Source organism: Eubalaena glacialis, chromosome X, assembly GCF_028564815.1.
Source record: "Eubalaena glacialis isolate mEubGla1 chromosome X, mEubGla1.1.hap2.+ XY, whole genome shotgun sequence".
NCBI classification, from domain to species: domain Eukaryota; kingdom Metazoa; phylum Chordata; class Mammalia; order Artiodactyla; family Balaenidae; genus Eubalaena; species Eubalaena glacialis.
The window spans coordinates 8,887,089-10,040,521 of NC_083736.1; the positions used below are offsets into that span (position 1 = coordinate 8,887,089).

General features: G+C 40.3%; 4 protein-coding genes and 2 non-coding genes across 15 annotated transcripts; 4 read left to right on the forward strand and 2 right to left on the reverse strand.

Annotated features, from left to right (window-relative positions):
• Positions 1 to 115,767: 115,767 nt before the first annotated feature.
• On the forward strand, positions 115,768 to 124,268 carry LOC133082059 (holocytochrome c-type synthase). 2 transcript variants are annotated; one of them, XM_061178468.1, is made up of 7 exons: positions 115,768 to 115,913; positions 116,490 to 116,633; positions 119,256 to 119,407; positions 120,234 to 120,382; positions 121,083 to 121,202; positions 123,293 to 123,379; positions 123,995 to 124,268. In XM_061178468.1, exons 2-7 carry the CDS (start codon positions 116,522 to 116,524, stop codon positions 124,191 to 124,193), a joined length of 819 nt encoding a protein of 272 aa, XP_061034451.1. In that variant the 5' UTR covers positions 115,768 to 115,913; positions 116,490 to 116,521; the 3' UTR covers positions 124,194 to 124,268. The 2 variants fall into 2 exon arrangements, with proteins under 2 accessions (XP_061034451.1, XP_061034452.1); XM_061178469.1 differs by having other exon boundaries at positions 116,556 to 116,633.
• Positions 124,269 to 136,654: 12,386 nt separating this feature from the next.
• ARHGAP6 (Rho GTPase activating protein 6) lies at positions 136,655 to 622,483 on the reverse strand. Of its 7 annotated transcripts, none has more exons than XM_061178422.1 (13): positions 621,697 to 622,407; positions 221,615 to 221,774; positions 191,534 to 191,605; positions 184,891 to 185,147; positions 182,676 to 182,871; positions 177,296 to 177,351; positions 174,588 to 174,738; positions 173,428 to 173,576; positions 166,278 to 166,457; positions 153,307 to 153,404; positions 143,255 to 143,520; positions 141,344 to 141,424; positions 136,655 to 138,590 (listed from the first exon to the last, which is right to left on the reverse strand). In XM_061178422.1, exons 1-13 carry the CDS (start codon positions 622,273 to 622,275, stop codon positions 137,893 to 137,895), a joined length of 2,943 nt encoding a protein of 980 aa, XP_061034405.1. In that variant the 5' UTR covers positions 622,276 to 622,407; the 3' UTR covers positions 136,655 to 137,892. The 7 variants fall into 7 exon arrangements, with proteins under 7 accessions (XP_061034405.1, XP_061034406.1, XP_061034407.1 ...); XM_061178423.1 differs by having other exon boundaries at positions 136,656 to 138,590; positions 143,255 to 143,523; positions 621,697 to 622,483; XM_061178424.1 differs by lacking the exon at positions 621,697 to 622,407 and adding an exon at positions 403,490 to 403,807 and having other exon boundaries at positions 136,656 to 138,590; positions 143,255 to 143,523.
• Positions 271,938 to 276,593, forward strand: AMELX (amelogenin X-linked). The gene is made up of 5 exons (XM_061179297.1): positions 271,938 to 271,991; positions 274,475 to 274,522; positions 275,791 to 275,836; positions 275,897 to 275,940; positions 276,216 to 276,593. The coding sequence occupies exons 1-5, from the start codon at positions 271,938 to 271,940 to the stop codon at positions 276,591 to 276,593; spliced, it is 570 nt and encodes a 189-aa protein (XP_061035280.1).
• Positions 622,484 to 690,128: 67,645 nt separating the features above from the next.
• On the forward strand, positions 690,129 to 705,759 carry MSL3 (MSL complex subunit 3). Of its 3 annotated transcripts, XM_061178871.1 has the most exons (14): positions 690,129 to 690,264; positions 691,579 to 691,661; positions 692,064 to 692,159; positions 692,494 to 692,594; positions 693,248 to 693,333; positions 693,879 to 694,001; positions 694,578 to 694,738; positions 695,520 to 695,678; positions 697,215 to 697,477; positions 698,146 to 698,255; positions 702,194 to 702,293; positions 702,652 to 702,736; positions 705,079 to 705,179; positions 705,365 to 705,759. In XM_061178871.1, the coding sequence occupies exons 1-13, from the start codon at positions 690,163 to 690,165 to the stop codon at positions 705,176 to 705,178; spliced, it is 1,569 nt and encodes a 522-aa protein (XP_061034854.1). In that variant the 5' UTR covers positions 690,129 to 690,162; the 3' UTR covers position 705,179; positions 705,365 to 705,759. The 3 variants fall into 3 exon arrangements, with proteins under 3 accessions (XP_061034854.1, XP_061034855.1, XP_061034856.1); XM_061178872.1 differs by lacking the exon at positions 692,064 to 692,159 and having other exon boundaries at positions 705,079 to 705,759; XM_061178873.1 differs by lacking the exons at positions 702,194 to 702,293; positions 702,652 to 702,736; positions 705,079 to 705,179; positions 705,365 to 705,759 and adding an exon at positions 698,823 to 699,131.
• Positions 705,760 to 901,404: 195,645 nt separating this feature from the next.
• Positions 901,405 to 901,511, forward strand: LOC133082851 (U6 spliceosomal RNA). The gene has a single exon (XR_009699067.1). It is a non-coding gene; the product is annotated as a U6 spliceosomal RNA (small nuclear RNA).
• Positions 901,512 to 981,254: 79,743 nt separating this feature from the next.
• LOC133082858 (U6 spliceosomal RNA) lies at positions 981,255 to 981,357 on the reverse strand. The gene has a single exon (XR_009699074.1). It is a non-coding gene; the product is annotated as a U6 spliceosomal RNA (small nuclear RNA).
• Positions 981,358 to 1,153,433: the final 172,076 nt, after the last annotated feature.

A 1,153,433-nucleotide genomic window follows, 5' to 3' on the forward strand; every position in this document is an offset into this window, starting at 1 on the left:
ATTGAGTTATTTGTAGTGAGGTGGATGGACCCAGAGTCTGTCAGAGTGAAGAAAGTCAGAAAGAGAAAAGCGAATACCGTATGCTAACACATATATATGGAATCTAAAAAAAATTAAAAAAAGGTACTGATGAACCTAGTGGCAGGACAGGAATAAAGATGTAGACATAGAGAGTGGACTTGAGGACATGCGGTGGGGAGGGGGAAGCTGGGGCAAAGTGAGAGTAGCATCAACATATATACAGTACTGAATGTAAAACAAATAGCTAGTGGGAAGCAGCATCATAGCACAGGGAGATCAGCTCGGTGCTTTGCTATGACCTAGAGAGGTGGGATGGGGAGGGTGGGAGGGACACTCAGTGGGGAGGGGATGTGGAGATGTGTGCATGTGGCTGATTCACTTTGTTGTACAACAGAGACTAACACAGTACTGTGAAGCAATTATACTCCAATAAAGATCTATTAAAAAAACCAAGAGTTATTGTACTAGAAAGAGGAAAAGAGTACAGAAATGGAGATGCAGACTTAGGAGTCATCTAGGTGCATGCAGTAATTGAAATCATGTATGATGATACAGTTCACCCTAGCAGAGGGAAGAGATGCATTTCAGCTTCCAAGCAAAGCACGTAGAGAGTGACACACCCATACTGAAATAGCCAAATGGGAAACACCCAAACAAAGAAAACTATGGTCCAAACCATGTGACTCAGAGGGAGCTGGACAGTTATAGTTCATATTTTTTTGGCATATCAGTTGAACTTTATTTTTTACTCTTGGGATGATTCTGCTTCTCAAAGATTGTTAAGGAAATAAAGGCAGATTCAAACTTTACACAGTGTGATACTGTTTGGCTAACAACTGTAAATATGTAAAGGAAAAAGAATATGAGAGACCTTCTGTCTGTTGGTAAGCACTGAAAATATTTAGATCCAAGGTGAGTCAAATACATATGATTATAGTACAGAATGCAAAATAATTCATCATTCTTGAAAGCAAATGTATGAGTTAAAATAGTTTCAATATTAAATAATATGGCTCTACAATCTCAGACAATTCCAACAAAATTCATGAACTGCAATATACACAGGGGAGGGGAAAATAAAAGCAACTAATAACCTCATCTTACATGGCATACAAATAATTATATTTCCTTTGTGAAACTGACTAATAGAGATATACAGGCTGTATTTTTTTAATTTAATGGTAACCATTATAATGAAAATACATTGTGTTTCCAGAGGAAAACAGCCCAGGAGTTAACTAATAATAGTTATATACTCTTTACTATATACCAGGTACATTCAAGGTATTTATTTATATGGCCCTCAGAATAACCCTGTGAAATGGGTACTATTTTTATCCCCACTTTACAAATTTTACAAATGAGGACATTTAGGTACAAAGAATTTAAGAGCTACTGATTCTTGAAAAGTTGAAATGAGATCCATGCTCAGGAACGCATATGCTTGAGCTAATGGTCTTAACTCATATGCTACACATGCATCAAAAGATGGAAACCAATAGGGACAACAGAAAAATATTTTAAAATGTAAACCAAGATGTTAGAAGATCAAATACATTAGCATAAATATAAACACAAACTTGTTAAACTATTTTTTTAAATGTTTAAGTAATAGAAGTATATATTATGTACAAAAGATTTAATACATAGAACAAAATGAGGTAGAAACATTACACATGAAAGGATGGGAAAATATGTATCAAGCAACTAAAAGACAAAAATAGAAAGCATTACACAGATTGTAATAAATAATAAATACAGCAATACTACACTGACCAAAAGTATAATCCACAATAAAATATAATAGTCTAGATCAGTGCTGTATAATAGAACTTTCAATGACAATGGAAATGGTCTATACTTGTGCTGTCCGGTATGGTAGCTAGTAGCCGTATGTGGCTACTGAGTATGTGAAATACAGCTAGAGTGATACATGAACTGCACTTTTAATTATAATTCAAATTAAAATTTAAGAAGCCACATGTGATGAGTGACTACAATATTGGACCGTGCACATGTAGGTCTTAGTAAATATGTAGTAAATGTTGCTGTAATTAAAAGTAGAGTTTAAAGGAGCACGTTTTAGCCATAAAAAGAATGAAATAATGCCATTTGCAGCAACATGGATGGACCTAGAGATTATCATAAGTCAAGTAAGTCAGACAGAAAAAGAGAAACATCATATGATATTGCTTATATGTGGAATCTAAAAAAAAAAATGATACAAACGAACTTATTTACAAAACGGAAATAGAGTCAAATAGATGTAGAAAACACACTTATGGTTACCAGGGGGGAAGGGGAGGATAAATTGGGAGTTTGGGATCAACATATACACACTACTATATATAAAATAGATAACTAATGAGGACCTACTGTATAGCACAGGGAACTACTCAATACTCTGTAATGACCTATATGGGAAAAGAATCTATAAAGAGTGGATATATGTATGTGTATAACTGATTCACTTTGCTGTACAGCAGAAACTAACAACATTGTAAATCAACTATACTCCAATAAAAATTAAAAAAAAATAAAGGAGCATGTTTTAGTGTTAGATTATAAAACAATATTGAAATATTAAATAGACCCAAAACAAATAATAAAATCTGAATAAGTACTAAAATTACTTAATATTTACATATAGAACTGTGCCCTCTACAAAGAATGTGTACCCACATTCATAAATGTTTACAAATGGCAATACATAGACATACAGACACACACAAACCTATTTTTCGATTTCCCCAAAGCAAAAATTTTACTGGCTTCAATGCAACAAACTAGAAATTCATAACAAAATTTTAGTTAAATACACATAAAAATCAACAAGTTGGAAATTTTAAAGCATAAATCTAAATTTGTATCAGTTTATAATGGAAATAAGCTCTATAAATAAAGCTAATTATAACATATCAAGATATAAGGCTGGGTCAAAATTATACTAAAGGTAACTTCACCACCTTAAAGTTTATTGATATTGATAAGAAAAAGAGAAATGGAAATAAATGAGCTAATGCAATCAAGAAGAGAACAAGAAAATAACATAAGAAAATTCAGAGAACAGAAACTATAAAGGTAAAAGGTGAAATTAACGAATTAGAAAATAGAATAAAGTAGTAATTACAAAATCAAATATCTGAGAATTGAAAAATAAAATAATACAGGGAAAACCCTCAGTCAAGTTTTAGTGAAAAATCTTGAAAAGTATCAAACACAAAATGTGGAAATGAGAAAGGGAATACACAACAGTCACAGACATGATTTTTTAAATATTAAAATATTATAATTATATGCTAACACTTTTATTTTTTTAATATCTTTATTGGAGTATAACTGCTTTACAATGTTGTGTTAGTTTCTGCTGTACAACAAAGTGAATCACCTATATGCATACGTAGATCCCCATATCCCCTCCCTCTTGCATCTCCCTCCTACCCTCCTTATTCCACCCCTCTAGGTGGTCAAAGCACCGAGCTTATCTCCCTGTGCTATGCAGCTGCTTCCCACTAGCTATCTATTTTACATTTGGTAGTGTATATATGTCAATGTTACTCTCTCACTTCGTCCCAGCTTACCCTTCCCCCTCCCCGTGTCCTCAAGTCCATTCTCTACGTCTGTGTCTTTATTCCTGTCCTGCCCCTAGGTTCATCAGAAGCACCTTTTTTTTTTAGATTCCATACATATGTGTTAGCATACAGTATTTGTTTTTCTCTTTCTGACTTACTTCACTCTGTATGACAGACTCTAGGTCCATCCACCTCACTACAAATAACTCAATTTTGCTAACACATTTTTAAATCTTAATAAATGGGTTATTTCTAGCAAAGTATAAATCACCAAGCTGACATGAGAAAAAATAGAAAACTTCTGGTTCTAACAATAATTTGTAAAATGTCTTCTATGGTTCTCAAAAATTATCTCCCAAAAAAATCCACCATGTCTAAATAGTTCTACAGATGAGTTCTGTCAAATCTTCAAGGGACAGAATACTAGATGCCCCAGAAACATTTCAGACCATAAATATGTAAACATAAGGCTGATTAAAAACCTGACAAAGAAAGATTAAAGAGAAAATTATAGCCTAAATCATTCTTAAATCCATAAGCAAAAATCAACATTGAATAGAAGCAAATCAAGACAGTGAATTAAAACAACTGCTGTGTATTATTAGAATGACACACCTTAGAAACATGGGACTTATCTAAGATTTACTGCTAGGAATTTTATTATTTTGATTGAACACTTAAATATGTCAGAGGAGAAAAATGTTATTTCAAGTACATCTCAGAGGGGTATTTTGTTAAATACAATACTTGTTGCCAACTTCTTAAAATTCTAGAATCCAGAAATATGACTATTTCCATATCATAATAATTAACATCTCTGTTAGGAAAACAGTATCACAGTTGAATGTCAGCACAAATGCATTCTCACGGAAATCAAGAGCAACTCAGGATGCCCAATATCACCACATTTCCTGAAATTGTCCTAGAAGTTGTAGCCAACGTACTAAGACATGAAAGAAAACATTTATAGCTAATTCCCATAGAAAGGGAAAACTCTTACTTTGTGACTGATTTTATCTATGTAGAAAATTTAAATAACAAAACAAAGCTAGTATTGGTACAAATAACAGTAAAGTACCTCAAGATAAAAATATAGAAATATAAAATATTCTTCTATATACCTCTAGTAATAATATAATGACATAAATATTATAGTCACAATATGAGGAAAAAACCCTAGATTTAATCTAGGATTAATAGGGAATGTAAAGAAATTGTTAAATCTATTGTGAGACTTAAGATTCAAAAACTTGAAAAGGCATTCCATTTTCCTGGATGGAAAGACTAATGAGTAAGACGTCAACAATTCTTCGCAAACAGTAAGATTAACCTAATTCCAACTACAATTCCATCAGCACATTTGAAGAGTCTTTAAAAAGTTATTCAAAATTATATCAAGATTAAAGGGATATCATGTAAAAATAAAATTTTGAAAGAGAAAAAGAAAGTGCAAGAAAGTATGATCTACCAAATATTAAATTATATGCATGCAAATTTGATACATATGAGCATTTATTATATATTATATAATTACATTTATTGTATATTATAGCTTATTAATGATAAAAGGAAGGCAAATTCATTAAACAGTACTGTGACAAAAGCACAGATTTTATCTTCATGACTATATATATTTCAAAGTAAATTTCAGAAGAATTAAAGATTTAAATATAGGAAACTTCCAGCTACAGTAGCATTGACGTGGTGTTACTACAAATGCATATAAATGCTGGATACAATAAAAAATTTTAGTATACAGCCGACCTTGAAAGAAGGAAAGGAAAGAAGGCAGAGAGGGAGGGAGGAAAGCAGAGAGGGAGGGAGGAAGGAAGGAAGGGGAAAAGAGAATAGAGAGAAGAAAATCCTCTCAAAAAAATAAATAAATAAAAAGGGAAAAAGAAGGACTCTCAAGCCAGAGTAGTAAATGAGTAAACTGACACCAAAGTATCCCAAGAGGACATGGACCTTATTAAGACTGGGGTCTGTTCTGCTTTGGCATGGGGGTGGTCTGGGAATGAATTTATAGGAGCCTGTATTATGGAAATACCAGTCCAACAAATTATATGAGCCCCCCTATTGAAAGTCACACAGTAAGTCCTAAGGAGGAGAAAAATAAATCCATAGACATAGGGAAAGCACACAACACGAAAGACTACTAGAAAATTTTTAAAGCAGCCAGGGAGAAAAGACAGATTCCATATAAAAACAAACAAACAAACAAACACAATTAGACTTCTAGCAGACTTCTGAACAGAAGTGGAAGATAATGGCTTAATATCATCAATGTGCTGAGGATAACTGTCAACCTAAAATTCCATACGCAGAAAAAATATCATTCAGAGTGGTGGGAAAATAAAGGTAGTTTTCAAACAAGATTGAGAGACTTTCCCATTCTCAGACCTTTAATAAAAGGATTGCCAAAGCTTAGTTATAACTCAGGAAAGAAAACTGACATGAGAGGCAAGAGTGAACAAATGGAAAAACGAGATAATAAATGTAAACAATCACTGCTTGTAACTGATAACAATGAATATTACAATAATGCTGACTAATGGGTATAGTAACAGTAAGTTGGAACTAAAAATCCAGACCACAATAACATCGATAGGGCAAAGAGAATAATCAGTTAAAGAGTTCTAAGGTCTCATATTGCTTGGAAAGAGGCTGACTGTAGAAAGTGACTGAGACCTTTTGTAGAGTCACAGAGGCACAGTCATGAGCATTATTTGAATGAGAGCACAGAAACCCATCTGGGCTGCAGACAGGCAGCAGGCTGGGGCTGGGCTCCACATGAAGCACTAAACAGCTGGAACCCGAGAATTCCTATAATCAACTGGCACCCCAAATCTAGATAGAAAACTCAAAGCAGCCTGTGTGTTCACCCTGATTGTTGAGGATGCTTTCCATGCTGCCCTGTAGCAAGGGAGAGGTTCCATGCTGCCTTGTAGGAAGGGGCACATTCCCACTACCAAACGCAGGCACATACTGCAGGCTCAGCAGCACCATGGGCCCAAGACAGCTCTCTGTAGGATGGTGGATTGAAGGGAGACCTGCATCTTCCAGTCTCTTGCTTCAATTTCCCCTATAAAAGCCCCTTCTTTAAAGAGCCCCATATGCCAGAGTGGACTTTGCTCCAAATCCAGAGGCATAACATGTGGTGACCCAGAAGAAATCCACCTGGCATAAAAGTCATATATGCTTTTTTAATTTTAAGGCTAACATTAAATTAACAGAATGCAATAATTCCAACCAGCAGAGAAATATGGGGAGATAAAAACAACTCAAACAGAAAAGTGAGAAAAAATTGGAAAAAAGAAAATGAAAAATAAAAGGGCAGAAATAAATTTATATATCACAATAATCACAAAAATATAAACAAATTAAATATACCTGTAAAAGGATATTCTCCAATTGAGTAATATAACAAAACTAGTTTTGTGGTGTTTATAAGAGACATAACTCAAAGACAATCCACAGACTTGGAGAAAATCATTGCACATCATTTATCTGATAAAGGGCTTGTATCCAGAACACACCAAGAACTTTCAAAACTCAGTAATAAGAAAACAAACAGCCCAACAGATAAAATTGTGCAGAAGATTTGAATAGACACGTCAAAAGTAAGATATACATATAGGAGAAAAAGAAAAACCACACACACACGAAAAGATACTCAACATTAGTCATTAAGGAAACACAAATTAAAAGCATGAGATACAATCACATGCCTACTAAAACTTTAAAAATGAACCAAACTAGGTGTTGGAGAGAATTCAGAGGAACTGGAACTCTGAGACTGCAGGTGGGAGTATTAATTGGCACAACCACTTTGGAAAACATTTTGGCAATTCCTTAAAAACTTAATTATATACCTCCCATATACTCCAGACATTCCAATAGAATACATACTCATAACAAATAATTGCACATAAATTATCATACCAATTTGTAATAGTCCAAAAGTGGAATCAGCCTAAATGTCCATCAACAGGTGACTAGATTAAGAAAACTGTGGTATATCCATACAATGGAATACTATTGAGCAATCAAAAAGGAATGAGCTACTTATACATGCAACAATGTGGATCAACCCAAAATAATTACACTGAAAAAAGCCAGACTAATAAAAGTATAATTCAAACTATAATTCAATTTACATAAAACTCTAGAAAATGCAAACTAACCTATAATGACAGAAAGGAGATTGGTGGTTGTCTGGGGATAGGAGATGGGGAGGACCCGGAAGGAAAGGTTAAAAAGGGACACAAAGTAACCTGGGGTGGGGGTGGGGTGATGGATATGTTCATTATCTTGATTTTAATGATGGATTCATATGTGTATACATTTGCCAAAAGTTATGAGATTGTACATTTAAATATGTACAGTTCATTATATGTCAATTATACTTCAATAAAGCTGTTATTATAGAATGACATATAAAAGGTTAAAGTAAAAGAATGAAAAAAATATTTAAGAGGCACATTCCAAAAGAAAGCTGGTACACATTAAACAGAATAGATTTGAGAGCAAAAAAAAAATTTAAAAAAAGGGTTAAGGTGAAGAGGATCTTCATAAAATGGTAATTGAAAAAATTCACCAGGAATATGTGAAGATCCTGAACATGTGTGCATCCGACAGTGTAGGCTCAAAATATATAAAGCAAAAAGTGAAAGTAATATAAGGAGAAATGGTGAAAATGATACTCATAAGAGTAAACTAAAATAACTCTCTCAGAAATCAAGTATAGGACTTCCCTTGTGGCACAGTGGTTAAGAATCCGCCTGCCAATGCAGGGGACAGGGGTTCGAGCCCTGATCCGGGAAGATCCCACATGCCGTGGAGCTACTAAGCCCACGAGCCACAACTACTGAAGCCTGCGCACCTAGAGCCCGTGTTCTGCAACAAGAGAAGCCACTGAAATGAGAAGCCTGTGCACCGCAAGGAAGAGTAGCCCCCGCTCGCCACAACTAGAGAAAGCCTGCATACGCAATGAAGACCCAACGCAGCCAAAAATAAAAGAAATTTATTAAAAAAAAAAAAGAAACCAAGTATATAGCAAGGACAAAGAAGATTTGAATGACACAATTAACAACCCTGAACTAAATGAATTAGAAAATTCCCTGCACTCCACAATATCAGAGAACTGATTTTCACGTATTCATGGGACATTTATAAAAATGACCATGTAATAGTTCACAAAGAAAATGTCAACACCAAGGAGTATCATACACCCATGTTTTCCAATCGTAATTATGATACAGCTATAAATTAATCTTTAAATGTTAAAAAAATACAATATGAACTAAAAATCACACATCTAATTTCCAATATCACACATCAACCTGGATATACACGTCTACCTCTACACCCTCCCCAGACTCCACTAAAATTACAGAGTTATAAAAGGGCCAAAACTCACAAGAATAAAGAAGTGGGGAAAAAGCCTGTACCCAAACATTTGGAATCTGAAACACAGATGGAATTTAAAATGGCAATGAGAAACCCCTAAAGCAAGCCAATTCATACCACAGGACCCCGGGATCATTCAGGAATTGGAGTCACTGCGTACCTTTAAAATTGGGTTACATGCAATGCAGAAAATAGTACGATTAGTTGCATTTTAAAAAGCAGTTAAAGTCATGTATCTTTTCCCTAACCCAGGTGATCTGGAACTACTCTCATTTTGGTAAAAGATTGCAGGTATATTTTTGGGAGGTGATGGGTTGCCGGTGCTTTGGGTTTAGGGATGGTCAGGGGGAAAGATGCAGTAGTGTATACAGGGCAATTAAGTGAAATTCCACTGTCTAATAAGTGATATCCTACTGAGTAGCTTCCAGCCAGCATTAAATCTCCTAGGAAGGAGATGGAGCACTTCCCCCTGGGGAAACTCGTCTCAAAGAAAAGACTCACAGATCCTGAGATTTGGGGAGCCTTCACAAAATAACTCATCCCAATGATTCCACATTGAAGCCCACTGCTCTAAAAGGCCCTCCTTCCCCAATACCCACACAGGAATCCAGAGCGACCAATTAGCTCCTTTTTATAAGCTGGAAGCCAAGGATCCCTAGACCTTCCAGAAAGCTTCTAGCAGGAATGACAGATCAATACCAAAGAGGACCTGAAGAAAAGATAGGTAGTCAGGTAGGACACTTTAAAAAATTATATCATCCAAGAGATAAGAAACGATATGGCATTCAGAAAGGAAAGACAGGGTGGTATTTTTAAAAAGAAAGAAAGAAATATCAGACTTTAGAAAGTAACATCATGATAATAGGCATTAAAATGTATGAGAAGGATTAAAAGTTGAAGTTGATAATGCTGCCAAAGAGGTAAAACAAAAAATTAGGGAAACTAGAGAGAAAGATAAAAATACTAGAGGGTAAGTTTAGGAGGTCTAAAATCCAACTTATTAGAAATTTCAGAGAGAGCAGAGAATATTGTAGGGAGAAAAGTATGTAAGAAATAATACATAAATTTCCCAGAATTTAAGAAGTTTCCAGATTGAAAACTCCTGTCAAGTGTGTAACACAATGGAGTCCTTCATCAGGTTGAGCACCACTCTGCTTTATTATATGACTATGAAATAGCATACCATGAACTAATTATATTCCCAGGAAAAGTACAAATGCAGTACTGTTGTCACAGAACCACTAACAGTCTAGCATCATGATATATAGCAAAAGCAGCCCAGGGCATCTCTGTATCATTTATAAGATCAGCTTTCCTATATCACCATAGAGAATATTGCTAGAAACGTTCTACTATGAAGAAATATATTCACAAGGGCTTTCCTGGTGGTGCAGTGGTTAAGAATCTGCCTGCCAGTGCAGGGGACACGGGTTCAAGCCCTGGTCCGGGAAGATCCCACATGCCACGGAGCAACTAACTCCGTGCACCACAACTACTGAGCCTAAGCTCTAGAGCCCGCGAGCCACAACTACTGAAGCCCACGCGCCTAGAGCCCATGCTCCACAACGAGAAGCCACCACAAGGAGAAGCCCGCGCACTGCAAAGAAGAGTAGCCCCCACTCGCCGCAACTAGAGAAAGCCCATGCACAGCAACGAAGACCCAATGCAGCAAAAAAATAATAAAAATAAATTAATTAATTAAAAAAAAGAAATATGTTCCCAAGAGTCAAAAGGTGAAAGCAACCAAGTGACCATCAACAGATGAATGGATAGACAAAATGTAGTCTACCCATACAGTGGAATATTACTTAGCCTTAAAAAGGAAGGAAATTCTGACCTATGCTCCAGCAGGATGAATCTTGAAGACTTTATGCTAAGTTAAGTAAGCCAGACACAAAGGGACAAATTCTGTATGCTTTCACTCATATGAAGTACGTAAGAGTTGTCAGAGTCATAGAGACAGAAAGTAGAATGGTGGTTGCCAGGGCCTGGAGAAAAAGGGGGAATACAGAGTTATTCTGTAGTGGATACATGGTTTCAGTTTTACAAGATGAAAACAGTTCTGGAGGTGGATGGAGTGATGGTTGCACAACAATAAGGATGTACTTAATGCTACTGAACTGTACATTTAAAATGATTTAAATGGTATATTTTGTTACATATATTTTACCACAATTAAAATTTTTAAAAAATAAGGTATTAAGGAGTTGTGGGAAGTTAAACATTTAAAATTTTACCTTTTCTTTAAAAAGTAAAAAACCTTTGATTCAACATTCCCAGCCACACATGTATGGATGTATACATACATACAAACATGTATGTCTGTATAGCACTTTTCATTTAATATTTAACTTTTTTAAATTAATTTTTTTATTGGCATATAGTTGATTTACTATGTTCTGTTAGTTTCTGTGGTACAGCAAAGTGAGTCAGTTGTACATACACATATATCGACTCTTTTTTAGACTCTATTCCCATATAGGTCATTACAAAGTACTGAATAGAGTTCCCTGTGTTATTCAGTAGGTTCTTATTAGTTATCTATTCTATATATAATAGTGTGTATATGTCAATCCTAATCTCCCAATTTATCCCCCCCTTCTCCCCCCCCTTTCCCTCCTGGTAATCACAAGTTCGTTTTCTACATCTGTGACAACTTCTGTTTTGTAAATAGGTTCATTTGTACCATTTCTTTAGATTCCACATATAAACGATATCATATGATATTTGTCTTTCTCTGTCTGACTTACTTCACTCAGTATGACAATCTCTAGGTCCATCCATGCTGATGCAAATGGCATTATTTTGTTCCTTTTTTATGGCTGAGTACTATTCCATTGTATATATGTGCCACATCTTCTTTATCCATTCCTCTGTCAGTGGAAATTTAGCATATTTAACTTTCTGTCTATACTTCATAACTGATCTAAAGCGCACAGATCTTCATGTAGATAATCACATGACTACAGTTAATCAAACTGTAATTTTACTAAAAATCGTTTTGAGTTCATGGTGGTCATAATTATGCTCAACTTAGCATTACTTGCCTTACAATTAAATGGCCTAACAAAGAACTAATGTGCAGAAATATTTTTTTAAAAGGAAAGACACAGAGTGGGTGATCATAGGAGCTTTGCATTCTTTAAATAGAATGTTCCAGAACATTAAATTTATAATAGTGTACATTCAAATACAGAGGGATGAAAAAGTGTGCCTCCTTCAGTTTTCTGCTGAGAGATATCTCTTCTTATCTTTCTCCTGCCCTCCCATTATCCTCCTATCAGGTTAGACACAAACTTTAAAATGCTACCTTCTGTATATTAATTTTGTATCCAGCAACTTTACTGAATTCATTGATGAGCTATCTGTTGCTTTTCTATACACTAACAGTGCAATATCAGAAAGAAATTAACCATTTACCATCACGTCAAAAAGAATAAAATACCTAGGAATAAACCTACCTAAGGAGGCAAAAGACCTGTACTCCAAAAACTGTAAGATGCTGATGAAAGAAACTGAAGATGACACAAACAGATGGAAAGATATACCATGTTCTTGGGTTGGAAGAATCAATATTGTTAAAATGTTCATACTACTCAAGGCAATCTACAGATTCAATGCAATCCCTATCAAATTACCAATGGCATTTTTCACAGAACTAGAACAAAAATTTTTTTAATTTGTATGGAAAGACAAAAGACCCCGAATAGCCAAAACAATCTTGAGAAAGAAGAACAGAGCTGGAGGAATCACACTCCCTGATTTCAGACTATACTACAAAGCTACAGTAATCAAAACAATATGATACTGGCATGAAAACAGACACATGGGTCAACAGAACAGGATAGAAAGCCCAGAAATAAACCCATGCACTTACGGTCAATTAATCTTCGACAAAGGAGGCAAGAATGTACAATGGAGAAAAGACAGTCTCTTCAGTAAGTGTTGCTGGGAAAACTGGACAGCTACATGTAAAAGAAGGAAATTAGAACATTCTCTAATACTACACACAAAAGTAAACTCAAAATGGATTAAAGACCTAAATGTAAGGCCAGACACTATCAAACTCTTAGAGGAAAACATAGGCAGAACCCTCTATGACATAAATCACAGCAAGATCCTTTTTGACCCACCTCCTAGAGACATGGAAATAAAAACAAAAACAAGCAAATGGGACCCAATAAAACTTAAAAGCTTTTGCACAGCAAAGGAAACCATAAACAAGATGAAAAGACAACCCTCAGAATGGGAGAAAATATTTGCAAATGAAGCAACTGACAAAGGATTAATCTCCAAAATATACAAGCAGCTCATGCAGCTCAATATCAAAATAACAAACAACCCAATCCAAAAATGGGCAGAAGACCTAAATAGGCATTCCTCCAAAGAAGATATACAGATTGCCAACAAACACATGAAAGGATGCTCAACATCAGTAATCATTAGAGAAATGCAAAAATGGAAAACTACAATGAGGTATCACCTCACACCGGTCAAAATGGCCATCATGGAAAAATCTACAAACAATAAATGCTGGAGAGGGTGTGGAGAAAAGGGAACCCTCTTGCACTGTTTGTGGGAATGTAAATTGATACAGCCACTATGGAGAACAGTATGGAGGTTCCTTAAAAAGCTAAAAATAGAACTACCATATGACACAGCAATCCCACTACTGGGCATATACCCTGAGAAAACCATAATTCAAAAAGAGTCATGTACCACAATGTTCATTGCAGCATTATCTACTATAGCCAGGACATGGAAGCAACCTAAGTGTCCATCGGCAGATGAATGGATAAAGAAGATGTGGCACATATATACAATGGAATATTATTCAGCCATAAAAAGAAACAAAATTGAGTTATTTGTAGTGAGGTGGATGGGCCTAGAATCTGTCATACAGAGTGAAGTAAGTCAGAAAGAGAAAAACAAATACCGTATGCTAACACATATATATGGAATCTAAAAAAAAAAAAAACGGTTCTGATGGACCTAGGGGCAGGACAGGAATAAAGATGCAGACGTAGAGAATGGACTTGAGGACACGGGGAGGGGGAAGGGTAAGCTGGGACGAAGTGAGAGAGTGGCATGGACATATAAACACTACCAGCTGTAAAATAGCTAGCTAGTGGGAAGCAGCCGCATAGCACAGGGAGATCAGCTCGGTGCTTTGTGACCACCTAGAGTGGTGGGATAGGGAAGGTGAGAGGGAGACGCAAGAGGGAGGAGATATGGGGATATATGTATATGTATAGCTGATTCACTTTGTTATACAGCAGAAACTAACACAACATTAAAGCAATTATACTCCAATAAAGATGTTTAAAAAAGTATCTTTTTCTTTTTGTTCCTGTCTTCATTCCCCATTTTCTCTTCCTTTTTCCCTTCTCTCATCCACTGCATCCCCCCCCCCCATTCCCAATGCAACTGTAATTGATATTTTGCTTCTTTATCAAACAGAACACCCATTATAATATAAATCTGAGAAGGTTTTGCCTCGGCCAGAACAGAATCTAAGGCATGGGAATAACAACAGCTCTTCATGTAACACAGTGCAGAAGATACTCAGAAAAATCAAACGCATTTCAGAGACTGGAGTGTCAGAGGCCAGAGACTGCAGACCTTCTTAGTGATAGGGAGTCTAGGAAAGCAGAGAGTCAAGGAGTCGGGCTTGAAGGCTGTCATTTCCTTTCTTAAATCCTTCCTTAACAAAGCAGAAATCTGGGGATAGAAGAGTCGCTGGGACCTGGTGAGAATCAGGCACATAGTAATCAGCTAATGATTGAATAATAAACCATTGTTATTGATCAGAATCAATAAACTCATAAACTGCCCTTCCCAATTTGGACTCCAGGGTCAGTCATTCCCTTGGATCTCCTGGGAACCCTCAGTTTGTCCACTGTGCCTTCCTGTCTCTCTCTCTCACACACACGCACATGGTCCTTTTCTTGTAAAGTCTCAGTCTTACTCTGTATTTCTACTCCCTTCTCTTGCCACTCATTGACCAGTGGTGTACCAAAAGGGCGGGGAGGGGAGGTAGTGGTATTTTATCACTGACAGTGTTTACAATCACAGGTGCATGGTAATAATGAAAATAAGACCAACTTTCAGCCAGTTTTATTAGTCTTTTAAAATTATCTGTATACGATGTACCTCCTTCTCTCTGGACCCAGGGTGAACTGGCCCCCTGCATACACTGTGGCTGGTATATTCTTTTCCCCCACTTCATTTATCTTTTCATTACCTCATAGCTTCAGCTAACTCATGACCTGTGAATCCTCATAACCACAGCTTCTCTGTTTCATTGCCAAGGTTGCCATATATGGCCACCCAGGTTCTGTACTGCACAACTGTGGGTGTCCTGCTCATGGCCCTCCTTCTACCTTGCTACTTTTTACCTGAGGCTTTTGATCTTTCCTAAAGAACAGCTGGAAGGAAAATCCAACCCTTCATTTTGCACGTCCTAATTTAAATTTCCAAGGGGCAGGAATCTGACTGGCTTGACTCGCCTTTCCATGCGAGGCCACGTGGGAGGATCAACTCCACTGAGCCATGGACACATCTTGGATCCAGTAGATGAACACCCTGCTGCATCCTAGACCAATTCCTGTGGGGCGGAAAGTTGTACTTCGGAAAGGGAAGAATTAGACATGCAGGCACCTGATAGGCATACCTCATGGAAAAAAATCTTGTCTTACTTACAGGATATCAGTAGCTCACACAACGTACTGAGTGGTATTAGGAAATGTACAGAATCTCCACAAAAACCAAGGACCAGTTTGTTTACTCGGAAGCCAAGAACAATACCCAACCACTCTAGTCTCTTCCAAATGAGGCCAACATCACAGCTTTCCCACCCTTGTACAGCTCACACCAAAACTCTACTTCTGTCTTCAGAAGGCAAATCCCATACACTTAACATTGCTCACTTCTATATCAATGTCTCCTATGGGTGCCTTTGACTGCTGAAATCTAGGTCATGGGCAAGTGTCTGGCTCCAAATGAGGCTGGGGGAGAGTTTTTTGCCTTCTACTTTGGGAGGCAAGAAGCTTCCCACTTATTACAAGAGTGTTTAAAAGAATCTAGACAACAATCATCCACTATATCCTTCCTTCTTTATGACCAAATTCATATCCTCCTCCTAAGACACATCATCAGATTCCCTCAGGCATTGGGCTCTCAATCTCATGGAGCACACCTATATAGTGGCACACTGTACTGGAATTATGCATTTGTGTTTCCCTGACTCATAAACTCCATAAAACCCATGAGTGTCATGGGTGTGCCTTCTTTGCATTATTCTTCTCCCTATTTAACATGTAACCAATGTCTGGCATATGGTAAGCACTTAATAAATGTTCCTCTTGGAAGACTGAGTAAAAACTGAAGAAATCCTAATTCAAATGTTCTTTATCTGCAAATAGTCCAGTGATACACCATTAGCTGAATTCTTTGACTCAATACCCCCAATTCAAGGGAAGATTTTAAATTCCGATGCAATAATATAGCATTGTAATGTACAAAGTGCCTAACCAACAGTAAAAACCTTTTAAATAGTTTGTGGTTTTCTAATGTGCCCAAGGGAAATTAGAACACTAGCATGAGTCTTCCCAAAATTAGCAATACACAAGCAATTTGAATTCAGGACCCCATGATATTATTAACAAAGATGTGACTTTGAAATGGAGACACAGTAGTGAGGAAGAGTCCAGAGAGGGGACCTCAACTGTAAAAGTCATTTAAAATGAGTTCCGTTTGTTTTGTTAATAACCATGGGATCTGCATCAATGTTATTCTGCCTTTACTTTGACATCATAAGGTGGTCTCCATGGACCTGCTGACAGCTTCATGAGCTGATTGTGACAACAGTCTATGTCCAGTGAGAGGAATAGGCAAGTAGGGAGTACATATTTTTATAAATGAACATAAAGGGAATAGTGAATAAGCAAGTTCCCTTTCTATGTTTGAAATGTACATGTTTAAATTTTTGAAAAAGAATTGGTCATTTGGAGTCAATTCAAGGAATTTAACGTCGATCTTTGATAGCCATTTAGTTGAAATTGTTATGAATCAGTTCTGCAAGTGGGACAATTCACAGAGCACCTGAATGGTAGATCCTCACCCCACACCCCCAAATTGTACAATTCCATGGCCCTGTAGCCTTGTAGAGTAGACAGTGTATGCAGGGGATGAGAGTGAGGTAGGCAAAGGGGAGAATTAATGCAACATATACCAAATGTATTAGAAAACACTCAAAAAAGATACATCCTAGAGCTACTCTGATCACTGAGAATAAAGGTAGAAAAACAAAGTCAATTTTAATACTCATTTCCACTCTTCCCTCCACATTTTTAAAGGTAAAAAAATAAAAAGAAAATGAGAAACTTGATCCTGAGCCTAAGTCATCCATTCCCTCTTGCATAATGAAATTTCTTTGATAGGAAAATCACGCGAACTTCCCTGTGCTAAATACATTCACTGTTTTCCTCAATTTTTTGTTAAAGAGGAGAAAGAATCCAGTTACAATTCCTACAGTAGTATGTTTATTATCGCAGGTAGTATACAGGGCTACTTTAAACATATTGAAAGCATTTCAGTACAATATAGATAATTTACTTTCCAATTATGACAGGCCAGGTTCAATTTCACGGTAGACTTGGCTAGCAAGGAAGGATGGGCTAGCATTCATCTGTGGTCTCCACATAGTTCTTGGCTTAATTTCAGCAATATACAGTATGAACTATGAGGGACCATTAATTAAAGTCCAAAAGACCAAGTGGAAGATGGATGTTTATTCGACAAAACTACTGTTTTCTCGGTCTGTTTCTACATTGTGCAAATAAGGATTTTCTCCATCAAATGAAGAAAACATTTCAGAAATGTCTGTATTTCCAAATATTAGGCTGAAATTCAAACGCTTCTAATAAATTTTGACAGTGTTTATACATGTTTTTAATCTAATCATTTATATATTCTTTTTTCTTCTAAAATGATTAATCTGTAAATGCATGTGACTTTGGCAAATAGCAGAATTGTGTTTTTCACTATGGTCTCAGCAGTTATGACTTCTTTTTCCTACAATACTTCACTACTAGATTTCTCTTCCTCACCCTTTCATCCGCCATCCCTTCTTTGCTCTATTTTTCTTCCTTAAAATATCTTGCACTTTAAATAAAATGGAAATGATGCTAACACTAACTTCATTGGGTTCTTGTGATGATTAAATAAGTTAATGTAAGACTGGGATTAACATATACACACTACTATATATAAAACAGACAACTAATAAGGACCTACTGTATAGCACAGGGAACTCTACTCAATACTCTGTCATGGCCTCTATGGGAAAAGAATCTATAAAGAGTGGATATATGTATATGTATAACTGACTCACTTTGCTGTACACCTGAAACTAATACAACATAGTAAATCAACTATGCGCCAATAAAAATTTAAAAAATAAAAATACAAAATAAAAGAACTGGAAAAAATAAATAAGTTAAAGTATGCAATATGCTTAGAACATTGCTGGGCACATATAAGTTAGCAAATGTCATCTTTATTTTTGGTAGCTATTGAATTTTATAATCCTTGTTCTTAATTTCAAAGCAGATGAGTGAAATGTCTAGCATTTCTCTTAAAAAAGCAATCTGAACAACTTACTCTTTATTTGTTCTTCAGTCTCCTCTCCTGCTTTGAGGAATTCCCAGCATCCCCAACTTTTTACAACAGTGGTTCTTCATCTTTTGGGGATGGCAAGAGAAGTTCTAGCCTTCACCCCCACAAAACTGCCCATACACTAACCCAACACTTTGCACACTACTCGGGGTTTCATTGACATCTTTAGTTCATCTACTGGTTGCTTAGTGGTCCATTAACCTTATTTGAGAAACTCTGCTCCACAGAGAAGTTTTCCTACCCCGACTAGTACCATGTTACATAAATGAAAAACGAAAAGCATGTGCTTATGACAATACCAAAGCAGGGTGGGGGGGAGACAGAGGGGTTGGGGTGCTCTTTGAAAATATTTGGTAACTGCTATTTCCATAGTAACTAAACATAATATTAGCCTTGGGAAAAATGTAAAACCTCACGGGACCTCTTTGCACTTATTTAGGCTTTGGCATTATTTTATTTTGCATCACGTTGGAGGGATTCATCTTTGTAGGTGTCGGGACCGTGATCCACACATGTCTTGCCTCAGGACTAAAAACAGTGTGGTCAAGGGAAGAGAGCAAGGATTTGGAAGTTTATGTCCTGGAGTTTGTGTTCTGGTTCTCTTCTTTCACTTCCTTGCTTTGGATGAGATATTACATTTCTCAGAAGCCTCGTCTCTTAAGGTTTTAAGAAGGTAATACCACCTACTGCACAGGCTGTTGGAGAGAATATGAGATTGGTGTGTTAAGATTCATAATGCTTGCAGGCCCCCTTTCCTTGGATTTTTAATAGTTAAAGTTTGCTGAATGAACAAATGATAGTGAAGCCTGTTGCCCTTATTGTTTTAAGAGCAATTTTAGGGCTGTCACACCATGATCTCCATGCCTTACTGATCTTATCTGAGTGACAGATTTTGCTTTTGTTGGTTTTACGGTAAAATTTGAATTTAGAAACATAATTGTGGCATAGTGTTGCTGTTTTGAGGATGGGACATCCTTAAACAACACAGAGAAACTGTCCATGTGCCTATTTTCTTTGACTTTATAAGGGAAGGTATAGAGAAAAAAGTGAGATAAGAATGAAATGGTAAAAATGGGTGTGAAGTATCTGTATTCCTTTACATATTTTATAATAGAGAACAGTACAATTGCTATTAATCCTCTGATGCTTTAAACTTTCCATTTTAAAGACAAATTCTTATTCTTTTACCCTTATTCATGTTTTTCTACTTGCTTCATAGTCTAATAGGTGAAGAAATAAAATATCACACCTGGCAATGGTTTTTCACGGCAATATTCTGTTTGGAGTATAAACTTCTTCATACTATTTGATAAATTAAGAATTGCACACAAATTCCATCTGCTTATGCCATGTGCAGTAATTAACCTATTGTAAGCAAAGCAATTTTTCTTAACTTATAAAAGAATTTCCACTGAGAGAAAAAATTAATATTTCCTTAATTCTTTCCCATCCACATCTTATGCCAAAAGTACACTTTTTTCTGTACACTTAAATATTGCTACAGGGACTTCCCTGGTGGCACAGTGGTTAAGAATCTGCCTGCCAATGCAGGGAACCCGGGTTCAAGCTCTGGTCCGGGAAGATCCCACATGCCGCGGAGCAACTAAGCCCGTGCACCATAGCTACTGAGCCTGTGCTCTAGAGCCCGCGAACCACAACTACTGAGCCTGCGTGCCACAACTACTGAAGCCTGCATGCCTAGAGCCCGTGCTCCACAACAAGAGAAGCTACCACAATGAGAAGCACGTGCACTGCAACGAAGAGTAGCCCCCGCTTGCTGCAACTACAAAAAGCCCGTGCGCAGCAATGAAGACCCAATGCAGCCATAAAAAAAAAAAAAAATATTGCTACAAAATTCACCGATCAAATATCCACTCAGAAAACCTAAACGTTGAGATGGATACCTCTGAGAACAATTGTCCAAATAACTTTTGAATTTCCATTCTACCAGGCATTGGGTAAATGTAAAATGTTAGAGGCAGATATTTGGGTAGCACGTGATTTTCCTTTGGGGGACAGAGGCATACATGCAGAGGCTGAATGACGCAAATAGACTACCATTTGGAAAATCATCCCTTTAAATCTATGTATCAGGACTTTTTCTTCCTTTTTCCCTTCCTAACCTTGATGGTTACTGTACTTCTCTTTTCTTATTTCCCCATCCTTCCTTTGATAAAATCAAAGACGATACTTGCTTTTTAAAATTTCCATATTGGAAGCACCCTAAAAGAGACAAGTAAGTTCTGCTCTTTTTTGTTTTGTTTTGTTTTGTTTTCCTTCTTTATTTTTTCTTCCTGTGGTGGGAGGATAGCTATTAAATGATTTTTGAGATGCTGAATTTATAAAGACATGAAATTTACATGAAATACCAACCATTTCCACCAATAAACACTTACTGAGCACCTACTATATGCATCAACATTAGGCACTGAGGACACAAACATGGGTTAGGTATAATTGGGGCCCTTTACACAGGAACTGTCTATTGGGAGAAACAGATGCTTAAATAAGTAATTATAAAATAGACATACTCTCTAATCAAGTATGTGCCCATGAGTTTGCTGGCACAGAGGATGACATGATGACTTGTGCCTAGAAGGAAGGGGTATCAGAGATATAACATCACAAAGGAATGATGTTGAAATGAATTTAAAAGGTGAAGGGTTCCAATAATGGCAGAGTAGATCACTGGAAGCACCCCTCCCCCGAAGGAAAACTGGACAAGATATTTAAAACAGCTCATTTATGGCATTAAACAACAAGGAAGTAAGCCATTTTATTTTATTTTTATTTATGTTTTTATACATCTTTACTGGCGTATTAAAGTCAAGGAACTGGAAACAGAATCACAAAGAGGTAATCTTGCCATTTGGGTGCTCCTTCTCCCTGAGGGAGATTTGTCAAGTCCAAGAGAAGAGAATGAGAAGCGGAGAAGTTGAGTAGAACTTCTGACAGTCTCCTAAGTCTAGGGGAACAAAATTGGGAATCTGCAATCACCAAAGTGAGCGGGAGCCTGCTAGCCACGCGAGGCTGTGGAACGGGACCATGAGGGGCTGGCGTGGAGGAGTCAGGCTGCTGGAAAAACATCATCCCTCACAAGCAACTGTTGACTGACTAAATGATCAGATCTGTCCATCAAGGGGGTGGTGGCCCCTCTCTTTGCCAGCTGCCCCATCAGAGAGCGTACAGTGGCTTGATGGCTATGTGGCAGAGGCAAGGTGGGGCGGTGTGGCCCAAGCACCAAAAGAATGTGAATCCACAGAATTGGGGTTCTGAAGTAGGAGGATTTAGGCAAGAAAAAAAAAAGAGTGGAAGAGACGTGCATCTGGGACCACCATCTCCAGCCAATTCTGTCCCATTTGGAACATTAAAATAGAGAGGGGGGAGAGAGGGACAGGGATGGGGATGAGGAGGTGGGAAAATAACCCAGTTAAAAAAAGGAAAAAAACCCCATTCTATTTTATAGTGATCATAGTTTCCTACAGTTGCACAGAAGACATATTCCTTAAATCCACCATGATATTAACTAATTATGTTAACATCAATTTCACTTTGCACCATATTGGAACTAGTTTTATTTCACCTGTGGTTTGTGTACAGCTCTGATCTCTCTTCGTTCCCAATCCCCTTCTAGATCCCCAGTATTTAATAGTTTGAATCTCCAAATAAAAATTTCTTACCTTGTTGAAATTTTTTTCTAAGTTCTAAAACCTTCGGGTTTCATGTTGACCACTCAGAAGAAGCGGGAGTTGTTCAAATTTGTGCACATTTCTTGAAACATTAGAGTTGTGAGTGAACAAAGGCAGAGTTTCCATTTTGTAGCTCAGTGATAAATGAGGCAAGTCTAGCATTGCTCTTGTACAAAATACAATTTGTCTTTCTCTTCCTCTCATTATGCTTAGAAGGACCAGGTGACTGCCTCATAAAGTATTTATTCCAACAGCAAACGTGGTCTTATTGAACTGTTTTCTGTGGACGCCATGTGTTTATAAATCTCCTTATCCTGTTACCGCCTCTTCTCTCAAGCTGATACTCTGTATGGTATGCATTAATGCAAAATTGTTTAAAGGGTGAAAAATCAAAACTCAGGAAATTTCTAGTTCAGGATCTCAGGCGCAATGAGAACTTGGCCATATTATATATTCTGGGTAAATTATGACACGGTTTTTACCACATGAACAGAACTGCACTGAAGGTATAAGTTTACAAGGGAGAGAGGAATAGAAAAATTACATTCAGGCCACAACACCCACGTAATTGGGCTGTAGAACTTTTGGAATTTCCTGACAACTGTTCTAAAAATTGGACTTTGCACGTTGATATTGTGGTAGCAATATTTGTATTTAGTTTCCATGGGCTTATTAAAGGAAGAAAGCATTCTAGAGAAATCTTCAACTTAGCAGTCCCTAACTCAAAAGTTCTTAATTCTTGTCTCTTTATGGGATTGCAATGGAACAACAATAAATCAGAACAAAAGATTAATATGTCTTTATGGGTTCTTATTCTTATTCTTATTCTACGATGTGCTAAAAATTGAGAAATTTGTATTAAGAATCTTTCCTGAGAAATTACCATTCTGCTAAAGTGAACTTTTAACAATTTATCATTCAGAAATATCAAAGCACAGGTATCTGTGCTTTAAAATTTGTTTTTGAGCAAGAAATAAATGGGTAAAAGTGATGGAAAAAGCTGAACTGGGGAACTATCATTCATATTCATTTCCTCTCTCCCTCTCTCCCTCTTTCCTGACCACAGCCTTAATAACTAAAGAATCAAGTTTTAACAAGGATAAATCTTTAGCACTTCTTCTTGCTTCATATATGCAAACAGTAACCACAGATAGTAACGTGGTTTTCTAGATAAGATCAATTAATCCTTTGGTATCTGCTAAGAATTAGAAATCAGTGGCTATCTAAATATAATTTCCTTACCAACTTCCTGAAGGGATTGAGGATTTAAAATAAAATTTGTTATTAAATTCTAAGTCTGAAAAGTTACATCTTTCATGAATGTAACATCAAAAGCTCTTTTGAACTGCACAGATTCTAACAGTTGAAAACAAGAGTATGTGAATTACCATGCTTCCTAAGTTTAATTCAGTTTCAGAAAGAGGGTAGAAATACATCAATTCACCATTTATCTCCTGGAGTGGGTGAGAAAATTCCACAAACAAAACTGAAAAGCCTCTACTGGAATAGAGTTAGAATTTCATTCTTAAATTTACGGCACACGAATATAAATGATTATTACTAACAATTCTGTTCCCCTGAGTAACAACGATAACAGCAGCTAACACTTGATTTCTCACTTTGTGTGAGTCATTGTGCTAATAAGCCCTTCACCCCCTTACCGCATTTAAGCCGCTCAAAAATTCTATACCCAAATATGTATAAAATAGATAACTAATAAGAACCTGCTGTATAAAAAAATAAAATTCAAAAATTCCAAAAAATTTCTATATCCGAGATGCTATTACTATATCCTTCAGATGGAAATGGCAACAGCTGCTTAACAAGGTTTAGGAACTTGCACGGCGAGTGCACGTTTGGCAACAGGTGCACACTGCTGGTGCGCAGCTAGTGAATACTATTCAGTAGAAAACACGGGAACAACCACAACACGTGGCCTTCCAGAAGCTGAATCACAGCTTCTGGAGAGTGCGAAGTGAAAAAAAAAAAAAAAAAAAATGAATTTAGAGTCCTGCTATTCCGAACAAGAAGTTGATCGCTGAAGAAACAGACACTGAAGAAGTGTTCCATCTTTCACGGGGGGTGTTAATATATTACAAGTATTTTAACTACTCTCAGGAACAAACCGGTAAACAGAGACAACCACCCCCTTAACTCTACGATGTGCTAAAAATTGAGAAGCGGCAGCTCTCGTTTATTTGGTCACGTTAGCTTCTTGAAGGTCATTTTTCAAGGGCAATGTATGTAATCGGGAGAAAAAGAAATTATTTTATTTTGTGGCATTTGTTCACACATGGAAGAAGCGAATTGGATTTTACCGTTTATAATCTTGTTCATTTATCAACAGCCCAAAAGGGAGAGGGATTTGAAAATGCAATTAAATGAAAATGTCATCTCAAGAGCCAATCTTTAAATTCATCTATTGAACTTTCAATACTTTGTTTCAGATTCATCTTGATTTTTGTCCCATCTACACAATCACATATTTTAAAGAGTCAAATACTTCCACAAGGTTTTAACAAGGTCCCTGATCCATTGAATAGTTACCTGTCCCTCGACTCCAATGTTCCCCGTCCCATAGACACTATGATAGACATATATTGCTACTTCTGCCTATTTCCATTCTGGCCATTACCTATTACTTCTACTATGGAAGACGAAGGTTTTGGTTCTTGTTCCTCCTCACCCCGACTCCCCACAGACAACGCCCATCTCCAACCCTCCTAAGTACTGACAGGGTTCAGGACATGCTACCCCCAAATACGGCACCTTGTCATATCGCATTTTTTCAGCTGAAGGAATTTGAGAAAAGGCAGGTGTGCGAAGGACTTTCTGACCTTCTCCTGATCAGGTCAGAAACCCCTCCGTGAGAGGTGCCCTCCCTACACGGGGAGGAAAGGAGCACCTTCATCTCCAAAGTCAAAGGGGCAGAGAGAGGAATCGGAATGAACTGGCCTTGCTATGTTTCCCTCACTTCACGCTACTCATTTCATACCCTTTGTCCTATCGTATCTTTCCACGACCTTCTACTCTTCATCAAACCTGGCACAAAAGCACTCATGTTCAGCCATTTCTCTGGGTCTTCATTTCCTTATGAAGGCTCCTGCGTCACATAAAACTCATGTTAAATAAATTTGTATGCTTTTCTCCTGTCGATCTGTTTTTGTCAGTCTGATTTTCAGACCCAGCCAGGGACCCAAAGAGGATCAAGGAAAAGTTTTTCCTCCTTTACAGTATTCATCCTGTAATTTTGCTTAGGCTGTCATTTGCTTTTTATATTATTATGACTCTGTAAATCCTATTTATAACTGAGTCATGTTATACACTATGACTGTTTTCCCATGCAACATTTTGTTTTTCTTACAGTTACTAATGGTCTTGTGTTTGATTGCTTACTTTTGTATGTACTTATTACCAACACATTTTCCAATTACCCTCAAGTTGTGTACATCTTTCAAGACACTAGGACACATTGACACCTCTGGATAAATCCAGAGTCTTCTGATAAATCTGATACATGAGTCTTCAATCAATCTGGATTGATTATCCTTTATACCCACATTAGTTATCTACTGATATAAATTTAGTGGCTTAAAACAATACTCATTCATTATCACATTGTTTGTCTGGGTCAGGGGTCCAGGCACGGCAGAACTGATTCTCTATTCAGAGTCTTACAGGGCTGAAATCAAGATGATGGCCAGGGATGCATTCTCATCTGAGGCATGGAGTCCTCTTCCAAGCTCATGCGGCTCTTGGCAGGATACAATTCCCTGTGGTGATAGAACTGAGGCCCTCAGCTTCTACAGACCACCCACCATTCCCTGCCATGTGATCCTCTCCATAAAATGGCTGTCTGCTTCTCTAAAGCCAACAGGAGAGAATATCTGCTGCTTCAAATCTCTCTGACTTCTTCACTCTATGATCTCTGGACCCTCTTAAAGGGCTCACCTGATCAAGTCAGGCCCACCAAAAATAATCTCCGTTTTGATGAACTTAAAATCAACTGGTTAGGGGCTTTAATTACATCTGCAAAATCTCTTCACCTTCACCATATAACTTAACTTAATCATGGGATTGATATCCCATCATGTTCACAGGCCCTGCCCAGACACAGGGGAGGGGATTATTCACAGCATGTCTATCAGGGATTGGAAATCTTGGGGGCTGTCCTAGAATTCTGCCTACTACTACACCTAATAACTGGAAGTCATCCAGGAATCTTCTTTCATTACTTTCTCTTGGGTTGGAGTCCCTGTTTCCTGGACCCTATGTCTTCTTTCTTGATTAACTCCATAATTTTGTAGAAGCACATCTCAAACAGCTTCCTGAAAAGGGCAGCATGGGAAGCTAAGTTCTGTTTTTAGACACTGAATATGCAATTCTCAGTTTGAAGGTTTTTTTCCTCAGAATTTTCAGTGTGTGCTGCTCCATTGCTTTCTAGCTTCCACTGCTGCTACTGATAACTCTGATGTCTTCTAATACTTGATACTGTGTATAAAACTTGCTTTTTTTCCCCCTCCCTCAGAGTTGGTAGAATCTATTTTCTGTCCCCAGCTTTCTGAAATTCATTGATAACGTGCCTTGGAGTAGGTCTACTTTATCCACTGTTCTGGACACTTAGTCATCCCTTTCTATTGGAACATTCATGTTCTTCGATTCTGGGAGATATTTTTTGAATTATTTTATTGATGATTTCCTTTTCTCTGTTATCTCTGTCCTCTATTCATAGAACTTCAATTATTCCAGAACATTCTAGATGGGTCTTTTTTTAAAAAAAATCTTGTCTTATTTTCCTCTCTATTTTCTATTCTACCTTCTGGGCAGTTCCCTTAATTTTGTCTTCTACCAGTGTGTGTTAGCATGCTTTTAACGTCTAAGATTTTGCGTTCACTGAATTTTTTTTTTATTGGACTTTATTTATTTATTTATTTTTGGCTGTGTTGGGTCTTCGTTTCTGTGCGAGGGCTTTCTCCATCGCGGTGCGCGGGCCTCTCACTGTCGCGGCCTCTCTTGTTGCGGAGCACGGGCTCCAGACGCGCAGGCTCAGTAGTTGTGGCTCACAGGCCTAGTTGCTCCGTGGCACGTGGGATCTTCCCAGACCAGGGCTCGAACCCGTGTCCCCTGCATTGGCAGGCAGATTCTCAACCACTGCGCCACCAGGGAAGCCCCACTGAATTTTTTTATAGTATCTATTTCTTGCCCCACAGATTCATATCTTCTCTGAAGATATTAATAAAAGTTATTATGCATTTTTTTTCTTTCCATTGGTATTTCAAGTTAGTTTTTAAAAAGTCAATGTCTGGCAGTCCTTGACTGCCTGGTCATATTTAAGGGTGAGGCACTAACAAGATGACTGGGAGCTCTTGGGGGCAATGCTTGTCAATGGTGCTTTTCTCTCTATGGTGATATTTGGAAGACCTCCGATTCCAGCACCTTCTGCTCATTTCTTTTGGAAGTTAGGTTTTCAGAGAAGATACTTCTGACCTCTTGCATTGAAAGTACATGTCTGGCTGCCAAAATTCTTGAGCCATGGGAGGGGAGAAGGCTAGAGATCTCAAGTCTCATATATAAGGTTTATCTTAATCCCCATGTTTTCTACTTGGGTCTCTCTGTTTTAGCTGTGCCTCATATTGTCTCATTCAAAGATCATCTGTTTATCCTCTTTACAGAACAAACCTCAAGCCTCTGGCCAGAATAGGGGAGGGATGTTTGCTCAGCTGCCGAAATTTGGAAGGGAGCTATGAGGGGCTAAATTGTTAAACAGACTTTCAACCAATTCTTCCACCTGCCAAACTCTGCTGCTTTGGAGGATTCTGCAATGGACATTAGGTCATTTCTCCCCTTTCCCAACTTCCAGCTTAGGATTCAGCTTTCTCATGTCTGTGAAGTCATTTAACTCCCATCTACCTTCATACCAACCTCTAAGATTTTGTCACTGTTGTCTCCCATCTCATTCTTTGTCCTTGTCTATTTATATCTTCTTTTCACATTCCTTTACTCTCATTTAGTGGGATTTGGGGAAGAAGAGGAGTTAAAGTACTTATACGTTCAACCTGCCATTCTTTTTTTTTTTTTTTTTTTTAAACATCTTTATTGAAGTATAATTGCTTTACAATGGTGTGCTAGCTTCTGCTTTACAACAAAGTGAATCAGTTACACATATACGTATGTTGCCATATCTCTTCCCTCTTGCATCTCCCTCCCTCCCACCCTCCCTATCCCACCCCTCTAGGTGGTCACAAAGCACCGAGCTGATCTCCCTGTGCTATGCGGCCGCTTCCCACTAGCTATCTATTTTACATTTGGTAGTGTATATATGTCCATGCCACTCTCTCACCCTGTCACATCTTACCCCTCCCCCTCCCCATATCCTCAAGCCCATTCTCTAGTAGGTCTGTGTCTTTTTTTTTTTTTTAAACATCTTTATTGAAGTATAATTGCTTTACAATGGTGTGTTAGCTTCTGCTTTATAACAAAGTGAATCAGTTATACATATACATATGTTCCCATATCTCTTCCCTCTTGCATCTCTCTTCCTCCCACCCTCCCTATCCCACCCCTCTAGGTGGTCACAAAGCACCGAGCTGATCTCCCTGTGCTATGTGGCTGCTTCCCACTAGCTATCTATTTTACATTTGGTAGTGTATATATGTCCATGCCACTCTCTCACCCTGTCACATCTTACCCCTCCCCCTCCCCATATCCTCAAGTCCATTCTCTAGTAGGTCTGTGTCTTTATTCCCATCTTGCCACTAGGTTCTTCATGACCTCTTTTTTTTTTTTTCCCTTAGATTCCATATATATGTGTTAGCATACTGTATTTGTTTTTCTCTTTCTGACTTACTTCACTCTGTATGACAGACTCTAACTCCATCCACCTCATTACAAACATCTCCATTTCATTTCTTTTTATGGCTGAGTAATATTCCATTGTATATATGTGCCACATCTTCTTTATCCATTCATCCGATGATGGACACCTAGGTTGCTTCCATGTCCTGGCTATTGTAAACAGAGCTGCAATGAATATTTTGGTACATGACTCTTTCTGAATTATGGTTTTCTCAGGGTATATGCCCAGTAGTGGGATTGCTGGGTCATATGGTAGTTCTATTTTTAGTTTTTTAAGGAACCTCCATACTGTTCTCCATAGTGGCTGTATCAATTTACATTCCCACCAACAGTGCAAGAGTGTTCCCTTTTCTCCACACCCTCTCCAGCATTTATTGTTTCTAGATTTTTTGATGATGGCCATTCTGACCGGTGTGAGATGATACCTCATTGTAGTTTTGATTTGCATTTCTCTAATGATTAATGATGTTGAGCATTCTTTCATGTGTCTGTTGGCAATCTGTATCTCTTCTTTGGAGAAATGTCTATTTAGGTCTTCTGCCCATTTTTGGATTGGGTTGTTTGTTTTTTTGTTATTGAGCTGCATGAGCTGCTTGTAAATCTTGGAGATTAATCCTTTGTCAGTTGCTTCATTTGCAAATATTTTCTCCCATTCTGAGGGTTGTCTTTTGGTCTTGTTTATGGTTTCCTTTGCTGTGCAAAAGCTTTGAAGTTTCATTAGGTCCCATTTGTTTATTTGTGTTTTTATTTCCATTTCTCTAGGACCTGGGTCAAAAAGGATCTTGCTGTGACTTATGTCATACAGTGTTCTGCCTATGTTTTCCTCTAAGAGTTTGATAGTGTCTGGCCTTACACTTAGGTCTTTAATCCATTTTGAGTTTATTTTTGTGTATGGTGTTAGGGAGTGTTCTAATTTCATACTTTTACATGTACCTGTCCAATTTTCCCAGCACCACTTATTGAAGAGGCTGTCTTTTCTCCACTGTATATGCTTGCCTCCTTTATCAAAGATAAGGTGACCATATGTGCGTGGGCTTATCTCTGGGCTTTCTATCCTGTTCCATTGATCTATATTTCTGTTTTTGTGCCAGTACCAAACTGTCTTGATTACTGTAGCTTTGTAATATAGTCTGAAGTCAGGGAGCCTGATTCCTCCCAACCTGCCATTCTTAACTATTTGCATAGAAGACAATCACAATGAAAGTTCTGGGGGGTAATCTCACCAAATGACTTGACAGCCTGCCTGGAAGAATATACTAGTGAGAAAGCCAATAGACTTCCGGACAAAAATAACGATGAGACATTTCTCTACAAGATATGAAAATATAAGTACATCATTACTAAAATGGACAGATACGTTAATGGAGCAAAACACAGCAAAACCAAATACAGAAAAATACTTGGTATATGATAAGGTACTAACTCGAATGGTGAGAAGAGGATTAACATGCAAATTAGCCAGTCGACAAATGACATTATAACAAATAACTAACACTTTTCATATACATATGTATAAAGCCTTCATCAGAATAAATTCTGAGAGTCCCTACCACCTCCCAGGATCAGAAAAGGGTCCCAGGGGCTGACAAGGATTCCAAGGATGTCTTTCAGTATTTGCTCGTATCTCTGCCATTTCTCTTTGCTCTGGCTCTTGTGGGCCATCTGAAGGCAGCTGGCTTTTCTGACACCACCTGCCCACTACACACACATGCACACCCTAAGGGATCATGACAGCCTTTACCACCACTCTGAAGTTCTGCCGCTTCCTTAAGGCCCAGTTGAGAGTGGGACACCTTCTCCACTGCTCTCAGAACTCCCAGCTCTTACCCGTGGGGCTTGGGAATTTTGCTCCTTAGGGGCTGGGACTGCTGCCTCACTTCTTGAACTCTTTGAGCCCTGATCGTGTTCTCCCTGACCTCTGAAAACAAGGGCCCCTTATCTGTCCCCTGAAGCAAAAAACTATACATGCCTCCAGACAGGAAGCCCTGGGGTTCCACAATTCTGTCATCTTGATTAACAAATTACGCCCCAACTTTGCACCTTGGGGCTGCTCAAAGGCTGAGGACTGGGATATGGAATTGTCCGAAGGTAGGACACTAACATTTCTGGTGGCTGATCGTGACTGCCAATGTGGGAGATGGTCTCCGCTACTGCTGCCGAGTCAGGAATGAACACATGGTCTCCTCATGTGGCTGAGGCTTCCTCACAGCACGGTGGGTGGATCTCAAGGATAAGTGTCCCAAAGAGAGAGCGCGCCAGGTACAGCCAGAACACTACTTATGACCTGGCCTCGTAAGTCATACGGTGTCACTTCCACTACATTCTATTTGTTGAGCCCGTCCCAAAGTTCTACTCAGGCTCAGAGGAGGAGATAATGGATTATACCTCTTGATAGGGTTGTGGCATGGTTCTAGAGGACCATGGGGGACTGGATATGTTGCTGTGGCAGTTTGAGAAAATATAATTTGCCATACCTGCCTTCCTAAGTTAAAAAAGAAGAGGAAGAAAAAAAAGTTTCCTTTATCTGTGTGTGAAAAGCCCACAGGCAAGAAAAGATACAGTTAATTTCTCAGTTAAGTTACCCTGCCCATCTGGTTTCATGGTTGAGATACAAGTGCTAACAAATGCTTCGCTACATCAATTAACTCTGCTTTGCTCCAAGGTCATGGAATAGGTCCTTAACTAGAGCCAGTCATCTTGAAAATAAATGATACTGCTAACAAGCGCAACCAGACAATAAAAAGAATGGCTCAGTGTAATTCCATTTCCACTAGCACATGATCTATTAAAGATGCATCAGAAAAAAAAAGATATATCAGGACATCTTCTTTGCCTAAATAAGGGCAGCCTATAAACACTTACAGTGACAGGAGTAGGAAATCATCTTCTGTTTTCTTTCCAAGTAAATTACTTGTACATTACTGTTCTATAGAACTCATTTATAGAAGAACAGATCACGTTTTTGTTTTTGTTTTAACTAAGAACAAGCCACATTATTGCTAAAATGCAACATTACTGTCTTGGCAGCCACATTTAGCTAAATCTTTGTAGAGGTTCTGTCATTTGATTTTCTATCATGACTACACTTTTTGCAAATGTACCCATGAAAAATTAGCAATTGCCTTTTGCAGTGATTTTTTCTTTTAGGAATTAGGCAATCTGCTTAGAGATTTCTAACATATAGAATAACTGCATTTCCTTTATTATTATATTATAAACAGTTAATAATCTAAACCAAATTCTTGGTTAGTTTCACTAAATGGCATGCAAAAAAGTTGCCTGAGGCTAGATTCTAAAATTCATAAGCAATATATTTGCATCTGGAATAGGGCTAGGGAGAAAGTTTGATTTGCTTATATCCTTTCTTGTTTCAAATAAATAAGATTTGAGCTAAGTAAGGAAGCTTTGTCCCATGTACTGAGGGTCTTTCTTAATAAATGAGCCAAAAAATAATTTGCAAATGACCTTAAATCTAATGTGAACCAGAGACATGGCCTATTTAACTCCCAAATCTGACTTTGATCAATGGAATTTCCTGGGAGACTTGTTAGAAATATAGATGCCTAGAACGACCCTTAAGAATTTGCTTACATCTGGTGTAACACCCCAGAATCTGCATTTTAAACAGTGCCCCTATTTGGAGACTGATACAAATGGACCGATTAACCCAGATGAAGTTTTATTGTTAGTTTTGACAATGTAATAAGAGAACTCCTACTCTATGCCAGCCGTGGTTCCAAACGCTTTACAAATATTAACTCATTTCATCCTCATAACAAGCTAATGACGTAGGGGCTATCATCCTCAACTTACAGATGAGGAAACTGAATGACAAAGAGGTCAAGTAACTTGTCTAAGGGCCCACAATTGAACCCAGGCAGCCTGGCTCCAAAGTCTATGCTCATATTCACTATGCTTTGCTGACTTCTGGGAGACTTAATCACAAACACATACAAAGTATTTGTGGCCATGGACCTATAGGATCAAAGACCAATAGACTGGAAGTCGTCAGCTTCCCTTTATCTCAGCCCTTTGTAGCTGGGGTTACCATGGTGGGCTCGACGTCATGGGGTTTCTGTGACAATGTAGCCATGGAGTACCAAGTCCTACCACCAGGAGGAGACAGTGCTACCCAATTGTTGGCCATCCTAATTCCCCTAATTCCCATTATGGCAATCATCTTTATCCTCTGGGTTCTCCACTGGGACGGCCTGGAACTATCCCTGCCATCCCTACCCATTCCCAACTCTTGCCAACTTTGTCCCTTGAGTGACCGACTGATGGGTGGCATTTCCCATAAACCCACGGCTACTGCCTGAGGTCCTTCTCTGAGGGACTCATTTACAACCATAAAGTTTGTCCTCCCAGTGACTACCACTCTGACCCAGCAACCAGATCACATTACCCTGGACACATCCGCCATCCAGAACCAAGCCCTCATCTTTCCCTAGGCCTGGTGTCTTCAGCCTCACCCTAGCCCATGCCTCAGAGCATTCAGATCCAGAAATAAAATACACAGCTCCCCAGCATGCTTTATGGGGTATTCCACATCCCCATATCTGGAAATAAGCTGATAGCTCAAAACTATACTTACAACTTGCTATCCCAACTCATTCCTTCCCTGAAAATGAGGGCAATCCAAAAATGAGACTTTAAAAGCTTTAATTTACATATAAGTAATTTATGATGCCTCTGAATTAGACATTTTCAACTTTTGCCTTAAAAAGATGGGATCTGTCAGATCCCATAATCTGGTTGTAGAAGTTTAACTCTACGAATTGACTCTATATAAAATATTTAAAACATAAGAGATGTGTTATAGATGTTCATTATGGTCCTTTTTTAGCTCATCAAGAGGTACATTAAGATAACTAGGACTAGTTCTTAGCTGCACATGCAGTATGAATGGGTATAAGGCTAAATTTTTCATTCCTAAGCATTTGGGTCATACATAATCAATGTGATATTGTGTGTTTTCTTGGTTTTATCTCTTAACTGTATTTATGTACCACAGGAGGCAGCAGAAAGAAAATGTTAACTATCCATTCTTTTTTTTTTTTTTTTTTTTTAAACATCTTTATTGAAGTATAATTGCTTTACAATGGTGTGCTAGCTTCTGCTTTACAACAAAGTGAATCAGTTACACATATACATATGTTGCCATATCTCTTCCCTCTTGCATCTCCCTCCCTCCCACCCTCCCTATCCCACCCCTCTAGGTGGTCACAAAGCACCGAGCTGATCTCCCTGTGCTATGCGGCTGCTTCCCACTAGTTATCTATTTTACATTTGGTAGTGTATATATGTCCATGACACTCTCTCACCCTGTCACATCTCACCCCTCCCCCTCCCCATATCCTCAAGTCCATTATCTAGTAGGTCTGTGTCTTTATTCCCATCTTGCCACTAGGTTCTTCATGACCTCTTTTTTTTTTTTTTTTTTTCCCTTAGATTCCATATATATGTGTTAGCATACTGTATTTGTTTTTCTCTTTCTGACTTACTTCACTCTGTATGACAGACTCTAACTCCATCCACCTCATTACAAACACCTCCATTTCATTTCTTTTTATGGCTGAGTAATATTCCATTGTATATATGTGCCACATCTTCTTTATCCATTCATCCGATGATGGACACCTAGGTTGCTTCCATGTCCTGGCTATTGTAAACAGAGCTGCAATGAATATTTTGGTACATGACTCTTTCTGAATTATGGTTTTCTCAGGGTATATGCCCAGTAGTGGGATTGCTGGGTCATATGGTAGTTCTATTTTTAGTTTTTTAAGGAACCTCCATACTGTTCTCCATAGTGGCTGTATCAATTTACATTCCCACCAACAGTGCAAGAGTGTTCCCTTTTCTCCACACCCTCTCCAGCATTTATTGTTTCTAGATTTTTTGATGATGGCCATTCTGACCGGTGTGAGATGATACCTCATTGTAGTTTTGATTTGCATTTCTCTAATGATTAATGATGTTGAGCATTCTTTCATGTGTCTGTTGGCAATCTGTATCTCTTCTTTGGAGAAATGTCTATTTAGGTCTTCTGCCCATTTTTGGATTGGGTTGTTTGTTTTTTTGTTATTGAGCTGCATGAGCTGCTTGTAAATCTTGGAGATTAATCCTTTGTCAGTTGCTTCATTTGCAAATATTTTCTCCCATTCTGAGGGTTGTCTTTTGGTCTTGTTTATGGTTTCCTTTGCTGTGCAAAAGCTTTGAAGTTTCATTAGGTCCCATTTGTTTATTTGTGTTTTTATTTCCATTTCTCTAGGACCTGGGTCAAAAAGGATCTTGCTGTGACTTATGTCATACAGTGTTCTGCCTATGTTTTCCTCTAAGAGTTTGATAGTGTCTGGCCTTACACTTAGGTCTTTAATCCATTTTGAGTTTATTTTTGTGTATGGTGTTAGGGAGTGTTCTAATTTCATACTTTTACATGTACCTGTCCAATTTTCCCAGCACCACTTATTGAAGAGGCTGTCTTTTCTCCACTGTATATGCTTGCCTCCTTTATCAAAGATAAGGTGACCATATGTGCGTGGGCTTATCTCTGGGCTTTCTATCCTGTTCCATTGATCTATATTTCTGTTTTTGTGCCAGTACCAAACTGTCTTGATTACTGTAGCTTTGTAATATAGTCTGAAGTCAGGGAGCCTGATTCCTCCAGCTCCATTTTTCGTTCTCAAGATTGCTTTGGCTATTCGGGGTCTTTTGTGTTTCCATACAAATTGTGAAATTTTTTGTTCTAGTTCTGTGAAAAATGCCAGTGGTAGTTTGATAGGGATTGCATTGAATCTGTAGATTGCTTTGGGTAGCAGAGTCATTTTCACAATGTTTATTCTTCCAATCCAAGAACATGGTATATCTCTCCATCTATTTGTATCATCTTTAATTTCTTTCATCAGTGTCCTATAATTTTCTGCATACAGGTCTTTTGTCTCCTTAGGTAGGTTTATTCCTAGGTATTTTATTCTTTTTGTTGCAATGGTAAACGGGAGTGTTTTCTTAATTTCACTTTCAGATTTTTCATCATTAGTATACAGGAATGCAAGAGATTTCTGTGCATTAATTTTGTATCCTGCTACTTTACCAAATTCATTGATTAGCTCTAGTAGTTTTCTGGTAGCATCTTTTGGATTCTCTATGTATAGTATCATGTCATCTGCAAACAGTGACAGCTTTACTTCTTCTTTTCCGATTTGGATTCCTTTTATTTCTTTTTCGTCTCTGATTGCTGTGGCTAACACTTCCAAAACTATGTTGAATAATAGTGGTGAGAGTGGGCAACCTTGTCTTGTTCCTGATCTTAGTGGAAATGGTTTCAGTTTTTCACCATTGAGGACAATGTTGGCTGTGGGTTTGTCATATACGGCCTTTATTATGTTGAGGAAAGTTCCCTCTATGCCTACTTTCTGCAGGACTTTTATCATAAATGGGTGTTGAATTTTGTCGAAAGCTTTCTCTGCATCTATTGAGATGATCATATGGTTTTTCTCCTTCAATTTGTTAATATGATGTATCACGTTGATTGATTTGCGTATATTGAAGAATCCTTGCATTCCTGGAATAAACCCCACTTGATCATGGTGTATGATCCTTTCAATGTGCTGTTGGATTCTGTTTGCTAGTATTTTGTTGAGGATTTTTGCATCTATGTTCATCAGTGATATTGGCCTGTAGTTTTCTTTCTTTGTGACATCTTTGCCTGGTTTTGGTATCAGGGTGATGGTGGCCTCGTAGAATGAGTTGGGGAGTGTTCCTCCCTCTGCAATATTTTGGAAGAGTTTGAGAAGGATAGGTGTTAGCTCTTCTCTAAATGTTTGATAGAATTCGCCTGTGAAGCCATCTGGTCCTGGGCTTTTGTGTGTTGGAAGATTTTTAATCACAGTTTCAATTTCAGTGCTTGTGATTGGTCTGTTCATATTTTCTATTTCTTCCTGGTTCAGTCTCGGCAGGTTGTGCATTTCTAAGAATCTGTCCATTTCTTCCAGGTTGTCCATTTTATTAGCATAGAGTTGCTTGTAGTAATCTCTTATGATCGTTTGTATTTCTGCAGTGTCAGTGGTTACTTCTCCTTTTTCATTTCTAATTCTATTAATTTGAGTCTTCTCCTTTTTTCTCTTGATGAGTCTGGCTAATGGTTTATCAATTTTGTTTATCTTCTCAAAGAACCAGCTTTTAGTTTCATTGATTTTTGCTATTGTTTCCTTCATTTCTTTTTCATTTATTTCTGATCTGATCTTTATGATTTCTTTCCTTCTGCTAGCTTTGGGGTTTTTTTGTTCTTCTTTCTCTAATTGCTTTAGGTGCAAGGTTAGGTTGTTTATTCGAGATGTTTCCTGTTTCTTGATGTAGGCTTGTATTGCTATAAACTTCCCTCTTAGAACTGCTTTTGCTGCATCCCATAGGTTTTGGATCGTCGTGTCTCCATTGTCATTTGTTTCTAGGTATTTTTTGATTTCCCCTTTGATTTCTTCAGTGATCACTTCGTTATTAAGTAGTGTATTGTGTAGCCTCCATGTGTTTGTATTTTTTACAGATCTTTTCCTGTAATTGATATCTAGTCTCATAGCGTTGTGGTCGGAAAAGATACTTGATACGATTTCAATTTTTTTAAATTTACCAAGGCTTGATTTGTGACCCAAGATATGATCTATCCTGGAGAATGTTCCATGAGCACTTGAGAAAAATGTGTATTCTGTTGTTTTTGGGTGGAATGTCCTATAAATATCAATTAAGTCCATCTTGTTTAATGTATCATTTAAAGCTTGTGTTTCCTTATTTATTTTCATTTTGGATGATCTGTCCATTGGTGAAAGTGGGGTGTTAAAGTCCCCTACTATGATTGTGTTACTGTCGATTTCCCCTTTTATGACTGTTAGTATTTGCCTTATGTATTGAGGTGCTCCTATGTTGGGTGCATAAATATTTACAATTGTTATACCTTCCTCTTGGATCGATCCCTTGATCATTATATAGTGTCCGTCTTTGTCTCTTGTAATTGTCTTTATTTTAAAGTCTATTTTGTCTGATATGAGAATTGCTACTCCAGCTTTCTTTTGATTTCCATTTGCATGGAATATCTTTTTCCATCCCCTCACTTTCAGTCTGTATGTGTCTCTAGGTCTGAAGTGGGTCTCTTGTAGACAGCATATATATGGGTCTTGTTTTTGTATCCATTCAGCCAGTCTGTGTCTTTTGGTGGGAGCATTTAATCCATTTACATTTAAGGTAATTATCGATATGTATGTTCCTATTCCCATTTTCTTAAATGTTTTGGGTTTGTTATTGTAGGTGTTTTCCTTCTCTTGTGTTTCTTGCCTAGAGAAGTTCCTTTAGCATTTGTTGTAAAGCTGGTTTGGTGGTGCTGAACTCTCTCAGCTTTTGCTTGTCTGTAAAGGTTTTAATTTCTCCATCAAATCTGAATGAGATCCTTGCTGGGTAGAGTAATATTGGTTGTAGGTTTTTCTCCTTCATCACTTTAAGTATATCCTGCCACTCCCTTCTGGCTTGCAGCGTTTCTGCTGAAAGATCAGCTGTTAACCTTATGGGGATGCCCTTGTGTGTTATCTGTTGTTTTTCCCTTGCTGCTTTTAATATGTTTTCTTTATATTTAATTTTTGATAGTTTGATTAATATGTGTCTTGGTGTGTTTCTCCTTGGATTTATCCTGTATGGGACTCTCTGTGCTTCCAGGACTTGATTAACTATTTCCTTTCCCATATTAGGGAAGTTTTCAACTATAATCTCTTCAAATATTTTCTCAGTCCCTTTCTTTTTCTCTTCTTCTTCTGGGACCCCTATAATTCGAATGTTGGTGCGTTTAATGTTGTCCCAGAGGTCTCTGAGACTGTCCTCAGTTCTTTTCATTCTTTTTTCTTTATTCTGGTCTGCAGTAGTTATTTCCACCATTTTATCTTCCAGGTCACTTATCCGTTCTTCTGCCTCAGTTATTCTGCTATTGATCCCATCTAGAGTATTTTTAATTTCATTTATTGTGCTTGTCATCGTTTCTTGGTTCCTCTTTAGTTCTTCTACGTCCTTGTTAAATGTTTCTTGCATTTTGTCTATTCTATTTCCAAGACTTTGGATCATCCTTACTATCATTATTCTGAATTCTTTTTCAGGTAGACTACCTATTTCCTCTTCATTTGTTAGGTCTGGTGTGTTTTGACCCTGCTCCTTCATCTGCTGTGTGTTTTTCTGTCGTCTCATTTTGCTTATCTTACTGTGTTTGGGGTCTCCTTTTCACAGGCTGCAGGTTCGTAGTTCCCGTTGTTTTTGGTATCTGTCCCCAGTGGCTAAGGTTGGTTCAGTGGGTTGTGTAGGTTTCCTGGTGGAGGGAACTAGTGCCTGTGTTCTGGTGGATGAGGCTGGATGTTGTCTTTCTGGTGGGTTCGTCCACGTCTGGTGGTGTGTTTTGGGGTGTCTGTGGCCTTATTATGATTTTAGGCAGCCTCTCTGTTAATGGATGGGGCTGTGTTCCTGTCTTGCTAGTTGTTTGGCATAGGGTGTCCAGCACTGTAGCTTGCTGGTCGTTGAGTGAAGCTGGGTCTTGATGTTGAGATGGAGATCTGTGAGAGATTTTCGCCGTTTGGTATTACGTGGAGCTGGGAGGTCTCTTGTGGACCAGTGTCCTGAAGTTGGCTCTCCCACCTCAGAGGCACAGCCCTGATGCCTGGCTGGAGCACCAAGAGCCTTTCATCCACACGGCTCAGAATAAAAGGGAGAAAAAATGGAAAGAAAGAAAAAAAGAGGATAAAATAAAATAAAATAAAGCAATTATAATAAAAAATAAGAAAAAAAATTATTAAGAAAAAAAATTTTTTTTTAATTTTTAAAAATAGATTTATTAATTTTTTATACTAAAAATAAGAAAAAAATTATTTAGAAAAAATTTATTAAGAAAAAAAATTTTTTAATTTTTTAAAATAAAAAATATGAAAAAACTTATTAAAAATTTTTTTAAAAATAGAAAATAAGGAAAAAATTATTAAGAAAACATTTATTAGGGAAAAGAAAAAAAAAATTTTTAAGCCAAAAAAAAAAAAAAAAAAAAACGGACGGACCTAACCCTAGGACTAACGGTGAGAGCAAAGCTATACAGACAAAATCTCACCCAGAAGCATACACATCTACACTCACAAAAAAAAGGCAAAGGGGAAAAGTTAATATATCCTGCTCCCAAAGTCCATCTCCTAAATTTGGGATGATTCGTTGTCTATTCAGGTATTCAACAGATGCAGGCACATCAAGTTGTTTGTGGAGCTTTAATCCGCTGCTTCTGAGGCTGCTGGGAGAGATTTCCCTTTCTCTTCTTTGTTCGTACAGCTCCCGGGGTTCAGCTTTGGATTTGGACCCGCCTCTGCATGTAGGTCACCTGAGGGCGTCTGTCCCCCGCCCAGACAGAACGGGGTTAAAGGAGCAGCTGATTCGGGGGCTCTGGCTCACTCAGGCCGGGGGGAGGGAGCGGTACGGAGGAGGCGGGGCGAGCCTGCGGCGGCAGAAGCCGGCGTGACGTTGCAGCAGCCTGAGGCGCGCCGTGCGCTCTCCCGGGGAAGTTGTCCCCGGATCACGGGAGCCTGGCCGTGGCGGGCTGCACAGGCTCCCGGGAGGGGCGGTGTGGAGAATGACCTGTGCTCGCCCACAGGCTGTTTGGTGGCGGCAGCAGCAGCCTTAGCGTCTCATGCCCGTCTCTGGGGTCCGCGCTGATAGCCGCGGCTCGCGCCCGTCTCTGGAGTTCGTTTAAGTGGCGCTCTGAATCCCCTCTCCTTGCACGCCGCGAAACAAAGAGGCAAGAAAAAGTCTCCTGCCTCTTCGGCAGCTGCAGACTTTTTCTCGTGCACCCTCCCGGCTAGTTGTGGTGCGCTAGACCCCTCAGGCTGTGTTCCCGCAGCCAACCCCAGTCCTCTCCCTGGGATCCGACCGAAGCCCGCGCCTCAGCTCCCAGCCCCCGCCCGCCCCGGCGGGTGAGCAGACAAGCCTCTCGGGCTGCTGAGTGCTGCTCGGCGCAGAGCCTCTGTGCGGGAATCTCTCCGTTTTTCCCTCTGCGTCCCTGTTGCTGTGGGATCCGCGCTGATAGCCGCGGCTCGCGCCCGTCTCTGGAGCTCGTTTAGGCGGCGCTCTGAATCCCCTCTCCTTGCGCGCCGCGAAACAAAGAGGCAAGAAAAATTCTCTTGCCTCTTTGGCAGCTGCAGTCTTTTTCCCGGACTCCCTCCCGGCTAGCACCGAAGCCCGAGCCCCAGCTCCCAGGCCCCGCCCGCCCCGGCGGCTGAGCAGACAAGCCTCTCGGGCTGGTGAGTGCTGGTCGGCACCGCTCCTCTGTGCGGGAGTCTCCGCTTTGCCCTCCGCACCACTGTGGCTGCGCTCTCCTCCGTGGCTCCGAAGCTTCCCCCCTCTGCTAGCCGCAGTCTCTGCCCACGAAGGGGCTTCCTAGTGTGTGGAAACCTTTCCTCCTTCACAGCTCCCTCCCACTGGTGCAGGTCCCGTCCCTATTCTTTTGTCTCTGTTATTTCTTTTTTCTTTTGCCCTACCCAAGTACATGGGGATTTTCTTGCCTTTTGGGAGGTCTGACGTCTTCTGCCAGCGTTCAGTGGGTGTTCTGTAGGAGCAGTTCCACGTGTAGATGTATTTCTCATGTATCTGTGGGGAGGAAGGTGATCTCCGCGTCTTACTCTTCCGCCATCTTGCCCCTCCCTCACTATCCATTCTTAAAATAAAATTTGAAGAGAAAGATGATCTGTCAAGGTAGCATGGTATGGTGGAAATATTATCGACAATGGAGTCAGAGCAATCAGGGCTCAAATTCAACTCTGCAACTTCCAAATTACTTAGCTTTTCAAAGTTAAGTAAAGGTTCACAGCCTTATGCCTTGCTAGAAGCCATGCCAGTAGAGAAGCTGACAATGCAACAGGACACAGTGAAGAAAATTAATTGGTTTCTTAAAAATGTACTTTGAACCTTAGAAAGGAAAGGAAGTGGGTAACACATCAACCCCACCATGGGCCTTTTCCAAATGTCTGAATTATATCATTTTATTAAGTTGTTTCAGGGATCTGGTAAGTTGAATTGGCTGGTTTTGATATTTGAGGTAGTGTTAGGTGAGCAAAAGGGAGAGGGATTATACCATGGACAATAAATAAAAGGGTTATAGATGATTAGTTCAACTCCCCTCTCATTTCCTGACGTTCTCCATCAAGAGGTCACTGGGGAGATGACAAGTTTTCTTGGGTGTGAATTGCCAGTTGAAACAATTAACTCCACTGAAGCATCCTGCCTAATTCACAAAGCTTCAAATGAGGGTCACAGAGGAGCACCAGAATACTAAACTGGTTACATTGAAGGGGTCACCAAAGGAAGACTGCGTGTGAATACTTATCCCGCAGGCAGAAATCAACAAAGACAAGGAACCTAATGATGAAGAATCAAGTTCTTGCTGTGACTGAGTATTAAATTCTCTCTTAAGCTCCTGGCTTTTCACTTCATTTAAGTCTACTTAAGCAACTGACCTTTTATCAAAGGTCACCAATGAAATCCTGGCCACCAGGCTCAACAAGTCTGTTTCAATCTTTTCCTTCTTTCGATTCTTCTGGGTTGCCCCTACTGGACACATCTTCTTCCCAAAGTGTTCCCTTGATTCCAGGACAGGTTTTTTTTGTTTGTTTGTTTTTTTCTGGTGTTCCTACTTCTTCTCTGTCCATTTCTTAGTTTTTGTTCCTTTTTTTTTTTTCCTCCTCAGGCTTCTAAATGAAGGCATACCTCACAGCTTAGTTTGGGGCCCTCTTTTAATATTTACTCTTTTGGTAGTCTGTTCACTCCTTTGGCTCCTATGTTTCTATCTCAAACCCTGATCAACTTCTTAAGCATGGTTCAACATTTCTAAGTTGCTTGTACACATCGTTACCATGTACACATCGCTAACAGATGACTCACCGACCGCCGCAACTTTACGTCATGCTTCTCTTCTTACATTCCCTGCCCCGGCACCCTCAAATTCCCCAATATAGCTCCTCTTTGTGCCTTCCTCTCAAGCTACCCAGGCTCACAAACTTGAGGTCACCCAGGACATCCCCTTCTCATCCGCCCTTGTACCTTAACAGATGTTAATTACTACAGATTTTGCCTCCCCAATTCATCCAGGCCTATGTCACTCCTTTCCTTCCCCACTGACACTGCGTTTTACACCCCCATTACGTCCTGCCTAGAGTTAACATCAAGAGAAATACAAGTCAAGTATTCAACTTGTTCAAAGATTATTAAATCTTAAATGGATTATTCACGCATCTGTTCCAAATAACACAAAGCAAAAAACACTGAATGATTATCAATCCAGGGAAAATAACCCAAAAGGCTAAAATGAATGCTGTGTCTTTAGATAGAAGCTAACTGTTGTAGAAAGAATTAATATTTACAAGGGGCAGGGCTCCTTTTCAAAGTAGACAAAGCAGACTCCATGCTCCCAATACAGGGGGCCTGGGTTCAATCCCTGGTCGGGGAACTAGATCCTACATGCTGCAACCAAAATAGACAAAGCAAAGGTAAAAATCCATAGTTTCTTCCCTCCTCTAGTCAGTGTATAATACAGAGATGATGGCAACGTAAGGATGCATATCAGTCTTTCCAAGTGCTTCTTATAGACCATCTGAATCAGGATCATCTGTGGGTATCTGTTAAAATGCTGTTTCCCAGGCCCCATACTTTACCCTTCTTTTGTAGTGTACGTAGAACATGCTTTTTAAACAAGTTCTCACTATGATTCCTACGCACATTAGAGTTAAGGAACCGCTAAAATCTAACAAGAAAAAGGTTATAAAACTTAGATAAGAGTATTACAAATTACATTCATTTTCCTTTTTATACTTGTCTCTCTTTTTCAAATTTTATAGTTATATAAGAAAAGGAATGTGTGATTTTAAAACCAAATTTGTAGACTATCCCTGAATTTTGCCTACATATATCAGGCAATAACTCATAGATAAATTCTTTCAAAATACTAGGAGGATTCTATAAAAGGAGAAGAGATTTGAGGCAGAACTTTTCCATATATTCTCAAAAGTACAATGAAACTCAAGAGTGACTTAAATAATCTAATGGGATTTTTTTATTCAAAATTTTTTTTCAAAATTCCAGATGTGTAGGAAAAAGATAATAAAATTACAATACCATTGTTCTTTTTTAAAAACTCAAGTTCTCTTGCTAATAGTTACGAATACTGATTTATTTAAAACATAACATGTTTCTGCTTCATAACAACATCTGTATTATTTTACATTTTTATTGGCAACTTTCACTGTACCCTGGTGATTTCTAAAAATCCTGATACTTCCCTGCTGGTCAAAGTTTCCAAAAAATAATAAACAAATGATTATTAACTCTGATCTTTTTATTCCATGACCATGTATCCCGTAAGAAACACTTGAGAAAGCTGGGCTATTAACTTTGGGGAAAATAAGGTCCATATACCAGATCTCAACTGTAGAGATTATTTTGAGGTGGGCAGATCATCAAGAGTAGATAGTGAAATACCCATCACAAGTGCATTATTCCCAAGAGAGAGTGTCAGTATCTGGACTTCCATTAGCATTAAACACACTCCTAAGTTTTCCTCCTCACAAAAGCAATGTCCATTGCTCACAGAGAAGCTGCCATCATGGCAAGTGTTGCCTATTGCTAAAGTTTCTAGCCAAGTTGTTCTCAACTGGGAATGATTTGGACCTCTAGTGGACATTTGGCAATATCTATATATTTTATTGGTTGTCAGACCTGAGGAGAAAGAACTATTGGTATCTAGTGGGTAGAAGCCAGGGATACTGCTAAATATGTATCAAGCACAGGACAGCCCCCATAACAAAGAATTGTGAAGCCCAAAATATCAATAGCACCAAAGTTGAGAAACCCTGGGCTAAACCCACAGCTCCATAAATTAATGCCCACTACCATAAAGTCCTAGGCTCTGTTCCTGCTTCCCAACCTTCCACCATAATAACCATCATCTGAATCAAGCACCTGGGCTTCGGAGTTCTTTATACCCTCATATTAATGGTTACTAATCTCTTTGAAGCCTTCCTTAATCCATGACCTCGCCCCTAGCCCCTGAACCAACTCTGTCCATCAGAGAGTTTAGATCCTTCCATATCACCTTAAACTTCTATTAGTACTATTTGCATTGGAACTAAAGGTCTGTCCCTCTTGCTCTCAAGAATCATCTTCTTGAGTGTGAATTCTTACCTAAGTCTCCCTAGCATTCAACACAGTGGTGCATAATAGGTGCATAATAAATATTTGTCAAACTAATGAAATAACTTTAGACTTGCGTTGTGCCAAACATGGATGATGATTCACGGAATACAAAACATAACCTTTGCCCTCAACTACTTCCGTTTTGGGGTGAAGACACACACAGGAAAGCATAGCTGGCAATGTAAAACAGTACCTAAAGAGTAGCAGACGTCTAACTCAGATAATAATTACTACAAAAGATTTCTGATGAGTGTGAATTCCCTTAGAATCCAGGTAAGCAGAGAGTGCCTCACAAAAGTGAAAATTTAGATATACCTCAAAGGATGTGGCTATCTTTTGTGAGTTACTAAAAGTGAGGAGGCCATTCCATGCTGGTAGGAGGTGGGTGTGAAAAACGGAGCTTGAGCAAAACTGGTCTTTACAAAAGCATTTTGCCAAACAGAACTATGGCCTTTGAAAGCACATTCTTGGGCTCCTCTTTCATACTCCTTCTCATACAGTACTCCAAGGAGGTAGAGGTTTTACAGAAAAGCAGTGGTAGAGGCCTAGGCATTATCATCTCCGAAAGAGAACTGTGCGTCTGATTCTACTTCTTAGAGAGAGATTTCGCTAGTGTAGTAGATGCTGTAGTGCGTTGCCCAGACCCCCAATTGACATGCATATTGGATAGGGATGACTCACAGCTGAGTTCCTCTCTAGGAATTACTCATTGCTTAAGAGAGCCACCTCACCCTAGTTCACACCCCCCTCTCTGAGTGCAGCTTGCATCCAATGACTGTTCAATGGAGAGGAATATAAAAGCCTGGGCCCCTTGTCTCAAGGCAGGACAACTCTGAAGATCCGTCAAAGCTCTAAATCTTCCTAACCCACGACCACTTCAACTCCTCCCTCTCTCTATCCTACTTCTATCATTCCTCCAAAGGGGTTGAGAGCACTCTCCAATAAATTATTTGCATGAAAATCTCCATCTCAGAGTTTGTTTTCTGGAGAACCCAACTAAGACTACAGGAGAGGAAAAGAACCAACACCACCGGTGGTGGCAATGAGAACGGTTGGGGTCCAGCAGATTTTAACACTGTCCTTCTTGGGCAATCAGCAGTTAGGCCACTGTAAGTAGGTAACGAATAACTGGTCAACCACCTTGCTCACCCTGCAGTATTTCATTCCTACTACCGAGCTGGTACCCTTGGAATTTTTCCCACCTACCCTCAAACAAGACCTGCTTTCAAAGCCTCATCCACATGGGAGATTAAATGACTGACAATATTTTAAAGTCTCACCTAACAGAAATCAGTGTTTCCATTTAACCTCGATGCAAGCTAAATCAAGGAATCAGCTTGCCGTAGGAAAGTGGTTGGGGAACATCAGGGGCCTTGACGGTACCTTTGAAATCATAGCAGTCAACCTGTATGGTGGCAGAGTCAAGGCCGTAAACTCACCAAACTCCATTTTCTTACCCACCTAGGCTCCATGTTATAGATTTCCCAGCCTCCTCTGTGATGCCGCCGGGCCGTATGAATGAATCCTGGCCCACATAGTGTGGGTGGAAGTGATGGCTGCCCACTGCGAGGCCAGGTCCTTAACTACCACCCCCCCCCCCGAAAAAAAACAGACAGTTCTCCATGCATCCTCTCTTCCTTTTTCTACCATTTGGTTGAAAATAATCTAGTCAAATTCTGAGGCCTCAGGGGAGAGTAGAGCCATAAAACGTATGGAACCTGGGTCCCTGAATGGCTGAATGTAATACAGCCTTCTGACACACCATATCAACCGTGCTTGGGTTATGCCATGGAGGTTTACAGGTCACTTATCACTACAGATAGTTTTGCTTACCTTAACACATTTGAATGCAGTCGTAAGAGCTAGGTTTGTGAGAAGGTTCCTCGATATTTGAGGAAACTTGTCTCAGAGAAGCTCCACACATAAAAATATCCTAGAAAATTCAGGAGAAAGCAAAGACTTCTATGCCATTATAGGCTTAGCTAGTGGAGATAATTTAATCAAAGGCATAACCACTTACACACCAACAAACAACTGGCATCCTGTATTCAGCTATGGAAGATATAAGTGGATCATGTAATTGCATTCACCCATACATATTATACACATCATTGATTGTGTGTTAATGTGTTTAAATTTTGTTTCAAAAACAAAGTACCCTGTCGGCATGCTCTGGGTAAACAGACTCTTAGAAAAAATGATGAACAATGTCTGGGAAAAGAGAAGGAAAACTTGAGGAAAATGGACTAAGATTTTCACTTTTAAGTGAAAACTTGGATAAAATATAAGGCTGGTTGGGTAAATATAGAAATTATACAAGCCAGAAATTTAAGAAATGCGTATTTTAAAAGCCAAGATAAACAAAACATGATGAATATTAACTCACTGTTACCCTGCTTTCTAGATTCCTATATTCCATATTTGGAAGAGAAAATAACCAAGTGAAACAGGACGACTTGCTTTTCTCTTTTAAGTGAATTTTCTATGTTGAGGGATTTGGCTATGCTTTAGTTCTCTGGAGGGACTATTTTTTTTAAAAAAAACACAGATTGCTATCTTTGAGACCATCTTCACAAAGGGCTCAAATATGAAGTAGTAAGAAACTTTGGTTTCAAACCTAGAAACGCATCTGATTTCATTTTATTTTAAATTTTATCCTCAAAGAGCACATTACGTATTTTAAGTCACTCTGGAAGGGGGCGTTCAAAAATCTTTCAGTTCACAAGAGTATTCACTAGACTGCAACATTTTCGTCCAGTTACTAATGTCTGAACACCTCTAACACTGATTGCTGGTTCAATCCACGGTATGGGTGTGTGCGCGCGCGCGCACACAGGCCAGTTTGTTGCATCAGAGGCACTTTTAAGTTTCTTTAAATGTGGGATCACACACTGCTTCAGGGAAAAAATGCATTAGATAAGATACAATGAATGGATATTCAAGCAGCTACACACATTCAACTTGAACAAATTTGAGGAAACTCAAATTTATGCTTCTGGTACTAGAAGTCTGTGCACTGTCAACACAACATTTTGATAAATTATATTTCTCTTGATTTCAATCAAAAATGCAAAAACAATGACATATTTATAATTAGGTTTGCAGCACTGAGTGTATTTCTGACTGGATAGGATTTCTAGTTTAACTAGGTATCAACGAGAACTAAATCCAATGCATGTAATTTTACACATCTCTTGATTAGCAAAAATGTCCATAGACTGACTTCTGGCTTCATACATTTCAAACTTTATTGTTTTCCCCACTATCTACATACTTTTGTGCCACATCCCACGGGGCACGCTCATACCCCAATACAATCTGTGGTCCTGTGCTTCAAGTCATAACACAGAGTGAGTCAGCAGTGGACAGAAGGAGTCTTCATGGAAGCCATTCTTACACTAGAACAACTAGTGGTAATATACACAGAAGAGACTGATAATAAATATATTCCACCACTAATTATGGGGGTGTCAAAGTACATGTAACAGCTGGGAATTTTATATCTGTATTTTTCATTCATGAGTAAACATACCAAAAGTTAGCTATGTGTATCCCCAACTCAACTTTCCCTTAGCTAGATTCCCCAAAAGCCCACGGCCTCTCAAACACCCTGAAGAGAGGTATAATGGAGGGGATTTTGAAATGGGAAGACACAACAGTTTTAGCCCACTGTAGTTAAATTATATTACTTTTGCAAATTTTACAAAAACACAGAACATTTGAAAACAGGGGCTCCTCCCAGCATTCTAGAAGGGACCCATCCAGTGGCGGGTCCCCAGGTTTAAGCTTTATCAGCTTCAGGATGTTTCTACTTCTACATATTTCTTTTTTTGCTCTGTAAAAAGTTTGTATATGGAAACTTGCAAACATATACAGAAGTCAGGAGAATATATAATAACTCACCACGTACTCATCACTCAGTTTCAGGAACTATCAGCTCAGGAAACTTTCTTATTTTCCTCCATACCCTTACCCACTTTTCCCTCTCCTCCTCACCCTGGCTTATTACCATTTCACCGACAATTATTTCTATACATACATATATGTTTAAGTTTATATTTCTTGTGAGATTTTATGCCAATTTTATCAATGGCTATAATTAAATACACATTTGTTTTGACTTCTGCAAGGAGAATTACCTCTATTTCTACTATTTTCGTAACACAGACTGAGTCTGTTCAACACTACTCATTTTAACATTTGCAATAAAGACGAGATGTCATTTGACCTTAAACTTACATAATGTTATGTGTCGATTATATCTCAATAAAGCTAGGGGAAAGAAAGATTGCATTTGAACTGACAATGACCTTTCCTTAACAATTGAGCTGTGAATGAACTTTGCTCCAAGAACTCCCACATGTTCCATTTTTCCTATCTTTAATAATAGTCATTAATCAATCATCATATATGCATACATACAAATACACACAGAAAGACACATGTAATTTTTCTTCCTCTATCACATTCTTCTAGCCTAAACCAGATTTTTTTTGGTCACGGGGAAAAAATCTATAAATAAGGTGTTAAAGAAATAAGAAAAATACATGAAAAGTCATCTAACATGTTAACACAGTTAAGGAAATCAATGCCACACCCCATTCCACAGATTCCATGGGCAGATTTTCCTATCACATTTTATACCATAGCTATATACAACTTCACATTATCATAAAGCATGCCTAAAATTAAAATACTTTAAAATCTCATTACTAGCATTTTAGTCAAAGTCAAAAGAAGGAATTTAAGTTGGTGCCTTTAGTTCAAGAAAAAATTTATAAGATTTTACTATTCTCATTATTTAAAACAAAGGCTGTTGGGATACAGCACACCTTGGGGAATTTTCCTTTAGAGCCGTAAATGTACTAGCATGAGAAAAATAGTATATTAGTAGTATATTAGTACACTAAAGAGTGTTGGTACATGCCTTGGCTCTAAACTGGTCTAATATTAAAGAGTTATGATAAATTCCTTCATAATTTGAGAGATTCACCCTGGGCCGGAAGCCAAGGGTTCTGGGATTAACAAGACGAGCAGTCCCTACCCTCACAGAACTCATGATCTACTGAAAAATACAACTACCCGAGAAGTCACAATCAAGTGTGACACTTGTTACGACCGAGGAATTACAAGGGGCTTCAGGAGGGCAGAGTAAGGGAGTTGAACCCAGGAATGGCCTGGGGAAGTGATGTGTAAGCTGAGACTTGGAGATCCTTCTTGGTGCAGTTTTATTTTATTCGAAGTTTGGATCTATGCAGAGTGGAACAGAGATTGGAGAAGACAATATGGGGGCAGAGAGAACAGGTAGAAGACCACTGACATTGACACGGACAAGAGAAGATGGCATCCTGAACCAGGGCAATGGCAAGGAAAACGGGCAGAAGTAGACAGATTCATGAGCTATTTCAGAGCTAATATCCATGGAGTTTAGTGATGAGTTAGTATGAGTGGTAAGAAAACAGGGAGAATTGGGAATGTAGCTGAGAATGGAAGGTGATGGTTTTTGTTTTGTGAAGTCGGACGAGTTGAGCTCTTTGGCTTCAAGATTTCTATTTTAGTTGATTCTCCAGAGACAGACACAAACATCTCAAATGAGAGCTTGGCCTTGTGATTCACGAAATTTTTAAGAACGTGCATGCGTGGTGTAATCACTGCTATAATTTAACGGGGCTGCTTTGTGCCCTAAAGCTGAGAAGCAAGCATACCTTTGTGTGTTCGGAATGTTAATTGAATTACCTCCGACTTTAGTTTATGTTCCTTAAGTACAAGCTCTTAAGTCAGGCAAAAGGGATCACAGTTATGTAGTACCATACTTAACTATCCTTTTTATAAGCAAGGATTTTTATACCGAAAATAAACAGAGGCATACAGACATAAACCCATAAATTATGTGGGCAAGTACTTTAAAGGAACATGTATTTGCACGAGGACCAAGAGAGCTTTCCTAAAAGGGACTAGGTCCTGGGAATTCTCTCTAAAAGTGATTTATTTCTGTCAACATTCTTCTTCAGTTTAAACATACGCATTCACATATATTTAAATTTCTCCAGACATCTGACTTTAAAGCTTTACTTCTGATGTTCTGAATAAATACCTTTAGCAAAGAAGCAATAAACTAAGTTAAGGCAGCTTTTCTTTTTGAATCTACCTTTCTTGTACAGATCTTCCTCTAAACACCTCAAGATTATTTGATAATATTTCTTCAGAGATGGTTCTGTATATATATATGTATAATATATACATAATACATATCATACACATGTATGTTACAAACTATTGAAATGTTTTTTATTGCTTTGAATTTTTTTTCTTACAGAAGAGTTCTCAGCTTTCTGGCAACACAGATTTCAAACTTTATTCATGTATTTATATAATCACTTTCAACAAGTATTTATTAAACATCTACTCTGTACAGGTGGATGTGCTGGTGTGTGTCAATGCATATTATTACCATAATAAGTCAACTGTCAAAAAACAACTAATAAGTAATAATGTTAAAAAAAATTCACAGCCACAGGTAAAAACAGACATATGCAACAATTTTCTACCTTTCTAGTTGATTAAGGGACAAGTGAGAATAAAACAAACTTTTATAAAGCTTGGTCCCTGGTGTATGGTAACAGGAATTGTCCGTTCTCCAGCCTTGGTAACCCATTCGCCATAGAATCCGGACAATCACCTTCAATAGAAGGATACTGCACATGGCCAATGAATGGCACAGGTCAAGTTATTTCACATTCTAGGTTATTACTCAGTGCCCAGAAAGTCTTCACATTATTTCTCTTTCCTGTAAAATAATCTTTAGTTCCCAGGAGGAGGTCACTTTGCATTAAATGATGAAACTGCACTTTTGAGTTCTGTATCCTCTTAGTGTGTATCATATTAGTACATTATCCGTAATAGAAAAATCTCATCTGTTAGTTTAATGCAAAGCTTTACTTTCCCCTCACTTATAACTTACAGAAAGACATGTTGAACAAGTTAGTTATGTCAATACATGTCTGTTAAGCCCACGAGCTGAATTCCAAAAGGACTGGAGGAATTTTTTTAAATGCTCTGCTTACACTGCTGCTACGTTAACATCGCTGACCCAATTAGAAACATACATGGACAGTTCTGTATCTGTAGCATTCTCTATGATTTAAATGACAAGGTACCTTAAAATGGAGCCAACATGTGTGTTTTGATGTTCCAGAAGAGATTCTCTCTGGCAGAGGGAATGTGATTCTTCAGCTAATTAGAGAGTGATCTCTCTTTAAATCTGGAGTTGGAGATCCCCAGCATAAGAAAGAGAATGGGCGCAAAAGTTACCGAGAACAGAGTGAATTTTTGCATCGTTCCTCAGGCCTTGAGGTACCAGGGAATTTTGCTGGTGTGAAGACAGGTACATCCAAAGAAAAATCGCTCCAAGGAGTTGCTGACTTGCCCTGGGTAGCCCACCACACACCCAACGGCTGCCCCTGAGATGACCATGCCTTGGCTCTCCCTTTGCTATGCAATGAAACATCATGGACAGACTCTCTTCCCTGGTTCCTGCTCCATCACTGCCTTAACTCAGCTCCAAACCTTTTGGCTCTACTAACTGCCTCTCCCTGCCAGTCCCATACTTGACCTTTGGACAGATTTGGACACATGGATATTTGGCACCTTGTCTGAATATGGTTTGAACTCACTCTCTGGCACCCATGTCTCTGGCTATCCCTCCATCCGAACTCTGGTGTCCAGTGCATCCACTAGACTCAATCCTGCCCAACAAGAGCAAAGCAAACAGTCTGAATTGTCCTAAAAGTACTGCATCAGTCAATCGGGATAGGCTTAGTGACGCTTATGTAACAAACAGCTCCAAATTCTCCATCATCCAAAGCAGAGGTTTATGTTTGGCTTATTCTACACATCCATCGTGGCCCAGCTATGATTCTGCTCCAAGATACCTTCGCTCAGAGGCTCCTCTACTTGGAACATCCCTGGTCCCCATGGCTAGGGGAAGAAAGCACGATGCAGTGCAAATGAGCTCTTAAAGACTTGTCCAGGGCTTCCCTGGTGGCGCAGTGGTTGAGAATCTGCCTGCCAGTGCAGGGGACACGGGTTCGAGCCCTGGTCTGGGAAGATCCCACATGCCGCGGAGCAACTGGGCCCGTGAGCCACAACTACTGAGCCTGCGCGTCTGGAGCCTGTGCTCCGCAACAAGAGAGGCCGCGATAGTGAGAGGCCCACGCACCGCGATGAAGAGTGGTCCCCGCTTGCCGCAACTAGAGAAAGCCCTCGCACAGAAACGAAGACCCAACACAGCCAAAAATAAAATAAAAATAAAAAAAAAAAAGCCTATCTGCTTTATTAAAAAAAAAAGACTTGTCCAGAAGCAATACATTCCCAGCCACATTTCATTGGCCAATGCAAGTCATGTAGCCCTGCCTCATGTCAAGGGGGCACAAAGGTACAATCCCACCCAAAGGCAGAAGAACCAAAGATATTGCTGAATAATATTAACTGTTACCACAGGCATCAATTTTGAAGCCACAGTTTTCTGATCTCTTTGTTCATGGAATTGGAATATGGATTCAGTGTTGGTTGGCTCTATCTGTTAACTCTTAGTAATCCCTAGAGAAAGTCTGATTTAAGGTTTAATTAAGATACAAAAGGGATTGGCTGAGAGGAAGTAAGTCCTTGATAAAAAAAAAAACTTCCAATGCTGTAACTACTAACTGTCATTACTCCCAATATATTAATAACAGCTAGGGTTTCATTTATCAGGCATTTGCTATATGCCTCTAAGCTCTTTACATATATTAATTTGTTTAATCCTCCAGCAACACCATGATGCAAGTACTCTTTTTATTCCCATTTTATAGACAAGGAAACTTGACACAGTGACGTTTAGTAACGTGCTCAGGGTCAACAGCTATCATGGTTTACTGGATGCTATTTTAATCTTTAAAATATTAACATAAAAGTGTAATATAGTTTGGCTCTTCTACTGTACTAACTCCAGGGTTTCCACACTGGGTTACTATAAGCCTCCTGGCCCATGATTTCTAAAGAAATGTCCCACTCTTTAGGCTTTAATCCAGAGAACATTTCTGGCACATCACAGCAAAGAATGGAGTAGGGGGGAAAGTGCAGGACTTCTGATTCTGGCTAGAATGTACAAAGTCTTAAGAGAGCATCATTCTTACCCCAACCACCAAAATAAGCCTGATAAGCTACAAAATCAAAGTTTTATAAACTCTACCTAAGAGTGGGGTATGCAAAGAACCCGAAATGAACAAATTTCCAGAAAACAATGAGCCTGTCCTAGGTGAGAAGAGAGCCGTAAGTGTTCTCACTCAGAGCAGAAAGATGAGTGGAGAAGAAATTCACATGGAAAGGAGAAGGAGAAAGAAGCCAAGATTGCAGTGAAAGTTCAATGGTCACACGTGGTCTGGCAGGACAGAGGACAACATCAAGGGTTCAGCCACAGAGCAAGTCTATGCTGACCCATCAAATCATTCCCACAGCTTGTCACCAAGTTCTCAGGGGTATTGTGCCAAAGGCTGGGACAGGACAGAAGATGGATTTCCCCGTGAGAAGAATAGGGCCTTTCCCAAGTGCATGGCAGCCACCTCCCATCTCTAAAAGCAGAACGGAGAAAACTGCATCAGTGGCCCTCTGGGCTCTGAGGTACCAGAGGCCTCGGGCTTCTCAGTTGAGAGAAATCCATCTATGACACTCCTACAAGTCAGCAATAAGAAAACAGTAAGAATGGACAAGTTACCAAGGAAATGCAAATTAAACCCAAATTTAAGAGACAGACATCAAATACCGGTGAGGATATGGAGCAACTAGAATTCTCATACATTTCTGGTCAGAGTTTAAAATAGTACAACCACTTTGGAGAACTGTTTGGCAGTTTCTAACAGTTAAACACGTATCTGTCCTAAGAACCAGCATTCCACTCCTGGGTAATTATCTAAGATTAATAAAATACACGTCCAAAAATAGATTTGTTTACCAATGACCAAAGCAGTCTTACTGATGAGCTCAAAACTGGAGACTACCTACGTGTTCATCAACATGTAAGCAGATAAGATTTTGTATGTTCACACAATACAATACTACTCAGCAATCAATCAACAATGCGAATTACCAATACAATCAAAACATAGATGATTCTCAGAAACATTATGCTGAGTGAAAGAAGCCAAGCATGAGAGTACACACGTATGCATCCATTTACAGGAAGTTCTACAACAGGCAAAATAATGCATGGTGATGAAACCCAAGACAGTAGTTGAATTAACCAGAAAGGGGCACAAGAGAGCTTCTGGCAGAGTGGAAATGTTCTATTTTTTGGCTTCGGATGGTTAATACACGCAGTTGTCAAAATTTAATCGAAATGAATTTTTGTGCAATTTACTATAGCTTAATTATACCTCGCTTTTAAAATGTACAAGGTTAAATATCATTCTTTCATTATACTGTAATGAGTCAGCTCCAAACTGAGTCCATGATACAAGAATAAAAGCCAGGTCCTGTAGGCCACCCAAGGTCAATATAAAACAATCACAGCACTTCTCTTACTCAGAGCATTTAACCGTCGGGTGCAGACACGACGGGACTTGCCATAAAAAAGGCACAACCCCACACCTCATGAGTGATCCTATCCTTTCATCTGTTTCTATCCACTGTTATCTCACGCTGATTCACCCAAAACCTGCTGATGTGTCACTGCCATAATCTCTCAGTGTCAGCCTTTAATTGCTCAAGGTCAGCCCTTAAAGCACTGGGGATTCCTACTCTAACCACACAGAGCTTATCAACGTATGGCTTGCTAGAGCTCTACCATTAACTGCTTGGTTATTTTGTTATTGCCATTTCTGATCTTAACTTCTCCATACAAGCCTGTGCAAACACTTTCCTGTGAGGCTCCTTCGACACGCTCAGAAACAACTACTCCTATAGAGAAGGAAAGTGGTATTAGGCAGTAGGGTGACTGTAGGTGAAAAAACACACATCTTGTCTTAATACTTCCTAAAATGGCACTTCTCACACTTTAATGTGCAGAGGAATCGCCAAGGAATATTGTTAAAATGACGATTCTGATTCAGCAGGTCTGGAGTGAAGCTCCAGATTCTGCATTGCTAACAAGCTCCCAGGTTACGGGGTGTTGCTGGTCCACGGACCACAGTTTGAGTTGTTAAGGACCAAGTTTTCTTTTCTCTAGGGTTAAGTTCTCTGTGTCTCGAAGGTGCCTCTCTCCATGTGTGAATTCTCAGTCCAGGCTTCAACATTTGATGCTTCCGGTTCAAACATGCAAGCTAGGGTCCCAGCAGCGGGCCAAGGATAGCTTTTGGAATTCAAAATCAACATTCTGGAAAGGCATTTTAATTTTCATGTATTAACTCAAAATTAATATCAATACGTCTCCTCTTATGTATTCCCATCATCCATCTGTAGGCCTTCCCTTGACCAGCAGCTTCCACAGAGTAGGCAGACCTTCCAGAATCATCTGGGACTAGAGCCATGGACCATATGCAGGAGCTACACCAAAACTTCAGCTCACACTGGTTAGCAGGAGCACGCTGCCTGACAGCCAAGGAGGGAAGGAGGGACGCAGGTCAGTAATCCCTCTCTGGAATGGGTCAGAGCCTGCTTCCATAACCAAGTGGGGAAACAGCTTCCTTCCCCAACGACTCTGCTGAGTACAATGTCGCTCCTCAGAGGGATACAAAGGAACACAGATTTTGCCTCAAAGTGACCTTCTGGTAACAGCATTACAAGAGATGGTAAGGTTATAATGACAGTATGATACTTGGCATCCAAGTCTTAAATCTTTCAAAGAATATTTAAGATATTATCTCTACACAAGAATTCCAGACCTCCTCTTTTATTTTTTTTAGAAAAATACACTTGGGTCATTGAATCTAAATAATTCAGAATATTCATAAATCCCCCAACCATTTTATTTAAGCATTCGATTTATCATTCAGAACAAAACTTTATATGTAAAACAAGAAATACTAATGCTTAATGTAGTATGATATACAAGAGTTATTGCAATTGATCAGGTTTAATTGGATTAGTGGCAGGACTTCACTGGTGGCACAGTGGTTAAGAATCTGCCTGCCAATGCAGGGGACACAGGTTCGATTCCTGGTCCGGGAAGATCCCACATGCTGTGGAGCAGCTAAGCCCGTGCACCACAACTACTGAGCCTGCGCGCCACAGCTACTGAAGCCCGTGCGCCTACAGCCCGTGCTCCGCAACAAGAGAAGCCACCGCAATGAGAAGCCTGCGCACCGCAACGAAGAGTAGCCCCTGCTCGCTGCAACTAGAGAAAGCCCGCGCAGCAACGAAGACCCAACGCAGCCAAAAATAAATAAATAAATTTTAAAAATTGGATTAGTGGCATTAGTTCTTGAGCACACAAATACTTTGTCAAAGAAACACAAACAACTAAAACATATGTGCACACACAACATGGCAGCAAAAGAAGTCTTCAATCTGCCCACAGTTTTGCTAGTTTAAGAAGATGAGCCCGTCATAATGCGATGAAAGTTTAGGAGTTCTAAATTTTGCATAACAAGCTTAAAAATGTATACATAAACCCTAAATGGAGGCATCCAGTTAAGTGCTGCCTCTAACGTTCAGGAATCCACCTATATACAGAAATCTGTGGATTTATTAAGAAACAAACACTGGAGGAGTTCAGCTGGGATTCCCGGTACTCAGCAAGACAACTACGTAAGCATATACCAACAGTCAACTATTTTATTTTCATTGCTTGCCTTCCCTTCTTAAAGTCTTCCTCTGCCATCGTAGGACATTTTATGACAGTGGTTCAAGGTTGTGGGAGTCTTTATTCCTAAAAAGTAATTCTGCATAACTCAACATTGCAATACTAAAGCACTCACCTAGCATTGGCCCAATACTTTGGTAGCAATTATAAAATGGATACTATCAGTCAAGCCTAGTTTTCCTAACATGGCTTTAGCTGAAGCATCCGGATTTCTCTCCACGCGCAAAATGAGGAGTGATAAAATCTGCAGCCGATCAGATATCTGAGGATAATCAGAGGTAAATTGAATTATTACAGAAAAGCCCTGGGTTCTTCTGCAACATAGTATAATCACTCCACCACCACCACTGCACTACAATCGCCACTGGCACCCTTATCACTATATCATTACAATTAGCATCACCATTACCGCCACCATCATATACTAGTGATGGTACAGAAAACTGTAGAAGCCTTATTGAAAATAATTTTGGCGGTAACTATTAAATCTTAAAAATTCATATCCCACTTGCATCCTATAAAAATACATATGCAAAAAAAAGCATGGAAAAACTTATAAAAATGTCAATTCTCACCAATAAAATTCCAAAGTCCCAACAGGATTATTTTTAGGCAAATTGATAAATGGACTCTAAAATTTACATAGAAACATTGCTTGAAACAAGGAAAAGTTACAAATGCCCTAAGTAATTTCAAAGACAAATTTATTTACCACATGTTTATCAAGTGGTTATTACGTGCCAGGTACTGTTTTAGCCAACGGGATGACTAAATAAAATCTTGGTATGTTCCTACTACAGAACACCGGGTTCATGTAATAAGAATAAAAGACACCTAATCAACTAATGTGGAAAAATCTACAAGACATATTGTGAAGTTAAAAAAATCATGGCACAATATATGCAGTATAAGGCTGTTTCCTAAAAATCATCTCGATCTGAGCATGTAAAAATATAACTGCATAGAAAACAATCTAGGAAGATATCTACTAATAGGGGATGGATGATTACTTCTGGAGAGGAAAGTGGGATTGAGTCATGGACAAATTTGGCTTTGTGTAATATTTGAATTCTTAAAAGAAGAATGTGTTTATTACGTGCATACCTAAAATCTACCAGGCTACATGAAAAATACTGATGAAGTATTGCTTGTCACAATCTAGTTTAGAATAAACTGTACGTAATAGAATGTTTTCAAATATCCTTGCTGTTGGCCATTTTTCTAGGAATTCAAATTCCGTAGGCTAATAATGGCAGACAAAGTTTATTTTTGTTTAAAGAAAAGGCAGGAAGGCAGGTGGTGAGAGAGAGAACATACCAGGATGGTGCTAACCATCAGTTAAACGTAGATTCTAATCCCTATTCTAGTACCTGACAAACACATATGTTCTCAGAATGTATGCTTTCAATAACAAGTAACATGGTATCTAACAAAAAGTGGCTTAAACAATAGGGATTTCTTCACTCACACAACCAGAAATCTAGAAACAGAACCATGCCAAGGAGGACAACTGCAATAGTTCTCCCTTGGCTTTTACCTCATAGTTGCAACATGGCTGCTGCAGCTCCAACAAAACACCACATCCTTACAAGACAGCAGTCCAATGTAAGAAGGAATGAGGTCTTTTAAATATGCAGGTCTCTACTTTATTAGGGAGGATAGCTTTTCACAGCAGTCTCCACAATTTCCCCTTACATTTAATTGGCCAGAACCAGGTCACATGGCTACCCTCAAATGAATCACTGGGAAAGAGAATAATGTTTGACTTAAGCCCAAACATATTTCATATCCCGAGACTGAGCCCTCCTTCCCTGAGCACATAACTACCCGCTACCTGCAGTAATTCTGGGTTCCTCTGTTAACAAAAGAATAAAAAAGAAATCACCACTGAACAGCGAATGAACTGCTACAATAAGTGATTAAAGATTCAGTTTGGTCATCTGTAAATGGATCCAAATGACCTATTCTCATAATTGTCTGGTACGCTAAATGAGATAGAGTATGGTGAGCACTTGGCTTATACTAGCTGCTTGATAAATGTCAGTTTTCTTCCTCAACCCCTTCCCCATCAGTAATTATAGCATTATTTCCATACGGAGCCTTTTAAAAGATAGACATCAAGAAAACTAGAAGGTGAAGTATCTAGATATAGTTCTCCATTCCTTGCATTTAGGTAGTTCTATGTACAAAATATATTTATATTCTGCAACCAGAAATGTCACTACCTGTCTGAGGACTGTTACCTAAAATGCCAAATTAGTTTCTGCAAAGAGTCCTGTAGCAGCACAACTAAGTGATAGAAGCCATTAGAGGAGATACACCATCAGGGAAAGATTTTTTCAATATTAATTTCAAGTTTATGTCTTGAAGAAAAAAGGGATCCATATAAGTGCTAATTGGACACTATAACCTCACGTGGCGGAAGGGAAGAGGGAGCTAGGTCTCTGGGGTCTCTTTTATAAGGGCACTAACCCCAGACTCCCATTCCTCTCTTCACAACTCAGGATGACACATTTACTTTCTCATGAAAAACATTTCCCTGCAAACTTCAAAACAGTAACATCCAAAGTCCTTTGCACATGATGATGATTTAAAATTATTCCACTATGAACAATTTGATGACAAATTTGCCATTTTGATTTTAGCCACAGCAGGAAGGGGAAGAGTAAAAGGGCTCAGAGTTGGGCTTCTCTCCATCCAAGTAGACAGATTTACCTCGAGCAGTAGTTCTCAAACTTGAGTGTGTATCTGAATCACCTGGAAGACTAGTTAAATCACAGATTCTGGGGTCCTGCCTTCAGTAGGTCTAAGGCGGACTCCAAGAATGTATAGTTCTAACAAACTCCCAAGTGATGCTGATCATGCTATTCAGGACCACTCTTGGAGAGCCACTGCCCCCGAGTGATGCAGGAGCCATGAGCGTAAGTGATGCCATCAGTCTCTCCCTGAATCCTCACCTGTGAACTCAGGCTCAACCCCAGACAAACAACAATGGAGAGAAGAGCTGTGAAATGTATGACATTTTTGAATAATTTCAAATTATTTCCAGGCTGCAGAACTTGAGACTGGAAGACTTCATTTTGGGGTAGACCCCCTTCAAGTAAGCTTGAAAGGAGAAGAAAAAGGCCACCTATCAAAGTAAGCCAGCTTCTTACTATCTCACCTGCCAACTTTCCAACAAAGAGAGAACAAAGTTACACTCAAATTCTAAATGCTTTCAAGGGTTTGCAAGTATTTCAAGTAAATTATCCTGCCTTTCTTTTAGGCCTCAAGAATTTAGGGCTTTTTGCATCTCTGCCATCACAAAAATCTGAGATTGGCTTGGGCTCCATCACAAAATCCAAGAGCGTGGCCCAGACAAACTGGCTAGATGAGCTTGCTGTCAACTGCTTAGCCAACAAAGGACCGAAGAAATGGATTAGAAAAAATTTTTTCTGTCATTTGAGGCAACAGATTTTTCCAAACAATATTTTAATTTGCATACCAAGCCAAATTCCCTCTCGGAGGAGGGATAGAGCACATTCCATTGTGTAAGATAATACTCATTCCCACACGGTGATGTCAGGGCTCAGCGAGCAATGCTCTTTCTGAGATCCTTTTCCTTGCCATTAAGGTTCCTATTATAAAATTTTAACCACTTCAGAATCGAGCAAATCTTTCTGTTAGCGTTTTGGCAAAAGCGAAAGAGACAAGGCTGTCACCAACTGCCTCATGCACAATTATTTAATGACTTTTCCCTCATGGTATGAATAGGATTTCTGAAATCTATCTTCACCTCCCAGCACTTTCTTCTCATAGGAATACTGATTTGGGTAGTTTATTTCTGCCAGCTTTTGACGTTCAGGGAGCAGTCTGATTGTTTGCTAAAATGATAGGCCTTTCAGGGCTCTAAGACTAAATCCTGGTAGGAATTTTGAGGTTAATGGGAAACACACTGGGCATTTTGCTAGTTAGGGGAATACTAGGGCACAGGGAAGATTAAGGACAAAATGCTCTCTAACACATAAATGAAATAAAATGGCATGAAGAAGTATAGCACAGCAGGGAGATTTTGGCAAGAGCCCGTTCTTATGATTGCTTGAAGAAACACCAAGTTAAAAAAAAAAAAACACAATACTTTATCTACTAACTATGTATCTATCTTTTCTATCTATCTGCATACATATCCCATAATTTTAAGATTAAAGAAAAAATTGGATTTCCATTTGAACTCCAACCATGTGCTACTTTTTAATTGTGAAAAGCTTGAAAAAAAATATAGAACAGTGAAGAAAATACAGTATCAACCAGCCTGAAATAACGGTCGTTCACTTTTAGTCAATTTAACAAAGCTAATTTTAAAATGAAAAAAAGGAGAAGAGGAACAATTGAAATCCCCTTGACTTTTTTCCTTGTCCTATTTGCCTCTCACTATTGAATTTGTTGGGAGCCCTTCCAGGACATGGGTTTGTATTTTTATTTTATCTACATAAAATAAAATTATATATTCCAAACATATTGGAATTTATTATATATTCCAAAAATAATAAAAATATATATATATTCCAAAACAATGCTGAATATAGTCTTGTATGTTTTCTACTATCTATATAAACGCTACCAATACAGTACGTATGATGCTGAAACTTGTTTTTTTTTTTTTTTCAGTGTTACACATCCTTTCTATAAGTACACTACAGTTTGTCTTTTAGCCAGCCAATAAAAGCTTCCACTACTGTTGGAAATGGTGTTGTCCATTTGACAATTACAAACAATGCTACAAGGAAGAGTCTTCTCCGTGTTTCCAGAGGCTAGAGTAGAAGAGTTTTTGTTGCGACCCCGTCCGTCGAGGGCAGAGTGTTGGAATGTCTGCACGCTTTCAGCCATGTTAGATACCATCAAAATGCTCTCCCAACGGGTGACCATAATTAGTATTCCAATCAGAAGCACTGACAGTTTCTGTCTTCCCTCATTCCGGCCAAAACCCCAACTAGGTCATTCTTCAGTTATTCCACTCATCCAAGGATCCCTGATCAGCAGCCAAGATGAGTTTTTGGCCCACAGCTGGAAGGAGACGACCGTGGGCACCTCTTACACTTCTACCCAACAGCATCCCGCATTTCTAGAAACAGAGCCTCTCTTTTCTACAGAGAACTGTCCTCCCACCCAGTGGGTTGTTGGTCACAGTCACGAAGGAGCTTCTCCGTAGGTATAATGACCCATCCAGGGGTGGAGAACAGAATATGAACAATCAGAATTTCTCTTTAGTGGTTAATATGGGCTCTGAGAGAAAAATCTCGAGCTTACTTGATATTTTTAAAGAACTTGAGGAGTACAGAATAAGCTGTCTTTATCTGCCTGAGGATAAGGGAACAAAGAGGAAAGAGGAATCAAGATGAGACAGATAGAAATTCCACTCCTAGGTATAGATCCAAAAGAACTGAAAACAGGGACTCAAACAGGTATTTCTATACCGATGTTTGTTTTAGCATTATTCACAATAGCCAAAATATGGAAATGCATGTCCATCAACAGATGAATGAATAAACAAAATATGGTATATCATACAATGGAATATTACTCAGCCATAAAAAATACAGTACTGATACCTGCTATAACATGGATGAACCTTGAAAACTTTATGCTATGTAAAATAAGCCAGACACAAAAGGACAAAGATTGTTATGATTTCACAGATATGAAATATCTAGAATAGGTAAAGACAGAAAGTAAATTAGAGGTTACAGGAGCAGGGGGGAGAGGGGAGTGGGGAGTTACTGCTTCATGATTACAGAGATTGTTTAGGGTGATGGAAAAGATTTGGAAACAAATCGTGGTGATCTTTGTACAACATTGTTAAGGTACTTAACGCCATTGAATTACACACTTTAAAACGGTTAAGATGGCATATTGTATGTTACATATATTTCATCACAAAAAAATTTTAAGAACTACGAGACCTTTGAGAATGAAAAAAAGATTAGATATATAGACAGACTAAAAGACACACATATATATCCCCCGATGACATCGTTAGGCTCCCTGGATCCTGCCATGCCTGAAATCAGAACTAATTATTTTATCTCTTAGTTACATAAATCAGTATATTCTATCTTTTTCTTTGTCTAGTTTGAATTGGTTTTCTGTCACTAGGAACTGAAATAATCCTAGATCAGGTATAACAGTGTATGGTCAGAAAGGAACAAAGTATGATCTTCAAATCCACTTAGGTTCTAAACATTTTATTTAAACCTCTGCTGTTTGCAGGCAATCATTCCTCTTATTCTAATTGAGGGTTTGTTTTGTTTTGTTTTGTTTTGTTTTTTGCGGGCTATTAGAGGAGCTGGTAATAGCTTGAATAAACATGGCAATTCCATAATTTCACTTCACTGCTTGATACAAGGTCTATCCCAACCCAATTTTTTCCAGATACATTTCTCCTCTGGTTAATGTGCTATGGAGAAACGAATGACATGCTGAAGAGGATACCAAGGGAAAAAAGAGTCCACAACAGTGAGAAGATGGACATTAAAAAATGATCCTTTACTGCCAAACAGAGATGATCCAAGATCCTAAGGCAAAAATAATTCTCACATTTTAAGCAATCATATTGACCTGGAGAGTGGGTGCTCCCTTTTCAGAGTCACCACCCCTTCTTGGAGGAAGCAGGAGTTCCCTCCTTTTTCGTAAAGGCAACTAAGGATTCTTGCCTTGATTTCACCTGCTCTTCAGTAAGGAAACTGACCAATCCTCAGTGGCAAAGAAGAAGAGGAGGAGGAAAAAGAGAACTGCTTCCCCTTGGTTTATCACTTTGTTTAATTTGATATTTCTAGCTTCACAAAAATTTAGCAACAGACAACATAAATATAGCAATATAAAAATAATAGGAGATGTGCAAAACTAGATAGGTAATTTTAGACCTTAATAAGTTCATGGGAACAATTATACTTTGAATCCAACAGTTCCCCTTTCTCAGAAATTACACATACAGCAAACCTGGCTAACTTGACTGTAATCCTGCTCCTACTATGATTTTAAATGAAGCAAAAAGTAAAATAAATCCACTTGCAAAGAGACAAGCTGTAAGATTAAAAATATTATTCTTTGTAGAATTTCTTAAGGACTTAAACATGTGAGGTGTACAACAAAATTGTCTAAGATTCCAAAATAAGTAATAACTGTGATAAAAATCCTAGATATACAACAGTCTTCGGAACGAACAAGAAAGGGAGAAGAGGTTTGCTTGTGCAGAGTGGGGGAAGGGAAAGCACATCAATAGTAAACTGGCAGACCCTAGAGACTGCAATAGGCAAAATACAAGTATCAGTAAGAGGGTAGATTGCTTTGTAAGTGTTTTCACAGTGGCCAAGCACTAAAAATGCAAATTCAAACGGAAATTAGGCAAATATACCTAGTATCTGTTCAACATGAAAAGAAAACCACAAAGATAGGAAAGGAATACTACAGCATATGGAAGTTTTTTCCTCCCATGGTTCTTTTCTTCTTCTTCTTCTTTTTTTTCTTCTTTCTTTTTTTGGCTCTGAAATAGCTCCATAAAGACTGGAAGGAGGAGAGAGCAAAGGAACCAGGGAAACTCCTTTAGAAAAACAAACAGGGTTTCCAAACTTCATTTATGCTGCCCTTCATCCAGTTTAGTCTGTTTCTTTCTCCTCTAAATGCTGACGTGGGTGCTTTTTCTGCCTGGTATTCATAAGCAAGACATTTTTGAAATATGTAGCTTCATACCAGTAATGGGGTGGGGTGGGACACCACACAAAGGAGCTTGCCTTCCAAATATTAGCACAAAGAACTGCTTCTTGAAATATGTAACATTTCCAACTCTGGGAAGGCACTGCTGGCTAAGGAAGCAACACAAAAGGACTACAATGTATAGTCCATATCTCATTATAATACAATCAAAAATATGAGCTGCTATTTCCACTTCTGACTTCATGTGAGTTTTCAGTCTGTTTCTCATTCATGGAGGTTCAGTTGAATGAATAATGCCATAGTTAGAGGGAAAAATTATTTGGCAGAAAGGAGGGACAAGGAGGGGACAGGAGAAATAATTGACATGGCAAGTCATTTGATATTACCAGTTAAACTCCAGAATTGGGGTTTTGAGGATAATTCCAAACAAAATCCCAGACATTGGTTTGGAAACTGTTTCTCTAATCTGTGTTCTACTCTTGTGGCATTCCAATGAATGATATCCTCAAATTTTAACCGTTTTCTTCAAACCGAATTTCCTGTGAATTGGCAACAATGTAATTGGATTGAAGAAAATACGATTAATGTTGAGGAGGACATATTTTCTCTGAATCTTTTAGAGGAAAATCTATTCTGTTTTGGTCAAAGTATGAACCATAGTTATAAATAATTCATTATACAGTTCTATGATAAATTTGAGGACTTACTTAAATACTGACATTTTCTTTGTAATATTAGGCTATAATAATTAAGTGTATCACAGGGAGTTGCATTCTTTATTAAAAATCCATTTTGCTAGTGGTTACCAGTGGGGGGGGGAGGGGCAATATAGGGTGAGGGAGTGAGACGTACAAACTATTGAGTGTAAGATACGTTACAAACATGTACTGTACAACACAGGCAATATAGCCAATATTTTGTAATGACTGTAAATGGAGTGTAACCTTTAAAATTGTATAAACATTAAAAATAAATTAAAAATCCATTTTAATTCAAGGCCAAAGTCTTAATTTCCTTCCTACAAGTTTTTTACCTTCTCATTTGTGCACATATTTCCTTGCATCCATTCATTGGCTCACTCTTTAGAAGCTGAGAGCTGTAAAACTGTTGCATACATATGTTAATAACTATCCTTTATTAAACAGTAACTGTAGTAACTACATGTTATCTAATTTAATCCTTGAGACAATGTTTTCATCTCCATTTAACAGATGAGAAAGCAAGTCCCTGAGGTGCTGGATAGCTTGACCACGGCTGCATTTAAATGCAGACCTAACGCCAAAGCCTGTGCAGTTTTCAGTATGCTATGCTATCTCCAACTGAAAGAAGATGGCAATACCGCCACAAAGGGGACTATGTTAACATACCACCTAAATGTTTATAGAGAATCAATAGAACAATATATCAGAGAAAAGACCTTTTCCAAAATATTAGTTATAAGAGCTCCAAAAAAATTCTAGAACTACATCTCCTTAATCCCAAATCATTAGTATTACTCCATTATTTACATTTATATTACTGGAAATTTAATGTTTTTTAAAAGATCTTAGTCAACTGCTTGATAGTATTTTCATCACTACAGCATTTACTACTTAATAAAAATTCAAATTATACACAAACTCAAATTTCTCAATAAAATACTTATATTGGGTTTGAAAACTATTTCCTTCAAGAAATTGGCCACAAGGCTTCCCTGGTGGCGCAGTGGTTAAGAATCCGCCTGCCAACGCAGGGGACACGGGTTCGAGCCCTGGTCCGGGAAGATCCCACATGCTGCGGAGCAACTAAGCCCGTGCGCCACAACTACTGAGCCTGCGCTCTAGAGCCCGCGAGCCACAACTACTGAAGCCCACGCGCCTAGAGCCTGTGCCCCGCAACAAGAGAAGCCGCCGCAATGAGAAGCCCGCGCACCACAACGAAGAGCAGCCCCCGCTCGCTGCAACTAGAGAAAGCCTGCGCGCAGCAACAAAGACCCAACTCAGCCAAAAATAAATAAATTAATTAAAAAAATAAAAAGAAACTGGCTACATTCACATCATCCTTGTGCCTATCTTCCTCTGTACTGCAGAGAGACTTGACAATTTATCACCAGACAAAACTAAGAAAAAGCAGAAGTGGTGTTCAACCGGAGAATAAACCATCACTCTCCTGCCATCACTGTCCAGCAGCCCTACTGCCATCCAGAGGGAGTTGCAGGGAGTATTTTAGTCAAGTTACCTAACGTGGCTACATTGTATCACCAACTCATAAAAGCTGAATTAGTTACCTCACCCCTCTTCCCAGTATTTCACAGAGGTGAAAAGTGAAAATGAGATGGACCACACCTGGGAGAGAAGGGAAGGACTTGTACACCAACTTAAGAATCGAACATCTATTTTTGTTAAATAGGGAGATATGAAAATATGTATAAAGAAACATTTTCTTATGTGCTTGAAATATTAACTGTCATTGGAATACAATGTGGTGTCTTTTTACCAAATAATAACACATATTTGAAACAAGGTTTTCCAATGCTATGGTGACTTACATAATTCTAAGAATGAAGGTCTGTTATGAGTTCCACCATACATGTTTCCCATCAAACTAGCCCCAAAGACAATTTGTAGCAACACGTAGAGCTGAGAATAGATAAAATGGAAGAAAGTCTACTTTTTCTATGTAGCCCCGAATCCACCCATCCGTATTTGTGTGTATGATTTATATTATCTTAAATAGATCTTAAGACTATAAAGTAACATATGATTTCCTATAATGATCATATAATACTAAGCTATATATATATAAATAATAATATTCTAACTCTTTCCAAATCTCACAATTTTGTTAGCAGTTCGGTATATACCTTTTTACATCCTTCTTAGGCTCACTGTAACGTGTACATATTGCCTTTTTTTTTTTTAACATCTTTGTTGTAGTATAATTGCTTTACAATGGTGTGTTAGTTTCTGCTGTATCACAAAGTGAATCAGCTATACATATACATATATCCCCATATCTCCTCCCTCTTGCGTCTCCCTCCCACCCTCCCTATCCCACCCCTCTAGGTGGTCACAAAGCACCGAGCTGATCTCCCTGTGCTATGCGGCTGCTTCCCACTAGCTATCTATTTTACATTTGGTAGTATATATAAGTCCATGCCACTCTCTCACTTCGTCCCAGCTTACCCTTCCCCCTCCCCGTGTCCTCAAGTCCATTCTCTACGTCTGCGTCTTTATTCCTGTCCTGCCCCTAGGTTCTTCAGACCTTTTTTTTTTTTTTTAGATTCCATATATATGTGTTAGCATATGGTATTTTTCTCTTTCTGACTTACTTCACTCTGTATGACAGTCTCTAGGTCCATCCACCTCACTACAAGTACCTACTGCCTTTTAATTTTCTTCCAAAAATAGGATTATATTACTCTACAATTTGCTTTTCTCATTTATCAATAATCAGTATTCCTCTGCTTAATACGTGAAAACATGCGTTCTATTTTAATAGTTGCATAATGCCTCACAGTATGAATATACAATAATTTATTCACCTGTTCCTATTTTTAAAAATTTATTTGTTTTGGCCTCGCTCTGAAGCACGTGGGATCTTAGTTCCCCAACCAGGGGTCAAACCCGCGCCCCCTGCATTGGAAGCGCAGAGTCTTAATCACTGGACCGCCAGGGAGTCCCAACTGTTCCCATTTTTAAAGGCATCTTGGCTATTTCTAGTCATTTGCTTCTTCGAGTGATGCTACAATAAACATCCCTCTGCATATGTTTATCTATTGGTGGTTTTATTTCTCTAGAACCAAGTCTCCAAATTGGGAGTACTGGGTAAAAGTAGATGTTCATTTTAAAATTAAATAGATACTGTCAAAAATCAATAGCTTTTTCCTGTTTAGCTTAATGTAGGAACAGATATTCACATATAGAAATATTTATAGATATGTCTGTAAATTAAGCTATGTGAATGCACAGATTTCCTTACTCTGTCAACTGAGAGGACCTACTAGCAACAAGCCCACTTCATACCCAGATCTTGGATTTTAATAACATTCTCCAATAAAAGGAACCAGAGGGCCTTGTAGTGATGGCTAAGTCTAGGGCTAGGGCAAGCAATATACAAAATGAGCCTGGAACAATTTGAACAAAAAAATGCATAAAGTAGTTTTGGATTATAACCCTAAACAAAATAATTATCCATGAGTCCATACTGGTAGAAATAAATAACTGAATAAATAAATGGGGGAGACCAGACATATCTTCCATGCAGAAGAATTCCAAATAATTCATGTAGATCATCTGCCCCCAAGGAGGTAGAGGATAATTCCTCATTCCTTAAATATGATCTGGGTATAGTGACTTGTTTCCTAAGAATGTAGTACAGAAAGGGGTTAAAAAAAAAAACACAGTAATTTTACAGTGTAGAACTTGACAAACACTACCTCAGTCAGGTGATCAAGCTCAGTATCAACAGTGATAAGACATGTTGGCAGTATATACTGTTGATAATGTGATGAGAATGGAACTTTACCTCTGTGGTCTTCCTCTCAAGAACCCACAACCCCAGTCTAATTATAAGAAAAACAAATCTCATTAGTCGGGTATCCTACAATATACCAGACCAGGACTCCTCAAAACTGTCAAGGTCATCGAAAACAAGGAAAGTCTGAGAAACTGTCACAGCCAAAAGGATGTTAGTTAAAGAGACATGACGACTATATGTAAATCAATGACTAAAACAGTTTCTTGGATAAGATCCTGGGACAGAATAAAGACATCAGGTAAAAACTAAGGAAATCTGAATCAACAATGAACTTTAGTTAATGATGTTTCAATACTGGTTCATTGGTTTTGACAAATGTACCATACTAATGTAAGATGTTAGTAGGGGAAACCAGGTGTGCAGTATTTGGGAACTCTGTACTATCCTTGCAACTTTTCTGTAAATGAAAAGATATTCTAAGATAATAGTTTTATTATTTTAAAAAACAATAGCTCTTAAAATACCAATTAAACTGGGGAGTGAAAGAAAATCATAATAGCAAGAAATACAAAATACTTCAAAATACATTTTTAAAAGGTATAGAACCTACATGAAGAAAACTATAAAATTATATTAAAATTATTAAAACAAGATCTTCTAAAGGTAGAGAAGTACCAGGGTCCTTTTCTGGAAGACTTAATAAAAAGGTCAATCTATTGGTTTAATACTATTTCCACAAGAATCCAAGTGAACTTTATTTGGATTGTTGGACTTTTTTTTGAGGGGGGGTGGGGGGGTGAAGAATCAGATGAAAATGGTTATAAAGTTTTATGAAAATAAGAAATTTTTGAAATGTAATAAAGAAAGATTTGCTCAACGTTTTAAAACATATAATAAAGTTACTATAATAAAAGGGTATGGAATTAACATGAGAAAAGACAAAGAGATTCAAATATATAAGAATTCAATGTCTGTTAAAGCAATTGTTTCAATTACAAAGGGAAAAAAATATATGATGCGTTTGGAAGGGAGAAAAGGAAGGAGGGGAATGGAACACTGAAAGCAAAACTAAAAAGCAGAAATGCATATGACATGTTGAAAGGATTCAATGAACTCAAGCAGGAATACAAGGGAGTAGTTGGGGATTAGGGAAAGCAGACAGGAGAAGGTTTGGAGAGGGCCAAAATGTCAGGCTGTGTTTAGGCTTTATCCAACAGTTACAAGACTGCTAAGGAAAAGTTTGAATGAGACAGAGAGTTGGTGGGGCAGGGGTAGAAGACTAACATTTATTGAGTACCGACTGTTGTCCAAGGTGTTATTCTCAGAAATTGACATAGATCATTAAATCCACATTGCAACCTTATGAATTCGGTATTTTTCAATTAGTAGTTTGTCGTTCTGGTTCACCCTGTTGTTTTATATTTTGTAGTAATATTTATATTGTTATTTTGAATTTTTTCCTGTAGTATAAAGCAAACAAGTATGCTATTAGTATTACAAAAAGATTTTCCATATAAGAGAACAAAGTCATAATTATAAAATTAAAGCAGAAAACTAGTATTGTTAATTTGAGTTGGAAATATGTATTATTAATATGAACTCATAAGTCTTAAAAATACATACTTTCTGGTTCTGACAAGTAAAATGACCAGTAGAAATAAACGCCCAAGCCCTTAGATTTTGGCCTCTAATTCCATTCCCCTCTGAAAGGTATCAGAGTTTCTTGGAGAAACGGCCAATTCAAGATCTGGTTCAGTGGCAGGGAAGATACAAGATGAACCTGGGACATTTTTGTAGTGCCAGAAATCAAGGAAGATTTTAAAGACAAATAGAATCATTTCCAAAGGACACTGGAACCAGCTTAAAGAGGCTCCTACTAGTCAAATCTATGAAAATCTGAGCATCAAAGAGTAACTGCAGTTCAGTATCCACATTTTATAAGTAGTAACTGTAAAAACTCAGGCTGGGGGAAGTGAAATACTTTGTCCAAGAATATCCAGCCAGTAAGAAGTAGAGTCAATGCTGACTGAGTTTTCATGACTCCAAAGCATTGTTTCTACCATACGCCATGCTCCTGGACCAAAGCAATGCTTAACTGAAGAAACAAGTGCAGAAGTGAGGAGCATAAGAGGAGACAGTTAGGAAGAGGCAAGTAAGGAAACCTGAACTCAGTTTTCATTGGAAAGGATTTTCTACTAACCAGCTCCATGCAACACTACAAAAGGATGACTATGGATACCCAAGCAGTGGCTGGATAAGATGCATATTACAGAAAGCACTCAAGTCCTTCCAATAGTGGTGTCCAGATGTGCCAAGTGCTCCTGCCTCATGGTGACACTTCCCTTTAATGTCCCTGTAATAGTGGTCAAATCCCCGCTCACAACACAGGATGTTTTCCAGCCCAGGTATCTCTGATATGGAGATGCCTAAAGATGTATTGACTATTCCTTCAGTTCACCCTGGTGCCCTTGGGGGCTACAGCCAGTCCTGGAATTCAGTGCCTGATGGTCTCCTAGCCATTCCCAGCAGGCTGCAGTAACTCTTCTCACAGCTTTGCCCCCAACAGGGACCCTATCCCTCCTTTAATTTCACAAAGAACTACTAAAACCAGGCCCTAGAATTTAATCAATTTTTGCTGACCACATGAGGCTAACAGGAGAAAACTGTAATGCAGAAGAGAACATTTAAAGCTAGATATGAAATAGTACAGCTCCTGGTACCCACCATGTTACAGCGTAGAGCCCACCTCCCATTACCTACTCCTCCTGGGAGGGTTTTTGACCTTTGTCTCCCCCATACCCAAACTCTCCTGGGACCTAGAGAGAGGAAACACTAGTTTATCCTTGATTACCAGCCTCAGGTTCCCCTCCTGTGAGGGTCCAACTCTGGCCTGCTATGAAGAATTATTAGGCACATGGCTTAGAGTTACAGCTTCCCTTTGACATAACCAAAAAGTTTACTGTGGGCATTTTTCTTCCCACAACTGAAGAGCAATCATTCTCACAGTAGAATCAAGCATCCATCTCTAGCAACAAAATAAACCACAGAAACTTCAACACTAGCGTGTCTTTTTCTCCCAAGGCTCAAATATCCCAGGACTAATTTCTTCAACTAAGGTCCAGGTTAAAATTCTGGGACTTTCTTTCATCTAGATTCAGAAGTCTCAGTGAAAGAAAAGCCGTCCCCAGGCATGTGACCTAGGATGAAAAGAGCACCCTTGATATGGGGGAGGGGGAGATGGGAAGGGAAGAATCCAAATAGGGTACCCATTTCCTTCCCAGAGCAAACACCAAGGAGCATATTACCACCTCACCTCCTCTCACCCATTTTATGATTCAACTAGACCCAAGAGTTTCACTTCATTCTACATCTCAACTAAGAAGGTGTACTGATAGACTGTGACCTCGGGGTGGTATAGCGTAGAGACAAGCAAGGTGGTCGCAGCTCTCACTTGAAAACAACCTCGCCACCTCTTTCCCCAGCCATCACCGGCTGCATTCCAGCTGCCTGATGCTTGGGAAGGGCAGGCAATGTCCCTCCCTCCCTCCCTCAGTCCCTCTCTTCAACCTCTCCACTTCTCCCCCTTCCCCCTCTCTTTCTCTGATCTCATCTGCCTACTGACAGCTGAAGCTTTGGACCCCACCCAGGGAGAAGAGAAGATTTGCACACTCCACTCTTGCAGCCTGGCTCTGGACCCCTGGGGGCTGACCTCTATAGACTACATGAATCAGCACCCCAGCGGGGAGTCCTAGCATAATATCAGAGAAAGCAAGAAGACTGAGTTTGAAGTAAGAATTCCCCCAGCGCCCTAGCTGCAGGGTCATCTCAACCAGGCTCTGTTTGTTGGCCGAAGGTCACAGCCTAGGCAGCTGGCCTCCTTGACTGAGCTCTCCTTGTCTCTGGGTCCTGGAAACTGTTCTCTCCCCTCCACTCTTCTGGCTGAGGATGTAAACAGCATCAACTCTTACTAGCCCCAGGGTACTGGACCCTCTTGAGGCTTCCACACCTTTGTAACTAGACCCTTTAATAAAATCTCTGCAAACGACTCAACATGAATGTGCCCTCGGTTTCCTGCTCATACCATGACTCATCCAAGTGGTCGGGAAAGTTGTAACTTAACTCATACCATTGTGAGACGGATTTATGCTAAGATGGCTGCTTTTCTGAGGCACGAACCTACATTCTCGAGAGATCCCTCTGACTGCAATCCCTGGGACACGATACGGCCTTTCCTCTGACTCACTGTTCCCAGTCCCCTCTGAGCTTCTGCCCCAGCAGCACACACACTTGCCTTGTAATGCTGAGGTACCACTGCTCGGTATGATGGGCGCTGAGATGTGCTATCCGGATTCCCATTCAAGGAAAAGCTTGTTGCCCCAGCTGCTGAGAATGCCACGGGCCAAAACCCTTCAGCTGGCAACTTAGCAGCAGAGGGCTGCCAAAGTCAAGGTCAAGTCCTTCCCAGGGTGGCGTACACCCGGTGACCACTGGTCAAAGCAAAGGTATAAAATCCCTGACTTTTGGCCTAAAGCAGGACCACTATAATGGGTAATTTTATACCAGAGTTCCCCACGGGAATGGCCAAGGCTAACAAGGCCTGCATGTCAGCTCAACTTTACCCTCTACCCAATCCTGCTTCCTTCCTCTCCCTTTCCCAGGTGTCGACCCCAAGGGCATCCCTATTGGACAGGCGCACACTGAACCCCCTCTCATGGTGTGCTCCCTGAAGAAACCAACTCACAACACTCAGCTGCAAGATCCTTGCTCAAACCACCCTCGGCCAATACTCCCATCACAAACTCCACAGAGAGTCTCCAGAATCCGTGCAACCTGCAGGGTGGGCGGTTTCCTTCCAGACGGAGCCCCCTCCTTCTGCATAAGCCATCTGGGCTTCCTCAGGTGAGTCAGGCACCAGCCCCAGCCCTCTGGGGTCCTCGGATGCAAAGGACAGAGCTCACATGTCTCAGCGCAAGTCCCATAGGTGCTCTCCTCACTGTGACAGGGGTTAGGGGTAGAAGTCCCCTGCCCTCATTCTTGGATGGTGGGGGAAATGGTGGGACTGTCAGTGCTCCTTCCTCCAAGGAAACCCCCTCACAAACACACCTTTCTTCTCTATCCTCCTGACTCTCATCTTCCATGTCAGTGAGTCCTCTATTTAGGTTTTCCACGGCCTACCTAAAATGGCTGTCCTGGTGGCCTCTTGGAACGTGGTGTCCCTTGTCTTCATTCCTCAGCCAAAAATGACCCTGGAAGAGTCCCATTTTAACAATATGGGACATTATGGAAATGCTTGAATATGGTAAGATTATCTTTTCAAAGAATTCCAGTGGTGGTCTTCCCTGAGGAGGGAAATGGATGGGCAAAGAAGGAGGACAGAACTGAGACATACTTTTCATTCTCTTAGACTGAACCTAATGAAACTACCAATGTTTGACAACTTTTGATCTACAGTTTTCTTATTATCTTGTTTGTCCTCAGCATAGTCAACTGCAGGAAACCAGAGGTGAATTACTTGATGTTTCCCCCACCATCCAATTATGACAACTGTTAAGTGACCTAAGCTGTCCCTTATCTCTTGCTCTCAAACCTTGACCCTGCTATATAATTTTCCTACTTCTACCTTCCACTCTCGCAGTTTGCTTCTGGCAGCAGATAGGAGCAGAATGCAACCTTAGGGAGACAGGAACACTCCCACTCTGTCACTACGCTGTGTCCAACACTGTCCCCAAGGCCCCAGATAAACAACCCTCTTCCAAGACTCTAAGACACCACCTTCTCCCTCTAATCTTCTACTGAATTTCTTCTCACTGCCTACAGCCCAGTGAAGAGAGACTGGCCATTCCATGGTACTGGCCATGCCTATCCGAGGACCTCTCGTGGTATCGGCCTCATGTGTAGACATAGCTGTCTCCTTCATTACACTATTCATTTTTTTAAGAAAAAAAGTTCATGTCTTTATCCCCCAAATGAGAACAGCGCCAGAATCAGAAGAGCAGGTACTCAATATAACGATTCCTGAATGAACGAACGACCTCATCATGAAAGCTGGCATGATTTCATAGCATAAATGAACTCAGCAAATACTTCACGCTGTACACTCCTTCTTCGGGTTTCCGTGCAATATTCTGTCTCGATGTGCAGTGGGATACAACTGTGAGTCATTAGCATATGCAGACTCAATTACTCAATGGTCCGTGTATGATAGATGTCTTGGATACACAGTCCTAGCACACAGAAACACACTCTTTCTGAAAACATCCCTTGACAAGAAGGGTAGCCAGTAAGACCCTGGCTCCTACAGACGATAATTCCGTTATGCTTCAGAGCCTCCAAATTTCTATCTTGCTTCTAAGTGATGAGGAATTTCAAGTCTCTGAGGAGGACAAATAACAGGAGAAAACTTTGTCAGGAAACGACAGGCCCCCAGGGCCAGAGTTTAGAAAACACTCATGCAGGTGAGGCTGCTTTCAAGAAGTTTTGACTATATAAATTCCTCTTTGTCAGACTTAACCATGTATTAGTCTAAGACAGTTATTATATTTTCTTACTATAAGTATGCACTGTGTCCTGCACCTGGAGCTCTTGCCAAATTGTAGATTTATTCCTCTTTCTATACATCTGTGAAAAGAATGTGTGTTCTGTTTCATCAGGGAGTTACTCGAAGTCACAGGTTGCTAATTCCAAATGAATAGAAAACAGTGATTAATCTAGGAGATATGAGCTCGCCACTATTCATGTAACAGATGTCCATTATGATGAGTTACACATTTGTTCCGTGTTTACAGTAAAATACAAAAGAAGACTCGACTCTTTTGTTTAAAAAAAAAAAAAAGAGAAAAGAACGAAAGGGGGATGGGGGAAGGTAGGGAAGTAGAACGTACTGGAAAATGTTTATTCAGGCGCCAGGTTAGATGCGATCGTGCGGTACATCCGCAGGGTGGCAGGTAGAGAGGCAGAGAGCGAGGGGAGCGAGGGAGAAGCCAAGGTAAATGTTCCTGGCTTCACGTCAGGGTGTGGATATGAACTCAGTTCATCTCACTTGGCTGACAGAAGCACTAATGCCAAACCCGGCAATTTCATCAGCATCAGCTACGCAGAAGATGGGATTTCAGAGGGAGGCATGAGAAAAGGAGACTGATGTATGTAATTTTATTCAAATAATTAAAAACAAAGTTGGCAGTCTATCTTCCTGTCAAGAAGAATAAATATCAGACTCGAGTTGGAAGGCCAAGTGCAAGAGGCTTCCTGCTGCTCCATCTTAACTTTGGTCCAATACAAACTTGAGAGTTGATTCTTCACAAAAAAATCCATTCAAAGGGATCCTCCTATGTGCTTTTGCAGTTACTCTGCGCGCAGAGCTGACGTAGCAAGAGGACAGAAGCCAGGCGTAAGTGCGGAGGAGGCCGCCTGACTGAGCCACGCTAGAGCTGTTAGCCTCACAGCCATGAATACAGGGTTTGTATAACTGAGCTATTTCTCCACAATCGGATGAGCCCAAGAGAAGTTTCCAGAACTCTCCTTTCTCTCATTATTTGCCTCCTGTCCTCATAAGCCCAGGAACTAAAGCAAGGCCTGGCACACAGTAGGAACTAAGTACATACATACATACACTTTTTTTTTTTTTTTAAACAGCCAACCGTCATGACTTTTTTAACATCTTTATTGGAGTATAATTGCTTTACAACGTTGTGTTAGTTTCTGCTGTATAACAAAGTGCATCAGCTACACATATACATATATCCCCATATCCCCTCCCTCCCACCCTTCTAGGTGGTCACAAAGCACTGAGCTGATCTCCCTGCACACACACTTTTTTAAATGAGCTAATTGAGCATGGGCTGGACTTAGTGAATGACACGTGCACATGGATTATATTTATCAACAGATTAATTATCTTACAGATTTGCAGGCTCACTGGATTACAGCAGAGGCAGTATCACAACCAAAAGCTAAAGAATCTTCTTTGCATGTCGTAACAGGGCTGTAGCGTGCCAAACCCTCTCCAGAGTTTCTTTTTAATAGCAACACTTTTTAGAGAAGAGGGCAAGCTCCATTTTGTCACTTAATAAAGAGAAGAAATTAGCATGGTCAGCTGGTAAAAAAATGAATAAATTCCAACAGACTCACTGAGGGTTTTGCTTTTAAAGCATTTTAATCACTATTCCTCTCTATTTCCAGTAATGTATCAAATCTCTCTTCAGTTGCTCCTCACATGTTGAGTCTTAAGATGTGAAACACTCCACTTTTACATCTAAACCTTTTTTATTATTTGAAGATTATGACAGAAGGGAGCAATCCTCCTCGCATCTGTGACACAATTCCAGTTGGAGAGCAAAGGTATCCTTCAGAAAAGTACTCGTGCTGACGAGACTTCTGGGAACCATGTAAGGCAGCAAGAGCCTATTTGTCTACCTTAAGCAATGCAGGGAGGGACACACTGCAAAGGTAGCCAAAATGATTAAGGAGGAACTCAGCTCAATAAAACTGACATGTTGCAATGCCAAGTTTGAAGTGTTGGTAAGTGGGTACTTGGAGCCAGGTATAAGGTTCTGAAGACATCCTCAATCTCTTTGCCAAAAAAATTAATATTTTTATTTAGTCCAATCCCACCAAGTGAGCTAAGTTGATGATGACAGAGAAAAAAAGCTTCCATTTTTGAAGGTAGTAGGAACTAGGAGAATAGTGGGGTCAGCAAACTTTGTGTAAAGGGCCAAATAGCAAACGTTCTTGGCTTTGTGTGCCACAGGATCTCTGCGGCAGATATTCAACTCTGCCATTATGGGGGAAGCCATCATAGTCAAAAAGTAAAAGAAAAAAAAAAGAAGAAAAAAAAAAGGCAGAGCTGTGTTTCAATAAAACTTGATAAAGGCAGGTGACAGGCTGGATTTAGCTCACAGGCCATAGTTTGCTTACCCCTGGGATAATACATAGATGTCTCTCCAAAACAGACTGAAGATGCCAATCTTTAGATCCAATTGAAAATTATAGTGTTTTTTCATTCCCTGTATTTTAATTTATTTTTATTTTTTTATTCCCTGTATTTTTATTTATTTTTATTATTATTATTTTTTTCATTTCCTGTATTTTTAAAACATGCTCAGCACTACCTACGATTCTTGTGTGCATCTTCACGATGTTCCAATCGCATGTTTCTTAAATCAGTCATTGAGACGCACTTCTCATCAAACTATCTGCATAAGCTTAGATTCAATCAGGAAAATAAACTCATGCTAAACATCCCAGGAATAAAGAATACACGAATTAGGGCTTATATCAGGGTTGGAATATCTGGGCGAGTGGGATCAAGCAAGTCGATTCCAAAACGAAAAATAAAAAACAAGAAAAAAAGAAGGTCACTACCAAAGAGCAGGGAAGCAGGCACTGAATCCATCAGCCCATCACCATAGTGTGGGTGGTTATCAAAAGCACTACAGAAATTTTTCCAGTTTGCAAGACTCTATGAGCAACCTCTCAGCAACTGTGTCAGTCTGCATCCCCAAAGCATCTTGGTTCTCCATCACTCCCTGAAAAGTCACTGTGAGTCTCCTGCCTGCCCAACATCCAGCTGCAACCACCCCTGAACATAATCGCTTCTATTCCTTTCACCTGAAAAAAAGCTTATGTTACTCTCTTTGGCAAACTCTAACTCAGGACCATATAGGGAAGGAGCCTGGAAGGGATGTCATGCCCACCTGGCTTCTCAGAGATGTAGAAGAGATCTTAGAAGGGGAGGTAGTGATACCTATTGTACTTGACCATGGCTAAGCCACCACATTCCACCCCTTGGTCAATGTAGCATCCATACAGTCTCCCTTTACCCATTTTTAACTTCCAAATAAACAACATAATGCTTCTGTTCTACTTGAGGCAACGATTCCCTATCCACCGCAAACTCACTCAAGCTTTCCCCCCAAGTGGAGCCACCAAGTCCTGTTTGTTATTTTATCCATAAATGGTTGATGGCTGTCTTCCAGTTCAGTCACAATAGCTCTTTCCTACTGTGCAATTTAAAAACTGAAATACAGGTTTAACTCAATCCTCATATTACATAACAAAGGGAAGGACACATTTTATTGATATATACAGATATCCATATCAAAACTGGAAGAAAAATGCCTTAATACAATCCTCATTTCTACAACTGGTCACATGACCGTTGCTAGTTCTTATACCTGTCTTCTTTTATTACTCATGGGGATCCCATAAACCCAGAACACTCGAGTGGGATCATCATGCATTCTGAACACCAAGCTGGGATCTGCCACCCACCAGTCATCGTCAGGTGACCCGTGTGCAGTAGTCCAGCCTAGGTCTCTCCAGCTCCCAGGGCCCCAACAGACCCCAAGGTCTCACCCACTCTAGTGACCCACTTCTTGGCAACTGCCTGGCTCAAGGGAGGCAAGTACATCAGAGTTGGGCGTACCAAGGAAAGGAGTGGAGCCCATCCATGCTGCCACGTTCCCATATCCGAACACTCCTCCCACCTGCTACCCCCATGTTTTAACCTTTAAATATGGTTGCTGGTCTTCTCAATGGATACAAAATTTAACTTTACCTTTAATTAATATCATCTCCTCCTCTCTTCCTCTCTTCCTCTCTCTCTAAAATCTAGATTTTAGAGATAATATCTTCATTCAAATTGCACCTAAAAGGCATGTATTAGCTCTCTGTGATCTAAGCTGGGGAGCTGAGTTGATTATAGACTAGGGTTCATGGACTTAGATTCTGCATGAACATATTTTGCTTTGTTCCAAGGAAAAGCCAATTTCAGGACTTCAAAGTCTAACTCCCCTAGCCAGCCAGTTCTCAGATGTGTGCTGGTGGTCAAGGCAAGGATAATATGCATGATGTTTCAGTGCAAGCCCTACCCCCATCCGTAAGAAGCCAATTGAGAAGCATTCTCCTTAATGACAGGTGTTTTAATGGGCAAAGGATAATGAGGTTTCTTTTTAAAAAGAGGGAAAAAATGGTCAAAATATTATTATCATCTCAATAATCTTTGCCAATAAAAGCCCCCAAAATATCCAGTTAGAATACCAGTTTCCAAACCCTCTCTCAGTGGACTTGAGGACACGGGGAGGGGGAAGGGTAAGCTGGGACGAAGTGAGAGAGTGGCATGGACATATATTCACTACAAAATGTAAAATAGATAGCTAGTGGGAAGCAGCCGCATAGCACAGGGAGATCAGCTCGGTGCTTTGTGTCCACCAAGAGGGATGGGATAGGGAGGGTGGGAGGGAGACGCAAGAGGGAAGAGATATGGGAACATATGTATATGTATAACTGATTCACTTTGTTATAAAGCAGAAACTAACACACCATTGTAAAGCAATTATACTCCAATAAAGATGTTAAAAAAAAATCTTACTAGGGTACTAACTTGCCTACTGAAGAGTTAATTACCCAGGGAATGTACTTGTGTTTGACTTTCTTTTATTTGATTAGAATTCATATGCTCTGAAGTCACATGTTAATTCACAGATTTTTGTCCAGTGATAAAGATAACCTCAAAGGTTGTAGTTTTATTGCCCTGTAGCATGTTAACCAGTTTTGAATCTATCCTAGCAATATTATTCCAACACACTGTTTTTCCCCTCAAAATGTCTATAAATACCAAATCCTTCAAAATGCTCTTGGCATCATCTTAACCCTCTTTGGGTTCCCGTTATTAATGAGTTGACTAAATTCTTGACATGCATTCATTCTCTATTTGTGTGAGACTCCTGTTTTTAGCTCTTTAAAAATTATACTTTGACAGTACCTACATCATGAAGTTATTATGAGAATAAAATAATGCAAATAAAGTAATTAAGGCCCTGACATTTTAAGCAGTTAATGAATATTAGCTATTATTATTAGCTATAATTAAATGCAGTTTGATGCACAGGAAATAAAAAATGTAGCATACTCCTAACTTGATCCAGAGATACCCATGCAGTTAAAACAAAAATAAAGAGAATATTCATTTAATATTCAGCTCCACCTTGATTTCCCTTGGGACTTTTGACTCCTCTTGAATCTAGCCCAGTGAATTAAGCTTTTGAATTAATAGCCATTTTCATGGATGATGCCATACCTTATAATTATTGGGATCTATAACTGTTGGGATGTGTAAGGGTATACAGAATAAAGAATCTATCCCATAAAGAAAAAGAACTTCCCCACTTCACATGACCAATAGTAGATTATACAATTAAAATTAGGATTGAAGTAAAAAATTCCCGCTTTGAGAGACCCAATTACTATTCCTCATTTTATTTCCTTCAATTTTAATGGGTTATCCTGTGGATTTTCCCCCCGAAGTTTTTAATAGCTACGTTCTTCCTATCTTCCTTTGTCTGAGGTCAGAAAGAAACTAAAGGACAATAAAGGGAGAAGCACGACCAATTCCTCCAATTTCACTATGATTTTCGTTGCTATTTATACTCAGATAACTTTCTCAGATTATAAATCCTCAAAAAGAGAACTCAATTTTAGTTTTTGTTTTTTGGATTTTTTTTTTGTTGTTTATCTGTTTTTTGGAACCTGGCATAGGAGTTAAATCAGCTTTGGCTCAAATAAGCTTTGGCTCAGAGGAACCAACTGAATTGAATAATTAAATACATGTTGAAACAACACTTCAAAAGTAATACATAACCTTTCCATACTGATGTCTAGAAAAAAATAAAAATCATCTGTAGAAATAAATACAAGGACTGAGGCACACAATTTCCACGTACAAGCTCAAGGGAAGCAAATGGAACTGGGATTTACTCTGCACTGTACACAAAACCACAGAGAGCCTGGGTCATCAAATACTTTTTAAATAACTTCAAACACTGAAACACAATGCAGAAACCTACTGCACTCATTTAAAAAAGCAAACAAAGGAATATAGGGACTTAAATCAAGATTAAACGTTCAGCTGTTGTTCAGTTCCAGTGAACCAAAGAAGATCAAGTTGAATGTGAAAGAAAGTGAAGAAGACAAATAACACATGTAGTACTCAAGTGTTCCTTCTCTTTGCGGAGCTTATTTCTGTGTCTAGACACGATCAGACATTTTATATATATATATATATATATATATATAGACACACACACACACCTATGTATACTTCAGATACATAACGTGTGTATGTATGCCTACCTGTCTGTTTCATATATATTCATACCAACACACATTTCTTAGCCTTTGAAATGAGAGAATACCACTAAGCAGGTGGAGAAATCAGTTGAGGCAGCCCTCATTCAAGATTACTGTAGTCCCCGGCTACTCAAAGTGTGGTCACCAGCACCAGCAAAGCATCAGCAAAGCATCAGCAAAGCAAAGCATCAGCATCACCTGGGAGCTTGTTAGAGATGCAGAGTCTCAGGCCCCACCCCACATCTCCTGAATCACAACCTAGATTTTAACCACATTGCCTGGTGATTTGTATGTACAAATTCAAGTTTGAGAAGCACTGGCCTAGATCCGCGCTACCCGCTACAAAAGCTATTAGCCACTTGTCTATTCACCCGACATGTGATTAGTGAGACTGAGAAACTGCTTTTATTTTAATTATTAAAATGTGAATTTAAAAGCTAATACTTGATTCTATTACTGGAATACTTCTAAATATGCTGGGAACAACTCAGATATATGAATCTAAAGACAGATCAAGTATTTCTGATGAAAATTTACTATCTAAATCGAGAAAGTGCTCTAAGTGTAAAATACACACCAGATTTCAAAGACCTGTCATGAAAAAATGCATGCAACATATGTCATTGATAATTTTTTAGAATGATTACAGGTTAAAATTTCAGATATGCTGAGTTAAATTTAATACATTCTTAAAATTCATGTGCTTCTCTTTTACTTTTTAAAAATATGACTACTAGAAAATAGCACCTCATGTATTATTTTTACTGGACAGTACTGCTTTAGAGCCACAGTTCTCCAATTATAAAATTACTGGTGCCTGGGTTCCCATCCCAGAGATTCTGGTGAAGTTGGTCTGGGGTAAACCTGGGCATTAGGATTTTTCAACTCTCCTTGGTGATTCTACTGAGCCGCCAAGGTTGAGAACCACCGCCGCAGGTTAATACAGATTCATTAATCACAACTGATACATAATGACCTCCTAAAGACCTTACATCTTTTAAGAGCTCCCATCATTCCTCAGCTCAAAGGTGGAACTGGAGAAGTAGTGTGTATTTCTTACCTAGAGGGCAAAAGCACCCCACTGATGTTATCAGGGCTGGAGGCTGGGTGATATTATTCTACTTCAACTCCAGGCAGAATCAAACATACCAAAACAGATGGAAATCGAGGTTTTCTCAGTATCTCCAGAAACCCGTCCCCAGCAATGTCAGCAATTCATTCCCATATCCGACGCAGTGGATCTCCAACTTCCGTATGTTTAACAGAATAACCCCTTGCACAGTTTGTTTAAAAGCAGATTGCTGGGCCCGAGCAAGTCCCAGGAACGCTGTGGTAGGGTGACAAACCATCCTGGATTGCCTGGACTGTCCCGGTTTGGGTTTTAGCACCACATCCTGGGAACGGGTCAGTTCTGGGCAAACCAGGCCAGGTGGTCATCCTACCCCAGCGAAGTGCGTGTTTAACGAGCAGTCCAGGTGACCATCCTGGACGCCAGGTGAGCACAGTTTGAGAATCACGCCTAGAAACACAGATTCTTGAATACTTTCTAGTGACGTTCCTTCTGGATTAACCAAGCACCCTAAGAAAGCAGCCACTGAGGTGACACAAATAGTTCAGCAAATAACTGACTGGAGAAATGTTCGAACCTAATTAAACATACCAGTAAATTGTTTAAAACTGTATGCAAGAACAGCTACAAAAAGGATCACCCTGGTAGCCTTGAAGGGAACTATTTCAATGTCAAGAATCCAGCAGACAGGAGCTGGGGAGGCCAAGTAAGTGTGTGGCATGAGGTCATGTCAACCTTGAGTTTGATCACTGCTTCTGTCATTTGCTAGCTGTGTGACTTTGGGGAAGTTCCTTGACCTCTCTGTGCCTCAATATTTTCATCTGTAATGATGAAATGAATAATTTATACCAACACTGAAGCTTAGCCATCAGAGTAAAAAACTAATGCATTACATCAGACTGATCCCAGTTGAGGGATATTCTACAACATACCTGACCAGTCCTCCTCCAAACTGTCAAGGTCTTGAAAAACAAGGAGAGCCTGAGAAACTGTCACAGCCAAGAGAAGCCCAAGTAGACAGGATGATCCGCTGTAATGTGGCCTCCTGGAAGGGATCCTGGAATAGAAAAAGGACACTAGGTAAAAACTAACAAAATTCAAATCAAGAATGAAAGTTACTTAATATTAATGTATCAAAATTGGTTTATTGCTTGTGCAAATGCACCATGCCCATATAAGACGTTAGTCATAGGGCAAACGGAGTGTGCAGTGTATGGGAATTCTCTGTATGGCTTTGCAACTTTTCTGTAGATCTCAAACTACTCTAATTTTAAAAGTTTATTACAAAAACTGCCTAGCATAGTAGTGCCCAGGTCAGAAGTACACAGTTAACAACAGTCATTACTATTATTGTGAACTGTAGATTATGGATGATACCGAAGAAAAGAGCAGCATCCTGATTCAACATTTTCATGAGAAACTAGGAGCCTGAAAGCCTTGGAGATGAGGGTTGGGGGAAGAAAAGATGAGAGGGAAGACGAAGAGGCCATAAAGACTGTTTATTTTGTCTACAGCCAGTCCCAGGCCTGTAACTTCTGTCACATGACCCTGCTGGTTTTCTCCCTGACGTTGTTCAGAGTCTGTAATTATTTTCTTCATTCAGTTGTTCTCAGTTCTGAGCCCAACCTCCCTTACCTCTCCACCATGGGCTAGAACCAGAATCCTTTTCTTATGTTTTCTTCCCCTAGCCTCCCTGTAGCTCCCCTACCTCTCAAAAAATAAAAGCACGCAAGCAAATAAACGCAAACACCACTCCACTGACCAAGGAACCTCGCTTGGTGGGGAAGCCCTCAACATTTGAGTCCAGAGTTGCTAGGTGACATCTGCAAATACAGGTGATTGAGCTTAAACAGAAATACTTTAATATTTGCTTGTACTATATTGTACCTCGTGTTTTTGATTTAATTTAAGCTTCAGAAAAATTTTGTTGGATAAGCAGGGCAGATGTTGTTACCTCCATTTGAGTGATGTAAAAAATTTTAAAAAGAAAGGAAGGAAGCAAGGGAGGGAGGGAGGGAGGGAAGAAGGAAGGAGAGAGGGAGAGAAGAAAGAAATTTAAAGTGACAACAAGATTCATACAGTTAACTTGTGCATCACTGTTTTAATCTACTGGGGCCGCCCTTACAAAACATCACAGACTAGGGGGCTTAAACAACAGAAATTGATTTTCTTACAGTTGTGGAAGCTGCAAGTCCCAAACCAAGGGGCATCGGGGTTGGTTTCTGATAAAAGCTCTCTTCCTGGCGTGCAGATGACCGCCTTGCTGTGTTCTCACACGGTGGAGAGGGAAAGTTCTGGTGTTTCTTCCTCTTCTTATAAGGACACCAGTCCTATCGAATTAGCACCCCTCTCATATGACCTCACTTAACTTTAATTACCTCCTTAAAAAAAAAAAACCCTTCTCCAAATGCAGTCACACCTGAGGCTAGGGCTTCAACATATGAATTTGGCAGGGGTGGGGGGCGGGTGGGGAGGTGGAACCCAATTCAGTCCATAAAAGGATGTTCTCCTACAAGGGGCAGAAGAGTTAAGAGGATGACAGGGGGGAGATAACACTTCGAGAACAGGGAAGAACTACCAATTAGACGAGAGGTAGCTAACTGTGGCTACGCCCATTCATCCACATATTGCCCACAGCTGCAGAGCCGAGTAGTTTCCAGACAGAGACTAGGGCTCACAAAGCCCCAAATACTAACTCTCCCGCCCTTTACAGAAAACGTGTGCCAACTCCTGGGTTAGACCGGCATATGATAGTTCGTTCCATCCACAAGATGACTCCACAGGTTGGCATTCTTGCCACTCCACTGGGAGCAGAAGTGACTTCCAGATTCACAGCCCGCAGGGAGGGACTCGAGAGAAGAACTCAAAACACGGGGATAGAACATTCAGAAGGGCATCCTTTCCAGGCCACCCCACCGCAGGGCCTAGGGCTTTCCTCTTAGACCTTGCGACTGTGGGTGGATGTCGGCCCTCAGCACAATGGCTTCCGACAACCCTCTCAGCCTTGCAGACTGTTGTCACTCAGGCCCAAATGCCCCGCTGTCTCCAATCACACCCTATCAGTGTTTGCTGCAAGCTATTTTAGGCGCTCAGTTTCTTGCAATTTTATTTTGTTTCAGTTTGTTTTGCACCGGGGCATGTGTTTTATATGATTAGGATTTACATAGAAAGCAGATCACTTGAATTAAGGGAGCCTTGCAAATAATTATGGAGACCTTAAGGGGTTTCCAGGGATAATTTCAGGACTGTTAGTCCCAAATGCAGTTGTTGGTCCTTTTCGTTATTAGACAGTATGTTCCCTTTTCTTTTCAGCATCCGATATTGAACTCATGGTGCTTTCCTTATTGTACTGATTACAACTCAGGTTCCTTTTGATAGAGGCATTTGTCAATAGAAAACAGTTCCTAGATCCTCTTGGAATTAGTAGAGACATTCCCCAACTTACTTACTCAAGAATCCAGAGCCTTTTCATTAGGCCTATGGTAGGATTTAAGGAAGCAAAACTACAATTGGGGTTAATTTTACTGTTGGCTAACGGATCTCATTAGTATTTGACTTATTGATCTTCCTGTCTGCACAGAGAAATTATTTGCATGTAGATTCCTGCTGCTTTAGTCTGTCCAGCATCAATTCCTCTGAGGAACATCCTCTCTCCCATTTCATGTGGTCCTAGGTGGGCTATCAGTTACAACGCTCGGGGCCCCCGCAAATCATATTACCCTGTTCTACCCCTCAACAGAGTCATTGGTCCGAAAGAAAGTATGTGACCTGATAGGAGCTAATTACCCAGGATATTAAAGAAGTTGGGAGAGAGATTGTCACACAGATGGACACCGGGCAGAGAGAGGGAGGCAGAGCCCCCAGATCCAGCCCTTCCTGAAGCCTTCCCCACCCCTGGACTTCCTAGGGATGTGAACCAATAAATTCCTTTTTCTGCTTGACTAATTCAAGTTGGGCTTCTCACTCAAAACCCCAAATGTCCTCACTGATACAACATGCTTCCAGATAGATTTCTGAGTGTCCTCAGAAACATGCATCAGCAACTTCCAGAGGGCACCAGGCACTGAGCGCTGGGATCCATGGGTCCTCATCCGAGCTGCAATCTTGGAGCTCCCAGGCCATCCCTCTGCCAGGTTCGAGGGCTTCCTTGGATATATTTATGCCTTCTCTTATGCACGAAAGTGCAGTCTGGACTTGCTTTCTTAAGTTCTACTTCTCCCTGTCCTTTGGCCCTTCTTGGAGTGGAAGTGGGACAAAAACCCTTGTGCTGCTGACACTGATGGTATCAATCTTGGGAAAGAAGAGAAAACCAAGTAAGATCAGTGGACCCCCAACAATGATAATGCTGAATGGAGTGGGAGGGCCAAAGTCTAGGGCCAGGTTTGGACCCCAATCCAACCAGTGGTCCCAAGCATCCCAGAGGTAACCAGGAAGAAGAAATAAAACCCACAGCCCACCACCAAGTGGCTGCAAAATTACCCCTTCAGTGAAGACACATGTTTTTCTCCTTTGTTTTCCAGAAGATACCTTTCTAAACCCATCTAAACTCTGCCTCACTAGATTCTTTGCCACCTGAAGTGTTAGCTATGACTCAGAGTTTCCTGAGATAAACTCTACAACCTCCCTCCTCCCCCAGGAAAGTTCCTGACTGAGGCCCACCCACACCAGCCAAAACTCTGATCCAAGTGGCTGGGAGATACCTTAATGCCGTTTAAACTATGCACTTACATGTGTTTGCAGGTCATGATAAATAAGCACCCTCCTTTGTTGTCTCATTTCTTTGCAGCTTAACTTGGCTTCCTCTGTTTCTAACTGATGGGAACTAAAGTCAGTTTTTAAGACGCACAAGGAAGGAAAGCTCTTTGTGTTAAAGGCGGTCTGCCAAGGTGCTAATTCCATCTTTGGTAGGTTTTTCCCAGGACTGTGTTCCTTATCCAGGAATTTCCCTGAGCTTGGTGGTTCGCTAGTCCAAATTCCAGCTTTGAATAAATAAACCAGCTGAAGTGCTCCGTTGCCTCAGGGACAAGGAGGGCAGTTTCTGAACTTCCATCGCCCCCCAGTGGCAATTTCTTAAGTCTTTTTGTTAGTTACTCAAAAAGATTTAGGTTATGATTCTTCCCTCCAAACCTGTTTAAAATTTTTTTTAAAAAATTCTCACACTGAAGATTATGAAATGTGTGTGTGGAGGTGTGTTAGTAATGTTGAGTTTATAACTGCTGGGTCACAGGGTCGTAGATTCATGCAATTGACAGATCTCACCAATCAGGATGCCCTTTGGAAAAAATTCCTACCTATCATAGCTGTAGAGTCCAAAATTAAAGTGATTACCCCAAATGCGTTTTTGTTTTTAATTTAGAGGATCTAGATCAGGGTTTCCATTTTTCTGGTTCAATTAAATCACGGTCATTAACTATAATTTTTAAACTCATGCTACCCCTTTGTAAACTTTTCCACCATAAAATGTTTTGTAACATTGTCCGAGAAGGTAAGAAACCATTTAAAGCCAAAAAATATGAAGGTTTATAAACCATGTATATAAAACTTTGTAAAAGCCAACATCAAACCCACACAAATAACTAGAAATTATCACTGTTAGGTTGTCAAAACCTGCAGCAGATTAATACACAAAGTGGCAGAATCAAATGAATGAAAGTTCGTGATTTCAAACTTTAACCAGGTGAAACTCAGAAATAGGTGATAGGGCTTCCCTGGTGGTGCAGTGGTTGAGAATCTGCCTGCCAATGCAGGGGACACGGGTTCGAGCCCTGGTCTGGGAAGATCCCACATGCCGCGGAGCAACTAAGCCCCTGCGCCACAACTACTGAGCCTGCGCTCTAGAGCCCATGAGCCACAACTACTGAGCCTGCACATCTGGAGCCTGTGCTCCGCAACAAGAGAGGCCGCGGCAGTGAAAGGCCCGCGCACGGCGATGATGAGTGGCCCCCACTCGCCGCAACTAGAGAAAGCCCTCGCACAGAAACGAAGCCCCAACACAGCCAAAAATAAATAAATAAATAAATAAATTTAAAGAAAAGAAAAGAAATAGGTGATAGAGTTGCCCTGAGTCATCAGATAGAGATAGTTTAATGATACTGAAGAGTCTCCACGGTCAGTAGGAACTGATGCGCAACATTTAATTCATCCCCCACCCGTCCGCTCACCTATCATCCCATCCCCTTGTCCATCCTCCCACCCATCCATTTAGACAGGTTTAGGAAGATATCCTGTGGAAAACAAAAGGGAAAAAAGTGTTTCTTCACTGCAACAATAATTTTGCAGCCTCCTGGTAGCACGCTGTGGGCACCTCCATCCATCCAGCTATACATTAGCTATGTGCCAGATGTTGTGTGAGGTACCAAGGACAGAAGATGGGTAAGATGTGCTACCTACTTTCATGATTCTCAAAGCAAAAGAGACTTCTAAGATTTTCTCAGTATGGACTCTATTCTAAGGCTTCATTCTCAGAGAAGGTGGAAATAACCAGTACCAAATCGCCAAATCCAGAAAAGACTCTCAACGGTTAGCATCAAGAGGGCCTAGAGACCTAGTTGGCCTTGATTGCATGGGGGGTAGAGATGAGACCTCATTCAGACACAGCCATTGAATGTTTTCTCTGCAAAACAAAATGTAGGCTATGTGGGATTCCAAAAACACAAACTATTTTGAGGGAGAGAGCAGGTATACATATGAAAGAGCCAAGGGACACTTTTATAGCATAATAAGATCACAGCCTCACATTATATATAGTCAATGCTTTTTGGTGGCTGGTATTAAGTATTTCACCTCATTTTTGAGAAAGGGAGGAAGTGGAATTTAGGAAAGCAAGTCCAGACTGAAGAGGCTTATTTTCAACTCAGAAAGGGGAAGGTTCTTGCCTGCCTACCCACGATGGAGTTATTACTTCAGCTTATTTTTCAGATCCCAGTAAATTCTTTTGGTTCACCGCCTGCTAGACCCTGCCTCCACACCCCTTTTAAATTAGAGGCCAGGCTTATAGTCCTTTAGATAATACTGACCTGGTGCTAACCTCCTACACCCCAAGCATTCCTGCCACTCCTAAACCCAAAGTGGAAGTGTGTGTCCTTCAGCTTCCTTTACTCAGATCTTGACTCCTTTCCGGCCAGAACGTTCCCCTCCTCTGACCACCCGTCTCCCCTTACCTTTGGAGGATAAACTCCATCAAATCTCTTTTGCTCAAGTATCCCAAATCCTGGTGGTCTGGGGGCCTCATTATTAGTGTCAAAGTCTATCTTTTCTCTCTTTTTTCCTGTCTAGCATAATATCTCGCACATAGAAGGTGCTCAATAATTTGTTAAAAGGAAGGGAAGGGGCAGTAGCGGGAGAGAAAGACGGAAGGAAGGGGGAAGGCCAGAAGGAAGGGAGAGAGAGAGGGAGAAGAGAGAACAAGAAAGAAAGAAAGGAGAGGTAGAGAAAAGAATTCTCTTACAAGGACCTGTTATCTCCCTAATTAACACCACTCACCAATTAAATGCTCACTTGTCCTTAATGTATGTCCTCAGCACACTTTTGAAGTTTGTTTTCAGTGATGTGACTTTAAACAAATGTAATCTATTGGAGTTAATAGTTTACAGTGATGGTTTTCAGTGTTTTCCTGTGGTACTTTGGGGGCCAGACTGAGCTATTCTCTGTTAAAATAAAATAATACCCGCCCCCCCCAACACACAATTTTCAGGAAACCTTTAAATTAACAGATAGAACATTCTTAAATTTAGCCCTTTTCCCACCACACAATTCTCATCTATATTGTCAAGTGTTCGCAGAGAGCAAAGCATATGAACACACAACAACAACACAAAATCCAAGGAAGTTCCCACAAGTGGAAATTTCTTTTAAGTATTTAACCACTCGTATAATATGCAATCAATTGTTTCTAGTTCATGTGATACAGTAAAATATATATTTCATGCTGTTTCCCACGGAGGAGTAGCCCATTTTCCAGCACCATAGCAGACTCACCTGAGGATAAATATATCACCTTGTAGGTGACCCTCAAACCACATCAGTGCCACACAATCCTTTCTCACCTCAGGGGGCTCAGTGCTACAACCCTGCAAAAAGCAATGGAATCAAGTGTGAGGCCACTCTGAGCAATTACAAAGGCATTTAAAAAAATAAAGCAAGTATATTATTTTCATTGATAATTATTATTGAAATTATTCAGATAAAGCTAGGGGCTAATTATATTATGATTGTAAATAGTAGAATAGTCATCCTCGTCTCTTCTACCCCCTAATTATAAAGCTGAATTAATTTGGGGTAACTGAAAACTTTAGACAAATGCTCCTGCTTCCACGTGAGAGAAGAGAGAGAATCAATTTTCCCTCAAGAGGAGGTACTTTCAAGTAATGCTTCTGGAACCATCCATAGTGAAGGACTGGTTGTTTTGTTTTGTTAATTTCTAATCAATTGCCCGCCGATATTTTCGTACAAAAACCAAAAAATTACTAATGGAATGAAATAAAAAGCAAATGTACAAAATGTACGCCAAATTTCTTTATTCTCAGATTCATGAGAAAGAAAATTACTCTCTTAAACTGCTACAAAAGTTTCTAAATGCTTCCTCTCAATCTCTGTATTTCTTCCTACGGACAACACACAGGGCACTCGAAAGCCTTGCCATCCAAAGTGTGCTCCTTGGGCCAGAAGTACTGGCATCATCTGGGTGCTTGTGAGAAATACAAAAGCAGATTCTCATGCCCCATCCAGACTAAGCGAATCAGAATCTGCATTTTAACAGGATCCCTGAGGGATATGTACACCCAGTAAAGTATGAGAAGCATTGGTCTAAACTAGAAAATCAAAAGCAATTGTACAGATACACAGACACACACATATAACTTTCAGACCATAGAATGTTTTATTATCAACTCATCACATTTTATACAATATTTAATAGATTCACCCTTAAGCAAAGTGTAAGCCTTTGTCAGCTAGGCCTGGCCTTCCTACCGCCTGGGGCTCAAGATCTGATTCACTTGAATCTCCAGGTCCTCAGAAAATCAAGTTTCCCTAAGTTATATGGTGCTTCTCAGAAATCTATGTTCCCATGGCCACCTCTGCCTCTGGACTCCTCTTTCTACCTGTGCTGGTTCAGTTCACATTGACTCAGATGAATAAATCAACCCCTCTATCATCTTCTACAGAAGCCCATTCACCAAAGCATTTGTTGATTTTGTTAAAACTCGGAATAAAAAGAGATAGATGGATATTTCTTGAACATGATCCAAAAAAAAAACTATATGCCAATCTAAAAAGTTAACCCAATGCTTAATGGATAAACAACACTAGACACATTCCCACAAAAATTAGGAATGTCCACAACCACTTCTATTAGTTAATATTTTGCTGGAAAGTCCTAACATTTTGCAATTAGCAGAGAAAAGAGATTACAGGCATTAGAGTTAGAAATGAGGAGGTAAAATTATTATTAGTTGAGATTATATGAAAGAATCCCTGGAAAATCCAAGATAAATAAACAAAAAATACGACTAATGACAATACATGAATTCAAAACATTGCAAAACATGAGTCGAATGTAGTCAACAGCTTTCATAAATGTACCAATAATAAGTTTGAAGATATAAAAAAGGAAAAGATTTCCCTTACATTGCAAAAACAAAGTTTAAATACCAAGGAATAAACTCAACACTTTAAAATGATTTTAAGAACACTTTAAAATTGCACTGAGGGACACAAAAGAAGACTTGAACATTTGGGGAGGGCATTGCATATTCATGTATAGGATGACACATTTTTCTAAAGAGTTCTAGTTTTCCTATATATATAAGTTTAACATAATCCCAGTAAAATTACCATCCAGATTTTCAAAAAAAATAAAAAACTTGACCAGCCAACTCCAAATTTCATTCAGAAATATAAACAAGCAAAAGTATCAAGAAAAATTCTGAAAAAGAAGAATAATGAGAGAAGAATGACTTGCCAGATGGTCCCAGTACTTTAACGTGGTATTGGTGTGTTGTTCGTGGACATAATAATGGCTTGGAGTAAAAAGTCCAAAAATAGATCTGAGTATACATGGGAATTTTGTGTCTTAATAATGAGATGACATCTCAAATCTCTGTATGTGTGTAGGGGGATATGGGGGGATGGTTTATTGAAAAAATAGTCCTGAGACAATTGAGTAACTGAAAAAAACAGAGGGGAGAGTAGAGCTGTACTTTATTCCTTACACCAGAATAAATTTCAAATATATCAAGGGTTTAAAGTAAAAAGATAAAATTTTTATAAATTTGAAAAATCGTAGAAGAATTCATTTAGGACTTAAATGAAAGTGATTCTAACGATGCCCCAACACCAAGAAACCATGTAAGAAAAGACTGTGAAATTAAGGTGCATAAAAATTACTCAAAGCAAAATTCACCACAAACAAAAACAAAAGAAAAATGACTGAGAAAATATTTCTAACTCATTGTTATGGATCGAATTGTGTGCTCCCCCTCCAAATTTGTATGTTGAAGTCCTAACCCAAATACGACTATATTTGGGGATAGGGTCTTCAGGGAGGTAACGAAAGTTAAATGAAGCCTTAAGGGCGTGGCCCTAATCTGATAGGACTGGTGTCCTCTCAGGAAGAGATACCAGAGAGCTCCCTTTCTCCACATGCATAGAGAAGAGGCCAAGAAAGCAGCTGTCTACAAGCCAGGAAGCCAGAAACCAACGCTGATGGCACCTTGATCTTGAACCTCTAACCTCGAGAACAAAATAAATTTCTGTTGTTTAAGCCACTCAGTCTGTTATTCTGTTATGGCAGCCCGAGCAGACTAACACACTCATACTTTGGAAAAAGGGTTAATTTCCTTACTATGTAAATAGTTCCTACAAAATCAGTAAAAAAAAGAGCAGTACAATGTATTGATGAAGGTGTGAGGGAATGGGCTCTCTCATACATTCTGAGAGGGACTGGTACAACCACCTATTAAGGGTAATTTGGAAATGCCTACCAAAGATAAAAGCAACTTCCTCTTGAGCCAGTCATTTTGATTCTAGGTGTTTATTCCACAGATCTGCTCGCATGTGAGAAAAAATGTAAGTACAATATTATTCATTGCAGCATTGTTCGTAATGGGAAAGCATTAGAAACAATTAAATTTTGTTCACTATTAAGAGACCAGTTATATAAATTATATTAATCTATACAATGGGACAGTGTACAATTGTTAAATAAAAACAAACTGGAATGCTTTATGTATCAGTATGGAAAACCTCCAAGATATTTTAACTGAAGAAAACAAGGGTGAAAACTCTATGTAAAGTATGCTACCATTTGTGTAAAAAAAAAAATGTAGGCAGGGAGAGAACAGGTGTTATATTGCATCTAAGTGTCTGATACACCGGAATAACCCCCAGTTAGCCTTTAAAGGGCAATTCATGGTGATGTTTGTACAACATTGTCAATGTACTTAATGCCACAAAATTGTACACTTAAAAACAGTTAAAATGGTTTTTTAAAAAGTCAATTCAGAGGTCATCTCCTCCAGAGTAAAGGCCATGGCTAAATATATTTTCTTTATCCTCCCACAGTAAGTTTATAAAGTTATGAAATAAATGAAATTATCTGAAGATGCGTCTGTCTCACTACCTAGAGTATTGGTGAGGCAGCAGGGAACATGTCCCACCCACCCCATGGCCTCCGAGACTGGCTCCATATCCAGCACATGGTAGAAGCTCAGGAAATGTTTTCCCTACAGATTTCAGACTCAAGACTGCAATGTCAACTTATTGCTGAGTTTCCAGCCTGCTGGCCTGCCCTGCAAATTTAATACTTGGCACTGCTCACAGTTGTGTGAACCAATTCCTTAAAATAAATTTCTTGATATGTAGCTAGCTAGCTAGATCCTTGTTGGTTCTGTTTCTTTGGAGAACCCTGATTTGGGGCAAAAGAGCACTCCTCAGATAACCTCATGCATTAGGCTTCCTACTTACATGGCTGCCTCTGCTTCTGATGTAACATCAAGGAAAGTGCAACTGAAGAGGAGCCTTGAGCAAATTAGTAGAGAGCCCCCAGAGCAGAGGGCAAAGTAACATATTTTAGCATTTATGATAACAATTTATTTCATGCTTTATAATTCACAGTATATTTCTTTGGCTATAAAGCCTTATATTGCCATTGCTGGAGAGAGAGACAGACAGACTGACAGAGAGAGAGAGAGAGAGAGAGAGAAAGAGAGAAAGAGAAAGAGAGAAAGAGAAAGAGAGAGAGAAGAAAAATCCAAACCTTTGCTACATTCTGATTATATCTTTTAAATATTTGTACCAATAACTCTGTATTTAGAGCCTGTATATCTTTGGTTTTTAATGCATAAGGAGACCAAGCAATAAAATAATATCACAAACATCTGTTCCTAGGATTCAAGAGTTAAAGTATGAATTTTAATATCCCCCAAAGCATATTTCTTGGAAAACTGTGTCTGATGTGGTGGTGGTAGAGAATGGTTTGTCAACTTGTCTTTTGTGGCTTTAATTCTTCAATCCCACTTTAGAGTGAATCCAAACCACTTAAGAGAGCCTCCCCTTCCTTCCCCTACAGCCACTCATAACTTACCTTCTTGATTTTCCTTCCATTTTTACTTTTCTTCTCTCCAATTTATTAATTCACAATGCTTACAATAACAAACAAAACTGCCGAAGAGGCAGGAATATATTTAGGTGAGCTAGTCAAGCATTCCCTTCTGCGTAGGGAAACCCAACTAGCCCGAAGACTCTTTGGTAAGTATGGAATGATAGCAAAGAAGAACAAAAGCCGTGAAGGCTATCACCATTCATCCTTGTGGTTTTACCATCCAACCACACCAGATGACTTAAGTTTCTTTATTTGTAACCAGCTCTCACTTTCTTGAGTTTCAGTTCTGTGCTCTGAACTGCTTCTTGGATTTCACTGTTGATAACCATTGTCATCACAACTGCAGTGTTTCCAACAATGAACTCATCTTGCCCCTAAACCCAGACATTTCTCAAAATCAGCAGCCACTTCTTTTACTCCCTCTCTTCTTACCTTCTTTATCTTAATTTTCTCTTTTTACGGTAAGTTGGTAGTTTCAGACATAGCCTACCATGTTGTTGTTCCCCTTCAAAAGAAAAATTATGTTGGATGGTCCTTGGCTATAGTTTATACTTAAAAAGTGAAAGGCAAATCCAATACCTGCAGGAAATTTCATTAACATAACCCTATTATTGCTCCATTTCTCTTTAACTTTGGTAATTATTAGCAAACCAGATCCATTACCAATTATTTCCACAGGGGAGAAAAGATGAAATCTCTCACTCCTCTAGGCAAGACTATCCTGATGTTTCCTGCCTGGGTGGCTGGTAACACGTTGCTCTGCATAGCTCCTCTCCAGAGCAACGTGCATTTCTCCCGTTGTGACCCGTGGTACTCCTGTCATTCTCAGTCCACCATGTCAAATCTGCTCACCCATAAAGGCCCACTTGTGGTAACAACTGGCCTAATAACTTAATTACAATAACATAATAATAATAACAACAACACTTTACTATTAAACACTAGCTTCTCCCCCCATTTCAGCTTCAGAATAACTGGGGTGAAAATAGATAACCAACAAGGACCTACTGTACAGCACAGGGAACTATACTCAATATCTTGTAATTATAAGGGAAAAAAATCTGAAAAAGAATACATAGATAGATGAATCACTTTTCTGTACACCTGAAACTAACACAACATTGTAAATCAACTATACTTCAATAAAAATTTTTTTAATTAAAAAAAAGAATAGGGTGGAAAGGAGGAGAATGAAGTTAAATTGTCCCAATGTAGTTACCTAGTAACTACACACACACGCACATGTACATGTATATCTATATTATATGCTGCCCAAGCTGAGGAGGTAGGAGCCCATGCTCTAGCTGCCAGGTATCAAGGACAGCAAGTTTCTGGCCTTTGGTTTGCCTAGAACAGGGTCTCTCAACCTTGGCACTATTGACATTTGGGCTGCATAATTCTTTGTTGTGAAAGCTGTCCTGTACATTTCAGGATGTTAAGCAGCAACCCTGGCCTTGATCCACTAGATGCCAATAGCAATCCCTACCTCCAGTGTGACAGCCAAAAATGGCTCCAGACATTGCCAAATGCCTCCTGGATGGGATGGGGGTAACAAAATCCCACCCCTACCCCTACCTGAGAACCACCGCTACAGAGGGAAGCAAGCCCCTGCCTCCTATCAAACCTCATACATGATGGATTCCCAAACAGAGTAAAAGGCTGGGCATCTCCCTGTCAGCATTCATCAGAGGACAAGCTTCAGTTTTCTGAACCGGTCCCATAGCAGGCCTGTCAGTGTCCTCCCAGGCCCACTTGGCACATATCAAGGAGAGTTCAGTCTTAAATAAGTTCAGCTATAAATTAGAGAAACTTCTTCAAACAGTCATGCCCTGTGTACATCTGGAGATATGGAACTAGGGTTCAGATAAGTTGAGAGTGACCCACAATAAAAGGTAGTTATCTATCATCAGTGAATTAAAATTAATTCATTTTTTAGAGGTTTATGTTAAGAGAGCCTGGTCTCATCAAAAAAATAAATAAAACACACACACACACACACACACAAGCTTGGAACTTGCAATAATATATTCTCTGAAGTTATTACAGTGGTATTAAAAATATTAAACAGAATGATAACCTCCAGTAATTTAATTTTACTGGCAACAAATCCCTTTGAAGAACAGTGGCATTGGGGCTTCCCTGGTGGCGCAGTGGTTGAGAATCTGCCTGCCAATGCAGGGGACATGGGTTCGAGCCCTGGTCTGGGAAGATCCCACATGCCGTGGAGCAAATAGGCCCGTGAGCCACAACTACTGAGCCTGCGCGTCTGGAGCCTGTGCTCCGCAACAAGAGAGGCCGCGATAGTGAGAGGCCCGCACACCGCGATGAAGAGTGGCCCCCGCTCGCCGCAACTAGAGAAAGCCCTCGCACAGAAACGAAGACCCAACACAGCCAAAAATAAATAAATAAATAAATAAATAAAATTAAAAAAAAAAAAAAGCAAGGAACATGACTTTAAAAAAAAAAAAAAGAACAGTGGCATTTACTGTATTTCAAAGAGTGAGAGGCAGCCCTGGCTCTTGAGAGAGACATGGTACAGACATGGTCCCTCTGCGTACCGATGCGGCGAGTCCTGGTGAACCCATGCAGACCCCATGGAACACTGAGCTATAAGGACGCCCACCGGCTGTGTCTTAGGAACTTGCCTTTGTGCCTTCAGGCCTTAGCAAAGACTGTGAAGGTCAAGGGCAGCGCTGGCTGGGAGCCAAGTGAAGGTGTCCAGGCATAACTGGAGAGTGGTGAAGAGCAAAGTTGAGAAAAGCAAATTCTCCCTGTTGTCAGGTCAATAACTCTTCTTTTTAAAACCCTCCTATGGCTTCACATCTCACATAGAAGAAAATGCAAACCCACCCCCCCAAGAAGCCCAGCACGCTCCAGTCCCCATATCCTCTCCTACGTTCTGCCCTCACTCACCCCGTGCAGGCCCCGCTGGCCTTCCCCTGTTCATTCCAATCACACGAAGCTCTCCTTTGCTGTTCCCATTGTCTGGACCACTCTTTGTCCTGATCTTTACACGGCTGGGTCCTTCTCATGAGTCAGGTCTCAGCTAAAATGTCCCCCCCTTACAGAAGTCTTCCTGACGACCACATCTGAGGTTGTATCCAGGGTTCTCAATCTGCACTGTGCACACGGATCTCCTGGGGAACCTGTTACATTGCAGACTTGGACTCAGTGGTGGGGGGACGGTGTTGAAGCTGTAATTCTGCATTTCTAACACGCTCCCAGGAGATGCAAATCTGTTGCTTCATGGCCCACACTTTGAGTAGCAGCATCACCCTTCAATCTCTGTCACACTACTTGTTTTATTTTCTTCATGGTGTTTCTCACACTTTGAAATTATTTGTTTGTGTACTGGATTGTTCATTGGTTGCTTGATCTATTTGTTTACTTAGAAGGTAAATTCCCTAAGAGCAAGGACTTTGTGCAGTGCGTTCACCTGTGTGTTCTCAGCACTTAAGACCTGGCACATCACAGATGCGCCACATGTACTGTTGAATGAATGTTGTTGTTCAAGATTCATTGACTCTTTTACCCTTCCAGTGCCTGCCTACTGACTGCTTCAGTGATTGACAGTGCTAGCTACTCAAATGCCAGCCCGGGAATTGCTAGCTTCAGGTCCAAGCTGAGATACGAAGTTTGTACTAAAATATAAATCTGCTGTCACTAAGCACAACTTTAGTTGAGATGATGTATTTTTCATAGCAAGATTTTCTTGATGAAGGAAGCAGTGCCTTACTTTCCCTCTGGTCCAAGCTCCTCATCTCACGGCAGACTGGTAAGTGTGTGAACTAGACCCACTGGGGTGACACATTTTGAGTGGCACTAATATAAGGGATAGAAAGCTTAAAAAATGTATTTTCTGATTTCAGATAACCATAGGTAGGTAGCATAAATATAATTTTAAATACACAATTACAAAATATTTTTGTCATGTACTGTAATAGAGTATTGTCTCAGAGACAAGGAATTGACCCCCTGTCTTTCCCCCTTAGTTATGCCCTCCCAGGCCACCTGCACTCCATCATAACCATGAATTTTCCCACTTTTGCCCTGACAGAGTCATTCCCCTGCCACTTACACCACACTCTTGCATGTCCATGCCCACAATCCTCCCCACATGGCCATGCCCCTCCTCTCTGCCTGGCCATACACAGCTCACCTGGGTCACACTCGTCCTGCCACACCCATTTTCCTTCTTGGCCACACCTATATCCCATGCAAAGCTAGCTATGTTCTCCTGCTGACACCCTACCTTCTGTGTCACATCCTCATTCCCAGGCCACAGTCTCTTTCCACACTCTGGCCATGCCACTCCTGAATGGGCCAAACCTTCTGTGCTGCCTCCACCCAGGGGCCTGATCCTGGCAAACCCTGGAGATGCGCTCCAGGGATCTAAGAAATTTTGACAGAGAACAGAGAATGGCAGGAGAGATGGGAATTAACAGTAGAAGAAAAAAAAGAATTATGGGAGAGAAGGGAGAATTCTGTGAGAGAGAGAATTGTGAAAGACGATCAAGTATTGTGAGAATGGAAAATTGTGGGAGAAAATGGGGAATTGGGGAGAAAAAAGAATTGGAAGAGAAACAGGAACTTATTAGAAAGAACAGAAAACTGTGGGTGAGTTGAATTGTGGGAGACAAGGGTAGTTGTGGGAAAGAAGAGAGAATTGTGGGAGAGTTAGAGAATTGTGAGAAAAAGCAGAGGCTTGTGAGAGAAAGGGGAACTCTGGGGAAAAAACAGAGAATTGTGGGATAGATTAGGAATTATGAGAAAAACAGGAAACTGTGGGAGAGGATTAGAGAACTGTTGGAAAGAACAGAGAATTGTGCATGAAAAGGGAATTGTGGAAGTGACAAGGAATTGTAGGCGTGATAGGGACACTGCGGGGGGGCACTGGGACATTGTGAGAGAAAAAAGAATTGTGAGAAAGAAAAAAATAGACAATTGTGAGCAAGAACAAAAAATTATGGGAGAGAAGAGAGCATTATGGGAGAAGAAAGAATTGTACACAAGAGAATTGTGAGAGAAACAGAATTGGGAGGGGCAAGGAGAATTGTGAGAGAGAAGAGGATTGAGGAAGAAATGGAGAATTGAGGCAGACACATGGAATTGTGGGAGAGAACAGAAAAGTGTGAGAGAGATCAGGAAGTATGGGAGAAACAGGGAATTGTGGGAGAGAAGGGGGATTGTGGGAGTGACAGAAAAAATAGACAATTGTGAGAACAAAGAAATGTGGACAGAAGAGAGTATTATGGTAGAAAGGGGAATTGTGAAAGTTAATGGGATTCTAGGGGAGAGAATAAATTGTGGGAGGTAAGGAGAATTGTGAAAACAACAGAGAATTTTAGGAAAGAACACAGAATTGTGGAAAAGACAAAGAATTAAGAGAGAAACAGAAATCTGAGTGAGACAAGAGGAACTGTGGGAGACGGGGAATTGTGGGAGAAAAGGGAATTCTGGGATAGAACAGAGATTTGTGGGAGCCATGGGGGATTGTGGGACAGAGTAGAGAATTGTGGGACAAAACTGAGAATTGGGGGAGACAAAGGGAATTCTGGGATAAAACAGAGAATTGTGGGAGAGATTAAGAATTATGGGGAAAAACAAAGAATTGTGGGAAAGCTAGAGAATTGTGGGACAGAGTAGACAACTGTGGAAAAATAAGGAAATTCAGTGAATGCAGAGAATTGTGAAAGTGACAGGAACTGTGGGAGGCACTGGGACCTTATGAGAGAAAAGGAAATTGTTAGAAGGGAACAGTATACAATTGTGGGAGAGAATAGAGTATTATGGGAGAAGAAACAAGTGTGATAAATGTGGTAATATGGGAGAGAAGAAAAACTGGGAGAAATGGAGAATTATCGGAAAGAACAGAGAATTGTGGGAGATGAGGAATTCTGAGAAAGAACAAAGAATTGTGGGAAAACAGAATTATGGGAGACACGTGGAATTGTGGGAGTGACAGGGAATTGTGGGAGAGAACAGAGAATTATGGGAGGCACACAGAACTGTGGGAGTGACAGGGAATTGTGGGAGAGAACAGAGAATTATGGGAGGCACACAGAACTGTGGGAGTGACAGGGAATTGTGGGAGAGAACACAGAATTATGGGAGGCACACAGAACTGTGGGACTGACAGGGAATTGTGGGAAAGAACAGAGACCTGTGGGAGAAAAAGGGAACTGTGGGAGACAGGTGGAATTGTGGGAGAGATAGAGAATTGTGGGTGACAGAGAATTGTGGAAAAGAGAGAACTGAGAGAATATAGAGAATTGTGGGAGTGAACAGAGTATGATGGAGGAGCAAGAGCTGTGAGAGGATAATGGGGTACTGCAAAAGAGAATAAAAAATTATGAGAAAGACAGGAAATTTAGGAAACAGAATTGTGAGAGTGGAGAATTATGGGAAAGAATAGAGAATTGTTGGAGACAGTGGGAATTCTGGGAAAGAACAGAGAATTGTGGGGGACAGGAGGAATTCTGGGAGTGACAGGGAATAATGGGAAAGAACAGAGAATTATGGGAGACACATGGATTTGTGGGACAGGGAATTATGGGAAAGAACAGAGAACTGTAGGAAAAAGAGAGAATTATGGGAGACATGTGGAATTATGGAAGAGATGGAAAACTGTGGGATAAAACAGAGAATTGTGGAATACATGTGGAATTGTGGGAGTGACACAGAACTGTGGGAAAGAACAGAGAATTGTGTGTGAGACAGGGAATTGTGGGAATCACTTGCATTTCCATAAACTAATAATGAACTAGCAGCAAGAGAAATTAAGAAAACATTCCCATTTACAATGGCAACATAAAGAATAAAATACCTAGGAATAAATTCACCAGGAAGTTGAAAGACCTGAACATTGAAAACTGGTTGGCCAAAAAGTTCATTCGGGTTTTGCTGTAAGATGGTACAGAAAAACTGAACGAACTTTTTGGCCAACCCAATATAAGATTTTTATTAAAGAAATCAAAGAAAACACAAATAAATGGAAGGATGTTCTGTGCTCATGGATTGGAAGGATTAATATTGTTAAAATGATCATACTAACCCAAAGCAATCTACACATTCAATGCAATCCCTATCAAAATTCCAATGGCATTTTGGACTTCCCTGGCAGTCCAGTGGTTAAGACTCCACGCTTCCACTGCAGGGGGCACAGGTTCGATCCCTGGTAGGGGAAGTTCCGCATGCCACGCGGTGTGGCCAAAAAGAAAGAGAAAAAAAAATCCAGTGGCATTTTTTCACAGAAATAGAACAAACAATTCTAAAATTTGTATGGAACCACAAAAGATCCCAAATAGCCAAAGCAGTCTTGAGCAAAAAGAATAAAGCTGGAGGCACTACAGAGTCTGATTTCAAACTATATTAAAAAGCCACCATAATCAAAACAGTATGGTATTGGCATAAAAACAGACACATAAGGGGGAGGAGAAGAAGATGGCAGAAGAGTAAAACACGGAGATCACCTTCCTTCCCACAGATACATTAGAAATACATCTACACGTGGAACTGCTCCTACAGAACACCCACTGAACGCTGGCAGAAAACGTCAGACCTCCCAAAAGCCGTGTGGATGAAAGGCTCTTGGTGCTCCAGCCAGGCATCAGGGCTGTGCCTCTGAGGTGGGAGAGCCAACCTCAGGACACTGGTCCACAACAGACCTCCCAGCTCCACGTAATACCAAACGGCGAAAATCTCTCAGAGATCTCCATCTCAATATCAAGACCCAGCTTCACTCAACGACCAGCAAGCTACAGTGCTGGACACCCTATGCCAAACAACTAGCAAAACAGGAACACAGCCCCATCCATTAGCAGAGAGGCTGCCTAAAATCATAATAAGGCCACAGTCACCCCAAAATACACCACCAGACGTGGACGTGCCCACCAGAAAGACAAGATCCAGCCTCATCCACCAGAACACAGGCACTAGTTCCCTCCACCAGGAAGCCTACACAACCCACTGAACCAACCTTAGCCACTGGAGACAGATACCAAAAACAACGGGAACTACGAACCTGCAGCCTGTGAAAAGGAGACCCCAAACACAGTAAGATAAGCAAAATGAGATGACAGAAAAACACACAGCAGATGAAGGAGCAGGGTCAAAACACACCAGACCTAACAAATGAAGAGGAAATAGGTAGTCTACCTGAAAAAGAATTCAGAATAATGATAGTAAGGATGATCCAAAATCTTGGAAATAGAATAGACAAAATGCAAGAAACATTTAACAAGGATGTAGAAGAACTAAAGAGGAACCAAGCAACGATGAAAAACACAATAAATGAAATTAAAAATACTCTAGATGGGATCAATAGCAGAATAACTGAGGCAGAAGAACGGATAAGTGACCTGGAAGATAAAATGGTGGAAATAACTACTGCAGAGCAGGATAAAGAAAAAAGAATGAAAAGAATTGAGGACAGTCTCAGAGACCTCTGGGACAACATTAAACGCACCAACATTCGAATTATAGGGGTCCCAGAAGAAGAAGAGAAAAAGAAAGGGACTGAGAAAATATTGGAAGAGATTATAGTTGAAAACTTCCCTAATATGGGAAAGGAAATAGTTAATCAAGTCCTGGAAGCACAGAGAGTCCCATACAGGATAAATCCAAGGAGAAACACGCCAAGACACATATTAATCAAACTGTCAAAAATTAAATATAAAGAAAACATATTAAAAGCAGCAAGGGAAAAACAACAAATAACACACAAGGGAATCCCCATAAGGTTAACAGCTGATCTTTCAGCAGAAACTCTGCAAGCCAGAAGGGAGTGGCAGGGTATACTTAAAGTGATGAAGAAGAAAAACCTACAACCAAGATTACTCTACCCAGCAAGGATCTCATTCAGATTTGATGGAGAAATTAAAACCTTTACAGACAAGCAAAAGCTGAGAGAGTTCAGCACCACCAAACCAGCTTTACAACAAATGCTAAAGGAACTTCTCTAGGCAAGAAACACAAGAGAAGGAAAACACCTACAATAACAAACCCAAAACATTTAAGAAAATGGGAATAGGAACATACATATCGATAATTACCTTAAATGTAAATGGATTAAATGCTCCCACCAAAAGACACAGTCTGGCTGAATGGATACAAAAACAAGACCCATATATATGCTGTCTACAAGAGACCCACTTCAGACCTAGAGACACATACAGACTGAAAGTGAGGGGATGGAAAAAGATATTGCATGCAAATGGAAATCAAAAGAAAGCTGGAGTAGCAATTCTCATATCAGACAAAATAGACTTTAAAATAAAGACTATTACAAGAGACAAAGAAGGACACTATATAATGATCAAGGGATCGATCCAAGAGGAAGGTATAACAATTGTAAATATTTATGCACCCAACATAGGAGCACCTGAATACATAAGGCAAATACTAACAGCCACAAAAGGGGAAATCGACAGCAACACAATCATAGCAGGGGACTTTAACACCCCACTTTCACCAATGGACAGATCATCCAAAATGAAAATAAATAAGGAAACACAAGCTTTAAATGATACATTAAACAAGATGGACTTAATTGATATTTATAGGACATTCCATCCAAAAACAACAGAATACACATTCTTCTCAAGTGCTCAAGGAACATTCTCCAGGATAGATCATATCTTGGGTCACAAATCAAGCCTTGGTAATTTTAAGAAAATTGAAATCGTATCAAGTATCTTTTCCGACCACAACGCTATGAGACTAGATATCAATTACAGGAGAAGATCTGTAAAAAATACAAACACATGGAGGCTACACAATACACTACTTAATAACGAAGTGATCACTGAAGAAATCAAAGGGGAAATCAAAAAATACCTAGAAACAAATGACAATGGAGACACGACGACCCAAAACCTATGGGACGCAGCAAAAGCAGTGCTAAGAGGGAAGTTTATAGCAATACAAGCCTACCTCAAGAAACAGGAAACAACTCGAATAAACAACCTAACCTTGCACCTGAAGCAATTAGAGAAAGAAGAACAAAAAAACCCCAAAGCTAGCAGAAGGAAAGAAATCATAAAGATCAGGTCAGAAATAAATGAAAAAGAAATGAAGGAAACAATAGCAAAAATCAATGAAACTAAAAGCTGGTTCTTTGAGAAGATAAACAAAATTGATAAACCATTAGCCAGACTCATCAAGAGAAAAAGGGAGAAGACTCAAATCAATAGAATTAGAAATGAAAAAGGAGAAGTAACCACTGACACCGCAGAAATACAAACGATCATGAGAGATTACTACAAGCAACTCTATGCCAATAAAATGGACAACCTGGAAGAAATGGACAGATTCTTAGAAATGCACAACCTGCCGAGACTGAACCAGGAAGAAATAGAAAATATGAACAGACCAATCACAAGCATTGAAATTGAGACTGTGATTAAAAATCTTCTAACAAACAAAAGCCCAGGACCAGATGGCTTCACAGGCAAATTCTATCAAACATTTAGAGAAGAGCTAACACCTATCCTTCTCAAACTCTTCCAAAATATTGCAGAGGGAGGAACACTCCCAAACTCATTCTACGAGGCCACCATCACCCTGATACCAAAACCAGACAAAGATGTCACAAAGAAAGAAAACTACAGGCCAATATCACTGATGAACATAGATGCAAAAATCCTCAACAAAATACTAGCAAACAGAATCCAACAGCACATTAAAAGGATCATACACCATGATCAAGTGGGGTTTATCCCAGGAATGCAAGGATTCTTCAATATACGCAAATCAATCAACATGATACACCATATTAACAAATTGAAGGAGAAAAACCATATGATCATCTCAATAGATGCAGAAAAAGCTTTCGACAAAATTCAACACCCATTTATGATAAAAGCCCTGCAGAAAGTAGGCATAGAGGAAACTTTCCTCAACATAATAAAGGCCATATATGACAAACCCACAGCCAACGTTGTCCTCAATGGTGAAAAACTGAAACCATTTCCACTAAGATCAGGAAAAAGACAAGGTTGCCCACTCTCACCACTATTATTCAACATAGTTTTGGAAGTGTTAGCCACAGCAATCAGAGAAGAAAAAGAAATAAAAGGAATCCAAAACGGAAAAGAAGAAGTAAAGCTGTCACTGTTTGCAGATGACATGATACTATACATAGAGAATCCTAAAGATGCTACCAGAAAACTACTAGAGCTAATCAATGAATTTGGTAAAGTAGCAGGATACAAAATCAATGCACAGAAATCTCTTGCATTTCTATACACTAATGACGAAAAATCTGAAAGTGAAATTAAGAAAACACTCTCGTTTACCATTGCAACAAAAAGAATAAAATATCTAGGAATAAACCTACCTAAGGAGACAAAAGACCTGTATGCAGAAAATTATAAGACACTGATGAAAGAAATTAAAGATGATACAAATAGATGGAGAGATATACCATGTTATTGGATTGGAAGAATCAACATTGTGAAAATGACTCTACTACCCAAAGCAATCTACAGATTCAATGCAATCCCTATCAAACTACCACTGGCCTTTTTCACAGAACTAGAACAAAAAATTTCACAATTTGTATGGAAACACAAAAGACCCCGAATAGCCAAAGCAATCTTGAGAACGAAAAATGGAGCTGGAGGAATCAGGCTCCCTGACTTCAGACTATATTACAAAGCTACAGTAATCAAGACAGTTTGGTACTGGCACAAAAACAGAAATAGAGATCAATGGAACAGGATAGAAAGCCCAGAGATAAACCCACGCACATATGGTCACCTTATCTTTGATAAAGGAGACAAGCATATACAGTGGAGAAAAGACAGCCTCTTCAATAAGTGGTGCTGGGAAAATTGGACAGGTACATGTAAAAGTATGAAATTAGAACACTCCCTGACACCATACACAAAAATAAACTCAAAATGGATTAAAGACCTAAGTGTAAGGCCAGACACTATCAAACTCTTAGAGGAAAACATAGGCAGAACACTCTATGACATAAATCACAGCAAGATTCTTTTTGACCCAGCTCCTAGAGAAATGGAAATAAAAACACAAATAAACAAATGGGACCTAATGAAACTTCAAAGCTTTTGCACAGCAAAGGAAACCATAAACAAGACCAAAAGACAACCCTCAGAATGGGAGAAAATATTTGCAAATGAAGCAACTAACAAAGGATTAATCTCCAAAATTTACAAGCAGCTCATGCAGCTCAATATCAAAAAAACAAACAACCCAATCCAAAAATGGGCAGAAGACCTCAACAGACATTTCTCCAAAGAAGATACAGATTGCCAACAAACACATGAAAGAACGCTTAACATCATTAATCATTAGAGAAATGCAAATCAAAACTACAATGAGGTATCATCTCACACCAGTCAGAATGGCCATCATCAAAAAATCTAGAAACAATAAATGCTGGAGAGGGTGTGGAGAAAAGGGAACACTCTTGCACTGTTGGTGGGAATGTAAATTGATACAGCCACTATGGAGAACAGTATGGAGGTTCCTTAAAAAACTACAAATAGAACTACCATACGACCCAGCAATCCCACTACTGGGCATATACCCTGAGAAAACCATAGTTCAAAAAGAGTCATGTACCAAAATGTTCATTGCAGCTCTATTTACAATAGCCAGGACATGGAAGCAACCTAAGTGTCCAGCATCGGATGAATGGATAAAGAAGATGTGGCACATATATACGATGGAATATTACTCAGCCATAAAAAGAAATGAAATGGAGGTATTTGTAATGAGGTGGATGGAGTTAGAGTCTGTCATACAGAGTGAAGTAAGTCAGAAAGAGAAAAACAAATACGGTATGCTAACACATATATATGGAATCTAAGGAAAAAAAAAAAGGCCATGAAGAACCTAGTGGCAAGACGGGAATAAAGACACAGACCTACTAGAGAATGGACTTGAGGATATGGGGAGGGGGAAGGGTGAGATGTGACAGGGTGAGAGAGTGTCATGGACATATATACACTACCAAATGTACAATAGATAGCTAGTGGGAAGCAGCCGCATAGCACAGGGAGATCAGCTCGGTGCTTTGTGACCATCTAGAGGGGTGGGATGGGGAGGGTGGGAGGGAGGGAGATGCAAGAGGGAAGAGATATGGGAACATATGTATATGTATAACTGATTCACTTTGTTATAAAGCAGAAACTAACACACCATTGTAAAGCAATTATACTTCAATAAAGATGTTTAAAAATAAATAAATATAAAAAAGAAAAGAGAAAAAGAAAAAAAACAGACACATAGATCAATGGAATGGAATAGAGAGTCCAGAGATAAATCCATGCATACAAGGCCAAATAATTTACAACAAAGGAGCCAAGAATACACAATGGGGAAAGGACCGTCTCTTCAATAAATGGTGTTGGGAAACTGCACAGCCACATGCAAAAGAATGAAACTGGACCACTATTATACACTATACACAAACATTAACTCAAAATGGATTAAAAACTTAAACGTAAGACCTGAAACCATAAAACTCCTACTAGAAAACTCCTACAAGTTTACAAGGCAGTAAACTCCTTGACATTGGTCTTCGAGATGATTTTTTGGATTTGGCAACAAAAGTAAAAATAAACAAGTAGGACTACATCAAACTAAAAAGCTTCTGCACAGCAAAGGAAACTATCAACAAAATGAAAAGGAAACCTACCGAAGGGGAGAAAATATTTGTAAATCATATATCTGATAAGGCATTAATATCCAAAATATATGAAGAACTCAGTAGCAAAAAACAAACAATCCAACTAAAAAATGGGAAGAGAAACTGAGTAGATATTTTTCCAAAGAAGATATATAGATAGCCAACAGGTACATAAAAATGTGCTCAAAATCTCTAATCATCAGGGAAGTGCAAATAAACCCAGATGAGATATCACTTCACACCTGTTAGAATGACTACTATCAAAAAGACAAGAAATGAGGATGAGCGTGTGGAGACAAGGAAACTCTTGTGCGCTGCTGGTGGAAATGTAGACTGATGTAGCCACTAAAGAAAAAAGCATGAAGTTTCCTCAAAAAGTAAAAAGAGAACTACCACATGATCCAGCAATTCCACTTCTGGTTATTTATCCAAAGGAAATGAAAACACTAACTTGAAAAGATATACACACCCCCACGTTCATTAAAACATTATTTACAATAGCCAAGACATGGAAGCAAACTAACTGCCTGTCAATGGATGAATGGATAAAGAAGATGTGGTATTTGTATACAATGGAATATTATTCAGCCAGAAAAAGAATGGAATCCTGTCATTTGTGACAACATGCAAAGACCTTGAGAGCACTATACTAAGTGAAATAAGTCAGACAGAGAAAGACAAATACCACGTGATCTCACTTATAGTAGAATCTTAAAAAAATGAACTCACAGATACAGAGAACAAATTAGTGGTGCCAGAGGCTGGGGGTTGGGGGCGGGGAGAAATAGGTGAAGGTGGTCAAAAGATACAAACTTCCAGTTATAAAATAAATAAGTCCTCAGGATATCATATACAGCATGGCAACTGTAGTTAATGGTACTGTGTTGTATATCTGAAAGTCACTAATTGAGTAGATCTTAAAAGTTCTCATCACAAGACAAAATTTTGTAACTAAGTGTGTCATGGATCTTAACTAGACTTATTGTGGTGATCATTTCCCAGTATATACATATATCAAATCATTATGTTGTACACCTGAAACTAATATAACATACATCAACTATATCTCAATTAAGAAAACAATTAAAACAACCCCTCCACCACAAAAACTGTGGGAAAGGAATTATGGGAGAAGCAGAGAATTGTGGGAAAAAACAGAATTGTGAGTGAGACAGGGAATTGAGGGAAAGAATAAAGAATTGTGGAAGGCATGGGGAATTCTGGGAAAGAACACAGAAATGTGGGAGACACAGGGAACTGTGGGAAAAAACCAGAATTGTGGGGGGGAGGGAATTGGGGAAGAAATGGGGGAATTGTGAAAGAGGTCAGAATATTATCAGAGAACAGGGAATTGTGAGAGAGAATGGAGAATTGTGGAAGAGATGGGGAATTATAGGAGAAATGGAATTATGGGAAAGAAAGGAGAATTGTGAGAGCTCTGAGAACAAAAGCAACACTGTAAATGTAAGTAATTGCAGGTTTGGAAAGGAGACTCATTTTACCAGGACCAGTCATAAATTCTGTTTGTAACTCTAAAAGAGATTCAATTTTTCCTCTCTGCTAAACCCTGGGTCTGACAGCAGCAGTTCATATCACATTACCATGGATTGGCAAACCCGTATACACTGCCTTGTATATGTGCATGTACACATACTCACACACGCACATACTCACACACATATACACACACACAAATGCACACATGCATATACACACGTACATAAAAATAAATACACACATGTCTGGGAAATTTCATACATGAGCAGAAATAAACCTAATAAAATGGATGGGAATTTTTTTAAATATCCTAAAAAATAAAACAAAATGAAAAACTGATAGAAAATGAGAGAAACTTAGACTGCCAGTCTAGGAATCCGACATATGAGTAATAGGAGTTACTTAAAAGAAAGAATGAAGAAAGAGGAGGGGAGCAAGTTATTAAGAAAATTAATAATATAATATCCCTAACATGAAGGATATGAGTATCCAGAATGAATGGTCCCTTCAGGTGCCAAGCCAGTGAAAGCAAAGAGGTCTATATCAAGGCACATCTTTTCAGGCCACTGGAAGAAAGAGAAGATGTTAAAAATATTGAGGAAGAAAAAAAAGAAATGACATCTGATTTCTCAACACCAACAGTGGGAATTAGAAGACAATGAAGCAATCACTTAACAATTCTGAAAGAAATGTCTCTAAACCTAGAATTATATATCCAAGCTAGCAGTCAAGTGGGAGGGTAAAACACAGACATTTTTTGATTTTCCAGACCTCAAAAACTGATGTGCTCCCAAAACAATGCAAAGAAGAATACACGGTATCCAAGAACCAGAGATCCAGCACAGGACAGGAAAAGGTTGACAGCAAGTCCCAGGAAGACAATGGGCAGAAGTCATTCCCAAACAGTCTAGAACTGGGCAGTGGCAGAGGTGAGGTGTTTATTCAAGAGTGAGGACCCAAGGGGAAAAAAAACAAAAAAGGAAACATATAGAGTAGGTGATATATTTGAATGCATTGAGAGGAGATTTACAATGCTGACGGGTAATCATTTAAAACTAGACAAAGGGGAAAAACAAGGCAAGTATTAAATTCTAGTGGAAAAGTTGTACAAGAAAAAATTTCATCATTGGTCATTACGAATATTTTTAGAGTCATAATAACGTAAATACTAAACTGTGATTTATCCAAAATTGTTTATAACTATTGGCAGAGGGGAGGGAAGTGTTTGTGTGTGCATGTTTGTGTTAGCCTGTTACCTGGAATGTGGAGGGACAAACAAGAAGAAACAATTCAGAGAGTGGAAATTGGGGTCGAAGGTGTCCAGCCAGTCTTCTCACCCACCTACCACTCTTCCTGTAACACCCGGCGTTAGCAGCTCCTTCTCTATAAAGCATTCTTGTTACTTACACTTTCCTTTCCACCCACTTCCTACACATCATCCTCACAATAGTCACTTCTTCCTTTTTGGCCAGGAACAGTCTGCACATACATATATTGAGATGTAAATATTGTTACTTGTTTGCATGCCTGTCTCTTCAATTACCAAAGGTTTTTGCCCTTTTGGTGCCATGTGACCCTTTGGAATCTGGTGAAGTCTGTATCTTCTCAGAATAATATTTTTACATGCATAAAATAAAATACAAGAAATTACAAAAGAAACCAATTACAGTCGCTCCTCAGTATCCGAGGGGGCCTGGCTCCAGAACCCACCACGGATCCCCAAATTCAAAGAAGCTCAAGTCCCATAGGCAACCCTCCATATCCGCGGTTCAACCAATCCCAGATGGTGTAGTGAATACTGTAGTATTTACTGGGGGGGGAAAAAAAAACCAACCCTGCATATAAGTGGACATGTGCAGTTCAAGCTCGTGTTGTTCAAGGGTCTACTGTATGTTGAAATATAGTTATCAACATATTTTAAAAAACAGATTAGGCTAGGTTCCCCAGGAAATATACACCAATGTAATATAGGGTTTTTTTAATGCCGTCTTGATCTAGTTTTGAGGCTCTGGCTAGAGGCTGGTCAGTTCCCCGACTTCAGCATCTAAGCTCACACCCCCCCCCAATCACCTCCCTTTCTGGGATCTCATACTCGGGGCCACTATCCACCTGCCCTAATCACCCCAGGGCCAGGTACCAAACAACTGGGGACAGCCCCTATGCTCCAGAGCCTGCTGAAATTATTCAAATTCGCCAATTCTAAACCTGCTTGCCCTGCTTTGCCCATTCCTTCTTATGGAAACCATAATAAAGGCTCATGCCCACAGTCCCCCTCTCTCCCCCTGCCTCGTGATCAACCCCAGCGCCTCCACGTGTGGCGCCCCACAGTGTGATGTGTCCTCCATCTCTTGGGATCTGTGAGTATAATAAACTACCTTTTTAATGGCAGTCGTTTCCCAATCTGTCGGCCTCACCGAACCTAAATAACAATTACACTTATTAAAAAGGCTGAGACTCCACAAGATTTGTGCATACAAATGTTCTCATGAACAGCTTCGAGAGAGTGATAGAAAGACAGGGCAAGGGGAGAAATCGAACTGTGATGCAGTCACAGTGGAAGCCTCAGCTGACCCTAGGAGCAGCTCTGAAGCTGGGATGGCCCTTCTGAGTTGTCCCGCTTGAGGCTAGGGGCCCGGGCTTAGGTACCCTTGCGGAGACGACTCAGAGGCTGCAGCCTGTCCCCAGAGAGGGAATGTGATTTTGCTTGAAGCAGTTCTCTTAGGCAGAGGGCGACTCCTGGAAAGAGACTTCACAGATCCACTACGGTGATACAGAAAGACATATGCTTCTTATTAACACTTTAAAAAACAAGATAAACTTACTTTAATTTCAAAGTAGTGATGAATAGTATTTTGAGACAGAAATAACAATCATATGTGACATTATTTCTCTGTGAGTGCTATCAGTGCCACATATAGCTAACACAACTAGGATTTGTTGCCTGCCTTCCTGAAGGAAAAAAAAAATGCTAAATTTCTGTTACAGGCAAGTGAAAATACAGACCTTCAAATCCACACACCCAGTTAAGAAGACCTGGGGAGCCGGGACCTTGTTTTGTTCATTTTTAGATCTCCAGAGTCGGCCACAGTTCTGCACACCTACTGACGTTTCTTGAGTCATTACTATAATTAAAACTGACGGGATACAATTTAAAAGGTAGAAATTTTAAAACGAACTCTTCCAAAGCAACGCCTCCGCAGCCTAAAGCAGCTACAATAGAGAGCCTCACTCTACGGTAACTCTCTGGCCCAGCCGAAGCTTCCCTCTGCCCGCTCTGGCCAGGAGGGGCGGGGCCAGGGTGGGACCCTCACACTTATAGGCCGAGGAGGGAGAGGGCGGGGCCTGCTCCTCCGTGATTGACGGAAGCCCTTCCCTTTCAGCCCGCGTGCCCGCCTTCCACGCGCCCGGAACTTCCGCCTTCGGAAGAGGAAGTAGCGGCGCGCTAGAGAGCCAGCGGTGACCCGGGCAACCAGCGGTGATCGAGCGAGGGGAAGGTGGTGCCGGCGGGTCGCTGCTACTCCGCGCCGGAGTTGGCGGTTAGAGGCGGGGCCGGCAGCCCGGGACCGGAGTCAGGTGCGGAGGGGCGGGCTGGCTGAGGCCGTGGGGGTCTGAGATCCTGGGACTCGACGGTAGCACGCGCGGGGACCGTGCGAGGAAGACTCTGGCCACGCCTTGCCCTCTACTGTCCTTTCCTTCCTTCCTCTAATCTTTTTTTCTACGCCATACCCTTCCCAGACCCCCAGACCCTCGCTGAGCTCCAGGGCCGGGGGTCTAATCTGGACTCAGTGGGCTTCCTTTCTCCCATCGGATCACCACCTAGAACCCCCTTCCCCCCAACCCCGGGCCTACACCCCCTCGCTGTGACATGACTTCTCAGGGACCTCCTCACCTCACCCCCGAAATCCGCACACCCTTAGAAACGTGTCCCCAAAGGTGGTGTAGATTTCACACTAGTATTTCCCAAAGTGGGTGATATGTTAAAGCTGTCCCTCGACGTGGAGGGCAAAGTGGCGTCCCTGCCCAGCACATTTCCATAAGGATGACAAGGAGGAGAAACAAGGGTTGGCCAGATTAAGAATACTAAGGGAGTAGTTGGAGCCCAGGCATCAGCATTAATCTATCTCTTTGCTCTGGCACCTGTGAATTTAGAATTGCTTGGATTCAACACTGCGATTCCAACCATGGGTTTGTCTGTATCTACCCCTGCTGTTGCAGTTCAGACCTCAAATGCTTCAGATCATCAGACAGCAGCCCCGCCTTCGGGATGCCCAATGCATGAAGGGAAGATGAAAGGTAATCTACCATTTGTCTAGGAAATAAAAACAAAAGAGAATTCTCAAAAGAATCCTCAGGAGGCAGTATAGCATGCTAGTGAGGCTCCGAGGCCTGGGAGTGAGGCGACCTGGGTTCACTCCTTAGGTTGTTACTTACAAGTATGTGACTGTAGACAAGTTACTTCTCTAAGTCTCCACCCATCATCTGTAAGCTGAGGATATAATAATGATATTTCACAGGGTTAGTGTGACGATGGAGATAGTGCATGAGAGTGTAGGGATTCTTCCAGACATCAGCCCCCACCCCCAAAGTTTGCCGTTGTCTACTTCAGCGGTTCTCCCCCCCTCACCCCGCAGGACACCTGGCAATGCCTGGAGGCATTTTTGCTTGTCATAACTGAGAGGAGAGGGTGCGTCTAATGAGTAGAAGCCAGGAGTTCTGCTAAACATCCTACAATGCGCAGTGCAGCCCTTAAAACAGAGGCCCCAAATGTCAAGAGTGCCCAGGCTGAGAAACCTTGGTCTAGATCTCGCTGTGTTTCTTTACCAAGACAGCTTTACTCCTCCATCCGTTGGAGTACTCTCTGTGTAAAACGGAGGCATTGCCGGGACTTCCCTGGCGGTCCAGTGGTTAAGACTTCGCCTTCCAATGCAGGGGGTGCGGGTTCGATCCCTGGTCGGGGAGCTAAGATCCCACATGCCTCACGGCCAAAAAAACCAAAACATAAAACAGAAGCAATATTGTAACAAATTCAATAAAGACTTTAAAAATGGTCCACATCAAAAAAAAAAGTCTTAAAAAAAAAAGTCATTGCATGACGGACTTGCTGTTCATTTTTTAAGTGCAAAGGGGAGAATGGAAATGCTTTCATTTTTAATCGGTCCACCTTCCGCTTTAGATTGTCCATGTAAAAGTATGGCCTGAATTCACCTGACGTGTGACTTCTTGTTTCAAGACATGAGGGCAGGAAGCAGTGTTGCGTGCTTACGGAGTGCCGACACTCCCTTGTGTTGTAGCTGTTCATTCCCTCCGTCAGTCAGCAAGGATTTGCTCCCTGCCCACTCTGTGCCAGGCACTGATGGTTTTTGTGTGTTTGTTTTTGCACCGAGAGAACATCAGTGTCTGAAACAGACAAAAATCCTTTGCCTAGTGGAGTTTACATTCTCATCCTCATAATCCTGCATGGTAGGTTTCCCCCCTGTTTTATAGTTAAGGAAACTTACAAGTCACACAGCTAGTAAATGGCAAAGCCAGCGAAAATTCTGGGACCTTGGATAAGGACCAGTCCGATGCTCTTCCGGGGTTTCTTCATACAGGAAAGAATGGAGGCAGACTTGGACGAAACAGGTGTGTGCCTGCTCTGAGCATCCCCAGGAAATCACAGAGCCCTGTGTACGGTTTGATTTCATTTCCTGTGTATCCAGGAGAGCCGTCAGCTGAATTTGCATTAGGAAAGAATGTGGGTATCTGTAGGAGATCTAAGGGGCTAGTGGTTATGTAATACGAAAAATGTAAACAGGATTTTCTCTCCAACACCCAGCTGGGATCAGTGACCCAGAGAAGATTGGCACTTGGAATGGTGGTGAGGAGAGAAGATATAACAAGTCTCCCTCTACCCCTCAGTAGACAGCTGTACAGGGTCCTAGGGAATGAGGGTCTGGGAGGAGAAGCAGAGGAAAGGAAGTGAAAGGAAACTTATCTTTTTTCGTGTAGGGCACCCAGCATTCAGTGTATTCCTGGTGCTAACTGCTGCTGCTTAAGATAAGGGTTCCTTTACACAAGCGCTGTCTTCCTGGACCGTAGCTCTCCCAATGCCTGCCCCCCACCTCCTGAGTCTACACTGCCTTCTGGGTCCGCACACTCGCTTCCATCAGCACCCAGGATCCTTGGGCACTCACTACCCTGCCCGCTGCTGTTCCTGCAGGTGCAGACCTTTCCTCTTAAGTGGCATCTGGATCCTACGTGGATTGTGGAACGTTTTCTTTAATGTGTGCCCTTGCTTGATAACGGGGGAATAGAACCTCGGCCAAGTGGTAATTTTCTGTGCCCTGTTTTAGTCCTGGAGCAAAGCACAAGCAGAGTGGCATTCTGACTTTTCTCCAGTAGCCTTTTTGAAGGCTCCTCTGCTCATTTTTTATCTCCTGTCCCCAGTCCCTGAGAGAAGGCATCAGTAATGAAAGCCTGGCCTCCTGTGTCCTGGTTGGGGTTGGATCTTGTCTGGAATTTGGGAACAGGAAGTCAGGGAGACCCAGTCACATGTGGCCCCGGCCCCGCGGAGGTTCCTCTGTAGCAGCTCACAGCAGCTACCTTCCACCCCTTACTAAAACCCTGGTGTGGGCAGTAGCTTCTCTTGCAAATGCTGAGGCTTTGGGGTTTATTTTTACTAGGGGAATGACACAGTAAGCCAATGGGTACCCGTTTCTCTTTCAAGGGGAAAGTAAATTTATCGAACCTTTTGCTGGTCTTTAGGATGTTAGAATGTTGACTAGCTTAACTCTTGGCAGCTGTGAACAGTAGAAACCTGGCTTTGCCTGTGCTGGTGGGTCACTGGTCAGACATTCAGCTCTTCAGGGCCCAGGATGAGAGAGGCAGATGCCCTGCCTTTGTGGTGACACCGTTTTTACCCTTCATCTATTTCAGGCCGTGAAGTGAGTGCCGAGCCATCCGACCCAACCTGTGGGAGCAAAACGAACTCTGTGCCTGCGCACCAAGAACGCGCGTACGAGTACGTGCAGTGTCCTGTCACCGGCGCGATGGCTGAGACTAAGGAGAACCTAGATCCTTCTAACCTGGTAATCCGCGCCCGGCCCCTCTTCCTAACGTTTTTATGCAGAGATGCTTTTACAGACTCTAAGACAAACTGGTAGGATTGATTCTTCTGTCCTTTTAAAGCAAAGAAGTCTGATATTCCATCCACAGTGAAAATCTAGAATGTGTCACTAAGTGTAGTTTCAGAGAGCACCTGAGAAAGCAAAGGGCCATCCCGAAGCCCCAGAGTGGGCTGAACGGGAATAAGCCAGGCCAGAGGACATTGCCTTTTGGGACAGAGTTTTTAGGAGGGCAGGAAATTCAGTTAGGAGCACAGCTAGAATTCGGAGAGGTGTTTGTGGTCTGGGGAAACCTCGTAGGCACGCTGCAAGATTGGGGCGCCTCTTAAGGCACACCTGGGTGCCAGCCTGCACGGCAGTGACTAGGGTGGTGCAGTGTCACGTGGCAGCCAGCAATGGAATGCCATCGAGAAAGCAGTGGTATTCTGCTATCTGTCTATCTATAAATACACACATACACACACACATATATATACATAGCCCCACCTTCTCTTTTCCAGGAATTTGTAGCAGTGCCTGCCCATCATGGTATTAGTTTTTACTTTTTAATCCTTGAGGAGAAAGAGACCAAATTTTTAACTACAGCGTGCATTTACCATTTATGAGAACTCAAAACAACAAGGAAAAACCGCCAAATGACCTGAGAGGTCTGAAACTTTGATGTCGCTGGTTTAATAGGGAACCTGTGCTGTGTTTGTGATGCCTTGCTTTCTAGGAAGTAGTTAATTATATTGTTTCAACTTTATATCTCTAACCTTTTTTTTTTTAAAAACCCACTTATTTTATTTAGATGCCACCACCTAATCAGACACCGGCCCCCGATCAGCCGTTTGCACTATCTACTGTGAGACAGGAGTCGTCTATTCCGAGGGCAGATGCAGATAAAAAGTGGGTTTATCCTTCCGAACAGATGTTCTGGAATGCGATGTTAAGGAAAGGGTGAGTGAGTGAGCACATTACTGAGGGTATAAATTTGCTCGTGAATCTAAAACCTCTTTCACATTTAATTCTTAGATGAATTAAATGTGAAAGAGGTTTTTAATCCCCCAGACGTACAGTAAATGTTTATAATAATCAACTGATTTTTCAGACTCAGAATATAAGTGCAAGGCCAATGTATTAGGATTCTCCAGAGAAACAGAACTAACAGGGTGTGTACGTCTTTCGTATAGAGAGATTTGTGATAAGGAATTGACTCACAGTTATGAAGCCTGAGAAGTCCCACAATCTGCTCGGCAGGCTGGAGACACAGGAGAGCCGACGCTTCAGTTCAAGTCCTAAGGCAGGAAAAAAACCGACGTCCCTGTTGGAAAGCAGGCAGGCAGAAGGAATTCCCTTGTATTGGCAGAGGCTCAGCCTTCAGCTATTAGATCTGGGCACTCTCTGCCCCTTTAAATGTTAATCTCATCATAAAATTAACCCATCATAGCCAGTAATAGTTTAAAAAAAAAAAAGGTAACACTACTATAGAAAATACTTGGGAAAGGTAGGGAATCATGATGCTAATTGAAAAAGTGTCACCTTAAAAATAGATGGATCCTTGATATTTGGGTAAATCTGATTTTTGGTGACTCAATGAAATGAGTGCACGGCATTCTCGGTAATATTTGTCAAGTTTTACCAAAATGTTCTTTCCTAGGTGGACATGGAAGGATGAGGATATTAGTCAGAAAGACATGTATAATATCATTAAAATTCACAACCAGAACAACGAGCAGGCCTGGAAGGAAATTTTGAAGTGGGAAGCCCTTCACGCTGCGTAAGTATGTTCGAAGTCTTAAAAAAACATCCTTCCAGCATCTTCCTGATGTCATCGCCACTTTCTATGAAAAGAAGTATAGAAGCATTTTATTCAAACAATGTGCTATTCTAATAAAACATTTTAGGTAGTGGGCCTGTTCCAGTGACTTGTGTGACAGACCACCCCGCTCAGCCGTGTGAAATGGCAACTGTTTAATTATGCTCGTGGGTTTGGTGAGTCCCAAGTACAGAAAGGACAGAGCAGGGATGGCTCGTCTCTGCTCCCTGAGGCATGGGGTCTCAGCCACCAAGACTCAGTGGTCAGGGGTGGCTTGACAGCCGTGGGCTGGAATCCTCTGGTACGCGATGCCAGCTGTCGGCCAGGACACTTGCCCATGGCCTCTAAATGTGGCTGCTTTGGCTTCTTCACACCATGGTGGCTGGGTTCCCAGAGCCAGAGTTCCAGAAAGCGGCAGGGAAGCTGCCTCTCCTTTGATGACCGCCTGCCCAGATTCAAGGGGAGGGGCCGTAGACCCCAGCTCTCAAAAGGAGGAGTATGACAGTCCACTGCACGCAGAGCATGGGGGCTGGGAGATTCTAAAATGCTCTCTGCCCAAAGGGAGCTGGGAAAAACAGCTTTGTTTGTTCACTCAGCAGCGTTTATTGAATCCCCATTAGGAGCAAACATCAAGCGGCATCTTTGCACGTGGTCCTCTTTCTCAGGGAGACTAGCCAAATGCAGTTGTGAGTTAGTGGCGATGGGCCATCAGTCTGTTCAGAGCCGCGGTCCTCATGCTTTAGCTGCATCAGCATCACCTGAGGGTTTGTTAAAATACCGAGCGCTGGGCCTCACCCCTAGGGTTTGTGATTCAGTCAGCCTGGGGTGAGGCCCAAACTTAGCATTTCCAGAATGATGCCGGTTTGAGGGCTCCCCCTGGAGAAGCAGGGGGCGGGGGGTGGAGTCTCTACGGAGCCAGATTTTATCATGGTCGGTGGCTAATATTTTTAATTCATGGCAAAATGCGAGTGATTAATTTCTTGGGTAAAATCCACTTAATGATTTTTAAGGTGCTCTGTTTGTTTTTTCATACTTGGACTCTGGAGTTCATTAGTCACTCCCTGGGTGTCACTTGGCCGGGCGCGGGGCCTGGGCCAGGTGGGTGAGCCACGCTGCAAGCGCACTTCCCTCCCAGTTCCCCGGGACGGGCAGGCGCCATCCTCCTGGCTGGCTCGTGACAGGAGCTACGAACGTCTGCGGCGACTTGTGCTCAAAGTGTGCTGTTGTTAAAGCCGAGAAGGGAAGGAGCTTGGCTAGTCCTCGCCTGGGGGCCCGTCACACTCGGGGTGCTTTTCTCCCTCCCAGTTCATTAGAGAGACCCGTCCAGGCCGAAGCCTGTCTCAACAATGACAGCAGCTGCCAAGACAGGTGGCCTCCGGGAGTTCCCACTCCCCCCCCAGGGGACACTGCTGTGTGCCTCGTGCTAGGCCGACCGTGAGCCCCCCAGTGCCAGGGCGCGGGCCGGCGGGCACCTAGGACGTCCAAGCCCGGGGTCTGCCCAGAGAGTGAGTGGATTGTATAGACAGGACCTTGCCCTCCGTCAGCTTGTATGCAGTTACTTAAAGAGATGGTCCAACACTGATTACATTAGTTCCTAGGGAATCAGCTAGCGTTTTTTTTCTTTCTTTATGAAGGCTGTTTATTGGTTTCAAATGAGAGAAGAGTATAGGATTTTCGTATATTCGTCTGAAAAAACCCCAGCTGCTCTTTGTGAAAGCGAAGCGTGATGCCCGATGCCTCACACTTTTCCTCCTGAGAGTATATCCCCACCCCACGTGGAAGGGCCCTGTTCCCTCACTACTGCCAAGAGCAGTGCAGATGTATGGAGGGAAAGGGGGGGGGAGTGAAACATACTTGATCCAGAAGTAAAGCACAGAATTTTTAACGAATTGGGGTATTTCTTTGAATTTTTTCGAAGTTACCTTTCTCTGTAAATGTGATATTATGTAAAATGCCTACAGAAAAATGTGTATTATTGAGAAACTGCAACACCCTGTTTTTCAAGGGAAAGAAAATATTTTAATAGACTTTTCTTCCTTGGGGATTTCTAGGGAGTGTCCTTGTGGTCCATCACTGATCCGGTTTGGAGGGAAAGCGAAAGAGTATTCACCAAGGGCAAGAATTCGTTCCTGGATGGGGTGAGTGTCAGTGCAGAAATGTTCTTTTCTGTTCCTCAGGTCAGGGTCTGCTTTCTCTTGGCACCAAAGCCAGACAGTGGAAGAACTGCGGTGCCAACTTCCAAGACGTCATCAGCGTTCAGCTGTAGACCTGTGCTCCCTCAAGGCGGCCACTGGCGGGCAGATTGCCTAGGGTGCCGCGGGTTGCTTCCTGTCTGATTCTTACAGGATTGAACCAAGTCATCTTCTGCGTTCTCGCATCTGTCCCCTCTCTCCTCCCGCGCTCCATCTCTGTCCGCCAGTGCTGTCAGCGCTCCTGTTGTAGTCGGATTCGCAGCTCACACCCGCATTTCTGCAGGACCTCAGCTGACCTCCCAGGCCTGGGCGTCTTTCCCGCCATTGACCTTATTCCCTTGTAGCAGATAAGCTGTCCTCTGATCGGGGCTCCTCCAGCTCTCCAGCCCCACCTGCCTTCAGCGCTGTGGACTGTTCTGACCTCCGAGTCTCACCTCCCATTAGACGTGGGCTCCGAGAGCAGGCCTCCCCATGCGCGGCCTCACCGCCTTGCTCACCGCCTAAACCCGAGCTGAACGCCCCACCAGCATTTTAACCCCCACCGGCATGTTTTCATTCCAGGTACGAGCTGCCTTTTGACAGGCACGACTGGATCGTCAACCGTTGCGGGACAGAAGTCAGATACGTCATTGACTACTACGATGGTGGCGAGGTCAACCAGGACTACCAGTTCACCATCTTGGATGTCCGGCCGGCTTTGGATTCGCTCTCGGCCGTGTGGGACCGGATGAAGGTCTCCTGGTGGCGCTGGACTTCCTAACCACCGCTTTGTCAGAGATGGGAATATATAAACTGGGTTTTTTCCTGAGCAATACATTAAACTGCTTTCCCCAAACTGAATTGCACTCCTGATATAATGGGAATGTCAAGGGGGTCATCACACCTTACACGTCACTTAGCCAAGGGTACTCTGCACATGCTCTTCTGAGTTCCGTTTCCACCTTGCAGTTGATAGTGCATCATTTTAAGTTTTCTTCCCGTTTAGAGAAGTGGGAAGCACTCCCTTAGTTTTTCCTTTAACTGTAGTATTGCCTGTGTATTTAATCTAGAAAAGTCTGAACAACCTCCGAGAAAGACCTTTGCTTAAAATATGAAGAGAGCTGCTTTTTTCCTCCCTGTTTTCTCTTAAATACTGACACGTAGATCTGAAAGCCCATGGGATGCTCAGGAGCTTTGACCTGGTCCAGTGTTTCAATTAAAAGTGTTCTGTTACGCTTTTGAAAAAGTTACCAACATTTCTAAAGTCCCTGCAATATAGTAGTGACCCCTGAAGGAAATGCAGTCACACACTGGAAATGCACTCAGCCAAACTGAAGTGTGTCTTGGCTCTACAAATTTTTGCTTATGTGAATTTTTCACACTGGACCTTGAGCTAGAATAATTTCAGCTCCCCCATGACTTGATGATGCACATGCATTGGAGTATGTGTTTTAACTTTTTAAATATTTTTGTTTTAATTCCCATTGTTCTGATACGTAACTCTGCTCCCCGCAAGCAGGCCTCACTGTACTGGCATTTGACAGCTTAATCCCACCCTTGAGTCCCATTCCTTCCCCTGCCTGAAGCCTTGCTCTGCTCGGCCTCATCTGAACCATGAAGGTCTGGCTGAAGTCGCAGTGCTAGGGACAGTCCCACTCTAAAACACGATTCTATTTTGTCCATTGTTGTTAGAATTCACAAGGAGAATATTTTTCCCAGATGTAGAATGGCTGCATCGACTCACTGTCTCCGTTCACATTTGTTTTTTAAGGGAGCTCTAAGTTTGCCATTGAAATTCTTTATACCAGTAATCCATACACTGGTTGTTCAGCTTCTAGCAGCATGTTACAGATGACTGTTGGGTGTTGTTTTTTGGGGTTTTTTTTAAGTGTTAATATTAACTCCTTTCACTTGTCCTGAATACTGTAGTGTTAAATTAGTAGATGGACTTAGCAGTCTGGAGTGATTCATTTGGTATGAATTTCATTTGTTGTGTCTGTTTTGTGTGGAGTTTTAAAAATCCAACAACCCTAAACTCTTCTACATTTCAAAATACTTGTGTGTTTTCAAAGAAAATAAAGCTGATAGTTAACAGGTTTTGAAAATCTTTTAAGAGTAACTTTACACTTACTCCATCAGACAGATGAAATATTTCTAATCTGAGGAAAATAATTACTGTTGGCATGTGTTTTGGTCCTAAGTGTCATTGAGTAAGTATAGGTTAAGGCATTATTATGAGAAACCACGTGTTGTAACTGGAAACTGAAAATTGAGCCGCAGGCAGGGAATCACCCCTTTGTAGGATTCTAGTATTTCTTGAGAAAAACCACCTCTAAAGTAAACTGTCAGGTGAACCCGATGACAAGATCACGTTTGTACACCCTTCCTCCACTCCGAGAGAAGACTAGAACCCTGGCTATAAGAGCTGCTTGGTGTCCAAATTATACTTGATTGTATCCAGGGATCGATACTTCTCTGCTCTGATAGATTTCATTTATAACTTGAAATCAGTTTGGATATTCTCCAGGGTTTTAAACTAAGTCTTTAGTCGTAGACTCTTCAGAATCAGAACAAACTACTGCATCTAAGGCTAAGGATTAGCAAACGAGGTGAGGGTTTAAACTGGGACTGCAGATTAAAATGCAGCAGTATGCCTACTGGATAAAGAAAACGTGAGGGAGAGAGAGGGAGATGACTATCATTCAGCCATAATAAGGAATAAAATCTTGCCATTTGCAATAGCATGGCAGGACCTTGAGAGCGTTATGCCACGTGGAATAAGTCAGACCCAGAAAGACAAATACCATATGATCTCCCTTATATGCAGAATCCAAAACAGCCACAAGCACCCAAAAACCAGAGCTTGTAGATAGGACGTTGACATCGACGTTGGTGCTTGCCGAGTGCCGGGCAAATCTCGAGTTATAAAGCAGATAAGTACAAAGTACAGCGTGGTGACTACAGTTAATAAAACCGTAGTGCATATTTGAAAGTTGCTAAGATAGTAGATATTAAAGTCACCACAAGAAAGGAAAATTTCTAAGGTGACAGGTGTTAACGCCTTCTTGTGGTGATCATTTTACAACATATACAAATATCGAACCATCATGTTGTACGCCTGAAATTACACGGCATTATACGGCAATTATACCACAATTTTAGAAAAAGAAAAAAAGAATGAGTGTCCTGGAGGCAGACGGCTGGCTGAGAGCCACGACTCAGCCCTTCACTCATCTCAGTATCTCTGGGCCTCAGCTTTCTTGGCCATAAAAAGAATTAATAGAACTGTTTTTGTTCGTTCACATGGCTATTACAAATACCATCAACTGGGTGGCTTATAAACAATAGAAATTCATTTCTCACCGTTCTGGAGGCTGGAAGGTCCAAGATCAAGGCACTGGCAGATTCGGTGTCTGGTAAGGAGGGCCAGCTCCCTGGTTCAAAGATGGCGTCTTCTTGTTTTGTTCACGTGATGGAAGGGCGAGAGAGCTTGCTGAGGTCTCTTTTATAGGTACTAATCCCATTCCTGAGGGCTCCTCCCTCATGACCTAATCACCTCCCAAACCACCTGAAAGCACTTAGAGCCTGCAGTGGGGAAAGGCTTAATGAATGTCAGCCATTGCCTCATCACCACCAAGGAGGAAAAGGCATGGATAGGAAGAAAAGAAGTACTGAGAAATAATACCCACCCTCTGACTTCTCCCAAGAAGAATCTGTCTAGAGGGGGGACAGCAGGGCCTCCTCCTGATTTTGGTTAACTGCAAGGATTAGCAGGTACTCAGGTGCTTGCTCTAAGCGAGCTCATGTTATTTAAAATCGCTAAAGGGAAAAGACAGGTAGCAGTCTTTGACCTTTTAAAGAATATCAACACAACATGGTGACATTTGGTTTACTTAATATGCCAGATCCACTCGACAAAAATAAAGATTATAATTAGGCCCTTGTGCTTCCTAATTTGAAATGTAGCTCATTGTGTCCTCAGGATCACAAAGGTATCCCCTCCATGGAAACTTAATATGTATCCAGATTCAAAATGGATATTACAACATTATGTTTACTGCAAGTAAAATGTACCAAAAATCATTTCAAAAGCAACGTATTCCTCCTTACTTAAGGTAAAATTTTCAAAATTACATAATTTCTTAGATGTATAGTATATTAAAGCAACATATCTCAGTTATCCACCCACCCCCCCCCCAATAACAGAAATAACACATTTTATTGCTGCAATGGAGAGGAAGCCATAGTACCTTAAATAAAATTCTCTGCCATTTGTATATGTGGAAAACATCTAACTTCATGCTTCTGTACTCTACTCTCTTGCTTTGAAGAGAAAGCTGACAGCACTTTCTGCCAGGTTTTTAACACACATCACATGGCAAGCATTCCACTGTTTTTGTGAAATCATAGCAGGTACTGGAAATTAAAGTTTCTAAGACAAGTTTCTTCTTGGGGAGCCTATATCTATTTGGGGGATGAGGCTTACATTTATAATTAGCTTTTACTTAATGCTTTAACGTATACATTGTCACATGTGACAGGGGCTGCGGAAACTATTCATGTTGAGTGGTATAACCTAGGAATTGTGAGAAGAGAGACAATTTCACAGTAACAGTGGAGTGGAGTCCTGATGGATGATTAAAGGTTATTATTTTGGAGCTCTGTGCAGAATCGTCTTTTATACACATTGCTATTCCTTCTACATTTAGGATAAGTTAATGTGATGAGTTCCTGTGGCTCTTCAGTGGCTGGGTATGGAATATTTTCAGGATGCTTTTGGCTGCAAGGAAGAGAATCCCCGCTGGGACTCACCACCATAAGTGCAAGATTGGGCATGTGCCTGGTCGATTGCATCTCTCCGGATGACTTCCTTCCAAGCTCAATTTCAACCTCATCTCAATTGGCTGATTTCTTTCATCATCACCAGATGGCTTCTAGTTGCTGTCTGAGCTTTCCGATCCTTATTTATGGCCAGTGGATATGAGGCGGGGTGGGAGGGGGAAGCCTCCCACAACCAATGGAAAATAAGTTTTCTCTTTAATCGATTTGGGCCAGTTTGGCATTAGGCCTGTGTCCTCACACCCCTCACCTTTTACATTCCCAGGAGAGTGCCTCGTGCTTAGATGAACCCAGACGAATCATTTGGAGAAAACTGCAGTGCCCACTAGAGAATTATATCACTAATTAATTTAAAAATCCCATCCTTAGCTGTCATTTCATTAAAGTATTTTTTCCTTCACTCTCTTAGGTTGGCATTTCAAATCTGGAGATGGTGGCTAGTGGAATGGAAGGAGACAGGATTGGGGATCTTCATTTCTAGACTGATTCTCTGCATTGGGGGGGATTTGAACAATCACTTTTAGGTCTATAAGCCTCACTTTCCATAGATTCTCTTGAAGGTTCCTTTCTGACCAGAATTCTAGGTTTTATGTGGCCTATTTCTCTCACGTTCGATGGACTGGGTAATGCCATGTTTTATGCTGAAAATTTTTAAGCTCAGGGAAAATAATGTGGTTTGAAAACCTACTTCAAACTAGTTTTTACATAAAGTACATCAATGGATGCACTCTTTTTTTTTTAACATCTTTATTGGAGTATAATTGCTTTACAATGGCATGTTAGTTTCTGCTGTATAACAAAGTGAATCAGCTATACATATACATATATCCCCATATCCCCTCCCTCTTGCGTTTCCCTCCTTCCCACCCTCCGTACCCCACCCCTCTAGGTGGTCACAAAGCACCAAGCTGATCTCCCTGAGTGGATGCACTCTTAAAAGACTACATTTCAGATAATTCCTGGTTAACCAGTGCTTTCCTTTTCCTCTATAAAATGTGCTGGCTTAGAAACAACCCAAAAGTCTATCAACTGATGACTGGACAAACAAATTGTCGTCCATCCATACAATGGAATCTTATTCAGCCATAAAAAGGAATGAAACACTGATATATGCTACAATGTGGATGAATCTTGAAAACATTATGCTAAGCAATACAAAGGGCCAAATATGGTATGATTCCATTTATAGAAATGTCTAGAATAGGTAAATCTATAGAGGCAGAAAGTAGATTAGTGGTTGCCACAGTTGGGGTGAGAGAGGAAAGGGGAGTGACTACTAATGGGTGTAGGGTTTTCTTTCAGGGGTGATGAAAATGTTCTAAAATTGATGGTTGCAAAACTCTGTGACTAGATTGGAAACCATTGAATTGTACACTTTAAATGTGTGAAGTGTCTGGTATATACTTAGAGCTCAATAAATCTACTTGAATAAAAGGAACAAAATGTGCTGGCTGATCCCTACAGCTAACAGATCCCCCTCTGCTCCTATTAACCGAGTAGTCAGTCTACCAAGAGTCAGTAACTTAATTATTTTAATTAAGGAAAACAAAAGACGATGCATAAACCAAGTCTGTACATACTAAGGAGTGATTAAGAAGGGTTTAAAGGAGAATCACTAAAAATACTGCCATGAAACTGGAAAACATTGGGGAAATACTGTAAACATCCAGAAAAATTCTTTGCTCACTGCTTTGCAGTGGTTTCTTCACTTTGCTGCAAAGAAACTGGAAGTGGGATGTTAGACGATGGCTGTGGATGAGCTAAGAAGGGGGAGGTGGGCTGCTGGCCCTCCTGCACCCGGAGAAACAAACAGCCTCGGCTCCACGTTGGAAGCTTAGCAAATGGTGTCCGTTTATGTGCTTTCAGTTAAAACGTAAGGCAAACTCATTTTATGATTTCCTGTTTCATCTGACTTAAAAAAATGTGATTCGATACTGTTCAGACAAAGTATTGCATTAGGGCAGCATTTTGGATCTTGCTGCCTTTCCCCACTCCACCTCTCCCCATTCCGTGGTTTCCCCAGCTAGATGCTCTTCAAAACTGTGTGTAGATCAGAATCCCCTGGAGGGCTTGTTAAAACGCAGATTGCTGGGCCCTCCCGCCAGGGGTCCTGATTCAGTAGGTGCCGAGAGAATTGGCATTCCGAGAGCGCGCCCGGGAGATGCCGATGCTGCTGATCCGGGGCCAGGGTGCGAGCTTCGCGTTCCTCCTGCATCCTTCAAATCCTCTGCACTTCCACACACCCCATCTTTGCGATGCATTGACAACTGCCACGTATTTACACAGCCGTGGGTCAAAGTTCCAAGTAGGAAACGTGAAAGCAAATGTTACATGCAAACGCCACTTGTCCAATGTTGCTTATTCCCAAGTCGTCCTTGAAGTCCTCCCGCCCCCCTCAGTTCTAAATGTTGCAGAATTCCACCTTTGTCTTGTTTTAATAACGAAAACCTTTCCTTTGAAAGTTCATCTCACATCGCTTTGGTAGGTGATGATGGGGGCGGGGGAAGGTGACAATGGGGTGAAGACAATGCCCACCCAACGGGGACACAGAAAACCCCTCTGATATTGGGTACTTCTTCTATGTGAATCGTGGTCTCAAAAGGCAAACGCTTTCCTGGTGGCCGCTCCCCTGAGCTGCAGAGGTGTTCTGGGTTGTCTCTGCTCCTTGAGCTTTGTTCACCATATTCGCATGCAAGGGCGTAACAAAGTGCCACAAACAGAGTGGTTTAAACACCAGAAATGTATTCCCTCCCAGTTCTGGAAGCTACAAGTAAGATCAAAATGTTGACAGAGCTGTGTCCCCTCCGAAGGTGCTAGAAGGTCTGTTCCGGGCCTCTCTCCCAGGTTCTGGCAGTTCTTGGCTTGTGGCAGCAGAACTCCAGTCTTCACAAGGCGTTCTCCCTGGGTATGTGTCTGTCTCTACGTCCAAACTTCCCCCTTTTTATTAGGGCAACAGTCATACTAGATTAGGGCCCACCCTAATGACCTCATCTTAAGTTGATCGTCTGCAAAGACCCTCTTTCCAAATAAGGTCCCTCACAGCTACTGGGGGTTAGGACTTCAACATCTTTTCGGTGGGGGACACAATTCAACCCATAACATTCATGTTTGCAGAATGGCTGTGAACAACCTCACCGGGGCCAGGCCAGCTTGTCCCTCTGGCGTCTGAGCTCTGTCACTGCTGAATTGCTTCTTTGTTTGCACACTTTGCTCGGCAGTGACATTGCAAACCAGCACTGCCTTGGTCCCTAGCAAGTCTTTGCCCTTCTGCCAAGCTCAGCTGTGCTCACGGCCACAATGGCATCCGCCCCTCCAGATGGGATAAGCGGCTGATGGAGGCCAGAGGGGAGAGCAAGGCAACCAGCTCACCTCCTGCGAAGCAACAGGAAGGAAAACCAACCAGGCGACTCATCTGCCCTCAGGTTCCCCTCATGACTGAGTTTCCCAAGCAGATTCTGGACCCAGATCCTTGGTCTTTGACCAAGTAAAGTGATTTTACTTTAAGAGGACTCTGAACACTGAGTTGCCATGTTTCTTTCCTGCATGAATAAGCGTGTTTCTAATTCCTTCTCTAATTCATTTTGCCCGTGTGGAGAAGACCACTCAGAATCCCAGATTGGCATAAAGATGGTTTTAAGCTGAAGACATTTGAGATTCAACAGATGCAGAAAAAAGCCTTCCTGAGCTTCCCTTATCTGACTAAAAGCAACTTCTGGGAAATGAAGCTACCATAAATCCCCTCTCTGGGGGAGTTTTATGGTCCTGATGGAGACAGAAAGACTGATCATACCTGTATAGACAACCATTATCAAAAACTTTCTTATCTTCTGTCTGCTCTCCTAAAAACCCGTTTGTTTTTCTTAAATAAACCTATTTGTTTTTCCCTTAGAAGCTGTTTCTCCCCACTCCCTTTTCCTTGCTAGGTTAGGTCTGTAAACCTTTAACTATTTAAGGAGCCAGATAATTCTTCTGTTGGTTCCTGTATGCATATGAAATAAACCCTTTTCTCCTGTTAAAGTGTCTTTTGTTTAACTGGTGATTAAACACCTACACCCTCTAAGCAAACGTGGGCATCTTGTTTGTAAGGAAACAAGAAACGGCTTTGCTCCCCCTAGTGGACAACGGAAGGTTCGGTCCAAACAGCGGGTCCGCACACTTGGATGGCCCGCCCCCAAGTCCTGGTTCTGCTACCTTCCAGCTATGCGACCTTGGGCAACCCATTTGATGTCACTCTGAGTCTTTTGTGCCCCCTGGAAAATGAGGATAGTCATGGTTCCCGTCTACCGCTTGTGGGGGATGAAATGAGTTAATATGAGTGAAACAGACCAGAGCAGGTGTCGTTAATGTTAGCTCATCGTACCTGCATTTCGCAGCAGAGGGCTCCAATTTCTTTTTTCTAAAGTGATCTCACATGGGACATCAATTATACTGCCAGTTGTTGAATACGTGTTGTATGGCTGCCGCAACTCTAGGTATTTTCTCACTTAACCCTCAGAACAATCCTGGGAGTTGGGTGTTATTATGCTTCGACTACTCTGAGAAAATGGAGAATTAGCCAGTTAAAGCAACTGGTACCCAGCTAATGAACGATAAAGCCGGTAGTCAAGCTGTGTTCTCTCTGACCCTGAAGCCCACACTTTGAAACGTCACTGTTTCTTCAGTCATTAAATCCTTATTGAGCACCAACCAGGAACCATGGAAATACACATCTGCTTCTCACGTTTACTCTTAAAGTTTAAATCTTAGGAGTGAAAAGGTGATGCATCACAGGCCACCCGCCCGCCCTCTTTGTCCCCTACAGTACAGAGCTGCAGCGATGTGTCTTTGTGGGGCAAAGCTGGTTAGGAGACAGTGTCTCTGTGCTTGCCATCAGCTTCTCCCCAGACTGTCTCCTCCTTTCTTGAAAAACCTTTTTATCTGGAAAATAAAGTCCTACCTTTGTACTTGCCAGAAGGTGGACGGCCTTGTACATTTTCTCCACTGCGTGGTAAACTGTTCGATCGTATTTATACGCATACGTTCAGCCAACATTTACCAAACACCAACTCTATGTCCGGTCTCTGCCCGGTCCTGAGGACATAGTCCCCGGCGTCAGGGACAGAGTGGGAATGACCTACAGACAAAAATGTACGGCCGTACCCATAATGCACAGCGATGCTTGTTAACATGGTCACCTGCGCCAAACGCCAGAATGAGCGGCGATTCAGCGTGTTTCTGGGAGGGGAGGAGTCAAGCTAATTTTACAAGAAAATTAGCATTTGACTGAATAGGAAGAACAAGGAAGAGCATTCGAGGCCCTTGGGACAGAGGCAGGAAAGCGTGTCCTGTCCGTGGGAATGGGGAGTTTTCTGCACGTGGCCAGAGTATGGGGAGAGATGAGATGCAGACGGCAGATCGAGACCAGATTGTGGAGCGTTTTGACGTCATCATGAAGGATGTGGACCTTGTCCTCTAGGCCAGAGGGAAAAGCTGGCCCCGATGTTTTTTAAGCAGGGACGCCCCTACGATAAAATGAGTCAACAAGCCTGGGGTCCCAGGGAGGCTGCAGGTGAGACTCCCTGGACGGAGAGGTGGGTAGGGGCTGGAGACCACGTGGCTCCACGTGGAAGTCGAGGCTGCAGTTGGTGGTTCAGGGCTGTTGAGGCACCGTGGGGCATTCGGTGTAGATGTCAAGCAGGCTGTTGGGGACCTAGTGGCTAGCAAGGCTGCAGATCAGGGTGGCCACACTTAGCAAATAGATGCTCAGTTCAACTGGAACGTCAGATAAACAGCAAATCCTTTTGTAATATTTGTGTGTCCCATGCAGTATCTGGGACAACGAGTCTTTTAAAAGTGTAAGTATATCCCAAATGGTACCTGAGATATACTAAATTAAGATTAGTCATTTATCTGACATTCCAGTTGAACTGGGCTTCCTGTATCTTATCTGGCGACCCTACCTGAGAGGTACCAAGGTGGTGCGCTCTGGATCCTGGCCCCTTTCCCTACCATGCCAGGATGTGGAGCTTTTATTACTAAACCTGGGATGGCCCAGGCAGACTGGGATGAGTCTGAGTTGCTCACTCAAGGCTGAACGGACGTTGGTCAAATTGAATTGAGAGAATTTTCTGACCCTTCTGAAACCTCTGGGGGCCTTCGGTTGGGGCTGGTGCTGTGTGCACCGTGAAGAACCGCAGACCACGCCAGGCCAGGGGTCCACACCCCAGAGACCACTGTCTGCAGCTCCACATCTTCACGACATCATCCGCTGCCTTGACCGTGCCAATGAATTCCAACCTTTTTTGGAATTTTCCTGTGGTTTGGATTTTTTTCTCCAGAAGAATATTTGCTACTGATTTAGTCCTGTTTTAAAATTCTGTCCGGTCGAAATGTTGTCCTGTTTTCATCTCTGTGTGACTCTTCCTCAGTCATTTCCTTTCTTCTCAGTTCACTTGAGTCCACCTCCTGCAGTTTGCTTATCAGAGCGACATACACCACAGGCCTGGACTCGGTCCTGACATCTCCTTAGATTTAATCCCAATGCTGTTTCTCTGTCAAGCAGATGTGTATTAAAATGTGCATAAGAAAAGAAGCAAGCTGGGCTTATTTAGAAATTTCTTCAATTTGCACAAACTCCATTGGTAGAAGAGATTTTTTTTTTCTATAAAAACCCACAACAAACGTATGTTAATAGCTTCTTAGATCAAGACAGATTCCTCTTTGGCCATTTCTGCCATCATTCTGCCCCATTGCCAGAGACACAAAAACGGTGATTGAGTATTCAAAGATGCAGAGACATCTGTGGCACGTTGGAGCTTTTTTCTTGATTGTAGGATCTCTTTGCTCCCAGGAATGAGTGACTTCAACAGCCTGTTAAATGGTTTTGTCCAAATTGAAAGAGTTTGCTTTTTTTTTTTTCTTGTCAGGTATTATAACATTTACAAGGTGTTAGAAATGACTCCAACTTCGACTCAGGTCTTTGGGGCTTGTGTGTGTGTTTTAAAACAGCTTATTTTCAGGCATAGAAAACAAACGTATGGACACCAAGGGGGGAAAGGGGGGGTGGGATGAATTGGGAGATTGGGATCGACATATATACATATATACATATATACACTATTGATACTATGTATGAACTATGTATAAAATAGATAACTAAGGAGAACCTACTGTACAGCTCAGGGAATTCTACTCAATGCTCTGTGGTGACCTAAATGGGAAGGAAATCCAAAAAAAAGAGGGGATATACGTATATGTATAGCTGATTCACTTTGCTGTACGGTAGAAACTAACAACATTGTAATATACTCCAATAAAAATTAATTTAAAGAAACAGCTTATTTTCAACGTGATAAAGGCATCTGAGAAACAAGCTTTCACTCACGAAGCCAAAGATAGGGCCACTGGGCTTAAACCATCTAAAGAGAAAGGGAGAGTGAATATTGTTCATTATATGTACGTACTTGGGCATAAACAGGCACAGCACACACACACACACACCACAATTTAATTGTATAAAAAAAAATTCTGAGCCATGTTTTCTGGACTATTTTAGATCTGACTATTAATAGATAGACATACTTTACCTTTTGTGACACAGACGTCAACCTCAGGGCCATTTGATCTGGCAGTTTAAAAAATAGGACTATTAGGGGAAGAACCTGGTGGGGGAGGGGTCCCATATATCAGGCAGTTGAGTCCAGAAAGGAGACAGAGAACTGGCCAGACTGGTGTCAAATTCAAAGCCAAGAAAACACAGAGTCAGCGGGAGGAGGAAGAGAAGAGGTGGCACAGGAAAGCAACCTGTGGTCCACAGTCAGACAGCGTTTGCTCTGGGCCTTGTTGGCAACTTTGGGCCGTGTGTGGGCAGCCAGGAGGAACCAGAGGCCGGCAGGCGAATCCCTCCCGAGTCCCTGCCAGTGGCAGAAGTGCTGGACCCAATGACAGAGCTTGAAGATATCCTCATCATTCCCCCGATAAGAGGCATCAGATAGCATTTTTAGACTTCATTATTTCAGCCCTGAAGCAAAAGGAGCATCTAAGGCCTATAGTGTAGATGTAATTTACAAGGATTGTGTTGGGCAACACCTGTCCAGCAGGTGGGAAACCTGAGTTCCCATCCTGGAGCAAACCACTTCCTCATTGACAATTGAGTTTCAAATGAGTGACAATCAGCCTTCACTTGCTTCAGTGTCACCGGGTTACATCCCCAAGCCACCTGATATTTTTTACTAGCTCTTTAGCTGTGTATGTATAGTACTGCCATTATTTATTACACTTGGACTTGGGGATAGGGAAGTGTATGTTTGGAATGGGGTGCGAGTTCATTCACTAGATTTAATGTCAGGGAACGAAGGCTTTGCTTAACTTTTTATTCATTATGGCACAAGTAAGAACTTTAGGAAACACCACTGAAAATGTCATCGCCAATATGAAAATTAAGAGTAGCATGTTTTATAAAAAAAAAAAACTTTTTCTATAATACACATTCCCTTATGAAGTGAAAAAAAAATTTCATAAAATACTGAAGCGAATTGCCACCTGCTGGTCAAAAATTGTTTTGCAGTTGAAAAACTTCAAATTTACTACTGAACTATGGTAGGAACATTTTACACTACACATAAAATTACCAAAGAAAACATTTCCTCAGCCTTTGGCACAATGTAAATACAGAGCTTAATTTTTTTCCAAATATGATTTACTTTACAAAGCACTGCATATAATTTGGTTAATACTGATTATGGGGCAAAAGGAAAAACCATGTTCTGTAATTTGAATACTCTCTTTTGATCCTTAAACACTTTATAGTTGGATTCCAGTTTGCAGTTTTGAAAAATACATAAAAATCGTACATTATAAATATATATTATATATGGTCTATATAAAATTGAATTTGACCTAAAATGGGAAGGACAACTTCTTAATTATTCTTTCTTTGTCAGGCACGGCCTTTCTCTCTGAATTCTTTCTAAACAGATTCTAAAAATATATTCCATAATGTACCAAATTTAATATTTTCCTTAAAACATATTCAATATGAAAAAGCATTCAGTGACTATATTTTTTTGTATCTCACTACTATAGAAAAATATGGCTTCTCATATTCTGTTTTATTTTGTTTGTTAGTGTTTTCCTTAGGCATTGAAGGAAGGGCTGTCCCCAGTTAAAAAGCTATGGCCAAAGCACAGAAACCCGCTTGTGCGTATTCTAGAACACTCTATAGAATCTCATTACTTAGAATAAGTGATTAAAAAATGTGTTTCTTCTGTTTTCTGTGAATATAACATATAGGATTATCATACATAATCTGTTACAGAATATACAAGAGTCAAAACTGAAGACACATAAATACAATTAAGCGATACCGAAGCGAGAGTTTTATCTTATACAGAGCCAATGTGAATAGCTTTTAGATTGGATACTAGCATCCATTTCTGTTTTTGTTTTTTCTGGAGGCTGGCTATGCAATAGAATCTTATCATAAATGGCCAGCGCCCTAGTGCTCTATATCTTTAAGTGAACTGACTTTTCTCGTGTTATTGTTTTTTAAAGTGTAAAAGAAGAAAAACAAGTAAGTGCCCAATTGTCCAACACCCACTTTTTCCCCTACTGAGTGGAAGAAGGCTGTTTGGGACGTGAGGGCTGAGCGTGGAGGACTCATCTCATACCAGCGTTTCCGGGAGGGCATCGGGGTTGTCGGTGGATAAGAGCTCCCAGATCTGCCACCGCTCCCTCTGCCAGTCGAGCCAGTTGGGTTCCCCCAAGGTCTTACTGTTCTGATCGCTGGCGGGACCGGGGTAGGCGCTGCTCGCTTTCTGCTGGGCGGCCTGATGCTCTCGCTCGGCTCTCTGGCTTCCCTCTTCCAAAGCTGTTCCGGAGCCTCCTTCTGGCCTCTGGGGCCTCCACAGCGGCGGCTCCGCGGGCTGGTGGGCCGATGCTAGGGCCTGCTTCCCTGGACCAGGATACGGAGGAGGAGGCCTCTTGTCGTGCCTGGCACCCTCTGCAGGTCTCTGGTGCAGAGGCTTGGCTCTCCTCTGCGGCCAGGCCACCTCCGGCTCGCGCTTGGCGAGGTCTTCGGCGCTGCTCAGCGTCCAGCACGGCTCCGGCCTTGGCCTTGGCGCGCGCCTCCCGCCCCCGCCGCCCTGGATGGGGGGCGTGCTGCAGACGCGGGCCACGGGGGCGTGCGCCCTGCACTCGGCGATGGCGCTCGTGGTCTGAGTCCTGCCAGTGACCTGCGCACTGCTGTCCAGTTCCATGGGGCTCCCCTGCCACCGGGGCCAATTTGGGGACAGGTTCCCTTGAGAAAGAGAACACGGCCCCGGTCGGAGGGAGCTGCTTTCAAAAATGTCTCCGTAGGAACCTGGGAGCCGGAGAGAAGGACGAGAAATGGAATTGGTTTGTAGAACCCCTGTCGGGATGCCCTGTTATTTCTTTCCTACTGCCAATTTCAAAAACTGAAAAAGTGCGGACACGCTTAGTTGTTGTTGCCTAAAGTAAAAGACTTCCTAGTAAGAGACGTGAGCAGTGCTTTCTGATTACTGGCACAATTCGTGAAGCAGCTCCAAAGACAGATGCCTGGACTCCGACAGGTTAGCTGTCAAATGCAACCAGATAGTCCTTGGCCCTAATTTATGTTTTAGGAAAGCCCCCTTCTGCGTGGTTAGGAAAACTTTTCTGGACCTAGAAGGTGAAAGGAACATTCCCTTCCTGTTCAGTGCAACTTGCAATCCAGAGGAGACACAAATAATGTTTCCATGTTTCTATTGTGTCAATTAAAGCTGTAGGAATAAATGAAATGAATCAAAAATGCCTCATTTGGTGCCAGAAGATAATGAAGACAGCAGCCGCTGTGTATATTCCACCACGACCACTGTGGGAGAGACTGGCTCGTTGTTCACCAAATCGTCCCCTTTCCTTCCTGGATGAGGTTTGCCAGCCTCCCTTGCAGTTAGGAGGGCCACATAAATGAGGTCTGGCTAACACATGTGCAGAGGTGTGATGTGAGCCATTTCTAGGCCTGGTCTAGTAAACAAACAAACAAACAAACAAACAAAACCCCAAATGCACTCCTAGTCTTTCCTGCTTGCTCCCTTCCTTTAACTTGTAGCCCAGGATGGGGAAACCATGGAAGACTCCAAAGCCTCTGAGGATGGGGGAGCCACTGGCTAGATGGAACTTGAGCCCCTGAGTGACTCTGTGGAACAGAGCACTCCCACCCTTCATCGCCCTGCACAATCCACAGTGAACTGGGCACTGAGGGAGAAATCAACCTGTGAGAGGTTAAGCCACTGACATTTCGGGGGTGTTTCTTACAGCAGTTAGCCTTCCCTAACTGATACAGCTTTCCTCAGGAAATTGAAAGGAGAGCAAAACACTGCGTTTCACAAGCAAATGAGGAGTTCCTGGGGCCTATGTCCCCAGGCTGCCTTTTTCCTATGGATTTGCCCTGTCCTCTCATTTCTTTTTAGTAGGCAGGGAAAGAGAGCAGATCATTTTGGGGAGAGAGGGGCATATAAGCATTTACATAGGGACAGATCAGAGTTGAAACAGCGAAGGAAAACAGAGCAGAATATCGTGGAATAGTTTATCCTTGGGGGAAAAGGCAGTAAAGCACTTCATGGGATACAATGAGATGTAGTTAGATAATGGATCAGTACTCAAGTACTCAAACTGGATTAGAGGCCATTAAATTAAAAATGTACCATGCTTTAAAAATGTAATATGGGAGGTATTACAAAACAATGAGAATGGGAACATATACACACATGCACACACACATATACATACATACACACACATTTGGGAGAAACAATAAAACAAAACAATTTACACACTTCATGCAATATATTAACATATATTCCAGACGGATTAAAGAATTAAGGGTTAAAATAATGGAATACTATGAAAGGGAAAAGTGCATAGATGACTGACTCTCCAATGCTTAAGTAAAAGTAAAGATTAATTTTGCAAAATAATTCACAACAAGAGAGAGTGATAGACTTACCTATGTAAAACATTAAAAAAATTTCAGATATCCAAAAAGGGGGAAAAAATGCAAGGGATAATAATATCAGTGGCAAACAAAGTGGACAAAGGGTTAATGTCTTTATGATAGGAAGAGTTTGTAAGAATCAATTTTAAAAACACTAGCATACACAAATAGCCAATGACATAACAGATAATCAGTGGGGGAAATTCAGCTGATTAATAGAAAAATGAAAAAATACTGGTGAGAAAGAAAGGCAAATGAAAATAATAAATACAATTTTGTTCTTTAAAGAAGCCAAAATGCAAACCCAGTGATTTGCAATACCAATGAGGTTAAAGTGACACGGACAGTACAGTGAAATGGCACTGCCATCTACAGCTTATGGAGCATAAGCCAACGCATCTTCTAATGTGAAGTGACTGTACCTCTGAATTCTTGAAAAGGTTCATCATTTTTGACCCACTTTCCTATTCTGTTTGTTTGTTTGTTTTGTTTTTGTTTTTGCTGCACCACGCGGCTTGCAGGATCTTAGTTCCCCAACCAGGGATTGAACCCAGGCCCTCAGCAGTGGAAGCTTGGAGTCCTAACCACTGGACCACCAGGGAAGTCCCCCACTTTACTATTCTGGATTTGTAACTGGCTTTCTGAAATTTTGTGAATTTGTTAATAACTTAAAATACCAAAAAAAAAAAAAAGTTACATAAAAGAGGTCCCTGACATCATAACTTATTACAACATCAATAAAAAATGGAAACAACTCCTTGTCCCAGCATTGGGCTAGCATTGGGCTATAAACTACGAATATGCATCTGGAATACTACATGGCTCTTAACAATAATAATGGAAAATAACTGGAGAATGGACGGTAAACAAATCATATAAAGGTACACATAGAGAATGATTGTAACTATCTTTAAAAACTCTTGCAAATGAAATGAAATAAAGTCAAAGACTGATGTACTTTGGTGGAAAGGATAAGTATAGCTTTATCCCCTTTTTCTCTGTTTCCAGCATTTTCCAAATAATATTTGACAAGCATGTAATACGATGATAGTAAGGTGAAAATGAAAGGAAATTAACTTAAAAAGTAAATGAAATACCAGTTTTAAAAAATTATCCTTCACCTGTCATTCCTGGGTCTTTGGATCCACTTTTTAATGTTGAATGCCAAGTTCCCCAGATATTGAAAGCCTCCTCTGCCATATCTAGGAAGAAGTGTATAAAAAAGGTATGTAACTCACAATCAAACTGAAGAGCAAAAAATCAATAAACAAATATGTTTATAACATCTCTTTTGCTCAAAGTACTATATTCGAGATTGGGATGGATACAAGACAGAATACGATGCAGACCTGCCTTTTAAGATGCTTATTCCATTTGAGATTTACAAAAAGCCTCTTTCTCTATGATGGCTGTGGTAGACAGAATAAGGACTCCCACAAAGATGTCCGTGTCATGATCCCCAGAACCTGTAAAGATGTTATATTCAAAAGGGACTCTGCAGGTGTGCTTAAGTTATGGATTTTAAGATGAGGAGATGATCCTGGATTATCCGTGCGAGCCCGATGTAATCACAAGGGTCTTTATAAGAGGGAGGCAAGATAGAAGATGCTACGTTGCTGGCTTTAAAGATGGAGGAAGGGGCCAGGAACCAAAGAATGCAGGCAGCCTCTGGAAGCTGGAAAAGGCAAGGAAACAGATTGTTCCCTAGAGTCTCCGGAAGGAACACAGCCCTGTGGACCCATTTTAGATTTCTGATGTCCAGAACTGTATGATAATAAATTTGTGTGTTGTTTTAAACCACTAAGTTTGTGGTCTTTTGTTAGGACAGCAATAGGAAACGAGTAGAATTGTGATGGGTGGCAACAGCTCTGACCGCATTAACATAGAGACAGAGGAATAGTTATAGTTTCTTTATCTGGTGGCAACAGAGTCAGTCCTGCATGTATTTATTCATACATCCCCTTAGTCTGTCTGTAAATATTTACAGCCTAAGGCACTATCTTAGGTGTTTTCACCATCTCATTTAATCCTCACTACAATGATGCCACGTGATAATAATGACTATTTCTAGAAGCAAACGTCTACTGGATGCTTCCCTGTGTTCTGCAGTTCATATGCATTCTCTCATTTAATCCTGAAGAGATGACCCTGAATCCATTTTACAGATGAGGCAAGTACTTTCGCATTTTAAAAATAAATTTTATGCCTGATGGGAACATGGGTTACTGTTTTCATTGTAAATTTAAAAAAATTTTTTGACACGAATATTTGTAAAATTAAAAAAAAACTGCTGTGATTAAAAACACCAAAAAAAAAAAAAAAGCCCTTTCAGAGTGGCTCTTCAGATTAAACTATAAATTTGAGATAAAATAGTAAGAATTTGTACTGTGTCCTCCAATTATTACTTTAAAAGTGTCCTGTTGAGTCCTGACCCTGAGGAATTACTCTGTGGAGGGAGAGAACAGCACCAAACATTCGGTGGTCAAATGAGAAAAGCTGCAACCCATACCCTCCCTCCCATTGTGGAAACTCATGGTGCCCACTAGCACTTTAAAGAGTTTGAGAACTTGTACAGCAGAGAGACCGTTAGCTTGGTTAACCCAATATTTCCCAAATGTATTTGACCATGGAAACCTTATTCTGCCTAAAGACGTCATCTCCCGTGGAGACCTCCTTGGAACATGCCAGCTTGTTATATAATAAGTTCAGCTTGTTCTCTTTATAAAAGTTAACAGCAATGGTTCGGTGACATCTTAGCCTAACAAATATGCACCCAAACCCACAGGCCAGGACACATAAAGTTCCTCGGATGCTGGAGCAGAAAAGTCAGCTGGGAATGTCAGGGGCTGTCAGAGCTTGAGACTGCTTCCCAGCTAGCTGGGTCTGTGGGGACTCAGACTCAGAGTCGGTGTTTGGCAGGTCCTCAGTAAATGCTCATTGAATTAGAGAAACGTGAAATGGTGAAGGGATGGAGAGAAGGTCCAAAGCGCCCACATCAGGCCACATGCAATCAAGGTCACTGGTGGAGTTACCTTTCCCAAGCCTTGGTCCAGGAGAACTCTCCCTCGACTTCGACGATGGCAAGTGGCCCACCCGCACATACTGCTCTGGCCCTTTGTAAAGCTTCTCTGAGCCCCCCGGGGCCACGTCCTCTTGCATAGCCAGCAGGGAGCGCTCGGACAGCACTGGGGAGTTGTTGTCATAAGGGGAGAGGTCTCCGCTGGAGGCCTTGTTGGAATCTGTGGACGAATGCCTTCCTCCCACGGAAAAGGAAACTTCCGACCTCAGCATGTCAGGGCTTCTGGCACAAGGAGACAATTACAGGTGCGTGAGTGTGTTAACAATGAGTGACCAGATTCAAACAATCCGACGGTTTCACACAGGACAGGAGGAGAATGCACGGACACGGGCTGAAACAAGAAGAGCTTCTGAGCAAGGTTCCAGGACTCCTGTGTCAATAAGGTGAAAGCGTTTCTATGAAATGGCCAGCAGATGGCAGTAAAACCCAACAGATGTTACAGGAAACAGCAAGGCGAAGTGGGGGAGAGGGTGAAACACATGGATCCCTGTCTTCTCCAAGGTGCATCACTGAAATGCCTGTTGGATCAATCCCTGTTTCCATTTAAAAATTAAAGTCTGCTGCTCACTATCTGTTAAGTAGGGAAAAACTGTAGATAATTCTTTTACTTTCCTCAATATCCTGAATTAAAAATAATTCAGATAAAACTATGATTGAAACTTCACATGTAGTTCATTATGGCTTTACGGACACCTTTTCTCCCCGCACCCAAATACTTATTGTAAGTGAATCCATCCTTCCTGAGGACGAGGACAACAACGACGATGATGATGATGATGACGATGATGCTGCTGGTGGGAATAACTGTTTCATGGTTAAAACGGTGGCTAAAAGGATAAATATATGACCATCACTAGAGTCCATTGTATTTAAATACACCTAAAAAGATTCTACAAGGCACTAGTGCTTTTACAAATTGATATAAAACGTACTAATTAGCATATCCATTAAGGTTTATATGTGCATGAGTTGTCACAGCAACAGAAATAACAGTGAAAACAGTGAGCGGAACAGGACGATGAGAACATCAGGAACACGACAGGAGTGTTGGAAGTCTTACCTGGGAACATCTGTATTTTCTACCTTCCTCAAAACAGTGGCCCTGACATCTTAAAGGGAAATAAATGATCACAGATTGATTAAAAGTTCCCAAACCTGCTTCTGTTGCATCCGCGCTCCCCCACTTCACTTCTCTTTACTTGTCTTTGCTTTCTTTTGGTTTAATTTTTCAAAACAAATCCTTAGTGATCTTAAAGAAGGTCAACCCATGCCTGAGCAAGCCTTTCCTAACCAAAGGGTTCTGTGCATGCAACACGGAGGAAGGACGCTCTCAGGGGGTCTAGCTTCACGGTGGTCTCCAGCAGGGGTCAGTGCCAGAGGAAAGCATCTCAGCAGCTGTGACATGCTTTCCCTGTCACCGAGGCAGCCAGAGGCCCAAGCACTTTTTGCTGAGGGAATTTCTTACCCACATGGAATAAATAGTCCTTTCCTTGCCTCCTCTTTAAACCGATGACTGATAACCTTATGGGAAAGAGCCAGAGGACAACCACGAGGATGGTTTTCCAGAAACTTTAGGCCTCCAATGAATGAAGGAAAAATAAAAGGAACTTACTACTTCTGCTGGAAAGTGGGGGAAAAAAACGATTTAACCTCCGCTATTTAATTAAAGGGGGAACCCTCCCTAATTCTAGTGGAGGGAACACAAAACAAAACAAACGGACACTTGTCTGTCGTCATGGGGTTCGACTCTCGTTGAGGATGCTTTACCATGAAAATGAGAAAATACGAACGTGTTGAATTGGTAGCACCACAGAGCTCAGCTCAGAATCAGGGTCCTACTTTCTGACCAGGGCTAGAAATCAAATTGCTGGGCTAATTTCAGTTGTTTTCCCTGTTTAGTTGACATTTTTCCGTTCATTAATGAAAATGTCTTATGTCTACTCGGCAAGAATAAGTCATAGTGTTATATCGATAAGAGTGGGCACATAAAGCCTTATTTTATGGGCTGTTTTAAAGAGAGTCAAGTCAATTCACTCGCCAAAACAAAATAACTATCCGGGCTTCGAATGCTTTTTGGCCCCTTTACAATAGGAGGAAAGTTTTGGAAAGGTCATATTGTAGCTCACGGAGACCACAATAGTTCGGTTGCATAGCTTGCTCTTCTGTCTTACAAAACATATAGAAGAGCATATATTGAGCAAAGTATGATAAGCTGCAGATTCAGCCAACAGTTATGTGCATAAAGAAAAACACCTCATGAAAGAAAGTTCTTGAACATCTCAGTACTAGGGACATTTGGGTTTCTCCCAGGCAAGCAGGTTATTTTTACCTACTTGGAGGTAAAAATTATTTTTCCACATAGAACCACGGGTCATGAAATAAAGATTGTATCTCTCTTTGCAATGACCGCTAAAAGGCTCTGAGGAATCGGGGCTCCACTCGAGTTGGCGTATTGGAGCTTGTATGATATTGGAGCTTGTGTGAAGCCTTTGTGTGTTTCACACCCCAGCTTCATCTTACCTTATCACTCTTTCCACTGCTTTCCTTTCCCTGGTCTTTCAAATTACTTACTATGATATTGTTCTGCTTTACATATTTTTGCGAGCTGCTTCAATACATTGTTTTTGGACTGGTGTACAGACAGGGAAATCAAGTCCATGTCGCTGGGGGTATTAAAAAGGCAGCATGCTTCATGAGAGCATTCAGTTTGGTTAAAACAAAACAGAGAACAATAACAGCAATAACGAAAGTAACTGAAGCTGTCACATTGTTTTTTCCTCCATGGTCATGGCTGTGATTGGATCTGATCCAGCAGAGGTGGGAGAGGAGGAGGTGGAGCGCCACTGTCCCCTTCCTCTGTCCTTTGGGCTGACTCTGCAAAACCTCACTCAGCGGTTCTGATGCGGCCGCATCGCTACCACCTGGGAAATGCATTACTTGTTGGAAATGCAAATTCTCAAGCTCCATTCTGGACCTCCTGACAAGACTGGCCACCATATGCAGGGCCCAGGGCAAAATGAACATGCGGGGCCCTAAGATTAAAAAATGATTAGAATTTCAAGATGGTGACAGCAGATCACTAAGCCAAATGGGCGCTGCTTCTGAGTACAGGGTTCAGCCCAGGAAGCTGGCTTGGCCGACTGAAAGGGAACCTCTGGGGGCAGGGCTTTAAGAGCCCTCCAGGTAATTTTGATGCTTGGGGAAGTTTGAGAACCCCAGATACCAAGCCTTCCCTCAACCCAGAGATGTGACCGTGGGCTATGGATCTACTAAGAGTCAAATCAGGAGGGAAACCACAGATAGTGGCCAAAACCTCAGCCCTGGCTGGCAGCGGGGGTAAATGTGGTGGTCCTGACCTTGAGGTGGCTGGTGCCACAGCTGAGTAGAGGAGAGAGAGTGTGCCCATCCCAGCCAGCTCCGGTCTGCAGGAGCTGGATAACTGAATGTTGTTTGGTTATGGATCAGAACGTGTTAAGGGGAGGGGGGGCAGGAGGGGCCAACCTGCCTTTCTCTGCTCTTCTGTGTCATTCTCCTAAGTCAAGCCACCAAAGTCACCACAGCTGCGGCCCAATCAGGGGAGAAACGAGGAGGTGGCTAGAGCTAATCCCTGGAGGTAGAGGTGAATGAAGCAGACACAGACCACGAACCTCCTCAGCGTGGCTGGGGTCACAGCCAGGGACACGGGCAGGTGGGGACACCCCATGAGAGGTGACACCTCTTTTCCCAGCCAGCGTACTTGCCCGTGGAAGTGGATACTGATTGAGTGCCCATGGCAAACAGCTTGTGGTATATACACTCATGTGAAGTAACCCCTTGGCCTGAGAGAAGCACAAAAGTTGCTATTTATATAGAGTCCATTATGTGGCAGAAATTGTACTAAGCTACTGTTAACAACTCTCCTTGTTTCTGATCACAAGTCTAGAGACGAGCCAAAGAAATGAGGAGATATCAAAATTACATGTCTTTCTAGCAGTACCGGCATTAGGGGTCGAGACTCCTAAAACTTATTTCATAAATACTATTCAAAATGATTAAAAATCAATAGTAAAATGCTTGTTTTACGCTTAGAGTTGGTGGCCCTTTTATATGTTTAAAGTATTTCCTATTTATCATTTTATTTTCTCGGCAGAGGTCAATAAGATGGTGGCCAAATGTGCCTAAGAACCCATGCCCAAGAATTGTCTTTCCACACGACAGCCCACCAATTAATAAACAAAATAAAACTCCTCAGAACTCTCACTGTAACATTGGCAGTTCAGAGTTCTAAAAAATTTCAGTGTCATTCCATCGCTTTATCATTAAATCAATTGGAAACAAATCCAGGACCCTCCCTCTGGAAAATGAGACAAGCAGCCACCAACGTCTTCTCTAAGATTTGCCTCTAAAATGATTCTACTCTAGGAAGGCAATTTGAAGTTCAACACTCCAAGTAAAGGCAATAAAATATTCATGCATTTATCTAAAATATTTATTCTAACCAGTGATTCACTAGATGAGAAATCGTTTAGAAGCACAAAATGTTCCCTCTTTCTATGTCTTGGAATTTCATGGATTTGAGTGGATACACTGCAAGTTGACATGGGTTTGCTTCCATGAATGGAGAGCTTTCCCATGAGACCTGAAAGCCCCGGGACCATCCACAGCATGCATGGCCAGTCTCAGCCAACCAAACAAGCATGAGATGGACGCGGAGAGCGAATCACTTTCTCACCCTTAGCTGGTCCCTCCAGGTCAGGGTGTAAACACGCTGGCAGGGTACTGTGGGCAGGCCTGTACTGCAGCCGGAAGCACAGAACTTGTTCTGTGGATAAACGGAAAACTCCGGTTCAATCACCGGAAGTGGCCAGCCCAGCCCCTCACTGAGCAACCCCAGTGAGAAACACCTTTGGGGATTTCGAACTTGCATTGGCTCCATGCTTGGCTTAGCCATGAACTGATAAACCTCAGTCTGTTGGAACTCAAAGCACATAACCATCTCGGACACTATTAACGGTACCAGGAAAGGAATCCACTGCCACAGTAGCTCTGGACTTATGGAAGATTTTCACGTTCATCATGCTCAGTTCTGCAAAGCATCCCTTATGCAGAATCCTAGGGACAAATGCACCCTGCTCCAAAGAGAAGCTGACATGGATCCAAACTCCCACCAGGAGATAAGGCCAGCACCCTGGACGTTAGAATTCGCCCAGGTCTTTTAAAATTTTTTGATATTTTGCTCATCAGAGATTTTTGGTGTTAACTTTGATTTTTAAAAAATACTACACTTCAATATTGTTCATTTTGATGACCGTTTTAACACACCCTTAAAATCTGCACCTCACTCCCCTCACCCTAGTTCCTGCCCTGCCATGATACCGTACTTCTGTTCTGTTGCAAATGCCTGCGTTTAACATACTTTGTCCTCTTTGACTCCATTCTCATCCCCTATTACCTTACATCCCTAAATCAAGGGGGAGGGTCTATTTTAAGTATCTTTGAAGAAAAGAGCACACAATTCTAATAAATATACCAGACAAGCAATTAAAAAACTGGAAGTCTTTCATTGTTAGTAATATAAATCTCTTCTAATCTCCTCTCGGCATTCCATTTTAGTTGAAGCCAAAAATGTAAGTAGACAAGCACAAGAAAAAATAATGAATCCTCCTCTCACTCCCCCAATTCTGTTGTCGCACATGAAGAAGGGAAAAGACTCAAATCAAAACATTAAATTCCCAAATATCACTAAGTGTTTCATCTTTCAAAACAGAAATGTTGATGAATACGTTCTTGTTCTTGGTTTGACACTCTTTTGAAAACTTACTTGTCCACCCCAGATAAAATCTTGTGCAGTTTCCACGTGGGGCCCAGCAATCTAAAACCTTATTTAGGTATGTGAACTGATGGCAAAGAACAGAAGCTTCAGGAAAAAAATCAAAGGGTCGGAAGAGAATAATGAGGCAGCTCGTGCATATCACTGCACTTATGATACTCATTTTAGAAGCCACTGTTGCTTCCCACTCTGTGGTCTTCCTGCAAATCCTTTCCATTCTTACCTTTTATAGCCCTTGTAGCTGAGTTTTCACTAAATAAGGTCTTCGGAACAAGAATTCTGTCCGTTCCCATGGCGCCACAGCTTATCCAGGTTCCCGACCTCATGACCTGCAAACGCAATCGCTTCCAGCCCCTTCAGAAATCGACCTGGCCTGGTGCGAGCAGGTCATGTTCCCAACTTCAGTGCCTTTCACCCTCACCCCTCTGTCTGTTCCAGAACTACGCCATCATCCTGATGCCAATTAGATCAGGTGAGCTTTGTCTTTCAAGACAGTGCCACAACTTAACGTGGATGGGTTCTCTCGCGCCATATTGCCTTCATAGGTTGCTATCTCATGGACAGCAAGGTAGAATCTAGTGACACCCAAGTTTTTGCTAAGTAGTTGTAAATGAACAGAATGGTGAAATTCCAAGTAATGTGATAATAATCACTAACAAGTACTAAGCATTTATTTAAAAATCAGATTCTATTCTAATAGCAGAACAACTCCATAAAGTTAGTGTGACTTTTTATCTCTAGTTTACAGATGAGGAAACTGAGACAGAGAGAGATGAATTTATTTTCCCAAGACCGCACAGCCAATAGCAGTGGAACTGGCATTTGGACTCAGGCAATCTGGCTCTGAATCCAAAGCTCAAAACCAGCACGTTATATCATAGAAGGGTGTGTTATTGATGGATAATTGACATGTCAGTGTGGCCAGCACTGTCTGGCATTTGGGGTACTATAATTTGTCACCACTGTATTCTGTCATTACCATGATCTATCATCACTGTAATTCTTTGCCGCTGCTTCTTGATTTAAGCACCGCTGCTAAGCTTGCTATTTAAGGGCTTCTGCCCTCTGTGCTGGCCAGCCTCTTCATCGTGTCCCCAGCCAGCTGACATATTTACTTTTATGACCAGGCCCTGATTCAAGCTCCCCAGACATCCAGGCCTATTGACAACCTCTCCAGCCTACAAAGTTCCCTGCAAATCCTTGCTCTTCTCAGAAGATACCGAAACTCCACGTGGATCTATGGTCTGGAGCGCTGGTTCCCTTCTTTGTCAACACAAAGACCCCTTTGGAATGTAACAAATCACCTACCTCAAGTCCCCGGATGACAGTAAATATGTAGTATCTAATGGGACAGCTCTCAGCTGGCAGTTCTTAGCCTGGCTGCTTGTGAGAAACACAGGGGAGCTTTTAAAAATCCCAGTGTCCAGACTGCACCCCGGAATAAATGAATCCAAATCTCTAGGGGGGTGCCCAGGCGGAGCGGTTCTTCAAGCGCCCCAAGTGATTCGAACGGGAGGCAAGGCTGAGAACCAGGGGCTCAGCACATATCATCTTCACCCTTGTAGGCCTCCTTCAACAAGTCTGCAAGTTCTTAAAGATGTAAGCATTTATACGGAGAATGGATAAACAACAAAGTCCTACTGTAGAGCACAGGGAACTGTATTCAGTATCCTGTGATAAACCATCATGGGAAAGAATATCAAAACTGAATGTACATATATATATGTATAAATGAGTCATTGCTGTGCAGCAGAAATTAACAAAACATTGTAAATCAACTATACTTCAATAAAATAAACATTGAAAAAAGAAAAGAATATGCCTTGAGATTTTAAGCTTTTGCTACTCAAAGTTTGGATCATGGCCCAGCAGCACCACAGCATCATCTGGGGGCTTGTTAGAAATGCAGTTTCTCAGACTCCCTCCCCTAGACCTACTGATTCAGAGAGAACATTTTAACAAGATCTCCTGGTAATCTGGATGCATAGTGAAGTTTGAGAAGCACGCCTTTAAAGCACGTAGAGACTACCTACAGCGCGAGGGTTAGGACTTTTCAAGCCTCAAAAGGCCATTAAAAATAAATATTTATTTACTAATGTGTGTATTTTCCCTTCACGGTAGCATCATCAACCTTCTGGGCTGCTACCTGACCTGTACCTAGAGGAAAAAACCAAACACTCCCTTCTCCTCCTTACTGCGAAAGTCTTCTCCAAATGTTTTCTGTTCGATAGTGCTAGTCTCTGACATCTTCAGTGCTCCCGTGAGCTCACCTTCCTTTTCTTGAAGCCCTGACACTCACCTAAGATCTTGGTGTAGGGTCAGCTTGCCTAGGCCTTACAATTCTTATTCCTATAGGTACAGGGAACACAAGAGGCTGCACCACTGTACAGTTTGGGGTGGGCTTAATATGTACGCTTCCTCCTTTTCCTAAGAGTAGAGAAAGAAAGGCTCACTTCTTGGCATTTATATGCAAAGAGCGTATTGAAAACCACATAAAAATAACTTCTAGCATCTATTCTTCAAAGTATAATATTCATATATTTTAAAATGTCATACAAAAGCAGAAATTCGATAAGTCAAAAATCAGTGGGTTTTTTAGGTGTGTGTTTTCTACCTTTCCCAAGGCAGCTTAATGGGGGATTCACAAAGAGAAAGGCTGCCATGTCTGTTTTCTTGCACAGGGGAGGGAAATAAGTGAGTTCCTTTAAATTCTGGTGACACAAGATCTCCTATGAAGAAAAGCCCTTTGTTTGTTTAAATTAGAATCTCCACCTTGATGATAGTTAGGAATCTAGGAAAATTTTAAGTGAGCCCAATTCTCTGATATGAAAAGCAAGACCATGAAATACCAGCCCATGTATACAATTTGAATACATTTTTATTCCCTCGTGGCTCTTAGGGTTTAAATCCTGGCAGAATGTCTTACTTGAAGCAGAATTTATCTTGATAATGATTGGCACAGAAACGGATTTTTTAAAGTGCTCTTGAAAGGACGATCCACTTAAAAATTCTTCCCTGTTCTACAGGACATGGAGCGAAACAATGTGCAATTCCTTTCCACCAAATTTCTCTAAAGAATGTAATTTTTAAATACCTGAAATAGTTTTAAATGAAAATTAGTACATCAGGTTCGACATCAATACAAAAGAACAATTTAACACGTGTCCACGTTTCTGAGATACCATTGAATAAGACGTACCATTACAGTATTTTATGTATGACTAAGAGGGAAAAAATGCTACGAATTAATTTAAGACATGTCGTTGATTATAAGATTAACCTCAATTTCAGAGATGATAAAACATGGGGGAAAATGTGTCTTAGAATTGTTGAAATTCAGTAGATTAACAAGCACAGCATAAGATGATACTTTCATGAAGGAAACAACGTTTCCTGTCACAAATTTAAGGTTCGGTGTCATGGTGGCAACATCACTCCTGGTTCATGACGCAATATTATCCCCTTAACTAGCTTTGTTAAAGTTCACCCCCATACACTCTGACTCTATAACAAATGGTTAAGATAAATCATAAAATCTGACTAATGGGAAAATTCAGTGCTTCTCCTTTTGGGGGAAAAATGGTGGCTAACCGTAGCCTACAGCAAGGCTTGTATTTTCCTCATTGCAAACATGGGTGCTTGTGTAGACCGGCGTGCATTTTTCTCAAAAGGATGCTAGCTATAAAGAGCGGGAGAGTTAAGAGGGTGAGCATCTCTAATTTCATGGGTACCTAGGCCTTGGCTGAGGCCTGTCTTGTGGTTTGCTAATGCATCTGTCCCGTTGGTAAGTTACACACGTGAGATGCATCCAGGCGCAGCCTTAGGGGCCCCTAAGCACAGTTTTTTGGATTCTAGAAGTGGAATCACTGATGCACATCACTGTCAGTTCCTGAGCTTCCTGCCAGTATGATTTAGTAGGGTTTTTTTTTTTCCAGTAAACACAGTCGAAAGGACCTCAAGGGGCTAGAAAAAGAAAAATGAAACAGAAAAATCCCATAAAGCAGTTTCTAATTTGATAAGTGGATTGGTAAGACAAGCATTTTCCGTTTAGGTGGATTGATCAGATTTGCCAGGAAATCACCAAAATTCCACTCAAGTCACCCTGCGTGGAGTTATGTAAACTTTTCTAATTCTTTGGAAATGAAAATAGAAATCCCCAAGGTGGCTGTAGAAGACGGAAAAACTGGCATACTCACGAAGATTGGGAGGCCTTTCTTCTGAGTAAATAGTCCACCACATCGGGGTCGGTCTCTAACAGGCTGATCAGTACTTCATTCTGGAGATCCGGGGGAACCTGCAGGGGCCAAATGTTGAGGCATAAATAAAACCACTCCAGAAAGAGGCGAACTACGGTCATTGGCAACTTGACAATAGCATATAAAAGGGTGCCTTAAAAGTTGTAAGAAAACAGAGTGATCTGTTGGTTAAAACCAAACCTACACCAACCCATACAGCCAGTTTCATTCTTAGGACAAACTGGATGATTACCAAATAGTCATATTCAATAGTCAATTCAATTCAACTGGGGTGAATTTTTACCCCACCTGCGACTGGAGGTACAGCCTAACCATTTGGGTACCTCTGTTGCTCAGACCCGATTTTCTTGGCTTTGAATAAGCAAAATATTGCGGTTAAGAGGAATGGTGTTCATAATTTATTGTCCAAATAGGGACACTTTCTAGAGTTCATATTTAGAACTATGCCAAGACAACAGGCATAAGTTAGGACTGTCCTGGGCAGTTCTGGAACACAGGATCAGATTATTGAGGACAGGCCCTGGAGCCAGAGACTGCTTGTATTTGAGTCCCAGTTCCACTCGCTGGGTGTGGGACTTTCGGCAAGGTATATGACCTTTCCAGGTCTCAGTGCCCTCATCTGTAAACTAGAGATAATAAGAGTACTCACCACAAAGGGCTGATGTGGTGAGTAAAGGACTTACTACATGTTGAGAACTTAGAAAAGCACCTGGCAAATAGAAAACACTCAAAAAAAAAGGTTGACTAGTACATTTGCACATGCCACTTTGTCATTCAGTGCCGGCCTTCACTCCTTTCTTGCCTCCTGGTCTATCAACAATTAAAAGTTTCTTGCTTGATAATTTGATGAGGCATTCACTAGAGTGTTATAGAGGAGCTTCATGTGTTTCTCTAAGCCTAATCCTCAGTGCATTAGGAGATGACCTTACAATCCTAAATCACTCATGTAGAAGTTTTTTCTAGGAGAAAAGATTGAACTCGGCTCCCAGTGGTTTTCTACTCTGTAGATGCTGGTAGCTCAACCAAAGGAAATTCAAACTGTTGAGGGAAAATACATTTTCAGTCTGATTCTCTCACATGTGGGCTCGGAGACAAGACTCTTAAATACTGTGGGGACATGTCTTCTGAGAACAAGTGTTGGTGGAAGAATTGCCTTCTGCCTCTTGCAGAACTCAATTCTCCTTGAGCTCTAAGAAGCTGCAAACAATTTTATTAACAAAAACAGGGATGAAAAAGCAACAAAATGCTTTCCTCCTTTCATAAATCTATTCTTCCTACTTCATTCTGAATCGTCATTAATGACATTGCCAAACCCTAGTCACACAAGCTCAAAATCTGGGTTGGATTCAAGCTTCTCTGTGTCCTTTCCCCTCTCTGTTCAGAGCTGGGAGATCTACTTGATTTCATCTCCATGATGCCTGTTACTTCTTCCCTCTCTTTCCCATTCCAACTGCAATGATCCAAGTTTGAGTCTTCATTACCCCTTTGGTGTGGTCATCTGTTGGCCATTACCAGCCTTCATTTCCCTCTTCTTATAACAGTCATACCCCAAGTTCCCTCTGGAGAACTAACTGCTCCCCAACCTCCAGCTGTAGGGTGAGGTGTAACCTAGCCTAAGTCAATGATCATTCCACTCCCAGACTACCATGGTTGCCTGAGCCATGAGCATGTGACTTCATTAGAAGCAATGAAAAGCTGTGAGAGTTTCCCAGAGACTTCAGAGGGACAGGATACAGGGCCTGAGGATTGTGCTGACAATTGAAGAAACAATTCCAAGAAATGGAGAGAAAGTAAAGGGCTCTCTTGACATCACTTGAGTCCTAGGTAAAGCTATGCCTGAAGCTACATTTGCTCTGGATTGTTCAGCTGTGTGAGCCCCCAAATTCCTTAAGCTAGTTTGAGCTTTTAGTTGAAAAGAAAGATATATCCTTGATGAGGCTTTGATACAACAGCTTGCTAACTTGTGTACTATTTCCTTCAAATTGTACATCAAATTTCTTCTCTGTGTGGTTGTCAGAATGCTCTTATCAAGACACTTGATCAAAACCCCTTTTGATCAAAGCCCTCCACTTGCTTGCTTGCCTCAATCTGTATTTCCCATCTTCTCCCCTAGCAGTCATCCTCACACACCCGCGACCTCAGTACCACTGCGCTTTTCACTCTGACCTTTCCCCACCTCATTCCTTTAATTCGTTACATAAATATTTGGTGAGTGCTTACTGAGCGCCAGGCACTGGATGCTGGGTTTCAGCGGCAAACCAAGCAGACAAGAATCCATGTCTCCTTGAAGCTGACAGTGAATATGGGAAGACTGGCATGAAACAAATAAACAGAAAACATAGCATGGATCACATGGAGAAAGATAAAGCAAAGAAGGGCAATGAAGAATCCTGGGCCGGGGGTGCAATTTAAATAGGATTGTCAGAGAAACTGACAATTTAGCAGATGAAGGAATTGGAGAAAATCATTCCAAGCAGAAGGAAGAAAGAATTAGCAAGATGTTGAATCAGGAGCAGTTCGGAGGCCAGTGAGGTTGGAACAGAGTGAGAGGAAGAAGGCAAGTGGTAGGAAGTAGGTCAGGTAACCAAGGCCAGATGTTGTGGAGTCTTACTCCATGATAATGACGTCTGCTCTCAATCTAAGTGGGTGGGGAGCCACTGGAAGTTTTGAGCAGAGGACTAACGTGACTTGTCATCACTCTGGCTGCTGAGTTGCTAGGAGATTGTAGGGAAGCAAGGGGTGAAGCCAGGAGTGCAGATGGGGGCTGTCGATACATCCAGAAGAGAGATGATGGAGGGCCGAACCAGCCTGGTGAGTGGATGAGAAATATCTGGATCCTGGAGACAGTGAAGGTAGAGATGGTAGCATTAGCTAATTGACTGGATGGAGAGAGAGAGAAGGAAGAGGGAGAGGGAGTGGGAGAGGAAGAAGAAGAGAGGATGACTTCAACGTTTGGGGCCTAGGCACCGGGAAGGATGGGGTTGCTGTTAACTGATGTAGAGAAGCTGCAGGACGAGGAGGAGGCTGGGGGTCAAGATTAGGGCTGTGGCTTTGGTATAAGACTGAGAGGCCTGTGAGACATCCAAATGAAGGAAAGATCTAGTAGGTGATCGGGAATAAGGATCTGGGGTTAAGGGGGAGTCCTGGGCTGAACATAGAGATTTGGGGGACACATATAGATGGTATTTAAAGCTCTGTGACCAAATGCAATGCCTGGGAACGAGAATGGAAGGAGAAGAGAAGGGGTAGGACTTTTAGGTCCAGGCTGAGAGATTGTTCTCTTACTATATTGAATACATTAAATAAATAAAAAGACTGATAATTTTGACAAACAACATGACCCAACAGATATACTTGATTACATCAGTTTTTCCAAAAGTAATATTCAAAGGGTGCAAATGAGAAGAGAGAGAGAGAACTCATTAAAAAAAATGAACAGCAAAGCAAAAAATAATATAGGCCAAAAATGTATATATTGAATTTTTTTAAAAGAATCTTCCATGAGCAAATTAGGAAGACTATTTCTATTTTTGTCCAGTTGGTTTAAAATTTCCTATGCTTAGACATGTAATAAAAAATTTTGCTCCAAGCACCAATCCATTCCCACTAAGAATGAACAACTGGAGTGCATGGCCTTCAGAGTGGCGCACACATCACAATATTAGTTCTCTGAGAGTATATGGTGTGTCTAATGATAAATTATCAACTCAGATACATTATTAGAATAGGTTACAGGAAGGATCATTATTTGAAAATAACTTGCCATAAAGTTTTGCAGAAATAGCATAATTTCTGCAATTCAGAGTTTTTACTCATTCAGCTAGGCTTTATTCCCAACCAATTATAATTACTGAGGCTTACTTTCTGTAGCATATGTGACCTTTACTTGGTAACAAATGCAAATAGAAAGGGTCAGTGCTATAAACCTATCTACAGTTTCTTTTCAAAAGACTCAGGATACCATTTTGGCTTGGAGACACTATTCACAAATAAGTGAAAAAATATAGCTTAAAAATGTGCATCCATGTATTGCAGGAAGAGTAGATAATACTTTCCTATGCATTATGCAAGACTGACTACAGTGTACATAATCCATTATTTTAATTAGCTTATTTATAGCCCATTTTGATTTAAGGCAGCTTCCAAAATTCATATGATAAAACCACATTTGTTTTTGTTTTTTAATAAAGGAATGGTTCAGAAAATTGGAACCAGTGGGAAAATGAAGGTAGAGAATTTGAAACGATGCCTGGAACTGACTTTTAATATTCATACTACAGCATCCCATCCAGTGCTGTTTTCCCAATAATCCCTGTCATCTTTGTCCACATTTGCACATTTCATTTCCTATTATTTAATAAAAATTTCAAACTACTGGCTCAGTTCAATTGGATGAGCATTCATTTTCTATTAATTTAGATACTTAATAGAGAAACTAAAGTCAGGGGAATGAGCTGAATAGAAACAGCAGCTTACAGTAAGTAAGAAGAAATATCCACGCAGACCATTCACATATGCATTCCTTTTCAGTAATTAGGATGCTGTCGAAAGAATATCTGACCAAGAATCGATAGTTCCCGAGGTCCCGTTTTGGCTCTGCTGCTTATAATTAATATAAACTTGGACACATCGACCATCTTCTTTAGGATTCTATTCCTGAATCTGAAAATCCAGGCGTATCCTATCTGTTCTCTTTGCCTTTATGGAGATGTTATGGGGATCAAAAGGGCTAACAAATTTGAAAGTACCTGACCAGTTGCAAAGAACTTTATAATAAAAGATTTTATTGGAAATAGACAAAATAATAAGTTAAACACTTAAAAGAAAATAATAAAAGCAGATAACTTGGAGATGGTCAATGTTTGTTCTGAGATTTCTTTCTTGACTAACGGCTATCAATTTCCACCTCTTATCCTGTGTGCTTGCAAAGAAACATCATTCTTCTCTTTTGCCTAACACTTCTGGTGGGTAACTAAGTTATGGGATTTCCTCTCGATATGTCTCCGTTCTTGACCACCCCTTGATTTCTAGAGTTACAGTGTATGACCTCTTGGCCCCTCAATTGTAATGGTCTTGAAGCCAGATTCTATGTAGCTTCTCCCTGTTGCCTTTTTCTCCTGTGCCAGACCTCAAGTCTTTGGGCTGGTCACATCATCAGAAGGCAGGGATTATCTGACTTGACCACCTAGAACTGATAGAGAGTCCTAAGGTTGCAGTTCTCTGTCAGCTGACCTCCTTCACAGCTAGGCCAAGATCACATGAGCCAATCCTGGCCAAGGTACCCTAAGGGGGGGGGGCTTATAGAAGCTTCTGGAAAAGGTTCTCCTCCATATTGACAAGAGATGCAGGAGAGAAAACATCTCTCTTTGTGACTGGATGTGATAATGGCTGCAAGAGGTGCTGGAAATGACTGTGGTCTCTTGCAGCTAAACATGGCGGACCAGAGAGACCATAAGTGCAAGTGAGCCGCTAAAATTGTGCCCCCAGACTTCTTATTATGTGAGATAATAAGTCCTGATGTTTGCCAACACCTATAGTTGATTGTTCTCCACCTTGCAGTTGAAACTCCTACCTGCATATCCATGACCTTTCACCCACTCACTCACTCAATCAATTTTATACTCTTCCAGAACACAGGGTAGGGTGGTGCTTTCTATGCAATGGATGCTGAATAAATGTTGTTGGAATGGCTACAAATAATAATAAAAAATAACCCAGAATTATTGGTCTTCATGGTGTACACTGGTTATGTTGCCTTTGTCTAGATGCTTCTCTCTACTTATAACTAGTACCAATGTCAGGCTCTAGCAAAATCTCCTTGCTACTCATTTCTAGAGTTGGAAGATAAATTTCCTTTCCCAACTGAGGCGCACCAGAATTTTTCTAACAAGTTCTTAAACTACTGTTTCCATTAACAGAAAAACTCTAAAAATGAAAAGTATGACTCAATAATCAAGATTTTTTTCTTCTGGAATTTTGTATGTAGTGAAATGAAAACTAAGGAGTAGGATCGTGAAAAACACATTACTTTTTTTAATCAACCAATTCTGGACATTTAAATGAAGGAAGCAAACCCATCCCAAAGGGCTTCTTCCCTTACAATTTATTGTTTCAAATCAAAATCTCTACTGCGTTTCATGGCACAGGGAGGTCAGCTCGGTGCTTTGTGTCCACCTAGAGGGGTGGGATAGGGAGGGTGGGAGGGAGACACCAGAGGGAGGAGAAATGGGAATATATGTATATGTATAGCTGATTCACTTTGTTATACAGCAGAAACTAACACACCATTGTAAAGCAATTGTACTCCAATAAAGATGTTAACAAAAAATCTCCTGTGTTTTAGTCAACTATTTAGTAACTTTAGATAACTTCTAAGGGTACCATTTATGGTTGTTTTTATCTGGAGACTCAACTCCTTAGATTTTCATATATTCCTTCAAAGGATAATGCTATTTCAAAAATCAAAAGAACTTTGGACTGTCCTGCTTCAGAGAAAAAATGTAAACACTGCACATATGAAGGAATAAAACTGTCACAATTAAAATCCACCCTATCAAATTAAAGATGAAACCTTGAATGACTGCCTAGGGTATAACTGCTATGATGTATTTTATCCCATAAACCAGAGAGAGTGAAAAATGGTTTGAGTTTTCTCCATTTACTAAGTCACCATAACAAACCATTAAGGGCATCTGAAAGAGCACTTCCCAGGACCCAATCCTACTGTACTGTACTTGTGTAGGTCTTTCACACCAGTCCACCACTTGGCACTGAACCGAGAAGGATGCTTTGCATTTAAAACTCTAACAGTCCCCAGCAGAAGTAAATGTCATTGGAAGTCATGATGATATTTTTTTTAAGCTAACAAACACACCGAGAGAAATCACTTTGGCTATTTATGGGAGCAAAAGCTCAAACATGGGCAGGCCCAGCCTAGAACTTTTGTGTAGCTCTGGTGTGGAGGATGGCTTAACATTATATAAGGAGGTCTCAGGGCACTTAAAGGGCCAGAATGCGTTAAGTTCAAGAAATTTTTCTCACGTGCCTGACACATGCCAGGCAGCGTTTTTGGCAATTGGGGCGCATTATTGAACAAATATAGTCGAAGAGCCCAGGACTCATGGAGCTGTGATGGGGGATGGCTCGAGGAAGGTGGAGAGCAAGGAGCAGTCTTCGCTCCGCGGCAACAGGTTAAAGGAAATGGAAACAGCTCAGGTGTAATACGCTTCTGCCCCTCTCCACCTGCGTGTGTCACCAACAGTACGTGCACTGCATTCTGTCACTACAGACAGGACAAGGTGAGCAGGCTCTCACAGCCATCTGCTGGCCTGGACATCAAGTGGGTGGGTGTTATGATCAGTCCAGAGGGATTAATGCTGTTGAAGGTCCCCTTTCCGCCCCATTTTCAAACTGGTTAAAATATTCTCCCCCGCCCACCCACAGCCAAGTGAATTCCATATCTGAGACGTCACATTAAAGCACCTCATCTTTTGTGAGGGGAGGCGTCACACTGTAGAAATAATCCACTTAGTTGCTGCATCACTTGGGCGAACGATCTTGGCTTGCTCCTGGTGAAATGGTGGTGCAATTGAGAATAAGCTGATGATGTACATAATGACTAGCCCGACCCCTGGCACACAAACAGTGGTTATTTTAAAAACAGTGGTTATATAAAAAGGGAAATGGAAATCATATATAATTATCTGGATGGGGGTGGTCTCTTGTTTGATGACCTGGATTACGGCTTGACTCCTTTTGACTTGGCATGTGAGAGAAGTTTGAAGAAAATGTAATTTGTGCCGGGAAAGAAGAGAACACAGAGCAAAGCTTGGCTTCTGAGCTTGGAATCCTGATCACAGCCTCTGACCCTTGCCCCCAGCAGTTCTCATTTGAAATTTCCCACGTGCGCTATGCTGATCCCCAGCTCAGGCTGACCAATCAGCAGGGTGGGAACGCGCCGGCGTTCCCACGTCTCCACAGCGCTTGGCACTTTCCATCAGCCCACAAGGGCGGTGCCTTCTCCTCTTTCCCTCTCTCCAAAAAAGAAGCCCTAGTAGTATCAGCCCTGAGACTGAGCTGACGGTTTTCTCCACTCTGCTCTGAAGCTCTTAGTAATTCCAAGAGCCACGATGAATTTTCTCTGGCATTTCCGACATCAATTACAGAAGCCACAACTTTCAGAACAATTAATGTGTTCATGATTGAGTCGGTGAATGCTTTCTGCCTCATAGTGATAACACTGACCATTTCTAGATATGCATGATTCTTCTCTTTTATTTCCAGTGTTCCCAGAGAGAGCATCATTTTATGTTTTCCAATTTTTAGATAGTTGTTGATATCAGAAAAGGAGGGTTATAATTTAAAGGTTGGGGGATCTAAGGAGTATGGGCACCAAACCAAAAACAAACAAACAAACAAACAACAAAAATGCATTTTTCTCTAGCAATACATTATCGCAGTATGTTTTTGTAACAAATACTTACCGAGCACCCATTTTCTGCCAAGTACTTTCCAGGTGCTGTGGATATCAGTGAATAAAACAAACAAAAATCCCTGCCTTCATAAAGTTTGCATTCTATTAGGTTTCAACAAGCATAATAAATAAATATACAGTGAGCTGAAGGTGATAAGTGCTAGAGCTAAAAGAAAGAGAAGAATAAAGACTAGGAGTATAGATGTGTGGGAGCAGGTCGCAGTGTTACACAGCGTGGTGAGGGTAGGTTTTACTGCGAAGGCGACACCTGGAGGTGCTTTGATAGGGCAGGCACCTGATCAATTTCTTATAATAATAGCAGTGATCTCTCTCTCTCTCTCTCTCTCTCTTTTTTTTTTGGAGTCCCTAGTATATGTCAGTTCCTGTCCTAAGTGCCTTAGGATGTCATTTCTAATTCTCGGAATAATCCTGTAAAGCTTCATCTCATTTTTTTTTTCAACAGAAAAAATGAAGACTTAGGGAAGGTAAGCATAGGGCCAAGATCACATAGCAAATACATAGCTGAGCAGAGATTTGAATTCTGGGAGCTGATTCCAAAGCTCACGGTCTTCCCACCATCTTGGGAGTTTCCCAAGATGTGGTTTTCCCAAGATGTGGTTAGGAAACTATCAGAATGCCCTGGAGGTATTCATTAGAAAGTACACAATTCTGGGCCCCATCTCAGTGCTACTAAGTTTGATTCTCTAGAGTGCAGCCCAGGAATCTGAATGTCTGACAAATTTTTCTTGCGACTGTTGCATGTTCAAGTTGGTGAACCACAATTATGATCTGCTGCCTTGGTCTCTTGCTAGAGTGATCATGATGGCTGTTATCATGACCTCTTTCTAGCTCTAGGATTTCTAACCCAGTGCCTGAAAAGCAAATAACTGGTAAAAAGACTGTCCTAGCCACACTCTCGAACTGTGTGTCAGCCTCTAAATCTGGTTATCTTTTCTGTATTATGGGACCAAGCCAGGTTCTTTTCTGTCCTTTCCCATTAGCTCGGATACTGACCACTTGGGAGAGGCAGTCCAACATGAGGAAATGAAGGACATTATAACACTCAGAACAAGCTTTGGGTCCCTGCCAGGCCTCTGTGGGGTTTTATATCCCTTCCATCAGTTCTTCAATGGAACCGCTGCTTCTAGGATGCATTCTGCCTTCAAGGACAAACTCACAGCCACCTTTTCTAACAATTCTTCCTTTCTGATGCCAATGGGAAGCGATGCCTCCCTCTCTGAGCTTGTAAACCCTTCCAAGGACGGTGAAACAGCACAATTGCTAACGACTTTTAACCATCAGGTCCTGTCTAGCTTCATCCTTCCTTGTTTGGAATTACTGTGCTAATTCTGAAAGCTTCTTAAAACAAAACAAAATGAAACAGCTATCTACATGATTGAATTTTTGTCCATCCACACAGACCTGCTTTGCCAACCAGCCACCAGCTTTGGTATAACAAACTAGATTCTGATATGCCAAATATGCCAAAAGAATCTACAAAGTGATGAGATTAATTAAAAAAAAGAGGTGAAGCTAGGGCTAGCGCATAGCACCATGCAGATTTTAGAACTAGAAGGGATCTTGGTTATCATTCATTCTAACCTAGTCCTTTGATAACTAAAGCAATGGAAATCTAAGAAGATGAGGTCACACAGCTAATGTATAGTAAAGATAGGACTATAGCAAAGTTTTCTGGTTCCAGAGCCAGTTTTCTTTTTATTGACACAGGCTTGGGATCTTTGTCCTACCTCTCATCCTACTTCATTGTCCCTTTCCTCAACACATAATTCTCATAATCTGTCTAAGGAGATCAAGAATGCTTACGTTAATGGTTAACTTACTCTGAGAGAGGTATCCTTAATTCCTCCATGCCCAAACCTTTTCATAAGTATAAGGACTAAAGATTAGTGATATGGAAATCATACGTCACAGAGCTACCATTGAGTCATTCATTAATTCGACCAATATTTCCTGTGTTTCTACCATGTACCAGGCATAGGGGTAATGCAGTAAAGAAAGTTAGGTGGAAATGAGCAAAAATTCACCCTGTCAGGGAGCTCACATTCTAATGGGGAAACACAAACAAAAGAAATTAGTAAAACCCTTATTGGTAATGGTAAGTGCTAAGAAGAAAAGGCAGGGTAAAGAAGCCACAACTTTTTCAAGGGACTAGGTATTCAAAGGGAATAGGAAGTGAGGATGTGTGTGTATGCTGGTGGTGTGGTAGGGGGGCTGGATTTTAGACAAGGTGACCAGGGAAGGCCTCGTTGAGAAGTATAGATCACAACTGGGGAACACAAATATGAGCTATTACCCAAGAGAATCTCGATATCAGTCTCTACAGGGAATGGCAAACAAAGATCAGATTTGGAAAATGTTGGAAAAGATGGAGTATTGATGTTCTTCTACTGTTCTTAATAATCCAGGCAGCAGGAAATGGAAGGAGAGGAATGGCACAACTAAAATGGCAGCAACTGGACTTTCAAGGAGGACAGGAAGAGATTTGTTAGTATCTGAGGTGGAAAGAAACGCCTGATGGTTTGGTTTCATATAAAGAACTTTGTTTAGAATACAGAATTTAGAGAATGGAATTAAGATTGACAAGAGGTATTATTTTGTCTTAAAAAAAAATCTAGAGAGCATGAAGTATGCCAAGACTACTTGGCAAGATGATACACGACTTAAAACTTGATGAAAATGTTGAAAAATTCAGACATCTGATTCATCCAAATATGTAATTAATTATGAGGATTGTGGCTGAAGGGTGAAATTTATATAGAGTTCATGAAAATTTCCACTTTTTTTTTGAGAGCTTACTGCATGCAACACATGGGCAGCGCCTCAGAGACTCAAAGAGGAGCAAGACACCATTCTACCTCAGTGAACTTTTCACTGTGGAAATCCATTTTCACTTCCTCCTGGGCATCCAGCAGGAATACATTTCTCAGCTTCCCTTGCAGTTAAGTGTGGCTTGTGGCAGAGCTCTGGCCAATGGGATTGGAGTGGGCATGATGGATGTCCCTTCTAGGTTTGGCCCATAAAGTCCTAGGGGATTGAAGAGTCTCAAGATGCAAGGAGCTGGGGTCCCTAAATCACCACCTGGAACGCTGTCCGCTAAACATCTGATTAAACCTTATGTGAATAAGATACTTATGTCTGTAGTGCTGAAGTACTAAGATTTAAGCCAACTTCTGTTGCCCAACTAATACAATTATTAATTAACATTTGCATAGAATTTTGCAGTTTGCAGAATGCTTTTGCATATCAAATGACTCTGGGAACCACCCCAGGAAATGGGTCATATTTTAATTTTTTCCCATTTCACAAAAGCTGAAATTGATGCTTATTGAATATTGACTTACTTGGTCATGATCACAAAGGTGAGACAGAGAGGGCAAATATTCGAAACTACTGGCTCTCAAATGCACAAAAAATAACTGATATAAGACAAGGACGGAAATAAATCTAATGCAAGGCATTTGATAAATATAGACAAAATATTAAGGAAATTCAAAAGAGGGAACTAGCATACTTGGTTGAAGAAGCCACAAAAGGCTCTAGTGGAATAGGTAAGATTTATGGTAAGCATTTGTAAATTCAAAAGAGAAATGGGACAAGAATCATGGAGAAAGTTCCTGTAAATTTTGACATGCAATACGAGTGGTGAATAGACATAGAAGAGAGTTGGCATTTGTTCTAATGATCCAAGGGAAGTTGGAGCAAGCAATGCAGTTTTTTGAAGGATAACAGGAACTGGTAATTCAATACAAATCAAAAAAGTATTTACTGAGTGCCTGTCAGATGGAGGGCCTTCCAAAAGTGTACAAAGGATACAGAGAGGAGATAACAAGGGCACAGCCTGTGTTTTAAATGCGTTTATAATCTACTAGGGGAAATAGTCAAAAATGACTTCAACACAATGTTGAATAAGGTAAGCATCAATAGGAACAGTAATAGGGTTCAAGGGACAGAGAAGTGACGTGGCAAAGTGACGCAAGAAGGACAAAGGAAAGATAGGTAAAGCTTCACGCAGGACGCAAAATGTCCAGATTGACCTTGGAGGAGGTGCCATTGCTGAGGATGGTTATAAATACATGAATTCACGAGGGCCACGTATAGTTCCAAAAAGAAGAGTTTTATCAATTTTGGGGGCAAGGACACTGCTATATAAAGAATTAAATGATTCCAAAACATGACCATTGTTTAGGAGACAACAAAATGAAATTTATAATTCGGATATGTTTGTTTAAACATGGAATCACAAACTTACAGTGACATCATAGGTATGTAAATTTCTATTAACTGCCTGGCTTCCAGTGAATTCAGTTAATGACCAGCACTATGGACCAGAAGGTGCTGTGCCTAAGTTTCATTATGCCACCAAGAGGCAATCAATAGGCAGTTGACTGAGATGTCTTGCCAAAGAAGGGCCACTTACCATGAACAGGGCTTCATAATTTTCAATCATTTTCTGCACCACGGCAATGATGGCTGTGCTCTCTTCAGCCCGGGCTGAACTCTGGACCGAGAATTCCTTGTCTGACGACTTCTGCTTGTGCAGCAGGTTGGGTCCAAATATGGTGGCCAAGTTTAGAGATGTCATTTTGTTCCCAGTGACCTATAGAAGCAGGGAATACAAGGACTGTTGTGATTTTTGCTTTTCAAAATGCCAGGTGGTTCAATAATCAATAGAATCTTTTTACTTTCTCTCTCTTTTTTTTTTCTGCAAGGACCACATCATCTCTGTCAGAATCCATGAAGAGCATCATCATTTTCCTTTTGCTTCATATCTTGAATTGAGGCTTATAGCTCAGTGGTCATCTCAATAGCATACTGAGTAAAATTTTATAACTGTGATTTTTGTGAAACTGGTACTATATAAAATTTCTATCCTGTCTGCTCTTTAAAAATATTGATGTCCATCCATCCAACTGACCATCTTATCCATCCCTCTATCTATCCCTTCATCCATCAATCCATCATCTCTCTATTAATCCATCCACTCAGCACCTACCATAGGCTAGGCATTTTTCATGGATTCTGATTATTCTAAAGTTTTTCCAACAATGATCACAAACCAGTCCTTATTTTAAAGGGTTCACATTCTAGAGGATAAAGAAAATTATCAAGTACAAGCATTGAGTACAAAGTATGAAACTATCAACTCTGGAGGACCCAGGGACACTCCAAAGAGGTGGCAATATTTGCACAAAACCTTGAAGGAGAATAGAGTTTGCTGGGCTGAAAAGCAGAGGAACTGGCACAGCGGGCACCTTCACAGTGGTGAGAACACGATATGCAAAGACAGAAACATGTAAAATACGCCAAGGCCCGCCAGGAAACTCAGCATGGCAGAAGGTCCTGCAGGAAAGGCTGGCAAGGGCCAGGTGAAAGTCATTGCTACATGTCCCCTGTGGGGCAAAACTACTCCTGGTTGAGAACCACTGGTCTAGGCCAATTTTTATTTCTCTTGTTGAAATTAGTTGAAAATCTACGAATGCCCAGAAAAGCATGGGGACTGTGGCGGCTTGGTGAGGATCCTTTGCCTGGGAAGATCTGCACAGCCTTCAAGAGGCAGCTGGATGCACAGCATAAAATTCCTGACTCACAGGTGAGACGAAGCCTCCTGAGTCCCGACCTTGTCCCGTGGAGCCCTGAGCTGGTGGCTACCCAGCCCTGCAAGCCCAGCATGGCACATGGGGTGTGTTATTTTTAGAAGGCGAGGCTGTTTTCAGGTTTGCTGCCAAGTGAAATGATTTCATGTGGTAAACACTGGGAATTTTCAAGAAAGTGCCCTTAATGTACGACTGTTCAATTACGTTTTTTCTTTGTTTCATTTCACTGATACAAAACTTGACAAGTTTTCATGTTATTTTTCATTTCTCTTCCTGGAAATTCATGGCTGAGGATAAAATCAAATATGCACCATTTTCAAATTCATCCCTTTAGAACTCAGAGGCATTTGGAGTGCTTCCCCTTCCCCTCTTAAAGTAATATCAGGGTGTTCTCATTTTTTAAAAAAACATGATCAAATGGAAGATTTTGTTTTCTTTGAAAAGAATGTTTAGTACAAGGACAATCCAGAACTCTGTTTCCGCTCTCCTTCTCCTGTTGCTATTCTGGGAATGCAATACAATCCCTCTGTAAAACTGCACAGAGATTCCAGCTGCAGACCACGCTGCTGTGGTTTGTTAACACCTTTTTGTTTCATTTTGGTTTTATTTTATTGTTTTTTAATCTGGAAAGGAGACTTGCTCACAGACGGCTTCTACCCTTACCCCCATGTTTCAGCATATCTATCTATCTACCTATCTATCTATCTATCATCTATCTCTATGACTGCCCAAGAGTGCACAATATAATGTGTACTTGGGCTTGGTTCATTATTTAATTGTCAGCCAATGTTATGTTTCCAAATGTTATCAGGAAAACATTTATCTCTACTAAATAAGCATCCTAGAGCATTTCTGATCCGAATATGAAGAGCTCACATTTATTGATATTAAAAGTTTAGCATGTAGGCGGGGGAGGGATAGATTGGGAATTTGAGACTAGCAGATGCAAACTATTATATAGAGAATGGATAAACAACAAAGTCCTACTGTAGAGCACAGGGAACTATATTCAATATCCTGGGATAAACCATCATGGAAAAGAATATGAAAAAGAATATATACATATATAAACACATATATAACTGAATCACTTTGCTGTACAGCAGAAATTAACACAACATTGTAAGTCAGCTATACTTCAATAAAATAAATTTTTTTTTAAAGTTTAGCATGTAGAGTCACTGGGCTAGAGGCTTTCCACAGGCTGTTTCAATTCCCTCTCACTATATGCTTCCAAAGCCGCTGCTGCTGTCATCCTTATTTTACAGACAAGGGAAGTGGTGCCCAGAGCTGGGCTCCAGGCAGCCCCCCGCCGCTTACTCTTGCTGGCAGAGCTGGCAGAGCGGGGATGTGGGAAAACTGGCTCCAAAGCCGGGCCGGGACCAGGGTGAGGGGAGCGAGGCACGGGTCCTGCTACAGTTCCAAAGCCAAACTCCCATTTGCTAGAGGCATGCACCTCATCAGAGGTCAGTAATCCCGGCCTTGTGTCGGTGGTTCATAACTTCTTTTTTGCCTCATAGACTCTTTGAAGAACTGGAGGCCAGCTATGGACTCTCTCTCCAAAAAAAGTGTACATTCACACCACATATTCCATGCCATGCTGGGGGGTTCTTAGACAACCTGAAAAAGCACTGCTCAAGGGGTTTCAATGATGTCCCTGCAATATTCTTTCTAGAGGAAATGAAATCTTTCTTACATTTGGGAATTTCTCTTTTCCCCTAAGGAGCAAAGCAAATAGCAAACTTAAAAAAAAAATGGAATAAAACAAACCAAACACAAGATAGCAAAAACATTCAATAGAATACCACTATTTTCCCCTCCCAAGGCACTCACTGACTAGTCAATAATTTTTCTCAATGTCTTTCTTTTAGACATCTTTAAGATCCCATTAGTTAGTGATGCATTGAAGTTTAAGCACCTATTAGAAAAGAAATATTACATTCCTTTTATAGAGGAGGAAGCTCAGACCTTCCCCTACCCCAACTCTGTTTTCCTTCCTCTTCCTCTACTTTACAAAAACAAGGTCATATAGCAAGGTGCTGGCAGAGTCTGGGTGAGCCTCCGAGCTCCTTGACACTCTGATTCAGTTTTCTTCCTGTTGCAGCCCATAATAACTACCCAACAGACAGGTAACACATCTAGCACAAACTAACAAATAGGTAAGAGAGAAACTTGAAAAATTCTTTGCTTCTTGATTATATTTTACAATTGAATTTTTGTCTCACTCCAATCTGCCCACTCTGAATTCTTTACCTGCTCATGCCAAAGCAACTTAAAAAATCGTGAACAAAAAACCTCTCTCTCGTTCCTCTCCCTCCTCTTTTCACTTCTACCAGAAGGGGTTTTCAGCTAATTCCCATCCCTATGCCATGCTTATGTGGTCCACTTACTCAATCCCTACACGCCCTTTGATATGTAGTTCAAATTCAATCTCCGGCACAAAGCCATTCCTAACTTTTCTGCTCCACGTTCATCACCTCTTCTCTGAAGTTCTGCAGTGACTCTGCGTTGTGTTCTCTCATTCTATATTTGCCTTGTGTTTTTACCCCCTCCACCTCCTAGATGCCACAGCATCCTGGGAACGGTAACTAGAAAATTCCTGAACAATGCTCACTGGTTTAGAGGAACAGAGAGTAGGCGCTCAGAACATACGTGATTCAAATACCAAGGCCATTCTTACACGGAAACATTTATAATGTGAATTGCTGTTTTCCATATTGCTATTCCTACAAAACCTTCCTAACTCACCCTCTTCCTGTCTCTAACCAATCTAAAACACGGGTTATATCACTTTAGTCGAATCCTTCCAAAGATTCATGGCTTAAAAGAATCAGCCACCTTCCCCTGACAAAGGCATTCAGTACTCTGGGAACATAGTCCAATTTCCCCTCAGACCTCATCAGTACTTTCCCACACTGCAGCCTTAACTCTAGTCCAAGATGGCTGTATGAGTTACTTGTTTTCCTGTAACTTCTAACCATTTCACGGAAGCAGTGCTCTCCTCATATTTCCTCTGTTGCTTTAATTTTTGGTTACTAGTCCTTCATTTTGATTCAAGGTTTAGGTCAAGGATGTCTAGAAACCCTTGTCATCTCTTGCTTCCCGTACAACTTTGCTGTTACCAGAATATTTTTATATTCCTTGTAATAAACTAGTTTTCTCAATGACTGTGCAGTGCCAGTTGAAGAAATTTTATCTCCAAAGTTCAGATAAGAAAACCCAGGTTTAGGAAGATTAATAGATTTGTCCAAGAACACAGGATCAGTGAGTTGTAAAGCTAACAAGTGTTCTCAACCAGGGGTGATTTTGAGCTCCCCCTCCTTCCCGGGGAAACCTGGCAATGTTTAGAGACACTTTCAGCTGTCACAACTGCGGCAGCATCATGGGCCAGGGGGAGCTGCTACTGGCATCAAGTGAGTAGAGGCCAGGGATGCTGCTAAGCATCCCACAATGCACAGGGCACCCACACAACACAGAATTACCTGGTCCCAAGGGTCAATCGTATGGAGGCCGGGAGACTGTGAGCTAGACCCCCAGCAGAGTTGTTTTTTCCTACTTGCTATTCTATATTTCTGTTCTCCATAAGTTAGACTGCTTTGGGTTTGAGGCACAGCTGGGACTTTGCTAGTCAAGGGACCGAACCGACTACTAGTCAATATGACACTTTTGTGTGAATTAGAAAAAGGACCCCTTCCTCAAGATATTTTACTGCCATCTGCTGGGATATTGTCCTAATATCTCTGCAAATCTGCATTGACTATGGGGGACACGGCACCTCGCCCAGAGTCATGAACGCACAAATGCACAACTTGCACAAGCGTTAAGTGGAGGCTCCCTGGGGAACACCGGGTAAGTTACATAACCCCTCCAGCCCTCAGTTTCCACCGCGGAAACACAGGGACGACGATCTCTCTCTTGCTCAATGGAGGATTAGCTATAATATATGTATAAAGGCCCAAGCACACGGCCGGCACATGGTAGGAGAGACATAAATGGCAGCTAGTGTTCCGGCATGCTAAGTTCCATTGGTACCTATCCAAGAATATTTTCTCCTCTTTGCCATAGGCAATGCAGTCTTGTTCAGCATTTGGACCGAAAGAATGTCTGCAAATGATTTTAAAAAGGCACGAGTGAGTTCAACTGGACATTTTGCTTTCCTCAATGCCTTCTTAATCACCTAAGACCCGACTTTCTTCTCACATAGTACTTAAGAAATGTCAGAGAGGCAATTGACATACCTAGGAACCCAGACAGGGCTCTGTCTTGACCCAATGATTAGGCAGATGATTCTACAGCTTCTCTTATATCTATAGTCAAGAAAGACTGACACCCAAACAGGTAATATAATTACTTAACAATTATGAGAATTACAGTATATCCACTGAAGAGTTGTGTCTGCTGAAAGAAGGTGGCAGTGCCATATTATGAAACCTGAAGCCAGCAGAGGTTTCACTAATAACTGCTACAGAGATAAATGGATAACTCAGGAAAGTTCCATTCTCACATTGATAGGGAGGATGAGGATAAGAAAGGGAGAATTGCCTTTCTGAAAAAAAATACATATGACCATGGCCTTTGGGAAAGAAATCTGACAAACACAGAAATGAATCCACAACACAGCTGAGTTCTGCTTAACAGGATTTAAGATAAAAGCTTCTGGGATAAGTAAGCTTGGAATGCCTTTGGCTCCTTCTTGTTGATTTACAATGCATGTTAACATATTAAAGGGTCTGAGATCTCCTGGGGACTCCAAGGTCAGGGAGAAGTATGACGGCATGGCTTCAAGAAGGAAAACAGGTCTCTTGTTAAGGTAAGGATTAAATAGGTTGCTGGCTAATAGGTCACTTAAAATTGTCCAAGGGAGACACTGGAAAACACCTTGAAGCACAGGAGCATGACCAAAGAAAACCAGAGCCCAAGACCTCAGATGGGGGGCCAGGTCCAACAAGAACACCCCAAAAGGGTCCAGAGGACTGTGCAGGACCTGTCTTTAGCAGTTGGTACCACGTGACATTGAGATACATGGCAACAGTCAATAGATCTGACTTTTCAGTTCTTTCTCCACCTGGTTTTGAAGCAGGATCCACCCTCCATTGCATTGAGCCAGTCCCTATTTTGGGGGGAGGGTTGAAGGAGAGAAAGGACCTCTAAAAAGGAAGATCCTAGACTTCTAGCCATAGGGCACATGGGTGCTCCAGAATAAAATGGAAGAATGAAGAGGTGACATCATATTTGGGCTTCAAGTTAAAGAAGCAGATCAAATGAGTTACAAGGACAGCCATCTCCCGCCACCTCCATTACTCCATTTTTCTCATGCTTGTAAGCACCTCTGTAGTTCACGTTCGTCTCCTTTACACAAATGGAAATTCAGGGTCTTGAGTAAAGCATCATCATAGAATATGACAGCCTCATTTGGAAGCATCCTTGAAACATACAAGGAAGTTAATGGCCAATGCGCTCTTAGGAACGGTCCCTCCAGAGGGGGAAAAAAAGCCTGCATTAGTTCTCTTCCTACATAGACACATAGGCCAGGAAAGGGAAGCTTCATTTTCTCCAGGTGAAACATCTGACCAAATTGGTAGCTCTCCATTTTTTTAAAAAAAAAGTTGAAGTATAGTTGCTTTACAATATTGCGTTAGTTTCAGGTGTAGAGCATAGTGATTCAGTATTTTTACAGATTATATCCCATTATAGGTTATTACAAGACAGTGGGTATAATTCCCTGTGCTATACGCTATATCCTTGTTGCTTATCTACTTTATGTATAGTAGTTTGTATCTGTTAATCCCACGACCCTAATTCATCCCTCCCTCCATCCGTCTCCCGTTTGGTAACCGCACGTTTGTTTTCTACGTCTGTGAGCCTGTTTCTCTTTTGCATAGACATCCATTTGTATTATTTTTTAGCTCTCCCTTTTAAAACAGGAAAAAGGAAGAACCAGAGCATCTGTCGTGGTGGCGGTGGGGTGCGCACCTCTTGCCCGTCTTTGCTGACGTTGTCCTCAGCGTGCCTGGCCACGATGGAGAGGAACTGCAGCAGGCGGTGGAGCGTGTCGCAATTGCAGGGAGGTAGAAGGTAGATGAGGAGCTGCAAGGTGCCCAGCTGTTCCTCAGGCTCCAACACTAAGCAAGGCAAAAAGACGCGCTCCAAGTGAGTCAAAGGGGGAAGTCATGCCCTTCAGGCTCAACTGCCTTCGGGAAGGGATTAGCAAGGTCACATTTCATTCCTTCACCCACTCTCCCATTGCTTTAGCAATTTAACAGTAAGGTTCTATGAGAGATAGAAAGATAAGTTCGACCTGGGAAAATGTAACATCCAGAGAAATCATTATAATCCAGGTTAGAAAGGTAACTTCATGTCCCTTACTTTATTCTCCCTCCTTCCCCTGGTATAAATCATCACATACTTTATGGATCACAGTCTTTCATGGTTGTTAACTATTTGCTAACAATGACTGAGAATCTATGAATGTTCTTGAATTTGAGTTTAGAACACATTTGAGGCCCTTGTCTGTTGAGCAATGTATAAGAGGTAGACTTTTTGTTGGCAATAACCAAGACACGGCCCAATGTCAGTGTCTTCTCTCTCTTTTGTGATCCTATCTTAACTGCAGCATGGATGAAAAAATCCATGGAGGCTGACCAAGTTCTGGTTGTTCCTCCTCCCTCTCCCCGTCCTTTTCTGCACGGTGGGATCTGTGTCTCTAGCCCTGAAGCAGCCACATTGAAAGTACTGACACTGGGCTATGCCATCCTGCTTTCCCTGGAATGTTTCCTGCCCCCCCTTTCTCACTCTAGGTTCCAGAAATGCAAACTCATTTTTAGGCACAGACTCAATGTGAACTCTCTCTGTTACTCCAAAGCATCAATTTATAGCAATTTCTACTATCCTAGAGTCGTTTGAAGGCATCCCAAATTTTTCTTGGCTACTTCCATTTGTTTTATTGCAACTTTCTACTTGCTAACTCTCCCCAGGGTAAATCTCAGAAAATTCCCCAAATAGCCCGCTCATTAGAGACTGATAAATAAGGGCAAAAAAAAGCTATTAGAAAACACATGCGTAAGGTTTTGATGAATGAGTGGGACATCCCAGTAACCCAGGAACACATTCCTGCAAATGGCTGGATTACGCACAGAGAGTATTGATGAAAGCTGTGTACAGCTCCCTGGTGAGAAGGGGGTCCGGCATGTCCCTCAGGAACTCCTTCAACAAGGCAGCCACATCATGAACGCTGTGCTCTTCCTCCAGGGAGACGTCAACCCCGCGGTCAAATTCCTCACGTAACTGGAAAAACAACGGTTCAAGTGGCAGTCTCAGAACACCATACCTCAATGTTCAGTGCCCAGCAAAAGAAGTGCTGTGACATGCAGCATCTGGTATTAAGTTTACCCAGACCCCTAGAAGGAGGAGCAAACAACATGTCTCCTTGATCTACAGAGTCTATGCAAACCCAGCCATGAATATATATATATATATATTTATTTATTTATTTATTCATTTATATATTTGAAATGAATTATTAAATAAAAGTACCTGTGGGTTTACTGTTAATGATGCAAGCAGAAGGGCTTGATAACAACATCCAGAAGGTTGGGAGGAAGAGCTAAGGGGTTAGGTCAATTCTAACTGTGGGAGGGAGGAATTAATCGATTATACAGCGGTTTTGCATGTCAGCAAATTTACCATGTTGGAATTTTGACATTTTCCAGAAATACTCGACAAGAAAGCAAAGAGATATTTCTGCAAACGATGAAATTAAAAACCCTGATAAACCATTTGTGACTAAACCTTGAAAGATGACAATAACTAAATAAAATCTGCCTTAGATTTGTCAAAGTAGCCTTATTAACATTTTCCAAGAAGATTTCCTGCTTTCATCATTATACTCAGTCCTTTAGCATTTATAACAGTAGGAAAACACAATAGCAAGAAGGGAGTCATAACTCTACACCCTATTTTCATCTCGGACAGCTCCACTTCTCTTAGGTATTGTTTGTTCTCTGCTGTTAAAATAATTTTGTGAGTTCATGAATGTACTCTAGGCAATAAACTTCTGTAAGTGTTCATTTGCTATGTCATTCATTCATCCATTCATTCAACAAAGATGTACTGCACACTTACTGCGTACCCGGCCTTGTTACAGGTCCTCAAAATACGGTGATGAGTAAAGAGGCAAAGCCCTTCCCCTCCTCCAGCTCTCAGGCTGACAGACAGGTGATAAACTGGTAATCCCACCAATGATTAATTAGCTCTTTATACTGTGACAATTGTTCTCAAGAAAAAGTGTAGGATGCTAAGAAGTGATATAACAAGATCAAATGGTGAGTTAGAGCATATTTCACACTTGCAATCTAACCACTAATTCCATATATATTTTTGAGAATCCTTAAGTAAATCTCCATGCAAAGGTTTTCCCTTTAGTGGATCCAGATATAACTGAGGAAAAATTTCTGTCACTAGCCACCTCGCCACCTGACGAGAATGCCTGTTGCTGTCCCGAACCGCGCATCAATTCCAGGCAACTCATCCTTAGTGTGCATCGGGCAGCCAGAATGAAGAAGGCTTCCATCAGCACCACTCCTAATCGTGATCATCTAAACACACCATGTTTTTCTTCTGAGTGCACATGCACACACAGACACACACACACACACACACACACACATGCAGAAAGAACAGATCGTGGGAAGAGCTTGGTCTAAACTGTGTGATCTTGAATTAAATTTCTTAATCTCTCTAAGCCTCAGAAGAAGTGGGTGAAAGGGGCTTGTCTCCCAGCCAGTTGGCGGAATCAACGAGATAACGTTGATGAAAATATTTTGCAATTCTGCAAAGGTGAGAGGCCTAAGAAATGTTATTACTATGCTATCTTTCTTCCTGCTAATCCTATTGTGAAATGTTAAATGTTCAATAGTATCTTATGTGACTATTACAAATAAAACCAACCAACCAACCAAACAGAAAACATACTTCTTTTGAAAACCCCTTTTGTCTTGACAAAAAAAGAAAGACATTATGAGGAGACATTTATTTCAGTTAGTTTCAATAATGTGAACAAATATCGTTTCTTCAGCTTCATCCAACTAAAAATTATTTTCATTTGGCTTCATTTTTGAATTGCTGGGTTCCTTACTTCTTTCTGTTGGCACCAACAGAGGGAAAATAACATTTTTATTTTCTTTTAGCCAACAAATGAATTCTTTTCTCAAAGGATGGTTTGCCTTTTATGAAGCCGTCATGAACACAGATACCTGTCTGATCAGAGGAACCTATTCCTGAAGCTCTCATATCAAACTTCTTTTGCAAGAATGCTGCGCAGTGCAGAAGGAAACTGAGGGGTACAGTCCCCACATGGAAAATGAATTGCGGAATCAATGGTACCATGGAAAAGTAATACGAATTATTTATTTTTGAGAAAGTAAAGCTATAAACATAGTATTTTAAAAGAAGAGATATTAATGGCATTACTCATATCGCATTTTAGTAAAAACGGGTGCTGTACAATTGTTTTCTATTTATTATCACTTACTGATCAGGTACTCTCCGAATCTCCTACATTTACAGTGTCAATAAGATGTTTATAAATTAGTTTCATTTGGCTGTACATGCTGTGGGCACGTCCAGATGTTTTGCTTTCAGTTGTATGATCCTAACTCTTTCACAACCTTTCTGAGATTCTGAGTTGTTGCCTTTTACTTCTTGGGACTCAATTATACTATAATAGGTGGGAGGGTACAGAAAAGATATTCAGAAATGAATTTGCATAAGCTTGAACTTTGCACGACGTAATTCAACTAAAAGTCAGGTGAAACGTACAATATAATCTTCACTTTTCACTTACTTGTCTCACTCTCTTTTTTGAGCTTCCAACTCGGAATATCCCCACTGTCTGGAGGCCTGCAAATAAGCAAACAAAATCATCAGTCCTGTTTTGTGGCTTGAAACTGGAGGAAATCAAAATAGATATAAAAGGGAATGCCAGCACCACGCTGCAACATGCAGGGCAATATAGTAACTTGACAGCGTACACTAATGCTTATTTATCCCACACTAGATTCACCAGGTGCCTAGAGGTTAGCCCTGAAAGTACCAGGATCATTTTACGTTAAATGTTTCTGATGAAAAAATTTTCTTGTGTTATTATGTATTTCCACACTTTCTCCATATGAAAAAAATAATGTAACATTTTCTTCATCATTCAGAATAAACATGAATTTTCTATGAATTTCCAGCCCTTTATCAATTTTAAAATAGATATTTCTTGTTTTACTGATCATAATTAAAACATGTACTTATTAGAGAAAATCTATAAGGTGCAGAAAAATGTAAAAAATAATATACTTTTAAAAATACCTGATGCAGAAGTAATGACTTAATATTTTGGTTTATTTCTATCCAGTCTTTTCTCCATGAATAAAAAAATATGGGGGGGGTAGAATGCTGCTGCTTTTACTCAATATTATGCCACAAGAATTTTTTATGCCAGTAAAAATTCTGTGTCAATGTCATTTAAAATGGATGCAAAATGCTCTATTGCATGAATGTGCCACAATTCACTTCATATTCTCCTCTGAATGACAATATAGCTCCCCGCAACACATATGCACTTGTTTTGATACCATAACTAGCCCTATTAGGAACAACTTTGTACATAGGTCTCAGTTTACATTTCTGATTCTCTTAAGATCATGTCCTAGAAGTGGGATTATGGGGCCAATGCATGAAAAAGAGTTATCCAGCCCCAAATGTCAGTAGTGCCAAGGTTGAGAAACCTTGCTCTAAAAAACTAGGTCTCTTAAAAGAAACATAATCTATCACAAATTAGAAATTTCAACAATAGTTCCTTAATATCATTAAATATCCAGTCAACGTTCACAGAAGGTTCACAAACTGTGATAGGCTGGCGTGCCTTGTAGTCTCTTAATGTGCTTGTTTCCCCCTCTCTGTTTATATGATTCCCTCGTAATTGGTTTGATGAAGAAACAGCATTGATTTCCCACTGTAGGTTTTCCCACTGCCTGGATGTAGACACTCTGTGGTGTCATTTATGTGTTCCTTTCTCCCCTTTATTTCCTCTAAAGAGATAGTTAGAGCCAGAGTTTCCTCTGATTCAGGTTTGAATTTTGGGGCAAGAAGACTTCACAAGAGGTATTATGCACTTCCTTAAGGTAGCACAGAATGTCTGAATGACTCTCCTTTCCTATGCAAGCCATTAATCACTGCCACTGATGATCACCATCTACGTTTATTGTTTCATTGGTGGCTCATTTTCTCTTCATTTGGGATAATCAGTTACAAGGGTAATGCCAGATTGTAGCTGCCAGTGGCGGCTTGTAGCGACATGAAGAGAGCTGGTGTGAGAGTCAACAGACCATGAAACATAGTCAACACTCCAGCAATCAGACTCATGCTCTCATGGCATCATTTGCATCCTGAATCTACCTGTTCCTGAATCTAGATATAATATTCATACTTCCAGTATGTAAATGGGAATTTGGGGGGCTGCTTTGCTTAATCTGCTTTTATCTGGGTTCTTCTCTCTTGCCACGGAAAGAGTTCTGACTAGTCCAATATATAATTATATTGGAAAGAATTGAAATCTTTACAACATTATTTCTTTCCATCCAGAAACAAAGTAGGTATCTTAATTTATTTCTTAATTTCTTAATATTTCTTGGTAAAGCTTTGCAGATTTTGTCACAGAAGTTTCTTACTTCTTATTACAGATATTCTAGGTAACTATACGTTTGATATTAATATAAATGAATTATTTTATTGTTATAGTACATAACCTATTATTGCTCTTATATAAGACATGGATATCTTTTTGTATATTTATTTTATGATCTTGCCACATTGTGTATTGTGTATAAGACTTTTAAAATTGGTTTTCTAGAATTTTTCAGTTAGAAAAGATAATATCCATAAAAATCCCGTTTATCACTTTTATATCTTATAAGTGTTATCCTGAATTTCCAGGATAATTTGAGAGAATCATGCTGAGAGGCTAGCTATTGCTGACTTGCATAAGTACATCTTGGTGCTTTGCACTTGGGTGGAATTTTGCTTTGCATCTATTCTCAAAAGACTTGTGTTCCTTCCTTGTTGCTGCCATCAGTTCGTCTGCCTTATAACTGAGTCCAACTCCCAGCCTAACTTATTGCTTCTACCTCTCTGGGAGCTTGAAAACAGGATAATCAAGGTATTAGAATCAAATACAGAATTATATTTCTTCATCTACAAAATGAGCATAATAAGTATCCACCTCAAAAGTTGTTCAGTGATTCAATTAATTAATGCATATAAAATACTTAGAATTGTAGCTGGCATCTACTATTATATATAGAGATATAGGCCCTAACTGAACTAAATGAGGCTTTTTGTGCAAAACAGAAAACTGTAGTATAATAGTAGGTCTTAGCAATTTTAATTTTGGCTGCATTTATTTTCTTGTTGGTCCGATGGTTTCCAAATAGCTGAAATTTCTACATAAGTGAGATATCACATAAGGGCACTTTCTTCCCAGGTGGGACTATTCCTTTGCCTGAATTCCTCCATTCTGTTCAGAAATGCCCATTTCTGTGTCATTATTTCCTAAATTATAGTACTTTTCCACTCAGTAAAAGTGACTGTGATTTCAAAAATAACTAGCTAGTGATTGATTGCTATAATTCCTATGTATCAATTGATCATAACCTGTTTTAAGTTTTCTAAATTAATTAATTAGTTAATTAATTAATTAATTAATTTTAGGTTGAGCAGATGACAGCCTTCAGACAGCCAATGCCATTCTCTGACATAAGCCTTAGAGTCATTTTCCTCAAAGAGAAGATACAATCTAGGCATTCAGTAACCTTGACTTGAGATAGTCACTGATAAAAACAGGTGTCCATTAAAAAAGGCATAGATTTGGCAAAGAAATGTGACTTTGCTGTACTCTGTGCCAGAAATGGATATGATCACCTTTCTCTCCTTTTTGTCGAAGCTGAAATGGAAACTAGAACCAGGGCACCTGAATCTCAGGCTTAGGGAATTCAAGTAATGAGGGCAGGCATAATAAGCAGGAGGCCCCACCCTAAAATCAGCCTAAATCCTTTAAGTAGAAGAGTTTGACTCTTTGTTATATTGTCTGTTTTTTGTCGTTGTTGTTTTTGTTTGAAATGTGTGCTTCGGGGAAATTAAGGATGCTTAAGGAATTTTGGCCTAATAGTGGAGAAAGCATTTGGGTGAAGTAAAAGTGAGGCAGGGTGGTGTACATGAATATATAGATGGAGTCAATATAACTGTCCAAGACCAATTTTTTTTGTTTCTCTCTCTCTCTCTCTGTTTTGTTTTGTTTTGTTTTTGTGTGTGTGTGTCCAAGACCAATTTGGGAGAGAATGAAAAGGTCTTTGACAAATGTCTACAAAGCTAAAGTGAATCAAACTCTCTGCTACTCCTTTCAAACACTGGCAAATAAAGTCTTACAAAAGAATTGTTTTTGAAATTTGCTCTTTTTTCATTGGTTTAAAGTGACCAAGATTAATATCTGTTTGAATTTGAACCTATCTCTCATTTTTCCAGAGCCATTTGGTCTAAACATCATGGAAACTCGGAACAGAATCAGGTCCTTGAAAGATCATGTAGGTTATCTTCTTTCCTTTAGGCCCTAAACTGCATTGTAACTATTTCCCCTGCACCCCCCCAAAAAAGTGAACTTCCCTCTTTTTTAGTAATCTTAAAGGAAATGCTATTTTACAAATTATAATTCATGAAAATTTATTTTCAAAAAGAAAATACAAAGACATGCCAAGTTTTCTTTCACAAAAGCAGTTACTCAACCTGGCACTGCATTTTTGCATGGTTAGAGTAGCATTTTCTCGTTTAGAATTCTTTATAGTGCTACAGTTCACTCTCTACATTCTTTATAGGGAAAAATTATAATTATAAAAGTATGAGTCGCTTTTTCTACCTCGTAGTAAAGTTTAGGCTAAATTTAAATATTCCGGTAAATTCTTTAGGTGCTAAAAGCAACTAAAGAACTCTTTAGTTGCTAAGCTATTTTGAAAAATAATTCTGTTCAAGTAATACTGATTGAAACATTTACATTGTGTTATCATGATACTAAGTATTGGGAATTCAAAATGTCTAAGATATTTTTATTGATGTCCAGTTTACTTTCCAAGAAGAGACAGATAAGAATGTACACTCATACACATACATATACATATTAAAATTTTGTATAAAGTTTCAATACATATTAATTATATTAAGTCACCCATATGTTATCTAGTGATTTCCATATATAATGAATTGATTAAGAGACCTGGACATATCGTAGTAATTTTTATAAAGTCCCACTTTTATTAGAAAGAAATAGACGGGAATGTTAAGAGTAGTTATGTCTATATGATAGCCTCAGAATTTGCTTTTCTGTTTCTTTTTTTGCTCTATTATGATGTGTATATTATCTTTATAGTAAAAAAGCAATTACAGTGACGTATGTCAATTATTTCTCAATTAAACTGGAAAAAAGAAGCAATTATAAACTCTTCTCACGTCCATAAAATGCATGCTAACATTATAGCAAACAAATTCAGATCGTAGACATGGCTGTTTGATGAGCCAAAAGTCTAAAGTTCAGCAAAAATTTTAAAGAACTGTACATTGTTTTAAAGTCAGCATATTAAGTGGAACTGAGTTTCCAAAAGGGTCACTATGAAGAAATTTTAAGTGGACAGCTTTCCACAAAAATGCAAAGAGCAATATAGAAACCTATTGTCCAAAACTATGTATTTTCTATTCACTTGAGGAATGGTTTTCTAATCTTTTTTTTTTTTCTGTAAGAAGCTGGACTATTATTTTTTAAAGGAAGCCTTGTGTAACCTCAATGTATAAAAAAGATAAAAGTGGCTCTGCTTTGTTTGAAGGGGGTCCTGAGGATAGTCCCAGCCCAACAGACCTTGCCCTCCCCTCAATTCCTTGATCTCCAGGGTCACTTCTGAGGACTCTTTAGGGCTGGGGAGTCTGAATACCATCAAGTTGATTCCCGCCACCCCAAATCTTGTTTAGCCCTACTGGGGTTAAGCAAACCCTCATATTTGTAAATTTTCTTTGCAAAGGAAATTTCTGCCTAGAGCCTGATCGAATGATCATAGAATTGAAATCGGGTGCTTGAATGAATGATGCCTGAATACATGAAAGTCTTTAGTACTTGACTGCTGACAAACAAGTCTGCTTACCATGTTTTTCTAGATGTTGACAGCAGCTGTCCACCAGCCTGGGGACCTGTCTGTAAATGGGATTCAGACTGAGTTTCTTATCTCTGGCTTTTTCTTTTTTATTTTGAGCCTCGGCAGGCAAGGAGAGTTGTAACGCTTCTAGCAGTCGAGACTGATTGTCATCAAGATCGGTGATAGAATCCACTGACATTGCACCCTGCAAGTTATACACAGACATGAACACAGAGTGCAGATGGAGAAAATAAAAACTGCTTCCCCCAATGCCATCCAGTAAATCCTTTTGCCCACGACTATTTATCACACTCGAAATAATACTGTTTAATTGTGCGGTTTGTATTTTAAAAGGAAAAAAGGTTAGGAAACCTCCGCAACACAGGGTAAGGTAATGACATTTACAATTTCAACAATAGACAACTTTTTCCAAATAGAAGACAAGAGATGGCAAACATACAATTAAAATATTTTGACCCAACCACTTCATTCCTTGAAACAAGAAAAAAATCACATACTTGACGAATGAGGTAAAGTCAGAGAACTCTTGTGAAAAAAAAATAATAATAATTCAACTCTCGAAAGTAGATTTTAAAATAGGAGGATTCCATAAAGAGTCTTAGTTTGGTTTCCCCCAAGACGTGACACAATGAACTTTATTAGGGGAATAGTCCCAGGAGACAGCTGTAGGGAAGTGGGGAAATGAGAAAGGGAAGTGAAGGCAGCTAATGAAGGGAGCATCACCAAGCCTGTGACAAGCCTGTGGGCCGCTGGAGCCCAGTTGCCCTGGGGACCTGGGAGACCGTGTAGATCATGCACCTCAGAGCTATTCCTGCTAAGGAGTAAGGGAGTTGGGGTATTTATACCACGAGCCTCAAGAGTCATTGATTAAAGACAACTTCTGGTAGGGGTAGGGAGGTGACATTAACGCCTTGCTACTTGCAGCCTGTCATCTCTATGGGTGGGTGCCTCTGGCCATCAGAGAAAGCCCTTAGCCAAGAGATGAGGTAATGACAGGTGGAAGGAGGGCTGGCACGCTAGGAATGGTAAAGGCTCAGGGTAAGGGTGCAGGGCACCACTCATGTCTGTATGGCCACCCACCCTTTGATGAAGCATAAAGGAAGAAGTTGGCTGCTAGCAAGGCCTGGCCAGAGGGGAGGGCATTTGGGAGGCCCATTGCCTGGGCTCTAGATTCTCAGAAAGCTCATATGTGGCATTTTGGTGTCATTGCCATATAGGCTTATATAAACAGTCTGAGAGACTATGCCAGCGTTGGAAGAACAGTTCTGTCACGCAAATTCAAATATTCCATTATGTTGTCATTTCTTCAGCTTTAAACACAGTGAATCCCTGAAAACAGTGGTGGGTGGCTCAGGTGCCCCTGAGTCTTGGAGAGGTTCTAAATGTTGGAGGCTGATTGAGAACTGCGGATTTTAACTGGGAAGTGCCTCAGGTTTTAACTAGGGCAGTAGTCAATGGCTGGAGGTGGCAAAGATTTGGGCCTTCAGGTGAAAGGCAAAGGAGAGATCTCCCAGTGACCTAGGAAGTTTCAGAGATGCTTATCACCTGACTCAGCTAATCACCAACCAATTTGCCTGGACACTCAGCTTTCCTGGATTGAAATGTGAAATTTGAAATGCCAAATAATAGCACAGTGCCTGGAACATAGTACTCACTCAATAAATGGTACCATATGATTACCGTATTGAATGAAAGAGGACATATGAGTGTGTGTGTGTGTGTGTGTGTGTGTTTCTACAGTTATGTTTGAGAAAAAAACCATGTTCCGTTGGTAAAAAAAAATGTCATTGCTTATGAAGAGCAGCAGCAAATTCACTCGGCCCGGCATAGTTCTTGGATGAGATGAAGAGATTAACAAAAACACCTGGCCCTGCCCTCAAGCCTCAAAGTCTCATGGGAAATTCTGGTAACACAACAGAAGGTTACACTAGAGTAGGGTCGGTGGTGATGTTGTAGAATGTTCTGGATATCACGGGTAAGCAAGGAGAGGCACCCAATATCTTTGAAAGGGGTCAGGGAAAGGCTGGGAGGGGTGGGTCAGGTGCCTCGGGGCCAGTGCAAGTTCTCCCTGAATGGGGTTGTTGACAGATACCTGGACACAAACTGCATTTGCAGTTTTCACATGAGCCAAGACTCAGAGAATAACCTTAGACCTCTTCCGTTGTCCTGACATCGGGGTCAGAGAAAACACTGGCCAACTCACCCTCCTCCTGGCCCGAGGAGCCGGCTCCGGGGTATTGGGGGATGTTGACTCATTTGGTGTTTCTGAGGTGGAGCTGAGAGATGAGTTACTGCTTGAGAGTTCTTTGTTTTGTCTTTTGTTTCCAAATGGGAGGAGGGAAGCCACAAAATCGGATGCAAGCTTCTGCTCGTCCCTCTGCGAGTCCTGCTTGAGTTTATAGGCCCGGTCGTTTGCGATGACTTGGGATAAGGGCATTCCAAACGCCTGTGGGATGAACTCTGGAATCAGAAGACAAACATTCACTTTCAGAGAAAGACTGCACCAGGGAAGACTCTCAGTCATGTTGCAGATCAAAGGGCAGACATATTCAAACGACTGTTTTCTGAAGAATTGATTCATCCATCAATATATATGGAGATGACTTTTGAGTTTGTCAGAGTGGCTCAAGTTTCTATCTCAATAAAGAAAGCTAGTATGTATAAAGAGCATGGGTTTTAAAAATCTAAGCCTCGAGTTTTTCTCGACGTATCTCAAGTATGTTTAAAGGAAATAACTTTATAGAGACAGGCGACATTTTTTGATAGGATGAACATAATACTTCATCCTCATGAGTAAACGGTTTTACAAAATGTGTCTTTGATTGATGTCTCAAGAGGCCCCGAAGCTTACAAGGCCTGAGAAGACTGTGTGTATACATGCATTCAACTGTCACTTACTAATACCTACTATGTGCCGTGTCAAGGTATGCAGTGGGGAGTACAAAGCTTACAGAAGGTCCAGTCCTCGCTCTTGAAGGGTTCAGAGTGTGGGGTGAGGTGGGAGAGTGGAGAATCGGATATGTAAATAATTGTAATTGTGTCTATCATGTGTGTAAGAGACAGATGCCAAAAATTACTGAAATTCAGGTAAGTGGCTACACTTGGAGGTTCCCAGTCAAAGAGGTTCCAACATGTGAAATGACAACTCAAGAGACAGAGGAGCAGCTTGGGAATAAGTTTGTTCTTTTTTTCTTTGTGTTCTTTGTTCCCACATGCTGCCTCCAATTGCTGGGTTAGGGCTGTCACCCTCATGATCTATACTCAAGCCATTCTCCTGGCCACATGCAGAAGTGGATTCTCACCACTAAATATTCAGTGAAGGGCCCAGAATATAATTTATTAAATCCTCTAGTAAGGACAATTTTGGGGAAGGAGCATAATGCAGAAATCTACGGCTTTATTTGGAGATGTACACACAATTGCATTCTGGATCTCTATAGTAAATCCACTTGTATACACGTACATTGTAAGCACGTTGATCCGTAGGGCCAGGCATTTTATTGGTAATATTTTAAATTCATGCTGAAAAGCATTAATAATTATATTAAATGCATTATTTCTTTGAGACCCAAAATTACATCTCCTAGCAGCAGAAAACTGGAGTCTAGCCTCTCCCTTGTTTTTATAACCCTTATGAATAAAACCAGAATGAGCAAGGGAAAACAATTCTAAGGCTGAAAAAGCTAACATTAAATCAGGTGGAAAGAGGCTCTAAAAGGTTTTCCTCTTTGATCCACGGCAACATTTTGAACATCCCTGGGCTAATAGTCAAGTCTGCATTAAAAGCAGAAATGGCACTTGAAAAGCCTGAACCTCTTGTTCTATCAAAACATGCAACTCATTTTGAAGTGAAAAATCAAAACTTCAGCATTTCGGGATTTTTCAGAGGATGCTTATCGTCCTCTATAAGTTTGTTAACTAGTCGGCATACGTTAATGCAAAAAAACAATTTAGGCATTTGTTTTGAGGGATCAATGTGGACAGTGTAGCAAGATCCAATACTCACTACTGATAAAAGGTCATTTCCACTACTAGCAAAATTAGAAACCAAAGGGGACACGTCAGGATTTATTGTGTAAATCAGTGCTATCTTGTCTATGGGAATAATCAAATAGTCTTCCTTCAAAAAGCTTGGGGCAAATCTAGGAACATGCGTATGGCAAGGCTGATAGCTACTCGGAATATATAAAAACTGTTGGTGGGTAATGATAGCAGAAAGGACATTGATAAACGTATCAAGTGACCTGTGTCTGCTCAAGTAGGCATACTCATAGCAGGGATTTAATGTGACATGAGGACTATTGATTCCTCTCCTAGACATTTTTTCCACATAAAGGAAACCAACCAGACTCGGCTAGAGATCTGTAATATCCTTGGAAAAAAGAAGCAAGATGGTTTCCTTTGGTATCTGTCATTTTTAATATCTAAAAGTCTGCCGCTCTACTTGTAAATTGGAATAACTGAATAGAAATTAAACAGATGGAATACATGAAGTCATTCTCCCCAAATGACTCCTTTATTTATCTTTTCTTATTTCTGCTTTTCTCTAATAGGCTTTCTTTCCTGGCTGAGTTTATTTATTCTTTCAGTGGTAGTGTTTTGATCTAGTCTCTTTAGTTTCTCATTGCTTTCTCCAGAGAACTCTCTCACAAGCTTCAGAAAGGAGACAGATCTCTCTATGCTCTAAACTTGTGTCACAGTGTCTAGTCCCTGGAAAATTCTAGGCAGGGTTCCTTGAATGTGATTGCTTCTCAAAATATGGGTCTTGTGAAATTGAGGACTCAGCCCAAGCCTGTTGAGCAAAACCTTCCTTTCTCTGTAAATAAAGTGTTGGGCACACACGCTTATCTGTGGGTTCAAAGCTTTTCTGTTGGCGAGGAGAAGGGAACCTACAGACTCTGTGTTGATAGCAGCTAATAAACTTGATAATGGGTTTTTAAAACCATAAAAATATTACCCGAGACTCAGTGTTCTGGGCCCAGGGACTGTGTGTATCATGTTATAATCTATAGTATGTGTTTACTAAGGAGGCTGCATCCCCTGCTGTCCTCATTGGTAGAGGCTGTCTCTGCTCCCTCCCCATGACCCTCAGGGCCAGGAGGTGGTGTGCTGGTCGCTCAGCTCCCTGCTTCAGCTTCCAGATCCTCCCCCTCCTGCTGCGTGGCAGAAACCTGGTGCTACTGCAAGCTTCCCCTGTTCCCTGCTCATTGCTATCTTCTATCATCACAGTCAGAACCCCCATCTACCATCATCCCGGGTGACGTGGATGTCTACCCAAGTGACCCGTCTGATTCGCTGTCCTCACATCTCCTTGACTTTCTCCTCTCCTCTTACTTTTTCCTGCAAGCTACCTTTTTCACCAACTCCCTCGGTCCCATCCTGGACCTATCCTCACCAGAAGTGATTTGGCCCCTGGAATCAGGCTTCCTTCCTCCACCGTGGTCTCACCCCCCCACCCCAAGTTCATGTTTTACACTGCAGTGTGGCAATCCATTTAGTGGCGATCCATTTAAAGACACCATTAAGCCACCCCATCCTTAATTCACTTTGATGGCGTCTCCATGTTCTTAGCATGCAGACCGGAAGTTGCGCTGCTGTCCACACAGTCCTGTGTGAGGTGGCCCCGCCTACTCTTCCCTGGAATCACACTCCCCTGTTTCTCTCATCTCCAGTAACAGCACTCAATACATTTTCTTTGAGAATTTCTAAAGAGTGATAACTGATACTTGATGTTTCTACTGTTATTTAACATGACACAAAATAAAGTTGTATCAACTATTCCTATGTAGTGCTACTTCACAACTCACATATATTAACCCATTTAGACAGTGAGGAACAATAAAACATGGCATGATATAATTTCAGCATAAAGAAAGGTGCTAGACCTGAACTATCACCAGAGTTTATGTTGATAAACATTTCATGATCTGAAAATATCCTGTAGAGAGGGGACCTAGTTCTCAGACTTAGGCCACAGTAAAACCTATTTCCCTTGTGCTCTGATTAGGAACCACATTAATTGGCACAAAGTAGCCATTTAAAAACCTTTTCCCAAAAGTGATTCTTTTTGACACAAGGAAGAAATTTTCTGAAGTTCTGAAAGTTTAAAAAATACTTTTTGGATGCCAAGTAATTTAACTAAGAGAAATGAAGAACCTGGAACTATTCTGTATGAAAATATGTTTTCTGAACCAGCATCAATCCTGAATTACTTTCTGTATGGAAATCAAAAGTCATATGGGCACTGCTTAAGTGGCAGGAGGGACACAGAAGTGTCACATGATCTGCTGTATATTATGTTAAGGCAATTAAATAAAACACAGGACATGATTCATTCTGATTGAATCAATTAATATAGCAGCATATCAAACATTTAATGAATCGCTTTATTGGGAGAGCAATTCGATTCTAAAAAGCTGCTCCTATTTATTTTTAGATGACCTAACCCAAGAAGTCATCTAGAATTTCCTGTTTTCCTTCTTTTACTCTTGGATTCAAATGATTGTCATTTTTCACATGTGCAGCTGTTATGAACCCCAATGCTAATATTCAAACGGAAGAAAACAATGTGAACTGATCACAACTATGTGAGACCTGCACACTGCCTCATCACACCCGGGTTCCCAAGACATCCATGTAATGGATGTGTGGACACACACAGGACTTTATGCTCAGAAAAGATGCCATGTAATTAAGCTTCACTTAAGCCTAGGACATCATCTTTTTAACTATCAAAGCTATATTAAAAAAAAAACCTCTGTTGCCATAAATCCTGATATTTTTCTCCTTAGTTGGATGGGTGATTTGTTTTTTCTTTGGAACCACCAGGACCTGCCTTCCTTTTCCCAGCCAGCACCCCTGTGCAACCTTATAGAACACTGCCAAGTTTTCACTTAGCCTATATAATATATAAATATGATTTGGTCTAAAAAACGTATAATAGTCCAGTGCATAGTGGTTGATTACTTCCCCTGGCCCTTCCTGCCCTACCCTTACTTCCTGCTGTTTTCTTACATAAGCAAGCACACATACATCTCCCTCATTGTGCTTAGTTTAGCCGGAATGGGCACTTCTGAAGAATCACCTCAAGTCTACATCATGAGTATTCAGATCCTAGTACCATTATCTTCATCCTAGAATAAACAACTTTAAAGATAACACATTACTAATATCAGTCTGAATGATCCCTTTAATAACTCTATAAACACTGAGAATTCTCACGAATTCTCTAATCTCACGAGACAAACATGGTCCATGGCAGGAACAGAACGAGTAAAAACTCTAGTTTAATAAAGCTACGCTGGCTACTAATGTTCCTTTAAAAAAATAAGGGTAAGAACACATGAACCAATTAAGTACAATACAATTTATCAGACAATGATAGGTAGCTGGACAAGAGTTAATGCCTTTTGCATTCATTATGCCAGCAGTAGATTCTCCTGTGGTAGAAGGTGCCCTGGGGAGTATACTGGTTACTATGGACCAGAGTTCTCATCTTAGAAGGTGCACATTAGTAGTTTATAACATTACTCATGCTCAGTACCCCTACAGACCAATGGGATCAGATTTTCTGGGGTGGGGGTCTGGGCACTGGAATTTTTAAAGGTTTCAAAAATTATTCTGCTATGTAGTCAGGGGTAGGGATCACTGACATTTTCATGTCCTTTTCTTCAGTTTGAGGTAAACATTTGAAATGTCTGGAGATATTCTGGTTGGGGGCGGTGCTACTGGCATCTAGTGGTAGAGACCAGGGATGCTATTAAACATCTCAGACAATGTACAGGACAGCCTCCACAAAAAATAATTATCCAGTCTAAAATGTCAATAGTCCCAAGGTTGAGAAATCATGCTCTAAGGGAAGTAAAACACTGGCTTTCCATTCTTTAGAATTCTTTAATCTCTTTTTAGTCCAAGAACCAGATATCATGACCCTTTAGGCACAGTTCAAGATATGGGTGTAGAGTCTCGGATCAACGGTGTGTCTAGGTCTTGTCTAATACTTATCACAATGCATTTATTTTTATACCTTCAGTTTCATTGCCTTTCATTACTTTTCAAGCAGAAATTCGATCATTAGATAAAAGAACTCCAAGGTGAGATATATGGCTTTCCTGACTCTACACTCATTCCCTACATCATATAAAATGGAAATACATTCATATGACCACACCATTCAGCAGTCATTTCATATGAAACCATAGAAACAAGCCACAAAAAGATGTACTGGGTTAATGGGGCCCAGGTGCCCATTATGCAGGTTCAATGAATATTAGTTAAAAGTGACCACAAATACCTCTGAAAGAATGGCTAAACTATCGGTTTCCTAAATAGATATAGAAGGGGACAGTATGAAGAGAGTCAACAATTCCCAAAACACACAGGGCAAAAAAATAAGCGTGCTGTGATCTAACATTACAATGCTGAGAATGTCCCATCTTCAGTAGCCATGAGGGTGAGACGGTTTCTTTCCAGTAGTCATGGTGGGGGGATCCAAACTCTTTCTCATTCAACTAGCCCTGTCTAACTATCTGGATTTGCCAGACAGCTGGTTAGCATTAGAGATGCTATCCATGGCTGCTCAACCCGGTTTTCCTTATGCATTGCTGATTGGCTAGCATCATAATTGGAACCATAAACTTGGCAGAAATCACATTTTGCTCAAACTAGTTGAACTCATCAGTTCAGTACAGGGCCACTCCAACAGCCTTCAATGACATTCCATCGTAGAAATCCAGTTTACATAATAGAGTTGAAGCACATAAATCAATGCAATTCAAAAACCCTACCAAATTCAACCATTAGGCTCCACGGGAGATGCATTTGCTTTAGTTCATTCTGTCCTTTACCTCTGTCTTTGTTTTTCTCCTTCCCTAGTGAATCCAGTTTCTTTCTCAAAGATTTCTTTCGCTTTTGTCCATCTGTAAACATTAAAAGAATGAAAAGTTGTAAAAACAAGCATATAACTGACATTTTACATTATGAATAACTACATTTGAGCAAAAGCATGACTTCTCACTTTACTCAGAATTTGGCATTTTAAACAGAGTAATGGCCCTGAAAATACATGAAAATCCTTGACTTGGATTGCACACATAACCAGAATCTTGGTGTATGCTCTTAAATTGTGTTTCAATCATGGGAAGTACAGGAAACTTACCTCCTTCAGAAGTCATTTAGTTTTGACACTCAGATATGTTTGCTTTTTCTATTACATGAGTCTCTTCCTATTCTTCACGTTCACGTAAACCAATGTTATCTCGAATAAAATCTCCATGAGAGGGGAGCCAACAATACATACGGCTTTGACATTCATGAGCTAGCAGAGTGTAACTGGATAAGGAAATGGATTCGGGGTCCATAGAACTCAAACCTAATTATTGCTGCACCATTTACTCATTATGTGACTTTGGACAAGTCTCAGGGTCCTCATCTGTAAAATGGGAATTTCGTGGAGTTGTTGTGAGAATTAAATAAAACAATGCATATAAAGTGTTTAATGGGGAGCCTGACACATTCCATAAATTCAGGTCTACTTTCTTTTGGGGGGTTTCATAGTATTCCATGGTATGCCTATACCATAATTAAATTAACCATCCCCCCCACTGATGGACATTTGGGTTGTTTCTAATTTTTTACTAGAATAAGTAAGGCATTTATCCTCTTAGCATCTTGCATTTGCAACAAATGTACTTAACTGGTTAACTCACCAAATAATATAGATACCTCTCATATCAGTAGCCAGCTGCAAATGAATTCCTAGGATATCATCATAAAATATTGGCAGTCATCATTGCAAGAATGTGTTTTGGAATAATGCAGCTGTCAACTTAATGTGTGGGAAGTGCAAATCGGGAATCCACACTGCTACCAATCAGGAGAAATGCAGCCCATGCTGCAAGGAAACTTATGTTTAAAAGGGGGATTAAGAATTGTCTTTTTTCATAAGATATACTTAAAAGTGTAGTAAAGAAAGAGATTCAGCCAGATAAAACTTAAAGGCAAGACTCTGATATCAGGAAAAGACAGACTAAGCATTCTTCAACAGAAATGAGCGTTCCTGGGATCCTCATGGGGCTGCAGATGTTCCCAACGCCTCCTCTCTGAATTTTTGGAGGCAAAAGACATCACAACATAATCAACAGGCACACTCAATCCCTCCTTCCTTTCAAAACGCAAAGAAATATTTTTAAAGTGATTCTCCTCCCATGAAATGGAAATAGTTCATAAGAGTCTTCACTCTTGCAGTCATGAGATTTGTATAGATGAAAATTATGTAAATCAGTTGTGATGTGGCAAAGAGCCGTCAGTCTCTTTCATCATGTGTATGTTCTTATCTTCAGTGTCTAAACGATGATCTCACCATAGGGCCTTACATGGCTTGTTACATACAGACAGACATTAAACATACTAACTGCACAAGATTCTAATCTGTTCTTCAGATAGGACTGACAGGTCTTTTACTTTGTAATATTTTCTTCATCACTAGTTCATATAACCAAATATATTTGACTATAACAAGAGCATATTTCTTTAAAAAATTCTATCATTCCTTCATTTTAATATTTAGTTGACTCAGAAGAATAACTAAACCATATATTAAAGCTTAAGTGGGGGGGGGGAGACCATCAAGACGGTGGAGGAGTAAGAAGTGGAGATCAGCTTTCTCCCCACAAATACATCAGAAATACATCTACATGTGGAACAACTCCTACAGAACACCGACTGAACGCTGGCAGAAGACCTCAGACTTCCCAAAAGGCAAGAAACTCCCCACGTACCTGGCCGTGTGGTTGACAGGGTCTTGGGGCTCCAGCCGGGTGTCAGGCCTGAGCCTCTGAGGTGGGAGAGCCGAGTTCAGGACAGGTCTCAGCCACCAGAGACCTCCCGGCTCCACATAATATCAAATGGCGAAAGCTCTCCCAGAGATCTCCATCTCAACGCTAAGACCCAGCTCCACTCAACAACCAGCAAGCTCCAGTGCTGGACACCCTATGCCAAACAACTAGCAAGACAGGAACACAACCCCACCCATTAGCAGAGAGGCTGCCTAAAATCATAATAAGGTCACAGACACCTCAAAACACACCACTGGACACGGTCCTGCCCACCAGAAACCATAAAACAGGCACCAGTCCCCTCCACCAGGAAGCCTACACAACCCACTGAACCAACCTTAGCCACTGGGGGGCAGACACCAAAAACAACGGGAACTACGAACCTGCAGCCTGTGAAAAGGAGATCCCAAACACAGTAAGTTAAGCAAAATGAGAAGACAGAGAAACACACAGCAGATGAAGGAGCAAGGTAAAAACCCACCAGACCAAACAAATGAAGAGGAAATAGGCAGTCTACCTGAAAAAGAATTCAGAGTAATGATTGTAAAGATGATCCAAAATCTTAGAAATAGAATGGAGAAAATACAAGAAACATTTAACAAGGACCTAAAAGAACTAAAGAGCAAACAAACAATGATGAACAACACAATAAATGAAATTTAAAATTCTCTACAAGGAATCAAGAGGGAAGAGATATGGGAACATATGTATATGTATAACTGATTCACTTTGTTATAAAGCAGAAACTAACACACCATTGTAAAGCAATTATACTCCAATAAAGATGTTAAAAAAAAAAAAGGAATCAACAGCAGAATAACTGAGGCAGAAGAACGGATAAGAGACCTGGAAGATAAAACAGTGGAAATAACTACCACAGAGCAGAATAAAGAAAAAAGAATGAAAAGAATTGAGGACAGTCTCAGAGACCTCTGGGACGAGATTAAACACACCAACATTCGAATTATAGGGGTTCCAGAAGAAGAAGAGAAAAAGAAAGGGACTGAGAAAATATTTGAAGAGATTATAGTTGAAAACTTCCCTAATATGGGAAAGGAAATAGTCAGTCAAGTCCAGGAAGCGCAGAGAGTCCCACACAGGATAAATCCAAGGAGAAACACGCCAAGACACATATTAATCAAACTACCAGAAACTAAATACAAAGAAAAAATATTAAAAGCAGCAAGGGAAAAACAAAAAATAACATACAAGGGAATCCCCATAATGTTAACAGCTGATCTTTCAGCAGAAACTCTGCAAGCCAGAAGGGAATGGCAGGACATATTTAAAGTGATGAAAGGGAAAAACCAACAACCAACACTACTCTACCCAGCAAGGATCTCATTCAGATTCGATGGAGAAATTAAAACCTTTACAGACAAGCAAAAGCTAAGAGAATTCAGCACCACCAAACCAGCTTTACAACAAATGCTAAAGGAACTTCTCTAGGCAGGAAACACAAGAGAAGGAAAAGACCTACAATAACAAACCCCAAACAATTAAGAAAATGGTAAAAGGAACATACATATCGATAACTACCTTAAATGCAAATGGATTAAATGCTCCAACCAAAAGACATAGACTGGCTGAATGGATACAAAAACAAGACCCATACATATGCTGTCTATACAAGACCCACTTCAGACCTAGGAACACATACAGACTGAAAGTGAGGGGATGGAAAAAGATATTCCATGCAAATGGACATCAAAAGAAAGCTGGAGTAGCAATTCTCATAACAGACAAAATAGACTTTAAAATAAAGACTATTACAAGAGACAAAGAAGGACACCACATAGTGATCAAGGGATCAATCCAAGAAGAAGATATAACAATTGTAAATATTTATGCATCCAACATAGGAGCACCTGAATACATAAGGCAAATGCTAATAGCCATAAAAGGGGAAATCGACAGTAACACAATCATAGTAGGGGACTTTAACACCCCACTTTCACCAATGGACAGGTCATCCAAAATGAAAAGAAATAAGGAAACACAAGCTTTAAATGATACATTAAACAAGATGAACTTAACTGATATTTATTGGACATTCCATCCCAAAACAACAGAATACACTTTCTTCTCAAGTGCTCATGGAACATTCTCCAGAATAGATCATATCTTGGGTCACAAATCAAGCCTTGGTAAATTCAAGAAAATTGAAATCGTATCAAGTATCTTTTCCGACCACAATGCTATGAGACTAGATATCAATTACAGGGAAAAATCTGTTAAAAATACAAACACATGGAAGCTAAACAATACACTACTAAATAACCAAGAGATCACTGAAGAAATCAAAGAGGAAATCAAAAACTACCTAGAAACAAATGACAATGAAAACACGATGACCCAAAACCTATGGGATGCAGCAAAAGCAGTTCTAAGAGGGAAGATTATAGCAATACAATCCTACCTCAAGAAACAAGACACATCTCAAATAAACAACCTAAACTTACACCTAAAGCAATTAGAGAAAGAAGAACATAAAAACCCCAAAGTTAGCAGAAGGAAAGAAATCATAAAGATCAGATCAGAAATAAATGAAAAAGAAATGAAGGAAACAATAGCAAAGATCAATAAAACTAAAAGCTGGTTCTTTGAGAACATAAACAAAATTGATAAACCATTAGCCAGACTCATCAAGAAAAAAAGGGAGAAGACTCAAATCAGTAGAATTAGAAGTGAAAAAGGAGAAGTAACAACTGACACTGCAGAAATACAAAGGATCATGAGGGATTACTACAAGCAACTCTATGACAATAAAATGGACAGCCTTGAAGAAATGGACAAATTCATAGAAAAGCACAACCTTCTGAGACTGAACCAGGAAGAAATAGAAAATATAAACAGACCAATCACAAGCACTGAAATTGAGACTGAGATTAAAAATCTTCTAACAAACAAAAGCCCAGGACCAGATGGCTTCACAGGCAAATTCTATCAAACATTTAGAGAAGAGCTAACACCTATCCTTCTCAAACTCTTCCAAAATATAGCAGAGGGAGGAACACTCCCAAACTCATTCTACGAGGCCATCATCACCCTGATACCAAAACCAGACAAAGATGTCACAAAGAAAGAAACTACAGGCCAATACCACTGATGAGCATAGATGCGAAAATCCTCAACAAAATACTAGCAAACAGAATCCAACAGCACATTAAAAGGATCATACAACATGATCAAGTGGGGTTTATCCCAGGAATGCAAGGATTCTTCAATGTATGCAAATCAATCAATGTGATACACCATATTAACAAATTGAAGAAGAAAAACCATATGATCATCTCAATAGATGCAGAAAAAGCTTTGGACAAAATTCAACGCCCATTTATGATAAAAACCCTCCAGAAAGTAGGCACAGAGGGAACTTACCTCAACGTAATAAAGGCCATATATGACGAACCCAACATCGTTCTCAATGGTGAAAAATGGAAACCATTTCCTCTAAGATCAGGAACAAGACAGGTTGCCCACTCTCACCACTGTTATTCAACATAGTTTTGGAGGTTTTAGCCACAGCAATCAGAGAAGAAAAAGAAATAAAAGGAATCCAAATCGGAAAAGAAGTAAAACTGTCACTGTTTGCAGATGACATGATACTATACATAGAAAATCCTAAAGATGCTACCAGAAAACTACTAAAGCTAATCAATGAATTTGGTAAAGTAGCAGGATACACAATTAATGCACAGAAATCTCTTGCATTCCTATACACTAATGACGAAAAATCTGAAAGAGAAATTAAGGAAACACTCCCATTTACCACTGCAACAAAAAGAATAAAATACCTAGGAAGAAAACTACCTAAGGAGACAGAAGACCTGTATGCAGAAAACTATAAGACACTGATGAAAGAAATTAAAGTTAATACAAACAGATGGAGAGATATACCATGTTCTTGGATTGGAAGAATCAACATTGTGAAAATGACTCTACTACCCAAAGCAATCTACAGATTCAATGCAATCCCTATCAAACTACCAATGGCGTTTTTCACAGAACTAGAACAAAAAATTTCACAATCTGTGTGGAAACACAAAAGACCCCGAATAGCCAAAGCACTCTTGAGAAAGAAAAACAGAGCTGGATGAATCAGCCTCCCTGACTTCAGACTATACTACAAAGCTACAGTAATCAAGACAATATGGTACTGGCACAAAAACAGAAACAGAGATCAATGGAACAGGAAAGAAAGCCCAGAGAGAAACCCACGCACGTATGGTCACCTTATCTTTGATAAAGGAGGCAAGAATATACAATGGAGAAAAGACAGCCTCTTCAATAAGTGGTGCTGGGAAAACTGGACAGCTACATGAAAAGAATGAAATTAGAACACTCCCTAACACCATACACAAAAATAAACTCAAAATGGATTAAAGACCTAAATGTTAACTATAAAACTCTTAGAGAAAAACATAGGCAGAACACTATGACATAAATCACAGCAAGATCCTTTTTGACCCACCTCCTAGAGAAATGGAAATAAAAACAAAAATAGACAAATGGGACCTAATGAAACTTAAAAGCTTTTGCACAGCAAAGGAAACCATAAACAAGATGAAAAGACAACTCTCAGAATAGGAGAAAATATTTGCAAATGAAGCACCTGACAAAGGATTAATCTCCAAAATTTACAAGCAGCTCATGCAGCTCAATATCAAAAAACCAAACAACCCAATCCCAAAATGGGCAGAAGACCTAAATAGACATTTCTCCAAAGAAGATATACAGATTGCCCACAAACACATGAAATGATGCTCAACATCACTCATCATTAGAGAAATGCAAATCAAAACTACAATGAGGCATCACTTCACACCAGTCAGAATGGCCACCATCAAAAAATCTACAAACAATAAATGCTGGAGAGGGTGTGGAGAAAAGGAAACCCTCTTGTACTGTTGGTGGGAATGTAAATTGATACAGCCACTATGGAGGTTCCTTAGAAAACTAAAAATAGAATTACCATATGACTCAGCATTCCCACTACTGAGAATATATACCCTGAGAAAACCAGAATTCAAAAAGAGTCATGCACCCCAGTGTTCATTGCAGCACTATTTACAATAGCCAGGACATGGAAGCAACCTAAGTGTCCATCGACAGATGAAGGCATAAAGAAGATGTGGCACATATGTACAATGGAAGATTTCTCAGCCATAAAAAGAAATGAAATTGAGTTATTTGTAGTGAGGTGGATGGACCTAGAGTCTGTCATACAGAGTGAAGTAAGTCAGAAAGAGAAAAACAAATACCGTATGCTAACACATATATATGGAATCTAAAAAAAAAAAAAAAGGTCATGAAGAACCCAGGGGCAGGACAGGAATGAAGATGCAGATGTAGATAATGGACTTGAGGACACAGGGAAGGGGAAGGGTAAGCTGGGACAAAGTGAGAGAGTGGCATGTACTTATATATACTACCAAATGTAAAATAGATAGCTAGTGGGAAGCAGCCGCATAGCACAGGGAGATCAGCTCGGTGCTTTGTGACCACCTAGAACGGTGGGATAGGGAGGGTGGGAGGGAGACGCAAGAGGGAGGAGATATGGGGATATATGTATATGTAGAGCTGATTCACTTTGCTATACAGCAGAAACTAACACACCATTATAAAGCAATTATACTCCAATAAAGATGTTTAAAAAATTTTTTTAATTAAAAAATAAAAACTGGAAAGAAAAATAAAAGGTTAAGGGATTTATTTTTCATAACCAGTGGACAGATCCTAAATTTCAAACAAGTTGTCAAAGAACCAGAATACATATAGGCTAGGAGACATTTTCTTTTCTTTTAAGATACAGTAGAACAATTTTTTTAAACTTTTTTTTTTTAACTAGAGGATGTATGATATATGTAGATGTGTATAAATATAAATGTACAGTGTAAGTATTAATGAGGAAGTCAACTCTCACATAACCAACAGCCAAGTTCAGATGTAGACTACAGCTAGTACCCGAGGAGCCCTCTGTACGCCTCCCTTCCTGTCACCCCTGGTAATCTCTGGACTGACTTTTGCAGTATCAATTATCTGCTTTCCTTTATAGTTTTACCATCTATATATGCATTTATAAAGAATATAATTCTGTTTTTTATCACTTTCAAATTCATAGAGATGGAATCATACTGTAGGTATTCTTTCTTGCCTCATTTATTTCATTCATTAACACTTCCTAAGATATACCCTGTTGAGGCAGGTAGCTGTAGGTGATTGCTATTCAGTGTTTTCTTGAATGAATGTACCACAGTTAATTTTCCCACTGAACTGTTGATGGAAATTTGAGTTGTTTCTAGCTTGGGACTATTAGGAACAATGGTTTTGTTCATGTCTTCTTATGTACAAAAATCTCTCTGAGACAGCGATTCTTAAAGTGTGGTTCTAGCACTAGTAGCATCAGTATTACTTGGGAACTTGTTAGAGATGGGGATTCTATGGTCCCACCCCAGACATACTGAATCAGGAACTCTGGGGTTGGGGCCCATTGAGCCCTCCAGGGGATTCTGGTTCACACTAAAGTCTGAGAACCACTGTTCTAGGATATATATGTAGAAGCTGCACATCCAGGTCAGTGTGTATGTAATCCTAGGCTTTTAGGAGGTAACAATGAACTGTTTTCCAAGTAATTTTCCTAATTTATATTCCCACCAGTATGAGAGTTTCCATAGATCCACAAGAATACTATGTATTTCAAACTCCAAAACTCTAAACAATATCTTGAAGCCTCCTTATAGGAAAAATATGATCTTTGTGAATATTGGTCTATCATAAAAAATGCTTAGCTATTTACAACAAATATTATACTTTTCACTTAATTAGACAGAGGTGAAAGTTATTAATAGGCAACTAGACAAAATGATGGATGATGTGCAATAATGTGTAAGGAGGCATTGCTTTAGCCATTTTCTCATTTAAAATCCTCAGGAAAAAAAAAAGAAAAGAAATAAACTAAAATCCTCAGGAAAAATGACCAGAGCTGTGCAATAAAACCGCTCACCCCTCTTCTCCCCTGTGATCGATCAGTGGTTTGTTGATTGAGTCTCCAGTTTTTGAAGAATGTCTTTTGTTTCCATAGAGCACAGAGAACCTGCTCGAGAGACTGCCGTATTACGTGCTTGCAACCATAGAGAATAGTTTACGTTCAACCAGTTCCTCGGATGCCAGTAAGTGAGTTAAGGGCCATTCCATCTTTTAAAGAAATTCAAGCTTCCTAACTATCCACACTGCACAGCAATGTTTTTATAATGCAAATAGTGATGAGTGTATGCTTACTAACTGCTCTCAGAGTGGGCACTGTCTTACGGACTACAGAGACCTGTAGAGAAAACTGGGGTCGCACGTCCTGATCAAAGGCATCTTGGAACAAGCCCTTGAGGATTGCCCTCCACGTGCCTGTGGGAGACCACATCCTAGATGGGAAAGCCCACAGACATACACGACACAATAGCAGACGGCAAGACAGCAAGCCTTCCGCATCCGAGTGACCACAAAGCAAAGGAATCATCGTTATGGAGTGTGGTTAATCTGGCCGTCTTGGGGGAGGCCAGTACCAAACAGGGTCTCCAGGAGGGCTGACGACAAGAAAACATGAGCTTGCTTCTCTAGGACAAGGCTTTTCACGGCCTCACTCGCTGTCAGTTAGTGTTCCAGTTTAAGGCTTGTTGGTTTCTCTAGCTAGACGAGAAGCTCTCTAAAGGTAGCACCATGTCTCCTAGGCTTTTGTCTCCCTCCAAGTAAAGAGCACAGGGCAAGGCACGCCATGAGGAATTGTCAGCACTGTCCATGGCCAGAAGTCAAATGGAGGTTTTGGGTTGCTTCCAAAGAGAACCCAGGACCACTGAAGTACACACCTCCTAATTTTAATCAGATCAGATCAGATTCAGAGAATACAGGTTATTAAACAGTATGTTCCATATTAAGTTGATTCTAGAGATAATAATGATAAAAAATATTGTCCAAAGAAAGACTTGTTTTTGGTGATAGATGGAAGAGTAAGGGTTACTTTTGGGGCATGGCTCTTGCCTGCAAGGGGGCAAGAAGAAGCCTCCTGGAATACTGGGAATGCTCCCTATCTTGATCTGGTTGTCGGGTACATGGTCCATGCATATTAAAAACCCATTGAGTCGTACGTGTGGACATTCATATTTATGTACATTACTATATATATGTTATTCCTCAATAAAAATAACAAAAGACTTTGTCATTTTTACAGAATGGCACCAACATAAAAATTGCATTAACTGAATGGGGCTGAAAACTCAGCAAGAAAGTCCTGCAAAAGAAAGTTCTCCCATGTCTAACTTTTCTAAATATCTGAATGCCCATGATCTCATCCAGCTACCACAACTTCCCTGTGACACAGGCATACAGGAACAATGAAGAGCTAGTGTTTTTTTGAGTATGTATCAATACTAGAAGCTTAGTATCTAAGACCTTTTTGCATCCTCACAGCAGCTCTACAAAGCCCACCCTATTATATTTTGCTACTTTATAGATGAGGTTAGGAGAGGTTAAGTAACTTGTCCAAGGGCAGAAGTTGGTAAGTGGTAAATTTAGAACTTGCACCCAGGACTAGCCAACAACCAGCTGGTGCTCTTAACCTCTACCTGTGCTGTAGGGAGGAAAATGTGGTGTCTACTTGAGGGAAGTGACATTAAAGACCAGATATAGGGACCAACATGCCCAAGGTAATACAGAGTTAGAGAGGAAAGAGAAACGAACAATACTGAGCTCTAAATGTTCACCAGGATTCTCATGAGTCATTTTTGCATATATGATATTATCTAATACACATCAACATACAATCCACTGAGGTAGCCTTTTGATTTATTCATTTTACAGTTGAGAAAATTAAAATCAGAGAACTAAAGCAAATTCTCCCCAAATCACAGGACTGGTAGGTGGTAGAGCTGGAATTCAAACCCAAATTGCGGCTCTTTCCAGAAAGCTTGGCTCTGTCTTGAGGTGGGTAGCTAGGAGGAGAACCCAGATACCTGTGATGAGAAGCTGAAAATCCTTTGTTTAAGGTCACTTTGCCTCTGCATCACGAGAGATGGTTCTGGAGGTGTTTGTAAAACAGTGGATGTTCATTCGTAAGGGTCATTTAGACTCTTCCCTCCCAGAAGCCTGGGCGATGAACAAGAATATGCTAAGCCTCGTTCCTTAGTGAAGCAGTCACAGAGAATGGGTGTAGACAGCTGAAATTCACAGGTGCACTTGGATATGGGACAGGGCATCAACATTTAAGCCCCTTTAAATCCCTTCACTTGCCGAGTTCCGCAAAGATCACATTACTGGAAAGGAGAAGAAATTGCCTGCGCTGAGACACGAAATGAAGTCAAAGAGAACTTACTAAGTGCAACTCTGGGGACAAAACCCTCTTCTGATGTTGCCACAGAGCTAGTCCAGTGGGTGTGACATGACCATATCCAGCCCCCCACTATTCAGGTGGTATTTAGCCCACACAGTGGTTGACTGATTGATTGATTTAACTGAAGTATAGTTGATTTACAATGTTGTGTTAGTTTCAAGTGTACAGCAAAGTGATTCAGTTATACGTATATATGTGTGTGTGTGTATGTATATATGTATAAATATATTCTTTTTCAGATTCTTTTCCCTTATAGGTTACTACAAAATATTGAGTATAGTTCCTTGCGCTATTCAGTAGGACCTTGTTGATTATTTTATATATAGTAGTGTGTGTATGTTAATCCCGAACTCCTAATTTACCTCTCCCCCCGACCCCCATTTCCCCTTTGGTAACCATAAGTTTGTTTTCTATGTCTGTGGATCTATTTCTGTTTTGTAAATAAGTTCATTTGTATCAACTTTTAGATTCCACGTAGAAGTGATGTCATATGATATTTGTCTTTCTCTGTCTGGCTTATTTCACTTAGTATGATCATCTCTAAGCCACACAGTGATTTATAAAAACTTGAGCTCTAATGCGAAATCTTGGGAAGTTCACATACATATCTGGATTTCTAACCTCTTGAGAAAGGTGGGAGAGCTGGTAGCACTGGCTCCCACATTCCTCACACTCACCCCAGGCCAGCATAGACACCTAACCCTGGGCCACTGCACACCTGGCAAGCCTTCGAGTCTGCAACTCCATCCTAGCCTAAAAGGAAGGTTCTCGCTTGTTTCAAATCTTCAAAATAATTCCTGCTGAGAAAAGTTTGAAGGAATGCTTTTTGGCACCACCTGTCCTGCTTTTCCCAACCACAGCTGCCTTGCTATTTACTTGGACCAGAAAAACAGACTCTCAGAGAACGCAAACCAAAGGAATTCATAGGCAGTGAGGGGAGCTCAGTAACAAAGTGAGGAAAAAAAGATATAAAAGAAACACTTGGTGGCAGAATGGGAAGTGGCCCTTTAGAAACTGCATATAACTTATGCCACAGTTTCTCAGTCTTGGCACTAGTGACTCTTCGTTGTGAAGGGCTGTCCTGTGCATGGTGGGGTATTTAGCAGCATCCCTGCCTTTAATTGAATAGATGCCAGAGCACCCTTCCCTGTTGTGACGACCAATAATGCCTCTGGACATTGCCAAATGTCCGGCAGGGACAAAATCACTCCGGTTGAGAACCACTGGTCTGTGTATAACTCTACCTAGAGAACAGCTCTGGGCTCAAACCATGTGACATCCGAACTATAAAACATTCACATTTTCCCACTTGTCACAATACTCAATTTATACCCCATCTCAGTTTTTGTTTTAAAGAGAACAATATAAAAATGTTTATGAATTGTTGAGCCTTTATATATAATGTTGAATTTTGGACACAGTAACAATTCCCTTCAATTTATAAAGAAATGTGAGTCTGCCTATAGCTATCTTTATACCAAATTCCTAATTACAGGGAGGGGAATATAGCAAGTTCCTTGAGTTAACAGCCTTCTATTTCTTTACATGAAGTTCTTTTTCTCCTTTGGTGGTGGTGATGATGGGGGGGGGGGAACACCAGATCGAGTCATCTGGCATCTGATGGTGAACAACTGTGTGAGTGGAGTGTCTTTAGCATTCAGGGAAGACTCAGGGGACACGATTTCTTCTTCTTCTTTTTGTTTTTTTAAAGAGGACTAAACATGGCGGATGAAGAGACCTACTGGTCAGCCCTCCATTGGCCAGAACAAGGATTCAGGAGGAATTTGTAGGAAGACAGTTTTGTCAACAAATGGAACTCTTCAGCAACGGAATAAGCTGCCTCACAAAAAAAGCACTGTTCACTGTGGCTTCTATCTTGGATGCTCTCTGTCTTGCATCCCTCACTCTGGTGGAAGCCATGGCATGAGAAGCCCTTTGCAAAGGGCTATGTGGTGAGGAACTGGAGTCTCCAGCCAGCAGCCACGTGAGTAAGATTGGACACTGATCCTCCGGCCCAGTCATGTTTTCAGATGACTGCAGCCCCGGCTCAGGTTGATGGCAACCTCATGAACCAGAACCTGAACCAGAACAACCAGGATAAGATATTCCCAGAAACTGTGTGAGATAAGAAATGTCTGTTATTCTTTAAAAAAAGAGAAAAAAAAAAAGAGATGCTCAGCTAAATGCATGTAGTATCCTGCATGGGACCCTGGAACAGAAAAAGGATGTTAGTGGGGAAACTGGTGAAATCTAAACAAAGTCTGTAGTTTGGTTGAGAGTAACATACCAATGTTGGTTTCTTAGTTGTGATAAGTGTACCAAGGTTATAAAAGATGTTATCATTAGGGGAAACTGGGTGAGGGGCGTATGGGAACTCTGTATTATCTTGATAACTTTTCTGTAAATCTAAAATGATTCCAAAATACAAAATTCATTTTTTAAAAAGCCCTTTCTCCCAGGCACTGGATGTATTCAAACAAAGGTTGAAGACTCATTTGTCAAGCATGTGACAAAGCGGAGGCTTGCCCTGCTCACTGAAGTACTTCTGAAACACGGACTTGGGAGCTGAAATTTATGGCAAGAAGGTGACTCACATGCCAGAGTTTCTGACCTGGCTGAAACTATTGGAATAATCTTCCTATTCACATCTCTCTGATCTGAAAGAAAACATGTGTCTAAGCCAATATAAAGCATCCATGATATCTGCCATTCTGTGTAGCATGTTTTCTGGAAAGGGAGTGGACAGTTGAGAGGCTTGACCAGATTTGTTTTTATGGCTCTGGTGATGTTTTCATATGTGGCTGATTAGATTATCTTCAGATACCTCCTATTTCTTCGGTTCTCTAAGTCACTTTTCTGCTTAAGTTATCCAGACTTTGTACCCATCATTGGAATCCAAGAACACTGCTTAGCACAGAAATCTGTTTATTTTTCATGTTCTGATGCTTATCCTAATAAACCGAAATATAGTTTTTAAATTATATATATGAAAGTACATTAGGTGAGTCCCACAATCTGTGGATGTCTTATAAAAGTGTTTACTAAAATTATTTAATTGTTTACCAAAACTAAAATTCATTCTTTAGTCTCATCTACATTCCCCTTTTGATGGCTCTCAAGCCACAGACCTCCCCAAAATAAAGCAAGCAGAAGACTAAACCAGATATTTTATTTCCAGTTTGGAGCAGATTTGTCAAAGAAATAATAATATTATTTATGGCTCCTGGCACTTGAGGGCCATTCATTGGGCCCACACTCCAAGTCTAGTGTTTTCTAATAATTAATCTCATCAATGTAAGTTAATTTGGCCAAATAAATCAACATTGGAAAACACATAGGGACTGATGAGAGCTGGGCAACCAAAACCCCAGTCAAAATCATATCCCAGGAAAAGTCGGGCTGGACATTGGAGCCAGTTAATGCCATACGCATGCTCAGTGGAATGAATTCAAAATTGCCCCTGCTACTCTGAGTTGCCTGCTCCCTATTCAAAGTGCATCCCAAGAAAAGGAAAGGAGAGCAGCCCTGACAGGAAGGAGTAGTAGTTGCCAGGAAAGTGGCTACATCTGCTTCTTGGCAGGAAATGTGGCAACAATCCCAGGACAGGGGAACCAATAGGACCAGTGCATTACTCTGGCCTAAGAGTTAAACTGGGATTAACCCCAGAGATTTAGGACAGGAGCCAAAGCAGGGCTCTCTCCTCTACTCTAAAACAAGTAATCTCTATTAAGGGATGATGTGCCACAGAACATGATGAATTCCTTGGCTTAGGAATATTATTTATACTACAATAGTTATCCATTCAAAGTGCATCTTCCCCCTAGAAAGTGGGCTCACCCTCCATAGATCGATCCAGCCATTGCTCCATCTATCCCTCCGTCCAACATTAAGGATGAGACAGAGCGAGGTGTTAGTTATGAACCCAGATGAACAAGCATTGTCTCTGCTTTTGAGAAACTCAGAGTTTAGTGCTAAAGACAGATACATGGAAACCTCATTAAAACAAAATGAAGAAATGCTTCAGTGGAGACGGTTACTAGGTGGTAGATCAGAAGCAAGAAGGCTGTCCTTGACTCTGCTTGGGAAGGCTAATGTTCAAGTTCAGTCTCTTAAAGGATGAAGTTACCCTTCTCAGGGACCTTTGAATTTTGCTGGGGATTTCTCCGAATAAGTCACATGGTGACTGCTTAGTCTAGGAAATCCTTTCCTATCCTAAGCCTCTTAATGTTTTATTCCTAGCAATCCAAACTTTTATCAAGCAAGCATTCTACTGGTGAAAAAAGATGAGAAAATCACAAAGTCAGGAGTGGATTGATAGTTTCTTTAGTGGGAACTAGGGCTTAAGAGAGTGAAAAATAAGAATCCTGGAAGAAAACAATCTACATGGAAAAAGTGGAAAACAATGTACTCAAGCCCAAACTGGTCCTGCCTCTCAGCCAACTTTGAATCTCACTATATATCTTCCATGCTATAGACTGTTGGTTATTTAATCAAATCTATAGGTCAAAATTTCCATTTATATATCACCTCATCCTTAGCAGTTTTTCCATTAACCTTGATTGAAATAGAAAGCAGGTAGAAACAGGGTGATTGAGTCATTCTTCTTGGTTTAAATCCCAATGAATCAAACACTGTTTCTTCATCCTGCTAGCACCTTGTGGATTAGATTTTTCAAAATCTGTTTCCAAAGTGTCTATGTTTCTTGGGGAAAGAAATATTTATGGTATTCTTAAGCAATGCAGATGCCTTTCCTTAGAGCCGAGGCTCCCCAAACTACTTGAGAAATGTAGTAATCCCCACAGTTTACATGTTGAAGTGGTGGTGAAATTATCAAAGCTGTGGTCAGAAAATAAGAACATTCTGTGAGTCTCTCACTGTTGTAAGAAAGTCAGCTCTTGGAGGTCACCATGCTTCCAGCTAAATTAAACACTAAGAAACCTTTCCCATTTTCTGTAAATTATTTGGCAAGGTAATTAGTTCTGAAATATTTTCTCAAGAGGAAAAGAAAAGACCTTGTAGATGCTTGAACCTCTAAACAAGTGTGTTTCTATTACAGAAAATCACTGAGATATTTGATTTGTTGAGCATGTTTCATTATTCTATCAAAACGTGAGTTAGGGAAGTTGTTTGCATGGCTTGGATGCCATGGGTTTAAAAGCTCAACTATGGTTTTTCCTTAGCCAGGCATTCTTTGTAATCACTGCTTACTGTAATAACTGGTCGTGAACAAATTATGCCCTAGAAGGATCTTTTCCTTTCTGTCATTTTTTCCACTTTCAAGTGTTATGAGTTAAAAAAAAAGGGGGGGGGGGGAGCTATAAGCTCGTGTTCCAAAGGAGCAGCACTGCTGTTACCTTTTCCCAAACTAGGAGCTAGTCTGTCCTTCCAGGCTCTTGAATTTGCATCTCTCATTGCACATACCCTAAGTTGAAAACAGTATTTTTAACTTAGTCTATGGAGGTCTTGTATTTGCAGAGACAGAATTTTCCAAATATCAGAGCAAGAAAAATGGCTTTTGGCAAATCACTTCCTTAAGTTATATTTATTTCCTGGAGCGTAAAGGAAAGAAAGCAGGTGGGAGAACAAAAAGACAGAAAGCACTCATCCCAAAGAAATACCTTGGATTGTTAACTCAGGGAAATTAATTGCAATTTAGAGGAATTTCATCATTACTCATTTTAAAGCCAAAGCCTGCACGTCTAGTTGAAAAGGTAGAGTCAGACAAGGGTATTGACACATGGTGTGATTTTTGACCTAAGGGGCTAATGCTACCTACCTTATTTTTGACAGATATCATTTTATAATGAATAAGTAAGAAGGGAATCAATTATCTTTAAGTCATAGACTTTAAGCCTTGGAAACTCCTCAAAATTTCTGCTGGTTGCTGCCATGAAAACAGCTCTCATAGATTCAGTAACTGGACAGATGGTGCAATTAGATGAAAACTGTTAAGCTCCCCATCCTTTCCCATTCTTGTGTTTGATTATTCTTTGAGCCATTTGAAACAATTCTTTATGATATAGAAATACCATAGAAATAAATGTGCTATGATTGAATTTTTAATCCTTTCCATTCAATTTCTTAACAATTTCCTGAGCAACAAAAGCAAAGCACTCTGTCAGACACTAATGCAAATCAATATACAGTTTCCTCCCTGTTGCTTGTTTGCAATGGCAGAAGCTGACATTGCTATTATGTACACCAATGGTTACTAATCTAAATCCATCTTTATCCTACTCCCCCCCCCAACTTTTTCTTTCCCTATTTTGTCAGGTGCTCACCCTCCATGTGGTCATGCACCCTGGGATGAGTCCTCACCCCAGGCTCAGGAAAGGAAACTTAAGTCAAGCTAGTTCTGGTGATTTCTTTCTGCTTGCTGTATTGATTTGGGCACTGGCAAGTGTTGCGATTCTAGGGATCGAGAAGGGAGGGAAGTCTGCTAGGAGGCAGCAGTGAAAATCCTTGTCTACTATTAAAAAGATACTTGCTGAAGAGTCACTGCTCTTCATGCTGCCATAGAAGCAGTGATGCTGGTGGCTGCTGCAGTCATTTTGTGACAATGAGGGAAGCCAGCCAAAGAACAAAGTGACCCATGATTATGGCAGAGAAAAAAGGTGGAAGGCCACTGAATTTATGAGTCCTGGAACTAGCCTGTCTGTGGGCTCCTAGTAAAGTAATATAATCAATTTCTTTGTTATATAAGTCACTTTTGGTTTGGTTTCCATAATTTGCAGCCAAAGCAGCTTAACGATGGATAACCCAAAACTCCAGTTGTGGGATGTGATTTTCCTACTTATATTTGCACCAGTCTTGTCATATAATGCTAGATAGCCCTAAGAAAGACATCCCTAGAAGATCTGAATTTGTGTGTGTTGGGTGGCATCTAAGATAAGGAAGGAGGGTAAGAGCAGGAAGATCAGATTACGAAGAACTGTAAATCTGTAAATAAGTAAAGTCCTTAAAGAGAAAGACAGTTAAATTCTCAGTTATCAAACCAGATAGTAATAATAAAGCTAATAATCAACCCATATTGGAGACTGACTTATTATTAAAGTCACCCATCTGATGCATAACTGACATTCCTATAACCTGCATGGTGGCATCAGTTGTTTAAGCAACGCATTAAAATATTGACATTTCTTTCTTGTTTAGCTTCACCAGGGGAATTTATTGCTCACTTTGAAAAAAAAAATGTGATTACATATAATATAAACACTAAAACATCTGAGAGTTATGAAAGTCTGATAATTAAAAAACACTCAATTATGGAAGAGTAAAACTAAGATAGTGAAGAAATTGAAATGAATAGGATGGTACAGTCGATCAACCACATGGATAATAACTAAATTACTATATCAAATTAATATTAATCTCCTAAATCAGAGGTCAGCAAGCTTTTTCTGTAAAGGTCCAGATAGCAAATATTTTTGGCTTTGTGGGCCATATGGTCTCTGTCAAAACTACTCCACCCTGCTGTTGTAGCACTAAAGTAGCCTTAGACAATACAGAGACAAATACATATGGCTGTGTTCTAATAAAACTTTATTTACAAAAACAGGCAGTGGGCTGGATTTGGCCTTTGGGCTGTAGTTTGCCCTCTCCTATCTTAAGTGAAGACCACCTTAAACTACTTTTCCAGAGCTTTCCACTTATAAAACACTTTATAAACACCCACGGATTGAATTTTTAAATAATCTTGAGGGCTCAATTTCAAATTATCTAGAAAGCTTGATTGGTTTAAAAAACACTTGGTATTTAATTTCAATTATTACTATTTGCCTTTGTTTTTGCCCATGGGGAAACAAAGAAAAAAGCAAAACTGGAAGCTCCTATTCATATTTCAAGGATGGGACATTCTTTGTAATTATCAAGTTTACTTTTGGGCCATGATCCCAACGGAGAGAATAGTGTAGTCTTGAAATCTTTGAAAGGTGCCAGAATATTTCAGAAACTGCAATGACAAAAGTTTTGTTCAAGATGCCAAAGCCTTGTGCAATAATAGCTGCTACTCCAACAAAGACACATCAATATGTGTAAATGTGACCAGTAGGGACAAGACCTCAGATAGAAAACTATATTGTCTAAGAACATAAAGGAAGCCATTCGTGCATATGAAGGCACAGAACATATGGCTCAAATAACCACAGACTATTGTACTGGCTTGCCTGCTTGGCACAGAACAGAATCATACGGCAGCACACACTTGAGAACTTGACACGGTAAAAGCCCTGGGGTACAGAGGAGAGCACCCAAGAAGAAAATTTCAACAAAAACCTGCAGGGAAACCTCTCTGTCATTCCTGCGTTTTACTGGAATAGGTAGATGAGGCAGCTTCTATCTGTAAGGGTCACCAAAGGTAACTTGGACAGGATGATATCCACTGCTCTGTTTTAATACAATTGATGTGTCTGTGCTTTCTCTATCGACGGACTAAGAACTCCTTGAGGATGTGGACTACTTTTGACATGAGAGCAGTGAAGCAGCATGGGAAGCCCCTGGATGGCACGCCAATGTTGGGCTCTAGATAGAGAAGGTACTAGATGCTTAGGCCAAGGTTCTAGCCTAGGTTCCTTTCTGTGGCCCTAGGGAAACAATGCCCCATCCACCTTACCAAGGCCCTAAGAGCCACAGCAGTGAACAAGTGAAAGGTTTCCATGCTGCCATTTTTGTTCTTTTCTTCTTGATCGCCTCTTTTCCATTCCATCTGCCTTTCAAGATTGCGTTATTCAAACTGTGGGTCATAACTTATTAATGAATCATGAAAATTTAGCGTGTCATGACAAGTGTATTTTAGAAAATGATATAGAATCAAATAGAAGACAATAGGAGAGAACATTATAGAGAATATCAAAGTGTATAGGAGAGAACATTATAGAGAATATCAAAGTGTATCTCAGATAACAATAAACACCATTTGGTTCATGTGTTTGCTGGGCTGAGATGTAAAATAAAAGATACAACTAGCTCTACAGCTCACACGCTAGAGACATTTGTTGAGGGCCTCTGAGCCCAGTGGTCTAACATTATTCTTTGATCACCCTATTTGGTGATGTTTGTTTCCTATCAGCATTTCTACCTACACTGAAGTTTGTGGATTTTACCCCAGGTTTCAACTTCATTTTTACTTACACAAAAAGCTTTGATAAACAGTTCTCGTGCTTCACCTCTTCAAATGGACGATGCCAGCAGGGATAACATAGAAATTGGACAGCTATAGTTTCTGTCTAGGGTTGTTGCATAAACACCCAAGATCAATTTCCTTGCCCATCAGGTTGCCCTTATTTTTTAAATCAACATTCGAATCACAAACCAAAGACAGCTGCAGTGTTAGCCAACCAAGAATATCATTTTCTTGATTTCATTGAGTTGTTTACTTGGGTTTTACACAGCCTGAGGGACAATGGTGAGGGACCACTTTATATGGAAGCCATATAACAGCAATTTTGAGGCATCAGAGTACTCTTTTATTAGACTATTGCCCACATTTTCTTAAACCATCAGCTATTCCTCATTCCATGAGACTGTTTTTAAAATACATAAATGAAGCCTTTCTCAATTGTGATATCAGAAATTAAGTGAAGAAAAAAAGAGCACTAAAGAAAACTTGAATATGCATTTCTCTCTTATGAAACCATTCCGTTTTAAATACTTAGTTTACATTATAGTGAGATAAAGGCTACACTAAGCTGCTTTACAGATTGGGCATAAGTCAGTCACTTCCTTTTATTTTACCTTAGACCAGAGGTGAGCCATTTTTTCCTGTAAAGGGCCAGATAGGAAATGTTTGAGACTCCCTGAGGCATATGGACTGTCACGACTATTCAACTCTGCCATCGTTGCTCAAAAGCAGCCATAGATGATACGTAAATGAATAAGCATAGCTGTGTGCCAATAAGATTTTATTTACAAAAACAGATGGTGAGCTGGGTTTGGCCAGTGGGCCAGTTCACTAACCCCTGCCTCAGACCATTGGTATTAAAATGCTATCAAAATAATATTAATTGAATCTGATACATAAACAATACTCCATTGATGTGTTCTGAATAAATGAAAAGTTCATGAAGGCCATTAGGCATTGCTTAATTTCTCGACCATGGTCTCCGCATTTGCTTCCTGGGTCTGCTGTTAAGGATTGAGCCATTTACAGACTAGAAAGTCTGATCCAAGAGCTTATGCAAATGTATAAATGTACCACATCTTCTTTATCCATTCATCTGTCAGTGGACACTTAGGTTGCTTCCATGTCCTGGCTATTGTAGATAATGCTGCAATGAACATTGTGGTACATGACTCTTTTTGAATTATGGTTTTCTCAGGGTATATGCCCGGTAGTGGGATTGCTGGGTCATACGGTAGTTCTATTTTTAGTTTTTTAAGGGGTGGGATAGGGAGGGTGGGTGGGAGAGGCAAGAGGGAGAGAATATGGGGATATATGTTTATGTATTGCTGACCACTTTGTTACACAGCAGACACTAACACACCATTGTAAAGCAATTATACGCCAATAAAGATGTTTAAAAAAAAAACAAAGAGCTTATGCCAAGAGCAGCCTTTGACGGGTAGAAACATTCCATGGTCGCCTCCATGGGGCAAACTCAAGCTCACAGGGAAAACTCTATGGATAGATATGATCCCTCCCACCGAAAGGCCTCCTGATTTCTACCACTAGGTTCTCTATAGCATCTTCAAAATTCCCTTTTTGAAATATCTTAAGCTTAGAAGGGGTAACAAATTAAGCTCACCAGTCATCTTAGAAGGTTTATGTAAATCTTATTAGTTTTTATTTTGCTTGTCTCCTGGTTGAATAGATATAGAGGAGGGAGGAGCCACAAGATTGGAGAAACCTAGGTTCTTGCATAACTGTGTGGAGCACTCTCCCCTCCCAACCCTCATGGCCAACCTGCAGTGGATGGTGCCTGAGCAAGAAAGAAACTTTTATAGTATTAAGGTACTAAGTGGTTAGCCTATCTCGACTAATACAAGTATATATCTGTGAGATACATTCCCAGAAGTAGCATTATTGGGCCATTTAAGAGTTAGATGTTGCCAAATCGCCTTGTAAGTTGCTGCAACAATTATATTCCTATCAACAGTACATGAGTGTCTGTTTTCCCAGAAAGTATACCATCCAACTTTTGGAGCCATTCCTATCTAAGAGAAAAAAAAAATCTCCTTGTCGTTGAGCTTGCATTTCTTGAATGAATATGAGGGTGAGAGCATCTTTACAAATATTTATAAATCATTTGAATTTCTTTTTCTGTGAGCTGCCTATAATTTGTCCACATTTTAATTATGTTCTTTCTCATATTAATTTGTAATAAAGCTTTGTATCGTGGAGAAGTTAGCTTTTAGTTTGTCAAATGTGTTGTAAATTTCTACTTTATTTATTTGCTTATTTATTTGCCACACAGATGATTCTATTTTTTTTAACGTAGTGAAACAGGTCACTCTCTTTATGTTTTCTGGGTAGTGCCTTCCTCCATGTAAAAATATATTAATATCTAGCTATTTTTTGTTTTGGTGCATTTATAGTTTCATTTTTTAAATCTTCAAATCTTTCTTCCACATCAATTTATTTGGATGTAAGGAGTAAGGTCAGAATCCCAATTTTTCTCCTCAATGGTTGTCTCATTGTCACAAATACAATACTAAGCCATCATTTCCCCCTGACAAAAAATGCAATATTTATGTCATAAGTTCTCATTTATTTTAGCTTAATTCTGAACTCTATTGTCTCCCATTGATCTACCTACTGTGAAGCAGTACAATACTCTTTTAACTGCTTTAGTTTTATGACATTTTAATAAATGGATAGGGATAATTTCCATTTGACCTCTTTTTCAGATTTTCCCCTGCCTACTTACTCTCATATAATTATTTGCCAAGATGATGTTTAGAACAATTTAGTGATATTACAACAACAAATTCTGTTGGTATGTTTTTTGGAATCACATTCAGTTTACAGATAATTTATGACATAATTGACATCTTTATATTATTGATTCTTTTTATTCAAGAAAAATATGTCTTTTATATTTATTTCTAACTTCTCATTCAACTTAGAGTCCATGGTCTGAGATTATAATCATTCCCTTGGATACTGTATTAGTTTCTTATGGCTGCTGTAACAAATGACCACAAACTTAGTGGCTTAAACAACTCAAATTTATTATCTGACATTTCTGGAGACCAGAAGTCTGAAATGGGTCTCACTGGGCTAAAATCAAGGTGTCAGCAGGGTTGAATTCCTTTCTAGAGGCTCTAGGGACAATCTGTTTCCTTGCCTTTTTTAGCTTCTAGAGGCCTCCTGCATTCCTTGGCTCATGGCTCCTTCCTCCATCATCAAAGCCAGCAACACTACATCTCTCTGACCATTCCTCCAGAGTCATATCTCTCTCAGATGGGAAAGTTTCTCTGCTTTTTAGTACCCAGGTGATTAGTTTGGACCCTCCCAGATAATCCAGGATAATCTTGCTGTCTCAAGGACCTGAGTTGATCACATCTGCAAAGTTCGTTTTGGCATGTAAGGTAAATATTCAAAGGTTCCAGGCCATCTTTGAGGGGTCCAGTATTCTGCCTACCACAGATATACTCTCAACTGCCATGTCCCTCTCTACCATTATTGAACTCAACCAGAAAATCCTAACTCTACTGAGAGGAAATTTGGATTAAACAGGGCTGGGAAACTCAAACTACAAAATGGTGTGTTTGCTTTAGCATTGTTTAGCTGCCCAGATGTTTATTTTGCAATTTAAATTCCCACCTACTAACCTCAAATAGACCTTTAGGGCTGCCCTGCAATCCTGCAACATTGCTGGTCCATCAGCTTCCCTCTTTTCCATTCCTCTCCTCTTTCCTCAAACCTCCAGGACCTCCTTCCCAGCCCCACTCCTAGCAGATGAAATTGTTTCCTATTTTGCTGTGAGTGAAGAGGCAATCTGGAGTGAAATTCCACATGCTCTCCCATCATCTTCTAAGCTACCTGCATCTGTACCCATATAACCAATGTCCACCTACTACTAAAGCTCAGGAGGAGGTCAAACTCTCTACCTGTGCTTTGGATCCCACCACTGGGAATAACCCCAGTAATTTCCCAACCCACCAATCTTTTTTTTTTTTTCCCACCAATCTTCTATTCTTCCCTCTCTATGGTGAATACCAGCAGCTGATGAATATGTTATATTATCATTCATCTGAGCCCTGGAAGCACCAGTCTCATAGAGGAAGAGGGTCCTCCAAACAGATACCTGTAAATAAATTCCTACAGTCATCCTAACGTGGCAAAGAACAAAAATGTGAGCTTGAGTATGTTTCCATTTTCATTGTACTCACTATCTCATTAGGCTTGGTATCATTTCTTTAGGTTATAGGCCCTGGCAACTATTTATTTTCCTGAGTAATTTATTCATACAGTGAAGATGACCCTGTTTAGAACCTCCACTTAGGGGTTTACATGGAACCAAGTGGCTACCCTTGGACCAAAGCTGCCATCATAGCACTCAGCACCAGCCATGCATTTGAAGGATCTTGGTAAATATTCAATGTCTACAATCATCTGCCCAAAGCAATAGTTTCGGAACTCTTTGGTGATGTCTGTTTTTTTCCACCCAGCCACACAGTTCCTTCTCTCCTTCATAAGTAAGAAATTATTTGTAAACCATTAGCTCCTACTTTGATGGAAAATATCAAAATAACTCCTGTAACCCAAACATCTTTGAATATCTTGATAGAACAAATCTTTCCCTGAATGTACTAGGACCAACATAGTCTCATAAATAAGCAATGGAGACAGAGCTTCTAGCAGATAAGTTTTATAAAATTCTCTATTTGGTAAAGGTTATTTATTTAGTGGACTCTATAAAAAGCAAGAACAAAGAGAAACATCAAATTAACTGGATTTAAAAACAAAGCTACAAAGGATATTTTTTCCTTGGTATCTCATCTGATGTGCATCCAATCTGGTTTTCACATAACTTTTTAGAGTCATCATTCCCTTCACTATAAATTTGGTTTGCCAGAAACATTTCTATTAAAAATTTTTCTTAGGAACTGAAAGAACATCTGTTCTTGTAAAAGGGATACAGGACGATTGGGCCCCACCTGGGCCACCTTGTGAGTTAATGGGGAGGTGAGGGCAGGCCTCATCTCCACCCTAAAACCAAACCAAGACAAGATGAGGAAGAATGAGAAGGTCTTAGGGAGAAGCAGCAACCTGGCCTGATGGTGATTAGCACTCATTTTTCACCCATTGCCAAAGGGATTTTCTTCTTACTTGACCTGAGGATCTCTGTGTTACATTAGTATGAAAAGATATAACAGGGGTAGGAATTTCCTCCTGGAAGGAACTGGCTGTGGTTGTGGTGTCAAGTAGCGTATGATGAGAAAGTCAAGGGAGCCAGGCATCAGTCAGTGAAATGTGCCTGTCCACCAGCCTCTTGGCCTAACCTACCTCTCCCTTCTCCTGAACTCTTTCATGACCTCCAGCAGAGTCTGAGATTCCAGCTTAAAGAATGAAAGTGGCCCCTCTTGCCACTTCTATTTAACACAATATTGGAAGTGCTGAACACAGCCATCAGACAAGGAAAAGAAATAAAAGGCATCGAAATTGGAAGGGAAGAAGTAAAACTGTCACTATTTGCAGAGGACATGATACTTTATATAGAAAACCCTAGGGACTTCCCTGGTGGCACAGTGCTTAAGAATCCTCCTGCCAATGCACTGGACACGGGTTCCAGCCCTGGTCTGGGAAGATCCCCCATGCCATGGAGCAACAAAGCCCATGCCCCACAACTACTGAGCCGGCGCTCTAGAGCCCAAGAGCCACAACTACTGAGCCCGTGGGCCTGGAGCCCATGCTCCGCAACAAGAGAAGCCATCGCAGTGAGAAGCCCGCACACTGCAACGAAGAGTAGCCCCTGCCCACTGCAACTAGAGAAAGCCCGTGTGCAGCAATGAAGACCCAATACAGCCACAAAGAAAGAAAGAAAGAAAGAAAGAAAGAAAGAAACCCCTAAAGTCTCCACCAACATACTATTAAAACTAATAAATGAATTCAGTAAAGCTGCAAGATACAGGATTAATATACAGAAATCTGTTGCTTTTCTACACAGTAATAACAAACTATCAGAAAGAGAAAGTGAAAATCAATCCCATTTAAAATCACATCAAAAAGAATAAAATACTTAGGAATAAACTTAACCAAGGAGGTGAAAGACCTTTACTCTGAAAACTGTAAAACACTGATGAAGAAAATTGAAGATGATACAAAGAAATGGAAAAATAGCCTGTGCTCTTGGATTGGAAGAATTAATATTGTTAAAATGGCCATACAACCCAAAGCAATCTACAGATTTAATGCAATCCCTATCAAAATACCCAAGACATTTTTCACAGAACTAGAACAAATAATCCAAAAATGTATATGGAACCACAAAAGACCTGGAGTTGCCAAAGCAATCTTGAGAAAAAAGAACAAAGTTGGAGGTATCACTCTCCCAGTCTTCAGACTATACTACAAAACTACAGTAATCAAAACAGCGTGGTACTGACACAAAACCAGACACATAGAGAGAGCCAAGAAATAAACCCACACACCTCTGGTCAATTAATCTATGACAAAGGAGGCAAGAATATACAATGGAGAAAAGACAGTCTCTTCAATAAGTGGTGCTGGGAAAATTTAACAGCTACATGTAAATGAACGAGATTAGAACATTTCCTCACACCATATACAAAAATAAACTCAAAATGGATTAAAGACTTAACTATAAGACCTGAAATCATAAAGCTCATAGGCAGAACACTCTTTGACATAAATCGTAGCAATATTTTCTTGGATCTGTCTCCTAAGGCAAAAGAAGTAAAAGCAAAAATAAACAAATGGGGCCTAATTAAACTTTTTTTTTTGCACTGTAAAGGAAACCATTGACAGAATGAAAAGACAACCTATGGAATGGGAGAAAATTTTTGCAAATGATATGATCAATAAGGGGTTAATATCCAACATATAAAAACAGCTCAACATCCAAAAAAAAAGCCCAATTTAAAAATGGGCAGAAGACATGAACAGACATTTTTCCAAAGAGGAAATGCAGATGGCCAAGAGGCAGATGAAAAGATGCTCAACATCGCTAATCATCAGGCAAATGCAAATCAAAATCACAATGAGATATCACCTCACACCTGTAAAATGGTTATCATCAAAAAGTCTACAAATAACAAATGTTGGTAAGGATATGGAGAAAAGGAAACCCTCCTACACTGTTGGTGGGAATGTAAATTGGTACAGTCCTGTGGAAAACAGTATGGAGGCTGCTAAAAATAGAAAACTAAAAATAGAACTACCATAAGATCCATGAATTCCACTCTAGTATATATCTGGAAAAAAAAATTCAAAAAGGTACATGCACCCCAATGTTCATAGCAGAATTATTTACAATTGCCAAGATACGGAAGCAACTGAAGTATTCACAACAGATGAGTGGATAAATAAGATGTGGTATATATATAGAATAGAATATTACTCAGCCATAAAAGAATGAAATTCTGCCATTTGAAGCAATGTGGATGGACTTAGAGAATATTATGTTTAGTGAAACAAGTCAGACAGAGAAAGACAAATACTGTATGATATCACTTATATGTGGAATCTAAAAACTAAAACAAATGAATGTATATAGCAAAACAGAAACAGACTCACAGATACAGAAAACAAACTAGTGGTTACCAGTGTGGAGCGGGAAGGGAGAGGGGCAAGACTGGGGTAAGGGATTAAGAGATATAAAGTACTATGTATAAAATAGATAAGCAACAAGGATATATTGTACAGCACAGGGAATTATAGCCATTATCTTGTAATAACTTTTTTTTTCAACATCTTTATTGGAGTATAATTGCTCTACAGTGGTGCGTTAGCTTCTGCTGTATAACAAAGTGAATCAGCTATACGTATACATATATCCCCATATCCCCTCCCTCTTGCGTCTCCCTCCCACCCTCCCTATCCCACTCCTCTAGGTGGTCACAAAGCACCGAGCTGATCTCCCTGTGCTATGCGGCTGCTTCCCACTAGCTATCCATTCTACATTTGGTAGTGTATATATGTCTATGACACTCTCTCACGTCGTCCCAGCCCACCACTCCCCCTCCCCGTGTCCTCAAGTCCACTCTCCACGTCTTATCTTGTAATAACTTTTAATGGAGTATAATCTGTAAAAATACTGAGTCACTTTGATGTTCACTTGAAACTAATATAACATTGTAAATCAACTATACTTCAATTTTTTTTAAAAAAAGAATAAAAGTGGCCCTAAGAGCCATCATCCAATAAAAAATTCTGTGTGGTCACTGTTTCTGTGCTACTCTTTCTAGCCAACAAAACCAAGCCTCCTACTACAGAGGTAAATTGCCCAAGCTCACACGTGACCGGACAAGTCCTCATATTCTGGTCTTCAGACTCCCAAGCCAGTGCCCTTTCCATCAGACACAGGTGAGCCAAGAAAACAGCTCCACCAACACTGCTGTTGACGGAATGTGAGCACATGTGTTCATGTGTATATTAAGGTTGCTCAGCCTCTACACTTGGGCCCTTGGGCCCTGACAATGCTTGCTGTGGGGGACTGTCCAGTGTATTGCAGGATGTCTAACAGCATCCCTGGCTTCCATCCAGTAGATGTCAGCTGCATCCTTCCTCCAAGCTGTGAAAACTGAAAGTGGAGCCAGACATTGCTAAATTTTACCTGGGGAATGGGGGAAAACCATCCCTGGTTGAGAACTACATATCTATGTGTATGTGTGTATATACGATATGAATGATTTTATGAATATTCATGAAGCATCCCCTCAACTCCCTAAAAAAAGAAAACAAAGGAGAAGTTCTGCAGGTACTGAAATCTTCCAAGGCAATCTTCTAGCTTTCAGATGCTTGCTATCGCTCTCCTGCTTTCCTTTAAGTTTTAGGCACAGTAGCCAATGTTGCGTTTTTATGGCAGGTTTACTCTATTTGTATAACATCACAGCTTTTCACTTCACCTCAAATTACCTTTCGGCTACACACAAATACACATTAAAAAGTACCTTTATAGAAGATAGTCAACATTCAGAAACAGGCTTTACAGATCAAAGGATTTCAAATACATGCTTCTCATCTTTACCAGAATCAGGATCTGTGTTTGTAAAAACATCAGACAACCAGGCCTGCACTGGCTCCAGTGTCATAGTGGTGAACCCCAACAGAGACAGGCCAGGTGAAAGGCTGGATAAAAATGAGTTAACATTGGTATAATCACTGATTCTGAGTTTGCATAAGGTCAAATGAGAAGTTTAACAGATTGTTAAAACATTCTTTTCAACTGGTTATTTTGAAATCATATTGAGATAGACATGGTTTTTCTTCTAACCCTTTAAGTTGACCTTTCTGAAACTTCTCTTTAACTGGTTGTGCTGAAGCCACGTAGACCGCTGAGATACACATGGCTTTCCCCTTTAAGGCCCCAAGTTGATCTTCCCTTTAAGTACACATATTAGTCGACATGTAAACTGTCCCACTTGAACACATCTTTCAAAATGGATGTCAGTGCCAGCCAGTGACCCAGAAGCTATAGCTTCCTTCCTGTGTCAATAGTGGGGCTGAGAGGACTCTGCAGCTTGGGGCTCTGGCAGAGCAGATGTTTGACTTCCAGCATCCCCCATGTGATGGCAGATGGGGGCCTTACCTTTGGGAATGGTGATCTGACAGCTCAGGTCACAGTCCTGCTGCAGCTGATAAAAAGCCACTTCCTGCAGCCGGGCTCGCTCCAGCTCTGAGAGGCTCTGGATGGGGACTGACCTCAGCCGTACGCTGCGACCCGACATACTGTTCCACGTGAAGTCACCCTGCAGATCAAGGGGAAAAACATCAAGGGTCACACAGTAATCTACGACTCACAAGCCTCAGCCTCTCTCTCAATCGGTCATAAAGTCAAGCAAACTTCATTTTTATGTCCCCAAATTGGCTCTCAATCCCTAAAATCAAATCCACTCTTACTTAACCGTGGATTTACTCAGTCAATTGCAAACATCAAAATCTGGAGTATCTGCTAGGTCATCTGGTCCCATAAAACGATGCAAAGAAAACTATGTGGAAAGATGCTTCAAGGGTCCTGCCTCCTCTCTTTTATGGGAACACATGGGAACTTTTCGCTTTTTATTTCTCAGTAACAGGAAGAACTACTGCTAATTGCCATTGTGCATACTAGACATAGGAGGGTAAACGTATATTGATAGCCTACCGTGTACCAGCAATGTGCCAAGGGCTTTTTAGTTACTTCCTCTATATAATAATACAATCTAGTATATTTATTATATATGACACAATATATTATTATTATATATAATTCATACTTATGATACATTATTGTAATATATACTTAGGATACATTATGTTGATATTATAGTAATATATAGTATGTATAAATATAATATAATATAATATAGATGAAATTGAGGCTTAGGAAGGTTAAGTAATTTTCCCCAAATTGTAAAACTTACAAGATTTGAAACTAACCAGGACTGGAGCTAAAAAATCTTAGGCTTTTAAATTCTATGCTAAATTGTAACCACTGAGTTTCTATTTATAGCAGTCTAATGAGCTATTTTGATCACAGTAAGGATAGAGATATGATCAATAAAAGCTACATATATTTATAGAGATGTTTGATGCTAAAATACTCCACATCAGAGAATCAAAGCAAAGATTCCCACAATCCTGAGTCTATTTGTGTGCTCACATACACACCTCTGATTTCACACCTCTGAGAGTGAATATCTCTACCCTTGATGCAGACAGTGAGAAAGTGATGACCTAAGAAACAATACTTCACAATCCTCTGAAGCCCAATGTCCCCTCACTGAGGAGGAATTCCTACGTATCACAGATATCAACCAGGGCACAACAGCTTTGAAGAGGTATCTACTGTTTCCTTAACAATCAAGAAAAATTCTGGGAGAAGGAATAGTGCTGGGCCCTACAGACACTGCCAGGGACTTCTTGTGGATGTGGGGAACATTTAAGGAATCCCAGAAGACTTCACCATCCTCATTATTCACCTCAAGGAAGAGAGACAGAAAGGCTGGCCCCAGCGACTGCTAAGACACCTTTGCTCCCTACTGGTAGCAAATTCCTGCCTAGAAGGTTCATTCCAAAGAGTGAATGGCACTATGTTAATTCTTTGATATTTTTTTCCTCTTTATCTGGGATTTCATTGATTTATTTATTCATTCATTTAACAAATGGAGATATCATACTCTAGTAGGGGCAGAAAATAAACAAGGGTAAGTAAAGAATATAGCGTGTTAAGTAATGATAACTGCTAAGGAGGGAACACAAAGCAGGGAAGGGGCCAGCAGTGCGAGTAGAGGACAGGGATTTACATTATTAGGTGGAAGGGCTGGGAAAGACCTCACAGGGAAGTCCAGGCTTGAGCAGAAGTTAAAGGAGATGAGGAATTTGTTTGTTTGTCTTCACACCTGTGCATTTGCATCCAGTGGATGATGATGAGGACTACCAGGGGCCCAGGAGGGGCCCAGGGAGCAGGATGTGGGAACGGGTCAGGGCCGAGGAGTGAGTGAGTAAATCTAGGCAAAGGGGGTAGGTTGTAGTCACATTTGGTGAACTGAAGAACATTCTTCCAGGCCCAGTGTATTTTGGATTTTTTTCTTTTTTTCTTTTTTTGGTATAGCTGGACTAACCACAAGTTTAGACAGGAATTGGGGACTTAAGTCTTGGGTGTACCTCTCACTCACACCCTTTAAGCTTAGGGCACCACAGGTACAATACCAGTGAATTGCTTTCCCCTCACCCCAAATGGGAAGTTCCAGATGACTTGGTGATTTTTAAATATGAAGTTTAGGTATCTAAGGGAGCCCGCTGCTACTTGAAGTGTCAAAATGGAATTACGTATCTATTCTTTAAATGCATTTAAAAATATGCCCTCCGATGGGCTCTAGTATCTGTAGCAGGGGTTGGCTATCTTTTTCTGTAAAGGGCCAGATAGTAAATATTTCAGGATTTGTGGGCCATGTGGTCTCTGTCAAAACTACTCAGATCTGCCTTTGTGGCATGAGAGCAACCATAGACAGTTTATGAATGAATGGGTGTGGCTGCGTGCCAGTCAAATTTCATTTACAAAAAATAGGTGGAAGGCTGGATTTGGACAGTGGGCTATACTTTGCCAACCTTTGAACAATAGCTCATGACTGAAATAAAATAAATCAATCCCTAGAAGACACATTTTATTTTTATTTAGTATGACGTCCTGCATGATTAATTCAAACAAAATTCAATGAGCACCTATTACATGCTAAAAACAGAACTAGGCTTGGGATTATCAAAATGACAACACAGTCCTTGTTCTTAAGGAGTTAAATTTTGGTAGGAAGAACACACTCAGTCCATGAAATACAGAGATTATGATACTAGGAGTAAGTACCAAATGCAATGGGATGCCTAGGAGAAAAGGCTTTGACATCTATCTAGGGATCAAGGAAAGCTTTATAAGAAGGCAGTGTTTCACAGGAGACCCGTAAGTTGAATAAGAGGGGTAAGGGTTTGCTCTGTAGAAATGCAACATTGGAAAAAACAGTAGGTGCCAAGGCAAATGAATTTGAGAGAACGGCCTTGTTTGGGGGAAATTACAAGGCTAGAAGGAAGGAAATAGCAGGAGGCGAAGCCACGCAGAAATCAGGGCCATATCCTGGAGGGCTTTCTCAGCAGGCTTTGCAAAGTAGATTGGATTTTATTCAGCAGGTGATGGCTAGTCATTAAGGAAGCTTGAGTAAGAGAGGAACATGATCAGATTTGCATATGGGAAAGATGACTGGAAACACACTTCTAAAGGAATTGAGGGAGGGCGCAAGCCAAAGATGCAGAAATCGGAAGAGACACTGGGCTAGGTATGATGCTGATTCAAATTTGAACAGATAGGGAGATGCTTAGAACCACAGAGATGCTTGGGGACAAATTGTATGTAGTGGAGGGTAGGGAAGGAGTAATCTAGGATGACTTAAACATTTCTGGCTTGAGCAACTGGGAGGATGGTACACTAAATCACCAAGATGAGGAAGAGCAAAACGGAATTAAGTTTGGTGGGGGGGAGAAGAAAGATGTTCAAATTTGACATTTTGAAAGTGATATTTTATCTCTAAAAAATAAATAAATAAAACACATTACCAAATCTGGCAAAATAGAATCAGGCCAGTTTACATCTTCCTTGAGCCTTCATTTTCTTCTCCCAACTAAAACAGTTGCAACGCCATCAAGTAATACATAGTTCTGGAAACTGTTCACAAATGACTACACTTAGCATAATAAAAAAGTGAAGTGTGATGCTTTAAATTTCTCTGAGCCCATTATACATCATAGCCCATGACTCTTAACTTCGTAGACTTTTTAAATTCTTTGGTAAATTTGGAATTATCAGCCAAAAGAGAGAAAAGGCTTGGTCTATTTGTAATGACTTGAATTTATGGAGTTGTTGTCTCCTAAGACTTTAGTTCTTATAGCAGCTGATGGCTCAGGAGAAGGCTACAGCCAAATCCCAGAAAGAGGAAAGAGTGTGGCACTTTCTTGAAAGCAGGGCAGCTGCATTGATCAGGCTTTGGAAGAGTCATTTCACAAAGGAGGTAATACCAATTGGTCCCCAGAGCCAATTGGTTCTTAAACCCATCCTTAGCACATGGCTGAAAAAACAATTTTCTTGGGAGAGAAGGTCATCAAATAATTAACAAAGAGGGACTTCAAAGATATCTCCAAAGCTACCTATTATCAAATGTGTGGCATCTTAAAAAATATCAGTTACATTTTTGATTATGGGTAATGGACCAAGTTGCTTCATAATCCATTTTATACCACAAACTTGAATAACTAAAGCCTGAAGTGTTCATACAGACCTGGAAAAGTCTGTATGGGCCACTCCAGTTCATCACTCTCCACCCTCCACCATCTCATTGTCTTTTGCCACCTGCCAATCAGCAGTCATGAATACATCAAATAATCTGCATCTTCCCCTATGTCCCAATTTTCTCACCACTCCCAATCTATATTTCTACCATTGTGAATTTCAATGATTTTTTTTTTCAGATTAAGCACATGCGATTTCAACATGTTTTTTAAAGTTGGAAATATGTGAGGTCCATTTTTGGGAAATTATAAAATTAACACAATTAACTGACAGGTTAAAACCATATTCATTCATAGTATCTTGGGATAAAGTCAGGAGGTATCAGTGACTGCCCTAAATGACATAGAACAGTGTTCTTCATTTTTATTTTTATCCTTAATGCAATATAGACATTTTGAGAATCAAGAGGCCTAATTTCAGAGCCAAGCGCACATACAGTCAAGGAAATGTCACAACACAATGGATGGGAAACTCTGCAAACATGTCTTAAAACTACAGTTCTATTGCTTTTTAAGGCGTGATAATTTAGTGTTGGCTCACAATAAGTTACTTGGTCGAATGCATCCACATTCCTAATTTCAGTCCACATCATCTTTTAAAATTAATTTGTTTAAAGAGCCCTTTCTCAAAACATTCACCCAAGGTTTATGCAAATTATCCCAAGGTTCAAATCAGAGTATTCGCAATGAAGTACCTAGAAGTCTAAAATCTAATATCAGCCTGTTTCTCTCCCGCCTTCTCACCTCTCCCTTCAGGTTGCTACAGCTGAGGACGGAGTCCCCAGATGCGGCACCCGTGGGAACCACACAGACCAGAGTTGCGGGGAGTCGCCGAGCAAATCCATGAGGTTTCCACATCTCCTCAGGTGCCTCTTTCTAGAATTCCTAGGGGTCACAGTGTTTCTGTGCGTAAAATATGTTTGCCTTTATATTACGGAAATTGTCAAATATGAGCGAAGAAAGAGATTAGACTAATGACCTCGCAGAGGTTCTGAGGCAGGTGTCTGTTTTGGTTTCCTGATTGACTGACCCATGCAGCCAGGATTGAGAGCCACTGCGCTCAAGGGTTGATCAGATTCAGGTTGGGTTGTAGTAAGTCTGCTGTTCCTAGAAAATTCAAGCAGTTCACCGCCAAAGAAAGATGCAATTTTACCACAAGATGTTACTTTTTGAAACAAAATGTGAGCTTTAAGACACTCAGGAGTAAGCATGATCTGCTTTCTTTTATTGAACAACAACAACAAATGACTTGAACCAGACACTCAGAGTCTAAAGCCTATACTCTTAGCCACTACAATATCCAGGCTGGTGGATACAAAGCTTGAGAGATGCCCTTCAGCCTGCATTTTGTTCTGCAGAGGTAGAGAGAAGTATAGTATGGAGTTACCAGATAGAAGGTGTGGCAGACAGAATAATAAGACGGCCACGTCTTAATTCCTAGAACCTGTGAATATGTTACCTTACCTGGCAAAAGGAACTTTGCAGATGGGATTAAGTTAAAGGATCCTGAGATAGGGAGGTTATTCTGGATTATCCAGATGAGTCCAACCTAATCATAAGAGTCCTTACCAGAGAGAGGCAGAGGTGGCTCTGTGTGTGTGTGTGTGTGTGTGTGTGTGTGTGTGTGTGTGTGAGAGAGAGAGAGAGAGAGAGAGATTGATTTGAAGATACTAGGCTGACAGCTTTAAAGACGGAGGAAGGAGCCATAAGCCAAGAAATGCAGGCAGCTTCCAAAAGCTGGAAAAGGCAAGGCACAGATTCTCCCCCAGAGCCTCCAGAGGAATGCAGCCTTTGATTTTAGCTGAGTGAGACTGACCTCCAGAACTGTAAGACATTAAATTTCTGATATTTTAAGTTTATGGTAATTTGTTACATCAGCAATAGGAAATGTAACAGAGAAGCAGTAGGAGGGAGCATTAGAAGAGAAGGTTGGTGAAGGTCAAGGGGATCGAGTTCAGATGAGGATAAGCTCCCAGACACTTAAGAAAGTAGGTCTTGACCTCCCATCAGATTTTTATCTCCCTCTTTCCTGGTGCTACAGTGCTGCTTCATACTATAGGTACCACCACCAATGATCTGAGCTGGAGAGGTTCCAAGATTGGAATTTTGAAAGCACTTTCCCCACTAAACAGAATTTTAGAAAGTTATACATAGTAAATATTTCAGGCTTGTGGTTCATATAGTCTTTGTCACAGCTACCCAGTTCTGCCAGTGTAGCACAAAGGCAGCCATAAACCACATGTAAACAAAAGTTCCAATAAAATTTTACTCACAGACACTAAAGGTCTAATCTCATCTAATTTTCAAGTCACAAAATATTATTCTTTTGATTTTTTTCAACCATTTAAGAATGTAATAACCATTCTAGGCACGTAGGTCATACAAAAACAGGCAGCAGGCCTATCCCAACCCTTGATATAAAGAGATTGGGATCATTTAGGACCCTACACATACTTATTTAGCATCTACTACCATGTGGCAGAGACCCAGTCCCTAGCACTCTGCATCATGAGCTACATACATCAGCTAGACTCATGAGGGCAAGAACCTTGTCTGGTTTACTGACCTGGGTGTTCCCAGTATCCAAGATAGTACCTGGCAATTAATTATCACTGAAGAATAAATAATTCACAAGCAATAAATATTTGTCAGTCTAGGGACTACATGAATCACGTACATCATGAGTTCAATAAGAAATTGGAAACTAACCAACTCGGGTAATAGCGTATCTATGAGGGAAAATGTCTTCTGGATTTGAGTAAACTGCTAAGAAACAGTCTTTTGAAACAGAGCCTGTTGATGAGCCCCAAAATGCCAGTATATGCGGGCAGAAGATAAGCGTAAAAATATCGGACCTGAGGAATAATGAATCTCTGACACTCACACTCATATATCAGATCTCTTATGAGCAGGAAGACACAAACACAAAGGTCAGTGTTGCCCTGTGACCCTCATCACATGGGCCATGAAGTAATAAACAAGCACCCAGAAGCGTGCCAAAGCCCACCAGCACAGCCTAGGATGTGTTTCTGGCTGTTCCTGAATTCTCAAATGCACATTCCAGCCCAGCATTTTTCTTTGGTGACTGTTTATCTCATAAATGGATGACTCATTTTAAGGCTCTCTGGATCCAGTTTTTGAGTGGTTGTCATAGGACTTTTTTTTTTTTTTTTAGATTGAAAGTGGATGATTTCTAATTTGTTTCAATTTCATAAATGTGAGGTTGAAAGTGACCCAATGTTTCTGGATAGACAAAAGCCCTTGATAGTTATAAAAATATCCTTTTTATTTTCGGGTACTGTGGGACAGCGTTAATAAAAGGTAACAATACGATACAAAAGGATATAGCACAGTGGTTCTTGGGGGTGATTTTGCCCTCTCAGGGGACATTTGGCAATGTCTGGAAACATTTTTGGCTATCATGACTCTAGGGTGGGGTTTCCTACTGGCAACTAGTGAGTAGACATCAGGGATCTACTCAACATCCTACAATACATAGAACAGCCCCCTGTGCCCGCAATAAAGAACTACCTGCCTCCAAATGTCCACAATGCAGAAATCGAGAAAACCTGGCATAGCGTAAGTTGGGTCTGCTGTTAGGCTCAAATTACACACTATCTCCTCAAAATGATGGTGTCAGAAGACATTAACACTCATATGAGTTTTGTTTATCATCAAAGGGATGCACCATGCACTCTATACTCTTATGCATGCTATGCATGATAATGTATATTATACATGTATTATTCTGTATATTATGGAAATAAATAAGCAGAATCATAGAAGTTATTTAGAACTAGCATTAAGAAGCACAAACAACACAAACCAATTGAAAAGAGGCACACAAAAAAAGCCTCAATACAATAGAATCTTGATCAACCGGAGAACAACTCACCAAAAGCATTAACTAAAGAGATTTCCTTCCCACCAGAAGTATATGTCTCCACATTTAGAAAAAAAAAAGAAGCAAAAGGCAAACTGAAAAACCAACCATCTAATATCTGTGATTTATTCGGAAAGGTCATTCTTTTGAGCTAAATTGCATCTTTACAAACAGACTTGATTTCTCCCATGAAATAAAATTGATTGAAATACTTTTGGTTTTGGTCTATACCACATTGTTTTATTATGTCCTTGAAACTAATCTCTAATTGCAGCATCTCTTTAACCTCATCCAACTGTAAACTTCCCAAGGCCCAGTGAGCCAACAAGAAGTGATGCAAGGCTGCTCACAATATGGCCTGCAGACAATTCTTGTAAACGTGCAGGTTTCTGGGCTCTAAGGCAGATTTAGGGAACTAGGGTCACAAGGAATGGGGCCTAAGTACCTTCATCATAAACCAGAATCCTCAGGGTGATTCTTATCTTTGCACAATAAAGATTGAGGCCCACTGGTATGGTAGTAAAGACTTGGATTCAAATAGCTATGAGCTCTTTGGCAAGATTCAGAACATCTCCAAGCCTCAGTTTTCTCACCAATAAGATGGAGTAAAGAAAAAGACTTAACTCCCAGGTTTGTAGCGATGGCATGAGGCAATGCAAGTGAATTTCTTGCAGAGTGCTCATTAGCTCCCAGCAAGCCCTGAATATGTGGTAAAGTTATCATTAATTTTAATCATCATTCCTCTAAATTTGCGTCCCCTTTTTAAACCTGGCAGTTTTAGTGACACCAAAAACTCTTAAGAAATATGTGTTGGATTCATGAATAAATGGTTCCACTATGTGTAAGATGCCTTTTCTACGTGTTTACAAGCCAGCCAGCTGGATTGTGGTTCCATATAGGTGAGACGCAGAAGCAAAGACCAGATCGGTAAGTTAAGGTCTGAAAAATGGCATGCCACTTAGATAAACCATGCCAGGGGCTGAATTTCTTTTGTTTTCTACTGTGGCCAGCTGTCAGTTATTAATAATTAATAATTGCTGAAGCATGGCATAAGTTTAAATACCAGGCTCACAACCAACATTTCTGAAAAGGGCTGCCTAGTTCTTTGTAATTCCAAAATAAACACATCTCCAATGACAAGGAACTCCCTTCCTCATGATAACATTTGCTAATTCTTCTCTTGATTCTTCAAGCACTCCTTCTCAACAGATCTTTAGGAAGATTTAATACTTCTATATTGTATATAATTTTTGTTTTATTTATCTATTCTGGTCCTTTTTTTAAAAGCAGAAATTTTAGAAAAGTCTGAACGTTTGGTTGGTATAGCAGTCCATTTTAACCTTTTGCCTTCGTATATTCGCTATCGATTGCTACATAAGGGGTACCAAAATATGTTAGAGTAACATGATGGAAAAATGCACCTCACTCATTCAACAAATATTTAATCGGCACCTTCTATAGGCCAGGCGCTATCCTACGTACCGTGGATTCATTGGTGAACAAAACAAAGAGCCCTACCCTCATGGAGCGGCTAGGTCAGTAGAGGAAACTGATAAGAAACAAACATAATAAATGAGTAAATTACACAGCAAGTTACAAGGTGATAAGGCCTAGAGAAAAAGAGAAGGTAGAGGAGTGTGAGGGGAATCAGGAGTGCTGGGAGGGTTTCCAGGGCAACCTTACCGCGAATGTGATATTTGAACAAACTCTTATGGAGGTGAGGTAAGGAGACAGGCAGATTTCAGGAGATGGGCATCCCAGGCAGGGGTGAGTTGACACGGGGGCAGCTTGGGGCAGTGGCTAAAAGCAAAGGTTGGCAAGCTAGGCTGCCTGGGCTTGAATCCCAGTTCTGCCACTTTCCAGCCATGTGGCTTTTAGCAAGCTTATTTTCTCTCCCCATGCTTTGTTTTCCTAATCTATGAAATGGGGATGATGACAAGCCAGGGCTTGGTAAACTACTGCCTGTGAACCAAATCCCATCTACTGATTGTTTTTGTAAATAAAGTTTTATTGGCATATTGCCACAAACATTTCTTTAGGTATTGTCTATGACTGCTTTCATGCTACAGTGGAGGAGTTGAGTGGTTGTAACAGAGACTGTCTGGCCTGTAAAGGTGAAAATATTTACTATCTGGCTCTTTATAGAAAAAGTTTGCTGACCCCTGTACTAGACTAAAAGTAAAGGCACATCTATGATTAGGATTTGTCTTTGGGATCAACATTTTCCTCCTCTCCTAAGATTTTGCTTCTCTGGGCAACATCCCAAAGAACCTGTAAAGAGATCACATGACACAGTAAGACTTGGGGATATTGTAAAGTATGTAAAAGCTAGGGTGAAATAAAAGTGGTTATCTGCAAATGGCCTATTTATCTGGATTATTGATAAACCAAAGTAGAAATGAACATTGTCAAACCCAGTGCTGTGCTACCACCACTCAAAAACCAAAAAACAACACCAAAAAAACCCAAACATCACTCGTCACACACATCTTGTTTCCAGTGGAAAGAACCTTTCCAACGGTTGGCATAGAGGGGAAAACAGCCACATATTCGAAGTTCCCAAAGGCAAAAACGTCAGAACAAAAGGCAAATTTCATTTCTGTGTATCCCTAGTCGAATTGTGGACTTGTCTACCAGCCACCAATTTAATTTTGAGTTTTAAGCTTCACTTGACTCTTGGATGGGGAAGAGGTAAAAGAGCCTGCACAGATCTCAAGAGTGTGGAAAATGGAAACAGCTACAAGAATTAGAAACTTCTCAATGACAGCTCTAGCAGCTGATAGTTTTGCTTGTCTTTCTATAATTAAACTTAGTTCACTGAAATTAGAACGACAGACCTCCAGAGACGGACTGGACCTTAGAGATATTGCTAACTACTCTGCTAGCTACTGTTCTAGGTCCTTTATTTATATTAACTCATGTAATTCTTGCAACAACTCTAAGGACTATGTTACCATTATTACCCCCATATTTCAGATGAGGAACTCTTAAGTGACTTGTCAAGATCACACACCTAGTAAATGGCAGAATTAGAATTTGAAGCGTGGCTGCAGGTTCCAGAATCTAGACGGTAACTATCATAGGTATTTCACCACTTCTCCTGATAAGTCAATCCAGCCCCTACCTTTACAAAGGAGCAAAGCAAAATCCAAAGAAGTTAGGTGACTCTGCAGTAGCAGAGTGGGATCTGGGTGGTAAGGGTCACATTCTGCCTTTTTCCACCACCGAGTCTCCTCATTCTGAGACATAACCTTATAATAGGGTAAACCAGATGATTTAAAAATCCAGAAGCTTAAGGTTTTCCTCTTTTTTAAAGCAGAGCACATTCGGTTTATGATTAGCCTTATCTAACATCTGAGCTGTTCTCCAAAGCCCATATTTATCAGAGCCACGGCAACTAAAATGTTGCCCAAAGTTCAAGAAGTCTAGAGGGGAAGATAAGCCACTTTACCCTTTCAGACCTGAAAAACAGCCTGCGCTGAACCTTTGGAGAAATCAGCCCAGTTCCATTTCATCACGGCATGCTGCTTCCTGGTCCAGGTTGCTCATTTCAAGCTGCTCCAACATTATCATTCAGTCTAAAAATAACGTTCTCATAAATCTCTATTGGCACAGACAGTACTTAGCTGTCACACATCTCAGACACTGATCAATCCACTTTTCTTCCCACATCACAAGACAAATGTGGAACAATCACAACATTTTATCACAGTAATCTGGAAAAGAAATAGAAGTATAGATATTTATATTGCTTACCCATGAATTATATTCAGCTGTGTCTTTGCTGGCCTCTCTAATTTCACTGAACTAAGCTTGTAGTAGGAACTTGAGTCTGCTTGAAAAAAATTATTTTTTTTGGTGAAAAATGCATCCTGAAATGGCAGATTGCAACGAGTGTCTGAGAAATGGCCCAGCTGGCATAGCTGTGACTCCCACGATACCTTTTGTTGCCAGAGACCTCCGCTACCATGAGTCTTGGGGCCAAAAAAATGCAATCTTTTCATCGGACCATTGAGATGTTCCTGTCCCTTCAGAACAGAGGCAGGCTGTGCGGCTGAGTGAGTGAGTGTGTGAGTGTGTGAGTGTGTGTGTGTGTGTGTGAGAAAGGCAGTGCTAAGGGGGAGGGACAGAAAGAAGGCAGAGAAATTGAAACTGGATTTCCTGCTTTTTATTTTCATAGGACTATATTGAAGAGATATTCTGGAGTTAGAAAAGGATTCCTCTTAAAAAAAAAAAATCCCCTTTTCCGCAGGGATCTACAAATGGTAATTGGATTGTAACTGTGCAAACTGTCCTTATTAGGAATCAACCAAAGAATGACGGAAGCCTCGGGTAAAACCCCTGACAGCATGATAAGGCACATAGGGTGCTTTCTTTGTTTAGGATAAATTCTCAATTCTTAAATTACATTTTAAAAACACTGCCTTCTTCCTTTTTCTAACACTAGAAAAAACCATTAAAAAACAAAACGGTTTCATTCTCCTTTATTCTCAAGTACAACACATGCTCTGAATTTTACGCTCTTTGTGGAACAATAGTCCTTGAGAAATTGTTCATTTCCTGAACAGAGGGTGTGGAGGTCAGAGTGGGTGTAACCACGTGGCCATGTTTAAGAGGGTGCAGGTTGCGGGTGGAGGTGGCGGGGAGATAGCCATGAAGAGCAGAGAGAAAAGGAAAGATTTAAAACATATCCTGACCACTAATTACCTTGATCTCCATGTATTCCACATGGCGCTGAACCAAAACTAACTCAAAAAGACATCTTTGTTTTCCAGTCAATATGAAGTTATAGCCCTCTTGTGGTCTCAAGTGAATTCCAACAAAAGAATCACTGTGATTATAATTGACAAACTGAGAAATGATTTCATGGAAGACCTTACTGACTCAAAATTTAGGGACTCGGTACATTTTTTTACTAGGATTCTGTGAGGTTAATCATCTCTTGATGTAAGCCACACATAGCTTCTGCTGCTGCTGGTATTTAGTAAGAGGAAAGAATTTAAAAACAATAAAATACGTCAGATGGTTTTCTTTACTAGAACAATTACACTTAAAGAGAAATTCAGAGTAAAAATTTACCTGTTACGGCATATACCTTCGCCTCCACTACCCTCAAAACTCAGATGCTGAAAAGAGTCATCAGGGCTTCCCTGGTGGCGCAGTGGTTGGGAGTCCGCCTGCCAATGCAGGGGACACAGGTTCGATCCCTGGTCCGGGAAGATCCCACATGAATCAGAGCAACGAAGCCCGTGCACCACAACTACTGAGCCCACGCGCCTAGAGCCCGTGCTCTGCAACAAGAGAAGCCACAGCAATGAGAAGCCTGTGCACCACAACGAAAAGTAGACCCCTCTCGCCGCAACTAGAGAAAGGTCCGCAGGCAGCAACGAAGACACAGTGCTGCCATAAATAAATAAATAAATAAATAAAAATTTTAAAAAGAGAGTCATCATTCCAGCAGATAATCAATATAGTTCATGTAATCTGGATACTCATTTATGGAATTTAGACCCTCAATTAAAGTTATTTAATATAATATTTCACATGAGATCGATAAAAACCTGGAGACAACACCTCTCAGAGCCACATGTGGTAGTCCCAGGCATGGACCACACCTCTCAATATTCATGCCCTAGTGTCCCCTGCTCTTCAATCCTGACTGGCTCTGTGATCTGCTTTAGCCAATCAAATCTGGCAGAAACGATGGTGAGATAATTCTGGACCTAAGACTTAAGAAGGCCTGACAATTTCTGCTTTTCCATTCTTGGGACCCTTGAACCACCACGTCATAACTGTGGCTACTGTACTGGAGAGACCATGTGGAGAGGCCACATGGAGAGTGAGAAGAGCTTAGCTGTCCCAATGTCTCAGCTAAATCCAGCTCCCAGACAACCTCCCAGCTGAGTGAAGCCTTATAAGCGACCACTGTCCAGGCCAGCAGAAGTGTCCAGCTGAGCCCAGGTCAGATTGCAGAAACGTTGGCAAATAAAACGGTGGTTGTTTTAAGCCACCAAGGTTGGGGTGGTTTGTTATGAGGCAGTGAATAACCAAATCAGCATCTTCTTGTGTTGAAGATAGTGGAGCCACAGGATAAAACAGCCTGGGTCCTTGAATCCTTGTTTGGAACACAGCTGCCCCTCCAATCGTAGACACTATGAAAATATGAGTGAGTAACAAACTGTATGGTGAGATTTGGGGATGTATGTGATATGGCAGTCAACCTCACCTTCCTTAACTTCTTTTGTACACACAGATCACAGGTCTAAACAGTCTGAATCTGGAGTCCTACCCCTGGAACCTCTCGTGTACTTCTCCCCACTGAACGACACGGCAGGTCATTCCTTCACTTTCTACGTTTTCACGTGGAAAGAGAGTAGCTGCTCAACCAGATGATAAAATAAAAACTATTCTTTATAAGTCATTTTGCAGAACATGTAGAAAGTCTTTTATGAACAAGAGGATAAATGTATGTTTAATGACATCCTCCAGGTTTTAAATAATATATAGTCAATATTTAGAAATACGTGATGCTTTTCTCTTTCAGAATTATGACTTAATCTAATAAAATGGCATAGTGAAATTTCATCTAGATCACATTTATTACTGATAAACCTTTTGTTGGTCCAATTATCCTCTTTTGACCAGTACCATAGAATTGGCACTTGAGGTGTTGCTATTTTTTCTGATTGTACATAAAAAAAGTGAAAAAATTGTTAAGGACATTTCAATCCTTCTGATACCATACAGACTGCAGTGAAAATCTGATCTTTTAGTTTAATTATCAGACTCTACTTTTGTATTGTTCAGAACTTTCAGAGGTGAGGTGACAAGTAAAAGCACAGAAGGACGATTCTGTACTCTCTTCCCGGCTGTCATTTGCTTCCCTAACCATAGCTATCTGTCCTCTCCCCGCCCCCAGCACTTTAGTCTAAGTTCTAGTATCCTCCTGCTACTACTGTAACCCACTTGCAGAGAGAGTAACTTTTAGATCCTTTAGATCTAAATATCTACCATCAAAGCCAAGTATTAGGTAACTGGAAACTATTTCCAAATGCAATAGGTTTAACCCTTAGGCTGTATCACAGCATGCCAGTGACATTTTCTTCAATGAGTCCTTTGGAAGACACGTGTGCAAAGTAAGTAGGACACAGAGCACCCAACAAGAATTGGAAGGCCTCTCTGTAACTGGGAGAAATCTGGTAAATGCATGGAGGGCAGCTGAGTCCCCAAAGCCTTTACGGAACGGAGGCACAGAGATGTGCACAAATAGAGGCAGGGAAGCAGGAGGAAACAAACAGAAAGCTGATGGGCAATCACCTCCGGGAGTAAGGGTCGGGGCACTGGTGTTTGTTTGAAAGAAAGAGAAATAGTCATTTTAGGAAACCTCCCAAGTGTCATATCCTTTACAAGTAGGAATATGCATGCTAAGTTTTTGGGTAGAGGTTGTGACACAATGAAAGGGGTGTTTTAGGAAAGATGAATGATGCAGAGTGGTGCAGAACAGATGGGAAGGGGAGAGCAAGAGGAAGTAAACATTGAGGTCTACAGGGATGCTTTCCGTATGAGAGTCCCTCAGTTTGTCCAATAAATCTGGATCCCCAGAGAGTCAGATCCAGTATTATACTTGGAGAAATACCTTCAGGGGTACAGTGAGATGTTCGTATCTCACTTTATGTGTTGGGGAGGGTAGACCTAGAAAAGATCATTTTCTTCTGATTCTCGTAGGGATATATGGGTGTGATGTCACTGGTTTCAATATGATGCAGAGGATGGCACTTCTTGGGTAGACTGCTCCTTCTACCCACATTGCCAGGAAAGCTGCTATAAGGATGGATGCTGCAGGTTTCGCCCAAGAAGGACACTCAGATGAGAGGACACTCATTATGGGTAAGATGTCAGGTAAACTCTCTGAAGAGCAGGTAATTTATTCAGATATGAGCAGATTCACTGCTCATTAAATAAGAAATGGATTTTGGAACAAGATTATCTAAAAGATACAGGGATGCTGAAGAAATGTTACCCCAAACTAGAGAACTCAACCCCAAATTAGATATTTACAAATAAGCAGGAAGTAAAGCAAACCTTAAGGAAAGATGAATATCATATTTAGAAGATGGAAAAATCTGTACTGAAAACTCTTAGGCAAAACAAAATAGGCAACAATAACAAAAAACACCAAAGTGAATTCCTTTCCACTTTCTCATTTCAATGCTACATTTGACAACGTTTTGTTTCATCAATTGCACTTAACAGTTTGCAAAAGTCTCCTCTCATTGAGGTTCCTCTCTAATAGGAAAGGAAAACAACTTCCTAAAACTTACATTAGACTTAATCCACTTATTACCTTAACTAATTAATTTTGAGTATCACCAAATGCATAAACATCAGTCACCTCTAATCTATTGCCCAAGATGTGAGATGTTGACGATAAAACTTTCAGCTTCAGTTTAAGATAATTTATCCTATTAAACTCCTTCAACAGGTAGTTCAAAATCGGCATGAATTGTTGTAATACTTCAACCTAAGTGGGAAAGGGCAACTTACACATTTTCAATCAAAGGTTGGTAGTTAACTCACCTAAATCTTTACTCGTATAGCAAATGAGCAAGCAAGCTGTTTTAAATAAAAGTATATGCCTCTACATTACTTGACTGCAGGAAAAAAAGCCTAGTTTTAATAATATCCTTGGAATAGTTGCTTCAAAAGCAAAATCAGTTCAGATGCAGGTGGTGATAAATTTTAGAACAAACTCTACAAGGACCAGCCGTTCTCTATCCTGGTTGTGCATTAGAATTACTCAGTGCATACCTCAGTTAAAAAAAGAAAAGAATTACTTGGTGTGGTTTTCAAAAATACTCATGCCCGTGACCCCCTCCAGACCAACGAGGTCCAATAGATCTTTCTGCGATTATGGAAATTTTTGTACAGTCTGATATGCTGGCCACCAGCCACCCATGCTAATGAGCACTTGAGATGGGGCTAGCGAAACAGAGTCATTGAATTTTTCATTTTATTTAATCTTCATTGATTTAAATGTAAGTAGCCACTGTGGCTACTGGCTATTGTACTGGACAGTGCAGATATAGACCAAACCAGTAAGACTCTTCAGGGTTGGGGCTTAGGCATTGGCAGGTTTACAAAGCTCTCCAGGGGATTCTAATATGCAGTCCAGGATGAGAACCACTGTAATGACCTGGGATTAAGGAAATCATCAGGGGTGGCAAATTCCTTGCACTTTTTCCATAAGGCGTTACTTTTCTCCAAATTCCACTAAGCATGTGCCATGCACCTTTGCCTCTCTTGCTCCTGTCTCTGTTCCTCCCTTCTCACATCCCACCATACTCCCACGTGAAAGGTGCACTGTCTATCTATTCCTCTATTTACTGACCCTGCCAGATTTCTCTGACACCAAGCGTAGATTCTGATCCTTTCCCCTTCTCTTTCAGGGGCAGCAGAAATAAAATCTAATAATTCTACCTATTAAGAATTAAATCCCCTAATTTGTGCGCCCATAACTTAAAATTGTTTTTCACTTGCACAGGCTTTATCCAGATGCCACTTTCTATGATTTCTGCCATGGATGTGATGGGGGATACTTCTAACTGTAGCGCAGTTAAGCGACCACAGTCTTTGGGACGGTGTGATAAGCGGGTCTCATCTGCTCATTTGCGGCTGTTTCCTTCAAATGGGATGCGGTGTTACAGCACAGTGGTTGCAGGGCAGTTTCTGTGGTCCTACCGCCTGGCTTTGAATTCCAGCTAAGCCCACAACTAGCCATGTGCGTATCTAACCATTCTAAGCCTCAGTTACCTGCTCTGTAAAGTGGAGATAAAAAGAGTCCTGTGGGAGATGCAGAGAACAAACTAGCAGTTACCAGTGGGGAGGGGGAATGGGGGAGGGGCAATACAGGGGTAGGGGAGTAAGAGGTACAAACTATTAGGTATAAAATAAGCTACAAGGCTATATTATACAACACGAGGAATATAGCCAATATTTTATAATTAACTATAAATGGAGTATAACCTTTAAAATTGTGAACCACTATATTGTACACCTGTAACATATAATATTGTACAGCAACTATACTTTAATTAAAAAAAATAGCCCTGTGGGGAGGATGGAACGATGCACGTAATATGCATGATGAATGAGACATGTGCTACACACACACTCTCCTAGACCCAGATTTTGACACACACACCCCCGCCCCCGCAAAACACACACACAATTTTGTGGTGAGTAAAGCACATAGCAGGATAAACTTTTGGGAGGAAGTCATGGAATTCATAAAAACGTGTTCCAAGCAATGATTAATTAATGTGGCAATATGAAGACAATTTGGAAAATGGCTACAAGGAAAAGTAATATGATACTGTGATTTTTAAAAAATATTGACTCTATTTATTCTAATGAGTCTTCATTTTGATTGATTTCCATACCACCAGTTAATATTAATGGGACAAGGAAGTGTGTGCTAATAAACGTAGATAAACACTTTATTCATAAAAATGGTAAGACTCAGAATTCCAGGGGATTTAGATAGGTGAGGAATAACTAACATTTCTTGTGGATGTAAATATGTACCCATCATTTTTCCTAGCCCTAATTACGTACTCCCTGCTTTAATCATTAAACAATTTTATGAGGCAAGGTATCTTAATATGTACCCATTTCGCAGATAAAGAAAGAAATTAAGCACTAGGAGATAACTTGTCCAAGGAAACAGATTGTAAGTGACAGAGCTGGGATTCAAACTCATGGGCCTTAACCCCAGAGTGTGGGGTCTTAACCTTACCTCCCTATGAGTACCAAACCTTTCTCTCAAGGTATGGCGGGGTATGACTCAAAGAGTACATCAGAACGACTGTGTAAGGTGACTCTAGGCTCATCTCAAATCCTCTCTCATTTAGTTTTCTTACAAAATAAAATTCTGAAGTTTCTAAATTATCCATTATCAATAAGAAATTACTTCTAACATCGATTGAGGCATGACTTGACCTTGAGGTGGCAACTGTTGATCTAGAGCACAGGTGGACAGACTACAGCCCTGGCCATATCCAGCCCCTGCTTGTTTTTGTAAACTAGAGCCCAGCCAAGGCCCATTCATTTCCACCTTGTCTAGGGCTGTGTCCTGATACAATGGCAGAGTTGAGTGGTTGCACTAGAGACGTATGACTCCCAACGCCTATAATATTTATGACCTGGCTCTTCACAGAAAAAGTCTGTTGATCCTGTTCTGGACCCACCGAAAAGAAATCACCAGACATGTGGCACAGGAAATGACAGAGTTCCAAAGGAACCACATCTTTTTACAACTACCATTGCAACATGTACATATGTATGAGCAGATGAGTCTATAGAGATTGCTCAATAGCATATTTTTCCTTTATGTTGTTTTTGAGGCGCCAAGTGACCTAGACACACTTGAGATATGTAGGGAATAACCTGTGATGTCTCACTATGGAGGGAAGAGGAGGATTGGGAATGTTTAAATGCCAGATATTTTCCCAGAAATCTCTAGCTTCATAGGACACCTCCCTCCTCTGTAACCATCACACTCACCACCCTACCCGTCACATTTCAGCTAGTTTCTTGACTTATTTAATAACATTGGAAATCTATTTGATTCTTTACATTTGCGCCATTTCACTCTCACTAGATTGTACATAGACACAGCACTTAGAAGAAATAGCACTTACATTTTGTGCTTTTGCATATTTGTTGGTCGAAAGAAAGCTTTTGGGAAAGTACACCTCTGAGTTTATACTGAAAACCATTTGTGTCCATTAGCGTGGAAACAACAAGACCAGCTGGTAATATTTATATTTAGGACATTTGTTCCAAAGTAGTTAAAATCACTTCCAGTAAAAATGAAAAAAATCTTGCTTCCTGGCTTTTACTATTAAGTGTCAAAACATGTAAAAGGGGCAACTGAACAGAGAGAAGCTAATTTGCAGGATGACACAAAATGCCAGGTATGACATAAACAAACCATCTGCACTTACTGGCACAGAGCTGATGTTTTAGTTGCCATTTTTCAGACTTTTTTTTCCCCCAGAAATATTTTCTCTTCAATATACTACGCTTAAAATGATAAATTAAAAAGTGTTTCACAGACCTGGCTAAATAGTTTTGCTTTGATATAAGGAAAATAATGCTTCCTTTGAGCAATGAAACACACAGAAAATGAAGTTTAAAAAAGTAAATTATAGTAAATTACTCAGGCTTGGAGAGTTATAACTAATGGGTGCATTTTTAATAGACTTGATTTCTTAGAGCAGTTTCAGTTTCCTAGCAAACTTGAGTAGAAGGTTCAGAGCTCTCCCATATACCTCCTGCCCCTACTCATGTATAGCCTCTCCCATTACCAACATCCCCACTAGAGTGGCACATTTGTTACAATGGATAAACCTACACTGACATATTATAATCATCCTAAGTCCATCGTTTACATTAGGATTCACACTTGGTGTTGTATGTTCTACTGGTCTGAACAAATGTGTAATTACATGTATTCACAATTATAGTGTCGTACAGAGTAGTTTCACTGCCCTAAAAATCCTCTGTGCTCTACCTATTCATCTCTCTCTTCCCCCAACCCCTGGCAACCACTGATCTTTTCATTGTCTCCATAGTTTTGCCTTTTCCAGAATGTCATCTAGTTGGAATCATGCAGTACATAGTCTTTCCAGATTGGCTTCTTTTATTATGCATTGAAGTTTCCTTCATGTGTTTTCACAGCTTGATAGTGCATTTCTTTTAGTGCTAATAGTCTGTTATCTGGATGCACCACTGTTTATTTATCCATTCAACGACTGAAGGACATCTTGGTTGCTTCCAAGCTTTGGCAATTATGAATAAACATCCATGTGCAGGTTCTTGTGTGGCTATAAGTTTTCAACTCCTTTTGGGTAAATACCAAGGAGGGTGATTGCTGGATTGTATAGTAAGAGTATATTTAGTTTTGTAGAAACTGCCAAGCTGTCCTCGCCAACAATGTATGAGAGTTCTTGTTGCTCCACATCCTCATCAGCACTTGGTGTTGTCAGTATTCTGGATTTGGGCCACTACAGTAGGTGTGTGGTGGCATCTCTTTGTTGTTTTAACTTCTATTTCCCTGGTCACATATTATGTGGAGCATCTTTTCACGTGCTTATTTGCCATCTGTATATCTTCTTTGGTAGAGTGTCTGTTATGGTCTTTGGCTATTTTTTAATAGGGTTGTTTGTTTTCTTATTGTTGAGTCTTAAGAGATCTTTGTATATTTTAGACATCAATCTTTTATCAGATGTGTCTTTTGCAAATATTTTCTCCCAGTCTGTGATTTGTTTTCTCATTCTCTTGAAATTGTCTTTCACTGAGCAGAGTTTTTAATTTTAATGAAGTCCAGCTTATCAGTTATTTATTTCATGGATCATGCCTCTGGTGTTATATCACCATACCCAAGGTCATATGGGTTTTCTCCTGTGTTAACCTTCTAGGAGTTTTATAGTTTTGCATTTTACATTTAGGTCTGTGATCCACCTTGAGTTAATTTTTGTGAAGAGTGTAAGGTCTATGTCTAGAGTCAAATTTTTGTTTGTGGATGTCCACTTGTTCCAGCACCATTTGTTGAAGAGACTCTCTTTGCTCCGTCGTATGGCCTTTGCTCTCATGGCAAAGATCAGTTGACTGTATTTATGTGGGTCTATTTCTGGGCTCTCTATTCTGTTCCATTGATCTATTTGCCTGTTCTCTTGCCAATACCACACTGTCTTGACGACTGTCATTTTATACTAGGTCATGAAGTCAGGTAGTGTTAGTCCTCCAACTTTGTTCTTCTCTTTCAATATTGTGTTGGCTACTCTGGGTCTTTTGCCTTCTCACAGAAACTTTAGAATTAGTTTGACAATATCCACAAAATAACTTGCTGGGATTTTGATTGGGATTCCCCTGAATCTGTAGATCAAGTTGAGAAGAACTGACATCTTCACAATAGTGAGTCTTCCTATCCATGAACATGTGCTATCACCCCATTTATTTAGTTCTTCCTTGTTTTTATTCATCAAAGGTTTGTAGTTTCCCTCACATAGATGGTGTACAAATTTGGTTACATTTATACCTAAGTATTTCATTTTGGGGGGTGCTAATATAAATGGTATTGTGGTATTAATTTCAAATTCTACTTGTTTATTGTTGGTATATAGAAAAGCGATTTTGTATATTAACCTTGTGTCCTACAACCTTGCTATAATTGCTTATTAGTTCCAGGTTTTTTGTCGATTATTTTATTTATTTATTTATTTATTTTTAATTTTATTTATTCATTTTTGGCTGCATTGGGTCTTGCATGGGCTTTCTCTAGTTGCGGTGAGCGGGGGCTACTCTTTGTTGTGGTGCGCAGGCTTCTCATTGCAGTGGCTTCTGTTGTTGTGGAGCATGGGCTCTAGGCGCACGGGCTTCAGTAGTTGTGGCATGTGGGCTCAGTAGTTGTGGCTCAAGGGCTCTAGAGCGCAGGCTCAGTAGTTATGGCGCACAGGCTTAGTTGCTCCGCAGCACGTGGGATCTTCCCGGACCAGGGCTCGAACCCGTGTCCCCTGCATTGGCAGGCAGATTCTTAACCACTGTGCCACCAAGGAAGCCCTTTTCGATTATTTTAGATCTTCTGCATAGATGATCACAACATCTGTGAACCTGGTAGAGATCCAAGAGGTAAAACTTGCAAAAGTGTGGAGGCCTCCTGATGACTGGGTTTCCCTGGGGTTTTTAACTCTGAGAGTGGTCCACACTGAGTCTCTAGCAATTCTTCAATTACAGTTCAGGTTTCCCTACCCCAGCACTGGTTCCCTTGGAGACTGCTGCTCCAATAAGTTGTGATTCTCTGTATTCATCTGTTGGTCTCTCCAATTTTTGGAGGCATCAGTGTGCGCTGTGACCTCCCTTCTCTAATGGATCTAAGCAGAGTTGTTAATTTTTCAGTTTGTTCAGACTTGTACTTGTTAGGTGGAGTGGTGTCTTCCAAGCTTCTTACATGCCAGACCAGATACCCAAAGTTCTGATGCAAATGTTTTTTTTTTTATTGCAGTATAATTGCTTTACAATGGTGTGTTAGTTTCTGCTTTATAACAAAGTGAATCAGTTATACATATACATATGTTCCCATATCTCTTCCCTCTTTCATCTCCCTCCCTCCCACCCTCCCTATCCCACCCCTCTAGGTGGTCACAAAGCACAGAGCTGATCTCCCTGTGCTATGCAGTTGCTTCCCACTAGCTATCTATTTTACGTTTGGTAGTGTATATATGTCCATGCCACTCTCTCACTTTGTCACATCTTACCCTTCCCCCTCCCCATAGCCTCAAGTCCATTCTCTAGTAGGTCTGTGTCTTTATTCCCGTCTTGCCACTAGGTTCTTCATGACCTTTTTTTTTTTCCCTTAGATTCCATATATATGTGTTAGCATACTGTATTTGTTTTTCTCTTTCTGACTTACTTCACTCTGTATGACAGACTCTAGGTCCATCCACCTCACTACAAATAACTCAATTTCGTTTCTTTTTATGGCTGAGTAATATTCCATTGTATATGTGTGCCACATCTTCTTTATCCATTCATCTGTTGATGGACACGTAGGTTGCTTCCATGTCCTGGCTATTGTAAATAGAGCTGCAATGAACATTTTGGTACATGACTCTTTTTGAATTATGGTTTTCTCAGGGTATATGCCCAGTAGTGGGATTGCTGGGTCGTATGGTAGTTCTATTTTTAGTTTTTTAAGGAACCTCCATACTGTTCTCCATAGTGGCTGTATCAATTTACATTCCCACCAACAGTGCAAGAGTGTTCCCTTTTCTCCACACCCTCTCCAGCATTTATTGTTTCTAGATTTTTTGATGATGGCCATTCTGACCGGTGTGAGATGATATCTCATTGTAGTTTTGATTTGCATTTCTCTAATGATTAATGATGTTGAGCTTTCTTTCATGTGTTTGTTGGCAATCTGTATATCTTCTTTGGAGAAATGTCTATTTAGGTCTTCTGCCCATTTTTGGATTGGGTTGTTTGTTTTTTTGTTATTGAGCTGCATGAGCTGCTTGTAAATTTTGGAGATTAATCCTTTGTCAGTTGCTTCATTTGCAAATATTTTCTCCCATTCTGAGGGTTGTCTTTTGGTCTTGTTTATGGTTTCCTTTGCTGTGCTGATGCAAATTTTTAAAGATAATATTTACATACCATAGAATTTACCATTTTATAGTAAATGATTCAGTATTTTTTTAGATATATGCAGATATATGCAACCATTACCATTATCTAATTCCAGAATATTTTAATCACCCCCAGAAGAAACTCTACTAGCAATCACTCTCCATTCCCCTCTCACCTCCAGCCCTGACCACCACTAATCTACTCTATGTCTCTATAGATTTGCCTATCTTTGACTTTTAATATAAGTGGAATTATACAAAATGTGGCCTTTTGTTTCTGGCTTCTTTCTCTTAGCATGTTTTCAGGGTTCATGAATATTGTAGCATGCATTAGTACTTCATTCCTTCTTATGGCTGAATAACATTCACTGTATGGATATACCAACTTTTGTTTATCCATTCATCAGTTGATGGATATTTGGGTTGTTTCCACTTTTTGGCCATTTTGAATAAAGCTGCTGTGAATTTTCATGTGAACACGTTTTCAATTCTCTTGAGTATACGCCTAGGAGTGGAATTGCTGCATCATACGATAACTCTACAAATAGCCAAACAAAGCCAACAACAAAAACTTAAACAACGTGAGTTTGAACACCAAGATTTTAAAATAATTTTAGTGCAAAACTCATTTTCCACTTCATTCCTTTCATGTGAGATAAAATATCAAGTACAAGCAAACCCATACAATGATTCCACTTCATATAGATTGGCTTTTGGAGCTTTTACCAAGCAGTGAGAAGGAATACAATTCTTCAGTTTCTTTTCTCTTCACAAGCTGATGATCATGAGAGGCTTGAAAAATTTAAACATTTGGAGTGTTCATTTTTTTAGAAACTGAGCCAGGTAATGGCTCTACCAAAAAGAGCAAGTAAACTCTCTTAAACCCTTTATGTTCATATTTTAATTCCAATGACTAAGTGTTGATATCTAGCCTGGCAATTTTACATGTTAAAATAAAGTACAGTTCAGATCCCAGTTCCTTTCAAGGAGATATTCTTGTCTATATAAGGAGAGAAGCTAAAAACAAAATGCTGCACAGAACAGTTCAGTAGCCTTGTTTTAATTACTCTTGTGTTCTTTGATTTTATTGCTCTTCAGGTGAGGAAAAGCCAGAAGAGCTTAATACCTCCTGCAAGATAGTCATTCCATACTGCAATGCTTAATAGGGTCAGAAGCAAATAAACAAGAAAGATAATCACCCTAGCTTCTTTCTGGCTCTACAGAACAGTCCGTCACAGTCTCCACTGTCGAAAAATGGAGAAGGGCTTCCCTGGTGGCGCAGTGATTAAGAATCTGCCTGCCAATGCAGGGGACACGGGTTCAATCCCTGGCCCAGGAAGATCCCACATGCCGCAGAGCAACTAAGCCCATGTGCCACAACTACTGAGCCCACGTGCCACAACTACTGAATCCCGCATGCCTAGAGCCCGTGCTCTGCAACAAGAGAAGCCACCGCAATGAGAAGCCCGTGCACTGCAACGAAGAGTAGCTCCCACTCGCCGCAACTAGAGAAAGCCCGCGCACAGCAATGAAGATCCAACACAGCCAAAAAGAAAAGAAAAAAGAAAAAGAAAAAGAAAAATGGAGAAGCCACTGAGACAGATAATGTGGTTGGCAGAATAATGGCTCCCCCCAAAGACGTTCACACCCTAATCTCTGAAACCTGGAAGTAAAGTTCACCCTTGAACAACATGGGTTTGAACTGTGTGGGTCCACTTATGTGCAGTTTTTCCCGCCAGTAGTAAATACTACAGTACTACACGTTCTGCGGTTGGTTGAGTTTGCGGATACGGAAGCGTATAGGCGGAGGAACCCCGTTTACTGAGGGCCACTGTAAGTTACGTGCTAAATTTCAACTGCGCGGGTGGGGGGGTGTTTTTGCCCCTAACGACACCCCCCTTGCATTGTTCAAGGTTCAACTGTATGTTGCCTTACATGGCAAAAGGGACTTTGTGGATGTAATTAAATTAATGACTTTGAGATGTGGAGAGTCCCCTGGATTACCCATGTGGGCCCAATATAAATATATGGGCCCTTGAAATAGGAGCACCTTTTTCAGCAAAGTTCAGAGAGGCAAATATGACTATGGAAAATTGGTCAGAGAGATGCAATATTTCTGGCTTTGAAGTTGGAGACAGGGTGCCATGAGCCTAGGAATGTGGGTGGCTCCTAAAAGCTAGAAAAAGCAAAGAAATGGATTCTTCCCTAGAGCCCCCAGAAGGAATTCAGCCCTCCTGACACTTTGATTTTGGTCCAGTGAGACCTGTGTCGGGTTTCTAACCTACAGAGCTGTAAGATAATGTGTGTACTGTTTTAAGCCATTAAGTTTGTGGTAATTTGACACAGCAGCAATAGAAAATGAACACAGAGGGAATCAAAATTTCTATGCCTACAAGGGACTCATAAACTATTTAATGCAGGATTTTCCAAACTGTTCCATGATCAAGTAAGTCTGAGAAAGTTGTTCATGTGAGCCCCATCTTCAAGAATCACAATAACTATAACTAAGGAAAACTTGAGAAGTCCTGCAGAGGGAACATTGTAACTCAGAGTATCTTCTAAATACATTTGCTATAATCTCACCTCCTTTTCTTTTTTTCTTTTCAGAACATGTCTTCACACCCCTCAGATTCCTCAGAACACAGTTGGGAAACGCTGAACTAATCCCACCTGCTCAGTTGAGAACCTGAGACCCAAAGGGAAGAAGTGACTTGCCACGATGGCACTTTGGCAACACAAAGACACAGCCCTGGCCTCACACTCCTCACCTAGAACCCTGTCCAGAATGCCACTCTGTCCAACTGACAAGAAGACAACATTTCCTGGCACCCAGGTTTATCTAAGTTAGCCCTCTGGGGGGAGAAGATGTTATGAGGAGAGAATTGCCACAACAAAGCTCACGACGTAAAATTCTCTACTCAATGATATCAAAAACAATATGGCTATTTTAGCACTGAACTTATTTTATTGTTTAAAATAAGTGTTCAACAAACTATTGAAAATTTACTAATTTCATATTAACAAGAAGAACACGATAAAATATATACTTTCCCACGGTGATTGAGCACGTTCCTAAAAACGCCCAATTCTGCTGCCAAAGTCCATGTCCCACAAATTCTGGTTTCCATAAATGCTAATTTGAGAAGGAACAGAGGTACAACCAAATGCTGCTGTTTTCCTTCGTAGCACTTAAATAATGCTTTCTCCACATTTCCCACTGCCTGTTCCAAGAACACTGTCCTTTGATGTCTTTCAGATATATATTATCCACATCCTTTTTCAGAAACTGAATACTTGTTTCCACCACCTCGGTTTTTAAATAATAATAATAGTAATAATAATAAAGATTACAACTAATAAAGCTAACAACTTGGAATACTTATTTTGTGCCAAAGACCGTGCTATGTGCTTCACGTGAAGAACCTCACTTAATCTTTACAACAACGGATTAAGGTAAGTATTACCACTAACATCTCTATTTCACAGATGAGTCAACTGAGGCACAGAGAATTTGGGTACTCTGCCCAAGGTCACACAACAGGAAGTGGTGGAGCCAGAATCTGAGCATAATTTGATTTAGAGCCAGGGCCCTCTGTAAGCAGGAGCCCAGTGGTCCTCAACTGGGGGTGACTCTACCTCCCAGGGGACATGCGGCAATACTTGGAGACATTTTTGGTTGTCGCATCTGAGGGGTGGAGTGCTACTGGCATCTAGTGGACAGAGGCTAGGGATGCTGCTAAACATCCTACAGTGCCCAGGACGGCCCCCCAAACAAAGAGTGATCCCACTCTAAGTGTCAAGAGCTTCAAGATTAGGAAAGAGTGCCCAAGCCGAACGCCTCTCAAGGAGAGGGCATTTTGAATGGGCCAATTGTTGGTAAGATACGTGCTTCTCATTTCCAGGTTAGAATCTCTATCTGGGAAATGAGGTTATCTCAACCGGGGGTGGAGGGCACTTAGAGCCATGGGGTCTGTTTGGTGCATCTTCTCATAGCATCCATTTACTCAATAGTTTCAGTTGGCATTTTCACACTATGCCCTGGCACCCTGGAACTCTAGGTCATTTAAATTTTTGTCCTTCAGTGGACACATGGGAGAGGCAGTAGCCCACTAGGAAGTGTCTGAAAAGGGCCAAAAAGAAGATTTTGGTTTTCATTAGCCTTGCCTCATAGCCCAGAAGACACAACAGCAGTGTCTGTGTCACAGATAATGGCAATAGCAAAGGGACGCAGCCACAGTGGGTTGTTTGGGATGTAGTTAAAATATTTTTGGAGAGCAGTTCTGCATATCTACTCAGAATGTAACTGTGCATCCCATTTGACCCAGCAATTCTACTTCTAAGAATGTATTTTATAGAAATACAGAAGGTGCAAGATACATTCACAAAGATATTCACCTCAACACCACCTCTGAGAGCTAAAACAACAACAACAACAACATAAAAACAACAGAAATGCATGCCTATGTTCACCAAAACGTGCGCAAGAATGTTCATAGCGGCACTATTTGCAACAGCCAAAGACTGTAAACCATGCAAACGTTCATCAAAGTAGAACGGATGAATTGTGGTATACCAACACAATGCAACACTGTGTAGCAATGAGAATGAATAAACAAACTCCAACCACCTACAACAATATGGATGAATTCCACAGACATGTTGAATGAAAGAAGTCTGACACTAAAGAGAACATACTGTATAAAACCATTAATGCAAAGTATAAAAATAGGCAAATCTGTGCTGTGAAAAGACAGATTAGGAGTTACTGTTGGGGAGAAGTGACTGGAAGGGCGTTCAAGGGGGGCCCAGGGTGCTGGTCATGTTGTTTCCTCATCTGGCATAGGTGTGTTCACTTTGGGGAAACATTAAGTTGTAAGCTTATGTATGATTGTATGATAGGTGCACTTTTCTACATGTGCATTCCACTCTATATATATATATACACACACACATACATGCATATATAAACATCAACAACCTAAGTATCCATCAGTGGGTGACTAGCTACATAAACTACGAAATGGGATATCTACTCAATGGAATTCTATGCAGCCATTAAGAAAAAAGAAGTAGCTCTCTCTGTATAAACTTGGAAAGATGTCCACTATATATAAAGGTAAACAAGGAAGTGGCAGAACAGCATGATGTCTACTATAATTTTTACAGGAAATATATGTGAGCCTAAGCACAGAAAGAGCAGAAAAAATATTCTCAAATGGTTAATAGTAACTATTGCTTTAGGAGGGGATTCTTAGGGATTTTAACATTCTGCCTAATGTATTTCAATATTGTTTGAATTTATTTACCAACATGTATTATGCTTGTACTCAGAGAAAAAGGACATAGAGAAAATTAAGATGAACAAAATATGCCTTACATTTGAGATCATTATTATTTCATCACTCAGGAAGATGAGGGATTTTGCTGGATGAAGGAAATGATAATGGAATAAACCTAGTGCCTCGCCTGCAGGGTTGCTAATTGAACCCAGTGAGGGTGGTCACGTTGGTTTGTTGCTGGCAGTCTTAACACTTGATTCAAATTAACACTTGTTTGCTGGGCTGCCCCACATTCTAATCTAGTTGTGGTGTGACCACCGCAAACAGGATTTTTGGCCACACAAAGAATGTGTCTACAAAACGGCAAAACAATTGGATTTGTTTGATTAAATGAAGAAAACCATATATTGAGAGGAAGGAAAAATCAACACAGCTACACCCAAAGTAACCTACTCAGATGGGTGGTTCATGAAATGCACTCATTCATCGAATCAACATTTTAGCAGCCTCATGCGGACTCTGTGAGAGATTCTGTTTGAAATGAAATACTCGTGGATAAATCAAGAGACCATGAACAACACCGTTTTTGCCCACCATCAGCAAATGTTTTCTGGGTGCTCACCGTGGATCTGCCAGCATGCTAAAACTCAGTAGGTCCGATACTCCTATTTTATAATCTATTGCAAATGCTACTGTGTTGAGTGTACTTAATTCCACTCATGGCACTGAATGGAACTTCGCTTAAAAGAAAAAAACCCACTGATTTGGGCAAAGTTGATAGAACTACAACTTTTCATATACCGTAAGTGTCTAAGAGACATATATAACAATTCATAAAGTGGAAGAGATTGTGTCCCATGGAGTTCAACCCTGGTTGCACATTATATTCAACTGAAACAGAATTTCTAGGGGGCGGTACCTGGACGTAAATATTTGTAAAAGCTCCCCAGGTGATTGAAAAACACAATGACTTGGAGCCATTGCTCAGACCAATTAAATCAGAAGCTAGATGGAATGGGATCCAGACAGGAGTATTATTTAAAATCTACCCAAGTGGCTCTAAAGTGTAGTCTGCATTGAGACCAATTTCTTCTAAATTTATATTATAAAAGAAGTCAGAGGTGGCCCTTCAAGAAGCATTTTGTAAAGGGACCCAATACTACGTGGTTTCAGCTTGTGCAGTTTTATGAGAAAATTGATCACAAGGTGATATGCTACCATGTTATGGTTTCAGATGTTTCAGCTAATGTGTATATATTAGCTCCCAGTTTCTTAAGTGCTTACTAGGCTTAAACACTACTCCACGTACTTCATTGAGATAATTTCATTTAATCCCCATAACAATTCTATGAAGAAATGAGTGGGAAAAGATCTTTCCAGATGAACCACCACACAGTTATGGTGGGTTTTTTTCCCAGAAGTTTTGCTTTTACTCAATTTAATAGCTGATCTGTGAGACCCAGACTCTTTCAGATTCTCTACCTACTCCACTTTCTAATGGACGGGGTGGGAGAATAAGTTAAAGAAGAATCTAAATATGCGCACTTAAAATCTTAAAAATATCTTTGGATGTTTGTTAAATAAACTTTTAAAATAATTTTAAGTCAGCATGAGTTTAAGGCATTCTGCAATATCCCTGATATAAACAAGAGTTAAAAGCAACATTCTGGAATTGCTATAGTCTATGAGAAATAAGAAAATTCACGTTTTATATTCACAAAGAAGCCATTGTACAACAGCAACCTACTCGTAAACACAATTCGAGTTTACCAACTTTAGTCTGATAGCACTGCCATACACACGGCATCAAGTCCTAGGCAGTCAAGGTTACACAGACTAAGGCAGTACGAGAAAACACTTCCTTAAAATTGAGAGCAGGAAGTGGGCTAGTTATTACCTCCATAATTTTAAGATTCCCACTCTGAGCAGGGCAGATCTTGAGAACAAGAACAAACCATAGACACGATTTCCTTCAGCCCATTCATTTATAAACGGGTTACCAGGGAGGAAGAGGGCCTCCTGCACTCACGCATTTCTGAACAGAAAAGAGGTCACGCTTATAAACTGACTTTCTAAAATGTACATATTTCTGAACCCTACATGCTTCCTCTCTTTCTCCCATTCCTTAGACTAATTTACATGAGTAGGATATGATTAAACTGCGATTGCCCGCTTGTTTTCATTAGCCACGGCATAAATCAAATCTTATGCTTCTTTTTGCTGCTCAAGGGGTGCTTATAATCTGCAGTATAATTTTTTTAAACATCTTTATTGGAGTATAGTAGCTTTACAATGGTGTGTTAGTTTCTGCTGTATAACGAAGTGAATCAGCTATACGTAAATATATATCTCCATATCCCCTCCCTCTTGCGTCTCCCTCCCACCCTCCCTATCTGACCCCTCTAGGTGGTCACAAAGCACCGAGCTGATCTCCCTGTGCTATGCGGCTGCTTCCCACTAGCTATCTATTTTACATTTGGTAGTGTATATATGTCCATGCCACTCTCTCACTTTGTCCCAGCTTACCTTCCCCCTCCCCATATCCTCAAGTCCATTCTCTAGTAGGTCTGCGTCTTTATTCCCGTCTTGCCACTAGGTTCTTCATGACCTTTCTTTTTTTTCTTAGATTCCATATATATGTGTTAGCATATGGTATTTGTTTTTCTCTTTCTGACTTACTTCACTCTGTATGACAGACTCTAGGTCCATCCACCTCACTACAAATAACTCAATTTCGCTTCTTTTTATGGCTGAGTAATACTCCATTGTATATATGTGCCACATCTGCTTTATCCATTCATCTGTTGATGGACACGTAGGTTGCTTCCATGTCCTGGCTAGTGTAAATAGTGCTGCAGTGAACATTGTGGTACATGACTCTTGTTGAATTACGGTTTTCTCAGGGTATATGCCCAGTAGTGGGATTGCTGGGTCATATGGTAGTTCTATTTTTAGTTTTTTAAGGAACCTCCATACTGTTCTCCATAGTGGCTGTATCAATTTACATTCCCACCAACAGTGCAAGAGGGTTCCCTTTTCTCCACACCCTCTCCAGCATTTAGTGTTTCTAGATTTTTTGATGATGGCCATTCTGACTGGTGTGAGGTGATACCTCATTGTAGTTTTGATTTGCATTTCTCTAATGATAAGTGATGTAGAGCATCCTTTCATGTGCTTGTTGACAATCTGTATATCTGCTTTGGAGAAATGTCTATTTAGGTCTTCTGTCCATTTTTGGTTCGGGTTGTTTGCTTTTTTGATATTGAGCTGCATGAGCTGCTTGTATATTTTAGAGATTAATCCTTTGACAGTTGCTTCATTTGCAAATATTTTCTCCCATTCTGAGGGTTGTCTTTTGGTCTTGTTTATGGTTTCCATTGCTGTGCTAAAGATTTTAAGTTCCATTAGGTCCCATTTGTTTATTTTTTCTTATTTCCATTTCTCTAGGAGGTGGGTCAAAAAGGATCTTGCTGTGATTTATGTCATAGAGTGTTCTGCCTATGTTTTCCTCTAAGAGTTTTATAGTATCTGGCCTTACATTTAGGTCTTTAATCCATTTTGAGTTTATTTTTGTGTATGGTGTTAGGAAGTGTTCTAATTTCATTCTTTTACATGCAGCTGTCCAGTTTTCCCAGCACCACTTATTGAAGAGGCTGTCTTTTCTCCATTGTATAGTCTTGTCTCCTTTAACAAAGATAAGGTGACCATATGTGCGTGGGTTTCTCTCTGGGCTTTCTATCCTGTTCCATTGATCTCTATTTCTGTTTTTGTGCCAGTACCATACTGTCTTGATTACTGTAGCTTTGAAGTACAGTCTGAAGTCAGGGAGCCTGATTCCTCCAGCTTTGTTTTTCTTTCTCAAGATTGCATTGGCTATTCGGGGTCTTTTGTGTTTCCATACAAATCGTGAAATTTTTTGTTCTAGTTCTGTGAAAAATGCCATTGGTAGATTGATAGGGATTGCATTGAATCTGTAGATTGATTTGGGTAGTACAGTCATTTTCACAATGCTGATTCTTCCAATCCAAGAACATGGTATATCTCTCCATCTGTTTGTATCATCTTTAATTTCTTTCATCAGTGTCTTATAGTTTTCTGCATACAGGTCTTTTGTCTCCTTAAGCAGGTTTATCTCTAGGTATTTTATTCTTTTTGTTGCAATGGTACATGGGAGTGTTTCCTTAATTTCTCTTTCAGATTTTTCGTCATTAGTGTACAGGAATGCAAGAGATTTCTGTGCATTAATTTTGTATCCTGCTACTTTACCAAATTCATTGATTAGCTCTAGTAGTTTTCTGGTAGCATCTTTAGGATTCTCTATGTATAGTGTCATGTCATCTGCAAACAGTGACAGCTTTACTTCTTCTTTAATGGTTTGGATTCCTTTCATTTCTTTTTCTTCTCTGATCTGATTGCTGTGGCTAAAACTTCCAAAACTATGTTGAATAATAGTGGTGAGAGTGGACAACCTTGTCTTGTTCCTGATCTTAGAGGAAATGGTTTCAGTTTTTCACCATTGAGAACAATGTTGGCTGTGGGTTTGTCATATATGGCCTTTATTAGGTTGAGGCAAGTTCCCTCTATGCCTACTTTCTGGAGGGTTTTTATCAAAAATGGGTGTTGAATTTTGTCGAAACCTTTTTCTGCATCTATTGAGATGATCATATGGTTTTTCTCCTTCAATTTGTTAATATGGTTTATTACATTGATTGATTTGCATATATTGAAGAATCCTTGCATTCCTGGGATAAACCCCACTTGATCAAGGTGTATGAATCTTCTAGTGTGCTGTTCGATTCTGTTTGCTAGTATTTTGTTGAGGATTTTGGCATCTATGTTCATCAGTGATATTGGCCTGTAGTTTTCTTTCTTTGTGACATCTTTGTCTGGTTTTGGTATCAGGGTGATGGTGGCCTCGTAGAATGAGTTTGGAGTGTTCCTCCCTCTGCTATATTTTGGAAGAGTTTGAGAAGGATAGGTGTTAGCTCTTCTCTAAATGTTTGATAGAATTCGCCTGTGAAGCCATCTGGTCCTGGGCTTTTGTTTGTTGGAAGATTTTTAATCACAGTCTCAATTTCAGTGCTTGTGATTGGTCTGTTCATATTTTCTATTTCTTCCTGGTCCAGTCTCGGAAGGTTGTGCTTTTCTAAGAATTTGCCCATTTCTTCCAGGTTGTCCATTTTATTGGCATAGAGTTGCTCGTACTAATCCCTCATGATCATTTGTATTTCTGCAGTGTCAGTTGTTACTTCTCCTTTTTCATTTCTAATTCTATTGATTTGAGTCTTCTCCCTTTTTTTCCTTGATGAGTCTGGCTAATGGTTTATCAATTTTGTTTATCTTCTCAAAGAACCAGCTTTTAGTTTTATTGATCTTTGCTATTGTTTCCTTCATTTCTTTTTCATTTATTTCTGATCTGATCTTTATGATTTCTTTCCTTCTGCTAACTTTGGGTTTTTTTTTTCTTCTTTCTCTAATTGCATTAGGTGTAAGGTTAGGTTGTTTATTTGAGATGTTTCTTGTTTCATGACGTAGGACTGTATTGCTATAAACTTCCCTCTTAGAACTGCTTTTGCTGCATCCCATAGGTTTTGGGTCATCATGTTTTCATTGTCATTTGTTTCTAGGTACCTTTTGATTTCCTCTTTGATTTCTTCAGTGATCTCTTGGTTATTTAGTCGTGTATTGTTTAGCTTCCATGTGTTTCTATGTTTTACAGATTTTTTCATGTAACTGATATCTAGTCTCATAGCGTTGTGGTTGGAAAAGATACTTGATATGATTTCAATTTTCTTGAATTTACCAAGGCTTGATTTGTGACCCAAGATATGATCTATCCTCGAGAATGTTCCATGAGCACTTGAGAAGAAAGTGTATTCTGTTGTTTTTGGATAGAATGTCCTATAAATATCAATTGAGTCCATCTTGTTTAATGTATCATTTAAAGCTTGTGTTTCCTTATTTCTTTTCATTTTGGATGATCTGTCCATTGGTGAAAGTGGGGTGTTAAGGTCCCCTACTATGATTGTGTTACTGTCGATTTCCCCTTTTATGGCTGTTAGCATTTGCCTTATGTATTGAGGTTCTCCTATGTTGGGTGCATAAATATTTACAATTGTTATATCTTCTTCTTGGATTGATCCCTTGATCATTATGTAGTGTCCTTCTTTGTCTCTTGTAATAGTGTTCATTTTAAAGTCAATTTTGTCTGATATGAGAATTGTTACTCCAGCTTTCTTTTGATGTCCATTTGCATGGAATATCTTTTTCCATCCGCTCACTTTCAGTCTGTATGTGTTCCTAGGTCTGAAGTGGGTCTTGTATAGACAGCATATGTATGGGTCTTGTTTTTGTATCCATTCAGCCAGTCTATGTCTTTTGGTTGGAGCATTTAATCCATTTGCATTTAAGGTAGTTATCGATATGTATGTTCCTTTTACCATTTTCTTAATTGTTTGGGGTTTGTTATTGTAGGTCTTTTCCTTCTCTTGTGTTTCCTGCCTAGAGAAGTTCCTTTAGCATTTGTTGTAAAGCTGGTTTGGTGGTGCTGAATTCTCTTAGCTTTTGCTTGTCTGTAAAGGTTTTAATTTCTCCATCGAATCTGAATGAGATCCTTGCTGGGTAGAGTAGTGTTGGTTGTTGGTTTTTCCCTTTCATCACTTTAAATATGTCCTGCCACTCCCTTCTGGCTTGCAGAGTTTCTGCTGAAAGATCAGCTGTTAACTTATGGGGATTCCCTTGTATGTTGTTTATTGCTTTTCCTTTGCTGCTTTTAATATTTTTTCTTTGTATTTAATTTTTGATAGTTTGATTAATATGTGTCTTGGCATGTTTCTCCTTGGATTTATCCTGTATGGGACTCTCTGCACTTCCTGGACTTGATTGACTATTTCCTTTCCCATGTTAGGGAAGTTTTCAACTATAAACTCTTCAAATATTTTCTCAGGCCCTTTCTTTTTCTCTTCTTCTGGGACCCCTATAATTCGAATGTTGGTGCATTTAATGTTGTCCCAGAGGTCTCTGAGACTGTCCTCAATTCTTTTCATTCTTTTTTCTTTATTCTGCTCTGCAGCAGTTATTTCCACTATTTTGTCTTCCAGGTCACTTATCCATACTTCTGCCTCAGTTATTCTGCTATTGATTCCTTCTAGAGAACTTTTAATTTCATTTATTGTGTTGTTCATCAGTGTTTGTTTGCCCTTTAGTTCTTCTAGGTCCTTGTTAAACATTTCTTATATTTTCTCTATTCTATGTCCAAGATTTTGGATCATCTTTATTATCATTACTCTGAATTCTTTTTCAGGTAGACTGCCTATTTCCTCTTCATTTGTTTGGTCTGTTTCGTTTTCACCTTGCTCCTTCATCTGCTGCATATTTCTCTGTCTTCTCATTTTGTTTAACTTACTGTGTTTGGGGTCTCCTTTTCACAGGCTGCATGTTCGTAGTTCCCGTTGTTTTTGGTGTCTGCCTCCAGTGGGTGAGGTTGGTTCAGTGAGTTGTGTAGGCTTCCTGGTGGAGGGGACTGGTGCCTGTGTTCTGGTGGGTGAGGCTGAATCTTATCTTTCTGGTTGGCAGTGCCGCATCCGGTAATGTATTTTGGGGTGTCTGTGAACTTAGTATGACTTTAGGCAGCCTCTCTGCTAATGGGTGGGGTTGTGCTCCTGTCTTACTAGTTGTTCGGCATGGGGTGTCCAGCACTGGAGCTTGCTGGCCGTTGAGTGGAGTTGGGTCTTAGTGTTGAGATGGAGATCTCTGGGAGAGCTCTCATTGATTGATATTACATGTGGCCGGGAGGTCTCTGGTGGACCAATGTCCTGAACTCGGCTCTCCCAGCACAGAGGCTCAGGCCTCACACCAGGCTGGAGCACCAAGACCCTGTCAGCCACACGGCTGCAGTGTAGCCCAAACTCTGCTTGAAAGAATAGTTTATCTGGACCATCTCTGCTAAAGATGGAGACCCCAGGCTAACCACGCCTCCTCACTTGTGAAATCTGGTTATAGCATCCAGGCATGCAGTATGAAGGATCTGCGGTTTGGCTCCCTGCAGTTTCGGTTACCCACGGTCAACCACGGTCTTTTTCTTTTCCTTTGTGCTTAGTCTGGCTTCACTGGCTCACAGGGGGCCGCATACAGAGGCCTCACACCTGGCACCCGGCACCTCAGACCAGAGTTTCTGGGGCAAAAGTCTGCAGTATAATTTTAAAGCTGAGTTAAGCAAAACTCTCTGAGAACCATTAATACACTTTTGTGGCTGTAGCAGAGAACATGTCTAATCCAAACTGATATACTTTTTGAATTATTGGCACCATGGTTCCAATGCTTCATAATGAAGGTTAAGACCACTGGCACATACCATTTTATTTTATTTTTTAAATAACAATTTCAATCTTTTTTAATACTCTGAAAAGTGGATGGTTTTTCCCACCAGATCTTTTTTTGAACAATAATTTTACCTCAATAACTATTGTGCTCCTTTCCCGTATTTTTTTTTTTTAGATTTGCCAGCTGCATTTTTTTGGTGGGGGGGGCTGCGTTGTGTCTCTGTTGCTGCGCGCGGGCTTTCTCTAGTTGTGGCGAGTGCGGGCTACTCTTGGTTGTGGTGTGAGGGCTTCTCATTGCAGTGGCTTCTGTCATTGTGGAGCACGGGCTCTAGGTGCACGGGCTTCAGTAGTTGCGGCACGCGGGCTCAGTAGTTGTGGCACGCAGGCTCTGTAGTTGTGGCTCACGGGCTTAGCTGCTCTGCGGCATGTGGGATCTTCCCAGATCAGGGATCAAACCCGTGTCCCCTGCACTGGCAGGCAGATTCTTAACCACTGCGCCACCAGGAAAGTCCCTCTTTTCCCCTATTTATCTCTTCACTATTTTCTAAAAGAAATCACAGAATTTTAGAACTCAGGGTTCATCATTCAGATCTTCAAGGACCCTGAAACAGTGGTTTTGCCACCACAGATGCTGGGTCCAGGCACCCACCCCACTTCTACACCTCTACACTCAGCTCAATTCTTAGGTAAGTGTAGATCTGTGGTTCTCGACTGGGAGCAATTTTGTTCCCCCTCTTCCACAGGGAACATATGACCATGTCTGGAGACATTTTTGGTTGTCACAACTTGGGGAGGAGGTGTTACTGGCATCTAGTGGGTAGAGGCCAGGGATGCTGCTAACATCCTACAGTGCACAGCACAGTTCCCACAACAAAGAATTATCTAGTCCAAATGCCAAGAATGCTGACTCTGAGAAACCCTGCTGTAGAGGTTCTTAGAGATCCATTTTCCTACCACATATTGTATGATTCCATTTTTATGAAATGTCCAGAATAGACAAACCCATCGAGTTAGCAAGAAGACTGGTGGGTGTCTAGGGGTTAGGTGAAGGGAAATAGGGAGCAGCTGCTAATGAGTATGGGATTTCTTTTCAGGTGATGAAAATGTTCTGGAACTAGATTGTGGTGATGGTTACAAACTTTGTAAAGATACAAAAAAACATACTAAAACCCACTCAATTGTACACTCTAAACAGGTGAACTTTATGATATGTAAATGATAGAGCAATAAGGTTATTAAAATTCTTTTTATAGACTTTTCATTAAGTAGTTTTTATTTCTGACTAAGCAAGAGCATTTTTGAATAGCTCTAGGTTTACCTGGAGAATATTCTGTGGCAACACTTTTTAAATGCAACCCTATATTTTATAGGAAAGACATTAAAGACTTTTCCTTTTTTAATTAATTTATTTCTAGATGTTCCCATAATGTCATTATTTGGTCTGGGGCCCTGCGATATACTGCATTCATCTGTGAGCTAAGAGGTCAGGAGGGCCTGGGACAGGGTAGGTACCCAGGGGTCTGGCCTCTGCTCCGGCTCTCACTGTGATGTAAACGTGGCCAAGTCATCTGGCCACTTCCTGCTTCAACTTCCTCATTCCCGACGAACTTTCTTGTTAGAAAGCCAAGAAAGCAAGGATGGTGAGAGCAAATGCTCAGTGCTTTACAACTGCCAACTATACACAACTCACATTCCTTGCGCTGGTATCCAGGGTCTCTCTCTTCCCACCAGCCACCTGCATCACTATTTTTTGATCTAAAACCTCCACTCCCGCCCAGCTGGTCTCCTTCTGCACACCCAAACACGCTCTGCATTTTTCCATTTCTGTTCTTTCCAGTGACAAAGCCCTATGATGGAATAGCCTCTACATCTATCCAAATCCTTTGCATCCCCAAAGCCCAGACATCATTCTACCTTTTTTCCAAAGCCTCTGGTTCATGGTAAACGATAGCAGTTATTTTAGGTGACGAATTGTACATTTAATTGCTAAGAGCATGGAAGCACTACAAGATGTCACCTCTGGGACCTCTTCTCGTACTACAGCCTTGACCTCATACCACGCCAGCACCACTGGCTTCCCGCCAGTTCTCCCACATTCCAAGTACGCCTCCATGTTGGTGCCTTTGTGCTGGCCCTTACCCTAGAGATGCTCAGGTTTTGTTTAAAACCAACCACCCTATTGAAACTTGCAACTCAGCACTTCTAATGCCCCTTAGCCAGCTCTATCTTTTCCTTTTCCTTAGCCTTTCTCACCTTTTTAAAAAAAATCTCTAATAGTATTTTATTTTATTTTTATACATCTTTATTGGAGTATAATTGCTTCACAATGCTGTGTTAGCTTCTGCTGTACAACAAAGTGAATCAGCCATATGCATACATATATCCCCATGTCCCCTCCCTCTTGCGTCTCCCTCCCACCCTCCCTATCCCACACCTCTAGGTGGTCACAAAGCACCGAGCTGACCTCCCTGGGCTATGCGGCTGCTTCCCACTAGCTATCTATTTGACATTTGGTAGTGTATATACGTTGATGCTTCTCTCACTTTGCCCCAGCTTCCCCCTCCCCTCCCCGTGTCCTCAAGTCCATTCTCTATGTCTGCGTATTTATTCCTGCCCTGCCAGTAGGTTCATCAGTACCATTTTTCTTTTTAGATTCCATATATCACCTTTTAACATATCATTTATTTATCATATCTATTGTTCATAGTTGTTCTCTGCGAGATTGTGAACAGGGATCTCTGTCTTTTACTCACTGATACACTCCATGAACGTAGAACATGCCTGGCATGTGGAAAGTAACCAATAATTATTTAAACATGTAAAATGCTAGAACATCAGATGGCACTTAATAAACTTTAGTTTCATCACCATAATTGTCATCATCATCAACTGTATCATCATGGGGCAACTCTTGTACTATTATTCCACACCACTGCACTGTCTTTAACCTTTCCTGTTTCTATATTTTATATAATGTATAAAGATGGTAAGCTTCTGAGGTTAGAGACCAATGACGTGTATATATCTTTGATATGTTGTTTTTTAGATTGAGATATAATTCACCTGCCATAAAATTCACCATTTTAAAATTTACAATTGAGTAAATTGTAAATTTACTTTTAGTAGAGTCACACGGCTTTTAGTAGAGTCACACGGTTGTGCAACTATCACCACTAATTTAATTCCAGAACATTTCCATCATCCTCTCCAAAAAAACCCCAAACCCATTAGGAGTCACTCCCTATTTCTCTCTGCCCCACCTCCTGGCAACCATGAATTTAATTTCTGTCTCTATGGATTTGCCTATTCTAGGCATTTCTGAAATGGAATCATACAATACATGGTCTTTTGCGTCTGGCTTTTTTCACTTAGCATAATGCTCTCAAGGTTCATCCATGTTGTAGGGTGTGCCAGTACTTCATTCCTTTTTATGGCTGAATAATATTGCATTGTATGGATAACATGCCATATATTTATATGTGTGCTATGCTTTGGATATTACAGATACTCAATAAATATTTTATCCCAATGATTTAAAAATTTTGGAGATATATGGCATGCTACTGAGAAGAGACTTAGCACATGACTATGATTCTCCTAAGAGCACAATGATGATGAAGATGATGCACTAGGTAATATAAAAAAGAGAGATTTTATGATTCTCAAGCTATTTTAGCACTATACTGGGGAAAATGTCATCTATAATTAGAACAAACTTGCACTCACTCCATAGAATTCTGTGACAGGTGACTGCATCTCTTTAATTTCATTTCAAGTAAAAATTCCTATGATAAAATGGATGTGAGTAGCATTGAATTAACTTCTGGTATTTCTGCTAATTTATTTCCTCAGAGTTATATCAACTTCAGATCTAGTTAATACTCCAAACAGACATACAATTCATGATGTGACTTTTTAAATAGAGGTTTGGAAATAATTCTCAACTACAATCACTGAATTTTATATACTTTAGGGATGTGATGAAGAAAATACTAGCTGAAAGGCTGCTCAAGGTGCTGTCCATGTTCAAAGGGCCATGAGCTAAAACAATAACTGGAATGGATAACAGGAATGACAACACAGCCAGAACTGGGGACATCGCCCGTACTTAGGTCTTACCATATATTTCTTGCTCCCTGTAGAATTAGTAGATGATGTTAAAATAGTATTCTGACATTTTACATTCATGTCCCTGTGGGTAATTCCTTAAGAGATGAAGATGAAAGGTATGCTACTAAACTGTAACAATATAAGAATTTTCTGTCCAAGAACAATAGAAGAAATTCTGCGTATCAAATATGTGAGAACAATCATTTCCAACCTTTTGGGTGGTGAACTATTTCCTTTGTTTCTTTAAACTTGCTCTCTTTCCTCCTTGAGCAATTACTAAAATCGTCACTCTTAATATTGGAAATCATGCTAGGAAGAGTCAAATGTATGCTGAAGACATTACTAGCTTCCCCTTAATGGTGTTTCCCCATTTTCCAGGCAGTAAGGTAAGTGTACAAGAGTCAAGAACGTTTGCTCAGGGGTCAATGGCCCAACCACGACTCTAACCTATGCTGTCCTTTGCCAAAGACAAGTTCTCTCCACCATAGCATTTTGCTTTTGTTTGAAAACTACCAGTCTGTGTATGTGTACATTGAATCCCATTAGGAAAGTGCAACTTACTTTGGTGTATTATATTTTGCTCAATAAGCAGAAGTAAAAACGCTTGTTCTTACATTACTGTGTTACCTCTGTTAACACAGACGTAACATTTTCACTCCCGACAGTTACCAGTTATTTATAACCCAAACAACATACTATCCATCTGCATATAATTTCCCTTATTGAAAATTGCTCCACCAGATACTTAGCAAATGCTTACAGACCTTTCAAATTACAAGCTCAATGAGCTCTCTCTATGAATGCTTATATTATTCAGATATCTTTTTACTAATGATCTAAAAGGGATCCTATCACTTTCTAAAAATCATTTTGTTTGTCTTTGATTTTTATGTTCAGCTTTTTCCCCCCTGAGAATGAACATTAAATAAACCTAAGGCCTACAAAAGATCCAGCACTATCACTCATCACTTTCACTGAACATGAAGGAGAAATATTATGCCCTAAACTTCTTTTATCTCCCCTGCATTTGTTCCATTCACCAATTATTTAAAAGAAATAAAATCTTGGTTTTCCAGAGGCTTTCAGGAATGAGTCCCTTAGATAACTCTTTTAATTTTTTGGTGAATATCTCCCCAAATGGAGATAGGGAGAGGGAGGGAGGGAGAAAAACAGGAAAGAGAAGGAGGGGAAGGAGAAGGAGATGGAGGAAGGACAGGAGGGAGGACGAGGAGAATCATTTCCGAGCGAGAGGACTGTAAAAATCTATTGTTTCCACTTAACCATGTATCACAAACATCTTTCCATGCCAACAAATACAGATTGATACCCTTTATATGTGCCGTAGTTGATTTGAAGCGGTCCCCTATTGGTAGACATTTTGTTTTAGATGTTAGTTCATCAACACGTCTATCTACTTTATACTGTCCTTGGAAACAGCAGGCACTGCCTATAATCTAATCTTTCCCTGATGACTCAGTGTGTACGTATCCGTTAAGGTACAATCACTGCAGAAGCAGAAAGTACAGGACATTAGGCTGAAAGACTGAAGTGGGTCTATATACAATTAATATGCCCCTTCCCAGTCCAGCCAAAGAACTATTGGAATACTCTAGAGGGCCCGCCTTTCCCATAGGCCCCACGTCTTTTGGTGTCACTGCTCTCCCTTTCCTCCCTCCTCACCCCTTTCTCCGCCACAAACCCAGACATAGGCAGAGAGTGTGTTAGTCTCCTGAAGGTGAGAAGGAAGATTTGTTCCAATGCCCACTCCTAGCATTCTCCACCCCAACTCCAAGTGGAGCTTTCTTTTAGAACCTGTGAGCAGTTTGAGAATCGGGTCACTGTCTTATTCATCTTTGTACTCCAGCACCAATGACTGTGCTAGGCACATACTAAGTGCCCGACAATGGCTGTTTAAGTTAGATCACAGTTTTGGCCTTTAAGGGATATGTTCAGAGCTTATGACCCTAGGACCACCTCCCTTTACTGCATAGCTGTTTTATTTCCTACTGCTTCAATAATGTTTCCTTTTTTCTTTTCAGAACTCTTGCGGCTTGCTTTGATCACCATCTTGAATACCATCACAATGCATTTCCTCTTCTTATATGTGCTTTTCTTCTTTCTGGTCCCTTACCTCCATTACTGCTTTTCTTATGCTTTTTATTCCAAGTCTACTCACTTATTAAATGTTGTTAGCCAGTAGAAGATTCCTCTTTTTTCCCCATAGCTTCAAACGACCAGCCATAAAACATAGTTAATTCCAGCATATTCTGGAATATGTACTGATGGTTTGCAATCAATAAAGTACGTGAATGTGGGTGAGAGGTTTTTTTTGTTATTATTCTTTTCAAATTACACCTTGGGCTGAAGCCTAAGAAGCTAATAATAATAATAAAACTTTATTATATTAAGCAAATGAACTCAGTCCCAAATAAGGAAAAAATCAATTTTATCTATTATAGTATACTTGCTTGTAATATATTACAATTTGAACTAACAGGTCAGAGCCAAATGTAGTAACGATTTTATGATAATAGATTCTAAACCTTTTACAGCATCTCCCTTTTCAGTTCCCTTTCGGAGGCTATTTGTATGAAAGTCCAAAGGAGCAATTGACAGCAATGCTGAGTTATCTTAGCTGTTTAAAAGGCCCATCTAAATCACTGCAAGATTTCTTTGTCTCGGGAGATTCCACATAGATCAAGCACATTTTTAATATTTTCATTATGTCATGGATAACTTCTCTATATTTTCATCAATTAATTGGCACATTTATCCAGCACCTACTTTGTAAAATTCTAGGTACCAAAGAGCTCCCAAGGAAGTATAAGACACAATATCTTCCCTCTTGCGCAAGAGGGAAGAGATATGGGAACATATGTATAAGTATAACTGATTCACTTTGTTATAAAGCAGAAACTAACACACCATTGTAAAGCAATTATACTCCAATAAAGACGTTAAAAAAAAAAAAGACACAATACCTGACTTCTAAAGGCTGCAAAGGGAAGTCAGTGTGTTTATCGGAATCAATTGGTGGTGGTGTCCCTGAGTTCAGAAAAGGGTACAATTCCACTCCAGCAAAACAAACAAAACAACCATCTTGGAGAATGATATTTTCTTCTAAGTAAACGTCTACAGAAGAAACATTTAAAAGCCGACTTTGGTTCCAACTACTTAAGAAAACCTACTCCTAAAATTGTTCCAGAATACTAGATAGTCGTAGACCTGCTTTAAAAGAAGATTCAAGAGTTGAGCTCCTATAGATGATAAGAAAGGCTCCTGGAACTCATAACACCTCACTAATTCAAAGATCACCCACATATCTCGACCACCGCTAAAAACCAGGAAGTTGAGCAAAGGGGGAAAAGCCCAAAACAAAACAAAACATCCTCTCAGCATTCGAAAACCAAGGCCACAAGACTGAAATTTTTGAGCTTTTCTCAAAAGTGAGCCTCCCAGGCTACCTCTGCTTAGAGCATCCCTTTACTTACAGTCCACACATACTTCTAACAAGTTTGGGCACGTGATTTTCCAGCGCACTGTAAATCAGAAGCAGCAGGTTAGAAGGGAGACGTTGCTAGCATAAGCAATGTGAGAACAGCAAAATGTGATGGGTTGTAAGTCAAGAAAAAGAATAACTACTACCAAAAAAATGGGCAAAAGAACTTATTAAAAAATTATAAAGCACCACATAAAAATTTTCTATATGTATAAAATTTGTTGTTGTTGAGTGCCTACTTTTTGTCTGAGGCCAGGCATTGCAGGAGGTGAAGACATTTAAAATATGCTTCCTCTCAGAGCTCAAGGGTGCTTTGGCTCTTGACTACCATGGCTTCTCTTTATTAAAAGTAGTTGATTGGGACACAGCGAGGAGGTGTTACAGCAGTAGGTTAGATTCTAGCTGCCTGGAATTAACCTATACTTTCCTCATCTCTGACCACTGGCAGGCAGGGACCATCTGGTTCTTGATTTGTGCTAAAATCCCAGCCTGAGGTCCTTCCACATGAATTGCATGTTTTGCAGCCCGGCTTGATCCTACAGGAATCAGGAGGGAGTTAGAGCAGCTGTTTCTGGGCCAGAAGGTGTCTGAATGTAATATTTTTATAACCCTTTCTTGGACCTTCCTTCTTCCCATTAAGCAAGAATGGGAACCTATAATTCATAAGGGCATTTCTTCACTCATCATTTTGGAGAAAAGCTTTTAGAAACAGCAATAAAATCATGCATGTATTTGTCTCCTAAGTAACACAAATGGTCTTAGGTTCTTAAGCATTCAACATATGTATTTGAAATGAATGCATAAGTGAATAAAGACACATTCTGGGGTCATTCTGCCACAGATATTCCAGAGATACTGCCATAGAGGAAAATATTTTATTCTTGTGATCCATTTTTAAAATAGTGATTTAAAAAAAAAGAAAATATTTGAGGTCAAAGAGTAAGGAAAACAATAACACAAATACTTTGGAAATGTTGTAGCCTCTACACAACAAAATAAGTGGTCAATCTAGTAAATTCTGTTTTATGAAGTCAACTTACTCATAAATGAAACAACTGCTTATAGGAAAAAAATTTCAATTGAATTTTTCCCCCCAAAACATTGACTAACTTTTAAATTGTATATGTGGGACCTACATTAGTGGAAGAGATTTCAAGCACAGAGATCCATATTTTAGTACCTTGTGACTCGGGATATGCACTGGGGGAAAATAAATAGAAAGAACCCCATCATTTCTATTGTATTTGCCGTCACACTGAACAACTGCCCATAGTGAATTGGCAATGACTCACTATCCAATGGACCAGAGAAATGAATGCCATAACAAAGGATCATTTCGTTGATCCTTGTGGCCAAATATATGACACTCTCTCATTGTCGAAAGGTAAGGCAAAGTAATGAGGTGAATTTTGTAAAACCACAACACCACTATTAGTTCACCAATGACTTGTCCTTTATCTTTTCAGGCACTTCAATATATGTAGTTAAATAAAATAGGGCAAAAGATTGCAAAAGCATATAATATGATCTACATTTTCCTTCCTCTCCCTCCTACTCTCCCTTACCTCCTTGCTGTGCACCCCCCAACCTCTTCTCCCTCCAAGTAAGCGGAGAGCAATTCTCCTAAAATCCATTTTGCAAGTTCATTCAAAAGGAATCCTTCTTGCCTTTGATATACAATAAATACACCCATAAATAAATGCAAACTATGGACACAATTGGATTTTAGGACCATATTCTATGTTCCCTTTCATTCATACACTTTGCATGTCATAAACTTCCACTTTCTTTTTTGTAATTTCTCTCTCTCTCTCTGATTGAAAGGTCTACCTTACTTTCTTCACGATGGCTATTCATTCCCTACAAATTCATCCTCAAAGATCATCTTAGAATCTTATTTGTTAGCATTTTTTAAACCTTAACCGTGTGCCAAGTGATGGGGTTGGGGAAGGTGATAATTTTCCATTCCCCCCAGAGATGTCTCTCATCTAGTTTTCACACTAATCCTCTTAGGTAGGTTCTATAATTACCTTCCTTTTACTGATGAGAAAACTGAGGCTCAGATAGGCTTAGTATCTTGTCAATGGTCCCTAAACCCTCGGTGAAGCTGGGTTCAGGACCCACATAATTCTAACCTCCAGCTCTTAATAATACTACATTGCCTTTCATGGATATTTTCTCCTTGAATTTAATTCAGCCAATGTGGAGCATCAATAAAAGAATATATGTACATGAACAAACTTTAAAAATATTACTTAAATAGTCAAAAAGTTCCGGCTATACTGCCAATAGTATCTGGCTATGTAATGAGTATTTCTTCTATTGACCTAATATTGATAGACTACTCATCAGCTACCTCTTATCACTGGTCACAAATTTTGCTTTTTAATTGATCATATTTTAGAATAAAATAAAAAATCCATATGCTTTACTAAGGTAGAAGTGTCAAAGAATTTAACAGCTAGATCGGAGGTCCTCTTAGAGAGAGCAGGGTTTTGGTTTGTTGTTCAGGCAAAGGAGAGGCTGCTGAGAACATGGGGACAAGACAACAAAAGGGACAGTAAGGAGACTCTGAAAAAAAAAAAAAGAGAGTAGAATTCGGACTTGCTTATTAGAGAATGTGGGGTTGTGCCAGAAGGGTGCGGGCTAAGAAAGGTCATCATACTCAGAGAGGCTGAGCTGCTATGTGGGGTGTGGGAGCCAGGGCAATGCTTCCTGTGATACACATTTGTTTGCAGGAATCAAAATACATTTTTAAGCGTGTGGTGTGGTATGTGATATGTTCCTTGCCTTGTCTTTCAGATCATGAGTAAAAGTTTGGTTACTGTGATAACCTTGAGTTCATGGGTGCTTGGATGGCAGATGGGTTGCAGGATGGGGCCAAGGAGAAGGGACTTTATCCTCTTTCGGTGGACACTAGAATGGTGATAAAGGAATAATCACAGGGAATGAGAAAATACCTTCAATGCAAGTAGAAAATAGAGCAGTGGTGATCCTGAAATTATAATCCCTCAGAGAATTATTGGCAAGGGCTTTGGGATTTTACCAGAATGGGGATTTGAATCAATTTATCCTGATCTGAGGGCTAGGGAACCCTAGAGAACACTTTGATTACACTTTAGAAACTCAACCATCTAACATTTTTTTGGTAAAGAACAATGTTATGTTTGTTAGAACCAGGGAACAGACAATGACATAGCCACTTATTAACAGTAAATTTGAATATATCAGCATGTGCAGTCAACTAATTTGCTGACTTAAAGACAGCCTGATGAAATTGTTTGCCTGTTAAACCTATTATTGCCTATAATGAAAGACTCTATATGCACTAATCACAACATACAGCCTTACATTTGATCACAGCTTCTAAAAGTCATGATGCAGGGATTTTTAGTTATACTCAACACATTTTTCTTTCAGAAACCTGATTGGCTGTTCTAGATGCCATGAATGGTATATAATGAGCTCTTAGTTGGAAGAAATCTAAAGGATCAAGCATCCCTGAGTTTCAGAAAGAAACTTACTCTGAGTACGTGTATTCAAAGGTATGTGGATTTTATTCATAATTTGGTATCCTTTCTGTCATACTTATTCTTTTTCTGCATTTCATGTTCAAAAGATGCCAATTAGACTCTGATTACTTAAATGAATTGTATTACTTTCTAATGCAGCAAAATGTTTGTCTATATTTCTTTAAATTTTAGGTCCAGAATCCCAAAGTACTTTTCAGGACCAAATTTCACAGCAAAATATTTATTTTAATTACTTATCAATTAAGGTAAAAATAATTTTTCACCGGCTGTGATCCATTTCTTGGAAAAACATTTCATTTAATTCCATCAAATAGAACCATTAACTGAATGATTTTTTTCATTAATTCAAATTTTAAAAAACAGATTTAGGAGGTAAAAATGTCAGTGTACTTCTCACAGCCAGCATTATTACACTTGATATTCACTTCCTGTGCAAAATTTAAGGCCTTTCTTCTGATAGTTCTCAAAGTTAGTCAATAATTTACACCACAAAGCAATGTATTTTAGGATGGCTTATTTTGCTTCATGTTCCAAGGGTCTTATTTGCGGAATAATTACAGTGCAGTGTCAAACAAAAGGAAGATGTCAGTAACTAAATATGGAATCTTTCAAATAAAAGTCATTCAAAATTCATGGAATAATCACAGAATATTAGCACCGTCCTCTCCCTTCCATTCAACCACATCTTTTTCTCCACATCTGGAGCTCAGGGGTATGTTACCTGAGGGTCTTGCCTGAAGTCCTATGGGTCAGAACACCTGAAACTAAATTCCACTCCTTCCTTATTCTATTTTCTCAGATGATTGGTCTTTGTTTTTAACAGTAGCAGTGCTCAGGTGGACGGTACAAAAAACATTTCTGTGCCTCCTGGTTCTAAAACTATCAGATACTGTGCACCTTGATGATCTCCTCAACTTTTAGAGCCAACTCTATTCTTTTAATCATTAATTATAAGCTACATTTAGCTTCTATGACTCTACAGGCTATATAGGTATAGGAAAATGGTATGCAAAGTCGTGTAATGATAGATTATTTATGTCCCTACAACTTGTTCAGCTCTCAACCTAAATGAAAAGCATCTTTATTACCACTGTAATTCCAGAAACAATAAAATGGGTTCAGAACTGGAAATCATATAGGAATGAAGTAACCTCACAAGGAATGGTCCTATCCTTTTTACTAGCAACAGACTAATATGGGTTATGTGGGTTTTATGAAGCATTAATTATGTCCATATTTGAGAAGAGATAAGAAAAGTGGGTGTTGACTTATATTTCAGGGCCATCAAGAAATGGGGACCTGGATTTTGTTTGCCTGCCTCCTGGGAGCAGCCTTCTCTATGCCCGTGAGTAAAACACCCCCTTCATAAGTCAATGTCCAATTTCACAAGCCTGGAAATAAAAGTCTGCCCCACACTTGGTAAACGTTAGGGTTTAAAACAGTACAAGATCAGATATCCTCAAATGTCTCTGTGTTTAAGAAACACTATGAAGAACTTGTTATTAAAAAAATGGATTCCCAGATGCCAAAGATTCTGATTCAGTACAGCTGGGGTGGCGACCAGGACTCTGCATTTTAACAAGCACCCCAGGAGATTCTAATGGAACACTCAGCTTGTAAATAACATCACCCATCTCTAGATGGAGGAAACTTTTGGAAGGGACCCTTGAAAGGCCTCCAGAGAAAGTACTTAATCGGCCTTAGGCGAATATTACAAAAATGTCAGTTTTCTCTAAAACCCAATTTCTCACAAGAGTCCAAATATTTTCGTGCTCTCCAAACTCCACTGCTGTTGTCCTTCAGAGGGTAAGATTTTGTGTTAGGAATTCCTTTCTTGACCCACCTCCCTGTTCTGAGAGGCCTCATCCTTTTGGGTGCACCTGTTAAGCACATGACTTCCGTGTGGTTGTCTGGAATCCAACCTATGCTCAATACATATGGGTATATTTTACATTCAAATGTACCAAGGGCCAGGAAGTCTGACCAATTCTCTCTAAACACAGACACAGAAGAGGTTAGGTCACATGCAGGCAAGGCAGGATCCATCTGCTTTTCGGTGGCCTAAAGAGCAGTTGATACAACCAGAAGCCAGCAAAGCTTGAATATCTACTTCCTCTCTTCCTCTCTCACCCGTAAGACCAAGATTCTGTGCTCTGTCTTCCTGAAATCCTACATTGTGGCAATCCCTAGTCCCCTGAGGGCTTCTGCATTACAAATTTAGTCTCTTCTCCACTCCTCAGTTCAACACCCCTATTCTCTGAGGGCTTATATCAAGAAGATAGAGGAAAGGCAGTTAACTAAAACTAAAATAATTCGCATTCAGATGAGAGGAATAAATCCTCTTATGAAATATGAGCATTTCAAGAGAATAGAGCCTTAATCAACTCGCTGCCTGAAGGGGGATGATCTGCATGATTCTCTCTCCTCTCCCTCTCCCACACTCCAGGGCCAACCAGAATTCCACAATGCAGGCATCAATTACTTGGCCTCCACTTTTGAAAAGACAGAGAGTCCTGGTTTAGATAATTATTCAGGTTGTTCTTTATTTTGAGCTTTAAAATTTTTCTGCCATAGGAACATTGACAGAATAATAAAAAGATGACAGAATAATAAAAAGAATCGGCCAAAACTTCATAAATCAACTCTTTCATTTTCCATGGGATTTATAATGTTTCCACTTTACCACACCCATCTTGTTTTCACATTCATCGATAATTCACACTTAGTTGTTTTGCTGTTGTTGATGTGCTATTTACTTTGCATGCCAATTATGAGTAATCTCGTTGGTACTTCAGCACTTATCCACCTCCTGATCTATAAGGGAAGGTTTGTGAGACAATTCTCTTCTTGCTGGTATTTTGTAATTGTGTAAGAGAAACATATCAGTCTTCCCAACATGGAGTGAGTCTTGAGAAATGGAATATTGCCTGCCATATCAGTAAACAAAGGATGTCACAGTCCTCAGGGATTGCAGCCACCGCCATGGTGAGCGGGTGAGCCCTGAGGGAACTCAGGAAGGAAAGAATACCTGCCATCTAGCACCCATCAGACTGCAGCCACTCCCCGCGGTGAGCCCTGAGGAAACTCAGGATATGAAAACACAGGATACTGGCCCCAGATAGCTGAGGTGCATATCAAAGGAAGGATTTCAATGAGCCCAGACTCTTGCATCTTCCTATACATAGAAAAGCGCTAAATTCCTTAACTTGAGATATCTGGTTTTCGTTAATTAACAATAATCTTTTGATGTTCAGACTACCTGCCCTTTGTTGCAAAACTTCTATATATCCTGGCTCCTCCTCGCCTCCTCGCCTCCTCGGAGCAGTTTTCTCAGGGTTACTTGAGATGCTGCCTCCCGGGCTTGAAGTCCTAAAAATTTCTGCCGAATACAACAGAACTCTCAACTTTTAGATTGTGAATATATTTTTAGTCGACAGTTTCATCAACAAATGAAATGATGGGTGGGATAGAGTAGGATTAATTGACAACATGGATGGAGGGGTGTCTGAAGATCACTGGAGGATAAATGTGTGCTGCTTTCTGCTCCCAGGTCATTTAGTTGTTCTGGACCTCTTTAAAATAAGAGGGCTCCTCTCCTACACAGCGTACATGTTCAAACTAAAAGTAGACCTCAAATATATTCTGCACTATATAGATTTTTAAAAAGTAGCTTCAGTCTCTCTTAATGTGAAAATTGCATATTGGCTTAATCTCTTCCTCTCTCTCTCTCTCTCTCTCTCTCTCTCTCTCTCTCTCTCTCTCTCTCTCTCCTTCTTTCTCTCCCTCTCCCTCATTCTTTATCTTCTCCTTTCCCTCTCCCTATAAAAGCTACCACCTCATCCTGGGCACCCTGGTTATATCAACTTCAGCTATGAGGTAATTTTTCTCTTTACTAATTTTGACCATTCTTTGAGTTAACAATGCCCTGGGCTCTGTAAAGAATAGTGTGTTGATTCTTCATTCAAGATGTTTCTCAGTACCACTTTTTCAGTTCTCACTACCAGCTTCCTGGTTTAAGCCCTGATGGGTCACCTCAAGCTTGCATTGCCCCAGAACACTCCTACCTGGCCTCTCTGACTCAGTTTCTCCTCTTATATGGCTATAAAATTTATCCATCATGAACTACCACTCAGGGGGACTGCATAGTAGGGCAGAAATGAACTCTGGCTGAACAGCTTTGTTCTATCCCAGCCTGTAAAACATGGGGAATCAGGTAAGATGTTATTTAAGATCCTTTCCAGCTGGAAAACTCCTGCTTCTAAGATGTTCATACTCTATGCATCTCCCTCATTTGTCTTTACTGAAATATTAGTGACCAAGTGGTCTGTGAGACATTCTGTAGAGCAATGGAAAGCATGAGATTTCTGGAAATCGGGTTTGAGGCTCTCCTCAACCCCATACTAAGCACGTGACCTTGGGCAAATCATTTTCTCTCTCTAGAACTTTAGTTCCCTCATCTGGAAAAGGGAAATAAGAATAATACCCACACTTCAAAATGTTGTTTGGGAAGCAAAATAATTAAGCAATATAAAAGGTGCTTTGTTACATATAACTTGAACAAGGTTAAGAATTGTTCGTTGTACTGATATCAAATGCTGTACACGAAGGAGTCCCCGGACCTGACATGAACCGAATACATACTGTTTAGAAAGGAAGGAAACTCTTCCTTCTTTCATAGGTTCAAATGACAATCCATGAGTTTGTTTACTCATACAAACTGAGGGAAAGTGTCAAAAAAAATTTGAGGCAAGATTTTCTGTTAAACCTTAAAAGGTTGACATATTTGACCTGAAAACCTGTGTTTCTAGGATGAGGGACAGTGTTTCTGCCTCCTTTATCTTTTTCATTGTGACATCAAATCAAAAAAGTATATAATTAATGTTATATGACATAAATTTTCCATTTTGTTTTTCTCTTGCAAAGAACAGCAGGAGCCGGGGAACTAAACAGACTTATACTTTTGTAACCTCTGTCAAGCTCAGGAACCTCTTTAACTCTCCGTGACCTTGTCTGTAAGAGTGAGGGTGATGATACTTGCCTCAGAGTATGTGGGAAAACATGAAAAATGTGTGTCATGGATGTAAGGTAGAGCCTCACACATAGGGAGCACCTGACAAATGTTTACCTTATTCTTTCTTCCATAGAGCTCATATTTTCAGGTTGTCCGTATTGACGGGACTGCATCAGTGAGTGAATGTTTCATGTAACTAAATTAAAACAAATGTATTCTAATGTCTCTTTCTCCTAAAGTGCTTACCCCTCTGAAGTGGTACCAGAACATAATAAGACACCCGGTACGTAGATGTTTTTTTTTGTTCTTTATTCCCTTAAGATATTAAGCATGCATTTCAATTCCCTTTTAAGTGAGGTAACATATCTATGCCACATATAGACACTAATGGGAAGTCTAGTTTGTAAAGGGTCATATCTGTATACACGGTTAGAAATTCTTGCACAGGAAAAAATGAATAAATACTAACAGTGTCATAATGACAAAGAAAACACTGCTACTTCTCCGGCTAGAAGTCAGTGGGGCTGATGGTAAACCCGACTCTTTGTTTCTCACCAGTACCCGTCCTACGGTTACGAACCCATGGGTGGCTGGCTGCACCACCAAATCATTCCCGTGGTATCCCAGCAGGCTGCCCTGCAGCCTCATCACCACTTCCCCATGGTGCCAGCCCAGCAGCCCGCGGTCCCCCGGCAAACCATGGTGCCAGTTCCTGGCCAGCACTCCATGACTCCAAGCCAACCCCACCAGCCACACCTCCCTGCGCCCGCCCAGCAGCCCGTCCAGCCGCAGCCTCACCCGCCCCTGCTGCCCCAGCCGCCTCTGCCTCCGATGTTCCCCATGCAGCCCCTGCCCCCCATGCTTCCTGACCTGCCTCTGGAGGCTTGGCCAGCAACAGACAAGACCAAGCGGGAGGAAGTGGTGAGTACACCGTGAAGTCGCTGCAACACCTATGAGAATGGTAAAGCGAGACTAGCCCCCAGAGTTCTTAATTCCCACACAATCCAAGGCCTAGAGTTTCAGTAGCAACAGTTCAATGATTCTATTACTCCAAGCCTGTACTGTAAGTTTCTATTATAAATGAGTTTATCTACATGGCTTAGTAATTAAGACCGGAGCTTTCACGGTGGGTTTAAATTCTGTAATTACTTTGAATTCCTACCAGAATATATATTATTGAAACCTGTTAATTTTAAGGACAACACTATAAGGGAATATTAGTTCTCTTTATCTTTCAAAGGTTTGACCAGCAAGAATAAGGCTAGAATGGCACTGAAGATTTTTAAAAAGGGTAATTTTTGACAGTGAGGGGATGCAAATATTTGAACAGGTAGGTGGGAAATCTCTTTAAAAACCTAAAAGAAAATTACTTGTCTAAAGTGGTTTTTAATCCAACCTGGAGGAAGCTAAACTAGACACATTGCTAGATTCCTTTTTCAGTGCTGGGATTCTATAGATTAAGCTTTTAGCAAGAAGTCTTCACAGTTAAGCACAAAATATCCTTTCATTACAGAAAGCTCTTCCAAATGAGTGGGAAATAGTCAATAAAATAAGTGACCCTCATCCATATACATAAACCCTTACTTCTGTGTATATGAGATTATATAATTCTACTGCATGTATGAATTCAAATGTAATTCCAAGTTATAAATGCTATCAATGATCTTCTACTGAGAAAGTGAGGAGTGAGGTAGAAATGACCTGGATGGGGAGCCAGGATACCTGGGTTCCTGTTCCGGCTTTCCACCCAAAGAGGAGATGGTATTGCACAAGTCACTTCAAATTTATGGGTGTTTTCCCTTCTTTAAAAAGAAAGAAAGCAACTAAATCAGATAATTTTCAAGCCTCTAAGAACAAATACCATAGTTTTCCAATAAAATTATATGTTATATATGGCTTCAAAATTATGGGCATATTTGTGGAGAATACAGAGCATATTTGAAAATTGATTGTATCCCAAATAAGCTGGTGCCAATAGTTGATTATTCTACTCTAAGGTACATGTTCCCTCTTTGTATAGAAAATGCATTTATTTATCTCCTTATTAATAGTTAAGGCCATGAACTTTATAAACCTTGCCAGAGCTATTTATGGAAAGGTGACTTCGGGTAGGTAGTTTGAACTCTTTAAAACTCCCATGTAAAATTAGAGTATAACAATAAATGCTGGAGAGGGTGTGGAGAAAAGGGAACACTCTTGCACTGTTGGTGGGAATGTACATTGATACAGCCACTATGGAGAACAGTATGGAGGTTCCTTAAAAAACTACAAATAGAACTACCATATGACCCAGCAATCCCACTACTGGGCATATACCCTGAGAAAACCATAATTCAAAAAGGGTCACGTGGGGGCTTCCCTGGTGGCACAGTGGTTAAGAATCTGCCTGCCAATGCAGGGGACACGGGTTCGAGCCCTGGTCTGGGAAGATCCCACATGCCGCGGAGCAACTAGGCCCGTGAGCCACAATTACTGAGCCTGCGCGTCTGGAGCCTGTGCTCCGCAACGGGAGAGGCCCCGACAGCGAGAGGCCCGCGCACCGCGATGAAGAGTGGCCCCCGCTCGCCGCAACTGGAGAAAGCCCTCGCACAGAAACGAAGACCCAACACAGCCAAAAATAAATAAATTAATTAAAATTTTTTAAAAAAGTCATGTACCCCAATGTTCATTGCAGCACTATTTACAATAGCCAGGACATGGAAGCAACCTAAGTGTCCATCGACAGATGAAGGGATAAAGAAGGTGTGGCACATATATACAATGGAATGTTACTCAGCCATAAAAAGAAATGAAATTGAGTTATTTGTAGTGAGGTGGATGGACCTAGAGTCTGTCATACAGAGTGAAGTAAGTCAGAAAGAGAAAAACAAATACCATACGCTAACACATATATATGGAATCTAAAAAAAAAAATGGTTCTGAAGAACCAGGGGTAGGACAGGAATAAAGATGCAGACGTAGAGAATGGACTTGAGGACACAGGGAGGGGGAAGGGTAAGCTGGGACGAAGTGAGAGAGCGGCATGGACATATATACACTACCAAATGTAAAATAGACAGCTAGTGGGAAGCAGCCGCATATCACAGGGAGATCAGCTCAGTGCTTTGTGACCACCTAGAAGGATGGGATAGGGACGGTGGGAGGGAGACGCAAGAGGGAGGAGATATGGGGATATATGTATATGTATAGCTGATTCACTTTGCTATAAAGCAGAAACTAACACACCATTGTAAAGCAATTATACTCCAATAAAGATGTTAAGAAAATAATAAAATAAAATTAGAGTATAAATAGTGATAGCTTCTTAGAGTTGTCTTACGGAAAATAAAATAAAGTGATGAGTTCAGTGCCAGATATGCAGAAAGTACTCAACAAAAGGCAGCAATTGGTATTTTATTATTGAATAATAGTTTTAAGTGTTCTGAAGGCAGGGGCCTCCATCCTGGACACCTCATATCTAAAGACAGTGAGATAACAGAAAGTTTGAAAATTATAGAGTTCAACTTCAACGGCTGTAATATTGTTTTGGCAAAACTGAAGCCATATGTGTGACTGTACATGATACTCACTAGGAATATTTGTAAATTGTTTTACTTGCTCCTTTTGCTATTTTTTTCCCCAGGATTAAAAGATCAGAAAATGAGAAGAGAACTGAAGTAGGTACTCCAGTTGCTTTCAGAATGACACAAGAACACAACGATTTGTTCCTACCATCACTTAGCAAATTCTGTAACTGAAAAGTACCATTAGCAAACAATAAAATGTTTTAAAAACCAGTCATGTCTTTATGTTGAATTAAACTTAAACTTTCATGTCACTTGACAGAAGAATAATAAATGGCTCTACTTGAATAAGATAGGAACTGCTCATTTACACCTACAAATTGATCATTCTGCAGGCAAATGAGGACTATATTTCTTTTTGGAGAAAATTAAAATTATACCATCTCAAATCTTTTAAAAAACAGAAGTTTATGCTGTAGTTGTAATGGCTGATAACGTGGAAAATTATGAACACGTATAGTCACTGAACCCGAACCAAAAGAAGGGAAGTTTATACGAAGAATTCGTTACATTAAAAAAGATAAGATTTTGAGAAACGTTTCTATTACAAAAAAAATTAAAACTTGGAACGCTGGCTTTACACTTCACACCACATTAGTAACCAAACTCTGGTCTTGTGATCTCATTCTACTGAAAGTGATTTTTTGATGAAATTATGTGGTACGTATAATAATGTACTGAATTTTAAATTATTGAGGCAGTTTCCCTAAGAAAACTTCTATGAAATGGAGCTTTAAATAGAGAATCACAGTGATTTTATATACAAGTCATTTCTTTCACTTCATAATCTTTAAGATGATAAATTCTACTGTATAGTCTTCAAAATGTTAACAGATGCATAAAATGGACTCAATACAAGTTTTCTTTCCCACTTATATTTATATTTGAATCCTTTTTTCCTCCTACACCCAAACAGAATTGTAAACAGTCTTTTTAGGGTTTATATTACACAGTACCCACAGTAACTTTATTCCAATACCTTTATGATTAAGGCCCCTTAATCATTTTCTGGAATGAATAAACATAACTTTACTGGGAGGGTGTTGATATTCAAACAAATAACTTGATTTTAAAGAATTTAGATTCAATAAAAAAGTAGGAAAGCTTTTAATCAATTGGCATAGGCCAATTCTAATCAATTTAGTAAATATTTATTAATCACCTTTTAGGGCAAGGCACTATTCCATGTCCTGATAAAAATGGTAAGTCCCCATCCTTAAGGAATCTAGAATCTACCAAAGAGATAAAATAAGCTCACAGATAATGATAAGAGAAGGCCTAATAATATTAACACTATGACAGAAGTATAGTCAAAATGCCCTGGCAAATGTGGCAGACATCGTTAGCTAGGTGTCCAACAGCTTTCCTCACCACTCCTTCCTTGTTGGCTGTGCTGGAATTAATCCGAGCATCGGGCCTTCCACAAACTCAGGAGAGAGGAGCTCCCTCCCCTGTCCCACGGAACGAATGTTCACTCCTCCAGTTACCATAGCATACCATATCCATACCAAATGTGGCATCTATTTCCCTTGCTAGTGACTGGTTTAGGAATTGGTTGTGGTGGAACTTAAACAATGAATGAGGCCAAAAGGGAAGTCTAGTAGGAGAGGAGGAGCTTCTGGGGAAAAGAATTACCCTCTAATTTAAAATGTATACTACATGCTAGGAAAAAGTGCTGTTCTGTCTTTGGATCTACTTGTTTGAGGATGTGAGGCCTAGAGTTGTGTCTGCCATCTTGTGACCAGGAGGGGCAAGTGGCAAGGCAGAAAGCCCCTAGGTCTTTGGTGGCATCATCGTGTCCCTGAATTAACCAACCTTGGAACCATCTATCTCTAGATGAATGATACACTCTATTTCTATGCTAGTTTCTTTCAACTGTGGGTCACAATTGATTAGTGGGTCATGACATCAATATCAGGACCCCTATCATTTATGTTATGCCAGCAAACTTTCTCTTCCAACAATGTAAAGCTTCTATGGCCAGGACTAAGGAGAATTATTTTGTCAATGACTTTCCTGAAAAAAACAATCCGATAGGAAGGCAGATAGAAATATATATCCTGGTGTATTCTCCAAAATATATGCCTCCACCATACTTTGCCTTCCACAGCTCACGAAAATATTGCCCTTATGTTTACTCCTACTGAGAAACATTTTAAGGGTGTAAGGAATGATGTTACTTGAAGACTATGTGTGATATTGGAAAGAACACAAACTTCGGAGTCAGACTGGAGTTGCTTTCAATTTTTCTGATCTAAGAGGATTCTCTATTTAGGAAAGCCATGGACAAAATAATTCTCCTTTTATAATAATTCAAATTATATATATGCATATATATATATATATATATATTCAAATCACTTTTTGAATTACAGGGAAAATGTCAGGTTTTGGACTCTGAAGACTACTCACTGTGGTATGAGATGTACTGCATAAGTTAATTTTATAAGAAACTGAAACTTGTGTATTAAATGCCCAAACATGTGTTTTAACATAATCATCTTCATCGTAGTCTTCTATAATGGACAGGCATCTTAATCACAACATAGCATCTGTTTGATGGCTCAGAATGAGACTTATGGACACCCATCAGTGAAGTGTGTTGTTTTGGAAATTCAGAGGTAATAATGCGGTTATGCCTGTTTTAAATTGCCCTATATTGCTTTGTCATTCTAACCATTCCTTTCTGCTCCTGGCTATCCCTTCTTCTTTTTGTTAATGTATATTTACATCTTCTAATATGTAGCTTACTATGTATACATATTGTTCCTAACAAAATAAAGTATGTTGACCTTTGGATTGTTATTCTGGAAGTTCCACAGTCACTCTGAGACTATGTTATTTCCTGGTTGCCTAACTGTGGCAGATGGCTGCAACGGACAAAATACATGTAGATGTATGTGGCTATCACTACATAGTGTAACAAAGCTGACAAAAACTGAATAAAAAGAGCATTTCTAATTAATTAAAACTCAGGCTTAGTCAGCCACCCAGTGTTGTACGTTTCTGAATCAAATATGGAAGAAAAATCACTAGATACTAATGACCAAGACTCAAAGTATCGGTTGAAATAAATAGCAATACTGATCATAAATGCACTAATAAACCCAAACTTATACATAAAGACTTCTTAAATCCGTAAAAAAGCAAAAGTATATTATTTAACAAGCTGTGCTATGTCTTTGAAATGAAGCTAAAAGACACAGATGAAGTTGAGTAGACCACCTCAAGGAAATTCTCGTCTCACCATAACCACTCCCATGTCGCTAATACATTTGAAATCTGCTCTGCTATCAGTCACTCCTTGCTGGTGAGAGCTTCAATATGCATAATTTTTTCCAGGGTGCAAATACATGTCTAGGAACTACCCCTAGAGAGTCATCAAAATGCACGGAAAGATATGTTCAAAGATGTTGATTACAGCATTATGTATAACAGGGAGAAACTGGACCTCACATAAATTTTCCTATATGTATCTGAAGGAATTCTGTGATAAAAAGGATGCTCTAGAAGAAAATTTATTAGTGGAGAAAATGTGATAAAGTAAAATTTAAGACCAAGACTATATCATATGTGAATATTACACATCACCATAACATGTAAATAATTTAAACACACATACATAAATGTGCATAGGAAAAAAAACTAGGAGGAAGATACATCTGTTTGTATGAAGGTCCAATTTTTCTACAAAAAACATCAATTACTTCTGTAATCAGGAAAAATTTAATTTTTTTAAAGTTTGTTTTCCCTTTCTTCTGCTTTAATCCAGACACACCTCCTTCCTTCAGTTCCCTTTGATGTGAGTTTTGGATCTTGGTGGGCCCCCTGCAGGTAAATTCCAAGCAGAAATCAGTTCATATGTACTTTTTTTGGAGAAATATTTGGACCAAGGAAAGGTGAAGGGAAAGGGGCAACTGGCTTTAGCAGGAACAAAAACGAACAATACAATCAAACAGCAAAGAAGATATGAGCCTTATAAAGTTAAGGAAAAAGAATTAGAAACAACAAAAATAAAATAAAATAGAAATGACCATCGAGGCAGCTCCTGCTGAAATTCTATCAAAGATTAACTGCATTCAAAGAGCAGGCAGGTCAAAGAGAAAACTCAATGTCTAAGCCCTAAACCCTTAAAGAGAGGGGGTTTGTGGTGACTTTCCAAATTAAATGGGTCCTCTTTTGAGTCTAATAATACCTGAACTATTGCTGACTTAAAATTAGTTAATTATCTAATTTTACTTTTGGGCTTCAACTAGCTATAATGTACATTTTTCTCTCCTGTGCTTAATTACATTGGGTCTGAATCATCTGAAGAGCTCAACCTCAATCAATAACAACTCCAATTAACCAGAAAATGCACACAGTTCACTTATTAGAAAAGGCAAAGGAAAATGCAATCTAACAAGCTAATTTCCAGGCTGCATTTTCATAACCACCTATCTTTTTTTTTTTTTTTAGGTGAAGTGTGGTTTTATTAAATTGAAAACAATTTGAAAGAAAACTCAAGGTTGGAATCTTACTTATTGAAATTAATGAGTAATGCTTATTACTCGTTGCCAGATACATGGCTCTCGGATGGTGAGACGTTTGGAAGGCAAGAGCCTTGTAACAAGGCTGTGCAGCAGCAAAATTAGAAAAAAAGTGTAAAGTGTCACTATAATATAAAAACTATACAATTAGCATGCATTGAGGATGGGAATCAAAGGATTACCTGGAGGTAATCTTCACTTAGAGACAGTAATAGTTGTCACATTTTCCAAATCAAAATTTAGATATGTAGGGTGATAATATAATGGAATATTCAAAATCAGAGACATACACCGACTGGCAATTATGCTCTACACTCACACCGTTCAGTATGGATCCTCATGCGGCTCTTCAAATTTTTAAAAATTAAAATGAAATAAAATTTAAAATTCAGTTCCTCAGTCACACTAGACACATTTTAAGTGCTAAAAGGCCACATGGGGCTAGTGGCTACCATACAGAACAGATAGAGAACATTTCTGTCACCACCGAGAGTTTGAGTAGACAGCGCTGTTCTATACACTGCTTCCTGAAGTAGAAAAGCAACTCTTATGAATTCCAAGATTTTAAACAAAAGATGAAACAGAACAGATTTGCTGGTTAAAACTGAACACCTCAAGCCATTTTCCAAGCATTCCAGGAATCACGACCTTGTACGGGAATTTTCAAAGAACTGTAGAAGCGCCCTTATCTTCGTCAGGTCGAATCACACACTCCAAAATGGTTTCCCCTCTAGTTTTCTTTTAAAATAGACAAATCCAGAGTTCCACTAAATTAATTTTTCTGCTTGTAAGAGACACTATTTTAGTTCCAAAGAAATGGTCATTTATTTTCAGACCTCTACCAGCCACGTCCACACTGGCGGTACGAGGCGGGGGCTGCCCTTGGCCTAGGGCTTCACTGGAAACAGGCCAAAGTGTAAGCTGATGGAAAGATAAAAGAAAAAACTAACAAACTTTTGTCCATCCCCGAGGGTGGCTGACTGCCTGTAAGCGTTGGAAAATATTTACATTCTTTTCTATTTTGTGGTTCAAACCAACAGCGCAACATAGGACAAATGGGTGCGTACACATACACACACACACATACACGCATACATGCCAACTGAGTTTACCTGCAGTAAAAGGACATATGTGGAGACATGTACCATTTGAACAACTTGAAATTTAAAAAAAAAACTTCTCTCCACTCTAATCATTTAGAGACTGAGAGACTGTATGGCTATTGTATTCGTTATCATCACCAAGGCACATTATACTTCTTTCAATACAAAATTCTATCAAGAGAAAAAGGTCAAGTTGCTCACTTTATTTACAAGCAATGTCAAGTTGACCACTTCCTCTCCCAACTCAACACAAAATGAAAACACTGACTTTTCCCCTAAATCTGAAGTGTGCCCCTTAGTAGTAAACGCTTGCCGGAAATACTAATACTGAGTTTAAGGCCAAGACTTTAAAAAGAATACAAAATAGCAAGGAACTGTATTAATTTTTTAAAAAAGAGATCCGACTGTGAATGGCTTAACATGGAAATCACAAGAGAAAAATGATTTCTACCAATTTCCCACATTACCAGAACAGAGTGGCCTCTAGGTGTGTTCCATATTGCTTTAGTAAAATAGCCATCAGCCTATGTTTGTTGTGAAATTCTTGTTAATCAGAATTTTTACTTACTGTTTTGTGATTTGGCTTCTAATTCCTTTTGCCCCCATTTGGTCTAGAGCCTTATCAGCGGGGGTCAATGGCTGAAATGTACTTATTCAAAAACACTTCCCTGCTGGGAAGAATTCATCCTGGCTTCATCTGAAACACCTGACTCTTCTGAGAAGCTAAATAATACTTGAGGAATAAGATAGGGCTGGGAGTCGTGAGGAGAGAAGAGGTTGAGGTGGGAGGAAAGAAATGGTCATTTAGGTCCCAAAGTATTTGCCTCGATAAATCACACCTGAATCATCCATCAAAAAAAAATCAAGTTCAGTGAAGCCCCCTTACAAATGACATGCCCTACGGTCAACAAAAAATAGCCCAGGGTAAAGCATTCATTTTCTTTTTATTAATCAAAAATATTCACAACAATGTTAAATATCTTCCTCAGAACAGCCAAATCTTGTTTTCCTCTCCAAAGAATTTTCCACGCTTCGAATTTGTCTGTGGAATGCAGGGTCTCTGGGGTCAGTGAAGTGTCCACACAAGGGCAAGGATGGCTTCCCAGTGAGGTGTGCAGGCTCAGCAGCCAGGCTGTCTGGGTTCATAATCATGACCTTTGCCTACCTGCTGTGGAAACTTGGACAAGTTTCTTAGCCTCTCTGTGCCTCAATTTCTTCATCTGTAAGTCGTACTAACATCCATCTCTGGGTCCTTTCATGGCAGTGAGCTCCAAGTTCAATAAATGTTGGCTACCACTCTCATATTCAGAAAGGGAGCCTTCTCCTGGCTCTGTAGACCCACAAAGGGAACACTACACAGTTGGAAGCAGGGATGATACAGGATTTGGAAATAACATGAAAGTTTTCTATGCCAAAGGCTCCAAAGTCGAACACATCTGTCAGGTGTCAGTGTGCCTTCTCTGACATATAGCCACCTGAACACCTCCCTTACTGATTGCTACGCTGCATGGTCCCTGCGTTGTCCTATCTGACATCCCCCGAGGCTGTTCTTCGCCACCCCCTAGGTCACTCTAAGGGTAGTAGGAGAGTAAATCCACCAGGAGGGTGGCATGGACTGCGCAAGGCTCATTGGAGGCCAAAGCATTAGACCTCCTCTCTCTGAATATCTTCCTTTCACCTGCTTTGTAAGGCCTGGCCCCCGTGTATACTGACTTCCAACTCTGAACCTTCCCTTGTCCCTCTGGCATTGGTCACAGCTCAGCTAATTCCACTTTAGGGATTTCTCTACCAAACTGTTTCTCACTAGAGCAGTGGTTCTCAACCAGGCGGCTGTGCCTTCTAGGGGACATCTGGCAATGTCTGGAGTCATAATGGGGGGGGTGTGTGGATGGGGGTTGAAGTGGTACTATCGGTACCTAGCACGGAGAGACCAGGGATGCTGCTGAGCCTCGTCCAATGCACAAGACAGACCCCACACAAAGAATGATCCGGCCTTGAATGTCAACGCTGCTCAAGTTGAGAAACCCTACTCTGGAAACAATGCCAGTGTTGAATCATACTGTGTGTTCAGAACTTAACATACAGAAAGAATGAGACTCTGAACAAATGTATGAGTCTGTGTGCATTTTTAAAACGTCATTGAGAAAGAAAAACCAAAAGCTCACATCTTAAAGTTAGTAAACTTGATATAGGATCTCATACAAAGGGCTTTTCACTTCTTGTACCCATTGCATCAGAAAAATCTAAAGAGCTTGGGGTGTGACCAGGCTATTAAAGAAAACTTGCAAGATGAAGAGACGGTCACTCCAGGGTTAAATCAGCTGCTATCTCTAAATCAAAGCCATTCTGCAGAAATTAGAATAGTTACTTGCTTCTTCTGAAGTTACATAAAAGTGGTTGCGTTACCTGAGTAATAAGGAGGAGAAAAATAACCAGACTGTGAGTCATTAGAGTAACTACTGAATTAGAACGCATTGAGTTTGTCTGGGAAGAGTTCTGTTTTGGGATTTACTTGACTTTGGCAGAGTAATGAGAAATAAGTAGTTGTGTCCATAGAGTGGGCAGGGATTTAAGATGCCTTGATTCTCATGATTTTCAGAACCATCACTCTCCAAATATTTGATGAATATAATAAAGTTTTTGTTACAAAATTATTACCAAAAAACCTCTGACAACCATGGAGAATATAAAGCAGTGTGCTTTAAGTAGAGGAGACCTACTTTGATTGAGGGCAGACCTCGGGCAATCTACAATATTTGATGGACCCAAGGCACAGAACATCCTATCTGTTCAAATACCAAAATCGAGACACTCCTCCAAGTGAGATTAACCCCCTTCCCCTGCCCCTGTATGCCACACATCAGGAGAATGGCCATAAATGAGCTTCAGCTCGATGCCTCCTCATCTAGGGGCTTCTTCTTGTTGGCCCACACGGGCTGCAGTGCTCAGGCCTCGAGGTTTCCCAGAATATGTTGGGCACGCTGCTACTTCAAGCAACTACTTGTTTCTACTTTGGTCTCCCCACTAGCTGGTAAAGTCCTTGAGGAAGATTTTTTAAAATACCTGGAGACTGGTCGGTGTGGTTAATATTTGCTCAAGGAACCATCATTAGCATTAAAAAGCCACCACACTGTCATGTAAAAGTAAAGATAATATAACATTGAACATTTACTGAGCTCTTGTTATATTCTAGGCACTGTTCTAAGCACATGACATGTATTAGCTCATTTAATTTTCACAAACTTATAGAGGAAAAGTTGTCTCTGTCCCCAGTTTACAGGATGAGGACTTGTCTAAACTTTAAACTTGAAAAAGAAATGAGGCATTTCTTAAAACACGCACATCCTGTCCCATGTTTGATGAGTGCCATTTGAAAGGTAAACTAATTTGTCATCTGCCTCTAGGATCCTAATTAAAACAACCTGTATCTATTGCTAACAGCAAATATAAATTCAACTTGATCCGAGTCATAAAGCTCGTCTCCTTTTGTCACTTAATTTTTCCTGCCCATTTGACCTCCCAAGGATGTGATAAGGAGCTAATTGTAAAGAAAGCTAAAGAACTCCTAACCCAATAACTCCTCTGCAGTTTTGGTCAACCACCACAGACGGGGAGGAAAGCTCTGCAAATATGGGCAAGTACCACCACACCAGGGCAGCATTGCCATGGCAACCAGGAGAAACCCATCCATTCCAGCTGTGGGTGTGAACCTGAGCGTGACCAGCCCTCACTCCTTCCCTGGTTCCAAAAGATGGATTGAAAACAAACAAAGTCCAGTCCTTATAGAAACAGCAAGGTGCTGTCTTTCATTGATTCGTTCAGAGAAAGCTACAGTGGGAACTAATGACATCTTAGAAAATTCAGGCCTTGGCCCTACATTATCTTCCTTCCCAGGAAGAGCACTGAACTCATATTCAACACATATGGAAAGCCCATATCAAGTGACATTGTGAAGTTCACTGAGAATGGTCAGAATAGGAAGGCTGCTGATATACTCTTAGCATGACATTGAATCAGAACTGGTTGGCTGGCATACTTTCTCTACCTGGCATCTGATGTCCAGATTAAAATATATGAAAAGGTTCAAATATCTCAGTGGCGTCCTGCATTGAAGTGTCCACAAATGCTAGCTATCGAGGTGGCAGTCCAAACTGGCTCCTTCCACCGGGTCCTGACTAGAGAAGGAAACATTTGCAAATTTGCACAGCTGCATGCAGTAAGAAACCTGGGCTTGGAAGATTTACAAAATCCAATTTTCACCCTGTGATGAGGAACTTGGGCTCAACCTGGTTTCCACAAATAATTTGTTCTTAATCTGAAAATAGGCACAAGTGAGCAACTTCAAAATCTTTTTTTAAAAAAAGACAGTGATGGATTTTTAAAAGTATTTACTGAACATTGCTTAAATGTGCAATTCCTATCAGCAAGATTTCTGAAGAGAGTTGGAAAACGAAAGGGGATTTACTGCCTTTGTGGCTTATTTTCCCACAGGTAGGAAAAAAATGTTCCTGATGAACAGTGATAGGTATCCAGGAACCTGCGATCACTGCAGCCTGAGTAGATTTCTCTTACAGTTGCTAGTAACTATAAATAATCAGAATCGCTATATTAAGTCTTTGCCCTCTTTCAAAATGGAATCATTCAACAGATTGTAAATGATGGGGATTTAAGAGCAATAAATTTTCTCCAAAAGTAACTTGGTTTTTAACAAATTAAATAATTAATATATATTTAAACTGCTTTATATGGATAGCGGCAATGTGCACACGACAGAGAGAGGAAGAAATCTGCAAATGAATTGAAGCAGCATGGTCACACAGTTTAAGGTAAGAGATTGCCGACCTGCAGGAAAGCCTGTGATTCGCCTTCTCGGTGTTAAAAACATTCACCAAATAAGCTAATGTTTCATATGATACCCTCTGTTCCTTTAGGAAGGATTCAAAGAAACCTTTACTTGTAGCTATATAAAACCAGCAAGTATCTAAGCTCTGTGAACACTTTGGTAATATTCTAAATTAATACTAAGAAAAGATGAATTTTGAGGTCTTTCTATGAAATCATAAAAAGCTGGAATCACAAAAAATAAGGTTTGTACGAGAGGTTGCAAGCAGCAAAACCAAGGCTCTCTGATTTTCTCCATCAATCATCTGTCTTTGCTGCACGGAAGAGTCAGACCACATTTTGTGGTTTCACACCAGTACCCATATTGCTTGTAGATGTCATAGAATCTTGATCCTCCATCATACTGAGGGGAGGGGCAAGATCTGCCCTTGTCCCAAATTTTTGTCATTATATGGTACCCAATGATCCAGACCCAAAGAGAGGCTCAAAAGCAATGATGATTAGTCTCAGTTCTGTCATGGACTAGCCAGGTGACCCTGCCACAATGGGATCCACTCCTACACTCAGTTTCTTTATCTGTCTCAGAAAAATATTGCAGTAGAAGGCCACTAAGACCCATGCGACAGTAACAATATAAGGCAATGTGCATTGCTAAAGTCAAATTGCATCAATTTTTAAATACTGAGAAAACAGCCAAAAGGAAAGGTGCAGAAGAAATGGCAGGTCCTTACTGAGATTCACTTTAAGCTTTCAATAAAAATATGAGTGTCTTGGCAGCGATATGTAACATTCCAGTCAGCCTGGCTCGAAGGCTCTGAACCTTCTCCTAAAGCAACAGGCAGAGACATCTTAAGTGTCATCTGAACCATCTGAACTTTGAAGTTGAAAGAGACTCTGGTGCTGGAACAAGCTGAGTGAATCCCTCCAAAGCAATTGCTCTCTCATTCTTTCCTGCTTGTGTCTACCTTCCCCCGATGCCGCTCCAGGATTATTACCCCATGAGTCGTCCATATCTTATTGGCTTGGGTCCTGCCTTGTTTCAAGCAAGAGGCACAAACACACAGAGCCTGAAATGTACACACAGTATCTTCTTACCTCTCCAGGGTCCTTACATCTCAGCAGTAGCAGCAGCTCCAGGCAGAACTGACCTCCCATCCTCCCCACACAGAGCCCCTGGCCAGTGTGGGAACAGAGAAGGAGCCTGGAGACAGGGATACTGCTCAGAGAGCTAGAGGAGCCGGGCAGGGCAGGCAGGCTCCCTGGCTGGAATGTGCAGCTAGAGGCCCTGGGAGGGAGAAGGCCTGGGGTCACTGTGATCCTCTGAGTCAGACACCCTGGGGAACTCTCAGCTCTGAAAGGCCTCCTTTGCAACATGAGGTGGAGAGGCACCGAGAACTTACTAGGGGTAAAATTCTAAAAGTTACAAAACTGAGGTAAATGGTTATATGGATGTATACCAGTTTAAAGTAAATGGTAGAGGTGCAGTATGAATGCCGGAGGGAATGCATGTAAATTAAATGCTAACTCATATATCTGATAAGGGGCTTGTACCCAGAATATATAAACAAATCTTACAACTCAATAATAAAAAACTCAAATAACCCAACTTTTAAATGGGCAAAGGCTCTGAATAGACATTTCTCTGAAGGAAATATACAAATGGCCAAGAAGCACATGAAAAGATGCTCAGCATCATTAGCTATCAGGGGAATACAAATCAAAACCACAATGAGACACTACATCACACCCACTAGGATGGATAAAAAGAAGTGCTGGCGAGGGTGTGGAGAAACTGGAACTCTCATACAATGCTGGTTAGAATGTAAATGCTTTGGAAAACAGTTTTTAGTTTCTCAAAATGTTAAACGTATAGTTACCATATGACCCAAAAATTCCACTCCTAGTTATATGCCCAAGAGAACTGAAAATATTTGTCCACACAAAAACTTGTACGCAAAATTGTTCACAGCAGCATTACTCATAATAGCCCAAAAGTGGAAATAACCCAAAGGTCCATCAATCAATGAATAATGAAACAAAATGTGACATAACCATACAATGGAATTATTCAGCTATAAAAAGGAAGGAAGAACTGATACATGCTACATGCAACGTGGATGAACCTTGAAAACATTATGCTGAGTGTAAGAAGCCAGACACAAAAGACTACATATTGTATGACTCCATTTCCATGAAATGGCCAGAACAGGCAAATCCACAGAGTGGCAAAAGACTAGTGGTTGTCAAGGGCTGAGGCAGATGGGAGGACTGGGGGCAGTAATGACTAAGGGGCACAAGGTTTCTTTTGGGGGTGATGAAACTTTTAAAATTGATTGTGGTGATGGTTGCACAACTCTGACTATACCGCTAAATTACACCCCTTAAATGAGTGAATTGTATGGTATGTGAATTATACCTCACTAAAGCTGTTCCATTAAAAAATGAAACGCTAGCTCTTATTGCCTTGCCCCAACCCTTCCCCGATTACACTGGGCTCTTCTGAGATCACCCTCACTCCTGTAGATTCACCTATGTGGCTTGGCAGGGGCTATGGTGAGAGAGGGCTTTCCCAAGCACGGAACCGTGACTACCGGCCCCTGGCAAACCGGGACCCTTCTCCTCAGCTTCATTTCTAGACCACTGTTGACAAGAATTCTGCTCCGGCTTCATGGTTTGGCCCCTCTCCGCCCTGACTCCTTCATTCCCGGGTGGTGACTCCATTCCCAGCACGCCCATGGTTCCCATTTGTGAGAGTCCTTTCGAACTTACAGTTGCTCCTGTATCCCATGTAGCCGCCCTCTCCAAATAGATGACACGTGACGTAAGCACAGTGGCCCCTCACAGCTCAGTAACTTTCTCATAGCTGAAATTCAGTAGTAAATTGTTACCCTTCACCTTTTTTTTTTTGAAGGGAAAGGGGCTATTTTTTTGAGCATTTTAAAAATAAGGGTATTGCCTCTAGACGCTATTGTGCATTTTTACAATTATAAGTAAAAATGAAATTAGCAGGTGATGCCAATGAAGGAAGCAAGTCAATGAAGAGACTACCACAGTGGTCACTGGGTTAAAGAAATCCAACATTCTTACATAATTTTATCATTCACAAAGAGAACTACATTAGAGTTACTGACACATTTTAATTATTGATACTCATTAGTATTATTTGTTTCCATATCCTTTATCTTTCCGAACTATTCTTGGGCACAATGTACCAATGCCTATGAATATTGTTCTCTTAATGATAACTAGTTCCATCCTGTCCCATGCTCGAGATTTTGCTTGAGTCAGTGCATTCTGTTATTAGGACCAGTCTTAAGAGAAAGGTTCACTAGTGGCCCCAATTAGTTACAATGCATAGTGTCTGGAATTTATCACATTTTGGACCAGCATGCAATTTTTGCCTATTCTGGATCTGTCTGAAAGTTTTTCCACCTTTAAAAGCCCTTATTCATTTTTATGCAAATCAAAACTACAATGAGGTGCCACCTCACACTGGTCAGAATGGCCATCATTAAAAAGTCCACAAATAATAAATGCTGGAGACGATGTGGAGAAAAGGGAACCCTCCTACACTACATTGTTGCTAGGAGTGTAAATTGGTACAGCCACTATGGAGAACAGTATGGAGGTTCCTCAAAAAACTAAAAATAGAGTTACCATATGATCCTGCAATCCCACTCCTGGGCATATATCAGGAGAAAAAACAGAATTCAAAAAGATACACGCGCCCCAATGTTCATTGCAGCGCTATTTACAATAGCCAAGACATGGAAGCAACCTAAATGCCCATTGATAGATGAATGGATAAAGAAGATGTGGTAAATATATACAACGGAATACTACTCAGCCATAAAAAAGAATGAAATAATGCCATTGGCAGCAACAGGGATGGACCTAGAGATGATCATATTCAGGGAAATAAGTCAGAAAGAGAAAGACAAATACCATACAATATCACTTACAGGTGGAATCTAAAATATGACACAAATGAACTTAGCTTTGAAACAGAAACAGACTCACAGACATAGAGAACAGACTTGTGGTTTGGTTGCCAAGGGGGAGGGATGGATTGGGAGTTTGGGATTAGCAGATGCAAACTATTATATATAGAATGGATAAACAACAAGGTCCTACTGTATAGCACAGGGAACTATATTCAGTATCATGTGATAAGCCATCATGGAAAAGAATATGAAAAAGAATGCATATGTATGTATAACTGAATCACTTTGCTGTACAGTAGAAATTAACACATTGTAATCAACTGTACTTCAGTAAAATAAATTTTTAAAAAAATTATTCATTTTTACAAGTTGGTACCATTGCCCTCTGAAGGATGTCGGTGGAAGGAGGAGGCTTTCCCGTCTGAGGGATAAGCAAGGCTGCAAATGAATGTTCCCAACAGACCCCGCCTGTGTTCATTCTGTGCTGGAATGTTCATACAGGCTTTTTCTCAAACACACTTGAGTGCTGTGGGTAATAGATGTCAAATAATAAAACTCAGAGGCACATGCTATGTTACTTTTTAAGGGAAAAAAGTGGGGGGAAATCAAAGGGTTTAACGATTTTATTCACTGGCTTATATTCAGCGACTCCGAAAATTTGGCCACTGCTCGGGTTTGTGAATTTCTATGGAAAATGAACTGTGCTTGGCAAGCTTGCCGAAGTATGAGGCTGATAAAAAAATGTTTCATGCTTTCTCAAGACCTTATGCCACTAACTGTGTGGGATTGGAAAAACTGTTCAAATGTCAATTTAAACACTGTAAATAAATGATTTTCTATACCCATATGAATTAATATTATTCTGTGGATTTCAGAGCATAACTTGAACAAAAGTTTCCTTGAGTTCTAACTAGGAAATGTTTCATGGAGAATATGGACTTCAGATTAGACAAGTGGAGCTCAGCAGAGTTCTATTCAGAATCAGAAATGTTATGCAACGCATTATCTTACACTATGGAGAACTGACTGAAAATTCAATTGACACAAAGGTTGTTAGGAAGCAGGTCCTGAACTCAAAAAAAGGAGTAGGCCAAAAGAAATAAAACATTACTGTAACAGCCCAAATCATTATATAAAAGAACACTGTGGTGAATTCCATTGCAAAGTTCATGACTCGTGAACATTATCTTCAAACCAGTCATCTCTGAGTTTTATAGAGTCGACTATCCAACTGCCTTCTTGACCCTTCCATCTGGTATCTCAGGGTCATCTCAAACTTCATTTATCCAGTGCTGAACTCTTGACTTTCCTTTCTGGCAAACGTCTTTGTACCTAAGCCTCCTACATCTTAAGAGGTGTTTATAAAGCATTTATCTCAGTGCCTGGCATGCAGACCTGCTCAGTAAAGGTTGATGATATTGATGATGATTGATGATGATGAAGATGATGATATTTATGCACCCAATTAGTTGAGCCAGAAACCAAATGGTTTTTCTTAATTCTTTTCTTCACTTCATGTCCACATTTAATCCATTCCCAGGTTGTGTCAACTCTGCCTCTAAAAAAAATCAGGAATCCTACCTCTCTTCTCCAACTCTGCTTTCACCACCCCACCTCCAGCCTCCATCACATTTCTCCTGAACAAATTTAACAGCCTTCTAACCAACCTAACCATGTCCACTCCTGCCCTTGCCCAACTAATTGTCCAGAGAGGAAACCAGAATGATCTCCTTAAATACACATTATCAAAACATATATGGTGCTTATCATGTATTTACTAAATATGTTAAACATCCTTTTGAAGTAGGTACTATTATTACTTCCATTTTACAGGTAAGGGCTTGAGCAAAGAGAGGTTGGAATATGTCCAGGATCACTCTGCCTCTACGGGGCAAAGCCAGAATTCACACTCAAGAAGTCTGAGTCCACAGCTGACTGTTCAACTGCTACACAAAATACCATGCCATACCCGAGCTTTCAAAATAACAAACAAGCAAGCAGAGACTGTCAATTCACTTCACTTAAAATAAAGTCCACCTGCACAGGATTTCCCTGTGCAAAAGGGTCTGGGCTGACCTCCTCGGCCTCCCCCATCGTGCCTCCCTCTTTCCTCCTGCTCTCCTGACACTCATAAACAAGACAAGCTGGGTGCTGCATAGGCTTCTGCCCGTGCTGTTCCCAGTGCCTGAACTGTTCTTCCCAGGAATTTTCACAGGGCTGGCTCCTCCTTCTTTCTTCTTTTTTTGTCCATGTTTTTATTTTATTTTATTTATTTATTTTTAACATCTTTATTGGAGCATAATTGCTTGACAACGGTGTGTTAGTTTCTGCTTTATAACAAAGTGAATCAGCTATACATATACATATATCCCCATATCTCCTCCCTCTTGCGTCTCCCTCCCACCCTCCCTATCCCACCCCTCTAGGTGGTCACAAAGCACCGAGCTGACCTCCCTGTGCTGCGCGGCTGCTTCCCACTAGCTATCTATTTTACATTTGGTAGCGTATATATGTCCATGCCACTCTCTCACTTTGTCCCAGCTTACCCCTCCCCCTCCCCGTGTAATCCCGCTCCTTCAATAAAGCCTTCCCTGACCTTCCCAATCTGAAATCAATGTTCCCTGGCTTCTCGATCTCAACATTCCATTGGTTTTCTTCTCAGCACTTATCTCAGTTTGTAATTGCTTTCACATGCTTGTCCATTTGTCTATCGACTGTCTCTCCCATTGGTCTGGAGGCTTCACAACAATAATATTGTTTACAACTGTATTTTCACCATCTAGCATATTGCCTTGCACTTAGTGGGTGATGAGAAAATTTGATAACTGTTTGGATGAAGACAAGAATGCTCTGGTGGTATGAAACATCCACTTAGACCTTTGGTTCTCCAAATGTGATTGGAATCACCTGGGGATGCTTTTAATCAAAAGTAGAGTCCCAGGACTGTTTCTTTAAGCGCTTACTTTTGAGGCCTATCACCTAATTTCGTAAATAATTTTTATAATTTTGATTTTGACATGATTTGGCAATGAGTAACTCAGAATTCTTGTTCGGCGTTACTTTTAAGTAATCATTGTGTATTTTCAGGAATACTTGCTAGGAGAGAAAAATGTACATTATAAATCTCTTTCATGTGTGATAAGATTGTTAAAAACACTGTCAATGAAATTGACATACTATGTTTTTAGATATATAGCTAAGAATTTACATAATTACCTTGGGAGCCAATAATTTCCTTTTCAGCTTGTAGACATTTGTGTGGGCTCCTGGAAAGCTTGTGGTTCCCCGGCCCCGTAATCAGATAATGGTGTGTAATGAACAAAATGGACCAGCTGGAGTCCAGCCCCAAATCAACCACAACAGGACTCCTGCCCAGGAATCTGCATTTTAAGAAACTTTCCAGGAAATTCCTATGCAAATAAAACTTGAAAGCTATTTTTTCTCTTTATTTAGACTTACGTGTATTGTTTTAGAAAAATATACAACAGAAATCAGTGTCCACTTTTTAAATTTGTGGTTTAATTCTGAGAAATTCAAGATAATGTTTCACATAAAGGAAAAACATACACTATTAATTGATGTTAAGCTCACTAAGTGTCCAGAAATGCAGTTTATCAGCAATCTTTTCGGTAAAATTAATCATCTTTGTTAAATATCTTTTGTTAGCCTCCATGTACACATGGCATGAAAGGGACAGGCATTTCTCACCTTGGAGAGGAAGGATGAACCATTTGGCCAGATGGAAAGAATAGGAAGGTAAGTGCCTTAGCCCATAACTCGACTATGTTTTAGGCTATAAGTGGATAATGTTAAGAAAATAAAAATCGAAAGCAGGAAGAGGTTTCTTGCCTTGCTCAAGAGATAAAGGCGGCTGTTTTTTCTCTTTTAGGGAAAGATACCTAAATTCCAGAATATGACAGAAGAGCTTAAGTTAAAAACAAAAACAAAACAAGAAGACATCCAGCACTGTTTTCGATGCCAAGTAAATAAATGTGGTAATAAACCATGCCCTTGTCCAAAAAGCAAAGGGAAGCTTTGGTGAGGATCTCACCAGGTCTTGCTTTGTCTCTATCTCACCCACAGGTTTTCCCCAGTCCTCCTTGACACCTCCAGGGCATTCAGCATTAGTGCTTAACAGATGCTGGAGATGCTTTCCTGCCTGGTCCGCTGTGACATTCCTCTCTTCACGTGGCCCTTCCCTGCTCAAAACCCTTCCACTGTTCTTCAGTCAGTTGAGACCTTTCGGCACAAGACCCCAGGCTTTCCATGACCTGACCCTAATCCATTCCTCCAGATTCTTCTCTTGCCCTTCTTCCCAGCAAACCCTGCACACCCTGCTCAGCAGAACTGCTCACTCTCATACTTTTCGGATTCTGTCTTTGCTTTTGTCATTTGCTTTCTCCAGAGTTCCCTTCACCGTCTTATTTCACATTAAATATCCCATCCGTTATTACATCTTGCTTGTATCTTCTGTGCACTAGGTTCCATCCCCTTTTGCCTACTCAAGAGCATCACTCCAGCCATTCTCTTATACAACATTGATTTCCTCTTCTCAATTGGATGAGTCCCATTAAAGTAAAAGTAAACATTAAAACGTACTGTTATAACTCCCACCATACAAAAGTTCTTGATCACACTTCCCTTTTTAGCCACCTCCTCATTTCTCTCCTTCTTTTTACAGGAAAAAAAGCCTTCAAAGAAGTGTTCATATACCCTGCCTTCCATTTCCTCTCTTCCCAGTCTTTCTTGAACCCACTTCAGTCAGGCTTTTGCCCCCTCCATCCATCAACACTGCTCTTATTGAGGTTACCAGTAACCTTGACACTGCTCAATCCTCTGATCAATCCTCAGTCTTCATTTTACTTGACCCATCAGCAGAAAACCCCATAATGTATCCAAACCAGAGCTCTTTTAGGAGTCCAAGTGGGCGCTATTGACAAGTGTGCTAATTGATAATTATGCATTACCTAGGATTGTATCTGGCAAACAGACTTACTGTCATCTACTCATCTGAAGGATCACACCTACCTATCACAGCCCATTGTCCCCTCCCTTTAAAACACTTTCTTCTCCTGGCTTTTCAGATGCCACACTCTCCTGGGTGTCCTTCTAGCCCACTAGCCACTGATTCTGTCTCCTATGCTGTCTGCTATTTCCTCCTCACCTCCCTGAATGTAACGTACTGTTGGAATTTCCCATAGTTTTGTCTTTGGATCTCCTTTATTTTTCATCTGCAATTACTCTATTGGTGATTTCAACAAATCTTAAAGCTTTAAATGACATCTATACACTAATCACCCCCTAATTTATATCTCCAACCAGGACCTTTTTTCCTGAATTCCCTGAGTTCTTCAACTTCCTCTCAACCCACTCCTCTATGGCTTCCGCCATCTAAGTCGATGGCAAGTTCATCCTTTCAGTGACTCAGGCCAGAACCTTGACTCCCTATCACCTCTGACTCCATATGGTACTCCACAGCCAATCCATTAGTGAATCCTACTGTCACTGCATTCAAAACATGCCCAAATCTGACCTTTTCTCATCATTTCCACTGTTCCACTCTGGGCCAAGCTAAAATCATCTCTCACCTCGATTAATAATAAAAATTTCTAAATGACTCAGCATAGAAAGTGGTTCTGCAAACCCTCCCTAAAATACTCATTTCTGCTCATTGAAGATAATTTTCCTTGAGAAAATCTTCAGATTGTCAGTGAGTCACTTCCAGTCTTATCTTTTTCTAGAAAGGTATTCATGCAGATGATGCAGAAGAAAATAGAGGTGCAGAAAAGCTCTCCCAAATCCCACAGTGGGGACTTGGATTGCTACAGAGAGTGGTTTATTCTTTGGCAGTTCACAGGATTCTTAATGATGCCTGAATTACCCTTTCTTGCTCAGAACAAAATAGTACCATTCCATGATGTGTGTTTATTCTTCACGTGGACAATGTATAGAGTGGGCATTCCCACGCATTTTGGGGCTGAATGAGCTGATCTTGGTAGTATCACCCTTCCTGCCCATGATTGATCCTGGAACCCAGACCGAAAGCCATCAGCCTTCCTTACAGCCAGAGGCACGTGATGGAAAGGTGTCTGGAGGCTTCTGCAAAATGTTCCCTTGACTGTAAGCAAGAGACACAGGAAAAAGGAAACCTTTTCTTCCTCTGTGCCAGGGTTTCTCAACCTCAGCACTATTGACATTTGGGGTCATCTGTTGTGGGGACTGTCCTGTATATGAAGGACGTTCAGCAGTAACACTGGCCTCTACCCACTAGATGCCAGTAGCATCTCTTCAGTTGTGACAACCAACAATGTCTCCAGACATTGCCAGACGTCTCCTGGGAGTGGATTACCCCAAGTTGGGAACCACTGGCCTAAATATTGTCAGATTTATCCCCAAACTGCCACAGGTTCTCTCAATACCAGCTTAGAGATGCTTAGAGGAACACAAAGTCAAGAGAATTGCAGGAAAAAGACCAGAGTCACTGGATGAAACCCATTATACCTATAGATTTTTGGTGACACAAGCCTCTACAATTCCTAATTATTTAAGCTGGTTTAAATGGGTTTGGCAATTATTATCAGCCAGGGGCATCAAAGTGATCCAGGGTCCACCATCACAGTTCACAGCACGTTGCTTTATTCCAGGGCATCCTACAGCTTGGAGAAATGAGCCAAGTCCCACCTTGGGGCACGATTCTGTGGGTTCAGCTTTATGTGTAGGACAGAAATAAAATGGCTCATTTCCCCATCTGTTAACTGCTGCTTATCCACACTTGTTATGGAATTGTATAATTTCAAAGCAGGAAGTGATTTTAGGGAAGGAGAATTAAGCTAAAACCAACGTCTATGTTTATCGTCAAAGGAAGGCTTTCCAAAGAGGATTAAGCCATGTGCCTGCAAATATCAGGAAAAGAGCCATTATCCACTTCAAAACACTTCCTGAGAATGACGAGTCACCATACATCTTGCGTAAAAAGCAAAGCGAGACATGTTCTTATGGCTACATACACTTAAATAGTCCCTTCTCCCTAAATAGGAATTCTACATGGTTTCAATGACTAAATCAATTATCTATCTACAGTGGACTTCCTGTCATTTCTGTGGGCAGATCTGTCATTTAATTTTACCAACTAGTAGTATTTTTTTAATCTGAAAACTGATGAACAAATAGAGGTGGCATAATTGGCAGACTATTAAATTCTGGGTATAGTGGGGAGGGAGAGAAGATAAAAAATTGTAATCTACCTCTTATGATTTTTATTTTTCATATACATATTAGTTTGTATTATCTTTCCTTATTATGAAAGCAATGCAAGCTTAAAACTAAAAAATATCAGAAATATAGAAATAAGCAAAATGAATAATATTTAAGTAATCTATAATCTAAGAATCAATCACCGTTTATATCTTAGTGAATATTCTCCCAAATATTTTTCTTGCGTATTGAGATATTTCTTCCCAAATAATATCATATTATTTTGAAATCTACTATAATGTATTTTAAAAGTTCCTTTTATCAGATGTTTAAGTTGTTCCTAATTCATCCCCATCTGTAAACAGCGCTTCATATGAATGGCTGGCTGAAAACAAGTTACACATGCTCAAAAACAAAAATGTAAGGGCAAAACACAAACAAAAAAGAATTCTGCAAAATGGCCCAAGGCTTAGGATATCATTGGCTTCAGAATTCTGCTACCATTCACTTGTACATCCAATCACAGAAACCAGCCTCAAAGGGGACAAAGGGGGGACTTCCCTGGTGGCCCAGTGGTTAAGAATCCACCTGCCAATGCAGGGGACATGGGTTCGAGCCCTGGTCCGGGAAGATCCCACATGCCGCGGAGCAACTAAGCCTGTGAGCCACAACTACTGAGCCTGCACTCTGAAGCCTGTGAGCCACAACTGTTGAGCCCACGTGCCACAACTACTGAAGCCCGCGAGCCTAGAGCCCGTGCTCCGCAAGAGAAGCCACTGCAATAAGAAGCCTGCGCACCGCAACGAAGAGTAGCCCCCGCTCGCAGCAACGAAGACCCAACGCAGCCAAAAATAAATAAATATATACATAAATAAATATTTAAAAAATAAATAAAATTCAACTTAAAAAAAGAGAGGACAAAGGGGAGAGAAGAGCAACCAGCTTTGCAACAAAGGAAACTACCCCTGCGACAGACATGATAGGGCAAACACTAAATGAACCTAATGGAGAAACATTCAACAAATGAATCCCAAGCAGAGTTTCTCAGTTTATAAGTCATAGAGTCACTGCCTAGAAAAAAACAGGTTTTCCTCAATCATATAATTAAAAATAAATAATTTGCTCCTCTACAAAAATCCTGTGATGGCAAGTCCAAATATCTAGATTTACCTATATATCCACAAATCTGTATTTATATCTATATCTATATTTGTATTAGTATCTGTATTGATACCTATACCTATGCCTATATCTATATACATACCTGCAACTGTACCCATATATCCATCCATCCATCCATCCATCCATCCATCCATCTATATATCAGTGGTTCTCAGACTTGAATGTGCATCAGAATCCCCTGGAGGGCTTCTTATTAAAACAAAGATTCCTCTAGCCCATCCCCAGTTTCTGATTCAGCATATCATTGACACAGTCTAAGAATCTGCATTTCTAATAAGTTCCCAGGTGATGCAATGCTGGTGGTGTGAAGTCTACACTTTGAGAAGCACTGCCTATACTTCTACCTCTATCTTTATCTCTATCTCATTACCAATGTATATTTTAGTAAACATACGGCTATCCCCACGTACGTACTTTAACTTTCATTATCATCAATTGTTAATATAAATCATAGTGTTACATACTATACAAAAGAGATATCATGGTGCTCTCAAATTCTCTCCACTTAATTTAATAAAACATTATATAAAAATTCTTACCATGTACCTTCTTCCACCCAGGATAATAGTTAAATCATGGTACATTTCTTGCTTTTACTTGGTTTTCACTGCCTTTGGCTTTTAACTTGATGTATTTACATCTTAACGATTCAGATTTATTTTCCAAACAGTGAGATGAAACAGGGACGACTCAAAGCCAGCTTCATTTTGAAACTGGCCAAGCTCTTGTAAACAAGCTCTTGACGGAGCAATTTATAATTCTCTAAACAGTTGGGGGGAAAATATCACACGGAAAAGCAGATGTTATTCTCCTAACTTCTTTTTTTTTTTTAGGTCTCCAATTATTGTCTACAGTACTGAACCAACCATATTACTTCAAGTAAATTTTGGCTTTGCTGGATGTCAACCACGTTAGCCATACTCAAGATGTGGTTCAAAGAACAAAGCTTCTCAGAGACACTTCTGTTGCCTGCTTCCTCATGTTAGTTTGACAGCGCTGGATTTAGGGGTTGTGTTGGCTCATGTTTGCAGCATGCAATGGGAACACAGTTCCCGAGATGCCAACCTTAACCTAAATAAAAGCTAGGCCTGCATCTCTTCAGGGTCAAGTTAAAGAATATGGGCTGTGCTGTCTCAGACCTCAACGGGTACCAATCAGAGACAAGACGTATACCCAAGGAAATGTAATCGGTAATTTTAATGGGTAAACAGTTGCAGGACTGAGAAAAAGAAAGTCACTTTGCGCTGGTGCAGTTGGGAAAAACTTCATATTCTATTTGTTCAAATCTTTGAGAAACAAACGTTATTTCTCCAGAAAGCGAAACGCAGACATTGAAAAAGGAGGCAAATTTTTACAGATGAGGTCAAAGCAGAGACTGTCCGGAGCGAGGAGTTAATGTGTGACTAGACAGGGAATCATCCCAAGAATGATGGATTTCACTACTGAAATGATTATAAATTGCAGGCCACCTGCAACCTATCCCGAATGTCTTTTATGGTGGGAGAACAGGATAGATGGAAGAATGGGAAAAAACTTGTGCCCTAATGGAGAAAAGGAAAATGTGCGTTTTGACCAGTTCAGAGAAAGTCTCTCTTTCCACCTTAATATATCTGTAGATGGATAGATGCGTGTGCATGTACACACTCACATTCAGACTTTACAGAATAATTCCAATTTAAATATAAGATCCCCTTGTTCCAATTAAGCATTCAAAATGCCCCTAATTGCAAACGTTTCAGCAAATAGCCACTGAATAAATGATATAGTCAGCAACACTGAAATAAAATTGCCACTAAAAAAAAAAACTATGCCAAAAAAGAAAGAACTCATAGGCTGTAATAATACAAAACTCTGCATTTTAACATCTACAGCTGTACATGTGCTAGGTGCTGGGGTTTTTTGTGTTAAAGACATGTCCAATATAAAAAGATAATTTATTGCAAATTGTGAAGAGAATTTACTGGAAGCATTACAATAGGAGAAATGGTGACTGTAAGAGTTTTCAGATGCAACAATTGGCCTGTAGTTCCAATTTGTTTAAAAATTTGTTCTATTAGGCACAAATTTAGTTGCAAAATGTTATTTTGAAGTAAAAATTAGTATAAAAGATGGGATAAGTGAACATTTTCCAAAATGAACATCTTTTCTAAAGAAATATAATATTATATATAAAGAACCGTGAGATAAATGCCACTCATGAGTAACTTCTCAATAAAATGCATGAATGCATGAATAAAAGAATATATTTTTAGAAATCTGTTCGTTCTCAGATTTTAGCTCCCAGAACTTCAACAGATATCACACACACACACACACACACACACACTCATTTTCAAATTGAACGTAATCCTATTAAAAACAAAACTGTGCCAAAAGAAGTTACAACTGCCCATCACACCGAAAGATGCACAGTTTAGCTATAGCCATTATAGCAGGTTCCACATTGTTCAAATTCAGATTTTAAAAGCACAATAACACACAAAGCAGTTATCAAAACAAGTTTGCATCAGAAATTCAACAACATTTGTCACAGGAATAGGGTAAAACTTTTTACTCCCATCATTAATATAAACTGACCATAAATATCAAAGCTGCCGGTATCTTAGCGAGAAATCTTTATGAAGGAATTGCAGTTAAAAATGACAGCTCTGGAAAATGAGATAAGGGACCAACTAAGGGATTATCTTTTCTTTGTACTGTGATGAGATATACATGAGTAAGACTGAAACACTAATGTCAACTTTAGAGTTGCAAAATGTCTCAGGTCTGAGGAACATCTCAAGGAATTGTCGGAGAATAAAGAAAATATTTTAGTTAATCATCTATAGTGCAGAGCTTCGCAACCTTGGTATTCTTGACATTTGGGGCTGGGTCATTCCTGGTCATGGTGGGCTGTCCTGTGCATTGAAGGATGTTTAGCAGCATCCCTGGTCTCCACGCACTAGATGCCAGGAGCAAACCACCGCCTCCCAATTGTGACAACAGAAATGTCTCCAGACATTGGCAAAAATGCCTTGGGGTTGGGGTGAGGGAATTCTCCCAGTCAAAAGCACTGATAGCACACATTTACATCAACTTGTTTGATCAATTGTAGTAAATATTATAAAACTGTCCAAAAATTTATATTCATGCAGAACTCATTCGGTGAATTGTGCCAAAGTGTTGTATACAAATTTTCATATTTAATCAGAACTGATTGACAAACCTGGAATGACTGCTTCTTAGGCATAAACATTATTAAAATCCACTAAAATACTTCTGATGATCTTATGAAAATTTCTAAGGATTCTCATCCAGAATTTGTGATTTGAGGCTTAAACCAAAACATTATCACTGTTTTGCATAACGCTCTCTACAAAATGGAAGCACAGATTGTGTTATCATTGGAAACTGCATGGGAATGATGTTGCTTATGTTATACTTTAGATGAAGGAAAACAATCTGTTTCTCCTGTTTGAACAGAATCTCAGAGTAATATTACTGAGGATGGTACACCCTGAAATTCTAAAGATTTTTATATTAGCTATCACATTTATCTTAGATAAATATTGATAGTTTGCATCAATTACTCAGGAATCAACTGGCCAAAAACCCTTCCTGGGGAGATTATTTCAGAAATATTCAACTGCAATAAGCATTTAAGTGAGATTTCGCTCTTAAAATTTGTCTTGGTAGAACTTGCTAGTAAAGTGAACAAAGAAAAAGTATATGCAGGTCAAAGGTGGTTGACTCTACTTTCAGTTTTTTATTCTGAGAAATTAATTTTCCAAATAAGGAAAATAGGCAAATTTTCTTGGCTAGATTTATTTTAAAACATGTGACTACATTGTTTAATGATAATAAATCCAGAGATTAAAATGCTTATCAACAACTATTAAAATTATGATAGGGCTTCCCTGGTGGCGCAGTGGTTGAGAGTCCGCCTGCCAATGCAGGGGACACGGGTTCGAGCCCTGGTCTGGGAAGATCCCACATGACGCGGAGCAACTGGGCCCGTGAGCCACAACTACTGAGCCTGCGCGTCTGGAGCCTGTGCTCCACAACAAGTGAGGCCGCGACAGTGAGAGGCCCGCGCACCGCGATGAAGAGCGGCCCCCGCTTGCCGCAACTAGAGAAAGCCCTCACACAGAAACGAAGACCCAACACAGCCATAAATAAATAAATAAATAAATAAATAAGTAAGTAAATAAATAAGTAAATAAATAAATATAAATAAATAAATAAATAAAATTTTAAAAAAATTATGATACATTCACTGACAATGCAGAAGAATTATTCAAACTTGACAAGAAATGTTGGGAAATTTTAAGAATAATTATTGAGCAAGTCAAGTGGGGACAACATGCTTACTTCAATAATAAAAGATGAAATATGAAAGCTATTACTATTTTTCTAAATTGTTTTATTTCTTTCTCATTTCTTTTTATAATTTTCTGATGAAGATGATTCATTTATCACTAAATGTAATCATATTATCATATCACCAAAAGACATTTCATATAATCAAATGCATGTCAGAAAAAAATCTTTGTTAGTCTGTACATATAAATTATTCATTCAGAAAAAATTGTCACTATGTTATTCACATTCCCACGCAAACATCTCAAACCTAAATTTTGATTCTGTAATTATTTGACATTTATTATTGAAATTATAAAGATTGAAATTATAAGGATCTAAAATAGATCTCATTTGAAAAAGGAAAACATCACAGATCAAACTTCTTTTTTTTTAAAAAGTAGTTCTTGCTAGATTAATAGCTCTCAACTAGGGTGCCTTTCCAGCTCATAGGAATTTGGGGATATATGGAGGCATTTTTGGTTGTCACAACTGGGGGAGGGCACTACTGGCACCTGGTGGGTAGAGACCAGGGATGCTGCTAAACACCCCACAATGCATAGGACAACCCTTCAAAAAAAATAATCTGGTCCCAAAGTTAATAGTGCTGAGGCTGAGAAACCCTGCTCTAGATAAAAGTATTTTCTGGTTTAACTTGTGCAACAAAGCAAGAAGCACCCAATTCAACTGTGACGAGAATCCCTTTTTGGAGAACATGTGATTACCAAAGACATTTTTTTTCTTCCATGGAAGGCAGAATTTTAACTATCCTTTCTTGCTATTGTTGGCATCTTATGGAGCAGGAAACAAAACGGAAGACTGAAGGGACAGTAGAAGCAGCCTCAAACGAGCAATCCGTGCACTGCTGTTCTCTAACTGAATATATCTTATTTGAGCAGAAAGTATGTGCTTTGATACCAAGTCAATGCGATGCCTTCACTGCAAAACAGGAATCACTTGACATGACAAGAAAAACACATCATAAAAATTAATACGGCTAAAGCTTAAGCAGTGAGTTTGAATAACTGTCTTTTTCCCCTCCCTGATGTCAGCCATAAGCGATATTCTGTATTGCTTAGGAGTCACTATTAAAATCAACCTTTTAACAGCCCTAAGTAAACATCTTCATTTTCCAAAGACCTAAGTGATGGCAGAGTAATATGATTGCTTACAGCTGCAAATGCCTCATCGTGAACTAAACACTTGTTAAACTTTGGCTAAAATTTCTCTTCAGTGGCTTATAGTGTCTTTTCCAAATAAAATCATTTTTTAAAACTAATTCACTAAATAATGCCATGGTAGACCCCTTAATTAAGTCATGAATAGATGATGCAAATAATCCATTGATTACACAATAAATGCACATTAAGTTAAAACAAAACAACCTATGTTCCTAAATATAAATTACTTTATAATTTTACATTGGGAACTATCACTGTGTAAATTACTCATGTTTTACCCCACCCAAAGGAAAGAAAAATAGAAAACTTCATGCTACGAAGGAAAAAAATATTTCCTGTGTGTTTACTTTTCCTGGGTGTCTATGATATTCTTTAGATTATAAGTCATCAACATTTCAGGAGACAGGTGTCAAGATTCTGAACGGGTTAGGAATGAGACGCTGAGGTAAGGAAAGGGCATCTGGCATTCATTCCTACTAAGAAAGAAACAAAGTCGTGCTCCCACAATCCATTGCAAAGACTTGGGGGAAAAAAGTTCCTCTTGAATTGCAAATAGTTCAGGACGAAATATACAGTCATTTACCCTTCAGTATGAATTACTTTAATCAAATTCTTCTGTTCTAAAGCCAAACTGAGTTCAGCCCTTTTAAGATTTGGAGAGACTTGATCTTGCTGGATGTTTTGCAAAGTACCAAATAATTTTGGAAAGGTAAACACCTCTGGGAAGGGCACACCAAGTAAGCACCATCATCCAGAGGTATTATCACTATTGGTGAGTATAGAGACATTTGGATACCAAAAGAAAAGCAAGAAACATCACTTCACCAAAACATAGTGACTACTTACCAAGCCCTCTACTAGGTGCCAGGAATGCAGGTGCTGGGGTAAAAAGATAGGATAAACAACCGGGTCCTACTGTACAGCACAGGGAACTATATTCAATATCCTGGGATAAACCATAATGGAAAAGAATATGAAAAAGAATGTATATATGTGTATAACTGGGTCACTTTGCTGTACAGCAGAAATTAACACAACATTGTAAATCAGCTATACTTCAATTTTAAAAAAGGATAGGAATAGTTGAGACTGAGCCTAACAGCACACTGCCTCCCAGGAATTTTGAGTCAAACACAACCTGCTTCTGAGTAATATCTTATGCTAAAAAGGAAAACGGACTGTGTTTATCAAAACAAAAAGACTTCATTTACAACAGGCTTGGTGACCACAGAAGTTAGCTCAAATCTTTGGTTAATCTACTCCGTTAGAAGGCACCTTACAGGGACGGCAAAAGCATGAAAACCGGCATTGCTGATTTAGTCAGCACCTGGCTCGCTTCTGGGGGCATGCATTAACGTGGCACCCATTCAAACATGCAGTGATAGTTTACATTGAATCTCTGACATTACAAGAAAATCACTTTTGTGTTGTGAATGCTGTTGTTTGGTATTAGATTGGTGATAATGTTCTTATTTTACTGAAGGAAGAATAATAACGTGTCTAAAGACATTTCCGAACTTTGTACATTCATCCCCAAACATCTGACTAGTATTATTCTGTGTGGTGGTATAGCTACGGTACAGGCCATGTACCCAGTGATTTAGTGGACAAGCATTAATACACTGGATTGTGTGGGGAGCAGTACAAAATCTTTTTAGTGCAACTCATCTCCAAGCCTAACGTTATTTTGGTGCCCTGGAGTTGCCAAAAGGCACCTGAGGCTTTTGTGCACAAAAATTCTACTGTCAATTTAATTTTCAACCCATTCAATCCAAAGAATATTAACCCACAGCTAGATTGTTCTTCAGACCAAATAACTGAATGTTCTAATCAAATTCTCTCAGGGCTATAAAATAGCTAATTCTGTGAAAGGCAATTGATTTGATAATCATAGAGGCATGATGGGGACTCATTAAAACAGGCAAGCGTTCGAAAGGAGCTTTTCCTCTAAATGGCAGCTCTAGCATCTTTGTAATTCAACGAATCCCATTACACCTACACAAGAAAAGATTCCTCACTTTAATAATGAACTTCACGACGGCTGAAGGGCACTGTTGACGCCAGGGTCATGAGCTCATGATGGGAAGTTCCTGGAGCTGGTGCTGGGACAGTGATTCATTTGTTCTCTCTGTGATGGTAAAGGTTTTAAGCATCAACCTTGGAGTAGTCATTTTTTTCCAACATTTCAATTTAGTAATTAAATAGTCTGACTAGCTAACCCTCATTTCTTTTTGCTATCTCATCTCTTTCCAGCAAGTTGTTCCAGAACTGCATCTGTGTTACAATATATTCTCAGGCAGATTCTGGCCATCGTTTTATAATCACCACCACCACAATGACAACAATAACAACAACAACAAAAGGTAACAATTATTTAGCACTCACTACAGGCCAGCTACTGTCTACGCATGGTTCTAAGCCCAGGGTGCTCCACCATGCTGACTGAAAGTCCGAAGGAAACCCACCAAATTTCTCAAGGGTTAACAAGATACACGCGTGTCTTAGAGTTCCAGAAAGCATAGCAACTACCATTTTGGTATCTCTGAATAGGCTGGCCTAATGTTGAAAAACAAATAAGCGTAATCCTTCGTGCATTCCACAAATATTCACTGAGGGCCTCCTGTGTGCCAGGCTCCAGATATGCTCACTCATTCAGCCATCACAACAACACCAGTTTTCCCACTGTCCAGGCAGAAAGGTGGACAAACTTGCCCACAGACCCACAGCTAGTAAGTGGCAGCATCAAAATGAAGAGAACAGATTTGGTTAATCATCCAAGTCACTTGACAAAGGGTGTCACCATTCATCTCGGCACCCAAGCTAGAATCTTCAGGATCCCCCCTTCCTGCTCTCCCTTATTACCCCACAAAACTGGCCAATTCTCCTGAGTGGCTTCTCTGACCTCTTCCTTACTCCTCTGCATTCCCACATCCTTGCCTTGGCCCTGGCCCATATAGGCTTTTTTTTTTTTTTTTGGTTTTTTATTGAGGTGAAATCCATGCAAAATCAAGTTAGCCATTTTAAAGCGTTCTCTTCAATGGCGTTTAGTACATTCACAATGCTGTGCAACCATCACCCCTATCTGGTTCCGAAACAGTTTTCCCATCCCAAAAGGAACGCCAGTAGTACCATTAAGTAGTCTCTCCTCATTCTCCCTCCCTCTCTCCAACCCCTGGAAACCACTAATGTATTTTCTGTCTCTGTGGATTTGCCTATTCTGGATGTTTCCTATAAATGAAGCTGCACAATATGTGACCTAATGTTTTCAGGGTGCACCCGCATTGTAGCATGAATCAGTGCTTCATTCCCTTTCATGGCCAAACAGTATCCCGTTGTATAGATAGACCGCATTTTGTTTACTCATTCTTCTGTTGATGGACATCCGGGTTGCTTTTGCTATCTGGTTATTGCGAATAGAGCTGCAATGAACATTCACGTACCGGAATTTTTTTGAATGCCTGTTTTCAATTCTTTTGAAACATACACCTAGGAGAAGAATTGCCTCTTTTGAGCATCTACCTAGGCGTGGGATTGCTGGGTCATGTGGTAATTCTAGGTTTAACTCTTTGTTGAGCCCCTCATAGTTTTTTGAATGGACTCATGTGATAGGATAGCTTCCCTCCCTGAAGCCTCCCCTTCTCTAATCCCTCCTGCTCACTGCCAGCAGAAGTCTGTTGATGCCATTCCACAGTTTATAAACCTCCAGTAGTTCCCCAATATGTAAAAGGACAACTGACAACCCCTCAGGGCTTTGGACAGTCTCATGGGCTGGTCCCAACATGCTGTTCTCATCCTACCTCTTAGTGTATGCCCCATTTTCCTTAGACATTCTCTCCCTTCCCTCTTTTCCTCCCCTCTGCACCACTGCCCTAGTCTCCAATCCTTGAGCATACATTCTTTTTCAGGAATGTGTCCCTAATAGACTAGCAAGATGAAATTTCTTCCCAAGTATGAACACCGCCTCTCCTGGAGACCCACTCAAATGCCATCTCTTTCAAGCCGACTTCAATGATCCTCCCTTCCTTTCCCCAACTGGAGGCAATCATTGCTTTATCTGCTCTCCCTTAGACATTTTATCTGGGCCATTGTCAGGCTATTTGCTCCAAAGGCTTTTCATCCTAAAGACTTGTGAACAAGTCTTATCTCCTGCATAGCATGTAAATTCCACGAGAGCCAAAATCATATTGTGCTTACATTGCCCATCATAATGCTTTGAACACAGTTGGCATTTAAAGGATGTTTGATGAAGGACTGAATGAAGGAATAAAGACGAATGAGGGAATGAATAGAGTCACCATATGAGATGTAAGCATCTCCTTTGCTTCATCAATCATGCCTGACTTAGGACTCTAGCTGAACATGAATTAATGGCTTGATCATAGAGACTGGCATCTGGAGGCGGATCCCAAAAGGAAAGCATACTTGACTAGCTGTGTGACTTTGGGTAAGTGACTTAACCTTGCTGTGCCTCAGTTTCCTCATCTTCAAAAGGCAAATAAGCTAGGTTTGCTTTGAGTATTAAAATGAACTAATATTTATGATGCTCTCATAGTGCCTGGCACATGGTCAGTATTTTAGAAGAGTTTGTTAAATAAAATAAGTAGAAGAAATGAGCCAACGGCTCACACTCTAAACGAGTGAAACTGCTTAAGACAGGTAGGACGAACACAGGGCTCTGCGAGCTGCAAAGTAAAGGCAGCTGGGCCCACGAACCAAACTCTCCACCTGAGTTCAAATGCTATATAGCTGGTGTTGATTTACTATGTCTTATTCTTTCACTTTATTAGTTTTGGAGGTCTGAAGCCATCATAGAGAAGCACTTTTGGCCTAATCCTGGTATTCCACCTCACCCAGTGTTGTTATGGGGAAGATAACTGGTAACTATTTGTCGACTGGACTTCTCTGGGCAAGTGAAAGTGATTAGCCATAACCAGCTATGGCTGACTTTAAAATCAGCTGTGAAGCTATGTATAAACAGCTAACAAAATTCAGCATATTGCTAAGTGAATGAGAGCAAAGTACCTAAGTACAAGCATATTTCCAACTGATATGTTTACTTCTCATTCTAATCTATTCATTTCAGTTCCTTTAATAGATTTTAAAGGTTTAGCTAAGTGTTCTCACAAGAACTAGACGCGTAGCTCACGCTCAGTGACCGTCTTTCTGCTACCCCTATTTTCAACAGGCTTCTCTTAGACCTATCCCCTAGAAATAGGCCTTCTCAATTTGAATAAACTCAAATTATCCAGGGTTTTTTGGTACTTCCCATTACAGAGCCTCCCAATGACATCTGGTTTACTCCTGTATTTAGAGTGCTGATGAATCTTAGCGATGTATTCATGTATTCACCTTCATTTGCAAATTTTTAGGATGCAAAACACACAAAGCAAACTAAAATGTTCTAAAGAGTACACGCATTCCCTTGTCCACAGTGCAGAGAGCCTACCCACTGATATACATGTGGTTTGGCTTACCGGTGATTTCAGAGGGCTTCTCCATCCCCAGGTCTAGGGGAGTGAATACATCAAGGAGCCTTTCTTCCAACATTAATACCCAGGGTTTGACCCAATTTCAATGGTTTTGAGAAAATGCATTTTTTAATTAAACTTTTTATTTTGAGATAATTGTAGATTCATGTTCAGCTGGAAGAAATAATAGAGAGCCTTTTTGTACCCTTCTTCACCCAGCCTTCCCCAGTGGTAACATCTTGCATACAATGTCACAACAAGGAAACTGACATTGATACCATACAAATTTCACCAGTTTCACCTGCACTCATTTGTGTGTGTGTGAAGGTGTGTGTGTATTTAATTCTATGCAATTTTATCACATGTGTAGATGTATGTGACTGCCACAACAGTCAAGACACAGAACATTCCATCGCCACAAGGATCCCTCATGTTACCCCTTTATAGTTACTCTCACTTCCCTCTCAATCCACCACCTTAAATCTGGCAACCACTAATCTGTTTTCCATTTCTATAATTTTGCCATTTCAAGCATGTTACATAAATGAGATCATATAGCATGTAGCTTTTTTTTTTTTGGACAGGCTTTATTCGCTCAGCATAAGGTCCCTGAGATCCACCCAAGTTGTTGAGTGTATCAATAGCTCATTCGTTTTTACTGTGGAATTGTATTCTAAGGTATGACCCAATACCACAGTTTGTTTAACCAGAAATGCATTTTTGATTCAATGCAGTCTTATTAACTGCACCAATGCTACAGAATGTAATATGACTTGATGGGGGACTTACATCAACTATCTTGTTTTTTTATTGCAAGACCTCCACTGTGAAGTGAAAAATGAAGCCAATTTTCTGTATAATTTAAATTAAAGCTTGCACAGGTGTTTCAGTCAGCTAAATATTTTAGCCTGGACTATTTTAGTTCTAAATTATCCAAATAATTATCTCAAAAATTTCTATGTAATTTAGCATGCAGAGAATGCCTCTGTGTGAAGTGGTGGTATATTTTTCAATCAGATGTTATTTTTCTGCTAACACTATACCATTTCTACTAGTTCTTAGAGTAACTAGTGATCATAATTATTGGGATTTAGTCTTCTGGCCATTTTCTCCTTCAGAATTTACAGGGAACCTATGAAAGTTCAAACACACTGTATTTTTGGCAAAGGACACTCATACTTTGTCTGCATTTTACTGCTTCCTTTGCACCTGGGAGCAGCTATTTTAAGACTGTCTAGACAATCACCCCCAGCTTTTTCCTTTCTTTTCACATAATCACTGAGCAAGGAGGGTAGTAAATAGACGATGCTGGCACTCTCTCATCAAATATACTATACAAATAGAGTCAGGAAGAAGAATGCCTTTCATCTGGCTCACAAAATTGAGAGGCTTTAATATATCATCCCAGACTTCTACCAACTGATCAATCTTTAAATCAGCAAGAAGGTCTCCCACCATCCATACCTCTGCATTGTAGTATCAGGATTATACTTTCTGGTTGAACTGTATGAAATGGTTAATTTTTTTTACTATTTTGGATCTATAAAAATGGCAATTTCAAATGATTCAACTCAAGAGATTTGGGAAGGAATCTGGGGATGGTCTGGTTTCACTTCCCTTCTCCAGTTCCCAGGAAACGCTCACCCCTGACTCTAGTGACGACCCAGAATGCACAGCTTCTGCAGGAAGCCATTTCTTGCCATTACAGGAAATAAAGGAACCAAGTACGATCCCTGGACATTCTCCACATGCTTGTTCTACTTAATTCCTCTGAGTCAGTAAGATCCCAGGGAGACAGCACAGAGTAAGTCTACTTCACCTCTTACAGTCCCTTGTTTCAAGAAGTGACAGACAGCTTTCGAGCTCTCCCTCCACAGGACTCCTAGAGCCCACTGTCCCCAGGCTCCTTAATGGGTCCTGAGAATGCTTCCTGATGTCTGTTCCTCTAGGGAATCTTCCTACCGGTAATCTCTGATGATCGCAGTATTTCTTTTTGGAGGAAAAAACTGCACCAGGATGGAGATAGATAGACAGACAGGCAGATATGGATATAGACACCTAACAATAATCAGTTAGTTTTATTTGCTTCCTTATGTTTTATTATTAGTGTATTTATTTTTCAATAAGATACAGACACGTTATTTTTCTGCAAACACTATACCATTTCTACTGTCACTTTCAAGTGCTTTCTCCACCCTTACCCCTGTTTTGCCACACTTCCTCCGCTGCTGCTATGTGTAACCAAATTAGCTTGGGGGTCTGAAGTCAAAAGCACTTCTCCTGAATACAAATTGGAATGTCAGAAACAAGAGCAGCCCAAGAAGGCTGAGCCAGGAGTCTGGGATTTTCACTTTGATGCCACTCACGGTGGAGAGCTTTACCTGTGCCAGGCACTGGGGTAAATGCAGTGGTGGTGGTGGGGATACAAAGTCGACAGACACTCAGTCTCTACTTAAGCAGATTACAATTCTGGAGAGGAATAAAATTATAACACCAAGTGGAGCAAGCACAGCGTAGCACCAAGTCAGAAGACATGGGTTCCAATTCTAGCAGCCGCCACTTACTAGCTGTGTGATCGGGGCAAGTTGCTTGACCTCTCCTATTTCCTCCCTTGAAAATCACTTAATAATAAGAAGAATTCTGATCTTATTTTTGCTTTCGCTTAATATTTAGTAAGCCATTACTTTTAATGAGGATTCATTGCGTGCATATACTACCCCATTTCACCGTCAACAATCTCACTCTTGGAATGAATTATTACTTTCCTCCTTTCAGATGGACAGATTAGGCTAAAAGAAATAGATTAACCTCACCACTGCCACAGGACTCTTTCCTGCAGGACAATAATGAAGTCCCAAGATGAAGGCAAATTTCTCTAGAGTTGTCGGCAATTTTTAACTTTTGAATTGCCAATATCCTCTCACTTTCAACTTTTCACTTCCCAGTCACTCTTTAACACAACTCAAGTCTGTTTTCTACTCCCACTATTCAGAAAAAAAACTGGTTTGGTCAAGATCACCAATGATGTCATGTTGTAAAGTTCAAGGGGGACTGTTCTGCCTTCGTTCTACTTGACCCCTCAGCACCATTAGTGGACCACTGACCCGGCCATCTTGAATCCGTTTCCTCTCTCAGCTTTTGCTTATGTACACCACTTTCCTGACTTCTTCCTTCACTAGCCACTTGATCACTAGCTTCTTTGCTGCTGCTCTTCCTCCTTTAGAGCTCTAAGTGATGGCATGCCTCATGGCTCTGTTCTAGGCTAACATCTCTTAAGTCAAACCTTCTCAAGATGTGCCCAGGATCTGTGAACCTCCTGACTCAGATTCACCAGAAACAAGCTCCATGAAGGAAGGAAACTTTTCACATTAATTACTGAATTCCTAGCACCTGGAAGAGTCCCAGGCATACCTTGGTGCTCAATGAATATTTGTTGAAGAAATGGATTGCCTGAAGGGCTTGTGGAAATGCATGCTCCTGGGATGTACTCTTGGACTCCTAAATTGAAATCACAGTATATCTGACATCTGAGAACCCAAATCTAAATCGCTGGTCTTCTGTCACATGACCTTTCATCCATGCTCTTTCTTCTACCCAATACCCTCTCCCCACTCCTCATTCTCCAGTGCTCTGGGAAGCCTTTCCCGAACCCCGTCTCTACTCAGACTAAGTCAGATCTCCCTATTATGCCCTCTCACAGAACCCTCTCCTCTGCGGAACTTACTGTCACTCTAATTTTACACGCACATGTGAGACTGCTTAAGGAAGCGCTCTCTCTCCTGCCAGCCTGCCTCAGATCATGCAGGTTCCTCTTTACCATCATATCCCCTTTTCCTCACCTGAGTCTCACCCACAGTGGGCCCTCAGTATATATCAGTGAATAAATTCATATTTGTTATATGGATTAATATAATATTAATGTTAACATATAAAATCATATTAATAATAAATATACAAATATGTTTAAATTATATATTAACAATATAATAAATAATTAATATTTAAGTGATGACACAACTTTCTCTCTCCAGCTCCAAGCTCTCTGAATTCTAAATATATGCGTGTGTGTGTGTGTGTGTGTGTGTGTGTGTATCCTTCTAGGGGCTTCACATCTCCATGTGGATGTCTAATGGGTTTCTCTATTTCAAACTGTCCCAAACCCAAAGTTTTTATTTTTCTCCCCACAACCTTGTTCCTCTCTCAATATTTTCTTCATGTCAGTAAATGGCATCATCTGCCCAGTTGCTCAAGAAAGAACTTGGAAGTTGAATTTAATTCCTCCTTTTCTTTCACCAGCCCCTTATGCCATATCCAATCAAACACCTAGTCCCGTTTCTTCTACCCCTAAAATATATTTCAAATCCAACCCTTCTTCATCTCCACAGCTGCTGCCCAAGCCTAACCCTCCATCAACAGTCAACTGGATGGTTGCCATGGCCCGGTAACCGCCCTGTGTCCATTCTCGCTCTGCAACAACCAACTTTCTACACAGAACTCAAAACGTCAATCAGATCGTCCCGAGATAGACTTATCCCGATGGTGTCCTGCTGCAAGGGAATGAAGTAGATACACCTTAGCTGGGCCCTGCCTATCTGTCCACGGCACCTGACCCCATTGCTCCCTTCTCTCACTCGACTCCCGACCCTCCGTTTTGCGTATACTGTTCCTTTTGTCTGGAATGATTGCCCATGTGTCCCCACCCCTCGCTCATTTCACATAGCTGGCTTCTTATCCTTCAGTCCTCAGATTTAATGCCAGCTTCTCAGAGCAACCTTCTCTAATGCTCTATCTAAAATTAGGTTCCAGCTTCTGATACTTGTTATCATAGGAATCTGTTTTCTACACAGCATTTACCACAGTTTGGAATTACTGATTTACTTTGGTTCATTATCTTGTTTCTGCGTGGAAAGCTCCATGCTAGTCTTATTCACCATTTCATCTTCCAGCACCTCAAACAGAGCCCGGCACATGGTAGACTCTCAATAAATGGTTGTTGTATGAATGAATGGAGAAGAAAAAAACAGTCAAAACAGAACAGCTCCAACAGATTTGTGGATGACAGGTCCTGGGGGTACAGGGAGGGGTTGACTACGAAGGGACAGCATGAGGGAATTTGTGGGGTGGGGGGGGAGTGACAGGAGTCTTCTGGGTCCCTATTGTGGTGGTGGTTACACAACTTTATGTGTTTGTCAAAACTCAGAATTGTACCCCCAAAAGATGAATTTTACTGTATGTATTGAATAAATTAAAAATGAATTAATCAAATTGTATGTTTCTGAAACCTAAGTCAAGCCAGAATAAATCTAAGAATCCAAGCTTCACAGGTTCGGGGCTCTTCTGTGGGGTCCATTAACTGCCCGTGTTCATGGTCAAGTAGTGACTCAAACCATACTTCCCCAATTCTCATTTATCAGTTTAAAGAAAGGAAACCGGAAACAAAATAAAGATGTGGAGGATAAACAATACAAGAAAAGACACTGTGGTAAAATAATATTAAAAATAATCACGTGATAAAATGTCAGCATTTATCTGTGACATTTGGCTCTGTTTGTATTGGCTCACTCCAGTGGTGTCTCCTGTGCATACACCCACGGCTGACCTCTGCTTTGTGCAAGTGATAATGACTAAACTTCACATATTATGCTGGCATAATCTAGCACTTCCCTGGAGGGCTGTTACACGCAGGGAATTAGTTTCACAGCCCAACAATGTTTCTTTCTCAAAATATACCACGGTCAACTTTCATTAGAACAAAGTTATATGGGCTGATACATTGCTGTCTTTTGCCAAATTATTACTGGTCATTGTATATTCACCCAATATAAGCCACCGACAAACCACATTCAATGGGGGAAAAGCAGGATGCAGAGATACTAATAGATTCTTTAGACATGAGTTGCATTCTCTGAAGTACGCACATGACATACAAATTTCATCTTGTGACCTTCCCCCACCCCACCCCCACTATTGACTTTTATCCATTAGAACATGTTGATGGATATACCATTTCAACATGAAATATTTGGATATCTGACTGATTTAGGGAAAGGGAAATGGTGAGCTAATTTCCTCTTTTATCAAGCTGAATCACTGAGCTCGCTCTGTTGCTATGCACGCGTAAGTCAATGCCATAGCAACTTCTTGGTTTGCTCTTAAACACTGCAGCAGAACAATGCTATTGGGTACATTTTTCAATTCTTAGATTTTATTTGTTCTCTTAGAAGTTTAATTTTTATATTTTACAGTACAGGGTTACTTAGTTATCCTCTGGAAGTTTTATCATTTTTTTTTTTACATCCTTATTGGTCATTGTTGACTGCCATATATATCATCAATACCAATACAACAAGAAATGCTTACTTCTTGGAAAATTCTCCCATAGTTGCCCTTTATTTTTCTCAATCCCTAGTTCATAATTTAAAGTTTGTACTTTGGACAGTATAGACTGGATCCTCTTTAGGATTTTCTTTGTCAGGATCCTGAATTTAAATGGGACTGAAATATATGACATGAAATTCATGAAATACAGAAATGCATGAACTTCTCACAAACCCATTTAAGTAAATTCAGTGAAAGCCTAATTATCCCTTGGTATGTACTAGGAAGTGTGCCAGGTTCTAGAAAGAGATAACAAAATCTTCACTATCAAGGGATTCAGAAAACATCTAAGAGGCAGAGATAAGAGAACATTCTATTTTCTATGAGCTCTTGCTGTAGAAAATAAGGGACGTGTACTCTGCTACTTTGGGGTTTAGGTTTTTCACCTACAAAATATGCTGTAATATCTAACTTAAGGCTAGTTTAAGAAAATCACAAGCCACATCACCTAAATTGCTGCTCTCCTTAAAGTGTCATTGGTTTCACTTTCAGATTTTTCATCATTAGTATATAGGAATGATGAAAAATCTGAAAGTGAAATTACGAAAACACTCCCATTTACCACTGCAACAAAAAGAATAAAATATCTAGGAATAAACCTACCTAAGGAGACAAAAGACCTGTATGCAGAAAATTATAAGACACTGATGAAAGAAATTAAAGATGATACAAATAGATGGAGAGATATACCATGTTCTTGGATTGGAAGAATCAGCATTGTGAAAATGACTCTACTACCCAAAGCAATCTACAGATTCAATGCAATCCCTATCAAACTACCACTGGCATTTTTCACAGAACTAGAACAAAAAATTTCACAATTTGTATGGAGACACAAAAGACCCTGAATAGCCAAAGCAATCTTGAGAAAGAAAAACGGAGCTGGAGGAATCAGGCTCCCTGACTTCAGACTCTACTACAAAGCTACAGTAATCAAGACAGTATGGTACTGGCACGAAAACAGAAATATAGATCAATGGAACAGGATAGAAAGCCCAGAGATAAACCCACGCACCTATGGTCACCTTATGTTTGATAAAGGAGGCAAGCATATACAGTGGAGAAAAGACAGCCTCTTCAATAAGTGGTGCTGGGAAAACTGGACAGCTACATGTAAAAGAATGAAATTAGAACACTCCCTAACACCATACACAAAAATAAACTCAAAATGGATTAAAGACCTAAATGTAAGGCCAGATACCATCAAACTCTTAGAGGAAAACATAGGCAGAACATTCTATGACATAAATCACAGCAAGATCCTTTTTGACCCACCTCCTAGAGAAATGGAAATAAAAACAAAAATAAACAAATGGGACCTAATGAAACTTAAAAGCTTTTGCACAGCAAAGCAAATCATAAACAAGATGAAAAGACAACCCTCAGAATGGGAGAAAATATTTGCAAATGAAGCAACGGACAAAGGATTAATCTCCAAAACATACAAGCAACTCACGCAGCTCAATGTCAAAAAAACAAACAACCCAATCCAAAAATGGGCAGAAGACCTAAATAGACATTTCTCCAAAGAATATATACAGATTGCCAACAAACACATGAAAGAATGCTCAACAACATTAATCATTAGAGAAATGCAAATCAAAACTACAATGAGATACCATCTCGTACCGGTCAGAATGGCCATCATCAAAAAATCTAGAAACAATAAATGCTGGAGAGGGTGTGGAGAAAAGGGAACCCTCTTGCACTGTTGGTGGGAATGTAAATTGATACAGCCACTATGGAGAACAGTATGGAGGTTCCTTAAAAAACTAAAAATAGAACTACCATACGACCCAGCAATCCCACTACTGGGCACATACCCTGAGAAAACCATAATTCAAAAAGAGACATGTACCAAAATGTTCACTGCAGCTCTATTTACAATAGCCAGGACATGGAAGCAACCTAAGTGTCCATCAACAGATGAATGGATAAAGCAGATGTGGCACATATATACAATGGAATATTACTCAGCCATAAAAAGGAACGAAACTGAGTTATTTGTAGTGAGGTGGATGGACCTAGAGACTGTCATACAGAGTGAACTAAGTCAGAAAGAGAAAAACGAATACCGTATGCTAACACATATATATGGAATCTAAGGAAAAAAAAAGGTCATAAAGAACCTAGGGGCAAGACAGGAATAAAGATGCAGACCTACTAGAGAATGGACTTGAGGATACGGGGAGGAGGAAGGATAAGCTGGGACAAAGTGAGAGAGTGGCATGGACATATATACACTACCAAACGTAAAATAGACAGCTGGTGGGAAGCAGCCGCATAGCACAGGGAGATTAGCTTGGTGCTTTGTGACCACCTAGAGGGGTGGGATAGGGAGGGTGGGAGGGAGGGAGACGGAAGAGGGAAGAGATATGGGGACATATGTATAGCTGATTTACTTTGTTATAAAGCAGAAACTGACACACCATTGTAAAGCAATTGTACTCTAATAAAGATGTTAAATAAATAAATAAATAAATAAAGTGTCATTGGCTGATGAACCGGAAGAATAATTGACTTGTTCCTGAAACACCTGAAATAGGTTTCAGATTCCATATTTAACTCTAAGATTATTTAGCCACCTATGCTAATATTCCAGTTCATTAAGGAATTAATATGTGTTATTTTATGGATAGGCAATAAATTTCACTGAAATTTTAGATATCCATCCACCCTTCTACAATCATATGTTAATGTGTCCAAAACTAGTAAACTTTTGTTCGTCATTTTTGATTTAAGCATCTACTTATTATTTGAAGAATGTGCATCACGTACCTTAGAAAATATCAACTTTCTCTTTGCCCAGACGCTTTTTAAAATGTCTCAGGGAATTTTCATCTTTTCATTTCTGATCAGGTGGAGATCTGTACATTCATAACATTAGACTTGTTCTTAACACCAAGCTTCCTGTAGCTAGCTCCTGTTGCTCTTAGAAGTGGGCGCAAAAGGTTTAATTCCATAGGTCTGTCCTGATTGTAATCATAGAACTGGAAGGTCCTTGTACTTATTGATGGATTATATTTTTAAGTTATGTGTATACTATGATAAATAGTGTTTGCATTTTTAGGAATATTAACTTGTTGCTTTAATAGATAGTCCTGAGGTTAATATGCATTTGAAAAGCTATTATAGAAACACACTTTACATCTGTAATTCTCAGTGTTTTCCCAGGGCCAGAAGCTTCTGTCTCAGCTGGAAACTTGTTAGAAATTTAGAAATGCAAGTGCTTGAACCCCACGCCAGGCTTACGAAATCAGACCCTCTGGGGGTGGGGCCCAGCAGGCTGTGTTTTAACAAGCCCTCCACTGGATTTCAACGCATACTCAATTTTGAGAACCACTGCTTTATATAATTCGTATTTTGAGGGGGGGGATCATATATATACTTAAGTTGAGAAATAGCTCTTTTCTTCTTTTTGATGTTGTGTCCTTTTTTTGTCTATTTGCTTGTTTTGTGTTACTTTTGGTATTCCGAGAAAAGTAGGATTCCTGCCTATCCTACTGCGGTTATGACACAAGACCACCTAGCTGCTGAAAAAATTAAAAGTCACTGTAAACATTTTAGCTTCAAAAAGCAATCTACTTAAAAAATGCATTATTAGAGCAAAAATAAGAGGATGATTAATTTGAATAACCTAGCAACTTGGGACTGAAGAAAGAACAATGGCTTAGAGTCAGAGGAACTTCAGTCTAACACTTAAAGGTTAAGTCGGGGTTTATCAACCTCAGCACTACTGACATAGTGGCATTTGGGGCCAGATAGTTTTATGTTGGGAGGCAGGGCTGTAGGATGTTCTGGCAGCACCCCTGGTCTCTCTACTCACTAGAAGCCAGGAGCATCTTCAACCAAGTTGTGTCAATCAAAAGTGTCTCATTGTCAAATGTCCCCCCAAGGTGGGGGGGGGGGAATAAATAGCTCCCATTTGAGAACCACAGGGTTAAATAACTTGGACCAGTTCCACTAGCCCAGCAGAAATTCTCAACCTTGGCTGCACAGAAGAATCAATAAAAATACTAATGCCTTTGGTCCATCCCAGCCTGCTTGTATCAGATCTCTGTGGGTGGGCTCAGGGAGCCACAGGTACGTTTTCAAAGCTCACCTAGTGGTGTTAAGGTGCAGCCAAGACCTAGAAGCACTGCACTGACATCACTGTGCCTTAATTTCCTTATCTAGGAGATGAGTGCAATACTATTTGTTCTAACCGCCACATAGGACATTCCCAAGATTGAATGAGAGAGCGCTTGTGAAAGCACTTGTTCCACAAAGCATTAACTGTGTTAAGGGCAGCAGACAAAAATAATGCATTTGAAAAAGTTGCTATGGAAATGAAAAGCTGTATTCAGCCCTTGATTATGAATTAGGATGACTTATATTCACTGTCTCTTAGACACACATCTCATCTACAATAGGGAAGAGACATGGGGAATTCGCAAAGTCTCTCTTGGAAGTAAACTCGTAGCATTCTTTAGTCCTGGATGGACAGAAAACTGTATCAAATCAGATCAAATTGGTCACACTGTGTACCAATGATAATGTGCACATCTAAGATCAAATCACTAATCTTTCCATCCTCTTGGCTCTCAAGAACTCATTTTAATAAGTAGGAAAAATGCAGATCCATCTGAAAATAAATTGCCTCTTTAAAAATTGTTAGAATGTAGAAAAATCATATATATTAAACGTCTGGTATAGAAGTCAACTGTGTCCATATGTATTATTTCTTTAAAAAAAAAAGATTAAAATATCTAAAACAAACAATACCAAATGTTAACAGTTATTAAATCTGAGTGACAGATTTTTGTTTGATTTTTTTCTGTACTTTTCTTAATGTTTGAAATATTTGATTAAAACTAAAAGAAGATGCTAAAATCAGTTTGAACAAAGCACTAGAGAATACTCTGACGGAAAATAAAGGACAAAACATGTTTTAGTTGGTGTAAGGTGACCAAGAAGACCCCACAAGGATGGTGAAACCAGCTATAGGCAAAGGGGCTCCATCTCACAGTGCCTGGCTCAGTTTACATTGCTGGCATATGCAGGTAGGAGACGTCAGGCCTTTGACATTCAAGACCAGTTTTGAACTTGCCCAACATGTAAGGAAATCTTATTAGTTTACTTTTGTCAAATGTTCTACCAGGGTTTAAACTAAGCAACCTATTATGAAATATCTGCTACTACCCTCCTGTACTCCTTTCTAATATTTCTAGAAACCAATATGGTAGCACCTGTGACATCTTACATAAGACAGTGAAAGGACAGCCTTTTAGGCGCATCTTTCAAAAGAACCAATTTATGGGACCTCCCTGGCGGTCCAGTGCTTAGGACTCTGCACTTCCACTGCAGGGGGCATGGGTTCAATCCCTGATCAGAGAACTAAGATCCCACAAGCCGTGTGGCGTGGCCAAAACAAAACAAAACAAAACAAAACAAAAAAACAAAAACAAAAAAACCCCAATTCCCTTGAAGTCCTACCATACACATGTGTGGGCTTGATCAGATAAGTAAGTAAAACAATTTTTCTCCTGGAGTAGGAGTTGGCAAACTGCAGCCCGGGTCCAAATCCAGTTTGCTATCTGTTTCTATAAATATGGTTTTAATTTGATACAGCCTGGTCTGTTCCTTTACATATAGTCTCTGGATGTTTTCAGTTATAATTTCAGAGTTGAGTAGTTGCAACAAAACCTGTGTGGCCTCAAAGCCTAACATATTTACCATCTGACCCTTTGCAAAAAACTTTCATACCTCCTGTCTTAGAGTGTAAACATATAAAATTTTCCTATAGATAAAAATAAGTAATTGGAGAGGGCAGACAGCAGAAGCAAGAAGAACTACAATCCTACAGCCTGTGGAAAAAAACCACATTCACAGAAAGACAGACAAGATGAAAAGGCAGAAGGTTATGTACCAGATGAAGGAACAAGATAAAATCCCAGAAAAACAACTAAATGAAGTGGAGATAGGCAACCTTCCAGAAAAAGAATTCAGAATAACGATAGTGAAGATGATCCAGGACCTCGGAAAAAGAATGGAGGCAAAGATCGAGAAGATGCAAGAAATGTTTAACAAAGACCTAGAAGAATTAAAGAACAAACAAACAGAGATGAACAATACAAAAACTGAAAGGAAAAATACACTAGAAGGAATCAATAGCAGAATAACTGAGGCAGAAGAACAGATAAGTGACCTGGACGACAGAATGGTGGAATTCACTGCTGCAGAACAGAATAAAGAAAAAAAAAATGAAAAGAAATGAAGACAGCCTAAGAGACCTCTGGGACAACATTAAACGTAATAACATTCGCATTATAGGGGTCCCAGAAGGAGAAGAGAGAGAGAAAGGACCAGAGAAAATATTCGAAGAGATTATAGTCGAAAACTTCCCTAACATGGGAAAGGAAATAGCCACCCAAGTCCAGGAAGCGCAGAGAGTCTCATACAGGATAAACCCAAGGAGAAACACGCCGAGACACATAGTAATCAAATCGGCAAAAATTAAAGACAAAGAAAAATTATTGAAAGCAGCAAGGGAAAAACAACCAATAACATACAAGGGAACTCCCATAAGGTTAACAGCTGATTTCTCAGCAGAAATTCTACAAGCCAGAAGGGAGTGGCATGACATATTTAAAGTGATGAAAGGGAAGAACCTAAAACCAAGATTACTCTACCCGGCAAGGATCTCATTCAGATTCGATGGAGAAATCAAAAGCTTTACAGACAAGCAAAAGCTAAGAGAATTCAGCACCACCAAACCAGCGCTACAACAAATGCTAAAGGAACTTCTCTAAGTGGGAAACACAGGAGAAGAAAAGGACCTACAAAAACAAGCCCCAAACAATTAAGAAAATGGTCAAAGGAACATACATATCGATAATTACCTTAAACGTGAATGGATTAAATGCTCCAATCAAAAGACACAGGCTCGATGAATGGATACAAAAACAAGACCCATATATATGCTGTCTACAAGAGACCCACTTCAGACCTAGGGACACATACAGACTGAAAGTGAGGGGATGGAAAAAGATATTCCATGCAAATGGAAATCAAAAGAAAGCTGGAGTAGCAATACTCATATCAGATAAAACAGACTTTCAAATAAACAATGTTACAAGAGACAAGGAAGGACACTACATAATGATCAAGGGATCAATCCAAGAAGAAGATACGACAATTATAAATATATATGCACCCAACACAGGAGCACCTCAATACGTAAGGCAACTGCTAACAGCTATAAAAGAGGAAATCGACAGTAACACAATAATAGTGGGGGATTTTAACACCTCACTTACACCAATGGACAGATAATCCAAACAGAAAATTACTAAAGAAACACAAGCTTTAAATGACACAATACACCAGATAGATTTAATTGATATTTATAGAACACTCCAACCAGAACCAGCAGATTACACGTTCTTCTCAAGTGCGCACGGAACATTCTCCAGGATAGATCACATCTTGGGTCACAAATCAAGCCTCAGTAAATTTAAGAAAATTGAAATCATATCAAGCATCTTTTCTGACCACAATGCTATGAGATTAGAAATCAATTACTGGGAAAAAAATGTAAAAAACACAAACACATGGAGGCTAAACAATACATTACTAAATAACCAAGAGATCACTGAAGAACTCAAAGAGGAAATCAGAAAATACCTAGAGACAAATGACAATGAAAACACGATGATCCAAAACCTATGGGATGCAGCAAAAGCAGTTCTAAGAGGGAAGTTTATAGCAATACAAGCCTACCTCAAGAAACAAGAAAAATCTCAAGTAAACAATCTAACCTTACACCTAAAGAAACTAGAGAAAGAAGAACAAACAAAACCCAAAGTTAGCAGAAGGAAAGAAATCATAAAGATCAGAGCAGTAATAAATGAAATAGAAACAAAGAAAACAATAGCAAAGATCAATAAAACGAAAAGCTGCTTCTTTGAGAAGATAAACAAAATTGATAAACCATTAGCCAGACTCATCAAGAAAAAGAGGGAGAGGACTCAAATCAATAAAATTAGAAATGAAAAAGGAGAAGTTACAACAGACACCGCAGAAATACAAAGCATCCTAAGAGACTACACAAGCAACTCTATGCCAATAAAATGGACAAGCTGGAAGGAATGGACAAATTCTTAGAAAGGTATAACCTTCCAAGACTGAACCAGGAAGAAATAGAAAATATGAACAGACCAGTCACAAGTAATGAAATTGAAACTGTGATTAAAATCTTCCAACAAACAAAAGTCCAGGACCAGATGGCTTCACAGGTGAATTCTGTCAAACATTTAGAGAAGAGCTAACACCCATCCTTCTCAAACTCTTCCAAAAAATTGCAGAGGAAGGAACACTCCCAGACTCATTCTATGAGGCCACCATCACTCTGATACCAAAACCAGACAATGATACTACAAAAAAATAAAATTACAGACCAATATCACTGATGAATATAGATGCAAAAATCCTCAACAAAATACTAGCAAACAGAATCCAACAACACATTAAAAGGAACATACACCATGATCGAGTGGGATTTATCCCAGGGATGTAAGGATTCTTCAATATATGCAAATCAATCAATGTGATACACCATATTAACAAACTGAATAATAAAAACCATATGATCATCTCAATAGATGCAGAAAAAGCTTTTGACAAAACTCAACACCCATTTATGATAAAAACTCTCCAGAAAGTGGGCATAGAGGGAACCTACCTCAACATAATAAAGGCCATATACAACAGACCCACAGCAAACATCATTCTCAATGGTGAAAAATTGAAAGCATTTCCTCTAAGATCACGAACAAGACAAGGATGTCCACTCTCGCCACTATTATTCAACATAGTTTTGGAAGTCCTAGCCACGGCAATCAGAGAAGAAAAAGAAATAAAAGGAATCCAAATCGGAAAAGAAGAAGTAAAACTGTCACTGTTTGCAGATGACATGATACTATACATAGAGAATCCTAAAGGTGCCACCAGAAAACTACTAGAGCTAATCAATGAATCTGGTAAAGTTGCAGGATACAAAATTAATGCACAGAAATCTCTTGCATTCCTATATACTAATGATGAAAAATCTGAAAGCGAAATTAAGGAAACACTCCCATTTACCACTGCAACAAAAAGAATAAAATACCTAGGAATAAACCTACCCAGGGAGACAAAAGACCTGTATGCAGAAAACTATAAGACACTGCTGAAAGAAATTAAAGATGATACAAACAGATGGAGAGATATACCATGTTCTTGGGTTGGAAGGATCAATATTGTGAAAATGACTATACTACCCAAAGCAATCTACAGATTCAATGCAATCCCTATCAAATTATCAATGGCATTTTTTACAGAACTAGAAGAAAAAATCTTAAAATTTGTATGGAGACACAAAAGATGACCCCGAATAGCCAAAGCAGTCTTGAGGGAAGAAAATGGAGCTGGAGGAATCAGACTCCCTGACTTCAGACTATACTGCAAAGCTACAGTAATCTAGACAATATGGTACTGGCACAAAAACAGAGATACAGATCAATGGAACAGGATAGAAAGCCCAGAGATAAACCCACGCACCTATGGTTAACTAATCTATGACAAAGGAGGCAAGGATATACAATGGAGAAAAGACAGTCTCTTCAATAAGTGGTGCTGGGAAAATTGGACAGCTACATGTAAAAGAATGAAATTAGAACACTCCCTAACACCATACACAAAAATAAACTCAAAATGGATTAGAGACCTAAATGTAAGACCGGACACTATAAAACTCTTAGAGGAAAACATAGGAAGAACACTCTTTGACATAAATCACAGCAAGATCTTTTTTGATCCACCTCCTAGAGTAATGGAAATAAAAACAAAAATAAACAAATGGGACCTACTGAAACGTAAACGCTTTTGCAAAGCAAAGGAAACTACAAAGAAGATGAAAAGACAACCCTCAGAATGGGAGAAAATATTTGCAAACGAATCAACGGACAAAGGATTAATCTCCAAAATATATAAACAGCTCATGCAGCTTAATATTAAAAAAACAAACAACCCAATCCAAAAATGGGCAGAAGACCTAAATAGACATTTCTCCAAAGAAGACATACAGATGGCCAAGAAGCACATGAAAAGCTGCTCAACATCACTAATTATTAGAGAAATGCAAATCAAAACTACAATGAGGTATCACCTCACACAGGTTAGAATGGGCATCATCAGAAAATCTACAAACAACAAATGCTGGAGAGGGTGTGGAGAAAAGGGAACCCTCTTGCACTGTTGGTGGGAATGTTCATTGATACAGCCACTATGGAGAACAGTATGGAGGTTCCTTAAACAACTAAAAATAGAATTACCATACGACCCAGCAATCCCATTACTGGGCATATACCCAGAGAAAACCATAATTCAAAAAGACACATGCACCCTAATGTTCATTGCAGCACTATTTACAATAGCCAGGTCATGGAAGCAACCTAAATGCCCATCGACAGACGAATGGATAAAGAAGATGTGGTACATATATACAATGGAATATTACTCAGCCATAAAAAGGAACGAAATTGGGTCATTTGTAGAGACGTGGATGGATCTAGAGACTGTCATACAGAGTGAAGTAAGTCAGAAAGAGAAAAACAAATATCGTATATTAACGCATATATGTGGAACCTAGAAAAATAGTACTGATGAACCGGTTTGCAGGGCAGAAATTGAGACACAGATGTAGAGAGCAAACGTATGGACACCAAGGGGGGAAACCGGCGGAGTGGGGTGGTGGTGCTGTGATGAATTGGGAGATTGGGATTGACATGTATACACTAATATGTATAAAATGGATAACTAATAAGAACCTGCTGTATAAAAAAATAAATAAAATTAAAAAAAATAAAAGATTACTTTTAATGGTTAAAAAAATAAGTAATTGGACAAAATAAAATGTTTTACAATATTTTTTATATTGTAGTCATGTGATAATGTATATTTATACTATATTTTTCTTTTAACACCAATAAACCAATTATAAAGATTAAAGTATTAATTACCACCTTTTCTCTTTTAAAAAACTGATGTGGTCTACCAAAAAACTTAACAGAGGATGTGCTGATTATTAATTTTTAACGTGTTGTTAAAATATCACTGTTTGACCATCTCTGAAACTGGCCCTTTCCTAGAGTAAATTATTTTTCTTATATAGCTATTTTCAGTTTAATAACTGCATTATAGGTAAAAACACGTATGGAAATTTATTGACCAAGAATTTTCCCTTTTGAAAGAAACAAAAAAGTCATATTTGTATGCGAAAGAGAAATATAAAGTAACAATTTCTTTCAGTCCTTTAAAAATAATTACCTTAATGGAGAGTAAAGATGACATTTATGTGTCAGCATAAGTAATAGCCTATTTTTAGTTTATTTCACATGCCTGGACTTTCCAATGTTTGGGGAAATTTTAGGAAAAGGGGATACTTTTGTAGTTACATAAAATTGTATCATTCCCAGAAGCCTCATAAACTGAAAATGAAACCTTAATGATATCCTCAAAATGACCTCAAAATAGGAAAATGGTAAGTAATAAAACAGAGTGCAGAACTATGGTTGTCAAGGCAACCATAATCATAATTCCTTTGAACTTTAGTGAAGCATCCACTGCAGTTCAATATAAGTTCATGTTTCCTTAGGAAGCGTATATAAATTCAAAGTCATTATTATCTACAGCAGTATCATTCTAATCAAGCAGGTGATGACAGGGATGTAGAACAGGAACTGAAACGCCCATGGCATTCACCTTGTGGAAGAAAGATGGGAAAACTGCACTTGCTAGCCTATGCAATGGCCAAGAGAACATTTCTTTCCATTCAACACACACTTGTGGTACTATGCTAGCTACTGCCATGTACGGAAATGTGAGTCCCATACGTAGATAATGGAATAAACACAGATTAAATGAGCTACAATCCCCTTGTAGATCCCCATAGCCTTAGAGAACTATGACAAACTACAGAATGGCTGGTATGCACAATCCACAGATTACGATTTGAAGACCTTTTCCCTAAAGGTGAACATTTATGACCATCAGTTTGCCTTCATAGTGAAGAGAAGAAAATCTTTTCCATACAATTTTGAGGAAGCTATTACTACTCATTGTATCTCATTTGATGCTGTCTTTAGGACGGAAGAGGATGTTGTTTATCCCAGGAGATGGTCAATATCTGGGAGGTTGGGCAGCCAGAGGTTGCCTCGATGGACCCTAAACAATCTCTGCTAATATTTTCCAACTCAGACACTCCCCAGTCTGAAAGTTTGTAAAGATGGCTGGATGTTTAAAGTCTAAATGCATTTTCCCATGGAAACAACAATATACATAGTTGTTTTGGTTCCCAGGCCAGCTGATATGGTCTCATTTAACCCATAACACACTAGAAATGCAGAGTGGGAAATATAAATATAAATGGGAACACCATTCTTCTCAGACCCTGGAAAAGAGAGAAGATTGTCCATCATGGTATACAGGAATGAACACTGGGTTGGGGACAGAGGTCCCTGTATGTGCCTCTAGGTCAGAGACTGTGTCCTGTGAGTACTGCTGATTCTCCTGGATCCATCTCAGTAGCCTGACCCACCAGAAAAACTCCATCCATAACTTGTTGGATAAATGAAATAATGAGCACCTTGCCATGTGATTCTGGGCTAGTCATTTCAGCATTTCTGAGATTTGGTTTCCTTCCCTGTAAATTAGATGTTTGGGAAGAGTAGCCCAGGGACTATGCTTGTCTTGTTCTCTATTCATATCCCCCTAAGATTCATGGGCAACTCATTTTAACCCTGTTTTTTTTGGGGGGGGGGGTACTATAGGGATAACAATGGTTTCCACGAGGGGCAGATGGGAAGATGTATCACAAGGATGGAGACAGAGTTAGGATAAGCATTTTACCACAGGTGGAGTTTAGAGTAGCATGGTTTTGGAAAGGAAACTGCTGAAAAAATAGACACCTACCAGCATTTTTTACTGAACCAATAATGCAATAACAAACACTCCCCAAATACACCCTCGCAGCAAAGTCCTTTTTGAATAACTCCCACCCATCTTTTGGGTGTCTCCTTTCCTTGATTTTTTTCTTTATTTCTTTATTTTTTGTTTCTAGGACATTTATCACCATCTCACTTACTTTATTTTCTGCTATTTATTGGCTATCTCCTGACACAGTAGGATGAAAGTAACAGCAGGGCAGGGATGTGTCTGTCTTGCTCAGAGCAGTATCTCCAAAACCTAGAATAGTGTCTGCTCATAGTAGACATTCGATACATAGTTATTGAATGAATAAATGAATAAACGGATGAATCACTGAATGAGAGAAAGGACTGTACTCTTCTTTAAATCTAAATAAAGGAGTTAGACATTTCAAAGTATGTATTTTCCAAAGAAGAAAAGGAGGTATTAACTGAAGACAAATTTTGGAATATTATTGAATCTAGTAGGAGAGGAATAATTATTTTTGTCAGAAAAACTAAGGTAAGGAGACCCAATACCCCAGACTACTACCCATTAAGTTCAGTAACCAGAGTGGTTGCTTAGATAAAGATGCTCTTGACATAACACCTATACAGGGATACCTCAGAGACATTGTGGATGTGGTTCCAGACCACCGCAATGAAACAAATATTGCAATAAAGTGAGTCACACGAATTTTTTGGTTTCCCAGTACATATAAATGTTATGTTTACACTATATAACGCAGTCTATTAAGTGAGCAATAGCATCATGTCTAAAAATGTACATATCTTTATAAAATATTGCTAAAAAGTGCTAACCATCACTTGAGCCTTCAGCAGGTCATAGTAGTAACATCAAAGATCACCGATCACAGACCACCATGACAAATATAATAATGAAAACGTTTGAAATATTGTGAGAATTACCGAAATGTGACAGAGACACAAAGTGAGCAAATGGTTTTGGAAAAATGGTGCAGATAGACTTGCTTGACGCGGGGTTGCCACACGTCAGTTTGTAAAAAATGCATTATCTGTGAAGTGTGCTAAAATGAAGCACAATAAGATGAGTTATGCCTGTAAACATGTATAACAAAGGAATGCTGCTTGGATTTTAGGCTATACTAAGGCCTGGGAGCCAACCTGGTACAGTGGAAAACAGCTCAAGTCAGGAGACGCCAGACCTTCAGAATCGGGGGTGTGCATTTGAATTCTTGCTCTGCCTCCTAATGCCTATTGACTTTGAGCAGTTAGAGAACCTCCTACGTTTCAGTTTTGTCATTTTAAAAACTGGAATATGATCCATGCCTTGCAAAATTGTTCTGAGGGTGAAAAGAAAAGATGTAAGTAAACCCAGGAAATAGAGGGCCTTTAATAGGTGACAGACATTCTCACTGTTGCTTGCCATCACACTCCTACCTCTGCCCTCACTAGCAGCAGCCTTATTCAAGTCCCTAAATCCCTCTGGTCTCCAGTTCCCTTTCCTACAAAATGAACAACTGGGTTAGAATGATTCCAAATAGATCTGCCACTCTGAAAACTCTGTACACTCAATTTTACTTCCCCAAGTATGTAATTAAGGGGCTGGGTGAAACAGACATTTTAGAGATAATCCAGATTGATCTAGAGAGGCTTATTAAGTATTATGAATTGTCTGTGTTGTAATTCTATACTCATAACCTTAAAGTATAATTTTTCCTTAAAAAACCCTCTGGAAGAAAAGTTTTCCTTGTCTCAGCAATTCCAACTCCAGATAGTTTTCCAATGTTTGGGAGGGGCTGAAGGGGCCCAAAATTATAAAGATGAATGTAATTGGGTGCTGAAATCTTCCTTTTGCATTTATGACTGTGTCCTGAAACAGAATCCTAGAAAAGAGAAGTGTGGTTCAGAAACACCAAGAGACCTCCTAAGAATCCAGCAGGATTTCATATACATTTCAGTTGATTTACACCGTAAATTTGTTACTCATTTGCAAGTTCCCACATTTATAATGCCCCAAACAGGATGAATTTGACAACTTGTGAATCAGAAAAAAGGAAGAAAATCAAGTTACTAAACAAATTATTTTCCCTTTGGGTCATATGCACCTCATAAGATAACTCTGATGAAGCACCTACATCACAGAGATATTTACTTAGGATGAGCAGAAAATAATTTACTTGCTGCCATCTAGCCTTTAAAAATCCTTAAAAACTTTTTATATATTCAAAGAGCTCCCAGGGGAGAAAAATCTTTTAGGTCTATAACTTCTGCTTTAAAAAATGGCCTGAAATATTTCCAAATACACTAGTGAAAAAGAACTCTCTTGAGTACAAACACAATCTTTGGTACCTTGAAGCATATGCTGGTTTGAACAACACACCTTTGGGTCATATTCAAATTACATAACTTTGGTCAAATTCAAATCACACACACACACACACACACACACACACACACACACACGCGCGCGCGCGCGCGCGCCACACTGCCCCACCCACTTCTCTCATTTCCTCCTAATAACAACCAGAAAACGGAATGTTTTACTGCAACCATACACACCCTTTCCATTTGCATAAAAATAATGCCTTTAACCCATTAAAGAAGCACAAGAACATAATCAGGGCTGAAATTAGTCAAAATGAATAAAAAGTTTTTAAAGTAAAAATAAACCTTAAATTCTAATGTAATTTTACCTGGATAAACAGCTACTATGTTAAAATAAACATCTGTATCACACAATTAAATACAGGTGACCTAGAAACGCCCAACTTACAAATATCCTGTACATGGGAACAGCCAAGCCAAGCGAGCGGACGAGGACCAGGGCAGGCTCTCCCCAGCTTGAAGGTGGGAGAAGAATTCCCCTAGGATTCACCTTAGTCTTTCCCGCTGGACACCGACGGTGGTGGTGATCAAAGAAGGGGGAAATGGGTAGCCGTGATTCTCGTGCCACCAAAGTACTCCCTTCCCACCATGCTCACCAAGGAATCCATTTCCTATAAATGTTACAAAGAGTGCCTCGGTTCCCAGGCCGGTCCATCAGAAGTCCGCTGGACCCAAAGTGCAGCTGGAACTGTGCTATTAATACTAGGCTGACTTCCCATTTGGAAACCAACTGCAGCCCTGACAGTGCTCGTCAGCTCCGTTATGGTTAAATGGATTTGTAGGCGGTCCTGGGAGCCTGCCAGTTAGAACATCCTTTCTGTGGGAAAATTCCTGCCGAGGCCCAAACAACTCACTGACAAACACAGTTGTAGACCACACGTTGGGAGACCCTTAGGCACTGACAAATCACTCCTCACCTTCTCCTTCTGGAAGTGCTTGGGTGATCATTATAGTAAACCCTTGCACAAATAAACATGCGGCAGGTCCAACACTCAGCACATGACCTGCTCCACGGTAACTAATGGGTATTTTTGCTGTCATCATGCATGTGACAACAGATCTACCCCTTCCCTGACACACACACACACACACATACGTCCATACAGACACATTACATACATGCACACATACACACACTCCGCCATACAATGCTCCATACAAATACTTTTTCATCTATACAGAAATGTCTTTGTCTTTTCTTGGGGAAAAGATGAACCATAATCAAGGCTTGAGCTCTGTACTCTAAATGTTGTTCTTTTGCTCTGGGGATTGATTTGTACTTGTTCATCCATATTCTCAACTGGCTCTCCCAAGCCCAAAAGACAACTGTGGGACAAACAGTCAAAGTATGGAGATGCTCAGCCATGGGACAGGAAGTGAAAGAATCGTAATCAAGATTAGACCTGGGACCTAAGTAACATCATGCTCAAATCAACTGAGAAACTCACTATTGCATAGTAGTCCTCTTAAATTAGTGAGACTTACTCGTGCAAAGGATACTGCTCTCACCAATGGCAAAGAGAATTTGGTACAAGTTGATGAATTACAATTTCAAATAGTTCCACACACACACACACACACACACACAGAGCTAACAAGACAACAGATGAGATGTCGGATGATTACACTAGCAGATTGTAATCTGCTAGGAAACGAAGGATATTCACAGCCTACGTGCCTTAAAAACACACACGGTTAACCAGTCCAAATGAAGCAATGGTCATGCTGAAGCAGGTACATCCTGTATACCCTCAGTTTATGGAGCAAAGGAAGCCAAGGCCTTTATTATTTACTTCAAGACAGCACAGGAACCACTGGAGACCAGAGTAGTGTATGACAGAGCAGAGGGTCTTCCAAATCTGATATCTTCTTAAGTCACTTGATCAGGGTCGTCAATTAAAGGGCAAGGGCAGACAAGGACCAGGCTCACTATAGTGACTTGTCTTCCAGGGAGGGGACCAGAAGAGAGATTTCAGCACACCTGAATAAGCTCCCTTAATTCTCCAGTAGAGAGCCATAAATGACACTTCAGCTCAGGTGTTGTATCTTTCTTACTTAACCATCCAAAGGATAAAATATTCTAGCACCCATGGAGAATCTGAAATGAAGTAAGAGCAGATTTAGGTTTATTTCTTAAAATAAATGCCTGAGAATGATCTTTCAAGTTGGCATATAAAATATCAATATATCAATACATATGTAGGGACTTCCCTGGTGGTGCAGTGGTTAAGAATCTGCCTGCCAATGCAGGGGACACAGGTTTGATCCCTGGTCCGGGAAGATCCCACATGCCGCAGAGCAACTAAGCCCGTGCGCCACAACTAGAGAAAGCCCACGCACAGCAACAAAGACCTAACGCAGCCAAAAATAAATAAATAAATTCATTAAAAACACACACATGTATACTTTACACTACGTATACATCCTATGTTTACCCAGATTGATGTATATATACTGTGTATATGTATACAGACTATTTTTTTTCATACAATGTGGATCTTAACCCACTTGAAAAATGCCTTCAAAGTGTATTAATGAGTTCAAGCATACTCAGTTCCACATCCACCTGTGGGTAGCTAATTATTGATAGAAATTACTGCCTCACTAACTAACATGTTTCCAAACTGAAGGTAAGTTACAAGTATGCACATCTGCTTCGGTTGTGAAAAGCATGATCCTTTGCACCACTGCACAAATTTCAACAAAAATCTGCCCTCCAGGGTAGCCACAGCTCCTTGGGCTATTCAGTCTGATCAATACACAGAGGTAAGCCCCCCCAAGAAAGCGTTCTCTTAAGGCACTTGGAAAGACGTCAAGAAAGAATTTCCGCATCCAAGTTAGGTTAACCTGCACGGTGTAGTGGAGACAGAAGAAGGTATTCATTCCACACAGTGCTTTCTCCCAGGCAAAAGTATTTTAAAATAAAAACAATGGGGAAAAAAGTTCTAATTTCAAGTCACTCTGAGAACTAAACTCCTTCTTTTCAGGGAATTTACCCAACTTGACCAGTGCTTAGAAGTGTCGATGCAGAAGCAATCTGCAAGTGTCGTTTGACCAGAAGCAATCTGTCTCAGGCAACAGTAATGCTTACGCTATACTAAAAAAAAAAAAAAAATGGATGGCAGATATGTCAACCTGGGCTAAGTTGTCCCAAGGGCCACACCTATTTCTTGATAGTTGATCATACCCAGTGTAGGATGAGTTTGAATATGTGGCAAGTGGCCCCCTCACCCCACATTTCCATTCCCTCTTCCCTAATTGTTCCACTTCCTTTCGGCACTTTCTGGTCACCCTCCTTGACCTCATCATCGAGGAGGGTGTGCCCATAAAGTGGCGCACCCTCTCCAATGAAGTGCCTGGGATTTCTAATGAGACAATCATCTTTTGTGGCTGCATCAGGTAAACTTTTCATGCAAAGAGATGCTCAGAATACCTGAAAGGACAGAGCACCTACCATTTTTATTGTTGTTGTCAAGGTAACAAAACAGGTTGGATCTGTGGTGCCAACTGGCTAATACATGGTTATATATATGGGAGAATTTGGTCTTTCATAAAAGCTGATAGTGATAATGCTGGAGCAGTAGGTAATCTTTACCATCTCACACTTCTTTAGTGGTTTCCGTTATCTACCAAAGAGAATCTAATAGTGGTGAATGTCCATACTGGTTAGGGTCAGTGTACAACACCTAGCCCACAAGATTGTTGTGATGATTAAATAAGATAATAACTGTAAAGTGTTTAAGACAGAGCCTGGCATCTAGAAGGAGCCACCACTACCACCACCATCACCATCACCATCATCATCATCATCACTATCATTATAACCATCATCACCATCATTATCACCACCACCACTACCACCACTACCATCACTATCATCATGACCTCCACCACCACGACCATCATCATCGTTTCTTGTGAAATGATGACTATTAATTACAGAATTTTAGTTAAGAAAGGAATGTGCTCTATGGTAGAGTAAACTCAAAGGTAAACACAGTAATATATAGTTCTTTTATATACAGGGATGCCCCAATAGTGTATCAGCCTCAATATGTTTTCCCCACAGACCATCAACACACTTTTCTCCCATTACCATGGAGCCTGTCCCCAAAAGGTTTAGGTAAATGACCAATTTCAGTGAAGTACTGGACAAATTTTTCTGGAAACTTACCAGATATAAAGTGTAGCAGAAATGGTTATACATTCAGATAGACTTAAGAACTATGAATATCAGGTACTAATTAACAAAGAGGGCAAAGCTACAATGGCAGGCACTTGGTCCCACCTGTCTCAACATCTTCATCAAAAACTTACATAAAGGTATAAGTCATGCTTATCAAATTTGTAGGTGACACTAAGCTAGGAAGAATAGACAATAGGAGAGAGAATTAGAGTTTTAAAATACAGTTTAAACTTACATATAATAATTTAATTAGATCAAAAGTTTAGAATGAGACTAAAATAAAAAGATTCAAAAAATTAGAGAGGTTTGCTTTTAAATTGTAACACAATTAATGTGAGATAGAGAAGCAATTTGAGGAAGAGGTAGAGCTCTTAGACTGTCCACTAAGCTCAAATGAAGTCTGACAAAAGTGCTAAACGAGGTAATGGAAACTTGGGCAGCATGAAAAGAACTTTAGAATCCAACTTGATAAAAATGATAATGCAATGGACTCCACCCAGGTCAAAGCACCCCTGGAGCATCAAACTCTGTTCTGGAGGCCACACCTTTGAAAGATATTGACCCATCCAGCAAGCCCTGAAGGGAGCAGTGTGGATGGGGAAGGGAAGGTTCTGGATATACCATCATTTAATAAACCTTTGAAGTCCACAAGAGGAATCGAGGCTGTTTAGTCTGGAGTGGCAGAGACTGTGGGGTATGAGAAATGCTGACTTAAAATATCTGAGTGGCCACCAGGTGGATTCAGTAGCAGATCTGGCCTATCTTTCAACAGAGCAGATTTGAAATGACTGAATGCGAATTCCAAGGAGTAGGCCTGGGCCTTTCCCAAGGAGACTCTTTCTAAAGAAAACATTTACCCAAGGATAAGTGACTTAGGGGGAAGAGGGCTCATTAACACTCAGAGGTTCATGCAGATAACCATTTGGTCATCCATTCCCAATATGGCGAAAAAGGACTCCTGCTTTGGGTGAGAGGCCAAATACATGACCTTTGAGGTCCCACCACTGTGATTCAATTCTCCTACATTGTTTCAGTGAAATATATGAAGAAGAAGCAGGGGTTCATTAAGGGATAAGGGGAGGCTTAGCAATGAGAGAGAAGTTTATTGATGGCTTTGGGTGGCTGAGGTGTGTAGCAGGGTGGTGTAGTCTCCATGATAAATGGATTCATGTTAATTAATAAAGGCCTGAACCAAACTTTAGAATTTTGTTTAAGGCTGGTCCTATGCTGAAGACAATTGAGTGGAAGGCAGTTTTGCCAGCATCCTATGGGCTAATCCATGCCCTCTGAAGAACGGAACGATGCCTTATGTTTTTTCACGTTCCCTACAACACTTTAGGTACTAGGTACATGGCAGGAGCTCACCAACCACTTGCTGCTTGGTTAACTCTCCACTTTTTCTCCAAGGGATTCAGGTTAAAGAATGAGGAATAATCAGCCAACAGTGGAAACTCTAGTTTGGCAAAGCAGCTGTTTGCTTGACTGCTTTCGCTAGGGTACATGACTCTAACCTGATTGGAAGTATTTTGACGTCAGAATGATAAAAATGGTTTTGGCTGCTTTGTGGCAAAATAACATAGTGTCAATATGGGGGGTTTTTCTTAAATACTTTCATCACTGCTAATTTTTTTGTCTTTTGAAAAACATTGTTATACTTTTCTATGTCTGGTGGGACATTAATGAATTTTGCTAGACTGTGCTTCAATACTGTAATGATTTAATATAATTATTTGATATAATATTCTAAGATATATAGCATATATATTTTAATATGTGCACATTTTAATATCTAATAAAACTTTCTAGAAGATTTACATCCATCTAATCACTATATAGTTAAATTATACCAAAGCAAATTGAGAATTTAGCACATAATTAAATAACATAAAATATTCACGTTGCCTTGACCCAGAAATGAGGAAAATGATGCTACAGCGTTAAACAAGTTTAAAACATTATTGCAGGGCGTATTTGCTAGAGGGAGTATATCTTCAAATATCCCCAGTGCCTCTTCGTTGCTATGTTGGTAATGTGCTTAGTACTGAGACTGTGCCTCTAATGAATTCGTTTTCACCTTTCTTTGCTGGGGAATTTCATCACAGCTATATTACCTGCCAGTAGATGATAGTTCAGGCCAACTGAGAATGCCACCACTTTCCCTCCTGCTGTCTCTGAGTATTTCACTGTGGATTTTAATTGCAATGGTGTTGTGCTTATGACCCACCCCCAAACTGCACTGAATTGGGAAGTCATTTTCTTTTAGTCACCTTTTATAATTAATATCAAAATGACAGATACATACACAATGCATCATTCTTTACAGACATTAGTTCATCATTGGACGTAATCACTCCCAGAGCACTGGGGATGGATGAAATCCAAGGGGCTCTGATTCACAGGATTCCTGGCTTTTCTCCCATTCAGTCGGTGGGAAATTCTCTTTTCAAGTTAGAAGAGGGATAGAGTTAAAGAAATCTGCACCCTACACTCTCATGATTTGGCTCATGTCTTTATTGGTTTCCAAATCTGATGTGTCTTTTGGTTAGTTGATCAGACTTCTAATTCTATCCATTGCATTCAAATAGCTGTAGTATTTTTTCTCCTTTCTTCCCCCAAAGTTGTAGCATTTTCAGATATGGGGTCTCTCTGGCTAGCTGCACAGGACTGCCTGAATGACACACAGCATCTCCCCTCTGTGCTAAGAAGTCACTTAAAGCCCAGGGATTACACTGGGCATCCTACAAGTCATGACCAGCAGTGACCTAGGGACACAGTGATTTGCTTAATAAATATCTGCTATGTGGACAGAGGAGCTAGAAATACCAACCAGGTCTGCTTTTTCTCGAACTTGGGTCTTTACTATGACTTTTTAAAAAATTGAGATAATTCACATACCATAAAAGTCACCGAAGTGTGCAATCTAATGGGTTTTAGTATATTTGTAGACTTGTGCAACCATCACCACAATCAATTTTAGAACATTTTCATCACCCCAAAAAGAAACCCATACCCAATAACACTTACTCCCCATTCCAATCTCCCCCAGTCCCTGGCAACCATGAATTTGCTTTCTTTCTCTATGGATTTGCCTATTCTAGGTATTTCATATAAATGCAATCATACAGTATGGGGCTTTTGTGTCTGGATTCTATGCTTAGCATAATGTTTTCAAGTTTCATCCATGTTGTAGCATTTATCACTCCTTTTTGTGGCTGAATAATATTCTATTATATGCATATTTCACTTATCCATTCATCAGTTGATGGACATTTGGATTCTTTCCTCTTTTTGGCTATTATAAATAATGCTGCTATGAATATTCATATATGTGTTTCTGTATGGACATAGGTTTTTATTTCTCTTAGGAAGACATCCAGGAGTGGAATTTCTAGGTCATATGATAACTCTATTCTTAACTATATCTTAATTGTCTTCCTCAGATAGCCATGAATGATCTCAATTCTTCTGCAAATTCTCCTACAATTTAGTAACTCTATTGCCTTTTTATAAGAGAAAAATCAGTTTTGGATATTTCATTCTATTTTATCATCATAAAGGTCACCCATTCATGTCTAGCAACAGTTTAATGCAAAGTCCTGCAGAAAGTCAAAATTAAATCCTAGGTATTTATCTTCCTAAAAATAAATTCATCTTAATTTAGAAAAATTCTGTATATAACAGAATGGGTAAATTCTCCATTGATTAATAATACAAATGGGCCAATCCGAATTAGTGATGTGAGAAAAAACTTTTTATATGCAACCTTGCTTTAAAATATTCAGGAACACATAATCACTCAGAATAAAAGAAGAAGAAACAATTAGAAAGTAAGAGGGACTTATTTATAATTAACAAATTAATTCTGTAAATGTCTCTTAACGGAAGGTTAAAGGTAACCAAACGGTCTTGCTCATAAGTATTGTCAATATAACCTCCAAATCTCATTTAACCTTTATTAATAAAAGGCTTGTTCAAAATGTGTATAAGTACCAAACCTCCTATCACCATATTTCAGTGCATTCAAAATTCCTAACCACCTTAGCATAAGCAGTATTAAACACTGTAACCGTGCACCGTATTGCTTCACACTTTAAAAAAATATTCCTTCCCCTGTCTTCTAAGAAGATGCTCTCCAAGGATATTATAGACTTCAGATTTGCCTTCTTTCTCCTGCCTCCTTCAGCATCAGTGAAATCATTTTGTAAAATCCATTTTGTAAAATGGGATCGAAGACCATTAGCAATTTATCTATCAGTCACACAGATAAAATTTGCCTTTGAATCTTATACAAATACCATCCACAAACACAAAATGTTTTTTCCACCTTTTTAGTTGACTAAGAGAAATATACAAATACATTCCCTCTGATACTTCACTTTGAAGGCCCTCGTAAAACAAGAAGAAAAAACCATATAAAATAAAGTTGAGGTACAAGATTTTCGAGCAGTGTCATTCCGACTGGCTTTGATTTTTTGAGATGGCTACTGAGTTCCACAAATTGCTAACGAGGCCATCACCCTTAAAATCCAAGTGCTATGCCTTATCCCCAAATGGATGTTAAGTATGTTAAGGGAAGTGAAACTTCTAGGGTCAGCAGCAGGATGGTGTTGACAAGGAAAGCCACATGCATGGTGCAACGTGGGTTATTTTTCAAACTGGCTCCAAACTTTAAAAAGCCCACAAACACACATTAGGGTTGCCTTCCTTCCACCACTCAAAACAATCCCAGTTCACCTCGAACCTCACTCTGCCCAGGTCCCGTGCTTGGAATACATGCTATTTCAATATTTACCTCAGGCAAACAACATTAGCAAGGCAAATTTTTCTCACGTTACTACTTGGCCAAGTACATAACTCTGAGGTGGTCTGCTCTGCCTGGCATTTTTCCATGTGCATGTAACATTTACATATATGTATATAATTCTCACCAACGCAGAGGTAACTGTTAACCATTTGTATCTTAGTAAGAGGGAATTAATAAAGTAACAGATGTTGTATGAATTTCCTTTATAATATCAATGACATACAAATTCCAGATATGTATGAATTTCCTTTATAATATCAGTGACAAATTGTGAACTCAACTCAGCTGGTAAAGATAAGTCCACTGAACTTGCTTTTAGACAACCCGAGTTGGAATTTTTCTTCTACCAATAACTAGCCATGACCTTGGGAAAGTTACTTAACTTGGTTAGCAGCCTCTGTTAGTTGCCGACCCAACAGTCATTTCCCCCTCCCTCCTGCTTCCTAACAGAGGTCTGATGTTGTTTGGCTATTCGACCCTCCCCCGTGTGATAAAGGGTAGATGACCAATCCCTGGTTCCAACGACAGATCCTCATTATATATTTTTAGTCAGTTGCGGTTATACTATTCCATTTGCCAGGACTGTTTTAAGAAGGGAAATGGATATCAGATTAAGTTCCATTGCATAACAATTAGAAAAAGAGCAAGAAATAAAAATAACAGTGGCTTTAAATACGATGCAAGTATAATTCCCTCTGGGGGAAGAGAAGTCAGGTGTTAGGCAGCCTGGGGCCCTGCAACGGCATCAGGGCCGAGGCTCCCATGAGCTTACCTGACTGTCGTTTCACTCTGCTGCCTCGGGTCCCACATGGCTGCTTGGGCTCTGGACAGGACATCTGTACTTCAGCCAACAGGAAGCCCTCATTGGCGGGGACTTAGTCACATGGTCACAATTAGCTGTATGGGAGGCAGTGAAAGGTAGGCAGAGAGAAGGGGCAGCAACCGGCAGTCATTGCCACAGCATGTGACCCAATTTCAGCCAATGAGATATGCAGAAGCTTCTAGGAAAGTCTCCTGCTAGGAAGGAGACAAGGAAGAGGGGGCCTGTACTTCTTCCTGCGGTCACTGTTGTATCTAAATATGATGTTAGGAACTGATGCAGCAATCCTGCTACTAGCCTAAGAGCAAAGCTAACACACAAAGCAGGACAGAGCCTGCAGGGAGAAAGACCTCCCACTCTAATACTCTATACAAGGATCCCACGCCACTCTGGATTTCTTATCATGTTAGATTGCAATTTCATTGCTGTTTCATTCTGTTGGAGAGGGAGCATTCTGTTACTTGCAGCTGAATCCCTTCTAATTCATACAACCTGTCCAACAGGCTTTCCAAATTCGAAGATAGTTATTTCTCCCTCTTGGTCTATATTTTCACAAGCTAAAAATTCTAGACATATAAAAGACCAAACAATATAAAATAAAAGGCCAAAGTAACAGTGATTGTTTCAATCACTATTATCAAAATACACCTTGGTTACTGCTAGTTTTATTTTAAAATGAATGCAGAAAACCATATTGCATTCATTTACTCAGGTTATCAAGTATTTCCTATAAAACGTAACAGTTTTGAAATCTTGGCTTCACCATTTCTGGCACGGTGATCCAGAGCCAGTGATTTAGTCTCTGAGAGTCCCAGTTTCCTTATATGTTTTTTATAAAGGAGAAAATACCCATCTCTTTTTAGGAGCACGTGAAGGTCAGACATATACATAAATGACATAATGTCAGATATACAGTAGGTGCTCAATAACTGGCAACTATTATATATCACGGCAGCCACTGAGGACACAAAGATAAAATGAGTAGATCTGGTTCAAAGTTGCATTCCTCCCTTCTTTCCCTCCTTCTTTCATTCATTTATACACATGTACATACATATATATTCCACCTAGTTCCAGAAGGCAAATATAAAAATTACAGCAATGTTTTAATTTATAGAATAAAGTGTATACACCAAGGAACTATGAGTAGTCAAAGAGCAGAAAGCAGGAGGCAGAAGATGACACAAATGAGCAGAAACCATGAGGGAAAGAGAAGAAGAGAAAAGATATTAGAGACTAGAGAGAAGAAATAAAATAGAGATAAAAAAGATAGAGTGGATTGAGGGAGCGAGGGATGAAGGGAGGGAGAGAAAGAGAGAGACGGAAATAGTGAGTGAGTGGGTGAAGTTGAGTCTACAGCCTGGTAAATGTCCACCATCACTAAAGACTCAAATTTTGCACAGTGATGAGTTCCTTCTGCGTTCTGCCTGGAGTGGTGTTGCAGTTCTCCCAAGGGCTAAGATGTTTTTCTCCTCTTACATTCCTTCTCTTGTAACTTTACAATGAATTTTTGCTATCTGAAATAACCAAGCATGCCTCTGTTCTCTGCAACAGAAGAGATCCTGAAACAATGTAAATGGTAGCAGAATCCATGGAATTAACAACAGCGTGTACTGTATAGCACAGGGAACTCTACTCAATACTCTGTAATGACCTATATGGGAATAGAATCTAAAAAAGAGTGGATATAAGTATACGTATAACTGATTCACTTTGCTATACACCTGAAACTAACACAACACTTTAAATCAACTATACCTCAATAAAAATTAATTTTAAAAAGACAGGGTGAAGGGAATGTGTATACAGTGATAAGTGAAGAGGGCTGAGATGGAAAGGTGTTTAAGAACAGATGAAGGAAAAGATGCCTGCAAAGGAGATCACGATGTATTGCCTCGGGAGGTAGGAGGAGAAATAAAGGAGTTGCGCAAAATGGAGGAAAAGAGGTTGTCAGGGAGAAACAGAGCTGGATTCAAAGGCCACAGAGCTTAAATGCAATAAGGACTCATCTTCCTGAACTGGTAATGAGGTCGTCTGTAACCTTGGAAAAAGGAGATTCAAGAGAGTGATGGGGTGAAAGCCAGCTGGCAGAGGGTTGAGGAGTGAATAGAGATGAGTATGTGAAGTAGCTTTGAGTATAAACTACCTTTATGCAAGGTTTAGCTATAAAAAAACAGAAGAGGTGGCTTTCAGGAGAGGTTTGATCAAGGAAAGGTTTTGATATGAGCAGATAATTAAGTGTGTAGAGGAGAAGCTGAAGCTAGAGGAGAGTGAGATGACACTATTTGGAGTGGACCCTGAGGAAGCATGATTGCATGGGATTTGGATAGGAAGACATATATCTTTACCTCGGAAATGGGGCCTGTGCTGCTTATTCGAATCTCATTTCTCATAGATCTTTTACCACAGGACAATTTGATCCAGTACTTTCAAATGGAACTCTCTGTAACAAAGGAATATTTCAAGCTTTAAATTAGCTTGTTTTACGCTTATGAAGTATTATGTATAAACAATATGGCTGTCTATAATTTGCCAATTATTGTTACTTGTTCTGGATCATAAGCCCATTTCATAAGAGCACTGATGGGGCTGGGTTTCTGGAAGTGATAAATCTTATAGTTGTGGCTGGCCAATGATTCACCCAGGAAGTTTGAGAGACCAGGATGTTGTTACCTCCAGATCTTGAAGCTTTCAGGCTTCCATCCTATCAGGCAGGCACATCTGCTTCTCCAAATGAAGGAAACAAAACAAGAATAGAAGAGACAGTTGGCAAAGCCACAAGGTCAGTCTTTGCCCTCTCCTTCCTGGTTTCCTGTACTGATCTGGCACTATCTACGTGAACTGCCTTGGAGCAATTCTGCACTCTGAGAAAAAAACTAAAATAGCAACGATGAATAGTGCTTTCCTCTTTCAGCATCTCTGAAATGCCATTTGATTCATTTGCTCATCCCGCAAACTTTAACTGACTTCCTACTATGTGCTGGAATTAGTTCTAGGTGCTGGAAAAGCGTGGTGGTCATAAAACAAATTTCCTATGTAGTATACATGTCCATGGGTCTTGCATGAGGACTGATTATTAGTAAGGATTCTTGTATAGCACAGGGAACTATACTCAATATCCTGCAATAACCTATAATGGAAAAGAATCTGAAAAAGGAGACAGATAGATAGATAGATAGATCTCAGTCACTTTGCTGTACACTTGAAACTAACATGACATTGTAAATTAGCTATACTTCAAAAAAATAAGTAGAAAAAAAGTGGTGCTTCTGGAGAAGAAAAAAAAGGATTCTTATGGTTTATCTAAACGGATGCATCTGTAAATCTCACTAAGCATATTACATTACTGTTTACAAAAGATGAGGTTGCTGTTTATTTTTCAGCATGAGAGATGCACACGTTGTACTTTTATGAGGTACAGCTCAGGGTAGACAAACTCTTAGGATAAATACTCCATTCTGAAACCCACAAAAGATAATGAACTCCAAAGCTTACATGTGTACAAATTGCCAGCATGGCCCATTTGGCCCACGGTTCCATATGTGCCAGAAGATCCAGGTGATACGTTAGAGAGGGCAAGTTTATTTTCTTACCATCTAAAACGGCATTCTTACCCCTCCTCCAACACCAACTTCCGGACTTGCCTTAATTATCACATTTGGACTCACCTTCCATTAATTTGTTTAAAATTGTTTTAAAATTCCTAAGTTAAAAAATGTTAGACTATATCACTTCTTAAGATACAAGATTGAAAAAGAACAAAGACGCTTTCAATTTATGACTCCCGTAAGGTTAACTCTTATTGTAACATCATGTTTCCTGATACTGCTGTCGTCAAGCTGAAAGGATACAGTATTACCTATTCTGTTAAGTTCTATGGCACCCTTGAGCCATGTCCACCTCCGGAGCCCCACAGCCTATAAAAATACCTGACAGGAGCCCGAGGAGGAGCTGCCCGGGCCTGGCCGGGCCCCGCCGCCGCACGGAGACGGCCGGGGCCGCGCGGCGCCACCGGGAGCGCCTGCGCGTGCGGAGCCCGAGCTGCCCGCGCCCGAGCGGACCCTGTCCCCGGCGGAGCGGCGCGCCCTGGAGGCCGGGCGGCGCGCGCCGTGGACGGCGGCCGGGATGGAGTCTCCGGAGCGGGACGCCCTCCGCGCGCACATGGTCGGTCCTCGGCGAGTCTCAGGAGGGCCGAAGCCAGCGGGGCCCCTGGAGCGCCGGGCCGCGGCGCCCTCGCCCGCGCCCACCCCGTCACCCAGCCCCTTGGAAGACCTCGGCCTCCAGACCCGCACCTCCCCGGGACGCTTGTGCCCAGATTTAGCTGAGGAGCCGAGGTCCTTGGAACCATCTCCGAGCCCTGGTCTGCCAGAGGAGCATGGAGAGGTGGCCATGGTGCTTCTGGGCAGGCCTTCTCCGGGCGCCGTGGGCCCCGAGGAGCTGGCACTGCGCAGCAGCCGCCGCGCCGGGCGGCCGGGGCGCGGGGGCCTGGGCCCGGGGCCCTCCTAGAGGGTCGGGCTGCCTCCCGCGACTTGGGGTGGGAGCCCTGCCACCTCCACCACCGCCCTTGCCTCGAGTCCTTTAACCCGGCCGTTAGCATTTTAAAGAGGTCCCCTCAGGAGCTCTGGCCGCTAACTGCCCCCTCCCCAGCCGGGACCTCCTGGCGAGACTGTAACTAGTGATGTTTGTACAACCGAAGGCTCTGTTTTGTGGTTTAAGGAGAATAACATTGATTACGTTAAAAAAAAAAAAAAGACAAAGGAGGAAAGGGTTTAATACATATTTGTGGAATAAAATAATTTAATAAACAAGTAATTGTCACCCTTTTAAAATCTGTAGCCTTGAAACTTCCCATCTCTCTACTTTCACTTTTTACAGAATACAGAATCCTAATATTTTCATGGATTCTTACCATAAAGACTTAGGTGCTATAATTGAGGTGACCATATGTCCCAGTTTGCTTAGGGCTGTTCCAGTTTATGCCCAATGTCCCAGTGTCATTATTGCTAGTGACCCTTTCCCTTTCCTAAGTGTCCTGGTTTGAATGAAACTGTATCCACTATTCCCCTGGGCTCCCTTGAGCCACTCTGTAATATTCTACATGCGGATTTCAGAAGCAGGTGAAACCTTTCCTGTACATTGCAGTTGTTTCTGTTGGTTTTCTTTCTCAGTCCCCTTCCTGATGATAAAGTGTTTCTATGGGCCTTCAAACTATTCAGTAGGGATTGTCCAGGAAAAGTCTAAGCCAGCACTTTTCAAATTTTAAAGTGCAATGTATCCCCCGGGGCTGTTCTGAAAATTTGGATTCTATTCCGGAAGTCTGGGATGGGAACAGAAATTTTGCATTTTTAACTGGCTCCCAGGTGATACTGATACTGTTGGTCTGATTGGCCACACATTGAGTGGCGAGGGTCTGCAAGTATTCCTAATTGACCACAACGTAGAGACCAGCCATTATGATACAGTATCACTTAGTGCTTATGAGCATGCACTTTGGACGCCACAGCACTGAAGTCAAATCCTGCCTCTGTCACTTACTACCTGTGTGATCTTGATCTCTCTAAGCCTCAATTTTCTTATATGTAAGATAGAAAGAATAATATCTATCTCAGGGGAATGGTGTGAGGATGAAATGAGATAATAAATGTAAAACAATCCTGTCCTCACCCATTGTAAATGTTAAAAAATGGTGGTAGTTGAAACTGTTGTCATCATAATTATCAGAGTGCGGTTTGCCTTCTTCCCTCTTCCACTCTATCCAGCACTTCCCTGCCATTTCCTCCATTTTATTCAAAGCTTAACAATAGAAGGTACTCGTTAAGATAAACATCAGAGGATAATGAGTACAGTCATACTGTGAATGGTTCCTTAAAAATGGACCTTTGGGTATGCTAAATTATCAAGTTGTCAGTACACGCAGGAGTTACAATCAGAGTTTGGACAGATCCACAGGAAAGCAGGAACAAACATTTAGCTGAAAATTGGTGATAAACTCCAGTTCATGGGTGTTCAGTTGGCACTGGGTAGATTCCCCTAGTTTGCATGTGTCAACAGTGGCAGCCATGAGCAATCTGACTGTAATACTATTCTAAAACCCAGTATTACCAGCAGAAGAAACAGTGAATATTAGAAAAATAGGGAGGTTGAACAAACAGACTCTTCAAACTAGGTCTTGGTTTAAACTTTGTCTCCTCTGTTTCCTAACTGTATCAGGAGGCAAAATTCCAAGTATTTCAGTTTCACTTTCTTTCATTTAGCCTTTCAAAAGTCACAGAACCGGAATCTTTGTTTTAACTATCATAAAGTGATAGGATTGAAATAGCATTTCGTAAACAATAACTTGCTATTTAAATCGATGGGGGTCACAATCATTGTTGTCGTCTTCAAAATCATTATCCTCTTCCTCATCTTTAAGGTCGTCTCCAGCTATAAACATTTCCCTTTCCTCTGATGTCAGTCCTAATGTAGGACCAATGTTCTCTCTTTGGGTAAAGTCAACAATGGAAGGGGAAAAGTGAGATCAGAAACTTGGATAATTCTCTCACTAGAAAATTCATCTCTGACTATTTGGTCATCGTAAAACTGGATGTTGAGTTTGAAGTCACAATGTGCTGTATTTTTACCTCCTGCAATTCAAAGCTCACTGTAGACTATACTTCTCTATCATTATTTAACACCTGACGAGCACAGTACCTATGGCATGAAGAACACAAGAAAAGGGCTCTCCTACTGAGCGCTCACAGAACTACCTGGGCATGTTTCCTGAGGCCCATCACTATCTACAGGCTAATCATGCTCCATCCTGAGATAGAGGAGCACCTTGGCACCTTGATGACAGGTCATTTTCAAAGGAAATCTACAATAGAAAATATGCTCGTAATAAACACTGGCCCAACTATCAGAATGACCGAAAAAGGGGACATATTTATTAAGATAAGTAGAGTTAACATTTTTTCCACCAGGGTTTCACTTGGCACTGACAGATCTTATTTGGTGCATAAATCTCAAAAATTCCTTAAGAAGGTCTCCATGTAGACAGAGAGAAATCTCCAGCACATTTCCATTATCTTATTGGAGGGATGGCTGTTTCCTAAAGAATGGGCAGCAAGGACATGGGCAGCATCAAACTTTATGTGTTCACTCAAGTGTTCCTCTCAACAAATTAGTTCTACAGGCGCACAGCTGTTTATCCTCTAAACTAGCAGCTGGCAAACCATGACCCATCAACCAAATCCAGCCCATTGCTTGTTATTGTAAATAAAGTTTTATTGGAACCAGACATACACATTCATTTATGTATTTTCTAGGGCTGTTTTTGTGCTAAAATGGCAGAGTTGTAACAGAGGCCATAAGCCCAGAAAAACCTAAAATACTTACTATCTGGCCCTAACTAATTAAAATATTATGTACTTTACAAAAAAAAAAATTAAACTTGCCCTGACAAATAATTGATTTAATTTGAAGAATTCATAAACAACTTTAATAATTTAAAATAATTATAATCCTTAATAGAGGCATTAAAAGCTAGTACAAAGAAGTTTTTGCTAAAATTTTCTCTACCGATATCCCTTTGGTATATAGTTAATCACTAACAAATTAATCAAATATTATTTATGAGAAAGATAATGCCTAGTTTTACATATTGGAATTCAAGTGGGAAAAGACAGGTAGTAACATAGATATTCAATATCTTTGATTTCTGCAAGTATATCGTAAAGTAAATACTAGGACTTGAGGTTATGCTCATATCCTAAGTATCTACATAATAATTTGGAATAGACGAATTCATCCAAAAGACTCCTCTGTAACATAGGAAATGCCCCTGTATCATCTTAATCTAGATTTAATGTACCTCATTATATATTTTTAAACAATGCAAACGTATAATTACTTGAGGACCTAGAGCCAATAAGGAAAAATTGTATTTAAATGGAGAAAAGAGTTATCTTTGTGTCCTGCTTTTAATTTTAAGACATGAATACTTACATCTGATAAAACAAAAAGGGAAACAAGACCATCTGCCATAAGTAATTTGCAACTTACGGCCAAGCTACTTTTGAAATGTCCCTTCTCTCTCCTTCCAAAGGCTCTCAAGTATCTGCTATAGCTTTATTTTCACAATATCTAGATGCGTCATAAAAATCAGATGGGAAATTCAACAAAAGTATATTTTTCTAAATAAATGAAGTACATAAATCAGAAAGTATTTTAATATCTATATTTATTTATTACCACTTTTACTACCTCTTTCCAACATATACAACTAGACATTATTTTTCTTACTACAAATACTTTCTGATTAATGAATCAGTGATTAACTATACACTACATATAACTATATAAGTGGGTAGTGATAAAGAATTGTATTTTTTAAAATCTCCATGTTTAGAGTATTAATCTCATATACCTCATTTCATGTGCATCTTAAATAATAGTTAGGAAATTATTAATAACTTAATTAGAGCAATGATTTACAATTCTAATTGTATTGAAAAGCTAAGGAAAGACTTTGGAAATTCAAAAGCCAAGACAGCTAATGTTGCTTTAGTCCTTTCTTCCTTATCAGGTGCAAAAAAATTACTCAAGAAATGCTTACCATGTGGAGATACTGAAAAAAATTATTCACACAAATTCCTAAACGTGAAACTAAAGGTTCTAATGTTCTGAATTTTTATATGAATGTTTTCTAATTTTTTTACTTCCATTTACTTTTTATAATTAGAATGCTAAATCTCTGCCCATCAGTATTGACCTTTTAAAGAGGTGTGGTAGCCAATCCTCAATCCCAGGATACTAGAAAGTTAGTAGGTGAGAAACCAGCCCAACAAATTCCTGCTTGATAAGTAAAATAAAAAGTAAAATGTAAAACAGGAGATCATGTTTTCTCCACTTTGTGGGGGAAAAAACCCACATCACTAGCCCTCTCTTGAGTTTATAATAAAGACAGTGTTGGAAAAAAAAGAAAGAAAAGGAAAGAATAAAGCAAGAAAGAAAAGAAAATGGTAGCAACGTTTACCCAGATTTCTAAAACACAAGGGTTAGCATTTGACCAGAGAACTTTAATTTTGAAAATTAAATCCTTGTCTCTGGGTTTGGAAAACAGAAAGCCTATATTTCAAGCATATAAATAACATAAAGGAATTGTGCCTTTACTATGAAAAGCTACCTACCAAAAAAAAAAAAAAAGTGACATTCTGAAGGGCATACTTTGAGGATGTTGGTGAGGTAAATTTGATTTGTGATTTATTTCCTTTGCAGTGGGACTCTGAATGATGAAAAATAAAACACAGTGTTTGTAACTAAACTTTTCTTTCCTCTAGGAAAGGCAACCAGGATTAAGTTGACCGGCATTCGACAGAAATAGCAGCAGCCGCCCTTCTGATTAATATTCCAATGACCAAGCAATTATCTGCCTTTCAGCTATATAACATAAAGTACCAGAATCAAGGCCAATAACCCATGGAAATTATCCAAAGATACAAACACAAGCCTGAGGAAACATCTCTACAGCTTGGCCCTGCTGAAGCAAAGCACTGGGGTTTCAAGAGAAGCCCTTTTTCACAGAGTCACCACAGTCTAGGCACCCTCTCCGTGGTACCAGGCATGGAGTGAGCCCAAGACAGAGCAGCTGTAAAATCCAAAACTGGATCCAGGAGGACTGCAGCTTACTTGGCCAGGATCTTGGGAGCCACCATTTAGATCTTAAGAAAGCCTGTCTCTAGGGTAAAGATTCGGTCTTTCTGGCCCTTGGGGTGTTTCAAACAATAGGGGCTTGGTGGCTATAAAGGAAAACCACTAAGGAAGATTATTCACCGGACAGAGAAAACATAAAACACTTCCAGCATCACAAACATTGCTATTGGACAATACCGTATATCTAGATGCTGTAAAAAATTTAAGGTGTCAGATTTTAAAAATTTCCCTTTCAAAATTTATCTGCAATGGTTTCTTCTGTCAATTCCCCAGAAGTGGGCAATCTAATACCACCTTTGGAGCTACGGTTTCAATGGCTAATCATACGTTTGCTTAGTCAAATTGGAAAACCAAATAACTTAGAAAGAGTATGTCTTCCCCGAATGTGCTAATTTCTAGTTACTCATGGCTATGTGTAAGAAATTACGTTAAAACCTGCTCTTCACGTTAACAGACAAAAAGGGCTTTGTCTGACTGTCCAAACTGACTTGCCACACAGGAACCTAAGTGATAGCCAGATGTTACAATGGTTGACTCATCCTTTAAATATCAGCTCCTCCATTATGTCATATCTCTGATGAAATATCACCTTCTGAGAAAGCTTCCCTTAGCATCCTACCAACTCCGCTCCATCATTCTGTCCTCTTATTTATTACCATCTGGCACATTATGCACTTATTGATTTGTTGTCAATCTCCCTATTCTGTGTAATCTCTAGAAGGGATGTATTGAACTATTTTATTCACTGATGTATCCATCATGTCTAGAACAGTACTTCTGTTTTGTTCATTTTGTATGTGTTCAGTAAATACTTGTACAATGAATTTATGAATGGAATCTCCTGAAAATGGATATAGAATTTTATGTATGAGCATTTCTATGGAGAGAAAATGTATAACTTAGATATTATTCTGTATGGATTAGGTCTGTGGTCTAAAAAGACTAAGAATCTCAGTTATACATGTATAATGCCATTTCATTATCAGTAACATTATTATCGGCAATATCCATCAATGAAAATTCTGCAGCTGATCGAATGCTCACTTTACTAGAATTATACAAAATAAACAAATATAAATTGAGAAAACAATGATGTAGACTGTTTATATTTTAAAAGCTTGTCATTGTTGTAAAAGTAGTAAAATCTACACCAAAAATAATTTAATCCATACTAAATAATTCAGATCACTCCAAATTCTATTCTGACCCTCCTTATTGAACACATGGATATATTTACATATGTATAATCAATAACTATGTACTTTTTTTCTGTCAAGGTCTCCCTAAGAGATTTTAGCAGGCGCTCCAGAGGGTCAAGTTTGGACGCAGAACTTGGGGCCTTCTAAGGCAGACCTATACAAGCCTAGGTTGTAATTCTCAGCACCAATGGCTTCTCCCTGCTATGTCTGCTTCCCCACCTATCCTGTCTGCTAAGTATAAACTGCACAGTCAGGGCTGAAGGAGCCACAAAAGTGAAACAATGTGTGTGCATGGAGATAAGAATTCTGGATGAGAGCAAGGGTTAGGAGGGGAAGTTGAAGAAGGACAGAAAAAGATTGGGTCAATGATGTACAAAAATAGAGACCAAAAGGGCTTAAAGGAAAGTGATAAGAAAATTAAATTACAGAGGAAAGAACAGGAAGATAAAACAAGTCCAAAACAGCCATAAATAGCCAAATGGATAAGAAATACAAACAAAATGGTAAAGAGGAGGGGAAAAGAATTGTAATAATAAAGGGAAAAAAATACACAGCAAAGGGAAAAGAGAACATAAAAAAGGGATAAATAGTGATACATCATGAAAAAACAAATATATATATATAAATACAGAAGGAAGAAAATAAAGAGATGGTCATGCGCACATACTCACAAACCTGGTGGAAGGTGGTGGGAGAGCAGTACCAGAAACTCATCTGTTAACTAATATGATGTAGTGGGCACAGTAACAGCCCTCCAAAGAGGTCCACACAGTAGCCCCTGGAACCTGGTAGAAGGGACTTCGCAGGTGTGATTAAGTGTATGGACCTTGAGATGGAGACATTACCCTGGATTATCCAGGTGGCCCTAATCTAATCCCAAGGGTCTTTAAAAGCCAGAACCGATGGAAGGAAGGCACAAAGGCACAAAGAGATGCAACACTGCTACTTTGCTGACTGTGAATCCCCAATTCACATTATCTTCTCCCACTCCCTGCCTTGCCTTCAACCTTGATCCTTGCTTCATATGAGGCTCCAACCCCCAGCACTAAAATCACATTACGACTGTCTTCATTTAAGAGTGAAAAGAAGGAAATAAGTATTACAAATACCAGAAATCTTTTTTAAAAAAAAGACACAAAGAGGTGATCAGAGAATTAAAAGTATGTTGAAGCATGCCTTTTGTTTTTAATTTCCTGAAAGTGAGCATAAAAAGGAATCAAAGGCCTTCCTTCTTACCTCAGCTTTGTCACTTACTAGATGGTGTGATCTTGGTAAATCCTTGAATCTCTCTCTTCTATAAACAGATGCTAATAATGCTTGCTTGCTCTCCTCACCCCACAAGGCAGGAATAGTTAATATGACTGTTACATAATAGAGTCTATAAACCCTACAGCCCTGTACAAAAGTAAAATCTTGCTGCTAATCATTGGTTCTAGATCATTCACTGTCCTTTTGCCTTAAATTATAATATTCAGAGACACTGTACCTTTACTATAGATCAATAAGCATGGATAACGTTTTAGCATTCCTTTTTCCTGCCTTCCAAACTCTACACAAATGAGCTGCTGATCTCTAGTGACTTACTTGAGGATTGAGGGGAAAATATGTCCTTGAAAAAAAGTGAGTGACTCCTTTTAGTAAAACAACAAAACATCCATCTATCTTTCTCATAAATTTTCCACGGATTAACTCTCTTAAAACATGTCCCATCTGAGTACAAGTGGCCTCTGACCCAGGGTTCATGATAAGTTCCATGTTATGTGTTGTAGAGCCTTTGAATGCATAAGATACTGAAAAGCTCGTAGGGAAGTCCTGTTTCATTGCCATGATACCCCTGATCCAATGCACTGTTTTTACACTGGAGCGATGACCTAAACAGACAAGAGCTCTTAAGAATATTCCTTGTTTTTCTTACTCTGTCACTTGGGTTCCCCAGCATTGTCTCTTAGTCACTGCTAAGTTTGGCATAGGAAAAGATAAAGTATCCCAGACTCTGGAGTCTACAAGAATTCTTCAAAAATGACAAGGAGGAATCTGCAAACAAATTAGGTTCTTGAAGAGCATACAATTCTGTGAATTCTCACCAGAAATAAAAATATGTACCATGAGCCTTAACAAATAAAATCCTTTAACAACAAATAGCAATATTTATTCCTTCGGGTGCTTGAAAAAACTATGACTGAAATGTCTCCACTTATTTGCTTGTCTGTCATGTAGGAGCTTGAACTATCCAGAAGAGAATCTCAAATCCGGAAGTAAACCCAAAGCTTTCCAATGAACTTTCCTCTCAAGATAGGGAAGCTCTGAGACTCCCTCTGGCCAGAGTTGATGAGCTTCATACCGTGTTTCTAACTAAGGTTACTTAATGAGCACGGTTCTCTGGTCTCCTGTGGCGGCCTTAAACTCTGCCCTCAGAGCGAAGCAGAGGAGTCTGGGAGATGGGCTGGCGGACAGCGAGGGATGAGGGCAAAGAGGAAGACCGGTTAGAGGAGCTGGACTGTCCAGAGCCATCTGGGACTCTGCAGACATGCCTACACCCCTCGAGACTCTCTGAAGACCTCCCAATTACAGCAGAATTTGCTCCGTAACAGCCACAGCGGAGAAGCGGATGCATAGGGAGTAGAGACACATCTTCAGAGGCCTCCGTGCTCAGAACGGCCTGCTGTAGCTCCCTGCCCTTTGTGCTCACGCAGAGCAGGCTCTACCCCCCACTCTGCTGCTCTGTGATGGGCGGCTCACGCACCACGCTCGTGCCCCCAGCATGGGCCTCTCAAAGGCCGGAAGTGGGTGGCTTAGTCACGGCTCCGCCCAGCTCCGGCTGTAGGGTAGATGCGCAGTGCTACTTCTCAAAACGACGCTTCACACACTTTTAGGTTTCCAAGCTAATAATTTTGAGGAAAACGGAAGTCCATACGTACAGGGTAAAACTTCATTTATCTGGAAAACTTTTGCATCTATTTCCCAGCCTTCCTTAGCAGTGCCTGATCAACGATCATTCTAGATTAAATTCATCAGTGATGCTGCTATCCCCAAATCCTCAGGCTGTAACATGGCTTGGCCTTTTTTTTTTTTTTTTCCACTTAGCAAAGTCACAGCAACCTTGCACAGAGATGATACAAATGGCTTAGTGAATTAATTGTTTTATCCTTTATTCACTTGTTAAATCCTTTATTCAATAAGGATTTATCCTTATTGAACTTCTACATATATGTTAGCCTGTGGGTTCAATGATTTATACTTTTGCCCACTTAACAACAGGATAAGATATTTACAGTAAATATTCTGCCACCAAAATAATATAACCATAACTAAGATGCATCAGTTTGATTCCTTCACATTAGGAAATTATTGATGCTGAAGACTCATGCTCTAGTGCTAGTTCCTAAACTTAGCTGTTTTAAGAAATATGGTTTCACCCAATACTCTATAATGGCCTATATGGGAAAAGAATCTAAAAAAGAGTGGATATATGTATATGTATAACTGATTCACTTCGCTGTACACCTGAAACTAATACAACATTGTAAATCAACTATACTCCAATAAAAAATTTTTTAAATATGTGGTTTCCGCATCGCACAGGGAGACCAGCTCATTGCTTTGTGACCACCTAGAGGGGTGGGATAGGGAGGGTGGGAGGGAGACGCAAGAGGGAGGGGATATGGGGATATATATATACGTATAGCTGATTCACTTTGTTATGCAGCAGAAACTAACATAACAGTGTAAAGCAATTATACTCCAATAAAGATGTTAAAAAAAAAAAATGTGGTTTCTGAGCATCCCAGATACTCAATCTGGATCCCAGTAGAAAAGGAGCAGGGAATTCGTCTACCACCCTGGATGATTTCAATGCAGCCAACCTTTACAGAATACTTTAGGAGAATATTCATTTTTTTCTAACCGTAATATAGATGGCAAAGAAAAAAATAGACAAGTTAGAAAACCTTCTCTAGGTTTTACAAAAATTTTAACCTTCTGAAATCAAAGGAGTCAATCAATATAATGACTCAATTAGAGGATATTGTTTTTTTCAAATTTTAAATAAATGTTATTTTTTAGGTTACAGCAGTGTTGTTTAAGGAATGAGGCAGAGAATGGTGTGGCACTGCGGCACAAACTACCTGAACATGTACGTTTTCTCTGACATTTTTATTCTTTACAATACATTCTTGCCTGTAATGTATTCTCAACAAAAATCACATAAAATACCAAGTAATGAGCAATTTTTTGAAGAGACACCCAGATCAAAATAATTATTCCACTGGCTCTCCGAAAAACAATTCATGATTCAAAAAACGCACATACAAGAGTGGAAGATCTGTTTGGGGGCTGTCAGTAAATCAGAAACTCAAAGTAATTTGCGATTTAACACTTTGTGGCTCTTATCCTCTTCAGAAGGGTTTTACTAAATTCAATTGTAAGTCTAATTTTAGATAATCAAACCCCAAACCAAACCAGTGCCTAGGTTGACATTTTTTTTTAAACCTGGACTGAGTCTCCAAGACTTCCCTCCTTAGGCTGAGAAAACAGGAAAAAAAGAGCCCCCTAGACTTTCAGCTGGGCACGGTTCCTGGGTTTGTAACTGTGCTGATTTCCCCATGAGTCACACTTGTTCCTAGTAAATGCCAGACTTTCCCCTTTTGGATGCCTGAAGAGAAACTTCTATTTGACAATGGAACACTGGAAAGTGATGAGGAAACCATACCATTGTGTCCAGCTCAACGCGACACAGAATGACCTGGTGTTTTAGAGCACAGCTTGTCCCACTTGAGTGTGCAAGAAGGCTCTAGAAGGCTTGTTAAAACACATATTCGTGGGCCCTACCTCCAGAGTTTCCTGTTCACTAGTTCTGGGATGGGGCCCGTGATTCTGCATTTCTAACAAGCTTCTAAGTGATGCAGATGCTGCCGGTCCATGGACCACATTTTGAGTAGCACTAGTTTAAGGCAAGTTTCCTCTGCCGCAGCACTATCGACATTTGGAGCCAGATAACTCTGTGTTGCCAGGCCGTTGTGTGCATTGTAAGATGCTTAGCAGCATCCCTGGTCTCTATCCACTAGATGCCAGTAGCTCCTCCTCAGGTGTGACAACCAAAATTGTCTCCAGACACTGCCAAATGGCCTCAGGGGGCCAAATTGCCTCCATTGAGAACCACCATTGAGAACCAGTGGCTTAGGGGATGCGTCCTGAATAAAAAAAGATCTGAGTTGGGGGTGGGGGAGGGATGGAGTGGGATTTTGGGGTTAGCAGATGTAAACTATTATATATGGAATGGATAAACAAGGTCCTACTGCAGAGCACATGAACTATATTCAGTATCCTGTGATAAACCATAACGGAAAAGAATATGAAAAAGAACATATATATGTATAACTGAATCACTTTGCTGTACAGCAGAAATTAACACAACAGTATAAATCAACCATACTTCAATTTAAAAAAAAAAATCTGAAGTTGGCTGAACCATTTTACTACCCATGTGATTCAGGGTAGCAGTGACCAAATTGTTAAATCAAGAGTGGGATTGTCCTTCCCCCACAGAGCTGTTGTAAGGACTGATTGAACCAGGATGTATGTGATCGTGTAGCATGGGGCCTGGCTCCCAAGCTGGGTTCGATAAGGGGTAGTGACCACGCTTTTTAAAAAGACAGTCTTTGTATGAGCCAATATCCTCCAAACTCTGTTTAAGGGTAAATTTCTGTCTACTGAGTTAGAGAAATTAGTGTTCAGAGGCAATAACAACAAAATAAGCCCAACATCTATTTCTATAGTCACGAGGCTTAAAATCTAGTTCTGTGACTAATATGCTGAACATATTGTTGTGATCCTGAAATCATCTTGATTTAAGACATAGTTGTGTTTCTCAAGTTGTCTCTAAAGCAAAATGTTATGCCCGTTTGTCAAATCTCTTTCATCCCAATCACCTTAGAAAATAAAAATCACTTGTTGTCCGAAGAGCAAACACAACCTGAGGGGTTGAGACAAAAATTTCACAAGAAACTGGCTAAAAGGGTAAGGCAACATTTACGTATCTCATAACCTATCAACACTCTCCTACAAGCAGCTCTATTGTTAGTTTTTCTCTTTTGCCACCAGGAGGAGTACAGAACTTTCTCACACAATCACAAGCATTTGTCAGATATGCATTACAGAGGCTGGCGGAGTTGAATAATGCTGTTAGTTACTTCCTAACAGGATAAAAATATCTCCTGGCATGAATTCAGCAGAGAAGGCTGTACGAACCACTTCTGTATATAAGGTTCTTTTAAGCTTTTCTATTCCAAACACTGCAGCAACAGCTATTTTTAATCCTGGGAGGCAAGAGATGACAAAGTTAACTGTCTCCTGGTGCTCTTTATTTCTTTATGTTTAAGATGAAGAATTAGGAATAAGACAAGTAAAAAATAATGTTACATAAGAGAAACTTCTGCAATTTAGAGATTAAGTGGATGGCCAGTGACCAATAATTTATTATGGGGAAGAGGGCAGAAAGAGGTGCACTGAAAGAATGTAGACAGAAATGGCCACATGGCTCCCTTTAGCATCCCTGAACCAAGTATTAAGACGATGCCATTCACATCCCTACCCAGTTCTTTCCATTTTTATCTATTCCACCAGCAAGTAGTGGACACATGTTATCAATATCTTGGTAATTCTGTGAGCAAAATTTCTTAAGGCTTTTATTTTTATAGTGTGTTTTACCATCCTGTTATAATAATTGGTATGGCTTTTCAATGAATAATGAAGTTCTCCAAGATAGAACAACAAACGTTTAAGCAGAGGAACCACAATGGTTTTCAGATAATCCCTATGTTCATAGAATAATTTGAAATGGCTTTGAATGTCTCTGCCTGCAAAAGGTAAAATAGTAAGACTTATGATAGTAATGACGATGGTGGTGATCGTGTTGGTTGTGGTAGTGACGGTGGTAATAATGAAGAAGATGATGATGGTGGTGAAGGTGATGGAGATTTTAGCTACATTTCATGAAAGCCTACCACCATAGGAAAGATAATGGGCTAAGCAATTAACATCAGTAGCTAATTAAAACTTCTCCCAACCGTAGAAGGAAAGAATGGAGCTGTCTTCATTTACTTGTTTTAAAGCTGGGACATCCAGATCATCCTCAAAAACCTTTCAATGCCCCCAAACACAAAGATAAATAAGCAAACAGATAGATATAAAGGTTTTTGTTAACTAAATACTAAATTAATGATTATTATATAGAGAATGCTTTTATGTTCAGACAAAATTCCATAGAGCTGTATTTGTGAAGGCTGGCTCTTCACTGGTGAGTTACTGGCGCATTTTCATTGATGTCCATATACAATAAGGCAGGAATACGCATATCATATGGACCCTGCACAGAATTTTTTCTTACTACAATGCAGTCTTTTTAATTTTCTCTACTGTTGTGACATTTTTACAATGAGCATGTGTTATATGTACAACAAAAGCCAATACAGCTTTGTCATCTTAGAACAAAAGATGTAGCTTCTAAGGATATTCTCAGAATAATCACTTGTGTTTATGAATCTGAAACATGGATGTGCATAGTTATTAAACTGTTTCCTAAGTCACTAAAGAGTCACCGAGTTTTTACCAAAACAAATCAAAGTACAAATGAAACTAACCAAAAATACTAATGAAAACGCACCTGTAATAAAAGTCAAAAATAATAAGTCCAAAGAAGCTTATACTTATATCAAATTTCACTTGGATCTGTCTGTTAGGAATTTACCTAAATGAAGAGGTGGGTGTGGCATCTGTAGTCATATTATTAGCAACAATAATTATTATTTTGTGTCTGGATATGTAAACTCTACATTATTTATTAGATTTTCTATTTCCTCTTGGCTAAAATCACTTTGGGGCTTGAGCCAAAGCCACCCCTAAGTAAAAGACATGAGTCAGATTAGCATTTACCAGAACATTCCAAAATCAATAAAGCATGTATTTTTAAGAGCCTTTTTTTGCAGGCTATCTTTAGGTCAGCAAAGGAAGGAGTTCTAAAAAACCAGGACTGGGAGTTCCACAAATAAACAGCCTACTTCATGGTTCCTTGTGGAGAAAAATCTGGAAACTCTCAAGGGGATTTTATTGCTGATCTAAAGTGACTTGACAAAACTCAGGATCTCAAATGAGGGAAATCCTTTGGATAGTGATGGTTTGCCTACTGTCTTCTCAGAGTGAATTCTAAAGTCAAGACTTATTCTAGATTTACTGTATAGCACAGGGAATTATGTTCAATATCTTGTAATAAACTATAATGGAAAAGAACCAAAAAAAGAATATATATATATACATATATATATATATATGTACAAGTGAATCACTTTGCTGTACACTCGAAACTAACACAATATTGCAAATCAACTATACTTCAATTTAAAAAAAAGACTTATTCTAAGATCAAGTTAAGAAGACTACAAAAGGGCTTTCCCGGATATTAACTCTTTCTTCCTTTACCATCTCTACAAAACAATCCAGGGTGAGTATGAAACTCACTGAAAATAACATTTATGTGGTTTTATTATTGATTCTTGTTTGTGGTCCTTGCATTAGTGGCTGTGTTGTTCTGATCCCAAATTTCTGACCCATATCCTGAATCTGTAACTTCAGACACAAATGATCAGCCAATATGACGACTGAAAGGGTGGTCCTGCTCATTCAACTCCACCTCTCTTAAAATGGTAACAAAATAGTTACTTCCTCTCATTTCAGAGGAAGGTCCACTTTCCACTTTGTGTATAAAACTCAGTTGGCTATGGCTTATGAAGAAATAGGCTGAGGAGTGACAAAACTTGAGAAAATATGAGGACTGGAGAAGAGAGAGATTATCAAACTATAAAAGGAAATAGAGTTTGGGCCTGGAAAAGAGAACAGGGTGTTTCCCCTTGCCTCTGAGCATAAATTAGAAAATACACGAAGCCTACTCACATATTTTTCTGATTCAAACAGAGTTGAAATTTGGAAAGATAGTAAATAAAGGAGCAAAGGAATTTTAATGCTTGAAAAAAGTGCAAGGAATGTTGTAATATCAGTCTGTAGAAAAAAAAAGATATAATAAAGATTAAAAAAAATTATAGGATGGCCAATGAGATGCACAAAAACCATGAGAGAACTAAGGATTTCAATTACAGAGACGGTCATGAGTCCAAGATCTAGCTGCTATCAGTACTTCCGTAAAACAACCTGATGTGCACTCCTATAGCCAAGATTTTGTCTTGAAATCTTTTCCCACTCCAAAGAACCAGGGATCCTCAGAGAGTAATTGAATCCATGGCGTGAAACAGGAAAAATCAGGATGGATCTCCTATACTTTGCTGTCACCGGGAAACATGAATGCTTTCAAGGATGGTGCTAAATGGGCAAATGAGGCAGCTTAAAGGAGTTCTTATCGACGAAGGTATGACAGTTTAAAAAAATAACAATTTTGTGAAACGCCGTGAGAACACATGAATACTCAAAAACAACAAATAACATGATATGCTCAAGAAAGCTGTACATTATTTCCCCCGGGAGTATTTACTGGAAATGTTATACATTGATGAACCCACACACATGCTTATCAAATTCAAGGTTTGCTGAATTCCATTAGGTCACGGTGAGCAGTGAGATGTTGTGCAAGGTGTTTCCAACTGGGTAGAGAGTGCAGAACAGTGGTTCTCAACCCTGGCTACGCGTGACAATCACTTGGAGAGATTTAGAAATTAGAAGAGGGAAAAGGACCGAGCAGGCACAATGAATCCATCCTTAAGTGAATGAAAAGGGCAAAGGGGGCCCATACATTTATTGTGTTGTGGGAGCCTCCACTGCAAAATCACTGGGATGAATCCAAGGGGCCTTTTTTGCTGTGATTCAGATACTAGAATTGAGAGCATGTGGCATAAGTTTTAGCAACGAGGCAATTTATGAATTACTTTGGAAGAACTATCTGAAGAAACAAGATGAAAGCTGCTGGTGGGGTTTAGCACAAATACTTTCAAGCAAGTCAAGGAAAAAGACTGTTTAGATATTATTTAAAAGTTCTATAGAGACAACCAGGTTTAAGCAGAGGCTGGCTCCCGGGTTATAAGGCAGGTGAACTTGTCTTGCGGGAAGGGGAGAGGTGAATCCAGATGTGACGAGATGCCTGAGGCCTGGGTTCGTTTCTCTGGCCCAGAGCCACCAGCCATAATAGGAACCTGGGAGCCCTGCAGACATGAGGTGTCACATTTAAATGCTCAGGTGGGGCAAACAGGGACATAAGAGCATACATGTTAAATAACTAACGCACAAACAAAACACACGGGTCTCAAGTTAAAAATAACAGGCAGGGGAGGATCCAAAATGCAAAGGGATCAGCGTCAAGTGCAACGTACTCTCCCAGCGTCTTGAAACACACTAAAGAATTGGCAAAATGTGAGCATGTCGTTTAAGGATGGAAACATGAATAAGAGGGAACACAAAGAAAAGAAAGAAAATTAAGCTGTAAGGAGGAAAAATAGAGGCAAGTAATAATGGGAAACATAAATGGGAATTAGGGATAATGATCTGCTGGCAAAAGAAGAAATACCCGTTTTAAAACAATAAAGGTTTTTCAGGTGGGATGAGGTTAACAGTTGAAACGAAGGCAGCAGTCAGAAGAAGGGCATGGATTAAGCGGACTAGATTGAGCCAGCAGTTTCCTTGCAAGTCCAGGTCTGAGCAAAGCAAAAACACCGGGGAAAAAATCATTTAGTTAAAAAAAATAATAATAAAGGATAGGCAAAAGAGTTTGGCCAGCACTTTGCAGATAGGAAGAAAACAGGCCACAGGTAAATATGGGGAAGTGATGGATGAAGGCTAAAGGCAGCAAAACTGTATCTCCTTACATCAGCGGGTGTCAACCCTGGCTGCGCTCTGGAATCACCGGGGCAGCTTGAAAAAACACCTATGCCCCACGCTTGACAAGTGAGTTGGCATCTCTGGGGGCTGGGGCCCAAGCATGACATTTCTACAGCTCCCTCGTGACTCCCGTGAGCAGCCACGGTGGAGACCCACTGCTCTGCACGTCCAGAGTGAAAGCCTGAGGTCCTCTGTCTTGAGATTAGCACGACAAAACAGCCACTTGCACCTGAAGCACTCCAATAATTGTGGCCAAAGTCATTTCCTTATTTGAACTTGGCAGATAAATGACTTGATTTTCCACTTGACTTAAAGAGCTTTAAAATTCAGAAAGAAGAAAGTTTTCTCACCTAATTATTATAAATATTTGTAACCATCTCTAAATAGAAATCCAATGTACCAATGCTCTTCACACTGATAACAATTCACCCAGCCACAAAATAGAAACTAGCAACACTGAGAAGTAAAGTGTCTTATTTAGATCATAAAATATCTATAGATTCTTTTTTTTTAAAACGAAGTATAGTTGATTTACAATGTTGTGTTAGCTTCTGGTATACAGCAAAGTGATTCAGTTTTACATATGTGTACATATTCTTTTCCATTATGGTTTATTACATAACGTTGAATATAGTTCCCTATGCTATACAATAGGACCTTGTTGTTTAGCTATTTTATATATACTAGTGGATATCTGCTAATCCCAAACTCCTAATTTATCCCTCGCCCCTGCCTATCCCCTTTGGTAACCATAAGTTTGTTTTCTATGTCTATGAGTCTGTTTCTGTTTCATAGATAGGTTCATTTGTGTCATTTTTTAGATTCCACATATAAGTGATATCATATGGTATCTGTCTTTCTCTTTCTGACTTACTTCACTTAGTATGATAATCCCTAGGTCCATCCATGTTGCTGTAAATGGCATTATTTCATTCTTTTTTGTGGCTGAGTAATATTCCACTGTATATATGTACCACATCTTCTTTATCCATTCCTCTGTCGCTGGACATTTAGGTTGCTTCCATGTCTTGGCTATTGTAAATAGTGCTGCAATGAACGCTGCGGGGCATGTATCTTTTCGAATTAGGGTTTTCTCTGGATATATGCCCAGGAGCGGGATTTCTGGATCATATGGCAACTCTATTTTTAGTTTTTTAAGAAACCTAGATTCTCTTTCTTTCATCTCTGCCCTACATCAGTGGTTCTCAACTAGGGGCAATTTTGTCCCCTCAGGGGACATTTGGCAATGTGTCAGACATTTTTTGATTGTTATAACTGGGGACATGCTACTGGCATCTAGTGAGTAGAGTCCAGGGATGCTGCTAAACAGCCTAAAATGCACAGGAGAGCGCCAACAGCAACAAAGAACGATCTGGCCCAAAACATCAATGGTGCCAAGGCTGAGAAACCCTGCTCTAAACAATAAAGTTAATATTTCCACAAATAATAACTAATATTCGCTGCCTTCCAATGTCAACACAAATAAAACAAGTTTCAACATGCACAAATTATATGCCAAATTAAAGAAAAATAAAAAAGCCTCCCACAGAAAAGTAAAACACTAATAACATTATTTTGTGGGTTTACCACAAGGAGAGATGGAGGACTGGAGAATCAGTATGCCGAAATGAAAACTGGGTTTCAAACTGAATTTGATTTTTGGAGTTGAGCTTACGTTCAGACAAACTGAAAGTCCTTTAAATGAAGACACCTAAAGAGCACGCTTTATCATCAATATTTAACAAATGGTGTCTGAAATAATATATCCATGTTGAATATTACATTTTAAACTCCCCACATCATATATCTGTAGAAAAAATAATGTTTTTTTAAAGCCATACCCTTATATTTATTTCTACCAAACCACTTAGTAAATTTACTCATTTTATAGAAATCAAAACAAATGTGAGATGGTAAGATGATTTCCAGGACTGCAAAGCAAGTAGACAGTGAGAAATAATATGACTCCAAACATGGAAAGTGGGTGTATTAGAGCTGGAGAAAGAGTCTTACCTGGCTTAAAGGCAACGAAAACTAATCAGTCGTCTCCAGTCCCTGATCTGTGATAACAGTAATCTTAAAATGCAAACTAGAAGACTATTTTAGAGGAAGATTTATAAATTATTAAGATTATTTGTAATATGTCAGAAAACATTGAAACATGACTGGGAGTTCTAAAACAGGCAATTTAAATAATTGACGAAACCAAGTACTTGATAGTTATCGGTTATTAAGGGCCTATGAGTGGGAAAGACTGAGCCATTGGTTGTCAAACTTGGCTGTACAGTCTACTCTGATCAATTGAAGATTGGGGGTGCTTTTTTTTTTTAATGATGCCCAGGCTCCTCCCTAGACCAAATGAATCAGAATCTCCAGGAGTGGAGATTCTCCTGGCCTTTGGTATGGTATTGTACAGTACATCCCAAACTTCAATGTGTATGTAGATTATCTAAGGATCTTACTAAAATGTAGATTCTGATTGAGTGAGTCTGGATGTGCCTGGGGTTTTGCATTTCTTGATACCAACAGTGCTGGTCTAAGGGCCACACTTCGGATAGGGAAGTGCCAAAAGCTTCCTGGATGATGCTAATTTGCAGCCAGCATTGAGAACCATCGATGGTTGAGCTCCTAGCTTTGGGTTGGGTTCTATGTGGGCATAGAAATGAAATAGAAAGTAAAAAGCAGCATTCCTCAAATAAGGAATTATTGTATCCTAAATCAGAGCTCTCACTGTCATGCAATCCACATATCTTTATCTTAGCTTCCAGTGTGGACCAAAACAATCCTGGTTACTCCTTTGGAAGGGCAGCCCATTCCACGTTGATCTTAATTCTTCCACAGACTTAGCACTTGCTGTTCCCTCTTTTGGAATGCTCTGATTTCAGCAGAGTTCTGCATGGCAGGCTCCTTCTCACCATTCACGTCTTCTCCCAAGGTATTACTCTCAACACCACCCCATCACTCTCATTTCCTTATCCTGGTTTTTTTCGTCAGGTATTGATTATTGATTAACTAATCAACAACAATAAGTGATTAGTGAGCTCAAAGAAACCCACAGCCATTCCAAGCCCTGCTGAAACATGAAGGCATCCTGACTATTCATCAGTAGAGGAGTGTTTGGGGAGAGAAATCCTAAAGGGATAAAAAGTAATAAATGATTTTAGAAATCATACTGGCTCATATTTGGGGCGAGTCTTTACATTTATTTAATAATCTTTCATCAATTACCTCATTCAATGCTTAGGAAAAACTTAGGAAGTAGGGTGGGGATTACTCCCATTCTCAAGGTGGGAAAACTGAGTTTTTGAGATGCCACAGAGCACAAAAGTAACAGAGATAGGAATAAAGACAGATCCAAGGGTAAGGTCCCTCAGCTTCACCTAGATGCCTTCTTTATTTTTTCAACATGCTCTTAAGAACCAAGGATGCAATCCTAAGAATATACATACATTTGAAATCAATATTCAGAGAGTAAATTTAGCCCACTACCACCTAGAATGGGAAAGTCAGGGCCAAAAGCCCAGTCCCACTGGTGTGTTCATCTCAACCCTTCACCTTACTTTCTCCCTGTGATTGCTGGTGGGGGCCTTTTCCATTGCCTGAGTGGAAAGCACTAAGAATTTTCTGAAAAAGACACTGCCAAATTCAGGAACTAGTCAGTTCCCTTGTATTATTCATGCTTTATAAAGCAACCACTGATCTTTGTATTTAAAGGAAATGGAATTTTAAATTTTTTTTATTCCAAAGTTTATAAAAGTTGAGTAACAGCAATCTAAGAGATCATATAATGATTACAAATTTATCAGAGAACAATTTGTTTTTGAAATCTTGACTTTTTCCTACTTAAAAAATAATAATGTTCCTTTTAAAAAATAAAGAAGCAAAGAAAAGCAAAAACCCAAAAACACCAGAAATTTACTGTGGAAAGAGGAAATTGCCTATAGTTCCACCCCCTAGAGAAAGTCATTGTAAATAATAATGATATAAATAATGATATAGCTTTATAAGATAAATAAATTACGAGGCCCTAATGGACAACATGGTGATTACAGTTAACAATACTGTACTGTATACCTGAAAGTTGCTAAGAGAGCAACTCTTAAACCTTGTTGTGAATGATCATTTCACAATATATATGTGCATCAAATCATCATGTTGTACACCTTAAACTTACACAATGTTATATGTCAAATATACCTCAATAAAGCTGGAAAAAAATAAAAACATGTAAAAAATAATACAGCTAATATTTATTGAGTGTATAATATAGGTCATATACTGTGTTATTGATTCTTTTTTATTTTCAATGTATATACTAAAACATATGCATATACATTATAGCTTATTTATAAAACTTTGATCATATTATGTGACCTATTCTATTTTGTTGTGATACCCTACCAAATGGCGGTAGATGACAGACAGAATTGTCACCCTCATCATCATAGCGGCCAACATTTAGTAAGTGTTCTCACAACAATTCTCTGAGGTAGGGTCTAATATTATTTCATGGTCTAGTTTAGAAAATTGAATCTTGGAGAGATTGAGTAGCTTATTTAAGGTCACAGCTCTGAGTGGTAGAACTAGAACTTCAGCTGAGGGCCGTCGGAGTCCAGAGCCTGAATTCTAATTCATGGTATTTTTACTTTGTCTTTGAGCTAAGAAAAATGTATTTTTAATGTTGATGAACATTAACTCAAAAAAGCTTCTTTATAACTGCCAGAACTTTGCAATTGAGTGATAATTCCAGAAAGTGTACTTGGTAATAATTGAACTCAAATATCAAGCTCATGTAGACCTTCAGAAATAGCATACAAACTTTCTTAGGAGGTGGAGTGAACGGTGGATCCGGAGGTGCCAAATGGTATGTGGGTAATGCTGAAAATGGGGATCCTTTACAATGCAATTGGGGTTACCTTTCCATTCTAAATGGAAATTTGAGGTAAAATGAACGTGTACTCACAGATCAGTATAGTAGGTGAGTATCATTTCTCCTGCACAAACCTCACACATCCTATGAATCTTTGCCTAAAAGTGTACATGTACGTGCCATGTCATGGATGGGCCTCAAAAACATGAAACTGAGTGAATGAAGTGAGTCACAAAAGGTCACATATTGTATGAGTCCATTTATTTGAAATGTCCATAAAAGGCAAATCTATTGAGATAGAAAGTAGGTTAGTGGTTGCCAGGGGCTGGGGGTGGGAAGAGGGAGTGAATGCAAATGGTCAGGAGCAATCACGTTGGGGTGATGGAAATGTTTTAAAGCAGGTTGCAGGGATATCTGCACAACTGTGTACATTCGTTAAAAGTCAGTGAATTGTACGCTTAAACTGGGTGAATTTTGTGATATGTAACTAATATGTCAATAAAATTATTTTAAAGTATGCTTTAAGAGAATCAAAAAGTACTTACTTGCAAAGGAGGAAGTGAAATCAATCTTATACACTCAAACTTAAAATAAATTATTTAACATTGTATCTTTTCTTAGAAAAATCAAAATGTAATAAATGAGAACACCACCATTTTTTTTACTACTTACTCAGGATTCACAGTGATCTGACCAAGCATTCATCTGTGGTTAATATAGAAACATCCCACTGATCTAGACACCAGACTTCTAAGAAATTCAACTTTCTAAAATCAGAAGCAGAAGAGACATCTGCACAACTATCAGGACTGCCTACATAATTTATGGGGCCCTGAGCAAAAGGAAAATGCAGGATCTCTTGCTCAAAAAGTATTCAGGGGCTTCCCTGGTGGCGCAGTGGTTGAGAATCTGCCTGCCAATGCAGGGGACACGGGTTCGAGCCCTGGTCTGGGAGGATCCCACGTGCCGCGGAGCAACTGGGCCCGTGAGCCACAGCTACTGAGCCTGCGCGTCTGGAGCCTGTGCTCTGCAACAAGAGAGGCCGCGATAGCGAGAGGCCCGCGCGCCGCGATGAGGAGTGGCCCCCGCTTGCCGCAACTAGAGAAAGCCCACGCACAGAAACGAAGACCCAACACAGCCAAAAATAAATAAATAAATAAATTTAAAAAAATAAAAAAATTAAAATTAAAAAAAAAAAGTTTAAAAAAAAATTTTTTAAAAAGTATTCAGAATTTCAAGATGGTGACTACAGAGCATTTAACCACGCATGAGGCCCTTCTGAGCATGGGGCCCTGAGTGACTGCACAGATCTAATGCCCATAAAGCCACTCCTGGCAACCAAACTAGTTGTCATAAAAGCTCTGGGCCAAGGCTATGCACTTTATTCAAGAACTTTATTCTGTTATAGAACTCCACAAACTCTCACTGTTTTTCTTCTATATACATACCTACTGGACTTGGTTCTCTAGTCATGGGCTGTGGGCAATCAGAGTCAACAAACGAGGAGTGAGTGAAGGTTTTCTGAAGGAAGAAGCTTCCTTCTGATGGGAAACATGAAGAAAGCGACACTAAAAAGCAGACGCAGGTATATGAATTATTATAATGAGACCAAGAAAGAGTAACTTTGTCCATCACACCCTCTGTTTGTAAAAAGGTTGACATATAATACATTTTAGAGAATATTTATCCAAAAAAAAAGTGAGGACTGAATGGGGCAGTAGTGTGCTGGTGAAATGCTTAATAATTGACTCCGGGGGAAAGCCCTGATTTGCAGCCTTTGTCAATCTCCATGGTGTAAATACTCCCTTTGTGGCAGACTTCAAGGTACTAAGGTGGGGAAACATAACATGGAGCTGGAAAGAGGTGCACACAACTGGTTTTCCATCCAGCGCAAGCCAGCTCCAGCACACTGCCGAAGTGCGGGAGACATCCGGTGCCACAGAAAGTGAAAATATAAGACAGGCCCAAGGCTCAGGAGGAGAAATAAAATTCAGCTCTGTTTCCTAATAAAACATTTTGTTCTAAGGGTTAGCAAAGACAGAAGGTAACTGCTGCTATTTGCTAAAATGGGACTTCAATTCCAGTGGCAAAATCATCATGGATAATCAAAAACTGACTACATAATTATTTCCCTTGTCATTTTTCTTCCCAAAATAATTGTCTCTGAATGATTTCACAGTTAAAGATTGTATGCTTAAAGACAATCAATTGTGAAAAGAGCTGAAAACTATGCCAGTGATATGGTTTTTTTAAAAAATAGTAATATTTGTTTTTAAAAAGGAGGGCATAGCCAAGTAAAAATACTTCCTCTTTTCTATTCTAATGGTTTAACCTATGAATCACCTTGTAGGAGTATTATCATACCAGAGACATGGAACCCTTACTCTTTATAGCAAAAGCATAAGACTTCACTATCAGTTTTAGTGTTAGTTTAGTTTTAGCTTCCAATAGAAAAGAGGGTAAATGGGATGTTGAAATGTAAACATTTCAAATCACAATAGGCTATGTTGAGAATCACTAACCCACACTACTGCTCCCACCTTAGGAGAACTTTAGAATCTCTTAAAAGTCAAGGAATCAACCGAATTCTGGCTATGGGCATGACATCACACAAGACACTTCCCAGATGGTATCTAAGGTGGCAGCCATCTTGCTCACCCGGCATGCCCTTCATTTCTCCAACCCCTTCTCAGTTGTCCTTCTTTCACTTAGAGGCATCAATCATTATAAGTGATTGCCCCTCTTATAGTAGCTGCTCCCTCCTCCAAAGTGAGCAGGGGTTAAAGTTATCTGATAAAACTGTAGTCAGTCCACTTATTTTTTCAAAAGCATATATTGAGTGCTTATTATAACTGGGCACTGTTCTGGGACTCATAATTTTGTCATTCTTGGTAGGTACTGGTCCAAATTCAGAGACAGTTCTTGGAAGGCAAGGTAATATACTGTGTACCTAGCAGCCAGTTTAAAAATAAGTTCTGGAATGAATGCCAAGATGAGGAACAGTAACATATTAAAGAAGCCTATACAACTATGATTATACTCATTACATCTGTTTAACATAAGCTCTATTTTAAAAAAAAAAATCTGAGAGCCTGTATGGAAATTATTAGTTTTAATCCAGTGTCTTCTCTGCCTTTATAACTTACTGTTATGAGCACACGTGATGTCCTACTTAATTTGACATCCTTTAGGCATAGAAGATTTAATACTCATTATTTTGGCCCACTAACACACACACACACACACACACACACATCCTAAATGATTAGATGAGGGGGAGTTACTGCCAGTAAGAGCTGCTTATAAATGGGGCCCATCTTTGGGAAGCCACTGCCCAGTAGATAAGTACAGGTTTGTCATTCTTGGGAGTAGCTGATATTACAAGCCACTGTCATGAGATGTCCCCTGCATGTAAGAACCATGACAAGAAAAGCTGCCTCCGGAGCAGAAAAGTTAGTGTCAGGTTGCCCAACTGTAGACATGTCCGAGGTCTTTGGACCTCTCTTCCATGATCCATCCTTGGTGTCTGGAGAAAGATGGACATTGTTGATCTTTCAATATACTCCTCACCAAGAAGAAAGAATAATAACTTCCAAGAATACTAGTAACATTGCAGTTCCTGAAAGTTTGAGAAGGGAGGGACAGGGATGGAGAGCCCACATCATTATCTAGGCCATGGAGGCACATGGGAAAGGGTAGCCTGCAAGGGGCTAAGCATGTATGTGTGTGTACAATACATACATATACATGCATATGTGTATAACACACAATATTAATAAATGTAATAAGAAAAATGTAACATATAAGATCTATAATGTAATACGTTACAATGTGTAATATATTTTCTCTCACATACTTAATTTCATTGCTGTCCTAGGCTGTATGAAGAAACCTGCAGCCAGTTGCCTTCTGAAACCTGGAATAATGTCAGGCCCAAAAGAATCCCCACTTTTATTCAACTCAGTGATCGCTTTCTTTGAGAGACAGACTAGAGTAAGCATTCTATTGACAAACTGCACAGAATAACACTACTTATTTGGGTGACATCAGGCAAGTTACTGAAACTCTCAGTTTTCTCAGTAACTGTGTTCTCTAGGGTTTTATCAAGATTAAAGAGGTTAGTATTTGTGAAAACCCTAAACCAGTGCTTGGTAAATAGTAAGTGCTTCGTAAGTGCTTATAAAATCTCTAACCCATGGGAGAATCTGATTGTTCTCATGTGTTCACAGAGTCAATAAGAATTTCACTCATCTATATCTAATATGAACACACAATTTGCTCTTAGTTTCTTAGTTTTTCTTTAGCATAAAAAAACCTCTTTTCAGAGTCCAAACAAATCACAGAAGAATTAAGTCACTTTTAAAATTGATGTGATTTACAAACTGGAATAAAAGTGCCATTCTCTTGCCTTGAATGCATCAGGTGATCAATATCTTCTTCCCAAATGCAAGCAAGTTCCTTATGTACCTGCTTTGGCATTGCTGATGTTGACATTTTTATGTTACGTAATTAAGAAATCAAATGAAAACAGTTTGATACTACTGTTAAATCACTAAAAGGCACACTATAAGATGTACTTTAATGATCATATTCTTAATTTGGATAATTGTACTTTCATATGGCATAACAAGTCTTTCACTTCAACAGTCCGTAGTTTGATTCTTTTCATTTTTCTTGACATGGTTTAGAGATTCCAAATATCTTAATTTCACTTGACCACTGACCAGTAGTTGAAGAAAGACAAACATGAAACCAGACTGACTGCTGGGGAAAGCAACATATGGACAATTTATTTTTGAGTCCATAGGAATTAAACTTTTAGAAGGTTCCTTTTCTCTCTTCAGCCTAGAGTCTCAATCAGCTTTTATACTCGCAAGTCAACAGATTAACGTTCTTGATGATTCACTGTTTCAAAATAACACACATTGTACTTCCAAAGTTACTGCTTGAAATATTGCTGGCATTTATTTTCTTAAGCATATTTGCTAAGTGGTACTGAAACACAAAAGCCCAAGAGAAAAATCAGACCTTCTACATTTGGACAAAAGGAGGACACACACAGAGATCTGTTCTTTCTCTAAAATGCGATGGATTAAATAGTAGGCTTGAGTGGTGTTTGTAAGTATGACATTGTGGGAGGGAGACAATCAATATGAATTCTGAGAAGCAATGGCTGTTCCTTGAATAGGTGGTCGTTGCCGCACCTGTCACTCAGAAATGGGCTGTTGTTTGTGACCCCCCCTAGAGGGATGGGATAGGGAGGGTGGGAGGGAGACGCAAGAGGGAGGGGATATGGGGATGTATGTATACGTATAGCTGATTCGCTTTGTTATACGGCAGAAACTAACACAACAGTGTTAAGCAATTATACTCCAATAAAGATGTAAAGAAATAAAAAATAAAAGAAAGAAATGTGCTATTGTGATAGTATGTGCCTCCTCCACTAAACAGAGCCTTTTCATATTCATAGCCTTGGCACTTAGTAGTTCCTGGCACGCAGTAGGAAATTAAGAAACATTTGCTAGGATAAAGACTGAACAAATGGGTCACTGTCTTAAGAAGCTTGTAGTTGAATTTGGGAAGTGAGACTAACTAACACGTGTGAGGTAATTCATCCTGAAGACAAATAATGATATCAACAGACTTGTGCAGCTCAAAATGTCAAAGAGGATGTGGAGAAATCAGAACCCTTATATGCTGCTGGTGGCAATGTAAAATGGTACAGCCACTTTGGAAAACAGTCTGGCAGTTTCTTAAAGGGAGAAGCATAGAGTTACTGTATGACCCAGCAATTCCACTCCTAGGTCTATTTCATCTCAAGAGAAATGAAAACATGGGTCTATACAAAACCTTGCACACGAATGCTCGTAGCGGCATTATACATAATAGCCAAAGAGTGGAAAAACCCAAATGTCCATCAACTGGCCAATGGATAAACAAAATGTGGTATATCCATACAATGGAAGGTTATTCAGCCATAAATAGAAATGAAGTTCTGGTACATGATACAACGTGGATAAACCTTGAAAACATTATGCTAAGAGAAAAAAAGGCAAACGTTATATGTTGCCATTTATATGAAATATCTAGAAAAGGCAAATCTATAGAGGCAGAAAGTAGGTTAGTGGTTGTCAGGGGTGGGGGTGGGACTGTTGAAGGGAAATGGCAGGGAGTTGACTGCAAATGGACGCAGCAGTTCTTTCTGAGGTGATGAGAAAATGTTCTCAAACACGTGGTGATAGATGTACAACTCTGTGAATGCACTAAAGCCCACTGAATTGTACACTTTAAGATGGTGAATTTAATGGTATGTGAATTCTATCTCTATTTTTTTTAAGATGCCAAAGAGACATGGGTACAGGATTTCAGTAGAGAGAGAAATATTAATAACGTTTAGAAGACCTTCAGAGACTTCCAGGAGAATGTGAGAGCTGAGCTAGGACTTCAGGAATGCATTGGATTTAGGTGGGAGGAGGGAAGGCATTTTGGATGAAAGGAAGAAGACGACAAAGTGAGGCTAGTCATTGTTCCAATCATGAAAAGAAAGGCCAACATATGTTGCAATAGGATTGTCAGTGAGCTTGTGCTTTCCCCTGCTAAAAAGTATATCTGCCTCTGCTTCAGGTGGAATTCACAGCTAAAGAACAGGCGGCCAAAATGCAAACCATATAAGCCTCTATTTTCACTCCTGTGGCTTACTATTTTCCCTTTAAGACACTAACTTCTGGATTTCTACATTAGACTCAATGTTTAACACTAGCCTAGCTTGACCTTTCACTGTATAATGATACTTGTCCTATGACTGTGCAGTATTCTATTTCTTTCCCAATATCTGAGGGTCTGAACTTCAAGAAGGGGGATGTCTATGTATCTAGGGGGACAGCAATGGCAGCTCCTAGTCAACTGAATGGATTTGGAAACCCCTTGCACTGTTTGTTTTGATAAGTCTTCAATAGTTTACTATTCGACATTAGAGGTCATGCCTCCACTTGGAATTAGCTCCATTCAGGAGACTGTATCATGGTGTTGCATAGCAGAATGCTATTTTAAAATAACATTCCCAGCACATTCATCAACATTCCAAAAATACTCCGCTTGGCTCTGATGGCAGGATCTGAGAATGGGCTGGTCATGATGACCACAAACTTTGGGAGGGATTCTCCCTGAAACACAGCTCGGTGGGGCAAAAGAGAGAAAGCATGGGATTCTTGGGATCAGAAGGGCATCTAAGGGAAGCTAATCCAGCCTCCCACCCAATATACAAATTCCCTCTGACAACCCTTATAGGGAGGTATCACCTTGACCTTAACACTCACAGTTTTATGTCCAGCTAGCTCATGACTGGACAGTTTTTACCTAGATGATCCTAATAGCCTAGCCAAAACCTTGAATGAAGAGAGACTATATAAACTCTAGGAAAATACATAATGCTTAGAGTAGGTTCTTCAGTCTCACACTATTGCCATTTAGGGCTGGATAATTCTTTGTGGTGGAAGCTGTCCTGCGCATTGTAGATATTTAGCAGCATCACTGGTCTTGATCCATTGCACGCCAGCAGCACACCACCCCAACTCCACCACTGAAAACCAAAAATGTCTCCAGACATTTCCAAATGTCCCCTGGGGGGCAAAGCTGCTCGGGTGAGAACCAATGGTCTAGGGTGTAAATGACATTGGGGGAGCAGATTAGGCATGTATTATTAATACTCAACGAATTATTCTGACACTTTACATTTTTTAAGTGGTTTTTCAGGGTGTTTCTCTATAAGCTGGCATACTATGCAATGCTGATGCCCTCTCAGACCACAACCGGCAACTGTTTCTATAAAAAAAACCGCCCTGGCTGCAAAAAAAGGCAAAGTAATCAACATTTACCTGCACGTGGTGGAATTATCATGGGTTTTGTTTCATCTGTACACGTGAACATTGACACTATGGGTAGTCATTATGAATAAGACAACAATAAACAGGCAACCCTGTCTATTTCAAAATTTCAAAAAAATTTTCAATCAGTTCTTGAGAAACTCAATAAACAGTTTCTCTTAAAACTATATGGTAAAAGATTACCATCCATTTTGATTCCAGCTTCTCTGAATGTTTTCCAAACATTAAAGACTGTGAGTCATGCTTCGAGCCCATGTCTAATTTAAGCAAAGCTTTATATAGCAGATGAATTAACAAAACAGAAGAGCGCTCCCTCCATTTTACTTGAGGAAACGCATCATACAACTCGGGCTTTATCACACAGGAGTCGCCTCTCTTTTAGGATGACACTGTCTATAATTTTGCTTGTATCAAGAGGTCTAACAAGCGCTGGCTCTCTCTGTGAGTATCAGCTCCAAGATGCTGCCCTGGCAACCAAGCCACACTCGCAATGTAACAAACCCTGAAACTGGAAGCAAAAAGAGTCTTGCATCTAAACGCTGGATCTAAATGTTTCACATGTGAGCGATGTTTGAACTATCCCACTTTTGCCTGCCACTTCCCTTCTTCCCAGGACCCTATTACATAAAGGCTTAGGTGTTCTGGGGAATAATTGGGCGTCAATGGTGGCAGGGTGTGGGAGGATGCCTAGGTTACCTCCAGTATTACATACTCTACTTAGGAGGTGGGCAATTCCTATTTATATAACCCCTGATGAAGATACACCCCAGCAATTTGGGAGGGGGACTGCCAAAACAAGTAGGTAATTTCACTTGAACACCTTGTACTAAGTGCAAATCTGATTTACTGCCTTCATCTTCTTAGAAAGGAACAGGTATCATTGCAAACAATAGTTTGCATGGGCTGCTCAGTGTGGGAAAGCCGGGGGCTGAAATTCAAAGCCAAGTGAAACACCAGCAGAGAAGAGCAGCTGCATTTTACCACGCAGCAAGAAAACATGGCTCCGCCCCCATCCTACCTACCGAGATGCTAGATCCTGACTACTTCAGGGGGAGAACAGAAATGCAGTCCTGGGGTGCCCAGAGCTGAGCTACAGGCAGGGCGGAGAGTGAAGAATCCCACTAATTGACAGGAAAACTTCCGCAGCAGAGAACTGAATCGAATCTGTCGTCTTTTGGCTTTGAATTCAGTCCTCGAAAGCCTTGTGTCAAACACAGTAGCCTTTGTGGCTATTGAGTGTTTGAAATGTGGCCAGTTGGAATTAAAATGTGGTGTAAGTGCAAAATATGTGCCACATTCCAAAGACTTGAAATGAAATATATATATATATATATGTATATATATATATACACACATATCTCCAATAATTTTTTTATTGACTGCATATCAAAATGGTAATATTTCAGATGTATTAGGTAAAACAGAATATATTACTGTTTCTTTCTACCCTTTTTAGAAAACTTATTTAAACATGAACATTTTAAACTACCTATGTGGTTTGAATTACATTTCTATTTGACAGTGCTGGTCCAAAAGCTGAATGTTACTTTGAGGCATGATTTATATTGAGCTCAGAGACACTTATGTAGGCAAGTGTTGCTTGACTGAGCTTGTCTATCTATCGCAAAATGTTAACTTCAAACATCCTTGAAAACTAAAATTTCATTCACTGCCTTCTTGGCAAAATCTGTTGGATAAACAAATCTGCTGTTTTGAGACATGAAAGCGATGGTTAACAATGTAAGTAAATTTTCTTCCTTTGCAGACATACTTAAACCATGTTAAAGCAGAGATGAAACAGGCTCTAACATCGAAGCAGACCCATAATTAGGTGCTAATGTTGAATATCCTGCAATGTTTCAAAAAGACACATAGATGGAGAAAGGCCAGGCCTGCACAAGGCAGGAGAGAAGAAAATGTTGAATATATGAATGCAAATATGTTACAGAGATCTGAGTCCCACTACTCTGTGCTTTCCAGGTACTACTTGCTTTTCAGCATCTCCTCTCCATTTTCACCACCACCACTTGGCCGATTCACGGGGTCAGAGGCAAAGCCACCTTCTTCGTCTCTCTGATGAGCCTCTCCACTCTTTGCATCCCCCACTGCTCAGCTGTCTTGCACCCCACCGACGGAAACCATCCTAACCTTTGGCTCCAGAACCTGCCATAGTCACAAGGAGAATTCAGGTTGGAAACAAGGTCAGCCTTGCATCAAAGCCTTAAAATTTAACTCCACATAACCCACCCGAGCAAGAGTCCGAAGATGAATGTGAGACTCATTAAGAGTCAAGACTTCCAATCTATTCAAGTCAATCTTCAGTCCTTTTAATGCAACATATAAAGTAAAATATAAAAATAATCCTTTCCCTTTGCATTTGTTCAATTTGTCTAAAAACTATTCCGTGTAGTTAGAACTCAATGAAAGTAACAGCGCCTGCCAACAGGAACCGAATTTTCAGTTCATGAGTTTTAAGCCCCTGAAAGCCTCTTCTTAAGAAATTTTGTATTTGTGGGTGTTTTTTTTCTAATCTAGAGCTCAAAGAAAATCTGGTCAAAGGATACTGCTGTGGGTAACCTCAGGAAGGAAAAATGTCTCCAAAAATATTTTTAAAAAAGAGTAGGTCGCAGCTCTGAAGGCTCAGTATAGCAAATCCTCAGCGACCCTGGATCATCTGGGAATGAGTCATTCTAGATAAGCATACATCCTGGATAGCCCAGAGTTTACGCTCTAACCATCTTATTGTAAGAGCTTTTATTTTTCTAATGGAGTCATTTCCTTATCTTTTTAAACCATTGAACCAGTTAGTCTTATAGGCATAATTATAGGTGAAAATGCAGATCAAGTACAGAGCTGAATGAGTCTGTCACAGTATAACCACACAAAGTGAACGTGTCTCCAGCCATCCACAGTGACTGATGTCTTTTCAATGTGGCGATCAATGTCCTTAGGCCAGGTGTGAGGGGCTGCTGGCTGCCTCTCCTGTGAATGTTAGAGCGGTTCTTGGTTCTACCTTTTCATTGCCTTCTCTCTTTTCCACTGTCAGCAGTATGGGAAAATTGCTATCCCACTGTTGATATTCACCTCTACCACCAAGTGGCATGGACGCTCACCCCAGAGTCCCAGGTGACCAGAATGTTGCCACCACGCAATCTCTACCACCCTTCTCCTCTTCGCTTCCCCTTCTTTGTCTAAAATTGCTTTTTCACACTTAAGAGCTCTCAAGACGAGCTTCTCATGCACCTATTACTAATGGGTTAGCATGTCTCTTTCCTTCTATAAGACAAAATCCATGAAGGATGACACCACTGGGTAAAAGCATGTGCTCTCTATTTCTCAGGAGAATTTCTTTTCCTTTTCTCCCTTTCTCTCTCTCTCTTTCCTTCTTTCTTTTTTGCTCTCTCTTTCTTTCATTCTTTATCATTAGTCATTTTTGCAGGCTGGTATCCTAAAAACTAAGGGTTTACTGTACGATTTTATATAATCACATGGAAAAAACCCAACTAATTTTAGAATTTGAATGGATATGGTCTGGCAAGGATATTGGAAATCCTTGGTTCCTACACTAAATACTGAATTGCTATAAAATCAATTTCTAGTCAAATAATCAATTTCTGCTTCAGTTTTATTAATGGTTATAATTAAGTCAATAGCAAAAGAGTAAAGGGTATCATTTCCCCTTGGGAAGATGAAAAACAGCTTAACATGAAGGAGTCTGAATATGAACTTCGGAATCAGTTAACGTAAGTTCAAAACCTAGCTCCACCATTTAATATCTTTGTGACTTTGGGAAAGTTACTTAGCCTCTGCAAACCTCAATTTCCTCATCTATAAAATAGGATAAATAAGCCCCACTAGAGAGTTGTTCTTAGGATTAGAAAGTACACATATAAGGCATAGAGTAAAATGTTTGATATAGAGTAGGTATTGCGGGGAAACATCTTTTTCCCATTTTGATCTTCTGGCAACAGGAGACTCAACTGGGCCTCAGCAGGGGAGAGCAATCCTTGAACAATTGAGAGCAAGCAAGAATGCGTTTTCCAAGATATTGATCTTTCTTCCTTTTTAGAGGTCCATGGTACTGTTTGGCCTTAGGGCATTCTGACTGAGCTTACTGTAAACACAGACACACACACACACACAGTGTAAACACACACAAACACCCCCCCCACACACACACCATCACCACAACTACCACACCAGTTAAATAGATTATGCCACATTTGCCTACAAATGTCCACATAAAATGCATCTTACTTTCCTGTGGTTGGCAGTCGTGATTGCTCCCAGCATGTTGGCCCTGATTAATGTGTGAGATATGTGGGTTTGGGGCATTAAAATACACCCAAGTCTTCAGTGAAAGGACTGTTTCTGTTTCCCATGACATAAAATAAACCAGCTGTCACATATATATTGTAAGTAAACTGAGAAGTTTCTTAGGTACATATATGGCAAACCAACTCATAAATAGATAACCGAGGAGCTTTTGTTTCATAAGTTAATGTGCTTAGACAGTTACCTTACAGTGGAATACACCATTCAAGGCTAGCATTGGTTGACTTTATTTTTTTATGACTACCTTATTAAGATAAAATTCACATACTATATAATTCATGCATTTAAAATGTTCAATTCAATAGTTCTTAGTATATTCATGGAGTTTTGTAACCATCACTATGACCAATTTTAGAACATTTTTATCACCTTGAAAAGAAACCTCATAACTATTAGTGGCCACTCCCCACTGTCCCCTACACAGTCCTAGGGAGCCACCAATCTACTTTCTGTCTCTATGGATTTGCCTATTCTGGACATTTCAAAATAAATGGAATCATACAACATGTGACTTTTTGTGTCTGGCTTCTTTCACTTAGCATAATGTTTTCAAGGTTCATCCATGCTATAGCATGTATCAGTATTTCACTCTTTTTATTGCTGACTAATATTCCATTATATGGGTATATCACCTTTTATTTACTCATACATCAGTTAATGGACATTTGGGTTGTTTCTACTTTTTGGCCATTATGAATAATGTTGCTATGAACATTCATATACAAGTTTGTATGTGGACATACATTTCATTTCTCTTGCGTGTATATCTAGAAGTGGAATTGCTGAGTCATATGATAATTCTATATTTAACTTTTTGAGGAACTGCCAGACTCTTTTCCAAAGTGGCTGCACCATTTTACATTCCCACCAGCAGTGTATGAGGGTTCCAATTTTCCCATCTTCTTACCAACACTTGTTACTATCTGTCATTTTGACTATTACCATCCAAGACGGTGTAAGGTGGTACATCCCTGTGGTTTTGATTTGCATTTCTCTGATGGCTAATGATTTAGAGCATGTTGTCATGTCCTTATTGGCCAACTGTATGTATGTTACATATGTTTATTGGCCATTTGGAGGTAAATGTGGTGGAGGTATATGATGGAATTCAACAGAATTGTGAAGGAATCCTACAGTTCTTTTCTTTTAATTTCTGCTAACACAATGAATGTCCTAAGGAATTTGTGAGTAACTTTAATCTTGAGACTGGAATTTGTGAGCTAACCATAAATCACTTAACCAAAACATGATGAAATGCTTTTCAACAAAACGCTGGAGGAAGCAGTAAGATTAATAACTAAAGAAAACAAATGACTTCAATAACAGAACTTTAAAAAACTATGAAAATAGAGCTATAAGTCATCCATCCATTGGTCAAAGGTATTATCACTGGTTCCTGTGTCAAAGATTAAGACCCCAAACTGGTAACCTGTCAAGCAGAGTCTACTGAAGTGATGTGTGTAAGTGTGTGGGTGTGGGAGGAATGGGATGATTAACAGCAAAACTAGCAACCAACTTCTCAATGCACACTATCTGACAAGCACTGCTGTAAACGGTGAGGCAAGCATTGTATAAGTTTCACCTACAATATCTGTTATCCTTGCCACAACTCTGCAAGATTTTGTTGTTGTTGTTGCTCTTGGTAGTGGTTCGCTTATTTGCTACTGAGAAGGGCAACAAAATTCTTTCCATGCCCACATTCACCTCTTGCTGAGGTTAACAGCCACTGGGGGCTCCTTGAGCATAAAATTCCATCCAGGTACTATAAACCCACCCTTACCCGTAGCTGATTGGCCCAGGGGTGGTGACTGATCCAGCAGTCACCCAATCAGTAGGAGCCTATGAGGAGGCATGCTGAGATAGTTCTCCCAGCACGGATGCCGCTACCCAAACTGAACTAATGGGATTCTCTCTGTTGCTAGTTAGCTGAGAGATGTAGTAATTGCTGCTCAGTGGGTGCTGGAGCAGAAGGAGCCAGGAACAGTCAATTTGATCACAACACACACACAGACACGCCCCATCACACTGTTTAAAATTTTTCAATAGCTTCTTCTTGCTCCTAGGCTACAATCCAATACCCTTGCTGGGTGGCTTTCAAGACCCTGTCATTCTTCTGCCCACCCCACCCATTTCTCCAAATGTTTCTTAGGCCCTCTCCCCCTCACTCATTCTGAACTTTCTTCATTAGGTTATTGGAACCTGCTGTTCTTCTCTGTTCCTCAGGGACTTTGCACAAACTATTCCTTCTTTCTGGAGAGCTTTCTCCCTCTCTTCACCAACCTAATACCTCTTCAGCCTGGGTACCTTGCCATAAACATTACCTCTCCGGGCATAAAAGACGCAACAAGTGCCACAGCCTGGTAGATCTGATTCCACAGCCCTCAGGAAAGGGGAAGGGGGGAGTCTCTGAATTGCACCCCATGATTCATTGGATACCTATGTCAAGTGTTCACCCAGGAGCACACGCGGGGACCTGTAGCCACACACCCTCTGGACTTCTCAGAGTGTTACTGTCAAGTGGCAGGGCTGAGAGCTGTTGAGCTGGAGGATCCCTGCCACATCCTCCCAGGAGGACTGCAAAGGTAGCGCTGGGCCTGCATACTCACAGAGACACACAGTCCTAGGCAAGGAGAGGAGGAGGGACCCTCTTGTGTGCACTGTGCTTTTTGTAATGGATACTGCTGGAATGTGCAGACTGCAGCGGAGTTCTTTTTTAAACGATACTGCGGTTTTTTGGTTTGGGGGTTTTTTGTTTGTTTGGTTTTCATTTTTATTTTATATTGGAGTAGAGTTGATTAACAACGATGTGTTAGTTACAGGTGTACAGCAAAGTGATTCAGTTATACCCCATACAAGTATCCTCTTTTTCAAATTCTTTTCCCTTTTAGGTTATTACAGAATATTGAGCCAAGTTCCCTGTGCTATACAGTAGGTCTAAAGGATACTGTTTTAAATACATAGGTGATTTTGTGATTTTAAAAAGAGCACTACAGAAAATAGTGTTGTAAAGCAAATAATCACCTTCTAATGTGCCTTTCTTTAAAACTGAAATTATAGCAAAACTGAGATAGCACTTTACTTAGAAAGTTGAATTTCTTAGAAGTCTGGTGTCTAGTTCGGTGGGATGTTTCTGTGCTAACCGCAAATGAACACTTGGTCAGATTTCTGTGAACCCTGAATAAGTAGTAAAAAATCGTGTTTTGTCTCATTTATTACATTTTGATTTTTCTAGGTGGGTGGTCTAGAAGGGAAAAAATATACGATAATTTTACTAATGTATTTCAAGCTTGGTTGTGTAAGATTGATTTCAATCCTTCATTTGCAAATAAATACTTTCTGATTCTCTTATTAAGGCCTACCCTTTAAAAACAACTTTATTGAGATACACTTCGCATATCATAAAATTCACCTAGAAATTTACCAAACTGTGCAACCATCACCACAATCCAGTTTTAGCACATTTCAATCACCCTAATAACATCCCTGGTGCCCATTAGCAGTCATTCCCCCTTCCCACTCCCAGCCCCAGGCAACCACTAATCTACTTTCTGTCTCTAGAGATCTGTGGAAGGCATTATATCTTCACACATACATATGAAATATAAATCAAAAATACATCTCTCCTTTAACAAAATCCTACTTCTACAGCAAGATTTTGGTGTCTGTGATGTTTAAAAATTTTTAGGAACAAATAAATTAAATGTTGCAAAGAAACCTCTGAAAAACAGTCCTACAAACAACATTTTTTCCACTGTAAAATACTATTTTAAAGCTTATGACAACCAACCAACAGATAGCATTTTTCCATCGTGCAATATTTTCCTCATTAAAGTCAAAAGTGTCCATTTTACTCTCTTCCAGTACTACCCCTACCCGCCCCCCAAATCAAACTCTTAACAGGTTAAAAGAGTTTACAGCACATATTCTCAACTTTATTTGCAGACAAAACCCTGGAGAGGTTTAGTCTCCTCCAAATTTGGATCACGAGCTGAAGCAAGCAAATGAAACTTCCCCAAATGACATCCTGTTCCATAGCTTTTTAAGGGTTATGATAAAGTTTCTAGACTCTCTTTAAAGATATTCTGAAAATTCATCAGACTAGTCAAAAAGCCACTAACTTCCTTAGCAACCCGGTAATACTGTGAGCGCTCCCCAGTTAATTATAGATCTGTTATTTTAAGGAACAATCATTAATTGAGATCTTTTAATTTATTTAACAAGGGGATATTATATAGCTTCTACAAAATAACTCTTTGCTCCTTAACAACCAATGGAAAAAATTCTTATCATGGTAAGTTAGAAGTTGCCTCCGCCATATATACATATACCATAGTTCTCAAGAAAATATTCTTCCCAAATTGCCTTTCTCTATTAAAGAATTGACCATTGGTCAACATGACAAATGTATGAAATTGAGTCATTTCCGCATAACCCTCCAGCCCAGCACGACTGTGAAAGTAGATAAATCATGTTTCATTTGGGTTTGTACCACCCAATTGACTGCACTAAAACACAACACCCTTGTTCAGGCCAATTCACGGACTTCTGATAGCTGCCCTCGTAGGCTCCAGGTTGCCGGTTTCTGAGTCTAGTACGCTGCCTCTCACAAGGGTGCTGACCTGGTTTCTATTTTCAATTGGAATTTCCTCCTCTGGGGTGATATGATCCCCGCCCTCAGGGGCATTTGCCTGGGTCTCTGTTCAGTGCCTCACGTTGCCCCTCGCTCTGGAACTGAAGGGAATTCCAGGCTCACGTCCCGCAGAGTCCAGTGAGAAGAAGACTCACGGACATTACGCTTCACACATGGTGGGAACCAGGTTTTGTGAACCTCCCAAGCTCCTCTTAGGAGACACCAAGGTGATATTTACTCAGGAAGTTGCTGAGATCTAAGACAAGACCTGCAGGAAATGATAGCGGGAGGCCAGGTTGTAGGGCTAAAGCTGTAAAGACATCTCCATTCAAAGGGTCACAAGAATGCGGAAGAGTCAGCCAAAAGAAACATCACAGAGTGGGGCCACGTCCCTTGGCAAAACACGGGCTGCACTGGCAGGGCCAACGGCTCTCTCACGGCCCAGCTCTTGTGGCTGAGCGCTCAGCAAGCTATAGAGAGTTTAAAGAAAAGGGCAGTGATGTTTTTAGGGTCAGCCCTTGGAGGCCCTTTACATTCTTTCCTCTGAGGGAGTTCTGGATAACTAATGTAAAAATCTCAAATGCAAAACAAGAACCAGCACTTTAAACCAATGAGTAAATGATATTTTTCAGAGTTCAACTCTCCACTTTGAACTGGTAAGAATAGCAATGCTCACGAAAATTATTCCACCTAGAATATTTACAAAATAAGCTCTGAAAAAAATACAAATTTTAACTTAAAAATTGCAAAGGATTTGTTTTCTGGTGACTTAGAGAAGGAGACAAGGAGGATAGGTTTCAGACACTCTAAGCCATATGTGGATGCATCTTACTTTTTATTCAAGAGGAAGCCTGAGAGTAGAAACTAGATATTATTCTTTTTTGAAATTTTCCTTTAGCACTGGACACACACCCAGTTCTCCACACATACTGGTGAATAAATGAATGTTCAATGATATTTTGCCCTTATCTGAACATACTCAACTTTCTTCTCCACGCTAACCATGTGTGTCCCCTTTCTTTTGCCCTCATTCTTATATAACAGTAGATCTATCTACAGCATCTGTGGTCATCTGGACATAGCTTTAGACCAGAAGTCCACAAACCTTTTGGGTAAAGAGCCAGCTAGTAAATATTTTAGAGTTTGAATGCCATATAGCCTGTCGCAACTACTCAACTCTGCTGTTGTAACATGAAAGCAGCCATAATTGATACGTAAATGAATGGACACGGCTATTTCCACGGACACTAAAATTTCTATTGCATATAATGTTCACATGTGCTGAACCAGTCTTCTTTTGACTTTTTCCACTGTTTAACAATGTAATATTTATCTATTCTTAGCTTGCAGGCTGTAAAAGAAAAAGCAGGCAGTGGTCCAGATTTGGTCCATGGGCCATAGTTTGCTGACCCCTGATTTAGACAATTGAGTGAGTGCGATATGGTAGGTGCTCTATTAGGTACGAGCACCTACAGAACAAACTGAAAAACAAAACAGGACTTGGCAACTGTCCAATCGGTTGATTCCATAGAGGAAGACAGGGCAAAGGTTTCAAACTTCAGAGAGGAGATTTTTGCATGTGCGCATTATTTTTAATTTAGCTTATCCATTTACATGTCAAAATTGATCAAACTCATCAGCTAATTTCCAAATGTTGGCTCTGATTTGTTTGAACTAAAGAATTAATATGTTTTTCTTCTGATTGTAAATGACCTCATCCACAATTTCAGAAGATGGTTTTAAAACAGGAGCTAAATTTATAGATCTTTCTAAAGTGGCACTAGTAAATTAAAGCTAATTTAAAAATGTCCTGGGAGGTGATTTTGGATGTTTTCCTCTTGATATATTGAGGAACCAGAGCTGCTAAGCCCAAGGGAGCAGGAGAAGACTGTGATGATTCTGTTTAAATGTTAATATATTCAGTCTATTTCTATAATATTTCCTTGATAGCTATTCAGTTATATCCAATCAATGTGGATTTGTGGAGACTGGTGTCAGCGGGATGGCCCCATCATCCTGCCTTTGTTGTTTAATTAGGTCATAAGGAAATACATATTGATATCCATGACAGAAAGAACTCACTGACCAAATAGGAACAAAATTGAGATAGGTCTGTGCCTTCTTAAAAATGTCAGTATTTTCAGAATTTGATTACATACTGTGGTAAAGTGAACGATTTGCCCTATTTCTTCACCCCTTACTGCACTCACACCCTTGCCATGGCCCCATCATGGAGGAAGTGTACTTCCCTACCCAATGACATTAGACTTGGACGTGACTTGCCTTGGCCAATGGCAGGTAGGTGGAGATGAGAGCGTGCCAGAGTCCAGCCTATGCATTAAGAATTCGCAGTTGAATCTACTTGTCATATTGTGCCTCTGCACTTCTCCAGATAAATGCTGCCCCACCAACCTAGGCCCTAGAATAAACACATGTAGAACGGAAATGACCAAGGAGCCAAGCCCTGTAGGACTGGCAGCTTGACCTCGGGTCAAATAGCTGAGCTCTGCCCGATAAGCCAACCCCAGCTGACCCACATATCCACGAGAATAAATGATGGTCGTTTTAAGCCACTGAATTTCAAAGTAGTTTTTTATGCAGCATTAGTGTGGCAACAGCTAACTGATAGAAACACAACTCACCATTTTGTGTGTCTGTGTGCACATGTGTATGCATGCCAAGTGTTCTATGTTTCATTCCTTTGTAATGATATCCAAAATTAAAAAGTGTCCCCCAGTGCAGAAATCTCATGGAAGGCCCCGTGGTTCTTCACACCGGGTTCTCCCTAGACACCCTACAATGGGTGATATGAAGTACCTGCATGGTAACGATGGTATTCCCTGCCTACCTAATTAAAAGCAATAGGTGGTCTAAGAATGTCTAGGTGTTAGATAACATTCTCCCTTTCTAATAAAGATCAAGGCAAATCATAGAGTAAAACTGAGTACTAATTGAAGTATCCAATAAGAGTGCACCTATGTTTGCAGAATCAGACAGCATCAGCCCTTTTTACACCTTTTTTTAAACAGTGGGAACCAAATAAATGCAGGAAGTCTTTATAACTGTGTCCCGATGATAAGGTTTCACTCCGCAGCCATCCTGAATAAAAACAGCTATTAAGGTTTTTTTGAACCAGCTAATCTTGATAAGGTTCAAACGTTTCCCCAACAGAGGTCTATGAACTGCCACTCCCTTCAAAATGAATGAATAAAAATGCATGTGTACCATCAACGCCAGGGTTTACATAACCCTTGTGCTGCCCAGAGCACAACTGGGCCGTGGCTACCGCAAATACATGTGGGGCTTGTGTTTATCCTTGTTCATAAATACTTCTGGAGGGCAGAGTGCCAGCTCTCATGTACCTTTTCCAGGCGGCTGCAAGCTCAACCATGCGGCTGTCATTCCTGAGATGGATGTTCCATTAGAACGGCCATGCAAAGAGGGAGCATGGAGCATTCACGCGGGAGCTAAATTCTGTGCTGTTTCAATTAAAAGCGCTTTGCTAGAGAAAACACAAGAGTTGGAATTACAAAATTACCACAACGTTCAGCTAAAAAATACCAAACAGGATGTTCTTTATTTGTGGTTGTGTATGCTACTAACGACAAGAACACCAAAATCCTCTCTGATCTCATTATCGATGCACCTTAATTTTCTCCTGTTAGGTCTCTGGATGTTTTTGACATAAATGGTCAATGGAGACAGGAATGTTCCCATTGTGCCGGAAGGACAGAGGAAGTAATTTAAAAGGTGTCATTTTATGGAGAACAGGTCAGTGGTTGCCCGGATTAGAGTAGGCGCCAGAGGTAGGATGTAGGGTGGGTGTGACTACAAAGTGGTAGCATGAGGGAGCTTTTTTGTGATGATGGAACAGTCCTGTATCTTGAATGTGGTGGCAGATATGCCAATCTAGACACATGATAAAATTGCCTGGATCTCTCTCTGTGTCTGTCTCTCTCTCTCCATCTCTCGGTCCTTCCCTCCCTCCCTCACACATACACAAAGGAATGCATGTAAAAAACCGGTGAAACATGAACAAGGTGTGTACTCAAGTTAACAGTATTATACCAATGTCAATTTCCTGGTTTTGATATTGTACTGTAATTATGTGAGATGCTATCATTGAAGGAGGCTGGATAAAGGGTACATGGAATCTCTTGGTTCTACTTTGGCAACTTCCTGTGAGTCTAGAATATTTACAAAATGAAAAGCTTTTAAGAGTGTCATCTCAAGCCAATGCCATTTTAACAGTCAGCCACTGTGCAGTGGTTCAAGCACTGAGACTTGGCAGTCAAACCGACAAGGATTTGAATCCCAATTCTACTACTTACTAGCTGTGTGACCTTGAAACAGATCTAAACTCAGTGCCTTGGTTTCCTCATCTTGTAAATGGGGATGATAGTAGGACCTACCTCACAGGGTTCTTGTAAGGATTAAATGAGATAATATGTCCAGGGCTCGTGGAAAGCATTCAATAAATATTGGCTATTATAATTATTAAGACTGCAAGTCAGCCTAAATATTTCTAAGAGCTCTAAGTTATGGATTAATTTTGCTGACATTCAAGCACATACGGTCAGGCATGTGCTCCATGTGACCAGGGATATGGGGCTTAGAGGGAAAAAAATTTATTACAGTTTGAATTTGCATTAATAAATTTAGACCAAAGCATTTCTGAATTAAGCATGGAACTTCTCGATATTAAATTAATTACAACGTCTATGTAAATATATACTGTATAATACGTGAAGGGTAAGTACTTTAATAGGCTTGTGATGTGAATATTCTTAAAGACGTGCACATCATATGTAGATGGAGATGGTCTGACACATTACTAGTTTAAATGTGGTAATTAAGATAACCCACAGGGGAGAGGAAAGAGACATTCTAAGTAGTTTGGGAGTCCTCTATATTCTCAGGACTTTAGGGTCTTTCATAAAGTAATTAAATCCCAAACAAGACTGAACATGCATATGATGAATTTTCTGTTTGCCAACTCTCCCCCACTTCTGCCAAAACAAGACAAAAATTCCTGCCCTTCTCTGCGTTGGTCTGTGCCCTCTGAGACTGACCTCAATGGATTTGTTGGGTTTGGTAGAAGGAGATGAGTGAGCAGGAAGACCAAGAGGTCAGAGTATTTACCTATTGTCCCACGCCATCCTTGCTTCTTTATATTTTGCCCTTGCTGCAATCCTCGCTGGGTACATTTCCAGGGTCCCTTCTAGCGAGGTTGGCAGTCATCGGGTTCTGGTAACACTGGACTCTCTCTGTGCCCACGTGCTAACAGCGTCCCCGCTGCTAATTGCTGTGTGCCTCACCACCCCTTATTGATTCTTGTAAACCTGTCGACACATCCATAATAGTCCGTTCCTTAAGTTAGGCCTTTTTGAGTGTCCCATCTGTTTCCTGCCACATCCTGATGGATACAATGCCCTTGCCTGTGAGTCAGCAGCTAAGGTGGGACAATACCTCATCTTTTGAGATCCAAGTTAAGACTGTGTTTTACATTTTGCTTAGACAATCAAAATGACATCATAATGGCACTGTTACAGGTCATGTGCATAAAGACTTACAAAAATAATACTATGTGTGACCATTTTCAAATTCCCCCAGCAAACTTGACATTCCATTTTCTTGCTAAACGATTATTACTCTGTGGATCGAATTAAAATGGCACCACCAAGTACAGAATCCAGAACGATGTCCGAGAGTCCTGTCCACGATGGGCGGCACCCACCTGGCACAGGGGAGCTCAGCAAATACACAGCTGAGGCACTCCACACACTGGTGACATGCTTCTAGTCTCTTCATTTCACTTGGATGGACACCTTTCTTTACCAGAGATTTCAGTCAGCTACAGAAAGGGGTCATTCAAAAAATATTTTTAAAGTTGATTCATCTGAACATCTTTTGCTGTTTCCATGGCAACTTTTCCCCAAAGCCATAACTCCAAATTCTTCTGAAAACTTCATCTCAGAAATCTAATGTATTTGGCACTCCTAACACTCAAATTTTACTCTAAAAATTTAACTTAGAAGAGTTCTAAGAATGTGTCAAGCAACCAAAGAAATGGGGAGAAAATCCTGACTGGTTTTCATTTCAAAGGGTTATGACATCTTTCAAGGAAAGAGCCTTTAGTAACACTGATCATATTTGAGTGAATAAAGTAGTCTTATACGTTGTGTATAACTTATCCAAACTGAGATGTATCTCATAGCCACATCCAAGCAGTCACCACAAAGACAGAGAAAGCAGTACCATATAAAGATGGGTGGCAGTCCTTATTGTTTCATTTGATCTATCGTTGTTTTTAAGTATTCAGAAAGTATTTAAGAATAAAATAAATCAGAATAGTTGATCTTTTGAAAATAAGGTTAGAACCAGAAAATCTGAGAAGGTACATTATACTAAATTAACTGTATTCGTTTGTAAATGTTGGTGATTTTAGTCCAAAATTTTGCAAGCACCTAAGACCTTTAAATCTATTTACTCCCCATTATTTTGGAGCTTACAATCTAAAACAGGCCGTGCAAATTAACATTCACTGATGTGGCCGGGACTTGAGAAAGTGCTCCACAATCCTTGTCGGTGGCAGATAGGCCACCAACACAACTGCCACCCTGGGCTGATCGGGAAGTTGTTTTCGTTTATTTATTTATTTATTTATTTGCAATTGACATTTGTTCATTTATTTACCCTTCATCGTGCAAACCCCACTCCTGTTTCAAGGGAATATATCATTATATAGAATTATTGGTCCATAGTTCACGTCTCCCACTATGAACTCCCTAATGGGAGATCTTCCCTCTCCCCGTTAAAACTAACATGAAATCATGTGACCTGTTCCAGCCAATCAGATGCTCCCATATAAGACTTTGCCACTCTAAGAAGTAATACAGAGATGCAAGGATAGTTAGAAACCATTTAAGTCTGAGTACAAATGATAGGATGATGAAGATCATAGCAAATTTCTCTAATTTTTAAAATTTGAAAGCAAATGAAGCACTTATTCTTTTAAATCCAATGCCTTTGAATCCAGTTTGCCTCCTTAGCAATAGCAGTGGGCAATGACTCAAACCTGACTGATCTTATCCCTCTGTCCTCCTGGGTGGGCGAGGGGCCCGCATTGGACCAATAAGCTGTGTCTTGACTGGGAGATTTTTAACCAGGATGGAATTGAGAGAGAAGAGTTGGGAGAAGCTAACTTCCTCCTCCTTCCTTTTGTTTTTCTTTCAGTGCTTTTGCATTTCCCCCAGAGCAGGTCAGTCCACATCACATCCTCAATGACTGACTGCTGGACAGAAGCGGGCCCTAGCTCCTTACTCACATACAGTCACAGATCCAACATCCAAGCACGCGGGCTTTCTGAGAATCCCTCACATCCTAGTTGGGAGATTATGATTCCTGATATTAGAGCCAGGACTATCAAATTTAATAAACTGGTATTCCAGCTATATCAGAATAGAGGCAGTGAATTGAGATAAGACCATTAGACATTAATAAATCAAGAAGTCAGCTAAAGTCTGACACAAGAGAGAAGATAGGAAGCGTTTAAAAAACAAGATCCAAGATTACAAAGGGCATCAGAGTTGAGGAGTGAAGAAGCAAAAAGCCCAAGGCAATGAGGCTTCTGGAAGGGCCACCATCACCCTTCTCAGAGTAATCACCCTCTCCCCCGCAGTGTGAAACATCATGTTCATAACCATGACTCACATCTGGAATAGGTAACTCACATTTTTTCCAACTCTTAAATAGCAGGGAAACATGTATAATTCATTTTAGAGAGCACTATACAAAATGAATCTCAAAAACAGCAAAGATTTTGATGTCTACAGAGATATATCTAAGGCAAGGTTTCTTAATCTCAGCACTATTGACATTTGGGCTGGACAATTCTTTGTTAGGTTGTGCTGTGCATTGTTTAGGATATTGAGCAGCATCTCAGGTCTCTACCTACTAGATGCCAGTAGCACCCCTTGCCAGTTGTGACAACCAACAATGCCTCCAGACATTTCCCAGTGTCCCCTGGTTGAGAATCACTGGCTTAGATTACCTAGAAAATGGATGCTGAGGGACATATTGCCAGACCATGCTATGTAGAGGAAGCATTCCTATGCCTCTTGTATCCTTAGTGGGTTCAGCTGAAATGAATACTAGGTTACAAAACAAAAGACCTCTCTGAAAACTTGTACTCCATTACCTCAGGGTCACCTCAGGCGAAGCACTGGATTGAACTCTCTGGATCACTTTGCCGCCGAATCCTAGGCTTTGTAGAGGCTTCTTGAACAGTAAGTGGTCCACCATGTAAATTAATTGATGGTTTCCAAACGTGGCTGATATCAGAATCACTGATTCCAAGTCTAGGCCTTGGAGATTCTCATTTAGTGGAAATTGGGTGAAACCCTGAAGCCAATATGTTTTGCAATCATCAGCTGACGATGAGTGAAGCTTTGAACCCGCTGGTATAATCTATTATAGGTAAAAACACCTAGGCAGCCAGATTCATTTCCTCATAGATATTTATTTTGTGCCCATCCTGTACCAGGACCCATCCTAGGCAGTGGGGATATCGTGGGAAAAGAATGATTAGGTCCCTGCCCTGAATAAGCTTACACACCAGTAGGGAGAGTCAAACAATGTATAATGTACCAAGTAGTGGAGCAAACAATGAAGGCAGCATCTAGTGTGATATGATCAATGGTAACTGATGGGGTCAGAAGCACTTTGGAGAGAGCAGTCGGGGAAGGCGACTTTTTTTCCTACAACTTGTAGGATATAAAAAAAAGCCACACAAAGAACATCTGAGGCAGAAGAAACAGTAAGAACAAAGGTCTGGGGCAGGAAAGAGCTGGTCACATTTGAGGAACAGAAAGTACACTAATGTGGCTGGGCAGTGGTAAGCTGAGGGAGGATGTTAGGAAGCGGGGGGAATTATGTAGGACGACTTGGAAGGCCAAGGTCAGGGATGAAGGTATTAGTCTAAGTGTAATGGAAACCAACCAGAGAGCTTTAAGCACTGAAATGTCACAACTTCATTTGCTTTTTAAAAGGTCCCAACTGGTCCCAGGACTGGAATATAGGGTTACCATGTTGTCTTAGTGAGGACAATGGATGCTGCGGGTTTGGATTTAGGTAACAGCAGTGCAGATGGAAGGAAGAGGATGAATTTGGGGAGTGCTGTGAAACAGACCTGGCAGGGCTGGCTCAGAGATTTAATGTCGGGGGGTGCAGGAAAGGGAGGACTCCAGGATGACCCCTAAGTGTCTGGCTCGGGCAGCTTGCCAAGTCGCCAACCATTTACTGAGATGGAAAAGACCAAGAGTGATACAGGTGAGGGACAAGTGAGGAATCAAAAACCCAGTGAAGAGTGCATATGACTGGACAATAATATCACAATCAAGTTGGGACTCAGGTGTATTTGGTCCAGGGTTATCACAATGCGGGGAAAAGGAAAAGGAAATAATAGAAGTTTACGATCAGAAAGGACTAGGCAAAGGGTAGCATTTGTTTTCTTATGATTGACAGATATCTCTTCCATGCAACATCCAGGAGGAATCCGATTGTTTATCAACTAGCAGTGGTGCTTAAGAAGTGTTTGGAAGGATGGGAGAGGTGGCTTCCTAAGGTGATGAGAGTTCCAGAACAAAGAGGCCACATACAGAAAAAACTGAGTGCAGCAGAAAAGAATGCATATTGGAAGGTGGGGGCAGGTGGTAGGAAAGGTACCCATGATTAGTAGAGGTGCTAATTAAGGTGATTCAATAATCTCCCACTTATCTGTAACTTGCAAAATTTTGGCTTTCGTGAGGCGACAAATGACTAGCAAACAGTGTTATAAAAGTGAATTCTGAGCCATGCAGCAGGTCAGTACAAGTTCCGCTGAACTTCCTAAGATGTCTACACTGGCAGAGCTGATGGATGATAACGGATTCATATCAGCTCAGCCCTGCAACAGTGCCCAGTTCTGGGTGTCTTTGGAATTACCAAAGAATATCCTGTAATCAACACCATTGAATTATTAAGTGGACTTAATGACTTTAAAGTCTTTCAAACTCGAATGTTCATAGAAAGCAAACTTGGAAATTATCATATTAAGACCTCAACTGATTTGGGTGAAGAAAGGCTCCCTGGCAGGGTAAGCAGCTTAGCCCTTCCAGTGGGTTCCTTAGGGAGGAGGAAACTTAAGCAGAGCAAGGAAACAGTCAGCATTTAATGACAAGGCTGTGGTCAAGAGCACAGATAGTGGGGCAACTGCACCAAACAGGAAGTGATGTCAGCAACAGAGAAGCTCAGAAGTAGACCGGTCCAAGGGACGAAAATGGCTGCATCCTGACATCCAGACTCCACGGGGAGATATCCCAAGTCAGAGTCTAAGCCCCCTGCTTTTTGTCACACCTCCATGAACAGAACACACATCACCCATCCATAGATTTATCTTAGCCAGCGGCAACAGGAAATCTTCTTGTTTCCCTTTCAAAAAAGGGGGTGAAAATAAGTGTGTGCCTCCAGGGAGATGCTGGGGATAATAGTATTCATAAACTGTTCCAAAATGTCTCTGAAGAGAAAAACAGATACCATATGCTAACACGTATATATGGAATCTAAAAAAAAAAAAAAAATGGTTCTGAAGAACCTAGGGCCAGGACAAGAATAAAGACGCAGATGTAGAGAATGGACTTGAGGACACGGGGAGGGGGAAGGGTAAGCTGGGACGAAGTGAGAGAGTGGCATGGACATATATACACTACCAAATGTAAGATAGACAGCTAGTGGGAAGCAGCTGCATAGCACAGAGAGATCAGCTCAGGGCTTTGTGACCACCTAGAGGGTTGGGATAGGGAGGGTGGGAGGGAGACGCAAGAGGGAGGGGATATGGGGATATGCGTATACGTATAGCTGATTCACTTTGTGATACAGCAGAAACTAACACACCATTGTAAAGCAATTATACTCCAATAAAGATGTTAAAAAAATAAAAAATAAAAAAATGAATAAATTAAAATAAAATAAAAGATTAAAAAAAAATGTCTGATAATTTGTTCTAAAACTAACACTCATTCGGGACTTCCCTGGCGGTCCAGCGGTTAAGACTCTGTGCTTCCAATGCAGGGGGCGTGGGTTTGATCCCTGGTCAGGGAGCTAAGATCCCACGTGCCATGTGGCGCGGCCAAAACATAAAAAAAAATTTTTTTTAATTAAAACTAATACTCAGCGCAGTAATTCACCTGAAGAAGTCACCATACTTAATTGCATGGCTTGTCATGAAATTAGACATCTGTCACATGATCTTGGTAGACAATCAAGGTTTGTAATATTTTGTTTGTGGTTAATGGAAGAAGGTATATGAGGACTGTTGGGAAAGGTAGCTTACGGTAATCTTTAACCCAGGCCAAGTGACCTGACTTTTGGGGGTCAACAAAAGTGGGAGAACACTGTTAAAGCCATGATCATTGAAACTGGGGTGACTCATTATTCTACCCCCAGCACTTGTGCTGTGTTTGAGACTCTCTCTGAACCTCTGTGTTGGTCTCTCTCTAAAGTTTTGCATGTTCATTGTATAGAATATATATATATATATATATATATATATATATATATATATAATACTCAGAACATTTACTGTGTCTTCTCTTTCTCGATCTTATTACACAGTAAATGTCACATCTTCTTAGAAACATACATGAAAATCAGACAGACCAGGGGGTCTCGGGGGGAGCAATTTTGCCCCCCAAGGGACATACGGCACTATCTGGAGATACATTTGGTTGTCATAACTGGGGGTGGCGTGCGGCTATGGTACTGGCATCTAGTAGGTAGAGATCAAGGATGCTGCTCAACATCCTACGGTGCACAGGACATCCGCACAACAAAGAACTATCCTGCTCAAAATGTTCATTTTGCTGAGGCTGAGAAACCCTGAGAAAGACATAAAGATATGGCATTGAACTTAATGGATATTTAAATTTTGCATTTTGTCTATTCCAGTCCAACTGAAGAGCTATCTGGTCGTGTAATTCAACAATATGGATGGTTACGTTAAGTCACTGAAGGTACGATATTTGATTGTTGGTTTATTATGGTGACAAAAGAGGAAGGGGTGAGGATAATTTGGCTCATCTATCTCAGTTCTCTAAATGAGTCAGATGAGGTCTGTGGGATCATGGCACCTGGATAAAATTCCCCGTTCTGTCACCAACTGCACCTGTGCCACCTTGAACTCCACCGCCCTAAGCTTGGATTTCTTTAGCCACAAAATAGAAAACGTGTCTAACCCACCAGCCGGATTTGAGGCTGAAAATGACACAGACTGTGTCCAAACACTTTGCAACTTGTAGAAGACAATAATAATGAGAAACTGCAGTTCCTCTAGAAGTGCTGCCAGGCAATCATTGATTTGTGCATGTCACCCTTGACCCTCATACTCTAGCACCTCTGTAGCCCATCCAAATGCAGGCTGGCTGGTTCAGCGCCCTAAACATCTCTCAACTATGCTGACTGCTCTCAACCTCCAGCCCAGCTCGAGGGTAGGTCATCTCCTCTCATCTCTCCCTGGCCCAAGTGCCAGGATGCACACTCTAACTTCTCCCCACCCTCGACTCCTTCCAGGGACCAGAGCAGGATTTTCAAAATGCAAATCTGACCAAGTCACCAAAAGGCATCAAGGACGACACCCAGCTGGGAGGATGGAGTCACCATAAACTCCATGTGGGAAAACCGTGGGAGGAAAGGTTGGGAGGAAAACATTAGCTGCATTTTTGTTATGATGATAAAACAAGACAGTTGTGCTATACTTTGGGAAAGTGTTAAGTGATTTTATAAATGCAGGATGCTCTTATCTACTTAAGTGTTTGTATTTCTCTCTTTGTGACCATTAGGACCATTTAAAAAGATGAGTGAAGAGTTCATAACAACTCTTAACATTTTCACTATTTAATCGTCTTTGGAAAAGTGACCAAATAGCTGGCACACAATAGGCACTCCACAAATGTTTGGTGAACGAATAAAATGTGAGCCACTGATTTCTTACATGCAATCTCACCTTGGACAAATGAAAAAAGCACTGAAGGAAGAGTATTATTATATACTTGCCCCTGGATTATATTTCAGAGGAGGCAAGAGGTACTGAGGACACATGGAGGATAATTCTTTTCGAGGAAGGTAGACACAAAAAGCCCGCAGGACTCCAGGGCAATACACAGTGGGGCAAAACCAAGATGAGCGAAATAAGTGGAATATTTATGCTAAAAGGCAAAACAAGCTCTTGGAATGACCTAAACCACTGTAGGGGAAGCTGACGAAGAGTGCAGCATTAGAATAGATCTTAAGCCATAGAGAGTTATGTTAATATGAAAAACAATGGGTCACACTTAATAAAGAACATTCTTTTGACTTGTGACTGATACCGTGCTGCTGAATGCTGCTGCTTTATCATTCTAAAGTATGCATAGGAAACTTCAGAGGACCCAGGTGACTTCTTCCAACTTGAGAGCCAACATATTCCCTCTGGAATCTTCCTTTTAAGAGTCTTAAATCAGAAAATATGTATGTGGTGATCTGTGCTAGAATAAAGGGCTATTTCATCAGCATATCTTCAGAGTGCAAGAGGAGACATTAACATCAGTTTGACTCTAAGTTTATGCTTTTAGGAGAATGAGACAGCTGACTGAAAATAATTTTTAAATTGTTTTGTGATGCATTGGATGTATCTGCACAATTGAGGCAATAATCATTCATAGAATGAATAGACTTTTTTTTTTTTTAAGGAGCCAGGTCTCACCTTTCCTCCCTCACCTTGTAAATGACATTGACATCTCAGATTGCAAAGTAAAGGGCACCAGCACACAGTTCAAAATCTGAAAAAGGTAGTGCGGTGAAATGCTGATTAGACATAAAGAGCACAGACTCTAGATCCTTCAGTGCAAAGAGACCTCTGCCGAAAACGGGTTGTCCTGAATACCGCTTTAAAAGGCAAATCGCTGAGCCATTTGTGTCTCAAAAAAAAAAAAAAAAAAAAAACCCACATACAAGCATTAGTAACTTACTAGTGTCTCACTGGGCATTTCAAGGCAAGTAACCCTGGCAAAACTAGAGAACGAGCCATCATACGTTCCTAGAACGTGTGCCTGAGAAGGAACCTTAACGATTTTCTAACTCAGGCCCTCTTTTTTTCCAGCGCAGCAAAGTGAAACCGCTGAAGTTCGCAGCGAGCACAGCGGCCCACCCCCGGCTGATCCCGGACCCCACTCTGCGCCCCGGGAAACAGCTGGGGCAGCTCGGGGACCTCTGCACCTACCGCCCCTGTCCACCTCGACTCCTTCCGTGAAAACTTTCCTTTTTTTAATGTGGAGAGTGCATTTTGGAGGACACGAATTCCAGACAGATAACTGTCTCTGCCTTATTATCAATGTTGATAATTCTTGTCTTAAGTTTCTGCCTGCTTCCCTCCAGTTTTGAAAGTTGGCACCCAGCATGTCCAATCTCAACAGTGAAAATCATGTCAAGGAAAACTCAATAAAGTAGCAGATGCCAGAACAACTACAAGGCTCCGCGTCAAAACGACACATCTTAGAAATGTTCAAAGACTGGGGTAAACTAACAAGGACGCCTGACGGCTTCCTGGAGGCGGCGCTCAGAATCTTCAGAAGTAGCACTCATTCCTCAGAAACATCTTTATTTTCACTCTACTTTTTTTTATTAAGTCTTTTCTCTTTCTCAAAAATAAACTCAATCTCGAATCTGGATTTGGTCAGTCGGTCGTTAACCTTGAAATCTTGACTCCTTCTTTAAAGGAGGCAAATCCCACGAGCTTTTTGTCCGGTGTGTCCTGCGGTCCCCAGCGCCCCGTAGTGCCTGGCATACAGTAGGCCCCCAATAAATGTGGAAGATTTGAGTCAACAGGGAGAAGAGAGGCCACCGACACAAGACCCCCTGCCACCTTCTTATATTAATCAGAAAATGTGCCACACTGTGTCCCGCTACAAACTCCCAGGGAGTTTGCTCCCTTTCCAAGGAGCAAACCCGCGGCACCCCAACCCACCCTGCAGCATTTCTCCGGAGGGTCCACTGGCCACACGCTGCCATCACCAAGCGGCCCTGCCTCCCGTCCAGTTCTGCAGGGCATGTGACCAAAGGTTGAGTGGGCAAACCTGGGCCCAGCCCTGGGAGCCCCATTTCTCAGCCCTGGCCAGCGAGGCGGCGGCAGGGTCCGGCCCCCGGCCCCAAACGCAGTGACCACTGTGCGGGGCAAAGGACCACGGGCTCCGGGGATGGGGGCTCCCCTTCTAAGGGGCACCTGAGTTTCTGAGCAGATGACACTCGGGGTGACGCACGCGGCACTCTTCACCCACCCACCCCCCATACACACCGAGGACCTCTGGGGAGCCACGGATCCTTTCAACCCCGCGCTGTCGCCTCCCAGGCCGGCCAAGTGGCGCCCCCTGTCGCCTCTGAGCGCGCCGGGACACTCACCGCGTAGCGCAGCTGCGGTTTCTCGCGGTACACCGGGTCCCCCATGTCGCCACCGGGGAGGAGTGGCGGGCTCCCGGGCGCAGCCTGGAGTCGTGGCGCCTCTCCGGGGTCCCCCTATTTTACCGCCATCCTGGGGCAGCCCCCGGCCTCGAGCCCTGCTGCCTGCGCCCGGAGCGCGGTGCAAAGCGTCCCGGGCACCAGCGTCCCGCCGCGGAGCCAGCGGGGACAGGGAGGAGGCGACGGCGAAGGGGAAGGAGGAGGAGGAGGAGGAGGAGGAGGAGGAGGAGGAGGAGGAGGAGGGAGAGGCCGAGTCAGATTCGATGGGCGGGCATTTAATTCCTTCCGCTCCTGGCTGGCCCCAGTCGCGCCCGCCGCCGCCAGCTGTTGGGGGCTACAGCGACCGAGCGCGCCCACGACAGGTGTCAGGGCGGCCGGCGCTCCTAACTCCTGCCACCCCGCCCCTGCCCAGGCCCGTGGGACCCGGGATGCCAGGGCTGGGGCTGCTAAAGCCTTCAACACCAGCGAGAGGGCGAGCTTGGGTTTCCAAGAAAGAGAGACTTTGACTAACTTTGAAGGAGGTGTGGGTCTGATGCCGAAAGACGATTCGGAACCGGCCCGGCGAGGATGCAGTTTCAGTCTTTGGTCTCTGGAAAGCCTTCCTCCGGGAGAGTCTCAGTGGCGGGAACCGTAGGAGGGGGCAAGCGGAGAGGGACCAAGTAAAGCTGCTCGAGGGAACTGCTGAGGAGGGGCGACAGGGCTGGAGGCTTGCGGGGCCGGGCCACTTTGGGCAAACTGAGTCTCAGAGGGCTTGCAGGACCTGGGCGTGTCTAGGGAACCGGGCTGGAAGGGGGAGCCCTGGAAAATCTGCCCGAACTCTGCTAGAACTGAGGACTAGGGGTGCCAGGCTGGACCTGAGTTGGGGGCGGGGTGCTCAGAGCCCTCCTTTCTATGTCTTAGCAAATCGGGAAACAACACAGCAAGGATTTGGAAATAGAAGAAACGTCCACTATTTGCAAATTCTGCCAGATAAACCAAATCATTTTAGCACACACTGGAGATTCACAACACCACCTAAAACTGGCCTCTGCTCCGCAATCCCCTCGTGGAAGCCTACACTTTAAAACATCGTGAAGAGTGCCAAGGTCCCTCCCCAGGCCTGATATTCTGTGATTTACCTGCAGCCTCTCACAAGCTGCATCCAGACAAAGGTAGGGTCTGGGGCCGGAAGTAGAGACTCCAGACCCTGTGAAATCAATCAATCCAAGCCCAAGAGTGGTGGCTATCAAGTGGAAGATGGATTTGTGGGTGGCTTGTGTCAATTCTTCAGGGTCCCACTATACTGGACTCCCTGGGTGGCCCTCCACCTGCTGGGGAGAGGGCAAGGAAAATAGGCTGCAGCCCCTGTGTTTGAGTCCTTACAATTTGGTTGGGCGAACCACCCCACTGGCATAGAAGACTTTAAAACAGTTGGCAGCATAGTTGCAAACAGCAGTGAGAATGTGAAGCCAGGGGTGCAGGTATCCTAAAGAATCTACTACTAGATATCATGACAGTTCATCTGCCTGGAAAACTGTAAGATTATATCTACTAAAGCTGATCATATGCCTACCCTCTGACCCAGCAATTCCACTCCTAGATATATAGAGAAATGGGTGCCAATGGCCTTCTCATGTATAAGAATGTTCAAAATATCTTTAAGCAGAATGGCCAAAATAGAAACAATCCAAATGTCCATCAACTGGTGCGTGATGAACCAACCCTGGTCCCTCCATACAAGGGAATACATACTGCTCAGTGGTGAAAGGAAACTGCTACTGATAGACACAAGAACATGGAGTATTCTCACAAATGCTGTGTCCAGAGAAGGAAATCAGACTCAAAAGAGGACGTACTGTAAGATTCCATTTATTTGTTATGGAGTTGAAATTCACATGTTGAACTGAAATAGGCAAGTGTGATCTATGGTGATAGAAGCCAGAATCATGATTACCAAGATGGGGAAGTGGTGCTGACTGGGAAGGGGATACAAGGGAACCTTTTAGGGTTCTGGAAATGTTCTGTATCCTGATCTGTATGACAGCTACCCAAGTACACCCATATGTAAAAATTCACTGAGTGGTACAGTTCAGATTTGTGTAATTTACACCCTTCACTATGTGTATTTTATACTGCAATAACATAAAAATAAATTTAAACTCAACCCCCTGCCAAAACCAGGAACTTTCAGCCAGAGTGCTACCTGTCTTAAGAGAAAGTCAATTTCACCATTTGCCCAAGTCTCCTTCTCCCTGCAGCCTGCCTTGCGCAGATCACCTTTTCCTCTGCGAAGTGGGAGCAAACCCACTCACCGTGGAGGCCCACCCTGCTCCCCGACACGTCCAGGCAGAGCTGGAAAAACAACACACTAAAGTCCGCTCTTCACTTTCACTCTGCTCTGCTGCTGAAAGCAACCTTTAGAGCTACGTCCTCAAAGGCCCTCAGAATGAGGCACAGAACCAGCACAAGCTTCGCCACACAGCATCCTTAAGAGAATGCAGCTGGAGCAGCCAAAGGAGGGCGGGCATACACGAATGCCCCCATTTCGGGACCTCTGCTCTATTTAGAAAGAGGAACTCTCCAGCCTTAGGAGAGTTCCTCTGTCATACCTGCCATTAAGCCCTCAAAGCTAAAAATCCCTTTTCCTACAAAAACTATTTCGTTATTAATATATATAAACAATACAAGGCGGGTCCGTGGATTTAAAAAAACCTTATACATAATCCTTTGATCATTACCCTTGAGTATGTCACCTCCATGTTAAAATTGGGTCATCTTAGATTTTGGTTTGTTTGTATTCTGCCTTTGAAAATTTTATTAAGTCACTAAACGGCATTATTGTAAGCCAAAAATAATCCATCGTCCCCAAACTGTGTACTTACACTTTAGGAATGACTACTGCCTGCTAGCAGGTTTCTTGCTAAATTGTCATTGCTAAGTTGGAGTTAAATTTTCCAGCGCGATACGGTTGTTTTTTTCTGTGTTTGAAAGGTTTGAGGAGACAGGACAAAGCATTTAAGAGAAGAAGTCATCAGTTCATGCTGCAAGACTCTTCAGTTCACCTCCGAGTGAGTCACACACCTCTTCAGTTCTCAGTCCATTTGTTCAAGACTTGATAAGGGATCTAGAAGATTGTGCAGAACTCTAAGAGGTCTGTTAAGTCTTAAACAATTTAGTCATATGATATCGCTTATATGTGGAGTCTTAAAATAATGATACAAATGAACTTATTTACAAAACAGAACTAGAGTCACAGACATAGCAGACAAACTTACGGTTACCAAAGAGGAAAGGGGGTGTAAATGAGGAATTGGGGATTGACAGATACACGCTACTATATAGAAAAGAGATAAACAACAAGGTCCTACTGTATAGCACAGGGAACTATATTTAATATCTTGTAATAACCTATAATATAAAAGAATCTGAAAAAGAATATATATGTATATATATATATATGTATGACTGAATCACTTTGCTTACCCCTGAAACATTGTAAATCAACTATACTTCAATTAAAAAATCTTAAACAATTTGAATTCCACACATTATTTTTATTTGAATCTATTTCAGGGTATATTTTAAACACCACTCTAATAACAATTTCTTTTTTGTACATCTCTGCTTCCAAGTATCCTTCCGATGTTATTTAACTATTCACTAGGTTACTTATTCAATAAATATTTTTAAGTGCATACAATTCACAGGTATTGTTCTAGGTCATTTAAACTATGCATTAAATGGCAGGTGGTTTTGCAATTCAGGTGTGATCTTTTGGGGTGATGGAGGGAGATAAAGAGAGCACATAAAACGTCACTTCAGAAAACGTTGAAGTTCACATCATTTACTGGTTAGGTTAAGAGCCTGCTTGGCTAATGTTCTCTTTTGGTTAGTCATTTTTTTTAAAATAAATTTCTCTGATGTTTATAATTTCCCCAGAGAGGACTCAAAAATAATCTCTAGGAGTTCCTCTACTAGCATCACTTTTAAGAGAAAATATGTCACGCTAACAGTGGCATTTCCATGACTTCCTGTCCCCAAATATTACAGCACTTCCAGTACTGAAGGCTGCCCTTGCTGCCAGGGCATTTAAATTAAAATCCTTTTTTGTATTTACTCTGCCTGCCTATAAGCTGAGTTAATATTTTCCACATTTCGTGCCAACCCAAGGGTGATTACTTTTTTTAAGGAAAACTTTACCTAAATCCGTGGAAGCAAATTCAACTTCAGGGTGTAGGAGGAGCTGAAGGCCCACGTGAGAACTAAAATGCACTGAGATCAGAAGACGAGGCCCTTCTTGCACACCCAGCCCTGTCATTGTTGACAGAGTGGCTATGGGACCCTCCTGGATGGAGAACCTCTTCCCCCAAACCCACCTCCTGTACTCTTCCATCCCACTATCTTGTCAACTCACCTCCAAGAGTATTTTTAAATTTTTGAAACAGAAAGGTTGATAACATACATTGTGCAGCTAAATGAATTATTGCAAAACATACACCCATCTAACCATCACCAAGGTCAAGGAATAGAATATTGCTAGTGTCCCTCAGCTGCATTATAACACCCTCCCCCCTGACCCCAACCCAGGGGCAGACACTGCCCTGTCTTTATAGACTTCACTTATTTGCTTCCCTTTTATAGCAGGGTTTCTCCATCTCAGCACTATTGATACTTGGGGACAGATAATTCTTCTCCCCGCCCCCCCCAGCTTTACTGAGCTATAATTGACATATAGCATTGTATAAGTTTAAGGTGTACAGTGTGATAATTTGATACACATACATATTTTCAAATGATTATCGTAATAAGATTAGTTAATACCTCCATCACTTCACATAGTGAACATTTTTTTGTGTGTGATGAGAACATTTAAGATCTACCCTCTTAGCAACGTTCAAGTGTACAATACAGTAATGTTAACTATACTCACCATGCTGCACATTAGACCTCTCGGAACCTGTTTATTTCATAACTGGAAGTTTTTACCCTTTGACAAACATCTCATTACCCCACTGCCAGTCCCTGGTAACTACCAATCTATTCTCTATTTCTGGGTTCAGCTTCTTTAGATTCCACAAGTGAGATCATACAGTATTTGTCTTTCTCTGTCTGACTTATTTCACGTAGCATAATTCCTTCGAGGTCTATTAATGTTGTCTCAAATGGTAGGATTTTTTATGGCTGAATAATGTTCCACTGTACATATATACAGCACATTTTCTTTATCCATTCATCCATAGATGGACACTTAGGTTGTTTCCATATCTTGGCTTTTGTGAATAATGCTGCACTGAACATGGGAATGCAGATGTCTCTTGGGGATCCTGATTTCAGTTCTTTTGGATACATACCAAGCAGTGGGATTGCTGGATCATGTGGTAGTTCTATTTTTAATTCTAAATTTCTGAGGAACCTCCATAATGCTTTCTATAATGGCTGTACCAATTTACATTCCCACCAACAGTGTATAAGTGTTCCCTTTTCTCCACATTCTTGCCAATACTTGTTATCTCTTGTCTTTTTGATAATAGGTATCCTAACAGGTGTAAGGTGATATCTCATTATGGTTCTTATTTGCATTTCCCTGATGATTAGTGATGCTGAGCACCTTTTCAAATACCTGTTGGCCATTTGTATGTCTTCTTTGGAAAAATGTCTATTCAGGCCCTTTGCCCATTTTTTATTTATTTTTTTCTTAACATCTTTACTGGAGTATAATTGCTTTACAATGGTGTGTTAGTTTCTGCTTTATAACAAAGTGAATCAGCTATACATATACTTATATCCCCATATCTCTTCTCTCTTGCATCTCCCTCCCACCCTCCCTATCCCACCCCTCTAGGTGGTCACAAAGCACCGAGCTGATCTCCCTGTGCTATGCGGCTGCTTCCCACTAGCTATCTATTTGACATTTGGTAGTATATATAAGTCCATGCCACTCTCTCACTTCGTCCCAGCTTACCCTTCCCCCTCCCCGTGTCCTCAAGTCCATTCTCTGCGTCTGCATCTTTATTCCTGTCCTGCCCCTAGGTTCTTCATAACCTTTTTTTTTTTTTTAGATTCCATATATATGTGTTAGCATACGGTATTTGTTTTCCCTTTCTGACTTACTTCACTCTGTATGACAGACTCTAGGTCCATCCACCTCACTACAAATAACTCAATTTCGTTCCTTTTTATGGCTGAGTAATATTCCATTGTATATATGTGCCACATCTTCTTTATCCATTCATCTGTCGATGGACACTTAGGTTGCTTCCATGTCCTGGCTATTGTAAATAGAGCTGCAATGAACATTGTGGTACATGACTCTTTTTGAATTATGGTTTTCTCAGGGTACATGCCCAGTAGTGGGATTGCTGGGTCGTATGGTAGTTCTATTTTTAGTTTTCTAAGGAACCTCCATACTGTTCTCCATAGTGGCTGTATCAATTTACATTCCCACCAACAGTCTTTGCCAATTTTTTAATCAGATAATTTGGTTTTTTGCTATTGAGTTGTATGAGTTCCTTATAATTTTGGATATTAACCCCTTATCAGATATATGGTTGCAAATATTTTCTCCCATCCTTTAGATTTCCTTTTCATTTTGTTGATTGTTTCTTTTGCTGTGCAGAAGCTTTTTCGTTTTATGAAGTCCCGATAGTTTATTTTTGCTTTTGTTGCTTGTGATTTTGGTGTCATACCAATAATTCTTTGTTGTGGAGGCAGTTCCCTATGCATCATAGGATGTTTAGCAGCATCCCTGGCATCTACCCACTAGATGTAAGTATTATCTCCTTCTCCCAACTGTGGCAACCAAAAGTATCTCTAGACATTGACAAATGTCCCCTGGGGGTGGGGAGGCAAGATCACCCCTGTTTGAGAACCACTGCTTTTTAGGAAGTTATGTATCCACAAATCTTAGAGCTTAGTGTTGCCTGCTTTCTAACTTCATATAAATGGATTCATAAGTATGTTTTTATTACATCTGGCTTCTTTACTCAACATTGTGTTTCTAAGGTTCTTCCATGTTATCATATGTAGCTGTAGTTTGTTCATTCCCATTGCTGTCTAGTATTCCATTGTATGTGTTTACCAATATTTATCCTTTCAACTGCTGGTGGACATTTGCATCCTTTCCAGTTTTGGACTACTGAAAACCACACTGCTTGAACATCATTATACATATCTCCTTGTACACATGTGCCTGCGTTTGTATAGGGTGCAAACCTAGAAACAGAATTGCTGGGTCATAGGCATGCATATCTTCAACTTTATTGGACAATGCCCAACCGTTTTCCAAACTGATGTACCAATTAGAATCTTTATTTACACTATAGTATAAATAGACTGAACATAGTTTATATAAAGGCTGAACATAGTTTAGAATTGTCTCTCTTCTAGGTTTTTTCATGGGGCTACAAAGATAAAATTCAGGAAATCAAACTGCAGGACCAGGAAGGAGAGATGGGGAAGAAGCTTAAGGTCCTCCTTGTCCAAAATCATGTCTCTTGTAAGTGAAGAAAGACCTACCGGCCCTGCTAGGGTCATAGCATTGGGAATACCATTGCTGAGTCCATCCACACGTATGGGTAAGAGCAATGGATACGTCAGTTATGTTTCTGAGGGAGGATGTATTTTTAGGCAGAAGTCCAGCATATAGTGTTGGGGGGGGGGCGAATCTCAGCAAACTGTAAACATAAGTGCCCCTTAAGGAATTACCATTTTGCTCCACAGCCACAGTGCACACCCCCCCTACCTTTTAACCTTAACAGGGATACGGGGATGGGACGGATCCAAGGAAGAATGAAGCGTCCCATTCCTTTCTCCAGGTATGTTAGAGAGAGAGAACCCCCAGCCTGAAGACACACCTGGTCCAATGACCAGTGACTGAGGAATTCCTATGGGTCCCAAGAATGGTGCCCGGTGCTGTGGTGACGTAGGACAGAGAAGAGAGTATCACCTAGAACTCCTGCCCTCAGCCTTGATCCCTACTATAAAGAATATAAAGAAGGTAGACATCAACAACTAGAACTGAGAATCTGATGATCTATGGATGCAGGGAAAGAAGGTGAGGGAGGCAGGGTGAGAATAAAGTGACCATTACAATAGGTTCAGTTTAGCATCACTGGTTTGTCCTTTTCTTGCCATTTTGATACCTTCACTGAAGAACTGCTACTCAGTGCCTTGGAGCCAAGGAGAGTGCCCTACAAAAGTATCCACAGAGAGATGTTTCTAAAATAAATTTTCTATTTCAGGCTCATTAGGCAAAAAAGCAGAGACTGTATTCCCTCTAGTTATGATTTCCCAAGAAACAGTTGGAGAATCAAGAAACTACTTTTCATCATCTCCATAATCTAATGTTAGTCTGTTGCCTCCACCCAACCACTTACAACCTCCTTTCCTCTGCGTGGTGTTGCGAGCGTGTAAAGCCTGCGAACACTCATGACACCACCAATGCTGCAGGTGCTGAAATGATTATCTGGAATGATAACGATTCCACTAATCACTGAGCACCTACGTCACTGGCCCTTTGTCCAACTAGATGCTTTGCAAACAGCAAATCTGGATCCTCGGAATAATTGTGTGAGGAAAGTATGATTATCTCCATTTTATTCAGGAGGGTAATTCACTTGTTTTGCACAGCCAGTAAATGGTGAAGTTGAGGTGTAAATGAAGTTGGGTCCAAATCTCTTTGCAGGCCATTCCAGTATGTTTCAAAGTAGAGACTCTTTCATTAGATCGCTGTGGTGCCTTCTTATGAAAGGGGCAGGCAGACACTGCCAGTGCCCCACGCATATCTCCTAGGCCAGTGGTTGTCAACGGGCACAATTTTCCCCCAAGAGGACACCTGGCAATGTCTGGAGATATTTTTTACTGTCACAACTGTGTGTGGGGGTGCCACTTGTATCTAGTGGGTAGAAGCAAGGGCTGCTGCTAAACACCCTACAATGCACAGGACAGCCTCCTGCAACAAAGAACTATCCTGCCTAAAACGTCAAGAGTACAGAGGCTGAGAAACAAACCCTTCGTAGACGTAAGAAATTCACCCTTCAATAATTTCCACTTAGGAGTACAACTCACACCAGCAACACATTTTCCTTTAGTGGAGTGGGTCTTGCGCCAAGGAAGGAAACAAGGAGAAATTCCCCCAGAGCAGAATGGTAGGGTCGAGCTTTGGAACCTACATGCAAGTGGGTTTGCACCCAACATAGCATGTCAAGAGGCTAGCAGAGAGTGTGAAAACTGGCCATTGGTGTGATCAACACTAGTAGCTATGGAGTCATTTGGAGCACTTGACTAGTCACCCAAGGAAACCACTGTTACATCCTCCAAAACCCCTGGTTTTGGAGGCTCAGCAGTGTTTGAATGATGACACCTGACATTACTCTAGTGCCTGGAGCATTCCAAGCAATTTCACATGTAACAGTTCTCCCCTCCCCAAATTAATCTATTTTGTGATTATGCTTTCCATTTTTTATAGGGAGCAGAACATATAAGGCAAACGTTAAGAATTTGTTGTCAGGGGTGTAATAAAATGAGAATGAAACAGAGTGTCCTTTGCTTGCCAAGTCACTTAACCTATCTGTATCCCATTAATCCACCAAATAGAGAGCATGGGCCAGAGAGTTCCAGATCCCCAAGGAATGCTTGGCATATAAAGGTCAAACATCAACAGTTCAGCAGGGCCTTCTTTGCCTTGCAGTGCAATGGAACCAAGCCTAATTTCTTGACTCTTTTTCTCTGGGACCATGCTGTATGAAAGTGGTTCTCAACCAGGGGTAACGTTGTCTGCCAGAGGACATCTGGCAGTGCCTGCAGACACACTAGGGGATGTGCTATTTGTATTTTGTAGGTAGCGGCTAGGGATGCTGCTAAACATTCCACAGTGAACAAGCCGATCCCTATCCCCCCAACGCACACACATACATAACAAAAATGATCTGGCCCCAAATGTCAAGAATGCCAAGGTTGAGAAACCCTATTTTATGGAAAAAATTGTTCTTCTAGTCAAAATAATCCTAATATATCAGAATCTAAGCATCACACTAGGACTTTTGCCTATTTCAACTTTGGTTGCCATCATTCTTCACATGCATACACACCACATATTATATGATTCCATTTATACAAAATGTCCAGAATAGGAAAATCCAAAGAGACCAAAAGTAGATCCATGGTTGTGTAGGGCTGGGAGATGAGGGGCTGGGGGGTTGAGGAGGTGATAGCTGAAGGGTATAAGGTTTCTTTCTGGGGTGATGACAATGTTCTAAAATTAATTGTGGGGACGGCTGCACGACTCTGAATATACGAAAAACCACGGAATTATTCACTGTAAATGGGTGAATTGTATGAAATGTGAATTCTACCTCCATAAAAGCTGCGAACCAGAGAGACAGACAGAGAGAGAGAGTAAGGAGGGAGGGGGGAAGGAAGGAGAGAAGGAAGGTCTTTATGATAAACTGAGTAGTGCAAGAGAAGGAGGCAGCTATCCTGGGGAGTGCTGATGTCTTCTTCCTGGCAATTGTTAGGATGACCATCAGCTAGAGAGGCGGCACTATGTAAGCAGTTTCACTAAAGGACCTGTAACTCTAAAATGTCATAGCTAATGTTTTATCTCTTTCCTGTTTCCCTGACTACAACATGTGTGGTTCAAGGCTAAAGACTGGCTTCTATTAATGCATTCAGTCCATTCATTCATTCATTCTTTCAAGGCCAACTGAAGGCCTTGTGCTATTTCTCTCTCTTAATAATACAGTTGCTTCTTGCCTTAGATAGAGTTCCTCAGAAACAGAGACTAAGATAAGGATTCATGGGCAAGTGATTTATTAAGGACATGTTCCCAGGAGTGACTGGTAAGGGGTAAGCATAACAGGGTAGGAAAGGCGAGGAAGCCAAGTAATGGTGTGATTTCTGGCAGAGTCTCAGTCTCAGCCTGATGCTGAGAGGAGCTCTGGAGTTGCCCCACCTCGAGCCAAAGGAGTTGACCTTAGATATTCTCACAGCCACCAGTCATGGGCTATGGGATGCCCCAGGGTGATGTAAACTCCCAGGCACGTCTCGTTCTTTGCAGGTACAGGGAAACTGCTCAAGAACCCCAAGGGAAATCCTCTGAAGACGTTCACAGATGTTGGTCATTAGACACAAACCACACAGAAGCTGGGGGATGGAACTGACACACAGAACTGGTCAAGATCTGAGATATTCTGGGCAGAGTACCAACAGCAAGTGTCCACTACACTTTTTGCTTGAAAACTTGTTAAGCTCTAAAGGCTGTTTATGACTGTTTCTGTGTCCAGATATCCTGAGCAGGGTAGAAGCTTGCAGCCCCCAGATGTGTTTCCAGCAAGGTGAGGTATGAATTGATCTTCCAAGACTCTACACTACAGCTTATCCCCTTCCTTGCTGATAAATGCCTTATCTGGCATCTTTGCCCACACTAGACCTATTTCATTTCATATGCTGAAAATCTTCTGAAGTGGTTAATCTGCCCACAAGCACTACGGGGAATTTCTCAGCAGCTTTAGCATCTCCAATGGTCATTTAGCCACGGACTTTAAGTTTGGGTAGATTCCAAAAGCTGCAAACCCATGGAACCATCCACAACTAGGTTACTTTACTTACTGGATTTATTTCCTTCCCCTGGATTATCATAAACAGGTCTAACATGGAAACAACCTAAATGTCCATCGACAGATGAATGGATAAAGTATAAATATATATGTATATATATATATATACACACACACACACACACAATGGAATATTACTTAACCATAAAAAAGAATGAAATAATGACATTTGCAGCAACATGGATGGACTTAAAGATTATCATACTAAGTGAAGTAAGCCAGACAGAGAACAATAAATATCATATGATATCACTTATATGTGGAATCTAAAATATGACACAAATCAACCTAACTACAAAACAGAAACAGACTCACAGACATAAAGAACAGACTTGTGGTGGCCAAGGGGAAGGGAGGGCGGGGGAGGGTTGGAGTGGGAGGTTGGGATTAGCAGATGTAAGCTATTATATACAGAATGGATAAACAACAAGGTCCTACTGTACAGCACAGGGAACTATATTCAATATCCTGTGATAAACCGTAATGGAAAAGAATATGAAAAAGAATGTGTGTGTGTGCATATCTATCTATCTATCTATCTATCTATCTATCTATCTATCTATCTATCTATATATCTGAATCACTTTGCTGTACAGCAGAAATTAACACAATGTTGTAAATCAACTATACTTCAACTAAAAAAAATAGGTCTAAGATGTTGATCCCCAAACACACAGTTAAATTTTTCTCTGCTTCATTAGTCATTTTATGACATCATTTGTTGATTACCATCTTTTTTGGGGGGATTAAATTAGTACGCAAGTGTGTGTGTGTGTGTGTGTGTGTGTGTGTGTGTAGCAGTTAGAACCGTACTGAGCATATATAAGCTCTATATCGATTTTTGCTATTATCACATAGGTACAGAACTCTCAGGTTGCATGATGAGGTCTTTGTCCTCAAAACTATTCTTCCTGCCAAGGGACTTGCAACAATTTTTCTGACCTACTTGGATTTTGAAAAATTGTTTCTATCTTGCCTTCCTTTCTGCTACTTCCTTTTTTTATATAATATATTTATTTATTTATTTGGCTGTGTTGGGTCTTCGTTGCTGTGCACGGGCTTTCTCTCGTTGCAGCGAGCGGGGGCTACTCTTTGATGTGGTGCAAGGGCTTCTCATTGTGGTGGCTTCTCTTGTTGCGGAACCTGGGCTCTAGGCGCAAGGACTTCAGTAGTTGTGGCACGTGGGCTCAGTAGTTGTGGCTCGCGGGCTCTAGAGTGCAGGCTCAGTAGTTGTGGCGCACGGGCTTAGTTGCTCCGCGGCACGTGGGATCTTCCTGGACCAAGAATCGAACCCGTGTCCCCTGCATTGGCAGGCGGATTCTTAACCACTGCGCCACCAAGGAAGTCCTCTGCTACTTCTTTTTTTTTTTTTTATGGCTGTGTTGGGTCTTCGTTTCTGTGCGAGGGCTTTCTCTAGTTGTGGCAAGCGGGGGCCACTCTTCATTGCGGTGCGCGGGGACCTCTCACCATCGTGGCCTCTCTTCTTGCGGAGCACAGGCTCCAGACACGCAGGCTCAGTAATTGTGGCTCACGGGCCCAGTTGCTCCGCGGCATGTGGGATCTTCCCAGACCAGGGCTCGAACCCGTGTCCCCTGCATTGGCAGGCAGATTCTCAACCACTGCGCCACCAGGGAAGTCCTGCTACTTCTTACTAGGATTTTCTCCTTCATTTCCTCTGAGGTTATCATACAAGATGGGGTTAATGGCAAAACTCCTCAGCACCAAACAGAAGTACTGTAAATATTAGGTGAACTGAAAAACAAGGGGGGAAAAAACAAAGAGAGCTCCCAGAACCTCTTAACGCATGTTTTGACGGTAAGGAGAGAGCCAGAGGGCTTTACTCCAGAGTATGGTTTTGCTTGTATCTATGAAAGTGTACAAGTTGAAATTCCATAAATGAGGAGCTTCTATACCACTTTCTATTGCTAATATTTTCTTTTCCTCTGAAGTCTGTCCCCAGGATTTCAGTTCATGATGAGCACTTAATATATGCATGATAACTGATGTTAGAAAGTGCTACAGGGGCCCAAAGCATTCTAGCAGGGGCATAAAGCATTCGAGAAAAATCCAGGAAAATATCAAAGGTGAAAAACCATCCCTCAAATAATTTACAAAAAAAACCTGAAAAAGAAAGCATGTTGTACTTCAACTTTGTTTTGTTTTGTTTGTTCTAAAAGAACAAATGAGGAGAGATGTTTGTCTCAGATCTGGCATAGGAGTAAGAATGGTTTTTACATTTCTAAATGGTTGAAGGAAAAATCAACAGAATAATATTTCATGACATGCAAATTACGTGAAATTCACATTTCAGCATCCATACATAAAGTCTTACTGGAGCACAGTCACGTCCATTCATGTATGTATCTGTCTATGGCTGCTTTCAACAGCCTAAAATATCTGGTCTCTTGCAGAAAATGTTCGCTGACCCCTGATTTAGAAAACTAACATAGCACTTTATTTCGTTTGATTTTTTTTTTTCTACTTTTGGTTTTCATCTTCTCCCTCCTGGAGGAGTTCTATAAGTCCAAAGGAAAAAAATATATCTTCCATATATTCGTTTCTATTAATATCTCAATTATTTTGTTTCATTTATAGACTTGAAACAGACAGACAACTGGCCTAAGATAACGCAGCCTGTTTAGGGCAGGCAGACTTCCGAACTGGATTCTGTTTTCCCACATATCTAAGCTTTTAGAGACATACCTCTGTTATTTCTAGAAGTCTCAGGTAAATGTATGTGGGATTCATTTGGGCTGTAGAAGGCAGCCCCACCCCCGTTTCTTCTAGAGCAATATAAATCATAACCAAAAGCCAACATTCCCTTGTTGTGTTTGTATGCACTAGTCTCAAATCATTTGTCAAAGTATTTCTTTCTCATTGATTGGTGTTTTCTAAGTCTCATCGAAAGCTTTCCCTGTGCCCTCAGCTTGCAAGTGTAAACCTGCGTTTGGACACATGCTGTTCCTTGGTATCAATCACTCCAAATCTGAATGGAGTTTGCACACATCTACACTGGATTCAATTACACAGCATGCCATGTGCTCTGAGACCAGAAAAGCAGAAGATTCTAGAACATCCATGTCTATATTTGGCCCTTAGAGTCTGACGATTTTGTCCTGTCTTAAAAACCTTATGTCATTCCGAGGAAGCAAACCTGAATTGTTATTTATTTTTATGGCATCAACTTTTCAACAGGCTGTGACTTCTAAGTCATGCCATACTGTACAGACAAATGTATATATATAAAATTTCCAGACTGGTTGAGATTCTGGAAGGTATTCAGAAATTCAACCCATTTTCTACGACTAGCATGACGCATAGAGCATCCTCTTCACGTTCTGAACATCCCAAAATGCGGCCCTCCTCCTTCCTGGCTCCTTGCCAGGGGAGATGCCCTTTGAAATTCTAAGGCACATACTGAATATGAGTCCTTCGTTTTCAAGGGGTAAACTCCCTCCACCTGTAACACACTTCTTTCTCCATCACATCCACCAGTTCCCTCCCCCCACACCTTCCATTTCTCCTTTGCCTGTATAACTCCCACTAGCCTCTCTAGCTTTCCTGGACCTTACAGACCCACCTCACCACCCTGCAGTAGGAGGCTCTGCTAGCCTTCTGGTCATACCTCTATTACAGCGACCATCTTTTCTGTTTCCTCTTGAAACACTGCTCTCATCGAAGATAGGGACTGTCATAGTCATAATTTTACCCCCAGAGCCTGGTCCCGTGCCTACTACACAGCAACCACTGGAGAAATACCTGTTGAATACTGTTATTAAATATGATTCCAGAAGATGAGAACAATCAGCATTGGGTAGTTATAGCACCAGCAAGTCTAGAATCACTACAATGGCAGCGATTGCTGCTTGGAGTAACCTGGTGATTTATCCAACAGAATCATTTCCTTGGACCAGTCTTGGCTCCCATGCCCAGATGTTGAATGCTGCAAATGGCTCGCAATTATCATCAAGACACTATGATGTGGTATTGAAAAGTAAAACCTTTTAAAATCATAATTCTGGCCCTCAGGAAAGAATAAACCACTTCTCCAGAAAAGGAGAGACCACAGGAAATCACAGGGATGCTGTCCAATCTCAGGGCTGCTATTTTAGGTTATAGAATAAATATATTCAAGGGCTTCTCTCAAGGGAGTTCAACATGACCAAGAGGTGAACGTGGCTCACAGAACAGGGGAGCTTCCCCAAAGCATAGCAGTTTATGCAGGATCTAGGAGGTCAGGCTCTTTACTTTGGTTTCTCATGAAACAAGCAGAATCCACTAAAAATCCCATGAAAAGGCTGAGCTTTGACAAGTCTGAGTCCCATCTTTGCACATTCACCCTTGTTCAAATCTGTTATCAGACACTGAGACCTAGTTCCTTCCTGGTTCAACACTGAGGGACCGCCAAGGGGTAGCATAATTTACTTCTCCTAAGACGAGGCTCTCCAAATGCTTTGGCCCACAAAGCAAGGCGCCCACTTAACTTCTGATCACAAGAGTTTGGCAACGGCACCCTTGTTCCAACAGCCCAGACCCCTAACTCCACTCTCCTCCTAGGACTGCTAAGAAGAAAAGGGAAGGAACATGGAAGTTATTTCCTTAATGAGAAGCCCCCTTGGAAGCAGCAGTAACCCAAATACTGGGACCGAAGCAGTTGGGTGGGTGACTCTTTCCCTTGTAACGGCCAGATCTTAATTTCCACAAAAATGCAAATTATGCAATTTCTCTGGGGTTTCTCCTAAACTGATAATTGGATTTTTTTCCAAAAAATTATTCTTTGAGGTGCTACACCAGACCTGGGAAGCTGCATCAAGATAATCTAAATCTTCAGAAAGTCTTACAAGCAGTTGGCTCCAGTTCTTTCTCATCACTTGCCAGTTGTTTTTTTCTTTCCTTTGGGGGATGGTAATTTTTTAAATGTCATGAATGTCTACACATATGTATTCAAATATATATACACACACATATATGTGATTATATATATTTATACACACACATACATAGTCTCAAGTCTCTATAAGATACATTAAAATGATGTCTTTTTAAATTAAAGGTTTTGGATAATTATGAGATATGAAAAGAAGTACATCTTATGTACGTGCCAGAACTTTTAGATTGAATATCTAGATTTATTTACAATTATTCAATTATTTAAATAATTTATATACAGGGCTTCCCTGGTGGCGCAGTGGTTAAGAATCCACCTGCCAGTGCAGGGGACATGGGTTCAAGCCCTGGTCCGGGAAGATCCCACATGCCGTGGAGCAACAAAGGCCATGTGCCACAATTACTGAGCCTGCGCTCTAGAGCCCGCGAGCCACAACTACTGAGCCCGGGTGCCACAACTGCTGAAGCCTATGCACCTAGAGCCCGTGCTCCACAACAAGAGAAGCCACCGCAATGAGAAGCCCGCGCACCGCAACGAAGAGCAGCCCCCGCTCGCCGCAACTAGAGAAAGCCCGCGTGCAGCAACGAAGACCCAACGCAGCCAAAAATAATTAATTAATTAATTTAAAAATAATGATTTATATACAAATATTCAATTCTTTAAATAGTTTATAGCAGTGCCTTTTTTTTAAAAAAAGTATGACTATCAATTACTCTAATGCTTCGATTATTACATCCCTTTTATTCATTTTTAGCATTTAATATTCTCCTTTCTTTTATAGTTTCTCACTTGCATCCATGGGAGGGAACAAATTTAACTCAATGTATCAGCGAAAAGTTTGGGTAATTCTTTAAAAAGACCTGGCTATTTCTTCTGAACTTCTCTTTTAAAAGCTGCCTCAATTCCTGGCTTTGGAGGAATAATACTTTAATCCTTTTTAAAATCTAAAATTGATGTTTTGGAGAAGTGCACACATCTTAAGCAACTTCCCACACAAGACTGGGCAGCCCGCCAAAATTCAAGAGTGCAATTGAGGCAGACAACACAGCATACAAACAGCTCCCTCAGTCTCCAGCGCCTCTTTACAACTTCACAACGTTAAGACTAAACAGAAATGGGGGGGAACCCTCCTTCCAAAATGCCTTCTTAGGATCCATAAATTCCACATTCAGCTGACCTTGCAGCCTTCACTTTCTCCTTTGGCCAGAAAGCCCAGGGGTTCGGGGTCTGCTCAGTGGGTTAATCCACTGCAGCTTAGATACAACCATCTTATCCTCGCCAAGGGCTGCTTGGAGCTGAGACCACCTAGGTGGCCACACTGTCAGGGGGGATGGAGTTTAAAGCAGAAAGCCAGAAACAGAAAATGTGTTCCATTTGTTACTGAGACTAGAATGCAAACATAGTCTCAAACAAAGGGCTAGGCCTGTTGTGTAGCCTTCTGTGGTTGTATTAGGAAGAACACATCATCATAGGCAACATTTTTAATAGAAAACTGGCTGAGAGCACCACTGCAAGGTTTCCAACATTAAAGAGATATGGATTCTTTTTCCTTTTCTGGGGGAGGGGGGCTCCTTATTGAAGTACAATATAATACATATACAAGCTGAACAGTACTGAATTCATAAGTGTACAACTCAGCTCATTTTGCCGAAGTGAACATCCCTGTATAATGACTACCCAGAACAAGAAAAACCCTCTCCCAACTTTACCTGGTAAAAGTAACCACTTTCCTGACCACCACCATCATAGATTTTGTTTGCCTTTTTCTGAACTTTGGATCAATAGAATCCTGCAGTGGACAGTGTGTTTTTCATCTGGTGTCTTTCATCACTACTGCACGTTATAGCATGCAATACTTCATCTTCACTGCTGAGAAGTATTCCATTGTATGAATAAAACATGATTGTTTTCCTTTTCTACTGTCGAGAGACATTTTACCAGCCTGGGGTTATTAATGAATAGTGCCAATATGAACATTCTAGAACATGGTTTTTGGTGAACATAGGTAGGCATTTCTGTTGGGTATATACCTGGGAGTAGAATACTCCATTATAGGGAGTACATATATTCTGCTTTAGTAGATACTGCCCAATAGTTTCCCAAAGTATTTGTACCAACCTACACTGCCACAAGCAATGTATGAGAATTCCAGTTGTCCCATATTAATGCAATACATGATATTGTCAGTTCTCTCTCTCTTCCTTAATTAGAGTCATTCTGACGGGCATTCAGTGATACTGCACTGTGGTTTTAATTAACATCTCCCTGATGAGTAATGAGTTGGAGCACTTTTCATATGTGTATTGGTCTTTGGAGATCTCTTTTGTAAAGTGTGTGTTCCAGTCTTTTGCCCATTTTTCCATTCAGTTATCTGTCTAGAATTGGGGTTGGCAATGTTTTCATGTAAAGGGACAGATGGAAAATACTTCTGGCTTTGCAGGCCAGACAGTCTATGTCACAACTCCTCAACTCTGCTGTGACAGTGCAAAAGCAATCATAGACCATACATAAATGAATGGGTGTGGCTGAGTCCCAATAAAACTTTCTTTACCAAAATAGTCAGTGGGCTGAATTTAGCCCACAGGCCATGGTTTGTTCACCTCTGGCTTAGAAGAACTGCGTGGTTTTGATATTTAACTATTAGCAAAAGTTGAATTGTATACCAAAGCTTACTAATTGTCTATCCAACATCCACTCTTCTATTATTTACTGGTACCATAACAATGGAGGAGGTGCCATAATACCTGGCTGAAAAAGTTAAAGGTATCAGAGACCAAGTGTCGGGTGGAAGGCTTCTAGAAAATTGTTAAAGGGAAGCTGTCTCAGCAAGGATGACACTCTGAGCTCCCCTCTTCCTTATTCTTTCTGTCCAAGACATGGGCATGATGGCTGGATATGCAGCAGCCATTTTGTGATCATGAGACAATCTAGAATAGGAAAGCAGGCACTAAGAATGGCAAAACAGAGAGAACTCGAGACACTAATGACATTGTTGAACTGCTATACTAGCCCAATCCTTTCATTTGTTTTATGTGTGAGAAAACTTACCACCTACCTTGTCTAAGACACTCTTATTTCAGTTCTGTTTCTGACAGCCAAGTGTAATTCTTAATGGATAAAAGAAAACTCCCATCTTGTTTGATTATATTTGTATTCCTACTAACTCCTTACCGAAATTTTAACCTTCAGCTTTATTGTTTAGCTATTTCATCCATTGTCACTGAACACTTAGCACATGCTCTTTTATCTTTTTGTGCTTTCTCTCTCACTGTTTCTGTCCTGTTTCCTCCCCTTGGTCATGTACTTGTTCATCGAGAAGAAATACCCCATATTTCTCTGTGCCCACAATACTTCAAAGTAAGTTCATCATGTGTAGTCAGTGCTCCAAAAAATAGTTCTTTGTGATGAGAATGTGTATGCTAAAGATGATGAAGAACATACTTCATTAGGCAAAATGATAGCATATTTTTGGTCAGAAAGACAGTTAAAGAAAGGTGACTTTGGGGTCTGTAGGCAAAGGGCAGGGCTGGGTAGCCGCTTAATAGGCATAGAGTCCTATAATACTAATACTCTGAATTTAGGCAACTCAGAGTTACACTATTTGGGGCATTGTTTAGTCTTCTGGCACACTAATGTGAGATTGATTTCTTATATTCTGAGTGCATTTACGTTGAGGTTCAGGTGACTCTCTTCTCATATACAATGCTCTCTTACAAGGCAGAGTAGAGGGGCTCACATTTCCTGGTTGCTGTCCCTTGCAGTTGTACAGAGCCAAGGTCACACCCTCCTAAAAGACTATATCCTAAGACAGTATTCTATATAACTTGGAAGTATTAAATAGACTTTCCAAAGCATAACCTAATTCAATGATTTAAAACAGCCACTTCTATCATATTCTCTAGAGTCAGTTTCCCTTAGTTTACAAGCGGCTATTTATTTTAAGCTAAAGACCAGTTTTAGAGGTGATCATGTCAATGGAAGGCTACTGGACTGAGAACCACAAGGAAATACAGCACAGTTGCCAACTCATATTTCACAGCCAAGAGGGAAGAGCAACAAGACCCAGGAAATACCTGAAAAATCTACTGAAATCCATTGGAGATAAAGACACAACCTTCAGTGTTAGAGACAACAGCCATTACAATTTTGATGCCAGGTGTACCCAGGGAGAAAAAAACATCACAATGTGAAGTCAAGGAGATTGGGACAAGGAATTGTCAGTAGGTGAAGCCAACTGGCCTCATTTTTTTTTCCAGTCAGGGATCTGTAACTTTGGCCCTCCAGACCCAGAGGGTTTTGTCTGGGCTAAAGAGAAGATAAAGGCTCTAGGAGGATGACAAAAGAAGAAAAGTATGGGGAAGAAGGGAGATTATATGTCCAACATCTCACACAGATTCCATGAATCTGTATTACTTTAAAAATCAAATCTCAGCTGGCATTGAGTTACAGATAACCAAATTAATGCTGACCTTTGGAATGGAGTGTTCTCACATAATTATCTTGCCTTCACCATGGGCTGAAAATCTTGTCGTCGTATTTTCAGGTGGGAGCCCGATTCTGATTACAGGCTAGAGTGCATATTACTACCTGGAGATTTTCTGTGTGCTTCTTTTTTAGCAAAGGTACACGCCAGGAACCACACAATCCAAACGTCCACTCAAGGCTTTAACAAGCAGTCTGTTCTACATGTGACAGGATTTATTGAGGAATAAAACAAAATGTTTTTCCTTATTCTTAAGACCAAAGGAATGACTGCTTTTCAAACTACCTCTGATTTCTTCAACTCCCTTCTATTGTAGCCCAGTCTGTTCGAAACTCACTCTCTTCTGTCTGAAGTATTGCAAAGCACTTTTCCAAACAGGAAGCCTGACCCCAGTAATAGTGTGATTGTAAAAGCCAGTATAAAAGCCATTATAAAATCAGTAGCAACTCTTTCTTTACTTAGAACTTTAAACTGTCTCTATTGAGAAAAGAAAATTCTTTTAAAAGCACTGTTCTTTTCCCTATTGTCTGAGCTCACTTTGTCTAGCTGGTCAAAAACTGAAGTCATTAGGAATTAAGGCTCAAGACTTGAGTGTGTAGTCCATACGGGCATGAAATGGTTAAACTTCCAGGCTCCAAAACAGGACAGGAAGGAGTCAAAGACTTCTGCAGAGGAAAAGAGCCTCTTGAGATTGTAGGAGCCCTTAAAACGCATACCCATTCTCCAAAGCCAAAGTGCCCCGAATTGCAAGGGGGCTGGATAATTTTCACCCCTATTTGGACACTCTTTAGGGTGATGTTACTTAATAATCACATCCGGGCAACAGACAAAAACCCAGTTATCCCGGACAAATCTAGATGTGTGGACACCCTACACATTTAGCCCCTTCCTTCCACCACTCAATGCAAAGGAGGGATCAAATATGCAGAAAGAAGCCTATGCTTGTAGCCAATGCTTTTTAGAACATCGGTTAAACGATACTAAACCAAGGGCTGTGCGATATCAAATTAGAGCAGTGTTATTCAACCAGGGCCATTCTGCCTCCCAGGAGACACTGGGCAATGTCTGGAGACACTTGGGTTGCAATAACGGGGAGGGGCTAGCGTGGGAGAGATGGAGGGGCGCTCCTGGCATCGAGTGGGTGGAGGCCAGGATGCTGCTAAACGTCCTACAGTGCCCAGGACGGCCCCACCATAGAGAATCATCCGGCCCCACATATCAAAGGTTGCTGAGGTTAAGAAACCCTTACTTAGAGTTGAGCGGAAGCTAGAGAAATACCTAGGATGGGTCATACCCATTCCAAAGCACACTGGCATGAGATTTAAAACACATGCACTACCTGCTATGCTCAGTGAATGTGTGAGAGGGAGACCCTGTCACAAATTGGGCAGAATTAACTTTTCATCACAGCATGTTAAGGGTTCACCAGTTGCTTCATGCAGAGGGATTAACAAATTGAGTGTCAGACTCTCATTATTGTATATGTTCAAGTAACATGTCGAAATAAACTGTAAATCTAATTTATTCCATCCAGAAGCTAATCATTCTTAATGAATTCTTTTGATTTTACTCTACAATCTGGGATAAAAGGGCCCCTTCAGATATTATTCCCTGAAGTTGCCCCAACTGACCATTCTGATGAGAATTCCCGTGTTCAGAGTGAGAAAAGCAGATCATGCTTTCTGCTCTCGTCTTTCACAGTGAGTCCTGAATAAGGCTCATTCCATCTGGGCACGTTCCAAATGAACAATTCAGTAAATTCAGTTTTGCTTTAAAAAGAAAAAAGCGGTAACCAAAAATGCTACTTGGTACCCATTTTCCAGTGGGAATAGGGCGAACATGGATGTAAGCAGTTTTTTTTTCTTCTTAATTGCTTTTCACTTCTTTTTTTGATGCCTTCCTAAGATAAATTCTCCATGTGACTCACACTGAAAAGAAAAAATTCTCTTTCAGCCAAAAGAGTCGCTGGCAGAAAGTTGACATTCCATTCCTTTCCTGTCCTACCAATGTACACACATTTAACTCCAAGGAATGCCTGATCAAAAACAGCCCTTCAGGGCCCTGATTGAAACATCAAACCACCTCAGAGAGTGACAACCTCAGTAGTAAATATTTAATAAGCCTTAATACTAAGTATTTAAATATATTCAGGGGACAACGAAACCACAAAACTCTGATCGACATTTTAAGGAATATCTGTTTGTGGAGAAGTATTCTCTTACTTCACTATGTCTGCTAAATCACAAGAGGAACATTAAGTCTTGACATCTTGTCAGAGATATTTTTGGTCAAGCTACATTTTACTATCAAAAAAAAGGTGCTTATTAATAAAGAGTCTCTAAAAGCTGGGAACAGATTTTCAGTCCAAGACACCGAATTTCCATGAGGAAATATTTTAGAATACAGGCATCAGTACAGCAAACACTGAATTACACTGTTTGGCTTGTGCCTATGGATTACATGGTTGAAGGGAATGGCACTGCAGTGTCAGATACTCACATTTCTTCAAGACCAGGGAGGACATGCCTGAGTGTTCAAGGAAGCAAGTTAAGATGACAAACCTGATGACTGTCTACAACAGACTATCATGACCTATTAGGTTTCCATAAACCCATCCATAGTTAGAACCTTCCATGTGTCATCATCATTTACAAGTTATTTCCCTTCTATAGAGTCATAACAAACTATGGCATAAAAGTTAAAGTCAACATTGAAAAGTCAAACCAAGGACTTCCCTGGTGGCACAGTGGTTAAGAATCCACCTGCCAATGCAGGGGATACGGGGTCGAGCCCTGGTCCGGGAAGATCCCACGTGCCGCGGAGCAACTAAGCCCGTGCGCCACAAGTACTGAGCCTGCGCTCTAGAACCCATGAGCCACGACTACTGAGCCCACGAGCCACAACTACTGAAGCCTGCGTGCCTAGAGCCTGTGCTCCGCAACAAGAGAAGCCACCGCAATGAGAAACCCGCGCACAGCAATGAAGAGTAGCCCCCGCTCACCGCAACTAGAGAAAGCCCGTGCGCAGCAACGAAGACCCAACGCAGCCAAATTAATTAATTAATTAATTAATTTAAAAAAATAAAACCTTCATAAAAAAAAGTAAGACCAATTAAAATCTGTACTTGAGGAGACTTTCCCACAAAGTTACACAACCTACTGGAGTCTTTTACTATCTTAGATCAGGGGTTAGCAAACTACAGCCTGTGAGCCAAATTCAGTCCATTGCTTGTTTTTGTAAATAAAGTTTTATTGCAATGCAGCCACAATTCGTTCATATATTGTCTATGTCTGCTTTTGGCCTAAAAAGGCAAGGTCAAGTTTTTGTGACAGAGACCTTCTGGCCTGAAAAGCCAATAACAGTTATTCTCTGGTCCCTTACAGAAACAGTTTGCTAACTTCTGCCTTAGATCTCTGGCCTCTTCCAAGTGGACACTTTCACAGAGGGTATTTGTATATATAATTAATAGTCTTCAAGAAAGAATGTTATCTACAGACTTAGCAAAAAAAAAAAAAATGCAAACAATCACAAGTCAAAAATACATGGTTCTACCAAGAAAGATGTTTCTAAAGGATGCTAACTCTGCAAAGCATTCGATTGAAGCAATGCAATTTGCATAAATGACTTGTAATTGACATAAAGAGTTTGGCTGATATGTACATTTCCCCATGCAAGAGTGAGGGTTTTTAATTTGCTGTGGTGAGTGCTTTTAAATAATGGAGATATATCTACTCTATAGAACATAACTGTGCTAAAATGTTTCAAGGTCACTGTGAGATAGCTCTTATGTTAAGGAAACTGGCAATGACCAAGACAAACTTCAGAAGAAAGGAGTACAAGAGGAGTGAACACATATTTCTCCACACATATGCTTACCACCTTAATTGCAATGGCTTTCACTTCCAAGCAAATCCAGCCACCCTCTCTCATGCCTCCACCCTAATTGTACTATTTTGGAATCTTAAACTCAAATATTCCAGTCTTTGAGCACCCCCTCCTTCCTCCTCTCTTGATTTTCTTCCAGATAATCAGCCCCCTCTCAACTTCAGATAAGGACTCGCCTTCCTTATCTAACCTGGATACCGAGGTCGAGGTCGGCTGAAGAAATTCTTCTTGCCCTCCCTTTGTCTTCTTGCTGTGTGATTCAGCAAAGTCCACTCCTGATCAAACAGACCACACCCCCTCCTTCAAGTTGGATATTAAGTACACTGGGAAAAAATTACACTAATGTGCAGACTTCATTATGCTAAGTGAGACAAGTGAGACAGAGAAAGACAAGTACCATATGATCTCACCTATACGTGGAATCTAAAAAACAAAAACAAAAACAAAAACCAAGCTGATACAGAGAACAGATTGGTGGTTGCCAGAGGTAAGCGGTAGGGGCGGAAGTGGGGGGAATGGGTGAAGACCGTCAAATGATACAAACGTTCAGTTATAAAAATACAGGCATATCTCATTTTATTGTGCTTCACAGATATTGCGCTTTTTTACAAATTGAAGGCTTGTGGCAGCACTACATCAGGCAAGTCTACAGACACCATTTTTCCAATAGCATTTGCTCACTTTGTGTCACTGTCTCACATTTTGGTAATTCTCACAGTTACCTTTTCATTATTTTTATATTTTTGTTGGTCGTCTGTGATCAGTGATCTTTGATGTTACTACTATGATTCGCTGAAGGCTCAGAGGCTGGTTAGCATTTTTTTAGCAATAAAGTATTCTTTAATTCAGGCATTTACATGTTTTTATAGACATAATGCTATTGTACACTTAATAGACTACAGTATAGTGTAAACATAACTTTTATATGCACTGGGAAACTAAAAGATTTGCACGACTCACTTTATCGTGATATTTGCTTTATTGCAGTCGTCTGGAACCAAACCCGCCATATCTCTGAGGTATACCTGTAAATAAGTTGTGGGGATGTAATGTACAGCATGGCGACTATAGTTAATAATATTATTTTTGCATATTTGCAATTGCATATTTATATTACATATTTGAAAGTTGCTAAGAGAGTGAATCTGAAGAATTCTCATAAGAAAAAAATGTAACTATGTATGGTGAAGGATAACTAGACTTGTGGTGATCATTTCAAAATACATACAAATGTTGAATCATTATGTTGTACACCTAAAACTAATATAATGTTGTATATCAAATATAGCTCAATAAAAAACAATGTGCAGGCTGGACAAAACTCCACGGTTTTTATCTGAGCGGGGCCCAGAGCACTGCGCGGCCATCAGTCTACTGTGTTCATCTCTTCCCCAGTCCCTGCGGCTCTTAGCCTACAGTCCACTTCCCTTCTCAAGCCCTGACCCAAACTTGCACCACTTGAAGTTCCCTCTTCTCTCACTGAGAAACCAGCATGATTACTGAGAACTCTTCTTCCCTTAAAAGATACAGATGTCTGGGTCTCATATAATTGGTCTCGGGGCCAGCCTGGGCATCAGGTTTCCTAAAGGCTCCCCAGGCGATACAGTCATGGCTGGGAAGCATGACCTAGACTGGAATTCCTCCACAATGAGCGTGTTCATCCTGGCCCTCTCTCCTGAGCTCCAGGTGGTCTACCAAAAAGCTCCCTAGACATCCCCTCAGGATATTCCTCAGGTATCTCATATTTACCATGTGAAATACCAAACATTATCCATACACCTCTCCCACCATAAAGTGTCTGTTTCACTGAGAAGCCTCACCTTTACTCAGTTTTCCAAGCCAGGGGCCGGTGATGCCTCCAGAATTGTATACACAGCACTTTGGTTTAGGGTGGGAGACTGGGAGCAAGCTATTTTGACTTGGTTTCTATGCTTATCTGGGGTGGTTGGGAACAGGATGCTTTTGAAGATTATGAGAAGCCAGATATTCCACTAGACTTTCCTTGCCACTGCTAGCTGAGACGTCACCTCCACCACCCCAACCCAACAAGGCACCAAGGCCAGTTGGCGCTACATCAGAGATCTCTCTTGAGCCCATTACTTTTTATCACCACCAATAAATGGTCTCTTCATCCGTCTCCCCGGGTTCAGCCTCCCTCTCTCACCTTCCCAAGTCCCAGTCCATACATGCCCCTCTCCACTTCCAGAACTGTCTTTCTAAACTGCTGGATAGACCCGTCACATCCCATTAGCAATGGGATCCAAACATCTGGGCAGCCACTGTGCATTGATTGTGAGCTTCTGGAAGACACCACACTGTTCTGTTTCCACGTCTGCATCTCACTCTTCTCTCTACCGAGGTACATTCTCACTGGGCTTTTACGGTGAGCTCCAAAGTCAGACCTCCTCTGACACTCACATGCCCACATACCCCTCCCTCCTTGGGCTGCTCTTGCCCCTGTCCATGCTTTCTCTCGGATGAAAATTCATCACTTATTCTCCGCACGCGCTTTCCTATCCTGACCGAGTTCTCTTGAAAGCAGAGATCACAACTTCCTGATTTCTAGATCTGCATCCTGGAGCCCAGGCTCTGGCACACCACAGGAGATGTGGTCATAAAGGCTTAGTGAATTGATACGAGAAAGTCCAAGGATTCAGAAGGATTCCGGGACGATTTGTATGTGACTGACATCAGTGACCGCAAATGCCGTGGGCAGATATGCGAGTAGACGCTCGTGGACGGACATGTCTGGAAAGCCTTGTCTCAGAAAAAGACAGGCTGTAAACTCCCACAGTGCCACTGGGAAACACCTGAAGACGCTTACACAGGTGTGATATTATTTCCCTGTGACAGGAGAGGTATTCACTCTGACAGCAATGGCTGACGAGTGAGCACATTCCAGAGCTGTGTACACTCAGTTGTCATCAGAACGGTCCCCAGATACCACCAACAAGGAAGTTTGTTCCTGCCCCTTTAAGGGAGGTTTTCCAGAATATTAAGAAGTAGGCTGACGTGTAGTTGATATTTACACAGAGCCTGATAAGTGATTTATACTCGAAATCTCCTTTCTAGAGCAAAGAACAAGTTTTTGCGTGTGTGCATGTGTGTGCATGTTTGGGTGTGTGTGTGGTTTTTTTATTGAGGTATAGTTGCTGTACCATATTATATAAGTTTCAGGTGTACAACATAGTGATTCACAATTTTTAAAGGTTATACTCCATTTACAAATATTATAAAATATTGGCTATATTTCCCGTGCCGTACAATAGATCCTTGCAGCTTATTTTATACCTAAATACTTTGTACCTCTTAATCCCCTACCCCTATCCTGCCCCTCCCCCCTTCCCTCTCCCCACTGAGAACCACTAGTTTGTTCTCTATATCTGAGTCTATTTCTGTTTTGTCATATTCACTAACTGTGTTTTCTTTTGCTATCTCCTGTGTGTTTGATCCCAGGTTGATGAGAAGGGTGATAATGAAATTCTCTGGAAAAGAGCTTGCTGCTCTTGCAGTCATTTCAACACATGGTGTTGAAACAAAGTACAAAAAACGTGTCATTTCCATGTGCTCTGCTACCTACATGAAATTCTAAACAAGTAGTACAGTGTGAGGCAAAGGGAATTTGTTTCTGGAATTGAGCGCCTAAGCCTCTCAGGCTTCTGAGTCATGCAAGCTTTGAGATGAACTCTTCACTGTGAGGCTCTCAAGAGGCTGCCGTTAGTGACATACATTCTTCCAGGGTGGAGCAGCTCTGACCACCCCCTGAAGAGTCCAGAAAATTCACCCTGAAGAAATCCATCTCAGGGCATCATATTCATACACTGACTATTCTTGCATCCTGAATGCTAGCCATTCCAAAACCATGAAATTCATGGTCTAAAGTAGGGTTTCCCAGCCTTGGCACTATGGACACTTGTGGCTGGACAAGTCTATGGGGCGGGGGCCTGTCCTGTGCACTGCAGGATGTTTAACGGCATCTCTGGCTTCTACCCACTAAATGCCATTAGCACAACACCTTCTCCAGTGTGACAACCAAAAATGTCTCTAGTCATTGCCAAATGTCTCCTGGGGGGCAAAATCACCTGCCCCCACCCCCACTGAGAACCACCAAAGGACAGCATCTGGCTGGGGAATCATCAAGGAGGCTGTTAGTAGAGACCCCAGGTGAGAGACTCAAGCATCCCCACCCATGGATCCAGCTGTGCAGCACAGCTCACCCAGCAATGATCAGCCCTCCTGCACCCTATGCACGTCCAAAGCTTTCCTAAGGCCAGTGTCACGCAGAGCCTCAGGGAAGATTTATCAACAATAGTTGCCCCTTCCAAAAGTCCATTCCGATACCATTAGTAGATGCAGGGATATAACTTAGCTGTTAAATGCAGGGACAAAAACCAAGATATTGCCTTTATTGCTTTCTCAATTTTTTTTTTCTTAATCACCCTAAGAGAAAATGATATCACTATGGCCTATGCTGGAACCAAAAAGCAGGAGAACCACTTGTTGCCATAGCAGCAGAGCCAAGGCGCATTTCCTGTAACCCTCTGAGTTCACAGTGCAGGCTCCCAGGGCTATCTGACTTGATTTTCTAATTGCTTTAATAGAGGAATCAGTACACTCATGCATTGCAATTCAAGAAATAAAACTTCATTTAAAAGTGATGATGAGCATTCGAATATGTGGCTCCTCCCCCTCGTACATTGCTGGTGGGAATGTAAATTAGTGTAGCCACTATGGAAAACAGTACGGAGGTTCCTTAAAAAACTAAAAATAGGGACTTCCCTGGTGGCGCAGTGGTTAAGAATCTGCCTGTCAATGCAGGGGACACGGGTTCGAGCCCTGGTCCGGGATGATCCCACATGCCGCGGAGCAACTAAGCCCATGTGCCACAACTACTGAGCCTGCTCTCTAGAGCCCACGAGCCACAACTACTGAGCCCACGTGCCACAACTACTGAAGCCCGCGCACCTAGAGCCTGTGCTCCGCAACAAGAGAAGCCACCGCAATGAAAAGCACCCGCACCGCAGCAAAGAGTAGCCCCCGCTCGCCACAACTAGAGAGAGCCCATGCACAGCAACGAGGACACAACACAGCCAAAAATTTTAAAAAACAAATAAATAATTTAAGAAAAAAAAAAAAAAAACTAAAAATAGAGTTACCATATGATCCGGCAATCCCACTCCTGGGTATATATCTGGAAAAAACAAAAATGCTAATTCGAAAAGATACACACACCCCAATGTTCATAGCAGCACTATTTACAATAGCCAAGACATGGAAGCAACCCAAGTGCCCATCAACAGATGACTGGATTAAGATGATGTGATATATATATATGAATATTACACAGCCATATAAAAGAATGAAATAATGCCTTTTGCAGCAATGTGGACAGGCCTAGAGAACACTATGCTTAGTGAAATGTTAGAGAAAGACAAATATTATAAGTTATCACCTATATGCGAAATCTGAAAAATAATGCAAATGAATGTCTATGCAAAACAGAAATAGACTCACAGACATAGAAAACAAACTTGTGGTTACCAATGGGGAGAGGGGAGGGGGAGGGAGAAATTAGAAGTATGGGATTAACAGGTACAAACTACTATACATAAAACAGGTAAGCAACAAGGATATACTGTATAGCACAAGGAATTATACCTATTATCTTGTAATAATCTATAATGGAATATAATCTGCAAAAATAACGAGTCACTGTGCTGTACATCTAAAACTAACACAATATTGTAAACCAATGACAGTTCAATAAAAAGATATGTGGTTCCTCTAGCTGAAAGGGGGCTCTTTCCAACAATCTGGCATTTGAATTCATTGGAGTATTTCCTACAGTAAGTTTCCATATGAAAGGGGGAGATCAGCTCAAGGGGAAGCACCAACTCTGGAGGCTCTTTGTAGATTTATGACTTCAATTCTGAATGAAGGCAGAATCTAGGAACCCAAGTAAATGTTCTGAAGAGCAAAATCCTGGCGACTCACAGCCCCACTAGTTTGTCCTCTCAGCTCAGCTTTCGCACTGTAGACCTCCTTCATCCTGTACAGGGGTCACCTCCCTGAGTCCCCAGGCTAAGACGATGCCGCTTCTCCCTGACCCCATAGCACCTGTTCAGAATCTGCCCCATTGGAGGGACATTCTTTAACATGCCTGAATTCACCGCTAGACTGGCAACTCCTCGAAGGCAGAGATGATATCTTCCCCGGCATTTAATAAAGGTTTAATAAATGTCTATTGAAATGAGGGGACTCTTTTGTTTGACACTTAAGAAAAGATGAAAATCAAAGGATAACAAAAGAAACTCATACAAGAATTCAGAAAAACAAGAAAAAGAACAATTATGAACCATACACCCCCCAACTCAGACTTCTGGCAGGAGATTTTGGTTAGTAGAGATGTAATCTGAAATTCTAAATTTTCCTTTGGCTGGGTTTAGAGTACCTACGCTATTCGTTCAGCCATCCATTCATTCAGGGAATATCAACTGAATGCCTACAATGTCCTAGGCATCCAGCAGGTGCGAATAATAATGTTTTATACTTACATAAGGTTTTATAGTGTATGTAACAGTTTCATCCACATAATCTAATCAAAGGAATATCCAGAAACTCCTTGAATGACTGTGTTTCCTAAGATCATACAAAGTGAGAGATCCACCTCTCCTGACTAAGGCTATGCTTAGTGTTCTTTCTATAGCTATTTACATTCAGAATAACACCTCTGAAGAATTTTATGCTTGTCTATAAGCAAATAAATAAAATTCCCAATCTTCAAACTTTCAACATTCAGTTCACACAAGAATCATGCTAGTTAATGAGAGTTTTACTCTAAGGAGATTTGTCACAGAAGCAGCAATTTGCACACAAGAATCTCTTGTCCCCTGGGCTTTGTCCTAAAGCAGGAAGCTCACTTAGTTATTAAGATAAATAGCAAAGGGAAGCTAAGAAGAAGCTAAATGAATTCTACATTTTTTCTTAGCCTTGCAAAGTTGTCAAAGCCAAGTTTTCCAAAACTACTCCTCACCACTATACTCTGAAAGGTTGACCTAGGGGCACCTTTACATGTGCGTTTATAAAAGCCCCTATCCAAAATAAGGTAATGCTAGTGTGGGTTTTGAGAATCCAGAAATAGTTAGATACACTTGGGTCACTCAGAACCTAGAAATGGGCAAGCTACAATTTCATTTGAGATGTATTAAATTTATTTGCTGCAATTTTATGAATATGTGGGATAGGCTAAGTATTTTTTTTTTTTTACAAAGTTTTAAGAGTGTTCTTAGATATTACCTTCCCCAGCATGCTAAAGATCTTGTGGCTTGTCCAGCTTCAGTATGCACCTGCCCTGGCTTCTGAGGGGAATTCAGTCTCACAAAAGTGGTTATTGAGCATCTGAGCACTTGAAAGTGGCATGGATCTGGTTATGGTGCTTGAGGATGGTGGATGGGAAAGGAAAAAGACACTAAGCAGTATTTCTGGATATTGAATATTTATTTCCAAGAAGTTCAAGTAAATTACTTGAGTTATCTCAAAATTACTTCTGGTTGTACCAACAGTATTCTTTTTACTCTTCCAAAACTGAGCCTCATATGAGTTACATGACATATCCCCAGCCCTCTGATGGTATGTTATTGCTCAGCAAGGCTCATAAAAGCCTGTCAATCCACATTTTTACTCTAGTATTTCCAAAAGAAGAGTAAGCAAAGTAGCAATGTAAAGCATATGTGTCAACTCTCATTTTTGATAATTGTTTCATTTTAATGTGCTTTAATTATATATTAATATCTTCCTGAGCCATCTCCTGTGATTTTGCACTTCAGGTGTGGTTCACTGTCTTTCCTTGGTTTTGTCTCATGCTGTCCCAGAATCTAGAAAAAAGGTCAGTCTCAGAGGTGAGCTCTTCCTTGAAGGTTCAAGAAATGAGTGGGCTTTCATGGAACCTTCCATGATGAACGTCCTTTTTTAATAAAAATCACACTTCTGAAATATAAGCTTTAAAATACTTTCCTTGAAGCATTCGGAGTACAGAAAAAGAGAAAGGATGCCTAATTTGCAGCCCCTGAATTAAAACTAAGGGGATCTTTTTTTAAAGGAAGTAACTGCCTGAATAAGAGGGATTTATTTTTCTTAAGGAGGCTTTCCAACAATCTGGCATTTGAATTCATTGGAGTATTTCCTACAGTAAGTTTCCATATGGGGCTGCACTGGCAAGAATCAAGAAGTGTGGTTTTCAGGTCTTGGAGCTGATTAGGTTTATGCTGTGCTCTGTTTACTGACTGTACAGCCGATCTAGTCCTGCCTGATTGTGAGTCACAGCTGCAAGTCCTGCTTACAAATTCTCAATTTCCACTTCCATGTGAAACAGATGGTTCAACTGGGGAACTTAAGAAGTCCTTTGTCCACACTGGGCACTTTAGATAGCATTTGGCATGGGAGGGACTTCATGACACAGGCCACATATTATGCAAAATATTTTTTATTCAGTACATACACCTCAATCCAGTTTGGCCTCATGATTGGAATTATTGCAGACTATGGACCAATATTGTACTACCTTGGAATAGGAGCTATCAATATTTGGTTTTATAACAAATCACAGTTTTTTCAAGCACAGCTTGGGGAGATGCCAGATCTTTATTGTAAACATGGAGACCAACACTTAATTTTTCATGAGTTTTCCTGAACTCTATTTCCTCATTATTCAATGGCCAGATTCTAATATATCTTCTTGACATTGGAGAAGAAACATATTCTCCAAGGCAGTGGAAGAAATTCCTATATTTACCAAATGGAAATTCCTCCATTTGCTTTCCAGGCCTCTTTTGAAAATAACCACAGGAAGAAATGGGATATACTCTTTCAGAATCCAAACTCTGAAGTACTTTTGCAGATTCTGCAGAGTGAAGACAAAAGAAGAAATTGTGACCTTCCACCTGGAATAATGGTTAGGATGATATAAGCATGGCTAGACTCGCTGGTGACATCTTTGTCATTCTCCAAAGCATTATGAGAGGCAGAACAGTTAATGATACCAGTCCCTCCTACTTATGAAGTGACCATCTGAAACTGGAGCAGCCCGATGTTGCCATGGTTGTGTAAATGCAGCCAAGGACTTCATTAGCCCAGTAGCATTGGGACAAAAGTGAAATGTTACAGTTTTAAACTAAACATAGCAATGATATTAAACCTTGCAAACTGGGGGAAAAAAAAGAGCTTGTAGGTCCCTATGGTCAATAAATCAAGACTTGGCCAATTCATTATATTTTGATGTTCACATGGTAACTGACATTATTTTCCTCTTTTTCATCTACCTTCACTATCTGTGACTTCTCTCTGATTGTAATTTTCATCTCCTTTTCATGGTGAGTGATTTCAGGAGGCATCATATTATATTAAAATAAGAGGACAGGAGATTAGATCATTCCACTTCGGTTACTTGATATCTATGGCAGATCACTTAAAATCTTTGGATATATTTCTTCATTTCTAAGATGGGGATAATAAATATTTGCGCTGGGAGAATCAGATGGCATAATATATGTGAAAGTGTTTGAAAATTCTAGCTTGTTGCATAATCTGCAGATGATATAACCACCTAGATAGGTAACTCAAGAGACTCCACAGATAAATTATTAAAATTAACAGGTGGCTGCAATAATTTCAACATTCAATATGTAAAAACAAATCACATTTTGATAAACTTGCAGCCAGCAGTTATAAACTGTAATATTAAAAACTGTGCCATTTATAATTGCAAAATAATATATAATGTACTCAAGAAAAAAACTATCAGAATATGCAAGATCTTTATGTGGAAAATTATACATGTTAATTATTGAAAGCCACTAAAGAAGTCCAAAGTAAATGGAGAGAAATACCATATAAAGACAAAATATGAGTAAATATGTCAATTTTCCCCAAATTTTAAAATAGGTTTCAAGTAATTCGAAGCAGAATCCCAACTGACTATTTTTTTATGGAAGTTGATAAGAAAAGGCTCAAGAATGGCTGAGATTTTCTTTAAGGGAAAAAAAAACAGGTAGAGTGACCTGCCCTATCAAATGTCATTGAGAGAATGTGGCAAGGGTGACAGAATAGACAAAGAAAACTTTGAAACAGAACAGAATTCAGCTACAGACTCACATATTCACGGAATTTTGATATATGGCAGATGTGGTGTCTTGGAATACAGAATTTCAACTACCCTGTCAATATGACAAGAGGCAGGGGCTGGAGGTGGGGTAAGCCCATTGATGTCCCCTGGGACCCAGCCAAAGATGAACCTTCTTTGCATACCACAGAACATGAAAGCACTCCTTGAAAATGGGAACAACATAAAACCTTCATTACGAAAGACAATCTTGGTAATAATATGTTCAACATAATTCAGAAAAAAAGAATAATTATGATGTTCACGAATTAGTGAATCTATTCTATACAAAACTAGAAGAGGCATCTCACCTTGAAAAAATGAAATATGTAATCAGTATTCAATAGGCAATATGTTTTTACCTGTTCAGAGATTCCCCCAATATTATTTTTGTTGTTGTTATCCTTAAAAAGGGACTAGTACTACTTAGGAACACAGTGCTTAGCTCTGAGGCTCGATCAAACATATAGAATAAAACAGAGATTCAGTACTATCAGGTTAATGCCTCTATCCCCAGAGAGAAGCACAGCACACAGCAGTCACAGCCTGAACCCTGCCCATATCCCCTAGAACCACCACCTTGGAGATCTTCAAGAACTGAGACAGGTCTGAGATCTTACCCTACTTGCAAGCTAACAAGTCTTTCTGCCACAGTTTCACGGATGCTGGCAGAAGACATGAGACATGTGAGTCAGAGACTCACAGCGTGGAGATGTCATGGATAGTTTATTCCTCACAGCAATAGTAGTAGTCAGAGTATTGGCACTGGCCCCACTTCCTCTTCGCACCAAGTCCCACAAGGACTAAAGAGATTCAGCTGACACCTGCACACGTAATGGACTGCATTGCAGGAGAGGAACCCTGAGCTTAGGGAACATAAATTTTTATAATGGGCAGTAAGCCTGCCTGAACTTTGTCCCAGAAGGAGACATTATCTTTATTATGCTGGACCACAAACAGACCTACCCTTCACTCTAGAGGGAGACATGGCCTTCATCTCTCAAGTATGTTCACTATACAAATATTTTTGAAAAGAACTCCAAAACAAAGGTGTTTTGCCCCTACTCACAAGATGTATGAAATATGAGAGACACAAAGAGATTAGTCTTTCAACAGTGGTCACCTGCAGACAGTTTCCTACATTCAGACGGCTTCCTTTGTCTGCCTGGAGTGTGCTGGATCACTTGCACGGGCAGACTGGAAGTTCAGAGTGGCTAACGGCCCAGAAAAGATTACTGAGGACGGTATACATACCCCCTGCTTCATCAGGCCCCACTGGGACATTTCTGAGGTGTGTTCTATACAGTTTCTCAGCAGAATCGAGTTCCAAGTTCCCACAATAGTGATCAGTTCATTAACATATTATTTATTGGCTTTTCCCCTTTCCCTGTATCACTTCCCTACTCCCTCACTGTGCTCCTGGCATCATCTCCCAAATAAACTACCTGCACTCAATTCCTGGTCTCACTGTCTGGTTTTGGAAAACCCATACCAAGACAAATAGAGCAAAGAGATAAACGCATGCTGAATTTTCAGTGTCCATAAGTGACATCTTTACTTTGTGATGTGTAGACTTTACACATCTCAGTATGAAAACAAATTCTTTCCCCTAATAGGATGGTCCCTGATTCACAGCATTACTATGATGACTCAAATCTTGATTCTCCTGAGGTCCCAGTTGTAGTAAAGCAAGATAATCCTAAGCTTGATGCAGTCCAACCTTCTGCAATAGATTTACTGAAGACTTTGGCAAGGCTGCAGGCCAGAGAATGAGCTCATCCTTCAGAAAAATGCCTCTGCCTCTTGCCACTCTGGTATTTTGAAATGTGGCAGGGCAGGGATAAGGAATTGGCTTGGCACAAGAGAGTGTATCTAAAACCCAATGTGTGTAAACATACAAATTGCTTGTGGATTCCTAGAGCTGGGCAGTAATTCCTGACTCATCACATCTGCCCTAGGGCTCCTCCATATGGCACACTACGGCTAAAAGTATATTTTGGAGTTGTACCAAATAAATTGTGTATCTTTTGGCAAGCTACTACACCTCTCTAGTATTTGCTTTCTTCATTTATTAAATGGTGGTGATAACATCTACATCTCACGATTTTACTGTGAGAATTATATGTGATAATATATATAAAGCTCATACTACAGGTATCCATTTCTTTCATTCAGCAAGTATTTATTGAATGTTGTTTATGTGCTAAGCATTGTTCTAAGAGGCTGGGATACATTGGCAAACAAAGTAGACAAAGATTCCTGTCCTGGTGGAGCTTATATTCTAGCAAAGAGAGATAGACAATAAGTAAGAAATATAATACACAATTATTTAGAATATTACATGGTGGTAAATGCTAGGGAAAAATTAAAAGTTCAGCAGGGCATGGAGAGGGTGTGGAGAAAAGGGAACCGTCCTACACTGTTGGTGGGAATGTAAATTGGTACAACCACTATGGAGAACAGTATGGTGGTTCCATTAAAAACTAAAAATAGAACTACCATATGATCCAGCAATCCCACTCCTGGGCACATGTCCAGAGAAAACTCTAATTCAAAAACAGGGACTTCCCTGGTGGCACAGTAGTTAAGAATCTGCCTGCCAATGCAGGGGACACAGGTTCGATCCCTGGTCTGGGAAGATCCCACATGCCGCGGAGCGACTAAGCCCCATGTGCCACAACTACTGAGCCTGCGCACTAGAGCCCGAGAGCCACAACTACTGAGCCCCTGTGCCACAACTACTGAAGCCCGCGTGCCTAGAGCCCGTGCTCCACAAGAGAAGCCACCGCAATGGGAAGCCCGTGCACCACAACAAAGAGTAGCCCCCGCTCGACACAACTAAAGAAAGCCCACGCACAGCAACGAAGACCCGACGCAACCAAAAATAAATTAATTAATTAAAAATTTAAAAAAAGGATACATGTGCCTCAATGTTCATAGCAGCACTATTTACAATAGCCAAGACATGGAAGCAACCTAAATGTCCATCGACAGAAGAATGGATAAAGAAGATGTGGTGTATGTATGTGTGTGTGCATGTGTGTGTGTATATATATATTTAGATATTCATATTTCTATATACACACACACAGTGAAATACTACTCAGCCATAAAAAAGAAGGAAATAATGCCATTTACAGCAGCATGGATGGACCTAGAGATTATCATACTAAGTGAAGTAAGTCAGAAAGAGAAAGACAAATATCATGTGATATCACTTCCATGTGGAATCTAAAAAATGACACAAATGAACTTATTTACAAAACAGAAACAGACTCACAGACATAGAAAACAAACTTATGGTTACCAAAGGGGAAAGGGGGGGAGGGATGAATTAGGAGTTTGGGATTAGCAAATATAAACTACTATATATAAAATAGATAAATAACAAGGTCCTACTGTAGAGCACAGGGAACTATATCCAATATCTTGTAATAACCTATAATGAAAAAGAACATGAAAAAGAAAAAATATATATATGCATGTATAACTGAATCACTTCGCTGTACACCTGAAACTAACACAACAGTATAAATCAACTATACTTCAATTTTAAAAAAGTACAGTAGGATAGGGAATCATCAGGAGGGAAGAAGTAGGGTGGAACAGTTTGCAGTATCAGATAAGGTGGTCAGGGTTCTCAATGAGAGGTTGAGATTAGAGAAAATAGCAGGAGGAGAGGAGGAAGTTAGAACATTGATATTTGGGGAAAGAGTGCTCTAGGCAGAGGCATAAATATACTTTAATGTACATTAAATATCTTCCATTAGCCATATTTATAAGTGGCTCTTTAATTAAAGTAAGCAGTACTGACAATAACAATAAAAGGAACACGGTAAACATTTATTTATTACTCATTGTGTGCCAAGCACTATTTATGCTTCTAACATATTAACTGAATTGGTTCTCACTGCAACTCTTTGATATAGCGACTATCTTTGAGAGAGGTACTGTACTATTTTGAGATAATAAAACTGAGGCAGAGAGAAATTAGTAAATTGTTCAAGGTCACAGCACGTAACTGGTCTGGGGAGGAATCAAACAAAGTATTCTGACTCAACTATTGAGCACTCAACCGCTACCCCATACTGCCTTTCTTTAATGAATAGTTAAAGGGGTGCTGGACAGGCTTCCTGGGGTAGGAATTGGGGGTGTGGAGAGAAGTCCAGATGGCAAAGAGGTATGAGGGGTGTTTTGGGGGTAATGGAAATGTTTTGTTATCTTTTTGTGATGGCTGTTTCACAACCATCATCGAAGCTTATCAAAATGTACTCCTGAAACAGACGCAGTTTATTATACATAAATTATTTCTCAATGAAATTGATTTAAAAATTAGTTTTGCATATCTTGAAACCACCAATTCCATTCACCCCAGTTACCCTACAGAGCATTTCTCTTTATTTAACCATGTTTCTAATGCGTGGGCTGAGTGATTTATGTATTTTCTCTTAACTCCCTTATATTTCCTTGAGGTAAAACTTGTATAGACTATTAAATTTGAGTTTCTCCACAGTAGCCAATGAATCTGACTGACCAAAAAAATGTATAACAGTTTCTCTTTGTTTACTGCTTGTGGTAGGCAGAATTCTAAAATGGCCTGCAAGAGTCCCACCACCTGGTAAATATACCCTGTATAACTCCCTCCCCTTGAGTGTGGGTAGGACCTGGGAATATGATGGGGAATACAAGGTAACCCTTGATTAAGTTACCTTATATGGCAAAGATGATGTTACTCCCATGATTACATGATATTATATAAGACTCCATAGTAGCAGATGAGAAATTCTGTCCCTTGCTGGTCTTGAAGAAGTGAGCTGCCATGTTAGCCAAGGGCCTGTGAGAAGGCCATGTGATGAGGGACTTCTGGGGGCTTCTAGGAGCTGCGAGCAGTCCCTGGCTGACAGCCAGCAAGAGGGACCTTAGCTCTGCAATGACAAGGAACTAGATTCTTCCAACATGAGTATGGAAGAGGATTCAGAACGCAGGATGATACCTTCTTTGAAGCCTTATATGATCCTAAGTAGAGGATCCAGTTAGGTGTATGTGGACTCCTGACCCACAGAAACTATGAAATTATCAATGGGTGATATTTTAAGCCACTGCATTTGTGGTACTTTGTTACCCAGCCATAGAAACGGGACACACTACTCCTTAAAAAGATTCACTCATTCATTTAACATTGATTGAGCCCCTGCTGTGTGTCCTGCCCCAGAACAGCTCTCTCAGGCTGGAAATTTCCACCATTCTTCGCTTGCTTTAACCTACTAGTTATATTTAAGTGCATCCTTCTGTGTTCCTTGTGCAGCTTATCATGGGGGTTAGAGCACCGTCCTTGGAGCCAAACTGCCTGGGTTCAAATCTCAGTTCGGCTCACTAGCTGTGTGACCTTAGGTAAATTATTACCTTTTGTACCTCAGCTTCCTTGTAAAAGTTTCTGCTCCATTCAAATGGGCCACATGAGTCAGAGTAGGTTGGGGCAACAGATTAACCATGGAACCTCAGTGGCTTAATACAATGAAAGCATATTTTTCACTCATGCTAGGTGTTCAACTTGGGGTTTCCGGGGGCTCTGCTTCTCATAGTTACTCATGGACTCCAACTGATGGCAGGTCTTCCAAATTGCGATGCGACCATCTTAGCATATGGCCTAGAGAGAGCTGGAGGGTCATTTACCACCTTGGGCACGAGGTAACACACGTTACTTCCGCTCACAGCCCGTGCTTTAAGACCAGCCACCTGGCCCCACCTAACTCCAGTTGGTCAGGAAGAGACTTGAACACAGAAGAAGCCCGCCATGTGGAAATCTTCCCAGGTAGAGAGAAGAGACAGTATAGAGGCTCTGAGGAAGGAAGGAATGACATAGTCAAGGAGGAGTAAGAAGCCCACTGTGACAGCTGTGTGGTGACTCAAGCTGAGAAACACGGGAGACCCAGGGGGCAGGGAGGGCTGAGATCACACAGGGTCTCACCATGATTCACAGGGCAGCAGCTCATTCTTCAGAAACAAATCTCCAACTCTGAGAGTTTTTGTTGACTGTCTTATCTAAAATAGCACCCCCCTTTCTCCAGTCACCCCCCATGCCTTAGCCTGCTTTAATTGCCTTCATTGCACTTACATGTAATTATATCATGTATTTCTTACTGCTTGCCTACAGTCTCCCCCTACTAGACAGTAAAATAAGGGCAGAGATTCCTGCCTTGTTCACTCTGTTCCCAACATTTAGTACAGTACTTGCACCTAATAGACTTAAAAAATGCTCCCTGAATGACTAAATGAACGAATGAATGAATGAATGTGTAGTTTGATTTTGCTTCTACACGCCAAATGTGATGAGTTCAGTTAAGGAACACAGTGTCTGCCTCAAAGGCCATTCCAAGATAATTTTTCCATTCAGACCCTGTAGGAGTCAATTATTGGGGAAAATGCTAGTTCCTCATTAGAGCTGACGGCAGGAAACACATCTGCAACCTACTTCTGAAAACCACAGCGCTTCCAGCCCAGATAAAGGAACAGGCCTGCACAGGAGTGAGTGTCACTTGGCTCTTTCAGTGGTAGCCAATCATACCGAGTAGGGAGGGTTTCTGAGGACATGAGCAGTTCTGGAAGCCACATCCATCCTCAGGCAGGCCCGCCCTCAACAAAATGTAGATCCAACTCCCTTGAGTATTTGGAAATCCAAACTTTCTTCCCTTAGAGTCTTTCAAACAGAGTTGCCCGAATAAAGCCAGGCTGCCTACAATCAGCTTAGTTTAAATTAACTTTCCTAGAGTAACATGTATGTATTTTTTGTCATTAAATATCTTTCAGAATAATTTCTGATTATGTACTTTATTTTTCAAGTAAGTTTTATTTTTATCTTTTTTATTGAGACATACAACACTATGTATTAGTTTCAGGTACACATCATAATGTTTCAATATTTGTACGTATTGCCAAATGATCACCATGATAAGTCTAGTTAACATCCATCACCACACGGAGTTACACATTTTTTTTCTTGTGGTGAGAACTTCTAAACTCTACTCTCTTGGCAACTTTCAAATATGTAATACAGTATTATTAACTGTAGTCACCATACTTACATGACATCCTCAAATATCATGTATGGGCCAGGCAATCAACAAATTATTTACATTTGCTCTCATGATAATATTGACTATAGGTATTACCATCACCATGTTATAGATAAGGAAACAGATCAAGAGAGGTAAAGCCATTTGCCCCAAGTTCATCCAATCACTAAGGAGAGAAGAAGAATTTGAACATGTATGTTCAGGTTAGTGCTCATCCTGTATTCTATGACTAGAGGTAATAAACTGTGTTACGGCATCCAGATTGAATCTTCCTGCCCTTAAATCACTCACTTTGTTATAAATACTTGTTTAAATATCTGTATTTCACCCAGCAATTCCACTTCTAGGTATCTCTATGATAAATGAAAATGTATGTCCTCCCAAATATTGGTACATAAATGTTCACAGCAGCATTATTCACAACAGCCAAAAAAACAGAAACAATCCAAACGTCCATCAACTAGTTACTGGATAAACAAAATGTGGCACATTCATACAATAGAATTCTACTCAGCAATAAAAAGGAATGAAGTACTGATACATGCTACAACATAATAAACCTCAAAACTTATGGGAAGTGGGAGAAGCCAGACAAAACATATCAGGTGATGCATGATTCCATTTATACAAAATGTCTAGAACAGACAAATCTTTAGAGACAAAGTAGATTAGTGGTTGCCAGGGGCTGGGACGAGGAAAGGGGAGAGACAGGTAATGAGCATGGGGGGATGTTACTGGTGTGACAGCAATGTTCCACGATTGAATTATAGTGATAGCTGCACAATTCTGTAAATTTACTAAAAATAATTGAATTGTAAATTTACAAGTGAATTTTACAGTATAGATGTTATACCCTAATAAAGCTGTTTTTAAAAAGAGTGAGAGAGAGAGAGAGAATATGTCTGTGTTGCCTCTTAGACTATTAACTATGAATGCAGCAGGCATCTGTATTTTTCACTTCTATACCCCAAGTGCCTAGCACGTTTGCTGGGCACAGAGAGGAAACTCAAAGAAGCTTCGCTTACTGAATGACTAAATGAATGAGGTGTTGGTGATGACAGATGTGCCTCACTGAATTTTCTTCCCCAGATCTCTCCAAGGTACAGATTTCTTCGTAACCATCACAGCCAGGCTTTGGAAACATATCTCAGGGATGATGAAACAAACAAATTTTCTTGCGTGCAGGACAGCTCAGCAGAATGTTATCAAGGAAACCACATTCCTATCTTGGAGGCTAAGGATGGAGCTGAAAGATGTGACTGGAGTTTAGACTTCCTGCAGGCAGAAAATCTTCCCTGCTGCAGGCTCTAGTGGCCGAGAACCAGGGGCCAATGTCAAGGAGAAAAAGATCAGACCTGACGAGAAACTGGTCAGATAGGATGCCCTGCAGACTGCCCACATCCCAGAGCTAAGAGGAAGGCTGGAGGAGGGACAATAGCATCTCTGGAAGTAAAAATATTTTCTTTTACCCAGTTGCCAACTTGCAGGGAAGGAAGTTAAAGCAAAGCTGCTTTCCCAATTTAGGGCAAGGATATTTTCCATATCTTTGTAGAAATATTTTATTTATGAGACACAAAACGAACCAGGGGCAAACAGAAAGCAACAGTATGGCCTTTTAGCACATGGTGGGCTGCACATTTCCTTCTTGCACTTTTTAAAACACTTTAAAAAAAAGAAAGTCCAACTTGTAAAATCACACACATCTAATTCACTCTGAGACTTAAGGCCAAGAGATGTGACCTGAGCTGAGTCACAGCTGAGTCAAAGGGAACTGCCTCATCTCTGCTCCACCCATAGCAGTGTCCTCTCCATAAAAAAATATCAAACTGTGTTTGTCCCAGAGTAAGATTAAACCTTGACATGATGTGGGAAAATGACCTTTTGCTTTATTTGTATGGTGTATAATGGCGTCCTTGTGTTTCCTCCTTCCCAACCCTCTGAAAACACTTTCCGACCTTACTTTAGCCCTGGTCAAGGAACAACACAATAAGAATATAGCGATTTTGTCCTTTTAATGACTCAATCAAGAAAGAAAACATTACCACCATGCTGTGTTTTAAAATTCACTCCAAACTGATTCATTGAATTTTTATGAGATTTAGGATGGCCTTCTGATCTCCCAAATCTTAGAAAGCAACCATTTCTTCCCGCAAATCAACCACAACAGCTGTGCCAGGATGGGATTCAAATTTACAGTTTTGTGTGGCAAAGACTCCACATTACATTTTCTCCCGACTTTCTAACTAAAATCCTATGGTGACACAACAGAAGATAAAACACACAACACCAGCAAGTGTTGGACTCAGGCCGGCGCCTTGCTGAACTTGCATAGGTAATTCTACTAGCTGCATGGTTGATTGAAATGGTTTTTTTAAGGTAGTGGTGAGGCCCTTGGAAGGATGTGGGAACATGCTTCCCTCTCTCCCCTCCTGTCTGCTCAACGGTTGAGAAATTCATGTTCTGTCCCAGCCTGAAATCTGGGCAGATGTGTCTCTTGTCAGTGGCATGGGTAGATTTCTCTCTTCCTGAGAGATTTCTTTCTTCTCTCTTCAGAGAAGGTTCAGTTGAGATGGTGACAGAAGGTGAATGGAGCACTAACCAGTTGAAGCAGGGGGGACACTCCCAGCAGGACGAGTGGCATGTCTGATGGCCTTTGATGCACTTCAGGGAGTTCAGTGTTTTCAGTGGGTCCTTAATTCTTCAGCCCCCAAGATCAGCATAGAATCAGAAGTTTTGCAACTGAAAGATTCTCTGAAGGAATATACTTTTGGAACAAATGGTCAACTTCAACTAATGAATAATAGAAGAGGATAGGGATTCAACCCTTTTTAAAAATCATCTACTCATGTTGCTACACATATATCCAGCCTGGCACTTCTAACTGCTGCATCGTGTTTCCTATTGTGTGTCTATGACATTTAACTTACCCGTTCCCCCAGTGATAAACATTGATTGCCTGCAACTCCCCACTGCCACGAAATGCTGTGATGAACATCTCTTGTGTTGCCCTTCATGGACCTGTGTAAGAATTTCTCTGGCATATATATACTCAGGAGCAGAAGTGCTGAGTCATAGGGTAAGGTACGTGAATTTGACAAAGGATTACAAGATTGGCTTCCAGAATGGCTGCACCAGGCTATACCCTGACAGTGCCCGAGAGTCCCAGATCCCCACGTCCTCACCAACACTTGGCATTTTTCAGCTTTCTAACTTTTGCCAATATGTTGAATTTAAAATGATGTTTCATTGTTGTTTTAATTTGCATTTCTCTAACAACAAATGAGCTTGAGGATCTCGTCATATACTTAATAATAATAATCTCCCTTCCCTTCCCTTCCCTTCCCTTCCCTTCCCTTCCTTTCCCTTTTCTCCACCTCCCCCTCCCTCTCCCTCTCCCTGTCTCTTCTTGTTTGTTTGTTTGTTTGTTTGTTTCTTCCTCCAGGAACTGACAACTCATATCCTTGCCTGATTCTTCTGTTGGTCTTCCTGATCCTAGCATTGCTGCTGAAACCCAAGTTGAGGCAGAGCAATTCTAGAGACCGTTAGCCACCTGGGAGTTAGCATAGGGGAGTGCGGGGCAATACAGCAGAATGATAAGGACATGGACTTTGTAGCCAGACTGCTGCCCTGCTTCAATCCTACTTCTACTCCTTATAGGTGACTGACCCTGGGCAACTTACCTAACCCCACAGTGCCTCAGTTTTCCTATGTGTAACCTAACTCATAGGGTTCTTGTGAAGATCAAATGCATGTGTACACATAAAATGTTTAAACCAGTGCCTGGCACGTAGGAACTATATACAAATGTTAGCTATTATTATTAAACTACTGCCTACCTCCTACTTAGCCATGATCTGTACCCCTAAAAAATATATGCTTGCACCAGCAGGCAGTAGAAACAAAGGAGAGAGAAAACACCTCTCAGCCCAGGATCAGAGTTCTCTATTCGTACTCGCATGTGTAAATCCTGCCATGGTCTTGGGCTCTGGACCTGGCTTCTCCTACCTGGCTAGCCTGTTTAAAGAACCTTCCCAGAAATCTACCAATACTGCCACTTCCCACCCTGCCTGTGATGTGTCCCCATAATGCTACCACAGTAGCAGTAGCAGTCATCTTAGACCATGAAGTGCCTTTAAAGAGAAAGACAGGTGCTGGGAAGACAGAGGAGGGAGACTGCAGGAACATGGGGCCCAGGTAAATGTAAATCCACCATCTCAGCCTCCTTTAAATAATAAAAAAAAGAACCTCCTATCTTTATGAGCTATTGTTATCTTGAGTTTTTTTGATATATTCAGCTAAATCTCGTATTCGTTTATCCACTGTTTAAATGTAAAATTAATTCCACCTTGAGATATAAAAAGCATTCCCTCTTTGTGGCCAAAGACAGTGGGAGTTCACAGTGGAGCTTTCACCCAAAGAGGCATATTTACAAAGTTATGGTTTTACCTCCAGATAAGCATGAATTATTTACTTTTCTTTATTTTGAAAGAAATCACTGTGCATTCAATTCAAATATTTCTTGTTGAGCTTTTTTTGTTTAGCATTTTAAGACCATGTGATTAATTTTACTGACGTCTAAAGCACATAGACATGAAAACTGAAACTAAATCACAGATGAACAAGGAATACACATAACAATATATTAAAAGGCAAAGAGACAGATGTCCTAACACCCAAACAATTATTCATGAACTATAATTAGAGGGGAAAAGGCACAGGATGTTCGTACCTGTTTATAAAAATTAACACATCTCACCCAAATCCTCCTTCTTTTCCTTGTCTCCAGTAATTGTCAAGCAACTACAACTGCAAAGCTAAAGAATTTGCCAATCCTTTCTTTCATAAGTTTACTCCTCTCTGTATACACTGTTCATTTTCTTCAATACTTCATCAGAAGACCTACCTTTAGATAAATTGCTTCTTTTTATTTAACCACAACGGACCTCACATACAAAGCAAAGCTAACATTTATGAACAATTTACCTTCCACTTTTTTCCACCAAATTAAGCAACTGGCCCCAAAGGAGTGCTTCATTCTGTAGATGCTAAAAAGAGGCATGGCAGGTGAGCTGGTTTTCCCACCTTCACCCTGTCTGTTCGTGGCAAAGTCAAAAATGCCTTCCAAGCCTAGAACAATCGTCCAGTTCCACCACTTTCATCGCTCACCTGCCATCTTCTCTCAGCTTTCTCAATCCTATTTGCCGATTCACCACGCAGTACTCTCTATTACTCACTGATCCTTCTAACAACCCAAGCCACTACATATTTTATAAAGTCAGGCAGTCTTATTGTTTCCCCCCTTTCCGCAGAACTTGGCTCTCTTCCTATTTATCTCTTTAAATAGAAGAATAATGACACCCAGTTACTGAGCCAGTTGTTACTCTGTTTACATGGGCTTTGCATTCAAATCTAATTTTGCCCTCTCAATACTTCTACGAGGTAAGAACCACAGGAGTTAAGGAAACTTAAGCCCATAGAAGTTAACTTGCTAAAGTTCTCAAGACATTCCCACTTTATGCTCCAACCTTCCTCTGTCCAATAGAAATACGATGCAAGCGACATACGTAATTTTAAATGTTTCAGTAGCCAGATTTAAAAAGTAAAAATAGACAGGTGAAATTGATTATAACGATATATTTTATCTAACCCAAATATCCCAAATAGTATCATTTCAACATGCGATCAATGTAAAAATAATTATTAAGATATTTCACATTGTTAGAGCATATCTCAATTTGGACAATAAATTTTCATTAGAAATACTTGATGTGGATTTAGATTTCATAAAATATACAGTTGAAAGAGTCGACTCACATACCCAAGTTGTACCAAACATATTTAAAAGTTTTACGAACACTGAACATAGCATCAATTTTTTTTTAGTAAAGTTTGAATTTAACTTCATTATAATTACATAAAAGTAAAATCAGTTTGTCAGTCGCACTATCCACATATCAATTGCTCAGCAGCCACAGGGGGTCAGTGGCTGCCATGTTGGACAGCACAGCTCTAATCTAGGAATATGTGCTTACAGACAACTCAGCTATATGCTCCCATCTGAGCTCATGCAGTAACTATGTCTCCTCTCCCTCCAAAGGAAAACCTCATCACTGCCCACCCTCCAAGGCTCAGTGCAGATCCTCCTCCTACACGGAGACTTTCCCGATCCACTCAAAAGGAATCCAAAAATCCACTCCTCCTCCGAACTTGCAGAGCACGTTCTCTGGGCCTCCTGAATGGCAACCATCATATTTCTCTCTGCATAATAGATGTTTCCTTTTATTCCTGTCTCTTTTACTATCATCTATGGTCTAACTCAAAACTGTGTAAAAAACAGCCCCTCAAAAATATTTTTTGCCTGAATCACCCAAAATGATTTGTGGAGGAAGTATTAAAAAGAAACAAGTCTAAACCTTTGAAATGAACATATTTATCCTCACAAACAAAACCAGAAGAAGAAGAAAATGATTTCAGCAAAAAATTATAATCTCTTTGGTGTCCTTACATAAGTTGAGAAAGAATATGGATAAAAGGAATATTAGTGTACCTCATTTTTTGTAAGCTTTAGAACAGACACATTGGTCTTGAAAACCAAGGGGCATTTTAGACGTACATATTTATATATGTTTCTTACAGTAAAGCAGAATAAATATCCAACCTTCCACGGAAAACTTCTAGGAATGCTGGATAACATATTTAAAATCTGTTAAAGACATACATGAGTAGACAAGAAAATAAGAAACACCTAGGTCTCAAAATAACCAGAGAGGACATTGTAGCTCTACAGCTACTGTTTGCCTGGAAGGCATTTGTTGAACCTGGTGAACCTAAATTCTAGTGTTCCTGGCCTCACTGATTCAGGGGATGAAATGCAAATTCCAGGGTCTGCCCAAGGTGGCAATTTGAATAGGACATTCCTTCCCCTAAAGCTGGAACTCCAACAGTATATATTCTTGTGGCAAGGGGAAACACCCTTCTCTCCAATCATAAAGCAGGAGAACTTCCTACCTCAAACCTGGCCAGTGGAAACAGCTCCAGTGTACATCATCAGGAGAATGGGTACACTGTGGTATACATGTAGAAGGAAGTGTGACAGAGCAACAAGAAACAATAGACTACAGATGAATGCAACACCGTGGATGAACTCACAAATATAATGATAAGCAAGAGAACCAGACACAAAAGGATACATACAGTATGATTCCACTTAAATAAAGTACAAAAATGGGGAAAGTTAAACAGTGGTGATAGAGGTTAGAATATAAGTTATCCTTGGAGGGGGTGGGCTAGAGACCATGATTAGTTATCAACTTTTAGCAGCATTGTATTTTGAAGCTTGAGGGCATGATGTCTGCTTGTAGTATTTACTCATAGATGTGTGTGTATTTATATACATAATATATATTAATAATAAATATATACCATTTATGTTTTAAATGTATTTATATATTTATATATAATTATATATTATATACATTTAGTTATATATAATTATATATTTTAGTTATATATAATTACACATTACATATATTTAGTTATATAAAATTATATATATTTAGTTATAAATAATTATATATATATTTAATTTACTCTTATATCCTCTCCATAGAATGCTGATATAGCCTCCTAACCAGTCTTTTGCAGACTTCTAGCAATTCTAGTCCACTAAAACACAGCCCGAAACTCTGAGTGAGTGACCTCTTTACACCCCAGGAGCTAGGGTCCAAGGGTGGCAGGATGTAAAGTATGAGGTCTGCACACCAGTTGCACACAGAGCATACACACAGAGAAGGGAACGATGGCGGAACAAAAGGCTCTCTGGTGTGATCCTCAGCAGTCATCTGCCCATTTGCTCTCAGTGGAAATCAGTTCTCGGAAGCCAGTGGAACACCACCTGTGCATCAAAAGAGAGAGGAGAGAGAGATGGGTGCATCTCTCCTAATCAATGGGCTTCTGTTTCACAGAGGAGCCAGCGCCTGTGTTGTAGAAACAGGAGAAAGCAGCCCCAGATCCAGGATGCCTTCTCTGATGTGATGACTAGGACATTAGTGCAGAAGGAAGGGTGTGCCTGACTGGAGGTATATAGCTCACACTGTAGATCAATCTGGGTGTGCAGCTACCTGGCTAGCTCAGCTAAGCAAATACTACAAGCGAGCATCATGCCCTCAAATTTCAAAATACAATGCTGCTGAAGGTTGATAAATAAATGATGGAGCTAAACCAATTTCCAGCTGTGTATTTCCCAGATACTTTCAAAATCCCAGCTTCCCAAGAGCTTTCATAGTTCATTTCCTCATAGGTATTTTTGTGATTTCATCAGAAATGACTGGCTGATAGGTTCCCTTGTGAAAGTGCCCCATTTGGACAAGTTAAATGAGTAAACCTGGTTAAAAAAATATATTCACCAAGGTACAATTTCCAAGAGCCCAAGCATTCTTGGCTACTTGCAAGTATTATTGGAAGGCGCTCAAAACAAACACTCCATTTGCCTGATCTTCAGCAAAGAAAATATCAGCCTGTGTGAGCTAATGTGGATGTTATTTTAGAATTAGCTTCACTGCCATTTCAGGGTAGCTAATACAATTGTCCTCACCTCAAAGTCTTTTGAACAGAGATTTAGAAGGTGGGCAAGCTGCAAAGATTGTGACTTTGAGTGTGGTTCTAGAAAAACTCACATATGAGTAGATTTGGCCTGGTCACGTAGAAAACTTTCCTTAACCTACTAGGTATTGGGACCATGGAGGAAGTTGAAATATTGGTAGGAACAGCAAGGGCTGGCTTCATGGGTGTGCAACCCGGGCAGTCACCAGGGCTTTGCACTGCAAAGGGCCCCACAATTCGTTTACTACTCTGCTGCTGCCATCTTGAAATTCCTAATAAGTCTTGAACAAGGGGCTCAGCATTTTTATTTTCCACTGGGCCTCCCAAATTATGTGACAATCCTGGAAACAGCAGTGCGGCTTTACTTCCACCCCCTTCCTAGACATCTTTCTTTCTTGTCATTTGCATATACAATATTCTCTATTCACACTAAATTAAAAATTTACTTTTAAGCGGTTGGGTCTCTTTGAAGGGTATGTCTCACCAGAAGGATGAAAAAGAGGATCAAAGAACAGTAATGTGAAAAGATAACATCAGTGGGAATGGAAACTGGTTTGGGACATATGGGAATTCTCTGTACAATTTTTGCAACTTTTCTATAAATCTAAACTTATTCCAAAATGAAAACACCAGCTCATCATAAATTTACAAAGTAAAATAAGTAGTTTTAAAAAGACAATTGTAAAATCATAAAAAAATAAAAATAAAAAGCAAGCCTCTCATACCTGAAAATTAAAATAAAAAAGAAAGAACAACATTCTTCTAAAAAATTACTGGAGTGGGAGCGCTTTCCAAGGACTCAGTCTTGAGAACACAACAGTAGTTGGGACCATCTGGATGGTTACATGTGACTGAACCCCGTTAAGGCCTCTCTATAAACTTGGAGATCGGGGCTGGCCTGTTTGGAGATCTACTTGTCTCATGGCTGCTCAAGACAAGCCTCCGAGGAAGTCATATCACTTCTGCACATCTGACTTGGTGAGGACTCCATCGTGAGGTTCCCATCAGCTACGAGGAGGGCTGACAAATGCAGCTTGGTGGTTGCAAAGAATCAGAATGAATTAGAATGGCTACCATAGGGGCTTCCCTGGTGGCGCAGTGGTTGAGAATCTGCCTGCCAATGCAGGCGACACGGGTTCGAGCCCTGGTCTGGGAAGATCCCACATGCCGTGGAGCAACTAGGCCTGTGAGCCACAACTACTGAGCCTGCGCGTCTGGAGCCCGTGCTCCGCAACAAGAGAGGCCGCGATAGTGAGAGGCCCGCGCACCGCGATGAAGAGTGGCCCCCACTTGCCGCAACTAGAGAAAGCCCTCGCGCAGAAACGAAGACCCAACACAGCCAAAAATAAATTAATTAATTAATTAATTAATTTAAAAAAAAAAAGAATGTTAACAACAACAAAAAAAAGGAATGGCTACCATAACCGGCTAGAGGTAATGAACCAAAAAGATCATGTCTGAAGTACAAGGAACGGTTGAGTTTCCTGTAGAGCTACATAATTTTAAAATGTGGATCTCTTTCAGAGAGGGTATTATCAGATCCCAGTGACCTTGAAGGCGTCCTCAAGGATCCCCCACAGACTGAGTGCCTCCATCATTGGGCAGACAGCCGTGTGGCTGACAGGGTCTTGGGGCTCCGGCCAGGGGTCAGGCCTGTGCCTCTGAGGTGGGAGAGCTGAGTTCAGGACATTGGTCCACCAGAGACCTCCCGGCTCCACGAAATATCAAATGGCAAAAGCTCTCCCAGAGATCTCAATCTCAACGCTAAGACCCAGCTCCACTCAACGACCAGCAAATTCCAGTGCTGGACACCCTATGCCAAACAACTAGCAAGACAGGAACACAACCCCACCCCTTAGCAGAGAGGCTGCCTAAAATCATAATGAGGTCACAGACACCCCAAAACACACCACCGGAGGCAGTCCTGCCCAGCAGAAAGACAAGATCCAGCCTCATCCACCAGAACACAGACACAAGTCCCCTCCACCAGGAAGCCTACACAACCCACTGAACCAAACGTAGCCACTGGGGACAGACACCAAAAACAACAGGAACTACGAACCTGCAGCCTGTGGAAAGGGGACCCCAAACACAGTAAGCGAAGCAAAATGAGAAGACAGAGGAACACACAGTAGATGAAGGAGCAAGGTAAAAACCCACGAGACCAAACAAATGAAGAGGAAATAGGCAGTCTACCTGAAAAAGAATTCAGAGTAATGATAGTAAAGATGATCCAAAACCTTGGAAATAGAATGGAGAAAATACAAGAAACGTTTAACAAGGACCTAGAAGAACTAAAGAACAAACAAACAATGATGAACAACACAATAAATGAAATTAAAAATTCTCTACAAGGAATCAATAGCAGAATAACTGAGGCAGAAGAACGGATAAGTGACCTGGAAGATAAAATAGTGGAAATAGCTACCACAGAGCAAAATAAAGCAAAAAGAATGAAAACAAATGAGGACAGTCTCAGAGACCTCTGGGACAACATTAAATGCACCAACATTCGAATTATAGGGGTCCCAGAAGAAGAAGAGAAAAAGAAAGGGTGTGAGAAAATATTTGAAGAGATTATAGTTGAAAACTTCCCTAATATGGGAAAGGAAATAGTCAATCAAGTCCAGGAAGTGCAGAGAGTCCCATACAGGATAAATCCAAGGAGAAACATGCCAAGACACATTAATCAAACTATCAGAAATTAAATACAAAGAAAAAATATAAAAAGCAGCAAGGGAAAAGCAACAAATAACATACAACGGAATCCCCATAAGGTTAACAGCTGATCTTTCAGCAGAAACTCTGCAAGCCAGAAGGGTGTGGCAGGACATATTTGAGGTGATGAAAGGGAAAAACCTACAACCAAGATTACTCTACACAGCAAGGATCTCATTCAGATTCGACGGAGAAATTAAAACCTTTACAGATAAGCAAAAGCTAAGAGAATTCAGCACCACCAAACCAGCTTTACAACAAATGCTAAAGGAACTTCTCTAGGCAAGAAACACAAGAGAAGGAAAAGACCTACAATAACAAACCCAAAACAATTAAGAAAATGGTAATAGGAACATACATATCAATAACTACCTTAAATGTAAATGGATTAAATGCTCCAACCAAAAGACACAGACTGGCTGAATGGATACAAAAACAAGACCCATATATATGCTGTCTACGCGAGACCCACTTCAGACCTAGGGACACATACAGACTGAAAGTGAGGGGATGGAAAAAGATATTCCATGCAAATGGACATCAAAAGAAAGCTGGAGTAGCAATTCTCATATCAGACAAAATTGACTTTAAAATTAAGACTATTACAAGAGACAAAGAAGGACACCACATAATGATCAAGGGATCAATCCAAGAAGAAGATATAACAATTGTAAATATTTATGCACCCAACATAGGAGCACCTCAATACATAAGGCAAATGCTAACAGCCATAAAAGGGGAAATCGACAGTAACACAATCATAGTAGGGGACTTTAACACCCCACTTTCACCAATGGACAGATCATCCAAAATGAAAATAAATAAGGAAACACAAGCTTAGAAATGATACATTAAACAGGATGGATTCAATTGATATTTATAGGACATTCCATCCAAAAACAACAGAATACACTTTCTTCTCAAGTGCTCATGGAACATTCTCCAGGACAGATCATATCTTGGGTCACAAATCAAGCCTTGGTAAATTCAAGAAAATTGAAATCGTATCAAGTATCTTTTCCGACCACAACGCTATGAGACTAGATATCAATTACAGGAAAAAATCTGTTAAAAATACAAACACATGGAAGCTAAACAGTACACTACTAAATAACCAAGAGATCACTGAAGAAATCAAAGAGGAAATCAAAAACTACCTAGAAACAAATGACAATGAAAACACGATGACCCAAAACCTATGGGATGCAGCAAAAGCAGTTCTAAGAGGGAAGTTTATAGCAATACAATCCTACCTCAAGAAACAAGAAACATCTGAAATAAACAACCTAACCTTACATCTAAAGCAATTAGAGAAAGAAGAACCAAAAAACTCCAAAGTTAGCAGAAGGAAAGAAATCATAAAGATCAGATTCATTGGAGCTCTATTTACAATAGCCAGGACATGGAAGCAACCTAAGTGTCCATCGACAGATGAATGGATAAAGAAGATGTGGCACATATATACAATGGAATATTACTCAGCCATAAAAAGAAATGAAATTGAGTTATTTGTAGTGAGGTGGATGGACCTAGAGACTGTCATACAGAGTGAAGTAAGTCAGAAAGAGAAAAACAAATACTGTATGCTAACACATGTATATGCAATCTAAAAAAAAAAAATGTTTGTGAAGAACCTAGGGGCAGGACAGGAATAAAGACGCAGACGTAGAGAATGGACTTGAGGACATGGGGAGGGGGAAGGGTAAGCTGGGACGAAGTGAGAGAGTGGCATGGACATATATACACTACCAAATGTCAAATAGATAGCTAGTGGGAAGCAGCCACATAGCACAGGGAGATCAGCTCGGTGCTTTGTGACCACTTAGAGGGGTGGGATAGGGATGGTGGGAGGGAGACATGGGGATATATGTATATGTATAGCTGATTCACTTTGTTGTACAGCAGAAACTAACACACCATTGTAAAGCAATTATACTCCAATAAAGATGTTTAAAAAAAAGCATAATGGAAAAGATTATGAAAAAGAATATATATATATGTATAACTGAAGTCACTTTGCTGTACAGCAGAAATTAACATTGTAAATCAACTACACCTCAATAAAATATTTTTAAAATGCTAAAAAAAAAAGATGTTAAAAAAATTACTGTATCAAAGAAAAATTTTTAATGGAAATTATAAACTTGACAATATAATGCTAATGTTATTTTTAGAACTGTTAAAAGATTTAATTTAAATGTTTAGATATAGCAAAACTATGTTTAAATATCAATAGTTTATTAAACTAGCAACAATAACAAAAATGAAAATCCCTTTTGCAATTGCCACAAAAACTATAAAAGAGCTATGACTCAATTTTGTAAGAAATTTGCATTGACAATTTACATGTGTGTGAATGGACAATAAAATTTCATGAAAAGGTACTAAAGAAGACCTGACTAAATGAAGAACCATACACTATTTCTGGATGGAAAGATTTAATTTTGTAAAAACTCAGTCTTCCCCAAATTAATACATAAAAATAAATTCTCTAAGTAACTGGGGGAAAAAAGAACACAGAGAAAACTCTCTCTACCCCCTTAAGGGGTGGGGGTGAAGGAAAGGATCCTCGGGGGAAGGGCAAGGTCACAGTCTAACCCCTGAGCCCAGGGACACAGAGCCTCCCTAAGACTGGAGCTGAACTAGGTCAACGGCGGTCTAATACACTTAGAAGCACATTCAGCTGAGTGCTTCTTGTGTGAGCGTGCTCTAAGAGAGGTGTTACACGGTTTGCAGTAGGAGGAATATTCCCTGTCCTTGTCTCCAAGAAGTGTGCACTTGAGCAGGAGAGAGAATTTGACCATGGCTACAGAGGTAAGGCAAAGGGAGAGGGCAGAGCTGAGATGGCAACCTCAGGCCAAGGTGAGCAGGAGAAGAACTTTTTCTTTTCTAAGCATGGGAAAGGAAAGAGGACACGGAAGCAAAAGTTTAGGGCAAGGGGCACATGGCAACAATAAGAGCTCCTGTGAACTGAGGGCTTGCTACTTACCAAGTGTGCTGTTCAGTGTCTTAGAAGCATTTTTCTCATTCATTCAGTACAATAACTCTAATAAATTAGCCACCTTTATGATCTTTATTTTACAAATTTATTTTACAAATGAGGCAATTGAAGCTTGGAGCAGTGAAGCAATGTTCCCAGGCTCAAAGAGCTAGTAAAGGCCAGATGCACAGCTTGAAGCTACTCATTCTTTTAACAATCAATGATTTTTTGAGCTCCAATCATGGCCTGGGCATTGTTCTGGGGACCAGAGGTAGAGGAGTGAATAAAACACAATCCAGAACAGGTCTTTGCTGTCTTGGGATGTACATTTAAAGAGGAGGTCAAACATAGAGAATAGAAAAGCAACAAATATATCAGAGTTTCTCAACCTTGGCACTACCTTGGCACTATTGACATTGGGGCCAGATAAATCTTCACTGGGAGCTGTTCTATGCATTGTAGGATGTTTAGCAGCATCCCTGGCCTCTGTTCCCCAGGTGTGGTAGCACCCTACCCCCACTCCCAAGTAATGACAACCCAAAACATCTCCAGACACAGCCAAATGTACCTGTGGGCAAAATTGGTCCAGGTTGAGAACCACTGAAATAAACGAACTTAATAATTTCAGATTGTGATAAGAGACAAATGAAATAAAATTGGATTGTGGATGGAGAGTGATGGGGAGGCACCACTTTAGACTGAAGGATTACAGAAGGTAACTCCAGGGAATAGAGGCCGAGAAGCAGACATCAACAAGTCGCGGGGAGAGCTCTAGGCAGTGGAGAGTTCCAGAGAACCAGAGAGTTCCAGGTGCAAAGGTTGTAAGGTTGTAAGGAGCTTAGTATGCTAAAAGAATGTAAAGAAAGCAGAGTGGCTGAAGTGTAATGACATAGGATGGGTGGGCAGGGATCAGATCATACAGCGACTTGTGGTTTATGTTTTAAAAAGATAACTTAGTTGCTCTGTGGAGAGCAGTTTGGATGGCAGGAGAAGAAGAGGGAATTGGTTATCTTGGAGAGAGATGATGGGGGCTGGAATAAGGCTTCAGTGGAGGAAATGGGCAGATACTGGACATATCTGGCACTGGGGCTGTAGAGCTGAGAGGCCTGGCCTATAGACTGGGTGTGAACAACAAATTCCCTTCCCTTCTGGGTGTCTGCCAAGGTGGGCCCCATTTTCCATATTCCTGGAAATCTACTCCTGCTTCCAACTAGGGCAGACTGGCTGCATTTCTGTTTGCTTGGACTCAGTCTCTGGTTCTTCATCCCTTTCTGTACCTTCATCTTCCACTAGGTTGCCCCTGGACCCATGCCTAGGTCAGCTCCATGTCCAGGGGCCTCATCTTCCCTTAGCGTCCCTGCCTTTCCCTCACATCCACTTTCCCTCTAAACACTGCCAGAATTCTAACTCTCTTGGGAGCTAAAGCTGAACACTCTGTTTCTATGAATACAGAAATGCACGAACTATCTCCATTACGAATTCCAGAGAAGGGCCTAGGGGGTTTCTCAAAGTCATCTTATGAGCTAAAGACACAGGAGATGTAGGGGGTCAGAAATGCAATAAAGAGGAATGACTTTCAGCTTAATGGTACAACATAGCAGCCAAGGAGTGATATTTAAAGTGATTTTTCTCTGCATATGCTTGTAGTGGGTTGAATTATATTCCTCCAAAAGATATGTTCAAGTCCTAACCCCCAGTACCTGTGAATGGGAACTTGTTTGGAAATAGGGTCTTTGTAGATGTAATTAGTTAAGATAATCACATTGGATTAGGGTGGGCCCTAAATCCAGTGACTGGTATCCTTATAAAAAGAGGAGAGGACACACACAGACACAGACACACACAGGGAAGAAGGCCATGTGACAATGAAGACAGAGATTGGAGTGATGCAGCTACAAGCCAAGGAACACCAAGGAAGCTGGGCACCACCAGAAGCGAGGAAGAGGCAAAGAAGGATTCTCCTCTAGAGCCTTCAGTGGGAATGTGGCTCTGCCGACACCTTGATTTTGGTCTTCTACCTCCAAAACCGAGAAGAATGAATTTCTGTTGTTTTAAACCACCCTGGTTGTGGTCATTTGTTTTGGCAGCCTTAGGAAACAAATACAACACTCCAAATGCTCATTTGGACAATTTGGGCTAAAAGGTACATTTTATCTACATGTGAATTTTCTGCTGAAAAGCTGTAACACAGAGTATTTGAAAGATGAAGATCAATATGATGGAGAATTCCAGCATTTGACCTGAGTTCGGTTGGTATTTTACACACGTGACCTGATTAAACTGCCTTCATGATACTCCCTTTAGCTGTACAACTGCTCCACTAGACACAGGCTCCTGGGGTCCAGGGCTCTCCTGCTGGGTTCTTTGTACAATGAAGTTCAACGCATACCCTCAGGGCCCTGAAACTGCAGTAGTGTGGGTGAAGGTGCCTCAGTAAAGGTTGACCAAGACTTTGCACATTCTGATTACTCTTTCCACAAGCCATTAAGCTTGATATAGGCCCGCATGACTCCAAAAAGACCTGGGCAAAGTCTTCTAAAATTGTCACCCTCGCACCATACTCGAGTCAGCCTTGGCAAAATGCCAAGGAGTACGCCCTGGTTTCATCCCCAAGTCCATCTACAGCCTTGCCTATTGGTGCTCCTTTGGATCTGCATACCTCCTTCCCTAGATCAGGTAAGTGTTTCTTATTTACATCTACTTCCATTCCCATCCAAAGGGAATTTAAATGGAGATATAAATCTCCCCAAATTATAAATGACCCAAGGCATTGTAGCTCCAATGACAGAATACTAGGCAGTAAGAGAAATGTTTTGGATGGTAGCACTTCTCTGTCGTGCTTTCAATTCATAGGCAGGGGACTAGCTGCCCCTTTTCTTAGTCATACAGAAGGATAAAGACATGAAAATCAAAGGAACAAATTAAAAGTATAAAAGCAGCAAACAGATGGCAATTTAAAACATTGTAAAGCATGATACAAAAGCTCTCATTGTAACACATTCACTCCCAGTTATCATTTACCTCAATGCTTCTCCTGCCCTCACACTCTCTGTTCTTCTAGAGTCAAAATTTTAAATATATAAAAATTTCCTGGAATACATCTGCAATGTAAGAACTTTAGAAACACAAGTAAGCACAAAATCCTGGGGTAAGAATGTAGGCGTTTATGTGTGTGCACACAGATGAAAAGGTAATCAGCCTATAAGCCCAGTTTTATAATTCGTCTTTCATTCAAAAATGTATACGAACATCATCCATGGCACTGAATATTCTACAGCACCATCTTCAATGGTTAAACAGTGTTCCATAATAGTGGTATATGATAATTTAAACAAACCACTATTGTAGACTGTTTCCATTCTCCCTTGGCCCTTATTTTAAAAAAAAAATAAGCTGTGATAACAAGCTTATTAAAAAATAAGCAGTGATAACACATGCTTGAAGCTAAATTTTGGCACACATCTAGGATTATTTCCACAGAATAAATTTCTGGATCTGAAACTGAAGTCTCAGGAATTAACATTTTTAAGACTTTTGATTCCTACTGCAGAATTGCCCCCCTTCACACACTGAAAGACTGCATGCATTTGCAACTCCAGCAGCATAACTGAGTGCTTCTTTCCCTACCCAATCACCAACATTATGTATTATACATTTTTTATCTTTTTCAAATTTACCCACTGAAAAATGGTGACAAGTCATTTGAATGTTATGTGAATTAAAAATGCATATATATAGCTTTTTCAAAATAAAGAATCATAGATCTAATTGTAAAAGGCAAAACTTAAAAGCTTCTAAAAGAATAGAAGAATAGAAGCTTCTAGAATATCTTTCTGACTTTGGAATAGGCAAACAATTCCTAGGACAGAAAATCTGATAAATTTGACTTCATCAAATTAAAAAAAAAAAAACAACCAACTTTTGCTCATGAATAGACACCATTGCTGAAGTGAAAAGGACACGTCACAGACTAGGAAAAACATTTACAAAACATATATCTAACAAAAGACTTGTATTCAGATACATGTTTTAAAAGCTCCTGCAAGTAAATAATGAAAAGAAACAATCCAATAATGAGTGTAAAAAATATATAAACAGGAAACTCTCAAAATAAAATACTCAAATGGTCAATAAATATATGAAAAGGCATTAAACAAGGAAATTAATAGTAAAACCATAGTGAGATTCAAGAGGTCCTAGACAGTGCTACAAGACAAGCAAAAGAAACATGTTGGAAACAAAGAAGAAAGACTAAGTTTATTCCCAGAAAACATAATCATGTATTAACTACATAGGAAGAAAATCTAGAAATCTACCCCAAAAAGCTACTAGAACTATAAGTGGATTTAGCAAAATCTCAGGATGCAAGGTCAATATACAAAAACAGCTGTATTTCTATTTGCTAAATGAAGAATTGGAAAATGAAATTAGGAAAACGATATCGCTTAGAATTTAATCAAAATTTTATCCAAAATGCACAAAGCACTCAGGGATAAATGTAACAAAATATATGCACAACCTAAAAACTCAAAATTTAAAAATATTGCTGAGAAAAGAAATAAGGCATAAATAAATTGTTTAGTTCAATGCAATCCCAATCAAAATTCTAGCATCAGTTCTTGCAGAAATTGACAAACTTACTATAAAATTTTATAGAAATGCAAAGAGCCAAGATTAACTAGTACATTTGAACAGAACAAAGTTAGAGGGCTTATATTACCTGATTTAAAGATTTACTATAAAGCTACAGTAATCAAGATAGGGTGGTACTGTATAAAGAAAGATATACAGAACAAAAGATCAGTATAGAGAATCCTCAAACACAAACACACATAATGCAGTCAAATGATTTTCAACAAACTGTCAAAAACTAATTCAATGGTCAAGAATAGAATTTCAATAGATGATGCTGGAAAAATGTTTTTTAAAAAATGAAACTGGCCCACTTCATGCTATATATCTATATATCTATACATATATATATATAGATATATAGAACACAGACCTAAATGTAAATGTTAAAACTATAAAACATTTTAAAGAAAATACAGAAGAAAATCTGCAATCTTGTGGTAGGCAGATTTCTTAGGATACAAAAAGCAACGAGCATACATGAAAATATTAAAAATTGGATTCCATCAAAATTAAATACCCCTGCTCCTTGAAAGATATTATCAAGAAATAAAAAGGCAAGATACAGACTAGGAGAAAATATCCACAATACTTATATCTGACAAACAACTTGCTCCCAGAATATACAAAGAGTTCTCACAACTTAAAAATAAGATGACAAACTATCCAATTTTTAAAAATTGGCAAAAACTTTACAAAAGAATATATATGAATGACTGATAAGCACATGATAAGATATTTATCTTCATTAGTCATCAGGGAAATGCAAATTAAACCACAATGAGGGTATCACTATAAGCCTACTAGAATTGAAACATATTGTATGATTACAATATTGAACAACAAATGTTGGCAAGAATGCAGTACAGCTGGAACTCTCATACCTTGCTGATGGGAGTGTAAAATGTGACAGCCCTTTAGAGAACTGTATGGTAACTTCTTACAAAATTAAACATACACTAACCATATGACATGGTCATTTTACTTCTTGATATTTACTTAAGAGAAATGAAAACATGTGTCCCCCCACCCCAAAACTGTACACAGTGTTTAAAGTAGCTATATTCATAATTGCCAAAAACTGGAAACAACTCAAATGTTCATCAACAGATGCATAGGTATAACATATTATGATACGTTCATATAATGGAATATAACTCAATAATAAAAAGAAACTACCAATATACACAAGAATATGCATGAATCTCAAAAACATGCTGAGCAAAAGAAGCTAGGTTAAAAAGTGCACATACCATATGATTCAATTGTAAGAAATTTTAGAACAAGCAAAATTAATCTATAGGGTCAGAAAGTAGATCAGTGATTGCCTGGTATGAGGGGAGAAGGCACTGACTGGGAAGGGCCATGAAGGGACTATGTGGTGATGGAAATATTTGATATCTTGATTGGTGGGGTGGTTACATGGAGATATATATATCATTAAAGTTGATTTTAAAAAAACATAATGAGATACAATTACATACTCCTCAGTATGACTAAAGTTACAAAGACCGACAAGATCAAGTGTTGACAAGGATATGAAGCAACTGGAACTCTTGTACCTTGATGGAAAACTTTTTTGGCAGTTGAAGTTAAATAAACAGCTTTTCTATGAGCTAGCAATACTACTCTTAGCTTTATACCCAAGAGAAATTATTACATATGTCCACAAAAAGATATGTACAAGAATGTGTGTAAAAGCTTTATTTGCAACAGCCAAACACTGGAAACTACCCAAATATCCATTGACAGGAGAAGAGATAAATCATTGTATGCTCATACAATGGGAAACTACTCAGCAATAAAGGAACAAACTAACGATGCCCACAACAACATGGACAAACTCAAAAAACACATGTTAAATGAAAGACACATAAGAGTACATACAAAAAAAAAAAAAGAGTACATACGGTATGATTTCATTTACATACATTGCCAAAACAGGCAACGCTAATCTATTTGGATATAAATCAGAATGGTGATTGCCTCTGGGCAGGGGAACTAACTGGAAGAGAACAGAAGGAAACTTTCTGGGGTGATGGAGATGTTTTATATTTCAATCTGGGCAATGGGTGTGTATGTTTCTCAGAATTCATCAAGCTGTATACTCGAACACTGGTGTATTTTACTGCTATAAATTATACCTTGGCAAAGTACAAAAAAACCAAAAATAAAATCCGAAGCTAGGAAGATTTGGGGGGGTGGAGAATTCTTCAGAACTTCTGTTCACTTGTACGTATTTTCTCATTTTCTTAGAGATTCCAAAGATGCTACTTATCAAGAATATCCTTCACAAACAACAAATTCCTCTTAGGGCAAAGTGACACACAGCTCTAGTCCTCTGAGGTCCCAAAGAAACAAAAACAGGAGCCTGCTGAGATGTGGAAGCCCCAAATCTTTGAACTCACAAAAGAAGGAATTCTAAGTTGGGAACCCAAACATTTTCTGTTTCCTAGCAAAAACCCTCATGTATGCAAAAGCTTCAAGCAGGCAACAAGGCTATTGAAACAACGATCTGGTCGTCACGATATCTTAAAAGGCTTTCAGAATCAACTTCAGTGCCCACTTTAAACAAATGCAGCTTTCTCCCAGAGTTACTCATAACAACCCGCGCACTCTGCGGTCACAGTTAATCTGACTCGCAGGGTCCTGAGCTTGAGGGCCATGTGTGTCGGAAGAGTCCTCATATGCCTTTGGACAGGCAGAGCTTGTGCGTGACTGGACCATCAGCAAAGGCCTCCCCAAACAAGGGCAACGCCACAGTCCAGCTCCTTGCACCACAGCTCCAAAGATCCAGCCAAAGAGATTTACTCCTGGAGACACCTCGTTGCACACTCATTTCAGACGGTAGCAGCCCTCAGATCAACAGATGTAATCTACAAATTCTCAAACTTAGAAGAACTCTATTCAGGGCCAGCTTCATGGGAGTAAAACCTGTACACAGGGCTCCATGCTCAGAAGGGCTCTGAACATGGGTGAATGCTCAGCTGTTGCCATCTTGAGATTCTAATAATTTTTTCAAAAGCAGCCTTGCATTTTTATTTTGTACTTGGCCCACTGCAATTTAACTCCAAAATGGATCACAGACCTAAACGTAAGAGCTAAAACTAGAATTCTTAGAAGAAAACAAAGGAGTAAATTTTCATAACCTTGGATTAGGCAAAGCCTTCTTAGATATGACACCAGAAGCACAAGGAACAAAAGAAAAAATAGATAAAATGAACTTCAACAAAATTTAAAACTCTTGTTCTCAAAAGACATCAAGAAAATGAAAAGATAACCCAAAGAATGGGATAAAAATATTTGTACATCATATATCTGATAAAGAATTTGTGTCCAAAATATAAAGAATTCTTGCAATGCTATAATAAAAAGACAAATAACCCAATTTCAAAATGTGGAAAGGATATAATAGACATTTGTCTAAAGAAGATATACAAATGGTCAATAAGCATGTGTAAAGGTTCTCAGTATCATTAGCCATCAGGTAAACACAAATCAAAACCACAATGAGCTACCACATCACCCCTACTAGGAGCGCTGTAATCAAAAAGACAGGTAATAACAAGTGTTGGCAAGAAGGTAGGCAAATTGGAACCCTCATACACTGCTAGTGGGAATGTAAAATGATGCAGTCACTTTGGAAAATGGTTTGGTAGTTCCTCAAAATGTTAAACATAGAGTTATCATATGATTCAGCAATACCACTCCTAGGTATCTATCCAAGAGAAGTGAAAACATATATCCACACAAAAACTTGTACATGAATGTCCATAGCAGCATTATTCATAATAGCTGAAAAGTGAAAACAACACAAATGTCCATCAACTGATAAATGGATAAGTAAATTGTGGTATACCTAACAGAATATTATTTGGCAATAAAAAGAATAAAGTACTAATGCATGGTACTACGTGGATGAACCTTGAAAACATTATGCTAAATGAAAGCATCCAAAACCAAAAAAATCATGTACTGTATGATTCCACTGATACAAAATGTCCAGAATAAACAAGTCCATAGAGACAGAAGTAGATTAGTAGTTGCCCAGGACTAGAGGTAGAGGTGGCGGAAATGGGGAGTGACAGCTAATGGGTATGGGGTTTCTTTTGGTGTGATAAAAATGTTCTCATGATTGTGGTAAAGGTTGCATAATTCTGTGAATATACTGAAAACCACTTAACTGTACACTTTAAATGGGTGAATTTTATGGTGTGTGAATTAAGTCTCAATAAAGCTGTTTTTTTTAAGTAATGTTTAAGTAGTCATTACAGTTTTAGCACATTAGCTGCTTTTTTCCCTCCAGCCTTTTTTAGTTGAATGAACCAAGATACCCAGAAAGAACACAGCAATACATACACTCTAACCCCAGCCCAAATTCCCCTGGGCCACTAAAGGAACAGGCATGAGTTATGTGAACCACTTGGATGGCACGGGATTCCCATGACGCTGTCTCCTGCATCTTTGCCCTCAGCTGTAGTTCCCTTAGCCACCAAAAGCTCACCACTGTCCTTTCTAACACAGGGTTAGCAAGTCTAAGGGAGAGGACAAGCAAAACTTTTTTTTATTTTTTGATTTGCTTTATTCAAACGACTCAAAATTCAGCTGCTTCTTTAGGCCATGATAGTATTAACAACCAAAATCTTTTAGAAAAATCATCCGAAGTATGTGCAACGAATCAGAGGTTAATTGCATCTGGTCTTTAAAAATACAAACTACGAGGATGGGCTCCGGAGGGTTATTATTTACAGAGGATTTTTTCCTCTATTATTTTTGTGAGTATACCGACTGGAGGCTTTCAGAAGAGGGGCTAGTGTAGAATGCTAGAGAACTCCTTCCCCAGGATCCTCCGTGACTGTATTACTCAATTATTCCATTCCCATGAGCTTCTCTTAGGGACAGTAGTTACTTCCTTCTCACACACATGCACATCCACACACAAGCGTATCAGGCCTTAAAAACCCAAGACCATTATGATGAGTTGGAGGAAGGTCGCAAAAGCTGAAGAAGGAAAGGACAGGGGACTGTGGGAAGTAGCAGCAATGATGAAAGTGTTGTGATGGAAACAGTCTAAGTGGCGAGGTTGCAGTGAGTAGAGTAGAAACTAATTAGGCAGCAGAGCGGGGATCCCACGCTGAAAGGATAAGCCGAGTGCACCAGAAGTCAGTAACGGCGGGCATTTTCGTGGTGGGGGTCCCTGCAGAAAGAATGTATCCAAGTACAATTGTCAGAGAAAATACAAGACACCTAGTTCAATTTGTATTTCAGGTAAAGAACACATATTTTTATAGTATAAATATATCCCCAATATTGCACAGGATAGATTTATACTAAAAAATTATTTGTTGTTTTCTGAAATTCAAATGTGTTTGCTAAATCTGGCAATTCTAATTGCAAGGGAAGAAAGCCTCAGCTCAGGCAATGCCAGGTAAGTGTGAGTGGGGAGAGGAGATTCTGAATATAGCCACAGCACTCTTCCCTTAGCACAGGACAGACGAGACACAAATACCAAATTAACTCACTAAACAATAAAGAATAAAAGAGTTGTGTCACTGGGACTTCCCTGGTGGCACAGTGGTTAAGAATCCGCCTGCCAATGCAGGGGACACGGGTTCGAGCCTTGGTCCAGGAAGATCCCACATGCCGCGGAGCAACTAAGCCCGTGCGCCACAACTACTGAGCCTGCGCTCTACAGCCCGTGAGCCACAACTGCTGAGCCCGCGTGCCTAGAGCCTGTGCTCCGCAACAAGAGAAACCACCACAATGAGGAGCCCACGCACCGCAACGAAGAGTAGCCCCGGCTCGCCGCAACTAGAGAAAGCCCGCGTGCAGCAACGAAGACCCAATGCAGCCAAAAAATAAATAAATAATAAATAAATAAATTTATTTTAAAAAAAAGAAAGAAAGTTTGAGTTGTGGCACTAAATCTGACAAATTCACACGAAGCTCATAGAGTTCCACCTCTTGGGACATTCTCCCCAGTATAACAGGTGAAAAACCTGGAAGCCAGAGTTCCAGGAGGTCAGTGTTTTAAGCCAGTGGTTCTCAACTGAGGGCAATTTTGACAAGGTCTGGGGGACATCTGTCACACGACGGGGGAAGGGGTGATGGTAGAGGCCAGCAATGCTGCTAAAATGTCTAGAGTTCACAGGACAGCCCCCTGCAATGAAGTATGATCCAGCCCCAAATATCAATAGTTCTTGGGGTTGAGAAACCCTACTCCTAACTAAAGAGAGTCAGAAGAACCTAAATCAGGAAGAGAGGAGCTGCAGTAGAAGGCATTACCAACAGCTTGGGTACCCGCAGCAGTGGGGTTGAAAGATGAGACTCGGGCTGACCCCACAGTACCTGCAGAGCCAACATCTCTGTTCACGTGTAAGACCCCTGGAGGTGCCTAACGAGTTGGGGGAATGTGCAGAGAGCTGATGGGGGGGGGTGTCCTGAGATGCTGACCTCTCAACACTCGTCCTTCTGTTGGAGCCACCCTCTCATGCCCAGATTGTTCTAGTTCACTTGGCAACAACCGAGCAATGCCCACCCACTCTCCGGCCCTGGGGTGCAGACTTGATGCAGGTCTGGACTCTCATGGACCCTGTGGCAGATGCCCTCAGGGCTGTGCTCACACCCCCTCCAACCTCTTCCCCAGTGTTGTGCTGAGTAGCTCTGGAATGTTGTTATTCCAAACAGCCAGCCTTGTGTCTCCTAGTTGGAGGACCACACTCGAGTTTCCGCAGCCATCTTTGCCTGCACACGCGGAGAGCACAAAGTGCCTGGAAATTATATTCCCTCCCCACAGGGCTGGGGGGCACAACCCTGAGGGGACAGCAGTGCTGAGTGGGACCTGCACTGTCCCCAGTGCTCCTCTGTGGCATTGAGCTAAAGTTACTCTCTGGACTTTACGGAACCTTGAACCCTTGTGGAGACTCCTTCCATTCTTTATCCCACTTCCCTTACTGTTTTTTCCTGAGAGTATTTCCTGATCAATCCCTTTCACATTAATCCTAGTTTCAGAGTCCAGACGTGGGGAACACACCAAAGGCAGAACTCATCCACTGTCCTCAACAGCTCTGAGGGATGGACATGAGACCAAAACAGGCTGTGGCTGACATTGGCCATCACCTTACCAACAACCATCTGCACACACTCCCTCCTGCCCTGCCCAGAGAACCTGCAATGTGTTCAGGTCGAAGGCCAAAAACCATTGATATCAGGGAAAACTGTCCCTTCCCTTAGCCTCAGAGGCTGAGTCATGACTGCTCCAAGCTACTCACGGTAACCCCATCATTCCATGCCACTGGCTGATCTCAGATGGACATATGACCCACTTTTGGCCAATGAGATATAAAGAGAAGTCTCCAGACATTTTAGAGAGCAGGGATCTACTCCCCAAAATAAGAGTGTTGTAGAAAGAAGGACCTCTTTACTACGCTTCCTTCCTCCCTATGACTCTGACATGCAGAAGTGATGCTTGCAGCAGCAACAATCATCTGCAACTATGAGCGTAAACTCAAAAGATTCACAATACACTGCCCAGCTCCTGATTTAACTAAGTTACCGAATCAACCCAAGAGCACCCTACCTTCAGACTTCTAGATCTGTGAAATAATCAAATATTTTCTGTTTGCTTAAACCACTGCTGATTGCTTGCCAGTGAGAGTCTTCCCATGAAATTGGTCAAGAAACTGGATGCCATAATACAGAGGGTTCCACTTTCTTTGGGGCCATGAGCCATAAGGATGGATGTTTCTGTTGGCCAGTGATCATCTTCCATGATTACAGGGAGAAAGACATCTGTAGTAGGAGAAAACAAACCCTCAGGGAAGGAAAAAGAACTGAGACACTGCACCTACAATAAAGTTAAATCTTATAGTGACACCGGCTCCAACTCCCTTATCTGTAAACTGGGAAAAATAATCCCTACAATGCAGAACTGCTATGAGAATAATTTGAACTAATAATTATAAAATACCTAGTTCCACTTCCTTTAAATTTAAAAACCTTGGATAATGAGGTATTCCAGCCTTATCTGCAAAGAAGCTTAATGCTGTTATTTGATAGTGTTTGAGTTGCATCCTAGAAGTCAGGTGTGCCTGAGCTTGAAAACTGGCTTCCCTTGAAAGAGACTTGGGCACCTGATCCAACTTTGCCTTGGTTTGTGCAGCAGCGGTGCTCAGAGATGGCAAAAGTGGGGGTGGGGTAAGGAGGGAGGGAAAGAGAGAGATGGTGAGGGGGGGAGAAAAGGAAGAAGAGGGAGGGAGAGGAGCAGGAAGAGGATGGAAGGAAGCAAGGGAGGGGAGAGGGAGAGAGGGGAAAGAAAAAAGGAAAAAAGTTTTATAACAGATTGGAATTCCAAAAAGCTTCATGGAGTTTCATTCATCAAGGATCTGTTGAGCCCCATGCCATTAAAAAAAAAAAAAAAAGCTAAAATTTTACTGACTGCTTCCTGTCATAGAAGCCCTCTTTAGCATTTGATTTTCAACATTACATTTAACACTCAAAAAGAAAAAACTGTTAAATAGGGGCTTTTATTATTCCTATTTTACATTTGAGAAAACAGCAGGTCAGAAAGGTCGTATAAATTGCCCAAAGTCACACAGCTAAGTGGCTCAGGAATTCAGCCCAGGTGTGCCTAAGTCCACAATTTTGCTGTTAGCCATTCTTCTACTAAAGTCCAGTTACTAAAAATGAAAAGACACATAACACATCACTCAGAGTGTCATGAGCTAGCCAGTGTAATTACCTCAATTCCGTACACTTGAGACAATTAACATAAATAAAATAAAACAAAATGAAATGCAACATCTCTCCGTCTGGAAGTTCACAGCCCATGGTGGAGACAGAATGTAAATACATAATTTCATTGCATGATAATTGTTCTAAACTCGCTGGAGAGCTGTCGGAAGTTTCATAGAGAAAATGTTCTTCATTACAGGATGAGTGAGGATTTATCAGGGAAAAGTCTTAGAAGAAAAAGGAGGAGGAAAGAAACAAATCTTTCAAAGGGCATGCAAGACACAAGGTGTTTTGAGAGAGGTGAGCAGTTGAATGCATTAGAAGTAAAATTGTAGAAAATGCCATTTAACTTCCAAAAATATTCTGAGCCTACATAATGTTAGTCTCCCTTCTCAGTCCCTGAAGCAGTTCTTAGTTAAGATATAGACATTATTTTTAAAGGCCCATCCACCTTTTCTCTCTTCCACACACATGAGTAAAATAAACTTTGAAATTACACAGTATTTTGTAATATTTTAATGCAATTGTTAGGGAATTTGTTATAATGCTAAATGAAAATATAATTTTTAAATTGCAATTCACACACATTGCTTATTTTCCTTGTGATGACTTGGGATGGGGGTAGTGAGCATAGCTGTTACATCTCCCCAGTTGGCAGGTTCAAGAGGAAGGGATTTTTCCACAAGAATTTACCTAGCTGGTGAAAGGATGAGAATGCGCCTCCTGACCCCCGGGTGCATCTGGATGCCTTACTGCCCCCTCTCTGCAACTCATTATTCATACCATTCACAGAAGTGGTCCTCAATTCTTTCTCTTCATGTGTAGAAGCAGCTTTACTGAGCAGATGTCTTATTTGATAACATTTTGATTCTGAGACAGAAGCAGCAGTTGATTTTGATTGATTTTGATCTCTGTGTATCGAAATGGCCATTAGGCATACTATTAAGTCTGCACATGGGGTGGAAGCAGGAGCCTGGGAGGCATGAAATATGAGCCCAACACAAACACACGAGCCACCTCCTAATAAGGAAAAATGATGTTTTAGCTATTCTCTTGCAAGGAAAAAAAGGCTGGGTTGTAGTGACCCGAAAATAAACTTGCCCAAACATCATGCTAGGTCAAGTAGGAAACCCAAAACAATCACTGGGTTACCATGGGTGAATTCTACATCAAAATTCAAATGAGTTCAAGCGATAAAAGAAAAGAAATTTTTAAGGGTGTTAGGATTTATTTTCAAGGGGTGAACAAGCTTAAGTTTCCATGTATTCATTGCTCACTCATTCACTCACTTATTCATTCAAGGTATGTTGGAGCGCCTATTTCAGGGCAGGCACTGTTCTAGGTCTTGGTAACATACCAGTGGATGAAGCAGATTAGAGGGGAAAACACAGAGAAAGTAAATCAATTGTAATTTCACATGATGAGAAGAACATGAAGCGCTTCCTTCCCTCTTTCCTTCCTTTCTTTCTAAATATTCCAATCTAAGAGCCATGAGGTGGGCCATGCAGAATAGGTATCTGCACAGGGTAAGGTAGGGGTGGCGACCCAGCAAAGTGTATCAGCCCAAGTAAGCTGAGCAGGGCATTTGCTCAAGGTGGCCTGCTGCCGGAGGTTAGAGCTCAAGTGGCATGAGGAAGGCATCCACACCGGGAGGTAACAGTGCTGGCCTGGTACGGGTTTCTGGAGCCAGAAACGGATGAATAGGGTGTTCATGTGCCACATGGCAGACGTGGCAGTGGAAGCAGCTTGCAATTGGGGTTTTGGAGACTAAGGTAGCAAGAGACAGGCCAGTGTGGGCTGTCAGAGGCCAAGAGAAGTGAGAAAGGCATCCATGTAGAGGTACAGGGGTTGGTGGTGACAATGGGAGATTGAATACATATTGGGGAAATTGATCCATTACATTTATATTGATGTTGGGAGGACCAAATTCCTCACTGTCAGAGAAGTGGAACAAAGGAGAGAACTAGAATTATCCATGTGGTACTGGATTGCAATTGGAGACATAGGTGTGAACTCATGGTTTTCAATATATAAAAATAGATATAGAGGGGACTTCCCTGGTGGCACAGTGGTTAAGAATCTGCCTGCCAATGCAGGGGACACAGGTTCAATCCCTGGTCCGGGAAGATCCCACCTGCCGCGGAGCAACTAAGCCCCTGTGCCACAACTACTGAGCCTGTGCTCTAGAGCCGTGAGCCACAACTACTGAGCTCATGTGCCACAACTACTGAGGCCCACATGCTCTAGAGCCCGCGTGCCACAACTACTGAGCCAGCGTGCTGCAACTACTGAAGCCCATGCGCCTAGAGCCCATGCTCCACAACAAGAGAAGCCACCGCAATGAGAAGCCCATGCACCACAATGGAGAGTAGCCCCCGCTCCCCGCAACTAGAGAAAGCCCACACATAGCAACAAAGACCCAACACAGCCAAAAATTTAAAAAATCTTAATTTAATTTAAAAAAATATAGAAATAAATACATATGTAGATATATGTATACGTATATGTATATGTATATATAGATACATGCATATATTCTCCTAGATCTCTCCACTGAAGAGGTCTAGGAATTATGACACTCAATAGCAATGAGTACACTTTGTGTCGAGATCTTGGTTTCTAAGTACAGTTTTATACTAAACAGAACCAGTGGTTGATGCAAGTGTTAGAGCAGGAAAGTACAAGATGATCGTGGAATATCTTGTTAGGTCAGAAAGCAAGGAAACGATAGAAGAATGACGGGGATATAATGGAAAGACAAAGAAAGCACCTTGAAGGGGCTCCCACTTTAGGTTTGCCAGATTCAGCAAATAAAAAATGAGAATGCCCAGTTAAACTTGAATTTCAGATAAACAGTGAATAATTTAAGTATGTCCATACAATATTAAGTATGCCTATGCAATATTTCAGACATATTGAAAAATTATTCATTGTTTATCTGAAATTCAAACTTAGCTGAGTGTCCTGTATCTTATCTGGCAACTCTATCCCACTGGTAAATGTGTGACTCTTTGAGCATTAAAATAACTGAGAGTAATGGATTATAACCCACTGAATAAAACAGGAATCCATCAGTCCATGGTGATATAAATAAGCAAATAGGAAGAGTAGAAAGCTTTTCCTTATGGTGGAATGCCAAATAATATTTGTAGAAGGAGTGATGAAGACAGAAAGTTATCATGTGGCAATTATCACAGTAATAATTTAGCCAAGAAACATCAATGGATGCTGAAACTAGTGGGTAAAAGTTTGATGAGGAATGAGATATTTACACCTCCTCAAATGTGATATTTCTGACAAAAACCAATAACCTGAACCTAATCATGAGGAACCATCAGACAAACACAAATTTAGAGATATTCTATAAAACAACTGGCCTGTACCCTTCAAAAGTATCAAGGTCCTGGAAGTCAGAAAAGACTGAGGAATTGTTCCAGATTGAAAGAAACTAAAAGACGTGACAACTAAATCCAACTCATGATCTTGGACTGGATCTTTTTGATACAAAGGAGATTATTGGGACAGTTGGTAAAATTTGCATGGGGTAATCCTACCACTTAGAAGTAACTGCTATTAATTTACATGTTGATATTTAGCCTCCTAGTCTTTGTTGTGTATTTACATAATGTTATTGTAAAAATGAAATCATCCTGTGTTTATTGTTTAGCAACAACTTTACCAATAAACATATACAGGCAACATGCTTGCATTGTTAAATATTCTTCTAAAACACATAGGTAATTTTTTGTTGTTGAAATATGGTTGATTTACAGTGCTGTGTTCGTTTCGGGTGTGCAGCAAAGTGATTCAGTTATATATACTTTTTCAGATTCTTTTCCATTATAGGTTATTACAAGATATTGAGTATAGTTCCCTGTGCTATACAGTAGGTCCTTGTTGTTTATCTATTTTATATGTAGTAGTGTGTATCTTTTAATCAAGCGCTGTAAAATGTTGGACACTGAACGTAAGTGAAAATGCACTAAATTTGAGAAGAGATGAGAACAAAACAATAAATTGATTTTTGTCTTGAAAAAAAAAATTTGCATGGGGCCCAGGGAATAAATGGAAGTAACATATCAATGTTAATTTCCTGATTTTGATTATTGTGGTCATTTCTTAGAGGAATTACACACTAAAGTACTAGGAGTGAAAGGGCATCACGTCGGCAACTTACTCTCAAATGGTTTAGGGAAAAGTTTTTTGTACTATACATCATTGCAACCTTTTTTGTATGTTTGTATTTATTTAAAGTAAAATTTAAAAAAATATCACCACCATTAAAAATAACATAAAATGGAGCAAAGCTTTATTTTTTTTAAATAGTAAGGCAGTTTGTCACACAGACCTACCAACAGTGTTTATTTCCTACACCTCCTTTCCAGCTCAGTCTGATGCTAAGCATTTTACCAGATGCAAAGTATATGACACATTTCTTGTGTGCAATGAGCTTACAATATACAGAGGATCTAAGGCTTATATAGGGTAAGAGAAAACTATTAAATCTGTACAATTTATGAGAAGTGCTAAATGAATCACCCCTAACAGAGGCAAAACTGGGTAAAGTCTTTGAGCTAGTGTCTTCTGTCAGCCTGCCTGGGGAAGATGGGTTTCTATTAAAGAGCATAGGTAAAGAGAGAGAAAAAAGAATTTGAAACCAGATAGGGAAGAGCCTTTGATGCTCAAACAACAGCAATCCAACAAAGGCTCCAAAGGGGAAGAGACCTAACTAGCTTCTGGGTCCCAATTAGGAGATGACTCTGTCAATCCAGGTAATGATAACAAGAGAGTCAACTAGGGTGAGTACTGGCCAAAGTAATGGGTTGGAAAGAATGGGGGCTACTGAAATTTTAAATGACAAAGAAACAAACTTGGTCTTCTTTATTCTAGAGCACAGGTGGGCAAATGTTTTCTATAAAGAGTCAGATAGCAAATATTTCCAGCTAGTAAATATTTTCAGCTTGGTAGGTCAGTCTCTGTAGCAACTACCCACCTCTGCCATTGTAGTGCACAAGCAACCATAGACAGTACTTAAATAGGCATGACTGTGCCCCAGTAAACCTTTAGGTATAACAACAGGCATGTGGATCAGATGTGGCCCACAGGTCACAGTTTGCTGACCCCTGGTTGAGAGAAGTCCAGGATAACTTTCTGGTTTTCTCTTCGGGTGACCTGAAGAATGATCACACCACTGAGATGAGTAGAAAAGTTAGAAGGAGGAGGTATTCAACATAACAGCATCAGTTTGATTTTACCCATGTTGTGTTTGAACACTAAAAGGAGGACTAAATAGAACACTAAAAGGAACACTAAATGGGGTCAAGGGATCAGTGACCTGACCATAGAGAAGAGAAGATCATGGAGACAGGCAGAGGGATGCATTTTATGGAGGTGTTGGAAATGCAGGGTAAAAGGTAATCAGGAAGCAGGTGAGAACTCAGATACTGTGTGGACCAGACAGGTGGAGGTTTGAAACCAGGCACCCGACAGGCATCAGAAGAGCACTGGAGATTAAATGGAAAGAAGGCAGTGAGTTAAACCATAAAAGCAATGTGGCAGACACAGCCTCAGATGACCCCTAATGAGTCACACCCTTGTATAATCCATTCCCCTTGTGTGTGGGCAGAACCTGGGACTTACTTTGAACCAACTGAATGTGACAAAGGTGATGGGATGCTACTTCCATGATCATGTTCCACTATATAAAACTCCACCTTAGCAGACTGGAGCAGCAGACTCTCCCTTGCTGGCTTTGAAGAAGTAAGCTGCCATGTTAGGAGGCCTGTGAGAGAGTTTGTGAAAGAGCCACGTGGCTGCACTCCAGAAGCTGAGCATAGTCCCTTGCCAACCACCAGCAAGAAAACCGGGAACTTGGTCCTACAACCACAAGGATCTTAATTCTGCCATGTGAGTTGGAAGAGGACTCTGAGCCCCAGAAAGAAATGCAGCTCAGCCGACACCTTGACTGCAGCCTTGTGAGACCCTGAGCAGAGGACCCAGTTAAGCCATGCCTGGACTTCTGACCCAGGGAGACTGAACTAATAAATGTGTGCTGCTTTAAGCCTCTAAATTTGTGGTAATTTGTTATGCTACAATAGGAAGCTAATACAGACAATTTGGAACAAGTTGTCCCAGATGGTGGCAGTGTTTCAGATAGCAATTGATGTCCAGGTCTGCTTCTGTTTGACAGTTTATGACTATTCATAGCCTTTGGAAGACCGAAACCTAGAAACGCCTATTACAAACTTTTTACCTTTTCTTCTTTCTTTTAAAATGATTGGTAGAGGTGGAAAGAAACCATACTAAAATTGTTTTGCTTAAGCAAGAATTTGACTTTAAATTCATACACAGAATATCAACATTGATATCAAATTTTCAAAAAAGAATATTTAACGTTAAAATTGTAATGCCAAAGAAGAACAGTGAAGGGCGAGGATGAAGCAGTCAAGGTCAGAATTGAAATGGGCATTATGTTATTCTTCAGCCATCCTCGCCTCTTCTGAGGTATGTCAACAGTGTAGAAGCAAACCAGCAACAGACATCACAGGAATTTAGACTTGTCTCCAGTTCTTGGAAAATAGAATACAATGTGCTGTGTATCATCTTAATTACCCTTGTTACTTAACAGTGCAATAATAAACAGAACAAATGAACAATTCTTTAATATGTGATTTTGGAGAATTACAAAGCAAACATTCTATATCAGAATACAAATTTCTATACTAGAAAAGAATGACTGAAGAAAAGAAAACCTAACCAGTCACTCAAAAAGCACTAATATATGTTGGCCAAGTCCTATATGTGCTGAGCATTCAATCAACAGTCAGGCTGAAGGGCTCAAAAGAGCCCCTTCCTGGGGAAAAAATTACACACTTGCCTCATGAGAATCAAAAATACACAATCCATGCATTCAAGTTACTATAGTTCTTTTAAAAAGAGGCATCTTTATATGTATTAGCATGGACAATGTTCAAGGCAAAGTACAGTTTTTACATAATGTGGTCCTATTTATGTTGAGAGAGAGACAGAGAGAAACAAAGTGCCCAGCTACACTTCGATTCCTGGCCCCCTTTGCAGTTAGGTATGGCCACGCAACTAGGTTCTTGCCCAAGCCTGTCCTTTAAGTTAGGTCGTGTGCCTTCTTCATGCTGCACTTCACTCTTTCTCAGTAGGTGGAATGGTGACTACCAGAGTGACCTGGAGGACCACGTATTGAAGATGGCAAAGACACAGTCATCCTGGGCCCCCAAATGACTGTCTAGAGCAGAGCTGCCCACCAACCTGGACTACACACATCAGGCCTTGACATGAAGGAAAAATAAATCTCATTATTCTTTAAGCCACTGAATTATGGGAGTATCATTACAGTTTAGCCAACCCTAACTTACATGTGCATTATAATATAAAAAGTATATCACACAATAAATGTCTGTACATGCATTGAAAATGTTTGCAAAAATAGTCAACAAACTGTTAACAGTAGTTATTTCTGGGGAATCGACATGGTGATGAGGGATGGGAATTATTGGGTGGATTAAGGTTATGAATCCCCTGGTCTTAGAGTCCATCCCAAAAGCTCAGACTCAGTCATGGGAACCAGGCTTAGCCAATCAGATGCTCCTGACCAGCACTCTGAATCTGTAGAAAGTGACAGAGGATCACAGGGCAATGAGGGATTATTCATGGGGGCAAAAGCAGCACTGAGTCCAGCAGGAGTGGTGGCAAGTGTCCACAGATGCAGCTTTCTTACCTGACTACTCCTTGGTATGACCCTGTCTGTGCTCTCAACTACCAATGGTTTGGGATATGGAGAGGAGAGTCAGAATCCTGAGGGTGTTGGCAGGGAGTTCAGCTATGGGGTCCAGATGTAATAGCAAGAATTGTTCAAGAGAGAAATGAGACAAAGATGTGGGAAAATGTCAAGACGTGGGCTCTACATTTAAACATAAAAAATATTTAATAGAAATTCATATCAAATTGACCAAATAAGGCTGTATAAAATTTCCCATACAAAACTAGATGCCATTTCTTAAATTAAATCAAGATTTCTCAACCTCGGCAGTAAGGACCTTTGGGGTTGGATCGTTTTTTGTTGCAGGGATGGTGGCATCCTGTGTACTGTAGAGTATTTATCAGCATCCCTGGGACCTATCCACTAGATGCCAGTAGCACAACCTCCCTCCGCATTCTAACAGCCAAAAATGTCTCCAGACATTGCCAAATGTCGTCTGGGGGGCAAATTCTCCCCTCCCACCAGGTTGAGAACCACTGCATTAAGTGAACTAATAAAAATCACTGCTTTCCCTCTAGCGTGTTTTCTTTTAAAATCCCACAAAATGGTCAGACCATTTGGGACATAACTGAGCACTGGCTCAGTCAATTAATATGCCTGGACATGCTTTAAAAGCCTGTGGCTGACACAACGCTGAGCATTACAGTAATTAAGGGAGATTACAGAAGCAGGATTCAGAAGGTCATCGCAAATGGGCCTAATAAATATGACTCCATTCGGAAAGGACAAATAGAGCTTAGTCAGAGTCCAGACCACCAACAGCAAATTACAGGATGGAAAGAGACATGATTCAGCTTCTGCAAGCGTGAAAGGAAGTTCTGCAAGAGCAAACTGCAATGTGACTACCAAAGGGAGTGGTACTACAAAAGGAGTGGAGTCAAGCTCCTGGGGGTCAGCTAGGTTGGCTGGTCAAGTTGGCTGGTCTTAGGTTCACCTGTGGGAGGTGGTCACCAGGATTTGAGGGACTTGCAAGGAGGTCTGGAAGGTGTTGATGGTCACAGGCTCCAGCTCTGATTACAGAGATTGTTTTGTAACGAACCCACCTTTCGTGCACTTATCTGGAGGCTTTGGCTGAAGAGGTAGGAGCTGAGGGTAGAGCAAAGGCTCATACTACCATCTATACTTTTCTTTTAATGATTATCTTTGCATGTCTAAATAAATGGCTTAGATGATTGGAAGTTAATGGTCCGTCAAAGAACCATTTTTGTGTGAAATAACAAAAAAACAGACAAACATTTACAGATAAGAAATCTGAGAAGAAGAATTTTATAGCTAGCTTAATAATTTATTTAGGAAACACTGGGTTAAAAACAATCATAATGATAGGGAACTTTGGGCAGCTTCAGAACCTATGTCTGCATTTGTTTTACAATAATATTTGAGCCAAGTAAAACTACTATGACATCACAGCACACTATATGAATAAATGTCTCAAGCAAGGAGACCAGAGAAAAGAGGCAGAGAATTCAGCCATTATGTGAAACGGGACTACTGACACATGTCCCTGAAAAACCCTGTCCCTTAGTAACTGGTGCCTATGGTAGACATTTATTGCCTCCTCAACAGCAAGTCCCCAACACCTGTCCTCCACATGCTTTCCTTGCTGGCAGAGACTTGTCTCTGCTAAGGGCAAAAATGCCACATACTCACACTTACTTTCCCAGACTCTTTTGCAATATAAATATGGGCACATGACCCAGCACTGACAAATGAGACCTGAGGGGAAGTCTGCTAGGAAAGCCTGACTTTCTAAGAAAGGCTTCCTGTCAAAATAATAAAGGTTTAAATGTCCTCTTTCATTCACTGAGTGTTCTGAGGTGCCAAAGAAGCGAGGATGGCCTCTGGTCAACTGCCAGTGAGAAACTGAGGCCCTCAGTCAAACATCCCTTGAGGAACTAAATTCTGCCAACAACCAGAGTGAGCTTATAAATGGATCCTTCTCCAGTTGAGCCTTCAGATAAGACCCCAGCTCAGGGTGCCACCTTGACTGCAGCCTTGTTAAAGATCCTGAAGTAGAGGATTCAGCTAAGCTGTGTCTGGACTCCTGACCCACAGAAACTGTGAGATAATGAATACGTATTGTTTTAAGCCACTAAGTTAGTGGTAATTTGCTATATAGTAATAGATAACTAATACAGTGCCTAGGTGAGATTAAAAATGTCCTTACTGTTTAAGCAACTTTCAGTCATATGCTCTGTTACGTGCAGCCAAAAGCAGCCTGGATGATACACAGGGAGATTTCTTATGCAGATCCTGTCCTTTTGTACTTATAATATTTCATTATCATAGTAACAAGTTCTGCTTATTATAAGATTTATTATGTTATATCTGCTATTATAAGATTCGTAAGAAAGCTACTGTGCTAACTTTATATTCCGACAAATGAGTGAGATTCACAGAATCACCATGTGCTCTTCATTAGCATTGACATTTGAGAATGATTCATTCCGGTTAAATGCATTCTGATTATCTTGAACTAGCAAAAATTATTATACGTATTAATACCATTTTTACAGCATTCTTAAATAAACAGACATCTACACTTGTGTTATTGAAACCAAAGCACATAAATGGACCCAAGTCCAGTGGGGATGTCAAGGTAAAAACACCGTGAGACCCAATTTAAGACCTGTCTGTACTCTCCCTGCCCCAAGACCTTAGACTACTCATTTCACTTCTTGGAACGCTATTTCATCATAACCATAGCGCAGTAACACTCACCCCACAGAGTAAACGATAAAAAGTAAAACAAAGTTTGATTATATTGAAGCATTTGTGGGGGAAGGAGAAATTTTTTAAAGGTAATATATTGTCCCAGCTTTCAAAGAATATTTGGTTTTGTTGAAATAAAAATAGACATACATAGAAAAAGTGACCCCAATTATCTCTGGCCATGTTTTGTAGCCATTTGGTAAAACAGCACTTTCTGGAAGCATTTTAAAATGAGTATACCTAGCTGCATTTGGTCAGGGCCTCTAGCAACTTCTGGTAAACATTTTAAGATTTAAAGATTTTACCCATCAACTGAGTTATATGTAGGAATGCACTTGTCCCTATCCCTGTCCCAGTAACTAAAATAACATCTTGGAACGAGATATTTCTGTTGTCGTAATATATTCTGGCTGTGTCTACAGGTTGGCAAAACAAGTGAAAACTAAAACATTCAGGCAAAGCAGGTACTTGGCACTTTAAGAATTGGTTGTTCTATTGACTTAATCTTTTCTCTCCCTAATGCACTGAGTCAAGCCGACTTTTGTGTGTAGACATAACCTTAGTGTTTATAGTCGAATTCGGGATCATTCATCTTTAGTCAGTCATGCGTTTGATCTGAAGATATTTGTGAAGTTTACATTTATGAAAATGTTTTCTTAAGTTCATCAAGCAGAGTTTTTCTTCCTTCTAAACATATCATAGGATTCTTTTTCTATTAATTCCTTTATCTTCAAAATAGTAGTCCTGTGCTTCTCCACTACTTTCCTTTCTTAAACAAAATGGCGTGTCCTCATTCTCCTTCTCAATGTCCCTTCCGGGGGCCTCCAAGATTCAGAGATCCTCTGACTTTTTTTCCCCAGTAATTCCTCTCCTGAGAGCAAAGGTTCCCCTTTTAGGTGTTTATAAAATGACCCATTTCTCACATCTCCTTGCTACCCTGGGCTCCAGGATCCCTGACCTCTGGTTCCCAGGGTTAATGTTCTCGTTTTTCCTCCATCTCATTCTTACTGCCTGAAGGGACTCTGATCCCAGCCTCTCCCAGGCACTGCTGGATGCAAACGGGAAGAGGAAGGAGCCGCATGGAGGTCTGCCCCTGGACAAAGGCCATCTTTACATTCTGAGGCATCTGGCTTTGCCAAGCATGACTTCAGCTGGAAACAATCTTGAAGCAGGAAGATTTACTGAGCTATATTCTGCAGTTTATATGTGCGAGCACCAGCTTTCTCCTCAAAGACTGATTCAGACCTAGGTTGTTGTGGTTTGTTTTGTTTTTCTGCTTATAATTTTCTCATTAGAAGAGTAACTGTATTTCCCAACAGTCTTTAGCATAGGAGGATATCTGAAGAAGGGAGAAAATCACCTTATCAACTGTAAAAACTTCCCTGTAGGTGATTTTACAAAATGAGACAACTTGAAAGGGCATCAAGAGTCACCTGATCCACCTTTTCTTCTTTTTATTCAGATAATAAATATTTATTGGGCCCTTTCTTTCTTTGAAAGATACTTCCCAAGACTCTCCGTCATCACTGCCGTGGTCCACCTGCCTCATCTATGGGGGCTCCCTCTCTGTGTCTGTGTCCCCACTATCACCTGACTAGCCTACTACGCTGTACCCCCCTGAGAATAAAAATATCTTTTTCCTAAGAACATTTTAAAAACTTTTTATTAAACCCCACAACTTAAGATTTGGAAGCAAAAATAAGCATTTTTTTCAAAATATATATGTATACCAAGCCTCAGCAATTCCATTTCTAGGTATATACACATGGGAGTATATAAATGTGTTCACTAAAAAACATGTACAAGAATACACATAAAAGCACAACTTATAATAGTCAAAAACTAGAAATAAGTCAAATGTTCATCCATAGTAGAATGGATAAATAAATTGTGGTATATTCATACAATGGAATACTACACAGAAATGAAAATGAATGGCTTACAACTACAGATGAAAACCTGGATGAATCTCACAAAAATAATGTTAAAGCCAGACACGGCATAACATGTAACATGCGATTACATTTATATAAAGTGCAAAACTAATCTATATGGTTAGAAGTTGGGACAGTGGTTACTTTTGGGGGCAGATAATTACTGGAAGAGAGGGTGTGAGGGGTTTCTGGGGTTCTATTTCCGGTGACACTCTATTTCTTGATCAAGTGCTGGTTACACGCGTGGGTCCACTTTGTGAAAATAGAGCCAGGGATGCATCACGATTTATACACTTTTCTGCATGTACTTTATACATCAATAAAATGTTTATAAATAAACTCTGTGAAGATTTCTTCAGTAACCCACACAGTTCAAATCTCACCTCCTCACTGAACCTTCCCCTGCATCCCTGGGACAGAGCTCATCACTTGCTCCTCTGAGTTCTTATGGCACACTGCACATTCCTCTATTATGTGTATTAATTCATGATTATTTATAGATCTTCTTGCCAGGGAAGACTAGACTCTTTGCTGCTTGAGGACAGGGAGCACATTTTAATCACCTTTGTGTGCCCAAACACTAACATACTGCATGATCCAAAGTAGACCAGAAATAAATGCTACTGAATAAGCTCAAGCAAGCACTTTGGGTGCTCATCAGACAATTCCATCATGAACTGATTACTCTTTAGCCCTTGCCAAAAACTCATTGAAGTCACTTGATAACCCAGAGAGAGAGTCCCAGAGTCTGATGGAAATGTCAGCCATCTCTCTCTCGGATCTTCAGAGACTCTACCCCTGATTTGTTAGATCACAAGCAAAGACAATACCCAGATGATATTTGGGTTCAGCTGCTCAAAGAAATGCCTTTAATTTCACAAGATCTAATGTCATACCCTCTGTTATTTTTTGGTAAAGAGCTGAGACCAGAAATATCCATTTGTGCATGCAGACACACACACACACACACACACACACACACACACACAATCCGTGTCTTTGGTAAAACCACGGTTGAAAATATGTCTATTTTATTATACAATGTCCCATACATAAAACCCTACAAGACATATTTCTCTTTGAATTCGGGGTGGGGGGGGAGAGGTGGTCTTTGCTGATTAACTTTTATATTAAAGGTTGCTTTTGTAAACCCAAGAACTCTGTTTCTGCCCCCCGCCTTTTTTTCATTTGACACGAAATTCCAAACTCAATCAAATGTTTAGCCCAAATGACTGTCACTTCAGAACCATGGTGACGTCTATGTTTCTGCTCCTTTTATTTTGTTTCGGTTATACTTTTATTCGTAATTGCTTTTTGTCTATTATGTTTACTTTGTTAAGCCTCCTTGGGAATCAGGTATACATCTTAAATCAGGATTTCTCAATCGCAGTACTATTTACATTTTGGGATAGATAATTCATTGCTGTGGGGTTGTCCTGTGCATTGTAATATGTTATGCAGCATTCCTGACTTCTACCCACCAGATGACAGTAGCACCCCCCCTCCCAGTTGGGATGACCAAAAATGTCTCCTCCAGTTAAGAACCACTGTCTTAAATATATAATTAAATATTCTAGAACTCTTTTAAGTCCTTGTATCTAAACTTGCTTATCAAGTAGCTATTAAACAAGATGCAATCCAAAGTATTGATTAAAACCCAACTACATCTTTCACAAGATGTAGTTAAGTGCTATACAAGTAAGTCTTTAGCCAAATGAGGAAAACACATACACATTCATTGCTTACTTAGCCAGGAGACATAAGGCTGAAGAGAGATTCAGTAAAGGCCAGTGAATGGAGGATGGTGGTTTCATGCCTTTCCTGGAGGTAAACATATAGTGAAAAAAATGAATGGAAGTGGTTAACAGCCACAGATAAAGTTAAAGAGATATTTCAGATGCCACACTGGGAAAGCCCTAATGGGAAGAGTAAACCCCAAAGTTAGTGGGTGCTCTTTTTCATATTTCTCCCTAGTCCAAGTAAATGAAGACATCTGGAAGAAGGTTGGATTTTTTTTTTCAAAGTAGAAAATGACTGATAGGTCTGGATGGCTTTTATTCAACAAACATGGAAGCTTCCCTGAAATCTTCCCCCCAAAGAACAACACATGAGGGAAGGACTAATGGAGGTGACAAGCCACTCAATAAGAACTCTACCCACCACTGTAGTGCATTCTACCTACGAGCTCTCGTTTCACTGTAGGAGGTAACCTGGACAAGTTAGGGTGCATTACCCTCATTTTATACTTGGGTAAGTCAAACATATAAATGGCACAGAGTCATGAACTTGAGAATACAAAGTAACCTGAGTGGGGATTACATTAATTCTATGCAATCTACAAAACCCCAATCCATGCCTCTTCCTCCCACAATTCTCCCCGGATTACCCCCAGCACTCAGTTGGAAGTATCCAGTTCTTCTCTTTAGCCTGTGTCTTTCGCTCTTTTATTAGCGTTGTCTATGTGTAAGCTTTTTCTCCCTACTCTAGCAGGATGTGTCTTTAATCATCTTTGTTTTCACCACTGTTTTTACCAAGCACAGAGCCTTGTAGGACTCAAAAATACTTGTTTAATTGAGCCTCATCTATTAATATACTCCTGAATCCCTACCAGTTATTCAGTGGTGAAAGTTGAGTATAAAAAGCCTCATCTTAAAGGGGAGAGGAGTTCCTGAGAAATATCTGGCAGTCTATGACTCAGTGATCTACTACAAAGGAACATGAATGTTTATGATCAGGGAGGGGGAGCTGACAACTGCTCTTTACAGGGTGAATTCTTCGCCTACCTTATATTTTAACCTCATTTAACCTTAATTACTTCCTTACTCCAAATACAGTCACACTGAGAGTGAGAGCTTCAACATATGGATTTGGGGGAGACATACATTTGTCCATAAGAAGCTCTTCAAAGACTCATGTCATTGGGGCTTCCCTGGTGGCGCAGTGGTTGAGAATCTGCCTGCCAATGCAGGGGACACGGGTTCGAGCCCTGGTCTGGGAAGATCCCACATGCCGCGGAGCAACTAGGCCCATGAGCCACAACTACTGAGCCTGCACGTCTGGAGCCTGTGCTCCACAACAAGAGAGGCCACGACAGTGAGAGGCCCGCGCACCGGGATGAAGAGTGGCCCCCGCTTGCCGCAACTAGAGAAAGCCCTCGCACAGAAACGAAGACCCAACACAGCCATGAATAAATGGATAAATAAATAAATAAATAAATAATTTAAAAGCCCAATTTAAAAAAAAAAAAAAAAAAGACTCATGTCATCTTACCAGCTAAAGAAAATAAAATTTGAGATTTTGGTACCTAGGACCAGGAAGGGTTGGCAGTAGAAAAGAAGGGAAGAACCTGGGGGATCAAGAATAATGTTTTTTGGTGCAATATATGGCCTATACCCAGATGATAAAAATAATTTCTTGGAATTTTTATCTCAAATGCTATATAGAATTTCAGTTTTGTACTTTTTGTGGCACCTCAGAATCACATAATTTCCAAGTTGGGAGTGACTTTCATTTTCAGATGCAAACACTGAGGTCCTGCAAAGCTAAGTGACCCTCCCAGCCTGGCAGGTTGACTGTTCACATTCTTAGTCCTCCTTGATGTTTTGCTACAGGGAGATGATTGTTCATTGATTTATTATTTTTAAAATTCAGGGTGCATGCTAAAAAAAAAAGTGGTGCTGTTTTGAGAAATGTTCTATTCAGGAATTTAAAGTCATAAGTCTAAAATCCAGAAGATTATCAGAAAAGAAATCCAGAAAGTAAGAAAGGTTAGAAAAATATAAGACACTTTGTCCTGTGTTAAAAGTTGCATCAACAAATGGTGAAGTGGAAGGAATGTGGCTAAAGGCAAAAAAAAAAAAAAAAAGCTGTGTGAAACAGCCCTCGGTTAATGACGTGGGTACAGCCATTGCAGGAAAAGGTCCAGTGGTTTCATAGACCCCACTTCCAGGAATAAACTCCTCTCACCTCCGGTGTGCAGAACAAGAGGACCTCTGGGGTAACGGGGAATCTTAAGATGCTAAACAAAGGCTATTCACAGACAGCAGTTGATGGATTGAAATCCTCTCACAGAAAACATTTGGTTGACCTTTAGTGTATCAGATTAGGCCATGGAATGCCCAGTCAAAAATATGTAATGTGTACTTTCCAGTAAAAGTGATATCAAATGAAGGCAAAATTATAAATGGCATTTTCCTGCAAATGATTAAGAGTAGTAGTCACAGGAAGCTATTCTCTCCGGAAAGGATCTAAGATGGATTATTTATTCCTTTCTCTTTTTTTCTTTTTTAAATGTAACAGCTTTATTGAGATACTATGCACATACCATACAATTCACCCATTTAAGTATAAAATTCAATCGTTTTTTTTTAATACCTTTATTGGAGTATAATTACTTTACAATGGTGTGTTAGTTTCTGCTTTATAACAAAGTGAATCAGCTATACATATACATATATCCCCATATCTCCTCCCTCTTGCGTCTCCCTCCCACCCTCCCTATTCCACCCCTCTAGTTGGTCACAAAGCACCGAGCTGATCTCCCTGTGCTACGCCACTGCTTCCCACTAGCTATTTGACATCTGGTAGTGTATATATGTCCATGGCACTCTCTCACTTCGTCCCAGCTTACCCTTGCCCCTCCCCGTGTCCTCAAGTCCGTTCTCTACATCTGCATCTTTATTCCTGTCCTGCCCCTATGTTCTTCAGAACCATTCTTTTTCTTAAGATTCCATATATATGTGTTAGCATACAGTATTTATTTTTCTCTTTCTGACTTACTTCACTCTGTATGACAGACTCTAGGTCCATCCATCTCACTACAAATAACTCAATTTCGTTTCTTTTTATGGCTGAGTAGTATTCCATTGTATATATGTACAACATCTTCTTTATCCATTCATCTGTCAATGAACACTTAGGTTGCTTCCATGTCCTGCCTACTGTAAATAGAGCTGCAATGAACATTGTGGTACATGACTCTTTCTGAATTATGGTTTTCTCAGTGTATATGCCCAGTAGTGGGATTGCTGGGTCGTATGGTAGTTCTATTTTTAGTTTTTTATATTCCTTTCTTTTCTGTCTTGAATAAAGTTGGAGGAAAAATAAGGTGGAGATCATTACACCTTTCAATAAAGAAAAGGAATGTAGATCACATTAATAGCCCCATTTCTTCACAGTTGCCTTAATTCACAATGTATGGAGTTGCTCTCATTAAAGAATGTATTTTCCTGCCTGTTGATTTCAAATTCCACCACGTGACTTGTTCTGACCAGTGGAATGTTAGCCTGAATGAGGCAACTAACACGCCTGGGTGACTAGGCTTGCTCTCTTGTGCCATGGCCATGGCCATGAAAAGAGCCTCACTCAGGAGCTTTTGCCACTAAGCCTGAGCCCCAAAATGAACACACAAATGAGAACATTATCCTTCACCTGGTGAGAAGCCAAGACTGGCTGGATCCAGAGCCTGAAGCAAAGTCACTGGGCACAAGCTTACATCAGCCCACCACGCCCCTACCCACGCTACACCATGCACAAACCTGAAGACTAACAAGTGGTAATGATGGTCCTTTTAGGCCAGGAGGCCATGAACTATGGCCTGCAGACCAAAATCCAGCTGCCACCATTTATGGATTTTAGATTTTTTAAGGGTAGGAAAAAAACACCATAGGAAGATTTTGTGACACGTAAAAATTATATGAAATTCAAATCACAGTGTCCATAAATAGTTTGATTGGAACACAGCCACTCCCATTCATTTATGTATTTCCTAGGGCTGCTTTAGCACTACAATGGCAGAGGTGGATAGTTGTGATAGAGATCATATGGCCCACAAAGCTGAAAATACCATCTGACCCTTTCCAGAAAAAGTTTTTCGACCTTGCTTGGAGCCACTGAGTTTTCTGGGGGTTTTTTTGTTTGTTTTTTGAATTTTCGAATTTTATTTTACTTATTTATTTTTTATACAGCAGGTTCTTATTAGTTATACATATTAGTGTATATATGTCAGTCCCAATCTTCCGATTCATCCCACCACCACCACCCCCGCCACTTTCCCCCCTTGGTGCCCATACATTTGTTCTCTACATCTGTGTCTCTGTTTCTGCCTTGCAAACCATTTCATCTGTACCATTTTTCTAGATTCCACATATATGCGTTAATATACGATATTTGTTTTTCTCTTTCTGACTTACTTCACTCTGTATGACAGTCTCTAGGTCCATCCATGTCTCTACAAATGACCCAATTTCATTCCTTTTTATGTGGAGCTACTGAGTTTTAAAGTGGCTTACTATGTAGCAATATGTAAGTGATTCCCCTCTCCCAACAACAAACTAGTAAATAATTAGTAGTAATTTTATCACAGGAAATGAACATATTTAAAATAATGCAAAAGTAGCAGAACCAGAGGATCTCCTGCGTTGGGCTATACAAGCCTCATATTGCCTCATATTGTCAGGGATTCTTAAGTAAACTGATTATTTTTCCTGTGCTTCTGTGGATTAACTTGTGTTGAAATGCAGTTACTAAAACAGAGGAGGAAGAGATTGGCGCTTGCCTCCTTACCTTGCGTTAGACTTGACACTGGGCCAGAAAAGAGACCAAAGTAGCTGGATGAGAGTTCCTTCCCTAGCCCCAGGGAGGATAAGGACCAGGCCTTATACGTCCTCTACATCACCCTCAGTGCCTTGCACATTTCAAGACAAACGGTGGGCACTTGATAAACATGTGTTGACTGGAGACATATCTTTCAAGACAACATGGTTTTATGGAAAGTGCATGGGATTGAGAGTCAATAGGCTTGTCTTCTATGCTCGATCCTGCAAATAAGTGGTGAGAGTCACTGGACTCATTATTATTTCGGTCCACTACAGAACATCCTAACCAGCCCACCCTGCTGCTGGGTTATAGATGTGTAGAGGTGGGAAGACTTCAGTCCAGCCAGGTGGGACCTGGGGTAGCCAGAGCCCCCAAGGCTAGTGCCCCCAACCACAAGCAGCCTTGTCCTTTTACTCCAATGTGCCGCAAAATTACAATTATTTTCTCTACATATCATGACATGAAAATGGTTAGGATACACCCACGGCAAGCTGAGCCAGGATTTAACATATAAGGAGATTAGCTTAGTCTGAAAGATACTTATTTTTAAAGTGCAGGGAATACACTCGAATTTTAATTAATTCTTTACAAATCAAATAATAAAAATGGTTTTGAAATTATTCTAAGAATCTCATCTATTATCCTGGAGATCAGGATGCTCAAAAGTGAACAAATCAAGGTTAGTGTTGCCTCTTTCCATGCTATGTAGTAACCTCCTTCCACACTGTGACTGATTGATTTTATTTGATGGTGCTAATTAATAGACTCTCCATATCCACACACTTTGAAATGTGACTTTGCAACTACTGCCATCAAGAGTTGGGTCTATTTCCCCACCCTTGAATATGAGCTGGTCTTGTACGTTGTTTTGGCTAGTAGGCGGTGGCAGAAGTGATGAGACCAGTTTTAAGCCTACACCTTGAGAGGTCTTGAATGCATCTACTCTCTCTCATGGATCCTTGCCCATATCATGAGAAAAGCTCAGGAGAGTCTGATGGAAACCATACATAAAGGAACCCAGTTTTCTCACCATGACCACCCTAGAGCAGCCAACTTCTAAACATAGGAGAGAGGTAGCCAAGATCAGCAGAGCCGCCTCCAGGACCCACAGCTGACTGCATATGCACGAGACAGCCCAGGCAAGACCAGAAGGACTGCTCAGCTGACTCGTAGGTATGTGACCAATGGTCAATGTTTATTTTTGGAAACCACTGAGGTTTGGGGTGGTTTAATATGCATCAATAGCTAACTGATACACAGATATATTAGCATCAGGTTTCTTTCCATTCTAATAAAAGGGAAAGTTATTCTTTTCCTCATTTCTAATATTGAAACATACATTGATCCATGCAGTCGACAAAATATTATTAATCATCTATTCTGTGCCAGGTTCTGAACTGGGCTCCAGGGATATAGCAGCGAAATTCGCTCAACTGATAATTGTTGCCAAAACTACATCTCCAATGCTGCACTCTTATCTAATATTTTAGGGTCTGGTTCTATTAGAACATTTTACCATTACTGAAAACTCATCATGTTCTACATCTTAAATCACTATTCTCTCCTCCAGGAGACCCCAGTAAAAAACAAACCAACAACAATAACAACAACAACAAAGGCTTTATTCTCACCTTCTTTATTTCTACACATCCATTCATTCATGCATGAAACATGGACAGTGAACTATGCCCAAGTGAGTTGAGACTTCAAAGAGGAATAAGACTCGAGACCACATTCAAGGAGACCCAGTTCTTCTTCTTGGGCACAGAGCTAAACCATATTTCTTAGCCATCTTGCATTTAGGTGGGGCCATATGACTAGTTCTTACCAAAGGGATGTGAGTGGAAATGATGGGTCACTTCTGGTCCTAGGTACATAACAGCAAGTGTGACTTCTCTACAAACACTATCTCCTACCCTTCCATGACTCCCTTGGTGCCTACATGTAAAAGACAATGGCTTTACGCAAAGTTAGGTGCCTGGATCCCTGAGTGTCTACTTGAAGGAGAACTCCCAGGATTGCCACCTGACCTAAACCACTTTGGTCTTTTCATGAGCATGATAGATATTTGTTGAGTTAAGTCGCTAAGATGTGGGGTTACTTCTTACAGCAGTTAGCCTATATCAGGGTTACCAACCTCAGCACCACTGACATTTTGGGCTGGAAAGTTCATTGTTGTGGAGAACTGTGCACAGCATCATAGGATGTTTAGCGGCATCCCTGGCCTCTACCACTAGACACCAGTAGAACCACCCCCTCCACTAGCTGTGACAACCAACAGCGTCTCCAGACATTACAAATGTCCCCTGGGGGACCGAATTGCCTCCATGTGATACCCACTGTCTTATACTGCCAAATATACCCCATTTCTCATCTCTTTGGTGTGCACAGGCTTCTCTCTTCTAGTATATCAGTTCTCCATCCTTATCACCAGAAACCTAAAGTCCTCTGTGTGATTTTTGATGTCTTCTTAATTTGATCTACTCTTATTTTCCAAAGTTCTTTTTTTTCTAGATTCCATTCATGCATGATGGATACTTAGGTTGTCTCCATACCTTGGCTATTGTAAACAATTTGGCAATGAACATGGGAGTACAGGTATCTCTTGGAGATAACTGTTCATTTCCTTTGGATATATTCCCAGAAGTGGGAATTGCTGGATATGGTAGTGCTATTTTTAATTTCTTGAGGAAGCTCCATAATGTTTTCCACCAAAGTTCTTGATAATTACCACCCAATTCATCAACTGAGTCTCTGTAATATTGCCCTCTTATCCTTTGTGTATGTATTGCACACACTCACCACACACATTTCCACCTCTGTGTATCCTACTATCCACTCCCACAAGACTTTCAAACCCACCCTGACTGCTTTCTCCCTTCTGTAAATTTCCATAGCCACACAGGTATCTAACATGGGGTGAACGATGGGTTTCATCTCACCGGAAAACTGTAACTAATTGACAGTGGCTGCTTGGAGCATGGCACTGAGAAGGCAAGGGTATTAACACAGGCTCAGCAGCAGGATGTTGTGATCAGTTAGTAATATCTACCATGGACCTGAAATAGAATGGTGCTATCCATGCCATCCTAGATATTGTCTCACATTGCTCTCTGTTGGCTTTTCTTAGTCCTATTAGAATTTCCTAAAAGGCAGGACCAACGTTTCACACAAGAGGAAAAACTCTCTCAGGTCCTCAGACAATAAAATATTAGTTCATAGGTCAGTAAGGGCACAGAGAACTTCTTGAAATCATCCCTAAGCCTTTTACTAATGCATTCATCAAGAAGAAAAGGGGCGTTCTGATGCAGTGATCCCCTAGGCTCTGTGTTCATCACACTGTCAGGTTAGAGAGTTGTATTTTAAATTCTTCAAGTTGTCAGTTTGAGTAGCAGCTATATAATATATACTTATTGGGGCATAAAAATATACCTCCTCCTTTTTTGATAACCAAAGCTCTCTCTCAATAGTCTTGGCCAAATTCCTGAAATAAGGTAAAAAAAAAACTTTAGGCCATGGAAATTTATACCTCTTAAAATATTTTTTGGACATCTGCTTGCTAAATGTTTCACTTTTATTTTTCTTTTAAAGTATATTTTGTATTAAAAGAACAAAACAAAATCATCTTCTTGTTTATTAAAAAGTGATTCATACAAATTAGTAATGGAAGAAATCTGTCCCCTTCCAGGAGCAGTAAACAATTTATTTGCTCAAAACATCCTCTAAAATTTATTTGAGCTAACTCAAAACTTCATGTGATTCATGAAATTTTACTGGTATTTCTAAAACAACAAATGAAAACTAAATGATTGAGATGGAGTCAAAAGTCCCCATGAGCCTCTTCATTGCCAGACCACCCCCAAATATGAAATCCCCAATGGAAACTAATATTTTTCCTGTTAAAGTTGATTATCTATGAGTAGACATAGACCATCCAGGTTACTCGTAAATCTTATGTGGCTATTTCTAACCCTACTGCTGGGGAACTCTGAACTCTCTCTGCACTCACATCTTCACTTACAAAAACAGCTCTTGAGCACTTACTATGTCTCAGATCTAATACTCACTGGTTGAGCTGCTATCCTGTGGATGCTACATCTCTTATATCCACCTGCTTCTTTCCCATTCTCACTGCCATCAACCTGGCCCAGCATCTCTTGACTTCTACGCATACTTCTACTTCCCTGGGTTAGAAAGTCTAAATAAGCTTCGCCTATTTCTCCCCAATGACAAAAGTATGACCAGCAGATCGTGGGAGCGGGGCTTACAGAAAGGCAGGTTCTGGTTCAACAGAAGAAATAATAACCAGAAAGGAGAAAACGAGAATGGCAGTAGAATGAGTAGAGTTCAGATTTTAACATCACACAGCCTGGGTTCACAACTGGGCTCTGACACTTACTAGTTGAATACTTTGGAGAGATTATTTAACCTCTCATGACTCAGTTTCCTGAAATGTAAAATGGAGATAACAACAAGATGTACCCCATTAGGCAGCTGGGAGAATTAAATAAGTAAACGCCCAAAAGGCATACAAATTCAGAAAACATATGAGTATTCAACAACCAAGGACATTATTATCACTCTCATTTTTATGATAAAGGAAGTGGTGCGGTTACCCATTAGGGTGGAGAGTGCTAACTAGTCAGCGATACACTTTCCTCTTCTTTCTGGGTAAATAATTAGTCCATACCTCTCAACCTGCCTTGCAGTTAGGAGTAGCCATTGACTGATTTCTAGCCAATGGTATATAAGAGGAAGAGCTGTGTGTTATTGTCAGATTTGGCCCATATAAACCTCTCACCTGCTTTTCCATACCATTTCCCTGTTCCAGCCAGCTGGAATGGAGGGACCCTGGTGTGGTCTTGAAAACAATATGCTGAAAATGAGAAGAGCGTCATCAGATGGCATCTTACATGCAGAAGAACTGGGTCCATCCCCTTTGACTCCCTCAACTCCATCCTAGTCTAACTTGAAGCACCGTAAACTGTTATGGAAGCAAAAATAAATAAATCTCCATTGTTTTGAGCCATTAGATGCTTTGGTCTATGTGTTAGCTTATTCTGGCCCAGGATTTCTCAGCCTCGGCGTTGATGACATTTGGCGTCTGATAATTCTTTGATATGGGGGCCATCCTGTGCACTGTAGGAATGTTTAGAAGCATCCCTAACTACTAGGTACCACTAGCACTCCTCCTCCCCACTTGAAGCAACCAAACATGTCTCCAAATATTGCAAAAAGTCCCCTGGGGAGCAAAAAATCACCCTAAGAACCACTCTTCTAGCCTATCCTAACCATATACCTATCTTCAGAGGTATTCAAGATACTGCAAGCATGACCTCTTTCCAGGGCTGGTTGAGCAGGAAGGCTTGAGATGTTGAAGCCTACCCATGATCTAGCATCCTTTCAATTCTGCAATTTATACTGGGACTTTTATTGGTGAAAGAGATCATACACATTTACTGGTGGATGAATTCTTAGAGATTATTCAGTCCCTAAGGAAAATAGGACCTGGAGATGTTACAGGACTTCCCAAGGTCATGCAGAAATCAGGGCTGCCAACTCCCAGTTTAATTTCACTTTTACTACCCCACACTGCCTGGCATGGGACTGAGCAGATACATTGTTCTGTTTTATTATTACACAATGTTTTCACCAAATAAAAGCATCGAATTTTTCTTTCATAGTTTAAGTTCAAGGAAAATGCCCAAAAAAGATGCCAGGAGGGAGGCACTGAAGGACACCAGTTATCTACTATGTACTATATTTTAAAAATCTGTCAATTCTTTATTTACCATGACCAAAATTTACAGAGGAAAAAAAATCTATGCAAGAATAATTGGCGTCAGGCTCTATTTGCATATGTTGTTAGTAACTACATGGGCCCCTCCGTCCAGAATTGATATTAACCAGGCTCACCAACCTCCTAACTCTCCAAAGGCTAGACTCGTTCTCAAGGCACTGAGTATCAGAAAAAGAACTGAAGCTAATCTTTTCTAGTATTGGTACCTATGGCAGAGTTTGAAAATATAAAAAAAAAAAACTTTCTAATCCATACCTTAACCTTGGATTCTCCCAGAAGCAGATAGTGAGATCAGAATGGATGCAAGTAGTTTAATTGCGAGGAGGTCCCAAGAAGCATTTAGAGGGGAGGGGAGAAGTGAGACAGGAAAGGGAAGGTGGCCAGTTCCGAGTGCATTAATGAGCAGGTGACTACTGTGGGCAGCTGGGGCTCAGCCCTGCTGGCCCGGGGGAGACTGTGGAAGGCCTGACTCTCAATCTTCCCATCCAAGAGGCAAGGAAGGTCATGTGAAGGGTTTCTTCCTGGCTGGAACTCCCTGCCATTTCCAGACTCGCTTGCTATTGGCTGAACACAACAAGTAGGGAGGGGCGGCAGAAAAAGTCTTCTAGTAAAGCGTTTCATGTGTTTGCAGTCTAAAGCCTCCAGGTGGATGTGGGCAGGGCGCCAGAAGCACCTGTGATGGTCCAGAATCAAACCATGGCCCTTCCATTCCCCCGCCCCTCGCATTTCTCCCCAACTCTAGTAGTTTCTTTTCCTTTGAGCTCATCTCTGCATTCAGGGAAAGGAAGCTCATTCATTCTGGGTCTATCGCTAAGATTTAATTGCTGTAGTTTAAAGATTCCCAAAAAGTGGGACATAGACACTTGGAGGTAAGAGTGAGGAGAGCCTCAAATTATATAAAGTAATCCTCAAAACTCTTTTCTCACCAAACATCATTTGTAGAATAAATAAGTGATCTCAAGATACATATATATTTTTTTTTACTGTTTTTCATATGTTGTTTGTTGCTACTGTGAAAATCATATATGAATCCATTTTAAAGCACAACTTACTTTGCTAATTTCTGTCATTATGTGGGTTTTTTTTAGACAACAAAAATTAAACTACCACAATTACTCATTTGAACCATGAGAAATTAAAATGAGGGAGGGGGATCCTCCATAATTGAAAAGTTTGGAAACCATTGATTTCATGGTTGGAGGATACTAAAGGAGAATTACTCCCGATGATGCTTTGCTGATATGAAGGGTGTGTGTGTGTGTGTGTGTGTGTGTGTGTGTGTGTGTCTGTGTGTTTCTTTTAGTCCATCTGCTTCCAAAGTATTATTAAATGCCACTTGGACTACACTGAAGTATTTGAGTCCAGGGCAAAGTTAAATGTGAGCTTGAATCCTAGCTCTATGACTCAGTAGCTGTTTGACCTGAGACAAGTGACTTAACTTCTCCAAGCCTGAGTTTCCAGATCTGTAAAATAAGTTTTTTAATGCTATGCCTTTCTTCTATGAGTGTTATGAAATTTAAATGAGCTATATGTATAAAACTCTCAATTCAGAACCTGGTAGATAGTAAGAACTCAATGCCTGATCGTTATCTTAGCTTAACCACTCTCTTCTGATGTATCTTTTTATCTGTTCCCACATCTTTTTATCGATAACGCTAGGTAAATTTGAATTTCAGAAAATCAAGGAATATTTTTTATTATAAGTATGTCCAAAATATTGCATGCTTCTAGATGGGCTGGGGGCAATATTCTTTTTAGAAGCCCTGGAATTCAGCACCTCATTGTCCACTGTGGTCTTTTCAAAGCACTGTCTGACGCATACTTATACTAAATACCAAATATTGCATGGGATATAGTTATACTAAAACATAGTCACTGTTGTACTGAAATTCAAGTTGAACTGGGTGTCCTAGATTTTCATTTGCTAAATCTGGCAATGCTACATTACATGAATGTGCCTGATCACAGAGGCATAAAAGCCTTAAGGATTTGTGGATACGAGTTTCAGTTCAGTTTTACAATTTCTATTAAAAATTTTAAGAAGCATGGCTGGATTTCTCTCAGGAGCCTTAGTCTAAAGATTCATATTCTCATATGAGTGATCACTGCACAACCAGGGCCCTGAATTCTGAATCCCTGTTTGAGAAGAGATGGCCTCTTGGGCTATTTATTCTAGTAAGACAGTGTTTATGTTTCCTTTCTATGACATATTTATATAAAATATTTGCTACCCCTTCAGCACAGAGTGAGATGAAACACTGCTAGTGAAATCTAGCTTGTCTGGGGCACATCTTCCCATTCCATTCAGGCACACTTCTGAGTTAGTGCAGGCATGACGTAGGCTCCACTGGTCCTCACGTTTCACTGCCTGCGTTTTACTAGCAGGGTTGCCCAGGATGGTCCACAGAGTTTCCAAATACAGGAAACTACATAAGAGGTTGCCTGTCCTTTTAATCTATAGAATGTTATCAATGCACATTCTTTGGATGCTTTGAAAAGACCACAATGGACAATGAGGTTGTGAATTCTAGGGCTTCTAAACAACATACTGGCCCAGCCCACCTAGAACTGAAGCAGCTACAGCAAGATCTTCATGCAACAAGACCCAGATCCTGGTCACTAATGCCTTTGTCCAGCGTCAAGTACACAAGGTTTCCTGAAGCAAGAGGCTTTATTAATCTTTTGAGTTCTCACCAGGTCTCCAAGGCATATTTAAACAAACAAACAAACAAAGTAACCTGGAACTCTTAGCCTTTCCTGTACCTATGTATGAGTTTAATGGTTTAAATTCTCAAAACGTTACTAAAACCAACACAGTATTGAGAGAGAAATAATGTTCAAATCAGCATACCTATCAGTGGAGTGGTTGGCATTCTAGACTTTCTATAGGAAAATATTATCCCTAAACGAAGTCTGGCTGGTGCAGACCAAGAAACACCTGAGATTTTCATGGCACCTCCTCTCCCCACCATACTTTTACTTTTCTGCATCTCTTACTCTAAAGAATATCTTTCAAGTTTTTAGCATAATGTCTAGAACATAGTAAGTGCCTGATAAAAATCAGCTCTCAGCACTATTAGCAGGTACTGCCACCTGCCTGAAGCTTGAGGCTGGTGGACTCTAAGCTAAATCTTCAGTGTCTCTGATAGTTCAGACTTTGTGGGACTAAAGACAGTCCACAAATCACACTGTAGAGCAATGTTCCTCAAATTACCTGTACTGAAAGACCAGGGTTTGGTTTATTTTGTTTTTTCAATCCATTGCAGACTCGTACTTTTGGAAAATGTAATAAAAATAAAATAAATTACATATAAAATTATGCTGTCAAATTTCTATGAAAGTTTCTAAATGTGTGTCCTCTCACTTGATTTGCTTATCTCACTGCAGACCTGCAAGGACTGTGCAAGGACCAGCACTGGTCCACGGACCACACTTTAAATAGCACAGATCTAATGGTCATTGCATACACACTTCACTACTAAAAAAAAGAAGAGACTCTCGCACTGGAAGAATATTATTGTTTTAATCAATGAGTTGACCTGTGGTTTTTTTATTAATAAGAAAAGAATAACTCTGATAAGCCAAGGTAATGTGTTGGGTTTGAAATTTTATCTAATAATATTTTCAGTGGTAGATTAAATTTCAATTATATATAGCATTTAGGCTAATGTTAAAATCTGTATTTTCCTGAGCACACAGACCGTCAACAGGTGGAGGTCTGCTCAGGGAATATGACTTATTTTGTTAGAAATATATTGTGAATAATACAATATACATACAGTGTATAATACTGCTCAAAGGAGAAAAAACCCTAGAAAAGCTAAAAAGAGTGTGGATTTATTACTTCAGAAAGCCACTATTTTACCTGGATATGGCACACTTAAGTTTACAAGCCCTTTTCACCAAGCCATGCTGTGTTACTGTTTGGAATACCTTTCCCACTCCCATCTACCAAGTAAAATTCTGCTTATCTTAGTCGATCCAGATCAAGAGTTGCCTCTCCAGTGCTTTCTCAACATTCATTCATTCACTGGTCATCCATTCATTCATTCATCCAACAAAGGCATATTGCCAGGCACTGGTCTAGGTGCTGGAGATACAGCAGTGAACAAGCCATCGTTCCTATCTTCTTGGAGCTTGTGTTTTAGTGAGGAAAAAGGAGAGAAAAACAAATTAACAAATATATTCACAATACAGTATCTGGTAAGTGAAGTTTTATGAAGAAACTAAACCACAGACTCAACTTCCTTCCCTCATCAGAGCACAGAAAGTGATTTGTGAGACTCAAATTTTCTCAATTTTCCTAAAGATGATGCATAACTATTATCATTCTAGTCACATAGGAGAGAAGTTAATTCATTACACACAATGGATGCCTTAGGGAATGAGGTCTTAATTCTCAGACTGAGAGAGAGTGAAATAGAGAGTAAGTGAGATGCTATTTTAAATAATGGGCACAGAGAAGCCTCTCCAAGGATTGTACAGGTGAGAAGAGATCTAAAAATCAACCCCTAAGAGTGAGTCATGTCGGTGCTTTGTGACCACCTAGAGGGGTGGGATAGGGAGGGTGGGAGGGAGACGCAAGAGGGAGGAGATATGGGGATATATGTATGTGTATAGCTGATTCACTTTGTTATACAGCAGAAACTAACACACCACTGTAAAACAATTATACTCCAATGAAGATGTTAAAAAAAAAAAGAGAGTGAGTCATGTGGATAACTAAGGGAAGAGTACTCCAGGCAAGGAATAGGAAATACAAATCCCCAAAGAAGTAGGGAATTTGTTGAGTCGAACAGTTGGGAGACCTGTATGATTGGAATGGAGTGAGTGAAGGGCAGAATAGTGGGAGATGAGGACAACAGGGCAGGGCTATAAAGTAGACAGGTGCCTCATCAGCCTATTACTTTGTTTGCAGCCCAGTTATAGCACCACTGTCCTATTTCTATTCAGTTAGTAAAGCATTGTTGAAGGCAGAGTCCGTGTGATACTCATCTTCAGATTTTGGCATCCAGAACTGCAACATATTAAGCCTTAAATGCACTGACTGAATAAGTGAAGAGCTGAATGAATAAATGAACACAGGGCTTTCACGAACATCACTCCATTCATTATTTGCCACACTTTGAGGAGGCAGTTCTGGTATTATTATATCTATTTTTCAGACAAAGAAATCTTCTAGATGTTCATCAACTTGCCTGCAGACACAGAATTGCTGAGATCTAGGGCAAAGATGTTCCAAATTCAGACTTGTTTGTTTGACTCCTGGTTTAGTGCTCTTTGTATGCCTCAAGCTTCCAATTATGGTCATTAGAATGGACAGCTGGTGTAAGCTTAAAAAAATATCTCGTGTATCACAACACTTTCCGAAAATGGTAGATGCAAACTTGAAATTTAATTTGTTAGGTGGTTTTCAGTGTGGGGACTGGCTGCCCTCTCCTGGCAAGGTAAAAAATAACATGAAATAAAAATCAGCATTCTCTAGTTAGGCCAAGACATCCCATCCTACCCTGCACCACTCTCCTATCACTCAGTTTCCTTTCTTTCCTGGATATACTTTTTAATTCATATTTGTCAAGTTCACTTAATGACAGGGGCTACTTTTTTGTGCTATGAGATTTATTTTAAAACCTGAACTGCGTCAGATATTTAATTCCCATTTGTCATTTTTGCTTTAAAATTTGTTAGAATCCAAAATTACCTGAATATATTAGGAAAGTCTCATGCTTTCATTTCTCTCTATCTTTAGATGGAACACATCTTATACTAATTTCCCTTCAGTTATAAGTCTGCAATGTACAAAGACCTTCTCACATGCACATAAAAGTTGTTTCCCCTATGATCATGTGTCTTCATTAATTTCACATGTTGAGAGTATAACATCTGCTATGATATATGGCTTTTGGTTAGAAATTATTTTTAATATCCATGAATATTATTAGGCATTGGTAAATATACCTAGATGAACATCAAGAGAAAATCATTCTCCACAAACTCTGGATATTGTTAGGATTTTAACAATCTATTAGGTTTTCTAGCACTTCTGAAGATGCCTATATTTCATCTAAAAACATCCTAAGTATTCCCCCAAATACTGAGTTAATTATTATAGAAACAAGAAAGGGACAATGATACAGTAAAATTCATTCTTGAAAAAGATCTAACTACTAGAGATTATGGTAACCAATGAAAATGTACAAATATGAGAAGTATTTCATATGCTCATTCTGTGGGATAATAATGCTACAATATACAATAATTCTTGCTTTTCAAATGTCCCAAAGTAGACATCATCAGGAAAAAGCAGAGCACTTCATTAATTCTGTCTGATCATTTCAGTGATATTAATTTGGGCTGGGCTTTTAAAACTCTGTAAGGCAGCACGAAGAAGGCTAAAGAAAAGACTGGTTTTTCTCTGGCAAAAAACACAGTGGTAGCTATCCCAAGCTTTGAGCTTCAGTTCACAATCCCTTTTTATCCCCATTTTGTCCAAAATCCAGAAAGCTGCATAGGGTCCCAGCCATTAAAGCCAAATGTATATGAAAAAATCTGAGATGAAAAAATCTAGTCTTATGAGCACAGCACTCTAACTCTTACTACTCAAAGTGTGGTCCCCGGACCAGCAACAATACCATCACTGATATTAAAGATGCAGAAGCTCAGGCCGCCCGCAGTGCTGGTAAGATACCCCAGGTGATTGCACGTACATTCACGTTTGACAAACACTGCTCCTACTAGATGCTCTGAAAGCACTGACCTGCCTTGAGCTGACGTGCAGAGGCGAGTAGGCGTTAGAAAAGGATTTGGTGAACACCTAGCGGTGTAGCCACAATCTCTGTTAGAGTTCACACTGTTTCTTTAAGAATACAATTTTATTCGTTCATTCATTCATTCATTTTTTATTGTTTGATGCCATTTCTTAGCCATTATAAATATTTTGTATTTATAATATCATAAGTGTGTTCCTGAACATATTCACTTTAAGACCTTTAGTCTTTAAACCCAATACATATAAAGGGATTATGAAGAACATGGCTAAGAAATGGCATCAACTAGTAAAGAAAGAAAGAAAGAGAGAGAGAGAGAGAGAGGGAGGGAGGGAGGGAGGGAGGGAGGGAGGGAGGGAGGGAGGGAGGGAGGGAGGGAGGGAGAGAGAGAGAGAAAGAAAGAAAGAAATTGTATTTTTAAAGTAACAGGGTGAACTGTATTAGAAATTGTGGCTATACTGTTATGTGTTCACCAGAACCTACTCCCTCTCCGCCCTGGCTGTGGTCATATGACTGGGTTCTGGCCAATGATGGAAGCAGAAAGGATGGTGCACCACTTCCAGGCTAGCCCAGAAAAATCTCCCATTTAAGACCCTTCTCCAACCTCTGACTGGAAGTAAAGGATTCCTCAGCCCCTGGGCAGGGGTCGGCAAACTACAGCAGCCCACTGGTTCTGTACTGCCCGTGAGCTAGGAATGGTTTTTACATCTTTCTGGCTGAAAAAAATTAAAAAGGAAGAATATTTCATAAAAAGTATATGAAATTCAAATCTCAGTGTCCATAAATAAAGTTTTATTGGCACACAGCCATGCTCATTCATTTACATATGGTCTACTGCTGCTTTCACACTCCAACAATGGAGTTGAGCAATTGCAATTGCGACAGAGATACTACAGTCCACAAAGCCTAAAATACCTTCACAAGGAAAGTTTTCTGATCGCTGCCCTCCTAGGGCTGAGCTACAAGATGGGAGGAGCCTGGGTCCCTGAGGCACCGCAAGGAAGGCTGCTCACCAAATATCCTCATTGGACGGTGACATAAGAGAGAAAGAAACTTGCATATTGTTACTTCACTCAGATTTCAGAGTTCATCCTTTTCAGGACATAGGCTTACTCCAACTAAAACAAAGGTTTTTTTTGATGCTTAGGGCAGGGGGCGGGGGCAAACATATGAATGAGACTACATCAGGTAAACTAAAGAAGATGTAAGAATGCAAATTTTTAAGGAGATACCATTTTGTGCTTTGTATTCACAGGCCTTAAGTCATGCTGGGGCTACCGAGGTGAAGAGAACAAATTTTCAGTACAGGTATTTTTAAATATATAGTGTATATTGCCTCATCCCCACTAGGTGGCGCTTAGGAGCCTTTATACTTTCAAAACTAATCTATTTCAGGATCATCACAACGGTTTCAACTTAATTGATAGCTTGTATCTAGCAAAGCCTACTGTGTATTCACTGTTACTGCTGAAGATACAGAAAAAGATACAAATCAGAGCTCTTTCCTCCAAGTATTGATCATTTGTAGATTTCAAGTTAAAAATGTTTAAAGTAGGGCTTCCCTGGTGGCGCAGTGGTTGAGAATCTGCCTGCCAATGCAGGGAACACAGGTTCGAGCCCTGGTCTGGGAAGATCCCACATGCCGCGGAGCAACTGGGCCCGTGAGCCACAATTACCGAGCCTGCGTGTCTGGAGCCTGTGCTCCGCAACAAGAGAGGCCGCGATAGTGAGAGGCCCGCGCACCGCGATGAAAAGCGGCCCCTGCTTGCCACAACTAGAGAAAGCCCTCGCACAGAAACGAAGACCCAACACAGCCATAAATTTAAAAAAAAATAAAAAAATAATAAAAGAATACCGCTAGAGGCTTCTATGTCCCTAGTAATAAAAATGCATTTTTAAAAAAATGTTAAAAAAAATGTTTAAAGTAAAACATAAGTCGTCCTAACCCCGAAGTTAGAGTCTTCTCATTTCAACACACTTGTTGCTGGTTTGATAATTATTTAAACCTTGTAAACGTGCTTTTACCCAAATGGTTATGGGTCTCACTCTACATGAGCAAAATACTGCCCCCAAAAATCTTTGTTTACAGGAGAGAGAGCTGTCATTAACCCCTTCCTTGGGATACATTTCTATTAGTGACAGTCACGTAATACTGTGAAGCGAGTTTTTGATTCTTACCACACTTAACCTCAAATCCACTGTGCAGCCTTAAGAAAAATTCATTGAATCTGAATCATAGTTTCTAGCCCATGACAAAGAATATGGACTGTATCCTAAGAGTAATTAAAGAAATATTGAAAGGTTTGGGGTTTGGGGAAAGATCACTGTGGCACGAAGAGAATTGGAGAACTGAAGTGGTCCATACTATTAGAAACCAGTTAGGTGGCCTCGACTAGGGTAGTGGGCCTCCTGATGGGCGGAAAGAAATGGGGTCTGGAGACCTGAACTTCATCTAAGCGCTTACAGTCCTCGTCTCTATGGTGGATAAAGCTCATGCAATCTGACTCCCCCCTTCCTAAATGCAATAGCTCAGCCAAGTTCCTTGAGTCCTATGAACCGCAAGCAATTCGATCAGTAAAACGGAGGTCCTGTCCACCTCACTAGTGCTCTCATGGGGAGTAAATAAAAGGACACCAACAGAAGGTGCTCAGTGTGCTGCCCGGCAATTCACAGATGTGCAGCAAAGGATGTTACTATGGGTCCCACTGTCTCCACTCCAGAGAGAACCCTTACACCCTCACACCTATGTTGAAACTGTTGCCCGCTGTTGGGTCTCCCAGCACCCTATAGTGATGGCATAGGGCAGGGTTTCCCAGCCTTGACACTAATGACATTTGCGGTTGGATCATTCTTTGTTGTAGGAGGCTGTCCAGAATCTTGGAGTTCTTAGGATTTAGTAAGATAATTTAAGCAAAATATTTTTGCATCGTCTAAGCTAGGGTGTCTCAAACTCGCCACTGTTGACATTCAGAAGTGGGTCCTTCTCTGTGGTGAGGCTGCCTCTGACTGTAGGGCGTTGAGCAGCACCCCGGTCTCTATCCACGAGATGCCAGTGACACCCCTTCCCTCCGGCTGTGGCGACCAGCGTGTCTCCAGACACTGCCACGTGTCCCGTGGGGGGCAAGAATCGCCCCCGCTTGAGAGCCACAGATATAGGACATGGTCTAGAACAGCCCTGTTCCATAGAAATATAATGCAAACCACAATTGAGAGCCACTATGTAATTTAAAATGTTCTAGTAGCCAGATTTAAAAAGTAAAAAGAAACAGATGAAATTAAGCTTAAATTATATTCTTCTAAACCCAATATAGCCAAGATACTACCATTTCAACACATAATCAAAACAAAAAACAAAAAACACATGACCTACATAGAAATTATCAATGATATATTTTATATTTTTTTTCATATTAGTCTTTGAAATCCAGTGCACCTACTTAACCCTTACAGCACATCTCCATTTGAACTCACCACTTTTTAAGTGCTCAATAGCTATGCGTGGTTAGGGGCTACTGCACTGGACAGTGCAGGTACGGGATCTTACGGTGTGTACTTCTATGTACTTATATCCTGTTATTTCCTTCCCCCCATTTCCCCTTCATATCCTTCAATCTTATTAGTTTTATATTTTTAACCACATACTGGAGATGTTCCCACAAGTATCACATGGCTCCTTCTCTATTGCAATGAAGCGAGGTAGAAATCAACTCTAAATAAGTGGCCCCTCTCAGTTCCTCCATCATCGGCCACTGCTACCCTCTGGTGTGCTGCCTCCCGCCCCCACCCTCCAGCGCCCATCGAAGTCCTTATCTCTTCGTCATGGCCCTCTGCTCACCGACCAACACTTGCTTTCTATTGATAGGACCATTCCCACTTACATGAGGCTCAAAGTAGCCATACTGTCTTCTTTACTAAATTGTTTAAATCTTCTGAGGAACAGGTCAGCAAGCTTTAATGTGATGTTCTGCAAATAGTGTGGACTCAACAAATATCTGCCAGTGAGCACTGGGTCTTTACATGAGGCTATTTGGTTTACTTATGCTCAAAATAATAAGCATTCTTCTTTTTTTTTATTGATTCAGTCTGCTTTTATTATTTTGTTTTCTTTTCTTTTACTTTATTTCAATTCTGTCTTTATTAATATATCCCTTCCACTTTCTTTAGCTTTCTTGGTCTTCTCCTTAACTTTTAAAGTTTATTGCTTATACATATATTTTCCTTTTTAAAATTAATACAAAACGTTAACAGAATAATATAAGCACAAAGATTATAAAATCAATTATTACTAAAAAGTTGATAACCAAAGGGAAAAAAAAAAGGAACAGTTACCTGCCCCACTCCTTCCCACATTCTAGTTCTCTTTTTTTTTTTTAACATCTTTATTAGAGTATAATTGCTTTACAATGGTGTGTTAGTTTCTGCTTTATAACAAAGTGAATCAGTTATACACATACATATGTTCCCATATCTCTTCCCTCTTGCGTCTCCCTCCCTCCCACCCTCCCTATCCCACCCCTCTAGGTGGTCACAAAGCACCAAGCTGATCTCCCTGAAACCAGCAGGCCACAGTGGTCCACCTTGGGCCTTTTCTCTTCACTGGCCAACAGCTTTGATATACTATAAAAGGAAGCTTTTAGGGCATGCGTGCTTCTTCAGGTCACCATATTGTTTCCCCACATTCCAGAAACACCCACCTTCTCTCATCTCCATGCCCATCTGTGTTGAAGCAGACACTGACTCTGGGGCTGCATTCCAGACACTCATTAACAGAGGTCTGGCTTACATCTGACAGTAAGTATGGTGCAAAGATGTCCCTGATTAATGTCCTAGAGGGGATGGATCTGTGATATGTTCAAGTCAAACAACAGCAAAAACATTCAACTTCCCATTGCTGTTCTGCAGATCTCCTTTGGGCTGGAATTTTTAACTCTCTTGCTATGGTTCTTGCAAACTAGCTTCATATTTCTGTTAAATTATGTGTCTTCGTGACCATCAAGTTGATGAAATTTGTTCATTTATTCATTATGCAAGTGTTTTGTCAGCATCCTTTTGAGGTCCTGTTTCAGCTGGTTTTCCTTTGCTTAGCCAACCTCAATAATCCCACAACATAACATACAACAAGGCTGGTGGGCCAGAGCCTGGTGAGTGAGCAGAGCCAACTAACCAGCTTATAGGGTGGAGCAGACGCAGTCAGTGCCCCCCACACACATGCTCTAAGCATTGACTGTTTCAGTACATATCAATGGCGTCCTACTGCACGCGTATGCAGCCGTTTGCCTAAGGGCTATCTCTTAGCCAGACAACATAGGGCAGGCCAGAAGTGCTGGGGAGCTCATGTCCCTGGATGTAGCCCTGAGCCAATGGTATATGGGAGTTGGAGGATAAATATCCCAGCTTCCTTGCCCTTGGGTGGGATGACTCTGATACATGTTCTACACTGGCTCCCAGATTCCCTAATGGGACTGTAGTCCATTGGCTAAAGTGGAATTTGTTTGATAGTACACTATTTATTGGATTTCTTCCTTCTCTGTCTCATCTGCTTCTTCCCTACTCCTCTAGTCATATTCCTCAAATAACCCCCTTGAACTTGAATCCTAGACTCAGACCCAGCTTCTGGAGAACCTCACCCAAATCATGCTAACTTTCATTGAGACAGAGATTTTGGTTCTCGTGAACAACGACCATTAAGAGAGAGGATAAAACCTTAATGAAAGTTGAAAAATAATTTAGCTTATGGTGTGAAAATATGCACAAGAAAACATATTTCTGGACCAAAATGTGACTAGGAGAAAGCAAAGAACCTGTACAATTATTTTCATATTTGTTTCTGATATTTTAATTTTATCTACCAAGGATAAATAGTGTGTTTTAATTCTCCCAAATAATAGCATAACAGGATTTTTGTATAAAAGAAAATTACCAATTAGAAATGTTTCTAAGGAAGAGCCTCCAAATTTCTAGACCTAAATACTTCAGTAAAATCCAATGACTTGTTTTGTCTTAAGGTGATAGAATGTGCTATCAAAATCACAAATATTTCAGACATGAATTCTCTTTTCATACATTATGGAGACTTGGAGCTGTTCCCCAATATTTGTTCTCTTCTGACACAGTAATAGAGGATTCAGTGTAAGCTGGCATATACCCAACTGGAATAAATATCATGTTACCCAGCCTCCCTTACAGTTAGGAATGGCCACGTAACTAAATTCTGGAAAATGGGATGTAAGCAGAAATGTCCTGTTGCAACAACAGAAAATTGCCTTAAGAGATAGTCCTTCTCAACTGTGGTAACTTGCTACCCAGGGGACATTTGGAAATGTCTTGAGACATTTTTGATTGTTACAACTGGAGGTGCTACTGGCATCAAATGGGCAGAGACCAGGGCTGCTGCTAAACATCCTACGATGCACAGGACGGCCCTCACAATGAAGAATGATCCTGCCCCAAAATGTCAATAGTGCCGAGATGTTGAAACTCTGAATTAGACATTGGATTTGAAACAAGAACTCAGAAACAACTGCTTCTGGTTTCCTCAAGCTCTGTAGAGAATCCAAGTGCCTTTTGCTTCCCTGGTATCTACAAAGCAATAAGAGATGATGCTGGCTCATGCTATGAGCCATGGTATTTGAAATATTCTGAGTCCTGAATTTTTGTTTAACCTGATTCATGTTCTCTGTCATTCACTAAAGCAGTGGTTCTCATAACTTTCTGGTCTCGGGACCCCTTTAAGCTCCTACAAAGTACTGAGGACTCCAAATGCCTGCATTTATGTGGTTTTTATGTACTGCTATTTGCTGAATTAGTAATTAAAATTGAAAAAGTTTTAGAACATAAGCACACATTCCACTAGCAGACAGCATAATGACATCATCAACCATCACACGCCACGTGATCTTGGGAAAATTCTACTGTAGACTCCTGAGAGAATGAGAGTTAAAAGCACACAGATAATGTCTTCACATTATAATGAAAATAATTTTGCCCTCAAGGAACTCCTGAGACTCAGAAACCCTCAAAGGTTCCTCAGACCATACTTTGAGAACCATAGGACTAAAGAACTCACTTTAAAGACATAGATATAAATAAATATTCTAGTATCCTTTGTGACAGAAAGGGGACTTTCTCCTTGTAAATATATGCTCATCATTTCTAAAGGGTACAGAGTTCTTTCTCATAGCTCTCTAAAGCCCAAAGTATATACAAATAAAAGAGACAAAACATTAATTATAGCATGATAACAGTGACTTTTGACATTTTTAATATTGAATACATACATTGAACTGGCTCACTGGTCTTGCAGATCACTTGAGAAAATTAATCAGTCATTCTAAATTTCTTCTAATGTGAGATTTCTGGAACTATCAGAAGATCGTGGTTTCATGTTTAAAGAGTCCAAACCCAATTAAATCTGGTAATGAAAAGGGACTTTGAGATCTTGAATTATATTTCTCTTTGCTTTTCCTAGACCTTTGCGGTTGAGTACCTCCCAATAAAATTTATCTCTAGGAGAAGAGCAACGCAATCTATTCCTCCCCAAAAATCAACTGCCCAGAGAGGAGACCCAGAAAGGCTTTTTAAAAGAAGATTGTGAGAGAACTCAATATTTTTGTAACTATTTTTCTCTCTACTTGTTAAGAGTTAACTCCTCAAACGTGTACAATAGTAACCAATGACTGAATTTCTTATAGACAGAGCTATGTATATAATCTCAGTGGTAAGACATCAGTAAATAAAAACCGGTTGGCTTTTTAAAAAATGTTCCTAATTCTTAAAATATTAAAGTAATTAATTTTTAAACAATCATTTTCTCCATGTCTTAATATTCTGGACACTCAATTTTTAGCATAGATTCCTGGAAACGAATCCAGTTGTTCTGTGTAAATAAAGATCATGATTTCTCAGACTTGGCACTATTGATATTTGAAGCCAGATAACTCTTTGCTGTATACATTGCGGGATATTTAGTAAGATCCCTGGCCTCCACCCACCAGATGCCAGCAGCACTCCCCGAGTTGTGACAACCAAAAATGTCTCCAAATATTGCAAAATCATCCTCGGTGGAGGACCACTGATTCAGGTCCACCAATTTACCATTCAACTGCATGAGAAGTGAGTCATTGAGACAATTAACTTACGCAGAACAAGCAAATGTAGAAGACTTGGGAATATTACTCTGTGCTTTCTTGGCAAGATCCACGTAAGAGCTTTGTTTCATTTCTATGAATTCAACTTAAAACTATTCCATTGATTCCAAGAAAGTTAATTTATCTGTGATTGTGCAGAGCTGCTACCCTACTGAACAGATGACCCCTTAGCCACCCACATGGACATAAACTCAGACATTTGGGGGTAAACATTCTCTTCCCATCCTCTCAGGAAATGTTTCCCAGAGACCCAGACCACAACTCCCACTTCTGAACTAGCCTAGGCGATCTGACATCGGGAAACACCCGCATTCAATTAACGTTAGCAGAGTGCCTAGTCACTGACTGTTTAGGTGCTGAGGATACGAAAAGGAATGTGACTTTATCCCCACTCTGGAGAAAAACACAGACCTATAATCACAGTGTACATATCTTCACGCTCCCCCCACACTTTGTTCCCAGCCACCAGCCCTTAATTTTGTCTATAAGATGATCTTTTAAACTTGTGTAAGATGAAAATCAATAAGCCTAAGGGAGTTGACTAGCCAGGGTAGATCAGTTAGCTCTAAGCTTATTGGGTATCTAGGGACAAAAAAATCAAGTCCAATATTTAAAAGAATTAATTTAGAAAATTTACCATGAGAATCAATACTATAGCTTTAGAGAAAAGCTAGTAGGAAGAGGAAGAGGCTCTCTGCTACAAGAAACCTTAAATTTCCTTCTACTCTTTCACCCAGTTCTAGAATCTTCTTTCCAATAATCATGGTAAATGGTCACCTTTTAGCATGTTGGGGGAGTTCCACAAGCTAAATTACCCATTTGACAGATCACTGTCTTTCCTCAGCCAAATGACTAGTCCAGCTCAAGAGCGTCTTAGATCCCACTCAGAGGTCTCTAAACGTGACCAGCTCCCACCCAGCGGCCACCAGTGGATTTCATTGTTGGAAATGGCTAATTGACACCAAGATGGCCCTGAGAGAATACACAGAAAATTCAATAAAAACCGTTTCTTTAAGCGAGGCACAGTGCTCCTTCACATAAGGAAAGGACTAAGCAATCACATGGTGTTGGAAGCAGTTCATAAGCGGTACTGTGTAAGCAAGTTGATGGTTCTATGGACTGCAATTTAAGAACAGTATGCAAGTCGTCTGTTACACTCACACAAACCAGGCCAGTGGGGAGCCAAATGGCTGCTGTGGACCAGCCATGGCATAAGAACAGCATTTTGTGGCACACTGTGAGTGGCTTGAAAACAGTGTCCAGCAATGCTCATCTCCTGTGTGCCTGTATGGAGCTCCATGGGCACACAATTTTTTTAAGTGTAGGTTTTATTATTATTCATGTATTGCCATTGAAAAAATAGCTTGTTACTCACAGTTCCCAAGAGTAGGAGGCACGCCATGTCCCACAGGGCCACACGGGGAAATACTAGGGTCGTTCAGGAGGCAGAAGAGGAAGGGGGAAACATGGGCAAGAGGCTTTACTGTGGTTTCCAAGGGAAGGAATAGGCGAGGCACTGTAAGCAGGCTTAGAATTGGCTAGTGTGAACAGGCTCAGGGATGCAGGGGCTGTCTCTAGTGTTTGCTGCCTGCCCTGGGGTGATTAGGGCAGGGGGGTACTGACCTGGAGCACGAGAGCCCTATAAAGGAGGTGGTTGGGATATGAGCTCTGGATTGGCTAGCTTGCATATGAAAGGCGTGCTTGCAGGTGAGTTGTTTACTATCACCAGGAACTGACTAGCCCTGGGAGGGGCATTTCCCTCCAGAGTCAGCAAGGCTCCAGAGGTCAAACCATCAGAAATACAGAAAATAAAAAGGCATGATTAACAGCACTTCACCACTCCATCACAGGATTAACAATTTAGAGGTCTCCCCATGAAACTACAGGCTTCTTACTTATCTTTGTTATACAGGACTTATCACATCTGGTAGCTGCTCAATAAATATGACTCCTGGTGCCACCATTTACTAGCTTCATGACCTTTGGCAAGTTACCTAACCTCTCTGTGCCTGAGTTTCCTTATGAGTGAAATGAGGATAATAAATAATAATAACAATAATAATAATACAAACCACATATAATTCATATGAGGATTGAACTGGTTAATATTTATAAAATCTCTATAAACACCATATAAGTGTTTGGTTTTCAAAATGTCGATTGAACGGAACTGAAGGCGTATCAATGGGAATGATAAGCTTTTTGTGAATGATGTCTATCTTCTAGGGTTGTGAGGCTTTTCCCTCACTTAGATTTCAATTGCATTTGTTTTGCGAGCTGTAAATAATGGTTGGGCAAATCACTACTTTTTCCCCCAAAGGGAGAAGACAGCTCTGCTCAAATAAATTCTATTCCTGTCAGCTCATTCCCCAGAAGCTGGTCCTCATGCCAATGGAATCAGAGGAGGGAGAATGGGGGAGAGAGGAGGGGAGAGGTGGGAAAAAACCTTCTGTGGTTTATGGACAGATCATTCCCATGCCCTCACCCCCAATTTCCCAGTTCAAGCAATCTACCCAACTTCAAGTCTCAGTTTAGGGCTTGACCTTCAGAAAGGTGTGATGGAAAGGCATGAAGTTGACTTCTGATTTTCTGAAAATGGGTTTGATTTCTCCCCTCCCCTCTCATTTCCACCCCAAGTATACACTATCTGTCACATCTTGGACCTGCAGTTAAGGCTGACGTGGAAAGACTCTCTTTGAGGTTGAAGAGTTAGAAAATCCTCTAGGCTTGCTGGAGGGCAAACTCAAGGATCAACTAGCACACATTAATCTTTTTAGCAGCCACCTTATTTACCGTTAAGTCAACACATAGACACAATAGGATATGGGGTAGAAAGGGTCTCTTCCAGGTAGGAAAGAAAGTATGTATGGGGGAGTAATAAAAAGGAATAGCTTTTACTACCTGGGGTTTCAAATGAGAGATGAAGCAATGACTTGAAAAATGGAGCTGGTAGTGTTTACACAGGGATGATTCATTTGAGATACTAAAAGAATTTCAGGAGGGAAGGAAATGTAGACAGAAGACCCTCGGGGCTCTTAAAGGGGCTTGTGAATGCCCCTCCCCGATGCAGCTTCTCAGTTCCAATGTCCTTAGTGGCTTGATTCATTTCAAGGTTCCTTCTCTTCAGAGTCTTTGAATGGCTAAATTACTCTGCTTTACCAAAAAGGGCAGTATTTTGTATATTTCTAGAACAACAGCTCTCAACCTGTGGCAATTTTGCTCCACAGAGGACATCTGGCAATGTCTTGAGACATTTTTGATAGTCACAACTAGAGGTGAAGGTGGGGGGGCGGGCGCTCCTGGCTTCTAGTGGGTGGGGGCCCGGGATGCTGCTCACCATCCTACAGTGCCCAGGACGGCCCCCACGACAAAGGCTGATCCAGCTCCAAATGTCACCAGTGCCAAATTTAAGAGATCCTAGTTTAGAAGATGCAAAAGTATTTTGCTCAAATTATCTCATTAAATCCTAACAACTCTAAGAGGTAAGTATTATCCTCCCCTCCTTTGCTGCTCATATGAGGATGGGAGCCTGCCAATGTCAAAAGTGGGTGACAAAGCTGAGTCTAACCCAAGACTGCCTAACTCCAAAGACAGTACCCCTGAACAGTATGTTAGATGCATGGTCCAGAAACCCTATAAATAATTGTGTGTGTGTGTGTGTGTGTGTGTGTGTAGAAAGGTGAAGGGGAAAGTTTACATTCTAGTGCTAATTTTTAAATTTGCTTAATTTTAAAAATCTTTGTTGAAGTCAAGATTCCCTAAGGAACAGAGCAATGCAGTCAAGGCCATATACTCATAGATGGATTACCGATTTTCAAAGAATAAGAATACAGGGAAATTGCCTTAAGGCTAAAACCATATTCAGTGTAATTCAATCTTTGATGATTTAGAAGGTTCCTTCAGCCTTAGGGCTCCCAACAACCCTTTCCTTGTATCTAGGCTGGTTTAAATAGTTTTAGGCATTTGGCTTTATTATGAAGCATACAAAGTGATACATAAAGCATGTGAAAGGTGCACTTTCCATGCAATGGATAATGCTCAGTAAGAGGGGAAGAGAAAGAATAAGTTAAATGATAAAAAGTGAATATATGACTACAGGATATACATCAACAGCAGGTGTCTATAAGTCTAATTAATGTTTATTTAGGAGAATAGAAAATGTTTGAATGCTTAAAATCCATGTACGGGGGAAGTTCCACTGGCCAAACTTTAGTCAGAAGTCAGGGATTTACTGTATGTGGGACAAAATGGAAAATGTTTAAAGCATGCCAAAACCCTGAGTGGCCTTAAGAATATGACCAGGAACTTCCCTGGTGGTCCAGTGGTAAAGAATCCATCTTACAATGCAGGGGACGCGGGTTCCATCCCTGGTCAGGGAACTAGGATCCCACGTGCCACAGGGCAACTAAGCTCGCATGCCGCAACTACTGAGCTCGCATGCCGCAACTACTGAGCTCGCGCGCCTCAACTAGAGCCTGCATGCTGCAAACTACAGAGCCCACGCGCTCTGGAACCCGTGCACCACAACTAGAGAAGAGAAAACCCACCCGCCACAACTAGAGAGAAGCCCGCGCACCACAATGAAGAGCCCGCGCGCCGCAACTAAGACCCGACGCAGCCAAAAATAAATTAAATAAATAAATAAATAAATAATAAATCTTAAAAAAAAAAAAAAGAATATGACCAAAGTTCTAACCAGCCGTAGAGGCTGGGTTATGCCTGTCATTTTGAAATTGGCTTCATGACCACGTATTTTGAGGTTGAAAAATCTGGCACCCAGAACAAGTGTCTTTTTAAGTTTTCATTATATTTGTTGGTACCCTGTTTGGAATGGGGTTCACTCCACCATCCATCTTGTTTATTTGTTTCAAGCAAGGGTCAATATCATATTGTCAGTTCTCTGGTGGAACTTAATTTCACTCTGACGTCTTGGTCATTTGAATAGTGTGATTTCTGTCTTGTGAATAAACTGATTCTCTACCAGCCTTTCTGAACCCAGCCTGTTCCTATGCAGTGGTAAGATCAAACATTTCAGCAAATAGAAGAAATGATAAATATTTCATGCTAGACTTACATAAGGCAAGTTTTCCAATAGGGCTGAAGCTATTTGGCAGAAATTAAAACATAAACAAATAAACAAGCAAAATCTTTGAAGAAATGATCTCATCACCCTGAAACTTCCTACCAAAAAATATGTAAATAGCTCATGATTACATTTACTGTTCAGCTGGAGATCGATCCATCATAGTATGGAATAGACAACCTCTCAGGTATAACTCATCTCACACGCTAGCAAGCTGTGTGACCTGGAGCAAATGCTTTTCCTTCTCTGATTTTCTCATCTATAAAATGAAGGAGGAGGGGAGTACTCTACACGATACAGGAAGTTATTTTTGACAACTACAAATGGCCCATGATTCTATTATATAATTCTCAGGAATAAGAAAAATCCTATTTGGCAAACTAAAGTTTAATTCTCCAAACTATAACGCCTTTCAACAATGTTGACTTCAAGTAGATATTGTGCTTCTTATTTGTAAATATCAAATTGAATAATAGTCCTGTTAGTTTCACCAACCCTTAAATTTAAAATACAAAAATTCAAGTAGCTATATAGTTTATTTCCTTCAAACTTCTGCGCAGTAGGAGCTAATTCTCTCAGATAAAACTATCAGACTTTTTAAAAACAGATTTGGGTTTCAAAATGGTCCATCAACTATGACTTCCAGATTACAAAACAGTGTACAAGCCAACATCTAGAAACTTAAGCATGGGAGTCAAACGGACACCCTGACTCTATCCTTCATTTTTAGCTGAGATTTGTTGAAAATTATACCTTAAACCTTAGTCTCAACATCTCTCAAATAGGAACAAAAGTTGCTCTGAACACTGCACGAGCTGATGTTGGCTCAAGGTAACACCTTGAATTGCAGTTTTAATAATTTTATTATTCAAAGAGTATCTTACCATCAATAGCATATTTCCTTCCAGTTTAAAAAAGTGAAGTGGACTGATATATATACACTAATATGTATAAGATGGATAACTAATAAGAACCTGCTGTATAAAAAATAAATAAATAAAATTTAAAATAAATAAATAAGTTAAATAAACGCATAACACAGGGAGATCAGCTCTGTGCTTTGTGACCACCTAGAGGGGTGGGATAGGGAGGGTGGGAGAGAGGGAGACACAAGAGGGAAGAGATATGGGGATGTATGTATATGTATAGCTGATTCACTTTGTTATAAAGCAGAAACTAACACACCACTGTAAAGCAATTATACTCCAATAAAGATGTTAAAAAAAAAAGAACTAAAAAAATAAAAAAGTGAAGTGGAACAAAGTAATAATGGATCACGTTTTTGTGAAAAGATGTAAGAATTCCCAATTTAGGAAGGTAAACATGGGTGACGCCCATCTGGATATGCAAGAATGGGGCCACTGTGATTTGCCCTGCAGCCAACCTTCTGTTTTTATTTCTTTTGAAGTCCTGCCTTCAAAATAATAAAGAAAAATATGAAACATGAGCCTTCTCCTACTGGGAGAATTAAGAAATGAACAATGATTTAAGGACTATTTTGTTGTCTTCTGTGGGACTCCTGATTTATATATTGTTTTTGCTTTTTATGCTGGGACATTATCTTATTTATATTTATATCCCTAATGCCTGGCATTTATTTGGTTTACCATAAAAGATTACTAATTGTACTTAAATGTCTTTCTCCATCCAATAAGCCCTTTAAAATGATCATGGTGGGAAGAATTTAATTATGGTAGCAAGAATCTTTCAAATATGTATCTTTAAAACACTAGAAAATATAACAGCACGAGGATTAAGAAAGTATTAAGCCTAAACTCACATCTGTTTTTTCCCAAGTTCCATCAGAGTGTTGTTTAGTGTTCAGAGGGTTACAAAGCAAGGGGTAATGATGCACATTTGGAAACCACTTTCGACATTCTATTAGACTTAAGTAATTTTCTTCTCCCATGGCCTTTTTCTTTTCTTTGATGGACCATGTGTTGCTGGCTGTATTTTTACACTTGCTCTTCCAGTCTCCATGGACTGTCTCAGGTGGCTGGCTGTTTATTTGTTAATCACTTCCTGGCAGCTTCCAAACTCCTCTAACAGAAATTGAGGAAACTTGAACCTCCACCACCCCCTCTTTGTTCCAGGTCCACATCCAGTGTTCTTTCCCAACTCAAACCCCACGAAAAATGTGAGATAGAGATGATGACCATCCATAAAATGTTATGCATATAGAATCCATTTCTGGTTCTATTTCTCTGATAAAACAGCGCCAGGAAACATGACATGTCTTTGTAAATGAAGAGGCGGGGAAAGCACAACTTACGAGTGGGACATAGTAATACACGGGTTTCTTTAGTTAATAAAACGGGGCTGAACTCAAGCGTAAACACCCAAGACAATTTTTTTTAACATCTTTATTGGAGTATAATTGCTTTACAATGGTGTGTTAGTTTCTGCTTTATAACAAAGTGAATCAGCTATACATATACATACATCCCCATATCTCTTCCCTCTTGCGTCTCCCTCTCTCCCACCCTCCCTATCCCACCCCTCTAGGTGGTCACAAAGCACCGAGCTGATCTCCCTGTGCTATGCGGCTGCTTCTCACTAGCTGTCTATTTTTACATTTGGTAGTGTATATAAGTCCATGCCACTCTCTCACTTTGTCACAGCTTACCCTTCCCCCTCCCCGGGTCCTCAAGTCCATTCTCTAGTAGGTCTGCGTCTTTATTCCCGTCCCCAAGACATTTTTTGAAAAGCCGGGGTTACAAGAAAATCTAAAACGTAGCAGCCTCACGCTTTCTGGAGACATTTGGGTAGCAGAATCTTTGGCCTGTCCAGAAAACCTAAAAATAGCTTGTGGCTCGACATGATGGCATCTAGGTAGCGACCTTCCAATAGAACATGTCACAACAGTTACACTGCAGTGTGAAAATGGATGTTTGAATTCTCACGTGAAGAATGTGCCTAGACGCTTGGTGGTCTTCCCTCTGTGGCAAGCCCGTCTTCCATGGCAGCAGAAGGAACAGGGGCATTATGAAGCTGTTCCGGAAAGAAACAGGTCGGGGCCTGAGACTCTGCATTTCTGATGATCTCTTACACGGAGCCGAGGCTGCTGGTCCGTGGCCCAGACTTAGAGGGAGATAATGGAGTATTTCTAAGTGGGGTTTATTTTCCAGTCCCTTCTCTTTGTTTAACCAATTGGTCCACTGAGCAATTTGAGCTTACAAGAGTAGAAACTGAGACACTAAAATGTTCAGGTGACTGGGCACCAGAGTGGACCTCTAATAGGCTTTCTCCTTGTGCTTCTCTTTTTATCAGGGAGAGGGCTCCTCAGCACCATGCCCTTACGTCTTATTGGCCAGAACTGGGTCACAGGGCCATTTTTAAGTCACAAGGGAGGCTGGAAAAGACAGTATCTGGTGTTTCCAGACACTTTCCTGGGGGGCAGACTCTGCCATAAGGAAGAAGAGGGAAAGGAATGGCTGCTGGTCTCCACTCCAGTTAAATGTGTGCGGTGTGCTCCAGTGCACACTCCCGGGATCCACTCCAGTTAAAAAGACACAGCCCTTGAAACTACACTTTAAAGATGAACCTGTTCAATTTCACAAACTGTTATGCAAAGAGAGGTGGAGAACCACGGACCCAAGCAGTCCTCTTAGAACTGCCCACCACACAATACCCTGTATCTGGTCCTGAGTTTCCTAAGAGAAGGGAAGAAAGTAATAAATGGGTCTCTGGGAACCTGAGCTGATTTGAGGGTTAAAGCAATGGGTTAACTACTTTCCAGGGCCTCGGAGATTCTGGACTCACTCAGCACTAGTTCTCACCAGGTGTTTCTCAGAGTCACCCGGGGACCTTTAAAAAAATAGTGATGCTTGGGTGCTAACCCCAGAGATTTTAGTTTAATTTGTCTGGGATACAGCTTGGGCAGTGACATTTTTTAAAGTTCCCGGATAAATCTAATATGCAGCCAAGGTTGAGAGCCACTGCACGGGAACTGTGCTTCTCGATCTGTACTGTGCACCCAAATCACCTGGGGATAAAGTTAACACGCATATTCTGACTCAGCAGGCCTGAGCTGGGGCCCAAGTTTCTGCATTTCTCAGAAGCTGCTGGGGACGCTGATGCAGCTGGTCCGCAGACCCCACTTTGTCTGGCAAGGCGCTAGAGCAGAGGTAGGTACTCAAAGCGGGATCCATGGACCACTGCACTCTGAAAACTACTTACCGCCATTCCATGACAAGTGGAGAACTTGCGAACACTCATTTAGAAACTTTTATTCAACATTGTGGAGACATCAAAGAGCCTAATTTTGTATTTTACAAAGGTAAAACAGACTGGAACAAAATACCTGGTCCTTGCACTGAAAATCTATAAACTGCCAGCCTAGAGCACAATCCCCTCCACCAACATATAAACTTAAGGGTGGGAATGCCATCTTATTAACCATTGAATGCCCAGTACCTGGCCATAAAGGGTACTTGGTAAATGTTGGTCGAACGAATGAATGACTGAATGAATAAAATGCTGGCCTTCTGGTTGTGGTTATGGGTATTTTCCAAAAGGAGGTAGGCCTAAGTTTACGTGGACTTCAATGTGCAGAGAAAAAGGCTGGAAAGTTGTGGGTAGGTCAAAATTTAATTTGGTTTTTAAACATTTGCTGAGAGCCTCTACAGTATATTTTGGAGACACAAAGATGGGCAAAACGTAGTCCTGGATCTCAGAAAGCTCAATTTATCACCCTGTTACTCAAAGTGTAGACCAGTAGCATCGCTGGTTGTTAGAAATGCAGAACCACAGCTGGCTCCAGACCTGCTGAATCAGAGTCTGCTTTTGAACAAGGCAATTACTGTATACATTAAAACTGGAGACGTGTTGCTCTAAATAGGTGATTCTCAACCTTGGCTGAACATCAGAATCACTTAGGGAGTTTTTAAAAATTTTGATGCACCCCAGACTACTTACATCAGAACCTCTGGGGGTGAGATCCAGACATCAGTAGATTGTAAATTTCCCCCAACTGGTTTCAATGTGCAACCAGGGCTGAGAACCACTGGTTTCGAGCTCTAGCAGGTATATGAAGGTGAAATGTCAGGCTGAGGAATTTGCACTCATTGAATGAGCAATGGAGGGAGGGACCTTGATGAATTTTGAGCAGTAAGTTGAATTTTCAGAATTATACATTAGAAAGATGATTCAAATAATTGCACCTTAATCGAATCAGACAAGGTTGAGACTAGCCATGGAAAAGGTTGTCTAAAAGACTATCACAATTCTTATCTCGAGATGACAATATATTCTCTTGTCAAATTCCCCACTTTGTAGAGAAACTAAGGGAGCCTATTCTGTGTGTTGGTGGGTGGACTTGTTGGCAGTGGTGACATGTCAAAGGGCTGACTAGGATGGCCCATCCAACAACTTGATTTGAATCAGGGAGAGCCAGTAGAGCATATCTAGGACAAATTCTTTAGGGGAGGGTGAGTGGAGAAATTCAGAGAACAGATACAAATGGCCAAAAGCAGGAGAGAGATGCAAGATTCAGGAGCTGGAGGAGTGGTTAGAACAAGGAAGAAGGGACTGATACAAAAGTCACGGACAATATTAGGGTATCTTGATTTTGCATTATGGGCAGGTGGGTTTATGAAATGGAATGTGGGCCTGGATGAAGAGTACGAGGTCAGAATGGAAACTATAAACTAAACTGAAAGTCTGTTGATCATCAAAATGTCAATTATGTATACTCTAATGGAGGAATCAGAGCTGGCATCTCACAATGTCATTTACAGGCTAATTCTCAGTAAATTAGGAAATTCCATCTGTTACAGCCTTTCATCCTAATCAGGTGAAGTTTTACTGTATCTAGAGAGTCAATGTTAAAGATTTGATAAAGAAGAAAATGGGTTCCTTTTACTAAATCCAGAGTTTCAGTTTTCAGAAGATGAGTGTTAATGGGTTGTACTAAGATGTGTTGGAGTTCTTACTCCCAGGACCTCAGAATGTGACCTTATTTAGAAATAGGGTCTTTACAGAGGTAATCCAGTTAAAATAAGGTAATTAGGGTGGGTCCTAATCCAATATGACTGATGTCCTTGTAAAATGGGGAGATTTGGACACAGAGACAAATTTGCATAGAGAGAACACCATGTGAAGATGAAGGCAGAGATAAGGCTGATGTACATACATGCCAAGAGATACCGAAGATTGCCAGCAAACCACCAGAAACTAGGAGAGACACATGGAACAGATTTTCCCTCACAGCCCTCAGAAAAAACCAATGCTGTTAACACCTTGATCTCAGACTTCTAGCCTCCAGAACTGTGGGAGAATAAATTTCTGTTCTTTTAGCCACCCAGTTTGTCCTACTTTGTTACAGCAGCCAGAGCAAGCTAATACAATGAGCTATAAGGGAAGATAATATAAATAGAAGCAAAACCTGGGGAAGTTTATGTGATGTAAAATTAAGACAGTGCTACTAATGAAAATGACAACTATTTGTTGAGAATATGTTTTGTGAGGAAGGATGTGAGAAAGTATGTTTTCAAAGCTTTATTTGTGAAAAATCAGGCTTGAGTGAGTAGAAAAATCCAATCTTGAACAAACAAACAAAATACTTGCTGAGAACTTTTGAAAAGAAGAGCTATGACAGAACAAGATTCTCAAGAAATATGGAAAACAGTCCTTTCTGATTAGAAATGCAGAGTATTTTTATCCTTGAGGCAATTTACCACTAGGTTTACTAAAGCAGATCATAGATTCCAAAAAGCCAACGGGGGGAGGGAATAGAGGGAGTCGGGAAAGGAGGAAGGAGCCAAATGGATGAATAAGGGAAGGAAGAAGCACAGAGAATATCAACATGTATTGCACAACCAGTTCTTGAAAAATGTGTCAGCAAATACCAGGCCAGCTGCAGCTGGCAAGTAACTGGCCAAGCTCCTTTGGGTAAGGGAGGTAGTGATAGCAAGTTCAGCGTGAATATCAACATGGGTCGAACTATTTCAGAAAGACATTTCTAGGGCGCTGAGTTTGTGAAAATGTACTATATTCAAAAGCTACTCAAAATGTTAAAAACCATGGCAAAAATCTAAATATAACGACCTAAATGTAATCAGTCAGAAGTTCCTTTTAAGAATCACCCTATTCCATCTTTTGTAGTTAGGAATTTGGGGTTTTTTGAAAAAAGAGAACCTGAATTTCCAAAAATAGAAAAAATACTCTCTGACTTTTATAACCTTCTTGGTAGTTGGTCTTTGGTGAGGTGGTATGAATAATACAAAATTAAGCCTGAGTCCACCACATTTATTTGAGAGTAGAGGTACAAATGCTTTTGTATAATCTCCCTCTCCCATAGACAGCTACAATGAAAAAATGTATGATGACTTGTCAAAAACACAGGAAGGAAAACAAGGAGATTGGAAAATGTGGTGAAGCAGAGCAAGGAAGAAGGGGCAATCCTCGCAAGCAGGGCCTTTTAGGCAACCTATCGATGAATAAGAATTTACTGAACAACTACTCTGCGAATGATTCTGCCCTGGGCGCCACTGGGGACAACAGAAGTTTCTGATGGGATCTCTGTCCTGAAGGGGCTCATACGATGGAGAGGGTGATAAGAAGGACAAACCTAGAAAGGTATCTAGAAATACAAGCCTGTTTGTGAAACATGCCTTCTGATGGTATGAACAATTCATTAATTCATTTCAAATTCACTTACGAATATTTACAGACCCATGCCTACGTACCATGCACTGCTCTAGGTTCTGGGGAAATAACTCTAAAGAAACAAAGCAGTTGCCCTCATGTAGTTTATAGTGGAGACACAGTGGGAGAGAAAAGGCAGGCAATAAATAAAATACATAAATAATGCATAATATGTAAGTGTTACAAAGAAAAATAAATCCAGGTATCTCAGTCAGTTTGGGCTGCTATACAAATACCATAGACTGGGTGGCTTAAACCATAAACATTCATTTCTCACAGTTCTGGAGGCTAAGAAGTCAAGATCAAGATGCCAACAGATTCAGTGTCTGGTGAGAGCCCTCTTCCTGATTTATGGACAGCTGTCTTCTTGCTGTATCCCCACATCCACATATTGGAGAGAGAGATCATCTCTCTCATGTCTTTTCTTATAAAAATCCTATCCTACTCATGAGGGCTCCACCCCCATGACCTAATCACCTCCCAAAGGCCCCACCTCCAAATATCATCACACTGGGACTTGGGGCTTCAACATATGAATTTGAGGGGGACACATTCGGTCCACAGCACTAGACAAAGGGACGTGGGAAGGAGGCAGGGGTGATGCTTTTTGATACATGATGGTCTGGGGAAACCTCTCTGAGAAGGGGACATTCGAGCAGAAAGTTGAGGAAGTAAAGGAGTGAGCCACATTGATATTTGGGGGAAAAGCATTCCAGGCAGATGGGAGAGTATGTGCAGAGACCCTAAGATGGGAACATATATGGATATTTGAAGAAAAGCAAAGAAGCCAATGTGTCTAGGAGTGATAAGAGTACAGTTCAGAGTGATATGAGAGGAGCGTCAGAGGGCATAGACCAAGGCAAGAAATATGGGTGGTAACGCTGATGAAATGGGAGTCTGTTGGAGGCTGTTGAACATGAAGGGTAGCATGCCCTGTGTTACCTTTTAAGAGAGAAACTGACTCTTCATTCCATCCTTCAACAAATTTTTGAAATTACTACTCTGTGCCAAATAGTAGGCATGTAAGAATAAGTACGGAACAGTCCCTACCCCATTATTACTGTTATCACATATCCTTATCATCAAGATCACAAGCAGCAGTGAATGGATAAAGAAGATGTGGCACATATACACCAGCATCATTATCAAGATCACTATCACTATCATCACCATCCTCCCACTCTTCCTTCTCCTCTCCTCCTCCTCCTCCTCCTCCCCTCCTCCTCCAAATGCTGTTACTTACTAGATAATAGGTGCTCAGTACACTTGCCTGAGTAATGGGTTAAGATCCAACACCTTTCTTTCCAGGAGAGTAAGGTGCATGGAGTCCGTTACATCTGACCTCCATGTAGCTCCCAGGGCTCACGAAGTGATTTGAGTTGCGAGGAAGACCCAAGAGGCTAGGCCACATGCCAGTGCGAACTGGCCAACCTGTGCCATAGAACAGCAAGGCTGCTATCTAACTGGCCAACACTCAACTGGGCAACTTCCTGCAACAGAGCCATTCTTTGTAGATAACAGAGTTTCCCAAAAAGTCCCACACCACCCCCCGAAACATACAGTTTCTTATTTCGGTTTTCCCATGAAGGTAGGGCTTTTTGAGGACTAAAGCAAAGGAGTTTCTCCAGAGCAGGACATCAGTTACTATTAGGATAACAAACTATATCTAATTGTGCTATGGTATAATTCTAAGGTTGCCCTTATTTTCATGAATTTAATTTTAGAACCTGAATTTCTTCTCCAAGAAATGGCTCTGCTTTCAGAGTCTTTAGTGCTTCTAGAATATCCTGCTTATTGCTTCCTATATTATACTATATTTGTACGACTGTCACCCTACTAGGTCCTAAAATTCCCAAAGACAGAGACCATGTCTTATCCACATCTGTGCCCCAATAACTTGCTCAGGGTCTGGCACATAGTAGGTGCTCATCAAATCTTCATCAAAATAAGTTGCTTTTCTTGCTTCTCCCCCTACAACAACAATCACATTTTCTACACTAGGACATTGTTACTGAAAAGAACAAAGACACTGTGATTAAAAGGAAACATGAAGTTATTGCAAACCAAGCTTTGCTAATAGAAAAGGAGGAGGAGGAGATGGTGCTTGATGTTTTGCTCCTTCCAAGAAGTTAATACCTGTTATTCAGTTGACAGTTTCCTCTATAAATCCTATCACCCATGTAAAAGTCCTTTCTGGAAGCAGATCAAAAGTTTTGAAATTATGCTGTCAGAGGTAGTATGACAGCTATGAATAGAATGTACCATGAAAGCTAGATTACTTATGATGAGAAAGATAGCAGCCCCAATCCTGCAACAGAAGCAAAACACTAAGAGCTTGCAGGGGTCACAAATGGTACCAACAGACTGCAAGTTTTACCCCCCATAGCCACAACAATCTCTTGAATTTTAGCAGTTTCTTCTTTATTTTCACCGAAATACAAAAAGTATACAGAAAAAGACACATAAAAAAATTCCATGAAAAGAAATGAATAGAGATATTACACGAGCCAAAGCATGAACAACATCCTTTCAGGAATAATCCTTTAAAAATGGGAAGGAGACTGACATTTTTCAAAGATAAGCCTTGTGATTCAACCCAGTGTTAATTATCATGGAAAAACCCGTAAGCACGAGGACCTTCACCCAAAATCCATCCCCATGGTAGGTAACATCAAGTCATCCTTAATTAGAAACATGTCATGGGTACCACAATATAAACTGGGAATTTGGGATCAAATCACAAGAAAGGAGGTTTCTAACCTCCGACCTGTTAATCAAATCCAGGCTTGCTTTTGAGCAAATCTTAACTCCCAACTTATACTCAAGGCTAACATGGTCTCCAATGACTTGCATGGATGAGAAATAACCCAGACTGGGAGCAGACTCACTAAATCACTCTAGACAGAAATGGCTTGTTGACCCACCACAATGCACACTCATGTCACCAAGTTAAAGAAAGCTGTAATGGGACCATCACCAGGAATTATTGGGATGGAGCTACCATTCCCAAGCCTGTATGCTCCTTGTTATTTGCTGCCAAAATTTAAAAAACCCAAGCAATCTGCCTGGGGAATAATGAAGCCTGACCATCAGGACACTTTAGAGGGGGCCGCAGCCTGACCTCGAGGCATTATTTATTATTGGTGTTTGCTTATTTTCCCCCCAAAGGCTGTGGTTTATCCACAACATCTGGGCTTCATCGTTGATTGGAAAGCTTATGAGGGCCCTCATGCCGAGTGAGGCAATGGAAACAGAAAATGATGTCGGAGGATTGTCAACAGGCCTTTGGACATTGCCAAATGGCATGTTCTTTTCCAAGGAACATTCAGGATGCAAATAAAAATCAAATAACACTTCTTCTTGGCAAAAGAATGGGCTTAATTTGCTTTTGTTTTCTTCTCTCTTGTTTTTAACTTGAACTGGGCTGCAGAGGGTTATGCAGACTTTATCAACCCTACTTGCTCTCCTAAGATAAAGAGCTTTAGCTACAGTTTGAAAAGGAGACCAGTTACTTCCAAGAAGATGCCCCCCTCGACCATGCAGAATTCTAGAGTAAAGTCATGCAAACTCCCTCAACCTCCAGGTTAACTACTTTGGGGATGTACTGGGACCTGTCATTTTGCCTCTGGCAACTTGTCTGCTCTGGCTATACCTACTTTTCAGCTGAAGAAACAAATCCTTACCCTCCCTTCCTTTGAAGAGTTCAGCGATGGCAACAGCTCTTCCAGAACATCAGAGTCCTTCATGTTCCAGCAATTTCAAGGTCACAATCCCCTGATGGCTAGTGGTAGTATGGAAGAGGAGGCAATACTTTCACCTCACTCTTGCATCACCCATGCCCTTGGTCCTTTTCCTTCTCTGCCATCTCTTCTTGCATTACTTCAGGCTCTTTCGAGCGGCTTAAGGCCTCAGCACCTTTGTGCATGCTAAGTGTACACTCTGCCTACCTGGAATGCCTTCCTCTTCCTTCTTTGACCTACTCCAACTCATCCAGCAAAACTTAGCTCAAGCTTCACCTTCCTGCATTGGGGAAGACTTCACTGTCTTCCAGGATAATGCAATGGCTCTTCCCATAGCAGTCCCTTCACACTTCTGTCACTTAATATAAACACTGATTTATGTATCCGTGTCAACCATCAGGTGCCAAGCTTTTTGGAACAGGAAATCAATCTTATTTGCCTTTGTATTTCCAGGCTTGAACATAACAGGTGTTCAAAACTGTCTGCTCAATAAACGAGTAGTTCACTGTGTTGAAAAGACAAATCAACCAAACAACCATGCTTGTTCTTTAAAAGCTAAGAAACAAGCCTATTTCAAGGTCTCAGTCCTAAAAAAACAGAAGTAGTCCCCCACAACTTTAGGGCGGAAAGTGCCAAATTCTCAGGTGAGAAAAGTAGAATCTAAAAGAGGGTTTGCACAATGAGGTATCACCTCACACCGGTCAGAATGGCCATCATCAAAAAATCTAGAAACAATAAATGCTGGAGAGGGTGTGGAGAAAAGGGAACCCTCTTGCACTGTTGGTGGGAACGTAGATTGATACAGCCACTATGGAGAACAGTACGGAGGTTGCTTAAAAAACTAAAAATAGAACTACCATATGACCCAGCAATCCCACTACTGGGCATATACCCCGAGAAAACCATAATTCAAAAAGACACATACACCCCAATGTTCATTGCAGCACTATTTACAATAGCCAGGACATGGAAGCAACCTAAGTGTCCATCAACAGATGAATGGATAAAGAAGATGTGGCACATATATACAATGGAATACTACTCAGCCAAAAAAAGGAACGAAACTGAGTTATTTGTAATGAGGTGGATGGACCTAGAGTCTGTCATACAGAGTGAAGTAAGTCAGAAAGAGAAAAACAAATACCGTATGCTAATGCACATATATGGAATCTAAAAAAACGGTACTGATGAACCTAGTGGCAGGGCAGGAATAAAGATGCAGACGTAGAGAACAGACTTGAGGACACAGAGGAGGAAGGGGAAGCTGGGACGAAGTGAGAGAGTAGCATTGACATATATACGCTACCAAATGTAAAATAGATAGCTAGTGGGAAGCTGCTGCATAGCACAGGGAGATCAGCTCAATGCTTTGTGATGACCTAGAGGGGTGGGATAGGGAGGGTGGGATAGGGAGGGTGGGAGGGAGACACAAGAGGGAGGAGATATGGGGATATATGTATACATATAGCTGATTCACTTCGTTGTACAGCAGAAACTAACACAATATTGTAAAGCAATTATGCTCCAATAAAGGTGTTAAAAAATAAATAAAAGAGGGTTTGGCAAACCTTTTCTATAAAGGGCCAGATAGGAAATATTTTTGGCTGTGTGAGTTCTACAATCTCTGTTTCAACAACTCAGGTTATAACGTGAAGGAAGCCACAGACAATACATAAATAAATGGGTGTGGTTGTGGTCCAATAAAACTTTATATTTCCAAAAACAAATAGCAGATTGGATTTGGCCTGCAGGACTTAGTCTGCTGATCCCTGACCTACAACTTCAAATAATCCCAAAGTATCACATTTAGTGTCTAATGAAATGGGAAGTACTATCACTTGATATCTAGGACCCTTCACAAGAGTTAGAATGTGGGAAAAGTCATGAAGGACATTCAGATGAGGACATTATGGGGATGATACTCATCTTCAAGAAGATACCTCATCACCTGAAATCAAATGGCTTTAATGACCATGAACCATGTAACTGGACCCAGTTCTGCAGGTGATTCTGAGTTTACTGGTGAGACTGAGGGGCCATAGGACAGGAAGAGAGAGTAATAGTGCTAGGAGGAGTCAGATCAATCCTTCCCCCATTATATAATTTTCTTTTTTTTAATAATTTGCATTTTATTGGAGTATAATTGCTTTACAACGTTGTGTTAGTCTCTGCTGTACAACGAAGTGAATCAGCTATATGTGTACATATATCCCCTCCCTCTTGGACGTCCCTCCCACCCCCATCCCACCCATCTAGGTCATCACAGAGCACCGAGCTGAGCTCCCTGTGCTATACAGCAGGTTCCCACTAGCTAGCTATTTTACATATGGTAGTGTAATATGTCAATCTTAATCTCCCAATTCATCCCACCCTCCCATTCCCCCGCTGTGTCCACGAGTCTTTTCTCTACGTCTGCATCTCTATTCTTGTTACTGTTTACCACACTTAGAAGTCAAAGCACCACCTTAAAAAAATCTTTTTAAACACCAAAATGTAGAATGCTGTGAAAGTCATTCATTTTCCATTAACTCTTTTTTGATACCAATATGTCCTGTTTGAGTCTTTCATTGTTTAGCATTCTCCTTATTGCTAATAACAAATTTCCAGAAAACCCATTAATTAATCAACAAATATCTACTAAACACTTGCTGCAGGCCAGTCACAGTGCTAGATGCTATGACAGTGCTTCTCAAAATAGTCTGATCATCCAGATCACGGGCCAAATTTGGCCTGCTGCCTGTTTTTGTAAATAAAATTTTATTGAAACCCAGCCACACGCATTCATTTACACCTAGTCTATGGCTGCTCCCATGATACAAGGGCATGGTTGAGTAGTTGCGACAGAGACTGCATGGCCTGCAAAGCCTAAAATGTTTACTATTTGGCCCTTAGAGAAAGTGTCAACCCTTGATCCAAAGCAAAGGACCCAAAACAACATAAATGCCCATCGGTAGGAAACAGGTTAAATACAACAAAGGACCTGAAGAGATATGAAACTATATCTATCTCCAAGGAACGTCAAGTGTAAGAAATTGTGTACAAATAGTGCACTACCATTTGTGTGGGTGTATACGTGTATGTGTATGTGTGTATGTGTGAGAGAGAGAGAGAGAGAAGAGAGAGACATGTATGCTTACAAATGTGTATACCATCACAGGAAGAATGTAAATATATGCAAGAAAATGGAAGGTGATGGATGTTAACTAGACTTATCATGGTGATCATTTCACAATGTATACAAATATTAAATCATTATGTTGTACACCTGAAACTAATATAATGTTATATGTCAATTATACCACAATTTAATTTTGATTTGATTAAAAGACACTGGTCATCAGTTGTCTCTGGGTAAGTAAAATGTTAGACTCAGGATTGAGATGGGAGGGAGACCTTTAAAAGGCACATAGTATTTTGGAGCATCTCAATTATTTTAACCATATATACATATGATCTGTTCAACATTAATAAGTATATAAAAATGAAATAATATTTTTTAAAGTTGATATGTTAAATAAAATCAAGGCTGGCTATTACTCTAAGGGAAATAAAGTTATATTTGGCCAACCCAAATTTCCTACCAGCTCCGAAAAAAAATGAAGTGAAATCTCTTCTTTTTTTGCCATTCTGATACCAACAGCGACCTTCCCTCTGGCTTCCACCTTTGAAATGCAGTGTCACTCAAGGTTCACTGACTATTCTGAGTATAAGCAAATCTAATTACTCAAGACTTTTGCAAACTCACGCCACCCAGAAAAAGTTAATGCCTTTATGTTAATTTGATTCACTTTCTATTTTTGGAACTTTATTACTTTGAACACATGCCAACTGTCATACTTCTAATTTAATTGCTTAATTGTGAAATTTCTATGCCATGTGTATTGGACTGACTAATTTCTGCTTTGGGGAGAAAACCCACATCAAGTAAAAGTTACTTAAAAAAATGTAATGACCATTGAGCACCTGGGATAAATGCATCTTTATGGCCACATATTAATATTATTTTTTAAAGGGATTGAGCTAAAAAGAGAGAAGGAAGAGAGAGGAAAATGCTCTTTTATTAGAAAACTCGTAAGAAAACAAAAAAGATATGAAATGAACATATTATTTTAAATAAGTAATTTCACTACTAAAATTCCTTGAAGAAGTTAATTACCAACTGTAATTAAGTGAGCCAAGAGTTGGAATATCCTCTTATTTTAAAAATCACAAGAGAACCCAGTTTAATAATAATAAAGATGTTCAGGTATATAAATAACATGGGTCATAGAGCAGGCATTATGGAAATGTGTCTTGAAGAAAACTGAGCATTATTCTTCTTCTCAGCTAATTTTCAGTTTTATGAAATCCCACAAGATGTATATAATCAGAAGCACATTCACAAAGAAGAGTGAGCATTTCTCTCTCTCTTACATGCATGCACACACAGATAAGTACACACCCACTGACTAATCAGAAAGATACTCCCATGAGCCAGAACAATAATGCATTTATACAAAGATGGGAAACATACTTTGCACATATTTCTCATTTGTAATAGTTAGGAACTCGATTAGTTACCAGTTCCTAATTTCATGTCACAACTTAAGTCTAAAAGGAACTGGCATAAATTCACATTTATGTTTACACATTAAATCAAGGTGAAGTTAAATTCTGGAACAAATACTGGTATTCTTGGCTTCTCCTACAACTGAAAAATAATACCCTTTGATAAGTCATTGTTGATTAGCTTAGAATGATTTTCTGCAGGCCTTAGTTTCTGTAATACGTCTCTTAGCATTCTTATTTGTGACTAGTCTAAAGGTCTAAAACATCATTTTTTAAAGGTCATAAAGAGTCAGATGCAGCCCCCAAACCTACTCTCTTATAAAAAATTTTGTTTACATGTTATCTTATCATTGTCAACAGAAAAATCATATGAAGCCTAAAAGGTGTTTTTACTCGAAGAAAAAATATAAAATGATAGATAGCAAGAAAAGACAATAAACCAGTGTTCAGTGCAACTAAGGGACATCTCCAATACAGAGAGAGAAGAAAAAAATACAGCTTCCAATTAATTAACTGTATCTACTTTGGAAAATAGTCTTAAATTTTAATACTTTCATTATTGTTGTCATGCCTTTCTGTTTGCTTGCTAATCGTTATCAAAGAAACAAAATTTCAATATTATATATATATACATATATATATATCTGTGAAGTACTTTGCAATCAGAATTTTTTTAAATCTTCAGAATAAGATTTGTTATAATTCTAATACAAATTTTCTATAAGAAATAGAGTAGAAGTATTAGATATCAAGGTATTAAGAATATTTGAAGTTAATGTTTAGTTGGATTAAATCAGGAGTCCCTAGATGCTTAGGTAAAGTACCTTTTATTTGGCTTATACAAAAGAACAATTTATTTTTACAGAGTTCTGGTTTTATAATGTGTTCTCAAGAAAAAAAAATATCATAGTTTGATGTTTATTATTAATTCATCTAAATAGAGTAAAGTTCCTTCACAAAACCTAACCGTGAATGTACAAAGACTATTTTACATTGTGATGAATAGAAAACCTACTACTAGCATTCTATGAGGAATAAATCAGACTGTATCAGTTGTAACATGCAGTAACATTTTTAAACAGCATTAGATCAATTTCATGGATGCTTCAGCCTTCCAGTCTTGTACCCAGGCCAAAAGCACAGCTTCTGGAAGCAAATGTTGTGAATCAGATGACAAGTAGAATATACCACTAAAAACATCCCCAACAATGGTTCTACTGGCCAGGTCCCATACCCTGTAGGACTGGTTGGATGGAACAGGTGTCCGGGGATGACCCTCTGGCCAATACTCATTGCCTCTTGGAGACTTTTTCCAAGGCCTGTCTCTGGATGAGCAGACTTATCCAAGATTCTGACCTCAGCACACAGGAGTAGAATAGACACCCAGCCAGTTGATTAAAGTGCACAACATATTTTACCAGAAAGTAAGGAAATCTCAGAGTACAACTATACTATGCATAGTAAGGACATGGGTACAAAGTTGCCCAATTTTCCTGGTAGCTCTGCTTGAAGCATAAGTCCCAGTATATTCCTATTTCACATCAACAACTATTACAGAATCTTAATTTTGAGGGCTACCATGTCTCCAGTTGATTTCTCCCTTTTTTCTATTGGCCTGTCCCAGATCATAAATATTTTCCTTAGCACCTTCAATTTTGGAGAAATAACATTCTTTGAATGCCCCAGGCTAACAAATCAGCTTCAGAAAATTTCTAGAGACAGGATATGGCCTGAACTATCAGTAAGCTACTCAGTAACATGTTCTTTCTTTTATGCTGTTCCTTGTATCCCAGGGGCTAGAAGTCTGGGAGCTACAATTTCTAGACTCCCTGCCATCACAGTTCAGAGTGAGGTCACACAAACGAGACACACTCACAAGGCGGAAGAGAAGCCAAAGCCCAGTACCTCCGTGAGCACTATGCAAAGCCCTGCACTAAACAAAGGAAGCGGCAAGCAGGTGTGTAGGCTTTGGCAGATGCCAACTGGAGGTGTCGCCAGGTGCTTCCAGGTACAGCGGGTAGCTGAGATCGTCAGTGGTGCTTTCTTATAGGTACTATCTTCCTAATTTCTAGAATGCTAGTTGCAGGCCTTTTCAATTCTTTAGTAAGCCTCTAACTCTTGTATTAAGTCACTTTCTTTTTGAAATATCTAAGGGTTTTCTGTTTTCCCACCTGAATCCTGGTTAGTGCAGAATGGCTTAGTCATACCTGGGGTTCCTTGTTCGGGGAAGCACGAAGCGAATTAACTGGGTTCCATAGGAGCAACTTGGGTACCAATAGTGAGCAACAGCCAAAGGTTCAAGAAATCCGCCTGAGCTCAACATCAGGGATGGCAACTGTCCGTGGGGACTCAGACTCAGAGCTGGATATCAGTGGCAAGATTCAAATTACTGAAAGGAACAGAGTCTACTAGCTTCGGACCTGACCTCAAGATCCAATGTTGATATTTTAAATAGTGATGCCCTTCCTCTTCACCCCAGGTACAAATTTAACGCAAGCAAGATAGTGTGCGAACCAACACAGTGGTGCCTGCGGTCTCCTGGCCGGTAATGCAGAAAAGATGGACTACAGCTTTAACGATGCTGAGAAGCCACTGGAGACTGAAGGCAATAATGAAGGAGATTTCCAGGAGGTGAGAAACGCACCTGGGAAAATGCTGCTTTAGTCTCTGACTCACTAATGTTCATTTTATCAAAGCGGGCTAGCACAGAGTGCTTGCTTCTCTCCCCTCCAGGAGAATATGGCCAATTAAAAAAATGAAAGGAGACAAGATCTAGGGCCATGGCTGAAGTCTATATCCTTTCACCCCCAAGCTCCCCACATCCTACAGCTTTGCTAATATACATCATGCTTCCCTTGGAGATTACATTCTCCTCCTTTGTGTCTTTGCAGAATGCAGATTACATTAATGAAAGTTTTATTTTAATTCAGGACTAGATAAAGTACTAAACAGAAACTCCCTTAAACTCTCTGGAACTTGGTTTCCTCTTTCATTAAACTGTGACGATAATCCTATTATTCAGGGTATGCGTGAGGATTAAATGAAACATTATATGTATAAGAGCTTTAGAATGCAAATTATTACCAGTAAAAATTCATTGCAATCATATCCATACAAAAATGTCTATGAAATATCTCCATGAGCATTATGCGAAGCACTAAACAAAGGAAGTTAAGGCCTTTAGGGCAGAAAAAGATTGCAAAGCATAACAAAAGCCAAAATTAAAAACAAAACAAAACTGTTTTTGTTTCTTTAAAAATAATATCACCAGCCAAACTGTTTGACTTTCAGAGTCATGGCTTAGAGCATGCTCAAACAATTTCTAAAATGTGGAAACATTTGTGGAACTTGTGGGAAAACACAGTTCCCAAAAGCTTTACTCAGAACAAACCCACGAGAAATAACAATGTCTACATCATCAGAGACATACACATCGGTGCACACCCGTCCCCAGTGCAGTCTGGCCCACCCAGAATGTAGGCCTTAGAGCACTTGGTGACAACACTGATCAACAGCATTTCATGGGCAAATCTCTGCGAATTAGCTCAAGATTTCTCTAAACATATTGAATTGCCATGTTTGGAACATAGAGTCTCGGTTTGGGTTCCCCTGCAAGTGGACCCTGAGACAAGGATTTGAGTGTAAATAGTTTATTTGGGAGGTGAGTCAGAGAAGGGAAAGAAATCAATAGAGGTGTGTTATCAAACCAGTTACTTCTGTGGGCACTGGAGCTCAATCCCACTGGGCAATGCTGGGAGACAGTGTAAAACATTCCTCAGAGTTGTTCCAGTGGAGGAACTAGGACGCTGGAGCAACTATCCACAAACTCCCCATCCATCACTGGTTGAGGGGTGCCTTCATAGCCATTAACTCCCCAGAACTTCCCATTGTCAGAAAAAAAAGCCCTCAGGTGCAGAGTTTCAGGTGTTCCCGATAAGCAGCCTTCAGGTGTAGAGGGAATGCTGAGGGGGCAACAAAGAATTACCTGGACCCAAATGTCAACAGTGTCACAGTTGAGAAACCCTGTTTTAGACAATGAGAATACTAAAAGGTTAACTTGTAAGGCAAAAGAGGCATGTTACTTTGTAAAGGATGTCCCAGATGGCTAGTTTAGGTGCTGAAAGAAGGTGGCAAGGCCAGAAGGATTTCAAAAGGTTTTGTTAATTAGAAATTCCTGTCCTCTTACATTTTAATAACACATGGAATCCTCGTAAGGTGATCAAAATCAAACCGCTGACTCTGGCACCAATTGTAACACTATTGTACCACTGAGCATTTCTACTGCTGACTTCCACAGAAGTTGGAATGGATGGATGTCTGCACCATGGTGACCTCTCCCAACCACATCCTCCATCCTAATTGAGGTCTGGGTAGCCCCACATTTTCTTTAGCATATGTTGCTTATAAACAGTCTTGGGGGTTCCTCCTGATATCTCTGTCCTTCGTAGTCCTTCATTCAAATGTCTGCTTAAACCATCCCGGGGTCTCAAGCTCCCTCCCACAGAGGACTCAACAGGCACTTCTGTTGGCTGCCACAAGTCTTCATTCCATGACATTTATTTCTCTCACATATAAAAAGTTGGCTTAACAGAAGCTTAGGAATGTGGTGAAAATGCAGAAAAGAAAAGCTCTGAATAAAATGCAGAGCAAAAAACTAAAAATGAATTTCTTGTTTACAGCAAGCTCGAGTCTGGAGTAAAAGTAAAGTGAAACATATGTTAGAGACCTTCCAATAATGGGTCTTGCATCAGGAGGGAAAAGGAGAAGGGCAAGGTGAGAGGAGGGCTCTGAAAGTGACAATACGTCTCATGAGTTTTGACATGAAATTTATATCCATTTAAGTTATTGGCAGAATCAGAACCAAGTGGACAAACTCTAAATTACAGGAATAGCAGAAAAAGCATATCCTCCTCTTCTATTTCTGAGTCTCTGACAGACCAAAAAATTACCATCTTACATTTACTAATCTGCAGCTGAGATTTCAGAAGCAAATGCAAGCTAAAAATGAGATCATAGGCATAATAACTTTTTCTGCTCATTTGATAAAATGAACATGATTTATTTTATATGTTATTGATATGAAACTGTAAATATTGGATAATATGTTTAATACATAGTTGCCATCTGGGCTGAAGGTTGGTGATGGCAACACCATGACGATGATGATGATAATGATGGTGATGGTTAGCAACTGAGTGTTTACAGTGCCTCAGGAACTATGATAAACATTATGTAAGTGTCATTGTTTCAGTTCTCAATGTGATTGTAAGATACTATTATTATCCCCATTTTACAGTGCAGAAACTGAGGCTTACGGTTTCTGAGTGAGTAAGTGGTAGCTCTTGGGATTTATCCAGATCTATGTAGCCCACACTCGTGCCATCTCTCTGGTGGTGGCATTTTGGAAAGAGCCAGTATTACTTTGACACACAGTTTTAAAACATTGAATCTACAATTTTAAATGTAAGAATCATTTAAATTATATGCCTCTAGGTTAGGAATTGGGCTTGGGCTTTCCTTCTAGGACGTTCTCTTTGGGTATTTCCCACGACTCATTTCTGTAGAGGGGCAGCCTGGTAGATGGAAAAGGCATAGACTTTAATGCTAGATAGATTAAGTTCCAAGTCCTTGCCTCCCACCTCTCTAGCTGGGCGAACTCAGGCAACTTAGTTACTGTGGCAGGCAGAATTCTAAAGATGGCTCCCCAAGATTCCCATCCCATGGGTAATCTAGATACTACTAAGAAGGGATTTTGTAGATGTAAATGAAAGTCCCAAGTCAACCTCAAGATATGGAGATTATCTGGATGGGCCCACTCTAATCACATGAGTCCTTTAAAAGGCAGAAGAAGTCAGAGAGACTGGAAACATGAGAGGGGTTTGATTTGTAACTTCTGGCTTTGAAGATGCAAGGACCACAAGCCAAGAAATGCTGATGACCTCTCAAAGCTAAGAAAGACCCCCAGGCCACAGCGAGCAAGGCAACAGAGACCTCAGTCTTATAACCACAAGAAACTGAGTTCTGCCCACAACCTGAATGAGCTCAGAAGTGATCCTCTCCCAAGAGCCTCCAGCACAGAACACAGCCACAAGTTTGCAGTACTTTGTCACACAGCAATAATAAAACTAATATAGTTACCCTCTCTGGGTTCGTTTTCTCAATAATCAAATAGAGGTAACCACGCATACCTTGTAGAGTTATCAGGAGGATTAAAATGAGAATGTACTTAACATGCCTAGAGTGTACCTGACATAGAGTAGGCAGTCAGTAAATGTCACTAATGACTCTGGAAGTCAAGGCTGAGGGACAATCACACTTTAACATAGACAGGACATGAAATTACATAAAACCACACGTATTAATTTGAATTAAACTATGATACAGGAGAAATGAAATCAAAATGAACATGCACTCTACAAAGCTTACAGAGAAAGCTACTAACTTATGAAGTAAGTTCCAAGAGCTGATTTTAGGCCAGTGGTTTGGAACTGGGTAGACATTTTCCCATAAGAACAGCATTAATACCTGGTGATTAGGGCTCAGGTCCATTAAACTCCATTAACTTATTAGGTACCTAACTGTCTTCAGGAGAACCCAATCATAATGGGTAACAAGGTTTCTTTGAAGAAAACAATCCTTCTCATTTATGCCACACTTCTTACTCTAAAAGGAACTTCCATCTATTTTGCACTTTAACCCACATAGCAACATTTTGAGGAAAGCACTTGGAGGCAGAGATGGCAAGCTGATGACTAAGAATTTGTGCTCAGCCAGGGGTCCACGTCTCCTGAACCCACCCCCACCTTGCAGCTAAGATGGGGCCACATGATCGAGTTCTGGTCAGTGGAATGGAGGCAGGGCTGATGCGTGTCACCTCCAGGTCAGGCTCATTGGGATTTGCCACTCTCTCATGCCACTCCATGGAGCACACAGGTTGAACATGGAGGTACCACAAGGTGAAAGAAACCTGAGTCCTTGAATGCCTGCATGGAAGTCTGCCCTTCAAATGCCCGAATCAATTCCAATGCCAACCAAAAAGATAAACTTTTGTTGTGTTAAGCCACAGAGATGTTCAGGTTGTTTGTCCTAGCAGTTAGCTTTTTGTTACAGCAATTAGCCAGCCTAGTAGAGATATATGGACTTTACCGTGAGGGGCTGCCATAACCGAGACCTGATACTATCATGTGTAGAATTGGCTTAGCCAGCAGGTTACAGGCAGAGAGCTAAAAAATATCAGTGGTTGGAAAAACAAGCGACATGTTATGCATCAGTGAAACATTTACTAAAATTTACACCTGTGATGACCTGGAAGGCAGACCACACACCTTTAGAATCAAAGTGTTAGCACATGTTGGAAACTTTTGACTGCTTCTTTTTTTGCAAGAAAGGGGAGGGGGGCTGGTACAGAATGTCAGTTATGCCCGTGGAAATGAAAGGAACAGGATTCCAGAATTTGAGCCTAAAAGGTTGGAGAAGCTTACTCTTCTAAATGACCAACTGTATGAAACAGAGAAAGGCTTGGAACATTAGTATTTGCTGGCCTCCATAGGCCAACTAGCTTTGGAGGCTCCCATCATTATCCTCATTTAACAGATGCAGTTCAGAGCAGTTACATTTTTGCCCGAGATCACATGACTTTATGAAGTGACAGATCCAGAATTTGAACTCATATCTTGTGCATCCGACTTCAACTTTCAATACGTTTCACAGCCAAAATGCTGCAGTGGATTATAATTTCTTAAATGTGTTGGTGGTTCAGGAGCTAAACAACAGTGAATTTTCTTGGGAACAAAATAAACTTTCCATGCTTTTTATGGGAACTAGAAGGTGAAATCAGTGCTTCAGTTTCCCTAAAATGGGATCCCTGCATTGTTTTCACTTAGAACTCCTTGTTCTCCTTTTTTTTTCCTACTGACAAAATGAGATTGGCCTCTTTTAGGGGAATACTGTCATTTTATTGAAAATTAGATTTGAGAATTTGCTTTTTTGTTGGCAGCGACTATGGCATATATGTATATACGCTATTGCTCTGATCAATGTTCATAGTGAATGCTTAATAAATACTTATGCTTATGAAAAGAAATACTTATGGTTATGTGACTATTGAGAGAAAAAGCACTAAATAGGCACATGGTAGAATTATTTGTGGCCTATTTCCACCGTTAGATTGTAAGCTCCTTGCAGGGAAGAGCTGAGTTCATTTCATCTTTATGGCTAATCTTAGAGCAACATCAAGCAGAGAGAAGTACACAGTAACTACATGCCCACTGAACAACTGAAAAGCACTGACATTTTAAGTGAAATAGAAGTAAGCATACAATGTGAGATTGGGAAGTGTCTTAATTTGAGTTACCCCAGAAGTAGAGGCTGAAGCAAAGATTCATGGGCAAATAGTTTACTTAGGAGGGTTATCAGTTTCCTATTGCTACTGTGACCAATTACCACAAACTTAGTGGGTCAAAACATTACACATGTATTATCTTACAATTCTGGAGGTCATAGTACAAAATGGATCTCACTGGGCTAAAATCAAGGTGTTGGCAGAGCTGTATTCCTTCTGGAGGCTCTAACAGAGAATCCATTTCCTTGCCTTTTCCAGCTTCTAGAAGGTCACCTGCATTTCTCGGTCTGTGGCCCCTTTCTCTGTCTTCAACGCCAGCAGCATAGCATCTTCAAAACTCTATTTCTGTCATCTCTCATTTTCTGAATCTGAATGCTCTGCCTCCCTTTTTCACCCATAAGGACCCTAGTGACTATATTGGGTCCACCTGGATAATTCAGGCCACTCTCAGCTCAAGATCCTTAATTTAACCCACATGTGCAAAGTCCCTTTGCCGTGCAAGGTAGCTTATTCACAGGTTTCGGGATCAGGACACAGACATCTCTTAGGGGCCAGTATTCTGCTAGCGCAGGAGGTAACACCAGAAAACACTGGTAGGGGAGAGAAGAAGTGGGGCAGGGAAGGGAAAGAAGCCAATAAAATGTGAGCTCACAAGGCAGACACCACCAAGGACAAGTGAGGCTCAGTCCTGCAGGGAGACTCTACGATACAGGGCAGATATGCTTCAGACTTATCTCAGAAGACAGGTGATTGCCTACCAACTGGCCATCCATCACCATTTGAGGGCAGCTCCCATAGTCACTGACACCTCTGGCTTGCCCTGTGATGGCAGTGTGCTCCCATGACCAGAAAGAAAGCACTAGGAAGAGAACTGCAGGTGTTCTCCTCAGGCGCTTGCTGTGAGGAGGAAATGACTTCTGGAATCATCTTATTCGACCATATCCCTTTTCAGAAAAGCAGAGGCCCAGAATGGTGGAGAGATTACCCAAGGTCACATGACTAAAGAAGAGCACTGATGGTGGCTTCCATTTAGTTAGCATCTCAGACTACTACGTGTCAGGTGCTGTATCCAGGGCTTGACATGTGCTTCCGCATTTAATCTTCATAGTAACCCTTTGACGTGAGTATTAATATCGTCCTAACAACCTTGGCCAAGATCACACACCTAGAAGTAGCCTCAGATGTAATGAGCGGCTGTTTGGTGGAACGGAAGTCTATGGAGCATGGGTTGGCCAAATCTAGCCTTCCCCCTAGTTTCGTACAGCTCATGAGCTACGAACTAAATGCATTATTCTAACTGTAGTCTTAACCAGCCTAAAATACAGCAGGACTATCACCTCCTTAATTCTAGATGCTATACTTCTGTTAATGTAATCCAAGAAAATTTTTATTCTTTCAGAAATTGCCTCAACAAGTTAGCTTCTACTGCCAACTTATTCTCAGTTGAAACACATAAACATACTTTTATTTTAACTTGTATGCCCTCTATCCAGGTGGTTTTTCTGCATTTACCTTTAAGAATTTTTATTTATCCTTGTTATAATTCATTTTGTTAGATTCAGCCTACTGATCAAGGCAACCCAAATCTTTCTCTAGCTCTCAATCTCTCTTTTCAGCTTTACAGCGACCTATGAGGCACCTTGTTTTTATTTTTTTTAACATCTTTATTGGAGTATAATTGCTTTACATTGTTGTGTTAGTTTCTTCTGTATAACAAAGTGAATCAGCTATATGTATACATATATCCCCGTATCCCCTCCCTCTTGCATCTCCCTCCCACCCTCCCTATCCCACCCCTCTAGGTGGTCACAAAGCACCGAGCTGGTCTCCCTGTGCTATGCGGCTGCTTCCCACTAGCTATCTATTTGACATTTGGTAGTGTATGTATGTCCATGCCACTCTCTCACTTCGTCCCAGCTTACCCTTCCCCCTCCCCGTGTCCTCAAGTCCATTCTCTACATCTGCATCTTTATTCCTGTCCTGTCCCTAGGTTCCTCAGAACCTTTTTTTTTTTTTTTTAGATTCCATATATATGTGTTAGCATACGGTATTTGTTTTTCTCTTTCTGACTTACTTCACTCTGTATGACAGACTCTAGGTCCATCCACCTCACTACAAATAACTCAACTTCGTTCCTTTTTATGGCTGAGTAGTATTCCATTGTATATATGGAGGCACCTTGTTTTGAATGGCTTCCCGGATCTTAAAAATCAATGCAGCCAAAATAGAACTCGTCATCTTTCTGCCCACACCTGCATTTCCTCCTTTATGGTCTACAGCTTAATGACCATCTCAAGGACCACATCATGATCACCGTCTCAAGGGAACACTATGTTCTAATGTCTGGCATGTTCTCTAGCATGTATGAGTGTACTCACTAAAATGTGAAGGAAAAACAGAAAGAAAGGAAGGAGAGGAGGGAGCAGGAGGAAGGGAAGGAGGACAGGGCATTTTTACACTTTTAAAGGAAGAGTTAAAGGAGTGGAGGTTCAGTATGAAAAAGATATAAAGGCAGCACTGCTGTGCTCAGGACAGAGGAGGCCCTAGGGTCTCAGCAGCCAGGCATGGGCATTGCTGCCTCTACCTCCAATCTCCTAAGGCCAGCTGGCGAATAAGAATGTGGAGATTCCACCATCTAAATAAGGAGATAGTACTTCACAAATGGACGGTTATCACTTCAGTGCTCACCGTGCATATGGAAGATCTCTTTTGCTTTCATGATTGAAGATGCCGCCTCTATTCGAGGGGACTTTCCTTAGAGAAACATTTGGACAATCATGGGCCCACTTGGAAAAAGTAAACAATTTCAAGGACTGATTACGGAGCATCTGTACTTGCCTTCCAAACTAAGAAATAAAGAGAAGGTTACAAATCCTTAGCCTCACAGTATTATCTGTATAGTAATACTATAGTGTTACTGTAGTATAACATTATAAATGAAAACTTTCTTATTTAAGCTAAATTTAAAAATTATAGTAATATTACTTCAGAGTAAATATTTTCCAATTTCATCAATGTGTGTACAATAAATGTTAATTATTAAAAGGTCCCAGAAATAAGATCTTGATTAAGGAACTCTATAAATGAACACACCTTCCACAGTCCCTCTCACCTAAGGACATGGCAAATTCCCAAAGGCCCACCTATCTTGGGGCAGAGATCCTCGGCCTGCCTAACGCCCCTAAACCTACAATCCAGAAAATTCCCAGTGCTTCCAGCTGCCTAAAAGGTATCTCTAGATAAATTATTATGATTCTTCGCAGCTTACGGGTTTAGCTGTATTTTCAGAGAGAAATCTCAAATTCCGAAGAAGATTACTTCATCTGGGCAAATATTTTACTGTAAAAGGTACGAGACTCAGCACTTGTGAAAGTCTCTTTCAAAACTGTGTCAGGAGACAAAAGCTCCCCCGAGGAGGGGCAGAGAAGAAGATGCTGACAGGTCTATTATGAGCTCTAACCATGTATGTGCATTCCCAGAGAAACCATTCCTGGCCTCATTTTTTCCATTTTAATGTCTCAACAGCAGAATAGAAAGCGCCTCCAAATTATACCACCAGCTGCTGCAACTAGCCTTAACTGCTGCTATGACACATTACACGCCAGAAACATCCCCTCGGAAGTGAAACAATATGTCCTGTAGGGTAAGTGAGGAATCTATAAGGGTGATGGCTACCAAAAAAAGCAACTCATTTGAACAAACCCCTAGTGTTCACAATTAACCTCATTAAATAGCATTTTTTTCATTTCCAGCTTCCTTTCCGAACTTGTGTTTCCTACAGCTCTTTCACGCTGTGGAGGAAATTAAGCCCCTGGAAATAATATCTTTGTTTTATACTCAAGTGGGCTCCATGGACAGCAGAACTAACCACCTAGGAGCTAATGGGAAATATAGACTCTCAGGTCCCACACGGGACCTAGTGAAGTAGAATCTGCACTTTAACCAGGGCCCCAGGAGACCTATGTACACAGATGTGTGAGCAGCAGTGATCTATCAGAGAGTAAGAGCTCAATAAAACTGATCAGTTGTTGCAACTCAATAATTGAAAAGAACTCAATTTTTAAAAAAATGGAATATGAATGGACATTTCCCCAAGGAAGATATATAAATTGCCAATAAGCACATGAAAAGATGTTTGACATCATTAATCATTAGGGAAGTACAAGTAAAAGCCACAATGAGATACTACTTCACACCCACTAGGATGGCTATAACAAAAAAGATAATAATAAGTGTTGGTGAGGATGTGGAGAAATTGGAACCTTCATACACTGCTGGGGGGAATGTAAAATGGTGCAGCCACTGTGGAAAATAGTCTGATAGTTCCTAACATGGAATATGAACCAACAACCTCACTCTTAGGTACATACCCAGGAGAACTGAAAACATACGTCCACAAAAAAACTTGTACACAAACATTCACTGCAGTGTTATTCCTAATAGCCGAAATGTAGAAACAACCCAAATGTCCATTAATCGGTGAACTGATAAAATGTGTTACACCCACACAGTGGCATATTATCCAGCCATAAAAAAGAACGAAGCACTGATACTTGCTACAATATGGATGAATCATGAAAATATTAAAGTACATGAAAGTAGCCAGTCACAAAACGCCAAATATTATATGATTCAATTTATATGAAATGTCCAGAATAGGCAAAACTAGAGAGACAGAAAGTTGATTAGTGGTTACCCAGGGCTAATTAGGTGGATGGGATGTGTGTGGAGGGAGGTTGAAAGCTAAAATGTATGAGGTTTCTTTTTGAAGTGATCAAAGTGTTCTAAAATTGATTGTGGTGATGGTTGCATATATCTGTGAATACTGTGAATATACTAAAAACCATTGAATTGTTTTGAAAAAAAAAAAAAAAACAGTGAATTCCACGGCCGCCAAACTTCCATATATAACATGAGCCTAGCTGGAGATATGATGACCCCCTGTGTAGAACAAAGAGAACTGATAACAAATGCTTTTGTGTTAAATGACACATCACGGATTGAGCACTTCCTGTGTGCAGGGTCCTATGTTGGTCCTGAACAGGAATTTTCCCTTGAAATTCTCCCCACAGCCCTGAGAGTTAACTACTATAATCATCACCATTTTACAGATAAGAAAACTGAGGTGTTGGAAACATACTCAAGGTCAACTTGCTGGTGAGCAGTGGTGAAGCTCAGATCTGAACCCAGGAAGTCAGTCTGGGAACAGAGCCTGCACACAATCTCAATCTCTTAATCTCTCTCTCTCTCCCTCTCTCTTTCTTTCTCTCTCTCTCTCATCACCCAAAAGATACTTTGGCTAAGTGTTACCTATCCTAGCCCACACATAGGTGGTAGAAGAGCCTTCTTGGGAGCAGTGAGAGGTGGGGTTATCCCTTGCCACTCAGGACTCATCTTCTCCAAGCCCCCTTGCTTGTTGATGATAGGTTGCCAGTATTTAATGATTTTTCTCTTTGTATCGGTAGATAGATTGGCTTATTCTGATAATCAGCTTCAACCTCATTTTTCTGAATTTTCCAAAATGTAAAGTATTTTGGAAAAATCAGCCAGCTCTTTTTTATTGGAAAAACACTTAGTCAAACAAAACTGCCTATTTTCAGAAATGCCTTGAATGAGTAAGGGACTAGTCAAATTCCACATGGAATATGTTTCTATGAGTCATATATAAGAAAAAAATTTCTCATGTGTGATCATAAGATACTGGTATCTGTAACAAAACTCCTGCCAAATTAACAACTCTGATTTGATTATTTAAAATCACAGCTAACACATATATATTACTCACCATGCTCTGAGTACTATTTTAAGTGTTTTATATTTACTCATTTAATATTCACAATAAGCCATAAGGTGTTTTAAATTGTCCTATTTTTAAAATGATGAAACTGAAGAATTAAGGTTTTCACAGCCAGTTAACGGCAGAGCTTGGGTGTGAAACCAGACAGTTGATATTCTGAACTACAACACCTTCCTAACTACTCTTGGCGAATAATAGAAGAAAAAGCTATAGCTTCCGCAATTAGAGATTACTGGGCAAAGATTAATGCGACACATTTAAATCAAGTAAATTTCATGGTTATAATCATTTCTACAAGCTCAGAAAAGAGTTTTGTCAGTAAGTGATGCTTGTCGCAACTTAGGTGAGCTTGAACAGGTTGTTTAAACATACAAAATAAGCCATACAGGCCACTCAATGTTAGACATCCAATGAATTACCAGGAAAAACATGGTCTACAAAGCCAAGAAATCATTCCTCTTTTACAATCTAATGCTACTGCTCATGTCTGCATGGAATGTAATTATTCAGAAGAAAAGTGAACTAGCAAACTAATCTATCTGTATTCCCTGCTAATAATTTCAAACAACTTCATGGTTCATTAGATATTTTTGTATACTCAGCCAATAAGTATTTTTTAATGGAGAATGATTACAAAGCTAAGTAAATAAAAAACTCCATAATAATAAATCATGATCAAGTAGGCTTTATCCCAGGAATTCAAGGAGGTTCAACATTAGGACAGCTATTAATGGAATTCTCTATGTATTTATATTAAAGGATGAGGAAAATAACATTGTCATCTCAACAGATGCTAAAATATATTTTACAAAATTTCAAAGACTTCCCAGATTAAAAGAAAAATATAACTATTAATAAACCAAGATAGAAGGAAACTGCTTTATATTGGTCAAGGGTATCTATCAAAACTTGCTAGAAATCATCCTAGTTTAACAGTAGAAAGTTAGAAGTGGTCCCATTATTCCCAGGAGCAAGGCAAAGATGCCCATATTCAACACTGTACCAAAAGTCTTCATCAATACATAAGACAAGAAGACAAAAAGGAGCCTTAAATATGGAAAAGGACTGCCAAACTGCTATTATTGGCAAGAAATGCTTTCCTATCTACAAGTACAACCCTGTGAATTTAAAGTTTATTAGAATTGATACCAAAAAAGCAATAAGGTTACTGGATATAAGAACAACGTACAAATTAACAGATTTCCTGTATGCCATCAATAACCAAATTGAAAACATGATGGAAAAGTAGATTTCATCTAGATAAGGAAAACACCAAAGAAACAAACAAAAATAAATCTATAAAGTACTGAGGAATAAAATTAATAAGAAATGTGCCAGGTACTTTCCCTGGTGACGCAGTGGTTAAGAATCCACTGCCAATGCAGGGGACACGGGTTCAAGCCCTGGTCCGGGAAGATCCCACATGCCGCGGAGCAACTAAGCCTGTGCACCACAACTACTGAGCCTGCGCTCTACAGCCTGCAAGCCACAACTACTGAAGCCCGTGTGCCTAGAGCCCGTGCTCCGCAACAAAGAGAAGCCACCGCACTGAGAAGCCCGCGCACCACAACACAGAGTAGCCCCCACGCGCAGCAACGAAGACCTAATGCAGCCAAATAAATAAATAAATAGAATTAGAAAAATATTAGCTGTTTAAAAAAAGAAAGAAATGTGCCAGATCCATATAAGAATTTTACAAAAATGAAAATCTCTTAATTGTGGTGATTATTTTGATGAATAATCATTGAATGCGAGCATGTCAGCCACTAAAAGCCCACAAAAGAGAGATGCTGAATTACTCACTTTGGCTATTCACGTCTAGTTTGCCAAATAATTGATATTTTGCCAATGTGACCAGCTTCAGAGGCAAAAACAGATTCCATCCCTTGGGCATTTATCCTCATCCTCTGGAGTGTTTATCAGCCCCTTAGAGAGTAGCAGGCCCCAGTGATGCCTTCCTGGCCAGCATTCTGTCATACCCCATACAGTACCCCAGAGAGGAGGGTGTGTCCACATGCTGCTGTGTGAGGGAGTGTTGTGAATTGCCTTACTGTTTCAAGGAATATAAACAACTTCATTTATCAAGCAAGAGCCCACCTGGTTCTCTTATACATTCAGACCATTTTGCTGTCAAAACTGCTTTGTGGTACTGATCCTTTGTGTGTACAGCTCCAAAATGTTATGATTATAATGACTGCAGATGTAATGTAAAGGCATAAAATTACATAAATTTTAAATCAGTGTGTTTGGTAATCCACATGAAGAATACATGCATTTCAAAGAGAAAAGAATTCTAGATAAGAATTTGTGCTGGAGAGGGTGTGGAGAAAAAAAAACCCTCCTACACTGTAGGTGGGAATGTAAATTGGTGCAGCCACCACGGAGAACAGTATGAAGGTTCCTCAAAAAACTAAAAATAGAGTTGCCATATGATCCGGCAATCCCACTCCTGGGCGTATATCTGGAGAAAACCTTAATTCGAAAAGACACATGCACCCCAACGTTCACTGCAGTGCTATTTACAATAGCCAAGACATGGAAGCAACCAAAATGTCCATCGACAGATGAATGCATAAATAAGATGTGGTACATATATACAATGGGATATTACTCAGCCATAAAAAAGAATGAAATAATGCCATTTGCAGCAACATGGATGGACCTAGAGATGATCATATGAAGCGAAGTAAGCCAGAAAGAGAAAGATAAATATCATATATCACTTACATGTGGAATTTAAATAAATGATACAAATGAACTTATTTACAAAACAGAAATAGACTCACAGACATAGAAAACAAACTTATGGTTACCAAAATGGATAGTGGGGGCGGGGGGAGACAAATTAGGAGTTTGGGATTAACATATACAAACTACTATATATAAAATAGGTAAACAACAAGGATCTACTATAGAGCACAGGAAACTATACTCAAAATCTTGTAATAACCTATAATGGAAAAGAATCTGAAAAAGAATGAATATATATACATATACGTATAACTGAATCACTTTGTTGTATACTTGAAACTAACACAAAATTGTTAACTAATTATACTTCAATTTTTTTAAATAAAGGGAAAAAAGGAATTTGTAAGATAATTATAGGCCTAGAGGGTAACCTGAAAGAAGACCCTACATCAAGAACGATTAAAAGGTTCCAAGAACTACAGCCAGCAGTAAAGAATACTGAGATTGGCATAGAAGGATGGGAGATAGGAATGTAGTTATAAGCATAAGTAATTGCACAGTTCTGAGCCATCGGTTCCCAATAATTTAAAACAGGAAACAAATCTGGGATGTTTACTCTCTTCAAGAAAAGATTCCCATAGGGTCAGTCCTGAGAAGAGATCTGCTAGGAATAACTGCAGAAGGGCACATATGCTGTTGAGGGGCTAGAAAAGTGAGTCTTTCAGCAGAAATGAATTTCCTGAAAACACTAACCCCTTAATATGGAGAACACTGTAAAAATCTATGGGCCACAGGATTCTTCACCCCCATCAACAGAGCAAATGAAGAACAGTTAACTATATTTAATAGAACAAACCCTTATAGTACCATGATTTCAATGGCATGATGTTTTCTATATATTTAACCCATCTCCCTGATTTCCAAAGTGATATGTGTTCACTGTAGAAAGAATTAACCTTTTTTGTTCTTAAAAACAGAAGTGTGATTTTTACAAGTGTGTTTTTCCATTTATGGAACTGCCCTTGAGATGTTCAGAGTCTGAGGTAGACACACCCATTACCCCAGGTAACGGACATTCTTAAGGAATGCTGGATATTCTTTTTTTTTAATTATTATTATTATTATTTTTTTGGCTGTGTTGGGTCTTCGTTTCTGTGCAAGGGCTTTGTCCAGTTGCAGCAAGCGGGGGCCACTCTTCATCACGGTGCGCAGGCCTCTCACTATCGCGGCCTCTCTTGTTGGGAGCACAGGCTCCAGACACGCAGGCTCCAGACGCGCAGGCTCAGTAGTTGTGGCTCACGGGCCCAGTTGCTCTGCGGCATGTGGGATCCTCCCAGACCAGGGCTCGAACCCGTGTCCCCTGCATTGGCAGGCAGACTCTCAACCACTGCGCCACCAGGGAAGCCCGGGAATGCTGGACATTCTTAAAGGAATCTGAGAGAGCCTCATTTCTGGGATGATCTAACATTTTGAAGATTATGGGATTGGTTTATTAGCTTAGGCAAAATTTTTTAAGCTCTCTGGGTCACCATTTCCTGATCTACAAATGTAGATAATCATCACTATCCATGATTATTGTGAGTTTAAGAGGGTGCAGGCACTTTGCAAAAATGGTTTGCCAGTTAGTTCCTCAAAAACTTAAACATAGAGTTACCATATGACCCAGCAATTCCACTTCTAGATATATACCCAAGAGAAGTGAAAGCAAATGTCCACACAAATCTGACACACTAATGTTCATAGCAGCATTGTTCTTAATGGCCAAAAAAAGTGGAAACAACCCAACCATCTGCCAAATGATGAATCAATCAACAAAATGTGGTCTATCCATACAATGGAAGATTATTCAGCATCGAAAGGAAATGAAGTACTGGCACATGCTACAACATGGCTGAATCTTGAAAACATTAGGCTAAATGAAAGAAGTCAGTCACAAAAGATCACCTATTATATGATTCCATTTATATGAAATGTCCAGAATAGGCAAATCCATACAGACAGAAAGTGGGTTAGTGGTTTTCTAGGGCTGGGGAGGACGGGAGGAATGAGGAGTGACTGCCAAAGGACACAGTGGTTCCTTTTGGGGTGATGCAAATGCTTCAAAATTAGATAGTTATGACAGTTACACAACTCTGTGAATATACTAAAAACCCCTGATTTGTACACCTTAAAAGGGTGAATTTTTGGTATGTTAATGACATCTCAATAAAGCTGTTATTAAAAAATAATCCTGTATTCTGCTGTTTATCTGTAATCTTATTGTCAATATCTGTATGTAGGATAATAAGATATATTCATCTGCTGCACTGAAATTTATATTGGTTTGTTTTACCATACTTTTAAGTAATGAAGAACTTTTATAACCATTTTTGCAGCTTCTCATGCATGGATATCAGGCAGAAGACTGCATAGAAAGGGACACACTATGTTTCTAGGACTTTGTGAATAGATTCAAATATCAAAAGCCTGGGCAAATACACTCACTTGGAAAGTCTGCCTCTGAGAAGTATTTCAGCAAGCTCTCCTTGTTTTCTATAAAAACAGGGAGCTTTTCTGAGTGAAGGAAAGAAGGTATTTAGTTACTATCTGCTGAAATGCTGACTCTGAACAAAATTATCTAATGAGGAACCTGATAGGCTGGTTTGGAGGGGAAAGGTTGATACATGAGAGTGACAAAATCCAGACCGGCCCAATCATGTGGTGATGTCTCATTAAGAGACTGCAGAAGAAAATTTACCTCATTGCAAAAACTTTTGCCCTCACTTCCCAAGTCCCCCTTGATCTGTGTGAACTGTTAACTTATCTCTAGCTTATGAGAACCCAGTACATCAGCCTGAAACCCAGCGATGAGACACACTCAAAACGCTCCAATGAAAATCTAAAAAAGTAATTAGCTGCTGTTGAGAAGGAAAAAAAATACAAGACTAATCAGACATGCTTTTAAGAATCAGCCTTATTTTGGAAGGAATAGAGGGGCTGATAGAGAAAAGAGAATCAGAGGGAGGGTGAAGACAGAATAAGAGAAAACACAAATTATACTGGTTTTCTGTGTTCTGAGGTTTCTAAGGCCCTGGATGGGGATCTGATATTTTAAAAATACAATGCAATGATAATAAGGAGCTTCAAAAAATCCATTCAGATTTGAGAAAAATTTAGATCACACCTCTACAAAGACAGAGTCCCTCAGAGGTCAATTAATATATTATAATTCTTTACAAGGATGTGGAGAAACTAGAACCCTCATACACTGATGGATTGTAAAATAGTCCAGTTGCTTTATAAAACGTTTGGGCAGCTCCTCAAAAACTTAAACACAGAGTTACCATATGACGCAGCACTCCTAGGTATATACCCAAAAGAAATGATAACATATGGCCAAAGACTCGTAGCTGAATTTCATAACAGCCTTATTCATAACAGTCCAAAAAGTGGAAACAACTAGAATGTCCACCAACTGATGAATGGATAAACAAAAGGTGGTATATCCATACAATGAAATATTATCTGGCAATAAAGAGGAATGAAGAACTGATACATGCTACAACATGGCTGAACCCAAGAACCATTATGCTAAATTAAGGCAGACACAAGAGACCACATATTTTATGACACCATTCATATGAAATATCCATAATGGGCAAATCCATAGAGACTGAAAGTAGAATGGTGGTTGCCAAGGGCTGGGGTGGAGGAAAATGAGGATTAATGTCATTTAAATGGGTATGACAGGTCTTCTTGGGGTAATGAAAATGTTCTAATACTAATTTGTGGTGATGGACAGACAACTTAGCAAATTTACTAAAAGTTCATTGAAATACATACTTGAAAGGGTGAACTATATGAGATGCAAAATATGCCCCAATAAAAATTTTTTTATTCATAGAAAAAGGCTGACAGTGAGTGTCTTGGGATGGGAGAATGGTGTGTGATTTCCTTTTTTTTTTTTGAATTTATTTATTTTTTATACAGCAGGTTCTTATTACTTATCTATTTTATACATATTGGTGTATGTATGTCAATCCCAATCTCCCAATTCACCCCCCCACACACACCCCCCACCACCCCCCGCTTTCCCCCCTTGGTGTCCATACGTTTGTTCTCTATATCTGTGTCTCTATTTCTGCCTTGCAAACCAGTTCATCTGTACCATTTTTCTAGATTCCACATATATGCGTTAATATACGATATTTCTTTTTCTCTTTCTGACTTACTTCACTCTGTATGACAGTCCCTAGGTCCATCCATGTCTCCACAAATGACCCAATTTCTTTCCTTTTTATGGCTGAGTAATATTCCATTGTATATATATACCACATCTTCTTTATCCATTCATCTGTCGATGGGCATTTAGGCTGCTTCCATGACCTGGCTATTGTAAATAGTGCTGCAATGAACATTGGGGTGCATGTGTCTTTTTGAATTATGGTTTTCTCAGGGTATATGCCCAGGAGTGGGACTGCTGGGTCATATGGTAATTCTATTTTTAGTTTTTTGAGGAACCTCCATACTGTTCTCCATAGTGGCTGTATCAATTTACATTCCCAGCAACAGTGTAGGAGGGTTCCCTTTTCTCCACACCCTCTCCAGCATTTGTTGTTTGTAGATTTTCTGATGAAGCCCATTCTAACCGGTGTGAGGTGATACCTCATTGTAGTTTTGATTTGCATTTCTCTAATAATCAGTGATGTTGAGCAGCTTTTCATGTGCCACTTGGCCATCTGTATGTCTTCTTTGGAGAAATGTCTATTTAGGTCTTCTGTTCATTTTGGGATTGGGTTGTTTGTTTTTTTAATATTGAGCTGCATGAGCTGTTTATATGTTTTGGAGATTAATCCTTGGTCTGTTAATTCATTTGCAAAGATTTTCTCCCATTCTGAGGGTTGTCTTTTCGTCTTGCTTATAGTTTCCTTTACTGTGCAAAAGCTTTTAAGTTTCATTAGGTCCCGTTTGTTTATTTTTGTTTTTACTTCCATTACTCTAGGAGGTGGGTCAAAAAAGATCTTGCTGTGATTTATGTCAAAGAGTGTTCTTCTTATGTTTTCCTGTAAGAGTTTTATACTGTCTGGTCTTACATTTAGGACTTTAATCCATTTTGAGTTTATTTTTGTGTATGGTGTTAGGGAGTGTTCTAATTTCATTCTTTTACATGTAGCTGTCCAGTTTTCCCAGCAGCACTTATTGAAGAGACTGTCTTTTCTCCATTGTATATCCTTGCCTCCTTTGTCATAGATTAGTTGACCATAGGTGCGTGGGTTTATCTCTGGGCTTTGTATCCTGTTCCATTGATCTATATTTCTGTTTTTGTGACAGTACCATATTGTCTTGATTACTGTAGCTTTGTCGTATAGTCTGAAATCAGGGAGTCTGATTCCTCCAGCTCCAGCTCCCAAGACAGTGAGTGTCTTGGGATGGGAGAATGGTGTGTGATTTCTTTCTTGTTCTTTTTTTTTACACCTTCAATGATTTGCAAATTTTTTACATGAGCAAATTCTTATACTAGGTTCCCCAAAGTAGACCTGAAAGGAAGAATTGTGTGAAAGTGATTCATAAGAAGTATTCCCAGGATGAATGAAAAGCAAAGTAGGAAAGTGAGACTAGGAAAGTAAACATGCCAAGGAAAGATGTGGTATCAGGCCAAGATCCTGGGAAGGTTAAGTATGGCTCAATCCATAGTAGTGGGGGAAGTTGGGGAGATAGTGTGGGTCCCACATGACTCATCTGATCAGGAAGCTGGAATATTTATAACAACACACATACACACACACATATGTATAGCACCACAACGCCAATCAGTCACTGGCTGTCCCCACCACGCCCCAACCACCTGCCACGAGGAGTAAATTCCCAGGAGCTTGTGGTTCTTTGTGTGCCAGCTAAGTAGTGGGACCCATAGCCTAGGGCTGGTCCTCCAAAAAAGAGACACATGTACTGGCTGTTGGGTATGAAAGCCCCCAGGAGCCGGTGTGCACAATAATTGGAACAAGGATGCCAAAGAATACGGATGAAGCCCTGGCAACATGCAACAAGCATGTTTTAATTGTACAGGGAGAAAAAAACACTCAAAACTATTCACAGTATATAATATATACAGAAATATAGTATATGAATGATATAATCCACATGCACATAAAAATAAAGGCTTGACAGTATTTCTGACACATTCTATAAAATTTATAGAAAAGCCAAAAAAGACACGGTTGCTGCTTTCTTTGAAGAAGAGAGAATTAAGGTCCAAAATGGCACAGAAAGCAAGGAGTCATTAGCTTAAGGGAAACTGTCAGTGGAGGGGGATGCACTTTGGGAGAAGCATGACTTGAAGAGCCTCTGGTAAATTTGTGGTTAGATAGAAGATGGTCCTCAATGGCAACAAGCATCCTGTTAGAACATATTTGCACCTTTAATCTTTGTCAGACCCCAGAAGTGATGTCACTAAGTACAAATGTTTAGCATGCACAATAATTTTACTGTCTAGAATCTAAGGAGTTATATTTAATATATATCTTTGGCGAGTAGTTTTCTAGAAGTTTAGTTCCTTAGGATCAGCAATGAATGACTAGTTGGTTGATAAGATCTGGCAACTCTGTGGATACCTTGAACTAATCTGGAAACACAAAACTGCCTAAAGAAAACATCAGGATAAAAATTCCCACCTCCATCCATGCTTTCTTCACATTATTGCCCAGGAATATCATGCCACTGGAGTGTTTATTTGTCCTCTAACCCTCTATAGTTGATTGTTCCTGAAAAACTTCCTGTTCCCATAGTTATTCCATAAGGAGCAGAAATGCGACCTTTGGCACTTATAGAGTGGCCTGTAGAATTATCCAAGCTGGACAGGGAAAAAAAAATTAGTGAGAAAAAGCCAACTGAAAAGGCTACATACTATAAGTTTCCAACTCTACGACATTCTGGAAAAGGCAAAACTATGGAGACAGTAAAAGGATCAACTGTTGCCAGGGTTTAAGGAGGGTGGGGAGGAAGGGATGAACAGGCAAAGCACAGAGGATTTTTAGGGCAGTGAAACTACGCTGTATGATACTATAATGGTGGATACATGTCGTTATACGTTTGTCAAACCTATAGAATATACAAAAGCAAGAGTGAACTCTGATGTAAACTATAGACGTTGGGTGGCGATGTGCCTGTGAAGATATTGTAACAAATGTGCCCGTTTGGTACAGGACGTTGATAGTGCGGGAGGATGTAGGCGGGGCAGGGGGTCTATGGGGAATCTCTGTACCTTCTCCTCAATTTTGTAGTGAACCTAAAACTGCCCTTATAAACAGTCTACTTTTTTAAAAAAAAAGCAATGAACAGAAAAAAAAGGTCCTCTCAGCTCTCAGTAGCCATGAATTCACTATGCTCCATTTACCTGGAGCCTTGGCCAAGGCCAGCTAGGTAATTGGCAGGGCCCAGAAATGAAAATACAGGGCCCCTTGTTAAAAAATTATTAAGAATTCCAAGATGGCGACAACAGAGCCTTAAACCAAGTGTGGACCCCTCTGAACACTGGGTCCTCTGTTACTGCACAGGTCACATGCCAATGAACTGGCTCTGGCCTTAGCGTATGGTTGCCGTTCTCCTGCTTAAAACACTTAAGAGTCCCCTGTAAACAATGAGGAAGATGTCCAAAGTCCTTAACCAGTTCTACATGCCCTTCAGGATTGTACCACCCCTCTTAAGCTTCATTTCTCACAGCCCCACCTTACTTTCTATGTTCTAGTCACCTAGAACTTCCTTTAATTTCTTGAATTTTTCACACTCTCTTAGCCTCAGGGTCTTTTCCTGTATTTCCCTTACCTAGACTTTAATTCCCCGATTTTTCATTACTGTAACTGCTATTGATCCTGCAGGTCTCAGTTAAGCAGAGAAGTGATAGCTAAATAAATCAGTGTTCATATTATACATCAATAATATTTTTAAAATTTAAAACTATTTAAAATACTATTTTAAACACTATTTAATTTAGGAAAGAAATATATCTTTTAATACAAGAAATAACCTTTGAATTTTTTGTATATGTAAATCTGTATTTTCACAAAGCAGTTTTACATAAAATAAGGCAGCCTGGTAGTTTTCCATATAGCTTATCATATTGCCAATTGTTGAAGAAGCACAAGTTTCTGAATACTTGCTTTTGTTTACAAAATAGAAAACAAAGCCTGCAATGATGTTGTCTTCTGGATGAATACAATTTCCTGCCGATTCCTCCATTCTCTTAGAAATGAAAGGTCAAAACAAAGCTTAGACTACTCCTCCAAAAACATCACTTTTATTATATGGTCATTTTGGTCAAACTTGTCCAAAATTATCTAAATTAGCCAAAATTAGCACCCAAGCACTTAGCGAATAAGGTCTGGCCCCTCCAGGCTTGGAATTTGGAGCGTGTTCAAATTGGCCTCTTAATTTCCTGGTCTCCTGACCTACACCTATCTTCAAGCCCAGGTAATCTAGTTCTAGAGACACTCTTTAAGGTTTCACACCACGTTGACTTTGATCATGTTATTTTCCTGGCTTGTGAGTGTCTTGATATCTCTTCTCTGCCCACATGATCCAAGCATTTAATAAATCATTTTTTCTCAAAACTAACTGTGTGGTACTTTCCATAAAACGGAGTCACTATGAACCCATATTCTGATGTGTAGCTAGGTGATCAACCCATCCTGGTTTGCATGGGACTTTCTGAATTTACCACTGAAAAATTATACATCTCAGAGTCCTCCCCTTCATCTCCCAAGACCGGGCAAACAGGGATGACTGGTCATCCTGTAAACTCTGATGTAGATTATGAGCTTATCTTGCTTTTCACAGACTTAACACAGGGCTTCAAGTATAATGTTTACTCAGAAATATTTCTGATTAATTTCAATTGCATACATTTGTGTCCCTGTTTTTTAAGCAGCCATTTTCACAAGTGATTTTCTGTGAATTCATCATAAGGTCCAAGTACTGTTATAATTAGACAAAATGGTCTGTCAGTTTCTGGCAACCTAGACGTGAAGAGAAAAAGAGAAGTTCGGAGCCAAAATGTTAATAGCTTTTTAAAATATGGTAGAGCTAGGAAAATCCATGTTAACTTAGTCTACAGCTCGCCTGTGACCACTAAGAAATACCTGAGAAGGATTGGAGTTTATGGCCAATTAATATAGCTGATTAACATCTGTTCTACCACCTTTAATCTTGGTGGTAATGGTAGGGTATTGAATCTGCCTTTTTTTGTTTTCAAACATATTACATTAAACATTACTTTGAATCCCCCTGGGGGAAGCAAGTATCATTCTGTAAGCTGTAAGGAATTATGGAGTTTATCACTGTTAATATAAAAAGCAAAGCCAAAGTCAACATTTTTAATCAAAAACTGACACCGGGTCAGGGCTTGAACTTGGCTCTTGAGAAAAGCAAGCAATCAAGACTAAGCAATAATGTTCCAGGCAGAGGGAAGAACGTGTGTAAAGACTTAAAAGTGAGAGACCTCAAAGTGTATTTAAGGAGCTGAAGAGTTTATTTTGTTTGAGACAGAATTTGAGAAGAGGATAGATAGTGATAGACCAGTGATGAAGAAGCAGAGAGGTGGATTCAGATCCCCAAGGGTCTTACAAACAAGGTCATGGAGTTTGGACTTGATTCAAAGAGCAATGGAGAGACATCAAAGCATTTCAATAGGGAAGTGGATGTCAGATTTTCATTTTCTGACAAACCACTCAAATAACAAAAGGAGAGAGTGCACTGTTGATGGGTCAAGTTGGAGGCAAAGAGTCCAGTCCTGAGGTTGCCACAAGCCGTGGTGTGATTGAATATAGGGCAGTGAGGGTGGAGAGAGGGAGACTGAAGAGACATTTAAGAAGTAGAAGACACGTCACTTGGCAACTGATTGGATGTGGGATGGGCACAAGGTAGAGAAAATGGCTGAAACTGACATTCAAGAGTCTGGAATCAGCAACCAGTGGGCCTGGTGCTCTTCACAGGTACGGGAACTCTGGAAGAGGGTTGGGTGGGGGTAGGGGAGACGATGAATTCAGCTGCTTTATACGCTGATTCCTCAACTGACAAAAACTTAAAGGGAACACCAACTTATAGTGCCATGCTTAGCATCCAAATTAAATATGTCCATTTAAGAAACACAGCCCCACAATCGAATACAGTTTCAAAACAAATGTTTCCATTGTGAAAAATAAAGAATGCAGAAAGTAAATGGAATAGAGGTGTCAATTTGTAATAAGTCTGGGCTTTTAGTGATAAAATGCCCTGTGGCCTAGCGCAGCTTTTTCTTCTGTAAACCTTCTCGTAGGTAGATAGCCAAGATACCAAGCAGCACTCTCAAGAGCCATTTGACGAGCACAGGCCAGGGTGCTGCCCATGCGTGAGTTCGTGAGAATCCAAGGAAAGTCAAAGGAAAATAGTATCCAGAAGGAGAGTTGTAACTTTGACTACATAATCCCAGAGCATATCTGGATGATAACGTACCAGCTCAATGAAATTGTCAAAGAACTAGATGTTCTCAGTATTTAATGTGGGAGCAAAATAGTCTTGCATTCTACTTCAAGACTCTAGGCCTAGAAACAAACAGTAAAACCTCTGTGTTGCAGCAATATAACAAAATCTTGTACAAAATTTAAACCTGTAGAGCAGATACTGGGTTTTTTTAACATCTTTATTGGAGTATAATTGCTTTACAATGGTGTGTTAGTTTCTGCTTTATAACAAAGTGAATCAGCTATACATATACATATATCCCCATATCTCCTCCCTCTTGCGTCTCCCTCCCACCCTCCCTATCCCACCCCTCTAGGTGGTCACAAAGCACCGAGCTGATCTCCCTGTGCTATGCGGCTGCTTCCCACTAGCTAGCTATTTCACATTTGGTAGTGTATATATGTCCATGCCACTCTCTCACTTCGTCCCAGCTTACCCTTGCTTCACCCTTGACCTTGACCTTCAACTCTGCCTGTTGAAGGCTGCCTACCAGGAACACCTGTAAATCTCTGCCTCAGGGCTTTTTTCTGGCTGAAGGAGCAAGACTTCCTCAAGCAGGGCAAGCTGGAAATACCAGAAAGTTAATGCCCCTGGAAGCACCCCTTACTGATGACAAATGAGGTGTTGGGGGGCAAATACATCAATCTCCTGGGCCCCCAGTTGGGATAACTCTGAGGGGTGTTCTACAGTCTCCAAAGTCTTCTGGCAGGATTGAGCCCAGTTATGGGTAGTGGGCAAGCATCTGAGTGCATGTAGTTTATTTTGGAGGTGTTCCCAGGAAACTAGTAGAGGAGTATGAAGGGAGATAGGAAAGGGAAGGTATGCAGTAGTGCCGATTAGCAATGTGGGCAACTTGGGTTTGATCCCACTGGGGACTTCTGGGAGACAGTGTAGAATATACCTCAGAGTTATTCCAACAACACTAAGGAAGTTGGTGTGTGTATGTACTAATGCCCATTGGTCATTAGGCTAAGGGTTGCCCCTGGCAGATGTGGACTGCTTGGCACTTCCAGTCTGCACCATGCAGAGGCCAAGCAGACTGCAGTGTCCAAAGAGGCAGAGAGCATGTGTTGGTAGATGGAAGGCAACAGGTCACAGTGAACAGGAATGGCAAATGTTCAGGGGTGCTCACCGCATCTGCTACAGAGAAGGACAAATCTTGTAGACGGTGCGGGACTGATGGAGGTAAGTTCTAAAGGACAAGTAGGAGCTAGTAGGGTTCAGGAAAGGGCTGTGGGACTGACAAGGCAGTAGGTGGGAGGAGGGTCTGTCTGAAGGAGTCCCATTAGGTGGGAGGCTGTTGGACCTATGCAAAAGAGAATTGTGCAGACTTGATGCCAGGAAGAGAAAGTAGAGCCGGAGAGAGATGGAGTCAAGAGGACGTGATGACTAATGTGAGGGTAAAGAATCCTGAAAAGAAGGTCATTCTTAGACATCTGCCTCAAGAGACCAGATGGCTGTACTATTCATTATGCCAGGGACACAGAGGGACAGATCATTTATGCTCTGGAGTAAGCATCATAATTTAATTTTTTTTAACATGTTGAGTTTGAGACCTCTGGAGAATCCAAGTAGAGATACACTGTGAATGTTACTGGTCAGGAACTCAGAAGCAATCTGTGCTGAAGGTAGAGACTCGATATCATCAGAATATATGAAACAAAATTAATTCCACAAAGATTTTTTAAGATATCTACTTTGTGCTAGGTACTGTGTTAGTCTCTAAAGATATGTAGAGGTGAATACGAAGGAAGAAGTCCCTTCCCTTTCGGAGCTTTCAGTACAGTGCAGTTTTCACCAACCAAAGATGTTGGCAGAAACCACGGTGGCTGATAAGATGTCCAAGGAGAGTGTCAACATTGAGAACAGAAGAACTCTGAACAATTCCAATATCTGAGGAACAACCACAGAATGAAAGCATTTGAAAGAAACCAAGTACATATGTCCAGTGAAGTAGAAAAAAATACGAAGATGATCAAGACTGAAAAGAATCTACAATAACCATGTGGTTTTGCTGGTCATAGTCATGCTGTGTGTATTGGGTTGGTTGTGGTTGGGGGAGGTTGCTGAGCAAAGATGTAAATGTAGTGAGTTCAAAAAGTGATTAAACATTTAAAAAGAACTGGAGCTGGGCTTCCATGGTGGCGCAGTGGTTGAGAGTCTGCCTGTCAATGCAGGGGACACGGGTTCGAGCCCTGGTCTGGGAGGATCCCACATGCCGCGGAGCAACTAGGCCCGTGAGCCACAACTACTGAGCCTGCGCGGCTGGAGCTTGTGCTCCGCAACAAGAGAGGCAGCGACAGTGAGAGGCCCGCGCACCACGATGAAGAGTGGCCCCCGCTCACCGCAACTGGAGAAAGCCCTCGCACAGAAACGAAGACCCAACACAGCCAATAAATAAATAAATAAATAAATAAATAGCGGAAAAAAAAAAGAACTGGAGCTATTTATATCATAAATGTGTACATCGTTAAGTATTCCCTATTACTAGATATTTTGCTATAACATTAAAATGTAATTGATACTCTAAAAAAGTCTAATCTCGGATCCTTCACAAATATTTCTAACTTGTTCCTTAGATAATGACATATCGCAATAAGAAAAGCAATACCTCACATTAGTAAGGTGCTTTAAAGTTTATCAAACAAAATGTATGTCTCGGTATCTGCCAGGATTCTTGGTTGCAAGCAACAGAAATCTGACTCTAACTTTTAAAAAAAGGAATATGTTGCAATATATTGGAAGAATATCAGTGTTTTCTGGGGAGTCAAGCTTGAAAAATGCACAGGAATGAAGGGAGGCTACGTACCAAAAGTGTCTATCCTGGATCCCTGACAATGCCACAGTGCCTCTGCAATGCCACTGCCATGGGACCCAGTGCCCCTCCAGCCTGCCACTCATCTCCAGGCCTCTTTGTCTCTGCATCATTCACTAAAGGGAACAGCTCAGGCAGAAGAATCTGATTAGTTGAGTCTAGGTAACATACCTTTGCTATGCCTACCTGGGGGTGGGAGAGGAAATATCTGTCCCTTCAGCCTCCCACAGAGGAAAGTGCGAATCTGCTTTCCATCACAACTCACATAATGGGTGTCGCCCAAATCTAGGGAAGGGATGTTGATGTGGCATCACCTACTGTCTACAATCTTTTGGTTTGCTTACCTGTCAGCTCCACGCTCAATCCCTATACTCATCATCTTCTTTCAGCTTTACTAAACTTCTATGTGGTGAATTATCATTGTCCCCATTTAACATTGGAGGAGACTGAGAATCAGAGCAGTGATGTGCAAGCATTTGCACCAAGATTCAAATCCAAGTCCTCTAGATCTAAGTAGACATTTCTCCAAAGAAGACATACAGATGGCCAAAAAGCACATGAAAAGATGCTCAACATCGCTAATTATTAGAGAAATGCAAATCGAAACTACAATGAGGTATCACCTCACACCAGTCAGAATGGCCATCATCAAAAAGTATACAAACAATAAATGCTGGAGAGGGTGTGGAGAAAAGGGAACCCTCCTGCACTGTTGGTGGGAATGTAAATTGGTACAACCACTACAAAGAACAGTATGGAGGTTGCTCAAAAAACTAAAAATAGAACTATCATATGATCCACCAATCCCACTCCTGGCTGTATATCCAGAAAAAACAAAAACTGATTAAAAAAGATAAATGCACCCCAATGTTCACTGCAGCACTATTTACAATAGCCAAGACATGGAAGCAACCTAAATGCCCATCGGCAGAGGAATGGATAAAGATGTGGTACATATATACAATGGAATATTACTCAGCCATAAAAAAGAATGAAATAATGCCATTTGCAGCAACATGGATGGACCTAGAGATAATCATGCTAAGTGAAGTCAGACAGAGAAAGACAAAAATCATATATCACTTATATGTGGAATCTAAAAAAAATGATACAAATGAACTTATTTACAAAACAGAAACAGACTCACAGACTTCAAAAAACAAACATGGTTACCAAAGGGGAAAGGTGGGGGAGAGGGATAAATTAGGAGTTTGGCATTAACATATACACACTACTATATATATAATAGATAAACAACAAGGACCTACTGTATAGCACAGGGAACTCTACTCAATATTCTGTAATAACCTATATGGGAAAAGAATCTGAAAAAGAATGGACATATGTATATGTATATCTGAATCACGTTGCTGTATACCTGAAACTAACACAACATTGTAAATCAACTACACTCCAATATAAAATAAAAATTAAATTTAAACAAATCTGAGTCTTCTAACATCAAGTTGCAAAAATTCCCACTGAGTAGGGTTAGCTCAATTCACCTGAGTATTTATGGACTCATACTTTGCCCAGAAAATCAGGATGTATGTAAGAACAAAGAGCAATGTGTATTAAAGATTCCCAATGACTGAGAGCCACTGAACTGGCCCACCTGACTTTATAATTATTCCCGAGTCATAGAGATTGTCATTATGCGCATTCATTGCAGACTTGATTGGGGCTGTGTGCTCAAGAAATGACCAAGAATATGGTCTTGGATCAGAAATATGGAGTGGAGTTCCTGCCCCGGAATTTAACACCACATTTGTCCAGTCCATGCCACTGGTAGTGGCTCTCAAGCGGCATTTAAACCCTGAGCAGAAATTGTGAAATTCCTAAATCAGTTCTCAGGTCACTTAATCCGCTAAGAGTACAATTTTTATACCGGGAAATAGCAAATGCTATTCAGATGCAGAGGATCTATAGATGTGAACATTCCAGTCCTGTTTTTTTAATTGACCAAACTTCGATATGAAAGTCTTTTTGTATCTCATACAAAACAAGGTACAAAGGAATGCTCTGGAATGTGTCTTATCCTCAGCCAATTACTGCTTTGGCTTACAAATACATGGGGGGCGGGCTGCGATGTTTATACACCTTGTTTGTGTATATGTGTGTGTGTTGGGGGGATACTTCAAATACATCAGACTTGAAACATCAAAGGGCCAGTGGTTTCTGCAACTCTAATATTAGATGTTGTTTGGTTTATTAACAGGACATTTTTTTTTTTGCCTTATTCACACAGTGGGGAAAGAGGATTACATATCTGAATATAGTTTACCAAGAAAAATAATGTGATTTATACTTAAAGAAGAAAACAGAATTGTGAGTAGAGAACTTAGGTTTATGCATAAAGAACAAAATCATCTTAAAGGTATACTTTCTAGTCTGTATACATACTGTCTTACTCCATTCAGGCTGCTATAACAAAAATACCATAAATTGGGTGGCTTATAAAGAACAAACACCTTCTCACAGTTCTGGAGACTAAGAAGCCCAAAGTCAAAGGGCCAGCAGATCTGGTGTCTTGTGAAGGCCTGCTTCCTGATTCATAGATGGCTGTCTTTTTGCTATAACCAGGGATCTTTCTGAGGTCTCTTTTATAAGGGCACTAATCCTACTCATCTGACCTCATGACCTAATCACCTCCCAAAGGCTACACCTCCCAATATGACCACCTTGGGGGTTAGGATTTCAACACATGAATTTGCGGGGGAGGGGGGACAAACAGTTTATGCTTTATCATATTCCTCTGATTTAACAAGTTGAAAGAATATGATAAATCAAAATGGAAATGAAAAATATTCACAGTTTCTAATGGATGAAGCCATTAAAAATAATAACCTAAATCACTGAGTTGCAGCTATGTATTCAGCAGTGACCAGCCTCATCCAATCCCTATAATGATGTTAATGAGATGGGCTCCTATCCTGGAAAGTAGCACTGAGGTTGTCTAGCCCACCCCATTGGTAGTGGCTCTCAAGTGGCCTTTAAGCCCTGTGCAGAAGTTGTGAAATTCCAAAATCAGTTCTCAAGCAATTAAAGCCATTGATTTTAAAAAAAATTGTTTTTTATCCTGGGAAATAGCAAATGCAATTCAGATTAAGAGGATCTATGCCAATGAACATTTGATGTGAATGTTGTCCTCTTCTGACTAATACTCATAGGTGGAGGAGACTTGCTTAAGAGTACAGTGCTCATTTCCTTTGTTGTGTAGTATCTCCCTATTCCCCAGTATGAGATGAAAATCAAGAAGAAATGTTTTCCTTGAATGCTTTTTCACCTTTTTACTTTGGATCAACTACTCTGGCTGTCAACCAAAGTTCTTTTATGTTAAAAGAACTCTAACCAAGTGGTATTAGTGTGATCATTTCCCAAACTGCACAGAATGACAGCAGGAGTGAGAAGCGCAGGGGTTTGCAGCTGCCACTCGACACCTGAAAGCCCCACCCAGCGCCCCCTCCACACAAATGGACAATGGAAGACCCTGCTATCAAGTAAGGACCCTTAAATCCAGGGGTACTCTTCAGCCCCTACGTGGGGTTGACAGGTCTATAGAGCTCTGGGGGTGAGCAAGGACGCTGAAGTGGCTCTCACACCAACAGCTGCCATGGACACGAAGCTCAAGCTCCAGAAACCTCTGCATTATCAACCTTTTGAGACTAACCCTAACATTTTAATTCAAAGTCTAAGATTGCGTCTTGGCCCTTCAAGTGAATGACTCCTGTCTACAACCCCTGCTCGGGCACATAGCTTAACCAGGCTACTTCCTCACCAATAACACTCAGGTCCTGGCGACCCATCCTGGTCAGGCTTCAGATTGTGAATCCCCAAGCATTTACCACTAACTTCTCCACCTTTCACTCATGCCAATATCTTTCTGTGTCACTTTGTGACTAATGGCTGCCTCCAAGACTAAGCTGTAAACTCCATGATAACAGGGATTCTGACTGCTTTGCTTATCACTGTATTCCTCAGTGCCTAGCACACAGTAGGGGCTGATTCAATGTTTCTTAATGAATCACAGGACCTGAAACATTCTTCATCTTCCCTGACTTACTCAGGTATCACTTCCTGCATAAAGCTTTCTCAGCCTGCGCCAACCCAAATGACTTTCTCCTTTATCCCTTTTTTATGCCACATGCAGCACCACCAAAATACATGGAAGTACAACTGGGAAAAACAGGGCTTTGGGGGCTCAGAGGCACTCAGAGTATGAACCAAGGAAAAACATAAAGTTCAGAAGAGGAAAAGGATGAAACAGGAGAAAGATGGTAACCTTGGTTAAGATGAATTAAGCCAAAGAATGTGAAACCATGGGTCAAAAAATAATGATATGTATTAGTCAGCTGTAGCTGCAATAATATTACATAACAAACAACGCCAAAACTCTGTAGCTCACAAAAACAAGCATTTTCTTGCTCACATATCTTAGGTGACTCTGTTACAGGCTAGAGTCAGCTGGGTTTGGCTCTAGGCTTCAGGTCGGATCTAGATCTGTTCTATGAAGCCCAGGGTAATGGCTACCTGGGGCGTATTCTAATCACTGCAATGTTAAGAGACCAGAGGCCAAGCTTAACCATGCAATCATACATAAGAGTTGTACTTGCATCACATCCGCTAACCTTCCACTGGCTAAAGCAAGTCATATGGCTCAACAACAATAGGGTGTGAAATATACTCTACCCACTCTAGTACACTGCAAGATCACACTGCATCAAGGGAATGGAGAATTGAGAACACAAGCTATCACACTGTACAAAGAGCCCATGACTATGACCCAAAAGAACAAAAACACTCAAGCATTCAAAACACATCTTGATAAGGAATAATTGTGGAGAAGGCAGAAATGAATGACCTATTCACTGAGTTCACCAACAGTGGGAAACTTCTGCTAAATCACAAAGCAGCTCCAAGTTTCATGTGTGAGTTAGAAGGCTATGTTCTACAGACATCTAGAAATTTCCAGTGTTCACATGAAATCTACACAATCCATGCAAGATACAGCTGTTATTTATTGTGTGACTAGGCTCAAACCTAGCTTATTTGGATATGTTCCCTAGAAAAAGACTCTGAGCCAGGGAGCTGCATGCAGAAGGTTTATTAGAGAATCCTCCAGAGAGATAAACCTATGAGGAAGTGAGGAGGGAAGGATCAGGCAGAGGGAGGAGTTGACCCGCAATGCAGTTGCAATGGAGGCCTCAGGTAACCAGACAAGGAGCTTGAGCTGGGGTGGCCCTTCAGAGGCAAGGAGGCCAGGCTTTTGTATCCCCAGATCAGCCAGTCAATGGCTGTGGATTGCCCTCTCAGAGGGAGTGTAACCTTGGGAGAGTCAGTTCTATGGGGCAGAGGACAATTCCAGTGAAAGGCACAGCTGTCAGCCTTCAGCAGGTACCATTCCCAGCAGCTTGGGTTGAGTGAGTTGTCCCTGAAGAGGACAGAGCCTGGACAGAGCACCATAGTATCCACTACAACTGGTGTCCACCAATCTGCTTAGGAATCTATGCTAAGTAACTGGGGAGAGGAGAGAAGAGTTAGTGATTGTACACGAGGGAGAGGAGAAGGGACGAGGAGAATGGGGGGGAATAGTCTCCATTTGGTCCCTGGGATTGGGTTTGAGTTCTGTGGTTAAAGCCCTTAAATTTCCACGAGAGACTCCACATCCGAGTGTCAAGTCAAAATGACAAATGTTGACCCAGAGCTAGGGAGCTGTCCATTCTTCCCCACTCTGCCATGGAAACCAAGAGCGTGCTTGGAGAGTACAGGGTCTGGCCTTTGTTTGTGTTGATCTAGATAATGGAAGGAAAGGTGACGTGAATGAAGTCCAGAGAAGACAGAATGATCTACATGACACCCAAGAGCAACCCCAGCCCAGGGAGAAAAGAACAGAATCAGAAAGGAGTTGGGGGTGTGAGGGTGGCAGTGCTGTGAGAGACAAGATCCTGAGTAGGCTGAGTAGGAAGAGGAAAAGGAAGAGAAGGGAGTGAAAAGAGGAAAGTGAGGAGAGACAGAAATTATGCTGTGATGAATAGGATTTAGGGATTTTTAGGTCATTGAAGATCTTCTGTGTGCCATGGAATTTAATTTCACTTTAATTCTTTAAAGAATAACAAATTCTTTAAAGTGCAACTTAATTCTTTGAATGCAACAAAGATTTAAGTTGCTTTTCCACTTTTGGAGGTTGCTGCATTTGTGTTTATTTGAATGTGACACCCAGCTGGACTGGATAGGAGGTGGTTTAGCTTTATCCAAGTTATATAAACGAAGTGAGAGAACTAATAAAAGTGTGCAAGAATGGAGGTGCAACACTTAGTGGATGTCCTTGTGAAAGGTGTCACTTTCACTTTCGAATGAAACCTGTCTATCAGTAGTAATTTAATAGCTTAAATATGTTAGAAAGACACTTAGCAAACATAAATGTTGCTCAAAATACAGTGATTAAAAATGCCAAATTGCGAAATCACCTCATTCAATGCTTCATTCTCTCCAATCTGTTTCTTATTTCCTTTGTTCTTCTATTTCCCATAATAAGATGCTCAAATACTTCTCCCTCAGTAAGTATTAATTTGATTAAGTGGGATTTTGTTCTTAGAGTTGCTAATTCATGAAGTATATTCATAATTCCTATAATTTTTGTGTATTACATTTAGAACATTGGAAGCATCTTCATTATGATCTTTAAACACTTGTAGCTGTCACTTACAGACAGCTAACATTATAATCTGTATAAATGTGTTCCTGGCAGACTATGGTTTTTTTGGGGGGTTTTTTGCCCCTTTGCATTTTGACAACGTACAATGCTCACCTCTTCCTGCATTCAGTGCTGCTTTCTAAAAAACCTTATTTCTATTATCATAGTTTCCAGCACCTTAAGTGATAATATCAACAGAAGTCTAAAGACACGGCAGACAGTGAATATGCACAATTTACAGAGCTCATTTATAGGCAGCATTTTCTGACCAGAGTTCCCTGAAAAAGTCAGATCTGGAAATGAGTGGATATAAAAGGAGGATCACTGGTGGTGATTACAGCACAATAGATGGTTCCACACTCTGTTTAAATAAAAGCAAGCAGGATATTCCCACCGGTATTTAGTGTTCAGAGACAGGTCAGGTGATGTTTGAGTTGCCCAGAGGAAAAATTCATGAAGCTAACAAAATTAGAATTAAAGGCAAAGTAACTGACAATTTGAGGTTATGTTCAGGGTTTTAAAATCTCCATCTTCCTTTGTAAATATATATTTTAAAAATAGCTATGAGGGAATGTAATCTAGTTCTTATTGCTGGCTGCTTGGTTACTGTTAAATGAGGTATGAAAGTATACTTGTCACAATGACCTTATATTCTACTTTAAATTTATGTTTAATCGTAGCCCCGAAGCTGGGCTAATAAATAACTTCTAATCTTCTGGCTTCTTTCAACTAAGTTTTGAGTAAACCAGTACAAAAGCTTAACAGCACAACCGACACTACAGGCTACAATGAAAAATAAGGGAAAAGAATCACATTTTGGTTCTTCTTAGGGTATTTACTTCAAAAACACTAATTCAATAATTAAATCTGCAAGCTGTATGAAATCATATTTTGTGTATAAAACAGACTATTATTTAGAGATGTTTTGTCCTCCTCACTGGAAAAAGATAGATAAGCCTGGTTTTCATTAATCTCCCATTTACTACCATTTCATAAATAAATTTCAGTTTTATGAAGTGATATTTCACAGCTAAAACTCTAGAGAAAGTAATGGACTATCACGCAAAAGTGGCAGGACTGTGTGAGCAGTCACAGAACAATAATATAAATGAGAAAGTGATGCTTCTGGTACATTTCAGTGTTCAGAATATAAAGAGATGTTATTTTTCTTTTCTATAAAATTGAATTGTGAAATGTATTAAATATGAGAACATGGCTATGGTACACTGGACACTGATGAGCTAGTAGACCATGACCACCAAAGCTGCCGCCACCATCATCAACATTATCATCATCATGATCACCATCATAAACACCCAGGAGAAGCACGGGGTCCTAGGAGAAGGGACCCAGTCTTCAGAGCTAGACAAGTCTGGCTGTGAGACATCATGATTTCCTGTGCTTTCATCTATGTGGTTTTTGCTCATCTAGGTCACAGCTGGATATCTATGTGGCATCATGAATGGCAGATTCCATCATAATTAAGAAAGAAACTCCTGGTCTTTAATAGTAGTCATGGTAATGGCTGGAAGACAGAATGCCCTGTGACCAGATAGACCTGGGTTGCAAACCTGCCTCCACTATTTATAGCCAATGGGCCTAGGGCAAGTTCCCCAATTTCTCCCAAACGTTAGTTTTTGCATTTACAGACTTGTTATCTTAATTTGAGTTCCACCAAAAGAAGACTCTGGAGAAAAATGGGGATGCAGATAGTATATATGGGAGGTGATCTCAAGAAGCCCTAGGGAGGGAGTGGGGAGAGTAAGGTAGAAAAGGCAGAAAAGCCAATGAAAGGTGCATCAACAAGTGGGTCCCTGCTACAGACTGGTGGGGCTCAATCTTGTCGGAGACACTCTGAAAACCCACAAGGAACACATCTGAGAATCACCTCCTACAAAGGGGAAGATTGTAGCATTTTTCTACTTACTTCTATACACCATTGATTGAGGGATGCCCTGTGGAGTGTCAGTTCCCCCTTGGCACGTCCAGGTTGCGTCCACATGCAACAAAACAAGCTCGAGGGATGCTAAAGGAAGCCCCCCAGCAGATTTCAAGAAGGAGTGGGAAAAAGAGAGGAGGAGACGACAAAGATGATAGTGGCAGGCCCTTGCAGTGAGAACCTATCAGCATGCAAACTGTACAAGCCACAAACTGTAGCTGCGGGTAACACCAGATGGCTACAGAGGACATGGGGAAGGGCACGACTGCACCTGACTGCACTCAGGACAACGCAAGTTATCTTTCCAGGACATCGTGAGGATCAGTGACAGGAATGTAAAGTGCTTGGTTCATAACAGGGACTCAGGAAATGGGAGCGACAGTGGCAAAGATGCCCTACAATAGGAGGATGGGCATTACCAAACTGAAAAACCTGCCAGTAACCTTGTCTGGCCAATCCAGAGCTCCTCCTCACCTCTAGGTGTGTGCAGGTGAGCTGCTCTGCATAGGCTGCCTACACTGTTGATAAATGGTTGGTGCGGTTTTAGAGGAAGGTTTTGTTGAGTTTTCAGAGCAATAAGATAGACCCGGCCTGTGTCACTGAGTTGCCACATTCAAGTGCGCATGATGCCTTGCACGGGCCTAAGGCACTTTTGCCTTCACGGGCCCCTTCCTCCACAAAAAAATATATAACACATATTTTATGACCACACTGGTATAAAATGAGTATATTAATATTATACATTAAGACATTTTCGGGCTTCCCTGGTGGCGCAGTGGTTAAGAATCCGCCTGCCAAGGCAGGGGACACAGGTTCCAGCCCTGGTCCGGGAAAATCCCACATGCCGCAGGGCAACTAAGCCCGTGCATCACAACTACTGAGCCCTCGTGCCACAACTACTGAAGCCCACGTGCCTAGAGCCCGTGCTCCGCAACAAGAGAAGCCACCACAATGAGAAGCCCGCGCACCACGACGAAGAGTAGCCCCCGCTCGCTGCAACTAGGGAAAGCCCACACGCAGCAATGAAGACCCAGTGCAGCCAAAAAATAAATAAATAAATAAATAAATAATTTTTAAAAAAGACATTTTCCTGGACCTAAAAGTACATTTTTTTCTTTTGAGCAAAAGAAATTAAAACATTCTGTGGGCCCCTGAAGTACTGTGGACCCCAGGCACTGTGCCTGCTGTACCTAATGGATCAGTTGACTTTCATATATTATTTCATTTAATTCTTACAAAACCCATGCAAAGATGATTTCTTATCCCCATTTTTCAGATGAGGAACTGAGGCTAAGAAAGGTGAAATGACCCATCCAAATTCACAAGACCAATGGCAGAGCCCAGGATTCTTACACACATTCTGAATTCCTCCAGCAGTCATATGGAATAAAGGCCCACTATAATGATTCTTGCTGCTTTTGCCAAAATCTGAAAGGTCTCAAATACATGTAAATATATGCACACAGAAACATATAGATAGACACACACAGAAATATGCCTTTAATTTTTTAACAGCTTTACTGAGGTATAACTCACATATGATATAATTCACCCATTTAAAGTATACAATTCAGTGGTTTTTAGTATAGTCACAGAGTCATGCCACCATCACCACACTCAATTTAAGAACATTTCATCAACCCAGAAAGAAACCCCATACCCATTAGCGGTTACACCCATTCTCCCATGCACCTCTCCCCAGCCCCTGGCAATCACTAATCTACTTTCCATCTCTACGGATTTGCCTATTCTGGACATTTCATAGAAATGCAATCACACAATATATCATCTTTTGTGTCTGGCTTCTCTCACTTAGCATCATGTTTTCAAGGTTCATCCATGTCATAGCATCCATCAGTACTTCATTGGTTTTTACTGCCCTATAATATTCCATTTCGCAGATGTATCACATTTTATTTATCCATTTAGCAGTCAATGGATATTTGATTCCCAGAACTTATTAATCTTATAAGTGGAAATTTGTACACTTTGACCAACATCTCCCCATTTCCCCCACCCCCAGCCCCTGGTAACCACCACTCAACTCTGCTTCTAATCCTTCTGCATTCTCACTCATTCCCCTTTGGATCCATAGTAGGTATGTATAAGAATTCTGGTTTAAGAATTAAGAATGAAGTCTGCAACCAAAAGTTAAACTCAAATCAAGTTATTATTCCTTGGTTACGTACCAACCAACTAAGCCTACCAGGCTTAAAACAAGGAAAGAACATAGTGTAAACACTAAAGTTTCCATTACTCAAAATGCCCATAATTTCCTGAAATTGAATGGTTTATCCCAGGTGAAAAAATCAGTGATCACTCCCTATAAGCAGACACCTTCAGGAGCCAACGATCCGTTATTTTCTCTGGGACTTACCATCTGCTTGCCTATGCACCTCACTCCCACTTCAGGAGTTGGCCTCCTGCAGCCGTATTTGTTTGGTTACAGCTGACCAAATTGGAGCATTCACTCCACCTAAGCAAGGCCAATCGTATCCCTGCATCTGGGAATAGGGACTGCAAGGCTAAAGGGCTATTATCAGGTTCTCTGGGGCAGCTGGGCCCATCTGACATAACCTCTGACAGTAGGCTACCTTTTGGCCACCATTGGTACCAAGAATCTGAGAAGGATGGTGAACAGAGAAAAATGAATGAAGCAGATGTCAGAGGTGAGAGTATCCAGAATAATACATGTATAATTCTAATTTTAGGTTCCACCCTTTTCCTGAGACCTGGCTATATCCCCACTCTTGGGATCCACAGGTACCCCTATATACTTTTACGAAATGTCCTTTAGCTAGTTCAGTCAGCTTAGGTTAAAAGCAACCAAAATCCTAACTAACACATAAAGTTATTAGAAGCCCTAACAGAGCTTCTTATAGTGGATAATAAAGGATAAATTTGAGGGTTCCCTACACTTCTTAATTGGCATTTCACTATCTATAATTAAACTAAAAGGCTTTTGAGCATCAGTCCCATCATATCAATACTTCTGGCACTATAGTTTGTGGCCAGGGTGCCATTCTTTGGAAAAGAGGAAATAGAATAACACTTTTAGGAAGAATCTATGGTTGCTGGTGTATGATAGCTCTGGGCTAAATCCTGCCTGCCATCCACCTCCATCCCCCACTCCCAGGTTTCTGAGAGAGCTCCAGGCACGAAGAAAAATAGCAAAAGAGAAAATAAGATTGTACTTTTTATTTTTAGTTGGAACTGTTTCTAATAACCCCAGATGAGGCCAGGAGTACTTGGCAAGAAACCAGAAGGGTTTTGGTCACAAGGGCATCATGGCCCCTCACCCATGGCTCATGTACCACGGGCACACATGGTCCATTTGAGTGCAGGAAACTTTGCTGGCAGCACCCACTTCCCTATATGTCAAATTCGGCAAGCAGAACCTTCTACATGGCCCACATAGCCAACTCCACTCCAACCCCTACCTCAAGGACCTGTTGGGCAGACACAAGGCACACAAGCAGAATCACAGCGCCTGTACTTCTCAGACTCTCCAATTCCAGTCTCTTCCCTCAAGGGCTGATAAGGGGATTGTTTTCAGGGCAGCCCCTGAAACACAAAATTATTGCTAAGGCCTTTATGAATCAGGGGAACCAAGAACAAGAACACAATTCATAAGTGATGGGTTTAGTGCATGCATTCTCAGTGGGGCGACATCGTCACCAAGGGGGTAAAAACTGATTTTGGAGGGAGAAGAAAACTTACTCTTTGTTATGTATAAAGGGCAGATATACATATACTACATAAATAAATAAACAGCATATCTGTACTATTGAAATTTCTTGGAGGGGTCAATTAGGGAAAAAATGTCTAAAAAAGGCCCTACTGAATCATTATGCTGTACACCTGAAATTAATATGATACTGTAAATCAATTATACTTCAATTAAAAAAATTTTTTTTTATTATTTTAAAGCCTCCTTAGAAAAAACGGCTGAGAGACATCGGAGCCTATAGCGGATGCTGTGGTACCACTTCCAGGCTCCCTCGCCCTGGTCAACCCATTCTCAGCTCTGTGTGCATTGACTGCTAAAAACTCCCTGTTGACTCCTCCTGAGAACTGCCCTTTCCAGAAGGGGACCCACCTTTCCCAGGGAGACTATGCTCCCACCTTCTCCTTTTCTATTTCTTTCCTCCATACTATGCTGCCTTTCTGTGAATGTTGATCTGGTCCATGCATTTTTTCATTCTGCACCCTTCTCAGACCTTCCTGCAACTCACTGTTTGTTTTGCAAACTCAACCTTCTCTTTATATTCCCCGACTCTTTTCTAAGCACTTCTGAGTACTCTTCAATAGTGTCAATGCTTTTTCTTCTACTACTCTTGTAAGTACTCTGAGGGATATAACCTTGACTCATTCTCCTTTCTACTCCCAGGACCTAGCACTGTTCCTAGCAGGAACAGATGTTCAATAACTGCCAGACTGATCAAAGTAATTTACAGAACATCTTTGCAAGTTCTTTGGGTAGGTTGCACCCTGCAAGTACTAAGAAGGCCACAAAGCAACTCCCAGTTATTTCAGAGATGGTCCTCCACTAAAAAGACCCAGTTCCACTTATTTTTGCATTCCTACAAGCACCAATAGCCAAGAAAAAAAAATACCTAAGACATCCTTTTCAAGCTATAATCCAAGAGTCATAAATAGAACATTTTTAAAGTAAGTCAAATATGATGAGACAGTGTATCAGTACTGAAATAGCTATACTTAAGTTCAAGTGTTAAACATAAATAAAATATAAACAATGCTGACTTCTTCTTGCAGAGTATCTATAGTTTACAGACTTGTTTTATCTATACTGTCTCTTTTGAGGCTCAGGCAGCCTAAATAACATTTTACTCATTTTAAAAAGGATGAAAATATTTTAACAGGTTCAAGAGGCACCCTCAAGGTTGCAGAGTAATGTATGGAGAACAGAATTCAAACCCAAGCCTTCTATGCCTACCTAGTCCAGTGGTTCTTAAGGAGGGGCAGGGAAGTTTTGCCCCCGAGGGGACTTTTGGCAATATCTGGAGACATTTTCTGGTTGTCACAACTGGGGAAGAGGTACTATTGGCATCTAGCAGGAGAGACCAGGAATGTTGCTAAACATCCTACTATTTAGAGGACAGCCCTCCATAACCAAGAATGAAATACCTGGGCCAGAATGTCAATAGTGCTGAGGTTGAGAAACTCTGGTCTGGTCTAACATGTTAGCCATAATAATACATTCCTTTGAGTGGACAACGTGGCTCTTAAATGGGTAGGGAGCTATAAAGGCTTTGGCCACAGAGCTGCCGACACCTTAGTTTTAGCCCATTGATACCCATTTCAGATATCTGACCTCCAGAACTGTAAGATAATAACTGTCTTAAGCCACTAAGTCTGTGGTAATTTGTTATAGCACCATAGGAAACTAATATAGCATTATGCACACACACAAATGGATTATGTTGCACATCAGCTTTCCTTCAAAATTGGAGATTCTACCAAAGCATATGACTCCATCTTTATAAGTAGAAATCTACACAATTATGACTAAGCACACTCACTGATAGCTGATATATTCTGGGGGTTTATACCATCTCCACATTTATAATATCATGTATTCTCTAAAACACTTTACCCAATGAATTATTGTGTATTGTAGTGGGCCCATGCATGGTTAATTGATGTGCACAGCATACATGGTGCCACCAGTAGAAATCACTAAAGAGAAAAAGGAGAGGAAGCAAAGAAATATAAAATGATTGTCCTATATAACATACTTTCTTCATACACAATATTATGTCCCATGGATAAATAAATAGATGGCCATTATGCAACCCATGTTATTGAAATTCCAACATAAAAGCAAATTGCTATGAGTGAACTGCAATTACATATACAAAGAAGAAGACATTTCATCTACACACCTAAGTGGAAGTACAAGCATTGTCATTGTAAGCCCCTCTACTTCTCTATAATAAACTCATGTGATTACCAGGCAAACAAAGATTTTCAAAATGCAGACCATCCCTATTCACAATCCTCTGTGTTTGAGTGCATAGCTGGAGGGTTAATCCTTTGGATAATATCACTTTTCAAGGAAGGTGGGCTTTAGTAAAGAATTTTTTTAAATAGGAGGGATTAATAATACACTAATCTCCTTAGTAACTGAAGCTAATTTATGAGAACTATAAACTTTAATCTATTTCCAACTTTAAAAGCAGAGAACATAAGTCAACCAGAAAAGTATTTATGGCTAGTGACCAAAATTAAAATTGCTTCTCTTTTGGGCAGAAGTAGCAAGAGCTCTGGATTAGGCGGAATACAAAGGATCTAGTCCCTGTTCCGGAACCAAGATACTATGCAGCTTTAAGAAAGTTCCTTGGGCTCTCAAATCTTGGTTTTCTCCTCTACGATATCGAAATGTTGGATCAGTTATGTGTCTCTAAGGCTCTTTACAGCTCAAAAACAATCTATGCTTTAACAGCAATGCAGGATTGTCTTATTAACTTCATTTTGTTAACATATAAAAGCCTAATTTATAAAGACATTTAAACCTTAGGTTGTATCCATGACAATGCATGTCTGGTGACTCAATGAAAAAGAGCAGCATGATTTGTCCTACAGTTTATTCAGTCTTTAGGGATTTGATGTCTTCACTTGGCTTGTAGTGAAAATGTTGACATGGATTACTGCCCACTAATACAAATAATTTTCATTACCTTTGGCTAGAAATCTGTGTGCGATGAAGGGTAGGGTCCAAACAACAGACCAGCATATCAGCTTCAGCAGCTTTGCCTCCTCACTTCCTCCTAGAAGTCCCCTCCCCCACCCTCCTATCCCTGTCCAACATCAAAACCAAGGCTTAACTATAAATAGGTGCTGGAATTGACTTAACTAACTTTAACATAGAGGGACAGGGCCTGAGTAGGCTCCAACTTGGCTACATTTTGCTTCATTCCTGAAGATTTTCCAGCAAGGTCTAAATCTCCTGCTGCCCTCTTCTCCCTCACAGTGTTCAATGTCCTTCTGCATTATAACTACAGGCAGCACTTTCCTTTACTCTACTCCTTACTTTGTAGGACAATCTCCTCATTTTCTTGATTTGCAACACGCAATGCCTATGCTCGGTCCCAAAGAGATAACACATAAAGTCATAGAGAGATGTCGTACAAGTCATTAAAAAAATGTCTAGAGGTTTCAGTTAGTCTGAGCAATACTCCAAATACAGGATTTGGCTAAAAATAAAGCAGGTTTATAGTGGCTTTTGTTGTAAACGCCACAAAAAAAAAAAAAAGGACAAAATAAAATCATTGCTGGGGCAGGAAGGTAATTTAAAAAAAGCATCTAAAGGAATTAAACTAGCAAGAAAAACAACTCAAACTCAATGAAAAAAATCTCAAACATTTTTTGTAAAACCTTCTTCTATGACTTCTGGGTAAGAAAGAGTTTTAAGTTTATGCTGTAATGTGTCCCCTCTGTTCCATATATGTAGTTATGATAAGTGAAATATAAAAGAAAAACACCAAAAGACAACAGCAAAATACAAACTAAGATATACATCCTCAGGAACCAGTAGCAGTGAGTGTGAAGTCACAGCCTACTGGATGCTGGGCCCTTAAGCACTGAACCTGGGCTCTAGGTGTAAAGCTGGACAGGATTTGGAACACTCTGCTTGTTAAAGGAAGTTAAATCAATCATTGCCAATTGATTCCAGGATTTACAGGTTATACCACTGGTTATCAAGGAGGAGGATATTACTTTGTTCCCCAAAGAACATTTGTCAATGTCTGGAAACATATTTGGTTGTCATAACTAGAGAGAAAGAAGTGCTTCTAATGAGTACCTAGTGGGTAGAGGCCAAGGATGCTGGTAAACATCCTACAATGCACAAGACAGTCCCTCACAACAAAGAAGCATCTGGACCAAAATGTCAGAAGTTTTCCTATGGAGAAATCCTTGGTTATATCAAGCTGAAGACCAATGGAAGCAGGTGGCATCAACACAGTCTGCCTAGACCAAGATCTGAACCAAGCTGCTACTGGCTTGGAGACTGGCTCTGCATTATTTCTAATTTCATTACAGGACAGGAGCTTCAAACCATCATACTAAATGTGGTTCTGTTCTGGGGGCCCAGGTAGAAGTCAACTGAAAAATGCCAGACACAAAGAGATGCCCATAAAAAACAGAGAGAGACAGAGTAAAGAGAATGAAAGTACAAGAACAAATGAGCAAGAGAGAGCCAGAAAAACACAAACAAAAAATTCCACTCAAAATTAGCCTATGAACCAAAATTATGAAACATGTGAAGAAATATAACACTGAAAAAGACAGCCAGTAATATAAATATTCAGAATATGAGTTCGCGCTGATGAAATTAATTTTATAAAATAGCTTGACAAATACTTTAAAAGAAGTAAGTTTTAAATGTTCAGGAAAATAATAGATGAAATCACATCTGCAAAAATAGAAGAAATTATGACTATAATCAGGCAGAAGGGAGGAAGAACAGGTAAATATAAAAAGAAATCAACTAAAAATTTGAAAAATATATAGTTTTTAAAATTAAAAATGCAAAGGATGGGATAATCTTTAGACCTGAAATAGCTGAAAAGTAAATTAGTAAATTATATTTTGGTAGCAAGTAATTTGCCCAGAAGCCAGAAGAAGGAGAAAAAAAATTAAAACTTGTGAAAGACCATTTAAGAATCAGGGCAGATGGTTTGAGAGTCTCCAACTTCTGAGGCTTATTAGAGATTTAGAACCTCTTATTAGAGATTCCAAAAAGAAGGCTGGATCAACTAAAGAGCAGCATTTGTACATAAATATACAAAAGTTTTCTTTCCATTATCAAAGAAAAATGAAAATCCTCAGCTGAAAGTGCTCTGTAAGTATTCAGCAGCATAAATACAAATAAATCCCACACCTGGACATATTTCAGTAAAACTGAAAAATATGACTTTCAAAAGCCAGTAGAGACAACTGGTAGCTTAACCTAAAAAGAAGTGACTATCAGACTCAGAGCAGATTTCTTATCAGCAACAAAAGTTAGTAGAAGACCCTGGAACAACACCTTTAAAGTGATGAGGAAAGATAATTATTAATATAGAATTTTATTCCCAGATAAACTACCATGCCACATCGAAGCCAAAATAACTATATTATAAAACATAAAACTTTTGGAGTGTTTAACACTCACAGGCAGTCACTAATAAGAATTAATAAAGGATTTCTTCCAGCAAGAAGAAATGTGAATTCAGAGGAAAGGCATGGGGCAAAGGAAACAAAGCATTTGTGTTTCTTGTCAATGAAAAACAAGTAACATTGCTGTGGTGGTTAAACTGTACCACTTTCAAAAATGCCAAATGCCCTTGAGTTCAGTAATCTTAATATTTCATCTCACACTCTCTACTTTAATATACTGCTTTTAATTTCACTAAAGGAGAAAATTCTATTCTCAAGTACAGAGACCAAAGAAGTTTTTGGCAAGAACATGCTTATAGAAATTTTAAATGACCAGAATAAATCAATTATATATAGACACAATGTACCAAAGAAACAAAAACACTCTTCAAAAACATAGTTACCAAACATCAGGGTTGGGGGGAGAAGGTAAAGGAAATAGAACCATCAAAAAATTGGGAATGGGGAGAACTGTTGTATCCTGGACCCTGCTCTGTCACAAAACCAAGAGCACTTCAACTGCTTAATCTACAAAATAAGGGATTGAGGGACATCAACATCCTTGATCCTTGACCAAAGGAGTTGTTAATCTAAAAGATAATTAAGGTATCTTTTTGCTCTATTATTTACCAAAAATTATATAGCAGCCACAAGTGTAAAACCTTAGCCTTGTAATGTATTATGAATTAAAGTTTTAACTGTTCCAAGAAAATGTTTGACATTTTCTCCATGGCTCTCTGCCAAGTTTTTCAAACTAGATATTCAATATAGACAATGGAACCAAAACACAGAATTTATCAAAAGTCCAGATAAAATCTTAATATTTATAAGCCACAGAAACATGTTCTATGCTACCTTTGACATTTGTTGACAAAATTGCAGAGGAGTCATTAAACCTGGAACTACACAATTTCCAATAACCCCTAAAGTTGTACTAATACTAATTGTATGCCAGACATATCAGTGGTGCCTGACCCATGGTATAGTCTCAATACACTTTCAAGAATAAATAAAAGAAAATTACAGGAAAAAATAGACTATAAGAGAAAAGTAGAAATTGATGAAATAGAAAACAAGATATAATGAGAGATATGTAAAACCAAAAGTTTGTTTTTTACTAAAAAACAAACAAATAAAATGGAAAATCTTAAGTAAGATATACCAAGAGAAAATACACATATATACAATATTAATAATACAAATGTTAATAATTAATAATATAATAAAATTAATAATAAAACAATAATTAAATACAGTAAATTTAAATACAGTAAAGCTTTTAAATCATGAAAGAATAATATAAACATCATGAAAGAAATTTTAAAATGTGGGTAAAATGGATAATTTTAAAGAAATGTATAAATTATGAAAATTGCTCAAGAAGAAACAATCAGAACAAATAAATAACTGTTAAAAAAATTTAATTGGCAATTAGAAGTGTGCCCTTGAAAATGACAATCAGGCCCAGATGGTTTTGTAGTTTGTTCAAACAACTTCAGAAAATGGGAAAAATTACCCAATTCTCTGAATGAAGCTAGAATATTTTTTATACTAATTTGATAGGGACTGTATGAAAAATGAAAATTGTAGACCTACTTGACAATGAACATAGATGCCAAAGTCTGAAAGAAAATATAGCAGAATTTTAAAAATCTGGCATGTATATCCATAATGCAAGGATGGTTCAAAATTTTTAAAAAGCTAAAAATATAATATACCATATTAATATATTAAAGATGATATATTAATACAATGAGATGCAGATATATTAAATATCTGCATCTCACTGTATTCAGGAAAAAATCCATGAAATTAGTCACTCATCCATTATTTTAAAAACTCTTAGCAAACAAGAATTAAAAGAGACCTTCTTAATCTGGTAAGCATTAAAAAAACAAAACCTAGGACAAAATGTCAGATCACCACTGTCACTCCAACCATTTAGAACAAAGCTACTATTTCCACAAAATTCAAATTCTAAAGATTACTTTTCCAGTCAACTCACTGTCTTTTGTTTCTATTTTTAGACCCATAGGTAAACTTTCATTAACAACGTGATATAAAAGTGTACTGAATGTCACTGTAAATTTGAGAAAAAAAATGAAACAAAGATGAGCCATTTTCTCTGCAATAAATCACTTCGCTATCCAATTGTTATATTAAGCCACAACTTTTGAAAAGGACTGGCTCGTGTAATATTTGAGATTTTAGAGGAAAACAAAATGTACTAGATGGATCCGACTGTCACCTAAAATGTTTGACATAGGGGAAAATATTATGATTTTGCTGTCTTGGCTAAGCTTCTGAAATAGAAATCACAAAATTATTTCACAGACAATTATTTGAAATCTAGAGCGAAAGTTATACTACTGTTACAATGGAAAAGCAACTGTCCCCTAACATCATCTTCTGATTTAGTAAAGATGTAAGTGAATCTGTAAAAAAGGAATTGCATTATTGTCTACTATTGAAGATTTAAAGGATTTCTTATTGAAAGCCTTACGAATCTCTTTTTACAAAAGCTTCCTTTTAAAATAGCGATATTCTTTGTATATTCTGCATCTGTGCAAACAGCAGCAAGACTATTACTCTGCAGCAAGCTGATTATGAGAGCATAAAGAAATTCTAACCATACGCAATTTTAGGTACCACTGTGAACTGGAATAATGATAACCATTTCCTCCAAAACTCCCCTGAAAATGCCAACAAAATTATGCTACATCAAAGCAAGCAGGCAATGAACAGATGAACTCCTCTTCCCTAATATGGAAGTTTTTCAACAAAATGGATATAAAGATAGTTTGGTAAAACTACAATTGTTTTTTCCCTGTTTAAATATTTCAGATGTGTATAAATATTTTCTGTTTTGCTATCAGCAGAAAATAATTCTGTGTACTAATCATTCCATAGCTCCCAACCATGGCTAATTTTGGTCATTTGCCTACAATGAGTGTTTAACTATTATTATTGTCATGTGATCATTTCAGATGCTTCAGACACTACGGTGTGTGTATACAAGTTGGAGAGCAGGTCTTGCAGGTCTTACATTTTTACACATCTATACAAAATTAGTCGATTCATCCCAAGAGAGCTAGGAAAGGAGGGAACTTGCCTACCTTCCTCTATCTCCACCTCCTTCTTCTCTGCCATTACCTTTAATGATTTCAGCATCAGTGCAGCCCATAACCTCATAGTTCCTCACTTTCCTCTGGTCCAGAAAACTCTGTATGTACTCCAAGGTCACCTCACCTTGGGTATTTGCCATCTTTTGGGAGTGCTTAACCTACAAATGTTCTCTGACTACAAACTTCTGTTCTTCCACTTAGCATATGTCCTTAATCTTTCTAAACCTTCTCTTTATTGTCATTTTTAATTCATTCATTCAACAAATATTTATTATTTATGCCAAGCACTGAACTTGGAGCTGGGGGTACAATAATGAATAAGACCAACATGGTCACTGAACTAATAAGGCATTTATGAATATATATATATATATATATATATATATGTGTGTGTGTGTGCGTGTGTGTGTGTGTGTATATATATATGTATGTATATATATATGTGTGTGTGTGTGTATATATATATATATCCTCTTTAGGACATTGAATTCTGGGAAAAAATTGCTACAAGTCACTCCTAACTCCCAAAGGCAGCATTTCATTATTAAAGCACATACTCCCACAAATTGTAAGGCAAAGTCATTCTTTCTGTGCCCAGGAGTAAGCTACTCCCCAAGGCACCAAGTGGCAGCAGGATGCTGGGTTGAGGTTCCCCTTCACACACTCTTAAGAGTTCCCTGCCAAATCTGACCTCATGTTTCAACCACAAACACACAGCTAATAATAGCTTCTGCTCTTAACTTACAAAATACAATTCTTAAAGACAGTTTTTGAGAACCAGCCAAACGTCTGAAAGGAAAATTTACAGAGCCTAACCAGTAACTACTACCAAAACAAAACTTCTCCCAGCAGCCACACGGCATTTCCAAGTTTTACCAGCAAAGTTCTTTGAAAAGAATCTGAGGCTCCCGCAACCAGTGTGTATGTCTGTTCAGCCTAGAGGTCAAGTCTTTTAATTACCCCCCGCGAGTTTCTGTTCTCTCAAAACAAGTAACAGGTGAACATATTTTGGGATAGGCTCAAGAAAAATGGATAACCAAATATATATGTGGTGGGTAGTAGAATTTGGCACGTGTTTGGTAGCTCTGAGGGAAATATTTATGTAAGGTGTTACACTTAGTTTTTTTTAAAAAGCTGATGTCTGGTATATTTTTCATCCTCTAATTAAAAATTAAATTATAACATCTTCATTCCACTATTCAGACTATTTGTAAAAGCAGAATATCCAAGAAGTCCAATTCAAGTGACTTCTGAAAGGGCAGATTGTGAACTATGCACACATCAAACTCCACATGTGATGGGGATGCCTAGGCCCTAGAGATCTATGGGCAAATAAAACTCATCCTCCATGTGGTTCTGGTAGGTAAGAGAGGACTGTCACCTCTGTGAGGACGGGGACCATGTCTCTTCTGTTCACAACTCTATGCCTAATGCCTTGTGCAGTTAGGATGATGACTGGCATGGACTAGGTACTCAATAAACATTTGATGTTTGAATTAATGGTGAATGAGAGGATGGATGGATCGATGGATCGATGGATGGAAAGATGGATGAATGCATAGATATTGTTCTCTATTTGGATGGGTGGAGGAAGAGCTAGAGGTAGAAAAAATGAGTTGGGGAAAGATTTCTGACCCATATTAATGACATTCTTCCTTTGGCAATAAGACAAAATACTCTGGGCAAAGCTTTGATATTAGGTGAATTAAGGTGTAGATCCTGGAGTGACCTCTGATTAGCTATGCAATCTTAAACAAATAACATCACCTTTTGGGGCCCATTTCCTCATCACTAAAATTGATAAGAAAAAGTTATTTGGGTTGTTGAGAGGATTAAATGAAATAACAATGAAAGAGCTCATTGAACTACGTGGTACTGTGTTTTTAAAATGCTGGAAACAGATAAATTGAAGAGAGTTGATGAGGACCTCTGGGCTAAAGGACATGTTACTCGCATACAGGGAACAGAGATAACACTTCAGATAATTCTGGCCCCTGGAAATCTATGATCACTTTAAATATGCATAGATAAAAGATCTTATGCTGTGTCTGTGTTGTAGCATTATGTCGCTAAGTAAAATGCTCATCAAGATAAACTGTAATCATCTCTTCCCTAAAAAGGTAAAATGAATTAATGAATTTTACTTTCACACTGCATGATTCCCCATGTTGTGTGTGTTCTAGTGCTGATTTAAAGGATCACAAAGTATGGACAAAGGGAGGCACAAAAGTCTAGAACAGGAGTCAGCAAACGTTTTCTGTAAATGATCAAATAGTAACTATTTTAGGCTTTCAGGGCCATACGGTCTCTGTCACAACTACTCGATTCTGGTGTTATAGCAAAAAAGCACCCAGAGACAATGCATAAATAAACGGGTGTGTCTGTTCCAATAAAACTTTATTTATGGACACTGAAATTTGAATTTCATGTAATTTTCATGTGTCACAAAATATTCTTCTGGGTTGTGAAAAAAAAATGCATGAAAGGCTGAATCTGGCCCATGGACCATAGTTTACTGACTACTGGTCTAGAGCAAGCAGTTACTTTAATACCTGACTGGAGTCCTCTAATGAATCAGAAGCATTTACTTTAAATATGAGGTTGATATTCTCCTGATGATCCAATGTTAAAGGTTAAAATAATTAATATTTAACTAGAAATGAAGCACTATTTTCAAGCTACTCAATTAGTGAAGTTTGGGAATACTTAAAATATGCAGACATTTGCTGATGGGCATATTAGCTAACATCTATGTTTTCTAGCAAAGACAACAAGTTAAGAAAATAAAAGTAAGAGAAAACAATTTTCTTCTGGTTTTGCTTAATTGATTGTTGAAGTGTGTTTTAGGGTGATAACAATTGGAAAGGCATATTTCATTTCCTAATATAATACATAGCGATTTTCTATCCTGCTGTTAGAAAACCTTTGGGATTATTATTTCTGTGACTTATTAAAACCTGCCTTTGGGGGCAGAGAATTGAAATGCCCCAATCACAGGTTAACTATTATCATTTGCAAAGCTCCAATTTGATTTGAACAATAACCCTCTAAGTTAGAGACTTGGAATTATTTATCTTCTTCTTTACTTTCCCTTAGAAAATTGTGTTTTTAATTGACCTAAACCTAACTCCCACAGATTCTGCATAAATGATCACAGTGTAAAGAATTAAATTTCTCCACTTCTGTTTGGTACATTAAGACTCAGCAGGAACTGCAGCTCAACTGTCAAATTAAAAACTCTTCCAGTCTTCACAAATACATGGAAGCAGTATTTACATGGATACATTCATTCTCTTGATATATTGTTGCTATGGACTGAATGTGTCCCCCCAAAAAATTCATATGGTGAAGCCATAACCCCCAGTGTGATGGTATTTATAAGTGGGGCCTTAGGGAGGTAATTAGGTTTAGATGAGGTGATGAGGGTGGGGCCCCCATAATGGTATTAGTATCCTTATAAAAACAGGAAAAGACCAGAGCTTTCTTTCTCCACCACATGAAGACATAGGGAGAAGGCAGCCATCTGCAAGCCAAGAAGAGAGTTCTCACCAGGAACCAAATCTGCCTGCACCTTGATCTTGGACTTCCCGGCCTCCAGAACTGTGAGAACTGAGTGTCTGTTGTTCAGCTACCTAGTCTATGGTATTTTGTTGTAGTAGCCCAAGCTAAGACAATGGCATTGCTAGGCATAGTTTAAAACATGTTTTCTCTAGCTGTGCTGCCCTCAGCACGTTGCTCATTGCCTATTTTCAATAACATGAGGATTATAGTGGTACCTGACTTGGAGTTGTCATGAGGATCAAATAAGTTAATATTCATAAAGCATACAAGGAACACTTTATAAATGTACACTTACAAACTTCCTCATATTTATATATGTATTTGTACATCTGGTGGCTTAAGCTATATACGCAGCCAATTATTTTTATTTAAATGTTGAGTAAGCTTTAACCAACTAATAGTCATGTGAAAATATAATGAGGTAAATAAAAATTAAAATAACAAAGTGATACTATTTCTCAGGTTGGCTAATTTTTTAAAACTATTTGGTGTTGCCAAGCGAAATACTCAGAGGCATGTTTAATGGCCTAACCTTTCCGGAAAGTAATTCTGCAATATTCCTAAATCCTTAACGTTATTCACACCCTTTGAATCATTGATTCCTCTTTTAGCAATGCTTCTTAGTGAAATAATAAGATGTGGAGCCAAAGATGGATATATGAGGATATTTACCATAGCATAATTTACAGTCAACTACTCAACAAGAATTTCCTCTCCCCTCACTTTGGGCACTGCAATGTCATCAGTGCTTCAAGGAGACACAGTCTTTGTGCTCAAGAAGGTTACATTCTAAATGGTAAGACAGCAAGTACACATCAAATAACAGCATGTAATTCTTTTCTTGAGGTACATAAAACATTCTAATTTCTGACATGCTTGCACCACTGATGTCTCAATAATTCAGATAAAGGAAGGCCAAAGTACTACAAAGATCCTTCTTGGAAGAGAGTTGATCTGGGCCTTCCAAAGTGGGTAGTACTTGAATGCACATGGAAGGGAGAAGAACAAGACATTCCAGGTGAGGTTTGACCAGTACAATTTTATGTTATGCGTGTTACTCTGGTGTAATTATTAACAGTGCCCCTTTTCACATTCCAAAGTGTCCCAATTTTTACGATAAATTATATGAACACCCTAAGCAAAAATACCCTAAGTAGAGGGCATTCATGTTCACTAAATTGAGTCAATTAGCTCAATAGATAATAATTTTTACCAGCACCAGCAAGAGAACACTTGTTCATTCAGATTATTTGTTCATTTATTCAATGTGAATTTATAAAAGGGTAATTTGCTTTAACTTTTTTCTGTCAGTGCAGAATGAGAGCCAATTACAGGAATGGACTGTAAATGAGAGTGCCTTTTTTTTTTTTTGCATATTTTTTTCCCTTTTTTTTTCCCTTCTGTACAGCTATCAGGATACTAGGGGAGATATCAGAAAAATTCCTAAAGCTTCATGGTAACAGGCATATCTAGAATTTGTAGAGTGAACAAAGGTCCCCAATGGCTTAGGGAAGAAGATTATGTAGATTTTCCAGGATTCGCCAGGACAGGGATTGAGATAAGGTTTTTTTCCCCAGGTTTCTCCTTAGAACTAGAGTTTAAGGCTCACAGAATTAAATGACTTGCTGGTCTGAAATCAACTGAGATTTGGGGAAGGGGCTGCCATCTACATACTCGTCAAACCAAACCCCAGTTGGGCATCATCATTTCTCCACACAATGTGAAATTGGAAGTACTAAATCATATGAATGGCTGGCACCAGATAAAAGCCACCATCATTCAGCATTCTTGCACCATCATAAGAAAATCACAGCTTGTTACAGAGAGTTCACTAGTAACCATGGAATATGAAATCCAAATTTTGGTCAGGCCAAATTTAACAATAACTTTCGTCAGCCAAATGTGTTACAGAACATTTTAAGCCATGATCAATTTGATAAAAATATCTGCATAATTTCCCTTTATGCAAAGTGAAATTAAAAGGCTCTATAATACCAAAATTGAACTACTTTCTAACAAAAAATGTGGCTTCAAGGTAGTACCTTATTAATAAACTTATAAGCTGTAAATTTAAGCAGAAAAATTTGACCAAAGGGAAAAAAATAATCAATTAACCAATATGCAATCAACAGTTAGCAAGATAGAGATTTTTCTGAAGAAGAAAAGTCACTTTTAAAAAGTCTTTATTGCATAGCATTCATTACTCAGTACATCATGGGTTTTATCATGGTCTGATTGTGCTGGCAGCACACCTCAAACGTAAGAGTTGAAACAGTCAAGTTAATGTTTAGGGCAGGCAGTTCCATTAAAATATGACAAAAAGCAACAATGATAATATTTGATGCGAAATCCTGCCATCATCCAAGATTCTGCTGGGGTCACAAAAATTAATTTTAACAATTCCGACCTTTAAAAAAATTATTCTAAATTTTGCTTTCACTTTCATTCCATCTGGATTATTCCTCTAATAATGTATGGAAGCAAAAATCATTAGGCTAATTATTTGAACTCCTATTCAAGAGAAAAGCCTATTACACTAATAGAGAAAAAAAGACAAAACTAACTCTTGATAATAAGCAGACTTTTAACTCAAATGTCTCAGTGTGAAAGGCTCAAAAAGTCACTTCACTGAATTTAAATATGTTTCTGTTTCCCAAGTTCTTCCCAAACCTAATTAAAATTTTCTGTAATTGCTTTTACCCTTTCCTATGAAGTATTAGCTATAATAAATGCAAATTTTGATAATGCTTTTATTGGTATTTTTTAATCTTCCTAGTTACCAGCGGCTGGGTGGCTTAAATTAAAATGATTCTTTTGAGACTACCTGAAGTTAGTTTTTGAGTAGTTTCATCAATGTTCAGGTAATAAATAGTGATTAATTTCTCCTTACAGAGAAAGAAACATGACAATGTTCAACAATACAAATAAGGTTGTTTTCCTGTCAAAACAATATGGCCAGAGCTATAAGAACAACAATTTTCAACGAAATCAGGAAAAACCTATTCTTAATTCCCGTAAGGAAGCAAACCAGAGGATTAGGCAGATAGGGACAGTTATTAGCACCAAGTTTTTCAGCTATTGAAAGCAAAATACAAATAAGTACAATGAGAAAAAACAAAAAGTGGGAAGGAGAGCCTGTTTTAGGCAATTGGTATCTAAGACTATCTACTCCAACACAAAATAAATCCTGAATAATGTTTACAGTTGGATTAAAGAATATGGGAGATATGGGAACATATGTATATGTATAACTGATTCACTTTGTTATAAAGCAGAAACTAACACACCATTGTAAAGCAATTATACTCCAATAAAGATGTTAAAAATAATAATAATAATAAAATTAAATTAAAAAAAAAGAATATGGTAAAGTCAAAAAAGCGCAAGCATAACACTGAAAAATACAGACAGAAGCAATGCAGATTAAGTGGTCTGAGGCAAATCTGCCAGAACTAAATCTTTGAAAGTTGTTGGCAAGTTGGCTTACATTAAAAACTGAAGCTTGAAATAATGTTCTGGCTCTGTGTGCAAATAACCAAATTTCAGGCATTAAATGAGTTGTCTACATGACCACACAACTAATTTGACTGAACTGTTTAGATATTTTTAGTGATTATTGTCATCTAAAATTCATTCTGTACCCTCCACTTGTTTTCAGTTGTAACAGTAACTCTTCCTGGTATCTGTCCAGTGAACGAGTCAGCTGGCAGACAGAGAAAACAGGGCCAAATTACTACTCCCCTGATATTAAATTCAAGTTTCAATTCCCAACTCAAAAGAAGAAAATATTCATTTTCAACAGATGAAAGAAAAATCATATGTAGCCCCAGACTAACTAAAAGACTTACATTTTAAAATTGAAAATGTTATTAGCTAGTAAGAAAGAAAGGTCAAAGCACTAATTCGGTATACTAGAATGAATACGATCTAATGGATAACAAACACTATTTTTAGACAAATATTAGGCTGCAGAGGAATGCCACACTTGTAAATGGGAAAGTTGATAATTTAGCTATTCTGAAAATTAGAGGTTTCAGGAAGCATGAATTGAAAGTCTCATCTGAAGGGATTTCTGACTGCCAAAAATCAGGAATGGGAACCCAGAGTCTAAGAAATGTGAAAGGGTAAAAGACTGACAAGGCAGCAGGAGTGGAAGGGAGCAAAAACATAAGACTGAAACAAAAAAGGGACATTGGTACAGATTATAAAAATAATATAAATTATTTTTAAGATACTCCTTCTGAATTAGACAACTGTATGATACTGTGGCTTAGAAATAAATTTTCACAGGATTTTATTTTTGTCATATATTTTAGAGTGTGTGTGTGTAAGAGCGAGAGCAAGAGAGAGAAAAGGGAGGGGGGAGATACTGAGAGAGATCACCACCAACCTGCTGCACCATCAACTCCCAAATACCATTGAGTTTTAAAAGTAGATGTGAACCATAATTAACATTTTTAAAACCTCCTTTTAAGTTTAAGCCAATTTACATTAAAATTTCAAGTGATTTTGAATAAGCAAGAAGGTCATCCCTACAGCTACGATTTTATGCTGGAAAAAAATACACGTTTGGATGACTGCTGATATTAACAGAGGAATGAATCCTGTCGCCACTATTTTATTCAATGTGTTCTCTTACAGTAATATTTTTGATAAGCTTCTGAACCCATAATTTTAAAATCCAATAAAATGTAAAGGAGACAAGAGCAATGCCCTGGGAAAGTGAACGTCCATATTCCACTCTAATCCATCCTCACTGCTCTCTCATCAGGCTAAAGTTGTTGATTCCACATCCATTGCTCAAGAAAACATAAACCTGTCATCTGCATTATCTTCTAGGTTTGTGTCTACATTTTGCTTCCCATCTGAACATAACAAAAACCTAAAAAGACTAATCTTTTCATTGAACTGAAGAAGGAAGCTTCTTCTACACTGGAATTGGGTGTTTATCCCAACTCTGCTTTTGTTTGCTTCATGGTGTTTTTAAAATTGAACACATAAATGCAAACATGGTGAAGAACAGTGCTGTCCTTGCCTTAGAGGACTTTCTATTATAAAGCATGTGATGGGGCAAACAAGGAAACATCAAGAAAATAAAAGGTTTGCTCGGGCGCTTAAAAACTAGCTTTCTTTCCTGCTTTATCCTATAACTGAGACTCCAATCATAATCTCACACATGCACTGACTGCTTCTTCTTTGGAGCTGTTGTTTAGACTGCTTCTCTCTCTCTGAGCTATTCATATTTCTTCCCCAACCTCAGATGCCTGGAAGAGTCTCTACACCACATATTGACAGTCTATGTTCTTCTAGAGCCAGTTCAAGGTACCCGACCCCCACTCCCCAGTGTCCTATCCAACTAGAACAGTAAGCTGTATGAAGGCTGAGGCAGTTTTTTTACATCACAGGATTTTGGACAGCGACAGAGGCAAGGATGTTTGACAAATATTTGCTGGTAGATGGACTGATGAACCAGTTCTTTTCTTGGCTGGTAAGTGGAAGAAAGTATAGGGAAAAGACCTGTCCTTGGGATAAGCAGTTACCTAATTCTCTGACTTCACAAAGGATCAAGGCATAACAATCACATTATGCCTAGGAAAGAAGAGGCCAAAAGTGGCCCCTTGCTTTCACATTCACCACATCCTTCAAATTGGCAGCGCCCCTGAATTAACAGCCACGACAAGGACTTGCTGAAACTATACTCACAGGAAGTATAGGGAGAGGGGAGAGTAAAATCTATTCCCGTGCATGGAAGAAGGGGACATTTGTGGCTCCGAGAAGATTGCCCAGATGGGAGAAAACTTCCAAAGCCGTTTATCTTATTCTTTGGCAACAGCAGCGCATAGCCTGGGATTTGACACACCGACAAGCGACAAGCGGCAAGTAGCTCAAAGCCTCGGCATTTAAGAAGGAGATTTTGGAGATTAATCCTTTGTCAGTTGCTTCATTTGCAAATATTTTCTCCCATTCTGAGGGTTGTCTTTTCGTCTTGTTTATGGTTTCCTTTGCTGTGCAAAAGCTTTGAAGTTTCATTAGGTCCCATTTGTTTATTTGTGTTTTTATTTCCATTTTTCTAGGAGCTGGGTCAAAAAGGATCTTGCTGTGATTTATGTCATAGAGTGTTCTGCCTATGTTTTCCTCTAAGAGTTTGATAGTGTCTGGCCTTACATTTAGGTCTTTAATCCATTTTGAGTTTATTTTTGTGTATGGTGTTAGGGAGTGTTCTAATTTCATACTTTTACATGTACCTGTCCAGTTTTTCCAGCACCACTTACTGAAGAGGCTGTCTTTTCTCCACTGTATATGTTTGCCTCCTTTATCAAAGATAAGGTGACCATATGTGCATGGGTTTATCTCTGGGCGTTCTATCCTGTTCCATTGATCTATATTTCTGTTTTTGTGCCAGTACCATACTGTCTTGATTACTGTAGCTTTGTAGTATAGTCTGAAGTCAGGGAGCCTGATTCCTCCAGCTCCATTTTTCGTTCTCAAGATTGCTTTGGCTATTCGGGGTCTTTTGTGTTTCCATACAAATTGTGAAATTTTTTGTTCTAGTTCTGTGAAAAATGCCAGTGGTAGTTTGATAGGGATTGCATTGAATCTGTAGATTGCTTTGGGTAGTAGAGTCATTTTCACAATGTTGATTCTTCCAATCCAAGAACATGGTATAGGACATGGAAGCAACCTAAGTGTCCATCAACAGATGAATGGATAAAGAAGATGTGGCACAGATATACAATGGAATATTACTCAGCCATAAAAAGAAACGAAATTGAGTTATTTGTAGTGAGGTGGATGGAGTTAGAGTCTGTCATACAGAGTGAAGTAAGTCAGAAAGAGAAAAACAAATACAGTATGCTAACACATATATATGGAATCTAAGGAGAAAAAAAAAAGGTCATGAAGAACCTAGGGGCAAGATGGGAATAAAGACACAGATCTACTAGAGAATGGACTTGAGGCTATGGGGAGGGGGAAGGGTAAGCTGTGACAAAGTGAGAGAGTGGCATGAACATATGTACACTACCAAACGTAAAATAGATAGCTAGTGAGAAGCAACCACATAGCACAGGGAGATCAGCTCTGTGCTTTGTGACCACCTAGAGGGGTGGGATAGGGAGGGTGGGAGGGAGGGAGATGCAAGAGGGAAGAGATATGGGAACATATGTATATGTATAACTGATTCACTTTGTTATAAAGCAGAAACTAACACACCATTGTAAAGCAATTATACTCCAATAAAGATGTTAAAAAAAAAAAAAGAAGGAGGAGAACCTTTTAGTTGTGATATGCTGAATGGTCGCTTTCAGCCTGAGGAAGGTCTCACCACATGTGACATTTTAGTAAAGTAGCGGATGATGCAATAAATTTGGTCTTACAGACATTGAAAAACTTCAGAGAGAAACAAAAATTACAAAAGCACGCATTTAAATTATGTGAATAAACTGATGTGTACAATATAAATATTTCCATGACCTGTCTTTGGAGCATTTCAGCAAAACATGCATTCTGCATGCTTGAATAGACTCCATAGTCAGAACAGGGCAATATTCTCCTTGTTCAAATAAATGCTCTTAGGCTGAAGAATTTTAACAGCCCACAGGGAGAAAGCCTAGAAACTGCTGAAGCAGATTCTAAGCATGCCCACGTGGTTTCTGCTCAGCTGCAGGTAATTATCAATCATATCATTCTGGCAAAAGCTTGAAAACATCACTTGCTTTCTCATCTTTTTTTTCATTATGCTTTTCTCCCTATAGAAAAATACCATTTAAAAAAAAAATCCAAATCTTTCCTACATTTCTTGACAGGCCAATGGATAGTTTATAACTTTACCCTTTCTTTTACTCATTTTCAGTCCATGGGCACAGGGCCATTTCATCTTTTCTAAATCATCATGTATGCGTGATAATAACAAGTATATGCAATATACCATACATTCGATATTAAATATAAGATTTCATTTCTTATATATGTAGTACATCTTAGAAACAAGCGGCAGGATTTGCACAATCGCTTCAAATACTCACCCAAAGACGATGAGCACCTATTCCAACTTTGGTCCTGTTGCTCAAAAGCATCTGTAGAGTTGCTTTTTGGAAACTCTCCTCAGATGCTTACACATAACATGCCGTAGAGTCACACCTTGGTTAGGCAAAAAAATTACATTTCCAGCAATATCCACTGTCATATTTTCCAAATGAGCCTAAGCAGTGAATTTTTTAAAACCTTAGTGTACCCAGAAATGCCACTTCTAGATATATCCACACACAAAGACTTGTAAAGAGAATCCATTGCAGCATTATTCATAATAGCCAAAATGTGGAAACAACTCAAATGTCCATCAACTGATGAATGGATAAACAAGATGTGCTCTATCCGTACAATGGAATATTATTCAGCAACAAAACTAAATGAAGTCCTGATACATGCTACAACATGGGTGAACCTTGAAAAAATTATGCTAAGTATTGCATAAAGGAAGCCAGAGATGAAATGTTACATATTGTATGATTGTATTTATATGAAATGCCCAGAATAGGTAAATCCAAAGAGACAGAAAGAGAAAGCAGACTACGGGTTGCCAGGGGCTTGGGGTAACCACTCATGGGGAGTGACTGCTTAATGGATACAGAATTTCTTCTTGGGGTGATGAAAATGTTCTAAAATTGATGGTTGCACAATTCTGTGCCTGTACTAGAAACCACTGAATTCTACACTTTAAATGGGTGAACTGCATCATGTGTGAATTAAATCTCAATAAAGCTCTTACAAAAAAATTAAAGGGAATAATGGCTATAACTGAAATCTCCTTAATAAAGGGGTTCTCCTGTTGTACTTCCCTACTTTTGTTTTTGTGAAGAACACATTTGAGATTTTCCAGAAAGCACTGAGAAAGAAAAGCGGTTTTCTTAGCTATTGCCTTAACCACGGACCCACCATCCAGCCATCCAGCAACAACAGTCAAACAGAACAGTCCACAGCACAGAGTTCCTTCTCCCACATGACTCCAGTCTCCCAAACTTAAGAGCTAAGAGGAAAATGTCTCCCCTTCTACATTCTTACTTCTTGACAGCTATTGTGAAAAATAAGTACAAAAACTCTTAAGGTTTGGTTTAAAAGCAGAGGTTCCCATCCAAAAATAGTGCATTTAACATTTTACACCAAAAAATTCTGAACAAGTTTACCCCCCACAGGGCTACTATTTACAGTTCTTGCTATTTGGGAAGAAATGTTAGCACCTTCCGCAGAGACAGAAGTAACCACTCTGTCTTTTATGCTCCTAACACACTTTTAAAACAGGTACATACTACTATATTTAAAATAGATAAAAAACAAGGAAATACTGTAGAGCACAGGGAACTATATTCAATGTCTCATAATAACCTATAATGGACAAGAAACTGAAAAATAATACATATGTGTGTGTGTGTGTGTATAACTGAATCACTTTGCTGTACACCTGAAACTAACACATTATAAATCAACTATACTCCAATAAAAAATTTTTACAACTATTGTTTAACTTATACAAGTAATACCTGTTTATTTGAGAAGAACTGAAAATACAAAAATGCAAAAAGAGGATTTCAATTCATCTGGAGAAATTATAATTTAATATTTTGATGTATTTCCTTCTGAATTCTCTTTTTATACACACACTTCAAAATTCCAAGTCACTTATATATAAAGTACATTGATTACTGAATTGGGCCCTTACAATGTGGCAGAAATATCCATTAATAGGTGGAGTCAATTCCCCCATTCTTTGAATCTGGGCTGGCCTTGTGGCTTGAACAATAGTAGACAGCATAAGTGATGGTATACAGTTTCCAGGCCATGCTTCAAGAGGCTTTGGAGCATCTTCTCCATCTCTTACAACCCTGCATCTACCATGAGTACAAGCCTGGGCTAGCCTGCTGGAGAATGAGAGACTACATGGACCCGAGATGAATCATCTTTTGCCAATATGCTACATGACCACATATGCATGAGCAGCCCAGTAGAGATCAGCCAAGTTCCGCCCACATCAACAGTACTCCACCAACCTACAGAAGCATGTAGAAAAATAATAATTCATTGTTGTACAAAGCCAAGTTTTGTGGTTGTTTGTTACACAGTTTTATTCTAGCCATAGATAACTGATGCAGTATATAATTCTTGTCTAAGTTCTCAGAAGCTGACTCTAGCTAAGCAGAAAGGGAGTTGAGAGGATATTGGGCAGTCAAGGATCATGGATAGGCTCAGAACAATGTTTCCAGAACAATTTCCAAGACCACATCATAGAGCTGACCTAATAATTAAACTGCATTTGACCCTTCTCAAACTCCAGATGCTATCATTTATGTTGCCTCCAAAATCTCAACTTTGCTACAACCGCACTATCATCAGACAGACGTCACTCTCACCAGAAGCTCAACCTTTCTGACACTGCTGCCACCAAAAGCTAGAAGCTTCTGGTTCCACTGTTGCTAGAAAATGGATGCTTTCGTTATGCTCTTACCTAGAGAAACCTAGGAGCATTTTCTCCTATAAAAATTATATCTAGCTGATTAAAAAAATAGGCAAAGGACTTGAACAGACACTTCACCGAAGTGGATATAAGGAGGGCCAATAAGCATATGAAAAGATGTTAAACATTATTAGCTGTTAGGGAAATGCAAATCAAAACCATGATGAGATACCACACCACCCCTATTAGAATGGATAAAAATGGAAACCACCACCAATACCAAGTGCTGACAAGGATGTGGGAAAACTGGAACTCTCACACATTGCTGGTAGGAATGCGAAATGGTACAACCACTCTGGTAGACAGTTTAACAGTTTCTCATAAAGTTAAACATATATTCACCATGTGATCCAGCAATCCCCCTTCTGGAATTTATCCTGGAGAAATGAAAACTCATGTTCACATAGAAACCTTTACACAGATGTTTATAGTAGCTCTAGTCATAATCACCCAAAACTGGAAATCACCCAAATACCATTTAACAGGTCAATAGATAAACTATGGTACATCTATACCATGAAATTTACTCCTCAGCAATAAAAAGGAACAAAGTATTGATAATGGGTGATGACTACAGGTAGAGTCTATATGACATGATATTTTGTCTTGATGGTAACAGGGACTGCAAACAGGAAATTAAATGATGATATTAGTGCTTAAGGAAGAAGAAAATATGAATTAAAATGAGAAAAATCTGTCATTCAGGAAACTAGTTAGAAGGCCCAGCATGAGAGATGAGGGTCAGTGCCAGGATGGACAGAGAGAAAAAGATAAATATGATGACTATGTAGAAAGAGGGATAAGTCTTCCCTCATACGGGGCCATATGAATACAGAATATAAAAAAGAAGGAACAGTCAAAAATATTGTCAAGGTTCTGAGGCTGCAAAAAATGGTTATCATGGAAGAAAACAGGAAAGTTTAGAGAAAAAGCTGGTTGTGATATGCTTATTCATTTATTTTCCTTTCAGGGAGAAAAGATCATTAATTATTTTGAACATTTAGAGTTTGAAGTGAGATGGAACCTACAAGGAGAACCATCCTGTAGGCAAATGGAAATATGGGACTAGGATTCAACTGAGGAGGGAAATAACAGTTTGCATCTCTAAAGGATAGAAGTGATAGCTGAAACTAACACACAATATTAGCCAAGGGAACAAAATGGTGAGAAAACGCATTTCTTCCATTTGACTAAAATTATATTTGACAAACATGAATATCCAATTTAATCTACAAATTTCTATCATGAAAGCACATTACAAACATCTGTTTTAGTACTGCTCAGTTTTAAAAGAAACCTTACATTGGATTTACCTTCTGAAAGATAGTCAATATCATAGGAAATAATGACATCAACTTTTAACCAAGAGAAATATTTTAAGTGAAAATCAAGCTCAAATGTAACAAGATCAGTATATTCAAGGAATGCAGTATAAATCAGGCATATTCTGCTTTTCTTTGCAAAGCACCTCCCAAATCCATACTTTGCTCTCTGGAGATATTAACGTAATTGTTGAGGATGTTGGCCAATGGTAATTTTTCCAATGGTATTTATTATAAAACAATCTTGGCAAGTGAAAGAAAACAGCACACACTGCTAATATTTTGGTAGAATTATGTGTTTATTCTAGCACGGTTAACAAGAGAGAAGTAAGCACTGAACAAGTACAGAGGAATGCTGCTGATGTAAATGAATATTTATTCAAAGCTCAGCTCTTCCAACCCCCTTTGATAGGGGGATGACAAAGAGCATTTTGATCTTGGATTTCTCCCAGCCTCGCACGCCAACAAACGCAGCACCCAAAGAAATGCTTGTTGATTGCCCAGGGTGGCAGTAAAGGCAGACAAAACAGTACCCTATGAGAGAGTTTCTTATGTGATGGAGAAGAAGGGTGGGAAAATCCAAATTACAGAGAGAGAATCTGGCTGCTAGTGCCATCACTGTTATGAAGTGGCCTTCGTCAGCGCCTTAGCCACATTCTATACCCTCAGGACTGCTTCTGCTCATCAAGCACGTGACCGTGCTACTACACAGGCAGGACAGGAGGATGTGGCTGATTGGGTGAAAAGTATCACCATTAATGGACACATATTTTACTAATGTAGATAAACAGTGACCCTTGGTGTTCAAATGATGTTGCATGTATTCTTCCCATCACCCCACTCTAATCATGAGAAAACATCAGACAAACCAAATTGAGGAACATTCTACAAAATACCTGGCTGGTACTTTTCAAATGTGGAAAGGTCACGAAAGACTGCTTGGAAGAAACTAAGAAGCCATGCTCACTAAATGCCATGCGGGATCCTGGATGGGATCTTGGAATTGGAACGGAAAAAGAACATTCATGTAAAATATGGTGAAATCCACACTACTATATATAAAACAACAAGAACCTACTGTATATCACAGGGAACTCTACTCAGTATTCTCTAATAACCTATATGGGAAAAAGAATCTGAAAAAGAATGAATATATATATATATGTATAACTGAATCACCATGCTGTACACCTGAAACTAACACAACACTGTAGATCAACTATACTCCAATACAATTTTTTTAAAAAAATTAAAAAAATTTTAAGTACATACATTGATAATATTTTAGTACGTATTGCCAAATTACTCTATGAAGTTTGATACCAAATTATAAGGTGTTTATTTTTCTACCAACTTGCTAACTTTGAGAACTGATCATTTTTGTCTTTGCCACTTTTAATGGGGAAAAATATGAACCCACTAGATTGGCATATATACACTACTATATATGAAAGATGACTAGTAAGAACCTACTGTATAGCACAGGGAACTCTATTCGGTGCTCTGTAATGACCTATATGGGAATGGAGTCTGAAAGAGAGTGGATATATGTTTATGTATAGCTGATTCACCTTGTTATACAGCAGAAACTAACACACCATTGTAAAGCAATTATACTCTGTTTAAAAAAAAAAAGAATTGAAAATCATTTGGTACATAACCAGCTTGGTTATTTTTTTTAAACATTTTTATTGGAGTATAATTGCTTTACAATGATGTGTTAGTTTCTGCTTTATAACAAAGTGAATCAGCTATATGCATACATATACACTGATATCCCCTCCCTCTTGCATCTCCCTCCCACCCTCCCTATCCCACCCCTCTAATGGTCACAAAGCACCGAACTGATCTCCATGTGCTATGCGGCTGCTTCCCACTAGCTATCTATTTTACATTTGGTAGTGTATATATGTCCATGCCTCTCCCTCACTTCATCCCAGCTTACCCTCCCCCCTCCTCGTGTCCTTAAGCCCATTCTCTACGTCTGCATCTTTATTCCTGTCCTGCCCCTAGGTTCTTCAAGACCACTTTTTTTTTTTTAGATTCCATATATATGTGTTAGCATACGGTATTTGTTTTTCTCTTTCTGACTTACTTCACTCTGTATGACAGACTCTAGGTCCATCCACCTCACTACAAATAACTCAATTTCGTTTCTTTTTATGGCTGAGTAATATTCCATTGTATATCTGTGCCACATCTTCTTTATCCATTCATCTGTTGATGGACACTTAGGTTGCTTCCATGTCCTGGCTACTGTAAATAGAGCTGCAATGAACATTGTGGTACGTGACTCTTTGTGAATTATGGTTTTCTCAGGGTATATACCCAGTAGTGGGATTGCTGGGTCGTATGGTAGTTCTATTTTTAGTTTTTTAAGGAACCTCCATACTGTTCTCCATAGTGGCTGTATCAATTTACATTCCCACCAACAGTGTATGAGGGTTCCCTTTTCTCCACACCCTCTCCAGCATTTGTTGTTTGTAGATTTTTTGATGATGGCCATTCTGACCGGTCAGAATGGCCATCATTAAAAAATCTACAAACAATAAATGCTTGGTTATGTTAATCGCTTTGATGTTTGGGTTCCACATAAGTTAAGCGAAAAAAACCTTGACCGTATTTCCACATGCAATTCTCTACTGAAACGTAACAAAAACGTTCTGTTTTTAAAACAAATTGTGACGAGCAATGAAAAGCGGATACTGTACAATAATGTGGAATGGAAGAGATCGTGGGGCAAGCGAAATGACCCACCACCAACCACACCAAAGGCCGGTCTTCATCCAAAGAAGGTGATGTTGTGTATATGGTGGGATTGGAAGGGAGTCCTCTATTATGAGCTCCTTCCGGAAAACCAAACGATTAATTCCAACAAGTACTGTTCCCAATTAGACCAACTGAAAGCAGCACTTGACGAAAAGCGTCCAGAATTAGTCAACAGAAAATGCATAATCTTCCATCAGGATAACACAAGACCGCATGTTTCTTTGATGACCAGGCAAAAAACTGTTACAGCTGGGCTGGGAAGGTCTGATTCATCTGCCGTATTCACCAGACACTGCACCTTCGGATTTCCATTTATTTTGCTCTTTACAAAATTCTCTTAATGGAAAAAATTTCAATTCCCTGGAAGGTCGTAAAAGGCACCTGGAACAGTTCTTTGCTCAAAAAGATAAAAAGCTTTGGGAAGATGGAATTATGAAGTTGTCTGGAAAATGGCAGAAGGTAGTGGAACAAAATGGTGAATACATTGTTCCATAAAGTTCTTGGTGAAAATGAAAAATGTCTTTCATTTTTACTTAAAAACTGAAGGAACTTTTTGGCCAACCTAATAATAACAACTCATGGAGTTGATATGAGAACTAAATGAAGTCATGCAAATAAAGTAATTCTAAGAGAGTTTGACTCAAGTAAGTGCTCAATAATTGTTAGCCATTATTATGGTTATTACGTATCCCCCTAGATTGAGGACCTTCAGAACAAGGACCACATGTTATTTTCTTTTCTGGGTGGAATTCTCAGAGCTGGATTTATTTATTTATTTATTTTACATCTTTATTGGAGTATAATTGCTTTACAATATTGTGTTAGTTTCTGCTGTACAACAAAGTGAATCAGCTATATGTATACATATGGCCCCATATCCCCTCCCTCTTGAGCCTCGTCCCACCCTCCCTATCCCACCCCTCTAGGTGGTCACAAAGCACAGGGCTGATCTCCCTGTGCTATGCGGCTGCTTCCCACTAGCCATACATTTTACATTTGGTAGTGTATATATGTCAATGCTACTCTCTCACTTCGTCCCAGCTTCCCCTTCCCTTCCTGTGTCCTCAAGTCCGTTCTCTACGTCTGCATCTTTATTCCTGCCCTGCCACTAGGTTTATCGGTACCATTTTTTTAGATTCCATATATGTGCATTAGCATACAGTATTTGTTTTTCTCTTTCTGACTTACTTCACTCTGTATGACAGACTCTAGGTCCATCCACCTCATTACAAAAAACTCAATTTCGTTCCTTTGTATGGCTGAGTAATATTCCATTGTATATATGTGCCACATCTTCTTTACCCATTCATCTGTTGATGGACGTTTAGGTTGCGTCCATGTCCTGGCTATTGTAAACAGTGCTGCAGTGAACACTGTGGTACATGCATCTTTTTGAATTATGGTTTTCTCAGAGCTGGATTTAAATCCTACCTTTGCCATTTATTGGCTTTGGACTTCCCTGGATTATTTTGAGGATTTAGTGATCCATTGCTTTTTAAAGCATGTAGTTGGCTAGCTAGCTCATGGCAAGCATTCAAAAATATTAATAGTTATAATTATCATCTTGCTAAACCCAGAGTTCGACACTTAAGATATGCTGAATTGTTTGATGAATGAGTGAAGTAATTGGTAAGAATGATTGACACTACTCCAGCAGCTGATATCAATTATCATTATCAACTAATGATATCAAAAATTAAATTTCTTCATTTGACACCCCATGCCTCTAAGCTTTAGAAAGCCAGTTCTAACCCAAGATACTTGTTTGTGTTGCTCTGTTCTATTAACATCCAGTCATTTGGAAGGATCTCCATGGAGTAGACTGAAAAGTTCTAAGAACAAGTTGTTTTGCATAATGATACTTCAATAGCCAGTGGGGGTTATGAGCTGCAGTTATTGCCAACTGAAGAATATGTGGAAATTTCCTAAAGGCGGCAGATAAATCAATGTAATAACTCTTACCTAATGAACAACTACTATAGGATTGAATGTATAGTCTTAACTTCTGTGCCCCAACTCTGCATAAAAAAGGGCTTATTTTGCCATTTACTCATGGGTGTATGCATGTGAAATTTGACAGGAAACAAACAGCACTGTTTGATACAATTTAAACTATTGTACACAGATCTTAAAACCTAAAGTGTAGAGGAAAAACTTCACTGTATCATAGTTTCCTCGAGTACTGCATATTTTCCTTAGAGTTTAAAAAGCCTAGAATTGTGTCTTAAACAATAGTTATTTATATTTACCATAGTATTGTTGCCTTTTTTCCTCTGAAAGCATTATAAAATCTACGTTCATCTGCCTATGACAGCATTTTAGAATGAAGCAGATGGAGTAATAAATAGACATCTCTGCATGACGCCTCATAGCCCATGGGTCCTAAGTGCATTCACCAATTGATTTCACAACCTCCTACAAAGTGAATACAATTATATTCCCTTTAAAGGTGAAGAAACTGAAATTCACACCTTATAAGTAGTGGCTCTGGGATTTGACCCCGGGCTAATACACCTCCAAAATCTATGATTATACCATCCTTCAGTTATGCTTTCGGTTAGCTAAGATTGTGGGTGACTGATCCTAAATGCTGCCCCCCATGACCTGTGCTACAATTTTTGAATTCAGCTAGAACTGTGCTGGGAAGTTCTGTTCAAGCTCACACTGACCTTTGCGCTGCTAGTGATCCATCTCTAGTGAACGCTTGGTCGTGTGAAAGAGGTTACAAGGTAGTTAAAAAGCCTGGAAGGAATTTCAACCAATGGAGGATGGAAACCAATGGAGACATTCTCCAGCTCCCCATATTTTAGCTTGTGACAGATCAAAGGCGGCCACAAATAACTTTTGCTTCTCCCATCAACAGGTGGAATCTATTTCCCTTGCCCTTGAATCTGGGCTGGCCTTGTGACTCATGCTGACCAAATACCATGAGATTACCATGCAGTGAGGAAGCCCACACTATCCTCTTAGAGAGAGGGGCCACATGGAGGATCACCAATGCAGCAGACATATAAGTGAAGACATCCTGAACTTTCCAGGCCTCCCAGACACCAGCTAAAAGCAGCCAAATGAGTGAATCCAGCTGATGCCATGTGGCGCAGAACTGCCCAGCTGAGCCCTGATCTAATTCCTGACTGACAGAATCATGCCACTAAGTTTGGGGGTTGTTTGCTATACAGCAGTAGGTAATGGAAACATGGGTAGAAGATCCTCAGAGGCATTCTATGTGTTTTCCAGTGATCCTGGTGGAACCTTGGTCATTCCTTTGTCGACAGATGTGAATTTTATGACACAAATTTATAATGGCATTTCATTCTTCTTCATTCCTGCTTCCCGGATCACCTCCCAAATAAACTGCACTCACCCAGGCCCTTCCTTTGGAGGAACTCAAACTAAGACACAGAGCTTGTGCCCTTCCTACAATTTTTTCATGAAATTTTAAAAGCTTTTATTTTCATAAAAATAATTTATCCATATCGTTCCAATTATATATGGTAACATCCAACCAATCATTTTTATTTCTAAAGCAAGATGTTATCATGAATTTAAAAGTTTATGAATAGACATACAGTCAGAAAAATTACACTAATAGATTGTGGTCTAAAACTCTGCAGAAGTCATTCCAAATAAAAGAAAAAAATTAATCTTTCTGCACTGTAAAAATATTGCATAGAAACATTTAATTAATGACTCAAAGGGAACCTTTATAGGTATGCTAAGTTAATTTTCTTCTTGACCATTCAACTTTCTTATTCAGTGAACTTTTAAAAAAATAATTTTACTTTTTAAGAATGGTTTTAGATTCAAATGAACATTTACATAAGCTATGTCTTCCATATCTTTATATAAATTAGAAATGATACCTTATGGGGACAGTAAGATACATAGCATAATTTTAGACATTTCCTACAAAAGGGATATTTCTAGATGAAGAAAGGCAAATTAGACAATCGTGACCCATTGACTCTTCTGCATCTAGCTCCCATCCCTCTCCCACAGGGAGAACCAAAACTCCGAATAATATTGCAAAGAGAGAGAAGCTATTTCACTTTCTAAAAAAACTTGTAACTCTGAATAACCCATTTCAATTAAAAGAACCCTGAACAAGAACCTAAATATCTGATCGTTTGCATAACACTTTACTGATCTTTAACAGTGCACTTTCCGTTATACAGGAAAAAGTAATTTATTTCCAATTTAATCATAAATTAAAAGATTAAAATATTGCCATTGCAGCAGAACGACAATATATTTGCTGAGTTCATGACTCAGAGCTTCTGAAGTTAGTCTGAGACTCATATCACACTCCTTGACCTTCAAGCCTGCTTACCATCTCCATATCGCCTTTCACGTTTATTTTCTTGGCATTTTGACAAACACGTTCTGACAACACCATTTTTTGACAATATATTACCATTAGAAGCCAGATTCAACATGCCTCTTTGGGGGCTTGCAGAAAGACCCAGAGCCATCCTCTGTGATATGATACGAAAACTGCACCTGTCTTTGAGCTCTTATAAATCATCAGAGGAAGAAACCTGACTCACTGGGCCGGCAGCAAGAACCTAGAGACAGAAAGTTCCAGTCCTGGATTTCTCTAAGTAGTTTGCAAGATAACTTCGGGTCAATAGTTTAACTTTCGTTTAAACTGTTCCTCAATTCTGGTTTAATATATTCATAATTTTTCTCTGCCAAAGAGAAAACATGACCAAACTTTGTGTGGACGCTCAGAATGAAAGCTAAGCTAACCCATACTTCCTTACTGACAATAATAATGCAATATTGGTAATTATCTGTATGACAGGAGAGGCAGAATTCGTTTGTAGCATGATAAAGGTCCCAGGGAGGCTTGTTTTGAACACAATCCCAGGAAGAATTTCCATGTCCATTATTATCTAAAGGCAGAACTGTGAAGGTCTCCATTGCGGGCCAGGAGGCAGTGCTGGGCATAAACTGGGGATGTCGTAGATAGGATTTAAGTATCGCAGGGATGTCTGGACTAGAGAGAAGACCTTTAAGGACTTTTCCATCCCAATATTCTGTTTTGTTCATCGAATGCTGAAGTCAGACTAGAAATGAAATGGGAGTTATGGTTAGATTTTGAGCAAAAAAAAAGCAACTGAGTGTAGATGGTACTGTTTCAATTTAGTGATGCTGCCTTGTTACCCTGAAAAGATGTTGATGAGATTAGCCGTGAACAACAGTCAGCTTGATCTCACAAGATAGTGGTAGTATGAGGAAGTGAGAAGAACACCCGGCTTGAAGTGAGAAACCACACTGCCATTTGCCAGCTAGAGAACCAGGGCTGGACTGGGAGCTATCCAGTTCCCAACATGCTAAGGATTCTCCAAACAAAAAGTGTCTGATGCAATGAAGTTACTGTGACTAGTGTGTGGGAATGAAGGTTACCCCCTGGCTTGTCGGCATGTCTTGTGTTACACCAAATCCACAATGCAAGTCTGGTAAATTCCTGTGTTCCAAGTCACTAGTCCAAATGCCTGGGGTGACAGCCCACTGTTGCTCCAATGCCGATCATGAAAATTATACCTTACTTAACAGCTTGCAAAATAAATTTTCAATTGCCTTCTGCTGTTGTCCAACTCAGCCAGGTCTATTCATTCACTTGATCACCTAAGCCCTCTTTGAGTGCCTCGGTGGAAAGACCAAGGTTCCTGGCACACAGAGTAGGTGCAGAATAAATATTTTTGACTAATACTTTAATTCAAGTCCTACCTTTGTTGCTTCCTAGCTGTATGACCTGGACACGTCTTCCATTTTATTTAACCTTACTCTGCTTAGTATCTTTTATTACGTCCTATGTGCTGGGCACTTTCCAAGTAATCAGGTCATGAGGTCCTCACAAAACTCTTTAAGGTAGGGACTTTAATTATCCCCATTTGACAGATGAGGAAACCGAGGCAGAAAGATGCTTTGTAATCTGTTCAAGGTCACAGAGCAGAGTCTGGATTTGAATCCAGGTGGTCTGGATCAGAGTCCAGCTCTAACTCATTCACTTCATTTCTTCTCCAACTAAGTCTGGCTGCCTCTTAATTGGAGTCTCAGTGTCCTTACCTGCAAAATGAAGGATGATACTATCACCCCGCAGAGCTGTTGTAATAACAAAAAACTGCTGAGCATTCTACAAATACTAATTGTTATTTCGCTTATCATTATTATCATCATCTATCAACTGAAATAAGTGGGCAAGGAATCAATCGGAAGTTCCAATATAAGCAGAATGCTACTTTGTTCAAAAGCCAGAAAACCTGGTGGCCCAGTTCAGGATTTCCATGGACCAAATTATTAACTAGAGTAGAGGCCTTGTTATAATAAACCCCGACGCAACGTGCCTACTGTCACCTAAGGTTTATCTTTCCCCTTCCCCATCCACTTTTGGGTCTCAGTACCAGCTTGCCTAACTGTTTCTCAACCCCTGAGAGATGAGGTTATTGGCAATGCAAGCTGAGAATTGAACTGATGCATATTCACACTTCAGATCCTGTAGGTAGTATTAATTCACCTGCTTCCATGAGTGTCCAGGTATACAGAAGCAAAAACACATTATTTTCCTTGATCCATGGGTCACCCAACTCAATTCATTTCCAATTTCTTCAAAGACATTCTAAGCTCAGCCTTCTCCTCTTGGGTCCATCAGCACATGAATTGATGGGTAGTTTCTCAAGTTGCTTTTAGTTCTCATGGCTCCTGAAAATCTTTGGCTATTTAATAGCTCTGGTGTGGTATGGCCAGGCAATTTTTCAAGATTGTAAGTACTTTTTAAAGTCTCTGCCTATTCTGAAAAACAATCTCTTTAATAGCTTCTCTGCACTTGCTTCCAAAGCATAATAATCAGGACACAGAATATCCACGGTAACCAGTCTCAGAAAATCCCAGGCTGGCTGTTCTCTCCTCCATTGAATCTGCCAGAGTCATTACTACCTCCTTGTTGCATCTTCAAGGACAGCATTTAATATACATTAGGCCTGGGCCTACAACATAGCTCTGCTCATCTACATTTATGTTTATGTTTTACTGAAAAGATGATGTAGCAACAATATTGATATATTTTCTAAAAGTCATAAACAGTGTTCTTTTTTTTAATTAATTAATTTATTTATTTATTTATTTTTGGCTGTGTTGGGTCTTCGTTTCTGTGCGAGGGCTTTCTGTAGTTGCGGCAAGCGGGGGCCACTCTTCATCGCGGTGCGCGGGCCTCTCACTATCGCAGCCTCTCTTGTCGCGGAGCACAAGCTCCAGACGCGCAGGCTCAGTAGCTGTGGCTCACGGGCCTAGTTGCTCCGCGGCATGCGGGATCCTCCCAGACCAGGGCTCGAACCCGTGTCCCCTGCACTGGCAGGCAGATTCTCAACCACTGCGCCACCAGGGAAGCCCTGTTCTTTTTTAATTGATATTAAAATTCACATACCAGGTTTCCCTGGTGCCACAGTGGTTAAGAATCCTCCTGCCAATGCAGGGAACACGGGTTCAAGCCCTGGTCCGGGAAGATCCCACATGCCGTGGAGCAACTAAGCCCGTGTGCCACAACTACTGAGCCTGCGCTCTAGAGCCCGCGAGCCACAACTTCTGAAGCCCACGTGCCGAGAGCCCGTGCTCCGCAACAAGAGAAGCCACCGCAATGAGAAGCCCCCGCACTCCAGCGAAGAGTAACCCCCGCTCGCCACAATTAGAGAAACCCCGTGCGCAGCAACGAAGACCCAATGCAGCCAAAAATAAACAAATAAATTAATTAATTTTTAAAAATTCACATACCATAAAATTTACCCTTTTAAAGTGTACACTTCAGAGGTTTTTAGTATATTCCCCAGGCTATGCAACCATCACAGCTATCTAGTTCCAGAACATTTTCATCCCCCCAAAAAGAAACCAGGTATCCGTTAGCAGTCACTTCTCATCACTCTCTACTGCCATCCTCTGGCAACCACTAATCTATTCTCTGTCTCTATAGATTTGCCTAATCTGGACATTTCATGTGAATAGAATCATACAATATATGGCCCTTTGTAACAAGCTTCTTTCACTTAGCATAATGTTTTCAAGGTTTATCCATGTTGTAGCATGTATAGTACTCCAGTCCTTCTTATTGCTGAATAATCTTGCATTGTATAGGTATACCACATTTTGTTTACCCATTCATCTGTTGATAGACATTTGGTTGTTTCCACCATTTTGGCCATTATGAAAAATGCTATGAACATTCACTTACAAGTCTTCGTGTACACATGTATTTTCAGTTCTCTTGGGTAGATACCTAAAGGTGGAATTGCTGGGTAATATGGTCAATGTTTAACTTTTTGAGAAACTGCCAAACTATTTTTCAAAGCTGCTGCAGCATTTTACATTCTCACCAGCAGTGTATAAGAGTTTCAATTTCTCCACATCCTTGTCAACACTTGTTATTATCTGTCTTTTTTATTATAGCCATATATATGCTATGGTATAGCCATATGAAGTGGTATCTCATTGTGGTTTTGATTTGTATTTCCCTGGTAGCTAATGAAAACATCATTATTTACTAGTTAACACAATAACTAATTCCATTTTTTCACACATTACATTCCATTCTTTGCCATGTTGCAACATAGTTGCAATTATAGTCTCAGTCTCTTTATCATAAGCAATGGCCCAGAGAGGATGCAGTAAAATTTAGACCAAGACATCATGCCCCTTACAGAAAGGGGAGCAAAGGTAAGAATGACTTTTGTCTTCCTGTCTGCAAAAATTAAAAATAAAACATCTGAAACAATCAGGGCATTGTTGCATAAATTCCAGTTTGTCCCCTAATGCAGATTTTAATAAAACAGAATTAATTTAATCTACGTGTGTTAACCTGCTCTGTGAATGTAGAAAGTTACAGAAAATTGTAACCTTCTTTTGACAAAATAAAAGAATATCTACTCAGGAAAAAAATTTAAAAAGACATCATGCCCCAAAGGTGTATCCCCAGGATTTGGAAAACCACTGTCAGAACACAGATTCCCTCAGTCATTGAATGGAGTCTGATATAAAACACTTTCCCCTATGCGGACACCAGATTAGAAAAATCAGAATCTAGCTATGGAAAGCTGAGCTCACATTTGCATAAATCGTGAATATGTCATGACATGTATGATAGTCAAAACATTTCTTTGAAGGTGATATCTGGTTGAGCCATAAAGTATGGTGGATTTTTCTCAGATAGATATGGGACCAGGTGATCAAAAGCAGAATAAGGAGAGAAAAAAATCCCTGCAGAGAACCTTTACATTAAATCATAAAATCCTGAGCTGTATCATGAAGCCCAAGGCCCAGTCAGACTTATTCTTTGCCATCATCCTGCTCCTATAGGTGTTTCCAGTTGGATTTCTCTAAGTTCTTGAAGCATACGACGCCCCTCTTAACTACAGGCCATTCTTTCTACCACCTCCCTTCTTTTTGTTTGGCAAAGGCCTCCTTACCCACTGGCTTCAGTTGAGACATCTCAGACCTCCTTAGTCTTTGTATCAGCTTCCTATGGCAGCTGTGACAAACTATCACAAACATCATGGCTTAAAACAGCACTCACTTATTCTCTTACAGTCCTGGAGATCAGAAGTCTCGCTGGGCTAGGATCGAGATGTTGGCAGAGCTGCTGTCCTTCTGTAGATTCTAGGGGAGAATCTGTTGCCTTGCCTTTGCTAGCTTCTAGAGGCTGCCCTATTCCTTGGGTCATGGCTCCTTCCTCCATTTTCAAAGCCAACAGTGTAGCATTTTCAAAATCAATCTCTGTGTGTGTGTCTCTGTCTCTCTCTGTCCCTCTGTCTGTGTCTCTCTCTCTCTCTCTCTTTCTACATCTGTCTGTCTGTCTCTCTCTCTGGCTGATTCTGTCCTCATATCTTCTTCTCTAACTCTGAACTTCCTGCCTCTTTCTTATAAGGATCCTTGTGATTACATTAGACTCACCCAGATAATCCAGGATCATCTCCCCATCTCAAGATCTTAACTTAATTATATCTGCAAAGTCTCTTTTGCCATAAAAGGTAACATATCCATGGGTTCTGCGAATTAGGACATGGACATCCTTCGGGGGGGCATTATTCTGTACCACAGTCCTCCTGTCATAGTGCCACAGCATTCTGAGGAAGTGCAGGGATTTATTTACTGGAAAGTGTTGCTTTCACAAACTGGTAAGCACCTTGTGGGGCCGTGCCTGTTTACTCTGCATACATTCCCCAGTGTCTACTGCATAGCCAGCACTTGATAAATATTTGATGACAACCTGGCTGAGTGGCCAGTTTGGTTTTGTTGGACGAGAATTCCTAGGGAAAGGGAAGGAGGTCAGCTAAGATTATAGCGTGAAAGGCTTTGAAATGACTGGCTAAGCAGTTTGGATTTCATTCTGTACACACCGAGTCCCAGCAAAGGTTTTTACTCAGGGAGTTAACATGATTACAATTGTGTCTTTGGAGTAGAAAGCCCATAAGCCAGATGGGAAGAGGGAAAACTGAAGGCAGGGTGACCAAGCAGAAGGCCACAGCAAATGAGGACCCAAACTAGGCAGTGGCAATGAGAAGGAACAGCTGGAGAGAGATGTAAGAACTTGGACACATTCCTCTTCAAATCCTTTCTAGAATGGAGCAAATGAGAAGTAAACACAACAGGATTTGATAACTTATTGGAGACGACAGGAGAAAAAAAAAAGTGGGGGGGGGGCGGGAAACTGAAGACATTCTGGCCTGGTAAAACTAAGCCGGCCTAAGAATGGTGACACCAACCAGAAATAAGGAATACGGAAAATGTAATGTGCTCAGAGGGAAGGGGGATTGATTTGTTCTGCTTCAGTCATGCAGACTAGGAGGAGTCCAGTGGGCATCGTGAGCAGATGTCTTGCAAGAAATCAGAAATAGATGTTAGGAGCTCAAGCACACAGAGTTACGAGTGTCCCCAAGAGGGATGATAGCTGAAGTCGCAAAAGTGAATGAGATCATCAAGGGAGAATGATCTGAAGGAAAAACACAGAACTGCAGGGATGCATGGACGACAAGCACAGAAACAGAAGAGCAGGAAGAGACATTACAGACTGAGAAGCAGGCAACGGGGAGGGAGCTGAGACTCTTCTGTGAGTGGTGGGGAAAGGGGGTGGGGGATGGTGCAGAACAGTGCTGTCAGTTCTGCCCAGAAGTCCAGCCAAAGGAGGTCTAAGAAAGTCCTGGGATTTGGGCACCTTTGAGAAAATTGTTTCATTAAGTAATGGGGATAGAAAAAAGATTGCCAAGGCTCTAGATTTCATGGTCGCTTACTTTTTCCAGAAGTTTTGCAGTTAATATTGAGAGTCAAGGAGGATTTCAGGGTTGGTTCTGCCCTCAGCTTGTTGTCTGAGTTTGGGCTTAACCCTTTCAGTCCCTGTCTTTAACTGTAAAGTAAGGAGGTTGCAACTAGATGCTACCCAAGGTCCTTTTAGAGTCTAAAATTTGCTCTTGCCAACCCTCAAATCCCAAAATTCTGGTGGAAGCTCAATTCAATCTGAGAAGAACTTGTCTTCATATTATTCTCTATTTAAGTTAAAAATTACCTTAGAGATTAATCTCCAAAATTTACAAGCAGCTCATGCAGCTCAATATCAAAAAAACAAACAACCCAATCCAAAAATGGGCAAGAGACCTAAATAGACATTTCTCCAAAGAAGATATACGGATTGCCAACAAACACATGAAAGAATGCTCAACATCATTAATCATTAGAGAAATGTAAATCAAAACTACAATGAGATATCACCTCACACCAGTCAGAATGGCCATCATCAAAAAATCTACAAACAATAAATGCTGGAGAGTGTGTGGAGAAAAAGGAGCCCTCTTGCACTGTTGGTGGGAATGTAAATTGATACAGCCACTATGGAGAACAGTATGGAGGGTCCTTAGAAAACTACAAATAGAACTCCCATACGACCCAGCAATCCCACTACTGGGCATATACCCTGAGAAAACCATAATTCAAAAAGAGTCATGCACCACAATGTTCATTGCAGCTCTATTTACAGTAGGCAGAACATGGAAGCAACCTAAGTGTCCATCGACAGATGAATGGATAAAGAAGATATGGCACATACACGCAATGGAATATTACTCAGCCATAAAAAGAAACGAAATTGAGTTATCTGTAGTGAGGTGGACGGACCTAGAGTCTGTCATACAGAGTGAAGTAAGTCAGAAAGAGAAAAACAAATATAGTATGCTAACACATATATATGGAATCTAAAAAAAAAAAAAAATTATCATGAAGAACCAAGGGGCAGGATGGGAATAAAGACACAGACCTACTAGAGAATGGACTTGAGGACACGGGGAGGGGGAAGGGTAAGCTGGGACAAAGTGAGAGAGTGGCGTTGACATATATACACTACCAAATGTAAAACCGATAGCTAGTGGGAAGCAGCCACACAGCACAGGGAGATCAGCTCGGTGCTTTGTGACCACCTAGAGGGGTGGGATAGGAAGGGTGGGAGGGAGGGAGACGCAAGAGGGAAGAGATATGGGGATATATGTATATGTATAGCTGATTCACTTTGTTATAAAGCAGAAACTAACACACCATTGAAAAGCAATTATACTCCAATAAAGATGTTAAAAAAATTTTTTTTAGTAAAAATAAAAATTACCTTAGGAATGCAGTGAATTGTAGCAGAGAAATACTCCAAGAGAAAGCATATGAAAACTGAATAACTATTTTCCTAAGTTATAAATTCTTAGGCCATTATGCTGATTTCAGACATAATTCCTTGTAAAATGCCCTTTGTCAATTTCCTGTTTGAAGCTGTCTTACTCTAATTACTTCCTCTTTGGTGACATGCGTGAGCCTCTATTTTTAATCACAATATTCCTCTCTGCCCATGTTTTAAATTTTAATTCCAGTTTCTGTCATTACATATTTACAATTCAATTCTTTCTTACACATATATTGAGACACACCATATTTTTTTCCTATCCTCAATACCTTTCAAAAAGGTATTTTTTCCAATTCAAAGTCTTGGTTGACATATACCAGGAAAAAAGAAAAAATGACAGAGTAAAGCCAGAAACATGAGAGCAAATGGTACCGGAAAGCAAAACCTAGAATTCAGTTTCTTGTATAAAGTAATAAATTATATAGCGTTTCTCAACCTCGGTGCTATTGAAAATCTGAGCAGGATAATTATTTGTTGTGGCAGTCTGTCCCGTGCACTGCAGAATGATTAGCAGTATCCCTGGCCTCTATCCATCAGATGCCGGTAGCACACACCCCCTGCCTCAACTCTGGCAATCGAAAACGCCAACAGGTATTGCCAAATGTGTCCAGGCTGCAAACTCACCCCTTGGTTGAAAACCAATGGTCTATAGACACCAACCTATTCGAAGTAGTTCAACAGTGCAATAAAACAATTTGCTAAAGTGGAAAAGTAAGAAATACAGAAGTATTATGTTTCTATGGCAACCCCCATTTGTTTGCAGGATGCTTGGCATGGTTTCCCCATGCCTACCTCCTCTGAGTATCTGTCCTCCTGCTTGTTTCACGCTACTGATGCATGGCCCCCACAGACACTAGAGTGATCTCTCTAAAACACATATCCAATCTTGTTACACACTCAGGCTTAAAAATCACCAATTTACCCCATTCTCCACCGCAGGGTTTCTCAGCCTGGGCACTATTGACATTGAGGGCCAGATAATTCTTTGTTGTGGGCGCTGTCCTGTGCCTAGTAGAGTGTTTAGCAGCGTCCCTGGATTCTCCTCCACTAGATGCCACTAGCACCTCCCCTGTTAGTAGGCAGAATAATGTCCCACCAAAGATATCCACGTCCTAATCTCTGGAACCTGTGAATATGTTAGCTTACACGGCAAGGGGGAATTAAGGCTGCAGGTAGAATTAAAGGTTGCTAATCAACTGACCTTAAAACAATGAGATTGCACAGGGAGATCAGCTCGGTGCTTTGTGACCACCTAGAGGGGTAGGATAGGGAGGGTGGGAGGGAGCCGCAAGAGGGAGGAGATATGGGGATATATGTATGCATATAGCTGATTCACTGTGTTATACAGCAAAAGCTAACACACCGTTGTCAAGCAGTTATACTCCAATAAAGATGTTAAAAAAAAAATGAGATTATCTTGGATTATCCAGGTGAGTCCTATGTAATCACAAGCATCCTTAACAGAGTCTGAGGAAGAAATGACTGGAAGAAGAGTCAAAGAGATGCAACATGGCTGGCATTGAAGATGGAGGAAGGGGGACACTGGAAAAGCAAAGGAAACAGACCCTAGCGCCTTCAGAAGGAACACAGCTCTGCCAACACCTTGACTTTAGCCCAAGGAGACCTATTTCAGACTTCTGACCTCCACAAGTATAAGATAATAAATTTGTGTTGCTCTAACCCATATGTTTGGGGTAATTTGTTACAGCTGCAAAATGAAGCTGATACATCACCACCCCCAGTTGTGACAACCAAAACTGTCTTTGGACATTGCTAAATGTCCCCTGGGAACAAAACTGTCTCCAGGTTGAGAACCACTGCTCTACAAAACAGAGTCCAAACTCCTGAGACATGCACAGTGGGGCTCTTCCTAATTAATGCTACCCAACCTGTTGAATACTATTATCCAACACACAGTGAGATACAGCCTATGCTCCAGGCACACCAAACTTCTAACTTCAAAAACACTCTATCAATACATCCTTTCACTTCCCTGCAGATTTGATGTCAAGAGGTGCTTTGGTCCTCCTGCCATTTTTACCTGAGCCTATAGTTACTTATTATTCCACAAACAGGTGTCTAATTTCTGGTTTCATTAGGTTGTTATATAAAAAGCCATGTGGTTGCTATATACATTAAACTGCAGATATCTTAACCTCCTCCTCCAAACAAATTATTGCACTTAAGCCCCTCTAAGTCCTCTTTGTTGGAAACCCTAGCGTCACCAACACCTCTGTGCCTTTGCAGGTCCACTCCTTTCTATTTCATCAAGGAATCACTTCCCTTCTTCTTCTTATAAGTGGCAGTCACCCTTGAAGATCAAGTTCAAGTGTTCTCTGCACAGTGAAGCCTTTCAAGACTCCTCAAAGCACGGTGAATCGCATCACCCAGTCCCTCATTGTGCTGACCCTTCTGCACTGCAGCTATTGGTTGACTCATCCATCCTCCTCCTTAGACTCTTTAAGGGGTGACACCATATTTTAGCCTCTCGGCATTCCTGGTACATAGAGAAATGCTTGTGCTCAAGAAGTTCTTGGGGCATAAATGAAGAAAAGAAGTCATGAAGAGAGAAATAATTTTAGTTATGGGTTATCGAGGCTGGCAAACTCTATGTCAGCTATGAGCATAATCTCAGCTCTGATCCAAAAGAATTAGGAGAACCCCAGAGTTAGAATGAGACCTTACTCCCTTGTTTATGATCCGAGTCAAGGACAGAGCCTGGCTGCTAAGAACAAAGTTGAGAAGCATATACCAATTGTGTTACCATGTACCATTTATCCCTTTGTCTTCTCCCTTTTTCTACTCAATAGATATTCTACCTAGCATGTCCATGAATCAGATTTTGTTAAAGCAATCCTAAAACACACAGTAAGGAAATGCTGAGTTGTAGCTGACTTTGTCTAGCACCTCCTGGCTTTAGGCCATGAAAATGCCATTTGTGAGCTCTGAGTGAGCATAAGGCATAGAGCTACAGGCGTTCATGCGAGTCTTGGGGGCAGGAGCCCTTGTACGAACAATTCAGTTTAAAACCAGAGAATCTGCTGAAAGAACTAAGTAGAAATGGATGTGATCCACTACTGGCTACACCTGAATGAAGGTGAATTCTCAGGTTTGCCTATGGATTCCATGGAAGAGAAACTGAAAAGTTGAATAAACCATAAGAGATCCGTGGAATCTGCAGGCAACACTCAAGAGGGATCCACATGCTTTTGGAATGGGAAGACGTCCCCAGGGAAACTTTCTGCCAGCTGAAAGCACTCTGTGGGCAGTCAAGATGGCCATGATTGGGGGGCTACATTCAACTCACTGGTGCAGTAGTTCTCAACTGGGGCAGTTTTGACCCTCAGAGGACATCCAGCAGTGCCTGCAGACACTTTTCATTGTCACACTGGTGGGGAGGCTGCTATTCGCATCTAGTGGGTAGAGGCCCAGGATGCTGCTGAACATCCTACAACGCACAGGACGGTGCCCAAAGCAAAGAATCGTTCAGCCACAACTGTCAATAGTGCAGAGGCAGAGAAACCCTGAACCAGAGCAACCAAGAAAAGCATAAGAACCAATTCTGTACGATCCAAATCTCCCCTCCAGGGCCCATAAGTAACCTTGCAAGGTGTTCATCTGCTGGACTTTTGACATCATTAGTAAAGATTCTCTTTTAGGACAAAGGACCTAGCTTGCTTTCAAACGAGAAGGACAAGCAGTGCTCAATAGGATGAATTTCCTTGGTTTTTGAGAGGGTTCCAGGGCATTAAACCTTTGAAAGGTAATCCAAGCCATTAAATTCCAGACCCCGGGGTTATGTTAGGATATCTGGGACTCTATTAAACAAAACCAGCCTTGGACCTTCATGCCAGGATTCCATCCAGTCATTCCACGTCTGCCTCAAGAATAAAGGGATTACACACACACACACACACGAACATTTTATGAGAAAATTTTGTTCTTTTGCTAGATGGCTATGTACTTAGTTTTAACCACTGCAAAAGAGGTGAAAGTCATGGTAGGTTAGCTTGCAGACTGCCCCAACACTGCACACAACAGTTTGAAGCCACCCAGTATTGATGAAGTTCAGATACTTGTCCATTGATTATGAAATTTTAATGGATAAGAAGAAAATTTCTAACCAGTTGTGATCATCTCCAGTAGACTGCCTTTCGGTCATAAGAGCAACAAACAGCATCTATATACTATATTCCAAGTAGGTACAGTTGCTAAGAAAAAGCAGAGACGTTCTTAGTGATGTAATTGGTTTAAACATGAATGTCAGTGGCTATCCAGTCCAATAACTTGGCTTGCTTTTGCATTTCTCTCTCTTTCTCTCAACTCCTACAGATTAATCAGATAACGTGTGCTTCTGATATAGAGTAGGAATCCAGGCCCTTCTAAAGACCAACAGAAATTCAATATTTAGATTCTTGACCCTCTTTCTAATGCTAAGTTCCCTGGTTTGGAGAGAATCTCTTGCTCTCCTACTTGACTTTTCTCTCTACTGCCTATCTTCCTCAAGAAAATGGGCAGAACAGTCAGCAGCGTTTGTTAGTTTTTGTAATCCATGCTCCCCACCCAACAGCAGCAGTTACTTTGACACAGTAACCAATATTTTACTAATATGTGATACGAGTATTTCTGATAAATACTGCTGATTTTTCTAAGGCAGTCTAATAAAAGCCAAAATTTCACAGTCATCTCATGTTAACAGAGCAAGGTATGATGTTGGATACTATTTTCTAGCTGTTTTTCTTGGTTGTGTTTCCTTTATTTAGTCTAAATCTCCAGCAATTACATGGTATTTCATTTCATTTCTGTAATTCTAACTGTACTTTAAAACATTTAATTACAATGGATGGAATCTCTCCTTATGGAAACAGATCCAAGGCAAATCTATAGAGTTTGTGGACTGAAAGAGATTAGGAGTTGTTCATTTTTAAAACAACTAGTATTTATTCTCTAAAAGCATGCAGCTTTCCAAGTACCCATCAACCACAGTTTCCCATTAGCTCTGTTCTCCATTCTTCTAAACCAGAGAGCAAACGTTTTTAAAGGTACCAAATACCTCCCTCTGAGTTCCCTATTTACTAACGATTCCTGATTCATGTGTATTTCACTAACTACTAGTAGCCCTTAGTGGAATTTGGGCATATTTCCATGATCTTTCATAGCCTTAAGCAGAGATTTTTTTTTTTTTTCTCCAGGATTAAACTAGTACTCAGTACCATAGCTCTCTGAAATCAGACCTTTAGGGAGAAGAAAAGATCAAAACTAGAGAATTCTAGTAGTTACTCCCCCAAACACACAGACCTACACACACACATATCAACAACACCCTCAAGAATAATGTTCCTGAATTCTCTGTAAAACAACCAGATGGCAGAAACATTTTAAAATATATTTCCTCCAATCCTGACAAACAGCTTGGAAATAGATCATGTGAGTTCCAAAAAAATATCAACATCGGGTGAAGCGGATAAGATGACCCTTGGAAATCACCTGCAGCGCAAAAAGGAAAGCACCTCTTCCTCTAGCTCCTACCACTGCTCCAAAGTGGAGCCAAGAAGTCCTAACGAGACACGTGTGGGTGGCCACTAGGGACGTCCCATTTGCAGACACCATTTAACCAGCCAAAGAGGAACAGCCACACCAGGAAAACCCCGCAGTGGGTCCCTGGCTCTGTAAATGAGAAGGAATTAAAGAACTGCCCAGGTGTCCAGCCTTGGGCCATGAGGACACGAGGCACCGGACCCTACCTCGGACTTCCACACGACATAGGGTTGGCCGTGGCTGTCGGGTGGGGACTGGAACTTTCTTTGCTGGAGCCACCTCCTGGGAGAAGCGAAGATGCCGTTGGGGCCTCCCCCGGAGGAGCAGAGGATGGTGCTGCGGCCACTGCCCGGCCCGGCTAGGACTGAAGGCAGGTCCCATACCATGCTCTTCTTGAGGCCGCTGCGACCAAGGGGGACCTCATAGTCAAAGTGGAAGCTGCCAGAAGGTGACTTCTCCAGCGGGGTGCTGGGTGTGGAGAAGGACGAGCAGAGGGGTCTAGGGGACGGGAGTCGGTTGGCCCGGGGAGGCGGGCCCCGGGGAGAGGACGCCAGGCGAGAGCCGAGACCCTCGGCCAGGGACAGCGGGGAGCAGACGCGGCCCCCGGTGGCCCCCCGCGAGCCGCCCTCTGAGCCCGCCTCGCCCCCGCAGCCGCCGATCAGAGCCGGGTCCAGGCTGCGGGTCTGGCGAAGCTTCCTCTTGGAGAAGCCCTTGGCCGAGGCCGCGCTGCCCGAGGCCGGCGAGGAGCAGGAGAAGACACTGTGGAGTAGGCTCTGCGCGGACATCTCGGCGGGGCTGTGCCTGAGGGCCACCCTCTTCCAGCTCTCGGAACTGCTAGCGCTTTGGGGCGCAGAAAGCAAGGGGGCTCAGGCGAGGCTGCCAGGCGGGGTCGGGCCAAGGCTCGCCGAGGCCGGTGGAGGGCAGTTCCCGGCTCACGCGCCACCAGCGCGCTCCAAGTGCCCCGGCGGGGGCAGAAGCAGGAGATCCATCACCAGCCTTCTAGGAAAAGGGGTGCGGAGGGAGGGCTCCTTCGGTCGCCAGAACCTTCTCCCAGAGCCTAAGTCACGAAAAGGGTAAGGAAGAGGAGGAGGAAGGTCAGGCGCTCGCTGGGTTCCCAGCTCCGGCGGCCAGCGCCACTCCCCCTTCCCAGCTGAGGCAGGAGATGCCGCGCTCCCGCTCCCAGGCTCTGGACAGCCTCGATGTCTCCAGCAAGCTCCTCCTCGCGCCCTAAGGACGGTCCCGAGGGCTGGGGAGGAGGCCTCCTGGGCGTGCGCCCAGGGCGCGTCCCTCGCGCTCTCGGCGCAGTGAGAGGGACTTCCTCCCGCGCTGGAGCTGGGCACCCGGGCTGCGCCCCCGTGCACCGTCGCCGTATCCGGGCCTCTGAAGCTACGCGTCTGGCCGCCACTTGGCTGCTGCGCCCACTCCTCTGACTGGCTAGGCGCAAGAGTGTCTCCAAGCTCCAGGTTCCCCGAAGTGCCGGTCTCGCTACAAAGTGGGGACACGGAGCGCGCAGCGCCCAGGGCCTTCCAAGGGCTGAGCGGCTAGGGTGGGAGAGAATTCCCAGCTGCGCTCAGGGAGCTAAGGGGACAACCACAGGGTCGGCTGTCCATGACCCGCCGGAGAGGGGCTCTTGATATTCTCAGCCCAGCCTTGGGCCCAGGGCAGGCGCGGAGATGTCCCCGCACGCTCGCGCTAGAGGCAGCGGGAAGGGGGCGGCCCGGACGGGTAGGGAGGGAGGGAAGCCAGGTCTGGAGCTGGGGCGGAGCCAGGAGCGGGAGAAAGCAGAACGTGGAGTTTTCCAGGCACCAAACCTGGGAGCGGCGCAGAGAGAGCACCGCTCACCACCGGTACCGGGTCTCCTGGGGAGAAAGCCCCGAGGACGGAAGTGCGGACCTTCTCCCCCCGTCTCCCCTCCCCCAAATCGAAAGGGGCGCCAGCTCCGCTCACGTTTCTGGAAAGGAAGGGAAGTGTCAGATTGCACCCCACCCACTGGTGTCAGATGGATAGCCCAAGACGGCTGCTCTGAAGTTGGAGATAAATCTCCTGCCTTCCTTTTCTCCGCCCTGCTGTTTTTGTTTTTAAAAAGGAAGGATAGAGATTCAGTTCAAATGTAGTGGCTGCCGATGAATGGGCTGGAGATGGGGACCTACTAAGAAAAGGAGGGGAAAGGGGAGGGGTCCTCGCCATGTAAGGGTCGTGCAGTAACTGTACTCGAGGAGGAGGGGTGAGTGAGGCCGAGCAGGGGGCAGGCGCCCGGCGCAGCGTCAGCCCAAAGACTGCGGAGATTGGCGCTCACAAAGCGATCGGTCTCCGGGTTCTGCTGTGGGACGCCTTTGGGCGCAGCGCGCAGCGGCCACATTCCTGGGAAGCTGGAAAACGCTGGCGATGTCAATGTTCCCTGCTTGAAAACAAGCCTGGGAGCACCTTCCCCCGCTACTGTCCCACCCCTAGAATCTATAAAGCGCGAAGCCTCGCCCGCTTCTCGGAGGGCTTTTTGACGTAACGTTTAAGTTTTGCGACGCATCTCACAACCATCTCAGCAGTGGAGCAGAGAGAATGTTGGAAATGCCTGAGTACTTTATTTAACTGTGTTCGTGTGTCCTCTTTTACCACTTCTGGGTGAAGAGAACTTTATACAAATGTAAAGGTGACTTTCTTTTACCATTACTTTTATTAAAGAAAAAAAAACTTACAGTGAACTTATAAATACAAGTGTTTGACACAAACATTCGCCGTGTTGTGTATAACATCAGAATTGTCCAACTTTGATTTTGGAAGGCTTGTTTCATTCCCTATAAAATTTTCAGGGGGAAATTTAATGTCTTTCTCTTCTTAAAAAACGTGTTCGACGGTCCTAGGTATTTGACTGTCTAGGAGGGGTCACGTCATGATATCTAATTAACAGAAGAATTCGATACCTCCATAAAGGGCTTCATTCGGACCCCAGGATCTCTGACCTACCCGTTTTTGTAAACGCAGCGGGACCCACTGCGCCCAGGGAGTTCCCTCCTGTAACTTTATGACCTATCTGCTGCCACAAGACAAAAATGAGATACAAATTTCCCATCACCCTCAATGCCGCCCATCTCTTCTCACCCTGAAACATAAGTACTCTTTTCAGTGGCTGACGATTAGATGTGCTGTGGAGAGACACAGCCTTTAAAATTGCTTACTTTCCTGCATGACTACACACGCCAAATTACATTTGGGGGATTGTTGTCATTTGCTTTCTTCCCTCCTCAAACAAGTCACAGTAGAAGTAAAAGAGGGCGGGTCTTGCCTGCCCTTTCCTTAGTTAACAATATCATGTAACTTGTCACTAGTAAACATTTAATGTCTCTACCATTTGGATACCAGTGCATGGAACTGGTTATGCTTCATTGGATTTTGGCATTTGGAGTAGATGGTTAGCAAAGTCACACGTCACAGGACCACTTACAACTCAGGTGGTTAAGCAAATGTAATTTATAATTTATATATGTGCTATTTCTCTAAGCCCAAAAGATGACCATGGGGTTGAAAATGCAACCCTGCCGCAATGATGTAGGGCTAATAAGAATACCCTCCAGGCAGGAAGTCATACATGCTCGGTCATGGATGTTGGGGAGCCAGCGAGCAGAGGGGCTGTTCTATTGGCACTTCAGGCTTAGAGCAAACGCATCCAGTTCATTCATCATCTTATTTCCAACAGGTCCTGACTCTCCATTAGCCTGGAGCTTGCCTCAGCATAGGGAACAATGAATAAATTGCTTTGAATATCCATAAAGTTAAGCTCTGGCTCCTTTTTAAAAACCCGGTGTAAGTATATATGCTTTTAAAACACACGGGGAAAATGTAATGGCACTCCTGGAAAGAAAGATTTTATAAGAAAATTATTTCGATTTTTAAAATGATATTTTTAAAACTATTGTGATTTCCAATCTGACTGCTCTTAGGCTTATTTTGCAGTCATTTTGGTGTATGGCTTATTCATGCATTCCTAGTTAGGGCATCCTATTTTACTGTTGTTTGTTATATAATCCCTTTGCTTATACAGACCCAACTCACTTTGGCCTTTCTGACTGACTGCCATTTTATGCCAGACTTGATTAAGGAAGATCTGGGTTTCATTTACCAATTTCAAAAATGACTGGTTTTGTTATGTTGATCCCCAGAATCTTTCTTACAATTCATCAGCCTGCTTCAGAAGCAATATAACTGGTAGTTTAGAAATAAATGGTTTTGAATGCATATACTTTAAAAATCAGGTGTCTAAGACTTTGCTCCTTTATTAGGGCATTTGATGTTGAAAAGTAGTGTCCATATTTGTTTTTGGTTTTGTTTTTTTCCTCAGAGCCGAAGTTAATCAAAGCCTAAGGATACCTTTTATTAAAGGGCAGAACAGTGTGTTCACTGTTCCTTCCCTGTTGTAATTATCCTAGAAACTCAGGATAAAAAATATATCTATTCCATCTGGTCATGGCACAAGAATATTCTAATGAAAGTTCTAGAGACCTTGGTCTGACATCAAGGTATCCTCTTATCAAGGATCCTCGAAAATTCATCAGTGTTCTTTCTATTCCCTTGAGACACTGTTCTACAAACACATACATCTTACTACCAAAGAATATATTCTGCTGAACCTAAATTTCCCTTTTCTTAACTTTATCCCTTGAAATTTTTCTTATCTCCAGCCAAAATTCCTCTTTCCCCTTGGTGTCTAGACCCTCAAGCTATCTGTAGATTTCTATCATGCCCCTTGGGTCTGACTTTGTGGTTTGGCTACACTATAAAGTTCATATTTTGCTTTAAAACCATCATTGTAGATGATCTCCTCTGGACTGCCTCCAGTTGCTTATTTCTTTATAGTCCTGAGGTCCAATATTCCAGGTTAGGGCATCCTATTTTACCCTTGTTTGTTATATAATCCCATTGCTTATATAGTCCCAAATCACATTGAACTTCCTGATTGACTGCCATATAATATTTCAGACTTCTATCTGATTGGCTCCCAAGTCAGGCAACATCACTGATTTTTGTTTCATCCTGCCCATGTCTCTCAAACTGATTGTGATCCCTCTGATATCATTTCTACATTCTTAGTGGTATCTGGGGTAAACAATTCACAGCATCTCACTCTCCCACAGAAGAAGTCAAAGGTTCTGCCTCCAAGCTACTGAAACATGAAAAGGAGGACATGATTTTAATCTGTGTGATGTGGAATATATGAGAAACGGGTGGAGAACTTTTACAGGACTTAAGAATTCTAATTACATTAAATAGCAATAGTGTCCCATGCCTAAACTACTTCTTGATAATAAGCTAGGAATTTTTTGCAGCTGAACCAAGAGTGTTTCTTTAAATTCCTATTCTAGGATCTCCCTGAACGAATATAATAGCCAAGAACTTAAATTACAAATGACGGATAACAGTGGAGGTAAATTTCAAGTCGCAGGATAATCCTGTATGAGTAAGATTAGCAAAAACTCACTTTGTTAAACACCAGCCCAGCAGTGAGGAACACTGATCACTTTCCAAAGACGGAAATGGTGTCATAGTTATTCTCTAGATGGTGAATATAATGATTTGCAAGATAAAAGGGTATTTGAGAGATTGAGTCCTAACTGGTACTGTGATGTGAAAAGACTAAGATATAAGTTCAACTCTCTACCTTAGAGAACAATTTAATATTATAATACCTAAAGAAATATCCAGAAAAAAAAATATTTATGCCAACACTAAAGGGAAAAAGCACCAAACATGTCCATACCATTTGGTAACTCGAATTTAGTGTTGTATTCAAGACTATCTACTCAAACAGCTTGGTCCTAACCCTTCAATCAATTGTTAATATAACCATATAAGTTGGAACTTCCCATATGGCAGGCACTGGGCTGAAAATATGCATGCACTATCCAAATCAACAGATACACACACACACACACACACACACACACAGAGAGAGAGAGAGAGAGAGAGAGAGAGAGCGAGAGAGAGAGAGAGCGCTATAATACTTAACCCCTGGTTCTACAGATGAAGAAAACCAAGATCTGGAAGCATCTAAACCCCTAGTTAAGTGGCAGAGCTAGTATTCAGATCCATGTGATCTAACCTCGACTTCTAACTCTTGCAGGACTAGAATTGCAGATTAAGAAGCCGTTCCATTTGGAAGTGCTTTGGGACCATGTCTGAATGGATTTCAATTTGTTGATTTCTTATCTAGCTGTGTGACCTTGAGCACATCACTTCACAACTCTCATCCTCACTTCCCAGTCTACGAAATCATGTTCACTTCAGAAGGCTGTCGAGATGAGTAAAGGACCTAATGTATGCAGCATGCTTAGCACAGAGCATCCTGGGGAGAACAAGCACAGTGATGGGAGTTATTACTATAATCTATACAAAATCAATAATTTTTAAATTACTTTATGAATCCAGCTACACTGAATGACCATCCCTAATGCGAGTTCACCTGGTCTTACACCCAAAAGATCTAGTCAAACCTTTCTAATTTGCTAATGAATCCTTTGTTTAAAACTGTTTGTAAAAGGCCCGTGGTCGACCCAGTAAATAGTCTAGCTGGGATTTTCACCACCCTCCCCAAGTTTTAGAGGTGTTGTCAATACCAACTAAATAATACCAATACGTTCTTTCAAGGCAGGGCACTTTTTTGAGTCAAGTGAAAGACAGTTTGGGATTCTCTATATTCAGAGCAGCGTGTAGAAAATTTTTTGCCCTCTGTTACGTTTATATACCAACAGGTCAGTTTTTTGACTCAATATTTTGGATCAGTTTCACATTGCCCAGAATTGGAACCATGAACTCTCTCTTTAAAGCAGGCACCAAGTTGAGGTTTTCATACTCATCTAGTTAACCTCAAGATCTGTGACAATTTCTTCTGGCACTATATTCAGAAACCTAAATGACTATTCTTATTCATATTTCTCACTTTCCCCCTACTTTGTGTGTCTAATTCCACCATCCCTTACCAATTATGAACGTAAAAAAAAGCAAAATCAATGGAGAGAAAAAAAGTCCTGTTTCTGTGTTAGCACCTACAATGAACACACAAAAAGCCACTTGCAACACCATTCATTCTCTCATTTTCTGTGCAAATATTAGCAACGTCTTCTATGTTTTCTAGTGTTTCATCTTTATCTTCTCAACTTTAAAAAGCAGTTTTGCATACACACATTGTTCTACCCTATTACTTGTTTATTTTTCCAGCTGGTATGAGTACAGTATTTCTAAATATCAACTCTTCTGTTTTCAGGATACTCATTAATGAGGCAGGTAAAAAGCAAGGTTGTATAAAAATCTTAAGCCAAGTTGCAGTTTAGATGTGCATAGCAGAGTTTCAGGGACCAAAGCATGAAACAAACAATTGTTGTTTACCTGCAGCCAGCATTTGAAAGAGTCTTCCAACACTAAATCCGAAATATGTGACCATCATCACTTTTGTTTTTGGCTTTGAAACTTGATCTCAAGTGATTTTTAATAATAATACAAGTTGGCTGACAACCAAATTTAATTTCGGTTTATAAACATTTTTGAACATGCATTTTGTGCCAGTGGCATTCCTTCTTTGTTAGTTTTACTTTCTTCTGTCTTTGTGGGTGAAGATGCAGTTGGAGTCTCAAAGTAAGTTAATTTTTTCTGAACCTGGTACATGGTTCAGCTATACTTAGTTACTTAAAGTAGTTTTTAAAACCTTCGCATAGCGTATGTTTTAGAACTACTTTTGAGGATGAAGAATTATATAATAATGTAAACAAGCTTTAATATTTTGTTATTACTCTAAAATTTTCACAGTCTAAACATTTTTCAATATTTCTGATTTTTAAAGTAACTGAATAATACAGATTTTTTCCTCTGAAAATTTTATTTTTTTCCCCAGAATCTTCACTTCTCTATATTGAATGGAAATGGGAGAACCTATTTGCCCACTATGTTTTTCTAATAACAAGATGGGATGGTGTATAGAAGGGAGAGGAGAAAAGAAAAACAATTGGTACTGTGATTGAGGTATGCATTTTTTTCTCATCTACTTTACTGAGGAGTAATCTACATACACTAAACTGCACCAATGAGCTTTGATAGCTGTGCATACCTATGAAGCCACCACCACAATCAAGATACAGAACATTCCCATCACATCCCGGGTATGCTTTTGTTAACGTTCCATGAACATTAACCACTAGATTTTGCACTGTATAATGGTTGAATTGTGCCTTCAGTCAGTATAGAAAGGCAAGGAGAATTACACAGAGAGCAGGGCTTTTTACCTCTTGTACTGAGTTGAATTGTATTCCTCCCAAAAGATATGTCCAAGTCCTAACTGCTGTAACCAATGAATGTGACCTTATTTGGAAATAGGGTCCTTGAAGATGTAATGAGGTTAAGATTAGGTTAGACTGGATTAGGGTGAGTCTTAAATTCAATGACTGGTGTCTTTATAAGAGAAAGGAGAGGGCAATTTGAATACACACACACACACACACACACACACACAGAGGAAAAGGCCATGTGAAAATGGAGGCAGAGGTTGGAGTGATGTGTCTACAAATCAAGGAACACCAAGGACTGCCAGCAACCACAGGAAGCTAGGAGAGAGGCATGAAACAGATTCTCCCTTACAGCCTCCAGAAGGAACCAATCCTCTTGACACCTTGATTTCAGACTTCTGGCCTCCTTAACCGTGAGAGAATAAATTTCTGTTGTTTTAAACCACCCAGTTTGTAGAACTCTGTTACACTTCTTAAGCATCATATGTCACAGTTTGGTTCTCATTCTTTCTAACATTTTAATAAAACCCAGAGCCAAGAATTCATTGAGCAAAAAGCAATCCCAAAGATTTTAAAAACAGGGCAAGAGAATGGCTAATGAATGCTTTTCAGTGTTTCATTTTAAAAGAAAGGAGAAGAACGGTCAATGGCACATCCTGCCTAGGTGCTAAGCATGCTGACATCATTGTCATAGCAGCAGCTGAGCTGCAGGTGGGTCCCCCACATGGTTCCAGCCCTCCTTCAAGATGAAGCTCACTTTGCCTCCTCAGGAAACTTCTGCCCTTCTGTGCATTTGTTTCATGAAAGGTACTTGGGGCTTGGTTTTGTAACTGATCAGCAACACAGAGAAGTGTATCACGGGCTCAAGCTAGAGAGAGACACTAAAGTCCAGAGGGCTGTGACGCTTTAGGGTACCTTTTTTGGTGTTTAATTCACTCTGCATTAAAGGGGCTGAGCACACACCTGAGGCGCAAATGCTAGAATGGACCTAAGAGAAATGCCTTTAAAAGGACAGATGGGAGCTGATCAAACTCCTCAACAGGCATGGAGAACCAAATCCTGGTAAGGTTTGCTCTAGAGAGACCCTCCAGGGATCTAGTTGAAAAAAGAGAGCTGCTCAGGTTCATAGCTGGATGCCCTTCATTTGCCTCCTGTACGATTTATTGGGAATTCCTTGGGTATTTTTCACAGTTCACTGCTTTGTGGCGTGACAAAGATTAGAGACATACCAAAGAACTCCCACCCCCCTTTAAAGATATAGGAATGGAAATAAGACACTCAATGATTGTAATAAGCAGGCTGTGAATCAGGGAGCCAAATTTAAGGGATTTCCTTCTTTTTTAAATAGAAATGGTTTTTATAAAGCAATGTCATGGAGTTGGCAAATGCAAACTGTCAGTTGTTGAAGATTTACAGTGCAGTGAGGGAAACAGAGAAATTAGAATCATAGATCTAATTTTTAATTCAGGCTTGGCTACTAACTAGCCCAGTCAGCTAACCTTGAGCAAAATAAACCCCTCCCCAACTGAGACCTGGAAGCTGAGAAGCTCTCCCTGACTTCTCCTTCCTGGGCTAAATTAGGTAGATGTGATATGCTTTCTTAGTCTCAGACCTTTTCTTCATCATAGCACTTATATATGGTATTTATTAATGCAATTATATATGTTTAAGCTCTGACATCGCCAAGATTTTAAGTTTCATGAAGCAAGAGCCATCACTGATTGGTTTCCTCTTGTATTCCCAGTGCTGAAACAGTTCATATCACATAAGAATAAGGGCTCAATCAATAATCATAAATCCACCTCCCAGCCCCAGTCTCCTCATCTGGAATTTGGCTTTTCAGGTCCCTGCTGGCTCTTACCTTCTGTGTCTCAGAAAACTTGGAATTATCCTCAGGCACCAGAGGAAGGTATCTTTGTTGATTTGACTTGTTGTGGAAGAACTAAAAAAACAATAATGATATAAGCATCTGCTTATCAAAACTGTTGCTATTTCATTAAATGCATGGTCTTTGAGTTGGACATCAAGTTTGAGTCCTAGGTGTGTGTGTGTGTGTGTGTGTGTGAGAGAGAGAGGGTGGGAGGGAGACCAACCAACCTTGGGTAAAGTTATTTAATTCTTCAGAGACTCATTACTTTCTTTGATACATGGACTTAATAGCTATGAGGTATAAAGCATTTAGTACATTTTCTGACATATAACAAACACATAATAACTGTTACCTATTATTAATAAAATTTATTAGCATGAAATATAGAAATAAGGCACATAGTATGGTTTGTCTATGGTCCTCACAACTTGATGAGGTAGTTATTATCTTCATTGTCCAAATGAGGAAACTGAGTCACTAACAGGTTAAAAACTTGCCTAAGTGATCTAGTAAATGGTAGACCCAGGATTTATACAAGTTAGCTTGTCAATGATGGAGCCAGTAAGCTAGTCCCAACAGCCAATACTAACTGGGTTTTTAAAATATGTTTTCTGTGGAAGATGCCTGACAAACAAAAAAGAAACGCTAATCTCCTCATTCACACTATCTAGACCACGAAGCCAAGACTGGGGGTGTCTGGGTGTGGGGGTCAAGTGTGGAAGAAGGGAGAAAGGAGGGCTTAACATTTCAAAAGCACCTATTCCATGTCAAGAACTTTACGCAGATTATTTCTACACAATATTGCTGTGATGTGAATATTCTTATTCCCATTTCATAAATCAGTGATTCACACCCACACCTGTGCAATGTCAAAACCCATCTACTTCCCACTACACTTCATGAATATTGAATCTGGCTAAGGAGGACAAAAGATCACGGTCATCATAAAACATGAACAGGAATGTCATACATTTAATTTGAACTTGCCCTTCATACTTTCTGAATGCAGACGGGAATTAGCCAGCCAGAGCTGTGTTTCTTGTGTATATATTCACTTACTAAAAGAGTTCTAGCCTTTTTTCTTCCAGGATAAATCTTTAAATTTTTTTCCCAATGTCACTATCTAGTGCTTTAAACATGTGCTCTTGGGCACTTTTCACCTGCTGCATATTCCTCTTAAGTTGTAAAGCCTGAAACTGGACACATCGCTCTTATTAGAGACATAAACAAGCTGTGTTTAGTTTGATTCATGTGTACTGAATAAGAAATTGAGTAGAAGGCCTTTATTCGCTTTTTATGATTCGCCTGATGTCCCTAGGGTGGTGGTAAGCTCATCAAATTCTTTTTATTTATAAAGTGAGGGAGGCCAATTCTAACAATCCGGGTTTTAAGGTTATGAGAAGTTACTGTTACTAAATTCCCTTTTATTATTCAGAAGGGCTCCTTTTGCCCAGATGAGTTCTCATAAATGGAAAAGTCAGTGTACTTGAGCCAGATGATCCTTGAGGCATTTCCAATTGATGCTGGAGCAAATGGTGTCTTTCTAAATGGAGATAGATTTGATAAAGGAGGGAGGGCCAAGAAAGAATCTATTTGGCTCAAACGTGACAAAATGTGGATCATTAAGAAAATAGAAAAAAGTATGCTTAAACTACTCGAGAGCCTGATTGAGGAAATAATCAACTATCATTTGATTGCATAAACCTTTTATTCAAAAAGTCCTGAATTCTTTAAAAAGCATAATATCCTTTATTGACAATAAACACAGCTCAGCAATGCCAAGGCAATATTTTATGCATTCAGTATGTCCTCAAATCTGTGCCTCTTTCTTTGACCTAGTTGTTAGTATCTCCACCAGCAATGAGACTCATACAAGTAGGAAAAGCACAGTATCTAGTCCATTTACTTAAGAAATGGACAAATCCGTGGCACAAAAATGACAAGTGACATGCCTATGATAAGAGATATTGCATTCTATTCATTTCTTAGCCTCAGAATATTCTACAATGCCTGATACAAGATAAGCACTAATTAAAATGAAAAAAAATGAATGAATTTGAGTGAATGAATGAGAGATTACTGGAGCTAGAATTCTTGCCACCTGACACACCGAGGTCATCCTCTATAACGTTGTTCTGAATTGCATCTGTGACATTAATTAGCTCAGTTCATTTTTTAAAACATCTTTATTGAGATATGAGTCACATACCATAAGAGTCACCATTTTCAGCTCAGTTCATTAACTCAGCTTAGCCAAACAGTGCTGAGTTATATATATGTATTTAAAGTCTGCTTCAAGATTTGTTGAGAGACGGGGTGAATATACACAGCTAAAACTAGTTTTGGAATCCATCTCTTGATTTATTTGTTAATGTATCCCTTGAGACCACCAATTGAGAAATGAGTATATTTTCCAAAATATATATTGGCTATAACTAAAAGAGGGGTGGTTTTTTGGGGGTACATTTTTAACTTAGTGGAGAAATCATTACAATGATGAGGAGATTGCTTTTTTTTGAGTCAGAATCTTGCTAGGAAAAAAGAGCTTCCAAAAGAGAGTCATGGGATTTACAGATGATTGACCAGATCCAGAGGCTAAGACTTCTAAGGAGAAGCCAGATGGATTTACTACTACCGATTTCCAGAAAGATAAAGTATTTGTTTTCATAGATTGCTTCAGTGTCCTGGTTTGACATTTACTCTTGTATTAAAAGGCAAATTAAAAACACTGGAAATGAAAGGGCCAGATAAAACATAATCCCAAACTACCCTGGAGGGACAAAGTAATTGATAATGATGACTTAGAGCCCCCTTTTGCAGCCCTGGACAGCTAGCGTTCCGAGCACTATTTGGTTGGTGCCTCTCTTTATTCGAAAAGATTTAATCCACGGTCAACCAGCTTCTTTCTCTTCTAGAGCTCAAACTATTAGTCTAATGCAGAACATTATCAACTTTTTAAAGGTAGACATTGAACTCAATGACACTTTCATTTGAGAAGATTGAAAGCCAAATGAAAGTGACCTGCTGGTGAGAAAGACCTTTTCTCCTCCTCTTTTTTTCCTTTGTCAGCTTTTTTGTTCTATTGCTAACAGAAATGAAACTTCTTCCAAAATGTAGCCCCTTTTGTGTGGCAATCACAGGACACCTTGGAAATACTGATTTTCACACATGATCTTTCTAGAGAAAGAAACTTCGGCACAGATCTCTTGACTGACCTGTCTCAAATTAGTCAAATAGTTTTCAAACTCAAATAGTTTTCAGTAGGCGGGTTTGAACCTTCAAGTTCTAGTCAAAGCATCTCTTGAGATATTTCACCCCAAAATGGGTGATCATGGCTTTATACGCATATTCAAACAGTCAACAAATATTCATTGAGCAACCACTTATGCACCAGGAATTCTCCTCTGTGTTGGATATACAGCAGTAAACAGAAAAGAAAGTGTCCCTGCCTTCAAAGAGCTTACCAAATTGTAAAGAGAGGCACATGGCAAATACATAAGCAAGTTAATATATTGATATAATTTCAAGCCATGTGCTATAAAGAGTGGAAAACAGAGGGAATGATGGGCTGCTTTAGCTACAGTGATGAAAAAAGACCTTTCTGAGGAGGTGGTAGCCGATTTGATATCTATTTGCCTGTAGAGAACTCAGACTAAGACAATAATCCAAAAGGCAAATGGTGGTGACCTTAAACACTCTGAGCAACCAAGGCAAATGTAAAGGGTAAGCCTTAATAGACCTGAAGCTTTCCCAAAGGCTCACTTCACTGTCCTTATAAGAAAAACAAAGTCTGGCTTCTCTTAAGGGACCTGTTAAGAGGCTTTAAATAATCAATTGCCTTGATTGGCAATGGCATTTACCTTCAGGGGGCCAGGCATTCCAGTTCAACCCACAGATCTATAATCTCTCTGAAAAGACAGTACTTCTGTGATTTAAAAAGTGTCTTTGTAAAAGTACTTCACTTACACTCAAATTATAGTTTCCAAAACTAAATATAATTTTGGCACATATGCCATTGGCTGACTTCCCTGCATTGCATTTGCCTTTAAGGGCATGTTCACTTTCTAGTTCTCATGCTTTCAGACACTGCTGTCAGTTGGGTTCACAGCCCTGCAGGGGCAGTGTTTCAATGACCTCCCATGTTTTCATTAATTCTTAAAAAACCTTACACAAACATTTCTCTTCATATTAGGTTTTGCAAACCTTTGCCCTTGTGCCTTTTTTTCTTTCATAAAATCCTAAATTTGGTGCTTAGACTAATTTGACCTCAAAATATATCATCTTTTAAATAAACACAAGACTTGACAAGATCCAGGAACTGGTGCTGAAATGGAAGTCAGGATCCTCTCCAGTTTTCTGAGGCCAGGTCAACAGAGCTACAATTATCCCAATAACTCAACAGGGAAATAAAACACTCTATTTGGGATAAGGAAAACAAACAAACATTCAAGGGGAGTATCTATTTGGGGGGGAATTCATTATAGAGATCTCGATGAGTGTTACCTGAATTCTTCATCTGCCCAAATCTTCTGAGGTATTTTCTAGAGCCTATTTCACCTTGGGCTATGAAGATCAGCCCCAATGTCACAATTTCTTGGTCAGAAACATCCAAGAGAACTCAAATGATCAGCAGTAGATGCACTAATTAAACAGGACTCCAAGATTCAAGGAGCCGCTCTGGACTCCAACTATGCTACTTTGGTCAAATCTCTAAACAAATGCAGTCCTTTAGCCTGCTAGTCTGATGATGTGGATGGTGATAAAAATCCACTAATGAGTCAGGCATCTTTTCTCACTCGCTCATCCACAATGAGTGAGTGCTATGTAAGTATAAAATGACAATGCCATAGTAGTAAAATCAGTTTTTAAAAGAAAATAAACATGTGTCTTACAAAGCAAAGCTCAAATATGTAACTTTCATTACTTGTTAGGCTTTGAAGGAAATTTTGTAGAACACAATTTCCAAGCTGGTTGCCTCATTATTTTCACAGAAACCACAAGGGGAATTAACTAGGAGAGCTGAGCAGTTATACAAATAACTCACATGGAAAAATAGCAGCTTTTTAATGAATTTCCTGAGTATTGCAGCACTGTAGAGATGAAGAATTCTTTTAAAAAGTGGGGCTGAACCAAGCAAGACTAATTAATTAAGATACTAGCTCTTGGAACATATAAAGTTTATGCATATCAGTGGATCCTTCCTGGGACCAGGTTCTTTAGTCCGATTATCTATGAGACTCAAAGATAAATTCATCATTCCTGGAAAGATAATAGTTTAGAATCAAGACTGAGAGCTGAGGGGGTGGGGGGGGGAGAAATTCCATCAACCCAGATTGTTTCCTCTCTGCCCAGCTGGGTTTTTAGGAATAGAAACATGAGAAGGGAGGGAAATAAAAAGGGTGGTGGGTCAGAAATTGCAGACTGACAGGTTGCGAAGGGATTTGCACCCTCTCAGGAGGGGTATGGAGGGATGCAGGGAGAGATGACAAATGAGAAAGCTCTTTCAGCTCCCCTGTTACAAGCACTGCTGGCTATCGAATACTGCAGTGCTAGGGAGATTGCATTGTTTTCTTCTTCATAGGGCACCATCTAGCAAATCATGCAAATAGCAAAGGCATATCCAAGAGGCAAAAGAGCAAAGGGTGAAGAGCACAGATGCTAGAATCAGGGCCGGGTTTATTTTCCGGTTCTGCTCCTTACCAGCTCTGTGCCTCCATTTCCTCCACTGAAAAATGGGACAATAGCCATCTTTGTCTCTGGGCTGTTATGAGAATTCAATGAGTTAATACTTGTAAAATGCTTAGAACTGTGCCTGACACATGGTGAACACTCAATGAGTGTTTTTTAAATTAATAAGTACAGTTACACCTAACACTTTTCATTCTGTGTTTTGGTAGGTGTATCAGCTGACAGAAAACAGGAAGTATTTTGATTGCTCATAATTCATACTTCTATTTCTTTCTTTCCAAGTGTTTCTATTTATAAAGAGCAACTCGTTATATTTCCATTTATTTTTACAATTTTTTAATTCTGGAAAAATTCTCTAATAGAAATTTCCACCCCCCCCCCGAAATTTTTTTTCTGAAATGAAACTGGTCTTCAGAAAGTTGATTAATCCATCATGGCCAACCAACATTTTTTTCCTTCATAACATGTACACACAATGCATTATAGGGACTGAAAATTTTTCCTCCTCTGTGAACTGCCTTGACTTTCTTTCACACTGGGGCTTTCAAAGAACCCATTTGTGAGTTTTTCTTTTTCTTTTTCTTTTTTTTGGCTGCGTCGAGTCTTAGTTGTGGCACGCAGGATCTTTCATTGAGGCATGCGGGCTCTTCGTTGCGATGCATGGGCTTCTCTCTAGTTGTGGCATGCGGGCTTCTCTCTAGTTGTGGCACACGGGCTCCAGAGCGTGTGGGCTCATTAGTTGCAGCACGCAGCCTCTCTAGTTGTGGCATGTGGGTTCCAGGGCGCTTGGGCTCTGTAGTTTGCGGCAGGCGGGCTCTCTAGTTGAGGCACACGGGCTCTCTAGTTGTGGCGCGCAGGCTCAGTAGTTGCGGTGTGCAGGCTTAGTTGTCCCACAGCATGTGGGATCTCAGTTTCCCAACCAGGGATCGAACCAGTGTCCCCTGAATTGCAAGAAGGATTCTTAACCACTGGACCACCAGGGAAGTCTCCCATTTGTGATTTTACAGAAAGTTTTCTAATGAATAGTGCTGTTTTGAAGTTGAATACATTCATTCTGTGGAAAATATAAGTAACACGGCATGGAGAAGAGCAGGAAAATTTTGAGAGTAAACCAAAATATTTATATATTTGTCCATAAAAGATGTGCACCAGTGATCTTAGAATATATAGGAAAATGAGCTTTGCCCTCGATGCTAAGACCTACCTCCATTTGTAACAACATAAAGGATACCATAAGCTTTCCTTTGTTACTGGGTCACCACAAAAATGTGAGCTGAGTGAAATGAGTGTGTTCTTAGCACTAACTTTAGCATCAAGTCTGGTGGTCTTTGTTGGAGCCAGACTTCTCTTGTTAACTCAAAATTGTTCTGGTGGGCTTCCCTGGTGGCGCAGTGGTTCAGAATCTGCCTGCCAATGCAGGGGACACGGGTTCGAGCCCTGGCCTGGGAAGATCCCACATGCCGCGGAGCAACTGGGCCCGTGAGCCACAATTACTGAGCCTGCGCGTCTGGAGCCTGTGCTCCGCAGCAAGAGAGGCCGCGATAGTGAGAGGTGCGGCGCGCGCACCGCGATGAAGAGTGGCCCCCGCTTGCCACAACTAGAGAAAGCCCTCGCACAGAAACGAAGACCCAACACAGCCAAAAATAAATAAATAAATAAATTTTTTTAAAAAAAATTGTTTTGGCAAAATGTAAAATAGCTGCTTTATTATTCTTCATGTTTTGGAAAATATAGTTTCAAGTTAATACTACTCTTTGAAATTATCCTGTTTCTTACACTACCTCACTTTTATCTAGTTGCCCAGCATGCTTGCACCTTCAGTTTGAATATTCTGTTAATGATGTACATTTGATGAATTTTATTTCCTCACACATACTTTAATGCCAATTTTTCCCCCAAAGAAAGTACTTTGGATGGAATTGTACTAAATTTCAGCAAAGGAAGTGAACAAAATAATTGTTTTGCTACAATAATTTTTTACAGATTAAAGGAATTTAATTTACAGGTTAATTTAAAGAAAAAACTAATATATTTCTCTTCTAAATAATAATCTGTAATGTGTCCCAGTTATTTTCATGAACACCCATCAGCGCATATAGCGTCCTAGGGAATATAACTACCACTGGCTAGAAAAGTACCAGCAAATACTTTTCCTCTACAGCTATTTTTTTTTAATTTTAGAAAATAAAAATAGTACATATTTTGCCCATCTCACTTTTGGCACAATGAGAAGAGACATAGGCTTCACAATATAAGTTATTTTGAGAGCAATCTCAAGTCCGCAATTAGGGGAAAAAAGCAGTAGCCCCAAAGGACTGGAGGAGAAGTAAGTGGTCAGCCTAGGAATTCCAAGACTGTCATAGAGGAGCACGAACCATTCAAAATGGAACCGAGTGGGGAAGTACGTTCTTTATTCTAGAACTTACAAGGCCTTGGTCAGCGCAGGGAGACATGCCTGCCTCCCCTGGCAAAAGAGGACTAAATCCCCTCTAGCTATGAAGTGGACAATTTAAGCCATTCTGAGGTTTTAAAAATGCAGTATTTCCTTCTCTGTGGTTGCATAAAAAATTTCAATTGATTGAAGATTTGGGGTGTTAATGAGGTACATTCCCCCATTTAAGGGAAATAAGGTATCCCTGAATACCTCTCCAATCCATCCCCTCCTCCACATCACTGCTGCCATTGCTGTGAACCGGGCCCTCACCATCTCACCCTTGACTCTGACCATTGCCTCCTAAATTTGTCTCCCTGACACCAGCTTCTTCCTCTTTCAGTTGCATTTACCTGGCCCAAAGTTTTATTCCAAAAATTCAGAATTTATCAGGACCCTCTCCCAGTTAAGCACCACATGACCATCACCAGCTCTCGGAAGCATGTGGTCTTAACAAGTCACAATCTAGCCCTGACTTGGCATTTCATCCTCACACCCTTCCCTTCTCCTAATGGCACCACCTGGCTGCTATTAAAACACACCTCTTGTCACATCTTGGTATCTTAAAGAGTCCTTTTCCTCTTTTTGGAATGTGACCTCTAACTTCCTTAAAAATGTCTAACACTTACACCTGCTTCAAGAATCGAGGCCCAGCTTGAACTTCACTTCTATGAAGTCTCCTTCATGGTTCTCATAACCTTCAGTACATGCCTTCATTACTGCATTTTCCACATTATGTTGTTAGTGTGGAAGTGTCTCCCCTGCTAGACTGTAAAGTAACAAGGAACACTGGCTTCAATTCATCTCACTTTCCTAGTACTCAGCATGATACTTAGCTCTGAGTAGGTGCTTGAGAAATATTCACTTAATTGAATTGAATACTTAGCTTTAGTCAGTCATATGAAGAAATAAAGCAAGATATTTAAGCATTTTAAATTAATTTCAACTTAAATTTCTTTAAAATAAGGGAAGAAAGAGGAGCCTGATTAATTTCATTCCAAACCAATGACAATATGTTTCAAAAATTGGCTCTATTTATGAAGAAAAATAACTCAGACCGTTATCTCAAACCATTGTGTAAAAGTGGCCTCAAAATGAATTAAAAACCCCATAATGAAAGTCGCCCATGGAAAACAAAGCAGTGTTTAGAAGCAGTGAACTGAAAGTACACAAAAATAGATAGATCTTAAATATATAGAGTTAAGTAAAATCATAAGAAACAGAATCAGATCTTGCATGCAACAGCATTTATATAAATTAAAATCTTAAATATAAAAATGCAAAATAACAATGAATATTTTCCCAGAATACATTCTTATTCAGAGACATATATTAACCACGTTAGGGTGTATGCCTAAGGCAGGGTTGGGAATGAAGAAGAAAATTGACAAAATAAAACAGGAAAGAGACATCACTTGGGCTGATGAAAATAGTGGACTATGAAAGAGGATTTTTCAAGGGTGTATGTCTATGTAAAGACATATATTGAACCTGTCAGGGTAGTGTAGTGCGAGAGGAAAATAAAGGGAAAGAATAAATTTTTTAAATGGGTAATGAAGAGGATCATGTATTATGCACTGAGGAATATAAGTAACTCATTTGTGGATTTAAGGTCTAAATAATGAAATTAAAAGCTTAAAAAAATGCAAAAGAGCATTCAAAGTTTGGTCTCATAAAACAATGGATGTGTAGGGCAACAGAGCATCCGTCTTCATGGTGTGATATCACATTGCTGGTTCCTTTCTGAAGGCAGTGATGTAGAACAGGCCAGGGGTGGACAAAGATTCTAGTTCCTGGTCTGTCTGGGACTTGCTGGGTGATCCCAACAGGCCAGTCCACTCCTCGGAGCCTTATCAGAACGTCATAGATAATGATGCCACAGAGGGCTGTGAGAGAGCAAGCAGAAGGGACTTCATCTTACAAATACCTTGTTTTCCTCCAGATATTAACTACAATAAAGAAACAGAAGGGATGCCGGCTCCCAGGTGGATAGAGGTGCCTGCTACTCATTGTCAGAAGCCCGCAGCCACTGTGTTGGATTTAGGGAGGGAGGGAGAGTGCTAGGGAAGAGAAATGGCCAACGCATTGAGCCCACGTAACTGTTGTCTTTGGATCTGTTGAAGCTCACTTAGCCATCTGTGTGTCTTTGGGGGATCTTCTGGATCCTGCATATCTATGGTTAATATAACCTGGACCTTCTCAATTACTGGACACCCTTGGTCCCCATTTCATCTCTGGAGAGTGGGGTTGGATGGAGGTCATGTGATAACAGCCTGAGACCTACATTTCAAAGGCCTGAGGACAAGATGGTCCCCATGCAGGAGGGTTGCCCTCAAAATTCCCTTCCTGTTTTGATTGAAGAGAAATTGTTAACTGCTTTTGTGGGACCAAATGGAAGGGTCACCTGTTTCGCTCATCTGCCAACATAAACAAGGAAAATCTTCATTCTTTTATGTGAAACAGCACATCTGGACTTATTAAATATTATTGCTATTTTGACACAATTTACAGTTAGCATGTCCTACAATTTAGGCTGAAGGCAAATATTTATAAAATGTGGAAAATTGATTTTTTTAAAACTCCAAAATTACTTGTATTCAAAGAGAACAATACTTTTTTTAACCATTAATAGCTTGACCTGCTGTGTTAAAAACATGAACTCTTCCAGACGTACACTGAAGAAGACTGACACCGAAGTCTTTTCATGAGCTATTACTGATGATGCCTCATTCATTAGCTTTCTTCCTGGAAATCTGGCACCGGTTTCACACCGTACTTTTTGTGGGGGCTGGTGAGTGACCGGTGGAAAAAGTCTTGAAAGAAAGAGAACATCAAATGTTGAAATTACTTACAGGACACATTTCAAGAGTCGGGCCTAGAACTCAAGCCTCTGACTTGAACTTAGAAACCTGGGTTGAACTTGTTGCTTCACGATACCAATTATTCTGTCTATGTAGGAACAAAAAAAGGTTGATGCAAAAATTCCTGACTTGGGGCTAAACATGTACTCTCTTGGCTTGTTGCTCTTTTGTCTTTGAGTGTGTGTGTGTGTGTGTGTGTGTGTGTGTGTGTCTGTTGTGATGCAGTTCAACAGCGTTCACAGGAAGATAAAGCAAGGAGGAGGGGGCTAGCAAGAGAAGAGAAGTAACTTTATCTTTGACCTATTGAATGGCTTTTTGAAACCTGAGTCATCAGTTTGGTGTTGTCCCGTGGGAAAGGGCCAGGAAGCAATAAACAAAATAAATGAAGGAATCCAAATGGAAAAGCACTGCTCTGTGAGCTATTGGCTGCATAAAAAGGAAGATGGGATGCAAATGTTTATTCTACCAACATGCATACGGTACTCCAACATATCAGTTTCTAGACTGAATATACAATCTTGTGATGTTCTGTTCACTCTTTCTGTGCACAAGCCTCATAATGCCATAAACTTAAACTGATTAACAGACCTGCTATTTTCCACTCAATTTACACAGTCACATTTTGACGGCAGAAAAACATTTTTGTACTATAAAGCGTCAGGAAAAGAACAGTAGTGACATAAATTGAACTAGATAAATCTAGGGCTCTAGTACCACTAATGTTATTCCTTGCTTACCATCAGTATGAGGCAAACTAAACCCCCAATTCCCAGTTGAATTTAATTCAACTCACTGACAAGATGTTACCCAATTCTGGGAAGACAACACAGAAAAAGCTCATAATAAAGAATAGTGGGATCAATCATCTAACTGAACTTAGAGAATCTTTTGATTATTATAGGTGTGTACAATCCTTTAAATATCACTCAGATACTAAATCTTAAATAGTTAACTAAAGATAACAATGTATACCCCAGTCTCTTGCTATTTTTGTTTAATGGATCATTGAGAAATATACTCTTCAGAGTAGGAACCATATTCTCTCTTTAACATATAATATGTATTATAGGAAAGATATTAAACATTGATAAGTAAGTAAATGGGTTTATTAATGTTTCCTCAATCCAAAAAACATTAAATGAGTGATTATCCTGAGTGAAGTAATTCGACTTTCATTTTAGAAACCTGCCAGCTGAGTGAGCGCTCCAACATAACCACCCATGGAGGTGGTGCGCATTACGCTGTTATTGCTTAGAATATGTGAAAATCCTTTATACAAAGGGTGTCTAATGCTATTTAAGAAGCAAATAGCACTTGTTTCTGTAAAGTTACATATTATTTTAGTTCAAAATATATGTTTTTCACCTTGACTCATCTTTCTTATCACGGTTGATCCAAGTGGCTTTAACCCAAGTCAAAAAATTAAATACGTTCTCAAAGCACTCACCACGATGGTGCTAAGCATGAGAGGGGTTGCCCAAATGCTCTGGGCAAAGGCTTCATCACTGCTAAGTTTAATGCCTCCAAAGTCTTTGTCAAAGGGAATACTTGTACTTCTTTTTAGAGGAGTAAATTCTGGTGAAGATGTATCAAAAAGACCAGTCACAGTGATTTGCAGGATAGTTAGGGAGCTATAAATTCCCTATCTGCCTTCCTCATTCTCACTGAGGTCCTTGTTTCTTATTTCACTGAGAAAACCAGCAGACTTCCTCTTTTCTGCCTCAGCACTAACTCTATTCCATGTACTCTTCTTTCCAACCTCTCTTGCAGAAGAGCTGTCCACACTCTAATCCAGTGCTTCTCATTAGCTTTTAAATCTCTGTGGCATCTGTAGTTAGTCCTTTTTATATTCCTAATAGTGTTTTGTGGGGTTTTGGGTTTTTGACTTCTCTATTTAATGAGTTTTGTAAGTTGTATGTCACTACTGTTAATCTTTTAAAATAAAAGATTATTTGGCTTTTAAAATAAAAAACTACTTGGCTTTTATTTTAAACTACTCTATTATATCTTTCTTTCAATTTTGTTATCTTTATTATTCTCATTCTTCTACATTCGCTGAGCTTATTCTGTGTTTCTTTCTAGCTTTCTAATTTGGAGGTTTCACTTATTTTTAGTCTTCTAATATAAGCATCTGAGTCTATAAACTTCCTATTAAATACCACATTAGCCTCATACCCCAAATTTTATATGTAGTATTTTTAATATCTTTAAGTTACAAGTATTTTCAAATTTTCAATGTGATTTCTCCTATAAATTGTATATATATTTTGATTTTTCTTAAATTCCAAAAGTGTGGGGTACGTTTTTGTTTTCTATTGTTTTGTTTGTTCTTGATTTCTAATGTAGTTGTGATCAGAAAAGTTGAGATATATGATAATGTTTTTTCGACATTTGTTGAGATTCTTTTATGTTCCAGTATATATTCAAATTTTATAAGGTTCCACATGTGCTTCAAAAGAATATATATTGTACAGTGGTTTTGTATAATCAATCTTTCCCTCTCTCTCTCTTTATATATATGTATATATGTATATACGTATATACATATATTCAAGTTTGCTTATGACATCTTCTATATCATTATGGTTTTCTTCATCTATGAATTACTGAGAAGGAAAAGTGAAAATGATTCCTCCGATTGTAAGTTTGCTATGTCTCCCTATAATTTATCAATATGTTTTACAGATTTTGAGGCTATGCTATACAATACAACTTTTAAACTGTCAAAATTTTTTACTCATTAAACCTTTTATTAATATTTAATGATCCTCTTAGTAATATATTTTGCCTCAAAGTCTATTTTAAATGATATTACCATGGATATACCAACTTTATTTGGATTAATATTTATCTGATATAATCTTTCTAATTATCTTACTTCCAACACTTCTGTGCTCTTTCGTTGTAGATGTTTCTTATAAACAATATAACTTAGAAAAAGTTTTTTTTTTTAATTCCGGCTGCTGATCATTGCTTCTTTTTTTTTTTAAATAAATTTATTTATTTATTTATTTTTGGCTGCGTTGGGTCTTCGTTGCTGCACGTGGGCTCTCTCTAATAGTGGCGAGCGGGGGCTGCTCTTCGTTGCGGTGCACGGGCTTCTCATTGCGGTGGCTTCTGTTGTTGCGGAGCACGGTCTCTAGGCCTGCGGGCTTCAGTAGTTGTGGCACGTGGGCTCAGTAGTTGTGGCTCCCAGGCTCTAGAGCACAGGCTCAGTAGTTGTGACGCACGGGCTTAGATCCACGTGGCATGTGGATCTTCCCGGACCAGGGCTCGAACTCATGTCCCCTGCATTGGCAGGCGGATTCCTAACCACTGTTCCACCAGGGAAGTCCCTGATCATTGCTTTTAAACTAGAGAGTTAGTTACAATTGTTATGATTATAAACTATTTGGGTTCATTTTTCCATCTTATTGTATGCTCTTCCTTTGTCCCAATTTTTCTTTTCTCTTTTTCCCTTTTCTCTATTCCTGCTGTCCTTTGGATTAAGTTTCTTCTCTATTTTATTTTTCCCCTCTCCTAGGGTCTAGTGTCCGGTCCTGCCAGATTGCTGTGCATTGCCCTAGAGGCCTGCACACTGGCCACTGCTTCTGTTTCCTTCAGTTTTCCCCCAATAAACAGTGCTTCAGCAAGACTGCGGTATGTCTGTTTGGACAGTGCTCATGTTTGCATGACAGTAATTCTAGGTAGTTGGATTATTAGTTCTCTGAGGTAAGGACCGTGTTCCATTCACCTTCACATTCCCAAAACATAGCACACTGCCTGGCACATAGTAGGCTCAATAAATGCTGAATGAACTCATAAATGAATGAGGAGTAAGGAGAAGGAGCGTCACTGCAGTGAAGGACTGTTTAGAAGGGCAATGGGATAGGGCAATGTTGACGCCGGGAGGACAAAGCCTTAGTTTGACAGGTGTAGAGAACTGTGTCAGTTAGAAGTAAATTATGACACTTCATAAAAACCAAGCCTAGAATTTTATATTTGAAAAGTCTTAAAATGTGGAATCAGTAAGGACAGAGGAAAAGAAAGGGAGATGAGAGAGGATTTTAAAGATGAATTTTTCATTAAAGCATAAAACTTAGAGATTTCTTCTGCCAATAACTGCCATAATTGCATATCGAATATTAATCATATCACTGAGTTACAGGATTTCTATAAGATGGGTGCTCACCAACTCATACTTTTTTATGTACAAGCAAGTCTTTACCACCAGGCCTGGTCTAAATATGCTCTCTTACTTTTGGAGTCCCCATTCTACACTATATAAAACATACTAAAACAGGACTTCCATGGTGGCACAGTGGTGGTTAAGAATCCACCTGCCAATGCAGGGGACACATGTTCGAGCCCTGGTCTGGGAAGATCCTACATGCTCCGGAGCAACTAAGCCCGTGCGCCACAACTACTGAGCCTGCACTCTAGGGCCCGCGAGCCACAACTACTGAGCCCGTGTGCCACAACTACTGAAGCCCATGCGCCTAGAGCCCATGCTCTGCAACAAGAGAAGCCACCACAATGAGAAGCACGTGCACCGCAACGAAGAGTAGCCCCTGCTCGCTGCTACTAGAGAAAGCCCGGACGCAGCCACTAAGACCCAATGCAGCCAAAAATAAATAAATTAATTAAATTAAATAAATAAATTTATTTAAAAAAAATACTAAAACAAACCCACATCCCAAAGGAAGAATAATTCATTGCTGCAAAAAAATTTAAGGATTTTATAATTATGTTTTACGATATTTGGCTACAAGTAACTTCTGATTTATGAACTGGTTATAATTTCTCAGCAGTCATCATGCACACACACCAACTCTCAAAAAGTGAGAAAATATAACTTACCGATGGTTTTCAAATGTAATGAAATGTTTATGGATACTAAATTTATTAATTATTGAAGTTGACATAATTTTAGGCTTTGTGGACATTTAATTAAATATTTATTCATTTCCATTTTGCAGTTTTCACTTTATATCCTTGAGCCCATAAATTTTATTTCATGTCTTGAATATTTTTTACATCTCTGAAAAGCCCCAAAGCCTTAGTCACATGCTCATAGGACATAATGAATAAATTGGTCCTACCTCTATCCCTTGCCTGCTTTAATGCTGCATCAAAAATATGATCAATCATTTTTATGACTTTAGAAATAATGGGCAACCATGATCACTATATCACAGAAAAATAGACCAGCCTCTGTGATATTGCTATAATAGTGAATGTGCCAGCTTTGCTCCAAAACATCAAGTAGGAAATTGCTTCTCATTTCCGCAGTAGTGGTACACCCATTTTCTTTGGAAATGATCTTTGCTGTCCAAAGTCTCTCTGCTATAAGACTTCTTAAGTTCAGACACTAATTGACATGGATTTTTAAAAACACGTTATTCAACAAAGTATGAAGCAAAACCAGCTGCCCTTGAGCCTAATCAAGTCTATGGAATTCAACAGCTCTTAAGTATCTGCACTATGGTAAAGTTTGCTAAAGGTTGAGACTTTCAAAGGATCAAAGAGTGGAGAATTATAAACTCATTTACATTTGCTTTTGGGTGTTATTTTAGTCTTTATTTCAGATGTCCTGGGGACTTAAAATACTTTAAAATAATGGAGTCACCCTGTTAGGCTCTCATGGTCTTGCCTACTATGCTTTCCCTCAAAGCACCTTTCTGATAGTCTAATATCGGAAAACCAAGCAACAACAGAAAGCAGAGTGGATGTTCTCTGAAAGGTACAGAGGAGGAAAGAAGAAAATGTGAGGGCCTACTGCATGCTTGACACCTTACCTACATCCACTCATTTCACCTTCAGAACAATCCTATGTGGTCAACACTGGCAATAGGGTGTGGAAATAGCCTAGGGTCAGACAGCGGAAGAGGTGGCAGATGCATGTTTTAAACCCAAATCTGTATCTAAAATCAAAGCCATGTCTTTGCACATCATCTCTGGAAACGGATTTTTTTTTTTTTTTTGATTCATGCCATCCTAGGACACACAGGTAATTACGCTGACTTAAAATTTTAGTTTACAGTCTCTAATAGACTATTTAAAGATATCATGTATATGGACTGACTGATTCATTAAAGAAAGTTGATGAAAATGTCAAATAGTCTTGAATAATTGAAATCTGATTTTACTGTTGATATTTAATACTAATTAAATTAATTTAATATGATTACTAATTTTGTTTCTCTCATTTCCAGAGTTTGCTCAATTTTCTTACAAAGTAAATCTGCTTGTCTTTTCATATTAAGAATTATTTTTCATGCAATTTTATTAGACATCCACTAATTTATTTGCCACTAAATACATTACTATAATATGCATGATTTCTTAAAATAGAAGCTAGACTTATTTTTGCTAAAATAATTCCTCCTTAGAAGCCTCATTTGCAAAAGTCTATTTCAGGCATGCCTTTTGAACTTAATTTTGATCTGTGTTTACTGTATATCACTAGTCTTCTATTTATAGTCAAGAGATTAACATTCCCATGTTCCCTTTGACCTATTATTCCTAGCATCTAATTCCTTCACTGAGACCTAATTAAATGTAAATTAAAGTATTTAAGAGTCCAAATTACTTAAGTGATGTGGTCTATGTTCAGTAAGAATTTGAACATTTTCTTAAAGAATTGAAAGCTGACTTTTTTTACTCACAATTATATTTTGTGTGATATTGAAGATCATATTAGATCATATTAGTTATAAGAGCTATAAAAAAATTGACCAATTGGAGCATCTAAGTAAATCTTCAAAGAGTTCTGTCTTAGTGCTTTAGGGCTACTATAACAGAATGTCTTAGACTGGATGGCTTACAAACAACAGAAATTTATTTCTCACAGTTCTGGAGTCTGGGAAGTCTAAGATCAAGATACCAGCACATTCAGTGTCTGGTGAGGGCCAGCTTCCTAGTTCATAAGTGGCCATCGTCCTGTTGTGTCCTTACACAGTGGAAGGAACAAGCGAGCTCTCTGTGGTCTCTTTTAAAGGGGCACTAATCCCTTTCATAAGGGCTCTGCCCTCATTACCTAATCACCTCCCAAAGGCCCCATCTCCAAATGCCATTACATTGGGTATTAGGTTTTAACTTATGAATTTCAGGGGAACACACACATTCAGTCTATAGCAGTTAGTATATTTTAAGTGTATATTAAGAGGTTAGGTGTCAGAGAAGAGCTATAGAGAAGTTATTTAACAAAGGTAGGATGGACATAGATAGAGTAGACTCTGCTAGTTGCCCACTCAATCCCCACTCTCTCCTTCTTCCCAGAAGACTCATTTTCCCAGTCTGTCTTGGAGCAAGTGTTGGCCATGTGACACCAAGATGATACTTGTAACATACGCCAAAATTTTCAGAGAGTTCTGAAAAAGCTTCTGCTCTCATGACTAAAGAAAACACCTTGGCATGGGGCATCTCCCTTATTAGTGCCTTGAATGTGAATATGAAGTGTGAAATAGCAGCATCCATTTTGTGGCCATTCACAAATAAACATGAGGGAAAATCAAGATATGGAACCACAAAACTAATGCTAGCAGCAATCTGCCACCTCTAGATTTCTTGGTGTGTGAGAACAAATCTTGATAAGACACTCTTAGCTGTTGTATTACATGCAGCTGAATGCATTCCTAACACCATACTTGTCAACTTTCCTGCTAAGACTTTGCCCCTCAAAGTGTGGTCCATGAACCAGCAGCCTCAGTGTCACCTAGGATTTGTAAGAAATTCAGCATCTCAGGCCCACCTCAGACTCTCTGAATCAGAATCTGCATTTTAACAAGATCCCCAAGTGATTTGTATGCATACTAAAGTTTGAAAATCACAGTTCTAAGACATTATGGAAACAGGGAGAGAAAAAAATACCCTGTGTACACATATAGAATAATAGTAATTTTTCCAGACAAGGAATTATAGGGGGAATGGGGGGGATGGGAGGATTAGTTTCAAACATTTGTCTGTATATCATCTTCTATGTGCAAGGCATTCATTCATTTATTCATTCATCCACTCATTTATACACACACGTACACACATATATTATACGTACTGCAGTTTATATTCATTATATTATTTAAACTTCAGATACGGTAATCATTTAGTCAGTGATCCACACGGAAGAGGAAATGAGGCTTTAAAAAGTGAAATGGGGCTTCCCTGGTGGCACAGTGGTTAAGAATCCACCTGCCAATGCAGGGGACACGGGTTTGAGCCCTAGTCCGGGAAGATCTCACATGCCGCGGAGCAACTAAGCCCGTGTGCCACAACTACTGAAGCCCACACGCCTAGAGCCCGTGCTCTGCAACAAGAGAAGCCACCGCAATGAGAAGCCCGCGCACCGCCACGAAGAGTAGCCCCCGCTCACCGCAACTAGAGAAAGCCCGCGCGCGGCAACAAAGACCCAACTCAGCCAAAAATAAATAAATAAATTAATTTTTTTAAAAAAAGTGAAATGATCTCCAGAGCCATCCAGACAGAACTGTCTTATGAACCTAAGTCTTCCAGACTTCAAAGTCTACCTCTTTCTGCTATACTACACTGACTTACTGGCTACAAGTTGAAAGGAGGTGGAAAATGAATAAAACTTTTGAAGGAAAGGAAGATGTGCTTTAATGGTTAGGGACCAATAGAACGAACTGCTGGAATCTGCATCATCAAGCAGAATTGAGGAGATTAGGGAGATCAAAGGCTCCTGGAGGAAAAGAAAACAAGATGGGGAAATATGGGGAGAAGGGAGTTTACATTGTGAATGGCAGTTTACAGGCAAGGATAAAACAGCAACCAACATTATGAAATTGACTTGCTTTAGAAATCCACAGCCAGAATTCTAAACTCTCGCAGTTGTTTTCTGGCACAATGTCCAGGAGATCGTTTCTTATCTGAAACACTCATTTATGTTCATATTCATAGGCAGTTTTGCTGACTATGCTGTTGGCTTAGCATTGCACATCTGGTCGCAGGGCAGGGGGCTCATCTGGGCAAATCTGAACTGCCTAAAATGGTGTTGATTCACATAACCTGTGCAAACACAGACTGAAATCAACAAGCATTAGGAATATTTATTTTTCCTTAAGAATGATAATGTTCAGTGGAAATGACCATAAGGGAACACGGACAGTACCTGACGCTGTATGGATCAAGGGAAGGCCCCTTTTCCGAAAAGCGTTGGCCCCTTCAGCAACAGCAACATTAACCAAAACCCAAAAAAAAACTTCCTGTTGACCTAATTTGGGAAGGTGACAATTTGCCTTGAACTCACTATTCTTCTTGGATCAAAATCTCTATCATTAGAGATCTTCTTAATTAACTTAGAAAACAAAGTTGAAGAATAGTCCCCAGAAAAGCTCCACTCAGTAAATGTTTTATAAAACTCAGAAGAGGAGAGGAGGCCAGGAAACTCCTCTTTCCCACTGGTGTTTGCATGTTTATCAAGCCAAGATAAACGGAACTTCCTAAGACATTATTTTGATAGTGTTATTTCCCTGCTTTAAAATATATATATAATCCAAATGTGTCCCCAGCCCTCAGTCATCGTCTTTCTCATCATCCTGTTTCATTATTTTCACCATGATTTTAGTAGCTAAAATGATCTTGTTAATTTGCTTTCTGGTTTATCTTCTATCTTCCCCTTCTACAACGAAGGCTCCAGGGCAGCAGGGGCTCTGAGCATCTTAGTCATTGCTTCATGATCAGCTCCTTGGGCATATGCCCGGCACTCCATAAATGCTTGGTAAATGAATAAATGGTGCCCAGTATAGAGAAAATAAACTGCAAACTCGTCCCTATTTTCAAACTCAAGACCTTTCATAGACTGACTCCAATTTCAGTTTCCCAGGCTTGCTATTTCCCTCCTTTCACGTTTGACCCCAGCCACACTTGCTCTGTCATTGGCCCCCAAACAGAAGGACTTCCTCCTCACCAAGGTTTCTTACTGAGTATCCCCGTGCCTGCTGACCTGCTCACCCAAATTCTGTCCATGGCCTATTGCTGTCTTTCCTTCTTTGTGAAGCCACCCAAACTACTCCCACCCACACACACCTTCACACCTTGCTCTTCTCTGAACCCCGCGTGGTATCTGTTCACTCCGTGTACTGGGCAATCATATATATTCTGCCTGCATTCTCCTTCTCCTCTTATACTGGTACACTTCGTATTATCCATTTAATATGTTATTATTTAAATTTTCATGTGTTTCTATTTTGTTTTATTACATATATACTAAGCAACCATACTTTCTTCACTTTGCTTCTCAAACAGAAAGTTGCACAGGGCTTTTCACAAAACAGACTTTTAGAAAAGATATAAATTGAATAATAGATTGAGTTAACTAATGAACATTTAGAAGGTACAGTTATAAGGGTCTGAGGAAGAAGTTCCTTGTGATATGGGGAATGTTACAAGAGCAATAAAAGAGGAACTTTCGACTGGTGTTACTCTATAGACCAAGGAAAGAAAATAAATTTCCTTTCAGAGGCCACATTGAGAAACAATTCTCAAAAACAACCTCTCATGCCATTTTGCTAAAAGTAGAAAAATCAATTGCATTTAAAAATCAAGCTAGAAAAAATAAAATTAAATTAAAAAAATAAAAATCAAGCTACATTTTAAATGAGATTATTCTGGTGACTATCAGAAATATTTTAAAAGTCATACATGCCATGCTTGGCCCCCAAGACTTGCCAATGTGTACTACATGGAAAACAACTAACAGACACTCAATTAAATTGTAAAAGATCCACTTATGATCATCTCACCCGCTAGCTCATTGGAAATGTATATTATTATAGGTAATAGTTACTCAAAAACCCGTATTAGCATGATCAAATCATTTATGCTACTTAACAAATATCTGAACGGATTGTTCCTTCCGGCACATCATCTAATTTATTGATTGCTCCCCACATTTCATTATTTTCTACACAACAGGATATAATTTCTAAATGTATAAATGCTATAAAGTCAGTGCTTTTTATCAAGATGAATAGGAAAAGAATCTCATATGCTGACTTACAATCTCTTGGCTTTTTTTCAAAGGTTGACATCTATATCTCAGCTTTGCTATGATGTATGAATGCATGCAAAACTGTTCACTTGGTTTTTAAAATTGTGGATTTTTTAAATCTAGGATTCCTTCGAATAAGACTTCAAAATTAAATATACTATCAGAAAAGGCTTTTGATTTTTTCCTATTAAATGTGAAAGTAAAAAACTATCTCCTTTTGCATGATTTGAACTTTAAGCTGATGTTGAATATTTCTACTTTGCTGCAATCTATGAAAACATGTTGCCTGTGTTTTCAACTTTTGACAGAAACCAAGTATAACTCTGAATAAAACTTCAAAAAATAAATTTTCTATCGCAAAATGCTTTTAGTTGTTTTACTATTAAATGTATGGAAAGAAGGTAATTTATCCCACCAGAGCTATTCCATATAATTAATTAATTTTCCATACAATTAGTTCTGTACAATTAACGAAGCCAATACTAACAGTCATAAATAGTTTACTCAAAAGCATGTCTCTATTCACTGATGGTGTTAAAATAGTTTCTGTCCAAGGAGATTTGGTCTCTCCCTCTTTGTTTTCCTCCCCCCACTTTTGTATTGCATAATACATGCTCAATGTGGAAAATTTATAAAATAACCAAAATAAAGAAGAAACATCTCAAAAAACAGACAATATTTTAGTGTATTTCATTCATTATAGCATTTTTTTCACCCCACTATTTTTGTCAATGCATTCATTTATCAAAAAAGCATAGCTATGAATTGGGATCATACTTTTAGAGCTGAAATTTTTATTGAACATTATATCACACACATTTTCTCAAAGGGATAAATATTCCTCAAAAAGATAAAGTATTCTGAACTTGTTCATGTTGGAGTAATATTATGCTTAATTGTGTTTATGGGATTTTTTTCTAAAAGCATTAGCACCATGGAACTAAGCTTCTTTGATGATTTATTCAGTGTTTCTATGATTTTTCAATTAAGTTCTAAATTTAATGTAAAAAAAGTCTTGAATTTTCTATTTCCTAGATTCTCACCTCTATTTTCTACATGAAAAGCAAAGCTTACGGTTTCCCTGGTGGTGCAATGGTTAAGAATCCGCCTGCCAGTGCAGGGGACACGGGTTCGAGCCCTGGTCCGGGAAGATCCCACATGCCGCGGAGCAGCTAAGCCCATGCGCCACAACTACTGAGCCCACGTGCCACAACTACTGAAGCCCGTGTGCCTAGAGCCCGTGCTCCACAACAAGAGAAGCCACCACAATGAGAAGCCTGCGCACCGCAACGAAGAATAGCCCCTGCTCGCTGCAACTAGAGAAAGCCTGTGCGCAGCAATGAAGACACAATGCAGCCAAAAATAAATAAAATAAATAAATTTTTTAAAAAAGATTTGAGCATTTTACTATACATAAATTATATCTCCATTAAAAATTTAAAAAAAAAAAGGCAAAGCTTAGATCTGGGAATTTGTAAATCACTCCTTGCTATGTATCCATGATATAAATCACTCCTGCTTATATAAAGTGGTTATCACAGTACTTGGCACATGGTCAGATTTCACGGAAAGTTAGTCAGTGTTATTCTCAGAATTCTCAAGATTATTCTATTTGAAACTTCAGCTTTGAAAATGAAGCAAATGCCATAAAAGGAGGACCTAAATATGAATTATTTTTACATGCGTTACTCTAGGTCAGGGTTTCTCAACCTCAGCATGACTGAAATTTGGAACTGGGTAACTCTCTGCTGGCGGATTGGCCTGTACATTGTAGCATGTTCAGCAACATGCCTGGTTTCTAGCTACTAAATGTCAGTGGCACTCCTCCCACAGCTGTCACAACCACATCTGTCCCCGGACACTGTCAACCTCCCCTGGGGAAGGCGGTACAAAATCACCCCAGGTAGAGAAATTCTGCTCCAGGTAATCTGTCTGAACCAAAAAATATATACATATATATTCCTTTATAAAGACCTTCTGTCATCACCAAGCCTTTGGGCATGAGTGTTTTATTCTAAAATCTCCATACAGGGGCGAGATTGCCTTTTCTTCTGAGAAGTCTCTTAAGCTTCCTCGTGTTCTTGAGATCCTAAAATGCAGATGGTGCCAGAACTAGTCACCAGAGATGTCTGAGCCAATAGGATTGAACAAAGGAGCATGTAATAAAGATATCTGAAAGGCTGAAAGGCTGTGCATTTGGAAGCTAAAACATCCTTCCGTTCGCCTCCAAAAACCAGGACAGGACCACGTGATGTTGGAATGATGAATGAGAAGAAAACACCCATGAAGGACGCACGCCTCCTCCATCTCTGTAATCTTCTCCTTATTTGTTCAGTATAATGACCGTGAGTTACTTCACTATTAACAGCAGTATAAAAGTAATCAAAAATTAGTTTTAAATTTAAATTACTTAAATAACGAATATATCTGGAATACATACAGACTTTTTACTTTGGGGGAAACTAATTATATCCGCAATGACTATTTCTAAAGGTTATGTTCTGAGGTACTAGGTGTTAGAACTTCATCATATCTTTTGGGGGGACACGTCTCAACCCACAGCAATTACTAAGTCTTTTCTTTTTTCAAACTGCTTTCAGTTAAAGACGTTTATTCGTTATGGCAGGATGCTAGCTATCCACCAACAATTGTGCTCCCTTTGCATCATGAGGTGTGACCACTGCAAGGCAGCTGCCCCATCTGGCACTGTTTTCCGGCTGCCCTTGCTTCAGATGTGACTATGCCATGAGTTCTCACCAATGATATGTGGATCGAATTGAGTTTGTCAGTTCAAAGTAGGTTTTCCTTTCACTACATTCTCATGGAAGTTGACATTCTGGTAAATGTACCTTTAAATTCCAAAATGATTTTAAGCTAATAATGGAAGGAAAGCAGTATATGTGTTATCCCAACTTTGGACAAGCTATAGGGATAGATACTATATACTATGGAAATAAAGATGCAGGAATTATTAACCAAGAAGTGAGCAGTGAAGTAACGCAAACCTCTCTATTCCCTATGCTCTTGAAGGAAATGATGTGAAAAGAAAGATCAAGGAGACAAGAAAAATATTGGATTTTTTTCCTTTTAAAATAGAACTTTATTCTTTATTTTAATGGCCATTTGTTGAGTACCTATATCAGTTCCTCACAGTGGTTCTAAGATAGAAAATCTAGGATCCTGCAAACAAAAATCATTTTGAAATGTCTCAGACCAGGTGGTTAAAGGGTTTGTCCTTGTTTTGGAAGCTGCTTTGAACATTAGATTTGGAAAAGAAAGAAGGCACTTTGGTGGACCAATATATGTGCAGTATACAAATGTGTGCGTTTACTCTTCACTTTATAACAAGAGGTTACATAGATTTTGGAATGGATGTATTGTTTTGAATCAATAAAGTGAGAGAACAGAGAGAGAAAAGACCCATTAGAGTATCACAAGTGAAAAAAAAACCTACCAGGAAGTTTTGTTCCTGCATCTCTCATCTTCAAGAGTTAAAGGAACTTCAAGATTCAGGCTGCTAGCTCAGCCTCGCCCACCCCTACCTAGGCCAGTCTTAACTTAGTCTGCCATCACATGGGCCTAGGATGGCTCTTGCTGCCTCTTCACGCAGAGGTCCTCAGTCTCTCTAGCATCTCCCCAAGTTACGCCCCATCCACAGTTCCCCTCTGAGAGTCCTGCCTGAGGACCATTCCATTTGGATGGGGCCTTGACAATACTTTCAGTCCCTCTCCCTGGGCACTGAAACTTGAGAGGAATCTTTCTCCACTCCTGCCCCCAAAGTTGGCCCCAAGGTCCTTGTTCCCCATTGGATCTTATAATTTGGATAGTCATCCATCCATCTAGTCAGGCATAAAAACAAGAAATCTCCCAAAATCACCCTTTAAATCTGTGGTCCTCAGACAACCCACATCAGAATCAAATATAGCACTGGTAAAAAACGCAGGGTCTTCAAATTGCTGAGGCAGACTCGCTAACAGTGTGGCTTGGGGGTAAAAATACTTTTTAGCAAGTATTCTAGATGATTCTTCGTACGTTATAGTTTGTGACCACTGCCTTAGATCAAACATAGATTACTTACTCCTGGGGTGCTCCCACCTCCCCAAAAGCTAAGACTTGGACCTAAGCCTGTTTCCCCACAGAGGCTATACTGAGTTTGGCATGATTTAGCTCATATCTAAATTCAGGCTGTTCACAAAGTGTTCTTTATAAGTAGTACATAAGGTATCTTATAAGTCAATGCAGATGAACCTTTGAAGCATCATTGGAGTCGCCATCTGGTGGTCACAGTAAGGAATGGCATGTTTTCCTGAGGAAATGATAGTTTGTAAAAGTGGGAGGGTTTTAAATATTTCCTTGGTATCTTAAGGTATTGGCAATCACAGTCTTTCTTTTTTATCTTGTGTGCTCTGAGTTTTTCTTTACATAAGCAGAGAATTTTGACATACATCTGTGGAGTGTACTTTCACTTTCAAACAGGGATGATCTAGCCCGGCAAACGTTTTCTATAAAGGGCCAGATAATAAATACTTTAGGTTTTGTGGGCCATGTGGTGTCTGTTGCAATTACTCAACTCTGCCATTGTAGGCTGAGCGCAGCCACAGACAATAGGCATACAAATGGGCATAGTGTGTTCCAATAAATCTTTGTCTGTGGAAACCGAAATTTGAATTTCATGTCATTTTCACGTCATAAAATATTATGCATTTTTCAACCATTTTAAAATGCCACAACCATTCTTAGCTCATGCAACTTGCAAAAACAGACAGCAGGGAGAATTTGGCCCATGGGTCATAGTTTGCCAACTCCCAGTCTAGCCTACAAACCCCTTTCATAGTCTTCCTTCAGGATGATTATGAAGGATACCTACTGCATACTTGCCCTGGGTGTTTCTTGTTCATGTCTCCACATACTAAAGAAATGTAGGGCTGTGAGACTAACGTTCCATCTGGACCAGAAATTTTGCACCCTGTAGAGCCCTGACAAAGACAGCCATGAAAGGCAAATAATAGGCTGATTAAAGGACCCCTATAGAAGATCATTTCTTCTAAAAATGAGCTCACAGACAAAACTTACGAAGCATGTGAGGAAACCAAATTCCATGAGAAATAACAAGGATAGATAATAGATGAATCTGATTTGATGATTAAAATAAAAGATTCAGTAAATAAGTTGAACAGTAGGGTGGACACAGCTGAAGAGATAATCGTGAATTAGAAGAGAGAGCTAAAGACCAGATCAGAGAGCAGGAGGCTAAAGATTTGCACATTTCTCAATAGGAGCCAAGACACCAGACAGATGAAATGGTGAGCTCCAAAGTCCAATTCATAGGAGTTACAGCTGGAAAGACGGAGAGAAGGGGAGAGAGGCAATAATGGAAGGGATAATGGCCGAGATTTTTCCAGGAAATATTCTTGCAGCCATGTGTGAATTTAACTTCAGTATATTTGGGGGTTTGAAAACATGGACTTTGGAACCAGAAAGATTTTGGTTTGATAGTGATTCCATATTTGAAACCTGAGGTCGTGGGCAAATAGCTTAAGCCTTGATTTTCTCATCTGTCAATCTACCTTCCACAGGAAGATAATGTAGGAGGGACTTATCAGAGGGGCTGGCTCTTGTTAGCCATCACTATTACTGTAACTGGAAAGCACATGAAAGATCTCAGCTAGGGTGTGGAACTGGTTTAGGAACTAAGGTGGCACCTTGGATTTTTCCACTTCAGTTCTTGAAGTGTTGTTCTTCTCCTCTACAATGTTCCTGCATAAATCATTTTTATTTGTCTTCATTTCTCTCTCTCTCTCTCTTCTTTCAGAGGGGGTGTTTTGTTTGCTTTTTATTTTCCCTGCCATCTCACACTGAGTTCCCATCATGGCTAGGTTCCCTCGTGAGAACTGTCACTGTATCATAATTGAGGTATTCATTTGGATCCTCCAATGCCACTTGGATATCTGGCATTTCATATGTACAGAGTTCTTTTCTTTGTTACCCTCTGGTCTGGAAGTTAGAGCCTCCTGGAACCTTTAAGAAATAAGAAGTCCATGTCACTTAGCCATCCCTAGGACAGCAAGTAAAAATAAAAATAGATTTCTTTGAACACCAAGTGGTTTCTCACTCTTAAATGACTTTCTTATTTTATTTTCTTTTTATGGTGCTTGGGGTAATACTACTCTATCCTGTTCTCACAAATTTCAGCAGGAAAGGATGCCTGGCTCACACGGAGGAACTGGCTGCCCTCACTGTGTCATGGTCCCTGGATTAGCACCTCTACTTTGATCCTTCATGTTCACTGCCACCCCACCCCAAGGTCTTCTATAAATCAAGATTATTCTTTTGCAAAAACAAAATCAACTAAAGTTTTGTAGACTGATAATTAGGAAAAAAATCTGTGCCATAACAGTCCAATTCTAGCTGATAATGGTGACATCAGTTTGGGTAAAACTGACACCAGTAAAAACCTTTGTTCATTACTGAGAATCAAACCAGCAATTAATGGCTTTGGTAGACTTGGGCCACAATTCTCCTTGGCTTCACTTCTTTGGCACTTCACTGCATATGGAGCTGAAGCTGGAGAAATCCTGAAAATCATACCTTCTTCGTTCCTTGCTTTGCAAACCAGCCAGTAGAGGCCCAGAGAGAAACTGAGCATCGCCTCCCATCTCTTCCCCTCTGCACTTTGGCTGCTTTTCCTCTGCTCCTGTCTTCTTCTCTGAAGACAGCATATTTAGATATTTAATTAGTTAAGAGTATGATTTGTCAGTATTTAACAAAATAGTGATTTAGTCTCACTTCCCCACTTTGACAGCTGTGGACTTTGGGGTCCACTGAAATGAGGTGGATCCTTATAGCAAGTGCATTAGCTTCCTATGGCTGCTGTAACAAATTACTGCAAACTCAGTGGCTTAAAACAACACAAATTTATTATCTTACAGTTGTAGAGGTGACAAATCCAAAGTGGGCCAGTAGGACTGCTTCCTTCTGGAGGGTCTAGGAGAGAATTTGTTTCTTTGCTTCTTCCAGATTCTAGAGGTCACCTGAGTTCCTTGGTTCAGGGCCCTGCCTTACTCTGATCCACTTCACCCCTCACGTCTCCTTCTCTGCTTCTGACCCTCCTGCTTCCATCTTAGAAAGTTCCTGTGATACCACTGGGCCCACCCAGATAATCCAAGATAATCTCTCCATCTCAATAGCCTTAACTCAATCATACCTGCCAACTGTGATTTGTCATGCAGGGTACCATATTCACGGGTTCCAGGGATGAGGATGCAGACATATTTTGGGGAGGAAGGGGGTGCATTTTTCTGCCTAGTATGGAAGTATTGGCTGTACTTGTCACCAATGACATGTCTTGGTGTATAAGAAAAACATTTTTATTGCCGTCTAACTTTTTCAAGTATGTCTTCTTGCCACCATCACTAATGTAGTTTCCTTGAGAGTAGGCTCTTTCTTAGGCATCTTTTGCCCCCTTCCAAGGTCAGGACATCACACATGATAGTCGCCTGGTAATACTGATGCATGCAATGTGATTTTATCTATGAGTACACTGCATTAGAGGATGATCCAGGTGTAGGTCCCTGATATTTTCTTCCATAGAACATATGCATCAACTTCAAAAATATGTATAATGGATAGTGCCAACAGAACACTTACAAAATGATTATTGCAGATAAAGAACAAGGCACAAAATAAATATTTAATCTTCCTTATTAAACTGCTTGAAATCTGTAACTCTCCCTTCTTCATTCTTGCATGTTTCCTCAATATTCTTCTACATTTCTTCTGACTGGCTGACTCTAAGTCATGAATAAATCCCTCACATGTGGAAAGTTAACTGTCATCTTCACATACTGAAACTTAAGTGGTGCTTTATGGGGATGATGATGTATGACTGAAATACAATATGACAATCGACATGTGCCAACTGAGTAGCTTCCATTTGTGAAGTTTCCACATTATCAATGTTACTCATGACCCCCTTTCGTGTTCTGAAATAAATGGGAGAAAACGGAGTCTTAGAGGTGATTGAAAATGGCCCCAAAGCTTGCGCATATGCAAAATGGATTTCTGAACAACCACCAGCATTTGGAGAGCCAGAGAGAAACTGTCTTTATACTCAGGACACCCCAATATCTCACTTCTACCACTTTGATAAAACTACATGCAGCATTTGCCAGACAGACTAGCACCTAGATAGATTCTTGGCTGCTTAGCATTGGGGCTGGTAGAAACTCACGCTGACCATCTGTCTCCTTTAAGAACCATTTTGGTATATTAAATATATATAAGATGTCCTCCCCTTTGTGTACGGAGATGCATTTACCCCTGTCACCAACACGTCAGTTGAGGATAAGTGGTGGCACCGATTCACGATTGTCTTCTTGCTCCTTCCCATTTGTTAACAAAGATACAGGTTTTTCAATGATAAGCTGGGATCCACAGGTAAGGAATAAAGGGAAGTATACCTGGCCCTACTTGATATCAAATACAGACCTTTAAATTCACCAATACCTTAATAAAATGTAAAATAGAATATGAACAAAGGGATGAAAATAATGTTCAAATTCATCTGTTAGGGTATATATAGTGTGTGTGTGTGTGTGTGTGTGTTCGCATGCATACACACATCTCACAAACCAACTCAAAAAATAAATTGATTAATTTACAGGGTTCTATCTATTAATCTTTGTAGATAATACAACCAAGAAAGATGACAATGATGCTGATACCATCTGTATGAATATCTGTGCATATTAATGGGCTTAGTTATAGAGTTCTCCTCAAGTTGCTTCAAGGGTCCTTAGCTCTGGCATGACATTACTCAACATAATTCACCCCTTTCCTGATGAATCCTTTTATTTTAGGATACCAGATCGAGTTCCTGGGCTGTATATTATAATCTCCTAAGTAGAATTAGCCAGAGGTCAATAAGCACCATTTTGATAGCCAAGGACCTGACACAGGTATGTTTTGCTCTCCACTGAATTAAATAAGAGGGAATTTTGAATAATTCAGGGCCCTTCCTTCTTACAAATAAGTCTGAATTTTGAGGAAAATGCAAATTAAGGCAGCTTTTTCTGCTATCTATTTTCGGCCAGATCTCTTTTCTCCCACTTCTCTTCAACTCCCGAGCTGTGTTCCATTCTATTCTGGTTCATCTTCCATGTTAACTAATAGAGTTAGCTGAGTAAGTTACTTAAGGAGGAACCTTGAATACAATGTTTGTGTCATAATAGGAGGCAAAACTTCTGAAGAAGGTGGCCATTAGGGTGAAATGACGAGAGTTAGGGTGGACAACAGGGCCTGGAGTCCCCCCAGAACCCCTGAAACCACACCGTGTACACCACCTGGTAGCTGCCGCTTCCACTGGTCCTAGAATATGGTTATCGAAAGCTGGACTGTTTTTATTTTTAATGTACCTCTAGGAACAGCCAGTTAGAAGAATTACTTTCTTCTCTGACTTATATTTTTAAAAATAAAGGAAAATAGGCAGTTTTATACATTTTTTTAAACTTTCAGAATTCTTTCTTTGTTCCAACTACCTTCCTCATTCCCTCATTGGACCTACATTTTTCTCGAAAAGAGAATGATGTCTGTAAGACTGACTGGTTGCCATATACAGACCCAAACATCTGGATGCCAGAATGGAACAGACTTTTGTTATGGATCCTGTTCCGTAGCAAACTCCAGACCAATTCATTTGAAGTAATTGAGCAGAGGAGCCGAGAGGAACAGCAGTTGAGGGGCACATGCAAGTTCACAGCAGAGGTTAAATGTCTTCGTTTGCTGTTCTCGCCTATTCTCTCCTTCTCCTTATATTTCTGTTGTTCTTCTGTCTCTCCTCCTTCTCCTGTTCTAGTTTTAGATCATCTTTATTATAGTGATAATGAATACTTTATTCTACAAATGATTTTTGCAGACAAATGCTTTGTACAGAACATTCTTCTCTTATGAATTTTTCCCTCTTGTGCGCTTCAGAGTACGATTTAGAACAGGCTTTCTCACCTTGGCACTGTTGACATTTGGGCTGCAAAACTGTGTTAGGAAGCTATGCTGTGAACTGTAGGTTGTTTAGCGGCATCCCTGGCCTTGTCCCATTCGATTCCAGCTGCACCTCCTCCCCAGATGTGATGAACAAGAATGTCCAGATATCTCCAAATGGCCCCTGGGGGTTGGGAGGGAGCAAAATTGCCCCCGGTTGAGAACCACTGATTTAAAGGAATAAGTTTTTATTTCTCCAGGGTTAAAATAAAGTAATTAAAAATATAAAATTTCTACTAAAGGTCTTGTGCTGTAGCTGGCTATTTTTATTCTTAAATCAGAAGGGGTTTCATATCATTTCAAGTGTCCTTAACACTCTTTCTAGTTTAATATGTAGGCCTTATAATGTTAAGAGATTGTTATATAAAGTTCACGTCACCATCAAGCTTGATGCTCTTGTACAGTGAAGCCATAGTCTTATTCGCTGTTTCTCCTGTAGCTCATACTTGCACACCAATCTATGTCACAGTCACAATGGCAACATCTGGACTTCTTCCCCTGCTCTTTGAATGTAACCCCATCTTCTATCTATTTTCCATTCTGTCTTATTCTAAACTTTTTGTTTTGTTCTCTAGCCAGTTTTTCCTTTTCCCATGGTTCTATCAAGAATCCCTGCTGTCTTGGGTTTAAGCAGCCCATTAGATGGAACGTTATCAAAGACTTTCTGAAAATTGAGATTATCCATGTTGCATGCATTACCGTTCTCCGATGTGTCTGTAAGCTGCTCCAAAGTATACAAAAGAGCCAGTGAAGTTAGATAGATAACATCTTTCTACATAAAATCCCCTCGCTCTGTCTTCTTGAGGCCAAAACACCCATCTGAAAGGGAGAAAAATGCTTGTCGAATATGTTTTGAATGCAGTCCAAATATTTGGATGCTTGGCATCATATCGACAGCCATCTGGCAGGCTGATAAAATTTTTCTTCTAGATACTTTGGTGGTGTGTAGCCAGAACTTCTGAGTCTTCTTGGAATACTAGCGATTGTAGCTGGTTCAGAGTTAACTAACATCTATTGAGCCCTTACTATAAATATGACACATAAATAACTATTTGATCCTCATGAGCATTGCATATATGTGTTTCTGTTCCTATATTACAAATAAGAAAAATCGGCGTTAAAGACTGAGGTCACAAAATAAGTGGCAGACTCAAACTTGAATTTGGGTGTCCTGATTCCTACTCTAGTCTCTCTCCTCTACAACATAGAGGAAGAGCACAGAGTCCTGTGCCCAACAGACAAGTTTCGATTCTCATTAAGTAACTTTCCATTATCATTGCTCAAAATGCAATCCTTGGATCTGCAATGTCAGCAACATCTATGAGCTTGCTAGAAATGCAGAATCAGGGGGTCTAGTGCAGACCTACAGAATCAGAATCTGCATTTGAACAAGATCTCTAGCTGATTCCTTTGTACATTAAATTTTGAGAAGTGATGCTCTTCGGCTCTGTGAATATGGTAAGGCAATCACCTAGTTGGATACTATGCTGTGTCCCTTTGCAATACCAGGATGACCAGCTACTCAGCCCCTTCCTGTTGTCCCTGCCTACGTTCCTCGGCTATGGTACCCTTACATCCTTCTGGACATGGCAAGCGGCTTCAAGTCCTTTGTCAACACCAATGAATATGCAGTGGTTTCCTAGAACTTTGTGTTGAGAAGGATTCTGAGGCTCTATCAGGCTTAAACTGGTAAGAGTCTGATGTTGGCCATAGGTATGGGAAGTGAAAGAGGAGAACACACATGACTTAGATTTGCCATTCTTATTCTAGACATTCCTTTCCTTGTTCTCACTATCGATACTTATGCATTTATTACCTCATTGTTGCAACACAATTCTAAGTAACTGCATAGAAAATCTGATGAGACAATTCCAGCTAAAAGTTGATCAGTGGTAATGAATTATTTATAATTCTCAAGTAACTGTGCATTTTCATAGGGCCCTTTAATTATTTGAAACAAAAGCATAATTAATGGCAGGGTTAGGACTCATTAGACCTTTTATCATTTTTCAGTTCAATAAACTTAGGATCACAATATGCTGGTGGGCACCTCAGCTTCCCCATCTTCTTGTAAATTGGCAGCATTGATGAGGAAGGACACATTGTAAGAGAATATAAAGAACCAGTTCACGTCCATCTACACCACCAAGGAGAAAGAAGTAGGACCTGCTTAAGGGGAACAGAATGAAAGGCTGTGTGGGACAACTGACCCAGCTACAGAAACTGGACCCACCACGAGCAGTTCAGGAACTCAGACTCAGCCACGAAGCACACTGGCAAGTCACATGAGACTGAATACCATAATTACAGATCACATTTGCACAAAGGGCTACCATGTCCAAAATACTTTCCCATTTTCTCTGCTGATTGATCCTCTCAGTTCTTTTGTTAAACCTTACTTTGTAATCAATATATATTTTTTATTTTTCATAAATGTGTTATTAGGCTTAGAGTCGGTATAACTGAATGTGATTCTTTTAAGGTGTGTTTTTATGAAATAAACAAAAGGATTCATTGAGAACCTGATTCAATTCTAAGAAGTGAATGAATAAATGGTATGGGAATAGTTAATAGACACACAGGGGCCACAACGACTATAAAAGCCCAAGTAGTATTTATACATCCCTTCTGTATTGGTCAGGGTTTTCCTGAGAAACAGAACCAATAGGGGAAATGGATATGGAGATACATATGTAAAATTTATAATAAATCTCATTCTAGATATCTATCTATCTCTATTGAGAGAGTGAGAGAAACAGCGATCTAGAATGAGATTTATTATAAGGCTCATGTGATTATGGAGACCGAGAAGTCCCATGATTTGCCGTTTGCAAGCTGGAGACCCAGAAACCTAATGGTGTAAATTCCAACCTGAGTCCGAAAGCCTGGGAAGCAAGAGTACCTATGGTGTAAGTCCCAGTCCGTGGGCAGGAGAAGACTGATGTCTCAGCTCAAGCAGTTGGACAGAGAGAGAGAATTCAACCTTCCTGCACCTTTTTGTTCTCTTCAGACCCTCAACTGGTTGGATGATGCCCACCCACATCAGAGAGGGCAATCTGTTTTACTCAGTCCACCAATTCAAATACTAATCTCTTCCAGAAACACTCTGACATACACACTCAGAAATAATGTTTAACCAGATATCTAGGTATCCTGTGTCCCAGTCAAGTTGACGTATGAAATTGCCCATCACAAGTCCATGCTTTGTCAACTTGACACTGATATGCATCTCCTTAAACCACATTTAATCTCCAAATACAATAACAAAGTCATAATTCCACCTAACATGATACATCTATCCTGTGTACAACCAAAAACATACTAACTCCTTCCCCAGAAGAGGAGGTAAGCCCTTAAGTGATGTTTACTCTTTTCCTTGATATCCCATAGCTTAAATACTATGATGCAGAGTCCCTATATCATATGTTACATGATAATAGAATAAGAGAGAAAACAGATCTACTGTGTGTGTGTACATGAGGGCATGCACAGTTACAAGGAACTGTTCTAGGACCAGAGCCCTGACTCTGCTCCAGATTCTTCTTCTTTCATCATCTTAATGTCTAATGTTTCTCTTCCCCTTGGTAATCCATATCCAGGCTGATCATGCAGGTCCATGTAAAGGCGTTTGCTTCCTTTTGTCTGGGTTGATTTGAGCGCTCAGTTTTGTTGTTGTTGTTGTTGTTGAGTTGTTTTGGTCTTTAGTTCCTCAAAATTCAGCTTCTCAAGTACAGACATTTTCTTTACAAATTTATTTTTAATTATGTGATGACTACATGAACACGTTTTCACTTGTAAGATGATCAACCATACAGCTCCAATCAAAGTCACCTTTGGTATTCCTGCTACCTATGCCCGCTCTGAGGCTTCTGCACAGAGGTGATGACTGTCCTCAGTCATTTTGGACTCTTCAACATCCCTTTAGCAATGTCTGTTACTATTTGGATCTCACCAAACGCTACAATACATCTGGCTTGACTAATGTTGTCTGTCTGTCAATGCCTTCTCAAAAATGCTTTCCTCGACGACAGTTAGAGAATGATAGAACTCTCTGGCTTAAAGGACCAAGGGACTGGGGGTAAGGGGAGATATCTTCAGAAGCAAGTGTTGCCTGAAGGTTCTCCTTTCCTATAGCCTTTGGAGGAGTCTGTCATTTTCAGCTCCACGGATTCCCCTGGGCAGCAAGAGGGCGGAGTTAGAAGCTGACCCTGGTTGCGGAGTTCTGCCTTGCTGGAGTCTGGTTGCCTCACCATATCGTCACAGCCACACCATTTTAGTGTGGCTTTGGAAGGGAGATATTCAGATGGCATGGGGCTAAGCTATACCAGGTGCCCAGTCTCAAGAGCTGGGGGGTATCTTAATCTGTTCAGGCTGTTATAACAAAATACCACAGACCAGGCATCTTATAAACAACAGAAATCTATTTCTCACAGTTCCGGGGGACTGCAAGCCCAAGATCAGGGTGCCAGCATGGTCAGGTTCTGGAGAGAGCCCTGTTCTGGATTGCAGACTACCAACTTCTCCCTGTGTCCTCACATGGTGGAAGGTATGACGGCGCTCTCTGGAGCCTCTTTTATAATGGCACTAACCCCATTCATGAGGGCTCTGCCTTCATCACCTAGTCACCTCCCAAAGTCCTCACCTCCTAATAACATCACTTTGGGCATTAGGCTTGTAAAACATGAATTTTGAGGGGGCACAAACATTCAGACCATAGCACATGCTAGATTCAAACCTGCCTTGGCCAATGTTTCTCCCCCTTTTTTCCTCCACCCCCAAGTTAAACTCAGTTCCAGTTCCCTAATGCCCAATGTTTCCTTACCTTTGGGCATGCCTCGCTGCCATTTTCCCTTTTGCCTGAGAATCTTTGCTTACATTTTTTTCCCTATTTGAGAAACAGGACATAACAAGAAATTTCACACATTCACAGAAGGGTGTTTTATGCCAAAAGATACTGAGAATCTAAAAGACAAAGAAGGTAAGAGTGCTAGATGGGAACAAAGAGTCAAGGTTCTACTGGCAGGCTTGTTCCTTCCATCTCTTTCAGTAATGCCCCAGTCATTTTCAATTTTAAAGTAATAGGAGAGGGCTGGTCTGCAAGTACATTGTGTTTTTCTTTCTTTTTACTCTATAAAACTTAATATAAATGTATCCTATTAAGATGGGCTTGGATATTATAACATGTTTTTCTTTTTTTTTTCATTTAACTTATAAAACTTTATATAAATGTATCCTATTAAGTTGGGCTTGGATACTGTATCATCTGGGCCCATGATAGCAGCAGTTATGAGACTAGCAAATTTGTTAAATTCCTGGAGCTACTTTATTGCTGCCTTCCCAATGGTATACCATATATTAGTTTCCTATTGCTACTATAACAAATTACCAAAAACTTAGTGGCTTAAAATAAGACAAACAGTTCTGGAGGTCAAAGTCCTACATGAGTCTTAAGGGGCTAAAATCAAAGTTCCTTTCGCAAGGCTGATTCTTTCTGTATGCTCCAGGGGAGAATCCACTTCCTTGCTTTTTCTAGCTTCTAGAGGCCATCTGTATTCCTTGGCTCCTGGCCCCTTCCTCCATCTTCAAAGTGCATCATTCCAACCTCTACTTCTGTCATTCCATCTCGTTCTTCTTTGACCTTCTTGTCTCTCTTATAAGGACCCCAATGATTACACTGGGCCCTATCCACCTTGGTATGCCCATGTCTGTAGGTAAAGAGAAGGCTCTGACTAGACACTTGGGAGTAATGAAGATACAGAAAGTAACTGAAACCATATCGGGTGATGGGACACTGCATAGAGCAATGGTTCTTAATCTTTTTTTTAGAATCTAATGGACCCTACAGATCTTTGTTTCAGAAAAATGAAAAATCATACACAACTCCACATGCAATTTCAGGGCTTTAAGTGCTCTCTACACATGCATGAACGCCAGGTTAAGAACTCTTGATGTATAGTCATCTACACTAAATATCTAGTTGGATCCTTACTTCATACTTCTCACCAAAATACATGCTGATAGATCAAAGATTTGATTCTCACAAAAGAAAACATGGGGGGGGAGGAATAAATTGGGAGATTGGGATTGACATATACACACTACTATATATAAAATAGATAACTAATAAGAACCCACTGTGTAGCACAGGAAACTCTACTCAATATTCTGTAGTGACCTATATGGGAAAAGAATATAAAAAAGAGTGGATATATGTATATGTATAACTGATTCACTTTGCTGTACAGCAGAAACTAACACAACATTGTAAATCAACTATACTCCAATAAAAATTAATTTGAAAAAAGAAAACATGAGTTTTTAAAATAACCTCAAGGTGATAAAAGCTTTTCTAAAAATAAGACAATAATCTCCAACCCATGAAACAAAAGATTAACAAAATCAGCCAGATAAAACTATGTGTGTGTGTGTGTATGTGTGTGTGTGTATTCTGTGTGGAAATTAATCCATAAACAAAAAGGCAAATGACAAAATGGGGGAAACATCTGCAAAGATAAAGGGTTAATTTTCTTCATGTTAAAGACATTCTTAAGTTGTTAAGACCAGTAATTCAATAGATGTATAACGTCAGTTCAAAGAAATTGATATAAAATCATTTTATTTAACTTGAGAAGATGTTGTTTCATTCGTAGTAAAAGAAATGCTATTTTCAAATGTTAATTTGAAAAGTATTAAGAAGACTGAGCACAGTCTTAGTGAAGGTACTGGGAGAATACCATACATACATTGCCACTGGGAATTCAATACGTACAACCCCTATTCCGGTGCTTATCAAACTGAAATGTGTACACAAATCACTTGGGAATCTTGTGAAAATGCAGACTCTGGTTCAATGCGTTGGAGGTGAGGCCTGAGATGTTGCATTTCTAACCAGCTCCCAGGTGACACCAACACTTCTGATCCACAGGCCACACTCTGTGTGACTGGCAATGCTTAATAAAAAATTTCAATGCACGTATCTCTTAAACCAATAATGCAATTCCTAGGAATTTATCCTACTTATATTCTTGCATATGTGGGACATGGTGTGTGCACAAAATACTCCTTGTAAGACTGGGTGTAATAATGAAAGACAGTAAGCAACATAAATGTCTGTCATAATAAGTGTGCTAGCACAGAACTTTCTCATGCCCTTCTTTGTTCCTATATTGTACTCATGGGGGTTTAGAGGACTGAAAACTATATTTACCAGACTCTCATACAGCTAGGATTTGTGACATGATTTAGATGTCATCAGTAAGCTGTATGTGTATGAAATTTAAAATAAAAAGAGATATCTTCCTGATGCTCTGAAGTCTGCAAATTGAGGTGGACATGAGCATTTGCAGTAGCTATACACCCCACACCCAGGGTCTGCTCAGGAGCTCCATGAGTAAGAGGCTCAGTTATGGTGGCAGCAGCGACAGTAGCAGCTTCCTGACTTATCACAGCGATTATGGTGTGACCTTTAAACCATCAGCCCAGTAGTTACCCCCTGAATTCAGCTTCTGACTTGCTTCCAATGAGTTTTCAAGCACCTAATTTTCTGTAGCAAATCCCTTTCTACTTGAAACATCTAGAGTGTTTTGTAGTTGTTGTTGTTTTCTGCATGTAACTCTGACTAAAATCGTATTTCGCACCAAGATGGAGAACTGGGATAAGATATCTAACCTGCTTGGTTTTCATGGCAGTGATAACTTCATCACCAAACTGGCTTATATCATCCCACCATATACATAAACCCAACCAGTCGAAATACTATTCAAAGGCAAAAGGAACATGGAATGCTAAATGAAGAAAGACATTTGTAAACACCAAATATAACCTCATGATTAGTTGTCAAATTGAGGAATATTATAGCTACAGATATTTTTTTCCTTGTTATTTTATGTATACACCTTTATAAATTAACCAAATTCCTTTTTCTCTCTCCTCCTTTCTACTATTATTTTTTAAATAAATTTATTTTTTTTATTTATTTATTTTTGGCTGCCTTGGGTCTTCGTTGCTGCGCATGGGCTTTCTCTAGTTGTGGTGAGCAGGGGCTACTCTTCATTGCAGTGCGCGGGCTTCTCATTGCGGTGGCTTCTCTTGTTGTGGAGCATGGGCTATAGGCACACGGGCTTCAGTAGTTGTGGCACGTGGGCTCAGTAGTTGTGGCGCACGGGCTTAGTTGCTCCGCGGCAGGTGGGATCTTCCCGGACCAGGGCTCGAACCTGTGTCCCCTGCAATGGCAGGCGGATTCTTAACCACTGTGCCACCAGGGAAGCCCTCTACCACTATTTTATACCAAGATGTATAAATCGTGGTTGTTTTTATCATTTAGTCCTTGGGTTATATGATATAAAAGTTCAATTATGGGCTTCCCTGGTGGCGCAGTAGTTAAGAATCCACCTGCCAAGGCAGGGGACACGGGTTCAAGACCTGGTCCAGGAAGATCCCACCTGCCGCGGAGCAACTAGGCCCGTGTGCCACAACTACTGAGCCTGCGCTCTAGAGCCCACGAGCCACAATTACTGAAGCCCGCGTGCCTAGAGCCTGTGCTCCGCAACAAGAGAAGCCACTGCAATGAGAAGCCCGCGCACCGCAAGAAAGAGTAGCCCCTGCTCGCCACAACTAGAGAAAGCCCACATGCAGCAACGAAGACCCAAGGCAGCCAAAAATAAATAAATAAAAATAAATAAATTTATTTTTTAAAAAGTTCAATTGTGACTAATTTTAAAAGACCTTGTATGAGCTGCAAACAGTTAGACAGACAGGCATGAGTCCGTGAGGCTGCTGGCCTCCGTCTCCTAGGATCTACTCTCCAGCTTCACATGTATGAATCAGCAGTGACACTTGTGGCTATGTCAACCAAAACTTCTGCAACTCCAGATCATGTCTATGGTTGTGTAACTCTCAAATTAGTAGTACAGTGAAACTGCATGACTTTCACTCCTCCATCCCTTTCAATTATTTCAATTGTCACCTAAATCCCTTTATTAAACCTCTTTATGCCAGAAACAGGGTCTCTCAAGATTCGAACCATTTTGGAGCCCCATACATACTGCTAATACATATATACTAATAAACTGCTGTGATTAAAATACCTATATACTGCTTGCTAAATGAAATTAAGTCACTTAGGCAGGGCAGTTACATTCAGTGAAATTTAGAACATACCTAACATAGCTTCCTAGGAACTAGCTTGCTTATCCAGTAGGATCCTAAATGTCCACTGACAGATGAATGGATAAAGAAAATGTGACACATATATACAATGGAATATTACTCAGCCATAAAAAGGAACGAAATTGAGTTATTTGTAGTGAGGTGGATGGACCTAGAGTCTGTCATACAGAGTGAAGTCAGAAAGAGAAAAACAAATACCGTATGCTAATGCATACATATGGAACCTAGAAAAATGGTACTGATGGACCTAGTGGCAGAGCAGGAATAAAGACGCAGACGTAGAAAACAGACTTAAGGACACAGGGCGGGAAGGGGAGGCTGGGACGTTTTGAGAGAGTAGCACTGACATATATACACTACCAAATGTTTTTTAGATAGCTAGTGGGAAGCTGCTGCGAAGCACAGGGAGATAGGCTCGGTGCTTTGTGACGACGACCTAGAGGGGTGGGATAGGGAGGGTGGGAGGGAGGTCCAAGAGAGAGGGGATATATGTATACATATAGCTGATTCACTTTGTTGTACAGCAGAAACTAACACAACATTTTAAAGCAATTATACTCCAATAAAGATGTATAAAAAAAAAGTTGCCTGGAAAATGTTATTAAACTAATAAAAGTGAATTAATATTTAGGTCTAGTTGAAATGACACAGTTTAAACAACGAGTAAAGAATGCATGACTTGTCCCAAGTGCTATTTTACAACATCAGTTTATTATAATCCTAAAAACTGTTTTTTAAACATTGTTGGATGAAAATTTTTAAAGATTTCCAAAAAAGGGAAATTTGATAGCACAAATCTATTTGGTCAGAGACACTGTCTTTACAGGGAATCTAGGAGCTTTCTGTTTATAAAATGAATCCAGTATTATTTGTATTTTTTTCCTTTGGGATATAAACAATGAAAAAATGGTAGAAAAGATTCAATACAGTAAACTATAAAATTATCATGTTTAATCTATCAATGTCAGTGAGAAGACCCAAAGATGTTCATAAGATAAGTGACTTAGATCAGCCACAATTCAATATAAGCATTTAGGAAACACGGCAAGCTGATGTGATGTACTTGACCACATTTTTCCATTGTCAACTGTGGTCAAAAAGGCCACACTGGGCATCAAGCAACCCCTGAAGTGCTCTCTGATGTCTAGACTTCAAGCAAAGTAGGCCATGGTCACATCTTCCAAATCTTTGCACGTGCTTTTCCATTTAGCTCCACAACCAATGTTTCCTCTCCAATTCCTTCTCTTTCAGCACACAGTCTCCTTTAGAAGGCCCTTCTGTGACCTTCAGACATGAAATTGCTCCTCTGGCCCTCTGTATTTCCTTTACTGTTACATTTTTTTCCATTGAGTTTGTAAACTCATCTCTCTGTCCGACTAGTCTGTAGTTTCATGAGGCCAGGAACGTGCTTCTGTGCTCTCATCTCCTTAGTCTCTCCTCTAGTATCTGGTGCCTACTCAATTCTTCTTAGATGAATTAGTGATCAGCAACAACCGCACTGCATAATCTCCCCTTTCCTACTCTCGTTGTCTCTCCGTGGCTGCGTTTCTCCTAGGATGCACACCTCTTTCAAAATGCAGAATTTACACTACAAATTCACTGTGTAAAAGTACTGGGGGTAGAAAAGGTGAAGGTCTCTTTAGGACTCTCAAGCTCTGAACTGTGTGCCCTCTCCTAAACTTTTATGTGTTCATTTCAGTATTAAATCAGGAAAGTGTACAGGTGCCTTGTTTCACACATCTTTTGTGAGTTTGCCGGCCCATACAGTCTTGCAGAAGAGGAAAGTCTTGAAAGTAGGTTCATGTCTATTTGGTGGGGGGGGATTACATTTGACAAAGCTCATAAGGCAACTAAGGAACAGAGTAAAGCAGTCATTGAGGATGATGATGATGATGACAATGACAACAATCACAGCAAACAATTATATGTAACAGGCACTGTGCGAAGTACTTTACAATATATTATTTAATCTTGTCTAGCAGTCCTATGAGTCAGATATGAATATCTTACTCAATCTACAGATGAGGAAACTGAGATATGTGTGCGTGCACACACATTACGTGGACTATGGAACCAAATGACCTGGGGTAGAATACAGGCTCCACCTCTATGTGCCTCTCAGAACAGAACCCGGCATACTGGGCCTTTCCGGGGCGCTGACCATGCTGTGTTTCTGGATCTCAGTTTTGGTTACCTAAGCGTTCGTTTCACAACAATTTGTTAAGCTGTATGTTTAGGTTTAATGAAGTTTTTGTATAAATGTAATATTTTACAATTTTAAAAGGCTGAAAAAGGAAGGGTAGAAAGATGGGAGAGACGGGGAGAAAAAAGAACGACGGGGAGGGAGAAGGAAAGGAAGAGCCTGACAAAGTAAGCATTGTGTAACTGTCAGCTACTATTGTCTGAAAACAATTCCCCATGCTTTTGGCTGTATTTTTGAATGTAGGAACAAGATATTGACCAATGATATATCAAGTCAAGTGTCATCAGCACAAATGTATAACCAGCTCTTTTTTTTGAGAGGGGCTTACTTTTGTGGAAAACGGCCCAGTGTTTCACCTCTTATTACAGTTAAAACTTCATTATGAAATATCTCAGATACACAGAAAGTTAGAGAAAATAATATAACAAATACCTGCACACTTACCACACAGTTTTATCAATTCTTTATATTGTATCCTATTTGTTTCAGTTATTTTTAAGTAAAAAAATAATTAGTTATACATTTATGCAACTGGAAACCCCCCTCCCTTATATGTGCTCCTTCCCTCATCCTGTTTCTCTCCTTTCTTGGAGAAAGAACCATCATTATGAGTTTATTGTTTCTGTTTCCATGCATTTGTATACAAATATCATATACAATATTGTTTTACATTTTTTTTAAACTATATTTCACTAGTTATTATGGTTTTGATGCAATGGCTCTATGTTATTTATTTTATTTGTTGTATAGTATTCTATCGTATGAACATATGCTATATATTTTACCCATTCTCCATTTATCATGTATTTAAATAATTTTCATATGTTTTGCAATCACAAGCAATTCTATTAAGAACATTCTTATACTTGTCTCTGCTACATAAAGTTAAGAATTTTTCTAGATATCTTCCTAAAAATGGAATTGGTGAATCAAAGATAGTGTATCTTCAACTTTACCATCTATGGTCAAATTGTTCTCCAAAGTGGTTTTTCCCATTTGTACTCCTACCAGCAGCATTTAAGAATTCTCATCTCTTAGTATCTTTACCAGAACTTTGTATTATCTAGACTTTACATTTTTGCCAACTTGAGAATGTGAAATTTATAATTGTTGTTTGAAGATACACTTTCCTAAACACTAACGAGGTTATACGTATTTTCAAATGCCAAGACATGGAAACAACCCAAGTGCCCATCAACAGGTGATTGGTTTAAGAAGATGTGGTGTGTATATATACAATGGAATGTTACTCAGCCATAAAAAAGAATGAAATATTGCTATGTGCAGCAACATGGATGAACCTAGAGATTATCATACTAAGTGAAGTAAGTCAGAGAAAGAAAGACAAATATTATACGATATCACTTATATGTGGAATCTAAAGAATAATACAAATGAATCTATATACAAAACAGAAACAGACTCACAGGCATAGAAAATAAACTTATGGTTACTGAAGGGGAAAGGAAGGGAGGGAAAAATTAGGAGCATGGGATTAACAGATACAAACTACTATACGTGAAATAGATAAGCAACAAGAATTTACTGTATTCAATATCTTGTAATAACCTACAATGGAAAATAATCTGAAAAAAATCTATACATGTACATACATATAACTGAATCACTTTGCTGTAGACCTGAAACTAACACAATATTGTAAATCAACTCTACTTCAATTTTTAAAAGTAGAAAAAAAATCATACCCTTGAGAGATTCATCTATGTTGTTTGTTCTCTGTGATATACTGTATTCTATTGTATTAATATATTACAATTTATGTATCCAGTCTACAGTTGAATAGTTGTATAGCTGATAGTCTAGGTGCTACTACAAAGAGTGCTACTATGAACAGTCTCATACATGTCTTTTGGTAAACTTATGCATGCATTTCTGCAGAGCATATAACCAGGAATACAATAGCTGGGCCATAGGCTATTACATGCTAAACTTTACCAAAGCCTTCCAAACAATTTGCAAAAGTAGTTGTTTCAATTTATTCTCCCACCAGTTGCTCCACAGCCTTGTCAAAACTTGGTATTATCTGTCTTTTCCATTTAAGGCACTCCAGGACATATAATGAAATCTTGGTAATTTGCATCTCCCTGAATTTACATCTTTGCTGAAGTCAATCACTTTACACATATCCTCTCCCACACGGTGACTTGGTTTTTCACTATTTTTATGCTGCCCTTTGATGAACAGGAGTTCTTAATTTCAACGTAGTACACTTTTATTTTTCTTTTTAATTAGTGCTTTTTGTGTTAAAAAGTATTTTGCTAACTCCAAGGTCATGAAGAGATTTTTCTAAGATTTCTTCCAAATAGTTTATTGTTTTTACCTTTCACATATATGTCTACAATCCACCTCAGATTGGTTTTGCATATGGTTGAGTTAGGGGGTCAAGATACCTATTTCATATGGACATGCAGTTGACTCAACATCATTTATTAGAAGGACTATCCTCGCCCCACCACACTGTAGCAGCCCATTTCACATAATTCAAGTGACATGTGTGGGTCTCTTACTGGACTCTCTATTCAGTTCTATTTGTCTACTTGTCTATTCTTACATTAATACCACAGCATCTTAAATACTGTAGCTTTATAATAAGGCATGATATCCGATATCTTCTAATTAAAAGATGCAAAATAAGATTTATTCTAAGTATTTGACTTTTTAAATAAACTTATTTATTTATTTATTTATTTATTTCGGTTGCGTTGGGTCTTCCTTGCTGCGCGCGAGCTTTCTCTAGTTGCGGTGAGCGGGGGCTACTCTTCGTTGCGGTGCGCGGGCTTCTCATTGCGGTGGCTTCTCCTGTTGCGGAGCACGGGCTCTAGGCGCGTGGGCTTCAGTAATTGTGGCTCACCGGCTTAGTTGCTCTGCGGCATGTGGGATCTTCCCAGACCAGGGCTCGAACCCGTGTCCCCTGCATTGGCAGGCGGATTCTTAACCACTGCGCCACCAGGGAAGTCCCAGTTTGACATTTTTGGTGCTATTGTAAATGGTATTTTAAATTTCATTTTCACTTGCTTATTGCTGGCATATAGAAATAGAACTGACTTTGTATGCAGCAACCTTACTAAATGTACTTATTAATTCTTATAGCTTGACTACAGATAGAGCTTTAGATTTCTTTTTTATATACACAATGGTGTCATTCGAAAATAATGATAGTTTTATTTCTTCCTTTTCAAACTTTTGCTTTATTTTCACTTCTTTACTTGCCTTATTGCTCTAGCTAGGACCTCAGTATTGAACAGGATTGAGGAATAGTGAACATCCTTGTCTCATTCCCCATCTCAGGGGAAAAGCTTTCCATAATTCACTGCTAAGTGCAATGTTCTACAATTGTTGTTTTTTTTTCCTGCAATGATTGTTTTTATCCTTATATCTTTAATATTCATTACCTGGGTAGTTTGCTTCATTTAAGACTCGATCTCTCTTTTTTTATAAAAGGTAAGCTTTGATTTTTTTTTTTCTAAAGAACAGTCACTACTTGATAAATTTCTGGCATGTGACTTCTATTTTGAGTATCAATGTAACTTTTACTAAAATCTGTCTATCTCTATTTTCTTGCTTGGGCCTTGCCTTTTTATTGCATTTTGAGAAATAAAAGGAAAATAAAAACACATAGATTTGGGTTTATATCAAAGCTATTCAGGTCACTTATCCACATTTTAAAAAAATTTGTTAAAGTATAGTTGATTTACAACATTGTATTAGTCTCAGGTATACAGCACAGTAATTTAATATTTTTACAGATTATACTCTATTTGAAGTTATTATAAAACATCAGTTATATTCCCTGTGCTGTACTATATATCCTTGTATCTTACTTATCTTATACATAGTAGCTTATACCTCTTAATCCCCTACCCTTATCTTGTCCCTTTCCCCACTGGTAACCACTAGTTTGTTCTCTATATCTATGAGTCTATTTCTGTTTTGTTATATTCATTTGTTTGTTGTATTTTTTAGATTCCACATATAAGTGATAACTTGTACTTGTCTTTCTCTAACTTACTTCACTAAGCATAATAATACCCTTTAAGTCCATCCATGTTGTTGCAAATGGCAAATTTTCATCCTTTTTATGGCTGAGTAGTATTCCATTACACATTTTCAATTTAAACTAAACTGAGATCAAGATGACTTTTGAAGGCTAAAGATTCTTTTTTTCTTTCATTTAACAAGCAATTCTGGAGCAATTGTGCTGTACCAAGAACGATGCTAGGCTCTGAGAACTTTGAAGGCTGAATAGTCACTAATTAATTAATTGACTGATTAGTTCACTTAACAAGCGTTTTTGGAGAAATTATGGTGTACCTGGAACTGTGCAAGGCCCTGGAGATACAGAGGAGTTCTCAAGGAGGTCCCACTGCACAGGAAGAGATGACAGTGGCTCAGACAAGGTGGCAGCAGCTCAGATGGAATAAAAGATAAATGCATTGGGCAGCTATTTAGGTGCTAGGACTTGGTGCAGGATTACTGAGAGGGCTGAGAGAAAGGGGGGTGTCAAGAATGACTCCAAATTTGAAGTTACTTAGGAAGTAGAATTGGTTGAATGATTGGGTGAGAAAGAAAAGTTAATAGGTGGTATTAAGATATACGATTTGAGTAAGAGGGTGGATGATGACTTAGCCACTGGGATTCACTGAGACACAGCAGAAGTTTAGGAAGAAAGGTGACGAGTTCCACTTGAACTTGTTGCATTTGAGATACTTTGGGTACTCCACAGATACGGGGCAAGCAGGCAGTTTAGAGACAGGAGTCTGACACTTGGGAGTAGAGTGTCTGGAGTTATGATTTTGCAGGTCACAGTCGGCCCCATCAGTGGGGCTGAGGTGGCCCTCTGGGGATATACCACCATTAAGAACTAGGGTTGCAGGTCTGACCATCTATTGCATTAATTAGAGTCCAACCTCTTTTCAGTCACATGTTTATATAGCCACAAAATAATTCATATCTTGTCTGTGCAACTTCCCCAGGTGTGGTTACAGCCCTTCCTGGGTGGGTGCATAGTGACTGAGAATCAGATTCACTAGTTACTGTTTTTCTGCAATGGAAACCAAGTACTGAGTAAAGAAAAGCAGAAGAATTATTTTCACATTTTAGCCCCTTTTGCATCTTTCTGTTCCTACATGAGAACCTGTCTTTCACCATCCTTTCTAGCCTCCTACTGCAACATACCAACAATTACGTAACAGTATGCAAGTCACGATTGTGTTACCACACTCAGAAAACCATTTGCAAACCAAGGATGGAATTAGAATACTCATTACAGCTAATATTTATTTTTCATTATTAAAACCTTAATTGGATGCCAATAAAATGAAAAATTAAATTTGGTGCAAGGCTTGTGGAATAAACCCTTTATATTATTTCAAACCCTGTTAAAAATGTGTCTTAAATAACTTGGCTCACTTTCCCGCCTTTGCCACATACAAAATAGTGGTCACATCAGCAAGTACTCAGTATGTTGACAGTTATATTCATTAGCACCCTTGGTTGCAAGTAACAGAAACCCATCTGAAAACAACTCAAAGAAAAGAGAATTTCTTGCCTTAGATTCAGTGAGCTACCCACCTATCATAGAAAAAAACTGCAGAATCTGAGAATTCAGGAAACATCACCATAAGGACATTATTATTATTGCATGTATTTAAAATAATATAGATTTGCTTAAAAAACTAAAAATAGAACTACCATACGACCCAGCAATCCCACTACTGGGCATATACCCTGAGAAAACCATAATTCAAAAAGAGTCATGTACCAAAATGTTCACTGCAGCTCTATTTACAATAGCCAGGACATGGAAGCAACCTAAGTGTCCATCAACAGATGAATGGATAAAGAAGATGTGGCACATATATACAATGGAATATTACTCAGCCATAAAAAGAAACGAAATTGAGTTATTTGTAGTGAGGTGGATGGACCTAGAATCTGTCATACAGAGTGAAGTAAGTCAGAAAGAGGAAAACAAATACCGTATGCTAACACATATATATGGAATCTAAGAAAAATAAAAATTAAAAAAAAAGGTCATGAAGAACCTAGGGGTAAGACGGGAACAAAGACACAGACCTACTAGAGCATGGACTTGAGGATATGGGGAGGGGGAAGGGTAAGCTGTGACAAAGTGAAAGAGTGGCATGGACATATATACACTACCACACGTAAAATAGATAGCTAGTGGGAAGCAACCGCATAGCACAGGGAGATCAGCTCGGTGCCTTGTGACCACCTAGAGGGGTGGGATAGGGAGGGTGGGAGGGAGGGAGACGCAAGAGGGAAGAGATATGGGAACATATGTATATGTATAACTGATTCACTTTGTTATAAAGCAGAAACTAACACACCATTGTAAAGCAATTATACTCCAATAAAGATGGTAAAAAAATATATATATAAAAAAAAAAAGTCCTGGACAAATATAGTGAAAAAAAAAAAAAAAAAAGACACAGACCTACTAGAGAATGGACTTGAGGATATGGGGAGGGGGAAGGGTGAGCTGTGAAAAGGTGGGAGAGTGGCATGGACATATATACACTACCAAACGTGAAATAGGTAGCTAGTGGGAAGCAGCGGCATGGCACCGGGAAATCAGCTCAGTGGTTTGTGACCACCTGGGGGGCTGGGATGGGGAGGGTGGGAGGGAGGGAGACGCGGGAGGGAGATGTGGGGGACGTGTGTATGTGTGTAGCTGATTCACTTTGTTGTAGAGCGCAAACTAATGCACCATTGTAAAGCAATTATACTCCAATAAAGATGTTAAAATAATAATAATAATAATAATAATATAGATCTTGGATTACCCTGGTGGCGCAGTGGTTAAGAATCCGCCTGCCAGGGCTTCCCTGGTGGCGCAGTGGTTGAGAATCTGCCTGCCAATGCAGGGGACACGGGTTCGAGCCCTGGTCTGGGAAGATCCCACATGCCACGGAGCAACTAGGCCCGTGAGCCACAACTACTGAGCCTGTGCTCTAGAGCCCGCAAGCCACAACTACTGAGCTCACGCACCACAACTATTGAAGCCCGCGCGCCTAGAGCCCGTGCTCCACAAGAGAAGCCACCATAATGAGAAGCCCGCACACCGCAGTGAAGAGTGGCCCCGGCGAGGGGGGAAGGGTAAACTGGGAGGAAGTGAGAGAGTGGCATGGACATATATACACTACCAAATGTAAAACCGATAGCTAGTGGGAAGCAGCCGCATAGCTCAGGGAGATCAGCTCGGTGCTTTGTGACCGGCTAGAGAGGTGGGATAGGGAGGGTGGGAGGGAGGGAGACACAAGAGGGAGGAGATATGGGGATATATGTATATGTATAGCTGATTCACTTTGTTATAAAGCAGAAACTAACACACCATTGTAAAGCAATTATACTCCAATAAAGATGTTAAAAAAAAAAAAGCATTGCAACTTTTGTAGAAGAGTAACTACACCTTTGTATCAGAATATTCCTTAACCACAAAACACATTCTTAGAATGTAGGTCTGCATATCACCCAAGAGAAAAATAACAAAAAAGTATCTAGTTGCAAGGTCAAAATTGTAAGGCCATAGGCTGTTACAATTCATAAATGGGCTGTTCCAGAAATTCATTTAAAGTTTTTTTCTAACAGAAAAGAGCGATTCCAATTGAAATTGTATCATATATGGTCATTAGGTTTACCCTTCATTCACAAAGCCTGTTTAACCCTGAATACATGTGAACCACTTCTGCAAATTCACCAGCACTTAACGTCTTTATGTCCAGGTTAAAAAAGAAAATGCATTCTCAGTGAAAAAATAAAATGCATTCTCAGTGGGAGGGCCATTTCACCAATAACACCAAAATGAGCAGTAAAGATCATGCTAGGTGCCAGTAACTTAACTCTCTACAACTGCAGAAGAGGTGTGATCAGGGCAGTTTGGGCTGCACCAGGATTTATTATACCGCATAACAGAAAGCCTGGAGTTAGGCAGCACAGTTGGTTACTTTCAGTGAGCCACGGACGCAACAACGTATCAAAGACCCAGGCAAGCGATCCCGCCCTAGCATTTTACACTCATCCTCAGAGCACCGAGGATGGCTGGCTGCAGCACTTAACCGACATTCCCACGCAGACAATAAACACCGGTAAGAAAGAGGAGCGCTTATATCACATCCACCCCTTTCTGGGGGGAGAGAGGGGAATCTTTCCTTCCAGATGTGCTCGCCCCCGCTCTTTCCCCTCACCATGAAAACTTCTCTCAGTGGCCGGGACTATATCACATGCCCATGCCCGAAACCAATCACAGCAAGAGGAATGGTTCTCAGGCCTATCTGCACATTGGAATCCCCTGGGAGCTTTGGAAACAATGTTAACGCTAGGCAACAGTAGGTTTTAAAAGTTCCCCAGCTATTCCAAATGTATACTCAGAAGCCAGGCCTACGATCTCTGGTGGGAGGTCTACTCCGAGGACTTGGGAAGGCAAACACCTGTACAAAACTGGGGTTCTGCTAGCAGCCACGGACCTGGAACAGCCAAAGGCCACGTGTGAACAATTAATAAATTTGCCACATGGACATACCTTGCTATAGCCAAGAGAAGGGATCTCTGCAGGTCAGTCACCCACTAGAGGACCTATTACGAGAAATAAAAAAAGATTTCTGTTATAAGAGATTTGATAGCTATCTTAATCCGCTAATCCCCTGCAAAAAAAAAAAAAAAAGTGGAGGAGGAAAATACCTTATAAACTTCAGCTCGAGTGTTGAATTAATTAAACAAGGAGGTCATTAGATGGAGGTGGCTCTAATGCCTTGGAGGCCTATATAAGCAAACCAAAATCAAAATCTAATCCTGTAAATGCCTCAAGGTTACCAAATTGAAACCTAAGGACAACCAATCCCAAGCAGCCAACTAAGCTTGAAGCTACATCCCATCAATAATTTCCTTACCTTGGTTATGCCTTTTCTCTATAAAAGTTCCCCCCCTACCCAGTTCCGGTCAGCAGCCCACTCCTAACCACTTCCGGTTTGGTGCTGCCCGCTTCAAACTGAGTTTTGTTCAAACTCTTAAGAATTTTTAATATGCCTCAGTTTATGTTTTAACAGTTCTGGTGCCAGAACAGGGAACCAAAGGAGCCCTCTGAGAGCCCCCAGGAGCACTGAGCAAACAAGCAGAGGTACCTGTGAAGCCCCTTGACCGGCTGCCTGCTCGCTGCCTCTGGAGGTGGGCGAGTCCCTCTCGGAGTCTGGCTCCCAGCTCCGGCTTTTGCGTTATGAGCTTTCAGACTTCGAGCCTTTCTTTTTCCGGACTGGGTCCAGAAACTGGCCAGACTCAGACTTGTTCCGACTTAGAAACCGAACCGAGTCCAGGGACAAACTGTATCCAATTTAAAAACTACCAGGACAGACCGGGTCCAAATGAGGTCCGATGACGAACTGAGTCCGACTTTGAAACTGGACCCGGTGCAGAACAAAGTGGTTCCGACTTAGAAACCGAAATGGGTCTGGGGACGGACTGGGTCCAACTTAGAAACCAGACCCGGTCCAGAACAGAGTGGGTGTGACCTAGAAACTGGACTGGGTCCAGTATGAGGCCTCAGGTGAATAAAATTTTGTTTTAAGGTTAACCTCACCAAAGAGAGTCTTGAATTACAGTGGAGAACTTTTAACCACCTGAGATAACCTTATCCCCTTACGAGGTGCCCTAGAGAAAAGGGGTCTCAGCCAGGCACTCACTATGAAGGGCAGAGGGAAAGTTATTTTTCCTCCTCTACAGTTTCTAGTGACCAGGATGAGACCCACTGGGACACCCCCACTCACTCCGAATCCTGCAGATGGCATCCTGGGAAAACTGGCAGAAGCCTGGCAAAAGGGTAAGAATTCTTACCAAGGTCAGCTCTCCAAAATCTGTGGAGCCTGGTGGAGAGAGGAAGGGAAAATTTCACGTTGTCCCTTCCTTTCCAAATTCACATTGGCTGGAAAACACATTGGTTATCGATCCTTTCCCTCCCAGGGAGAGCTGTGAGATACAAATGTTTTACCTGGTCTTCTTTAGGATGCCCAGAGGCATCTCATGAAATACGAACTCCAGGGAAGTCATTCTTATCAGGAAAAAAGAAGTGGCAGCAGCAGCTATTTGGAAATTGAGTGAATGAAAAATCTTAAAACGTTTTTCCACTAGTATTAGTAAAATCTTTAACCATCTGAGCAGGTAAACTTAACTTATTCTATCTGCCAGAAACACAATTTGGACCCAACCATTCTTTTATAAACTAGTGAATTTTGCATTATTGTATGTATCTCATGGCTAAAATTTTAAACAAAAGCTATAAGACCTCTGCATCTGTCTGTATGTTTATGTATGTAGGTGATAAATATGTGATATTCTTCTACCTTCGGATGGTATAGCCAAAATTAATTTGTAAAGAGCTCTATTTAATAGGCTGAAAAAACAAACATTTATATAAATCAAGTGTATGCTAAGAAATGTGGAAACCAACCCAAGTGTTTTTCAAGTTCACGTGATCTAGCATAATCTTTGGTGAATGAAAGCTAGTTTACGTCTGTTGGTTTAATTGAAACAGGCATGTCTTTAGAGTGATCAGTATTAAGTAGAATATTTTTATTCTACCAAGGTTAACTAAAGTGAAATATGCTTTTGCAATCTCTGTTACATAATTTGTCAGCAAGAACGGTAACTTAAGATGATGGCTGGCTGTTCAATGTCTCATGAAATTTTCATGAGTAATCTAAACAATTGTTAAGAACAAGTAAATTAAGGAGATGTAAGATAAAAATTTATAAATGTACTTTTCAACAATAATCATGCCTTATGGTATATTTGCTTAAGAATAGTTTCCAGACTCTTTTTGGTAACTTAAAACCTTAAAGTTGGATGAGATAAGTTAAATGAAGGCTAGTCATTGAACATCTAGATCATTTCCAAGTAAGATAAAATACTGCAACATTAATTACTGAACATAGATTTATCCACTTTTGGCTTTCTTTGGCAGAGGAACTAAAGATATTTGGTTCTATCAGTAAGCATATTTTGTGCCACATTGAAAAATTACTAAGAGGAAGAATATACTTCTAGAAACTGTGAAAGGTATTTATAAATTTGCCAATCCACAGAATGCTAGTGTAACAAACAGTCCATACTGATTACTTCTTAGTTTTCACTAGGAATAAAGGATTCTAAAGGGTCAAGAATTCTAATAAATATATGTAATTAAAGCTACTTAGAAATAATAAAGGTGAGAGGAAACAACTGTGTATCTGTAAACTGAACTGGATCCTGAATTCTAGTTTCCTCAGATATCTGGCTACAACTCTCCAAAGTAATGTTTCCAATTTTCTCCCACACTTCTGATTTGGAATCACTAAGAACAACGACTATCCTTGAACCTCCTTGGAAGGGACGACACCAGGTCCTTCTCACTACCCAGATCACAGCCAAATTTCAGGGAATTGAACCTGGGTACACATCCCCCAATTAAAAAGGGCTTCTCCAGAATCTTGGAACTGCACGCCAGCTGGAGATGTAAAATTAAAAGTAACTAGGGAGGTTCCTCCCCAGAAGCAGTTGGCATCTTGAAGTAAACAACTCTGCCAAGATCACAGATCAAGATCTTCATCTCCATTATGAAATCTTTATTCCTTTTGCCTTCTTGCTACTTGTGTTTTCTCTCTGTTAACGCATGGAAAGACAATGCTCCTTAACTCTGACCACTATCGCTGCATCTGCTGCTAAGGCCATAGCTACGCAACAGAAGTCCCGAGACTTTCTTGCTAAGGTGGTTTAGATAATACAGTCGCTTTAAAGTACTTGTTGGCTGAACAAGGAGGAGTCTGTGCCATAGCAAATACCTCCTGCTGTGCCCGGATCAATATCTCTGGTACTGGAGCAAATACAGGAAATTAGCAAATAAGCCACTTGGCTAAAACAGGTTGATGTCCCTTCAGGTACATTCTTTGATTTATTTGAAACCAATTGGTTTGATTCATGGGGGCCCTGGTTAAGGAGTATACTTCAGTCTCTTTGTATTATCCTCCTAATAGTCATCATTGTAGAGCCCCTGGTGTGCTATGTTCTCTCAAAGGTCTTAAATGCATGGTCACAGCCATCAGCAGTATATCAGATGGTCTCACTGCACTTAGAGAAACAGAAACAAGATGAAAAACGAGATGAACAGCAAAAACAATTCTTCCACGGATCTGACATCAAAACCTACATGAGTTTCACAATGAGACAAGAACAATTTAACTCTGTTGGTGACCGAGAGTGGCGCTAATACCAAATTTTTGTTCAATCTCTCCCATATGAGAGGATGACCAAAAGGGGAGAAGAGTCTAATTAATTAAACAAAGAGGCCATTAGACTGAGGTGGCTCTAATGCCTTGGCAGCCTAGGTAAGCAAACCAAAATCTAAGCCTGTAAGTTCCTCAAGGTTATGAAATCAAAATGCTAAGGACAACCAATCACAAACAGCCAACTGGTCTTTATGCTATAGCCAATCAACACTTTCCTTACATCTGCCTTTTCTCTGTGAAAGCCTCTCCCTGAGCTCCTGACAGTGTGGCACTCCTAACCACATCTGGTTTGGTGCTGCCAGATTCCAATAGATTTTTGCTCAGATAAACTCTTAAAATGTTTAATATCTTCAGTTTATTGTTTAACAAGAGCACTTCCACTCTGGAGCTTTTTCTGACACTCTCCCTCCTCCTAGGGAGATGTAAGCACTTGTGTCTGTTCTCTTCCGGGCCAGCTTTATCAGAGCACTCATGAGGCTTGCACTTGCTTGCATGCTCTGCCCCTCCTGAAATGTGTCCTCTTTGAGGCCAGGGGTAATATCTGTATCCTACTTTATGTGTCTAGCATCCAGCACACAGGAGGCTCAATAAATATTTGTTGAATGAATCGGGGACAAGGAGAAATAGTCAAGAAATGCCTAATGTTAATAGCAAGCCCTTACCCAGCACTTATGCCAAGTACTACACAAAGGCATATACACTGAATAGACTGATTTATTCCTAAAACAACACTGAGGTAGAAGCCACTATTATCTTCACTTTAAATGTAAGAAAACTGCATCACAGAGAGACTAATCACTTGTCCAAGGTTACACATGAACTAGGAAGTGGCAAGTGTGGGACTGGATCCCAGAGCCCACCATGTTCTTTACCTTTACCCGCAATAGGAAAAGATGCTCCACCCACATTAGACACGGAGACCTCTCTGGTGGGTCCTAATCTGGATGAGGGCTGCAAGGCGTGTTCCCATTGGTGGGATTCGTAGCTTTTAGGATACTGAAGGCTTTTGCATTCCTGGACTTTTTAGGGGGACGGGGAAAAAGACATTGCTCAAGGACATAAGGGGTAGAAATGGAGAGAAACAAAAGAAAGCAGCCAAAGTTTTGCTGTGAAAGGCTAGAGTCTGGAGAGGAAATCTCCATTCACCAGCAAGAAAAATAAAAACATTAATACTTGAATTATGGCTTAACCATGACATGCAATTGCTTGTGCCCCAGAGCTCCCCCTGCCATTTACGGGGAACACCATCATCAAAATCTCGTCCCTGATAAACCACAACCTGAAGAGGAATCATGACTCCAGTTCTGGCTTCTCCAATGTATTATCCCAGACACAGGTCTTCCGTGGCTTCCCCCAACCTGTCCCTCCTCTGATAGCCCTTATTCTGGCCAATGGACCTAGCACTCACCCAACTCGTTATGCCAGAAAATCTGGAAGTCTTCCAAGATTCCTCCTTCACTTTCCACCTTCACATTCAATTGATCTCTGAGTTTTGTGGATTCTATTTCATAAATCCATAATCTATCCAATCAATCAATCAATCTTCATTGTGTGCTAAGAGTGTGCAGTGATGAACTGGATGAGATTCCCTCCAGCCCTGCCTTCCCAAGCTTCAAGGAGCTGAGCATCTTAAAGAGGGCATTTTGCAAATAAACAGCCCTCCTACTGCAGAGTAGTAAATGCAAGAAATGGATAAATAGAGGGCTGGGGCGGGGGTGGGGGGGAATCCCGGAGGGGTGTATCATCATCTAGGGAAGCCTGAGGGGTTTTCTCTTGGTTGTGTCCAAAGTGAAGTCTGAAGGATGTATGTGTACCAGGAACCCAGTGAAGGCGGAGGCAAGTGCAAATTTCTGGAGTCAAGAACAGAGCCCAGAGTGTGGAGGACTGGCAATTCACTACCACCCTAGAGCCTCAAAGCTGGTCTCCAGTTGGGTCTTAATTCAGCAACTACACTGCCTAAAGACTTTCCATTCCTCAAAAGAAAACAAACCCAGCACCATCTTTCCTGTCTGTAGAGGTTTGCCCTTCAAGAAGCGTCTCCCAGCATTTGTCATTCGTCCTGAGCATCCCCTCAGGTACCTGCTAGTACAACACCTCTCACCTGTAGGGAGTTTTCGGTGTACAGTATTGGAGAAGACAGACCTTGAGGGAGCATCTCTGCGAGTTCTGGGGGTTGGAAAACCATGGAACGACCTGGTAAGGACCCATCAGCCTCGCCGCCCACGGCTCACCCGCTGTCACTGGGAGCCTCCAGGCCTGCCACCTGCTTGTCCTGGCCCCGATATGTCCCAGTGCTTTATTCACTCTTCCACCACCCTTCGCCCCCCCGCCCAAGGCCACTGCCCATCTAGACCCGACCCCAGCCCGACGTCCTCCCCGCGTGGCCACCGCGCTCTGCTAAGGTGGAGGATGCGGCGCGGCCAGGGAGCTCCCGGAAGGCAGCCGCCGGCCGGCTTCCCCACAGCCAGTGCCCACCCCAGACGGGCTCTCTCCTAGCGTCTCCCGTCCCCGGACCGGAGAGCGGGTGTCCGGCGCGAAGACCCCGTGGGCCCCGCTTCGGCCTCCTTTCCCAGGAGGGCGCGAGGGGCCGCTCTGCGGGCAGACCTCGGCCGCGGGGTCCCCACTCGCAGCCCGGCGGGGACTCGCAGGGGCGCGCTCGATCGGGAGCGCGCGCGCCCGGCTGCTCCGAGGTCCGGCAGTGGCGCGAGGCGGGCAGAGGCGGGGCCGAGGGCGGGCCGGTCGCAGCCTCCGCCAGTCCCCGCTCCTTCCCCACCACCCCAGCAGAAGCGCGCCACCTCCCCGCCCCCACTCCCCTCCCCCACCGCGCGCGCTCCGCCCGCCCCGGAGCCTCGCCCTCCGCCACGATGAGCAAATGAGCGCGAGCGAGGGCATGAAATTTAAATTCCACTCAGGGGAGAAAGTGCTGTGCTTCGAGCCTGACCCCACCAAGGCGCGAGTGCTGTACGATGCCAAGGTGCCGCCGCGGAGGGACAGGGAGGAGGCGCGGGCCGGGGACCCCGGGACGGGAGGCGAATGCGGATGCGGGTGTGGACGGCGCCGCGGATCGGGGGAAGTGGCGGGGCCCGGGTGCTCCCTGATCGCGGCTCCTCGGCCTGCGCGGCGCCACACGGGCGACAGGGGGCGCACGCGGGGCACCGCGATCGGGAGTCGGGGCCCGGGCGCTTCCGCTTCCGCCCGGTCCCTGGAGTGCACTGGCGCCCTTGGAACCTGGTGTGCGACGTCGTTAGGCCGGGGAGCTGGCAGCGGGGGCCGCGTGTCCAGGAGGTCGCTGGCACACAGCTTCTGCCTTCCGGTTAAACCGCCCCTCATCCTGTGCGGTCTAGTGCCGCGTGGGCTCCCTCGCAACGCCCTGATCGACCAGGGCCAGATCCTAATCCATAGCGCCACAGTGCTGGCCGTGGACTGGCAACGTCGTTGCCCTGGGGCCCCAGTCGTGTCTAGGCTCGCCCCCTCCCGTAGGCCGCGACCCCCACCCCGAGGGCAAGGTTGCCCGGCTGTCACAGTCGTTCAGGACCTTGCAACATTTAGGTTTTCAATCTCCGTGTCGCGCCCCGTGCCTGTCCACCTCAGTCTCCGGGGCTCGGGGGACGTTGAGCCACATCTGCAGCAACTAAGGTCTGAACGGCCAGAGGGAGTTGGCCTCGCACTCCGGGAGTTGGGGGCTAGCCCCGGGCCCCAGGTGTGTCTGGGAGGTGCTGCCCTTTGGGGGATTGCCCAAGCCTTCCGGGCTCTACATTTTACTTTCGGACTTTGCCCCCGCTGCCCCCGTCTCAGTTTTCTGTTTCCTGTGCTTCCTCCCTCCCCGCCTTGAGTCTCCCCAAGGGTGACACGCCCCATCATTTGCCCCAGACGTTTAACAGGGGACACCGCTGGGAGGGATGGCGTAAGCTGCGAGCCGAACTGGACCTGGACGCAGCGGAGCCCAGGAGACTACAACTCCCAAAGGTCTCTCGGCTGCAGCTCGCTTGTCTAGCCTGGACCCTTTTTAGTTAGTGACAGTTCGGCCGGCCAGTGGTTTCGGAAGCTGCACCCGTTCTCACACTCAGAGACCAATCGGGGTGGTTGGAGGGATGCTTCCTATTTTGAGGCATCCACTCAGGAAAAAAAATGGAATTGAAAGGAAAAATGTTTCAGTCCAGCTCTCTGTCTAAAAAAGGAGAGAATGCTTTCTTTTCTTTTACGAAAAGGTCTATGATCTAGTTTTCCTGATCCAGCTTCTAATATTCTCTATGCTTTATCGTTTGTGGACGGTATTTCCTGGTTTCAGATTGTCGATGTTATTGTTGGGAAAGACGAAAAAGGCAGAAAGATCCCAGAATATCTGATCCATTTTAATGGTTGGAACAGAAGGTGAGTGTACTTGTTAAACCGGACTGAAAATTGATCACCTCTGCACAGGAACATTGCAAACTTCTTTGTTAAGTTCTAGAAACACTCCTAGGAAAGTTTCATTTCCTGTTTTTGCTTTTTTTTTTTAATCAAACCTTGCCTACTCTGAAGAATGATTATTTCTAAGTCGATTATATTTGGATTCTCTATGGGTAATTTTGGAAACCCCAGTTGCTTCTGTGTCTGAATGAGTTCCGTTTTCAGTTTATTTACATCTTTTTTGTGATTTTAAAATATTTAAATAGTTTTCTGAAATGTAAGTAATTCTGAGACACATCTGTTCCTGTGAGGTGCTTTTAACATTTGTTTCATATCAAACTAAAATAATGAATTTTACATTCTTTTCCTTTTTTGTTTGATTAGCTGGGATAGATGGGCAGCTGAAGATCATGTCCTTCGTGACACCGATGAAAATCGGAGATTACAGCGTAAATTGGCAAGGAAAGCTGTAGCTCGCCTGTAAGAATGCAAAAAGCATATAAATGTTACTCAGTGTGTTTTCTTTTAGTGTTTAGAATTGTTATGGTATAAAAGTTTTAAAATCTGGTAAACATGGTTTCTTAAGTAATTTTACATTTTTAAAGTGTGTTAGCGAATAGTGTTTCTATTGTATTCGAAATAACTGCTGTGCTTTCAGAGAGGTTATTGTGTAGTATTCTGAAGTGGAGATTACCAGTTATGTTTTAAAGTTTAATTATATCTTAGGTACTTAAGAATTACTGTTATTGTGTTTTGTTTTTTTCCTCAAGACCAATATCAGTCATTGTCAGCATTTCAGTTGTGTTTGTTTCAGGAGAAGCACGGGAAGAAAGAGGAAGCGCTGCAGGTTGCCTGGTGTGGACTCTGTCTTAAAAAGCCTCCCTGCTGAAGAAAAAGATGAAAATGTTGAAAACTGTGAGTGGCTTGACTCATTTTCTCTGGTTAAAAGGAGTTTTACCTAGTTCTTTTATACCGCAGGATTGAGGGGGAAGATTCATTCGAATTATAGACAGGGAAACATTTTAAGCTCATCACATAAAACATTTGCCCCTTTTGTTTTTGACAATTAAAGTAGCAGTCAATAAGTTTCTAATTAGACCTCATCAGTCTTGCACATGACCACTGCCTTCTCAGCCAGTGTCTTTATACGGACCCCTCAGAGGTGCATTCTCATGTTTTCTTCTTGGTACCTTGCTCCACTTATGAATGCGGCAGGGAACCATAGGCTCCTAGGTGACTAAACACTTGCACATCATTTACCTGTATGGTTTTTGCATCCCTTGAAATTGGTGTTATATTTTTTCAAAATAAATTTCTATCCTGAAAGTTACAGTAATTAACTGTAACTTTAAGTGCTTAATAGTAAGTGTAACTGTAAATAGTAACTGTAACTTTAAGTGCTTAAGTAACAGTAACAATGCTGTAAGTGTTCAGCATTTAAAATTTATGCAGGATAGTAGTTTATTATTACCAGCAGTAGGACATGCATGCCACCTTAAAGAATTGTAAACATAAGGGTTAGGGAAGTGTATAATGCAGGTTTGCCTGGTATTTTTTGTTTTACCTAGCAATAAGCAGTTCCTCTGATGACAGTAGTGAAGAAAAGGATGAAGAAATAAGTGAAGAAAGTGATATTGAAGAAAAGACTGAAGTGGTATAAAGTTTTTATTGTAAAAACTCTTTGTCTTTGGCATATATTTTAGTGGTAAATTTCTAGTTGTGAAATGTTTTTTTTAACCAAATATTGTAAAATTGTACTTCATATATAAGGGAAAATAACCCTCAACCCTTAGTTATAGTTACTGTAAGAACCTCTCCATGGCTCTTCGTACCCATAAAGTGTTTTCACAAATCATAGTTACCTCTTTCTTTCCAGTGAAAGTGTTAACTTTTTATAATGCCGATTAAGTATCAGAGTTTGGCATCTTCTGTTTGCCTGTCTACAAAGTTAACATGAATCCCACTGGTAAAGTTAAGTTGGGAAAAAGCAAAATAATCATTTGCAATGTGGTTAGTGGCCTAAAACAAGTTAACTTTTGGCTTTTAATATACTTTTCATTAGAACACTTGGCATCATTACTGGTGTAAGTGTCGAAGATTAACTGGGTTTGTTTCGTTGTAGGCTGTCCTTACGTTAGTCCTTCTTTGGATATAGACTCTCTGCTTTAGGTAGCTAAAAATGGAATTGTGATATTGCAGAAGGAAGAACCAGAGCTGCATGCAAAAAAGGAAATGGAAGAAAGAACAATAACTATAGAAATCCCTGAAGTTCTGAAGAAGAAGCTTGAGGACGATTGTTACTATATCAACAGGAGGAAACGGGTATACAGGGATAACACACAAAACATGGATCTGTAATAGAGCTTTCATTTAGCTGTACTTTGCAATCTTAAAAAGTTGAGAACCTTGGAGGAATGAAATTCATATTTTAAGTTTTGTACTGAGTCGGGTTTTAAACTTCTCTGACAGTACTGTTCTGCTGATGAAAGTGTGCAGTCTTTTCCAGCTCTGGCTGCCTATTAGAATCTTCTAGGGAGCTTCGCAAAGTCCTGATGCCTGGGCTTCAACCAAGAGGTCAAGGTGAAATTGATTCTTGGTGTTGGGGGCGGCAGCTGTGGATATCTTAGAGGCTCCGCAGGTGGTTCTAATGGATCACTAAGCTGAGAATCACTGCTTGCATTTATTTTTAAAATTATTACTGTACTCTACATGGGGATATGATCAGTAGAAGAAAAAAGTCAAAGAGCTTCAAAGCACATTTACTTAAAAAATTATCTTCAAACACAATTGGCTTTATTTTTGAGCTTCAAAAATGATGTAGACAAGTCCACTGTTTCTTGGAATATATGGTTTATACAATGGGATGTATACATCAGATGTTTATATTTTTGTTAACAGTTAGTGAAACTTCCATGCCAGACCAACATCATAACTATTTTGGAATCATACGTGAAGCATTTTGCTATCAATGCAGCCTTTTCAGCCAATGAGAGGCCTCGTCACCACCACGCTATGCCACATGCCAACATGAATGTGCATTACATCCCAGCAGAAAAGAAGTAAGTAGCGGAGGGATAGTTGGCGTTTCATGGTTCGCTTTGGGTATTAGAGAAGTGACTTCCATTTAGAACAAGTAACATGTCTCTGTTTCAGTTATTATGAATTCATTTACTATAGCACTTGATGATTCACGTAATAACCAGTTTAATTTCAAAATATTCTCCCTTTTTCAGAATGTTCAGTAACTCCTTAGGTATGTGGTGTGGATCCATTGAGTATATGCACTGCCTCGACACCTGGAGAAGTTTTTTTCAATGATGTAACTTAGGGAGATAACTCTTTTTTTTCCTTGAGAAGTACCAGAATGGGGGATGAGAATTTTATCGAGGCTTGTTTACAAACAGGTCTTTATCCTAGTCTGAGTAATTGTCCTCACAGCTTGCCTTGCGCACATGACGCAGCAGGAGTAGAATCAGACAAGTAGATTGTTCAAGTCTAAACAGGTGTGTTAGTTCATCAGGACCACCCCCTTCAGCTCCCGGTGATTGGGGTCTGTCCACCTTCTGCAGCACGGACTGCTTGGGCTCCTTGTGTGGCACTGGGCATATTCATTCGTGTTCAGTGTGGTAAGGTAAAATGACTTATTGCACTTTATATTATAGATCTGTGTTCCCATTTAATTCTTTATTATTAGCATCTACAGACTGACTTTATTTTTTACACACATAGGTGTAGTGTATAGCATTTAAAACTCTTCCTTCTTAAAATGTGCAATTTCATTGTGACATTTTGGAAAGTTCTATTATTTTATTGCATCTCTAATCTCTTTAATCCTTCCAGCGTTGACCTTTGTAAGGAGATGGTGGATGGATTAAGAATAACCTTTGATTACACTCTCCCATTGGTTTTGCTCTATCCATATGAACAAGTTCAGTATAAAAAGGTGACTTCGTCCAAATTTTTTCTTCCGATTAAGGAAAGTACCACAAACACTAATAGGTAAGTTAACTTGCAGTTCAACCATCAGATATCAGCAATCAAATAGCTAAATCTGTTTTTGAAGATTTCCATTGGATGCTATGGGGCCAACACATTTGGAGGAGGGAGTAAATTGCAAAGCGCCCATACTGGTGGTTTTCTTTTTTCCTGGGTAAGCTAAGTCATCATTCACTTGCAGATGGCTCTAAAAGGTTTTACCAAGTGAAGATTTCAGTGTAGAGAAGTTGGCTCTCGTGTAGCCATCCCGTGCTTTCCGAAGACAGTGGGGTGAAGAGAGCACGGCCTGAGAAAGGTAGATGTGGGTTTGAATTTGGCTCCCTCACGTATAGGTTGTGTGACTTGGGGAGGTGTCTTTTGAGCCTCTTGCTTTTGCCTCTGTACGATAGAAAGAACATTTGCTTCTGTAGGTAGTTATTAAATGAGGAAGTTCATGAAGAGCTGGCCACCTTTGCCCTTCAGGTAAGGTTAGTTTCCTTCCCGCTCCGCTGTGTCACCACTTTCTTCCCTCAGTGACCAAGCATTTCCAAATATCTATTCTTTGGGGGGGATGAAAGTCCCCCAACCTGAGTCTGTGCCTACATCTGTGTAAGCTACTTGCCTCTCTCCCCGAGGCCTGTCTTCCTGAGAGACAGTGGTCTGTTCGCATGATTTCCACTCATCCATCTCTTCTTGCCTGTTTACCATCTGCCTTTGCCTCCCACCTCCCTCTGCTTCCCAAGGGCACTGACAGCTGCCCACTTGCTGTGCCGCGTGTCGGCCACCTTTCCCCCCACCCCGTCCCTTTCCTCCCCGGGTCCTGTCTCCTGATTGTCTGCCTCATGACCGTCTCTTCTCAGCCTGCCTTCCTTCCCCATTGGTTCCACCCCATTTGAGAGGCCTGTGTGACTGTGACTCACTGGGGACCTGTGTTGATGTCCCCATGCCCTCCTCCAAACCTCGAGGTTCCCAGTGTCTGGGGTGGCCTCTGTGTTTCCACAAAATTTGGCCGTTGTTTGTGGTGTTTCTAGTCTTACCAGTAGTTACACTGTGATGAGATAATGTAGTATTCTTATTCTCTCCACCAGGGTTTCTCAACCTTGGATCTACTGATGTTTCGAACTGTATCATCTTTTGTGGTGGGACCGTCCTGTGCATTGTAGGATGCTGAGCAGCATCCCTGGGCTCTATCCATTAGATCCCAATGGCACTTTCCCAGTTGTGACAATCAAAACTGTCTCCAGAAGGTGTCAGTGTCCCCTGGCAGAGTGGAATCACTCCCAGTTGAGAAGCACTGATCTAAGACAAGTATAAAAGGGCATCACAATCTTGAATGCCAGTGTGCCTTGAGGAATTAAAGGGTTAAAATGATTTAATATGTTTAGTTACTTTTTAAGAAAATATTTGTTTTGGCACATCTGGAAGTGAAAGTTTCTAAGCCTCCTGGAGTGGAGTGGAGGGTGTGTTTACTGTCTGAAAGAAGACATTGAAGAGCCCCTCCAGGTTTTACAGAGATTCTGTGGGCCAGGCATGTGTGACGTTCTCCCCTTTCTTCCGTAGGAGCCAGGAGGAGCTCTCTCCAAGCCCACCTTTGTTGAATCCATCCACACCACAGTCCACAGAGAGTCAGCCAACCACAGGCGAGCCAGCCACCCCCAAAAGGCGCAAAGCCGAGCCGGAAGCCTTGCAGTCTCTGAGGCGGTCCACGCGCCACTCCGCCAATTGCGACAGGCTGTCTGAGAGCAGCGCCTCGCCTCAGCCCAAGCGCCGGCAGCAGGACGCGTCTGCCAGCATGCCCAAGCTGTTCCTGCACCTGGAAAAGAGTAGGTCCACTCCCCGTGCAGGAAGGCTGCGCCGGGGGCAGCCGACGTTCACTTCGTGCTCCTGAAAGGAGTCCAGCCGGCAGGAGGGGCTGGGGGAGAACAGGATGAGCACAGGGTCACATCCAGATTCGCCTGCTCGCCTCTGGGAATTTGACTCCGGAGTTCGGCCCGCCTGAGGCTCCTGAGGCGTTTTCCCTAACCTACCGTCAGCTCTAGCTAAGAGAAGGGAGCCCCCCACGCCTTCAGCTCTGCGGTGTGGATACTTGGCGCTGACCGGTTTAGAGCTGGCTCACAGGTCTGGCAGCAGTCCCTCCCCTCAGCCCCAATCTGCTGTACTGGGCAACCACTAGTTACGTCCCGTCCCTGTGCATTTGCCTCTTCTGGGCGTGTATTCATATCAGTAGAATCATACTATATGTGGCCTTCTGTCTATGGCTTCTTTCACTTAACATAATGTTTTCAAGGTTCATCACGCAGCATATCTCAGTACTTGATTCCTTTGCTTTGCGTTTTTCTGCCAAATAATATTCCAGCTATTGTCTTTAATAGGGAAGTCTTATTGTTAAAGATTAATAACGTCTCTGCTGCTTGTAAAGGTCTTCCAGCAATCTTTAATTCAGTAGCTGTGTGATTTACAAGTGAATAATTAACATCTTTTCCTTTTGAAGAGACACCCGTTCATAGCAGATCATCTTCACCTGTTCCTCTGACCCCTAGCAAGGAAGGGAGTGCGGTGTTTGCTGGCTTTGAAGGCAGAAGAACTAATGAAATAAATGAGGTAAAGAGTTTAGTGCCTGCTGTTCATCCCCAGTGAGTCCTTCCTTTTGTGGTTTCTTAAATCCTGCAAGAGGAAGTTGGGTTTTCTTAGAAGAAACATTATGTTACTCTTGCTGCGGATAGTAACAGAATTGTTCATATGATTGTAACATTGTATTTGTGGTTTCTAAAATGAAACAATGGTTAGGATTCCAGCCCTACACTTAACATTCATCTTTTATTTCAAATAAGTACAAGTATTGAAGTGTGAGTATTTTCATTTTATGGAAGTTATCGGCACATTTTTTCTGCAAAAGGCCAGAGTAAATATTTTAAACCTTGCGGGCCACACAGTTGCTGTTGAGACTACCCAGCTCCAAAGCAACCATAGGCACTCTGTAAATGAATGAGTGTGCTGTGGTCCAATGAAACTTTATTTATGGATGCTGAAATTTGAATATCAGATAATTTTTGTACGTTATGAAATATTATTCCACTTTTGGCATTTTCTCAATCATTTAAAAATATGAAACCCATCCTCGGGACTTCCCTGGTGGTGCAGTGGTTAAGAATCCGCCTGCCAATGCAGGGGACACGGGTTCGAGCCCTGGTCCGGGAAGATCCCACATGCCGCGGAGCAACTAAGCCCGTGTGCCACAACTACTGAGCCTGCACTCTAGAGCCCGTGAGCCACAACTACTGAGCCTGCGTGCTGCAGTTACTGAAGCCTGCGTGCCTAGAGCCCATGCTCTGCAACAAGAGAAGCCACCACAATGAGAAGCCCACGCACCACAACGGAAGAGCAGCCCCCGCTCGCCGCAACTAGAGAAAACCCGTGCGCAGCAATGAAGACCCAACGCAGCCAAAAATAAATAAATAAATAAATATTTTTAAAAAACCATCCTCAACAGTAGTATTATCATCATCCCTTTGAGGGCATGCTATATGCCAGCATTGTGCCAGGCGCTTGACCTAAATTACCTCAAGTTCTCGAGAATAGCCTCACCACCAGAGTTCCGTTTTACGGATGGGAAAACTTCAATTTAAAACTATTTTTAAGGCCAGTTAACTGAGGTAGGTAGTGAGTGTTTCAGGAGTTCAGGAGATGTCTTAGTCCACTGGGATATTCTGTGAATCTCACCTGGGAAGTGGAATTTTTCTTGTTTCTGTGCATAGGGAAGGATGGCTTTACTAGAAAGAATATTTGATGACAGGGGTCGGCAAACTTTTCTTATAAAGGGTCAGATTGTAAATATCTTCAGGGTTGTGCACCAGCGTGAAAGCGGTGTGGATAGTTCACAAATGAATGAGTGTGCTGTGTGCCTCCAAAATTCATTCACGCACGCTAGTAATTGAATTTCATATGACTTTCATATGTCGTGAAGTATTATTCATTTGATTTTTTAAAAACCATTAAAAACATAACCGTTCTTAGCACAAGGGGGTTGGATTTGGCCCAAGGGCTGTAAGTTGGCTGACCCCTGCTAGAAAACCCAATTTGTGTTACAGTGATGTTGAGGGAAGATTTAGGAAATTCCTAGTGCAAGCCGTCCCTGATTTTCCGTTTTTCAGACAAGAGGGCCCTGCAAGTGTTATTATTTAAGGGGAATCATGTTTCTTCTAGAAGACATCTGAATATTGAGGCACGGCCATTCCCAATCTGGTCACTGGTGCAAGGCCACCATCTAGTGGTTATAGGTAGAGCTGCAAGCTCTAGTGAAAAAGTAGGATTTCTAGTCAATGGTTGGAGTTGGGCAGACTCTCAATGATTCGTGAGACCTTAGTGCATTCCCCCTCCATAAGTGCCTATATTGCAGTATGTTTTCCCCAGGGCTCTGCATCCTGACCACCTGAGACTCACTCTCCCAATGACGTTCGCTGCCCCACCACATGGGGAGGGTCTGGACTCACATTCCTGCTTGAGATCACAGGTGGTTCCCGTGCACACCCCAGTTAGGAATCCTCCACTAGAAACCTGTTATTTTCCCCCATAATGCATCTTTGATAAATAGGAGATGATTCACTGCATTGAGATGCAAAATTGAGTGAGGTAGACTGGCTTGCGAACTAACCAAATGAGCTGCTTTTGCACACGTGCACTTCATGCCTCCAGTGATCTCAGACTCCCGTATGTTCACTTTGAGTATCATTGTGGAAAACAGTTCCCGAGCTTCAGCTGTGTGCACCACGAGGTTAGGTGCTGGGGATAGTATAAAGGTGCTGAAACTTACTCCTACCCTGAGCCTTGTACAGCACAGAAGGGTGGGGTCGGTGAGGCAAGGGCTGAAGCCCAGACATTCTGCATGGAGTCATATGGAACCGTGGTGGTACTTGTTAACTTCCACAATTTCATTTGATTAAATTGACTACATCAGCCTTTCTCGGGTCGTTTTGGCATCCTTCTGCTTTGTCTTGTAGAGGGTTTCCTTTGACGCTACTATTTCCAGATTAAACTTGACATCTCAAAAAGCAAAACAGCAACTCAGGAGAAGCGTTCTATAATTTGCTGAAGTATTTCTATGGAAGCTCATCAGAGAGTTTTGAAATTCAACTCTTACTTTAACAGAAGCCCCAAATCCACCCACAGTTCTGAAATTCAAAGTGAAGGAAAAGAAATCAGTTACCAGGGTTGAAGTCTGTTTTCACTTGATTCAATGGATGAAATTATGTTCCAAAGTGAATCTAACATAGCAGAAGATTAGAGAATCCTGATACAATGGTAACATTACTCAAAACATCTTTGGGTCACTTTTTATTGCTTCACTGTCTAATACAGCAGGATTTTCAGTAAAGGAAAAGGGGCAAAATGACCAAAACAGTTACAGCTATTTTACAGGTAGTAGCTATTGAAAATTAGAAAATCAAATATTTCCCTAATCTAATTTTAAGTCTTCCTTCCTCATTTTATTTATTTTTATAAGTTTGTGTTTATTTGATATAGTGGCATTTTTTTAAATTAATTAATTTATTTATTTATTTATGGCTGTGTTGGGTCTTTGTTTCTGTGCGAGGGCTTTCTCTAGTTGCGGCAAGTGGGGGCCACTCTTCATCGCGGTGCGCGGGCCTCTCACTATCGCGGCCTCTCCTGTTGCGGAGCACAAGCTCCAGACGCGCAGGCTCAGCAGCTGTGGCTCACGGGCCTAGCCACTCTGCGGCATGTGGGATCCTCCTGTACCAGGGCTCGAACCCGTGTCCCCTGCATTGGCAGGCAGATTCTCAACCACTGCGCCACCAGGGAAGCCCCTGGCATATTTTTTTTAATTTATTTTATTTATTTATTTTTGGCTGCGTTGGGTCTTCGTTGCTGCATGCGGGCTTTCTCTAGTTGCAGCGAGCGGGGGCTACTCTTCGTTGTGGTGCATGGGCTTCTCATTGTGGTGGCTTCTCTTGTTGCAGAGCATGGACTCTAGGCACGTGGGCTTCAGTACTTGTGGCACATGGGCTCAGTAGTTGTGGCTCGTGGGCTCTAGAGCACAGGCTCAGTAGTTGTGGCACACGGGCTTAGTTGCTCCGCGGCATGTGGGATCTTCCTGGACCAGGGCTCGAACCCATGTCCCCTGCATTGGCAGGTGGATTCTTAACCACTGCGCCACCAGGGAAGCCCGAGTGGCATATTTTTTTCATCGTCGTACAATTTGTCATAATTTTTAGGTGATTAGAAGTGTCTCCATGTTGCCAAGGAAGGTGGGATGGCTTTAGAACCTCCACATTGGTTTCTTGTCATTGTTTTTTTCCACATTTGGTTTCCTCCCATTTTCTGGTCCAGCTGTGAGGCAGCTCCAGAGGTGCCAGAGGGATGGGAAGCTTGGGTGTAGAAATGTGACACTTGATGGGTGATGTCTTTCTGCTGGCCTGAGAATGTCAGTGTGTATGTATTTCTGCCGGGATTCCAAATGTTCAGATCTGTTGGTAATGGAGTGTTAAGATATAACAACAAAGCATTCAATCTGCTTTTCCCAGGTCCTCTCCTGGAAACTTGTACCCGACAGTTACCCCCCAGGTGACCAGCCACCTCCACCCTCTTACATTTATGGGGCGCAACACTTGCTGCGATTGTTCGGTAAGAAATCCTGGTCCCTGCTTTCTTCTTTCCCTTTTTATTATCTTTTTTGATTTTAACACTTATAGGCTTATGTACATCTTGTGGTAATTTTGGGGTCTAAGAAAAATCATTAAATGTTGATCTCAAAAAAAAACACCGAATGAATCTTAAATTTCATAAAAATTGTGTTTGTAATGTTTGTACTACTACTCTGTTTTTGTGTTCAGTAAGAGTTTTGGTGTTGTTTGGCAACATAGATGTTAATTTCAATTCGAATAAAGACACATGGGGACCCAGAGGATCCCTGAGTGTGTCCTGCTCATCGCCAGATTCTGCCGATTGATTGTAAATGGTTTTGCTTTTATTTTTAATGCAGTGAAACTTCCAGAAATCCTTGGAAAGATGTCCTTTTCTGAGAAGAATCTGAAGGCTTTACTGAAGCACTTTGATCTCTTTCTGAGGTATTGTTATTAGTTTGTCAAAACTTACTCTGCCACCTTATATATGACTTTTCTGAACTTGTTTTCAGCAGATGTGGAAGCTAGCTCTGTGGTATTTTAAATGGTAGCAGTATTACCCAAGTATGGTTGGTTCTAACAGTAATTGTAACATGGGGGTTTTGGGCTATTTTTTTCATAGTTTATCTGGTTTCTAAGTGAAGGGTATTCATTGTACGGAGGTAAAATTTTTTGGTGTCACTAGAAGAATCCAGTTGGATAGCCATGTGAATAGAAAATTAATTTTCTAAAGAAGTGATTGAGATTGATAATAATTTAATTCTATGTATTTTATTCAGGAGTACCCTAAGTATGTGACTTTTCTTTGTTGCATGTATATAAACTAACTTAAATTTACAGGTCTGATTTTGGTGTCTGTTTTGGAGTTAAGATAAATGTGCTGATAGTTTGTGAGTTCGGAGAAAGGTATTGTTTCCTTCACCTGACAGAGCCAGTCATTTTATTAATGTCAGATCATTTGCCCCGAGGCTCTCTCCCCTCCCCCGCATCTGGGGCTGTGGACCCCAGCCTCCGTTACGCCTATGGCCCAACTCTCCCACCCAGATGTCTATTGACCGTTCCTCTTGGCGTTCAAGGCTGGTTGTCACTCTGCCTCACCCAGCTTGTCATATCTCCCTGACCTGTTTCTTGATTCTCTTTAAGGGGGTACCTTTTCCTTGTATTTAGTCCCCAACCTGCAAGAGCTAATCAAGTAGGATTTCTCCAGCCAGAGAAATGGGTCTTGGAGTTTTTAAAAGATATTTGTGTGGGTATTTTGAATAAAGTATCCAATGAGTGGAATTAGACTTTATAACATTTTATTAGAAACAAGTTTCAAAAACGCTGTCTTCCCCTCCAGCCTCCCCCTCAAAAAAAACCCACAACTGTTTGGCATCAACATTTCGTTAAGCTGAAATCAAATAAGGCCAAAATGAGACACCTGCAAGTTAGCATAGGCGAGCCTGCTAATTTTGAGGTATGCCCAATACGAAATAGAAATTAGGGTTTTAGGAGGTAACTTAGAAAGATTTACAGATAAATATAGTACGGTTGACCCTTGAACAACACGGGTTTGAACTGCACAGATCGACTTATATGCAGATTTTTTAAAATAGTAAATACTATAGTACTACATGATCCATGTGGTTGGTTGAGTCTAGGAATTTGGAAGAACAGTGGATATGGAGGGCCCAACTGTAAGTTATACAAGGATTTTCAACTGCGTAGAGGGTCGGCGCCCCTAACCCACACATTGTTCAAGGGTCAGCTGTAATGGGTTTTGAAAATGTATCCAAAGATGTCAACTAGAGAATCAATGGATCAGTAATTGCTGTAGGAAGGGTACAATCAAAGAAGAAAGAGTTATCTCTCAAATGAATTTTGATTTGGTTTTTACTGAAGAAGGTGGTATTGCAGAGGTTTATCCTTATCTTTTTAGGAATTCGGACAGGTGGGAAGAGGCAGGGGAAACAAACACGAAGCTAATTGCTTAGCTTACTAGCTAATGTGGCCCATGTGAGAATGTTTTAGCCATTCATGGTGAAATATTTAATACTTCAGAGTCAAGGTAGTATCTCTGTGTTGCAGATTCTTGAGTGGCTACAGTTTAACATCCATCCATAGTCAGGCATAAGTCAGTCTTGCTTACCTATTTTGGTGGAACTGCGGCACCTTTTGGCATGGCAAATTGGGACACAAAATGCTCTTCACTAATTAAACCATTCAGTTTTGATTTAACTTAGGCCATGTAAGTACTGTGAATTTCTCAGGTGACATTTATTGAGTTTATAATTTATTTTTTATAGTTTGTTTTTAAAAGAGGAAAATGTGGGACTTCCGTGGTCAAGTGGCTAAGACTCCATGCTCCCAATGCAGGGGGCCTGGGTTCGATCCCTGGTCAGGGAACCGCATGCCACAACTAAAGATCCTGCGAGCCTCAACTAAGACCTGGCGCAGCCAAATATAAATAAGTAAATAAAAAATGAGGAAAATGTAGAAATAGTCACGAGGCCTTTTTGCACAGAAGTGATTATATAATCAAGACTGCCACCTAGTGGAGTTTAGGTTCTATTTCTATTTGTACACTTGATAGTGAAAGGATTCCAATGAAATAGTCATTAACGTCGAAGCCGGATATGTGCAATGAAAGTAATCAGTATATAGACATCAAGATTATATTCATTATTTTTTTTCTATGTCATACAGAAAAGAGTGAAATGTTAGAGTGGTTGGAAGTTAAAATTTTGCTTCTTGGTATTTGGCCTTTGTTGTGGTGATCATAGGGGCTATTTGTTTTCTTTTTCCAGGTTTTTAGCAGAATACCATGATGACTTTTTCCCAGAGTCTGCCTATGTTGCTGCCTGTGAGGCGCACTACAGCACGAAGAACCCCAGGGCGATTTATTAAGGTTTTGATGGTTCTGGAAGAACAGCTTCTCTATCTAGCTTTGCACTCTCGGTTCCCAATAAGGAACTAGGGAGTTGGTGGGCCTTCCTTACAGGCAGAGCGAATGCGACACCTGCCTTGGGGGGGTGTGGCAGAGGCGGGCCCATTTGTTTGAGTTGCTTACCTACCGTAGTTATTTCTGTGAAGGATTACTTCCTAGGTACCTGAACGGCCTCCAACATGTGACCCTTGCCACGGTACATGTCATCTGTGACGGCGGGAAAAGAGCAGCTGTGTTCACAGTGAAATGTTCACAAAAGTGTGCGTAGGTTGGGCTGTTTCAGTAGATGGAGTTACTTGTTAGCAATAACCACATTTTTTAGTTATATGTTAGCGTTAAACAAAATTGTTTTGCAAACCGTTTTCATTCTTGTGATGAGGCTGAGCAACAAAACATTAGTTTTGCTTGGAAACCGAAAAGTAGTCCCAGAATATTTTAGAGGGAGTTGATATTGATGGCAAAAGAAAATTTGCAGCTATACATTTGCTTGTTGCAGTTCCTTTCCTATAAAACCTTATTTTTGGTGATTTAAATAAAGCATTGCCTGAATGTTTGAGATTTTATAGCTACATTTGGTTGTGTAATGTTATAGTTCCCTTTCTGTAAGATGTTATTTTGGGTGATCTCAAATAAATCATTGCCCGTCTTGTTGGAAAGAACCAAGAGAGAATTTTCACTCTGGTCTTGTCCTCTTTCTTCATTGTAGAAAAACAGTAAGGTAACTTTGATTCATAACTTTTTTGTGTTTTATTTTGTTTTCCCTTTGTGACTTTTTTATTAAGGACTTTTGTTTTCCTTTCCTTCTTTGATTTTGCCCGACTAGAAGGTGGTTACTGGAAGTTGGGGCAGCACCTCGCTGTCTTATTGCCCCACTCTGGGCTGGTTTGGGGCCAACATATTTACCCTCTTCCATCATTACCAGCTGATGGTCTCTGAAGTCATCCGTCTAATCCTCATCTTAGTCTCTCACATGCCTGCCCTTTTCCCCAGGATATTTTAGAAAGTTCCAGCTCTGTTTGAGGGATGCCAGTACCATACAAGCCTTGAACATAGCATCTGCATTTTCTCGTAGCTCAGTTTAGTTGACCTTAATTTCCAAAGATCACTGGACATGAACGACAAGAGCCACAGGGAGTTTCAAAAGCTCTCTAAATGGTTCCATCAAAGAGACTTCTGTATACGCTGACCCGTGAGAATCAGAACCTCGAAGTCGAGTAATGTCATCTTAGTGCACATAGTTGCTAAGTAAAAGTCAGGTTTTGGCTTCTAACCTGGCGTAGCATTTGGGTTCATGCTAGGTTTCATCTCCATTTGGTTTATGCAATGCTTGTTTAAATCTGGTGCACCTGCAGTATGCTCTGAATTGTTGAAAAAGTTAAATCAGTAATTATTCATGGCCTGGAAAAGAAAAAATTTTTCTGTTATAAGAATCTACTTGTTAAATGTCCCCAATGAAATGAACACAGACTGTCTCTTGGAACATTTATATAGTTATATACCTTGAGTTTACAATTAATGCATTTTCTAATAATGAACAATTATTTTCTTCCCCTAAAGGCATTTTTTTTTTTTTTTTTTTTTTTTTTTTTGTGGCCGTGCGCATGCGGGATATTAGTTCCCCGACCAGGGATCAAACGTGTGCCCCCTGCAGTGGAAGTGCGGAGTCCTAACCACTGGACTGCCAGGTTCTTAATCACAACTTCCCTTAAGCTGATTTGTACCTTAGGTTGATTTAAATAACTGTTCAAAGTATTATCCCTTTATTGTATATTGCTAATAATTTTTCAATTAATTCATCAGTTAAAAAAATGATTTAAATGGCTAGACTGGACTTCCCTGGTGGTGCAGTGGTTAAGAATCCGCCTGCCAATGCAGGGCACACGGGTTCAAGCCCTGTTCCGGGAAGATCCCACATGCCGCGGAGCAACTAGGCCCACGCACCACAACTACTGAGCCCGCATGCCACAACTACTGAAGTCCACTTGCCTAGAGCCCGTGCTCCGCAACAAGAGAAGCCACTGCAATGAGAAGCCTGCGCACCGCAACGAAGAGCAGCCCCCGCTCGCCGCAACTAGAGAAGGCCCGCGCGCAGCAACAAAGACCCAACGCAGCCAAAAATGAATAAATTTTTAAAAATTAAAATAAATTTTAAAAAATTAAAGTAAATGAATTTAAATGTCTAGACCATCCTTATAAAAATTATACATTATCCTTTTTTTGTCAATTTTTATAGTGTTACTTTCCTAAACTGCCAAATCTTGCAGTTAAGTATCACATCATTGGATTAATGTCTTCCTTTTAAGTTGTTTAAAGATGTATTGAAAATATTTCTATAACTTGTGTGTCATATCAGTGTACTAGGACTTTGAAAAAACACGTGAGAAGGAAAAAAACATTTCCGAACAGAAGTAGATTGTAAAGCATTTCATAGTACAGTGTATACAAAAAAAGAAAAATTTACCATTTTACAAAAGTTGACCTCTGTCATTAGATTATTTTATCAACTCTATAAATATTTGAGCAAGTGCAATTACCCTGTTTTGCCATTATTTTCTTAATAACTCAGTGGCCCCTGCCCTTTAACATTTAGCCAAAGGTAAGTTTATCTGAATGTTTATTGACAACCACCTAACTGTCTTACCAAAAACTGCTAGGTATTGAAAGATGAGGATGAGTAAGTCATTGGTGGGGGGATATAGTTAAGAGAATCTATACAGCCATACCACTGTTATTTTTACTAATCAAGTTAAGTTAGGAAGTGTGTTACTTTAACCAGTTCTTAATTTTAAAAAGTATAATGTAACCATAAATGGCAACATTTCCCCAAATTAAGCTCGTCCAAGAAAGAATGGGTAACTCTACTCTTTTAACTGCTGTGTGGATATCAGTTTAGGTGGGTTTGATTACTAAGTTTTCACTAGTTATAAAGTCTGGCAAGATGGTGTTAAGGGACTTGGTATCCATTGGGAAAAGAAGTTTCAACAGATTAAAATTAAAAGCAGTAACTTGGGGAAATCGTGTTTATACCCCAATGAGATAAGACTCTCCAATACACCAGTTAAATCTTTTTTTTTTCTTTTTTAGGAATTGGAGAGACACTTTTTTTCTAGCTTCTGCTTGTCCTATGCTTGAGCCAGATTCTTCCAGATGTTCATTTGGGACAAACCCTTAGATAGTGCATTTTTAAGCTGATTGAATTATGTTGGTTTTACCGAGTTTCAGTAAAAACAGGATGCCATTCTCTGTGACTCTTTCTTGGAATACATCTTATAAACTCAAAGTGAATTTGTAAATGGCCATTTCTTTGCTTCAACTTTCCCTCTGATTGGTGTAAATAGCGGGACCAGTAAGCAGAATATAAGTCCCCAGTGAATGTTTTCAAGGCCTGGGATGATGTGTTTACCCAGCTCCACTCCCTCTGTACATTGACTGGTGCATCAAATAGGAGGCCGGCCCAGATCATCTTGCTGAGATTATACATGTTGCCAATGTACCTCTGGCATTGAAAGCATACATGTTGCATCTGTCCTCAGACAGCAAGGAATACAGTTACTATAAATGAGTGAATAAGCAAGAGTTCATGTGTTATTGAACAGTCGGGTTGTGGACTCAAGGGGTTGGTGGGGATTTCTGAGGACAAAAGGAAAAGCAATGAAGGATCTGCTTCAGAAAAAGAGGATTAGGGCATGTTTGCTGGGTGACTTGCGGTGTAAGCCTTCCCTTCATCTCCGTAGGAGACCGCGGCCAAAATATCAACCATTCACTTCATGCTTGAGGAGATGGATTTGTGCTTTTGACCTTCTGTGGAGATGGATTGCCAGGCTGAGACTTGCCTCCAGTCAGGTGGGGAGAGAGCAAGGATACCCCAAGAGTTGGTAACGTCAGGTTCCTGTGTTCTTTCACTCACCAAAAGGGGTCCAGGAGGAGACAGACACAAATGGCCACATACTGTATGATTCCATTTATGTGAAGTGTCCAGAAGAGGCAAACTATAGGAACAGAGAGTAGATCAGTGGTGTCAGAGGATGGGGAGAGGAGGGAATTGGAATTGACTGCTAATAGGTCTGAGGTCTCTTCAGGGTGATGGAAATTTCTGGAATTAGTCATGATCATTCTCCCACTCTATGAATTTACTAAAAAACACTGAATTTTATACTCTTAAAAGGTGAATGTTATGGCATGTGAATTATATCTCAGTTAAAACAGGGAGATCTAGGGATTGGCTATGCCTGAAACTCAAGAAAAATACAGCACGGAAATCCATTTTTGAGAGCTGAAAGGCTGTTTGATCTAATACTCCGGCATGCCTTCTTTCATGCTTCATTGTCCAAGGCAGGCAAGGCTCCTTTTCTCACTCCACTGACTTCACACTTCACCTGAAGGTCAGAAGATCCAGGGCTGTGCCTTCATACAATGTCCTTCTTAGGCAAATAGGGAGTTGGCAGATTTCAAACTTCTTTGACTCCCAAATTCTTCTGCATGCCAGGGCATGAGGAATAACTACATACTGATATTCTGATATAAGCCAAAAAAGGTTAACAAACAGAGAGGTTAGTGACAGCAAAAGTAATGTGAATTAAGAATAATGCAAACCATAGCCAGTTCATCTTTACAAGTCTTCCTGTTTTGGAGTTTCTTTGCAACATCAATCTTCATCCTTCCAGAAGGTCATAAAAAAATCATAGGAGGTAAAGTGCTCAACTGTGTTTTTCTATTGATTTGTACTTTTCTCATTCAGATTTACAACTTTCAGTGGAATGATCTAATAAGTCATTTTGGAGATCTGCTTTGGCACAAGGTAAATTACACCAGCCTGCAGGTTCTATTTACTGTTCAATCTTCACTATTGTAAAGGTGACTTTTGAGACAATTTCAGGTCATCAGCCTCTATTAGTTGCCCATTATTATCCAGAAAATAATTCTGGGTGAGATGATTTGTGAGCTGTACAGAAACACACCTATTAGAGTCAGAGGATGAAGGCTGTTTAAATGTGTTTGGGTAGTACATAAAACGAAGTCTGAAAACCAAAACGCCCTATTAGAGGGAAAACCTAGTAAGATTTTCTTTTGATATATGATAATCCATCTTATCTTTTATATTCTTTAGCACGTAAAACTTAACCAGTCATAGCATTAAAACCCTTTTTTAATTTGGTGGTCCATAAGAAGCCATGGTGTGGTAGATAGATTGAAAAATGTTTCTAAATCTTTACACACACACCATCTCCCTGTCCCTAACCCCTGAAATGTAAATTTGCAGTTTCTCTTATCAAGAGGTAGGATCTAACTTATATAATATTGTAACTCAACTCTACTTCAATTTTAAAAAAGATTTTCCTTCCCCCTTGAATTTGGTCTGCGGTGTGTGTGTGTGTGTATAAGACTGACTTTCAGTAGATCTCAGCAAGAGAGCTGCTTTGCTACATACAAAACCCCAACTAGTTTGGCTTTAGGACTTGCTTTGGCCAAGAAAATGTGCCAGGATTGATTCACTTCCCTTCTCTTCCTTAGAACCTTGCTGAGATGTGGACAAGCCTGGGCTAACCTGCTAGATGATAAGAGACATGTTGCCTAGTTATTCTCAGCACCCAGCCAACAGCCAGCCAACTGCCCAACATGTCAGTGAAACCATTTTAGACTGATGAACCCCCAGCCTACCTACCAGCCCACCACAGATGCATAAACAAGCCAGCTAAAATCTGCCAAGCCTATCCTAGGTTAGCAGAATCATCCAGTTGATCCATATATTATTTATTGAAAATAAATGCTAATTGTTTTAAGCCACTGTTTTGGGGTGGTTTGTTATGCAGCAATAGCTAACGTCGCAATGTGCCTTTGTGGTGTATATGTTTTGCACACTATCTATGGAACAGCTCAAACTTCATTGCCTTGAGTGAAATTGCTGAAACTCTGGCATGTTCAGAAGCCATCAGCTAACCAAGGGAACGTGTACCAGCTCTTGCTCCTACTCAGGTACCAAGGGAGAGAACGGATAGAGGCAGCAGCACATCTTTGGGATCTTGTAGCTAGCATGACCTGGGTTTTATTTTGTAAGAAATAAAAGTTTGCAGAAAACCATAAAGGAGAATATAAAATATGTTTTTGCCATAAAATTAATAACTGTTTTTACTTTGTAAGATTTGTTTCCAGACACTGTTTGAAAAAGAAATAAAACATCTTGGATTTGGCTAAAATTCTTTTTACCATTACGTGGATCTCAATCCTTTGCCCTTCTCCCAGAGGCAGTACTATCCTGAGTTTGGTGTAGTGTGGACAAATATTGTGCACATGGAACTTCTTGCTCTTATACTCTTCATCATATTTTAACATATATAGATGCATATTTACATATACTTACATATACATATATACATACATGTCTAAATATACATATGTACATACATGTATAAATATACATGTGTACATATACAAAACTACATCAGTTGGTGTTTTCACATAGGCACACATTTAGTTCTAACTGCTGTATAAAAGTCTATCACGTGGATATACTACCCCGTATTAATTCCTTTACCATTGTTGGACACACAGATTGTTTCCAAGTCCCCCTTTTACTAACAGTGCTGCAAAGGACTAGTACTTGTACATAGTTCCTTGTATTCAAATGTCAGTCTTTCTCTAGGTCATACACCCAGAATTGTTGGATGGTCAGACATGTGGGGTTTTTTTTCCCACATTTTCTGGAGTCTAAAGTTACCCATTAGAAATGGCTTTACAAGAGTTCCCGGGTGTTAAGTTTCAGGGCAGTTGTCTTGCAAGACATTTATAATACAGGGAGCTAAAAGAAAAGAAAAACTGGATGAAAACTTGAAATCTCTTTGAAACGTTCTCCACATTACCTCAACTCACATCGACCCTTCCCCAACAAGAGTGTTTTTAGGCAGTATTGGGGATTGTTCTTTGATGGGCTCATAGAAATTAGAAATAAAAACTTAACTTCACAGTTGTAAAAAAGCAGGGTAGGAGGTGATGGTCTGCTACTTTGCTGACTAATTGGTTTCCAGGGCAACTATAAATGACATTATGGAAAGGAGTTGAATGGTCACCCAAGGAATATTTCAAATATTGTGTTGAATGGGGCAAATGCACCCCATTAGATAATTTCTGAGGGGTCACGGGTTCATTAGTCCATAAGGCAAACCAGTTCCTTTGGTTTTCTCAACTGAGAGCTCAAATTTAAAAACCTGCATTTTACCATGCCAAGACATGATATGGTAAACATACTATGGTACAATCAAGGTTAGGTCAAACAACATTCTCTCTGTAAACAGGAGAAAATCACTCTTGTTGCTTAAGGAGTAAGTAGCTAAATGTTCTTAGATTTTACACATCCTATGTCAAAAGTGAATGAGCCTATCCTCCCCATAAATGTTCTTCTCAACAAATTGCATGTACCCTTTGTCCTTTGGGTTTAGTCCAGACTGGTAGATCATGATAGGATGATGTCAACATAACTGTATTGCTTTCAATGTGTAACCATATCTGAGAGCCACCTGAGGTTTTTTGAGTTATGTCAGGTTACATTATAGATGCTCCGTAATGCAGCTGCTCTTAGTATAAAATTGCTGATTTGTAGAAGTAATACTTTATCATGCATTTCGTACAGAAAAACAAGGAGAAATAAAACTATTGGAAAACTACATCTTTGTCTTCAAAACTTCCAAGCCAGACCGATCACAAAATCATGATTAAAATAATATCAATGAAGTAAACTCCTGCTTGCTCCCAGAAGTCACTCTAAAGGGAACACCTGATGCTGGGTTTTTTGTTCTGTCCTCGCTGTTTGGAATCAAGGCTTTGGTTTTGGAAATATCCAGCATATTTTGTACCCTTAAGGGAAATTTTATAAAGAGGTTTCAGGTGTTGCCAGTTTTTCAGTGATTATCTGACAGTTCCAAATCCACCGGTCTCTGCTCTGCTATGTTTTGCGGAAAATGGGGCTCTGCAAACCACCTTTTTTCCTGTGCTGGCTTGCTTCCCGTTTCTGCCGGTAGAGGGCACTGGAGAGGGAAGACGGAGGAAGGGAGGCGGGGTTTCATCCTGACGGGCTCGCGTTTCCTGTCCCGGAAGCGAGGGCACCTCGCCCTGGCGGTCGCAGCTGGTTGCAGCTTCCACCTTCTTTCAGCACTTCCAGAGGCAGCCTACTGGGAGGCGCCCCCTTCCTCAGGAGCCCCTTCTCTAAACCCCTGGTCCCAGCGGCAGCCGGGTAGCAGCGCTCTCTCCTCCACAGGTATCAACACGTTTTACACATTTGGAAAGTTCTTGATACATTTGCCAAATTGCTTTCCAGACGAATTATTGTGATTTACACTCTCACTGGTTATGTGTGAAAATGCTTCTAGAAGGCCCACTCCCATGCATTGGTTGTTCTTAATTAACTCATCATTGTCTTTTACCCGCAAAGCCTAAAATATGTATTATCTGGTGCCTTATAGATAAAGTTTGCCAAACCTGATCCAGGTTTTCAAATATATTACAATTGTGCCTGCCTATTTTTTATATTTTCAGAGTTATTTTTCAGTAGCTGTTGTTAGGCCCATTTTAACCCTCATTATTGAGGCATTTTCCTCCTGTTTAATTGATTTTATTTGTCAAAGTGACCACTTTTATGGTTTTGTTCCCCAAGAAATTTGCAGTTGGATTTATCAATAAAGCTATGTTTTTGTTTTCTAATATATTTCTTTTTACGCTTTAATTATTTTCTTCATTCTGCTTAGACTTAAAAAATCATTTTCTGAAAATGTTAAGGTATTATTTTTATTATTATTAAACCAACCAACCCCCATTTCTTTTAAAAAATCACCATACGAACATTTTCAGCCTCCCCAAAGCTTTCCAAGTTAAAACTAAAAGGCACAGACACATCGAAGCACAATTAAAAAGAAGGGGGAGAAATCATCCATCCTCCCACCACCATAGCAGGTGCCTTAATCATTTTGGAGTTTTTTCTTGTCTCCTCTTTGAGGCACGTGTGTTTCAAAGGTTAGTTGAAGTCCTTCTGTTCTCTGATATTTAAATTAAATTTGCCTAAGTGCCCTTTTCCACACTCTCTGGGAAATCTCATCCCCTGGTCCACGTTTCTGTGACTCCAACGGGACTTTTCTCACATCTGTATCAGTTTCTTCTCCATAGCCTTCCTCTCCTCAACCATTTTCTCTCTCTCTCTTTTTTTTTTGTTAATTTAGTTTTGGCTGCATTGAGTCTTCGCTGCTGCGCCCCAGCTTTCTCTAGTTGTGGCAAGCGGGGGCTACTCTTTGTTGCGGTGCGCGGGCTTCTCGTTGCGGTGGCTTCTCTTGTTGTGGAGCACGGGCTCTAGGCACACGGGCTTCAGTAGTGGTGGCGTGTGGGCTCAGTAGTTGTGGCTCGCGGGCTCTAGAGTGCAGGCTCAGTAGTTGTGGCACACAGGCTTAGTTGCTCCACGACATGTGGGATCTTCCCAGACCAGGGCTCGAACCCGTGTCCCCCGCATTGGCGGGTGGATTCTTAACCACTGTGCCACAAGGGAAGTCCCTCTTTTTTTTTTTTTTTTTTTTTTTCTGGGAGGAGTTATCAACTTTGATCCTTTTATCACTAGTCAATTACAAGTTGCTTCTCATCAGCAGACTTAAATTCAACAACTATGGTTTTTGGTTTCCATGAAGTCTTTGTTTCTCCTGACCTGTTTTCTGTTTAATAAGACAAGTATTGATAGAATGGGAAAAAAATGCTTTCTTCAAAGATGGGATTCTGAAACCCCTGACACTGAGACGGTGGATTTAAAAAAAAAAAAATCTTTCCAGAGGTTAGAGTATGATTATATTTTGTGTCTTATTGCTGTTGCCAGATGATTTCACTCTTTCTTAGATGAGTCTCCATGTCTTACTTGTAGTTTAGGAGAGGCATTTTTCATCCAACCTGCTCACACTACCATCTGAACAGAATGATGTTTTTTGCTTTGAAGCGATAAAAAAAGATGATGGAGTTGGCTTGTTTTAAAATTCTTTTAAAGTATCTTAAAGTTTTGAAATACTAAATGGGACATCAGAACCTTAAGTTGAGTGCATTTATTGCTGCGTAATGACAAAGCTTGGTGGTTTAAAACGACAGTATTCCTTCTCACTGCCCTGTTGGTTACCTAGACTGTCACGTAGTTCCCCGCAGTGTTGGCTGTGGCCACTCCTGCAACTGTATTGAGCTGAGAGCTCAGCTGGGGCTGAAACATCCCGGACGGCTTCACTCAAGACTGGCCCCGCACCTGGGGTGCCTGCTATGTCTGGGGACTGGTGGGGACTGTCCAGCAGGGGAGACAGACTTTCACATGGTGACTCATGGTGCCAAAAGCAAAGCAGAAGCCACCAGGCATCTTCCACCATATTCTGCTGTCAAAGCAAGTCACAGGGCCACTCCAGATTCAGAGGGAGAGAAAATAAACTCCATGCCTTGACGGAGAGAGCAGAATGCACCACCTCCAGGGGAGGACTCCTTAGCAGCCATATTTGCAGACAATCTATCAAAACTTAATGTAGGGCCTTCCCTGGTGGCGCAGTGGTTAAGAATCTGCCTGCCAATGCAGGGGACACGGGTTTGAGCCCTGGTCCAGGAAGTTACCACATGCCGCGGAGCAACTAAGCCCGTGCGCCACAACTACTGAGCCTGCGCTCTAGAGCCCGGGTGCCACAACTACTGAAGCCCGTGCGCCTAGAACCCGTGCTCCGCAACAAGAGAAGCCACCGCAATGAGAAGCCTGCGCACCACAAGGAAGAGTAGCCCCCGCTCGCCGCAACTAGAGAAAAGCCCGCGCACAGCAACGAAGACCCAACACGGCCAAAAATAAATAAATAAATAATTAAGGGGAAAAAAAAAACAAACCTTAATGTAAATCCCATGAATTACATTCAGGAAAATAATCCCCTAGATGCTGAAATTTTACATATCTGGTATTCATTGTGCCATGGGACAGTGTGGATAAATAATTAAATGTCTAGTGCATCGGTCAGTAAAGGGCCAGGTAGTAAATAATTTAGACTTTCTGGGCCATACAGTTTCCACTGCAACCACTCAACCTCTGCCATTAGAGTGCGAAAGCACCACAGAAAATATAGACATGAATAGATAGGGCTGGGTTCCAGTACAACTGTTTTTACTAAAAGCAGGTGGTGGTCAGGATTTGTCCTGCAGGCTGTGTTTTGCCGCCCCTGGTCTAGAGAAATCCTGTAGTGCTTTTCCTGCTTTCTAAAGGGATTTTAAATTACCTAGGAAGGAGATTTCAGATTCTAATAATACCCACATAAACTGTCTGAAACTAACTAAAGTTAATATAATAATGAACAAGTAGTGAGCTTGTACTTGTTATTTTTGTACCATTAGCATCACCCCATGCTAATAGCATCAAGCACCATTTGTAGAATCTGTTTATGACTTGAGAGTGATGCATGGTGGTACATCCTTTTTCCTTACTTGATTACCATTGCCTTTTAGATTCTATAAAATCACTTAATGTCCTCAGAGAAAGGATATTTGATAATGTGAAATCCTATTTGGTAAGCAGAAGGCAAACAGTGGGATAGTTGCTATTTTCAAAATACATTTACTAGCTTTATGTTGCCGTGACTCCAAATGTTTGAGTTCTTGGGCTCTTAATAATGAAGCTAAAGGAAAGTCATGATTTCAAAACCCTCTTGACCACTTTTTTGTAGTAAATGATTTTTTTTTGACCTCTGCACTTTTCTGTAAACTCTCAACATCTCATATTTCATTCGTGATACATTAGTACTGATAAATGGAATATTGCCTGCCATATCAGCAAACAAAGGATGTCACAGTCATCAGTGATTGCAGCCAGGGGAACTGGTGAGCCCTGAGGGAACTCAGGAAGGGAAGAATACCTGCCATCTAGCAGCCATTAGGCTGCAGCCACTCCCCGCGGTGAGCCCTGAGGAAACTCAGGATGTGAAAACACAGGATACTGGCCCCAGATAGCTGAGGTGCATATCAAAGGAAGGATTTCAGTGAGCCCAGACTCTTGCATCTTCCCATACATAGAAAAGCGCTAAATTCCTTAACTTGAGATATCTGGTTTTCTTTAATTAACAATAATCTTCTGATGTTCAGAACTACCTGCCCTGTGTTACAAAACTTCTATATAACCTGGCTCCCCCCTCACCTCCTCAGAGCAGTTTCTCAGAGCTATCTGAAACACTGTCTCCTGGGATGCAGTCCTCATTTTGCCCCAAATAAAACTTAACTCACAAGTCTCCCGTTGTGCATTTTTTTAAAGTCAGCAGTGCTTTATGAGGTCGTAGTTGGGTTTTTTTCATATCCACACATGCCCATATGTGGGTGGAAATTGTGGAGAGTTTTTCATTAGTATGCACACCATTTTTTTGTTTGATTGTTTTGTTTGTTTTGCACACCATTTAAAAGTACAAGGTATCCCAGGGGAATTAATTTCCATCCTCAGCACCAAAGATACTTCTTTTCATCTAAATATTTTTTTGTGTGAGCATTATATAATTCAGATATGCCATTCCTCTCATTGCTACAATATGACTTACATTAAATCCAAAGAGAGTATTTCCTTTTGAAATTAAAATAGGGACACTAAACAACATGTAATCTATGAAAAAGTAAATATTTTAAATGTTTTTCAAACTTATAGTCGTAGTATTGACCTTTACAACTCTCAGATATTACTCTGCTGTTTCATTCCTAGTTACATAGTTTATTTTCTACCTGCAAGTGAGACGCCAGAACAGAAAAGCTCGTGCTGCCCTCTGGGCTTCGTTTTCTCAGTCTGTAAGAGCTCAGGTGGAAACGCTGCTTTTTGTTGTCCTGTCCTCATGTTTTCCAGCTCGCCACCTGGGTCAGGCTGTCACACCCCCAGCCCCAGAGGTGTGTGCCTATTGTATGCACGGAGGGGCTTGAGAAAACCCTCACCTCCCTGGAGAGTGGCTTTGACTAAGTGTCTGTTTTGTAAGTGTGAAGAGACTCCTTTAGCTTCTCCAGTGGATCACTTGTCTGTATTGCTCGTGTTTGATTAAAATAGCATTGGGCATTCGGTGGCTTCATGCAGACAACACATTTTAGGTTGAAAATTTCAACATCACTAGAATAGCAGTTGTTGCCTGAGCTCCTCCTCCTCCTGCCACAGAAAGTTCCTTCTCAGCTCCTGCACCCACCATGAATCTCTCCAGGAACTGTCTCAGAAATGAAATAAAAATAAATAGAATCCGGGCTTCCCTGGTGGCGCAGTGGTTAAGAATCCGCCTGCCAATGCAGGGGATACGGGTTCGAGCCCTGGTCCGGGAAGATCCCACATGCCGCGGAGCAACTCGGCCCGTGAGCCACAATTACTGAGCCTGCGCTCTAGAGCCCGTGAACCACAGCTACTGAGCCCGCGTGCCGCAACTACTGAGCCTGCGCTGTAGAGCCCGTGCTCCGCAACAAGAGAAGCCACTGCAATGAGAAGCCCGCGCACCGCAACAAAGGGTAGCCCCCGCTCACTGCAACTAGAGAAAGCCCGCGCGCAGCAACGAAGACCCAACGCAGCCAAAAATAAATAAATAAAATAAATAGAATCCATTCCTCACACCTTTGTTTGGAAGTGGGTTTTGCCTTCTTCTCTGGCCCTTTCAGATTGATGCTTCCTTTGTACTACCTTTTCATTTCATGATTTTTTTCCCTTCAACTCCAGAGCACTCAGCCTGAAGGCTGGCTCCACCCCTCCGACTGGATGAGATCAGGCTTCTAGAACCCGGCACAGAGCCTGAGTCTCTGGGAGGGGCTGTTTCTCTTTTCTGCTTCCTTGAGGAAAATCAGTGCATGGCGATGCACAGACCTTATTCTGTTTCATCCACCAGCCAGCTGACTGGCACTTTTTTTAGACATATGAAGTTACCGTGCATTGGGTTAGCTTCTCTAAGCTTCCTTTCGAAACCATCTCCTTTGATTCTTGTCCTATTTCCTTTTAAACCATCTGTTGATGTATCTTCTTTAGAGATACTGAAATTGAGACATGAAATATGCTTGTGAGGCTGATGGCTGATGTTGGTGATTCAGGGCTTGAGAGGGGAGTCAAGGATCCACTATGAAACAGAAAAGCCCTTTTCCTATGTTTTCTAAAAGGCACAGAATAGTTTGAAAGTGCCAGTAATGACTTTTTTGAAGACTTAGAAATGACAGTTATTTCATTTCGATTTCCTCGATTACTGTGGAAATTGCCACCACATAAGGATGTGGGCCTTGGCAGGTGGAAAATGAACACTTTACTTTTCAGCCTAATTGCCTGCATAGAAACATCTGGATGCATTCCGTGGATACCTCACAGCATGTATTGTTGAGAAATTATTCTTCCAATAGACTGTTCAATACTACCAAACTGATTATTTTATCTTTAACGTCTCATTGTAAACAGTAATCTTAAGAAGGATATTCTTTTCCCAAGGATAGTGTCCTATTTCCCACATTTCCTATATCTAAATGAACCAAATCTAATCTTTTGCAGGAACACACCACAAAATTAGCTTGCTATCAGGATGTGTAAAAAGAGTGATATAATGCAAATTGTTTTCAGTGTTGATGACTGAGTTGTGTATTTTGATCAAGTCAGCCAAAGAGCATCTGAGCATATTTTAGTCACCTTAAAGTATGGAGTTATTTAAAAAAAAACAAAACAAAACATGCAACAGTAAAAAAAAATGGCGTTATTTAAGGCAGCATTACACAAATAATACCTAGTAATTAGTGGCAGTCACATGCTTTCTGCTGGAGACTTGCTAGAATCGTGGCTTGGCCTCCAGTCAGCTTGAGTAATGTCACATGCTTTCGGGGCCCATGGCTCCTACTGGGCTTCACGATGGCCAGGTTGACAAAGAACCCATGCCTGGGCCCCTCTGACTGTGGCACCATTTTTCATAATTGACTGTTATGTAGCTAATTTGTCAACATGGAGTCTGCACTACATTGCATTAAATTAAGTGGTTTAACTTGGGCATTCATTGCTACATGATTCTGTAATACTCATTTTGCATTGGTATAACAAGGACATTCTTTCCACATGGACTCCAACATATATATATATATATATATGTGTGTGTGTTTTCATGGTACCTCTTTTTTTTTTTGGAGTATAGTTGCTTTACAATGTTGTGTTAGTTTCTGCTGTACAGCAAAGTGAATCAGCTATACGTATACATATATCCCCTCTTTTTTGGATTTCCTTCCCATTAGGTCATCACAGAGCACTGAGTAGAGTTCCTGTGCTATACAACAGGTTCTCATTAATTATCTATTTTATACATAGTACTGTATATATGTCAATCCCAATCTCCCAATCCATCCTACCACCACCCCCGCCTTGGTGTCCATACGTTTGTTCTCTACATCTGTGTCTCTATTTCTGCTTTGCAAATAAGTTCATCTGTACCATTTTTCTAGAGTCCACATATATGCGTTAATATATGATATTTGTTTTCCTCTTTCTGACTTACTTCACTCTGTATGACAGTCTCTATGTATGACAGTCTCTAGGTCCATCCACGTCTCTACAAATGACCCAATTTCGTTCCTTTTTATGTCTGAGTAATATTCCATTGTATATATGTACCACATCTTCTTTATCCATTCCTCTGTTGGTAGCTATTTAGGTTGCTTCCATGTCCTGGCTATTGTAAATAGTGCTGCAGTGAACATTGGGGTGCACGTATCTTTTTGAATTATGGTTTTCTCCAGGTGTACATGCCCAGGAGTGGGATTGCTAGGTCATATGTAGTTCTATTTTTAGTTTTTTAAGGAAGCTTCATACTGTTCTCCATAGCGGCTGTATCAATTTACATTCCCACCAAGAGTGCAGGAGGGTTCCCTTTGCTCCACACCCTCTCCAGCATTTACTGTTTGTAGATTTTTTGTTGATGGCTATTCTGACCCGTGTGAGGTGATACCTCATTGTAGTTTTGATTTGCATTTCTCTAATAATTAGTGATGCTGAGCATCTTTTCATGTGCTTTTTGGCCATCTATATGTCTTCTTTGGAGAAATGCCTATTTCTGCCCAATTTTTGATTGGGTTGTTTGTTTGTTTTTGATATTGAGCTGCATGAGCTGTTTATATATTTTTGGAGATTAATCCTTTGTCAGTTGCTTCGTTTGCAAATATTTTCTCCCATTCTGAGGGTTGTCTTTTCGTCTTGTTTATGGTTTCCTTTGCTGTGTAAAAGCTTTTAAGTTCAATTAGGTCCCATTTGTTTATTTTTGTTTTTATTTTCATTCACGGTACCTCTTGAACAAAGAAAGAAGAGAAAATTTGTCCAATAATATATATTTTATGTTTTATAACAGAAAAGGATAGTGTAATGATTTTTCAGCTCAAATGAAAATTACAAATTCAGTACTTTTAAAGAATTTGGCTTAGATCTATGAAAGTAATGTATAAAATATGTTTATTTTTAAATGTTTTATTTGAGAAATGTTGAACATATACAAAAGTTGACCCAGTAGAATATTGAGCCCCCAGGTATGATCATCAGCTTCAACCACTATCGATTCATAGCCAGTCTGTTTTATCCATACTTTTACCCACTTCTTGTACTGCTCTCAAACTTTTTTGAAGTGAATTCCAGATATCACATCATGTAAAAATGCCTTGACAAATGGAAGCATTTTAAAATGTTGGACAAAATAAAGTATAAACAGGTAATAGGTAATAACAGCTATTATGTCAACATAATTCAAGAAATGGAGTGAGGTCTGGCATTTAAATGTCAACCTTATGGCAGAAAACCAGACTTTTCCAAAATAATAAGTTAGGTATAACTTGAGAGCCAGTCAAATTGAAATGTTCTAGTTGGTCAATAAATATTTTGTCTGTGCACATATTTGTATATTTGCATATGTATAGAAAAAAATTTTTAAATCGCTGAAATTTTAACCCTGGTTGCTCAGAGTAGTGAGACTTTTATTTGCTTTTTTGTATTTCTGTACTTCTTGTTTTACAAATTTCTCAGAATGAGATTTATTGCTTCAGGAATGATTTTGAAAGTATTAAAAATGATTTTGACTACATGCGCGCTATTGTACAAAGTGCCAGATAGAGGCAGAAAGATCATAGTAGATTATGTCTTGTTCTCAATTCATGATTAGTTTGGGTCGGCTAAATCTGTACACAGAGAAAGCCAGCATGGCACGCATTTTTGCTTCTTGCTTCCTTCTTTGTTCCCCCTTCCTCACATTTCCCGTGGGGGCCACCCCCCTTCCTCACTCCCAGTCCCCGTGGCTTGTATATGAGGTGGGTGGCTTCCTTTCCAGCTCCTAAGTTGGGCGCAGGACATAGACTGGCCAGTCAGCTCCTCACAGACCCTTGGCCACCGTGGTGATTGGTTGAGGAGGAACATGTGAACAAGGCAAGCCAGTCCAATAAGACCTTGAGTGTATTAGACACGGGGAAGATATAAGTGTGGGCAATTACTCAAAAAGTTAAACGTAGAGTTACCACATGACCCAGCAAATCTACTTCTAAGTATCTACCCAAGAGAATTAAAAACATATGTCCACACAAAAAACTTGTGCACAAATGTTCATAGCAGCATTATTCATAATAGCCCCAAAGTCGAAACAATGCAAATGTCCATCAAAAAGAGATGAACAGATGTGGTCTATCCAGACAATGGAGTATTATTTGGCCATAAAAAGGAACAAAGTGCTGATACATGCTACAACATGATGAACCTTGAAAGCATTATACTATGTGAAAGAAGCCAGTCACAAAAGAACATATAGATTATGTGATTTCATTTATATGAAATATACAGAATAGGTAAACCCATAGAGACAGAAAATAGATTAATAGTTGCCTAGGGTGAGGAGGGGGCCACAGGTAAGAGGGTTGGGCTCTGGCAAGGGAATGCTAATGGGTATGGGATTTCTTTATGGGGGTGATGGAATTGTTCTAGAATTAGATAGTGGTCATAGTTGTATAACTTTGTGAATATACTAAAAACTGCAGAATTGTACACTTTAAACAGGTGAATTTTATGATATGTGAATCATATCTCAATCTAAATAATGCTATGGAAATAAGAATATCTAATCACACCAAAAGAAAGTAAATAAATCTACTTTGACACTAAAAGCTTGAGTTAGGGCAGGCATATTAATCATTAAGGTAAAATGGTGATGTGTTTTAACAACATCTGTTATAAAATTAAACAAAGCAAAGAAGATAAGAGAATTTATTTGATGTCTTCTACCCAAGTCAAATTTCAGATTATTCGGCTCAATCCTTTTTACAACAATTTTCAGAAATGCTGCTTGCATTTTGCTGCCTTCTCCACCAGGTATCAAGCATAATAATGACCTTTTCTATTTTGGTCCAGGATAATTACTGCCTTGGTCATATTAGGTACTTCATAAGCATTTGTTACCTGATTGGATAAATAAATGTTCTTACTATAATGTTTTCTTTTTTTTAATTTAATTTTTATTTTATATTGGGGTATAGTTGATTTACAATGTTGAGTTAGTTTCAGGTGTACAGCAAAGTGGTTCAGTTATATGTATACATATATTCATTCTTTTTCAGATTGATTCTTTTCCCATATAAGTTATTACAGAATACTGAGTAGAGTTCCCTGTGCTATACAGTAGGTCCTTGTTGATTATCTATTTTATATACAGTAGTGTGTATATGTTAATCCCAAACTCCTAATTTATCCCTCCCCCCATCTTTCCCCTTTGGTAACCATAAGTTTATAATGTTTTTTTTTAAGAAAACACATATTGGGTGTGTAGAATGATCTTTCCCTTTAAAATGAATGATTTCAGGATGTTGTATTTTGTATTTGTCTACTTAAAAGTTTCTCCTTTACTTATATTTATATGCTTAGTCTTCTTTTTCATAATTTATTTGTTCAGATCAGGATTGAGATAATGTTCAAACATTGTGATTGTTGATATGTCCTTTAGTCTCTTTCTGTAGGTTTTCTCCCTCCCTCCCTATCTTTTTTTTTTAATCCTCAAAACATTTATTTTTTTGAAGATATTAGTTCTTTGTCTTGTAAAATTTCTCACAGTCTGGATTTTGCTAATTGCATTTACATGGTATTGTTTAACATGTTCCTTTGGCCCCTCTAGTTTCTGTACATTAGTAGATGGGACCAGAGGCTTAATCAGATTCAAGTTCAAATTTTTTGAGCAGACTACTTCATAGCTGCTGTTGTTACTTAAGTAGTCTTTCATATCTGGTCTTGTCTCTCTTGTGATGTCAGCAGCCATTGATGATTATAGCATAGATCCATTAATTCATTGGGGTTGAAAAATGGTGTTCATGGTAGGCAGCCTCTAAGACGGCCCCCAGTGCTCCCTGCCTCCTTGTATGCACGCCCTTGTGTGATGTCCCTCTGGACTGTATCACAGTTGGTGGACATGACCCATAGAATATGAGAGAAGTGATGGTATGTTACTTGCAAGTTGAGGTCATAAAAGGCAGTGTAGCTTCTGCCCCTCTTTCTCAGGGCCACTTGCTCTGAGCAAAGCCAGCAGTCATGTCAGGAGGACCATGTGGAAATGAACTGATGCCTCCTGACAATAGCCCCATGAGTGAGCTTGGAAGTCAAGTCTTGAGATGGCATCTTGATGGCAGCTCCTGAAAGATCCTGAGCCAGAACCCCTAGCTCAGCCTGAATTCTTGACCCATAGAAACCGTGTTGTTTTCGGCCTCTATGTCCTGGGGTAATTCATTACTCAGCAAAGGTAACTAATTCAGTGTTATTCTAATCCTTTCATTCAGTCTTCATTTATTAGCTGGAACACTTCCATAAAGTGAAACTTTCCTTCAACAACTATTTGATTACTCTGTGATACTGTTGGTATAGGAAATAATAGTTATTCTTTTAAGTCAGAAGTATAATCATACCATATATATGACTTTGTACACACACACATATATATAAAGGCACACATATGTATACATATATTCGTAGATAGATAAATTGATTGATTGATAGATAAATTTAAAGAATTTAGAACATTTTCTTATATTTTTACAGGTTGCCCTGAACATCCTGCGATACTGGTTCTGTAATATTCCACTGAGTTTATTTAGCCATTCCACTTTGTTGGAAATTTGACTTGTTTCCAGTGTTACTGCCAATAGCCTATCAATTAGAAATACTCTTGAATAAGGCTCTTTACGACTTTAAGATTATTTTGTTAGGTCAGATTCCTAAAAATATAATTGCCGAATCCCAAGTTATAGCATTTTCAAGACCTGGTACATTTTTCTAAATGACTCGCCAAAAAGAAAATAGAATTTCTACTGGCACCAGCAAAATCTGTGAGGCCATTTCACTGCATTCCTGTCAGGGATCTGTGTTATTTACCCATTCAGTATCCATAAAACAAATGCCTGCCATGTGCCAGGCACTGTTCATAAAACAAAAAAAAAACTCAATTTCTTAATTTTGATTCAATAGCACCTCACAAATTTTGTGTGAAATTTTTTATATCTGCTTTGAAAATATCTTTTGACACCTCTTCTTTTTTACCCTTTGAGTCAGGCAGGCATTTATTTGTGTCTGCTCACCACCCTCAGCCTTACCAACTACATCTCTGACCCTTCTCTCTCCATCCCTTTCCTATTTCGCTACTTTTCTTTCCTGTAGGCTGTGAAGCCAGATAACCACCCTTGTTAGGACAATGAATTAAATGAGGTGACTGATTCATCTACTGCCATGTTCCATTCTCATGAATGGAAGTGTAAATCCTTTTTTAGGCCATATTTTATTTAGCTTGATTTATTATTTCTTGCAAGAATAGCTTTTCCTGAGTGTCCTGGACGGAAAGCAACCTTGTAAAGATGCAACAAGACATTTTCTAAGAAAGAACCTTTTGTAACAGACTGTTATCCTCTAAGCTAAAGAGACACAGACTAGTTTCTCTTTCAGCAACATTTAGGGTGAGAAAATGAGAGGAAAGGTTAGATTTCCTTGAAAATCAGTATCTCCTAGATTACCCCATTAAAGGAACCAGTGGTTAATTCCAGACCACATCACCAAGTAACTTTGTTTCTTTTGAGGGGCTGCCATGTGCCTGATTTCATGTTCATTTTAGATAGTAGCTCTCCCCTCCTCCATTCTAAGGGTAAGGTAGAAAATTGACAAGTCAGAAAAGTAGAAAGAAGAAAATGTCCATTGCCTATGGCGCCACCACTCAGACAAGATCAGCACCAATATTTCAGCCTACATCTGTCATGTGGGTGGTTCCTTTGGCTGCCAACGGGTCATTCATCAGGATTTGGGATTAACTGGATGTCACATAGTATGGGATATGGAGTACGTCCTATAGGGAAAGGGCAGATTTATCAAGCCAGGGTTGGCAAGAGACAAGAGGCACCGGCACCCCATCCTCCCAAGAGAAAGGAGTCAGACTTTCTGCTGTATATGCATCAGAGGTCTGCGTCCTAGTAAAATCACCTTGCCCCTCGTGAGTTTTCATTCTTATAAGAGAGCATGAGAGCAACCACGTCAGAGGTGGGATAATCCAAAGGTTGGCACTCAGAAGTCTAGATTTGGGTGCCAGATGTTTGCAAGACTTGTCCATAAATGCAAGCTACCCAAGACCCAAGGCCTTTGGGGTCCATGGGAACTTATAGCCCCTTCTGTCTCAGGAAGGGAGCAATGGGCCTAGGGCAAGGTGTGTTCAGGTGAGGCCCCTTTCCCTGGGGAAGGGCTGGAAGCATCTTTCTCACATGACGCGTGACCCCAGCCCGGTTTCAGTCCAGGTGATCCAGCTGGGGTTTGGAGGTGGGCTCCTGGGTCACTCTTGTCCCCTAATTTCCTTTTAACTAGTTGTGTGTGTTTGTGTGTGTGTGTGTGTGCATGACTATTGTCTCTCTCTACACACACACACACACACACACACACATATATTGTGCACAGTTCCCAAAATGAATTCTAGTTCACTTTCAGGCACGGAGTTCTTCATTCCACCTCCATGGCTTTAAAGCATCCCATCAGTTCCACTTGATTTTTAGTGTGCTCTTAACTTGGAGTGGTTTTGCTAATGTTATTTTCTTATTTTTAAGTTAAAACAGCAAATACTCACCTCGAAGTTTAAAAGTTTTCGTGTGTTTCTGAAAGGCGCACCTTTCCAGAGACAGATCTTTCATGTCAATCAAGCCATGCATTCTGTTCATTTCTATTTCTTTTGTCAGGTCTGGCTACTTCTCAGCTCTGGGGGATAAAAATGAGAAAGGGTGAGGTGCAGGCCGTGGCTCCTGCGTTTACATCAGCTTATTTCTGTCAAAACTGGGATTTTTTCCACGGAGAAGCAGGGGGTAATTCTAAGACCATTCTATGATTTCTGTTTAATCCCTCACAGAGAGAACAAAGCAGGGCTGAATTATCTGGCAGGAGATTTTAGAAATTTAGAGGCGAGGTCAAGGAGCGAATCTTGGCTAAGTGCTTCCTGAAAGATGTGCCTGTGTGATCTGGCTAGAGGCTTGTGCCAAGAGGATGCGTGAGGAGGAGGACGGGCGCGGATGTAGCTCCTGCGCACGTCCTCACTTAAGGCACGGGTGTAGCTCCTGCGGGCCAGAGCTTCCCACACGTCCTCACTCACGCCTCCCAACAACAACTCGGGGGGATCTGGGTACCCGTTGAGCTGACAAAAGCCTGAGACACACAGATAAATAACAGGCAGCCAAGAAGGGAAAGGCAGGGATCTGAACCCAGATCTGCCTCCCAGAGGTCATGTATCTCCCACTGCCAGGGCCCATGATGCCTTCGTGGGCCCCATCTTCCACCAAAAAGTATTAAAAATTATCTTTTACTACTATTTATTACTACTACTATTTACTACTGTTTTGGCGTAAAGACAAATCTAATCCAGGCTGGAGTCATTTTTATATATACGTTATTATTATACTCTTTTTTTCTTCCGATTTTTAAAAAAAATATTTATTTATTTATTTATTTGGTTGCACTGGGTCTTAGTTGCAGCATGGGGGCTCCTTAGTTGTGGCACGCAGGCTCCTTAGTTGTGGCATATGAACTCTTAGTTGCAGCATGCATGTAGGATCTAGTTCCCTGACGAGGGATCGAATCTGGGCCCCCTGCCTTGGGAGTGTAGAGTCTTATCCACTGTGCCAACAGGGAAGTCCCCTCTTGTGATTTTAAAAGAAATGAAAATGCAAATAATTTGTGTGGGCCTCTAGACATACTGTGAGCCCTGGATCCCAGGCTTACTGTGTCGAATGGAGAATGTTGCCTGGCCCTTCTAACACGATTCTTCCTTTAGTTTCTTTGTTTTCTAGGAGAAGGGGAAGTTAAGGGAAGCCAGAGCTTTGGGGTCAAGAGAAGGGGGATTTGTTATAGAAGCAGAGAGTATCTGGCACTGAGCAGAGTTTGAAAGTCACTGTGATCAGTCATTTTTCAAAATCTTTTATTAGTGCTGGAACCCTTTGTGGTAAAAAGATGCGTTATTATATGCAACGTCAGTACAGCTGGCCCTCCACATCCTTGGTTCTGCATCAGCGAAGTCAACCAACCATGGGTTGAAAATATTCAGAAAAATAATGTCCAAAAAGTTCCCAAAAGGAAAACTTGAATTTGCCACGCACTGACAGCTATTTACATTACATTGTATTTATAGCAATTTACATTACATTGTATTTATACCTATTTACATAGCATTTACATTGCGTTAGGTATTATAAGTAATCTAGAGCTGATTTTAAGTAGGTATACGGGAGCATGTGTGTAGGTTATAGGCAGATACCATACCATTTTATATAAGGGACTTGAGCATCCTCGGATTTTGGTATCCAAGGAGGGTCTTGGAACCAATCCCCTGTGGATACCGAGGGACGACTGTATGTAAAATTGGTCGAAGTGGGCGAGTGCTGGAGCTCTGATTCCCAAACACTCTGCCATTCCGAAGGGCTCTTGAGGGACCCTCACTGACCCTGAAGGTGCATTGGAACAAAATCTTAAACCTCACCTCTTTCCCAGGGCAGTTCAGTGAGACTCAGAGAAGCTGAGCTGCTCACAGTTGCTCAGTGGTTCAATAACACTTGGACCCAGGCCTGGGAATCTGGATCCCGAGCCTGGCCTGTTTCACTAGCCTCCTCCTCCTTTCATTATGCTTACCTGGTCCAAAGAGTCACAGCCAAATCCAGTTTTGACTTCTCGAAACATGATTCAGCTGGAAGATAAGTGGAAATGATGATTGATTAATATTGAAAATGAAAGAAAGAATGAATGGGGAAGACATTGCAACACCAGGAGAGGTTTGGGGGTTTTTTTGCGAGGTGTCCTTTGGCTTGAAACTCAGGCCATCAGGTCCTCCTTATCCTCCCTGTGATGGGTTCAGTTGTCCCTGTGAGGTTTGCTCCTGAAGATCCTGGGAATAATAAGAGGCTGGAGAGGAAGATACCTCATCTGGGGAAGGGTAGAAGATTCTAGAGTATTTTGTGAGTACAGACTCATGCTTGTCCCTCCATGTCACCCTTCTGTCAGTGCCGCTTCTGCTCTGGACTTCATTCTCTTCTACATCTGGAGGCTTCTAAGGAGAAAGTAAGGTGTGAGCTTCAGAAAATAGAGGTTCAAATCCTAGCTCTGCTGAGTAACCTTGGGCAATTTATGTAATCCCTGGACATTTCTGTTGTTCCTTCTCTACAGTAGAAAACAATGATGCCTATTATCTCACAGCATTGCTTTGAAGACCATTTGTGATAATATCTGAAATAGCACTGAGTAGCCTCTCTCCTAGATATATATCTCAGGGAAATTCTCACACAGATACAGAAGGAACATTTATGAAGGTGTTCATCATGACATTTATAGTGGTGGGAGTGTGGGAGGTTATTAGTCAACTGTGGGGAAAGCATACTCTGGAATATCTCTTAGCAATGAGAAGGAGCATACATACTGGATTTGCACACAGCAACGTGGGTAGATCTTGAAAACAGCGCTGTGTGAAAAAGAAGTCAGAAAGGGAATGCTGTGGGTTTAGAGCCCAATGCCATGCATGTAACGTCAAATACATGTACACAAACACACCCTTAAATGCTATGTACAAGGTCATATACAAATAAAAGATACACATCAAATACACTAGAGTGGTAGAGTGGGGGAATGGGGATAGAGAATAAATAAAAGAAAATCAGGCCTTGTAGAGTCCAATGGTGAAAATATGCCACAAACCAGGGAGTTTGATTAATTTAACCTTCTGCATCTGAAACCCTAAAATAAAATTGCTTAGCAGTGAGCCAGTCACATAGTAGGCCTGGTTATACCTAACCCTGGAGCAGGATTTCTCAGTCTCAGCACGAGTGACATTTTGGATTGGATCATTCTTTGTCATGGGGGTGCTGGCTTATGCATTGTAGGACATCTAGCAGCATTCCTGGCCTCCAACGACTGGTTGCCAGTAGCATCCCTTCCCCAGTTGTGTCAATCCAAAATATGTCCAGACATTGCCCAAGACCCTAGGGGTGCAGAGTCACCCCTGGTGGAGAACCACTGACTTAGAGAGTGGTGATAGAGAAACTGAGGATGCACTACCAGAATAGTCTCCCTGCTCTGTGCTGGGTGAAGTTAGAGGTAAAAAAAATCTGTATTTGGTATGAGAAAGTTACGTTCAGGCAGAGAAGCAAAGAAAGAAAGAAACAGGAAGAACAAAGTATCAACAACAATCGGACCTCCGTACCACTAATAGAGTTCCCTTTTGAAAACACTCGCCATCAGAAGGCACAAGCGTATTTCAGTTGTAATGAAGTTAAGGAAAAGCACTTCATCATTATGATGTTTGTGTATGAGTATATATATACGTATATACACACTCACATGTATGATTCTTCCTTCATTTAGTCATAAGACGATAGTATCCTGAATATTGCTTCTTCCCCTGTTGGTTCTGAGTACGGTGAATTATTATACTTTTCTTTTTGAGTCATCTTCTAAACAGATAGTCCATACTTTGACAGAGTGAAAGATTATTAATTCTTCAGGAGAAATTTGGGAACTTTCTATCATATAGTGAGTGTTCATTAAATACCGACTAGACAATATCTGCTGTGATTTTGTCTGCTCTATGGTATACATTTTAATGCATCCTTGTGTACCTTGTATTCTGTCACTTGTAATTTATGTCCTCTTGGAAAGGTAGATCTTCAGTTTAAATATATTATTAGCATCCCTTGAAAACATCTGTTTTGTAAGCATCCCATCAATTCTGTTTCCACGACGTGGTGATGATCAAATTGGAAGATGTTAGAAGAGGTAAAGAAAAAGGGGAATGAGGATGTTATAGCTTTCTAAAACTCTGGCTGGTGTTAATTGAAAATGAAGGCATTTTTATTCCCCTTGTCATTTTGATGTATCTCTGAATTTTTGTAAACGGATTTTCTTTTAAGCTTCAAAGATTACAAGCTATGCAATATTCCACCTCAGCTGCTGTAATTGATTAGCCGCATTCTTCCATTTTAACAGTGCGGTGGCCAGGGTAAAAAATAATAGATGATAGTTCCAGCCTTCTAAATTGAACTTCAGTCTGTTGCATTTCAGCCTAGGACAAAAGAGTTTCCTTAGAGGGTCTAAGTTTCTCTTTGACCTCAGTGTTTTCAAGTGTGATGCGTACTTAATTTTGCAGAAACTCTTCATTTCAGTCTATAAAGATGTGCTACTTGGGTTTTGCTATAAACTAAAGTTAGTTCCTACACTCAGATAGCTAGGAGGAAGACCAAAACAAAGCCTCTTTTAGACAGTAAGTTCGCTCAGGGTCAATACATGGATCTGAAAGAAAATACTTTTCTCAGATAACAGAAAAACTCGTCATTTTCTCAATCCAGTCCTTTATGTATGAAAATGTATTAGTATCCCATAAATTTGGATATGTGTATGCATTATTACAGCATTTTAAAGAAAATTCCCATTCAGATGTATACCTCAAAACACCAAACTGAGAAAAAGATTTCAATATATCAAAATTCCAATTTGAACTGCTTGCCCAAAGTTTTACATAAGGTAGGAATTTTTTCAACTACATTTACAAAATAGGGAAAACTGATTGGTAAATTTGGGATAATGTAAACCTGCTAATCTTTGAGTTCTTTAAACTGTTCTCACATAGAAGCTTCCTCATCAACAGATTACCACTTGCAACCATTTCTCAACCTCCATTCAGAGTGACCTGTGGGAAGCATGCAGTCTTAGCCGGAGGTAACTCCTGGAGGAGACAGTATGTCTCTCACAAAAAGCAAAGCCCTTACCTTGGAATGCACTCTTTGTTCCAGGCCTGAGGAATGTAAAAGAGATCAGCAAAGCTATCTCAAGCCAGGAGATCTCAGGGAACTGAGAGTCCTGGTTGTTCCTTATGGCTGGGGGCTGTGTGTGAGCCCGGTTAAGGGAAGATAATGTTCAAGGATAGTCGTTGTAAACTTGTTGACGTCCATGATAGTGACTGAACTGAGACGATAAGCAATTCTGTGGGTTCATTGTCTAATAATGAGCTCCTCTTCTGTCTATATAAGATTTAGTAGATTCTAAATAAAGTGCCTTGCAACCATCAGTTGTCTTGGTCCTTCTGACCCCATACTCATGGTGCTATTCAGTCCCTTACCCCTCTCCGTCTGGACCTGGAAGACCCCCTGCGGTGGCTGGACCGTCGCAGTGACCAATGATAGTGAAGTGATGGCCCCGTACCTGGATCTGTGGTTGGCCCTGTACCTGGACCAGGATTTGGAATCTGCAGGAACATGGGATGCTGAGAGCCAGGTGGTCTATTAAGGTCCAAGCCAATAGGGAAGCAGCTAAGAGCCAGACTCCTTGAAGTTCCCCTCAAACAGCAGGACCAGAGGCTTAGAGGTGAACTAGGCAGAGGTCAAGACTTCACAGTTCAGAGCCCAGCAGGGATAAAATCAGAGGTTTGGGGCAAGGCAGAATGGAGAAACCATTGTGAAAATAGCCCCTTGCATGCTCTCGAATTGTCCTCCAGTCCCATTTCATAGACATACGCCATAGTTGCAAGGAGAGGGGACTGAAAATATGAGTCTTTTTTAAGTGATGGAGAGCACCCATGTGCTGCTGGAAGACTAGAAGGCTTGCTCGGATTGCCTGAGGGGGTCACTGAGGAGGCTTAGGTGGCCACAGAGCCAACAACATTTTCAGAGGGGACCACGGCCACCTGGACACAGAGCCCCACAGCAGACTCCTGAGAGCCACACAGCTGTCACAATAGAACACAGACATAAGATGCCATGACGTACGGAGCCAGTGGCACATTGATGAGGACAGGTGAGCTGCAAAGGAGGGATGCTATTTGCTCTTCCTTATGTGACCTCGTGCCTGCATACTGTCCATGATGTTATGGCCCACAGAAGCATAGAGCAAAGGATTCAATTATTATCATTTCATTCTGCCTCTTTTATAGAAGCTAAACATTAGTAAAAACCATGTTAGAATAATTGCTGTAACTTCTTAGGCTATTGCTCTCTTTGGAGCTTTTGAAAACAATCTAACTTACTTTCTAAAATCTTGACTGTCCTGTAGAGATCTGGAAAATTTCTTATGAATGGGGAAAGCAGGGAAACAGCAATGTATATTACCCATGAAGAAGAAAATTCTGTTGAGGCATAACGTATAGGCAGTAAAATGCAAAGATCTTAAGTGAGCAGTTCAGGGAGTTTTAACAGAGGAATACATCCATGTACCCATCGCCTCAGTCAAGATATGGAACATTTCTATCTCCCCAGAAAGTTCCCTCATGTCCCTTTCCAGTCAAAACTCCCTCTACCTCTTCCACTCCCAACCCCAAGCCACTACTATTTGAATTTTTCACTATAGATGTTTTGATTGTTCTAGAAATGGATATAAAAAGAACCATGCAATATGTACTCTTTCTCCATCTGACTTCATTCACTCAACATACTGATTTTTAGAGTCATTCATGTTGCATGTATCAGTACTTCCTTCCTTTTTATTGCTGAGTAATAATATAACATCACAATTTGATTATCCACTCACTTGTTGATGGAAATTTGGGTGTTTCCAGTTCTTGTCTACTATGAATCAAGTTCCTATGAACACTTACATACAAGTCTTTCTGTAGACATATGTTTTCATTTCCCCTGGGTGACTACCTAGGAGTGTAATACCAGAATTAAGAATATGGAAACTATGTAAGAAAGTGTCAAACTCTTTTCAAACTATATCACACCATTTTATACCCCTGCCAACAATGTCTGAGAATTCCTGTTGCTCCATACCCTAGCTACCACTTGTTCATGCTAATCTTTTCATTTAAACTATCTTACTAGGTTTATAGTATGTATCGTAGTATCTCATTGTGGTTTTAATTTGCATTTCCTGATGACTGGTGATGCTGAGCATCTTTTCAGGTGCTTATTGGTCATCTATAATCTTCCTTTGCAAAGTGTATTTTCAAGTCCCGTTTAAAAATTTTAGTTGTCTTTTTATTATTGATTTGTAGCTGTTCTTTTTAGCATCTGGATTTGTGTACTTTGTCATGGATTATTGCAAATCTGATCATAGTCTGTGAGTTTTCTTGATGGTGTATTTTGGTGAGCAGAAATTTTTAATTTTGATGAAGTGTGGTTTATCACTTTTTATTTTATGGTTAGTGCCTTTTGGGTCCTGTTTAAAGACATCTTTGCTTACTTCAAGGTCAAGAAGATATTTTCCTGTGATTTCCTCAAGAAATATTATGGTTTTTGCCTTTACATTTAGGCCTGTGATCCTATGAAGGTATTTATATCATTTTCTACTTATATACAAATCTGTCAGGGATATGTAAAACAACTTATATGGCAAAACATCTCTTTGTGAAAATAATGGCATGCAAAACATATGTCCTAAAAATAAGTTATTCATAGCGGCCTATTAAATTGCAATCATGTATTAGTAAGCAAGTGATTTAGAAAATCAGCTGCCTTTCATTCTATTGGGAGAGCTTGCTAATTAATGTAAACTCGCTTTGTAATAATATGGGAAAGATTATCTAGCTGAATTCAGTTTTGCTAACAAAAGAATGTGCAGGTTTTTCCGTACTTTTCTTTTACACAGATGCGTTTCGCAATTTGAAATAATTTCTTATCAATGCCATATTGTCTCTAGAAATCTCTTTCCTCAGCTTCTGTGCATGACAACCCATCATCCCCTTTCTTTTACAAGTGGCACATGGTGAGCCCTCCAAGAGGTACTGAGGATGGTCTTTATCAGCAGCAAGGCCAGCTGGTACAACCTTCATCTCTATTTCCAAGCAGAAACTCCAGAGCAGTTCAGTTTGCAAATGGAAATTACTCCCTCCCTTCCTCCTTCTTCCATGCATCAAAAGTTTGAAACACCTCTGATTTACCTGAGGTAGTATACATAATTAGAGGAGCCCCAAGGATCATTTCTTGATCATTAAATGTAGTTTTCTTGTTAATTTTTATCTACATGAAATATGTGAATAATTAACTGTATCAGTCTCTCTAACTCTAGAGAAACAGAACCGATAGGATATATGTGTATGTATATGTATGTGTGTGTATGTACATTATACATACATACATACCTATATAACATATATACCTATATAACATACATTGAAGAGATTTATTTTAAGGAATTGGCCCATGTGATTGTGGGGCTGCCAACTCTGAAATCTGTAGGGGCAGGCTGGCAGGCTGGCAACTCAGACGGTAGTTGGGTGTGTAGGGTAGGCCAGCAAGCTAGAAACTCGGGCAAAACTTCTCTGTTGCAGTCTTAAGGCAGAATTCCTCCTTCTCGGGGAAACCTCAGTTATTGCTTTTAAGGCCTTCAACTGATGGGATAAGGCCCACCCACATTATGGAGAGTAATTCCCTTTACTTAAAGACAACTGATCATAGATGTTAATCACATCTACAAAATACCTTAACTAGACTAGTATTTGATCAACCAACCAACCATAGCCTAGATAAGTTGACACATCAAATTTAACCATCACGATAATATTTAGCAGATTCTTGACTAGTAAGTCATTTGGAACAAAAATATTTTATAATAAAGCCCAATTTTCCAAAAGCAATACAATCATTAATTTTTGAGCCAGGCTTTTATGAGTCAGGGGAGGCCTGGGAGACTACAGCTTTTCGACAGAGAAGAGGCAGGCAGAGGACATGTGGGGAGGGTCTGTCCTGGGAAGGCCCCATAGCCTCCTGCTCGGTTATGTCACTCTGGTCCTGGCCACTATCATGTCTCCTGTGGACCACTGAGATACTTTCCTAACCCTTCCTCCTGCTTCTCAATTTGCCCTCACAATCCATTTTCCATTTACAAGTTATTTTAATAACTACAGTACTGTGACTTTACTAGATAGTCGGGATATGAAAAGACTGTAGAGTTCACTCAGGCCTCTGGAGCTGGAGGAGAAAGTATTCAGTATCTTCATGAGCCAAATATATTCAAAACCTCATCATTTAGATTTGGGGAAGAGGTTCCAGGCTTTCATTGGTGAACTGAAGATTCAGATTACATGGAATTGAGCTGTGAGACCACCCCATGTGGAAAGCATTAATGTGTCAGCTATAAAGAGCCTTCAGTGTGCCCCTTGAGGGTTGTGTATGAGCATCTATTCATAGGGTCTGAGGCATGGGCCTCTTTTCAGGGAACTAGAAGACAAGCCTAAACATCACCCAGAGAGGTAACCCAACATTCTTGGAGGATGCCATAATTGCTTGAATGAAAACATTAAGATGCTTAATGCTTAAGGAAGCAGTTATGTTTCCTTAGTGGATAGACATCCTTTAATCCAAGGAAAAGTTAGAATTTAGAAAACAATTTTAAGAGAATCAAAACTATAGCATTACTATTTTTGTGGTTAAGAATAACCTATACCTATTTGCTATTTAAGGTGTTTTTAACATTTGAGAGAATTTATCCTATTAAAATAACCAATCAGCTTTGTGATACCAATTCAAAATATGTATTTGAATTATTGATTTAAACTTGTGATTTTAGCTTGAAATCTTAGGAAGTTTATAAGCAGTATTGAAATGGAGCAGGACCCTGTGGGGCCCTCCCTGGTACAGATTCTTTCCGTGTCCTCCTCCCCACCCCCATTTCTTATTTGCAGGAAAGAGGCTTCAGCCTCCTTGACCTTCCCTGAGTTCCAAAGGGCAGACTGGAACAGTTGCTAATCAGGGAAGGGAGGGAATGAAGAAACAAAGGAGGAACAGTCAAGAAACAGTAGAACAGCAGAAGAGGAAGTCAGAGAGTAAAAGTACAAGGGGGACTCAGTACATGAGTCTGTCCTCTATGTCTGTGAGTCTGTTTCATAGACAGGTTCATTTGTGTCATATTTTAGATTCCACATATAAGTGATATCATATGGTATTTGTCTTTCTCTGTCTGACTTCACTTAGTATGGTAATCTCTAGGTCCATCCATGTTGCTGCAAATGGCATTATTTCATTCTTTTTTTATGGCTGAGTAGTATTCCATTGTGTATATATACCACATCTTCTTTATTCATTCATCTGTCGATGGACATTTAGGTTGTTTCCATGTCTTGGCTATTGTGAATAGTGCTGCTATGAACATAGGGTTGCAGGTATTTTTTTTGAAATATAGTTTAATCAAGCAAAAAATATTTATTTGGATCAAAGAATGTGATTTGGGGCACACAGATTTGGGTAGCTTCCCAAACAGTGTCCTGCTAGGGAGTAAAAGTCAGGGGCTTTTAAAGGCAAAGAAGAGAGGTTTGCATTACAAAGAATTTTGTAATTTTCAAGTTGGAGGCAGAAGCTAGTCTTGGCTAAACATGGTTGAATACTAAGGCTGTTACTAGAGGGAGGTAAAAGTTCATTAATGTGACAAGTTGCAGGTGTTCTTGCAGAGTCCTTGGAGTATTCGTGGTTTGGCCCAGTTCAGAAGTTCATGGTTCCCGCTGGTGAGGACGTGCATAAGGGTCACCTCCTTAATGGCCTCCCAGCTCCATGTTAAAACCCCTTGACATAGGTGACTCCATTTTATTTCACATTTTACAGTCCTTTCTCCTAATTCTCTTGGAATCTGTCATCCTCCCTCTACATGGCAAGGTTAAGTCTGTGATCTGAGACTCCCCACCAATTGGTTAGTAAACATTTCCATCTTCAGCTGTATTGGTGTTTATTTCAATTGTCATTTTCTTTGTTGTCTCTTCTCTCCAAATGTGGCTTTTGCCTCAATATTAAAACAATTCCAGCCTTCAGGAAACAGGTGGATAGATATTTGTAGAGTGAAAGTGTTCCTAAAAATCTCAGATAATCCCTCGTTTCCTGCCAGAGGCTGCTCTAGCCCATTCTAAAGGGTTATAGCTGGACCTCTTGGCAGTTGTCAAAAGGGGAATAGTTTGTATTGCTTGTCATCAGCTTTATACAGAAAATGAAGTTTGTCTTAGGTCTACCAGCAAGCCTGCTCTGGTCTTTGTCTATTCTCTCTTGCCTTATGTGATGTTTTAAAATATGTCCACAAATTCTTTGACTCGTTCTTCAGAAAGTAGAGCCTAATTCCTCTCGCCTCAAGTGTGGCATTGACTAAATGTCTTGCTTCTAATAAATCATGTAAGGTGGAAGTGATAATACATGACTTCTGAGACTACATCATAAAAGGCATTGTGGCTTTCCCCTTGCTCACACTTGGATCACTCACTGTGGAGAAAGCCAGCTGTCATGTCATAAGGGCATCCAAGCAACTTATGAACAGGTCCACGTAGCAAGGAACTGAGGCCTCCTGCCAATAGCCAGCATCAACCTGTCCACCATATGAGCCATTTTGGAAGCAGATCCTTCAGCCCCAGTCAAGCTTTCAGATGATTGTAGCCCAGCCAATACCATGACTGCAGTCTCATGAGAGACTCTGAACCAGAACCAGTCCCCTAAGTTGCTCCCAAGGTTTTTACCCACAGAAACTGCAAGGTAATAAATGTTTGTTGTCTTAAACTGCTAATTTTTAGGGTAATTTGTTATGTAGCAGTAGATACCTAATACATTTTCCTTGGTTGAACCCCTATCTGGGCATCTTCACATCTTCACTTACTCCTAAATAACTCCTTCTCACACTGACTCACTCAAGGCTCCTAAGAACATACCTGGTTTTTTCCATCACCTTTGAATACCTCATACTTAAAGTAATATTTGTATCACAAACTCCCTTATGTCATGCCTTGGATTGATTTTTATATGATCTGTGTTATATTTTCTTCAGGTATTGAAGCTTTAAACAATGAAGCATGTTGTTGGAAATCTTTATCATTCTTCACAGAAAAATTCCTGTAATTTTTGGATAGTTTAAATATATTATGTCTATTCTACATTCTCCTTCTAGGCATTAAGAACTTATAGTCATGACTTCATTCTGATAAAGCACCTTAGACATGCAGGAGTCTCATCCTCCTACTTTGTGGTCTGTGGTTAAGAAAGATGAGCAGATATGTTATATGCTATATGCTCAAATTTTAGATCAGAAATGCTCAACCTTGACTACATGGTAGAATCACCTGGAGCACTTCATAAAGATTTAAATCAGTATCTCTGTTGGGGTGAGGACAGGAGTCTATATATTTTAAAAGACTTCAATGTCTCTATTAGGCAGCCAAGTTTGGGGACCACTCCTTCGGATTATACCCAGCATAGAATTCAGTCTATCATTCCCAGCTCTAAAGAAAACACACTGCTGGTGGTTCTGCTACTATTTAGCCATGTAATCTTAGGAAAGTCACTTTACCTCTCTGGACATCCATTTTCCATTATAGGATAGAGCAGTGGTTCTAACCCTTGGCTCTGGCGCTGGGGAGCTTCCTGATTCCTGAGTCTCATCCCCAGAGATTCTCATACAACTGTTTTGGGGTGTGCTCTGGGCATAAGGATCTTAAGAAGTCCCCACCATGGTGATTCCAAATATGCAGTCAAGATTGAGAACTACTAAACAGATCACTGCTAAGATCCTTTCCAGCTCTATTTTTATTTACAGTGCCTGTGATTTGGGTTGACATGATCCATAATATTAAAATGTTTTACACTCATGGGGAGAAGGAATTCTCAAGCTACATAGTTAACTCTTGACATATATGGAGCTTTATTCATGAGTTATTTGAAGTTATTCAATAAATAAAAGGTTTGGAGCTGGAAAGGGTTAACCTTTGAACATTTTCAGAGGAGTTGAGTTCTTAGTAAAGTTTGGGAAGTCAGGGAGGACTATGGAACAACTAAAAGGAGTAGCTCTTCTGACACCAATTTTCATGGATGGTCCATGAACAAAACGCCAACTTACTCAATTTTTCCAAAACTAGACATTGACTGTGACTTTTTTATGGTTGTGCCCCTAACAACCTTATTGTCTTGATACTGCACCATGGCAACAAATAAAGTACACATCATCTTTTATTTTTATTCCTTAAATAGTGCGATGGAGGAAATGTTGTGCTTTCATTTCTAGAAGCAGGAATGGAAACAATTCTGTGGTTGCTTCACAAAATTCCTCGTGCTGGTTTGAAATCAGTGATTTCAGTAAGGGCTGCTTGTGGGAGGTGATCTCTAAGATAGCCCCAATGATTCCAGTATTCATGCCCTTGTGGAATCTCATCTTGAGTGCAGGCTGGACCTAGTCATATGCTTCTAATCAATAGGATACAGCAAAAGTAATTGGATGTCTCTTCTGGTTATAAAAGACAAAATATTCACACACTCTCTCTGACTCATCTCATGGGCTGGCTTTTTAAAAATTTTATTGTATTGAAGTATAGTTGATTTACAATGTTTTGTTAATTTCTGCTGTACAACAAAGTGATTCAGTTATACATATGTATATACATTCTTTTTCATATTCTTTTCCATTATGGTTTATCACAGGATATTGAATATAGTTCCCTGTGCTCTACAGTAGGACCTTGTTGTTTATCCATCCTATATATAATAGTTTGCATCTGCTAATCCCAACTCCCAATCCATCCCTCCTCCACCCCCCTCCCCCTTGGCAACCACAAGTATGTTCTCTATGTCTGTGAGTCTGTTTCATAGATAGGTTCATTTGTGTCATATTTTAGATTCCACATTTAAGTGATAGCATATGGTATTTGTCTTTCTCTGTCTGACTTACTTCACTCGGTATGATAATCTCTAGGTCCATCCATGTTGCTGCAGATGGCATTATTTCATTCTTTTTTATGGCTGAGTAGTATTCCATTGTGTATATATACCACATCTTCGTTATTCATTCATCTGTCGATGGACATTTAGGTTGTTCCCATGTCTTGGCTATTGTGAATAGTGCTGCTATGAACATAGGGTTGCAGGTATTTTTTTGAATTGTAGTTTTGTCTGGATATATGCCCAGGAGTGGGATTGCTGGATCATATGGTAGTTCTATTTTTAATTTTTTAAGGAACCTCCATACTGTTTTCCATAGTAGCTGCACCAGTTTACATTCCCAACAGTGTAAGAGGGTTCCCTTTTCTCCACACTCATGGGCTGGCTTTGATCAAGCAAACTGGAGAGGCCAGCATGGTAAGGAACTGAGGATAGCCTCTAGTCAACTGCCCGTGAGGACCTGAGGCTCTTAGTCTAACAACGCTTGAGGAAGTGAATCTTGCCAACAACCACCTGAGTGAGCTTGGAAGTGGATTCTTCCTCATCAGTCCTTCAGATGAGACTTACACCTTGATCGCAGCCCTGTGAGAGACCCTGAAGCAGAGGACTCAGTTAAGCTGTGCCCAGCTCCCTCACCAACAGAAATCATGGGCTAATGAATGGGTGGTGTTTCAAGACACTAAGTTTTAGGGTAATTTGTTAGAGAGCAATAGATAACTAATACAGTGCTGATGGTGAACATGGCTGGAGAAAGTTTCAGGCCATGCTCTTTTTTGAGACTTGGAGCTCAGTGAAAGCAATGGTAACAGCTGAGTTCAAGCAGGATTCAGCCCTGCAGAGGCTGACTTCAAGGATCTCTGTGCTCTGATCTTCCATAGGGTGTCTGCAGTGTTTGTCATCCAGCAGTCAGGCTTCATTCCTCCTGGCACGAATGCTCATTTTGATAAGTCTATAACTAGGGGAATGAATCTGCTGGTAAAGGAAGAAGGGAAAGAAGGAAATGGAATACAGGCTTGCTGAATGTAAGCATGTGCTCAGCACTTGACCCAAACATTAGTCATAAGTGTAAGGTCAGTGTGGTTCTCCCATTTCACCCAGGGCGACACAGGCTCATGGCAGTTATGTCATTCGTTTGGACCCCAACCTAAACTTTCCTAGATACGGTTTTTTCCATTACACCAAGCTGTGTTTATAATTAATCATTGGGATCAGAATGGGTTATTCTCACTTATAATTACTGCTACACAAATATGAAAAATGACCTCCCTAACACACACCAATTTTTGCTGAGTTGTAATCATCATCCTCATTGTCATCATCGTGTCTGTCATTTCCGTGGAGAGAGCAAGAAGCAATGCAGCATGTTTTTTGGGGTTTTTTTTGATTCTTAGTTCCAACTTCAGTTGGAAATAGGTTTCATTTCCTTTGCTAGTGCCAATGGATTGGTAGTGATTGCTGGAATTCAGTGTAAAGAAGAATCCTGGGGCCAAGTTTAGGCTCAGTTAGAAAAGTTGTGATCAATTAGAGATTAGTTGGGAGTAGAGTAGACAAGGATTTCCATTGTTTTTTCTTTTTTTTTCTTTTTGGCCGCACCGTGCGGCCTGCGGGGATCTTAGTTCCCTGACCAGGGATCAAACCCCTGCCCCCTGCAGTGGAAGCACGGAGTCTTAACCACTGGACCGCCATGGAAGTCCCTCCATTGTTTTTTTCTAATAAATGTCAGTCCTGACATAGGCTTCTAAATAGGATGACCAGTTCATCCTGGTTTGTGTAGAACTTTCCTGGTTTTAGCCCTGAAAGTCCTGCATCCTGGCAACCCCCTCAATCCCAAGCAAAACAGAACTGTTGGTCACCTTATACCAAGGTATCTTTCTGGACGCCAGGTAGACTGGAAATTGGAGGTTTCGTAGTGCCTTGCTACTCACATGTGATCCAGGGACCAGCAGGATCAATATCACCTGGGAGCATATTTGCAACGCAGACTCTCAGGCGCCACTCCAGACCTGCTGAAACAGAATCTGCAATTCTACAGGCTCCCCCAGGATTCATGCACATTAAAGTGTGAGCAGCTGCCCTGGGGCATTAGGCCCTGCTGGAGGACCACTGCTTATCAATCAATGGCTCCAAGCCCTTTTCAGCTAAAACACCCAAGATTGATTGCTTCACGCAAGTGACACAGTGTCATGAACACGCCCCATGCTCTGCAGAAGCGCGTAGGCAACGGCACAACCCTCTCCCACTTGCGCTCTCTTGCAACTGCTTTAACTGACACCGCAGTGACACAGCAGTGTGTGCGCGTGCTTTAGAGGGCAGCCGCTGCCTGAAACTGCTGCTCCGACCCGCCAGTGACTCTCAGGAGGAGAGGAGGAGGTTCATTTGTCCCCTCTTGCTCTGTGGTCACACTTTGGTCATGTGACCTAGTAGTGGTCTGTCCTACGATCCCTTTCTAGATGCTGTGGGAATGGGGGTTGGGGTGGGATTTTTAGAGAAGCCTTGAGGTCCTGGATACCAGTGATTCTCCAACTTGAATCACCTGGAGGGCTTGTAAAAGAGCAGATTGGTGGTCTCACCCCCGGAGTTCCTGATTCTGTAGGTCGGAGATGGGACATGAATATTTGCTTTCCTTGCAAGTTCCCGGATGACTCTACGGGCCAGCAGTATCAGCATCACCTGGGAGTTCGCTAAAAATGCAGACTCGTGTAGATTCTCAGGCCCATTGCAGACCTCCTATCTCAGAGTCTGCATTTTAATATGATGCCAGGTGAGAAGTGCACAGTGGGTCTGCAGACCATGAACTGTGAGTAGCAAGGGTCAGATGGCCACGAGAAGTTGTTTTTCCTGGTCCAGACTTGTTGGAGGTGACGGCAGCCTTTAGATCTGTCTCTGCCCCCTTTGACTGTCTGGTTGATTCAGCATCATGCCTGTCATCCCCGACCTGCACTCCCGTGCCTCAATGTGAGCTGTCTTCCTTTGAATACTCCCCTCTATGCCCCTGAAGGGAAATACTACTTGACTCTGCTCAACTCCCTTCCTGGGCTAGCTCTGACCTCTCTGCGTGGCACCGTTACAGGAAGGCTCCAGAATTGTATTTTAATACCCAGAAAAATGATGGTGGTGATGTGCATGTGCTGTGTGGGGTTTTGTCTGAAAAAGATTGTAGAAGTAATATAGCAATGCAAAACGTTTGGAAAATAGCAGAGAAAATATTCACTTACTATCCCGACGGCCTAATACATAGTTATATTTTTATATATTTTCTCCATCTGTTGAAAACCATATGTTATAGACAGAATAATGGCCCCTCAAAGATGTCCATGTCCTAATCCCCTGAACCTGGTACTTTGTTAGGTTACGTGAAACCTTGGAAATTAACATTGCAGGTGGAACAAATGTTGCTTATTGCTGATCTTAAATAGGGAGAATATCCTGGATTATCTGGGTGGGCCCAATGTAATCACAAGGGTCCTTAAAAATGGAAGAGAGAGGCAGAAGACGACTCAGAGGGAAATGTGACTCTGGAAGCAAGTCAGTGTGGTGACGTGAGGACTCAATTGGCCTTTGCTGACTTTGAAGATGGAGGAAAGGGCCACCGCCCAAGGAATGTGGGTGCCCTCTAGAGGTTGCAAAAGGCAAGGAAATGGATTCTCCAGTACAGTTTTTAGAAAAGAATGCCGCCTTGAGGACTCCTTGATTTTAGCTCAGTAAGACCTATGTCGAACTTCTAACCTCCCAAATTGTAAGATAATAAATATGTGTTATTTTAACCAGCTAAATTTGTGGTGATTTGTTACAGCAAAAATATAAAAGTAATGCACCATATTCTTCACAGTTACATCAGGCCTAAATATTTTTTTAGTGTTGCCTTAGTTTTATAATTATTTGAATGGCCATCTGTCATTCCATGGAGCTGAAGTACTGTCATTCCTTAACCATACCCTCTTTTGAACTTTAGATGTGAGAAGAGCTTTCTGCATTTTCCTTTTTTAAGTTTTATTATTTTTGGAGCATATTCTACCAGAAATTAAATCTTTTCTATATTTAACTTTTAAAAAAACTCTTAAATCCACTTGAAATTTAACTTGATATATGGCATAAGGTAAGAGTGCCTTTTTTTCCTACTTTGTTTTTTCAACAGCAAATGCTAAATGATTTTTTCTTTTCTGTTGTTTTATAATGCTTTCTTTGTTAAATATTCAATTTTATATAAAAACGCTTATTTTCTGATTGTCTTCTACTGATTGATTTTTGTCTGTTCTTGAGCCAGTTTCACACTGTTTGAATTCTTGTTGCTTTTTAATACATATAAGTTCCTGTGAGGACTACTCTTCTCCCTTATTGCACTTCTTTTAAAGAGTACATACTTTTAAAAATTATTTTTAAATTTTAATTGTTTATTGAGGTATAATTGACATGTAACATTATATTAGTGTCAGGCCTTATTGCACTTTTGTTTAATTTTTTAATTGATTTTTTTCAGATGAATCTTTTTATTTTTATGTTAAAAAATTTTTTTTATTGGAACATAGTTGATTTACAATGTTGTGTTAGTTTCAGGTGTACAGCAAAGTGAATCAGTTATACGTATACATATATCCACTTTAGATGAATCTTACTTTATTGTTTCCAGCTCCTAGAAAAATCTCATTGAGTATCTGGTGTCCACTGCCTTGGCAAACACCTTCAAAACGCTTACTTAGACTTACAGTCAAAGCCCTCAATCATGTGACCCTACATTTCCTATTTCCATTTTTCACAAACTTCAATTATAGTGAAGCCATTTCTTTTGTATCTTCCGTATGGATCGTTTTCCATTTTATGAGTCTTTGTGTATTCTTTTCTCAGTCCAGGTTACACATCTCACAGTGAAATTATCTGTGATTTGTCTTAGGAGCTCTTCTCAACAGCTTGATGTATGAAGAGCGTGAGCGTTGGAATCAGACAGCCCTGGGCTTGAATCTCAGCTCTGTTACTTACTAGCTGTGTGGCTTGGAATGAGTCACACACCCTCCTTGTGCGTCAGTTTCCTCTTTAAAATGAGGTTAACAGCATCTTCTTTGCCGGTTGTTAACTGGATTATAGCTAATGTATACAAAGAATCTAGTGAGATCCCTGGCACATAGTAGACAATCAATGAATATCACATTCATCTCATGATTTTATTATCCACCCTCATTAAACCATAAATTCTTTAAGAATAAGGGCAGTTTACTATTCTTACATGTATACCCCATGGAACCTAGAATATAATAGGTGCTTAATAAACATTTACTATTTCAATTTCCTCCTCCCTCTCCCTGTCTTATTAACATCCCTTTCATTCTCCAAGGCTCCTGCTGCAGCCCCATCTCCTTTCTGACTCATATTCACCACCTTCACTACACCTAAACTAGGTGGGTGAGTGCAATTGAATGATGTAAAATGGAGGACAAGGGAGAAAAATAAGGGTTCATGGGAGACAGTCTGTCAGATTTCTTCTAGCTCTAACTTTTTATATAATTTTGAGATTTTATGGGGAGGGAGTTATTACTGAGTTCTTGTTAATGTGCCCCAAATGTATATGCTAGGGCTTCTTATCAAGCCATTTAAAACTCAACTCAAAATGAGAAAATATTTGCAAAAGACACATCTGATAAAGGACTGTTATCTAAAATATACAAAGAACTCTTAAAACTCAACAATCAGAAAATAAACAACCCTTTAAAAAATGGGCCACAGCTTCCCTGGTGGCACAGTGGTTAAGAATCCACCTGCCAATGCGGGAGACACGGGTTCGAGCCCTGGTCCGGGAAGATCCCACATGCCGTGGAGCAACTAAGCCCTTGCGCCATAACTACTGAGCCTGAGCTCTAGAGCCCATGAGCCACAGCTACTGAGCCTGTGTGCCACAACTACTGAAGCCCTCGTGCCCTAGAGCCCGTGCTCTGCAAAGAGAGAAGCCACCGCGATGAGAAGCCCACGCACCGCAAACAGAGAAAGCCTGCGTGCAGCAACGAAGACCTAACACAGCCAAAAATAAATAAAATATTTAATTAAAAAATAAAAATAAAAAATGGACCAAAGACTTTAACGGGCACTTCACCAAAGAACACGTACAGATGGCAAGTAAGCATATGAAAAGGTGCTCCATATCACATATCATCAGGGACATACAAACTAAAACAAAAATGAGATATCACTACATACCTGTTAGAATGGCCAAAATACCAAATGCTGACAAGGGTGTGGAGCAACAGGAACTCTCATTCACTGTTGGTGGGAATGTAACGGTACAGCCACTTTGGAAGACAGTTTGGTGGTTTCTTACAAAACTAAATGCGCTCTTAACCATACGGTTCAGCAATTGCGTTCCTTGATATTTATCCAAAGAAGTTGAAAACTTACGTCTACACAAGAACCTGCACACAGATGTTTATAGCAGCTTTATTCATAATTGCCAAAACTTGGAAGCAACCAAGATGTCCTTCAGAAGGTGAATGGGTAAATAAACAGTGGTGCATCCAGATGGTAGAATATTCAGTGCTAAAAAAAAGTGAGCTATCAAGCCATGAAAAGCCATGGAGACACCTTAAATGCATATTACTAAGTGATAGTAACCAATCTGAAAAGGCTATATAATGTATGAGTACAACTATACGACCTTCTGGAAAAGGCAAAACTGTGGAGACAGTGAAAAAAGCAGTGGTTGCCAGGGGTTGAGGGGAGGGAGGGATGAGCAGGCAGGGCACAGAGGATTTTTAGGGCAGTGAAATTACTTTGTATGATACTACAATGATAGATACATATCATTATACATTTGTCAAAACCCACAGAATGTACAACACTAAGAGTGAACTCTCTGAACTCTGGGTAATTATGATGTGTCCATGTCGGTTCATCCATTGCAACAAATGTATCACTCTTGTAGGGATGTTGATAACTGGGCAGGCTATGCATGTGTGGGGTAGGAAGTATATGGGAATTCTTTGTACCTTACTCTCAGTTTTGCTGTGAACCTGAAACTACTCTAAAAAAATAAAGTCTTTTAAAAAAAACCCCAAAGCTCAACCCAACCCTCACCATATTATACTCATTTTTCAGACAAGGAAATGTAGAAACAGAGAAGTTAAGTGGCAGAATCAGGACTTTTATCTCAATTCCTTTGCCTTCCAAGCCCATGATCTTTCTATTCTATCACACTGAAGCGACGCTGACAGTGGTCTGCCCATGACCTCTTGGTTCTCACCATTCCAGTACATGCCTTCAGCTTCTTACCAGGAGCCCGTGTGCCTCCCCTCCTTCTTAGACTGCAGAAATGTGCTTGGTTCATTTGCCAGACAGGCCAGAAGGACCAGGAGTCAGTGTGTCGGGTATCAGCCCTTGATAATGATGGGCAGTGTCAGTGGATAACAGCCCCGGCCTCCTTACCTGGTGAGAGACGAGCGGTGCTGTGAACTGTGGTGATGGCCTTGGCTGAGATCAAGGGCCTGACCTGTCTGTGATAAGTTAGGTGCAGAACTTCAGAGTGAGCATTTAGAAACGTTTGAAAGCAACTGGACCAAGATATTCTGTGTCTTTTGGTTCTAATAATTAAAAAAGACTGTACTTTGTATGGCTATTTTTTAAATTTCATTTTTTCAGTGATTCATTTTTGTTGCATTTACAAAAGTCTTGTTTTGCAATGGATTGGACATTTCAAAAAAATTGGTCCTTCACCACAGGAGTTTGAGAAACACTATCCTGTAGCAAGGGGTTGACAAGCTACAGCTGCCTCTAGGGTTGGCTGCCCAGTTTTGTAAATAATGTTGTATTGGAACACAGCCATACCCACTCGTTTATGTATTGTCTCTGGCTGCATTTTTTCTACAATGGCAGAATTTAGTCATTGTGACAGATGCTCCATGGCTCCCAGAGCCTAAAATGTTTACTCTCTGCCCTTTACAGGAAAGGTTGGCTGACCTCTGTTCTCCTCTGTCTCCCCCAGTTGCCCAGCTGGATTGAGCTGCAGGGCTGACTTGCTTGTTAACACCCCTTCTATTGCCTTCTTTCCCTCCCCTGTCTCATTTTCTCACTCCCTGCCACTGCTTCCTGGAGCTCCTCCCAAATAAACAACTTGTACTTACATTCTTGACCGCAGGTCAACTTCTGGGGGAAGTCAGAATGCACACATCATGTCCTCATTTGTCCTAATTCTCGGCCAGATTTCCTAGCAGAGTAGGGACCACTTACTAGCAGCGTCAACCTCAGCACAGCAGTTAAGCTATCAGTCCCGTCTCTTCTACAGCACCGTGTGAAAATTCAGCTTTGTGGGCGTGCATTTTTCTGATTCATTTACTCTGTCTTATCAAGCGGCACCTCGGTGCCAGGGATGGTGGAGGAAAGAATAAAGAGGGGGGAGGAGGAAAGAAAATCCCATCTTGCCCTACATTGGGATGCTCTCTTTTTACAACAGCAACCTGCTTGGAGCCGATCCCGAGGTGTCCGTGCACCTGAGTCTTGGCCAGTGGTTCTCAGCCTCACAGGACGTGGCCAAGTCATGGCCGACCCCCATGTTATTGCTGCTGCTTTCATTTGTCTCTGTCTGCCTCTCTTAATTACTTAGGTCACTTCAGACTTTAATTCTGTCTCCTAAAGTGTAACACTGCCATAATTAGGCCGTGTGTTAATTAGCAAGATGACGTCTTGTCACTCATGAGAAATGTGGATCATCCCAGAAAGTACCGTAGAAAGGGCAGCTCGGCAGGAAGAGGAAGTCTAAGGAGGCTGGAAGTGACTCTCTGCTCAGCGCAAAGTACCTGGAGAGCAGGAGAAAATGGCAGGATGCAAGAGGGGGAAAGGATGGGGTCACACAAAGAAAAAGAGCTAGACTTGACGTCTTTTCCACTCCAGGAATGAGATATAAGCCAGGAGGCAAGCCTGAGGCCGAGAAGCCCCCAGGGATGGGAGAATCTCCTGCAGGACTGGAGGTGGCCAGGGCTGAGGTTGTGGTCCTGAGGCGGCCGCAGGCAAGGTGAGTGTCAGGCATGCTCCTGTCTCTTGTCTCTGAAAGCCTGTGGGGATGCCAATCAAAAACCACAGCCCATCTCTGCCTCTGTGGCCACACTCAGTGCCCTCCAGGAAATCTGAAAGAGTGGGGTCCTGGGAGTTTGGGGACTGTTTCTACATATTCTTCACTAACTTAATGTTGGTTTCCCCATTTTCTGTTAACTAAACTTATTTTCTGACAGTCTTGGAATAAGAAAGTTGGAAAGAGGATTGGGCAGGTCACGATGATTTCCTATTTCAGATAGTGTCACCTTTATCACTCAGGAGACAATTTTTCCAGGAAACTAACTACTCAGGGAATTCATGATTGGGAGCAATGACATATGAATTATAAAGATATTAACCTCCCTCCAGTTTGCTGTCAAAAAACATAATGTGATGGGAACTTGTTCTGTTATCACCCAACTAATGGATGAAAAGGACTAGGATATTTATTTTAAGTTGTGTATTTGCCTGGATTTCAGAGAAAGGCATTTGACACAAAATCTCTGAAAGCATACCAAAGGGGACATTTTGAGGGGTAAAGTTTGTGATAATAATAATATGAATAAGTATTATTATTTTTGCTAATATTTGTTGAGTTCCTCCTACTATACTCCAGACTATTACAGGCATACTCTTCTAATACTCCTAAACAGTCCTTCAAGGAAAGTATTACTATCCCTGTTCAATATGAGGCTCACGGACATTGGATCCCACTCAGAGATCACACTGCCAGCTGAGACAAAACTGAAATCCATGTTTGTTTGTTTGTTTTTTAAGTCTCAAATTTGGGCTCTTGTCAATGTACTGGGGTCACTAAACTTGTTCTGTAACGGGCGGGGCATTTTCAGCTTTGCTCGTCATACAGTGAGTGTTGCAACTTCTCGATTCAGCTCTCATAGCACGAAGGCAGCCATAGATAATACATTAATGAATGGGCGTCTCTGTGTCTCAGTCACACTGGATTCACAGACACTAAAATTTGTTTTTAATATCATTTTCATATGTCATACATTATTATTATTTGGATTTTTTCCCCCAAGTATTTAAAAATGGTAAAATCATTCTGTTCATGGGCCATACGAAAACAGGTGGCAGCTCACGTTTGGCCCATGGGCTGTGGTTTGCTGAACCCTGCACTATATAAAGCTTTCTAACATTGACTTATGAGAATATTGAAGAGAATGTAACCGAGCTATGTATTTTACCCGAGGGAGCCAAGTCAGCTCCGGGAAAGTTTATTGGACCCAAAGCTGTAGGAAACGGTCGTTCTCATTCTGGCTCTACCATCAAGTTAAATGTGTAGATTTAGAGACATCTCAAAAATTCTGGGTCTTGCTCTCCTCATCTCCCGAATGAGATCCCTCACAGCTCCACTGTTCTTTGATTCTAATCAGAATGTGCCTGCAGAGTCAGAATTTGGACCTAAGATGACTACTTGCATGGTCCCATCATCAGTACGGGGTGGACTAAGGGAGAAGTAGGTTTGTGGATGCCAGCAAGTTCGGTTGTGAACAAGTTAAGTTTGAGGCACCTAGTAGACATAAGTGGAGGCAGTTGCATATAAGAACCTGGAGGCGGGGGAGAAAGCAGGACTAGAGATTGAAATTTGGGAGTCATCGGCATATAGGCTGAATCTGGGTATAGCGTGGCATTGAGTAAGATCTTTAGGGCAAGACTTTATAACCTGGGCACTATTGACACTTGGGGTGGGATAATTCTTTGTTGTAGAGGCTGTCCTGTCCTATAATATACACTGTAGGATGTTTAGCAGCATCCCTGGCCTCTACCCACTAGATACCATTAGCACACCTCCCACCCCACCCCCAGGTGTGGCAACCAAAATTGTCTACACACAATGCCAAATGGCCCCTGGGCTGAAAATCACCCTTGGTAGAGAATCAGTGTTTTAGGGAAAAGGCTGAGGATGATCCCTAAGGACTCTGGCTTTGGAGGTCAGAAAGTGGAGAAGGAAATGGGAAAAGAGACCGAGAAGGAGTGGCCAGGGAAGTAGGAGAAAAACTCCTACGTGAGGTCCCAACTGTTTAGGCTGGACTTGGCCTAATTGTTGCTGAAAGGCAGAGGTGGAAATCAGACAAGAAGTAATGGCCCATAGCTCAGTGCTGAGCCCCAGCAAGCTCCACCGTATTTCCTTTATGCCCCACTCCCCCACCCCGTGGTGGTAGAAGGACCAGGGGCACAGGAAGCATTAAGGCCATGCATTTTCTAACTGCATGGAGCCTGAAGATGGTGCAGCGGACAGAGCGTTTTCTGGTAGGGAATGGTGGTTAAAATAAATAAGAGGTTAAAAGTAACATTTAGAAACCAAAGATAGAGACCTTTACGTGTTTCTTCTTCATTCTCATTTTATTTTCAGAATAATCCTCAGAGGATAAAAACACTATTGTCTGGGTGCAGGAGAAAAATAAGAACAGAAATAGAGTTGCTATGGTTTTGAGGAAAAGCAAAAATGACTTAAGACCTCGGACTTTTGCCATCCTGAGCTGTAGGATGGACTCTCTTTGTTTTGTGATCTCTTCACTCACTTCATGCCTAATTGTAATATAAAAAAAAAAGTGAATAGATCGTGTGAACTTTTTTTTTAATTGAGGTAGAGTTGTTTTACAATGTTGTGTTAGGTTCTACTGTACAGCAAAGGGAAGTAGAGTTCCCTGTGCTATACGGCAGGTTCTCATTACTTATCTAGATCGTGTGAACTTTATACATTTGAGAATCGAAGAGCTATGACTTAATAAAGGCCCGATATAAAGGTTAAAAAAATAAATCCCTCATATTGAAATGAATGTCATTAGACAGGAGTGCCTCAGCCACACGCCTGATACTAAAGACCAAAAGAAGGGGAAATGTCTGCTTTTCCCTTTTTATTTAAGTCTTCTTTCTCCAAAATGGAGATAATAAATTTACCTCATGAAGTTATTATACAAAAGTGCCTAACAGTGCCTTGTGCATAGTGAAATCCAAATAAGATTATTAGCTGAGTTAATGTCAATGTATTGTATCAATGTCAATCACCTGGTCTTGGCTATGGACTATAGGTATGTAAGATGTTCTCACTTGGAGAAGCTGGGTGGAGGGTACACAGACCTCTATATTATTTTTGTAGCTTCTTATGAGTCTTAAACTATTTCAAATAAAAAGTATTAAAAATAAATAATTAGATGTTGAAATAGATTGAAAACATGCCCTGTTTCTGACTGTTGCATTGCTCAGAATCATTGGGGTTTTTGGTCACTTTTACCTTGTAGATTTATTTTTATTTTAACGGAGACTTGTCTCGTGAGTAAGCCCAATTATCAGGTCTTACTTATAAATGACAAAACAGAATCTAATCAATATACGTTGAGGCTAATGCAATAGGTTATCATCCAGGCCATGAACATAAATGGATCTTAACTATGCAGTCACAAAGCCCAATGATAGGGAAAAGTCTGAAATGAAACAGGATTACCATTTATCTTTAGTTTTGGCATATTTTATCTTTGGATAGTCCAGAATTCATCTAAATTTGCCAAAGATTGAAATCTTCACACAACACACCCTTAAATTCCCTGAGAAGTATAAAGTAGAGATGGCTTGCCTACTTTTCTGGTGAGAATTTCTATTTCAGCAGACTTTGCGGAGGGCAAGCCTCCTCTGTCTTGCTGATATGCATAAGATGTGATCTATTTATATTACAAACCATATGCGGAGCCTGGCAAGCCTCTCTGTAAATGAGCTCATCGACTCTGCCCTAAAATAGGAGGCTGGGAGGGGGGCGCCAAAGACATTAGGCACCTTTCACAATCATTATGCCTCTTGGTGCTGATTGAACAGGAAGGATGAACAAAATCTATGAGTTCTGATAGGAAGGATAAATAACAAATACCTGTCAAGGAGAAGAAGATGCTCTCTTTGGTCTTCTTTGCAGGTCATCAAAGTCAAGTTCTTAAGATCTGAGTACTTTTTAATGGGTTTTCTTTTTTTGTGTATTGTACAAATTGCAAGTACAGATAATTTCAGACTTGTCTTACTGATGGGCCTCCTTCAAAGTGTGATGAGTTTATCTAGAGCTTCATTCAAAGCAACTACTATTTTTAGGATATTTATCCAGTGTTAAGTAATTAGATTTATCTGTAAGGAAATAGAGAAGAGCGGTTGCTGACCTCGAAAGGCTCCCAGACAAGTAGGAAAAGATGAGAAAACAAAGAAGTATATTACAAAATGACAAGCACAGTGAGAGAGACACATACAAAGTTCAGAGAAAGATATAAGGGAGAGGTCATTAACTATTCAGGACAGTGTGGCTTAAACTGGACCTGAAAAAAGATGTGTTCTTGGGGTTTGTTGAGTTTACTACAAGAATTTAGAACTTTGTGTCTTCATTTAGATGGAAATTATATGTTTATATATATACACACATACATATTTTTCCAGTTATCTGGATGAGTCTAACTTAAAAACTTTTTTTTATTATAGTAAGAACATTTAACATGAGATCTACCTTCTTAACAAGTTTTTAAGTGCACAATACAGTATTGTTAACTCTGGGCCAGTGTTGTACAGCAGAGCTCTAGAACTTATTCGTCTTGTGTATTTGAAACTTTATATCCGTTGAGTAGCATCTCCTTGTTTCCCCCTCCTGTCAGCCCCTGGCAGTCACCATTCTACTCTCTGCTTCTATGAGTTTGACTACTCTCAGTTCTTCACATAAGTGGAATCATATAATATTTGTCCTTTTGTGACTGGCTTATTTCCCTTAGCATAATGTCCTCCACGTTCATTCATGTGGTCCCATATTACAGGATTTCCTTATTTTTTTATGGCTGATATTCCATTGTATATGTATGCCACATTTTCTTTATCCGTTGTCTGTGGACATTTAGGCTGTTTCCACATGTTAGTTGTTGTGAATTGGATGAGTCTGTATCTTACTGAATACTCATGGCCACATGGTTTTAGTGCATTTGCATCTATGTACTGTTGCAATGAATGTTTTGCTTTAGTTTGAAAATAGTTAAGAAAATTGAGTCATTCCAGAGCACAGAGTAGTTGGGAACGTGGAATTCAAAGAACCTGGACTAGAGCATTAGTGGTATATTCTGAGTTCCAATGGATGTTTTGCATAGATGCCATCTTTGTCCTAACTAGCAAAACTTCCCTAATAGGAAGTGTAGTAGTACATATTCAGTGAAAAATTTGTGTGCTCGTAATTTCAACCACAGCTGGATAAGATACCCATTTTGTGTCTGAATAATGCCCCAGTGCTTACCCTGCCTTTCAGTGAACACAAAAGCTGTGCCTGTGACAGACCCTTTCCCCCTTCTCCATATTCTTGTCATGAGCAAGGCAGCAGCAATTTAAATACTTTAATGAAAAGGCCAAAAGAGCTATAGATGCACTGGCAGTGTATCAATCAGAAATTGCGTTCAGCTGCTAGTAATAAAAACCCATAAAAGGATGGCTTAAATTATGGTTTTATTAAGTCTAGAGTAGGTAATCCAAGTCTGTTGGGTGGTTATATGATTTAACCAGGGACCCATGCTCTTTTGACTTTGTGCTTTGTCATCCTGATCGTCCTGTTCTCAAAATGGCTGTCAGTGCTCCAGCCATCATAGTTTCATTTTGGGCATAAAGAAGGGAAACAGCAAAGAGAAATGAAGGCATATGCCAACTGTGTTAACCCCTTAAAATTGCCTTTCTGGAAGTTCCCTTCAGTAACTTTTACTTACATCTCACTGACCAGGACCTTTCTCAAATACTCCTAGTTGTAAAGGAGACAGAAAATTTCATTTTTAGCTTGTCACATTGTCCTTTCAAATAATCTCAAGGTTCATGTAACTCAGAAAAGATAATATAGATATTTGGGAGACAGCTAGTAGCGTCTACAACATTGAGATCTTATTATCACTGAGCTCTTGATCCAACTTCAGCAACTACCCACTTCCAGTCGTCTTGAAATATAAGAGAAAGAAACCCCTAATTGTTAAAGGTACTGTTATTTAGGTGTTTGTTATTTGCAGCTATACACATTCCTAACTGAAGCAAATATAAACACTGCTTCTTGATGTTTAACTTTTAGAATGGACTCATTGACCAGGAATCACAAATTCAAATATATTCAGAACTAGATAGGTGATGTGAGTGAGTGATAGCGGTTGGGGAGGGGGCATGGAAAACTGGAGAGTGAGTGCCCCATCTAAAGTGGGCCACTGCTACTATGGAGAACAGTATGGAGGTTCCTCAGAAAACTAAAAATAGAGCTACCATATGATCCAGCAATCCCACTCCTGGGCATATATCTGGACAAAACTATAATTCCAAAAGATACATGCACCCCTATGTTCATAGCAGCACTATTCACAACAGCCAAGACATGGAAACAACCTAAATGTCCATTGACAGATGAATGGATAAAGAAGATGTGGTGTATATATACAAGGGAATACTACTCAGCCATAAAAAGGACAAAATAACGCCAGTTGTAGCAACATGGATGCAACTAGAGATTATCATACTAAGTGAGGGAAGTCAGAAAGAGAAAGACAAATACCATATCACTTGTATGTGGAATCTAAAGTATGGCACAAATGAACCTATCTACAAAATAGAAACAGACTCACAGACATAGAGATCACACTTGAGGTTGCCACAGGGGAGGGGGGGAGGGAGAGGGATGGACTGGGAATTGGGGGTTGGTAGATGCAAACTATTACATATAGAATGGATAAAAAATAAGGTCCTACTGTGTAGCACAGGGAACTATATCCAATCTCTTGGGATAAACCATAATGGAAAAGAATATTAAAAAAAGAATGTATATATGTATAAAACTGAGTCACTGCTGTACAGCAGAAATTAACACAACATTGTAAATCAAGTATACTTCAATGAAAAAAATAAAATAAAATAGTAAAGTGGGCCACTCCTACTGCTATTGAACTGAGAGGCCTGTTTTCATACAGGATTGCCAGCCCACTGTTACTAGATAAAAAAAAAAAATTTCAAGAGAATCAGAAAGCTAGATCTTTATGCATATCGTGGGGTCAGAAAAATTTTTGCATACCACAATATAGATAGGAAGAAAAGAATCTCATTTCTTAATTCAGTCTGTAATTACGGCCTCTCCCAATCTCCCTTCTGCTGGTTAGAGGAAAAACACAAGAAAATACCACCAACATCTAAAAGTCAATCTTGTATAAGTGTTAGTCCACTCTGAAAATTTGGAAAATGTTGCTTTCTTCTTTTTTAAATCATTAAGGTATAATTCAAATACCATAATATTCACCCTTTGAAAGTTTACGATTCAGTAGTTTTTAGTATATTCACAAAGTTGTGCAACAATTGCCACTATCTAGTTCCAGAACACTTTATCACCTGAAAAACAAAATTCATATCCATTAGGGGTCACTCCCCTCCCCCCAGCCTCTGGCAACCACTAATCTACTTTTGGTCCCTGTGGATTTGCCTACTCCAGACATTTCATATAAGTGGAATCATACAACACGTGGCTCTTTGTGACTGGCTTCTTTCACTTGGTATAATGTTTTTAGGGTTTATCCACGTGTTACATGTATTAATACTTCATTCCTTTTTATGTCTGCATAATATTCCATCGTATGGATAGGCCACATTTTGTTTATCCACCAGTTGATGGACATTTGGGTTGTTTCCACTTTGGGGCTATTATGGATAATGCTGCTATGAACATCTGTGTACAAGTCTATATGTGAACATATGTTTTCACTTCTCTTAGGTACTTACCTAGGAGTAAAATTGCTGGGTCATATGGGAACTTTGTTTTTAACTTTTAGAACAACGGCCAAACTGTTCTCCAAAGTGGCTGCACCAATTTACATTCTCATCAGCAGTGTATGAGGGTTACAGTTTCTCCACCTTCTTGCCAACTCTTGTTATTGTCTGCCTTTTTGATTCTAGCCTTCCTAGTGGGTGTGAAGTGGTATCTTATGGTGGTTTTGATTTTTATTTCCTTAATGACTAATGGTGTTGAACTTCTTTTTGTGTGCTTATTGGCCATTTGTATATCTACTTTGGAGAAATGTCTATTTAAATCCTTTACCTATTTAAAAAAATTGGATTATCTGTCTTTTTATTATTGAGTTGTATGCTTTTTATACAGTTTGAAATATATGCTATTTTCATATTTTGCAGGTTACAAATGGTTGAAAATTGCCAAATAATATGGTTCAAACTAATACCAAAATACCCAGTCTCCTGTTTTTCTCCCTAGAAGACCATTGAGGTATGTGGGGTAGGGTGTTGCTTTTGTGACCTCCTTGTAGAAGGGAAGAGTTAGGCTCTTTGGATCTTCTTCTGAGCTCCTAAAGCTATGTCATTTGTCCACTTGGGTGCTGCTAGCTTGGCTGGCATTTGTGACTCACGTCTTTAATGGACAAACTTGTGATCTGGCCACTCTTGGCTTTGTGAGCGTCCTGTGTTGCTCTGGTTGCTTTGACCTCAGCCCTACCTCTCTTGTCACTTCAGACCCCTCTGAGATCTGACCCTGACTTCCACTTGACCCTGTCTTACTCCATTTGGGCTGCTATAACAAAATACAGTTGGCCCTCTGTGTCCATGGGTTCCAGATGCAGAACCTGTGGATACCAAGGGATGACTGTACTACAGACTTGGTAGCTTATAACAACAGAAGTTTATTTCTCACAGTTCTAGAGGCTGGAAGTCCAAGATCAGGGTGCCTGCGTGGTCAGATGAGCGCCCTCTCCTGGATCACAGAATTCTTGTGTCCTCACCTGATAGAAGGGGCTAGGGAGACCTGTGGGATCTCTTTTGTAAGAGCACTAATCCCATTCATGAGGGCGCCACTCTTCTGATCTAATCATCTCCCAAAGGCCCTACCTACAAATACCATCCTCTATGGTGGGGGGTTAGGATTTCAGCATATGAATTTTAGGGGAACACAAACATTCAGACCATAGCAATGCTGACTCAAGTGGTCTGCTACAGAATCTTCAGTGGATGCCACCTTACCCCTACTATGACCGTTACAAACTCTATGTCTAGAAACTCAACTACTTTCCATAGTGGAACCCAGGGTAACTTGAGCAAGCTAGATTTTAGGGTCTCCTTTTGCACGACTTGGTTGTCAGGCAACGTGATATGATTGCACTGCAGAGTACTATGAGGAAGCTTCATCTCAGAGTCCCAGATCCTCTTTATTCCCTGCATTTTGTCCATCATGTCTCTCCTTTGCCAGGCATAGGCTAAAGAGAAGAAATCAGGAGACCCAACTGCCCACTTTGCTCCCCTGCTTTTTTTTCTCTCTCCTTCTCACAGTTCCTCAGATCAGAATAGAGGAGGGCATACTGGTTAGGGTTCTCCAGAGAAACAGAACCCCCATAGGATGTGTGCATGTGTGTGTGTGTGTGTGTGTGTGTGTACCAAGATAGTTACGATAAGGAAGAATTGGCTTACCCAGTTATGCAGGCTGACAAGCCCCAAGATCTGTAGTGTGAGTTGGCAGGCTGGAGACCCAGGACAACCAGTGATGTAGTTCCTGTCTGAGTCTGAAGGCCTGAGAGCCGATGGTGGAGTGCCAATCTGAAGGCCAGCAGGCTCAAGACCCAGGAAGAGCTGATTTTTCAGTTTGAATCCAAAGGCAGGAAAAAGCCAGTGTCCTGGTTTGAAAACCTTCAGGGGAAAGGATTTCTCTCCTACTCGGGGGAGAGTCAGCCTTTTTGTTCTATGCAGGCCTTCAACTGATTGGATGAGGCCCAACCACATTAGGGAGGACAATCTGCTTTACTTAGTCTACCAGTTTCAATGTTAGTCGCATCTAAAAACACTCCCAGAGAAACACTGAGAATAACGTTTGACCAAATATCTGGGCACCCCATGGCCCAGTCAAGTTGACACATAAAATTAACCATCACAGAGGACTTTCCCTTAACTTCCAATATAATTAGGATGACCATAAAATGTATCATTTGATCTGGGACACATTTGAGAATAAAAGGAGGCACTAGCTGGATGGGATGCTTGGACAAGTGTCAACTGGGACTGTCCAAGTCAAACTAGGCTGTATGGTATGTAACAGGCTCTCATAGTTTGTGCCCACCTGGCAGAGATGGGAGGACCACCTCTTGTCAGGCTACTGTAGAAATCTATGAGGCTGGGTCCTCGAAGCTTGTCCCTTGGCAAACTTAAGAGGGACTTAAGTAATCTAGAAAATCCTCTCTTAAGAAAAGAGCTAGTTTTAAAGGATTACTGTCCTCCTTCATAAGCCTATTCTTGAAGATCAGAAGATGAATATTCCCTTGGATTTTCTCTTCGAATTTCCTTTGAAATGAATTCTGGTTTCTCTCCAGGCAGCTGGATGACTGAGCATTCTAGGGTGAAGGTCATGTAATTGAGAAGGCATAAGAGTAAAGCCCCAAAGCAATATTAAGAAAACAGTACTTCCATTATAGGGGAAATCTCTCAGTTTAAAATACAGGGACATGAGTTTAATTGATAAATTTCTATTTAAATCAAACAAAACACAGCTATTTCATTTTTCACTCAGGGGCCAACAGTTTGTGACTGGCTGGACAAATCACAGATGAGTTTTGTTACGGAATCAGGTTGGTGGGGGCGGGAAAGGAGTAGTGGAAGGAAAAGAGAGAACATTACTGCTTCCCCTGACAGAGTGAAGAGCCAGGAGACATTGCCTTTGGTGGAGGGAATATGAACTAGACCCACAGATCAATGGAGATCTCAATCTGACGGTGTAAGTATGATGCAATAGAATATAATATAGTAGAATATATCCCCAAATATAAGTGGACCCTGAATATAAGTGAAACCATCATTTTCCTAAATGAGAAAGTTGAAAACAACTTCTGTTTTTTCAACTTGAAGATGCGATATTTAGAGAGAGAGTCAAAATGGCCAAATGTCTACCTATCATATTTCAGTTAAACTTTAATTATATAAATACATATTTTAAACCTCATGTTATATCAAATATATTGTTTTACAAAATGGCTCTTTTTCTTTCTTTTTTTTTTTGGCCACGCTGCGCAGCTTGCGGGATCTTAGTTCTCCGACCAGGGATCGAACCTGGGCCCTGGCAGTGAAAGCGCCAAGTCTTAACCACTGGACTGCTAGGGAATTCCCCCCAAATGACTCTTTTTCATGCTCACATTTCATGATCCATTTTTTGTTCAAACTCCCATACATGCACACGGACCTTCACTTCTCCTTTAGCTAGAGCTGCTTGAAAACAGTGCCCCACTTGCCTCCAATTGTTTGCAGCACTTTTTGAATCTGCGCTTGATGCTGCCAATAGGTATTTTATCATAATTCACGTGTACCCATTAATGTGTAATAAGCTCCACAACATAAGCATTTAATCTATTGTAATAAGCTGCTTTTTAAAAAAGGCTTGTATGCGGTGGCACCTAGAGCTGCAGTTTGAAGTCGTTTCTCCAGAAATGATGACTCAGTCTGTGTTAAATCGATTTGCCTTCCCCCATCATGTCAAGTGACCTCTGTCAGCATTCAAACTGAGTTTGACTGAGGTCATTTCAGGTTAGTGTGTCTTCCCCACCTAGTACTTTGTGGTTCAGAATTAAGTAATTGAGAGACTGCCTGTCATATGAAAGGCTTAATAAGGACTTCATTTTTGATGGGATAATTTTCAGGAAAAATCTTGCCTAATATGTGGGTATGTGCAGAATTTTGGGAAGCAGGGCTACTGGTAATTTGGGTGAGGGAAGTAGGTTAAATCTTCATCTACAGTAGCAGAAAATTAATAGAAATTTGATTTTGATAAACCAAGAAATTGTGACATAAAGCATACTATCTGGAGATATTGAGGCAACTACTAGATGGTCAAATACCTATTAATAGTTTGAGTTAGTAGCCTGTGGGGAGCTAGGCTGGGACAGGGTAAGACTGAGCCGAGAAATGTGTCATTCATTGTAAAAGTACAGAAACAATAATATATTATAATGAAAAAATGTAAAAGTTAAAGCAGAATCTTACAGTAGTCCAAAGGAGAGATGATGAACCGTGTCACTGGTAAAGGAAGAGGCGGATTTTAGAGCTGCCTGGGGGTAAAATTGATAGGATTTCATGCCTAGATTATGGAAGTTCATGGAGAGGGAAGAGTACAGGGTGACCTCTAGTTTCCCAGCTTTGGAGACTGGGTAAATATTGTGCTAAGTTGGCAATGCATGAACAGGGGAGTGAACGACAGTGGAATCCATTGGGAGCACACATACTCTTATATATCTGCGGCCTCTTCAGGTAGAGGTGAGAGCATAGGAGAGAGGCTCTTGGAGAGATATACATTTGGAATTTATCAACCTAAGAGTGTAGATATAGTCATGGGAGTAGATAGATTGCCCAGCAAATGTGTTTTATGTAATATAACAAGGCTGGGGTTGGGCTTTGGGAAAACCATCACTATTGGAAAGGAAAGGAGAGAATCCAATGGAGGAGGCTGAGAGAAAATGGGCTAGAGGTAAAGAAGGTCAAGACAGGGGGCAAGTGTCAAGGAAAGAGTATTTAATAGTATTAGATTTCTAAGGAGTATGAAGCAAAATAAGGAATGAGAAGTATCCACTTAATTTAGCAAAATTCTTTTGTATTTCCTAAAGAAGGCTGTGAACTCCTTAGAAGATAGATCTTTCTATCTGCAAGCAGTTTAGAAGAACCTTTTGGGGAAGACACGATTTAGGAATGTTTAGTTGAAATAAACTCAATATTTACCAAGAGGATGATAACTCTGGCAAAAACAAATGAATGGGCTCTTTGCCCAAGTTTGCCTCTGGCTCTGCACAGTGATAACCTCGTGAGCACCTAAGCTGAGCCCCTGCCTTTGTCCTCCTTACTGTGAGCCTGGCTTGCTGTCCATTCTGCTTCTGTCTGCTTGTCCCTGATCCCTGCCGCATTCTCTCCCAATGCCCACCTCTATGGCAAGGGCTTCGCATTTACTGGTACCTCCAGGCACCCACCGCTGCCTTTCTGATTTCCCTGCCTATATCTAAAGGGTGGGAACTATGGAGAGACAGATTATCTCAATGCAAGGATGACTCTCAGACAAAGTGATTCAACGAGGTATTGAAAGAGTTAATCAAAGAGGCACCCAATTTCCATTCTCTGAAGATCTTCCAGCCTAGACTAGATGACCTTTCAGCAGTTATGCTGAAGAGAAAAGAATTCATCCATCTGATGACTTTTAAAATCCTTTCCTGTCCTAAGAGTCAGTGGTCTCCCAACATCACAGCATAGAAATCAGGGAACCTCAGGGTTAGAAGGGACTTTAATAGGTCATCTGATTCACTTCCTACCAAATAAATACATCCTTCTACTGCCTTATTGAAGAGGAGCGTCGCTACCTTTTTTTTTTTTTAATTAATAAACTTTATTTTTTTGAGCCGTTGTAGATTCACAGCGAAATTGAGCAGAAAGCGCAGAGAATTCCCATAGGCCCCCTGCCATTTGAACAGCCTCCCCCATTATCAACATCCTGCACTACAGTGGTACATTTGTTACAATTGATGAATCCACATTGATGCATCGTTATCACCCAAAGTCCATAGTTTACATCAGAGTTCATTCTTGGTGTTGCACACTCCATGGGTTTTGACAAATATATGACGTGCATCCCCGCTATTGTAGTATCATATACAAGTTTCACTGCCCTAAAAATCCTCTGTGCTCTGCCTGTTTATCTCTTTCTCCCCATAACCCTTGACAACCACTGATCGTTTTACTGTCTCTATAGTTTTGCCTTTTCCAGAGTGTCATCTACTTGGAATCATACAGTATGTAGCTTTTTCTGATTGGCTTTTTTTCACTTAGTAATACAAATTTGAGTTTGCTCCATGTCTTTTCATGGTTTGAAAGCTCGTTTATGTTTAGTGCTAAATAATAATTCATTGTCTGGTTGTACCACAGTTTATTTATCCATTCACCTACTGGAGGACATCTTGGTGGATTCCAGGTTTTGGCAATTATGAATAAAATTGCTATAAACATCTATGTGCAGGTTTTTGTGTTGACATAAGTTTGGTATTTGGGTAAATACCAAGGAGTGCAATTGCTGGATCATATAGTGAGAGCATGTTTGGTTTAGTAAGAAACTGCCAAGATATCTTCCAAAGTGGCTGTACCATTTTGCATTCCCACCAGCAATGAATGAGAGTTCTTGTCGTTCCACATCCTTGCTCACATGTGGTGTTGTTAGTGTTTTGGATTTTGACCATGCCCTGGCTTCTGTTTGAATGCTCAAACAACGGTAATTCACCATGTCAGAAGTTCAGAACATATTTAATAGCTGGACAAGGAAGGCCTTATAGGGTAGTAAGCTGGAATAAAGAATGTTTGTGGCACCTCTGCCTGGACACAGAGTTCTCTCTCGGCTTTGGGCAGTGCACCCTCCTACAACACTGACTATCCATTTCCTCGCCTGTATTTCCTAGCCTCTCTCGTAGTTAAGCTGGGGCCTGTGACTGAGCCCTGGCCAATGGGAATAAGAGAAGAGGTGAAGCCTCACTATAGGTTTGAGTCATTTAAGAGTCTGTGTGCCCCTGCCTTTTTCTGTTCCTTATATTCAGAAAACTTGGAGCCTCTATGATCCAGATGAAGCGGCTATAAGGCACCAGATTTCTGTGAGCTTGGACCCCAGAATGACCGTGTGGAACAGAACTCCCTACCCGCCTGCATTGGGACATATAGTTTGAGCAAGAGATAAACTTTGTTGTGTTAAGCCAGTGAGATTCCAGGTTAATTTGTTACCTCCACATAGTCTAGCCTAACCTAACTAGTGCACCTCTCTTGGCTCACCTTTAAGTTCTCTCCATCCAGTTAGAATTCCCTTCTGTGTCTGTGCTAAACTTTACCTTCAGACCTCTTTAGTTTTATTTGGCCCCTGACCCACCTCAACAAGGCTTTTGGAATCTACACCATGTCAATAAAGTCGCCCAGGCTCCCACTTCAATCTATGTCTTTGGACTTTGTGGGAACGTTCACTCTTCCATCCAGTCCTTCTATGGGCTCTCCACTGATTTCTCAGAGTCTCACCAGCACGAGGGCTCCAGTCATGAGCTCCTTCAGTGGCAATGCCCCTCACTTGACAATTACTGAATGAGGCAGCCCATTCTATTTTTAGAAGGCTCTAACTGATATCAAGGTTTTCCTTAAGTGAGTTTACTATGCCTGATGCAAATTATCTTGTATTTGTTCAACTGCCATTATCTGCAGTTGTGAAAATATCTTCCCCTTCTATGTGATAAACTTCTAGGCAACTGAAGATGGGAAGCTGTCATGTTCCTCCTAATTTCTTCTCTTATCTAGGGTGTCTGATTTTATCCAGGTGAATATATACGTCTTTTTGCAAAAGTGAAACCTTCCTGATTATAAGAAAATGGAACAATGAAAGGATATATATTTCAGTACATAAACATAATTAAAACTAATATGTTTAACACAAGAGAGATGAGCTTGCTTAAAAAACCATAACACCTGCGTAGGCTGTGTGATTATACCTATAACCCATCTGCTTTTCATACATCTTTCAGTTTTCTTGGTAAGATTTCACTTGGGGTTGAAACTTGGCAAAGCCTTAGTCTGACAGCAATTTTTAAACTACGGAATGTGAGAAAAGGAGAAGAGGATCTGGCATATTTTTCAATTACAAAAGCACTAAAGCAAGAATAGTTCCTTTATCTTCTTTTCCTTTTCATGAACTCAGAAAGTCAAAAAAGGGGGACTTCCCTGGTGGTCCAGTGGCTAAGACTCCACGCTCCCAATGCAGGGGGTCTGGATTTGATCCCTGGTCAGAGAACTAGATCCCACATGCCGCAACTAAGAGTTCGCATGCCACAGCTAAAGATCCCGCACACGGCAACGAAGATCCGCATGCCACAACTAAGACCCGACACAACCAAATAAATAAATAAATAAATAAATTTTTTTTTTTAAAGAAAAGAAAGTCAAAAAAGGGAAGGTTGGAAGAATAAAACCCTAGAACCTGTCAACTTCAAAAAAACTTGCTCTAGATGTTTAAATGAGAGAAGTAACCAAGGACTTCTCAGAAGTCAAGGAGGCCACTGTAATTTAAAATACACTCAGAAGAGCCTATTTTGCCATGATATTTTTCCAGTGTTTCCTGTCTTCTAAAGCAGGAAGGACTGTGTATTTCTTTCAAAGTTCAGAGGGGCTCTGGGAGCCTGTTCTTGCCGTCTTGTTCCATTTAGCTCAAATGCTTTTTCCTATTTAATTTCATCACTGTTGGGCTTTCCCTCCCCCTCCCTTCCCCTCTCTCCTTATCAAAACAGCCAGATTACTCCAAGGCAGCATGACCAGGGGAACAGATATGTATATAAACAGAGCGGATGAAAACCAGGCATGTCCGACGTGGCATCACAGGAAGTGGAGTGTGAGGTGGGGCGTCGGGAGGAGCAGCACTGAGCAAGGGTACTAGAGGGTCAGGTGGCCAGAGGAAAGGTCAGCTTGGGTCAGCCAGGTGATGTCTTTCTCTTCTGTCTGCCTTCCTTTTTCCTTTTCCTGTCTTCTTTCCTTGCCCTCCCTTTACTGCAGTTTCTCTCTTCCTTTCAGCCACTTTCTCCTTTCTCTGCTTTCGCCAATTCTGATTACTCTCCTTTCCTGTAACTTCTGCCCTCTTTTCCCAGTTTATCACTTGCCATGTGTGCAGGGAAGAGTTAACATAGCAGGCCTGAGGCTGCTATCTTTAAATGGCCTTCTTTACAAGGTTGGCCCTTGGCTGGTACCTGGGAACTTTGCCTTTGAAACAGTCTCTAAGCAATAGGTTGTTTTGCCGATCTGGGCCACTAAACACCTGCTTCCTTCTGGGAATCTGGAAGTTCGGCAGTTGTAGAAGGTCAGTATGCCTAAGTGACAAACCCTGAATATAAACTCTGGACTCTGAGTCTCAAGCAGTCCTCACTGGGCAGAACGCTGCATATCTGTTGCTGCATCTCATTGCTAGAGAAAGAAACACATTCCTTTCTGGTGCCAGCGAGAGAATGGAGGAAATCTGGACATGGATTCCTTCAGACTCCTCCTGCTGGGTCTTTTCCCCTTAGTGATTACTGTAATACACTATAACCATGAGTCCAACTGCTTCTTAATCCTGTGAGCACCTCTAACAAATCACAGAATGTATGGGTGGTCTTGGGACCCCTGAAACATGTACCAAGGCTAATGTTTTTCCTGGCCCATCTTTGCCTCCTTCAAAGTGGCATTCAAATGTCAGGTAAAGATTGCTGATTTTTTTTACCTTGTGAAAATTATTACTATTTCCCATTGGGAAGAGACTTATTTTAAAAGAAGAGGTGAGGGTGAATGGAGACTATTACACACCGGGCACTGTGCTAAGTGCTTTATATACATTGTGCCATTTAATCAACAACTCTGTGAGGTTGTTATTACCACTCCTACTTTGGATGTAGGAAGCTGACTCAGTGAAGATTACAAAGATGGGAGTTGGAGGAGGCAGGACATTAGTGGTTTAGTTCAGCTTAGTGAACATTTATTGAACAACTAATATATATCAAGCAGTGTGCTAGGCACAAGAGAGAAAATGATAAAGGATGCCAAGACCCAACTATAGAGTTGCTCACTATTTAAGGAGGAAACAGACAGATAAACCTAATTGTTATGCTCTGGTGAAAGCTTAAGACAAATATATGACTGGGGTGATATGAAATTTGAATCTAAATATTTTCGATGGCAAAATTTGGGCTGTTTCTTTTTAAAGTTCATTATTGATATAACCCCCCTCCCTTTCTTTCAAGGGAAATACATATGAGGAAAATGAAAAAGCCCTATTTTGTTCTTGAATAATTTTATTAGCTTTTGAAATGTAAAAGAAGTATGTTTTCATGAAAAAAATCTGACAGTTCAAAAAAGTAAAGTGAAAAGTTAAAATCCACATCCATTTTTCAACAACTTTCCCATAGTATTCCCCGGAGAGAATCACTTTTCCATTTTCCCATTGTCCCACTCATTCCCTAATACTGGGAAATATCAAATAAAAAGATATGAGCCCAAGAATACCTAAATTTAATCCTTAAAATAATAAATCACTTTCTTCACAGCTTTTCTGGACAGAGTTTAAGCATCCTGACTGCCCATTGCCATGTTGGACTGAACTTGTGTTTCTGACTATGAATTATATTTCTGAATATAAATTATGGTACTGGCTGTGAATTATATTTTAATTTATATTTCACTTTGTTTTTAAACTGAAAAAAAGAGTTGTATTTTAACACATTTCTTTTTTGTTAAAAAAAATCCTACTGGTCAATTCTTGAAGTTAGTAATCTCAAATATTTATGTTGATGTTGGATTTTGAGGAAATTATTTTGAAATGTTCCTGGATTCAGTTTTTTTTTAAGCTGAGATTTTGTTTCTTCTATCCTGGATCTGAAAAAAATCTTACTTTCCTAAGGATGTGTTAGAAGAAGAGTGTGACAAAAAAAAGACTCATGCTCAACTACTACAGAAGTAGGTGATAGTGAGTACAAATGATAAATAACAGTCAGGAGTAACAGGGGGTTGTGATTTATGTTAGAACTGGAGGGAATCTTAGTACTCACCCAGCACGTCCCTTCATTTTATATATAGGACTCTCCATACTGCTAATGATGAAAACTAGAAATGAATATTAATTCACAGTGAGAGGAGTTTGTTGTTTGTTTTTTGTTTTCAACCTAGAGGCTATTTTTGGTTTGCCCCTGGACATGAGTATTCTTGTGTATGTTTGGGGAATTTGCAGTAGTACAAGCTGAGTAATTAATGAGTAGAAAAGCCACTATGTTAGATCTGATTCAGGAGAATGGCTCAGTCTCACCACGCTTATTCTGATGAATTTAAATCAAGTCAGTTCAGTTCAAAGTAACTCATCAAGAATCTAGCACAAATTCTTGCCCTATATTCTAAGGCATATTCTTCATCCAATAGGAAATAGGATCCTCAACCTGAAAAATTAGAAAGCAATATCAGAGTTCAAATATGAGACACAGACAAAAGGTGCTAGAAGGTATTCATACCTTTTTATGGGCTGAAGAAGGCAGTTTTCTCATTTGTAAAATAAAGATTTTGGACTAGATTGACCCAATGGTTTTCTTTTTAAATTTTTAGTAAATTCATAGAACTGTGTAACCATCATCGTGACTTGTTTTAGAATTTTCCCATTACCCTCAGAGTTTCCCTTAAGCCCATTTCTAGTCAGTTCCCAGCCCTTTGCCCCCCACGCTCACCCCCACCTCCACCAGGCCCAGGCAAACACTGATCTGCTTTCCATAGCTATAGATTTGCCCTTCTGAGATCTCTTATGCATGGAATCATACGATATGCAGTCTTCCATATCTGGCTTTTTTTTTTTTTAGTATAAATTTATTTATTTACTTTTGGCTGCACTGGGTTTTCGTTGCTGCACGCGGGCTTTCTCTAGTTGCGGCGAGCAGGGGCTGCTCTTCGTTGCGGTGCGCGGGCTTCTCATTGCGGTGGCTTCTCTTGTTGCGGAGCACGGGCTCTAGGCGCACGGGCTTCAGTAGTTGTGGCACGTGGGCTCAGTAATTGTGGCTCGCGGGCTCTAGAGCGCAGGCTCAGTAGTTGTGGCACACACGCTTAGTTGCCCCGCGGCATGTGGGATCTTCCCAGACCAGGGCTTGAACCCGTGTCCCCTGCATTGGCAGGCGGATTCTTAACCACTGCGCCACCAGGGAAGTCTCATGTCCGGCTTCTTTTATTTAGCACATTTTTTTTGAGGTTCATTCATGTTGTAGCATGTATCAGTAGTTTGTTTCTTTTTATTGCTGAGCAACATTCCATTGTATGGATAGAGCACGTTGTGTTTATGGAGTCACCAGTTGATGGACATTTAGGTTATTTTCACTTTTTGACTATTGTGAATAACGCTGTTATGAACATTCACATGCAAGGCTTTGTGTAGGCATATGTTTTCATTTCTTTTGGGTAGACTCCTGGAAATAGAAGTGCTGGTTTATATGGTAAGATGAATTTTTAAAGAAACTGCCAAACTATTTTACAAAGTGGCTGTACCATTTTACATCCCCACCAGCAGTATTTAAGGGTTCTCCTTTCACCAAATGACTAATGATGTACATCCTTTTATATACTTATTATTTATTTGTGTATCATTTTTGGTGAAATGTCTATTTAAGCATTTTACTCATTTAAAAAAATGGCTTGTCTTTTTATTATTGAGTTACAAGAGTTCTTTATGTATTCTGGTTGCAAAGAACTAAGAAATGAATTGTTAATTTTTGAACTCTTCTTATGGATTTTGCTAACAAAGGATTTGGGGAAGTACTTGACTTTAGTTTGGTATGATAACAATAGAAATTTTTGAGAATGGCTAAACTGACAACTTGGAATGAGAATTATATGCAGTTTACCTACAGTAACTTAGGTGTAAATATATACCAGAAACCCCCTCTAACAGATATACAATGAGATTCTGTTACCAACTTCTAATTCTTTATCACAAGGAAGTTAATGAAATCCCTTCGTCTGGTATGACTAAGGAGAAAGTCCTTGTTTTGGTGGCAAAACTTGTTTCTTCATTGGATATTAGCTGAAAATAAGAGTCCAGCCCACTGGGCTGAAAAATGGATGACGGGTGAGTTGGGGCTTGGGATATTCCCATTTAGCCATTTCGTGCCATCTGGGCCACACAATCACATCTTCTATTTGGGAAGTACTTATGTATCAGTAGGAGGAGGCACCAGGCTTTATCAGTAAAGTACTATGGCAAGTACACATTTTGTATGATTTCAGCCTTTTCAAATCTGGGGAGACTTGTATTTTGGCCCAGTCTGTAGTCTATCCTATAGAATATTCCATGTGTACTTTAAAAGAATACTTACTGTGAAAACTCTTATAGAATTAAAGAAGTTGATTCTGAAAAGAAATATTCTGTGAAATGTATTCTGAATCAGTTTATAATACCCTTGTGTAAATGAGGCTTCTTCCTATTCTCCTAAGGTATATTTAACAGGGTGAGGCATATTTATAATACAGATTATTAAGAAAGCAAATATACTTGCAGAAATCCTTAAAATGTAGCTGTCACAATATTTTTTCCTATCCCTGATTCTAATAAACAGTTGAAGGTGTGGAAATATTATTTGTTTCTTCATCATGTTCTTCAACATTTCTGTACATAATAGAGCCTTATTAAGGCCATTCCTATGCTTGAACTGAACTATTTGACATTTAATTAAAAAAATCATTCATTTACTGCACATGGGAAGAAATACACAGTTATCCAGGACATCAATTTTTATCCTCTGCAATATGAAGTTGATAATAGCTAAAAAGCAGGAAGCACAAAGCGGCAAATTACAGCATTATGCAATGTTTTGAGGTTTGTCATGCAGTTTTAAAAAGGAATTTCAGGTTTTCACATGATCAAGTTTTGCAAAATATATTTACTTCCGCTCCTTTGAACTTGGAATGATCATTTGAGGCAGAATTTTGAGATGAGGTGAACATTTTCTAGGATAATTTTTTTTAAATAAATTTATTTTATGTATTTACTTTCGTCTGCATTGGGTCTTCGTTGCTGCTCGCGGGCTTTCTCTAGTTGCGTCGAGCGGCGGCCACTTTTTTTAAAAAATTTTTTTAACATCTTTATTGGAGTATAATTGCTTTACAATGGTGTGTTAGTTTCTGCTTTGTAACAAAGTGAATCAGCTATACGTATACATATATCCCCATATCCCCTCCCTCTTGCATCTCCCTCCCACCCTCCCTATCCCACCCCTCTTGGTCCTCTCAAAGCACCGAGCTGATCTCCCTGTGCTATGCGGCTGCTTCCCACTAGCTATCTGTTTTACATTTGGTAGTGTATATATGTCCATGCCACTCTCTCACTTTGTCCCAGCTTACCCTTTCCCCTCGCGGGAGCCACTCTTCACTGCGGTGAGCGGGTTTCTCATTACGGTGGCTTCTCTTGTTGCGGAGCACGGGCTCTAGGTGCGCGGGCTTCAATAGTTGTGGTGCGTGGGCTCAGTAGTTGTGTCTCGTGGGCTCTAGAGCACAGGCTCAGTAGTTGTGGTGCACGGGCTTAGTTGCTCCGCAGCATGTGGGATCTTCCCGGACCGGGGCTTGAACCCGTGTCCCCTGCATTGACAGGCAGATTCTTAACCACTGCACCACTAGGGAAGTCCCTAAGATAATTTAAAAAAAAATAAAAACCATGTTAGAACAATAGAATTCCTCCATTTTGCACATTTGAGACAGAGTCTTGAGATGAGGCAGACATTTTCTAGGATAATTTTTAAAAAAATAAAAACCATGTTAGAACAATAGAATTCCTCCATTTTGCATAAAGTAACAAAGGCTTCTTTCCAAGACTGTGAGTTTCTGCTTTTTCATGTTTTAGAGGCTAAACAGTGAAGATTGCTTTGTTATTCAGTTGATGACTATTTTAGAAATAATGTTGAGGTTCATGGTCAGGGAGGAATTACTGAAATTGTTTTTTCCACATATTTTAAGAGTTTTGCTTTTGGGGTTATCTTTTCTACCACCCTGCCTCTGTTCCTTGTTACATTAAGTGGTTTCCCATGGTTTAGACTACTTGCTGCTGCCACTTCAAATGAAATGCTCATTTCTGATTCCTGATGTCGTTACTCTGCCTGTGTCCTTCTCCTACTTTGGGGTTATAATATCCTATTGTTGGCTGCTTGTTCCGGTCTTTATGCTTGAGAATTTGAACTGTCACTTCTATTAACTTTGGTTAACTTTTACCTTGCAAACTACCAATTATTATTGTTGACTTATATGAGTCAAATTAACAATTAAATACAACAGGGACACTTCGCAGGACAATATAAAATTAAGAACACATCTGCCAGAACACTTGCAATCTACAACAAGAGGCATATATTTTGGAAGGAATAGTTTCTCAGTTTATTGTTTCTTTTGAAGAAGGATTGCTGTGGTTCTTGACTGAGTCTAAGCAAACTTATTACACATGGTTACTATCTCTTGGGTTAATCATGTTTTGGAGACTGGGTCTAAGGAGAAGAACTTCTTGCTGGAGAATTGTCTATGGTATCTTGGCCTGAAGTTCAGCTTCTTCCAGGATGTATCTGGACTGTGTGGTTGAAACCACACCATGACTCAGGTGGCATTTGCAATCCTGATTCATCTCTTGCCAAGTAGCTTATTGATGCCAGACAATGTCTCTTGATTATCATCAAAGTTCCTTTTGCTTAGATATACTTGGTTTTCCCAGGAAAGAGAGTTGGCCACTTAGAGCCAGTTGGCACCTGACTAGCTATTAGTAATATGTTCTTCTCCCTCTGGATGTCAGCTCCCTAAGGGCTCTATGCCAATCACACTTTAATGATATTTGAAAGAGATGAATTGTCTTGGAGAAATGTTTCTGCCTTGGAAGCATCTTATGAGGTTCTTGAAACCTAATTATAAATGAACTCATGAAAGAGATAAAAGTTTTATAAGTCAGTTGGATTTTTCCTACACCACGTTAGGAATAGATGATTCCTTCATTGCTGCAGGTGAGGTGGGATGAGTTTTAAGGGCTTCTGTAAAGCTCAGATTCTTGGTTATTCTTGAATATGAAGATTGATTAATCTTTTACTGCTGGTTTTTTTTTATTGAAAAATTTACAACGTTCTCTATTCACAATTAAATCTCTGCTATGGGACTCTTAAGCAACTTAAAGGCATTTAATGATTTTATTTCTTTGTATTAATTGTGGATATACAGTTGACCCTTGAACAACATGAGTTTGAACTGTGTGTGTCCACTTCTACCAGATTTTTTTTCGATAAATACGTACTACAGTGCTACACGATCTGCAGTTGGTTGATTCTGCAGATAAGGAACTGTGGAAACAGAGGGCCGACTGTAAAGTTATACATGGATTTTTGACTGTGCAGCACCCCTAACCCCCTCATTGTTCAAGGGTCAGCTGTATTTGGTACAAAGGCAAACAAGAGCCATAAGTTCCAATAGAAGGTTGACACTGATATCTGAGATAAGTGATACCTGAGAAAAAGGAGATAGATAGGTGAAGAGGTATTATTAGGATTGTTGAAAGATAAACTGAGGCATATTAAAATTTTTAAGAGTTTATTTGAGCAAAAATCAATTGGAATGGGGCAGCACCAAACTGGAAGTGTACTCCACCAACAGGAGCTTGGGAAGAGACTTTTATAGAGAAAATGGGGAAAGCAAAGTAAAGAAAGTATTGATTGGCTACTGGTTAAAGCCTAGTTGGCTGTTTGTGATTGGTTGTCCATAGCATTTTGATTTCATAACCTTGAGGAACTTACAGGCTTAGATTTTGGTTTGCTTACCTAGGCTGCCAAGGCATTAGAGCCACCTCAGTCTAATGGCCTCTTTGTTTAATTAATTAAACTATTCCCCCCTTTTGGTCATCCTCTCATGCGGGAGATATTGACCAACAATTTGGTATTAGCACCACTCTCAGTCACCAACAGACTTAAGTTGTTCTTGTCTCATTGTGAAACTCATAGGTTATGATGTCTGAACCGTGGAAGAATTATTTTTGATGTTAATCTCATTTTTCATGAGACCATTTTCAATAAGACCATCTGATGTACTGCTGATGGCTATGAACATGCATTTAAGACCATTGAGAGAACATAGCACACCAGGGGCTCTACAATGATGACTATTAGGAGGATAATACAAAGAGACTGAAGTATACTCCTTAACCAGGGCCCCATGAATCAAACCAATTGGTATCAAATAAATCAAAGAATGTACATGAAGGGGCATCAACCTGTTTTAGCCAAGTGGCTTATTTGCTAATTTCCTGTATTTGCTCCAGTACCAGAGATATTGATCCGGGCACAGCAGAAGTATTTGCTGTGGTACAGACTCTTCCTTGTTCAGCCAGCAAGTAATCTGAAGCACTTCTTTTATCTAAACCACCTTAGCAAGAAAGTCTCAGGACTTGTGTTGTATAGTTATGGCCTTAGCAGCAGATGCAGCGATAGTGGTCAGAGTTAAGGAGCATTGTCTTTCCATGCGTTAACAGAGAGAAAACACAAGTAGCAAGAAGGCAAAAGGAATAAAGATTTCATATTGGGGATGAAGATCTTGATCCGTGATCTTGGGAGAGCTGTCTACCTCAAGATACCATCTGCCTCTGGGGAGGAACCTCTCTAGTCAATTTTAATTTTACATCTCCAGCTGGTGTGCAGTTCCAGGAGTCTGGAAAAGCCCTTTTTAATTGGGGGATGTGTACCCAGGTTCAATTCCCTGAAATTTGTCTGTGATCTGGGTAGTGAGAAGGACCTGGTATCGTCCCTTCCAAGGAGGTTGAAGGGCAGTCATATTCTTAGTGATTCGCAATCAGAAGAGTGGGAGAAAACTGGAAACATTAGTTTGGAGAGTTGTAGCCAGATATTTGAGGAAAGTAGAAGAACTCAGGATCCAGTTCAGTTTACAGATACACAGTTCTTTCCTCTAACCTTTATTATTTCGAAGTAGTTTTAATTACATATATTTATTAGAATTCTTAACCCTTAGAATCCTTTATTCCTAGTGAAAACAAAGAAGTAATCAGTGTGGACTCTCTGTTACACTAGCATTCTGTGGATTGGCAAATTTATAAACACCTTTCACAGTTTCTAGAAGTATATTCATCCTCTTAGTAGTTTATCAGTGTGGCACAAAACATGTTTACTGATAGAACCAAATATCTTCAGTTCCTCTGCAAAAGAAAACCAAAAGTAGATAAACCTATGTTCAGTAATTAATGTTTCAGTATTTTATCTTACTTGGAAACGATCTAGATGTTCAATGAATAGCCATCATTTAACTTATCTCATACAACTTTAAGGTTTTAAGTTACCAAAAATATTTTGGAAACTATTTATTTTATTGACGTATAGTTGGTTTACAATGTTGTGTTAATTTCTAGTGTATAGCAAAGTGATTCAGATATATCTATATCTATATCTATATATATCTGTGTATATATCTATATCTATATCTATATATATAAATACTTTTTCAGGTTCTTTTCCATTATAGGTTATTACAAGATATTGAGTATAGTTCCCTGTGCTATACAGTAGGACCTTGTTGTTTATCTATTTTATATATAGTAGTGTGTGTCTGTTAATCCCAAACTCCTAATTTATCCCTCCCCTCCCTTTCCCCTTTGGTAACCATAAGTTTGTTTTCTATCTCTGTGAGTCTGTTTCTGTTTTGTAAATAAGTTCATTTGCATCATATTTTAGATTGCACATATAAGCAATATCATATGATATTTGTCCTTCTCTTTCTGAGTTACTTCACTTAGTATGATAATCTCTAGGTCCATCCATGTTGCTGCAAATGACATTATTTCATTCCTTTTTATGGCTGAGTGATATTACATTGTAAAGAAGATGTACCACATCTTCTTTATCCATTCATCTGTCAGTGGACACTTAGGTTGTTTCCATGTCTTGGCTACTGTAAAAAGTGCTGTTATGAACATTGGGGTCCATGTATCTTTTCAAGGTAGAGTTTTCTTTAGATATATGCCCAGGAGTGGGATTGCTGGATCATATGGTAACTCTATTTTCAGTTTTTCACAGAACCTCCATACTGTTCTCCATAGTGGCTGTGGAAACTATTTTTAAGTAGACATAGCATAAAGCATGATTATTGTTGACAAGTGCATTTATAAACTTTTATGTTACTTACGTCTCTTTAATTTCATTGTTCTTAACAATTTATGTTTAGATTACTCGTGAAAATTTCATGAGACATTGAACAGCCAGCCATCATCTTAAGTTACCCTTCTTGCTGACAAATTATGTAACAGAGATTACATGAGCTTATTTGACTTTGGTTAACCTAGATAGGATAAAAGTATTCTACTTAATGCTAATAAATCTAAAGACATGCCTGTTTTAATTTAACCAGCAAACTTAAACTAGCTTTCATTTACCAAAGATTATCCTAGATCACATGAAATTGAGAAACATTTGAGTTGGTTTCTATATTTGTGAGCATATACTTGATTTATATAAAAGTTTGTTTTTAAGCCTATTAAGTATAGCTCTTTAAAAATTAATTTTGGCTATACCATCTGAAGGTAGAAAAATATCACACATCTGTCACATACATACATAAACATACAGACAGACCCAGAGCTCTGATAGCTTTTGTTTAAAAAATTTAGCCATGAGATAGATACAATAACACAAAACTTAATAGTTTATGAAAGAATGACTGGATCAAAATTTTCTTTCTGGCAGAAAGAGTATGTTAAGGTTACCTGCTCAGATGGCTAAAGCTTTTATTAATATTTGTGGAAAAAACTTGTAAGATTTTTCATTCACCTAAGTTCCACATAGCTGCTGCTGCTGCTGCTTCTTCTTCTTCTTCTTCTTCCTCTTCTTCTTCTTCTTTCTGATAAAAATTATCTCCCTGAAGTTTGCATTTTATGAGATGGCTCTGGGTTCCTAGAGAAGACAAGGTAGAATATTTATATCTCAAAGGCACATAGAAAGGATGTAAGTTTCTCCAAGAAGGGCTTTTACTATTTAAATCAGATTTTTTAGAGTATCTGCAAGCCTTTTGGTATGAATAGGGGAGGTTTGGGGATTGGTAAAAAGGATGGGTGGGCTTTGAATTGTTCCTAGAGCCGCATTTCTGTTATTGTAAAGTCATAGTTTGTAAGACAAGTACAGTTGGTTTCAGTTCCTCAAAGAATTGGGTTGCAATCTGAATGACATCTAGACTTTGACCCAGCCATACAACTACACTAGCCTCAATTTGCTTCTTTACATCAGGGAGAAGATCTTCGACTAAGATGGGAATCAAAAGATGTTTACATTGTAGATTTCTAGCTCTGTGTCTTTGGGATGTTTTAGTAAACCCTTCCACCATGGCTTCAGAATGTTTTTCTTTCCCTTTAGGTGCATACTGCTTGGGCAGAAGGCCTTAAAATCGTTCCTATCAGGCTCTGAATATTAGCTTCCAATTTGGCCAACTTCTGACCACAGAGCTACTTTAGAAAAAAAAAAAAACAAAAAACCTTTTTGAGTATCTTGTCAGGTTTCAGCTGGTCAAACAGTAAATATTCCCAGCATATTGAACAATCCCATGGCTACAAGAGGGGTTCTCAGAGAGGGTGCAAAAAATACTACCCTCTCGAGATGCAGAGCCACTCCCAAAAATAACCAAAGGAAAGACTTACTTCCTCTGGCAGCTGGCAACAGTGGGTATTTCTGTCTGGCTATATGTTTGAGGTCCCCAACCTGACAGTTGCCCAGGCAAGTTCTCAGGGCACAAAATGAGACAAACAAGAAGGCAGTAGCTGTTCCTGGGAGGGAAAGGATTGATAACCAATGTGATTTCCTGCCAATGTAGAAACACTGGAAAGGAAGGGACAACGTGAAATTTTCCCTTCCTCTCTCCACCAGGCTCCACAGATTTTGGAGAGCTGACCTTGATAAGAATTCTTACCCTTTGCCAGGCTTCTGCCAGTTTTCCCAGGATGCCGTCTGCAGGATTTGGAGTGAGTGGGGTGTTCCAGTGGGTCCCATCCTGGTCACTAGAAACTGTAGAGGAGGAAAAATAACTTTCCCTCTGCCCTTCATAGTGAGTGCCTGGCTGAAACCCCTTTTCTCTAGGGCATCTCGTAAGGGGATAAGGTTATCTCAGGTGGTTAAAAGTTCTCCACTGTAATTCAAGACTCTCTTTGGTGAGGTTAACCTTAAAACAAAATTTTATTCACCTGAGGCCTCATACTGGACCCAGTCCGGTTTCTAGGTCAAACCCAGTGTGTCCTGGACCAGGTCCAGTTTCTAAGTTGGACCCAGTCTGTCCCCAGACCCATTTCGGTTTCTAATCGGAACCACTTTGTTCTGCACCGGGTCCAGTTTCAAAGTCGGACCCAGTTTGTCAACGGACCTGGTCCATTTTCTAAGTCGTCCTGGTCCTCGTCCGGTTTCTAAGTTGGACACAGTTCGTGCCCGGACACGGTTCGGTTTCCAAGTCGGAAAAAGTCCAATTCTGGCCAGTTTCTGGACCCAGTCTGGAAAAAGAAACGCTCAAAGTCTGAAAGCTCATAACGCAAAAGCCGGAGCTGGGATCCAGACTCCGAGAGGGACTCGCCCACCTTCAGAGGCAGCGAGCAGGCAGCCGGTCAAGGGGCTTCACAGGTACCTCTGCTTGTTTGCTCAGTGTTCCTGGGGGCTCTCAGAGGGCTCCTTTGGTTCCCTGTTCTGGCACCAGAACTGTTAAAACATAAACTGAGGCATATTAAAAATTCTTAGAGTTCTGAGCAAAAGTCAGTTTGAAGCGGGCAGGGCCACATCAGAAGTGGTTAGGGGTGCTCCACTGACAGGAGCCGGGGGAAAGACATATAGAGAACATCCAAAAGCAAAGTCAGTAAATTATTAATTGGCTGTGGCTTCAAGCCTACTTGGCTGTTTGTGATTGGTCATTCTTAGCATTTTGATTTCATAACCTTGAGGCATTTACAAGCTTAGATTTCAGTTTGCTTACGTGGGCTTCTACGGCATTATGGCCACCTCCGTCTAATGGCCTTGTTTAATTAATTTAACAGGATCCTATATTTAAACCTCTCACAAAATAGTCATTTACTGGGTCAACTTCCTATGTCAGCTAATTTTACTGAGTGGATTTCTCTACAACTGTAGCTGTCCTTTCCCAGGTCTTTGGGGTTTTTTGCCTCAAATGTTAGAATCTATATTACTTTAGGTTTAATAGTTTCTATCTTATAAAATTTTTAAAAAATCAGCACAAACGTGAAAATAAGAAGGCAAGGAATAAAGAAGGTCTTTTAGGCCTGGGTTGATAGATACGCACCAGGCCGGAATTGGTCTTTCATTCATTCATTCATTCAATTTACTATTTGCATTATATTACAGGAATACAAATTTGAAATATGTGCAGTCCTTCCAGAGGTTTGCTATGGCGATAAAACTTCTAACAACTAAAGCCATTGGTAGTGCTTAATACCCTAAATGCTGATGTCTAAGTAGGGGAAGTCCCATGAAGGTTCCTAGATGGGAGAGAGAACCTGTCTACTGGGGTTGGCTTGAGCTGGTGAGGCGGGAGCAAGAATGTTGAGGATAGTCTTAGCACTTGATTGGCCTTTCATATGAACCTTATAGAGTGGGTAGGGTCTTGAAAAGAGGGTTTGAGATGGAGAAAGTATTAGAGGGAGGAAAAAGCATGAGGGAAAGCATTTTGGTCAGCTGTGGGGCTCATATGCAGATGAAGGTGGTACTTAGATTACTGTAAAGGTGTCAGAAATGAAGTGCTAGAAATTGTTTGCACATGGGTTAGGTAGAGAGCAGGGAAAAGTTGGATGTGAGGCTCAAGATTTATTATATAAGTACAAACTTTTTAATTTCTGTGTAGGAGTGGTGCATTAGCCCTCAGAATGTGCCTCATAGACCTTCCTACACTGTGCAACAGCTGTCCCAGGGCCCCAGCTCCTACGGTGCAGAATCCACTGTGGATCTTGCTTCTCAGGGGCTGCTCCCCAACAGTGACTGAGCAGGCTGGGGATACTAAGGCATGCTGTTCCAGGAGACACAAACTCCTTTGTCAGTTGACCTTGGCTCAAGAACTCCCAGACAGCTTTGCTGAACCTTCCTTAGACATTAAGGGAGTCTGGGATGCTTCCACCCATGAGAAGGTGGGTGTGTCAGCTCTCTTAGCCTTGCCTGGCTCCATCCGTATTTCTCTTTGCACAAGCATTTTCACTAATAAAATCTTTGTACATTTAATCTCATCTTGACTTAGGACCAGGACTAACTCAAAGTGTTTAAGGGTGGCAACCTGGTTGGAGGTGTATGGCTTGGGAGATTGTCTTGAAGAGGTGTTTGTATGGCGAGCACATTGCTTTTGTTTCGATTTCATGGGTATCTGAGGAGACTTCGGTGGAACTGGTGAAGATTATGGAGGTCTATAGCACCCCCTAGGCTACCCTGGGTGTTGGTAGTGGAGAGTCACAAAGTTTTTGACTTGTTACAAGAATGATGATACAGATTATTTCATATTTCAGTCATATACTATGACTAAAATTGTATATATTATATATGACTAAAAACATTATTTGAACTCTAGTTAATTCAATGTAAACTCAAAATAATGAATAATAATAATTTGGGCCTCTAGTTCCGTGCTTCTGACTCAGAACTGATGTCTTAAGTCTCTGACAAAGACAGCTTAAAAGTTCTTTTCTCCACTAATTTTCTTCCCTCAGTATCCTTTTAATACATTTTATCAGGATTTATGACATGGCCATACAATTTCTTAATTTATAGTGCTTCTTCTTTGTATAATTTGTGAAAGAACTCTTATGACACCCAGAAATTACTTTAACTCAGTTTAATATTAATAATACCAATATTAATAAAGACATATGTTAAAGCATGCACCTGTTCCTCAGCTTTGTGTTATGCTTTGTCTTGCACTGAAATAATTCTGTGTTTAGGAACTTGCCGTTGGTGGCCTTGGATATCACGGTACTGTCACAACTTTAGGCTGTGACTTTGCTGCAGGTGCTATTAACGGGAGGAGACAGTAGTCTGCCAGGCAGAAGCAGAGGAGGGAAAACTGGATTCCCACACATGCTGAGGCCTTGGCCACTCGCACACGTTATATGCATCTGTGAAAATAACTTATACCGGGACTACATGCAACAGATAAAGTAAGACTGCTCAGAAAGTTAACAAGAGTGAAGGGATGAGGCAGCAAGAGGAGGCTGGGTGCTGACTGAGGGCACTTGAAGGGCATTGCATTGGCAGCACTAAAGGGACGGCCAGGCACACTGGGGGGCAAGGACAGAGGAAGCCACCTAGAGGATCTAGTGCTCGTGAGAGTAAGCCAAGACTTTGAACAGAGTAAGTAGAAGGGAAGGAGGAAATGGCCAGTGGTTTTGATTTGCCTGCACATTTGGAGAATAGAAGCGTTTAGCATCCTTTGTGGAAAGCACGCGCTTCGTCTGAGTGACTGAGGGGTTATTTAGCAAATGCAAAACCATTCAGGCCTCTTGTCTTTACATGTAAAACTGTCCTGTCATTGTTTTATTGCTCTGGGAATATTCTAGAAAATTGGTGCCTCATTTATCCATGAAGACTTCCATTCATCTGCTAAGCCCCTGAGCACAAAGATGCATTCCAAAATTGGAAGGGGTTTAATGGATACTTTCCATTGACCTTACTGCTCTTTGATTTTGTTGGCAATATTGACTTCTGCTTATAGTAAAATGGGTTTTTCTCTAGTAAATGTTTGTTCTTGTGCAGAAAAATGTGAAAGAAACCTTATAATTCATTGTTCTCAGTAGTTTCATAAAGTTAGTCATTATTTAAATTGAGGGTGGTAGAGGTAGAAAAGTCTAAAGAACATCCATCTGTGACTTTCCCAGAAGAAGTATTCTTGCCAATGAGTAAAACTGAGTGAATCACACTGTTCTTTAAAAATGCATAACGCGTTTTGTGCAAGGAAGATAGTCAAAACGAGATATCATTTGTCTCATAGGTGGATGGAAACGAAACCAAGAGAAGAAAATAAGTGACTTAGTAACCTAACTTTACCCAGAGAGTGGAAAATAAAATGCAAGATTTCAAACCCTGCCCTTCCATTTCATCTTCATCTTTGAAAAATACAGGTGAGTGTTTATTAATCATTTTCAAAGTTGACCTAGTGGCTATGGAAACAGAAAGTGGCCAAGACAGCAGTGCTGATCTGACGCAAGATTGTTTTCTTCTTCTTGCAAACATCATTAGGATGGTATTGTTTTCTTATTCATGAACGTGAAAATGTGACTTGATTTTTTTTTTCTCTCGACAACAAAGAAGAATGGCGAGGGTGTGGGGAGGTGGGCTGGGCTGGCTAGCTAGTCTGGTTTTTGCCAGCAATAAATGACCAATGCTTCCTGTATTTGAACTCTTCTGGGAGTTTCTTCCCAGTCCTTGCCTCTTCCCAGCCACCCACAGTGAATGTCTGGCCATCTGAAGGCCACCTGGCCTGAACGCTGTGTTAAACCAGCTTGGCAAGATATGACACTCCCGCTCCCGTGGTAAGTGGCGTTGGGGAGAGCTGTTTGCTGCATTATTTTGCAGGATGGAACACTGAGAGTGTACAGATCCATGTGCTGGGGAGATATAGGGCTACACCCCCAATCACAGGTGACTAGTAAGCCCATCTGGCTCTCTCCGCCCAGGTCTCCTGGGCTGACCACTCTGTGAGCCTCTGGTAGAGAGCAGAGGGGAGCCATGTGTACCAGCAATGGTGTCCTCTCATCTGCCACACCTTCCCTGCTTCCTCTGGGCTTCCAGGATGCCACACTCATCAGGTCTTCCTCCTACCCCACCCCTGTGCTTGCTGCTCCTTCTCTACCTCTGCCTTTTCCTCTATCAGAGCGCCAGAGGCTGAGCTGTCCCAGGTGGCTGGGGATCGCACTCACTACCGGGAGTCAAGACTTTAGAATTTTATGTGTGTGTGTGTGTGTGTGTGTGTGTGTGTGTGTATTATATATTATATGTACTATATAATATACTCATATAGTATTCAAAGCCATATATGTATAAACATATATACATATGTATTTATTTAAATTCATGCAGGTATGTACACATAGATACACATATTTATTTATTTTTTCCTTCCTTTTTTTTTTTTTTCCCAACTTACTGCCCTCAAGGACCATCTGTGTTACAAATGGCAAGATTTCGTTCTTTTTTATAGCTGAATAGTATTCCATGGTGTATATATACTCCAATTTCTTTATCCATTCACTCATCGATGGACGCTTATGTTGTTTCTGTACCTTGGCTGTTGTAAATAATGCTGGAGTAAACATGGGAGTGCAGATATCTTTTTGAGTTAGTGTTTTCGTTTTCTTTGGTTAAATATCAGAAATGGAATTGCTGGATCATAAGATAGTTCTATTCTTAATTTTTTAGGAAACCCTCTTACTGTTTCCCATAGTGGCTGCATCACCAACAGTTTACATTACCACCAGCAGTATACAAGGGTTCCCTTTTCTCCACATCTTCGCCAACACTTGTTTCTTGTCTTTTTGATAATAGCCATTCTAACAGCTGTGAGGTAGTACCTCATTGTGGTTTAGGTTTGCATTTCTCTGATGATAAATGATGCTGAGCATCTTTTCATGTAGCTGTTGGCCATCTGTATATCTTCTTTGGAGAAATGTCTATTCAGATCTTCTGCCCATTTTTAAATTGGATTGCTTGTTTTTTGTTTTGTTTTTTGTTTTTTGTTTTGTTTTGCTATTGAGTTGTATGACTTCTTTATGTATCGTGAATATTAGCTCCTTATCAGATATATGACCTACATATATTATTTTCCATTCTGTAGGTTGCCTTTTCATTTTGTTGATGGTTTCCTTTGCTGTGCAGAGCTTTTTTGTTTGAGGTAGTCCCACTTGTTTATTTTTGCTTTTGTCACTTTTGCTTTCTTGTGTCAAAAAATCATCTCCAAGACCTCTGTTAGGGAGCTTACTGCCTATGTTTTCTTCTAGGAGTTTTATGATTTTAAGTCTTATGTTCAAGTCTTAATTCATTTTGAGTTAATTTTTGTTTACGGTGTAAGATAGTGGTCAAGTTTCATTCTTTTGCCTGTGGCTGTCCAGTTTTCCCAATACCATTTATTGAAGAGACTTTCCTCTCCCCATTGTATATTCTTGGCTCCTTTGTCATAAATTAATTGACCATATATGTGTAGATTTATTTCTGAGGTCTCTATTCTGTTCCATTTATCTATGTGTCTGTTTTTATGCTAATACCATAGTTTTTTGATTATTATAATTTTGTAATATAGTTTGAAATCAGAGAGTATGATACCTCCAGCTTTGTTTTTCTTTCTCAGGATTGCTTTGGCTATTTAGGGTCTTTTGTGCTTCCGTACAAATTTAAGGATAGTTTATTTCTGTGAAAAATGCCATTGGACTTTTGATAGGGATTGCATTGAATCTGCCTATTGCTTTGGGTAGTATGGACATTTTAACAATATTAATTCTTCTAATCTATGAGCACGGAATATCTTTCTATTTATTTGTGTCTTCCTCAATTTCTTTCATTAATGTTTTGTAGTTTCCAATATACAGGATTTTTACCTCCTTGGTTAAATTTATTTCTAGGTATTTTATTCTTTTTGATGCAATTGTAAATGGGATTGTTTTCTTAATTTCTCTGATATTTTGTTATTAGTGTATAGAAACACAACAGATTTTTTGTGTATTGATTTTGTATCCTGAAACTTTACTGAATTCATTTATTAGTTCTAACAGTTTTTTTGATGGAGTCTTTAGGTTTTCTATGTATAATATCATGTCATCTACAAATAGTGATAATTTTACTTCTTCCTTTCCAATTTGGGTGCCCTTTATTTCTTTTTCTTGCCTAATTGCTCTGGCTAGGACTTCCCGTACTATGTTGAATAAAAGTGGCAAGAGTGGGCATCCTTGTTTTGTTCATGATCTTAGAGGAAAAGCTTTCAGCTTTTCACTGTTGAGTATGATTTTTTTTAAAGCACATCTATGTGAGTTGTATAAACTGTATGAAGATGTGTTGCACAGAACTGAATCTCCACAAGAAAGTGATAGCCACAGTTTATAGAGTACTCATTCTATGCTGAGCAATGTGCTAAAGTACATTCTATAGATTTTCTAATTAATCCTTATACAGGTTTCCCCTGCTATCCAAAAGTCAAGTGTTCCTATGAAACTTTTCGTAAGCTGAAATGATGTAAAGTGAAGAAGCAGTTACCTCAGGACACATCTTGCTAATGCCTGCAAAAATAAATTGAGATAAAGCACAGATGCTCACAGACATACTTCAAGGCTGTGGTGGCTTGATGCTGAGGTGCTGTATGTAGTTCCTGAGGAAGGAGCTTGGTGGTACCACTCTCACTGCTCGGGGTGCATGCTCCCTCTATAAGGGCTTGCTGAAAAACAAATGCTAAATGCTATTTTCACATTTTGGCTTTTTTTTTCATAAAAGCAAACATCCTCTTCATATTTCTTTAAGTTAGTGAAAATGGGTACTATTGTAGGTTTTTTTTTTAGAGTAAAGTGGCATAAAGTAAACTTTCGAAAAGCAGGGGACCCCTGTAATAGGATTAATTAGAGGTACGTACTTTCACCATGGAAATGCTGGAAATATGGAAACTGAGGCCTAGAAAGGCTAAGACGTTGGTTGAGGTTCGTATATCTAATATGACTAGTCTAGGTTTATCTCTCTCCAAATATAGTTCTCTTAACTAGAGCAGATTATGTAACTGATAAACTGAGTGGTGATTGGGATATACCAGATCCTTTCACACATTTGATTTTTCTAAAAGGATATCCAGATGGTAGAGTAAGTTGAATCAAAATGAGCCAAGTCATACAAGGCTTTGGCATGGGAATAACTACTATGTGGCCTGGTCTTATGATGTCTTGTGTCCATCAATTACTTGCTTTGGGGAAAAGGACTTCACAAAGTGGTGCATTTTCCAGGCTAGTAGTTCAGGTAATAAAGGACTGCAAACATTGAGTTTAGACAATAACAGGAGAAACAAGGTGAAAAAGTACGGTTCTCAGTTCTAGGGTCCTGGAAATCCTCAGATGGATAACGAAGGTCCAGGGCAGACAAATTCTGTGAGCTATAATATAATGGTGGTCTCCAAACTTATTTGTTTACATATCACCTCAGCAAAAAAATGGTAAGACTATCCATATATGCCTGTGTCTTTGTATGTCTATACATGTTTACAGATTATGTACATATACTAAGAGATCTTTAAAGAGACTTTTAAGTTTAGTAAAATTTTGTGAAGTAATGGATGAGTGTTGTCTCATGGTTTTAATGTTACTGAAAAATATGGTAGTGGTTTGTTTTTGTGGTCTGGATATTTACTTTTTTAAGTATTTTGCAAATTCTGATGACTTCATGCTATCATTAGCCAACTTCTAAGGGGCAAAATATAGTTTTGTGGTAAGATTGATGGTTAACCGTAATGGGTGTTAATCCATATTTAGGTAGTCTTAACTTGACTTTGTGTGGCTGATTTCTCCTCTGATCTGATTGTATCAGTATTTTTCAAACTGCATATTGTAACCTATTGGTGGATTATAATATTAATAATAACTAATATTATTTTAAATAAAATATAGGAGAAAATATCAGTATATTACTAATAAGTATTGTTTTGAGAAACTCTTATTTCAGTTATATACCTATATCCATATATCTGTGTATATTTACATGACTCTATATACATATCTAAATACTGAACCATGATGTGAAGTGTGGCATACAAACACTTTTGAAAATATTGAATTAGATCATTATTGTTTTTACCCAGGAGTTGTCGCTATTAAAGAGGTTATACTAGGGGAAGGAGAAACGTAAACTCTACCATTTTCTTGCCTTTCTCTTGTGCTTGTATTGCTTGCATTATTTTCAATCCTTGATTCCATTGCACAGAGCTTTTTAAGCCATTCGTGTGTTCTATGAGAGTTCATTTAGTTACAACTAGAGAATATAATCTGTAAATTCACTTAAGGCACATATCAACTGCAACAGAACAAAAATATTGCAGGTGCCCTACAGACCCTTTGAACACTCTTTTCCCTCGGGAAGTTTCCAGTAGCATACCTGGTTCATGACCTTCAGGCATCCTGACTAAGAGAAAGCACTAGTGACAATCTTTATATGACCTATTAGCAAAGCTTAATTTCTTTCCTATTATTTTAGACAAATACATATATATATTTTTTTTTCTTTTTTTTTTAAAATATCTATTTATTTATTTGGCTGGGCCGGGTCTTAGTTGCGGCACGCGGGATCTTCATTGCGGCATGCGAGATCTAGTTCCCTGACCAGGGATCGAATCCGGGCCCCCTGCATTGGCAGCGTGGAGTCTTAGCCACTGGACCACCAGGGAAGTCCCTAGACAAAAATATACTTAAATAAAAGTGCTGATATTTTTCTCACTCACCCCAGTGGATCGTCTAGGGTCATGCCCCGTGGAGCATGTACCCTACATTGTAGACACTGACTCATAGGCATGGTGGCCAGGGGTTGCACCCCCTTCCTTCCGTTTTGACCTCATCTCACAGCATTCTTGTGCTTACCTACCTTCTCTAGTCTAACCACACTGAACACGCCAAACAAGTTTCTGCCTCAAGGCATTTGAACTCAGGGCATTAAGAATCATGGTTCTTATTACCGTGATCCTTATGAGGCTGTCTCCTTGTCATCATGTAGGACTTATCCCAAATTACACCCTCTTTAAAAGGCCTTCCCTGATCACTGTAGTTTACATAGCCCCCTTCTCTCTCTCCACAGCCCCCATCCACTCTTTATTCAATTACTCTCTCATTTCTTTATTTGTTTTCACAGAACTTATCACTATCTGTTTAATGCCCTCCCAATTCTCCTTTAAGCCCCTCTAGAAAGGGACTTTGTCTGCATTTCAGCCCAGTCTGCCCAGAATGTTGCTGGGGCTGTAAATATTTGTGGAAAGCGTCAACAAATGGCTCAACATTTCTCCTGTCCCCCTGCTTCACTTGAGCCAGACCCTTTGGATCTTCTCATTTGTCTATGAAACCGGGTCCTCTCTATGATACCCTTTAGCAGAGACACTGTATTACGAAGGAGGAGTTGGCTGTAGGGTGAGCCAGATTCTGTGAGAACTCCCTGGAAGGAATGTCCATGATCCAGCGGGGGTGGGTAGGGGTGCTGATCCTGGAAATCCTAATGGCTTATGTCTGGGAACAGAACGATCAGGCCACCTGTGCATTGAGAACAGAGACCTACAACTGCAGATGTATTATGCTGTTAGCTCTAGAGGAGATCAAATTTTTGTGTCTCATAGACAGTTTCCATGATCAGAAATTTGATCTCCAATTGAAGATGTTTTCTTGAGACACAATTAGTAGAGACTGCTAAATTTTATCCCTGTAGACAAAATATTACAGTCTTAACTTGGGGTTATTCAACTGTACCAGAATGTCTTACCATCCCGCCTCATGTCTGGCACTCAGTATACTCTTAGTAGGTATTAGTTAGATGAATAAATAAACAGCCACTCACAGAAGCTGGGTCTGGCCTGGCTATGACATTATTCAGCTGTGCAATCTAGATCAGGGTTTGGCAAACTACGGCCCAGAGGCCAAGTCCAAGCCACCACTAGTTTTTGTAAATAAAGCTTTATTGGAACACAGCCATGCTCATTTGTCAAAGTACAGTCATCCCTCGGTATCCTTGGGGGATTAGGTCCAAGACCCCCGTGGATACCAAGATCTGAGGATGCTCAAGTCCCTTATATAAAATTGCATTGTACTTGCATATCACATACACACATCCTCCCACATACTTTAAATCATCTCTAGATTACTTATAATACCTGACACAATGTAAATGCTATGTAAATAGTTGTAAATGCAGTGTAAAGGCTATGTAAATAGTTGCCGGTGTGCAGCAAATTCAAGTTTTGCTTTTTGGAACTTTCTGGAATTTTTTTTGTGTGTGGATATTTTAGATCTGTGATTGGTTGAATCTGTGGATGCAAAAACCACAGATATCGATGGCCAACCGTATTGCCTTTCACACTACAGTGACAGAGCTGAGTAGGTGTGGCAGAGACCATAGGGCCCACAAAGCCTAAACTATTTACTATCTGGCCCTTTACAGGAAAAGTTTGCTGACCCCTGGGCTAGAGAACCTCACTTAACTTCTCTGGGCATTGATCGTGTCATTTGTAAAATGAGTCGAATGGACTCAGTGGTGTCCAAGAGCCTTTTCAGAACTCATGTCTGAATTCCTTGGAATTTAAGACACTGTGTGCATAAAGAAAACTCGGAGTGATACAGACTTAAGGTTACACTCATTGTCTTCTTAGAAAACATGTGATTTCAAGAAGTAAAGTTCTCATTAAATAGACATAAAGATTTTACCACACATATCTTGAAGACATGCAGAGCATTGCAGGTTGAGTTCATTTCTATGGTTTGGTGTTTAGTGCTTGGAGAAGAGACTTATTATGCTGCTTACTACCATCTCACTGCTTTCCCCAACAGCTTTACTAAAGTAAAGTGTCACTTTACTTTGTAAAGTGACTCTGATAAGTGGGTTCGCTTACAATCTGTAGTGCTCTAAGTGTAGGTCTGGCATATTGAGTTAAGAGGTGAAAAATAATGTTAAATATGACATTAAGATCCCAGTTGAATTTCCTTGACTTACTGTGAGGTCATTTATGGGCCAGATAAGGAAATTACTAGTTGCTACATATGGCAGGAGAAAAATTCTAAGTTAGAATCAATTACATTATCTTGATTGGTTTTCTTGTTTTGGTTTAAATTATAAACGCTTAAATAAATAAAAGCCTCATGGATACCTTTCAAAGACTATTAGATCTGTCAAAATTTTGTTCAGGTCATAAAGTTTGCATTGGGTATTTTTTTTCCATACTTGCCTTCCTTTTCCTTAACTACTCCTAATACTAATGGCTGCACCCTATATCCCAGGCCACAGAATATGAACATCAGTGTCAAATCATGTAGTCAAGGGTTCCTAACAAACTGAGCAAAAAGTATAATACATTGATTTTGAAGTGAGGGTAAGCAATAAGTTGCAATTCAGGGACTCTGTCCCTCATTCATTAAACATTTATTGAGCGTCTACTATGTGGCAGTTCTGTGCCAGGAGCTGGAATATCTATTTTATGTAATCTTTTATAAATTGCAAATCTATAGATATTTAGAGATTTCACACCATGATCCCACTTGATTTTCACCCCAAATTTGGGAGGGAATCAGAACAAGAATTCTGTCCACTGCTAAGGTTTCTGTGGACCGCTCTGAAGGAATACCGAAATGATGGAGTAAACAGGTGAGCCTAAGCTGGTACTCCTGGAGAAGTTCCATCTTCCCTCAGGCAACTTTCTTTATATGGGATCTTGGTGTGATCTGGGGAAGGCCAAGCACCTTGTTGACCTGAGGATGGGGAACAGAAAAAGGGTAGCGACCTTTCTCTGGGGCAGGGTGCCCTCTGCATAAAAGAGGACTGATTCCTAATTCACACCCTACTCTGTTTCCCAGATCCAAGCAGGAGGCTGGCTTCTCAGCTCACAGTGAGAGGGGCCCTCTGAGTCTACATAATACCCAGATCACTTTGGTCCTTGCCTAACACCCCGCTCCTGACCAAACTCAAAGAGCTTCTTCTCCTTTGGGTGTGAAGTGGTAGGATTGGGGTCTATGAAATATGAAACTACTTTGCAAATCATCCTTCACTGTTTGATGGTGACCTGACAGTAATAGAAATAGCATCTTGGACCTGCCAAAAGGTAACTCTTTCCTTTGGATAAGAAATTCTCTCTCTAACGTCCTGATCTGTGAAATAGGGAGTTGGACTAGATTATCTTTGAGGTGTTTCCCAATTCTTACTTGCCACAATTTTTGGACTTAGGTTTGATTCCCAAATTAACTCAGTTTATACAGGGCTCACAATCCAGAGATATCACTGTAGCAGATGCTGTCATGGCAGTGCCTATTCCTATCTCCTTGGCACTCACCGTCTCTGCTGGCTTTGCAGCAAGCACCTGTCACTCTCTGCCAGAGGCTTTCATCTGGCTGCCGAGACACACTTGGCTGGAAATGCAGGGGAGTTAAAATCCCCAGGAGCGATCCTCGACTAATGCCAAATGTGAGCTGAGGAAAGATATTGCAGCATTGTTGTCTCCTGGGGGAGACATCTCTGAAGAGGGTTCTCAGTTATCCACAGCAGTAACTTGTCGGTTAATGCACACTGTTTTGGATTCCTTCCCTTCCCTCTTTTATGTCACCTGCCAAATAAACCGCTTACACTCAGATTCTTATCTTAAGGTCTGCTTCCAGGGGAACCCAACCTAGTACCAGTCCCAAACAAGTTCTACTGTGATTCATCATGTTAATTCACAGTGGTCAGTTTCTTGAGGAATGTATTTTATTTGCCATGACTAGGGTTGCCAGATCAAGCAAATAAAAATACAGGACTCCAGTTACATCTGAATTTCAGATAATATCAAATAATTGTTTAGTCTGAGTATGTCCCATCCCAAATATTGCCTGGGATATATTTATACTAAAAAATTCATTGTTTATTGGAAATTCAAATATAATGGGAGTCCTCTATTTTATCTGTCATCCTTAATCCCAACTTTCATTGGGAGAATTGGGCATTACAACTAGACAGAATTCCAGAGCCGAGGAGAAGGTGGAGGGTGACTGAGACTGGCTTGCAAGATGCAAAATGTGGAAGGAGTGAGGCAGACCTACATAGCAATGCCCAGGGATAAAGCCAGATCAGGAGCCAAAGAGCAGATGGGTGTGGGGTGGTGGATAAGGGATTATCGACTCGAAGGGCTCAGGCAGGGAGGCAAAACTGCAGCCAGCAGTCTCAAACGTTGCGGGGAGGGGGTGCCGAAGTCACTGCACTTGCCCAGACGTTATTCATTTCTCTAGCCCTACTGCCTAACACAATGCCTGGGTCACTCTTGGTACTCAGTAGACATTGAATGAATGATAGGGAAGGAAGATGGATGGAAATAGCAAATTCTGCCATTGTGAGTTTTATAGAGAATGGTGCCCACTGAAAAATGCACAGAGCCTTTTTGAGCAATGACTTGCATCTGATTATAGATGCATAGAAAACATGAATTGCTATGTGAATTCTAAGTAATGAGCTTTTGTAATCCTTTCCTCATTTTTCATTGCAGGTACAATTCAACTTAAATCTTTCATGGCTAGACAGGTTTTTGAATGCCACTTGTATGTTCAAAGCTAATTTACTTAATAGCCAACTTATCTGAACCTTGAACAATATTACTGGGAGCATTTAGATTGAGAGAAAGAGTTTGGGAGGAAAATTTCCCCTTCAATTTCAAAAGGCTGTAATCAATTTATGTTTTTAATGACATTTCCTTTTCTTTCTGCAGGAAGGATAAAATCTCATTCTGTGTCAGTTATTTCTAACTATAAGTTCAAGGTTGAAAAAGACTGGTCTTATTCTCAGCAAGCTGTGTGATATTTTCCTTATTCTTTTACAGAGAAAACAAAGGAAAATAGAAAAATAAATGACAGTGTATAGATAACAGAAAAGTAGTGCCGACATTTCCTCAATTTTCATTAAAGTCAGCTTTTATTGTTACTAGAGAAAAACATTTTTACAAAACACCAAGTAGGCTGCTCTCCAAAGGGTGATTTTAACTTAAAATAACTTATTCTGTGGATGATGTATTTTTATTTTATTCTTTTAAAAACAGATCCTCCTTTGTTTCCTTTTCTTTTCTTTCTTCCTTCCTTTCTTCCCTCCTTCCTTCCTTCCTTCCTTCCTTCCTTCCTTCCTTCCTTCCTTGCTTGCTTGCTTTCTTTCTCTCTCTCTCTCTCTCTCTCTCTCTCTCTCTCTCTCTCTCTCTCTCTCTCTCTCTTTCTGCGTTGGGTCTTCGTTGCTGCGCGCAGGCTTTCTCTAGTTGCGGTGAGCCGGGGATACTCTTCGTTGTGGTGCGTGGGCTTCTCATTGTGGTGGCTTCTCTTGTTGCGGAGCATGGGCTCTAGAGGCGCGGGCTTCAGTAGTTGTGGCATGCGGGCTCAGTAGCTGTGGCTCGTGGGCTCTAGAGCACAGGCTCAGTAGTTGTGGAGCACGCGCTCAGTTGCTCCGCGGCATGTGGGATCTTCCCGGACCAGGGCTCGAACCCGTGTCCCCTGTACTGGCAGGCGGATTCTTAACCACTGTGCCACCAGGGAAGCCCCATGATGTATTTTTAGAGTTAACATGTTCATTTCATGTTAACACCATGTCAGCCACATGAGAAGGGCAGAAATTTGTATAAAGAGGAGTACTAAAAATGAACCTAGGAATTCAAAATAATATATATTTTAATGTAAATTTAAAGATGTACTTGTTCTTAGCATTCTATCAAAAATAAAAGTTTCCCCAGATGCTGTAGAGCCAATGATATTACTTTGAGATTTATTGTACCGACTCTGTGTGATATTGTCATGGAAATTTGTTTAAAAAAAAAAAAGTAAAAGGAGGTCTCCTGCTTCTAAGAGTAGCAGGGTTATTCAGACCAATTCTCTAGATAAAATACTTTTTTAAAAGCTTAAAATTACTGAAGAGCTGACAAAAGTACAAAAGTGAAGGAAGAGGTAAAATACCAAGTGTTGGTGAGGATGTGGAGAATTGGAACCCTTGTGCACTGTTGGGGGGAAAGAAAAATGGTGTAGCTGCTGTATGAGATAGTTTGGTAGTTCCTCAAAAAGTTAAACATAGAAATACCATGTGATCCAGCAATTCTATTCCTAGGTATATATTCAAAAGAATTGAAAGCAGAGACTCAAACAGATTCTTACACACCAGTATTCATAACAGCATTAGTCACAATATCCAAAAGATGGCAACAACCCAGGGGTCCATCAGCAGATGAATGGGTAAACAAAATGTGGTCTGTCCATACAGTGGGATATATTCATCCATAAAAAGGAATGAAATTCTTATACATGTTACAACATGGATGAGCTTTGAAAACATTATGTTAAGTGAAATGAGCCAAAGACAAAAGAACGAATACTGTATGGTTTCACTTATATGAGGTACCTAGAATAGGCAAATTCATAGAGACAGAAAGTAGAATGGTGGTTACTAGGGGCTGGGGGAGGGGGTGATGGAGAGTTATTGGAGAATGGGTACAGAGTTTCTTTGGGGGTGATGAAAAAGTCCTAGAAATGGATAGTAGTGCTGGTTGCACATTGTGAATGTACTAATGTCACTGAATTGTAAACTTAAAAATGGTTTAAATGGTAAGTTTTATGTTATGTATATTTTACCACAATAAAAGAAAAAAAAATGAAGGAAAAAATGAGAAAACTGGCAGGTAAATGAGCACAGAAGCTGCTTTTGACCGGAGGGCATGTGCCATTTCTCAGAAAATTAGGACCTTTTCTTTACAGCCTCCAACCGCAAGAGAGACAGAAATCAAAGCCCAGTGTCTTTTTGTTGAGTTTTTAATATCCATCTTCATTAATTTTATCTTGAATGTGTTCATGACGCTTTCTGAATCAGAGACAGACTGTCATTAGTGTTATTTACCTAATAATCACTGCATTGGTCCCCTTGCCCCAGACCTTACCCCTGGGGCATCACATGAAAGCCAGATGGAAAAGTCTCTTATGTGAGGGGCCAGATAATCCATAGGTGAGGAATGAAGAAAAATGGATTTTCTTTGCTTGTAAACAAGAGAAAGAGGCAGCTGCCTCCCCCTCTTCTCTCAAAAAGAGGGAATAAAACTTTGGCTCCTTGGAGACAGGATGAAAGGATCCTAGGTTCTTACCCTAACCTTTTGGAATGTAGTGAAATCTTTTCAGGGACCGCATAAGCCTGAATGTCTCTGGCTCTCCAAGGCCCTGAGCCTCATTTTCCCTTGAAATGTGAACACATACCCCCAGAGTTAAGTCTATCTGTCTGGAGTTCTCTCAGTGTGTACCTAGTTCTAAATTACCTTCCCAAGGGTTGCTCTTAGCTCAGGATCCCAAGTTTTCAGCAAAATTTATTCAGAAACACAAAAATATTTTCTCTACACCGTACACTGTTGAAGACCACATTTTAAAAATTTTGATAAAGTTCGGTTTATCAATTCTTTGTATAATACTACTTAAGAATGCTTTTCCAATAAGGTCAGGAACAGGCAAGGATTTCCACTCTCACCACTTCTATTCAACATTATACTGGAGGTTCTAACCAGTACATTAAAGCAAGGCGGGGGTGGGCGGTGCGGGGAGAAGGATTCGAAAGGGAAGAAGTAAAACTGATTTCATTTGCAGGTCACATGATCAGCTATGTAGAAAATCCTAAAGTGTCTACAAAAAGCATACTAGAATGATCAGTGAATTTAGCAAATTGAACACAAGTCCCTGCAACGGAAGGCAGAGTGCGATAGCTGCTTTTACAGAGGTACCACGTCCTTTAGAAGTATCCAGGTGGGGAGATTAATTCTCCTGGAGAAAGTGGAAGGCATCATAGGAGATGGGCTATGAATCCGGTGTTTGGGGAAGGATTGATTTTGGTCAGGAAGAAGGGAATTGGTGGTCTAATGGGAGGGAAGAGAAAAAAACCAAATGTCTGGAGGTGGAAAATCACAGGGAGCTCATTGCATTCTTTAATATAATTGACATGGAAAGTATGAGAAAGAGCAGAAGGGAGGCAGGGCCAGAAAGCAAGGTTGGAAAGAGATGGCAGAGGCCTTGAATGTCAGACCCAGAATTAAGGACTTTATCTGAGCAACTCTAAATAATTCTCAACACCTTCCTTTACACGAGTATAAAATTATTTTCTCAGCTCTAAAATAGTATTCTTGGGCTTCCCTGGTGGCACAGTGGTTAAGAATCCACCTGCCAATGCGGGGGACACGGGTTCGAGCCCTGGTCCGGGGAGATCGCACATGCCACGGAGCAACTAAGCCCGTGTGCCACAACTACTGAGCCTGCGCTCTAGAGCCCATGAGCCACAACTACTGAGCGTGCACTCTAGAGCCCGCAAGCCACAGCTACCGAGCCCGCGTGCCACAACTACTGAGCCTGCGCTTTAGAGCCCACGTGCCACAACTACTGAAGCCCGTGCGCCTAGAGCCCGAGCTCTGCAACAAGAGAAGCCACCACGATGAGAAGCCCACACACCACAATGAAGAGTAGCCCCCGCTCGCCACAACTAGAGAAAACCCACGCACAGCAGCAAGGACCCAATGCAGCCAAAAATAAATAAATTGAATAAATAAATAAATAAATAATTTAAAAAAATAAAATAGTAGTCTTCTTTTTCTATTGGCTAGTCAAAAAAGATGATTATGTTCATAAGTAATTTTAAAGTCACTCAAAGTGTACCTTTATTTTTTTAAACTAAGCAAAATAATCCAATTTTATGTAAAAACATAAAATGAAAATATGAAATGAAATCTTTCAAATCTGCTGCTCTTGGATATTTATCATCTCTCTCTCTCATCCTCGAATATAAGGTCTTTGAGGGTAGCAACATGTGATGTAAGTCTTTCATATTTGCCATTGCACAGGCCGCTCGGTAGGCATTTAATAAATCCTTGGTATCCAGCTGTAATGTAAAAGTGCAGCAATTCAGTGAGTGTTTCCAAGTTAAAAAAAAGGAAAGAAGAATCCACAGCACCCAGCCAAGGAATAAATATGGGAAATAGGCTAGACATAAAGAGATTTTATTTCTTGAAGCTCCTGCTTCTGGGACCCAGCGCTCAAGTGGAGGGTCTTTCCCCTCTCCAGGCCACGTTGAGCACCCTGGACAGTTCCCAAGGCACACAGCTTCCTCCTCCTGCAATCCAGTCCATAGAGGGGGACGTGGTTTACACATCTCAGAACACCATCCTGCTTTATTAAAAACTCTTTCTTATCCCAAAGGAAATGGGATGCAGCACCTTTCTTTCCCTGCCCACTCAATACCCTTTCCCATAGGAACCTCAAAGCACAAACCTCAACCCTTCAGAGACTGACCCCTCCATAGTAACTTCCACAATAAGCCCTGGAGTGGACAGACAGCCATACTGACACACTGTACCACATGAGGAACTCACTTTCCTCTTGATCACACCCGCTCCTACTCAGAAAGGAAATTCTGAGGCTCTGAAGGCTGTTCCTTCTCCCAAGACAACTTCCCCATTGCAGGTTTCTTCTAGGCATGCCAGTCTTATTTTTTTTTAATAAATTTATTTATTCATTTATTTATTTCTGGCTGCATTGGGTCTTTGTTGCTGTGCTCAGGCTTTCTCTAGTTGCGGCGAGCGGGGTCTACTCTTCGTTGCGGTGCACGGGCTTCTCATTGCAGTGGCTTCTCTTGTTGCAGAGCACGGGCTCTAGGCATGTGGGCTTCAGTAGTTGTGGCATGTGGGCTCAGTAGTTGTGGCTCACGGGCTCCAGAGCACTGGCTCAGTAGTTGTGGCGCACGGGCTTAGTTGCTCTGCAGCATGTGGGATCTTCCCGGACCAGGGCTCGAACCCGTGTCCCCTGCACTGGCAGGCGGATTCTTAACCACTGCGCCACCAGGGAAGTCCTTTGCCAGTCTTCTTTTTTTTTTTTTATTATTTATTTTTTTTTGCCAGTCTTCTTAATGAGAAGATGTCCACCACCACCTGTGGACTGGCTGATCTGTATTTTTTGTTTTGAAACCATGCGCCTAATTTTCTCAGTGTTGAATTTAAATAGATTGCTATTATTGTATTTACAGGCATACCTCATTTTATTGCACTTCGCAGGTATTGCATATTTTACAAACCGAAGATTTAGAGCAACCGTGTGTTGTCAGATGATGGTTAGCATTTTTTTAGCAATGAACTATTTTTAATTAAGGCATGCACATTGTTTTTTTTAGACATAATGCTATTGCACACTTAATAGCCTACAGTATAGTGTAAGCATCACTCTTATATGTACTAGGAAACCAAAAAATTCATGACTTGCTTTATTGTGATATTTGCTTTATTTCCGTGGTCTGGAACCAAACCCACAATATCTCCGAGGTCTACCTGTGTGTGTGTGTGTGTTTGTGTGTGTGTGTGTGTGTACATACAGATTGATTGATTGATTATAAGGAATCGGCTCACATGATTATGGAGGCTGAGAAGTCCCATGACCTGCCATCTGCAAGCTGGGGACCCAGGAGAGCCAGTGGTGCAGTTCCAGTCCAAGGGCAGGAGAAGGCCCATGTCCCAGTTCGGAAACAGTCAGGTGGAGAGTGAATTCTCCCTTGAATGAGGCCCACCCACACTGGGGAAGGCGATCTGCTTTATTCAGTCTACGGGTTGAGATGTTAATCTCATCTAGAAGCACCCTCACACATACACCCAAAATAATGTTTAACCAAATATCTGGGCATCCCTTGGCCCAGTCAAGTTGACACATACAATTAACCATCACAAGTAGTGAGCAGTTTGCAAATGTAAATGTGGAGTTTGTATTCCCCACTTTATTTATTTATTTTGGCCATGCATGGCTTGTGGGATCTTCGTTCCCCGACAGGGATTGAACCCGGGCCCCAGCAGTGAAAGCTCTGAGTCCTAACCAGTGGACCTATATTCCCCACTTTGAATGTGTCTCCATTAAGGCAAATCGAATTGGCCACCTGCATATGAGTCCTAGGGTTCACCCACAGCCTTGACTATTTACCTACCACCTGTCTTTGGCATGAGCCTATCTCAAATGTAAATAACATTCCTCCTGTTTTGAAAAACTTCACTAAAGAATTGGGTCTACAGCAGTGGTTTCAACCCGGGTGATTCTACCTCCCCGTGGATATTTGGCAATGTCTGGAGACATTTTTGGTTGTCACAACTGAAGGTGCTACTGGCATCTAGTGGGTAGAGGCCAGAAATTCTGCTAAACATCCCCCAGTGTACAGGGCAGCCCCGCAACGAAGAAGTATCCAGCCGAAAATGTCAATAATGCTGAGGTTGAGAAATCCTGGTCTAGAGAAAAGGAGACATTCCATAGCACTCAACACAGTGTGCCCCAGATGTCCCCGTCTGTGTCATGGGAAGCCAGTGCTTTCTGAAAGCTTTCTGAATCAGCATCCTCCCACTGAGTTTAAATTACTAGGTAGGATCTAGCATTCACACTGGCAACTTCGAATGGCTTTAAGGCAGGCATGTTAAATCTCAAATTTGGACGAAACACAGCAAGCCATGAGAGAAGTTCACAGCACTTTGAAACCTAGGAGAGCTGTGAGAATTGCATGCAGGTGTGGCTTCATTCCAGCTCATAGTGCCAAATAGCCCATAGTGAGTTCTCAGATGGGGAGGAGCAAATATTCATTTTCATCAGAGGCAAATGCTGAAATTGCAGTTATGGGCCTCTTTAGAAGGTGCCGCTTTATTCCCAGTGTAACATTGCTTCGATTCTAACTGCACAGGGTTGTCCTGATTCATAGGGGTCAGTGGCAGAGCTCTGATCATAAATCTTGTTTCTTGACTCGTCGATTTATGTGCTCCCTGCCAAACCTGATTGCTTTTTTTCTGAAACGAGTAACCTGTGAATCTTTGCTCATGGTCAGGAAAAAAGTCCCTGTTAATAATTTACAAAAGACAGAGCTAGTCCTCTTTTGCATCCTCAAATCTCTCAAAGCACGTGATTGTCTCAGCATATCTGGTTTCCAAGTAGCTGAGTGATGAAATACGATTGGCCTCGCAGCATCGATTCCTCCTCTCCTTCCCCCTCACTCTTCTTGTCTAGCAGTTGTTTGTTATGATACAAACATTCTTCTTATAAAGGACTCAAAAACCGAGTTCTTTCTTTCCATCTTTAGGCAGAGGTGGGCTGGTTTGGCTTGCTACCATGGATGAGGATCTTGAAGGAGAAACTTGGCCGAACTTCTCCATTCCCTGGGTCTTCGGCAAGGCAGTAGAGGATGAAGGAGCACCCATATGCCAGTGAGTAATAGTCCTCAAGTGCAAACATCAAGGGGCTTATCATTGCTTTTGGAGATTAGCTCATGTTTTTCGGTAGGGTGAATTTTTTTGCACAAGGGTTGAAAGCCATGTGTCAGAACTATACAAGAATGATGCCTTTGATAGAAAAGTGATGAGATGCTTCTGAGTTTTTGTCCTGGTAATTCTAATATTTCAAAAGAATATTGCAGGTGAGGTGGGAATATCCTGTAAAAGAAAAGTACAAAACTATATACTACTCTGGTTATTTCCTTAAGACTGAATGTCCAGAGGCATTTTGGGGAAAAGAGAAACTGGTATCAGCTGCTCGTCCTTATATATGGTATTATAATAGGCTATAATTCAGTAAACTTTTGATTGCACTTTTTGCAAGGGAAATTGGATTGTGCTGTGTTTATTTTCTTTTAAAAAGCTATCTTCTCAGAGACAAATGTATCTGTCTGGATGAAAAGTTTTGATCTTTAAACAGAAAATGCTATGTTGGCTATGCAAATTGGTGTGTGTTTAATCGCTTCTTTGTGTTCAGTGGTCTTGATAAATAAGTTTTTCTCTTTTGAGGAAAACCACAGTTTTACAGCAAGTTCAGATCATTGCTAAGTGGCTTATGGTTTATATAAATATGGAATTCTTTCTCGAGGTTGTCAAAGTTTCAAGTCTGAGAAATTTGTCAGTAATGAATACATTTTGGAGTGCTGATTGGAAAGTTTCCAGTCATTCTGCTATTTAATGCTTCCTCATTAATCACTGGCACTGTGTATTTTAAGCCACTTACGAATTTGTTTAAATGATATTCTTTCAGTAGATTCTATGATTATTGAGTGTTTAAGCATTGCAATAGGAACATTGTGTGGAGGCCCAAGTATAAAGGAACTGCCACAGGTTAAAGAAGCTCTCCAAATGGATAAAATTCATTACCCTTGACTTACTACTTGGGACTTTGAGCCAAATAATTTTTAGAGGTGCCATAATTTTCCACGACAGTAATCACTTGGTGGCACTCTTTGTTTTAAAACAGTTTAACTCATTTGCATGAGTGCCAGTGAAACCTCTTTCTGTTATGTAGTTCACTGTAAGGAAAATTTAGAAATTGATGTTGTCCTTATGTGGAACTAAAACACACAAAACGGTCGACATTTTGGAACTAGCAATGATGATCCCTCAAAACTACTGTTTGCTTGTGACATAGTTTCATTGGATAACTTTCCTTTTTAGTGCACACATTTTCCTGCTGATTTCATACTTGAAGGATGAAATGATTGAATATTTGGGCTAAGGAAAGGGACTCCTTAAGACATAGGATCCTGAGACTTGTGTCTCTTTCTTTCCTGGTCAATAACATAAAAAGAAATAGATTCAGCTTCCAAGCATATTGTTTATGAGTTTGGGAGAAAGTAGGTAATAAAAGAGAGAAGAAATATTTTAAATCAAAATACTAAAGCCAAACTACTGAATTCCAATTTGATGGTTTGTTGGCCATAGTTTTAGCTCCATGCATCCAGTGAAAAGTCTAGTATGTCTTGTTTTATTAGAATTAATGCTAGGTATATCTCTAAAGACTGAAGTTCTGTGTTATCCCTGGATGTGCTTAGTCATTAGATGATTCAGGCTAGTACATTACTAATTTTATTTTATATATATATATATATATATAAAATTCTATTTTATTTTTATGACTCAATGTAAAAAGCAGCCATTATTATAACTTCAGCTCATGTCTCCCGTGGAGGATGCTCTCAAGTATAGATGTATGTAAATGTGGTTCAAGATTCAGTGAATGGGGATAATTTTCGTAGCGCAACAAGTGATGCTCAGTTGAATCCCACGTCTGCTGCTGGCTTCACAGGAATAAGATCTAAAATCCTGAGTCTGTCCTCCATTCAAGCAGTGCAGTGTTCCCAGACTAGGGGTCCCTGCACCCCTCATCCATGTGCCTCATTGCTGATCTGAAGGAGTTATCATAAGACTGATGTGAGGAGGAGAATGGTTCACTTTCCTGAAGTTTTATATCCCTTCAAAATTAAAGTGACTTGAGATTGTTTTTGTTGTTGATTAGAGAGCAACTGGTTCCTTTGCCTAGGAGAGCAGCCACAGAGGATGCTTAGGACTGGGGTTTCTGGAACCAGCCTGACCTGGGTGTGTACCCTGGTGCCTTCTCTTATTGGCTGTATGACTTTGGGCAAGTTTGTCAGTTTCATTAAACCTCAGTCCCCACATCTGTAAAGAGAGGATAATATCTACCTCGTGTGGTTGGAGGGGTAAGTGAGTTACTATAGGGACAGCCCCTAGCACAGTGCCTGGCTCATCCAATTGTCTAATTACCAATGGTGATTCTTATTGTTAGTACTAGTAGCAGTGATAGTGGAGCCTTTCAAAAGCAACCTTGTTTGCAAGTCTTTAAGTTTGAGTGAAAGTTATAGATTATGTTGCTATATCAATCTTTTAATAGGAAGAGTGATTCATTTAGGACTTGGGAAAAGGAGTGAGTGCAGGAGGGTAGGAGGGAGTTTAGTACTTCTATGCAATTTCTTTGGTTTTTAAGCACAAAGCTTGGTAGAAAGTATAATGAAAACATTAGTGAATTTGAAACAGGAGTGAAAAAATGGGATAAGTTTATTTCAGTTCAACAAATACTTATTGAGGATCTACCAATGTGCTAGGTGCTGGGGTACAAAGAGAAAAGTCAAGGCTATAATGAGAAACCACAACACACCTAACAGAATGGCAAAAATGAAAAATGCTGGCAATGCCAAGTGCCAGGAAGGATGTGGAACAACTGAAAGTCTCATACATTGCCAGTAAGATATAGCAGCAAAACAGTATCGCTTTTGGAGACCATTTGTTGGTTTCTCATAAAGCTGAATATACAGTTGCCATAAAACCCATAGGATCCCACTCCTGGGTATTTACCCTAGAGAAATGAAAACTCATGTTCACAGAAAAACCTTTCACAAATGTTTATAGCAGCTGTATTCGAAATTGCCCCAAACTGGAAACACCCCATATATCCTTCAGTGGGTGAATGGATAAACAAACTGCCTTAAATCCTCACAATGAAATACTACTCAGCAATAAAAAGGAACAAACTATTGATATACATAACAATTTGGATGAATGTCAGACACATTACGCTGAGTGGAAGAAGCCAGTTTCAAAAGGTTACATACTGTATGGTTCTATTTGTATGACAGTCTCAAAAAGACAAAAGTACAGTGACAGAGAACAGATCAATGGGTTCCAGGGGTTAGAGGTGGAAGGAGTGTGTGATAGTGCCTTGTGTGACAGAACTGTTCTGTATCCTAATTGTGGTCATGGTTGCAGGAATCTATACATGTGATAACATTTATAGAACTATATGTCCAAAAAAGGTCAATTTTAGTATGTGATAATTTAAAACATAAAAAATGAGAAAACAAAGTTCTTGCCCTTGAGGAGTTCACAGGTACGATGAGGGACAAACACAAACACAAATAATTATAGTACAGTGGGGTGAATGTAGTGACTGTAACATGCTGAGAGCAGTTACCAACAGTCTTGACGTGCCGGACTGGCATACCATGACTGGGTCACAAGTGTACCTAGATGGTGCTGCACAAGGACTGTTCACTCTGTATTCCTATAATTTTGAATACCCTAGAGTTCCCAACTCACACCCCACTCCTTCTCTCTCTCCTCTGTGCCTTTTTCACGCAAGGAATGGCTCGCTTGGAATGCCCTCCCACTCCTTATCCATTTACCCTCAGCCATTTTCTATGTGTACCAAGATGTGAAAGAGTTTGGGAAGGCCTGGCTTAGGATATTACGAGGGCACAGGGGAAGACCACTTTGCCTGGTTGCTTGGGAGGAGATGGGTACCGGAGAGGCTTCATAGGGGAGATAATACCTGCAGTGGGAATTGAAGGATAAGAGGGAGATAGCTAGGCAAAAGAGAGCTTCTCCAGGGGAGTGGGAGGGCATTCCAAGCGAGCCATTCCTTGCGTGAAAAAGGCACAGAGGAGAGAAGGAGTGGGGTGTGAGTTGGGAACTCTAGGGTATTCAAAATTATAGGAATACAGAGTGAACAGATTTATAGATAGACTTGTATAATAAAGGAACATTTTGTTTTATGATAGTAGATTTTGAGCATATTTAGAGGCGGATGGGGATGAGGCAGCAGAGAGGGCGATTTGATAAAAGAGAAAAGAGGCTGGAGGGATGAGATAATGGGAAGAGGTATAGGGTTCCATCTTAATTGTCAAGTGTTGGAGAACCCTCTTGTAACATGTGGAGCATTACTGAAAGACTCTGCCTTCTGGGAGGATCTTTTCATTCATTCATTTTCATGCATTCATTCATCATCAGTTCATTCCACAAATCTTTATTGAGCACCCACCTGCATGCTAGGCACTATTTTAGGTCCTGGGATTCCAACAGTGAACAAAACAAAGTCCCAACTTTTATGCAGTTGACATTTTAGAGGCTAAATGAGCTCAACTTTGGACAATTTTGAAGTGTAAAGGGCCTCTCAGGTAATAATACCTAGTAGGCAGGAGCTGTAACGAGCAGTCTGGGCTGAAAATACAAATTGGGACTCACTGGCACAAAGATAGAAATTAGAGCCTGAGAAATTGATTAAATAATCAGTTTTTATACCTTAATAAAGCTGGAAAAAAATCTAATTTTTTCACCAAAATTCTCAATGATTTGCCATCAGGACCTGTCCTTATGTGAGAGAAAGGAGAGATGCATATAGCTGATGCTATAACCCAAGGGTACTCATCCATCCATATTCCTTTTTTATGACATCCTGGTAAAGGGTTCTCTAATCTTTCTAGAAGATAATTAAGTCTTAAAATTAACAAATATCTTGGATGTGCAGAGCATTATACTAAGATCTGGGCAGGGTAGAGAGGAGGTAAAAAAAGGAGTAGACCTAGTATCAGTTCAGAAAACACTTAGAGTCTACAAGGAGAGAGAGCCTCTGGACCCTTTGTAAATATTCGTGGTACTTGAAAACAGCCATAAACAGACAAGTAGAAATTCTCGGTTGCTAAGGGGACTGAATCTTCCAGTATATATGAACAGGAAGAGTTGTAAAGTAATCGAGGACACTTCCAAACGCAGTATGTTCTGAAGTCAATTATTGATGACCTGAATCCACAACAGCTTGGAATACCATAGCCAAGTTCTTGGGTTTGACTTTGGATAATGTAAATGGACACATGGTGTTTTGAAGTGATTTTTTTTTTGGCTGCGTTGGGTCTTCGGTGCTGCGCCTGGGCTTTCTCTAGTTGTGGCGAGCGGGGGCTACTCTTAGTTGCGGAGCACGGGCTCTAGGTGCGCGGGCTTCAGTATTTGCGGTGCGCGGGCTCAGTAGTTGTGGCTCGCGGGCTTAGTTGCTCCGTGGCATGTGGGACCTTCCCGGACTAAGGATTGAACCCGTGTCTCCTGCATTGGCAGGCGGATTCTTAACCACTTGCGCCACCAGGGAAGTCCGAAGAGATTTTTTAATGAAACAGTTTTGACCCAGCTGTGTTGTTAGAGCTCTTGTGACTCAGGTAGTTATTGATGCCACTGCATTGACATGGCCCAAGACCAAATCATTAAAATTCCAGCTGCTCTGATAACCAGGAAATAAACCATTGGATGTCCTTTCTCCATCCTAGGGCCTCATCTCCCCTGTGGTGGGCTTGGGAGAAGGTGGGAGTTAGAAGTGAGGAGGTAAAGAGTAGGTTCAGGCACCCTCTGGCCGGCAAACCACCCATAACGAGGAGTCACATGCTAACCATTGTCCTCAGCTCATAAAGACCATTCTCAGCTGAGTGACCACTCATTCTTGGAGCTAACATAGACATCTTGAATGGTCTATATACCTCGTGTTAATTAATTTCACCTATAAAATTACAATGACTCTACTTGTTTACATTCAACAGAGAATTATACTTAACTAAAAATTCAACTTATTTCCTTTTCCATTTGATAGCTCAAGGATAGACACCTCTGATATTTGAAGGCTTCTTGAGCATACTCAGTTTTATTGGTCAGTGTTATGCTGGATACTAGGGGGAAAGAGGAGGAATTTGTGTTCCTATTCTCAGCTCCATACTGCACAGAAAGTCTTCAAATAAAGTTCGTTTCCCCAAACGAACTTTTTGGCCAACCCAATATATATTCTCTCTCTATAGAATCCATTCACCAACATTCATATTATAAATTTCCTTTGAATTGATGGTGTTAAGAGATAGTTGAGATACCCTTAGATACTTAGTTCTAACAGCCTTTGAACGATCTTTATTGCCTTTTTATTATAAAGTTAATGGATACTATAAAAATTCAAAAAAATAACTGAAATGAATAAAGTAGAAAGTGAAATTCGTAGAATTGAGGAGGGGTTAAGTATAGAATAAGGATCACAGAAGTCTGTCCTATGCATGACTTGGTAACGACATGCCAGTCTCACATTTTGGAGGGTCCCTTTTGGCAAGGGACCTGACTCAGAATTGCTGAGTCCTAGTGTTCCTTGCATCAAGAGGGCCCATAAAAATGGCTCCATCAGACTCATTGTGTCATTCCACTTCTGGGTGTTCATCCAAAAGGATTGAAAGCAGGTTCTCGAAGAGATATCTGTACACTCATGTTTATGGCAAAAGTTTTCACAGCAACCAAAAGGTAGAAGCAAACCAAGTGTCCATCACAGATGAATGAATAAGCAAAATGTGGTCTATACATGCAATGGAATGTTATTCAGCCTTTAAAAGGAAGGAAATTCTGACACATGCTACAGCAAGGGTGAACCTTTAGGACATTACGCCAAGTGAAATGACAGACACAAAAAGACAAATACTCTTGTATGAGGTCCCTAGAGTAGTCAAATTCATAGAAACAGAAAGTAGAATGGTAGTTGCGGGGGGGAGGGAGGGGATGGCGAGTTGTTGGAGTTTCAGTTTCGCAAGATGAAAAACTTCTGGAGATCTGTTGTACAACAATGTGAATATACTTAACACTACTGAACTGTACACTAAAAACTGGTTACGATGGTAAATTTTATGTTATGTATATTTTACCACAATTAAAAAAATTTTTTTAATGTTAAAAAAAGCTGTATGTCAACACAGCCTGCTTGAGTATACACATCACCTATAAAATGAAAACTCTTCTAGTGCCATGCAGCCATGAGGTGTTACTGGTGTCACGTTCTTTGTCTTCCAGTGTCTGCGAGGCAGGGGGCTTCGACAACAGACCCAGGGGGTCCGTGAACTCCGCCATACTTAATGCAGGTTCTTATTTGTTTAAGCATTTTTTTCTGGGGAAAAGGGCCCATCACTTTCTTCAGTTTCTCAAAGAGGCGTATGGCTCCCTCCCTGCCAGTAAAGGCTTAGAAGTGCTGCCCAACAGATTGTCTCTATTCAATAGACTTTATTAAATTAACTGTGCACAAAAGCTATTATGTCAAAGCTTTGAGTTTAATATATACTCAAATAAAGCAAAATCTTATTAAGGCTCATTTGTGTGATTGATTATTCCATCTACGCTTTCAGTAGCTGGGATGAATTTATGGCTGAATACTTATGAAACCAAGGTGCCCCTGTGAGATGCCCAGCTTAGAGAGTGCTTTATTCTGCAAAGAGGTACCTGCCCTGAGGAATCATATTTGTTAGTTTCTCAGCTCTTTTGACACAAATCAAGAATGTGTATCCGATAGTAATCAATAATTCAAACCTCGCCAATGTGTACTCCCCGTTCATAATTTTCTCCAAAATGCACTCCTATTTTCTGAAGATTTTTAAGATGACAATTAGGGAGTCTCCTACTGTCTCAATAAAGTGGATTTCTAGAAGGAAACAGCTAGGAAAGATGTTGGAATTACAGAGAGGAAATCGATTTAGACAAACCGTTTGTTGTTGTTGTTTTTTCCTGGTTACAAAGCACAGACAAACTCAGTGTTTTGAAAAGCAAACAGAGATGTCACAAGGTCCTTCCCCAGGCAATTCAGCATGCACTTGAAGGACCCTTCTGTGACAAGGACTATGCTTTGTCCTTTCAAAGCCCACTCTCAGGTAAAGATGGTTATCCTGTATTATAGATAATGGCTGACAGGATTGAACAGAATCCTCCCAGGGGACTGAAGCTAATGGGTTGGAAGTTCTGTGTCTTTCATCTATTTGCCCGAGGAATGCCATCTCTCCTCCGCAATACAGACCTCAAAACCCCAAAGCAGAGAATATACACACTCACACACAAAGCCATCTTTGATTTTTTGTTATTTAATTTTTTTGGCTTATTCTGTTTCTCTATTTTTTAGTATTAATTTTGTAACCTGTTAGTCATATCTTAATAACAACTCTCCTTTCTGACTCAGGATTTTTGTGCTAATGGCTCCCTTTTTCTGGAATATTTTACCACTCACATCTCTGCTCAAATGTCCCCTTCTCAGGCACAAAATTTTCCTGAACACCTTACCTAAAACTTGTTCATGCTCAGTGCTCTCCTCCTCTAGATGCAGCTTTAATTTTCTTCAGAGTACTTGCAATCATCTAGCATTCTATAAATTTATCAGTTTGCTTATTGTCTGTTTTTCCCCACCCTGGTATAGGTACTCACAAATAAATATCCCTTTACTTAGGTTTTTTTTTGGCTGCACTGGGTCTTTGTTGCTGCACCCGGGCTTTTCTCTAGTTGAAGCCAGCGGGGGCTACCCTTTGCTGTGGTACACTGGCTTCTCATTGTGGTGGCTTCTCTTGTTGCAGAGCACGGGCTCTAGGTGCACGGGCTCTAGAGTGCAGGCTCAGTAGTTGTTGCACACGGACTTAGTTGCTCCGCGGCATATGGATCTTCCCGGACCAGGGCTCGAACCCGTGTCCCCTGTACTGGCAGGCAGATTCTTAACCACTGTGCCACCAGGGAAGCCCCTTTACTTAGGTTTTAAATTACTGTAGCTTTTTCAATATTGGCCTTTTAACTTCATTGTTAAATGGATAAGTGAAGGAATGTTCAAAGGATTTAACTATGAGACTGAAAAAAAAAAAAGAAGTCCTATATTTTCTTACTTCCTGTCTCCAAGGCTGTCCTTGAGAAAGCTTGCATGCATTGACGTGTGTTCAGGTAGTGACTGTCGATTGCTGACTATGTACCTGGCACTGATCTATATGCTAGTGGGAGGGTAACATTATACTCTTACTAAGCTGGTCTTTGGTCTTTGTGAATACTTGAACACTCGACTATGATTTTGGGTTGGAACTTTCGTCTAAAACAAGTACTATTCTGAGGTCTCACATTACCAGTATGTCAGGATTGTGTTCTTTCCCCTTGGGTTTTCATGGGGAAAGAGGTAGCAAAATGATAACATAGATAAATGGAGTTTTGAGAGGGTGCCTACAAGATTAATTTCTTGTTCTAAAAAAATGTATTGGTTGATTTATTATCCAGTACGGTTAAAACATGATGTGTAAATGCGTAATCTTCTTATAGAAAATGCTTTAAAAGAGTATTATAAAAATACGCATAATTTTATTTTTCTTACATCTTATTCTTAAACATTGAACTCATTTTATTGGAATATTATTGGAAATTTTTAATTCTGAGGTTTCACATTGCCAATAGCAACCACCTAATAGAAAATACTTTCCAAAATGAAGTACATTATAACCAGGATGTGGATGAGAGGGCTAAAGGTGATCACTACATACATTGAATCCTTTATATTTATTTCCCAATTCTATTTTGTATACACTTTTCACTTTCAAAGTTCTATGTCATCATCTTTTGGCTTTCACGCTATTCCTTCACAATTTTTACCTGTGTTAAATCTCTGAAATTCTACTATTTGTATTTCTATCACATATATTCTATAATATTCTTAAATCTCCACAATTTACTAATTTAGTGAAATTATGTGTGCCATGTGTCATAGCAAATAGTGATTTCAAAGGTCTGTTTAAAATTGTCATTCTCTGTATAAAGGACTTTGAGAACTTTCTAGAATGTATTTGTCAATAGGACTGAGTTTTTCCTTTTTATACAGCAAATTTGAACACCATTACTCAATCTTTACATACTTCTTTTTACTCCTTCATTTATCCAGGTCTAAGTTGTACTTCCTCTGGTGAATTGTTCTCTAATAACTCCAGAATACACTGACTGAACTCCTTTTAGGTGTCCATAGAATTTTATTGTTGGTATTAAAATATTTTGATTCTCAAATACAGGCTTAGTGCACTATTATTAATTGATGCATGTTTTCTTTGTAACATACTACCATTCCCAAATATATTGCAAGTTTCTTGGAATTATGTCTCCAACTTTTCTCACAGTAGCCCTGAATAAGTACTTATTAAATTGAACTGAATACAGAAGAGAGATCTGTAAATGTAAAAGTCAGCTCTTGGCATATATTCTGCCCTCCAGTTGGTAAGCATGTTTCTTTGTAGTTCTTCCAACAGTTCTGGCTTTTGAAGTTTGTACTATCTCCTATGTGAGTAAAACATGTATATCAGCTATCAATTGCTATGTAACAAACCACCCCCAAAACATAATGGCTTTAAAAATAGATTTGTTATTTCTCATAATTCTGTGGATTGGGCTCAGCAGGGTGGTTCATCTGCTGCATGAGGTCTCAGCTGGAGTCACTTGTATAGCTGCATAAAGTTAGGTGGAACTGGGGCTGGAATGTTCAAGACAGCTATGCTCACATGTTTGGCCCCTCAGCTGCAGTGCTTAGAGCTGGGGCAGGTGGCCCTCTCCCTCTTCTCATTCAGCAGTCTAGCCTGAGCTTCTTTACATGGCAGCTGGGTCCTAAGAAGGCAAAAAGGAAAGCTGCTAAGCTTCCTCAGGCCAGAACCTGGAAGTCACACAGCTTTATTTCTGCCACATTCTCCCGGTCCAGACAAGTCCCAGGACCAGCCAGATTCAAGGGGAGGGGCTCCACCTCTCAATGGGGGGGAGCAGCAAAGTCACACTGCAGAAGAGAAGGTAGTGTGGGAGGAACTGTAGGCAGCCGTTTTTCAGATAATCTATCACAGCATGATAGCGTGAAAGGAATGTGAAATCATCTAGGTAAACTTCAAAAATTTTACATCTGAGAAAGCTGAAGCCTAGAGAAGTGAGATGGCTTACCCAGTGTACCACAGCTGGTTTCCTAGACCCTTGCTACATAAAGTGTGGTCCCTGGACCAGTAGCATCAATATCACTGGGAGCTCATCAGAAATGCAGACTCTCAGGCTCCCCCAGACCTACTGAACCAGCATCTGTCTTTTCCCACGATCCCCAGGGGCTCTGAATGCACATTAAAGTTTACTGAGAAGCGCCATTGCTCTTTTTACTTCCAAAAACTGAGACAGAAGACCTACCACCTACGAAAGAAGAATATTTTACAGTCAGAGACTTGACTCAGCATGGAAAAAGCTTTGCTTACTTAGTACCTATTATGTTTCTTTTTAAAAGCACTGCCCTTAGATCTTTACAATTACTCTTGAATTTAATCTTCACAACAACCTTGAGGGGTAATTATTATAATTTCCATTTTACAAAAGAGGAAACTGATGCTCAAAGATCTGTACCTGTACCTAGTGGAGCAGAATTCAAACCTAGGGTTTTCTGACTCCAAACTCCATGCTCTTAATTATGGGACCATATACACGGGCAGCTGCCATATGGCAGCAGTGAAGGAGTCTAAATGTTTAGAGGAAGAGCCTGTTAGAGGGGAGCCATGGCGTGTGGCTGGCTTGGTGAGCTGTTGCTTTTCTCCTGACGCTTCCCACTCCCACCTTGCCTAAAGTGAAGAGGCTGGCACGGGTGTGTGGCAGATGGCACGGCCCCACTCTGCCATATGTGTGCTGCTCCCCATTCCTGGGCACACAGCTGCCTGACACAGGCCTTGCCAGTTGGGCAGCTGCCTCTCGAGGGGTCTCCAAGGGCTGTTGCTCAGAGGGTGCAGTCCAGCATTTTCTCCCCTTTCCCTTTTAGACACGCTTTCCTTCCGCTACTCGGGTCTCCACCTGGAGCAGAGAGCCCTGTTTGGGCTCTGACAGGGAGCCAGTACCAGACCTTGAGCTGCACAAAACAGGTGGCATGTGGATGAAGCTCATCCAAAAGTGGGCGAGCCAAGGCGAGGAGCAGGGAACGGCTCCTCCTGGAATCCCGCTTCTGGGAGAGCTCGGTGCCCACCAGAGCTTCCTTCCAACAGCTGCGCGTGGGCTGGAAAGGCAATTTCCTCCCTGCTGTTCCCTTTCCAGGAACGAGAGAGGAAGAAATGAAGAATGAGGACCAAGGGCAAGCAAGGGCACTCCTCTTCCTAGACCCAGAAGCTGTGGGAAGAGAGAGCCAAGAAAGAAAGCTCCAGAATCCTTCCACATTGGAGTAAAGAGAGCAAGATTCATGTTTGCTTTGGTCCTGTCAGCACGTTATGCCACCACTGGATAGGTTATCAGTTGACATCTAACACTGGTTGTGCAGTATTAGCCCCAGTGCTATGATTACCCTCTCTGGATTCAAATTTATATGCTATCACTTTCTTTGGGTAATTTACTAGATCTTCATAAGCTTCAGGGTTCTCATCTGGAAACTAGGAGTAATAATTTTATCTCCTCATATGGTTGCTGTGAGGAATAAATGGGAAAATGCGTGTAAAGGGATTACATGGGCCAATAACTGGCATTTACTATGTTTTTGATAAATGTTATTTAGTAATGCTAAAGTTTTTGTGAGGGTAGAAACTTTGACTCTTCCGCTGTCGTATCCCCGGCTCCCAGAACAGTTCCTGGCACATAGTAGGCACTCATTATTTGATAAATAAATGAATTATTTGATGAATGAATTAATGACCAAATCCTATAATACTGTAAGAGTTATTTTTGTGCTTGATCAGAGGACTCAATGGCTTTACGTAGGGGGTTGAGCACTTACATGTGTGTGTATGTATGTGTGATTGTGTGTGTATGTGTGTGTGTGTGTGTGTGTATATATATATATATAAAAGAATAGACCAAGATTTTTCAGATGATGCTAAGTTGGTCAGAAATGATACTGCTTTTGGCATAAGGAACCAAGATGGTGGAGTAGAAGGACGTGCTCTCACTCCCTCTTGTGAGAACGCCAGAGTCACGGCTAGCTGCTGGACAGTCATCAACAGGAGGACACTGGAGCTCACCAGAAAGGGTACCCCACATCCAAAGACAAAGGAGAAGCCACAATGAGACGGTAGGAGGGGTGCAATCACAGTAAAATCAAATCCCATAACTGCTGGGTGCGTGACTCACAGACTGGAGAACACTTATACCACAGAAGTCCACCCACTGGAGTGAAGGTTCTGAACCCCACGTCAGGCTTCCGAACCTGGGGGTCCGGCAACGGGAGGAGGAATTCCTAGAGAATCAGACGTTGAAGCCTAGTGGGATTTGATTGCAGGACTTCGACAGGACTGGGGGAAACAGAGACTCCACTCTTGGAGGGCACACACAAAGTAGTGTGCGCATCGGGACCCAGGGGAAGGAGCAGTGACCGCAGGGGAGACTGAGCCAGACCTACCTGCTACTGTTGGAGGGCCTCCTGGGGGGGGGGGTGGCTGTGGCTCACCGTGGGGACGAGGACACTGGCGGCGGAGGTTCTGGGGGGTGCTCCTTGGCGTGAGCCCTCCTGGAGTCTGTCATTGGCCCCACCAGAGAGCCCAGGTAGGCTCCAGTGTTGGGTTGCCTCAGGCCAAACAACCAACAGGGAGGGAACCCAGCCCCACCCATCAGCAGTCAAGCGGATTAAAGTTTTACTGAGCTCTGCCCACCCGAGCAACAGTCACCTCTACCCACCACCAGTCCCTCCCATCAGGAAACTTCCACAAGCCTCTTAGATAGCCTCATCCACCAGAGGGCAGACAGCAGAAGCAAGAAGAACTACAATCCTGCAGCCTGTGGAACAAAAACCACATTCACAGAAAGACAGACAAGATGAAAAGGCAGAGGGCTATGTACCAGATGAAGGAACAAGATAAAACCCCAGAAAAACAATTAAATGAAGTGGAGATAGGCAACCTTGCAGAAAAAGAATTCAGAATAATGATAGTGAAGATGATCCAGGACCTCGGAAAAAGAATGGAGGCAAAGATCGAGAAGATGCAAGAAATGTTTAACAAAGACCTAGAAAAATTAAAGAACAAACAAACAGAGATGAACAATACAATAACTGAAATGAAAACTACACTAGAAGGAATCAATAGCAGAATAACTGAGGCAGAAGAACGGATAAGTGACCTGGAAGACAGAATGGTGGAATTCACTGCTGCGGAACAGAATAAAGAAAAAAGAATGAAAAGAAATGAAGACAGCCTAAGAGACCTCTGGGACAATATTAAATGCAACAACATTCGCATTATAGGGGTCCCAGAAGGAGAAGAGAGAGAGAAAGGACCAGAGAAAATATTTGAAGAGGTTAGAGTCGAAAACTTCCCTAACATGGGAAAGGAAATAGCCACCCAAGTCCAGGAAGCGCAGCGAGTCCCATACAGGATAAACCCAAGGAGAAACATGCCAAGACACATAGTAATCAAATTGGCAAAAATTAAAGACAAAGAAAAATTATTGAAAGCAGCAAGGGAAAAACGAAAAATAACATACAAGGGAACTCCCATAAGGTTAACAGCTGATTTGTCAGCAGAAACTCTACAAGCCAGAAGGGAGTGGCATGATATACTTAAAGTGATGAAAGGGAAGAACCTACAACCAAGATTACTGTACCCGGCAAGGATCTCATTCAGATTCGATGGAGAAATCAAAAGCTTTACAGACAAGCAAAAGCTAAGAGAATTCAGCACTACCAAACCAGCTCTACAACAAATGCTAAAGGAACTTCTCTAAGTGGGAAACACAAGAGAAGAAAAGGACCTGCAAAAACAAACCCAAAACAATTAAGAAAACGGTCATAGGAACATACATATCGATAATTACCTTAAACGTGAATGGATTAAATGCTCCAACCAAAAGACACAGGCTTGCTGAATGGATACAAAAACAAGACCCATATATATGCTGTCTACAAGAGACCCACTTCAGACCTAGGGACACATACAGACTGAAAGTGAGGTGATGGAAGAAGATACTCCATGCAAATGGAAATCAAAAGAAAGCTGGAGTAGCGATACTCATATCAGATAAAATAGACTTTAAAATAAAGAATGTTATAAGAGACAAGGAAGGACACCACATAATGATCAAGGGATTAATCCAAGAAGAAGATATAACAATTATAAATATATATGCTCCCAACATAGGAGCACCTCAATACATAAGGCAACTGCTAACAGCTATAAAAGAGGAAATCGACAGTAACACAATAATAGTGGGGGACTTTAACACCTCACTTACACCAATGGACAGATCATCCAAAATGAAAATAAATATGGAAACAGACGCTTTAAATGACACAATAGTCCAGATAGATTTAATTGATATTTATAGGACATTCCATCCAAAAACAGCAGATTACACTTTCTTCTCAAGTGCGCACGGAACATTCTCCAGGATAGATCACATCTTGGGTCACAAATCAAGCCTCATTAAATTTAAGAAAATTGAAATCATATCAAGCATCTTTTCTGACCACAACGCTATGAGATTAGAAATGAATTACAGGGGAAAAAATGTAAAAAACACAAACACATGGAGGCTGAACAATACACTACTAAATAACCAAGAGATCACTGAAGAAATCAAAGAGGAAATCAAAAAATACCTAGAGACAAATGACAATGAAAACACGCCGATCCAAAACCTATGGGATGCAGCAAAAGCAGTTCTAAGAGGGAAGTTTATAGCTATACAAGCCTACCTCAAGAAACAAGAAAAATCTCAAGTAAACAATCTAACCTTACACCTAAAGGAACTAGAGAAAGAAGAACAAACATAACCCAAAGTTAGCAGAAGGAAAGAAATCATAAAGATCAGATCAGAAATAAATGAAATAGAAACAAAGAAAACAATAGCAAAGATCAATAAAACTAAAAGCTGGTTCTTTGAGAAGATAAACAAAATTGATAAACCATTAGCCAGACTCACCAAGAAAAAGAGGGAGAGGACTCAAATCAATAAAATTAGAAATGAAAAAGGAAAAGTTACAAAAGACACTGCAGAAATACAAAGCATCCTAAGAGAATACTACAAGCAACTCTATGCCAATAAAATGGACAAGCTGGAAGAAATGGACAAATTCTTAGACAGGTATAACCTTCCAAGACTGAACCAGGAAGAAATAGAAAATATGAACAGACCAATCACAAGTAATGAAATTGAAATTGTGATTAAAAATCTTCCAACAAACAAAAGTCCAGGACCAGATGGCTTCACAGGTGAATTCTATCAAACATTTAGAGAAGAGCTAACACCCATCCTTCTCAAACTCTTCCCAAAAATTGCAGAGGAAAGAACACTCCCAAACTCATTCTATGAGGCCACCATCACCCTGATACCAAAACCAGACAAAGATACTACAAAAAAAGAAAATTACAGACCACTATCACTGATGAATATAGATGCAAAAATCCTCAACAAAATACTAGCAAACAGAATCCAACAACACATTAAGAGGATCATACACCATGATCAAGTGGGAATTATCCCAGGGATGCAAGGATTCTTCAATATACGCAAATCAATCAGTGTGATACACCATATTAACAAATTGAAGAATAAAAACCATATGATCATCTCAATAGATGCAGAAAAAGCTTTTGACAAAATTCAACACCCATTTATGATAAAAACTCTCCAGAAAGTGGGCATAGAGGGAACCTACCTCAACATAATAAAGGCCATATACGACAAACCCACAGCAAACATCATTCTCAATGGTGAAAAACTGAAAGCATTTCCTGTAAGATCAGGAAAAAGACAAGGATGTCCACTCTCACCACTATTATTCAACATAGTTTTGGAAGTCCTAGCCACAGCAATCAGAGAAGAAAAAGAAAAGAAAGGAATACAAATTGGAAAAGAAGAAGTAAAACTGTCACTGTTTGCAGATGACATGATACTATACATAGAGAATCCTAAAGGTGCCACCAGAAAACTACTAGAGCTAATCAATGAATTTGGTAAAATTGCAGGATACAAAATTAATGCACAGAAATCTCTTGCATTCCTATACACTAATGATGAAAAATCTGAAAGAGAAATTAAGGAAACACTCCCATTTGCCATTGCAACAAAAAGAATAAAATACCTAGGAATAAATCTACCTAGGGAGACCAAAGACCTGTATGCAGAAAACACTAAGACACTGATGAAACAAATTAAAGATGATACCAACAGATGGAGAGATATACCATGTTCTTGGATTCGAAGAATCAATATTGTGAAAATGACTCTACTACCCAAAGCAATCTACAGATTCAGTGCAATCCCTATCAAATTACCAATGGCATTTTTTACGGAACTAGAAGAAAAAATCTTAAAATTTGTATGGAGACACAAAAGACCCCGAATAACCAAAGCAGTCTTGAGGGAAAAAAACGGAGCTGGAGGAATCAGACTCCCTGACTTCTGACTATACTACAAAGCTACAGTAATCAAGACAATATGATACTGGCACAAAAACAGAAACATAGATCAATGGAACAAGATAGAAAGCCCAGAGATAAACCCACGCACCTATGGTCAACTAATCTATGACAAAGGAGGCAAAGATATACAATGGAGAAAAGACAGTCTCTTCAATAAGTGGTGCTGGGAAAACTGGACAGCTACATGTAAAAGAATGAAATTAGAACACTCCCTAACACCAAACACAAAAATAAACTCAAAATGGATTAGAGACCTAAACGTAAGACCGGACACTATAAAACTCTTAGAGGAAAACATAGGAAGAAGACTCTTTGACATAAATCACAGCAAGATCTTTCTTGATCCACCTCCTAGAGTAATGGAAATAAAAACAAAAATAAACAAATGGGACCTAATGAGACTTCAAAGCTTTTGCACAGCAAAGGAAACCATAAACAAGACGAAAAGACAGCCCTCAGAATGGGAGAAAATATTTGCAAACGAATCAACGGACAAAGGATTAATCTCCAAAATATATAAACAGCTCATGCAGCTCAATATTAAAGAAACAACCCAATCCCAAAATGGACAGAAGACCTAAATAGACATTTCTCCAAAGAAGACATACAGATGGCCAGGAGGCACATGAAAAGCTGCTCAACATCGCTAATTATTAGAGAAATGCAAATCAAAACTACAATGAGGTGTCACCTCACACTGGTTAGAATGGGCATCATCAGAAAATCTACAAACAACAAATGCTGCAGAGGGTGTGGAGAAAAGGGAACCCTCTTGCACTGTTGGTGGGAATGTAAATTGATACAGCCACTATGGAGAACAGTATGGAGGTTCCTTAAAAAACAAAAAATAGAATTACCATATGATCCAGCAATCCCACTACTGGGCATATACCCAGAGAAAACCATAATTCAAAAAGGCACATACACCCCAATGTTCATTGCAGCACTATTTACCATAACCAGGTCATGGAAGCAACCTAAATGCCCATCGACAGACGAATGGATAAAGAAAATGTGGTACATACATACAATGGAATATTACTCAGCCATAAAAAGGAACGAAATTGAGTCATTTGTTGAGACGTGGATGGATCACTCTGTCATACAGAGTGAAGTAAGTCAGAAAGAGAAAAACAAATATCGTATATTAACGCATGTATGTGGAACCTAGAAGAATGGTACAGATGAACCGGTTTGCAGGGCAGAAGTTGAGACACAGATGTAGAGAACAAACGTATGGACACCAAGGGGGGAGAGCCGTGGGGGGTGGGGATGGTGGTGTGCTGAATTGGGCGATTGGGATTGACATGGATACACTGATGTGTATAAAATTGATGACTAATAAGAACCTACTGTATAAAAAAGTAAGTAAAGTAAAATTCAAAAATTAAAAAAAAAAAGAAATGATACTGCTTTTTTTTTCTGAAGCTAACTAACTTCCCTCCCCCTCCCTCCTTCTCCCTTTCTCCCTTTCTCTTTCACTTCCTTCCTCCCTCCCTCCTTCTTTCCCTCCTTCCTTCCTTCCTTCCTCCCTTCCTTCTTTCCCTCCTCCCTTCCTCCCTCCCTTCCTCCCTCCCTCCCTCCCTCCCTTCCTCCCTCCCTCCCTCCCTCCCTTCCTCCCTCCCTCCCTCCCTTCCTCCCTCCCTCCCTCCCTTCCTCCCTCCCTCCCTCCCTCCCTCCCTTCCTCCCTCCCTCCCTCCCTCCCTTCCTTTCTTTTTCTCTTTATTTCTTATTCTTATTTTGGCTTTGGCATTAAAATCCTGCCTCAGGGCATATCTGAATAGATTGCTTTCATGGTCACAGTAGAGCAGAAAAGAGTAACATAGATGGAGACCCAAGGTCTTTACCAAGTGAAATAGTACAACCTTTGTGCTCTGGAGATGGTTTTTCAACAGTGCACTTGCTTTTGTTGTAATTCAAACCAAGCGCCAGGACAGTCCTTCTGCAGCCCTCCCTGGGAGAATGAGCCTCTGAGGGAGTGGAACTCGTCCTGATCTTGGCCTGTTGCAGGCCTGGAGGCTCTGACAGCCACCTGCTCCTTCACTCCCACATGTGTTGGAAGGAAGACAGGGTGAGCAAAAAGACACGTGTGCAAGAGGACACAACTAGAGGCTGAAGAATCAGTACATAAAAATCTGCTGTGTGGGGAATGGAGTTACTCTGCTCAATAATTAAGTTCTGAGATGGTGAGACTGAGGGGACTTTCCACAGTTAAAGAAAGGGCCAAGAATACAAGACTAGCCTTACATTTCCTAGGGGTCTGCTGCTTTTGGTCAGAGATTGGAGAGCCCAACAATGATCCTGGGCATACATTGCTCTCTTGTACCTCAGGTATCCTCTGTTTTCCTGAAGGGATGATTTTATAACAAGAACTGGGAATAGGGGACTTCCCTGGCGGTTCAGCGGTTGGCCCTCTGCACTTCCAGTGCAGGGGGCATGGGTTCGATCCCTGGTTGGGGAACTAGGATCCCGCATGCTGTGCAGCACGGCCCAAAAAAAAAAAAAGAAAAGAACTGGGAATAGGATATGCTCTTTCAGAAAGGAAGCCTGGGGTGGGTCTCAGTGCTGGGGTTTGCTTCAGAATCAACGAGAGCTTTGTCACTCTACACATGTCTGGACCTCAGAATTTTGATCAAACTTCCTGTAGGATCATCTGGTTTGCTTATTATTTTATTAAATACCCTTTTAATTTTAGAATAATTTCAGATTTACAAACATGTTGCAAAGATAGCACAGACAGTTCCCACATAGCCCTCACCCAACTCCTCCAATGTTAACATCTTAAGAGCTCCATGCTACAATGTTATTTCTATTATCTGAACTTCAGACTGGATTTAGTTTTCGCCAGTTTTTCTACTACTCCCTTTTCTGTTCAAGGGTCTCATCCAGATACCACATTGCATTTAGTTGTCATGTCTCCCCAGTCTTTTCTGGTCTGTGACAGTTTCTCTGTGTCTCCTTGTTTTCTACGACCTTGAGAGTCTTGAGGAATCCTGGCCAAGAGTATATTTACTTTTTAAAAGTTTGAAGTTGACTCTGATCCTGATGGGCACTGCTGTTAGGAACTCCTTCCTATACAGGTGCTTGAGCTTGCACTTTGTTTTGCATATATTTTTCCCCAGAGTTCTTAAAGGTTTTATTAAGATTTTATACTGCCTGTCAAGGATCTATGACATCTTGGTGACAGATAACCTATTTTTGGTTAGGGATGAAAATATGTTTTGGCTAATATAAGTCAATGTAAAGTTGAAATTGAGAATTTCAATTTCAAAATATCAAAATGTGTTATATGCACAAGCAGTTTGGTATAAGAATCTTGGGCTAAGTAAATTTTTATGTCTTTGGTAAGGACAGTAGTCACAATTATCGAGTGCTAACCATGAGTGAGGTACTGTCCTCAGTGGGTTGGGTGTGATAAGGCATTTAACTCTGCCATGGCTTTTTGGATGTGTCAACTTGGCTAGCCTCAACTACAGTCCAAGAAATGTGAACTCAAAGGACCAGAAAGATTCCCAGATGGTTGTTTTGGATAAGATGATTCTTGCTCTTGCTTGGACAACAGATTATAGGAGAGCGTGGTTTCTTAACAGCAGCACTAATTGATATTTGGGACCAGATGATTCTTCTTTGTAGGGCTATCCTGTGCATTGTGGGATGTTTAGCAGCCTACACTAAATGCCACTAAATGCCAGTAGCACCCGCGAGTTGTAACAACCAGAAGTGTCTCCAGAAATTGCCAAATGTGCCCTGGGGGACACGATCACCCCCAGTTGAGATCCACTGGAATAGATAGAAAGTTAGCACAGGGCTGTTGCACTAGGTTCCAAGATCAAATATTTCGAGCATAATGAAAACTGTTAGGAAGAAAGAATGAATGACAGATCCAATCACTGCCCTGGAGAATAGGGAGCATTTGGTCAAGGGGGAGAAGGAAAGGAGGACAGAGGGCCTTGGGTTCATCCAATGTAACAAGCATGACCTTATTAAAATCAACAAAAATTTTTCTGAACTTCACAGTTAGGCAGTTTTAGGATAGCAAAGCAGGAGAGTATCCTGCTGCTGCTGGTGACACTGCAGAGACCAGTGGATGGGCAGATAAACTGTTGCAGTGTGTAGGTTCATTTCACTTTAGGTTAAGATGGGGAATATCTTCTGCCTTTCAGTCCTCTATTAGTGCCTACTGAGGGACTGTGTGCCTCGTTGTTCTAGAGAGAGGGAGACTCCACCTCGCATAGGTTGTTCTCTTTCTGCAGTTGGGTCGATGTTTATGGTTCTGACAGAGTTGTGTAAGCATCCTGAGATTTTATAGCCATTTTAAAAGTCACTATTTATATTTGCACCTGAATCGTTTTTCCAGTATTTTTTTTATCCCCTGTAATCCAGGCTACCCTTCTGCTTTAGATGAATATGTAAGAATTCAAGGATTCTTTCCTTTAAAGGAACTGTCCCTTATTGTTGCTCTTCAATGTGATTTCTCCATTTCAGACTGCCAGCCATTGAGCCACTGTTCAGACTGCACAGCCACCCTTCTTGAGCTCTTTAGGCTATCGTGGTTTAGATAATCCAGTTAGCTTTCCTAAATCTCAGTGGCAGATGTATTTTTTTTTTTTTTTTTTTTTTTTGGGATGTGGACGTATCTTATTTATTTATTTATTTATTTATTTTTAACATCTTTTTTTTTTTTTAAACATCTTTATTGAAGTATAATTGCTTTACAATGGTGTGCTAGCTTCTGCTTTACAACAAAGTGAATCAGTTACACATATACATATGTTGCCATATCTCTTCCCTCTTGCATCTCCCTCCCTCCCACCCTCCCTATCCCACCCCTCTAGGTGGTCACAAAGCACCGAGCTGATCTCCCTGTGCTATGCGGCTGCTTCCCACTAGTTATCTATTTTACATTTGGTAGTGTATATATGTCCATGACACTCTCTCACCCTGTCACATCTCACCCCTCCCCCTCCCCATATCCTCAAGTCCATTCTCTAGTAGGTCTGTGTCTTTATTCCCATCTTGCCACTAGGTTCTTCATGACCTCTTTTTTTTTTTTTTTTTTTCCCTTAGATTCCATATATATGTGTTAGCATACTGTATTTGTTTTTCTCTTTCTGACTTACTTCACTCTGTATGACAGACTCTAACTCCATCCACCTCATTACAAACACCTCCATTTCATTTCTTTTTATGGCTGAGTAATATTCCATTGTATATATGTGCCACATCTTCTTTATCCATTCATCCGATGATGGACACCTAGGTTGCTTCCATGTCCTGGCTATTGTAAACAGAGCTGCAATGAATATTTTGGTACATGACTCTTTCTGAATTATGGTTTTCTCAGGGTATATGCCCAGTAGTGGGATTGCTGGGTCGTATGGTAGTTCTATTTTTAGTTTTTTAAGGAACCTCCATACTGTTCTCCATAGTGGCTGTATCAATTTACATTCCCACCAACAGTGCAAGAGTGTTCCCTTTTCTCCACACCCTCTCCAGCATTTATTGTTTCTAGATTTTTTGATGATGGCCATTCTGACTGGTGTGAGATGATACCTCATTGTAGTTTTGATTTGCATTTCTCTAATGATTAATGATGTTGAGCATTCTTTCATGTGTCTGTTGGCAATCTGTATCTCTTCTTTGGAGAAATGTCTATTTAGGTCTTCTGCCCATTTTTGGATTGGGTTGTTTGTTTTTTTGTTATTGAGCTGCATGAGCTGCTTGTAAATCTTGGAGATTAATCCTTTGTCCGTTGCTTCATTTGCAAATATTTTCTCCCATTCTGAGGGTTGTCTTTTGGTCTTGTTTATGGTTTCCTTTGCTGTGCAAAAGCTTTTAAGTTTCATTAGGTCCCATTTGTTTATTTGTGTTTTTATTTCCATTTCTCTAGGACCTGGGTCAAAAAGGATCTTGCTGTGACTTATGTCATACAGTGTTCTGCCTATGTTTTCCTCTAAGAGTTTGATAGTGTCTGGCCTTACACTTAGGTCTTTAATCCATTTTGAGTTTATTTTTGTGTATGGTGTTAGGGAGTGTTCTAATTTCATACTTTTACATGTACCTGTCCAATTTTCCCAGCACCACTTATTGAAGAGGCTGTCTTTTCTCCACTGTATATGCTTGCCTCCTTTATCAAAGATAAGGTGACCATATGTGCGTGGGCTTATCTCTGGGCTTTCTATCCTGTTCCATTGATCTATATTTCTGTTTTTGTGCCAGTACCAAACTGTCTTGATTACTGTAGCTTTGTAATATAGTCTGAAGTCAGGGAGCCTGATTCCTCCAGCTCCATTTTTCGTTCTCAAGATTGCTTTGGCTATTCGGGGTCTTTTGTGTTTCCATACAAATTGTGAAATTTTTTGTTCTAGTTCTGTGAAAAATGCCAGTGGTAGTTTGATAGGGATTGCATTGAATCTGTAGATTGCTTTGGGTAGCAGAGTCATTTTCACAATGTTTATTCTTCCAATCCAAGAACATGGTATATCTCTCCATCTGTTTGTATCATCTTTAATTTCTTTCATCAGTGTCCTATAATTTTCTGCATACAGGTCTTTTGTCTCCTTAGGTAGGTTTATTCCTAGGTATTTTATTCTTTTTGTTGCAATGGTAAACGGGAGTGTTTTCTTAATTTCACTTTCAGATTTTTCATCATTAGTATACAGGAATGCAAGAGATTTCTGTGCATTAATTTTGTATCCTGCTACTTTACCAAATTCATTGATTAGCTCTAGTAGTTTTCTGGTAGCATCTTTTGGATTCTCTATGTATAGTATCATGTCATCTGCAAACAGTGACAGCTTTACTTCTTCTTTTCCGATTTGGATTCCTTTTATTTCTTTTTCGTCTCTGATTGCTGTGGCTAACACTTCCAAAACTATGTTGAATAATAGTGGTGAGAGTGGGCAACCTTGTCTTGTTCCTGATCTTAGTGGAAATGGTTTCAGTTTTTCACCATTGAGGACAATGTTGGCTGTGGGTTTGTCATATACGGCCTTTATTATGTTGAGGAAAGTTCCCTCTATGCCTACTTTCTGCAGGACTTTTATCATAAATGGGTGTTGAATTTTGTCGAAAGCTTTCTCTGCATCTATTGAGATGATCATATGGTTTTTCTCCTTCAATTTGTTAATATGATGTATCACGTTGATTGATTTGCGTATATTGAAGAATCCTTGCATTCCTGGAATAAACCCCACTTGATCATGGTGTATGATCCTTTTAATGTGCTGTTGGATTCTGTTTGCTAGTATTTTGTTGAGGATTTTTGCATCTATGTTCATCAGTGATATTGGCCTGTAGTTTTCTTTCTTTGTGACATCTTTGCCTGGTTTGGTATCAGAGTGATGGTGGCCTCGTAGAATGAGTTGGGGAGTGTTCCTCCCTCTGCAATATTTTGGAAGAGTTTGAGAAGGATAGGTGTTAGCTCTTCTCTAAATGTTTGATAGAATTCGCCTGTGAAGCCATCTGGTCCTGGGCTTTTGTGTGTTGGAAGATTTTTAATCACAGTTTCAATTTCAGTGCTTGTGATTGGTCTGTTCATATTTTCTATTTCTTCCTGGTTCAGTCTCGGCAGGTTGTGCATTTCTAAGAATCTGTCCATTTCTTCCAGGTTGTCCATTTTATTAGCATAGAGTTGCTTGTAGTAATCTCTTATGATCGTTTGTATTTCTGCAGTGTCAGTGGTTACTTCTCCTTTTTCATTTCTAATTCTATTAATTTGAGTCTTCTCCTTTTTTCTCTTGATGAGTCTGGCTAATGGTTTATCAATTTTGTTTATCTTCTCAAAGAACCAGCTTTTAGTTTCATTGATTTTTGCTATTGTTTCCTTCATTTCTTTTTCATTTATTTCTGATCTGATCTTTATGATTTCTTTCCTTCTGCTAGCTTTGGGGTTTTTTTGTTCTTCTTTCTCTAATTGCTTTAGGTGCAAGGTTAGGTTGTTTATTCGAGATGTTTCCTGTTTCTTGATGTAGGCTTGTATTGCTATAAACTTCCCTCTTAGAACTGCTTTTGCTGCATCCCATAGGTTTTGGATCGTCGTGTCTCCATTGTCATTTGTTTCTAGGTATTTTTTGATTTCCCCTTTGATTTCTTCAGTGATCACTTCGTTATTAAGTAGTGTATTGTGTAGCCTCCATGTGTTTGTATTTTTTACAGATCTTTTCCTGTAATTGATATCTAGTCTCATAGCGTTGTGGTCGGAAAAGATACTTGATACGATTTCAATTTTTTTAAATTTACCGAGGCTTGATTTGTGACCCAAGATATGATCTATCCTGGAGAATGTTCCATGAGCACTTGAGAAAAATGTGTATTCTGTTGTTTTTGGGTGGAATGTCCTATAAATATCAATTAAGTCCATCTTGTTTAATGTATCATTTAAAGCTTGTGTTTCCTTATTTATTTTCATTTTGGATGATCTGTCCATTGGTGAAAGTGGGGTGTTAAAGTCCCCTACTATGATTGTGTTACTGTCGATTTCCCCTTTTATGGCTGTTAGTATTTGCCTTATGTATTGAGGTGCTCCTATGTTGGGTGCATAAATATTTACAATTGTTATACCTTCCTCTTGGATCGATCCCTTGATCATTATATAGTGTCCGTCTTTGTCTCTTGTAATTGTCTTTATTTTAAAGTCTATTTTGTCTGATATGAGAATTGCTACTCCAGCTTTCTTTTGATTTCCATTTGCATGGAATATCTTTTTCCATCCCCTCACTTTCAGTCTGTATGTGTCTCTAGGTCTGAAGTGGGTCTCTTGTAGACAGCATATATATGGGTCTTGTTTTTGTATCCATTCAGCCAGTCTGTGTCTTTTGGTGGGAGCATTTAATCCATTTACATTTAAGGTAATTATCGATATGTATGTTCCTATTCCCATTTTCTTAAATGTTTTGGGTTTGTTATTGTAGGTGTTTTCCTTCTCTTGTGTTTCTTGCCTAGAGAAGTTCCTTTAGCATTTGTTTTAAAGCTGATTTGGTGGTGCTGAACTCTCTCAGCTTTTGCTTGTCTGTAAAGGTTTTAATTTCTCCATCAAATCTGAATGAGATCCTTGCTGGGTAGAGTAATCTTGGTTGTAGGTTTTTCTCCTTCATCACTTTAAGTATATCCTGCCACTCCCTTCTGGCTTGCAGCGTTTCTGCTGAAAGATCAGCTGTTAACCTTATGGGGATGCCCTTGTGTGTTATCTGTTGTTTTTCCCTTGCTGCTTTTAATATGTTTTCTTTATATTTAATTTTTGATAGTTTGATTAATATGTGTCTTGGTGTGTTTCTCCTTGGATTTATCCTGTATGGGACTCTCTGTGCTTCCAGGACTTGATTAACTATTTCCTTTCCCATATTAGGGAAGTTTTCAACTATAATCTCTTCAAATATTTTCTCAGTCCCTTTCTTTTTCTCTTCTTCTTCTGGGACCCCTATAATTCGAATGTTGGTGCGTTTAATGTTGTCCCAGAGGTCTCTGAGACTGTCCTCAGTTCTTTTCATTCTTTTTTCTTTATTCTGGTCTGCAGTAGTTATTTCCACCATTTTATCTTCCAGGTCACTTATCCGTTCTTCTGCCTCAGTTATTCTGCTATTGATCCCATCTAGAGTATTTTTAATTTCATTTATTATGCTTGTCATCGTTTCTTGATTCCTCTTTAGTTCTTCTACGTCCTTGTTAAATGTTTCTTGCCTTTTGTCTATTCTATTTCCAAGACTTTGGATCATCCTTACTATCATTATTCTGAATTCTTTTTCAGGTAGACTACCTATTTCCTCTTCATTTGTTAGGTCTGGTGTGTTTTGACCCTGCTCCTTCATCTGCTGTGTGTTTTTCTGTCTTCTCATTTTGCTTATCTTACTGTGTTTGGGGTCTCCTTTTCACAGGCTGCAGGTTCGTAGTTCCTGTTGTTTTTGGTATCTGTCCCCAGTGGCTAAGGTTGGTTCAGTGGGTTGTGTAGGTTTCCTGGTGGAGGGAACTAGTGCCTGTGTTCTGGTGGATGAGGCTGGATGTTGTCTTTCTGGTGGGTTCGTCCACGTCTGGTGGTGTGTTTTGGGGTGTCTGTGGCCTTATTATGATTTTAGGCAGCCTCTCTGTTAATGGATGGGGCTGTGTTCCTCTCTTGCTAGTTGTTTGGCATAGGGTGTCCAGCACTGTAGCTTGCTGGTCGTTGAGTGAAGCTGGGTCTTGATGTTGAGATGGAGATCTGTGAGAGATTTTCACCGTTTGGTATTACGTGGAGCTGGGAGGTCTCTTGTGGACCAGTGTCCTGAAGTTGGCTCTCCCACCTCAGAGGCACAGCCCTGATGCCTGGCTGGAGCACCAAGAGCCTTTCATCCACACGGCTCAGAATAAGAGGGAGAAAAAATGGAAAGAAAGAAAAAAAGAGGATAAAATAAAATAAAATAAAGCAATTATAATAAAAAATAAGAAAAAAATTATTAAGAGTAAATTTATTAAGAAAAAAAAATTTTTTTAATTTTTAAAAATAGATTTATTAATTTTTTATACTAAAACTAAGAAAAAAATTATTTAGAAAAAATTTATTAAGAAAAAAAATTTTTTAATTTTTTAAAATAAAAAATATGAAAAAACTTATTAAAAATTTTTTTAAAAATAGAAAATAAGGAAAAAATTATTAAGAAAACATTTATTAGGGAAAAAAAAAACTTTTTAAGCCAAAAAAAAAAAAAACGGACAGACCTAACCCTAGGACTAACGGTGAGAGCAAAGCTATACAGACAAAATCTCACCCAGAAGCATACACATCTACACTCACAAAAAAAAGGAAAAGGGGAAAAGTTAATATATCCTGCTCCCAAAGTCCATCTCCTAAATTTGGGATGATTCGTTGTCTATTCAGGTATTCAACAGATGCAGGCACATCAAGTTGTTTGTGGAGCTTTAATCCGCTGCTTCTGAGGCTGCTGGGAGAGATTTCCCTTTCTCTTCTTTGTTCGTACAGCTCCCGGGGTTCAGCTTTGGATTTGGACCCGCCTCTGCATGTAGGTCGCCTGAGGGCGTCTGTTCCCCGCCCAGACAGAACGGGGTTAAAGGAGCAGCTGATTCGGGGGCTCTGGCTCAGTCAGGCCGCGGGGAGGGAGCGGTACGGAGGAGGCGGGGCGAGCCTGCGGCGGCAGAAGCCGGCGTGACGTTGCAGCAGCCTGAAGCGCGCCGTGCGCTCTCCCGGGGAAGTTGTCCCCGGATTACGGGAGCCTGGCCGTGGCGGGCTGCACAGGCTCCCGGGAGGGGCGGTGTGGAGAATGACCTGTGCTCGCCCACAGGCTGTTTGGTGGCGGCAGCAGCAGCCTTAGCGTCTCATGCCCGTCTCTGGGGTCCGCGCTGATAGCCACGGCTCGCGCCCGTCTCTGGAGTTCGTTTAAGTGGCGCTCTGAATCCACTCTCCTTGCACGCCGCGAAACAAAGAGGCAAGAAAAAGTCTCCTGCCTCTTCGGCAGCTGCAGACTTTTTCTCGTGCACCCTCCCGGCTAGTTGTGGTGCGCCAGACCCTTCAGGCTGTGTTCACGCCGCCAACCCCAGTCCTCTCCCTGGGATCCGACCGAAGCCCGCGCCTCAGCTCCCAGCCCCCGCCCGCCCCGGCGGGTGAGCAGACAAGCCTCTCGGGCTGGTGAGTGCTGCTCGGCGCCGAGCCTCTGTGCGGGAATCTCTCCGTTTTTCCCTCTGCGTCCCTGTTGCTGTGGGATCCGCGCTGATAGCCGCGGCTCGCGCCCGTCTCTGGAGCTCGTTTAGGCGGCGCTCTGGATCCCCTCTCCTTGCGCGCCGCGAAACAAAGAGGCAAGAAAAATTCTTTTGCCTCTTTGGCAGCCGCAGTCTTTTTCCCGGACTCCCTCCCGGCTAGCACCGAAGCCCGAGCCCCAGCTCCCAGGCCCCGCCCGCCCCGGCGGCTGAGCAGACAAGCCTCTCGGGCTGGTGAGTGCTGGTCGGCACCGCTCCTCTGTGCGGGAATCTCCGCTTTGCCCTCCGCACCAATGTGGGTGCGCTCTCCTCCGTGGCTCCGAAGCTTCCCCCCTCTGCTACCCGCAGTCTGTGCCCGCGAAGGGGCTTCCTAGTGTGTGGAAACCTTTCCTCCTTCACAGCTCCCTCCCACTGGTGCAGGTCCCGTCCCTATTCTTTTGTCTCTGTTATTTCTTTTTTCTTTTGCCCTACCCAAGTACGTGGGGATTTTCTTGCCTTTTGGGAGGTCTGACGTCTTCTGCCAGCGTTCAGTGGGTGTTCTGTAGGAGCAGTTCCACGTGTAGATGTATTTCTCATGTATCTGTGGGGAGGAAGGTGATCTCCGCGTCTTACTCTTCCGCCATCTTGCCCCTCCCAGATGTATTTTTAAGAAGGAAATTCAAACTTGACTACATTAGTTGCTTTCTCCTGTAGTGTTCCATATCTTTCCACCCCCTAGGTGCCAAGCTGGTGTGTGTAAAGAGGCCAAGGTGATGTTAGGAATCCTTGCTTAGTTCATGTCAAGTGACCAGCCGCAGTGAGCCCTGACACAACAGTCTCCGTGTGGCACGAGGACTACTGAACTGTTCCCCAAAGAGTACTTAACCAGGCGCTTCTGGAACTGGAAGGTGCCCACCAACCGCCTGGGTGTGTTGTTAAAATGCAGATGCTAATTCAGTAAGTCTGGGACAGGGCCTGGGATTCTGCGTTTCTAGCAAGCTCCCAGAGAATGCCAATGCTGCTGACCCCTGGGACAGACTACACTTTGGATGGTGAGGATTTAACCCCGTCTTGTGGTTGGAGGTTTGCAAGCTGCTAAATTCAGTATCTGATTTAATCAGGGTGTAAAGTCACTTAACCTTCACCTCATCTTGCTTTCCTCAAAAACCTTGACAATTACTGTTCCAGTTCTACTTTAAAATATGGTATGGTATGAAACATGGATGAATTGCAAAAACAGTGTGTTGAGCAAAAGAAGCCAGACACGAACGAGTACATACAGTATGATTGCATTTACATGAACTTCTAGAACAGGTGAAACCAGAGGGACAGAAATTAGATCAGTAGTTTCCTGGGTCTGCGGTGATGGTGGGGTTGTCTGAATTTGTTAGGGGTGATAATAGTCCTTGTATTTTAGAGATAATACTGATATGTTTACAAATAAATGATACAATTCCTGAGACTAGCTTCAAAATAATCCGCTGGGGGAACTGGATGGAGATATAACTAAAACAAGTGTGGCATGTGTTGATAATTGTTGAAGCTGGGTGTTGAGTCCATGGCCTTCATTGTACTATTCTCTATTTCTGTATATATGACTATTACCAGAACACAAACTTTTTTTAAAAAAGGGGGTTTTCTCTTGGGATTTTTTTTTTTTTTTGGTCATGATAAAAGCTTTTTCTGCATGTAGGAGATATTATCACCAAAGACTACTTTCATTAAGTTACTCAACATACGTTCGTTGTGTACCTACTCTGTGCCCTGCACTGTGCTAGGTAATGGGCATACATCAATGAAGGATGCTGAAAAAAATCCCTGCCTTCACACTGCTTACGTTCTGGTGCAGAAGACAGGCAGTAACTGATTAAGGTAATAAGGAAATAGATTGTATAGTATGTAAGACATAAGTGCTGTGGGAAAACTAAGGGAGGGTATAGGGGTCGGAAGTTGGGGAAAGGTACCAGGGACAGGTAGGGGCTCATTGAGGAGTTGTGTGCTCAGGCCAACTGAGATAACACTTGCATCAAGTCCTGAAGGAAGTGAGGGATTTAGCTCATGCACATAATGGGACAGAACGTTCTAGGCAAAGAACAACTAGTGAGAAGCCCTCAGCAGGAGCTGCCTGAGGCTCAAGCCAAAAGGAGGAGGCCCTTGTGACTGAGTGGTCCGTGAGGGAGAGGGGAGGAGGAAGTAAGAGAGGAACTCAGGCAGTAATGGTCCAGATCAGTCATGGTAATGACTGACTTGCTCTGAGATGGAGACCACTGCGGGTTTTGAGCAGACGGTTCAACCTGACTGTTGTATTGAGAAGAGACTCTAGGGGCAAGGGCAGAAGTCAGGGGGCCATCAGGCAGGTGACTCCACTCGCTGGGACCGTCCCTAGTGCCTTTTCTCATGTGCTGCATGTAGATCGCTCCATATCCTATTTTTCACAGCCAAGGATACCCTCCTCTTTTCCAGTCTCTCCCCCCCCTCAGATATCCTTCCATTTGAAGCACTGCAGAGCCTTGCCACCCAAGTGTGGTCCCTGGACTGGCCGTGTCAGCCTCACCTTGGAGGAGCCTCAGAGGTGGCCCATCACGAGTGCGGGTGAGAGACTGGGGGAGTGTCAGACAACGTGGCAGCTCTGGAGGTACGGAGAAGTCAGAGTCTGGAAATAATTTGCAAATAGAGCCGACAGGATTTTCTGACCAGCTGTTTGTGGGCTATGAGAGTACCAGTGAGCAAAGGATGTCTCCAAGTTGGAGCCTGAGTAAAGGGAAAAACGGAGTTGCCTTTGAGATGAGAAGACTGCTTTGGGTGTCTGAGTAAGAGTTTAGAGGTTGTTTGACAAACCCTCCACTCTGCAGTGAACATAACATCTACCTTCCCTAGAGACAGACTTATGTTTGTGCGACGGCTTCATACAGACTACAAAATGGCTTTTCCATTGTATTGAGGAATACAGAAGTCTGAACTATAAATTCGTAGGACATTTCTGTGATGTAGCAGCTAATGGCATCATGCTGTACATTTCTCTCTATGGCACCCTAACTGTTCATGCTGAAAATGCACTTGGGTGGTGGAGAATGTATTTGTTTCCTTTCAGGCTATGGCTGGTGACTGTAGCAAGAGGAATGTTGCAGAATAGTTTGTTAGTGCAGAAGAAAATGGCTGAGGAGTTTATTGTGGTTAAAACCTAGTATCCATCCTAATCTTATTTTCACTTGCTGTGACTCAGAGGTGACGTTGACTTTCTTTGCAGCTGACACTTTGTGTTGTCAACCTTCACCTTTATTCCTTTGTTTCTGCTTTTTATTGTCACCCCATTGACATCTTTCTCTTTCTCATGAGAGCTATGGTTTAAGGCTTAAATGATAGATAATACGTTAATGATTATTTTGCTGTAGTCCCTGAGTTACCCAATAATACTTTCGTTTTAGGAGGAATTTTGAACATGAGTACACATGCACTTAAATGGACTATTATGTGAAAGAATTTTTATGAGTCATTTTGCACCAACAATAGAGAACACAATTCCAAATGGACAGTATTCCTTCCTTTCCATTAATTTGTTATTTGCTCTCAGTATAGCATCATCCTTCCCTGAATCATTTTCTGCTGTTACAACTTCACAATAGTACAAAAGTATTGGATATTAAAGAATTATCCAAATGCCTGGTCTTTGGAAAAATACTCTGTTAGTGACTCAGGGGTCTAAGCCTCTGAACAATGTTCTTTAGGTCAGTATTCTTTAGTTTCTTTCAGGTCTGGCAAGAGCTGAGTTCCTGTTTCTCTTTTGTTTTTTTATCCAATCGTAAGCAATCCGATATGAAAGATATAATAATTTGACAGGTCATTAAATTACCTTTCAGTGAGATTTGTTATTTAACTCTCACTCCAGAAAAATAGAATTAGTAGGAATCTACTTTGTGGCCACTCATACTTGGCATGGGAGATCATCTCTTTAAATGGAATTGAAATAGAAATGGCGATGGCCTCTCACCTCTCTCTCACACCCACTACGAGGCAGAATTCCCTGAAGGAAAATGAGTACCTGAGAAAAGAGCAAAGGTAAGGGTCAGGAGACTGGATGGAGGATTGCAGGAATCCAGGGGAGTGAATAGGGAGGCTGGAACCACTGGCCTGGCTGTGGAGCTTGTAGAAGATGGGTAGATTCTGGATATGATTTAAATACAGGGCTAACAGGATTTGCTGATGGGATAAATATATATGTGTGGGTCAAGGATAGCTCTGAGGTTTTTGGCCTGAATAACTGGAAGAATGTAGTTGATAGGCAGGGCATTCTTGGAGGCCTATAGAAAGGAAACTGAGGAAGGCAGGATTTGGACGAATGAGGCGTTGTGCAGGAGACAGCTGCCATTTTTCATTTTGTTTATAGTCTTTGAGTGTGATTACTAGTCTAATGTACCACTGGACATCTTCCAAATCTTTCTAGTAAATGAAAAAGGCTGTCACAGGTAAGTGGTATGTGTTTGTATGTCAGTACTGAGCATAGACATCAGCCCCAAAATGGAATATATTGCCCTAGTTTTCTAAACTGTAATATTTTCAGTTTTAATATTTATGCTAATATAACAGTTTTATTGGAGAAAAATTGAATCAAACTTTGGTTGAAGAGCAAATTAAAACCACATTTGTATATGGCCTAAATTCCTTGACCCAGAACATCCATCAAGTGAATATTAGACTACTGAAGAAGCATTGCCAATTTATTTTGAAATGGTCACACTTATCCCCTCTGTCTTTCTCTTTCAAATGGGTAGGTATAAATAGTTATCATCTGGTTTAAAACATTGTCATTTTTACTTTTTACAGTATCTATTTCAGTGAAAACCAGACAGAGCTCTCCATCATGAAAGGTAGACTTCATAAAGTGCTGCCTTACTCACTAAACTCACATCATTACGGAGAGACTTTGCCACTAAGCTCGAGGCTGAGGAGGGTGTCTGTCTCTTTCATCAAATCCTGTTGATCCTTGACCTTTTCAGTTGAAGGGCAAGAGACACTCTTAAAATGTTGGCTTCAAGGAAGGCAAGAGCTTAATTTGGGTTTTAAATTTAGCATTCAATTTTGCCCTACCAACATGAAGTCAAGTGGTTTTACACAATTAGCTGAAACCAATATTGAGTTTCCTGTCTTGGTCCTTACTTTCACCCTTCTCGGGAAGCAAGTTGGAATTGACTCTGCATCAGCCTTGACCTCCAGCACTCATGGGAGGTCAATACTCATCAGCACCTTTTAGGAATATCAACAGTGACCATACTAGGACAGAGTTGTTATTGATCCTTTGATGTTCTCACTTTAATGTTAGGACTCTGAAGTCTTGACCTTGTCAAGACCTTGACCTTGTCCACAGCTTCTGAACTTTTATATTATCATTATGTTTAAAGATACAACAGTATTATTGACATGTAGAGAGTAAATCTATTTTTGGTGATAATGGAAGTAGCTCCTCAAGTAGCAAGACTGTGTTTTTTTCTCTTCCTTTCTGTGGCACAAGTTAGTTGTATCCATAATAGTATTCGCCCTTTTTCCTTGCCACCAAGAACTCAGTTTTACTTAGGTGGCAGTGTGTACTACACCAGGAGATGAGTCTCAACAAGTCATCTAAACTGGTGGTCTAAATAAGTGCATGGTAATTCCGTTTCCTTTGGACAAATACTCCCTTTCTAAGCCCCTCTTGCAAACTAGGTGGCCATGTGACTTTTGACCAATGAGACGTAAGGGTAAGACTACTGAGGGATATCCAGGAGAGATTTTTACTGCCTGAGAAAAGAGGGAGCTTGGAAAGACACCTCCTCTACACTGCACTTTCCCCCTTCTTCCTGCTTTGAATGTGGTTATAAGATGTAATGCCTGGATTTGTAGCATCCATCTTGTAATCATGAGGTTACAAACTAAGGCAAAATGCTGAGGGTGGCACAGTGGAAAGATAAAAATGATCCTGGGGGACCTTGGTGATTTTGTTGATCTAAGGCAACGAGCTAGGAATGCCCTACCTTCTTTTATTGAGATAATAAAATATATTTATTTTCACATGGTTAATAATTCTATTCCTCAGCAAGAAACATTCCTTATTGATTCAGCTTCTGTCATATTCTTCAGGCAAATCATCCATATACTCCACTTTGAGCTGGTTTTGAACTCCCTACGGTGAAAGCAATATAAAGGCCAAGGTTAACAGGATCATTCAAGTACTCTAGGAGCCCCTGACCACAATTACAGAAGCTTTGTGGTGCTGACTGCCAAACTGTGACACCATTTTGGGGCAAAGGGCCTCTCTGTCCTTCTGAATGGACCCCAACTCCATGCTGGCACTTTAGAGAGCAGCCACAGAGAGACTCTTTGGCACAAATTTGGTGGGGCCTGATAGGTACTGGCAGCAGGGAGGCTTCTCCTGGAGACTCAGTGGGCAAGGGGACGGAGACCAGGTTAGCAAGAGCGAGGAGGACAGGGTCGACATCCAGGATGAACTGTAGCTCACAGCCACTTTTGTGGGAACCGAGAGCTACTGTGATGATAACGGCAGGAGAGAGACTTGGGGGCTTCACTGCAGTTGCTTCACAAATGAGTGCTGTTGAGCATGAAGAAGACGAGCAGTGCACAGAGAGGGGGAGGCTTTCCCGGGCTACGTCAGCTGCAGAGGCTGGCTCCTTCTCCTCATAAGCCACTAAAGGAAAGGAAAACTGTGCTCCTTGGTCTTCTCAGTAGAAGCTGGCAGTTGGGGGAAAGTGAGTTTCTCTAAACTACTCCCAGCCTCTTTTCTAATTTTTTGCCTCTTAGTCTGAAAGTTTTAGTGTAACCAGCTTGGCCTCACATGTTTATATGTAGCTCAGCCTTAGAATGTTACCCTTGGAAATGGAAACTCACGGTTAACACAGGACAAATTGTATTCTCTTCCCGAGATCAAAAAGGAGATCATTTACCAGGAAGATGTTTTCCTCCTGTCTTACGTTTAAATGATTGACACAATGAACAGACAGTTTTAGTTTACTGCTGCTCTGGTAGGTTAGATAGCAAATGACTTGCTGGGATAATAACACATAAAAGAAATACAAAGGCTCAGATTCCTCCAAGGACAAAAACGCCACCTGACAGTTGAGTCCACTGGCCTGACAAGCTAGTGAACTTATCTTGACCTATGGAGAAAAAAAAATCCTATGTATACATGATGACAAAACAAGATTTGGGACTCTGCCTGCAGATTTCCTTCTGGTCAAACAGACAATTTAAAAATACTCTGTCAATTCTTGCAATATTTTTATATGTGGAAGCACTCTGTTGCTCAGTCGCAATTGTAGGACATGACTACAAATTGCTTGTTTTCTGATATTTATAGCAGAATAACTGAGATTACAAAAAAAGAGCCTTCTTCTAGACAATGGCAAAATGGGGAAGGGAATTTATGGATCACCAACTCTGCAATGCTGTGGTTTTATTACTTCGTATTATTTCATTTAATTCTGAGGTCATTACCGTTACCCCATTTTAGAGATAAAGAAACTAATGCTAAAGGAGGTTAAGAAACTCACCCTTAAAGGGGGTCCGTAGCTTTTAGATGGCCAAGTTGAGATTAATACCCATATCTGCCTCTAATGCCAGTGGTCCTTGTAGTTCTCTACTTTTGTCTAGCCTATGCTTCACAGTCTTTACTGGGCCTGCATATTTAAGAGAGAGCTAGGACTATGCAGATTCCTGAACCCTGGCCCCAGTGATCCCAATTCTTTTGCTTTTTTGGGAGTGTAGGCAGGAGTTCCCATTTTCCCAGGCATCCCCTATGATTGTGATGCTGACTGTCTGAAGACAGTACTTGGGGGAGTGCTGGTCTGGACCTGAGGTTCTCCATGCTGGCTGCACATTGAATCACCTAGGGTCACAAAGTTCCAATGCCTGGTGCCTCACCTCAGATTCTCTGGAGTGGAGCCCAGGCATCAGCATGTAAAAGTAAAGTCCTTCCCCCTCTGGGTCATGATCATTCTGATGGACGGTGAGGGTTGTGAATCTCTGGTCTAGCTGTTTCTGGTCTCGGTTTCATCAGGGAGTAACTGCATGATCACTAACAGTCCTTGCTCCTTCGTAAGGCATTGGACTGTGTTGGTGAATTTTGTGTGGCAACTTGACTGGGCTAAGGGATGCCCATATCGCTGATGGAACATTATTTCAGATTGTGTTTGAGGGGGTGTTTCTGGAAGAGGTTAGCATTTGAGTCAGTAGACTGAGTAAAGAAGGCGTGCCCTCGTCAGTGTGGGTGGGCATCATCCAATCCATCGAGCGCCCAGATAGAACAAAAAGGCAGAAGAAGGGTGAACTCTTGGCCTCCATAACCACATGAGCCTATTCCTATAATAAATATTATATTATCTCTGTATATTGGTTCTGTTTCTCTGCAGAACCGTGACCAATACTGGACTTTACCTTCAAGATCTCTTCGGGATACCTGGGTCTTAGAGGAAAGCTACATAGCTGATATTGGATGCATTATTCATGGTTCAATAAAAATTCTAGATATATGGTTGCTGTCTGGAATTAAAAATTTTAATGTCATTTTCCCTTTGGCGAATAAGGAAAAATGTAATATTTGCAGGTTTCAAAACTGATTTTGTTTCAGCACCTCCTATAGAATAAAGATGAAGAATTTCCCCAAAGTTATGAAATAGAATAGGAGAAGAAGGACAGCGGCTGAAGATGGTAGATAGTGAGTGAGCAAAGGGGTGGTGAGACCTCAGGTCAAGTTTCCTATTTCAGTGGGACTCCCAGCAAACACTGGAGAAAACAGATATGGAGGAAAGAGAATGGGGGTATTTGTAGATTTGGTAATTATAGTCATTTTAACTGTGGTAGACAGTAAAACCTGCCAATACATCCCAGAATTCTAGTTCTGCTAGGATTCTGTGACTTGAAGAACACTGTGACTTAAAGAACATGGGTCTACAAATCTGTATTCCATAAATATTTCCTGGATGAATTAATTCCTCCAGAATTAGAGAAGATTCATAAATGTAGGAAGTGAATTTGTCCTTTTTGTTTAAAGGATCAGTAAATCTAACTTGGTGAACTGATGCTGTATTGCATCTGAACAGCGCATTGCACAGTGTCCTTCAATTATGATGTCATTTGAATAATAACTAGGTAAGAATAGGACTTTGGGGGAAAGCGTCTAAGTGCTCTGAATTAGTGGACTACCGCCTAATCAGGTGTTGCAAAGTTAAATGCCTCCGGGGGCCAGACAGGCAAACTAGATGGGAGTACTGAGCAGATACAAAACAAAAAGGAATGGAACATTTGAGCATACAAGTCCTATCTGAAAGCATTCAGATATACATTTCTAAAAAAACATTGTGTGGGCAGAATAAAATACATCCAAGGGCCACCACTTTGTAACCCCGATCCAACAAAACCAATTAGTATCTTGTTGCAGGCTTATGTTATATAGCTTTAAAGCCATAATCCTTTGAATTATTGGAAAATTCATTACAACTTTTAACAGTCGCTTTCTTGCCAGCTCTCTTCTCTCCCTGAGAAAGAAAACAAAACTCAAAACATACAAACAGCCCTCTGTGTTCTTTAAACTGTAGCTAAACATATGGGAAAATTATTTCTTCGGATATTATTATTCTCTGTGCACTGTGCTGAATGGGGGAGAAAAATTAACCTTTTCTCATGTATACATTAAATAACATGGTGAAGACAAAACATATGCTGCCTTTGTCACTTAGATAATTTCATATTGAGTTATGAACAGTGTTCAGAAATTTAAATTAATGTAATTTCTTGATACAGATATCTGTCAATGTTAAGCATAAATCTTCATAGGATGTGGAGATATATATACACACGCACAAAAAAATAGCTTTCTAGCAACGCAAAACAAATAGCTTTCAGGATGTGCTTGTCTTTACTGCAGTTCACTTTTATTTCCTATTCCTTGGTGCAGTGTGCTGACCTTATAAATGTTATTAGATGTTGACCTGTAAATATAAATAAGAATTGTCAATAAGTGGAATTGTATTTCTGAACACAGAGGTCAGATTCTCCTCTAAGCCGCATGAGGTTGCTTTGTGAGGTTGTGGTATCAAAAAGTAATAAAACAACTTTTTGAGAAGCATTTTCAATTAGAGTGATTAACCATATTTTCTAATGTTAGGAATTGTTTATCGTATGTTACAAAATTGAACTCAGCAAAATAGTCTTGTCCCTCATTTGTAGGGGTAGAAAGGCTGCCCTACATTTTTATGGCAGAAAAGGAAATACGCCCATTTCAATCTAACAAACATTGAAGCTGGGTCCTGGGGGCATATGAACAAGCTGTAGTCCCTGCCCTTATACGGAGAGGAATATGGTACAGAGCCGTGTTACCCAATAAGGTAGCCACTAGTCACATGTGGCTGTTTAAATTAAGTTAATTAAATTAAAATCCAGTTCCTTAGTCACCCTGGCCACATAACAAGTGCTCAATAGCCCTATGTGGTTAGTGGTTACCATATTGGACAGCAGAGATATGCAGCATGTCCGTGACCATAGAAAGTTCCATTGCACAGTGCTGGTGCAGAAATGATGAACTCACCTCTGGAGTCAGACTGACTACATTTGAAACCAAGAAGAGTTCCTTGAGATTGCTGTGCCTCAGCTTCCCCCATCTGTGAAATGGGGATGGTAATTATAAAGAGGACTGTTGTGAGGATTAAATGAGTTTCTCATATAAAATACTTTTATAAGTACCTGGCCCATAGGAACTGTATAATAGATACAGTGGGGGAATTCCTCAATAGAGGTTCAACAGAACATTCTGAACACTCAGAAGAGGCAGCAAATTAATTCTGTCACAGAGAGATTGAGGACGCTTCATGGAAATGGTAACATTTAAGTTGGACCTAAAATGATGAATTTTAACAAATAAGGGAAGTGGATGGGGAGGAAGGGCATGTCACACGTGCAAAGGCATGGAGGCATGAAGTTATGTGGCACATCTGGGTAATGGCAAAATTGCCCAGTTTTTCTATGGGAAAGGGGAAAGGCAGAAGGTGAGGCTAGGAAGGCAGGTGAAGAAAGACTGCAGTGCCTTGCGTGGCACACTAAGGAGGCCAGATTGCATTTTATTTAAAAAGGAGCTGGGACTTCCCTGGTGGCGTAGTGGTTAAGAATCCGCCTGCCAATATAAGGGACATGGGTTCGATCCCGGGTCCGGGAAGATTCCACATGCTGCAGAGCAACTAAGCCTGTGGGCCACAACTACTGAAGCCCGCACTCCCTAGAACCTGCGTGCCACAACTACTGAGCCCATGCGCCGCAACTACTGAAGTCCGCATGCTCTAGGGTCAGCGTGTCACCATTACTGAGCCTGCTTGCTGCAACTACTGAAGCCCGCGCGCCTAGAGCACATGCTCAGCAACAAGAGAAGCCACCACACTGAGAAGCCCGCGCACCTCAACAAAGAGTAGGCCCCCGCTCTCCACAACTAGAGAAAGCCCGCGCACAGCAACGAAGACCCAGCGCAGCCAAAATAAATAAATAAATTAATTAATTAATTAATTAAAAAGAAATAAAAAGTAAGGAGCCAGCAAGGAATTTTGACATGACCATATTTAAGGTTTGGAATGTTAGCTGTGGAGATAGTGTGGAAGATGGATTAAAGTGGAGGGGTCCAGCAATCAAGAAGGAAAGTGGCGATAAGATCTTGAACTCAGTCTGTGTTCTTTAATTAAGGCTAAGAAAGTATGGAGGTGGGAGGGAGAGGAGTATTGACAAATCTTGGGGGTGAGTCACATGTGGGGAAGTGGAAAGAGGAGATTTGAAGACAACTCCCTGGGCTTCTGACTTGGGTGGAGATGCTCTTACTAAAACAGGGATTTCAGGAGAAAGGTCAGGCATGCATCTGCTGCGAAGCCTTCCTTGACCTCCCCAGACAGTGCTGACAGCTCCTGTTTGGGGTTTTACATTCTCGCTCTAGATGGCAGCAGTGGCCTTGTGCTAATCTGATTCTCCCTGCTGTAGGCTGTGAGTTCTGTGAGGACAGGGCCAGGCAGTGTGTCTATACTGTTACATGCCTTCTTGTGGAACCACTCACATTCTTTTCCTTGCCAGCAGACACCCCCTCCCACTAAACTGCCAGAACCTATTTTCCTAGCCTCCCTTGCCACTATGGCATAGACATGGGCGTGTGATTCAGTCCTGGCCAGTGTGAACTCAGGGAACTATTGGGCCTGGGCTGGGCAGAAACTTTCTTCCTTGACAGAGGAGCATATGGAAAGGGGAAGCTTCTCTCCCCTTCCTGCTTTGAGACATTGTTCCATGGAAATGTAACAGTTACAGCTGTGGCTGCCATATTGTCACAGTGAGGCAAATGTGAATAGATCATAGAAGCTGACACCGAATCCTGATATTGTGGAGGCCCTGGACCAAACATGGACTGCCTTTCTCCTCAGACTTCCCCTGACTCTTTACGTCACCTTAGATAGGTGTTCTCTTACTCATGTCCCCTGAAATGCAAACTTGTCCCGCAGTTGAGAACCACTGTTCTAGGCATGCTACGGTTATATGTCAAAATCTAAAGGGCAAATAATAGGAACTACACAAATGTCTGTTATGGATCACTGGTGTGAATACATGAGAATCCATCAAACAGGATTGGGTGGTGGGGAGGACAGGGCCCATGGGCGTGGGAGGCAGTGCACAGGGGTCTGGGAGCCAGGTGACATCATGGGTGCTGTGGAGGGGTGATTGGTCTGGCTGGAATGTTTCAGAAAACTCTTAGGGACTCAGGGTCAACAGCGGGCACCAAGAAATCATGCTTGGCAGTTACCATTGGAGGGGTCCAATGACAATTCTTGCCTACTTCAGGAGTTGAATTTGGGGATGAGTGTTTGGGGAAAACGCTGCCCAAGTCAAGAGTTCCACCATGAAAACTAGTTTATGTTTCCACTTCAAGACTATTAATTGAAGCTGCCTCATTATATTCCACTGTCTAGATTTTAAAGCCTGAATAGAGTAGAACATCTTTAGAGAAAGGCCTCGGCTCCTCCTCCTTGCTCCGCTTCAAAGGCTGTCAGTTTATGCATGGTACAGAGCTCAGCATCTGTGACAGCACTGTGTGTTATCTGCTGGGTAACTATTAAACAGTTCTGGAATTACTACTGAATTACTGAAGGACAATATGGCCATGAAGAATAAGGAAATGGATATTTACTAGTGAGTAAATCTCTTTTTAGCCCTATAATTCCTGAATTAAAACCAACACAGCTGGCACCCTTTTATGAAACATTACACAAACACACCAAACTCTCCTCCCTTCCACCGTCTAAATTCCTGATATAATTTCCACCCTCCCCCCCATTTTGTTTCTAATAAAAATCGAAAAATTTTCTTCCAGACCATTGAGATTCTGCGTTGCTAAGACCAGGGGGAAAATAAGGGAGGGAAAAAAAGCCAGGTATGTTTTCAGCTTTTGTAGCAACTGCAGGCTTTAATCAAAATTGATGATTAACACTAACATCTTTATTTAAATGCCAGCGTTGTTAGGACAAGGAAGCTCCAGCCGGCTGCACAGTGGCCCTATTAACTAAATGCAGTGAACCTTTCTTCTTGCCTGTAGGTTGGCTCCAGCAGCTTCCATTCTTCCTTCCCCATCTCCACTCTCTACAGTCCCCACACAATCAATCACAATATTTTCTGTACAGTAATTAGTCCTGTAAGATGAGCTCTGATTTGAAATAATGATTTATGCAACAAAGGAAAATGTCTCTTTTGATAAGACTGATACATGCTAAGCTTTCACTTCCCCTAAGGGTGAATTCCTTCAGTTTCTAAGAAGAATGTAGGAAGAAAGCAAAGTAACATTTAATGAAAACCTACTATGTGCTAGGAGTTTCTCTCCTTTACTTCTCACAGCAACCCTGGGACACAGTTATCAGTGTTATTTGACAAACAGACAAAGTAAAACTCAAAGAGTTAATGAATTTTGCCCAAGACTACAGACACAGAGATGGAAATAAGAGAAAGCCAATGATTTCTTGGGAAATCGTAGTGGAGAAGCCTAGATATGGAATATATCATTCTGTCTTTATTTCTTTGATGAGAATTAATCTCATGGTCCAAACTTAAATACAAGGGAGGCTTAGAACCATAGTTTTCCAGAATGCCCAGGAAAAGGAAATATCGGTGTGCATTTTGTCACCCTCTGCTTGAGCACCTATACTCCAGTGACAAGCGTCCTCGTAAGAAGAGAAGAACACATGTACACAGAGAAGGCCATGTGAGGATAGAGACAGAGACTGGAGTGGAGCAAGCACAAGCTAAGGGATGCCTGGAGCCACCAGAAACTAGAAGAAGCAAGGATTCTTCCCTAGAGTCTTTGGAGGGAGCACAGCCCTGCAGACACCTGATTTCAGACTTCTGGCCTCCAAAACTGTGGGAGAATACATTTCTATTGTTTTTAAGCCACGAAGTTTATATATAGGTAATTTGTTATGACAGCCACAGGAAAGTAATACATGACGATGTGAAGAGTCCGTTCTGTGTCTTACTGAGGAGTTTGGACATCATCCTGGGAGCAGGGGATGGGCAGAGGAGGCATTATTGATAATCCTTAAGATGGAACCGATATGGCCTGCTTTGTACATCAGAAAGGCAACTCTACTAACACAATATTGTAAATCAACTCTACTTCAATTAAAAAAAAGAAAGGCAACTCTGGTGGCTCTGAAGGGTATCAGACAATTACTGTCAGTCTGCTTGTGCTTGGGGAGTGGGATGATGATGAGCTGTGGGTGGGCCCGAGGTGCAGTGGAGCTGAAGCTGCAGCATGCCTCTAGAGACATAGCTGTGCCTTGGCCATGGGGTCCCATAGTCTCTTCCCAACCAGTGAGTTACCCCAGCACCCTCGTAGGGGATGCCTAATGGGCTGCCTTTATCTGGCTCCCAGAATAACCAGCTCATTACTAGAGGGAGGGGAATGAATCCTTTTCAGTGAGTCCCTTCTGTAAAAGGCAGAGATTTTGTAACCATCTGGTTACACAACCATACATTGCCTCTTGTGTTATGCTGACCTCAGAAATACTCTGAGTGCAGCGTATGTGTGGGAGCGTCTGTCTCATTGGTGAGCCCCCAAATTCCACTGAGGCTTATTTCATTATTTGTTACCGTATAACAAACCATCCCAAAACATAGGGGCTTAAAATAACAATCCTTTTATTCTCTCTCATAGTTCTATGGGTTGACTGGGCTCAGCTGTGCAGCCCTTCTGCTGGCCTTTCTTGGGGTTTCTCACAGTTATGGTCAGATAACACAGGGTCTAGAGTCATTTGGAGGCTCACCTGGCACACTGGGATGGCTGGGCCTCTCTCCCTCTCCACGTTGTTTCAGTACCTCTCCCCTCCACATGTCTTCTCCACGTGGTCTCTCCAGAAGGGGAATGGGACTTCTTACATGGTGATTTTGGGGTCCTGAATGTGAGAGTTCCAAGAGGGAGGAAATAGAAACTGTTAGTACTCTTAAAAGGCAGGTCTGAAATTAGGACGGCCTGACTTCTGCTGCATTCTCTTAGTTAAAGCAGTTACAATAAAGCAGATTCAAGGAAGGAGAAATAACCTCCATTTCTTGATGGGAGAAGACAAAGAATTGGCAGCCATCTTTAATCTGTCTCAAGGCTATTTTTGAAAATTTGCACTTTGGTCATTTTCCTTAAGCAGAACAAATGGGAGCAGAAGGGGCACAGTGTAGGCAGTCAGTGAGTATTTGATTAATGGATTTATGACTGCATGATGCACACAGTCAGCTATGTTTCAGAATTCCCAAGTCACTTTAAAAAGAAGATTTGATAATAGCAAGGACATAGTAATGAAATTGACCAGAAATACTGTTTAAGGATCAGATTAGAAAAAAGAGAAAAGTTTCTTGTCTTGTTAAGAGTATAATATCAGCATGGAGTAGTGTTATTAATTAAATCGTGTTGTTAATTGCAGGGTGGGTATATGTACCATAATCCTGAGCCCAGGGAAGACACTGTATTTGCCCCTTGCCATTTAGGTGGGAGACTTGTTATAAAGAAATATTAATGACGTTTAGTTCCTTTTTTAAAATTGAATTCTAATCTAGCAGATAAAACTACTGTAGGCATGAATTAAGAAAGATGAGGTTGGGACTTCCCTGGTGGCGCAGTGGTTAAGAATCTGCAGTGGTTAAGGATCTCAAAGTGATTCGAGCCCTGGTCCGGGAAGATCCCACATGCCGCGGGGCAACTAAGCCTGTGCGCCACAACTACTGAGCCTGCGCTTTAGAGCCCACAAGCCACAACTACTGAGCCTACGTGCTGCAACTAGTGAAGCCCGCACTCCTAGAGCCCGTGCTCCGCAACAAGAGAAGCCACTGCAATGAGAAGCCCGTGCACCGCAACGAAGAGTAGCCCCCGCTCGCCGCAACTAGAGAAAGCCCGTGCACAGCAACGAAGACCCAATGCAGCCAAATTAATTAATTAAATTTAAAAAAAAAGAAAGATGAGGTATTCACTGAAAAACTTAAGATTAAAAAGCTTTTAAATCAGTATATACATTTCATCTTTACTAAATAATTCTACATTCATAAATCACATTATTTCCATTGCTTAACTTTTTCTAACCTTTGCCTTTCTCTCTTTCCTATGCTAGGAATCCTAAAAGTCATAAATTTTCTAATTTAAGATACCATAATTGCTTTAATATTATAAATTAAATACTACCAGTTATAGTAATGATTCAGGCAGCATACAAAAAGTATATCAGCAACATTGTAAATCAACTATATTTCAATACATTTTTTTTAATAGGGAAAAAGTATTTTTTAAAAAAGTATATCAAATGCGGGGGGAGGGACTTCCCTGATGGTCCAGTGATTAAGACTCCTCACTCCCAATGCAGGGGGCCCGGGTTCGATCCCTGGTCAGGGAACCAGATCCCGCATGCCGCAACTAAAAGATCCCGCGTGCCGCGACTAAGACCCGGCACAGCCAAATAAATAAATAATTTTTTTTTTTTTTACATGCTGGGGGAATATTGATAACTTTTTGGGAAAATGTTATCCAAATTAAGAGGTTGGTCAGCTGTCCAAATGTCATTTTAAAGCAGAAATCTCCAGCTGTATAATGTGCAATGAAATTCTTCAACATTCACTACTTTGAGTTGAGTGTCTCAAACCAGGTTCCAGATACTAAATACCCAAAGCAAGTACCGTTCTCCTGTTTGAACAAATGGAGGTCTCAAGAGGACCAAATAATAAAACAAGAAACATTTAAAAATGCCTTGAACTTGACAAGCATGTTCCTAGGTACCTTTGCCCAGCCCACTCTTTCCCCATATCTTCCTCTGCCTGGAACTCACATCTTTGGCAGGACTTGCCGCTGATTCCATTCACAGGCCTGCTCAAATTCTGCCTCTCTCCCCAGAGTCACCCTTGCTAAAATAGCATCCCCATTATTCTAAGTTTCTTCTTGATGTGTACGTTGAATGGTTGGTTTCCTGTTTATAATTTGTCTCTCTCCACTGAAAGCGGGGGCATTGCTTTCTCACTGCCACCCTATAGTGCCTGGCACATAGCAGTTGCTCAGTGAATGCCTGTGTATTATTCATAAGACCAAATCCCAAAATGTCAGCTTGATGTAATACACAGGAGTTGAGGGCTCGGACGCTCCAAAGTCAGGTACACGTTTCCACAAAAGAGAAAGATAAACACTGCCAGTATAAGTCCCAACCCTAGATTCTAACATGGAGACATCTGCACCAATTGTGTAAAAGGCTGCCAGTTTCAGATTGGCCTCATTATTCATGGATCATAAAAAAGAATTGTTTCTTCCTCTTGAAAGATGGCTCATCAGCAGTATTTATTGTTTTGTACTAACCATACCCTTGCGATGCTGCTCATGAAGATGGGCTTCCTGCCTTTCATGGCAGTCCCCTCTCCTCCCATTGGCTGTTCTCCTCTATTGTGTTTAAGCTATGAGCTGTCTCAGCAACCTCAAATGATTCGTTGGAAATATCTTTCATTTTGATCATTGAAAGTTTTCCAGATGCATGGAGTTGCAGTAAACCAGGAAAAAGTCAGCAGAAAATCAAACATTATATTTTATTGCTGCAAAATGATTTTCAGTTCTTCCCACAACAAATCAGTGCCAAGAAAATCCAGAGGATCAAAACCCTCATTGTTTCTCAGTGCCTCCACCATCAATTCTATTTCAGAAACCAGTTGTACCCGCCCACTCTCGATTGGGGGGACTAATCATATGCATTTGTAGGATTGAAACTGAGTTTCCAAAATATTTGTTGACATTATTGAGGTTAGCTTTGTTTCTTTAGGGACGATCAATATAATGCTAGAATAAATGTAGCATCAAATTGCGTTATTTCAGTGGCGGGGCTTCTAATTATGATTCAGTTGATAAATCTGGTGCTAAGCATGCAATAACCTTGCCCTTTTGTTTATGTTTGCCTCTGTGCTAATTTTCTTTTTAAATTAAACTCTTCAGAAGAGAGCTTAAGGTGTGGAATTTTTATTTCAGTTAAGTAGTTCTGGCTTATTCATGGCATGTACCCAGCTCTCCTGGACCATTGCCAGTCATACTTAAAGGGGGATGAGCTTATCAAGATGTTTTGATAATGCCAGGCAACCAGTCTGCTACCTGATAATCTCAATTTCAAAGAATTTCAAGCAAGAGGTGTGGATTTAGTCTACTGTGCTGGCTAGATGAAAGGACCACTGCATGCTTACTGGGTCACTGCATCGGGTACCAAGACTTGAAGTTGCTGGGATTTTGTCTGTTTGCTTGCCTTACATGAGTCTCCCTAACTTTTAAAATAGGGAAGTGTGCTTGAGTTCACACGTAAGCGTGGTTCTACCAACCTGCATGGCAGTTGATCTAAAATAGAAACAGGAAGTTTAGGGCTGGAAGGAACATCTTGACATTCAATATCTCCAAGCACAACACCAGTACAAAAGTTATTGAGAAATGGAGAGCATCTCTCTGGCTGCTTGGGACAGTGGTTTATAAACTATAGCCCCTCCCAGGAAAGTCTTCATGGTAAGGGTGGTTTACTTAACTCATGAGGGAGATGGACCTTCATTATGAATGTGAAGAGTGAGTTTGGGGAAATGTTTTCTGTTCCTATATGAGGAAGTAATGTGTTCTTGCCAAACATGATTGGGTAGTATTTAGTATTTTGAGACAATAACTTGATGAAGGAAGCCTTCGTCTTTTCTAAAACAATTGTTTGTAATTACTTACGTATCTGTGTTCCTGCAAGATTATAAACTCTTTGAAGTTATGAACAATGATTATCTCTCCCACTGCTGTAGCCCCAACCTAGGACAAAGTCTGATATATGGCAGAGTGTCAATAAATATCTATAGAGTAAATGATGAAGGGATGAATGATATCCTTGTAGTTAGTAGCAATTTATCACCCAAGATAGTTTTTGTCGCCATTGTTTAATTTGTTTGTAGAGGAAGAGGAATCTCTACATTATGCGAACAACAAAACACAGGCAAGACAAATTACATGCAATGCAACTGGTCTTTTCTTGTGAATGCTGAAGGTCAAGTTCATCCATATACACTAGTTTGTCAGTAAACTTTGGCCCTTTGTGACACTGAATTTCTAGCAGTACAATAAACTATTGCTGAATTTTTTACAGTACTTTCAGAAGGTTTTAGGAGATGATTATTGTGAGAAATGCCATATGTTTACCTGTAGGCCATTCTGGTATTTGCTAGTAACTGCGTTCCCCACGGCCCTCAGCACGTGATGAAATATAGAAGCATTCTGCCCTTCCTCCCCCACAGTTAGCCATATGCCACTTCATATCCATAGGTAATTCTTACACATCACTCCTTCCTGAGAAGGAAAAACAGCTCACATATATGAAGGCTCGTTCCAAAATGAGAAGCATGGATGATGTTTCATTTGCTTAAGAAACACTTCAGCCTCAAGTATTTAAAAGCTTAAAGAGAGCAGTACCTTTGTTGGAATAAATCCGGTGTTCAAAGTCTGAAGAAATCCAGTCGGCTTCAAGCAAGCTTCTAGATGTATCCCCTAGTTTAGAGGACTTAAGCAAGTGAGATTGAAGGCATGGCAGTTATTTTTAGCACTTATTATGGAGGGACATCTTTATCACTCTGCAAGTTGAGAAGGCTTTTCTCTTGTGCTGAGAACATCAGGTCTTCTTCCTCCTTCCTAAGGCAGTGTGCGTGTGAGGCCAATAGGAGCCCTGTTAAACATCAATCGCCAGTCATCAGTTGTGACCAGAGGCTTCCAGGAGGAAATGTGCAGTGGAGAAGTGAGGAAAACACACCACCTAGATGCATATGAATGCTAAAGCTTTGGAGATGGGCAAAGGCTAAACATTACTGCAAATTGGCTTCTGGTTTTAATGCATGTAAAATAGCAAGGGAAAGGCCTCTTCCCAGTGTAAACCTATCTTTGAAAGAGTGGTACTGTAGTGGAAATCTGTGCTAGATTTTGCATTTTAACAGTAACTTTGCTTCAAACTCTTACCCTGTGGAAATTTTCTGGATGATTATGTTGATGTGTAGTTGCAAGATACATTTGTAAATGTATCATTACTTAAATAATAAAATAAATAATAGTATTTAATTTAAAAAGCATTAACTACAAATTAAGGCACAGAGGAAACACAAGTAGTATTCTGGCTATAGTAGAGTTAAGGCAAAAGTAGTAACCTCCTACCTCATGAAATCAACTGGAAATGAGAAAATGAAAGTTTTCCCTAAACATAATGAGGTTTATTATCCATTTAGGAGCAGATTTTTGTGTCTAACAAAGTGGTGTTAAGGATTAGGTTGTCTTCAGTAATACTGGTCTCTTATTTTTAGAATAAGTAAAAGGAAAGCACATGGGATCAGGTTTTTTATTGTGGCAAGATTCATAAATAATGAATTTTTAAAAATTCACCAATTTAACCATTTTAAAGTGCACGATTCAGGGGCACTTAGTATATTCATAATGCTGTGCAACCATCAGATCGAGCTAGTTCCAGAATGTTTTCATCTCCCCAAAGGAATCCCCTTATCCACTGAACAGTCACTTCCTCTTTCCCCCTCCTCCCAGCCCCTGCAGCCAAGTATCAGACTTAGGCAACCAGTAAAATATGCTTTCTGTCTCTTTGGATTTACTGATTCTGAATATTTCATATAAATGGGATCAACTTTTTAACAGGGGAAAATCTAAGCCAGCAATCGTCATCATCTGATAAGTGGGAAAAACAAATGGTTGGATTTTGAAATCTGGGACCTTTCCTTCTGCCAAAAGTGAAGGACAAGCTGGAGAATCTTGATAATTGAGCAGAAAGTGATGCTAGAATACTTAGGTACTGTAGATGATAGTCTAGAATTTCAGATGAATTCCTATGTCTCAAAACCAGAAATCTGGGCAGAATTCCATACTGGAATCTCAAATCATTACAATGACCTAAGTCTAGTACATGAAATTACCCATGCTGAGCTGAGAATTAAACTTTATCCATCTCTCCTACCCTTCCTTTCCTTCTTTTTTAAACAAGCGTTATTGAGCACATAGCATGGTCAACACTATGGAAACAATGATGTACAAAGCAGGCATTATCTCTGCCCTCACAGAGTCTACACTCATGTGGAGACACGCAATAAAGTAAGTAGCTACACTGTGCAGTGTGTTGTGAAGGAAGAGAAAACCATAGTATGTGTGAGAATAAATGACGTAGGAAGCTCTTTTAGACCAAGTGTTCAGGAATGGCCTCTCTGAGGATGTCATATTCAAGCTAGGAGCTGAAATATACAAAGGAGGCAGCTGTGTGAAAGTGATGTACGAGAGTTCCAGGTAGAAGAAACGCCCTGTGCAGTAGCCCCGTGGCAAGAAGGAGCATAGCACATTCTACGAAGAAAAGACCAGAAACTTAGCGAGTGAGATGAGGCTGGAGAAGTAGCCAAGGGTCCAGTCATGCAGGACTTCATAGCCCATGGTACAGAATTTATTATAAAAGCAATGGTTGGTCATTGGACAATATCAAGTAGGAGATTGACTTGATGCAACTTTTTTTCACTTGCTGCTGTGAGGAGATAAGATTAAGGGAGCAAGAGTAGAGTCAGGGAGACCAGTTAGGAGGGTAATGAAAAGGTCCAGGTGAAAGATAGTAGTGGTCGGACAAGATGGAGGTATATCTATTCATACAGTGGTCATCTCTGGAATCCTACAGCTGTGCCAGGCAAGATGGAATGAACATGGGTATTTATATTCCTGAGATATTTTGTCCATGTAATATTCCTCTAGGGGACTTGGAAAAAAAGAAAATACAAATCAGGAATGAGGTTGGTAATTTGTTGCAGTTTAATAAACATTTATTGAATATCTCTCTGTGCCAAGCAGGTGGCACCATTTTCCTTCGGAACTTTGAAGGCATTGCTTCCATGTATATCTTTCAGGAACCTGTACTGCTGTTGAGAAGACCAAAGCTGTTCTGATTCTTGATCCCTTGCTTTGACCTGGTATTTTTCCTCTGGAAGCTGGAGGGATCTTCTCTGTTCTGCTCTTTCATGATGACAGGCCTTCGTTTGGGTCTCTGGTCATCCATTTTGCTGGGCATTCACTGGGCAGATTCAGTCTCAACATCCATGCTCTTCAGTACCTGACATTTAAAAAATAATTTCATCAATGCTTTCCTGTCTCCCATTTTCTTTTTACTTTCTAGATATCTTACTATATTTAGGTACTGAACTATTAGACTGGTTCTTTATATTTTTCCCCCTGGTTTTGGAACGTTTAATCTTATGTTCTAACCCATTCATTGAGCTATTTATTTTTAATTTCTATGAACCCCTCTCCCCTTTTGTATTTAATCTCTGGATGTTCCTTTTGTACAAGATCTGGGAAACTGGAAATTTAATTGCTTCTTATACATACTTTTAACTAACCATCTTTTTTATAACTTCACCTTCTCACCAACTCCCTGAGGTACTTGATACTGCCAGTTCCTGCACCTTTGGAGTAATCTATGGTGGGGATCTGCAAGCTTCTCTAAAGGGCCACATAGTAAATATCTTAGGCTTTGTGGACCATACAACCGCTGAACTATAAAATCACAACTGCTCACAACTGCTCAACTCTGCTGCTGTATCATGAAAGCAGCCATAAACAATACTGAAATAAATGGGTGTTTCTGTGTTTCAGTCAAACTTTATTTTCTGACCCCTGGTCTGTGATATAAATTGAGCTGCATTGTGGCTTTTCCCACTGTCAGTTTAGGACGCAGCTTCTTTTGGTCTGCTAACTTTCCAACTTCTTACCCATCTGCTTTCCAGCTTCCAAATTTTTGTTGCTGTTGTTTATTCCCTGTCCAATTCTTGTTATTTTGAGATTAGATGTTTTTAATACTCTTACAGTAGTTTTATTGGCGTTTCGGTAGTGAAAGTAAATAAATATCTTGTTTCTTCCATCACCTTTACCTGAACACTGCAGTTAAGCATTAATAAAGGGTAGTGTGGGATTTCCCTGGTGGCGTAGTGGATAAGACTCCGCTCTCCCAATGTAGGGGGCCTGGGTTCGATCCCTGGTCAGGGAACTACATCCCACATGCATGCCACAACTAAGAGTTCGCATGCCACAACTAAGGAGCCCAGGAACTGCAACTACGGAGCCGACCTGCCACAACTAAGGAGCCCACATGCTGCCACTAAGGAGCCGGTGAGCCACAACTAAAGGAGCCCTGAAGCTGCAACTAAGGAGCCCTCCTGCCACAACTAAGACCTGGTGCAACCAAATAAAGTAAATAAATAAATAAATTTAAAAAAATAAAAAAGGGTAGTGTGAGGGGTTTCCATTACTTATTTCTGTAATTTGACCCAGACATTGTAGGCCATTTAAATGATTTTACTTGCTTCACCCTTTCTCAGGGCCCACTAACTTGGGTCTTATAATCATTGTTTTCCTTTCTTGTCATACAAATTTTACTCTCATTTCAGACTTTATCAATACATCTATTTCCAGGAGTTGGTGGGATCTTAGCATTTGTAATTTTGTGTAAAATTAATAGAACATAGATTTTACGCAGTGCAGTCAATGTATGAGGCTAACTTGAAAATGGCAGGTGAGAAAAACAGCTCTCCCAAGGAGAGGCCAGTACCAGCAGAATATGCTCAGATAATCTGAAGGCTGCTGCTTCCATGACCACCCACCAGAGGTAGGACTAAGGCCACCAAGAGCAGTTGCTAGTCCTTGCACCCTGAACCTTGAGCCATGGTGGCAAATAGGACAGGAAGCCGCTCTCTGAGCCAACACCTCCCAATAAGCTGAGGGTAGCAGCATGTATGTCCCCAAACCATGATTATGCTCCAAAATTCCCTCCCTTCCTCTCTTAGAGCAAAACACAAAAGTTTTGTGTGCTATTGCTGAGGAAAGAGAGCTGAAAAATGTATACACTGTTTTTTCCAACTAGAGAATGCTGGTTCCATGTTTCAGGAAATGCCATAGGAGCAGTGGCTTTCTAATGGGACTGTATGTTGGTATCACCCAGGGAGCTTTGCAAAATCTTGATGCCCGGGCACCAACCAAGATTATTTACACTCAAGAAATAAGTGGCAGAGCTGGAAGTCCATCTTCAGGGTTCAAGGTCATGGCTACACTGCCTCTACATTTAATTCTGCAAGCGGGTGATGTCTTTATGGAAAAGAATCAAATTATAATAGAATAAAATAAATATAAAACTGAGCAAAAATAGAAATCTCTGACCACAGCACATGTCTGCCATCCTCTATCTTAAGCCTGAAATGCCCAAAGCTTGAAAAACAGAATTTTGTAAGTTTGGCCCCCAAACTCATTTGTGTACAAGACCAGAACTGAACCAATGTGAGGTCACACATAATCTCTTTTTACAACCACCCACCCCAGTGTAAATAGTCACAGTTTTTGTGGCACAGGTATTGGGTTTTCCTATTCCTTCTGCTGTGGCAGACTCTGTTACATAATACATGGTATGGAAATCCAAAGGGCTGTGTATCAAGTATTTCCTGCTCTCCACTCTCTGGGCACATTGTAAGGGTTGGCACTTCCCTTCCCCTCTGAATTTAGGTTTGACCATGTGACTTGATTTGGCCAATGAAATGTGAGCAGATGTGATATATGTCACTTCCGAGCCAAAGTTTTAGGAGGCAGTTTGCAATTAGCTTTCACTCTTTCCCTCTGGAACTCTGACCAGCAATGCTCCGGACAGTCTTTCCTCTGACAGCCTGGACCTGGAAGAGATGGAGAGCAGAGCCCCCATCAACTTAGATTTTGGAGATATTTGTTATTGGAGCATAATCTAGTCTATCCTGACAGATACAGTGGTATAAGTACCACCTTACCTTTCTAAAATCTGAAAAATTCTAAATTCTGAAACAGATCTGGCACCAGGGGTTTCAGATAAAATATTGTGGATCTTTATTTAAATATTTGAAATTGGGATTTTTCCCCCCAAGAAAATTTGAACTGTGTCAATGCTTTGAGCACAGCTGTTTTCTGAAATGAGCAAACTAGCATCTGGGCAACGTCCTCTGGACTGAGCTCTTGGAAGTCAAGGATTTTCTCATTTATCTTGGTAGCCTCAATGTCTGATATGAAGTGAACACTTGGTAAATAGGCACACACAAAAAATGATGGCACAAATACAGATAATACCTGGAGCTTGAGGCTCCACGAGAGAGAGCAAAAGAAGAAGATATAAGAGGTAAAGGCAAAAGTTATCTATTTCACCTAGTTCACAATTTTGCCTTGTTCAAATAAGGAACTGGAGGCAGAGCGAATCTTGTTTGAAAGGATAATACAGTGGCTGTGAGTAAATGCTCATGGCTGGATGTCAAGATTAATTGAGGTAATTTGAACAAGTAAGGCTCTTGGTGCAGAATTGGTTTATAGTTAACCTGTAGTAAATGTAGCTATTATTAATATTAATTAAAAAATAGATTGGGATTTTGGGATTGACATGTACACACTGCTATATTTAAAGTAGATAACCAACAAGGACCTACTGTATAGCAATAAATAAATAAATAAATAAATAAATAAATAAATCCAATTCATTAAAAAAAAATAGCAATCCTCCTGAAACTGTATCGGAGAGGGGAAATTGGCTAACAATTATGGTTTTCAAACTGTGCTTTACTGTGTTCCATGAATTCTGAAGCACCTCTTTAGTACCTCTAGGGTGGAAAATCTCAGAGCCCTGGAGAGGGGAAGAGGCAGCTGAGTGGGTAGGGCCTGAACCATCAATGCCCACTCCAACCTCAACAGCTCTGCTTTGCAGCCATCATGGATTAGCTTCCACATAGCACTTTGTTTGAAGAAAGGGTCATGAAGATGAAAACAACCTTGAAAGTCATTAGAATAAGATATTTTAATATATATATGTCTAACTGAATCACTTTGCCGTACACCAGAAACTAACACAACATTGTAAATCAACTATACTTCAATAAAAATAAAATAAAATTAAAAAAAATTGTATTTCAGAGAGACCTTCTGCAGCTATTGTTGAAAACCAAGGATTTTTGGTAATTTTCATTTTAAAATAAATGAATTAACAAGTTATTCATGGTGTCCTGGTATTCTGGCTAATTAAGGTTTTAATGTAGCACTTTGACATAACATTTTTTTTTCTTGGCTGCATTGGGTCTTCGTAGCTGCGCGCGGGCTTTCTCTAGTTGCTGCAAGCAGGGGCTTCTCTTCGTTGCGGTGCGCGGGCTTCTCATTGCAGTGGCTTCTCTTGTTGCAGAGCACAGGCTCTAGGCACGCGGACTTCAGTAGTTGTGGCATGCAGGCTCAGTAGTTGTGGCACACAGGCTTCGTTGCTCCGTGGCATGTGGGATCTTCCCGGACCAGGAATCGAACCTGTGTCCCCTGCCTTGGCAGGCGGATTCTTAACTGCTGCTCCACCAGGGAAGTCCCTGACATAACATTTTAAAAAATATTTAATGCTCTAGCGATCATGAGCATATGAATCCTTACAACATTTTCCCTGCCTCCTCAAAAACCAAATAATAGACTTGGAAATGTGTAAGGTTAATCACATGAGAGCTCTGCTAAGCTAGAATTTAATGAAATATTATTTAAAGCTCCTAGAATCTCCTCCTTGGCTTGTGAATTAGTCACTCTGAAGGGCTCTTAGTGTTCCGATTTAAGGTATAGTTAGAGACTTCGAGAAAAGGCTATTTGGGGGGATTCTATTTTTGAGGTCCCATCGATGTGATAAATGTGATGTCATTGAGTAACAAAAGCTCAGTCTGGGTTTTGAATTGTGTGGGCTGTGAGGTGTGTGTGTGTACAAGATGGCGGTCCCTTCATGCACTGACTGATCCGTGAGGTCCCATAAGAAGATGCTTTTACTTCTCATCCTTCCTCATCGTCGGTACTTCAAGGATTCCTGTTCCTGGGAGCCCTTGTGTGGAAAACAAAAGAGAGACTTGAAACTTTCAGAGTATTTGTTCAGAAGGGGAAGAGTTAGGAGGGTTGCTTGAACACCTAATCCAAGTTAGAGACTTGCAGGAGATGGCAAGTTTCCAAAGACAAATCAGATTATTTTGAAAGTTCTAGAGTGAACCCTGTAAAAGTGTGTACATATATGTTGGTGAAGGGTAACTTGGGGAAGAATGGAATTTTTTCCTTTTCCTCTTTTCTCATATCCAGAATGTGTCTGATTTCCAGGATTCTTAAGTGACAACAATATTATTAAAAGTTTACTTGAGGTCAAGGATAGACTCGGCAAGGGCTGCGGTTGGCCTTGGACCATGATCACCCTGTACAACACTATCATAAGATGTGGAAAACTGCAACCTGGCCTCAAACTGGCTTAAAATGGACTCAGAACAAGCACTCAGTTCCATGCAGGAAGGAATCAGTGACAGGATTTTTCACATCTCTTCTTTACTATAAGTCTCTTTGGTGGTAATTATTAATATTGCCATTTAATAGTTGATGAAACTGACTTTCAGAATCTAAATGACAAAACTTGAGTTTAAACTCAAAATGTCTAATGCCAAGTTCTGCCATTTTTTTCTCACCCATAGGAAAATCATTCCTAGTCTAGAACACAACTGAAAATATGGCCTGTTTTATTGTATTAATTCTGTGGGTGATGTGTCCAGTGCCTGACAGCACCGAAATCATGAATCCTCAGTGTGCAGGTCTAATAAAATCAAGCAGACTTTTCAGAGGCTTGATTGGTTTTGTCACACCACTTTTGGCTAGTATTTCTAGTGTGAGTTTTGTTCACTATCCCACTTCAGGATTAACTGCTAAGAGAAGTGGGTTTTTAAGAGGCTTCTATCTGGTACTCACTGGAGAAGGGATATGAAGTTAACTTTTAAGACATAGGTATAGCTTCCAGTTAGGCTGTTTCTAAATGTCTGGAGACCCGGTTGCTTGAAAGGGCAGTCACACTCATACTGACCCAGAGGTTTGAGTTTGGCAGGTGGGCTGTGGCTTGGCAGAATTTGAGGATTCTCCAACTTTCCTATGAATTGTCTGCTGGCTGAGACAAAGTCACATTCAACTTTTAGAGTCCCAGAACGTGCTTGGTTGGTTTTGTTTTTTTCAGGTTGTGTAGCTATTAAAGGCAATTTTATTTGTTTTTTTAAAAATTGAGATATAATTCACATACCATGAAATTCACCCTTTTAAAGTGTCCAATTCAGTGGCGCTTAATGTGTTCACAAGATCGAGCCCTTGGCACTAAGCCTCCTTTGCCTAGTGGGTGAGTCAGCCCTGCTTCCATGAATAGTCTAGCCGCTGGTCAATGTTTTGGGTGGACCCAGGGCCCGTGGGAGCCTTATCCCCTTAAGGGGGGCTTTAAGAGAATAACAGGATGCAGGCTCCTTCCCTGCCAGGCTAAGCTTGGTGCTTTTATTTCTTGAAGCTACAAAATGGATCCTTCTTGGTACATCAGGATGGGAGCATTAAATCGCAGCTGGAGCTGTACAAGGGAAGTGGTGTTTATCAGGGTAACCGCCTTCTCAAATTTATCGCAGATGCTGCAGTTTGCATCCCAGGGGAGCAAAACTTAATCTGCCTTCCCCAGAGCCCAGTTGTAGTCTTTGAAAGGCAGTGGGAACTGGCAGCTGTCCAGCCAATGCCTCCTTTCTCCTCCCATTGCAGGAGGTGCTTGAGATTGAAGTTGTTAGTTACTCAAAGCTCAAAAAAGTGTATTTGAAAGGGCCTAGTTTTTTGCATTTCTTCCTGTCCTAGAGACTCTAGGAGGTGAAAAACTAACCCTGAGGATGTATATGCAGCCATCACCCTACCCACATCATACAGCATCTCCCCTGACACCAACACCTCCCTTGGGGATGGCTGCCCTGGCCAGGGCGTTGGGGCTCCCTGGCTGAGGATGGCCGAATAATGAATAGACTCAAGGTGGGGACCATCAGCACCATCAGCATTGCCCTGAAATTTGTTAGAAATGCAAAATTTCAGGCTCCATCAAAATCAGAAACTGAGAGTGATGTCCAGCAAGTTGTGTTTTAACAAACCCTCCAGGAGACTCTTTTGCACATTAAAATTTGAAATGCAGTGAGAAGACCATGATCAGGTGGGGCTCGGAGTGCAAGATATAATGAGATGGCTCTGAGAGCTGGTGCAAAACCAACAAAAAGAAATCAGGTGACATGAATCCAAACCTCTGAAGCTTGTATATACGTGGACACAAATACCCACCCATTGTACCATTTTCATATAGGCTAAAAGTGAAGGAGACTTCCTCTCTCCTGCCTGCCTGCCTGTTGTTTTATCATTTGTTAATATCCTTCTTCCTTCAAGAAGCACTTTATTGTTAACTTCGTTGCAAATAGATTAAATTAAGAAAAAAAAAATAGTGGGGAGGGTATAAAAAGAAAGGAAACTTTTTTTTAGATCCTGGGATTTAGGAGTCAAAGATTCTTAACCATGGTACTGTTTAAAACTTTTACCCAGATTTCCATTGTCAAATAAAAACTAAATGGGATTTAGGTAAGGAAAGACCTTAATTCAAAAGGATTATTGCAATAAATGGAGGGGACCATTGCATTAGGGAGCGAGAACTTAGAACAGTCTGACTGTAAGATCTCAAAGGCTGGGGAGAAAGGAATTTTCTTATATAAGGACAGGTAAATAAGGCTAGAAAGAACCAGATATGGGAGAGAGGGATGAGCAGGTGGTATGATCCAACAGTTGAGCAGGAAATGTCTTTCCTTGGGGTCAGCTGATTTTCTGGAGGGGTCAGTAAAGAGGGGTTGGCATTCTGATGCTGTCGGCAGGCATTTTGTCCAGACTGGTCAGTGGATACAACCATAAGCTAATCATTTATGGCAGTGAAGGGGAATGTGGAGGGTAATGTCTGACATTGTCCTGGGTAAACCCACAAGTCTTATGGAAGTAATATGGGGAAGGTGATCCTTTGAAGTAAGTAAGCCATTCCCCAGAAAACAAAAGGACGGAGGTATTTCTTAACCTTTGCTGTTTTCCAGACCCCGAGGGCTCAGATAAAGTCTAACATTGTCACTGTATGTCACTGGAACATTTTAAAACACAAACCTCTTAACATTTATTTAATAAAGCAATTCTCTTTAATACAAAACACATTTGTTGACTTTTGTTTGATTAACTGATGTGTTTTATAATTAAAGAGATTTTGCTTTTTAGGATAAATGCTGAATTTCTCTTTTAGGAGAGAAACCAGTAACCAAACTTAGCATTAAACACATGCAAATACATAGCATAGATTTTTATTTTTATTTATTATTTATTTATTTATTTATTTTTATTTATTTTTTAACATTTTTATTGGAGTATAATTGCCTTACAATGTTGTGTTAGTTTCTGCTGTATAACAAAGTGAATCAGCTGTACGTATATGTGTATCCCCGTATCCCCTCCCTCTTGCGTCTCCCTCCCACCCTCCCTATCCCACGCCTCTAGGTGGTCACAAAGCCCCGAGCTGATCTCCCTGTGCTATGCGGCTGCTTCCCACTAGCTATCTATTTTACATTTGGTAGTGTATATATGTTAATGCTACTCTCTCACTTCGTCCTAGCTTACCCTTCCCCCTCCCCGTATCCTCAAGTCCATTCTCTACGTCTGCGTCTTTATTCCTGTCCTGCCCCTTGGTTCATCATACCTTTTTTTTTTTTTTTTTAGATTCCATATATATGTGTTAGCATACGGTATTTGTTTTTCTCTTTCTGACTTACTTCACTCTGTATGACAGACTCTAGGTCCATCCACCTCACTACAAATAGTTCAATTTCGTTTCTTTTTATGGCTGACTAATATTCCATTGTATATATGTGCCACATCTTCTTTATCCATTAATCTGTTGATGGACACTTGGGTTGGTTCCATGTCCTGGCTATTGTAAGTAGAGCTGCAGTGAACATTGTGGTACATGACTTGTTGAATTATGGTTTTCTCAGGGTATATGCCCAGTAGTGGAATTGCTGGGTCATATGGTGGTTCTCTTTTTAGTTTTTTAAGGAACCTCCATACTGTTCTCCATAGTGGCTGTATCAATTTACATTCCCACCAACAGTGCAAGAGGGTTCCCCGTAGCATAGATTTTTAAAAAGTACTTCGAGGGTAGATAGAATTGAGTGAACTATTTAAAGCTGGATGGGAGAGTTGCAACTGAGAAAGATATTACATAATTTTTCCCATGTCAGTAAATCTGGAGTACGCCAATATGTGACTTTGGTGAACAAAGAAATGCTGGGAAGTCATTAATCACAGTAATGAGAGAACAGTGTGGCTAAAAGGGTGTTCACAAGTTGTGCCATTAGTACCTACTAAAAATAATCATCATGGCTGAAGTGCTTTTTTTATGTGGAAAGCTTAATAATTTAAATTAAAAAAAAAAAAACAACAACTAAGAGCAGGGGAATCTTTAAGTGGAGGTGAGGGAGGAAAAAAATGTTAATTTTTTTAACACCACATTTTTCAGTGCTGTGGTCCACTATGACCATCAGCTGACTATAACTTCTATAAAACAATGCCAATCCTTTTTAATATCATCCTGGAGTCTTGCCATAGTGTTCTACAGTTTGCACTATTGTTTGCTATCATTCTATCTTTCATTATAAGATCATAAATTAGTTGTAGGAACTGCTAATTTTCACTGAGGATTTGTTCTTAACCTTGTTGGTGTCCTTGGGGTTTTTTAGCAGAGTAGGAAAGTCTTATCACCAGGGATGATCACTACAAGTCCTCCCAAACAACCACAAAGACAGCAGTAACAAGAAAACCATTTATTACGAATCAGCCAGGGGGACTTCCCTCACCGTCCAGTGGTTAAGACTCCACGATTCCAATACAGGGGGTGTGGGTTCAATCCCTGGTCGGGGAACTAAGATCCCACATGCTGTATGGTGTGGCCAAAAAATTTAAAAAAAAGAGTCAGCCAGACACTGTCTTAGGCAGCGTTAAAGTTAATTCTTATATTGGGCTCCACAAAATGGAGACTGCCACGTGGCCCAATCCCCGTCACAAATCTAAAGCTCTAAAGCTAAGTCAGCCTGCACTTACAGGAAATGCCTCATGGTCAAGGAAATCTAATACCAATCACAGTCCTCCAACTCAGCCTTAGCTAGCTTACCTTACCCTAGAAAATAGCAGTTTATAAATGTATTTCATTTAAACCTCACAACCTGTTTAGTGGATATTGTTTCACTCCACAGATGGCAAAATTGAATTTGCAAAAGGTTAGTCTCAGTCTTGTCACTACACCACAGGAAACTTCTAAAACACATGGCAAAGAAAGGGGTCCCCTTTTGAGCCCAGATTTCTGAAGGACGAATAAGGGGTCATGGAGGGGGTGAAGGTAGGGCTGATGTTCCCAGCTTCTCTCAGCTATGGGCCACAGTGACTTCACATTTCAGGTTCATCTTTGCCAAGTTGCAGAATCAATTCTGACACAGGTAGGCAGTATGGCAATGGTTACGGGGTTCAGGATACTCTACCCCAAACTATGATACCTCAGCATATTGAACATTTTAAGCTGAAGCAATTTGAGAAACTATAGGTGCAGGAAGGCCTCTCTGACCTTCCCCTGAGGGAGGTCATAAGACCCTCAAGTGAGAGGTGCCCTCCCCAGACCGAGGAAAGGAGCATCCTTATCTCTGCAGATGGAGGGATGCTGGAGGGAATCGCAGTGAACAGGTCTTGCTGGGTTTCCCCCAGTTGACTGCCCTTAGCTCCACATTCTCCCACAACTTTCCACTCTTCATCAAACCTAGTATAGAAACACCCAGGTAACTATTTCCGAAACTGAGCAGCACCCTGTCGGGCCCTCCTAAGTACACAGGCCTTTCCGTGTCCCCCATTTCTTGTTTATCGGACAGAGGTTTCAGCCTCCTAGACCTACCCTGAGTTCCAAAGGGCAGATTCAAATAGCTACTAATTAGAGGAGTGAGGGGATGCAGAAAGAAACAGTAGTGCAGCCGATGGTAGCTGGTCCGGGTTCCTCCTCGGGGGAGTGCATAACAATTTGATGCGTATCTCTGAGCTCTTCTACAGGAACTCAGGCCCCCACCCAGGTGGAGGATAGTAACTTCAGGCTGAGCGCAAGCAAGTGGACCCCAAACTGGTTGGAGCCAGAAGGCTGATGATTGAGATTCCTGGAGCACCACCCTGTTACCTTCCCACAAACCAGAGGAGGGTTACACACCCTGCAGCTCTCCCCCCAGATTTTGCCTATAAAACCTTCTTCCCTGAAACCCACTGGGGGGAGTTCAGGTCTTCTGAGCATGAGCCACCTGTTCTCCTTAGATGGCCCTTGCAATAAACCTTTCTGTGCTCCACACTCCGTTTTGGTTTGTTTGGCCTCTCTGTGCATTGGGCACGCAAACTTGGGTTCAACGACATTTCTTCACATCTTCATTTCCTTATGAAGGCTCCCAGGTCACATAAAACATAAATGTGGGTGCTTTTCTCATGTTAATCTGTCTTTTGTTATGATGGCCTCAGCTGAAAACCTAGAAGGGTAGAAGGGAAAGATACTTTTCTTCCCATACAATGGCTCACATCCTCTGAAAGATGTGCTCTAGAGTTTTTACTACCCACCATGTGCTTGACCGCTGGCGTGTCCGCGAAGCCCTCACCCTCCCCAGTTCTCCACATGCATAGAGCTCACTGCCCAGTTCTGCTCCATGTCCTTATTAGCATGCCGTTTTCTCCACTTGGACTGGAGGCTACCCCAACTCTGTATTCTATTTCTTGCTTTCCAGAAGGTGGTATTGTAATAAATTCAATTAAAGATGTACGCGAGGTTTGAAGAGAGGAGGACTGCTTTAGAGAACATTAGCTACTCAGAAATAACGTAAAGCCATTACATTAGAAGATGCTGAATATAAACGTAAAGCCATTACATTAGAAGATGCTGAATATAGTAATGAGAGCTCACTTCACTGTTAGTACAGTTAGATTAACCCTTAGCGGGATTCATGGCTGCTGTGGGCCTATGACACATGTATGCACATTTAAAATTAGTCTCTAGTGTGACCTAGCTCTTCCCTGCTTGTGGACAGCTCCTCTTTTATCACTATGCTTTCTTTTGTGTAGAAAACTCTTTGAAACATTCTTCTGTACCAGTTTTAAATAGCATCTTTGTTCTCTTTTTCATCTTTGGCCTTTCAGAAAATATACTTAGAATATTTCAAGAGCATTAGAAAATTTTTTCCATGTTAAAGTTAGAGAATTGAGGTTGAATTGTTGCCAGAGGAGGCAGGCTGGCTACTAACATATGTTCTGGGACCTGGCCCTCAGGTCTGCAGTTTCAGAAATGGGAATTGTGTGGTACTCAGAGCCAATCAGCCTCAAATGTAGCCTAACAACGCTCACAAGAGGCTGGTTTATCATCAGTCATAATTTATTTATTCACACTGAGAAATCCAGTTTGCAAGAACACTAGACTGCCTGTTATATCTGGTATTGCATTTTCTCCCTTACAGAAAAGCTGTGGTTGTTGGCAAGCCAGAGAAATAGAACAATAAAAAGGTAGATGAACTCACTGGCTGGCGTCATCTCCCTCTAGATCCCTTGAATATTAACAACTTCCTGGATAGAACCTGTTAAAGGATAATTTTTAACAAAAGGTAAAATCATCACTCATACAAATATAAAATGAACACGTAAAATATTTTATTGTAACTCATTAATTAAATGAGGGTCCCAGAAAAATGTTCCAACCAGTTCCAAGTAGGATTAATGAACTACTGATTTGTATAGAGTCAAGAAATGTTGAAGTGAATTTACAAATGGACACAAAACTGGCTTATTTTCAAGGGATGTGGTTGAGGGAGTCAACTGCCACCAGACGACTTATTTGCATGTCTACAGGCAAGAATTATTTTACATTGCTGTTATCTACAATTTACTCTTGTAAAATAGCTCAAAGAAAATGAAAGGCTAGAATCAGGTAACCCAGAATGTTGTGCTCTACACAGTACATAGCTTTCCCATTGAAGATACCCAGTAATCTTTTTTGCTTATTCCAGATTTTCTTATAAACTTGTCTGACATCTTCTTTTGATGGACAGTCCTTATCTGAAGATCAGTTGTAGAAGTGAATTCTCCGGCCTTAATGATGCAGTAGAAGGAAATATCAAGCCCCTTATATATGGGCTGGGTAATTTCATAGGCTAACAAGTGGGAGGAATATTCTAACTATTTGGGGGAAGGGGCAGGGATTTCCAGGAATTGGGCCACCGCCTGCTTTTTGGCCTTTTATGGTCAGCCTCAGAACTGTCATGGCACCTGTGGGTATGTCACTTAGCATGCTAATGCATTACAGTGAGTGTATAATGAGGTGCAAAGTCTACAGGAATTCACATCTTCCGCCATCTTGGGCCTAGTTGGTTCTAACCAGTTTTTGCTGTATCCTGTTTTTCTCAAAGGCTATGTCATTCTTTTAACTGTTGTGCCCTACCCCCTTCCTTCCTGTTTTGTTTAGATACCTTTCTTCCCTCCCTTCTTCACTGGCCAACTAAGGTTCTTCAGAGTCCCTGGATAGGTCTTGAAAATTAAACTGACAAAGAGGTTAACAGGAAAAAATGTTCACTTTAGTCTCCCTTTGTGTTCAGAGATAAGGATATTCCTCCCCCGCCCCCATATAGCGAGGGCCCCTCTCATTTGAGGATTTTATGAACTGTTTCAGGCGAGAGTTGGTGGGGGAGGCCATCAGCGTGACCTTCTTGCTTCTGTTTTCCCAAACTCCTTCACCCTCAATATACCAAGATGCCATATTTTGGGGTAGCGTGTGATCCTCATTTATAATAGTGATTTATAATAAGAAATACAGTCCTCCCTCAATATCCTATTCCAGGACCATGGCAGATACCACAATCTGAGGATGCTCAAGTCCCTTATATAAATGGATAGTATTTGCATATCACCCAGACACATCCTCCTGTATACATTAAATCATCTCTAGATTACTTATAAGACCTAATACAATGGAAATGCTATGTAAATGATTGTAATATTTATATTTACAATGTAAATATTATGTAATTAGTAGCCAACTTGAGGCAAATTCAAGTTTTGCTTTTTGGAACTTTCTGGAATCCCCACCCCACCCCCAATATTTTCAATCCCGATTGGTTGAATCCACAGATGCGGAACCTACAGATATGGACTGTATACATTTGGTCCCAGTTCCTGGCGCAGAGCTAAAATCTCAGTAACACCTAAGTGATTAGAGCGATAAAGCTTATTATTCATAACAAGCCCCTTTCAAGCACACCTGAGTTATGTTAATGAGGTGACTTTTGGAAAGCCCCAGGTAACCTAAGGATGGGGGCTGGTTGCCAGGGGAACCAATCTCAACTAGAGGGTTGGAACTTTCAGTGTCCCCTCCCCGCCACCTCCGGGGAGAGGTGAGGGGCTGGAGTAGAGTTCAATCGCCGTGGGCTAGTGATTCAATCAGCCTTGCCTGTGTAATGAAGCCTCCACAAAACCCCCAAAGGGCAGGCTTCAGAGAGCTTCTAGGCTGGTGAAGAAGTATTCAAGTGCCTTTTCAGGTTGACACATCCCACACTCTACTCCAGGAGGACTCGGGACCCTTCCAGACCCCACCCTATGTAGCTCTCCATCTGGCTGTTATTCACGTCCTTGAATATCCTTTGTAATAAGCCAGTAATCTAGTAAAGCTGGTTTCCTGTTCTGTGAGCTGCTCTAGAAAATTAATCGAATCTGACGAGGGAGTCGTGGAGACCTCCAGTCAGTCCGGAGCACAGGTAGCAACCTGGACTTGCTATTGGTGTCTGAAGTGTAGGGGCGGGGTACCAGGTATGGCAGTGGAAGTCTTGTGGGACTGAGGCCCTTAACCTGTCGGATCTGATGCTAAGGCCAGGTAGACGGTGTCAGAATTGAGTTAAATTGTAGGATACCCAGCTGGTGTCACAGAATTGCTTGGTGTGACTCTTGTGATTACATTTGGGCCCACCTGGATAACCCCAGCTAATCTCCCTATTGTAAGGTAAACTAATTAGCAAATTTAATTCATCTGCAACCTTAATTTCCTTTGCTACTTCGTGTAACATATTCACAGGTTCTGGAGATTAGGGCATGGACATCTTTGAGGGAGACATTATTCTGCCTACCTCATGTCCTGTTTTCCAAATTAGATTCCCAAGAGGACAGGACTACATGTTATTCTTTTCAACCAGAACGGTGTTTTGCCAAAGTAATTAATTCCATAACTGTTGAATAGTTGAATGAATTTGAGGTAAATGCTGAATGAAAGTGCCTTCATTTTTTAGTATTATTCCTCTGAAAAGGATTCCTTTCCTTCGTGTTACTTACTTCATACTCCAGAATAATTTTATTATGTGTATTTTAATCAGGAATAAGACTCATCAATTCACTATAGCTCATCTCAGTGTCCAAAAAGATATTCTATCTGCTTATTTACATCAATTCGCATGCTACCAAAGCTCTTGTCATTTCTCCAGGACCACACGCTCTTCTCATTGTTTGATCCTGTAAATGTTTCACTCCTTCAAGAGTCCCTGGGCTGTCTGGCAGGATGAGTCCAGCAAAAGCATCCTCTTGTTTAATCATTGTTGTTGGGACTAGAAATCAGCATTCTTGTGTCAGTTGTACATGGTTCTTGTCCGTTGCTCTCCACTCTCTCAGCATCTTAAATATAAAATAAAAAATCAAACAGTACATGAATACAAAAGAAAATGGTATTAGTTGTTTTCATCCCAGTATGGAACTTGAATAGTACCTTGATTGTTATTTAGAAGCAACCGCCTTATGTTCCAGTCTTGCAAGGCAAGTTCTTTCCTCTCTAACAAGGGGGAAATAATAGTTTTCTTATATCTTGTCGGCGAAAGAATCAGTTGCTCTAAGAAAAGAAATGGAAAATTTTGTTCAAGCCAAATTGAGGATTATAACCCGGAAACAGCATTTCAGAAAGCTCTGAGAACTGTTCCACCTGTTAGGAGTCAAAGCACAGATACCTAAGTTTTTGAGACAGGGCTGTGCATTAAATGATGTATTATTGACAGTTTACACAGTCTAGCGAGTAGTGGGTCATGGGTCATTGTGGCCCCTTACATGATCAAGAAAAAAGGTTATCTTTTAAGGAGTTGTCTTGTTGGTGCCAGGAGAATGATGCTCTTTATGTCTGAGTAGGTGTTTCTGCTGATGGAGAGTCTTGTTAGATGCATAATGCAGATACACAATGCCCAGTAGAGGGGAGAGAGGAGGCCAAAGGGCAGAGGAAAGTTTTTATGTTTAAATCTGTCGACTGAAAAAAAAATGCACAACCTAAAAGTTGAGAATTATGTTTTGTTTGGCGGACTTTCTGAGAACTTCAAGCTCGGGACACAGCATCTCAGGTAGCTCCAAGGAACTGCTCCGAAGAGGTTAAGAGGGGAGCCAGGATATATAGGAGTTTTGCAACAAAGACCAGGTAGTCAGAACATCAAAAGATGACTGTTAATGAAAGAAAACCATACTTTTCTAAGTATGGGAAGATGCAAGAGTCTGGGCTCACTGAAGTCATTCCTTTCATATGTACCTTAGCTATCTAGGGCCAGTGTCCTGTGCTTTCCCATCCTGAGTCCCCTCAGGGTGCACCACTGGCTGCAGTGGCTGAGGGCTTGGCAGCGGGCAGCCCGTTTGTCTCCATCCTGAGTCCCCTCAGGGCTCACTGTGGGGCGGCTGTAGTGGCCAGAGGCAACATCCTTTGTTTACTATGGCAGGCAACATTTTTCATTCGCAAATTTTTCTTGTCTCGCCATAAAATATGAAATTTATTTCACAGTCTCTCACAATATTGTCATACTGCCTCAACTCCATAGTCTATATTTAGTGACTCAATCAGGGAGTACTTTTTAAGCCCTGTGCTTGATAAAAGACATCTAAGACACAAATCCCGCCTAAAAGACTTAAAATCTAGTGAAAACATACACAAAGTTGGAAGAAGCCTTTTATTTATTTATTTATCTATTTTTGGCTTCATTGGGTCTTCATTGCTGCACACGGGCTTTCTCTAGTTGCAGTGAGCGGGGGCTACTCTTCTTTGCAGTGCGTGGGCTTCTCATTGCGGTGGCTTCTCTTGTGGAGCACGGGCTCCAGGCGCACGGGCTCAGTAGTTGTGGCTCACGGGCTCAGTAGTTGTGGCTCACGGGTTAGTTGCTCCGCGGCATGTGGGATCTTCCCGGTCCAGGGATCGAACCCGTGTCCCCTGCATTGGCAGGCGGATTCTTAACCACTGTGCCACCAGGGAAATCCCGGAAGAAGCTTTTATACAAAGAGTAGAATTAATTAAACCTTTTCTATGCCATGGACACATTTGCATCTAATCATAATAATGTTATTTTAACTTTAACTTGCCTCAATTTACCATGGCAATGGGTTGAAATTGTAACAGGGAAGAGCTAAATCGGACTCCACTTTGGATCTGTTTCTTTGACTTTAACGTTTGCTTTTCGTGGCTTTTGTTATTATAATCATACATAATGGCCTGCCTCGGGGAACCCCGCCCGCCTGTGGATGGCTGCAAGAAAAAAAAAAAAACTAACACATTCCCTCACCGAGGCTGGTCATTCCAGGAGATGTTTTGCAAGACTGATGGCCCTTTTACTCTACTTCCTCATCTCCTCCCGCTCTGTGTGCTATAAAGAAACTGGCATCCAAACCCTGATAAGATGGTTTTTCAGAGACTCTAGTCTGCCATCTTCTCGGTCTGCCGGCTTTCCGGATAAAGTCGTCTTCCTTGCATCAGCACCTCGTCTCCGATTCATTGGCCTGTCGTGCAGCAAGCAGAGCGAGCTCGGACTCGGTAACAAAAAGATAGCATGGATATGTAAAAATAATCTATGATTTCAAAACGTTTTAACCAAGACTTAATTTTTCATGAATCTAATATTTTCTAAAGCATAATCAATCAATAAGTATCACCAACTAAGTTGAATTTTGCTTTCTTCTTTCCATTAATGCCAAGTGACAATTCCTTTCTTTCTTTCCAGTAATGCCAAGTGACAATTCCTTTGATTCACACAGACTCTTGCTTTGATCCAAAATCCTCCTGAATGCTTCATTCTTTAAATCTCCACTTTCATTTATTTTTAAGAGACTAACTTGTATGAATGCAGCTGATTTTTTTTTCAAGTAGGATAGATTAAACATTCTGCGCGGCCACACTTATTTGGATTGCACTCGAGGATTCTCTTCTAATTGTGCTCGTTTCAGTCCCCACTTCCCCAGTCCTCAGAAAGTAAGTAGCTTGGGTGTGAGTTTTAATCATTTATCTGGGTTTCCTTTATACTTTTCATGGCAAAAGGTAACAGCAATTAAAAAAATAAAGTGCTATTGCTATCATGAAGTTTGAACTGAGCAGAGACTTCAGATGTAAATATATCTTATCCATGTTGGGGCTTCTTTCACTGCCTTCAGAAATTGGAGACACTGCCTCCCCCCACCTCCATTACTACTGAAAATGTATAGTCATGAACTGGCTCTGCATGGACAGCACTGTTATATTGGTGGTGTGTTGTGAAACGCTGATGGATGCATTTTTTAGTTTACGTTTAGAGTCACAATTTACTGTCTCAATTAGAACTGTGCCTCCCAAGAGTCCCTGAATGACTTTTATTTGCACAATGCATTCATAGCAATAAGCATTTGAATTTGTAAATTTCCAGTGCCTTGAGCTCTTACCGTGGGCCCTGATCATTTGCATTTTTACAGTGAACACCTGGTCTTGCAGTGCCTCAGGACCAGACACCAGTCTTACAGACTCAAGAATAGAGGGGAAGCTTACCAGCTTCCTTCAGCTTAGACCCAGACTGACGGGAGCCTGGGATACACTGACAAGTGGCTGACTCCTGGGCAATGTGGTTTCTTTAAGGAAGCTGACTAGTGGCAGCTGGAGTGGGTTTGCTCATTGCAGATGCTACAGTCACTGACCTCTTGGTTTTCTCTGAGAAGTGGAAGATTCACAGGAATCTTCACTGAGGGAGGTGCCCCACATCTTGAATTCTGTGTCCTCATTTTTCTCTGTTTGACCATGTAGGTCCACCAACTCTTTCCACTCCATCTTCTCTGCTCTTGCATTCCCTTTCCTGTGACCAGCAGGGGACCCCTTCACCGCCACTCCCCCATCGTTTGAGCCTTGGGTCTAGTTCACGATGAAAGCTATTGTTTTATGCCAGGCACTGTACTCATATTTGCAACAGCCAAATGAGATGCTAGCATTTTTACCTCTTCCCTAGTTTTTCCACGATAAGGCAGCTGAGGCACAGAGAGGTTAAGTAACTTGCCCAAAGGTCAGCATGGGTAATGGGTGGCAGAGAGGACTCAAATCCAGGCAGCCTGGCTCCAGCAACCGTGTTTTCAACCAGCAAACCATTGTGCCACTCACTTAAGCTACATTCCATCTCTGCCCCATCTTTCCCAGTTATGGGAAGCAATAAAGCTATTTAGTTTTGCCATTTGCAACCGCATGAAGCCTAACAAATAGACCTACCAAAACCCACTTGCTTTTATTTCAACCTCTTTCTTATTCGCTGATCGGAGAAAAATAAGGAATCAGTGGGGGGTTTACTTTCAAATATTATTTAGGCTAAGTAAAGTTTTAGTCTCTCTATTGTATTCATTCCAATTCAGATATTCTTTCAACTGACGAAATCTCCCTTCATATGTATTACTATAAATGGGAGTTTCCTGGAGGTGGTATTAGCTATTTTTCAGTCATTATAGGGAAGTATTTTTAAAAGGTCGTAGGTAGTCCTGAGGAAGACAAGATAACCATGAGTTTGTTGGCAGGAAGCAAAAGAATGCCTATTGAGGGATAGGAAGCTCATCCGTTCCACGAATAAATTTAGGGTTGTTGAAATGATTTTTCCCTGAAGGTTTTGATGACTACCTAAGTCACTTGCTAGTTTTGAACTCACTGTGCTTTGGTCAAAAATGCCTATCATTTATCTCATACTAAAATAATTGAAGCAGAGAAATATAACCGCAACCAAGAGTCTCATAGATGTTGGATCACATTTTGCGGCAGTTAATGGCCTTGCCTTGTGGCCGTAAAGAAACTTATAAAAGGATGCTGGGATGGGAAGACAGTATATGAGACAATTTTAGGCAAGTCTATTATCAAAGTAAAGTTTACAGCCAGGCAGGCTATGATTGGGTGTGAAGGCAGTAAACTTGGCCTGAACAATCTGGATAATTGGATCTTATCTCCAGCTTTATTGGGTCATTGGCGACTTGACCAAAAACAGAGGCTATTTCTCATCGGCATTTCCTCTTTGCAGCAGGACTACTAAGAGGGACCCCTTCTCAGCTCTCAGGATGGCAAAGTGCCTGCAAAGTCTTCTTGGGTGACGCCTCTAGCACAGCCCCATTCCATTTACCGAAAGTAGGCTGAATTACTGAACTTCCTTGTCAATGTTGATAAAGTCAGCTGTGGAGGACCGTGCCCCAAGAACGTTACTGTTGGGGCAGTGCCATCCCAAGTGTGAAAGCACTAGTGGATTTCCATGGCGTTAGGCCTTAGATCTCAAAAGAGGGAGCCTTTCATCAATGACTTGGATAATAGAATAAAGAAATCACGGGTATTAAGATTCCACATGGCCTTAAACCATTTGTAGGGGGTTGTCATGCAGCTTGGAAATTGGGTTCAAGTTTAAAGTTTCCTTGATAAGTGGCAGTAATCATCAGGATGAAATACTGAAGAGCCCAAGGCCATCTTGATATAAACCCACTGATGAATTTGTGTGAAATGTTGTGGTCTGTGAAAGGCTGGCTAAGTTTGGGATTAGGGAGATGCCGAAAGCCTAGAATCTGTATGATTTAATAAAGCATCATTGTCTTTGTTATTTAAAAATATGTAACATGTCAGTTCCTTCTTACTAACATCTGTCAAGGTAATTAGCTTAATAGACTTAAAGGGTTGCTTTAACCACTCCCCACCCCCATTTCTGCCTCTCTCCGCTCCCAACAACCCTCACTGGAATATCCAAAGTACAGTTAGTCTTACTGAGTTACAGTAATAAACTGTTAATAGTACATTCCTCCTCTACTCTCAGATCCAACAGCTGTGGTGTTTGGGGGTTTCTAGGATACTGTAGCAAAACCAGAGACAGATATAACTTGCTATATTTAGGGAAACCTTACTAATTTTATGATGCCTAGTGGCACCAAGAGAGTAGGCAATTTGGGTCTCCAGCCTAGATCAAAGAGATACACTTTTCCAAAAGTGTATATCAAGTCTCTTCTCCATTTCCCTTTCAACTCAGTAACCTTTACCCCTCCTGTCACCATAACAATCTTCATCCCATATTGAGCAGTGATGATCAGAAAAGTCAAAGGAGGAAAGCTTTTCCTGATGTCTTTTTTTTCTCTTCCTGGGGCCCATCTGGTGATCTGATCTTCTTGCAGGCCCTTTGCACTTTGTAATACATAGGTGTAATACATACATTGGACTTGCCTTCCCAGATAGAGTCTGATGCTGCCACATTGTGTACAAGCTTTTTGATCACTTTTGCCTCTCCATTGCCAAGAGTCCACATACCATGATCAGGGTAAATGCCTAATCACACTGGCTGCCTAGAAAACAGGGGAGAAGGGCTTGGTCTCAGCACTAACCGACTCCATCTCAATCGCAAAAATTAACTAATAATGCTCTATGCAGATGATCTGCAGGATGTCACTGTTCTTCATAGATAAGAACTATATAGGAACTAGCAGAGCAGCAGAAAGAGTAGGTATCAGGAGTCAAATTTCTGCTGACTGCAAATCTCTGCCACTTTGGCTGGGCAAAATGATTTTTCCCGGCAGGTTTTGGTGATTGCCTAAAGCACTTGCTAGTTTTGCTAATGTGGTTTGACCTCACTGGGGCGCTCATCACAAATGTCTGTTATTTATCTCATACTATACGCAGCTGAGACAGAGAATTTGTTCCCAGCTAAGAATCTCATAATCATCCTTTGGCTCAATCCAATTCTGTTTGATTGTCCCCTGGTTTAAGCTTCCCCTGCAGATAAATATAGTATTGATCTGGTGGTCAGTATGTGTAATTGGCAATTGTTTTTCCCCTCTTCCAGATCATTTGTGTCTCACATGGTTTGTAATGGCTGAATTTGTCAGGGGTTTTTCCACTGGGCTTCTTAGATTTCTGCAGGTCATGATCTGATCCTCAGCGTTTCTTCATTTCCTCCCTTTCCGGAATCTATGAGTCACTGACTGCATCTTAGCCATGGACCGGCCTGCCATTCTTACTCCAAAATCGGAATCTGAGTTGCTGCGTTACATGCCCCAGATTTGTTAGGGCCTGGGAAACGTGCTTCCTTAACTTGCAGCAAAGCTCTTTGAGTATAAGATTCCATATAACACATTATCTATGGCCTAGCCATTTCCTTTAGCTGATTATTATCTGGTTATTATTCGTAGAACATGACTCCAGAGTTATTACACTATTATAATTGTACTGCTTATGTAGAAACATATGTATATATAAAATTTAACAATGTAATAGCAGTATAGAGTATGAGCTGGTCAATGGCAGGGTCTGTATCTCAATCATTTATATTCTAGCACCTCGAAGAGTACCAGCTCATAGTTGGAATTCAATAAATGCTTTCATTTTAATGAATAAATAAGTGATGGGATAAAAGAACAAATGACTTTGCACTAGATTTTTCCCTATTAGTACGTGCCTAGTAACTTAAAGAACATTTCGACTGTCTTCCCAACGTTTGTTCCACCCTCCCCCATGGGAAATAGCAGTACTGCATTTGGTACAGAGATTGGGGCTGCCCCAGCTCTAGAGATAATTCCTGATTGGTCTAGGCCTATTGTCCCAGTGTTAGGTACCAAAAATGACACACTATTTTAGGTATCATGAGGAAAAAATGAGGAAAAACCCTGACATAACTATACATCAATTGTAAGATGTATTTTTACTTCAGAGATGTTACAGTATGAAAAATATGCATCTCATAATGGATCCAATATGATGAGTTGGTTCTATCAGAGTGAAGCTCAGGACTTTTATTTGATGGTTTGGGGAAGAGATGGCCCTCCTCTCAAGTGCAAATGAGAAATCATGTAGCTCTGAGAATCCCTGGTCATCGATATCCTAGGACTCTGAGGGGGGCTGGCCCCAGATGAGGCCAACAGTTTCAATGCCAATGTGAAATGCTGAAAAGAAACTGGCTTCTTGACTGTCCTGTCTTGGGCGTTCTTCAGTTATGTGGATTAATACATTCCCTTTATCATTTAAGCCAGTTCCAGTTTTATTTTTAAAATTTGGAACCTAAAGCATCCTGTGTATGACTTTTAATAAAGGATCCTGGGCTCAGGACAGATAATACACTGAGCAGCAATTAGAATTGTAGGGGAAGAAATCCAAACTGTGATGCAGTATAGAATGTGGATGAAAGAACACATGTAAGTGGAGTAGAACGTCCCTTCTGTGTTCTCTCTCGAGCTAGATTCTCAGATCATAATTAGTTCCTGCTCTGGAGTCCACTTGGAGGAATTTCCATTAGAATTCCAGAGGAGTCTTCCAGGGAAAGTTTGTGAGAAAGTAAATTGTAATTGTCCAGTTTGAAAAAAACAAAAGTAGTAATGAAGAGGCAGGATAGCGTAGTGGAGAACTTCGGGCTACAGTCGGATGCCCGAGTTCAAATCCTGGTTCCGTTGCTCACTCCCGAGACCTCAGGTACATTGCTTGCTTCTCCCTCTCTTCTTTCTTCATCTGCCAAATAGAACTAAAAGAGTACCTACCCTTTGTGTTGTTAAGAGAATTAATTGAGATTGAGTCACATAAAGCACATATTGAATGCCTTACACACGCTAGTCATTAATATTGAAAAAATTTAGAGATCATCTTCAATTATATGCCACATCTAGAAGAGATAGAAATCAGGTGGCCTTAGCCTTATGAGTATGTAAGAATAAATTAGTTTATATTAAAGCTCAAGGATTTAGGTTGATTACAAAAAGGGAAAACTTTTCAGCCAGTAAAAGCTGCCAGACCTCAAGATAGATAATAGACAAGATTCTTACCTGTCTAGATTCAGTCAAGTCCTCTGGAGTTAGCCCAGCGCAACTTTCTGAAATGAAGGCTTGATTTTGCTTCCCTCTCTCATGGGGTCATGTCTTTGGGGGTCTTTTATTTGTTAAGCACTAGAATTCAGTAACTTTATTTTTGCCAGGTTACCCAGTAACCTCCACTTCAATGCCTCTAATTCACACTTTCTATGTCCTTTCTCCTCCCCTTGTTGAAAGAAACAACCTCTATGTCTATTAATTCAGGTTCCCATCCATAGCTAGGAGTAAAGAAATCATTGTTATGTTTGAAAACATTTGGTTTTGCTTAAATGTATTCTGTAAAATGTGGTGTTTCTAAGATGAGGGCTATCGTTTGAGTCAGAGACCAGGGCTATCTAATCTTGCATGTCCTGCTTAAGGAGGAGGCCAGGTATACATCCATCTCCAGCTGTTGATGGATCTAGGGCTTTGCTGCTCAAATTGTAGGCCTTGATGTAGCCAGGGCATCACCTGAGGCCTGCTAGAAACATACCCTTATCCCCTCACCTACTGAACAAGAATCTGCATTTTAACAAGTACCTCCAATGATTCTGAAAGTGGGAGAAGCACTGCTCTCCAGAGCATATCTGGACGAAGATGGGGAACTGACTGTAAAGCTCATCTTCTAATTGGAAGAAAGCTTCTGTGTGATTTTTTTGCTGATAAGTTTTCATTCTTTGTTTTCTCTGTCTTTTGTGTTATTCTCCTTTGTCATCAAGAGAGAAAGCTAACCACTTCCTAAGAAAGAAACTGGACCGATAGAGACCCGCTGGTGATAAGGAATGCTATAGAACACTAGGGAATAGGCAGTAAAACTTGTCTTCTGCCAAAGAAAGCTCACAGGCTCTAAGGATGGTGGTTAATGAATTCTACCCAACTCTTAAGGAGAATCAGGATTGGATCCAGCAGTGATTGACAGTGATCAAAGGTTCCTGACATGAAAGGGAGTCGGGCTTGACAGACCCTGGGCACAGCTCAAAGGGGTGGGCATAGGGTCAGGTCCCAGGAGGGGCTGGAAGCTGGGAGTAAGGCTTGAACTAGAGATCTGGAGTGGGTGGTTTACAGTGGAACACAGGTCAGCCTGGAGGTGAAGGATTTGCTGAGAGAAAAGTCAAAGTCAAGAGACAGAGAGTTGCAAGCGGCCTAGGAAAGAGCAAAGGCAAAGGTTAAAAGTCCAAAGCAATTGTCAGAAACCAGGAGATCCGTGGGAGTCGAAGAGGTGGGAAAAGCCACGCGGGAGATCTGGGGCGGCAGCCCTCTGAGCAGCTTTGCTAATGAGAATCTCTTTCCGAGCTGGCAATGAGCTGTCGGTAAGTGCAGGACATTGAGCCCAGTGTGTGGTTCGCTGGGAATCTAGGCTGTCATTAAATGGGAGCTCCTGGCTGGAGTGAGGAGAGAGGGTCACAGAGAGGTGGCTGCTGACCGGGAGCCATTGACCCAGGCCGACCGCTGTCGTGTGTGTGGCAGCGGGGCAAGACTGGGCGGGAAAGATGAAGTTCACGCGGTCAGAAAATCTAGAGCAGGAAAGCTTAATGGAGGAGCCTTGCTTTCCCCACTGTGCCAGGCCCAGGAGCAGAGTTCCTGAAGGGTTGCTGGGAGGCAGGAAAACCACACAAGCTCGTTAGCTCAGGTGGAGAAGGTGAGAGGAGTCAGGCAAATGAGGCTGTTGGCCTGGGACGCTGAGATTTGACTGTTGGTTCTCTGCTCTGTCACAGAGTCTGATGGGCACGGGTGACCCTGAGCATAAATCACATCACAAAGGAGGGCAGAGGCTTGCATAGAACAAGAGCAGGTACCTCAAATCTGTGAGGCCTGTGCCTCCGTTTAGTGCTTCCAGTTATTTAAGTGTTCATCCAAAGAAGGCGATACCATTTTGAATATAGGACAAAGCATTCTATCAAGAAAATTTGCAGGCATTGCAGTCAGACACATTGAGGCTTTGGAAAGTTATCTTTGAGCTTTAGTTTCCGTTTCCATAAAATTGAGAAAAATGCTACCTCCTTTGCAGACTTGTTGGGAAGGTTTAAAACATGTAGAACATCTAACTCAGTAGCACCGGGCACATAGTGGGGGCTTGATAAGATCCAAGTAAATAACCATGGGGGCGAGAAAGCATTCATACTGCTGCCTGAGCCTTCTACCTACTGTTGCCTCATTATGGTTTTCCTAGAAATCTAGGAAGCCCAGTGGAAAAACCCCTGACCTTTCCTTATTCTTTTTGCATTTGGGGATACTAAATTTTGGGGGCATTTACTGCACAAAGAAGATGATAATTCTATTTCTGGTGGGTAAGGGATGAGGACAAATGTAATTCCTAGTTAATATAATTGATAGAGGGAAAGTTGAACTCTACCTGGAAGCTGTGTACAGTACAGCCTTACTCTGCGCGCTTTCCTGCTGGTGGGCAGAGAGCCTGGAGGAAAATAAGTCTTTGGTGCTAGCCCTGAAAATCCATGTCTATAAAGTGCTGGCCAACTTCTCAGCTTAAATCAAAGAGCTGCTATTTATTTGGTGAATTATGTGAAGTTAGTGGGTAGGTATAGGTGAGTACCCTGCCCTTTCCAGACATGACATTTGCATTTTATCAGGGGTCTCCAGAGAAAAATACCACCATTAAAAGCAGTGACTCTCACACTGGGAATTGTTGAGGCTGTGGCAGAGCCATGGGAGAGCAGTTTGGGGACAGGGAGGTTTTATGATATTCCTCTCCTTGGCGCTCCTGAACGTTCCCTCTTTGGGTGAACGTCTCTTCTGCCAAATTAATCCTAAACTTCGCTGAGGGTGAGGTGGGGAGTAGATTCTTCTCAAGCTGTTTTCTGGCCTGCGATTTTAGGTTCTGCAACAGAGGTGTCTGAATAATCTGTAGCTTATCACACAAAAAATTGAAAGACAAATTCTTCATGAAAAAGTAAGGAACGATAGAGGAGGGCCTACTGGCCTTTTGATAGTGAATACCGTAGAAGATAAAAGTATTTCCTCTAAAAGCTATTTTTTTCTTTCTTTAAAAAAATCATGCAGCCTTGATCTGGTGCTGTCTTCCCTTTTTTAAAAAAAAGAAATCTTTAAAACACAACACTCTTGTCATGGACATATATACACTACCAAATGTAAAATAGATAGCTAGTGGGAAGCAGCCGCATAGCACAGGGAGATCAGCTCGGTGCTTTGTGACCACCTAGAGGGGTGGGATAGGGAGGGTGGGAGGGAGGGAGATGCAAGAGGGAAGAGATGTGGGAACATATGTACATGTATAACTGATTCACTTTGTTATAAAGCAGAAACTAACACACCATTGTAAAGCAATTATACTTCAATAAAGATGTTTTAAAAAATAAATAAATAAATAAATAAATTAAAAAAAAAAAAAACAACACAACACTCTTGACTACACATCCTTTTTCAGGTAAGCTGCAGCCTTGATCAGTAAACCGATTTTTATTTAAATGGAAAGGAAAACCTACTTTCTGGCAGGGGCATCAATCTGGTTGTCCCTTTGAATGTGTTAATTGCAATTGTCAAAGGAATTGGAAGACATAGTTTTAAATATTAGATCAATTGACCAAGTATAATGTGACTCCTCAGATCACACACTTCTGCTGTGTATCAAACAAGCCCATCATTATTCAAGTTGTTGCCTAGCGAGAATTACCAATGACCAGCCAGTTTAAGAGATTAACCTGTCTCAAAAACACCCTGAATGGCTGTGATTCCGCATCTTCATTAGACCCAGTTATTTCCTCCTTATTTGCCATGACTCATCAGCTTTGATGGGACCAGTTCTGTGATCATTTTCACTTTATTTTGTCCTTTCTTTTGGATTGCATCAGATTTTTATTTTAACTTTCCATTGCACAGGATCATATTTATCACAGAGGGCTTTTTCTTGTCAAACAAAACAACCAACAAAACAAAACAGGATAAATCCTGGTTCATGGAAACAGTAGCAAACTGTACTTGACTATTAAGCAAATAGTGTTTTTTTTCTCATGTATAATGAGTAAAAAATGTCAAGAAGGCATTTAGGTATAAATTTTGCTGCTGCTTCTTGTTAAAAAGTAGCTGGAACTGTAGAAAACAAACTCTGAGCAAATGGCTGTGTTTGTGTAAATTTGCTTTTCAGAGTATTCTGCCATGGTCCTGGGTCTCAGAAGTGGAATCTGTGGATAGAGCGGACTCAAGGACATCTGTCAGCCCACGTGTTTTTGTTCTCTGGGGCTCTGATGGGTACTCAGAACAATCTGATGTCTTTGGGGCTTCTCATTGGTTTTTCCTCCTGGAAAACCTCTCCAAGGCTGATGTCCTTCCCTGTGATTCAAGAGTAGAATGTGTTACATGATAAGTGGAGAAGTAAGAAGAGAACTATACCCATGACTACTGCAGCATAGCTACTTTAGCAAGATTGAGCTATCTAGGGCGTTGTACCTATTTAAAAAAATAAAAACAAAACAAAGTACATTTGGAATTGAAAACCGATTCAAAGAATATATGCTATCCATCTTAGAGAGGAAGAAAAAGAAATCCTTCTGGTAATTACTGCAGGAGACATCTAAACTGAATCACTGAAGTAATGAAATGGTTATTATGAGCAACATAAGTCAGGGCTGCTAGGAAAAGTAGAATCTTAATGAGTAGAGTGTGTTTGTAGAGAATAAATCACACACCACAAATACAAAAATTTGTTTTGAAGCATTTAGAAAATTAGGAGACAAAAAGAGAACATCTTTAAGATTGAAAAAAATTTTTTCCAGCTTTACTGAGGTGTAGCTGACAAATAAAAACTGTATATATAAAGTATACAACGTGATATTTTGATATACATTGTGAAATTATTACCACAGTCAAGCTAGTTAATACACCCATCACCTCACATAGTTATTTTTTTGTGTGTGTGGTGAGAACACTTAAGATTTACTTTTACTTCCAGAACGTATTCATCCTGCCTAGCTGAAACTTTATACCCTTTGACCAACATTTCCCCATTTCCCCATTTCCCCAACCTCCCAGCCCCTGGTAATATCATTCTACTCTCTGCTTTTATAAATTCAAGTTTTTTAGATTCAACGTAGAAATGAGATCATGCAGTATTTGTCTTTCTGTGTCTGGCTTAGTTCACTTAGCATAATGTCCTCTCTGTTCATCTGTGTTGTCACATATGGCAGGATTTCATTCTTCTTTAAGGCAGAATAATATTCCATTGTATATACAGTTCACCCTTGAACAACGTAGGGATTAGCATTGCTGACCCCTGTGCAGTTGAAAATCCATATATAACTTTTGACTCCCCCCCAAACTTAACTACTAATATCCTACCATTGAGCCTTACCAATAACATAAACAGTCGATTAACACATATTTTGTATGTTATGTGTGTTATATACTGTATTCTTAGAATAAAGTAAACTAGAGAAAAGAAAATGTTATTAAGGAAATCATAAGTGGACTTCCCTAGTGGTCCAGTGGTTAAGACTCCATGCTTCCACTGCAGGGGGCATGGGTTCGATCCCTGGTCAGGGAACTAAGATCCCGCATGCCACACGGCAAAAAAAAAAAAAAAGAAAGAAAGAAAAGAAAATCATAAGGAAGAGAAAATATATTTTCACTCTCATACCGTATTTATCTATACAGTGAGTTTACATCTCTGTTTATAAGATGAATTGTCTGTCAATACCTACATCAGAATTGTCTTACATGCTACAAAATACTGTAGATGTTATGTGTATTACACTAGACATCAAAATGAAAAGATAATGTGAAAATTCATATTTATTTACAGATGTAACGATTCATGCATTGGTAATGAAGAAGCAGCAATGTGATTGCTTTATGGTTGCCTTGTGCAAGCGATATGATTGCTTCAATACAGTAGCACTGTACACTCATGAATGAATCCTTATAACATATTTGTGCCATACAGTATAAATCATATTTATAACACAGTATTGAAAACACTGTTACATTTAAAAAAACACTTGTGATGATAAGCTGATACATGAGAGGGAAAGATAGACATACTATACAGTAATGTAATTCTTTGAAAACAAAGTTATAAAACAGTAAGAAAACTAACACTTAATTTTATATTAAATATCACCGTATACCTGTGTAAGGATAGACTATCCCCTTCAATACAAGTCTTGCACACGATGTTTTACATGTATATTTTTGTATATTTATTGAAAAAAAATCAGCATATAAGTAGAGTCATGCAACTCAAACTCCTGTTGTTCAAGGGACAACTGTGTGTGTGTGTGTGTGTGTGTGTGTGTGTGTGTGTGTGTGTATCACATTTTCTTTATCCATTGATCTGCACTTTGGTTGTTTCCATATCTTGGTATCTTCAAGATCTTAATTCGCATTAGGGTCAGTGCTTTTTCTTGAAACTCAGTGTATATAGAACTGCTGTGTACCCTGTCTTCTCTCCTCTCCATACCACACCCCGCCAACATCTCACCCTAGAATAGGTCCCTCTTTATTCCCATAGTACCTTATTTTTTGTATCACTAAGCACTTGGGTAATTCTTACTAACTTTGAAAATGAATTATGGTGAAATATGCCAATACCAGGAGGATGGGAATCATTGGAGGTCACCTTAGGGTCTGTGTCACAGAATCTAATCCTTAACAGCATTTCAAAATAAGGTCCAATGTTCCAAGCATAAACACTTACAAGGTATGATTTCGTAAACTAATTATCATGTAAAACAAGGAGCCAGACTTTTATTGTTACCTGTGCAGATCCCATGCCTTTGAATCTATTTTATCTTTTTCTTGAAATACAAATGTATTTCAAATGTGCGTGTACAAATGTACACGTAACTTTGTACCTCTGTTCTAACCAGACAGGGATTTAAATTTAGACACTAATTGCAGTTGAATAGACTATCAAAGTCAAGCTTACGGATAGTGATTGCTTCTAAAAGTTCCACCCTTCTTACATCCTCTTGAAACTGGAATATTTCTTCTGTGCTTTGAGCAATAGGAAAAATGATTTCCTTTACATTTTAGTTATCTACCTTAGTCACCTGAGAACATTTAGAAATTTGCTCCTCTAAACAGAAAAGGAGACAACCCTACCTTTGACACTGATAAAGCGTGCATCTCAGTTGAGATGCATTATATGAACTTCGAGTTGATTTTGGGTTTGCTTGCCGTGATTACAAACAGTGGCAATTGAAATCGTATAAAAGTTTTATTGCAAGTGCGCTCACATCCAGATCACAGGGAACCATTTTATTTTTATATCTAGACTACTATCCAGTGATTTAGAAGATAGATCTGCTCTAATTTTATTCAGTGTGTTCTTTCTGAGTGCTATAATAGGCTTTTGTTTGCATGCAGGCACCTAATTAAGAGAGGAAAAAAAATCTGTTGTTAAAATCAGCTGGGAATAATCAGAATGATCATTCTGAGGCTTATAAATATTACATGAGCAATATGGGTGCATCCGTAATATAGAACTGTTTTCCAGTTCCACTTAAAACTTTTTGTTCTAAAAGTCTCCAAGCCCAGGAGAAGATTGGTGCTTTAAATTCTTAATCACAAGAAGAGCTCGCAGGATTTCTATTTGCAGAGATTTGGTTTATTTATATACTTTCAAGGATTATTACAAAAACCAACATGTTATTGCTGTTGCCACGTGTTTAGTCTCTCAGGATAGGAATCTAGTGTGGCTTTCCCAGAGTCCCAAGGAGATGCCTGCATTTGGTGGGATCTTTCACCACCTGTGTTTTGTACCTGAATATTTTGATTGTCCTCTATTGAGTTCCACTGCCTTTAGAGAACTTGGAACAATGTGATACGATTACATAAATCTTCAAAAAAAAATTAAGTGAGATCAGAGCTCTCATTCAAAAATTTTAGCTGGGATTCCTGAAAAGAGATGTAAAGAGAAAATAAATTCATGGTGAAGAGATTTCCTTAAAGGGGGAGGAGGATTGGAGCCTCACTTGAGTTCTCTCTCTCTCTCTCTTTTTTTGTTTACCCTGCCCCCACTTGAGTTCTCCTTATTGCTCACTCTTTGTCCCCACCCTCTATTATGGTGGCCTCCTTTTGCCCTGGGGAAGCCCTTCAGCATTATTGCCCCTCGGGGAGCTGCCTCCTCTTGGGGGAGGATGAGGGGGTAGAGGGTGAGGAAAAGAGCCTTAAGCTCCCCCTGGAGGTTCAAATGCATAACCCACAGATACCGGGTTCCAAAATGGTCCTTGTTTTTTGCAAATGTTACAATTCATCCATTTAAAAGATATGATTTTATTCCAACAATACTTTAATTTTTTAGTTTACCAAGAATGTTTTAACCAAGAAGAATGAAGTTATTTCTTTGTCTTCTCTTTCCAAAAAATTGGATTTTTCAGGTAATAGCCTAGGCATCATGGTCATTAAACAAATGGAGAAGATGTGGGTACCACCTCTTTCCCATAGGTTGTAACCAAATCAGGGGCTGTGTATGGGAGCTCTAATTAAGTGTCTAGACTGGGATTTCTCAGCCTCGGTACTATTGACTTTTGGGGCCGGATAATTCTCCGTGGTGGGGGCCGTCCTGTGCATTGTAGGATGTTTAACAGCGTCCCTGGCCTCTACCCACTACATGTCAGCCGTGTTCCGCTTCCCACCACCTCTGAGTTGTGATAACCAAAAATGTCTCCAAACATTGATCAATCCCTCACCCTGGGGGGAGGGAGGCAAAACTGCTCCTAGTTGAGTTCCACTGACCTCAGGAAACCATCAGGAATGGAGATGGGGAGTACCAAAAAAAGTTAAGCAAAAGTAAACATTCATTTAAAAATCAACATGTTCTATAGACCAGTATGTCTAACTTGAGCCAGAGACATGTATTGTACAAGTCAGGGATCTAATATTAGCATTTTTGCAAAAACAAAGCTCTGCCTCTTCATATGTTCTTAAGTTATTTTTTCATTCCATCTGTTTTTGTGATGCAGTAATTTCAAAAGCCACAGTGAGTCTAAAGGAATATAGTCATTTGCCCTTTAATATATTTTCAAATAGGTATTTGTAAATAAGTCTGAGGGCAAAGAATGTGATGATGTATTGAGTCCTTGCTTGAGAATATTTTCATGTGTAAATTTTTCTTCGATGAAACAAGAACAAAAGCTCTTGACTGGAGTCCAATTCTGCTAATTATTTTGTGATGAGCAGGTTTCCTGTTTTTTTTGTTGTTGTTTGTTTTGTTTTTTCTGAAGAGTGATGTATGTACTAACAGCAACTGCACAGTGACAAAAACCACAATCTGAGGCACTGAATTTAAGATGACTGGTGTTTGCAAGTAAGGCCTGTCTTCACATAGACCAGCGCTTCTCAGCTGGGTGATTTCGCCCCCCAGGAGACATTTGGCAATATCTGGGGATTTTTGATTTTCAAAACTGAGTGAAGGGATGCTATTGGCCAGGGATGCTGCTAAACATCCTACAGTGCACAGCAGTCTTCCATGACAAAGAGTTCTCCAGCACCAAATATCAGTAGCGCCGAGGTTGACAGAGCCTGGCATATGCATTTGGGAAAGGAGGGCTTCATCACATAAGGTGGCTTGAGGGTTGGAGGAGAGTTATTTTCCCCCCAAATTCCTCCCCTACTAGTTCGTGGAGCTCATTCCTTTGAATCTCGCATAGACTTGTTCTCTTCTTTTAAAGGCTGATAGTCTTAGGAGAGGTAAGATGTTGAGTTACTAAATGCAGTGAGAACCCACAGGTTGTTTGCTCTTATGATGAGAAGATAGCAGGATAGAGCTAGTATAATTTTGTTTGGGTAGCACATTCGGGAGTGGGAGAGGTCTTTGAAATGAGGGAGAAGCTGCCGAAAGGGGCTATGGAGTCTGTAAGGTTGAACTCTATTTGTTGCTTCATTTCCTTATGGTTGGTTGTCTTCAGGAGTATTCTTAAATTCACGAACACACAAATAGCAAACTGTGTTCAGTGGGGGGTGTGTGTGTATGTGTGTGTGTGTGTGTAGGAGCTGTATTTTAGATTAAATCTAAAAGATGATTCTTATAAAATGCGATTTCTATGCTTGCTAGTTCTCCAGATAATGAGTGATAATGGGGCATATTCATCCCAATAACTCAGGCACCCCAAAGTTTACATTTAGGTCATAGACTTCTAGAAGACATCAATTCTGTAGGAAGCTCTATGCTTAGTCCTTCATTCCAGTTTTGCGACTGTGTTCTTTCTTTTCATTATTGCATATTTAATGCCATATGTCTGCTCTAAAGTAGGCCCAGAATAATTTGAAATACTGGTTTCGCTTAAAAAAAAATCCGTTTTCCCCAGTCCCTTTTCCACTTAAGACTCCAAAATACTTGCAACAGCTCTCCTTTTTGTCTCAGAACAGCTTGAATATGTGGTCTTTGGACCTTTTCTTTTCCCCCAGGATTATGTATTTTGTCTTTGTACTAAAATGTTTCTCGCAGCTAAATTGTAGTTCTTTACAATGAAAGTTAGGTTTAATTAAGAGTTTAGCAGAGTCTTTCAAAAGTATCTGAAGATCAAAGATGATCAACAGGAATGTCACACTATAGTGTGGTACTTTGAAGCACCACTTCCCCTCAAATTTGGGTTTCCTGACATCTGTTTCTTTGCAGTGGCATACTGTAACACTTTATTTTTTTTTCAGTCACAGATCAGCCTGGAAGAGGTCCCAGAGAAATTTAATTTTGTCATCCCAATCTTTCCCACCCTTGCCTGGGTCCTGCTATCTTTATTTGCTTAGGTTTCCCATTTTAGTTGCCAGGGAGCTGTAAATAGAGTTCAGTCTTCAACATTTCAGACTTCTTTCCCCCACCGAAGAGTCTACTTTTCTTGGAAAATACTCCTTCAAATTCAAAGATTGAGAATTGAAGACAATGAATTCTTGGATGCTCTTTCACCAGTTAGATATTTAAACATGCAGTTATTTGAAGTATTAAGAGAAACTTAATACTTTAATTTGTCAAAATCTCACTGTGTCTGTCAATGTAAATTAACGTAATTATTCTTCTTGGTCATTTGAAGGCTCTTACCCAATGGTGATATCAACTCCTCTTCTGATTTGGCATCTGTCATAGCCAGGGACCATCGTGGACTTGGGCTAAACATGCGGGCAAAGTTATTCACTTATGTGGTTAAACATCCACTCTCGTAATTAGTATCAAATTGCATTTGAAATGTCCAACACTCCAACTCTTATGTTCATTAAAGTGTGGCTGACAACTATTTACAATAACCAGGACATGGAAGCAGCCTAAATGTCCATAACAGAGGAATGGAAAAAGAAGATGTGGTACATATATACAATGGAATATTACTCCGCCATAAAAAAGAACAAAATAATGCCATTTGCATCAGCATGGATGGATCTAGAGACTGTCATACTGAGTGAAGTAAGTCAGACACAGAAAGACAAATATATGATATCGCTTATATGTGGAATCTAAAAAAGGGTATAAATGAACTTAGTTACAAAACAGAAGTAGAATCACAGATGTAGAAAACAAACTTATGGTTACCAGGCGATAAGGGGGGGAGAGATAAATTGGGAGATTGGGATTGACAGATACACACTACTATATATAAAATAGATAACTAATAAGAACCTACTGTATAGCACAGGGAACTCTACTCAATACTCTGTAATGGCCTATATGGGAAAAGAACCTAAAAAAAGTGTGGATATATGTATATGTATAACTGATTTACTTTGCTGTACACCTGAAACTAGCACAACATTGTAAATCAACTATACCCCAATAAAATTTTTTTTTTAAATGTGGCTGACATACTGGAGGCTGGAAGTGGTCCTCAATTAAATTTCACCTTTGGTAAATGCATCAAGGCTATTTTTCAGAATCTTTTGGCAATGTTACTTTAAAATTCTGTTGTTGAGTTCTATTTCATAATCAATAATAGGACTTTAAATTTTCCCCCAGATGTGCCAGGTATAAGATTCAGTTATTTAGATACACTCTCCATTTATAAAAAGAAAAAAAAAAAGCCAGACAGTGTACCTAGAGAATGAAATTCCATTAGTTAGTGCATTGATTCTGTAATGTGATATACTGTCTCTTTGATAAATTAGGGAAGTTGCTGCATCTCTGTCGGATGACAGGGGGAAAATTAAGAAAACGCATTTAAATATTTGTTTCTGGTAAACTGGAAAACTATAAATAGTGTGCTTTAGCAGAAGATTCCCTCCCCAGATGCCCTTTTGGCTCCTCCTCACTGCCTTTGTGAAGAAAATAAGTAAGGATTGACAATCATGTTCCCAGAGTGGTGGCAATTAGGTTAAGAAAATTCTCTGGGTAAGACATGAGTGTGACTTCAGCAAGTGCATCTATCATGCTCCTCTTTCAGCCTTTTAGTCTGGCAATAGATATAAACATTTAAAATATATGCAGCAAACGAAATGAGATTCCTTCAGAGGAAATCAGTAATGCTTCCTTTTGTATATTTATTGTTGCTGTAAATTGTAAAGCTTTTGAGGCCATAGGTGACAGTTTGTTCATCTTTTTTCAGCCGTCACATATCACAATGCCTGGTACATAGTAGGGGCTTAATCAATATGTATTGAAGAAATGAAAACTTATTTTAGGGTATCAAACAAATTTCCATTGTCTATTGTGTCCAGCCATTCTGCAAAGAATGGGGAATGGGGTGGGGGAAGGGACAAGAGAATGTAGTAAAATTTGATGTAGTTCTGGCTTTCAAGGAGATTTCAAGGTAGTTGGGAAAGTAAGATATACACGTATACAAAGTCACTGCTTAACTAGATGCTCCTGGGATATAGACTAAACATGTCATAGAACTGTGTAGTCCTTGCAGCTCTAAGAAGTTTGGGAAGGGTGATTACTACGTGGAAGAAAGGTGGCTTAAAATGAAGCTTTGTAGATGAGGCGAAAAGAAATAGTGAGTTCTTCTGCCTGAACAAAGATATGGCATAAAGAATTAGTTTGGGGTGCAAACAGTGAAGGGGTTAAACTACTTGGTGGTGTTTGGAAACACCTGCATTTGAATCTGAAATGCTATGTAATGGGACGTCTTGCAGATTGTGAGATGAGATATGACATGAAGATGGTGTTTAAGAAGAGTAGTCTAGACGTAAGACTTCAGGATGGATGGGAACTGAGCAAAACCAGACTCAGAAATATTGATTAGGAGGCTGTTCCAGTAATACAATTCTAAAGAAGGACTGAAAGAATATCTCCTTGGTATTTTGGATTTGGAAGGAGTACAAGGTTAAATGGAAGGCAAAAATTGTTGTCGTATTTCCTAACATGCATGTGTTAGTCAGCTATTGCTGCAGTAGTGCTGTGTAACAGATCATTCCCAAATTTAGTGGTCTGTAACAAAAACCATTTACTTTTCTTGCTCATAAGTGTTTGGGTTGGCTAAAGTGGCTCTTTTTCAGACTGCAACTTGGTGGGGCTTGGTTCCATGTTTTGGGGTCCATGGACCAGGCTTTGAACTCCAGGCTTCACAGCTACAGCGTGGGTCTCATGGGTCCCACGCTGAAGGGACAGAGGCTAACTAGAACATGCTCTTCACATGGCCATCATAGGACCAAGTATACTTCAAGCTTCTGTTAGAGTTACATTCCTTTGGTCAAAGTAAGTCACACTACAAAGCCCAAGCCAATGGGGCAGGGAGGTATATACTCCAAGTAGAAGGGAGGTTAAGTGAATATTTTCTGAGCAATAATCCAAACTTTCAAATCTGGTATAATTTTTTTTGAAATGCATCTGGACAAGTCATTCAAGTGGTTCCCTACTGGTGTAAAGGTCAAACTTCTTAGTAAATAGAGTTCTTCATGATCTGCTCACATTCCCATCCTTGTTCTGCCAGGTTCCCACATCTATCTTGCCTTCTGATTCCACTGACCTATTCGCAATTCACCATGAAATTTCATGCCTCCTTTTCACACATTGTTCCTTTCTGCCTGGAATGTTCCTCCTCTCCTTTCAATCCTTCAAGTCTCCATCTAAGTGTTGTGTTTTCTCAAAGGATTTTCTGACCTCTATGAAAGGCTGTGATTGATACTGCTAATCTTCATTCCCTGATACTTTATGCATATCTCCGTCACAACACCAATCACATTTTAATGCTGTGCACTAGAGGTTGGCCATGTGGCTTATCCATCTATATCTCCCTCACATGTGTTGATTGAATGAGGCTACGATAATAGTGGTATCTTTAGAAGGAATTGGAAACTTGGGAAGCAGAACCACAGGTTTTCTTTGCTTTGTTTTTGTTGCTGTTTTTGTATGGGTAAATGAGCGATAAGAAAGTGACGAGTTTCCCTTTGTGCCTTTTCAGATTTGAGGTGAGGGCAGGATGTCCAGGTGGCTCTCCATAGCTCAGAGTCTGGGGCTGTAGCGAAGGTGAGAGGTCTGGGATAGAAAATCCAATTTGGCAACCATCTGTGTTAACCTTGTACTGGAATCTTGACTATGGTAATATGGTCTTTTCTGCCTAATTGTCATCTAAAATCCTGTTTTTGCAAGTCCTGCCATAAAAGGGGATCTTTAAAAAAGCCTTTTTGTGGTTAACCCATACATCATATCTAAATCATAGGAAATGTGTGATTGCTCATACTTAGAGGAGAAATGATTGTTTCATCAACATGACATATCCTACCTCCAAAACTTTTATTTCTTAGCATTGATGAAAAGTTATGCAAACTTTGAATGCTTCTTTAGAAAACAACTTGCCTTTCCAAACAGCTTGCATCAGGAACAGCTGCATAGTCACTTAAAAGAACTAGTTGACTAGTGCTTTTCAGTTTGTCTGGGAAGATGTTTTTCCTTTTTTTTTTAAATAAAAAAGAGAAATCTGCTTTGGTTTTTTAAAGCAGGGATAGCTCAGGATCCCTATCTAAATGGGCTATTAGTCTTTGTATAATTTCAAATGTCTACGAGACACACAGTAAATAACAGTTGATTATTTGACTGCTGGTATATAAGAATCTCATCTAGAAAGCCCTTCCTCCTGCTGCTTCTTGGAGAGGCCTTGGCAGATGGTCACCTGTGGAACTACCCCACCTAGCACTTCACTTTATCCCAGGTGCCCATATCCTATCTCTACCCTTGTCCTCAAGGTTCCCTTGCGAGGTGCCGTATTTGTCAATGACCTGCCACTCAATCCAAAAGCAATAAAGACATTGCTAGCTGAGCCAGACCAAAACTGAATAGTTCGGCTTGTAACTTCTCTATAATAAGTGTTCTAAAGAAACTCAAGGAAGAAAGAAATCCAGAAATGGCCCAACCCCACAAATGAACATAGAGTTTGAATAATAAAACACTAACATTAACAATTAGATCAGAAACCTTTCAAGTTGAATAAATGTTTTTTTTAGCAACAGACAAAAGAACGTACATGAAGACAAATAACATTGGGTGTATTGCAGCCTCGAGGTCGTTAAAGCATGTTTGAAACCTGATGGAACAAGTTATAGAAGTCATTGACAAATTCACCACGGCAAGATGAGTTAGCACAGGCAAAGTGCCGCGTGCACCTGTAACAGTCTCATGGGGACTGGGTCTGCATCACCTGCTGCTGATCACATCAGAGACTCAAAAGGCAGAAAGCAAGCCTGAATGGGAGATTACAGAGGAAGCAATTAGCAAATGCGGCACACCAGCTCCCCCAACTAAAAACCTCTTCTTCAAATGATTATGAGCATCTGTGCACGCCGTTGATGGCTATGTCTGTCTTTGGAGCCCATCAGTGATATTCAGAAAGTGGTAAAGATGAGCCTTTCCTTGTCAACACTCAGAGCACATCCTGAAAAGATGTTCTATGCTTTGAATGCTCATCTACTCTTTGAGAAAAAGAACTCAACTTTTACTGACATTTAAAAGGTCCATGTTTGAGAGTTAAGCTTGAAGTGATAAAATGATATGCCTCCTCAGATTTATTACTTTTGAATTACACCAAATCACATGTTCCAATGATAGTTTTAAAAACCCACTTTACTTTTTATCTTACCTACTTGAGTTCTTATACCATCTCTGCCCTGCCCTCTCTCTGCTCCTACCACATGAAACCTTTTCTGTAGGTTTTGATACAAGTTTGCATCATTTTTCTGCAGTTAATTTGGCATAGAGCAGAGCTGTGAAAATATCTGTGAAGATTTTGACTTACATGGAGGTAAGGTGACACATAAGCCAAAGAAGCATATTTGGATTTCAATTCTTTTTTTAAAATATCCCCAGACATTGATTAGAATTATGCAGGAGAAACAAAGATAAGGTCCAGTAAGAGTCCAATAAAAGGCAGCTTTGACATAAATATACAGTAGCGTTTAACAGAAGAAAAGTTCAGTATCATAATAGACCGAAAATAGATGTTTACTTGTAGCGAAATTGTCAAACATGATGCTGAGTTCAGCTTGTTCTGAGCATCCTCTGCTCGGTCCTTCCTGACCATAGTAGCTGCCTTGGAGTACATTTTCCTTGCCCAGAACATTCTTCCATCTCTTCCCTTCTTCAGGTTATGTTCCCACTTTTCAAGACTGAGACTGGGCATCACCCTCTCCTGGAAAATCTTCCTAAACTGGATTAGGTATCTTTTCTTTCTGCGACCTTAGCACCCTCTGGCTAGGTCCGTTGTCACGCCGAATTATTCTTTCTGCCTTTGTGAGCTCCTTCCCTAGGAAAGGGTGTCTTTCGTTTCTCAAACCCCTAGCTTCATGAAAGTTTCTCGAATGAATGGTTCTGTAAATCTTACTTTTCTACTTGATACAATTTGTAACTTACCAGATGCATTTAAAAACTGACAGAAACCTATTTGTAGTCTTTGTTTCTCTTGCCCCTTATGACTGTTCATGCACTTAGCTGCAGAAATACAAGTATGCTCGATGATCAATGGCTATTCTGGACTCTACTGATGGGTTATGTAATAAATGGTATATGCACTGCTCGCCTTTCTAAAACAAAAGGAGAAGAATGACTTCAGGCATGCATCCCACCCTAAGAGTTTCAGGGCTCCGTGGCACAGCAACTATACTCAGCGGGTATTTGCGTTAGTTAAGGTTGGTGGTGACAGCTGCTTTAATACAGACTGAGAGACAACCATATCCAGTATATTATTCCTAATATTTCTCTAAGGTGGACCGCGTGAAATTGAACTGAGTTGGAAATGCAGGAGTTTCAGTTAGTTGTCTTTTCTGATGATTTACTTGACAGTCGCACAGAAGCGTAATTGAAACTATAGGAAGGTGATAGGTGATAGATAGTTTACATTAAGAAAGAAGGCAACCTGGAGAAAGAAGAGACTATATAAATGACCATCTATTTCTCATATATTTTATGAGTGTGGACAAATATTGATTTAGTAGAGCAGTGATGCCCTATCATCTCCTAGAAGCCAGAGTGCCTGAAACACAGAGAGACATTGTTAAAAAACAAACAAAACAATCAAGCTATTAGAGAGGAGGGGGAAAGTTATCTGGTACACTCAGAGCACCAATTTTCAATTCTGAATCTTTCCCCTGAGTTAGAGGCTTGCTGGAATGACTTGACCTGTAAAATTAATGCATTTTTATCTTTGTAATTAAACGAGACTTTTGGAATTCTTCCCTGTAAATAAATTTTTCAGAATGGCCATTGAATTAATTATCTCCCCATCATCTTTTTCCAAAGATTATTGGTTTTGAATAAAGATAGACTTTCCATCCTTAGCAGACTAGAACCAATGCCCGGGCTTTCAGAAAATATGATCTGGAGTGGGCCATGAATGTAATGTCTGTGTATAACCAGAATCTAGGGAGTAAATAATATTTGTAGCTCTCACTCTTCCCAGGGGCCAGCGGAGCATCCACTGACATACAAAGCTCCATGTTAAACACAGGTTTAGGCAGCTCCTCGGAGGCCTGTTCTCATAATGGCAGAATGAAAGGTGCAAAATGCGGCCACAGAGCATTGGACTTCCTTCTCAGTGCATTTTATAGAGCATTTATTACCCAAATTTTGGACAATGAAGAATGTGTTTTAATTAACTTGCTGTATCTCCATTGAGTTCTTGGGCCCCTCGCTCCCCTTTATGTGGCTTGAATGATACACAGAAGCAATAGCCTGCCTGCTTCTGCTCATGTGGGTATGGAAATCTGTTATCTTCCTAGGTTTGTTCATAGGCAGGCGGCTTTGGGTGTGTATCAAGTCAGCAATTCCAAGCAACGCAATAGCCTTTCTCCTAGAATTGTCTGTCTAATCACAGGACAATGCGATGGACTCATTTAAAGCAAGTATGTAACAGAAAAGCCAAGTAAAATTAAGTAATGTTACAAGTCAAAAGCAGTCATAGTACATTCTTTTTTTTTAAAATTTATTTATTTTTATTTATTTATTTTTGGCTGCATTGTGTCTTTGTTGCTGTGCGCGGGCTTTCTCTAGTTGTGGTGAGCGGGGGCTACTCTTGTTTGCGGTGCGCGGGCTTCTCATTGCGGGGGCTTCTCTTGTTGCAGAGCACGGGCTCTAGGCGCCCGGGCTTCAGGAGTTGTGGCTCGCGGGCTCTGGAGTGCAGGCTCAGTAGTTGTGGCGCACGGGCTTAGTTGCTCTGCGGCATGTGGGATCTTTCGGACCAGGGCTCGAACCCAAGTCCCTTGCATTGGCAGGTGGATTCTTAACCACTGTGCCACCGGAGAAGCCCCATAGTACATTCTTATTCCTTTCTACCTTATGCCCATTTTTAAGCCCTTAATCTGGATGCAGTAGAGTTGATAATTGAGAGCCTTTATTGGTGTACATTGCTGTATCCCCACTTCCTGGAATTGTGCATCATACATAGTAGATGCTCAGTAAATGTTTCTTGAATCAATGAAAAAAATCCCTTGGAAACTGGAGACGGAATCCCCTGTGGGGTCAGCTCTGTATTCATTCATTCATTCATTCAACAGACCATTGTTAAGAAGTTACTATGTATCTATAGTATTAGGTATTGGGGATGCAAGACAGTCCTTCATTCTTGAGTTTCTCAAGCCTAGAGAGGTGGGATTTGGAACATGTAGATGCATTGACATAATATCTGTCTACAAAGTTGCTATGGTAGATGTATATTTCAGTAGTCCCACTAACAGAGGGGGTGGGGATGGGAGCTTCTTTCCCAAAGACCCAGGACCTGAGACACTACTGGGTAGAGTCTTAGTAAAATGAGCAGAGACTGAGTAGGTGTCTACCAACTATTCTAGAAGCCACTTTGACATTAAGCTACTCTTATCAAGACCCCCCCACCCCTACCTATTCCAGGAACTCAAACTGCAAAGCCCAAACTGCAGTGGCCCAGGAGCAGCAGCGGCATTGAGCCGGGTTACCCCCTGGCGCTCCCACCTGCTGTAACCCAGGATAGTGGAAGAGGGTCTGAGATCTGAAAGGACTGAATTGCTTTACCTTGGGTAAGCCTTGATTTCTTAATCTGTAAAATAGGGATATAATAGGATTAACAGAGACAGTCACCGGACTGAGGGAAGTGACCTATTGCACAGTACTTAGAGCCTGGTGCATATATACCTGTCAGTTTCATTCAGTTCGACAAATGAATATTGAGATTCTGCTGAGGAGCTGTTAGTCCCCTTCCCCATTTGTCACCTGGTTCCTTTCACTGGTTCCTCTCACTGTGCCTGTTTTATCTACCCATCATCACCCAAACATACATCATTAACATGAAACGCACTGTTTTTTAAGAATTACATTTTATGTCAGGTTGCAGACAAATGTCTGAGTGTGGGTATTTCAGGCACATGGGTTCCCAACATAATTAGCTCACTTGAGGTTCCAGTCATGAATCTGTCCTATCCCTCCTTCCCCCTACCTCCCCACGGCAGGCTGGGCAAGGACTGGCTTTTTCTCTCCTCTCTTCCCCTCCCCTCGGTTCTCAGCGCTGGCTGTGATAGAGTGACTTGATCTGAGCCTAGACATCATGTATTAAAACTCCAGAGATTGAGAGCCACTGCTCTAAAGAGAGCTCCATTTAGGTCTTGGTGGATGGAGGACGTCTTCCAGGAGCCAAGGTCTGCTAATACAATTCCGGTGAACACTACTTCCAACCCAAAGCAGGAGAATTGTGATTCAGCTGGTGCTTGGCGCTTGCTCAGTCACTGTTGTGGAATGCGTGATCGGCAGTTTCCTTGCTTTGAATATACCAACAGTATATTTAACAATTTTTTTTTATGGCCACACTGCGCAGCATGTGGGATCTTAGTTCCCCGGCCGGGGATCAAACCTGTGCCCCTGCAGTGGAAGCCCAGAGTCTTAATCACTGGACCACCAGGGAAGTCCCTATTTAACAATTTTGAATATGGCCTCCAATTTGCATCACCATATTTAATTTTCCCGCAGCACCCATGGCACTTGTCTGGTTATGTTCACCATCAGCCTGGCCCACACCACACTGTGAGCCAGCACCTAATAAAGGTAGGCCCCCAAACCCTTATATTGTTTATCACCTTGGTGTTGAGCCACTTAAAAATGGGACCAAATTGGAACAGGTTAGATTTTAAGCTTCTGATTGTGTGTTTCTGCTTGCTGTCCGTGATCTACAGTCGTCCCCTTATATCCATGTGGAATCCCTGGCTCTGCCGCCTCTCACTGCCAGGGGGACATGTTCTGTCCAGCCCAGCCTGGCCTCTTGACCTCTGTACTGGGCCCAGGTGTTTCTCTGTCCAAGGGGCAAGAACCATGTTCTGCTGACCCAGCACTCTGCCTGACTTCTCCCCATATTGTTTAGATCTTTAAACCTCATATATAATTTACCTCACCATTTCCTGAAGTGTGGAGTACACCCTTAGTAATTTGGGGAGGAATGATTTTAGTAACTGACTTGTGAACGTGTCAAGTTTCATCTGTTAGCATTTATTCAGACCCTATCAAACTTTAGGCAGTTTCCTAAATACCTAAATAACACATGAATTATGCCTCATTTTGTTATGCATTCTTGAGAGTTAAGCCTGAGTCAAACAAATGTCTATTTTGTCATTTTTCCTCTATCCACAATCTGAATTGGGGCTTGTCACACAATAGTGTGCTTATGAATCATCTGGAGTGCTAGTAAAACACAGATTGCTGGCCCCCATCCCCAGAGATTCTGGGTCTGTAGGTCTGGATGGGGCCCAAGAATTTGCATTTCTAACATGTCAGGTGCTGCTAATGCTGCTGGTCTCATGGACCACACTTTGAGTAGCACTGGCCTAAATCATGGGCATACCATCTTGGGTTGACAGTTTATATTTGAACTTCAGCTTGACCATTATTGAGACTCCCCAGTATGAAGAACTTGTGACAAGCTAATCATTTGCTTGGTTCTCGTTATTTTACCATTATATATATTTTCCAGTCTAGACAGGGTCCATTTTATTTCTGATGTTTCCTTTAATCCCTAAGTACCTGGAGTTGCAGAGCCATTCTGTAGAATTTTATTGTCCTAGTTTTTACCCCGATGAATCATCTTTTAACAGACATGTGAACCTTCACCAAATACATTATGTCATCCTTCTGAGCTTTGCAGAGAGAAGAATTGATATGCCTTTAGGTCTGATGTAAAATGATGGCTTCACTGTGCCCATCCTGCAGCAACTCTGACTTGGGAGGGTTCCCGGAAGTGTGACAGAAAACCCTGTGTCTGGTGCTGAGTAGGGAAGGGGTGGCTTGTGACCCTATTACTCAAGCCTCCTACCTCCGTGCCTGTGGGAGCAGGTCTGTCTCCTCCCAGGCTGCCACATTCAAAAGTGGGATTTATTTTTAGAGAAGAAATCCTTAGTCATTAGACTCTCTCATGCTTCTTTTTTCCCTTTGGGTAAAATTTAAGAACCTGAGCTTTGTAAGAAAATTTTCAGGCTGTTAGGAGAAATGGTAAAATGATTATAGCCTTGGTACAATGAACCCATTTGCTTCTCTTCCAGACAAAGGCAGACTTCTCACAGGAGTCATCACTCTCAGTCCCTACATCTAAATCAACTTTATCTTTTATCTTTATTTGAGAATCCCCTGGCTCCTTTGATTTCCTGGCCCCTTCACCTAGGATTTCAAAAACTAATTTTATCATATATTGAACATTTGCTCTTTAAGCCCATTATAAAATCTCATAATGGAAGTTGGCTCTTAGCAAAATAGTCCTCTGGCTTAGGTATGTACACGTTTTCACTTAAGAACAGAAGGATTTAATAGATATAATCTATATTGAAGCAGAAATAACTGAAAACAAGATTTCTCTGATATCTTTAAATTCAGGGTTTTCTTACAAGAACTTTTAACATGTTTCCATTGCCTTGGACTAAATAAATGTCATGCGGATAGTTTTACTACCAGAAAAGCCATCAAAATAGCCAAGTTTTGTCTTTAAGTTCTATCTGTAAATATATAGTTGAGAATGTCATCATTTTGAAGCATATCAAAAATTCATAATCACCTGGTGGCCAATAAGGCCCAGGATCCCCTGAGGGGGTCACTGTACATTTAATTGCATCCCTCCCTCCCTCCCCACAGCTATAACATTTTATTTTTACAATTTAACCTGACTCAGTGAGACAGAGACTATCAATTTTAGGACAGCAGGAAGTAGGTTTTTGCAAAGGGGTATCAGTAACCCAAAAGGAAGGGAGGGATTCTAATATACAGCAACTCAAAGTCCAAAGGGTTTCTGTGGTCTTGAGGCTAGAGAAAGGGCCACATCACATGAGGTAGCCAATTGCAGCTCCTCTGCTTTGCTGAAGTGATGGAGAAGGAGCAGTGAGAGGTTATATGAGTCTTAGTCTTCTCTTCTACTTCAGACAATTGAGTGTGGCAAGTTAAGATAGCCACAAATTCTTTGACACACCTCTCACTGGAGGATGGCTCTGTGTCCTCTCCACTTGCACCTGACTGGGCTTGGTGATGGCTCGAGCAGTGGCATACAGTGAGATGTTGCTGTGCCAGTTTCTGGGCCTGAACCTTAAAAGACATGAAGCTTCTACTTCCTGTCTCTTGGAACACCCATTCTTGGAACCCAGCCTCTGGGTTCCTTCCTCTGCTCTGAGGAAGCCTAAGCATCTCTGCGGAAAAGCTCACATGGAGAGGACTGAGGCCAGATTACTGCTGGCACCAACTTCAACCATATGAATAAGCTGAGTGGGAGCTGGATCCCCCAGCTTCAGTAGACTGCCCAGCTGCCACTATGTGGTACAGAGACAACCCTTCCTGCTAAGTCCTTCCCACCTTGCAGATTCAGGAGCAAGATAAATGACTCTCATTATTTTAAACTGCTGAGTTTTGAAGTCATTCTTTATGCAGCAATAGATATCCAGGACAATTAGCATCTCCTTTTTCTACTCCTTCCCATTGCTTCCCCAAGAGGCAATTGCTCTCATGCCAGAGCCTTTCAGACAGGGTCCTGCCAGAATTTCCAAAACCCAGAATGCCTATGGATGTGTCTTCCCAGTTCTTTTCCCTGTCAGTGCTGTAGTCCAAAATGCTCTCTGTACCTTCCGTCAGCTCCTTCATCCACGTAACATTGCCTTCTCTCCTTCAGAGCCCACTGATTAACCAAGTAATATGTTTGGGTTAAGAGCCAGAAGGGGCTGGAGACTTCCAACCCGCTGTTAGTCATCATGCCAACAGAAAGCTTTTATCAAGGTTAAAAGCTGCTCAGTCTTCCATATCCTCACTTAGGTGACATAAATATGCCCTTAAGGGTGTACCTAAAATCTATGATACTGTTAAATTCTGAGTAGGTATTGGTGACAGTCAGCTAAGAGTAAAAATTGGCCTGTTGGTGCCCTCCCCCCTGAAAAATGCTAGGAAGGTAAGTATACTCACCACTAAGAGGAAGGAAATATATACCGAGAAGGAAACAGAAAATTGGGAGGTCATAAAAATACGCTTAGGTGGTTTACCTTGACTAAGGGAGACTACTTCTGAGTCACTACTTGCCAGGCTGATGCTGAAACATTACTATGATTAGTACTAATACTCCTTGATGGCATGGTGGGGCTTTCTTTGTGCCAGGTACTGTTCCAACACGCTGTTTGAATTAAGGTGGGTATTATTAGTATCCCTTACTTAGGCCTGAGGAAACTGAGGCATCGAGGGGAGGGGACACTTGGCGAAGGTCACATGGCATGGCAGTGAGTAACCAAGTTCAGAACCAGGATTCAATCGCAGGGGGTCTGGCTCCATTATCTGTCACCGCTGACATCAGAACTCTAGGCACAGAAGCTTTGGTGAGCCCAGTTTGACTTCACAATACGCTTTTAGTCTTTGGCTCATGTCGTGCATGTCACACAGGCTGAGAGATGCTTCATCTTTTTTTATTTTAAACACATTTTAATCTCAGATATATCATATGTGCCTTTGTAGGCTGCTTGAAGTCATTCTCAGAAGGCAGAATAAAAATAAATGAATACACAAAGATAGGTTACAAAAGCAAATGAAAAAAAGATAATGGAGTAGCTCTGTGTAATAAGAATTAAGATTTTGGGGTCCAGCCCATCACCTAGCCAGCCCAGTGGCCTTTATGGTGATGAACTGGGAAACTAGGTCACATCTGCATTAGACATGTATTCCTGAGTTTATAGACATTCTAATAACCCTTATTAACAGTGGCTTTAAAAAATATTAATTTTTGCTTTTTTTAAAAAAAGTAGGTATAGATTTTTTTTCTTTTTTTTAGTCTACAGACATTTATTGGTTGCCCACAGAGAGTTGAATACATACTTGATGATAAATATTTTGCCAATAGGATAGCCTCCAGAGAACCACCTGCTTATATTGAAACCTTTCATTTGCATTAAATTGCATGCATAATTTAAGCTGACTCTAACACCTCAAAGAGGCTCAAAAAGGAATCCATCTTTTCTCACTGGGCAGAAATAAGTAGGCTCTCTCTAACTGTAAAGAATATGACCCGTGCTTGCTTCAGCAGCACATATACTAAAATTGGAACAATACAGAGAAGATTAGCATGGCCCCTCTGCAAGGATGACGCATAAATTCGTGAAGCGTTCCATATTTTTGTATGTATATGTATAGCTGATTCACTTTGTTATACAGCAGAAACTAACACACCATTGTAAAGCAATTATACTCCAATAAAGATGTTAAAAAAAAAAAAAAGAATATGACCCATTTCAGAGAAAAGGGTATTTCTTTAAAGAATCCTATTTGTGTATCAAAAACAATGTGGTTATCTAATATAAGTGCAAAGACATTACAAGTACTGTTTAAAAATTCATGAGTCTAGTGTTTAATATACTCAGAATAAAGTCAGAGGGTTTTTACAGGAAGACATAAAACAAATGTCCTGTATTCTCGCCACTCCGCTTTTTTCCAATGTTTCATATTGGCTGTGTAAACAATCAATATTGAATAGTAAAGAGGTGTTGCTGAACAGATAATGGGTTTGAATTAGATAAACTTGGCCTGGGCAGACTGAACATACCGGTGGGGCATATGATTCTTAATCTGATAATTACTAATTTGAAGTCAATAGCTTTAAGATATTGAAGGAAAAAGAGAAACCGCCTTTCTGAGGAGGACAGACAGAGCAGGGAAAAGCAGTGTGACCAGCGTGGGATATGTACATTTTCTCTATCTTTTGAAGTGTTGAAAGAAAAATTTCCCTCCATTTATTGGGGTAAATTATTTTCTGTAAAGCTTTTTACATCTTAATTAAGTTTTTAAATTTAAATTTAATTTTATTATTATTATTATTTATTGATTTTTGGGGGGGGGGTGCCATGCCCTGTGGCCTGTGGGATCTTAGTTCCCCGACCAGGGATTGAACCTGGGACCTTGGAAGTGAGAGCACGGAGTCCTAACCACTGGACCACCAGGAAATTCCCTAAATTTAATTTTAAATAAATTTTAAAATTTAGGAGCATAAAAATATTTTTAAATGACTAGCTCTCATAAAAATAGTTGCAATTCTGTTAAAAATAAACATGGGTTACCTGGGCCATGATTATTAATTTGCTAAGTAGATATATACATATGCTTTTATTTTGGGTTCCCTCAGCATCTTAGTTCAATTTAGGGGAAAGCGGGTAAGCACAGAGAGGCAGAATAAGGTAGATCAGAGCCAGAAATCAGAAGATCTGGGTTTATGACCCAGTTTTGCAGCTCTCTTTACTAGCTGTGACCATAGTCAAAGTCTGTTTATGCCTCAGTTTCTCATGGTATAAAATGTAGATAATGAGACCTATTTCTCTGTGTCAGGAAGTTATCTTGATGAGTAAATGAGAAATTGGTGGGATAATGTTTGCAAATAGAAAATTGATATACATAAGCAGACACTATTAATTTCTTATAAACAGAAAATTCATTTAAAATATTTATGATGTTACTGCTATATGTAGGGCAATACTCTAGGTCTTGTGAAGATTAAAAAAAAATAAATCAGATATGGTTTCTATAGTTCATTCCAAAAGCTTATAGTAATACAGGATCAACAAACTTGCTGTGAGGAGCCAAGTGGGAAATACATAAGGGTTTGAGGGCCAGATTGTCTCTGTTGCAACTACTCAACTCTGCCATTATAGGGCAAAAGCAGTCATAGACAATATGTAAAATAGTGAACATGGCTCTGTTACAATAAAACTTTATTTACAAAAACATGCAATGGACCAGAGTTTGTCCACGAGCTGTGGTTTACTGACACTGGGTCTAATCAGAGAGAAGATGTGCACATAACACTATAATATGCGGGCAGAGTACTAAGTGTTACAAACGAAATAGATGAAGAGTGAAGGGCATCATCTAGGTGAGATAAGAAAGTCTTCCAGGAAATTATAAATTTGAATGAGGCCTTGAAGGATGTGGTCATGTTTGGATTTGTAAGCTGGAGGAAGACATTCCCAGCAGAAAAGATAGCCTAAGAAAAGGTATAAAGTGGAAACATGAAGGAAGTATTTAAAGAAGAATGAGCAATTTGTTTGGCAAATTTGTAGCGGTAGAGTTAGAAGCAAGAATTGACTAGAGTGGATGTAAGAACGGAAAAACATATATAATCATTTAAACATAAGCTATATTATTTCTGACCTCACCCCACCCCCTTGATGAATACTAAGCTGTAGTTGTTAGGAAAGCATTTCTTCTATTTTTGGTTAGAATACTCCTACATGTTTCTATGTTGCAGAGTCATTTTAGGTATTTCTAAGGATATACTGCAACTTGTAATTATTCCCAAGGGTGGTTTGTCTATCTTCGTGGTTCTATACACGTTCCTCATCAGTCAACAAAGCATTGCACATAGGTTGGCCACTATGAGGATAGAACCATGAGGAGGAGTGTCTGATTCAGAACAGGGACTAACTCTCTAGAGCTACACTGTCCAACATGGTAGCCTCATGTGGTTATTTAAATTTCAATAAAATAAAAAATTCAGTTATTCAGTCATACTAGCCACATTTCAAGTGTGCAGTACCCACCTGTGTCTAGTGGCCACTGTACTGAACAATGCAGATGTAGAACATTTTCACCATTGCAGAAAGTTCTGTTGGACCATGCTGCTCTTAAGAGAGAAGAAACCAGCAACCATTATACATTGATTTAGAGTCCTGGAGCTGGAGATTTGGGTGACAGTTATGATATATAGCAACTGGCTCCATTAACAAATACATCCCTTTCTAAGTATTAGTTTTGTCATTTGTGATATGGGGTAATAATAGTACTTACAGGTGGTTATGAAGATAAAATGATGCACAGCTCTTTGGAAGCTGTAAAATACTACATAAACATATGACATTGCTGTTATTTCAGTGATACCATCTCTGTGCCTTCAGGCAATTTCCATTATTTTCCTTTTTTGCTTCCATGTACAAAATCATGTCATTTGCGAATAGAGATAGTTTTGCTTTTTCCTTTCCATTCTGGATGCCTTTTATTTCATTTTCTTGCCTAATTGCTCTGACGTGAATCTTCAATACAGTGTTAAATAGAAAATGGTTAGAGCAATCACTAATCATTAGAGAAATGCAAATCAAAACCACAGTGAGGTATCACCTCATACGGTCAGAATGGCCATCATCCAAAAATCTACAAACAATAAATGCTGGAGAGGGTGTGGAGGAAAGGGAACCCTCCTGCACTGTTGGTGGGAATGTAAATTGATACAGCCACTATGGAGAACAGTATGCAGGTTCCTTAAAAAACTAAAAATAGAACTACCATATGACCCAGCAATCGCACTACTGGGTATATACCCTGAGAAAACCATAATTCACAAAGAGTCATGTACCACAATGTTCATTGCAGCACTATTTACAATTGCTAGGACATGGAAGCAACCTAAATGCCCATCGACAGATGAAGGGATAAAGAAGATGTGGCACATATATACAATGGAATATTACTCAGCCATACACAGGAATGAAATTGAGTTATTTGTAATGAGGTGGATGGACCTAGAGTCTGTCACACAGAGTGAAGTAAGTCAGAAAGAGAAAAACAAATACTGTATGCTAATGCACATATATGGAATCTAAAAAAATGGTACTGATAAACCTAGTGGCAGGGCAGGAATAAAGACGCAGACGTAGAGAACGGACTTGAGGACACAGTGGGGAAGGGGAAGCTGGGACGAAGTGAGAGAGTAGCATTGACGTATATACACTACCAAATGTAAAATGGATGGCTAGTGGGAAACTGCAGCATAGCACAGGGAGATCAGCTCCATGCTTTGTGACGACCTAGAGGGGTGGGATAGGGAGAATGGGAGGGAGGCTCGAGAGGGGAGGGAATACGGGGATATATGTATACTTATAGCTGATTCACTTTGTTGTACAACAGAGACTAACACAACATTGTAAAGCAATTATACTCCAATAAAGATATTAAAAAAATAAAAATAAAAGTAAAGAAAATGGTTAGAGCAGACATTCATGTCTAGTTTCTGATCTTAAGGGGAAAGTTTTCAGTCTTTCACCATTAAGTATGATGTTATCTGTAGGTTATTTGTTGGTGCCCTTTATCAGGTTAAGGAAGTTCCCTTCTTTTTTTTTTTTAATTTTTATTGGAGTATAGTTGATTTACAATGTTGTGTTTCTTTCAGGTATACAGCAAAGTGAATCAGTTATACATATACATATATCCACTCTTTTTTTTTTTAATTCTTTTCCCATATAGGCCATTCAGAGTATTGAGTAAAGTTCCCTGTGCTATACAGCAGGTCCTTATTAGTTATCTATTTTATATATCGTAGTGTGTATATGTCAGTCCCAATCTCCTAATTTATTCCTCCCCACCCTTATCCCCTGGTAGCCATAAGTTTGTTTTCTATATCCGTGACTCTACTTCTGTTTTGTAAATAAGTTCATTTGTACCCTTTTTTTTGGGAAGTTCCCTTCTTTTCTAAGTCTCTTGAGTTTGTTTTGTTTTTTATCATGAAAATGTGTTGGTCCCTCCTCCCTTCGTCTTGTTCAATTTGCTTATCACCTTTTCTTTGCTCCTTCACTTATTATTTTTTTCTCTCTTAGCTCTTTATAGGTATGGAAACCAACTATGTGAGGCTGTACCTAGCATCCCCCAAAGAATTTCCTTTCCAGGAAGGTCAGACAGGAGTACATGGATGCATTAGACAAACCCCTGGCACCTACGTTAAGGCTACTGCTAAAGAATCAATGCCGAATTCATGTTCTACCACAGTGGGAAATGTTATTTCTTGGCAGAAGAACTGTATACCATTAATGTTTACTATTTATTTATTTTGCCACGCCATGCAGCATGCGGGATCTTAGTTCCCCAACCAGGGATCGAACCTGTGCCCCCTGCAGTGGAAGCGTGGAGCCTTAACCACTGGACTACCAGGGAAGTCCCACAATTTATTTTTTTGACATAGGAAATAGTGGAGTTTATTTATTGATGTGGTAGTCTGCTATGGGGGAGAAGAGGACAGGAGAGAGAGAGAAAAAAAAATAAAGATATGACGAAGCATCGGAAAGGAAGTTGGGGAAACTATATGAGCAAAGACAAGGATGTGGAAATGATCGTGGAATGTTCAAGAGCTAGTGAGTGATGAGACTGAGCTGATGTATATGAGAGCAGGTGTTTTTGTAACATAAGTAGGTAGCATGTGAGTCCTAGAGGTCCTCCATAAAACTTCAATTTGTGGACAGATCTAATTTCAGATCTGGAATCCCATGGAAACAATGGTTTCCTGGTTGAGAGGGAGTCATTAAACAGTCTGTAGGATTCTAAGGAAATTATCTCTTAATAGAACAAAAAAATAACTTGCCAGTTCTTTTTTTTTTAAATTTTTTTATTGAAGTATAGTTAACTCAATGTTGTGTTAGTTTCAAGCGTACAGCAGTGATTCAGTTTTATATATACATATATATATATGTGTGTATATATATATATATTCTTTTTCAGATTCTTTCCCATTACATGCCATCACAAGATACTGAGTATAGTTCCCTACGCTCAAGGAATTTTAAAAATTTATTTATATATATATTTATTTATTTATTTTTGGCCATGCCACACGGCATGCAGGATCCTAGTTCCCTGACCAGGGATTGAACCCGTGCCCCCTGCAATGGAAGCGTGGAGCCCTAACCACTGGACTGCCAGGGAATTCCCTGCTAGCTCATTATAATCACAAATTTAGCAGTGTATTTCAGTGTTTCAAAGCCCTTTTCTTCAGGAAAGGTGAACATGTCTTATTGTGGCCTTCTTCCATTTTATCCCCAACCTTCCCTTATTTTCTGCATATTAGTCTGAGGAGCATTCAAGCCCTTTATATCCATGGTCAGGGAGAGATTTTATAGTCTCCCAAAGATCTCACCACTGTGGGGTATATGGTAAGCATCATCTCCACGGCCCTTATGTATTATATTCCTTTTTATCCAGCTCAGTATCAAACTTCCTTTGTTTTAGTTGCAGTGCCAATTTGCTGACTCATTTAATTTACTTGACCAGAGTATTTTCTCAAGCTCCAGTGATGTCAGTCCCATCCTCTTAACTCCTGCATCCGTGGAAGGCTAGGATCAGCTTCTTCATTGGCCATCTCCCCTTTCCGAGACATTGACCATTTTTACAGTTTCTTCTACCTTCTGGGTATCAGCCTTCACCTAGCTTCCTCTTGATTCCAAAGAAACCTGACAAATGTACTTACACTAAGGTATGAGGAGCTTCATATGTTATCTCTCCCCAGAGTGCAAACATTTAAAAATGGGACAGCAAAGTGGGGTGTGGTGGGCAGCTTCTGACATGGCCCCCAGTGAACTCTGTCTCCTGGTCTTCACTCGCTGTGTGATTCCCTCCCCTTGAGTGTGGGTCTAACTGAGTGACTTGCTTCTGTTTCCAATTAAGGGCTTGTGTGCCCACGGCACAGAAAGGCAAACTCTGACAGCCAGTGTTTGCAGCAAAGTAAGGGTTATGTAGCAATAGATAATTAATACAAGTGGACAATACATACTCCAAAGTAATGACTTCCAAATGGTGAACATCCAGATGTGCAGAAACAAGAAGGGCAATATTTTGGAGCAGAGGCTGTCCCTGGCTCAGCTCCGTGGAGACAACTGCCTACTCTTAAACATAAGGTCATCTTTACTGGTAGCAGCTAAGAACCTTACAATCCATAAAATCAACTCTTCAGGATTTGTTTTGCTCAATTTATAATTACCTGACGTAGGCCAATTTCTGAGGTTATTAGGTTTTTTCTCCTTTTTGATTTGACCCAGATAAGTTGTCATTGACCTGCACCAGGTTTGTACTCATGCAGTTCTGCAACTTGTCAGAATTATTTCAACTGCTTCTCTCTAGCTGTCAGCAGCATCCCCTAGCTTGGCACTATTAGGAAAATATTGTGTGAGTATACTCTTTAAGCCCATTACCTAAATCACAAAGAAAGCATCCTGGTGTAGGAGAACGAATCCTTTTGGAACTGACTTAATACAGATCACGTATTAGTACTTCTTTGAACATGATTCTCAAATCAGATATATTATTTAAACTATATTTTCCTAGTTTTTTTGAGAAGCATGGAATGTGCTTATCAAAAGTCTTACTAGACCCAGATCTTATTTTTCTCCTACATGTCTCCCAAGCCAAGCATGGAAAGGTGTCTGCTCAGGTTTCCCCCGCACCTTCATCCAGAGGATGCCAGACTCAGATTTGGCAGCGTGAGTCCTGGCCGTCAGCAATGCAGCTGTGCAGACAGTAAGCAGCGACAGGAAACGGTTGGGGGCGGGCAGGGCGAGGGAGCTTCTTATGGTCTGTCATTCTCTCTCTGCTTAAACAGGAGAGGGGACAACTGCTGCCCATGAAGGACCACGCTGCTCCCTCTCACCTGTGGTGTTCGTCCTTCTATTCTATGAGTAGTAAATGGCCTGTCTTTATACCACTGAGATTTTACAATGCCAAGTGGATGCTACCTGACTTATAGTTACAAGCTATTTTTAATGCTGCATTCCAGTTGTTTTGTGAGCCTGGAAGCTCACTTCTGCAAACTCAAACCTTTGGCAAGGTCTGACTTGCATGATACAATATAGGCATCCCTGTCTGCTCGGTGCCTGTTTTGCAGAGAATTAAGCCAGATATTGTGGAAAGAAAGAAGGAAAGAAAGCAAAAGACAGTATTCTTCCATCAGAGTTTTCAGTACTTGGAAGAGGAAATAACAGAATTTTAAAAGTCTGTGGATACAAAAAAAAAAAAAATAGAAATATATACATACTTGACTGTGTGTGTGTGTGTAGTGTGGGTGTGGGTGTGTGCGCATGTTTAAGGAATTCTAGAGATAGCTGTGCCAGAATGGCTGCTGAAAATATACAGCATTAAGTGCTCTGTGAGTTTATCGAGTGTAAGTTTCTGTGGAAGCAATAACCGTACAAGTGCGGCAGGCTGCGACAGAGAAATGGGATAAAGGATGTGAAGGTGCAGTTGTGATGATTAAATTGCAAATCTCCCTCTATTTTCCAATAGGTAACAGTATAAAATAACATTCTAGACGGTAAAGGACAAACAACATTAGCTTAATGAGGGTTCTGTGGTTGGACCCCAAGATATGTAAGGAAGGGCAAGAGTACGTGAGTTTTCTTTGCTGCATTTCTGTAACTGGCAGCAGCATTATGCTGGATTTTGAAAAAAGAAGAAAAAAATCTTGGCTTCTTTTTTTAATTCCAAGAGTGAGTTCAGACAAAGGGATTGATCTTTATGTAGACTAGCTTTGGAAAGATCGTCATCTCCAAGTTCAGGGATTTAAAAAATACGCCCCTCCCCCACCCATGTTATAGTTCATTTCAGAGTAAACTTTTTTCTTTTTTCTTTTTTGGCCACACGGCACGGCGCGCGCGGCATGTGGGATCTTGACCAGGGATCGAACCTGTGCCCCCTGCAAGTGCCCCCTGCACTGGAAAAGCAAAGTCTTAACCTCTGGAGTGCCAGGGAAGTCCCCACTTCATAGTAAATTTTAAAAGCTTATGTTTCCAGTTTTGACTGTTTGGCCATTTCCCCAGTTTGAAGGTAGCAAGGAGAGAACACAGTACCCTGTCACCTAGTTAATTCCTATTTATTTCTCAGGTTTCACTTAATAGGTTTTTCACGATGATCTCATGTTCTGCACACTAGATCACAGTGCCTCTTTGTGTGCTCTCATAGCAACTTGACCTTTTTCATTTTGCCATTTATCTAAAGCTTGTGATTGTATATTTTTGTAATTATTTCTTTTGTCTATCACCAGATAGCTGATATTTATTGCTCCCCCCTTTTTAAAACTGAGATATAACTGGCATATAATATTGTATAATTTTAAGGTGTACAGTGCATTGATTTGATACGTTTATATATTGCAATGTGGTTACCACCATAGCCTTAGGTAACTTTTCCATCGTGTCACATAATTATCATTTCTTTTTTGTGATGAGAACATTTAAGATCTAGTCTGATAGCAACTTTGAAATGTATAGTACAGTGTTGTCTATAATCACCCTGCTGTACATTAGACCCCCCAGAACTTACTCATCTCCTAACTGCAAGTTTGTGCTCTTTGACCAACATCTCCCCATTTCCCCCACTCCCCAGCCCCTGGTAACCACCATTCGTATCTCTGTTTCTATGAGATCAGCTTTTTTAGATTCCACATATAAGTGAGATCATAAAGCATTTTCTTTCTCTGTCTGATGTATCTCACTTAGCATAATGCCCTCAAGGTCCATCCATGTTGTTGCAAATGGCAGGATTTCCTTCTTTCTCATGGCTGAGTATTATTCCATTGTTTATATATACCGCAATTTCTTTATCTATTCATGCATTAACGGATGCTTAGGTTGTTTCCATATCTTGGCTATTGTGAAAAATGCTGCAATGAGCATGGGAGTGCAGATATCTCTTAGATGTCCTGTTTTTGTTTCCTTTGGATATATACCCAGAAGTGGAACTGCTGGGTCATATGGTGGTTCTATTTTTAATTTTTGAGGAACCTCCGTACTGTTCTCCATAGTGGCTGCACCAATTTACACTCCCACCAACAGTGCAAGAGGGTTCGCTTTTCTCCACACCCTCTCCAGCACTTGTCATCTTTTGTCTTTCTGATGATAGCCATTCTAACAGATGTGAGGTCATATCTCATTGTGGTTTTGATTTGTATTTCCCTGATGATTAGTCGTATTGAGCACCTTTTCATGTATCCGTTGGCCATTTGTATGTCTTCTTTGGAAAAATATCTATTCAGTTCCTCTGCCCATTTTTAAATTGGGTTGTTTGTGGCTTTCCTATTGAGTTGTATGAGTTCTTTATATTTTGGATATTAAACCCTTATCAGATGTATGTTTTGCATATATTTTCTCCCATTCTGTATGTTGCCTTTTCAATTTGTTGATTGCTTCTTTTGCTGTGCAGCAGCTTTTTAGTTCGATGTATTCTCATTTGTTGATTTTTTGCTTGTGTTATTGCTCCTTTATTCTATGTAAAATAACTCTATTCTGTTTGGGGTAGAAAGTTTCCTATCGAACATATACATTTCCTAGACTCCTATGCATTTATAACTGGTCATGTGATTGTAGCTGGTCATGTGAACAGATGATTAAGATATAGGTGAAGTCATACAATGAGGCTTCAGGGATGTTCTTTAAAATGGCAACAGACACAGCTGACTTGGGTGGCTTTTGCCTGTCATATTCCCTCTTTTTCCTGCTTAGGGCACAGTTACAATATTGGAAGAGAAGCAGCCACTTTGCAACCATACAAGCATTAAATGAAAGCCACATGCCATGCTGAGTCTGAGCAAAAAGACAGATGCAGCATAGATTCCCCAGTGACATCACACAGCGACCATACTCCTTGGGACTTTAGCACAAGAAAAATAACCACTTTGCTGATGTTCATTGCCTTTGTTTTTGTTTTTTTGCAGTTTCTCTTGCAGTAGTATAGAAGATAAGCAAAGAAGGAATGATATTGACTACCTAGAGAAGAGAGATGAGTTGCATTAGACTGGGGTGTGATGTGAGGGAAAGTTATACCCCTTCCTGGGAACTTGTGATTGAAGAAGTTAGTAGAAGACAGTTGAGGGTGAGGCCAAGACCCCAGTGGAGTGAAAAGAGAAAAGTGTTCATTGAATGAGTTAAGTCAAAGGAAATGGAAGGGAAATTGTGAGGGTCTGTGAGATGTCTAATGTGCCAGTTATTAAGTGTGGTTGAGTTGGAGGAGAGGCTCACTGTGGTTAGTATACTTATTGTGGTGCACTGAGCAGACCAGAGTGCATTAAATGCGGAGTGAATTGATTTTACCTAACTATCCTTTGCCATCTTTTTAGCAAAATAATGACTAATGCAACCCTGCAAATGTGTTTCTCCGGAAAAAGTCTTAGGGAAGGGAGATTTGTTTTACCGAATCCCTTTCATCTATGTTATAGATTACTTAGTATACTTATTTGAACTTGAGAACTATACTTTTGGCCATTAGTCAAAGGAATGCTCACCTAAAAAGAACAATTATATTGAGCACTATCCTTACAAAATCAGCTACTTAGGTCAATTTTTTTCTACTTCTAAATGTGTCGAGGACAGTACCAGGACAATGGAAAACTCTACTTTTGGAAGGTGAGGAGGTATCTACAGGCCAAAGCACGGTCCACATTAAGCAGCTCACAACGTGGCTCTCTCTCTGCTCCTCCCCGCCCTGCATCCTCCCTCCAGAAGGATCTTCCTAAATGATTCCAGAGTGGGCCTCAGATTTGTCCACACTAGGGAAAGGCCCAGCCTTCTCATGAAGCAGGCCAAAGCCTCTCATTGGAGGCAAACTCCGGTCTCACTTCTCCAGAACTTGCATCTGACCTCCTGGGTTTTACACAGTTCCTCTATTTTCTCCATTCACTAGGCTATTGTTCGCCTTAGAATAGTGCTTGCCCCATATACCAGTACTATTTATATCCTCCTGCTTCTCGCTGATTGACCTAGCTTTTGAATCCTTACTTGCCCTGATCTTGGATAATTCTGTACACTTCCTCACTGGCTTGCCTTGTGGCTTCTGGTCCATTTCCTGCTCTGACTTCTGGTACTCACTCAATCAATAACGGATACCCTGTCTCTGCTTCTCTGGTTCCTAGGCCATCCCCTTGCAAGTTGTTGAGTTCTTTTTCAGGGTTAAGTGCCAAGAAGCAGAAAGAGATGGACTGTTAGGCAGGAAGTTCATATGAACACATAACCTTCCCCTATCTCAGCCATATGGGAGAAGCTAGGCTTCCTGCCAGTGACTGTGTTCATAGCATCCCTTTCTCAGTCAGTCAGGAACTGGTTAATCCCTGGAATCTGATTTTATGGGCAGTCTTCATTTCGGATGTCCACATTTCAAGCCCTTAGCAATCAATGCCTTTTCTTTTTTTCTCTTTTAACACTTATCTCAAAAGAACATCAAACTCAGCCCTCATACAAGAGCTCATTCAGGCCGAATAAATGGTCAAGGAAGGGTCAAGGGTCTATTGTCCAAAAAAAAGGGAAAGGTTTATGGTACAAAACTATTACGTTCTCTTTTATGTTTAAAAAAATTTTTTTTATTAAGACTTTATTTTTTTAGAGCAATTTTAGGTTCACAGCAAAACTGAAAGGAAAATACAGAAATCTCCCATATACCCCCTGCCGCCACACATGCATGGCCTCCCCCACTATCAACATCCCCACCAGAGGGCTACATTTGTTACAATTGATGAACCTGAATCCATATATCATCATCACCCAAAGTCCATAGTTTATGTTATAGTTCACTCTTGATATTGTACATTCTGTAGGTTTGGACAAATGTATAATGACATGTATCCCTCATTATATCATACATTATATTTTATACTACCCTAAAATCCCCTCTCCTCTGCCTGTTCATTCCTTCCTCCCCTCCTAACCCCTGGCAACCACTGATCTTTTTACTCTCTCCATAGTTTTGCCTTTTCCGGAATGTCACATGGTTGGAATCATACAGTATGTAGCCTGTTCAGACTGCCTTCTTTCACTTAGTGATACACATTTAAGGTTCCTCCATGTCTTTTCATGGCTTCCTAGTTCATTCCTTTTTAGCACTGAATAATATTCCATTGTCTGGATGTCCCACAGTATATTTATCCATTCACCTACTAAAGGACATCTTGGTGGATTCCAAGTTTTGTCAATGATGAATAAAGCTGATATAAACATCCATGTGCAGGTTTTGTGTGGAATAAGTTTTCAACTCTTTTGGATAAATACCAAGGAGCGTGTTTATTAGATCATATGGCAAGAGTGTGTTTAGTTTCATAAGGAATTGCCAAAGTGTCTTCCAAAGTGTCTATACTGTTTACATTCTCACCAGCAATGAAGGAGAGTTCCTATTACTCCACATCCTTGCCAGGATTTTGTGTGGTCACTGTTGAAGATTTTGGCCATTCTAATGGGTATGTAGTGTTCTATATGTTTTTGTTTTGCTTTGTCTTGCAATTTATTTCCTATTGACAATGCTTTTATTGTTACTTGGGAATAGAAACTAAGGATTATGTGGTTCTCTATTACTAGTTCAAATTCAAATCCACAGGTCCTAATCCTCTCTCAAATGTTTAAATGAAAAAAACAAAACAAAACAATGAATCAATACATATAAAGTACTTCGGGAAGTATGTGGTGCAATATAAGCACTGTGTGGTTGTTTGCTGTTACTTTAACTAAAAATCCATCTGCATTCATGAAAACTGCTGGCAGCATGTATGTCACGAGCCCATTTGGTAGCACAGGGAACTCGCTGAGTTGAACTTTTGTTGGTAGGTAGGCCCCCCACTCATTCCTTGGTAAAAAACACACATTGAAGATTTTCAACACTGAGATTTCTCTCAGAAATGGACCTGAAGATGAAATACTTGTGGATTCACTCAGCACCTTCTCTTCACCCTTAACCAGGAGCAGCTCACTCCTGGGTCATTGTGTGTTGTTAAATCACCGTGGAGCTGGACTGGGACACAGCCCACCAGGCCTTCTCACCCATGCTCAAGACATCATTAGCATCATTATGTCTCTGAAAGCCCAGATCTATTTGTCTCCTTGGTCATGTCCCTTAGGACACAGGCTCTCTCCTGTGCCGATGCCTTTAATTACAGCATTCTTCATAGTTTTTCCCAGGTCAAGCAAGAGTCAGGCACCAACAATGTATTTCTTCTTCTATCAGTTCAGTTTTGGCTTTCAGTAGGTTATTCAGCTTAAACTCCCTTTAAGAGCAAATCAGAGTCAAGAAGGAGCCCTTGGGCTCTGTGTGCAGCTGGCTGGACCGCTGTGCTTCCCCCATCTTATTCCTTCCCCATCCACACTCACGGCCTTGATGCCACTATCTCTGTGCCTTGAAACCATCAGATCAAATCTCATCTTGTCCTTTATCCCATTTGAACTGGGATTCGCAAAGAGAAGTTCAGACTCCCCAAGTCATCCTTCATTTCCTGGCCTCTCATCCCCATACTCACCACATGTCACAAGTCACCTTATTAGTTAGCGTGTCCCTGCTAACAGGATTTTTAATTTCCGACCTCTCCCCCCTCCAGTGCTCATCTGCTTTATTTTTCTAAATTACCACTGCTTATAATTTCTTTCATTGTTTATCATCTGTCTCTTCCCACTCGAATATAACCTTCATGAAAGCATAGACTTTGTCTTGTTCGCCATGTTTTCCTAGTGCCAAGAATAGTGCCTGGCACGTGGCAGGAACATGAAAGACAATTGTTAAATGGTTCTCTACCAGTAATGGGCACATGGTACTTGGGAAAAGATTCTTAGGACTTTTTGTTCCTGAATCCACCTTCAGGAATTCTACTCCATTCCTCCTTCTCAGCATCAACTCCCTTTAAATTTCTGTTCAGAGTCTCTGAGCTTAGTTTGCCTTCCCCATCCTAGTCATAACTACCATGATCATCTTCTTTAGGCTCCTGTGTCAGCCTGTCTTTTTTTAGTTAAGCAGTTGCTGAAGAGATGCCCTCTCTTTTTTTTCCTTTATGCTTTTTTTGGGAGAGCAGTGGTGGAAAGGGTAGGGCTGGAACACTGCTTTCTTTTGAAAATCATGTAACTACAGTCAAGCCACGAAGTTTGGCTGGCTTCTGAAGATCCTTTTTCTAGTTTCTTTGTACTAAGACAGATAGATCTGAATACCATTTGGCAGTATTCCCTGCCATTTTCTTTCCCCTTCCATTTTCATTTCTTTTATCTGTAATCTACATTCTAGCCAAGCTCTGAAAGATTATCTTTTTTCAGCCCTCACTGTGAAGGTTGAATTATAGCTATGATTTATTTATTGCCTATTACATTCATCAATATATGCATATATGTATGTTTGCATGTGTGAATGTGTGTATATGTACATATATACGTACACACACACACACACACGTGCACATACATACATCATTTTACAGATGAGAAAACTGAGATTCAGAGAGGTAAAATAGCTTCTCCAAGATCACTCAGATGGTGAGGTCCAGCTTCTCAACAGTAGAGTTTACCCTTCCTTACCTCTCATTTTCTCTTTAGTCCATTTTAACCTACTCCGTTTAAAACTACTCTTAAAAGGTTGCCAAATCTTGTCAATTTTTGTTAATTTAAAATTTTCTCTATGAAATATTTCAAATATATAGACAAAAAGAGAAAATTATACCAGTAATGCTCGTATATTATCCTACATTTGCTTCAAACTTTTTTTAAAAAAATTATTTATTTATTTATTTATTTTTGGCTGTGTTGGGTCTTCGTTTCTGTGCGAGGGCTTTCCTCTAGTTGCGGCGAGCGGGGGCCACTCTTCATCGCGGTGCGCGGGCCTCTCACTGTCGCGGCCTCTTGTTGCGGAGCACAGGCTCCAGACGCGCAGGCTCAGTAGTTGTGGCTCACGGGCCTAGTTGCTCCGCGGCATGTGGGATCTTCCCAGACCAGGGCTCGAACCCGTGTCCCCTGCATTGGCAGGCAGATTCTCAACCACTGCGCCACGAGGGAAGCCCCTGCTTCAAACTTTTAAAAGAAATAATCCATCACAGCTAAGGTGATGTCTATTTTATACTTTTGCCTGATCACATTCCCCCTGCTCCCTCCCCAGATGTCACTGCTTTCAGGAATTTAAAAAAATAATTCCTATGCTTGCTTTTACATTATTCCTAAATACAAATGGATCTACAGAAATATATATGCTTAGTTTTAGATTTTTAAAAAAACTTTTAAATAAGAACTGTCTTTGTAACAATTGCTTTTGTTTTTTTTAGCTCAACATTAGGCTTTGGGGATTGTTCCATGTTGATTGGAGTGTCTCTCTTTTTCATTCATTTTAATTGCTCAGAGTATTCCATTGCATGAATATACCACAATTTATTTACCTCGTCTCCTGTTGATATATATAATTAGGTCATTTCTATATTTTGGTTTTTAAAACTATAATGTCGCTCTTCTGTCTTCATCTTATGCCATGTCTCAGCAACATTTTCCATAGTTAACCATTCTTTATTCTTCTACACTTTTCTCTCTTGGTTCTGCAACACCCAGAGTCTTTGGTTTTAATTGTCGTCTGGTAACTCCTTCTGAGTTTTCTTTCCCTTCCTGCCTTCTTCTATTTAACCTAAAATTTTGGGGGTTCACCAGAACTTGGTATCAAGCCATTTCGCCTTGTCTCTCCCTCCCACTTTCTTCCTAGATGGTCTCATCTATCCCTATGACTTTAAATATAGACTGACAATACAGAAAGTGCCATCTCTTGCCCACATCTCTGAGCTCCAGACTCATGAATCATGACAATTACCTACTTGACACCTCTTCTTGGATGTCTCAAAGGCCACTCGAGTTCAAACTTAAGACATCTTAGGAAAAAAAAGGAACTCTTTGTTCTTCTGTCTGTACCTGTGGTAGAGAGTTTCTAATATGGATCCCAATGATTCTGCCTCCTGATACGCACATCTTTGTGTAATCTTCTCCCCTTGAGTGTGGGCTACAACTAATGACTTGCTTCTAATAAGTAGAGCAAAAGTGATGGTATGTCAGTCACTTCTAACATTAGGTTACAGAAGACTGACTTCCATCTGGCTTGCATTTTCTCTGGCTCTCCTGGCTTCCTCACTCTGTGTTGCTGTGTTGTGATGGCTGGAGTGGCCCACGTGACTGAGAGTGATCATGGAACTGAGAGTGGTCTCTGGCCAGTAACCACTGAAGAACTGCATTCTACCAACAGTTACATGAGTGTGAACTTGGAGGTTATTCCTGCCACAGCTGAGCCTTGTGATGGCTGCAGCCACTGCCAACATTTTGATTGCTTGATTGTATTCTTGTGAGAGACCCCCGAGAGGGAGGATCCAGCTAAGCTGCACTGGGATGCCTGGCCCACAGAAACAATGAGATAATAAGTGTTTGTTGTCTTAAGCTGCTAAGTTTTGCAGTACTTTGTTATACAGTGGTAGACAACTAATACAAATCCTGTTCACGTCCCAGTGGTCCCTATATCAATAAACCATCCCCTTGGTAACTCAGGTTATAAACTAGTCTACCTAGACTCATTCTTCTTCGTCATCCTCTATAACAACCCATTCGTTAGTCCTGTAGCTTCTATCTTCAAAATATAACATAAATATCTCTACTTCTATCTCCGTCGACATATACTAGGCCAAGCCACCTTCATCTCTTGCCTTGAGGGAGAAAGAAGAGGTCTTTGAATGTGCCCCTTAGGGGATGTTAAGGTCATTTTATCTTCCTGCCTTTTTTTGTCTTATTATTTATTTGCCTATTTAATAGATTTTGATCACTGAGGTCCTTTTTTACTGGTGATGGTGATAAAAATTTAAAATCATCCCTGAGTCCCAGAGTTTGCAATAAAATAAAGGAGACAAATAGTCATCAAATTAACTGATAAATGTGAACAGTCTCTGAGGAAGGGATAACTGATTCTATGAGAATAAGATCATAGTGCTGCCCATTGTACTTAGGATTTCTCAAGAAATTGATATTGAGGATTATTCTTGATCAGAGGTGCTTTCCAACTTGTTTGAGGTAGAATTTTCCAGGGTGGTGTAGAACATGATGGTTGATAAAGTTATGCAGGTGTCATTGTATTCAATTATCTGACTAATTATTCTGTTTCCTTCCTTAATTACCCCCCCCCCCATATATGAATCTCTAGGGATGGGGCCTTAAATACCAGAAACTATGGCTGGGTGTTCTTCCTCCCTTCACCATTAAAGAGTTTGAGTAAATTATCAAGATTGCATTTTACCTAAGGAAAAAAGGCATAAATTCGTTCCCGTAATATATAAGTGATGTAAATATCATATCATAAATCGTGTCCTAATACAGGCATATAATGGTGTAAGATATCTCTTTAAATGATTACATCTTTTTTCTTTAGAATCATTAAAAACTCTTAGAATTAAAATGGGGACTTCTTTTGTTCATTGGGTTCACTCTCCCATGTAGTGTGGGAATTTGCCCTATACCCTTCATAACCAGTGATATTCCAAGCTCTGTATAATCATTTCTAGGAATTGGCAACTGATTATCACACAAGGCAGCTCTTTTAATTGTTACAAAGATGAGATTGTTGTAACCTCTTATACTGATTTGAATTCTACTTCCTTTTGATTTATGTCTTTTGGGCCTGTTTACTTCTAGTAAAACTGAATAATTCTAACTTAGGGTTCATTACTACTCTGTAAATTCATATCATATTAAACTCCTCATGACTAAGGTTTTTTTTCAATGGCTTATAACTTGTAGGTCCTCAAAATTAACTCAATTTGTTCTCACATCAGTCCAATGGATTCTTTACAGCAAGAGACAATCTTCAGATCTTGAATTGTGAGAAACTATAATTTCCTCAATCACATAGACGTTTGATGTAATCATCTGATGTGAGCGAGCAATCTATGTGAGGAAAACTAGAATCGGCCTGAAACAATTCCTTCCTGTTACATGGAATGTGACAGAGTGATCAGCAAAAACTGTTTGTGGAAGTCAACACTCATTCCTCAGTCCTTGCTTTCCGAAAACAACTTTGCTAGGGTATAAATAAGATAAGCAGTAAATAAGTACGAAAGATAGTCCCAGTGCAGAAAAAGTCAGACAGAAACATCTCAGCCTTTGCTTCTTGTCAGTTGGACTTTTTGATGTATTTATAGATATCGAATGCGTTATTTTGAACTAAATTGTGCCTTCTTTTTCTAGTCAAAAGAAATATTAGTAAATCTAATATCTAGGATATGTTACCTGTACAGATAAAATTATTCCTAAGTAATGGTCAGTGTAGTCTTAAATGCATAGGAATCATTTGCTTATAAACTATATAGTCTTTTTCTGTTGTTGGTGTTTAAATATTGGCCACATCTTTGAAGTTCCCATAAGATGGAAAAGGCAAGTTTATTAAGTAGGTCACTGGTCTCCTTCTGTTGCCATACATTGAATTTTATTTCTCAACATTAAGGATGCATTAGTTTTCAACTGCTGCATAACAAATTGCCACAAACTTAGCTAATGGCTTAAAAAACATACAGTTTATATGAGTCAGGAGTCCATGCATGGCTTAGCTGGGTTCTGCGCTCAGTGTCTCACAAGGTTGAAAGCAAGGTGTTGGCTGGGCTGTGTTCCTTTCTGGAGCTCAGGGTCCACTTCCACACTCGTGTGGTTGTTGACATAATTCAGTTTTGTGCAGTTGTATGACTGATGACCCCACTTTCTTCTTGGCTGTCAGCCTAGTGCTGCTCTCAGCACCTAGAGAACCCTGAAGTTCCTTCCCACTTGACTTTCTCATATTTCTTACTTTTTCAAAGCCAGCAGGAGAATCTCTCAGAGCTCTACATCCCGTTTAAAGGGCTTACCTTTTTGGTCAGGACCACCCAGGATAATCTCCCTTTTGATTAATTTAACATCACCTGATTAGGGACTTTAATTACATCTGAAAACCCTTTTCATATAATGTAATCTAATCGTGGGAGTAACTCTCCCATCATATTCACAGGTCATGTCCACATCTAAGGGAAGGGAATTACATAGGGCATGTACACCAACACAGTGGGAATCTTGAGGATCATCTTAGAATTCAGCCTAATACATTCCATTTGCTCCTTTCTGGTCCTAATATTTCTGAGCCTCATTTGTCCATCTGTCAAATGAGAACTGTTACAGATCAAATGAGAATTGTTACAGATATTAGGACCCCACTCCTAGCAGGAACTCTGTCTTTCTCTTTATGCTATGTGGTAAAGATAGAAGCCAGTCTGACTTATAGAAACATAGGAAACTTCCCGGACCTCATGAGGCACACTAGCTTCCTGGAATGAGAATGTTAGTCTTCTAGATCATCTCAAAGGAACAGGCTTTCCAGAAAAGTTAGTATCTACACTTTATCATCTTTCACAGTCCTCTAAGAAAGCCTGTTCAGTGCCACTACCATTAGCACAATACCCCACAATAAATAGAAAGAACACCCAAATACAGGCTGATGGAGTAAACCTCCAAATGAGGCCTTCTTCCCCAGGTAGACCTGTTGGTGCTTGGGGTCCTTTCTAATTGTTTTGGGTCTCTTGTTTATGGCCATCAACATGGAAAGCCTCAACTTGAGCTACTCAGTGAGGCTTTATTTCTTGGTAATTGGAATCTCTGCAAATCCAGCACCAATTGATTAGACAGACAACAAAAACAGCATATATTTTCTATGGCAAATCTGAAAATGACAACAAACCACAGGCATCTAACCATTCCTGAGTTACAAAAGGAATCTGGACCATTCTAAGACAAATGGGCATGAAAGTTGTTGGAGAGGGCAGTATCCTTTAGCACTAGGAAGGAGAAGAAAGAAAAGGAAACAAAAAATCAAGTTGGAGCTAGCCATTGACTGACTCAAGACAAGGACAGAATGTTAGTTGAAACAAAACAAAGCAAAAGTTGAGAAATGAAGGCTATGTTTTGACAGCGACATTTTCCTCTTAAGCTGAGTGCCTAGTATTTCTCTCTCGAAATCCTGAGCATCTCCTTTTCTAAGATACCCTAACGGATGCCAATAATGCTTCTGTAGATAAGTTTTGGTGAGGAACATTGATAATGTTTGTAAGGTACCTACCATAATACCTGGCAAATCATGAATGCACATACCAAATTCTAACCTGTAGTGGTTGTAGAGGAAATAGTATAAGTGGTCTACAGTGCACCCTCCCTAGAGGGAAAACTCTAAAGTACCAACACCCGTGTTCACGGTAATTTATGAGAGGATTGGGAAGAGGAGGAGTGAATATGGAAAAGCATGTTTCGACATGCCTGCTCAGTTTGCAGTCACAGAAGTGGTTGTGCTTTCCCCCAGGAGGTCAGTTTTCTGGTAGAAACTATAGTGAATAGAAGTCTGTATCATCTGTGTCTGTATGATGAATGCTATTCAGAGCAAAGAATTATTTATAAAAATCTTTTGAAATTAAATCTGCAAGGGTTATTTGGCAGGTTAAGAAGAAATACGGAGGGATAGAGGAATGTCAAAAACAAAAGCTCAGAATGTTGAAGGTGGCAATGTCCCTGATGGTGAATTTCCCACAAGGCCAGTAGCAAGGTGGAAATGATCAGTGTAGACGATGAACTGGGAAGGTGAAAGCTGAGGAGTCATTTGTTTTCAATTAGTCTAGGTCACCGGTTCTCAACCAGGGGTGAATTTGCCCCTCATGTGGCACTTAGCAATGTTTGGAGACATTTTTGGTTCTTATAACCTGGGGAGAGGAAAGGCAGTGCTACGGGCATCTAGGGGGTAGAGGTCAGGGATGCTGCTAAACATCCTAAAAGGCACAGGACAGCCCCCACACAAAAGAATTATCCAGCCCTAAAGGTAAACAGTGCCAAGGTGTGAAACCCTGATCTAGGTATTTTAATTCTATTATTGGACCAAGTTGAACCAGCAGATGCTACATCCATGGCCTCTGTTAGTTTAGCCTCCCATGGAATCATAGAGTTGTAATCCAGTGTTTTGCTTTTTACCTTTGTCAGAAGCCACCACTACAAATAGACATACAAAATTTAACATGGCGTTTGTGATTTTAATAAAAGATATTGTTCGTGACCTACATGAGACATTTGATGTTAATTTCATTGCTGGTAAAAAAGAATACTCTTTGCTGAGGAATTTCCACATATTTCCAGTTCAATAAGATCCATAAAATAGATCTTCTTTCTCTTTTTGCCTTAGTAGCCAGGAAATTTGGGGCAAAGCTTGAAGCTCAATTGTGATTTTTGAGCATTTGAACATGATAGCTAGAATAGTTTATCTTTCTTTTCTTTGGTTATGATTTTCTTCTTACATTTCCACTGAATTACCATTCACATATATGAATACATTTATTCATATATATGATTTTCTCATAATCATGCAGAAAGAGCTTCCCTTGCTTTATAGAGTTTTTAATCATTCTTAATATGAACTACCTGTATTGTTAATATGTAAGTTTTTATTGTGAGTCCCTTCTAAGCAGTGTACATTCATGTAGTTTTATGCATTAATTACATTATTGGAATGTCAGACATAGCAATTACATTTGACAGTTGCTGCTATAGGAATTGAAAGAGGTATGACCAGAGAAACACAAACGATTACTAGTCAAAGGAATTCTGGGACCCATTTAAGGCTGGCTACCTTCAGTGTGGTACCACGAGTCCATTCTCTTTTGAATTCTCTCCAGCAGTTGTCAGCATCTTGGTGAAAGCGATGTCAGTGTAGAGAGTTGGGTTTATTAGGGCTAAGGTTTGGCCAAGTGGATCTGAGAGGAGAGTGAAAGAAGGGTATTGTGGAATAAACGTCTGTAAAACCATATTAAATGGAGAATGAAGTGACAACAGGATGGGGGGGGCGGGGGATGGATAAGGAGATCAGTACTCCTCTTGCTTATCCTTCCTTCTGAGCCCCAATCCAGCCAGCTCTTGCCTCCTGCTGCTTCCTTAGGTTGGGCGTTGATTTAGCTGAACACGTTTTCATCTGGTACATAATCCTGTTTTACATGAAGCGTCAAGTGCAGTCACTGGCTTTACCAATGCTTATTTTAGCGCTTGTGAATAGAACACCAATTACATTTCAGCTGGACCATTTGCCTCCACCCTTTCTGGTTCTTTCACTGGGAAGGTACACTCAGCCACCATTCTACTAGTTTATTCAAGAATTGGATTAGACGAACTCATAAAACAGCATGTAGGCATTACTTGGAGGGAGTTACACTTTGGTTAACTGATACGTTTCTTTGCCAGACCATTGTGTGTATGCACACATGCGCATATGTGCGCATGTGTACACGTGACTGATAAAAGCAGCCAGTGCTTGAGTGTTTCCCTTAGCCTTGTGTGTAGGCACCTCTAGCATCACTGTAAAAGTTATGCAGTAGGCTGACAACCCAACTTGGCAGCTGTTCCTCCTAAAACTGTACTTTACTCCATGAAGTCAGCATGGAAAGCAGTCTCTTGAGCAGTTTATGCCTGATTCTTGGCATCATTAAAATTCTGTTCTTTTCAGTGTTGCTTCATTTTTACAATCAGGATGCTCCATTTTCAGACATTCAAAGCTTTGGAAATTCTTTAATAAATAGATTTTATTTTATTTGGCATCGAATCTAAGTTGAATGATTTTTCATGTGGGAAATAATAAGAATTGTATTTTGAAGGGCATTTACCCCTCTTTGGCAAACATTTGTAAGTGCTTTATGGTTTCCAGAGCTCTTTAATGCATGATATGTTTTATTGCTTATACAACCCCACAGAGCTGGTACTGTGAGCCCCAATTTAAAGATGAGTAAATTAATTTTCAGAAAGGAAAGTGAATTAACAAAGGCTAGGTTTAAGTGATGGAATTAAGATAAAAACACTGATTGTCTTAAACTGCAGGGATCTTTCTGTTATAACATGTTAACTTCAAGCAAGTGGGGTTTCTAGTGAGTTACCAGTTTGTATTGTAACAAAGTGTGGCCAACTTGATCTCAAACTATATTTCAAGGTTAACACTTTATAAATCAAACTAAATCATTGGAGCTTAGGCCAGGGGCTGGAAGTTTATTTACTGATCCAGTCGGGCCTCTTGGGCTTCTTGATATTTGGTGAGATGGTACCTTTGTTAGTACTTTGGAAAAGCATTTTGTTTCCTCCAGAATGAAGAGCACTGCTCTTGAATTTTAAACAGAAGAAATGACTGTCCAACAGGGCTCATGGGCACAAAGCATAAACAATAAGCCTCATGTCGGTACCGGAAGAAAATAGGCAATTTCTGTAGAGCCCTTCTATCAACATCTACTTAAATTTATATAATGGGAATATATTGATAACCTCTGAAAATCTGTATAGTAAGTAAACACATCTTTCTCTTCCAAAACTATATCTAGTGAGGTTATTAGTGGCTAAATGTGTTTATTTTTAGAGATATTATACTTTACAATGTCATAATATTTTAATATTAAAATATATGTAATGGAACTAAATTATGAACTATCAAAGTACTTCTACATGGGTTATTTATTAATTACAAAGGGTAAAAGATCCCTTTACCATAGAGAGATCTGACAAACACCACCTAAGCTAAATGATCCAAATGAACACCCCCAGTACTAGCACAAATGAACATCCCCTTCCTTCTGATGTGATATAGCCCTAAGAATGGTATTTCAGGTCTGTGCCGGACCTGCCTAAAATGCTTAACCACGACCTATTCATGAGAAACCCAGACTGAGGGATATCTTGCAACAAAACGGACCCCTCCTCTTCAAAATGGAAATGTCATGAAAGAGAGGCAGAGAAACTGCTCCAGATTGAAGGAGTCTGAAGAGACATGACAACTAGATGCAGTGAGTTATATCTGGATTAGAAAACCAAAATTGCTATAAAGGATATTATTAGGAAATTTTGCAAAATAAAAAGTTGAACAAGAAAAAATAGTGATATCATTGCAAACAATTGAGAACATTTTGACATTTCTTTAGAAATAATATGAATTGATTTGAATTTTTTGGGAAAACAATCTAGAGCTAAGAAATGAACAGTTTGCAGAGAAGCCTTTAAGTTTGCTTCATTATTGCAAAATGCAACAAAAATAAGAAATTCTGCCTACTTCAAGTGAAACAAATTTATTACAGAACCTTATTTTGACTCAGGCATTATCTAACTCACAGATCAATTTTACTTGCATAGAATTTTAAGATTTGGGTAGAGTTCTCTATTTCGATTTGTCTATCTGTTTTACTCTTTAAGTGAGTCATTTGAAAGACATGTTCTTAATACATGATCCCTTTTTAAAAGTGTTTATCTGTTTACTGATTTGGCAGTACGATTATGCACAAAGATTCTCAAACAGCCATCCAGGCACCACTGACACGGTACTGTGGGAAATTAGATTAATTTATAGACTCCTCTGTTTTTATATTTCACCGTTTAATATTCCACCTCCACACCTGGCAGAGTATCTGAGTTTGGCTAAATATCTTTGTTAGAAACCATTTATCTGTCCATTTGTTGTACAAATGTTTATTAAGAGGCTATGAGATTATGGCCGTTTGCTGGGTACTGGGACTATACAGATAAATTACACCGTGTCTTTCTCCTCGCACAGCCAATGCACTGACTTATGGAACTTCTAGGTAGTTCTCCAATGTTCTCAGCTGGATTATTAGTTTTTAGTGTAAGAGGATGAGGGGACCTACTTCTAAACCTGTTTTCTCATGAGGATGATATTTGTCGATAATCTTTTTTTTCCCCTTTTGTATCTACTTAAGATGCATTTCGGCAGATATTTACAATCATGTAACCACTATCACAATCAAGATATAGAACATTTCTGTCATGCCAAAAAGTTCTCTCATGTTCCTTTATGCCTGTCTCCTCTCCCCATCACCCCTGGCCCCTGATCTGATTTCTGTCCTTATCGTCTTGCATTTTCCAGTGTGCGATATATTGGAAGCATCCAGTATGTGACCTTTTGGGTTTAATTTAGCATAAAGCTTTTGAGATTCATCCATGTCTTTGTATGTATCAGTAATTTGTTCCTTTTTATTACTGAATAGTATCTCATTGTATGAATGTACTACAATTTATTCACCAATGGATGGGGTATTTGCATTTCTAGTTTTTGACTGATTATGAATAAATTTATTATAAATATGCATATGCCAGTCTTTTCTGACATATGCTTTCGTCTCTCTTGGGTAATTATCTAAGAGTGGGATTTCTGGGATATATGTTAAATATATGTTTAAGTTTTTAATACATGTTAAATTGTTTTCCAAGGTGGCTGTACCACCTTGCATTCCCATTAACAATGAATGAGAGTTCCAATTATTCCATATCCATGCTAGCACTTGACAGTCTCAGTCTTTTTCACTTTAGCCATTCAAGGAGTTGTGTATTTGTACAACATTGTGACATTAATTTTCCATGCAAATGTCTTACTGTTGGCTCATTTGAGTTGTAATAGTTCTTTATGTACTGTAGATTCAAACCTTTTAATAGATGTGTTTTGGAAATATTTTCTTCCAGATGTGTGGAGTGTTTGTTCATTTTTTAACATTGTCTTTTGTAGAGTATAAATTTGATGGAGTCCAATTTACCACTTTTTGTTATACTGTGTGCTTTTTATGTCTACGTCTAATAAATCATTGCCTAATTTAACTTCACAAAAGAATTCCCCTATGTCTTCTCCTAGATTTAGTTTCAGCTCTTACATTTAGGTCTATCATTGGAATATCTTCTTAAGAATTTGTCTATCTCAACTAATTTGTGTAATATGTTGGTATAAATTTGTTCATAATTTTTCTTATCCATTTAAGTTCCCTAGAGTTGGTAGGAATGTTCAAACTTTCATTCCTGAGTTTGGTAATTTGTTTCTTCTTTTTTTGGTCAGGCTGCCTAGAAATTTATCAGTTTTTGTGTTTGATTTTCTTTATTGTTTTTTTACTTTCCATTCAGTTGACTTCCTCCATTCAATTGAAATCACAAAGAAATCTTTGTGATTTCTTTCCTGCTGATTTTGGATCTAATTTCTGCTTTTTTCTAATTTATTATGTTGGAAACAGATTATTGCTTTGAGACCTTTCTTTTTTTCTTATATAAGTCTTCAGAGGTGTAAATTATCCTCTAAGTACTACTTTAGCTATATCTAATAAATTTTAGTATATGTAATTTTGTCTTAATCCAGTTCAAACACTTTATAATTTCCATTGTGATTTCTTCTTTACCTATATAGTATTTAGAAAAGTATTGCTTAATTTCCAAGTATTTGATGATTTCCTAAATTCCTTTCTGTTGTTTTCTAATTTAATTCCATTGTGTAGAACATACTTTAAATTATTCAGTACTTTTCAATTTACTGAGATTTTTTGGTGGACTAGGATATGGTGTATTCTGAGGAGAGTTTCGTGTATACTTGAAGAAACGTGTGTATTTATGGTGCTTTTGAGTGGAGTGTTCTTTAAATGTTAATTGGGTGTGTGAGGTTGCGGCGCTCTCTGCTCATTTTCTTCCCTGATTTAAATTGTTATCCTGGACATACAGATGCTACTGCTCTGTCTGTGTAACGTGACACTGAGGCGGTGATCGGGCAGAGGTCGTGCTCAGGTGCTTTAAGTTGTTGGCTGCCACACTCCGCCAATGAGTGTTTGTGTGTGGGCTGGGAGCACATTCAGAGCTCAGGCAGTTTTACAGTCTGCCTCGACTTGTAGTTTCCACTGGGCCCTTTCAGCCCTCCCTGCCCATATGTGTAATCTTCCAGAGTCAGTCAGAGATGTGTGGAGAGCTTCTGTTGCACTTCTAAGGCGATCTCACTTCCAGGACTACCTCCTTGTTAAATTCCTGCCTGGCTTCCCCTCTGCCCTGGAACCTGAGGCTAGCAGGGCTGTGGCTTTTTCCCTTTTATTTCCTACTGAGTTTGCTGCTTTTACTGACAGCAGTGGTGGGAATGGGTTTTCGGCTCTGCTCCCAATCAAGTCAACCCTCTCTAGCAGTGAAGCTGCTGGTTTTCAGTCTAGCCCTAGCTGTACAGCTGCCGTTCCTGTCTCCTGCACCTGGCAGCGAAGGCCGGAGCAGCTCCAGGCAAGCCTGCCGTAGACCCCCGCAGTTCTTTCCTGAAGCTCTGGGAGCTCGTCATCAATACGTGCATCTCCATTTGTTGTTTGCCTTTGGTCACTTTTTGGAGCTCTGAAATGGTTGTTTGTGACCATTTTGTCCAGCTTTATAAGTGTTTGCTGGGGAGAGGATTTGCCAAAATCTTTACCCTGTCATAGACGGAAGTTCTGCTACTTATAAGGGTTTTAAAAGAAAAGTGTGTGACTTTTTTTTTGTGGCGAAAGAAAGGATATATGGCTAATTTAGTGAGCTAATGATGAAAGCCTGTAAATCAAACAGGAAGATAATTGAAATTGATAAAGATGTAAATTAGAAAGTAAATTCAATATCAAGTTTAAGAAAAAGAAAATGTAAAAGCTTCTGAGAAAACTGTCTTTGGTGACATATTGTGAGGCTTGCTATAAGGGAGAGAGGCATTTAATATATAATGATGCAGAAAAAGAACTTACAATAATTATGTTAAAAAGTCAGAGGTAAAAGAGACCTCAGATACTCTCTAATCCAATAGTCCCCAAACACTGGGCTTTGGATTATTAGGGCTTTGGGGACCTCTGAAATTTTTTTCTCTAATCTGTAGCACAATATAAAAAATAATAACAATTTAACATGCTTTTCAAAAAGCTAAGTCTATTTAATTTAAAGGACTACATTTTGGGGAATTCCCTTGTGGTCCAGTGGTTAGGCTGCGCTCTCATTGCTGTGGCCCAGGTTCGATCCCTGGTCGGGGAACTAAGATTCCACAAGCCGCACGGCACGGCCAAAAATTAAAAAAAAAAAAGAAGATGGTAATAGAGGAATAGACATATCATGTTATTATTTAGCAAAATTAAAATTTTTCCACTGCCATGTTATTCTCTAGCATTTTGAAAATTTACTGCAAGTCCTAAGAAGTTAAATGCTTTTCTCAATTTCACTCAGTTTTTTTAAAAGGAGAAAATACTATCTTATGATATTAGAATATAGTTTGTTCTTCATAACCCAGGCTTTTTATATAACTGACAGGAAAAATGAATTACTGCTTTCCCTTCTGTATAATTTAGCTGTTTGAGTTAAGTTTTACCAATTTTCCAAATGATAAAATCTTATTTGGACTTGGGGAGAAATTTACCCATAGTTCTTAAATCTTTATTTTTAAAATCGATTTAGCAATGATTAGATGACTTTATAATCAGCAGTCTAGAGTCATACTCATACAATTTTGTTATACTCTCATCACAATGCTTATATTCTAAAGATCTTGAGGTTTATATGGGTATGCAAGGGATTCGTATATCATATCATTCTTCTTGTGTTGTCTGGGAAGTGACTAGCTCATTCTTGCTCTGTCAGTTGGTCCTGTCTACTGGAAATACATGAGCTTTGCTCTATGGAGACCACATCCATTCATTTAATAATCTTTAAATGAGCCATTTCCAGGTGTTGGCTGCATTGGTGTCGTTATGAGAGTTAGGAGGGTGAATAAGGAACACTCAAACGAGAGAGAAAAGCAGTGCGCTGAGAATTGCTACAGGGAGTATGTGCAAAGGGCAGAGTGAGTTCAGATGACAGAAGCATTAACGTTGGGCACTTAAGGGGAGGGGTCTGTTAGGAGGTGACCACGTTGAGCTGGATTTTGAAAGATGAGTAGGGTTTTTTATGCTACTCTCATAGTGTCAGAAACTGATCAAGTCACTTAAGCATTTCAGGTCTCAGTTATCTAAGTCCTTCTTCTAAAGTTCTGCTTTCCCAGATGAGTGCAGACCCAACCATCTTATTCACTCAATAAATAGGGGGCTGTGATCTCATGTGCTATGAGCTGTCTGACTTTGCCCTAAGTGGTACAGTAAGAGGCTTCTCTTGGCCAATTTGTCTCCTGGGAAAATTGCTATGGGAACAAAAGTATCTTTTTTAAATAAGTGATTATTAATGCTGTTTGGTTTAATTATAATAGCAAACACAGACATTGTTTTCTTTGTATTAGAAAATGTTCTGAACCAGGAGTTGGCAAACTTTGCCTGTGGGTCAAATCTGGCTTGCTGCCTGTTTTCAGACAACCTGACAGCCAAGGATGTTTTTTACATTTTTAAATGTTGGGAAAAAAATAATAATATTTATTGACATTTGGAGATTATACAAAATTCATATTTCTCTGTCCATTAATAAGCTTTTATTGGAGCACAAGCATAATCATTAATTTATGAGTATCTGTACACTTGGAAATTTAAAAACACATTTTAAATTAACCCATGGATCAAAGGAGAAATTATAATGGAATTAGAAAACATTTGTAATTAAAGAATGATAAAAAAATACTGTATTTCAGAACTTGGGGGATGTAGCAAAAGTGGTTCTTAGAAAATTAATAATCTTAAATTCTTATACTAATAAAAAGAAGAACCTAAAAATTAAAGAGCTAAAGCATTTCAGTTAAGATGTTAGAATAAACTCAAAGAAATTAGAAAGAACTAATAAAGAGTAGAAATGAAAGAGAAAATAGATACAATAGAAAAAATGAACAAAACCAAAATTTTGTTCTTTGAAAAAAACTACACACACACACAAATATATACACACATATATGTGTGTATGTATATATACATTATATATATATAGTCATGTAATATTGGTCAAGTGCAAACAAACATTTAGAATTAAACAATTTTTACAATATGAAAAGCAAAACTTTAAAATTTAAAACTTCTATATTTTAAAGAAAATACAGGAGGCATAATTTGAGGCTTTAGTGTAGGGCAAGTTTCTTAAATAAGATAAAAAAAGCACAAACCATAAAAGAATAGATAGATTCATTAACTACATTAAATGTTAAAAGCTTCTAAACATCAAAATACTACTTTGTAAAAAAGAGGAAAGCCACAAACTTGGAGAAGATGTTATTATACATAAAACTGACAATAAATTATTTAGAATATATTAATATCAATAGGAAAAAACACACAAATAACCCAATTCAATATGACCAAAGAGTATAAACAGGCAATTCACAAAAAGAAAGCCTAAATAAGCAACAGACCTGCTTGTCCTTATTAGTAATCAGATGATCACAAATTAAAATAAGATACCAGTACATACCATTGAGATTAGCAAAAATTAAAAGTTGATAATATTAAGTCTTGATGAGGATGTCGAATGATCAGAACTTTCACATATTGCTGGTGGGCATATAAATTTGTACACTCACTGGAGAGCAATATCTAGTAAAGTCAAAGACATTCATTTCCTGTGACCTGGTAGTTCCAATCCTACCTAAAAATGATTCACACTTGTGCACAAGTATAATACTTGTACACGATGTTCATATTAACATTGCCAGAGCCAAATGTTGGAAACAACATAAATATCCATCAAGAGGAGAATGGATAAATAAATTGCAGTATATTACTATAGTGGAATATGGCACAGCAGGAAATATGACCCAGGTAGAGCTATATGTATCAACATGGAAAAATTTTATGTTGAGAGACAAAAAGCACATTACACAAAGATACATATAGTATAATACCATCTATGTGAATGAAGTTTAAAATCATGCAAAATAGTACTATCTATGATTTCAGGATATATGCCTGTGTAGTAAAAAGTATAAAGGTGGGCATGGAAATGATGAACAACAAATTCAGAATAATACAAACTTTAGTGGGTGTAGGGAGAAATGTACACATAGAACTTTAAACATATTCATAATACTTTATTGAGATGTGTGATGGTTACACAGGTATTTTTTATAATAAATGTCATACTTTTGGGGGGTAGACTGGGTAACAAAGGAAACCTTGTTATAGAAGGTGTATGCTAATTTAAAAGGAAAACTGTTGGATAAACTCTTATATGGTGGTGCTGTTGGTGGTGGTTAAATGTTATAGATGTCACAACCATATAGCCATTCATCCATGTATCCATCCTTGCATCTATCCATGAACCCAATAAATGCCCAGTGTTGTACCAATCACTAGGATGGTTAGGCTGATGTTCCCTTTCCTCCAAGTCTAGCAGAAAGGAATATAGGAAAGTAAATGGTTACCTCCCCATGTGAGTGGAGATATATTCCGAATGCTCCAGAAGCACAAAAGAGGGAAGTGATAACTTGGTCAGTGGAGGCAGTTTTCATAGAGAATATGAAACAGTTCTTTTCATTAAATGGAGCCAGTGATTTTGTTCATTAATCATTTAGACGTATCTTATGGTGTACCTTAAGGATATTTTTAATTTTTTGAACCATTTAAGATTTGTTAAATCAACACGGCAATAAGGTCCAATGGCATTTTGCCATTTTGATGTGTTGTGCTAAATCAGGATATCAAGATTTTACCAGGGTCCATACTCCTGAGGTTATTTCTGCTAGTTGGAGGTAAATTCAAATGAGTCCTGTATAAATCACTGTGTCAGATTTATAGAGAAGGGAAGCTTGTAAAAGTGTTTCTTGTGGTCATTAAATGCCCTTTTTGTCTTCTGCCTAGCTTGCTATATTGATGGTCTAAGCAACACATCAAAGAAATTTATGGGGTTGTAGCTTTGATCTCACTCAGCCAGAGAATCAGAAGGGAGTGGGGAGGAGAGAGCATCTTGAGTACAGAAATAATGTCTTTACGTATTTCCACAATTAAAATGTTTGGTGTTTGTTTGGGTAGGCAAAGGGATATATACTTGACTCGCATAACAAAATGGAGGGAGTAGAAAGCCCTGAACTGAAAATCAAGGAACACAGTTCTCTTGTCTTGTTAGTTCCGTCACTCTGGCATTGACCAAGTATCAGCCATTCCAAAGCAATCACTGACTATCTCAGTCTCTTCATCTGCTTCATCCCACAACCACTCAATTACCACGTAGGCAGGATTTCCCCTACTATTTGGAGTCCTTTCCAGGTCTCTCACTTAGGCATTCTCTCAATTACTTTAAACAACCAACAGTGACAAAAAGTCACCTATGATAAATTAACAATAACTCCCTAATATGGCAGTATTTAGGGCCAAGACCAAGGTATCAAGGAAGGGAGAGGAGCGTTTAAGGGAAATGAAAAGGTTAGTCTGAGAGGGTAGTCGACATAAGGGTGTTCTAAACTTGGACTGTATTTTCTCTGGCTAAATCTATGACATATTGCAAGACTCAAGATTCTCGTAAAACACTCTGTTAAGAATTGAACTTAAGCTACGATTCAGGTGGGAAACAGTTTCATGTGGGAACAAGGTCAATCAAGGCCTACACATTACGAACGAAAAAGGCCAGAAGAAAATGTTTAGGTGAACAGCCTAACTGTGGCCAGTTCTTAATTGTAAGCCTCTCCAAACTCTCTTGATGGGGACATTTGGGAAACAGAGACGAATTGCCACTCAATTCCAATTATGGGCTTGCAGTGAGGAGCCTGACTGTCTGCACTTGCAGAGCCACAGACAGTGGTTTAAAGGACAAGCAAGTGGAAATGGACGACAGACATCTCCCCTCCCACAGGCCAGTGCCCTCCCTCTGCAACTTGGACCTATCCTCAGTGTGATGGTGAGCCCTTGATTTGTCCTGGCTCCTCACAACTTCCTTTAGTTTCTCAAAAGTCTAATTGACTTGTGCACTCCCCACCCCCACTTCTCATTAACCCTGTTCTTCTCTTCCTATTCCCACTCCAACAATTTACTGATTTATTATGTCTGTTGTTTAAGCCTTTGCCTCCTCTCCCTAGAATGTAATCTCCATGAGAACATCCATCTTCATCTGGTTGCCGTCTTCGTTTTGGTCACCAACTGGTCAAGAAAAATTTGTTGAATTAAGCTTAATTAACTCTGATCAGATGAAAGTGGAAAGGTTTGAACTGGAACAGATCTTACTCCCAAGAAGCAAATGGAAAAAAGAAAAGTACATATCAAAAAAAAAAGTTAACCTAACTAAAACGTGTTTGTTATTGAAAAATAAATTATAAAAGTATGATGTGACAAGTCATAATTTGTTAATGTGTAGATGTTTCCATTCTCTCTGCCCGAGTTTATTCAAAGTAGAAAGGAGTTTGCCTCAATCGACGAAGAGTTTCTTAGTGGTTTTTGGATTAAACCAGAGAATAGGTAGGAGAAGATGAGGCCTGAGGGCTTGAGATACGGAGGCAGGGAGAGATGTGGTAAAACAAGCTACATCTATCTCAACCTGGTTGCCTTTAGCCCATAAAACGCCATAGGGCAGAAGAAGGTAGTGGACTAAGAGAGGATAGAAGGGGAATATGATTCCTGTTTCTGGGGGTTCGGACTTGAATCTGGTTTGATATTTGCAAGATGTGTAATTGACATTTTAGAAATTAGACAGGTCTGTCATACAGAGTGAAGTAAGTCAGAAAGAGAAAAACAAATACCATATGCTAACACATATATATGGAATCTTAAAAAAAAAAAAATGGTTATGAAGAACCTAGGGGCAGGACAGGAATAATGACGCAGACGTAGAGAATGGACTTGAGGACACGGGGAAGGGTAAGCTGGGACGAAGTGAGAGAGTGGCATGGACATGTATACACTACCAAATGTAAAACCGATAGCTAGTGGGAAGCAGCCGCATAGCACAGGGAGATCAGCTCGGTGCTTTGTGACCACCTAGATAGGGAGGGTGGGAGGGAGACACAAGAGGGAGGAGATACGGGGATATATGTATATGTATAGCTGATTCACTTTGTTATAAAGCAGAAACTAACACACCATTGTAAAGCAATTATACTCCAATAAAGATGTTTAAAAAAAAAAAAGAAATGAGACAGATTAGAAATGAGACATTTTAAACAATTATTATTCTGTTTGTATGGACCTTGTGGGTTCGGGATTCATAGGGGTTATAGTGAATAAAAGAAGTGCCTGCTTCTCATTCCTTCTTCCCAGTGTAATCTCTTAGTAGTTGGGTTTTTTTAAATCCTTGTCATTTTATTTTCACAAACCTTATATTTTAAACCTTTCTATGTGCAAAATATAAATATGTACATAATATTTTTTTTTACCAGTGGCCTCCTCCAATTTTCTTTATTTTCACCACTATCAGGAAAGTATTTTAGCATATACTTTTAATATAGGGGTTTTTATTATAACATATATACATGTATCACTGTATTGATATATTCTAAACCATAGGAAAAAATAAATATTTTTTTATTGGAATATAGTTGCTTTACAATATTGTGTTAGTTTATACTGTACAGCAAAGTGAAACAGCTATATGTATACGTATATCCTCTCTTTTTTGGATTTCCTTCTCATTTAGGTTACCACAGAGCACTGAGTAGAGTTCCCTGTGCTATACAGTGAGTTCTCATTAGTTATCTATTTTATACATAGTATCAGTAGTGTATATATGTCAAAATGTCATCAAACTGTATATATTGTGTTACAACTTTTTTCATTCAACAAAACGTTATGGGTATATCCATGTCAGTACATTCTGACAAACTTATTCTTTTTAATGGCTACATAACGTTCCATGATATGAATATACGAAAAAATATTTAACAATCCCCATACTGATGAGTATGTGGGGTGATTCTACGTTTTATTATAACAAGTAATGTAATGATCATCCTTATATATTTTATCAATTATGCACTTATGTCTATTCAAATGACTCCTATGAAGTATGGTTTAAATAGTAAAAAACTTATTTGGGAGTAAATTGTTTTCTTCCTCTTTTTTTTTTTGCCACTGTGTAAGTTTAATCTCTAGTGCTTATTTTTAGAAAAAAATATTTTGATACTATAAAATTCTTTGAAGCAAAGAATACAAACACCATACAGTAATTGTATGATAAATTTAATGTGTAAGATTGTTTTCTTCCTCTTTTTTTTTTGCCACTGTGTAAGTTTAATCTCTAGTGCTTATTTTTAGAAAAAAATATTTTGATACTATAAAATTCTTTGAAGCAAAGAATACAAACACCATACAGTAATTGTATGATAAATTTAATGTGTATATAATGAAGACAGGCATGTATTTTAATTACCCAAATTTTGGCAGATGTCCCTTCTGCTTTCATTTGTCAATTAGTTACATTACCGATGATGGTGTTTTTGAACAGAGCATAATTTAGTCTCATCAGCATCGAGAGTGAAAATCAGAATTACTATTTTTAGTTATTTCTCTCGTGTCATTTCTTATCTTTGTCGTAAATGGAATATATTTAAATATTTAGATCATGAATTTAGATTTGGGTATACTATCCTGGGTTATGCATTAATGATATATTTTAACGGGTGGTAAAATATACAAAACTGCCCTCTTCTCATCAAGCCTCTGTTGGGGCCTGAGATATTCAAAGAGAATCAATTTCCAGATATCATAATTGAAGTTTACTTTTTTACAGGCTCAAATAGTCTAACCATTTTAGTGGAAGTTACCCTAAAACAATATTAGTCACCTCCTACAGTATGAGTTTTCTATTCTGAGTAACTATAAATCATGGCTTGAAACGATGGGTCAGGAGTCCAGGCGTGGGTTTGCTGGGTCCTCTGCTCAGGGCCTCTCTGGCTGCCATCAAGAGGGTGGGAACATGGAGGTCACCTTAGAGTTCTACCTTCTCAAACAGACTGTATTATACTTCATTTAATATTCCTGAAAATGCACAAATAATATTATGAATATCCATTCCTATTCTTTGTTATTACACAGATATTAGAATTGTGCTAGAGAACAATTGGATATGAGCTTTTGAGTTATGTTGACAATCAGTTCTTCTGCCTCTGCCTTGTTATCTTTGCCTTAAGGTTTGTTTCCAGAGGCCTGAATTTACTAGACTGTTTATCAGTAGATAAGTAAGAAATTCTTGTTTTGGGGCTGGTAGGAAAGAATGTCCATTTCCTCTCACAGTATTTCTATAAATCCTTTATGTTGTCTTTCTCTCACATTTCAAATCTTTCCTAGCAATGGGGCCAGGGCCAGTAAAATGAAATTATACAGGGAACACAGAGGGTGACATCTGTCATTCACAAGTAGAAATTACTTCAAGAAATACTGTTGCAAAACACAAGTATAATATTTTATATAAGATTCAGTCATCAAATAAAATGACTAAGTCCATTGAAGGGTAAATAGGAAAATAAATGCTAATAAATAAAAATGGTATACTGTGATGTGGTATATCTTTTTTTTTGGTGTATCATTTTTAATGTACTTGTTTAATAAATAATTTTTATAAGGTATGATACACAGGGTAGCATAGTATTGGTGGTGTAAAAACATATTTTCCCTCCAAATGAGAGTGTCTTTTGGTTCAATATTGCTGGAGAATGGACCACAGATGCATTTTTAAAATGTTCATGCCTTCTGATTGAGTAATTCAACCTGGGAGTTCATTTTAAGGAAATCATCAGTTATCCAAACAAAGAATTTTGTACAAGTGTTTCTTATTTATCATGAAACAAATAAAAGGTGATGAAAGTAAAATGTCTAATTATATATAATACTTGAATTAATTATTGTATGTCATAATATTTAAAATCATTAAAAGATGCATTTAGAGAATATTTTATGACAAAGGGGAATGTTCATCTTTTCAATAAGTCACCGATTTTTCAAGCTGGGGCAGTTTTGCACATGCTTCCCAACACCAGGAGGTATTTAGCAATGTCTGGAGACATTTTTGGTTGTCATAGCTAGGGAACGGGGTGCTGCTGGCCCTAGTGGATAGAGGCCAGGGACACTGCTAAACATCCTGTAATACACAGGACAGCCCTCCCACCACAACAAAGGCTTATCCAGCCCAAGAGTTAATAGTGTTGGTCAGCAGTGCCGGGACTAAGAAACTTTGCCCTAAGTGAAAGTAGTCTACGAACCTATGTTAAATATGATTCCAATGCAGTGAGAAAAGTTCTGTTTTCTGTGCTATCTCTGTGATATATTTTTAAGGATGAAATTGTTTTCCCCTTATCTATAAGTTTAAGCAAAGAACATTATTTTACATAAAAGTTGGCGCTGAGTGGATCATTGGCCTGGAATGAGAGTAAATCCATGCGAAGCCTCTGGCTTTCCTTCCTCACCCCTCCTCAACTGCTGTGTGGACTCCCTCCTCCCCGCTCCCTGTTCATCTCAAATCTGGTTTAAGATAGTATATTTTGTAGTCATGATTCTCCTCTGTAGTTATGATATGTATTTTGTCTTTACATGTAATGAGTCAAGATTATGTATGTAATTTAATGCGTTTTATATCCAAATTGGCTGCTGCACATTTTTATCTGACTCTTTGCTGCCTGGGAATAATAACAGTTCCCATATTTTAGTGCATAATATTTGCTGTGCGCCTCACTTAATCTTCCTGTATGGTGGGGAATATTATTATACCCACTTTAGAGATAAGGAAAGTAAGAAATGGATGAAGTTCACCAGTTAGGAAGTAATGGAAACTGGAATGGCAAATGAGGTCCTGCAAATAGGAGAAAAGCAAAAAGAAGCCAACAAATAAAAACAGAAAAAAATTGAATCGTGCTTAATTTATGATCAGTACATGCCAAAAGCGGGTGGTATTTTTTTTGAAACTTAAAAATGGAGATTTCACATTTTTATAGTAGCAATAAGTGTGGTGATAGGGATGTTTGCTTTAAAAATTCCATCTTAATAATAGTTTACTTATTTTCATGCACTTCTCTGTTCCACTGTATTGAGGAACATTTTTGTTCCCCTCGAAGCTTAGTCTAACACACACACATATATATATATATATATATATATATATATATATATATATATATATATATATTTTTTTTTTTTTTTTTTGGCCGTGCCACACAGCATGCGGGATCTTAGTTCCCCGACCAGGGGTCGAACCCATGCCCTCTGCAGTGGAAGCACAGAGTCTTAACCACTGGACCACCAGGGAAGTCCCATGACATATTTTTTTTAAAGCAAGGTCTGTTGACCTGATGGATTAGGGAGATTTCATTAAAATCTATTTTGGCCTAATTCAAGGACACTAATGTTCGTATAGTCAGAAAGATGAGAAACACACAATTTGAATCTGAAAGCATTGAGAAGCTAGTAAACAAGTCCTATTAAGTCCTTAATATCCTTGCAGGATCTTAGTTCCCCGACCAGACATTGAACCTGTGCCCTTAGCCTTGAAAGGGTGGAGTCCTAACCCCTGGACTGCCAGGGAATTCCCATTAAAGTTTTTAATTAGAAAAATAAAGCTTGTTGTAAAAATCTGAAGAGTGCAGTCATAGGAATAAAATACAATTCTACTTCCCTGCCCTCATCCTACCCCTTCTACTCCCTGTGATATTACTGTTTATATACAACCTCTGGGTCTATGTACAAACATGCATGCAATGATTTTTTTATTTTTTTTTTGCATTAATGGAATCATTCTGGGAAACTTACTTTATTTCACTTGACAATGTACCATGGTTATTTGTCTTGTCAGTACATATAAATCTATTTCACTTTTTTGTAGCTTTATGGTATTCCAAAATATGTATGTAACAAATTTAATCGTTAGTATGCATTATTTTGGTGAGAAATAACTATTCTTTTCAGTATTGAGTCTTCTCTTCCAGGTCTCTCCTTTACAATCTTTTTAAAAACATGTCAATGATATTTTATAATTTTGTTCATATACGTCTTCCACATTTCTTGTCGAGTTTATTCCTTGTTTTCTAGTATTTGTTTCTTCTTTTTCTTCATGTAGGTGGGGGAGTGAGTGGATGGATAGATGTGTGTAACAGAGGTTGTTTGTGCAAAACCCTACCTGTCTTCCCTAATTATATTTTCCAATTGGTTATTGGTGATATATAGGAGCATTTTGGTTTTGTAAGGTTTTCTATCTCACCATGTTACTGATTTTTGTTTTTACTGGTTTGTCTGTTGAGCCACTAAAATTTTCCTTGTATCAGAAGGTTATGCCAAAAATATTTGACAGCTTTATCTGTCATTTCCCAATATTTATGCTTCTTATATTCTTTATTTATTGCATTAGATAGGACTTCCAGTCTAATGTTGATTAGTCGAGATGAAGAAGTTGAGAGTATTGCTTTATTCATGACTTTCTGGGAATGTGTCCAATATTTTACCACTGAGAATGAAGTTTACTATAGTTTTCTGGTAGACATAAATTAAGAAAATTTCCCACCATTCCTATATTATTTAGATTAAAAAGAATTGACATTTATCAAATGCTTTTTGTTATCTATTGAAATGATAATATGCTTTTCTGCTTTAACATAGTAATGTACTAAAACTCATTCATACATTTATTGATACTCATGGTTATGGGATAACCAAATCTACAGAATGAAATTTGGTAATATTTTACTTCATAAATTTGTATATGCAGTAATAAGTGAAAGGGATCTGTATGTAGTAGTCCTTATTTCGTGCTGCCCAATTTCAGAGATGTTTGGCCTAGTAAAAAGAGAAATGTTCATTTTGCCTCTATTCTGGACTACTTTAAATAATAGAAATACATGATCTTTACATATTTGTTAGAATTTTTCTATAAAACCCTCTATGCTGGGAATTCCCTGGCGGTCCAGTGGTTAGGACTTGGTGATTTTATTGCCGCTGGGGAAGGGGGGTGGCCTGGGTTCGATCCCTGTTCAGGGAACTAAGATCTCGCCAAAAAAACAAACAAACAACCCCCCTATGCCCTTGTGGGGGTTGATTTTGACTACCTTTTCAAATTCTTTTGTCGCTTTTAGGCAGTTCCCGATATCTGTATCTCATGGACTTAATTTTTAAAATTTGTATTTTCATAGAAAATTATTCAGTTCGTTTAGATTTTCAAATTTATCAGTGTTATGTATAGTGAAAAACTAAACGGATTTACTTTTGTTTTAATAAAGACATCTGAATTCCACCCAGACTATTACGTATATAATATGTTTTCATTATTGTTGATGATGATGACTATTGATATCGTAGTGTTATTTTTGTATGCACAGCACGCTATTGTCTCAAATATTAAAGTAGAGACTGATCAAAATCAGGATGAATGATTAACTTAGCTTTCCCCCTATTTTATACCTATCTGGCAGACCATATTATTATTCGACCATCCACTTATTCCAGACTTTGTTTGTTCTAGATGCTTTATGTATACAGTCTCATTTAGTCCTCTAAACAACCCTATAAAGTAGATATTCATACTGACATGCAGATGATTAAATTTAGACTTGAGAGAATTGCATTTGTTCAACATTCCAGAACAAGTTTGTAGCAGAGTTAGGGTTCTAACTGAGTTCTGTGGCAACAGGAGAAAATTTGAGACAGTACTGTAAGCAAGGATCTCTTCCTCTGCCTATCTTAGTTAGGTTCTCCAGTTGGGGCCCTGTAAATGAGACTGGCCAAAGACAGATTAACAAGACAAAAACAAACAGAAGTTTATTAATATGTGCCTTGTGTACACCACAAGGCACATATTAATAAACTCACTCAGCTGTGAGTAACCCAAAAGAGTTGTTCGAACTTGTGTTTAAATACCAACAAAGAGAGGTTTGGGGCTTCTATGTGGGAGAGGCAAGTTAAGGAAGGATGACCAGGACAAGTATGGTAAACAGGGGTTGTTTAAGAAGTTTTGTTATGCAGATTTAATTTGGAGCCTTCTCTCTAGATGGGTGTTGTTAAGAGTCCTTAACAACTGGTAAGGGAGAGGGAAACATCTCTACAAATAGAAATTGCTTTTATAAATGGACATTTCTTTTACAAAAGGAAAATTTATGCCCTGTTTTTAGAGCTTTGGCTGGTTCTCAATGGCCTTTAGCTCAAAATAATCTATATGTCAAAGAGGCATATTTTGAGGTGGCATAATCTGGTACCTTTCAGTACCATGTCTCTGGCACAGATTTGAATTGTGATGGAATTTTTTAGGGGTCTAGATAAATCAGTATATTCCCATAATATGCCTCCCTGGGCCCATTTCAAGCCTGACAAACACCTGGCCAAGAAATGTGTCTGATGTGTGAATTACTGGTCAGGTATCTTTTTCTGGAGTTGAATCAGAGCACGTTTTAAGTCTATCAATGAAAATACTTGAATGAGGAAGTTTGGAATTGTTGATCATCAAAGTGAGGTGCAGAAGAATGAAAAGTCAGGAACGATGAGGCTAATCTATGCAGGAATAAGAAATCCATCGTCTACTTTATTAGGTGATTTCTCCACTGCTTTAAAAAAAAAAGAAAGTGAAAATAGATCTTAGGAATTCCAGACAGTATATCCTGGGAGAAAATTTATTCTAGGGCTTGATATGGTAATTAGTAGAGCCCTTAAAAAATTGAAAAAATGTTAATTTCAGTGGATTAGTGTAACTGTTTTTAATAAAGATTACTAAGATTTTTCTGTCTGCTTTAACAAAAATGAGCTAATTTGTGGAGGAAGTTGTATGATTTGAATCCTCCAAGTTAGTAACAAGTACACAGAATTCATATGGTTTTTAAATGTCAGTGTGCATAATTAATAATCTCCATTTACTAAATGAAGATTAGGCACTTAACATGAAAATAGAGTAATTGGGCTTCTGTAGTTTGTAAAAGGCCATCACGATTTCTATTTGCAAATACTATTGAATTTTAAATCATTTTCAATTGGCAAATTGAGTGGGTGTTGTGACTTATAAGAAGCTAGTGAATATTAGAAGGAAATAAATCAGATTTCTGTGTGAACTCCAGGTATCCTGGTTTATCCCTTTCAAACAGAGCTGTCTCTGGCCAGGCTCAGGTACTGAGCTACTGTGAGAAGCAGGTAGCTGGAAACGCACAGTGACTCATGGTGGCAGAAGACAAAAAAAAGGAGAGTGTGTCTTCAGACAACGCCAGTGACTGACTGGTAACAATTTCATATTGTAATCAGGGGAATCAAGGCTTGTTCAAACGCCTGTTTCAGGACCTTGGACAGTTCCATTCAAAAGGCGCAGGCTGGTAGGCTAGCTGCCTAGACGGATCAGGCCCTGGCTGCCTGATCCTGATATTCCTCCTTCCTCCCTCTCCACTTCCATACCAACCCTTGTGGCGGCATCTGAACGTGAGTATCCCTTCTCGCTTTGTGTACATATAACTGCAGCAGTCTACCTACGGTGGCTGCTCTCATTTCTGCTTTTGGCTTTGAGGTTCAAGGCTACTTTTGATGATTATTTTAAACAAAATATTTCCTGAATACTAATATTACAACAGAAGCTGAGGATATAGACACGACTTATGGTTTGCCCTTTGTTCCTATACCTTGAGGGATGGCTCTCTTTGTATCAAAGTAATTTTAATGTTTGTGTTTAGTAATCCAAATTTGTACCCTGGGACTATGTGAGAGATTATGCATTTTTTTCAGTCTACGTAAATCTCATTTATGCTATATTTCTAGTCTTAAACCCATTGTTAAGGTTCATAAATCAGCCACAATTGTGACAGCCACAAACACATAAATCTAACTGTATCCCTCCCCTGGGAGCTATATTATGTCACAGCCATTGGGTTAAACTAGGAGATATTTCATGTGCTTCAGCAACTTAAATCATTTGGTTGGGGTCCAAGATTAACCTGCTAGAAAAACAGTATCCTGCAGTGAATTAAGTTTCAGCAAGTTTCCAATTTTGTTTCTTTTTCCTGCTATTTATATTAACTTAAGAAAATTAAATTTCCTTCCAAAGAATAGCATCCACTCCAGATCCTTCTTTTAGGATGTCTGCTCAAGTCATCTTCTGTCCCTGAAATTTACACTATATAGTTTCAGGATATTTATCCATGTGTAGGAGCAAAATGATGAGGCACGCATACCAGATTTGAAGAGGTGTTACCTAGGAAACAAATCAAATTCTAAGACTGTGTTTTCTATAATCGTCCATGACTGGAGATGAACCCTTGAAATTTAACTTCCCAGGAATGTGTCTTTTTTGTGAGCATGGTGTGCACAGAAACAATTGAAAGGCTCAATTAAGCAAATATGTTTGATGAGATATTTAGCATTTCTTTTCTGCTTTTTGCCCTTTAAACAACTTGAGTTCTGTTTGACCTTTAACAAATATAACTACTTTGGGCTTGTTCACAGGGAAAGAAAAATTAATTTTGGAACATTTAGGTTTTTGAATATTTGGGATGCTTGAAGAACAGTAAAGATATGGGATTCATGTATTATAGATTATAGACCACCTAAGGTCCTAAAATAATATTTTATTATAATTTTTTAAATTCTGGATTTTGTTTTTTACAGAAACAGTATAAAGGAAGCGTTGTTTGGGGGGAAGCACTACCGTAAAACTCAAACTCTAGTTCATATAGTTTATAACTCCTGAAACCTTAAAAACAGAGCAAAACAATATAAAACACAATCATAACAGCAGCCCCAAGATTTTGAAGAAGCACTTAACTGCATGACAAGTTTCTTGCACAGTGAACGTTTTTCACATAAGATGAGAAGATGACCCCACATCCTTGCCTCCCTTCCTCCACTGGCTTGCAGACATTGACCAGGTCCCAGAAATGCCTATGGCCAGTCAGGGCTGCCAGTGTTCACCCCTTCTGGCCTTGGTCACTCAAAGCGAAGCACAAGTGAATCGTGTTTTAGTTAATAATTTCTATATTCTCGAGTTCTGCTGTAGTTTTGGCATGCCTATGTTACTCATCTGATGAGTCAAAATAGTACATCTTTTCCTATTGTTTTCATAGTGAATGACTATTTTAGGCAGTACAGTTCCCTTCCCCAAAAGATGTCCATGTCCAGTTCCCTTCCCCAAAAGATGTCCATGTCCTAATCCTGAATATGTTACCTCAGATGCCAAAAGGACTCTGCAGAGTGATTAAGGATCTTGAGATGGGAAGATTATCTTGAATTATCTGGATAGGCCCAGTGTACTCACAAGGGTCCTTACAAGAGGGAGGCATGAGGGTCAGAGTCAGAGAAAGAACTGTGATGACAGAAGCAGTACAGAGAGAGAAAGAGAGAGAGAGAGCAAGAGAGAAAGAGATTGATTTTTTTTCGTTTATAATAACAAGCTCAGGTTTTTAAAAAATATTTACTCTTCAGAAAAGTATAAAGGGAGGAAGGAAACCATCACTTGGAGAACACAGCAGTCCTGCTGAAGACTGATCTGTGTCGAGACCTTCTGACCCTCAACCTCCCCCCACTTCTTACTGTCAAAGTCTAATGAACACATTATGTATGCCATGATGCATTTTATTTAAACTATGGGACTAGATTGCTTATTTTTCTAACTTTCCCTTTAACTATGAGCTCTTGGCTTTTAGCGAAATTCTTAACACACAGTAAGTCCGCAATCAGTAATCGCTGAACTCATTGATTAGTTGATTAATTGATGGAATGCTATTAAAATGTGGTACTCTATAAATATTCATTAAGTATCTAATGAAATATTTATTGAATATCTATTGTGTGGCAGACTGAATCCCCGGCACTCTATAAAAAAGCCCCTGCCCCTGAGGTGTTTACATTGAGAAGAGATACACAGACACCAAAGAAAGAAGCAAAACAAATGAATATACAGTGTTTCCAGCAGTGGCCAGTACTTTGAGGAAAAATAGATGACATGTGAGATGGAGAATGTTGGGTTGGTGCTATTTATATAGGGAAGCAGGGAAGGCCACTCCAATCGGGTGACATTTGAGTAGAACCTGAAGAAAATGAGGAAGTGAGCACTGTCACTATCTCAGCTAGGAGTGCCAGCCCTGAGCCAGGAGGATGTTTGGCATGTTCAGTGAGATACAAAGAGATGCCTGTAGATAGAGCCCAGCGAACAAATGGAGGACTACTGGCAGCGAGATCAGAGAGGTAGATTGGGCCAATCCTAAGGGCCATGGCTAGAACTTGGACTTTCACCCTGAGTGTGATGGGAAGCTTCAGGAGGCATCGTGATCTGACAGTCTAGAAGTATCACTCTGGCTGCCAGATGGAAATTAGGCTGTAGGTGGCAAGGGTAGAAGCAGAGAGAATAGGAATCCAGGCTAGATATAAGGGTAGCTTAGATCCCAGTTGCTGTGGCCAAGCTGGTGGGAAGTTGCTATGTTATGGATATATCTCTAAGAAAGTGCCAGTAGGATTTTCTCATGGATTGAGTATGAGATATGAGATATGAATCTGGTTCTGAGAAGAAAACCAAGAGTGGTGTCACCAAAGTCCGTGAAGAAAGCATTTGGAAGAGCAGGGAGGGATCCGCATGTCAAGTCTGTGGATAAGATGACAAAGATGGGAGGGGAGTGTTGATTATGGGAATTGGCCTCAGAGTGGTCATTGGTGTCCTTGAATGAGTAGTTCACATAGAATGATGGAGACAAAGACCTGACCACAGTGGGTCCAGAGAGAATGGGTAGACAGGAAGTAGAGACCCTAAGTATAGGCAAACCTTTCTAGGAATTCAGCTGCAAGAGCAAATAAAGAATTTAGGCAGGAGCTGGAAGTGATGTGAGACCACAGGAAAGCTTTATTTATTTATTTATTTAAATTTACTTTTGGCTGTGTTGGGTCTTTGTTGCTGCGCGTGGGCTTTCTCTAGTTGCAGCGAGCGGGGGCTACTCTTCGTTGCGGTGCATGGGCTTCTGATTGCGGTGGCTCCTCTTGTTGCGGAGCACAGGCTCTAGGCACACAGGCTTCAGTAGTTGCGGTGCGTGGGCTCAATAGTTGTGGCTCGTGGGCTCTAGAGCACAGGCTCAGTAGTTGTGGCGCACAGGCTTAGTTACTCTGCGGCATGTGGGATCTTCCCGGACCAGGGATCGAACCTGTGTCCCCTGCATTGGCAGGCGGATTCTTAACCACTGCGCCACCAGGGAAGTCCTGAAAGCTTTATTTTTGATACTGGAAATATTATAGGATGTTTGAATGCGGATAGCAGTGATTGAATAGAGAGGGGGGATTAAAGATGCAAGAAAGATGGGTAACAATAAAGTGATGTGCTTGAGTGACCAAAAAGAGGGATGGGGCCCAAGGATCCTGTGAAAACTTGGCCTTAAAAGTGGTAAATGGACAGGCACATATTTTGTGAACAATTGATATATATATATATATTTTTTTTTTAATTGAAACATACTTGATTGACAGTGTTGTGTTAGTTTCAGGTGTACAGCAAAGTGATTCAATTATACCTATATATGTATATATATACATATATATATTCTTTTTTAGATTCTTTTCCATTATAGGTTATTACAGGATATTGAGTATAGGTCCCTGTGCTATACAGTAGGTCCTTGTTGGTGATGGGGACATATAATTTAACAAAGAAATTTTATGCCATTTTTTAGTGTGGGAGGCATTTCAAAGTATGTGGTTTTGATGCAAAAAAGAGAAAAATAGAAATTTCTGGAAAGTTTTATGGTTTAGAAGGGACAACAGGACAACATTTTTTTAAAAACCTGGGCTTTTCACAGAAAACCCATATATACGGACAACTATCTAACTGAGCAGTAGTTATCATATCTGATTTGTTTAACTCCTTTTGTTAGGATGTTAAGTTGAGGCCATGGTTCAAGGCTCCAACTCAGTGCAGTTCTGCCGGCTTTAAACAGATAAACGACTGTCCTGTAGCTGTGGATTACACCTCTAAAGCGAGCCATGTAAATAAAGGCTGGGGGAGCATGAGCACACGGGGCTGATTCATTGCAGGAGCCTTCTCACTACCGGAGGGGGAAAAAACAGGTCCAATGACAGTGCATCAGCACCATTAGCGCACATAAAAGATGGCCCTTTGGGCCAAAAAATAGATATATATTGTGGAACTGATATTGTCAATGTAATGAAACAGCCTTTTCAAAGATGAGATACAATTGAACTAAATCATTTAAAGTGCCAGCAGTAGAGCTTCTTGGACGTTTGCATTGCAAACCACTCTGTTTCTTCACAGAACTAGGCTGTATTGGTCATTAAGACCTTTCAGGGGAGTGTGTGCTCTGGATTTATTTTGGAGAGTCAATTTCTTGTCTTAGAAAATTCTTTGCAGTATTTTTGAGAGACTGGTTAAATTATCTACACATGGCAGGTGACAGTAATAAGATGGTTGCATTACCTGTCCAGAGTTCACAAACAGAGCTGATAGAATGGGTCTCTTGGTACTGATGAGACCTGGTCAGGATTTTTCTTTGGGGGCGGTGGACAGGCTTCACTTTTCCCTTCCTCCTGTCTCCCTTCCTCCCTGCCCTTCTCTTCCCTCCCTCCCCCTTCCCTCTTTCCTTCTTATCTTGCTTCTCTACCTCCCTCTTGCATCTTTCCTGCCTCCTCCATCCCCTCTCTCTCTTCTTCCCTCCCTTCCCACCTCCCTCCTCTTTGTAAATCCCACGAACCATGGCATATACCACACAGATCAGTGGAAACGGTTTCACTAAGTTGCACGTTACACAAATCAAAGCATCTGGTAGAACAGCTAATATCCCTGTAGAACTTAACCCTTTATGAAGCATTTGGCAGAAATTTTCCTCTAAAACGTTTCACAATCCTGTGAGAAAAGAAGTACTTCCCCTTATTAGCTTACGATTTCATTCATTTGGCCTTGGAGAGGACAAGATGCTTACCCAGGGTTGCACAGACAGCAGGTGGCAATGCTGATAACGAAATCCAGGTCGCGTGGCTCCAAGACTCTTGCGCTAATACTGCATAATCTCTGTTCCTCCTTGCCTCCTCATTAGTGAAGGCAAACAGACACAATCGTGAGGCTGAGATAGCCTGACAAAACACCCATGTCCCCCGCTTTCCCTTTCTCCATAAAATTTTCCTTACAGGATGGTGAAAACATTTTTAGTACTCAACCTCCACGCTTACCAGCCAAAGGAAGGACCTGTCAGGCAGGCATTTGACCCAGCAATGAGTGATTATACAAGCACTGGAGTTTCCATGAACACTCTCTGGCCCCAGCAAACCTCAGGCTCCCCAATGTTAAGATAGATGGTGTAAGTTTCCCACCACATCTGACATCACATCTTAAATCTGTTAAGATTTAATCATGCTTCATAGCAGTATCCCTCTCGACTTATAGATGGGAACAGCACATTTCTATTTCTTTTCCTGATACTGCGGTTGGAAACGAAGCTGTTTTTCATTCAACATGTCTGGGAAATGCAGACTCTATTAACAGAGGGGTAACTGGGGGATGGCTCACTCCTCTTGAAATATATTGCTCCTGAATTCTTTTCCATTTCCATCTCTCTTCCAATATTCATAAAGCATTTGTCTGGGGTTACAGCAATTATTTTGTCACCCATACCCTAGAGTGTCACCGTAATTAGGTAGATAGTCAAAGAACAAGGTTTATGGACTATGTAATTAATCATGCCTGCTGGTGTGCATTTCCTAGAATCCAACAATGGCAGGGCTGACACTAACCAAACCTCCTGCCTGACTTCCTTTCCTGAGTGTTGTATAATTCAAAGGGCATTTACAGAAAAGGCTGCGGTCAGCTGAAAATGTGAACAATTAAAAATAATAGCTATTGGAATAGTTTTGTAATTCTGAAATAATATTTTAAGTTATGAAGATATTTCATACGTTTCAAAGATATAGAGCACATTGCAATAAACACATATACATGTAGTAAACACGTTGAGTTTCTTTATTTGCTACTAATACTTTTTTTTTTAAAGCAATAGAACATTATAGATGCAGATGAAGGCCTCTGTCCTGTTCCCCTGTTCCCCTCTCCTCCTTTGATAACTGGCATCCTGAGGGTGTGTATTTCTCCTACCCATTTTTTATATTTTATTCTCTATCTCTCTTTATGTATATATCCATATACCATATATTGTATCATTTAGGGTATTTTTAACAATGTACCTAAGTGGTTTTATACTGTATCCTTTTGCAGTGTGCTTTTTTTTCCCCCATTTAACATCAAGTGTTTGAGGTTTATACTCAAGTTGTACATATAGGTCTATTTTTTAAAAACAGAGTTCACTGTGTAAATATACTAAGATTTAGTTATGCAGTCACTTTTTTTTTTTAAGTCTTTATTGAATTGGTTACAATATTGCTTCCGTTTTATGTTTTGATTTTTTGGCCACGAGGCATGTGGGATCTTAGCTCCCCGACCAGGGATCAAACCCTCACCCCCTGCATTGGAAGGCGAAGTCTTAACCACTGGACTGCCAGGGAAGTCCCTGCAGTCACTTCTTAATGGACATTCACATTGCTCCCAGTTTCTTTCCATTATAAACAGCACTCCAGTGAACACTCTTGCACATCCTCCTTGCATACATCCAGAAGAGTTTCTCCAGGGCCAGTGTCTGCAAGTTTTTTCCTGTAAAGTGCCAGATAGTGCGTATTTTCAGCTTTGCAGGCCAGATGGCCCCTATCACAGCTACTGAACTCTGCTGTGGTAGTGTGGAAGCAGCCACAGACAGTATGTAAACCAGCAAGCATGACTGTGTACCAATGAAACTGTATTTACGGACACTGATGTGAATTTCACATCATTTTCTTGTGTCATTATTATTCTTTTGATTTTTTCTCCTTGGCCATTTACAGATGTCAAAAGAAGAATATTTTGAGCTTGTAGGCCATACAAAAACAGGCATTGGGCTTGATTTGGCCCAAATTATGATTTGCTGACCCTTGCTCCAGGGACTATACCTAGAAGTGGCTTTATTTTTTTTTTAATTTATTTTTTGGCTGCGTTGGGTCCTTGTTCTTTGTTTCTGCGCGCGGGCTTTCTCTAGTTGCGGCGAGCGGGGGCTACTCTTCGTTGCGGTGCACGGGCTTCTCATTGCAGTGGCTTCTCTTGTTTCGGAGCACGGGCTCTAGGCGCGTGGGCTTCAGTAGTTGTGCCTTGCGACCTCTAGAGCGCAGGCTCAGTAGTTGTGGCGCAGGGGCTTAGTTGCTCCGCGGCATGTGGGATCTTCCTGGGTCAGGACTCGAACCCGTGTCCCTTGCATTGGCAGGCAGATTCTTAACCACTGTGCCACCAGGGAAGTCCCTAGAAGTGGCTTTACTGTACCAGATGGCGTGTGCAACCCCATCTTTACTAGATAGGGCCAGATTACTCTCCAAAAAGGGTGTATTAATTTGTATTCTTACCCACGCTTTCCAGTAGCCTCACCTCCACTTGGTATTATCAGACTTTTTATGTATTGCCAATCTGATGTGTGGTAAATGGTGTTTCATTTTTGTTTCAATAGGCATTTTTCTACAAACTGGCATTTTCTTTTTTTTTTAATTAAATTTTATTGGAGTATAGTTGCTTTACAATGTTGTGTTAGTTTCTACTGTACAGCAAAATGAATCAGCTATACATATACATATATCCCCTCTTTTCTGGATTTCCATCCCATTTAGGTCACCACAGTGCATTAAGTGGAGTTCCCTGTGCTTTACAGTATGTTCTCATTAGTTATCTATTTTATACATAGTATCAGTAGTGTATATATGTCAATCCCAATCTCCCAATTCCTCCCACCCACCCCCAGCATTTTCATCTTTTCATTTATTCAGGATTCTAGATAATATTTCATATGTTCATTAGTTGCTTGTTTTCCTTTTACTATTGATTTGCCTATCGGTTTCCTTTTCAAGTTTTCTATTGGGTTGTTTGCCATTTTTTCTTACTCATTTGTAGGGTTCTTCATATATTCTGAATACAAATCCTTTGACAGATATAAACACTACATTGCAGATGTCTTAGGTTTGTGGCATGTCTTTGTCGTACTGGAATAGTTCATATAGAATTCAGCAATATTTTATTGATAGGTTGTGCTTTTTGTAAAAGAAACGTCTAGATTAACTTACTTGTTCTAAAATCATTGATATCTATTTAAAAGACCACTACAACTACCGCAGCTCCCACTCCAAAATTGAGAGAGTGGTGACACTTATCTTAGGTGCGTCCAGCCTCCTGATTTTTTGCTTGTGTCTTCCCTCCAGTCCTCGTCTCCCAGAATGGCCCCTTCTTCTCACTTTCCTGTGCCCCTTCTCTTGTGTGTCCTATTAAATCCTGCTCCCAGGTCCCCACTTAGATACAAATCCCTGATACCTGCTTAGAGATTTTTCCAAAGAGATCAATGTCTTAATCTAAAGGGATAATTGAATAATGTAAAATTTTAAGCATCTGTCAGTAAAAAAAGAGAGTTTTCTTAACTCCCTGAAATCAAGTGAGTTCAACTGCTATAGACATGCCTTACCATTGCAAGATAAATGAAATTATTCCTTCGATACAGCATATTATTTATTCTACATATGGTTCTTATATTCTGTTAATGAGATTTGAGATAATAAGAATGTGTAAGTGTTCCAAAAATGTATTACATGTTTTGCTAGCTTTTCTCCAGTGACAAGAGATTGAAACTATATTTGCTCTGCATGGGTCTTACACCATGTCGAGTGAAATAATTAAGATAATCTTTTTTATCCTATAATTCTTGAAACAGTGTTCAGAGATATTCTTCCCCAAATGCTTTAAATTATGGTTTTTCGAAAGAGAAGTGCAGTGTTTGTAAAGGGAAGAAGGAGCTTGCAGCCTATGTGGGAAGAGGGTTGTAACCAATGATAAAGGAGCTGAAGAATAATAAGCTTGCAGGAGGCCGAAGGCAAGTTAGTTGGCCAGATCTTGTCAGAAACTGAGTGAGTGGATCTGATGCCTATGCAGGCTGTGATTCGAATCCCCCCTTGAGCCCAGTGACCGAGAATAGCTACGACCTGGAGGCAGTCCATGGCTTTGCCTGGGCATGCAGTGCACCAGCTGATGCTTCACTTTGCTCTTTCATCTTTTAGGTTAGAGATTACTATTATTATTATTATTTTATTATTATTATTATTATGGCTGCACCGCGTGGCATGCGGGATCTTAGTTTGCCGATCAGGGATCGAACTTGTGCTCCCTGCAGTGGAAGCACAGACTCTTAATCACTGGACCACCAGGGAAGTCCCAGAAATTATTATTTTTATATGCCTGTGTTCCTTGAGCATGTGAGAGGTGGCCGAAGATCAAAATATAGGGAATTCTGGAGAGGAGGAACATTGGACCAACTGCGGTGTCAATGCTTTGCAAGTTTGGGAGGGCACGGGCTGCTGTGAAACAACTCTGAGGCTTCTACTGGAAGTTCCTAAAAAGAACAGGAATGATGATGGTGAAATACGGGAAGAAACCAAAGGCACCTTTCAGAGAACTCTAGAAGTAACTTTCTTCCTTCCAACAAGGAAGGAAGAATAATACACCTCAGGACCACAGAGTGGAGAGAAGAAAGAATGGAAGTCTGGGAAAAAACAAAAACAGATCTAAACAGTTCTCTCCTCTTGGGTCAAGGATGTTCCGGATGCCACCAGGCAACCTCAGGGAATGAGTGTACCAAGACTCTCCAGCCTGAGTCATAGAAGTAAAGGAGAGAAGCATGGTCAGCTCAGCAGGCTGAATTGAAAGATCTGAACAAGATACAAATGTTCATGGTAAAAACTATATGAGGACCCAGGGAAGAAGGAAACTGCTCCTTGCAGTGGATGTTACAAGTCAGAGAAATGGAAATGGAAGCTTTTAGCCTTCTCTAGATTTAATGTCTATATCAGTTCCGTGGCGGTGATAATGTTGATGCTACTGGTGATGGTAAATGATGCCTTCCAAGGGAGGATAGGCAAGACCTTACAGCTACACAGAAAATATAGTACCAGCAGTGCTGAGAGTTGAATTAAGAGTAGCTGTGCCTGGAAAGATAAGACCTATATTAGTGACCCGGGGATTTCATAAAAGAGATGTTCAACACAAGTGTTATTATTAGATGTGGTTTTGAAATGGAGACTTGACGCTCCTTCACCAAAATTATGCTTTCTTCCCATTCAGTCCGTCTAACTCGCCATTGTTAAGAAAGCTAGGAGAGGAAGACAGAGTACCCACCCTTCATGAACTCACAGTCTAGAAGAGGAGATAGATAAAGAAACACATAATGACAGTCCAGTGGGACAGGTGCTGTGATAGGAGCCTGCTGTTGGGCTTTACTCCTAAAATTTCTCTTTCCCTCTCTTCTAAACCACCCCCCACCCCCACCATACACACACATGAAAAGTGATTCTTTCCTCATAGACCCTACCATTGGCCAAAATAGGTTAGGAGGATTTGTTGAAAGCTCTGATGGACTTCCTTTTAAAAACTCAATCACGGGACTTCCCTGGTGGCGCAGTGGTCAAGAATCCGCCTGCCAATGCAGGGGACACGGGTTCGAGCCCTGGTCAGGGAAGATCCCACATGCCGCGGACCAACTAAGCCCGTGCGCCACAACTACTGAGCCTGCGCTCTAGAGCCCACGAGCCACAACTACTGAGCCCATGTGCCAGAACTACTGAGCCCGCGCGCCTAGAGCCCGTGCTCCACAACAAGAGAAGCCACCGCAATGAGAAGCCCACGCACTGCAACGAAGAGTGGCCTCTGCTCATCGCAACTAGAGAAAGCCCGCATGCAGCAACGAAGACCCAATGCAGCCAAAAATAAATTAATTAATTAATTTTAAAAAGTACTTTAAAAAAACTCAATCACGTTATCAACATGAGCAATTAAATCTATAGGGAAATAACAATTTTGACTAATATAGTAAAGTACTTATAATCTGCCCAATGCTGTGTGAAACTGCACTTAAAGTATGCCGTTTAATCCTTTCATGTTTTAAAGCAGGTGCAGTGGTACCTCTTCACTTTATCCTTCATTCATTTTACTCTCTTTGTTTTCAAAGGGCAAGGAAAAGGAGGCATAGTCAGTTTAAGAGACTTTCCGAAGGAAACACAGCTAGTGATGGTCAGAGTTCCAGATCTGTATCTAATTGCACTAAAATGCTACAGCACGACAGTGATGCCACCAGGTGCCCTGGGTTTCCCTGCTGCCAGCCAACCAGCATTGTGGGAAAGTTAGCTTTCTTGGCCAGAACTGAATGACAATTGCAGAGGAGAAAGTCACTTTTCAGACTTTATTTAAAATAGCAAATTTGCAGCAAAATAGCCAATGACCACAGTGGTTGCTGAATTAATTTGCTTGGACTGAACTGAACTTCCCATGGGTCTTGATTGCAAAGAGCACTGGGAGATTGAATCTGAAATTGCAAAATAAGACATTTCCCACTTAGCTAGTCCTCTTCTTTCCCTACCCTGTTGTTAGTAGTACTTTAACCCACAATTCTGGCCTCTACTTCATAATAAATATTTCAGAAAATTATTCTATGAGTTCTTTTTGAAACTGTGGTTTGCCTTTTTAAAAAAAATACCACAAGGAATGTTTTTCATTGCTTTCTTCTCCGCACTATATTAGTAATAGACACTTGGGGTAGAGAATTAAGAAGGTTTCCCGGTTCTGTAGGAGGTTGGCTAAAGTATCTCTAATGCATGAATAAAGCATTTTGGTTCCTCCTCACTGACTCCTTTACCCTGGAGAGAGTAACACCAAGGACCATTTCCCATTGGCGAGTTAGTAGTCCTTAGATGGGATAATATTGGGGAAAAGCATCAGCTGCAGCTTAAATCATTTCCTGAGAGAGAGAGGCCTCCTGACCTGTTGCCGGGATTCCTAAGACAGCTTACTGTCTCGAGACAGAAGTCTTATCTAAAAGACTCTAAAATTTACCCTCAAATCAAAGTCCATTTGTCAGAAGGAAGGGTGGTTGGGAAAGAACTCCTCTTAGCAGCTTAAGAGTCCTAGTTGAAAGCTATAGATGATCAGATAGACCCCTGCTATTCTCATTTTGATCTGCAAAGTTCAGATTTACCCTTGGCAGCCCATAGAGATCAAGGACCCTCAAGGCACCACAATGGAAGGTCCTCTGGTTTTTCTTCCTTTGTGGAGAGAAAGTTTTCCCCCACTTGGTCTACTCATTGATGACCTTTCCTTAGCACTTAGCACTTGACTCTCACTGCCCTTGCATATAGAAACTCCTTGCTCGAATTCCTCAAAATGGCTCTGTGTTCAGTAAGCTCCCTGCTTACTGAATAGACCTTTTTTCTGCATCCCTTCTCTCTCCCTTAAATCTGTGTTCATCCTTCTCCATCCGCACTGCTCCAGCCTTAGATAGATTCATATCACCTCATTTATGTTATCTCAATAAACATTCCAGTCGCTACTCCTTCCTCTAGCTCTCTTCTAGTCACACAGTGTATCATTTTTCTTCTTAATTTATTTCCTTAGCTCTGCCAGCACCCTTTTCTTCTCATTCTGTTTTGTTTTTTATTGATTTTTTTCTTAAGATTTTACAGTCATGTTTTCTTTCATTTTCATCAGTTTGAGTCACTTCAAATGTTCTTTTGTTTACCTGAATAAATCTTCCCCTGATTATTCACATCATTTGCTTTCTCCATCCAAAATTTATTCTTTCCATTACAAGCACTTTTGTTTAGATCCCACATTTGCTTTGTTTTGTGTGTGTGTGTGTGCGTGTGTGTGTGTGTGTGTGTGCATGGGCGCTTTGAATTGGGACAGTTCTGCTTGCATCCATCCCCTTGTTTCCCTGGTAAGTGTCGCTGACAGAGCTTCCTTGATTCACTTCGACTTTTACCTGAACTCTGTTTGAATCTTCCTCTTGGAACCCTCGATGGAGGACTGGGGGCTGCTGCTTGTTAATCTATGTTCAGTCCCTCTAAGGGTGGGAGGATGGGGTGTGGGGTTTTGCATCTAGAAATGGAGAATTCCATCTACTTGAAATCTCCCTCCCTACCTGGTAAAACTCCATCAAGGGTTCCTCTGCCAGGCCACTGTGTGGTTGTTTCTCACAGAAAAGCATCTTATGTTTCTACCCACTTAAGGGTGGGTGATCTGGTCACTTTGGAGAGAAAATGAGTGAAGGTGAAATCTGGAGGCTTTCCATAATTTTGTTTGGTGAAACAGTGTGGAATTTTCTGTATGTAGCTCCCTTTGATCCACTGCTACCAATTGGCCTTTAGATGCCATTTTATAGTGATCCTAATCCCAAGCATCACCCCCAGACTCTCTCTCTCTCTTTGTTAGGAAGTCAGATCAATAAAGAAGAGTAACATAAGGCGCCATACTTTTTCTTCAGCACCACAGATATTGCTCTTCCATGGTAAGTTCATCCTGGTGCTGCGTAACGTATTACCACAATTCGAGCACCTTAAAACAACACACATTATCATCTCACTGTTTCTGTGGGTCATGTTCAGGCACAGCTTAACTAGGTCCTCTGCTCAGGGCTCACAAGCCTGCAGTTCTGGGCTCAGCCAGAGCTGCAGTGTCATCTGAAGCTCAACTGGGGCAAGATCCTCTCCCAAGCTCCCTCAGGTTGTTGGCAGATTATCTCCTTGAGGTTGTAGGACTGAGGTTCCTGGCTGCTTACTGGCTGTCCACTGGAGGCTATCCTCACATCCTAGAAGCCTCCCACAGTTCCTAGATGCATGACCCACTTCACAGACAGTTCACAACATGGCAGCTTAATTCTCCAAGGCCAGCAAGATAATGTCTTACTCCAGTCTTCTAAGACAGTCTTATATAATGTCGCATAATCATGAGAATAACATCCCATTAACTTTTCCATATTCTATTAATTAGAAGCAAGTCACAGGGGGCTTCCCTGGTGGCGCAGTGGTTAAGAATCCGCCTGCCAATGCAGGGGACGCAGGTTTGAGCCCTGGTCCGGGAAGATCCCACATGCCGCAGAGCAACTAAGCCCGTGCGCCACAACTACTGAGCTTCTGCACCTAGAGCCCGTGCTCCGCGACAAGAGAAGCCACTGCAATGAGAAGCCCGCGTACCGCAACGAAGAGTAGCCCCCGCTCACCACAACTAGAGAAAGCCGGCACGCAGCAACAAAGACCCAGAGCAGCCAAAAATAAATAAATTTATTTATAAAAAACCAAAAAACACTGCAGGAGCAAGTCACACAGGTCCCAGTCACACTCAAGAGGATGGGATTCTGCAAGGATGTGACTCACTGGAGTTCACCTTAGGCTATGAAGAATGAGAGGCTTGCCATTTCTTCTTAGCTGGACCCCTCAGAATCTCCTCCCTCTCTTCCTGTTCCAGAAACACGTTCTAAAGGTCCTGCAACCCTTTGAATAGAGAGCACCAAGCTCCAGATGCAGTACATTCCCACAATCAGGAAACTAATTGTAAAGGTACCTGATTTTACAGCCCGTAGGCATCAACATAAATTGGGTTGGATGAGTTATCAAATGGTGGGTTCCATCCTAGGAAATCACTTCAAAATACATTGCTAATGTCTAGGGCAGGACTTCTCAACTGTAACACTATTGACATTTGAGGCTAGATAATTCTCTATTGTCAGAGACTGTTCTGTGCATTGTTGGGTGTTTGGCAGCATCCTTGGCCTCTTATCACTAGATGCCAGTGGCACCCGCCTACCCCCACCCCCAGCCCCAGGTTGTATGAACTGAAAATGTCTTCAGATATTGCCCAGTGCCCCTTGTTGGGAGGTAGCATAACCAACCCCAGTTGAGATCCACTAAACTGGGTCTTTCCCCAGGTTTCCATTAAGGAGTCAGTGGGCATCTCCTGATTGCAATAAAATCCATGCAGTGTAATTTCATGGAAATGTAATTAGGATGAAATTGGTATGAATACAGCTGTGAATCTATCCAGCTGCATTACAACTAATGATATAAGGCAGTGGGAAATTCAGAGTTCTGCTTCAGGCAGCCTAATAGGTTCTAAAGGGTTCCAGTCCTAGTTTGAACTAACTTCTCTATGCCCAGGTCACTTTATCTGTAAAATAAGCTGTATTTTCACACCTCTGTAAAATATGGGTATTGTAGTCGTAGAAATGGTACTTTGATTTGAAAAGTGCTGCTGCATCCATTGAACACTTCCTCCTCAACAATGCGCCTGGCAGTTAAAATATCTGTATTTACCATTTACAGTCTCGGGATGTTTCTTTTGACTGAAGAAAGAATGAAATTTCACAACTTACATAATTAAACAGTAATAAAAACTCTTGTGAAAGATAGTTTGCTTATTGAATCTCTGCACACGATCCATTTTCCAAACATTTATGTCCCCATTTTTGCACTTTAAGACTCCAGTTTTCTAGCCCTTCAAATGATCATAAAATGTACACAACTGGAAATAAAAGTCCTCAGACGCATGTTTGGCAATCCATTAGAAATTGCAATTTGTATAGATGACCCCATAAATCTAAACTATTGACACTCATGAAAGATTATTTCCATTTATTTTGTTTTATTATGTAATATTTTTCATTCAAGCTGAGGTAGTACTAAGTCCTGCCAGTTCTAGAATCATCTACCTGATGATTTCATTTATTTTGTAAATATCTGCAGTCTTGAACCCACCTCTTCAGGTCATTCTGCTATTGGCAGTGTTAATTGAAATATACTTCACAACCAACTTCTTAAAATAGAGAAGGCCTGTTAATAATCCATTGCTACAATATAAATTGGCTGGAATCATGAACATCTCTTTACATTCCAGAGTTAAATACAGAGTAAAATCAAAGATGTAGTATACCTTAATGTGCCTTTTGGATCATTAACTCATTTATATAGAAATTAAGTTCTTACATCTTAAATTGTTACTGAACCAGTGACTTTTGGAAACTCTTAGAGATCAGGCACCATATCTTTTCAATCAGTAACATGCTTTATTCTTTGAGTGCGGCTAGAATGAGGACATCTTCCCCAATGAGGAGAGGACGATAATATTATTTACCAACTATGGCTCTCTTTTCCCTCCCCTCCAGAAGTTAGCAAATTCTATTTCTTGCTTCGCTTCAGCTACCCAAGGGACAAATTCACTATTTCAAACTTTAATATTTAGAATGGCCATACATCCCTGTTTGCTCAGAACAGTCCTGGTTTACATCTGTTTTTCAGGTGTCATTATCTTTATTTTTTTATTTTTAAAAATTTATTTATTTTTAGTTTTGGCTGCATTGGGTCTTTGTTGCTGCGTGCGGGCTTTCTCTTCGTTTCTGCGAGCGGGGGCCACTCCTCGTTGCGGTGCGCGGGCTTCTCATTGCCGTGGCTTCTTTTGTTGCGGAGCACGGGCTCTAGGCATGAGGGCTTCAGTAGTTGGGGCATGTGGGCTCAGTAGTTGTGGCTCACGGGCTCTAGAGTGCAGGATCAGTAGTTGTGGCTCACGGGCTTAGTTGCTTCGTGGCATGTGGGATCTTCCCAGACCAGGGCTTGAACCTGTGTCCCCTGCATTGGCAGGCGGATTCTTGACCACTGCACCGCCAGGGAAGGGAAGCCCCTCAGGTGTCATTATCTTTAAAACCTCCACTTACTCTGAAAAGCATTCCGAATTGGACGATAATATATATGGTCCTCCTCCTAACCATTCCTTTTTGAGAGAGTCTGGAGGAAAAGTGCTTCATGTTTCTTTTTAGGTGGTATCACCGTAGATGTCCACCAGGGAGTGCTCTTGTTTCTGGCTTACATTCCTCCGCTAGAGAAGGCTTTTTTCTCCTGTCAGATTTTAAGAAAACGAGTAGAGAAACTAACCCGTGGATATCTGTGAGAAGATGTCAGTTGGGCACAAAGCTCTCAGTAGAACTTCAAAAACTTGGAAGCAAAAAATAAAAGCACAGTCTATGCTGAAAACACCAGAATATATCAGACCCTGAAGAAGGAATAGAAGACAGTTATTGCTAAGAGAAAAATAAAATAAGAGGAAGCATCTAGAATTCTAGAAATTATTTATGGTGTGATTATTTGGGAATTATGATTCAAAGGGAATTTATGAGCACTTCCCTTTCAGTAGTGATTACAGCTGTTTTTCTAGGTAATTGTACAAGGTCAAGGCAGTATCCTCATAGATTTCTTGAGCAACCCAGCTAAAACAATGCAAAGCTGAATTATTTCTTTATAAAGGCATATATATTGCATTTTATTACCTTCTGAAAATGTGTCAGACTCAACTCCTGTGAATTATTTACCTATTTGCTTGCCTTGCCTCCCATTTAAATGGCTGCTTATTTAAAGCTACCCACAGGAAACTTTATCACGGCAAATCTTTCCTGGTTTTCTCACACTAGTTCTTTTCATGAGCTAAACCACCTTGGACAGAGTGGACTTGCACATGACCAAAAGGTGAAGTTGTTCTGGCCTACCAGGGCCTGCTGCTCAGTTCCCTCACACACTAAGACCACAGAGGATGAGAATAAGCTTTCCTTTGTTGCATTTATTTTTATTTTACTTGCAGATACCACCTGTGTGTCGTAACTCAGTTGAGGTTAATGCTGACATTTTCCTTCCCTCTAGGATAATGATATCTTTCTTTCTCTAAGATTTTCCCCAGAAGCTATACTGTAGGAGGACTTACAGTTTAATACAAGCAGAGTGGTCTTGGTCAGGCAGTCTTCAGTCGTGGTCGTGGTTCTCTGAGTAGTGAACTTGTCACTACTTGTGATTTCTCTTTTCTAGGGCTTCTTTCTCAGCTGTGAATTTGACCATTGTCTTATCTACTTCTAAGTACTTAACAGAGAGGAAGGAGGCTCACAGATTAAGGAACAGGCTGAGAAGGAACAGCAAAGCTGCCCCAAACCTTTCCCACGCCTGATGTCACTTGGATTGCTGCTTTTAGAATGCCAGTTTCTTTTACTTAATTCTTTCAATATAATCTTAGATTCTAATGGGGAGGGAGAAAAATATGACTGTGGACTCTTCTAGGAGTTGTGCTTTTCATTTTTTATTACATTTGAAATCCCCTAACGTCACTAGAATTGACAGAGCCTACCTTCAAAAATTTCATCAGTATTCTCCACTGTGTATGAGAAAAATTTCCTCGTTCCTGTGAAATTTATGATGCAAGGAAGGAGCCGCCATAAATATTCTTCCCTCTCACTGTGACATTATTCAGACAGCGGGTGAGTTATACTTTTGAAATTACCTGATGTAGCCCGACTCATGATATTTTTTATTTGTTTCTTCCAGGAATCAAACACAAGTCATTTTCTAGAGGAAACTAATTAATTGTTAAAGCAGAATGAGATTTTAACCACATGGAATGATAATATGAGGTGCAGTTAATTCCTTATATGTTGTTTCTTTGAGAACATCTAATTGTATTTATATGTGGCTTTGTGTGTGTGCATTCTGAAGCGCCCTTCTTTTGCAAAAGGCTTATATTTCACAGTGAGTAAATATATGAAAATTTCACATAATTACAGTGCTCTGAAGGAGTGATGGGGAATTTCTGATGTTAATATTGAGTCTTATTTTTGATCATCAAAAGAGAGCTAGACATTTTGGTGGTTCACTGTCTAAAATAATGAACAATTTCTGACATATCAGAAAAATAAATACGCAATGGGTTTTAAATTTTCTTGCCTCTCCACTGTGAATGAAAGCAGAATGGTATAGGTACTTAAATGAATCTTCTTCTGGCATAGGAAACTTCTAGAAGAGAGAAGCCACATTGGTTGGAAGCTCTGGAAAGACCAGTGGCTTCAGCGTGAGATCCCCTTGTGTGGAGAACTCAGTGGCATACAGATTCAATAGGAGAACATGCAGATTGGCAACGTAAAAGCCTTAAGACAAACTCACATATGACATCTTGAATCTGGGTAGAGTCAGAAGAAAGTTGGGGAAAACTGTTGATGTTTGGATATCTTGAGGGGATCACAAATAATGGAAGAATAGACAATTAAAAACAGCATGGTTAAAATGCTTATGGTCTCCACCCAGTATATTTAAAACTCAGTGCTGAGGATAAAAGAAAGAATGAGATACTAATCTCAATTAAATAATTAACTCTGTTAATGGTGTTTGCCAATGTCCCATAATAGCAGATATACCACCAGATGGTAAATTTTACCAAGTAAATGTAGCTTCAAAGAGCTCAATTAAGTGAAATCTTCTTGTGGGTATACCATACAGCAGTTATTGCCCTAAACATGTGTATTTCGACTTTTAAAGGTTGAAACATAGTTTAAATGTATGAGGAGGTTCATCTTTCATAGAAACCAGTGGACATCTTTTGTTTTTTGTTTTTGTTTTTGTTTTTTGGAATTTTTTTTGGCCACACCGTGTGGCTTGTGGGATCTTAGTTCCCCGACCAGGGATCGAACCCAGGCCCCTGGCAGTGAAAGCACCGAGTCCTAACCACTGGACCGCCAGGGAATTCCCCAGTGGGCGTATTTTGAATACTGAAAAAAAATTAATTGATCTGATTGTTTTATGAATAATCACCCCTTAATTTTGTAAAAAGAATTTCTGGTTTGAGATGGTTACATGTTAGCTATTGTCCCTAATTTTTTTATCTTTTAAAAATTACTTACAAACAATAAAAATTATAGAGAAGAAAAGAAAACAACACCCTTAAACACATTATTGTAGAATAACTTCTGATATAACTACTATCATTTATAGACTTTCTATTTGTATCTTGTCATCATTTGTGTGTGTGTGTGTGTGTGTGTGTGTGTGTGTGCGCTCTCTGGGTTGGGATCCTGTGAAATTCCACACACACACAAAAGCACACACACTAAAATGTGAAGGAGGAAATGGCTCTGTAGTTAAATAAGTTATAGAAATGCCATATGCTTGTCTTCCTCCTGTGGGTGAAGGAACTTGCTTAACTTTGCTTTGCTCAGCATTTCCCAAATATATTTGACCACAGAACTGGTTTTTTGCCGTTTCGTTTTCTTGTATAGCAGTTAATAACTCAGAGAACACATCTGGAGAAATTCTGAGGTTTTCTATTAAAAAGTTTTTATCTCTAGAGTGGATAGATGACAGGTCATTAATGTCTAATAAATAATCTATGAGAGATTAACAAGCAATTCTTTTTAAGGCCCTGGAGAAGTAAGATAGTTTGGATGTTTGAGGAAAGAGGGTGATATGAGAGCCTCTTTCAAAGATGGGGCAAAGATAGGGAGGTCTGGGTGGGATGTGACTTGGGGGGCCTTGAAAATTCAGGGTAAACCTGAAAGCACTGTATTTGTTTTCTTTTTTCTCCAGCTTTATTGACATGTAACTGACATATAACATTGTATAAGTTTAACATGTGCAATGTGTTGATACATTAATATACTGCAAAAATGATTACCACTATAACAGTAGCTCACACCTCCATCCCATCACATGATCACCATTTCTTTTTTGTGTTGAGAAAATTGAAGATCAACTATCTCAGCAACTCTCGAGTATATAATAGTGTTTATTAGCTAAATCCCCATTCTGCACATTAGATCCCCAGAACTTGTTGATCTTATAACTAAAAGTTTGTGCCCTTTTACCAATATCTCTCCATTTCTCCCACCTCGCAGCCCCTGGTAACCACCACTCTACTCTCTGTTTCTCTGATTTTGGCTTTTTTAGATTCCACATATAAGTGAGATCATGCAGTATTTGTCTTCTTCTGTCTGACTTATTTCACTTAACGTAATGCCTTCAAGTTTCATCCTATTTGTCACAAATGGCAGGATTCCTTCTTTCTCATGGCTGGAAAATATTCCATTATGCAAGCATGCCTTGTTTTCTTACACTTTGCTTTATTGTGCTTTGCACATATTGTGGTTTTTACAAACTGAAGGTTTGTGGCAACCCTGCATTGAGAAAGTCTATTGGCACCATTTTTCCAACAGCATTTGCTCACTTTGTGTGTCTATGTCATATTTTGGTAATTCTCACAATATTTCACACTTTTTCATTATTATTATATTTGTAATGGTGATCTGTGATCAGTGATTTTTGATGTTACTATCGTAATTTTTTGGCATTTTTATTAGCAATAAAGTATTGTCTTTCTTTTTTTTTTTTTTTTTTTTTTTTAGAAATTCATGTTCTTATTTATTGATTGATTGATTGCTGTGTTGGGTCTTCGTTTCTGTGCGAGGGCTTTCTCTAGTTGTGGCAAGCGGGGACCACTCTTCATCGCGTTGCGCGGGCCTCTCACTATCGCGGCCTCTCCTGTTGCGGAGCACAGGCTCCAGACGCGCAGGCTCAGCAACTGTGGCTCACGGGCCCATTTGCTCCGCGGCACGTGGGATCCTCCCAGACCAGGGCTCGAACCCGTGTGCCCTGCATTGGCAGGCAGATTCTCAACCACTGCGCCACCAGGGAAGCCCTGTCTTTCTTTCTAAATTTATTTTTAGTCGAAGTATAGTTGATTTACAATGTTGTGTTAGTTTCTGGTGTACAACAAAGTAAATCAGTTATACATATATATATTCTTTTTTTCATATTCTTTTCCATTATGGTTTATTGCAGGATATTGAATATAGTTCCCTGTGCTCTACGGTAGGACCTTGTTGTTTATCCACTCTTTTTTTTTTTCTTGGCCGCACCGCACGGCTTGTAGGATCTTAGTTCCATGACCAGGGATTGAACCCAGGCCACAGCAGTGACAGCACCGAGTCCTAACTACTGGACTGCCAGGGAATTCCCTATCCATTCTATATATGATAGTTTGCATCTGCTAATCCCAAACTCCCAATCCATCCCTCCCCCACCTGCCTCCCCCTTGGTAACCACAAGTCTGTTTTCTGTGTCTGTGAGTCTGTTTCTGTTTCATTTGTGTCATATTTTAGATTCCACATATAAGTGATATCATATGGCATTTGTCATTCTCTTTCTGGCTTTCTTCACTTAGTATGATAATCTCTAGGTCCATCCATGTTGCTGCAAATGGCATTATTTCATTCTTTTTTATGGCTGAGTAGTATTCCATTATAGATATATGTACCGCATCTTCTTTACCCATCTGTTGATGGACATTTAGGTTGCTTCCATATCTTGGCTATTAGCAATAAAGTATTTTTAATTAAGATATGTACATTTTTAAAGACATAATGCTATTGCACACTTAACAGACTACAGTATAGCATAGAAACAACTTTTATATGCATTGGGAAACAAAAACATGCATGTGACTCACTTTATTGTGATATTTGCTTTATTGCTGTGTTCTGGAACCAAACCTGCAATATCTCTGAGGTATGCCTATTTGTATGTGTGTATACATATATATCTCCACATCTTCTTTATCCATTCATCTGTTGTTGATGGACACTTAGATTGTTTCCATACATTGGCTATTGTGAATAATGCTTCATTGAATATGGGTGTGCAAATATCTCTTCGAGGTCCTGTTTTCATTCTCTTTGGATATATATATATATATATATATATATATATATATATATATATCCAGAAGTGGGATTGCTGGATCATATGGTAGTTCTATTTTTAATTTTTTAAGGAACCTCCATACTGTTCTCCATAGTGACTGCACCAATTTACATTCCCACCAACAGTGCACAGGATTCCCTTTTCTCCACATCCTTGCCAATACTTGTTATCTCTTGTCTTTTTCATAACAGTCATTCTAACAGATGTGAGGTCATATCTCATTGTGGTTTTGATATGCATTTCCCTCGTGATTAGTGATGTCAAGCACCTTTTCATGTACCTGTTGGCCATTTATATAACTTCCTTGGACAAATGTCTATTCAGGTCCTTTGCCCAGTTTTAAAATGGTCTGTTTGTTTTTTGCTATTAGGTTGTATGAGTTGTTTTTATATTTTGGTTATTAACCCCTTATCAGGTATATGATCTGCAAATCTTTCTCCCATTCCATAGATTGCCTTTTCATTTTGTTGATTGTCTCTTTTACTCTGCAGAACTTTTTAGTACCACTTATTTATTGATGTAGTCCCACCTATTTATTTTTGCTTTTGTTGCTTGTGCTTTTGGTGTCATATCTAGGAAATTGCTGCTGAAGATAAATGTCAAGGAGCTTTTCTCCTATGCTTTTTTCTAGGAATTTTGTAGTTTCAGGTCTCATGTTTAAGTCCTTAATCCATTTGAAGTTAATTTTTGTTAGTGCTGTAAGATAGGGGTCCAATTTCATTCTTCTGCATGTGATTATCCAGTTTTCACAGTACCATTTATTGAAGAGACTCTCCTTTCCCCATTCAGTATTCTTGGCCCCCTTGTCAAATATTAGTTAACCATGTATGCAAAGGTTTATTTATGGGCTCTCAATTCTGTTCCATTGGTCTATGTGTCTGTTTTTATGCCAATACCATACTGTTTTGATTACTATAACTTTGTAGTATAGTTTGAAATCAGGAAGTGTGATGCCCCCATCTTTGTACTTTTTTCTCAAGATTGTTTTCACTATTCGGGGGTCTTTTGTGGCTCCATACAAATTTTAGGGTTGTTTTTTCTATTTCTGTGAAAAATTTTAGTGGAATTTTTATAGGGATTGCATTGAATCTATAGATGACTTTGGGCAGTATGGGCATTTTAACATTATTAATTCTTCTGATCCATGAACTTGGGATATGTTTCCAGTTGTTTGTATCTTCTTCAACTTCTTTCATCAGAGTTTTCAGTGTGTAGCTTTTTCATCTCCTTGGTTAAATTTATTCCTAAGTATTTTATTGGTTTTGATGCTATTGTGGATGGGATTGTTTTCTTTATTTCTTTTTCACATGTTTTGTTGTTAGTGTATAGAAATGCAACTGTTTTCTGTATGTTGATTTTTGTATCCTGCAACTTTACTGAATTCATCGATTAGTTCTAGCAGTTTTTTTGTGGAATCTTTAGGATTTTCTGTATATAAGATCATACCATCTGCAAACAAACATAATTTTCTTTTACTATTTGGATGTCTTTATTTCTTTTTCTCTCCTGATTGTTCTGGCAAGGACTTCAGTACTGTGTTGAATAGGAGTGATGAGAGTAGGCACCCTTGTCCTGTTCCTGGTCTTAGAGGGAAAGCTTTCAACCTTTCATCATTGAATATGATGTTAGCTGTGAGCTTGTCATATTTGGCCTGTATTATGTTGAGGTATGTGCTTTCTATACCCAATCTGTTGAGAGATTTTATCATGAAAGATGTTGAATTTTATCAGATTCTTTTTCTGCTTCTATTGAGATAATCATATGATTTTTATCTTTCATTTTATTAATGCGGTGTATCACATTTATTGATTTGAATATGTTGAACCATCCTTGTATCCCAGGGATAAATCCCACTTGATCATGGTATATGATCCTTTTAATGTCCTATTGAGTTCAGTTTGCTAATATTTTGTTGAGAATTTTTGCATTTATATTCATCAGGGATATTTGTCTGTAATTTTTTTTTCTTGTAGTGTCTTTATCTGGCTTTGGTGTCAGGGCAAATGTTAGCCTTGTTAAATAAGTTTGGGAGTGTTTCCTCCTCTTTAGTTTTTTGGAAGAGTTTGTGAAGGATTGGCCTTAATTCTTCTTTAAATGTTTGGTAGAATTCACCATTGAAATCATCTGGTCTTGGGCTTTTCTGTGTTGGGAGGTTTTTTTTTATTACTGATTGAATTTCCTTACTAGGTATTGGTCTGTTCAAATTTTCTGTTTCTTCATGATTCAGTCTTGGTAGGCTGTATGTTTCTAGGAATTTATCTATTTCTTCTAGGTTATCCAGTTTGTTGACATAAAATTGTTCATTAGTAGTCTCTCATGATCCTTTGTATTTTTGTGGTATCAGTTGTAATGTCTCCTTTTTCATTTCTGATCTTGAATCCTCTTTTTTTTCTGAGTTAGACTAGCTAAAGTTTTCTCAATTTTGTTTACCTTAAAAAAAAAAAACAGCTCTTAGTTTTGTTGATCCTACTAATGTTTTTCTGGCCTCTATTTCATTTATTTCTGCTCTGATCTTTGTTATTTTATTCCTTCTGCTACCTTTGGACCTAGTTTGTTCTTTTTCTAGTTCCTTGAGGTATAAAAGTAGGTTGTTTATTTGAGATTTTTTTTCTTAATGTAGGCATTTACCACTATAAACTTCCATCTTAGAACTTTTGCAGCATCCCATAGGTTTCAATATGTTGTACTTCATTTTCATCTGTTTCAAGATATTTCTTGATTTTTCTTTTGATTTCTTGTTTGACCCATTGGTTGTTCTGGAGTGTGTTTTTTCAATCTCAACATATTTGTGAATTTTCCAGCTTTCCTCCTGTTAAAGTGTATTTGTTTTCTGTTGCTGTGTAACAAATTACCACAAACTTAGTGGCTTAAAACAATGCACACGTACTATCTCACAGTTCCTGTGGATCCGGAGTCCAGGTGTGGCTGAGCTGGGTCCTCTGCTCATTGTCTCACAAGGCTGCAATTCATGTGTCAGCTGGGCTGCCTTACTTTGCTGGGATCCTCTTCCAAACTCACCTAGTTGTTGGCAGAATTGTTTCTTGGTACTGTAGAACTGAGGTCCCCAAATTTCTTGCTGGCTGTCAGCTCGGGCCACTCTCACTCCCAGAGGCTGCCTACATTCCTTGCCATGAGGCCCTCTCACAATATGGCAGCTTACTTCTTCAAGGCCAGCAGGAGAGAGTCTCTCACTCCAACCCACTAAGCTGGAGTCTTACCTAATATTCCATCACTTTTGCCATTTAACGTAACTTAAGGGAGTGACATCTCACGGTCTTTGCCATATTCTGTTGGTTAGAAGCAAATCATAAGTCCTACTTGTGCTCAAGAGGAGGGGATTATGCAAAGGTGTGACTCTTTGGGGGTCACCTTAGGGTGTGTCCACCAAAAGCACCAAGGGCCTAAGGATGGGAGGTGGGGTTCAGGGGTAGGGGCCAAGAAGCTAGGGGAAAATCAAAGAGAGGAGAGAAGTTCAGAACATGGCACAACAGGCTGTCCAAGCCAACTTCCCCTCTTTCATAACTGAGCTCTGTTCTCTCCTGCTCTGCAGCTTGTCTTTAATGTACAAGTTTATGCCCTCAGCACTTTCCTCTTAGAATCCCTTGCTATTGTTGATATCACCCAGGGTCAGCTTCGAGATTCGGGAGGCCTCCCAGGTAGACGGGTTTGTTTACCCAGGCTGGGTTACGTAATACTTTGGCCTCTTTTGTAGCTTCACCTCCTTCTGGCATCAGTATGTACTAAGCTGGGAAGAGATACAAAAGCCTTGTTCAAGGAGAAACAAAAAATACCCACATCGTTAATTTAAACATGCTTTCCTTGAATACAAAATATAGAGGTTTTTTTTTGCCTTCAAAATGACAAGGCAAAAAGTTGCTACTTGTAAGATTTTTCTCTTTCTTTCCCCCAAAGCATGTTAACAATCCTATAGCACAATGTACCACGTAATTACTAACCAAGTACTAGGTTATGATTCTTCTGTTCAGCTACAGAAATTAGCAGATACATACAGTCTGAAAGAAACAGTTGGCTGCGAAGAAAATTAATAAGTGCGTCCTCTCCTATTAGATTTCTGTCAAGTTTTCATGGAAAGGTGTGTGGATGGTGAACTCTTGGTGCCTTTGCTGCAGGCAGACATCTTTTTTTGTGCTCCAAGGATGGTCAGCTGCCCCAGGAGAGTGTAAACTATGGCCCTTTCCCGTGGAGCTTTGCTAATTCCTAGCCAACAGAGGAGACAGGAGGGCAGCTGGGGGGTAGGGGTTCTGGGACCACACTCCCGCCTCAACTGTGAATTGGCTGCATGGTGTCAGACCAACAGCTCGACTCTTAAGCATCTGTTTTCTTGCTCGTGAAATGAAGTTCCTTCCAATTCTCAAGTGCTGAGCTCTGTGAAAAGAATGACGTGCTCTAGTGTGTTTAGCAAAAGACTGGAGATGGTGAACTGGTGCTAGAGAATGAAAGGCTTTGTGACAGTGTGAGCAGAAAAATGGTTCTTCCATTCTGGGTTGCCCTCTCCAGGGAATGGTGACTTTTGTTATCTAAATACTATGTACGGAACAAAAAGCAGTACCTGGAAATAAAGGAGAATATTGGTAATTTACTCCTCTTTAAATCAACCAAAATAATTTTAACTTGATATGGAAGAATGGTCTACATTTTGAAGAGGGTACGTATTTTAATTGCATAGCTCAATGAGTTTTCACAAATTGAACACATTCACCAACACTCAGATTAAAAGAAAAGAATATTAGCAGTCTTCTGAGAAGATCCACTCATATTCCCTTCTCCAAGAATTACCAATTTCTTAACTTCTAGCAGCATAGGTTTGTTTCACTAGGTTTTGTGCTATATTAAACTAGACCAGATGCTCGGTACCCTTTTCTGTCTGGCTTCCTTCACTCAACATTGTGGAATTCATCTGTATTGATGAGAGTATTTCATGTTGTTCCTTTTCTTTGCTGTATCATATTCCATTAGAAGAATATAGGTATTTCTTTATTCATTCTACTACGCATCAGCATTTAGGTGGTTTCCAGCCTTTGGCTCTTACGAATGGTGTTACTATGAGTATTCTAGTACTTACTTTTTAATGAACCTGTGTATGCATTTCTGTGGAGAATAAACCGAGGAGTGGAATAGCTGAGTCACGGGATGTGCTTTTGTTGAGATTTTGTAGATACTGCTAAACAGTTTTACAAAATAGTTGTATCAATCTGTGGTCCCATCAGGTGTGTGTGAGAGTTCCAGTTGCTCTACTCCTTGCTCTCCATCTTTTTCATTTTAGACATTCTGGTGGGTGTGTCATGATAGCAACACAAGGTTTTAATGTGCATTTCCCTGATAACTCACGTAGTTGAGTATCTTCTCATATGTTTGTTGACCATTTGGATAAGCTCTTGTGGGGTATCTGTTTAAGTCTTTCACCCATTTAACCATGATGTTGTTGGCTTCTTCAGTGATTTGTAGAATTATATCTATGTATCTATATATCTCTATCTATTTATATGAGTCCTTATTTCTTTTTTTGCATTGAACAATTATTCTAATTGCAGCATAATGTAGTGGCTAAAAGTACAAGTTCTGGAGAGAGACTGCATGAGTTCAAATCCTGCCTCTACCACTTATTAGAAATGTGACCTTGGACAAGTTGCTTAATCTTTGTAACCCTCGATTTCCTTATCTTTAAGTTGGTTTCATAGTACTTTCTACCTCATAGGGTTGTGCAGATACATGGTTTAATTATGTGAGTCCTTTATTGAATATATGCATTGTAACCAGTATAATTTTTAATTAATTAGTGAGTTTGGTGCCTACTACGAACTCCCCCTCTAAGCATAGTGCAACAGGAGATGCACATGAGAAATACAAGTTAAGGTCATTGCCACAAGGCATTTAACATTTGGTTGGGAAACAAGGCAGCCCCATGAGCAGGAGCTGAGTAACAGCCGCAGTAGGTGTGGGATGAAAAGCCTGGTTGAGACGTGAAGTCCTCTGAGCCCTTCTGGAATTTGAAGTAGTCTGGAGAGCATGCCAAGGGGCATGAGGAGAAAAGAAGCACCTATGCTGACACCTGGAGAATAAACAGCAATTTGAGAAGCTGAAACAACCCTAGCAAATGCTAGAGGGCAGGCAAGAATTTCATTTGCTCCTGTACAATGAGGCTCCAGCTCTACTCATGGTGGGGGATTTGTGATGGGGATATATACACATCCAGGCCCACATGAATGTATGTTATTACCTGAAAGCCTTCCTTTATAGGAGTTTAAAAATAAGACAAGGAAGGAGACAATGAAAAAAGAAAGCATAGCCTCTCTTAATCTGAAGTGGCCAGAAAGTACATAAAGCCATCATCAGTTTCGCTACAAATTTGTATTTCTCCTCCTGGGTTTTCCATCAGATACTTTAAACTCATGTTTTTCAAAGGCCTTTGATTCTCTCCTTTCATTGAAATTAGCTCATCAAATATTAGTGAGAGATGATTGAAGGAGAGAGACTAATATGTTTATTGAGACGTGAGAGATTTTATTCTTTTCTGGGCAGATTTTATAGATGTATAAATCAGTCCCTTAAAAGGTAAGATCACCATGTTTTCTTTGTTTCCCCTTGAAGAGTATTATAATGGCAAACACGTATTGAGTGCCTACAACATTCGCAGAACTGTTCTGAGCACATCCCATGTCTTTATTCATTTAATCCTCACAACAACCCTGGGAGTTTGGCACCATTATTATCAGCCCCACTGACAGATGAGGAAGGTGAAGCACCAGGAGGTTCAAGGACCTTGCTGCAAAACGTGCTGGTGATAAGTAGCTGAACTAGGGTTTAAAAACAAGCAGCCTGACTCCAGAGTCCATCTGTGCTGTAAACCAAGGATCGACAGCTTTGTCTGCAAAAGGTCAGATAGTAAATGTTTTAGGCTTGGCAGGCCGTACGACCTCTGCCACAACTACTCAACTTAGCCTTTGTAGAGTGAAAGCAGCCTTAGATAATACGTAAATGATGAACATGTGTATGTTTTGACAAAACTTTATTTACAAAATCAAGGGGTGGATTTGACCTGCAGACCATGATTTGCCAACTTCTGCTGTAAACTACAAAGATGAACAGCACAAAGATATAGAAGGGTATGTTTGCAAACATTTTAAGTCAGATCTGCTTTTTACTGCTTTCTATTTCCTGTTTCCTGGTCAGACATCAGTGGTTCTGCACCTGGGGTGATTGTGCCTCCCCAGGGATATTTGGCAATGTCTAGAGACATTTTTGTTGATCACAGCTGGGGGGTTGCTATGTATCTAGTGTATACAGGCCATGGATAATGTTAAACGTCTGACAATGCGTAGGTAGCCCCCCACAGTAAAGAATTATGTGGTCCTGAACGTCAACTGTGCCAAGTTTGAGAAACCGTCAACTAGTTGAATCAGATTCAGCTTTCAACCTATAGAATGTCCCCTCTTCTCTGTTTCTCTCAGCATGATGGTACTCCTCTCTCTTACTGCCCCCTCGATAGATCAACCCTTCCAAACAACGACAGTGGTGATGGCAGTGGCTGTGGCTGACATCTATTGAGCACCCGTTATGGATTGGATAATTGTACATATAATATGCCACTCTTAAAATATCCTGTTTCATTAGAAAATAAATTCATAAAATAGGTATTATGATTTTGTTTCTTCATATGAAGAAATCCAAATGCCTATATCCAAAGCCTGGATCTTTCCATTCTACCTCACTGCCTCTTCCTTATTCTTATAATGAATTATACCATTGGACATAGGACTTCAAGGTTTGGACAGCTTCCATGAACACCAGCTGTGCCTAGAAAACAGTGCTAGATTTGTGTCTTCAAGTTTTATTTGTAAAGTTTCTTTTCTAACCATCATTAGCTCAGAAATAGCTTTTGTGAGAGTCTGGGATTGAAAAATTGACGTTTGCCTCCTTTTTCCACATCAGGAAATAAGGTCAGTGGTCAACCCCATGCCTTCCCTGTTGATAATAGCTTTTTGCCTTCCAGTAGTACATGCAGGCATTTTCCCTTTCCATTGCTTTACCTCCTGCTTAATTTGCCTTGGGATGGAGCTCCCGCTGACCTGAAAGGGAGCAACCCGTGGACGCAGGTTGAAAAGGGAAAAAGAGCAGAAGAGCAGAGCAAATATGAACTCTGGAGGAGGCCGTAAACATGAGATTAGAGCAACAGCCCAAAGGCCAAACAGGAAAAGCAGCGGGGCTTGAGGCGCATGAGCCTCACTCCCATCTCGTTGTGCTGCCTTAGTTGTGTCCATTCATCCAGCAAACATTCATTGAGTCCCATACTACATGCCTGGCAGCCTTCTAGGTCCTGGGACACAGCACTGATGAGGACAGACAAAAGCACCAACTCAAAGAGCCTATAAAGTAAAAGTAACTTTTATAGTATAAGAAAGGTAACAAGCATTATGGAGAAAAATAAATCAGCAAAGAGGATGGGGAGTGCTGGAAGGGAGACTGCGGATTGCCAGTAAGGTGGTCAGAATAAGTCTGCCTGTGAAGGTGAATTCTGGCAAATTTGAAGAAGGTGAGAGAGCAAGCCATTGGGATGTCTAGGAGGAAAAGTTCCAGGAGGAGGGAACCACAGGGGTTCAGGCCCTGAGGATGAACAGTACATGGTTAATTGGAGGAGCAGTAAGGAGGCTGGAATGGAGTGAGCCAGGGAGAGAGGTCAGAAAGGTGAGTGAGGAAAAGACCAGCCAGTATACTGTCTATAGGTCATAGGAAGAATGGTGGCTGTTTTTTTTTCCATTATAGTTTATCACAGGATACTGAATATAGTTCCCTGTGCTATACAGTAGGACCTTGTTGTTTATCTACTCTGTATATAGTAGTTTGTATCTGTTAATCCCAAACTCCTTATTTTTCCCTCACCCTCCTTCCCCCTTTAGTAACCATAAGTTTGTTTTCGAAGTCTGTGAGTCTGTTTCTGTTTTGTAGATAAGTTCATTTGTATCTTTGCTTTTATTTTTAGATTCCACATGTAAGTGATATCAATCATATGATATTTGTCTTTCTCTGTCTGGCTTACTTCACTTAGTGTGATCATCTCTAGGTCCATCCATATTGCTGCAAATGGCATTATTTCATTCTTTTTACGGCTGAGTAGTATTCCATTGTATATATGTACCACATCTTCTTTATCCATTCATCTGTCCATGGACATTAGGATTGTGGCTTTTACTCTGGGCAAGATGGGGAATCATTTGGAGGGTAATGAGCAGAGGAATGATAAGAGCTTCATTCTTTGGGACTTCCCTGGCGGTCCAGTGGTTGGGACTTCGCCTTCCAATGCAGCGGGTGTGAGTTCAATCCCTGGTCAGGGAGCTAAGATCCCACATGCCTTGTGGCCATAAAACAGAGGCAATATTGTAACAAATTCAATAAAGACTTTAAAAATGGTCCACATCAAAAAGATCTTTAAGAAAAAAAAAAAAGAGCTTCATTCTTTGAAAATGGATCCTTCTGGTTGCTGAGTTGAGAAGGGAATGTCCGTTCCATAGGAAGAGAAGGACCTAGTTATATCAATGTCTTTCTCCTTTGAGATTCTCTCCCCCATTTTCCCCCAAGCCACAGAATAACCACCTGTATGAGGGTCTATTTGGGAGTTCGAACGGTGGTCTTCATCCAGATCTCAAGACCAGAAGAGACATTAACAACCCTCTTATCCTGTTCTCCCATTTTCCTGGTAAGCAAACAAAGGACAGTTCATTGTTATTGAATGTTTACTGGGAGCCCACAATCTCTTCAGCTTTGCAGTGGTTGCAGACAAAACCTTGACAAAAAAAGTCTACCAGATGAGCAAATCGACAATTTTGAAAGGGCATATGTAGTATAATAGAGGTGTGCTTGGTACTCTTGAGGTACGGAGAAGAGACACCCAACTCAGCCTGGAAATCAGAGAAGGCCTCCTGGACTAGGGAACCAGAAATCAGTGTCCTACTTAAATTCTATGCTGGGGCCTCAGCCCAGCCAGCTCTCCTGCCTCATCTGGCCAGTCCTCTCCTTTCTACAGCATGGTACCTTCTAGAAGGCAGTAAACTACCTTCGTTTGACCAGAACTCCTAAACGCAGGGAGTTTATACTCCAGTTTCTTAGAGAAAAGGCAACACGGAGGCTGAAATTGGTCGCATCTTTCCTGTGACAGAATTATAGGTTGACGGAAGTAGTAAAGAAACTTCAAAGATTGCACTTCTTTGGCTCTCCAAACCTTCTCAGTCGCCACCGCCTCCTGGCATTTAGACTTGGTTTTCTGAGGGTGATAGGAATAGTTCTGAGAATAATTAGTATACTGCTGTTTTTTCATAAAGCCTCCCAAAGACCAGGAGAGTGACAATTTAATACATGCAACAATAAATACAAATCAACTGCCCTGTTGTTGACTTTTTTGTTCCCATCTAAACACCTCAAGCAGTGTATTGGCATTAATTAATTTACTCAACACCCTTGGGTGAGACTGGTGAATATTAATATTATCCCTCATTTTACAGAAGAGAAATTGAAGCAGGGCTCTCCCCTAGGCCCAAGTTTGGGACAGCACTGTTGCCTTGCTTTTCTAGATTCTCTTTGTATTCAGTCTTCCTGCCTTCCCACGTTCACCCGGTATCCCCAGTTCCAGAGGCTCAACGCTGTGCCCACCACCATTTCCCAGACTTGCCAGCCAATGAGCTGCCCATTTTGACCTTACCTGTGGCTGAACCCAGCTCGTCTGTTAAACTAACTTCATAGCCAGGGGTGGGGCTGGGCGTGCTAAGTGTCTGGCCGCTGGGTCAGATTGAACTCTGCTCCTAGCGCTTATCCCTTGTGAGTGTGGGTAGGTTACCTAGCAATTCTGTGCCTATTTTCCCACTTATAGCACAGGCATGACCAGAGTGCTTACCTTCTAGGTTTGTTGCATAGATCAGCTGAAAGAATATACAGGAAAATGATTCTGGGGCCAGGCTGTCTGGGTTCAAATCCCAGTTCACCAGTTTGTTGCTGTGAAACATTCTCTATGCTTCGGTCTCAGTTAGTGTTACCTATAGTTATAATTATTGGAAAAAGATGATGAGTTTAAAAAGACATGCCATGTCTGTCAGGTTTTACTCAACCTCAGAGTCTCAGAACTGGACGCAAACTCCAACATCATCTTGTCCAGGGATGGGCAAACTACAACTCGTGGGCTGAATCTGGCCCACTGCCTGTATTTCCTCAGCCCACAAGCTAAAAATGTTGGAAAAAAATCAAAAGAAGAATATTTCATGACATGTGAAAATTATATGAAATTCAAATTTCAGGGTCCATAAGTGCCGTTTTATTGGAAGACAGCCACATTCATTCATTTACATGTTATCTGTGACCCTCTTCTTTATGCAGTGGCAGAGTTAAGTAGTTGCCACAGAGACTGTGTAGACCGAAAAGCCTACAATGTTTACTCTGTGGCCCTTTACAGAAAATGCTGACCCCTGATCTAGTCCAACACAAGGTCATCAGCTTGAATACTTTTTGTGTTGGCAAGCTCACTGCAGTACTGTATTAAGTCACCTCCTCTGTTGTCTGAGGAAGTTATCCACACAGAAAGTCTTCTTCTTGTAATCTTTCCCTACTGATCCTAATTCTTCCCTCTGGTTGATTCTTCATCCACATAACTACACTTCAGTCACACCCTATCAATTCTCTCTTGTCTAGATTATCTATCCCTACACCTCTCAACTATGCCTTACTGTTTCCCGACCCCTCACCATTCCAGGTTACCTTCCTGTGGAAGGACATGTAGGCTAGGCCTGCCCTTACCTGCTCTCATGAGCCCTGCCCTCTCCCTCTGTAATACTCACCGTGCTCATAATGACTGAATCAAGGCCTGCCTTCCTGGTAGCCTACAAGCTTCACAAGGACAAGGACCTTGTTTTCTTGTGTTTTCCTATATTCCCTGTCCCAAGCATGGTGTCTGATGCTGCTGCCTCAGTTATTTGTTGACGGTTGTTGAATGACTACTCTGTAATATACCTCTTAAAATGTTACCTTCAGTATTGTATGCAGTACTCCAAAGGTCAACTGGATTCTATACTTCTGTTACTGCTGGCCATTACCATAATATTCTTTTTATAAATAAATCATATATCCCATTCACATGGAAATTGTTGGCATGTAAAACCCAACAACATCTATTTTACTGAGTTACAGTTGATTTACAATATTATGTAAGTTTCAGGTGTACAACATAGTGATTCACAATTTTTAAAGGTTATACTCCATTTATAGTTATTATAAAATATTGGCTCTATTCCCTGTGCTGTACAATAATATATCCTTGTAACTTATTTATTTTATACATAGCAGTTTGTATCTCTCTCTCTTTCTCTCTTTTTTTTTTTTTGGCCACATGCGGGAAGGCTGTACAATATATCCTTGTAACTTATTTTTTAAAATACATAGTAGCTTGTATCTCTCTCTCTCTTTTTTTTTTCTTTTGGCCACGCTGCACGGGTTACAGGATCTTAGTTCCCTCACCAGGGATTGAACCTGGGCCCACGGCAGGGAAAGTGCCAAGTCCTAACCACTGGACAGACTGCCAGAGAATTCCCAGTAGTTTGTATTTCTTAATCCCCTACCCCTATCTTGCCCCTCCCCTCTTCCCTCTCTCCACTGGTAACCACTAGTTTGTTCTCTATATTTGTAAGTCTGTTTCTTTTTTGTTACATTCCCTAGTTTGTTTTGTTTTTTGGATTCCACATATAAGTGATATCAGACAGTATTTGTCTTTCTCTTTCTGACTTATTTCACTTAGTATAATACCATCCAAGTCCATCTGTGTCATTGCATATGGCAAAATTTCATTCATTTTTGTGGCATAGTAATATTCCATTGTGTATATATATCTCCACATCTTCTTTATTCATTCATGTGTTGATGGATGCTTAGGTTGCTTCCATATCTTGGCTATTGTAAATAATGCTGCTTTGAACATTGGGGTCCATGTATCTTTTCAAATTAATGTTTTCATTTTCTTTGGATATATATTCAGCAGTGGAATTGCTGAATCATGTGGTAGTTCTATTTTCAGTTTTTTGAGGAACCTCCATACTGTTTTCCACAGTGGCTGCACCAATTTACATCCCACCAACTTCTTTTAAATGAGTGATTATGAAGCTGGGTCTCCTTCATTCTGTTCATGTGAAATGGATTTATTGAACTTTTACAATATATCTATTCTTATTTAATTTGATTTTGTTTGTTTCAGCACTTTGTTCCAGCTTACTGAGATACTTTTTAATCTTCACTCTATTACATAATATTCTGCCCCTCCTATCCTTGAGTAACTAACAAATTGAATGAGGAGTCAATGTCTTCAGTGATGTTGGTAACAATGTGGTTCTGTGGCAAGCCACTGGAATCTCCCCTCCATCTTGATCAAAATCCATTAATCAAACACTTTGTGTAGTGTACATTTGACAGAACTATTAGAATCAAAGCCTAGGCCAAAAGAAGCTAAGGGAGTTGGGGACAGAACAGAAAGGGGAACTCTTTGAGGTGTGAAGACTTCAAATGCTTCTGAATCATCCAGAGAGTAGCTATCACCTAATCTACTAAAATGAAGGATTGCCTTCTATTTGGTATGCACATATATGAATGAGTAAATTGATCTGTGATTCCATTGTATGTCATAGCAGCAATGGAATCATAACCTGTAAAACTTGATATCGTCTCTCTCTCTCTCTCAGTCTCATTAATTTTGAGGATGCAGAGAATGTTGGAATGGAAGGGATCATAGAGGTATGGACAAATCTCTTATTGTTCAGACCTGCATTTTCAGGTCTGATAAAAAGAAGAAGAGTGAAAGCTTACCAACCAAGTTTCTAGCCTGGTAGGTGAACCTCAATTTCCATTCATGAAAGGTTTCATCTAGAACTATGCAATGTATATTTTTGACAGCTTTAATGAGATATAAATTATATATATACCATACAATTGACCCATTTAAAGTGTACAATTCAATGGTTTTTAGTTTATTTACAGAATTGTGCAACCGTCACCATGCCCTAATTTTAGAACATTTTCATCACCCCCAGAAGAAACTCAATACTTACTAGCAGTTACTCCCCAAACCCAACACTAACATATACCCCCGGCCCTAGCTAATCTACTTTCTATCTCTATCATTTGCCTGTTCTGGACATTTTATAAAATGGAATAATGCAGTATGTGGTCTTTTTTTAATTAAATACATTTGACGTGTAACATTGTGTAAATTTAAGATGTACAATGTGTTATTTTGATACATTTATATATTACAATATTATTGCCATTGTCCTGAAAAAATATGGAATGCTTCATGAATTTGCATGTCATCCTTGCGCAGGGGCCATGCTAATCTTCTCTGTATTGTTTCAAATTTTATTAATAGTATGTGTGCTGCTGAAGTGAGCACAGTATGTGGTCTTCTGTGTCTGGCTTCTTTCATATAGCATAATGTTTTCAAGGTTTATCCACACTGTAGCATGTATCAGTACTTCTTTTTATTGCTGAATAGTATTCCATTGTATGAAAAAAATACCACAGTGTGTTTATCCGTTCACCAGTTAATGAACATTTCAGTTGTGTTCACTCTTTGGTTATTATGAATAATGCTGTTATTGGGCTACAAGTCTTTGTGTGAGCATACGTTTTCATTCTTCTTGGGTAGATACCTAAGAGTAGAATTGCCGGGTCTTATGATAAATTATGTTAAACTTTAAAGAAATTGCCAACCTATTTTCCAAGGTAGCTGCACCATTTTACCATCTCACCAGCGATGTATGACAGTTCCAGTTTCTCTACATCTTGTCCAACATTTGTTGTTGTCTAGACCAAGGTACTATTTTCATTGACACTAGAATGACATTTATTTGAGGACTGATTACTTTTTTTTTAAACATCTTTATTGGCGTATAATTGCTTTACAATGTTGTGTTAGTTTCTGCTGTATAACAAAGTGAATCAGCTATACGTATACATATATCCCCATATCCCCTCCCTCTTGCGTCTCCCTCCCACCCTCCCTATCCCACCCCTCTAGGTGGTCACAAAGCACGGAGCTGATCTCCCTGTGCTATGCGGCTGCTTCCCACTAGCTATCTATTTTACATTTGGTAGTGTATATATATCAGTGCCACTCGAGGACTGATTACTTCTTATTACATATTTCAGAAAATTGAATTTCAGTTAGGGAAGGCTGGAGGTGATAAAAATTTTGAAAGATCGTTATTGGAAATTCCAAGATCACTTAAAATGTGTTAAAAACAGAATGAAAAAGAAAAAATATCAGGGAAAAAATGTTGATTCATAGGGCATTAATGCTGATGTCAAACCTGTTACAGTGAATGACAAATGATATTTGGTACTATAAAAAACATGTCAAGAAAGCATGTTAGTGCATTTGAGTTAGTGCATATGAGTTTGCGATGAGTTTGAAGCTACAAAATAATGGCTACGCTTCAATAAAAAGGTGAGGCTATGAGTGCGCTCATGGTCCTTAAAGTAGAAGAAAGGTGCTCTGACTAGATCTCACGTGGACTTATCCTCTCCTGTTTTTTTTTTCCTTGACTGAATGTTAAGATAAAGCCAGCATCAGATGGTTTATGTTTTAACCCAGTACTTTTCAGTGAGGGTGACTTTGCCCCCTAAGGGAACAGTTGGCAATGTCTGGAGACATTTTTTATTGTCACAACTGGGGGAAGGATGTTACTGACATCTAGTGGGTAGAGGCCAGGGCTGTTACTGTACATCCTACAATGCACAGGCAGCTGCCTCAACAAAGATTTATCCAGTTCAAAGGACCAATGGTGCTAAAGTGGAGAATCTCTGCTTTAACCAGTGCTCCTGAAGGTGGAATAGTTATAATCACTTGAAATGTTTGTTTCCCCTTATTTTGCTTCCTACGAGCAGATGCCACATTATTGCCTGACTCCACGCATGGGGTCCTAAATCTTGGGGTGGTGGGGGTGATGGCTGGGCTATATATTTGTGATAAAGATCTCCAGTTACTTCTGCTATTCTCTCTTTCTCCATTCCTTCTCTTTGCGACCCAATTGAAAACTGACTCTAAGTACTTTGTAAATGCCTGTGGCCCATCTTTTTTTTTTTTAAGATTTTTTTTTGATGTGGACCATTTTTAAAGTCTTTATTGAATTTGTTACAATATTGCTTCTGTTTTATGTTTTGGTTTTTTGGGCCCGAGGCATGTGAGATCTTAGCTCCCCGACCAGAAATCGAACCTGTACCCCCTGCAGTGGAAGGCGAAGTCCCAGCCACTGGACCGCCAGGGAAGTCCCGTTGTGGCCCATCTTTAAAGGAAATGAATGTTTAGCATAAGTAATTGGAAGAATGGATATTTTCTTATTCCCATTTCTTGTTCTGTAAAGAATCAGTCATTCAGTTCCTTTCTCTGTGACAGTGCATTGGATGTTTGGGGCAGATCTCTGGGTTATCAAAGCCCAAGCAGGAAAATGTTTACTAGTGTTTTCCAGAAAATTCACGTTAAAATTATTTTTTGACATTCATGTAGTAATTCTTCACTTGATTTTTACCAAGACCAGCTTCTCACTGAAATAATGCCAGCAAACCCTTTTGAGACTGTACATTTTATAATGAGCATGAGGACTGGAATCTTGATATGTCCTACTTGAGTTATTTGGGCATGGTTTGTGCTATGGAGCAACTGTGTGTTCAGTTGAGCAGAATTTCTCCTCTGAACTATAAATCCTGCTTTTTAGTGACTGCAAAGGTACCATGCCAAACACGATTAAGCATGGAGGAAAGAACAGGGCCTCTGGGGCAGATGGTCCTAGATTCAGATCCCAGGCCTGCCACTTAGGAGCTGAGTGACCCAGGACAAGTTGCTTGAGCACGTTAAGCAACAGTTTTTCTGTTTGTGATTTGGGAATACTAGCTAGCTGAGACGCAGACTGACTAGTGCCCACTAGCCAAATCTGGCTTGCTTTTGTAAATAAAGCTTTATTGGGACGCAGCCGTGCCCATTCATTTGCATATCATCTACAGTTGCTTTTGAGCTACCGAGGCAGAGTTGAGTAGTTTCCACAGACTGTAGGTCTGCAAAACCTAAAATATTGACTGTTTGGCCCTTTACAGAAAAAGTTTGTCAACCACAACTCTCAAAGATTTGATGGACTTAAATAGAGTTACTATATGTAAATCTTATCTCATATAGAATCTTGGAAAATATTATTCCTTTCTAGACCAAATTCCTTTTGGACCAAATAAATTGTTCCTTTCTAGACCAAATAAATTGTTTTTAACAACAATAATAATACTAAAGCTAGGATTCGTTCAACATCTAATGAGTATGTCCCTACATATAAGAAGATATTTAATTCTTACAACAGTCTAGGTAGGTATAATTCTCATTTTGTATATGAAAAAGTGGAGTTTCCGACGGATTGAGTAACTTCCTCCAGGTCATAGAGCTAACTAGGAGAACTGGTGATAAAAATATAAATATCACAGCTGCTTTGGTTTTTCTCTTTCCTATTTAAACAACCTTTAAGGCTTTTTTCAGGACAGTTTTTGAAGCATCTAAGAAAGTAGCTGACTGTTTAGGCAGGTGAATAAACCTCAAAGGCCAGAGTGTAAATTAATTTTTAATGTTTGCTCTCAGTTGTTCTCTAAACACTCTTATATTTGTATTAATTTGTTGCTGTCTTCCTTGTTCTCCATATTTGATCATCCCTCATTTCTCCTCTTTAATCGTGTGTTTCCTTCCTTCCACTTTGAAGCTCCCCTTCTTCTTTCTTAATTGAGAGCATTTTGTGAGGGAGGGTAATGAGTATCCCCTGCATCTGTGAAGCCATAAAGCAGGTGGTTGAAAGGAGCAGCTGAGTATTACCATGCAACTCTGCTGCAGCTAATTGTCGCCAGTGCTGTTGATTCCAAGGCATTCTACATATTCATGAAACACTGCCATCCCTAAAGACACGCTACTGGCTTTATGGCTTATTATTTTAGGACATATCTCCCAGCACTGAGGAGTATCTTTAAGGATAGAAAGCCAACTTCATGGTCACTTCTTAGGAAGGGTTGCGGGCAGGAAGGGCATTCAGCATCAGGTGTGTTCCTTTTTTGTTTGTTCATTGGCATCTGTTTGTATATTTCCATGTATGGTCATTGGCATCTGGGAGTGTGTTTTCGTGTATGGTCATCCAGGATCTATAAATGGTCATCTAGCATCTGGGGGTGTGTTTCTTTTTAATCTTTTTTTTTTTTTTTTCCATTTTTGGCCGTGCTGCATAGCATGTGGGATCTTAGTTCCCCGACCAGGGATCGAACCCACGCCCCCTGCATTGGAAGCGCCAGGGAAGTTCCCTGGTGGTGTGTTTCTATAGATAGTCATCTGGGGGTGTGCCTCCACAGAGGGGGAGCCCTATCAAGCTTTTTAGCACACAGTCATCATGGAAAGTATTTCCTCCTCTACTGAACTTCAGTGAACCTCCTTTTCCTTTTCTATCTATTGGTCCTCGTGTCTTCTCTCTGAAACTACCCGGAATAAAGTCTCATCTCTCCTCTACATGGTTGCTCTTCAGAGTATTTGATGAGTCATCTCATCCTTCAAAGCCTTCATTTTTTCCATGATAAAAATTGCATAGCCCTTCAAATGGTTCTCCTAAGGTGAGGTTCTAACTCTTTATGACCTGGGGGTTGCTTATATTGATCTGTTCTAGTGCGTCAGGGTTTTTCTTTTCCAAGTGTAACTTATTTTCTGATTTCAAAGGTAATAGATATTAATTATAAAAAACTTGGACAATATATATCACCAAAAGAAAGAAAGGAAAGGAAGAAAAGAGGGAAAGAAGGGAGAAAGGGGAAAATCACCCCATTATTCCACTACCCAGATAAATACTTTAGAAACTGTACTCCTTAATTTTCCAGTCTGTGTGTGTGTGAGGGAACAATGTGGGTTTACTATAGTGTTCAGAAGTGTTGTTCTTAATGACTACATTTCACTCTGTTGTATGGATACACGGGAACTGATCTGGGTCTTTTCTGAAGTCTGACTGACAGAGGCCATCCCCATGTCAAGCTGAACTGGCCGCGGCAGAGCCGCCATGGGGCCGGCCCCTGTCTTGTCCTGTGTCTTTACTTCTCTTCTGAAACATGTAAATGTGGGTCTTGAAATTAACTTACTTTTCTTAGTTCTCAACTTAAGGTTTTCCTTAGCATCCGAGCACGTTTAACCTATCAATCTGTAGGGGAGAGGTCTGTTTGCAAATGAGATTGGCTGATATATATAATGATAACAGAATCTGTGTTTCGGGGCTGTCATGCGGACTAAATTAGTTAATATGTGAGGCACTCAATAAAGGTTCATGTTTATTTATTTATTTCTACAAATAAGGCAACTTAGGAGTTTCATGACTTGTCCAAACCATCACAGGTCGGGAGGGGCCCACTTGTAATAAGTGTTCCATAATGGGCAGGCCATGCTTGAGAATTTCCTTCACGCTGACTCACTCTGGGCTCAGCAAACTGTCTGTAAAGGGCCAAATAGTAAATATGTTAGGCTTTGTGGGCCTTGAGGTCTCTGGTGCTCCTCCTCACCTTGTCCGTGGTGATGCCAAAGCAGCCATAAACAGCACACAGAGGGCTGTGGCTGGGTTATAGCAAAACTGTATTTACAAAATCGGGACAGTCAGACTATAGCTTGCAGGCCCCTGCCTCTCCCATCCATTAGATAAAATAAGAAGATACTATACTTAAGTATCTTCTGGTTCTTAATGCATAAGTAAACATAAATATATTAGAAAATTTATAAATTATCTACAAACCAAAAAAAAATGTTGAAAAATAAGAATCATCTATATTCTACTACCCAGAGATAACTAGAGTTTTACATTTTGGTGAATATTTGATAAATATTCTTCCAGTAGAAAAATGTTCTTAATCTCTTCCCTTTGTAGGTCTCTCGGAGCTTGGTTTATTTGTGATTTCCTTCTTAACACTAAGGCTTAATTATGGTTATTAGTGGGCGGGACTACTGTCTGGGTCTAGTACCCATGGCACTGAAGGCCAGGGGAGAGGTGGTGACATAATATATTATAGGTTTACTCTTTTCAGAGTTCTCTCTTCATTGAATAGCAAACTTTCTTATGTGATTGTCATGCTAGGTGCTCCCAAACTATTCAGTATCTGTGGGGCTTGGACCTGTTTCATTATGTGACACATTTGCTAAAACCTTTTAGCCCATATCCCTTAAGTTTTTTATATGCATACATAAATAGTCAGATTTCTTAATGATTTTAAAAGTTAATGCAGAGGCACACACATGCACTTATCTTTGTGACTGTCAGGCATATCTCTGAGAATTATTAACTATTGAGCACTTACTATATATTAGACACCATGCTAAATACTTTACATGTGTCATTTCATTGAATCCTTCCCAAACCTTAGAATATAGACATACTGTTCTCATTTTACAGACAAGTAAATTAAGGCTTCTAGAGGTTGAATTACTTGTCCAAGACAACAGAGACCAGGGATTTGAACTTGAGTCTGTGGACTCCTTTTTAAGCCTGCATATGTGATATAGCTTTGTCTGGTGCTAATTATCCCCCTTCATTTCTGTTTCAGATGGCGGTCTTTTTTAGCGTAGGGGAAGTTAAAATCCCAGTTGCGAATTACCTTTATCACTTGACAAGCAGAGGCACTTAAGACAGTGTCAGTTATTTGCATCAGTTGTCATACGCTGGCGAAGCCCCTCCTCACTCCGGTGATTCCTTCCATCATGTTCGCCATTCGGTTTTGCACGGGAGAAAAGCTGTCTCTCTCCTCTGGAGGATGCTGAGCTTTTGTCTCTGCTTTTGTTGATTGAAACATCGCAGCCCTTCTTTGTTTGGTACTTGCTACTCCAGTTATGGTGTTGGCACAGACCATACCTGCAGCATCATGTTACTCTCCTGTGCTAAAAATAACCGAGACCCTGGCTGAGACTTCATATTTAATTCATGGTTCTGATTTATTAATCTCTCCATTAAGCTAGAAAATGACATTTTTGCTGGCTGCATTCCAATCTACATTATATTAGACTTTGAGAATTTGCATTAACTTGAATACCCTCCGTGTGTGTGTGTGTGTGTGTGTGTATTGTGTATTTATTTGTGGTTTTAGTAACAATAGAGTCAGCTCTGTGTATAACTCCCTTAATCTTTCACTTAACCCCTGACTTCAGACTCATAGCACAAAAGTAATATCTAAAAGAAGCAAATATCAGATGCTTGATGATAGTAAATATACAGAACCAGAAAGAAAAAGAAGAGTTTTGCCTTTTTTATATAGCCTTAAAGTTAAATTTGTATTCAGCAAGTGATGAAGGGCAACACTTTGAAGCCAGTTCATTCATTCAATGTGTATTTAGTGAGCTCCTCCTGAGCGCTAGGAGCACGTGGGATGCGGTAGCCTGATCAGAGTACTACTGATAGTAGATCAACTTTCATGCTACCCCCTAAGTCTTTAAAGTAAATCAAAATCCTTTCCCACTCCCATATGCACGCCAGAGTTGGTTCCTTTCACCCGCGATTTTAAGACATCTTGGAAAATGTGAACATATCTTAAGTGTTTTCTAAGACACTTCTCTGAGAGCTACACCCTGAGCGGTTGCTTCACCTTCTTGGATTCCACCCCCACCACTTGGCCTTGGGCACAATGAGGCTCTTCAGAGCAGGAAGGGAGGACATGATTATAACAGGTCAATAAATGAAGGAGGAGACCCACTAATCAGAGTCCTGATGATCTGCCATCAGATTCTACCAACCAAGCATCAACTCTTTGGAATTCTTACACCCTGACATCTCAAGCCCCCTTTGAACGGTGACCATGTCCTTAGAGGATCAACCCCACCTTGGGTTGAAAACAATGCCACTTAGACATTGCATTTTGCAATTGTTGTACCTGTTATTAACATAATGATTGTCCTTCTTACTGCTGAGTTGCCAAATTCATTTATTAATATAGAATTTTTTAGGAGTGGGGTGGGAGAGGACACTTTGGTTATATTTCCATTTTATAGCTGAAGAAACACAGTCATTAGAATTAAGGGGTTTCTCAAGGTGGCCTCAATGTTTTGTGATGAAAATAAAATTTAAATTCTGGACTCTTGACTTCAAGTTCGCCACCTACTTCACTATACCTTTGCTGCCTTTAACCCACATTTATCAATTTATTGTTTTATCTCAAATATAATGTTTCTTAGGAAATGTCTTTTTTTAATTAATTTTTATTGGAGTATAGTTGATCTACAATATTGTGTTAGTTTCTGCTGTACAGCAAAGTGAATCAGTTATACGTATACATATATCTACTCTTTTAGGTTCTTTTCCCATGTAGGTCATTACAGAGTATTGAGTAGAGTTCCCTGTGCTATACAGTAGTTCTTATTAGCTATCTATTTTATATATATTAGTGTGTATATGTCAATCTCAATCTCCCAATTTATCCCTCCTCCCCTTTCCCCCTTGGTAACCATAAGTTTGTTTTCTACATCTGTGACTCTATTTCTGTTTTGTAAATAAGTTCATTTGTACAATTTTTTTAGATTCCACATATAAGCAATATCATATGATATTTGTCTTTCTCTGTCTGACTTACTTCACTCGGTATGATAATCTCTAGGTCCATCCATGTTGCTGCAGATGGCATTATTTCATTCTTTTTTATGGCTGAGTAGTATTCCATTGTATATATATACCACATCTTCTTTATCCATTCACCTGTTGATGGACATTTAGGTTGCTTCCATGTCTTGGCTATTGTATAAATAGTGCTACAGTGAACATTGGGGTGCATGTATATCCAGAGAAAACCCCTAGCTATAACTGGTTCAAGAAAAGGGTGTGGCCTGTACCAAGCCAGTCAGATTCCTGCCCCTGGGCTTTTCTGGAGTTGAGGCAGGGTGCTCTTGCTTTTCTTCTGAGGTTGCTAGTTTTAAGCAGGGCTGCCACACTGTGTAGCTCAAGGGATCCTCATTCATTAAGGATAAGGAGAGCCTTGAACTACCAGTGGTCTTCCTTTCTATGATGTGAGGAGGAACTGCCTGAAAATGAGACAGCGCAGAGGAAAGCATTGCTTAGAACTTATTGTAATAGACAGGTTCTCAACATCAGCTGAATCATTGGATTAAAATGGGCTGGAAGTTAGTTATACTACTGCAACTTCTTAGTTACATGAGTGTCTTATTTTCCTATTGCTGCTGTAACAAATTATCCGGAACGTAGTGGCTTCAAACAACACATATTTATTGACTTGTAATTTGCAAGTCAGAAGTCTAAAATGTCTCTGCCTTTTCCACCTTCTAGGGCCTGCCTGCCTTCCTTGGTTCATGGTTCCTCATCACTCTGACCTCTGCTTCTGCCATCACATCTTTCTCTGACTCTGACTCTCCTCCCCTTTTCCCTTATAAGGCCCCTTGTGATTACCTTGGACCCACTTAGATTATCAGGTAATCTAAGATAATGGCCCCATCTCAAAATCCTTAACATAATCACATCAGCAGAAGTCCCCTTTGCCTGGTAAGGAGGCATATTTTCAGATTCTGGGGATTAGGACATAGACATCTTTGGGGACCTACCACAATGAGCAAATTCATTCCTTTTTTGGTTTAGGCTGGTCTGAGTTGGAATACTGTTATTTGCAACCAAGAGTCTTGAAAAGTACTGTATTAAAGAAAATGAGTTACAGGAGCAATTTAAGAACCTTTTATATAAATATTTGGAATTATAAAGCATATTTGGAAATCTGAAAAAATTGTACAGAGAACATTAAATTATACATAAAACTTTAAATGACTCCAATATTTTCCTGTCCTTTAATCTCTTTGTACCTTTTTAAAACTTTTTTTTTCACTTTTGTTATGCTACCAACTGGGAATTCTCTTTCACATACTCTTGTTCTCCCTCAAGTTCACCTTTAAAATATCTTGCTTCCTATAGCGTGTTATATGCTACAGAGCCTTTCTGCAATATTTTTCTTCCTGTTATCCATTTTTCTCCTTTCCTCTCAACTGTCACTCTTCTTGTTTTTCAGAATATTCATCTTTGCCTTTCTTTTTATTTATTTATTAAAAAAATTTTTTTAATCATGTTTGCCTTTCTTAAATTTGAACTGTTTTCCCTTGTTCACTGTTTCTGTGAATATTTTTTTCTGTATGTGTTCGGAGGTAGGAAATAGGCTCAAAGCTTTTTTTAAAAAAAATTGTATGCTTCCGCTGTTCTAGAGAATGTTTTGTTATAATTCTCATGGATTCCCATTTCACAATAAATGAATAAAGTCTCTCGCTTCCAGAGTTGTTCTTATTCTTTGCTGTTTCTATGTAAATAATATAGCCCTATATTACTTTTCTGAAAAGCTTAGAAAATGATATTTTTAATCTTTAAGTACTCATTCATATTTTAATCTCCTCTTTTTTAAATCGAAATATTCTTTCACCAGGGCGTTTTGACTTTGTGCTCATGAGAATCCGTAGGGGAGGAAGAAGTTTTCCTTAACCCTCTTAGTGTCCCTGGCTGGGCCTGAAAAGTAAACTGAAAAAGACAAATGAACAGGAGAAAATCATACACATTTATTTGATATAAGTTTTACATGACACAGGAGCCTTCATAAGGAAGTGAAGACCCAAAGAAACAGTTAGACCTGTGTATTTGGATGATAGGCTTGATGAAGAGTGGACAGTCGAGTCGTGGAGGAATATGATCGGTTAAGGAGGACAAGGTAATTGTAGTAAAATGGGGGAACTCAGTAAGGCCTGTTTGTTCAGACTCTTCTTGGCGTTTTGGAGATCAGGGCATTCCTTTCCTTGGAGTGTGGGGAGGGGACCTCTCACAGGAGGGTCTTATGACCTGTTTCAGGGGGAGGAGGTCATAGTGACCTTCCTGCTTCTGCCAGAGTTTGCTCAAATTCCTTCAGCTTAAAATATTCAATCTGCCAAGGTGCCGTATTTTAGGGTAGTGTGTCTGAACCCCATTAAGTACATTGTACAAGATCCTTATTTACTCAATGATGTTTAACTATATTGCCTATGGCAATTTAATCCAACAAATGATATTTCTGTTCTCTTTGTACTAATATGCCAGAAATAACTGTTTTATATTTTATTTTTATTCACCATTTAGCCAACTTTAAAATAAACACAAATAACTATGTTAATAGACAATAAAAATACAAAATAACTTTAAAATGTAATCTTATTTTTCTGTAGGATCCTATGACCTCTTTCCAACTCTTGTGCTGGTACATCCAGGGTTTTTTTCTTTTCCCTTAATTCATGTACATTTTTCTGTGTATCTACTGGATCCACAATGCAGTACAATGTTAGCACGTAGTACATGGAACCATGTCCCAGCTATTCTCACTTGTTGGGTATCTTTTCTGTTTTTTCTCTGCTTTGTTTGTTTACACTATGAGCACTAGGGCTATAACCAGTCTTGAATACATTTTAAAGTGATTCCTTGGGATGGATTCCTAAAGGTAGTAGATCAGGCCAAGCAATATGGTCATAACGAAGTATCTCTAGTATACTTTTAGTGCTGTCAGAATAAATACCCCAGGAATTCCCTGGTGGCGCAGTGGTTAAGAATCCTGCCAGTGCAGGGGACACGGGTTCGATCCCTGGTCCGGGAAGATCCCACATGCCTCGAAGCAACTAAGCCCGTGTGTCACAACTACTGAGCCTAGAGCCTGTGCTCTGCAACAAGAGAAGCCACCACGATGAGAAGCCTGTGCACCGCAACGAAGAGTAGCCCCCGCTCACCGCAACTAGAGAAAGTCTGCACGCAGCAACGAAGACCCAACGCAGCCATAAATTAATTAATTAATTAATTTAAAAAAGAATAAATACCCCAGAGAGTAAATAACTTTGATGGAAGGAAGCTAGCACAAAGAAGCAAGGAGATGAGGTTATTCTGTCATATGAACAAGAACTGAAGAAGTGGTTTTGTTTTGTTTTGTTTTAATGAGACTGGAATCTGAGAGATTTTGGGGAAAAGAGATGAGATGTATCTCCTTGGGATGGTTGTTTCTGGTCTTTGAGATTACTTTCTCTTTCTTAAGTGTCCCTTTCCTCCAGTGTCACCCCGCCCCCCCATGGTGTTGCACCCTTGACATTCTCTTTTTGCCCCGTCCCTCTGTTGGATCCTTTCCTCGCTACATCCCCTAACTCTGAGTACCTGCCAATGCTGACCTCTTTGTTCTCTTCCTCGCTTACTTCAGACTGTGCCTTTATGTTGCACATAACCCAATCATTCTGTAGGTCTGAGATTAACTCATGACCCTTCCCTTAGCCTGTTATCGTTCCTACAGTGTCTTCTCCCCACTGTCACTCCCACTCCCTTGTTGCAAAACCTTATCATTTATCACCTGGACGATTTCAATTCATTCCTGGATAGTGTCCTTGCTCCCTGGCAATTTCAGTCCTCACTCTTGCCCTGCAAGCTGTGCTGGTCTACACTAGTCACTCAAACATTCTTGAGTCTTGATTTATGTACCTAGGCTCATGGATGAATAGCCCACTGCTGCTGACATACATATAGTAGTTTTCTTACTCTTTCCTTCTTATAACTTATACCTCATCAGTATTCCTATTGTGACAAACAAGTCTGATCTTGTCACTCTCAAACTTTACTAACTTCAGTAATTTTTCAGGGCCTAGAAGATAAAGTCTACACTCTTTGTTAGAACAGACCTTCAAGGCCTGTTTGCATTTCCCACCTCATCTTCTGCCTTCAGCCCCCAGTCTCACATCCCCGCCCCATCGCCCTTGTCGTCATTTCCCAAACATGCCAACCAAACCCTTTCAACCTTCTGTCTTTGCACACAGTGAACTTTTTTTTGCTGGACTTGCAAGCCCTCACCTATTTTTTTTTCAAGATCTATTTTAAAGCATTTTTTTAAAAAGCCTTCCCAGGTGCTTGAACTCTCCCCATGCTCCTGGGATTTTAAATCTTGAGCAAATGAAGCAATAGTATGGGAACAAAGGCAGTGAACAGTGTGTGGCCAGGACCATCTTGAGGTGCCTTCCGCTCAGCCCTCAGCCAGCCTTTCTCAATTAGGGTACCTCATTTGAGCCACAGAAACTGAAAATGATTTGAGTGACAGATTTGTCAATTCTGCCAAAGATGGCTTATAACTAGTGCCATTTTAGGTGCATAGCAGAGGAGTTAAGTCACTATATGTAATGCATGCTATAGGGTGGTAGAACTTAATTTTCTCATGAAACTCGGGTTAGAAAGACTGCTACAGGGCAATTTTGGATCTGCCATCTTTCTAAGCCTGACCCTCTGAGCTCTCACTGATGCTGTGAGCCCCTGGCATTATGATCCATTCCTTTTGTGCCTGAGATAACTAGATTCCGTTTTGGTTGCTAACAAATAAGACCATTCTCTGCTATAACAGCATCAGAGAGTATGTATTTATTGCTGTATATATTTGTTGAATAATTAATTGGATGACTAACCTTTGAAACTTCTCCATTTTCTTTTTTCCCTATACCAAATCAGTCACCACGCACATCAGTCTTTATTTACAGCGTCTCTTAGAGTCTATCCTTTCTTTACATTTCCATGCCCACCATCTTCATCTGGGACTTTATCATCTCAGTCCACATTCCTGCAGTCCTCTCCTCATGCTGCCTTTTACCTCTTTCACTCTCTCTCCTTAAATGATACTGAACCCAGATCAATTTTTCCCCCAAATGGAAGGACACATTATCATTCCACTTACAAATATCATACCAACTGGCGTTGAGGTTAAGTCAAACTCATGAGCCTGGCACTCAAGGCCCCCATGGTTTGGCCCCATATTCTCCATCCAGCATGCTTCCTTCACTCCACCCAGACAGAGATGGTGCTCTTCTGTACATACTCTTTTGCTTGTGCTGCACCTACCACCCCTCCCTCGCTGCAACCTATATTACTGACTTAAAAAATTTCATTATCAGATCTTATGAAATGGTACTCCCAATATCCATGTTCCAGCCATTTTGCTTCCTGAACATATTAAGCTGTATGCATTGCTTCTTTTTCTCCCGATATACCCTTTTCCTGTCCCCCACATCACATTTCATCTGGGTAATTCTTTTTTTATGTTTAAAATACTTTAACTCTCAATATAACCCACATAGAGTGGTTAGGAAAAATAAGCAAACAGTGAATTACAGAGTGTTCAATTTTTTTCTTAATTATTATTGATTTCTAAAACCCCTTAGTACCACTTCAAAATCTACCTCCTTCCAAAAGCCTGCTTGACTCTCTTTGACTGATATACTCACTCTTTCCTAATTTTAATTCTTACATTCCATTATTGCCTTGTCTACATACTAGTAAGTGGAATTATCCACTGGAACTCTCTTCATCAAGAACCATTAATTAACCTGTTAAGTATGCACTTAAGTGGACAGCAAAGAAGACAAGAAGTATTCTTACCCCACTTTCTTTTCCCTTCTTTAATACCAAATTGCTGAATAATTTTTATTTTTAAGAAATGTAAAGGTCCATAGTAGGTCACTGCTGGCTATTAACAAACCTAGTAACGAGCAAAACCATTTCCAAGTCAGTGTTGGGGCACCGGCATTGTCATTGGAATCAGAAAGGCCTCTTGTGTGTCTGTGGTACTCAGTGAGAACATCTGCCACTGAGGAGCAGAGGTGGGGCAGGGTTGGCTTGGATGTCCAGGGCTGTGCCAGATTTGGAGCATGCCTCCCATACCTAAGTCATTGGATGGCGAAGATGGTCTTGGCTAGGAATCGTTGGGTTCCAAGAGTTAGAAATCTCAAACTAGCTCACGGGAAGAAGGGAGTTGTAGTACATTTATACTATGCAATCACTCAGACACAGGAATTAGAAAGTGGCCAAGCTCCCTGAGAACAGGAGAAGGGAAGATGCTCTGATTGAAAGCTCTTTCTCTCTCTTTAACTCTTTGTCTATTAACAACCACAAGAATTCTCAAGGGAAAAAGGATTTGGCTAATTTTTGGTTTGATAATGATGCTTGACCTTAGGCCAAGTGTTCATCCTTGCTCCACAGCACTGTGGGATTGGGGGCACATATTATAAAAATAAACACTTGGTCCTGTTCTTTCAAGGGGGTTTTGAGTGAGTCACACATAGGTCCCAAAGCTTCCACTATAAAAAGTTCAGTGTTGTATATGTATTTGAGCGCCGTCGTTGAATAATATAAAAAAAAGAATAATTTAACACCCTAGGGCTGTTTCTTTGCCTTCTTCTAATTTTAGTAGCTAGTTCACTATGATATGGAAGAGGAATTGTTAATTTAATCTTAAAATTAACATGTTACTGATGTCATCAATAGGAAATGATGAAAAATTATGAATTAATTCTTACAATCATATATATTGTACATTACATGGTTAAAAATCAACCTTATTAGAGGTTGGGTGCAATTTTGGCCTGCAAATTTAAAAGAGCATATGGAAGAATTCGAGAGGGGTCTATGGAAAGCTAAGGAAATGAAAAAAGAGAAATAAAATAACATGTGAGTTTCAAATTAAGGAAGATGATAGGCTTATTTAGCCTGGAGGAGAGAAGACAGTAATGACGTGAGAATTTCCCCAAACATATGAAGGTGAAACAGAGATATATTGAGTTTACCTCTATTGCCTTGACATAATATGCAACAGAATATAGATTTTAATGACAGCATAAACTCAACCTTTTAAACTGCAGTGCTGCATTTGGAGAAATTCATGGACTCTTTATATATAAGATGTATAAATGTATCTATAGGAGCAGAATGTGGTATCATACTCACAGGAGTATAAATTAGAGGACTTTGTTGAGATTGCCTCAAGCTCTATGAGCCTGAGGTTAGTTTTATGATACTTAGTAGAAATGAAAGACAAAAGTAAAAAAGTTTTGTCATCATATTTTTCTTAATGAATTATTCCAGATGTGGCCAAATGAATTGTGCTCTCTAAGAGGCATTCAAAGGAGCAGCAATAGTCACTAATCACTGAGTTTTCTTTTGTAGAGTGGGAATTATGAACTAAGGGTGAAAGCTAAATTTTCCTTCATAATGAAGCGAGATTCTGATTGACTAGGTGAGAGAAGAAAGAAAGGAGAGATGAAGTGACCGGAAATGGGGAAACAATGGCGGAAATTTCAGTTAGAGAAATTAACAGACTTTCCTGTAAGTAGTGTGCGGTGTGAGTCATCTTGATCCACCTCTCTCCCTCAAGATTTCTCCATAAAATCATCACAAAATACCTGTCTCTGTTATTGAGTTATCGAGTTGGATCTCTGTTAGGATGCATAGAAAATGCTAAGTATAGCCTCAAGGTAGAATTGGACAAGAGCTAGGGTCACCTGTGGAAGCTGTACTATACTCAGATTATCTGTATTTATCAACCCAACAGTGAATTAAGTAGACATTTCAGTGTAGTATCAGGACCAAGTAAGAATTTTGATTGGGTAGAAGAAAACTCAAGATTGGGATTCCAGGGAGTTTCACTGTATGACCTTGGAAGAACAAATAAACTCTTTGTGCCTTAACTTCTTCTTCAAATGAAGATAATGTGTATACCTCATATACTTCAGGGTACAATAATGTATGATTACTTAAAAGAAAACATAGGCATTTCAGGTCACAAGTCCTACCGCCCAATACTGAGAACCACTGAGAAATGAGCAAGCCCTGGGCACTGAGGCATGGGCTACCACTTCTACGTGAAATGTGGTTTGGGGTCCTGAGGGTCCCCAAAACTCATTCAGGGGGGCTGCAAGGTCAAAATTACTTTTATAATAATACTAAGATTTTATTTGCGTTTTTCAATCTCATTCTCTCATGAACGCCTGGTGGAGTTTTCTGGAGGCTACATGCTGTGTGATATCTTAACAGATTGAATGCAGAAGCAGATATGAGAATCCAGCTGGCTTCTTTAAGCCAGATCTTAAAGAGATTTTCAAAAATATAAAACAGTCCTACTCTTCTTATTAATTTTTTTCTTTTGGAAATACAGTTATTTAAAATGTTATTTGTGTTAACATGTAATGGGCTTATTGTTCTTATTTTAAAAGAATAAATATTTAAACATTTTTCAGTTTTGATTTCTAACATAGTAAATATCAATAGATATTTTTCACACAAACAAAAGATTTTTGAGGGACTTCTCTGGCGGTCCAGTGGTTAAGACTCCGTACTTCCAGTGCAGGAAGCACAGGTTCAATCCCTGGTAGGGGAACTAAGATCCCACATGGCCCTTGGCGTGGTCAAAAAAAAAAAAAAAAAAAGGATTCTGAGGTCGTTCATTATTTTTAAAAGTACACTAGGAGTCCTGAAACAAAATGATTGGAGAACCACTTCACCTTGGCAAAGTGACTTTGCATAAGGTGATCCGTGCATGTTCTAACTTTCCCTCCTTCTCCCATGGTCTTATGGTGGGTGGTGGGACTCTCAGGAGAATCTCTTAGAGAGTACAGATATTTGGGACCCCTCTCAAACTGATGCAAGCTGAAACTGAACTGTGTGTGTGGTTCTCTAGGCAACACCATCATATCCAAGCCTCCTAACATATTCCATTCCTGTGCTGTAGGGATTCTCCAAAGTTACTCATCTCTAGGTCAGAGATTGACGGCATTTTATGCTGAAGGAAGGGTCCTGGAGAAGATCTGAACTTGGTGACAAAGGCTGGTCTTGTATCATTAGCTTCTTTCAGCATAGGCATAATCAGAGTGTTCCAGTATCAGCCTCAGAATAGCTGTTACTGATGCTCATGACGGGTGAGACATTGGGCTAGCCAATTTACATGTATTAAATCTCACAACACACTTGGGAGTTAGGTATTAAGTAAATTTGGTTAAGGTCTCACAAGTAGAAAGTAGCAAAAGTCAGATTCAAACACAGGTCCTTTGGATCCAGGGTCTGAGGCATTAAACGCTGTATTGTATCACTCTCCCTATAGACTTGATGACTACAGTTTTCTCTTCCAATGTACTGGGAAGGGTCAGCTGACTGTTGTAACAACCAACCTAAAATTTACAAAAGATTAATATAAAAGCTCCTTTGTGTTCCAGTGCAAAGTGGGTTGGTGAGAGTTCCACATGGACACTCAGAGACCCAGGATCTTTCCCTCTTGTGGCTCCATCCTTCTGTAGGCCCTTGGAGTTCTCTATCTTTAGACAGTTGATGGGGAGAGTGGAAAACTGTACATAGGAGGGTTTTATAGGCCAAGCCAGCACTTCCACCCATATTTCATGGCCTTAAATCACTCATATGGCTATACGCAATGGCAAGGGATGCTGGGAAATATGGTCTAGCTTCCCAGAAGGAAAAGGGGAAGAGTTGAGCAAACAATCCCATGAGCACTCTGAAGAGTTTGATATTAAGTAATAATGAGGAGATTCCAGGAATATTGCCAGAGTCTGAGCTCACAGGTCAACTGATACTTTAGAAGGTCTACCAATAATTCGATATCCCTGACATGGAAGGTTCTTTTCTTTAAGGCCTCCAGGGCCCAGGTCCTCAGGTATAAGTATATATGGGCCTGAGATTAACTATCAAAAAACTGTAATATGATAGCTAATGCTAAGCAGCCCATATAACATCTTAGTGAAAATTATAAAAGACCTTATTTTCCTAAGACACTTCAGTGCTATGTTTGAGAAAATTTTCAGAGCAAATATACAAATATATAATTAATATAATATGAATGATGCCCTCTAAGATTGTGCAGTATATGTCCTGTACAACTATACAAGAATGGCCTGCCTTTATGCTGGCTAAGGATTCCTGCCCCTTTAGTCATTACAGTTCAACCCAGGTTTCCACCTGTCTTGCTGGAATGTACCCAGAGAACATGATTAAGTCATAGCTTGATTTTCTCTAAATGTTCCTCTTTCAGGTTCCTTCTATTTGTCCCATGCATGATAGCATTTCTCATCATTGCCTGCCCTTAGTAGAAAAGAAAGAACAATAGATTATTCCTTGAATGACGGCATGTTGTCCTGGAGTTCCAGCTTCTGGTTCTGACAGAGTTTCTCAACATACATGGTTATTTAGTCTATACAATTATTCTATTAGCAGGGTTAGTAAACCTTGACATTATTGACAGTTGGCGGGGGGGCTAATTCTTTCTCTGGGTATATGCCCAGCAGTGGGATTGCTGGGTCGTATGGCCACTCTATCGTTAGCTTTTTAAGGAACCTCCATACTATTTTCCTTAGTGTCTGCACCAATTTACAATCCCACCAACAGTGTAGAGGGTTCCCTTTTCTCCACACCCTCTCCAGCATTTGTTATTTGTAGACTTTTTAATGATGGCCATTCTGACTGGTGTGAGGTGGTACCTCATTGTAGTTTTGATTTACATTTCTCTTATAATTAGCAATGTTGAGCATCTTTTCATGTGCCTATTGGCCATCTGTATGTCTTCTTTTTTTTTTTATAAATTTATTTATTTTATTTATTTTTATTTTTGGCTGTGTTGGATCTTTGTTGCTGTGCACAGGCTTTCTCTGGTTGCTACTCTTTATTGTGGTGCGTGGGCTTCTCATTGCAGTGGCTTCTCTTGTTGCAGAGCACGGGCTCTAGGTGTGCGGGCTTCAGTAGTTGTGTCTCGCGGGCTCTAGAGCGCAGGCTCAGTAGTTGTGGCGCACGGGCTTAGCTGCTCCGCAGCATGTGGGATCCTCTCAGGCCATGGCTCGAACCCGTGTCCCCTGCATTGGCAGGCGGATTCTCAACCACTGCGCCACCAGGGAAGCCCTGTATGTCTTATTTCTAGAAATGTCTATTTGGGTCTTCTGCCTGTTTTGATTGGGTTGTTTTTTTGTTATTGAGTTGTATGAGCTGTTTGTGTATTTTGGAAATTAACCCCTTGTTGGTCTCATTGTTTGCAAATATTTTCTCCCAGTCCGTAGGTTGTCTTTTCATTTTGTTTATGATTTCCTTTGTTGTGCAAAAGCTTATAAGTTTGATTAGGTCCCATTTGTTTATTTTTGCTTTTATTTCTATTGCCTTGGTAGACTGACCTAAGAAAACATTGGTATGATTTATGCCGATGTTCTCTTCTAGGAGTTTTATGGTGTTCTGTCTTATATTTAGGTCTTTAAGCCATTTTGAGTTTATTTTTGTATATGGTGTGAGGTTGTGTTCTAAGTTCATTGATTTACATGCAGCTGTCCAGCCTTCCTAATGCCACTTGCTGAAGAGACTGTCTTTTCTCTGTTGTGTATTCTTGCCTCCTTTGTTGAAAATTAATTAACCATAGATGTGTGGGTTTATTTCTGGGCTCTCTATTCTGTTCCATTGGTCCATATGTCTGTTTTGTGCCAATACTATGCTGTTTTGATTACTGTAGCTTTGTAGTATTGTCTGAAGTCTGAGAGGGTCATGCCTCCAGCTTTGTTCTTTTTCCTCAGGATTGCTTTAGCAATTCTGGGTCTTTTATGGTTCCATATAAATTTTAGGATTATTTGTTCTAGTTCTGTGAAAAATGTCATGGGTAATTTGATAGGGATCACATTAAATCAGTAGATTGCTTTGGGTAGTATGGCCATTTTAACAATATTAATTCTTGCAATCTAAGAGTATGGGATATCTTTCCATTTCCTTGAATCATCTACAGTTTCCTTTATCAATGTTTTATAGTTCTCAGCATATAAGTCTTTCACCTCCTTGGTCAGGTTTATTCCTAAGTATTTTTTTATATGATTTTAAAAGGGATTGTTGAAATTTGTTTTTCAAAAATTGTATAGCAACAGTGTCTGTTTAAGAGTGTGCATTTTAACATGCTTGATATAATGTGGAGGAGGGTGGTGGTGGTGGTGGTGGAACTCCAAAGTGGAGTGCCCCTTGGAGTGTAAAAGTGCTAGAAGCGGCATCTGTTTGTCTCACAGATGTAGCCACAGCATCTTGCACAAAGCCTTCCATGTAGTAAATGCTCAATAAATATTTGTTGAATGAAAGAATGAGTGAATCAGTGAATCAGTAAATGTTCTCTACTGCCAAGGCCCACTGCTCAGTTAATTTCTGCCTTGCACAGTATGCTTTCCAGCCTGCAAGTCAGCTGGGAACCTTTTTCCCCTCATTTCTGTTGAGGTATAGTGACCTGTAGGAGGAGTCGTGCAGCCTGGCTGGGTTCTTAAATCATTGAGTGAATGATGTATCGGTGATCTTGAGAGCATACCTGGGGCCTCAGAAGCTTTATAAAAGCTATGTCAGCTTTTCACATAAGTCCATACTGAGCATCCAAAGCTCTTCTCCACTGTGTCAGTACCTCTGATATGTCAATAACTTTTGTTTGTGAGCCAGGATAGGTTGTATTAATTTTCTGGAAGATTCTCCTGGAGCTTCACAATCCTGAGATATCATGCATCTGGAGTTAGAAAGATACCCCTTAGGTTTTACAACACTGGAAGGAAACCATATCTGGAAGGCTTTCTGGAGGATTACCAGAAAGAAAGTAATCTCATTATTGGCTAATCTCAAATATACAGAAATCCCAAAGGACGGTGCCCAAGATTACTTTTCTTATGGAGTAATCTTTCCATCTTGACAGTCAGCCTCTGATGGGCAATTGAGAGTTTTTCCCTCCCTGGCCACCCTTCTTTTAATTTTCCACCCCTTCCTGGCAAGCACCTTGGGGTCAAGTGGCTCAAGCCTGTCTTTCCCAACTCTGTTCTGGAAGGGATCCAATGCATCCTTCCAGACAGGGTGAAGTCCTCCACAGATGCAGCTTTACATCCTTCAGTCTCTTCAGAGTGAAATGATCATAAGAAAAACTTTCCACTTACTAACACTGATAGTCCCTTATAACAAGAGTTCAAATGCCATTAGGCTTAAGCAAACAAAAACAGAAGTCCTCTTAGGGTGAGGAGGACAAGGATTGAATAGGGTTAGGGGCATAGAAAACTCTGGCTTGCCACACTGAACAGCCCTAAAGAATCCAGTTTAGTGACCCTTCTCTATTTCCCATGCTCCTGTCCCCACCCCAGAGTCCAAGGGCATTCCCAAGGCTAATGATTCATGGGAGAATTTACCTCATTCCACATACCAGTCCCCTAACAATTGTGATGACATTTTACTAGATTACTTTTGGGTGATGGCAGACAGGGCCACAGTAATAATACCTTGCAAGTGTAACATGTCTGTAATTAGACTGTCCTGTAATTAGGGAGCTGACAACTTAGCCACAGTTTGTCATTAGCCAGTGACACAGCAGGACACAGGAAGAACCATAGAGAAGGACATCTGTCTGCCAATTGATGGCGAGGATTCCACGGAAAGCCAGAATGAATAACACAATAATAATAACAACAAAAAGCCATAGAGAGGAGAAGATCACATTTCTTGATCGGAGACAAAGCTAGTGCCTCAGAACGAAAGGGATCGTGGATCTCCCTTCATCCTCCTGCTGTGAAGGACAGTGTGTGAGAGGTGGATTTTAGCATCTCACAAAGTCAGGCACATAGCTTAGGATGGATCCAGAATTTTGGTGGTGACTCCAGGAACAGTGAGAGAGAGGTCCCACATCACATACGCAAACTGGACCAATGGCTCAAAAATGAGCCCTCTGAAACCCATGCACATATGGTCACCTTATCTTTGATAAAGGAGGCAAGAATATACAGTGGAGAAAAGACAGCCTCTTCAATAAGTGGTGCTGGAAAAACTGGACAGCTACATGTAAAAGAATGAAATTAGAACACTCCCTAACACCATACACAAAAATAAACTCAAAATGGATTAAAACCCTAAATGTAGGCCAGACACTGTAAAACTCTTAGAGGAAAACATAGGCAGAACACTCTATGACATAAATCACGGCAAGATCCTTTTTGGCCCACCTCCTCGAGAAATGGAAATAAAAACAAAAATAAACAAATGGGACCTAATGAAACTTAAAAGCTTTTGCACAGCAAAGGAAACCATAAACAAGACCAAAAGACAACCCTCAGAATGGGAGAAAATATTTGCAAACGAAGCAATTGACAAAGGATTAATCTCCAAAATATACAAGCAGCTCGTGCAGCTCAACATCAAAAAAAAAACAAACAACCCAATCCAAAAATGGGCAGAAGACCTAAACAGACATTTCTCCAAAGAAGATGTACAGATTGCCAACAAACACATGAAAGGATGCTCAACATCACTAATCATTAGAGAAATGCAAATCAAAACTACAATGAGGTATCACCTCACACTGGTCAGAATGGCCATCATCAAAAATTCTACAAACAATAAATGCTGGAGAGGGTGTGGAGAAAAGGGAACCCTCTTGCACTGTTGGTGGGAATGTAAATTGATACAGCCACTATGGAGAATAGTATGGAGGTTCCTTAAAAAACTAAAAATCGAACTACCATACGACCCAGCAATCCCACTACTGCGCATATACCCTGAGAAAACCATAATTCAAAAAGAGTCATGTACCACAATGTTCATTGCAGCTCTATTTACAATAGCCAGGACATGGAAGCAACCTAAGTGTCCATCGACAGATGAATGGATAAAGAAGATCTGGCACATATATACAATGGAATGTTACTCAGCCCTAAAAAGAAACAAAATTGAGTTATTTGTAGTGAGGTGGATGGAGTTAGAGTCTGTCATACAGAGTGAAGTAAGTCAGAAAGAGAAAAACAAATACCGTATGCTAACACATATATATGGAATCTAAAAAAAAAAAAGGTTCTGATGAACCTAGGGGCAGGACAGGAATAAACACGCAGATGTAGAGAATGGACTTGAGGACACGGGGAGGGGGAAGGGTAAGCTGGGACGAAGTGAGAGAGTGGCATTGACATATATACACTACCAGATGTAATATAGATAGCTTTCCCACTAGCTGAGATTAGCTCCGTGCTTTGTGACCACCTAGAGGGGTAGGATAGGGAGGGTGGGAGAGAGATGCAAGAGGGAGGGGATATGGGGGTATATGTATACATATAGCTGATTCACTTTGTTATACAGCAGAAACTAACACAACATTGTAAAGCAATTATACTCCAATAAAGATGTTAAAAAAAAAAATGAGCCCTTTGAGTGGTTCTGGGGAGGAGTTTGGCTTGATTAAATTAAAACATTCTTCCTAGGATTTGAAGGAGCAAGTGGACCAGTCATCTCTGTCATTCCCCTAAACTTGCTTCTATTGAATTCTTTGAAGTCTCATTTGGTTCCTCCCTTTTATACCATCTCCTGAACTCAGTAGACAAGTCTGGTCACCATTCCAACTCCATCCTGTCTCTTCTATTTTGGATGCCCTAGTTTGGGGCATCACATGCCCTCTTATCTGGACCGACCGCTGCAGATACCCTCTTCCTAGTTTCTGTACTCTGGGCTCTCCTCCTTCATCTACCCAGACCTCTAGTGATAAAGCTCAATTTCCTATTGTAACTGCCTCCACAGTCTCTCTTCTAGAGTTGCTAATGGAGCCCCATTTCCTACCAGCATGGAGTCCTTGGCCTGAAATTTAAAGCCTGGTTTCAGAATTCTTATGTCCCTTATACCTTTAGTTCCTCTCTAACTCAGGACTTATACTCCAATTGAAATACTTGTTCAGTGTAACTTGCATCTTCCTATTTTCATCTATATGATATTCTCTTTTTCTAGAATGGTCTTTCCTCTGATCTTTTTCTGAATTCCCACCCATCCTTCAAGGCCCAGCTTAAAAGGTGTCCCTTCTTCCAGAGGCTTCTCTTGTTTCCCCTCCCAATATGTTTCCTTTCTCTCAACATTGTTTCCCCCCTCCCTACCCTCTTCTCTCCACCTCTTGTGGGGTTTCCTCAGGCCCATGGCCATTGTGCTGGTTGAAGTAGCCCTGGTATAGTTGAAAGCTCAGTACATTGGAAATTAGGATGCATCTGTTTGAGGGCTGCTGCTTCCACTTTGCTGGTATGTGATCTCTGGCAAATGATGTAACCTCTTAGAACCTCTGTATTATTATTTTCAAATTGGAGGTAATAATCCTTGCCTCATAGGATTGTTGTAAACCCTGAGATGATATATACAGAAATCTTTTCTAAATCGGAAAGCATTATACCAATGAGGGATATCATAATGATTATCAATCTTATACTCTAGTTTTTTATATAATTGCCTTATTATATCTCTTACATTATAGTTATTTGAGAAATTATTTTACTCCATCCTCCCACAACCAGTGTTAACTTCCTGTATCAGTTAGTCAGGTGTTTAGGTGCAAGTAACAGAATACACGATTATCACGGGTTTAAGCAAAAAAGAGATTTATTTATTTCATAAAATGAGAAATTTGAAGGCCAGCAGTCAAGGTTGGGTCTACAACTCAACAATATCGTCCAGTTTCTACCCCACTGTCTTCAGTATCTTGACTTTCTATTTTCATGCTTGTTGTCTCATAGTTGCAAGATGATAGCCACAGCTCAAGGCTTGATGACCTTATTTGGAGACAGGAAGCAGTGTTCGCCTGTGGGGGAGGTACTGGATTGGAGGTGGATACTCAGGTGCCCTTGAAAAGGGACTTCATTTCCACTGAAAAGAGAGAGAGTAGGCATGTTGTAGGCCTGTTGAGTAGGCAACAGTGTCTGCTACAGCCCTTGATGCAGAAATCAAGTCTTGTTCATGTTGATTTCCTCTCTGTAGTGCCTAGTATATAGTAGATGGCATATGGTAGCTGTTCAATAAATATTAATTGAATGAATGAATAAATAAAATAATACATGAATGAGATTTCTAAAACCTGAAATAACCGGTCTCAACACAGCCATTTTTGTACATATATCTTCCTTAAAGTTCACCCTCATAATAGCCTTCAGAACTAGAGCGATTTATCCATCAAGCAGAAGTGCTGTTATTCAAAGTGATTTGATTAGTTTTTGTCTAGTCAGGGGATAAGATACAGGAGCATTATGTTAGAAAGACAGCATAAAAGTGAGTCCAGATCTGAGAGGTTTTAAATGAGTCTGAAATATTAAAATATGTCTCTGACAAATATGAGCCTTTGTGGTTTTCTTTTTATACGAAGTTGCATAGGAATTCAAAATATTGTTACAGGGTACATCACAGTAAGAATTCATATTATGAAAATTATACACTAATAGAATCTTTTAAATGACCTCCTCCCCCTTTTCTTTCCATACCTTATCAGACAGGGGGAGATTCGGTGGGAAAGCAGTAATTTTAATCCTTTCTAGTTTGACAGACTCTTGGTATATGCCTGAACAAAATGGGTGAGAGAGGGCGGGGATAAAGATATAAAGGAAATTAGGTGACCTAATAAGGCCTACTGGAGGTACATGTAGCAAATGTGGTTCTTAACGTTGAATAAAGTTCAGCTTATAGGAGAATGAGCTAATAATTTTCTATTTCATAGATTTACAATTGACTGGTAAAAATCTCTGATCTTGAATTTGTTCCTGTAAAACCTAGCCTTCTTGGTTACAGAATTAGCAAAGTAGATGGGATCTCAAAACATGGTATATCTCTTGGTCTTTAGGAAGATGCACTTGTATATCTGCATTGCACGAAATGGGGAAGGGAATGGGAATATACAAACATATTTTAATCATAAAGCTTACAGATGAGGAAGTCAACACTAAGGAAAGTTCAGTAATATCTCAAGGGTTACTTCTATTTACAGATATGGGAATAGAACCGAGAAATCCTAGTGTCTTGTCTGTTGCTCTTTCTAATGCCCTATGTGGCATCTTTAATTTTTTTTTTTTGGCTGCATTGGGTTTTCGTTGCTGCGCGCGGGCTTTCTCTAGTCGCCGCGAGCGGGGGCTACTCTTTGTTGCGGTGCACGGGCTTCTCATTGCGGTGGCTTCTCTTGTTGCGGAGCATGGGCTCTAGGCGCATGGGCTTCAGTAGTTGTGGCACATGGGCTCAGTAGTTGTGGCTCGCGGGCTCTGGAACGCAGGCTCAGTAGCTGTGGCACATGGGCTTAGTTGCTCTGCAGCATGTGGGATCTTCGCCGGCCAGGGATCAAACCCGTGTCCATTGCATTGGCAGGTGCATTCTTAACCACTGCGCCACCAGGGGAGTCCTGGCATCTTTAATTTTTGAATCTCCTTTAAGGTAATCAAATATGAGAGAAAAAATTGAATTATGTTGGTGGACCTTGAGAGACTTTTATTCCACAAACCTTTATGCAGAAGTTACCCTTCTGTTGCTAGACCTACCCCTAGGAACCAGCGTTTCTCATAATAATACTCATACTTTGTAGAAATTATTGTCATCACTTAGCTTTTCTGGTCTTACCTTTTGTCATCACTCAAATGGGATAGTAATAACTTTCTTGTCTAACTTACAGGGTTATTTCAAGAACTAATCAAGAACAAAAGAATTTAGAAAAATGAAAACTTACAAATGTACAGCATGATTCATCATCTTATTTAATACTAATCAAAAGAATAAACTTTAAAACCAGCTTGTCTTGCCTTTTAACCTCTAGTCTCATTGCCCACCTCTGTAGAATACTAAGACATGCAAGGTAAAAAGTAAAAAATAAAGAAAGGAAGAAAGAAAAGAAAGAAGAAAGAAAATAAAAATAAGCAATCCTTCCTTTACTTCTCTTATTAGTTTTTTAACCTCATTTCTCAAGAATCCCTTTGTTTTTAGCTACCAACTCCATCTCTGAGAACATTCATTGCTCAATTATTTACACCCAATATCCCCTGGAGAAGGGGAATTTAACATTTGTACTAGGTTTATCATATTTGGTGCTTCATTGACCTGTCACAACTGCCCTTTGGGTTCAGGTGTGTATATCTGACATCCTATGGACATCACCTGGGTGTTTTATAGTCCATTCAAATTCAACACATCACAAAGTGAATTCGCCTTCTTTTCCAACAAAACTGCTACTTGGGCATCTCTGTCTCAGGTGCATTTCCATTGGCCCAGGCATCTAAGTTAGACACTTGGGAAAGTTCCTTGACACCCCTCCCTTCCTACTGCCCCAAATAATCAAATAAGTAGTCCTGCTGATTTTATCCCCAACACAGTTATTCTCTATCCCTTCACCTTCTGCCATAAACTCCCTCTGTATTCTCCGAACTGGCCTTCTTATGTTCATTCTTCTTCCCAAAGCCTCCAAAAGGATCTATTTCAAATATCTATCTGACCAGATCATACCCTGCTTCAAGCCAGTCTATATAACTCCCCATCACTGGAACCATGGTTCTCAAACTGGGTTCATATGGAGCCCATGGGGGCACCTTAGTTGGAGGGGTGGAAGAAGGCAAAGGGGATGCTACCTGAGCTGGGGCGTCTATGTTCCCACTTCAAACAATGAGATCCCACTCTGTATTTGCTTTCTGCATTGAGATTCTTGGAAATAATTGCTTTTAGATAGAAACATTTTGTGGTTAAAATTGGAAGCCCACTGACTATAAGGTACAGTCCATGACCTGGCCCCTACCTGCCTTTCAAGGTTCATCTCTCTTTACTCCCTTCTTCTCACTGTAGAACCAAGCAACACCAAACTGCCCACATTTCCTGCACATACAACACCTCCATGCCCCTGACTGTTTTATTATGCTGTGCCTGTCACCATGAAAGCCTTCTGTACCCCATCCCTACCTTTAGGGTAACTAAATTTCAATACCTTTTAAGACTGGGTATCACCACCTTCCGGAAGCATTCCCTCTTCCTCCTAGTTGCCCTTTCTCTCCCTGACAATCTGCTATCCATTATGTGCTAGTTCAGATGTGAGAGGCATTAGATGATGTAGTGCAAGGAACACTGGGTTCTGATCCTCACTCAGCTACTAACTATGTGTGTGACTCTAAGCAATTCACTTCACCTCTATGGACTGTAATTTATTCTATCAATCATCCATTCATTCAATCAACAATATTTGTTGATCCCTCTTTCCCCTTTGTGGAGCTCATATTCTGGTAGGGGAAATAGGAAATTAAAAACAAATTTAAATTATCCTATGGTGTGAAATGCTATGGAGAAAGGAGTCTGGAGGGTAGGGTATTTCTTTTTTTATTGAAGTATAGTTGATTTACAATATTATATTAGTTTCAGGTGTACAACATAGTGATTCAATATTTTCATAGGTTATACTCCATTTAAAGTTACTACAAAATAATGGCTATATTTCCTTGTGCTATACAGTATGTCCTTGTTATTTATTTTATACATAGTAATTTTTATCTCTTAATCCCATACCCCTATCTTGCCCCTCCCCCTGTCCCTCTAGTTTGTTTTTTGTAACCACTAGTTTGTTTTCTGTATCTGTGAGTCTGTTTCTGTTTTGCTATATACATTTGTTTGTGTTATTTTTTAGACTCCATATGTAAGTAATAACATAGAGTGTCTCTGTCTGACTTGTTTCACTAAGCATAATATCCTGGAGGTCCATCCATGTTCTTGCAAATGGCATTATTTCGTCCTTTTTTATGGCTGAGCAATAGTCCATTGTATTTATATACTACATGTTCTTTATCCATTCATCTCTTGATGGGCATCTCCTTAGAGAGATCTTCCTTGACCATTGGATCTTAGTATCTAGTCACTCCCTTTCAATCAAAATGACTTTAATTCTCTGCACATCACCATCTGCTATTTTTCTTATGTTATTTTCTTATTTTGCTGTTTATCATCTGTCTTCTCTATTAAAATGTAAAGTCAATGAGAGCAGAAATTGTTTTGTTGCCTGCTGTATTCCCCAGTGCCTAGAACAGTGCCTAGTTCATAGGAGAAATTCCTTAAATAATTATTGAATTAGTGGATACCTTGCTTTTACCTACTCACTTCTGTTTTCGAGACTGTGATCATATGGCCAAGATGCTACAGTCCAACTGAGAAATGCATGGGGCTCTCTCTACTGTACTTTGCAGCAAAAGAATCCTCAGCTGCCATCCTGTATGGAACATCTGGCCCAATAGCAGATTCCTGACACTAGCCTGAGATAAGGTCTTAACAGTAATGAAGAAATTCCTCCCTCTTTTCCCTGAGAAGCCCTCAGAGCAGAAAAGATACTACTGCTTAGGGCTTTGGTGACTGACCAGGCAGCAATGAGACTGATTTTTAGGCAAAACACCCACCTCTGATCAATCAAAGCAATCAAAGCAAATGTTTTCACCTTCAAAGTAATGATCTTAGGGGCTGAAACTTTTACAGCCAAGGCTCAAGACAGTTGTGGAAATCCTTCCGGAGTTAATAACCATGTGCCTCAATTCACGTGTACTCAACTCTGAATTGGTATTCAACCTCAAGGGCTCATTCTAGGTAAGGTAGGAATACATTATGATTTCCATTTTACAGGTGGGGAAACTGAGTCTCAGAGAAGTTAAATGACTTGCTCTGGATCTGTGCCCTTAGGTCTCTTATTTGTGAATACATTCAACAGTGTTTGAAAGTGTTTCGTTTTCGGAAATGACCGAATGTCACTTGGAGCCAAGTAAAGCAAATTAAACAGATTCTCAGGGCTGGGTAGTACAGCTTCCAATGAGTAAATCTCTACAAGATTTATAAGGGCCCTTAGAGAGTCTCCAGGCTGAAAATAAAACCTCAGAAAATCACATATGTACTCAAATGCCACTCATTGGTTTTTCTTTGTTTTAGGCAGATCCATTTCATGCTAGACAAAGAAACCTATCCCAACCTCTGCTGCACACACCTGGCACAGAGAGGGAACAGGGCCTGGAGACCAGCTACTCAAATCTTTGTCTCTCTGCCAAGAGAGCTTAAAGGTATAAACTGGCTGTGTTAGCTTGTTTCAAAGGAGCAGATTCTTCCATTTTTATGTCAATGAAAAACAAAGGAGGACGGGGAGGATCTCTTCACTTTAAAAAATATATCAATCCATTAGAAAACATTCTAGATAATTAATGTACCAGAGGAAGATAAAGACCTGGAGAAGCCAGTTGTTTCCCCCTGGTGGCAATTAGGCTGTGGAGAGTCGGCTTCTGCACCATTCATAACTGTAGCGTGCAAATTAGCACAGATTGAAAGCCCGACAACAAGCTGTTCCAGGTAGACCAGATGTCTTGAAGGAAGGCTGTCTCTCTACAAGTAAACACAATGCCTATTTCCTGTCACTTTCACTGTTGAATAAATAGCTATTTGGTATCTGGAATAATTCTTGATTAATAGGGTTATCTTTTTTAAAAGGGCATCCCAACTGTTCTGTTCTCAGAATGGAGCACTTTTTCAAAACACATTCTCCAAAGGCATTGCTTTACTTCCCTCTCCCAATCAAGAGCTGGTCTTTGCTGCCAGATGTTGACTCAGAGATGAGGGAAGGTTTTGGTGGCCACTCTCTTGGGGAAAGGTAGATAGGGTGAAGGGGAAAACTAACTGGAGAATATGAGGGCCTTCATTGTTATCATTAGCAATCCAAAGGAGGATGAAGGATGCTGGGGATGGAGGAGTAGTGGGAGATGGACGAACATCAGCAATGAGGTCAGAGAAGCAGCAGTACCCGCTGGGGATGCTTGGCCAGCATTGTTTTGGCTGTGAGTCTAATGAGCATAAAATTCACTCATTCAACAAATATCTATTAAGGTCCTTCTACATCCAGGGAACTGTTCTGGGCATTTGGGATCCATCAGTGAAAAAAAAAAAAACACCAAAAACCAAAACCAAAAAAGATCCCTGCCCTTGTGGAGCTTTTATTCCAGCAAAAGAATCGGACAAGAAGCAACAGACCTAAAAATAAATTATATAATATACTAGTGGGTGATAAGTGCTATGGAAACAAGGGAAAAAAACAGTTAATGAAGCCTCAGAGTCTCAGGGTGCGGTGGGTCTTGCAGTTTTAAAGAGGCTTTTCAGAGGTGGCTTTTTGGAAGTGATGTTTGTACAAAGACTTGACAGGGTGAAGGAGCTGGCCATGCAGATATCTGAGGGAAGAGCATTCCAGGCCGAGGGGACAACCACTGTGAAGAGCCAAAGGTGGGAGGTGGGAGGGTACCTGCAGAGTTTGAAGAACGCGAGGAGGCCAGTGTTGCTGGAGCTTAGTAAGGGCGGTGGGGCTGGCGGAAGTGGGGAGTGATAGATGGGGTCAGAGAGATCGAGGGCCAGGCATCTAGGGCCTCGCTGGGCATTGGAGGAGTGCAGCTTTAGCTCCAAGGACAATGGAGAGCTGTTGCAGAGTTCGGATCAGACAACTAACCTTATCTGACCCACGTTTAAAACTCATCGGTAGTACATTGAGAATAGATTGTGGCATAAAAATAAAAGATTTCTCTTTTTTAAATATGCTGCCTTACTTATATGACAAGGTTGCTATGAGACTCAGATGCAAAAGCGCTTTCAAAATTCTCAAGCACAGTGCAGACCCAAACTATAATTATTTTACACAAACAATAGGGGGTTCAAAAGCCAAGGTCCTTCTTGCCTCCTCTGATCATGAGTAGTACCCCGTTCATGAAATTAAACCAGTCTATCTATTAAGAAGCTAAAGGAAAATTGATTCTATTTATTTTTAAAATAATGGAATTTTGTGCCTGAGTTTCAAGTCATTTAGATTTTTCAGATTGCTACTGATTTTATGTTTAATTTTTGAAAGAAATGCCTTTAAAAAAAAAAAAACTGGAAGTACTAGGCTTGAATACTGAAGACTTTAAATACAGCAACAGACCAGGATAGGAGCAGAAGTCTGGGAACTTTAAACCTATTTCGTTTTCTCTAATCCCCTTGGAGAGCTAGAAGCAGGCTGGCCAGATCCTCCAACATTTCGGGGGTGGCATCTTTTCTTTGCGGTGGCCCTCCCATCAGGTGAACGCTTCTGGGTGGGAGAACACACTTTGTGCAGACATCTGACCTTCGTGTAGTCTGGGGAGAATTTTTAAAGGATTTTGGAGAAGAGGCCTTGAGTCTCCAAGAGAAAGACAAGAAAAAGGGGCCCGAGGAAGCCAGAACCTCCCGGGAGATAAAACTGAGTTAATGAAGAGGGGTGATTATCCCAGATAATTATGTAAAAGAGAAGGCTAGGAGTTCTAAATGGCTGCAACTTGGAGTTTACTCTGCCTAAGGTATGTGTTTATATTTTTGTGTTTTGGTTTTTGGTTTTCGTCTTTTGAGTAAGGTTTTTTCCATCTTCACCCACCGCTCAATTTGAGAAAGCGGCTGCTCTGCCTGCCAGACCCCCGTTCTCGTCTCTTCCTCTTCCTTTAGATTCGGAACCCATTCCTATTAGTCTCCGCGCCGCTGGCTCCTGGGACCCTCATGCCCGTCTAGTGAGATGCAGCTGTGTGTTATGCCCTCCCCCCCCCCCCAATGCCTCCGGTTCTTATTTTCTTATTTCCCCGACTCCCTCCTGGTGCTGCTGTCCAAAGACACACCTTCCCAGCCAACCCAGCTGTCACGTCTCGCTCCAGAGGTTCGGGGGAAGCAGTGGGAACTGTGCGCTCTCCAAATCCAGCCCGCCGCGCTGGGCGTCCCCCTCCCCTTCCCCTTCAATAAAGATCCAGCCTCGACCATCCCTGCTCCTTCCCGATCGCTAGTTTTGTTTATGGAACACGCCGAGGCATTGGGCAATCTGCGGTGGCCCGGCTCTTGCTAGGTTTGGGGAGGGAGGGGGCAGCGTTCACGGCCCCGGTGTGTCCGAGACGGTTAGATCAGATCTTTCGGATCCGGAGGCACACGCAGCGGGTGACAGGAGAGCTCCCCCCCGGCCCCCGCGGGTTGGGGGTGGGGAGAGGAGAAGGGACTCGGCTCGGGGAAGGAGGCAGGGAGGCAGCTGCAGTGCCGGGAGGGGTGCGCGCGCGTGTGCCGGGCTCGCCCGCCGCCTCTCGGCTCAGTCTGCGCTCTTCGGCACGCGGGGAGCGGGAGCAGCGCCCCGCGTCCGGGCCTCGCCTTCCCCGGGCGCCCGGCGGTTCCCGGGCCGCGCTCCCCGACCCCGCCCCTCGCCCCCGGCCCGGCCCCCTCTCCATTGAGTTTTCCCGACACCGGCGCCCATCAATGGTCCTGTCCGGGGATGCACACGCAGCCCGCGGCCGGAGGGGGGTAGCAGCCGTCGCCTCCAGGTGCGGGCTCTCCGGGGCCGCCGCCGCCACCCGCTGTCGTCGCCACTCGAGCCCCGGGGCGCGCTGAGGTCCCGGCCGGCCATGCGGCTGCCGAGGCTGCCGCTGCTGCTGGCGTGACAAGGGGCGACGGAGCCGCCGCGCTCGGGGTCCCCGGCTGCCTGCATGGATGTCTTCAGCTTTGTCAAGATTGCAAAGCTCTCGAGGTAGGGGCCGCGCCGGTTCACGTGCACCCAGGGGCCCCCGCCGCGGGCAACTTGGTGCTTTATTTTTCGGGAGCCTCGGGGAGAAGCCAAAGCCGGAGAGAGCAGCTGGGTTTAAGCTAGGACTGAAGCGAGGTGGCCAGGGGCTGCCGCGTTCAACTTCTCTCTCACTGGCTGGTGGGGCTTGTGTAGCCACGGCTGTAGACCACACACACAGATACACACGCCCTCACGCACAGAGCAGTATTCACGAGTTTGTTTTCCCTTAGGAAAAGCCCCAGTGGCGCTTGGGGTCACATGTATAATTCAGGGCTAAGAGAAGATGGTTGTAATCGCTCCTGCTAGGGAAAGCCCGAAGTGCTTAGAGCTTGGGTTCCTGCTTTCCAAGCGGCAGTGACCAAAAGCGACCCCCTGCCCCCCACCCCTAAATTGGACCTCCACACCCCTAAAAAGTCAGCTTGGAGGTTGACCCAGGTAACCTGTCAGGTGTTCCCAGCAGTGACCTAGATGCTGAAGTCATGGAGACAGAAGAGAAAGACCTTTAGCCTTTCTTTGGGTGACTATGTAGTTCTAAGCCTGGAGAGATTTAGACATTTGCTTCCAAGTGGCCATGTTGTTGAAACGGAAGAAAAATCATCAATTCAGGCAGATTTCTCGGGCAGTGCTGATAAAGGAGGAACATTTCCACTCTTTGGGTGCCTAGGTATTACCTGGTCAGAGCATTCGTCCTAGGTCTCCTGCCCTGCTTAGCTTCCAAAGACTTCAGCAACCCCAGGAAGTAGGTCCGTGCTTCTTGCAGTGTGGCATTCAGTGGCAAGAGCCCGGTGTGAGAAGTCTTAGAAGACATGCCCCACCTTCTCTGCCCAAGTCTCTGGAAGCACTGGCTTTCTTCTTCCCGAGCTCTTGACAGCAGTTACTACCTCGACCTTAGGAGGGAGACAGCAGAGGTCTTCCGGGCACACTTTAGACTTGCTTGCAATCGTGAGAGAATAATTAGCGTTAGGGTGGGACGTGTTGATTGCATGAGGCAAGAGTGAGTAGCATCAGATAGCCCAAGTCAGAAATGTATGTTGACTTTGCTAAATTACGTTTGGGCCATTTCAGAAACATTCATTTTGGATGTTGCCATTCAGATGGGCCTCTCTCCAACATCCACAGGTCTTTATTTGTTCTTCTTGCCCATCTCCACCTTTCTTCTCTACTCACATGGGTGGGTCTTAACATTACAAGCAGATTTCCCAGGGAGGGGGCCCCAGTGTAACTTAGTCTTGGTAGACGTGAGGTATACAGTTGATGGGTAAGTATGTCCACCCACCAAGAGGTATTGCCCTGCATATCAGAAGACTAGTAAGTTGGGCGGTGGATGATTGTAGTGTGGCAAATTGTTTGATTTCACATCTGTATCATTGAGGGCCGTGGCTTCACACCTCTATTCTATTAACTTCCTGCACACTGCTGCCTATGGCTGGATTATAAACAGCTGTCAAATCATGAACCATGGATGGGAAATGGCTGTGAGCAATAGTTTAGCAGTTGCCGACGGACAGAGAGCTTGCCCAAGGGAAAGAGAGGTTCAAACGATAGCATAGTTCAAAGTAACCAAGATAGATGTCGGTTGCCTCAAATGCTAAAAACGTTAAGATTAACAAAACATCTAGAGCCTAGATTTCGTCCTTAAACTTTGGAGCTTGGGGGAAGACAGTGCTGTGTATCAGTGAAAAGATGTTTTATACTCTTTTACTCAATTCTAGGATGCCCTCATGATATTCACAAATCTGAGTTGTTGCAAACCCAAGCCAGGCTGTGAGGGATTAGTATCTTATTTTAAAGAGAGGTTAAAATTTAGTAAATGAGTGTGAATTTCACTTTCTATCCTTAACGTGATCCAAATAGAGTGTTTATTCTAAAGAGAGAAGCTGCACATGTTCTGAGCTTATGTGCCGATTAAGAAATCTCCCTTCCTTAAGAATTCTTCTTGTTTCTCAGTGTGAGCTCAACGACTGTCCCCAAGCTGAAATAGAAATACCTTTGGAGGGTCATCAGCATGCAGAAACACATGTTTGCAGCTGCTTGTTTCTGCTCTTGAAGGAATAAAGTCTTGTGTGTGTGTTTTAAACACCGTTACAGAAATCAAGTTCTTTTCTCAAAGGTGAAGTATAAAAGTGCTAACACTGCAGGATTTTCCTGATTTCAGAATGGATAATCTTCCTAAAGGATTTAGCTTTGATCAGCGTGGTTACTTGAGTGCTTAAAATTCTCCTGGTTTAGAGGTGAACACACATGGTTATCCCAGGCCTTAGCCTTGCCTTTGGTTCCTAAGCGAGTTGAACTTGAGTTTCTAAATGTTAATTCAGAAAGCATTTGCTGTCTGATATTTGCTAACTGTCCCACCGGTGAGTAAAGAAAGTGGTAATTACAGAGAATTCCAAGAGAATATTAATCCACACTGGAATAAATAAACAGCATGTTTTGACTTTTCAAAGTACCTACATTTAACCACTTGTTACCAGAATCTATGCTCTTTTAATCATGTGAAAAGTCGGAATTCAAATTGCCCCTCAAGAATCCAGTTACATCTTATAACCATCATTTAAAAAAAGAAGAAAAAAAAAAAAAAAGACTGCCAAGCATTGGAATAGCTGGCAGGTTGGGACCCTTTACATCATCTTTTTGAGTTGTGACCCTTGATTGCATCCATTGTGGGTGGCACAATGTGTCATGGTTCTATCTGGAGATGTTTTTTTCCTTGTTCTTCTAATTTTCTGGTTATTAAACTGCTTGATACATGCAATTTTACTTCACTGTTTCCTTGGTAACAGTTATATATCATTTTCCATCCTTGTAGATGAGAGCATTACAAAATAGGCATATATTTTTATTGTTACTGTTCTTTGTATCGACTGTTTCATCTGTAAAGCAGATGCACTCTTTGAAATGTTTATAGAAGAATGCAGTTCAGTAGAAAAACATATGATTATGCCCCCTTTGCCTGAGGGAAGTAATTTGAGACCCAAAACTCATAGGGGTGTTATTAAACTGAGCAGTGCGTTCATGGTTTGAAAAAATGAAGATTTCTTTTCTTTAAGCAGAATGGCACACTTTGAGATAATGATTTGGTCCCAGTTATTAATGTGAAGATTATTTCTTGTAGTATTAGGTAAATTTGGGGGCTGCTTTATTTTACATTGTCTTAACAGTTACATGGGTTTTGTGGTATATAGCAGTGACAAATAATACAGTGTGCTAATTTTGTTCCAAGTATACGTTTGAGGAAGAATAAATATATATATATATATATATTTATAGTTTCCTCAGATTTTATGTAAAACCTTTTTAGAGACTACTAAACTTTTTTTACCTTTACCTTATTCAGAATTAAATATTTCCTAGGGAAAAAGGGAAGTTAAAGAAGCAATGCAAAGGTCAGATTTTTCTCATCTCCCTTTTTACCCAAGTAATTGCATTAATGTTGCTGATAATACTGACTCTGGAGGCTAGCAACGAAAAACTCCCAAAGACTCTGGATTTGAATTTTATTAAAAATGCTACTTGCTCATCGTCTGAGTCCTTTCTGAGTTCTGCTGATTTTTGTGGCTGTCATGAGGTGAAATGATGAACAGTTTCATAACAGAACTAGATTCCTGTTTTAGGAATATTTAACTCTACTTTCCCGGGGGTTGCTAGTTTGCAGCTGTGAAAGTCTAGTCGTTAGCTGTACTGGGGAAGATGTCTCGTTCAGGCTATGTACCATTTCAGGCATCTCTCTCTTTCTCTTTGGGGCAAGTGAATTTACCTTCTTGCTATCAGAATTTGATATAGATTGTCAGATGAAGTGAAACTTACTTGTACTTTAAAAGCATGACCTGGAAATTCTTACTTTCTGCTTATGAACTTTCCACCTGTTCGTTCTCTCTCTCTCTCTCTCTCTTTCTCCTTCTATTACTGAAGTATAGTTGATTTACAATGTTATATTAGTTTCAGGTGTACAGCATAGTGTTTCAGTATTTTTACAGATTATACTCCATTAAAAGTTATTACAAGATAATGGCTATAACTCCCTGTGCTATACAATATATCTTTGTTGCCTATCTATTTTATACATAGTAGTTTGTATCTCTTAATCCCCTATACCTATCTTGCCCCCCCCCCCACTGGTAACCACTAGTTTGTTTTCTATATCTGTGGGTCTCTTTCTGTTCTGCTTTATACATTCATTTGTTTTATTTTTTTAGATTCCACATATAAATGATATCATACAGTGTTTGTCTTTCTATGTCTGACTTAGCATAATATTCTCTAGGTCCATGAACTTTGCTGCAAATGGCAGAATTTCATTCTTTTTTATGGCTGAGTAATATTCCATTGTATATGTATACCACATCTTCTTTCTCTATCCATTCATCTGTTGATAGATAGACACTTGGGTCGCTTCCATATCTTGGCTATTGTAAATAGTGCTGCTATGAACATTGGGGAGCATGTATCTTTTTGAGTTAGTGTTATCAGGTTTTTTTGCAGATATATATCCAGCAATGGAATTGCTGGATCATATGGTAGTTCTATTTTTAATTTTTGAAGGAACCTCCATAGTGTTTTCCATAGTGGCTGCACCAATTTACATTCCCACCAACAGTGTATGAGGGTTCCCTTTTCTCCACATCGTTGCCAACATTTGTTATTTGTAGACTTTTTGATGACAGCCATTCTGACAGGTGTGAGGTGATATCTCATTGTTGTTTTGATTTGCATTTCTCTAATAATTACATACACATACAGACTTCAACTTTATTACTTTATTATTCCATTTGGAGTTTGCATGGATGTTTAACTCTTAGAGAATATCCATTATTGGTGAACTAGAAATTTATCTTTAAGGAATGGACTTAAAACCACTAATTTCATATTTGGCTCAATGAGAAAAATCAGGAGCATTTTTTAGTTTGTTGAGAAATACAGTCCTTAAATCTACCACTCTTACCATCAAATGATCTTGAAGTTTGAAAGCTAGTCATAGCAAGGAAATAAAATTATTAATACCTTAAACCATGGATTGGCAAACTATGGCCTGTGGACCAGATCTGGCTTGCTGACTGTTTTCATATAGCCTGTGAACTAGGAATGGTTTTAAAATTTCTTTTAAATTTTTAAATAGTTCAAAAAATCAAAATAAGAAAATATGGAATTGAAATGTCAGTGTCCATAAATAAAGTTTTATTGGAACACAGCTATCTATGTTCATGCATTTGCTGGTTGTCTATGGCTGCATTTGCTCTACAACAGTTTTTTGTTTGTTTGTTTTGGCCACGCTGCTCAGCCTGCAGGATCTTAGTTCCCCCACCAGCGATTGAACCCGGGTCACGGCAGTGAAAGCGCCGAGTCCTAAACACTGGACCACCAGGGAATTCCCTACAACAGCGAAGTTGAATAGGTGCTCCAGAGACCTTATGGCCGGCAAAGCCTGAAATATTTACTATCTGGCCCTTTACAGAAATAGTTTACTGACTCCTGGGTGAAACAACGCCTTTTCCTATTTTCTCTTCTTTATATTATCAGCACGTGTGTGTGGGCAGAAGCATAACCAAATACACACTGTCAAAGATCAGCAGAGCCAGATACTAAAGTGGCAAGTATTATTACCTTAGTAATATACTAAGTAATATACTAATATACTATTGTAATATACTATTACAATAGGGAAAAGAGGCTGGTGTGAACACAACGTCCAATTGTACACAGGTGACTGGGCATTTTAAAGGAAGAATGAGGGAATAGGGAGGGGGAGCGCTGGGGCTCAGTACAGGGAAGGAAGTGAAAAATCACAGAAAGCAAGAAGGGGGCTGGTCCATGTGAAACCCATCTAGCTTTGTTAACTGGCTGTTATCAAAGTTAGGCTCCTGCCCTCCCACAGAGGCTGCGAGACAGGGGCCCCATCTTCAGGTGTGGGCCGGAATAGTCACTTCTTTTGCAGCCTTGAATTTTCTCTAACAGGCACTTTCAGCGGAGTTGGAGTCATTGTAGGGATGTAGCCTTGAGCTGTAAGAAACTAAGTTACTGTTTGTCCAGGTCTTTAAAGGCCAAGGTTGAGGCCTAGTTGAGGGAGAGCTCAGAGGAGCCTGGCTAGAGTTTGTTTTAAGGAGAGAAACTTTGTCAACACTTATTAAATTTAGCATATTCAATATGTGCACTCACCAGTGTACACTCACAGTTAATGTAGCCCTTATCTTCATTGAAACTTCTGATCTCAAATTACTAACTTAACTGTAGGGACACAGCATCAGAAGTGCACATAATTGCCCTAGTGGTATTCGTTGCACTCGGGACAATTTTGTATGCTTATTCTTTGGTCACTAAGTTGGCCCACTGTCTTTGGGCTGGAGAGATACTTGTTAGAGTGATACTTGCCTTCCATAAGCCTTTCAACTTCTAGTTTAACATGGATGGAAAAAGAATGGGCAACAGTATTTGTATAGCCTCAACCAACGTGTGCGGAGAACTGATAAGTCCACAGGAGAAGGCCTGGTATTTCCTTACAGTACACTTGAGCCACCTGCTCCTAATGGTTGATGACTTTCATTAATCTTTTTCCACATGGAAAGAAAACTAGATAAGTGCATTTAGTTGTAGACAGAGGACTTGAGGTAGGCTGTATTAATTTGCAGTTGAGTTTAACCCGACTTTCTTATGATTTGATTGAGAGCATTGTAATGAAAAGCTAGACTGCCTTTAGTTCTTTTTTTTTAATTTTCAAATTTTTTTCTATTCCATTATGGTTTATTACAGGATATTGAATATAGTTCCCTGTGCTCTACAGTAGGACCTTGTTGTTTATCCATGCTATATATAATAGTTTGCATCTGCTAACCCCAACCTCCCAATCCATCCCTCCCCGGCCCCCCCTCCTGAAATAATGCCATTTGCACCTACATGGATGGACCTAGAGATTATCATACTGAGCTAAGTAAGTCAGAAAGAGAAAGACAAATATCGTATGATATCACTTATATGCCTTTAGTTCTTTATAGCAAAGACATATCAAAAGTATGCAACCTTGCTTCTGAACAATTTAGGTCATTATGTACTTAAGCTGTGGAAAGTATCTTGAAGAAACCTAAGCCTTAGTTTTAGATAACAAAGTTAACATTCCCATTTTTTCCTGGCAAAGAGATGAGAGGGTTTCCTCCTGCACTTTTGTTTTAGAAATGCATTTTCAAGTGTGGTTACAGAGTTTGGCATACAATGAATACCCTATACTAAGTAATAAGTGAGTAAAGTCATGTACAACCCATTCTAATGCTTATTACAAATGAATTATCGTAATTTGTTGAGCTGAACAGTGATGAGGATCGGAAACTCAGGAGTGGAAAGGAGTGTGCAAGCTAAAAATAAATGGCCTGCTCTTAGACTACGTCTCACAGAATACACTATTTTTGTTTTGACATTTGAAGCAGTTTTTTTTTTTTCTATGATTAATGGTTTAAAAGTCATCAACTTGGACTTCTAAGAACTCTGTGTTTTACTGCTATAAGCTCAACAAGCAAAATTAGTATTACGCTACAATGAGTTTTTATAGGTGTCAGTAAGTTTTTATTTTAGGAAGTCCTTTTTGAATGATAGGAAAATACTGTCATTTTTATGAAAGAAATGTATCTCAAGTTTGAAAAGGAAAAGCAATTTCCCTACAATTCCAATTTGCTATAGGGTTTTAATGTTTATTTTGGTTGTTTTCATATGTTTCAAACATTGTGTGAGATTTGCTTAACTGAAAATAAGGACATGATAATTATCTCACAAAGATGAGCCTTAAAGAACACAAAAGTCCAGAGTTCTTCAAATTAATGTTAAAATTCACCCACCGAACGTAGGAAGGAGTGTATTTATATATTTAACTGGCACGATTATTTAACTGGTGGAAGATTGCTGTAGTGGAGAGCATGAAGCCATCTGGCCAACTCTAGACTGTTCTACATTGGCTCATACATCTAACCATGGCGATTTTACAACGGCCCTCTAACTGGAGTGCAGAGTGCTTGTCTCTTATGAAAACCACAGTCCCATCACCAGTCTTAGTGTCAAGGCCGGGGCAGGGGCAGTCTCAGGGACACAGAGGGTGAGGTCTTGGATTCGTTTTGTCGCAAGCCCCTCCCATGCCCACCTGCATTATGGCTCAGGGCATTGCCTCCCTCTGTGGCCTAGGGCACAGGTTGGCACGCTCTGGTCCACCTGATATGTTTACTTCTATTTTCATTTACTCATTTCCTGCCAGTTTTTGTAAATAAGGTTTTATTGGAACACAGCCATGCTCATTTGCTTCCGTGTTGTCTGTGGCTGCTTTTGGCAGAGTTGAATGGTAATGACAGAGACCACGTGGCTTACAAGACCTACAATATTTGCTCTCTGCCCTTGACAGGAGCATTTTACTGTTCTTCCTTGAGCTCTCTGCCCAGGACTCAAGTTCCCCTTTGGGGCTAGAGCCGTACCCTGGGTGTCTGCCTGCTTTGCTAGGAGGGGGAAAGGGAGTTGTGCCTGGGGAGACACCCCGTACCCAGCCAGCCCTGCCAGCCCACTCTGGGGTCTTTACCTGTTGTTAGCACTTACTGTACGACTTGGAGGTGAATTTAGAAGCTTTCTAAAGTGCAAATCTGATCCTCTCTGTCTATCTCCTTGCTCCTTAATGCCCCTAGGGGAAAATCCACAGTCTTTATCTCTGCCCTTTTGGGGTTGGCCCCTGTTTCCTTTGTTTCCTTTGGGTGTCTTATTTTTGGAAATTTGTCATTTCTCCCTAGCCTTAATTAACTTCCTATTCAACCCCCAAACACACAGGTGCGCACACACACACACCCCCTACCTCTAACTATATTGAACTTTTTTAGGAGTCCTAAATGGTGTCACACCTCTGAGCCTTTAAATATACTCTTCATTTTTTCTGGAACAATCTTTACCTTTCCCCCTTTTCACCTAGAAAATGACCATTTTTCTTTTCTCTTTCAGTTTGTAATCTATGCTTGTTCCATGTAGCCTTTCCAACTCCCCAATCCTGGGTTAAATGGCTTGATTAACATCTTTGGTAGTTAAAATAATCTAACTGCTTTAGCAGATTAACCCCTCAATTTGAGAATAAGTGGTTTATTTCTTGCTCACTTGGAGCCCCTAATAGGGCTTGCTGATGGATTGAGGGAGCTCTGCTGCACACACTCAGAGCACCCGGAAGACGGAGGCTCTCTCCTCTTCAGTATGCGATTCAAGGTTGCCCTGCCCACCACGGTCCAGCTGACAGATGAGGGGAGAGAAATGGGAGAAGACTGGATGGGAGGTTTTGAAGGGCCATGCCTGGAATTGAAGTACATCATTCTACCCACACTTCATTAACCGGAGCCCTGGGCATATCTAAAAGTGAGAGTGGCTAGGAAATTTAGTCTAGCTGTGTACCCAGTCTCTGCTAGGCATCACATGCCCTAACTTTATCATAGTGTTTATTCACTATGTGGTAGATTGCACTTTTGTTCCCAATTCTCAAACCTTCCCTGAATCCAAGCCTTTTCTATGTGGCATTACAGTTCCTCCTGTTAGAGGTGGAGTGTCCTTCCCTGACCCATTGCTGTTGGGCTTGTGACTTGCTTTGGCCAATAGAACACAGGCAGGAGTCAGAGCATCAGCTTGGGTAGAAGACCTTAAGAGGCAGTGTGCATTTCTTTTTTGCTTATAACATTACTGTATGAAGAACTGCCTGGGTTGGCCTGCTGGTTCCAGAAGCGAGATTCATGGCACAGCATCATCCTGCAAACCTGTGATCATGAAAACAAGTACTTATTATTGGATGACACTGAGTTTTGGGGAGGTTTGTTATGCAGCATTATCATGGCAGTAGTTGACTGGTACATACGATATTACAATTGAGTCCAGTTTGCCACTGTATCTCTTTTATGAGCTCTTTGAGGGCAAGCCCCCTAAAGGGGGCTTTTATTAAACTTCTTGGCTCAGAGTAGATATTGAGAAAGTATTTGGTGAATTATGAATGAATCAGAGTGAAAGCATGCTGTATTCCACATGAAGTCAGGTATTGATTATCACAGATATGCCTGCTTCTGTACTTCATTCAGCAGATCGGACTGCTCCTGATTTTTAGGATCTGATGTCAGTGTTCATTTATTGTGCCTGTTGGACACTTGGCAGTGAACCACTGCCTAACCCTGCAGGTTGGGACCCAGCCCTCCATCTGAGCCTGGATCCTCAACAGTCTCACATTTGTTTTCTTTCCCTTTCTTCTAGTCCTGAATATCCTAGTCTTGTCCAATTATACACATTGTTTCTCTACTGCTAGGAAAGAATTGTACATAATGTTTGTAACATACTTAAAGATTTGATAATGAGAGTTTTAGGTACTTAAATGTGATAGTAAAGAACCCATGACAAAGACCTACTGTACCTACCGTATAGCACAGGGAACTATAGTCAATATTTTGTAATAACCTATAAGGGAAAAGAATCTGAAAAAGAATATATATATATATATATAACTGAATCACTGTGCTGTATACCTGAAACTAACAGGACATTGTAAATCAACTATACTTCAGGTAAAAAAAACGAAACAAAATATGATCAGGGTATCTTGAATACAGTGTATTTGGAAAAGGAAATAAAGAACTAGCAAGTGGAATCGTCACTATACTGAAGGAAAGGCATTGTCTTGTTAAAGTGCACATATTTGACCTAGGGTTAGTTTTTATATTGCTCTTTTCAAATATCACACTGAATGATGAGAACTTGGCTGAAAAATTAACATGAAATGCAGTGTGGCTGTGGAGAAAAAGAACAGGACCTGCTCTATATGCAGTGACATCCAAAGATCTCTCATATATTTATTGTTACGTCAAAATAGTAAAGTACAAAGCTGTATAAAAAGGCAGAGGAATTTAATGTATATATTTACTGTGTTTGCATAAGAATGACCAGAAGGATACACAAAAAACTAAGAACAGTATTTAACTCTGTAAAGTAGGGCTACAGGGGATTATGGGTGAGAGGGACCGGGTAGATAGGAGACACGGGTGGGTTCCCATGTCACCATCCACACATTATATTTTTATTTTCTTTTGATTTTTGAGCCCTAGGATTATATTATTAACAAATTTGAATTTCAAAAAAGTGATAGGATACCCACATAAATCCAAGAGTCCAAATAATATCAGTAGGATTTTAACATGATTTTTCTGATTGTAGAAGATAACTTTATTGTAAAAAGTTTTTGAGAATATAGACTATATAAAGGAAAAATATATATATATATAAATATTTGAAATTACACCAGCCAGATATAATCACTGTTGTCTCTCTATTTTCTTTAACTTTTCCATCTATTTTACATAGTTAGTATCCTGTATACACAATTCTATACTTAAATTTTTAAAAATATTATATTCTTATATCATTAAAATTTTTTAATAAATATGAAATAAACAGCTATATATACCACAGTTTACTGAATGACTTCCTATTTAATTAAAATTTAGATCCTTTCCAGTGTTTTGCTTTGGATAATAATGTAATGAATATGTTTACAGTGAAGTCTTTGGATTTCATGAGCATACTTTTTATGACATTAATAGTAGCATACTGAGTATTTCAAAACTCATAAAAGTCACAAGGTAATTTGAGATGCCATTAAAATGATATTTAAATTTTATGCTAAAATTGTGGCCATTCTGGTTCCTCAAAGGTATTAAAGTTGACAAGCAGCATTTGTCATAGAAGTTAACCTAATGAGAAAATTTGAGGCATTTGGGGATGGAAGGCTTGATTAATGGTGGTAGGAACTTCAGTAGATTTCCAGCAAGTCAGATCTCTGTTTCTTCACATTTGTAAAGTGGGGAAATTACGTGATATTCCCTCTAAATTTAATTTATTTCTAAACGTCCATAATTTTACCATAGAATAAGCAAATTCTAAGAAATGCATCTATAAGAACATAGATTAAGATAGCGTGAAACACTATGCAGCTATAAAAAATAAAGAACAAGGGAACACTCTATGCAGTTGTATAGAACCATCTCCAGGATGTATTTATTAAGTGAACATAGAAAATTACACAACAGTACAGTTGTATTTACATTAAAAAATACTGAAGGGATACACAAGAAACTAATAAAAGTGTTATTAGATTGGGGGAGCTGGGGGGGGGAAGAAAGTTTACTGAGACAAAAGAACAAAAATTAGGTAAATATGATCTCCCAAAATGTGATAAAATGTTGAAAAATCTGCCCTGGGTGAAAAGTTAAATTGCTGACTCAGACAGTTTTAACCTATAATTAGTTTTCTCTACGATGAATGAAGCATAAGAGATGGTTTACTATATTAAGGATATATATCAACAAGGTGTAATAGAAATTTCAGATATATAAAATTTTAATTGTAATTTTTGTTAGCAAATTAAGATAAAACTGGAAAAATCATATCATTATAAAAATGATCTCTTGCTTTTTGTATAGAATTGAGTACTCTGAAGCAAAATTCCTTCAGTTTTTAATATCTAGGTAGGTTTTTCTCTGATAGGAATGTAAACAGAAAAAATATTTTTCTTCTGGTTCCCACCACCCAACAAAGAATACGTATAAGTTTTTTAACCTTAAATATTATTACATTTTGACAGCAATCCTAAAAATTGTATCCTCTGACTATCTTCTGTTCACCAAAGAGGACAACTTGGTGTTTTTGGAGAACCACGTTCTGGGGATATATTGATGGATGTTTCCATTAGGACTGTAATTTGATTATGATGCCATTAGTTCATAATTTGGCTTTCCGGTTGAGATCATGTTGACAGGCTGAAGAATAGAGTGCTGTTTAACTAAGTTGATGAAACACGCGTAGGCGGCAATAAAGTGCCTGGTCCGTCTCTACTGTTTACTCCTTTCGTTTATGTCACTCTGGTACTGATGTGGTCATGTGTATAACTCCATAAACTTCCATTTCTCTGGAATATAGTGACGTGTTTAATCAGAGTCTGGCCATTATAGGTATATGTGTTAACATTTTTAAAAGATCATCTGAACACAAGAAAGATACATGCATAAAACTATACTGGGCATCACTCAGTTTTAATGCTGACCTAGAAGTCATTTTAAATTTTTCCTGTGTCCTAGGTCAGGGATCAGGGGTTGGCATACTGCAGCCTATGGGCCAAGTCCAACCCCTGCAGCCTGTGTTTGTATAAAGCTAAAAATGGTTTTTACATTTTTAAATGGTTCCCCAAATCAAAAGAAGAATAATATTTCATGACACGTGAAAATTATATGAAATTCAAATTTGTGTCTATAAATAAAGTTTTATTGGCACACAGCCACGCCCATTATGTGTTGTCTATGGCTGCTTTCTCGATATGGTGGGAGAGTTGAGTCATTGCTACAGAGACCAGATGACTCACAAGGCCGAAAACAGGTGCCCCTCTATAGAAAGTTTGCTGACTCCTGTCCTATGTCATCAAATATCATTAAAAGTAGCTCTTGATGGAAAGACAATCACAAATGAATATGTAGATACAGATTTAGATATATAAATATTTTTATATTTCTGGGCTTTTTTGGAAATTCTGCATAAAGGAGAAATTAGATAATATCACTTTGCACTTACAGATGATTCTCTGTATAAATGTTCCTACTGTGAACAGTATTTTCTCTTCCCAAATAGATTTTAAACAACTTGAATAGGAATTGTGTTGTAAATGTTTATATCCTCCTGCCGTGCTTGCTTTCTTTCCCACAAAGAAGATGTAATAACCCCTACATGCTACGTAGTAAAGGATTCAAAGCAAAAGGGTGATAAACTCTTTCCCCTTTGTCCACTGGTTGCTTTGCTATGATGGGTGGATGCTTTGAAGGGAAGTGTAGAAACCACACTGGAAAAGTAGGCTTGCTTAGAGGAAGAAGAAACAGAAGAGGACGTGGCTCCCCTGGGCCAGCCCTACAGGGTTATCCTACCATGTCTATTTCCTAGGAGGTGGACATCAAAACTCCACTACACCATGGGTAGCTTATTTAGGGACACCTATATTTAGTACTTCATGTATAACCTAAATAGCTTCTATGTTTTAAGGTTAAAAAATGTCATCCTTTTAATGCTTTCTTATTATGAGTTTATTGGTTAGGATATTTTAGCTACAAGTAAAGGAAAGCTTGGTTAACTCTGGCTTAAACAATATATTCCTAGAGGAAGGTGGTTCCTGGATCGGGCTCCATTGACTCAAGCTCTGTCCTTCTTTGTGCTTCACCAGCTTCGTGCTTATTACCTTATGGTGTAAAGTGGTTGCCTCAGCTCCAGGCATCACATCATCATATGACTGGCTTCAGAGTCAGGAAACAGGGCGTGGCTGGAGTACTGTGAGCATTTTCCATGTGTGGCTTTTTTTTTTTTTTTTTTTTTTAAATAATGGAGGAACATCTTTTGCAGAAGCTGAGGATCTTCCCTTAGAGTCTCCTTGACTAGAATGGATCACATGGCCACATCTAGCAAAGGGCAATGAGACGTTCATTTCTGGCTCATCTTCCCAGAGACCCTAATGCTCAGAATTAGGGTTCTAGTAGCATGGAGAAAGAAAGGAAAAGAAGTTGAGGAAGCAATCAACATGTAGTTCTTCTCCAGTATTTTCTCTTTTATTAGGAGCTGCACTTGGAGAACAGCAACAAGGCTACTGTTTCCAGAATAAACACTTGAATTTTGGAGGTAGCTAACAAGTGTCAATGTGGACACTATACTCATATTCCAGTAGAAATATATGACCCTTACTGCTTTATGATCAAATTCAAAGTGTATTCGTTAAGATGCTGTCATCAGCAAGCAATAGAAAACACAAGTAACATAGCTTAAAGAGGAGGACAATTTATTCTCTCACATAAGAAATTCAGAGGTGGGGCCATTTTAGGGTTTGTTAACTGGATTCCAGGGCTCTGGGTTTTGTTGTTTTTCTCATGTGCCATCTCAGCCTATAGACTGTACCTCTTGTGGTTGCAAAGTGACTGCAATAGCTCCAGCTATCATATCTTCACACAAAAAAGGCCAAAGGTGAGAAGGGAGCAGGATATGTTTCTTCCATGCCTCCCTTATTTGAGAGTGTGGAAAACTTTCCCCAAAACCTCATAGCAGAGTCCCTTGATCTTGCATTGTCCAGAATTATCATGGTGTCTCATGTCTTTCTTAAATCTTCCTGGTGAAGGGAATCACCATGGCTGGTTTAGACTCGCAGACATTGGCAAACTATGATCTGTGGACCAAATACAGTCTGCCACCTGTTTATGTAAATAAAGTTTTATTAGAACACAGCCATACCCATTCATTTACGTATAATTTATGGCTGCTTTTGTACTACAGTGACTGAGTTGAGTAGTTGCAACAGAAACCATATGGCCCACAAAGCTTAAAATATTTAACAAGTGGCCCTTTATAGAGAAAGTTTGCTGACCCCTGGTTCTCTAACCAGTGGTTCTCAACCGGGGGGCAGCTGTTGGGCACTGGCCATGAGGGTTCCAACTGTTTATAGTGTTGGGGGCAGGGGTCCTATGGGCATATAGCAGGAAGGGACCAGGGCTACCAAACATCCTAACATGAGCAAAACAGTTCTGTATAATGAAGAGTTGTCTCACTCAAAATAGCAGTGGCTTCTCTGAATTAAGAGTCAGTTTCTAGTGTGGGAGAGGACCTCAGCTCCCACTACCCCCATCCCACCCCCAGCCCAGCACAGAGCCATCTGATGCCTCTGCAAAACTGAGACTCTGGGAGGAAAGAAGGAGAGGAAATGACTGTTGGTTAGGCCAGCTCTGGAGAACAGAGAGGATTTGCTAAATTAATCTCCAGAAAGGGATGGTTCCATGAATACCTAGTCATTACCCACTGACTCATCGGCTGATGACAGTGGTTGCCCTCATGCGGGACAGCTCACAGGGCCGGAGTTTTCCGTGAGTGGGGTGTGTGCTTCCCTGTGTTCCTTATACGACAGGATTCGAGTTGACACAAACTGAAAAGGTCTTTTCTTTCATGCTGTTCTGTAATGAACACATTATTTCCAACAAGAATGTATTAATAGTGTGATTGAAAGTAAGTTTGTAAAGATAATTATAAACAATTAAGTAAATTGAAAGTAAGTTTTCTTGGTGTTTATGATAAAGCCAATTAATTTATTAGGCACTTTTGTTTGGGTGTCATTAAAAAGAATTTTACAATTGTGCATTTCTTATTGCTAATTTCTCATTGATTGGATAAGGTGTAATAGTTCATAATAAAAACGTCTCAGCTAAACTTTTTTTGTATTATCTATAGCCGTAATCACATTAAATGAAGACATGGGGATAAGTATGAAATATACACTAAGTATTCCCATGAGTAGGTAGGTGTACATGCATACATGTTAAACAGATCTGATGTTTGATGATTGCCTAGAGTATTGTACTACTATGATTTTTTTAAACCAAAACCCACAGTAAGAAATTTGTTTTCCATTGTTACCTAGTACACACATATACCACACACACATACACATAATTAAAACAAAAGTTTCACTAAGTAATATTGAGTTGGATACAGTCTGTGTTCTATTTTATCCTTTTTCGTTTTTAAATTCTGCTGATTGCAGCCCACTGATTAGTTTCATGACCCCTCCCCCAAATAAGTTGCAGTCCATGTTTGAAAAATACTAGGGCTGTGGATGTGTGATTTTTCCCCTCCTGGGACTCTTCCCTCTTCTTGGAACATCACTTCTCTTCCTTTGGGAACTTCTCTTTCCCCACGCCAACCATAATATCCAGGCACGGCTGGTGATTGTCAGCCCTTGTGACCCAGGCTGAGCCAATGAGAGCTCTCGCCCACCGTTTTTTGAATTGAGCTGGCAAGGAAGGGCTTTGTTCCTCGATGGTGACAACCTTTAAGAATGTAATCCCAGGGCTTCCCTGGTGGCGCAGTGGTTGAGAATCTGCCTGCCAATGCAGGGGACGCGGGTTCGAGCCCTGGTCTGGGAAGATCCCACATGCCGCGGAGCAACTCGGCCCGTGAGCCACAACTACTGAGCCTGCGCATCTGGAGCCTGTGCTCGGCAACGAGAGGCCGCGATAGTGAGAGGCCCGCGCACCACGATGAAGAGTGGCCCCCGCACCGCGATGAAGAGTGGCCCCCGCTTGCCACAACTAGAGAAAGCCCTCGCACAGAAACGAAGACCCAACACAGCCATACATACATACATACATAAAAAGAATGTAAGCAGACAAGAATAGCATTAAAAAAAAAAAAAAAAAAAAAGAATGTAATCCCAGAGCTCCCTGTAGCCATATGTGCCAGTCCCAGGGGACCTCTGGCCGAGAGCCTGAGTCAGCATCTAGTGAGAGGCTGGGAGAAAGGACTCTGGTGGCATCTGAGCTCTGAATCCGGCCATGCCAGGGGCTAGTATACCTTGGTGGGTTTACTTATACAAGCCAATATTTTGTTTTTCCTTAATCTAGTCTAAGATGGTTTCTGTCCTGACAGGGCTCTAAGTAATACACATCAACCAACACAGAAATGGTGAGCCCTGGAGATGGCCATGCATTGATTCCACAACAGGACCTGATGGGCAAAGAATCTTCTTTTGCAATGGGAGTGGCCTGAGCCTGTTGAACCCCACAGCCAATGCTTGCCTCAGTGAGTCAAGAGGTGTGACTGCATTAGAATCTTGTAGATTCTCCCCTATGTGTATGTACATATGTATGTGCATGTGCTCACATGTGTAGATAGAGAGTGAGGAGGGGGAGGGAGAAAAGGACGGAGGGTAGATAGGGAGAGATTTATTGAAAAAAATTGATGTTCTCATTAGCGGAGAAATCCATTTCCCCCGTAATTCTGCTTGTACTCTTTTTAGTATCTGTGTAAATGTGACTCCTGAGGATGCCTAAGGCTTGAGGGTGTACTTAGGTAGTAAATAAAAAAAGATTTGCTGTTTGAATCGGAGGTTATCGGACTGGGCTGCAAGATGAGGAAGTACGTAGAGGTTCCCAATAGTTGTAAACATCCCACTAGAAAAAAATCTTTGTTTCTCACTTGCCTAAATGAGTGCAGTTCACTCTGTGGACACACTGAATCTTCGAGTCTCTGAGGTACATTCTCCACACTGCTGTCCTGACATCAGTAACACTTGTGATTTTGTTAACTGTTTATTGAAGCATAATAGTCGTGTACAATTAAATCATGTGTGTATACTCAGTGAATGTTCACAAACTGAGTACACCCATGTAACAACCACGCAGTTCAAGAACTAGGGTATGACTTGAAGTCCAGTGACCCTTTTTGGGTCCTTTACCTGAAGTTAGTCACTATCCTGACCTCTATCACCACCAGTTCATTTGGCCTGTCTTTGAACGTAGTATAAATGGTATCATATGAATGTGTCTGGCCGTTCGTGTGCAGTGGTGGTCTGCTGTATCCTTGCTGTAGAGTACTCCATTACCTGAAGACCCCCGATTGATTTATCCATTCTGCTGTTGATGGCTATTTGGGGACTTTCCAGTTTTTACATTGATCAGAGCTGTCCTGATCATTCTTGTGCCTTCTTAGGATGATCTGATGGACAGATTTCTGTTGTGTATACTGCTTGGAGTAGAATTGCTGCCTCTGTAACTCTCTTTTACGGTCACTCATGTTTCTCTCTCCTCTTGCTAGACTAAATTCCTTGAAAGGAGAGAGGGTCTTATTCACCATTATCTAACCCCTAAGCAGCAGAGAAGCTGTTGTGTAGAAAAGGCACGACTTCTTTTTTTTAATTTATTTTTTTAAATTGAGGTATAGTTGATTTACAATGTTGTGTTAATATCTGCTGTACAGCAAAGTGACTCAGTTACACATATATATACCTTCTTTTTTATATTCTTTTCCATTATGGTTTATCCCAGGACACTGAATATAGTTCCCTGTGCTCTACAGTAGGACTTAGTTGTCCATCCAAGGCACACACTTCTTAAACACCCCAGAAAGTGCTCCTGCATTAACCCTATAACATTTAAGCTGCAGCAGGACATGTTGGCCAGCCTATCTGGATTTAATACGTTAAGGTAAAGCTACTGTGACAAAATAACTCCAAATTGTGTGATGTCTCTAATACCACAGTCCTTTATGTCTTGCTCTCATAAGGTCTCCTCCAAGTGTTACCGAACGCAAGTTCCTGTGCGCAACGCACAGTGAGGCCAAGCAAACCGAAATGTCGGAGTTTGGAGCAGAGAAAGGTTTATTGCAGGGCCATGCAAGGAGACGGGTGGCTCTTGCCCTCAAAACCTCCAACTCCCTGAAGGGTTTCAGCAAAGCATTTTAAAGGCCATCTGAGGGAGGCGCATGGTCGGATGTGGCAAACTTCTTGGCGCTGGAATCCTTTGTTCTTGCAGCTGTCCACGTAGGTCAGGTCACGATGTTCCTGTAAATCTCCAAGACAAATGTTATTCTTTGCTCTGCGACATTTTATCTCCATAGGAATGGAAAAGTGTTATACCCTTTAAGGTCAGAGCCTTGAGAATGGGCTATTTTGTATATTTCAGGCTATAGGCAATATTCTTAACTCAAAGCAACAGAATATAAAGGTTAAAGTAAAAGAAACAGATCTAATATGGAGTCAGATTTGTTCTTCCCTATTACACAAGTGGTGATATAGGGACCTAAATTCCTTCCATCTGTGGATCTGTCATCTCCAGTGTGATCTTCAGTATGCAGCTTCCAAGACATCATGCTCGTGTGCATAAAGCAGGCTGATTTTGAAAGGAAGACGGAGCAGACAAGAAGGCACACGTAACCCCTCTGATCTCATCTGTAGGTCAGAACACATTCTGAGGCTGATCTAACTACATGAGACACTGGGAATCGTAGTGTCATGGGTATCATGAAGAGGAGAAACAGGTTTGGTGATCAGCTGGCCAGTCTCTGCCACAGAGTCGCTTCTGAAATTCCAAGACCATTCTCACTGTTCTTACCCCTTCATACTTAACTGAGAGCTCCCTATCTTCTCAGTACTTTGTCCTCATCCCAGGAGTGAGAGAAATCTTGACCTAGGGACTGCTACAGTTCCCCTCGACAGTTGCCCTGGGCCACCACAGTGTGTCTCCATGCTCTATATTCTGTTATAGACATGTGGCAGTAACGTATCTCTCTCAGGCTGAGGAAGATGTGGATGATAGGTATAGTCAGTTCTACTATAGTGCGACATGTGTTCTTGAAATTACAGCACGATTGCAAAGTCGTGTAATAAGAACCTGACAGGCTTGTGGGGAAAATGGGTGAAGAGTATGGCACTTAAAGTATTAAAAAACATTGTCAGTGACACCGTAAAAAAAAAAAAAAAAGGTAAGAACCTCGTAAAAATGCTAGCACAGTTTTACACAAGTTAAGTGGTTAGGAAATACATAAACACTACAATACTTAGGTCACTTCCCCTTGAAAAGCCCTGAAGTTGGCCTGTGGATGTGGCCATAGGCAGGGTTGCAGCTTGGGTGTTACTGCGAAGGAGTGGAGGAAGGCGATCTGAAATCAGGGGGGAGGTTGCACCAGCAGGTGAGGACCTGTGAACTGAGGGAGCGGTAGACCTTAAGGGGGGTGTGTTTGTGCACATTTTGTATGATCCTGTGTGGCTTTGTTCAGCTGGATGCAGTTTTCTGAATTCATCGTCCTTCCTCTTGATGAAATTGTGCATCAGCAAACGGGAAATTTGCACCGTATTCAAATAGTTCCCTAATGTATCAATCCCGTTGACACAAATTCACATTTACAAAGTGAGTGTGAGTGTGAGATCGCAGAACTGACTATACCAGGATAGTGCAGGTAGTTACAGGTAGACGCAAAGTGTCCTCTCTTCTTGGTAATAAGGTTCCGATTAGTACATACCTTCTTTTTTTTTTTTTTAAACATCTTTATTGGAGTATAATTGCTTTACAATAGTGTGTTAGTTTCGGCTGTATAACAAAGTGAATCAGCTATACGTATACATATATCCCCATATCCCCTCCCTTTGCGTCTCCCTCCCACCCTCCCTATCCCACCCCTCTAGGTGATCACAAAGCACCGAGCTGATCTCCCTGTGCTATGAGGCTGCTTCCCACTAGCTATCTATTTTACATTTGGTAGTATATACAAGTCCATGCCACTCTCTCACTTCATCCCAGGTTCCCCTTCCCCCTCCCCGTGTCCTCAAGTCCGTTCTCTACGTCTGTGTCTTTATTCCTGTCCTGCCCCTAGGTTATTCAGAACCTTTTTTTTTTTTTAGATTCCATATATCTGTGTTAGCATACGGTATTTGTTTTTCTCTTTCTGACTTACTTCACTCTGTATGATAGACTCTAGGTCCATCCACTTCGCTACAAATAACTCAATTTCGTTTCTTTTTATGGCTGAGTAATATTCCATTGTATATATGTGCCACATCTTCTTTATCCATTCATCTGTCGATGGACACTTAGGTTGCTTCCATGTCCTGGCTATTGTAAATAGAGCTGCAATGAACATTGTGGTACATGACTCTTTTTGAATTATGGTTTTCTCAGGGTATATGCCCAGTAGTGGGATTGCTGGGTCGTATGGTAGTTCTATTTTTAGTTTTTTAAGGAACCTCCATACTGTTCTCCAAAGTGGCTGCATCAATTTACATTCCCACCAACAGTGCAAGAGGGTTCCCTTTACTCCACACCCTCTCCAGCATTTATTGTATGTAGATTTTTTCATGATGGCCATTCTGACTGGTGTGAGGTGATACCTCATCGTAGTTTTGATTTGCATTTCTTGTTGGCAATTTGTATATCTTCTTTGGAGAAATGTCTGTTTAGGTCTTCTGCCCATTTGTTGATTGGGTTGTTTGTTTTTTTTGATATTGAGCTGCATGAGCTGCTTGTAAATTTTGGAGATTAATCCTTTGTCAGTTGCTTCATTTGCAAATATTTTCTCCCATTCTGAGGGTTGTCTTTTTGTCTTGTTCATGGTTTCCTTTGCTGTGCAAAAGCTTTTAAGTTTCATTAGGTCCCATTTGTTCATTTTTGTTTTTATTTCCATTTCTCTAGGAGGTGGGTCAAAAAGGATCTTGCTGTGATTCATGTCATAGAGTGTTCTGCCTATGTTTTCCTCTAAGAGTTTTATACTGTCTGGCCTTACATTTAGGGCTTTAATCCATTTTGAGTTTATTTTTGTGTATGGTGTTAGGGAGTGTTCTAATTTCATTCTTTTATATCTAGCTGTCCAGTTTTCCCAGTACAACTTATTGAAGAGGCTGTCCTTTCTCCATTGTATATTCTTGCCTCCTTTATCAAAGATAAGGTGACCATATGTGCGTGGGTTTATCTCTGGGCTTTCTATCCTGTTCCATTGATCTATATTTCTGTTTTTGTCCCAGTACCATACTGTCTTGATTACTGTAGCTTTGTAGTATAGTCTGAAGTCAAGGAGCCTGATTCCTCCAGCTCCGTTTTTCTTTCTCAAGATTGCTTTGGCTCTTCGGGGTCTTTTGTGTTTCCATACAAATTGTGAATTTTTTTGTTCTAGTTCTGTGAAAAATGCCAGTGGTAGTTTGATAGGGATTGCACTGAATCTGTAGGTTGCTTTGGGTAGTATAGTCATTTTCACAATGTTGATTCTTCCAATCCAAGAACATGGTATATCTCTCTATCTGTTTGTATCATCTTTAATTTCTTTCATCAGTGTCTTACAGTTTTCTGCATACAGGTCTTTTGTCTCCTTAGGTAGGTTTATTCCTAGGTATCTTATTCTTTTTGTTGCAATGGTAAAGGGGAGTGTTTCCTTAATTTCTCTTTCAGATTTTTCATCATTAGTGTATAGGAATGCAAGAGATTTCTGTGCATTAACTTTGTATCCTGCTACTTTACCAAATTCATTGATTAGTCCTAGTAGTTTTCTGGTAGCATCTTTAGGATTCTCTATGTATAGTACCATGTCATGTGCAAACAGTGACAGCTTTAGTTCTTCTTTTCCGATTTGGATTCCTTTTATTTCTTTTTCTTCTCTGATTGCTGTGGCTAAAACTTCCAAAACTATGTTGAATAATAGTGGTGAGAGTGGACAACCTTGTCTTGTTCCTGATCTTAGAGGAAATGGTTTCAGGTTTTCACCTTTGAGAATGATGTTGGCTGTGGGTTTGTCATATATGGCCTTTATTATGTTGAGGTAAGTTCCCTCTATGCCTACTTTCTGGAGAGTTTTTATCAAAAATGGGTGTTGAATTTTGTCAAAAGCTTTTTCTGCATCTATTGAGATGATCATATGGTTTTTATCCTTCAGTTTCTTAATATGATACATCACATTGATTGATTTGCATATACTGAAGAATCCTTGCATTCCTGGGATAAACGCCACTTGATCATGGTGTATGATCCTTTTAATGTGCTGTTGGATTCTGTTTGCTAGTATTTTGTTGAGGATTTTGGCATCTGTGTTCATCAGTGATATTGGCCTGTAGTTTTCTTTCTTTGTGACATCCTTGTCTGGGTTTGGTATCAGGGTGATGGTGGCCTCGTAGAATGAGTTTGAGAGTGTTCCTCCCTCTGCTGTATTTTGGAAGAGTTTGAGAAGGATAGGTGTTAGCTCTTCTCTAAATGTTTGATAGAATTCGCCTGTGAAGCCATCTGGTCCTGGGCTTTTGTTTGTTGGAAGATTTTTAATCACAGTCTCAATTTCAGTGCTTGTGATTGGTCTCTTTTTTTTTTTTTTTAATTTTATTTATTTATTTATTTTATTTCATTTATGGCTGTGTTGGGTCTTCGTTTCTGTGCAAGGGCTTTCTCTAGTTGTGGCAAGCGGGGGCCACTCTTCATCGCGGCGCGCAGGCCCCTCACCATCGTGGCCTCTCCTGTTGCGGAGCACAGGCTCCAGACGCGCAGGCTCAGCCGCTCCGCGGCATGTGGGATCTTCCCAGACCAGGGCTCGAACCCGTGTCCCCTGCATTAGCAGGCAGATTCTCAACCACTGCGCCACCAGGGAAGCCCCCGTGATTGGTCTCTTTATATTTTGTATTTCTTCCTGGTTCAGTCTCGGGAGGTTGTGCTTTTCTAAGAATTTGTCCATTTCTTCCAGGTTGTCCATTTTATTGGCATAGACTTGCTTGTAGTAATCTCTCATGATCCTTTGTATTTCTGCAGTATCAGTTGTTACTTCCCCTTTTTCATTTCTAAATCTATTGATTTGAGTCTTCTCCCTTTTTTTCTTGATGAGTGTAGCTAATGGTTTATCAATTTTGTTTATCTTCTCAAAGAACCAGCTTTTAGTTTTATTGATCTTTGCTATTGTTTCCTTCATTTCTTCTTCATTTATTTCTGATCTGATCTTTATGATTTCTTTCCTTCTGCTAACTTTGAGTTTTTTTGGTTCTTCTTTCTCTAATTGCTTTAGGTGTAAGGTTAGGTTGTTTATTTGAGATGTTTCTTGTTTCTTGAGGTAGGATTGTATTGCTGTAAACTTCCCTCTTAGAACTACTTTTGCTGCATCCCATAGGTTTTGGGTCGTCGGGTTTTCATTGTCATTTGTTTCTAGGTAGTTTTTGATTTCCTCTTTGATTTCTTCAGTGATCTCTTGGTTATTTAGTCGTGTATTGTTTAACCTCCATGTGTTTGTATTTTTTACAGATTTTTTCCCGTAATTGATATCTAGTCTCATAGCGCTGTGGTTGGAAAAGATACTTGATACAATTTCAATTTTCTTAAATTTACCAAGGCTTGATTTGTGACCCAAGATATGATCTATCCTGGAGAATGTTCCATGAACACTTGAGAAGAAAGTGAATTCTGTTGCTTTTGGATGGAATGTCCTATAAATATCAATTAAGTCCATCTTGTTTAATGTATCATTTAAAGCTTGTGTTTCCTTATTTATTTTCATTTTGGATGATCTGTCCATTGGTGAAAGTGGGGTGTTAAAGTCCCCTACTATGATTGTGGTACTGTCGATTTCCCTTTATGGCCGTTAGCATTTGCCTTATGTATTGAGGTGCTCCTATGTTGGGTGCATAAATATTTACAATTGTTTTATCTTCTTCTTGGATTGATCCCTTGATCATTATATAGTGTCCTTCTTTGTCTCTTGTAATAGTCTTTATTTTAAAGTCTATTTTGTCTGATATGAGAATTGCTACTCCAGCTTTCTTTTGATTTCCATTTGCATGGAATATCTTTTTCCATCCCCTCACTTTCAGTCTGTATGTGTCCCTAGGTCTGAAGTGGGTCTCTTGTAGACAGCCTATATATGGGTCTTGTTTTTGTATCCATTCAGCCAGTCTGTGTCTTTTGGTTGGAGCATTTAATCCATTTACATTTAAGGTAGTTATCAATATGTATGTTCCTATTACCATTTTCTTAATTGTTTTGTGTTTGTTTTTGTAGGTCTTTTCCTTCTCTTGTGTTTCCTGCCTAGAGAAGTTCCTTTAGCATTTGTTGGTACATACCTTCTCATATGTGGATATTTTCGCATATGTTTTTGACCACCATCATTCTCAAAGCAGGTCACTTGCTTCTAGGTAATCAAGAATTGACTGTAATTTGGAAACTCTTGTTGCTAGAGTAATATGCTCGTTTCTTTCTGTTTCAGGTGTGTTTCTCTGTATTCTTTTCAGAGCAACCTTTCCTCCTTATTGGTAATCAGCACAAGTCATAAATAACCCCTACTTTAATGATTCCTCTGTAGCTTTTATTTCCTTTTATCTACATGAAGTTGACTCTCTTTTTTCCTAACACTGCTCCAATATACAATTATCTTCTTTGAAAGGAAGGCAGAAGGATATCACGCTCTTTGGAATACCCCTGTGTCCAAAGTAAATGATAATTTCTGGTACAAAATAGACCAGTTTTATATTACATTATTTTTATTGACTGCAGTGATTTTCAGGGCCTAGAATATTAGTATGAGTACTGGTAATAGCAATGCTCTTTGAATTGCCAACCACCAATGCTATTATTAGAAATGTTAATATTAGTATTAATAAGAGCATTACTAATATGGTTACTAATAATATTAGCAGTAATGTTAATATTACTTAGTTCTGCAGTTTTACAAATACCACAACTTACTATTTATATTAGTAATTATTTTACCACTTCCGAAACCTATGAGTAATATTATTCCTAGCTACCCCCTTATACTACTACTGCTACTACTGCTATCATGACTACTACTGCTGCCACTGCTGCTTCTACTCCCACAACTACCTAAAATGTATTGATGGCTCACTTTGTCCCAGGCACTTTGATAAGCATTTTCTCAGCAATAGCTCTGTTATTTGAGCTTCAGAAGAACCTAGTGAGATAGCTTCTATTGTTAGTCCCACTTTGCAGAGGAGGACACTGAGGGTCAGAGAGGATCAGTAACTAACTTATCCAAGGAAGAAGCCGACTCAGTATCTGACCATCACTTCAGAGTCCCCACTTGTAACTCCTTTGTGTATGGCAGAAATTAATGCCACTTTGATGTGCTGTCATCGTTTGCCTCCTGTGATCACATGGAGGTGCCTTTTTAAATAATAATACCGTCTTATAGCAAAGAGAATATTCATATTCTTTGTATTTTATATATTTCCAGAGGTAATAATCTCACTTCCAACCATGTGGGTATTAATGAAAGTGGTTTCTTCCCTCTCTTTTAATGCAGTATGATTTTTATCATCACTGCCAAAGGGAATAGAGCAATTAGGCTTTCCAAAAATCGCGAGTAACTTTGTGTCTAGATAACCATCCCATTACATATTCCCTTCTTTCTTTTGAACCTCTACTGCCTTTGTACATTTTGTTTCTGAAATAAATGAATGCAATCTACTCAGAAGAACAGTAGCTGTCATGAGATGTCAGAGAATATAAAAAAGTCTGCATTGTGGAGGTAATCTGAAATTGCAGGTAAAACTAGTTATTTTCCTCCTGGAATAATTGTTGGAGGGTCTGATTTAGAATTCTCGGTGACATTTATAATTAACTCTAAAGTGGGAACAGGTTTCTCATATTTAACAATGTTTATCCAGTTTGGAACAATGTAGAACTCAGAATTAATTAGGTAGAGTTGTGTGGTCCATTTTGGGTAACACTATAGCAAGCCCCAGTGAAAGGTGCTGGTAGTTTCTAAGAACAAGATAAAGAGCCTTATAGGAACAGAGGCTTTGAAATTACTGCAGCACCTTCTCCTTGGAACAGATGTGGTTATATGAGGCATGTAAGTTTGAAGACCAGATTCCCCACTCACAGTGCAAGAGTAAATCGAATTCAGACTATTCTATAAGCAGATGCATTTTTTTTTTTTTTTTTTTTGGTGACTTGCTTCCTGTTTATCATTTTCAATGACATTTACAATTAGTGCCCTTGAAACTAAGGACCACAAGTGCCAGGGAAAATTAGTCTGTGTAACAGTGAGTCACAGTGGTGATGACATATGCTTTGGGATTCACTGCCCACCACAGACACCCTGACAGCAGCATCTGGGATTTAGTCCCAGGCAAACCTGGGAAGACTCCTCCGCTTCCATCCTTAGCGGGTGGTATGTCCCCTTCCCTGTGGTGAACAAGGCATTTTCAGGTCAGGGAGATTCCATCTTGACCCAGCACACAATCTGCTTATGTTGCAAAATGGTGAAATTTGATAGATTTCTTTTCCCTCTAACTTCAAATGTTACAATGAGCCATAGACCTTATCCAGCTACAGAATTCACCTCTGTGAATTTCTCCACTACTGAAATGTCCAGATTCATCATGTTAAGTAAGTATTTTCCTTCTTCTTATTGTGAATTTCTCACTAGTAACATCTTTTGATGCCTCCTCCTCAGGTCACATCATGAAAGGAGGAGGAAGGAGAGAAGAGAGGGCATATTTTGGTGCACTGGTGAAATGAAATAGATTGTTGTTAGAAGATGGTTTCCAAGTGATAAATGGAGCCATTAGGTTCCAGTTAGGGACTTTGACCTCCCCGGTATGTGGGTGGCCTGCAACAGAGATAACTAGGATCTAATGATATGTGTTGGTGAGATTTTCCCAGAACTTTGGGCAAGATGAACTTTTCCAATTATGCCTTCTTCTTCTGTGGAGTAGTGTTTCTCCCCATGTTTCCCACTCTTAGGGCTTTATATTATTACTGCTTTCACTTATGTGCCCATTATTTGATCATTCTTGATTGTCATACTTTTTCACAATTGGGTTTATTGCTTCCAGTGTCCTTTTTGGGGAAAAAATGTGGTGCTTTAGACCTTGTGGTTTCAGTGTTTGATTTTGATAGCAGCCTTCAGTCTAAGTCTCCTGACCTAGGCAAATTGTAGCCATGAGGGTTTCAGTGCAGTGCCAGGCCATGTTTACACTTGCCAACGCACTCTTCCTTTTTCCTCTAAGATAGCACTTTCCAAAAAATGGCTTCAAGGGCTCCAACATGTGCCAGTTGTAGAGAAAACACTGTTAGTTGTAATTATACTACTCTTTCCTAAGCAACCACTAAATGTTGATGGGTACATCCAAAAGACACAGGCCTGCCTTCGATTACTTTGTAGCAGCTTTGCATCAGCAAGAATGAGAGGTAATACTGTTTCAAGTGAATTAGGATAATGTAAGCAACTATTAGGGGACCCGCCATTTGGCTTGTAAGAGTCATTCTTACAATCTCATGGGATTTGGTTTCACTTGCGCAAGTGGTTTTGTCCATAGACTGTTGCCTTCCATTGGAGTGAAGCTGGTAGGATAGTGGATTTTTAAAGGGAGAGGGAATGAATATCAAGGGTACCTACTGAGGTCTGGAAAAACTCCCAAGGGAACCCATTTTACTCAGGCTTTTAAAGACTTCTTATGTGACTCATGGATGGCAGTTGATCCTGTGGCCAATGGAATGGTTCTGAAATGCTTGTGAAATAATTCAAGGCAGGGGGACAGGGCACTTGCTTTTTTTTTTTTTTTTTTTAATTTATTTTATTTATTTATTATTTTTGCCTGTGTTGGGTCTTCGGTGCTGTGCGCAAGCTTTCTCTAGTTGCGGCGAGCAGGGGCTACTCTTCGTTGTGGTGCGTGGGCTTCTCATTGTGGTGGCTTCTCTTGTGGATCATGGGCCCTAGGCGTACTGGCTTCAGTAGTTGTGGCACGCGGGCTTAGTTGCTCCGCAGCATATGGGATCTTCCCGGACCAGGGCTCGAACCCGTGTCCCCTGCATTGGCAGGCGGATTCTTAACCACTGAGCCAGCAGGGAAGCCCCGGCACTTGCTTTTTATGGGAAGATGATATAATGGACTTCCCAGCTGAAGCACCTTGTGTCCAACAGCTATTGGAATCATGTTCCATGTGTACTACATAAACAAAGATAACTTGATTTAATATTAAAAAGAACTTTTAAAGTAAATAAATTAGTCTCCCAGGAATAAATAGAACACATAATCTCTGATGAGTGATAATAACATTTTTGAGTAAGTCACTGGTTCTCAGTGTGGGGAGGGAGGACTATTGCGCCCCTGGGGGGCATTTGGCAGTATCTGGAGACATCATTTTTGTTTGTCACAATGGGGTGCAGGGTGCTACTGGTATCTAGTGGGCAGAGGCCAGGGATGCTGCTACATATCCTACAATGCATGGGACAGCTCCCTACAACAAAGAGTGATCTGGCCCAGAAAGTCAGCACTGCCAATACTGAGAAATCCTGGTCTAAAGTTTTAGAGGAGTCAGAGCCCACAGATGGAAGAAGCCTGAAACCCTGAACAACTGTGTAGAGCAAAACACACCTCCCCCACCCCTTTATAATTTCCTAGACTGGGATAGTGAAAACTAACTTCGGCTGAATTAAGCCACTGATACTTTCGGATTGTTTTGTGGCAGATAGCCTCTCCTGATAATAGAGATTCAAAGCTAGATCGAAACAAATTCTCTGTCACCCGCAGTGTGGTCAGAATGCCATATGCGTGCAACTTACATGAATGGCGCACAACCTTGTTGGGATGCCAGCGGAGACAAAACCGTACGAGAGTAAAACTTACAGAGCTTTTTAAATGTTCATGTTGAAGCAGGGGGAATGGATTTTATTAGAGAGGAAGGAGATGTAACTTTCTGAAAGTTATTTTGTACCCTACTGAGAATTTTAGAAGGTAAAGAGGTTGGTTCGCTATTACCTTATTTCACTTCAAAGTGTTTCTCTCATTTTCTTTGACAAAGCACATCCCTAATACAGCTATTAAACTTATTATTCATGATGAGCCTTGCATTTTGACTCATGTGGAGGTAGCTTTCTAATGCCAGTAGACAAGAAGGTTAGAAGAGAAAGTAATAAAGAAAGGAATGCAAGGATTCTTCAGTATATGCAAATCAATCAATGTGATGTATCATATTAAGAAACTGAAGGATAAAAACCATATGATCATCTCAATAGATGCAGAAAAAGCTTTTGACAAAATTCAACACCCATTTTTGATAAAAACTCTCCAGAAAGTAGGCATAGAGGGAACTTACCTCAACAGTTGGTATCATTGGCATATGTATCAAATTTCATGGAATCTAAGAGTTCATCAGCTGCTAGACATCTTTATATATGTGTCCACTATGAAAGGAAGACATCATGTTTTATCACTTTACTCATAGGCTGGCCAATTGGCCTGTAGGCCAAATCTGGCCCAGTGCCTGTTTTTATAAATAATGTTTTATTGGCATAAAGCCACACCCGTTCATTTACGTGTTGTCTGTGGCTGCTTTTTTGCTACAGTGGCAGAGTTGAGTAGTTGCAGTAGTGGACTGAATGGCCCACAAAGCCGAAAATGTTTACTGTCTGGCCCTTTACAGGAAAAGTTTGGCAAACCCTTATACTTTTATATTTCTTGAGCTAACTTTGAGACTTAAGCATAGATTTTAATCATATAATACTCTGGTGCATACAAAAAAGTGAAATATAAGCAAACAAGTTAGTTAAGGTATTCCTTAAACTTTTGTACATATAAAACATAAAGCTTGACCCATATGAATCACTTTTCAATGCAGTAATTGATGTCCATGATTTTCCACAAAATATTTTCCTTGGTGCAATGGATAGCACTGGTGATGCAGCATTTCTTGAATGAGTACTTCATTATTGCCCCTAGGATTTTCTTTCTAGCTGTTTAAACCCATTCTGCGTGCTTTGATGCAAGACCCTTTCTTGATGTTCCCAGAAATTTTCAACAGAAATTTTTTTCAGCGACCATGAAGTCTCCTCTTTACTTCCTCAAATGGAATTTACATAGATTTTGGCTGAAACGGGGAGGAATTGTGATTGTCCAGTCATGACCCTGAGAATAATCAACCAATTGTGCTTCCTGGGAAGGCAGGAATTCCAAAATGCCATTCATTATAAGATGAACCTGGAGACTTGAAAATGTGAAAGGCCTGTGCTTCTGAGAATTCATGAAATGTGTTAGCTTGTTTGTTTCCCAGCAGGTGGGGAATGGCTCAGTTTCTGGTTAATTGAAGGGAGAGAAGGCGGATGCAGTCACGTGTTTCTGCAGGTCTTCTGTAACTTGAAATGTTCTGCTCATTCTTTGCTTTACTTTATCAAGCTAAGTAGACTTCTTACCAAGGCTCAGTGTGAAACTGCACAGAAACGGTCTTCATGAGTCTCTGGATTTTAAGCCTCCCCAGTCTTCCAGGGGCCACAATAATTCAGATTGATGGCAGGGGTGCTCGGCGCTGACAGGGGCGCTCCGCTCCCTGGGCTCGGGCAGCTCGGCCCTGGAGCCTAAATCCAGCTCCTGCCTCGCCAGCCACAGGATCCGACTGGGAACTTTACAGTTTATTCCCTCTCCTCTGTCCTGTGCGTAACTTCGGTGTCCCGTGAATGTCTAGAAACCCCTTGTTGGGTTAACAGGTGAGATCATTCTTTGCGTGGCTTTCCATTCCCTGGTGTGATTCAAAAGAGTTGGGCCTAATGAGCAAGTGTTTCCACTTGGTCTCAGATTTCTAGCTGCTGCGGTTGCACTGCAGAGAAGTTTCCCTCAGCGAATGCTGGTTAGCAAGCATCTGAGGGTCTTTTCTTCTGGGTCTCAGGGCACCCCAACATTTGGGGTCTAGAAACCCCATTTCCCTGGCAGTTGGGGTCATAATACTATGTAACCCCAAGTACAGTGGAGGAAAGGCTGCTAATTTCTAGAACTCTTCTTGTGGTTGAGACGCTGCAAACAGAAAAGCAAATGATTCAAGCCAACAGGGAGGGGAGGGGGGTGCTAGCAAGAGCAGCTGGCCTTGAAATGTGCCACGTAAGGACCACAGGCTGACCTCAGGGCCTTTCTACTGATGGTACGTCCCAGTTTGGGCTGCAAGTTCTATTTTTTTCTTTATGCCAGATATGGTTATATAAGCAACTTTCAAAATGAGAAATCAAGCTTTTGATTTTCCTCTGCTTTGGTGGGCTCCCGGAGGCCTTTGAAAGAGCCAGGGCCATTTCCCACAGCAAAAACACAGCAGAGAAATCGTTTGTGCTTTAGAGGAGAGCTTGGTGTGTGTGCTTCGAACCTGCTCAAGTTGAAGAGCTACCTTACAACTTGGCAAGATACCGGAGATAAAAGGCAGGTTTGCAGGCTTGCAGTGGTTCCAGATTCAATTTTCAGAGCCCAACAAAACCAAGCAAAACCTGTTGTAGACTCAGGGGCCAAAACCTGGTTGAACTGTTCTCCGTACAGCTGATGAGTGTGGAGCTCACAGCACCTGGTCACCACGACTGAAGGGTAACCCAGAGGCTTCTTGGGTTCATGAACTTGGAGAAATGATGAAGGTCATATCAACAGTTAGCAGAGACTTGGGGATGAAAGAAGGGCCTAACAAGAGCGAAACCCAACCTGGCTCTGGGCTAGGGCCATGCTCAGGGCTCAAAAGGCTGGCCCTAGGGCTTCACTCTCTGCTTGGCTCCTGGTCGTACCACGAGTCCCCATTGCCAGTTACCCTCCAATCACCCCCAAGACAGACATGCGCTGGCCATGCCCTTTGGTCATTTAGTGCCACTCTCTTCCCTTGAATTCCTGCTGGCATAGACAGTACTGCCCTATCAGGTCATCATTGTCTGATGTGGGGACGTGGTTGATGCTGGGTGTTAGTCTGGTCTTAACCGAAGCTCAGGATGTCTGTAGAATCGTCTGGGTTGATGCTGAACCAGCAGGCTCCAGTTCCTTTGTTAAGGCCTCTTCTCTAGAGCCAAGTGAAGTTCACATCTCCCGTACCTTCGCTCCTGCTCTGTCCTTGGAAACTGCTTCAGCCAGACCTTCACCTGTGTGCGCATCAGAGTCGCCTTGGAGGGCTTGTTACCATGCAGATTGCTGGGCCCGCTCTCAGGGGTTCAGATTGGTTAGGTCTGGGGTGGGGCCTGGGAATCTGTCATCTCAAAGGAGTTCCCCGAAAATGCTGCTGCTGCTGCTCTGAGGACCACACTTGGAGCATGAAAACAAGAGAAGAACGAGGAGGAGCTGGAAAAAGGAGAGTCAGAGACTGGAAGGTGGGAGAGACCCGCGGGGGCTGGGTTTGAAAGGGCCATGAGCCGGGAATACAGATGGCCTCTAAAAGTTGAATCTAGAAGCTGTGGATAAAGGACAGCCAAATCCACCACTGATAAGAAACCTTTCTTTAACGCAAACTTTATCTGCAGGGGTGCGACTCTTCCTACAATCACTTTCTTATTTGCCACTATTGCAGTTGTAGCATTTCAGACCTTTCCTTTACTAATTATAGTCCCCACTTTACATTTGCAAAACGAAATGGTCCATTCAAGCAGCTTTTGCCAATTAAAGTAATCCTCTGTTCAAAGCGTATATTCCCTTTCTACCCAGAAGAACCTCAAACTGCTGCAGCTCCTGGTTCCAAAGATATAAAATCCAAACTTTGGGCTGAACCCAACCTCAAGGTCTCTGTGACTTTTTCTCTGACCATAAGTTTCTGGGAAAGGGAAGGTTTTCTATGATGAGGAAGCCTTAAGTGACTTCTGCTTAAAATAGCTATGGTTGTATGAGGCAGGTAATTGGAAGATATTAACAGATCCTGCACCCAGAGTATAGTAGTAAATTAAATCTGGGCTGTTCTCCAGCAGATATATTTGGAGCATGGCACAGCCTCCTTGCAACCAACCACAGTGGGGTTCGGTGCTGAGACAGAGGCCACAGGTGCGCTTAGGCATCTTGCTCCAGGTATCACCAGCTTTCCCCTCTGGCTGTATGTCGGTGGAACCAGAAAGAAAAATGGCTTTAATATTCAAATTCAAGGAGAGCCAAGCGAAGGGAAGGGCATCTGAAGTACGAGCAGAATGTTGTGAACTAAGGTGTATCAGGAAATGCCACATTTCTGTCTTTTCCTAAATCAAATTCAACCTGGCTTAGCCGCCACCTGCCTGACAGGAGGAGTGTGCAGGGGAGAGGGTCCCTGCTCCTACCTTTAGGGTTATTTAGAATTCCAGGGATTAAGGAGGCCAGGACCATTAAAGTGGGGCCTCTGGTCTTCATTTCGTCATGACTGCACCTGCGATGCTTGGGGCCTACGCTGGCGTTTGCAAGTGGGTGCCTTTGCTGACGGCATCTCTTCCTCCTGTTAAGCTTGGCCTCTGCACCTTCCCTGCAACACACAAGGCCACAGATCTTGGTGGCCTCTCACTAAGCCACTGTCCAGATGGTCCCAGAAGACACCTAGTATCTCTGGGGCTGAGACCAGGTCTGCGTCTCCAGGGCTCCATTGTATGTGGAAGCCACCAGCTGGGGGACTCGAACTCTTCCTGGTCTGGGTCACTCTCTTCTTCCTCATCCTTTAGACGCTTCTCCAGCTCTAGACCTTCACAGGCTTAGCCTTTAGAAGGAGGGTCAGTAAGCCTTTCTGTAAAGGCCAGCTTTGCTGACCACATAGTCTCTGTTGCAACTACACAACTCTGCCATTGTCATGTGCAAGCAGCCACAGACAATTCATAAATGAATGACTTTGGCTGTGCCAGTAAAACTGTTTCATGGACACTGAAATTTGAATTTCATATAACTTTCATGTGTCACAAAATATTATTCTTTTATTTTTTCCAACCATTTAAAAATGTAAAAACTATTCTCACCTCCTGCATGGTACAAAAGTGTGTGGTGGGCCCCATATGCCAGGGGACTGCAGTTTGTTGGCCCCTGCTTTGGAAAACCAAAGCTTTTTTGACTCTCCTCGGGGGTAGTGGATGCCCAAATGGCCAGGAGAAGATGTAAACAATTCCTCATTTTTTTTTAAACATAATGTCAAATCACTCTTTGCAGGGTGGCCCTGGCCTCCTCTCAAATCCAGCTCCTCCTTCCCTCAGGGACCCTTGGTGCTACTCTGGCACATCACTTTTGGTCATGATTCTCTGAGTGAGTGGTCCTCCAACTCACCTGGAGAGCCAGTAAAGGACACAGAGGCCCCCAAAGATGGCCTGAGCCTTTGTATATTTACCAAGTTCCCCAAGTGATTCCGATGCCCACCTGATATTGAGACCCATTGGCATCAGTATGTTGTTTTGTGCTGTCCTGCCCTTAAAGCAGCTGTTCTCTTTGCCTGCATTGGTTTATCTCCTTCCTTCCTCAGGTCCACTTAACCTGACTCTTAGTTATCTTGTAAAAATGTATGTCAGCTAGTAGTGCTTCTGGGCAAACCCCCTGGTCCCTATCTTATTTTGAGCTTTTGAAGCAAGCTGCATACACCTTTATGATGGCACAATTACCAGGCCTTACTTTGATTGAATATCTAGGTGATTGTCTTCCCAACCGGGAGGTAAGCTTCTAGCCTAGACCTTGTCTCCTTGATCTTTTATTTCTAACCTCCTATTCTACCAGACATATAATATAGACTCGATAAAAGATGGTGGTAGGAATGAATGAATGAATATACCTGGAGAATGGAGGGCAAGTGATAAGGAATGGGCAGGACATGAAAGGCATGGATAGAGATTTCTAGTATTTAGGTCTTGCTCCCCAGCTTTTATTGTGAGCGGTGATCTATCTGGGCTGATTTTGCCTCCTCTCAATTTCTAAGACTAATCATTGCACTTGTTAGTTGGTTCACGTTCATTAAATGCCCCGGACCAGTGGTTCTCAAAATGTGGTCCCCGGACAGGTTTCATTAGCCTCACCTGTTAAAAATGCAGCTTCTGGAGCTCTACCCCAGATCCACTGAATCAGAAATGCAGCCAATGTTTTGACAAGTCCTGCAAGTGATTCTGATGACCCTTCAAGTGTAGCAAACACCATGTCTAGACCACTGGTTCTCGAGAACCACTGGTTCTCAAGAACCACTGGTTCTTGGCTGCACATTGAAACCATCTGGGGAGCTTTAAAAAATACTGATACTTGTGCACCCCCCATGCCCCCACTCCAGTGATATGCTGGTAAATGGTGAACAGTTGACTCCCTGGAAGATAAAGAGCTCTGATTTATAGTGTCTGCCCATTTCTGTGGTGTTAATATTCCCACCATTGCCAATTCCCTGCGACTACCGTAAGTGTCACTAAACACAGAGTTGGGAAGACATGTGCACTATTGGCTCTTAGGAGCTGCTGGGAGCCAAGCTGGCTTCAGCACATATTGGTCCCATCTCCAGAGATCCAGATCATTTGGTCCAGGTTGTGACCTGGGCATCAGGATTTTTTAGAAACACCCCAGGTGATTTCCATGTGGAGCAAAGTTTGAGAGCCACTGCAGTAGAGTACCTGTGAAGTAAATTTTTAGTGAATGTAATTCCTCTCACTTAGCCATGGGCAGAATACTTCCCACTCCTTTGTTTTAATCTCTTCTATGCTATGACATAGCAGGTTCTGTAGGGAAGTCACTGATTTTCAAATCAAAAAAAGTTTTGTAAGAATTCTATGCATTTCCCCAAATTTTATTTGTGTGAGTATAGGACTAAATGTCATGTTAAAATCTGTATAATTAAAGTCAAATTTAGTTTACATTCAATAATTTAAATCAAAATTTTAGATCATAAAATATTATGTTTGAGACAAGATGAGTTTTTCCTCACTACGCAAGTGTATTTCAAGGCAATGATTGGTTACATTTATTTTAAAATTGGATTCAGATATTCTAAACATTTAATTAATGTGGTATCTGAACTCAAGCAAAACAGCAATGTTTCGTATTCTGAACATTAGAATAAACTACAATTGGGATATATAATCCGTAAAAGGCACAGGAAATAGAAAGAAATGTGGCATTTTGAAAAATCTAGTACCTGGGAAAAGGTAAACCATAAGGTGATTTTCTTTTAGGTGGCTTGCCATAGTTATGTTTGAAAAATGCAATTTCTCAGATCCTCGGGAAAAAAAATGGCTTAATGAGAGCAACAAATAAAAAATTGATTAAAATAAAAATGAATAATTTATTTTAGTATGACATTGGTTTTCTATGGATGAATAAAAATAAAGCTATTATGAGTGGGTTATTCTTCATATACTTAGATGAAATCATCACTGATGAAAAGATGCCATTAATTAGTATCCATTAAATACAAATAAATCTGGAAATTTCACCTACTGGATTATAGGTGATAGTAATTAACTGGACCTTAAACCAATTATTCATTCCAAAATATTTGTATAGTGCGGAGGAGGGAAGGTAGATGGGATTTTCATGAAACAAGGTTGACCAAGAGTGGATGATATTGAAGCAGGGTAATAGTCACATGGAGATGCATTAACTTATTCTCTACTTTTATGTGTGTGTGAAATTTTCCATAATAAAAGGTTTAAAATACTAATTACAGTTTTATTGTTTATACCTGGTTTGCTAGGCATAGTAGAAAATACAGAAAAATGCAAGAGACAGTTCGAGCTCTCAATATGCGAGGAAAAATAGACACGTTCTAACTCACTTATCTGGCAGTCCGTGTTCATACATTTTTCAGATGAATGAAGGTTACCACTTATATGTGTCCAAACTTTGAAAAGCAATTTTAGTAGAATTTTTTCCAATGTGTTACCTCCTGCCCTGTGTTCTTAAACTTGGTGTAATGAATATATTTTAACCTTTTCCCGATGACTCAGATCATTCTCACTTTAGACATCAGTCTGTTCTGGGTTGTCTTTGGTGATTGAAGGTTGTTCATTCAATCCACAAATGTTTACTGAATACTGATGACGGGGTAGGAGCCGGTGTAGCGCAGAACAAAGGAGACAAAACTCCCTGCCCTCCTTGCCCTCACATTCTTCTGGTGGTTGAGACGTTTAGGGTGGCTTAGGTGAGGACTTTGAGTGAGAAGAGACACCAAATAGCTCAGAGTGCTGCTGTACTTTTCCCGGCTCTCCTGTCTGTTCGTTGTAGTTAATTTCATTTATCTCCTTTCTCCTTCTGAATTGTCACTTTTGTTACCTTTCAATTTGCCTACTGTGAGTGATTTTTTTCAATTAATCTGTTTATGCCTTCTTGCCCAGCATTCAGGTCATTGCTGCTATAATCTACATGATATGATCACTAGGTTTGTTATAAATGTGTATAATATGAGATACCCTGGGCTTTGAGTAAATTCCTGAGTCGCGCTTGGGTGTGTCTTGCCTTACTGACTCCCACTCCCCACTCCCGCCCCACCAATTATTTTTATGTTTCTGTGTTTCTAGATAGCTGAGGTCTCTAGATGCATGATTCGTTCGTTTGGCATTTAACGAATACTTATTAAGCACCTAATATGTGCCAAATACTATTCTAGGAGCTGGGAATACAGGGTCTAAAACAAATATGGTGCATGCTCTGAGAGCTAGGAGAAGGTACAGGAGTTTGTAATACCCTGTCCTAGCTGGAGAAGCATTTACAAGAGCACCTCACCAAGCTGGGGGTGGGAGATCAAGGAAGGCTTGTGGAATCTGGAAGGGGCTGGGGATGCATTGACTTATGGACTTGTAAATTTGATGTGCTTCCGAGACGTGCACATGGAGATGTCCTGGAGAGAGTTGGAATCTCCGTTATCTACTGTTGCGTGACAAACCATCCTAAAACTTAATGGCTTCAAATAACAATTTATTATTTCTCACAATTCAGTGGGTTTCCTGAATAGTTCCACTGCTAGTTTTGCTTGAGCTCACTCATATGGCTGCATCCATCCAGGACAGCAGCTAGACTGGAAGGTCCAAGAGAGCCTCACGTACCTGTTTGGCAGGGCTCTTGGCTGTTGGCTGGGGCACCTTGGTTCTTCTCCACATGGTCTCTGATCCTGCAGGACACTAGACTGGCTTCTTTCATGGTTTCAGGGCAGCATTCCAAGTCTGCGGAGGCAGAAGCAAGGCCTTTTTAGGTCTGGCTTTGGAAGACGCATAATGTCATTTCACCCACAATCTTTTGGCCAAGCAATTTCCAAGACCAGCCCATGTTTGAGGGATTGGGAAACTGACTCATCCTCTTTTTTTAAAAAAATCAATTAATTAATTAATTTTAATATTTATTTTTTATTTTATTTGTTTACTTTCCTTATTTGTTTTGGCTGCGTCGGGTCTCAGTTGTGGCACACGGGAACTTTGTTGAGGCATGTGGGATCTTTTCGTTACGGTGAGTGGTCTTCTCGGGCTTCTCTTTAGCTGTGGGGCGCAGGCTCTAGAACACGTGGGCTCTGTAGTTTGCGGCACGCAGGCTCTCTCGTTGAGGCATGTGAGCTCAACAGTTGTGGCACGTGGGCTTAGTTGCCCCTTGGCATGTGGGATCTTAGTTCCCCGACCAGGGATGGAACCCGCGTCCCCTGCATTGGAAGGTGGATTCTTTACCACTGGACCACCAAGGAAGTCCCTTGACTCATCCTCTTAAAGGGAAGAGCAACAAAGGCACCTTGCAAACACACAGGACGGGAAGAATCCATGGCCATATTTTGTAATCTACCACAGTTGCATAGATGCTTCTGAATCTCAAGAGAGTAATTTGGATGGAAGGCAGAGATTTGGAAATTATCAGTGTTTATTGATACTATTGTAAATCCTGACTGCACATCAGACTCCTCTGTGGAACAGGGGCAGTTTTCCATATGTTTCACATGCAGTAATGGCAATTCTCATGCATGAAAGAGATGCCCCAAAATGTTGGGTGGGAGAACTCACCAAGGAGTGAAGAATCCAACCTCACTTCCTGAAGTGATTCTATGTAAATCAGGTTGACAAATTGGCTTTCATTCCTAGTCCTAACCACAAAGTTCAGTGCCCACCCAGGGATTTATTATGTTCAATAAAGAATTTGTAGTAAAATGAAAACTTAATGAATTCCTAAGTAGCTTCTGTAGTGTTCTAGTTTGCTTGCTGTCTTGCTAACCTAGCCCTTTTTTTATGGTATATTTGTTTCTTTTCCATTGTTCTTTCAAACATGAGCTGGGTTCAAAGCCCTCATTTGCCATTAACTATCATGAACAAGATGGGCTTCAGCCTGCCAGTCATCTGTTGGTATTGGATACCGGAGAAATGAGGGAATTTTCTCGAGGCAGTTATGTATATGAGAGCCCTGGAAGAGCCTTGAACAAGAAAATGAGCATGGAATTTTACTATTTCTTAGTGTTCTTAACTCGCTAAGGCTGTCCTTTCCAATATAGTAGCCACTAGCCACATGTGCATATTTATATTTAATTTTCAATTCTTTGAGTTAGGTAACATTAAAAATGGGGATCCTTAGTTGAACTAGTCATATTTGCAGTCCTCAGTAGCTACACGTGGCCAGTGGTTATCGTCTTGGGCAATGCAGATGCGTAGAACATTTCTATCAACGTGGAACAGCAGTGGGTAGCACTGCTCCTATATTTCTTGTACAATTAAGAATAAAACTGGTAATGCCAGTGTTAGATCTCCATGCTGTGGATTAGAATTAAGGGTGAAGGGTAATTTCCTTTGTTATCTAAAATACCCATTGCAATTCATTACAGATCAATTAACATAGATTTTAGAAAGAGACTAGGGATAGGGAATACAGTACAATTTTGTTTGAGACTTTTTGTCTGTGAATTTAAAAGTTTAGATGTAGGTTACATATTGATGGAGTTAAAGAAAATCTTACCAAACTAGAATGAAGGGCCCAAACTAATGAAATAAAATCTAACAAGGATAAATGTAAATGCTTATACTGTTGGTTTAAATCAGGGTTTGACATACTTGTTCTCTATAAAGCCAGATAATAAATATTTTTGAATTTGCAGGCCAGCCAGTTTCAACTCTGCATTGTAATATGAAAGCAGCCTTAGACAGTATGTAAAAAATTGAGCGTGGCTATGTTCCAGTACAATTTAATTTACCATAAAACAGTAGTGGGCTGGGTTTTTGTCACCGTATTTTGCTGACTCCTGCACTTGGTCAGTTGTACAAGTGCAAAAGGATGAGGCTCGGCCTGACCCTGTCCTAAGGGATCTTTACTTGGTTGGTGGCTTGGCTTGAGCCAGTTGCCTTAGGTAATGTTGTTTTAGCCTGTGTTAATAGACATGTTCCATCCAAAGTCAGGAAAGGAAGAATTCCATTGTAGTTCACAGTAGGAGTTTGCATTCGATCTGGATAGTGACAATCTGGACATTACACAAGATGTTCAAGGATTTGGAAACTGCATAAGAGGAGAATGGAAGAAACTGGGGTCTAACTTAACAGTGGTGAATTATTGGGGGATGCGATTATAGCTGTCTTCAAGTATTTGACATCCTGCCATGTGGCAGGAGGTACTATTTCTCTGAATAATTCTAGAGATTAGAAATAGAATAAGTACAAATTAGTAAAAGGGGAACTTTAAGAATATTATAGTTGTTTCAAAACGGGCTACTTTACAAAGTAGTTTCCCACAACTGAAGGGTTTTAGAAAAAAGATGGATAATTATCTATGAGCTGGTTGAAGAGTTTGTTCTAGAATTGAGAGGAAGGTTGGAAAGGTTATCATCTAAATTGCTGTTATATTATCAGATTAGAACTAAATTGTATGTAGAGAAATCTCAACCCAAACTCTTTTATATAAAACAAGAGCATCTCTTGGCTCATACAGCTGAAAGGTCCCAGGATAGGTCTGACTTCAGACATCGCTGGATCCAGAGGTCTTACCAAAGTCTTCAGGTGAGACTGGCTACATAATTGGTGGGACCTAATGCAAAATGAAAATGCAGGGCCCCTGGTTCAAAAATTATTAAGAATCTCAAAATGGTGACAGCATAACCTTAAACCAAGGGTAGGGCCCTTCCAAGTGCGTGGCCCTGTGAACTTCATAAGTTGCATGCCCATGAAGCCAGCCCTGTCTTCAGGTTATGGTCTATCTCTGCCTCTCAGCTCTCTTTTTCTCTGGGTTAGTTTCATTTTCAGGCAGCCTTTCCTCACTGACAGCTCAAGACTTGTATTTTATAGCTGGAAAAGAGCGTTCCTCTCCTCTGGTGACACCAGCGAACGGTACCAGATAATTTCTAATAAACTTTTTTTCATCTCTGAATCCAAATACATGGTGGCACTCCCTTTGGCCAGGCCTGGGTGACGTGTCTGAGAGTAGAGTCAGATCTACTCAAACCATAAGGACCAAGAGAGAAAGTGATAGCTCCAAAATGAAAAACAGGGTAGAGGAACCTCATCAAGGCAGAATAGATGCAGGGTAGTCCAGTAATAAATATCTACTCTGTTTAGCAAACAGACTCTATGAGCGATAATGAAGAAGTGACTCAAAGTAAGAAAAAGTCTTAATCCAGAGATCTTGTCCATAAGTAAACAGATTCCTTTCACTCTAAAGGGTTTTCTAAATTTTAAAATTCTGTTTTCTCAGGTATGCAGGCAAGATTTTTCCTGTCTCATGTATATTCAGTATAGCGTTTGTATTCTTAGCATGAGCTACTTAAAAACTGTCAAGACTCTGAGATCCAACACGTATTGCCCCGCCTGGAAATTATTTTAATTCAGTGAAGATTTTCCCCTGGAACTTCATTTTATTTCTCAAGCCTAAGTTTCATCCAAAACTTTGTTCGGTTACTTAGGAGGGGAAGCATGTATCTGTGTGTATGTGTGTGTGAGTGTGTGTGTGTGTGTGTGTGTGTGTGTGTGTGTGTGTGTGTGATCACTTTCTGTCTTGGCCAGTCCTTCTGCTGAACCAGCATATTGTTTAATAAGCTCTGCTCAAAACTTGACTTTCTGGGTGAAATCATGAGTCTAATGCCTGGAAAGTAAAAGAGAACCAGGGAGCGCCAGGCCCCTGGAGAGTTGTAGTTGTAATGGATTGAGTACCCACACAAATCAGTTCAGCCAAGATATTCATTCCAATCCAATGAGATCTGACCTTATTTTTCCTGTCAAATTTGACACTTTTGGGATCTGAATTAACCATTTTATTACAGTCAGTTTATCAGGGGAGGCAGGGGACAATTAATTACGATCCGGCTCTGTCATGGTTCCATGCAGCTGACAGAGAACACTTTTCTGAAGTTGGCCATACAGAGGTAGAAGTTAAACACAAGATCTCTGGGGACTTCCTGGTGGTCCAGTGGTAAAGAATCCGCCTTCCAGTGCAGGGGATGCAGGTTCGATCCCTGGTCCGGGAACTAAGATCCCACATGCCGCAGGGCAACTAAGCCCGCGCGCCACAACTACAGAGCCCACGCGCCCTGGAGCCTGCGCGCAACAACTAGAGAGAGAAAACCCACGTGTCACAACTAGAGAGAAGCCCGCATGCTGCAATGAAGAGCCCGCGCTGCAACTAAGACCCGACGCAGCCATAAATAAATAAATAAATAAATAAATAAATATCTTTAAAAAACAAAAACAAAAAACCCCACGAGATCTCTGGAGAGAGGCTTCTGGGGTTGGATGCCTGGTCCTGCCACTCATGAGCCATGTTTCCTTGGGCCAGTTTACCTCTCTGAGCTTCCTTTTTCTCATCTGTAGGAATGCCATTGTTGCTATCTATGTCTAAGCCCACACCAGGAAAATAACAGAAGTGCTTGTTTCCCGAGGTCTCCCACACCTGCTGAGATTCACAGGGTGTGTTTTTCTGGGTCATTCAACTAGAATGTTAGAGCAGAAATGAGAAGGGAATGCCTTGACTTCCTCTTAATTTAAACACGTTATCAATTACTAACATGCTTAGCCAAGCATATATTGGTATATATATTTACACTGGTTGACTTCCATCCAAAATCTGTCCTTAACCTGCAGGGCTCATCCTACCCAAATCCACGAAGCATAAATTTACATTAATGGTAAGTCCAAGAGGATGGTGTCTTTTGCTTTCTTTTCCCTATCTGAAACAAGTCCTCACTAGAAGAAAGAAGTCCTAAAGCTTTCAGAAAAAGAAAAGCTATTTTAAGGAAGACTCTTAATTTTCTGATCTTTCACCTAGAGATTGAAATCTGGTCTAATAATTACATCAAAGAATTTTTCCCCCAAATACCTGGACTTCCCTAGTTTATAGGTTTGTGCTTAGCTTTGATTGGTCTTGAAGATTCTTAATATAAATTGTAGAGTGTAAGGGCTTGATCCCCTCCTGCTATCTTCCACGGAGGTAACTTTAACAGGTCTTCCCACTGTTAGGCATTCACAGTCCGTGGCTTTTTAAGACATGCATACCAGTCTAGTGTTCTTCAGAATATAAATAGAAGCATTGAAAATATCTTGGAGCTTTCTAAATTGACTTCCCCAAACTAAGTTAGAAATTAAAGTTGAGCTGAGGTGCCTGTGTTTAGCTCATTAAGTCTTGCAGTGTTTTCTCTGAAATGGCAGGTCTCCTGGGACAAATCAAGGAACTGTTCTCTTTAAATTCCCTGAAAATCAGAAGGGCACCAATTTCTGATAATTTTAAATTGTTCTTTACTAGGATTGCATATTGAAAATGGAGCATACCACCTGGGTAAAGAACATGGATGAAAGGGGGAAAAAAATACATATTTATGTTTGTATTCACTAGCAAAGTAGTCGGCAACACAGTTGGATTTTTTAAGTCCCAAGCTACTTTCCCATCTTTGCGAACAGAACTACTCTGATTTAAAATATACCACAGCTTTAGGGAACAGGAATAAAAATCCTGAACGCCAAACAAGTACACATTTGAGGGAAGACTTCTGAGAAATATTTGCCTCCCTAGATTTATAGAGACTGCACTGAGCTTCCTGTGGATTCCTGGACATACCTACATTGCATGGAGCTTGATTTCAAAGTTCAAGTCTGTGTCTCTAGTGGTGTCCACTCACATACTGAAAGGGATAAATACCCCCACTACATGCTCAGACTTGAAACAAACTGCAATAAAAGGCATCACCCAGAGCTATAAAGAATTACAATGAGTTCTGCCAATGCATTTTCCTTCCGTGAGCCAGAGCATGCACCAACGTTGCACATTTACCCCAGCAAGTGGTCAGGCCAAAACTAAGGTCTGCATTACATAAGATTATTTCATGGCCAAACAGGTGAAGCAACACCCAACTCCTCAGCTCCTACTTAAAAGGATTCGTTCATGTCTTAGATCAAGGGTGTGCGTGTGTAGTCACCATGGAAGCGGTTATGGACCACCATGGCTGAGCAAAGAACTCACCTGTGGAGATTTTATAGCGTTCCGGAGGCCCAGCCCCCAGCCCACACCCACCTAACCAGAATTCTGGGGCTGGTGTTCTGGCCTGGGTACACAGTTAGCACCTGTGGGTTAATCTCGTTGAAATGACTGGAACAAGATGAGGCCAAGGTTTTCTCTCCCACCAGTAGACCTGAAGCCAGGGCCGACTCTTCCAATAGTCCTGTACAGCCCAAATCACCCAGCTCCCCCTCTCCATCCTTTCTTTTTCCCTTGACTTACTCATTCTCACAATTGCTGGAGTAGAAGACATCTCCAAGGGGCAAACTGTTCACTGAGTCATTTTTAAAATGTCATTGCAAATGTAAGCACTTCTGGCCTCACATAAGAAACAAGGGGAAAAAATGGAGTGCTAATGGCTGTGATAGTTTAAGGAACTCGATTTATTCCCAGGAGCTCCATTCATCAAATATCACTACTATGACTTTATTGCCTATTCACCAGAAATCATTACATTTTGGTAGTTTTTGAATTCCATTACCCGGGGTCATAAAATTCCTTCTAATAAGAAATCATGGCTGTCAAGTCCAGTCTGATTAAAAAGAATGACAGATGATCTGCAGCCTTGGAGTTGATGTTTTTGGCTGCCGATTATTTCACATATGAAAGTGATTAAGTGATCATAAAGGAAATCCACAGGTACAATTACAGGGCCTCACATCATAAATCATTGTAAAGGCGAGTAATCTGCACTTTTCACGTCTTTTATTGTTTGCATACAGTTCCTTGAATTGCCTCCACCCCAAGGCATTTCAACTCTCTGCTTCATGTAAAATACCTTTTCAAAATCTCACCAGCCCCACACAACACCCTGACCATAAAACTTACCCGTTAGATTCCTTCCTGCTACTAACCTAGAATGCTTGTGTGTCATGAAGCGCAGCACACTTATCAAATAAGAAAGTAGAGATGGGTGATTCTTCCTCCTGTCTTACTTTCATAGTACTTGAGAGTGACTCGGATCACTTGGTTAAAAAAAAATGGCTCCATATAATTATTTAAGTTTTTAGTGGAGTCTCCCAAAGTGCCTGTTGGTGCTGTTTCTTACTGTTTTACTTATTATATGTCATGTAGTTATACAATAGTATCGCAAAAAGAGGACAAATCATTTTTGATGGTGACAGAATTAATATGTTTTGATACCTTTGCTCTTCAGAATAGGTAATAGTGATTTCCTAACAACCAAGTAGTAAATAAAGCCGAGGCTCAGATATGTCTTTAGCCTGTGGCATGATGATCAAAAGATAATTTCATTAGGAAGAAAAGAAATAATAATGCTTTCATTCATAGAGTGAATTCTGGAAAGGAAAGAAAACTATGTTATGACTGTCTTTTTTTTTAAATTAATTAATCGAATTTATTTATTTTTGGCTGCATTGGGTCTTTGTTGCTGCGCGTGGGCTTTCTCTAGTTGTGGTGAGCGGGGGCTACTCTCCGTTGTGGTGCACATGCCTGTCATTGCAGTGGCTTCTCTTGTTGCGGAGCACCAGCTCTAGGCGCACAGGCTTCAGTAGTTGTGGCACGTGGGCTCTAGACCGCAGGCTCAGTAGTTGTGGCGCACGGGCTTAGCTGCTCTGCGGCATGTGGGATCTTCGTGGACCAGGGCTCGAACCCGTGTCCCCTGCATTGGCAGGTGGATTCTTAACCACTGCGCCACCAGGGAAGCCCCATGACTGTCTTTTTAATGTGGTTTCCTCGCTCTCTCTCCACTTGCACCATTGCACAATATTTTTTCTTCAACTTTTGGGAGAAAAGTATATCCACTAATGTGTTGACACATCTTCATATTTTCCCTGTAACCTTCCCTTTGTATCTCCTCGAAGTCCGTTTACAGCAGAGGGCATAGCGAGCTACACCAAATACTTCCAAATACTCTTCCAAATACACGAAGAGTATTTGGAGGGCATCTAGAAAACCTGAATTTATCTTGCCCATATATGGCAATGCAGCATAATTTTCTCTCCTCTAGTTGTTGAAAGAAAATATCAGAGTGGAAAAGGTGGCAATGATGTAAGTAAATATGATTTTTGAAGGGACTGTTTTAGAAGACGCTGACCACCTGAGAGTAAAAGAGAAGTATACCTAGGTCCTTCCACCTTGAATACACTTGTTCATCCATCCCATTCGTGCAGATCCTTCTCAACTAGATTCCAGTGTCCCTTTGTTTTTTGAGGGGCCTTCCCTGACTCCTCCCCACTCTCATATATTTTACAATAGCCCTTCATAAATGTTTTACATTATCAACCATATTGCATTATATTTTAGTTGTTTCCAAGTCAGTCTTCCCTAAAGAAGTACGAGCTTCTTTTGAGTAGAACTGGATTAAATTTATTTTTGTTTCCACAACAAAACCAAAAGCTGTTTCTTTGAAAACATCAATAAAATTAATAAGCCTCTAGTGAAGCTAAGTAAAAAAGAGAGAAGACACAAATTACTAATATTAGAAATGAAAGAGGGCACATCACTACAGATCCCATGCACATTAAAAGGATAATAAAGAAATATGAGAAATTCTGTGCTCACAGATTTGACAACCTAGATGAAATGGACCAATTTCTTGAAGGACACACTGCCAAATCTCACACAAGAAGAAACAAGACAATGTGAATAGGCCTATAAGTATTAAAGACATCGAATCAATAATTAATAACCTTCCAGAACAGGAAACAGCAGGCCCAGATGAGTTCACTGGCGAATCCTTAAGGAAGAATCCTGAACATTTAAGGAAGAAATTATACCAATTCTCTACAATCTCTTCCAGAAAGTAGAAGCAGAAGGAATACTTCCTAATTCATTCTATGAGGCCAGCATTCCCCTAATACCAAAACCAAAGACATTACAAGAAAAGAAAACTAGAGATCAGTTATCTCTCATGAACATAGATGCAAAAATCCTCAACAAAATATTAGCAAATTGAATCCAACAGTGTATAAAAAGAATTATACACCATGGCCAAGTGGAATTTCTCCCAGGTAAGCAAGGCTGGTTCAACATTTGAAAATTAATGCAATGCATCACATCAACAGGCTAAAAAAGAAAAATCTTTTTTATTTCAATAGACCCCCCAAAAAAGCATCTAACAAAAACAAACACCCATTCATATGGGAACTCTCTGTACCATCTGTTCAGTTTTGCTGTTAACTGAAAACTGCTCTAGAAAATAAAGTCTATTAAAAAATTTATTAAACCAAAAAATTCTTATGAATCAATTCTTTTCTTTCTAGAGAGCCTTCCCCTTAAGGCACTCTTCTGCTTTGAGTTTGGTTTCAATGAGCTGTCTCTTCTCTGCTGGTTGAAGCAACTTTATCACATTTTGAAACACAACCAAAATTTCTGGGCACATTCCTCAAACTGGGGCTCAGAGCCCTGTAGTAGCACTGCTGTGACCAGCCTCCATGCCACTGAATACCATGGGACATGGACATCTGTGATGATTTAATTAGCTTGCTTTTGTTATTTCCCTAGTAGTATAGAGAAGAGGTGGTATTCTTTAGTCACCAACAGGTGTTTTGAAACTTTGCCCGTAGCAAGCTGTAGAAGGGAGGCTGGTAACTGGAGAGCATGCGCAAAGATGGCAGCCGCATTGATATAGGAGTGAGGTCTCATGCGGTGGTAAGAAGGATTTTGTGAACTTTGCATGATCACTTCTTCACCTTGCCAGTCAAGCACGACAGAAGGATGAACCTCTTTGCCATCTGCTTCCTCTCCCTCTAAAGATGACAGCTTGGGTACATCTGTAGTCAGTGTTTCCAAGTTTAACTAGGTGTGTGCCAAATGTTGAACAGTGATTCCAAACTTTAGTGTTTATTAGAATCACCTGGAGGGCTTTTCCTTTTCAGATTACCAGGGCCCACTTCCAGAGCCTCTGATTCATTAGGTCTGGGGTTGGGGCTGAGAATTGGCATTTTTAACAAGTTTACACGATTCTGATGCTGCTGATCTAAGGACCACATTTTAAGAACCCCTGTTCTAGAAGGAGGCCCACCTGAACAACAAAGGAAGAACTTAGTGGAAGGTGTAAAAGACACCAGAAAGCAGTATGTGTTTATCTGACTTTTTTTTTAAATGGATAGATAGCTCAGAGCATTTTATCTTGGAAAAAATGTAGTGAGTGCTCCAGATTAAAAAAAAAACTACAGTGTGCAACTTCCTTTTAAGGCATTGGCAAAGATGGTATGAAATAAGAACAAGAGCCGGCTGGAGGTGGAGAGCCATGTCAAATATGAAAAATGGGAACTTTTGCTGCCTGGTTCCAAATCAGTTCTCATGTTTCTATATCTATTTGTCCATCTCAGGATTGTTAGATGGTTTTTTTGTGCCACCTGCCTGGCTTATATGCAACACCTAATAAGCTTCTAAAATAAATCTATTAACTTTGAAAGCTTTGTCATTTTCTGAATATGGCTTGATGGTCTTCTTAAATTGTTGGTAACTCCTATTTTTCCTCCAAAATATTATCAAACATTCCTTTAATACCCAAAATATCTAGGTGCTGTATATTCAGTTATTGAAACAGACATATATGCCTTTTGGAGAAAATAGGGCCCCAGGTCAGTGTGAAATAAGGTGAAAGTAGTTGTGAGGGGATTTATGCCAATTGGATAGTTTAAAAAATTGTTTCTTTGGTAAAAGTTTGAGAAATAGAGGTAAGGGAGATCTATATCTCTTTTTTCCACGACCTGGCTAGTGGGTGTTCTGTTCTAATGTAAACAAACATGAAAGCAAGCCGCAGATCAGAGTTTGGATGGATATTAATTAGTGAGCTGGCAAAAAGAAAGAAAAAAAAATGAAAAAGAAAACAGAACAGACCTAGTACCTATTCTTGTGAGGTCAGTGAAGTCCCTGGGCAGGACTGGCCTGAAGAACTGTCTTGGAAACAGAGACTGTGTCACGTGTCTAGCTGGACTGGGCAAGAGTCTTCTGTCAAGTGGGCAGTGGGTGAGGGTGAGGGTGAGGGCTCAAGACCAGATGCTGTGGCAGAATTCAGAGGATTTACTCTTGGGTGTTCAGCTGCTGGTTTGGCTCACTTCTTATTCTTTCCTCGTGCAAGGGCAATAGGGCCTGTGTAGTTTTCCTAGCTACCACATTTCTGGAAAACCACCCGTTTCTTCAACGAAAAATGATTTCTGACACCTCTTATGCTAATGAACAAACCCACTAGTGCAGATTTAGATAACACATTTGAAGTGTTTGCCTTGGCTGCCTCTGAATGTGGATTCCTGATTAGGGGCCTTTTAAATATGACCTAATTGTCTTTAGGATATGAGTGAAAATTGACTTATGGATCCATATATATATCACTGTTTTGTTCCAGTTATATAGAGCAGTTAAGGAAGGTGAGGTATAAGATTCTACAGGTTAATCACTGAGCGGCTTAAAAAATTGGGGAGTGTTTCCCCATTATCAAGTGTACAAGTTACAGGTGTTGGGGGTAGAGAAAGAAATTTGGGGACTGTTAGTGTTTACTGTTATATAAAATTGGATACCTCTGTATGATTTAGGTTAGTATTTAAGAAAATGTTATGAAAATGATTGTGACGTATTCTAATTCCATCTTGAAGACCCAGGATTTTAGATTCTCTATGGCAGATGAGCTAACGAGGGGAAAGGCATGCGGGTAAAATCGGATGGATCTTTTTCAGAGGGAGTACTGTTTCTTTTCACACTTTTCTATTCCTAGCACAACACTTGGGTAAGTGCTGATAGCAAGCCTTGCATATAATTATTGAAAACAATGCCAACACGAAATGGCAGTTCCCAGTGCCGGCTTGCCCCTTCTATTCAAGATCAGTTAATTTGCCAAACAACTGGAATGAAAGATTGTGGCTGAAAGGTTAAGAGAAGCCATGTTGCCCTTGGCTTCATTCTGTCCTTTCTGTTTATGTCATTTGATGTTCAACTGACACTTTTGAAATCAAAGACATGACAACATATATGTGTATATAGGTGTATGTTACATATGTGGGTGTGTGTTAAATACGGTGTAGATTTTCTGGTTTTTAAAAACACCGATGACACAGATAGATTAGGCAAAGTTAAAAAGAACTTGGCAAAGTAATTTATTTCATCTATTTCAAAATTTTATTTTACCCACCCCCTCCCCCCCCCAACTCAAATTCAGTGACCAGTTGTCTGGAAGGGCACTGATGTATAAATACCAAGCCAAATGGTAGACTGTTGAAATAATGGGATTGTTTTGGGGTCTGAAAAAACACCCACTCATTTGGCAATTTTCTAGAAGGACTCATCGGGACTCAGCATACAGCCCCGGTTTTGGTTTCATTTATTTATTTACTTATTACAGCTAAGAGCAAGATTCCACATTTGGATCAGTGAGGTAAACAGGCACAGGCTGAGTCTGGAGGAATCCATGCGCGGGCTTCCCCTGTGGTCCCCAAATGAGGCCACATAGAGCGCTCCCTGCCCCAGTGCAGAAACACAGCCACTCGCTTACAGCGTTTCCGCCTAAGCAAGCCTGTCTGAGACTCAGGGCCCAGGGTTTTTATTGGTGTTTGGTCACATCATCGCAAGGACCAGCCACAATTACTGAAATTCAGAATTCCCTGGAACCAGGTGTTTTGTGCTCCAGGTGGGAAAGCAACCTGCTAATGTAGGGAACTTCTCAGAAGCTGACTTCCCAGAAGCCAGCTAAGGGCCAGCCCTGCAAGATATCTTTCTCAAGATAACAGCTAGGCCTGAGAGAGTAACCCCTTCCTGCAGAGATGTATACTTTTTAAGTGCTCTTGTAGTATCTGTCATGTGATCATCTATAAATGTATGTTTGTTTGAATAAATACGTCAGACCATCAGCTCCTTGAGGTCAGAAGTCCTAGCCTTTCTATTCATGTTTCTATGGCACCTGAATGACAGGTTGCGTGAAGGGAAACCCAAAGAATATCTCTGGAAACATTCTGGGAATGTTCTGGAAACATTAATGAATGCATCAACGGAAAGTGGGATTTTAGTTCTGTGTGTAAATTAAAAGTTGGATACTTAATTAGATTATAATTTAACTGTGGGTATAATTTATAGATGATAAAATTCTCATTTTCTGAACAGAATTCTGGCAGCCTGGCCACAATAATCTTAAGATGACCTCATTTCTAGACTTTCCAAGCTAACTACTAAATACTGTTTTATATAATTTCCAACTTCCAAGTCAGTTGTACAACAATGATCATAAACATCTCCCAGAATGAGAATGGTTGTGGTGGGTTGGTGGTTCACACAGAGCTGCCCCGTATTGCCCCAATCCCTACTGCCATTGCCTTCATCTTCCGGGTTAGGATGGAATAAATGGTTATCACCAGGAAAAGCTTATCTTTAAGGCAGAATGTCACAGTAATGATATCAGGGATGAAAAAAGGAGATAAAAGAAGAGGATATGGCTGTTTACCCACCACATCTGGGCCAGTTGAAGTTCTGGACTGTTATGGACTGGAATCATCTAGTGTTAAAAGGTAAATTGAGGCATATTAAAAATTTTAAGAGTTTTTTGAGCAAAAATCAATTTAAATCGGGCAGTGCCAAACCGGATGTGGTTAGGATCCGTCCACGGACAGAAGCCAGGGGAAAGAATTATATAGAGAAGGTGCAGAGGCAAAGAAAGGAAATTATTGATTGGCTGTAGCATCAAACCTAGTTGGCTGTTTGTGATTGGTTGCCCTTAGGTATTGATTTCCTAACCCAGAGGCGTTTACAGGCTTAGACTTTTTTTGGTTTGCTTACATGGGCCACCAGGGCATTAGAGCCACCTCCGTGTAATGGCCTCCTTATTTAATTAATGTAACACTAGTTTTGTTACCAAACTCAGGTTTGGCTGCTCGCCGCTCAAAAGCCAGTAATTCAAAAGGCAACTGTCAGTAGAAAGGGAAGTTGCTTTAATCAGAAAAGCCAGAAATGTAGGGAGAAGGTGGACTCATGTCCTGAGACCAACTCCAAAGTTTCTGCTCAGCCAGGACAGTTTTTAAAGGGAAAAAGGGTTGGGGGAGAATCTCAGTGAATCATTGAGGCAGGAGTTGGGTTCTGCATCATTCTTCATTGCGTGCAGACTGGCTGACTCTCTCTTCAGATGTTATCTTGCCTGTGTGATCTGCCTGCAGGATTGCTAAGGGGGTTTTGGGGGGGTAGAGAGCTAGTTTTTCTTTAACTACTTAAGTCTTCATTCTTACTTCTTTTACTCTAGGAAAAGAATCAACAGGTTAGGCAAGGCATGATGTACATTCAGAAGAGCATAAGTCAGGAGTTAGTTTAAATCGCCTAGGGGAATTCTCTAGCGGTTCAGTGGTTAGGACTCTGCGCTTTCACTGCCGAGAGCCCAGGTTCAATCCCTGGTTGAGGAACTAAGATCCCAGAAGCTGTGCAGTGCAGCAAAAAAAAAAAAAAAAAAAAAAAAAAATTGCCTAGTGATCTCATCCCTATAATTAGGTTCTTTCAAGGTTAGAGGGGAACAGAAATGGGCAAACAGGAGAGGGGAAAAGAGCTGCTTTCAGTTTCTCCCATATTATGGTTTAACAAAAATTAGCATGTATGTTTCACACGTATCCCCTCTTTTCAAAAGCATATACTTCATTATGTATTTTTTAAATTAAAAATTACTATTGGGGTTTTCTCTGATTGTGGGGAGCATGTCTGTAATACTTTGCACGGATGGGTCTTGGGAAACAGCAAAATAAACGTGCTGGAAGTCCAGGGCTGACCCCAACATGAGCTTAGTCATGATGCTTTAAACTTCATTTCCTCACCCATGAAATGGCATTATACTGACCCAACGAGGCAGAGACTCATTTACAAACTGTAAAATACTAATATAATGTACGAGATGACTGCTATTGTCATAGGACTATAGCAATGAGACCTCTGAAACCCCCAGAAATATGCTTGCTCTTGGTCTTGGGCTAGGTTTCCATTGATTGCTTGCTGAATAGAAACAGGGAAGTCGGGAGAAGGTGGAAAAGAGAAGCAGGCACATGGGTTGACTGGAAGCTGAAATAAGGCACAAACAAGGGTCAGCTTGATGGTGGCACTTCTAGATTCTCCCAAAGACCTTGCCCTACTGTCTGGCTGTAAATATGATTTTCTTGTGTGTGTGCTGACGGTGACTTTTGTATGCAGAAAACTTTATTTAAGGGCAAGTTTTGGACTAACTTGATATCTAGTATATTCAAGTTACCTGTTCAAAATCCTGTTTCTTCCTTATTTAAAAAATTTTTTAAATCTAGCAAAATTTCACACTTTTATGAGGACTTAGAATTCAGTTCCCTTAAACATTTAAAATGGCATTTCTGTATTTCTTTTAAAGTCCTTCAATTGTCTAACAAACCCAAGTATTTAAATTACTCTTATAAAGCTAATGTTTTAAACTTACAGATACAAGTGTTCGGTTCTCTTAAACATTCCCGCCTCATTTACAAACTGTCTTTTAACATATAATCCCAAATCTAAACCAGTTTCTCAAGTACACATTTTAAATTAGAATTCCAAGGCTAACTTACTGGATATTCTCCGTGCCAAATTCTCTTATATAAAATAAAGTGCTTATAATATCAAATATGTACAGATTAACTGTAAACGTAATAGAAAAATATTAATGCTGTGGGATTGATTTATTCCATCATTTCTATACTTGATTCTAAACTTTTCTGGGGTTAAAAGACATCCAGTAAGGAAAAAAAGCATTCTCACCAAGGCAAGATGGGGCTCCCATCACCATTCACCCAGTTTTTGATTCAGCCAGGGAGGCGTGGGCCTGGTCGTTATTCCTACTTGTGACACTGATGAGAAATACCAATCACTGTCAATATCCCTGTTTCTTGACCAGTGCTTCTCAATCTTTAATGTGCATTCGAGTCACCTGGGGGTCTTGTTGAGATGAAGGATTTGATTCAGTAGGTTTGGGTGGGCCTGCGATTCTGCATTTCTCACAAGCTCCCAGGTAGTGCGTCAGTTGCTGTGCGGAGACCACATTTGAGTTCAAGGGCATTTTACTTAGTTCTTCCATCTGCTCACAGATGACTTCCTCTCCCACGGAGATATCTAGCTTCCTTCACAGTTTGATTGGTTTTGCATTCCTTTGACTAAGAGACATGCAAATGTAATCCCTATTAGGCTCTGCAGACTTCTCCAGGCTTTGTGTCTCTGTGGTCATAAAATTAAAAGAACCCTCGAAGATTAAAATTACTGTGACTCATTTAAAGGGAAAAAAAGATTGTTTTTTTTTTTTAATGATTGCTTTGAAATACTTGTATACAAACATTTCACCGGATGGGACTTCCCTGGTGGTCCAAGGTTTAAGACTCTGCGCTTCCAATGCAGGGGACACAGGTTCCATCCCTGGTCGGGGAATCCCGCATGCCACACAGCGTGGCCAAAAAAAAAATATATATATATATATATATATATATATATATATATATTTCACCAGAAAAAAATTATAAAGGACCAGGGGATAAGGTTGCAAGAGTGATAACTTGAACTCTCTTGAGTTTTATAAATATAAGGTACAGCATTTTAAAAAGTTGGTTCCTATATCTAAATGATTGTTTTAGATTGTTTCTAGATACTTTGTATTGATTGAAGATATTAATACAGATGCAGGTTTGGGGGGGTTTGTTTTAACATAATGGCTGCGCCTCCTCTCCCCTCCCCCTGAGTCCTTATTTGATTGTCAAGGAATACAGCTTGCTGGGCAACTTTTTCTGTCAATTATGAGAAGCAAGGCATCTCACAGAGTGAGCTTTTTATTTAAACTAGCTAATGCCAGGCCAAACTTCTCTCTAACATATCTTTACTTGATAAAGTAGACAATTTAAACTTTAGGAAAATGTGTGTGTGTGTGTGTGTGTGTGTGTTTCTTTGAATGCCTTGGGTGTTGAGAGTTTGGGAGCAGGCACTGAGCAGTGAGTACTGTTCAGTTCCCATCAGAGATTAGTGCTCTGTGGTCTTACAGGAGGCCTGAGTAACACATCCCTGTTACCTTGCCGGCCTCCTAGGCTGTTAGGCTTGCTACCCTACTAGAAGTGGCTCCTCTCTTGTGTTCAAAGGAGTGCAGTTGTGTACAGCCTGCCAACAATAGGTTTCTGTATTTAGATGTGCAGGCATTTCGACCCCGCAATTCTACTTCTAGAAAGCTGCCCAAAGAATTAATTGGACAGGTGTGTAATTTTTTTCAAGGATGTTCATTGTGGTATTGTTGACCATAGCAAATACTAGAAATGACCTAAATAGCCATCAGTGTGGAACATGCCTGCAGGTGGAATAATATGCATTCGGTACAAATTTATATTAATCATCCTGGAGAAGAGCTATGATGTATTGCTAAAAGAATAAAACAGCCTACAAAGAAGTAGTTATGGTGCGATCACATTATTGCAAAATAATAAATAATGTGTGTGTTAAAGTGCAATTTTCAAAACAAAGTAAAATCATGAGTCTCATACAGATATAAAATGAACACATGTTAAAGGTCTTATTTAATTCATTATCAAAGAGGGGACTGGTAAGATGGTAGAAGGGTTCAAAGGAGAATCCAAAGAACAAACGTGTATAGATCAGGAATATTGAAATGAATCCGCAGTAAAAGTGGCTTCTTCAACAGGAAATGTGGTCAATTGCACCTCCACCTTACAGAATTTACTTGTCTATAGACAAGTATTATTTTGCATTGCTGTCAGTTATCTACAACTGATGGAGTTGCAAAACAGTTCAAAGGCAATGAAAGGTGCAGAGCCACCATACAATCAGAATCATTGAACTTGGAAAGGTGTGTTCTACGGTTCAGAGCCTAAGCAATGCATAATTTTCCCTTAAAACACATTTTCCCTACATGTATGTGTATATTAAAGTCTGGAATGGGAACAGAAAAACAATTAATTATCTATGGATGGTGCAATTTTGTGTTATTATTTTTGTATTTTTTTCCTATTTTTCTGTATTTTCACAGCATTTCTAAATGAGCATGTAATATTTTTTATAACCAGAAAAAAACCCACTTCTATATTGAAAAACAATTACAAAGCATCCTCTCATGTTTTTTAGTAAATCCTTCAAGAACAACAGCAAAAGCAAGGGTACTGTGATTAAGATAATAGGAGGAGAGGGAGACCAGAGAATGTGGGGTGGCCAACAATCCCCTGGCTAACCTGCCATTTCTGGTTGGTCTTCTAATTGATTGCTTTGTGTTCAGGCCTGAAATAGCCTCATTTACAAGAGATGTGGTGAAATCAAGGTGCGTTGGCACATCAGAGGTGCTTTTGGCTTTACACTCAATAAAGTGGCCCGCAGTTGCTACTGTTTTCTGTGCCTTTGTAAGTTGAGTCAGGAAAAAGCCCTGTTTAGTACCAAGCAACTTCTGGTGGAAGAGGGGAGGAGGCCAGAGGCTCAGCATGGCGTGTCAGAAGGGAAGATGACAGTTATTAACGAATAGATGTTTCCAAGTTCATGCAACCCCCCTCGGGTTAATGTGCTTATTTATTTATAGAACTGATTTGAAAATTAAACAGAGCTGTTTCTCTCCCCAGTTTTACAGTCGTAAAGAGATAATAAACGCGCTTATGGCTTACATTATTCCATAATATTTGCCTAGGTATTGATTATTGCTTAGAGATTTTTTTGTCTTTCTCTGCTCTGGGTGTTTTTTTTCTTTTTTTCCCCCTCTCATGCCATTGTGCTTCTGGCTATAATCCTCATTTCCTTACAGCCTGCCAAACTGCGGCTCCTTTTGGATGCCAGGTTTTTCTTCTAATCCTCACCCTGACTGATGAGAGATTTGCAGAGAAGTTGGCCCACATGTACAATACAGTGTGTGTCTTACTGACAGTGCCCGTGGAACATGTTGGATAACCCTAGAAGGTTATATTCGTCACCTGTTGTATGAAAATGATTAAGATCACAGCAGTAATTAAATAGTCTCTTGCTCTTCTTCGGTTTAGCTCAGAGCTATGGGCATGTTGGTGCCAAAATGTTTCTGTTGACTGAATGAACTGAACAATGCTTATTTATATCAAACTGTGTGTCACCTTTCTGGAGTAGCCATGTGTGTGACTATGTAAGCATCCTGCCTTCAGAAGGAGTAACTTCACCTGTAAGAAATATTGGGGTTGGGGGGGCCAGTGTTCACATTTGATTTGGAGGTTTAGTTCTAAGAACAACACTACATCTCCTACAATGCCGAGTACACTTCCCGTGATGGTCAGGGCAGCAGCCCTTAAGGCAAGACTGGCCTTGGGAGAGAAGAAACAAGGGGCAAATTTGGTCTTTGATGTCTGTACTGGGTGGAATAATGTCCCTCTAAACTTTATGTTCTGGTACCTGTGATTGTGACCTTATTTGGAACTAGGGTCTTTGCAGATGTAATAAAGCTAAGGTGAGGTCCTATAGAATTAGTGGAGGCCTAATCCAATGACTGGTGTAAGAAGGACATGTGAAGACACAGACACAGACACACAGAGGGAAGAACACCGTGTAACAATGGAGACAGAGATTGAAGTAATGCAGCTGTAAGCCAAAGAATGCCAAGGATTGCCGGCATCCACCAGAAGATAGGAGGAGGCAAGGGAGGATTATTAATCTAGGATTTTCCCCTAGAGCCTTCAAAGGGAGCATGGCCCTCCCGACACCTTGATTTCAGACTTCTAGCTTCCAGACTGTGAGATAACAAATTTCCGTTGTTTTATGCCACCCAAATTTTGGTAATTTGTTATGGCAGCCCTAGGAAACTAACACAGTGTCCCCTACTTCATGGTGGTGTTTCCCTTTCTTTCTTAGTGTCTCTCACTCCCTGGTATTTGGTGCTTTTCTCTTATGGGTTTATCCATGTATTAGTCAAGATTGAGTAAGGTAAGCAGAAACCATTCTAGGTATATCGATCGGGAAGGGATTGAATATAGAGAATGGTCTGCTCACACACTGTTAGAGGAATTAGGTAGTGAAGGTCAGGGAAACCTTCGTACTGTCAAGAACTTAGGAGGTGCAGGGAAAGCAAGAAACCACGACCTGATATCTTAGCAGCCTTCAGCACTTAATGGAATCATTTTTAAGCAGCTGCTTGGAAGCTCCCAACAAAACTCTGCATATATCATCTGTTGATGCCCACACATCTGACTCCCACTGCCACCAGTGAATAATGTCTTCTCTGTCTTCTCCTACCAGGTCTCTGTGAATGACTTTCAGTGGCAGGATGTAGACGGGAGCCTTGCTGTTAAGGGATGCTGAGAAATGTAGTCTCCAGGCTTTCAGTCCCCGTGACCCTGGAGAGAGTGTTGAAGGGCAGGGGCAGAACTAAATACAGGAGATGATGTCCTGCTTACTCATCTTAACTCCTTTCCCTCAAAACAAGAACAAAAGTACTTGCTTCTCTGAAAGGTTCTGATAATCTATTCATTTACACCAATGTACTAAGGATGAGTGATACCTTTAAATGTCTTTTCTCCCAGGACTATTTGCACTTTCACAAGATCAAAGATTTAATTAAAAGAAGTGAATCCATTTATTTGACATTTAGTTGGGACAGGGACTCAAAACTGTTTCCTGAGGGGTCCTCAGAGATACAAATAAATTTTAGGTGGAAATCTAAAATCATTTTGAGGATTTTAATCCAGTTGGGCTTTTATTTTGTGTGTGAAATGATATTTGGTTGATATTCTTTTGTTTTTATACAAGTAAGTAAATGAGAGATAGATTCATTCTGGTTGAATGGTTAAAGTCTTCTTGATTGTCTATTACTAGTGATTTTCAGCAGGGCAATTTTATCCCCCCTGTCTCCCTAGGGGGCATTGTGTAGTGTCCAGAGACATTTTTGGTCTTCACAGCTGGAGTGGGGGGACGGTACTGGCATCGAGTGGGTTGAGGTCAAGGATGCTGCTAAACGTCCTGCAGGGCACAGGGCAACCCCACAGCAAAGAATGATCCAGCCCCCAAGTCAATAATGCCACAGTTGAGAAATCCTCCTCTCGTACTGTATGTGGTTAGAGGGAAAAGGTGAGGTAGATCTTTATTATTGTGACCTTTTTCTAACCTCAGGTAATCTTTAACGCTGCTGCCACCGCTGTTGTCTGACTGTCCACTGCCTTACCCCTTTCAGTGTCCTCTGAGGTCTCCTGCCAGAAGGGCTCCCTGGCCGCCCAATTCAGAACCTGGGTGCTGGCAGTGCATGCCCTCCTGTTTAACGGCTCTTTGGTTTTGTTCCATTCTGAGATCCCCTCTCTTTCAAAGCCTCTTCCTCCCAGTCTGGAAACAGCCCGTCTGCAGTTTGCCCCTGGTCCTCTGAAGGGTCTCAGAGTCTCCTCACATGTCTAGAAGGCCCATTCTCTTCTCTTCCCTTTAGCCCTCTCCCCTTCACCCCTGCCCTTTGCCAAATGGTCTGTGTCTTGACATTTTAAATGTTCTCATCTTTTCTACATCAGCTGGAGAAAAGCTGATGCCACAGAAATCTGTTCTTCTCCCCAAATCCCACCCCACTTATTTATATATGTGCGATCCCTCATGCCCAGGGTACTTGCCCTGAATTTGTACAGGTTGTAAATTGCCCCGTTTGTGAATTGGGCTAATTGTATTGATTTGTTCATTTGCTTAATGCTGGAAGAGTCACTTCTCTGGGTTACTAAAGACGAAATTCTAAGAGGGTACAAAGAAGGTCCCTGCAGTACTCTTCAGCCAGCGTGGACACCAAAGCAGGGCTAATTAGATGCTAAAGAAAGCCTTTTTGATGATGAAGGTGATGGCAATCCAGGCTGGAAGGACTTTGGAAGCCCACGAAGCCTGTTCCTGTGCACCCAAGTAGGCTCACTCATCCACGATAGACGAGGATCTATCCAATTTTCAAAGATTTCCAGAGAGGAACATTTCACAACCTGTTCCAGCTATTAACTACCCAGTTATGAAAGCCTTTTCTCTATTTAACCGAAATCTCCTGCCTCTTAAGGAATCAACATTGTGTAAAAATTATAGTAATAAATTTTGAATTGTGAGTTAAGATTTTCTTTCTATATAAGAAATTTATATAGTACAATTTCCCTTCAAGTTAATAGGATTTTTATTTTTTTCTGAAGAAAATATTGCCAAGGTAGGGCTTTTGGCGAGGGGATTGGAATTCAGAAGAAATGAGTAGCTTGAAAAGACGATAGACCGTATGAAGTAAGAAAAATAGTTTAATTCTTTCTCTGTATTCTCAGGCTGGTACTGCGCAGCTGACTTAGAATGCCAGAAGCTCAAGATGACTCATATTTGGGGTGTTTATTTCCTTAAAGGCATCCTCTCTCCTTCTATATTAAAATAGTGCATTGTACTGTTTCCTTCATAACTTCCTACAGGGCAGCTGCTAAATTATGCAACTTCACAGGGCAGTTCTGTCTACCTCAGTATTCCACCTTTCATCGCAGAAATGAGTTTTCAAGATTTGTGCAATTTATTCAGCAAGTGAGGATTGAGCTTCTCTCGTGTGCTCAGGCACCGTGTGGGCTAATTACAGATTCAGATCAGAGAAGACGATGCTGTCTCAACCAGCACGGGGCTTTAGAGGCCAACAGGGAATTTAGACTTGTACATAAGGAAGTTCAGAGAAGGGCTATGGACTCCGGGACAGCAGTGTGTGTAAAATACAGTGGGAAGCATTTGGTACATAACTTTCTAATAAGTATGCTTTCTGCATTCTTCAACAACATATGACTTTGAACCAAGGTAAACCTGGTGACAGATCTGGTCTTTATCACTGCATGATCTTTCTGAGCCTCAGAATCTATCCTTACAAATGGAAAGAAATCATACCTGCCTTAAAGATCATTGTGGTGATTAAATTAAACTAAATTAAATGAGATAATGTGCTTTAAAAGGGCTAAGCTAAAAGGCCTAGTACTGGGAAGGTACTTAATAAATGTTGTTTCCGGATTCTTTCTTTGATGATGCAAGGATATTGTAAAGGACTTTTATTCTCTCCTTTGGGAGAGGGTCACCTCCTGGTATCAAAATTGCCTTCCTGCATATGTGGACTCTCCTAAGTCATGAGATGCCACAGACCCACCTTTCCAGCCTTCTTTGCAGCTGGCAGTGGGGCCTGTGGCCCATCAGACACACCAAAATCTGTCCTTGAATCAGTCGCTCATGGTTTGGAGAAGGAAGGGCCACACAGAATCCATCTGCTGATGTGTCAGGTCGGCAGTAGCCACTGTAGCTGGTCATAAGAGGTCTCAATTGCTGCAGTTCTAGCAGAGGCAGCTCAAGTCCACGTTGGTGGTATCCACCCTGCAAATTCCCGTGTGTGTCCTCAGTGGCAGCAGCGGTGGTATTTTTTGTGTGCTGGTCTGTGATGTGACTTATAATGTTGGCTCTGGCGGCACTGCCTCCAGCCCTGATTCTCGCGAGCTCCATGAACAGCCTTCATGAACAACCACCTTTCCTTGCATTAGTGCCTTTTGAGCTTGCTATCCACATTCTCTTTCTGTTGCTCACAACTTGAACTTTTGACTGATAAAAATATTGTTATGATTATTATAATGAGTTTGTTTCGTTATATAGTGGTGTCTTATGTGCTATCAAGCAAGGAGACTGTTCCCTTCACCATAAATAGGCCCTTGGAATTATCCCTTCTCAATTAGTTTGCATTTCTTGTTTTTAAACTTTCTACATCTTCCTTTACTGTAGCATCATTTCTTTTTTTTTTTTTTTAATAAATCTTTATTGGAGTATAATTGCTTCACAATACCATGTTACTTTCTGTTGCACAACAAAGTGAATCAGCTGTATGCATACACATGTCCCCATATCCCCTCCCTCTTGAGCCTCCCTCCCACCCTCCCTATCCCACCCCTCTAGGTCATCGCAAAGCACCGAACCGATCTCCCTGTGCTATGCGGCTGCTTCCCACCAGCCAACTGTTTTACATTTGGTAGTGTATATATGTCAATGCCACTCTCTCACTTCGTCCCAGCTTACCCTTTCCCCTCCCCGTGTCCTCAAGTCCGTTCTCTACGTCTGTATCTTTATTCCTGTCCTGCCACTAGGTCCATCAGAACCTTTTTTATTTTTTTTAGATTTCATATATATGTGTTAGCATATGGTATTTGTTTTTCTCTTTCTGACTTACATCACTCTGTATGACAGACTCTAGGTCCATCCACCTCACTACAGATAACTCAATTTCGTTTCCTTTTATGGCTGAGTAATATTCCATTGTATATATGTGCCACATCTTCTTTATCCATTCATCTGTCGATGGACATTTAGGTTGCTTCCCTGTCCTGGCTATTGTAAATAGTACTGAAATGAACATAGTGGTGCATGTCTCTTTTTGAATTATGGCTTTCTCAGAGTATATGCCCAGTAGTGGGATTGCTGGGTCATATGGTAATTCTACTTTTAGTTTTTTGAGGAACCTCCATACTGTTCTCCATAGTGGCTGTATCAATTTACATTCCCACCAACAGTGTAGGAGGGTTCCCTTTTTACCACACCCTTTCCAGCATTTATTGTTTCTAGCTTTTTTGATAATGGCCATTCTGACTGGCGTGAGGTGATACCTCTTTGTAGTTTTGATTTGCATTTCTCAATAATTAGTGATGTTGAGCATCTTTTCATGTGCCTCTTGGCCATCTGTATATCTTCCTTGGTGGAATGTCTACTTAGGTCTTCCACCCATTTTTTAACTGGATTGTTTGTTTTTTTGATATTGAGCTCCATGAGCTGTTTGTATATTTTGGAGATTAATCCTTTGTCTGTTGCTGCATTTGCAAATATTTTCTCCCATTCTGAGGGTTGTCTTTTCATCTTGTTTATGGTTTCCTTTGCTGTGCAAAAGCTTTTAAGTTTCATTAGGTCCCATTTGTTTATTTTTGTTTTTATTTCCATTTCTCTAGGAGGTGGGTCAAAAAGGATCTTGCTGTGATTTATGTCATAGAGTGTTCTGCCTATGTTTTCCTCTAAGAGTTTGATAGTGTCTGGCCTTACATTTAAGTCTTTAATCCATTTTGAGTTTATTTTTGTGTATGGTGTTAGGAAGTGTTCTAATTTCATTCTTTTACATGTAGCTGTCCAGTTTTCCCAGCACCACTTATTGAAGAGGCTATCTTTTCTCCATTGTATATTCTTGCCTCCTTTATCAAAGATAAAGTGACTATATGTGCATGGGTTTATCTCTGGGCATTCTATCCTGTACCATTGATCTATATTTCTGTTTTTCTGCCAGTACCATACTGTCTTAATTACGGTAGCTTTGTGATATAGTTTGAAGTCAGGGAGCCTGATTCCTCCAGCTCCGTTTTTCTTTCTCAAGATTGCTTTGGTTATTTGGGGTCTTTTGTGTTTCCATACGAATTGTAAGATTTTTTGTTCTAATTCTGTGAAGAATGCCATTGGTAGTTTGATAGGGATTGCATTGAATCTGTAGATTGCTTTGGGTAGTATAGTCATTTTCACAATATTGATTCTTCCAATCCAAGAACATGGTATATTTCTCCATCTGTTTATGTCATCTTTGATTTCTTTCATCAGTGTTTTATAGTTTTCTGAGTACAAGTCTTTCGCCTCCTTAGGCAGGTTTATTCCTAGGTATTTTATTCTTTTTGTTGCAGTGGTAAATGGGAGTGTTTCCTTAGTTTCTCTTTCTGATTTTTCATTGTTGGTGTATAGGAATGCCAGAGATTTCTGTGCATTAATTTTGTATCCTGAAACCTTACCAAATTCATTGATTAGCTCTAGTAGTTTTCTGGTGGCATCTTTAGGATTTTCTACGTATAGTTTCATGTCATCAGCAAATAGTGACAGTTTTACTTCTTTTCCAGTTTGTATTCCTTTTATTTCTTTTCTTCTCTGATTGCTGTGGCTAGGACTTCCAAAACTATGTTGAATAAGAGTGGTGAGAGTGGACATCCTTGTCTTGTTCCTGATCCTAGTGGATATGCTTTCAGTTTTTCACCATTGAGTATGATGCTTGCTGTAGGTTTGTCATATATGACCTTTATTATGTTGACGTAGGTTCCCTGTATGCCCACTTTCTGGAGAGTTTTTATTATAAATGGGTGTTGAATTTTGTCAAAAGCTTTTTCTGCATCTATTGAGATGATCATATGATTTTTATTCCTTAATTTGTTAATGTGGTGTATCACATTGATTGATTTGCATATATTGAAGAATCCTTACATCCCTGGGATAAATCCCACCCTATCATGGTGTATGATCCTTTCAATGTGCTGTTGGATTCTGTTTGCTAGTATTTTGTTCAGAATTTTTGCATCTGTGTTCATCAGTGATATTGGTCTATAATTTTCTTTTTTTGTGATATCTTTTTCTGGTTTGATATCAGGGTGATGGTAACTTTGTAGAATGAATTTGGGAGTGTTTCTCCCTCTGCAATTTTTTGGAAGAGTTTGTGAAGGATCAGTGTTAGCTCTTCTCTAAATGTTTGACAGAATTCACCTGTGAAGCCATCTGGTCCTGGACTTTTGTTTGTTGGAAGATTTTTAATTATGGTTTCAATTTCATTACTTTTGATAGGTCTGTTTATATTTTCTAATTCTTCCTGGTTCAGTCTTGGAAAATTGTACCTTTCCAAGAATTTGTCCATTTCTTCGTGGTTGTCCATTTTATTGGCATATAGTTGTTTGTAGTAGTGTCTTATAATCCTTTGTATTTCTGCAGTGTTAGTTGTGATTTCTCCTTTTTCATTTCTAATTTTATTGATTTGCGTCTTCTCCCTTTTTTTCTTGGTGAATCTGGCTAAGGGTTTATCAATTTTGTTTATCTTCTCAAAGAATCAGCTTTTAGTTTTATTGATCTTAGCTATTGTTTTCTTCATTTCTATTTCATTTATTTCTGCTCTGATCTTTATGATTTCTTTCCTTCTACTGACTTCGGGTTTTCTTTGTTCTTGTTTCTCTAGTTGTTTTAAGTGTAGGGTTAGATTGTTTATTTGAGATTTTTCTTGTTTCTTGAGGTGAGATTGAATTGCTATAAACTTACCTCTTAGAACTGCTTTTGCTGCGTCCCATGGGTTTTGGGTCGTCGTGTTTTCGTTGTCGTTTGTTTCTATGTATTTTTTAATTTCTTCTTTGATTTCTTCAATGATCTCTTGGTTATTTAGTAGTGCACTGTTTAGCCTCCATGTATTTGTGTTTTTACAGTTTTTTTTCCTGTAATTGATTTCCAATCTCATAGCGCTGTGGTCAGAAAAGATGCTTGATACGATTTCAATTTTCTTAAATTTTCCGAGGCTCGATTTGTGACCCAAGATGTGATTTATCCTGGAGTATGTTCCATGCGCACTTGAGAAGAAAGTGTATTCTGCCACTTTTGTGTGGAATGTTCTATAAATATCAATTAGATCTATGTGCCCTATTGTGTCATTTAAAGCTTGTATTTCCTTATTTATTTTCTGTTTGGATGATCTGTCCATTGGTGTAAGTGGGGTGTTAATGTCCCCTACTATTTTTGTGTTACTGTCGATTTCTCCTTTCATGGTTGTTAGCATTTGCCTTATGTATTGAGGTGCTCCTATGTTGGGTGCATAAACACTTATAATTGTTATATCTTCTTCTTGGATTGACCCTTTGATCATTATGTAGTGTCCCTCCTTATCTCTTGTAACAGTCTTTATTTTAAAGTCTATTTTATCTGATACGAGTATTGCTACTCCAGCTTTCTTTTGATTTCCGTTTGCATGGAATATTTTTTTCCATCCTCTCACTTTCAGTCTGTATGTGTCCCTAGGTCTGAAGTGGGTCTCTTGTAGACAGCATGTATATGGGTTTTGCTTTTGTATCCATTCAGCCATTCTGTGTCTTTTGGTTGGGGCATTTAATCCATTTACATTCAAGGTTATTATCGATATGTATGTTCCTATTACCATTTTGTTAGTTGTTTTGGGTTTGTTTTTGTGGGTTTTTTTCTTCTCTTGTGTTTCCCCCTTAGAGAAATTTGTTGTAAATCTGGTTTGGTGGTGCTGAATTCTCTTAGCTTTTGCTTGTCTGAAAAGCTTTTGACCTCTCCATCGAATCTGAATGAGATCCTTGCCAGGTAGAGTAATCTTGGTTGTAGGTTTTTCTCTTTCATCACTTTAAGTATATCCTGCCATTCCCTTCTGACCTGCAGAGTTTCCACTGAAAAATGAGCTGATAACCTTGAGGGGATTCCTTTGTATGTTATTTTTTTTTCCCCTTGCTGCTTTTAATATTTTTTCTTTGAATTAAATTTTTGTTAGTTTGATTAATATGTGTCTTTTTGTGTTTTTCCTAGGGTTTATCCTGTATGGGACTCTCTGTGCTTCCTGGACTTGGGTGACTATTTCCTTTCCCATGTTAGGGAAGTTTTCCACTATAATCTCTTCAAATATTTTCTCAGACCCTTTCTTTTTCTCTTCTTCTTCTGGGACCCCTATAATTCGAATGTTGGTGCGTTTAGTGTTGTCCCAGAAGTCTCTGAGATTGTCTTCAATTCTTTTCATTCTTTTTTCTTTACTCTGCTCCTCAGCAGTTATTTCCACCATTTTGTCTTCCAGCTCACTTATTCATTCTTCTGCCTCAGTTTTTCTGTTATTGATTCCTTCTAGTGTATTTTTCACTTCCGTTATTGTGTTGTTGATCTCTGTTTGTTTGTTTTTTAGTTCTTCTGGATCTTTGTTAAACATTTCTTGTATTTTCTCAATCCGTGCTTCCATTCTATTTCCGAGATTCTGGATCATCTTTACCATCATTACTCTGAATTCTTTTTCAGGTAGATTGCCTATTTCCTCTTCATTTATTTGGTCTTGTAGGTTTTTACCTTGCTCCTTCATATGTGACATATTTTTTTGTCATCTCATTTTTTTTTTTTTTTTAATGAGTGGGATTGTATTCCTGTTTTAGTGGTTGTTTGGCCTGAGGCTTCCAACACTGGAGTTTGTAGGCTATTGGGTAGAGGTGGGTCTTCGTGCTGAGGTGAGGAACTCTGTGAGACCTCACTCCGATGAATATTCCCTGGGGTCTGAGGTTCTCTGTTAGTCCAGTGGTTCAGACTTGGAGCACCCACCACAGGAGCTTCCACCCGACTCTGGGCTCGCGAATCAATATCCCACAAGCTTTTATTTTTCCTTCATGCTTAGTCTAGTTTCATTTGCTCACAGGGTGCCCCATGCAGAGGTCTTGCCCCCAGCACTGCAGGCCAGAGTTCCTAGGGCAAAATGGCTGCGCCCAACACCTCTATTGTAACATCATTTCTTATTAGAAAAATAAGTGTCCCAGAGTTTCCATTCTTTTGATGCTAGATCTACATGAATGGGAGATATACCTTGTAAAACTGCCAAAACCTATAATGCCATATGCAAAGAGAAAACAATTCCGACTTTCTGTTTTTGGCATTTAAAAAATGCCTCACTATTGTTCATTAATAGTCTGTTTTAAAACCTGAGTATTAAGCCCCAAAGCCCCCTTTTTAAAAAATATTTATTTATTTATTTATTTTTGGCTGTGTTGGGTCTTCGTTGCACGCGGGCTTTCTCTAGTTGCGGCGAGCAGGGGCTACTCTTCCTTGCGGTGCACGGGCTTCTCACTGTGGTGGCTTCTCTTGTTGTGGAGCACGGGCTCTAGAGCACAGGTTCAGTAGTTCTGGCACGTGGGCTCAGTAGTTGTGGTGCACGGGCTTAGTTGCTCCGTGGCATGTGGGATCTTCCTGGACCAGGGCTCGAACCTGTGTCCCCTGCGTTGGCACGTGGATTCTTAACCACTGCGCCACCAGGGAAACCCAGTCCCAAAGCTCTTTGCGATAGATAGAAATTTCTCAATATTTTAACCAAGACTGTGAATTAGAAAAAAGGAAGACCTCTTTAATTAAAAAACAGCAACAAACAGTTAGTCAAAAGTCAATCTCCGCGGTTCTTGTTCCAGGGCTGACAGTGTAGCTGGTACTATACTAACCATCACTGGCTAACCATTTTGCTGATAACAATTATAAATTCAAAATTATAAACTGTATAAACAATTGTTGGAAAGCTGTTTGGAGAACAACAAAATAAGTAGAAACTGCAGGAGATGGGACCCTTCAAAGAAGAGGAGCATATTCGCACTTAACTGGCTTTTCTGCCGAGCCTGCTTCCCAGTTCATGTGGCACACAGGGGTAGAGCTCAAGCAGAAAGTGGCATTCTAATTAAGTGGAGGACTCAGAGGTTAGAGTTCAGGGCTGCCGAAACACCTAGAAATTGAGAAGGAATCTTGGAGATGGGGGACCCCCAAATCTACGTACACATCCCCAGTTGACTCCTACACTCTACATGTGCAGGTGTGCCTCCAAGGAACATGACAGAAAGCAGTAGTTGGGTAGTTAAAGACCTGAACAGAGATTTTACCAGCTGCCTGTGCTGGGAAAACAAAGACTGGAGTGTAAATCCTGTGATGTGATAGAGTTTGGTAAACACTTTGTGGTTTTCATTGGAACCCCAGAGTAGACATGCTTTAGGATTAAGGACCGTATCCCAGGAATGAGGACTGTGCCCTTGAAATAAGGACAAAACTGAAATAGATCCATCCTAAGAAGACTGAAAAACCAAGCATCCACAGAATTAAAGTGATCCTCTACTAATATAATTGCCTGCTACAACAAAGGTCAATGCTCTTCAGAGGAAGATAACAGAATCCAGACTGTATAGAACATATCATCAATAATGTCAGTATAGGGAGTTCCCTGGTGGCCTAGTGGTTAGGATTCTGGGCTTTCACTGCTGTGGCCCGGGTCCAATCCCTGGTCAGGGAACTGAGATCCTGCAAGCTGTGCAGCGTGGCCAAATAAATAAATAAATAATTTCAGTATATAATTACAAATTACTAGACATGTAAGAGGCAGGAAAATGTAACCCATAATCAAGAAGGAAAATAATCAATAGCTGAAGATCCACATGTCACCCAGGTGTTAGAATTAGCAGGTGAAGACTTTAAAATCTAATACTTGCTGTAATGTGTTTAAAATTTTGTAGGAAAAGATGGGTATAATGTGTAAAATGATGAAGAATTTCAGGCGAGTGAAGGAGACTCTAAAAAAATAACCAAATAGAAATCCTAGAACAGAAAAATCAAAATTATATCTTTGGTATCCTATTCATTTTGGTATCCTTTTCAATGCCTTTATGCCAAATAGAATTGTTTATGCATAGCTGATTATTAATTATATTTAAAAAGGTAAATACCTTTAAATTCATAAATTCGGATTTCCTCCTTTAAATCATTTAAAAACAGGCAGATTATATCTTACCATACTATAATAAAAGTTTACAGTAAATTAAAGTAATAATGTGTCTAAGTAATTTTTAAATACAGTTGAACAAATTATTTCATTTAAGCCACTCTACTCAATTAAATACAACTATCTTTTGCATTTACTATACTTATATTTAAAATGTAAAGAGTAAAATTATGGAAAACTTCTATTTAGGAAATATTTGGCAAAATTATGAAATACTTGGAAGGAACTACAACGATTATGAATCATTCTGGTAGGGTGGTTTGCCTATTTAGAATCAGCTAACTGAAGTAAGTTGGCTTTCAGTAAGATATTTAATTTGTTGATTTTAATTATTGAATGTAAAAAGTATTTGTGAGATTAGGGATCACAAGACCCAACATTAAACTCTAATAGGCTTTTGACTTTTTAAATTGGTTTAGTTGCTAAAGTATTTTTTTTTAGCCCTCTTGTGAATCAATCCAGTGTATCTTGAATGAACATATAAATTATTTCTAATCATAAAATATTTCCTTAAATATCTATGATGTAGTATAGGGCTTTTAATCTGGAGTTTTAGAAACTAAGAGCAGACATCCCCGTGCCTTTTTTTATTTTACAGAATAATAGTGTATTAAAAAGTGTATTTCTTGAGATTAATTTTTTTGCCAGTTCTGTGTTGGATATTTGAAATAGCCAATGAAAAACCAATACCATGTACTATCTTCACTTTTTAAAAGAAATAATTTTACAGAGCCGAAAATTAGTTTAGGAAACCAAAATAAGAAAAACTGAAATCCTCTATAAGCAAGGACTGTAGACATTTTACAGCCTCATCTATTTATATATACACCGCATAGATCTCATTTTTCTTTTTCCACTGCGAAATATTGGATACTTTCTCACTTAACCCAAATCTATAGATTACCATTTGAAAACCCTGCTGTAGTGTGATGGGCTTCAGTGTAGTGGTTGGACCTGATGGGTGGCAGTGGGTGGGTCTGTGAGTCCCTTGAAAGTGTTTGCAAAAATGTGTCTATCTGTACACATTGGTTCTTTTCTGGGAAGAAGGTTCCTAACTTTCAGATGATTATCAATTGTGTCCTGATTCCAGAAAGGATAAAGAATCCCCACTAATAGTCCTTTTCAGTTATTGACAATGGTGAATCTCTTCCATTTCCTCATTGCTCCTAACTTTTAATGATTGACAAGAGAAGTCAGTGTAGAGGGATATTCATTTGGTCATTTCTTAGGATCATTTCACTTATAAGAAACGAGATGAATCTTTTCAGTATCACATGTTGCTATTTTGAGATACGAAAGCCGCTGCCTTGTTTTCAGAGCGTCCACTTAAGTGACAGGTGCTTGGTTTTCCTTCTGTGGTAGTGCCTTCGTGAATACTTATTGCCCTGTGACTTTGAGCATGTCCGTGTATTTAAGGCCCACTTATTCAAGAAAAGATTGAAAGTAGTTAAGGCCCACCTTATTCAAGAAAGGATTGAAAACGGTTCCTAAATACATGCACAAAACCATAAGATAAAATGTAAGGTAAGTGATAGAAACAAGTACGAAGGGGAAAAATTAGTTGAGTTCGAAGGGGAGAGAGTGCAGGTCAGCAAAAGTAGCTTGAACTAGCAGAAGCCAGCTTGAATGAGCACCAGCTGGCATGGGCTAGCACAGACCAGTGTGAACTGGTTAGAAGCCACATGAGTTCTGTGTCCTTGCCCCTGTGGTGGAGTGCCCTGCCATTTCAAACCACCGGTTCCTCAGTGCTGCCTCCCTCCCTCCTTTCCTCTCTTCCTTCTGTAAATGTTCCTTGTAAATTTCCTCTCTTCCTCCTGGAAAAGTTTCTGGAACTCCTCCTTGGTGCCAGGTTCTCTGCTGGGCACTGGGGATATAGCATAGTGAGAGAGTTAGCCCCTGAGCTAACTCTCATTGGTCTTGAGAGGTCACCAATGACATGAAGTGTGAACAGTGATCTACTGAGGGCAACAAAGGGTACCCTGGGAACCTGCCTTCACGCTGTCCCCGGGTTTCTCTGTAAATGACTGGAATATTTGGCAAAGAGAAATCCACATATTTGAGGGACTTTGGTTTCCACAGACTGGTACCGCTGGAGCCTGAAATAACCCCCATTTAAGTATGTGCCAATAATCTGATTGGGAGTGTGGGGTATGGACCCGTGAGGAGGGCTTTCTGGAGGGGCTGGCCAGGCAGAAAGGGTAGACAAGGATGTCCTCATTTTTCCTAAAAGACAAGGGGGTGTAGCTTCTTAACACACATTTACAAAGAGCTTGGCGGTGCTCCGAGTGAGCACAGTCTGATGTTCTGGAAGCTCTGCAGGCAGTCACCGTGTGTCAGTGTTGGAACCCTCCCCTCGTACACACACACCAACACACACAGGCTCCAAAGAGGGTTAAATAAAACCAGACAACCTGCAGTTTGAATTTAGATGTATGAGAGAAAGTGACAGCCTGAACATTCGCCAAATTTAAAGAGACAGCATTCAATGGTAAGTTGTATTTTAAAATATCAAACACCGAAATGTTAGACTTTCAGAAATATAAGGGTTTTCAAATGTCAAAACTAGGCATTTAAAAAAAATTCCACAGATATAATTTCAAAGTGACAAAATGAAATAGAATCTCTCTCTGAAAGGTACTTTTGTTAAAATAAAACAGTGTTTGATTTCAGTGGGTGATTGTTTCATGGCTCTGGCATTTATTTTACAATCTCCTCAAGGACCTAGGAGAGATCGGCTCCATGTAACCTGACAGGCTTGGGCTGACTGGCAGTTTTGTAGTTCTCATTAACAGGATTGAATCCACCAAGGCGAGGAGTGCTGGTTGCTTGAGCCTCTGGCTCTACCCGAGTTTTCTTTGATAAGCAACTCCATGAGGAGCTCTGGCAGAAATGGTGGACCTGAAGATTGGGCAAGCAGTCTGCATCTTCTCTACACTGGATGTCTCCTGCCCTCCCTGCTTTAGCTGCCAAATCCTCCCCTCCCTTTTGCTCCACTTGGCTTATAGATCTGTTTTACCAGCCCCTGAGCTCTTTGATGTTCAAGGGAAGCCTCTGCATATAGAAAAGATTATGTATAGTAACTTTGCTTTTAATTTCATATTCAGTTTATTAGAGTTACACTTGCAAAAATCCTAGTTTTTCTTGTGTTTTGAAGTTCAGTGAATAAATCTTATTATTCTATTTTTTTAAACATCTTTACTGGAGTATAATTGCTTTACAATGTTGTGTTAATTTCTGCCGTATCACAAAGTGAATCAGCTATATGTATACATATATCCCCATATCCCCTCCCTCTTGTGCCTCCCTCCCACCCTCCCTATCCCACCCCTCTAGGTGGTCACAAAGCACCGAGCCGATCTCCCTGTGCTATGTGGCTGCTTCCCACTAGCTATCTATTTTACATTTGGTAGTGTATATATGTCAGTGCTACTCTCACTTCATCCCAGCTTACCCTTTCCCCTCCCCGTGTCCTCAAGTCCATTGTCTACGTCAGCATCTTTATTCCTGTCCTGCCCCTAGGTTCATCAGAACCATTTTTTTTTTTTTTTAGATTCTGTATATATGTGTTAGCATACGGTATTTGTTTTTCTCTTTCTGACTTACTTCACTCTGTATGGCAGACTCTAGGTCCATCCATCACACTACAAATAACTCAATTTCGTTTCTTTTTATGGCTGAGTAATATTCCATTGTATATATGTGCCACATCTTCTGTATCCATTCATCTGTCGATGGACACTTAGGTTGCTTCCATGTGCTTCTATTTTTAAATCTAGTAAAATAAGGACAGTCACCTTCACGTTTTCTGTGAATAGTATTTCATTAACTCAAATCAAACAAAGGATACTTATTTAAATGATCAGACCCATTTTCAAAGGTAGTTAATTAAATTGTCTTAAATATGTCACACTACAATTATGCATTTAATATATTATATTTTCCTTTGAAGTGTTTTCCAGTGACTGATACGACAACTGAATATGCAAATAATCAAAAACTTTCTAAGGATTTGAAAGTACATATAGGGAATTCCCTGGCGGGCCAGTGGTTAGAAGTCGGTGCTTTCAACTGCCGTGGGCCCAGGTTTGAGCCCTGGTCGGGGAACTAGGATCCCACAAGATGCGCAGTGTGGCCAAAAAAAACAAGTACTCTTATAAATATAGTAAATTAAACTTACAAAGCAAACAAGCCTGTGAAATGTTCTAATTCTGTTTACAAACACAATTTTCTTATTCCTTTCAGCTTAAAAGTGGCAAGACTAATATGTTTCTTAAATCACTTAAATAACAAACGTAGGTTGTTCATAAAATTTACTAAAAAATATTAATTCTATGAACTTGTGTGATTTCAATTGTTTACTTAATTATAAGTATTCTCATTGTTGAAAAGACATTAACTGCTGAGGCAGAAACTTCCAGTTCCTCCCCTGTATCCATTCTTCCCTCCTCTATAACAGACATTGGCAAACATTTTTTGTAAGAGACCAGATAGTTTATATTTTAAGCTTTGAGAGCCACAAACGGTCTCTGTCTCATTATTTCTCTTTTGTTTATTTTTTAAACAACTTTTAAAAAATGTAAAAACCATTCTTATCCCCTTGGCCATGAACAGTCAGTGGCTGACTTTGGTCTGTGAGCTGTAGTTTGTTGACCCCTGTTCTATAATTTAAAAATCCTTCAATTTCTTTAGCGGGCACTTTTCCCCATAACTAGGCAGCCATTAGACTAATTTTTGTCCTCTTTCCCTTGGAATGGAATGCAGACCTAGTGGGGCACCATCCTGGTGTGGTCAAGGCCAGCACCGTGGGGATGGCAGAGCATCAAGATGGAAAGAGGCCGGGCTGCATGGCACTCAGGACGCCAGGACACTCCCAACAACTTCACAGAGCCTGGTTGACATACAGGCTAGACTTTTATGTGAGAGAAAAATACATTTCTGTCTTGTTTAAGTCACTATAACCTGAAGCCAAATCAATTTCTTAACGATTCCACTTTCTAAGGGGACAGATTTCATAACTCAGGGGAGCTCAGGTTAGTGAGTCAAAAATTCATAACCACCTTATGGTTGTCATTAAAGTGAACTAATTCTTTAGTAATTGCTAGTTGCTTTCATCTTTTCCTCATTTTCAGGATAAAATCTTGCACCTCAGCCAGGTCTAAAGGAATTCTAATGCTATTTCATTGGATTTTTAAATTCTCTTCATAGTTTGTTAGAAAGCCCAATGACATTTTTTGGTGCCTTGCTTTGTGTATTTGGTTGTTTGGCTGGTTTCTCCGAAGAAGGCATAAGGATCCTTGGTTCCTCCTATTGTAAACTGTGACCTGAGGCCCGAAGGACAACAGGACTGAGGCTCTGGATCAAGCCTCCTTTCCTTCCTTCTTCCGGGCAACCCCGGTACAGACATGGTTACAGCTGCGTTTCTTCGTTCCTGTGTTTCTGAGCCTCAGTTTTGATAGCTTGCTCAGACTTCTCGGGTTCTAGAGCTCTGGCTTGTGTTGGCCAATCTCATTTCCAGAATGGAATCCACCCCCAAGTCTCCATTCTGTCCTGATATGGTCCTCTTTAGGATGAAGTACCTGGCATATAGCAAAGGCTTAATAAAAGTTAATTCTCTTGTCCTTCATGCTTTTGAAAACAAGAATAAGGCCTTACTTTTGGAAACACTTCTCATTGCTGGCCTTAAAAATAAAATATAAATGCATTTTACCAGATTAAATTGGTCTCTTCACACGTAAAGGTTGAAGGATGGGTGGAAAGCATCTAGAATTTTTGGAAAATACTGTCATAAAGAAGCTGGGACATACTTTCCTCAAAAGAGGCATTGACCTCCTGAGAGTGCTTTACGTGAGTGGCTCGAGTTTTGCTATAAGTTCCAAATGACAGATGGGCATTTAATCATTTTTGTCGGAAAGATATTTTTCAGTTGAGTTTCTTGTTGGATGAATATTGACCTAGTGAATACCTTGAAAAATGGCTTGCATCTCAGTTTTAAGAGTGTGGACTTTACATATTTAGAGAAGCTTTCACGTATTGCTTTTTACCTGCAATCTTAGGATGCTTTACTTTCTCTGTAAAATGAGAAAGGTTAAAAATGTATGACTTACCCATATTCGGAGGTGACTTCTCATCTTATTTAGGAAACTGGAAATGACATAAGTGTCGGTCCTCAGTTATTTGTTTCATCTATTATCCGTCTTACTCAGGTACATGTTGAAGAGTACATTTCTCTTGGTACATTTATTTGACTTGCCTTGGGCCACATCTTTTTTCAATTGAGTCAAAATTGAAGTTAGAAATATTTATTGAGAATCTGTAGCTATTTTATTTTGGAATGTTGAAATTTAAGGGAACATTATGATACATTTCAGTTTTCCTATGTTGTCATGTTATATGAACTTAATGATTTATTAAGTTCTTTATCATCAAGTTAGAAGTTAATTAAAAATAAAAGCCCTTTAGCAGTATGAGTGGTTGAAGTTTTTCTCTGTATGTATTTTTTTCTTGGTGACTAGCATTTTTGATGTAGCTTACTCCTGATTATTGGCCTTTAAAATTGCCAGATAAGCTTGCCTAAGAAGTTCAAGCTGAATGCAGTAAGATATTCTCTTGCCATCGAGTAAACATAAAATTTTCGTTTTAAAATCTTGTGTCACTTCGCTTTACGAGATCCTGAGTTCCAGACTAGGGAAAAGTTGGAACTTAGTTTGTCAAAGGAACTCGATTTATACATATTTTTTTAATTTGTTATGATTTATACCCTGTTGTAGATCAGCTTAACTACTTACCAGTGAATCATGGCTAAAGACACAATACAAAATTTATTGTTCGTTTGTAAGAAATCCAAGAGTCAAACGAGACCTCAGGGCAAACAGTCATTTTGGAAAAACAGGGCTCTGTAGCACAAATGTCACAGAATTCTTCTGTCACCTTTTAAGTAGAGCATCATGTCAGAGTAGATGTTCCTCCTAAACTCTTGATGTTTCTCATGAACTGATCGCTGCATCTTTACTTGGATGCCATTGGGATGTATACGGCAATGTAAATCTCGGGCAGTAATGAGTAGGTGGAATGGTAAGCATCCTTTAAAAGGCTTTCTTATAAAAGCAACATTAATTTCATGAGAAAATGCTCAAGAGATAATGTGTAAGTAAAAAAAAATGATAAATATACAAATCTGTGACACATAATTTTGTTATATGTATTTCTTTTTTTTTTTTTTTTTTGGCCACACTGCGCGGCGTGCAGGATTCTCGTTCCCTCACCAGGGATCGAACCCGTGCCCCCTGCAGTGGAAGCACGGAGTCTTAACCACTGGACTGCCTGGAAAGTCCCCTGTATTTCTATTTCTATCATTCCTTTACATATGGTAATTATTGTAAAATATTTAAAATATTATTTAATTTGTTATTAGACATAAATTAACAATTACAGGTAAAATATTATTTTCCCTCTTGATATATTTATGTGTGTATGTATATATGTGTGTGTGTATAAACTATCAGAAGGGAAATCTAACAATATGAAATGGCTGAGGGTCAACCTTTTTTCGACCTGAAAAAATGGCAATTTTGTGTGGTTCAGGAAAATAGAGTTGGTTATTTCTGAGTAGTGAGCCTGCATGAGATTTTTCTCAACGTAGTTATGTTTCCTTTATGATGCAAGGTTTTTATGAATTGCATTTCTAATCAGGAACAAACTTCTAAGACAGTTGTTAAATGAAACCTAAAAGGCAGCTCCCGCCTGTCTCCCTCTTTGGGATCCCGCCATCTTCCCGTCCTGCTTGGCTGTGTTAGCCTCTTTCTAGTGCTAAGGGTCTCCCAGACACACCTCGGCTCCTTCCTGCCCCTTGTCCAGCTTATCGCAGAGTCCCTTCTTCTGCCTTATTTCTCACATTTGTCTCCTTCTCTCTCTTTCTATAGTTTCTCCCCTAGTTAACCACTGTAAAAATAGCAACAGGCATTTAAATAGTGCTTCTGTGCCAGGCATCCAAGGCCTGTACATGTCAGCTAACCATCACAGTGACCTAAGAGGTAGATAGGAAACTGAGGCACAGAGCGGGTAAGTGGCTTGCCAAGAAGTCATCTGGATCCACGGGCCATGTGCCTAAGTACCAAGCCATCCTGCTCTCTGAGTACTTTCTTTTGCCTCCACAGTAGGTTATGTTATCTCTAGAATAAACAGCCACATTGCTGCCTCTGGGCCTAACATCAGGTTTCTTCCTTTGCCTGGAATAGGAGTCAGCAAACTCTATCCCGCGGATCAGATCTGCCCTCCCCCCACCATCCCCACCCACCACGTGATTTTGTAAATAAAGTTTTATTGGAATACACTCACACCCATTCATTTACATGTTGCCTGGCTGCTTTCTTGGCACACTGGCCGAGTTGAGAAGTTATAACTGGGACCACGTGGCCTGTAAAGTCTCAAACATTTACTGTCTAGCCCTTTAAAGAAAGTTTACTGACCCTTGGCTTGAATACAGTTTTTATATCCAACTGCTTCAGTTACTGTGGCTGTGTAACCAATGACTTCAGATCTTAGTGGTGTAATACGACCATTTATCATGTTCATAGATTCTGTGGGTCAGGAATTCCAATGGGGCAGAGCATTTCTTTTCCAGGATGTCTGGTACGAGGACACGGAAGATTTAATGGGGCGGGGGGTGGGGGGGGGCGTGGAGCAGCAGGGTCTCTCCAGCATGGCAGCTTCAGGCATCCAGACGTCCAATTTGTGTATCCCAAGAGGGTGGGAATGAAGCTGTCGCACCTTTTCTGATTAGCTTTGGAAGCCACGCAGTGTCACTTCTACTGTATTCCGTTGGTCAAGGCAGCCACAAAGAGAGGCCCAGGTTCAGAGTGGATAGAAGCCTCACCTCTCAGTGGAAGGGAGCCAATGTCAAACTGTAAGAAGTGTGTGTGAGGTGGAATCTATATTGCTGTGACCATGTCTGGAATATCAAATCTACCACCGTCACCCACCCGTCTTTAACACTAGACATCTTACTATGTTCCAGGACCCTAACTGGGAACACACTTAGCGTCCTGGGCTTACAAATACTTTGCCACATGCTACCTCATTTCTGAAATCTCTGCTCATCTTTGTATCTGGTAGTCACATTCATTTCGCTGTTAACCATCCTCTTAGTAGAAAACATCTGAGATATTGTGATTTATAAGAAATATATATTTGGTCACTCAGATGACCAAAACGTATTTCTCATATATTTGGTCTTTATACAGGACTCCTGGCTCACAGCTTCTTAAAGCCTTGGAATTTCCTGAGGATAGGAGCAATGAGAGCGTCTTTTGTTATAATATTTGATCTCTTGTCCTCAGTTCCTGAAATCCCTTCAGAGCCATAAAGGTGAAATGGGTGTCTTGTTATTCAAAACAAGCCCTTTCCACCACAACTAGGTTTGTGTTAATGAGGTGACTTTTGGAAAGCTCCTAAGGAGGGGGGCTGGTTGCCAGGGGAACCAACCTTGATTAGGGGGTTGGAACTTTCAGTCCCACCCCCTGATTTCCGGGGAGGGGAGTGGGGCTCAAGGGTGAATCAATCACCAGTGGCCAATGAGTTAATCAATCATGCTTGTGTGATGAAGCCTCCTTGAAAACCCAAAAGGACGGGGTTCCAAGAGCTTCCAGGTTGGTGAACACGTGGAGGTGCTAGGAGAGTGGCTCCTGGAGAGGGCATGGAAGGTCCACACCCTTTCCCCATACCTGCCTTCTGCATCTCTTCCATCTGCCTGCTCCTGACTTACATCCTTTTATAATCAACCAGTGGTCTAGTAAGTAAAATGTTTCTCAATTCTATGAGCTGCTCTAGCAAATGGATTGAACCCAAGGAGGGGCTGATAGGAATCTCTAATTTATAGCCGATTGGTCGGAAGCACAGATAACAGCCTGGGCTTGCAGCTGGCATCTGAAGAGGGTGCAAGTCCTGTGGTGGGGGGGTGGAGGGCAGTCTTGTGGGACTGAGCCCTTAACCTGTGGAATCTGATGCTGTCTCTGGGTAGATGGTGTCAGTACTGAGTTGTAGGACACCCAGCTGGTTTCAGAATTGCTCGTTGGTGTGGGGACACTCCCTTCCCTACACTTTGAAATTGGGCCCCAGAAGCCAAATAACATCAAATTCTTAATCTAAGCCCTGAGGGTTACTCCCAGCCTCTAGCTCTGCTCCTTTTATGTGTGTTATAATAAATGCGTGTGTTTGTTTTTCTGCCTTGGAATCAAACCTTACAACCTGGAAGTGCTGCCTTTCCTCCCTGTGTCTAAGCAAGGCCTCTGCTCTGCCCTAGATTGAAAATCTTCATTACCCCTTTCTGGGGTCTGCAGAAATTCTTTGTAAAAGGGGTGCAAGTGGCATTCTCTGACATGTGAAATATATGTGTCTGGGGGGGACCAGGGGACTTGTCTTGAAGCTGAATGTATAACAGTGTTTCACACACAACGAAAAAAACGTCAATGGACAGTATTTTAAAAATTGTGGGTGGTGGAGTTGATGTCTTTATTTCATCCCTGGTTCTGCCACTGATTCTTTATTTTTGGACTAACTTCTTTGCCAGGTGTAATTTTTCGTTGTCTCTGTAAAGTAAACTTCTGCAGGGCTGCTTTGAGATTTATCAAAAGAAAGGGAAGTGTAAAAAGAAAGTTAGAAAAGTAGATCAAGAATACCTCTTGCTGGTCTTCAACCCAAGCCAGTCAGTAATAGTGGGTAATAGAGAAGAAACTTTCCTTTGGTTTTTAAATGAGTTCATTTGTTTAAGGAAAAGTATAAAAACAGGAAATAACATTTCTAATGTCCTACCCCATAGGTTCTTGAGATAATAAGCTTGATATTCTTAATTGGCAAACTGGATAATCTTTAGCTCATCTCAGGAAGTAATATTTTGGTTACGTCTTTTTCCTCCCGCATAAAAATTTCTTTCTAAGTCAGGGGTCAGCAGACCAGGGCCTGCTGGCCAAATCCAGCCCTCCACCTGTTTTTGTAAAAAAGTTTCAGTGGAACTCAGTCATGCGCGTTCATTTACGTGTTATCTGGCTGCTTTCACACCACAGTGAAAGAATTGAGTAGCTGGTCTGCAAAGAGAAATATTTACTCTCTGGACTTCTACAGAAAATGTTTGCTGACCCAAAGCATATCTTGCCACTTAAACTAATTTACCGATTTTTTTTCCTATGGAGATGTCAAATAATACAGTGAATCACATGACAAATTTTAGTAGGATTATATTTAACTTTACACTGTATTGTGTGTTTAGTCAATATAAAAGTGTCAGGAGAAACCAAGATACCTCTTCATTTTGGTCCTTGTCTGATTGGACCTGAGAAATAAACTCTCTAACAAAGGATTTTAGTCATAAGTGTTCATGAACATCCTTGATTTTTTAAAAATATCTCAAAAGAATGGGAAATAATAAGAGGTCAAGACAAGAACTTATAAATCTATGAGATGAACTCTTTAGGAAAGGCAATTAAGATTAATATCCTGTTAATGTGCAATGATATTTGGTTCAAAGAAATTTGTGCAAAGATTTACAGTGACTTTCAAAAATGGTTTCAGTACTGAAACTCCCTGACTGTAATAGCAGAATATCAGTTAGTGCAGAGATCTGCAGACTGGTTATAGGACTTTCCACACAGGCCCTGGGTGATGGACAGGAGAGGCTGCCATCTCTGAAATGCCATGCAAAATTGGGGTGAACTGTACTCAAAGAAGGGTAGAGATCTTTCTAGCCAAAGAATGCAAAATTGTCTGAGGATTTAGTTGTGCTAGTTCGTAGAGTTCATAATCAGGGTTAATAGATTTCGGTTGAATTTATTTTTCTCTAGTTCTAGCATAACCCACCCTCTTCCCCAAATGGGAGTAGGGGAAATAAGTCAGCTCTAAAAATAACAAAATGGTAGAATTGACTTTAATTAAAGGCTTTTGCGGATGATAATCGTGTCTGTCAAAATTTCAAGAATGTATAAGGAATCTAAGAGATGAACTAGATAGGAGTTTTTAAACTCTGCTCTAAGGTGGATGGTTCTGTGGGTTCTATGGGCACCCCAGGGCCCGGGGCAGTTGGAGGCCTGGGTGGGTCAGTGTATCTCCCTCTCTCCTTCCAACCGGAACAGCCATCCCTTTGTTTTCTATGTACTGCCTTACACATAAGATTTGCTTTATGATGAGTTTTTAGTTTTTATTAAACCAGTTTTTACTAGTTTTACATTTTTGTTTTGAAACCATAGATTCTAGGCCAACTCTTCAAGTTTTGCAGATGAGGAAACTGGAGCTACAATAATTTGGATGGCTCTCCTTGGGTCGTACATTGAATTCCAGTAGAACTACAATTAGAATCTAGCTCTCCTGTGCTCAGTCGAGAGCTGTTTTCTATGATTCTCTAACGAGGAGGAGCAGACTCCCGTGCCTTAATCCACTGAGACAAAGGGTAAACCTTTGTGTTAATGCCCTCACCTACAGGTATTAAAATAAGAGTTTAGTATTTAACAGCTATTGTGACTTTTGTCATCATGCTATAATAATAGTTCTCAAATTCTTATATGCATAAGAATCACCTAGGGAACTCATTAAAAAAATTCAGTTTCCCATTTATCCTTCCTGGAAATTCTGGTGTGAAATATCTGTATTTTAATCAAGCATCCCAGGTGCTCCTGATATAATGGTTCATGCACCATAGTTTAAAAAATACTGTCTTAAAACTTTTATAGTTGGATCTTGAAGGATACTAGTACAAGCACTATTTGTAATTCCTTGGTACCATACCCTCTATTGAAGCAAACTATTGTGTAGTGGATGATGTTAGCATATTAGGCTATGCTGCAGTAACAAACCAACCCCATTCGTGGCATTCTATAGGGACTGCTTCTATCTCCCAAGTCTGCCATCAGAACATGTGGTCATAGAAGTAGGAATAGAAGTGGCCATAGAAGAGGAACAGGGGGGACTTCCCTGGTGGTCCAGTGGTAAAGAATCCGCCTTCCAATGCAGGGGACGCGTGTTTGATCCCTGGTCGGGCAACTAAGCCCACGCACCACAACTACTGAGCCTGCGTGCCTCAACTAGAGAGCCTGTGTACCGCAAACTCACTGCAACAAAAGATCCCACATGCCGCAACGAAGATCCCACCTGCTGCAGCTAAGACCCGATGCAGACAAAAAAAAAAAAATGAAGAGGAATAGGGAGGTAAAATCATGCTCAATAAACTTATTACTGAAGTATAACAGAGACAGGCATAATCATGAGTGTGCACCTCAGTGCATTTTTACAACTGGTCACACTCTTGTAACCAGCACCCAGATCAAGAAACAGGACGTAGAAGAAAATTTTGTGTCCTTTCCCAGTCTTTACCCATCCCCATCCCCAGTAAGTGTAGCAAACATGCAGGATTTTGATTTCAGGTTTAGAAGTAGCTTATTTCTCTTCCCACTACATTCCCTTGGCCAAGACACTGACAGATGGACCCCACCCTCACTGCAAGGGATACTGGGAAATGTAGTCTTCCTTTGTTCCCAGGAAGTGAATCAGTGTGGTTAACATCTAATATTTTCTCTATTACAATTAATTTTACAACCTAGAATATAATCTAATGGTCCAAATAATTATACTTGCTATGCCTTTTTATGGGTGTGGCAGATTAAATAAAAATTTGCATACTTTCTAACTTAATTATTTTTCCTCCTTCTTTATCTTTTGTTTAATTTTCTTTAGAAAGTAAATTCATTCCTAAACAACTACGTATTAATGATTACTTGAATACTATTATATGGAGTTGTGGATGGCTGGTAATTTAGAGCAAGATGGAAAGAATGTGAACTTCTAAGAACAATTCGTTTTTCAAACATGCCCTGAACACCATATCAGTTTCATGGGAGTGAGCATTAATCGCTGTGGGTTCTGGGCTCCTGAAGAATGTCCAGGTGTGCGCTAGGTGTGTCTTTCTTTAGATCACAATAGTATATCTCCACTTAACTTTCTTACTATAGCTCTTTGACATTTGAGGTAGTTGTTCTAATTTTTGTGAAACACTTAAGCTTATTTGTTAAACACTTGATATTCAGCTATGCTGTTTCACACATAAGTGGCTTTTTCCCTTTTATTGCTTAGTAGTATTCCATTGTAGGGGTGTGCCATCTTTTGTTTATCTGTTCACCAGGTATTGGACATGTGGATTGTTTCTAGTGATTAGCTATTATGAAGTTGCTGTGTACATGTGCATAGAAGTCTTTGTGTAGACATGCTTTTATTTCTCTTGGGTAAATAACCAGAAGTGGAATTGCTGAGTTATATAGGAATTGTGTATCTAATGTTTTAAGAAACTGACAAACTATTTTCCCAAAATGACTAGACCGTTTTACATACTTCTTCCAGTTGTATAGGAGAGTTCCAGTTTCTCCATATCTTTGACAACACTTGCTCATTATCTGTCTTTTTGATCATAGCCATTCTAGTGGTTATGAAGTGGTATTTCATTGTGGTTTAGTTTGCATTTCCCTCATGACTAATGATGCTAAGCATCCTTTCATATGCTTATTTGTCTTTCATGTATCTTCTTTGTTTAAGTGTCTTTTCAAATCTTTTGCTCATTCTCATTTACTTATTTTGCAAAATATTTAAAAACGTTACATAATTGTATGGTTTAGTACAGGGTTTATCAACCTTGGCACTCTTGACATTTTGGATCATTCTTGGTTGTGGGAGGCTGTAGCTGTCCTATGTATTGTAGGATATTTAGCACCATCCCCAGCTTCTATATAGTAGCACGCCCTCTATCGTGACAACCAAAACTGTCTACGGATATTGCCAAATGTTGCCGGGGGAGGGGGGTCAAAATTACTCCTAGTTGAGAGCTACTGGTTTGGAAATTGATATGGATTCAAAGAAGTAAAGATCAAAGGTGTGTGGTAAAAGTGGAACTTAACTTGGGTGTTTTAAATGAATATAATTTAGAAAGGTAGAAAGAATTTCAGGTAAGATATTTCCTTTTTTATAATAAATTTTGCTGCTAAAGCAGTTTTGTAGTGATAGAGAATTAAGACCAGAATTATATCCTGTTTTCCTACCATCCTGACAGCAGTGTTGTTTCCTTTCTTGTGTTTCCTTCCAATATTTATCCAGAAGTCTCTCTTGGTAGGGAGGGGACTGCATGTATCTTTTGTGACACATTTAGTATGGCTCTGATTTTGTGCTCTTAAGTCTGGTTTTTCAGTGGGCTCCTCTGTTCAGATAGGTTTTATTTTCCTGACTTTGAATTATTTTCCTAGAATGCATATCTGTGAATAATGTTACTGGGATTTACTGGGGAAAAGGACATAACTTTTCTTTATGGATTTTAATATGTATCACCTCTTTGTTTTCCACATTTGTACCGGTTAGGAAATGTCCAATTCGTACAGGCCCTTTTGTACCAAAGATAATCTTTAAATAAACCATTCTTTCTCTGCCTCTTGAGAAGCAGCTGTGCCAGTTTCTAGGCGTCTAATGGTAATAGTCTAACACTTCTCCTTTCTTCAAGATCCTATATATGAAACAAACAATACGCTAAGTCACAATTCCTGCACTAAATGAAATCGCCATGACAGACTAAGATTTAAAGTATGGAAAGATGGGAAATGAGTTTAAAAAGATAAGTCTGCTTGTGCGCCCAGTAAGGGTAGTACTTTATGCAATAAAGCCTCCTTAAGTAAACATCTGATGGAAGGAATAAAATCTTACTTGGACATAATTCTTTTTTATTAACAGCAAGGTTGTGTGTATAAGTGAGCACTAATGTACCTGAGGGAAGAGGAAATAGAAGGAGTGATTATAGCAAATAAGATGAGGGCAGAACTGTTTCACCATTCATCATAAATTGGCCCAAAGTTCTTTAACAAAAGATAGGTGGCCATCCTGATGGCACTTCACATAACAGAGTGAAGCTAATACTTAATCAGCACCTTTCTCTAAGGGCTCTGAGTACTCTAAGAACCTAATGTCATTCAGGCATCCATGGAAAGTGTTTTCTGCCCTTTTTTGATTTCCATAGCTTAACTGAAAATGGAGCAACAACAAAAAATATACACCTGAGATGGAGCTTTGTTTTTTTTAATCTATTTGATTGAAGTATGTATAGTTGATTTACAATATTGTGTTAATTTCTGCTGTATAGCAAAGTGACTCAGTTATACATATATATCCATTCTTTTTCATATTCTTTGCCGTTATGGTTTATCACAGGGTATTGAATATAGTTCCCTGTGCTGTACAGTAGGACCTTGTTGTTTATCCATTCTGTATATAATAGTTTACATGAGATGGAGCTTAGTGATTGCAGCTCTGCTGCTTTTTTTTTTTTTAATTTTTATTTATTTATTTATGGCTGTGTTGGGTCTTCATTTCTGTGCTAGGGCTTTCTCTAGTTGTGGCAAGTGGGGGCCACTCTTCATCACGGTGCGCGGGCCTCTCACTACCGCGGCCTCTCTTGTTGCGGAGCACAGGCTCCAGACTCGCAGGCTCAGTAATTGTGGCTCACGGGGCCCAGCTGCTCCGCGGCATGTGGGATCTTCCCAGACCAGGGCTCGAACCCGTGTCCCCTGCATTGGCAGGCAGATTCTCAACCACTGCGCCACCAGGGAAGCCCTCTGCTGCTTTTATACAGAGCTAACGACACTTCCGTGGGTGGAGGTCTCTGAGTCGTGTGACCTGAAGACGTTTGGACCAGGAAGAACCTCACTGCTCCCTGGAAGGAGTTCTGTAGCAAGTGGTAGCATTTCACAAACAAGTTCCCCTTTACAGGTGTGAATGGTGAGGGGTAGTACAATTAAGTGAGTGAGAGCAATAACACATGAAGACCAAATCTGCTCGGTCCTAAGTGGTGTGTACTCCGGGGTTCAGTCCATGTGGGGTGGTGGTGGCATCACCTATGGCATCAGCCTGCCTGGGTTGTAATGATGGAAACTCCCTCCCATGGTTGTCATGAGCGTTAAATGAAAGAATCAGTGCCTGGCACAAGAACTCAGAAAGTTTCAGCCTTTTGTTGTGTTTTTCTTTTTTCTTTTTTGTTTTTAAATCATAGGAAACTTAGGACTTCGGTGGGCTTGGGGACGATTCAGCCTAAAGACAAACTTGGTTCAATGTCAAAGTCTCAGTCTTGGATATTTTTCTAGTTGAGTTCCATAATCTTGTTTAGATCTTAATTCCAGACAACAGGTTCCTAAATATAAATGTCAAGATCTGTGAAGGGTCTGAGATCTTTTTTCGTTACTTGCAAACTAACAAGGTAGCCTGCCAGTTTCATGGATGCTGGCGGATGACACCATACCTGTGTCAGAGACGAAAGGCGGTTTATTATTCACTGCAAAGCAGTAGCCACAGGGGGTCAGCATTTGTGTCAGGTCCCTGAGCCCCAGTTTCCCCAGGGCAACATGAGGAGGACTAGGTGGACTCAGGCGTGCAGTGGTTTCCGTTATAGGAAAGGAACCCTGAGCTCAGAGAACCTGTATCTCTTACAGTGCGCAGTAGTCATATGTACCCTTGTTCCGAAGGGTGGTGGTATCTCAGGCTGCCCTCTGCTTGGGAGGGAGGGGGCACTATATTTTAGAAATCAATTCCCTCTACAAACACCTTTGAAAAATTAGTCCCCAAAAAAGGCAGTCAGGGCCTCTGCTGGAAGGATGTGTAGAAAGGGAGGAGCTCCATGGAGAGAATTGCCCTCTGACAGTAAAAGCTGAAAGCTATGTTTGTATTGGAACATAGGGAAGGATGCAAAGAAACATCATCTTGATGCCCTATGTGACAAAATGTAACATAAAGGGAGAGAGAGTAGCTATGGCCCTTTGGAGACGTATGGCATCTCAAGGACAGTGTGTGCAGGTAGGTCCTTGGTGGCACTGGTCTCGTGATTCTGGACATGGTAGTACCTGTTGGTGGTATTGGAGGGGCCTGCTGGTTCATCAGTGGGAAGCAGCTCCTTTATGGCTCCTGGGGACACCGAGGTGGGACCTCTACACGGACGTGCAGGTCTCTCTTGAGGGATACACGGTAGGTACTGTGTGGAGGCTAACAGGAGTTATTCAGGAGCCTCTAGGCACTCGTCGAGGGCTCCTAGAAGTAATTGGAGGCAGCTCGATAAGGAACTGTGGGCTCCCCAGTAGTTGGGGAGGGCAAGACCCAACAGAACATGGGTTAGATTGAGAATGGCTTCTGCTCCTCCTGATTTAAAATACTCTTTCTATAGTGCGTAGGGGTGTTTGTGTAGAACTGGAAATTTGTTAAGAAAAAATAAACAGTAGTGATGAAGTCGTGAGAAGCAATCAAATTGATTTACCCATGCCCACTCATTTTCTGTTTCTGATCCAGGTTTTATCAGTGACATGTAATTATCAATTGTCCATTTCAGTGCTCCTAAAGTATATTTTGGGGAACCCCAAGATGCCCCTTCAGATACCCTACAGAAGAGAAAATCTTTGGTCAAATACATTCTGAAAATGCCGTATATCAGTACCCCTCCTTGGGGGGTTTATAGTTCACAGTAACATATTAAAGACTCAGTCATCCTGCACTTCAGGATGCTCTTGAAATTTGTTTAAACCAACCTTTGCTAAACTCACCTGATCAACAGAATCCTATATTTGTATAACATTCATGAAAGTCTCATGGAACTAACGTTCGGGAGAGCACATTGGAGAAAATGTTTTATGGTGATGTTATGACGTCACAGTCACAATTGAAATACTAATAAATAGTAAAGAAAACTTTCAGATTCTTGAAGAGCTTTCCAGTGATACCCGTTGTTTCACTTGCTGCTTGTATCTAAGGTCAGTTACAAACTCGAAATCTTTCGGTCCTGGCCCTGCATTGTATTCATCTAGTAAGAAGGTCTAGCCCACCAGACGTGATCTAGAATTTCTGATACTGACATTAGTGGTTAATCCAAGGCTTTAATAAGCACTACATTTACCACATTGAGTTGATACGATTCTGGTGAAAGGCAAATGTGCTTGGCATTTCAGAGAATTTGAGCAGCCTTACTGAGAGCAGATTCCCATTTTTCAACAGATTTAGGGAATATTAAAACTGGCTTACAAACAGCCATTTGTGAATTTGTTGATGGTGTGGGACACAAGGTTGGTGACCGCTGGGCAAGAATGTCTTTTCTTGGGTGCATGTGCGGTTTTTATTATGTTGTCTTTGTTGCCAGGTAAAATATCAAGAATTCAGTTAAGACTTGGAGAATAGTCTTGGTTTTCATCTTTAGAAGGCTGAATCAATTGGAAATTTTATTGGGTGTTTTTCATTATGTTAGGTGGAATATAAATTAGTTTTTTATCTCTTCTTTGCACAAATCATGTATCAAATTTTAAACGTGACATCTGCTCCTTTTGTAGTTATCTCTTAAAAAACAAGAAGTGAGATAAGACCAAGTTGGTGGAATTGGTAGGAGTTATCCTGGCAGGAATTATCACATAATCACATTGGATATTGTGATTAATTTCGCAGTGGCTAAAATGGTAATGTGGACAAAATTTCTTCCGCCAGTAACATCTCTTTTCCTTTTTCTGTTTTATCATGTGTTCAAGTCACAAAGATAAGGAAGGTTTGTGTTTTAATCCTGGGTCCACCATGTCATTTTACTTAGTATCTATGACTCAGTTTCCTCTTTCACGAAGAGGAACATACTTATATCATAGGATGTTAGGTGTATTAAATGAAATGCCAACTATGAAGGATTCAGTATAGTTCCTGGAATATAATATATGCCCTTGATGTGTTCATTTTTTGCCCTTCATTCCTTCCCTTCTTCACATTTAAAATCCTTCCCATGGAACCCTTGGCTGAGCTCCATGTGGGTCTCCCCTGATCCCCTTTCCCTACACATTTCTTTTGTCCCTCTTTTTTTTTTTTTTTTTTTTAAATGGCCACGCTGCACGGCATGCAGGATCTTAGTTCTCCCATCAGGGATCGAACCCGTGCCCCCTGCAGTGGAAGCACAGAGTCTTAACCACTGGACCACCAGGGAAGTCCCCCTCATTTTTAATTGAATGGTTTTATCTTCCTTTCCATTGCCCTGGTCCTCAACTTCATATTTCCTCTCTCCCTGTCTGTTGGCCTTTCTCCCAGGCTTCAGTCCTACATTGATCCCACCCATCCTGAAAAGGTCTTGGTTCTACTTTGTTCCTCCCTTGAGCTACCAACGTTGTTCTCTTTTTCAGTTCTTTATCAAAATCCTGAAGCATGTTGTCTCTGCCAGCTGCTTCCATTTCTCTCCTCTTCACTCCATCCTTAATTCTTAGCATTTGCCCTATATCCTGCTGTTTTACTCTAACACCTGTCTTGAAGGTTAACAAGACACCATTCTGCAAAATTCAATAACGTCCTTTAGTTCTCATTTTTCTAGACCTTTCTGCTAAATTCGATTCTCTTGACTCCCCTTAAATGTGTCTTTTGCCTTCTAATGAAAATTTATCATCCAAGTCCTTTTTCTCCCTAACTACTGCAGTTCAGGAGGATTAAATTATGTCTGCAGATGAATTGGACCAGCTGTTTTCCTCTCATAGTCACCACATTGTTATCACTTGAGAAGTGGGTCATGGGGAAGTGATCCTTGCCACTGCCGTTATCCTGATTTTCAAGTCTCCAAAAATGACTGTGCCAGCCGTCATGTCCATGAAGTGTATAAGGGGCTGAACACCGGCAAACTGAGACCAAAATTATTCAGACTATCTTTGGGCATGTAAGCAGGAGGCAGGTTCTCCCATTTTGTTTTTGAGCCAAATCAACAAGTCTTGGAAATCGGATCTAGCCATCCTCCCAGCCACCCATGGTATTGCACACAGCAAATCGAACCTTTGTGAATCAAGATTTGGGGGACCCGAAAGTCTTAATAATGAGGACTAACAAGTATGGTGATGTTGGCTGATAGGAGATTATGTTTTCAAAGGGGCTGGCCTGCCTCAGGTACGGTCCTGCATAGTGAATGGATGAACTCAAGACATGAAGCAATGAGTTTTCTTTCCTATTTGCATCCTGTCATTTAAATGTAATTTCTAGTGATTTCTAGTCTACTTAGAACTACTGAATTAACAAATTTTCTCGACCCTTTCACCTTCCCTGTATGTTTGTTTTTTGTTTTTTTCTGGGCCTAACTACAAAGCACCATTAAAAATATTTCTAATTCAAATAAATATTTTGTACATAGAGAATATAGTGGGTATTTTCAGGCTCTGATGTCAGCTTGAATCTAGATCTGAGCATTTCCTTTGGATGTCGAACTTGGAGCAAGTTGATTAATGTAGTGTCTGCCTCCTCATTGTAAAGGATTAAATGATGCAGTGCTTGTAAAGCAGTTAGCACATGGCTTGGCTATTCCTCCAGTGGTGTGTTTCCTAACAGCCTGGCGGGCTCAGGCTTACACACAAGGCCCCCATGTGGCTCACCTTCTAAACGTCTAGTCCCTTTTATGTTCTGTATGTTCTGTATGTTAAGTTCTGTATGTTTGGTGGGGCGGGGGGAGGGAGTAAGAATAGACTCAAGTTTTTTAAAAATGTAGCCATAAATGAACCAAAAATAAAATAGAGGTAAAAATCTAATATCTGAGAATGTCACCAAAATATTAATTTTGATGAAAATTAAAATTTTTTTCTTCAAAATAATTGTGTAGTGCAAACTTCACACAATATGCATATAATATTTATTTAACCTAATAATAGCCAATGGATGTTGTTTTTTAAAAATTGACTTTCTTGAGAGTAAAATTTGAATTATTATTTCTTTTTCTTTGGTCTTAAATTTGAAAAAAAATATTGTAACAATATATTGTATTATTTTCTACAGAGGGCTATTTCTTTGGTAATATAATCATTTAAGCTCCAGAATTTATTTCTTTTCAATTGATAAAAACTGAGAAATATATGAATTAGCTTTTCAAAAAAAAAAAAAAAATCTGGTTCCTTACAACCAGAGTTCAGTTGATTAGATCAGATCAATAGTTGCCAGATACTCACTGGAACGGAAGACTCACTTGGGTAAATTTTTTAAAAACACAGATTTCTTGGCTCTACCCATATATGCTAGATAAGATACTCTTAGCTGGGGAGAGTACTGTGATTCTCTGTATTTTTGCGACCTCCTGGAGCCTAGGTGATTCTTATGTGTAGCTGGTCTTTCCACCATGATTGGGAACCAACAAATGAGATTAAAAGCCCCAGTACTTCCCATTGTATGAGTCTGTTATTCTGGTTTCTAATTCTTGAGTAGAGCAGAAAAGAAGCACTGATTATCTGGGGTGAATGGTTTTATCATGGCCATTCTGAGGACAAACATTTGTGTGCTCTGCTGGGTATTTCCGTACCACCTCCCTATTTAAAATGAGTTCTTGAGTGTTCGATGAGTGTGATGACCATTCAAACCAGGGCACTTCTGAGAGTGAAGGGGGCGCTATTAATAATTATTCTGGGACAACAGACATAAGCCAGAACTGACTCAACAAACAGGGATGCATGGTTACCCGTAAGATTCTGGCTTAAGTCAAAGAAGGAGAGACAAAAGTGAGGGAGGGGAACCCATTGGAAAAGTTCGCATGGGAGTAAAAGATCTGCCATGTTTTGTCTTCTTTCTGCTTCTCTCTCCTTCTTCTCCCTGATGCTTTATTTGGTACCCAATGGAACATACTGGTCTTGCCCAGAGAAGTTAGTTTGGCAAACACCAGTGTCAGGTGGGATTGCGACAGAGAGGGAACAATGTTGGAACGACGTGTGAACTAGATTATGCTGAGTTGTACAGCCTTTCAATTAAATTTGGACATACCAACTCAGTCAACCAAAAGAAGGAGCAAATATTTATGTTTACCCACCATGTAATCAGGGATGAGCTAGGCTCTGGGACGCAAGAACAGATAAGAGATTCCTTGCCTTTAGGGAGCTAATGGTATAGTAGGAAGTATAAGTAAGTGCACAGGCCTTTCAAATACTATGTGAGGTTAAGTAGCGGTTTCCTTCAGAAAGAAGTGATATAATAACTCATGCTATGGGAGTCTACATGAACCCAGAATTAATATTTAACAGGACCTCAGCTACCACCAGGAACCCCATCAAAATCCCCCATTGTTTACCAGTCTCTCCTTTTCTTTTTGTGGCCTATTTTTACTTTCCGACTGTGTTTTATAATCCTAAATTCTATGTAGCCTTACCCAAATACTAACAATATAAATGCTTCAAGCTCTAACTTCTCCTACTCTGCACTCTTGTTCTCTGTTCACAAATCCAGTTTTCTGAGGCCATTAATGCTGGGTAAGGACTGTTCAAAATAATTGAGAAGGATGTGACCCTCCTAGGGGCTATTTATAATTCAAAAGTGAGATACCTTAATCCAAAGGAATCTCAAAATGATATGTATGTGGGGTTGCCAGACTTAACAAATAAGAGTAAAAGACACCCGGTTAAATTTAAATTTCAGGTAAACAATGAATACTTTTTTTAGTAGGAGTGTGTGCCACGCAGTATTTGGGATATATTTACTAAATTTCATTGTTTATCGGAAATTCAAATTTAACTGAGTGTCCTGTATTTTTTCTGACAACCTGAATATTTGGAGAGCTAAGTGTGAATCAAGAACTTCCTCGAACTCTGATTTGGTCTTCATTTTTATAGCCCTAGTCCTAACCATGCCCCATCAAGAGATTATTTTCTTTCATTCTTTCAAAAGCTGTTACTTAAACCTATGGTGGTTCAGGACTCAGAGGTACAAAGCTCAGGGTGATGAGTCAGAGTAAACGGTGAAGCTGCCGAAGGGCAAGTTCAGGTGCAGTTGGTGGCGTGCAGCTGTAAGCAGGGTGGTCTCACTGAAGCCCCCATGGGAGGCCATCATTGGCTGGAGCTGGGCGGAGCAGAATGGGGGTCAGAGGTAGATTTGGAAACGGAGGCAGACAACCGTGCGCCATGTAAACAAGGCAGGGAAACTTCTTGAAGGCAGGACTTGTGCTTTATTCGTTTTGAATTTCCATAGGGCTTACAACAGTCTTTGTACGTAGCGACTGTCCAAATATTTGTTGAATGAAGTGGTCTCTTCCAAGGGGATATCTTCTGCCTTTTCCTTCTCCATAATCCACTGGGAAATTGATTTCTTAGTTGGCTGCATGTGATTTGCTTCCGTTCTTTCAGTTTGTGAATGGTCCGGGGTTCAGCAAAAGAATCAACGTGAAGCTAGGCAGGGGGCTTCCTTTTAGCACTAGGGCTGAAATGAGTGTGTGTGTGTGTGTGTGTGTGTGTGTGTGTGCGGTAAGAGCGACAGCTTGTGAGTGCTGTGCTAAGGAGAGATTGCTCTGTTGACATTTTACAATATAAAACTTGCAGGTTAATTACAAAATGAGGCAGAGTAAATCCTGAAGGTGAGAAATGAGGGAGTACTGAAGGCAAGTTATGCAGCAGGTCCTTGGGTGTTTGCTCTGACTTCAGCAGAGGAGCAGAAAGACCACTGAGAGGCCATGGTACTGGGCAGCGCTCTTGGGTTTTCTCCTACTGCGCCTTCTGGCACCTCTGCTTTGCAGCCTCCTGGAACATAGCCGCCATCTCCAGGGTGTTAAGAAATATCAAAAACAAAATTAAAATGAATTAACTTTCATTTAAAATGTAATTTATATATATTTAGCACTTCAGGAGCAGTGGGGTTGGGTGTTAGAAAACCAGACAAAGTGATGGGGCGGTGGTGTTATGAATTGCGAAGTTGGGAAAAAAGAAAACATGCTAATGACTTGTTAAGGGCTTGGACACTGCTGGGGAGCAGATAGAAACTGAGAGAAAAACAGTTTCTAAATTTAGTTTTAATCAAACGCTTGGGAATTCATCTCTATTTTTGAACTGTCATCAGTAGAACACTTGCCCTCGGTGGTATCTGATTTTGATCTTTGTTTGTTTGTTTATGATTCGTTCACTCAGTATCATCCTATGTGCTGACTGTTCGCTAAGCACCAGGCTTACTAACACATAGGGTGGGTTTTTCATGGGTTCCTTTAACACCCGCATATTGCCATCCAGTCTGCAAATGCTGTGCTGGCCTGCAGTGGGGGCTGGGAAGGGGGTGCAGCATCAGAGGCTGAAATGCAGTGAGCTCAACAGTGGTAACCATTGAGAGCCCAAGGGTGCAGGCGCCACACATCACTTCTGTGTGCAGGAAGACACGGGTGGTAATGGCCTTGAGCATGTTGTGTGCTGAAATCAAGGACAAATTGGGGTAAAGCAAGCAGAGAGAGAATAAAATGTTCTCTCCTTTTACAAACCTAAGTTTAATTGTAGTTAATAGTAGTTCTCTTTCCCCTGGCCTTTCGTGTAGGAAGAGAGGCCTTCCATATTCTGTGTATGATCAAAGCAGTAAAAGGGCCAGCGTTATTGAAGATTTGGGGTAATTTTATTTCTTCTTGCAGCACAACTTGATTTTTGATTGACCATCATATAACTAAAATATTTTTTAGATATCAAAATTCATGCTTTCTCAATATCAGAAAGATGAAAAAATTAGGTTTTTTGACATGTATAACTAATGATGTAATTAGGATGATTAACATGCTTTAGAAGATTAATTATCGGTGATTATGAACGTAGTGTAAATTAAAGAGCAGTACTTAGATTTCAGTATAGTATTTTATATCTACTATTCAATGTTGTACTTTTTAGCCAGTATTATTTTATCTGGAGCCCATTTCTCAACACATATTTGAAATGTAGTTGAAATGTAGAGTCATAGAAAGAATGTAGGTTTTTATCAGAAAGAGACAAACAAGGAGAAAAATTATGGCATCAGAAAATCACTCAGTAAATGTGTACATATTTTTCAAAAATTATTTTATTTAAATATTCAGTAAAGATTCCTTAAAAATATCATTAAAGTTTAAAGAGTGATACAACACACAACCATGTATCCACAACCCAAATACGTATATACGTTTATAATCACGATATAAAAATGTTACAGTGAACTTAAGAAGAAAAACTAAGTTTTTAAAAAAAAAAACAAAACATAGACAAGTAGAAATGAAAGAGGAGATAATTTAAAAGTAATTTCTACATTTGGAAATTAGGCCAAAAAAAAACCCTCACAAATATGTCTTCTGTATTTTTCTATGAAACAATTGTAATGAAAAATTTCCAGTGAAAAAAATTATTTCATTGGAAAAGTAGAAATAAGTGCTTTAAATTTAAATCATGAATCCTGGGCAAAAATTTTTTAAAAAAGAAAAAAAAAGGAAAGGAAAATGGAACATTTCCAGTCACTTTCTTGGACTGTTTATGAAGATTTTTTTCCCGAAATGCATATGAGGTGCTCTGCCCTTGTCCTGCTGTCACGTGTTTCTCTGTAAATGACTGGAATATTTGGCAAAGAGAAATCCACGTACTTGAGGGACTTTTGGTTTCTACTGACTGGTACTGCTGGAGCCTGAAATAATCCTCAAATTAAATATGTCCAAGAATCTGATCAGAAAGAACGCTTGACAACAAGCTTATGTATACATTGTCATATTCATGACATAGGAGATAGCATTGGTTTCTGTAAGCCTACGTGTCCTAGCATATTTCAATGTTGATGGATGTTAATTTCTCTTGGATATTAAGACATGAATTGGTCTACACTCATCATGCTCAACTGGGGCTGATTTTGCCCCCAGGGGACACTTGACCATTTCTGGAGACATTTTGGGGCTGTCACAGCTGGCGAGGGTGTTGGTACTGGTATCTAGAAAGGTAAAGGCCGGGGATGCTGCTAAACATCCTACAATGCACAGGACGGCCCCACCACAGAGAGTCATCCGGCCCCAAATGTCAATAGTGCTGAGGTTGAGAAACCTTGATCTACACAAAAAAAGAACAAAGGTTTAAATTTATATCCTGAAATTAGTATATAGCAGGACATTTCTTATGCATAGTTTTTCTTCTGATAATAACACACTGTGTTTGATAGAATAAAGTTATTTTTGAAAGTTTGTCTTTACAGCTAAGAAATACATATTTGTATCATTTTTACAGTGTATACATCTAAGTTTTATAGCAAATGTTCTTTTTTTATATTTGTTTTGCAACTGTATCAGAAAATAGATGATTTAGCAAGTTCAGACATGCTCCGTTCATCCTGATCGTGAATGAAACGTCTGCCAGAAAAGGATCATTTCATACCATATTTCATGTTGGCAATCAGACTTGGACTGTTTCAGTAGTGCTCTTAGAATTTGAACAAATATCTTCCATATTCATGGGGAGGAATGTTTATTAAAATATTGCCAATTAAATTCTCTTTCAATTCTTGGTGCCAACATATTTTATTTATCTATGTGTTATGTGACTTTCATACTTGACCATAAATTTAGAAAGAGAGGCTATATTTAGGTATTAACCCTGCGGATTTCTGGAAAGTTTTTCATTACAATGTTTTCTACTACCCCTTTCTCCTTGATGTTTGCTCCAAAAGTTTTATTTACCCAGATCTAATTCATTCTCAACAATTCTCCTGTTTTTTTTTATTGTATCTAAATATTAACAATATTTAGATACAATTAAAAAATTATCAACTATGCATTTAGTGTTCAAATTTCCAATTTTCTCAGTATATATATATATATTTTTGGTAATTTGTATGTCTGAATTAGAATCCAAATAAGGTCTACACACAGCAGGTGACTGATGTGTCTCTTACGTTTCTTTTAATCTGTAGGTTCCCCCTTATCACACACTCTCTCTCCCTTTTATTATGTGTTTTTTGAAGAAACTGGGTCATTTATCCTGTAGAATTTCTACTCAGTCTGGGTTTGGCTGGTTTTAATTCCATGGTAGGCTTAATGGGCTTCCATGTTTTTTGTATTTCCTGTAAATTGATAGTTGAGTCAAGCCATCATTTAGTCTTAAAATTAAAATCAAGAAGGAAAAAAATCCCCGTATTTTGTTTTTTAAAATCTCTTTGAAAGTCCATTTTTGGAGAAGAATAAGAGCTTGACCCAAAATTTCTGGAAACTGGTAAGGAAACTAAAGTATATCTTTCCTAATTATTACATTAGGACTACATATTATAGTCCTAATTGTTATGTAATATTATTATTATATATTATATTCCTATTATATTGATTCCTAAATACCAATGATTTAAGACGTGAGGCAGCTTTTTCTTTATATATTCTTAGGTTGCCACTGGGAAACAATACTACAGAAATTGACAGACTAGAGCCAGGGCAAGGGCCTGCTTTTGTAAATAAAGTTTTATTGGCACATGGCCACAGGCACTCATTTACACATTGCCTGTGGCTGCTTTCCCACTGCAACAGCAGAGGTGAATAGTTGCCACAGAGATACATTGGCCCATAAAGCCAAAAATATTTACTATACTATCTGGCCCTTTACCAAAAAAAAAAGGAAAAAAAAAAGGCTTGCCATTCTTGGCAATACAAGATTAGGCCTTTACAAAAGTGATCTATAGTCTGCTATAAACTGTTGATAAAATTTTTCTAAAAATGATTGTGTCATTATTATCTATAAATATGTAATTTAAAAGTGTAATCATTATTCAATCATGGTATATTTGTACTTTATCATCCTAAACTTAGTTTCCTATCTCTTTACATCTCAAATATAAAAAGTTTAGGGCTTCCCTGGTGGCGCAGTGGTTAAGAATCTGCCTGCCAGTGCAGGGGACACGGGTTCAAGCCCTGGTCTGGGAAGATCCCACATGCCGCGGAGCAACTGAGCCCGTGCGCCACAACTACTGAGCCTGCACTCTAGAGCCTGCAAGCCACAACTACTAAGCCCGCGTGCCACAATTACTGAAGCCCACGTGCCTAGAGCCCGCGCACCGCAACAAAGAGCAGCCCCCGCTCGCCACAACTAGAGAAAGCCCGTGCACAGCAACGAAGACCCAGTGCAGCCAAAAATAAAAAAATAAAAAATAAATTAAAAGTTTGCATATTTAAATATTCAGTATAATAGAAAAGTCATTAAAATTTTCAAAAACAATTCCTGAAAAAACTTAGGTGTATGCTGTCAGATAATAGAGTCTAATAATCTGACTACAAATATTTTTATTAACTAATCCTTTCTATATACATTTACTGTCTTTAAACACAGTTTTTAAATCTGTAAAGTTAGGAATGTTAGGGGCCTAATTACAGTGTCTGTTTGGAGTATTCCTTAGATGGTGGAATAGTAATGCTTTAGGAACAGTGTTTTCTGAATTACGGGAAATGGTCTCTGTGGTTCCATCTGCATATAAGAAAATGACTTATTTGTATTTGTCATTGTATGAATTATTATGTGCTATCAATTTATCACATTAAGTTGGAATCGACACCATTTGCCCAGAATGAAATTGTACCTCTTTCTTTAAGACAAGTACCACTTCTGTTCTCAAGTATCCGTCATTTAGAAATTGATCACTGGCAGGATTTGTCTCAAAAACACTTGGGAATTATCCCATCAGATTATCCTTGACAAATGTTAAAAAGTATGAGGGGAGGAGAAAAAACCTCCTTGCTTAAAAATTGTAAATAAGTCTTTAACTTCAGGGAAATCTGGATGCTGAAGCTTGGCAGAAGGACCCAGATGGGAGGATTAGTGTTTCTCCGAGGAAACCCTTTTTTCATGTCTGAAACAGTTTGTCTGATATCAGTTCTTTCTGTGGTGGTCAAGATTATGCAAATACTTATTATTAGAGTTATTCCAACTGCTGTAACAAACTCAGACTTAACACGATACAATTAATTTCTTACTCATGTCATTGTCCAGTGTGTGGGGGGGGAAGAGTTTCTGCTCCACGCAGTCATACAGGGACCCAGATTTTTCAGTGTAGGAGGCTAAGCATGGTTTTTACATTTTTCCAATGTTTAAATGGCTTAAAAATAACACGAAGAATAATACTTTGTGATGCATGAAAATTATATGCAATCTAAATTTCTGTGTCCACCATCCAGAGCTTAACTGGCACACAGCCATGCCCATTTGTTTATTGTCTATGGCTGTCTTCCTGCTGCAAGGGCAGGGTTGAGAGTTGTGACAGAGCCCATGTGGCCTGCAAAGTCTAAATATTTTCTATCTGCCCTTTACAGGGAAACATTTGCCAAACCCCTGGTCTAGGGGCTTGGCTGTCTTTTAGGGTGTCATGGTACCTCATGGCCAGGGAAGAGAGAGGGAACCTGGGGGATCTCGGGAGAGGTTTCAGGGCAAGGCTGACACGTGGCTCTGCCCACACTGTTGGCCAGAACGCAAAAATGTGTCCCTGATACCTGCAAGGGAGGTTGGTCAATGTAGTCCAGTGAAGCGCTGTGGATGGGAGAGCACAGATACTGGTGGACAACAGACAACGTCTGCCATTTTGTAGGAGAAATGTATTTTTGTAGACTCACCCTTGAGCCGTGGCCTCAACTCTTGTGTTCACGTGATTTCAAGATCTGTAAATGCATGAGCTCTTTTATTCCCCTTCCCCACGCTGTCATTACTTCAGCTCATCACACTTTATTTTCTCAATGTGCATAGTCACAAAATGAAAGACAGGTTGTTTGGTTTTTGTTTTTAGATTTGTTTTTTTTTTAGATCAAGATGAGCAATATGCTGAAAACAGCAGGGGTGTCCAATAACTGAGTTGGGTTTGACAGACTCATTTGTGTATTTACTGAACTAGTCATGCAATAGGTGTTTGAAATAGTGATCAAGGCAATGTTTTATTTTTCTGGATCCTGTCGTCTTTCTTTTTGGTCTGATTGCACTTGCCATTGTTTGTGAGTTATTGTCAAATGGGCACCTTCTCAAAGGGTAGTGTTTCATTGGAGTATAAATTTCATGTGAGAGTAGAAGCTCCTAGAAGTCCAAAGATTGTGATCAGCCAGATTTTTCTTTAAAGACAGAAGAAAGATTTAAATAACATAAATACAGCAATCAGAGATTTTAATATTTCTACAGGGAGGACTTTCATAATAAAACCCAATAGGAGCCTTGATTTTCTTTGGGTTCCTGGGAATTATCTGACATCACAAATAACTTTTAAAAAGCTGGCAGTAAGAGAAATTTCAGACATTTATCAGTACACCAAAGGCCATGTAAAGAATTGGTGTTTGACTTATTACATTCAGGAGATTTATGTGTTTTGGACTCGAATTGGAACAGGACTGACTCAAATCTTGTCCAAGTGGGTCACTTTTGTGCCATCAGCATTGGGTCTGTGAGAGTTCTTGGGGAGCCTTAGTCACAACTGCACGGGTAGTGGGAGGTGGAGGAGCATTTGGACTAGCAACTCAATGTTGCCTAGAGACAGCCCACTGGGCGTGTCAAATTTCTTTAACCTTTACTTCCTTTGTGTAATTTATATTTTAGGCCATTCCAGCCCGGGGTTCCTTCCGTCCATACATGCTACTGCAGGCCTTTCAGCCTCTTGCCAACGCCTCATCCCAGATCCCCAAACAGGGCCCAAGTTCTGTAGAGCACTCCGTATATTCATGAACATATATTCATGAACAAGTCCTGACGGTTTCGGACACGGCCTCCCTTTTCTGACTCCTGCCCACTTGAGTGATGGACTCTGAGGTGTCTGGTGGGGGAAACTAAGTGAACCTATGCAGTATATAGCTTCTATCACATTCATTGGTTCTCAATGGGGGGTAATTTTGTGTCCCAGAGGCATTTGGGGGTGTATGACTGGCAGTGGGGCATCTTCCTGGCATCGAGTGGGTGGAGGCCAGGGATGCTCCTAAACCTCCTACCGTGCACAGGACGGCACCCGCCACAAGGAATGATCTGGCCTAAAACTGCGAAGTCTAGTGCCAAGGTTGAGAAACCCTGAGCTAGATGATTTTTCTAGGCTGAGTGACCTTGGAACCTTCCCAATACTCCAGTTATGAGCAAAGTGAAGCCCCTAGGTATCCGATCCTAGTGACTGAGTTCCCTGCTGCTTCTCTTTGGGCAGACTTGTGTCCTGTCGGGAGGCTGGCCGTGCATCAAGAGGTTGTCATGATGGTCACGATTCATTGCCTCTTCTTCCTTGAATAGTATCGCTGCACTGCTGCACATCAGAACCACCTGGAGAGCTTTAAAATAACTCTAGTACCCAGGCTGTACCCCAGGCCAGTTACACTGCAATTGCGGAGGATGGGCCCCAGGCTGGGTTTTTTTTTTTAAAGGTCCTCATGTGAATCCAGTGCACAACTCTAACCCAGGCCACCCACTGCCCACCATAATTCTGTCATCCTTATTCCTGGCGTGACTGTGGACCCCTAAAAGCACCACCATGGAGGTGCCAGGGCAGCTTCTGTCCCACACAGAATCAGCAAATGTACCTTGTTTGTCATTTACAGCTTTGTAACTTACACATGTCAATGTGTTGCTGCCAAACCCCAGTATCTGAGATTTTGAAGTGAAAACACATTTTTCAGCTTTATTGAGGTATAATTGTTTTTGAATTTTATTTTATTAATTTTTTTATACAGCAGGTTCTTATTAGTTATCTATTTTATGCATATTAGTGTATATATGTCAATCCCAATCTCCCAATTCATCCCATCACCACCCTCCGCCCCCACCCCCCTGCGGCTTTCCCCCCCTTGGTGTCCATACGTTTGTTCTCTACATCTGAGTCTCTATTTCTGCCCTGCAAGCAGGTTCATCTGTACCATTTTTCTAGGTTCCACATACATGCGTTAATATACGATAACTTGTTTTTCTCTTTCTGACTTACTTCACTCTGTATGACAGTCTCTAGGTCCATCCACGTCTCTACAAATGACCCAGTTTCATTCCTTTTTATGGCTGAGTAATATTCCATTGTATATATGTGCCACATCTTCTTTATCCATTCGTCTGTCGATGGACATTTAGGTTGCTTCCATGACCTGGCTATTGTAAATAGTGCTGCAATGAACATTGGGATTCATGTGTCTTTTTGAATTATGGTTGAAAACACACTTCTAACTTTTGCGTAGAGCTGTTTCTCTACTGCCATCATAGGGAACCTGACCCTTGACTGGCGCTGCTACAGTGGTGAGTGTAAAACATCTTGAGGTGGACTCTGAATTGCTCCTTGGGACCCAGCACATAGAGAGAAAGAAGAAAAAGAAATTGCCAGGATTTTCCCAGCATTCAATGGCCTCCTCTCACAGACTTTATTTCCTCTAACCTTTCAGCAGGTGCAACATCTACATTAAGGCTGTTACCTGTCACAGGGATTGTCATTGAAGTTCAATGTGAACAGATCTGTATTTTAAAGGAATTACTATTTTTTTAAATTGAAGTATAGTTGATTTACAATGCTGTGTTAATTTCTGCTGTACAGCAAAGTGATTCACTTATACATATATACATTCCTTTTAATACTCTCTTCCATTATGGTTTATCCCAGGATATGGAATATAGTTCCCTGTGCTATTCAGTAGGACCTTGTTGTTTATCCATTTTATATATACTAGCTTGTATCTGCTAACCCCAAACTCCCACTCCATCCCTCCCCACCCCTTGGCAACCACAAGTCTGTTCTCTATGTCTGTGAGTCTGTTTCTGTTTTGTAGATGGGTTCATTTGTGTCATATTTTATTTTATTTTATTTATTTATTTTTTAAAAATTTATTTATTTTATTTATTTATCTTTGGCTGCATTGGGTCTTTGTTGCTGCGCGCGGGCTTTCTCTAGTCGTGGCGAGGGGGGCTACTCTTCGTTGCGGTGCGTGGGCTTCTCACTGCGGTGGCTTCTCTTGTTGCGGAGCACGGGCTCTAGGCGCGTGGGCTTCAGTAGTTGTGGCACGCAGGCTCAGTAGTTTTGGTTCACGGGCTCTAGAGCGCAGGCTCAGTAGTTGTGGCGCACGGGTTTAGTTGCTCCGCGGCATGTGGGATCTTCCCGGACCCGGGCTCGAATCCGTGTCCCCTGCATTGGCAGGCGGATTCTTAACCACTGCGCCACCAGGGAAGCCCCTGTGTCATATTTTAGATTCCACATATAAGTGATATCATGTGATACTTGTGTTTCTGACTGACTTCACTTAGTATGATAATCTCTAGGTCCATCCATGTTGCTGCAAATGGCATTCTTTTCTATGGCTGAGTAAGGAATTACTATTTTTCAGCTTGTAATTAAGAAGATTTAATGTACCTGCCCACATAGCCAACTCACCATTCTCCAAATAACTATACACTTCTAATAAAATAAATGATCTTATTAGTTGTCTCTGCTCGTGAAACCTGTACTTTAATTCATTGCATCCTTTCCAAACCTACCTGTTCTGAGAAGCATGCTGGATGGTGACTTTAGATAAAAGGAGACTATATTATTTTATTTTAAAAAGGAAATATAATGCATTCCCAACTTATCCAAAAACTCCAAATAATTTCCCCCAAATATCACTAAAGTACTCTGTAACAATCTACAATGGATTTCTGCATAACATAAAGTGTATACAACAAAAATGACCAAATTAGTTGACATTTGATGAATGCATTAATAGGTTTGTGTGCATACGTGTGCAAATTAATTATGGCAGGTTTTCAATTTAGTTAGTGAATTTGGAGTATAAATGTCTTGCAAGTTGTTATAGCAGGTATTTGGAAGGAAGAATCAGGGACATCACTTTAAGGCTGTTTTTATTCACAAAATGGGAGATTTTCTTGTCACTATATAGCATCCAAAGGTTCTTCAAATGGAGGAAGCACACCATGGTTATTTTGATGGAAGCTTTTCTCTAAGACTGCATGGGAAAGTGAAGCAAGATAAGCATTGATTCCAGTAGCTGTGCAGTCGTCCCAGACCCACATTCCTAATGCAGAGTGAGCGGCAGGCAGAAACAGTTGAACCTGTTCTGTGCTTTTTCTTTTTTTTTTTTCGCACTCTGCGTTCATTCTTCCAAGACAGGAAGTGTACCCAGAAGCTGCATGTGATTGGGTGGGCTGGCTGTCAGTTGGAGTCTTCCCTCCTGCTCAGTAAGTGACCCTTGCTTAATCTCATGGCTGGGGGAGGGGTAGTTCCACCTCCCATCAAGGCCCCAAGAAACAAGTATATGCCTCTTCAGACAACTCACTCCACTGTTTAGTGGATGCGAGGAGGATTTCCTTTTTTTCCACTTGAGGTCTCTCTTCTCTGCAGGCAGTGGAAGAAATTTTCCTTTTGCCAGTTAAGGAAGTGTTAACCGAACGCAAGTTCGTGTGCCCGACGCACGGTGAGGCCAAACAATACCGAAACGTTGGAGTTTGGAGCAGAGGAAGGTCTATTGTAGGGCCATGCAACGAGAACGAGGGCCTTATCCCCTTTCAAACCCCGAACTCCCCGAAAGGTTTCAGCAAAGCATTTTTAAAGGCAACTTGAGGGAGGGGTATGGTCGGATGTGGTAAACTTCTTGGTGTCAGAATCCTTTGTTCTTGCAGCTGTCCAGGTAGGTCAGGTCACGATGCTCTTGTAAATCTCCAACTAGACAAATGTTAGTCTCTGTGCTGCAACTTTTTGTCTCTTTATGAATGGAAAAGGGTTACACCCTTAAAGGTCAGAGCCTTGAGAATGGGCTATCCTATATATGTCAGGCTATAGGCAGCATTCTTAACTCAAAGCAAAAGCAACAGAACACAAAGTTAAAGGAAAATAAACAGATCTAATATGGAGTCAGATTTGTTTTTCCCTGTTACAGAAGGAGTTCACTGTGGGCAGCTCAGCTAACCGGTGCCCTCCTTCTGATTTATTGGAGGGATGTTCAGTCTGAGCCCCGGTGTATGGTTACACATTTTGTGGTCAGACCAGGGCCGAGCAGGGGGAATGAGAGTGGGCTGAAATCTAGTCTAGCTGTGCTTTCTCACTCTGGCCACGGCAGCAGTGCAGTCTTTAGACCAGCAAGAAAGCAGGGACCCCACCCCCTAGAGCAGCCCGGTCTAGTAGAACTATATTGCCATCCACAAGTGTTAGCCACGTATGTAAACACATATGTAAATAGAAATTTTCTTGTAGCAACATTTAAAAAGGTACAAAAACCAGGTAGAATTAATTTTAATAACATTTTGTTTTACCCACTCTATCCCAAATGTCATTTCAAAGTCTAATCAATATAAAATTAATAATAGAGGTATTTTGCATTTTTTTGGTACTGAGTCTTTGAAATCATGTGTTTTGCACATATAGCATGTCTCGATCTGGACCATCCACCACATTTCAAGTGCTCAGTTGCCGTGTATGGCTGGTGGCTCCCGTGTTGGACAGTTCTAGAAGGCCCACTTTGGTTCTCCAGGCATGCCTCTTCCCATGGTTCAGGGAGTTTCAGGGACCAAGGGGATGTGTCCTCTTGAGCCCATACCCTCCTGCCTTCTAGACCAGGTTCCGGCAAACAGTGGCCTCTGGTCCATCGCCTATGTTTGCAAATAAAGGTTTGGTTTGGAACACAGCCATGCGATTCCATTTATATATTATCTATGACTGTTTCTGTGTAACAATGGCAGAGTTGAGTAGCTGTGGCAGAGATGGTATGGCCTGTAAAGCCTAAAATATTTACTCAAAAAATTGGCTTTTTATGGGAAGAATTTCCCAGCTCCTGTTCTAGACCGTGTGCTGGGAACCTGGGGGCCTGGAATTCCTCCCACCAACAGTGCAGAGCCTGCTTCCAGGCCCCTGAAAGTAGACCTGCCAAAGATGGCCAAGCGGGGCTGTTTGCAAAGGGAAGGCAGGCGGCGCTGAGGTACATGGGCTCTTGCGTAGGCCTGAGCGTGAGAGTGTGTGTGTGTGTGTGTGTGTGTGTGTGTGTTGGGCGGGGGTCTGTGGCACCCTTGGGCGCTGTCTCCTCGATGCCACATTGTGGGTGGGACTGAGGAGTCTCAAATTTTTAAATTTGAAACTGCCTTGCATGTTATGAAAGTACATTTGTCAAATTTGGAGGATAAAATGCTTATTTGATTTAACAGATTTATTAGCTGGATTTGGAGCCTTTACATATTTAGACATTTAGTATGTGGGCCTCCATCCGTGTTCTTGTCCAGGCCCATGAATGTTGAGGATGGGCGCGCACGAAAGAGGCTTGCCCCACTTAACGTAAAGGCACTTGTGTGCAGAGGGAGATAGTTGCCTGCCTGAACCACCCTTTAATCTGGCCCTGACATCCTTTTAAAGCACCTCTGCTGCAAGATGATAAGGAAAGCAGGGAAACAGTGGTTGGAATTCTTCCTTCACAAGAGAACTGTGTCTGTGGCCTGCCCTGAGGCTCATTCAGCTCATAAACTTCTTATCAAGAGAAGAGGTCCCAAGAGTTGAGAAGTGCCGGCATGTGCTTTGTCAGCCCCCAGATATTTACTGTGTGTACTCACCCAGAACAGTAAAGATAATTGACATAACCCAGTCTCTTTTTCCAATCTTTTCTCCTCTGTCACGTACTCATCTTTCCTTGTCCCAGGTCCTTGGCTCGGTCCCATAGAGAATGTCCAAATACAATCACCATGGATGGATTGCCACAGAGTTGCCTGCACTGTAAAAGGTTCTCGCCCCTTCTCATCCAGCCCCAGATGCCAGTAGTGTTCATCCCACCTTGGGCTTTGCAAACAGATGTTTTGACAGCTCACCACTGCTTCTTGTGATTCATTTCCTTGGAATTACTGAACCCTGGACCTCTTGGGGGTTCTGAAAAGAAGGCTTCACAGTCTGACTGCTGCTCTGTTAAAAGTTGAAGTCTTGGTTCATGTTGCATCAAAATGAGGTGATCTGTCCTCCTGTTTCTAAAAGGTGACCATGCATTCACTTGACTGAAATGAATTTCAATCTCCCACCATCTTTTGATATGTAAAGGTTGCATTTCCGTGCTCTTAGCAGAGAAAATGCAAAAGTGGTAGAAAAATACTTGCAGGACTATTCAGCTCTTAGCATCATTTCTTCACTGATGGTCCAGTGACCTGCTTTGGAACCACTGTGAATTCCAGGACGAGCCAGTTAATTTCCTTGGGCTTTTTGGTGTTCATTCCTTGAAATTGGAGTAAGACTAATTGTGAGGTTACTTTTAAGGATATAGTTTTCACATTCTCTGATAATGCTGTTAAACCACTTAGAGTCACAGGGAAAAAGCCATATTTTTTCTTTGCATAATTCTTACGGTAATTTCTGTTCTTTTTTTCTACTGATGAGAAATAGTGCAGACAAAAAGAGATGCATATTGCATGAGATTCCTGAACCAGTTTAGCATTTTTTAAGCACATTTTAGTATAATCTTTCCTGGACACCTTAAAATTAAGGTCTCACTTTCCATTAATGTGATGGCCATAGAGTATCGTTACATCTGCCAACAGATGGGATTCTTATAATTTAAAAAGAAAGGGATGAAAAATTCAGAAACCAGATTTGTATCAACCTAAGTCTATGATTTAAAATGAGAAGTGTGGGCAGTATTCCTAGGAGAAGGTTTTTTGGTCTAATGGACCAGTGGTTGGTGCCAACTGGAAACTTAAGGGGATTGGCAGAGTTGGTGAAATTTGGCTTGAATTTTCTTGCCTCACGCTTTCTTTTCCCCACTTTCTTATCTTTAGAGCAGGGATTCTCAGCCTCAGCACTATTGACATTTAGGGCAGGATAGCTCTTTTTGGTGGGGCGGTCCTGTGCATTGTTGGGTGTTGAGCAGCAGCCCTGGTCTCTGCCCATTTGATGCCAGTAGCACCCACCCCAGCTATGACAAACTAAAATGTCTCCAGACATTGTCAAATGTCCCCTGTGGGGGGAGGAGCAAAATCTCTTCCGGTTGAGAACTTCTGCTCCAGTGGTTTCCCCTAAGGCATGAGGAAGGGTGTTATTTGTCACCAGTTTAAAGTGGTTCACACTAGTCCATGAATGTCTCATGGGCTGAACTCAGACACCTCTGCATTTTAAAAGAGGAGTTTGTTAACCTAAATGTCTAATTAGTAAAAAGTAAGAAACCATCTGTAGCTTTACTATTTGTCACATGGTCTTTTTTGAGACTTACAGCAATAAGGTAAGATTATGGAAGAGGAAATTGAGACTCCGGGAGATTATGTAATATGAACAAGGTCAGGCAGCTTGGTATAAAAAATAGGAATGCCATTCCATTTACATCTCTTGGATCTTAGCCTGGTGTTCAAGGTATTTTGAAATGTCAAGAGTCTTTCTAGGTGATCCCCAGTAGTCTCAGGTGATCACTAATACTCTTCCTTCTCCTTCTCTATCTCCCACCTGGCATAGAAAGTCATCTTCTTTTATACCACCTTGTTGTTCCTTGTAAATGAAAAAAGAGTATTCAAGAGGTGAAATTCCAAGAAACTTAAATGTTAGTTTCAGCTTTATTGAAGTTGGGGCAGGGGTTACAAAGTATCAATATAATACCACCTGATGACACTCAGTTATTTTCTATATAGGCATCTCTTTCTTTCCAGTTTCAAGCCTCACTTATCGCAAACAAAACCAAGAACAAGACTCTTCTTCATACCCCTGTTACAGGAGATGATATGCTCTTGCCTTAGTCATTCTCACAAGAGGTATTTTGATAGTCCTTCTAGAGGTCCATTGACTACCTGGTAATTGATTTCTTGGTTTCCCAGGGAAATGTTATGGGTTTCTGTAACATGTTAGCAAACTTCTAAATACTGGGAAAAGTTGTTAAGGGTCATGTGCATGTATTTTATACTTAACAGCTGTGAAATTATTTTTTAAGGTGTACTGTTTTTATAATTATACTGTAGCAAATTTGGAAACAATGTAAAATGACAAAGAATAAAGCAAATTACCCATAATTCCACTGCTCAGTCATAACCACTGGTGACACTGTGGTGTCTGCCCTTTTAGTCTTTTTTTTTTCCCTAGTCATACACATTTATTAGGAAAACAAACAAATAGGAATTGTGGTAGTCATAGTATTTTTATGCATAAAAGATTGTGGGCATTTTTTAGAAACATTATGTATTTGATCTTGGTGACTACATGTGCTCTGTTTTATGTCATATCATGATGTTATATGTATTTGAATATATTCTTCTGTTCAAAATCTTGAATATAATAGGCACAAAAAACATTAAAGGCATTTTGGGGGTATACTGTAGGTCCCTTGTGGTATTAAATTTTGTTAGGAAAATATAGAGAAGGTAGAGGGAAGCATGGATGCCTGGACTTTGGTTTTTGTGAAAGTTGCAGGTCCGACTAGGTTCCATAGAGAAAAGTTGGTATTAACTTCACCAGTCATATGCTGTAGGGCAGCGTAGATTGACTGTGGAGGCATGGGCAGGTCTGGCTGGCAGTGAAGGAAAAGGAAGGATCACCTAAGAAATATGAGCTCCTGTTTCCTGGGGACATTGAGGGGCATTGGAGCAGCTGGATGGAGGGAAAAAGGGAGAGGGGTTTGCCTTCTATTTAATCTAGTTTTCCAGGGCGAGAAGTGCTACCATCATCATCCCCAACACACATTTATCGACTATGTTCTGTTTGGTGGACCTCTAAGGAAAGTGGGATGCATTTGAAAGTATCTGCCTCATACTCCGAAGTATACTGGGAGAGAAAGAGGACCATTTGGGCAGCTTTTACAGAGACTTAAGCCATCCAAGTCATTCCCTCAGAAACTTTTCTAAATTATCAGAAGACAAAAAAGGTGATAATGAGTTATCTAATGTTAGTTAAAGTGGATATGTTAGATTTAGGACAAAAACCCCCAAGCTCGTCAAGTTGCATCGTGCAGTTATGTGTGTAACGGGTATTGACACTCAGAGCCCCTTGTGTATCAATGTGCCCATTTTGTAGGACTTAGTTTAGAATATAATTTTTATTGGATGGAGTATCATATTTAAGCTTATTTTGTGTTGGTTTTAATTATTAATTATATATATGCTTATATCCTTTTGTGCAAGTTTCTTTTTAGTATAGTAGGCACAAAGGGCAAAAAAGGATTTTTTGTTGTTGTTGTGCTGAAGGTCCCCTGTGATATTATTCTGCAAGAGAGGTTTGCTTGGTGACTTCATTTCCAGGAGCACACTGTGATACCAACTGGAAACCGCTTGTCCGTGGAGCAAGTTATAACTGAGCATTTAACCGTGTCTTCTGCCATCCCTAAATGAAAGGTTGTCTTAGGGTTGTTTTTCTTAACATTTTTATTTGGTAATGATTATTTTCACAGCAGATCACCGAACACATCTGAACTTCTGATGAGCAGTTTAAAACATCTTATGAATTTTTAAGGTATTTTTTTCAGAATACCGTATGCAAATACTTCACTATAAAATCAGAACTTCCAGGTTTGACTAGATGTTTCTTTAGCAAAGTTCACTGCTAATGAAAGGGTATATACCTTTGAGGAGATTGGTACATATTATAGAATTAATTTCATAGAACAAAGCATAATCTAGAAATCTCTTAAGTGGATAGTTTCTGTGTTTCAGTCCAATTGACTACCCTAGGGTAAGAAACTGAAGATTTCACTACAGTGAAAATGAAAACTCATTTAAATTAATTTAGTGACCTTATGTTGTCAAAATTTTAAATTTAGCATAGAACTGCTTTTAAAAAGAGAGATCAGTACTAAAAAAATATAAGCTTCTGCTCTCTTAATCCTCAACCAAAGGGTCATAACTGACAATTTATCCAATGGTCAAAGCGCTTTGTCTTAATTTGAAAAAAAACAACAACAACAACAACCACCCAAGTAGCAGGGCTGAGGTTGGATGGGAGCCGTGCCCCTTGTATGGGGATTGTGGAATTGCAGATGGAGAAGCCAGAAAGCGCATGCTGTGTAGCTGATGCCTCCGGTCAGATGTCCCCAGTTAGAGCTGGCTTGGCCAAGAGCCCCTTGACCTCCACCCTTCTGTTCCCTTACTCCTCTTGGCCCTTCAGGAGCAGAGGCCTTTGCTCATGGAGAGTCCAGCCAGGCCCAGGGTCTACCCTCCCATTGCTTCTGGCCAAGACACCAGAGCACCCAGCTGGAGTTCTGTTCTTCCCCTCTTTAAACCTAGCCTCACTGTGAGCACCGATCTGCCAGAAAAGGAATAACACTGCCAAACATCACAAATGGAATTTACGATTTGGTAAAATGGCCTCATGTTCAGAAATGAGACACAGCCAGTGTCTCAGCCAGTTCCCTCGAAGACTTAGGAGACCCACTTGGCCAAAGAGCAGGGAGCAGGTGTCATCCACGGGGAAGTCGGGCAAATGCTCTGTGGTTCGCAGGTAGGGTAGACAACATCAGGGTCTGGCCTGGATTCCTTCATATCCTTTGTACTGTTTTTGTGCCCTCCGTTAACCCTTTCTTGGTGATTCCCCTTGATTACTAGAACCCACTTTGAATCTACTTTGCCTGATTGCATAGAAAGCTGGAAGGACCTGAAAGTTTATGGCCCTATCCCCACCCCCTACACGCGAACACATAGCTCTTGAGCAGTGATAGGCTGGGACTGGAGCACCAAAGCCCAAATCCTTTGGCTCAGGTCAAGACAACCCTGAGGTATGCATCACACTTCAGAATCCCCTGTGGGAATCAGGCCGAAGCTATGCTGTACTGGACATTTCCTAGGAGTCTGTCCCTCTAGGCTTCCTCTCCTTCCCTGTGCTGCCTCCCCTCCCCCTCAGCAAGTGTTCCTAGGGAGAACTGCCTTTATGGTCCCTTGCACGCATGCCCTCAGCTCACTGTTTGCTTCTGGAGAGCCCGCACTCAGACTAGAGTAGAGGTCGGCACATACATTTGGGGAGGAAAGGAGAGCTAAGGAGCAGTGACATCCACACCAACAGGTTACAGGTGGCCATGTGGCCTCACAGTTGTGGCCACCTTTCCGAGCTTCACTTTCCTTACAAAGTGGAGGAAAAATAGAACCAAGCTCATGACGTTTTGTGAAGCTTGAAAGAAAGCGCTCAAAAACATCTGTTCATGGCACATAATAAACCCTCAATAAATGTTAGCTTTATAGAAAATCCTGCTAAGATTCAACGGAGTCCATATGTGTAGATAATTTTCTATAACACCACTCATAGAAGCTTTATGAGACAGAGCAAGGTCCCCATTTCGTAGGGAAGGGGATGGGCTCAGGAAAGTTAAGTGACTGTGTGTTAGGCTGCATGGTTTGCGGGGTCTGTGACTAGGACTCAGGGCTCTAGATTAGCAGGGCACTGCTTTATCCACGGTACACACAGTCTCTGGGCATCCAGTGGTCTGACATTTTGGGAATATGTTTGCTTGAACCAATGAGCACATTGAATTCCAAGTATAAAAATGGCCATGAGATTTTTAAAAACCAGAAGTAGTCTTTTATTAAAGAAAGATGTGTAAGATAACCCAGTAAGAGTATGTCCTCTAACGGTTCTTTGAATGCCACAAACAGTAATAATATTTCATTAAATGAGAGTCTTTCTTAATTTTGAATGATTCCAATCTCTGATATTGATTCTTCTACTGTATCTAGAGGAAATGAAAGAGATTTTAGATGATGATGTTCTCAGAAGCTATTGAATATGTGAATTTGAAAATGTCACATGGAAAATCTGAAGGTCATGTGCATAAATCTACATATGATTGCATTCATGTATGTGTTAATTACTTCCACAGAAATTCAGATCAGACATATGGAAAACCATATGTACTGGGAGGAAAAGGCTCAGGTGTGTTCAATATATCAAAGCCCGGAAATCTCACCTGGTCAGACTGATGTGTGGAGAGCACGTGTGACTCCAGTCTTTAATGTATAACACAGCAAAAGGGACTGCATTTCACTAGTTTAGGTGGGAAGGTCGAGGATAGGAAACCTATTTAGAAGTAGGACTTTGAATAATATATAAAGGACTTCAAATTATATTTGAGTTTCCTGGAGGGTTTGGGGCCACCAGGTCTGAGAGATTTCAGCTATCTGAGAACATCCAGAGGACAGAAGAGTTGCAATAGGAAAGACACAAAACAATGTCCTGTAAGTCAGGGGTCTCTATTTTTTGTTTGTTTGTTTGAGGCAATGTACAGATACAAGCAAGACATGCAGGAATGTCAGAATGTACTGGGAGGATTGTGATCTGGGTGGCTGAAGGTGTAGGATCATTGCCCAGGCTTCTGGAAGGTAGAACAAAAATCGGAGGAGAAGAGCTTTGGTGAGTTAACCCTAGGATGCACTTTCTTACAGCTCAGCTGTAAACAGTGAGTTGAGTGAGTGGTCCATCACTAGAGGTGTGGACCTTTGTCAAAGATATTATAGAAAGCTTTGGGTAAGATCTGACTCTCCCCGACTTCTATGAATATTTCATTTTAATTTTCATAATCATGTGTGGTCCTTATAATTGAAACAGAATCAGTGTTCTTAATAAGATATTTTTAAAGTGTCATGAATTTTATACCCTGGTGATTTCTGTGAGTCTAGTTAAGAAGCTGTCTGTCTTCAAGTCAGATATACCGCACATAATGTCATCATCCTCTACTAAAAGCGATGGGTATTAATTATTCATGCTACTTCTCATATAAAGTTGAAGATTATATTTTTTCAAATGGACAGAATTATTCCAAGCGTATTTTTAGTTCAAGTAATTGGGAAATGTGTGTGCGTAAGGTAATAATATCTTGACAGTGCTGGGAGGGAGAGAGAAGGAAGGGACAGACGAAGGAGGGGAGTGAGGGAGGGAGGGACTCGACACCAATAATTAGGTATCCAGAAGAACTACTTCTCAAGGATGGGTTGAAATAAAAGATATTTTCCAGTAAACAAAATACAAGAGATTTTCTACTGAGAGATGAGAACTAAAGAGTGTACTCCAGGAACAAGGGGATATTATCAGGAGAGCATGTAAATAAGTTTTCTTTTTTTCTTTTTCCTTTCTCCAGAAAGGGAGGGTCACCACGAAGGAATATATTTTTTAAATAGAAAATATAGTGGTGCAGTATTTGTTGGAAAAAATTAGATTGGACATAGGCAAAGGAGGCATATGAATAGCCAGTTTGTAGGCTACTGCAGTGATTCGGGCGTTGGAGGAAGAGGAGTATTGAAAGTAGAGAAACAAAATGGTAGAATCAACAGGACTTGATGACTAACAGGATGTGAGGGGTGAAAGGCTAGCGGGGAGGCCAGGATGAGCACCAGGGTAGATTCCGGTGTCTTTTAGCAGGATAGGAAATGGACTGACTTGGGGACAAGACTATGCGTCTAGTTCTGAGACTGATTACAGGATATTTGTGAGACATCCAGGTGAAGATGTCAGGTGGGCAGTTGAAGGTATTGGTATAAACTGCAAGGCAGCTGAGGCAGCTTGCTTTGGGATTCAAATGAAATTATGTAGAACCCTAATCAACACACAGTGGGAGACACACAGCCCTCCCAGTGTCTGGGATTCTTGATGGCAGGACTGGTAGTAGGGAGGCCTGCCTGCAAATTGTTTTGTACTCATCTCAGTCTGAATTTCTGCCTCCACTGAATTTGTTCAGTAGACCGATTGCCTTCTTGTCCTCATGTGCTGTCTTTCTCTTCTTCTATATTGTCCCAAGTGTGGAACAGAGGCCCATTTTATTGATCGCATCAATAACAGTTCTATGCACAAGGCATTTATTTAGCAAAACTGAAGTTCTGGGGAATTGGAGGGGTTAACATTAGATCAGTTGTTTTTCAACTGCCTTGCCACCAGATTGTTCAGCCATCTTCTTTCTTCTTCAAGACACTTTTTTCACTGTTTTCTGGATCCTTCCTCAAGACTCTTCTGAGAGTCTGTTCTCTTCACTTTGTACAGCACAGCACTTTATGTCTTCATAGTTCTCACTAGCTTGGTACTTTTTTATTTTTTACTTTTTGGTACTTTTAAAAAAAAACTGAACTATAGTTGATTTACAATGTTGTGTTAGTTTCAGGTGTACGGCAAAGTGATTCATTTATTTATATTTATATATATATATATATATTCTTTTTCAGATTCATTTCCCATATAGGTTATTACAGAATATTGAGTAGAGTTCCCTGTGCTATACAGTAGGTCCTTATTGGTTATCTTATCTTATATATAGTAGTGTGTATATGTTAATCCCAAACTCCTAATTTATCCCTCCCCCACTTTCCCTTTGGTATGGGTACTTACTCTTAACTTTCCCAAATCTCATTAATATCTTCCCCTACTCTGAGATCTAGGTCCTACCCTTCTACAGCCCACGGCTGCCAGAGGCATTGAGATTCAGCATTTTCCTTCCTGGTATGAAAGCAGAAAAGCACTTAATTTTTTCCTTTAAATAAAATATGGCAGAAGTAGCAATAATTTTGATCTTAAGTAACTTTTATTCCATTCAACACTGATTCTTCAGTTTAGAATAGAGATTGACACCAGGGATACAATTTTGGATAATCAGCACACAGATCACAGAAGGCGGAGTGGCTGGGATAGGTGACTGCACTCCAAGCACAAGGTAGAAGGACAAAGGGGAATTGTCAGAGTTTTCTGCTCAACTTGAAAAAGGGGAAAGACTTAGCATTTTTGTGCCATATTGCCAGGAGAACCCTGTGTGGAGGTGGTGTGAGAAGGGGTAGAGGGCAATTTCATGGTCAGGATCTTGAGGAAGAAACACTGTCAAATTACAGGCCATGATTTGTCAACTGCTGTATTTCAAATATTCAACAAATACATGATTATTTCACCTCTGTTTATTTTTATTACAAGTTTCAAAACTTAAATTCCAATATATTAGATATTCAAAATGAAGTATTATTCTCCAGTGCGGTTAAAGGGAGAATTTGGCCATGTAATCGAATGCCTGTTCATCAAGGTAATGGGTTTGCAGATGGAGGAGAGAAGCCTCTCTCTTGCTTTGGTGTCTGTCACAGTGGCCATGCTGCACAGGGTGCCATATTGTTAACTTTATTTTGTGAAGACAGATGCAGAGGGCTGGAAACAGGACAAAGCCATGTATAGTAGTACTGGGCATTCCTTGTGTTTTGGGTACTTGATTCCGGAAGTTGGAAGCTAAGTTCTATCTTCCATGGGCCAGATCAGCAATCTGACATTGTCAGGTGCATAGGCTAGATCTAGCGGTTGGATGCCAGTATCAAGGGCAGGTGGCCAGTTATAATCACTTGTGCTTGACCATCACCCCACTGGGAGGCCCCCATAGGGTGGAATGTAGGCATATAATACGTGTGAGATTTCTGATGGGGTTGGCCTTTGTGGATTTCTGACCCCAAACCCTGGGGTGTTCCTGACAAGCTCCATGGGGGTGTTGGAAACACAAATCTCAGACGCTTTCATGTTTCATCCAGAGATGTCCCTGTCCCAGCCAGCCCCCTTTCCCACAAACACTAGAGGAGGGTAGAACATATGATGATAGATTGGGGCTACATGTCACCAGGTAGACACAGCTGGAACCTTTGCCCCAGGAATCTAGCCAGGACTTCCTATAGACTAGTTAGGTCCATGAGCAGATAACCAAGACCTGTGCTAACCACCCCCTAGGGAGGTGGGCCAGGGTTTGACCCTGGTCGTCCCACTGAGCGGCTGTAAGCCTTGCACCCTCATGGCGGGGCATTCTTGACTAACCTGTAGCTGGGATCATCTCAACGGCCTATGGCCAGGAAACAGTCAAGAGCAGACCCTATGAAAGTGTCCTGTTCATAATGTCCTATTCATGATGGTAGCACCTCATTTGTGGGTGTGTCATTGCTTCCCAGCCTTTTGATGTCATGACAAAGGCAAAATCCAGTAAATGGGTGAGATTATTTGTAATAGAAGGTACAGACCCAGAGGCTCCAACTGTCCTAGGCCACTTCCTCTGGTTAAATATCTGGTTAAGAATCTCTAGTTAAATATCTCTGCACACTTATAACCCATTTATGGTACACCAGTGTACATTGGCTTTGGACATTATTTCACAATTCTTCCTAATCCTCTAAATGTTTGTTCCACTAGCACTGATGAAATCAAATTATTATCTCAGTGTTCTCATTTATTTAATGACTAAGGTATAGTGACTTTGTAAACATGTTTCCCAGAAAAGGTGTTTACTGCCAAGCGTTAGAAATACCATCCAGCTTCTTATTTAAATTTTTCTTTTTATAAATTTATTTATTATATTTTATTTATTTTTGGCCACGTTGGGTCTTCGTTGCTGCGCGCGAGCTTTCTCTAGTTGCGGCGAACGGGGGCTACTCTTCATTGCGGTGTGCAGGCTTCTCATGGCGGTGGCTTCTCTTGTTGCGGAGCACGGGCTCTAGGTGCTCGGGCTTCACTAGTTGCGGCACGCTGGCTCAGTAGTTGTGGCTCACGGGCTCTAGAACGTAGGCTCAGTAGTTGTGGCACACGGGCTTATTTGCTCTGCGGCATGTGGGATCTTCCCGGACCAGGGCTCGAACCCGTGTCCCCTGCATTGGCAGGTGGATTCTTAACCACCGCGCCACCAGGGAAGCCCTCTTATTTAAATGTTGATTATCATACTAGTTGAAATGATTCTTCAGAGTTGATGTTTCTTACTTGGTTTTACTGGTGTAGTGTCTCTTGCCAACATTTTCATTTTCTTTATGCTATGATTGTTTGGAGCTTACAAGTCATTTTGTTTCACCAATATTTGGCTTTATGAACTTTCCTTGCAAATTCTTAAGGCCCATATGTCTTGATGAGGACAGCTTCTTAATTGAAAATGAAAATGTTGTCTTGGGTTTTATAGCACTTGTATTTCCTTTTTCTTTTCTTTTTTTAAAATTTTTATTATTATTTTTTGCTTTCCCACCATCTTACAAATTTTAGATATGTGATTTACTCATTCCCCTGTCTTTTAACACCAAAAATAAACAACAGCAACAACAACAAAAAACACCAGAAAAAGGTCATGCTTTGATTCTTGACTCATTTTCCATCTAGTGATTCTTGAGGCCAAAGACTTTTCTTGTTATTTTTTCTTGCCATTTCCAGCTTCATGGAAGTCAGTATAAATCTTTCATTTGCTTTGTTTTTTTCCCCTTTTCTTATTTTTCCGATTGGACCATGAGAAGTGTCATGGTAAACAAGATTACATGAGAGACCTTTCTAATCTGCCAGGTGTATTGGAAAGAACATGGGAATTGTTTTTGGTAAACGAACCTGGGTTCCCATCTTGACTCTGCTGTTTATTAACTGTATGATCTTGGAGAATAATTTAATGCTCTGAGTCATTTCTTCACCTGAGAAAAAGAAAATCCTAATGCCTGCTTTATGTTCCTTGAAGAACTCTTTTAAGGAGTCCATGGATAAACATTTATAATTATCTTGCCCTGTGCCGGGGACATAGTAGACATCAATAATTGCTGCTTAAACTCTTGTGATGTTTTCTACTTAGAAAAACCTCCATACATGCTTCCCTCCAGTTTCAGAGGATAAGGTGTCCCTTCATTTATTGAAATTACCCCTCTACCTGTATTCCTGATCCCAACCCCTCTCACCTTCTCCGGGGTCTTGATGTTGATGAGGAAGTGGAGGATGGTGGCTACCAGGTGCTGAGTACCTGCTACATGCCAGGCACCAGGCCAGGTGCTTGATGTCTGTTATCTCAAACTCTCACAACAACTCTGCAAAGTAGGGATTATTATCTCTTTTCCCAGATGACAGTCTCCTTGTAGCTCAGTTTGTTTTATCTCTATGACCCCACCTAACTCCCTCGGGTTTCTGTGGAATAATAAAATATATATATATATTGTGCTCAGCCCTGGGTTTCTGGTACCAAGCTCCTAAATCCCTTGGGATTTCCTGAGTGATAGGAATGTCTTTTGTTCTAATGAGGTGCCTCTTGGTGAGCTCCTGGATGGGTGGGGCCTGGTCACCTGAAAGACTAAGCCATGATTAGAAGCTTGGAGCTTTCAGTTCCACCCCCCATTCTCCAGAGAAGGGCTAGAAATTGAGTTAATGATCAATCATACCTACATGATGAAGCCTTCATAAAAATCCCAGAAGTAAGAGTTTCAGGGAGCTTCCAAGTTGGTGAACACGTGGAGGTGCTGGGAGAGTGGGGCACTCGGATAGGGTGTGGAAGCTCTGCATCCTTTAACCATATCTTTCCCTACTCATCTCTTCTATCTGGCCACTCCTGAGTTATATCCTTTTATAATAAACTGGTGATCTAGTAAGTGAAATGTTTTCCTGAGTTCTGTGAGCCGCTGTAACAAATTAATGGAACCCAAGGTGGGGGTCATGGGAACCTTCTGCCAGTCAGTCAGAAGTAGAGGTGACAGTTTGGGTTTGGGATTGGCTTTTGAAGTGGGAGGAGTTCTATGGAACTGAGTCCTTAACCTGTGGGAATGATGCTGTCTCCAGATAGTAGCGCACCCAGCTGGTGTCACAGAGAATTGCTTGGTGGGGGCAAACCCCCTGCACTCAGAAGTGTTGTGAGTGTGGTGTTAGTGTGAGAGTAAAGGAGAACACACGGGAGAAGTGAGTGTTTCCTACTCAGTTTCCGTGTCTTTGAGTGTTGTCTTCTTTGTTACTCTTGTAGGTTCTTCTCATATCAGCATCTTGGATTTGGGTGTCTGTGGTTGTGACCTTGGCCTTTTGTCCTTCTTTGTCAACATGTATTCATTTGGTGACATCATCCTTTTGTGGTTTTACCTGCACCTGTATGTTGGCGACTCCAAAATCTAAGTCTCCATTTCTGTTACCTGAACTTCCAACTGCATATGTCCCCGATACCTAAAACACAGCCTCTCGCAAAAGTACTTCTCCAATTTCATCCTAAGAATTATTTTCCTTTTATAATGTCACAGTAAGTGACCCCACCCAGTCACGCAAAACAGAAAGCTAGTGGGAACCATCAATCCTGGCTCTTTACCCGTGTTACCTCCTCTGTATAACTTTGAACTAGCTTCCTCAGCTTCTCACCGTCCACTGCCTGGTTCTGTGTCATTATTCCTCACTGGATTTTATTTCTTTTATTTTATTTCCATCTAGTTCTTGATGGTCTCACTTATTAATCTTACCTCCTTCAAATCCATTATCCCCAGTACCATTCTGGTGCCAGAATGTTCTCTCTGAAATGCCAACTGTATGCATGTTTCCTGTTCACCCATCAATGACTCTCAATTAAAGTACCAATCCAAGCTCCATAGCCTGGCATATGAGGCTGCGAATGATCTCTGTCTGTCTCTGTCTCTCTCTCTCTGTCTCTCTCTCGTAGTCTTCCCTCTGCACTATACTTTACCCTCTAGTAAAAACAAACTGTTCTCGTTCTCCCAATATGCCATGCAGCTTCACTCCTCTATGCCTTTGCTGAAGATGGTGCCTCTCCTTAGATGCCCTTTTCTCTTTTCTGCATGTAGCTACCTCCTCTTATTCTTCAAGTTGACTCAAGTATCTCTTCTTAAGATGCCTTTAGGTTGGCTCAAATCGCCCTTCTCTGGGCTCTCCTCACACCCTGTGGTTTTCTCTGTTTACACTTAGAATGGTATGCAGAAATCCCTATTTATGGATCCTCTCCCAAGAGTAGCTTCCCTGAGGGCAGGGTAGCATGTCCCAGTACCCGACATAGTAGTTTCTGGAGCATAGTAATTGCTGAATTATCAATAACATTTGCTGAGCAGAGCTGAGCTTCTTGCAGAGGACATGCTCACCTGGATAGAGATCTTGAGCCCGGACATGACTACAGATGATTGCTCATCATCCCCCAAAGGAGAAAAAAAATGCCTTACTTAGTAAAAATCTGTGAAAATTGCATTTCAGAATCATTAAAGCTGACATGAATAGAATGCAAAATATACAAGGCTCTAAATTCTCTCTGATTCTCTGGGTTTTATTGATTTGAGGGAAAAAAAAAAGCAGCAATGTTTTGATGCTTCCTAGAACCTCTGACTTCAAAAGCTGGTGATTTGCATTTATCCTCTTAAAATGCCATCAGTGCATCTTTCCTGCCTGCGTGCACACCACCAGGACTTGACATTTAGGGAAGAGGCTATCAGAAGCTGGAGGACTGGCAGACATAATTTTGGTGATAAAAAACTACAAACAGCTTAGCCCAGCGAGATGTCAGGAAGAAAACAGAGTTAGCCCCCCCAAGTAATTTAGGGTACCGTGCACATTGTATTCAACCGTAAGTAAGGCTTTCATGTTTTTAACTGTTATGAAAATTTCTAACAGACATAAAGTAAACAGAGTAGTAAAACAGCCCCTCATGTCATCCGGCTTCAACAATTATCAACGTTCTACCATTTCTAGATCATCTCTACACCCAGACAGTCCCCATTTCCAGTTCTTTTTTCTTTTGTGGTAAAATTGAGGCTTTTTACATATTCAAAAGAGCAAGGCCAATATACCTATGTTAAAAATATTTCCATCATGAAATTAATAACATAAATATGAAATATTAAATTTTTATTGCTTTAAATTATAGCAGTATAACTTATTTTTTTGTCTAGTTTACCTAATAAAACATGTGGCAAAAAAACTCACAAAAGTAATCAATCATTGCTTATATGAATGACCTTATTTGCACTTCTAAATTGTTTCTAGAAGTACTTTAGTATAGTGGGTTTAGAGTGGGAGCCAGCACACTCCAACTCCCAGGCCAAATCCAGCCTCTGCCTGTTTTTGAAAATAAAGTTTCATTGGAAGACAACAGTGCCCATTTATCTGTGTCATGTCTGCGACTGTTCTTGGGCTACAGTGGCAGAGTTGAGTATGCCTTAGACCATGTGGTCCACAAAGCCTAAACCATTTTCTGTCTGGCTCTTTACAGATAAAGTTTGCCAGCCCCTCATCTGGAGCATGAGCTTCCTCTTACCATCTGTGTGACCTTAGACGAGTCACTTAACCTCTTTGAGTTTGTTTAATCATCTGTAAATAGGAATGGAAATCAGGAGGATCAAAAGAGTTAATACATGTGAACACTTAGAAGGGTATTTAGCACATAGTAAGCACTAAGTGTTAGCTTTGTCACCAATATTATCATTATCAATATTATGATGGCGATGGTAGTGGTAGTATTGTAGTCAGATAAACCATGGGGCTTCAGATTGCAGCTATGCCACTTAGAGTTTGAAGAAGTAAGTTATTCTGGCCAAGCCTGTTTCTGTAGCTGTAAAAGGGAGATAATAGTCCCCTCCCTGTGAGACTGCTGTAAGGAACGAAGATGACAAAGCTGTGGGTCATGGTGAAGGTCCATGAAACGGGGCTGTTGTTCTTAGTGAGTTTCTGTGGTATTCTCCATTTGGATGCAGATTGGGACATGTGGATCTTGTGGAGATCGGGGTAACGGGTGCTCAAGAAACCTCATGGGATAACACTCTAAATCTTGGTTAAATTGCGGCAATCCCAAGTCTAGGCCTCAGCTTTGAAGGTCTGGGAACCTTGTTTTGTTATTCCTCCAAGAGTAAGTTTCTCCGTCTTGAATGGACTTGAGGTCATGAGACTGATGTATCAACCTGGAAAGTCAGTTTGTACATTTCCTTTAAAATTAGAACTCTTAAAGAGATTGGCTGCTTGCACCCCCAGACTTCATGTTATCATCTGTCCATGGAAGGTTTCAAGGGGATTTGGAACAAGGGCCATCTCTTAAAGCATTTGTCTATTTAATGGCTAATGCTTAGCAAGACTCCATCTCCACCTTCCAGCAGGGGCTGTGCCTTTGGCTGGCCTCAGACAGGGCTGGGATAGGTAGTGGCAGCCTTTGGTTGTTTGAGTCTCCACTTCAAGTAGAATCGGGGGGTTTGTTGGCATTCTTTCTTTTGTTATGCACAGACCGTGAATCAGGTTATGGTCTGCCCCGCAGAACTGCAGACAAGTCCAAGGAGCCATGAGGTGGGGGACCTGGGTGGCAAGGGTAACAATGAGTCACCCACTGACGTGGAAGGGGTTGATTTTTTTACACTAGAATTTGGCATACTGGTTGATGAGCAGCGTATGCCCTGAATTTTATAAGCCTCAAACTCTGGATGGCAAAATATATCCAGAAAGTGAAATCAAAGCAATATTCATAAGAGTGGGGAAGGAAAAAAAGCTGTTGGGAATTTAAGATTTGCCTCTTAAAATGAGATATTTATTTGGAAGGAAAACAAAGACTCCCTCAGCATATCCTTGCAGTAATACAAATTTGTTTATGAAGCCAGTTGTGGGTGAAATGAGGTAATCACCTATTGATTATAGTTCTTAAGTTCACCAGGGAATAATATTGATCCTCTATTATCATCTTGAAACAATTTTGTCACCTTGAATCATATATATACCCTGGAACACTTATTATATAGTATAAATAATTATTTCATTCAGAAAATATTTACTGAGCATCTCCTGTGTGCTAGGCGGTATTCTAGATTCCTGGGAATACAGCGGCAAATAAAACAGCCCTCACGGGCTTACCTTCTAGTGAAGGGAGTAGGAAACGAAACCAATTAAATAACTAAATATAGAGCGTGTTAGATGATGATAAGGGCTCTGAGAAAAAGGAAATGATGAGATGGGATGAGGATAGGTGGGAGAGGAAAAGAGTCAGTTGTATAAATAGAGGTAGTGAGCTAAGACCCAGTGTGAGGGGTGCACCAAGGAAGGCATCTGGGAGCAGGAGAGGTAGGGTGACCAACTCGTCTTGGTTTGTCCCGCATTCACTGAAGGTCCTACATCCTCAGAAATCTCTCAGTTCCTGGTAAGCCAGGATGGTTGGTGACCTTAGGAGAGGCGATAGAGGCAATGCACATCACATGTGTAGGGCTTTGAAGGACCAGCTGTGGCTTTGAATGAAATGCAGAGGCAGCAGAGGGTTACCATCCGAGTGACGTGGCTTGATGAAGGCCCACACTGTCTTCTGTTTCAAGACTAGAGAAGGGAGCAAGACTTGCAGCAGGGAAAGGACTTGGGAAGCTCCCACAATGGCCTAGGCTCAAGAGGACGTTGGCCCCGGCCAAAGCCAGGGAGGGAGCCATGGAAGTGAGAAGTGGTGGGATTCCGGATGTGGAGTGAAAGAACGAGAAGAGTCAGGGGGACTCCTAAGGTTTTGTCCTGAGTAACTGAAAGGAGAAAATGGCCGTTTCCTGAGACTGAGGAGAACAGCTTTTTAACGGGAAGATCAGGAGTTAAGTGTGAGATACCTGTTAGATATGCAAGTGGGAATGTTGCATAGGAAGTTGGATTTAGAAACCCAAGGTTCAGAGGAGAGGAGAGGGTTGGGTGTTGTCATGGGGGCTCAAGACATCCTCCACGTCCTCAGTTCATGATGGGGGGGGGGTTGATGCAGTTCACACTGCAGCTGCTTTCCACAAACACTTTATTACAGTTCTGCCCTGTATTAATATGTCTAAAAATACAGTGTAATAATTAATAAATCCATCTCTCCACAACAGGTGTTGATTAGAATTAAGTGACATGTAAGTGTAGACAACTGTATGTTTGTTTTCCTACAAAACTTTAATGAGTTTGTTTAACATAACAAATTTCTGAAAATCAAGAAATATTTGATGATGCCATAGTATGTTCCTGAAGAATGCCTAAAGCTACTGTTTGATTGATTTAAAAGCATTCTTTTACTAATTTTCAGAAGACACAATTATTTTAAATTATTCTGAATGGGGGAAATTCAGATGGGGAAATATGGAGTTGGGTTGTATTAATAAGCCTAGTATTCCTGTGAAGTCTACTAGTAAAATAAGCTGTTCTACTCCCCCAGTCTCCTAAATAGGACCAGGGCAAAGCGCTGAGGTGCAAAGTAAGCCAGTTTTCAGTAGAGGAAAATGAAGGCCTAATGCTGTATATTACCACGCTGATATACTGCAATAGAAAAAAAATGTTCCCTTGTTGACTTTGGATTAATAGAAAAGCAAGGGTCACCAGTGTTTTGGTTTCAGCCTGTAGAAGTAATCAAAGACAAAGTACATGGTTCTCAACCTTGGCCGCACTTTGCAATCACCTGGGGAGCTTTAAAAATACCTAGTTCCCACTCCCAAAGACTGTGATGTCACTGGTCTGGAGCGTGACCTGGGCATCAGGATTTTGTAAATCTCTCGAGATGATTTTACTGTACAGCCAAATCTGAGAACCTCTGGTATAGAACAAATTCTGATACTGTGGTTTGCTCATTAGTTCAACAGTGAAGATTTTTATAGTAAATTAATCAACTTCTAAGAAGGAAGAAGAAGCCCAATAAGTGTAATGAGTCTTGTGTTTGTATGGGTTCTCATTCCTTAGAAGTCTTCTGTGAGTGTATTTAAAACTTTGAATTAAGATAGGTATGGTTCATGCATATTTTCGTGTTTTTATCATTTCCTTAGGAAATAATGTGGGAGATGCATCTCCTATGATTGTATGTTCAGAGTGGCCTAGAGCAGATTTGGGAGACTAAATTAGATGTCTGTATAATCAACCACTTGCCCTCTTTCTGCACACTGTAGATCTATCCATTTAGATGGAAAAAACAAAAAACAAAAAAAACTTCAAGCATGACTTTAAAAGCCCCTTGTAATTTCCTCCAATTTGTTCTAGAATACCAAGCACTGGTAATTTTACTAAGCTTGGTTATTATGACAGCCCATTTCCCTCCCTTTATAATATAAAAAAATGTGTAGTGCTCTAAATAGCTCCTTCTTTTTTCTAAGACAGATGGGATGCTTGGAAGTGAAATCTTGAAGCATGTTTATTAGTGTAAGTCCTGATAAATTCAGTAACAAATTATTGGTTCACTTTTGGGTTGCTGGCTCTTGGCGGTGTGATGATAAGCTGTTATTTGTTGTGTTGGTTTACACGTATGTTTACAAAATGTTTGGGAGGAGGGGTTCATTTGGATATTATGGAGGTCTCCCAGAGTCATGTTAGGAGAAGCTAGCGTTCCTTTCATCAAAGCCAGCCTTCACTAGAAGTATTGCTGAAGAGGACGTTAGCAGGAAAGCCCTTGGGAATTGAAATCCTTGAACAGAAGTGGAAAGGGCTTTATGACAATGCATGCCCCACAGTGGGAGACTGGCCTTGGGACTCTATGGGGAACACCTGTAACTCTCTTCTATAGGCTGAACCCCCAGAACTTGCCTGACAATCTGCGGGGCATTCCCCTCCCCAAATGTGTTGCTGACCTCGTTGTTTTTGTCAGAAGCAGTGGTGGTAGTTAATTACACCCCATATCTCAGTGGTTTGATACAATAAAACTTTATTTCTTGTTCATATCCCTGGCCAATGCAGTTTGGATCACGATGGCCCAGCTCCACCGGGTCATTCAGGAAACCAGGCTCCTTCCATCTGGTGGATCAACCTTCCTCTAGATCTGCAGAGATTGGAAAAAAAGAGTGAGGACCTCAAGTGGGAGATTTTCAATTGGTCAGGCTTGGAAATAGCACATTCACTTCTCACATTGCATCAGCCTGACACAGCCATGGCCAATATAAGGAATGCTGGAAAACCTAGCCTTCCTGTTTGCCCAGGAAGCAGGGGAGAACGGGAATACCCGTGAGTGATAGCAGACTCCGGCATAGCCATGGACAGGAACATCTCAGGAGTACAGATATTGCCAACGCCCAAAGGCAGGAGCAGTGGCCTTCACAGCAGGGAATCTGGGTTCCAGTCTCTGCTCTGAACTCATGAATGGTTAGAGGTTCATCCCTCATTTCTTCACCTATAAAAACAAGGGGCTCAGCATCTTAGGATGATTTTGAGGGTCAAATGAGCTAGTAGTTGGGAAAAACTTTGCAAGTATCATCTTTCTGTTGTATTTTACAGTCTCTTGCACAGTGCCTATAATTGCCTTTCTGTGATTCTTTCACATAAGCAGTTTTCCATTTCACTTACAAGAGTAGCACATCATTAATTCCTTAGGGCGCACAGCCTTCTGCAAGGAGTTATGTTTCTGATTTGGGGGCGCTAACTACAATACTGAGGGAGTTTTGATATCAACGTCACTTTGAGTTTTACATTCTCACTGAGAATGGTCTTAAAGATTCTTCACTTTTCTTTAAAAAATATCTGCAGTTCTTTCCCTCCAATGGCAATTTGGCCATAACCTGCCAGAGGGTGAAATTTGACTGTTTTTTTTGGTTCTATTGCCATTTCCATCTTTTTTTCCTGCTATTGCTTACCAGTGTGGAAGACTGGGATTATGGCTTTACATCACATAACTAGGTAATCTACAGCCTGTCAATAAAATGTAACCTTTGAATCATATGACTAAGAGTTTGGGAGAAGCCAACATGGCCGCCCAAGGTAACTGGACTAGAAACCAGACAGCTTGGCTCATTGGGTGATTGTGGGAAAATGCTTACTTCTTCAGAGGACCTCAGTTTTTCTTCATTAATAAGATAAAACATAGTCTTCTCCGAACCTCTTTTAAACCTTCTAGCTGTAGCTCTATTCTATATATTGATTGACCAGAAAGGTTGGGAAACAATTTTTTGAAGTTGGAATAAAAAACGTATGACATCTTTGGGATCCGCTCACATCATTGATAGATGCTATTTCTAGTTCCTTCACATTATTTTCAATTTATTGTTAAAAGGACTGAGTTTTTGTTTGAAAGTACATCTAAGTAATATCATTATAACAGTGGTGATTTTTCCCCCTCCTCCTCAGTGGACATTTGCAATGTCTGGAGACGCTTTTGGTTGTCACAACTGAGGGGGGCGCACTCCTGGCATCTGGTGGGTAGAGGCCAGGGAGGCTGCTCAACCCGCTGCAATGCACACGACAGCCACCATCCCCACCCCCCTAGCAACGAGTATTAACCAAATGTCAACATTCCTGAGGCTGAGAAACTCTGAATTGAAGACAGAATGTGGAGACTCAAATTATCCAGCTTTGTGCCATTGGATAAGGGGGATGCACTTTCAGGAGGAAATAGGTATTTGAATCATATGTAACCTAGAATTTGGAATAGGTAGATGAGGGGAGTGAGAAATACGGAGACTAGTGAGAAGGTAGCCCTAAAACTCAGGTACTTAGTTTTGGTAGCATTTAATCCCCAAAGTTCTAATGGGCTGGTAGAAAGTTCTCTCTGGTGAAATGACTGATTCCTGGATCCTTCAGAAAGAACTTCTAGATGCAAAAATAGCCATGTGCTCGCTATACCTAATATCATTTGCTGGCTATGGTCCAGTAAAATTTCTTTTTTACTTTAGTTTCATCAGTTTGATGTTTTTATCCTGAGCATTTCTTTGTAATGTCATTCTGATGAGGAATATTAGTTAGCATGCCAAATGCCATTATCGTTTTCCAAAATATGCATTTAAAAATACCTTCTTTGGTTTGCCTTGGATGAATTGCTTAATTGAGCTATGTGTCAAATAATTTTCTATTCTCTTAAAACTCTACGACCATCTGGTTGATTCATAACTCCTGCAAACTGAAATCAGTGCATTAATTTCACTTAAAGAATTGTAAGAGAGGTGAAGTTATAGAGCAGCCCCCATATTGCAGTTAGGTAACTGGTAGGACTAAATGATTCTGATCAAGTTATGTGACAGTGTCATGAACAGGAAAAGTTAATTTGCAGGTTCACCTAATGATTGTTTTACTCTTCAATTTCAGATATACATGCAGAGCTATAGATATGTACACATACATATATATATGGGTATATATCTACATATAGATTTATATGTATATGTGTATATATATCCACATATATATGTATATATAATGTGTATGGAAAGAATAATATCTCACAGTCAAAAATTAAGCAACATATTTTTTATTGTATTTACTTACGCATCATTGTTTCCTTTGTAAATCTATGAAGAGGGCCACAAGGTATGACATTGGCAGCTAAGGCAAAATATTTTTTTAAATTTAATTTTTATTTTATATTGGAGTATAGTTGATTTACAATGTTGTGTTAGTTTCAGGTATACAGCAGAGTAATTCAGTTATACCTATTATACATATATCCATTCTTTTTCAGTTTCTTTTCCCATATAGGTTATTACAGAATATTGAGTAGAGTTCCCTGTGCTATAAAGTAGGTCCTTATTAGTTATCTATTTTATATATAGTAGTGTGTATATGTCAATATCTCCCAATTTGTCCCTCCCTCCCTTTCCCCCTTGGTAACCATAAGTTTGTTTTCTACATCTGTGACTCTATTTCTGTTTTGTAAATAGGTTCATTTGTACCATTTTTTAGATTCCACATAATAAGCGATATCATAAGATATTTGTCTTTCTCTGTCTGACTTACTTCACTCAGTATGACAATCTCTAGATCCATCCATGTTGCTGCAAATGGCATTATTTCATTCTTTTTTATGACTGAGTAATATTCCATTGTATATATGTACCATGTCTTATTTATCCATTCATCTGTCGATGGACATTTAGGTTGCTTCCATGTCTTGGCTATTGTGAATAGTGCCGCTGTGAATATAGGGATGCATGTATCTTTTCGAGTTACGGTTTTCTCTGGATATATGCTCAGGGGTGGGCTTGCTGGATCATATGGAAAGGCAGAATATTCTTATTGGTGAACTCTCAGTAGAGTCTGTAGTTGAGTTAATAGTATTGTGCCAGTGTGAGTCACCTGGTTTTGACAATATTTTATCGTTAGAGAAGATGGAGTTAGCATTTGGAGAAACTGGATGAAGAGTACATGGGATCTCTCTGTATTATTGTTGTAATTTCTTGTGAGTATAAAATAAAATGTTTTAAAAAAATCAAAACAACTAGAATGGTCTTCCTGCTTCCAACAGGAAAGAAGTGTAAATAGTTTTCCTAAGAAGAGAGCATACCCTCCTTTTTTGTTGAAAAATGTAGTAATATTCCCATGTATACTGTGTAATTCCTACTACTCAGTTATAAAAACTATTATTTTGCCTCTCTGTTAATTAGTGAGACTATTTTATAGAAATAGTGATTTCTTTTATGTAAACTTTTGGCAACATACAATATGCCTGCAAAAATCCCAAGTCTACAGCTAGTAAATTTTCAGAAACTGAACACACCCGTGTAACGAGCACCCAGATCAGGAACTGGAATATGACCAACATCCAGAGCCGCTATCGCCACCATCATCACCCCGTCAAGGGTGCTTTTCCCAATCCCCACGCCTGCCAAAGGCGACAGTATCCTGACTTGTGGTGCCATAGATTAGCCTTAACTGTTCCTCACTTTGGCCTGGTGAAGTTTCCAGTGCCTCACGTTTTCTGCCAGGAGAAAGGTGTAGGCCAGCAGCCACCATCACGCAGGTTTCCATTCTCGTGCTGGTGTGAAGAGCCACTATGGAGCTCTTCTCTTAGCAGCTTACCTGGGCCAGGTGAGCTAAACTAAAGCTGGGCTGGGCACCCCAGATTTTTTTTTACTTTTGCAACTTAAATTTGTGACTTTGGCTTGTCATTTCAAGATAAAAGTAGGAGCTTTTATTCAGGTGAAAGTGGGAGATTTTGCAGGGTGATCAAAAAGTCTTGTACTGCATCTTTTGTCATTAATGAGTTCCTTAGACAAGTGCTTGTCATACTTTGTGAGAATCTGACTCCCCTGGGGATCTCTTTCAAATGCAGATTCTCATGCTTTGAGTGGAGGATTCTGCATTTCTACCATGCTCCCCCCATCCCCCCCTACTGACACTGTGGGTACAAGGACCACACTAATGTAGACATTTTCTTATAACCAGGGGCAGCACTCTCTGGCGGTTGACAACAGGGACGCCGGGACCAGATTGCCCAGATTCATATCCTTGTTCTGCCGTATACCTGTGGACTTCAAATAAGTTTCCTATTCTTTCTCTGCCTCAGTTTACACATCTGTGAAGTGGGGGAAATAGTAGTAGAGTTTTGTAAGGATTAAATGACATCATACATGTAAAGCGCTTTAGTGCCTGGCTCACAGTAAGCACTCAAGAAATGTCATCATCATTATTCAATGACTGGGCGTTTGGGAATATTCTCTGTCAACCATGACTTTGAACTTGCAGCCGCTTGGCCTTCTGGGTACGTAGTTATATATGGATATTTCTGGGAGAAGTGTTGAGGATAGAGTTCAGTCTTGGCATTTGGATTTCGGTGGGCATCATGAAGGCAGTGACAGCAGAACGTGGCATCAAATAAATGACAGGGGAATGATTGGAATCATTAAAGCAGTGAAAGAATACAGGCTCTTGATGTCTGAGCAGCACCTGATGAAATAAATGACCAAGGTGGTTGTGTTAGGACGACTTGTAGAAGGGGCAGTCTGTAGACTTTTTATTAATTCATCTTCTCTTTTTTTTAAAAAAAATATTTTATTTAAGTATAGTTTTTCTTTTTCTTGGCCACGCTGCGCAGCGTGCAGGATCTTAGTTCCCCGACCAGGAATTGAACCTGGGCCACCGCAGTGAAAGCGCCGAGTCCTAACCACTGGACTGCCAGGGAATTCCCTTATTTAAGTATAGTTGATTTACAATGTTGTGTTAATTTCTGCTGTACAGCAAAGTTATACACACACACACATATATACACACACACATACACATTCTTTTTCATATTGTTTTCCCTTATGGTTTATCACAGGATATTGAATATAGTTCGCTGTGCTATACAGTAGGTCCTTGTTGTTTATCCATCCTAGATATAATAGTTTGCATCTATCTTCTCTTTAGATCATCTGATCTCAAAGTTCAAAGGTTGACCCTTGACCTATTTGAAATCTGTAACAGTTCTTCACTAGTAACGATTAGCTAGCTTGTGGAGAAATAAGTCAAGGTGGAGAATAAATATCACACACAAGATATTTTTAAAAGAAAATACAATTCTTGTGTGAAACCACAGCTTAATAAAAGGAAAATTACCGTCATTTTAGTTGCCAGTGCTATTAACATACCCATTTAGTCTTTAAAGGAAATCCAGTTCCTGCCCTCTACCATTTGTGGTCTTGTTCTTCTAGAAACATACTTTGAAAGCATTAACAAGTAAGTGTCTAAAATTGTTAAAGAAGGTTGCTGTCCATTTTACTCAACTTGCTTGTATTTTATATTTTCTGCCAAAGTACAGTGTGACTTTTTTTTTTAGCACTTACGGTAATTTGGCTTTCAAATCAGACACATTCGGAGACACTAGAGATTTTGCAAGCATAAAAGTTGACATAGATTTATTTTCCATATACCAATTGTTCCATGAATAAAAAAATGAAAATGACATAAATAATATTTTATGTAAATGCATGTCCTATGATATGCTAAGATGATCGTACCCTCTTAGTTTATAGAAGCTTCTGGTTGCTTGTGGTGCCGGTGTCATTAGCGGGGATGGTCTTTTAACAGACGCGCACTAGAGTATATAGTGCTAGTCATTAAGGATATTTTTCATGATTTGCTCTTTGAGTGTTTGTGTCCTGCTGAGAGCATTAAAGTCTGTGTGCTTCATACATTTCATAAAAAAGAGACTTCTCGTAGAAGTCTCTTTTATGCTTCATATACAGGGAATTAGTTTGGGAAGACTTCCTGTTTCTACTGCATTTGCATTTCTGGGTATCAAAAATGCCTGTGATTTAATTTGCCTCCTTGATTGGAATGTTTCTTTACTGGGTTGTCACTGTCACTTTGTTTTCCTCCACAGAGGTGGCAATATTTCCAGACTGCTTTGCCATTTTTGTAAATGTGCCTACTTCCCTGTTATGGAGCTGTATGACATCACAAGATTTCATTCATATATTCATTCATTTAGTCATTTATTGACTCATTCATTCACTCAAAAAGTGTTATGGGTCTTTCGTGTACAGAGCAGAGACCTAAGAAGAGCACAGAATGTGGAATCAGTACATTCCCATGGGTTTAGGGGCCCCAAGATGGCCTCTAGAATTTTTTTTTTTTTTAAAAGATAGTAGTCATCTTTTCTTTATAAAATTTATTTATTTATTTACTTATTTTTGGCTGTGTTGGGGCTTCGTTTCTGTGCGAGGGCTTTCTCTAGTTGTGGCAAGCGGGGGCCACTCTTCATCGTGGTGCGCGGGCCTCTCACTGTCGCGGCCTCTCTTGTTGCGGAGCACAGGCTCCAGACGCGCAGGCTCAGTAGTTGTGGCTCACGGGCCCAGTTGCTCCGCGGCATGTGGGATCTTCCCAGACCAGGGTTCGAACCCGCATCCCCTGCATTGGCAGGCGGATTCTCAACCACTGCACCACCAGGGAAGCCCAAGAATTTTTTTTTTTAAGAGTGAAAAAAATAGGCTTAGGTATCTGCTCTTTCCAATTAAAAATTAAAAGAGAGCTAAAATCAGGCAAAGATCCAGGTTTTGTGGAGCCAGAGGCAGTTGCATTATGAGCAGCCCTGTTTGGGAAGAATAATGCAAAATGATGACTTCGAATCGCCAGAACCTCACCCAGAGCCCCCGAAGGAGCCTTGCAATTAGGGCCCTTAAACTGAGGCGTCATTAGCCTCTCAGTCAATCTGCTTTGAAGTAAAAACAGGCCACTTTACTCTGAACAAATGCATGCTCATTCTTAACTTCTGTAAAAAAGAGATAGCGGCTAGAACAATAAAGCAAAGGAACAATGTGATTGGGTTTTATCGGTTTGCATCAGCGCCAAGCGATCCATTGACTGTGGGCCTCCTTTTGTTTCATGTATTGTTTCAGTAGGATTTGTTTCTGGAGAGATGGTAGAAGAAGGAAGCAAGGATGGGGCCAGTCCGTGGTGCTCCTGTCCTCAGTATGGGCCACTGTGCTAGTTCTACTTGGGACACAAAGATGGGCCCTGCTTTTCATGAGCGAGTTCTGGAGATGACACATGCACATAAATAACCACTGCCCAACATAGGATGCGTTTCCTTTTTTAGAAGGCAGTGAGACATGGTGTTAAAGAAACCCAGAAGAGCTAAGTTTACTGCCAGCTGAGGAAATACGAGCTCTCACCGCAAAGGTAACATTTCAGTGTGATTTTGATTGATGGGTGACATTTGAAGGTGTGGGGACGCAACGAATCGGGATTTCAAGCAGAGGACTTGCTGCAAAGCACGGAAGAGGGAAAGGCATGAGGCCAGCTTCCTGTGACAGTAGTGCAGAAAATGTGGGAAAGGAGACCCCCATCGTGGATCGCCAGCAGGGCTAGGTGGAATCTTCCTTTTTGTTGAGTGGGTAGTGGGAAGCCATGAAGAATTTTGAATCGGGAGTGACAGGGGCCTTTGAGGAAGATTAATTGATAGTATTAGGGTGATTTTGGAGATCAATTTAGCTCAACTTCTCACTTTACAACTTGGGCCCAGAAGGGGCAGCGATGTGTCAAGACTTCAGTGTGAGTTTGGGAGCCAACTTGGGTCTCCAGATGGACAATTTTCCCTTCTTGCAACCAAGACATTATGAGTCAGGATCAATCTCCAGCCCTATAACTTGGATTACAAAAACCTTGTCCCTTCCTACAACAAGGGGCTGGAAAGTGGCAAGATAAAACAGTTTGATGGTTATCTAAAATATAGGATATTTATTTGACAAAAAATCTATTTTAAGTCCTTTTTATATAAAGTAGCACTGTCCAATAGAAATGAGATAAGAAATTAAAAATTTTCTAGTAGCCATATTTTAAAAAGTTATAAAATGGTGAAATTAACTTTAGTAACATCATTTACTTACCCAGTAGACTCAAAGCATGATCATCTCAACATGTCATCAATAAAGAAAGTATCATTAATACATTTTACATTTTTTAAAAGTAAGTCTTTGTAATTGTACAGTTACGACACATCTCTTTTTGGACATACCACGTTTGTTATATGAGCTCAATAGCTACCTGGGGCTATTGAACAAAGATGTCAAGCTTTAGACTGAGGTTTAAAAGAGGACAGTTTCTGAATTTCTACTATGGTATTTCATATTCTAATTGGTCTCACTTATGTCTGATCTAGCTAGTATTAGGAATTGCAAGAAATAACGGAGTAAATGTCCCCGAAGTCAGACCTCCTTGTGAAATGTGGAGTCTCACTTTTTGTTCTCTAATTAGAAATCTGGGTGAGGGCACTGCATAGATCTCAAGTCCAAGGCCACTCTTTTCCTTGATCTCAAAAGAGTCCATTCTTCCAGGAAGGTGGTGAGTGCCTTTTCTTAATAATTTTTTTCCCACCTAAAGTTCAGGGTTCAACGTTAACAAAAAGTCCTAAGAAGTACCAAGCCTGTTTTTTGATAGGAAACGCCAGGGATTGATTGGTTTTTTCCAGCCCCTATTTGAGTTTCACCCATTTCAGTTGCTACTGCTGGTCATAGATGCTCCCAGCCACCTGTTCTCTGAATATATTCTTTTCCCAACTGGCGTCCCCATTTGTTTTGATACTGGGGCAAAGCAGATTCTAGCCATCACTCATTTATTAAGCCCATTCAATCCAAAAAGCTTTGTCCACATGCAGCCAGGAAGACAAAGTCAAAGGCATCATTTCCAAATCTAGTTCTAAAATCTCAGGAAAGCTCATCAGTGGATCTAACCTGTAGCTTAAATCCAAAAGGGAAAATTCGGAGGAAGGAAAGACACTCATCTCTGATTGGAGCTGAAGTGGAGGCTATGAGGGGGCTTTAGGAGGCCTTGATTTTTATATCACCCAGAGGACTTGGTGTAGCAAATGTTTTTAGGGCTCTGCACAAAACCCCTGGACGTTCACTGTGCCTGGACACATTGAGGGCTTCCTGTTATAAGCACCTGGGGTTCACTGTGTGATAGCTGTCTCTGTTCTGATCTTCCATGGGGCAGGAAAAGTGCTGGGGAGTTGACATGACAGACAGGAGTTGGAGGGTAAATACCCCAGCTCCCTCCTTCCTCAGATGGACCATCTCTGAGGCTTGCTCTACAGGGTCTCCCAGGGGCCCTCAGCAGGACTGAGCTCCAGTTGCCTGCAGTAGTCACTTATTTATCAACATTCCTTTTATTGCCTTCCCTTCCCTGTCTCATTTCCCCACTCTCTCCATCAGAGCTTCCTAGAATTATTTCCCAGATAAACTGTTTTCACCCAAATCTTTGCCTTGGGGTCTGCTTCTGAGGAACCCAGCCTGAGACATCTGCCCTTGCCAGCATTGCTCAGAAGTCAGTTGTGTTTGGTGCCATGGCACACACATCGGTGTTGGGCTCTGAGTGCCCCCAGGATAACATTCAGAGTCCCAAGTCTTTGCTCTGCAAATTCCTTCTCTTCCCAGCATTGCCCAGGGATGGGTCCAGCATTCTTCTTGGTGGACCCAGTCTTCTCCTCTACCATCACTTGTGCAGCCACCACCCTGCTGCCATCTCTGCCACCCTGGCTCATGGCAGTGCAACATTTGCCACCTTCCCATTGACCTGGACGCTCTTGCTGTTCTCTTTCAAGCATAGAAGGCTGTCTGCTTTTAGGAATCACAGTGATTTTTAGGTTTTCAAAGAGACTGACTTTGTTCTTTCTTTCTTAAAGACCACCTTGGATGGGCTCGTGTTAGCCATTCCTGACAGTTCCTTTCAAGCCAATTGAGGCAAGTTCCCTCGGGGCTGAGACAGGGGACTTCTTGCCTTGCATCTCCTCTGACAAATGTGTTCCTTTTCACAACCCTCTTCTCTTCCATATGAGGTCACAGCTCACCCCAGGCCTGGTCCAGCATACCCAGGGATTTCACTGCTCTGCATCTCAACATCCTGGGGAATCAACCATCCTCACCCTTTGCTCCAAGAGCTTCCCAGGTGCAGAGGTGGCATGCTTCTCTGTGCAGGCTGGGGAGTCTGCAGAAGAGTGGGATGACCAAGACCACAGACTCTGACCAGAACCAGACTGCTCTCTGTGCCTCAGTTTCCCCATTTATGAAATGGGGATGACAACATGACTTAGCTCATAGGGTTGTCTGGAAGATGAAACGAGTTTGCAGATGTAAAACATACCGTTCCCGGGGCACCCTGTTGCTTCATGACTTAGCGTGCACGCGCACACATACCCTTGAATCTCAGACACGTGAGCACACAGCCTTGCAGTAAAAAATAGCCTGAATAGTCAGGCTTCTAGTCTAAGCTTTTGCTACCAGTGCTTCATATTTA

What these genes read in the sequence shown, in the direction of transcription:
- ARHGAP6 (XM_061178423.1), bottom strand. Translation starts at nt 622,275, where the DNA reads ATGTCCGCGCAGAGCCTACTCCACAGTGTCTTCTCCTGCTCCTCGCCG. An exon ending in CAAAAAAGAGAGTGAGACAA is followed by an intron (nt 174,739 to 177,295) that starts GTAAGTGAAAAG and finishes TTGTTTTTCCAG; the next exon opens with TTACGTGAGGAATTTGACCG. An exon ending in ATTATGAAGCCCTGTTCATG is followed by an intron (nt 153,405 to 166,277) that starts GTAAGTGGCCCT and finishes TGGCCCCTGCAG; the next exon opens with GTTCCCCCGGATCTCCAGAA.
- AMELX (XM_061179297.1), top strand. Translation starts at nt 271,938, where the DNA reads ATGGGGACCTGGATTTTGTTTGCCTGCCTCCTGGGAGCAGCCTTCTCT. An exon ending in GAGCAGCCTTCTCTATGCCC is followed by an intron (nt 271,992 to 274,474) that starts GTGAGTAAAACA and finishes TCCCTATAAAAG; the next exon opens with CTACCACCTCATCCTGGGCA. An exon ending in ATATCAACTTCAGCTATGAG is followed by an intron (nt 274,523 to 275,790) that starts GTAATTTTTCTC and finishes TTTCTTCCATAG; the next exon opens with AGCTCATATTTTCAGGTTGT.
- MSL3 (XM_061178871.1), top strand. Translation starts at nt 690,163, where the DNA reads ATGAGCGCGAGCGAGGGCATGAAATTTAAATTCCACTCAGGGGAGAAA. An exon ending in AGATGAAAATGTTGAAAACT is followed by an intron (nt 692,595 to 693,247) that starts GTGAGTGGCTTG and finishes TGTTTTACCTAG; the next exon opens with CAATAAGCAGTTCCTCTGAT. An exon ending in ACACTTGCTGCGATTGTTCG is followed by an intron (nt 702,294 to 702,651) that starts GTAAGAAATCCT and finishes TTTTTAATGCAG; the next exon opens with TGAAACTTCCAGAAATCCTT.
- LOC133082059 (XM_061178468.1), top strand. Translation starts at nt 116,522, where the DNA reads ATGGGTTTGTCTGTATCTACCCCTGCTGTTGCAGTTCAGACCTCAAAT. An exon ending in GCATGAAGGGAAGATGAAAG is followed by an intron (nt 116,634 to 119,255) that starts GTAATCTACCAT and finishes CATCTATTTCAG; the next exon opens with GCCGTGAAGTGAGTGCCGAG. An exon ending in ACCTAGATCCTTCTAACCTG is followed by an intron (nt 119,408 to 120,233) that starts GTAATCCGCGCC and finishes TATTTTATTTAG; the next exon opens with ATGCCACCACCTAATCAGAC.